The sequence below is a fragment of the Homo sapiens genome, chromosome 8 (genome assembly GCF_000001405.40).
Source record: "Homo sapiens chromosome 8, GRCh38.p14 Primary Assembly".
Classification (NCBI taxonomy): Eukaryota; Metazoa; Chordata; class Mammalia; order Primates; family Hominidae; genus Homo; species Homo sapiens.
This window is the reverse complement of record NC_000008.11, coordinates 88,019,294-89,172,726: the sequence shown is the minus strand read 5'-3', so window position 1 is coordinate 89,172,726 and position 1,153,433 is coordinate 88,019,294. Positions and strand designations below refer to the sequence as shown.

At 35.3% G+C, this 1,153,433-nt stretch overlaps 1 protein-coding gene, 3 long non-coding RNA genes and 2 pseudogenes across 10 annotated transcripts, besides 11 other annotated features; 4 read left to right on the top strand and 2 right to left on the bottom strand.

Annotated features, from left to right (window-relative positions):
* Window positions 1-285,127: 285,127 nt before the first annotated feature.
* LOC105375630 (uncharacterized) lies at window positions 285,128-844,883 on the bottom strand. Of its 4 annotated transcripts, XR_001745653.3 has the most exons (8): window positions 844,829-844,883; window positions 843,630-843,798; window positions 629,917-630,047; window positions 346,987-347,063; window positions 321,227-321,426; window positions 298,910-299,034; window positions 296,494-296,553; window positions 285,128-287,330 (listed from the first exon to the last, which is right to left on the bottom strand). It is a non-coding gene; the product is annotated as an uncharacterized LOC105375630 (long non-coding RNA). The 4 variants fall into 4 exon arrangements; XR_007060998.1 differs by lacking the exons at window positions 285,128-287,330; window positions 296,494-296,553; window positions 298,910-299,034; window positions 321,227-321,426; window positions 346,987-347,063 and adding an exon at window positions 457,941-463,397 and having other exon boundaries at window positions 629,897-630,047; window positions 843,675-843,798; XR_007060996.1 differs by lacking the exons at window positions 285,128-287,330; window positions 296,494-296,553; window positions 298,910-299,034; window positions 321,227-321,426; window positions 346,987-347,063 and having other exon boundaries at window positions 620,092-630,047; window positions 843,675-843,798.
* Window positions 311,683-312,242: an enhancer, noted in NCBI's record as "NANOG-H3K27ac-H3K4me1 hESC enhancer chr8:89872714-89873273 (GRCh37/hg19 assembly coordinates)". NCBI's record gives its function as "activates a minimal SCP1, AML or CMV promoter by ChIP-STARR-seq in naive H9 embryonic stem cells {active_cell/tissue: H9 hESC(naive)}" and the evidence as "EXISTENCE:reporter gene assay evidence [ECO:0000049][PMID:30033119]".
* Window positions 312,243-312,803: an enhancer, noted in NCBI's record as "NANOG-H3K27ac-H3K4me1 hESC enhancer chr8:89872153-89872713 (GRCh37/hg19 assembly coordinates)". NCBI's record gives its function as "activates a minimal SCP1, AML or CMV promoter by ChIP-STARR-seq in naive H9 embryonic stem cells {active_cell/tissue: H9 hESC(naive)}" and the evidence as "EXISTENCE:reporter gene assay evidence [ECO:0000049][PMID:30033119]".
* Window positions 420,314-420,813: an enhancer, noted in NCBI's record as "H3K27ac hESC enhancer chr8:89764143-89764642 (GRCh37/hg19 assembly coordinates)". NCBI's record gives its function as "activates a minimal SCP1, AML or CMV promoter by ChIP-STARR-seq in naive H9 embryonic stem cells {active_cell/tissue: H9 hESC(naive)}" and the evidence as "EXISTENCE:reporter gene assay evidence [ECO:0000049][PMID:30033119]".
* Window positions 420,814-421,315: an enhancer, noted in NCBI's record as "H3K27ac hESC enhancer chr8:89763641-89764142 (GRCh37/hg19 assembly coordinates)". NCBI's record gives its function as "activates a minimal SCP1, AML or CMV promoter by ChIP-STARR-seq in naive H9 embryonic stem cells {active_cell/tissue: H9 hESC(naive)}" and the evidence as "EXISTENCE:reporter gene assay evidence [ECO:0000049][PMID:30033119]".
* Window positions 506,781-512,864, top strand: LOC124901973 (uncharacterized). The gene is made up of 2 exons (XR_007061000.1): window positions 506,781-506,869; window positions 512,704-512,864. It is a non-coding gene; the product is annotated as an uncharacterized LOC124901973 (long non-coding RNA).
* LOC105375629 (uncharacterized) lies at window positions 573,832-687,027 on the top strand. 3 transcript variants are annotated; one of them, XR_001745651.3, is made up of 7 exons: window positions 584,253-584,336; window positions 606,615-606,822; window positions 616,613-616,810; window positions 619,917-619,982; window positions 622,643-622,670; window positions 626,119-626,210; window positions 686,894-687,027. It is a non-coding gene; the product is annotated as an uncharacterized LOC105375629 (long non-coding RNA). The 3 variants fall into 3 exon arrangements; XR_928383.4 differs by lacking the exon at window positions 616,613-616,810; XR_007060999.1 differs by lacking the exons at window positions 616,613-616,810; window positions 622,643-622,670; window positions 626,119-626,210; window positions 686,894-687,027 and adding an exon at window positions 573,832-573,962 and having other exon boundaries at window positions 584,116-584,336; window positions 619,917-619,997.
* Window positions 580,122-580,727: an enhancer, noted in NCBI's record as "OCT4-NANOG-H3K27ac hESC enhancer chr8:89604229-89604834 (GRCh37/hg19 assembly coordinates)". NCBI's record gives its function as "activates a minimal SCP1, AML or CMV promoter by ChIP-STARR-seq in primed H9 embryonic stem cells {active_cell/tissue: H9 hESC(primed)}" and the evidence as "EXISTENCE:reporter gene assay evidence [ECO:0000049][PMID:30033119]".
* Window positions 606,459-607,077: an enhancer, noted in NCBI's record as "OCT4-NANOG hESC enhancer chr8:89577879-89578497 (GRCh37/hg19 assembly coordinates)". NCBI's record gives its function as "activates a minimal SCP1, AML or CMV promoter by ChIP-STARR-seq in primed H9 embryonic stem cells {active_cell/tissue: H9 hESC(primed)}" and the evidence as "EXISTENCE:reporter gene assay evidence [ECO:0000049][PMID:30033119]".
* On the bottom strand, window positions 686,571-687,751 carry RLIG1P3 (RLIG1 pseudogene 3; annotated as a pseudogene).
* Window positions 712,414-713,255: an enhancer, noted in NCBI's record as "OCT4-NANOG hESC enhancer chr8:89471701-89472542 (GRCh37/hg19 assembly coordinates)". NCBI's record gives its function as "activates a minimal SCP1, AML or CMV promoter by ChIP-STARR-seq in naive and primed H9 embryonic stem cells {active_cell/tissue: H9 hESC(naive and primed)}" and the evidence as "EXISTENCE:reporter gene assay evidence [ECO:0000049][PMID:30033119]".
* Window positions 776,180-776,290, top strand: RNA5SP272 (RNA, 5S ribosomal pseudogene 272; annotated as a pseudogene).
* Window positions 844,884-845,243: 360 nt separating the features above from the next.
* MMP16 (matrix metallopeptidase 16) lies at window positions 845,244-1,140,716 on the top strand. Of its 2 annotated transcripts, NM_005941.5 has the most exons (10): window positions 845,244-845,652; window positions 975,421-975,569; window positions 986,129-986,251; window positions 1,004,754-1,005,058; window positions 1,053,866-1,054,027; window positions 1,056,009-1,056,220; window positions 1,097,984-1,098,122; window positions 1,116,449-1,116,599; window positions 1,125,943-1,126,058; window positions 1,130,932-1,140,716. In NM_005941.5, the coding sequence occupies exons 1-10, from the start codon at window positions 845,521-845,523 to the stop codon at window positions 1,131,264-1,131,266; spliced, it is 1,824 nt and encodes a 607-aa protein (NP_005932.2). In that variant the 5' UTR covers window positions 845,244-845,520; the 3' UTR covers window positions 1,131,267-1,140,716. The 2 variants fall into 2 exon arrangements, with proteins under 2 accessions (NP_005932.2, XP_024302922.1); XM_024447154.2 differs by lacking the exons at window positions 845,244-845,652; window positions 975,421-975,569; window positions 986,129-986,251; window positions 1,004,754-1,005,058 and adding an exon at window positions 1,036,132-1,044,626.
* Window positions 869,422-870,036: an enhancer, noted in NCBI's record as "H3K27ac-H3K4me1 hESC enhancer chr8:89314920-89315534 (GRCh37/hg19 assembly coordinates)". NCBI's record gives its function as "activates a minimal SCP1, AML or CMV promoter by ChIP-STARR-seq in naive H9 embryonic stem cells {active_cell/tissue: H9 hESC(naive)}" and the evidence as "EXISTENCE:reporter gene assay evidence [ECO:0000049][PMID:30033119]".
* Window positions 873,623-874,822: an enhancer, noted in NCBI's record as "P300/CBP strongly-dependent group 1 enhancer chr8:89310134-89311333 (GRCh37/hg19 assembly coordinates)". NCBI's record gives its function as "activates an origin of replication core promoter dependent on BRD2, BRD4, P300/CBP, MED14 and CDK7 cofactors, with strong dependence on P300/CBP, by STARR-seq in HCT116 cells {active_cell/tissue: HCT116}" and the evidence as "EXISTENCE:reporter gene assay evidence [ECO:0000049][PMID:35650434]".
* Window positions 1,022,831-1,023,515: an enhancer, noted in NCBI's record as "H3K27ac-H3K4me1 hESC enhancer chr8:89161441-89162125 (GRCh37/hg19 assembly coordinates)". NCBI's record gives its function as "activates a minimal SCP1, AML or CMV promoter by ChIP-STARR-seq in naive H9 embryonic stem cells {active_cell/tissue: H9 hESC(naive)}" and the evidence as "EXISTENCE:reporter gene assay evidence [ECO:0000049][PMID:30033119]".
* Window positions 1,083,821-1,084,529: an enhancer, noted in NCBI's record as "OCT4-NANOG hESC enhancer chr8:89100426-89101134 (GRCh37/hg19 assembly coordinates)". NCBI's record gives its function as "activates a minimal SCP1, AML or CMV promoter by ChIP-STARR-seq in naive H9 embryonic stem cells {active_cell/tissue: H9 hESC(naive)}" and the evidence as "EXISTENCE:reporter gene assay evidence [ECO:0000049][PMID:30033119]".
* Window positions 1,140,717-1,153,433: the final 12,717 nt, after the last annotated feature.

The window sequence follows — 1,153,433 nt, the reverse complement described above, 5'->3', positions numbered from 1 at the left end:
TCATTTTGCCATAAAGTTTTTGACACTAATCAGTTCAAAAATAAAGTGCATGTTAAATGAAAAATAACTACTGAATTTTGCTTTCTCAAGAGATTTCCTGTTGAATGTGCCACTTGCACGTAATCTTTGACATTTACCATCTGCATCATCAGAGAAGCATTGAAGACCGCATAAAAATGAGAGATACAAATCTGCTGATGAATCATCAATATCTATGTCAAAAGTTGTTACCTAATTTAACAAGACTGTGCCTAAAGATGATGAATACATTGAACTGCTGAAGGTTCATTTACATATCATTGTGTGAAGCATAACTTTTCATTTAGATCAATGATTAGGTTGGTCTAAATTAAGTTCACTCACTTTGGATGATCTTGCCACACAAAATTAGTCTCTTTCAGTGATCTCTATCTTATTGACTAGCAACACCATCCATCATATTTTATCAGTTTTCCTGGCATGTCCTTACTAATATTAAATAGCATGAGTTCCAATATCCTCTATTTGTAAACTGAAAAACAATTTCGACTTCATAAGGTTTTTGAAAAGATTACATAATATTGAGTTTATAAAACCCTATGTTTGACCCACAGTAGAGACTCAATAAATAGATATTCTTTCAATCATAGATTTTAACTCAGAGTGTTGGTATTGTTTTGTGTTTTGTCTTTGATGTCCTAATCTTAGAATTTGCTAAAAGGTATAATTTTAGTATAAAGCTGAGGATAATGAATTGTTGTTCTGTGCCAATTAATTCACTCTGGAATATAAGAATCAGATTTGTTCTTTCTTTTCTATTATATCAAGCATGTAAGTAACTATATTTGCATTTGCATTTTTACCATGATTATTTGTACTTTGATTAATGATGTCATTTTCTCTTCTTCAGCTTGAATTCTGATATATCCTCACTCATTTGCTATTTTCATTCCTGTCTTCAAGAGGTGAAACTTGTTGATCAGACAGATTTCTTTGGAGAGATTATTCTTCTTATGCCTCAGCTTTAGATTATTTATTGATATTTTTATTCCAAAGTTTCTGGCTTGGTTTTCTCAGGCTTCCTTTTCTTTCTGTATTTATTTTACCTTCATATTCATGTCACATGAATGGGGTTTGGAGGGACATTAGAAAGAGACTGATATGATTAGGTAGAAGATAAAGAAAAAAACTAAATTTTATTTATGGCTAAGAAATTGTCCAATAATATAATTACATTAATATGAAACCAGTCATATTTTGTTGATGCAATAGTAACTTGTAATGTAGTGACAAAAAGAACTGAATAGACTTACCCTTTAGTTATATAAGCTAGCATTCTACAATAGGTTTACTAGTAAAAAAAAAAGTTTATTTAATTTAATTCACCCAAACAGTTGTTTTATGAAATATTATCTGTAAAAATTCTTACCTATTTCTGAATTGTATTTGCAACTTCTTTCAATTTCAAAATATATCTATTCTTTAAATTCTGTTCAGAAAGGTTTAGTGATAACAAAACCTTATTTTTGACAGACTACTTCACACTGTACTAATAACTGTTAACAAAGAGCTTAGTAGTTTTAAGTTTTCTGTGTTAATACTGCTTTCTCTGTTGCTTATGTCAAATTTCTTTATCAGATAATGGTCTTTTATTAACTACTTGTATTTCTAAGCTAAAGTCTGACAAATGTTGAAATTTGTTTGTTTTAATCTGTGGCAGCTTGAGCATGATTAGAGATTCTGTTTCAAGTTAGGCCTTCACTCTGATATGTCAGGTTTTGAATATTAGTGCTACAAGGCCTGGGCTGAGTATTTAGAGCACACACAGAGCAAGATTAGAGAAACTGAGTACCTTGAATGAAACCAATAGTAATCCTGAGCTTTAGTTCATACATATTCTCAGAAAGTACATTTGGAGAGAATGGTAAATGCTATCATTAAATAAATAACCAATTTAAATTTAAAAATAATAACAGCAGAAGTGGTAAACTTAAGTAAATTTAGAAATCTAATCAATGTAAACAAGAAAATTATGATTCTGAATTTTAGCCAAAACAGCTTTCCAAGGATGTAACCAGATATGAGATATATTAACCAACTCCAGCCTTTTGTTAGCTGATATATTTCAAGTAGAAATGGCACTTACACATCTATGTATGTAAAGATTCTTTGAAACTTTGAATATTAAAAGAAGAATCATTTCCAAAATTATTTAGTTCATGCTTTATGATTATCCTTAGGAAGTCATATTAGCACCTGACATTTCACTAAAGGCCATTCCTTAAATGCACTATCCTTTGCTATGTTTTGGATTTGAATCAATGAGAAAGCTTTCTAATTAATTGCTGTGATTCTTCAATTCCGATTTTCTGTAATTACTATATATCTAACCTCTGATATCCCAGCAACAAAAGCACCAATATCAGGTATACACTTGTTCATTCACTCACAAATAGAGATTAGCTGAGCAGCAAGCACGTCACCCCAGGTACCCTACTGGACCTCACGCGATGCAATGATGAGCTAGCTGTTCGGGGTTTCAGTCCTTACCTCTCAGAGCTATGTTTTAGATGAGCTCATGAGTTAAATATTCAAATTATTAACAATGCAGCAGTCGTCCCTCAAAGAGTCATTCTATGTATAGGTCAGTTGTTCAACTCTCATTTGGTGGACACTCTTAATTATTCACAATTTAACCACTAACTGATTTGAAAATTCGTTTCCCCTACTTGCTAAGTGAGTAAAGGACCTACCTGTTTAGGTTTTCTGTGATGTTTGAGTTAACCCACATAAAGTATTTGGAGTTGTGCATTGTGCCAGTTAAGTGCTTAATAAATGCTAATTAATACAATCAATACTATTCTTTCATTTTCAAAAGCTTAATAATGCTTATTTTATCTTTATAACTAGAAATTGAACATTTCTCTTACAAAGATATATAAAACCGATGTATAAAACCTTCCTCTGTCTAATTGGTCCCTATTAATTACCCATTATTCCAAATGTTTGTTTTCCTCAGCCAGGGGCATAATTTGACTTAATAAGTCAAATTCCTTATTCCTTATTATGAAATAAGCCCTTCTCTAGTTCTTTCCTGAACACTTTCTCAGGTGTGTTTGAATATCATGAACTAGCTCCTCTTGAAAAGTGATATTTTCAGCTGTACTAAATAGTATCCTGGGGTGCATTAAGAGTAGGTGGCCTCCTTAGATATCAGTTAACGAAGAGGCCCAATGAAGTAACACCATGGTAGAACTGAATTCAATACTCAGTATCTGAAAGTCAAAATGTAAGAAGGCAGGGTAAGTCAAACAGCAATCACTTTGACTCAAAGTAGTCTGAAATTACTACTTACTTATTTTTCATACTGTAGAAGTTTAGTATACATGCTTTCTTTCATTCAACAATTGTTATTGGAGAACCTACTATGGGTCAAGCTCTCCTAGGTAAATGGGATAGAGAAATGGATAAAATAGAATTTCTCTGCTAGAAAGGCTTATAGTGTAGAGGGAGAATTGGTCTATATAAATAAACAAATGTAACAGACTGTTCCAAAGACCATGTGAGATTTTTATACAAAATAGTTGATGCAAAGGAGATATTCATTATCAACCAATGCAGGATTTCCCTTTAGGATCGGAACAAGTCTGATAAAGTCTATCTTTAGGACTGGCAGTGGGAAAAGCAGGTGAAAATCAGATATTAGAGCTGGGGTTTGAGGTGAGATACTGGCCCAACTATAACCATATAAGGAGAACAGATTCTGATTGAGCCAGGAATGGAAGTTGAGCCCACTTATCTGAAGTTGTAATTATGTCCAGTATTTACTGTCTCAGGTTAATATTGGTTTGCAGGCCAGAAAACAAAATAAGCCAGAGGATGGGATTAAATAATTTCTACTCTAGAGTAAGGGCTGCAGAGATAGGGAATCTGGAAGAATTCAGTATTAATATCTTGAATTGTGTTTGTTTTCAACCTGAAAATATTCATGAAAATAAAGAGGCAGTGAAGTTTTAGCCTCACTATTGTAATGTCATTTTTCACAAAATACTATTAAAAAGTTTGTTACAGGCTAAGCACAGTGGCTCATGCCTGTAATCCCTGCACTTTGGGAGGCTGAGGTGGGCAGATCACTTGGGGTCAGCAGTTCAAAACCAGTCTGGATAACATGGTGAAACCCTTTCTATACTAAAAATACAAAAATTAGTTGGGTGTGGTGGCACACACCTGTAATCTCAGTTACTCGGAAGGCTGAGGCAGGAGAATCACTTGAGCCTGGGAAGTGGAGGCTATAGTGAGCTGATATTGTCACTGCACTCCAGGCTGGGTGACTGTGAGAACCTGCCTTTAAAAAAAAAGTTTATTACATTCTCTGTCAGATTGAGAAATTATTATCTGGCTATTTACTTGCTGTATAGTTTTACTGTTATTATGGATAACGAAGGAAATTGAAATGCTACTGGAGGAAGGGAAAGGGATTAATAGCCACTCACACCTAGTAATTACTGCTAATTTTTTTAAGTTTTTTTTTTTTTAATACTTTAAGTTTTAGGGTACATGTGCACAACGTGCAGGTTTGTTACATATATATACATGTGCCATGTTGGTATGCTGCACCCATTAACTTGTCATTTAACATTAGGTATATCTCCCATGCTATCCCTCCCCCATCCCTCTACCCCACAACAGGCCCAGCTGTGTGATGTTCCCCTTCCTGTGTCCATGTGCTCTCATTGTTCAATTCCCACCTATGAGTGAGAACATGCAGTGTTTGGTTTTTTTGTCCTTGCGATAGTTTGCTGAGAATGATGGTTTCCAGCTTCATCCATGTCCCTACAAAGGACATGAACTCATCATTTTTTATGGCTGCATAGTATTCCATGGTGTATATGTGCCACATTTGCTTTATCCAGTCTATCATTGTTGGACATTTGGGTTGGTTCCAAGTCTTTGCTATTCTGAACAGTGCCGCAATAAACATACATGTGCATGTGTCTTTATAGCAGCATGATTTATAGTCCTTTGGGTATATACCCAGTAATGGGATGACTGGGTCAAATGGTATTTCTAGTTCTAGATCCCTGAGGAATCGCCACACTGACTTCCACAAGGGTTGAACTAGTTTCCAGTCCCACCAACAGTGTAAAAGTGTTCCTATTTCTCCACATCCTCTCCAGCACCTGTTGTTTCCTGACTTTTTAATGATTGCCATTCTAACTGGTGTGAGATGGTATCTCATTGTGGTTTTGATTTGCATTTCTCTGATGGCCAGTGATGATGAGCATTTTTTCATGTGTCTTTTGGCTGCATAAATGTCTTCTTTTCAGAAGTGTCTGTTCATATCCTTCACCCGCTTTTTGATGGGGTTGTTTTTTTCTTGTAAATTTGTTTGAGTTCATTGTAGATTCTGGATATTAGCCCTTTGTCAGATGAGTAGATTGCAAAAATTTTCTCCCATTCTGTAGGTTGCCTGTTCACTCTGATGGTAATTTCTTTTGCTGTGCAAAAGCTCTTTAGTTTAATTAGATCCCATTTGCCAATTTTGGCTTTTGTTGCCATGGCTTTTGGTGTCTTAGACATGAAGTCCTTGCCCATGCCTATGTCCTGAATGGTATTGCCAAGGTTTTCTTCTAGGGTTTTTATGGTTTTAGGTCTAACATTTAAGTCTTTAATCCATCTTGGATTAATTTTTGTATAAGGAGTAAGGAAGGGATCCAGTTTCAGCTTTCTACATATGGCCAGCCAGTTTTCCCAGCACCATTTATTAAATAGGGAATCCTTCCCCCATTTCTTATTTTTGTCAGGTTTGTCAAAGGTCAGATGGTTGTAGATATGTGGCATTATTTCTGAGGGCTCTGTTCTGTTCCATTGGTCTATATCTCTGTTTTGGTACAAGTACCATGCTGTTTTGGTTACTGTAGCCTTGCAGTATAGTTCGAAGTCAGGTAGCATGATGCCTCCAGCTTTGTTCTTTTGGCTTAGGATTGACTTGTCAATGTGGGCTCTTTTTTGGTTCCATATGAACTTTAAAGTAGTTTTTTCCAATTCCGTGAAGAAAGTCATTGGTAGCTTGATGGGGATGGCATTGAATCTATAAATTACCTTGGGCAGTATGGCCATTTTCATGATATTGATTCTTCCTACCTATGAGCATGGAATGTTCGTCAGTGATATTGGTCTAAAATTCTCTTTTTTTGTTGTGTCTCTGCCAGTCTTTGCTATCAGGATGATGCTGGCCTCATAAAATGAGTTAGGGAGGATTCCCCCTTTCTCTGTTGATTGGAATAGTTTCAGAAGGAATGGTACCAGTTCCTCTTTGTACCTCTGGTAGAATTCGGCTGTGAATCTGTCTCATCCTGGACTTTTTTTGGTTGGTAAACTATTAATTATTGCCTCAATTTCAGAGCCTGTTATTGGTCTATTCAGAGATTCAACTTCTTCCTGGTTTAGTCTTGGGAGAGTGTATGTGTCGAGGAATTTATTCATTTCTTCCAGATTTACTAGCTTACTTGCATAGAGGTGTTTATAGTATTCTCTGATGGTAATTTGTATTCCTGTGGGATCGGTGGTGATATCCCCGTTATCATTTTTTATTGTGTCTATTTGATTCTTCTCTCTTTTCTTCTTTATTAGTCTTGCTAGTGGCCTATCAATTTTGTTGATCTTTTCAAAAAACCAGCTGCTGGATTCATTGATTTTTTGAAGGGTATTTTATGTCTCTATTTCCTTCAGTTCTGCTCTGATCTTAGTTATTTCTTGCCTTCTGCTAGCTTTTGAATGTGTTTGCTCATGCTCTTCTAGTTCTTTTAATTGTGATGTTAGGGTGTCAGTTTTGGATCTTTCCTGCTTTCTTTTGTGGGCATTTAGTGCTATAAATTTCCCTCTACACACTGCTTTGAACGTGTCCCAGAGATTCTGGTATGTTGTGTCTTTGTTCTTGTTGGTTTCAAAGAACATCTTTATTTCTGCCTTCATTTCATTATGTATGCAGTAGTCATTCAGGAGCAGGTTGTTCAGTTTCCATATAGTTGAGTGGTTTTGAGTGAGTTTCTTAATCCTGAGTTCTTGTTTGATTTCACTGTGGTCTGAGAGACAGTTTGTTATAATTTCTGTTCTTTTACATTTGCTGAGGAGTGCTTTACTTCCAACCATGTGGTCAATTTTGGAATAGGTGTGGTGTAGTGCTCAGAAGAATGTATATTCTGTTGATTTGGGGTGGAGATTTCTGTAGATGTCTGTTAGTTCTGCTTGGTGCAGAGCTGAGTTCAATTCCTGGACATCCTTGTTAACTTTCTGTCTGGTTGATTTGTCTAATGTTGACAGTGGGGTGTTAAAGTCTCCCATTATTGTTGTGTGGGAGTCTAAGTCTCTTTGTATGTCACTCAGGACTTGCTTTATGAATCTGGGTGCTCCTGTATTGGGTGCATATATATTTAGGATAGTTAGCTCTTCTTGTTGAATTGATCCCTTTACCATTATGTAATGGCCTTCTTTGTCTCTTTTGATCTTTGTTGGTTTAAAGTCTGTTTTATCAGAGACTAGGATTGCAACCCCTGCCTTTTTTTGCTTTCCATTTGCTTGGTAGATCTTCCTCCATCCCTGTATTTTGAGCCTATGTGTGTCTCTGCACGTGAGATGGGTTTCCTGAATACAGCACACTGATGGGTCTTGACTCTATCCAATTTGCCAGTGTGTGTTTTTTAATTGGGGCATTTAGCCCATTTACATTTATGGTTAATATTATTATGTTTGAATTTGATCCTGTCATTATGATGTTAGCTGGTTATTTTGCTCGTTAGTTGATGCAGTTTCTTCCTAACCTCGATGGTCTTTACAATTTGGCATGGTTTTGCAGTGGCTGGTACTAGTTGTTCCTTTCCATGTTTAGTGCTTCCTTCAGGAGCTCTTTTAGGGCAGGCCTGGTGGTGACAAAATCTCTCAGCATTTGCTTGTCTGTAAAGTATTTTATTTCTCCTTCACTTATGAAGCTTAGTTTGGCTGGATATGAAAATCTGGGTTGAAAATTCTTTTCTTTAAGAATGTTGAATATTGGCCCCCACTTTCTTCTGGCTTGTAGAGTTTCTGCCGAGAGATCAGCTGTTAGTCTGATGGGCTTCCCTTTGTGGGTAACTTGACCTTTCTCTCTGGCTGCCCTTAACATTTTTTCCTTCATTTCAACTTTGGTGAATCTGACAAATTATATGTCTTGTAGTTGCTCTTCTCGAGGAGTATCTTTGTGGCAATCTTTGTATTTCCTGAATTTTAATGTTGGCATGCCTTGCTAGATTGGGGAAGTTCTCCTGGATAAAATCCTGCAGAGTGTTTTCCAACTTGGTTCCATTCTCCCCGTCACTTTCAGGTACACCAATTAGACGTAGATTTGGTCTTTTCACATAGTCCCATATTTCTTGGAGGCTTTTTTCATTTCTTTTTATTCTTTTTTCTCTAAACTTCTCTTCTCACTTCATTTCATTCATTTGATCTTCTATCACTGATATCCTTTCTTCCAGTTGATCGAATCAGATACTGAGGCTTGTGCATTTGTCACGTAGTTCTCATGCCATGCTTTTCATCTCCATCAGGTCCTTTAAGGATTTCTTTGCATTTGTTATTCTAGTTAGCCATTCGTCTAATTTTTTTTCAAGGTTTTTAACTTCTTTGCCATGGGTTCGAACTTCCTCCTTTAGCTCGGAGTAGTTTGATTGTCTGAAGCTTTCTTCTCTCAACTCATCAAAGTCATTCTCTGTCCAGCTTTGTTCTGTTGCTAGTGAGGAGCTGCATTCCTTTGGAGGAGGAGAGGCACTCTGATTTTTAGAGTTTCCAGTTTTTCTGCTGTGTTTTTTCCCCATCTTTGTGGTTTTATCTACCTTTAGTCTTTGATGATGGTGACGTACAGATGGGGTTTTGGTGTGAATGTCCTTTCTGTTTGTTAGTTTTCCTTCTAACAGTCAGGACCCTCAGGTGCAGGTCTGTTGGAGTTTGCTGGAGGTCCACTCCAGACCCTGTTTGCCTGGGTATCAGCAGCGGAGGCTGCAGAACAGCGGACATTGGTGAACAGTAAATATTGCTGCCTGATCATTCCTGTGAAAGTTTTGTCTCAGAGGAGTACCCGGCCATGTGAGGTGTCAGTCTGCCCCTACTGGGGGGTGCCTCCCAGTTAGGCTACTCGGGGGTCAAGGACCCACTTGAGGAGGCAGTCTGTCCATTCTCAGATCTCAAACTGCATGCCGGGAGAACCACTACTCTCTTCAAAGCTGTCAGACAGGGACAGTTAAGTCTGCAGAGGTTTCTGCTGCATTTTGTTTGGCTATGTCCTGCCCCTAGGGGTGGAGTCTAAAGAGGCAGGCAGGCCTCCTTGAGCTGCAGCGGGCTCCACCCAGTTAGAGCTTCCCAGCCACTTTGTTTACCTACTCAAGCCTCGGCAATTGCAGGCTCCCCTACCCCAGCCTCGCTGTTGCCTGACAGTTTGATCTCAGACTGGTGTGCTAGCAATGAGTGAGGCTCCTTGGGCATAGGACCCTCCGAGCTAGGCGTGGGATATAGTCTCCTGGTGTGCCGTTTGTAAGACCATCAGAAAAGCACAGTATTAGGGTGGGAGTGACCCAATTTTCTAGGTGCCGTCTGTCACCCCTTTCCTTGGCGAGGAAAGGGAATTCCCTGACCCCTTGCACTTCCGGCATGAGGTGATGCCTCGCCCTGCTTCGGGTCAGGGTCAGTGCACTGCACCCACTGTCCTGCACCCACTGCCTGACAATCCCTAGTGAGATGCACCCAGTACCTCCGTTGGGAATGCAGAAATCATTCGTCTTCTCCGTCGCTCACACTGGGAGGGGTAGACTGGAGCTGTTCCGATTCGGCCATCTTGGGTCCACCAAATTTCAATTACTGCTAATTTTTAATTCCCCAAAGCTTGTCTTAGTTTAAAGGAATATATTTTTAATATATAATTTTGTATTTATATATAATATATGCTTATACATAATTTATATATTATATATCATACATTATTTTGTATGCATACACTTGTACACATTATATATATATAATCCTGAAATATACTCTCTCCATTTCCCACAAAAAACTACAAAATATTTTTTTTCTGTGTATAACAATCATGTGTTTATTTGGAGCTAATTGTGACTTGACAATTTAAAAATTCAGCTCCAGCACAATAACTTCAGTACTTCACATTTCTATTTGTAATAATTAAACATAACACTTTTCATAGTAGTTTGAAGTTTTAACTTTGAAAAGGAAAGGTTTTTATAATTTCAAGTTATAATTAACCTATGTGTTCTTTATTTCTAAAAATCAGTGAAGTGTACAATCACTCAATTTTTTGGACTTCACCTTTCAGCTCTGGTAGGCTTCTACTTTAGAAAATATGAATATGATTTTGTGTAACTTATATTTCAGATAATAAAAACGGTGGTCTTTCTTTGGTCATGTTTGTTCTAAAGGCAAATATATATTATGAGATAGTATTAAATGATTTCCGTTTTTTAATTTTTATTTTCTAGTTTTAATTTTTATTTCCAAAAGTTTTCTCAAAATATAGTATTTATATATTGAAAAGCTCATTAACAGTTTAGAGTCAGACTGTGTGTGCACGTCTGTACACAAGTGTGTGTGTGCAAATGTTTGTGCTTGTACACATTTGTGACAGCAAAATATACACTAATTAGCAAAAACAAATTGCTTCCACCATTTTATTATATTATATTCTGGCTCCTGTTTTATTTTTGAGAAGTCTGTTCTCAGCTGACTTGTGGTTCCTCTGTTTAAGATGTTATTGTCTTTGCCATTCTGCTGTTATTTCCTTACAGGATGTCCAGTTGTTTATTTTTTAAATCTAACTTGGGATTTATGTTGAATCTGAAGATTTATGTCTTTAATCAATTCTGAATAATTCTCAACTATTATAATAATGTCTCTTTCCCATTCTCTACCATATCCTTGGAGAATGTCTAAATATATGTATATATATATATATATATATATTGGTCTGCCACTCTGACTAGGAAGCCCCTGATTCTCTTTCCCATCTCTTTCTCTCCATGTGTTACAATTTTGAAAATTTCCTCATATCTGTTTCTGATCTACCATTTCTCTTTATTTGTGTCCAGTCCTTCTTTAACTCACTGAGTTTTACCTAGGTGTAATTCTTATAGTTTTCATTTCTAGACATACTATTGTCTTTTTCTCTTTTCATCTAATAAATGCTTTTTTATGACAATTGTTAGAAATACCTCTAATTCATAGGTCTACTTTAATAAATTTGAGGATGTGTCTGCTGACTTTCACTCATAGTGAGTTGTTTGCTCATGTATTTGTAACTTGTACTTGAACACATCTTCAATATTTTGCTTTTAAGACATTTTTGTGCAAACTGGTTTGAGGAGAGACTGTCCAGAAGGGTTTGGATATTAGAAAATGTTGGTGTTCCACCTAGATGTCTCCAGGTCCCTTGTAGAGATTGTGTGTATTCATCTCCCATCTTCTGTGTGCTATTCATCTCCCATCTTCTGTGTGCTTTGCTTCTGTGGTACATACCTGTGTTCTCCTTGAGATGATGCTCTTTGGACCATTTTTAAAATTCTGTTTTGCAGGCTCAGAGAGTCAAACTGTCTAAAAGTTTATTTCCCCACCTGAGTGGATTGTAGCCTATGACTCACATTAGAAAAGCTCAATTCACTTGCCTTAAGGTAGGATGAACTCAGAAGTATAATTTTCACTCTGGAGGATGCAAACACAGGAGCAGCTGAAGCTGGGTCTTTGCCTGACATTGAAGGCTTAGTGAGCTTTTACTCTTTCTTGTCCTACTTCCCCTAGTTGTTTAACTGATTTCTGTGGGGAGCATTTCCTTAATAAATCATTTGCAGATAAATCCTCATCTTCACATCTTCTACTGAGGAGCATGATAATAAGCCAGATTTTGTGTGGGTTCTCCTAAGTGCCACAGTGGTATGAGTTATGTAGTGTAATATAAATTTAAATTCCAAACTTATACGTGGTTGGAGCAAGCTTGGGGCTATCCAGGAGTTCTGTTTTTTACTTCAACCTAAACTAAGGCTGAGGGAGGCATGCTTTTTATTATTTTCTTTGTCAGTTGACAGATTATTACTAGCCCACACTTTCATGAAGGATGTAGGTCTTCAACGTATGTGTGTTGTATGTAGTGACTGGATCTTTGGATTGTCTTGACTGACATATTGAGAGAAGTAGAAATGACTCATAACAATTTCATGGTTGTAATTACTGGATAGTACATTGATTAGGAATATGGCACAAGCATATTCTGGGAGAGGCTGAAAAACGTACTACAACAAAAGTGTACCATGATCACATGAGTTTGGCAAACTCGGCTTTTTTATTATAAGATTTTATGTCCTGTCATTCTTACATTTACATCTTTAATGTGAGTCCTATTTCCACTTTCCTGACAAAGACAACCTTTCTACTAGTGTGCTGAAACTTATTTTAGTTTCCTATTTTAGGAATTCTCCCTTTTCTTTCCTGAATTATCAGTTATCCTCTTTCTATTGGATTATTCACATCAACATAACATATTTTTATTTCTCCCTCCTTAAGAGATAAAAAAAGCCCCTCTGTCTTCCCAACCTAATTATATGGCTACTGATCCTTTTCTCTCTCTTTGTTTTATATGAAAAATTCATCTATGCTTTATTCAAGTCTCTGCTCTCATTCTCTCTTGAATCAAGTCTAGACAGACGTTTTTCTCTACTTCAACAGAGGCTGTTTTTGCCACTCTTAACAAAGTTTTCACATTGCCAAATCCAATAGTCAGTTTTCATTCCTCATTGTACTTTTTAGAACCCTCAAGGATAAGGCAGCAGTTTCTCTCAGGAATTTAGATTTTTAACACATCCTTCTTTGCGTGACTGGAAGCCGTCTGTGAAGCTTTTAGCCATTACATTTCCCTGATGTGATTGCGATAGCAATTTCCCTGTAATTTTTAGCTGTACACTGACACACAGAGTTTGTAGGAAATAAGAAATCTATAGGTTCTAAAAAGCTTTGGCCTCCTAGTTAAAACCTGAACACTATTAAAAGTGAGAGTGGCCATTTATACCAATTACGTATTTTTTTATTTTAGCTTTCCTTTTGTGACTGTAACTAATTTTAAGAGTAAGACATATGGTAACCATCTCTTGACTTTCATGCCATTGCTTTCTTCTACTTCTGGAGAGAACACAACATAGAACAGGGTCATGCTACCAATTCCATCCTTTTATGTTTCACTTCCTTGCATAGTTCATGGGTGGTGGCAGCTGGAGAAGATGTTCCAGATCATCAGTGGCCCCTTTTAGGAATAGGTAGCACTGGTATTAGGAGGTTCCAGATTCTGAAACTCAGTGATGCTTATTATTATATCCATCTAAGTACACCATGGGTAAACACAAGGCTGGAGCTGAAAATTTAGGAAAAGAGGCAGTCCAAAAATAGTTTCTGTACTCTAGAGAGATAATCATAGGTCCTGAGATTGACTCTATTTGCACAATAAGATATGATAAAGTACATTTTAACGTGGGAAGCACAATATGGATATAAGGACATGTCCTGATCATGAAGTGGAAGTGTGATGCCAGAGCACAATGTGAGCACTGAGAAAACCAGACAAAGTTTTATTGGACAAGCTCTTTTTATCGTTACTGTTTCTCTTCAGTGCCTGCTGACCATGTTATAGTGAACCTTAATGACATTATACTCATGTTTTGTTATTCCAGTTCTTATTCTTCCTTCCTTCAACATCTCAGACTTAAAATTATATAACAGCCTCTTAACAGCACTGGAACATTTTCACATGACTTCATTAAATTTAAAACAAAATGTATTGAGATGCTACTATGTGAATTACATCAGTTTGAAACTAGACATAAGTCACTTCCTTTTAGAAGTTTAAACTGTAGTGGTAGTATTATATCAAAAAAACTTTAACTTTTTTTCTCTTTTTTCCTTTTTGTTATTATTATTATTATTATTATTATACTTTAAGTTTTAGGGTACATGTGCACAATGTGCAGGTTAGTTACATATGTATACACATGCCATGCTGGTGCGCTGCACCCACTAACTCGTCACCTACCATTAGGTATATCTCCCAATGCTATCCCTCCCCCCTCCCCCCACCCCACAACAGTCCCCAGAGTGTGATATTCCCCTTCCTGTGTCCATGTGATCTCAATGTTCAATTCCAACCTATGACTGAGAATATGCGGTGTTTGGTTTTTTGTTCTTGCGATAGTTTACTGAGAATGATGATTTCCAATTTCATCCATGTCCCTACAAAGGACATGAACTCATCATTTTTTATGACTGCATAGTATTCCATGGTGTATATGTGCCACATTTTCTTAATCCAGTCTATCATTGTTGGACATTTGGGTTGGTTCCAAGTCTTTGCTATTGTGAATAATGCTGTAATAAACATACGTGTGCATGTGTCTTTATAGCAGCATGATTTATAGTCCTTTGGGTATATACCCAGTAATGGGATGGCTGGGTCAAATGGTATTTCTAGTTCTAGATCCCTGAGGAATCGCCACACTGACTTCCACAAGGGTTGAACTAGTTTACAGTCCCACCAACAGTGTAAAAATGTTCCTATTTCTCCACATGCTCTCCAGCACCTGTTGTTTCCTGACTTTTTAATGATTGCCATTCTAACTGGTGTGAGATGGTATCTCACTGTGGTTTTGATTTGCATTTCTCTGATGGCCAGTGATGGTGAGCATTTTTTCATGTGTTTTTTGGCTGCATAAATGTCTTCTTTTGAGAAGTGTCTGTTCATGTCCTTCACCCACTTTTTGATGGGGTTGTTTGTTTTTTTCTTGTAAATTTGTTTGAGTTCATTGTAGATTCTGGATATTAGCCCTTTGTCAGATGAGTAAGTTGCGAAAATTTTCTCCCATTTTGTAGGTTGCCTGTTCACTCTGATGGTAATTTCTTTTGCTGTGCAGAAGCTCTTTAGTTTAATTAGATCCCATTTGTCAATTGGCTTCTGTTGCCATTGCTTTTGGTGTTTTAGACATGAAGTCCTTGCCCATGCCTATGTCCTGAATGGTAATGCCTAGGTTTTCTTCTAGGGTTTTTATGGTTTTAGGTCTAACATTTAAGTCTTTAATCCATCTTGAATTGATTTTTGTATGAGGTGTAAGGAAGGGATCCAGTTTCAGCTTTCTACATATGGCTAGCCAGTTTTCCCAGCACCATTTATTAAATAGGGAATCCTTTCCCCATTGCTTCTTTTTCTCAGGTTTGTCAAAGATCAGATAGTTGTAGATATGTTGTGTTATTTCTGAGGGCTGTGTTCTGTTCCATTGGTCTATATCTCTGTTTTGGTACCAGTACCATGCTGTTTTGGTTCCTGTAGCCTTGTAGTATAGTTTGAATTCAGGTAGTGTGATGCCTCCAGCTTTGTTCTTTTGGCTTAGGATTGTCTTGGCAATGTAGGCTCTTTTTTGGTTCCATATGAACTTTAAAGTAGTTTTTTCCAATTCTGTGAAGAAAGTCATTGGTAGCTTGATGGGGATGGCATTAAATCTATAAATTACCTTGGGCAATATGGCCATTTTCATGATATTGATTCTTCCTACCCATGAGCATGGAATGTTCTTCCATTTGTTTGTATCCTCTTTTATTTCATTGAGCAGTGGTTTGTAGTTCTCCTTGAAAAGGTCCTTCACATCCCTTGTAAGTTGGATTCCTAGGTATTTTATTCCCTTTGAAGCAATTGTGAATAGGAGTTCACTCATGATTTGGCTCTCTGTTTGTCTGTTGTTGGCGTATAAGAATGCTTGTGATTTTTGTACATTGATTTTGTATCCTGAGACTTTGCTGAAGTTGCTTATCAGCTTAAGGAGATTTTGGGCTGAGACAATGGGGTTTTCTAGATATACAATCATGTCGTCTGCAAACAGGGACAATTTGACTTCCTCTTTTCCTAATTGAATACCCTTTATTTCCTTCTCCTGCCTGATTGCCCTGGCCAGAACTTCCAACACTATGTTGAATGGGAGTGGTGAGAGAGGGCATCCCTGTCTTGTGCCAGTTTTCAAAGGGAATGCCTCCAGTTTTTGTCCATTCGGCATGATATTGGCTGTGGGTTCGTCATAAATAGCTCTTATTATTTTGAAATACGTCCCATCAATACCTAATTTATTGAGAGTTTTTAGCATGAAGCGTTGTTGCATTTTGTCAAAGACCTTTTCTGCATCTATTGAGATAATCATGTGGTTTTTGTCTTTGGTTCTGTTTATATGCTGGATTACATTTATTGATTTGCGTATATTGAGCCAGCCTTGCATCCCAGGGATGAAGCCCACTTGATCATGGTGGATAAGTTTTTGATATGCTGCTGGATTCAGTTTGCCAGTATTTTATTGAGGATTTTTGCAACAATGTTCATCAAGGATATTGGTCTAAAATTCTCTTTTTTGGTTGTGTCTCTGCCCGGCTTTGGTATCAGGATGATACTGGCCTCATAAAATGAGTTAGGGAGGATTCCCTCTTTTTCTATTGATTGGAATAGTTTCAGAAGGAATGGTACCAGTTCCTCCTTATACCTCTGGTAGAATTCGGCTGTGAATCCATCTGGTCCTGGACTCTTTTTGGTTGGTAAGCTATTGATTATTGCCACACTTTCAGAGCCTGTTATTGGTCTATTCAGAGATTCAACTTCTTCCTGGTTTAGTCTTGGGAAAGTGTATGTGTCGAGGAATTTATCCATTTCTTCTAGATTTTCTAGTTTATTTGAGTAGAGATGTTTGTAGTATTCTCTGATGGTAGTTTGTATTTCTGTGGGATCAGTGGTGATATCCCCTTTATCATTTTTTATTGCGTCTATTTGATTCTTCTCTCTTTTATTCTTTATTAGTCTTGCTAGCGGTCTATCAATTTTGTTGATCCTTTCAAAAAACCAGCTCCTGGATTCATTGATTTTTTGAACGGTTTTTTGTGTCTCTGTTTCCTTCAGTTCTGCTCTGATTTTAGTTATTTCTTGCCTTCTGCTAGCTTTTGAATGTGTTTGCTCTTGCTTTTCTAGTTCTTTTAGTTGCAATGTTAGGGTGTCAATTTTGGATCTTTCCTGCTTTCTCTTGTGGGCATTTAGTGCTATAAATTTCCCTCTACACACTGCTTTGAATGCGTCCCAGAGATTCTGGTATGTTGTGTCTTTGTTCTCGTTGGTTTCAAAGAACATCTTTATTTCTGCCTTCATTTCGTTATGTACCCAGTAGTCATTCAGGAGCAGGTTGTTCAGTTTCCATGTAGTTGAGCGGTTTTGAGTGAGATTCTTAATCTTGAGTTCTAGTTTGATTGCACTGTGGTCTGAGAGATAGTTTGTTATAATTTCTGTTCTTTTACATTTGCTGAGGAGAGCTTTACTTCCCAGTATGTGGTCAATTTTGGAATAGGTGTGGTGTGGTGCTGAAAAAAATGTATATTCTGTTGAGAACTCTTATTTAAGATGGATTGTGATAATTAAAAAAAAAAAAAAGAAAAACAGCTATAGTACCATGAGAATACTAACAACTTTCAAACCTCTATGGTGACTTTTAATACTGACACCATGTACCTTGTGAAATGGGTATAGGAATAAGACCCCAAACAAAGGGAGAGTTATAAGGATTCAATGAGATAATCTATGTCAAGTGCTTAGCAATGTTCCTAGATCAGAGTGAACAGTCACTTGAAATTGGCTTTAATTATGATTTTGGTTTAATTTTTATTTTGCAAGCCTTTTTGGAGGAATCTCTTCTTTTGTTTTCTGAAAGATGAGCAGAATTGGAGATTTACTCCTCTGTGTTTCTGTAAGCCCTTGCATATGGTTTTATTATAGCACTTCCCACACTATTATAATTGTTTGTTCAATTATCTGTCTCCAACAGACAACAAAATGTGAGCTCCTGAAGAGACGGATAGTGTTCTATTTGTTTTCAATTCCCGAAGTTTAGCACAGAGCTTGATGCACAATAAGAGGTTAATAAATGTTAAATAAATGTTATTTAGTTTTTGTAATTGTGTTGTGTTTTCATATAGAGTGGGCAACAGTGGCATAGATTGCAATATGTCCTCAAATCTTATTGGCATAGTTATTTTGCTGTCATCTGTGGCAGTGTTTCAAAGATTCAGATGTATTTTCACACTTCTTTTCACCCTGTGAGCAATCTATCCTTTATTAGCTCACCATAAAGAAATAAGTTTGGAATGCAGCTGTTCTCCATTAGCCCCTCATAACGTACTCACTGAAACTGAATCTCTGTGAATGTTGTCCTTCCTTCAAAGGTATAAAAATATCTGGATTTTGGTTAGTTGCAGGGATAGAGGGTGGGCAGTTGTGCCATTGATTGGGACATATGAAGCAGGAGAATCTAGTTCTCATTCTGGGGAAATGCTCTGAAGCCTCATAATTCTTAGCTTCACCCAGAAAGGTAGGCAATTTCATTATGTTCATGCCACACTTTTTACTGCTTCTTTACTGAATTAGTGTACTTCACTTGGAACTCACTGGTAAAACTGGAGAAACGGGTGAATGTTCATTTTTCTAGATTATTTTAATAAAATAATACATGTAAAGATGTCCTTTGAAATATGAAGCAGTAGATCACACAACGTAGTGACAGTGATAGTGTAACCAATCTAATTGTATTTTGAATACAGTCTGCTTCTGAAGGAAGTGTTGCCCTTGCAAAATTTTAAAACTTATCTCTCAGTATTTTTGAGTTCTTCAGGGGTTGTATTGCCTATCCACAGATCCAACATTTGTGAGTTTCTGTGGGGTGGAGTGACTGGTCTGCTTCCTTTGTCATGGAGGTGTTTCCTCTCTCCATGCTGCTCCAAGAGCTGTGAACTCAACTGCTGCTCAGAAGACTAGTTGGTGACTAGTGACTGAGCTCTCTGAATGCCATACTGCATGGTGGTGTGAGTATGGAGGTAATGGAGAGATGGCTCCTCCCTTCCAATTCCACTCTTGGAGGAATTGAGGTGCCTTAATGCGTTGCACAAATTCCTGAAACAGAGTGGAGGGAAAAGTTCTGGGGACCTATTCAGGTGAAAAGTATTGTATTAGTCCATTCTCACACTGCTATAAAGAACTATCTAAGACTGGGTAATTTATGAAGAAAATAGGTTTAATTGACTCACGGTTCCACAGGCTGTACAAAAGAATGGCTTAGAGGCTTCAGGAAACTTATAATCATGGTGGTAGTCAAAGGGGAAGAAAGCACATCTTACCATGGCAGAGCAGGAAAGAGAGAGAGAGAGCAAGGGAAAGTGCCACACACGTTTAAACAACCAGATCTTGTGAGAACTCATTCGCTATCACAAGGACAGCAAGAGTGAAGTCCATCACTATGTTTCAATCACCTCCCACATGGCCTCTCCTTCAACACATGGGAATTACAATTCAACATGAAATTTGGCTGCAGACACAGAGTGAAACCATATTAGGGATCTTTGTGACACCAAATGCTACCTCTTCTCTTTTGTTTCTGAGACAAGATATTTGTGTCTGGATATTTTGCCACTTAAGATGAACAGTTGTGTACTAAGAAGGCCTTCCATCTCTGGTCTCGACTTCTCCATCCCCTAACAAAGTGGAAAAATATATATATTTTAGTTGGGCTGTGCTGACAGTCATACCCAGTTTGTATCTGATTACAAGTAATATTCTCAGCTTGGATCATTTTTTTTTTCAAAGAAGTAGAGAAAATATTTTTTATTTATTTTTATTATTATAATTTAAGTTCTGGGATACATGTGCAGAACGTGCAGGTTTGTTACATAGGTATACACATGCCATGGTGGTATGCTGCACCCATCAACCCATCATCTATATTAGGTATTTCTTCTAACACTTTCCCTCCCCTAGGCACCACCAAAAGGGCCCCGTGTGTGATGTTCCCATCCCTGCGTCCATGTGTTCTCATTGTTCAACTCCCACTTATGAGTGAGAACATGCGGGGTTTGGTTTGGTGTTTGGTTTTCTGTTCTTGTGTTAGTTTGCTTTGGTTTATGTTCTTGTTCTTTCTGTTTTTGTGTTAGTTTGCTGAGAATGATGGTTTCCAGAATCATCCATGTCCCTGCAAAGGACATGAACTCATCCTTTTTGTGGCTGCATAGTATTCCAAGATGTATATGTGCCACATTTTCTTTATCCAGTCTATCATTGATGGGCATTTGGGTTGGTTCCAAGTCTTTGCTATTGTGAACAGTGCTGCAATAAACATACATGTGCATATGTCTTTATAGTAGAATGATTTATAATCCTTTGGGTATATACCAGTAAAGGGATTGCTGGGTCAAATGGTATTTCTAGTTCTAGATCCTTGAGGAATCGCCACACTGTCTTCCACAATGATTGAACTAATTTACACTCCCACCAACAGTATAAAAGCATTCCCGTTTCTCCACATCATTTCCAGCGTCTGTTGTTTCCTGACCTTAATGGTCACCATTCTAACTGGCATGAGATGGTATCTCCTTGTGGTTTTGATTTGCATTTCTCTAATGACCAGTGATGATGAACTTCTTTTCATATGTTTGTTGGCTGCATAAATATCTTCTTTTGAGAAGCATCTGTTCATATTCTTCACTCACTTTTTGATGGGATTGTTTGTTGTTTTTTTTCTTGTAAATTTGTTTAAGTTCTTTGTAGATTCTGGATATTAGCCCTTTTTCAGATGGATTGATTGCAAAGATTTTCTCCCATTCTGTAGGTTGCCTGTTCACTCTGAGGATAGTTTATTTTGCTGTGCAGAAGCTCTTTAGTTTAATTAGATCCCATTTGTCAATTTTGGCTTTTTTAGCATTGCTTATGGTGTTTTAGTCATAAAGTCTTTGCCCATGCCTATGTCCTGAATGGTATTGCCTAGTTTGTCTTGTAGGGTTTTTTGTGGTTTTAGGTCTTATGTTTGAGTCTTTAATCTATCTCGAGTTAATTTTTGTATAAGGTGTAAGTAAGAGATCAGCTTGGATCATTGTTATGGAATCTTCTCAGCAACTGGCTGGGAATTTGTAAGACCTGCCCTACCAGTTTGCCAAACATTCCTGCAATGTTAACACTGGTTGACATCAGAAAGGTGACTGACCAGGGGTCCTGACAATTATTTCCCCACAGAAAAGGACCAAAACAATAAATAACAGCTATATTTTGATAAGAGTGTTTGAGGGAGAAAGTTGGAGTTCATCAAGGGACTTAGGGAGATGCTATGGGTTATGAAGACTAAGAATGGCCACATAAAAAAATGCCTGAGCTGAGCAACCAGCTAACTAGCCCTGTGCTGTCAAAATGGGATCTTGCCTAACACCCAGCCCCCAGGGTAGCAGTGCTGAAACACAACCACCAGAGGAGGTACCTGCCTGATGCCTTGCTTCAGAAGAGCAGAGCCCAAGTATGTAGACCAGCCACACAGACTTCTTCAGGATAAGCCATTGAGGCAATCACTGGCAATACTGGCACTGCATATAGCTGAAGATACTGTATTAAAAACTATACTCCTGCACCCAAAAAGAAAAAACTAAGGCACCCTACCCAACGAATACCCTAGAAATATCTGCAAGTAAAAGTCTTTCTCGATGAAAGCCACTCTATAAAACTGGAAAATATTACTATTTTACCAGATGTACAGATGTCAGTGCAGGCATGTAAGAAACAAAAAGTAAGAAAACATGACACTATAAAAGAAACACAATAATTATCCAGGTACTAACTCCTAGAAAATAGAAATGTACAAATTGCCTGCGAATGAAATCAAAATAATAATCTTAAAGAAACACAGTAAAACACAAGATAATATAGACTAAACCATATCAGGAGCACAGATACAAATTAATTCAACCAAGAGATAGAAATCATAACAAAGAACCAAGCAGAAGTCTTGGAACTGAAGAATTAAATGAATGAAGTAAAAAATGCAGTCAAGAAGTTCAACATCAGACTAGATCAAGTACAGGAAAGAATCTCTGAACCTGAAAACAGGTCTGAAATAAACCAGTCACACACACACACACACACACACACACACACACACACACGAATAAGAATAAAGAAGGCCTCCAGGACATATAGGACATCATTAATCAACTAAACATTTGTATTATGGGAATTTAAGAAGGAGAAGAGATAGGAAAAAAGGCATAGAAAAACTATTTAATAAAATAACAGCTGCTAACATACCAAGTCCTGGGACAGATATAGACAGCAAGACCAAAGAAACTCAAAAGTCACTACATATTTACAATTCAAAAAAGTCCTCTTTAAGACATATTATAGTCAAATTGTCAAAAGTCAAAGACGAAGTTAATTATAAAAACAGGTGAAGAAAAGAGTCAACTCACATGCAAGAAAATCAGACAAGACAAGGATGCTTACTCCTCTTGAATCTAATACTGGAAGTCCTAGCCACAGTGATCAGGCAAGAGAAAGAAATAAAAGGCATCCAAACAGGAAGAAAGGAAGTCAAGCTATCTCTCTTCACTGATGATATATTTCTACACCTAGAAAAATCTATAGTATCTTCCCAAAGCCTCCTAGAACTGGTAAACCACTTTAGTAAATTTTCAGACTACAAAATCAGTGTACGAAAACCAGTAGCAGTTTTATACACTAGTAATGTTCAAGCTGAGAGCGAAATCAAGAATGCGATCTCATTCTCAAGATCCACAAAAAGAATAAAATACATAGTAATAGAGCTAACAAGGGAGATGAACTATTTCTACAATAAGAATTATGAAACACTCCTGAAAGAAATCAGAGATGACACAAGCAAATTGAAAAACATTCTATAAGAAGAATCAATATTGTTAAAATGCATACTGCCAAAAGCAATTTACAAATTCAATCCTGTTCTCATCAAACTACCAATGCCAGTTTTTAGAGAATTAGAAAAACCTATTTTAAAACACACGTGCAACCAAGAAAGAGTCTGAATAGCCAAAGCAATCCTAAGCAAAAAGAAAAAAATCTGGAGGCATCACACTAACAACTGCACAATTTCAAACTATACTGCAGGGCTACAGTAACCAAAACAGCATGGTACTGAATGGAAAAAAAGGACTGAAATATATGCTGTCTGAAAGAAAACCACTTTACCTGTAAAGACACACACAGACTGAAAATGAAATGGAAAAATGGATTCTATGCAAATGGAAATTGTAAGTGAACAAGAGTAGCTCTACTTAGATAAAATAAACTTTAATTCAAAAACCTAAAGACAGACAAAAAAGGTCACTATGTAATGACAAAGGGATCAATTCATCATGAGGAATAACAATTGTAAATATATATATATATGCACCCAACACTGGAGCATCTAGTGTATTTTGAACGTTACTCACAGAAAGAAATGACAAAGGTTTGAGGTGATTGATATGCTAATTACTTTTAATTGATCATGGCACAGTATATATATGCATCAAAATGTATCACACTGTACCCCACAAATATGTAGAATTATTACATATCAATTAATAAAAAATATATAATTAAAGTAACTTTTAAAAAGAATCACAATTACATAATATATACACATACATAACAATGTCTTCAAATTTTTTCAGTTAGGTATGGCTATGTTGCCCAGACTGGTGTTGAAATTTTGGGCTTCAGCAATCCTTCCACATCAGCCTCCTGAATAGCTAGAACTACAGATGTGTGAAATGATAGCCAATTTAAATTTTTTTTCGTGTGTGTTTATAGTGTTCCAAATTAGCCTACCCTGCTGATTGACTGTTACCAAATTTCTGTAAATTATTGTATGTGTTTTCCTTGTAGGATAAAATAAAATCAAGGGGTATATATTAAAAATAAAAATTTATTAGACTAGAAAAAAGAATGGGGTGTTGCTTGATTCTAGAATCACAATTAAAACCAATTAGGTCTTTAGAAAACCTTCAGCATGGGGCTTAGAAAGTTATGGCTGATGGCTATACCATGGCACCTCTAAAATATTTGTAAAAATTTATGATATTTTAAAAAGTGATGGTATACCTAATGATATTCAGTTACATCAAGGAACAGGAGGAAATATCCTTAGAGGACTGTTTGTATACTGAAGGTGTTGATCAGCACTGCAATTTAGAGAATTTCCCATGCTGCTTGCCTGACTCTGCACCGGTATATAAAGAAGATCAAGCAGTGGTTGGGTACAGGCAATCATCTTTTTTAAAGTCAGCTAGTCCTAAGGCAAATCATAGGACTTGGTAAAGTTAATGATGAAGCTAATCTCTCTTCTGTGAGCTCCTGATGCACTAAGAACTTAATGATATCATTTTACTTAGTAACATTACATATCTAATTTTTGACACATATGTATCGATATTGTATCCTTGCCTTTACTATAAAGTAAAAAGAATAATTCTATTTCCTACTTCAGAGTTTCCCAAATACATAGCGCATTATTCATAGTCTTTTGCTTACTAGAGCCTAACAAGGTTAATAAAGTGTCTTAAGAAACTCTAAAAAGCACCTATTGGCATTTTGCTATTAACAATATCCCAAATAAACTCAATATTTTAAAAAACACCTAAGCCTTTAGATCACATTATTGTTGGGAAAAAGTATTTTTTGGGATTATGTCATCTCACTCAGAATGTTTAGAAGACATTAGGATTTCAAGTCATGTGTTGCTATGTAGCACAGCTGCACCTAGCAAATTTGCTGTTTTGGTGACATTGTCCATTTTGATGAGCCTTCAAACAAAATTATGCCAAATAGAATGCAAACTCTTATGCACAATGCACTTCATGATTATCAGTTTGACTTTGCATCAGTTTGCTTAGAGAGGAAAAACAATGAAAATCCAAAATGAATGATAAGGTGGATACACTAAAAAAAATGCATTTAGATTATGTGGGTTAGTCCACTGTAAAAGTTGCATAATACAGAAGTAAATGGATAATTCCGGGTAAGTTTATTTAAGTCCAAAGGAAAACACATCTTTGTTTATTACTATCCGATGTAGAATCTATTGGGAACTGATTACCTCTTTGAAACAGTCTTTTATATTTGGTAGATTGTCTCTTCCCTCTGAGCTGCTAATTAGTTGCTCCTGAGGGATGGTGAGGGTGACGTGCACAGTAAAGTTGTCTCAGCAGTAAAAGATTATGTCGCTGTAAGATAAGTGTAGTTTGCTATAAATATTAAAGTCACTCAAGATGAATAGAACTTGCAAATTCCAGTCACAATCTTTTTCAAAACCGTAAAGCTAGATCCTGAACTGAAGTTATGGTGACTTATAAAGAGAATTTTAGAGAAAAAAAATATTCTTTTTAAAAAGCAGGCTTTGATATGAGAGAAAGACTTTATGGGACAGAGAATACCTTTCCACATGTAAAAGTACACTTAAACATCATTAAATTATATAGATAGCTGGCCACTTAAAATTTTTCTACTTTAATTTACAAGTGTTGACATAGTAAAAGCAAATTGTTTAAGGATGCTTCAATATTTGTATATTCAACTTCAGAAGCTTTCAACGAGTATAATACACCTTCATGCATTTAAATTATGCATTATTTCCTATAAACTGGGACTATTTTTAAAAGATAGTGAAATTCCAGCTTCAGCTCTTGGATAGTGAGGTCATTGAATACAGAAGAGAAATTGAGAAAATTATTCTGAGAGTTGAAGTAATGTGAATTTTTTTTGAGTGCTATTTATTTAAGTCTCAACATTTTTCAGGCTTAACAGAAAGTACGTATCAGGAGACTTTTAAGAAACCATCTACTAATTGTAATGATATGATGTATAAATCTAAAATTAGGAATCAAAGACTATGTCTTATATACAGTGGACTTAGTTAATATGTTTAGCCAACCAATACTTAGCATTTTTCTCTAAACCTCATAGGTGATTTTGACCATACTAGTTTGTAAATGTTGCTAGTGGCATTGTAGATGGACTGTAGTACAGCAGAATTGAACAATACAATGCAATAAATAATTTGGAGAGCATATTACAAAAGATCAAGAATTGTGCTTGGCAGGTAGGTAGGATGTGCGAGGATACTGATGTGGACCAAACATTATTTCAGTCCTCAAGAAATCTGTGATGTGAAATGAGAAATTTATAGTACACTGAAAAAAAGCAAAATGTGCTATGAAATACATGTGTAGCCCATAGGAAAGAAGATATGATCTGAATTACTTAGAATATTTAATGTACCATCTTACCTAGGGTTTTGCAAGGTCTTTTTTGGGGAACGACTTTTCTGTCTTTTGATGTAATGCTGAGAACCTTGTGGCAGGAAAGAAAATGCCCCAGTTTCTTTCCCTTGTTATATCCATTGTGAATTTTTCTGAAGATTTTAACCAAATTACCACATACATTCTCCATTTTATTCGCCAGCATAATCAGGTAAATTATGTATTTTCTGGAAGCACAGCTTCTTAAGTTATCCCAAATAATCATGAGCTACACATGTGGTTTCATACCATTCTTCTTCTTCTTCTTTTTTTTTTTTTGAGATGGAGTCTCACTCTGTCACCCAGGCTGGAGTGCAGTGGCGCCATCTCAGCTCACTGCAACCTCTGTCTCCCGGGTTCAAATGATTCTCCTGCCTCAGCCTCTCTAGTAGCTGGGATTACAGGCACCTGCCACCACTCCTGGCTAATTTTTTGTATTTTTAGTAGAGACAGGGTTTTATCATGTTGGCCAGGCTGGTCTTGAACTCCTGACCTCAGGTGATTCACCCGCCTTGGCCTACCAAAGTGCTGGGATTCATACCATTCTTAAATAGAAAGTTATCAAAATTAGTTATATATATATATATATATATATTCCTGAACTCTCATTTTTCCCTAATCTTCAAATTTTCTTTATATTCTTTCCATCTATATTGTCCTGAAGGGCAATAAAACAAGTCTGAAAATCCTTTTTTACCCTTTTTCTGTATTTTCGTGGCTGACAGCCAGACTCTGCAGCTCTGTCACAGCTGGGCTAGATTCCTGGCAGGTGGTGATCATAAGCTGACTTGGAATTTTCCCTGAAGTGCTTGGGTTGTTAGAATGTAGGCCAAATGGACTTCACAAACCACTGTGTGGTATGCATCCAAACTCTCCATTTGATCTCACTTTGATATGAAGAATAGCTACAGAAAAACATGTACAAAAATGCTCTCCTAAGAGGCGTGTACACACAGCCAGGTCAAGCTGATACAATGCTGACAACTGTGGTTTAATATCAAAATTGCAGTATCATCCCTAGTTTAATTGTCTTGAGAGACTGAGATGTTTTTCCATGTTGTGTAATAGGGCTGATCCTAATTAAGTCACTAAACATTACTAGTCATGTCACAAGAAAATATTTATGTGGTCAAAGATTCATATTTTGTCATCATTTTCTATACTGTTATAAACTAGACTTCTTTTTAGCATATCATTTGTTGCAGTTTTTATAATACTGTTTAAAATTTATTTATAATATTGAGGGCTGGACTTGACTCAGGTCTGAATTAGAAAAACTTACCAGTTTTATAGATTTTTTTAAAGTAGTATATTTTAAAATATGTCTCTTTTAAAATTTAAATCTGTTATGTGCTCAACACTGTTCAACTGAAGAGATAAAGGCAAAAAATATCTGCCAGGGAGAACATAAGAAAAGACATAACCATTTTAGACAGAAAGAATGACATTAGATGGAAATATAAATATATACAAAGAAATGAAGAAGGCAGAAATAGTAAAAACTAGGTAAATGGGAAAGTAAACTTTTTTCTATTTTTAATAGCTTTAAAAAATATGTCACTTTCTAAAACAAAAAAGCAATGATGTATTTTGATGTTTTAACATATTGTATATTTTTATGTATAATAGTAATAGCACAAAAATGAGCAGGAGAAAATTGAAAGTATAATATTGTAAAGTTTTATACTATAAGTCTGTTGGAAAGTAGGCTATGATAAATTCAACATATATATTGTAAGCCTTAAATTGACCACTAAAACAATTTAAAAATATATATCTAAATAAGCCCATGATGGATATTAAATAAACCCATTAACAAACACCCAGTGCAAAACAAGAAAAGAAAAACAAAAAGAAAGAAAAGGTAACACAGGCCGGGCGTGGTGGCTCGCGCCTGTAATCCCAGCATCTGGGAGGCTGAGGCTGGTGGATAACCTGAAGTCGGGAGTTCGAGACCAGCCTGGCCAAACTCGTCTCTAATAAAAATACAAAAAAATTAGTCAGGCATGGTGGCAGGAGCCTGTAATCCCAGCTACTAGGGAGCCTGAGGCAGGAGAATCACTTGAACCCAGGAGACAGAGGTTGCAGTGAGCCGAGATCATGCCACTGCCCTCCAGCCTGGGTGACACAGCGAGACTCTGCCTCAAAAAGAAAAATAAATAAATAAAGAAGAAAGAAAGAAAGAGAGAAAGCGAGAGAGAGAGAAAGCAAGAGGGAAAGGAAAGAGAGAAAGTAAGAGAGAAAGAAAGAAACACAGAACAAATGAGCTAATTAGAAAAACTACAGCAAGATAGAAGGTTTATATCCAACTGTATCAGTAATTATATAGCATTAAATGTACATGATTCAAAACATCCAGTTAAAAGTCAATGTCAGATTCAGACTGCATTCGAAAGTAACACTGAACTATGTGCTGTCTACTAAAAACCCATATTATATTAAGATATAGAGAAGTTAAAGACAACAGGATTTAAAAAGGTATACCAGGCAACACTAGTCAAAGAAGGTTGGAGTAGTTATATTATCAAAGTAAAATTTATAGTAAGGAATATTACCAGAGATAAAGACAGATGATTCATAATGATAACAAAGATAGTGATTCAAGAAAAATAACAATCCTAAATGTGTATGCAGCTAACAACACTTCAAAATACATTGCAAAAAATTGATGGAACTGAAAGAAAACTAGGCAAATGGACAAATCTACTTTTATAGTTACAGACTTCAACACTGATTGCTCTATAATTAATGAAGAAAATAAGAATACAGAGGACCTATCAACCATACTCAGAACATTCGAGCAACTGTAAATTGCACATTCTTTTCAAGGGTAAATGGAGTGCTTGTCAAGATAGACCATATTCTGAGCTATGCGTCTCAACATACTTAAAGATTTTATATATATAATATATACAAAATATCTACTGTAAAGAGTATATATATAATATATAGTATAATGTAATGATACAGTAAATATATGGTATGAATTACTTATAAGACTTCTGCATGTGTATATATAGTACATACTATATATATATATATATATATATATATATATACACACACACAAGAACTATTTTCACTGAAAAAAACAGAAGCTAAAAATTAATTTTAAAAAGTTACTAGTAAATCTCCAAATATTTGCAAATTAAACAATAGCACACACTAGTGGATATAAAAATAAACCACAAAGGAAATTAGAAACTAATTTAAATAAAAAAAATTAAAATATACCATATTAAAACTTCTGAGATGCAGCTAAAGTAGTGCTTAGAAGGAAATTTATTGCAGTAATGCTTATATTAGGGGAAAAACATAATTTCAAAACAATTATCTAAGTTTCCTCAAGAAACTAGAAAGGGAAGAACAAATTACACCCAAAGTAAACAGAAAGAATAAAAGCAAATATAAGAGCAGATATCAAAGAAATTGAGACTGGAAAAAGAAATAGAGAAAAGAACTGACACCAAAAGCAAGTTGTCTGAAAAGATAGAAAATAAAATTATACTTGCAACACTCTTCCCAATAGTCAAGATTTGGAAGCAATCTAAGTGTCCATCAGCAGATGAATAGATAAAGAAAATATGTTACATATGCACAATGGAGTACTATTTAGCCATACAAAAAAAAAATGAGATTCTGTCATTTGCAACAACATGGATGAAACTGGAGGTCATCATTTTAAGTAAAATAAGCTAGGCACAAACAAACAGTTATTTGTGGGAACTAAACATCAAAACAATTGACTTCATGGAGCTTGAGTACAGAAGGATGGTTACCAAAGGGTGCTAAGTGTAGTGGGAGCAGAGGGCATGGGGAGAGGTAGGGATGGTTAATGGACACCAAAGAAAAAAAGAAAAAAATAGAAAGAATGAATAAGACCTAGTATTTGATAGCACAACAGGGGGACTATAGTCGATAATAATATAATTGTACATTTTCAAATAATTAAAAAAGTATAATTGGATTGTTTTAACACAAATGATAAATGCTTGAGGGGAAGCATACCCAATTTTCCATGATATGATTATTATGCATTACATGCCTTTACCAAAATATTTCATGTACCCCATAAATATATACACCTACTATGTACCCACAAAATTTAAAAATGTAATAAAAAATAAAATTATAAACCTCTAGTTTGATCAAGGAAAAGAAGAGAAGACACAAATTATTAATATCAGCAATGATACAGGGGAAGCCGTAATATATCCTACATACATTATAAGATGTTAAGGTCAGATTATAAAATATGCCAATAAATTCGAGAATTTGGATGAATTGGACAAATTCCTTGAAACACACATCTACCAAACTTAAGAGGTGTAGATAATTTAATAAGTCCTGTCTACTAAATGGATTGCATTTAAAGATGCCTTCTCACTAAAGAAAGAAACAAAAAACCACTTCCAGCCTACATGGACTCATTGTTGAATTTTATGACACTTTTAAGGAAATAGTAATTTCCATTCTATACAAACTTTACAGTGAATGAAAGTACATGTTTCAATAAAGCCAGTGAGGTGATTTACATGGTAACGATATTAACAGTTTGGCCAATCTGCTTATCCAACTTTATATTTTATGATAAACCAGTGCTAAACCCACCAGTTATAGGTTTTTTTTTTGCAGATTCTGTAAACCAAAACTAGACCAAAACATTGCAAGAAAACTGCAAGCCAATATCCCTCATAAAGTAGACACAAACAGCCTTAACACAGCATAATGAAATTGATCTTGATAGTATGTAAAAATGGCAATATATCATGACCCTGTTGATTGCATGACTGGAATATAAAGTGGTTCAACATTTACAAATCAATCTACTTCCACAAATCAACAAACAAACAAAAAAAGTCAAACACATGATCATCTCAATATACAGGAGAAGCATTTGAAAAAAGTTAACATCGGTTAAGAATACAAACTCTCCAGAAACTAGAAATAGGAGATATAATCAACCTGAAGAAAGGGCGTTATGAAAACTGTATTTAACATCAGACTTAATGGTTGAAAGTCTAAATACGTTCTTCCTAACATAGACAACAAGTAAAGGTATCCATTATCACCACTTTAATTCAATATCATACTGGAAATTTAGCTAGTATAAGAAGGCAAAAAGAAGAAAATGGCGTACAGATTGAAAAGAAAGAAATAAAACTATTTGCAGCAACATCATTACTCATGTAGAAAATCCTACTATAACTCGTGCGTTTAGCACTAGTTTATGACAAATTATAAGGTCAAGTAAGTAGGTTGGTCAAACTGTTATCGTACTAACCATGTTTATGAAAAAGAAGCACTTTTAAATAGGTAAATTTGATGTTGACAGTAAACATATTTCCATTTCATTGTGAATGTAAGGAATGCCCGATGTTTAAAATTAATTTTAATGTGTTTATTGTTGACATAAAGTGCCAAACAGTAGGTTAGAAATTACTTTTTTGTCATTACTTTTAATGGCAAAAACAGCAGTTACTTTGCACCAACCTAATAACTGTGCATTTGTACACACATATATAGTGATATACATCCTAGAATGTAGCATGCATTTGTATCTCAGGAAGCATCAATAAATGATGACTGGATGGATAAAGGAATGCATGATTGTAATTGCTCAATGTTAACCAATACACCATTGAAATAGCAATGTATCATAATTAGAGTGTGAGAGCATTATGGTTAAACTGGAATACAAGAGTATAATATAATGATTATAATTTACAATATGAGTTTTAAAACTAATTACTGTTTTTTCCTTAAGAAAATTCACTTCCAATTCTCTGACAAAACGTGTGCCTGCTCTTTTCCCTGCCCACAATCTAACGTTTTAAGTTCCTTTAAAGTTGTTGAGGTCTGTGAGATGCTTTTCCAGCAAGTCAATGTTAGAATAAATCGAAGTTAGGTTTTGAGAGTTCTCTTAGTATCAGGTACCATCAAAGCTGTTTGACAGCTGGGGAGTAATCTTCCTTTGAGAAGTGCATTGGATTATTTTAAATTTAACTTCAGCCACAGTTTCATTAAGTTCCTCTTCAGCAGTTTCTGGTAAATTGTCTTGAAAATTAGCAAACATTTCAATAATGCAGTCTGGGAAATTCAATGCGTAATTCTTAGCATATTTTATTGCAATAATAAGGTATTGACAATTTTGCTTTTGCTTAGCCATTATGCTCTTTGTTGGTTTTGATTGAGCATTGACAGTCTTGATTGCAGGTCAGTGCAGTAAGTCCCAGCAGCATCGGACTGAATGACTTGAAAAATTGTCCCACTGGAAATCAGAAGAGAAGCCTTTGTAGAAACTGATTAAAGTCGTATAAAAGGAAACTCTAAGTGTATTAAGCAAATTTTATTGAAAGCATAAATACAAAAGTGTGTACACAAATCATGCATGCATAATTTTATGATGTTTTACCAAGTAAATAAACCTATGTAATCAAGTGGTTCAAGAAATAGAAAACTGCTACTGTCGAGAAACCTCCTTCATGACCTTTTCAAGTCATTACCCCCATTTAAATGGAGCTGCTGTTCTGATTTATATCAAAATACATTTGCTTTGCCTACTTTGGAGATTTCTGTAAAAGGAAACAAAAAATAAGTGCCCTTTTGCTGGTTTCTTTCAGTCAACATTGTGCTATTGTGCTTAGTAGCAGTTTATTTATTTTTCATTGCCGTGTAGTATTTAGATGCATATATCATGGCTTATTTAACCATTCCACAGTTAATGGGCATATAGGTTGTTTCCAGTTTGGGAAAATTATAAATATTGGTACCAATTTTTTCATACTGATTTTTTTTCGCAGCTCATATTAGTCATTTCTTTGGGAGTAGAAATATTTCAGAATAGGTAATTTGTACATTCAGCTTTATAAGATTCTCCAATACAATATTCCAATATGAAAGTTCCAGTCATCTCACAGCTTTACTGAGTTGTTATTTTCATATTTTTTATTATTGCCATTTGTGTGAATGTGCCATTATACTATATTGTGGTTTAACTTTCATGTTTTTAATTTTTATATCCCTTTTTCAGAGTGTTTGTACATTTTTTAAGATTAGATTGAGTGATATGTAGTAGTTATTTTTATGTTCTGAATCCGTGCTGTTCAGTATGGTAGAAACTAATGATATGTGACTGTTAAGCAATTTAAATGTGGCAGGTCAATATGGAGATGTGACTCATATTTCTATAGGTCAGTGCTGTTATTGACAAAAATTCTATGTCAGGTACATATTCCATAGACATTTTCTCCAACGGCGTTGGCTTCATTTTTATTATCTCATTTTTTTAATCAATAATGATCTTTGTTTTTAATGAAGTCCAATGTTTCATTCTTTTCCTTTGTGATTATTGCTTTTTTGTGCTGTGTAAAACAACTATTGTCTTCCCTAAGAACATAAAAAAATTTTAGTATCCTGAGACTTCACTGAAGTTGCTTATCCACTTAAGGAGATTTTGGGCTGAGTTGATGGGGTTTTCTAAATATACAATCATGTAATCTGCAAACAGATTACAAGCATTCCTATATACCAGTAACAGACAAACAGCCAAACGATGAGTGAATTCCCATTCACAATTGCTACTAAAACTATAAAATACCTAGGAATACAACTTACAAGAGATGTGAAGGACCTCTTCAAGGAGAACTATAAACCACTCCTCAAGGAAATAAGAGAGGACACAAACAAATGGAAAAACTTTCCATGCTCGTGGATAGGAAGAATCAATATCATGAAAATGGCCATACTGCCCAAAGTAATTTATAGACTCAGTGCTATCCCTATCAAGCTACCACAGACTTTTTTCAAAGAATTGGAAAAAAAACTACTTTAAACTTCATATGGAACCAAAAAAGAGTCCGCATAGCCAAGACAATCCTAAGCAAAAAGAACAAAGCTGGAGGCATCACACTACCTGGCTTCAAACTACACTACAAGGCTACAGTAACCAAAGAAGCATGGTACTGGTACCAAAACAGATATACAGGCCAATGGAACAGAACAGAGCCCTCAGAAGTAACACCACACATCTACAACATTTGATCTTTGACAAACCTGACAAAAACAAGCAATGGGGAAAAGATTCCCTATTTAATAAATGGTGTTGGGAAAACTGGCTAGCCCATGTGCAGAAAACTGAAACCAGACATCTTCCTTACACCTTATACAAAAATCAACTCAAGATGGATTAAAGACTTAAACATAAGACCTAAAACCATAAAAATCCTAGAAGAAAACCTGGGCAATACCATTCAGGACATTGGCATGGGCAAAGACTTCATGTCTAAAACACCAAAAGCAATACAACAAAAGCCAAAATTGACAAATGGGATCTAATTAAACTAAAGAGCTTCTGCACAGCAAAAGAAACTATCATCAGAGTGAACAGGCAACCTACAGAATGGGAGAAAGTTTTTGTAATCTATCCATCGGACAAATGGCTAATATCCAGAATCTACAAAGAACTTAAACAAATTTACAAGAAAAAACAAACAAACCTATCAAAAAATGGGCAAAGGATATGAACAGACACTTCTTGAAAGAAGATATGTAAGCAGCCAACAAACATATGAAAAAATACTCATCGTCACTGGCCATTAGGGAAATGCAAATCAAAACCACAAGGAGATATCATCTCATGCAATATTTGGCTGATCTTGTTTCTCAGCATTGTAACCAGCATTTAGCATCATTATTTTTAAATTTCAGCCATTTTGATGTGTGTATAGTGATATTTCTTTGTGTTTTAATTTGCATTTCCTTAATCAAGAATAATGTCAAACGTCTTTTCATGTGCTTCCTTGCTGTATGAATATCTTTTGTGATGTGCCCATTTATGTTTTTTATTTTGATTTTCTCATGTTGAGTTTTGAGAGATATTTATGTTATCTATCTACTCTATCTACTCTGTCTGTCTATCTATCTATCTATCTATCTATCTATCTACCTACCTACCTACCTACATATCTATCTATCTTTATACAGAGGTTTATTATAAGGAAGGGGGTCACATAATTATGGAAGTTTACATGTACTAAGATCTGCAAAGTAAATTGGTAAGCGGAGATCCAGGAGAGCCAATGATACAATTCCAGTCTGAAGGCTGTTGGGTGCAGGACCAAGAAAGAGCTGATGTTTTAGTTCAAGTCTGAATGTGGGAAGAAGAAAACAAACAGAAAAAATGGATGTCCCTATAGGAAAGCCGTCAGACAAAAGGAATTATCTCTTACTCAGGGGAAGAAAAAGCTTTTTATTCTATTTAGGCTTTCAACTCATTGAATTAGGTCATCAGGGAGGAAAATCTGCTTTACTCAGTCTACCAATTTTAATGTTAACCTCATTACTAAACACTCTCACAAACATACTCAGAAAAATATTTAATCAAATATCTGGGCACCCTGTGGCCCAGTTAAGTTGACACAAAATTAGCCATTACATTTTTTCTTTTCTGAAGGACAGTTAAATCCCAGTCTACAATTTACTTATCCCAGTCTGCAATTTACTCTTTTATTCTCTGAATAATTTTGAACAGATCAAATTTTTTAAAAAATATGATAGAATACAGTTTATCAATGATTTCCTATTATGGATCATGTTTTTGGTGTCAGGCTGAGAACTTTTTGCTTAGCCCTATATTCTGAAGATTTATTCCTAGTTTTTCTAAAAGTTTTAGTTTTGCATTTACATTCAAATCTGTGATTTATTTAATTTTTAGTTAATTTTTGTATAAGGTTTGAGATCTAGGTTGAGGTTTTTTTTTCCTTCCTTATTTCCTTCCTTCCTTCTTTCCTTCCTTCCTTCCTTCTTTCCTCCCTTCCTTTTATTTTTTTCTTTTCTATTTTTTTCTTTTCTTTTTTTTTTTTTTTTTTTTTTTGAGACAGAGTCTCACTCTGTTGCCCAGGCTGGAGTGCAGTGGCGCAATCTCGGCTCACTGCAAGCTTCACCTCCCAGGTTCACTCCATTCTCCTGCCTCAGCCTCCTGAGTAGCTGGGACTACAAGCACCTGCCACCATGCCCGGCTAATTTTTTGTATTTTTAGTAGAGACAGGGTTTCACCGTGTTAGCCAGGATGGTCTCAATCTCCTGACCTCATGATCCACCCACCTTGGCCTCCCAAAGTGCTGGGATTACAGGCGTGAGCCACTGCTCCCACCCTCTTTTCTTTTCTTTTTTCTTTTCTTTTCTCTTTTCTTTTTTTCTCTCTCTCTTTCTTTATTTGTTTCTTTTTATCTATCTATGTCCAATTGCTATAATACCTTCTTTTTGTATTGGAATACTTTTGAATTTTGTCAAAAATCAGTTGAGAATATTTATATGGTCTATTTTCATATTTTTATTCTGTTCCATTGATCTGTGTGTTTAATCCGATACTAATACCATACAATCTTAATTAGTATAGATAGAATAACTTTAGCTGATGCCTCCCAGCTTATTCTTCTATGTCAAAATCATTATAGCTATTACAGTTTCTCAGACATCCTTAAGAAATTTTAGAGTAATCTTGACTGTATCTATAAAAATTATCCTTCTGAGATTTTGATAGAAATTGTGTTAAGCTTGTGTATCAATTTAGGGAGAATTGACATTTTACTGTGCAGAATCTTCTAATCCATGAACATAGTCTGTCTTTATTTATTTAAATATTTGATTTGCATACATTTTAAGTGAGTCATTTTCAGCATACAAGTCCTACACATTTTGTTAGATTTGCACCTAAAGTCATTTTTGGGCAACTGTAATTGCTATTATTTTTTAATTTCAGTTTTTACATGCTACTATACAAAAATACAATTGATTTTTGCATGATTTTGTATTCTGCAACTTTGTTAAACTCACTTATTGTTCTGAGATTTGTATAGGTAAACAGGTTCACGGGAGTTTGTTGTACAGATAACTTTGTCACCCAGATACTAAGCACATGTACTGTACTTAAGTATCCATGTTGAAACCTGGATATTTTGGATCTTACATTATGAGACTCTGAAAGTAATTTAAAACTTCTGTTTCACTGGCACCACCCAAGCAGGGGAAGGGTATTGCAATTTATTTCCTGGGGTTTGATGTCCAGATTCTCAATTTGACCTGTTAACACCCAAGGGTGTGTGCTCCTTATTATTGTTGGGTAGGTATAGAAATCGGGGTTCTCAACTAGATCGCCAGTCATACCTCTCTGCCTGAATTGGTTTTAGTGCCTCATTATTGCTCCCCACTGGTTTTCCAGTGGCACACAGGGGTCTGGTTTCTTTATTGCTGAGCTTAAAGTCCTGACTCTCTCCTAGGCCTCTGTTGACACTATTTCAGCAGGAAGGTAAAGAAGCTCCTCATTACTACTGGGGATGCAAGTCCACGTTCTCACTAAGCTAAATTCACTTATTAGTTATAATATTTTGTTATTTTTATTGTTTCTATATAAATATGATGTCATCTACAGATAAAAACATTTTCCATTTTCCTACAGTCTTTATGCTTTTATTAGCTTTTCATTCTTTATTAAAATGATATAATGTTGAGCAGTAGCATAAGGTAGTGTAAGGAGTAGACACTGTCTTTTATTCATAGTGTTAAATCAGTAAATATACTATTAGCTGTATTTTTTTCATATCAGAATGAAGTGGCTCCATTTTATACATGGTTTTCTGAGTGGTTTTATCATAAATAGGTGTTGCCAAATGCTATTACTCCATCTATTAATTGAATCATTTGCTAATTTCCCTTTATTTTGTTAATATGACAAAATTAGATTCATTCATATTTTCCACTGTTAACTCAAACATATCCTTTTTAATATTTTGCTGAATCTAGTTTACTAATGTTTTTATATAAGATTTTTACAGCATATATACATGAGCTCTAACATTTATTTTTTAAAATGTCTTTTTCATATTTTGATATTATAGTAATGTTGGTCTCAAATAAACAGGCAGTTTTCTTTATCTGTTTTCCAAAAGACAGGCATATTTTGAGTGATTGGTATAATTTCTTTATAAGACTTCTGAATTTACTAGTGAAAGTATCTGTTTTTAGAAATGTATCTGCAGAAGGATTTATAATATTAAAATTTTATCAATCGATATACATTGACTTTTCATATTCTGTATTTAATCTTGCACCAGGTTTTGGTTTTTTTTTTTGTCAATAATTTTTTCAACTTCATCTAAGTTGTTGAATTTACTGTTGTAATTTTTTCTTAATATGCCTAAACAAAATGGTTACTATCTGTAGGGTTTGTACTGCTTTGATTATTGATATTAGTATTTTCTATTTTTCTTGATCAATATAAGTGTATATTTATTAATTTTATTATTGTTTTTCTATTAAAATATATGGGCTAATGTTCTGATTAAACTCTTAGCAAGTAAATTCAGTGGTCTTATTAGAATAAAACTAAGTATTCTAAGAAATGACTGGGCTGACAGTAGTGTAAATGCATTTTTTGTGTCATATCAGTATATATTACTCATAGATACAATAGCCAGTTAGAATTCAAGAAAATTGTTCAGTTGAGGACATTGTATTTTTCAATAATGTTTCTATTCAGTTCCTTGCTGAGGCATGAAATATCTTTAAGAACCTTTCACTAAGGTTCTTCTCCTTCACCTGGCTTCCCTCTGGGAATCTTTTTCGTAGCATGTTTCCTGACCCAGTCATTCTCTTCCTTTACTCCATTATCATATCTACTCTTTTTTTTCTGTCTGTATCTGTACATATGGACACCAACACATTAAAAATAGAGTTGTACAAAGATCTATGCCTCTCATGGTGCAAGTGTTGCCAAAAGACAATATTCAAAGAGCAAATGAAAGTATGGTATCTAGTTGTAGAAGAAAATTAAAAGATTAAAAAAATGAATGCCATTTTAGTATTCTGTTACCACATCTTTACATATCAATATAAATTCTAGGGTCATAGATAGGAAAGTAATTGTGATTCCAAAGATTGTCATTAGTAAAACTATAAATAGCATTGCTAATAATTAATAGTGATCATTTGATGAATCCATGGTTTGAAATGGGCTTTGACACTTTACTGGATAACGTATACACTGTAAGGAGCTTAAAAATAAGACAATTTCCTACTACATAGTAAAAGTAAATGAATAAGAAAAGAATTGGCATCTGTAACCTTATTTATCCTTACCATTTTTAGTTCAATGTCAGGATAATTTATTTTGTGTATGTGACACAATAGTAGGTGCAAATGACTGCATATGTAAATGATTTGAAGGTAAATATTTCAAATATGGATATACCAGAAGAAAAATGAAAATCCAGTACAATTTCAGTCATTGTTAAATAGGGTCATGATTTCCAGACTTCTCTTCTGTGGACTATTCTTTTACCTGGCTCCTCTGTCCTTCTTTCATTTATGTAGCCCCTTCTCATCCTTTGTAATCTGCAGTGAGTCTCACCTTTTCCTGGATTGCCTAGTGAATATTGACCTTGTCTCACACTAGTGACTGCTGCTTTGTTTCATTTTTCTGCCACAATATTATGAATCCATCATAATTAACAAGATTTTAAGCTTCTCAAAGGAACAGTGAAATGGGACTAACATTTTTAATGAATATCTCTGTGTTAGGACACTTCTGTAAATTACTTTATTCAGTCGTATCATTACAACTATGGGAGGTGGTTTAAAAATGAATGGAAACTTATGAGTGTCTCCAGGATAAAAAACTATAAGTGCATTGCAAGATGCAGTAAGTCTATTACTCTCTAGAGAAGCAATATGACATAGGGGTTCAAAGTAAGAACTTTGGAACTAGAAGGAACTGAGTCTTGCTTTTATTGGTTATAAGTTATGTTACTATGGGAAGCATTTAAATTCTATGAAACTCTTTTTTATCTATCTTTCAAAAGAGAATAATATTAATATTTACCTGGTAGGGTCCCTTCAGGGATTAAAAGACATATGAATGCAGAATTCCCATTTAGGTATTCAGTAAATGCTAATTACTCTTTCTATTATTAATATCTTTTTTCTCAGCCTCCAAACTATTTTTTGAAGCAGGCATCATGCCAAATAATGTTATATTTCTTATCATCTAGAGACATGCTGAGCTCAGAGTAGATGCTCAATACCTCTCTCATTCACTGATAGTAGTAATATTACATCTCCTTTGACTTAAATAAGTTCTGCTCTGAAATTTCTATTTTAGTCTATTATCTGTGAAATGGATCAGAATAATCAGTGTCCCAAACTTATCTGAGTAGAATCATTAGCACTTGTAGTGGTTTATTATTCTTGTTACCCTTATCAATTTAAGCAGTTAAGGATCCAGATGTCATCAATAGAAAAGCCACTGAAGCTCACCCTGACCCTGCTGTTCATGTGCATTCTTTATGTTTTTACTAATACCCATCTCAACTGCCTTGGAACTCTAGGAATCATTTTGGTCATGTTGAATGTTAATAATTTTAAGAGATTGCTTTGGAAAAAAATGCACCAAATTACTTTGACCCATAGTGTTTCTAATATGTCCACAGAACAACCATGAATATATATGTAATATATACCATGAATAATACTATAAATGTAGTACTATTTTGGTGCCTGGGAGTACACAGTGAGCATTACACATGATTTCTTACTTCAGTACCCTTGACTTCAAATTGACGGATGAAGCAGTCAAACATGCAATCACCATATGGGTGCTAAATATAAGAATGTCAGAAAAGAAAAGTCAATTCAAAACTCTGCTGGTACAGTGAAGAAGGAGGTATTTTTTAAATAAATGTTTTACAAACTGAGATTTTTTTTAAAAAAAATTCAATGATCACTTTTTAACCTTTGGTATTATCTGTGAACATTTAACACTGAAATCACTCATACCTGTCAGAAGATTTGGAAGTTTATTACATTTTGTCTTATAACCCTATTTTATATTACATAGAAAAAATAAGTATTACACTGACTGCCACTTTTAATCACAAAAATTATAATTTTCCCTGTTTTCTTGTAATCCATATCCATATTCACATATCATGTTTAAAAATTGGTAAGCATAAGATAGTATTGGCTACTCTGCTTTTAGGAATCTCGGAGTTCTTGTCTTCTTTACACATTCCAACAGACATAATCAATCAAAGTCTCTATTGACCAAAGTGCAAGGAGGCCAATTCTTCAGTGTATTATTCAATGACAAAAAGATACATTGTTTATAAATGGGAAGTGTCATTCTTTGTCAGCCATCTAGATACTTATAATTTTATTCTTTTGGTTTTTTTTTTCATTTTCATCTTTTTTCCCTATTTTACTTTCTCTGTTTATTCACTCATTTACTTATTCATAATGTTTTTTAAGTACATGTTTCACACCAAATGAAGATACAGAATAAGACAATATAAGTAGTATTTTTAGCCATGAACCATACTGTCTTAAGTTTGTTTAATATATCTGCTGACTCAGCATTCATCCTAAGGCTTGGCATAAGTTATTTTAAACCCAGTTGTACCCCATCACCTTTGGCTTAGTTAAAATTTCCCCTCCCTATATGATACAGCTCACTTGTTTCTCATCCCACTGACCCAAATCCAAACACACAGATGTTGACCACAATAAAATCTAACGGTCAACATGAGAGTCATGTAAGTAACTTTTCCCTTCTCAAGTGTTTATTTTATTTTATTTATGTATGTATAGTAATTAAATCAGTGTAATTTCCATATTCTTTATCTCAAGATTTTTATATTCATAATTATCATATTCATAATTTATGATTTATTTGTGTTTGAAACATTCAATATCCTCCTTTGAGCTATTTGAAGCTATATATTATTGTTTACTATAGGCATCCTATATTTCTATACAACACTAGAACTTATTCTTCCTATTTAGCTATAATTTTGTATTCTTTAACAAATCTCTCCCTCTCCCCTCTTTCCCCTACCCATCGCGGCCTCTAGTATAGTATCCTTTCGTCTGCTTTTTCTTCTATGAGATGAACTGTTTTTTTTAGCTTCTAGGTATGAGTGACAAAATGCAGTGTTTAACTTGCTGTTCCTGGCTTATTTCACTTAAATTAATGTCATTCAGTTTCATCCATGCTGCCATGAATGACAGAATTTTATTCTTTTATATGGCTGAATAGTATTCCATTGTATTTATGTACCACATTTTTTTTCAAATCCCTTCATCTGTTATTGAGCACTTGAGTTGATGCCGTATCTTGCCTACTGTGAATGGTGCTGCAATAAACATGGTGATGCAGATGTTTCTTCAATATACTGATTCCTTTCCCTTGGATAAATACCCAGTGATGAGATTGCTGGATCATAGTATACTTCTATTTGTAGTTTTTTTGATGAACTTCCATAGCTTAAAGTGGCTTTACTAGTTTACATTCCCACTACCAGTATATAAGAGCTCTTTTTTCTCCACATCCATGATAGCACTTGTTATTTCTTTTTTGTTCTTTTCATAATAACCATCTTTACTGGAATGAGCTGATACCTCTTTGTGGTTTTAATTTATATTTCCCTGATACAAAAATCAACTAAAAGTATATTAAAGACCTAAATATAGGACATGAAACTTTTAAACTACTAGGAGAAAACAGGAGAAATACTTTGAGATATTTGTCTTGAAAAAGATTTATGAATAAGACCTGAAAACACAGGCAACAAAAGCAAAAATGAACCAATGGGATTATGTCAAGATAAACAGCTTCAGCACAGCACAGGAAATAGTCAACAGAGTGGAGAAACAACCTACGGAATTGGAGAAAACATTTGCAAACTATTGATCTGACAAGGGATTAATATCCAAAATATACAATGAATGCAACTATCGCAACAGAAAAAAATAATAATTAAACAATCTGAAAAAATGGGCAAATGATCTTAACAAACATTTCTCAAAGTAAGACGTACAATAAATACATGAAAACATGTTTAACATCACTAATCATCAGGGAAATGCAAATTAAGTGCTTTCTTTAAACTAGCCCATCTTAAGCTTCAGGATTAATGCCCATGGCCCAGGATAAAGGCATAGTACCCTCTTTCTTTCTTGTCACCCTCTGGGTGAGCATTATTCCACCTTTGGACTTTCTGTCATCCTTGTGTAAGTATCCCTAACCTCTCTGGATCTGTGAGTAATACGTTTCTTCTGTTTCATGATTTCAGGTTTCACTTCATTGTGTTCCAACTGACAAACACACTTGATCATTACTTTCTCCCAGACAGGGGTCCCCTAGAGAGTGGCTATACTGGCTTATGGCTACTCACAACAGAAAGTTCTCAAGACCAAATTAGGAGAAATCATAACAAATTAAATTCAAACACATACATTTCACAGGGGGATAAAATACACAAGTGGATACTAAACAAAAAAAAATGTCAGATGTCAACCATAAATAAAGATAAATGAAGGTCAATAGATAGAAAGTACAGGAAATATTTTAGGTAGGGTAGTAGGTAAAATATTAGCTACAGGAAGACCTTTCTAAGATGAGAATAATCCTGTGATTATCAAGCTGAGGAAAGAGTAGAACAAAAACTCTGGGGCAGAAGCATGCAGGGAGGCCAGTGTGACTGGAAAGAGCAGGCGTGGAGGTCAGAGACATAGCTGGAGTCAGATCAGGCAGGATCTTTTATTTAATGGGAAGAGTTGGGTTCTATTTGAAGTGCACTGGGAGACACCAGAGAGTTTTGAATGGAAAAGTGACATAATCTGACCCAAATTTTAAAGAGTATCAGTCCTGCTGTTGTATAAAGATTGTAGATGGTTTGAAGGCACAAATGGAATCACAGAGGAAAGACTGAGACCCTGATAGGATGCAAGAAGATTTCCTAGTGGTTTAGATAGAGTAGGAGTTTTGGACATGTGATCCAACTCTAGATGTACTTTGACAGTAGGGCTCATCATTTTCAAGGCCATAGAAAAGCATGGTTGTAAAGATCTTATTTCATCTAGGCAAAAACAACTCTCCTAACATTGCATTTGAATTAGTTGTGTTACCTAGAGTGAGAGACCATTCAGAGGTGTGTAGCCAAAGGCTTGTAGTTGCTTTCCCATGCAGCATTCCTTGGAACAATAGAGAAAATACTTCATGAATAAAGGTCATGTTCAAAAAAATGTTTAAAATGCAGAAAATCCCCTTTGTGATTGTTAAATCTCTGAGATACTGTAACACAAAATAAGCTCTTTTTTATTTAGTATCTTCTAACATGATTTAACTTGGGAAATATATTGTGGCTTAGCACGTTGGTAAATGGTTCCCTAAAGTTTTAAATAGTATGCCTTTACTTGGTAAAGTCTGCAAAATCTGACTTCTTCAGAACCTACAAGAATAGCGATCAGTTCATCAAAAATAGAAATATTTAAGCCTGTTAGTTCTAGAAACATTCTCTTCAAACAAATACAGTTTTACATTCTTGAACACTTTTAATGACTTTAGAACAATTTTTCTTGATGCTAGGTAACCATAATTGTTATATTAATTTGAAACATATGATATTGCTATTTTAATAGGTTGAAAATACTCTAATATTTGCAATTTTATATGTTTCAAGTTAGCAATTTTTAAGACTCACAGCAACTTCAAGGTTCAACATTTTGGAAGTACTTTCTATTTTCTAGTCACTGTGCTTAGTGATTTATATACATATAACCTAGTTAATACTCAAAATGACTTTGTCAGGAAAGAATTGTGAGAAATTTTGATACGAGCAAAAGAAGATGGTTGACTGACTAAGCAAGGTCATTCATTAGGTTTGTCTCTACCTTTCATTTTTTGACAATTTTATAAGTTTTAAAAAATAAATAATAATGAAAATCACTCTTGCCCATAGATATGCAAAGTAGCCATATCTAGTAGAATGTAATTAGCAATTGCATAGACACATTTTCATCTATTTACAAATGTGTCTGATGTGTCTGTATATCTGGTTTTTGAATTTTTCTTTGACATAGTTATAACATCTAAACTGTTCTTTCATTAACAAGGAGTTAAATAAAATATTTAACATATTTTTACTTTATATATCTATATGAGTAATGATTATAACTATTTTAAAATACTTTCCTTTTACTATCCTTTGAAATAGATATTATTACCCCATTTTATCAATGAGGACACTGAGACTCAGAAATATTTTTTAATTTGCTAAAAACATGTTAGTAAGCGGTAGATCCAGGATTTCAGCTTTTTCCTGAAAAATGTCACAAATTGCACCATTAACTACCATGATAAAAAGCCAATATTCCATTTCATTACTTTAATAATGAATAAAACCAACTATGTATATTGATATTGAAGGGAAGTCTCTAATCATTAAACAACCATATTTCTTCATATTTTATTTTTTGAGAAAGAATAGAGTGGAAGAAGAGTGGCAAGGAGCAATATGTTCTCATCTTATCAGTGAGACTGCAGTAGTTGTGGTCGGTCCCCCACTGTCTCACCCCTAAATAAATTTTCCCACTAGTTTTTCTCATTTCTATTCATTAATGCTCACATAGAGAGTTTCAATTCCCTGTCTTTGGTTCAGCAGGCTTGCAAATACTCAGGACTGTTCCAGAGCAGGTGGTCTACAGGTGAATTCATCATGGAGTCCACACCATCCTCAGAGTCCCTACCACTCTGGTTTCTGTTTCTTTGAATTAAGAGGTTTTTCTTCCCACTTGGATTTTTCCTTGTGCTTCCACATTCTGCAATGGCCTGTTGAAATTTCCTCCCTGCATTTCAGTACAAACTTAAGAGGGCAGTGATTTTTATTTGCTTTCTTTATGGCTTTATCCTTTAGGTTTTAAAAAAGTTCCAGGTATATAGTAGATGCAAAAAACTATAGTTGAATTAATAAATGAGTTATCTTTTCTTCCATTCTTCTGGGCCCTGCCTTATCTAGGGTCTTGTAGGTGGAATACAAGATTGTCGGGTAATAGGCACTGGAAGTATGTCTCCCATAAAAGAAGCTTCCTCTAGTGAACAAACTGACTTTTTCCTTAACCTTTTATTTTTTGCTTTCATGTGGACTTAGGGTAGAGGGTCAATGCCCCTCATGGTAAAATTATAATAGAAAAAGAATTTGGGAAATAGAAAGAGACTGTCATTGCTACTTGTAGATAAAACCTTGACACATATTTATTCCTCTATTCGTATCATATATATTAAGAACTAAAACTGCAGGGCAGGGAGTTGTACGAAGAAACTAGACCAAGAAGGAACTCCCGTCCTCCAGGTATAAGTGAAATTATAAATTTAATAATACCTAATACTAATCTCATAATTACCTATTCCTGAAGGTTTGCTGTATGCATTGAAGCTACATTAAGTATAATAAATATATAATTTCTCATATTTTAACTGCCTTTAAGCATAATTGATATTATTTCTATACTATGGATGAAGAAACCGAGGAACAGAAAGAGATATGTCAGAAATTACAAAAGTAAGTTACAGAGCTGAAATTTGAACTCAAGTTTTCCTGGTTTCAGTTTTTGTATTTTTCATTTATAAGATTCTCAAATTTTGCATAGTTTGGTACCTAATGAATATTTGTAATACATTCCTAGGAAAATTATATAGCTATATTACAGTTTTAAAATTAGAAATGAAATACATTATTAATAAAATTATTGTTATTACCATTAGTTTTGTAAGTGACTGGTGAGAGATTATTTGTAGTGTATCTCCAAAGAATGTTTCAGTCTCAGTAATGGTTAACTTGAACTGTAGGTCAGTTTTACAACTAATTGACTTCTATTACTACATTTTGTTTCTACTAAATTAGAAAACCCCCACTCACATTATTCATTATCATGTAGCAATTATCTGAAAACTCTTTAAATAGCTCTAGTATTCAAATAAGAGAATTAGCCAGAAATTATGGAGAGTTGTCTCATGGGACTTCTTTCATCAATTCATCAAATGAAAGTCAAACAAGTATATCACGCTCCAAAGCTAAAGAGTTGAATTTACAACTGAGGAGCTAGGTGTGAATTGCTCCTAATCCAATCTTTGATGGCAGTAAGGTCGTAAGTATTTCTACATGTTTTGTAATAGCAGTGGGATGTGTTTTATAAATATGCCCTAGAGTTGTACTTCATTGATTTTTTTTTCTTAACAAGTAGAGGAAATTATTTATGGGAATTTTGTCTCATGGTTTGGTGGTGTTTCAAAAATCCTGGTACTTCATTCAAAGCATTAAACCTTGTGGTATTTTAGTGCTGAGGAAGCATATTTAGAGCACTTAAGATTCTGAGTATATCACTTAGATATTCCACTTGAACAAGCACTTGAAATTATAGATGTGTGTTTAAAACAATGTTTTTTAAATCTCATTTCACATTTCATAAAGTCATATGAGCACCTTTCCCGTTGGCAGCCGGCATGTCGTGTTACAAAAAAAAGGTCATGTACTCAGTGAGCATGGTCAGGTCATTTTTATTATTTCCTTCAATACTGAATCGGCTTATGTGGGACATTGTTGACAATGAACAAATCAAATGGGTGTTGGGCTACACAAGTAGCTTCCCTTATTTGTGTATGAACATGATTCCTTGCTCCTATATAATGGATACTCCCTCAGAACCAAACTAATTCCATTTTTTTCAGCCTCAGTTGTATCTCATAAAATTAAGTCAACAAGGATACATGAAGGATACATGAAGGATACACATGCCCACATCTATTCACGTGATGCACATTAGTCATTCCTTACTTTTGAAGAGACACTGCTTTCTCATGTTATATGACATTGATATTGTATGACTATCCAACTCTGTTATATGATGAAGGAAAGTTGCCAGTGGCTCATCCTGCCTTCTTTCCATGGATAATATTTGATAAATACTTTCAGATTTATTTTACATGTTTCTTCACAATAGTGTGAATCATCCTTGTCTTTGCCACAAGGAGTATGACTTTGAATGATGTCTGGGTATTTTCCTTCTCTTCTCTACTTTTAATGCCATAGAGTACTGTTATCCAGGCATGCTGTTGAATGCTGAGGATATGTTAGTAAACGAGGTAAAAATGTTCCCTGTGCAGCCAATTCATCAGCCAATTTGTCAGCATTTCAGGTTGGTACTCTCTCTGAAATAAACAGATTTGTTGATTTTTCTCCATTTGTATCATTACCACCATAGGTCATTTGGACTGTGGTAAAACCTCCAAATTACTCTCCTTGCTTTTACTTTTACTCTAATATTCTACTCTAACAGAACAGACTAAATAATCTTTTAGAAGTATAAATTAGACTGTTTCCTCCCTATTTGTAACTCTGTAATAGCTTCCCATTTTGATTCAACTTAAATTTAAAAACTTTTCAGTGGAATTCGAGGCAATATGTATCGATAAGTCCTCACTTAATGCCATTGATAGGTTCTTTGAAACTGCTGCTTTACATGAAATGACATACAGCAAGTCCTCAAATAACATTTTGTTAAATGTCCTTTTGCTGTGAGGGAAAAAAATCATTTTGTTATACATTGTTTCACTTAAAGTTACAGTTTCCAAGAACCCATCAATGATGTTAAGAAAGGACTTACTGTACTCAGTTTCCTATCTATCTGACCTCATTTCCTATACATCTTTATTTACAGTGAAATAGATACACCCACTTTCTCATTCCATGTCAAGGCCTTTGCTCTTGCCTTTTCTTCTGTCTGGAATGTTCTTCTCTGCCTATTTCCACATTGCTCTCTTTTTTGTCGTTCTCCAGATGTCAATTCAACTGCAATTTCTGCATTGAGTGCCTCCCTGACAATTCTTGTTTATTTTCTTTTTTTAAAAACAGATACAGGGGTCTCACTTTGCTGCTTAGGCTGGTCTTGAACACATGGGCTCAAGTGATTCTCCTGCCTTGGCCTCCCAAAGTGCTGGGATTACAGGCGTGACCCTGTCCAGCCCCTGGCAATTCTTTTAGATGGGAGCATGGTCTATTTAATAGTGCTTGACACATATTAGATGCTCAATAAGTAAATATAAATAATAAATGAAGTAACAAAAATAATGTTGAATTATGGTAAGAAAGAAACAAACAGAAAACCTGGAAGAAGGAAATCACTTTAGTTAAGGTAGTTAGCCCAAGCTTTTAGGAGATTACAGCCCTGACAATTCTTTTAGATGGGAACATGGTCTATTTGACAGTGCTTGGCACATACTAGATACTCAATAATGAAATATAAATAATAAATGAAGTAACAAAAATAATGTTGAATTATGATAAGAAAGAAACAAATAGAAAAACTGGAAGAAGGAAATTACTTTAATTAAGGTAGTTAGTCTAAGCTTTTAGGAGATTTGGTAGTTGAGTTCAAATTTCAGCTAAGACTCGAAAGATGAGAAAGAACCAGGGAAGAATATTCCAGGCAAGGCACACAGCAAATGCCAAGGCCCTGATTTTGAAAATTATTTGTTTGACACTGAGAATACTCAGTGGTCCAAGGTGGCCGAATAGCAGAGAGTGGGGAAGGCAGCAGTGAGGAATGAAATTGGAGAAGTGTGTAGAGTCTGCTAGATACGTACAGACCATGGTAAGATGTTAAATTTTATTCCAGCTGCAATGAGAAAGTAAATTAAAGGTTTATGGGCATAGGAGTAACACGATCTGATTAACAAAAAGAAAAGATTACTCTGTTTGCTCGGTAAAAAATTGATTATACAGAGCAAGAGAAAAAGAAAAGATTCCAGTTAGGATATTATAAAGTAAATCAATTAGGAATATTAGTAGCTTGTTTTTTCTATTCACACTTTTTTCACTGCTTTAAAAATGCAAACGTTAAGAATACACTTTTCAAAAACACTTAGAGATTCTAATTTTACTTTTGTACTGGTGTCCATCTTGTTATCTAATATTGTGCTGTTTTGAGTCATAATATTGACAGATTTTTTAAATTTGTTTTTTTTTTGTCAGAACATTTTACTAAATTGGAGCTATTGATTTAGTTTACAAGTTGGAACTGCATTTAGGGTGACTAATGGTTCAATCTTCCAGGAAAGTTCTGGTTTATACCTGTTGTCCCATCTAATTACTAATATTAAATTATTTTATTTTCAAGATGTTCCTCTTTGTGTGACATACTATCTGATTATTTCGATACAATATTAACAAAAATGCTGAATTAAAAGAGATAAGTAAATGCATGATATAAATCTGTGTATATACAAATAAAAATAGCTCATTATTTTGTGATACTAAATATTGATATAGGATGCCATGAGGACCTAGAGATGAGATGAGGAATGATCAACATAGCCCTTTCATGCTCAAAGAGCTATGACAGACCTGTTCCTAGCTATGAGGTATTCATAAGAAGCTTTGTCTCTAAGGTGGCTTTCAAGCTTTGAATGACAAGGAAAACCAGACCTAGTAGTGCGGTTTCACCCAACTCTACATATCACCCCATCACAACCCATATAACTGTGCATCTTCAGTGTGTTAACTTTATGAGCCCACACATGCCAGGCACTGAATATTACTCGCCTGCTGCCACTTACATTTCTTGGTCATGGGGACATCAATAATTATTCATCACTGCCCTCCAAACCTGGCAAAATTTTCGAAATCCCTCTATACATGGCATTCCAGGCACTCACTATCCACCCACTAGTGGGCTGCAAGAAGAAACTGTTAGCCATTTATGCATTAGCCCATTGTCCTCTCTACTCTCCCTGTGGGGCATCACTCATGAGAAGTGAAGAGAAGAGATGTGCATATTTTACCCTAATATTTAATCTTTATTATAAAGATATTAATCTTAGCATGAGCTACTTTAGGTCAAAAATATTTATAATGTTGTCTTTATAGATAACAGAAGTTAAATTTTGACTTCTAATGAGGCACATTCTGAGAGAAATTTTAACAATTTCTATGAAACTAGAAAACAGTCCAGTGACACTGATTATTTAAGAGGATTTCAAGGGTTCTTAAATCTTCTAACCTCTTTAATGCCTGGGCCGTTTCTCCAGAGTCTGTGCTGTCATGGTTTCCTGTTCCATTAAAAATACAAGGAAAATATCATGAATGACTTACTGCAGTTTCCAGGTGTTTTCTTCTTGATCTATGTGACCTGTTTTAATAATGCTCTAGAGAGATTTTTCAAAAAATAATGTCAAAGTAATCTTGCAGAAAACTGATTGTTCCCCATGGAAAAACTGGAAGGCAAAGAGAAAAATAGTGTTGCTCCTGTGTATAATATGACAAAGCCTGGGCATTGAAAATCTCCTTTTTCTCTTTTGTCAGTTACTTGTGGTTGCCTGAATGGGGCAAAATGGAACTTATGAAAGCCATCTTATGTATATTCTTCCTTTTTTCCTCATAGCAATTTTTATTTTCCCCCCTTGGTATGACTCAGACTCCATACCCCACAACCCTCTACATGCACTAATATAGGAGAAAAGAATCTTACATACAATCCGTGAAGGAACAGATGATTCTACAGCTGCTATTATTTTGTGCTCTGTGTAACCAATATGCAGACCAGGACAATTAAACTAAAAAAATGTTCTCTCTAAAATTCTTGCCAAAGAGGAATCATATTTGTTACTTCTTAGGGAAGAAAAAAATATTTTTTTCTCACCTGAAATTCCTTGCAAAAATAAATACTCATTTTCAACTGCTACAAAAGGGCATCTTCTATTGATGTAGCTTTGGAAAAAAATGCTAAGCTAGTTCACATTTTTTTTTAAATTTCAGCTTTCATATTCTAATTTGGGATCAGCCACAAGACACACAGCAGCACTCTTAGCTTCAATAATCAGAATAGAAGAGTTATTCATGATGTGTAATATTCTGCCTAATGAAACGCATGCTTTCCTCGTGAAAATAGAGTGTAAGTTGGCAGCGAGTGTTCATCCTTGCTATCCCAGCCACCACATTTTAGAGGTTACCCAGGGACACTTGCTCTGAAATCGGGGATATATAAGGGATACGTACAAGAGTAAAATATCCTAAAGGAAAGACTGACGCCAGTGTGAGGGGAGGCCTGAAGGAGGAATTAGCATGCAAACAGGCAGAAGCTCTTCACTCCACTAGATCAACTCTCTCTGTGTTTTTGGTGTGATGTAGAGCACTAAAAATAACTCTTGCTATTTGTTTTCACTACACATACTTTGAGGCAAATGGAAATAAGGTAAATGCTGCTTATGTAGAATATTCATAGCTTGATGTTAGTATTTAATATTAGATGTAGCTAGCAGATCTAGATCATTTATAACTGAAGCTGATTACTTTGACATTTGCATTAGGGTAGGCTAACTGCAGCATATTCCAGGTCCCCATGACTCAGAACAATCAAGGTCTATTCTCACATAGGTACTGTTATCACAGTTCAGCAGGAAAGCTGTGCTTCAGGCATCCAGGTTTCTTCATGCTGTGGCTATACAATTTATTTGGCTTTAAGGAGAGCGGAAGACAGGAAGACCACGAAGGATCTCACAAGAAGGTTTAGAGGCCAGATCTGGCAACTAGCACTTCTGCCCAAATTGTATTTGCCAGAACTCAATCACATAGCTCCACCTAACTCCAGATAGACTGAGAAATGTCATAAAAAGTGTATGCTCAGAAAAAAGAAGAATCAATACTTACCTGCCATTTTCTGCCATAGCTATTTAGGCAGTGTTAGGCTATAAAATATAAGCTGTTTGATGATCATGTACTGGGTTTGGGTTATCACAGAAGTCTCAGCATTTAGCTATCTGTGATATTTTATACATTTCATATATATATACAAATTTCATATATATATTAATATCTATCATATATATCATATATATCTCATATATATAATATATACATATGAGAGAGAGAGTCTCTTTTTAACTAGTGTGATGGATTTCCCTTTGTAGAATTGTGCACTCATGTTTACCAGAAGTACCAAGACTTTTTTGATAGTGTGACAGAATTCTGTATCATCATACTATACTCTGAACATGGTTTTCACATAATTACTGCACTGAAAACAGAAGTTGTTGAGGACTGTGACTTCATTACAGATAGTCCACTTTTCACTGTTTAAGTAATAATCTTATTTTCCAGACTGTCTTAGTTCATTCTTTGTTGCTATAAAGGAATGCTTGAGGCTGGGTAATTCAGAAAGACAAGATATTTATTTGGCTAGTGGTTCTGCAGGCTGTATAGGAAGATGGCACCAGCATCTACTTCTGGTAAGGACTGCAGGAAGCTTCCACTCATGGAAGAGGGTGAATGGGACCAGCTATTACATGGCTAAACAGGAGGAAACAGAGTGGGGAGGGAGGTACCAGACTCTTTAACAACCAGATCTCGTGAGAATTAAGAGTGAGAACTCACTCTTTACTGGCACCAAGCCATTCATGAGAGATCTGCCCTCAGAGCCCAAACACCTCCCACCAGGGCCCATTAAAACATTGGGGATCAAATTTCAACATGAAATATGGAGGGGACAAATATCCAATCTATATCAAAGACCTTACCTCAAAAATACTTGAAGGCAGTAGCATCTCCAAGGATCAATTTCTTTTTTAAATAGGTATATGTGCCTAGGTGTGATAATTATTTTCAATGTGCTAAAGCTATTTCAGCCCAATGACTTTTCTGTCCTTAATATTAAACCTGGCTAACATTCAATTAAAATTTTAATTAAATTAAATTGTAATTAATTATATTAAAGATTTTTTAAAAATTAAATTTTAATTAAATTAAAGATTTAAATAAAATTAAATTAGATTTAAATTAAATTAAATTAAAATTAATTTTCCCCATATCCTCTCCAACACTTGTTACCTTTTGAATTTTTGATAATAATGTGACTTAATATTAACCCTGAGTTTCACATAAATATAGCTTGAGCAAAATTGAATATAGATTTAAATGCCTCATAGTAATTCATAAGATATTGGCGGTAAAATATGTATACTTAGAGTCCACGATGACTCAGCTTTTCTAATTTGAATTATTTTGGGATGCCCATTTATATACTCCATCAAATAGCATATAAATTTCAAAAGAGAAATAGCCATTTAATATACTTGTTCCATAATACCTGATTGTCTTATACTGAATGTTCTTAAAATGTAGGACTGCTTTATTGATATGTTGTCAAATGGTGTACGAAGACAAATTTACAAGCAACAATTTCTGACAAGAAAAATTTACTTAACTTCACATATATCATACAATTTAAAATTTGTGTTCAGAGTATAATTGTAGAATATAGAAGACTATGGGACAGTGAATGTAATATGGACTTTGGAGTCATTTTACCTAAATTCAAATGCCAATTTCTCTACTTCTCAAAGAAGAACCCAGAAGAAGCTGAGTTGATTTTTTAAACATCTGAGTTTTCTCATCTGCAAAATTGGAATAATATCTCTATTACAGTGTTCTTGTCATGATTCAATGAGGTAAAACACTGGCTTCCAAATGTTTAAAACTGAAACCCACATTAAAAAAATAAAGCTTTCATGTCATCACTTGGAATGTACACAAATATATCTTATGTGTATGTATACAAATACATAAATATAACAACCATAAAATAATACTTATCTTTATTGTGAGATGAATTCATATATTATGTTTTATGTCTTTTTATTAAAAATGTTGAGATAACTTCATAATCAATAATGGGTGAATACTTTAAGTTTTTAAGCTTTACTGAGGTATAAATGACAAACAAAAATTTTATATATGTGGTATATATTGCAATGTTTTGCTATATCTATATTAATGTATATAGTGAAATGATAAGCACAACCAGGCTGATGTACATAAACATCAGCTAACATAGTTATCTTTTTGTGTGTGTTGTGAAAATGCTGAAGATACAGGTTCAGCAAATTTCAAATATGCAATACATTGTTATTAACTGTAATTACCATGTTTTACATTAAATATAAGGAACTTATTTCATAATGACTGAAAATTTTAACCATTTACCGACATCTCCCCATTTTCCCCTGTCCCTGACCCAAGGTAGCTACCTTTCTACTTTCTGTTTCTACTTTTTTAGATTCCACATATGAGTGAGTTCATGCAGTATTTGTCTTTCTGTATCTGGCTTATTTCATTTAGTGTAATGTTCTCCAGGTTTATCCATGTTGTTATAAATGGCAGGATTTGCTTCTTTTCTAAGGATGAATAACATTCAATTATATTATGCTGTATTTATTATATTATATTCCATATACAAATATATAAACCACATTTCCTTTATTCATTTATCCAGTGACAGACACTTAAGTTGTTTCTATATCTTGGCTACTGTGAATAAGGCTGTAATGAACATGGGAATGTAGATATGTCTTTGTGATAATGATTTTATTTCCTTTGGATATATACTAAGAAGTGAGATTGCTCAATAGTAAGGTGGTTCTCTATTCAATGTTTTGAGGAAACTCCATGCTATTTTTCATAATGCTATACCAATTTACATTACCATCAACAGTATACAAGTGTTGTCTTTTCTCCACGTTGTCTACAACACCTTTTAAATGTTTGACAGAAACCATCCTAAAAATTGTGATTTTAGGATGATTCTATGGTGATTCTAAGGATCATTGTGGCTGAGGTGTATCTAAGACTCATTGTGGCTTTAATTTGCATTTCCCCAAATTAGTGTTGTTGAGCACCTTTTCAATAACCTGTTTGCCATTTGTATATCATCTTTGGAGAAATGTCTGTTCAGGTCCTTGGTCCATTTTTAAATTGGGTTATTTGGGATTTTTGTGAGTGTTGTTTTTGTTTTTGTTCTTTTACAATTGAGTTTTATGAGTTCTTTAGATGTTTTTGAAACTAATCCTGTATCAAATATATGTTTTGCAAATATTTCTCCTTTTCGGTAGATTACATTTTAATTTTGTTGATTGTTTCCTTTTTTCGCCAGAAAATTTTTGGTTTGATGTAGTACTACTTGTTTATTTTTTTCCTCTATTGCTTGTGCATCTGGTGAAATATATTTTTAAAAAATCATAACAACTGAGACCAATGTCATGGAACGTTTCCCATGTTTTATTCTAAGAGTTTTACAGTTTTGGATCTTAAGTTTTTATTGCACTTTGAGTTGGTTATTTGTATACAGTGTAAGATAGGGATCAAATTTCATTTTTTTAACATGTAGATATCTAGTTTTCTCAACACCATTTATTTATGAGACAATCCTTTCTCCATTGTACATTTTTGATGCCTATGTTGAAAAGAAATTGACAATAAATGCATAGATTTATTTCTACGTCTCCTATTCTGTTCCATTGGTCTGTGTACCATGCTGTTTTAATAAATATACTTTTTTATACAATTTGAAATCAGGAAATATTATGCCCTCAGTTTTGTTGTTACTCAAGATTGCTTTGGGGACTTTTGTGGTTTCATACATATTTTAGGATTTCTTTTTCTATTTACGTGAAAAATGCCATGGGACTCTTTGTAGGGGTTGCATGGAATCTATAGATCACACTGGGTAGTTTGGATATTTTGGCAATATTCATTCTTCTAATCCATGAACTTGGGATATCTTTTCATTTATTTGTATTTTCTTCAGTTTCTCTCATCAATGTTTCATAGTTTTCAGCATACAGATCTTTTACTTCCTTTGTTAAATTTATTCTTAAGTAATTTATTATTTTTGATGCGATTGTAAATGGGATTGTTTTCTAATTCCTTTTTCAGATAGGTTTTTGTTAGTGTATCAAAATGCAACTGATTTTTGTATGTTGATTTGATTCCCTCAACTTTACTGAATTCATTGGTTTACTGAAGTCATTCATTGGTTCTAATAGTTTTTGGTGGAATGTTTAGGCATCTCTCTATTTAAGATCATGTCATCTGCAAACACAGGCAATTTTGCTTCTTCCTTTTGGATGTCTTTTATTTATACTTCTTGCCTAATTGCTCTGTCTGGAACTTCCAGTATTATGTTGAATGAAAGGGGGAAGAGTGGGCATCTTTGTCTTCTCCCTATCTCAGATGAAAAGCTTTCAGCATTTCACCATTGACTATATTAGCTGTGGGGTTACCATATCTGGCCTTTGTTAAGTTTGAGTATGTTCCTTCTATGAAAGGATATTGAATTTGTCAATTTTTTTCTGCTTTTATTAAGATGATTATGTGACTTTTATCCTTCATTTCATTAATGTGGTGTATCCCTTTTATTGTTTTGTGGTGTTTATTCCCTGCATTCCAGGAATAAATCCCACTATATAAAGGTATATGAATATTTTAATGTGATGTTGAATTAAATTTGAAAATGTTTTATTGAACATTTTTTCAACTGTGTTCATTAAGAACAATGCCTTGTAATTTCCTTTTTGCGTAAGTCCTCATTTGGCTTTGGTATCAGGATAATACTGTCTTCATAAATGAGTTTGGAAGTATTCCCTCTCCTTCAATTTTTTGAGAGAGCTTGAGAAAGTTTGATAAAAATTATTTTTTATACATTTGGTAGAATGCATCAGAAAGCCATCTGGTTCTGGACTTTTCTTTGCTAATTTTTTTTTCAACTTTCATTTTAGATACAGGAAGGTACATGCACAGGTTGTTACATGGGTATGTTGCACCCAAGTAGTGAGCCTAGTACCCAATAAGTAGTTTTTGAACCCACACCAACCTCCCTGCCCACCCCTAGTAGTCTGTCGCATCTATTATTCTTATGTTTATGTCCTTGGGTGCTCAATATTTAGCTCCCACTTATAGGTGAGAAAATGCAGTATTTGGTCTTCTGTTCCTGTGTTAATTCATTTAGGATTATGGCCCCCAGCTCCATCCATGTTGCTTCAAGGGATGCGATGTTACTATTTTTTGTATGGTTGTGTAGTATTCCATGATGGATATGTACCCAAGTAGATTCCATGTATTTGCTATTGTGAATAGTGCAGCAATGAACATATTAGTGCAGGTATCTTTTTGGTATAATGATCTATTTTTCTTTGACAATATACCTAGTAATGGGATTGCTGGGTCAAATGAAACCTCTGTTTTAAGTTCTTTGAGAAATCTCCAAATTGTTTTCCACAGTGACTGAACTAATTTAAATTTCTGCCAAGAGTGGATAAGCATTACCCCTTACTCCACAGTCTCGCTAGCATCTGTATTTTTTTTTTCCTTTTAATAGTAGCCATTCTGACTGGTGTGAAATGGTATCACATTGTGGTTTAGATTTGCCTTTCTCTAATAATTAATAATGGTAAGCATTTTCTCATATGTTTGTTGGCCACTTGTATGTCTTCCTTTGAAAAGTATCTGTTCATATCCTTTGCCCATATTTTAATGTTCTTTGCTTATTGATTTAAGTTTCTCATATATTCTGGATATTAGATCTTTTTCAGGTGCATAGTTTGATTTCTGCCATCCTGTAGATTGTCTATTTACTCTATTGATAATTTTTTTTTGCGTGCAGCAGCAGGTCCCACTTGTCAATTTTCTGTTGTTGCAATTGCTTTGGGGAACTTAGCCAAAAATTTGTTGCCAAGCCGTAAGTTTTCTTCTAGAATTTCTACAGTTTGATGTATTACACTTAAATCATTAAACCATATTGAAAAAATTTCTGTATATGGTGAACTGTAAGGTCCAGTTTCCTTCTTCTGCTATGGGTAGCTAGTTGTCCCAGCACCATTTATTGAATAAGGAATCCTTTCTCTATTGCTTGTTTTTGTTAGCCTTGTTGAAGATCAGATAGTTGTAAGTATGCAGATTTATTTCTAAGTTTTCTATTCGATTCCATGAGTCTATGTGTCTGTTTTTGTGCCAGTACCATGTTGTTTTGGTTACCATATATACCATATATATACCCTTATAGTATAGTTTGAGGTTGGGTAGTGTGATGCCTCCAGCTTTGTTCTTTTTGGTTAGGATTGCTTTGGCTATTTAGGCTCTTTTTTGGTCCCATACGAATTTTATAATTGTTTTGATTATTGTTTCAATCACCTTACTTGTTATTGGCCTGTTCATATTTACTCTTTCTTCCTGATTTTGTCTTTGTAAGTTGTGTCTAGAAATTTATCCTTTTATCTAGGTTATTCAAATTGTTAGCATATATTTGTTCATAGCAGTTTCTTTTTATGCTTTGTATTGTTTTGGATGCAATGTTTCTTTTTTTCATTTCTGATTCTATTTATTTGAGGCTTCCTTCTCTCTTTTTGATTTAGTGTAGCCGAAGATTTGTTAATTTTATCTTTTAAAAAACCCAACCCATGGTTTTGTTGTCTATTCTATTGTCTTAGTAGTTTTTGTTACACTTAGGTCTGCCTTAATTTTTTATACTTCCTTCCATCTATATTCATGGGCTTAGTGGGCTTAGTTTGTTCTCTTCTTTTCTTCCTTCTTTCTTTCTTCTTTTTTTTTTTTTTTGAGACAGTGCCTTTCTCTGTTGCTCAGACTAGTCTCAAAATCCTGGCCTCAAGCAATTGTCTGCCTCAGCCTGAAAAATTGCTGGAATTATAGAAATAAACCCACTGCCCAGCCACTTCATTCTTATTTTTAGTTCATTGAGTATAAATTATTTGAGATCTTTCTTTTTCTGTCCTGTTGACATTTATTGCTTTGAACTTCTCTCTAGAACTACTTTAGCTGAATCCCAGAAATTTGTTAGAAAAGATACTTAGTATGATTTCAATAATTTCATTGAAACTTGTTTTGTGGCATAATGTGTTATCTACTCCAGAGAGTGCTCCCTGGGTATTTGAGAAGAATGTGTATTCTGTTGCTGTTGGATGAAATGTTCTGTATACATCTGTTAGGTCCATTTTGTCTAAAGTGTAGTTCAAGTGCAATATTTCTGTATTGATTTTCTGTCTGGATAATCTATCCATTGTTAAAAGTTGGATATTGACGTTTCCTACTTTTATTGTATTGATTTCTATTTCTCCTTTCATTTCTGTTAATATTTGTTGAATATGTTTAGGTGTTCTTATCCTTTGCTGCATATTTACTTAAAATTGTTATAGCCTCTTGATAAATTGACCCCTGTATTACTGAATAATGATATCCTTTGTCTTTCTGGAAAGTTTTTAACTTGAAGTCTATTGTTTCTGAAGTAATAGATACCCCATTTTCTTTTGGCTTTCATTTGCATGAAATATCTTTTTCCATCCCTCCACTTTCATTGTATGTGTATCATTAAAGCTGAAGTTAGTCTCTCATAGGCAGTATATAGTTGTATAGTTGGGTCTTAATTTTTCATCCTTTTAGCCACGCTATGTCTTTGATTGAAGAATACAGTCTTTGCATTTGGAGTTGTTATTGATAGGTAAGAACTTACTATTGCCATGTTGTTAAATTGTTTTCTGTCTTGCAGTTCCTTTGTTTCATTCTTCCTCTCTTGCTGTTTTCTTTTGTGGTTTGCTACTTTTGTGTAGTATTATGCTTTGATTTCTTTCCCTTTATATTTTGTGTATCTACTTAGAGGTTTTTTTTTCTTTGTGGCTACCATGAGGTTTACATAATTTTTTATAGTTTAAAACCATCTGTTTTAAGTTTATAGTAACCTAACTTTGCATACAAAACTATACTGTATTAGTCCATTCTCACACTGATATAAAGAAATACCCAAGACTGGGTTATTTATAAAGAAAAAAGGTGTAATTGGCTCACAATTCTGCAGGCTGTACAGAAAGCATGATGTTGGCTCAGCTTCTAAGGAGGACTCAAGAAACTTAAAATAATGGTGGAAGGCAAAGGGGAAGCACACACATTGCATGGCTGGAGTAAGCACAGGAGAGAGATAAGCAAGGGGAGATACCGCACACTTTTAAATGACCAGATCTCATGAGAACTCACTCAGTATCATGAGAACACCACCAAAGGAATGGTGTACAACATTCATGAGAAAACACCCCCATGAACCAATCACCACCCACCAGGCCCCACTTCCAACACTAAGGATTGCAATTAAGCATGAGATTTGTGTGGGGACACAGACCAAAATTATACTGTGTACTTTTACTTCCCTCTTTCATTTTGTGTTTTTGATGTTCTGATTTATTTATTTTTATATTGTGTATTCATTAAGAGATTATTGTGGATACAGTTATTTTTAATTTTATTAACCTTTATGCTAGAGCTATAGGTGACCTATACACCACTATTACAGTATTAAAGTATGTTGAATTTTACAATACACTTGCCTTTAGCAACGAGTTTTATACTTCCATATGTTTTCATATTACTAATTAGCTTCCTTTTATTTCAACTTGGAGAACTCCCTTTACCATTTCTTGTAAAAGAAGTTGAGGGATGATGAACTCTTTTATCTTTTGTTTGTCTGGGAAAGTCTTTATTTCTGTTTCATTTCTGAAAGATAGATTTTCTGGATACAGTAATTTTGGTTGACAAGTTTTTTCTTTTCATCACTTTGATATATCATCCCAATCTGTTCTGGCCTGCAGAGTTTTGCCAGGAAATCCACTGATTGCCTTATGGATATTCCCTTGTGTGTGATGAGCTTCTATCCTTTTGCTAATAAAGACCTTCAAAATTCTTTATTTGTCTTTGATTTTTGACAGTTGACTATAATGTATCCTGTTAAAGTCTTCTCTGGATTTAAACTGTTTAGAGGATTTTGAATTTTATGTACTTGACTGTCTTTGTATGCAAATTTGTGAAGTTTTTAGTGATTGTTTCTTTAAATATGTTTTCTGCCCTATTTTTCCATATGTTTTCCTTCTTAGAGTCACTTAATGTGAATGTTAGCTCCCTTGATGGTATCCAATAAACCCTGTAGGCTTCCTTCATTCCTTCTCACTTCTTTTTTTTTTTAATCTTCTGACTGACTATTTTACAATGACTCATATTTGAGTACACAGAGTTTCTTCTGAATGATCGAGTCTGCTGTTGATCCTCTCTATTGTATTTTTTATTTCATTTGTTGTATTCTTTAGCTCTAGAATTTGTTTGGTTCTGTTTTATAATTTCTGTCTTTTTATTGAACTTCTCCTTTGCTTCGTGCATTTTTTTTCAGATCTCACTGAGTTGTTTTTCTGTGTTCTCTTGTAGCTTGCCAAGATTCCCTAATACAATTATTTTGAATTGTTTGTCAGACAATCTATCAATTTTCATTTATTTAGAGTCAGTTACTGAAATATTATTGTTTTCTTTGTGATTTTATATTTCCTTTATTTTTTCATGTTCCTTGAAATTTTACATTGCTATCTTCACGTTGAAGAGCAGTCACCTCCTCTTGTGTCTAATGAATGGCTTCAGAAGAGAAACACCTTCACCAAACAGCCCATCTAGGGATTCTGGGGCTCTCTTAGACTTTATCTGTGGATGTTCTCACTCTATACATCTTGTTTTATCTTGAAATGAGGGATTAAATTTTGTGCTTCTCTCAATCTTGCAAAGCTTGATTAGATGCAGGGAGCTCCTGTTTGTTTGTTTTTTTATGGAGTGGTGCCCTAAATTGGTCAGCTGTTTGCCTTTTTGAAATCTCATATAGTCAAGCTGGCTGTCTGTGTGAGATACTTGCACTTGCTGTCTGCAGTGGCTCACTTGAGAGGCTGTCTTCTATGTGGGAATTTAATTCCCATGAGGTTATTTGGGGTGCCCATTGTCATTTTGGGTGGGGTCCATAGGCAAGACATCCCTGACTTATATCAGCATTCTTGATGGAGTTTGTGAAGCAGTTATTAGAGTATGCAGCCATCCCTCCCTGCTCCCAGCCCCTGCAACTCACCTTAACTTTCTGAATGGCATGAGAAAGAAGTGTGTCTCTTGGGCAGTGTGTTGCATGGCTGTGGAAGCCTGGCACTCATTTCTTGTGCTATTGCTTTCCTCTGTGGGAGTAATCATCCTCTGTTGTTGGGGGTTACTTTTGGCACTAAGTTATGCTGCCTTTGGGAAGGGATGATATGAGTAAAACAAAATTATTTTTTTCTACCCTTTTCAATGCATTTATTCTCAGATTTTTCCCATTGGTGTGTTAAAACTTATCTTCTAGTCTCCTAGACTCCCACAAAAGTACACTTGCCCATGGGTAGTTGTCATAATTGATGCTTCTGTGGAAAAATAATGGTAGAAATGTCCTACACTGCTATCTTGATGAATGGCTTAAGATTTTAAATTTGAATGAAAGCACAATACTCTGGCTCTTTGTATGAGGATTGCCTTTGCTGACGAGGCTTATACTTTTGACTGGTTATCAAACAGTATGGAGCTTCACAAGGAGATGATCACTGTCTATTTCTCTTTATAAATTATAGCCAGTTCAGGAGAAATAAAAATTATTTTGGCCCATATTTCTTCTATAACTGCCTAAAATTTCTTCTTCAATTTTATGCCATGGATTGATCCAAGATTACAAACATTGACATTATATGAACATTTATATATTTCTTCCCCACTTAATTGATTAAGAGTAACCTGTTTAAAGTCTCGGACGCTACTGAGGAATTATCAAGAGAGCACAAATTTTGGAATGATTAACATGATTTTTGATGACATTTGTAAAATTTTTAATCTTGTAATAGATAATAACATAACGTTTTCCAGGAAGATTAAAAGCCACTCTCCTGATAAGAGTTTAAGGGGCATTTTGGGGAGTATTGCTGAAATAAAGTTAAGTAAAATGGGAAGGAATAGATTAAAAAGGAACAAACCTAGTAGAAAAAAACTGAACTTGTTTTACAAAGCACATACAAGTTTTGAATAGGGAAACTGCAGTGGAGGAGATTATTAGGGAGATTTCTGTCAATTGAATGTTCATTTTTGGGCTTCTGACAAAATATCATAAACTGAGTAGTTTATAAACAACATAAATTTATTTCTTACAGTTTGGGATGCTAAAAAGTGTAACTAACATAAAGGTGTTGGTGGATTTGATGTCTGGCGAAGTCCTGTTTTCTGGTTGGTTCATAGATAGCACCTTCTCACTGTGTCCTCACATGACAGGAGAAGTGAGGGGCCTCTCTAAGAAATATTTAATAAGGGCAATTATCCCATTTTATAAGAGCTCTTCCTGTATGACCTAATAACTTTCTGAAGGCCCCATTTCTTAATACAATTACCTTGGGGTTTCAACATATAAATTTTTGGGGTACACAAATATTTATACCATATCAAGTACATAGCTCAACACATGACATATGGAAAGTACTCAAAAATTGTTTTAATGAATAAATTATGTTCCAAAAAGTACTTCTCCAGACTTCAAAGAGCTAGGACAACATAGGGAATAATATAGGACTGTGCTTTGGCTTTGTGATGTCACTGTGTGGTTTGGGGTTATATAGGCAGCAAAGCTTAAAGCAGGGGGATCTGAAAACTATGGCTGTTTATTCAAAACACTTAGAGAGGTTTGAAAAATGACCATTGTGCCCTCGAAAAATTGAAACAGAATTTCTGGCAATGGGGCTCAGGCATTGGTATTTTTATAAAGTGTCCATACTGATTCTAACAACATTGAATATACTGTCAGGGTTGAGAACCGATGTGTTAAAGCAAGCCTGTGAGATAGAGCTAGTTGTTTATGCTAAACTTAAATAAGCAATATATCAAGAATCGAGGAGGAAATGGATTTGCCTTGGGAAATAGAGTGCTTTCTCACTAGAAGGGATTAAATGTGCTGGGTGAGTGGTTTATAGAGTAAAGGATTTTTTTCTTTACAGAGAAATCTACACATCATATAGGAGATCAAATAAGCTGACCAGGTTTTTTTTCCTCTGGCTATTTACAGACTTAGTTTGTGACTACTCATACTCATGAAAAGCTAGCCAGAAGAGACAAGGTAAAGATGAGCTCCTTCCCTACTTCATATTTTTTTTCCATCTATTCTGGGTTTGCATGATGAAATACTTAACCCCTTCCTCTATCTGTGAGCCTATGTGAACACTGGACTGTTTCCTACTATTCTAATCTCAAGTATTTAACTGACCTACTTGTTTAGGTTCCAGGACCCTGTCAATTCTTCAGTTTAGTCACTTGAGTGAAGCCCGAATGCTATAAGCACAATGCTACGCTGATTAGAAGGGGAAAAGAAGTGTTGGGGAGCACTTGCCTAGCATCTTCTAGCCCTTTACCTCAGGTTGAGACCTTCTTCTAGGGTGTCATATTCTTCCTTTAGATTAGACTTCTTGGATATTGTGACAAACTCAGCGTAAGTCTGACTTTGCCATAGCCCCTTAAATTCAGCACCCTGGACAGCCTACCTTTTTCTGGGTTGGGGAAATAAAATGGGGGGAAGTGGCTATCTATGTTGCCATGCTGTGCATTTTCACAGTCTTTTCTGGTACCTGTTCAAATTTATCCCCTCATTCTAATGGAGGTTTCTTAAAATGTGTTTTTTTAAAAGCTGAAACTAAATCAAAAGTGTGATTTAAAAGGAGTATCCAGATGCATGAATATGAGAGCACCCAGGTGAAGTCAGCAGTAATACAACAGATTTAATGCAGGCTGCTTTAATCAGATATTTTAGTCATAAGTGGATTCTGCCAATAAGGAATGGAAATAAAAATAAAAACTCAAGACTGGAGGCCTAAATTTGGTAGGTATCCACCTAAATAGAAAGCCTGAAGCAACAACATTGAATATTCATATAAGGGTGAGATGCTTGGGCAGACTCACAGTAGGAGCAGAATTAGGCAGAACAAATACAAAGGAACAATGGGACCAAATCATCTAAAAATGTGAAAAAAAAGAAAAAAAATCCCTGGTATTTAAAAATATATATATTAAAGAACTATGAGTGGTTGAATGTTGCAAGGGGAGGAGCAATGAAAGAAGAGAAATAGAAAAGCCAGAGAAGAGTGGTGGAAATGAGGATCTGGAGAATGTGGGCAAGAACAAGATTCAGATCAGCAGGACAGGAATTATATGTAGAAGGTAAGAGAAGAGCCAAAGGATTATGAGAAGATTAACATAGAAGCAGTGATCTACTGCCACACAGAGAACAAAAAGGACACCATTTGGATGCTTTATGGCTTTTTAAATTAAAAGGCAGACCCATATGTGGGAAGGTTTTGGACTCAGGACTTAAATAATGATGCTGAAGTATGTAGGCCAATGTTATATCTCCATAGAGACTTGTAAAATGGAGAACTCACAAATATCTCTTTCTGGTAAAGTATGCATCAAAAAATTGTAAATGGTCTTTTGTACCTTTAACTTCATATTTCAATTCTAAAATTGGTTACCTGAGATTTTCATTGTACATTGAGGATTTCACTCAATTTACAGAGGTATTATTTCTGTTATATTTTTAACACTAAGATATATGCATAGTTCTTCATTAAGTGTATAATCCAAACGTGTGAGAAAGTAACATTTTTGTTGTCTTCCCTACTAATAAGTAATGAGGTAGTTTGTCATAAATCTACTGTTACTGGCGCTAGTCATCTCAGCACTATTATAATTAAATATGTCTTCTGCCACAATTGAATTGGAATAGAATTGCAAAAGTCACTATCATATTAGAAGCAACACTGGTTCTTGTCTTTTCATTATGTAAATCTAGCTGTTGAGAAGATGTCAGATCAGCAGGAACTGTCAGGCCACCTGCAATTACCTGCCATAATGTCTACCTCCCCCACTAGCATAAGCTTCTTTCTCTGCAGGTGCTATAATTTCCTCAGGAGGAAACTCATTATCAAGTAAAATAATCTATCTATATTTTCTCACCCAGATTTTTCCAGAAGAATTTAAAACTACACTTTTGATTTTTGTCTTTTTAAAAACTTTTTCCTTTTACTGATAGATTCCAGAAACATTAACTGAGCACTTACTATATGAAATGTATGATATAAAATGGCATAATATAATTATTTAGTTCTTTAAAATCATATGAGAATTCCCACAGGTAGCATCTCCTTTAGGCTTCAAAACAATTTTATAAAAAAATAGCTACTTATGCTTCATAGTTGAGGAAATTAAAATTTATACATGGTAATCAATCTATATTTCATTTTTCTCACTTCATATAACTTTGGTACAATACCAGCATCACTCAATATACCTATGTATTATGAATTCTAAAGAATTTTAACTACATATGTGGAATCTTTATAAGATTTCACTTGGAATATGGTAGGTACCACAATTGTTGAAATAAATTAATAGCACTACAATAAAGCAATTATCCTGGACAGAATTGTTTTGTAGGTAATGTCCTTCTGTGACATGGTATCCATTATAATAGGGCATATATTTTATTTTCTTTTTTAATTTTAGTTTTTTTATTCTTTGTTGAAGTATAACTGACATACAAAAACTTATACACATTTAATGTAAACATACCAGTGAGTTTGTATATATAAACATATATAAACACACCCATGATAACATCTCACAATCAAGGTACTAAACATCTCCATCACCTACAAAACTTTTCTGTATTCTTGCACATCTGTGCAAAAGTAATTGCCATTTTGGAACATGAATTTTAAATCACTATAACTAGGCTCAATCCCATCTTTAATAATCAAAATAGGAAGCATTTCAATCAATACACTTTTGCCAATGAGAAATAAGTTTGTTTATTCCTGTAGCATAAAAATCCATGCTTTGGGTTTCCACGAACCTTGGAAAGCATTTTCTGCATCCTGCTCGTTGTGGAAGCGTTTTCCCTGCAAAAAGTTGTGGAGATGCTTGAAGAAGTGGTAGTCGGTTGGCGAGAAGTCAGGTGAATATGGCAGATGAGGCAAAACTTTGTAGCCCAAAAATCTGTTCAATTTTTGAAGCATTAGTTGTGCAACCTGTGCTCAGGCATTGTTGTGGAGAAGATTTGGGCTCTTTCTGTTGACCACTGCCAGCTACAGGGGTTGCAATTTTCAGTGCATCTCTTCAACTTGCTGAGCATATTTCTCAGATGTAATGGTTTCTCTGGGATTCAGAAAGCAGTAGTGGATCAGACTGGCAGCAGACCACTAAATAGTCACCATGACCTATTTTTTAGGTGCAAGTTTGGCTTTAGGAAGTGCTTTGGAGCTTCTTCTTGGTCCAACCACTGAGCTGGACATCACCCGTTGTATAAAATCCACTTTTCATCACATATTGCAATCCAATTGAGAAATAGTTCCTTCTTGTTGCGTAGAATAAAAGAAGAAAACGCTTCAAAAACGACGATTTTTAAAATTTTTGTTCAGCTCATGAGACACCCACTTATTGAGCTTTCTCACCTTTCCAATTTGCTCCAAATGCCGAACAACCGCAGAATGGTTGACACTGAGTTCTTTGGCAACTTCTCATGTAGTTGTAAGAGGATCAGTTTCGATGATTGTTCTCAATTTGTTGTTGTCAACTTCCGATGACCAGCCACTACGCTCCTCATCTTCAAGGCTCTTCTGTCCTTTGCAAAAGTTCTTAAATCGCCACTGCACTGTACGTTCATTAGCAGTTCCTGTGTCAAATGCGTTATTGATGCTCCGAGTTGTCTTGGCTGCTTTACGACCCATTTTGAACTTGAATAAGAAAATTGCTTGAATTTGCTTTTTGTCTAACATCATTTTCATACTCTAAAATAAACATAAAATAAACAGCAAGTAATAAGTCATCAGCAAAGATAAAAATAAAGTGAGAAATACCCACGAAAATGATGCATAAAATAACCACATTTATTTAAAATATATATAATATAAAACAGAAAATTCCAGCAATGCAGAAACTGCAATTTCTTTTGCATTCACATCACAGTAGGAATACTTAATGTGGAATCTATCTTCTTAACATATTTTAAAGTACACAATATCATATTGTTAACTATAGGTACTATGTTGTAGAGCAGATTGCTAGAACATATCCATCTTTCATAACTGAAACTTTACACCTATTGAGCAATAATTTATATTTTTCTTTTTCTCCCTGTGCCTGGTAGCTACCATTTCACTCTCTGCTCCTGAGTTTGACTGTTTTAGATATGTCATGGTAAGTGGAATCATGCAGTATTTATCCTTCTGTGACTGGATTATTTCACTTAGCATAATGTCCTATAGGTTCATCCATATTATCACATATTGTAGAATTTCATTCTTTATTTAAGGCTGAAAAATACTCTATTGTATGTATGCACTACATTTTCTTCATTCATTTTTGGGTGGATATTTGGATTGTTTACATATCCTGTGAATAATGCTGCAATGAATATTTGGATGCAGATATCTTTGAGATCCTGATTACAGTTTGTTTGGATATGTATACAAAGGTGGGATTTCTGGATCATATAATTGCTCTATTTTTAAATTTTTGTGGTACCTTCTACTGTTTTCTATAGTGGTTGCAACATTCTATGTTTCTTTCAATAGTGTACAACGGCTCCAATTTTCCCATATCCTTGTTAACATTTGTTATCTCTCTCTCTTTTTTTAATAATAGACATTCTAAATGGTGTGAGTTGTTATCTTATTGTGATGTTCCCTGATGATTAGTGATGTTGAGCACTCTTTCATATACCTGGACCCATTTGTATGTCTTCTTTCCAAAAATGTTTAAGTTCTTTTTGTATTTAAGTCAAATAATCCTTTAAAAATATTGTGGTTTTTATAGTATGTTAGGAAATACTTGTATATTTAGGACATTGACTCTTTATCAAACAGATGGTTTCAAATTTTTTCATTTTGTAGTTTGCCATTTACTCTGTTGATTATTTCTTTTGTTATATAAAGCTTTTTATGTTGATGCAGTACTACTCATGTCTTTTTTTTTTTTTTTTTGGTCTATGTTTTTGATGTCAAATCTAGGAAATTTTTGCCAAGAGCAATGTCAAGAAGATTTTTCTTATGTTTTTCTTTTTGGCGAATTTTACAACTTCAGGTCTTACATTTAAATCTCTGATCCATCTTGAGTTGAATTATATGTTATGGTGTAAGGTAGTGATTAAGTTTCATTTTTTTTCCATGTGGATGTTCAGTTTTCCCAACACCATTTGTTGAAGAGACTATCATTTTCCCATCAGATGTCCTTGACACTGTTATTGAAGATGACTTGAATGTATATCTCTGAAGGAAATTAGAAAAACAATCTCATTTATAGCAGCATCAAAAAGAATAAAATGCATAGAAATAAACCTAACAAAGGAGGTAAAAGACTTATGTAGAAAAATTATAAAATACTGATTAACAAAATCAAATAAGACACAAAGAAATGGAAAGACATACTATGTTCATAAATTGGAAAAATTAATATTAATTAATTATTAATTAAATTAATATTATTGAAATATCCACATTACACAGTGATCTACTGATTATAGCATTTTTTAAAGAAGTAGGAAAAAACAATCCTAAAATTCATATGAAACCACAAGGACCCTGAATAGCCAAAGTGACGCTGATGTTGAGAAAGAAAAGCAAAGCCAGAGACATCCTAATTTTTACATATATTACAAGACTACAATAATTTAAAAAATACAGTACTGTCATAAAGACAGACACTAGACCAACGGAACAAAATACAGAATTCAAAAATAAACCACTAGCACATTTCTTGACAAATTATAAAGTGAGTAAAGACAGCCTAAAAATTATAGTTCTGGATAATGTCTGCAATGTGAGAAGAAGAATTACTCATATTACTTTGGTTTACTCTTCTATCATCAAGACCAATTAATTATTCAAAATGGATCTCTCCAGTTTTAATGATGTCATAATCATATAAAACTCTGCTGGAATAAGAAGTCGGTGCAAATCCCACATTTTCTGACTGACACTGTCAGTATTAATGGGGCCAGAATGCATGCTAGATTTCTGATTTAGGCAAACCGAGAAGAGCTGCAGTGACAGAAAAGGCCCACAGTAGCAGGGTTAATATTTAAATTGGAGGCCACAGATTCAAGAAATTATTTAAAGGCATATAGAAAATCCAGATATAATCTGCAATTGATATCAGAGTGTCATCTCTGGCTTAAGTGGCATTTCCAGATAGGATTTTCCATGCTTCCTATGTGAGAAGTAGGCTCGATTATAGAACTAGTTTGTAAAAGCTTATTATGTCTGTCTCTTCTCAACTCCGTGTTCAATGAGGTCAAGTTTGTGAAGTTTGTGGCTTGAAATCAGCTATGGTGCAAATATCTACAGTATGAATATCAGCAGCAGTTACAAATCAGTCTCTAGCTCCACACCTGCCACTTTCCTCACCAAAAAGCTTTTTTTTTTTTTTTTTTTTTTGACGGAGTCTCATTCTATCGCCCAGGCTGGAGTGCAGTGGTGCGATCTCGGTTCATTGCAACCTCCACCTCCTAAGTTCAAGTGATTCTCCTGCCTCAGCGTCCCATGTAGCTGGGACTACAGGCCTGTGCCACAATGCCTGGCTAATTTTTTTGTATTTTTTAGTAGAGACAGGGTTTCACCATATTGGACAGGCTGGTCTCGAACTCCTGACCTCATGATCAGCCCACCTCAGCCTCTCAAAGTGCTGGGATTACAGGCGTGAGCCACAGCGCCCAGCCGGTTCTTAAACATTTGCCAGTACATCGTTCTCATATCTCTCAGTTCAAGGTCTTTACTCTGTGTGAAGCTGGTCACAGCCAATATAGCAGCAACTGAGGTCAAGGTGCATGTTCTTAGCTAAGGAGTGGGGTAAAGTTGTAAGAGATAGGGGATGGCAATGGCTATCTTGCAAAAGCCTTAGCCAAACAAGGGATTTATAAAGCAAGGATTATGGACTTGATAATTACCTTAAGAGTTATGGATGAGGCTGAAGTTTACTAAGCTTGTAGGTGTTTAGTAGGCATTGCTTAAATTACCCAAGTCTTTGGAATGTAAACTCAGTCCAGAATCAATTCTCTAGTTACAAAAGAATTTTTATTATGCTTCCAGTTTTTGCCAAGATTGGCTTGGGAATGGATGAGTCAGAAGTTGCAGAGGATAATCCTTAAACTCATAGTTGATTAAGATTTTAAAAAAAAAACAATATGGATTTTTCTGGGCACTATTTATATGCTTTTTAAATAATTACGATAATTTTTCAAAGTCAGTGGAATCATTCAGACTTTGTTGAGTATAAAACAGAGGCTCACAGTGGCAGAGTCCTTTTTCCAAAGTCACCCAGTTGGTAAACGGCAAGCTTGATTAACATAATGGTTTCTTTGGTATTTTCTCTGTGGTGCCAGGTTGCCGTAACGAAATTATGGATCAGGTACCATAAATATCAAAAAGATAAATCTCTTATGTCTAGTTGGGTGTGGAGGTTATTTTATAGATGATAAAAGTTTATTTGTGGAGGATGTCTTAGAGTTGGATAGGACTATAGGCCAGAGATTGTTAAAGAGAATAATTATGCAGTTCAGACAAGAACTGATGAGAACCGGAATATGATATTGGGGAAAGAATGAAGAGAACGGGTCAGATTCAAGAGATGAGATTATAAAATTAGATTGATATGATGGTAGTAAAAAGGGAAAGTACTCTTGGAATGACTTCTGTTATACACAAAAATTGTCCTGTTCAAATATACTGTCAGCATTTATCATTGTATTTATGCATATTTACATTTCTACAAGGAACTTAAAATTATCCTATGTCTAACCTTTTTATATCCCTTCTGAAAAGACTAATAAGACATCCAGTCTTTATTTCCACCCTGCAAATTCCTTAAAATAAGTGAAAGTCATTCTACATGCTCTTGGTCACCTCACTGCTTCCCTCTTCTTAATTTCCCTGATCTTCTTAGACATCCAATCTGTTCTTATGATAATTTTGTGCCAATCTTACTCTGTATTTTCCACTCTTACAAAATCAAACCCAAAAAGAATAGGCCTGTCCCTATAGCTGTTATTTATGAATGTTTTCTCTGTATTGAAAAATAAATATACATGCCTTATCTTATTTAATATTTAGAATAACAGAAAATATTTGTTGAGCTCCTCCTATATGAATGAGCAGATATTATCATTACCCGCTTTCCAGGATTTAAATTAAGACATAGAATGTCAGGGATAGCAATGTTCCTGGGGTTGCACAGGTAGTTAGTAATAAAATGAAAGTTGAACCTGGGTGTATTGACTCCGGGCCTATAGTTTTAACCATTGTGCATGTTGCTGGAGTAGGCATTCTGCAAGCATGCTACATAGTATTGACACTCTAAATGCTTGTTGTATAAATCAATGAGGCATATATAAGAGTCCAGTTTCTGTTTCTCTTATATACCTAAGCAGAGTGAAATACATTGCTTTAAGTAATTGTAAAAGACTTTTGTTGTTATTATTATTATGATTTTTGTAGGATTTTCAATTTTACTACTTTTCAGAATTATCAGAGTTGTTTTAAAATCTCTTTTAATTATTAATACTAATTAGTGAGGATTATTTTAAGAACAGATCCATGAAGAGAACAATTCAGGAGTCACCAATCTGTTTTTGCATTATGATTTTCACATATGCCTCAGAGACCATTTGCTCAATGTGCATTGCTACTTCTCATTAAGTTCACTTTTTAATTTATGGTCTTTACATATGTGTAATTTTGTGCAAAGCCCTGTGAAAGGCAAGGCATTTCTTAAGATGTAGCAGAAAAATTAAAGGCTATAAATTTTACATAACAAAATCATAAGAAAAGTTATAGTTGTTTAGAATGTCTGTAGTGAGTGATACTCTATATTTTACTTCTTATTGTTAAACAAGTCTCTAATATAGTAGCATTTATATTCTTAGTAACTACTGGGCTATGAAAAAATAAAACATCATTTAGATATGGGGATTAGTGTTGCTAGAGAGATAAGTAAAAGTGGGAGTTACAGGGCACTTTGAATGTTATCTGTGGTGAAGCTAGATAGGTCTTATCTTAAGATGTGTAAGATTCTTTGGTGATGATATTGTTTATTTTCCTCCATTGGAATACTACAGATATTAAACTTAGGTTTAATAAACATTCTAATAAAATTATTGATTGCTTTCCCTTATAAAAACATCCTTATATATATATGTATGAATAAACACATATTTATGTTTGTGTATATGTGTGTGGTGTGTGCATACACACATACACAATATTACAATATGCAGTTACCATCTAGCCAAACAACAATAGCAGAAAGCTACTCCAGACAAATGCTAAAGTGAGCGGTGAGTTTTAGGCTTATTCTCTTGGGAGGAACAGGCATAATGAGAAAGACTTCTGCATAGATTATTGTTTAAAATTCATCAAAACTCTCGATCTAGAAGTAGCTTCCTATTTCATTTGTTTGTCATCACTGATCATTGAAGCCAATAATTAAAGGAAAAAAGAGGTTGTCCTTTAGTCGACACTTCAGTCTTTTTACATATTTTTCTCCAAAATTTCAACATCTGAGACCACAAAAATTCAAAACCAAAAAAACTATGAGTTACATAAGACTCTTCAGAACGACTCAGCCTACTACCTTTTGCCTTTTGTACTTTTTTTTTCTTTGAGACAGTCTTACTCTGTCATCCAAGCTGGAGTGCAGTGGCATGATCTCAGATCACTGCAACTTCTACCCCTGGGGTTCAAGCAATCCTCCTGCCATAGCCTCCCCAGTAGCTGGGACTACAGGTGCCCACCACCACGCCCGACAATTTTTTTTTTTTTTTTTTTTTTTTTGTAGAGATGGGGTTTCTCCATATTGGGCAGGCTGGTCTTGAACTCCTGGCCTCAAGTGATCCACCCACCTTGGACTCCCAAAGTGCTGAGATTACAGGTGTGAAGAACTGCACCTGGCCCCTGTACTTTTTGAAGATAATTTTTATGCTCAGAGATACTGCTTACTAAGAACTAATGAAAAGTCTCATGTTTCACAGAAAATGTATATACAGTATTGCATATATTTTTAGCCACATTGCAATAATTTTTAATTCAAGAGATTTTAAATTGCCTGTCATCTTTCAATAAGTACTCTTTTGGTACATTTCCCATTCTGATCCTGTCTCAACAGCTTGCTAGTTATCAGAATTTTTGTCAAGCATCAGCATGCTTTCAGTTTTCTCTTTGTGTAGCTAGCCATCTTTCCTCTAATCAATATATTACTAAGGCACTTTATATGCAAACTTAAATTAATCCAGTACAGGACTATGTTAGGATCCCATCATATAGTTGGCCAAAGCAGCAGAGCTGGATATGATTTGCTTCTTGCTAAATAATTAGACAATGTCAATGATTAAAGAGCTAGCCATTGAGGGGAGGCTGTGTTAATGAATGAGTCTATTATTTTAAGAAGGATTAGCAATTATGTATTCTCTAATATTGATTTTCACTAAATTCTATATTGAAATTAAAGAGATTGATAATAATATCTTTTATTCAGTTTCACTATAATAGATTTAACAAATAAAGTAATTGTGTGCATATCCCCACAACCAGCTTCATTTAGCAACAAATGGCATAATGTAATAGATGATGTTATAATTTAACAAAAGTAAAAACATAAGTATAATTAAACTCACAAATATTTTAATCAAATAAAAAAGTAGAAGGATGGCATGCCACACATTCTCCTTTTTATATTATTTACATTTCTCTTTAGAATTTATTTTCATATTTTATATAGTTGAAGTACATTTACATATAACTGTGGGCTGCCTTCCATGAGTAGATTCTTTTTTCCATTACAATACATTATTAATAATTAACTCATACAGGTATCCTAGACAACCAATACATGGCAAGTACTGTATATTTCTCCTGTGTCATTACAATACATAATTATACAGGGAGCCTATGCACTGATTAAAAGAGGTGGAATGATTAAAAACATGTGGCCTATTACCACGTAAAATAGGTTTGGGATTAATTCTACAACTGATATTTAAAATGAGTGTATAATTCACTATATTAAAGAGTTTTATGTATATACAATAGGAAATGATTTAAGATTTCTTAACATTAAAACATAATGCAAGAAGGAGGTAGAAATAAATTATATTAATTCTCCCAGAGAAAGACATTATAATAAGCTGAATCATACAATTTTTAATTTTAAATGTATGGGTTAAAAGGAATGAAAGCCCTCGGGACAAAATAGAATGAAATAAGATTTTGATTCCAACAGAGAACTTTTTGGAACTCTCTTCTACAGATATCGTATCAAGACCTTATGGAAGAAATGGCCTTTCAATCATATCTCCTGAAGTCGTAGAGATTTTATCATGTCTCATGTATAATGAAATGTTAATCTGATTTTTCTTGATTGATATCATTCTGAGTAATTCATATTGAACACCAGTTCTCACTCATTATAAGACTGATTTAATGTGGTACTTTTAATTAAAGCCTGTTTTTAAAAATGGCAACTGAATCCACAGGAAGTATGAACATTTCTCGTTTGGAGGAGTTTTCTTTAGAGAATAGTATTCACTGGACTCTGCATTCATTGAACTAAACTTTAGACAGAGATAGAAAAGGGTTAAGCAGACAGTCTTCAACTCATCAGAACCGCTACTCACAGTTTTCCTATTTCTGATTCCACTTCAGGTTTCTAAATGATATTAAAATATTTTAAGTCTACATAGTCTTATATGAAAATTATAACCGTTAATATATTTGTAGTAGTGAAAGCAGATAGACAGATAAATAGATTGATTGATTCATTGATTTATTGATACACCTCAGTAAACTGCCTGAAGTAGTGGCAGAGATGTGTTAGCTAGAAATATTCATCATAAGTTGGGTTTTGAGACCGTGCCCAGAGAAAAGTTATCTGACACTTAAAAACAACTGTCTAGAAAGAGGCCCCAGAGTGCTGTGTAGACAGATGAAATAGTCTCTGCACACACGAATGAAAGGCTGACACATATCATCTACTTTCTGCAAGGTAGACCCAACAACCAGAGCTGATAGTTCAGGCTTGTGGCTATGACCTCATAAATCATACACACAACTGAGGGAATAAAAACATTTGAGGAGCCATAGCTTCATAGCTCACATCCCATGGGATTCTATGAAGGACAACCAACTATTGGCAAGTCTTCCTACAAGTCTAGAAAAGCTGCTTAAACTCATCAATGGTTCTGGCCATATTGTAATAAGGCTGAGTAAAGCCAATAGCTAGAATAGAGGCTGTAAGACTTCCCCTCCCCTCATCAGTAGATTCTTGAGGAAAAATGCCATAAAAAGTGAATAAGATAAAAATGTGAACATTAATATTTTAATATGCAGATATGACACATTAGATGAGAAATTGCCACTTTGAGCTACTTGAGAAAATAGATTCACAGGGCCAATTTCATGAAGAGGTGAAATCTGAAGATGAGTTACTTCTCTAACCTGTTTTCATCTGTTAAAACTAATTGAGTTCTAGTCCCTCATAAACATTGTTAAGATGTTTCAATTTATGATATATATCTCATTAGTTCTTCAGATTAAGAAACTTTATCTTATAGTTAACCTTCTGTCTTTGGGAAAATTAACTCACTCATAGATCAATATGATCAGATAGGTCTGATAGTCTTTACAATGTTCATTTATTTTTGTTCCTTGCATGTAGCAATTTCTTAATGAGTATTCATTCAGTGCATAAATAAAATTTATAAATAAGTGAAATATTTTTGACTCTCAAAAAGCTTTGTATTTCTTGAAGAAAACAAGACAAGAAAATAACTACAGAAAAATTAAGAGCAAAACCAGTGTTGGAAGATATGTAAACAAAATAATATGAGTGAAGGAATTCAAGAGAGGAAGTAAATATACCAACTTCGTTGAAAGATTAAGTTAGACTTGAATGTCTTATTCTTTCAATTATTTTACACATATACTATGCAATTTTCATGTAGTTCAATGTTATTCTGTCAGAATACCTATTTGTTCTCAAACAGAAATTATACAGTGTTTGGTTAAATGTGACAGAATTCTCTTCAATCTGATATAGAAAAAATTCAGTTGTAGGTACCTTCAATTTAGTAGGGAACTCTAGCCTTTCTACCAAAAGTATCTGAACTGCCTTACCTTTATCTAGGTTCTAGAACATTTCCTATAGGCCTGAGGTTGAAAAGGCATGACACTTTTATTCTGGATTCTAGACTTCCTCCCTTTCCCCAGCAGAGGCCATAGTACAAGGGATCAATCATATCAGCCGTACTTTGGGTTCATACAGTTTTCCACAGTCAGCCTCCTTGGTTTAAGAAACTTGTTTTATAATTCCTGCTATTTATGGCTTGGGACACATCAGAACTTTTAAATAATATGTTCTCTTTTTGTATTCTCTCTATTATATAACAAGTTCAGGAGAAAAACTCAACACAGATGAAACAGAGCAATTTGGTTGACACACTTAATCAAATGAGGGGTTCAGTAATGGCGTTTGAAGTGAGATAATCTGGGCTTAGATTTCAGCTTAGCTACTTAATATGTATGAATGTCACACTAATCTCTTACCTTTATGCCATACGCCATGGTCTGAATGCTTATATACTCCCCAGATTCACAAGTTGAAACCTAATCACCAGTGTGATGCTATTAAGAGGTGAGCCTGGTGGGAGGTAACTAGGTCATGAGAACAGAGCCCTCACGAGTAGGAATAGTGCCCTTATAAACGAGGCCACAAAGAGTTGCCTTGCCCCTTCCACTAAGTGAGGACGTAGTGAGAAGGTGGCATCAGTGATCTAGAAAGCTGGTTTTCACTAGACACCAAACATGCTGATGCCTTAATCTTGGAGCCTCAAGAACAGCGGTAACAATAGGAAATACATTAATGTAGTTTATAAGCTATCCAAGTTTTGGTATTTTTATAAGTAGCCTGAATGGACTATGACAATATATAATAAGATATATTTCTTGCAACAGTACTAAGAGATATACATTTTATACTCATTTTATCAATGTATTTGAAGCGCAGAGGAGTAAAGTAATATGTCCAATCTTGCATAGCTACTGAATACACAATAAATGGAAGCTTTAAAAATGTATTGTAAAGGCCAGGCGCAGTGGCTCACGCCTGTAATCCCAGCACTTTGGGAGGCCGAGGCGGGCAGATCACAAGGTCAGGAGATCGAGACCATTCTGGCTAACACGGTGAAACCCTGTCTCTACTAAAAAATAAAAAAAAAATTGGCCGGGCCTGGTGGCGGGCGTCTGTAGTCCCAGCTACTCGGGAGGCTGAGGCAGGAGAATGGCGTGAACTCGGGAGGCGGAGGTTGCAGTGACCCGAGATCACGCCACTGCACTCCGGCCTGGGCAACAGAGTGAGACTCTGTCTCAAAAAAAAAAGTATTGTAAAGTCATATTGGCTATGTCATTAAGATGTAGATTATCAGCTTTCTTTTGTACAATGCAATATAGCCATGGTGTTGTTCAGGATATTGGTGTGGTATCTAAGACTTCCAATCTCTACCACTTGTAAAAAAAAAAAAAAAAAAGCGCCAACATTTAGTTGATAATTAATATGATGGCTACTAATTTAAAATACTTATATGAGCATTAAATATGTTTATTTCTTTATAACATGTGAACTAAACAAAAGATTTTACTATATAACATGTCAGTAATTAGTGCATAGTTTACTCTGGGTTATAACATTTTGTCAAAACAACGTTCTCATTTTTAAAATTAAGTTCTTAGTAATATTTTTATCAGTATTCTAAATGTTTCTATTATGTTTTAATTTACGTGCTCTTCTGTGATATTTTATAATATGAAGATAACTTTTTAACTTTTGAGGTATTCTAAGATTAACGATAGTGATAGTAATCATAGTTAAGTTGTTCCATTAGCAGAAATCAAGTACATATAGGGTATATGTTCGCATGTACAGTTATATGTAACTCTTGTATTTTGTTTTGTTTTGTTTTCATAGAGATGCTACAAGAACAATTTTATATACAGGAAGATCAGAAATTTTATTCTGGTATTAGTTTCAGAGGGTAGTAAGAACTGCAATTTGGTCTTTTCAAATTATAAAGAGAAAGATCCTTCTATAGGCATTTGAAGATAATATTTAATTGATAAATCCAAATCCATATTAATGTATGTGGGTGGTAAAGAGACTTGTGATTGTTAAACATTCCATTTATCTGAAAATCTCATGTGACAAATGCCCATATAGAACACTATCATAAATGATTTCAAAAATGGTTACATCAAAAATTAGCTTCTTCAAGTGAAGAAATCCCTTGGAGTAAAAAGAAAACACACACACACACACATACACACACACACACACACACACCCCTTTAGAACTGAGAAGCCTCATTTTGGAATTACTAGTAGTGTGACTTTGGACAAGTGACTTAACCTTTCTGAAATTTCTACTTTTCTAAAGTAGTTTTACACTGAGTTTTGCAATGAGAATTAAACTATGTAAAGCCCCTAGTTTTGGAGACTGATATGCAAAAGACAATTAGGAAATAGCAGATACTTGTAAAATCCAGACACTGTATGCTTGAACAGTAGGAGAAAATGATGCCATTATTTTTTATGTAATGCTGTTTAACTTAGCTCCTGCTGTAGAATATAGTGAAGCCTTTATTAAGGTAGCCTACTCAATAAAAATACAGCAAATATGTATTTACCAGTAGCATTGCAAGGATACTTTGGGTCATTTTTGGCTAATGTCATGGAAAGCAAAGATTTCATTATTTCTTTACACTTTTGACTTGGCAGATTGCTGACTCCACAAGGGCAGATTTGACCACCAAATTTAGAACCTATGAGAGGAAAGTGGCATTGGAGGTCTGGTACAATCCTTGATTCCTTTGTATCCACTAGATTTATTATTATTTTGAGATTACTTACTAGATTTATTGCTTTTCTGTTTTGATCTCATTTATACTTTTATATTAATTAATTTCTTCTTCCTGCTTTCCTTTTTTACATTAAAAAACTTTTTATTATGGAAAATATCAAACATAGGTAAAAATAGAAAAATATAACAAATACCATATATCACCCAGCAGTTCCATTGATTATCATCATTAGGTCCTGTTTCCTTTTCATATCCTTCCACTTCCTATGCTTTAATTGTTTGAAGCAAATTCTAGGAAGTATATCATTTCCTCTCTAAACATTTCTGCTTGTATAAACAAGAACCCCTTTAAAAACATAACCACAATGGCACTGTCACATCTAGAAAAAAATGTTTCCTTAAGATAATAAAATGCACCAGTGATTATGTTTCCCACTAGAGGATTCTGCTACCTTTTTTAAAAATCACTTTATTGAGGTATTAGTGACATACAAAAAGCTGTACATAGTTAATACATACAGCTCAGTGAGTTCAGTGATGAGCACACACCTGTGAAACTGTTACCACCATCAAAGTCATGAATGTATTCTTTGCTACTGCAAGTTGATTCCTGCCTCCTTTACTGTCATTGTTATCATTTTGGTCAGAATATTTAAGGTAAGATCTACCCTCTTAGTAAATGTTAAATATAGAATATAATACCATTAGTTATAGGAGCAATGCTGCATAGGAGATCTCCAGGACTTATTTATCTTGCATAATCAAAAGTTTGTACCCATCACCTCCCCACTGCCCTCTCCCCTGAGCCCCTGGCAATCATGATTCTACTCTGCTTCTATTAATTTGAATATTTTAGATTACATATATAAATGAGATCATATTGTATTTGTCTTTTGGGTCTAGCTTGTTTCACTTAACATAACTAGGTTTATTTTGAATTGTATGCTAGTTACAATTTTTTAATTCTTTGTTATTTACCAATGTAAATATATTCTTATTTACCAATGTAAATATTTAAAGCTATGAACTTTCCTCTGATCCTTGTTTTTATTATATCCAATTGGTCCATTTAGGTAATTGTTTCATAATGATTTTTTTCCAGTAAGTTTGATATTTGAATTGTGTTTCTCCTATTGACACAAAAGATGTTGAAAGACTATGCCAAAACAAATACATCCTTCTCTGCCAGATGTAAGGGCCTCTGGAACTGTTCAGTTTTCTAATTTGTTATTAATTTCTGCTTTTCTTGTATTTGAAAATATTTCTAAAAATTGATTTTACATTTTAAAATATATTAAGGTTTTTTTTATTGCTTAATTCATAATTTTCCTTGGGAACTTATAAGTATACATACACAACTACATATACGCTTACTAAAATAAAGGTTTATATATACATTTTATGTACTTTATATTTATAAAATGTATGTATATATCTATGTATTTCTGTATGTATATCCATATCTATATTTTCATCCTGAAACTTCTAATTACGTTACTCAAGGGTTCTGTATTCCTCGCATGCTTTTTCTTTACTAGCTCTATTATGGACTGACTGAAAAGATTAAGTAATATCCTTCACTCTTCGTGATTTCCATCTCAATTTTATTGCATTTCCTGTAGGTTTTTTTTTTCTTTAAGGAACTTGCTGCTTTATAATTTGTTATATAGATTTTCAGTTTTTCTGTTATTTAGGTAGTCTTACATCATTTTCTTTATGATTTTGAATAATCCATTTAGTCTTTAATTTCTTGGATATTGTCTATTTTCTATTCCAAGGAATTCTGTAACGTACATATTTCTCTTATTCCCTCTCCTCTGCTTCCTTTTTCATTAGTCCATTTTAGTCAATAATGTTAACTTACTCTGTTTATTTTTGTATTGAAGCTTCTGAAAATTATGTTCTAAAGAATCCTGGATAGCTTCTGATGATATTTAAACCACTCATTTAATGTTATGTTAACATAGTAAATTTGAAATTATAATCCCGTGATAAAGGCAAAAAAAGGATACTCTCTCAGAAAGTCTATCTGATCATTTCTTTGAGCAAAGTCTAAGTGACAGAAACAGATTCAGAACTCAGAATTGGGCTTCCCACTTACACAGCTCCATTCTTCCTATTATACCCTGCACTGCCTTTCATAAAAAGTTTGTTTTGTTAATTATTTTTTTATTTTATTTTTTATTTTTTATTTTTTTATTATTATTATACTTTAAGTTTTAGGGTACATGTGCACATTGTGCAGGTTAGTTACGTATGTATACATGTGCCATGCTGGTGTGCTGCACCCATTAACTCCTCATTTAGCATTAGGTATATCTCTCCATGCTATCCCTCCCCCTTCCCCCCACCCCACAACACTCCCCAGAGTGTGATGTTCCCCTTCCTGTGTCCATGTGATCTCATTGTTCAATTCCCACCTATGAGTGAGAATATGCGGGGTTTGGTTTTTTGTTCTTGCGATAGTTTACTGAGAATGATGATTTCCAATTTCATCCATGTCCCTACAAAGGACATGAACTCATCATTTTTTATGGCTGCATACTATTCCATGGTGTATATGTGCCACATTTTCTTAATCCAGTCTATCATTGTTGGACATTTGGGTTGGTTCCAAGTCTTTGCTATTGTGAATAATGCCGCAATAAACATATGTGTGCATGTGTCTTTATAGCAGCATGATTTATAGTCCTTTGGGTATATACCCAGTAATGGGATGGCTGGGTCGAATGGTATTTCTAGTTCTAGATCCCTGAGGAATTGCCACACTGACTTCAACAATGGTTGAACTAGTTTACAGTCCCACCAACAGTGTAAAGGTGTTCCTATTTCTCCACATCCTCTCCAGCACCTGTTGTTTCCTGACTTTTTAATGATTGCCATTCTAACTGGTGTGAGATGGTATCTCATTGTGGTTTTGATTTGCATTTCTCTGATGGCCAGTGATGATGAACATTTTTTCATGTGTTTTTTGGCTGCATAAATGTCTTCTTTTGAGAAGTGTCTGTTCATGTCCTTCGCCCACTTTTTGATGGGGTTGTTTGTTTTTTTCTTGTAAATTTGTTGGAGTTCATTGTAGATTCTGGATATTAGCCCTTTGTCAGATGAGTAGATTGTGAAAATTTTCTCCTATTTTGTAGGTTGCCTGTTCACTCTGATGGTAGTTTCTTTTGCTGTGCAGAAGCTCTTTAGTTTAATTAGATCCCATTTGTCAATTTTGGCTTTGGTTGCCATTGCTTTCGGTGTTTTAGACATGAAGTCCTTGCCCATGCCTATGTCCTGAATGGTAATGCCTAGGTTTTCTTCTAGGGTTTTTATGGTTTTAGGTCTAACGTTTAAGTCTTTAATCCATCTTGAATTGATTTTTGTATAAGGTGTAAGGAAGGGATAGGCATTAATGAAAGAATCCCTTTGCTTGTCTGCTAAATAATCAGATAATTAGTAAGGTTTCATTTTCTCAAGTTATTCACCTTTCAGATTTATGCATTTTAAATGAAATTGTGTTCATTTTTTAAACTCAGTATTAAATACATATAATGGGAACTGACATTCTTTTCGACTTGGGTTTAACCATTCTTCAAATGATAATCTGTAACCATCTTTCAACACCTGATTAAATTTAATGGACTTGTTTTGGTGCATTTATTTAGTTTATTTAGAAATGGTACCTCTAAGACAGAAAAAAATATATATACCTAACTGACTGAAGAGAAGGAGCAAATAATTGGCTCAGGTAACCAAAAGTGTGGATGTAGAAGTGGTTTATTTTATGCATTGATGCCAGGACCTAGATTCTGCCTAGCAGACTCATTCTACATTTCCATTCCTAAGTCCCACTTCCCCTTGACCAAAGTTTCCATAACAATTAGTTATGGTTTATGTGTAGTTTCTGTTCATCAGTGTAGACTTCCCAAGACATTGCCTTTCTGAATTGTTATTCGTCCACAGGGAGAAGTTGTTAAATTCATTACTACTTAAAGCACAGGCAGCATTAAACTCTGAAATGGAATGTGGCCAGAAATATGGCACTGGAGAGAATGAGAGAAAATAACTTCCAGTTTTTTGAATCCTGGAGTCATTTCTCTAGGTTTTTATTCATATTTTTACATCACTGGTTAGATTTTCTGCAGTGCTTGCAGGCAGATTTTAATTCTATTATCATAGTTTCCTCACAAACTTTCCTTAGTCAGCTTGGTCTCTTTCCATTTTAAGTTATACTGCCATTTAAGATTCCCATCACACGTCTCAGTTCTTATTTCTGTGGTTTCTGTTTTAATTGTACTGAAACCACAAAAAAAGATGATTTCTGAGAATTTTATCTGCTTTCTGTACTAAATTATTGTCACTATTATGCCATTCCTATGCATCTTCAGAACATTATTCCGTTTTTCTTGTGCTACAGAATCTTTTAATGAGCCCCACGGTGTTGTCTTTTCCCTCAGTCTATCAATCTTTAAATGGTGTATACAATTCTATGGCCCTTCTTTTTGTGTAGCATAGTGTTTGTAGAGAATCTTTGTCTGGATATTATCTGGATGATAAAAAATTATCCAATACACTATTTAATAAGCAACTAAGAAACAAAAAATGCTGTCAGTTAACCAGTATATTATTTTCCTGTTACTTAACACTGTTATTCCTTTTACTGAAAATACAATAGCCAGTTTAAAAATCATCTTAAAAATTATATAGCATTGTTTGGAAACCCTGAAGGACGATGTAAGAGACCTAATTTGGATAAAGAATTCCTAAAACTTGTTCATAGTCATTGTCCTTTTTAATCAGAGTCATTCCTGTCTATTTTCCTGTACGTTTTCACACTCTGTGCTCTAAATTAATGTGTTATGTTCACTATTGTCCCAGGAATGTTAATTATTGTCCCAGGGAATATTTTTCCAAACAGCTGACACCTATTTTATAAGTTTTGATGTTAGTGCTTACCAGAAGGTGTTAATAGTAAGTTTCCAGGCAATTGCCTGGATATATATACATGCACATTCCCGCACCAAATGCCTTCAAATGTTTGAAAGGCTGAAATGTTGAGGAGCTTTAAGAATGGCTCCAAGAAAAAACACAAGATTCATACATGGACAAGCAATTTACAATTGCACCAGCAGTGCTACCATGCAGACAGAGTTGTAAGATACCATAGATTGTGGAATGAACTCTTGATTTCAGAGGTGGTTTCTAAAAACCTGTGCATCTTGAAATCAATGAAATGCAATAATTATGTATGGCTATAAAGATACATAACCCAATTTACTGAACTAGTTATACACGGGAAAAAGATACTGGACATGTGTGCTACCTTCCTTTAAACTCAACTCCAGACCTCTTCCTTTTCACGAACTTGACATAGTCTTCAGTTGTGCGATGGGGAGAGGCAGTCACTTGGTAGTATTACTTCTGTAATCTAGCAATGCAAGAAAGGACCCTCTTCCATGAAGCCAGAGAGTATAGTTATTTGTACACTTAGATAGTTGGGACAAACTTTGCTTTGCCTCTTCAGTGTTAGGTGTGACTTTCTTCAGGTCTGGCCTCTTTCTTTTGATATTCATAATTTAATTTTGTACATTCCTGTGCTTATTTCAGAACTTAAGCTAAGGTCTATTGTAAAATGTTATATAATATTAAAATAGAAATAAAAAATTTAAATATTGAAATGTAAAAGAGAAAGAAAAGAAAGAATAAAAGTCACTGTACTTATCCAGTTTATTGTTCTAAAGAAATTTCCAGTTCAGAATAAATTTAAAATGTTGACAAAATGTACATTAAGGACTAGTTTTATAGCACTTTATGATGTGCATGCCCACGATTTTCCTTTTCCCTAATGAAAGTGCTTTTGAGCAAATTATGTATTATTAGTGTTACAAATCAAAACATTTAAATAAGCCTGATGCCCTGCTATTCATACATGAATCTGCTTGTAAAGTCAACAATCACCTTACATATTTTGAGGGGGAGTATGGGGTGCATTTGAAAGAATTTTAGATCAGGTTTGCTTAAAATAGGCTTACATCCATTTTTGCTTTTTCCATTTTCTATTGTTTATCATCATTCACAAAACTTGTAATAAGCAGTTATCCAAATGCAAAGATATATTATACCTAATTAGAAGGCATAATTTTCATTTTCTCATCTTTGGACTTGATATTACTTTATTTACACTGAGAATCAGATAAAGTAGGCCGATATTTAATCTAGGGTAAGGGTGATGCTTTATCCACTGATTACTGTATCAGATTCACAAAGTCATCACCTGTAGACTATTTCCTTTATATATTAAGTCAGATCCTAGTGAACTTGGTGCTTGAAATCTTTGTTATCAAAGAGCCATGTTTGTTTTTGTTCAGATATCACCAAAAGTAATACCTAATTTTGTTCACAGCAATGCATAAATGCTTTAGGTAATTCTTCTAGGGCAAGTTCAAGAAATATGTTTCTACTGTTCAAGGAAGCAGGTTATCTTCTAGGAGTTTTACAGTTTCGTGTTTCATATTTATATCTTTAAACATTTTTTGAGTTGAATTTTGTATATAGTATGTGATAAGAATCCGGTATCATTAATTTGCATATGATATCCAAGCTTCAAGATATTGGTTTGGCAAGTATTTCAGCAATATGTCAACCAAAGCACAGGCAACAAAAGCAAAAATAAACAAGTGAGACTACATCAAACTAAAAGGCTTCTGTACAACAAATAGACAAGTCAGTAGAGTAAAAAGACAATCTATGGAATGGGAGAAAATATTTGCAAACCATGCATGTGATAAAAGTTTAATTTGTAAAATATATAATGGATTACTACAACTCAACAGCAAAAAACCTAATAACCTGATTTTTAAAAAATGAGCTAAACACTGCCAGGCGCGGTGGCTCACGCCTGTAATCCCAGCACTTTGGGAGGCCGAGGCAGGCAGATCATGAGGTCAGAAGTTTGAGACCAGCCTGACCAACATGGTGAAACCCCGTCTCTACTAAAAATACAAAAATTAGCCAGATATGGTTGCACATGCCTGTAATCCCAGCTATTCAGGAGGCTGAGGCAGGAGAATCACTTGAACCCGGGAGGCGTAGGTTGTAGTGAGCCGTGAGCCGAGAGCTGAGAGCCAAGATTGCGCCACTGCACTCCAGCCTGGAAGCCTGGGTGACAGAGGGAGACTCTGTCAAAAAATAAAAATAAAAATAAAAATAAAAAATGGCTAAAGACATAGGTATACTTTTCTCCAAAGAAGAAATACAAATAACCACCAGTTACGTGAAAGGGTGCTCAACATCACTAATTATCAGAGAAATGCAAATCAAATCACAATGAGATATGATCTTATACCTGTTTAGATGGCATTATAAAAGAAAAACAGAAGACAGGAAGTGTTCGTGAGGAGGAGGAGAAATTGGAACTTGGTATACTATTGGTGGAAACGCAAAATTGTACAGCCACAGTCAAAAAGAGTAAGAGGTTTCTCAAAAAATTAAAAATATAACTAATGTATCATCCAGCAATTCCACTTTTATATGTATTTCCAAAATAATTGAAATCAGGACCTTGAGATATTAGCACTCCTACATTCACTGCAGCATTATTCACAATAGCCAAAATGTGGAAACAACCTAAATATCCATGGTGAAATAAAATATGTGTTATACAAAAATATCATCTTTATATAAATATAAATATATCATCTTTATATAAATATAAATATATCTTTATATAAATATAAATATGTCATCTTTATATAAATATGAATATGTCATCTTTATATAAATATAAATATGTCATCTTTATATAAATATAAATATGTCATCTTTATATAAATATAAATATATCTTTATATAAATATAAATATATCATCTTTATATAAATATATCATCTTTATTAAATATAAATATATCATATTTATGATTTATATATTATATAAATATATCATATTTATGATTTATATATTATATAAATATATCATATTTATGATTTATATATTATATAAATATATATTTATATAAAATTTATATAATTTTTATAAATTTATATAAAAATTATATAAAATTTACATATTTATATATAATTTACATACAAATTATATATATCATATATAAATTATATATGTATAAATTATATATATATAAATATCACATATTTTATTTCACCATGGATATTTAGGTTGTTTCCACATTTTGGCTATTGTGAATAATGCTGCAGTGAATGTAGGAGTGCTAATATCTCAAGGTCCTGATTTCAATTACCACTTAGTGTTGAGTGGTTGGGGGCAGTTGTTCATTTGATTAACTCAATATAGGATAGGTGCTGGGAAAAATGCAGAGATGGTTAAGATATCACCTAACGGTGTAATATTTTACAATCTAATCAAGAAGACAGATGTAGAAACAGAGAAATTGCCATTTAATAAGAAAATGTTATAACAGAAGTTTGTATGAAGTCTTGTGGAAGACCAAAAAGCAACTAATGTGGCCAAAGGTTGTTGAGGAATGTTTCCAAGAGGATGGGGCTGAGATGCATCTTGAAGGCTGAGTAGGAACAGACAGACCATTAGATGGTGCTCAGTCTTATCTTCATGGAGGATAGATACATTAGAAATTTACTGCCTCTAACGTGTCTAGTTGTTTCAGACAGATCCAAGTACCTATAGTAGTTATCTCAATAAGGGGCGAAACATGATAGAAAAAGGTCATTTTCTATCATAGGATTTTTCATGTTGGCTAAGATCAGCAACACTATTACATTCTTAATACATTTCCATTTACATGTATAATGGAGAGAATCAGATTCAGGGTTTTAAATTATAAAGACAGGAATAAGAAGAAGGAACCAGGGCAAATGATAGCTATGTTGTGTTAGTGAACTAAATTAAAAATGTGGATAGCTCAATGGAATAATTAAACGTATATTTCTCATACATGTGAATTACTGCAATTCTCTTCAGCAGTTTCTTAGCCCCAGCCCCATTTTTGGATTCTTTTTCATTGAAGATATTTTAACGAGTGACCTACTTTGGGATACTTTTCATTAGAAAAAAAAATGTATTTGCTGATGCCTTTTCCATACAACCCAGATGGTTAATATCAGACTGCAGTGGAAACCTGAAGGAACACATGTGACCTTGAAAACATCTAAATCAAGTCTGTTCAGAAATGATGGGCTGCAACGCCAGGTCTTTTTGCCCCAATGGACTTTGCAAATAAAATGAATAAATGAGAGTAAGAATAAATGCCTAAGATTCCAGGGAGGAAGGGGAGGACCCTTGCAGACTTACTGAAGTTGTCATCAGAAAATCTAGTATCAGGATTTTCCTTCCATTCTGAGTGAGCTTGTGTGTGTGTGTGTCTGTGTGTAGATGAGTGGGTGTAATTGGAACAGTTGACCTGACTCAGATATTTTTCTTTTACATTTTTAACTTACCTAAAATGTACCATAAATATTGAGGTAACACTGATCTTCTCAACTATTTTTAGCTATTTGAAGTCTCATAGGTGTTTATTTTATAATTAAATGACAATAAGTAATTTGGAGCAACACAAAGATCCAGAATAGGAACTTTTGTTGCTTTTTCTCTTAGCCATGCAGTTTCTGCCTGCCTTACAATGCGCCTGAGAAAGAGAAAGAGAAACCCCATTAAAATAGGAAAAATATCCAACATGCAAATGACTTCACTTTGAAAGGAATAGAAGTATAAAGCCCATGTCTCCCCTCTCTTTCTTTTACACTTTTTTTGGCATAAGCAGGTGGGCATATGCTTGCATCATTGTTAAACCTGGCCAAGGGGATAGCTTGGGCTGCCTGTCTATGGTAAAGTTGATAACAATAATACCACTATTGAAGGATTAACCTGGTAAAAAAGAAAAAAGAAACATCCAGAGGTAAAAGGCTGTTTAAGGAGTGAGTTTGGAAGACAGTTTTCTAAAAGCATTTCAATATTTAGTGGCCTGGGAATGTGATTCAGGGAAATTATTCTGTCGATGATGTAAAGAAGAATAGTGAGCTCCAGTTTCTATTTTTCTGTCCTCCTTTCATGTTTAAAAATTAAATTTGTTTCAAAAGAGATTTAGTAAGGGGTCACAGTGAGTGTAAACACTTGTGCGTATACAACATTGGTAGGTCTCAGTTTAAGAAGATGTGGAAGATGCTGAGAAGCATGCCAATTTCTCTGCAAGGTCTCTTGGGTAAAGGTTGGGAATCTGAATGAGGTGAAACAAACCCCAGAGGAAATAACCCAGCGGGGGAAACTGAGGCATTAGTTCAAGTCCTCCATAAAGTAAACACCAAGATGGGATTATAGAAATGCAAGTTTATTAGTGGCAAAACCTATCAAAGGAAATGGGGAGGAAGTCAGGAGAAACTAGGAAAGCCTTTCAGATTATTGTATAGTTTTTACCCTGAGAGAAGTAAGGAAAGAAAGAGGAAGGGAAAAAAGAGGGGCAATAAGAAAGGTAGGTTAAGTGAAGCATGCACAGTATAGTTCTAAGGGAAATTTGGCAAGGTCTTTAGTAGTAGAAGTAGGAGTATAGTTGTTGAGTCAAAGTTGGCCATCACAAGAGTCCTGCGCCTCCAAGATATGGGCCTGTGTTAGTCCCTGCCATGCTCAGCTATTGTCAGGGAGAAGCTATGGGAAATCTGGCCTCATAGTAGACTTGTATTTTAAAGACCACTAGCTGGAGCCATTGGCCAGTTACTCTCCTTGCAGTTGGCAAACTAAAAGACATGTTTTCATAGCCAAAATACTGTCCCCTGCATCTGAAAATTTACCTCACAAGTTAAGGGATAAAAGTAATCTATTTCCAAGGGGAGTGAAGACATAGGCTTGGTTGAGACTCACTTTCTCTCTTTCTTCCTTCTTTCCATTCTTGACAGCTTTGACTGGGAACCACCTCTCTGACAGATTCTATGCTACATGCTTTGATAAAGTAGGGATTCAAGCTAAGGATAACATAGGGAAGGTTGTCTAAGCAATGATGGTACAGACAGTTAATAAACTAAGAGTTCCTGACTTTGTCTACTATTTGAAAGAATTCAATTGCTGCCTTTAGGTGTATGAAAAACTTATACTGCAGTTGCTGCCTTTAAGTATATGAGAAACTTACAGTTGTTTACAAGTATAAGTCCTTGTAATGAAGAATGGCCACAAATGGCTAGATAGGAGATTGATTATAGGCCTGGCCAAGTGAATTGTAGTTGAAAATACTCTAAGTAGGAGCTCAAAAAGGAATCAAGACCACAGCCTAATTCAGCAATTCCCAAATTTTTTTGTGCTTAGGGCAACTTTGCACTGCATATTTGGTTATATCTATTGATATTTGCCATGCTGATATTTGCCATGCAGACAAATTTTCACAACAAAAGAATGCACAAGCACACATTCCACTGTCCATCAGAATGAAAATGTCAAGATGATAATGACCTAATACTTTCTGTAACCTCTTGAAAGCTCCACTATACAATTGTGAGATGGAGTGAAGAACAATGTATTAATGTTTTCATGAATCTGAAAGGATCTCAGGACTCCTTGAGGTCCCTGGGCTATACTTTGAGAACTATTTGTTTAATATACATGGACTACAAAATCCTGCTGGGGTTTAGACAGCTTCAGGTCATTGGGCATGTGTGTGCCAAGTGGTTCATGCCCATGGACAGCTGCTGTTAGCCTTAGGGCAGGCCCTGCCTTGGTGAAAATGGGGTTTCTGCTATACTTTCCATCTAGCTCATGTTTTATCAAGAAACTGTTTGAGGATAAGTCTATAGATTGACAGTTGCCAAAATCTACACTTGAGAGATGATGATATCAGATAATTAGAACTGTTAATGATAGAGTCTCCAAATGTATCTTTCTACTTGAAGCAAATAACAATCCAGGAGAATTTGTTGCAGCCCAGACACCTATCTACTGGAAGAGGGTAGGGCAAAGTCACTGAGTGTCAGATATTTCTTGGGAATAGAAACTGATTTTGATAAAATAAAACTCATTGTACATTTATTCGAGTGATTACTATTTGATTCATTCATATATCAGTGATTAAACTATAAGCTCCTTGTGGGTAAGAATCATGTTTATTTTGCTCAGTCCATTTTACTGAGAATCCAACACAATGCACATAGTAAATGGTTACATTTACTGAATGCATGGATGAAAGAATAAATGAAAAAATGTACTTGGAGTTGAAAAAAGTGCTAGGTAAAAAGTGGTGAAAAAAATTGGCATGGACTTTGTTGTAAAAATCACAGTCAAATGTGAAAACAAAATAAATAAGTTAAAACTGGCCTTCCTTCAAACAGGAAAGTTCTAGCTCATTTTCTGTCTTTGAACACAATTTTTTCTCTGCCTGGACAGTTCTTTCTCAACATGTACTTCTTGTGAAAGGCATAACTCACTACTTATAAAATTACATGTTAAAATTGTCCTGTGTGCAAGTCTACCAGTCTCCTTACAAACTGTAAACTCTTAGAGATTAAGCAGTGAACCTGTTTTGTCTTGGAACTCCCAGTGCTATGCACAACATTTGGCAAACAATAAGCAATAAATATGGTTTTGTTGAACAGGTAAATAGATAAATGTGCTTTACAAAAGGATTATCAGCAGATCATTTTAAAAAATATTTATGAAGATAATATGTAAAACTAACAAATCAATGTTTACATTACTTCTCCTGGTATTCCTCTCATCAATCCACCACCAACTTTCTCATCACTTTGTAAAACTTTATCTTTTATTTTTAGTTTACACATAATTGTCATATTTATGAGATACAAGTGATATTTAACACGTATCTAATATGTAATAATCAAATCAGGGTAATTAACATATCCATCACCTCAAGCATTTATCATTTCTTTGCACTGTGAATATTCAAAACCCTCTCTTCTAGCTTTTTGAAAATATACACTAAATTATTGTTAACCACTTTCATTCTAAAGTGCTATGGAACAATAGAAATGTATGACTGCTATCAGCAGTTACTTTGTGTACACCACCTTCTCCCTGTCTCCCCCCCACTCAGCCATTCCCAGTCTCTAATGACTACAATTCTACTCTCCACTTCTAGGAGCTCAATATTTTTTAATTCTCATATATGAATATTAACATGACGTATTTGTCTTTCTGTGCCTGACTTCTTTCACTTAACATAATATTCTCCATATTCTCCATCCTTTCTAAAGCTCGTTTTTGTTGCCTTGAATCACAGGATTCCGTTCTTTTTTACATGCAGGATGTAGCTGGTATCTCAAATTAGGCAGTTAATGAATAACAGAGAAGCAGACCAAGCCAAGTATAATGCATAGGATTTTATAGACAAAAGAAGATAAAAGAAAGTCTTTCACTTTTAGACTTTTATTTCAAAAACCTAGAATCCAGACACATATTTTATGATTCTATCTATATAAAACTTCCTGAATAGGTAAATCTGTAGAGACAGAAAGCAGATTAGTGGATTCCAGGGGCTGGCAGTAGGGGAAGAGACGGGGACTGACTGAATAATGGATAAAGTTTTTCCTTTTGGAGTGATATAAATTTCTCAAAACTAGATAGTGTGTGACAGTTGCACATTGAGAATGTACTAAGTGCCACTGAATTTTACATTTTAAAATGGTTAGTGACTAATATTATGTAAATTTTTTCCTCAATTAAAAAAATAAGAATTGTAGAGCCCAAAGTTGAGAGTGCTTTACAAGGTGAGAGCAGGAAGGGATGCTAGCCTTTGGTAAATGAGGAAAAACTTTGTATTACATTTTACCTCATTTATTCCTTCATTCAACAAATATAAACAGGTACCCTGACCTGAGTACTATGCTATGTTTTCAGAAGAATGGCATGAACAAAACTGATATGATCCTTATCTTCATGCAAATTATAGCCTTGTCAGAGTTCTGTATACTCACTTACTTGAATACATTCTCAATATTTTCTTTACATGATTGAGTTAAATACTACATTAAAAATTAGGAAAGATATTGCTATTAGAGAAGGTACTCTGATAATAAATTCTCAATAGAAAGTAATTCTTAGTATCAATTCCATAAAAAATATAGTTAAGTGTATTTTTGCTTAATAAGTACAGAATTCTCTTAATCTTTGCTTAAACTTGGAATCCTAAAGTCAAATATACTCTACTTCAATTTTTCTCTATGATGACTTTATTTTTGTGCCTGTCTTTAAAAAAAAATTAACTATACTGTCAAAATTTTCACACTTTCCAAGTGTATAGAATCAATAGGTTATCTAACTTTTGCAATCTGGAGTCTGTAGTTATAAATATAATTCTAGCAGTTCTTTTTTATATTTGAACTGCTCAGTAACAGTGCTGAAAATTCTAAGATAATGAAATTCAGTATGGATTTACTAAGTAATAATATTAAGTAATACATACAGCTGTAAGTCCTATGGTAGAGATTCAGGGAAGAATAAGATTTAAGTCTTGTTCTAGGTAACTTTACAATCTTATCATCAAGTAGAACAAATCTGATAACCACATAAATATAATAGGAAGTGCAGGAGACAAAACAACATCTTAAGAAATATGTAGCCCTAAAATATAGACTGAAAAGAGAGAGATACTCATTCAGCACATAATAACAAATTTCATTAAGGGGTGACGTCTGGTGGCTAGTAATATAATTTTGAGGGGAGATTTAGCACAGGAGAGAGGCTATTACAGTGACAGAAAACACAGTGAGAAAATACAGTGATGAGAAACAAAAGATGTATAGAAGGCATAGAAAGTAATTCCGAAGACTGTTGCAATATTTTTCAAATGTCAGTCATACTTGTTCTACCTTAATAATTTTGTCGTATTTTCCATATTTGCACATACATATTTATAATATTTGCATGTTTTTTAAAAACTATTTTAAATATTTCCTATCACATCATACAGTTTTATTCCTTAAATATATTTACTTTTAGACAATTTTGGCTCAAGCAACATACACTTGCCTCTCACAGTTCTGGAGGCTGAAAAGTTAAAGATGAAGGTACTGGGAGGTTCACTTCTTAGTGAAGGCCTTCTTCCTGGCTTGAAGACAGCTACTTTCTGCATCCTCACGTGGCAAAGAGAGGAAGAGCCGGTGTTTTTTCCTTTTGTTATAAGGACACTAATCCCATCATTGAGGCTCTGCTCTTATGACCTCATCTAAGCCTAATTACCTCCAAAAGGCTCTGCCTCCGAATACCATTATATTGCATACTAAGATTTCAGCATATGAATTTTATGTGGACACAAACATTCAGTCCATAATACAGACACTGATTAAATATTTGTTGAATGAATAATTGACTGCATGAATGAATATTTTGTATTTAAGTTATAATCTTCAAGTCAGGACATGCTTGTATTCATACATAAAAGTGTATCAGATCTATAAAGTTTGTAAGACACAAGTTCTTACAACAAATAAGTTAGTCTATGTACATTTTGAAAGTGCATGCATGTTTTCCTGAACAATTGATATTTTTGTTTATTTTGCTGTGTCTTGTTTTCCTTTTAGACATGTTAGTCCTTTTTTTAAATTTATTTTTGTAAATTGACAGAACTGACAGATATATAGATATGGATTTTTTATTTTTTGTAGAGAAAGGGTCTCACTATGTTGACCAGGCCACTCTGAAACTCCTGGGCTTAAACAATCTTCCTGCCTTGGCCTCCCAAAGTACTGAGATTATAGGTGTGAGCCACTGTGATAGATAAAATTGTATTTACTATGTATAATGTGATGTTTGTTTTAAAGTATATGTACATTGTGGAATGACTAAATATCACTAATTAAAAAATGCATTATGTCACATAGTTATAATTCTTGTGGTTAGAATACTTTTTTAGAACTTTTTGAGAATATATTATTCACTGTAATTATATAGTCACCATGTTGTACAATTGATCTCTTAAACTTATATCTTCTAACTAAGATTTTGTGTTCTTTGACCAATATCTCCCTAACCACCATTGCTTCCTACTGCCCCAGCCTCTGGTACCCACCATTCTACTGTCTACTTGTATGAGGTCAACTGTTTTAGAAATAAGTCATGCACAAAAAAGACAAATATGATACAGTATTTGTCTTTTTGTGACTGGCTTATTTCACTTAATATAATGTCCTCCAGATTCATCTATATTGTCACAAATGACATGATTTTCTTCCTCTTCATGGTTCTGTAGCAGTGGTCCACAACCTTTTTGGGACCAGAAACTGGTTTCATGGAAGACAATTTTTCCATGGACTGGGGTTGGGGGATGGTTTTGAGACGATTCAAGCACATTACATTTATTGTGCACCTTATTTCTATTATTATTACATTGCAATATATAATAAAATAATTATGCAACTCATCATAATGTAGAATTGGTCCCTAAGCTTGTTTTCCTGCAACTAGATGGTCCCATCTGGAGATGATGAGAGACAGTGACAGATCATCAGGCATTAGATTCTTATAAGGAGCACGCAACCTGGATCCTTCACATGGTCAGTTTACAATAGGGTTTGCCCTCCTATGAGAATCTAATGCCGCTGTTGATCTGATAGGTGGAGCCTAAGCGGCAATGCAAGCAATAGGGAGCAGCTATAAATACAGTTGAAGCTTTGCTTGCTCACCTACCACTCACCTTCTACTGTGTGGCCTGGTTCCTAACAGGCCACAGGCTGATACTGGTCCATGGTCCAGGGGTTGGGGACACCTGCTGTATAGTATTCTACTTTGTATATATATCACATTTCCTATATCCATCCATCCACTGATTGACACTTAGATTAATTTCATAGCTTGGCTATGGTGAGTAATGCTGCAGTAAATATGGGAGTGCAGGTATCTCTTCAATATTCTGATTTCATTTCATTTGGATATATACCCAGTAGTGGGAATGCTGGATCATATGGTAGTTCTATTTTAATTTTTTTGAAGAACCTCTATACTCTTTTCCATACTAGCTGTACTAACTTGAAATCTCACCAACAGTGTACAAGGGTTCTCTTTTCCCTACTTTCTTGTCAACACTTATCTTTTGTCTTTTAGATGATAGCCATTCTAACAGATGTGAGGTGACATCTGATTGTGGTTTTAATTTGCATTTCCCTGATGATTAGTGATGTTGAACTTTTTTATATATCTGTTGTATATCTTCTTTTGAGAAATGTCTATTCAGGTCCTTTGCTAATTTTTTAATCTGGTTATTTGTTTTCTTGCCATTGAGTTGTTTGAGCTTCTTATATATATTGGAAAGTATCCCCTTACAACATGTATAGTTTGTGAGTATTTTATCCCATTCTATAGATTGTCACTTTACCCTGCTGACTACTTCCTCTGCTGTTTAGAAGCTTTGTAATTTGATGTAATTCCATTAGTCTACTTTTGCTTTTGTTGCCTATGGTTTGGGGGTAATATCAAAAAGTCATTGCCCAAACTATGTCATAGAGCATTTTACCTATGTTTTCTTCTAGTAATTTCATAATTTCAGGTCTTACATTTAAGTATTTAATATATTTTGTATTGATTTTTATATGGTATTTGATGAGGGTTTAAATTTATTCTTCTGCATGTGGAGATCTAGTTTTCCCGAAATAGTTCATTGAAGAGACTGTGCTTTTCCCTTGCACATTCTTGCAAGGATGCCTTGATCAAAAATCAGTTGCCTGAAAATATGTGGATTTATTTGTGGGTTATCTATTTTGTTCCATTGGCCTTTATGTCTGTTTTTATGACAGTATACATAATATCTCTTTTAAATAATCACACGACACTTTGATGTGATTATTAGGGAACTTAAAGTCTTCATACCCTACTTTTGTACTGCATAAGACACTGAAAAATTTTCATCAGTAAACTTTATTTTTTAAAGGGAATTTTAGATTCACAGCAAAATTGAACAGAAACTACAGAGAATTTCTATATACCCCCATTTTCACCTACATACAACCTCTCCTACTGTTGACATTCTTTACCAAAGTCATACATTTATTACAGTCAATTAGCCTACATTGACATATCATTATCACCCAAGGTCCATAAATTATATTAAAGCCCACTCTCGATATTATAAATTCTGTGGATTTGCACAAATAAGAACATGTATCCACCATAGTAGTACCACACAAAGTAGCCTCAATGTCCTAAAAATTTTCTGTGATCAGTCTATTTCTCCCTCCCTCCACCAACAACTGGCAACCACAAATATTTTTACTGTCTCCCTAGTTTCACCTTTCCAAGGATGTCATATAGTTTGAATCATACAGCAAATAGTCTTTTCAGCTTGGCTTCTTTCACTTAGTAATATGCATTTATTTTCTTTTTGTTTTTTCATTGCTGGATAGATCATTTCTTTTTAACAATGAATAAAATTCTACTGTCTATATGTACCATAGCTTATTAACTTACTGAAGGATATTTTAGTTAATTTCAAGTTTTAGCAATTATCAATAAAGCTGCTATAAATATCAGTATGTAGGTTTTGTGTGTATGTAAATTTTCAACTTATTTGGGTAAATATTGAGGGGTGCAATTGCTGCATTATATGGTATGTTTAGTTGTGTATGAAACCATGGAACTGTCTTCCAAAGTGGCTGTACTAGTTTGCATTCTCACTGGCAGTGAATGAGAGTTCCTGTTGCTCCACATCCTTGCTAGTATTTCATGTTGTCAGTGTTTTCAATTTTGATTATTCTAAAAGTTGTGTAGTGTTATCTCATTACAGTTTTAGTTTGCAATTCTCACTTTTTTCTCTGATGACATATTATGTTAAACATTTTTGCATATGCTTGCCATCTATGTATCTTCTTTGATGAAGTGTGTATGCAGTTTTTTTGCTCATTTTTAATTAGATTGTTCTTATTTATTGAAGAGTTTTTAAAGTTTTTTTATATATTTTAGATAACTGTCTTATATAAGGTGTGCCTTTTGCAGATATTTTTTTCAGTCTATGTTCTTGTTTTCTTATTTCCTTGACATTTTCTTTCACAGAGCAAAATTTTTGAATTTTAGTAAAGTTCAACTTATGATACATTTTTCATGGATTGTATCTTTATTGTTATGTCTAAAAAAGTCATTGTCATGCCCAAGGTCATGTAGGTTTTCTTTAATGCTACAATCTAGAAGGTTTTACAGTTTTGCATCTGAAATTTCAATGCAAATATTTCAAATGGAATCTGAGATCTTAAATGAAATTGCATTGAATCTGTAGAAAAAGTTGGGAAAAAAACTGACGTCTTAACACTATTGAGGTTTCTTAAATCCACGAACATGGAAGAGCTTTCCATTTATTTAGTTCTGTGATATATTTCAATTTTGTAATTTTCCTCATTGAGATATTATACATATTTTGTTACATTTATACGTAATTATTTTCTAAATGTAAATGCTAATTTTTTAATTTCATATTCTACATGTTCATTGCTACTATATAGGAAAGTGGGTAACTGTATATTAATTCTGTATCCCAAAAGCTTACAATAGTCACTTATTAGTTCCAGGAGTTTTTTTATTGATACTTTTGAATTTTCTACACAGACAATCTTGTCATCTGTGAACTAAGACCATTGTATTTCCTCCTTTCCAATTTGCACACCTTTTATTTCTTTTTCTTGTCTGGTTGAATTATCTAAGACTTTCAGTAAGATGTTGAAAAGCAGTGGTGGAGGAGATGGAATTCCTGCCTTTTTTCTGATCTTAGCAGGAAAGCTACAAGTGCATCCCCTCTATTCTTTCTTTGCTGAAATAATATTTACTTTTAAAGAGTAGGTTAGGGTTTTTTTGTTTGTTTGTTTGTTTGTTTTTTGTTTTTTTTTTAGCAAGCTGAGCTGCCTACCCCTTCCAGTGCAGAGATCATGGTGCAGCAGGGCCTTCTCCACTCAATGCCCATGCAGATCTCCAGGCACCAGGGGTACCCACCCTCCTGTATTACGAGTTTAGGCCACCCCACCTCCAACCATATAGAGAACTTGGGGCCAGGGAGGTTTCTCAGCTCCACATCTAGGCATACCTCTGAGCACTTGGTGATCACCCACTGAAATCTCCCTCATTAATGGTTCTTGTGACTGCCATTGAGGGACCTGTAGGTAGGCCTTCCCAGTCTAGCCACACTCATCTTACCCCCAACCCTTAAAGGCTGAGCAGGGAGCTCAGAAAACTGTGCACTCCATAGGTTAGCCCATTGTCTTAAGCAACAGAGAGCTTTTCCCATTAAACAAGTATCAACTATATACCCAGCCACCTTGGCCGCAGCCAGCTGTTACCCATAAGTGCCATCTACTGGCTTATAGGTAAAATGCACAACCCAACATAAAAATATGCTGACAGAATTACATAAGGCTTTAGAAGCAAACCTCAAAGCCCCTGCACAGCATTCTCTACAGCCACACCTCATAGGGAGGAGAAGAAGGAAAAGGGAAGGAAGAACAAAAACAATACTATAGAGAAAGAAAGAAAAAGAATAAATCTGACCTACACAAAAATAATTACAAATATTAGAAGTGCCAGAATTTTCAGAGGAGAAGGAAACAGCAAAATAATTCTGGTGCTGTGAAAAATCTGAAAATAGTGATATGACCAAGGATCATAGATATCACCAAAGGATCATAATATCTCCACAGCAAAAGCCCCTAATCAAAATGAAAACTCAGAAATATATGATAAAGAATTTGAAACATGAATTTCAAGGAAGCTCAACAAGATCCAAGACAGGGTTGAAAATCAACATAAAGGAACATTTAAATCAATCCAGAAAATAAAGGAAGGGATAAACATATTCAAAAGAAAACAATCAGAACTTTTGGAAATGAAAAACTCACTTAAGAAATATCAAAATACAATTGAAAGCTTTTTTAATAGACTGGACAAAGCACAATAAAGAATCTCAGAACTTGCAGATCAGTCTTTTGAACTAAACCTGTCAAAAAAATAAAGAAAAAATAATATAAAAACACTAACAAGTCTTCATGAAATAAGGGATTATATAAAGTGACCAAACCTATGAACTACTGGCATTCCTAATAGAGAAAAGGAAAAACCTGCAAAATATGTTTGAGAAAATTATTTAAAAAAATTTCCCTAATCTTGCTAGACTCAAGAAATCCATGGAACACCTGCAAGATATTATACAAAATGAACTTCGCCAAAGCATATAGTCATGAGACTGTCCAAGGTCAATGCTAAAGAAAAAAATTTTAAAGGCAGCTAGAGATGAAGGTTAGATCACATAAAAAGGGAATGCCATTGGGTTAACGTGGAGTTCTCAACTGAAGCCTCACAAGCCAGGACAGATTGAAGGCTATTTGGGAAAGAAATCCCAAACACAAAATTGATATCCCACCAAACTAAGCTTCATAAGCAAAGGAGAAATAAAATCTTTTGCAGACAAGCAAGCATTAAGGGAAAGAATTACCACCAGGCCAGACTTACAAGAGATCTTTAAGATAGTTCTAAGTAAGGAGAGGAAAAAATGATACCTTCTATCACAAAAAGAGACTTAATTACATAGCCCACAGACCATGTAAGGCAACCATACAATAGAAACTGCAATGCAACCAGCTAACAAATTCATGATAGATTCAGAACCACACATATCAACATTATCCTTTAATGTAAGTGGTCTAAATGTCCCCACTTAAAAGGCACAGAGTTGCGAATTGGATTAAGAAACAAGACCCAACCATCAGCTGTCTTCAATAGACCCTTATCACACAGGTATTCACCATAAGCTCAAAGTAAAGGGCTTGAGAAAGATCTGTCATGCAAGTGGGGAGACAAAAATGAGCAGGGATCACTATTTTTGTATTAGATGAAACAGACTTTAAAACAACAATGGTAAAAAAGGACAAAGAAGGGCATTACATAATGATAAAAGTTTCAATTCAACAAGAAGATTTAACTATTTTAAACATTTATGCATCTAATATTGGAGCAGTTAGATTCATAAAAGAAGTGCTTCTATGTCTATGAAAAGACTTAGCCACACAATAATAGGGGAAGACTTGAACACCCCACTGACAGTGTTATACAGATTATTGAGGCAGAAAACTAACAAAGAAATTCTGAACTTAAATTTGACACTTGACCAATGGGATCTAATAGACATCTACAGAACACTTCACAACCACTTTGGAATATACATTCTTCTCATCTGAACATGGAACACACTCAAAGATCAACCACATGCTCAGCCAGAATGCAAATCTCAATAAACTGAAAAAAAAAAAAACCTGCAATCATCCCAACCATATTCTCAGACCAGAGTGGAATAAAAACAGAAATCAATACTAAGAAGATCTTCCAAATCCACACAATTATATGGAAACTAAACAACTTGCTCCTGAATAACTTTTGGGTAAAAAACAAAATTAAGGCATAAATCAAAACATTTTTTGAAATAATGGAAAAAAGAGATACAACATACCCAAATCTCTGGGATACATCAAAAGGAGTAATAAGAGGAAAATTTATACTGCTAAATGCCTACCTCAGAAAGTTAGAAAATTCAAATTAATTATGTAACATCATACCTCAAGTATTGAGAAAAGAACAAACTAACCATGAAGCCAGCAGAAAAGAAATAACTAAAATCAGTGCATAACTGAACAAAATTGAGGCCCAAAATTCATAAAAAGTGTCAACAAAACCAAAAGTTAGTTATTTAAAAGTATAAACAAGATCCATAGACTGCTCACTAGATTAATAAAGAAAAAAATAGAGAAGATCAAAATAAGTGCAATCAGAAATGACAAAGATGACATTACAACTGATTCCACAGAAATACAACAGATTCTCAGAGACTATCATAAACACTTCTATGAACATGAACTAGAAACTCTAGAGGAAATAAATAAATTCCTGAAAATACACAACCTCCCAAGATTGAATCTGGAAGAAATTGAAATTTCTGACAGACCAACATTGACTTCCAAAATTGATTAAGTAATAAAAAACCGAACCAAAAAAGTCCCTGGAACAGATAAATCCACAGCCACATTTTACCAGACAAAGGAAATCCAGTACCAATTCAATTAAAACTATTCCAAAAAATTGAGGTGAAGAGACTCTTTCCTAACATATTCTATGAAGCCAGCATCATCTTGATACCAAAACCAGGCAATGACATGTGGAGAAAGAAAACTACAGGCCAATATCCCTGATGAATAAAAACACAAAATTCTTCAACAAAATACTAGCCAGTTGAATAGAGCAACACATCAAAAATTTAATTCATCATGATCAAGTAGGCTTCATTCCTGGGATGCAAATTTGGTTCAACATATGCAAATCAATAAATGTGATTCATCACATAAATAATTAAAAACTAAAACCATATGATCATCTCAATAGACATGGAAAAAAAGTCTTCAGTAAAATCCAACATCCCTTCATGATAAAAACCCTCAACAAACTTGGCATCAAAGGAACATACTTCAAAATAATAAGAGACTTTTGACAAATCCATAGCCAATATCATACTGAATTGGCAAAAGCTGGAAGCATCCCCCTTGAGAAATGAAGCAAGACAAGGATGCCTACTCTCACCACTCCTATTCAACGTACTACTGGAAGTCATTGCCAGAACAATCAGGCAAGATAAAGAAATAAAAGACATCCAAATAAGTAAACAAGAAGTCAAACTATCTCTCTTCATTGACACTATAATTTTATACCTAGAAAACATTAAAAACTCTGCCAAAAGGCTCCTAGAACTGATAAATGACTTCAGTGAAGTTTCAGATGGAAAATCAACATACAAAAATTAGTAGCATTTCTAAACATCAATAACGTTCAAGTTGAGAGCGAAATTAAGAATATACAATAGCTATAAAATACCTAAGAATACATCTAACCAAGGAGGTGAAAGGTCTCTGCAAGGAGAACTATGAACACTGCTGAAAGAAATCATAGATGACACAAACAAATGTAAAAACATGGATTGGAACATGCTCTAGGATTGGAAGAAAATGTACACCACAGAATACTACACAGCCATAAAAAATAATAAAATCATGTTCTTGGCAGCAACATAGATACAGCTGGAAGCCATAATTCTAAGGAAATTAAAATAGAAACAAAAAACTAAATAGCACATGTTCTCACTTATAAGTGGGAGCAAAACACTGGGTATGCATGGACATAAAAAAGGCAACAATAGACACTAGGGACTACTAGAAGTAGAAGGAGACAGAGTGGAAAAGGCTGAAGAGCTATTGAGTACTATCCTCACTATCTGGGTGATGGTGATGGGACCATCTGCATCCCCAAACTCAGCATCACACAATATACCCATGTATCAGAATTGCACATGCACCTCCCAAATCTGAAATATAAGTTGAACTTATATAAAAGAGGATATATCATAACTTTAAAGTCCCAGGAATGAAATATAATAAAAATTAACATAATTAAAATAAACAATGTTATTCAATGTAAAGCAATAAATGTAAGAATAATAATAAACAGCAACCTGCAAATAATTATAAAACACAACTGATTTATAAAATGCCTGTGTGAACTCAAATTCTTCATAAGAAGATTGGAATATTTTATAATTAGTTGGAAATAATGAAATATTTTGTAATTATTTGTTTAAGATATCTGTAGTAGTTCTATATCGGGAAAATGACTCAGCAGCTAGTTGATATGGCATCATTTTAATTTCCTATCCTAGGCTATTATCCTTAGCAAACTAATGCAGGAAGAGAAAACCAAATACCACATTCTCATTTATAAGTGGGAGCTAAGTGATGAGAACTCATGAACACAAAGAAGGGAACAACAAACACTGGAGTCTACTTGAGGGTGGCAGGTGGAAGGAAGGAAAGGAGCAGGAGATAACTATTGGGTAGTGGGCTTAATACCTGGTGATGAAGTGATCTGTACAACAAACCCCCATGACATGAGCTTACCTGTGTAACAAACCTTCGTGTGTACCCCCAAACCTAAAAGAAAAATTAGAAAAAAAAAGAACAAGAGACCAGACATAGAGGATTAAGTCCTCAGAGAGAGAAATAAAATGATTATGAGATACTAAAATAATAATAAATAACAATAATAACTTCCAATCCAAAGAGACTGGGATCTTGCAAATTGATTTTCATCAAAAGTATTTATTGAACATTTTTTCCAAAAATGGCATCTTTTCAACAATTTTTATGTGTGAATATGTTGACATGATTGATGTTAACACTGATAGAATGGTGTTACAGTAAGCTGTGTAAAGCATGACTAAGAGAAATATAGAGCAGGTTATTACCTTTTTCTTAGACTACTTATAACCAAAGGATCAGACTTCATCTTGGCCTGGCTTCACAAAGCTCTCATTCTGAGGTGAGAATCCAGCTAAATCTCTTATAAAAGTGTGGGAAAGGGTCAGAGCAGGAGGTAGAATAAAAGCTAATTCTCTGGTTTGGAATCTGCATGAGAATGTCATTAATGGAAGTACAGTTGACCCTTGAACAACACAGGCTTGTACTTTATGGTCCATTTATACATGGATTTTCGATAAATATATTGGAAAAAATTTTTTAGAGTTCCAACAATTTTTGAAAACTTGCAAGGTGAACCACATAGCCTAGTAATAGAAAAAAAATAAAATTAGATATGTCATGAATGCATAGAATATATGTGGAGACTAGTCTATTTATCATTTACTACAATAAAATAGATACAAATCTATTAGAAAGTTAAAATTTCTCAAAACTTATGGACACAAAAACTATACATAGTACCAGGCACATTATCATTTGCAGTTGAGAGAAATGTAAGCAAATGTAAAAGCACAGTAGTAAATCACAACTACATAAGACTAACTGTAGTAACACTGTACTACTGTAATAATTTTGTAGCCAGCCCCTGTTGTTATTATGGTGAGCTCATGTTGTGAGTATCTGTTTAAAATGCCATGTCATGCTAATCATTTCTATAGGAATAGTTCATCTCTGTAGTAAATTTTGTATCTCAGTGAAAAGGGATCTTTTGCAGTTCTCACATATTTCTCATCGTTTTTTATATAGTACAATCCTGTAAACCTTGAGCAGCACAGTGGGATGCACATGAAATGCTACTAATAATGCTGAAAGTGCTCCTGAGAAACAGAGACAAGTCACAATATTACAAGAAAATGTTTAATCACTTGAGGTGCGTCATAGACTATGGTCTGTATTTGGTGTTGCCCATTTCAAGATAAAGTAATCCAGCATAAGATCCATTGAAAACGAGAAAGGGAAATTTGTGAACCACCACTGCAGCCATGCCAGCAGGTGCAAAAACCTTTCATGGTTTATAAAATATGTTTTTATGTTGTACTGAAAATGCAGCTTTAATGTGGGTGCAGGATTGCTGTAAGAGTCATACTTACAGTCCCTAATATGATTTGAGAGAAGCAGTCATTATATAAAAGCATAATGCAAAAGGAAGTGGAAAGAGCTAAAGCTGGATAATGTAAAACCAGCAAAGGATGGTTTAATAATTTTAGAAAGAGTATTCGCTTAAAAATATCAACATAACAGAAGAAGCTTCTACTGACCAAAAGGCAGCAGATAACTTCCCAAATGTCATTATGAAAACCACTGGAGAATATGGATACCTGCCTGAACAGGTTTTTAATGCAGAAAAAAAATGCCCTATTATGAGAAATCAACTTATCCTTCTTTTTTGCAGATGATATGATCTTATATTTGGAAAAACCTAAAGACCTCACCAAAAAAACTATTAGAACTTATAAACAAATTTAGTAGAGCTGCAGGATACAAAACCAACATACAAAAATCAGAAGCATTTCTATGTACCAACACTGAACAATCTGGGAAAAAATTAAGAAGTAATTCCATTTATAGTAGCCACAAATAAAATTAAATACATAGGAATTAACCAAAGAACTGAAAGACTCTGAAGTGAAAACTATAAATCACAGATCAAAGAAATTTAAAATGACACAAAAAAAGGAAAGATATGCCAAGATAATGGATTAGAAGAATCAACATTTTTAAATGTCATTCTACCCAAAGCAATCTGCACATTCAATGAAATCTCTATCGAAATGCAAATGACATTCTTCACAGGAATAGAAAAAAATCCAAAAATTTATATGGAACCACAAAATACCCAGAATAGCCAAAAACATCCTGAGAAAAAAAACCAAAACTGGAGGAATCATATTACCTGATTTCAAATCATACTATAGAACGATGGTAACAAAAACAGCATGATACTGACATAAAAACAGAGAAATAGATCAATGGAACAGAATGCAGAACCCAGAAACAAATCCATACATCTACAGTGAACTCATTTTTGACAAAGTTGCCAAAGACATACATTGGGTAAAAGACAGTCTTTTCAATAAATGGTTCTGGGAAAACTGGATATCTATTTGCAGAATAATGAAACTAGAATCCTATCTCTTGCCATATACAAAAATCAAATCAAAATGATTAAAGACTTAAATCTAAAACCTGAAACTATGAAACTACTAGAAGAAAACATTCAGAAAAATCTCCAGGACATAGTTCTGGCAAAGATTTCTTGAGTAATACCCCACAAGCACAGGAAACCAAAGCAAAAATGGACAAATGGGATCACATCAAGTTAGAAAATTCTGCACAGCAAAGGAAACAATCAACAAAGTAAAGAGACAGTCCACAGAATGGGAGAAAATATTTGCAAACTACCCATCTGACAAGGGATTAATAACCAGAATATATAAGGAGCTCAAACAACTCTATAGGAAAAAATCTAATAATCCAATTTTAAAATGGGCAAACTATATTAATAGTTATTCCTCAAAAGAATACATATGAGTGGCAAACAGGCATATAAAAAGGTGCTCAACATTGTTGATAATAAGAGAAATGCAAATCAAAACTACAATGAGATATTGTCTCACCCTAGCTAAAATGGCTTATATCCAAAATACAGGCAATAACAAATGCTGGTGAGGATGTGGAGAAAAGGAAATCCCCATACACTGTTCATGGGAATGCGGATTAATATAACTGCTATAGAGAACAGTGTGGAGATTCCTCAAAAAACTAAAATGAGAGCTAATACACCCAAAGGAAAGAAAATCAGTATATCAAAGAGATACCTGCATTCCCATGTTTATTGCAGGACTATTCACATTAGCTAAGAATTGGAAGCAACCTAAGTATCCATCAACAGATGAATGGATAAAGAAAATGTGATACATAAATACAATGGAGTACTATTCAGCCATAAACAAGAATGAATGAGTTTCAGCAATTTGCCACAATATGGATGGAACTGGAGGTCATTTTGTGAAGTGAAATAAGCCAGACACAGAAAGACAAACTTCACATGTTCTCACTTATTTGTGGGAACTAAAATTATTAAAACAATTGGACTCATGGAAAGAGAGTGTAGAAAGATGGTTGCCAGAGCCTGGAAAGTGTTGTCAGGTGGTGTGGGAAATTGAGATGGTTAATGGGCTCAAAAACATGGTTAGACAGGATGAATAGGATCCACTATTTGATAGCACAATAGGGTAACTATAGTCAATAATAATTTAATTGTACATTTTAAAATAACACAGTATAATTGGTTGTTTGTAACACAAAGAATAAATGTGTGAGGGGATGGATTCTCCATTTACTATGATGTGATTATTATGCCTTGCATGTCTGTATTAAAAAGTCTCATGTAACCCATAAGTATATATACCTACTATGTACCCACAAAATTAAAAATTAAAAAATAAATTTCCCTATTGTGGAAACAAATTGCAACATATAACATTTATTAGTAAGGACAAAAATTGTATTTTTGGACAGGAAAAAGGAACGGATAGGCTAACTCTACTGTTTTGTGCAAATGCAGTTGAGTTTATAATCAGAACTTCTCAAATCTGTAAAGCTGCTACCCACCCCCAACCCCCCATCCTTGAAGGGAAACAATATAGCACCAGCTGTCAGTCTTTTGGTCATACAAAAAGAAGGCCTGGAAGATGAGAACCCATTTTCTGGATTGATGCTTTGTCCCTGAAGTCAGGAAATACCTTGACAGCAAGGGACATCCTTTTAAATTTCTTTTGATACTGACAATGCCTCTGACCACCCAGAGATCCAGGAGATCAACACCAAAGACATGGAAGTTGTCTACTTGCCCGTAAACACAACCTCTCTAATTTAGCCTCTAAATCAGGGGTCATAAGGACTTTTAAGGCTCATTACACACAATACTCTATAAAAAAAGATTTTCAATGCTATGGAAAAGAACTTAGAACATCATGAAAGTCTGGAAGATACACTATTTAAGAAAAAACATAAAAGTCATCAAGCCAATAATAAATTCCTGCTGGAGAAAACTGTGTCCAGATGTGTGTGCTTTCACAGGATTTACAACAGAATCAATCAAGGAATTCAGACGATATTGTGGGTTTGCCAAAAAAGGTGGAATGGAATGAAGAGTTTCAAGATACAGATCTTGAAGAAATTCAAGACCTAATAGAAACTACACCAGAGGAATTTGCAGAAGACAACTTGATGGAGATGAGTGCTTTTGAACCAATGCCAGATGATGAGGAAGAAGACATAAAAGAAGTAGTACAAGAAAACAAACTGACATTAGACATCTAGCAGAAGGATTTCAATTATTTAAGACTGTATTTGATTTCTTTTACAACAGGGACTCTTCTATGATATGTGCACCGAAACTAAAGCAAACAGTGGAAGAATTGGTAATATATAGAAACATTTTTAGAGAAATGAAAAAAAAGTCAGACAGAAATTACAATGTATTTCTATAAAGACACACAGAGTATGCCTGTTTCTCCTGCCTCCCCTTTCATGTCCTTCAACTCTTCTGCCTGCGTCACTCCTGAGGCAGAAAGACCAACTCCTCCTTTTCTCTTCCTCCTTACCCTATCTCAATGTGAAGACAATGAAGATGAAGAAATTTAGGATGATCCACTTCTACTTAATAAATAGTAAATACTGTATATTTCTTTTTCCTTATGATTTTCTTAGACATTTTCTATTTTGCTTACTTTATTTCATGAATATTGTATATAGTACATATAATATACAAAATCTGTGTTAATCAACTATTTATGTTATTGGTAAGGCTTCCAGTAAACAGTAAGCTATTAGTAATTAAATTTTTGGAGAGTCAAAAATTATACATAGATTTTGACTGCACAGGGGAGTCAGTGTCCCTAACTCCTGCATTGTTAAAGGGTGAACTGTATTTGAACTAGGGTTCTGGATCCATCTGGTGGACAGCATCACAGAGTATAAACCCAAGTTCTAAATATAAAAGCAGTGTAAGTGCCTAAGCAAGACTGGAATATGATACTTGGAGTTAAAACACTATATATGCAATGGTATTTGCCACATTTGTTTGTGTATTCTCATATTTCACATACTCACAGATTTTTTCCTTTTTTTTTTTTTTGCTTTGAAATAATACCTCTTACTTCCAGATACATTCTTAATTGCATTAAATAATTTTATAATTGACATATTAAAAGTGGACCTCAATAATCTTTATCTATTAAGAAAGGGTAAATTAAAGCACACTATTAAAGCTAATAGCACACGATTACCTATTGTTTACTCGGGATGGGACTGGGAGGAAGGAAGACTGAGTCAGCATTGGTTCTTCCTTAGCCAGTTTCTCTTCCTCTTTCTGATCATTTTCTTACGTCAGTCTCCCTCCCAAACTGATAATATGACAAAAGAAATGTGTGGCTATTCGAAAGCTTACTAATTTATATAAAAGATCAGAGAGCCTGAAAATAGCCTAAGATATTTACCTAGTCAAGAACCAAAGGAAGATGTAAGTGAGGGAGAAAAGAGTATTGAGATGTAGCTTCTTATGAATAAGGGAGAAGTAGACCACATCAAGAAAGTATTTTTATGCATGTTTATCTTTCATCAAAACTCTGGACTGAAGAATGGAGATGAGAGCAATTGTGCTATCTTTCCCTGCCCTGTGGAATTGCTTGGTATCAAGTTTTGAACCTGAAACTTTTAAGTAATTAACCATGTATTACAGTTATTTTTTAGGTTTGTTTTGCTTCATTATTACAATTATATTCTCTTCGGAGGCAGGAACTTAGTCTTAAACTTCTGAATCTGCTAACTAGTGGATGGATATATCATGGTATTGAATGAATATTAATTAATTGATTAAGGTCAAGATGCAGAGTTGAAATTATTCAATTAGCAGATAACCCAGATTGCCATGTTCAGAAAGAGAGCTGAAACTATATTAGTTTTTTTTCTATTACAATTATGTGCATCAATGTATTTTCTAAAAAGTAGTATTATTGTAAAAATAAAACTGGTATTGCTTCTAGTAGCAACCTGAAAGTGAATTTTATATCATAAGAGCAACATATACTAAAACAAAAGCATGGTAAGCTTTTATGTGGTTCTATCTTGATTATTGTCAAGACTGCATACAGGGAAAGGAAAAGTTGTCAAATGTATAGCGTTAGAAAAAATAGAGATAACTCATGGCCCAGAGTTACTGTTCTTTAAATCAAATGTCATGTTAATTGTCCTGTTTTTGCCTGAATTTGCAGAACTGCTAGGCTAACAATATTTTGACTTACTCTGCATATTTAACTTTATAGTTTAGTTTATTGGGGAAGAGGGAGACTGAAAAATATGCTATGTCTCAGTGCTGACGTTTCCTTCATAACAACCTTTGGGCATAAAACGCAGGGTCATCTATGGCAGCAGCAAGAGGGGGCTGACAAAATCTCAGAAGTTTTTGGGAAAGTGTTTTAGCATCTCTGATTTTCTCCTTCTCTCTTTCTTTCTTTCTTTTCTTTTCTTTTTTTTTTTTTTTTTTTTTTTTTTTTTTGAGACTGTCTTGCTCTGTGAGCCATGCTGCAGTGCAGTGGCGCTATCTCGGCTCATTGCGACCTCTGCTTCCCGGGTTCAAATAATTCTGTCTCAGCCTCCCGCATAGCTGGGAATACAGGCACATACCACCACACCTGGCTAATTTTTGTATTTTTAGTAGAGAGGGGGTTTCACCATCTTGGTCAATCTGGTCTCAAACTCCTGACCTCAGGCGATCCACCCACCTCAACCTCCCAAAGTGTTGGAATTACAGGAGTGATTTTCTTAATAATATGATGTTGGCATATAATCTACCCTAACAACAGAAAAGGGGCAAGGGTATGCAAAACTGGATGAAAAGAAAGTTTTGGAAATATCTCTTTTTCTCTTACTTAAGTAATTATCTCTACAAAATACATAATGGCAGTGGTCCTTTGACTCTAAAGCTAATTCCAATTAACAATGTTTTTGATGGGCCACAGCAATAATATTTTGTTGTAGGGTCATTTATTTCTCCTTCAATGAAAAAGCTCTCTAAAAGACAGCTACAACCAGGCTACAGGACACAGACAGAGAAATCAATGTTAAGAATAATGGCTCGAGTCCAGAGAATAGGATGCTGTGGTGTATGAGTTTCCTTCTTTATTTAATGTTTTTATTAATAGAAGAAAAATTAAATTAATAACTGCTCCTTCTCTTCTCTTCTTCCCACCCCTCTCCTCCTTTTCTCCACTATCCTCTCTAACTAGAAAAAGAGAGATTAGGAAACTTGATTAACACGTCCTAATTCACTGGCTCACGCTCGTCTTTTTGAAACATACGTTTTCTTTCCCTAAGTGTGCTCTGTCACGCGTATGTTCATGTGTATTACAGGACAATGCTACTGAGCTGACGTGTACACATGATCGGGCCAGCTGAAGGGACTTAGCCCTTACTTGACAAGTGCTGCAAAAGACAGCCTTGCATCAGCAGCTTAGTAAAGGTGAAAGGCAAAGAAGTTAAAGGTCTTCTATTGTTCTCTAACCAGAGCATCTTTAACCACTGGGGACTCAGAGCTCAATGATGTTTCCACCCTAGAAAACTCTATGCACTTAACCGACTCACTGCTTTTCTTCCCTCCTCCACCCCCATCTTATGAAGGGTATATTTCATTATATAGTTTTGTGTCTAAGAATTGTTTCATTACATTTTGTTATACTTATCCTTTTTCTTTTCTTTTTAAAAGATAATTCACCATCTTGAATTACCTCTATTTCTGAAAATTTGATCACATATTAGAGTAAAAACAAATAGACTACTTTGACTATATAATACACCATAAAAGTAACAATACATTATAAACCACAAAATTAACTAACTATTTCTATGCTTTTGGTGACATCCTTTTTTCATTTTGCTTTGTTTTTCAAGAAAGCATGAGAAGCACAGAGTAGGTACTTGTACTGGCTGTTGAATGAACTGTTGTTATATTTATGTTAAGTCTATAAAAAAAGAAAGCTATTAATTTATTATTTTTGTCTCTAAAGCCACTGACCATATCAAGCCTTATATTTTTTCAATATTTACTTTCAAATTTTATGTTTATATTTTAATTTTGATTGAAAAAGTTTAATTGTATATGCTTTTGGGATAAAATATGATACAATGATGTATGTATACAATGTGTACTGATTAAATCAAACTTATTAACATACCCATCAGCTTCCTTACCCGTAATTTTTTTATGGTGAGATAAATATGCTACTTTAACTGGTTTTCTTCTGCTTCTTTTACTATATTTTACAATATATCTTTATAATCTTCTGGTTATCCACATATTTCCATATTAATATTTTGTTTATTTTATACTTTTCAAAATGTATTGCTTTATAATTAATGATTTTGACTTAGTTTCTATGTATTAAATTTTACTATGCATGTTTTTTCCATTTTTAACAAATTTTATTCCTTTGAAAATATAAAAACATTTTATTGATTATATTTCATTTCTTATTTATTTATTTTCATTTTTAACCTCTACTACCAGTGTTATTTATTTTATCTTATTGATAGTGTAATGGTTTCCATTTGTTTATTTATACTTCTTTAATTTTATTTTAAAAAAGCTTTTGGTTTATTCCATTTTAAATTTTAATCATTATATTAATTAACTTTAATATTTCTATTAAAATTTTTTTATGCTTTCTTATCTTAATGACCAGCAAGAGGCTAGTGCAAGTAGGTGGTATTGTTGAGTATTTGATAGAAATTTACATTAAAAATAAGACTTGATTGTAAGACCTCCTTTCAGCTGCTGCAACCATTGTTCTGACTCCTCCAGGGAAATGTCATTTTTTTCTAAACATAGGACTACTAAAGCGCAAAGCCCATTGTAATTCACAGACACCTAATTAATAATCCTCAGTACAAAATGACTCTCTCCATATAGACAATATATTGAATTACTTTGAAGGTGCTGTTTCTAAATTTATGAGGAAAACAGTGTCCTAAATTTTAAGCTATACGATAGGCCATGCAAATAAAATGTCACAGTACAGAGGGAGAAAGTACATGAAAGTTGTATCGGGACAGGATTATTCTCATATGTATTCCTGCCCTGACCCTGTGTAGGAAACAGGTAATGCCAGCCTTCAAACATGCGTTAGCCCTGGGAAAAGGGCACTGCAGAGGGCCATGTGCTGCTATCTCTGTTCCTTCTCACCAATATATTGGTGTTGGATATTTGTTCTCTACCACTGCCTCTCTGGATGCCAAGATTCCAACATCTGTTTTAGATGTTTTTGAAAGGGGATAGGGTGTCCACATAGGGCGGTTCTGGTAAGACTCATCAAAGTTTTAGAGGAAGTGTGAAGATCTCTTCTACTTCACTGAATAATCAATAGGTAGCAATCACAGGAGTCAGACAACAGGAAAAGCCAGAGCTGCAGTGGCTCTCCAGCAAGTAAATTACTGTACATAGTATTCTGGCTTCGGTTTGTTCACCACATGTTTCTCAGTGCTAGACTGATTTGTTACAACAATGTGGGCCTCTGAAATTGAGCTGATTTCTGTGGGACTCTGCTTCTCCTCATGTGTTATTCCTATAGCCATTCTCTTCTTCTGACTCCCAATCTTTTCTATAGTTACTTTATTCTAATCTTCCCACACAGCCCAGGTGACATGATTCTATTCTGTGTATCCAGCAAGGGGACAGTAGCTACACCATTTTATTTACTGACTTTCGTAACTTCCTGCAATTTTCTTCCACTGCCCCTCAGAACATGAAAATTATTACATATGATTGATCCACTTCCCAAGTAGTCTTATGAAGTGGCAAATTCTGTATTATCTTCTTGAATGAGTACTCATACCTGTATAAATTTTTCATTTCTTTTAAAATACTCCTCTTTTGTTAAAATAATCAGTGAATTCTATCCTGTGAAAGAGAAAATTGTTCAGACATCCTGGAGAATCCTCCAATAACCAGGTAAGTATGTCTATGATGACTTGGTCTAGAGAAGTTGGTCTGCTAAATTCCAGCTCAGGTACTAGGAGAATAGACAGATCGTCAGTTGATGGAAATTATGCTACATACTGAAATATTTATCTAAATCCAGATTTTACGTGGCATGTCTTGTTGTAAAAATGATACCTTTTTAAAAATTCAGCTCTTACAATAAAGATCCTGGTTGCTGTTTAAAAATAATTAACCTCCAGTTAATCTTCTGGAGGTAGCAGGTAGAATGATAGATACCAAAGGCTGGGAAGGATGTGTCAAGGGGGCTAGGGTGGGACAGAGAATGAAGAAAGGTTGACTAATTGGTAAGAACATACAGTTAGGTAGAGGGGATACTTTCTAATGCTCCATAGCACAGCAAGGTAACTATAATTAGCAACAATATATTGTATATTTCAAAATAGCTAGAAAAGAGAATTTTAAATGTTCCCAACACATAAAATTATACATGCTTGAGGTAATGAATATACTAAATACCCTGCCTAGATTATTACACATTTTATTCATGTAACAAAATGTTACATATTCTATAAATATGTACAAACATTATTGTTAAAATACAAAGTTACATGTTTGAGGGTAAAAATAACATTTGTTAGATAAGAAAAGAAAATAATTTGTACATATGTGTATACATATCAGAGGTAAGGGCAGGTTTCCAACCTGGTCTCTCCAAACTCCAGTGAATAATCCTTGAGAGCCCTATGTATAGGACAGTACTCTTGTCTTCGGTAACTTGCACAGTTTCCTAGTAAGGTGGGCATGAATCGGTGAAGTATTTGCTCCCTTCCATCTCTTTTAGTTGATTGGTATAAGCATGGGCATTGTAGTGATGCAGATTGTTTCAATTGTGGTTCCACCACCTTCTAGGTTTGTCATCTCAGTGTTTTCATCCATTAAATGGAGGGAATAATAGAGTTATTTTAAATGTTAAATGGAATTGTGCATGTAAACAGCTTAGTTCAGTGTTTGGTATATAGTAGATGCCTAATAAAATGTTAGTTATCATTATTTATTTTATATGTTTCTCAGCAGAAGTAAAAATTTCCGGAGTATTGAACATCAAGAGGGTCATTCAGTGAATCTGAAGGGACTCTTCTTGGAATTATTAAAGATTAGAGAATTGCCCTCTCAAAGATATCTGTACTGGGGGAACAGATAGGGAAGTGAGAGGACATAATTTCCCACTTACAAGCCGCGCTAAGAATTGCTGACATTTTGGCACACAGGATGTGAAATCTGGAAATTTTTTATATCTCTATGATGGTGACTAGTGTCATAGACACCATTGTATTTACGCCCTACATATTCATCCTTAGAATGGATATTTTGGATTTGGGGAATGAAAATACTTTTGTCTCTCTAACCTTGCCAGAGCTCTTTCAGCATCTGTTTTTTTTTTTTTTTCTATTATTGGACTGTGATTTTCAAGGACTGAGAAACATGAAATGGAGTAAATGGCAGTATGTTTGACTGATTAACATTTAATGACTGAGTATTTATTAAAATTTTCACGGGTATTTTTAGAGAAAAGCATTCACTCCATTTCTTACTAACAAATAATGGCATTCTGTTTTATTTGCTTCATATTTGAGAAAACATAGGCACAACCTTCTAGACACTACTTTAGTAAGGATGGTTACGTGTAAAATAATAGGAAAATAAAATAGAGATACATAATTGAACATTCAGACTACCTGGGATCTTACTAAGTTTAAGTTGTTCTGTAAGTATATTGTTGCTTTTAAGAATCTCAAGAATGATAAACCCTTATGCCTGGTGTTGGGAAATAGAATCAAAAATATAAGTGAATCCACAGTTACACCTGTAATAAACATACATATCAGTTATTATATTCTGGATAGAGTTCCAAGCTATTTATAAGTATTTGCTCACTCATTTTTCATAAACTATAAGGGAGGAATAATTTTTATCACAGTTTTTCAGATAGGAGACTGAGGAATATTTAAGCTATTTGGTGGTCAGACCTTTAGTAATCAAATCTGTGCTCTTAATTCATATTGCAGGTTTCTTTCAGCCATTTACTTCAAAGACTAAATTCTTAGTGTTTGTTAGACAGAGACTGCTCCCTGGACATATTTCATTTAACTATTCATTCATTCTTTCTTTTATTCATTCTCTTTTAAAGCCCATATTAATTGATTACCTGTTATATATCAGGTATTGTATTAGTCATAGGGAATCACAAAACAAATAAGACAAGGTCTTTCCCCCAGACAAACAACTTTACTTGTTTGCTTTCTATCTTTATATTTCTTTCTTGTATTTGTTGCAAAAATCATCAAAATATGACTATATATAGCAGATATGTACAGTTTAAATAATAAAAGTAAAGTAAACACCTATGTACTTAACACCAAATTTAATAAACAGAAAATTATCACAAACCTTAAGCTTCTTCTTTCTCCAAAAAACAAATACCTTTCTGTATTAATCAAATCATACTTTTCTCATAGGTGTACTGCATTTTTAAGTTAACTAAATATTGTATTTTTAAGTTTGCTTATTTTTAAATGTTTCATAAATGTATTGGTTTGGACTTATCGTTTGCTATCTCCTGTACTTTTTGTACGTTCAACACCACATTTTTGTTGCTGAATGTAACATTAGTCCATCCCACTCTAAGAATAAGTAATTTATCCATTCCATTTTGGTTGACATTTGGATTTTCCATTTTTTTCTGCTATAAAAGTTGCTACATAGAGTATTTTTATAGTTTTTTTCTAGAGATAAATCTAGAAGTCAAATGACTGAGTTGTAAAGTATGCTCATTTTCCACTTTATGTCCCAAAGGAATTTTAGCAATTTAAATTCACATTAGTATATAATAGTTCCTATCATAATATTTATATTTCAGGGTCCTATCAAGAAATAAATTGAGCACTCAACTCGGTAATTTGAGAAGAGTTTAACTGAGGGATTATTTATACTGGATATGGTCAAAAAGAAGCCAGTGAGGCATAGTGAAATACTCTAAGGTTAGCAACATCAAGGAATTGTTTCCATCCCTATCCCTAAAGGTCAAAGAAGGAGAGATTTCTGGAACTTGAAGTGAGTTGCTATATGGAAAGGGTCCCCTAATGTGAGTCGTACCTAAGCTTTGAGATACAGTAGAGGGACACCAAGACCTGCAATGACCTGGTAAGGAAGCAGCTCGGGGAAGAAGTACTCTGAGCTCACTCTTCTTGCTCTCCAACCTTACATTTGAAATTCTCTTTTTTTGTCATTTGCCTTCTAATTTTATTTATTTATTCATTTTTATACTTTTTTTATTTCCATGGGTTTTGGGGGAAGAGGTGGTGTTTGGTTAAATGGATAAGTTCTTTAGTGAGTGATTCCTGAGATTTTTGGTGCACCCATCATCTGGGCAGGGTACACTGTACCCTATTTGTCGTTTTTTTATCCCTCACCTGTCTCTCAAACTTTCCTTTGAGTCCCCAAAGTGCATTGTATCCTTCCTATGCCTTTGCATCCTCATAGCTTAGCTCCCACTTATGAGTGAGCACATATGGTGTTTGGTTTTATATTCTTGAGTTATTTCACTTAGAATAATGGTCTCCAAATCCACCCAGGTTGCTGCGAATGCCATTATTTCATTCCTTTTTATGGCTGAGTAGTATTTCATGAAATACTATCCATGGAATACCATGGAATACTATACCATGAAATACTACATGTGCCATTGTGATGGCACAATAAATTGATTGTGCCATCAATCAGTCTCATTGATTGATGAGCATTTAGGCTGGCTTTATAGTTCTGCAATTGCAAATTGTGCTGCTATAAACATGTGTGTGCAAGTATCTTTTTGTATAATGATTTCTTTTCCTCTGGATAGATACCCAGCAGTGGGATTGCTGGATCAAATGGTAAATGGTAGTTCTACTTTTAGTTCTTTAAGGACACTCCACACTGTTTTCCACAGTGATTGTACTAGTTTACATTCCCACCAACAGTGTAAAAATGTTCCCTTTCACCACATCCCCACAAATATCTATTATTTTTTATTATTTTTTGATTATGGCCATTCTTGCAGGAGTAAAGTGGTATCACATTGTAGTCTTAATTTACATTTCCCTGATCATTAGTGATGTTGAGCCTTTTTTCATATGTTTATTGGCCATTTGTATATTTTCTTTTGAGAATTTTCTATTCATGTCCTTAGCCCACTTGTTTGCTTTTTTTCTTGCTAATTTGTTTGAGTTCCTTGTAGATTCTGGATATTAGTCCTTTGTCAGATATGTAGATGGTGAAGATTTTCTCCCAGTCTGTGGGTTGTCTGTTTACTCTGTTGATTTGCTTATTTTGCTCTGCAGAAGCTTTTAATGGCTGATACCAATAAGGCATTGAAAGACATGGTAGTACATCAATCTGTCCACATACGTTAGCCTTCCAGACACAGAGCCCAGTAGCATTGAGAAGCAAGTACATTTGATATTCGTAGCTACACTTGATAGCTTCAGACATTTTCATTTGTGTCAAGCTGGTGGGTGTGAAACAGTCCCTGATAATTAATGACATAGAATATCTTTTCATATCTTTATCAAGCATTCATTTTTCTTCTATAAAATTACTATTTGTAGTTTTGATCATTTTTATAGGTTGTTTGTATTTTCTCTTATTAATTTAGAAGAGTTATTGATATAGTCTGTATAATAATTTGTGTTGATATTAGAATAGAAATGCCTTATCTCAGTGTTTGGCTTGGGTTTTCATTTTTATTTGGAGTTTTTTGAAGAAAAAAATAAGTTTTAGTATTTAAAGAAGTAAAATTTACCATTTATTCTTATAGTTGTTGCATTTGAGGACTTTCTAAATCCTCTACTACTTCAAGATTTTTTTTCTTGTATTTGATGTTAAAAGAGTTAGATAGTGACTTCCATACTCACCACTTTAACTTATTCAGAATCATTCTTTCCACTTAAATTCCACTATTCCACATAAATAACAAGTTGTTTCATTACTGTTCGTGAAATAGTCCTACTTGGGTTTACATTTGTGCATCAGTGTGGTTTGAGTTTTCAACTATCTGCCACTGATTTCTTTGATCCTCCCTGAATCAATAGTATGTTATCTTAATCACTGAAATTTTACCATAACGCAATATTTGGAAGAGAAATCCTCCCATCTTGTTCTCATTCCTTAGGAGTGTCTTAGTTCTTCTGGGCCATTTGTTTTATTACTTTAGAATTAACTTGTCAAATTTCCGGAAAATCCCTACTGTTATTTATAAATAAATCTGATTTATAAATCCATTTGGAGAGATTTGATCATTATAACACTGCTATTTTCAATTTATATTTTTAATTACTTTTCAATAATGTTTTATATATTTCTGCATAAGTATTTTACATATTCTGGTAGGTTTATTCTTAGGCATCTTATTTTGTTGCTATTATGAATGTTCTCTATTTAGTTGCATACTTTTTCTGTTTGTTGCTTGGGTGCAGAATTTATTCATTTAAATTGATCTTACATAGAGCAACCTTGAAAAAATCTCTTAATTCTAAAAAATTAATTGTTGATTCTCTTGGAGGGAACTTCAGTGCATGCAACTATTTGTAAGTAACAATAGCTTAATTCATTCTTTTCTCATTGTGATATTTTCCTTACATTTTTCTTAAATTATTGTACAGACTAGGCAAATGATCAAAAACAGTAATCATAATGAGTATCATATTGTGGTCATAATTTGAAAATGAATCTAGGTAATATTATACTAGTAAGAGCAATATTTGGTATAAATATTATTGTACAAGTTAAGGAAGTTGGCTTTTTATTATTAATTTGCTAAGATTTACTTGCACATGGTTGTTCTCTTCTGGCTGGGTTTCTACAAATATCCAGTTCCAGATTCCAGGAAAAATAATTAAGATTAATAATTAACAGTTAAGATTGTTTTGCCACTAGATTTACTGAAAAATTGCAAAGTAAAAATTTAGTTAAGAATTAAACTCGATTCTCCAGCCAAGATGGCTGACTAGAAAGCAACTAGAGTGTGCCACTCTCAGGGAGAGAAGAAAGAATGGTGAGTAAACACAAAGTCTTCAACGGGATCATCCAGGGGTGCACACTAGGCTTCACCAAGAAATTAAGGTGACCTACTGAGAACAGAGAGGAGTGAGATAGGACAATGGCCTGAGAGTGGCATGGAGCCAGGGGAGGCCCCCCACCACAGAGAAAAGGTGAGGAAGTGAGAGTCCCCAAGGACCCACACTTCTGCCTTGAACCTTTGCAACCTTGAGCTAAAGAGATCCCTCATGAGCTCCTCAGTGGGGCCTTCAGACTGACATGGAGAGCTGTGTGGTCTCGGCAGAGCTGCCATTCAGGCACACAAGGAGTTCCAGGAGCCATGGATCCCTGAGCACCATGGCACCAGTGGCTACAGCTCTAGCAAGGGGTGAGGCCAGGCTCCTTCACATGCCCCCAGAATAGGGGCCATATCCACAGGGCTAGACAATAGATGGACTGTGGGCCTAGTCTTCACTGAACCTCATCAAATGGTGCCCACTGCACTGGCACCCTAGCACAACCACCCCAGGTCCACCTGAGCTCTCTGGCCAGGAGCAGCTTTGCACTTCCCTGGTATGGAGCTCCCAGGGAAGTGGGAGTAGGCAGGTCACCATTTCTCCTGCTTTGCAGCCCTAGCTCCTATTGTCCTCAGGCTCAGGGGGGAGCATAGTGATCACAGACTAACAGGGACACCCAGCACCTTGCAGCTGCCTTACGGAAAAGCAGTCAGATTGTTTTCCATGTAGGGCCTCCTCTACTATGCCTCACTGGACAGGGCCCCCTGACTTGGTACCCCAAGGACCCTTCCACCAGGGCTTTGGGTCGGTAGCAGCTCTGTGCTTCCCTGGGAGGGAGCTCCCAGAGGGAGCCAGCAGGCTGCTATTTTTGCTGCTCAGCAAATCCTATGAATATACACACCATGGAATGCTACACAGGCACGAGAAAAGAATAAGATCTTGTCATGTCAAGGGAGGTGATTGGAATATGGGGGCAGTTTCTACCATGCTTTTTCATGACAATGAGTAAGTTCTCATGAGAGCTGATGGTTTAAAAGTGTATGGTGGTCCCCTGCCACCTCCTGCCACCATGGAAAATATACCTTGCTTACCCTTCAACATCTTCCATAATTGTAAATTTCCTGAGGCCTCCTCAGCCATGCAGAACTGTGGGTCAACTAAACCTTGTTTATTTATAAATTACCCAGTCTCAGGTAGTTCTTTATATCTGTGTATAAGCAGAGTGATACAACTACCAAACAGAACAAGCCCAGCACCAGTCAGAATGACTGCCAAATTTTACCAGATATATAAAAAAAAGCTGAAACTATTCTTTCAGAATCAGTTCCAAAAAATTGAGGAGGAAAAATTGCTCCCTAGCTTATTCTCAGGCTAGCATCATCTTGATACCAAAACCTGGCAGAGACACAAGAAGAAAAAAATAACACTTCAGGCCAATATCCTTGATGAACTTCAACGAAAAAAAATCTTCACAAAATACTAGCAAACTGAATCCAGCAGCACACGAAAAAACACCAATCTACCATAATCAGGTAAGCTCTATCCCTGAGATGCAAGGCTGGCTTAACATATGCAAATCAATAAATGTGATTTATCACATGATCAGAACTAGAAACAAAAATTACATGATCACCTCAATAGATGCAGAAAAAGCTTTTGATAAAATTCAACATCTCTTAATGTTAAAAACTCTCAGCAAACGAGGCATTGAGGACCACACTTTAAAATAATAAGAGCCATCTATGGAAACTCAATAGCCAGCATCATTCTAAACAGGCAAAAGCTGGAAACATTACCCTCAAAAACCAGAACAAGACAAGGATGCACTCTCTCTCTCATAATTCCTATTCAACATAATAATGGACATCCTAGCCAGGGCAATCAGGCAATAGAAAGAAATAAAAGGAGGCCAAGCACGGTGGCTCACGCCTGTAATCCCAGCACTTTGAGAGGCTGAGGTGGGTGGATCACGAGGTCAGGAGATCGAGACCATCCTGGCTAACATGGTGAAACCCTGTCTCTACTAAAAATACAAAAAATTAGCCAGGCGTGGTAGTACACACCTGTCATCCCAGCTGCTTGGGAGGCTGAGGCAGGAGAATCGCTTGAACCTGTGAGGCAGAGCTTGCAGTAAGCTGAGATCATGCCACTGCATTCTAGCTTGGGCAACAGAGTGAGACTCCATCTCAAAAAAAGAAAGAAAGAAAAGAAAAAAGAAATAAAAGACATACAAACAGGAAGAGAGCAAGTCAAACTATTGCTGTCTGCAGACAATATGCTTTTGTAACTAGAAAACCTCATAGTCTCTGCCCAAAATCTTCTTGATCTGATAAGCAACTTCAGGAAAGTTTCACAATACAAACATCAATGTACAAAACTCAGTAGAATTCCTGTACACCAACACTGTCAAACTGAGAGCCAAATCAAGAATGCAATTTCATTTAAAATACTCACAAAAAGAATACAATACTTAGGAATACAGCTAACCAGACAGGTTAAAGATACCTACAATGACAATTGCAAAATACTGCTCAAAGAAATCAGAGAAGAAAGAAGTAAATGGAAAAACACGCCATGCTCATGAATAGAAAGAATCACTATCATTAAAATGGATATACTGCCCAAAGCAATTTACAGATTTAATACTAATCCTATGAAACTACCAACATTTTTAACAGGCAGAACTAGAAAATACTATTTTAAATTCATATGGAACCAAGAAAGAACCCAGATAGCCAAGGCAATCCTAAGAAAAAAGAACAAATCTGGAGGCATCTCGTTATCTGACTTCAAACTATACTGCAAGACTATAGTAACTAAAACAGCATGGTACTGGTACAAAAATAGACACATAGATGAATGGAATAGAACAGACAGCCAAGAAATAATGCTGCACACCTATCTAATCTTTGATAAAGTTGACAGAAACAAGCAAAGGGGAAATGGCTCCCTATTCAATTAATGATGCTGGGACAACAGGCTAAACATATGCAGCAGATTGAACCCCTTCTTACACCGTACACAAAAATGAATTCAGGATGGATAAGGACTCAAATGTAAAACCTAAAGCTGTAAAAATCCTGGAAGTTAACCTAGCAAATAACATTCTGGCCATAGACCCTGGCAAAAATTTCATGACAGACATTGAAAGCAATTGCAAGAAAACCAAAAATTAACAAATTGGATATAATTAAAACAATGAGCTTCTACAGAGCAAAATAAACTATCAAGAGAGTAAAAAGACAATGTACAGAAAGAGAGAAAATAATTGCAAACTATGCATCTGATAAAGGTCTAATATCCAGAATCTATAAGGAACATAAACAAATTAACAAGCAAAAAACAAACAACTCCATTAAAAAGTGGGCAAATGACATGAAAAGATACTTTTCAAAAGAAGACATACGTATGGCCAACAAGCGTACAAAAAAATGCTCAACATCACTAATTATTAGAGAAATGCAAATCAAAACCAAAATGAGATACTATCTCACACCAGTCAGAAAGGGTATTATCTAAAAGTCAAAAGGTTGTGGAGAAAAGGGAACACTTATACACTGCTGATGGGAATATAAATTAGTTCAGCCATTGTGGAAAGTAGTATGACAGTTTCTGAAAGAACTTAAATTACCATTCGACCAAGCAATCTAATTATTGGGTATATAACCAAAGGAATATAAATCATTCTACCATAAGGACACATGCACTCATATGTTCATCACAGTACTATTCACAATGGTAAAGACATGAAATCAACCTAAATGTCCTGTCAACAGTAGATTAGATAAGGAAAACGTGGTACATATACACCATGGAATACTGCACAGGCATAAAAGAGAATGAGATCTTGTCCTTTGCAGCAACATGGATGCAACCAGAGGCCTAAGCAAACTAATGCTGGACCAGAATACCAAATATAGCACGTTCTCACTTTTAAGTGGGAGCTAAATATTGAGACCATGTAAACACCAAGAAGGAAAAAACAGACACTGGGGCCTACTTGAGGGTGGAGGGCAGGAGGAGGAAGAGGATCAAAAAGCTACCTTTTGGGTACTATGCTTATTACCTGGGTAATGAAATAATCTGTAAACCAAACTCCCATGACATGCAATTTACCTCTCTAACTGTCCTGCACGTATACCCCTGAACCTACTAGATAAGTTAAAGAAACAAACAGATAAAAGAAGAAATTTAAATGTGCCATAGAAAATAATGAGAAAGCTTAAACTCCTTAAGAGTCAAAGGAATACTAATAAAGCAAAAAAGGATTGTTATTTTTTACTTCCAAAAAAATTAAGTTCCACTTTGAAGGTGTTGATAGTTTTGAATTTTTTATCGAAAATTTTGACAGTTTTTTATGTTTTAGGAAGTGAGTTAAATCATTTTATTTTTAAAAAGCCAGTTTCTTGATTCACCCAAAATATCAGATTATTACCTAGGATTGTTTAACACTGGTCTGATTTCTTTGTTCTGTAAACAGAATGCAGTTGCTATTACTACAATTTCAAAAGTGTTATATTCTCCCTTCAGGAAAGATGTGTATAGAATAGTATGTGACTGTTTGTATTGTACTTGATTTCCTCTTGGATCTTGACACCATTTGAAAGAGCTAGTTATAGTCTCAGCATAATCCTGTGGTTAATGACTTTTTCTTTTTTGGTAATTAAATTACATTTTTAAATGACTGCAAGGACCAAAGGGCATCAAATACCCAAGAATATATCTAATGAAATCACAGTAAGACTACTACACTGACAATCACAAAATATTATTGAAATAAGTTAAAAGCATAAATAAATGAGATATATATCATATTCGTAGGTTGAAAGAGTCAATATTTTACAACGTTACTCTTACCCAAATTTATCAATTAAGTCAATACAATGCCAGTCAAAATGCCAGAATTTAATTTTTTTTTTGCAGAAGTTGACACCCAAAGTGTAAAAATTATATGGAAATACAAAAGCCTGGAATTGCCAAAACAATTTAGAAGAAAGTAAACAAAGCTAATGAAAGTCTACATTACTAGATATTAGGACCTATTATAAACCTGTAATAATTAAGAAAACATGGAATTTGTGCAAGGATAAATAAACTAACCAATGGAACATAATAGAAAGTCCAGAAAGAGAGCCACATATTTATTCTTACCTGATTTGTGAAAAACATGACTCACATGTTATGGGAAAAGTATATACTTTTCAATAAATGGCCTTGAGGCAACTGAATACCTTATATCAATATTATGTGAAAAAATAACTTTAAATGGATTTTATAATGAAAGATAATACAATTTTTGTGAAAAGCATAGGAAAAACTTTGCAACTCTAGAGTAGGCAAAAATTAGTAAAACAAGAGAAAAAACACAAGTCCATAAAAATGAAAAAATGAAAATTAGATAAAACTAAGAACTTGTGTTCATTGAAACATACAATTAAAAAAGTAAAAAGGCAAACCAAAGTTAGAGAAGATATTCACAATACATCTATCTAACAAAGAACTTGTATCTAAATAGGCATGCACATATATTTATGTGTGTCTCTACATACAGTTCCTATGAATCAATAAGCAAAAGAGAGACAACCTCCCTCACTCAAAAATGGGCAAAAATGTTGAACAGGTACTGCATAAAGGGCAACATCAAAATGGTTAATAACTATAATAAGTCTTACAAGTGTTGGCAAGGGCATAGAGTAATTAGAATTTCATACACTGCTGATGGAAATGTACATTGGTTAAACCACCTTGGAAAATTTTTAACTATTCCTACTAGAATTAAACATATGTAAAACATTAACATTACAGAAAAATCTCACACAGCTTGTGTGGACAACAAAAGCGAAAAAAAAATGCCAAATACAAACCAATGCATTCTATATTTTTTCAGGTACAAAGAGTAGGAAAAAAAAAGGTACCACTAGTCTGTGCTTGTTAGAGGTAAGGGTGGTGGTTAAGCAATGGAAATGGAGATGACTAGAAAGGTACATAAAGGCAATTTCTGAATAAGTGCTAATGTTCTGTTTCTCAACATACTTGCTGGTTTCACTTTTGTGTTAAATTAATCCAAATTCTCCAAATTGGACATTTACAACATATGTGCTCTCCTGTATGTATGTTATCCTTCAATAAAAAGGTTTTAAGATCTATAAGGGCCAGCATTAATAAAACTGTTCTCTTTATATATCAGATGGTTTTCATCACTTTGAAATATCTTATTTTTTTAACTCAAACATTAATTATCACCTAATGAACACACTTCTGATCGAGATAAATACCTGCCGACTGCCACTGAGAGTAGAAAAGCTTGCACTATGCTGATTATAACATTTCACTGTCACCAACTGGATTTGACCCTAACAGATCATTGCCTCATTCTTTATTGTCAGAAAGAAGCATTCAAAGACAATTATTTTTCAACCCAAATCATCATTTTTGAAAAATGTTCTTCACAGTTAGGTTGACTTATAGCCAAAACCTTTGTTTAGCAAATCAGGTAATGCAGTTTGTTATCATATATTTTGCAAATAACCGAGCTTGGAGGGGGTTTCACAAAGTCCCACAAATATTTCTGAAATTTAAGATTGCAAGGATACTTTTTGGAATTTATTTATCATTATGCTGAACATTTGATTTAATATGCTTTGAATGTCCTATGCTAAAATTATTTTGACCATGGTTTATTATCAGGGGAATCAGCCCTCAGTATGTCAACGTAGGTTCTTTTCTATTTTCCCTAAGTGTCGGCCGGTCTGAGAAATAAAGGGAAAGAGTACAAAAGAGAGAAATTTTAAAGCTGGGTGTCCGGGGGAGACATCACATGTTGGCAGGTTCCCTGATGCCCCCTGAGCCACAAAACCAGCAAGTTTTTATTAGCGATTTTCAAAGGGGAGGGAGTGTACAAATAGGGTGTGGGTCACAGAGATCACATGCTTCAAGGGTAATAAAAGATCACAAGGCAGAAGGTCAAGGCAAGATCACAAGGTCAGGGTGAAACTAGAATTGCTAATGAAGGTCCATGTCCCACTAGGCACACATTGCCATTGATAAACATCTTAGCAGGAAACAGGGTTCAAGAGCAGAGAACTGGTCTGACAAGAATTCACCAGGCTGGAGTTTCCTAATTCTAGCAAGCCTGGGGGTGCTGTAGGAGACTAGGGCATGTTTCATCCCTTATCTTCAACTGCATAAGGCAACACTCCCAGAGCGGCCATTTTACAGGCCCCCCTCCGGGAATGCATTATTTTCCCAGGGCTGTTAATTATTAATATTCCTTACTGGGGAAAGAATTCAGCGATATTTCTCTTACCCGTTTTTGGTAACAAGAGAAATACGGCTCTGTCCTGCCTGGCACTCAGGCAGTCAGACCTAATGGTTATCTCCCTTGTTCCCTGAACATCGCTGTTATCCTGTTCTTTTTTCAAGGTGCCCAGATTTCATATTGTTCAAACCCACATGCCCTACAAACAATTTGTGCAGATAACACAATCATCACAGGATCCTGAGGCGACATAAATCCTCAGCTTTCGAAGATGACGGGATTAAGAGATTAAAGTAAAGACAGGCATAGGAAATTATGAGTATTGATTGGGGAAGTGATAAATGTCCATGAAATCTTCACAATTTATGTTCAGAGATTGCAGGAAAGACAGGTGTAAGAAATTATAAAAGTATTAATTTGGGGAACTAATAATTGTCTATGAAATCTTCACAATTTATGTTCTTCTGCCATGGCTTCCATCGGTCCCTCCGTTTGGGGTCCCTGACTTCCCGCAACAGTTTATGGTGCAGAATTTTGGACCCTGATTACTCAATTTTCTTATTTTGAAGAACATTCACAAATGTCTTCTGAGGAAATTAACCACATCTGAAGTAAGACTTTTGAGGAAATGAGCTATATCTTACTGTCTGACTCATCACTCATCACTGTTTCTCAGAGTCCACATGCAATGAATATTGAATAAAATAAATAACATAGTTAAGGCATGTATTTAGACCTTTACCTCAGTAGATTTTTTAATTTTTAAAGCAAATCTTTATTCTCCTTTTGACTAGTTAATATGTAAAATTTTGTCCTCCACAGACTTTACAGCCTCACTATATTAATGTAAAATTAGCTTCTCTAACAAATAATCCCAGATATCTACAATGCCTTCTAAGGGTGTCCAGAGGTGGGAATACAGTCATTGGTTCTTAGTTTCTGTTTCTGTTTGGGCCAGTAAAGCCTCTTCCTCATGCCTCTTTTCTGCTTACCACTAGAGACAGAAACTAAAAACCAAGGCTTCAGGCTGCTAAAAGCCTAAAACAAAACAAAATAGAACAACAAAAAAATAAGGTTGGTTGGACAAGCTTGCAAAAAAAGTTTATTTCTTGCTTACATCACAGTTACAATAGGTGGCTTATAAAATCACTCCACTCATTTACATTCCAGCCAATCAGAAGTTGACTAAAGCAAAAAGAAATATGCTTAGGAGATTCTTATGAAGCGAGCTTGTAAGCGAAATGCTTTACTTTCATCCCAGCGTATTATCTATTGCTCAATTAAATGGCTACTGCAAGGGAGACCGAGTGTGCAGTCAAGCTGTGTGTCCACAAAGTTAAAGAGAATATAGATTTCAGTGAATAATAGTTCCTGCAACACAACTAATCCTCAAAATATCTTAAATTTTTCTATTTGTTAAATCAGTGGTTAAAACAGTGGTTGGTTAAATCAGTATTTTCTTTTAAATGTAACGTTTTTTGGCACCAGGGACCAGTTTCATGGAAGACAATTTTTCTACAGACCAGGGTGTTGGTGAGTGGATAGTTTCAGGATGATTTAAGGGTATTACATTTGCTGTGCACTTTATTTCTATTATTATTCCATTTACATTGTGATATATAATTAAATAATTATACAATTCACCATAATGTAGAATCAGTGGGAGCCCTGAGCTTGTTTTCCTGCAACTAGATGGTCCCATCTGGGGATGATCAGAGACAGTGACACCCGAAGTGTGTTGCTTATGTTCACTCTACTTTGTAATTTCATTTTGGTTACTGTCACTACAGAAAACCCCTCTTTCAAAAATGGGATGTTCGAAATGGAAACAAGCTCTTTAGTGTTTTTGTAGCAATCTCAGGATATTCTGCCTTGACTTTAATCTGAACATATGGAGATTTGAAGTTGTCTCAAACATACTTTTAAGGCCACCATCATTTATGATCTCAAACAGTTAATCCTCTTACCACGGACAAAGGTGATTTACTGGGCTTATTCACAAATGGGTTGTAAATCCATTCCTTCCCAGTTTGGGGAAGTTTCTGGTTTGGAAGTAATGCTCACACTCTTTTGAAAGCTGAGACAGGTGATCATTCACCAGATGGGAGCAAGAAGGCCCTGGTTCAATCTCTTTCAGAATTTCTGCTAGTGTTTGAAACAGGTCAAAAATGTTTACTCGTCACCCCCATAACTCCAGTTTGGCTTTGAATGCAACCATTTTATCTGCCAACTTAAACACAGTAGTTGTTCTCCCCTAAAGTGATAGATTGAGTTTGTTGAGCAGGTTGAATATGGCACACAAGCAAGCAAGTTTTGTGACTCATTCTGTGTCACTGGAATGTACTGCCAGTGGTGACTGTCTGTCTAAAAGAAATCTCTGGAGCACCTCTAATAACTCAAAAACTCTGGTCAGTGATCTACCTTTAGAAACTTCTCTCACTTCTGTGTATAAGAGAGGACTTATGTGCTCTGCATCTGTCTCCTCACAGAGCTGCATCAACAGTCATGAATTAAGGGAATGTACTTTAATGTGGTTGATAGTTTTAATCACATACTCCATGAAAACCATCTGATATATAAAGAGAACATTCCGAAGAATTTTGGCTCTTATAGATTTTAAAAACTTTTTATTGAAGCATAACATACATACAGGAGAGCACATATGTTATGAATGTCCAATCTGGAGAATTTGGATTAATTTAACACAAAAGTGAAACCAGCAAGTATGTTGAGAAGCCAAACATTAGCAGTAATTAAGAAATTGCCTTTATGTACCTATCTCGTCGTCTCCATTGTGTAACCACCACCCTTACCTCTAACAAGCACAGACTCTGCAGAAACAGAGATAAATACCTCACTGACTTTGACACATCTTTTTAATTTTTGCATTTTTGTCATTGGAATGCATCTTAATCAATGACATCTTTGAATCACAATTGCTCAAGTGGCAATTTTGATGTGGTTGTCATTCTTAGTGTTTCCTTAGTTGTTATTCCTGTTGTCATGACTGGACATCTGCAATTTTTTAATGTTTCAGATAAAAACCATGTAAGAGATATTTGTGAAGGCTCTTACGTGAATCCTGATTGTTGTCTTAGGAACTGTTTAATGACATCTTGTAAGTTCAAGAAGGTATATGCATCAAATTTTGCAGAATTGTATCCAGAGTTTGGAATAATATTTCTGAGATACCACTAAAGCACTTAAAAATGCTGTATTACTAATACTTATGATGGTATGGAAGATAATGTTATAAGGGAAAACTCAGACATTAGTAAGTCTGAGTAAAAAAATTATTCAGAAGTGTCTGAATGTAAAATTATTTTAGAAATTCTTAACCCACTAATTTCACTAGAAAATTTTTATATATGCTCGACATTGATATATAGTAAGACATTTGTATAAATATGCCTAAAATATATTTTAATAAGCATAATAAATATTAAGAAAAACTTACTGGAGTAATTCGACAGCATTTTTTAAATAGACAAAATAACGATGTGTCTTAAACTAGATAGGATTTTGGCTTCAAAGAAATATAATGTATGAGTACAAAGCTCACAAGAGCTCAGTTACGCCTGGAGTTAGATAGATAATAATATTTAGTAGGTGACATATCTTAGAGGAAACAGAAGACCTTGAGTTGAGCCTTGAGAAACAGAATCGTTTAAGGAAAAGCTAAGAAAAACAAGATAAATAAAGAGCTGATCAGAGAAGCCTAAATAAATTAGGTCAGTCATGGAGGCCATGGAATGAGAAGGAGTTGTCAACAATGTCAAACATTTCTGAAAGTTAAGGATAAGGATGAAAGAAATTTGGTTGAAGTAATATAGATACAAAAATCTTGAAGAAACAAAAAAAAAGAATATGTACTAGATTGATCATTAACTTAACTTGGCCATTAAAGTCATCCAGGGTGATGAAGTTTGGGGTGGAGAGGATGACTGTGAGTTATATGTAGGGACCTTGAGAATTGGCAAGGATGGGTTATGGCTCAATGGAATTGTTTACAAGAGAACTAAGCCCTCCTTTGAAAATGGTAGTAAGGAAGTCACTGATCCCAACTGTAGACTCTGAGTATGTATATTATTCTTTAACAATTAATTTTTCAACTTTATTAATGATACAATTCATTGTATATATGTTGTATGGATATATAAAATAGTGTTGGTATATTCTGTGTGTCCCAGGTTTTGTGATAGTCAGTGCTTTTTATTTTATTTTATTTTTAAAGAGTGTCTGCTTGCAATTTTGTCTCTTTTCTGGAGATATAATGACAAGAAATGAAGTGACCACAATTAGGAACATTTTACCCATGAGTTTGAAATGTAGACAACTAGAATACTGTCATGTGTCACTTAATTATGGAGATACATTCTGAGAAATGCATCATTAGACGGTGTCATTGTGCAAGCATCATAGAGTGTACTTAGAAAAACCTAGATGGTATGGCCTACTACACACTTAGTATACATGGTCTAGCCTATTGCTCTTAGGCTACAAGCTTGAACAACATGTTACTGTACCGAATAATGGTGTAGGTAATTGTAACATAATGGTAAGTACTTGTGTATCTAAACAGAGCTAAACAGGAAAGTTACAGTAAAAATATAGTATTATAATCATAGAGGACCACCATTGTATATATGGTCCATTGTTGACTAAAAAATTATGTGGTGAATGGCTATGTACCCATATCCTTCTTTCAAATATTCACTAAAAGCTACTTTTCAAAAATTTCATTACTTTACATCGTTTAAACATGAATTCCTTCTTTTTATAGGAATATATTTCATGTAAGTGGTAATAAAAGCTTATTTATTCCATTTTTATGTATTATTTACAGCAGATTTACTTTCCGAACTGATTTCCACTGGCATCCCAATATCCTGTCACAGAACATATGGGTATGTGTGTACACACACTAGTACATGCATATGTAATTCCACATGTCAATATTGACTCTCTCTTGGAAAAACATCCAACATTCAAATGGTGTGCGCTTATCTGTGGTTTTGACTTCCCATGCATCATTTTCCTCTACTGGTCTGTATTATGATGAATTGAAATTTCCTAGAGTTTTTATTCCTTTAAGATTTCAGTATTCAAATAGTTGCCTGTTGCCTAAGCAATTGGTTTATTCTAGTTTCATGCAGTGTAGCATGAGCACCAGGGTATCTTTCTGACCATTTTCTATATGTTTGTGTTGTTATTTCAATAGCTTTATGAAAGATTTGCCATACTGAGGTTTAAATATTGGGAGTGGTAGAATGATGGTAGTAGTAGTTTGACTTTGGCCAAGTTTGTTGATCTTTCTATCCACACTTTATAATTACCTACAGAAAAGAAGCAATCATCTTGCCTGAAAAATACTTGATAAGGCTTATTGTGTGACAATGGAGTACATGCTACTCTGTCCAAGCTGCCAACACATTTTTTACTATGACATTTGTGAATGTTTTAGGCAAGAAGCTGTCTCAGTGAATTTAATGGAAAAGAGATCACCTGGAAAATGACTCGTTTGCCCATAATTCATTGCCCCTCCCTTCTGGTCCTGTAGTAAGATAGTCTGACATACATTTTGTACTCTCTGAAAAAGGATGTCTTGCATTTAGGATTTTGTCGTAGCTACAACAAAGCTACGACAAAGGAGAAAATAAGAAATTCTTTAGTCTCCCTGTCTAACTTACTACTATAGAAAGCTGTCCAGAATTAAACTCTGGTTTTCTCTTGTCAGGTTGCGTTATAGAGCCTGGTCTTCCGACAGGAGAGATGAGTGTGACAACATGGACTGGAGGTGGAGGAAGATAAATCAAATTCAATTGATCACTTTCATTCCAGAGGACAAGCTAATTCCCTATAGAGAGAATTAGCTGATAACTGACTCAAATTGTGATAGGGTTTACAGAAACGCCTAGTGGCTTATGAAGCATATGTGTGTCTGAGTGTCTCTGTGTATGTTGCGTGTGTGTATTTATGTAGGTGTGTGGTGTTACCTTAGAGTTGCTTATTGTCTATATCAATCTCCTTATTTGGCATGGTTTAGATCTTTATTTGGGAATCCTTTTTGTACAACCTTTGTGATTTGGGTGCTTCTAGAGTAATGTGAATATTGAATACTCTCTTTAGAAATCTTTATCTTGATTCCGTGTATTCAAACTTTGAATATTTTTAATTTCCAACTTTTATTTCAAAATGATCAACACCTTCTATTTTTGTTTCCCTGACAACATGAAGGAGGCACATGGTCCACAACAGCAACTACTTGATTGTGTTTTTTTTTTTTAATATTACTCTTTCACTTCTCTGACTACAGGCAACCAATGCAAATAGTGCAGTACATTTGTTTCCACTCTGTTTTTTTCCATGCTCAGATAAGCACATAAAAATATACAGTTTCTTGTTTGCATGGCTTTATGTAAATTCATCCATATTACATACATTTCTCTGCATCTTGCTTTAGTCACTTAAAATATATTGAGGAAATAGCTCCAGCTAACTAGTATAATTATAAACCATCTATGGTATGAAAATATCCTAATTTATTAATTTATTAAACTATTACCCTTTGGTAGCTTTCAATTTATTTCTAGATTTTTGTTTTGTTTTGCTGAATATCTTGTTGTGATAAACTTCCTTGTTCCTAGATGTTGTAGCCTTTCCATTTCATGTGGTAGCTTAAGAAGAATGCCATTGTGGGGTTGAACATTATGTGTATTTTTAATTTAGTACACATAGCTATATTTCTTCTTCTGAAGGCTTCTACTAATCTTATTTTCCTCAGCCATATAGAAGAGCACATTTTTCCCCATATACTGTCAGCAATGAGTGTTACTATTTTTAATCAATTTCAGTGGTAAAGTGACACCTTATAATTGCTTTAATATACATTTTACTAATTATTGAGGCTGAGCCCCGTCCTAATCTGTAAATTACCTTTCTGCATTGTTGCCTATGTTTGACTATCTTTTATCCCTACCCATTTAAAGATTTATTTCTATATTATAGAGACAAATTCATGTTTTATAGAACTAAATGTTTTCACTTCTAATGTGACCTCTCTTCTAATGTTTTTTGTCATACGACATTTTTTACACTTCCATGCAATCAAATGTATCTTTTCCTTATTTTCCTTATTTTTACAGCTTCTAAGTTTTCTGTTTTGCTTCAGAAGGTTTCCTTGATCTTTAACTCGTTTGTGTTTTAAATATTTTTAAGGTAGTTTATCAAGAGGTAAGGTCTCTTTGAGAAGCTCCACAATAAATCTACATGTCTGTAGTACTCTGATTTCTGCCCTTATTTGAATATTTATATGTGTGTTCAATATGCTAAGAACTATGGCAGATAAAAAGGCAAATCAGAGTAAAGCCAAAGCTTCTGAGAAGTTATAATAAAGGAGGTAGAAAGGAATATTTAAATTAGGACTGGAAATGACAAGTACCCTAGAGAAAAATTGATAAATTACTGCTCTCAGAAGAAATCTCTCTCTCCTGTTTCAGTGAACTGATTGGTTTCGGCAGGAACAGTCAGTTGTAACTTGTGAAATATTTGATTCTGAGAAAGTCACATTATACCATAAAGCTGATATTATAAATCCATTGCATTATATTTTTTATTTTATCACTTATAATGATATATCTTTCATTCTGTATATATTTATTATTATCTCTCTGGGTCTCCCACTGTAGATAGATAGATAGATGACTATTTTACACTGGATATGTGTATATAGATAAATTCACACAAATATTATGACCAAGAAATTATAGTAAATAACACAGACATACATTTATAATTATTAAAATCTATTCTTTGTTTTGCAATTACCACATACCAAATTATTTGTATACATTATTCTAGTCATTCCTTGGAGAAGTCCTGTGTTGGGTTTTATCACTCTCATTCAATATTATAAACTGAGATTTATAGGGTAATTTAGAGGGTAACTTGTCCGCTAGCACATACATGGGCAGCTAGACCTGGCATTCTGACCCATGACATTTGACTTTGTGTCCTGTGTTTAACCACATCAATATATATCTGTCATGAGTTGTCCAAACCATGGGGTATGCCGTAGATCACTCCAGATTGGTTATTTGTTTCTATATTTTATCCTCTATTTTCCCTTCAGGAAACACTATATGCTTTTTGTCAGTCATGGTGTTAATGGCACAATAGAAATATTCCAAAAAATCAACCCAGGAAGCAAAAATGAACAAATGTTTATAGAATAGCAGATAAGCTCTAACAATTTTTAATGCATATTATTTAATGTACTGAGCAGCTAGAATTCATACAGTCAGTTCCCAACTAAAATGGTAAACAATTAAGATCAAGTGCATGCTGCCTTCTGCATTTTTGAAAAAATCATAATGGGAGGCAGATTAGACCAAGAAAAGGCAAACATTTTAAGAAAATTGCTGCTTAAGAACTTCCATCCACCAGTAAAGGAGCTGCTGCTGTAGTCAAAAGCCACATAAAAATATTAGTTTCCAAACCTATGTAATAGACAGAAACTTAAATTTTAATTGTAGCTGAAAGCTGTGCTTATTCATAAACTGCAAGAATCTCTATTGCCATGGAGTTGAGGATTAAAGAAAACAGTTCATAAATGACATATTGCTGAACTTTTACTAACAGGATTTTACTCCCCAGTGAGTTTTACTGCCAGGTGTTACGCACATTTATTTTGAACAGATGTTCTGTGGCCTGCTCTTCTCAAATGTCACAGTAACTCTGGGCATCCTTCCCTAAAATCACTTTTTTCCCCTAGCCAGGGCCTCTCAGGTGGGAAATGGGAGAGACAGGGTTCAAACTCATGTTTGGGAAGTCTCTGAAGTCTTTCCATTTGAGGCTAGTGATTTTTCCAGACAATATCAAGTGCCTTTTTCCTTGCTCTTGGTAAAGCTGATTCTAGGTTGTTTCTGTCCTCTGTAGTGTGAGATAATATATTATTTCCAGAATCATTACAGGGATCAAGTGAGTAGGAATATATATTCTTAGATATACACATATGCACTAATTTAGGCCTCGTATGTAATAACACACAATATATATTGAATTTTCTATCTCCCAGGAAAAATTTGGGTTATCTGGCAGTGTTTTAGAATTGATGATCCCCTGTATTATTTCTTTCTTTCTTTTTTAAATAATATCAACTTTTATTTTAGATTCAGGGGGTACATGTGCTGGTTTGTTACATGGCTATATTGCATGTTGCAGAGGTTTGAGGTATGGATCCCATCACCCAGCAAAGTACCCAATAGGTAGTTTTTAAATCCATGCCCTCCTCCTCCTTCCTCCCCTCCAGTAATCCCCAGTGTGTATTGGCCCTGTCTTTATGCACATGTGTACTCAATGATTAGCTCCCATTAATAAGTGAGAACACATGCTATTTGGTTTTCCATTACTGTGTTAATTTGCTTAGGATTACGGCCTCCAGCTGCATCCCAGTTGCTGCAAAGGATATGATTTCTTTTTATGGCTGCATAGTATTCCATGGTGTGTGTGTACCATGCTTTCTTTATCCAATCCACCATTGATGGGCACCTAGGTTTATTCTATGTCTTTGTTATTGTCAATAGTACAGTAATCAGCATGAGTCCTTATGTCTTTTTCATTAGAATAATTTATTTTTTCTTTGGTTATATAGCCAGTCATGAGATTGCTGGGTTGAACAGCAACTCTGGTAAGAACTTTGAGAAATCTTTAAACTCCTTTACACAGTGGCTGGACTAATTCACATTCCCACTAATAGTGTATAAGTGTTCCCTTTTCTCTGAAGGCTTGCCAGCATCTGTAATTTGACTTTTTAATAATGATTTAACATTTTGACTGATGTGAGATAGTATGTCACTGTGGTTTTGATTTGCATTTCTCTGATGATTAATGATATTGAATACTTTTCTATGTTTGTTGGCTGCTTATGTGTCTTCTTCTGAGCACTCTGTTTATGTCCTTTGCTCATTTTTAAATGGAGTTACTTGTTTTTTGCTTGTTATTGAATCTGAAGTTTCTTACAGATTCTGGACATTAGATATTTGTTGCATGCATAGTTTGTAGTTTCTTTGTGGGTTCTCTATTTACTCTGTTGATAGTTTCTTTTGCTGTAGAGAAGCGCTTTAATTAATTAGGTCCCACTTCTTAATTTTTGTTGTTGTTGCAATTGCTTTGGGGAACTTAGCCAAAAATTCTTTGCCAAGGCTGTGTCAAGTAGGGTATTTCCTAGATTTTCTTCTAAAATTTTTATCATTTGAGGTCCTACATTTAAATCATTAATCCAACTTGAGTTAACTTTTGTATATTGTGGAAGGTAGGTGTGTTCGTCCATATGTATTCCTATGAAGGAAAACTTGAGGCTGGGTAATATTTAATGAAAAGAGCTGCCACACTCTTTTAAACGACTGGATCTCACATGAACTACCATAGTGAGAATTCACTCATTACCACAAGGATGGCACCAAGTCATTTATAAGGAATCTGCTCCAATGTCCCAAATACCTCCCACTTGGCCTCTCCTCCAAATTGAAAATCACATTTCAACATGAGATTTGGAAGGAACAAACTTAAAACTATATTGGTACAGATCCAGTTTTATTCTTCTGCATATGGCTAGTCAGTCATCTCTGCACCATTTATTAAATAGAGAATCACTCTCCATTGCCTGTTTGTTATTGGCTCTGTGTAAGATCAGATAGGGTAAGTGTGAAGCTTTATTACTGGGCTATCTATTCTGTTCCATTGGCCTATGTGTCTGTTTTTGTATCAGTACCATGCAGTTTTGGTTACTTTATTCTTGTAGTATAGTCTGAAGTAAGGGAGTATTATGTTTCTGGCTTCTTCCTTTTATTTATGATTGCTGTGTCTGTTTGGGCTGTTTTTTGTTTCCATATTAATTTTAGACTAGTTTATCCTAATTCTGTGAAAAAATGACATTGGTAGTTTGACAGGAATAGCATGAATCTGTAAATTGCTTTCAGAAGTTTGGTGATTTTAATGAAATTGAATCTTCCAATCCATGAGCATGGAATATTTTTCCATTTATTTTTGTCATCTCATATTTCTTTCAGCAGTATTTTGTAGTTCTCCTGCAGAGATCATTCACCTTCTTGGTTAGCTGTATTCCTGGATATTTCCTCCTTTTTTGGCCATTGTAAATCTGATTGCATTATTGATTTGACGCACAGCTTGAATGTTATTGGTGTATAGAAATAGTACTGATTTCTGTACATTGATTTTGTACCTTGCAACTTTACTGAAGACATTTATCAGTTCCAGGAGCCCTTTGGTGTAGTCTTTAAAGAGTTTTCTAGGTATAAAGTTTTAGTGTCAGCAAAGAGAGATAGTTTGACTTCTTGTTTTCCCATATGGATGCCTTTTATTTCTTTCTCTTGCCTGATTGCTCTGGCTAAGGGCTTGTAATACTATGTTGAATAGGAGTGGTGAGAGTGGGTATCATTGTTTCAGTTCTTAAAGGGAATTGTTCAAGCTTTTGCCTTTTCAGTAGGATGTTAGCTTTGGCTTTCTCATACATGGTTCTTACTATTTTGAGGTATATTCTTTAAATGTCCAGTTTATTGAATGAAAGAATGTTGGATTTTATCAAAAGCTTCTTTTGCATCTATAGAGATGTTCATATGATTTTTGCTTTTAATTACGTTTATGTGGTAAATCATATTTATTGATTTGTGTATGCTGAAGAAGCCTTGCTTCCAAGGAATAAAGCCTCCTTGATCATGATGAACTAACTTTTTGATGTGTTGCTGTATTTGGTTTGATAGTATTTTGTTAAGGATTTTTGAATATATGTCTATCAGGGATATTGGTCTGATGTTTTCTTGTTTCCTTGGGTATGTGTCAGATTCTTGTTTCCTTGGGTACCTGTCAGGTTGATACTGGGTTCATAGACTGGAGGAGCTCCTCCTGCTCAATTTTTGGAATAATTTAATAGAACTGGTACCAGTTGTTCCTGGACATATGGTAGAATTTGTTTATGTATCCATCCAGGGATTTTGCTGGTTGGTAGGTTTCTATTACTGACTCAACTTCAGAATTCAATATTGGTCTGTTCAGGTTTTTATTTCTTCCTGTTTCAATCTTGGGAGGTTGTGTTTTTCCAGAAATGTATCCATTTCTTCTAGATTTTCTAATTTATGTCCATAGAATTTTTTATAACGCTCTCTGATGATCGTTTGTATATCTGTAGAATCAGTTTTAATGACATCTTTGTCATTTCTGATAGTACTTATTTGGATCTTCTCTTTTTATTTTTTTATTATTGTTTTGTAAATTATTATACTTTAAGTTTTAGGGTACATGTGCACAATGTGCACGTTAGTTACATATGTATACATATATCATGCTGGTGTGCTGCACCCATTAACTCGTCATTTAGCATTAGGTATATCTCCTCAAGCTATCCCTCCCCCATCCCCCCACCCCACAACAGTCCCCAGAGTGTGATGTTCCCCTTCCTGTGTCCATGTGTTCTCATTGTTCAGTTCGCACCTATGAGTGAGAATATGCGGTGTTTGGTTTTTTGTTCTTGCAATAGTTTACTGAGAATGATGATTTCCAGTTTCATCCATGTCCCTACAAAGGACATGAACTCATCATTTTTTATGGCTGCATACTATTCCATGGTGTATATGTGCCACATTTTCTTAATCCAGTCTATCATTGTTGGACATTTGGGTTGGTTCCAAGTCTTTGCTATTGTGAATAGTGCCACAATAAACATACATGTGCATGTGTCTTTAAAGCAGCATGATTTATAGTCCTTTGGGTATAATCCCAGTAATGGGATGACTGGGTCAAATGGTATTTCTAGTTCTAGATCCCTGAGGAATCGCCACACTGACTTCCACAATGGTTGAACTAGTTTACAGTCCCACCAACAGTGTAAAAGTGTTCCTATTTCTCCACATCCTCTCCAGCACCTGTTGTTTCCTGACTTTTTAATGATTGCCATTCTAACTGGTGTGAGTTGGTATCTCATTGTGGTTTTGATTTGCATTTCTCTGATGGCCAGTGATGGTGAGCATTTTTTCATGAGTTTTTTGGCTGCATAAATGTCTTCTTTTGAGAAGTGTCTGTTCATGTCCTTTGCCCACTTTTTGATGGGGTTGTTTGTTTTTTTCTTGTAAATTTGTTTGAGTTCATTGTAGATTCTGGATATTAGCCCTTTGTCAGATGAGTAGGTTGCGAAAATTTTCTCCCATTTTGTAAGTTGCCTGTTCACTCTGATGGTAGTTTCTTTCGCTGTGCAGAAGCTCTTTAGTTTAATTAGATCCCATTTGTCAATTTTGACTTTTGTTGCCATTCTCTGTCAATCTAGCTAACAGTCTTTCCATCTTGTTTGTTATTTCAAAGTACTAACTCTTGGTTTCATTGCTCCTCTCTAGGTTTGTTTTTCTCAATTTAATTCAGCTCATCTCTAATCTTAGTTATTTCTTTTATTCTGCTAGCTTTTGGATTGGATTGTTCTTGTTTTTTAGTTTCTATAGGTACAGTGTTAGATCATTAATTTGAGTTTTTTCTAACTTCTTGATGAAGGTATTTAGTGCTATAGGCATTCCTCTTAACACTGCGTTAGCTTTATCTCAAAGATTTTGGTAAATTGTGTTCCTATTTTCATTAATTATTTCTTATTTCTGCCATAATTTTGCTCTTTGGGTAGGAATTATTCACGAGCAAGTTGTTTAATTTTCATATATTTGTATAGTTTTGAGGGATCTTGATATTGATTTCTATTTTTATTTCACTGTGGTCTGAGAGTGCACCTAGTATGATTTCAATTTTTTTAAAAATTTGAGACTTGCTTTATTAATGAGCATGTGGTTGATCTTAGAGTATGTTCCATGTGAAAATAAGAGAAATGTATGTTCTACGGCTGCTGGATGGAGTATTCTGTAGATGTCTATTAGGTCCACTTGGTCAAGTGTCAAGTTTAAGTCCAGAATTTCTTTGTTAGATTTCTGCTTCAATAATCTGCTTAACACTGCCAGTAAGGTGTTGAAGTCTCCTACTATTGTTCTATGACTGTCTAAGTCTTTTCATAGGTCCAAAAGGACTTGTTTTATAATTGTGAGTGCTCCAATGTTGGGTGCATATATATTTAGGATAAATACATTTTCTTGTTGAATTGAATCCTTTACTATTATATAATGTCCTTCAAATTGTTGTTGGTTTAATGTCTGATTTTATATGTATGTATGTATATATATATATATATATATATATATATATATATATATATATATATATCTGTAGCAACTCTTTCTCTTTTTTGTTTTCTGTTTGCATGGTAGCTCTTTCTCTCTTACTTTACTTAGAATGTCTGGGTGTTGTTACATGTGAGATGGGTCTCTTAAGAACAGCAGATGATTGGCTCTTGTGTTTTCATCCAGCTTGCCACTACATGCCTTTTAAGTGGGGCATTTGGGTCATTTACATTCTGGGTTAGTATTGATAGGTGAAATTATGATTCTGTCATTATGTGGTTTTGCTTGTTTTGTAGAGTTGATTGTGTAGTTGTTTTATAGTGTCTGTAGTCTATTTGTTGAAGTGTGTTTTTTTGGTAACATGTATTGTTCTTTTGTTTCCATGTTTAGGTTCCTTAAGGACCTCTTGTAAAGCTGGTTTAGTTGCAACAAATTCTCTCAGCATTCACTTCTCTGAGAGGGATTTTATTTCTCTTTTGTAGATAAAGCTTAGTTTTGTGTATATGAAATTCTTTGCCAGGGTTTCTTTACTTTAAGAACACAGAAAATAAGCCCCAATCCCTTTTGGCTTGCAAGATATCTGTTGAGAGTTCCACTGTTAGCCTGACGTGGTTCACTATGTATGTGATCTTACCCTTCTCTCTAGCTGGCTTGAAACTTTTTCTTTTATGTTGACCTTGGTGAATCTGATGACTATATATGTTGAGATGATCATCTTGTATAGTATCTTTCCAGGATTCTCTGTATTTCTTGAACTTGCATGTCAACCTCTTTAGCTATATTGAAAAATTCTTTTGTGAACTATATCCTCAAATAGGCTTCCCAAGTTGCTTACTCTTTCCTCTCTCAGGAATGTCAGTGAGTCATATGTTTGGTCTTTTTACATAATCCCATATTTGTTAGAGGTTTTGTTCACGTTTTAAGTTTTTTTTCTTTATTTTTGTCTAACTGAGTTGATTCAATAAACTGGTCTTTGGGCTCTGGGATTCTATGCTCAGCTTGGTCTTTTCTGCTGTTAATACTTCTGTTTGTATTATGAAATTCTTATAGTTAATTTTTCATTTCCAGAATTAAAATGGATATTTTTTTCATTCTTAGAATGGATATTTCTTAAAATTGATATTTTATTTTTCAGCTCCTGGATAATTTTATTGGACTTTTTGGATTCCTTGGGTTGGGTTTCAACTTTCTCCTGAATCTTGATGAGCTCCCTTGCCATCCAGATTCTGAATTGTATGTCTGTCATTTCAGCCTTTTCAATTTAGATAAGAACCATTGCTGGGAAGCTAATGGGCTTAAGTGGATGTTTAGGTTTTTGAATATCAAGAGTTCTTGCACTTATTCTTTCTCATCTGAGAAGGCCGGGGTTCCTTTAACTGTGGTGTATGGTGATTATACTTAATTGGCTTAATTTCTAGGTGCTTTCAGAGGGCCATGACTCTGTAAAGGACCTTTAATTTTGGCTGAATTTCTGTCCTGGGTTTCACAGAAATGTATATTGGCAGAATGTTTTTTGGTGTTATAATTCTGGCTGTGATCCAGTAGATGGCCCTTAAGAGTAGTGGCCACCAGATAGGCTTTTACTCAGCCACATGAATCTTTTGTTTTTCTTCACATTCTCAGTCATACTTTGTGGTGAGGGAGGGGAGAGACATGACCCCTTCTCCAGGTTTGCTCCCGATCTTTGGGCAAGTCCCCTCTGATCACTGGTGCTGAGCCTACATTTCCTTTTTAAGATGTTCTGGGATATGGGACTCCCTTGGACAGAGGCCAGGCCTGGAAAATAGGCCACACTTCTTCTGGACTAGCCCTACAAAGGGATGGCTTCCCTGCTCCCTTGTTGGCCCATAAGCCCATGTTTCTCAACCCTGTCAGTATTCTGAGAGTGAGGGCTCCTTTCCTGCTCAAGTGTCAGGCACAGATCTTAGCTCAGTACTCTGGAGCTGTGCACTGCAACCCTGAGGCACAGGAACCAGCTCATAGTTATTTTTTTCTGGCCCCTTGGGATAAGGTACTGGTTACATTTGGAGGTCCAAAATGATCCAGGCCCCCAGCAAAGTACTTAAGTGCATCTGTTAGTAAAGCACCCAGGCTGGACAGTGGAGGCTGCTGCTATGCACACCCTCCTTCCTGTTTGCAGGCAGGGGCCCTGGGAAGAGCTGTCTGGCAGGAGGGCCTAAGGAACAGATGTACCCTAGTCATCTGGAAGAAAGGATATCACTGACTGAAGATCAAATTAATGAAATGAAGTGAGAAGACAAGATTAGAGAAAAAAGAGTAAAAAGAAATTAACAAAGCCTCCAAAACATATGGGACTATGTGAAAAGACCAAATCTGCGTTTAATTTGTGTAACAGGAAGTGATAGGGAGAATGGAACCAAGTTGGAAAACACTCTGTAGGATATTGTCTAGGAGAACTTCCCCAAACTAGCAAGGCAGACCAACATTTAAATTCAGAAAATATAGAGAACACCACAAAGATACTCCTCGAGAAGAGCAACCCCAAGACACATAATTGTTAGATTCACGAAAGTGAAAATGAAGGAAAAAATGTTAAGGGCAGCCAGAGAGAAAGGTCGGGTTACCCACAAAGGGAAGCCCATCAGACTGACAGCTGATCTCTCGGCAGAAACCCTACAAGCCAGATGAGAGTGGGGCCCAAAATTCAACATTCATACAGAAAAGAATTTTCAAACCATAATTTCATATCCAGCCAAACTAAGCTTCATAAGTTAAGAAGAAATAAAATCCTTTACAGTCAAGCAAATGCTGAGAGATTTTGTCACCACCAGGCCTGCCTTACAAGAGCTCCTGAAGGAAGCACTAAACATGGAAAGGAACAACCAGTAACAGCCACTGCAAAAACATGCCAAATTATATATTGATGCTATGAAAAACTGCATCAATTAATGGGCAAAATAACCAGCTAACATCTTAATTACAGGATGAAATTCACACATAACTATATTAACCTTAAATGTAAATGGGCTACATGCCCCAACTAAAAGACACAGACTGGCAAATTGGATAAAGAGTCAGGACTCATCGGTGTGCTGTATTCAGGAGACCGGTATCATGTGCAGAGACACACATAGGCTCAAAATACAGGGATGGAGGAAGATCTACCAAGCAAATGGAAAGCAAAAAAAAGCAGGGGTTCTAATCCTAGTCTCTGATAAAACAGACTTTATACAAACAAAGATCAAAAGAGACAAAGAAGGCCATTATATAATGGTAAAGGAATCAATTCAACAAGAAGAGCTAACTACTCTAAATATATAAGCACCCAATACAGGAGCACCGAGATTCATAAAGCAAGTCCTTAGAGACTTACAAAGAGAATTAGATTCCCACACAATAGTAATGGGAGACTCGAACACCCCACTGTCAATATTAGACACATCAGCGAGACAGAAAGTTAACAAGGATATCCAGGACTTGAACTCAGCTCTGCACCAAGCAGACCTAATAGACATCTACAGAACTCTCCACCCAAAATCAAAAGAATATACATTCTTGTCAGAACCACATCACACTTATTCTAAATTTGACCACATAATTGGAAGTAAAGTGCTCCTCAGCAAATGTAAAAGAACAGAAATCACAACAAACTGTCTCTCAGTCCACAGTGCAATCAAATTAGACTCAGGATTAAGAAACTCACTCAAAATCACACAAATACATGGAAACTGAACAACCTGCTCCTGAATGACTACTGGGTACGTAATGAAATGAAAGCAGAAATAAAGATATTCTTTAAAGACAATGAGAACAAAGATACAATGTACCAGAATCTCTGGGATGCATTTAAAGCAGTATGTAGAGAGAAATTTATAGCACTAAATGCCCACAAGAGAAAGCAGGAAAGATCTAAAATTGACACCCTAACATCACAACTAAAAGAAACTAGAGAAGCAAGAGCAAACAAATTCAAAAGCTATCAGAAGACAAGAAATAACTAAGATCGGAGCAGAACTGAAGGAGATAGGGACACAAAAGAGCCATCAAAAAATCAATCAATTCAGGAGATGATTTTGTTAAAAGATCAACAAAATTGATAGACTGCTAGCGATACAAATAAAGAAGAAAAGAGAAGAATCAAATAGACACAATAAAAAATGATAAAGGGGATATCACCACCAATCCCACATAAATCCAAACTACCATCAGAGAATACTATAAACAACTTTACGCAAAAAGAAAAAAACTAGAAAACTTAGAAGAAATGGATACATTCCTGGATACATACACTCTCCCAAGACTAAACCAGGAAGAATTTGAATCTCTGAATAGACCAATAACAGGCTCTGAAATTGAGACAATAATTAGTAGCCTACCAACCAAAAAAAGTCCAGAACTAGATGGATTCACAGGTGAATTCTACCAAAGATACAAAGAGGAGTTGGTACCATTCCTTCTGAAACTATTGCAATCAATAGAAAAAGAGGGAATCCTCCCTAACTCATTTTATGAGGCCATTATCATCCTGATACCAAAGCCTGGCAGAGACACAACAAAAAAAGAGAATTTTAGACCCATATACCTGATGAACATCAATGTGAAAATATTCAATGAAATACTGACAAACTGAATCCAGTAGCACATCAAAAAGCTTATCCAACACTATCAAGTCGGCTTCATCCCTGGGATGCAAGTCTGGTTCAACATATGCAAATCAATAAATGTAATCCATCACATAAACAGAAGCAATGATGAAAACCACATGATTATCTCAATAGATGCAGAAAAGGCCTTTGACAAAATTTAACAGCACTTCATGCTAAAAACTCTCAATAAACTAGATATTGATGGAATGTATCTCAAAATAATAAGAGCTATTTATGACAAACCCACAGCCAATATCATACTGAATGGGCAAAAACTGGAAGCATTCCCTTTGAAAACCGGCACAAGACAAGGATGCCCTCTCTCACCACTCCTATTCAACATAGTGTTGGAAATTCTGGCCAGGGCAATCAGGCAGGAGAAAGAAATAAATGGTATTCAATTAGGAAAAGAGGAAGTCAAATTGTCCCTGTTTGCAGATGACATGGTTGTATATCTAGAAAACCCCATTGTCTCAGCCTAAAATCTCCTTAAGCTGATAAGCAACTTCAGCAAAGTCTCAGGATACAAAATCAATGTGCAAAAATCACAAGCATTCCTACACACCAATAACAGACAAACAGAGAGCCAAATCATGAGTGAACTCCCATTCACAATTGCCTCATAGGGAATAAAATACCTAGGAATCCAACTTACAAGCAATGTGAAGGACCTCTTCAAGGAGAACTACAAACCACTGCCCAATGAAATAAAAGAGGACGTAAACAAATGGAAGAACATTCCATGCTCATGGATAGGAAGAATCAATATCGTGATAATGGCCATACTGCCCAAGGTAATTTATAGATTCAATGCTATCCCCAACAAGCTACCACTGACTTTCTTCACAGAATTGGAAAAAACTACTTTAAAGTTCATATGGAACCACAAAAGAGCCCACAGTGCCAAGACAATTCTAAGCAAAAAGAACAAAGCTGGAGGTATCACGCTACCTGACTTCAAATGATACTACAAGGCTACAGTAACCAAAACAACATGGTATTAGTACCAAAACAGATACATAGACCAATGGAACCAAACAGAGGCCTCAGAAATAACACCACACATCTACAACCATCTGATCCTTGACAAACCAGATGAAAACAAAAAATGGGGAAAGGATTACCAATTTAATAAATTGTGCTGGGAAAACTGGCTATCCATATGCAGAAAGATGAAACTGGGTCCCTTCCTTACACCTTATACAAAAATTAATTCAAGATTTATGAAAGACTTAAATGTAAGACCTAAAGCCATAAAAATCCTAGACGAAAACCTAGGCAGTACCATTCAGGTCATAGGCATGGGCAAATACTTCATGACTGAAACACCAAAAACAATGGTAACAAAAGCCAAAATTGACAAATGGGATCTAACTAAACTAAAGAGCTTCTGCACAGCAAAAGAAACTACCATCAGAATGAACAGGCAACCTACAGAATGGGAGAAAATTTTCGCAATCTACTCATCTGACAAAGGGCTAATATCCAGAATCTACAAGGAACTTAAAAAAATTTACAAGAAAAAAACAAACAACCCCATCAAAAAGTGGGCAAAGGACATGAACAGACACTTCTCAAAAGAAGACATTTATGCAGCCAACAGACACATGAAAACATTCTCATCATCACTGGTCATTAGAGAAATGCAAATCAAAACCACAATGAGATACCATCTCACTCCAGTCAGAATGGCAACCATTAAAAAGGCAGGAAACAACAGATGCTGGAGAGGATGCGGAGAAAGAGGAACGCTTTTACAGTGTTGGTGGGAGTGTAAATTAGTTCAACCATTGTGGAAGACAGTGTGGCAATTCCTCAAAGATCTAGAACTAGAAATGCCATTTGACCCAGCAATCCCATTACTGGGTATACACCCAAAGGATTATAAATCATGCTGCTGTAAAGACACATGGATGCGTATGTTTACTGTTGCACTGTTCACAATAGCAAAGACTTAGAACCAACCCAAATGTCCATCAATGATAGACTAGATTAAGAAAATGTAGCACATGTATACCATGGAATACTATGCAGCCATAAAAAGGATGAGTTCATGTACTTTACAGGGGCATGGACGAAGCTGAAAACCATCATTCTCAGCAAACTATCACAGGGACAGAAAACCAAACACCGCATGTTCTCACTCATAGATAGGAATTGAACAATGAGAACACTTGGACACAGGGCAGGGAACATCACACCTAGGTCCTGTCGGGCATGAGGCTCTGGGGGAGAGAGAGCATTAGGAGAAATACCTAATGTAAAGAATGAGTTGATGGGTGCAGCAAACCAATATGGCACATGTATATCCATTTAACAAACCTGCCCGTTGTGCACATGTACCCTAGAACTTAAAGTATGGAAAAAAAAAAAAGCGTTAAAAGTAGAACTGCCATTTGATCCAGTAGTCTCACTACTGGGTATCTACGCAGAGGAAAAGAAGTTGTTGTTCAAAAAATGTACTTGCACATGCATGTTTATAGCAGCACAATTCACAATTGCAAAATCGTTGAACCAACCAAAATGCCCATCAATCAACGAGTGGATAAAGAAACTGTTTATATATATATATGATGGAATACTACTCAGCCATAAAAAGGAATGAATTAACAGCATTAGTAGTGACCTGGATGAGATTGGAGACTATTATTCTAAGTGAAATAACTCAGGAATGGAAAATCAAACATTGTATGTTCTCACTGACATGTGGGAGCTAAGCTATGAGGACACAAAGGCATAAGAATGATACAATGGACTTTGGGGACTTGCGAGGAAGAGTGAGGTGGGACGAGGGATAAAAGACTACAAATAGGGTGCTGTATATACTGCTTCGGTGATGGGTGCACCAAAATCTCACAAATCACCACTAACAAACTTATTCATGTAACCAAATACCACCTGTACCCCAATAACTTATGGAAAAATGAAACAACGACAACAATGAAAATATAATAAAATAAAAAATAAAAACCTAATGCCCAGGAAGCTTGCTACCATAGCAAATCCAAACTATTCTTATAACTTACTAAGACAGAGTCAACATCAGCAGATTAGATGATAATTTTGAAGACTCTCTTGCCCACCATAGTCTTGAGTAGTATTGAACTCTCTAGTTGTTACCTTGATTTTAAGATCTTTGAGCACAATTATTTGTGTTTGCCTCTTTAATTACCTTGAACTGTATGGAGATCAGAACTGAGTCTGCCTTTCCTAATATTCACCCACCATTGGCTGCCAAATGTTTTCTTTTCTGAAACTTCATTGAATGATAGAAGTTAAGTTGAAACACTATTGGGAGCAGAGCAAATGAAACTGAAGAGAAACGGAGAGAACACTTAATTTATCTTATCACAGCAGACAAATTCTGCGAGAGGTCAGGTAGTTAAACTAAAATTTTCTTCTCTCTTCTTTGCTTGTGCAATAAAATAGGATTACATATTATAACTTCGTGTAGGTTTTAACACTTAATAAATTATAAAGACCCAGTAGTCTGTCTCCTTGGGCAAGCAAAATGGATCTACCCCATGTTTAGATAACTACACACTGCAGAGCACAGGCCATTGGTTCTAGGAATCAAATAGCTCACAGATACAGCTGGTGTGTAAAAGGCACCATCTCATGAAGTGAGACTGCTTCATCACTTTTTAAGTTCCTCTCTGAGAAAGAAAACAAAAAGTTCTCATTCTTGAAGAGAGAGATAAAGCAACTGGATTTTATTGGCAAGCTGAATAATAGAGATGTTAGAAATAAGTGTTGAATAGGATTTTGTGGACTTTCAAAATTCCTATTTTCATCTAAATCATCTAGTAGTTTGTGACTAAAGATTTAAAATGAAAACCGTTATTACAAATGGCAGTGTAAATTAAAATCAAATGATATTTTGTATCAAAACAGACCATTTTCTTTGATCTGTTTAGAGGCTCAAACCCATACACTCCATAGTAAGATGTCTTCTTGGCACTTATGAAAGACAACGGCAGTAGAAGACATTTTTGTCCTTTATGCAGGAGGAAAATGGCTGCCCTCACATCTCCTTGTTGCCACCCTTGCAGTATTAGAACATTATCTGGATAGTTTAATAGTTAAATAGAATGATTATTCTTAATTATTCTATAATTTATTTGAATAGGCATGTGCTTTCCTCTTCTTGAATTGTTTGGTTCCTTTCCTGAGAGTGTGCACTGGTTCACCTTTGGAAATGGCCATGTTACATACCGAAGTGAAGGATGGGGAATCACTTTGAGCACTACCAAAATGTCAAAGGTTTGCCTTGTTCATTTGTATCACTAAAATAGCAACTACCCAACAGTTTTCAATTTGTGATCAGAATTTTCCCACTTCTGCAGGTAGAGAAAAGGGATTTCCCTGAAAGTGTTCAATACCCTAGGTGGAAACATGTATCACAGATATGTAGGGTCAGGGAGGAATCTCAATCACTATTTTTTTTCCAGAGACAAAGAATGACTGAGCAAGGGATTCACTAGTGAATCTAGGTGTGCATGTTATTTTTCATCATTTTTTAGTTTCATAAAAATCTCCCATTTTCAATATTTTATTTGCTTAATTAAAAAAGTATTTTGCTGCTTTGGCATGATTTTTGTCTTCAAACAACTATCAAAAAGCAATCTAAGATAAAGTTATATCTGGAACTCCAGCTTTGCCTTCAATAATAATAGACAGAAAATGTGAGGACAATACAAGTAGAGTATGAAAATCATCATATTTGTATAGATTTAAAAATTTCTGTGATTATAAAAATAACTTATTCATTTTCATTAAATTCATTTTAAATTGTATTTTTTTGAAGATGAGGGATATACAGGATTCTCTAAGATTAAAGTGTATGAACCTTACCATTTTTATAAATAAGCCCTTTTTTAAAAATTATATTTTGTTCTCGACTTTTCACATGATTTAAGAAATCTACCCCATTTGCAATACTAAAGTTTGTGAGAATTTCTTAAATTCTTTAAAGAAACCAGAACTTTCTGTAGTAATTCAGGTTTTTTTCTGTAATTGTAATTTGTTTGTATTTATTTGCATTTAATGTCTTGAAATTGTTCCTTTTCTTTTTCTTTTTTTTTTTTTGAGACAGTGTCTCTCTTTTTTGCCCTGATTGGAGTGCAGTGGCAACAATCATAGCTCACTGTAGCCTGGAACTCCCTGGGCTCAAGTTATTTTCCTGCCTCAGCCCTGTGAGTAGCTATGACTATAGGCATACACCAAGTTGCCCTGATAATTTTCTTTTTTGTAGAGATGGGGTCTCACTATGTTTCCCAGGCTGATCTTGAGTGCCTTGCCTCATGCAATCCTCCTGCTTTGAACTCCTAAAGCACTGGGATTAAGGCATGACCCACCTTGCCTTGCTTCACATGGGCTAATTATTTTCTAACATAAACTACTGATATCAATAAAACATATTTAAGAATAAGAAATAATTTCAATTTTGTTAGTAGTGTTGGTGGTGGCAGGACATGAGGTTGAAAAAGTAATAAGACCAAACTAAAAGGTGTTTGATACCTGAGAAAACAGTTTAGACATTTTTTAAATTATAAAAAGGAGGAGCCAAGAAAGTTTTCTAAGGAGGACAGTAACAATTTAACTTTAACTTTAGATCCCTTCTGATAAACAAAATGGAGTAGGGGAACAGGGAAAAGCAGTTGCAAAAGTCTAAGACATAGACACTAAAAATATTTGATCTATACTATTATAATTTATTTTTCTTAAAGAACTCTATTCATAGGAAACTTGGCATCTCTTTTTCTCTTTTTGACATCTTATAAACTTTGGAAGTAAGGTGGATAAGTGCATGTCCCAAATATTTGTGTGATGAATGATCAAAGTCAATGTAATAATTTTCCATGAAGAAAAGAAGAAAGAAAATCAGAGAGGAAAAAAGAAAATGAAAATGAGAGACAAAAAGAGAACTGGAGAGAGAGAGAAAGAGAGTCAGAAGAAAAAGATTGAAGTTGAAAAGACCCAAAGAAAGAAAATAAGGATGGATGGAAAGAAAGAAGGGAAGAAGGAAGGGGAAGGAAAGTAAAATAAATAAGACCATACTGGAAGGATGAAACCAAAATTTTATTCCCAGCTTAATAATGTCAGTATTTCACCATGAAAGACTATTTTTTCGATGAATATTGTTTCTGTTCTTAAAATACGGCAATTTTATCTAAGATGGTTCATACAGTTTGGCCGTGTCCCCACCCAAGTCTCATCTTGAATTGTAACTCCCACAATTCCCACATGTCATGGGAGGAACCTGGTGGGAGGTGATTGAATTATGGGGGCGGGTATTTCCTGCACTGTTCTCATGATACTCAATGAGTCTCATGAGATCTGATGGTTTTAAAAAAGGGAGTTTCCGGGCATAAGGTATTCTTTTTTCTTTTCTTTTTTTTTTTTTTTTTTGCCTGCTGCCATCCATCTAAGATGTGATTTGCTCCTCCTTGCCTTCCTCCATGATTGTGAGGCCTCCTCAGCCACATGGAACTGTGAGTCCAGTTAAACCTCTTTCTTTTGTAAATTGCCCAGTTTTGGGTATGTCTTCATCAGCAGCTTGCAAATGAACTAATATGATGGTGTTCTCTGCACTTATCTTTGGGTACAGTGGTTTTATACTTCTTTTAACAGCTGTTGCAGCAAGAGTTGAACCACCTCATTTCATTTTTTTTTAAAGACATTTGTTTTATTTTGGATTCAAGGAGTACATGGATATATTGCATACTGGTAGGGACTGGGCTTCTAATGTACTCATTACCCAAATAGTATACATTATACCTGATAGGTAATTTTTTAGCTCTTATCCCCATCATCTCCCCCATTTCAAGTCCCCAGTGTCTATTATTTTTATCTTTATGTCCATGTGTACCCATTGTTAGCTCCCACACATAAGTGAGGACATGCAGTATTTATCTGCTTCTGACTTAGTTCACTTAGGGTAATGACCTCCAGCTCCATCTATTTTGCTGTAAAGAACATGATTATATAAAATATATATATGCCCCACATTTTCTTTATCCAGTCAACCATTGATGGACACTTAGCTTGGTTCCATGACTTTGCTATTGTGGATAGTGCTACACTGAACATACAAGAGCAGATTTAAAAAATATGTAATTACTTCTTGTCCTTTGGTCAGATACCCAGTATTGAAATTGCTGCACCAAACGGTAGTTCCATTTTTAGTTCTCATAAATCTCCATACTGTTTTCCACAGAGGTTGAAGTAATAATTTATGTTCCCACCTACAGTGTATAAGTGTTCCCTTTTCTCCACATCCATACCAATATCTGTTGTTTTTTGACTTTATCATAATAACCATTCTGACTGGTGTAACATCATGATATCCCATGGCAGTTTTAATTTGCATTTCTCTCATGACTAGTGATGTTGAACATTTTTCCCTGTGTTTTTGGTCACTTGGATTAGGCTGGTCTTGTGTTGCTATAAAGAAATACCTGAGACTGGTTAATTTATAAAGAAAAAAGATTTAATTGCCTCATAGTTTTGCAGGCTATACAGGAAACATGGCACCGGAATCTGCTTGGCTTATGGGGAGGCCTCAGAGTGCTTTTACTCATGGCAGAAAGTAAACAGGGAGCAGTCGTCTCACATGGCAGGGCAGGAGCAAGAGACAGAGAGTGGTGGGAGAGGGGAGTGCCACACACTTTTAAATGACTAGCTCTCATGATAAGTCACTATTACGAAGACAGCACCAAACCATGAGGGATCTACCCCCATGATTCATACACCTCTCGCCAGGCCCCGCTTCCAGCATTGTAGATTACAATTCAACATGTGATTTGGGTGAAGACCGGTATCTAAACTATACAACTGTTTTTATTTCTTATTTTGAGAAATGACTGTTCATGTCCTTTGCCCAATTTTTAATGCAGTTGGGTTTTTCTCCTTGTTGTGTGAGTTCCTTGTAGATTCTGTATGTTAGTCTTTCGTCAGAGGCACAATTTTCAAGTATTTTCTCTCATTCTGTAAGTTGACTGTTTATTCTGTTGACTATTTCTTTTTCTGTGCAAGAAGCTTTTTAGTTTGTCACATTTTTCAATTTACTCCCCACTTCCTTTTTTTCCCCAAATAAGATTTTAAGTGAAGTCTTTCGATATAAACTAGATGAAAGTTGAACATCTCTGTTTGAAGCCAGGGTTGAAACTCTGGCCTCCTTCTGGTTTTCACCCTCATTTTATGCAGTAGCCTTCAGGTAATTGTGCAGAAAGCCGAGCTCTAAGAAGTATCACTTACAAACCTCTTCCTTAGGTTTTATGATTCCATTAGCTAGTTTCATGAGAGCAACTTTAGGTACAAATGAGGCAGAGTGTGAAGGCCCTGGCAGAGTGAGAGATGTGCATTGGCAGAGTGAAATGGTGAAGTGGCTCAAAAAGGTGGCTAAAAGAAAATAAGGGCTTTCTTTACTAGAGATGCTTGGTTTATTACTTTTCAGTTTTGCAAAGTTTAACTCTGGGTTTGGTCTCAGGCAAGAAGTAAACAGCTATTGAATGTCTCCTGCAGACAGAACAATGATCTAGCCTCAGCTTTTATTTTCATCAGCTTAAAACAAAGCATCTTGTTGTCCCCTTTTCTTTCAAGAAATTCCCCCCTTAAAATATCTGATGATAAACAAATAACAATAGAGGAGACCTGAGCAAGCAAAATGATTATATTTAAGCTGATAAACATGCTTTTATGCCTCTGTTCAATTAACAGGTGATATAAATCTAGATGCATATTTTTATAATTTACAGTCATTTTAAAAAAATATTATGCAGTGGATTTTCTCTTAGAGCAAAATACCTTTGATGGGGAACCAGAACAACAAACTACTGAGACAGCATGGCAGAGTTTTGAACTTTTTTTTCTTTTGTCATTTTTGATCTTTTATTTAACAAACTCATGTGCTGACATTCAATATCAAATTGATTTTAACTTGTTTGTTCTAGGTTTTTTTCTCTGTCTCTCTCTGTCTCTTTCTCTTTCTTTCTAATTTTGTTTCCTGAAATGTAAAATGTTATGATTTATTTGAATTTCCATATCTCGTGGAATATTTTTGGGAGACTTAAGTTCTCATTATGAATTGTTGAATAATACATGGCTTTGATGTGCTGATGAAAGTGTGTTTTTTTCTGGTGTCTGAAACAATATTGAGGGCTAAAATATCCCTGAAGCATAAGTCACTACATGTTATTAAGTTAAGCAACTAGAAAGGAGTCCTTTTATCTGAACCATTTCAGTTTCAGGTGACAGAAATTTAAACTGAAGATGGTGAGAGACAGAGAAGTGAGAGAAAAATAATATATTGACTGGCTTGTGTAACAAAAAAGCCTACAAGTAGACCTTGATTTGCATCTACAATAAGCTCACACAGTGTTGTCAGAACACAATTTCTCTACATTTTTTAGCTCTGCTTTGCTCTGTGTTAGGTGTAGTCTCAGTCAGGCTCTCTCTTTATAGTGAAAGGATATTTAGCAGCAGTTTCACATATACTTCCTACAAGTTCAGCATATTTAACTGAAAGGCAGTGCATCCTTCTTAAAAGATCCATAGTCTTGGAATTTATCCTGCTTAGCCCATACAGAGCCACTTGATTTCTGAACTAACCACAGAGGCCAGTGCCTGGGTCATGTGGGAATCAGTCAGATTAGGCTAGTGTGAAATGCATGGAGCATGAAACTAGCAGGAATAGGGTAGGAGTTGGATAAGTTTCCAGGAAATACAGTTTGTTTGCATAAGGAAGAGCAATGTTGGACAAGCAAAAATAACGCATACATTTTGTAGCTGCCTAAAAGTGCGATGCTTCCCTACTTTCATTATTTTCTTTTCTCTAGACATTGATTGCTTATGCTCTGTCCTTCTCTTACCATTATGAAAAGAAATGGAATGGACGGATATTAAGGATGTGTTCACGTGAACGATGAATAATTTCTTTTTACAATTAACACGTACAGAAAACTGGTCAAGACATACCGGTTGGATAGCAAGAAGTGTGTTCCTTTAAGTGTCAACCTTCATCAAGCCATGGGTATCACCAAAGGAGAATCACTGACTATCCAAAAGTGATATGTAGACACAGACACAGTATTAAGGATCAATTATCTTAGTGTTTTAGGGGATCTGGTTTCCAGGTTACCTTGAGACATCATTTTCATTCTGGTGTCTGAAAAAAAATTTTTTTTTTTTTTTTTTTTTTGAGACAGAGTCTCGCTCTGTTACCCAGGCTGGAGTGCAGTGCCGTGATCTCAGCTCACTGCAAGCTCCACCCCCCAGGTTCACGCCATTCTCCTGCCTCAGTCTCCCGAGCAGCTGGGACTGCAGGTGCCCACCACCACGCCTGGCTAATGTTTTGGTTTTTTAGTAGAGACAGAGTTTCACCGTGTTAGCTAGGATGGTCTCAATCTCCTAACCTCGTGATCTGCCTGCCTCGGCCTCCCAAAGTGCTGAGATTACAGGCGTGAGCCACCAGGCCAAATTGCCACAATTTTTGAAATCTCACGCATGGTATTTGAAAGCCTACGGGTGATACCTCAGAAATTCTTGGGTTCTTTCTGTGTTCTGACACTTAAATGCTGTGTTACTAAGTACAGGCCACCGTATACATCTGCTTTAGTCTATTCTAAGACTGCAATTCTGATAGCTTTACTCTGTCATAGTCTATTCTAAGACTGTAATTCTGATAGTTTTACTTGCTGTGTATGACTTGAAGAATGGGGAGAAAATAACTCCATTTAATCACACATACAACTTTAACGATTTGATTTATACCTGTGTGAAACATACATGCTTCAATGGAAGCATATAACATAAGAAATCATGCAGTAAAATGGATCTTTATGAAAGAGAACAAAAGGAGGAAAATAAAACAGAAATATAAAAAATATTATTTAGATAAGAACTTTTAATCATGTTTCTACCTCCTTTCTCCTCTTTCCAATATATTTACCTGTAATGTTTGGTGTCCTTGGATCTGTATATATTAGTGACATTCGATATATAAAATAAAAAATTGTTATTTTAAAATACTATTATCTGAAAAATTTTGCAGAGACTCTAAATGCAAACCAAGACTATTGATTTAAGACATCACAATCTTTAGAGACATAAATTATGACCATTTAGTAACTGATTTACAAATCTTCAGAATCTTATCCTTGTAATATATGAAACAGTAAATTACTACATATTAATAACAGAAAATGCATTTATAATTACCTCAAATAATAGAAATTGTACACTTTGTATTTCATCCAAATTTTGACTGATATGGAAAAATACATCAACATTAAAGACTATATTAGTAAATTGCTGGATAACTTATTATTTTTTCATTTCTTTATTTGGCAAAAGAAGGAGTTACAACTAAGTTTTTTGGGTGATTTCATCCAAAAGCAAGGTTTTGTTAAAACAAATAAATAAGCAAAACAAACTCTGTGGAGCTTGGCAGTTCAGATATTCAGAACCTAAGAATCTCTTAAAAGAATACTTCAGATTTCATGGAAAAACTCTTTCAAAAGGCACTCAGATTGAGTGAAAATAGAGATCTCAAAGGCACTCATATTGAGTGAAAATAGAGATCTCAAATAGATATCTCAAAAGACCTACTATATTTACATATAATTGCTGTTTCAGCTCAATCTTTTTGATCTCTATGAGGCAGCTATTTGTCAAAATACTTATATTTAAATATCTAGTTTCCCTGATGGAATCATAATAAAAAAGCATATCTTCCATTTATTTTTAGTCTTTTTCTGTATGTTTAGTATGTAAAGTATTGTGAGTCCAAAGAGGCACTTAGCACATTAATTTGTTTAAATGAAGATAAATTAAAGATTATCCTAGCAATCTTTGTATGCACTTATTTGTTCTGGGTCATTTATTGGGACACCAAGTACTTAAAGTATTCTTTAGAATGACTCTTCTCTCATTATAGTATATCCATGAACATGCTCACCTGAGCTCTTTCCTGAAGTTTGATATAGGTATTAATTGCTTGTCTAGCTCATAAACTATTTTTATCCACTAGCATCAAAGCCAGCAAGTTTCTTATTATACCCTAATCTCTGCCATTTGTTCAGTCAACACATGATTATTTAACCTCTCTATATATGCCAGAAAACATGGTGGCCATGATACTGAATCTAGTGAAGGACCGTGAAACCATACTCTGAGAAATGATTTCATGAAATAAACGCAAGAATAAGTGATGAGTCGCAGAAAGAGCTAGAGAAGACCACCGAGTTGTGTCTGTTTCATAGGCAGCCATCTTGAATTGCCATGTGGTTTCTCATCTACTTTGTTCTGATCTCTTTGGCTCCAATTTGCATATAGGTGCTATCCTTTACAAGTTCCTTGTCCGTGGCTTATTCTTTGGCTTTTAACTCTTTGCCATTTTCTCAGCAGATTCCTCATTTCAGGGGACAGGTTCACATGGTTTGCACTTAAGAGCTTCTTCTGAGAATTTCCCACAAACAGATACACCATTTCTTAGGGGTTAGGGCTCCCCACAAACTTAATACATAAGAAATATTTTAAAAGGTTCATTCAAACAGTTTTTCATACAACGTGCTAATGTTCTAAAACAAGAAGTACGGACAGTCAATCAGTAGAATGTATTACTGAATGTATTCTATAGGAGTAATGTTCATTCTGGGAGCTGCATCTATCGTCATGTGTTGTGATAAGCTACCTGCTCCAGAACCTGATGATTTGTATTTACATTAAGATAAGTGCTAATTTTACTTTGGTTTGGTAAATTTGCTTGTGCTCAGATATTTGCACCATCTTGAAACTATGGTAAAGTAATTCATTCAGTCATTGTTAGTCATTAAGGTAACAAGGGCTGCTTAGAATTTTTACTACAGAAATTTTATTTTGCTTAGAAATTTTACTTATCCACTTTCTAAAGGCCCTTAGGCTTGTAGGTTCTCCTTGCAGCATCACACTCTCACAATAATTAATTGAGCTCATTTTCCATAATTAGCACCGTTATTCCACCACCAATTAAAAACTGAAGTGCTGAGATTGTTGACATTTTTATACCTACAGGTTATACTTCAGCAATTTTGTCTTGTAAATGGTGTGTTTCTTAAATATACAAGTGTTTTACATATCAAATTGTGAAGTAATCTATGAAGAACAGAGAGGTATTTGCAATGGAGATGTTGTTTTGCATACAATATGGTATGTATAGTCTCTAATCTTAATGCTGTCTATTGGTGCTTTCATGCTGGGTGACGACCAATTATAATCTGTCCACATGGGAATAAATGTTTTAATAAATATATCTTACTGTAATTTAAAATCTTTATATGATGAGTGGGTGCCAGAATGCTACAACCTGCAGGATTCTGAGCCTTTTCCAGGCCTTTTACTTTACTTTTTTGAGAGCAGGTAATGGCAATATTTAATAGCTGAGCATAGTATGTGCCAAATCAAGTTTAACCATTAATACAGGAAAATTTTATTTGCAAAAGCAACACATTCACATACATCAACGACAGACTTATGTAAATATTTAATGGGTCTACTGACTCCTATTTTGTAGAAATAAATGCTTGCTGACTATATTTTTGACGGCGAGGGACAATAGATTCTATAAAGCATGAAACTTCTGTTTAGGAATTCTGTATGTCACTAAGTGTTTTGCACATATCCAAGAGAGATTATTAAAAGAGATAATTCAGTCTAATTGTTAGTGGACAAGTCTATCTATACATTTATACTGGATGAGTTTGCCTTTATATTCCTAAAACTTATTTACATAAGTTTTACATATAACATGAAATTCCAGCTTAATTCAATTTGTATTAAACAATGTGGCACATTGTCTGATTCCTAAAGACGTGAGAATAATATATTTAAGTATAATCCAGGAAATAATTTAAATTATGCCTCTCTGTAATGTTATATGAGCTGAAGGTAATATTTTTATGTTTGTACCTTAGATTACATTTAACTTCTTATCACCTTTATTGAAAGTATAATTTGTGATCAATAAACTTCATCCAGTTTAAAAGCTTTTATTTATGCTTATTTGATTTATTCAAAGAATAGTTAGTGAGAACCTATAATATGTAAATACTAAGTCAGACACAGAGAAATCAAAGATGAAATAAGTTTCCTGCTCCCAAAATGTAGGAGATGGAAATATGTACAATCATCAATATATGTAATAATTATAAAAAATGTATTGTAAAATATAGGAAAGATCTTTTAATCTGGAAAGGAAAAAAAGTTTCATTGAGTCCCTACTTACATGCTAGTCACTCTGCTAGTCATTTCTTACACATACATTCATTTAATTCTCTCCCATACCCTCTCTGTTTAGCAGGTATTACTTTCATTTTGGTCTTATATAATTTACAAATCAGGAAAATTCTCAATTTTTTTCTTAAAGTTCTAAGATTCGAGTAGATAAAATATTTTCAAGTGACTCATCCTGTTGCTAGCTTGAATGGCCTGTCTGGCAAAAATAATAATTGAGAACTGGAGAGGAACATGTTTCTGTGTGGGGAGAACTGTGTGGTTTCTTATACATGCTACAAAATAAGTGCAGCAATCTTGTATACACCTTTAGTAATGCTGCAGAATACGGAAGACACAGCTTTAGCAGGAGCCTGGCCCTTTTACTCAACATAAAATCAAAATGCGAAGAAGTTTTTAGGTGACTGGTTTGTTCAATTCATCTTCTATTTATCTAAATTTTCAAATAAATTCACATTGGAAAATAGGATTGAACTAATTTGTTTAATTTAATTAAACCAAGTCATCAATCTGTGCTGTGAAAGGAAACCTAAACAAAATCATCCAAACAATGACAACAAAAGAATGCAAGAGTGAGTGAGAATAAAATAAAACACTTTTTCTTCTTTCCTGATAAATGTCTCCTCTTTAATGAATTCACAAGATTGCTGATAGAGACAAGAGAACATTGTGGGAGGACAAGTGTCCTCGTATGTAATGGTAGAACCATTTCTGGGGACTTTGCACTGGTGGCATTTTCTACCCTGTGGTTTTTTTCAATAATAAATAAAGTGTTGGAAAAATTAAGTGTTACTCAAATGTGGATAAATACTTGCATACCTCAGTGAACTAAAGTCAAAACTACAGTTTGAGGAACTGGTGTTTGTTAAATTCCTATTAACTTCCTTAAAATATTGGGTATTTCAGTTCATTTAACTGATTTGATTATCAATGCAGATAATAAGATGATGTCCTTTGTAGTGATATTGAAGTTTTTCTAAAAGGTACTGATAATTATGTTGATGTTTTGTTAGATCCTCCACAAATTATACCTGAATAACAAATTTGGTGACTGTAGAGAATTACTGTTTTTTTAATGTTCACTTTTTATTTTTTTCCATAGCTTATTAGGGTACAGGTGGTATTTGGTTACATGAGTAATTTCTTTCGTGGTGATTTGTGAAACTTTGGTGCACCCATCACCCAAGCAGTGTACAGTCCACCCTATCTGTAGTCTTTTATCCCTCACCCCGCTCCCAGTCTTCCCCGCAAGGCCCCAAAGTCCATTGTATCATTCTTATGCCTTTGCATCCTTATAGCTTAGCTCCCACGTATCAGTGAAAACATGCGATGTTTGGTTTTCCATTTCTGAGTTACTTCACTTAGAATAATAGTCTCCAATCTCATCCAGGTCGCTATAAATGCAGTTAATTCGTTCCTTTTTATGGCTGAGTGTGTATATATATATATATACACACATTGGAATACTAATGCAACTCTAAAGATTGAAATTCCGAAGTGTGTGTGTGTGTGTGTATGTGTGTGTATACGTATATATGACATATATATGTGTGGATATATATACACACACACACACACACATATATGTATTCCTAGGTATTTGAAAATATGTGTACATACACGCACACATACACACATACACTATGATGTATATGGTCTGTTTCAGATTCTGAATAGGAAAGAATTGTTAAAATGTCAGAGTAATTGCAGCTTTTAAGGTTTGTTAATATACTTTTATGTCACATATTAATTTCAGACTTTTAACAGTAATACTCTTAATGAAAAGCATAGGGGCGGTTCTAACTTTTATAGTTACATAATGAAAACCTGAAACATGCGTTTGTTTAGTTTCCACAGATACTGCTATTTTATCTTATTTTCTTTGCCTTTAGAGTTGCATGTGTTGACCACATAAAAACTATATGTTTTATGAGACTGCTAATAAAAGGCTGTCACTTATGTTCAATGTTTGATATAGTTATATTATGGAACAAATTAAGTACTAGGAAAAATGTGCTTAACAATAAGGCACACTTCTGTAAATAGACAACGAAAAGTGTGAAAAGCATTTCTTTCCCTTTTTGCCTTGGCTGCTAGAATGCCCTGAATTAAATGTACTTGTATGATTTCACACATTTAGCCTTGAGTTACTGGTATAATTTCTACTCTCTGAACCTTTTATTCTCTTCATAAATCTTCCCCGCCCCAGACATTTCTCATGCACTCCTATTCTTTTTACCTTATTTAATGTTTTATTGAATATGGGCTTTTACTATAAGCTGTCTCAAAGTCATTTTAGAAGTAAGATGTGTGTGAATAATTAATAAATGGAGGTCTGCATAAAGCCTTTGTTAAAAAAAAATGCCTTATGCTTTTTTATCAGTTGCTAGTTTCCAGCACAGCAAGGCAGTGCTACATTGCTTAAAGTCACATATCTTTGCGTCTCTATAATATTTATTACATTCACAGGCTCAATTTAATAATTTTACTTAAATGCATTTCTACATGTGATTTTGTGGATGTGGTCATGATTCAAATATGACAATATTCACTTCATCAGGAAAATATTTTTGAGGGAAGACTTTAATTTTTTAATTAAAAATGTTTTTATTATTTAGCATTTAATTGGCAAATAAAAATTGAATATATTCAAGGCATATAACATGATTTAATACATGTATGCACTGTGTACTGGTTACTACAGTCAAATTAATTAACACATCTATTACTACCTATAGTTAACATTTTTGGGGATGTATGTGGTGATAACATTTAAAAGATGTTTTCTTATCAAATTTCAAGTAAGCAACACAGTATTATTAACTACAGTCACTATGTGGTACATTAGTTCTCAGAACTTATTCATCTTATAATAGAAATTCTGTACCCTTTGACGAACATTTTCCTATTTTCCTTACCCAAAGTGCACATGATAAAGAAACTTAAACATCGCATCGCCTGTTGTGTTAGTCAGGGTTCTCTAGAGGGACAGAACTAATAAAATAGATGTATATCTGAAGGGGAATTTATTGGAGAATTGACTCACGCTATCACAAGGGGAAGTCCCACAATAGGCTGTCTACAAGCTGAGGAGCCAGGAAAGCAGTCCGAGTCCCAAAACCTCAAAAGTAGCAAAGCCGATAGTGCAGCCTTCAGTCTGTGGCCAAAGGCCTGAGAGCCCCTGGCAAATAACTGCTTTAAGTTCAAGTCCAAAATCTGAAGACCTTGGAATCTGATGTTTGAGGGCAGGAAGCATCCAGCATGGGAGAAAGATGGAGGCCAGAAGACTCAGCAAATCTGCTCTTTCCAATCCTACTTTTATGCTGGCAACTGATTAGATGGTGCCCACCCAGATGGAGGGTGGGTCTGCCTCTCCCAGTCCACTGACTCAAATGTGGCAACACTCTCACAGACACACCCAAGAAAAATACTTTGCATTCTTCAATCCAATCTAGTTGACACTCAGTATTAACCATCACACCTGCCTTGTCTGTCTTTAAAACTCTAAGCAACATTTTTAATTTATCTTATCCACATTTCCAAGATAGGGCTATACCTTGGCCTTGTGAGAACAAGCAGAATTTAAAGGGTAAAATAAAGAGCAATTATGGAAGACTAAAAATAAAAATAGAAAACAAATTTTGAGCTACCTTACTTCAGTGAGAGTTATTGAGCTACTGGCTAAACTGAGCTGTCCTGACTAAAAATGGAGTAAATATGGGCAAGCAATTTCAGCTCTGAGTGCAATGGCGCCTTATAAATCAACTGGGAAAAAAGGACAGGCTTATGCTTTGTGTCCTCGAGTAAACTGACTTTCAGCTAGTAAAGATCTGATAATAGGTCTAAAGAAATCAGGTAATAGGCCCTAAAATAAATGAAAGTATTACTGCTCTATTATTTTACTCTCTCCTTGTCTAAAACTTTAATTGGAATTTTTGTAAGGGAACTAAAATCTGTGTTTACCTGAAGTAACAATGAATATTTTTGATAAGGATAAAGTACCAAAAACATTTATGAGAACCGGTGACTTGTCATCTAAAAGGCAAGAAGCATTTAGTGGAGTCCCATCATGTTTTTCACACCCATATATAAATGGCTCTATTTATCGGTTTTGCTCTTGGTGTTCAACCCAGTTGTTTTGGGACCCATTTTGAGCTTGCCATAAGAGCCATCAGGTCCAAGGTGTCATCAAGGTGTAATTGTGATGCAATGTGAAACTGGAGAGATTCACCGCCTCATTGTAGATGCAGTGACAAGAAGATTTGAATATATTTATATGATGGGGATGACATTATGAAAAAAAAGATAGATTAAATGAAAAATAAAGATATAAAGCATACTTTATTAGTTATTACTACTGTTATTACAATTATAATCACTAACTGTTCCATCTCGATTTTACACACCGTGATTTCCCATATTGCATATTCAACTTTAGTCTTTATCAGTATCTTACATGCTCCATCATAGCTCTAAACCACCTTTCCTGTGCAGAATTCAGTGTTTCATACAACATCTGCTAATTGATGATTTCAAGCTATTGTAGGCTAATGTTGCCCGCTAGCAGTGTTATGAAGGCAAAGATATTCTCATCCACCTGCTAAATTGCCATGGTATGAATGTTACAAAATCTGTTGAAGCCACAATTAGGGTTTTTAGTATTTGTTCAGCTCTCTGACAGGTTTGTTATCTAAACTTTAGGTCCGTGGTTCTAGTTTTGTAGATTTGAGTTGCCTTACATATATTTTGAAATAAATTATACAGTAAATAGAAATACATTGATAATTACATGTTTTTAACACTTACTTGGGACTAATTACAGAAGAATAAAATGAGAAGTAAAAGGTTAATCTGTAAGAAGTGATAGGAAACTTCTTTGCTGCAGTATGAAGAATGCAGTAAGAAATAGTTGAACATTAAAAGAATAGGTGACCAGCACTTTGGGAGGCCAAGGCAGCTGGATCATGAGGTCAGGAGATCAAGACCATCCTGGCTAACACGGTGAAACCCGTCTCTACTAAAAATATGAAAAATTAGCCGGGCGTGTTGGCCGGCGCCTGTAGTCCCAGCTGCTCGGGAGGCTGAGGCAGGAGAATGACGTGAACCTGGGAGGCGGAGCTTGCAGTGAGCTGAGATGGTGCCACTGCACTCCAGCCTGGGCGACAGAGCGAGACTCCATCTCAAAAAAAAAAAAAAAAAAAAAAAAGAATAGGTGAATATGAAGCAGCATCATTAATGCTGAGTAACAGACAGAATCTGTTGAAGAATCTGGAGTTAGCAACGTGGGCAAGGTATAAAGCCCACGGGATTTGAGGCTCCCAGCTACATCATCACTAGTTTTGAGGCTCGCAGCTACATAATCACTAGGTTTACTGAGATTTTCTTTTTCTTTCTTTTTTCTCAAATTTTGACAAAATGGTTCATGTAAGAAATATCAGATAATTTCTGGGGAAATTTAGAAAGAATTTTAAAGAAGCCATAGTTTTTCCCAATAGTAAAGTATATTGTGATATCATGATCTTGAAAATAGTTAGAAATTGATATTATTATAAATTGATGAATCAACTATAAATAAATTGATTTATTATTTACTATCGAGATAATAGTATATAATAATAAAAGAGTACAACTACTGCTAGATAATAAAATAGTACAAATAGCCTCTCTCCTCTTAAAAATATGAGCATATAAACATATAATTTAGTCTGCAACTTGGCCACATCAAAAACAATAGAGAATGGAAAGATTATTTAGTAATGATGTGGGTACAAATGGGTTTTGTTATTTAAATTGTCTACTCATGTTATACATGTGTACATTTTTTAAGTCATACAGTTCTATGAGGCTTTTTACATTGAACAATTGCCCTCTGCTTGCCCCTTCCCACCATATCCCCCATTCAAAATGATAATCATCTTCAAATCTCTTAGCTCTTTCTGTGGTTTCCTTGATTTTTCTTAGGTTTTCATGGGATCTATCAGCTGCCTTCTACAGGCTGTGTGAGGCTGTGAGAAACATTTTGTTTTTTTAGAGCTTCCCCTCCCCACTGTCCTAACCTTTCCCTATTCTCCAGTATCATTGTATCATAATTGTTTAAATGAGTTCTTACATGATCATAGTTATGTAAATGTTAGTCACAACAGACTCATGATTTCATTTACCTTGCTTTACAACTGATAGTTTTACCTGAAGTTAAGAACTGACATTATTTTTATTATTTGCTTAGTTTTTTTAAACAAGTTTTTAAATCACTAATTCATTCCCAAACTCTGCCTTTACTGCAAGGTGTTTTCAGTACATTTAAGCCTCTCAAGTACCCTGTTAATGTCCTCTATTCATTCCTCGGACCTGGACTGGTTTTCTTCTAGGCATGGTGTGCATTTCTCATCCTGGGATCCCCTTCACCATCATCCACATGACATCCTTCACTTTTCTGCGTGTTTTATGCCTTACTTCCTGCATCCCACAGCTTCCTCATTCTTGGTTTTCTTCTCTTTCTGATGGAGAATCTCCAGGAAGTTGTCAAAAAAAGTGCATGGACAATGCATAATTTGAGGTCTTGCGCATCTATCAATGTATTTATGTTGTCCTTATACATGACTGATAACTCATATTGATATAGAATTCTAGTTTAGATATCACCATCTTTCCGATTTTAAAGCGTTTTTCACTTGTCTTTCTACTCTTAGTATTGCCTTTCAGAAGTCAGGTGAAATTCTGATTTCTAATCCATCTTTTGCATGTGCTCATTCTTTCTGGATTTTTTTTTTTTGCCAGTGCTATGAAATTTCATAAAGTGCCTTATCATGGGCTTTTCTTGTTGTCGTTGTTGTTCATTCATGATATTGGCACATGATGGATTTTTCAATTTAGTCATTATTATTTTTGAGATATAAAATTTCCTGAACTATTTTTATTAGTTTCTAGGGCTTCCAAAACAAAGCTCCACAGACTGGGTGGCTTAAACAAGAGATATTTATGTTCTCATAATTCTGGAAGGCAGTAGTTCAAGATCAAAGTGTCTACAGGATTGGTTCCTTCTAAGACCTCTCCTTGGCTGGAAAATTGCCCTCTTCTCTCTGTGTCTTTACATCATCTTTTCTCTGTGAGTGTCTGTCCCAATCTTCTCTTATAAAGGCAACAGGCATATTGAATCAGGGCCCACTCATATGACTTCATTTTACCTTAATTATGTCTTTAAAGGCCCTATCTCCAAATACACCCAAATTCTGAGGTGCTGGGGGTTAGGGCTTAATAAATATACATTTTGGAATGGCACAATTCAGCCTATAACCCTATGGTTTTTGATGTTTTATTTACCTCTGTTTTTCTGTCTGCTCTTTTTGGAACTCCTTTTACTTAAGTGATGTAACTTCTGGACTGATACTCTAATAGTCCTCCCTCTTCCATTTTCTACCAATTTATCCTTCTGTTATATGTGTGAAAGGACTTTCTCAAGTTTATATTTTCTCCATTCTATTTAATTTTTTAACTGTTCTAGTATCATGTTTTCAATTTCCACAGTTCACTTACTCTCTCATTTTCTCTGGATTAAAAAAGTACTACTTTATCTTTTGATAGATATTAATAATGGATGTTTTAAAAATAAAATTTTTTTCTTGCATTGTCTGTGTTTCTTAAACATTTTTTGTTGATTCTGTCTCCCTTCTAAATATAGAGGCTTTTCATCTAGTGCCTCCTGATCCCTGATCATAGATGCATGTTTCAGAGTGACTCACTGAAGAGCTCTGTGGGTGGGAAGAACTTTTGGACACTGACATTCTCTGTAGGATCATCTGGCATGACAGTTCAATTGAGGGAATCCTACTTTCAGTACTTCTAGGTCTTCACTTCTTAAGCTATGCAGATTCACCAGAGGAAAATTTCTCTGTTTTCTGCCTGGAGGGTTTAACAGAGGTGACAAAATTCTGTGAACTGAATAGGAGAAGTGGGCTGGGGTCTGACTATTTGATATGTAGAAAACTCCTTAACTTTTGTGATAATTTTATGTGTAAACTTGACTGGGCCACACAGTAGACATATATTTAGTTATATATCATTTTGGGTGTGTCTGTGAGAATGTATCTGGATGTGGGTACCATTTGAATCAGGAGACTCAGTAAGGCAGATTGCACTCCCAGTGTGGGTAAGCCTCACCTAATTTGTTGAAGGCCTGAATAGAAGAAAAATCCTGAGTGAGGAAAATTTGTTCTCTCTCTGTCTTTGAGTTGGGACATTGGTCTTCTCCTGTATTCAGACTCACAATGGAACCATACCATCAGCTCTCTTGGGTCCACAGCTTGTGCACTCACTCTGCAGATCTTGGGACTCCTCCATCTTCATAACTGTGTAAGCCAATATCTTATAATGAATCAATGTCTCACTCTCTCTCTCCTTCCCTCTCTTATTTTCTCTCCTCAACCCATCGTCCACCATCAACACACACACACACACACACACACACACACACACACACACACACACAAACAAACAATACTATTGGTTCTGTTTCTCTGGAGAACTCTGACTAATGTAACCCTAATTACTTTCATTTGCTCTCAGCTCTCCTTATGGCCCCCAGCACAGATATTTTCTGATTTACTCTTACCAAAGAGAAAATGTTGTGGTAGGGAGATGAACACCCATCCATCCAACCATCCAAGACATCTGGAATTCTAATTATTTCCTAAATAGAAGTTTTAACCTTGTATCTTGGTTTGTATTTCTGCCTTGATTACTGCTTAGTAGTAGGTCCTGCCGCCATCTCTAAGCTTTTCTTGAGCTTTAAAGAGTAAAGTGGTTTACATGTGAAGTTCACTAATTTCATGTCTGAGTTTCAGCTTTCCCAAATCTGCCAGTTTAATTACCTAATTTTACCTGTTTTCTAAACTCCAAAATGTTGTTTTCTTTCTCCCTTTCTCTTTTCCTTTGTGGGTTTGTATTATTTTATCCCCTTGTCATTTTGGTAGGGTGTTAGAAAGAATATGAAGATATGCATTCAATCTGTCTTCTTTAGCTGAACTACAATTAGAAATCTCAAACTATATAACAAAATGATATTCAGACAAGTTTCAGAGTTAAAATTGACAAGTAAAACCATCTTGACTAATATAGGAAAGTTTAATGTATCTTTGGATATGAAAGGACTTTTAATGTCTAAAAATTATTATAGAATTAAGAAAGATGTTACACAAATATAAATCTCATGTGTGAAATACTTTTATGTCAAAATACACTAAAAATCAAAAATATCTTAAATCAACAATATATTGATTTTTAACATGGATTTATATAAAGTATAATATAAATATAGGACCTAAATAGATAAAAGGAGTAAAACCTAAGATCAGGCTATTGACAGAAGTAGAATTATAACCAAATTTGTCTTTATAAATATTTACAATTAGGATATAATTTTAAACCCAGTATTAATCAAGCCTTACAAATTGAAAGCAAAAATATATTTTTAAACCTATCATATTAGAAAAGGCTTTTAAAAATTTCAATATTGAACAATTTGGAAGATAGGGTGAGGTAGACCCTCATAGATTATTGGTAGAAAGCCAAATTTCTATTCTCTTTTTAGAAAGCAATCTGGAAATATGTATCAAAAGCTTTAAGAACATGATTTTTTTATACATCTTATTCTTGGAAATTTCTTTCTAAAGAAAATTTTAAAACACTAAAATAGATTGTATTCAAGATATTTTTTGATAATAAAATACATAAATGACCCAAATAGCCATATAACTAGAAATGGTTAATTAAACTTCAGAAAATTATTAAGCAACCTTTAAAAGTCATCTCTGTTAGACATGACTCTTGTTTTTATCATGATTAAGCCTGTTATGAGAGAGGAAAGTTCATAAACTAACTCTAAAATTAAATGCAAACAAATACCAAGATACATGCAGGAAAGGAGAAACACAGAACATTATGAGGGATGGGTGGAGAGTGGTCCTAATCAGGAATTATCATATTGATAAAGGAATTGGGGATCATGGGATTCATAATATGTGGAGATGTGTTGATAAGCAGAACATCAATGACTTTGAGGAATAGGGAGGTACCAGGGGACTTGAGGCCACGATGAGGAAAAGGAACAAGTGGCATGAAGAAATTGGAAGAAAGAACATTCGAGGGAGCAAGTTTCAGAATTCAAATTAAGGCACTGGAACAATTATGAATGCTAAAATGTAAAAGAGTATGGTGCTGATTAAATAACTAGAAAGCCTCTGAGAGCTAACAGGGTCACACTCCATAGAGAGTGAAAAGCATTAAACACAAGAGTGTGAGGGTGAGGCTTGAAAACCAGTCCTCTCACCAAGCATGAGGGTGAGGAGAATCAGATAGAATCTAATTATCATCTTAAATACGTTTTTTTGGAGGCTTCTATAGGCACTGAGCAGCAGTGATTACTGCGTTTGAGATGGAAGGGCAATTTCATTATCCAGATGGCTGTATCCTGGATTTAACGACGTTTATGTCATGTTGAAGTATCAAACATACATGGCAATTTAGCCATTTGTTTAAGTAGTTTTAGAAATCCAGGCATAGCAGTTTACTCTGGTTTTCTTTTGTATGGAAAATTTTGACTTCCCTTTGTGGAACATTTATCTTGGTATGTCTAGAAGAGACAAAATGCAAGTATTATATTCTGTGATACTGGAATAGAGAATATTGGAATTTTCTTTTTAGTTTAATGATCACAACTTGGCTTGACAGTGGAAAAAATAGTCAAATTCTAGGTACTTAACCTCATGTCTTCAAGCTTCTAAGACCTTCATATATTCTGAGCTGCATATATTATAATTTTCTTTCACAATAAGATTTAATAAGCTCTGTCAATTAAACTTGTGAGCTGCACGCACCATTATTTTCTTTCACAATAAAATTTAATTAGCTCTATCAATTTAACTATGACATATTGTCAATTTTTTCTGTTCATGCCTAGTTCAAAAATGTTAAAACACTGAAAAGTGCACCATTGAATTGATTAAAAAGTGATAATGAAATATTATTTTTGAATAGATTAATAAAGAAGGTACAGTTTTGAAGTGAACATGAACGCATTGATGATCCTTAAAGCAGATCAGAATGAAGACCATGTTATATTCTCTTTCTGAGTCTTGAATCCTTTAAAAAGTAGTACGAGTTTTCCTGAGTTGAAGTAATATTTTAAATTAATGTCATATGTTTTGAAGTCAATTATAAGTTTAGCGTTATCTCCATTATTAACTTTGATGTACAGATTTCAGAATGTGAATAAAAGTTCACAGCTGTATCTTCAATTTCCTCTTTGGTATCGTGACTATTTGAAGGAGGATTATTTTGCAGTTTCATAAAAGCTTATTTTAAAACTAATATGCAAGCTTTTATTTGGATATAGTTTTTGGACTGCCCTTAAACTAAAACTTTCCTTGTTCATTTAATATCAAGTCAGATAACAATCATAATTTCCTTTAAAGTGAAAAGGTTAGAGAACTTGCAAGTGTATAAGAATTACACAAATACAAGCTTTCATCTATTCAAAAGTATCTTGCAATTTTACCATGACTAGTTTCCATTCCTCAAGAAAATTCAAGCTCATTTACTATCATAGCTTTTATTCTACTTTGAAGGACTACATCTTGATTGATTCTGTTTCTTTCACATAAAATTTCTGGACATAACGTTAGTATTCTGTGATTTTGTAAAGTGTCTACCTCATTATTAAGGGCACAAGTATATTATAATCACATTTATTACCTTTCTCTCTATAAAGCCAAAACACGCTCTTATTTTGTTGTTCCTTTGTTATAATCATTGTTGGATTTACCTGCATCTCTAAAGTAAAATTCACTCTGTATTTATTCATCTGTTCATTCACCTCCTAATTCTGCAAATATTGATTGGGTACCAATGATAGCGTGGTATCGGAAAGACAAATAAGAACACAAATGCAAAAAAAAGAAAACATACACTAAAGTACTCAGAATTTAGGGGAGGAAATAAAGTTGAAGACTACCATTTTTAATAAAATGTACTATCTATAACAATAGAGGTGTGCTTAAGACATAGCACAAAAGAGGAAGTGATCACTTTAGCCTGCAGCAATCAAGGAATTCTTAGTGGAGAGGGTTATGATTAATCTGAGGCGTCGGAAATGAGGAGAAATTCTCCAGAAAGGTAACTGGTTTCTCTTAAGAAGAAAGGGCACGGCATTCCAAGTGGAGTCAAAACATGTGCAGATATATGAAAGCACAGGATTTGAAATGGTGGAGTACGCCAAGTGTTTGAAAATTCTGACATATGATATTAGAGATAGAAAATGATGAGTTATGATGCTCACTAGAAAGAAGTCATAACGCAAATGACCACACATGCCATTTTCATGATTTTTGAGTTATTCTTTAGATAAACTATTTTTGAAGGGTTTTAGGTATATTTACAAATTAGTTTGTAGGAAGAATTAAAGGGCAGAATCTTAGGTAGTAGTAGTCAGGAGGTTAGCTCAGTGAGACCAGGTAAGAGCTAATGAGATTCTGAACTCAAAAAGACATTCGGACATAAGAAATATATAGATTTGAGGGTGTGGGGTGGCAAAATTGACAAAATTGTTGGTATTTAATTATGTGGGGAGAAAAAGAAATCTGGATTGACTCCAAAATTATCCTTTTAAAAAATGTTATTAATTTTTAATTGAAAAATAGTAGTTGTATATATTTATGGCATACAATTTGATGTTTTGATCTACATATACATTGTAGAAAGATTCAATCAAGATAATTTTGAGTATCTGGGTGGATGGTAGATTAAAGGAAGAGAAACACTAAAATCATTGAGTTAAAGAAGGAATTGCCAAACAATATTGGATTAGACATACACATAACATGTAAATACTCTTGAGGCCCTCATAATTGACTTAAAAGTATTTACACAAATTTTAAACTTATTAATATGAAATAATAAAAGAAGCTAAGTGTTCGCTCTGACCTGTCTTTTCTAAAGGAAGACATTATCATCATTATTATTTTTAGCCAATATTCTGGAAACCCTCAAACAATATTTGAAAACCACATTACCTAGAAACTGTGCCCTGTCAACTTTTAATAATCATATAGCAGAGAAAAATGGGCTATTATGAGAATTTTTTAATATTTCCTTCATGTTCAGATGGAAAATTGAGCTACAAGATTTGCTACATGATGAATTCAGACATATTTTGTGTAGTGGTCAAGCCATAATTCTCTCCTTCCTTTATAAGCCCTTTGCTTGGAATTATAGCTTCAGTGACAAAGAGACTGTGTTCTAATTTAAAATGAAGTGCTTCTTTTTTTTACAATTAATATTTCTTCAGTAATAATATCATTGTATCATCATTAACACTGGAGCAGCAGACTGTGAATCAAATCGGAAAGTTGTCCATGACTCAAGTGTAGTGACAAGATGACTTTCAGGTGATGGTAAAAAGAAAGTGCTGGTGGTAGACACATACATTCCATTGTAGGCTCAGAAGCACAAGCTTTTATCAAGAGTTTTCAGCAAATAATAAGCTGCTTATGTCCTCCTCATCTCTGGAAAGGTTTATGCAGATGCTAGAAGAAAATCTTTTAAATGATATAATAATTTACTCAAACATTAAATTAGCCAGCTTTTAGATTTCCTCCCGATAATAAGATGCAGTATTTCTTTGAATATACAGGGCAGCAGCTATTCACTGTGGTAATGGTTACAAAATTACTATGTTTGTAATGTAAATTCTGTGGATTGAATCTGAATTTTATAGTCACACACACACACACTGCTCACTTTGCACAAGGCATTGTGTATAACTAGTTCAAAACTACATTTGCAAGACCTCTTCTTTTGTCGTATTTAATCTTTAATAATTAATCTGAGATTATTTTATGTCAAGGACTATTGCATGAGAAAGCTTTGTTATTTGGTTTTGATAACATGCATTTTCACTGCTGATAAACTGTAACTAAGAAAATATGGAAATGAATTCTGAAAGCAAAGATAAAATGGCCTGGCGTGATTTGTGTTTGGGATGATCCCTTCCAAAGCTCTACTCCATTGGTTTGGATAATCAAAAATTGATTATATTTGGGAATAGAAATTTATATAGAAAACAAATAATCTGTGGGAATTATTGATATGATTACTGAAGAAATATTAATTGTACAAAAAGAAGCACTTTATTTTAAATTAGAACACAGTCTCTTTGTTACTGAAGCTATAATTCTAAGCAAAGTGCTTATAAAGGAAAGAGAGAATCATGGCTTGACCAGTACACAAAATATGTCTGAATTCATCACGTAGTAAATCTTGTAGCTCAATTTTCCACCTGAACGTGAAGGAAATGTTGAAAAATTCTCATAATAGCCCATTTTTTTCTCTGCTATAATTATAATTATTAAAAGTTGACAGGGGCCAGGCACAGTGGCTCATGTCTGTAATCCCAGCACTTTGGGAGGCCAAGGCAGGTGGATCACGAGGTCAAGAGATTGAGAGCATCTGGGCTAACATGGTGAAACCTCATCTCTGTTAAAAATACAAAAAAATTATCCAGGTGTGGTAGCGGGCACTTGTAGTCCCAGCTAATTGGGAGGCTGAGGCAGGAGAATGGCATGAACCCAGGAGGCAGAGCTTGCAGTGAGCCGAGATGGCACCACTGTACTCCAGCCTGGGCAACAGAATGAGACTCTGTCTCAGAAAAAAAAAAAATGTTGACAGGGCACAGTTTCTAGGTAATGTGGTTTTCAAATATTGTTTAAGGGTTTCCAGAATATTGGCTAAAAATAATAATGATGATCATGCCTTTCATTAGTAAAGACAGATCAGAGCTAAACTTACTTCTTTTATTATTTCATATTAATAAGTTTAAAATTTGTGTAAAAACTTTTAACTCAACTATGAGGGCCTCAAGAGTATTTATTCTCAGCATTAGAATGCTTTATCAATACTATTTACCCTCAAGTATCTGTATTGTCACTGATAAGAATACCAGAATAAAGCATATAGGGATAAGAAAGTCTTGATGTTTTTTCAAAATTAATATATTTATAAATATTATTAAGATTATTTTTGCCAGATTAAGTACTTAATGGTGGCTCAATTCTTCCTGAAACTTCAGCAAAACCCCTTAGAGTCTTCCTTGCTTTCTCTCTTTATCATACTTCACTCATTCTGTTGAGACTATCTTGAAAATATATTTAGAATTCCATCGTTTTTCAACTACCTTCTCCACCCATACCAAGTCCAATCACGATGTTGTGTCATAAATTACCAAGAAGTTTCATTAATTTGTCCCATTGCTTCTGCCTTACATATATATTCAACACAGCAGGAGTGGTTTGTAGTGTCAACCAGATCATGGTACTCATCTATCTGCTTAAGCTCTCTCCTAGCTTCCTTTATCACCTATGAGTCTAGTGGTTCTCAAGCTACAGTGAGTTTCAGAATCCTCTAAAGGGCTGGTTTTAATGCAGATTGCTAGACACTGTCCCTAGAAGCTCTGATTCTATAAGTCTGGAGTAGGGCTTGCAAATTTGTATTTCAAGTTCCTAAGTAAGGGGTGATCATTCCGGGTGTGGCTTCTGATGCTGATCCAGGAACCATGAAAGTCCTTACCATGACCTGTAAAATCTTACACGATCTGTACCATTACCTCTTTAATCTCATTGCTTGTTTGATTGCCCATTGCACATTCTGCAATAACTACCCCCAACCCCTGTCACATTCCTGCCCCAAGGCTTTTTTCTTTGCTCTTCCTACACCTGGGATGCTCTTCCTCCAGGTATCTACATAGCTAGTTTCCTCACATCCTCTAGGTTTTTATTCACATATCTTCTCAGGGAGGCCTTTCCTGAATATAATGTGTTAAATGCAGTTATATCTATTTTCACCCCACAGTGCCCTTGACATTTCCTACTCCCACTTATGCTTTATCTTTTATCTTTTGACATATATATTATCTGTATATACTATATAATTTATTTACTTATCTTTTATATTTTCTACCCTCTATAAGAAAGTAAAATCCATGAGGACAGGAGTATTTTTCATTGTTGTATTTACAATGCCTAAAATAGTGATTGGCCCACAGTAAGATCTCAATATATATTTGTTGATTGAATAACAAAAGAATGAGAAAGTCAAGAGAACACATGGAACAAGGAGAATGGACATGTTTGGTTGATATTGCCGTTGTGGCAAGAAGGAAAATAATATTAATGTCTGACTTACTATTAGAATTTCGCATTGTTTGTTGAATTTTTATAGCAGTGTTACACTGCAAGGTCCACATAAACTTAACTTGTCGAACTTGTACGTGCAGCCACTTGGTCAGATGATCAGCTCAGAGAAAAAAGTAGAATAATTACATATATATTTGCTGCCTACTTAATATATCTTAGATACTATGCCAAGTGCTTTATCTATGTGATCTTAGTCATTCCTCAAAATTGGCCCATGAAATACGTCTTACTTAGTCATATTTCATAGATGAGGAAACAAATCTTACATAAATTAAGCAACATCCCCAAGACTGCACAATTCATAAGTGACCATCAAGTCCTCAGGCCTAGGTCAGTCTCTCTGCAAAGCCCAGATGTCACTGGCATCATTAACCTTATGAGCAAGAAAAGAAAAGGGCAATGCAACAGTGAGGGATTCAGAAATCATGTTTTATAAACATAATTATGTCTAGGATGCTCTTACTCCAGGTATTCATATGGCTAGTTTCCTCACATCCTCTAGGTTTTTATTCAAACATGAACTTGATTAAGGGACTGCCATGTATATCCTAGGAAAGTGGAAACTCAATAACAATACATCTTTAAATATTTGAAGGTCTTCCATGTGAAAAATAGAAAATAAATGCAGTTACCCCTAAGAAAAAAAACCTAATAATAACAAAAGATAAAAATTGCAGACAAGACAATGACCTTTGCAAAGAGTATTTTGATGATTTTTTCTATTCAGCAACAAAACAAGTGGCTGCGTTATATGCAGAGATTGAGCCGCCCTTCCCTGGAAATGTTGAAACAGAAACATATGAGCACAATTCAAGAATATTTTAGATTCAATTTCTTTATTGAGAGGAAGATTGGCATAGATAGTTATAAGATCTTCTCCAACTCATTGGATCCATGAGTTCAGAGAAACTGTTGGTTTCTATGAGTAATTAAAGTGACTCATTAGTTCAGTCAACCAACCCTTAATTCAGTGAAAATTAAATTCATTTTAATTTTGATTGAATTTCACAGTACTGCTCAATGAACCCTCTAATTCACTGAGCAAGCAAAACAAAACAACAAAGCCTTCAGACAAAATCGCGAATTTCCTTTTGCTCTTTGCTTACTATTTTACTTACATCTATATTCTCCCATGTTCTTCTTTACTTCTTTCTTTTCTCTGTAAGTGTAAGTGTTGTTCCTTCTTGAACAAAATATGCAAAACAGCTATTTTTCTTCTGGCTCTGATCTTTTCTATCTTCACTACTGATCCTTTTGTTTAGTCAGCATCTTCATGTTCTTCTTCTTCGTTGGTTCTTCCCTTCAGCATGTTCACATATTCAAGTCTTTCTCAACACTGAAATTCTTCTAAACCATATACCTTCTCTTGTATTTCCCTAAGTAGTTCCTTTTTATTTAAAGGCCAAGTTCTTGAAAAAGAAATCTGTACTCCATCCATCGCTTCTTCACCCTCATACATTCCTAAACCCACTGAAATATGGTTTCTACCTCTACCACTCTTCCAAGAAATGTACCTGTGTGGGTCCAGAGGCAATCTTGCATATTCCTGTCTCAAAGCTCCCCAAGACCATCCATACATTCTGCAATTCACTAGAAAGACTTACTGCATTAAGCATGTAGCTGTATGCCACATGGCTAACATTTATTATAGAGTAAGGGTTTACCAACAGATCAGTGAAGGAAAATTACACAAATGGATCCTGGTGGAATCTGTGCTCAGGGTTTCTATGTTCTCTCCTTTCCAGGAGAAGTCACATAGAGCACACTCCCCCTCCAGCAGTGACAGTGCAGCCACACGTGTGCAGCATTCATGTCCAGGGAAGCCCAATTGAGACTCAGAGTTTAGGATTTTTATTCAGGTCTGCTTAAGTAAGCATTCTCTGCCTAGAAACTACCAGAATTCCACATTCCAGAAGAAAAGCAGGTATTCACCATTGACACATTTTTTTGCACAAACAGTGTAGCCAGAGCAAAACAAACTTATCTGGGAATGCTTCAGAGACCAGCTTCCCAAATGCTAGCAAAGGGCCAAGCTTACAAGCAGGCCTTTCTAAAGATAGCCATCTCAGGCTCCCTGTATTCTCTCTCCTGCACACTTCCCATAACTCCAAAAATTCTCCTGATGAATCCTGTAGCACTCTCTGTATCTTAAATAGTGCTCCTCAGCAAAACTTACATATCCAAATGCCTACTAAGAATTACCATTAAAATGTCCCACAAAACCTCTGATTCACCCCATGCATATCTAACGTTTAAAACCTTTGCATCTAGCTCTTTCGAATGCTTGCCTGGAATTCACTGCCTCAGCAAATGGCAACACCATTCACCGAATTTATAGAGCAAGAAAGTTGATAAACACCCTATGCTGTTCCGTCTCCCACACCCAACACAACTAAGTGAATCTCTGAATCACATAGATTCTACCTCCTTAATTTCCATATAATCTGACCTCTTTGTTTTATCTTCACTGCCACTGCCTTCATTCATGTTCTATGTTGTCTTATCTCAATATTTCTTACCTAATTATCTTAGCAGTCCTCTAAATGTTTATCTGACTCTGGACAGGACCACTTCAAATTCATTCTTCATACCACTCAGACCCTGGACAAGTTACTCAGTCCTTGTGAATGCCCTATTTCATGTATGTAAAGTAACAGTGCTAATAGTCCTGGCCTGTGACACAATCACTATGAAGAGTAATTGAGATAGTAAATGAAAATAAGCATGCATATTAGTTATTAACGTTGTCAGAGTTTTAAATACTTTAAAAACTAAAGCATTTTTCAAAACACAAATCTGATCATGTTACATCACTTAAAATTACCAGTGGCACTACAAGGCCCTCAGGATAGTTCAAGCTCTTTACCTGGTGCTGCCTCTCTCATAATTTCACACTGACACTCTTAGCTTCAGTCACAGTGACCACTTGAGAGTTTCAATGTAGGTCAGACTTTCCCTTTTCTCTCTAAAGCCTTTCTACAGTCCTTTCATCTGGAGTTCTCCTACCCTATTCATCTCCTCCTCCTGACCCCTTTTATCTCATAACTGCTTCTCATCTAAAAAGAATAAACCTAAAACATTATCTCTCCATGAAGATTTTCTCATCTCCCAGCTGGGTTATGTGCCTTTGATATGCACTTTCATAGCAACTGATCATTACCTCTGCATACACATATCACACACTATTGCAATTAACTGCTCGGGTGTTTATCTTTACAATTAAGCCTGTAACATTTGAGGACAAAAACTATATCTGACTCAACATTGTATCTTTGCTTCAGTCTAGAGACTGGCACAGGTAAATGTTTGATAAATATTTTCTTAACAATAAAATCAACTGAGTGGGTTGTAACTGTAGAAACAGCTTCAAAGTTTAATAGATGAATCAGTGACTCAGAAGAATCTAAAGTACAAATTAAATGTGTTTTAAAGGCAATATAGCTTTATCTTTCTAAATAGCTGAAGCTTGGATGTAGCTCTTTAGAAAATTCAAATAGGTTAGGTTAATTTGAAGGGGAAAACTCTTTTCTTGAGCAAATTTTTCCTGAATGGTCGAGAATGATCTGCTTTTTCTATTATCTTCACAAAGTCCTAAACTCTGTTTTAATGCTCCTCAGCATGGCCCAAACATCTTACCTGCTGTGCCAGAAGCTGTGAAGATAAAAATTGCAGCAGTGCCTCGTCCATAACTGGCCTGGGTCTCAAAGGGCCTTTTAGTGAGAAGAGTAGCCTTAAGCATGATTATCCATTGGACAAAGACAGATAATCTAGGGAAAAAGAGTGAGCAAGCTAACCCTAGACCTATTTCCATTACGGAGTGGAAGGGAAGACGAGGATCATACCCTTGTGTAATATATGTGGACACTTCTAAAAATTCCAATAAGAGTCATAGAACTTCAAAAATACCAGCTGCATCTGGCTTTCCATTCTGAGCTATCTTTAAGAAGACATAAGCAGGAATGGAATAGAGAGTATCTTTGTGTAAGCTGACTTTTACTCATCAAACTTACTTTGTAGACTGTAAAATTGATTAGGTCAGTTTAAAGTCAACTCAAAATGTCATAAGTAAGAGTCATGGTTCCCACCCAGTTCAGTAATCTCAGTGCCTGTGTTCCATGTGTTCTACCACATTCTAGCACTCCTTGCCACCAGGTGTTGTGGATATTGTGGTGTACTTCTCAGCAGTCCCTTTTCAGGATCCAGGCCCTTATTCCCATCCTGCAAGGGATGTGGGCTGCTGATAGCTCACAGCTGTTTCTCTCAGTAAATTGACCTCAGAAGAGGGTGCTGCTACGCCCTCAAAACCCGTGGCTTGGGACAGCCTGCATCCATTGGCTGGTCAAGGAGTTATATACAAAGGGACAACTCTGAATGAACATCTCAATTTAGAGCTCCTAGTGTGATTGGCTGAAGCTTTTGTTGCAAATGGAGCATAGTGGGATTTCTTCTGCATACACATATTATTTCTCACTTACTTACATCTGCTGTTCCCTGGAGTGTACTTTCACCAAACTGACCAAAGCTAGGTTACTTTTGCTAAGTAATATAACATCCCAGACATCTAAATTCCATGGAGAACAGTTAAGAAAATGATGGAATCGAAGTTGCTGCAGTCTTTATTGATAGCTATTCCATCTTTATCTAGCAGATCAGGAAATAGAGATGAATAAGTAATTGAACCAAAGTGACTTGCATTTTGGAATATAGAATGATGAAAAAAACTTTATCTTTTTTTGAATAAAATATATTATATGCAACAATTCAAAGAAAAGAAATATAGCAAAGTTGGTTTGTTTAAGTTGCTAACATGTAAGAGGCAGACTGTATTTTCAATTACATTTTTGCCTTATAGTTAAATATATCTTTTGATGACAGTTATTCAAAATCACAGTCACTACTGAATTCTTATTATTTATTTTCCATTGTGGGCACACCATTAGTCATCTTGGGTTTTCCTTGGTTTATCCTCTTGTTCTTCCTATATGTTAATGAGATTTTATCTTTCTGAAACATGGAATCATGTGGTCAGAGCAACTGTGGTGGGAAGCATAGATACAACACTTTTCTACCACCACAGAAAGGTCTGCTGGTCAGTGTTGATTTTGATAGATTCATTCACACAATTAACAAATATATATTAAATACTAAGGGCTATGTTCTAGGCACTGGGGATGGGGATAAAGCAATGAACAAATTAGAATTGCTCATGGAATTTATATTTTAGAACTGGAAGTGTTCTTTTAATTCATTTTCTCCAGATACATAACTTTGTAAATGAGAAATGAGAGTCCTGGAGAGTTTAGGAAGCTTGACATGATCTGGCTCCTGCCTACCTTCTTCCCCCTTTCGCATTGTAATCCAACTATACTGTCTGTTGGAAGCTCCCAGGCACATTCTTTTTTTCTGTTTAAAAACTGGTATATTTTATTTGTCGATTATCAGCAAAATGAAAACATAACATTAAAACATGAGTCTCAGGGACTCATGGCTCCTGGGGACAGTATTGGCTCCTGAATATACATTCTTATGTTACACTTTGAGAAAAACTTTCATAAATAAACTATAATGATACAAGAGAAATTTGTCCCATTTGAGAATTCAGAAAGAAGATGATGTTTTATATGAGTCCCTTAAGGATAAGGGGAGATGATGAAGGGAGAAATATGGTGGGAAGAGGAAACAGCAGTTGGTCATGACAGCAACCATTTTTTTTTTTTTGAGAGCACATAAAATGTCACTGTAAGAACTTATCTGCATGCACATATTTGAGGGCATGACATGTTCTAGGAAGTGTGGGAAGTCCAGTATAGCTGGGCTGTAATGTGTATTATTGGGAAGCCACTGGAGAGGACAATGATATAAGTGGTTACTTTTGAAGGAGCTTGAATGTATATTAAGGAGTTAGGATTGGATTAAGTCAGCCAGGCACATTCTTGACCCTCTCTCTCCCTGGAATGCTGAACTCACAGGAGCTGTCAGTGGCCACTCAACTAAAAAACCCCTTAGTAATTTGCTATTTCATTTAATTCTGAGATTTCTCTTGTTTATGTATTCATGTGTTCATTTGTTTCCTTACTGTCTGGCCTGTCTGTACCCATTCCCTTTTAACATAAACACCATGAGAATCCCCATAATCTAGCTGTGTGCCTGTCATAGAGAAGGAGCTCAAAAAATATGTAGAGTAAATGAATGAATGTAGTTGAATGATGGGCCCAAAGTCACATACCTGATTACAGTCAGAACTGGACCTGAAAAACCAAAGCTCTTAACTACAGTTTAGTGTTTTGACCCCTATCACATGTTACATAGAAAGAATTCCCTCATATTTATGAAAACTTGCTATGCAAAAGACACATTTTGTTAGTCATTGGGGATAATTCAGATATTAAGATGCTGTCTATGTCATGTCTATAGACTTTGTTCATTGAGATTATTTTTGCTTTTTAGCTTATCTGAATCTGTCCTGTATATTTCACTATTTCCTGATATTTGCCACTGTTTCTTTTTGGTTTCACTTCACTTTATTAATGGAAATGGCTACTCCACATTTACACAACATATATACTTAATTGCCTTTTAAGAAGTAGCTTAGAGGCTTAAACCCCAGCTGTTTCATCCTGAATAATTAACTAAGTGTAGAACATTGAGTTTATTTACAGAATGCCATATCTTTACTGCTTTTATTTTTCTTACCCTTGTTTTAGCTAACAACTTATATGGAAAAGTCTATATTTAAACTGATAATCTACAAAGGAAATAGGTGAATATAAGACAGTTTGTATGTGTTACAAAATCCAAAAGCTACAAGGCAAAAATTTAATCAATTCTCAGCCCAGGTTCATAAATGACAAACATAAATGTTAAAGTGGCAAAAGTACAGAGCTCTATATCTCCCTAGCCCATTGTTCTCACTCCACAAATTAAACCTACCAGTGTGAAAATGCCAAATGCCCATTGAACCATTTCCAAGTTAATAACATTTCTGTATGAATCCATTTGGATTTTTTCCTCAATCTGGCACATTTAATATCATTTCAAACCCAGTCAGTTTGATTATAAATGAAATGCAGTGGCATTTCCAGGGTGCAAATTCCACAAACTGGATCCAATCACCAAATTTGCAAAAGTTTTTTCAGCATGAAATAATTTGCCTTTGCCTACCATAATATTGCAAATGAATTTAAAATGAGGGAGATAATTTTTGTGTGCCTGCGCTTATTTATCTTTTCTTTAATTTTCAAGATATTTGCCTTAGGTTTTTGCATCCAGGAATGTGCCCAAAGACAATGGATGCAAAGTACAAAAACTAGTTTATCTGTATGTTACACATACAGAATTTTCAAACTATACATAGCTTATCTTGATCGACATTTGAAAATTATGTTTTATGTAACACTACTTCCGTGAGGTATTTGTAGATATTCCATGGAAAACAAAATAAAACAACACAAGCAAACAAAATGGTTCTTTGAAAAATAACTAGGGACATGCTGCACACAATATTTCTCTATTTGAAATCTACACTGTACTTTAGCATATTAAAGACCTTGAGGATTTCTGCAGACAAGGAATTCCTGCTGGGACATCTTTTTCTGAGATATTTTTTGACCATTATTTTTTAAAAATTAGAACTTTTAAATATCTTTTTGACTTTTACGAGTCAAGATCCAATCAAGAAATTAGAATCCACTATACAATAGACTTGCCTGGAGAGCTGGGAGCATGGTGGGAACGTTGTCTCATAAACAAACAACCCTATTAAAAAGTGGGCAAAGGACATGAATAGACACTTTTCAGCAGAAAAAAGCTCAACATCACTGATCATTAGAGAAATGCAAATCTAAACCACCGTGAGATATCATCTCACACCAGTCAGAATGGCCATTACTAAAAAGCCAAATAATAACAGGCACAAATGAGGTTGTGGAGAAAAAGGAGCACTTATATGCTGTCGGTGGGAGCGTAAATTAGTTTAGTCATTGTGGAAAACAGTGTGGTGATTCCTCAAAGTCCTAAAAACAGAACTACCATTCCACTCAGTCTTCCCATTACTGGGTATATACACAAAGGAAAATAAATTGTTCTACCATAAAGACACATGCATACATGCATATGTTCAATACAGCACTATTCACAATGGCAAAATCGTGGAATCAACCTACATGCTCATCAATGGTACACTGGATAAAGAAAATGTGGTGAATGTACACCATAAAATACTATATGGTCATTAAAAACAATGCAATCATGTCCTTTGCAGGAATATGGGTGAAGCTATAGGCCATTATCCTTAGCAAACTAATGCAGGAACAGAAAACCAAATATTGCATTTTCCCACTTATAAGTGGTTGCTCAATGATGAGAACAGATGGGTACACAGAGGGGAACAACACACAACGGGGCCTACTTGGAGGTGGAAGGCTGGAGGAGGGAGAGGATTAAGAAAAATAACTAATGGGCACTAGGCTTAATACCTGAGGGACAAAATATTTGTATAATAAATCCCCATAACAGGAGCTTACCTATATAACAAACCTTCACATGTACCTCTGAACTTAAAAGTTAAAAAATAATAACAATAAATAAAATAAAATTAAGAAATCAGCCAGGCATGGTGGCTTATGCCTGTAATCCCAGCACTTTGGGAGGCCGAGGCAGGTGGGTCACGACACGAGGTCACGAGTTCGAGACCAGCCTGACCAACATGGTGAAATGCCGTCTCTACTAAAAATACAAAAATTAGCTGGGCGTGATGGTGGGCACCTGTAATCCCAGCTACTTGGGAGGCTGAGGGAAGAGAATCGCTTGAACCCAGGAGGGCGAGGTTGCAGTGAGCCGAGATCACGCCACTGCACTCCATCCTAAGCAACAGAGCGAGACTCCGTCTCAAAAAAAAAAAAAAAAAGAAAAGAAAAGAAATCAAGGGAAGAAAAATTCCAGTTGGTATTAGGGATACCACTCTAGGCAGAGTAAGGGCTGGAAATACTTTGCCCCCCCGGATTGGACACTTCCAACTCTCACCATATCTCCCATTTGCAGATTGTAGCCAGAAGCCTGTTGGCACAAACGTCTGGGAAATGCAGTTCCCTGTGTTACAGAATATATTATAAGAACAAGGGAGGATTTGAAAAGACATGCTAAAGACCAGCATGGTTAACATCTTATCATGGTTAGTATTTTATGGAACCCAGCTGGGAAATATTAATTTTGGTCATTTTAACCACCAATGCAGTCAATTTTCAAAAAATGTATTTAATGATTATGATGCCACTGAGTATCTTTCATGAGCAAAGCATACCTACTTTTCAATTTTTTGCACATATATGTATGGCTTTAGTTAAGAAATATAAAAAAGCTAATGAATACACTTATAGTTAGAGCAAGCCTTTCCAGAATCAATCAAAAAATAACCATGTTTATTTACATGCCATTTTGGAGAACATTCTAGCTAACCAAAATATAATTGTATATGTTTGTATTCCATTTCACGAAGTTCAGTTACCTGACAGAGAACACTGCTTGTTTGGGGAGTGCTTTTCCTCATGTGTGCCTCTCTAACTGGCCTACCATGTAGTTCCTGTCTTGGCTCCAAATCATAGCCAGATGGACAGTTATGTCTACCTGGTTCAAGTATGCCTGATTTACAACACCTGAAGTTGTATGATAATTTAGACTAATGACAGTAACAAAAAGAATTAGATGAGGGAACATGAACAATATTATTGATAAATTACATATGGGTTTACCTAACAAACAACTTAGACACCTGGATCCATTAGCAATATGTAGGCCATCAGTGTGATCTTGTTTATATTCCAGTCTCTCTTCACCAGGGATCTGTAAACTCTCCTCCTTCCTTACCCTGAGATATTATTTTCTTTATTTCCACTTTACTGCTGATATTTATTGAAACATTACTATATGCTAAACTTGAGATATTCTAGAACTTTTATACATTTAAAATCCTTATTAATACCCTTGAGGTAAGAATTATCATCCATTTTTTACAGATGAAGACAATAAGGTTCAAAGCAGTTGTGCCATAGTACAATGAATATTAGACCTCATATTTACAACCATGCCCCCTTTTATACAATAGCAAATGTTAAATCACACTATACAAAGCCTCTCAAAGTTCCCCTTCATACTACTGATGTGCTATTACTCCGTGTTCATTTACACATTGGAGAAGGAATGATTGTCAACTCTGTCAGTCGTGCTGACCTTACAGTGACTTTAACTTTATAGTTACTAAGGTTTTTGTTTTCTTTTATTAATACTCTTTGCTTTGGACTTTTGAATGTACATGTTACAATACCTAGTGCTAGATTTGTTTTCTCCTGTAATTAATTTTCTTTGTTGCAGTTTGCATGTTATCCTTAAATATGTACTTCTTTTCTTTCTTTTTTTTCTTTTTTAGAGATGGGATCTCACTATATTGCCCAGGCTGGTCTTGAACTTCTGGTTTTAAGGGAGTCTCCCATTTTAGCCTCGTAAAGTGTTGGGATTACAGGTGTGGGCCACTGTGCCTGATCTAAGTATGTACTCCTTAGGACACTCTAAACTCAGGCAACCAATTAAACAGTTAATCACCCAATTAACAGATCTTAGACTTCCCAATCCCCTGTGAAAACTTATTCTGCTTCAAGGCAGCAAGATAGGTACTCTCATTGTTATGTTTTCCTCTTTTTGGTTATTTTGCCTAACATGGCTAGATTGGCCACATAATAAAAGTGGCAGTCAGTGACCACTCGAATCTCATAACCAGTGGGTAATTAAGCTGATGATCTCTTCTTTCAAATTTCACTAATTTCCACTCTGTACACAGATTGAGTCACTCCATGATGTCTGTCACTAATCAAATATTTACGAGCCAAGCTCTGCCCTAGGCATTTTCCATATATTATCTGATATAATACAACAATACACCAATGTGAATATTATTATTTCCATCTTACCCTGTAGAAAGAGAGGTAATCTTGTTATAGCGTGTAATAAAGTTCTTTCAAAAACCCGGGGGTCCAACTCAGGTCCTTTCTTCCTCTCATACTCACATCTAATCCAATAGTAGATTCCACTGGAGCTACCTTCAAAACATATCTAAAATCCAAATACTTCTCACTACCTTCACTGCCACCTCTGTGTTCCAAAGCACTGTTATCTCCTAGATTATTAATGTACTCTCCTAACCAGTAGTTTTGCTTCTGACCACTGCCCCCACCTCTTCTCAATCCATACCACCAACTCCAGCTCTTCATCCTAAGTAGCAAGGGGGGGCAGTGGGAACAGGCAGAGAGATTTGAATCATAATTTGCATAATTACACACTTAAAAGAGAAATGTTTATTGATGATTCAAATTATTTTGTTTTTATACAGTATAGTAAAAATATAATAATTTTACATATGACCCCAGTAGTTCACAAATATTTGAACATTTATACAGAAGCAAATGAGACCCCCAGAAAAAATCTTTTATTCATAAAATATATGAACATCACAAAGGTGGTATGTGTCTTATTAAATTGCTTGATAAACTGTTCAGGTGATTTATAACTGAAATGCATATGACAGTGTTTGTTAACTTTCACTGCAGACTAGAATCATCTGGGGAGAGTTTAAAAATCCAAGTACCAGGAACATGCCCCAGACAAATTAAATACACATCTCTGGGAGCTGGAGGTGAGGCTGAAGTACCAATTTTTTTTAGGCTAAGTCCTATATTCAGTTAAGTTTGTGAAGCACTGATACAAGAGGAAGAAGCCAGAGACCTGGGAAGTGTGGATGGAGAAGGTGGGGCTTAACTAGGGATTCATGATTAGCACTTAGAGTTGAAAAGAAAAAGGAGAAGACCACCAGGTAAAGAAATTCTGAGGCAACAAACAAAAGGTTTGTTCCAGTCCTCGTGGGATAACCATTTGCCTATACTGCAGAACTTGTGTAAGAAAGAGACCTTGAGGTCTGTCAACTGTGAAACACATTGAGTGCCAAAATAAGGTCTGGAATTCAACCTATACATAACTAGGGAGTAGCTTGTTTACACTGACTTCCAGGGGCTAGTGCAGAATGATGTAAGAGTGGAGGAAATCCATTCAAGAGATAAGGTAGGAATTTATTGCAGTTGTCCTGACATGAGGTGGTAAAGGTTTGAGTAAGAAAGGGAGCTGAGAAAATAAAAATCAATGAATATACACTTACTAAACTAAGGAAAAATTACCAAATCTTCACTTACTCCCAGCTAGGTAGACACCATTTAATAATAACTTGCAGATAAACATCTCATTTGCAAGGCAAGCTTTTTACATCTCAGTCATTAAGGCTGTCTGGGCCCACTTTAAGTCCACATCACAGTGCATCCATCACCTAGGGAAATGAAGAGTTTGCAATTAAACAGTGGGCAGTCCAACCAGTTAATTCAGGACGAGAACTCCGCAGGGAAAGTATCCTGAATACTGTGCTTCCTAAGTACTTGTAACATCTTGGAAAACTTTATCAACCCAGTCCTCAATTTCTGAACTAAGCATTTTCTCCCTTTGAAGTTGGAGTGGCTATATTTCTACTATCAGTTATGTATTGATTTTAGAAGGAGGAGATAACATAAAGTATGGGAAATTCTGATAAAGTATGGGGAATTCTGATAAAGTATGAGAAATTCTGAAGTTACACACAAAAAATTTTTCATAGGATTAAAAATCAGAAAAAATATTTACCAGCTGTTAAAGTTGGTATTTCTGAAATTGACTTATTTAAATTCCAGGAAATATTGGGGGTTTTGCTGTTGTTGAAGAGTTGAGAGTCTCTTAGGTAATAGAGTGAATACAAACAGTTTCTATAAAATATTACAGAGGATGAAATGAGAAAGTAAACAACATTGACTACCTTTGAGTTGCTTACATTTTTTCGCAGTGTCCCTAAACCAAAACTATAAAGGAGCTATGATTATTCCTACTTTACAGATGAAGAAATGGAGTTTAGGTAAGGTGATATAACTTGCTTGAGTATATAAAAAGTGCCCACATTGGATTTAAACTTAAGGATATCAAACACTATATCTTTATTGGATAGACTCTTTACTCTTAATATTCAGATATTAGAAACAGACATTATTATTTCATCTCAAAGAACAAATGAAATAAATTACAGTTAGCTTATATAGCAATTATACAGTCATGCATTGCTTATTGACATGTTGGTTAACAACAGACCATATATATGATGATGGTTCCATAAGATTATAGTCTCACATTTTTACTGTATCTTATCTATGTTTTGATATATTTAGATACATAACTACTTATCATTGTGTTACAATTGCCTACAGTATTCACTATAGTAACATTCTGCACAGGTTTGTAGCCTAGGAGCGATCGGCTATACCATATAGCCTAGTTGGGTAGTAGGTTGTGTAAGGATACTCTATGATGTTCCCACAATGACAAAATCGCCTAACTATGCATTTCTCAGAATATATCCCTGGTGTTAAGCAATGCTTACAATTAACACATTATTGGAAAATTTGGTCATTGTGAGAACATCGTACAGTGTCCTTACATGAACCTAGATGGTAGAGCCTACTACACACCTAGGCTATATGGTACAGCCTATTGCTCCTAAACCACAAATCTGCGCAACATGTTACTATACTGAATACTGTAGGCAAATGTAACACAATGGAATTTGTGTATCTAAATATGTCTATAATTAGAAAAGGTACAGTAAAAATATGATATTATAATCTTGTGAGACCATCATATGTATGGCCTTTTGTCGACTGGAACATGGTTATATGGCACGTGACTGTACATTAATGTGACCTAAATGTAACTTTTTGTTCTTATATCAAGTAAATCTCTTAGCTTTTAAAAACTGCATAATATAGAAAAAGAAATGAGGGCTAACAGATATTTGAAGATGATAGTTCATTCCCATCCTTCCCATGCATACGCTTTATGTTTCAGTGTATCACACTTCACTAAATTGAAATAATTGAATTTGAAATAAAAAATAATTAATTACTACTGTAAGGAAAGCAAAAATAAACCCCTCAAAGTCATAATAAATCTATTATTAAAAATAGCTGTAAAAAGTGCACTAGACTCAGGAGAAATATCTGTCTGTATTTATCTATTTATCAGTTTATCTACACACACAGAGTAGTGCTTGAAAAAATTATTGAATGAAAAAGTCATTCCTTTTCACTGAAGCACATGGGCGTGGAAGGATGAAAAGCAGGGCTCCAGGTGCTGCTCTGAGATAAACTTGAAATCTGACCTTAGGTACTATTTCACCTTTTCATGCTTCAGTTTAGTGATCTAAAAGACAAGAGATTGGGACTTTATGATTGTTAATTTCTACATAGGTCTATAAATCTATGTAATTTTTCCTGGTGGTATGAATATTGTCCCTCTTTCCGAGTTCTTAACAGCATTATATAAGCTGGCATAAGCTGGTGTTCCAGCTGGCTGCCACAGTGGCTTGGGCAGTTAATGGAAAGAATCATAAAAGAAGATTAATTTTCAAGTCTGGATTTTCATCATGGCATTCACTCTTGACATGTTTATATGAATAGAGTGAAGCTACAGAGTTCAAATATGACTTAAGAAGTTTGGATCACAGCCACTGACTCTGCTTGAAAGTGTTGGGATATTTAAAATTTCTTTACTAAAAGAAAAAAAAAGCTAAACCAAAAATAGAGTTTAAAGTTAAATTTAAATAGGCTTAGTAGTAACACATTTAGTAAAACTGCTAAATGATGATATAAAGAGAAATGAACTCACCTTTTTACATATATTTTCCTTCATATGCAACCATAGAGACTTTTCAACCAAATGCCATCAACAATGACTTATATGGGCAATCCCCCCAATTTTTTCTACTTCATGTTTTGTTACTCATAGTTCTGTGATTAACAAAGACCTTAATTACTACATTCACCCATTGATTTAGTGGTATCAACTGATATCTGAACAGCTAAATTAAGAAGATGACATTGTTAAGATTTTCTGATTAAGGTGGTGCCATGAAAATATGCTCCCCAAAAATGCATTGCTGCTGACATTGTGATCCATCTAGTAATTATTTCATGTAGTAAATGTATTGTAAGCATATGCTGACCACATATAAAAAAGAAAGCAAGACTACATAGACATGCCTTGGTATTAAGTTTGAGTCAAAAGAAAACTCAAAAGTAGGAGATTTTTTTAAAGCAATGTTTAATGAGAAACGCCTCATCAGACAATATCAGATTGGCAGAATTTCAAAAGCTTTCAAATACAATCTGTCGGTAAAGTTGTAGAGAACCCATCATTCTCATTAATTACTGGTGTGAGTTCCAAACAGTACACTGAAAACAGAGGAGAAAGTAGAAATATCTAATACAGTCACTTATGCATCTACTTTTTGACTCAGAAATCTACTTCTAGGAGTCTATCATGATGATACTCCTCCATAAAAACAAAAGTCTATGAATACAACATTTTTTCATTGTGGCATTTGTTATAGGAAGACATTGGAAAAATCTAAATATCTATCAACAGGAAGCTGCTTGAGTAATCTACGTGATATTTTCCAAAAATGGTTGCTATGCAACTGTTTTATTTTTTTTTAAAAAAAGAGGAAGAACTGTTAGCAAGTGATTTGTGGTTAGTAGGTGAAAACAATACAGGACTCTATGTATATTAGGTACCTTTAATGTAAACATGAACATCTCTTTCTCTCCATCTATCAGTGTGTCTGTCTCTCATCTCTCTCTCTTCTTTTTGCTTATTTTTGCAAAGTGAAATACAGAATGGGTTAACCAGAAAGAAAAGGTCAACCAGAACCCAACAAAAATAATTACTCTAGTGGGATGGTAGAAGGAAAGGAAAGAAATAGGGATGGAAGTAACAATTTGTTACACAATTCATTATGTAAAATAAAGGTAAAAATACTATGTTAAAAAAATCTAAGGCTGAAATTCAAGGGAGATAGACTTTATAGCAAATTGATAATGTATACACAGAGAAAAATACTAAAATAACTATTGAGTAATATTTTGTATATATATATATACATGGTGATATATGTTTTAAGGTTAAAAAGAAGTGCAAGGAAATCTTGAACCTCTAATCAGTATGTTTGTTTCATGGATAACCTGGTATTGTAATTTTAAAACAATTTTGTGTTTGTTGTAAGATAAAGAAAATAACTAGATAACTAAATATCACTGTGAGAAATGAGGTTTTCCAGTTTAAGAAGAAAACATAAAAACATATTGGAGTACATAGGAGTGAAGTATCTTAATATATAAACTTTCTTTCAAATTGTTCTGAATTAAAGAGTGTACCTGGCAAAATTGTAATGATAATTAATTCAAGAGAAAGGTATCTAGGTTTTTATTGTACTATTCTTTTAAATTTTCTATGAATTTAACTTTTTTTATAATTGAATGTTGGGAGAATTAAAAAGTAAAAAATATCTGAAGATAACTGTATTGATTTGAACAAATCCTCACTTGACCACAAACTGGCATAAAACTGAAGTCTTAGGTAAATAGGTTTTTAAAATACTGAACTGTTCCCCTAAGAATCATATATCTTTCATGAAAGGAATGTGGTATATACATGTTTTAAGAACTTCTCACAGCGAGGTGTTCAGAAATTGTACGCAGTTATACCAAGAGAGAATGTTAAAATAAGCCAAGAATTTCTAGATATATCCAGGTAAATCCATATATTTGAATGATATATTTTTCTTGCTCTCTCAAGTGACTTAGACTGTATAGATTTTTCTGTAAATATATATAAATGTCATATTTCATTTCATATTTTATTTTAATTTGCAGGAATCATATGCATCTCATGCTAAGGCCATATTTACATAGGTGTCTAGTTGAAAATAATTTGCTGTGTTTTTATTTTGGTAAACTAACATTTGTTGAATTCTTTTATAGTAAATACAGTAACTAAATAAAACTTTTAATTTTGGAATGCTCTAAATAAGTAGTATCTACCAGAGATCAGCAAACTAGAATATTATTTTCTTTATTTTTATTATTATACTTTAAGTTCTGGGGTACATGTGCAGAACGTGCAGGTTTGTTACATAGGTATACACGTGCCATGGTGGTTTGCTGCACCCCTCAACCCATCATCTACATTAGGTATTTCTCCTAATGCTATCACTCCCCCTACCCTGATGACAGGCCCTGGTGTGTGATGTGCCCCTCCCTGTGTCCATGTGTTCTCATTGTTCAACTCCCACTTATGAGAACATGTGGTGTTTGGTTTTCTGTTCTTGTGTTAGTCTGCTGAGAATGATGGCTTCCACCATCATCCATGTTCATGCAAAGGACATGAACTCATCCTTTTTTATGGCTGAATTGTATTCCATGGTGTATATGTGCCACATTTCCTTTATCCAGTCAATCACTGATGGGCATTTGGGTTGGTTCCAAGTCTTTGCTATTGTGAATAATGCCACAATAAACATATGTGTGCATGTGTCTTTATAATAGAATGATTTATAATCCTTTGGGTTTATACCCAGTAATGGGATCACTGGGTCAAATGGTATTTCTAGCTCTAGATCCTTGAGGAATTGCCACGCTGTCTTCCACAATGATTGAACTAATTTACGCTCCCAACAGTGTAAAAGCGTTCCAATTTCTCCACATCCTCTCCATCATCTGTTGTTTCCTGAACTTTTTAATGATTGCCATTCAAACTAGCATGGGATGGTATCTCATTGTGGTTTTGATTTGCATTTCTCTAATGACAAGTGATGATGAGCATTTTTTCATGTGTCTGTTGGCTGCATAAATGTCTTCTTTTGAGAAGTGTCTGTCCCTATCCTTTGTCCAATTTTTGTTGGGGTTGTTTTTTTTTTTTTCTTGTAAATCTCTTTATGTTCTTTGTAGATTCTGGATATTAGCCCTTTGTCCGATGGAAAAATTGCAGAAATTTTCTCCCATTCTGTAGGTTGCCTGTCCACTCTGATGATAGTTTCTTTTGCTGTGCAGAATCTCTTTAGTTTAATCAGATCCCATTTGTCAATTTTGGCTTTTGTTGCCATTGCTTTTGGTGTTTTAGTCATGAAGCCTTTGCCAATCTCTCTGTACTGAATGGTATTGCCTAGGTTTTCTTCCAGGGTTTTTATGGTTTTAGGTCTTACATTTAAGTCTTTAATCTATCTTGAGTTAATTTTTGTATAAAGGGTAAGGAGGGGATCCAGTTTCATCTTTCAGCATATGGCTAGCCATTTATTAAATAGGGAATCCTTTCCCCATTGCTTGTTTCGGTCAGGTTTGTCAAAGATCAGATGGTTGTAGATGTGTGACATTATTTCTGAGGCCTCTGTTCTGTTCCTTTGGTCTATATATCTGTTTTGGTACCAGTACCATGCTGTTTTGGTTACTGTAGCCTTGTAGAATAGTTTGAAGTCAGGTAGCCTGATGCCTCCAGCTTTGTTCCTTTTGCTTAGGGTTATATTGGTTATGCAGGCTCTTCTTTGGTTCCATGAAATTTAAAGTAGTTTTTTTTTTCCAGTTCTTTGAAGGAAGTCAGTGGTAGCTTGATAGGGATAGCATTGAATCTATAAATTACTTTGGGCAGTATGGCTATTTTCACAATATTGATTCTTCCAATCCATGAGCATGGAATGTTTTTTCATTTGTTTGTGTCCTCTCTTATTGCCCTGAGCAGTAATTTTTAGTGCTCCTTGAAGAGGTCCTTCACATCCCTTGTAAGTTGGATACCTAGGTATTTTACTCTCTTTGTAGCAATTGTGAATGGGAGTTCACTCATGATTTGGCTCTGTGTTTGTCTGTTATTGTTGCATAGGAATGCTTGTGATTTTTGCACATAGATTTTGTATCCTGAGACTTTGCTGAAGTTGCTTATCAGCTTAAAGAGACTTTGGGCTGAGATGACGGGGTTTTCTAAAAATACGATCATGTCATCTGCAGAGATAATTTGACTTCCTCTTTTCCTGATTGAATACCCTTTATTTCTTTCCCTTGCCTGATTGCCCTGGCCAGAACTTCCAATACTATGTTGAATAGGAATGGTAAGAGAGGGCATCCTTGTCTTGTGCCGGTTTTCAAAAGGAGTGCTTTCAGTTTTTGCGCATTCAGTATGATATTGGCTGTGGGTTTGTCATAAATAGCTCTTAATATTTTGAGATAAATACCTGGTTTATTGAGAGTTTCTAGCATGAAGGGCTGTTGGATTTTGTCAAAGGCCTTTTCTGCATCTATTGAGATAATCATGTGTTTTTTGTCTTTGGTTCCATTTATGTGATGGATTACCTTTATTGATTTGCGTATGTTGAACCAGCCTTGCATCCCAGGGATGAAGCTGACTTGATCGTGGTGGATAAGCTTTTTGATGTGCTGCTGGATTTGCTTTGCCAGTATTTTATTGAGGATTTTTGCATCCATGTTCATCTGGGCTATTGGCCTGAGATTTTCCTTTTTTGTTGTGTCTCTGTCAGGTTTTGGTATCAGGATGATGCTGGCCTCATAAAATGAGTTAGAGAGGATTCCTTCTATTTCTATTGTTTGAAATAGTTTCAGAAAGAATGATACCAGCTCCTCTTTGTACATCTTGTAGAATTCGGCTGTGAATCTATCTGATCCTAAGCTTTTTTTTGTTGGTAGGCTATTAATTGCTGCCTCAATTTCAGAACTTGTTATTGGTATATTCAGCAATTCGGCTTCTTCCTAGTTTAGTCTTGGAAGGATGTATATGTCCAGGAATTTATCCATTTCTTCTAGATTTTCTAGTTTATTTGCATAGAGATGTTTATAGTATTCTCTGATGGTAGATTGTATTTCTGTGTGATTGATGGTGATATCCCTTTTATCATTTTTTATTGCATCTATTTGATTTTTCTCTCTTTTCTTCTTTATTAGTCTGGCTAGTGGTCTATCTATTTCATTGATATTTTCAAAAAACCATTTTTAATATTAGTCTAAATCAAACTCTATTTTACTAGTAATTTCTGTCATCCTGAGGATTCAGTGTTACATTACTAGGAGCTATTTGTGAGTCTGTGAATGTTATACTGTACTTTTCCTTTAGTCATGCTTGTTGGGACATAATTTACCATGGGTCTCTCATGTTTCTGCAGTCTTGCAAATAAGTAATTCACTGCCCTTATTATACACTATCTTTTCAATAATTTTGATATAGCAAGCAACCTTGATTGATAGAGATAGTATCTCCCTCTAGGTCAAAAAAGGGAATTTTCACTGTGCAGTAGGATAATGTCTTTCTTCAGAACAAAGGGCATCAGGCTTACTGCCCGTTAAAAATAATGTGTGCTCCCTAAGCTTAGAGTTTCTCTCCTGCACTGAAGCTACTGCATGTGCAAGCACTTATTTGAGCTTCTTCACTTCACCCCTATGCTACTTGTGGGTAAAGAGGTATTACACAAATACCCTGCTCATGCCGCTTTTCAATGAGTAATGATGCCCTTTATCTCTGACCCACGTGGTTTGTGTCTGTTTTCAATACTCATGAAACTGTCAGCTTCCATGAGTACTACTCGTTATTAGGTTGGGCAAAAGTAATTGTGATTTTTGCCATTACTTTTATGAAAAACTGCGATTACTTTTGCACCAACCTAATACCTTACAAGTAGTGCAAAATCTCAGAGCTTTCCTAGTTCCTGACAATGTCCTGAAAGACAATTTATAGAATTTGGGAAAACTTTCTTTCATAGTTATATCTAATGAAGATTATTAAAACACACACATACACACATTCAGGTGAGAAGAAAAACATCAACATAGCACAATACATATAGATATACATATAGACATTGATAATTTACTGTATATACATATGTATCTTTTAAAATACCTTATTTTTAGAAAACATCTCCAAACCAAAATTTTTGAATATTTTGGTTCATTTAAACTGTTGAGGTTTTTTCACTTACCATACTTTAGAAATAATTGAATATAATAGTTCAAAATATTATAATGGCCTAGATACTTAAAGTAGAAATCTCTAGAAAGAATGTTTGATATAAATAAATAAATGCTTGATATAAATAATAACATTTTAAATATTATTTTACTGAAAAGTAAGGTACGATTACTAAGTTAGTAGTGTTGATAGAAACCTTTACATTTATACTTTGCCATCTACTTTACAATATATCATTTTATTTATCTATGTTGTTATTTTAAGGACATTTCAGGACAGTCTCGTGTCCGTTAATGATAGGAATATGTTCTGAGAAATGTGACATTAGGCGATTTTGCTCTTGTGTAAACATCATAGAGTGTACTTACAGAAACCTAGATAGTATATCCTGCTACATGCCTAGGATATACGGTATCGCCTATCACCCCGGGCTACAAACCTGTGCAGTATATTATTGTACTAAATAGTGTAGGCAACTGTAACACAATGAGAATTATGTGTGTATCTAAACATATCTAAATGTAGAAAAGGTACAGTAAAAATATGTCATAACTTTACAGGATCCCCATCATATCTGCTGTTCACTGATGAACGAAACAACATTATGCAGTGCATGACTCTGCTTTAAATCTCTTCCTGGAAGATCAAACAATTTCTGGTACTACAGAGGGTCATGTTATTAAAATAGCTTAACAAAGAAGAACTTGTTTAAATAAAAAAGATACATTGGAAACGCTCAACTTTTAATACCACATAACTGATGGCCATTATCCTTAGCAAACTGAGGCAAGAACAGAAAACCAAATACCACATGTTCTCAGTTATAAGTAACAGCTAAATAATGAGAATACATGGACAAAAAGAGGGGAACGACAGATACTGGGGCCTACCTGAGGGAGAGGAGTGGGAGGATAGAGAGATTCAGAAGAAAAAAAAAGACTTTCTGGGTGATGAAATAATCTGTACGCCAAACCCCAAATCACGAATTTAACTATATAATAATGCACATGTATTCTGAACCTAAAATAAAAGGTAAAATATTAAAAAAATAGTAAGTTTAATACTTTTACCATTTGGGCTGATATAAATTGTGCTACTAATGTAGACTCCCCCACTAATATTGCAACAGGTGTCAGCATTATCTGTTATTTTAAAAAAATTAGGCTAGAACATTTATTTCCATATTATTCAGGACTAGATAATGGAGATGAAACTGTATTTTGTCATTCATAAACTTTTCTTGCACAGCAAAAAGTTTAAGTAGAAATTACCATCATTGAGGGATGTTTTCTTAGATATTTAATACAAAATTAAAAAATACTTTATTAAAGATTTATAGAAAAATTCTCCACATTCAAATATATCTATATGGACAATCTTATTCTGGTTTATCAGTCCTCCTATTTAGCAGTAGATGACTCTTTAAAACCAAGCCCTGTTCTCTGCTGCTGCCTTAGCTTATGCCTTTCTCCTGCTTTGTCTTTATGCCACCAATATCTATCCACTGTTAAGCCTCTTCTATGCCTTTCTCACAATTATCATTGAACAAATTGTATTACTAATGGCAGTGTCCTCTTTTAGATGAAAGATACATTCTAAATATTTTAGCTTGACTTAGGTCCACTCTTTCTTTCCAAATTCTCTGTATCCACCCAACATTTCCTTAATATCTCATCTTAAATGCCATATATTCTGTGAAGAATGTCACATTCCTATATGCAGAAGGACTTCATCCATCAGCTATGTTCCCAGTGAACTCTGTACCTAGTCCATTCTATTATGAATACCGTGAATTTCAATCAGCATTTTGGCTTTGAATTCTGGACTGAGACTGCTGTCTGGCTGCTAGCATTTTGGTAATGGTGATTTCATCTGGAAATAAAATTGAGCTGTTGGTGGACTCAGAGGGAGGTCATTTAGTTCATCTTTTCAAAACAGAAAACATAGCATATTCTGGCAGTATCAGTGAAAATATAAAATAATTATTTTAATATCTAAAGTAATGCAAATAAATTTTCTAAATAGGGCTTAATTTGAGCCACCAAGGTCCCCTGCTAACCAAGATGGTAGAAAATTTTGAACATGGACACTAAGAAGAGACATGCACCAAGGGCAAATCTGATGAAACTACTCAAAGACCACATCCTTGAAACTGCCTGCTCAAGCATCCCCAAAAGCTGTCCAAATTATTCTTTAGGAAAACTCTGATCTAGATAAAATTGCCATATACAAATATAATTAACAATTTAGAAAAGAATCAACACTATGTAGTCCATACTATATTCCAAGAACTATTATAATCCTTAAATTATATTAACTCATGAATTTTCCAAAAATGCCTGTAAGGCAATTACTACCTAACTTATAGGGTAAGTTGCAGTCACAGAGTAACCTATCCAAGGTCACAGAAAAAGTGGCAGAGAAGAGATTGAACCTAGCAACTGGCCCCAGAGTCAACACCTTAATGTCCAAACTATTCTGCTTAAATATAGAATACACATTTCTGAAAATTCTGTCAATATCAGGGTGGAGAGTCTTGAGAAAATTGAGCCAAATGAAATGGAAAATAATGCAAGAGTAACAGCATTATTTATTTGGCAACTTTACATATCGGCACATTTAGATATACCCTATTTTTGATAAAAGCCACAAGGTATTCCACTTCATGTGTGAACCATAATTAATATAATCTGTCCTTAATTATTGGGCATATATTTTGTGCAGATACTCTTAGAGATAAATTGCTGGGTAAATGAGGATGAACATTTAAAACTTTAGTACACAGTGATGAATTATCTTCCCTTTAAAAATGAACCAAGTTACACACTGTAAGCAGTAGCATGCGTCTTTTTCCCACACATTATCAACATAGGGCATCATTAGACTTCAATCCTTGTCAATATGATATGTGAATAATTATTTCTAATAGCTTTAATTAATATTTTAAGAATTATGAAGTTTGTTAATTATCTATTGCTATGTAACAAATTCTCCTAAACCTCAGTAGCTTAAAACAACAAACATTTATCATCTCCCAGTTTATGTGGAAACAGGTGGAACAAAACAGGTGCGGGTTTGCTGGGGGCCTTTTCCATAGGCTACAGTCAAGGACCTGCAGTCATCTAAGGCTCAAATAGAGGAGGGACTGCTTCCAACCTCACTTGCTTGCTGGTAGGCCTTGGCTCTTTGCCACATGAACCACTCTACAGGATGCTCAAAGGTCCTCATGACATGGATGCTGGCCTCAGGATGGTCAAGGGTCCTCGTGACATGGATGCTGGTGATCTGAGGGGTACAGAGAGACAGAGACAGAGATAATAGAGAAAGCAAGAGCAAAAGAGAGAGCCAGAGAGAGAGAGAAAGACAAGAAAAGAGAATGAGCCATAGTCTTTTTGTAAGCAAATAATGGAAGTAAGATCCATCATTTTTGAGATTTTCTATTTGCTAGAAACTAGTAACTAGGTCCAGCCCACACTTAACGAAAAGAGAATATACAAGGATGAAGACCATTGGGAGTCACCTCAGAAGCTGTATAACATATGAGGGATGTAGGGCATTTTTTCTATGTATTTGCATGTTTATTTGTGTCCATAAGGACTCTTTTAAATGCTTATATTTTCAGAATGATCTTTTATGTAGTCTGAGTTTATTGCAGGCCTTCCTCACTTTTGGATTATTTTCAAAAACTTAGAAACTAATAAGCTTTCTTACATTATTGTAAAGACTATCTTTATATTTAAATATTTTACCCACCTGAACAATTTGGATGGCCTCTAGAATGAGGTAAAGATACTACTGTATTTATTCTATCCAAATGGTAAGCCAGTTCTCCCAAAACTATGTATTCATAATTCAGCTTTCTTTACCCCAATTTGAAATGTACAATGACAGTATTTTACCCCTTTACATTAAAAATAAATAAGTTCTCCTCAAGTTCCTGTAATTGCTTGATACTACAAAATAGTTTTAATAGATAAGAACAAGTCTTGTTTTTCCAGAATGTTTGGAAAAGATCATCTAACTCTACATGTCAAAGAATCATTCTGAATCTTGAAAAGAACATATACATTGTCCATGCTATCATGCCTCATGTAGCCTGAACTCTTAGAGAATTAGTTACTTAACTTACATAGGTACAAAATTTATATCTACTAAATGAAACAGTGTTTTATAAACCATCAGCAGTCCCTCAGTTTTTGTAACTGTGAAAAAATATTTCATAGTCAAAATGAGAAATTAATGTGTTTTTTTTAGACAAATTGTTTACACATCAAGATCCTTACTCCTACTCACCAAGACCTAGGAGTGTTGTGGAGGTGACCTATTAGGCCTACTTGACAGCTATCATTTGTCAATTACATACTTATTAATTGAAAAAGTAATCAACTTCCTTCAGTTTCTCAATACTCTCACCATACCACCTGTCTTCTTGCTGAAAACTCCATTCAATAAAGTGGGTATTATTTTGTCTATAGAAACATGATGGGCTAATAATGGCATAGTAGGTTTTACAATTCTGTGGCATGGTTTCACAAAGTGGTCTACTGCTCCACTCTGAATGGCAGGGTTCTTATTACCTGTTGTGTCTTAGTACGTTTTGTGCTGCTATGACAGAATACCTGAGACTGGGTAATTTATAACAAAAAGAATTTTTTTTAATAGTTCTGGAAACTAGAATGTCCAAGATCAAGGTGCTGGCATCTGGCAAGGGATTTCTTCCTGTGTCATCCCATGATGGAAGGTGGACATCAACATCGAACTCACTTATTAATAATAGCATCAATCCCACCCATGAGGATAGAGCCTTCATGGCCTAATTATCCCATCATCTCTTAAATATTCCACCTCTTTACAGTGAGCCTGGGTGACAGAGTGAGACTCCATCTTAAAAAAAAAAAAGATTTTACCTCTTATTACTGTTAAAATGGCAATTACATTTTAACATTAGTTTTGGAGGAAAGAAACATTCTATCGCATTCTTCCCCTGTACCCAAAATTCATGTCCAACTCACATACAAAATACATTAATTCCATCCAAATAGCCTCAAAATTCTTAACTCATGCCAACAACTTTCCCTCCAGATGTAAGTAAGCCTATGAAATTTAGTAAGTCCTTCCAAAATACAATGGCAGTTCAGGCATAGACATAGATAGACATTCCTATCCCCAAAAATGAGAAACAGGAAGGAAAAGAAAGGGAGTAATCTTTCTCAAGTAAGTCTCAAATCCAACAGATTGGACAATATCAGATGTTAAGGCTTCACAATAATATTCTCTGACTGGATGTCCCACCTTCTTGGCACACTGGAGTGGGGATTAGGCCCTGAAGGCCTCCAGCATCCCTGCCCACATGGCTTTGCTGGGCTCGGCCTACACAGTAGCTGTCATAGATTGGAGTCTTGAGCCTGCAGCTCTCCTAGGCTGGCATTGCATATTGGTAACTCTAGAGTTCTGAGGTCTTGGGGGTGGTCCCACCTTTATAGTTCCACTCTATCTAGTGGGGACTCTCTGCAGTGGCTTTAACCTGCAACACGTCTCTGCCTAGGTTCCCAGGCTGTTTATAATATCCTTTGAAATCCAGGTAGGGGAAGCCACACCTTCACAGCTCTTGCATTCTGTGTGCTGCCGAATCAACATGTGGATGTTGTCAAGGTTTATGGCTTGTACCTTCCAGAATGGCAGGATGAGCCACACCTATGCCCAGTTGAGCCAAGGCTGGGGAAAGCAAGGAGTACTGTGCCAGAATGTGGGGAACAGAGACTTGAAGCAGCCCTGGGTCATAAGCCCCAATGTCCCAAGGGTGCTCTAAACCTGTCTGTTAACATATTTTTTCCCCCAAGGCTGTCACTGTAGGCCTGTGATGGGAGCAGCAGTACTGATAATCCCTAAAGTGCTTTTGGGTTTTTTTTTTCTGATAGTCCTGGTGAATAGCCTCTGGCTTTGTTCTATCCATACTAATCTCCTTATCAAATGGTCCTTCAGCTGCACCCTTTATTTTCTCTCCAGAAAATATTCTTTCACTCTTTACCACATGGCCAGTGTGAGAATCCTTCAAATTCCTAAACTTTGGTTGCCTTTTAATTATAAACTTCATCTTTATATCACTTCCCTCTTCATTTGTCTTACTAAATGCAGTTAAAAGAAGACAAACAGCACCTGATGTCTTGCTTCTCAGATACTTCTTCCACCAGATACCCTAGTTCATTGCTCTTAAATTCTCTCTTCCATAAAGCCCTTAGCTTGGACACAATTCAGCCAAGTGATTTGCTACTTTCTACAAAGGATGGGCTTGATTCCAGTTTCCAATATCTTGTTTCCTCTTTCCATCTGAGACCTCATCAGAATGGCCTTTGCTGCCAATATTTCTACCAACATTCTGACCATAACCATTTAAGTAATCTTTGAGAAGTTTCAGACTTTCCCTACAGCTCTTCTTTTATTTCAAGTCTTTACCAGTGTCACCCTTAATGCTCCATTCATGGAAATGAAGGCTTTTTCCAGCATTCACTTCAAAATTGTTGCAGCCTCTATCCATTACCCAGTTCCAAAGCTGCTTCCACATTTTCAATTATTTGTTATAACCATACCTCACTCCTGGTATTAGTTTTCTGTCTTGTTTCATTTTGTGCGGCTATTAACAGAATACCTCAGTCTGGCTAATTTATAATAAACAGATAATTTTTTCTCACATTTCTGGAAACTGGGAAATCCCAAATCAAGGCGCTGGTATCTTGCAAGGGCCTTTTTGCTGTGTCCTCCAGTGATAGAACATGAAAGAGTGAGAGAGGCCCAGGCGCAGTGGCTCACGCCTGTAATCCCAACACTTTGGGAGAAGACCGAGGCCAGGCAGATCACCTGAGGTCAGGAGTTTGAGACCAGCCTGGCCAACATGGAGAAACCCTGTCTCTACTAAAAGCTGTAATCCCAACTATTCGGGAGGCTGAGGCAGGAGAATCGCTTGAAACCAGGAGGTGGAGATTGCAGTGAGCCAAGCTAGTGTCATTGCACTCCAGCCTGGGCGACAATAGCGAAACTGTCTCAATAAATAAATAAATAAATAAATAAATAAAAAGGCACACAAGAGAGGAAGGACAAACTTGACCTTCTATAATGGCACCAATTTCACCCATGAGGATGCAGTCCTCATGCCCTAATCACCCCTTAATGTTTTCACTTCCTAATATTGTTAAAATGGCAATTAAATTTCAACATGAGTTTTAGAGGTGATACACAGTAAAACCATAGCATATTGTATTGTTCTCAGCTTCTAAAAATCTGAGACTGAAAGGGTTCCGTTCATTATCCAACTAGACTAGTTTATTTGTATTTTTCTTATTGTTACTATACTTACCTTATTATTATATTTATCTTGCTTTATGACCATCAATGATTATGTCATTTCATCTAATGACTGTTACTTTCTTGAGATCAGGGTGCATTTTATAATTTTTATGTGCTCTGCAGAACTTAACACAGTGTCTTGCACATAGTAGACAATGGAAAACATTTATCAAATAAACTAAATCATAACACACAAATTGGTGCATACTGTCTATGGATGAAAAACTATCTTTTTGTATACTGAGGATACATGATGTTTGATGCCCCACATTATTTTTTGCTTAATTCATGGTCTATTTTAGCTGACAATACTCTCTGTTAGAATACAAAAGAGTTTAAACTTTTATTTGGAAAGAGACACTGATTTTTTTAGGTGAAAACTTGAAGAGTTTTCTGATTGTAGATACTCTTTGCCCAGTATAATTTGCCCAGTATAATTATGTCAGGTAGCTAGAAGCTACAGTAAGTCACATACACAAACTCCCTGACTCTAATACTGTCATCTTTCTTCACACGTTTCCTGTCTAACAAAGTAAGGTTATCATATTTATCAAGTTAATGTTTGAGGAATGACTACATTGTAGGGCTTTATTGGTGGTGATTTTTGCCAATCGCTTGAAATTTATCAAGGCTTCAAATAAATTCGAGCTCATTAGATTCCAGTTTAATCTAACATTGACTTCCAAAGTTGTGCCTTCCTCTTAAATTTCATGATCCTGTCCATAGCACAGCATTATAACACTATAATATTCTATCATGAGAGCAATTTCAGAAATCGTGCATACAATATGCACTCACTATAAACATTTTAAAAATATAGCTAAATGGGAAGAGAAAATCAAAATGAACATAGTATTTTGGTGTTTTCTTCTAGATGTATTTATTTGATATAATACAAATATATAATGTACATATACACTTATTCATTTAATGTGTCATGAGCATTATTTTATGCCAAATAAAATAATGTGTGTCATCAACTTTACATAATCAAATATACTTCTTAAAAATCAAACTCAGTAGCTTCATAAAACTAAATTGTAGCATATTTGTTTGCTTAATTCTTGATTTTTGACAATTTAAACTCTTTCCAGATATTTGTCATTATGCAAAATCTTGCAATTAACTCACGTGCCTAGGTCTATTCATACATACACACACTCCCCATTGTAATATTCCTGATGCACAATATTGCTATAATTCTTTTACTTAACTATGTTTGTTTATATTAAAATCTATTCCCTTTCCCTTACTCCATGATTACAATCTCTCTTCACATTACTATCAGTGTGACCTTTTTACAATGTCATTTGTGTAATGCCATTCTAAAGTTGAATAATCTCAAAGGCTCTCCATTGTAAAATTGCATGCTCGAAAGATGAAACCATCATCCTAGCCTTTATATTCTGCCTCCTCCCAATTAGGATCTCTTGATTTTTACCTGCAGGCTTATCTTTTTTCCAAAATATCCAAGAAAATCCTGAAGATTTTATATTTGGAAGCATGCATTTCCCCACAAATGCTATTAAAATTCAGTACCTTCTTACAATGACAAAAAAAAAGATGTAGGTAATTTATGATAAAGCAGAATTTGAGTCTCAGTCATAAATTCAAATTGCTTTGTTTGAAATAGACATGATTTGGATGATGTGAGCATTTCACAAAATAAGTAGTAGGAGATAGTTTTGATAAAAAAAAAAGGTAGTACCCAGAGGAAGCATTTAATTCTACCTTTTAGATGTAAAAGCAAAAACTAACATGCAGAAGAATAAACTCACTTTTTGTACTGCTTAGCTATGCAGTCTCTTTCTATGGAAAGCAGTAAATATTGATTATAGGTTAAAGGCAATTAAAATAATGGACCTGTAGCTGGCAGCCATGCCAGATAGTTCTTGGCACTGACAACATTTACCACATAAGCAATGACTGTCAAATTTAATGAGCAAACACATTTTCCAGGAAAAAGCATTTAATATTCATTTGCCAAGCACAGGCTGTATTCAATTTGTTGGTTAACACTTCACAAAATAAAGACAAGATGCAGGAAATGTTGATTTTAAAGGAAGAAAAAGAGGACCTTTTAAAATCCATTTAAAGTTAAAACTTTTTCACAGACTCTATAAAGGTATAAAATAAGCTTTTGTCTCAGTAGAAGAAACAGGCTCATTTATGCTGTCTAAGACTATTATGCAGACCCTTCTTTCAGGTCATGGCACTTTTACCAATTTGGCACAGACTTAAGAAGAAAGGAACCCTTGTTTTCATGACTTAGGATAAAAGATTGCTGTTATTTCTTTCCAAAACTTCTATTTAAAATTTTTTATTGTTGTATTTATGTACCCCACCATGCAAGGGTTTCAAAAACACCCCTTGCCCCCCATGCATCAGGTGAATAACTATTGGCATAAAACAGAGGATCCATAATTTTTTAAGAGGGACCTGGCTTCAAATTGGATTCAATTAGAAGAAAGTTCCTTTTATCACCACCTGGGAAATAAGCTAAAAGTAATTAGAGACAGAAAGGCAGGAACAAGCTAGGACTATGAGCTAGAAGGAAAAGCCATTGACAGATTAGTAAAACCTGGATAAAGACGATTAACATAGATTATTATGTGAATTTAGCTCACTATAAATTCAGCAAAAATTTGTCTTAAAAATATACTAAGAGCAATTTCAGACTAGAGGAAGACACTTTTATATAATCACAGGAAATTCTATCCCTATAATGAAGGGCAAAATATAATGGTATAAATGGAATTAAAATAATGACTACTATTTTGAACATTTGCATAAGAGAAACATTACATATATTTTATAATTCATGGAGAGTACATTTTATTTTCAATCACTCCTTACATGCTTTGAAGCACAAAATTCTATTAATTTTACTTCCATCATATCACTAGTATCTTCCCCCTTCACTCCACTTCCTCTCAATGTTTCTAGATCAGACCTCCATCATCTCTCACTCAGAATATATTAAAATGTCTTCTTAACTGAATACCATTTCCCCAGCCTTGAGCACTCCTAATTCATTCTCTACAACACAACTAGAAAAATCTTAGTAAAACTTTGTACCTTTTTAGGTAACACTCCAGTTTAACAGTTATTAGTGGTATATTTTACTTTCAGTGAGGACAAAATCAATGGTGTGACATCTGAGACCTTTCATGATGCAAACTTTGCTTACTTTTTCAGACTCATGCCCCCCAACTCTATCTCAAATTTACTACCCATATGTCACCTCTGCCAAGTCACCTGCAATTTCCTCAAAGTCCCAGTTTCTTTCTCCTCTGAACACTTGCCTGTTCCATGCCTTCTGACACCATTTGTTTACCTCTACATTTTTCCCAAATTCCTCTTGATTACCATCATACTTTGCTTTATTACACTTCACAGATATTGCATTTTCTACAAATTGAAAGTTTGTGGCAACCCTGCATTAAGCAAGACTATTGGTGCCATTTTTCCAACACCATGTGCTCACTTCATATCTCTGTGTCACATTTTGGTAACTGTTGCCATATTTCAAAGTTTTTCATTATACCCTATTATAGTGACTTATGACCAGTAATCTTTGAAGGTATTGTAATTGTTTTTGGGCACAACAAACTGTGTCCATATAAGGTGGAAAACTTAATAAATACATGTGTGTGTTCTGACTGCTCCACTAACCAGCTGTTCCCCATCTCTCTTCCTCCTCTTGGAGTTTCTGATTCCCTGACACACACACACACACACACACACACACAAAATTGAAATTAGGTCAATTAACAACACTACAATGGCCTCTAAGCTTCCAAGTAAAACAAAGAGTTGCAAGTCTCTCGCTTTAAATCAAAAGCTGGAAATAATTAAGCTTAGCGAGGAAGACATGCCAAAAGCAGAGATAGGCAAAAGCTAGGCCTCTTATGCCAAACAATTATTCTAATTGTGAATGCTAAAAAATGAGTTATTGAAGGAAATTAAAAGCGCTACTCCAGTGAACACACAAAAAACAACAAAGCAAAATAGGCTTTTGCTGATATTGAGAAAGTTTTAGTGGTCTGGATAGAAGACCAAACAAACAACAGCATTCCCTTAAGCCAAAACCTAATCCAGAGCAAGGCCCTCATCCTTTTCAGCTCTGTGTAGGTGAAAGAGGTGAGGAAGCTGCAGAAAAGTTGGAAGCTAGAAGAGGTTTGTTCATGAGGTTTAAAGAAATAAACTATCTCTCAAACATAAAAGTGCAAGGTGAAGCAGTAAGTGCTAACCTAGAAACTGTAGCAAGTTATTTGAAAGATCTAGTAAGATCATTGATAAAGGTGGCTATGTTAAACAATAAATTTTAAATATAGCTGAAACAGTAAAAGAAAGAAGATGCCATCTAAGGCTTTCATAGCTAGGAGGACAAATGAATGCCTGGCTTCGAAATTTCAATGCACAGGATGGCTTTCAGTAAAGGACAATTGATGACTTTAAGTTGAAGCCAATGCTCATTTACTATTTTAAAAATCTCAGGGCCCTTAGGAATTATGCTAAATCTACTCTGCCTGTGCTCTGTAAATAGAACACAGCCTGAAGGAAAGCACATCTGTTTACAGCATGGTTTATGAATATTTTAAGCCCACTGTTGAGACCTACTGCTCAGAATAAAAAATAAGATTACTTTCAAACTATTATTGCTAATTGACAATGCATCTGGTAAACCAAGAGCTCTGATGGAAATGTACCATAGATTAATGTTCCTTCCATGCATGCTAACACAACATCCATTCTGTAGTCCAAGAGCCATGGAGTAATTTTGAATTTCAAGTCTTACTATTTAAGAAATACACATTATAAGACTATGGATAATAATTCCTCTAATGACTCTGGGCAAAACAAATTGAAAACCTTTTTTAAATGAATCACCATTTTAGAAGCCATTCAGATAATTTGTGATTTATATGAGGAGACCAAAATATCTACACTGACAGTAATTTGGAAGAAGCTGATTTCAACTTTCATGAATGATTTGAGGCTTCAGTAAAGAAAGTAGTGAACTTTTTAGCAAGAGAACTAGAATTAGAAGTGGAGCCTGAAAATGTGACTGGATTGTTGCAATCTCATGATAAAACTTTAACACATGAGGACTTGATTCTCACAAATGAGCAAAAAAGTGGATTTATGAGATGGAATTTGCTCCACATGAAGATGCTGTGAACTTTGTTGAATAACCAAAAATTATTCTGAATATTCCAAAATATTAGTTGATAAAGCAGTGGCAGGTTTTGACAAAACTGAATCAAATTTTGAAAGAAATTTTACTGTGGGTGAAATGCTAAAAAGCAGCATTGCATGGTACAGAGAAATTTTTTGTGAAAGAGTCATTGATTCAGCAAATTTTATTGTTATTTTATTTTAAGAAATTTCCAAAGCCACTTCAACCTCTAGCAATCACCATCAACAATGAGGTAAGACCCTCCACCAGCAACAAGTTTAGGACTCCTGAAGGTTCAAATGGTTGTTAGCATGTTTTAGCGACAGAGTATTTTTTAATGAAAAAATGTGCATTTTTTAAGATATAATGCAATTGCCCACTTAATAGACTACAATATAGTGCAAACATAACTTTATGTGCACTAGGAAACAAAAATATGTGTTTGACTGACATTATTGCAATTATTATAGTGACCTGGGACTAAACCCACAATATCTCTGACGTATATCTGTGTAATTTTGGATTAGTCTCAGGTTTCTTCTACTATATCATAGCTTTTCATAATTACTTGTAGTTTGGGCTTGTTGTTTCCTTTAGAGATTCCCATAATACTATCCTGACCAAATTCTCATAATACTTATTCCAACTATTTAATGGTCTCATTTGAGGTCATGGACATAACTGAATAATCAGAAATGAGGAAGGCACTGAATGTCCAAAGGCATTTGAAGAAAATTACACACAAAAGGAATTTGAAATATAAAAGCAATCTCTGTCAACATTATAACTTGTCTTAAGCATTGCCTTGGTGACTAACATAACAGTGCATGTGGGAGATATTGAGGCTTTAGGCTATGAGTCAAAAGAGCAACAAATATTGATTGATGTAAAACAAAGAGAGTAATAAAAATGATTCATTAATTTGTGAACTAAAGAGTAAAATACTGAAGAGAAGAAAGCTCTAAAGTATCCAGGTTTGGTTAAAAAAAAAGTTTTTTTTTTTGTTTCTATTTTACAAGCTTACATAACTTAACACAATTTCCTTTCATGAACCACTCATGGGAAAACAGGCTGTATTAATCCATTCTCATGCTGCTATAAAGAACTGCCCAAGACTGGGTAATTTACAAAGGAAAGAGCTTTAATTGACCCACAGTTCTGCATGGCTTAGGAGGCCTCAGGAAACTTACAATCACGGTGGAAGGCACCTCTTCACAGGGCAGCAGGAGAGAGAATGAGTGCAAGCAGGGGAAATGCCAGATGCTTATAAAACCATCAGATCTCTTCAGACTCACCCATTATCACGAGAACACCATGGGGGAAGCCACTCCCATGATTCAATTACCTCCACCTGGTCTCACCCTTAACACGTGGGGATTATGGGATTACAATTCATGGTGAGAGTTGGGTGAGGACACAGAGCCAAACCATATCACAGGCTACATTTTTCACTAAACGTCTTAATAAAGTGGGTTACCTGTTATTCATACCACTACTATGCTGCTTTTACAAATGTGACAGTCTTCATTAAATACATTTATCTTTAAATATCTAATAAATTAAGATGTGGGAAATGAGAAATCTTTAAGAAGTACTGCTAAACAATAAACGCCACCAAACTGTTAATGGATAGGTTTAGAGTAAAATTTTTAAAAATGATTTTAGTATGTGGTTTAGAATGATCAGTGGCATTTTGTTAGTCAAACCTCATGCATGCCTAGAGCTCTCCATAATTTGGTACAAACTATCACCCTAATTGTGTTTATAACACTTCCCCTACATATTTTTTTTCAGCTTACATTTATTCACTCTCTCATGAGCAGAGCTTGTGCTGACTTCCATTGATACCTTTGTTGACACATTTGTCCCTGCATAGAGTGATACCTACCTCTCTCTACATAGTTCCAAACACTACTGGTATTCATGTCCCAGTTTAAATTTTACCTCTTTCATAGGTCAAATTTTGGCCAATGCCTATTGAAATGCTTTCTTTTTGCTCTGAACTACATACAGTTTGAGTTATCTTTTCCTTTAGTGTGCTACGTTAACTATAACCAGACAAAAATGAGAAGTCTTTTGTATTATTGGCAAATTGGGTCTAAAGAAAACTCGAAACAGAGATTTCAAGAATATTTTAGCTAATCATAGTATTTTATTGCTTCCTGGGGTGATTTTGTGAAGGAAATTACTTATGAATGCACACATTCTGCTAACAATTTTATAATGAGAAAAATACTTTTAAGATATTACCTTATCATTTTAAGATATTTCTTAAAGCACTGAGTAGGCTGCTGTGCATAGATGAGGTACTCCTGTCATTCTTTGCCCAATCCCTAACTAAATGATTTTGTCCTACTCTAAATTGCTGTAGGATGATAGATCTTTGTATGTAATGACCTCTATTAGCTACAACTATGCAAACATGAGATTGAGTATTGCATGTCTTGTATATTGGGTTATAATTTCAAGTGAATAGTTTGACTATATTTTTAGCTATTCTAGTATCATCAGAATAAGTTTCACTTCTTTAATGATTCTATGAAGGAAATCACTTACAGATGTACTCATTCTGTGAACATTCATGTAACTGGCTGATAATTTTAAAGGGATTCCCCTAAAGCACTGAGCAGATTGTTATGCATTGAACAGATGACTATCCCCTAAATATTAGTCAACTGGTATACTGAATTAGGTAAGTGCTGAATTGAAATATAAAAAGGCCTTTTCTGACTCACCATGATGAAAGAGATCTGGGTATGAATAGTACTGTAACAATAATGTCCATAGGACCTTTAACTCTTCAGTGAATCTCATAGCAAAGCTCCGTAGTTATTTTCCATTAAGTGTCAAATATCTCAGCTGGCTATGTCCCTAAAGAAAAAGCTGAGAAATTAGAGTCCTGTGTCTTATCTTAGTAATTTCAGGAAGTGGTGGAGGTTGACATCTGGAGACCTTCCAATTTTTTTTTCTCACAGTCAGAAATCAAAGATGTCTGAACTAAGCAAAGGTGCAATGAAAGCGTAGGAAGAAGCAGAATGCCAGATGACTCCATCATGACACTCAGATAGTTTGATGTGTGTTTAACATTTAGGCTAGATAAGGGATATTTCTTATGTCTGAGGCAAATGGCATAATACTTTCACTCAGGAAAAGTGACAGAGAATGAAAAGAATGGGCTCTGTTGGGAGAAAAATGAATCGTTCATTATCTGCCAAGAAATAGAGAGGAGAGATCACTCTTGTTAGTTGAACATGCTTTCTCTTTGTTTGCTTTGTCTTGTCTTCTTGTCTTATTTTTAACTGCTCTCTCTCTCTCTCTCTCTCTCTCTCTCTCTCTCTCTCTCTCTTTCTCTCCCTCCCTCCCTCCCTCTCCCCCTTTGTGGTTAATGCTAAAAGGGTAACACTGGGGGGTTGGTACTCTCTTAGGTGTCTCACATCTGAGGTCTTTAATTATGAAATCTATCGTTAAGTGTAGCCAAGTCTACTAATAGCTTTTATGATGACAAACAGGTTTCCTGACACAGACACAAATATGCATATCTATGGTAATTCCTTAATAACTCAATGCATGGTCATATCTTCATTTTGATTTATCTCAGATGACATTACAGTGTTCAATAATACTCAGCTGAAAATAATGAGAAATTGAAAGTTGACTGTAACTCCATGATTCTACCTACCCCGCTGCCACGTTTCTCTATACCCATGTGTTTTCAGTGTCGTTTTTCACAATGGTAAAGTTTATACAGAAAGAAACAATACCATCTAAACACTATTAAATTGGAGCATTTCAATCAAGAGTTTCTCAAAATGTGTCTTGCAGAACAACAGTCTTGGGCTGCTATTTGAGGAAATGGTTCCATGGTCTACTAACTTTGAAAAATTATAAATTTTACATCTCCATTCTGAGAATTCATAATGTACATTAGCATATTACAGTATCTGAGAAGTCTTTCAGTAAAGACACCTTTATTTAATTCAGTATTTTCCAAATTTACTTGATGATACAACTATTTTATTGCACATAAAAATTATTATTGTCTTACTGAGCTAGTGTTACTTGGGACATAGTTAGAGAAAAACAGCTTGAATTTTTCCTTCATTGTGCAGCTAGCTGTTTTCCTAAAATGCAGATTAGTTACATTGTTCCTCTGCTTGAAATATGTCACTAACTCCCCATTATCTGCAGGGAGATAAAAATCTAATTTGCTTAACAGACAAAGACTTTACATATGGTTGCTACCTATATATCATCTCCACATCTAATATTCAGCCATCACACATGTGAAATTATAGATATGCTGAAATGACTGTGTGTTTTCTGATCATTCTGTTTACTTCTTCCATCTTTGTGCCAATACACATTTTGCTTCCTCGAATTTTATTTTCCTCCTTGTAGATAAGAAAAACTTGTTTATCCTTCAAAATCTAGCTGAATCACTATATTCCAGAAATCCTTCCTGATTATTCTAGGCAGATTTACACCAAATCTGTGATTTTTATCGTGTAGCTGACTGAGCTAGAAATAACACAATTCCTCAGAACTTTTTTTATCTTAAGACTTTTTAATATTTCTACCCTACATTCCTCCACTTGATATGATTTACCTTATCTGCTGTCTATTAGACTAGGACACCTGCATTATGATTGATTTCTACTTCGTTTTTCAACAGATACCTTAAGCTTAACATTTTTAATGAAGATCTTTTTTTATTCCTGTTATCCCTCTGATCATCTAGTGTTTTCTATCTCAGTTAATATGGTACCACATTTCAATTATTGCTATAACAGAATACCTGATACTGGGTAATTTATAAAGGAAAGAAATTTATTTCTTATAGTTATGGATGCCTAGAAGTCCAAGGTTGAGGGGCCACATCTGGTGAGAGCCTTCTTGCTGGGGTAGGGAGGACTCTGCAGAGTCCCAAGGTGGCTCAGGGCATCAGGTGACAAGGGGGCTGAGTGTGCCAGCTCAGCTCTCTTTTCCTCTTCTACTAAAGCCACCAGTCCTACTACCATAATAATACATTAATCTATTAACCTATTAATCCATGAATAAATTAATTCATTCATAAGGACAGAGGCCTCATGTCCCACTCACCTCTTAAAGACCCCACTTCTTAACACTGCCACGTTGAAAATTGAATTTCAACATGAGTTTTGGAGGAGACAAATGCTAAAACTATAACACAAGACACACAAGCCAAATACCTGGAAATTCTGCCCCACTCTTTCCTTTCCCTTGCCCCCTCCATGAGTCAGATATTACCTTTCTCTAATCCACTTTTCAAATAGCAACCAGATTAATCATTTTTAAACACTCCCAATTTACAACTGCTGCTATGGTTTCTACTTACTCAAAGCATAAAATTCAGATTCTTAACATAGCCTAAAAGCTGCACATTTTTGCTCCTGTCCACCTCTCCGGCATCATCTCATACCACTATTCAAATTTCCTCTTTTCTCCATATGGTATAATTCATTTATGTGCTTAGAAGAGCTATTTGTTGTACATATACAAATTGCTAAAAAACTTTAAACCACTGCTAGTTTCCATTTGCTTTCTTTCCAAGTCGCCACAGCTATCTCATTTGTGGACTATTCTAAACAGCAGAAATATTAAAATGACTTTCAAAACAAGCTGCAAAGAGCTTTTTAATAATTTTGCTTAATAGTTGTAACAATACAATAGGAAATAAGGGTTACAGTATATCGACTGAGATGAATATAGAATTTTGTTGCTTACAAATTCAGATATCTTAGTATTTTTTAGCCACTGGTAATCATTTTATATGTCATAAATAAAAAGGTTGTCAAAAGGAGGATTTTGAAGGTAAAAATACAATAATACAAAATTTTAAAAATTACCAATGACAAAAAGAAATACAAATTTTCCTCTGGGCAAAACTATAGAATTTATAGAGACTAAAATGTATTCCTAATAAAAGTCTCATTATTATAAATACTTATTTTAAGTCTTACATAACTGTACATCTTCCTGAGTTTGAGATTTTTTTTAAATTTCTATGCTTATTTTAGATACAAGGGGTACATGTGCAGATTTGTTACATGGGTATATCGCACCAAGATGGTGAGCATAGTACCCAGCAGGTAGTTTTTCAACCCACGCCCCCGTTACTCTCTCCCCTACTGGTAGTCTGCAGCGTGTATTGGTTCCACTTTTTGTGTCCATGTATGTTCAATATTTAAGTGAGAACATAAAGTATTCAGTTTCCTGTTCCTGCATTAATTTACTTAAGATTATGGCCTCCACCTCCATCCATGTTGCTGCAAAGGATATGATTTTATTCTTTTTTATGGCTATATAGTATTTCATGGAGTATATGTGCCACATTTTCTTTATTCAGTCCACTACTGATGGACACATAGGTTGATTCCATGTCTTTGCCATTGTGAATCACGCAGTGTTGGACATATGAGTGTATGTGTCCTTTTGGTATAATGATCTATTTTCCTTTGGATATATACCCAGTAATGGGATTGCTGGGTCAAATGGCAGCTCTGTTTTAAGTTCTTTGAGAAATATCCAAACTGCTTTCCACAGTGGCTGAATTAATTTACATTCCTACCAACAATGTACAAGTGTCCCCTTTTCTCTGCAACCTCATCAGCATCTGTTGTTTTTGACAATTTCTATCTTGACTACATTTCTACTGGAATTTTTCTAATACTTTGAGCCATGGTCTCTTCTAGCATGGGAGCACTGAAAATTCTATTACTTCTGCTTGGAATACTCTTTTAATTGATCACACAAATAATCCAATTAACTTCTATACTCCTTCATTAGCTTAGATGTGTCTATATTATGCTTCCTTACATAACATTCTCCAACATCTCTCTGTCCTGGCTGTAGAATACTAAAAAGTGGGAATTATGTCTAATGCTTTTCTTTAGCTTAGTTTAGTTACCAACCAAAAAAACCATGAAGTGCTCAATAATTATTTGTTAATTAATATATTGTTCTAATTTTCAGTCACTATGCTGAAAGTTCTGTTCATTTTTTAAAAACCACTTGTTTTTGCAAAAGGGCATATATTCTTTTCGCTTACTAGTTTTTCTACTGGTATTATCAACCCCAGGCTACTTTCTATCTTAATTTCTTCATGTAGCCATTTCCAAGACTCAGGTATTATAAACAGAAATTTAAATGTAAGTAGCAAGAGAATGGTTTGGGGAGTATAAACGTTCATGAGAGACATTTTTTAATGGAGTGCAGGCCAAGATAGTGGATCATCTCTGTTGTGAAAGCATGAGTAGCTAGTTTCTGAAGGGAATTTAGTTATTGTTTCCCTTATTGGGGCAGATGCCTCATTTTCCATTCTGTAATGTTCGTTAAAATTCAAGGTTATTGTTATTCATTTGATCTAGCTAAACTTCTCAGGACAGTTCCAATGTCAGATTGTGCCCATTATTGCGGTCTTATGGTAATGCATTTGAAAATTTAGATAAAATGAAATTTCCAGAAAATAGAATATGTCAAATTTATAGAGAAAGAAAAATGTTTTAATGTCCATTAAATGAATTTAAGATATTACTAATAATATGATCAGAATGTTATTATTACCAACTCTAGAAAGAAAACCTCAGGTAAAAAGGCAAATCACTTCTCTCTGTCACAAATTCTCATCCAAGAAGATTTACTTATTGTATTAGTCTGTTTCCACACTGCTGATAAAGACATACCAGAGAGCAAGCAATTTACAAAAGAAAGAGCTTTAATGGACTTAAAGTTCCACGTAGCTGGGGAGGCCTCACAATCATGGCAGAAGGCAAGAAACAGCAAGTCACATCTTACATGGATGGCTGCAGACAAAGAGAGAGAGCCTGTGCATGGAAACTCCCCTTTATAGAACCATCAGTTCTCATGAGACTTATTCACTATCACAAGAACAGCACAGGAAAGACCCGCCCCCATGATTTAGTTATCTCCCACCAGGTCCCTCCCACAACATGTGGAAATTATGAGAGTTACAAGATAAGATTTGTGTAGGGACACAGAGCCAAACCATATCACTAATGTAACAAAATATGGCTTTTTCTTACTCAAATGTTATTTGTGAAATATCAGAATTCTATCTGACTTATTTCAGAAATTTTTATTATAACCTAAATGCTACTAGCTTTACTCCTTTAGAAAAAATTATTTTTGTATTTATATGAATTAAAGTGGAGTGGGGGAAATAAATAAGAAGTAATGTTATCAATCTTAAATCCCATATCCCAGTTAATTCTAAACCTATTGCTTTTGAAGGCCAGTAAATTGTTTTACTATCCTGAAAGCTAAAAATAAACATTCCTTCCTGGATTCAAATTTTAAAATCAGTTTTTTGTTTTTATGAACTGTTAATTCTCATTTTAAAGAAGCTGAGTTTTGCATATTTTCTTCAATTTTTATTTATAAAAATTAAAAGTAAATTCTGGAAATATACCATAATGAATTGACGATTAAAATATTTTCTAAAATAGACACAATCTATTTTTTCAGGTAACAAAGACATCTGTTATAGAGGTAATTGGAAAGAAATATGCACAGTGGTCCTGAGAATATCTAAATCTTATATGTTCTTTCTCTTTGTACTGTGTTATTACTAATGTGGCAATCAACATGGGTCTCTGCTTTAATCACTCACCTGACATCAGCCTGTTGGGTATTTGCCCCATCTATATATCAGCATTTTCCAGGCACCTGAAGAATGGGATTTAACATTCAGCAGAATAACATTGAGTATTTTGCTCAATTTAAAAATTCTAACAATTGGATTTCCACCTCTACTTAAATTAGATGAAATAAAGCACCAGAAACTATACTGTAGAGAATAATTCTCCAGTGGCACAAGGAATTTCTTAATGATTGAACATTTTGGAGTAGAAATATGTAAATTTATTATTTCTGTGTATCAACTTTTTTTTCTCATCTTGAGATGTATTTTCTTTAGGAGCACAAATCATCTAAATAATATCATAGAATAATTAGCATAGAACTGTTAATTTTAATAAGATACTACTCAGAAATTCTAAGTAATATGTTCCCAATAGTCATATTGAAACTTCTTGTCTAGGCCTCTGTATTTCATAACACAGTCTGATTTTTGGCTTATTCTAACTACCAAGTACTGATTTTTAAACTACTTTTATTCTGTCACCAAAACCTTTTATTTCACTCAGATTAAATTACTGCTTCATCAAACCCAATTTGCATGTGATAGTCACGCTACTGATAATAACAACTAACATTTGAGTAGCTTTTATGGAAGTTTAGCATTTTTAAATATGCCACCTCCTTTGAGCCCACCATCAATGGCATGAGACATAAAAGGCAGATGTGTTAAATATTCTCAACTGAAGGATAAAGACATTAAAGTTCAGAATGTGAAAATGACTTGTTTAAGGCATAAAACTAATAGGTAGTGGAACCTAGTCCCATGTACTTTTCACTTACACAACATTGCCTGTATTCTCTTTGGCTCACATTTTCTTCTGTACTGTTATTATTAATGATTGTATAAAATAACTTTTGAAGCACAATAGTTTCAGAGACATCAATTAATGACCCTTATAGTCCTATTCTTTTTCACATTTTAGACTAGGGTTTTTAAACTTTAAGAAGTAATACTTAAGTTTTCTTGAATATAAAATGTCACTTATTGAAGGTGGGAAGATAGTAAAAGTGAATTTATTGACTGCTATTTCTTTATTCCATCTTTCGTGTTTTCTCCATCCCCATCTCCACCCCATACATGGTGTTTGGGAAATTAAAGAGAAAATCAGACCACTTGCAATAAGCAGTGCTTATTTAGAATATTCTAAATATTTACCTAAAATTGTTGATTTATATGAAATCTATTCTAATTGCATTATTGTTTTAGGTAAGCTTAATCATTTAACACATTATAATACTCAAAAAATGTACAGAAATGTTGTGTTAATAAGTAGTGTGTGATGTTTTTTATTTTTAATCTGCATTTCAACAGAATTCACCCTTTGTCAGTAACTTCTCTAAAATTTACGATCATTAACCCACAAAAGGCTGACTCTGTGAAATATGTGACCTAGCTTTTAGCCCACAGAAATTCAATTGAAGGACAGCTGTCAGATAACAAATTTTAAACAGAGGTACAGGTCTCCATGGTATAGACTGTCACTTAGACCTGAAATCCTGAATCTGTATCCCCAGGTAAGTGTGAGCTTCTTGTCGTGGACTGATCCAGAACCCAGATTAAATGTTGACTGTGGGTGGAACAATGTCACACAATCGTGGCCTCTAAAGTGTTTACTATCTAGGTAGAAATAAGGAAAGACAATATAAATGTTCTATTTTACTGAAGTTATTAAAATGAAAAGCTTAGGAAAAATTTATCATGGAAGGATTTTCAGGGGATAATTGATTTTGAAGAACAGGCTAGACTACATAGAAACATAATAAAAGAGTTCATTTTTCTCCTTTCTTCAGAAACTCTTACTAGCCTCCATCCTGCTTTTATTTTGGGGGCATATTTTACATTTCTAACTTGGTCAATAAGTTTAAAGTAGGAATTTATCACTGTCGGTGCACTAGTGCCATCCTAACATTCTGAGTCAATACACATTTGAAAATTTTTGTCATTTGAATACCTAAAATAATCACAACGTACAAAATCCAAAATGTGAAATATAAAAATTTAGTTTTTCTCACTTTCTTAACCCAAAGCTATCAAGGTCCCTGTTATGGAAATAATTATAATAAACTGTGTTTTGAAGATTTTTCTTAAGTATTATTTGCATTCTCTAGCATGTGCATTCAAAATGCAATATAAAGTTTTGAAAATTCTTCACTAGTTAAAACTTCCTTTATAGAAAATTTTAATATACTCATATTTACTATCACACATTTTTGAAGTGCAATACCTTTCAACTTTAAGTAACTCTTATTAGCAATTATTAGAAACAGAAGGCCTGGAAATAGCATTAGAAAAAAATCAGAAAATAAATAATGGAGAAGTAGAGTTTTTTTTGAAATGAAGATTTAGAAAAAATAAAATAAAATGAGGAAAAAATAAACCCAGGCCCTAAAACTGCACTACTGCATTTGGCAAACAAAAGGGAAGGAACTGAGATACAAAGGCTTTGATAATGGATTTCTTGCCAAAAACAAAGGAACCACTGACAGTGCGCAGAGGATTAGAAACATATATTGAGACTGGGTATGGTGGCTCAAGCCTGTAATCCCAGCACTTTGGGAGACCGAGGCGGGTGGATCACTTGAGGTCAGGAGATCGAGACCAACTTGGCCAACATGGTGAAACCCAGTCTCTATTTAAAAAATACAAAAATTAGCCAGGTGTGGTGGCAGGCACCTGTAATCCCAGCTACTTGGGAGGCTGAAGCGGGAGAATTGCTTGAACCTGGGAGGTGGAGGTTGCAGTGAGCCAAGATCACACGACTGCACTCCAGCCTGGGCAACAGAGTGAGACTCCATCTAAATATACATATATATATATATATATATATATATACACATACACACACACACACACACACACACAGAGAGAGAGAGATGTTAATCTATGACTTTTTCTATCACAGGACTCCATTGTATTCTGGAATTGGCCATCTAAAACTCTGTATATATACTCAGATAGGTATTTAACATAAACATGTTGTAGTGAATGTTTGTGTATTCTTCCTCCCTCAAATTCATATATTGAAATACTCACCCCCATGGTTTTTGTATTTAGAGTTGGGGCTTTGGGAAGATGACTAGGCCATGAGGCTGGAACCCTTATAAATTGGATGAGTGCCATTAGAAAAGGGACCCCAGATAACTCTTTTTCCCCTTCTACCATGTGGGAACATAGCATAAGGGCTACCTTCTACCTGTGAGCCAAGAAGTGAGCCCTCACCCAACATCAAAGTGCCAGTGCATTGGTTTTGGACTTCCCAACCTCCAGAACTGTGAGAAATGAATTTCTGTTGTTTACAAGCCACCCAGAATATGGTATTTTTTTTTAATAGCATCCTGAATGGATTAAGACATGGGCCCATAAGCAAACACTGACTAACTTAAATAATGCAACACAAAGACGTGCTCTTTGTTGAACCCATGAGAGGTAAGAGCTTGTAAAGTTTCTAACAAGGAAAAGGAGGCTTTTCCTGAAAGATTCCCTTTTATTGGTTTCAGGACCCCCCCAAATATACTGAGAAGACACTCTTTCTTTGTCAACCATTCCATGAATTTGTTGAAGCCTGTAGGCAATATAACGAAAGTGGCTGATGTAGCTTCTTGGATGACAACTTTTTAGAATTGGGCACCACAGTTATGTTTGATAGGGAAGGGTGAGGTTAGCTCTTGATTGACTGCATGATTATTCTGCCTGCGAAGGTTTGTATGTGAGCAATCTCTGATGTGATTAAGTCTTCCCCAAATCATACTCTCTTCTTCCACAATTCATTTGAGTTGGTTTTGACTTCTGCTTCCCTGGCCACTCCCATGAGGAATCATACCCAGCTTGTTCTAGGGAGAAGTGCCAGGTACTGTAGGGTGCTGCTTCTCCCAGTGACAACCAGAGTTATCAGGAAGTGCTCTCTTTCCCCACATTGCTGCAATGAACCTGAAGGAAATTCTGGCCATCTCCTGGCCCTCTATGACCTAGTCAGTGTTCGGATGACTTATTGTCCTCAGAACAACTATATCTTTTCCCTTCTTCACCTGCATTCATTTATCTACAATGAGGGGCTAGAGCCTGTTGGTCTTTTGGCTTGAACTCCCCTTCATTTATTCTCCTCCATGATTTGGTAGAAAAGGAGAAAGTATAAAGCCTGCCTTTGTTTTTGTCATACTTGGTGAGTCCAAGGGTTTCTAGAAAGGTGCATGGAACTAAAGAAAATAAAATCTTTTTAAACTCTAACTTTCGAACCAGAAAATTGGCATTTAATAAAATCAACACAAATGCCAAACACAGATTACTATTATTACACATTTAAAAAATTGTAATTGTACAATGCTTAAGAACATATTAAATACTTTTCCTATGGTATCCTATGTTTACTGAGGACATATTTCTCTAATCCTAGTTTCGAATAAGGATTCCTTATTGCTTTTTCTTACAGTAGAAGAAGTAGAAGCGTTTTCAGGAACCTAACTCTTCTGGTTGTGGTGGGACTTTTAATCTCATCTCCTACTGGTAGTGTCAGGCCTAATGTACACACATTATAGATAGTGCTTACTCTGGCAGTCAATACTATTTTGTGTTAAAAGAAATTCAGTAAAAGTTTAATGCACTTACATTAGATCTTTAAGCCTTGTAGTATTACTTGGGAGTAAAATAATGACTATGACATAAAACTACATTAAAAAGATTTAGAGTCATGGGGGATGTAAATGTTAAAAAATATAAATACTGCTCACATTATGGACACAGAGCAGGGATATTTGATAGGGGTTGGAGGAGACAGAATATCAGAGATCCCCTCAGAAAAGGAATTATTTGTGGTCATTCTTCACATGCAAGCAACAATAGTTACCTAAAAGAAGGAGACACACATGAAGGGTATCATTTACTTAGGCAATAGTAGGAGTGAAGAGTTTGTATATATTCGGCATTTCTCAAGAAGTTTGATGCTGCTTGATCAAAACTAATGAGGTGGAATTTGTTGTCAGACAGACATGAGAGATAAACAAGGGTCAGTTCAGGGTGGATTTTTCATGTCATAGAGAGATACTTAGTTTATTACTTATGTAGCCTACAAAAAGAAATGAAAGAGTTGTATTCAGGCTGAATTCAGACACAGATTTTTTTTGTGGGCTGGTTGGAGGATGGGGTAAGGCTGAGTAAGAAAGTTTCAAGTGCTGATACAAACCTGTGAGTTTAATTTTGCCAATGTCCATTTAGAGGTACAGAGAGATCTTTAGCTAGATGTGAACATTACTAAAGTAATATTTCCAGGTTTAAAATATTTAATTTTCTAGCAAATATGGCAAGAGTGCATTACTAAAACGTCGACAAGAAGATTAATCAAAGTAATGTCTTTGAAAACTCTAAACAGTCCTCAAGGTACCATTTTAAAATGTAAAATATTAGCTTGAATGCTCAAAATGTAATTTCTATAAAATACTTTTTAAATGAAAGAAAAATAAGCCATTGTTGGTTAAATGAAATACCAATCACTGCTCTAAGCTCAACTTATAGGAAAGTTTACTAAATAAAACTATGAAATAGATTACGTAGGGAGGGCATATTCTTTCTAACACTAGATACATCTGAATATAAGACAGCCAGTCATTTCTTTAAACTGATTTATGTATATCTCTGACTAATATGGTAAAATGGAGAAAAAAATAGCCATTTCTGCTCTTTCTTTTCTATTATTCTATTTCTGTGACAGCAAGCTCATTTTCTATACTGATAATCTTTGAATATAAATTTCAAAGAAAATACCTCATGTGTTTGGGAGGCAGCCTTATAACCGACACTGAGACTTTTCTATCTTTTAGTGCTACTGTATGTAGAATAAATATTTTAATAATGTGTTTCTGTGGGATGAAAATATTTATATCAAAATGCAAACACAAGAGTACAGTTTTTCTGCACTGTTTTATTCAACCGTTCAGTAAGCAGTAATTTAATATGAAAATAAAGTACATATTATTTAATTCTAAAATGCTTCTTGGCTGTTCTGATGATAAGTTGCTGGCTTTGAATAGAAGCTGAGTTTAAAAAACAGAATTACTAATTCCAATTTAAATACTACCAGGCATTTTGAAATTACCAACAATAGCAGGGTAAGATTAGCATTGTTGATCCCAGTGCAGTGGAAGAAGAGCTGTATAGAGCCAGAAGCCTGGGAGAGGACTGTGTCAGTTCTATACAATATGCCTTTGGCAGAAAAGGGGCAGGCAGGAAAGGGCTGGGTTGTAAGAATAGGTGTATACATGGGCCCAGAATCCATCAAAGGCACTCCAAAACTACAGTCAGTCAGAAAATCAAAATCCCATCATGGAGAAGAAAAGCAGATACTGTTGACATGAGGATGTACCTATTTATAATTAGAACAATTCTGCCCAAGCCATATTTATCTCATTGTTACATATATTGGGCTGTTGCCATTCCATGGGCACATATTTGGTCTCTGAAAATTATTTATTAAAGTGTAAATATTCCACTTCCACATTTAAAAGTCCAGGTTTTGGCATGATTCAAATGCCTTTTTTTTTTTTTTTTTGCAATAAAAAGTTACTGTTATAGTATCTAGAACCATCTAGAACCTTACTATCTGCCAGGAACTAAACCAAGAGGTTTCTGGGCAGTATCTAATTTATTCTTCACAATAACCATTGAAGGAAGATATTGTTGGAGAAAAAGAAGTTATTTCCCCAAAGTCACAAACCTCACGGTTGATAGAATCAAGATTCAAACTAGGTCTATCAGAACTTTGAACATAAGAATTTAACTACCAAGATTTAACTACACTGCTAAATCTCATTCCTTAGGAATTAATATCCTGAAGCAATTTCAAGTGGTTCCTTTATTTGTGATGATTGAGAATACTATATGGGGGATAGAAAAAACAGAAGCGTCAAGGAAACGAGCAATCCAATTTCAAGAAAATATACCTCATTTTCATTACTAATAGCATTGCCTACAATAAGGTAAACATAAATGAATATTCCATATATGATAGTTTACCTGTAAGACAATGGTTAGGACTTCTGGATCAAGCTGGTAATCCCACGATTCAAATTCGCTGCCCTTCATACTTCAAATCACATTGAGGTACAATAAAAATAGTAACAAAATTATAGCTGTGCTAGAAAACAGAGAAGACGGATATCCATCAAAAATAACATTTTAAGATTTGTGTGGTTTATGGCAGACATTATACAAGTGACACTGAAAACAGGCAGCAAACCAGCATTGTAACTCTTGTGGAGGAAGAGAAGTATCAGAGTTAACCCAAATGAAAACTGGAAAATAAAAAATCCAACCTCAGAGTCAGCAAGAGCTGGGAGTAGGAGTAGGCCTCAGGGCAAGTAACTGGATAATTAATTGTAAAACAGCTAGATCTGAGCCAGCACAGGCTCAGGGTACAACGGCAAAACTGCTGAGGTATTTGCAGCAGGAAAAGCTTAGTAAACACTGCTCTGTAATTAATTGTTCAATGTAGTCTACTTTCAGGGGATCTTAGGATGTGCATTAGACGGGAAAGGGAAGAGGAATAGAGTGCTAGACACTTAAGACACACACCAGGACAAAGAAGGAGAGAAGCAGTGAGGAAAAGAGAGTTCCACCCCACAGCAAACAACACCAAAATTCTGTCTCAAGCTAAGAATCTTGCATAATATGGCAGTTGTGAAAATATTCAATTTTACCTGGATTATCCCAATCCATTTTTCCTGAGAGAAAACCAACTCTTGGTACAGCCTGTCCTACATCTGCAGAGGCATATAGTGGGAGCCTGTATCAGAAGAGGCCTGAAGGAAGAATAGATCCCCATATGTAGTGAGTCATTTCATCTTAGTTACCCATGCCAGTAAGGTTTACCAATCTATCGGTATCTGTTTGTCTCAATCTATCCACCAAATCTCCCTAGATACTGACAGTAATTGATGAAGCATCATCTATATTGTGTTCATGTAAATATGAACATATATTAAAAAGCACATACAAGAAAACAGAATCACCAGACACTTATGAGAATACAATATAATAAAAAGAAGGCACTTCAGAAAAAAAAAAAAAACAACTAAATAACTGAGTGGGAAAATTTAGCTAATGTTAAAAAAAAGTTTTAAAAAATCCAAGCTAGTATAGTCAAGAGATTCAAAAAAATACTATTTTCATAAATGTATAAAAACCCACTTCTCTAGAATAGAAGCAATCACAAAAATTAAAGAAAATTCTCAGTATTAAATATGTTTACTGAAATAAAATAATAATAATTCAATGATGAAATAGTAAGAGACAATATAACTGAAAACACAGTAATCTGTAACATAAACTCTTCTTAGACCTCTACCAAAGAATTCAAGTAATGGAACTTATAATAGAAAATAAAAAGAAAAATATTATTTATAATATCTAGTATTTGTTCAAATATATATAATTATATATCTAGTATTTGTTAGAATATATATATATTTGAGACAGAGTCTTGCTCTGTCTCCCAGGCTGGAATGCAATTGCCCAATCTCAGCTCACTGCAACCTCTGCTTTCCAGGTTCAAATGATTCTCCAGGCTCACCCACTCGGGTAGCTGGAATAACAGGTGCACATCACCATGCCCGGCTAATTTTTGTATTTTTACTAAAAAGGAGGTTTCACCATGTTAGCAAGGCTTGTCTCAAACTCCTGACCTCATTATCCACCCACCTCGGCCTCCCAAAGTGCTGGGATTACAGGTGTGGGCCACCATACCCCACCAAAAACTATTTTTTCATTCAAAGAGCTCAGAAAATCAAGAAAGAGTACATTTTGGAAATAAATGAATGTATAAATAGACACACTTTTGTGAAAATTTTAAATACTAATAAAAAATACAAATCCAGCCAGGCATGGTGGCTCATGCCTGTAATCCCACTACTTTGGGAGGCGGAGGCGGATGGATCACTTGAAGTCAGGAGTTTGAGACCAGCCTGGCCAACATGGCGAGACCCTGTCTCCCTAAAAATACAAAAAATAATCAGGTGTGGTGACGTGCACCTCTTGTCCCAGCTACTTAGGGAGGCTGTGGCATGAGAATGGCTTGAACCTGGGAGGTGGAGGTTGCAGTGAGCCAAGATTCCACCACTGTACTTCAGCCTGGATGACAGAGTGAGACTGTCAAAAAAAAATTCCAATAATCCAATAAGTTTCCAGAGAGTATGCAAAAGACATCTATTAAAAATTAAAAATTGTAGTGAAAATTGGCTTTTTAAAATAATAGTAGAGTACAATGAAGGACTATCTATATAGTTTTGAAGGACAATAAACTGAACCCAGAAATTTATAAAACATTCAAGCAACTAACCAAATGCTATCCGAATAGGAAACGCTTGTGAGCAAGAAACCAAGAAAATATATACTAGTATCCAAATAATTATTGATGATGCGGGCATACTACAAATATGAGTATTAAGAAAGTATCCTTCAAATGAAAGGGCACATGTAAATAATAACAGTAGTCTTATAGATAGCTTTTATGATTCGTATTTGCAGACTTTCTTGTGAGTATAGCAGACCTCAGTGAAAATTTTGCAGTCTTATAAGCCTTTATTTGGAAAAAGACAAGTTGGTTGTGGCAGGGGCAGTGATGTGATTCTTTAGTCTTGAATCATCACACAAGAACAGACAGAATAATTGGTGTAATAAATCAAAACCCTAAAGATAACAACTCCAACAAAACCATATGCTAGTATCTCATGAATGTCTGTATCAAATGGGGAGGAGCCAAGTTAGCAGTAAAGTCATGTTCAAATTGAGAGGATGCAGAAGACAGGATTATGATGGCCCTGTGAGCCATATATCATTGATAAGCACCCACTTCCCCAATGATGGAATTTCATTTGTGAATTGAAATTCAGCAGCCCAAACCTTTTCAGTCCACTTAGCAAGGGACTTCACAGGCTCACAATCATAGACGAGGGCAATGAGACCACAAGAAGACTGAAAACACTGAGGGAGTCTTGATCTGAAATCTCTAAAATGTAACCAGTCCAAGTTTACTTCCTACAAGGCTCACAGTGAAATGACATGAGTAGAATGCAAATTAAGCATGGCTTAGAATTTAAGACAAAGGAAAAAAAGAATTGTAATTCAATGGATAAATGCTTGAGGGAATAGATACCCCATTCTTCATGATGTGCTTATTTCATTTTGTATGGCTGTATCAAAACATCTCATGTATCCAATAGGTATATACACCTACTATGTACCCACATTTTTTTAAGTTTATTTAAAGTGAAGGAGAGAAGGGAAGCAGATCTCACTTTTGAGTAGGCACTTAATTTACTTCTTGGTAACAACAAAACAGAGAGACTTCAAACTGTGAAGCTAGAAATGCTCTATTTGTTCACCCCGACCACTTATTCTGGTACCTCTTCCTAAAAGTAGAATAAAACACCACTTTAATTAACGCAAACACCAGAAAACAGCTGCAGTCAATTATCATGTAAAATTCTTATTTAAAGAGAGAAAACAATAAAATAACTTGATACGAAGACATGCTAAAGTATATGCCAACAAAGCAGATGGTTATAATTCAAAAAGTGGATTGGAACACATAAAAACAGTTAGATACATTGGTTCATATACACTAGTTGCAACTCATACATCACTTTGGAGGATACCATGAAACCAACACTCTATTCTGAACAGTAGTAAATAAAGGGAAATAATCATATATTTATCCTTACTATACACACGTAACATTATATAGTGAAATAAACAGTTCATAAAACAGCATTTATGCGTACCATATGTCATACATTTTATTTTCCTATCTTTTAAATTTTATTTCTTCATAAAAATGATTTCATGATGCTCTAAATTGTTTTCCCACTGCCCTAATAAGTAACCTGAGATTAAAAAATGATATATTTATCCCAACTCTTAAAATTTATAAATATTCAAATGTGATTTAATAATTTATGTATATTTAGTCAAAATAATTTGAAAATATTTAGAGGTAGTAGAATATGGATTTGTCTAAATAATTAAATAAAAATGAATAAAATAAATTAGGTCTACTTCTGGAGATTTTAATCCATCAAAGAAATATAGAAGGGAATTACAATAAAGGCAAAAGTTCCTGGATTGCAAAATAAGAAAAGAAAATAAAAAAAAAAAAAAAGAACCTTAAATTAATTAATTCACCAGTGACACAATAAACCTGTGAAGATTCCACCAAATATGACATTTAGAAATATAAAGTAAAAACAGTAATCAACATTTCTATTTAGCAATTATTTTGAAAAACAGTGCATCTTTATAATAAGCAAAATGAAGAATACTCAGAAAAATAAACTATCAAAGTGAAACAAGACAATAAGAAGCAGGACAAACTAATCCAGGCAAAAACAAATGGAAAATGATCAACTACTAAAAAATGCCAATACAAGCATTTATAACCATATGAGAAATGTTTTAAACTTCCAAAGTAGTTTTTATTATACAAATCTGATCCTAAATAAAAAGAAGGATGAAATGTCTTTCAAATACAGCACTAATCCTAGAGCCTGATGATGACGGCAGTAAAAGAAAATTTATAGTTTAATGGTCTTTAGAAATGAAAAATATAACACAACAGACTTAAATAAGATCAGAGTAAACAGCAGTCAGAACTACTTTAATGAAGACTTTACCACAGGAAATTGCAACTGGCATAAGTGAAATCTTAAACATAATACTATATGTCAATATGACTAGTAATAGGTAAGCTTATAATTTTACCAATGTCATGTAACAAGCACTCAATCTAATTAATGAAATTTAATCTTATCATTTATGCTGAATTCATTCATTATAAGTGAGTCACAAAGTTCAACCCACACTCAAAGGAATGGAATTACACAAGAGTGTGAATACCAGGAGGCAAGAATCATAGAGGGTTAATTTAGAGGCTGCTTACTTCTCTCTCTCTTTCTATCCCCACAGTGGGTGGTGACTGCCCAGGCAATGCCATCCCTGGATTCCTATACTATTGCTCATGCTTCAGATATATTTTATGTTTTTTAAATTCAACCCATTTGAGTTATCAAAACAGGAGGGTGTGATCTATGTCCTGGTTTACCCTGAATGACAGAAAAAAACATTGTATTTATGCATAGGGGTTTCATGAAAGCTCTTATGTACTATTAAATATAAATACACAATTTTGTGAAAATGAGCCTATAAAATCAAGATGTTCACAGGCTGTTTTTAAGTTTATAAGTTCATTTCACTTAACTAGCACATTTACCATTTTGTCATTATGATTAGCAGGTGTTTCATCAATTGTAGGAGCTATTAATTTTATTAAAACAATTATTAACATAAAACCAGGCATGTATTTATTTATGTTCACCAGCTGCTGGTTCATATGTTGTGAACTTTTTACATATCAAGTAATATTTAATCTTATTCAAAAGCAGGGTACTATTTCATTTAATAGATGTGGTAAATTTCATTCCTGTGATAACTGTGGAAGTCAAATTGCTAGGTCAGAGAATACTATGGTATTTAGAGCCAATTTTCTCTGAAGAAAAGTTTTTCTAATATATACTTCCACAAGATGAGTGTAAGAAAGATTGTTTTCAGATATCCCTGATGGTATTATTAACTATCTTTCTTTAAGATTTATCAATTTGATATTTAAATTTCTTCCTGTTATTTTAGCAGGACATGTAAACTTCTTCCTCCTATTTTAGCAGGACATATAAACACATAAATAGCCTCTCTGAAAATTGCCAAAAATGTTTGATTGTTATGAAATTGAACAAGTTTTCAGAGAGGCTATTTATATGTTTTAGATGTTAGTAAATTCTCTATAGTACTTATGGATTTGTAAAAGTGTTTATTAATTTTCTTATTGATTTGTAAAAGTCCTTTATTTATTACCCATCACCTATTTTGGTAATGCTTTCCCCTGAGTTTTATGTTATCTTTCCTCTCGATCTTCTGCGTGTCTCTATCAAAATATATTTGAAATTTTTCAAGTTCAAATATGTTAATTGGTCAGGTATAACATATCTTTATATCTTTATTTGAAGCTTAACAACCCTATACCTTCCTAAAATTCACTTATATATTTTTTCTAGGCTGTTATAATTTAGTACAAGGAATTTAAGCCTTTGAGTTTGCTTTATATTTAATTAAAATCAAAACCAAATATATTGTTGCTGTTGTCAGAGATTTTTGAGTTTTTATAAACACTTCATTTTCCCTTGTCGCCCTTTCCCACATCTGTTAAAGCTCAGATGTGCCCAAATCTTCAGTCTTCTCTTCCTTTACACCACCGAATAGAGATGATGTCAATATAAGAATATGATGTGAAATAACATTTTGAAAGGTGTGAATTTTTAGCATGGATGATAAAGAAACCTTTTTTGTGCTAAGCTACTGAAATATCTTTGTTGATTATTACCAGTACAAAACCTATTCTGTTTTCTGACTAATGTAGGTAGCAAACCAATCATAAGGCAATTTAAAGCGAGTCTCTCTAAATGTTAACATAAGGAAATGGGGATCGGTTTTCACAATTTTTTTAGGAAGGCAAGGCATATGGCTGACTAATCAAAACTCTGCATGCTACTAATAAATGTAAATGAATGTCACGCTTTCCTCTAAAGCAAATTGCCGAGTGACAACCTTAAGGAACATTAAGATTAATTTTAAAAGTTTGTCAATCAACTCTATAAATATTCATTTAGCAAAACAACCTGATCACCTGTTATTGGCACTCTACTGGGTCTTAAATTCATAACTTGCAGTTGAAGTCAGTTCATATATTAACTTTGCTTAAGGTATAGTCTGTCTCTTGATAGTTTGTGTTCTTTTCCTGTTACAGGTAGTGAGGCATACACAACTCATCTGAGAGCCTTGGTTCCAGCTAAGTCTAAGGAGAGCCTTGGTTCTAGGGTTCAAGCTAAGTCTGTCTATCACCAACAGAGAAAATCCTTTTCAGCTCTTTCAGAGAAACATGAAAATGAAGTTCAAGTTTGCCACTGGAAACATGAAAAGATTTAGAAGACTGAGTAGAGTTCACTCAGGAAGAGCTCTGAGGTTAATTGTGAAGTATAGCTATTAGGTGGGTTGATTCTTCTGTGTGGCTAGCTGTTGCTCATGTCAATGGACACAATCAGTGGTGATGGTGGAGTGTGAGGTGATGTGAAAATAAAAATACAGATTTGGTAATATCTAAAAATATTTGGGCTTAACTTGGGAATCAACATAATGGTTAACGTTGGGGAAAACAGAGTTTAATTTTTATATCTACTTGTAAACATACAGTTAGGGGAAATTTTTTATGTTATTTAGCCTTTCATAAATAAGTACTCTGTTAGTTTTTAATTATAATTTTATTAATATTCAAATTGAATATCCTGGAAACTAGGGAGAATTGACATCTAATTAGAATCTCATATTTATTAGTAACAAACCAGGAAATTACTCATTAATTTCTTTTCTTTCATTTAATAAGTGATGATTTAAAGAAAGCTCAGGAATGCCAAAATATGCACTTTTATTAGCCTGTACAGTCTCAAATGACTCTCAAACTGGCTTAGATATCATTAGTTTTTGAGAACTGTTATGTGAGAATATTTTACTTCGATCATTGTTCTAGCTACTTACAGGCACTCCCTGCTATAATAGCAGTGTCCTACAGAAATACAATGCAAGTCACAATGTGATTTTAAATGCTTCAGTAGTCACACTAAAAAAAGTAAAAAGAAGGTGAAATTAACTCTAATAATATATTTTATTTGACTCAATATAACTAAAATCTTATTGTTTTAATGCATAATCAACATAAAAGTATTAACGATATATTTTATTTTTAAATTTGTTTGGAGGTGAGTGGAAATCCAGTGTGTGTTTTACACTTGCAGTACGTCTTAATTTAAATGAAGTATTACAAGTTCTCAATACCCACGTGTAGCTACTAGCTACCGTATTGGACAGTACAAACCTACTTTATCCTATTTTTTGTGTCTTTTTTAATCCATGTTTGCAGCCTAAACTGACATTCATTTTCTGTTCTCTCTTTTCTGTATGCCATCAGTAACTTTCTTGTTCATACAGTTCCCTTGGTCCACAGTCCTTAATGCTGTATTTATTAATTATTATTTTAAAATGTATTTATGGCATTATGAAGGAATAATTAACATGCAATAATCTGCAGCAATTTAAATTGTATCATTTGATACATTTTGACATATAGATATACTGGAGAAATCATCACAATAATCAATATAGTGAACACATCTATCATCCTCTCCATTTTTCCTATCCCCCTGTAATTTTACTTTACCTGACCTTTCTGTTTTCCTCTCTCTAGGCTCTGCCTACTGTTAGTACAGTTTAGCTTGCATTTTCCAAAGTGTTATATAAATAGAACCGTGATCCATGTACCTTATTTTCTTCTGCCTTGTTTTAGATTAAGTAATTATCTTTATGCTTCCGTTTTATCTTCTTTTTTGGCTTACTAGTTTAAAGATTGTTTTGACATTTTTGTGGTTGATTTTGGTTTACAGTATACATCTTTAACTTAATCTCAGTGATACTGTATCACTTCACATAAAGTACAAGAACCTTACAAAAGTATACTTCCATTTCTTTCTTCTCAATCTTTATGTATTGTTATGGTATATGTCAAACCTATGTGAGCGATCGCTCAGTGCAGTCAGCCCAAGATGGAGGGTTTGTGCTGTGGGCCCAAGCCAGGGGTTCCCTGTCTGGTGATGTGCCATGCTGGGTGTGTAGGACCCATGGGAGACAGAAGGGCCTCCTCTCCTTGGGTCAACTGTAGCCTGTTGGAGCTGTGGATAAAGCAGTTAGGGTCTTTGCTGCTTCGTTAGTTTCAGGGTGGCAAGGGCAGTTCTACTGCAGATGCAGTGGCAGAGAGGCTTTCAGTCGCTCCTGGAGGCTCTGTCCTGGTTGTTGCTGAGTTAGCACTGGCTTGATAGCTCTGGCAGGGGGTGGCTGGAGGCCCAGGCCTGGAGGACCTGCCCAGTGAGGAGATATGGGAATAGCCACCCATGTAAGTCTGGCCACTTTTCAGTAGGGCCACTGCAGTATGCTTGGGGCCCACTCCAGTCCCTAGTCACCTCAGATTTCTAAAACCTGGAGATGTCACCAGTGAAGGCTTCAAAACAGCAAAGGTAGAAGACTGTCCCTCTCTCTGGGAACTCTGTCCCAGTGGGTATGGACCTGTTACTGGTCCAGAGGCACCTGTAGGAAGTGACTGGGGACCCTGGCTGGGAGCAATTGCTGACCTGCATCTCTATGGGATGGAGTCCCCAGGAGCCAAGCAAACAACCCTTGGCCATGACCACTACTAAGATCTCTTCCTCTGCTGCCTCTAAGCTGAGAAAGGAACAGAAACACTGAGATTACCCCAAAGCTGCAGTGGGCAACCCAAGAGTGCCAAGTCATGAAGTACAGCCAGCACTCAAGGGGCAGAGGAACCCACACTTTCAGAGCACTAATGGGGAGCAAGGCTGCAAATGTAAGGAAACATAGGGGAGCCCCACAACCAAGCAAGAGTCTACCAACCGACGAATAAGACTATGTCACCTGCTATATCACACCCCCAAACTTCAACACCAAAACACTTCACTAGCATACCTCCCTCTGAAACCAGAGATAAGAAATCAGCTTCAAATAAAGACCCTACACAAAGCCTCAGCCTGGTGAAAACATTTAGAAAAGAATCTATCGGCCGTACTCAATCTACACTGCAGTTAAAGGAACACCCACACTCAGGGATAAGAAAGAGAGTGTCATATGTCCCCTGAATGATCTCACCAGTTCTCCAACAAGAGTTCTTAACCAGGTCAAACTGGCTGAAATGACAGAAATAGAATTCAGAAAATGGATCAGAACAATGAACATTGAGATTCAGGAGGGTGGCAAAATCTAATCCAAGGAAAATCATGATCACAATAAAATGATACAAGAGCTGAAGGATAAAATAGTCGGTACAAAAAAGAACCTAATGGGTCTGACAGAGCTGAATAACACAATACAAGGATTTCAGAATGCAATCACTGGTATTAAGAGCAGAATAAACCAAGCTGAGGAAACAATCTCAAAACTTGAAGACTCGTTCTCTGAAATAAGACAGTCAGACAAAAATTTAAAAAAGACTAAAAAGGAATGAACAAAACCTCCAAGAAGTATGAGATTATGTAAAGAGGCCAAATGCATGAATAATTGGCTTCCCTGAAAAGGAGGGGGAGGAAGTAAACAACTTGGAAGATATATTTCAGGATGTCGTCCATGAAAACTTTCCCAACCTTGCTAGAGAGGTTAACAGTCAAATTCAGGAAATAAAGAGAACTCCTGCAAGTTTCTACACAAGAAGATCATCCCCAAGAAACTCAATCATCAGATTTTACAAGGTCAAAATGAAAGAATGTTTAAACCTGCTAGAGAGAAAGGGCATATCACCTACAAAGGGAACTCCATCAGGCTAACAATGGACCTCTCAGCTGAAACCCTACAAGCCAGAAGAGACTGGGGGCCTATATTCAGCATCTTAAAGAAAAAACTTTTCAACTAATAATTTTATATCTAGCCAAACTAAGCTTCCTAAGTGAAAGAGAAATAAGATCCTTTTCAGATAAGCAAATGTTGAGGGACTTTGTTACCACAAGACCTGCCTTACAAGAGGTCTTGAAAGCAGCACTAAATATAGAAAGGAAAGACTACTACTAGCTAATACAAAAACACACTTAAACACAGAGATGAGTATCACTGTAAAGCAACCACAAAAACAAGCCAACATAATAAGCAGCTAACAGCAAAATGACAGGTTCAAATCCACACATATCAATAGTAACCTTGAATGTAAATGGGCTAAATGTCCCACTTAAAAGGCACAGAATGGCAAATTGGATAAAAAAAGCAAGACCCAATGGTATTATGTGTTGTCTTCAAGAAACACATCTCACACGTAATGACACTCATAGGCTAAAATAAGGAGATGGTGAAAAATCTACCAAGCAAATAGAAAGCAGAAAAAAGTAGGGATTGCAATTTCAATTTCAGACAAAACAGATTTCAAAACAACAAGATTAAAAAAAAAGACAATGAAGGGCATTACATAATGGTAAAGGGTTCCATTCAATAAGAAGACCTAACTCTCCTAAATATACATGTACCCAATACAGGAGCACCCAGATTCATAAAGCAAATTCTTAGATAAATACAGACACAGACTCTCACACATAATAGTCGGTTACTTCATCACTTCACTGATAGTATTAGACAGATCCCTGAGGCAGAAAATTAACAAAGATATTCAGGACCTAAACTCAACATTGTACCAAATAAATATGATATAGTTTTAAAGACATCTCCACCTCAAAACAACAGATACATATTCTTGCCATTGCCAGATGTCACATACTCTAAAATTGACCACATAATTGAACATAAACAATCCTCAACAAATGTAAAATAACTGAAATCATAACAAACACATTCTCAGTCCACAACACAATAAAAACAGAAGTCAACAGAATGAAAATGTCTCAAAACAATACAATTACATGGAAATTAAACAACATGCTCCTGAATGACTATTGGGTAAATAATGAACTTAAGGCAGAAATTAATAAGCTCTTTGAAAATAATGAGAACAAAGAAACAACATATCAAAATCTCTGAGACATGGCTAAGTCAATGTAAAGAGGAAAATTCATAGCAATAAATGCCCACATCAAAAGCTAGAAATATGTCAAATTAACAAACTAACTTCACAACTGAAAGAATTAGGGAAGCAATAACAAATAAACCCCAAAGCTAGCCGAACACAGGAAATAACAAAAATCAGGGATGAACCAAAGGAAATCGAGACACAAAAAAATTCATTCAAAAGATCAACAAATCCAGGAGTTGTTTTTTTGAAAAAATTAATAAAATAGGCCACTAGCTAGACTAATTAAGAAGAAAACAGAGAAGATCCATTAAAAAATACAATTAGAAATAATGACAGGAATGTTACTACTGACCCCACAGAAATAAAAACCATCAGAAACTACTATGAACACATCTATACACACAAACTAGAAAACCCAGAAGAGATGGGTAAATTTCTGGACATCCTCCCAAGGTTGAGCCAGGAAGAAATTGATCCCTGAGCAGACCAGTAATGAGCTCCAAAATTGAATCAGTAATGAATAGCCTACCAAGCAATAAAAGCCCAGGACCTGATGAATTCACAGATTTACAAAGAAGAGCTGGTACAAGTTCTACAGAAACTATTCCTGCAAATTGAGGAGAAATGATTTCTCCCCAACTCATTCTATGAGGCCAACATCATATTGATACCAAACCTGACAGAGAAAAAACAAAAATTGAAAACTTCACGCCAATAGCCTTGATGAATATCAATAAAAAATCCTCAACAAAATACTCGCAAATTGAATTCAGCAGCACATCAAAAAGCTAATCCACGTTGATCAAGTAGCCTTCATCCCTGGGATGCAAGGTTGGTTCAACATACTAAAATCAATGTGATGTATTACATAAACAAAACTAAAGGCAAAAACCACATGACTATCTCAATAGATGCAGAAAAGGCTTTTGATAAAATTCAACATCCTTCATATTAAAAACTCTCAATAAACTAGGTGTTGAATGAATATACCTCAAAATAATAAGAGCCATCTATGACAAACCCATAGCCAACATTATACTGAATGGGCAAAAGCTAGAAGCATTCCCCTTGAAAGCCAGCACAAGACAAGGATGCCCTCTCTCACCACTCCTATTCAACATATAATTGGAAGTCCTAGCCAGAGAAGTCAAGCAAGAGAAAGAAATAAAAGGCATCCAAATAGGAAGAAAGGAAGTCAAACTATCTCGGCTTGTGGATGACATTATTCTATATCTCAAAAACACCATAGTCTCAGCCTAAAAGCTCCTTCAGCTGATAAACAACTTCAGCAAAGTTGCAGGACACAAAATCAATGTACAAAAATCACTAGGATTCCTATACACCAACAGCAACCCAACTGAGAACCAAAGCAGAAAGGCAATAACATTCACAATTGCCACAATAAAATAACTTAGAAATATAGCTAACCAGAGAGGTGAAACATCTCTACAATGAGAACTACGAAACACTGCTCAAAGAAAGCAGAGAAGAAACAAATAAAAAAAATTGCCATGCTTGTGGATAGGAAGATTCAATATCATCAACATGTTTATACTGCCCAAAGCAATTTACAGATTCAATGCTATTCCTGTCAAACTACCAATGACATTCTTCACGGAGCTAGGAAAAATATTTTAAAATATTTATGAAAGAGAACATTTGGTGTTTGGTTTTCTCTTCTTGTGTTACTTTGCTGAGAATGATGGTTTCCAATTTAATCCGTGTGCCTGAAAAGGATGTGAACTCATCCTTTTTTATGGCTGGATAGTATTCCATGGTGTATATGTGCCACATTTTCTTTATCCAGTCTTTCACTGATGGGCATTTGGGTTGGTTCCAAGACTTTGCTGTTGTGAACAGTGCTGCAATAAACATACGTGTGCATGTGTCTTTATAGCAGCATGATTTATAATCCTTTGGGTATATACCCAGTAATGGGATTGCTGGGTCATATGGTATTTCTACTTCTAGATCCTTGAGGAATCGCTACACTGTCTTCCACAACGGTTGAACTAATTTACACTCCTACCAACAGTGTAAAAGCATTCCTATTTCTCCACATCCTCTCCAGCATCTGTTGTTTCCTGACATTTTAATGATCACTGTTCTAACTGGCATGAGATGGTATCTCATTGTGGTTTTGATTTGCATTTCTCTATTGACCAGTGATGATGAACATTTTCTCATAAGTTTGTTGGCTGCATAAATGTCTTCTTTTGATAAGTGTCTGTCCATATGCTTCACCCATTTTTTGATACGGTTGCTTTTTCATGTAAATTTGTTTAAGGTCTTTGTAGATTCTGGATATTAACCCTTTTTCAGATGGATTGATTGCAAAAATTTTCTCCCATTCTGTAGGTTGCCTGTGTACTCTGATAATAGTTTCTTTTGCTGTGCAGAAGATCTTTAGTTTAATTAGATCCCATTTATCAATGTTTGCTTTTGTTGCCATTGCTTTTGGTATTTTAGTCATGAAGACTTTGCCCATCCCTATGTCCTGAATATTATTGCCTAGGTTTTCTTCTAGGGTTTTGATGATTTTAGGTCTTACATTTAAATCTTTAATCCATCTTGAGTTAACTTTTGTATAATATGTGAAGAAGGGATCCAGTTTCAGCTTTCTGCATGTGGCTAGCCAGTTTTTCCAGCACCATTTATTAAATAGGGAATCCTTTCCTCATTGCTTGTTTTGGTCGGGTTTGTCAAAGATCCGATGGTTGTAGATGTGTGGTGTTATTTCTGAGGCCTCTGTTCTGTTCCATTAGTTTATATATCTGTTTTGGTACCAGTACCATGCTGTTTTGGTTACTGTAGCCTTGTAGTATAGTTTGCAGTCAGGTAGCATAATGCTCCAGCTTTGCTCTTTTTGCTTAGGATTGTCTTGGCTATGTGGGTTCTTTTTTGGTTCCATATGAAGTGTAAAGTAGTTTTTTCCAATTCTATGAAGAAAGTCAATGGTAGCTTGATGGGGATAGCATTGAATCTATAAATTACTTTGAGCAGTATGGCCATTTTCACAATATTGATTCTTCCTATCCATGAGCATGGAATATTCTTCCATTTGTTTGTGACCTTTTTTATTTCCTTGAGCAGTGGTTTGTAGTGCTCTTTGAAGAGGTCATTCACATCCCTTGTAAGATGGATTCCTAGGTATTTTATTCTCTTTGCAGCAATCGTGAATGGGAGTTCACTCGTGATTTGGCTCTGTGTTTGTCTGTTATTGTTGTATAGGAATGCTTGTGATTTTTGCACATTGATTTTTGTATCCTGAGACTTTGCTGAAGTTGCTTATCAGCTTAAGAAGATTTTTGGCATGTATATGTTTATACTAACTATACACACACACACACACGCACACACACACACATAATAAACCCAACAACATTTTGATATTATTTTTGTTTAAAGAGTCAATTATCTTTTGGAGAGATTTAAAATATAAGAAAAGAATTCTGTATGTTAACACATATCTTTATCATATTTTGTGTTTTTCATTTCTTTGTGTAGATCTATCATTCTGTTTACTATTTTTCAGCTTCTGCTTGAAGGAATTTCATTAACACTTCCTAAAGTGTTGGTCTGCAGATAGTGAATTCCTTCGGCTTTTGTATTTCTGAACATGGCTTTATTTTGCCTTTGATATTGAAAAATATAGGTGTAGCATTCTAGTCTGACTTTATTTTTATTTCAGTGCTTCCATAATGTTGCCCTGGTTTCTTCTTGCTTGCATTGTCTCTGATCAAATCTGCCAACATCCTTGTCGTTATTATAATGTATGAAACATGTCTTTTCTCTGGCTGCTGTTAAAATTCTTCTTTTTACCCTTGGTTTTGAACAGTTTAATTGGATATTCTTTGATGTAATTTTCTTTAATATGTCCCGTGCTTGGAATTTTTTAAGTTTCTTAAATCTATGGATTTATAATTTTCATCAAATTTTGAAATGTTTGGCTATTATCTCTTCATTTTTCTTCCCTTACTAATGTTCTAACTGTCCTTTCACATCCTCAAGAAAGAGATAATGACTGGATTTATCTCTTCCCGGATGTTCATTTATAGGGCTGAATGGTGTAGGAGAATGGGGAAATTGTGTGGAGTCTAGTGTCCTCTCTCTCGCTCTCTCTCTCCGTTTCTTTGTTTTTCTCTCTTTTGTGTAGTATGGTGCTCTCATGCATTGGTGGTCATTTAATGGTAAGCCTGAAATTTGGATTAGAAAAATATTTGCTTGGGTCTTGAGCATAAATTACATACCCCAACCAAGTGTCATCACTGTTTTGTTTTAGGAGTTACTGCCACCTATTTTAAACAGTATAGTGGTTTGATTTCCTGTTTAACATTGTCCTTCATGTGTGTAACTCTACTGGAAACCTTATGTGTAATATATAAGCTGCGTTTGAGAATTCTTTGGTATTCCAGAGGAATACTAGTGAAATTCAATCAACATCCCAGGGGGAAGGTAAAGCGTTAAGAAGAAAATAAGGGAGCATGAAAGAGAACATTAAACTTGAAACACGGAATTTACATTTTATGCACAAGAAAAGGAATATGTTGGGGACTGTTTGAAATGAAATTAAAGAGTTATTGAGGAAGTATGTATTTTATCCATAATATAATGCAGAAATATTTAAAATAGTATCATAACAATGTTATAGTATTCAGATGAGAAATAATAAGAATAATAAAGGCAGTAGCAGTGAGAATACAAAGAAGAGGCAGTATTTGAGAATAGAAATATTAATGACGTAACATTTATGAGATTGGTTGGAGTAGACAGTAAGAGAAAAACGGTATGGAGTAATGCTCAACTTACTGGCTTGAACATCTGGGTATGTTGATGCTGTCGATGATCAGGTTTGGGAAAAAAATGTTAAGCAACATTTGTGAGAGCTTCAGAATCATGTGAGTTTATATAGATAGAGTCATGCACAATTTATGATATGCTAGTTATAACATCCATCTTCTCCCACTTAAGAAAACATAACATAAGTGAATAAGATGATTTTTATTGCAAGAATGGACTTGAATCTTCTCTAAATAATTTTTTAATTTTAGTACTTTATTAGCAATTATTTGTGACATTTCTTGCAGCTTCTGGAAACAGACCAACATATTACTTTACCACCAAATTAGAAGTTATAATCTCCTCACTTGTCTGCTTACCTCCAGCCTAACCTGATTTAGGACTATCTTCTATTATGGCCATGCTTATCCTAAAAGTTCCCATGACATTGCATCTTTCAGTTAGATTTCTCAGACTATTGATTAAAATAAAAACTTCGTATCTTAGCCTACATATTTCTTTAATGTGATTCTTAATCTATTATTACAGCCTCATTTTAAGTGTCTCTCTCTTCTTGCGTGACACTTCCAAGATGTTGCAGATCATTTGCAACTCCATACCTTTGCAGATGCTGTCCCTTTTGACTGGAATAACTCATTCTACTCTTTAAGCTGCTCGTGGCCTTAAAAATATCTACTCATCTCTCAACTTTCAGCTCAAATACCACCCCTCCAATAAAATCTTCAACTTCCTTAACAAGAGTGAACTGCTCTGCAACAAACTTTGGCCACATCTCTGTAATAGCACCTCTTAAAATGTATTTAATTTATTAAAATAGGCAATGGCACAGTTTATTTTATCTGTTTTTATCTGTCTTGTGGTTAAAAATTTGAACTTCTCAAAAACACAGTGTGTGATTAATCATTGTAATGATTAACACATTGTCATGTTCAATATAGACCCAATGAATTATTGAGTGGATGAAATTTAAAAAATTTAAATTAAAAAAATTAGTGATTGTGTTTTTTCCCAATCTTCTATATATATGTGGTGCTTTTGATTACACTACGTATGAATTACTGAATGAGGCATTTTAAAGTTCCTAGTAATAATTGTTGATTCATTCTGTTTATTTTTAGTTCTGTCAATTTTTAGATTTTGACATTGATTTTAAGTGTATACATATTTGGATTGCTCTATTTTCTGGAGGAATTTCCTTTTTTATAGTTTTGAAATATGCTTCCTTATCTTAAATTGTACCTTATATGACAGGAACATAAATTTTATGACATGAGTTACCATTGGATACATTTTCTATGTATTTACTTTCCATAAATTTTCCCCATAAATGTACTTTATATTTAAAATGATTCTCTTATAAACTTCTTATAGTTAGGACTTAATTTTTGTCCAGTTTGACATTTTTGCTTTTTAATTTGAGTGTTTATTCTTTATACATGTAATGCAATTAACAATAAGGTTAATTTTGTTTACCATCTTGCTATTTGGTTTCTTTTGCCCTGATAGTCTTTATTTCTTTGTCCCACACTGCTAATTTCTTGATTAATCTATGTATTTTAGTATAAAATTTTATCTCTTTTATTGGCCTTTTAGATATATCTCTCTGATATGTGAAATAAATTTATGTAAAGATGTGTCATCCTTTATAAAAGTGAATATAAACATCTTTGCTGTGCTTGATATCATAACAATTTCTTGCCCACAGTGTTCTTTTGCTTGTAAACATGTTTTCCCAAATTTCTCATTAATGTCTTTCTCCAAAGAATTGAAAATCATGTTTTCCTTAAAAAGCCTGCAAAATTGCAAACCCACACGCCCATCTACTGATAATTATAATTTATTCATGAGAACTTGTTTACTAGCACTGTTATAAACAAGTGGCTACCTTGGCCAAAAGAGATAAGTTCTCCAAAAGTTATAAACAATATACATAACCCATGATTTAATGTATGAGATGACTGTGGGTGTAACTAATTAGAGCTGGATGATACAACTGTGAGTCAATAGACTAGGAGAGATTTTGGCTGCCCAAGCACCCCAGTCAGCATATAAGCCCACAGTCCAGAACATGCTGAACATCAATTGGGCATGAATTCCCTGGGCATCTCTCAAGTGCCCTACATTGTTTGACGACCTAATACACACCAACCATAAGGAAACTGCAACTCCCAGTGCAGATGATGGTAACCCATCTGCAAGAAGATGTCATTAGACAGACCAGCTGTGAGCAAGTAACAGACAGTAAAGGTAGTGAGAGAGCCTGCCAGAAAAGGCAGCATGTGCATTCTTGCCCTTCCCCTTTTTTTTTTCTTGTAATTGACAGCTTTTTGAAGAATTTATTTAAACGTAGCGGTTTTCAGTTCAATCTCTCTGAGTATGCTTTCTTAGAGATATTTTGAAGCCAAGGTTCAGTTTTGATCTTCAAGTGATATTACCTAGCATAAAACAACCTTGTTTCTACTGAGTAATATCAGTATATTTTACAGATGCATATTATATTGAGTAATATCTTCTTTTCTTTAAAATTTTGTAAACAGTTGCTCTAGCAATTGTAATATGTGTCCTGAACTTGTGCTTATACTAGAATTAGTATTTCACCACTGCACATATAAGACACTTCTATTTATTCTTTCCAATCTTTGTGTTGCTATGGTAAATACACTTCTATCTATTTTATGAACACCATAATACATTATTATTATTGTTGGTTCAATTGTTCTTCTTGAAAATCCAAGTTTATAGAGGTCTAATTTACATACATTAAGAGTCACCATCAGTTTTTATTAAAGATGTTAAGAATAGAAAATACTTAGTCATTTATATTTACTCACATATGTACCATTGCTGGTATTTTTCCTTTATTCCCTTAGACCTACATTTCCATCTGGTATCATTCTCTTCAACCTGAGGAATTCCCCTAGTATTTTTTTTTTTTTTAGTCCAGGTCGGCCAGTGACAAAATCAGCTTTCACAGTTAAAACTTTATTTATATTACACATGTTTTGAAGGATAGTTTCACTGAATATGGAATTCTAGTTTTCAGCTTCCTTAAGAAAAAATAACTTTAAAAATGTAACTCCACTCTCTTCTGGCTTGCCTTGCTTTTGATGACAAGGTAGCTCTCATTTTTTGCATTGTTCATCATATTATAATATTTCTTTGTCTTTTAGCTTCTTTTAAACCTTTCTTGTTCTTTGCTTTTTGGAAATTTGACTATAATGTGCCTAGTTATGGTTTTCTTTCCATTTTTTTATTCTTGCACTTCATTGAACTTTTTGAATCTGTGATTACTACTTTTTATCAAAATTGTAGCATTTCTGTCTATTAATTTTTCAAATATACATCTTTTCCCTACACCCAATCAAATGACACATATGCTATATATCTTGATAGTATCCTATAGGTCATGGTACTCTGTCCTCAGGCAATCTCCTCAGCACCCATAAACTTAACTAGTGTTTATATTTTCTTGTGGCAAATACATTGCATTTTAATGTAGATATTACAAAATTTTCTTATTTTCACTACTCTGTAAGCTCATTGATGGTAAATGATTGTATTTTTTTCTTTTACTGAAAGTTATTTTTAAACTGCTAGTACTTTAGAAGGTTTTTTGAATAAATATAAGCATTTTGAGGCTGAAAAACCACAAAAAAATTATACCATAGTATTTATTTTCAGAATAAAATTAAGCAGCTAAAATCAAATCGAATTATTTCATAACAAATTTAGAAAATGTATGTCAAACTTATCTTCTTCTGAGTTACACACAAAAGAAAATGGCAACTACTAATACACTATTTTCTAAACCATATATAATAGAGGCTCATGGAAGAGATTTCCCCTCAAAGGAGACTGTAAATAATGGGGATTTTTCTCAGACTAATCACATTTGCCACAGTGATCTATGGTTTATACTCTCATGTCAGATCAACTCTCCATAGGATTAAAAGGTTTATTGAAAATACAGTCATTTATTGCCCACCAGTCATGGGCCTCAGAATTCACCACCTGGAATTTGTTCCAAGTTATACAACTTGACATGAACCTTAAGATGTATTAAAGTGTCTGTCAGAGGTTTGCCACTGTGAGTAAGTGCACTATTAGGGTGTAAAGATAACGACAGTGATTTATTGGTAGGAAATCAACCTGGGAAATATTCCCTTTTTCACTTCTTGTCTTTGATTTTTGAGTTTTCTTGGTGGCATCAACAACAGATTTAACATGTAATTACCACATGTAATATTTAAAAAATAATGTACCTTACCACCAGATCTAAATTACTTTTGTCTTTTCTACATTTATCCATAATGCAGTAAATTCAACATTTATAATAAGTGGTAGTTTGCATTTATTCTGTAAATTGTAGTATTACATTCGAATCTTACAAATATTCAGGATTTTTTTTTCTTTTACGAATTATACTTCTCTTTAGAGGAATCACAAATATTGTAATACAGGCTTTTTATCTGGCACATTTGAGAATATACTAGGAAAATTAAAGCTACATTTATAAATAGCTTGCAAATAGAGGCATAGAAATCTTGTTTATCTGTTTTGTTTGTTGTGTAAAGCTGCTAGAGAGTTCTAAATTATAAATGCTCTAAGAAAGCTTCTTTTTGTCTCTCTGCTGAAGGAAATAAGTATTCAGCTTCTTATGATAAATTGAGAATTATTCTACCAGGTATTTTGAGATGTCTTGCACCATTATATATTTTAATTTTGATTCTTCTATCTAGTTTTGATTTCTTCTATCAGTACAAGAGAATCTGTATGAGAAATACTAAAAAGTTCTGGTGTATTTCCTTTATAATACTATTTTTTCTTGAATTATTTTGTTTATTTGTTTATGTTATCTTCTTACTCCCAACAAGAATATAAAAATTATGATGCAAACACATTTTAATATTTGTTCATTAGGTCAGGCACAGTGGCTTATATCTGTATTCCCAACACTTTGGGAGGCTAAAGCAGGAGAGTAGCTTAAGTCCAATAGTTCAGACCAGCAGGGACAACATGTGAGACCCCTGTCTCTATAAAAACATTTTTTTTAAGTCATTGATTATTATATTCTCTGCACTAACAGTGGTTTTCATATGAACTAAAAATTATTTCTTAGGCTGGGCGCAGTGGCTCACACATGTAATCCCAGCACTTTAGGAGGCTGAGGCGGGCAGATCACCTGAGGTCAGGAGTTTGAGACCAGCCTGGCCAACATGGTGAAACCCTGTCTTTACTAAAACTACAAAATTTAGCTGGGCATGGTGGCAGGCACCTGTAATCCCAGCTACTGGGGAGGCTGAAGCACGAGAATCACTTGAACCCAAAAGGTGGAGGTTGCAGTGAGCCAAGATCGTGCCGTCGTGCTCCAGCCTGGGTGACAAGAGCGAGACTCTGTCTCAAAACAAAACAAAAGAACAAAATTATTTCTTAAATAAATGAATGAATGAATACAATGGTTGATACTAAGTGACTTACTTTCAAAACAAAGTGACTTTCTATATCCTCATTAGAGTATCACCCATGAAATATTGGTTCTGATGAAATAAAATTTTATGTCAGTGAGAATACTATAATTAGGTTCTGTGATGATGTCATACTGGAATTATTTTTTGGCGGGGGGGGGCATGGAGAGGATGTAGGGACAGTACAAGGAAGCAATATTTTCTGCAAAAAGTAAAACTTGGCTTACTTTTCCTCATGAAACTCAGTTTTTATGGTTCTTGTGTACATTCCTTTTACTCTTTTCTAAGTATATATTAATCCATAAGTCACTTATGGATTAATACCATTTACTAAATTGGTATTACACTGTATTTTCATACTGAATAGAATTGTGGCCGCCTAAAAGTGCAAATTGCCATGAAACTAACATATGTGTGTGTGTTTGTAATATGTATTTAAAGTTACATATTTAAAATTATATATGTGTACACTTAAAATGTTAAAGTGTTAATGAGTGTCTTAACAGTACTTATATAGAGTTTATAATTTGGCACTATTGTGAAGAAAAAGTCTGAATTGAATATACTTTTTAAAAATATTTCATAGAAGAAAATGATACTAAAGTTCTTTTTTCCCTCTATTTTTTGTTCCTTTTGGAGGGTGGAAGAGAGTAAATATGACACATGCAAACCATAGCCCTGAATCTTGAGAATTTTTTACATTTACTTAATAGTCAAAAGAATATTTAAAGGGAATGAGTTAAACTTATGTATAGTCAAGGTAAAATGGCTTTGAGTTTCAACCCCAGCTTTACTATCTAGCAACTGTTTGGCTTTGGGAAAGCTTCATGGCCTCTTTTAATTTCAACTTATTCACTCTGTAAAACGGTGATTATAATCTCTAGCTCAAAGAGTTATGGTAAGCTTAAATGATCTTATTCATAAAACAACTAATATAGACACAATAAATATTACCTAATATATAAATATGATGATAGTAATTGACAAATGGTTAAGCCAGTGACTAAATGACCAACAGCCAATAGACAACAGTGGTTAATAGACCAATGGCAGTTTGAGAGATTAGTCTACTCTGTTTGGCTTTGGGGCTTTATAGCACTACAGAGGAATAGAATCTGTAGAGTAAGTTAATTACCATGTCCTTGCAAAGCATGACAGGAAGGATGCTGATTACTTGTGAACATATCGCTTACTGAACAGATCAAATTTAGTGGCAGTTGACTCAATGCAATTCTCTAAATTCATGTTACATAGCATATTTCATAATCAACAGGTAATACAGATCTTCAGGCATAATTATCATATGCTGGGCGAAGAAACTTTGAGAAGAAAGTTTTCATATCTCATTACTAATCCCTGGAGCCATTTCATCATCACCCAAATCATAAATAATATATATTTCCCTTGGAGAAACTAAAGACAAAAATACTGCAGTAAAATTTAGCTGGTATCATAAATCTGTTACATAATCATACCATAGTCATCACTATGAAACTTGAATACCTTGGCCCTACTCACATCATAATTTCTGTCATTTAGTTCAATAAACATTACAAATAAAATACATGTGAATATTTGTTAGCATAATTTAAGTTGCTCATATTGTACTATGGTTACTCAAATTTCTCCTTTTCTAAACGCTAGCAAATAATTGAAATAAAATTCAATTTACACTCTCAATCCTAAAAAAAACTAAAATAAAATAAGTAAATTTTTTCAATTGTGATAAAATACTTTCCCATTGATGTATAGGTGACTATGTACTCAAATACTATATGACTATATTATAACTATATTGGTATAGTTACATTTTAATAATGTAAATACATTTTACGGATATACAATAACGTGTGTAAACATTAATGACACTTCAATGCAATTAACATTTAGACTTAAAATTATTCTATCACAAATTAAAACAATTAAATTTTTAGGCTTGACTGAAGGTAATTTAAATTGCATACGTGTGTATTCATCCCTCCCAAGTATTTCTTGTTTCAATTATGTGTATAAATATAAGGAAAACAAGCATTTTGTAAATGATAGATGCAGACATGTGTCTCATATTATTGATCTCACTTATGTCTAGACTACAAATTAGAAAGGAAAACTTACTACATGAAAGTTCTCATATCGACCCTAGAAGAGTTTGTAGTACAGCATCTAAGAGAACCTGAACATATATAGACCAGATAAAAGGGAGCACTTAACTTCTATATTAGTCCGTTTTTATACTGCTATAAAGAGCTACCTGAGACTGGGTAATTTATGAAGAAAAAAGGTTTAATTGACTCACAGTTCCATAAGCTGTATAGGAAGCATGGCTGGGAGGACTCAGGAAACTTACAATTGTGGCAGAAGGTGAAGGGGAAGCAAGCATGTCTTACTATGGCGTAGCAGCAGAGAGAGAGAGAGAGCTAAAGGGGAAGTGCTACACACTTTTAAACAACCAGATCTTGTGAGAACTCATTCGCTATCACAAGAAGAACAAGGGGGAAGTCCGCCTCCATGACTCAATCACCTTCTACCAGGCCCCTTCTCCAACATATGGGGATTGCAATTCAATATGAGATTTGGGTGGGGACACAGAGCCAAACCATATCAACTTCCTATAGGAAAATTAATTTTAGTTTTGACATATCTTATTAAATCTTTTGGAGATGTGAATCACCTCCTTATAGCCACTGTTACTTCAACCTTATTTTGCTGCCTTAGCAGCCCTCCTAAACACAGGACTCTGCCTGAATAGTTCAAGCAAAAATGTTACCTTTATTACCAAGTTTAGCACCCGACATGGAAAAGATTATGTTGCCGTTTTGTTTATTTAATGGATTATCTTTAGGAAAAAGAAATTGTCTCCAATAAGGATATTTGTAACAATTTATAACAATGTCTTAAACAAATTCTTATACAAAAGAGTACTCACCTAAGATTCCAAAATCAAGTGAATCAGTATTCCCCAAATTCTCTATAACCATATAGACCTATGCAAGCAGGGCTCCAATATAATAATTTCTACTTCCTAATTTATTTCATATTTCAATATTTCTGGCTGATCACCTAGGTACTAAAGTTGACAAATATCATAAAATACATTGAATAGATTTATTATCAGAAGTCGTATACTAAATTTGGCAGAACTCAAGCCAATTTAGAATTTAACTGAAATATCCCAGCCATTTTGTAAAGCCATTAAAAGAAAACTGCTAGTGCCAAGGAAGTTTCACCAGGGGGTACAATGTCAGTACTCTGGGCAGAATAAGACTGAGTTGGTTCTGAATGAGAAAAGGAGTTTCTATATCCTTACAGCTTGAAAATTCTGAGCAGAAATGTCTCTGAGAATGGTAGTCGTGCAGATTTTGTATACCCTCTGACAACTGCCTGAGCAGATATTTTGCTTATGAGGAGAAACCAAGAAAGGACAAGAGATGCACCCTCACTGCTTCCCTTCGGAATCATTACATTTCTGTTGACATTCATAATGGCACATTTGGAAAGGAGGGTGTTACTCTTATTATTCTTGTCAAGGGAGGGTTATACATATATATTTAGCAATTTAGAAGTCATTTAGCTTAATTGTACAATTTATGTATTCATTCACATTTTAACATATAGTAATTTAAATTAAAGTATTAGTTCCAATAGCATTTCTAGGTAGATTTGTTAACAATTAACAATTTAATTATATGTTTTCTACTCTCTACCAAGTCCTCCGCAATGAACACATGATATCAGTGTAGGAAAGAAACACGTAAGAATGCTAGGAACAATGAAAGAGTACCATCTGCCTCACAGAAACTTCGAGGGATGTCTCTTATTTGGGACAGATGATAACAGATTTAAAAAAGCTCCCCCTACAGGGCCAACTCACAACCTTGTCTCCTGATATTTCCATTATTAGGGGAATTAAATAGAAACATCAGCTCAGATTAAACTTTAATTCAGAGGCATGAAGCCTGGAAAAAATATATCTGCTTTAAAAAGTATGAGGAAATGGACATTTTAAAATAACATATAATTTTAGAAAAATAATTTAAGATGATAAAATAATGCTGAACAAGGCAATTGCATGAGATGGATTTAAAACGTTCTCAAAAAAATATGTCTAAGGAAGGTGCTGAGACAAGACTATGTTATTGGCAAGTATTCTATTTGATGAGTTACATTCCTTCATATCTAAATTATTATACAACATAACAAATATAGTTTCTAAGCTCCTTTTATGAATCAAGTATAGTTGTAATGCTAAAACTTGAAGATGGCACTAAGAAAGATCTATAAATCAATCTTATGAAAAAATACATGTGTGCATTTTTGCAATGAAGTGTTTAATACAAGATCAGGCAATAAAATTGATCCCAGTAATTCAAAGATGATTTATCCTAAAGTAATCTATCCATATATTCTGTCACATTAAGATGTACAATGAAGAAAACCACATATTTTCTTGATATTCTTCAACAAAAATTTAACTGAGTCCAGCATTACTTTTTCATGTCCCTCATCTAAAATATTTAATCATGCAAAATGAAAATAGTTTCATTAATGGCAAGATGAAGACAATAATATTCCTTATCATCAGTATCACACAATTATTTTTGGGAAGTTCTAGTCAGTCAGATAAAATAAAATAAATGAGATACATGAAACTATTATGAAAAAATTAGAATAATCATTTGATAATGTGATTATCTACTGAGATCCCAAAAAAGTTTTAAAAACTATAAAAATAAATATAACAGTGGCCTGGCCTATTACAAAATCCCTATAAAATTCAGCAGCATTTCTTTATGCTATCATTAACCATTTGGAAAACATGATTTAAAAAGACTTGATTACAATAGCAATGTAAATGACAAAACACTGACAAATGAAACTAAAAATAAATGTGCTAGGTGTATTTATAATTAAAACCACAAAACTTTAATAAAGTATATGAGAATATAAAATATGTAGACTTTCCACATATCAGTTTAACAGTGTTTAAACAAAATCTACAAAAGATTGTCTTTAAACTTAACAAAATGGATTTTTAAAAATATGTAATGAAGAAGGCATCTATACTAAATTGTTGCTTTAATCAAATAAAAACGTGTTCATCAAAAATATTACAAACAAAATCAAATTTCAAATAATGAAAACACATAATGGAGAATTTTAAACACATATAATGGAGAATATATTAAACACATAATTTTAAACATACAAAGGAGAATATATTAATGTCTTTCATATATAAAGAATGATTAAAATTCAACAGAAAATGAGCAAAGAGTAATCTGTTTGAAAATACACACATTCAGTAAAAACATTGAATATATTTAGAGTTGGTAGTAACCTAAGACATGCATATTAAAGAGTGCAGAGGTTCCAGTTTTGCTCACTCGTTTTCAACTTATTTTATTAATAGGTAGTAGCAGTGAAGAAATGATAAATTTTTGAGGTAGTCTTTAGAAATAGAGATTTTCAAGGCTTTGATTAAGCAAGGGTGTCTTTTATCTCTCAAGATTTTGTTTCTTAATGCTTACTCTGATAGTTATTACTGGTTCAGAGCAAAAACAAATAGTATTCTTTGGCCTTAGCTTCCTCCACCATACAATTTAGATAATACATAAATCATAGAACTTAAAGTACTAAAAAAGTCAAATATAATTGCCTAGCAATCTGACTGTCACTTACAAAATAAGTGCTTAATTCATTGCTGGTATCATTGTGATTTTTATTATCACTTTAGTTTGTTTTTATAATTTATTAAAAGACCTTTGAGTTAAGCTTTGGTTAGTCTGAACAGCTCCCCTAAATTTTGATCAAATTTCTTTTTAGTTGTTTTTATTTTAGTTTACATCTGAAATCACGTCTTGGGCCAAACAAGAGTCTGCTTAGAGGGTACCTGCTCTGAGTGTGACCCAAGATCTTCATTTGCAAATATTTTGTTGAAGATGTGTTCAATAAATACAAATCTATTTAGTTTTGCTAGTCTGATATATGAAAGTTTTTCATATCCATAGATAAGATTATTAATGTATATATCTAGTTAGATTATTAATAAAACTAAATCATATTTAACTTTTTAATGAACTGGCATGCACTCTAAAAAGTCACATGAATGCATCTTCTTAATTTTAATTTTAAATCATGCACGCTTTGCTGAGAACAATACACAAATCTCTCATAGGTACATGTAGGCTGTTTGCTGACTTTAGCTTTGACTACATTTGTTTTCTCTTACCTTCCACTCTGCAATATTTATAAATGGAGCCAACTCTTACCAGAGTTTTGAAATAGAGATAACTTTTCATCTTTACTCATGTTCCTCTTCCTTCAATTACATCTCCCGTCACTTCTTGCTGACCTCTGATTATCCTCTTTCTGGTTTCTCTCCTCATAGCCTCATGCCATTCCACTGTGTCTTAACTAGGCCTGCAATCACTGGAGAAGCCCTATGTTCTGTAATTTAAAAAAAAAAAAAAACCCTCCTTGCTAGTACTTATGTGTACAGCATTCCCTTTCTTTAGGTTCCTGCTAAATTCCTGAAGTTAATCTGAGCAACTAAATCATTAGTTGACCTTCACAAACATTAATGGACTTGTCTGTTACTCCATCCTGACAACATCCTGTTTCCAATATAGTTTTTAATAAATAATGTGGCATTTCAGCCACAGGTTGAGCATCAGTGAGGATCAGTTGGATCAAAGGGTTTTCCTCCACATTTTAAGTGACAAGGCATAGGTGAATGTTTGCTCTATGTTTTAGTTTTCTTTTCTTTTTTTTTTTCTTTTTATTTGAGATGGAGTCTTGCTCTGTTGTCTTGGCTGGAGTGCAGTGGTGCAATCTCGGCTCACTGCAACCTCAGCCTCCTGAGTTCAAGCGATTCTTTTCCCTCAGCCTGCCAAGTAGCTGGGACTACAGGCATGCACCACCATGCCTGGCTAATTTTTGTATTTTTAGTAAAGACAGGGTTTCACCATATTGGCCAAGGTTGTCTGGAACTCCTGAGCTCAAGTGATCTGCCTGCCTCGGCCTCCCAAAATACTGAGATTACAAGTATGAGCCACTACCCCAGCCACAACATTTTAGTTTTTTATTGCTCCCATAACAATTCATCACAAACGTAGCAGCTTAAAACAACATAAATGTATTGTTTCATTGTTCTATAGGTCAGGGGTCTTAGTAGGTTCAGTTGGTTTCTTTTCCCTGATTCTCACAAAGCTAAAGTCAAAATGTCAGATAGCTGGCTCTTATGTGAAGGTTCTGGGGGAGAATTCATTTCCAGGGCTGTTATGGCTGTTGGCAGAATTTAGCATGTTGATGTAGGACTAAGGTCCCATTTCCTTGCTGGTTGTCACTTAGGGATCTGTCACTCAGCTTCTAGACACCACCCGCATTCTCTTGCCTATGGCCTCCTTCATCTCCAAAGCTAGCAATGATGCATCAAGTCCTCCTCATGTGCTGAATCTCTCTGACCTCTCTTTCTAGCCTATCTCTCCACAATTTCTCTTTGCCATTCCCTCTCTTTCTCTTTTTTTATTTCTCTCTCTCTCCAGCTGAAGAAAGTGCATTTAAAGGTTCTTGTGATTAGAATGCGCTCAACAGAATAAGCACGGATAATCTCTCTGTCTTAAGATAAGTCACCTTAATTATCTCTGCAAAGTGCCTTTTGCTTTGTACGGTAACATATTCACAGGCTCCAGAGAATAAGACATGGCTATTTTTGGGGGCCTATTATTTGGCCTGCCTATACTCCACATACTTAGTGATCTGGTTATCTAGATTATAGAGCTGGGGCCCTAGAATTTGAAAAATTTGGCTTTTAGGCAATTTCAAACATGAGACGGCTAAATTATTTTGTATAACCTCATGTAACAACAACAGGAGGGCACCAGCATTTTCCTTGAGGCACAGAAAGTAAAATTTGTGTAAGGCAAGGGATAAATTTTTGGTGGAGGGTGAGGTGAGGGAAAGTCTTGTTTTTATATTTTTATTTACTTTCTTAATTAGGGAAGGGCTACTACAACAAATTATCACACACTGGGTAACTTATGTAACAAACATTTATTTCTTGCAGTTCTGATGACTGAAGTCCAAGATCAAGATGCTAACAGGTCCAGTGTCTGGTGAGGGCCCTCTTCCTGGCTTGCTTCCTTCCTACTGTGTCCTCACATGGTGAAGAGCACAGACAGAGGAAGCAAGCTGGCTTGTCTCTTTTTATAAGGACACTGATCCCACCCTCATGACCTAAATACTTCTCAAAGGCCCTACCTTCTAATATAACCACATTGGGTATTAAGATGTCAACATATGAATTTTGGGGGCATACAATAATTCAGTCCATTCTTTCACACTGACAAAAGAATGGCAGATCAATGCCTCAGGTTATGTGGACTTTGGCCTTCATGACCTTCAGACTTGCCCATGATAGCTGTAGAATTGAACTCATTTCACATTCAGAGGTTTTCAGGGTAGCAATAAAGGAGAACTTATATAAAGGATTTTTATTTCTACTGGGACCTCTTTCCTCAGCATGTTCTTCGGAGTCCCAACAGTCCATGGACCCTCAAGTCGTCGCATCCACAATGATAAGGTTATGCAAGGGGTGTTCTTGAAGGTGAGCAAAACCATCAAACATCCATAGGGAACTGATGTCTTTTGCCACTCATCCAGTTCTTCCCTCTGCTTCCCCGTTTATTCATTTCTTTATTCTTTCATTCCACCATAATCTGAGAAGCCTCCACTATGTGTCAGTGACTACACTGATGTACAGGCTACATTTCTAAAAGGAGTCAGACAATTTTTCATCTTTGAGAAGCCTTTTTTTAATTTTGGAGACAGTTAAGAGACAAAGAAAAGTAGATACATAAAAAAGTATTTCTGATTTTGAGTGTTTTATATATTATTAATACATTGACAGAGTAATGTCATAGAGAAAGCAACAGATATAGAGGGTGGTTGTAACTTTAAATGAATGTTGGAGAAGATTTCTCTGAAGGATAAAAAATTCTAAAAGCATATAGCAAAAATAACTCCTGCTTCTAGATGTCTTAAAAATTTAACTTTTCATAGAACTAAAATTATTTAAATATCAAACTATGTGATGCAGTAAGTGTCTTCTTAGACATGGTGGAGTTGCTGTAATTCAAACTGGTGAGAAAGTAAATATTTTTATTGCTTGTTTTCACTTAAGTGTCTGGAGAGAAGAAAAGACTGACATTTTTAACTTCTTCCAGCTCCTTAGAGTAAAAGGTTGAAACATAAAGTATTCGGTGATTCTGTTTTAGAAAAGCATTAAGGAGCCTTTGGATATTCAAAGATACAGAGGAGAGATAAATTCCGTAGCATATTGAAGGAGTATGGAAGAGTCCAGGAGTCTAAGATGGAGAGGAGAGGAGGTGGGTTTATAACTTTATATAGAAAAGAAACTGAGCCACATACGAATATACAACCCCTGCATTTCACAGCTATTAATTCAAAATAGATATTGGAAAAAATGAAGGAAAATAAATAGGGGTCCCTCCACAGGTTGCTACAGTGTGGAAACACAATGGAACAGTGATAGATGATGAGATTATAAAGAAACTGATAGGACAGAGGCTTGTGAAGGCACAGGAGGAAAGTTGTAAGCTACCCTTTTCCCTCTGAATTGCCATAGACTACAGAATTCCAGGCTCCAAGTGTCCATGGGATGGTGTTTAAACAAATTTATTTTAAATTTCAGAGGACAGATTACATTAGTTGACATCAGCATTACACTCACCTGGTCATTCTGTCTCTTTAAAACAGTACTGTGAAGTTGATTGGAAATTTCATCTTCTCCCTATTTGAGGTAAGAGGAAAGTTAAAGATAACATAGAGTTTACTTTTTCATAAGGACAAACTGTATGTGCTAGATTTTCATTGTTTTGTTTTGAGCTTCTTGCTTTTCTTCTCCCCTCCTTTCTTCTCTTCCAGTTCGCTTCCTCTTCCTCCTGCTTGTCTGTTTCCATTTCATTTTAGGGTGTTGGCATTCTCGGTGATACTTGCTCATGCTCTTGCACAATATTTGGAAGACAGAAAGGGGGCAGCAGGTGTTATTTTTTCTTCAGCAGTGGCATCAGACATTTGAACTTTAATAAGTATGATTTTCTTCCTGCCAATCATCTGCCTTTTTACTGCAGGGCAGCTGTGGCAATTGGCCATGGTTCCATTTCCTGATTTATAAGTAACCGTAGCAATTTCTTGATTCTCTAGATCACACCTAAGTTGGTGGTTTTGAAAACCATAGGTAATCTCTCTTGACTTTCACTTCTCCAGTCATTTAGAGATTTTACAAACAATGAATTTCTAATATTAAATTCCTTTCAACTTTCTATACTAGTTTCTTTTTTCCTGACTGAAAATGACTAATAGTTATTTTTCAAACGTTCTTTTAGTACTCTTCTAAAACTCATATTATTAAAGGGTTGATTGCCTTGGCATGGAGGCTTAGAGAATATCATCCTCCTTTATAGCTTCCAAAAGTCTATAAGAAACTTGAGTGCCAATTAAATCAGTTTCCATAAAGCTATTGGAGTATGGTCTGATTCATACACCAAACCTGGAGTACCTCAAGACACGCATTCTCAACAGGACATTGCCCTCCCCACCCCCAACTAAGGGGTGAAAACTGTCCTTGAACATGTAAAAAAAATTAACTACGTATTATGTATAAAACACAGATATATCTGCAATACTAAACAGATATATCTGCAATACTAAACAGATATACAGTAACCTATGATACTAAAATTTCATGGGCTGGTGGTAATTAGAAAGATAATGTTTCAAAAGGCTCTTTAGCTGGGTAATAACAGAAGAAAAAAGAAAACTGGTTCAAGAGAATTAGAGACTAGTTTCATTCTAAGAAGACACTGGGATTTTACTTCCATTCTACCTCAGAATTTCCGATGCATCATTGTATACACTATGGGTGCTCCAGCATCATCCAAAAAGATTCTGCAGGCTATTCTAGACCATTGATTTTCAAACCTGGCAATGTAAATCCTGAGAGTTTAGAAATTTTTTGCCTTACAATGGTGCATAGGTGGTTCAATAATCAGCCAGCTCTGATGAAATTACTGCTCTGCTCTAACTGTAATAAGCCGTAGCTTTTAGAAGGCCAGTTCTCCATAGCTCTATGGATCTAGAAAAAATGAAGACAGTGAGCCCGACTATTCTTTTTGGTGAGTGCATGTATCTAATACATCCTTTTTCATGCTCCAGAAATAATGGCTTTTTTTCCCCTTGTAATTTCTTCAGTTAATCCCACATTTACTTAATATTATTTGGTCCTTTGCTCTGAATACCTTTTTCATTATGAATAACTAATCAAAGCTGTATATAATTTCCAGAATATCCCATTTTTATTGACTCATCATTCCTTACCCTTCTCTTTCCTCACAGACCTACATCATATTTAAGAAGACAACGTATGCTTGTTAGAAAATTAGATGTAGACAATTAAATCCCACCAAGAGTCCTTAAACAAGGATATGTCAGTCCCTAAGAGAACTGTGGCACTCCTAGAGTAAAGCTTTTGTTAATGACTGTAAATACCATACATTTAAAAATGAGTAATGTTTCTCATTGAGAAATTTTACTAAACAGGAGTTGCTTTATTGATTTTTCACTCTTCTATGGCAGTACACCCTGAATATGGAAATATTTTTACTCTGAGAAGATGAATCATTTTTGGTTTATAAGAGTGCTGTCAGAAAGAGTAAAAAGAAATCAATAGACTTGAAGTTACAACCAAAGTTGTTTAAGCAACTTGAGCTACAAATAGGAATTAAATGAATAATATGACTTATGCAGTATGCATTTTTCAAGTAAATTAATGAGGAGTAGTTGATCCTATTTTAAAGAATACACAAAAAACTAAAACCAAAATGAAATCTTTACTATGAGAAGGAACAAAGTTCTTATTGACTTATCCAGGCAGATTTTTGCTAAATATTTGTGTGTCTAAATATCAAGTGTGCATATATTGTACTATTTTTTAAATTCCTATTTCACATTGTAATTAGAATTATTAACCATCAAATCTAGAAGGAATCCTATGGAACATTTTATCCAATGGTATCTTGCTGATGGAAAACTATTTTCCAAAAGATTAAAAGGAAAAGTAGAATCTAGGCATTCCTAATCATCTTTCCCTGCTCTTTCTGTTTCAGAATCTTGAGCTATTTGATGTCAAACATGTCTTTATACTACATTCAATGCTTTTTACCTTATATTTTTCTACATCCTCCAGCACAGTGCTTCACAGTACAGACATGGCCAGTACTTGACTTGTAATGGCTGCCCAGAGTGTTGTGCTGAGGAAGGTGTCAGTTGGATAGATCTTCAAGTGACTGGCACTCTCTGATTGGTCGTTTCCCTTCACTCGTGGCCAGTACAGACAGCACAGTCCAATCATGTATCTAAAATATCCTCCCTAGTCCATTCCCTCAATCACAGTCTATTCCCTTTCCTTGCTTAATTGTCTTCCCAGCATTTCACATTATGTGAAATTATCTTTCTTGTATATTGCCTTCTCCTACAAGAATGTAAACTCCAAGAAGGCAGGGATTTTGTTTATCTTGCTCACTGTTGTGCTGTAGACTTATTAGAGTGTTGGCATATGGGAAACAATAAGCATTTGTGTAATAATTTTTAAAATACTGTACTGTATTGCACATGCTGTATATATGTTCCTAAATTCTTATTCCCAACTCAGCTTTTGTTAATTTAATATCATTTAAACTTTCACTGGAAGTTCAATATTTTAGAATTATTGTTGCAAAAATGTTCTTTATCACAGGATATATTTTGGCAGTCATATTTATATACATATATAAAACATCTAGGGTAGGTTAGGTTTTCCAAAAGCAGGATCTATCTGTATACATGTATACACACATGTGTACTTGGATAGGACTTATCTAAAATGGTACAGGAACCATTATTCTTGGTTCATGTATCATTGTGAAGGGGGTAAAAATTGGCCAAGAGGATTTATTGGATAGACTTTAGCCCTTTTTTTTCCAAAGTCCTTGTAAGCAGAGTCTGAGCTCCTATTCTGATAAAAAAAAAAAAAAAAGAAAGAAAATTCCATCATAAGCACCATCACTTTCTACTGAATTACATAACGAAGTAATAAAAGCCAGTTACCATAAGCCAAATGTGACCATAGTATATTCAGTTTGAAACTATTTTAGATAAAAATTTTAGATAAAAATCTATAGCAAAATTTAGTCTTTTTATAGCTGAGTTCCACTCCTTTCTACTACAAAACACATTATTTTAGAGGCTGTAATTAATCATCACTTTATTCTATATTCATTATCTAAACATTTAATATACTAACAATTCCAGACACTATGCTAGACTCCCAGGATAAAAGGATAATGTCCTTCCTTCAAGAAGTTAACACCCTAATCATTAAAAATAGGACTCTATATCAGATCATGGAAGACTAGAATTCTTCTTCTGGCTTTCCAATTATAACTTTGTACAATTAAGGAAAAATTATTGATATTAATCCATTTAAAAAAATTAATTGGCCGGGTGCAGTGGCTCATGCCTGTAATCCTAGCACTTTGAGAGGCCAAGGTGGGTGAATCACAAGGTCAGGAGTTCTAGACCAGCCTGGCCAACAAGGTGAAACCCCGTCTCTACTAAAAATACAAAAATTAGCTGGGTGTAGTAGCAGGTGCCTGTAATCCCAGCTACTCGGGAGGCTGAGGCAGGAGAATTGCTTGAACTATGGAGGCGGAGGTTGCAGTGAGCCGAGATGGTGCCACTGTGCTCCAGCCTGGGTGACAGGGTGAGACTCCATCCCAAAATAAAAAAATTAATTGATGCATGATAATTGTATATATTTATGGATTACAATGTGACATTTTAATATATTTATACATTGTGAAATTATAAACTCAGAGTAATTAACACATTCGTCACCTCAAATGTTTATTATTTCTTTTCAGTGAGAATATTTAACACCCTCTCCTTTAGCTACTGTAAAATATGTAATACATTATTATGAACTCTAGTCACCTTGCTGTGTAATACAACGTAAGAACATCCCCCTATCTAACTGTAACTTTGTATCCTACTCATTGACCAAGGTCTTCCCCTTTCCACCTCTTCACCTTCCTATTTCCAGTCTCTGGCAACCACCATTCTACTCTCTACTTCTATGAGTTTGACCTTTTTAGATCTCACAAGTAAGTGAGATCATATTGTATTTTTCTCTCTGTGCCTGGCTTAATATACTTAACATAATGTCATCTAGGTTCATTCATGTAGTTCCAAATGACAAATTTCCTTTATATTAGAGGTGAATAACATTCCATTGTGTATATATACCACATTTTAAAAAAGCCATTTATCTGTTGATGAACACTTTCCATATCTTGGCTACTGTAAATAATGCTACAGTGAACATGGCAATGCAGACATCTTTCTGGCATACTGATTTCAATTACTTTGGGCATATACCCAGTAGTGGGATTATTTGGTCATATGGTAATTCTGTTTTTGGATTTTTAAGGCATTTCCATACAGTTTTCCAAAATAGCAATGTGAATTTACTATACCAGATACAATGTATAAGATTTTTGTTTTCTCCACATTTTCACCAATACTTTTCATTTTTTGAGAATAGCCAATCTAACAGGTGTGAAATGATATTTCATTGTGATTTAAATATGCATTTCTCTGATGATTAGAGATGTTGAGCATTTTGTTCATATATCGCTTGGTCATTTATATGTCTTCTTTTGAGAAATGTATATTCAAGCCCAAGGCCCTTATCTTAAAGGGATTGTTTTCTCATTATTGATAGTTTGAATTTCTTACATATTTTGGATATTAGCCTTTTATATGATGCATGATTTGCAACTATATTCTCCCAATCCATGAGTTGTCTCTTCATCCTATTAGTTGTTTCTTTTTGTTGTTCAGAATCTTTTAATTTTTATGAAATCCATGTGTCTATTTTTGTTTTGTTGCTTATGCTTTTGGGTTATATTTAAAATTTTTTTGCCCAGACCAATGTCATAGGGCATTCTTCTATGTTTTCTTTTAGTAGTTTTATAGTTTGAGGTTTTATGTTTAAGTCTTTACTCCATTTTGAGTTAATTCTTATACAAGGAGTGAGATAAGAATCCATTTTCATTTTTCTGTGTTTGAATACTAGTTTTTCCAACACTATTATTGAAGAGACTGTCCTTTACTCATTATGTGTTCTTAGCACCTTTGTCAAAAATCAATTGACCACGTATGTGTGGGTTTATTTCTGGACTGTCTTAGTCCGTTGGTCGATATGTCTGTTTTTGTCAGTACCATGCTGTTTTGACTACTATAGCTTTGCAATATATTTTAAAATCTGGTAATGTAATGTATCTAGCTTTGTTCTTTTTGATCAAGTTGCTTTCACTATTTTGTGCATATGAATTTTAGGATTGCTAACTCTATTTTTGTAAGAAATGCTACTGAAAATTCAATAGGGATGCCATTAAATTTGTATATTACTTTGGGTAGTATGTACATTTTTTAAATTTTTCGCTCCATGAACTCAGGATATCTTTCCATTTATTTGTATCATCCTCAGTCTCTTTCATCAATGTTTTACAGTTTTCAGTATACAGGTTGTTTACATCTTTGGTTAAATTTATTCCTAAGTATTTTTTTTTGATGCTTTGTAAGTAAGATGGTTTTTTAAATCCCTTTTCCAGACAGTTTGTTGTTATTTTATAGAAATGCTACTGATTTTTGTAAGTTGATTTTGTATCCTGCAACTGTATTGAACTAATGTATCAGTTCTAGCAGTGTTTTGATGAAGACTTTAGAATTTTCCGTATAATCTCTAACTGAGACAATTTCAGTTAACAGAAATAATTTTCCTTTGTTATTTCTGATTTGGATGGCTTTTAGTTCTATCTCTTGACTCTGCTCTGGCTAGGGCTTCCTGTCCTATGTTGAACAGAAGTGGTGTGAGTGGACATCTTTATCCTGCTGGTATTTTAGAAGAAACACTTTCTGCTTTTCACCATTAGATGTGATGTTACCTGTAGGCTTCTCATATATGACCCTTGTTGTGTTGAGAAACATCTCTTCTATACCTAATTTGTGGAAAGTTTTTAAATCATGAAACCATGTTGAATTTTTTTCAAATGCTTTTTCTACATCTATTGCGATGATCACATGGTTTTTGTACTTCATTCTGTTAATATGTTGAATCACATTTATTGATTTGTGTATGTTGAGCCAACCTTGCTTGGCAGGGATAAATCCCACTTGATCATGGTGAATGATTTTTTAATGTACTATTAAAAGTGTTTTGATAGCATTTGTGGAGAATTTCTACATCTATGTTAATTAGTTATATTGACCTGTAGTTTTCTTGTAGTGTCTTTGATTGGCTTTGGTATCAGGGTGATATTGGCCTTGTAAAATTAGGAAGTATTCCCTCCTCTTGAACATTTCAGAAGACATTTTAACATTGAGTTAGATCAGTATTAGTTATTTTTAAATGTTTGGTAGATGTCAACCATAAAGCCATCTGATCCTTGACTTTTGATAGCAGATATTTAATTATTGATTCAGTCTCCTTATTTGTTATTGTTCTGTTCAGATTTCCAATTTCTTTTTGTTTTAGTCTTAGTAGGCTATATGTTTCTAGAAATGTATTCATTTGTTCTAAGTTGTCAAATTTGTTGGTATATAATTCTTGATTTAAATTTTTAAATAAATTTGGTGGGTACATATTAAGTGTATATAATTGTGGGGTACCTGAGATGTCTTGATATAAGCATGCAACTGAAATAAGCACATCATAGAGAATGGGGTATTCATTCCCTCAAGTGTTTATCCTTTGTTCTACAAACAATTCAAATGCACTCTTTTAGTTATTTTTAAAGGTGCAATTAAAAGTTATTATTGACTATAGTAACCATGTTGTATGATCACACAGTATGTCTTATTCATTATTTCCAATTTTTTTCACCAATTAATAATCCCCACCTCCCCCCCAGTCTACCACTATCCTTCCCAGTATCTGGTTGTCATCCTTGTACTCTCTGTATCCCAAATTCAATTGTTTTGATTTTGAGATCCCACAAATACGTGAGAACATGTGATCTTTGTCTTTCTGTGCTTGGTTTATTTCACTTCACGTAATAATCTCCAGTTTTATCCATGTTGTTGCAGATGAGAGGATCTCATTTTTTATGATTAAATAGTACTCCATTGTGTATATGCACCATATTTTTGTTATCTGTTCATCTATTGATTCACACCTAGGTTGCTTCCAAATCGTGGCTTTTGTTAATATTGCTGCAACAAACATGAGAATACAGGCATCTCCTGGATATACTTATTTCCCTTCTTTTGGGTGAATACCCAGCAGTGAGATTACTGGATCATATAGTAGCTCAATTTTTAGTTTTCTGATAAATGTCTAAACTTTTCTCCACAGTGGTTGTACTAATTTACATTCCCACTAACAGTATATGGGGGTTCTCTTCCTCCACACCCTCGACAGTATTTGTTACTGCCTGTCTTTTGGATTAAAGCCATTTTAACTGGGGTAAGATGATAATTCATTGTAGTTTTGATTTGAATTTCTCTGATAATCAATGATGTTGAACACCTTTTCATATGCCTGTCTCAAAGACATGTCTTTGATAAATATCTATTCAGATCTTTATTCCATTTTTTGATTGGATTATTAAATTTTTTTCCTTCAGAGTTTTTTGAGCCCTTTATATGCTCTGGTTATTAATCTCTTGTCAGATGGGTGTTTTGCAAATATTTTACCCCATTCTGTGGGTTGTCTCTTCACTTTGTTGATTGTTTCCTTTGCTGTGCAGAGGCTTTATAATTTAATGTAATCCCATTTGTCCATTTTGGCTTTGGTTGCCTGTGCTTGTGGAGTAATGAAAAAGAAATTTTTGTCCAGACCAATGTCCTGGAGATTTTCCCTAATGTTTTATTATCACAGTTTTACAGTTTGAGGTCTTAGATTTAGGCCTTTATTTTGATTTGATTTTTGTATATGGTGAAAGATAGGGCTCTAGTATCATAATTCTCCATATGGATATCCAGTTTACCCAGCACCATTTATTGAAGAGACTGTCTTTTCCCTAGTGTATGTTGTTGGAAACGTTGTCAAAATTGAGTTCACTGTAAATGTGTGGATTTGTTTTTGGGTTTTCTATTTTGTTCCATTGGCCTATGTGTCTGTTTTTATGCCAGTACCATGCTATTTTGGTTACTATAGCTCTTTAGTATAATTTGAAGTCAGACAATGTGATTCCTCCAGTTTTTTTCTTTCTACTTAGTGTAGCTTTGGCTATTCTGGACCTTTTATAGTACCATATTAATTTTACATTTTTTTTCTATTCTTGTGAAGAATATCATAGGCATTTAAGTATGGATTGCATTTAATTTGTAGTGTGCTTTTGTTATTATGGGCATTTTAACAATATTGATTCTTCCAATCAATGAACAAAATATTTTCCATTTGTTGGTGTCATCTTCAATTTCTTTCATCAGTTTTTTATAGTTTTCATTATGGTAATCTTTTACTTATTTGGTTAAGTTAATTACTAGATATTTAATTTTATCTGTGATTGTTATAAATGGGATTTTTTTAAATTTCTGTTTCAGATTGCTCACTGTGGCCATATAGAAATACTACTTATTTTTGTATATTGATATTGTATTCTGCAGACTTACTAAATTTTTTATCAGTTCTAATAGTTTTTTGGCAGAATCTTTAGGTTTTTCCAAATGTAAGATCATGTGATCTGAAAACAAGGATAATTTGATTTTTTTCCATTTCAGTTTGGATGCCCTCTATATCTTTCTCTAGTAGGACCTCCAATACTATTTTGAATAACAGTGGTAAAAGTGGGCATCCTTGGCATGTTCCAGAGTGGCTTTCAATTATTCCTCATTCAGTATGATACTAGCTGTGGATCTATCATATATGGTTTTTATTATATTGAGGTATATTCTTTCTATACTCAGTTTTTGAAGGTTTTTATAAGGAAGAGATGCTGAATTTTATTAAATGCATCTTGAAATCATCATATAGTTTTTATCCTTCATTCTGTTGATATGATATATCACATTGATTGATTTGCATATGTTGAACCATCCATGCATCCCAGGAATAAATCCCACTTGACTATGATGAATGATCTTTCTAATGTTTTGTTGAATTTGGATTGCTAGTACTGTGTTGAGGATTTTTTAAATCAATATTCATCAGAGACATTGGCCTGCAGTTTCCTTTTTTTTAAATTTTTGATGTGTTTTTGTCTGATTTTTGTATCACAGTACTACTGGTCTTGTAGAATGAATCTGGAAGCATTCTCTCCTCCTCTGTTTTTCAGAATATTTTAAGTGTGATTGGTATGAGTTCTTTAAATGTTTGGTAGAATTCAGCCATAAAGCCATCAGGTTGTGGGCTTTTCTTTACTGGGACACTTTTTATTATGACTTTAATCTCATTACTTGTTATTGGTCTGTTTAGGTTTTGAATTCGTTCCTTATTCAATTGTGGTAGATTGTTTGTGTCTATGAATTTATCCATTTCATCAAGATTTTCCAATTTATTGGCACATAGTTTTCTCATAGCAGCCCTTAATGATCCTTGAAATTTCTGCAGTATCAGTTGTAATGTCTCCCTTTTCATTTCTGATTTTATATATTTGTAACTTCTCTCTTTTTTTCTTAGTCTGACTAAAGGATTTTCAATTTTGTTTAACTTTTTAAAAACCAAATTTTGTTTTACTGATCTTTTGTATTGTTTTCTTCATTTCAAATTTATTTATTTCTCCTCTAATCTCATTTCTTTTCTTCTACTAATTTCAGTTTGGTCTGCTCCTGCTTTTCTAGTTCTTTAAGCAATGTTAGATTGCTTATTTGAAGTTTTTCTCTTTTTTTGATGTAGGCACTGATAGCTATAAACTTTCCTCTAAGTACTGCTTTTCCTGTATCCCACGGGTGTTGGTATGTTTTGTTTCCATTATTAATTGTTTTAAAATTTTTTCAATTTCTTTCTTCTTTTTTTATTATTATTATACTTTAAGTTTGAGGGTACGTGTGCACAACGTGCAGGTTTGTTACATAGGTATACATTTGCCATGTTGGTTTGCTGCACCCATTAACTTGTCATTTACATTAGGTATTTCTCCTAATGCTATCCGTCCTCCAGCCCCCTGCCCAACAACAGGCCCCAGTGTGTAATGTTCCCCTCCCTGTGTCCATGTGTTCTCATTGTTCAACTCCTACTTATGAGTGAGAACATGCAGTGTTTGGTTTTCTGTCCTTGTGACATTTTGCTGAGAATGATGGTTTCCAGCTTCATCCATGTCCCTGCAAAGGACATGAACTCATCCTTTTATATGGCTGCATAGTATTCCGTGGTGTATATGTGCCACATTTTCTTTATCCAGTCTATTATTGATTGACATTTGGGTTGGTTCCAAGTCTTTGCTATTGAGAATAGTGCCACAATAAATATGCATGTGCATGTGTCTTTATAACAGCATGATTTATAATCCTTTGGGTATATACCTAGTAATGAGATTGCTGGGTCAAATTTCTAGTTCTAGATCCTTGAGGAATTGCCACACTGTCTTCCACAATGGTTGAACTAATTTACACTCCCACAAAGAGTGTAAAAGTGTTCCTATTTCTCCACATTCTTTCCAGAATCTGTTGTTTCCTGACGTTTTAATGACCACCATTCTAATAGGCGTGAGATGGTATCTCATTGTGGTTTTGATTTGTATTTCTATGATGACCAGTGATGATGAAAATTTTTTCATATGTCTATTGGCTGCATAAATGTCTTTTTTGAGAAGTGCCTGTTCATATCCTTTGTCCACTTTTTGATGGGGTTGTTTGATTTTTCTTGTAAATTTGTTGAAGTTCTTTGTAGATTCTGGATATTAGTCCTTTGTCAGAGGATAGGTTGCAAAAATGTTCTCCCATTCTGTAGGTTGCCTGTTTACTCTGATGATGGTTTCTTTTGCTTTGTAGAAGCTCTTTAGTTTAATTACATCCCATTTTTCAATTTTGGCTTTTGTTGCCATTGTTTTTGGTGTTTTAGTCATTAAGTCTTTGCCCATGCCTATGTCCTGAATGGTATTGCGTAGGTTTTCTTCTAGGGTTTTTATGGTTTTAGGTCTTACAGTTAACTCTTTAATCCATCTTGAGTTAATTTTTGTATAAGTTGTAAGGAAGGGATCCAGTTTCAGCTTTCTACTTATGGCTAGCCTGTTTTCCAAGCACCATTTATTAAATAGGGAATCCTTTCCCATTGCTTATTTTTGTCAGGTTTGTCAAATATCAGATGCTTGTAGATGTGTAGTATTATTTCTGAGGCCTCTGTTCTGTTCCATTAGTCTATATATAGTATATATACTATATACCCAGTACCATACTGTTTGGGTTACTGTAAACTTGTAGTATAATTTGAAGTCAGGTAGTGTGATGCCTCCAGCTTTGTTCTTGTTGCTTAGGATTGTGCAGGCTCTTTTTTGGTTCCATATGAAAATTAAAGTGGTTTTTTCCAATTCTGAGGAGAAAGTCAGTCGTAGCTTGATGGGGATAGCATTGAATCTATAAATTACTTTGGGCAGTATGGCCATTTTCACGATATTGATTCTTCCTATCCATGAGTATGGAATGTTCTTCCATTTGTTTGTGTCCTCTTTTATTTCATTGAGCAATGGTTTATAGTTCTCCTTGAAGAGGTCTTTCACATCCCTTGTAAGTTGGATTCCTAGGTATTTTATTCTCTGTAGTAATTGTGAATGGGAGTTCACTCATGATTTGGCTCTCTGTTTGTTTGCTGTTGGTATATTGGAATCCTTGTCATTTTTGCACATTGATTTTTTATCCTGAGACTTTGCTGAAGTTGCTTATCAGCTTAACAAGATTTTGGGCTGAGATGATGGGGTTTTCTAAATATAAAATCATGTCATCTGAAAACAGAGACAAATTGACTCCCTGTTTTCCTAATTGAATACCCTTTATTACTTTCTCTTGACTGATTGCCCTGGCCAGAACTTCCAATACTATTGAATAGGAGTTGTGAGAGGGGGTATCCTTGTCTTGTGCCGGTTTTGAAAGGGAATCTTTCCAGTTTTTGTTCATTCAGATATTGGCTATGGGTTTGTCATAAATAGCTCTTATTTTGAGATACATTCCATCAATACCTAATTTATTGAGAGTTTTTAGCATGAAGGGCTGTTGAATTTTGTCAAAGGCCTTTTCTGCATCTATTGAGATGATCATGTGGTTTTTGTTGTTGGTTCTGTTTATGTGATGGATTACATTTATGGATTTGCGTATGTTGAACCAGCCTTGCATCCCAGGGATGAAGCCGACTTGATCATGGTGGATTAGCTTTTTGATGTGCTGCTGGATTCAGTTTGCCAGTATTTTATTGAGGATTTTTGCATCAATGTTCATCAGGGATATTGGCCTAAAATTCTCTTTTTCTTGTTGTGTCTCTGCCAGTCTTTGGTATCAGGATGATGCTGGCCTCATAAAATGAGTTAGGGAGGATTCCCTCTTTTTCTATTGATTGGAATAGTTTCAGAAGGAATGGTATCAGCTCCTCCTTGTACCTCTGGTAGAATTCATCTCTGAATCCATCTGTTCCTGGACTTTTTTTGGTTGGTAGGCTGAGAATTATTGCCTCAATTTCAGAAACTGTTACCGGTCTATTCAGAGATTCAACTACCTCCTGGTTTAGACTTGGGAGGGTGTATGTGTCCAGGAATTTATCCATTTCTTCTAGATTTTCTAGTTTCTTTGCATAGAGGTGTTTATAATATTCTCTGATCGTAGTTTTTATTTCTGTGGGATAGGTGGTGATATCCTCTTTATCATTTTTTATTGCATCTATTTGATTCTTCTCTCTTTTGTTGTTTATTAGTCTGGCTAACGGTCTATTTTGTTGGTCTTTTCAAAAAAACAGCTTTTGGATTCATTGATTTTTTGAAGGGTTTTTTGTGTCTCTGTCTCCATCAGTTCTTCTCTGATCTTAGTTATTTCTTGTCTTCTGCTAGCTTTTTAATTTGTTTGCTCTTGCTTCTCTAGTTATTTCAATTGTGATGTTAGGGTGTCGATTTTAGATCTTTCCTGCTTTCTCTTGTGGGCATTTAGTGCTATAAATTTCCCTCTACACACTGCTTTAAATGTGTCCTAGAGATTCTGGTACGTTGTGTCTTTGTTCTCATTGGTTTCAAAGAACATCTTTATTTCTGCCTTAATTGTGTTATTTCCTCAGTAGTCATTCAGGAGCAGGTTGTTCAGTTTCCATGTAGTTGCACAGTGTTGAGCGAGTTTCTTAATCCTGAGGTCTAATTGGATTGCACTGTGGTCTGAGAGATAGGTAGTTGTGATTTCTGTTCTTTTACATTTGCTGAGGTGTAGGGTCCAGCCCTACAGGACCAGTGGGTTTTTCTTTTCGTATGTGGAGATGAGTGATCATAGAAATAAAGACACAAGACAAAGAGATAGAAGAAAAGACAGCTGGGCCCGGGGGAACACTACCACCAAGACACAGAGAGCGGTAGTGGCCTCAAATGCCTGGCCATGCTACTATTTATTGTGTACAAGATGAAGAGGCAGAGTAAGGAATGTGAGTCATCTCCAATGATAGGTAAGGTTATGCGAGTCACATGTCCACTGGACAGGCAGCCCTTCCCTATTTGGTAGCTGAGGCAGAGAGAGAGAGGGGACAGCTTACATCATTATTTCTATGCACTTCTTGGAAAGATCAAAGACCTTAATACTTTCACTAATTCTGCTACTGCTATCTAGAAGGTGCAGCTAGGTGTACAGGGCGGAACATGAAAGTGGACTAGGAGCATGACCACTGAAGCACAGCTCACAGGGAGACATTTAGGCCTTAGGATGGCTGCGGGTGGGCCTGATTGATGTCAGGCCTTCCACAAGAGGTGATGGAGCAGAGTGTTCTCTAACTCCCCTGGGGAAAGGGAGACTCCCTTTCCTGGTCTGCTAAGTAACAGGTGCCTTCCCAGGCACTGGCGCTACTGCTAGACCAAAGTCAGCTAAGTAACAGGTGCCTTCCCAGGCACTGGCATTACTGCTAGACCAAGGAGCCCCCTAGTGATCCTGTCCGGGCATGACAGAGGGCTCACACTCACCTTCTGGTCACTTCTCACCATGTCCCTTCAGTTCCTAACTCTGTATAGCCTGGTTTTTCCTAGGTAATAATTATAGAACAGGTAATAATTATAGAACAGAGATTAATATAATAAAGAGTAATGCTACAAACTAATGATTAACAATATTCATATATAATCATGTCTATATTCTATTTCTGGTATAACTATTCTTATTCTAAATTTATTCTTTATCATACTGGAACAGCTTGTGCCTTCAGTCTCTTGCCTCGGCACCTGGGTGGCTTGCCACCCACACTGAGGAATGTTTTACTTCCAATTTTGGGATCACTTTTAGAATAAGTGCGATGTGGTGCTGGGAAGGATGTATATTCTGTTGATTTGGGGTGGAGGGTTCTGTAGATGTCTATTAGGTCTGCTTGGTCCAGAGCTGAGTTCAAGTCCTAGATATCCTTGTTAATTTTCTGTCTCATTGATTTGTCTAATATTGTCAGTGGGGTGTTAAAGTCTCCCACTAATATTGTGTGGGAGTCTAAGTCTCTTTGTAGGTCTCTAAGAACTAACTTTATGAATCTGGGTGCTCCTGTATTGGGTGCATATATATTTAGGTCACTGTTAGCTCTTCCTGTAATTGATCTCTTTACCATTATGTTGGTTTAAAGTCTGTTTTATCAGAGACTAGGATTGCAACCTCTGCTTTAGCATTTCTTGTAATATAGGTGACAGAGTCTCCTCACTTTTGTTTGTCTGAGAAAGTCCTTATCACTCTTTTGCTTATAAAGAAAGGATTTTGGGGTACTGTATTCTTGGTTGGCAGACTTTTTATTTGTTTTAAAATGTTGAATATTTCATTCAACTCATTCTGGCCTGTAAAGTTTTTACAGAGCAAGCCACTGATAGTCTTATGGAAGTTCCCTTGTATGTGAGGATTGTTTTTTCTTGCTGCTTTTAACACTTTCTCTTTTTCTTTAACTTTTGATAATTTAATTATAATGTCTTGGTGTAGGTCTCTTTAGATTCATCTTGTTTGACATCTTTTGGGCCTTCGATATCTGGCTTTCCTTTTACTTTCTCAGGTTTTGGATTTTTTTCTGCCATTATTTCTTTGAATATATTTTCTGTCCCTTCATCTGTCTCTTTTCCTTCTGAAAAATTTATGATGCCCTGTAAGTTTTTTAAGCTATCTTTACTAATATTCCTTCTTTTCTTCTTTGTGCTCCTTAGACTGGATGGTTTCTAGTTACCTGTGTTTGAGTTCACTAATCTTTTCTCTTGAGTGATCTAGTGTGCTTTTGAACCCTTCTATTAATTTTTTCAGTTCAGTTACAGTACTCTTCAAATCTATGATTTCTATTTATTACTTGTAAATACTTTCTATCTCTTTAAGTTTTCAGTTTGCTCTTGCATTGACCACTCTCTTGACTTTGGTGAGCATCTTTATAATGATTATTTTCAATTCCCTGCCAGGTAAATTACATATTTCCATTTCATTATGATTGGTTACTGGAGATTTATATTGTTATTTCGTTTGGATTATATTTCCCTGTTTCTCCTTGACTCTGTTTTAGTTTCTGCACATTAGATAACACAGCTACTTCTCTCAGTCTTGTCAGACTGGCTTTATGTAGGAAACAGATCTTGCCAATTCATCTAGTTCAAGACTTTAAGGTGCCTCTCAAACATATGTGTTTGTACAGATTGCTATCTCTGTTTTTGGTGGCCCTCTGGAGCTTAGAGTATGCCTGATCCTATCAGTACTCTGAGACTAAAACTAATAGGAGCCAGACTCTCTAGATGTAGTTGGAAAGTTTGGGATGTTGGCTGTGTGTTTCAGGTCTTTCTATAATCATGGTGAGGCTAAGCATGAGTCTTTTTGCTCACACTTCCTGCACGAAGCTGAGTAGAGAATTTGTGGAAAATGTCTGTTTTCACATTCAGGCTGTGCCCTCTGATCCTGGGGAGACAGCTGCTAGAAACGTCCCCATTGTACATCTATGTCTTTGTTTTCTATGGTATAGTGCCATTCAGAAATGCATAGCCCCATCTACTCATAGAGCTAGTCCATTAAAGAGAAAATTTTTTCAGTAAAAGAAGTTGTTGCACTTGCTGCATGATCAAACTTTCTAGAAAAAAGCAGGTAGGCCTAGATTTATCACTGGGGTGAGAGAGAGGGAATGCTTATGAAGTGTTGAGCTTTGACTCTAGCTACTGGTGGGCTGTGGTTTGTTTTCTCCACTAGCTTCCTGATGCAAGTTTATTAGAAGCCAGATTATCAAGTAGACACCGAACGTGAGTGTTGTAAATCCCTTCAGAGAGAAAAGGGGAGTTACACATTCCCAACCCCTTTCTGCACTGCCCCCAGAGAATATAGCCCCCGCAAGTGTTTGCACATCCATTTAAAATTACCTCTCTATTCTGTGATCTAGAGAGACTCGTGGATGCCTACTCATTTTGTTCCAGAGCTAAGAAGTTTAGGACTGAGTCCTTTGGGAGGTAGCTGTGCAATTTGGAGCAGTTGCTGCATAACATCTAACAGAAGGAACCAGGGAGCTGCATTTTCAAAGCCCCTTTTCTGTACTACTTCTGGGAAATGAAGCCCATACAAGTGCTTACACATCCATATAAACCTGACACATTTTTGTGGTCTACATATACTCACATATACTTCGTCTTTTTTTGCTTTTGAGCTAGGAGGTTTAGGATGTATTCCCTTAGGTGGGAGCTTTAAAAGTTGGGGCACTCAATGAGGAAATAAACTCCTTCCAGGAGGGATTAAGTTATATGGAATTTTTGCTAGGGTGAGCCATGAGAGCAGACTGAAAAGAACTAGTCTGCTTCTTAGGTTGTTGGTCAGGCTAATGCTTGTCTGTCTCTTTAACATCCCAATGCAAGTTAGTTAGGAGCCAGCCCAACAAGTAGCCATTGGATGAATGGGTTATTAACCACTTCCAAGTAGAAACATGGGGCTTCGTTTCTTAAACTCCTTCTCTGCTCTGCTCCTAGGGGACAAAGTCCCTAGAAGTGCTCATGCTTTCATATCAAGCTGCTACTTTTTTCCTGTGGTCTACAGAGACTCATATGTGTCTAATCTCCTCTGCTCCCAGGGTTCATTATTTAAGGGCCAAATTGTGGAGAGCCTTAGCCAAATGCTACACGTGAGGTACAAACTTTCCACAGAGAAAAGCAGAGTTTGAGGATTTCTTTCTCAGTTGTATGGTACAGTGTCCAGGGTGGGATCTATACCCTAGTGTTCCTCACCTTTTTCTACTTGTTTGGGGTGGATGCTTTCTCAGTTGCCCAATGGGTAGAAGTCTCTCAACTTGTCTATGATGTCCTCTCAGAGGGAATTGATCTAAAAGTAGATGTTTATTTAGCATATCCATGGGTGGAAGAAGAGCAAGAAAATCCACATTTGTCCATGTTGCTGATGTCACTACAATTTTTAGCTTTAATTTTGCTATTTATAAAATTGGTGATAATAATAACTGCCATATAAATTCATAGAATTGCTGTGTCCCAAAAGGTAATGATATAAAAATAATTTCTGAATAATAAAATCACTTTCTTTACAAAGAAATTTATAATTTATAAAGACATTTTCTTTTGCATAATTCCATTAATGTGTAGATTCTGATGATTAATATTATTTCTCCTTCTATCATGAGCCCTTTTGGTAACCTAGTATTGATAATAACAGAATCTCTGAAATCTGAGAATTAGAATAAATCTTGAGTTAGCCTTTTCATTTTCTCTAAGACCCACATAAAGCTTGTCTCTAAAATGTAACTTCAATCTCCATGAGATCAATCAATATTAACTTGAACACTTGTAGACTGCTGAAACTAATGACCTGTCTATATTTAAGGTTTTCTTTACGACAACTGACATCTTTCTTCCTCTAATTCACAGCCATTAATACTATTTTTGCCTTCTGCTGCCATTCAGAAATTCTTTTTCATGACAGAGTAAAGCATTTTCCTTTTATCTGCTGCTTTCTCCTATTCAAACTCTAAAACCCATGTATCTTCACTCTGACTTGTTCCTTCACTATATTGCCCATTTGGGGGAACAGGTCTGTCTCTTGCTCATTAGTAGTCTTCAGGTAAATAGGGCCAATTGTGTGGGTCTTCTTTGGAGCAATCCCCAGTTCTTGATTTAGAAGGGATTTAAACTGAGCCTTGTTTCTTCCCTTTAGAACCCCACAGAACTCTACTTCCCAGGTTATGCCATGAGGGAAAAATTACCGTCATGAAGGAACAAACTCACGTTAAAATAAAAAGAAACTCTCACATTCTTTGATCATAAATACTTCAGTTTTTAGCATTTGTGGCCCTCTTGTGTCCTCCCTCCTCCCACTCTATACATTAGGTCTTCCTGCTCCTACCTCATGCTCACTATTGCCCTTGACCTGTATGCCTCATCCCCTCACCTTCATCCTTATGACTGCACACCTGCTGATAGCCCTTATCTACTGCATGCATTTTGACAATTCTACATAATTGTTTCCATCAGTTCATAAGTGCACAAACATGCCCTTGCCTCACTGATTTTACAGAAAACAAATCAAATCAATCCCTCATAATGCACAGTTATGACTAAGTTCTTTGCTTGTCTTTAAACTTGTTGAAAAAAATATCTGTAATTCTTTCCTCACATTCTTTCCTCAAAATCCACTTAAATCATACTTTATTTAATTCCTATCACTCCACAAATTGTCAGAGTCCAGATAACCAATGAATATATGGTTCTAAATGCATGGTAAATTATCTCCTTTAAATTTCTTACTTGATTTCTCAGCAGCATGTGACAGAATTAATGATTCTTTTCTTTTGGAAACACCCTCTCTTGGTTTCTGGGAACCCTCACTCATCTGGTTTTTCTTTTTATTCTCAGACTCATTTGATATTATTTGCTGCTTCACCACTCAGTGTTAGTGTCCCTGAGGCCTGCCTTGCACTACTTTCTCTATCTAAAATGTAAGTACCATGTGCAAGTCAATGGTTTCCAAATATGTTTCTTCATTCCAAGAATAACTCTGAATTCCAAACTCATACTTAACAGTTGCTAACTTTATATTTCCTCTAGTATGTCTAATCTGTATCTTAAACCTTGACCTTGTTTATCCTTCATTCTTCCCCAATTTTAATCCTTGTTGCTACAAGGCATTGCAATCTACATATTTGCTCCAGCCAAAATTCTAGAAATTGCTTTTATTTATTCTCTAGCCCATCCCTTCATATCCACCATCACTAGATTTTTACTCTACCAATAAAATGTATCCCAAATCCATTCACTTCTCATCCACCTCTCTCCACTCACAGTTTTATCTCCTCACTGTTATTTTTGTCCTAAGTTTATCTTTGTCTTGAGTGACTGCAATAATCTCGCTGAGTTTCCCTGCTCCCACGTTGGCCTCTCTACAATGCATTTTTAATGAGGCATTGAATATAACACTTTAAAATATAAATAAAAACAAAATTGTAAGTATTTTATTTCATTCCACTAGAATATACATTCCAGGAGAGCCAGGGCTTTCTCTCCCATATTCACTGCTATATTCCTGCTCCTAGAATAATAGATGAGAAGTGGTTGATTCTCAGAAAATATCAGTGAATAACTGACTAATGAACATATTTTCAAGAAGAATGTTGTTAGGCAGGCACTGAAAGTATTGTCACTGGAAATATGGGTGAGAGACCAGAATTTTCTACCTTGTCAGCAGGTCTCTAATTCTCTCTCCTGGTTTCTTTATTCCTCTTGTCTCAATCTTTCTGCATCACTATCTCCTTCTGCCTTCTCTGTTTTCCTTCTCTTAGCTCTGTCACTGCTTTAATTAAGTTTTCACTCCATATGCTGCTTGTCTCAGAGGAAAAAACTTGTCTGTAATGTTCATCAGTGGGATGGGCCCCAGGGAGAGTAGCAATGTGTCCCATTAACTGATTTTTAAAATAAAGAATACTTGCCAGAGAACTCAGCATATACGGAATTCTACCAGCAATTGCTTGCTTTTTACAGGGCATGGCTGTGAATTCCCACACTGGCCCAGTCACACCTCTGGCCAGTGTGTCAAAATCTCTCAAAAGCAGAATGCCCAGACCTGAACTCCAGTTCTCCAAGGATTAGTATGCTCTTTTTAATCAAGCAAATACTCTACTCTTAGAGCTTCATTCTCCATAAGATATTCTGGCAAGCTCATCACATTTTTTGACTCATGTGAGCTAAAGTCTCTTTTCCACACATGTTGCCATTATGTGATACCTCACACACATAAATGGTTTAGCAGAGTATATGGTATATAGTGAACACTTAAAATGTGGTATTTTAATAATTATTAATTTTAATTTATTATTACTGAAACAAATAATAACCAATATCCTTTGGACTCTTACCTCCTACTTCCTATTGATTCAATTAACTCTGTTATTATTCCATCTATATTTCTCCATTTTATTCACAAGGATAAATGTTTGTTAAATGGCTTTCTAAATCCAGACATAATATTTTATACCGTCTTCCTAACAATAAGATAATAAAAAAAAAATCCTCCAGGTTTTTTAAATATATTATCTCACTGGAATTAACCCTGGTGCTAGTATAGGAAATGATTTCAACTATGGAACACACCAATTTGGGCGCATTTAAATTTGTAGATCATTGCAAGTGACTAGAAGATTGGGTTCTCAAAAAGAAAATGATCTTCTTTCTTGTCAAATAAATTAAATCTCCACAAATGATATAGAATTATATAATAATAGATGCTTGGAAATAATACAAGACTTGTCTCTCTTTGTAAAATACCCTAACATAAAAATTTTCCCTTTTGGAAATTCCATTCATAATTCAATTTGCAAACTTGCCTTGGCCACCATGAACAGTTAGTATATGTTTTCATTGGATGTCCCCACAAAATTAATGATAGCAATGTTGGTCATTTTTTAAAAATTATCATTCTGCTCTAAAATATTTTATAAAAATGAATTCATCTTGTTGACCTTTACTATTTCTACTTACATAATTTATTCCTGATCTTCTCTATTCCTCCCAACTCTCCTATCCACCCCCATTCTCCTATTAAACACAACCTTGCTGCACTGTTAGTACATTCTCCCTAAAGGGTAAACTACCTAAAACACTCAGAAAATAACTAGAATGAATTCTTTTGAGAAAATGCAAATAAAATATCTGAGTAAGTATTGGTAAAAATAAATAAGACTATAAACAATTGAAAAGGTAGGTTAGAAGAGAGATCTGAGAACAAGGCATTTTAGTATTAAAATAAAATTATGCATAAAGTTTAAATATTTATAATATTTTATTTATTTTTATAGAATGTTTCTTCATTGATTGTTGGTTTTTCCTCAAGCTCTGCTCAAAAGCCTTTATTTCCTTACTCTCCTCAGTTCTCCTAGATAGTTTCTAAGCTTCAATTGCCATTGATACCTAAATAGCTATGCCCCACCCAACAGACATTAATAAGAGGCTTCATGATTCTTCATACAATTATCGAGTCTCCATCTCCCTATATATTCCTCGAGGTGCCACAAATATGCACATGTTCAAACTGGATTCACACTTTCCTCTGTGAACTTGCTCCAGGGTGTCCCAAGTATGTCCTGCTTTCTTCCTGTTGTACATATCTTTGCATTTCCAATCTTTCATCTGGAGATATTCATCTTTGTGTGTGTGTGATTTCTGCTTATTCTTAGGTCCAGAAATAGACAAACGTTCTTCCAGAAAGGCTTTTCCTGACTTAGTTTGTGATATAGTCTTCCTTCAGTGCTTCCAATCAAAAGGCACTGTATCTCAGTTCAGACAAAACTTCTATTTCAATTGCCTATGTACATGTCTATACCACTGAATGGTCTAGCACCTTGTCTGTTTTGTGTCATTTGTGTTTATTTATAAATTAGCATGGTATCTATAAAATAGTAGGCATTCAATAAATAAATCCACTTATTGAACCCTTCTTAAACATTTGCTATGGAACAGACACTCTCTTAGATATCAAAATCATATAAATACTAGTAAGCCTTTTTCTTATTTTCAAGGGCAACTAGGAGAGCATGCTGGTAGTCAAACAATTATACTAAAAGATGAAGTGTTGTAAAAACCATAGGACAGGTACAAACTTAGTGGTGGCAAAGTCGTGATGGGAGAGAAAGCAAGGTTATACCAAGGGTCGGGATTCATAAGAAAAAAGATAGCAGATGGCTGAATGAGGAAGAAGAGATTTTTTTTTAATTCTGTAAAAGAAGTGTTTATGGAACCATTTTATTGAACATCTACTATTTACCAGTTGTTTTGCAGCAGGATATTTTATACACGTGATCTAATTTAACAAATTTGATTAATTTGACTAATCATAACAAATCTATGATGTTATGATAATTCAGTAATTACAGAATTCTTATTCCAAGCTCATTGTTACCATTTATCAAAGAAAAGATAAAATAATTTGCTGGTAAGGTGCTGAGTTTAGAAACCTAGATCTGCTAGCTCCAAATGAAATGCTATATAGTGAGTCCTTAAATGATGAAGGGTTAGAATTGATTATGTATTCAGGTACTGATGTGAGGGCAGATAGAGTTGCCAGTGGGCAAAACAAACAAACAAACAAAAAACTAATTAAGTAAAAGAGTTGAGTTCTTTAGGTTGGAGTATTGTTAAAGAATCTTTTAATGATCCATGTGTCTCTGAATGTAAATTCATCTGCTGTTCAAGATGTGGCATGGTAGATGCTCCAATAATGATGCATATATATCTTGTTAACTAAATAAAACAGGGCCTAGATTATTTTCAAAGACACTACAAAGAGAGCTTTATATGGCATGCTAATATGAAGAAATCATTAAGAAATTTAAGCCTGGAATTGGGCTAAGAAGACCTCATGTGTTTTTGGAAAAATAAATAATAATTTAATATTTAGAAAATAAAATAAATTCTCTAGTGCTAAGCAGTAGCAACATTCTATCAAGATGTAGGATAAATCATGAGTGAGAACAGGGAACCACCACTGTCTCACATAAATCTTTTTAAATAGTACTTACTAGCATTTATTGTGATTTTCTCTTTGCCTATCTATCTACCTAAACCAAACCATAATTTCTTAAGAGAAGCATCTAGATGTAGCACATTCTCCATTTTAACCCAACATCAGAGCAGTTGTGCCACATAGTAATTTTTTGTTAAATATCTATTAAGTAAACATTCAACGTAGTTATGTGAGCAATATTCTAATTCTAGAGGCATCCTTGTGGACATGTGATAGGGAGATTTCCTTCGTCTGCAATTCATATTTCTATGAATTATATGAGTTTCATGCTGAACTGCTATACTAGTTTGAAGGTAGAGTAAGGTTATAACTATTGAATTTGGTTTCAAACAAAAATATTTGTGAGAATCTGCTATTTTCCAGGAATTATTCTATTTGGTTGAGGTATATCAATGAACAAAGTAGACCTAAACCCCTGCCCTGGTACTACCTACAGTTTAAGATAAATCTTTTATTTATCATTTCCTTCCTTCGATGTCTATAAATCCCAGAAGAAAGCAAGCCTCCAATAGTTAGAATTCATCAAACGAATCTCATAAAATATGTATTATTTATTTTATTTTTGCCATACCTTTAACCAAAATAATTTGATTTCTGCCAAATAAAAATAACATTAATAGTAGTTTAAATGGCATTAAAGGACCTACTAACCATAACCTGTCTTCCAAATTAACACATTTATATTTAATAAATTAACTACTTAGCCATATATAATGTAGAATTGTATCTGAAACCATCGTTTTGAGACTTCCTTCAAAATATTCTCATGCTATGGCACTTTTTAAAATCTAGTCTAAGAAACTTGGAAGAAACAGAAGTTTCATTTAAATACAAATGACTGGTGAATTATATGTCATCCAATATCTCTATATCTCACACTTTCTGTTCTTTTGATGGTTTGGAACACAAATACATTTGGAAGAGAGATAGTTTTCTAGTTATGCTGACCAATTTCATGCACTGAAAGGGCATTTTGTATTATCATACGTCTTAAAAATGTTATTGTTTTAGTCACTTTTATCTTGTCATTCAAGTAAAAAAAAAAAAAGAAAGAAACCTGGCTAAGCTTCTATGGAGGACAAAAGTAAGAACAATTGCTGAAACTTATTAGTGAAGTAAGCACAGTGTCTATGAGAAGAATGAACCTCCAAATAGTTCTCGTGTCTAATAAGGAAGTAGTCTCCCTTGGAAAATTATCTATTGCAATTTCAAACACAGGAAAGGCAAACTTCTGTTAAGGATACCATAGGAGGAGTTTGTATTTTGGGAAAGAGAGTGAACTACAGTGTGCTTCTCTAACTCAGCAAGGTGTGGAAGTCAATATAATAGCTTGTCAATAAAACAGATTTTAGGGTTGCAAATTCATCTATCTTTATTTAATATGTCTGGGATATTGAAGTTTTCAAAGTATATTTTGGAGGGTCATGGCCTTGTTGTTTTCTAGAAGAGACTTCAATGGTCACCACCTAGCAAGGAATATAATTACATGGGGTGGAAGTACGACGGGGGCAGCAGTGGGACAGCGGGATTGCGAGGGGGACAGGGCAGGCCGGGGGTGGGGGATAGGGAGAATGGATTCTGAACGAAAAGGACTTTGGAGTGCCAATCTATACTACAATCCAAAAATTGATTTTTTTAAAAAAATTTAGGAACGTTGTTATTAGAGAAAGACTTTCTTCTCTCACAAACGGTAAACGCCTGTCATCATGTATCACCTTGAAATTTCTTTGTAATGTGAACATCCTATAAGATATTATAAACTAGGCGGGGTGTGGTGGCTCACGCCTGTAATCCCAGCACTTTGGGAGGCCGAGGTGGGCAGATCACGAGGTCAGGAGATCGAGACCAGCCTGGCCAATATGGTGAAACCCCGTCTCTACTAAAAATACAAAAATTAGCCGGGTGTGGTGGCATGGGCCTGTAGTCTCAGCTACTTGGGAGCCTGAGGCAGGAGAATCACTTGAGCCTGGGAGGTGGAGGTTGCAGTGAGCCGAGACTGCCCCACTGTACTCCAGCCTGGGCAATGGAGTGAGACTCTGCCTCAAAAAAAAAAAGATATTATAAACTATATCACCGCCATTTGTAGTAAATTAACTTCACCACTTGTAAACGTTAGCTGTTTCGATTGGACATTTAACACAGCAGCTTTGGGACAATCTGGGAAATCAAATAATGATGTTCAGCCTCCTGCTGCTACTCACTTGGCAGATAGAAATCACTTATCTTAGTCTAGACAGAAAAGCTATCTGCCCTGCTATTGCATCCAGAGGATGTGGAGGTAAACAGATTTCTCTACCAGAAGTTCCTTTTTCTGCCACAGTTTATTTAAATATAGGAATTTAAAGACAAATCAAACAGCAATGCTACTGTGTCATGTTAAAGAAAGAGTTTTCGATTATGCATCCACAAATACAGAGATTTCAGTAGGAAATCATGTCAAATAATCTTTCTCCTAGCATCTTATACCTTTAAAATTAATCAGTACAAATATTCTGGAAGGTCTCTAATGTTCCATTCAATCCTTTGCAAAAATTGTGATGAGTTGTGGTTGGGGAAAGAATTTAGAAAATCTGAAAGAGAGCCTGTTATTCTATGGAGAACCCCTCCAAAATCCAACAACATCATTAAATAAATCTTAATTTAAGAATAGTACAACATAGTAAATTTTAAATCCTAAAGAAACAGAATAGAATATAAATGCAATATACTGTGTTTATATTCATTCACATGTACATGCATGCAAAAAAATAAATTTGCATCCTTAGATATTTAATTTTCCATAGACATCTACCCATGTGAACTTTATTTTATTTTTCTTGTTTTCATTTTTCTTTCTCTACTTTAACTGGCATAAATACAAAAAGAAAAGAGCAGCCTGAAGATACGGAACAACAGTTTCTGCTTTGGAGGCAAAGTGTAGATAACCCAGGTCAAATAATTTATTTCCTCAATTGACTCACTCAATTCACAAAAAGGAAATTTATACTGGAAGATAAAATAGAAAAAAAAATTAATAGCCTGTTATACATTATTAGCTGTTCAAGAGCAAAATGAAATATAACGTTTCCCAGGTTCTCAATTAAAGCTTTTTGAAAATTGATAACATTAAAAATATTAGGAGTAATATTTATTATTTTCATAATTTAATTTATAATTTGTATTTGAAATTCTGAAAATATAAAAGAAGTCTATTCTTTTTTGACTCTTTAAAGTGAAATGAATCAAATAAAAATATCAGGATTTAATACACAATATAGCAGCAGTCCCCAGCCTTTTTGGCACCACGGGCCAGTTTTGTGGAGGCAATTTTTTCAGGATGGGCGGCAGCGGGGGTAACATTTCGGGATGAAACTGTTCCATCTCAGATCATCAGGCATTAGATTCTCATAAGGACCACACCACCTAGATTCCTTACATGCACAATTCACAATAGGGTTCCTGTTCCTACAAGATCTAATGCCATCACTCATCTGACAGCAGATGGAGCTCAGGCAATAATGTAATGCTCGCTGGCAGGCCCCTGACCTCCTGCTGTGTGGCTCTGTTCCTAACAGACCATGGACTGGTACCAGTCCCCGTCCTGGGGGTTTGGGACTCCGCAATACAATAATATATCTTTCCACTTAGAGCTCTCCTAGCTTCAAGCAAAAATCATAAATAAGGCAACATCAAAAAATAAAGAAAAGGTGCTGATTATTTGAAGATATTAAATAATTAAATATTTAGGAACCATACAAAATGTGAATATTCACACTGATTTTTAAATATTTTTTATATTTTATTGCAGTTAGGATTTTCAGAAATAGCAATAATAAATTTCCCTCATTATCATACAGAACCACAGAGCTATAGGGAAAGGGTTGTAGACAGACTGGAATTTTTCCTGCATTATGAAACATTTCAGGAATTGTTCATTAAAAGGGAGAGTTTGCTTTGACTCATTAGTAATTCTTCTCTACATAAAGATTTCTTTTATAATAATAATCCCCATACTGGTAATATGATTTATGTTTTCACAGGTCAGTTGACAGTGAATGTCTTTGTACATACAAATATGATTCATAAACTTGATTTTTGTAGTTAAAATTTCACAGTCAAAGGCCAATCAACTCAGGAAAGCTATCCTGAATATATGCAGGCATTTTGGATTAATCCCTGCCATATATCAGTGTGAAATTACTGTAAGAGGGCCAATTTTTATTTTGAAAGGAGTCAGAAATTTTGCTAGAAATGGGTGTCTTCTTGAACAGTTTATACCTATCATTGCGGACAGTCTGCATATTGGTACTGAACATTTTAATGACACAGTGGTGAAGTGAACCTTGGTGGAAGACATGGAGTTCAGAGTAGAGAGCAAAGAATGGACGGAGAGGAGCAGGTAGCACTCCCTTGTAGCTTTCCAAGCTTGTCATTTGGCCACCCATCTATCCTGCATAGTTCCTTGAAGTCTGTCTGTCAGTTTGAAGTTGTTGTTTGAGAATTGTTCTCTGAAGTATCCCAAGATTCTGAAGATAAAAATAGCAGCTTTTATCCATATGGATAAGAAAACTGGACTAACTGAAGGACATAAGATATGAAAATCCAAACTGAAAAATACTATATTTTTATCTTTCTTGATGTTTTCTTAGTTGTGTGTCTGATCTAAAATATTATTAAAGAAAAAGAACATAGGATCCTAAATATTTTGTTAGAGAGGAGGCAAAAAGCTAGAATAAAATGCAAGTAGGTTAAATTTCTAAAAATGCACATTGGTTAGGTAAAACCTTAAATGTTACACAAATTAAGAATAGACTCTTACACTTCCAAGCATTAGTTTTATATTTGATTCACATTGAGTTGTGTTTTTATGACATCAATATTTTTATGATCATTAAAAAAGACTTTTTAGTTATATAACATATTTAATTAATATTTTTAAATAATTTATTATGTACTTTCTACTCTGGCTGATAGACATGAGTTTCTAAAAACATAATAAAATAGTTTGTACTACCCAAAAACTGTTCAGGCAGTTTAAAATAATTGATGTTGAGGTAAGTAAACATGGCAGTATTTTAAATAATAAGCATTACGTATTTATTTAATTATAGAATAGGACAACATAAATAAAACATGGCATAATAATTAAGTATAATAAGGTTGACTCATATAGCATGTTGTAATAAGGAAATATTTGGTAAACATGGGGCCAGTCTATATCTATGCAAATAAACACAACTTTATATTAACATAAGCACTATTATGTTTAAGTATAATTGGCATAATTTGCCTCAAATCTTGCACCAATAAGTAATTTTGAATGAAGATAAATTACTATGAAATAACTGGTCCATACCTACTAGACATACCTAGGCCTGAGTTCCAGTGATAGAGAAAATGGAGGTTATAGCTATACTGCATCTGAATAGAAACATACATTTATACAATGAAAGTATACTCAGAAATATCACACTGAGAGTTCCAGCCAAGATGGTGGGTTGAACACATACTTCTAATTCTTCTCCTTCAAATTTATCTTGACACTTCAGAAAATAATTATTTGTTAACTGAATAACACTATGCAGCCATAGAGACAGAAAAAAAAAAAAACTCATTAGTGTACCAGCGTGCTTTTTAGAAATGTGAACTCTAAGGCCAATGACAACTACCAAAAGAGTTGAAATTGGTTACCTCTGGGAGAAAAAAAAGATAAAATTGAGAAGATTTCTGCCATTTTTTCCCTTGTAATATGTCTTTTGTTTTAACAAAATTATTTAGTTTTTAATTGTGTGACTATATGTTCAATAAACATAAAATATTAAAATATTATTTTTTTAAAAAAAACTTCTAACTAAGCCACTCCCCCTGCAAATGGGCAAAAGACCTGAATTAGGCAATTGAGAATAGAAGATACCTGAATGACTAATGAATATATGGATAGGAGCTCAAAACCATTAATCATCAAGAAAATGTCATTTCAATTAATAATACATTACTATGACACCCTCAGTAGGAATAACAACAGTAACAATGACAAGACAGAGCCAACTATTGGTAAAAATGTTGAACAAACTGAATTTTCATACACAGTCATGAAGAATGCAAATTGGTACCACCGCTTTAAAAAGCTATTGGCAGTGTCTCCCGAAGCTGAGAATCTGAACATTTGCATAACTTAAGACCTAGTAATTCCTTTCTTATGTAATTCCCAGGAAAAGTAAAGCTCATTTATATTCATATGCCCATAAAAAGACATACTCTGGAATCTTCATGGCAACACTATTAACAATTACCTACAATTTTAAACTATATGAATGCAAATTAAAAGTAGAATGGAAAATGCATGTTGATATATTCATACAGTTAAATGCTATGCAATAATGAGAATGAAAGAGCTAAAATTACATGAAATAATAAAATGGTTAGATCTCACAAAGAATGTTGAGGGGAACAAGACAATCGTAGAAAATGCACACTATAAGATTCCATTTATATAAACTTAAAACAAAACCCAACACAACTGATATATGGTGTCATCATTCCGAATAGTGTTTGGTTTCTATTTAGTGGACTGTGACAGAATTGGAGATCTGGGTAAGGTTAATAAGGGTGCCAGTAGTGTTCAGTTTCTTCAATTTGGATACTGATTATGTGAGTGTGTGTGCCAGGTTTGTGAAAATCCATAAAATTATGATAACATGCTTTTGTATCTGTTAATTTTCAAGATAGAGTTAAACATAATTAATAAAAAAGAATATTTCCTAGAACTAAAGATATGTATGCATCCTCAAAAAAAAAAAATCCAACTTATTGACAAGAAGGCTGAATGCTTATTTGAGTAAAGATCTGAAAGACAAAAAAGAGTCAGTTTCAAGAGCTTTCCGTTCAGAAATGTCAAATATGAAGGTGCTATGGTAGAATTATGACTAGCACGTTTTGAGGAACAAAAAGAGGTTAGCTTTAGATGACAGAATGAGAGTGCTCAGAGAGAGATCAGATTGTAAAAGACCTTTGTCTTTTTTGTTTTGTTATGGAGTTTAAATTGTATTTATCATGAGGGTTTAACACAAGGTAGTAATATAACTGATTCACTTTTTTAAAAGATCACCTTGAGTGTTCAGAAGAGAACACATGAGAGGATAAAAGATGGAGATTATTTAGAAAACTATTATATTAGTCTCTGTGAAAAAAGATGATTATGACTTGAAAATGGGTTTTAGCAATTGAAATGAATAAAAGTGAATAGAATCTGGATATATATTAGAGGTAAAAATGCTAATATCTGCTTACATAGTTGACTGCTTGAATAAGATAAAGACAATTTAAGAATTTCTCACAATAGTTAATTTGAGCAGTTACATTGATGGTGCCTTTAATGAATTGTGTTGTATTGGGGTATCAACAATTCAGAGTAGCAAGGAGCAAGATGTTTTGTTTATGTTGAGTTTGAGACCTTCAGATAGATTCTTACAGCTTCCTGCTTAAATACTTAAAATAATAACCAGCTATTTTATAGCAGTGATAAAATCATCCCATGGTTAGATGAAAACTGCATCCTCAGATCATTCACTACACCTTTAGAGGAGGTCCAGTGCCTTTTCTAAAACTTGCTTGATTTAGAGATTGTGGATTCTGTAAATGATGCATCCATGCAGTCAATATTTCTTTCAGTCATCTGTGTTTTTAACATTCATTAATTCAACATGATGCTGGTATCCATGTTGGCTTTAGTCTATCATCAACTGTTTGTAAATATACCTTGTGCCAAATTCCTCTTCCCTTAGGAGAGGTTGCTTATGGAAGCTTGCTTGGGCCCTCCTGTAGGTATTTCTGTTAACAGTTTGCCCTGCTTGTCTTCCAGATTCACATGCCTGTAACTGAATTCAAGGAAAACAAAGCCTGGGGCTAGGTGAGCATACCTGATAACTCTTACCCAATAAACCATTGCTGTGACTGCAAAAATCTTTATAATAATCTATAAATCTCTTTCAATTGCTAGAAAAATGAATAATTCCTTACTATAATAATTTAGGGTCTCTAATGATCTTACTTTTCATTGAAAGGTGATAACATTTTCATCAATGAAGTAGGTTTATATACACTTCTGTCTAGTACACCAGGGACTGGGTAAGATAAGCCAAATTTCATTCCTCTTCAATGAAAATAATTTATTTATCAACAAGGTTAGAATTTCATTCGCTAACATTAGGTCTTCAAACGTCTTTGCATATTCAGGTGTTAGTGAATTCTATTAGTAGAAGAATGGGTTCAACAATCACTTCACATGGGACTTTTTATAGGATCTAGGATCGGGGAGCCAGTCTATTTTCATTAACTAAATTTATGAATATGGATTGTCTGACTTCCCAGTCCACTGACATTAACTGCAAATGTGCTGTAACATTAAATGACTTTGTTTCCTTTCTATAGGGACCCCAAATCGCGTCCATGGACGTTCTCTCTCTCTCTCTCTCTCTCTCTCTCTCTCTCTCTCTCTCTCTCTCTCTCTCTCTCTATAGCATAGTACCAAGAGTGAGGAACTTTCTTTTTCTTTTTTTTTCTTTTTTTTTTTTTTGAGACGGAGTTTCACTCTTGTTACCCAGGCTGGAGTGCAATAGCACAATCTCGGCTCACTGCAACCTCTGCCTCCCAGGTTCAAGCGATTCTCCTGCCTCAGCCTCCCGAGCAGCTGGAATTACAGACATGTGTCACCACGCCTGGCTAATTTTGTATTTTCAGTAGAGACGGGATTTCTCCATGTTGGTCTGGCTGGTCTCGAACTCCTGACCTCAGGTGATCCGCCCACCTCGGCCTCCCAAAGTGCTGGGATTACAGGCGTGAGCCACCGCGCCCGGCCGGAACTTTATTTTTCATAACTGATAGTACATTTTCTATGGAAAATAGTTACTCCGCTTTGAAATTTTCTTTATTTCTGCAAGTTGAGATCTGTCATTTCAACTTCTATAAAATTACAAGAAGAATTCTTTTTTTAAATTAGCCTAGCTGTGTGTTTTTATCTTATCCTTTGTGTCTATTCCTAAATCTTCAATCATAATTTGATGTAATCTTAAAATGCTGACCTGATATGAGTACATACAGAGAAGTGGCATAGGAAAACTTTAATATGGTAAATCACTGTGAAACACTATGGATTTGGGTTTGCAACACTGAATAAATAGATTATTCAAATACTAGTTCATTCCTTACAGTAGAAATTATTTTAGTTAATCCATTCATGCTTTAAATAATCATTTTACACTGGCTTTTCTTTAAATGTTGAATGAATTAGACACTATTATGTTTTAGTATGTTGTTAGAGTTTAATTTATAATTTTATCCTCAAACAAACATGTTTTGTGGCAAAAGTAGGTAAGTAAGATAAAAGTAAAAAGATGGTTTGACTCCTGTCTTTATTTAAGTCAGACCAAAGAATTCCATAAGGCATGGTGCAAGGAAGTGGCTAAATACTCAATAGCTAAATTATAGAGTTTTATGTGTTATACTAGAGGACTTACACACACACACATATACACATGTTCACGCATCTATTTCCTTGAGTGAAAATTTCCGTTTTCTAAACAGTTCTGCTAGCCTTCTGTTTCTACATTCTAACTAAACCAGCAGAACTAATTAGAAAATGGTAAAGAATGCCAACATGGATTTTCAAATTTCTGAGTAATGTTTTGAAAAGTAAAAAGCACTTCTGTTAGAAGCAGTTGCTGTTGTGTGTAGAGATATATTGTATGACAACATGACCTGAAATTGAACTTGCAATGCCTTTTTTAAGCATAAAACATATCAGGGAGAATCACTTTGGTAAGTTCCCCAAGCAATCAAATAAAATATTTCTAATTAGTAATTGTTTTGAATATGAAAATTTTCTCCTCTATTTCTCTCTCTCCCATCCCCTCCCTGGAAACCAAATCTTCAGGAAACTTGAATAGCTGGACCATGAAGCCCTAATAAAATAGCTTCTATCCATCTGTTGACCAGTAAAGTACATAGGAGGAAATGAATTACCTGCTTTAAGCCACTGTTTGAAAACCCAAACATAATTTGATGGAAAATGCCACACTCAACTTCAGGTTATCAGGGTTCATCAGCTTGCAGACATGACTTTATTAAAAATTAGGAGTCTGAATGATGTATTTTGTTATCATATCTAAACATCCTGGCTACTACTCTGTATCAGATTCCCATAAAAGTACAGAAAACTAAATGATAGATTACTATGTGGCTTATTTTATTTCTAACAGAAAAATTCAATTTCTGAGTAATGCATTTGTGGAAGTTGGCCTTGACAAATGTACAAATTAAAGATAGAAAATGAGCAATATATGTGGTAATTTAATTTATTACTTTTGTAAGCTACATCTGATACATGTCAAGGAAAGGAAATTATTTTAATGTGTACAATGTGGTGTCAGCTAGTTCATATCTGATTTTGGTAAAGTGGAAAGAAACCAAGAGGGAAAAACACAGGCTAGAATTATATGGATTAGGAACAGAATTGCCTAAAGTATTAGAGGGTAGTTTGGATATTTGATTAGCTTTACTTTTCTTAATTATTTATGAGTATTAATGCAAATAAGTCATGTGATCTTCTAGGACTAAAATCCCATTAGTCCAGGACTATATATTTTCTATGTAGTGAACAGCTAGCAAAGACCTCACATTACTGTCTTAATCTCTATTAACCTGTGGCTGGTTGTGACCATTTTTGGCTATGCTTCCCAATTCAAGTTACTTAAATTTTATTGTTTCTGAGAAGTCAGAAGCTCTTGATTTTTGTTTCTCTCAAAGTAACTATTTTCCCTTTTAAGTTAAGTAGCTTTAATAAACTATGTTTAAGTTTAAAAAATTTATTTTAAGTCACCCAAGGTATATATTGATATTGGCTTTTTACCGCTGTTGGGCACAGAAGTTTTTTTTATTATTATTAGTTTAGGAGACTACTCTGATCTCTGGACATGAAGGCGTGATCTCATGAGATTTAAGGCCTGCAAAATTTTGTGTCCCAATGAAATAATCATGTCTCCTCATAGCAAACAGATATTATCCCTGTCTGATTTGTCTCAGGGTGTTGTGGGTGGATTCATTTGGCTAATGGACCAAATCTGAGGCTGAGTCTACATACCTCAGATGTTAGGAAAAACTAGGGTCCCAAGCTCAAATATAAAAGTGTGTCCCAAGGAGTATGTTCTTTTCAGAATGAGAGTTTCTTGAGGGAAAAAAACTTGTCTGTTTCAGCTTTGCATTTTCAGTTCTCAGAACAATGTATGGCACATGTTTCAGGGTGAATGACCACATGATTAATTGAATGAATGGATTGATTTATAAACCCATCAATGGCAAAGATCATGAAGAACCCAAATGTTTTCTTGGTGCCTGCTTTTCTACTGGCATTTTGTTTGCTTACCTTTGTGTTTCCCTTGATCCTTCCACAACTTTATGAATTTATTTAGTCATCCCTATTCACATTTTATAAAGGATAAAACTGAGTCTAAGGGATAAGAAGTGAGGTACCCACTAAAAGAAAAGCAGTAAACATTGGAACTCCAATTAAAGTACAACATTCCACCTTCAGAATATAAATTTCATAGTAGTAACATAGTATATTAGTACAGTATATAATAACTATATGTATGAATAGGCTCTCACAGGTGAGAGCCAAATGTGTCAATAAATACAAACATACTTTGAGTATTAAAATCCCTATAAAAATGTTATAATGCCTTCCCACCTCTGTATTCTGATATGTGAGGGCACTCATCAGGATTTGTTTTCTTTATCTTACTCTATTATAGTATTTGGCATCCATTAAGAAAATACAAAATACCAAATGGTCTCCAGCTTTTATATAATTAAACTTTCCTGAACACACAGAGCCAGCTCGAGTCATCTCCTCATCTGATCTTCCATAATTACATACACTACTTATATTTATTTATCATATACTGCTTTAAAAAAAATTATTCATGGGTTCTTGGAAAGCAGGGAGAATACTTCTCATAGACCTGTGCCTCTCATCAAACTTTGCCTGGATTTCCAGAAAATAAGTGCTCTTAAATTGTTGTCACTCAAGATACTTTTTAAAGACTCAATAATACAGCTTTTTCATATTTTTATTAAAAATAAAAAGTGTCTATTCAGATGTATATATTTTGTCCTTTCTTTTTTTTATTTTGAAGCAAAGAACAAAACAGCTGAAATAGCTGTGGAACTCAGTGTTTAATAAAACTGATTATAAATGTGAGCTAGTACTAAGCATTTTTATGCCAAGTAAAAATATTCTTTAGAAAGTTCTCAAGTAAGCATATTAGGCACATCACAGAAATATATTGCTGCTTTGGACTGTTTCACATCATTTTCAAACTTTTCCTGAGCACCTAATTGTATATGATGCTGTATTACATTATGTTACAGACAACTGCACATATCCAATCCCAGCACAGCTAGAGTTGGGACAACTTTGAAACTAGTATTCACCAAAGAATATTGATTCTGATAATTTGTAACATCTTACAAATCTTATTAGTACAAGTGCTAGAAGAGTATGTCCCTTTAATAAGCTCGAGGCAGAAGTGCAAAAAAATATTTTCTTTCTTTTACATTATAAGACATCCAACTTTTTATTATATATAAAAACTTGGTAAATACCAAGACACATCCTCTTTTCCACTATTAACCTAGTCAGAATGAAAATAATGGAAGATACTTTTGCACAACTAAAGACAATATAGTATTGCTTCCTGGGAAGAAGTGGCAAGGGTACTATGTTTTGTTTAATACTGTTACAGCCTATAAAAATCTACTAGGCCAAAGGGATGAATTCTTGCCTAAGGAGAGGCAATGTCCCACAGACATTCTATAGCCCGGTTTGGTTGCTAAGGAAAATGCCCCCATAAAACTAACTCTGCAGGCATTTCAAATTAGAAATGTCATCAGCCACTACCTTAATGCCAGCACACTTTAACTTAATGAAATGCATTTCATGCTGTTATCACAAAACGCACTTGCTAGAAGCAATATGGTACTAATACAAATAGTGTTAACAAACAGAAATGTCTTGTTCATTGATTTAAAAAATAACCATATTCTCTATGTGCATAAACACATATCAGTACCAAATTCAATTTAGCTTCTCACTAGAATTCATGCTTGTACACTCTTTTCTTGTACTTTCATTTATTGTTTCATGCAGTGGTTTTGCAGGTAACCTGTATCCTGGATAAAACATGAATTCCATCTGTGAGGTTTTGAGATAAACATGTGTCAATGGATCCCTGAGAAGAACCAGGTGATGACACAATAGGATCAGAATTATAACTTAAAACTGGCAAGTAATTTGTGCCCCATAAACTACTTTCATGTTTACAGGCATTTGAATTTGATAAGGATTTGCTATTAATCATCACCACTTACTTATTTATAATACAAGGTCCTTGATGTCAAGGAATCTTGTTATTTGTATAGCACCAGCACAAAGTGCCACTACAGCACGATAGGTATCGTCATATGAATGAGAAAGAGGCACTGTATGCATGCTGAATTCTCTGCATCACTAAAGCCTCCATGTGAGAGTCTGAACAGATGATGGTGAATGGAATCTGAAAAACTCCAGTGCTTCTAAGCTGACAATTAGGATGGATAGCATTGCTATAATTTAAAGAAATACTTAGGTCTCACCTTGAATTATCAAAAGAAGTGACTCTCCAGCTTCCACATGATGGACAGGTGAGTATAAACCTAGAAAGATGCCAGACTATGTCACTTGCTTTAATAACATCTCACAAGACCTTGATTCCTCAGAGTATTTCTTGAAAACGTGCTTGAAAAGCTTGAATGAATCTTACATGTCCTATTGAGTGACCCATAAATCCCTTAGGTAATGGTTAGAGAATGCAGCATTTGATTTTATTGTAGGTGGAATAGTTCAGGAATTCAGAGTTGCTACAAAGGTGGTGTTCCTGATGGAGGCATGTGTTTGAGGTTGCAAAGGAAAACTTGACTTTGGAGAAACTTGACTTCATTATATGACTCTGAAAGAGTGACTAGTCTTTTAGTGATTCACTCTATCAACCTTTCAGTCTGTAAAGAGTGGGTTGCCAGTTAATCCAGTTATGAAGGTCTCCAAAGAGATCTATACAAGGGAAACATAAAGTGCACATTAGGCTCAACCACACTAAGAGATGCCCAAATTAAGTTGGCAGTGTAGCAGAACTGGCTATGCAGACAGATCTTTTTGAGAAAAATGTAGTGGTGGTTGACCCTCAATAAAATGGTAATATCTCGTGATTTCTTAATTATTTTGTCTACGTATTGGGGTCAGATATTTTGAATGTTCTTTAAATATATTTTAGGTGATCCTAGTGTTACACATTTGAAAATGATAATGTGGCACAATTTTTCATCAAAATATAACCACAATCTTGATGCTTCAAATACACACCTTTCTAAGATTTGATGAAAGATATGGTGGATTCATTGGCACCTTCCTAATACCTATTTGATAAGTGCATCCTTTGTCAGGATGCTGCCAAGATAGTGCTATTTAGTGACAGGCTTCAAATGTATACAGCCAATATAGAGCTTCTGAGGTTATTAAAGTTCTTCTGTAACAGAGTAATGGATGGCTTTAATCCTTTTTAGGCTGGCTATAAACTTGTAATACTTTGCTGACTGTGCAAAATAGCCTATAATATAGACTTATACCTTTTCTTATGTGTGTGTTTCCAAGATCTATTCATCAGCTTAATGACTGATTTTTCCTGAGGTCGGTTTTAGGGCTTGGAGCCAATCACACTGAAACTATTTGGGAGAAAAGGAAAACATTTCACTGTCAAATACCTTGTGTATGTTAATAAATTTTATACATATCTTAATGTTGTTTTGTACATGTCTTACAAGTACCATCTTATCTTTACTTAGTAAGCATTTCAGTTCTCTCATGGTGGGGCTAATCCAAAGCAAATCTTCAAATTAACTGGTATTTGTTACTGGCATCTCCTCTTCCATTGAATCCAGAAACAAAACAGTGCTTTGGCAAATTATAAAGTTCCTGATTGATAGCACCTCAGCTATGGCTCTCTTCTTCCCAGCAAGCCTTACCTGAACACATGTTTCCATTCTCTCCTAACCCTGTTCTTTGCTTTGTACAGAACAGCATTTTGACAGGTCAAAGAAGGCTAAGATGATAAATAGCTTCAGACATTAGCCTTCCAATGGTGATTTCATGTTAATAGGAAGCTCCTGGAATAAATGTCTCAAATTCAAGCGATAAATTATTGAAGATGCTACTTCATAAAATGCATCTGAACACTTGGGGAGCATTTTTGAAAACAGAGTCCCTCTCTATTTCTTGCAAATATTTATGGATACATGGCTATCTACTCCTACTGCTTATAAGAGTATGTACATATATTTAAGAGTAACACTGAGGCTGCTTCTTTTTCTGATATTCATGTTTGTATTTACCAACAAATGCAAATTAATATTGGCTCATGTTATATTGAGAAGATTATTTTACTTAGAGTTTAAACTCATTGAAAACTAGCTCCCAAATTAAAATTATTTGGGCAGACTTGACTAAAACTACTATACAATCAAGTATGTATTTAGGAAAACACTTATAAAGGATATGCCCAATTTTGACTGTATGTGTATGTATGTGTGTGTCACAAATTGATATATATATATCTCTACAAAAAATAATACACACACATTCAGAGAGAGAGAGAGAGAATTAAAATGGTGTCATCCAGAAGGTTTGAATTGTGCAAAGCTAAGAATTTTTTAAAGGAATGTACATATGTTTCCCAAATAATTATGCAGATATTGTTGTCAAAAAAGAATGATGAAGCCAGGTGTGGTGGTTCATGCCTGTTCAGCATTTTGGGAGGCCAAGGCAGGAGGATCACTTGAGGCCAGGAGCTCAAGACCAGCCTGGACAAGATAGTAAGAAACCATCTCTACAAATATATATATTACATATGTTAAAAGTTAGCCAGGCATGGTGGTGCTATTTATAATATTTATATATATTATATATTTAGTATTTAAATATTACATATATTAAAAGTTAGCCAGGCATGGTGGTGCTCACCTTTAGTCTCAGGTACTCAGCAACTTGGGATACCGAGGCAAGATTATCACTTGAGCCCAGGAGCCGAAGGCTGCAGTGAGCTATAATCCCTGTATTCCAGCTTCAGCGATAAAGGGAAACCATGTCTAAAATTCAAAAAGAATGACAAGGTATAAAGTCATACAATTATTTTACTTATTGTGTCTCTTTCTCACACATACATGCAACTGATTATTATAACAATTGTTGTCAATAAAGAGAAATGCTAGTTTGGCGTTAAAATCTCAAAATTGATAGCATATGAGGAGATAAATCTAAAATCCATCAAAATACTTATACATTCCAGCAACTTGTTTTTCATGTGGACAGATGTGTGGTTGTTTCTTTGGAATTTCACATAGCCAGCTATTTGCCCTCTTCAAAATGATTGTCATTTTAAAGAATAATACGCTGTTATAACGTTTCTTGAAACATCAAACTATCTTACAGAATAATATTAGACTTTGTCAAAAACCACAAAAAATAGAATATTTCAAAAACTAGGACCCTGAAAACTTTGTATATATTTTATGACCTTTTAATATGTCTTGCTTATATGGACCCTTTAAATAGAAGCTAAATACCTCTGTGACTAGCATTTTTCTCTCATACTCGTTTGTTCCTGGCAGCTCTGGGTGCTCCACAGGGTACACAGAGGTATGTACCTTTCCTGCCTGGGGCCTGGCAGCATTCTGAGCACACTGATTTCTGTCAGAGACCTTCAGGCAGTAGCCTCTGGCTGACATGGGAAATGCACATTGTAACACTGAGTTTGTCAGTCCTCAACAATCTCCGAAAAGTGGAAAATCTTGGAGAAATGGAGGAAAAATGAAAGAGCAACTCTGCATTGAAAAATTAAACAAAAAATAGCTCCTCTACCTCCTCATTCCCTTTCCAGTCAAGGTAATATGTACAAGGTATGAAATCCAAATCAGTGTGGCAGAAGTTGGGACTGCCATCTCACTTGCTTAATTAATCTTTTGATGACATTATGTCACTCAGCTATGAGCACTACAAATAAACCTTAGGAGACATGACTGCAGCGTTCTAAAAGGAGGTCCATCAGATGAAAGACAATTTATTGCATCCATGGAGCCACAGTTGCATCATTGAAATCGGGAAGCCCACTGCTGAATAGATTTAATAACTTCAGTAGTGACGTTTTCATTTCTATAAAACAGCTAAATTCTTTCCAACTAATATGCAGTAAATACTTACTATGTGGAAGGTATTCCACAAAACAAAGAATTTAATTAAAGTTTTTAAATTAAAATAAAATCATTGAAATTTTAGTTTTAGGCAACATAAAGTAAGCACTCCTTATCCTGACTCTTTCACTGAATACTGTTATAAAATCTGGATAGATGCATGGAGCAAGTACTAGAAGACTCCAAAACCTAAATATTAGCAGATGGATTAGAAAAGAAAGTCAAAATACAAAGTAACACTGAAATGACTGTGAACTTATCATTTATATCTACCTGTGTGGTATCTGCCAACCTGATCTCAGAGCTGCTTAAAACCTGGAAGTGAGTACCAATGAAGAAAGAGAGAGCTGCAGGAGATGTCTTCTGGTTCCAGTTTGAGGAGTGGGAAAGAGGACTTTGGATGGTAATGATGGCTGTAGCATGGGCCTGCAGTTACCTAAAACTCTTAAGGAGGGGAAAGTTCTTAGATCAGAGAAGTTGTGGTATTAAGATGAGGTAAACGTTCATTGCTTTTACTATTTTTGTCCTTCTGCCATTTGGCCTCAACAATGGTTGCAATGGAATTAAGAATTTAACAAATAGGGTTAAATACAGTCCAGCTCCCTGACTGGGGGATATAAAAGCAAGCCCCAAGAAAATCAGAAAGAACCAAAAAGATTACAGAAAGAGAAAAGCTTAGGAAAGTGATCTATAAACTTGCTTGTTAATCTTGTGGGTTCAACCCTGATTTGAGTATGCATGGATCTGATCTTAAACTGCACACTTTGAAAACTGGACACAGATATAAACTATCACTTATGTCCCAGACTTGCCACTGGATGACCCGCATACAGGAAAGATTTAAATAGCACAGAAAATCTTGAAAAAGTAAACTGAAATTGGAGCCACAGCATACAGGTTGGAACTTGTGACCAAAATCAATATCAGTTAATTGCCTACTACAACAAACAAGTACATATAATTTAAACAAGACCAAATGGCTCATAACATGACATTCAAAATATGCAGGATACAATTAAAAATTTTTAGACATAGGGAAGATCAGGAAAATCTCAACACACGTGGGAATGAAAAACCTATTTACTAATGGAGTTTGCAATGTATGTAGATGTAATATATGATATCTACAATATACAAAAAGGCAAGTAAAATACCTATATCATGGTAAGTTTCCAATCTTCCACTTGAAGTGGTAAAATGCTGATTTAAAATGAATCATAAAGAGCTAAATATGTACACTGTAAAAACTAGAGAAATCACAAAAGCAAAACAAAATAAAAACAAAACAAAAAAATCCAAAACTATACAAAGGGATATGGTCAAACACCCAATAATAAATTAAAATGAAAAAATAAAATGTGTAAATCAACAAAAAGAAAATAAGAAAGGTGAAAGACAAGTAAAAAGAGGTAAATAAAAAAATGTAGAGCTACATCAAACATAGCAATAATCATATTAAGTGTAAATTGTCTGGACACACAAATTAACTCACACATATTATCAGAATGAATTTTTAAAAATCATGATCCAACTAGATTCTATATATAAAAAACTGACTTCTAATGTAATGATACTGGTAGTTTAAAATGAAAATAGAGGGAAATATATGTGTGTGTGTGTGTGTGTGTGTCACAAATGTCACACTATGCCAACAATAATCCAAACAAGACCAAAAATCTGATGGTTTATAAAAATGTCAGTCAAAGTAGAATTGAGAGCAAAGAAAGTTACAAAAAACATATAGGGAAATTACACAATTTTAAATGAAAAAAAATCAAGAAGACATAAAGGAAGGAAAAACTGACATAGCAAAAGGAACTAGACAAAATCTACAATTGTAGTTGGAGACTTCAACTCTCACCAACTGGATTTAATTTCATTTATAGAATGCCACCCAACAATAGTAGCAGGCACGTTTTTGTCATGTGTTCTTGAACACTTAGCTTACTAAACCTTTAATTTGCCTTGTCTTATTCTATTTTGTGCTGCTATAACAAAATACTTGACACTAAGTAATTTTTAAAAAGCAGGTATTTATTTACTACAGTACTGGAGGCTGAGAAGTTCAATGTTGAGAAGGCTACATCTGGTGAGGGCCTTCATGCTGCCTCATCCCATGATGTAAGGAAAAAAGAAAAGAGAGCATGTGTGAGAGAGTGAGAGAACATTTACAGCCTCAAACCCTTTTATAAGTGGTATTAATTCATTAATGACGGTAGAGCCCTGGTGACCTAAACACATCCCATTAGGCCCCACCTCTCAACACTGTTGCATTGAGGATTAAGTTTCCAACACTTCCCTTTTTGAGGACACATTCAAACCACAGCACCAAAGTAGACCATATTCTGGATAATAGAACAAATCTTACGTCATTTAGATAATAGAACTCATACAGAGTATGTTCTCTGAACATTATAGAATTAAACTAGAAATTGGTAAAAGAAAGATAGCAGGAAAAATCACTAAACACTTGGAAATTTAATACTTTCTTAAGAATCTATAGTACAAAGTGAAAATGTCAAGGAAAATTAGAAAATATTTTTAACTGAATTAAAATGAAAATATTACAAATAAGTGTATGTGATATGCAGCTAATTAAATACATAGAAATTAATATTAAATGCTCATATTACAAAAGAAAAATGATTTCAAGTAAATAGCCAGAACATTCATCCTAAGGAACTATAACTAAGCAAATGGAGGGTAAAATGAAGACAGAAACAAAAATCAATAAAATTATAAATTTAAAATCCTAGAGAAAATTTTAGAAATCAAAACATAGTTAGTTGAAAAGACTTTAAAAATTGATCAATCTCCACTGATATTCACAAGAAAAAGAAGAAAGTAGACACAAATTACCAATGTCGACAATAAAAGCAGATATTACTACACAAACCACAAAAATGAAAAGCATAACTTAAAAAAAGTATTACCAACAAATCACATATGTTCAACAACATAAATAAAATATGCCAATTCCTAGAGAACCTCGAACTATCAGAAGTCACCAAAGATGAAGTAGGATAATACTATAATTATTACATAAACTGAATTTATTCCTTTTTTTTTTTTTTTTGAGACAGAGTCTCGCTCTGTTGCCTAGGCTGGAGTGCAATGGTATGATCTTGGCTCACTGCAACCTCCACCTCCTGGGTTCAAGCAATTCTCCTGCCTCATCCTCCTGAGTAGCTGGGATTACAGGCATGTGCCATCATGCCTGGCTAATTTTTTGTAATTTTAGTAGAGACAGGGTTTCACCATGCTGGCCAGGCTGGTCTCAAACTCCTGACCTCATGATCTACCCGCCTTGGCCTCCCAAACCTCTGGGATTACAGGCGTGAGAACATTAATTTTGAAAAAGAAATCTTCAGTTCCGGATGATTTCACTGAGAAGTTCTACCAGTCATTTAAAGAAGAAATAAAACCAATTTCTTTCAGAAAATAGAAGAGAGGAGAGCACATCACAACTAATTTTATAAAACCATTACTACATGAACAGTATCGAAATGAGTCAAAGACACTCTAAGAAAGATTAACTACAGAGAAATATCACTTATGAATTTAGATGCAAAAATCCTCAACAACACATTACCAAATTAAATCCAACAATATATAAAACAATACTATATTATAACAAAACAATATTTACCCTACATATGGGAAAGTTTTTCAATACTCAAAAATTAGTGATTGTAATCTATCATATTAACAGTCTAAAGAAGAGACGGCACATGATCATATCAACTAATGAAGAAGAGTATTTGACAAAATTAATGATCGATTCATAATAAAAACTAGCAGAAAATAAGAAATTGAAAAAAAAATATCAACCTGATAAAAGGCTTCTGGAAAAAAAAAAACAATACCACTAACATAATTCTTAATTTTGAAAGACTGAATGCCTTCCCCCTAAAATTGATGGCAAGGCCAAAATTTTTATTTCATTACTCATATTTAACACCATACAAGAGGCCTAACCAATGTATTAAAGCAAGAAAAGAAATGAGATATACAGATTAGAAAGGACTAAATTAAACTGTACCTATCTATATACACAAATTTCCATGCAAAAAAAGCCATGGAATCTATTAAAAATAACTCCTAGAAAATAATTAGCTGGCATAGTCACAAAATACAAAGTTAACATTGTAAAATCTCTCATTTCAGTACAGTAAGAACAATAAGCAAAATTTATCTTAACTCATATGATTTACATTTGCTCCCCCCCAAAATGAATCAAAAATAAGTATGGATTTAGTTAAAATGTGCAAGATCTATATGCTAAACATTACAAAAGCTGATGAAATAAATCAAATAACTCATGCTATGGTCAAGAGTGGAAAGACTCTAAATGGATAAAATTCTCTGTTCAAAAGATACAGAGTGACTGAATAAATTAAAGCAAAACAAAACAGGACCCAGCTATATGCTGCTTATAAGAGAAACACTTCAACTTTAAGGGCACATAATGTGAAAGTGAAGGAATGGAAAAAGATACTCCAGGCAAAGAGAAGCTAAAAGAAAGCAATGGTAACTATATATATATATATATATATATATATATATATATATATATATAGCTATATAGTTATATATATATATAGTTTTATATATATAAATATATATAAATATATATGGTTATATATAAATATAAATATATATAAATATATATGGTTATATATAAATATAAATATATATAACTATATATAAATATATATAGTTATATATAAATATATATAACTATATATATAGTTATATATATAAATATAAATATATATAAATATATATAAATATATATAAAACTTTAAAATTAACCTTATATATATAACTTTATATATAGTTATAAAGTTAATTTTGTATGTATATATGTATATATATTGTGTGTGTATATATATACAAAATTAACTTTTAAGTATCAAAAAAAGAAGGAGGCATAAAGGTGATAAAGGTGTAAATTTAACAAGAAGATATAACAATTATAAATACATATGCACCTAAATATACCACTTAAATATACCAAACAAATATTAATAGATCCTAAGGGAAAGAGAGACTGCAATACAATAATAGTAGTGAACTTCAGTATCACTTTCAACAATGAACAGATATCGAGATAGAAAATCAGTAAGAAAACACTGTACTAAAATGGCACTTTAGACCAAATGAACCTGACAGACACATACAAAACATTTCACCCAACAGTAACATAATATACAGTCTTCTCAAATGCACATAGGACATTTTCCACAACAGATCATATGTTAGGCAGCCAAGCAGGTTGGACAGATTAAGACTGAAACATAGCAAGAATCCTTTCCAACAACAATGGTATAAAACTAGAAATCAATAACAGGAAGAATTTTGGAAAATTCATAAATAAATGGAAATGAAACAATGTACTACAGAAGAACCAATGAATCAAATAAGAAATTGAAAGGAAATTTTAAAAAAATCTTGAGATAAAGAAAAATGTAAACACAGCATACCAAAATTATGAAATGCAGCAAAAGCAGTTATAAGAGGAAATTTTATAGCAATAAATGCTTATATCAGAAAAAGAAGAAGAAAGAAAAATTCCAGATAAACAACCTAATGTTACAACTCAAGAAACTAGAAAAAGAAGAACCAACTAGGCCTAACTTTAGTAGAATAAATAAAAAAAAAGATCAGAAGAAAAACAGATGATGTAGAGACCAGAAAAACAAGAGAAAAAAGCAATGAAACCAACAGTTGGTTTTTAGAAAAAAGGAACAAAATCGATAAACTTTTAGCTAAACTAAGAATACAGAGAAGACAAATAAAACCAGAAATGAAAGAGGAGACATTACAACTGATAACACAGAAATACAAAGAATCACAAGAAACTACTAAGAGAAACTATATGGCAACACATTTAATAACCTAAATACCTAGATAATAAAACCTTCCAAGACTTAAAATAAATTGAAAATCCCAAGAAACCAACATAAAGTATGGAGATTGGGTAAGTAATAAAAGGTATCATCAAAGAAAAGCTCAGGACATAATTGTTGAACTCTACCAAACATTTAAAGAACTTAAAACAATCCTTTCTTCTCAAATTCTTCAAAAAAATAAAAGAGGAGATAATACTTCCAAGCTCATTTTTAGAGGCCAATATTACCCTGATGTCAAAGCCCAACTAGGGTATGACAAAAAAATAAAATTACAGGGCAATATCCCTGATGAACATAGATTCAAAACTCCTCAACAAAATACTAGCAAACTTTATATGGTTTGGCTGTGTCTGCACTCAAATCTCATCTTGAATTGTAATCCCCACGTGTCAAGGGAAGGACTTGGTTGGAGGTGATTGGATCAGGGGGCAGTCTCCCCCATGCTGTTCTCCTGGTAGTGATTGAGTTTTCAGGAGACCTGATGGTTTTAAAATGTGGTACTTCCTTGCGCTCTCTCTTTCCTGCCGCCTTGTGAAGCAGGTGCTTGCTTCTCCTTTGCCTTGTGCTATAATTGTCCACCACATGTAGAAAAATGAAATTAGACTATCATCTCACATCAGATACAATAATCAACTAAAAATGGTTTAATAACTTAAATATAAGACCAGAAAATGTGAAGCTATTAAAAGGAAATAGAAAACTCCACTACATTTGCCTAGGCAATGATTATTTGAATATGGCCCCAAAAGCACAGACAGCAAAAGCAAAAATAGATGAATGGGATAACAACAAAATAAAAAGTTTCTGCACAGCAAAGAAAACAATCAACAGAATGTAGAGACAATCTACAGAATGGGAGAGAATACTTGCAAACCATACATCCGAAAAAGACACAATGTTCAACGTATATGAGGAACCCAAACAACTGAATAGTAAGAAAAACACGCTTTAAAAGAGGGGCAAGGGACCTGAAGAGAATTTCTCAAACACATGCATACAAATGACCAGCCAGGCATGAAAAAATGAGCATGAAAAAATGTTCAACATCACTAATCAACAGAAAAATGAAAATCCAAACCACAGTGAGATGTAACCTCATACCTGTTAGGTTGGCTCTGATAAAATAGTCAAAAGACAACAAACGTGGGCAAGGACATAGAGAAAAGAGAATCCTTATACATTGTTGGTGGAAATGTAAATTGGTACAGCCATTATGGAAAAGAGCATGATGATTCCTCAATAATTAAAAATGAAATTACCATATCATCTAGCAATCCCAGTTCTGGGTGTATATTCAAAGGATATGAAATCAGTATGCCAAAGAAACTGCACTTTTATATTTATTGAAGCAATATTCACAATGTCCATGATATGGTATCAAATTAAGTGTCCATCAGGAAATAAATAGATAATAAAACTGTGATATGTATATGTGTGTAGAGAGATATATATATATATGAGCCAAGATCATGCCACTGTATTCCAGCCTGAGTGACAGAGTGAGACTCTGTCTCAAAAAAAATTTATATGTTATAAATTATATTTTATATATATAATATTGTCATATATATTGTTATATATTATTTTATATAATAAATAATACATATGCGTTATATATAATATAAAATTTCATTTGATACATAAATATGTATTTTTATATATTCATTGTACTGTATTATAATATATTCATCATATATGTGTGTGTATATATATACATGGCTTATGTATAAGATATCCTAGGTGATATCCAAGGTCTTTCAATATGCTAATTGAAACAAAGCACAATATATCATATATAAATATGTCATATATTTTTATTTTTATCATATATAAATTTGTAAATTATTGCAGAAGCTATGTTAATAAGGAAAATGAATGTATTAGAATGGAGGGTAACAATAACTTTATACAGGTAAAATCTGAAATCCAAAATGATATCAAATTCTAAACTAACTTTAAGCGCCAACATGATGCTCAAAGGAAATGCTCACTGAAGGTTTTTGGATTTGGAAAACTTAACCTGTAGTTGCTACAAAAGCCTGTTGGCATGACTCCCAGATACTTCTAGAAAATTAAACCTTGTCTTATCTCTGCAGGTTTAAATTTAGGGAATACTTCATTCAGCCTCCTTAGCTTGGGCTGCTGAAACATGCTCAGCATTAACAATGCTCAGTCCTGAGAGTATCGTACTTTATTATGCTCTTTAGTCATAATGTACATGGCATAAGACTAAAAACAGTGACACATCCAGCTTAGATATCGCTGTCCGTAGCCTACAAGCAGAACTGCTTCAGCTAGGAAAGGGGCAGGTGAGTTTCCTGAGGTCTGATTTAACCTTCTTTCACTTTAAAAACAATCCACACGTTGGGGAGCTAGAAGCTTACATCTCCAGGTCCTGGGAAACTGTTGCTGATCTTTCAGTTCTATACCTTGTCTGGATTTATTTTGCCACGTTTTGAATAGGTAAACTTTCTGTGTGTCTTTTCTTTCCATCATTCCGAATCTGTTCTTCATGTGGGTCATAAAGTCCCTTATCTTACTTTATCATCCCAGCTTCCTCAGAAAAGAAGACTTCAAGTTACCGTAGAGAAAACTATGCTAGGGAGAATTACTCTGCTGTGCAAACGCAATAAGGTAAAATGAGAAAAAAAAAAAAATGGAGAGAAAGAAAAACATATGGGTAAATCTCTAAGACAAAATGGCTGATATCACTTTCTCTTTGCTTGTCCCAGGGAATCTCAAGATAAGTGGTGAAAACAGTAGAAGAATAAAGTCAATATAACCTGAGAGCTAGAAATGTGGTCATATTTTCCTTTCATACCTTTCTTCCTCCATAATTTTGAGCTGTATTTGCTTTTTCCTAACAAAGCAACTTGTCCCTACAGAAGGAAGTGTAGGAATCCAAGGAGAAATATCCGTGGTAGATTTCAATTAAGAAGCTCTGGCATTAAGCAAAATAGGTGAAGAAGCTTTACACGTCGTTTCCCTTTTGAGTCGCTCAGCCAAATTCATCAGTGTAAAGGAAGAGGCAAGTATTTAATTCAAAGGTATGTACAGGAATGGCTTTTCTTCTAGAGTGTGCCTTGTACTGCATTTCTTGAAGATCGGCAATACTTGGAATTAAAGAGTTGTAATATACCAATTAAATTGGACATAGACAGGGCCGGGCGTGGTGGCTCACGCCTGCATTCCCAGCACTTTGGGAGGCCAAGGCAAGCAGATCAAGAGGTCAGGAGATCGAGACCATCCTGGCTAACACGGTGAAACCCCGTCTCTACTAAAAATACAAAAAAAACTAGCCGGGCATGGTGGCGGGCACCTGTAGTCCCAGCTACTTGGTAGGCTGAGGCAGGAGAATGGCGTGAACCCAGGAGGTGGAGCTTGCAGCGAGCTGAGATTGCACCACTGCACTCCAGCCTGGGCGACAGAGCAAGACTCCCACTCAAAAAAAAAAAAAAAAAAAAAAATTGGACTTAGGTTCTTATACAGTCAGATAAAATATACATCTCATGGATATTGTTGCTTTCTTCGTCTGAGGTCACTGGTTTTTATTAAAAGCAAGCATTACGGAGGTAAAATTTGGTCTGATCCACATTCATCCTTGGCATCAAAACCCTCGGCCTTCCCCTTGATAACTCAACAAGATAACTTAGGTCATTTGAGATGTGTTTCTAATAAAGGATGCTTCATCTGTAATTATGCAGGAACTTTATACATATTCACCAGTAACAGTGTATCCTTCATTTTTGAATAAATTAATTGTCATTTGGATCTCTTGGGTGTCTCAGGGTAAAGCTATTTAAGCTGTTAGCAAAAAGAATATGATAAAATTTCTGCAGCCAATATATAAGCAAACTTTCCACATAAAAATAACAGTAACTTTCATTTTTCTTAAGCTAAAATATTCCCATACTTTTACATTGTTTCATCTATGTCTTTCTCTCAAGTGAGAGACAAGTTTGATAACAAATGTTTAATACTCTAAAATGATTTGGACACAAACAACTTATTTGAACATACCAAGATCAGTTTTGAATTTATAGAGTCTTTAGTAGAAGGTGATATCATAGATTATGAGTTTGGTAAACTGAAGATCAGACTCATATTTTAGTGATACATTAAAACATGATGATATGGTTTGGATCTGTGTCCCTGCCCAAATCTCCTGTCAAATTGTAACCCCCAGTAGGAGGTAGGGCCTGATGGGAGGTGATTGGATCGTGGGGGTGAATTTCTCCCTTGGTGTTCTCGTGATAGTGAGTGAGTTCTCCTGAGATCTGGTCATTTAAAAGTATGTAGCACCTCCCATCTCTCTCTCACTGCTGCTCCCACCATGTAGGTTGCCTCACTCCCACTTTGCCTTCTGCCAAGATTGTAAGTTCCTTGAGGCCTTTTAAGAAGCTGATGTCATTATGCGTCTTAGATAGGCTGCAGAACCATGAGCCAATTAAACCTCTTTTCCTTATAAATTACCCAGTCTCAGGTATTTCTTTATAGCAGTGTGAGAATGGACTAATATACATGATAATAGCTTAAAGGTGATGAGAATGAAGGGTATTTTTTTTTTCAGATGCTGACTGTGCTGCTGCAACCACCTGGATCTCAGTATCCACATTAACATCCCATAGAATGATTAACTAGATTTTCACTTATCCCTTTCCCTGAATACATTTGTCTTAATTTTCTTATTGTAAAGATCACTATCTTTAGAAATGCAATCAAGGCTTAATAATCCAGTACACAGTAACATCATTAAAATCTATAGCCTAAGATGAAACCATGCTACAATAATAACTTTCCAGAATTCCTAATAAGACTGAAGATAAGAGTCAAGTGAGCACCTATAAAACTGAATTTAGTAGTCACATTTTAAGATACATCTGGAAAACATATTTTGGCCTTTGAAAACCTGATTCAATAGTTTTGAAACCTCAGCCTAGAAATATACCACTCTCAAAAGCAAACAGATTTGTGAGCAGTCAAAACTTGCTTTGCACTTCATTTGTAAAATTCAAATTGCTTATTCAGCTCTCTCTAAAAAATGATGCTTTATGCTTCTTGAAAATTTATAAAATTATGTCCACTTAAATCTTCTTACTAGGTAAGATTAGATAATATTACTGCAATTAGGTAAAGTGAGTCTATTGTGCTGTGGTGCAATACAACAGGCAGCAGGAAAGAAACAGAGAGAGGATAAAGGGACGGGACTGCCCAGTGACTAGGTGAACCCCCATTTCAGGAATTTGAGCGGAAAATCTTTTATAAGCTGGTACAAGTTATAACAGCTGAAATGCATATAAGACATCTAAAATGTGAGTCATCACATTTTGAACTCATATAAAAGAGGATATCTGTCCAGTTGGACATCGTTTCATTTATTCAAGCTGACTAGATTAGATGACCTTCTTAATGACAAGAGTGTCCACACCTCTTCAATTGCCATCAAAACCTCTCACAAATCAAAATATGCCCCCCCAAATATATTTCCTGCTTCTTTGCATAAACCTCACACTTTACCATTATTATCATATTTCTAATAAATTGAATAAAGTCTAAAAATGTAATATTCCTTTGGTGTACTGCAGGTCTGAGATAAAGTCAAATACAGAATTCAAGTAGTTTAATTATTATTTTATGAACTGCTTTTCCATCAGTTAGGAGATTGAAAATTACAATAATTAAATTAATTGCAGCAATGTGAATTAATTTTTAAAATATTGCTATGTGTTTCAATAATAAACTTTGTATTTATATGTAAGTAGTCATATATAAAGAAATTTAGAGAGTAAAACTATCTTACATATTGTCATTCATTTTTCTTTATTCAGTTAAAGAAGTACTCAAACCCAAGAGCCCTTTAAAGAAACAACATAGGAGTCAGTGAGTGAGTGGGGGAAGCAGCCAAGATGGACAAACAAGAACAGCTCTGGTCTACAGCTCCCAGCATGAGCGACGCAGAAGACAGGTGATTCCTGCATTTCCATCTGAGGTACCAGGTTCATCTCACTAGGGGGTGCCACACAGTGGGTGCAGGACAGTGGGTGCAGCGCGCAGTGCGCGAGCCGAAGCAGGGCGAGGCATTGCCTCACTCGGGAAGTGCAAGGGGTCAGGGAGTTCCCTTTCCTAGTCAAAGAAAGGGGTGACGGACGGCACCTGGCAAATCGGGTCACTCCCACCCGAATACTGCACTTTTCCGATGGTCTTAAAAAATGGCGCACCAGGAGATTATATCCCGCACATGGCTCGGAGGGTCCTACGCCCATGGAGTCTTGCTGATTGCTAGCACAGCAGTCTGAGATCAAACTGCAAGGCGGCAGCGAGGCTGGGGGAGGGGCACCTGCCATTGCCCAGGCTTGCTTAGGTAAACAAAGCAGCCGGGAAGCTTGAACTGGGTGGAGCCCACCACAGCTCAAGGAGGCCTGCCTGCCTCTGCAGGCTTCACCTCTGGGGGCAGGGCACAGACTAACAAAAAGACAGCAGTAACCTCTGAGGACTTAAATGTCCCTGTCTGACAGCTTTGAAAAGAGCAGTGGTTCTCCCAGCACGCAGCTGGAGATCTGAGAACGGGCAGACTGCCTCCTCAAGTGGGTCCCTGATCCCTGACCCCCGAGCAGCCTAACAGGGAAGCACCCCCCAGTAGGGGCAGACTGACACCTCACATGGCTGGGTACTCCTCTGAGACAAAACTTCCAGTGGAAGGATCAGACAGAAGCATTCGCGGTTCACGAAAATCCGCTGTTCTGCAGCCACTGCTGCTGGTACCCAGGCAAACAGTGTCTGGAGTGGACCTCTAGCAAACTCCAACAGACCTGCAGCTGAGGGTCCTGTCTGTTAGAAGGAAAACTAACAAACAGAAAGGAAATCCACACCAAAAACCCATCTATACATCACCATCATCAAAGACCAAAAGTAGATAAAACCACAAAGATGGGGAAAAAACAGAGCAGAAAAACTGGAAACTCTAAAAAGCAGAGCGCCTCTCCTCCTCCAAAGGAATGCACTTCCTCACCAGCAACGGAACAAAGCTGGACAGAGAATGACGTTCACGACTTGAGAGAAGAAGGCTTCAGACGATCAAATTACTCCGAGCTACAGGAGGAAATTCAAACCAAAGGCAAAGAAGTTGAAAACTTTGAAAAAAAATTAGACAAATGTATAACTAGAATAACCAATACAGAGAAGTGCTTAAAGGAGCCGATGGAGCTGAAAGCCAAGGCTCGAGAACTACGTGAAGAATGCAGAAGCCTCAGGAGCCCATGCGATCAACTAGAAGAAAGGGTATCAGTGATGGAAGATGAAATGAATGAAATGAAGCGAGAAGGGAAGTTTAGAGAAAAAAGAATAAAAAGAAACGAACAAAGCCTCCAAGAAATATGAGACTATGTGAAAAGACCAAATCTATGTCTGATTGGTGTACCTGAAATTGACAGGGAGAATGGAACCAAGTTGGAAAACACTCTGCAGGATATTATCCAGGAGAACTTCCCCAATCTAGCAAGGCAGGCCAACATTCAGATTCAGGAAATACAGAGAATACCACAAAGATACTCCTCGAGAAGAGCAACTCCAAGACACATAATTGTCAGATTCACCAAAGTTGAAATGAAGGAAAAAGTGTTAAGGGCAGCCAGAGAGAAAGGTCGGGTTACCCACAAAGGGAAGCCCATCAGACTAACAGCGGATCTCTCGGCAGAAACTCTACAAGTCAGAAGAGAGTGGGGGCCAATATTCAACATTCTTAAAGAAAAGAATTTTCAACCCAGAATTTCATATCCAGCCAAACTATGCTTCATAAGTGAAGGAGAAATAAAATCCTTTACAGACAAGCAAATGCTGAGAGATTTTGTCACCACCAGGCCTGCCCTACAAGAGGTCCTGAAGGAAGCACTAAACATGGAAAGGAAAAATTGGTACCAGCCACTGCAAAATCATGCCAAATTGTAAAGACCATCGAGACTAGGAAGAAACTGCATCAACTAACGAGCAAAATAACCAGCTAACGTCAAAATGACAGGATCAAATTCACACATAACAATATTAACTTTAAATGTAAATGGACTAAATGCTCCAATTAAAAGACACAGACTGGCAAATTGGATAAAGAGTCAAGACCCATCAGTGTGCTGTATTCAGGAAACCCGTCTCACGTGCAGAGACACACATAGGCTCAAAATAAAAGGATGGAGGAAGATCTACCAAGCAAATGGAAAACAAAAAAAGGCAGGGGTTGTAATCCTAGTCTCTGATAAAACAGACTTTAAACCAACAAATATCAAAAGAGACAAAGAAGACCATTACATAATGGTAAAGGGATCAATTCAACAAGAAGAGCTAACTATCCTAAATATATATGCATCCAATACAGGAGCACTCAGTTTCATAAAGCAAGTCCTGAGTGACCTACAAAGAGACTTAGACTCCCACACAATAATAATGGGAGATTTTAACACCCCACTGTCAACATTAGACAGATCAACGAGACAGAAAGTTAACAAGGATACCCAGGAATTGAACTCAGCTCTGCACCAAGCAGACCTAATAGATCTACAAAACTCTCCACCCCAAATCAACAGAATATACATTTTTTTCAGCACCGCACCACACCTATTCCAAAATTGACCACATACTTGGAAGTAAATCTCTCCTCAGCAAATGTAAAAGAATAGAAATTGTAACAAACTGTCTCTCAGACCACAGTGCAATCAAACTAGAATTCAGGATTAAGAAACTCACTCAAAACTGCTCAACTACATGGAAACTGAACAACCTGCTCCTGAATGACTACTGGGTACACAACGAAATGAAGGCAGAAATAAAGATGTTCTTTGAAACCAATGAGAACAAAGACACAACATACCAGAATCTCTGGGACACATGCAAAGCAGTGTGTAGAGGGAAACTTATAGCACTAAATGCCCACAAGAGAAAGCAGGAAAGATCCAAAATTGACACCCTAACATCACAATTAAAAGAACTAGAAAAGCAAGAGCAAACACATTCAAAAGCTAGCAGAAGGCAAGAAGTAACTAAAATCAGAGCAGAACTGAAGGAAATAGAGACACAAAAAACCCTTCAAAAAATTAATGAATCCAGGAGCTGGTTTTTTGAAAGGATCAACAAAACTGATAGACCACTAGCAAGACTAATAAAGAAGAAAAGAGAGAAGAATCAAATAGACGCAATAAAAAATGATAAAGGGGATATCACCACTGATCCCACAGAAATACAAACTACCATCAGAGAATACTACAAACACCTCTACGCAAATAAACTAGAAAATCTAGAAGAAATGGATAAATTCCTCGACACATACACCCTCCCAAGTCTAAACCAGGAAGAAGTTGAATCTCTGAATAGATCAATAACAGGCTCTGAAATTGTGGCAATAATCAATAGCTTACCAACCAAAAAGAGTCCAGGACCAGATGGATTCACAGCCGAATTCTATCAGAGGTACAAGGAGGAACTGGTACCATTCCTTCTGAAACTATTCCAATCAATAGAAAAAGAGGGAATCCTCCCTAACTCATTTTATGAGGCCAGCATCATCCTGATACCAAAGCCGGGCAGAGACACAGCCAAAAATAGAATTTTAGACCAATATCCTTGATGAACATTGATGCAAAAATCCTCAATAAAATACTGGCAAACCGAATCCAGCAGCACATCAAAAAGCTTATCCACCATGATCAAGTGGGCTTCATCCCTGGGATGCAAGGCTGGTTCAATATATGCAAATCAATAAATGTAATCCAGCATATAAACAGAACCAAAGACAAAAACCACGATTATCTCAATAGATGCAGAAAAGGCCTTTGACAAAATTCAACAACGCTTCATGCTAAAAACTCTCAATAAATTAGGTATTGATGGGATGTATCTCAAAATAATAAGAGCTATCTATGACAAACCCACAGCCAATATCATACTGAATGGGCAAAAACTGGAAGCATTCCCTTTGAAAACTGGCACAAGACAGGGATGCCCTCTCTCACCACTCCTATTCAACATAGTGTTGGAAGTTCTGGCCAGGGCAATCAGGCAGGAGAAGGAAATAAATGGTATTCAATTAGGAAAAGAGGAAGTCAAATTGTCCCTGTTTGCAAAAGACATGATTGTATATCTAGAAAACCCCATTATCTCAGCCCAAAATCTCCTTAAGCTGATAAGCAACTTCAGCAAAGTCTCAGGATACAAAATCAATGTACAAAAATCACAAGCATTCTTATACACCAATAACAGACAAACAGAGAGCCAAATCATGAGTGAACTCCCATTCACAATTACTTCAAAGAGAATAAAATACCTAGGAATCCAACTTACAAGGGATGTGAAGGACCTCTTCAAGGAGAACTACAAACCACTGCTCAATGAAATAAAAGAGGATCCAAACAAATGGAAGAACATTCCATGCTCATGGGTAGGAAGAATCAATATCGTGAAAATGGCCATACTGCCCAAGGTAATTGATAGATTCAATGCCATCCCCATCAAGCTACCAATGACTTTCTTCACAGAATTGGAAAAAACTACTTTAAAGTTCATATGGAACCAAAAAAGAGCCCGCATCGCCAAGTCAATCCTAAGCCAAAAGAGCAAAGGTGGAGGCATCACACTACCTGACTTCAAACTATACTACAAGTCTACAGCAACCAAAACAGCATGGTACTGGTACCAAAACAGACATATAGATCAATGGAACAGAACAGAGCCCTCAGAAATAACGCCGCATATCTACAACTATCTGATCTTTGACAAACCTGACAAAAAGAAGAAATGGGGAAAGGATTCCCTATTTAATAAATGGTGCTGGGAAAACTGGCTAGCCATATGTAGAAAGCTGAAACTGGATCCCTTCCTTACACCTTATACAAAAATTAATTCAAGATGGATTAAAGACTTACATGTTAGACCTAAAACCATAAAAACCCTAGAAGAAAACCTAGGCAATACCATTCAGGACATAGGCATGGGCATGGACTTCATGTCTAAAACACCAAAAGCAATGGCAACAAAAGCCAAAATTGACAAATGGGATCTAATTAAACTAAAGAGCTTCTGCACAGCAAAAGAAACTACCATCAGAGTGAACAGGCAACCTACAAAATGGGAGAAAATTTTCACAACCCACTCATCTGACAAAGGGCTAATATCCAGAATTACAGTGAACTCAAACAAATTTACAAGAAAAAAATAAACAACCCCATCAAAAAGTGGGCGAAGGACATGAACAGACACTTCTCAAAAGAAGACATTTATGCAGCCAAAAAATACATGAAAACATGCTCACCATCACTGGCCATCAGAGAAATGCAAATCAAAACCACAATGAGATACCATCTCACACCAGTTAGAATGGCAATCATTAAAAAGTCAGGAAACAACAGGTGCTGGAGAGGATGTGGAGAAATAGGAACACTTTTACACTGTTGATGGGACTGTAAACTAGTTCAACCATTGTGGAAGTCAGTGTGGCTATTCCTCAGGGATCTAGAACTAGAAATAGCATTTGACCCAGCCATCCCATTACTGGGTATATACCCAAAGGACTATAAATCATGCTCATAAAGACACATGCACACATATGTTTATTGTGGCACTATTCAGAATAGCAAAGAGTTGGAACCAACCCAAATGTCCAACAATGATAGACTGGATTAAGAAAATGTGGCACATATACACCATGGAATACTATGCAGCCATAAAAAATGATGAGTTCATGTCCTTTGTAGGGACATGGATGAAATTGGAAATCATCATTTTCAGTAAACTATCGCAAGAACAAAAAAACCAAATACTGCATGTTCTCACTCATATTTGGGAACTGAACAATGAGAACACATGGACACAGGAAGGGGAACATCAGACTCTGGGGACTGTTGTGGGGTGGGTGGAGGGATAGCATTAGGAGATATACCTAATGCTAAATGACGAGTTAATGGGTGCAGCACACCAGCATGGCACATGTATACATATGTAACTAACCTGCATGTTGTGCACATGTACCCTAAAACTTAAAGTATAATAATAATAAAATTTTAAAAAAGAAAAGAAACAAAAACAAACAAAAAAAGAAACAACATAAACACTGATTTGGAAATGATAGTTGAAGTTATTTGTGATTTTTATATTTAAATTTGATTGTTTTATTATGCAGTAATTGCTAATGGGCTTAATATCCTGTGTTATTTTAAAAAATTTTAAAGGTCTATGATTAAGAGCAAAATATCTTCAATAACCTTCTTATACATTATTTTTTTCATTTCTTAATAATCACTTGGTAAAAATCTGATAGACTCAAACTTCTAAAACCAGTTATTTTCAGTGAGTTTTGTGTTTGAGTAGTTCAGAAAAGCATGTTGTCGAGTCCACCATTTACCTTACAAAAAAAAGGCTGAACTCTCTGCCTGCCCTTCAGTCATGTCTTCATACCTTCTTCAGGATGGAAATAAAACTCAGTAAAACATGCTGAAATATATTTACACACAACACTCTTCATCTGGCTCTTTAAAATGTTTTTTAAAATATTGAAATGTCTTCTCTTTGTTGTGGTTTTGGTTTACTTAGATAATAAGCATAACCAGAAAACATTGAACACGTGTTTATAGAGCAACTTGCTATTTGTTATTTGTGTAAAACTGTCCGTCACACTATGGAAGATACAGAGATAAATAAAACATAGTCCCTATTCCCCAGGTATGTGAGAAAGTATAAACAGGCCCCCACTGATTCCAATGAAAAGCCAATTTCATAAAACATAGAATTTAAAATCTGTGAAATTTTTGTATGGGATTCCTGAAAAGTAAGACAATGCTTAGAGCTAAAGGAGCAGAAAACATTTTGCCATTTATATTGAAAGGTAAAAATAGAAACAGTCAGAATTCAAACAACAGTTACAATATATGTTGCATTTTAATATGTATAAAGCACTCTCATATCCAATAGCTCATCTGTTTCTTTAATCTTGTGAAGTAGTCAGAATAGATACATCATCACCATTTTGAGGATAGAGAAAATTTGTTTACAAAGGTTAATGGTTGGTTAAAAATTAGTCCAACAAATCTAGAATCCAACCTAGAACTCCTAAATAAGCTAAGTTTTTGTTTTGTTCTGCTTTTAGCTTTACCTTCAGGAAAAAAAAAAAATAAAGCTTATTTTAAAGAAAAGGAAAACCTTTCTACCTCCCTAAGAAACTCACCAGAAAGGCAAATTTATGATTATATTCCTGAGTACCTCTTTCAAATATGTTAAAAAATACTTTTTTTCTCACAGCAAACTAAGTGATCCTGAATCATTTATGACCATAAATAGTCAGGATCTTTGTTTTATAGCTTTCTGGACAGATAGCACTTTCAGCATAGTGAAACACCATTTGTAGGGAGCTTCAGATGACTGTCAAAAGGAAACAGGTATCCTACTAAAATATTAACCAACACCACGTTCTTTGTAATATTTAAGGAAGTAATTCTAAATATTAATTTCAACTACTGGTATCAATATAAAGTTTATTCAGCAAGCTTTTATAAACATTCACTATGTTGGGAAGATGTAAAGAACTCTTGAATTTCAATCTTATTATTTTTCACACACTGAAGAAAAGGACTGCATAAAGTTACAGTCCTGGTTAACAGTTTCCTGAATATTTTTTCATCGTTCTTTTCATAAACAAAGATAAAGTGCTTGGATTTTTAAAAATATATTTCTTTCATTTTGATGGCATCTCTAATATTTTCAAAGCAACCTCTTAATAGATTCATGCTCTTGTGTAATATGTAAATATGAATGCATCATCTTAGCTTTTATGTTACCCTTGCCTTCAAAAATAAATATTTATTTACCACATAATATATTTTAAAAACTCTTTAGGTAGTTTGTATTTTGTAACAAATCAGAGAAAATACAAGCTACTCAAACAATTATTTGTTCTGTTTGGTTTTGCCTTGTTAAATACTATTGCTCTTATATTGTTCCAGGATAGGATTATGATTGTTGCATCTGAGAATAAGCATTCCATGAAATAAACTTTTTGAAAAATAATGACAATAATACTCATTAAGCACTGAATATAGTACCAGCAAGGGCATGACATAGGTTTCACTGACCCCATTTGGGACAATACACAGTGTGAGGCTTAGACATGTAAACAACCCACTGAAGATCACAAAGACAATCAAGTGGTGTAGCCGAACTAAAGCTCAGGTTCCTGTGACTGAAGAGCCCCACCTTTAACCACCATGTCCATCAGTTCCTGTATCACAACAGTTTAGGTCTCTCTGTTCTAAAAGTTTATAAAAATGAAACCATACCAATGATATAGAAATAAAGTAGGGTGGAAGTGGCTTTCCCCATTGAAGGGGGTGAGTAATTTGTTGCTGCAGTGTTTGGAATTCTATAGGTAATAAACACACTCATTGTCTGCACCTGAGCACACTGCTTCCATTGCCTTTACTTTGGGATGCCTCAATACCCCACAGCATGTACTGCCCTGTGACCTCTTTTATGTGGCATAATGTCTGTTTTACTGATATCATTACAAGTATTATCCAGTGGTTCCCTTTCACTGCTGAGTAGTATTCACTGTATACATGTACTGCAATTGTTTACTCTCTATTTATGGCCATTCGGATGGTTCTTAAGTTTGGATATGATAAATAATTATACAAAAATATTATTGTACAAATCGTTATGAACATGTTTTCTTATTTGTTGAGCATAATCCTAAAAGTGGAGTTATTAAATCATAAGGTATGTGTATGATTAAATTTATGTGGAAAGATAAATAGTATTCCAAAGTATAACCATTTTACATGCCCACCTGTATAGTACAATGCTTTCAGTTTCTCTGCATAACGTCCCCACACTTGGTTTTATTAGTCTTATTAAATTTTAGCAATTACTGTGTTTGTGCAGTAAACAGTAAGTCATCTCTTAATACCCTCAATAGATCCTTGAAAACTGTAACTTTAAGTGAAATGACCTATAGGAAATCAATTTTACCATAAGCTAATTAATATAAACCAGAGTTAAGTTTCTATAGTATATTTCTGGTCATGAAAACACCACCACCAAACTTCTAAATGAAGACAAAAACTCTTCTAATATTAAACTTTGAAATAAATGTGAGTGATGCATACATGTAAGACAGATTAATAAAAACAAGTAAGGTAATTATTTACCTGCTGAGACGAGTTTGGGGTCACAGGTGGGTAGAGCCACTCCTGGCAGTTCAGAGCAATAGAAGAACGACCCTGGACAGGATGATATGCCATCAGAGGGTGCACTCAAACACACCCACACTCACACAGATGAGGTCCATGTGGGTACGCTAGTTCACCTCGTGTGCACAGCTTTGGGGTGTGGGAGGAAGCCAGGATACCTAGAGAAAACCCACATGTGAAAAACATGCAAACTTTATACAGATGGTGGCCCCTTCTTATGAGCAATTTTTTATTCATTATCAATATTATAATAAAAGGACATTCAATGAAACACTATTTGAGAGTCTGTATTTCACTTTTGTTTTCTCTGAAACCACTGATGTTAATCAACATTTAATGAGATCAATAGCCATTTGCATATCTCCTTTGGGAAACATCTAGTCAATCTTTTTTTTCTATTTATATAACATAGGGTTTCTTTTTGCATTATATTTTATAAGTGATTCCTATATATTCTGGATATAAGTCATTCACTAAGTATTTTGAAAATGATCTTTTGAAGAAGTTTTTTTTTTGTTTGCTTTGATGAGGTCCATAGCACCATTCTTTTTTCATTTGTGGTTTGTTCTTTTCATAAAAAAAATTATTGTATAAAACCTTTTTCACTAAACAAAGTTACCAATAATTTATGTTTTATTTTTCTATGAATAGATATTTTATATTTTATGCTCATATATTGTTCTATAAACCACTTCTATTTAATTTCTATTTAACTTTTGTATATTTTATGACAAAAAGATTCAGGATCAGCATATTCAATTGTTCCATAAACATTTTGAAAATATATTATCTCTATTAAATTAGTTTTGTTATTTTGTTGAAAATCAATTGACTATATATGCATGTGTCCATTTCTCAAGATTTCTGTTTCATTGATCTGCATTTCCATTCTTACATGAATACCATAATATGTTGATTACTATGGCATTATAATACATTTTAAATTACATGGTGTAAATCCCCCAAAATTTCTTTTCTTAAAGATTTTGGCAATTCTCGGTCTTTTTCATTTCCAGAATAAAAGAACTAAAATTTAGAGATATTAAATAGCTTCCCCAAATTGAGATTAACAGGTCCAGGAATTAAATGCTAGTTGTTGTAGTTCCTGAAATCATTAGTAACTACCTAAGTAACTAATAACCATCCAAGTCTATTAATGAATTGCTTAACTATTTAGTCACTGAAGACATAAACCTAAACTCATTTCCTTTTTAAATAAATCTATTTCATTTTTCAGCCAGAAATAAACTATGCTTGTTGATAAATTTATTTTAACATTATTTAATAAAATAACTTTTTAAAAATACTTTAAGCTCTGGGGTACATATGCAGAATGTGCAGGTTTTTTACATAGGTATACAAATGCCATGGTGGTTTGCTGCACCCATCAACCCGTCATCTACATTAGGTATTTTTCCTAATGCTATCCCTCCCCTAGCTCCCCACCCTGACAGGCCCCAGTGTGTGATGTTCCCCTCCCCGTGTCCATGTGTTCTCATTATTCAACTCCCACTCATGAGTGAGAATACGCAGTGTTTGGTTTTCCGTTCTTGTGTTAGTTTACTGAGAATGATGGTTTCCAGCGTCATCCATGTCCCTGCAAAGGACATGAACTCATGCTTCTTTTATGGCCGCACAGTATTCCATGGTGTATATGTGCCACATTTTCTTTATCTAGTCAATCTTTGATGGACATTTGGGTTGGTTCCAAATATTTGCTGTTGTGAAGAGTGCCACAATAAACATACCTGTGCATGTGTCTTTATAGTAGAATGACTTATAATCCTTTGGGTATATACCCAGTAATGGGATTGCTGGGTCAAATGGTATTTCTAATTCTAGATCCTTGAGGAATCCCCATACTGTCCTCCACACTGGTTGAACTAATTTAAACTTCCACCAATAGTGTAAAAGTGTTTCTATTTCTCCACATCCTCTCTAGCATCTGTTGTTTCCTGACTTTAAAATGATCGCCATTCTAACTGATGTGAGATGGTATCTCATTGTGGTTTTGATTTGCATTCCTCTAATGACCAGTGATGATGAGCTTTTTTTCATATGTTTGTTGGCTGCATGAATGTCTTCTTTTGAGAAGTGCCTGTTCATATCCTTTGCCCACTTTTTGATGGGGTTGTTTTTTTCTTGTAAATTTGTTTAAGTTCTTTGTAGATTCTTGTTATTGGCCCTTTGTCAGATGGATAGATTGCAAAAATTTTCTCCCATTCTGTAGGTTGCCTGTGTACTCTGATGATAGTTTCTTCTGCTGTGCAGAAGTTCTTCAGTTTAATCAGATCCCATTTGTCAATTTTGGCTTTTGTTACCATTGTTTTTGGTGTTTTTGTCATGAAGTCTTTGTCCATGCCTATGTCCTGAATGCTATTACCTAGGTTTTCTTCTAGGGTTTTTATGCTTTTAGATCTTACGTTTAAGTCTTTAATCCATTTTGAGTTAATTTTTGTATAAGGTGTAAGGAAGGGGTCCAGTTTCAGTTTTCTGCATATGGCTAGCCAGTTTTCCCAACACTATTTATTAAAGAGGGAATCATTTCCCCATTGCTTGTTTTGGTCAGGTTTGCAAAGATCAAATGATTGTGGATGTGTGGCATTATCTCTGAGGCCTATGTTCTGTTCCATTGGTCCATATATCTGTTTTGGTACTGGTACCATGCTGTTTTGGTTACTGTAGTTTTGTATATAGTTTGAAGTCAGTTAGCGTGTTGCCTCCAGCTTTGTTCTTTTTGCTTAGGATTGTCTTGGCTATACAGGCTCTTTTTTGGTTCCATATCAAATTTAAAGTAGTTTTTTCTCTGAAAGAAAGTCAATGGTAGCTTGATGGGGATACCATTGAATCTATAAATTAATTTGGGCAGTATGGTCACAATGTTGATTCTTCCTATCCATGAACATGGAATGTTTTCCCATTTATTTTCCTCTCTTATTTTCTTGAGCAGTGGTTTGTGGTTCTCTTTGAAGAGGCCCTTCTCGTCCCTTGTAAGTTGTATTCCTAGGTATTTTTTTCACTTTGTAGCAATTGCGAATGGGAGTTCACTCATGATTTGGCTCTGTGTTTGTTATTGGTGTATAGAAATGCTTGTGATTTTTGCACATTGATTTTGTATCCTGAGACTTTGCTGAAGTTGCTTATCAGCTTAGGAAGTTTTTGGGCTGAGATGATGGGGTTTTCCAAATATACAATCATGTCATCTGCAACAGAGACAATTTGACTTCCTCTTTTCCTATTTGAATACCCTTTATTTCTTTCTCTTGCGTGATTACCCTGGCCAGAACTTCCAATACTATGTTGAATAGGAGTGGTGAGAGAGGGCATCCTTGTCTTGTGGTGGTTTGCAAAGGGAATGCTTCCAGTTTTTGCCCATTCAGTATTGTATTGGCTGTGGCTTTGTCATAAATAGCTCTTATTATTTTGCAATGCTTTCCACTAATATCTAGTTTATTGAGAGTTTTTAGTAAGAAAGCATGTTGCATTTTGTCAAAGGCCTTTTCTGCATCTACTGAGACCAGATGGATTCACAGCCTAATTCTACCCAAGGTACAAAGAGGAGCTGGTACCATTCCTTCTGAAACTATTCCAAACAATAGAAAAAAAAGGGCTTCCTCCCTAACTCATTTTATGAGGCCAGCATTATCCTGATACCAAAACCTGGCAAAGACAGAGCAAAAAAAGAAAATTTCAGGCCAATATCCCTGCTTAACATCAATGCAAAAATCCTCAATTAAATACTGGCAAACCGAATCCAGCAGCACATCAAAGAGCTTATCCACCACGATCAAGTTGGCTTCATCCCTGGGATGCAAGGCTGGTTCAACATACGCAAAACAATAAACCTAATCCATCACATAAACAGAATCAATGACAAAATAACTTTTTTATTTCTCTAATTTTCTCTGAAAAAATGCTGCCTGTATTTGAAAAAAAAAATGTAAAGCCAGTTTATTTCATTTAAGCGAATGTAAAGAACAGCTCTGCTATGAATAGCCTATGATAGAATTAACTACTGTTTAAAAATTACCAAAAGAATCTTGATAAATTTCTTTATGATTCCTAGGAATGGTTAATAGAAGAAATGTATTTTAAAATTATCTTAGTTCACTTAATCAATTTTTCTCAATATATGTCTAAAAACTTTCATTACTTTTCTGCTCTAGGAAGGACCTCAGGAAACCTGCCCAGCAATCATAAATGCTGCTTTCATCCTGCAAGTGATCTTACTTTGCATGCCACTGAGCCACAGGTTCATGAGCAAGAGAGTAGAAGGTATGAAGCATAAACTTCTCAGCTGTAAAGGCAGGGTGGATAGAAAGCCAATATAGAAAACGCACACTTCCATACTTAATCCAATATTCCTTTTGAATACAAATGAGAGTGATACATATTATGCTAGTAATTAGATTAGAAAAACAATATTTCAGAGGGAAGTCTAAAGGAAACAACAACATGATATGCAAAAGAATTCTAATATATCCTTTCTGTGTTTTTTTTTCTTTCAGTCAGATTTATTTATAAGGCCTCTGCCAAACTAATTTAGCTCCTGCTATAGGTACCACTCAGAATTCATTTTCACAGATGCTCTTTTTAATCTTCACAATGCGGAGCTGAGTGGATGCTCTCAAAGGCCCCCTAGTTTCTTGTATGTCTTGTTTTGGAGATGCAGAGTCTTCCCAAAGTGAATATCTGTATTTAACTCAGGTCTACACAGTTTTACATCTCACAGGATTGTTTGGCTAATTTATATCTAACATTATTTCAGGACTGAATATACTGTATAATTGTATTAAGCACAATAGACAACTTCAAGTGAATACCAAGTGTACATCCAGGAAGCTTTTTAGTTTGCTCCATATTAAGTTTTCTTTTCATATTAATCTTGTTTTTCTATTTTTACTCTAATTTTAGATAAATATTATTCCTTTGAAAGTTTTGATGTTCTTCTTCCAAAATCTGGGTTAGTCTGAGAATAAGAACATTTAGGTGATGGAGTCATTAAACATCCTAACGTGTCAAAATTCATCAACCATATGTCTGTAAAGTCAGTCTACACTACGTAACTGTCCCTCTCAAGTAGTTAACATCCCGTATTAAAAAAAAATTAGCAACTATCTCTTAATTTTAAATCCATCTAATCTTTTCATGTGTCAGACACATAGCAATAACGATTACAGGAAAATATTGTGAGAATATTTCTCTAGATTATTTCTTGAGAAATGATCTCAATTTGACTTGTATAATGGCTTCACAGAAAAAGAATAGCCTTTGACAATGAAACATGGTCATTACATTAGTTGGTAATGTAAAGATAAACCAGATTCAAGTGAAGTTTTCTTAAAACCGGTATTACTTGGACAGTAAAACTCAGGGTATTGTCTCTTCATCTTGCAATTCACTTTTCATTTATGCACAAAGGCCAGATAAGCATTATTAAAAATGTGAGTGCAGCCAAAACTGCCATAGTTGGCCTTAGCTTATTTTTGGCAAAAAATTAAGAAAATTTTATATTAATACACAGTGCCAAAAAAGCTTTAGATTAAATAGATGTTAGATGATTTGTTTGAAGCTCTACAACTTTAGAAATATTTGCTATATGGGTGTGAATCATATAGCATAGAAAAAGGACTATATTGTATACATTTTTTCAATGCTTTGCTTTTAAATGAATAACAAATGCAAGAAATATGTTTACTGTTTTATTTAAGTTATTAAAAATAATTGGTAATTTTTTTAAACTGAAACAAATTATATGCTATTATTTTTTAATTTTTAAAATTTTTTAATTCTTTTGATTTTGCAGAGTCTCACTCTGTCACCAGGCTGGAGTGCAGTGTCATGATCTCCGCTCACTGCAACCTCCACCTCCCAGGTTCAAGTGATTCTCCTGCCTCAGCATCCCAAGTAGCTGGGACTACAGGCATGCGCCACCACAACCAGCTAATTTTTTTTGTATTTTTAGTAGAAACAGGTTTTCACCATGTTGGCCAGGATGGTCTCAGTCTCCTGACCTCATGATCTGCCTGCCTCGGCCTCCCAAAGTGCTGGGATTACATGTGTAAGCCACCGCACCCAGCCTTAATGTTTAAAGTCAAATTTGTTGAGTTGTAATTTAGTAACAAAATGCCTTTATTTTAATATAGAGTTTTATGAGTTTGGACAAATGTATTTGCCTATGTAGCCATCACATTCAAGATATAAATTGTTTTCATCATCCAGGTATATTACTAACACCCCTTTGCAGTCAACCCCAAATTCCCACCTTCTCCTGGGTAACTGCAGATCAGCTTTCTAGCAACATAGATTGGATTTGTCTGTTCTGGATCCTTTATGTGTCATTCATTGGGTATATTTTTGAAATTAATCCATGTTGTTTCATGTATATCACTAAATTTTAGATTTTTTACCAATACATTTTTTCAATTTAAGCTTTTTGGTTTCTTCACGATAAAACACTAAGTTTAGAAAAAAAAAAAACATAGATTTTCTTTTCTTAGTAATGCATTGCAGTTGGAGACACCTGGGTTCCAAAGTTGGCTCTGACATTTGTAAACCAAATGGACATTTGCAAGTCACTCAACCATTCCAACCCTCTACTTCCGGAAAAACTGAGAAACTACCTCTTTACTTGAAATGTTGCAATAAAAATTAATTGAGAATTTGTATAAGGCATCTAGCACAAGTACACAGCAGTAGGCACTCAATAAATACAACGTATTCTTAACAATTATTTCAATAAAACCCATAAAATTTCCCACAATTCTGTATTATTTTTGCCTCACTGCAACCAAAAATATGTGTAACTCCTTACCCAGAAGTTTTATAAACTATACTTTTGATTAACTGTTGCCTCTCACTATAAAATTACAAACCTTTTATGTGTATTCTTCTAAAATTGGGATCAAACCTGTCTGTAGCTACTGCTCTTGCAGTCTTGCCTTTAACAGTAGTCATATCCATTTATTATTCTTTCATGCACAGTATTTATCAAGAACTTAACATGTGTGGCTGCTCTTCTGAATACTCATTTCATTCAAATCTCTGCCATGTTTCTTTTTATTAGAAAGGATTTTATGGGCAACAAGTCTGATACAGTATTCTCCACCATCCTCTTTCGCATTTGCCTATTTTAGTCCCTTTGTTACTCTTATTCTTGTACACACACACGCGCATTGTTGGTGTCTCCAAATGAAGCATATGCTTCATGAGGATAAGAATTTTGTTTTGTTACCATGATATTCTCAGCATCTACAAAAATGCCAAGTGAAGGTAGAAGCTCAGTAAGTGCTTACTGATCAAACTAACAGCTCTGATGAAAGCAAACAACTCTCATCATGACTCAGAGCTTTGGTATAAGTGGTCTTACCCCTGGATCTCAGGACAGACTAGCAAACTTCTTTGTGACACAACTGCTCTCTCTTTTTGGGTTAGTCACAAAATTTGAATCACTGCTGCTTTTTTTTTTTTTTTTTTTTTTACGTCTGCTTTCTGAAACCCTTCAAACTAACCTTAAGTTGCTACTGGGTTTTTTCCTCTTTTATTACAGAGTAGGTCCAAGTGAGGTAGGAGACCAGCAGCACTTGTTTTCTGGTCACAACTCTGCTGACCAAAGCAGGATCTGGTCCAGACAGGATAAAGTGACAAAACTGACAGGAACCAGCAGATGGCTACAAAAGCAATTCCTGGCTGCCCTCATTGCTCATTAGCATCAGACACTCCCACCAGCACCAGGACAGTTTATAAACGTCATGACAATGACCCGGAAGTTGCCACAGCTTTTCTAGAAAGTTATAAATAACCCACCCCTCAATTTGCATTGGAAGTTATAAATAACCCACCACTTAATTTGCATGTAATTAAAGTGGGTTTACATGAGAATAAATACTGTTGCCAGGAGCCCATAAGTTGCTGACTTTGGATGCACTGCCTACTGAGTTAGATCTGCTCCACAAGGAGTAGTACCATTCAACAAAGGATTGATGTCTAACATCACCAGCTTTTCCTTGAATTATTTCCTGGGTGAAGCCAAGAACTCTAAGAGCTAAGCCCCAATTTCAGGGCTTGCCTGTCCTGCATCACAAGGGCTAGTGTCCAGATGGCCCCACTACTAGTGAGGCCACTAATTGTAGCTTTTTAAAAATTTGCATGCTATTTATGTTACATAATTTTCTACTTTCCAAATAATTATCTTAAAGCAAGCTTAGTTTAAAAAAAAAAGACCCAATTAAATGTAACCAGTATTTCTAATTTTTGATAAAAATCACTAGGACTTAACTTGTTGAACCTGAAATAGAAAGACATGGACAAAATCACTTTTAAGTTCTTCCTCCTCTTCAAAACAGCCTAAATCTTCTAAAAATATTAACAGCTACATTTATTTAAAAATTCCATTTTATAATAGTTTTTATAATTTTTTTATTCTTTAAAGTATTTCAAAGGAAATTTATTTTTTTTCAGGTAGAAGCAAAGTGATACTAATAAATTTGAGTATACTAAAATATCATGGTCAACAACTTTCTACAGGTAGTATTATTCCACAAAATTTCAACATATATATGTCAAAGTTATTACTCTAATATTTTTCTATTATTGTTTTGCCCAATTATAGTGAATTTTATTCTGATCTTGTCTAGACTGAAGCTGGCACCATATTCAATTAAGGTAAATTCTATTTCATTTCCAAAAAATTACCATATTTATTGTACAAAAAAAAAATTAACAGGCTTTGAAAACAAGTTTCTGTTCTTCTTTTCAGAGAAGGAAATGGCACTCATGTTTTCTGAATTCCAAGTTTGTATGATGTTCTTTTTCATTTCTCTTGTACTTGAAATTTAGTGACTTCTGGTCCAGGAGATAAAGGATTTTTATCTCTGTATTCTCAGAGTTTGAAAGGAAAAAGAAAAAAGAAAAACTAAAATGCTTCTTTTCTTGTACTGAACTTAAAAAACAGTTTTACTCTAGATTTTAGCATTTGTCAGCAGGCTTAGATGAAAGAGAACAAATAATTCTGCTTTTCCTTTATGAATTTGTTAAAATTTTTAGAGGATCCAAATACGTGAAATATATCTTCATGACAAATGTTACTGATGACAAACAGTAATTCAGATTTGTCTTCTCTAAGCCCAGATATTTTTAAGCTATGCATCCTTTTATTTTCAAATTGATTATAAAATCCTTAGTCTCATCTCTTACAATCCCTGGTCTAAATTTTAAATGTGGGGGATCATTTTGTCTGTGATAAGTACCATCATTAAGGTTAATAGAGGTGCTGGAGGAACATCTGAGTCATAAAGGTAAGGACATTTTGGGGATACTTCACAGAGAGATGATTGTGCAAGTGGTATATGAATGCTCAACTGGAATGTTTTCCAGTCTAAATAGATAAATAGAAGTAGAGGAAGATTCTCTAGGTAGAGGGAACATCTTGTACTAACACAAGGGCATAAGCTTTTCTGGGAATGATAAGAATCCCTGCACAGCTCTCAGACAGAATTTATGAAGGACGTTTAAGGATGCAACTAGAAAGATAGATTAAGGTCACACTGGGAAATTCCAATAAATAATATTAAATCAGCTGCAGAATTTGAACATTTTCTTCTATAGTAAGTAGCCTTAGGTAGCTTTGAAATCCAATTTGTATTTTAGAAAAATCACTCAACGGAAGTGTGAAGACCTGAATTAAGCAGTATGTAATTACCTATTAACACATAACAATTATCCCAAACAGTCCACAACACAATTTGGCCTTTAGCCTCCAATAATACACATCCTTTCCATATGCAAAATATACTCAGTGTCTCTTAAAGCCTCCAAAAGTCTCATCCCATTGCAGCATCAGCCCAAAGCCCAAAATCTCATTATTTAAATCAAGCCCAAGTGCAGGGAAGACAACTGATGTGTAGTTCCTTAAGTACAGCTCTTTGAGTACAGTTCCTTGTGGCCTGTGAAATAAAGAGATAATTTATCTGTCTTCTGATTACCCAACACTTTATGATAAGACAAGCATAACATATTCACTATAGATATTCTTGTTCAAAAAGGAGAAAGTGAATTTCACTAAGGTGTCATTGATCCATAACAATTCTAAAATCCAGCTTGTATGATTTTTTTCTATTTTTTTTTTTTTTTTTTTACAAAAGACAGCCTGTCTTTGCAGCTGAATAGTTTTATCAGCCACCATCCTGTCAGTAGAGTTTTGGGGACCAAAGGCTCTTGGATATTTTTTTCTTTCTTGCCTTTTTCTGTCCAAGCCGGTGATGATCTGCATATATAACTGCATTAGTCCATTTTCTGTTGCTTATAACAGAATACCTAACACTGGATAATTTATTTTTTAAATTATTTTTTCCAGTTATGGAGGCTGAAAAGTCCCAGATCAAGAGGCTCCATCTGCTGTGAGCCTTCTTGCTGGCAGGACTCTCTGCAGAGCCCCAAGGTGGTTCAGAGTATCACAGGACAAAGGTGCTGACTGTGCCAACTCAGGTCTCTCTTCCTCTTCTTAGAAAGCTACCAGTCCCACTCCTGTGATATTCCATTAATCCAATAACCTATTAATCTACTAATGGATTGATCAATTTATGAACATAGAGCCTTCATGACCCAATCACCTCTGAAAGACCCCACCTCTCAATATTGCCACTTTGGGGATTAATTTCAGCATGAGTGTTAGAAGGGATAAATATTAAAACCATAGCAATCACTCTTTTAAAAACTTCGTGGGTGTCCTATGAATGTTATTTGGATTTAATCAACTATATAAAAGCCACAGCCACAAAAGTTTTCAAGATAAGCCTGCTTGTTTGTTGGGATCCTGCTAAAATGTCTAAAGAACAATGCTGTTAAGGTTCCTAGAAGCTTTATAGTTTGATTGAGAGACACTTGGAGGCATATTTTATCTGCCCAAGTAGCATTCCACTGTTTATTTGAGACTAAATTTTGTCTTTTCAAAACATCAGGCCAGGCGCGGTGGCTTGGCCAGGCGTGGTGGCTCACGCCTATAATCCCAGCACTTTGGGAGGCCAAGGTGGGTGGATCACCTGAGGTCAGGAGTTCAAGACCAGCTTGACCAATATGGTGAAAACCTATCTGTACTAAAAATACAAAAGTTAGCCTGGCGTGGTGGTGTGCACCTGTAGTCCCAGCTACTTGGGAAGCTGAGACAGGAGAATTGCTTGAACCTGGGAGGTGGAGGTTGCAGTGAACCAAGATCTCGCCACTGAACTCCAGCCTGGGCAAGAGAGAGCAAGACTCCATCTCAAAAAAAAAAAAAAGATTTCACAGTCACACCTTTAACTTCGTCTTTGGTCCATATTTTCCTGGCAGTCTGCTAGATTGGATATTTGCTCAGAAGTAATTTCTTAATTTTTACATCATTTGCCACCTGCAGATTTTTTTTCAAATCATCAAGTCCTGGCTTACTTCTTTTTTATATACTTTCATTAGTTTATCTCTCACTTCTCACATTTTACTATTAGCACCACAAAGCTGATGGCACTTTTAAAACTCTGGTTGAAAATCCCCTTAGCTGTATCACATGGTTAATTAGACATATTTTCTGCTTTTCACAGAACTGCACTAAGAGGATTGCTAAACTTTCTGCTACTACACAATACAGTTCCTCCTTCTTTCAGTTTGAGTAACTTTTACCTCACTTTCCTGTAAGCCCTTACTAAAGACCTTATTAAAGCTCATGCACAGCTTTATAAAAGCCTTGGGGGCTACTGATATGGTTTGGCTGTGTCCTCACCCAAATCTCATACTGAATTGTGTAACTCTCACAATTCCCTCATCTTATGGGAGGGACTTTGTGGGAGGTAACTGAATCATGAGGGCAGGTCTTTCCCATGCTATTCTCCTGATAGGAAATAAGTCTCACAAGATTGGATGGTTTTATAAAGGGGAGTTTCCCTGCACAAATTCTCTTCTCTTGTCTGCCACCATGTGAGAGGTGTTTTCACCTTCTGCCATGATTGTGAGGCCTCCCTAGCCACATGGAACTGTGAGTCCACTAAACCTCTTTCTTTGGTAGATTGCCCAGTCTCAGGTATGTCTTTATCAGCAGTGTGAAAACAGATTAATACAGCTACCTTAAGGCATTTTAGGCTTTCACTAGTACTTTCCTCAGAGCCTGCTTCCTGCTTCCAAAACCATCCCTACATTTTAGATATTTACTGTGACATCACCCCACTTCCAGGTGCTAAAATCTATATGTACGTATCTGATGTTATGGGCTGAATCATGTCCCTGCAAAAGTTATTACATTGAAGTTCTATCCACCAGTTCAGAATGTGACTGTCTTTGGAGACAGGACCTTTAAAGTGATAATTAAGGTAAAATGAGGTCATACTGGTGGGCCTTAACCCAATATGATTCATGACCTGATAAGGAAAGGAAATTAAATAATAGGCACATAAAGACAGAGGACAGACCCTGTAAAGACAGAAGGAAAATACAGCCATCTATAAGCTAAGAAAAGAGGCCTCAAAAGAAATTAACCCTGCTGATACTTTTAGATATGAAAAAAGATGCAATCTCTTCATGCTGCTATAAAGACACATGCACACATATGTTTATTGTGGCACTATTCACAATAGCAAAGACTTGGAACCAGCCCAAATGTCCAACAGTGATAGACTGGATTAAGAAAGTGTGGCACATATACACCATGGAATAGTATGCAGCCATAAAAAATGATGAGTTCATGTCCTTTGTAGGGACATAGATGAAGCTGGAAACCATCATTCTCAGCAAACTATCGCAAGGACAAAAAACCAAACATCGCATGTTCTCACTCATAGGTGGGAATTGAACAATGAGAACACTTGGACACAGGAAGGGGAACATCACACACTGGGGCCTGTTGTGGGGTGGGGGGAGGGGGGAGGGATAGCATTAGGAGATATACCTAATGTAAATGATGAGTTAATGGGTGCAGCACACCAACATGGCACATATATACATATGTAACAAACCTGCACGTTGTGCACATATACCCTAGAACTTAAAGTATAATAAAAAATATATGTATATGTTTAAAAAAAGAAGACTATGGGGAAAATAGAATCTTTATAGGAGAAGTTGACAGCAATTAAAGTCAATATTTCAAAGAAACAGTTACATACTTGAGGAGAATGTTTAAAATGAAACAAAATGTAAGCACGATGCCAAGTATTCTGAGATAAGTCAGGAATGGTAGGACAAAATGAGGCAGACAGTACAAAGAAATATGGAAGTGAAGGTTTTGTGTTTTAGTTGTTGGCTGTAAAAACACAGGAATGTAAAGCCTGGTGCAACCTGTACTGCCACCATCCTAATTGAAACTATCATTGCCAGCTCTCTGATGGCCCACTACTTCTATTCCATTCTACCTTCAACTTATTCTTCATTTTGACTTTTCTATTTCCCCAAAACATAGACATACACAGAAGCACGCGTGCACACACACACACACACATACTCACACACAAACTTTTTGCTTAATCTTCGCTGTTCTTAAGAAAAAAAAAAAGGCCCAAATCTTTTACAGAGTTAATGATTTGGTCCACGCCTTCCTTTGCAGGCCCCCTTTTTATTTTTTTAATATTGCTACAACATCTCTTAGTGATTCTTTAAATCTCTGTTCAATCAACAGTTCCTCAGATAATGTTTGCTGATAAGAGGAGACTATACTATATTCTCATTCTTCTCAGAGAACCATTTTTTGTACTTCAGAGTTATTTATCTCAGTTTGTAACTGCATATTCATTAGTGTAACTTTAATTAATATTTGTCTCTTCTACAAAAAACAAGGTATCTGAAAGGATAAAATTTGTCTTGTTCTACCTACCACTGAACACTCAGCAATTGACACAGTGCCTCACCAAAATAAGAGCAAGAATATTTGTTTAATTAATGATTACATAGATCCAAAGAATTCCAGGTTCTGAATAAAATTGTAGTATAATATTCCTTCCTTATTTTCTTATTAGTTTAGGCAGTGATATGGTTTGGCCATGTCCCCAGCCAAATTTCATCTTGAACTGTAGCTCTCATAATTCCCATGTGTTGTGAGAGGGACTCGGTGGGAGATAATTGAATCATGGGAGCGGATTCCCCCTTGCTGTTCTCATGGTAGTGAATAAGTCTCATGAGATCTGATGGTTTTATAAGGAGAAACCCCTTTCACTTGGTTCTCACTTCTCTCTTGTCTGCCGCCATGTAAGATGGCCTTTTGCCTTCTGCCATGATTGTGAGGTCTCCCCAGCCACGTGGAACTGTGAGTCCATTAAAACTCTTTTTCTTTATAAATTACCCAGTCTCAGGTATGTCTTTATCAGCAGCATGAAAACGGACTAATATAGGCAGAGCAATGGCTCTCTGCAGCTTGGCCAGCACTATTTTTTTCACATGTTAAAAATTTTTGGATGAAGTTGTTTTAGTAACTCTACAAAGGTCACTCCAGGTTGCCCAGTGTCTTCATGAAAGTAATCAGTGTTCCATCTCCGAGGTACTGTTCTCAACAAAGCTTGGCTCCTGGACTGATCTGACATATTTAACTTCCTTCCAGCCAAGGATTGCCACTTTGAATTCCTGAACCCTTGGTAGTATATCAACTCTTGAATACATTCCATATTAATCAATTATAATTAAAATATCATTATACATTTAACCACTATATTAACATTTTTAGTGTCTCATTGTCCTCTGATATTTTCTTTTTTAATCCACCCTAAATGTTATAGAAAGAGTTGTCTAACATGCGAATGTATTTATGTAACTTTTCCCATTAAAAATCTTTGACAGTTAATAATTTTATACAGAAAAGGGCATGAATTAATTATCATGGTATTGAAGATACTTCAAAAGCTAACCTTAATTCACATTTCCAGCTTCTGTTCCACTGCTCTCTACTTTACCATATATCCTAGAGTATCAACAACTCCAAGTTCATGAAAAGATATGTGCAAAGCCTAAGGCATTCCCATACATTTTAACAGCTGGTTTGTTTGAGATATTTCACATGCCATAAAATGTATGTTATTAAAATATGCAATTAGTGGGTTAGTATAGTCACAAACTGGTATAACCCTCACCACTATCTAATTCAGAGAAAATGTATTACCTCATAAAAAAACCCCGTGTCCAGATCACATTCCCCCTTGCCTCTAGGCCCTGGAAACCACTAATATACTTTCTGTCTTTATGGATTTGTCTATCCTGGACATTTCATATAAATTGATTTATACATTATGTGGTCTTTTGTTTCTGTCTTCTTTCACTTAGCATAATGTTTTCAAGGTTTATCTATGTTGTAGCACATACCAGTATACCATTATTTTTTATGGATGAATAATATTTTATTGTATGGATAAGTCATATTTTGTTTAACAATACATCAACTGATGGACATTTGATTTGTTTGCTTTTTTGCTTATTATGAATAATGTTGCTATGAATATTTGTGGACATGTTTGTTGGGATATGTTTTCAATTCTCTTGTGTAGAAAGTAGGAATAAAATTCCTAGGTCATATGGTCAAACTTTTTTTTTATTTCTGAAGATACTGCCAAACTATTTTCTAAAACGTCTGCCTCATTTTACATTTCTACCGCTAATATAAAATGCTTTCCATTTCTCCACATCCTTGTCAACTCTTGTTAGTGTCCATACATTTAATTATGAACATCTTAGTGGATGTGAAATAGTAACTTATTATAATACTGATTTACATTTCCCTGATGCTAATGATATTGGCCATCTTTCTATGTTCTTATTAGCCATTTGTATATCTTTGAAGATATGTTCTTTGCCCATATTTTAATTGGTTAATTGTCTTTTTATTGTTAAGTTAAAAAAGTGTTTTATATAATACGGATTCAAGTCTCTTATCAAATACTTGACAGCAAATATTGTCTCTCATTTTTAGATTATATTTTCACTTCATTTATAGTTTATTTTGATATACAATCATTTTTAATTTTGATGAAGTTTAATGTATTTCAGTTTTTATTCACTGCTTGTGTTTTAATTGCCATATGTAAAAAACTGTTGCCAAATTCAAGGTCACAAAGACTTAAATCTCTATTTTCTTCTAACAATTTTATAGTTTCAGCTGTTACAGTTAGATTTTTGCTCTATTTTGAATTAGTTTTTGTATATAGTATGAGATAGAGGTCCTACTTCATTCTTTTGTATATAGTATGAGATAGAGGTCCTATTTCATTCTTTTGCATGTAGTTATCCAGCTGTCCCAACATCATTTGTGGAAATGTTATTTTTTTCCTTCGTTAGATTGTTGGCATCCTTGTAGAAAAACACTTAATCATTGTCTTAGTCTATTTGTACTACTATAAACAGTATTTATAAAGAACAGAGATTAATTAGTTAATTAATATTCTCACAATCCTGAAGGCTAGGAAGTCCAGTATCAAGGTGCTGGCAGGTTTGTTTTTCTGGTAAAGGCTGCCCTCTGCTTCCAAGATGGCTTCTTGTTGCTGCATCCCCAGACAGAAGTAACACTGTGTCTTAACATGGCAGAAGATGGAAGGACAAGTGAGCTGACTGTTGCGTGAAGCCTCTTTTATAAGGGCCTTAATCCCATTCACAAAGAGCAGATCCCTCAAGACCAAATTACCTCTTACAAACCGCACCTCTTACTATCACCACATTGGCCATTAAGTTTTAACACCTTAATTTTGGAAGGGACACACTCAAACTATAGTAACCATAAATGTGTTTATTTGTAAACTTTTAATTCTAACCCATTAATCTATATGTCTGTTTTTATTCCATTACCACACTGTCTTGATCACTATAGATTTATAGTAAGTTTTGGAATCAGGATATGTGCATCCTCCAACTTTGTTCTTCTTTTCTCAACATTTGGCCATTTTGTGTGCCTTTAATTTTTATATAAGTTTTAGAATCAGCTTATTACTCTTGCAGAAACAAGCAGCTACAATTTTGATAGTGGCTTAGCTAAATCTTAAGCCCAGTTTGAGGAGTATTAGAACTTCAAAATTAAGTTTCATATACCATAAACACAAAATGTCTTTCCATTTGTATGAATCTTCTTTAATTTCTTTCAAGAATGTTTTTTAGTATTCACTGTATAATTCTTGCACTTACATGTTAAATTTATTTCTCTGCATTATATTCTTTATACATTGAATTTATTTACTTCATTTTCTATTTATTCATTGTAAGTGAATAGAAATACAATTAATTTTTGTATATTGATACTGTACCTGCAAACCTACAAAACTCATGTTTTAGTTCTAGTAATTTTTCAGGGAATTCCTTGGGATTTTCTATATTCAAGTTCATGGTAGCTGTAAATAGAGATAGTTTTTATTTTTTTCTTCCCTAATTGTCTCTACTACAATGTGAATAGAAGTGTCAAGAGTAGATTTCCTTGTCTTGTTTCTGATCTTAGAGAGAAAGCATCTAATGTTTCACTATTAAGTATAATGTTAGCTTTGATGGTTTTCATAGATGCCCTACGTCAAATTGAGGAAGTGTGTTTCTGCTCCTTAGTTTTGTGAATGTTTTTGTCATTAAGAGTGTTGGTTTTCTTAAATATTTTCTGTGTGTCTCTAGGGATAATCATGCAGATTTTGTCTTTTTTTCTTAATATGGTATGTTACATTAAACAAGTTTTCTATTCTGAAACAGCTTTGCATATCTGTGATAAGTCCCACTTGGTCATGGTATAAAATCCTTTTTATATGCTGCTGGATCAAGTTTACTAGTATTTTGTTGAATGCTTTTGTGTCTATATTTGGAAAGGATATTGGTCTGTAGCTTTCTGTGATATTTTAGTCTAGCTTGGTATCAGGGTAGTACAGGCTTATGTAAGTTGGGAACTCTTTCCTTTTCTTGGACTTTTTGGAAGAGTTTTGTGAAGGGTTGTTTCATTAAACGTTTGGTCAAAATAACCAATGAAGGCACTTTGGCCTAAGCTTTTATTTGTGGCCTAAGTTTTTGATTACTGGTCCAATCTCTCCATTTGCAACAGGGCTTTCTCATTTTCTGTTTATTCTTGTGACAATTTCTTATGTCTCTCAGGAATTGATTCATTGCATCTAGGCTATTTAAATTGTTGGCATACAATTGCTCATCATATTCTCTTTTTTTGGTCCATCTAGCTAAAAGTTTGTCAGTTTTGTTGATCTTTTCAAAGAACAAGGTTTTGGTTTAATTGATTTTTATATTGTTTTCTATAGTTTGTTTAATTTATGTTTAATCACATCTTGACCACTTTTTCCAGTTCTTCTCATTGTTTTTATTGAGGTACAGATTTTTAGAGGGCCTTACTCTGTCATTTACACTATTCCACAGTTCCATACTTTTGAGATGATAAAATTATATTCACCCTTCCTGGCCACATTTAGTTATCAGCTACCCAGATATGAAGGTAATTTGTCTCTGAAATCTGTCTTCTGTTTATCAGTTTCAGCTGATTATAGTATGTGGGTAGACATCACTAAGATTACTAAGATTTTCTATGTGTATCCCCTCCCAAAAAGGTAAACTTATTAAAAAACTACCTTCCTAGATCAAGGAGAACTCATCTTTAGTCCAAAACAATTATCTGATAAATTAATTCTAAACCTAACTAGAAAATTATTTCCTTTGTCTACAATGATTTAGAGAATCAAAGCAATTTTTGGAGTCAGATAGAACTGCTTTACTATCTGAGACCTTCTATTTATTACATGTGTAAAATTGTTGAATATATATGGGAATTACTACATTGATTATCAAATGAATGAGTGAATATAGACATACAAATATAAACATATTTAGTAAGGCACTATGATTTGTTAAACACGTTAACATGAATTATCTTATTTATTCATCATTTCTATGCAGCCCCATATTTATATGATATTTGAGTAAGAGTAACTAAGATTTTCTGTGCCTTTATCCATAGAGGGAGTTTTCAAATGCATTATCTCATGTTCCCTGTGTAAAATACTGCAAAGTCATTAAAATTATCAACCTGTCTAGAGAAGTTCTAATGTTATAACTTAAATCTATGCCTGGGATCCAGGTTCTGAATACAATTCTAAACATTTATTCACTAATCTGACTTGACTAATTTATTGAACATTTGATACATTTTTTGATTAATGAAAACATCAAGTCATGTCTGAATTTTTTGCCTATTTAACCCACTTAGAGATTTTGAAAATACGTTTAAAGCTTAAATATGTCTGAAACACTTGAGATGAAGATATATTTCTTTTTCAGGTTTCAGGAAAATAAATGTGAATTAATGCTTGGAGAGTGTTTGCTTTGCCCTATTCACGATATATAGATGTGGAGAAAAATTCAGTTGTAACCTCTTTTTGCTTCAGTATGCATCAGTAAATCTCCTGATAGCACAACATTTTCTGTGTACTGGATTATAATGATGTACACATCATTAAAGACTAATACAGGGAATCAATTAACTTAGACCCCAAACCAGCACAAGGAATTGGCAGTCCTAGTGGAAAGAACCACTGAGCTTAGATGTATCTCTAATACCACTTCCTAGCTGAAAAGTTATAGTATTTTCCTCTGCAGTGGTTCTTCTTGATACAAGGGCTAGTGTGTTCTGCATATGATTTGGGTTGCTCTCAAAAACATGTTTGCTGTCTTAATAAGTTCTCAAGAGACAGCAAAGAAAGTAGGGTTTCTCATTTACAGAGCTCACAGTGATTTAAAGCATTCATTATAAGGCTACCTCATATGAATTCATGTTTCATATAAAGCTGCTTTGGTCTGAAATTGCACACAATATTCAAAGCCTATGCCAAAAGTCTTACATCATAAAGAAAGATAAATAAATCGAGAATGTGCATAGCAAGTGAACCATGATGTAGGGCCCCTGGTTTAACAGAGGTCATTTACAATGCATTAATATTTGGAGATAACTTTTTAAAAGGTTGTGACATAGACTTTCTTATTTGCATAAAATTGGATGCAACATTCAATTGGTTAGTTGGAGTAAATGTTCAAAGTGGCAATCCTCAAAAAACATGGCTCAAACTATAATTGTAAATAGACTACATGGAATGATGTTGAAATAAATGTGAAATGCATTATATTATTTTACCTACAAGCTGATTATGATACAAAGAGAATAAACAAGTAATATTAGGTGATCCTTAATGGAAAAAAATCAAAATGATCTATAGTTGTTTTGTTGAGGGCATAAGGACTCTTATATCTCCACCAAATAAATTTTGTCCCTATAGCTCAATCTCTGATATCTCCTATATGTGTGTACTAGTAGACTTCTAGTTTACACATTATGTAGACAGAAAAGAGGATTTATCTGAAGAGTCTTAATTAAGGAATGTTTTAACTGGTCCCACTGGATGTTACCTAAGATCTTACTTTTGCAAAAACATAGATATGCCTATATATACATATATATGCATGTGTGGGTACCCTCAATTTACATATATATGTATACACACACACACATGTATATACACATAAAATGTATACATACATAAATGTGTGTATGCACGTGTGTGTGTGTATATATATGTAAATGGAGGGTGCCCACACATGCGTGTGTGTGTATGTCATTTTTATTTATTTCATTCAGTTGGATTAAAAATAATTCTATGCTATTTTGGTTGTTTTGCTACTATGATTAATTCAATAAGTTAAAGATATTGTGAGTGATTTAATTTTTCATCCTCTGAAACCTTTAATTCATTTTTACTTCAATTCTCCGCCACCTCATTTATTTTTTATTTAAAAATTGAATCTATTGTTATATAGCATAGCAGACATTTAACATTTTTATCTGTCTACAATCTACTTACTTTTGCTTAATAAGACTGTATTAGAACCTTACTTTCTTGCTTCTAGGCAATGTCGGCTTTCAAGCTATGAGACACTGTATATATATATATATATATATATATATATATATACACACACTGTATATATACACTATATATGCATACATACATATATATGCATACATGCATATATAGTACATATAGATGCATACATGCATATATAGTACATATAGATGCATACATGCATATATAGTACATATATATGTATGTACTATATATGCATACATATGTACATACATATATAGTGTATATACACTATATATACATATATATAACTAATACACTATACAATATATATACATATATATATAACTAATTTACCAGATGAGACCAAAGGCTTCTAGCTTTGACTGGGACCCAGAGTAAGAGGAAACTCTGCAGTAGCCTTGGATTCAATGAAATTATGTTCCTCTACTCATACGATCCAAGATATAAAGTGCTGCCCTAAATGACCCTATCAGATCAAAGGTCTAACCTGAGCTTGTATTAAGCACTAATACAATAATCATAGTAGAAGCCTCAAATTTGCATCATCTTTGCCTACTGAGGCATCTGCTTTATGAGAAGTAGATCTTGGCTTTTTGCCATGCCCTGGCAGATACTGAACATCCAACCATGGCACACTGAATGATCACACAGCCTAAACTGCCAATTGTGAACTGGATATTGTCTAATTCACTACTTCCCAATCCGGATACATCCAGTACCAATATATCATCGAATAGCAGTAAAATATACGGAATTGTGCATGAGCAACATATGTTGAACTGACAAATCTCATGCACAGATCACTTTATCTTCTTGTGAGACTAATTCATGTTACAAAGCTCATCATCCCTCACACCACATCTATAGCCTCATATGGCTTCTCCATGATGAGTTAACTGAAAAAAATAACATCCCAGCCTGGCTTTTGGTTGTAGCTTTATGAAACAAAAGGACCCATCAGAATCAGTCTGCTGCCACATTGCTTTCCATTCTTAGAGAAATCCTCCTATGCTTGCGAAACTTCAAATGCCATCTCTTGATTTCCGTTCTCCTAGAGGAAATATTGAATATAAAAAAATACAAACTATTTTAAAAACCAGAGATTGATTTTTCTGTCCCACTTTTATTATAAAAAGTACAATGACAGGCCCACAATGAAATTATAACTTTTCTTATAGTCGTTTCCTTTTCATGCTTGTTATGCTTCTGCCAGCACTATCATTTTTTAAATAACCAAATACTTCAAACACTGTCGAGATAGCTCACAACATATTGCTTCTGACCAAGAGCTAACTTGACAGTTAAAAGAAAAGGAGAATAAACCAATGCCCAAAGGATTAACTGGCAATGCCGTTGGGCACATTATTGAGAAGTAGCTGGCTTTAATGCATGTTAGTATACCTTATTATAATTCAGTTATAATAATACCATCTTGGAGAGAATGTCTGTGAGGTGGGTTGGAATGCTATCTTGCAGGATCCAATGTGTGTGTATACATTGCTGTGTGTGTTTGCCTGTGTATGTATGTGTGCATGCACCCATGTGAATCCGTTTCTCCCACAGCTACAGTATTTAGTTTTCAGAATCATTTAGAAGGTAGATATGAAAATATCATTTTGTATTGTTTTTCTTAATGACCTAATCACAAAACGTTTGCTTCTCAGCTCTACTGGTTGTAATGTATAAAAATCCTACAAGGAAATGCTTCCACTGGGGAATATGAAAATACTTCGATTTAGTTGAACTCTAGGCGAGACCTCCCACCTGGCCATTTTGAGATTTCATTTCCTAGTAAAAAGAAGTAATCAGAAGGTTAATACACAAAAATCATAGCAAAAAATCAAATGGAGGATAATCCCGTTTAAAATAGCATAAATCCTAAAATTATTTATAAATAATAGGACTTAGAGATAAAAAAACTATAAAATTTTACTAAAAAACAGAAAACCTTAATAAGTGAAAAGAGGCAATATTGTATGTAATGACACCACGTCAAAGCTATAAATATGTTTAATACTCATGTGTTTCTTTGTATTTTCTCCCAGTTATAAATTTTCTTTCAATTTCTACAAAATCCCAAGTTTTGGAATTTTAAATTTTTTATGAAGGAATAGATTTCCAAAAATAAATAGGAATTTATGAATTTGAGGACTAGTGAAACTCAATTTAACTGCTAATACTTTATATTCTAAAGCTACTGTGATCAAAACATGTATTAACTTTGATAAACAAATAGAACAGTTGAGTTCAAAATAGATCTGTGTGTTTACGGAAATCTAGTACATGAATGAATTGTTCAGGAAGAAATCGAAAACTTGAATAGAAAAATTAAGGCAGAGAAGACTGGAAAGGTATGTTGGAATATTGGCTGCCCTTCTTCTTTCTGCTATTTTCTGTTTCCCCTGAAATTCCTATTGTTTACAAATGCCTTCTCAATTTTCAATCTATATGTCTCCAAATCTCTTAAATTTTTTTTCATGATTTTTTTTACCTTACACTTTCTTTTATTGTTTATTCTTTTTAAAATGGAATTCAGTTGCACAGAATTAGAATACTCATAATGCTGAGTTTTTACAGTTCTCACTATGCAATTATAATCTATCCATGATTCTGGATATTAGCCCTTTGTCAGATGAGTAGGTTGAGAAAATTTTCTCCCATTTTGTAGGTTGCCTGTTCACTCTGATGGTAGTTTCTTTTGCTGTGCAGAAGCTCTTTAGTTTAATTAGATCCCATTTGTCAATTTTGGCTTTTGTTGCCATTGCTTTTGGTGTTTTAGACACGAAGTCTTTGCCCGTGCCTATGTCCTGAATGGTAATGCCTAGGTTTTCTTCTAGGGTTTTTATGGTTTTAGGTCCAACGTTTAAGTCTTTAATCCATCTTGAATTAATTTTTGTATAAGGTGTAAGGAAGGGATCCAGTTTCAGCTTTCTACATATGGCTAGCCAGTTTTCCCAGCACCATTTATTAAATAGGGAATCCTTTCCCCATTGCTTGTTTTTCTCAGGTTTTTCAAAGATCAGATAGTTGTAGATATGCAGCGTTATTTCTGAGGGCTCTGTTCTGTTCCATTGATCTATATCTCTGTTTTGGTACCAGTACCATGCTGTTTTGGTTACTGTAGCCTTGTAGTACAGTTTGAAGTCAGGTAGCATGATGCCTCCAGCTTTGTTCTTTTGGCTTAGGATTGACTTGGTGATGCGGGCTCCTTTTTGGTTCCATATGAACTTCAAAGTAGTTTTTTCCAATTCCGTGATGAAAGTCATTGGTAGCTTGATGGGGATGGCATTGAATCTATAAATAACCTTGGACAGTATGGCCATTTTCACGATACTGATTCTTCCTACCCATGAGCATGGAATGTTCTTCCATTTCTTTGTATCTTATTTTATTTCATTGAGCAGTGGTTTGTAGTTCTTCTTGAAGAGGTCCTTCACGTCCCTTGTAAGTTGGATTCCTAGGTATTTTATTCTCTTTGAAGCAATTGTGAATGGGAGTTCACTCATGATTTGGCTCTCTGTTTGTCTGTTATTGGTGTATAAGAATGCTTGTGATTTTTGTACATTGATTTTGTATCCTGAGACTTTGCTGAAGTTGCTTATCAGCTTAAGGAAATTTTGGGCTGAGATAATGGGGTTTTCTAGATATACAATCAAATTTACAAGAAAAAAACCAAACAACTCCATCAAAAAGTGGGCAAAGGACATGAACAGACACTTCTCAAAAGAAGACATTTATGCAGCCAAAAAACACATGAAAACATGCTCACCATCACTGGCCATCAGAGAAATGCAAATCAAAACCACAATGAGATACCATCTCACACCAGTTAGAATGGCAATCATTAAAAAGTCAGGAAACAACAGGTGCTGGAGAGGATGTGGAGAAATAGGAACACTTTTACACTGTTGGTGGGACTGTAAACTAGTTCAACCATTGTGGAAGTCAGTGTGGCGATTCCTCAGGGATCTAGAACTAGAAATAGCATTTGACCCAGCCATCCCATTACTGGGTATATACCCAAAGGACTATAAATCATGCTACTATAAAGACACATGCACACGTATGTTTATTGCGGCACTATTCACAACAGGAAAGACTTGGAACCAACCCAAATGTCCAACAATGATAGACTGGATTAAGAAAATGTGGCACATAGACACCATGGAATACTATGAAGCCATAAAAAATGATGAGTTCATGTCCTTTGTAGGGACATGGATGAAATTGGAAATCATCATTCTCAGTAAACTATCACAAGGACAAAAAACCAAATACCGCATGTTCTCACTCATAGGTGGGGATTGAACAATGAGAACACATGGACACAGGAAGGGGAACATCACACTCTGGGGCCTGTTGTGGGGTGGGGGTAGGGGGAAGGGATAGCATTAGGAGATATACCTAATGCTAAGTGACGAGTTAATGGGTGCAGCACACCAGCATGGCACATGTATACATATGTAACTAACCTGCACATTGTGCATATGTACCCTAAAACTTAAAGTATAATAATAATAAAATAAAATAAAATAATAATCTATCCATGAAAGGATGAATTTATTTATTTATGTATGGATTTATTCTTTGATTTATCAAGAAATAAATTCCTTAATTTATTAAGGAATAAATTGCAAAAATACCACTTTTTTCCATTACATCTTCCTGCATATTTTTATTCATATCATTAGAATATTGCTTTACTATACATAAATACATGTACATATATTATATGTATATATATACCTGCTTAGACACAATACTGTTATTTTACTTGATTTTAAACTCAATAGTATCATATTGCATATTACTAAGATTTATCCATGATGTTGTATTTGGTCCTTTAGATCAATTAAAAATGTTTTAAAAACTTTATTTTACCTTTATTTATTTCATTTCTAGTGTTCTTCATTTCTTTGTTTCAATCCAGGTTTCTTTACGTGTCGTATTACTTCTCTCTGAAAAAAAAAATTGTTTCTTATAGTTTATTTTGCTATTAATTAATTCTTTTGTTTATATTAAAGGTCATTATTTTTCCTTAATTGCTTAAATTAATAAACCCTATTTTTAGAGCAATTTTAAGTTCATAGTGATTGAGCAGGAAGTACAGAGAGTTCCCATTATCAACATTCTGCACCAGAGTAGTATATTTGTTATAATCAATTAAACTACATTATCACTCAAAGACCATTGTGTATATTAGGGTTCATTGTTGGTGGTGCATATTTTATGAGGTTTACAAATGTACAATGGCATATATGTACCATTATGGTATTATACAGAACAGTTTCACCACCCTTAACTCTGCTGTGCTCTGTGTATCCATTCTTCCTTTCTCCTAAACATTGGAAATCACTGATTTTTTTTTTTACTGTCTATAATTTTAACTCTTCCCGAACGTCATATAGTTGGAATTATATAGTATGTAGCTGTTTCAGATTAACTTTCACTTAGCCATATGCACTCAAGTTTCTTCCATGTATTTTAATGTCTTATAATGTCCATATAATGTCATGCTTATATTTTTAGTATGAAATAATATTCCATTGTCTGGATGCACTACAGTTTATTTATTCATTTACCTACTGAAATACATCTTGATTGTTTCCAGGTTTGGCAATTAAAGCTGCTATAAACATCCATGCACAAACTTTTGTTTGGACATAAATTTTCAACTCCTTTGGGTAAAGTATTATTGCTGGATCACACGGTAAAAGCATATTTAATAAGAAATTGTCAAACTACCTTGTAAAGTAGCTGTACCATTTTGCATCCACCTGCATTGAATGAGAGTTCCCGATACTCTACATTCTAATAAGCATTTGGTGTTTGTCAGTGTTTTGAATTTTTGCTATTATTTTTAATGGCAAAACCACAATTACTTTTTCACCAACTAATAGTAGATATGTAATGGTATTTCATTGTTTTAATTTGCAGTGGTATATGATGTTGAACATCACTTCATATGTTAACATGCTATTTTGTGTTGAGTCCCCAGTTATTATGTAAATAGAGTCTATCTCTTTCACTCTAATAATTCTTGCTTTATACCTCTGGGTGCTCTGGTTTTCGGTGTATATATTATTTACAATTGTCATGTCCCCTTGCTCCATCGATTCCTTTTTAACTATGTAATGACCTTTTTGTTTCTTTTCATGGTTTTGTCTTAAAGCCTATTTTGTCTGATGTAAGTATAGCTACTTTTTCACATTTTTGGCTTCTGCTTGCACAGAATATATTCTTCTGTCCCTCACTTTTAGTCTATATATGACTTTACAGGTGAAGTGAGTTTCTTGTAGGCAAATTATAGATAGGTCTTTTTTTTAATTGTTCAGCAGATCAGTTTTTTGAATTTAGACCATTTACATTCAAGCTTGGTATTGGTAAGTGAAGACTTATTCCTATCCCTCTGTTTCTTGTCTTCTGGTTGTTTTGTATATGCTTTGTCTATTTCTTCCTTCCTTATTCCTTATGTGATGGCTTTCCGTAGTGATAATGTTTGATTCCTTTATCTTTCTCCTTTGTGTATCTTCTCTTCCAGTGAGCTCTTTATTTTTGTGGCTCAGACTGTGTGGTTTTTTATGGACACTGTGGTGAGACTTTGTGGGAGATGAGGAGGGGGACACTGAGTAGGCTGGTCCTCAGTCATCTAAGTGGCATGTGCAGACACTGGCAGTGGCAGTGGTGTGTGCCTCAGGTGGGCCACTCTTTGGGCCCTATGCAGGGTGTGTGGGCACTGGTGATGGCAACAGTAGGCTGGGTGGGCCAGATTCTGAATCTCTGGGTGGCATGCACAGGCACCAGTAGGCTGGAAAGTCTGCTTCCAGGGTTTCTACATGAGGTGAATGGACACCAGCAGTAACCATGTCGGGGTAAGCAGGCCAGTCCCTGGGCCCTGAGTGGGTTGCAAGGGCTAGCTAACCTCTGGCCCCTGGCCTTGCTGCTGGAAGGGAGTGGGGTCACTGTCTGTGGAAGTGGCCCTGGGAAGACTGCTTTCTGGCTCTAAGGAGTGCATACTTCAGTTCTCTATGTCCTGAGGGCAGACTTCCTGATGCGCTGGACTGCCTGTTCCCCAGGGTTGTAGGGTGTTGTGCAAGCAGTTTGGGTTCCAGTGATGTGACTGCCCCTGGCTCCAGTCAGCACAATAATGCTGCAGCCCTCTGGGTGGATGTGAGGGGATGTTAGCAGGGCCCCAGACATGTGGAGATACAGGAGATATTGGGCCCTAGGTCAAGATGTAGTCCAGTGTTGTCTCTGCTCTCAAAATGGTGTCATGCTTGAGCAGCTTGGGTACAGCATGAATTCCCTCTCTAGAACAATGCAGCCTGAGTCCCTCACCATATTCACCTGCCCAATCTTCAACCTTTCTGCCACCAGAATCGTGAGCCAAATAAACCTCTTTTCTTTATAAACTTTCTAATCTCAGGTCAGGTATTCTGTTATGAGCAACACTAAACAAACTAAAACATTGTGGTAAGCTAGGATGCTGTCTCAAAATTTTAGATAGAGGAATCCACAATTTGTTCTCTTCAATATTAACTTTCTCATAAATGAGCATGTCCTATATTTGAATGTGGACAAAAACTGAATATCTTTTCAGTAGAAGAAATATTATGTTTTTTAGTGAAACAGATACTAAAATTTAGTCTTTGGGAGACAGTTTTTTAATTATAAAATTTAAATTGTTTTTAAACATTAAAACTACCTAAAAATCACCAAATAAAGTGAATACAACTTTATTTGCTAAAATGAACTTAAGCCCCATAGGACTTGGCTTACATTTTTAAACTTCTGCATCCAAAAGAAAATGTCAAGCTAAGTTCTGACTCAAAACTTTATGCCCCAAATTAGGCCTCTAATCAAATATCTTGTTTATAATATTCCTGTATCTAATTTATCTCCCCATAAACAATCAAGAATTAGAAACGTCAGCCTTACTAGAAAGCATATTTTCTAAACAAAGTTTTATCAATGTTGCAACTCATAGTGCTGAGCATTTTAAATGAAGTTATCAATGTGATGCTGAATATTATTTTGAGATTCTGAAAGTTCAGAAGTATACTATTAAATAATGTTTTAGATTCAGTTTCATTTATTATCTCTTTGAGATTGTTCAATATATTCTCCAAGTTCATCTTTATTCATTACCTTAGAGATAGTCATATTTACGGACTATATTTTTAACAAATATATTTATGAAAAATTGGAATTCCTCTGTATTTGGAGATTATAATCAATGTATAAGAGGCAGTGAAGGGAGTTATTTAAAGATAAACACATTTCTATTGGATTTATTTCTACATGTGTTTGCTAAGTAACTAGACAGAATTGATATTAAGGAGATTTATTCAAATGTACTTTATGAGATATTGGTTTAAACTTGGGTCTCAGATATAAAAAGTGCTGAAGTTTGAAGAATAAAATTATTGTTTACATTTCAATGCTTAGAAGAATTATCTGGGTAAAGCAAGTTGACTCTTCCCCAGGAAGCCTCACAAGATGGAATTATGCTGGTAAATTTACCATTGTTTGACATTTTTCCATTAGTCTTACTGTCTCATAAACTCTAATGTGTCCCATATTAAGAGTTTTCTAATAAGACATACTAAACTAATTTATGATACAAGAATATACTTTTGTTTTAGTTTACTCTAAGAAAAAGGACTGGTGTTTAGCCATCTAGCTAGCACTTTAAGCAAGATACTCAAAGATCACTCTATCTTCAGGAAAAAAAGCTTTTTAAATATAATGATAAATAAACTTGCTTATTTTATTGGGCAGTACTAGTGCTATGAGCAGTGTTATCTCTCTCCAGAGAAATGGCATATGGGAAAGCTATTATTAGAAAGTTGTTCATTGTTAATGGAATCAGATCAAAGTGGGACCTAATGGCTCTTGTTTTACTTACAAGGTAAAGAAAAGGAATTCCTTCAACTCTACTAAAATATATCTTTCAGATATAATCTTTCTTGATTTTTCTATAAAATTTAAGAGTGTTGACTCTAACTTTCTTCTTGAGAGTTCTTTTTACTTACTTGATTCCATGTTTACTTAGATTTCTCCCTTCTCATTGAATACCTATCCATTTATTTTGTGGATTCTTTCCCTGCTCTTTTTTTGGAGACTTTGAATTCCCTGTGGTTATTTCTCACTCTGTGACTCTATGACAATCAGTGATTACATTCACCATGGCTTTCATTGTTATCTATATAATGGTAACTCCCAGCTTTCTCTCTTGAGTTTGAGGTATCTATATCTATATCCAATGAAATACTAGGCATTCTCTTGGTTGTCTTACAAATATACCAACCTCCTTTGTTTACTGTCTTAGTTGTGACACTAATATTCTCTCTTTTTATTCTTTTTTTTTTTTTGAATGTCTGAGTTTGAACCTTAAGAGTCAATCTTGACGCTGATCTTGGATTACTTTAACCAAGTCTCTCTCTGAGAGGTCTCCCCTGACACTCTCAGATACCTATTTCTGTTACTGGAAATCTGTTGCCTCTAGAATTTCCTTTTATAGCACGTCATGCATCTCCAGAGAGAAGTTAAGTGCTTATAGAGCACGAACCATGTCTCAGTTCGTGGCATATAACAGATATTTAAAGTATTTGTTGAATAAATGTCCATATAAATACATTTTTGTTTTATTTTTTAGTTTTACCAATGCTTAATTCCCCTTGGATTTTTCTGAATATGAGATTTTCTAGTGTTTCTCTCCTATGCTTCCAGGAGGAAACACTCTTACTAGGCTTGACATATTCTTTCTCTAGATGTGTCAGCACATTCGCTTAAATTGTAATGTGATCTAGTCTAGTAGAAACAGACTTAATTTGTACTTTTCAGAGATCTGCACATTCCTCTTCTTAATCCTCCTTTGTTGATTCTCTTTCTCATACAGCAATCTTATCTTATTGAAAAATTTATTGTAGAAGTGGGAACCTACCTACCTAGGATAATATCACAAAAGTGATATATTGCTTTGTGATTTAGCTTTCTATTGTAATTTGCTTTTCTAGTTTTTACAACTCTTCATATAAGAGACTAATGACACTGTAGAAATCTTACAGTGCAACCACCTATTTTCACACTATCTAAGGGGCTGCAGAAGATTGCAAAACTGAATGATAGAGCAAAGATTAAAACCCAGAACTCCTAGAACAAACAGGGTTTCATTTATGAGACACTGCTTCTCCCTCAATAATTTACAATACTAGCACAATAACATTTATTTAACACTTATGAGCTTGCTAAGGATGGCAGTGTACATTATTTTCTTTAATTCTTACAAATTTTCTGTGAAATATGTCTACTATAAGATGAGAAAAGTAACCAAATTGGAAAAGTTATTGTATTCTATGTTGTTTTTATTTCTGTCTCTCATAGTCCATTTCGAGTTATTATTTTATCAAGGCTAAGGCAATTGTGTAAATATTTAGTCCTTTATTCTCATCTGAAAATAATTTTGTTCATAAATTTAAAAAGAACTCTTTCCAGGAAGTGGAAAGTCTTGAAGCAGAAGCAATAACTATCTTTCAAGTGGGCTATGGGAGAATTATGTCCAGAAATGTTTGTAAAAGTATGAGGCAAGAATACACTTTATACATGCTGTAGAAGCAAGATAAGCCACAACATGAAGAAGGTTGAAAATCGCCTTTTGTTACACCCAATCCTGATCTATGTTTGGCTATCTACAGTTGTGAGTCCATAATTTTATGGGGGAATATAGTGTTATGTTAGGCAATCTGTTTAGATGAATAAGTTAAAGACAACTATTAATACTGTATTCACACAATAATTACAGTTCTGGAGAAAAATTGAGGTCCCAAATCTCCCCCAGTCATTTCCTTGGTACAGCCACTGATTAATTTATTCAGTGGCATGACACACAAATGTGACTTTTAACTTCAGGAAAAATCTCAACATAATAACCTAGTCTTGTTCACCTTTCATCCGTTGACCACATACATGGAGGTTATTTCTCTACAAACAAATCTGACCATGTAACTTCCATAATGGAAGCCCAAAATTCACAGTATGGCATTAAAGTGCCCTCACTATATGATTCTAACATATGCTGCCCATGACTTACTTCTACTCTCTACTCATACTTTTGACATTTCAAGTATTCGTTTCTTTCAATAAAATTTTAATCATCCTTGTTTCTATGTATGCTATTCAACTTCTTAGTCTCACTCAATCATTATCTACTGAGAGTATTTCCCATGACTTTTCACTTCAAGAATAATAAAATACCCCACATTAGATATGATCTATGACGGATAATACATCTTCTCTCCCAGCACTTTTTCCCTTACGTATTTGTCTGTTTCTTCTAGATATAGAGCTTTTTAAAGATGTAGAATGGAACTTAATTCATCTTTTTCTTTTCTATTCCCCTTTACTAATCTTCAAGCCTAGAATCTACCATAAGGTAGGGATCAATAAATATTTAGGGTAAATTTAATTCAAATTTAAAAGGATATAGCTGGCAATGGCAAAAACAACCCTGAGGAAAGAGAGAAAGAAAAGAAAGAAAGAAAGAAAGAAAGAAAGAAAGAAAGAAAGAAAGAAAGAAAGAAAGAAAGAAGAGAGAGAAAGAAAAGAAAGAGAAAGAAAGAAAAAAGAGAAAAGAAAGAAACAAACAAAGAAAGAAAGAGAAAGAAAAGAAAGAAAGAAGGAAAGAAAGAAAGAAGGAAAGAAAGAAAGAAAGAAAGAAAGAAAGAAACAAACAAACAAACAAACAAACAAACAAACAAACAAAAAGGACTCTGGGAAGTAGGCATTCCGACATGTCTGTCAGGAGTTTGGCAAAATATGTGCCCAATGTGCAATGATAAAACTGTAAAAAATTGACAATAATAACTGTTTACAGTCTCTGGAAATTGACAAAAGGCATACAACAAATTGAGAAGAATGTATTAAAGAAAATCTACTGGATCTCAGTCAGAAGAACAGGATATTGTGGCGTTTCATCCAGGGTTGCCTTCATCTCCCCACCAATCTACAAGGCATTTAAGTTCTTCCCTGGCTGGAAGGGCAAGCCATGATATTGGGTAGACCTGTTACTTTGCTGAAAGACACTGAATTTATTTGGAGAAGAGTATGCAAAAAGATCATTGTACACAACAGCCAAAATTGGAAATGACCCAAATGTCTATCAACCTGTGAGCAAACAAAATGTAACCTATCCATATAATACTATTGAGAAATTAAAAGAAGTACAGATATGTGCCACGATGTGGCTGGACCTCAATGAAATTCTGCCATAGGAAAGAAGCCAGCCACAAAAGTCCACATAGTGAATAGCTCCATTTATGTGAAATGTCATTTAAGACATATGTTTTCCGGCCGATCACAGTGGCTCACGCCTGTAATCCCAGCACTTACTTTGGGAGGCCGAGGCGGGCGCATCGCAGCAAGGTCAGGAGATCGAGATCATCCTGGCTAACATGGCGAAACCCCGTCTCTGCTAAAAATACAAAAAAATCAGCCGGGCGTGGTGGCGGGCGCTTGTAGTCCCAGCTACTCGGGAAGCTGAGGCAGCAGAATGGTGTGAACCCTGGAGGCAGAGCTTGCAGTGAGCTGAGATTGCGCCACTGCACTCCAGCCTGGGAGACAGAGCAAGACTCTGTCTCGAAAAAAAAAAAAAAAAAAAAAAAAAAAAAAAAAAAAAAAAAAAGGCATATATTTTCCTTGTTCCAATTACATCTTACTCATTGCCTAAATGAAAATGCCAACCAACATGTTTATTGTCCTATCAGAAATATGGCCATAGTGTGTCTTCAGAGACAGGAGTCCAGCAAAAATCAACAAAAGCATTTGTGGGCACCAATTGCCAATATGGAATCTATAATATGGGGTAATATAATCTATTATTATTTGTAAATTGTGTGCCTTCATTATTTACATCAGTAAAACGTATAATAAATGAATGTATTAATATATAGGCAAACCATTTTTTATGTCCAGTAGTTAAACATAAACCTGACCACCACTGGATGAAGACAAGATCAACGCTTGCCTGAGATGAAAGATAGGTGCATAGGTTGAGTGTTTGACTACAAAGTAATAGCATGAGCATAAAACTGTGAAAAAAATAAATTTTATTGTATGTAATTTAAGAATAAAATGTAGAAGTATATCCAAAGGCCAATGCTTTAAGTACGATAGGGCCAGAGGGGCTTATTTTTCTGGCAAATTTGAATGCAACATTCAGGACAAGCCAGCATTTGTCATTTAAGGAACGCCAGACAACTTCAGGACTCTATCTGACAATTGGCCTTCATCTATGCAGGTCTATCAAAAAATAAAGCCATTATGCTTTTTGTTATCACTTTGTTTACACATCTTCAAATACGCTTTCACGATTAGAATCTATTATCCTGGCATTTAATTGGTGGGAGAGCTTTTCAGAAAAGGGGAGGGGAGGGGAGGGGAGGGGAGGGGAGGGGAGGGGAGGGGAGGAGAGGAGAGGAGAGGAGAGGAGAGGAGAGGAGAGGAGAGGAGAGGAGAGGAGAGGAGAGGAGAGGAGAGGAGAGGAGAAATTTATTTTTGGCTCCAGGCATAGTACACTTTCTCCTCTCCTAGATTTCAAATTATTTGATGCTTATTAATGTGCTGATGTGAAGCAACCCTCTAAAAATAGTACTGAATAAAATATTATATTTTTAAATAAGTCATTTACTTTCATAATATCCAAAAGGGAAAAAATGGCTTCGTGTTTTTGAAATATTTAAAGATATAAAATTGCATGTCTAGGACCTGGGTAATAAGTCATTTGATATAAAATCCAATGACCTTTAAGTTTCCTTATGTACACCTTCTACTTAAGAAATTAGTTCTCTCAGGATGTAAATGCAACAGAAAAAATAATGTATGTAAAATTAGCAACTTGATTGGTAACCTTAAAAATATCATCTGAAATTACTAGCTAACTCTGAACTTCAGTCTCCTGTATTTTATTTGCATAACAATACTACAATTTATAAATGAACTTGATTAGTATTGAGATGATTTAAAGGAAGCTTTTTGTTTAACGTGGTTGATTGTGTCAAATTCTTTTTATTTACCCATCTAAAACGTGGATTAAAATAGTAGAAAAGAGATCAGTTTGTATTTTCATATTCCTCTTTACTAATTCAAGTCAGAGAAATAATTTAAGCCTCACTTGACACTTCTATTATTTAAACATGACTAAACACTAGAATGCTGGAATTATAGTTAGTTGGAGACTGTTTTGGACTTAATTCATGATTTTGACATTATCAGACACATGGTTTACATTAGTATGCCACATCAAAATCTGGCCTCAGATTTTGGTTTTGTTGCTTATTGCCTCATCTTAATGGAGACAGGGAAGAGAGAAAAAAAGAAATTTTTGATAGTAGGTCCCAAGGATATGAAATAACCATCTAATTTCACAATAACCTAAAACAATAATAACAGTGAGATGGGAACACTAGACATAAAATGCTACTCTTTATTCCTTCCCTTCCCTTCAGATATTTTAGATTTTAGATTCAGGGGATATATGCGCAGATTTATTACATGGACACATTGTGTAATGGTGATATTTGGCCACCTAGTGAATTCAGTACCCAAATAGTGAACAAGGTGCCCCATAGGTCGTTTTTAAATCCTTTTTCCTCTTTCATCATCCTGTCTTTTGTGGTCTCAGTGTCTACTATTTCCATCTTAATGTCCCTGTGTACCTATTAATTTGCTCCCGCTTATAAGTGAAACGTGATATCAGATTTTCTATTTTTGAGTTATTTCACTTAGGATAAGGGCCTCCCACTCCATCCATGTTGCTGTGAAGGACATGATTTTATTCTTTTTTATGGCTGTATAGTATTCCATGGTGTATATATACCATATTTTCTGTATCCAATCCACCACTGATGGACACTTAGGTTGATTCCATGACTGCACTATTGTGAATAGTGCTGCAATAAACATACAAGTACAGGTGTCTTTCTGATAAAATTGTTTATTTTCCTTTGGGTAGATACCCAGTGGTGGGACTGCTGGGTCAAATGTTAGTTCTATTTTTAGTTCTCGGAGAAATCTTTATATCATTTTCAATAGGGATGAATTAATTTACATTTACTAATAAACTAATTTACATTCCCAACAACAGTGTATAAGAGCTTCCTTTTCTCTGCATCCTTGACAACATCTGTTATTTTTTGACTTTTTAATAATAGCCATTCTGAAGGGTAGCAGATACCATCTGAATCTCATTTTAATTTGTATTTCCCTGATGATTAGTAATGTTGAGGTTTCTTCATAAATTTGCTGGCCACTTGTTGGTCTTCGTTTGTAAAGTGCCTGTTTATGTACATGTTGTGTTCATGTTATGTACATGTTTATGTACATGTTATATTCTGTTTTTAATGGGGTTATTTGGTTTCTTCTTCTTGATTTGTTTAAATTCCTTATAGATTCCAGATATTAGTCCTTTGTCACACTCATATTTTGCAAATATTATCTCTCATTCTCCAAGTTGACTGTTCACTCTCTTGAGAGTTTCTTTTGCTGTGCAGAAGCTACTTCATTTCATAGTTGCATTTGTCTTTTTTTGTTTTTCTTGCATTTGCTTTTGAGGTCTTAGTTATAATTTCTTTGCCTATGCCAATGTCCAGAAGAGTTTTTCATAGGCCTTCTTCTAGAATTTTTATAGTTTCAGGTCTCACATTTATGTATTTAATCCATTTTGAGTTAATTTTTGTACACGTCAAGAGGTAGAGGTTCAGTTTCATTTTTCTGCATATGCCTAGCCAGATTTCCCAGCACTATTTATTGAATAGAGTGTCCCTTCCCCATTGTTCATTTTACAACTAACTTTTTCAAAGATTAGTTAGTTGTAGGTGTATGGCTTTACTTCTTGGTTTTCTATTCTGTTCCATTCATTTGTTTCTCTATTTTTGTACCAGTACCATACTGTTTTGGATACTACAGCCTTGTAGTACAGTTTGGAGTCAGCTATTGTAATGCCTCCAGCTTTGTTCTTTTCTCTTATAATCACTGTAGCTATTCAGGATTTTTTTAGTTCCATATGAATTTTTGAATAGTTTTTTCTAATTCTGTGAAAAATTATGTTGGCAATTTTATAGAATTACATTGAATCTGTAGATTGCTTTGGGCTATATAGACATTTTAATGATATTGATTATTCCTGTCTATAAGCATGGAACGTTTTTCTCTTTGTGTCATCTGTGATTTATTTCATCAGTGTTTTGTAGTTCTCCTTGTAGAGGTCTTTCATCTCCTTCATTAAATTATGTCTTGGTATGTTACTATTTTGTGACTATTGTAAATGGGATTGAGTTCTTGATTTCGTTCTCAGCTTGAGTGTTGATGTACAGAAATGTGACTGATTTTTGTGCATTAATTTTGTATCCTGAAACTTTGCTGAAATCCTTTACCAAATTGAAGACTCTTTTGTAGAAATCTTTAGGATTTTTCTTGCTATAGGATTTTGCCATCAGTGAACAGGATATCTTGAATTCTTCTTTTCTCCTTTTGATTCCTTTTATTTCTTTCTCTTGTCTGATTGCTCTGAGTGGCACTTTCAGTACTGTGTTGAATAGGAGTAGTAAGAGTGCTTGTCTTGTACTAGTTCTTAGGGGAAATACTTTCAACTTTTCCTGATTCAGTATGATGTTGGCTGTTATTTGTCATATATGGCTCTTATTAATTTGAAGTATGTTTCTTTGATGCCTAGTTTGTTGAGGGCTTTTATCATAAAGTGATGTTTGGTTTTATCAAATGTTTTTTCTGCATCTATTTAGATGACCATATGGTTTTGGTTTTATTTTTGTTTATGTTGTGAATCACATTTATCAATTTGCACATGTTGAACCATCTTCACATCCCTAGAATAAAACTCACTTGATCATGATAGATTATCTTTTTGATGTGCTATTAAATTTAGTTTGCAGGTATTTTATTGTCAATTTTTGTGTCTATATTGATCAGGGATATTAGCCTGTAGTTTTCTTTTTTGTTGTGTCCTTGCCAGATTTTGATATAAGAATAAAACTAGTTTTGTGAAATGTGTTAGGAAGGAATCCCTTCTCCTAAATTTTTTGCAATAGTGCGGTAAGATTGATACCAACTCTTTTTTGTGCTTTTGGTAAATTTGGCTTTGATTTCATCTAGTTCAGGGCTTTTTTGGTTGGTAGGTTTTTTATTACTGATTCAATTTCATAAATCATTATTGGTCTGTTTAGGATTTCAGTTTCTTCCTAGTTCACGTTTTGAAGGTGGTGTGTTTTCAGGAACTTATCCACTTCCTCTAGGTTTTCTAGTGTATGTGCATAGAGATATTTATAGTCTCTGAGAATCTTTTGTATTTCTGTTTTATCAGTTATAATGTCATCTTTATTATTTCTGACTATACTTATTTGAACCTTCTCTCTTTCTCTCTTTTTTTTTTTTTTTTTTTTTTTTTTTTTTGGGTAATCTAGCTAGTGGGCTTCTAATCTGGTCAGGTGGTGATAAATTCCCTTAGCATTTGCTTGACTGAGAAAGACCTTATTTCTTCTTTATTTAGGAAGCTTAGTTTGGCCAGATATAAAATTCTTGGCTGATATTTTTTTTTCTTTAAGAAGGATAAAAATAGGCTCCCAATTTTGTCTGGCTTTTAAGGTTTCTGTTGCAAAGTTTACTACTAATCTGATAGGATTTCCTTTATAAATAATTTGTTCTTTTTCTGTAGATGCCCTTAAGATTTTTTTTTATCATTGACTTTGGATAGTCTGATGACCATATGCCTTTGTGATGCTTATCTCATTTAGTATCTCACAAGTGTTCTCTGAATTTCTTGAATCTGGATATCCACCTCTCTAGCAAGATTAGGGAATTTTTTCTGGATTATTCTCCTAAATATATTTTTCACATTGCTTATTTTTTCTTATTCTCTTTCAATAATGCCTATAAGTCATAGGTACAGTCACTTTACATAATCCCATATTTCTTGAAGTCTATATTCATTTTTTAAAATTCTTTTTTATTTATTTTGGTCTGACTGGCTTTATTCAAAAGACCACTCTTCAATCTCTAAAATTCTTTCTTCTGCTTGGTCTAGTCTATTGTTAAAGCTTCCAACTATATTTTGAAATTCACTTAGTTAATTTGTCAATTCCAGAAGTTCTATTATTTTAATATAGCTATTCCATCTTTCATATCCTAAATTGTTTTTCTGTTTTTGTATGTGCTGGTTTTCAACTTTCTCTTTTATCTTATTGAGTTTCCTGGCAGTCCATATTTTGATTTATTTATCTGTCATTTCAGACTTTTTATTTTGATTAAGAGTCATTACTAGAGAGCTAGTATAATCCTTTGGAGGTATCACTATACTCTGTTTTTTGCACTGCTGGAATTCTTGCACTAATTCCATCTCATCTGAAGGAGCTGTTCCTTCTTATTTTTGAATCTGCTATTGTTTGAATGGGACTTTTATATTTTTAAATTCTTTTTTTCCCATGAGGGTATGACTGTAGTTTATGTTTTGTATGATTGTTTAACTTTATTTCTAGGTTGTTTTAGAAGGCCAAGTATTTGTATGGGTTCCTTGGTTGGGGTTTTTGTTTGTTTGTTTGGTGGTTTTCGTTGATACTACTTGTTTCGCAGTAGATTGGATGCATGAACCAACAATTCTCTCCTGCAGGGCTGAGAATGTGCAGGTATCAGGATGCTTATCTACTGCACTAGCACTATGCACTTCTGGAAGCAAGTTTTTTATTTGGTTGTGCAGTTCAAGCTTCAGTTCAGTAGGTGGCAGTTAATTGTAAGAGCTTGATTGCCCTCAGGTAGGTGATGATGAGTAGAAGCACCTGCTCTCATGTGGCCAGTGGTGGTGGGAGATTGTGTTGGAGTGTGCTAAGGTATTCTGGGCTGGACTTGGGGAATGCAACACCTCCTCATTGTGGGAAGACAATAATTCAATCCACTTCCCTATCACACCCCTGTCACAGGGCTCAGGACTTTCAGTTTATACAGACTTCGTCCTGTGTGGCTGTGGACTACAAATATGCCCCTCTAGCAGCTTTCACCTAACTGGGCTCAGGGCAGAGCCTTTTCTCATAGTCCAGAACTGACTACTCTGGCTTGTCTGCCTCTGTTGCTGGGATGCTGTTACTCTGTGTAGGAAGCAGGAATTGAGCACTATCCTTCATGCAAGAACTAGCTGCACAAACTCACTTTCAACTGGGATAGAACTGCCACAGGAAGGGCTGGAATGGCTTTCTCCAAGTGCATACATCCACCCCCAGTGAGAAGAGTCTCTGCTGTGTTTGCAACAGTGAACAAGGAAAGCATGGAGATGACCCCGTCTCCTTGCCCTTGTAAGTTGTTTTCTGAAACTCATTTATATTTTATTTTTCATAGTAATGGTTATAATTACTTGCATTCATAGGTATTTAGGTATTTTTCTTACATAATAATCTGTGTTTTACAGCTGTGTCAACAATTCATAAAACATTATGATAATCATATGAGGAGGAGGAAACTAAAAACTAAACAAATGAACCTTTGTTATCATCTGCTTCAAAGATACTACCAAAAAATTACTAAGAAAGATGAATGAATTCAGTAAATAACTTCACAAGTTTGTATTTAGTGGTTTGCAATACTTATCACTGCTTCTCAATCACCTTAAAGATATCTCTGTGACAGTTGAAAAATATACACCTGAACTAGTTAATACTTTTAAATGTTCTGCCTTAATTCATTATCTTCATACCAGATATATGTTATATATAATATATTATTGAATTTAATTTTATTGAGATTATTTTTACTACATTTTGTTATTTGCTGTCTCTTCAGTGGCTTCCTTTACCCTCTATCCAGATTAAAGACAATCATAGTATTTTATCTCTAGGGCAAGAATTTACGTAATTTAAATAAAGTAATTTTTAAATTTTTCTCACACCAATGATTCTGTGTTTAAGTATTGTGTTATGCGCTGTTAATTTTCATCTTTTCTTTATAATGTGTTTTAATCTATTTTCAATGTAAGCTTGAAAGCACCAAAAAATATTGATGTTTCATGTCTTCCAGGACATTCCTACATTGATTGTCAAGGTGTTGAAATTTCCACCATGTAGTTTTTTCTCCACACTCACAGAGAGGCTCACGGTAAACCTCCTAAAGCATCTTATTAAAAGAGGTAATGAGCTTTCTTGTTTCAAGGCCCTCAAACTTAACCTTTTTTTCCAATATTTAGAAAAGGCTTTTTCAGTTAACGCAACTCTTTCTTGCCTCAAATTTTCTTTAAAATTGTGATGCAAATATAATTCTCTGTAGTGAATCTCTCTAACCTTTTCTAAATTGAAAGCATTATGCAAACATTTATAGCAATTTAAACAATCATTTTGGATAGCAATTTTATGAGTCAATATTTCTTTCCAAGAAAATGTTTGGCAAACTATAATTTTGGAGAAAATATTAAGATTAACATTTTAGTTTCCAGAAATGATTGTATTTGTACTATGAAGCAGAAAATTTATGTAAATTATTAAAAATAAAAAACTTTTGGTAATTATTCTTTGTTTAAAAAATTTAATTATAATGCTTAAAAATGTAAATATTTCTATTATACATTATTGATAAATATTAATATTATACTAATATAAATATTATTACTCATTAATACTTATATTAAATAATATTTTGAGTGGTTACTATAATTTTACATCTGTTTTCTCATTTAATCCGCCCAAATATTATAAGAAGTAGTGACTATTGTCATCAATTCACAGATGAAGAAATCAAGACTTAACCTATATGAATCTAAGTTCATATTATTCTTAAGCCCATTCTCTTAAACACTTATAAATACTATATAATATACTCTTTGAATTGGCAACCTAGTATATACCAGAATGTGAAGTTACAGAAAGTTTCAAGTTTTTTGTTAATGTAAGTTTTAATCCACATAAAACAAGTATAATATTTGGTTTAAACTTCCATTAGGCTTACAATCCAATTTGGAGCAATCAATTCCACGGGAAATGTTTAAATACATTTTGCACGTTCTATCCACTTATTTTTAAGAGCATAAATCTTTGCTGAGTTATGCAAGGCAGAAAATTACAGTTCTTCCTATATTTAACCCCTTCCCTCAAGTTCCATCTGCAAATCCTTCTTCCCTTTTATTCTAACTTAGAAACCTGTCAATTCTGCTTCATCCACTCTAATGCTCATGCCACCATCTCATCTCATTATCTCATCAGGTCTTGACTGGATAAATACGTATGTGTTTTACTGGTTTCTTCTGTGCATAATTTATTGTCACTCTATTGTAGCCCCGCGAACCCACCCCCCACTGCCTGAATTTTCTTTTTAAAACTGAATCTTTTGTTTTTATTCCTTTTAGAAACGCTACAGCCATAGTCACAGATGAGCTCTGGTGACTAAAATCCCACCTACCACTACTTGACTGTTGCGGTCCCTGAAGCCTACAAAATCGCAGAATGATTGCTGGTTCTCAAACCTCTAGGTTACTTTATGATTGGGAATTTTACATATATCCATTGCCTGAAATGCCCTTAGCATCTATTACCCTTTGAGACTTAGCTTCAATATCAAGTAATGAAGCCTTTCTTAAGTACCTAGAGAAAATCAGTTTTCCGGTCTTTCATGCTACCTTTGTACACACAGCTTTCTGTTGTTACCTTTTCAAATCAATCATTTCACCATTATTTCTCTATGCATTCATTCATTATTTCAACAAATATTTATCGGGTGTTTAATATGTTTATAGCCATGTGCTAAGCACTGAGGTTATACTTTGTCGTGACTCCATGGTTAAACTCCACAGGGACAAGATCCACACAAATATTCTGTGTGAAGGACACATAAATAGTTTGGGGGTACATCATGCCTATGACTGATATGAAGAAGGTGTAAACAAATGTATATTGAATTAAAGAATACCTTAAATATTTGTTTGTAAGAGATATAGTTTTAGGATTTGTTACAATAGTTAGAAAAGGGTTTCATGAATATGGAATGAAAGCTTAGACTGCAACTGTTTTACAAAGCGCTTTTAAAAGTAACTACTAAAATAATCTAGTAACACTTTTAGAGTCATTTAGAAAAGAATAAAATAATCTTAGCCTAGCTAACAGGATGTTCCAATAAAACTATTGTGAAGTGGTAGGACTCTTGATTATGGTGAGAATGGGTCAGAATGGATGAATCAACACATTTGTGTAAAGAATAATATCTAGAAATGATGACAATGTATATTTGAAAGAAAAGAGTATTAAAAATGTCTTTAAATTTTCCAATTTGTTGTACTCATAGGAAAATAGGAGGTGAAAATGAAATACTTAGAGATGGTGTCTTAATTTATTTCAAGAATTTGAGGTAAAAAGGAACTGCTCTGCCCTGTTAATATGTGAGATGAGCAATTTAGGAGGGAGGTCAGACTGGAAAAGTGAATTTACTGAACACCATGATAGTCATGTTGTTTAATGACTTAAGAATAGACAGTAAAAGAGGTTCTCCTATCATAGCCCTACATCCTCTGGAAATACATGCTACATTAAAATTTATATTTCTATTTCCATATGCTTGGTATGACTAATGGCAGAAACTGTGAAGAATCCTAGGAGAAAAATGGTCTGCATTTGCTTCAGACTTATTGCAAAGTGTATGTATGAAGGAAAACATTACTTCTAATTCTACCAGACCATCACCTGCATGAGTCCCTGTGATGCTTCCCAAATCCATCCAAATGCTTAACTGAAGCTTGAATTTATTATTTTCAAGTTCGATGTAAAAGTTCTTCTTTTTAAACTTGACACTGTATACTGTGGCTTAAATATTTAAGCAAGGCTCTTTCGAAGATTGAGGAAGAAACACTCACACATCAAAAGTATCTAATGTTTAATTCAGCGAGGTAAGCTTTCTCAAACTCTGAAGCTTATGTGAAGCTGTTTGGAATTTTTTCAAAGGTCTTTTATCTCTAAATCAAAACAGAATTTTTTTTAAAAAAATTATAATAATTCTTCAAAACAGAAATAACTTCTGTCAGAGTTCTTTGGTTTCTACCTAAAAGAAACAGTTACGTGGCAATTGTTTATTTATTTCTACATGAACCCAACATGTTCAAATTCTAAAAGATTTAGACAAGCTTGCTTCAGTCATACATAAAGATTTTGAAAACTTATTATTCAAGCCAACTAAGATTCTTGCTAGAAAACTCAAACAAAGAACAATAATTGGTTTGAAAACTGCAGAATATACTTTGTAGATTATGACTCTTCATTGATAAACAGATAAGTAAACACCCACAAATCAATATGTAAACAATAGAACTGGCTATTAAGTTTTTGCTAAAAGATCTTCCTTGAGAGAGTTTATAGAATTTGCTAATTTTTTCTTTTTTGTCTTATTTAATGTTAGTTATCAAAGCCAAGTCTTCCCAGACCCTTACTAATTAATCTCAACAATTTGTTTTTGAAATTTTGAAAACATAGAAATATTAGGAGAATCTCCACTGGAGTGATTCAAGAGAGTTCTAAAACATGGAGACTGACAAAAACATTCAGATAGAAATCTGCAGTTAATAGTAATAAAATGACGGCAGTCACTGTGATGATATGATAATTGTGATGATTAGGCTGCTGGTTTGGAATCCTGGATAAATCTCTTAAACTAGCTTTATGGCTTTTAGCAAGTTATGTAACCTTTGAAATATTCACCTGGTTTTTAAAACCACATTCTGTGGATGTAAGATCTAAATAAGATAACCCATATAAATAATGTAGTATGTCTCGCACATACTAAGCGCATGCTAAGACTTTCCCCATGCTTTCTTTTTTTTGGCTTCTTTTATTATTATTATTATTATTATACTTTAAATTCTAGGGTACACTTGCACAACATCCATGTTTTAAGTCTCCACCCACTTGTCCTTGAAAATTCTAATCTCTTTTGTTTACCAAGGCCAGTGATAATGAAGTCTTATGATAAAACCTGTTCCTATAACATTCCTTCTAGTCATTACACATTTTAATCTCTCGTTTATTAAGTTAGGTGCCTGTAATAATAACATTTTCTAGAATATTTTTTACTGCTTTTAGCATGGCTAACTTTTTTCACCTTTCCTTCAGTAAATGCTGCCTCATTTTAAGGTTTATTCTGAACACCCAATATAAAGTAATCCCCTCACAATCTAGACTGCTCATTATTATTTTAATATTCTATATATTTTTATTACTTATCACAATTTATTTTTGAGTATTTTAGGAAAAGCTATTTAAACTGTGCCTAGAACATAGTTAATATTTTAAATTATTTGTAATTTTTAAAAGTTTCCTATTTACTTTTCCCACAGATTTTTAAGTTCTTGAGGGTTAGACACTTGTTTATTTTTTTTCACCATTATATCCTGAAAGCCTAGACAAAGCCTATACCTTATAAGAACTCAATGAATATTTATTAAATAAACAAATTATTAAATGAATGCATATTTATAAAATTATGTGATTTCACCACATCAATGTAAGCAAAACATATCATATAAATTAGAAGTTAAAGTTATATAAATTATAGTATCTAATTACATTTGAGGGCTATGCTGCAGTATAAGAGACTTGTGTGAATTAGATATCGTGATTAGTACCCCTTTTATATGGTGTTACTTTCTACTGTCAGCAATAACACATTAATTTTTAGAACTAGTTTTTTGAGTCTACACATTGGTATGGAAATATTTAGATACCCTAATATATATATATATTTATATATTATAAATATATAATTTATATGTAATTATATATAATATATAAATATAAAATAAAATAATATATAAATATATATAATATAATATATAAATATAATATATAAGTATAAAATCCTGTAAAAATATATCAATATATATTTATAAATATATAAATATTAAATATATATTTAAATATATATTTAATATAAATATTAAATATATGTTTATTATCTATACATTTATAAATATATATTTAAATATATATAAATATATGTTTATATATTAATATATATTTAAATATATATAAATATATGTTTATATATTAATATATATTTATATATGAATACTACAAGTAATTTAAAGCATTAACTGTGTTCTAGGCACAGTTTAAATAACTTTTTCTGAAATGTTCAACAAAAAATTATGATAAGTACTAAAAATACATAGATATTAAAATAATAAGCAGTCTAGATGGTGAGGGGATTGCCTTAGATTGGGTGTTCAGAATGGACCCTAAAATGAGGCAGCATTTATTTATATCATTTATTTATATATATCAATGTAGTATTAAGGATGAAATTATTACATAACTATTAATGTTTTCCAAAATATTAATTATTCAAGGACATATTTTGGCATTTTTCTTGGCAGCAAATTTCTGGATAAAATAGTTTTATTTCTGAATGATATGGGAAAAATAAAAATGTCAGTGTATTTTTAATAAGTGAATAGCCTGTAATCACTTCAGTATGAATGTTTTGGACATAAGACAAAACCTAGCAGTGTAATACATATCTTAGTATTATTATTTCACAAATTGCATTCACCAAGGAACTTCTGTGTTATAACCTACTATTTAAATACACTGTATGGAACTGAGCACACAGAAGTTTTTTGTTTTTTTGTTTTGTTTTTGAGACAGGGTCTCACTGTTGCCCAGGCTGAAGTACAGTGGCACGATCTCTGCTCACTACAACCTCCATCCCCTAGGTTCAAGCGATTCTCCTGCCTCAGCCTCCCAAGTAACTGGGACTACAGGCACGTGCGACCACATCCGGCTAATTTTTGTATTTTTATTTTTTTTAGTAGAGACAGGGCTTCTCCATGTTGCCCAGGTTGGTCTCCAGCTCCTGGGATCAAGTGATCTGCCCGCCTCGGCTTCCCAAAGTGCTGGGATTACAAGCATGTTTGGCTTTATGTTTTTCTTAGCTAGGACTTAGAAAATAAACACTTATTACAATATGGCATTATATTCTGAGTACTAATTCTCTGCTGTTCACTTGCTAGGAAAATGGGAACAATATATAATTTAAAGCAAAGTTTGATAACGACTTAGATGTTCCACTAAAATTTTGGTAATAGCATTACTATTTGTAAAAATTTAGAGATGTAAATTTCCTTTTATTTTCCCTTCTTCTGAACATGAGGAGGACTCGTTAATATTCTAATTTTTAATGAATCTTTTTTGGAATAATTTTAGATTTTGAGGAAAGTTGCGAAGATTGTGTAAAGTCCTTACCCCCAGTTTCCCCTAACGTTAACATCTTATATAAGTCAAGTTAGTATATTATCTTTGGTAAAGTACTGTTAACTAAACTTCAAAGTTTATTTGGATTTCGCCAGTTTTTTCATTATTGTCTTTTTTCTGTTCTAAGAGCCAATTCAGAAGACCACATTGTGTTCAGACATTACATCTCCTAGTCTCCTCTGGTCTGTGACAGTTTTTTGGTCTTTAACTTTTCATTACTCTGACAATTTTGAAGATCATTGGTGATCATTGAAGATCTTTTCTAACGTAATCCTCAACTTGACCTTTATGATTTTCTAAAGATTAGACTGGGTCTAGGGATTTTGGGGAAAAAATGTCCAAGAGATGAAATGTCCTTATTACATCATGTCAGCAAGTAGATGATATCCTCATGACTTATTACTGGTAATATTAACCTTAATAATGTGGTTAATGATATGTCTTCCAGTTCCCTCCATTGTAAGTTACTCTTTTCCATTTTCATATTCTGCACTTGGTAAGCGAGAGTAATATTTTATAAGAGAAAATAAGTATATGCAGCATTATATAGAGCACTTTAAAAGTAAGCTATTATTATAACATATTCCTTTGGAATAAAGATTTATTAATCCATAAGAAGTAAAAGACAATGTCACCATTTCACAATAACTCTGTGTTCCACAGGTAATAGCATTTTTATCCAAAAACCAAGGACAATTATTAATAATTGCTATTTCGTACCACTTTCCAAACTGTGATAATAAAACTAGTTGTTTACCAAAATCATCAAGAGTACATTTTATTTCAGCAACCTAGGCAAAAATATGCAGATGCAAATTTTAGAAGTGTGGATATATCTATCTTTATGTCTGTTTGTGATACAGATTATATGATATACACCTACATTTGACACTATTATTTTACTAATATGCCATTTTATCTCATCTGTTTATTCTTTAAAACATTGTGTCTCATACTGAGACATGATCAGTGTAAAATATATTCACAAATTATGTAAAGTAACATTAAAAAGAAAGCTTCAACTTAAATTTGAATGAATATTTATGTCAAGTTTACCATTGGTCAAAAAGGAAATCAAAAGAGAATTTTAAAAATACCTCAACAGAAGAGACACAACATACCAAAACTTTTGGGATGCAGAGAAGGAAGTACTAAGGAAAAAGTTTATAGCATTAAATGACTACACTAAATATGAAGAAAGATGTAAAATAAACAACCTAACTTTATACCTTAAGGAACTACAGAAAGAACAAATTAAGCCCAAAGCTAGCAGAAGGAAAGGATTAGTAAAATTTTGAGCAAATATAAATCAAACAGAGAGTTTTAAAAATTAGGAAAATAATCAATAAAACTAAGACTTGGATTTTTGAAAGGATAAAAAATATGACAAAAATTTAGCTAGACTAAAATAAACCAGGCACAGAAAGATAAATATCACATATTCTCACTCATATGTGGGAGCTAAAAAAATTAATCTCATGGAGGTAAAGAGTAAACTGATAGTTAGCATTGGCTGGGAGGGTTGTGTAGGGGGCCAGGGGATCAAAAGAGGTTTGTTTATCAATAGGGACAAACATACAGTTAGACAAAAGGAAAAAGTTTGAATGTTCAATAGAAGAGTAGTATGACTAGAGTTAACAGCAGTGTATTGTATATTTCATAATAGCTAGAAGAGAGGTCTTGAAATATTCCTAACACATAGGAATGACTATGGATATCCTAAATACTCTGACTTGATCATTGCACGTAGTATACAGGAGCCAAAATATAACAGGTATCCCATATATATGTACAATTGTTATGTATCAATAAAAAAGCTCTCAGCCAAATAGGTACCTCAATGCAATAAAGATTATATATGAGAAGCCCAGATTAATGTCATAATCAATGGGGGTAAATTAAAAGCTTTTTCTGTAAGATATGGCAAAATGCAAGGATGCCCATGCTCACTGCTTCTATTCAACATAGTACTGAAAGTCCTCACTAAAGCAATTAGAAAATAAATAAGAGGCATCCACATTCAAAAGAAAAGAGTAAAATAAGATGTTTGCAGATGGCATTTTCAAAAGAAAACCCTAAAGACAACAAAAAATCCTATTAGAACTAATGAGCAATTTCAATAAAGTTGCAGTGTACAATATCAACATAGCAAAAATATCTGTTATTTCTATGCATCAACAATTAACTATTCAGAAATGAAATTAAGAAAACAATACCTTTTAAAATAACAACAAAAGAATAAAATACTTAGAAATAAAGGTAACCAAAAAGGGTAAAGACTGATATGCAAAATGGTATAAAACCTTGATAAAGAAAATTTTTTACAGACACAGATAAATAGAAAGACTTCCCTTGTTCATGTTGGAAGAGGTAAAATTGTTAAGATGTTCGTGCTACTTGTATTAGTCTGTTTCACACTGCTATAAAGAACTGCCCGAGTATGGGTAATTTATTTAAAAAGGAGGTTTAATTGACTCACAGTTCTGCATGGCTGGGAAGGCCTCAGGAAATTTGCCATCATGGAGGAAGGTGAAGGGGAAGCAAGGCATATCTTACATGGCAGCAGGAGAGTGAGTGAGCACAGGGGAAACTGACACTTTTAAACCATCAGCTCTCATGAGAACTCACTCACTATCACAAGAACAGCATGGGGGAACCTATCCCCATGATCCAATCACCTCCCACCAGGTCCCTCCCTCAATACATGGGGATTACAATTCAAGATGATATTTGGGAGTGGAGACAAAGCCAAACCATATAATTCCATCCTCCCAAATCTCATGTCCTTCTCATTGTATTTTGATTTCAAAATAAAATCACACCTTCCCAAGAGTCCCCCAGAGTCTTAACTCATCCCAGCATTAACTCAAAAGTCACAGTCCAAAGTCTCATCTGAGACAAGGCAAGTCCCTTCCACCTATGAACTTATAAAATCAAAAACAAGTTAGTTACTTCCAAGATACAATAGGGGTATAGGCATTGGGTAAATGTTCCTGTTCCAAATGGGAGAAATTGGTCAAACCAAAAGGCTATAGGACCCACGCAAGTCTGAAATCCAGCAGGGCAGTCATTATATGTTAAAGCTCCAGAATGATCTCTCTTGACTCCATGTCTCACATCCAGGCCACACTGATGCAAGGGGTGGGCTCCCAAGGCCTTGGGCAGCTCTGCCCCTGTGGCTGTACAGAATACAGACCCTGTGGCTACTTTCACAAACTGGCATTGAGTGCCTGAGACACTGGGTGCACAGTGAAAGCTGTCAGTAGATCTACCATCTTGGGATCTGGAAGACCTCTTCTCACCCCAAAGGCAGTGCCCTAGTGGGGACTCTGTGTGGGGGCTTCAGCCCTTCCCCCTCTGCATTGCCCTGGTAGATGTTCTCCATAGGTGCTCTGTCCCACAGCAGACTTCTGCCTTCACATCTAGGCATTTTCATACATTCTCTGAAATCTAGGTGGAAGTTGCCAAAGCTCAACTCTATCTAGTCTTCTGCACACCTGCAGTCCCAACACCATGTGGAAACCACCAAGGTTTGGGCTTTGTACCCTCTGAAGCAACAGTACCTTGGCCCATTTTAGCTACAGCTGGAGCTGGAGTGGCTGGGATGCAGAATGCCATGTCCTGAGGCTGCACAGGACAGCAGGGTCCTGGCCCTACCCCATGAATCCATTTTTCCCCTCTTAGGCCTCCAGGCCTGTGATGAGAGGGGCTGCCATAAAGATCCTTGAAATGCCCTGGAGACATTTCTCCATTGTCTTGGCTATTAACCTTTGGCTCCTCATTACTTATGCAAATTTCTGCTTCAGGCTTGAATTTCTCCCCAGAAAATGGATTTTTCTTTTCTACCTTATGGTCAGGCTGGAAATTTCCCAAACTTTTATGCTCTGCTTCCCTTTTAAATAAAATTTCCAGTTTCAGTTAATCTCTTTGTGAACACATATGACTGAACACTTTCAGAATCAGCCATGTCACATCTTGAATGCTTTTCTGCTTAGAAATTTCTTCTGCCAGATATCCTAAATTATATATCTAAAGTTCAAAGTTCACAGATCTGTAGGGCAGGGGCAAAATGCCACCAGTCTCTTTGCTAAAGCATAGCAAGAGTGACCTTTGCTCCAGGTCCCAATAAGCTCCTCATCTCCATCTGAGACCACCTCAGCCTGGACTTCATTATACATATCACTATCAGCATTTTTGGTCAAAACCATTCAAAAAGTGTCTAGGAAGTTTCAAACTTTCCCTAATCTTGCTGTCTTCTTTTGAGCCCTCAGGACTGTTCCAATCTCTGCCCATTACACAGTACCAAAGTTGCTTCCACATTTTCAGGTTACCTTTATAACAGGGCCCCACTCCCAGTACCAGTTTTCTGTATTAGTCCATTTTCACACTGCTGTAAAGACTGCCTGAGACTGGATTATTTTATTTTATATTATATTTTTTTTTTTAAAAAAGAGATTTAATTGACTCACAGCTCTGCATGGCTGGGAAGGCCTCAGGAAACTTCCAATTATGGCAGAAGGTAACAGGAAGCAAGGCATGGCAGCAGGAGAGAGAGCAAGAGCAGGGGAAACTGCCACTTCAAAATCATCAGATCTCATGAGAACTCACTCACTAGCATAAGAACAGCACGGGGGAACCACCCCCATGATCCAATCATTTCCCACCAGGTCTCTTCCTCAACGTGTGGTGATTACACTTTGAGATGAGACTTCGGTGTGAACACAAAGCCAAATCATATTACTACGCAAAGCAATCTAGCAATTCAATGCAAGCTCTATCAAAATCCCAGTGACACTGTTTACAGAAATTGATTAAACAATTTTAAATTAACATGAAACCACAGATGATGCCAAAGCAATTGTGAGCAAAAATAGCAAAGCTTGTGGCATGACACTTACTGATTTGGAAATGTATTACACAGCCACAGTAATCAAACAGTATAGTGCTGGCACACACACACACACACACACACACACACACACCAGATGTATAGACAAATGGAAAAGAATACATAACCCAAAAATAAGTCCAAGCATTTACAGTCAACTGATCTTTAACACAGTGCCAAGAATATACAATGGTGAAAGGATAGAATTTTCAATGAATTATGTAGGGAAAACTGGATATCCACATGCAGAAAAATGAAATTAGACCCGTAGCTAATACTATATACAAAAATCAACTCCAAATGTGTTAAATACTTAAATGTAAAACCTGATAGTGTAAACTAGAAGAAAACAAGGGAAAAGTTTCTTCACATCGGTCTTGGAAACTTGTTTTTGGACATGACCAAAATATAGGCAATAAAAGCAAAAATAGAGAATGAGATAGCATCAAACTAAAAAGCTTCTGCACAGCAAAGGAAACAATCATGAGAGTGAAAAGATAATCTACCAACCAAAGCAACATCAACAGAAAAATAATAAATATGTAAATAACAATAATATGTAAAGGACCCAAATTTACATCGCTCATAAGAAGACATACAAATGGCCAAGAGGCACATGAAAACGTGTTCAGTATCACTAATCATCAGTGATATGCAAATCAAAACCACAGTGAAATATCACCTCACACTTATTGGACAGGATATTACCAAAAAAGATATAAGATAATAAGCGTTGGTGAGGATGCTGGTAAAAAGGAACCTTTTTTATGGGAATGTAAATTGGTACCACCGTTATGGAAAACAGTATGAAGGTTTCTCAAAATTGTAAAATATATCATCTATTTTACGATCCAGCAAATCCACTTGTGGGTATAGATACAGAGGAAATGAAGTTAGCATGCTGTAGAAATACCTGCACTCCCATGTTCCTTGCATTGTTAGTCACAATAGTCAATATATGGAATCAACCCAAGTGTCCAGCAATGGATGAATGGAGAAAGAAAATTTGCAAAATATACACAATGGAATACTATTCTGTGTTAAAAAGAAGGAAGTCCTGCAATATGTGACAACATGTATGAACCTGGAAGACCTTGTGTTATGTGAAATAAGCCAGTATGAACCTGGAAGACCTTGTGTTATGTAAAATAAACCAGACACAGAAAGACAACTACATGATCTCACTCACATATGGAATCAAAAACAGTCAAGCTCATAGAAGCAGAGAGTAGAATGGGATTGCCTGAGTGGGAGGCTGAGATGTTTGTCTAAAGTTACAAAGTTTCATTTATGAAAGATGAATAAATTCTGGAGATAATAATATACAGCATAGTGACTATAGTTATCAGTACTGTGTTGCACACTTGAAATTTGCTAAGAGGGAAGACCTTAAGTGTTCTCTTTAAGAAGAAAGAAAAAGAGGAAGGAAGAAAGGAGGGAGGGAGATAAATGGTAGTATGTGAGGTATCAGATATGTTAATTAGCTTGATTGTGGTGATCATTTTACAATATATACATATATCAAAATATCAAGCTATATGCCTTAAATATATGCACTTCTCATTTGTCAAATATATATAATGCTGAAAACTGAATTTATATTAATTTTTAATTTGGCCCAAATGATAGTAGAGCAAAAATGAGGAAAAACATGATTTCCCCTAAGTCTTGTTTTTTTGTTTGTTTGTTTTGGTTTGGTTTTTGTTTCTGTTTTTTTGTTTTTTATGAGACAGAGTCTCGCTCTGTTGCCCAGGCTGGAGTGCAGTGGCGCAGTCTTGGCTCACTGCAACCTATGCCTCCTGTGTTCAAAAATTCTCCTGCCTCAGTCTCCTGAGTAGCTTGGACTTCAGGCATGCCACCACACCTGGCTAATTTTTGTATTTTTAGTAAAGACAGGGTTTCACCAAGGTGGCCAGGCTGGTCTTGAACTCCTGACCTTGTGATCCACCCACCTCGGCCTCCCAAAGTGTTGGGATTACAGGCGTGAGCCATCGCGCCTGGCCTCCTCTAAGTTTTAAAAATAAGGACTTTCATATTTTCCTGATCATGAAATGAAATACATGAGAAAGTACAAATAAATAAAACATTGTTTTATTACTACCTACAGATGAACAATGCCAAAATATTAATGTATTTCTTGGAGGCCTATTCTCCCTTTCTCTCTCTGACTCTGTCTCTGTCTCTCTCTCTCACTCTCCCTCTCTCTCTCTCTCTCACACACACACACCTCCCTTTCATTTTTCCTTCTGTCTCCCTTTCCTTTCCCTCTTCACCTCCTCCAAGTCTTCCTGTCAAAATTCTGGTCATGTAGTTTTATATCCTGTTGTTCTTACTTAACACATAACCAAGTTACAAAACTCAACAGCAAAGTAACATGGTTAATCTCGACTCATCTAGCTCTGGGAGTTGATAGTTGGCAGAAGTGGGAATGTCATATGGCTATACAGTTTTGTTGTTTGGGCCAAAGAAAACAAAGACAAGAGCAAGTCCCCCTATCTTGGCCATAGATTAACTTAAAAATTTTTTTTCTAACCATGCTAAAACAAGAAAGTGTGGCAAAGTGATACAGCATTTCCAGTTTCTGATCATATATTCAAAATAATTTATGAATAGTTTCCCCACCAGTGGAAGACTAAAAAACCAGTATTGGTAATTCAAATTATTATGTAATACTATTTTTAGTAGAAAATAAAAAGTGATTTCTTGAATAAACCCCTCTCACCAATGTACCTTCATCTGTCCTGAATTTTTTTCCTTTCAGCCTTGCAAAAAGAAGTCACTATTAATGTAGACGTGAAAAAAAGGGAAGTTTTCTGTATTTTAGCAAAGTGTTCCTCATTTATGTATATAAAGTAACTATAATTGAGTATAACAATACTATAATTGAGTATAACAACTTAACTATAATTTCATACTCAAACTACAGCTTGGCTCCTCATGCTTCTCCCTTGGCCTCCATGTCTCTGCAGTCACCACTCTATTCTGCTAGATGCAGCAGCTATTTAAAACCCGCTTGACTCCTCTTAAGCCCAGAATATCATCTCCTTCTTTGCTAGGAAGAGCTGACTGCTTTCTTATTTTTCTGGAGCTATTAAGCTTTCTGAATATTTTCCCTCTATCTATACCTTTCTTTCTCTTGTTTTCTACAGTGACAAGTGAAAATATTTCTTTTCACTAATGAAGGATGATGCTTTCATTAGAAACTCTACAAGGGCACTTACTCAAAAGACTACTACTACCTTTGCCTCATGCCCCTTCTTTATTGGTTTCTTCTTTTAAGCAGTTTATCTCCTTTTTTTTGGTTTCATTTTTAAGAATCAAAACAGGCCAGGTGTGGTGGCTCACACCTGTAATCCCAGCACTTTGGAAGGCCGAAGCGGGTGGATCACGAGGTCAGGAGTTTGAGAGCAGCCTGGCCAAGGTGGTGAAACCCCATCTCTACTAAAATTACAAAAAATTAGCTGGGCATGGTGGTGTGTGCCTGTAATTCCAGCTACTTGGGAGCTGAGGGAGGAGAATCACTTGAGGTTGCAGTGAGCTGAGATCGCATCATTGCACTCCAGCCTGGACAATAGAGTGAGACTCTGTCAAAAAAAAAATACACACATACACACACACACACACACACACACACACACACACACATATGTTCCTGATACATAATATAATAAACTGTATAATGATGATAAAATATTTATAAATCTTTCTGTTATTAATCAAAGAAGCTCCTTCTCCTTACGAAATTTGTAAAAATTAGCTTACCACTGATTCCCTTACCTCTAATCAATCAACACTCTTGTTAATATGATATACAAATTTTGTTTTTAGAATCAGATGTTTTATTTGCTCATTCTAGTCCTTTCTAAAAGACATTTTATTTTGAAATAATTATAGATTCACAGGAAAAATAGGACAGAGAGATGCCTTCTGCTGTTCACCCAGTTTCCTCCAATAATTATATTATACATAATAATCAAACAATATCAGAACCAGGATATTGACATAGGTGCAATATTTGTGAAAAGTTATGTGCCATTTTGTCACATGTGTATAGCTGTGTAACCAGCACCACAGCTCAGATGTAGAACTATCCCATTGCCATGAAGACTTCACTCATGCTACACCTTATATTCCCCCCTTCCATCCTCACCATCCCTAATCCCTGAAAACCACTAATCTGTTTTTCACATCTATTATTTTGTCATTTCAAGAATGTTATATAAACAGAAACATGTAGCATGTGACCTTTGAGGCTGGCTTTTTTCATTCTGCATAACTCCCTGAAATCCCTTCAAGTTTTTGTATACATAAATAATTTTTTCATTTTTATTGCTGAATAGCTTTCCATGGTATGGATGTATCACAATTTGCTTAGCCATGTAAATGTCTATGAACTTACAGGTTATTTTCAATTATTTTCCTATTATGAATAAATTTATTGGGAAAAATTTTATACAAATTTTTGTATTAACGTAATTTTTTATTTCTCTGAAATAAGCTCCCAACGGTGCAATTGTTGGGTATCATGGTAGGCGCATTGATTATTTTGTAAGAAATTGCTATACTCTTCCAGAGTAGTTATATCATTTTACATTCCTACTCACAATGTATAAGTTACCCAGTTTGTCTGCATTCTCTTCAGCATTTGGTATTGTCACAAGTTTTTTATTTTATCTATTCAGAGAAATGTGTAGTGATATCTCATTGTAGTTTTAATTTATGTTTTCTTAACAGGTTACAATGTTGATCACCTTTCCATGTGCTTATTATCATCTGTAAATTATCTTAAATATAACAACTTGTCATATATTTAAATAATTTTAGATTGCTTATTATTTTACTGATGAATTTTGTGACTATTTTGTGTATTTATTCTAGATAAAAGTCCTTTGTCAGTTATGTGGTCTCAAATATTTTCTTCCCTTCCTTAGCTTGTCTTTTTGTCATCTGTCTTAGTCTGTTCAAACTACTATTACAAAATACCTTAGTTTGAATAATCTATAAACAACAGAAATGTATTTTGTATAGCTCTTTAGGCTGGGAAGTCTAAGATCAGGGTGCCAGGAGATTTGGTGTCTGGTGAGGTCTTACTCTCTGCTTCATCAGTGGGGTCTTCTTGCTGGGTTCTCACATGGTGGAAGAGGCAAGCGAGCTCTCTCAGCCGTCTTTTATAAAGATACTAATCCCATTAATGACAGCAAAGCCCTCATGACATAATCAGCTCTTAAAGGCCTCACCTCTTAATACTGTCACACTAGAAATTAAATTTCAACATATGAATTTGGGCAGAACATCAACATTCAGATCACAGTATCATTTTAAAAGGGTCTTTTGCATAGCGATCCCTTTAATTTTGAGGGTGTTCAATCTACTTTTGAAAATGTTTATGAATTATGCTTTTAGTTCAAATCTAAGACCTCTTTGCCTAGCCCCAGGTCCCAATGATTTTTTTTTCTGTTTCTGTCTAATAGTTGTATAAGTTTACATTATAAACTTAAGTGTGACCCATTCTAGTTAATTTTTTATAAAGTGTGGAGTTAAAGTAAAGTTTTATTTTTTTGCCTATGGTGGTCCAGTTATTCTAGGACAATTTGTAGAAAGGCCATTTTTCCTCCATTGAATTGTATTTGCACTTTGATCAAAACAGTTGAGTATATTGAATGGGTTTATTTCTGGATTTTCTATTCTGTCTACTGATCTATATGTCTGTCTGTCCACTAATACAGCATTGTCTGTATTACTGTAGTTATATATTAAGTCATATACAGTCACATTTCCTGTTTTATTCCTGATATTGTTTATTTATGTTTCCTCTCTACATTTTCATCAGTCTTGCTATAAGCTCATCAATTTTATAACTTTTTTTCTGAAAACCAGGCCTTGTTTCATTGATTGTTCTCTGTTGCTTTTCTGTTTTTAATTGTAATAATTATAAATGAAATGTCCTTAATTGTTGTAGGGCTAGTCACATTCTCTTTGCATATTTGATGAGTTATAGTAGTTTTTGTATTTTTAAGGAATTAGCCCATGTTTTCTAACTTATGAAATTAGGTGTGTAGAGTTGTTTGTAGTATTTCTTTACTTTACTTATGATATTTGTAGGGTCTGTAGTGATAGCCCCTTTTTCATCCCTAATATTAGTAATTTGTGTGTTCTCTCTCTATCTTTGCCAGTCTTGACACAGGTTTGTTAATTTTAAAGATTTTTTATTCAAATAATCATCTCTTTCTTTCAGTTATTTTCCCTATTGTTTTTCTGTTTTGAATGTCATTAATTTTTGCTCTTCTCTTCATCATCACCTTTATACTTGCTTTATTTTATTTTGCTTCTCTTTTTCTACTTTCTGGAGATAATAACATACTATTGATTTTCAATATTTTTCTCTTCTCTAATGTAAGTATTTAGTGCTATATGTTTTCCTGTCATCACTATCTTAGCTGTATCTCACATATTAAGTTGTATTTTCATTTTATTCAATTATATGTATTTTCTTATGTCCCTTGAGACTTCCTTTGGATCATTTAGAAGTGTATTGTTTATTTCAAGCCATTTGAAAAATGTATTTTATCTTTTGTTAATTGATTTCTAATTTTATTCCATTGTCAGAGAACATACATATAAGATTTAAATTATTTTAAAATTTTTGAGGCTTATACTATGGCATCTGATATGTTCTATCTTGATATACCTTTCATGGTTACTTGAAAAGCATATCTGTTCTACTGTTGTTGAGCAGAGTATTCTGTAAGTGTCAGTTAAATACTGTTGTTTGGTAGTATTAATATGTTCTGTATCCTTGCTGGTTTTCTCTTTGTATGTCTTATCATTTGCTGAGAGAGGGATGCTCCTGTTTCTAACTATCACTGTTGATTTGTATGCTTCTATTTCAGTTTTATGAGTTTTTGCTTTATATATTTTAATATTCTATTTAGTGGATACACACTTAGAATTACTACATCATCTTGGTGCATTGACCCTTTTATCATTGTATAATATTGCTCTATATTTTAGGGACCTATTTTGTCTGATATAAACATAGTCATTTATATTATTTTAATTCATGTTTTCATGATACATATTTTTATATAATTTTACTTTCAACCTACCTGTGTCATTTAATTTGAAGTGAGTTTCTTGTAAATAGCATATAGTTACTTCAAGTTTTGCATCCTCTCTGTCAATCTCTGTCTTTTAATTGGTATATTGAGACCACTTACTAGTGTGTTTATTGATATGTCAGGGCTTAAATCTTTCATTTCATTTTTTGTTTACTGCTTATTATTTCTATTTTTCATTATTCAAGTATCTTTTTCTTATCCTCTGTGGGTTACTTGAGTATTTTTTAGGATTCCATTTGTATTTATTGTTGTGAATATTTCTCTTTGTATAGGGTATCATAGTGGTTGTCTAAGTATTATTATACATTAAATAAATGTAACTTGCCACAATATATTAGTATCAATAATTTTACCACTTCACGTGAAGTTCAGAAAGCTTACTTCCCTTTATGTCATTTTACCCTTTCCCATTTATAAGAAAGAGAGAGAGAGGAAAAGAAAGAAAAGAAAGGAAAAGAAAAGAAAGACAAGAAAAGGGGAACAAATCAGGGAATTCAAAACTGTTTTGTTTCTTGGGTCCTGAAATCCCTATGTCATCTGTTGTTTTTGCTATACACTTCAAAGTCTTCCCATTTTTTTTATTAAGTGTTGTCACTGCCATTTAACGAAACAAATAAGGAAAAGTATGTTTATCTTATATTTCTAGAAGTAGATATCTGATGTAACACTTTTTGGTCAGCATTATTTAGGTATGCTTTTAATGCAATAAAATATATTGAAATTTACAATTTGGTGAAATTGTATATTTGAAAAATATATGCACACACACATTTAGATATTGGTTTCAGCAGCACTGAACTTCTTAATACCAAAAATCTGTATTGGTTTACTAGGGATGTCATCACAAATTACGATAAAGCAGGTAGCTTAAAAAAAATAAATGTATCTTCTTACATTTCTGGAGGCCAGATGTCCAAAACAAGGTGTGAGCAGGGCCATAATCTCTCTTATTACAAAAGCACATGTCATTGGATTTCAGGCCCACCCTAAATTCAGTATTATTTCATATCAAGATCTTTAAATGATAGAAAAACATAAGTAATTTTTTTAAATGTTCCAAAATTTTAAAACAAACTTCTAAATAACTTCTGATTCAAAGAAGAAATCATAAAGAAAATTAGAAATATTTTGAGCTGAAAGAAAACACACAAAAAAGCCTGATATATCACACTTTTGAAATAGAGCTAAACCAGTGCTTAGATGAAAGTTTGTAACATTGAACACAAATATTAGGAACAGATAAAAGAAATTAATGGCCCAAGTTTCCACCTTAAACTAGAAAAAGAATAATAGATTATATAAAAAGTAAACAGAATGAGAGAAATAATATAGATAAGAATATAAATCAATGAAATAGAAAATGAGAAGGTAATTTTTAAAATATTTTAAAATATTGTTCTTGGAGAAGATTAATTTAAAAACAGATTTATCTGGGTTTTAGAAAACAATAGGGAAGACATGAATTATAAATATAAAAAAGGAGAGATAGTGCATCACTAGACTCCTAGAGGTAGTAAATAGACATATGATAAACAACTGTATGCCAATATATGTGATAACAGAGATAAATTGGACAAAGTCCTTGAAAGACATAAAGTTCCAAATTCACACCAATGGAAATAGATAAACAAAATAGCTTTACATGTGTGAAGGAAACTTGGTTTGTAAGTAAAAATCTTTCCACGTAAATAAGTAGTTCTAGGTAAATTCATTGATAAATTCTATTCAGTATTTCAGAAAGATATGCTCCCAATTCTACCCAGACATTTTATAAATTATTCTATGAGACAAGCATTACCCTGATATGAAATCAGGAAATAACATTACAAGAATACAAAACTCCAAATCAATATCATTTCTGAACATAGATGTAAAAATCCTTAACAAATTGAACTTAATGACATGACAATATTACACCATGATCAAGTATGGTTTACTTCAGGAGTATGAGATTGGTTTAATATTTTAAAATCAATCTATGTCTTTCACTCTATTAACAAAAGTTTTAAAAAGAAATAAAAAAGTCAAAATGATGAACTCAATAAATGTAGAAAAAACATTTAACCAAATTTAACACCCATTTATTTTTAAAACTCTTAGCAAATTAAAAATGTGTGGGTTTTTTTCCAGAACATCTACAAAAAAAAAAAAAACTTATCAAAAACAAAACACCAGAAACTACAGTTAGCATCATACTTAATGATGAAAAATGAAATGTTTCTCTTTAGGATTGGAGATCAAAAAAAAGTGCATTTGCTTTGACATATTTTACTCAGTATCTTATTGAAAGTTTTAGACAAATGCAGTAAAAAAAAAAAGTTAAAAAAATACTTATTGGAAAGCAAAAAACAAAACTTTCTTCATTAACATTTATTCACTCTGTAGAAAGTCCTGAGACATATAAAAAAAATCTTCAAGGAGTATTAAATAAATTTAGCAAGGCTGCAGGATAAAAGGTGAACATAGAATGACCAACTGCACTTCTCTTTTTAATAATGAAAACATAGACATTAAAACATTTTAATATTATTTATAATGGCTTACAAAATATGACTTGTAAATGAATTCAAGAAGAGATAATTCTGTTTTTTTAATATATTGCTGCAGTGATTATATTTGTGTAATAATTTCTGTTCACCCTTGTGTTTGTAAAAAAAAATACATTTCTAGAAGTGGAAGCACAAGTTGAGCACATTTTAAGTTTTTGATACATTCAGCCAAAAATTCTTCCATAAATATAATTTGTTAATGTAAAATTCTGTCAGTATCTATAAGAGTGACTCTTTCTTCATACTACTGTCAACATTAGATATTAGCAGTGGCATATTTTTAATGATATTTGCAAATATGATAAGTGTTATAGGTTGTATTATGCCCCCTCAAAATTCATATGTTGGAGTCCTAAACTCCAGTACCTCAAAATGTGACCTTGCTTGAAGATAGGTTTGTTGCAGATGTAACTAGTTACGTTAAGATGATGTCATACTGTTCATACCATTTTCTTTGATACATATAATTTTAATAAACTTTATTATTGGTCTTAATAATCAATAGAGTCTCTTGGTTTAGATACAAAGTTGTTGAACTTTCTGTGATAAAAGATCATTGTATTTACATTTTTTACTTCCTTTTAGATATCAATACGTGGCACTTTCATTCAGATAACATTTGCCACAACTGTAGGTATTGATGCCTGCATTCTCCTCTGCGCATGAGCTCCATGGTGGTAGCAACTGGGTCTATCTTGTTCAGCTCTATATTTGCAGTGTATAACATATTGCCTGACATACAACAAATGCTCAAGGATATTTCTTGAATGTAATAATTTATTAAGAAAGAAACCACTAATCTACTACTAGGTGCACCAACAAACCACAGAGCAAGGAGTTATATGACTGAAGTTCAGGTTTTATTCCACTTATTTTATGGATAGTAGAATGAAAAGAAAGTCTATTGTATATCAAATGCCTAACTAAGAATATAAATGTCAATCATGATTGATAATCTTCTTAGTTTTTGAGCAAACAGGAAGGAAATGAATCTTTCCCTTTATTTTGTATAATATTAACTTCTATAGTAAAATATAAAATGTTATGAAATAAAAAACATTAAGTACAAATATATCAACTTATTTTTCTTTTTTAATTAAATGTTATCAGTTTATCATCTACATTTGCTGCTATTACCATGTACTAAGTTAATATAAGAAAGTATGTTTCAAATCAGTGACATTGGAATATATCTCCTTTGGCACAAATAACAGGACTTTCAGGATTAGTGTTAGCTCATTCCAGCGTTGAGCTCAGTGCCATGCCTACCACAGTATTCAATATCACAAGCTAATGGCAAGAGACTACTGGGAAGTAATATGAAGATCAGATGAAATCACCTAACAGCGTGACAAAGTATACCATATGTTACAATTTCCGTTAGCTCATGAAAATACCAGGAATCTGAAGTCAGAATGAGATTAACAGACCTTTAGTTGTGTCAATTCTTGGAATATAAATTAAGAGCAGAGTGCACATGAAGCAGAGTACTTGTCTATCAAAATAATTATTTCAGAATGACTACAAAAGTGTCATTAGGAAAATAGCAAGGCTAATGACTCTACCATCTAAGGCTTTCTTTTCAAACCAAGGAAATACTGCTTTCAATATTTACAACAGCCTATTATCCTCTCTTGATTTCAAAATCATCTAGCAAAAGAATCTCTTCTTAGGTATAGAAAATTTTTCAGAAGGACTGTCCAAGAGGAGTAATACTTTTCCAGAAGGAATGACACCTGTTCATTTAATTTTTGTTTTTCACATTTATATTTTGTTATAAAAATAACACTTTTGGAATGATTGGTGACAAGTAGCAGGCATATTATTGGAGAAAAGATACCCAAGTCCAAGTTTAATGGATAATTGAAGAGCTAATTATTCTAGAGAATAGGTAATGTTTATTACCTACAGATGGCTGGTTACGGCTCATTTTACAATGTGTTCATCCTTAAATGTGGCAGGATTTGTCCTGCTGTGTATCTGTCAAGTGATTTAAAATAATGCCAGAAAGCTTTTTCTTTTGTTTCAGTCAAGAGATCAAAAATTACTCTAAAATGCTTTCAGAGCAATGTGATTTGACTCCAACCCAATATATCCCAATTATGGTAGAATGAAAAAGAAATATAGAAAATAATTATGTTCACCTACTTAAAGTAAGCTATTATCTATATAATGGCACAATATATTTAAAGAAGAAACAGATGTAAGCAATATATCTTAATGGTAACAACATTCTAGTTGGCTAGATATAAAAGCAAATTACACTATTGGAATCTGATTCTTTTTAATATTGCAGGGAATGATTGTTGCAATTATGACTATTCAAAGTAATCACAATTACCTTGATTCATTGTTTTGCCTCTTACTTTGCGTGCGCCTTGAAATAGGCAAGTGGAACATTTAACAGTAACCTGGCTTTGGGCCATATGTAAAAATGCTTAAAAGTATAGGCTATAGACATGTCAGAACTTACAGTACAAGTTTTAGGAAATGGAATACAAAAGAGATGAAACTGTTAATTTCCCTGACAATCCTGGGCTTGCTATCATTAATAGCTTCCCAGAAATATACTGGAATAATGCATGCAGTAAATATCCTATTAAAAGTAGTAATTCAGGAGGAGGTGATAAGGAAGGGAAGGATAAAACAGAAGTAGAACATCAGTTTACTTTACCTTTCCCCTATGTGATGTTGAAATTCCAAATGAACTTAAGTAAATATGTTTTGTAAAATCATCAAATAGGATGGAAGAAAAAAGACCAAACTTTCTCTACTGACATGATGCACAATGACTCTCTACAAAGCTGATGTTTGTGAGTAATTGTGGCATTTTATTGAAAGATTTGCTTTTAAAAGTCTGTAGAAAAATAACTAACAGTTTTGATGTCATTCATATTCTCCAAATTCAGCACCATACTTTGTTTCATGTGTTTTCTATATTTCTTTCCCCTGACTCACAAATCAAAAAAGTTAAAGCATGTCTTTGTCCAGTACTGTCAAGTACACAATGTGACAGTATTTTATTTTATGAAAAGGGAAATTCTTGAGTGAAAGTTAAATTCATTTTTTAAAATGTCAAAGCAATTTGGTATAAATCATCTTTGAATGCTTTGTGGTACAATCACCCATATTCTTTTTTGGACCTTTGCTTACTTCCCTCAGTGGGTAATATTATCATTTTGGCATATCCATGCATTTAGTGAGGTATTTAAAAAAGCTTTGACTAAGGATGTTAGTGTTTTATGAGGTCTTACTGAGATTTGGGGAGAAATTCCTCAGAGAATACTCACTGAGAGTGAATAGCTTCTTCAGTAAATATAAACATGGTGTGTATGTTCTGATGAAAGATCAAAGCTAGTGGGAATACACTTGTTAAGGTTACTGAGACTCTTCTGAAGGTATAGGTCAAAATAACTGTGCTGGGCATCAATCACTGCCATAGTTCTAAGCAGGTAATGGGCAGCGCCTACTGATATACCTTTATAGCTTTATCTTTCTTATGGTTTTCAGATTGCTGTCAAGATTGAAGGTGTTCTTATTATATATCAAATGCTCTGGAGGAGGAAATGTTTGCCTGAGAGTATATGGAAATATGGCACCAATGAATATTTTTCCTTGCAAAGCACAGTCTTCATTATTTTCAATATTGGATAGAAAGGATTTTCATGATAAATGAGCATATGCTAGTGTTTTTGTAAAAATGCAGATTAATTCTAAGTTCTCTAAGTTATTACTTCAGTGTGATGAATATTGCTGTTATTTTTATTTATGGTTTGTTTTGTCTGAGAACATTATCAGGTTGAAAGTACAGAACAATCGCAAGTTCTATTTTGAGGTTAATCTCTTTTTCTTCAATGACCACTCCCTTATCTTTTACATCTTACTAGTACATTGTGAGGAGCCTATTTTTTTATTTGTAGTTACTAGAATCTTAGTAAAACCTAGGCAACATTTTCAAGTTCTACTTACTCTGTCTATAACAATAACATTCCAAAAATATATGAAACTTCTTTAATGCAAACTGAAAAACTCTGTGTGGAATATGGCCTTTCAAAACTATCATTTTAATCAATTAGCAGGACTTTGTAGAAGTCTTTTACCCAGCGCGATTTTTGTGTGTGATGCTAAGAAGACAATTACTGCTTTAAATAAAATTAAGAGTTATATAAAATCATGGCAACAAACTTCTAAAAATCCTTTATAATAAATTCTGTGGCTGGTTAAGAAAATTAGAAATTGATTCTAAAGTTCTTTCTTCAAAACATTGCATGTGCTGTTAATATGGGGTTTAAGATTTATGAAGGATGGACACCTACTTTTTGACATTTAGAAACATTAAAATTTAGACAACTTAGTAATTAACCTGGTAAGCAATAAAGAGAAAGAGAAACAAACAACAAGAAAAAGACATTCCCTTATTAAACAAACAAGTTTTTTAGCTTTATTTCTGAATGCAGCTTCTGGTTATATTCTCAAAGAACATACTCTGGAGTACCTGGAATTATGTTTGTGCCTCTTTAATAGTTATATGGATATATCATTTACTCCTTTATTTAATAATAGCTGGTATTTATGGAGAACTTAGCACACATCATATTCTTATGAACTACATGTGATTATATTCACCTTATGGTAAAAATAAAAACAAACACAAAATGGAGTCTTAGAGAAATAAGAAATCTTGTGTTCTTAATTTGTCCCCCCAAAAATAAGTCTATTGGATTTTATTTTAATTTTTTATGATGTTAAGCATTTTAATCTTCTCTGTAATTATAAGATAAAATATATATCAATTTTTCAACATTAAAGGGATAGCATTAGGAGATATACCTAATGTTAAATGACGAGTTAATGGGTGCAGCATACCAACATGGCACATGTATATATGTGTAACAAACCTGCATGCTGTGCACAAGTACCCTAAAACTTAAAGTATAATAAAAAAAAAGAAAAGTAAGATATCTAATATCTATAGTGGAAGGGATTTTCTTAGAATTTGACAAATACCAATGTTTCAAGACTTTTACTTCTCAAAGTTATTATTACACTAATCATCATTCTTCCATAATCACTAAATTGCAAGGATTTCATGCCTTTTCCTTTTAGGATTATCTTTCATTTGTCTGTCTTCATAGAGTGGGGACAAATGAAATGTTGCTGCATTGTGGTGAAGTGAGGGCCTTCAGTGCATCCATCACTGCAGCAGTGCACATTGCATCCATCGAGCAGCCTCCCATCATCCACCCTCTCCCACTCTACAGCCCCTCTGATTTCCCATTGTCCATAATTCCACACTCTGCTTCCATGTTTATACATCACTTAGCCCCCACTGACGAGTGAGAACGTGTGGTATTCGTCTTTATATGACTGAGTTGTTTCACTTAAGATAACGGCCTCCAGCTCCATTCCTGTTGCTTCCAAAGACATAATTTTGTTCTTTTTTGTGGCTGAATAGTATTCCACTGTGTATATATACCACATGTATTTATTTATTTTTTTATTTCAATAGAACTAGAGCATCAGATAGGTACAAATCCATCTTTGGATTTTTGCATAATTGTTAGTGATAATCATAATAACACATATTTACTAAGCACTTAACTGTTCCACATACTGCTCTATTTGAAGATATTAACTCATATCATCATGCAGGTATAGTTACAAATAATAATCCCCTTTTACAGATAAATAAAATAACACACAAAGAGTTAGGTGATGGCTGTGTTTAAACAGCTACTGGTATGTGCTGGAGACTTGAGGGCAATTGTACTAATAGAAATGCAGCTCTATCAACTCTAGCCCTAAGCCCTATTCCTAACTAACTGTTTACTCTGCTGTCAAGAAAATGTTATTCGAAGGAAATACGCACTGGTCCTCCAAATTAGGAAGGATTACTTATTCCATAAGAGAAATCTAGGAGATCATAGTTAAATACTATTGTGAAACTATTAGACACACCAGAATAAAAGAAACAGAGGGGAACTGCAATGTACAGTGCACCTGAGAAGAGTGTATTCAAGTATTCCAAAGGCATATGACATTGCGAAAAAGCCACAGAACACCTGCGGATGCAAACTGCTATAGTAAGAAGTAGAAAACACTATAAGATTTCTTATCATTGATGTATGTAGTTCTGCTTCCAATCTGCTAAACCCACTTGATTGCAGAAATAAATCATTGCCATGTTTTTCCTTTATTCTTTTAATTTGAATTTGAGGATACATTTAAAAACTAGTAGGGTTATAAAAGATAAATCCATATTAGACAATAAATAGCGATATAACTGTAACCTTGATTCATATAGGACCACCATATGTAAATTTAAAGTATTGAATACTTAAGGAGAAACTGGTAGAAATACAAGGTAAAGAGTTTTAACAAACGCTAATAGGTCAAATACAAATCAACTATATTCATAATAACAGTGATGATAACCAAAAACTGTAACAAATGCGACTTGAAGTTGAATGAAGACTATCATAAAAGTAGAAAAGAGGCATCCATTTTGCACCCTAAGAACAAGTATAAATTTGTGTAATAAATTTTGCCTATAATAAAATTCCAAATAATTACATAAAACAGAAACTGGACTGCTACTTTTACATAGTAATCCAAGAGAAAGATTATATCCAAAGCCTACACAACAACAAACAGAACATGAGCTATTTTGAGATGAAAATTAAAGGCAACATATGAAATCTGATATGGATAGAGAAAAATGAAAATTGTTAAATATAAGACTAAGATAGTAAAAAAGACAGGATTTATTCTTCCATTTCAAACAACCAAGAAACAAGAAAAAATATAGCAAGCAATGGCTTTCAAGACACTGGATATTAGACAACAAAGGTGAGTGATATCTGAAAACATGGAAACAAATGCCCCATATTACTTCATTGAATGAATTTCTAGGCCAGAGATAAGGGAGGTGGAACTCAAGTGAAGCCCAGGGATTTGCCAAATTGAGGAGAATAAGTTGACACTTCAAGAAGCCAAAGTGGCTAGAGTCCTTACAAGACAGAATACCAGAGAGCAAAATGCTACCTATGGAAAAAAACTTAGAAAATGTGCAGGGTCTCCTTCAGTATACAGTGAAATATTAAAAAGCCCACAAATAAGAGGAAGGTATCTGAAGCCGAGGAAGAATCTCCCTGAAAGAATTAGAGGAAGAAGTATCTGACACTCATGCAGTGCAAAGAATACTGTTTGCCTCAAAATTCATAGAGAAGCATTGGGTAGAAAACAAAAAAGGATATTTCCCAATAATGAAGAAAAATTAACCAGAGACTAAATTCTATTCAGGTGTCTCCTAAAAAATTCTTAAAAGCAAGGTCCTAGAGAATCAAAGTTTACCAAGTAACTTAACTGAATTCCATCACAATGTTCAGGAATAGGAACGCCAAAATATCAATCATCCAAAAAGATAAAATTCCCAATGTCAGCCATCTAATCAGAGAATAACTGGCAATTGAAGTAACATGAAAATAAAGACTCGCAATCCAGCAAACCATCAAAACTCACAAAGAGGAGGCATAAATGCCAGAATTATCTGACAAAACACTTATAACTGTAGACTAGTTTTCCCTTAACCACAAGAGATACATTCCAAAATGTGGATGCAGTAACCTTATACATATATACCTCTGATCAAATTTAATTTAATTTAATGTAAGTTAATCTAATGAAAAATGTTACTGACAATCAGAACATGTTTTCTCTTAATATCTTTCACTTACAAATTCTGTCTTAACTGAGAACTTATGATATCCTGTGCTATAATTTTTGCAGTTTGAAGTATGACAGCAAGACCAGCATAGTTTTTTTTTCTTTTTCCCAATTTCACAAATTGAATATTTAGTCTTACCATAGATCTTAGTAACCTCAGCATATGCATTTTTTTCTTTCCTTATTAAGAACTTCTGCCTTTTCACTTCAAGGAAGCACTTTAAATGTTTCCTTTGGCATATCCAAATTGCCTGTCTCGTCCTCTCATACTTTGGGGACATTATTAAGTACAATAAGTGTTACTTGAACAGAAGCACTGTGATACCATGACAGTCAACCTGATAACCAAGATGGCTACTAAGCAGCTAATAGGTAGGTAGCATAGACAGCATGGATACACTGGAAAAAGGGATGAATCACGTCCCTGGCAGGTCAGACCAGGACAGCATGAGATTTCATCACACTACTCAGAATGGAGTGCAATTTAAAATTTATGCATTCTGGAATTTTCCATTTAATATTTTAGACAGCAGTTGACCTGGGTAACTGAAACTACTATTAATATATTTCATATGCTGAAAATTTTAGATAGAGACATGGAAGAAATAAAGTGACCCAAATCAAACTTCAGAATATGAAAATGAATATGTCTCAGGAAAAATATGCTGGATGAGGATAACATGAGATTAAAAACTGAAGATGAAAATATTAGTGATGTAGAAGACTAACAATGGAATATAGTCAAAATGAAATGCAGGAGGAAAAAAAAAAAAAAGCATGAGTGGACCTAGCAAAATGTTAAGTAGATAAATACAGGAGTGATGGGAGTTCTCAAACAAGAGAGATAGGGGCAGAACAAGGGTACATGCTAAAGTATTGGCCAAATGCTTTCAAATTTGGTAAAACTATGAATTGACCCAAGAAGTTTAATTAATCCCAAAAAAGAAAATGAAGAAAATTACACTGGAGCACACTGTAATTACATTGCAGAATCATTCAACTAAATGCAGTTAAAATGAGAAAATCTAAAACAGCGTTCAGAAATAAAAAGATGCATTACATACAGAGAAAAAAAATATAAGAAGCACAATAGATACACTGTGGAAACAATCCAAACAAATAGATAGCAAAGAAACATTTTTAAAGTAAAGGGGAGACAACTGCCAATCTAGAATTCTTAAGAAACAAAATCTCTTTAAAATTTTTAAGTTGATTACATTCTTGAACATAAAAAAAAAGTATTATCAACAGTCTTACACTCCAAGAAATGTTAGACAATGCCTGCTCTTCAGGGTGAAGAAAATGAAATCAGTTGAAAGGCTTTAAATTTTTGTCAAATGCAGTTTCTGAGGCTATTGAGATGATCATGTGATGGTTTTCCTATGTTTAGCCGATCTTGCATTCCTTGGATAAAACTCACTTGATCATGCTATATAATCCATTTTACATGTTTTATAAAATGATTTGATTTTATATAATTTGATTTGCTAGTATTTCATAGACAATAGATGTGGCTAGCTATATTTGTTAATGTTAATGGTTTGCAGTTTTATTATTTTGTGATGATTTTGCTTAGTTTTGGTATGAGGGGAATATTGACTTCATAAAACGAAAGGTGAAGTGTTTCCTTCTCTTCTATTATTTGAGAAAGTGTGTAAAGGGTTGCTGTTAATTCTGCTTTAAACATTTTGTAGGATTCACTAGTCAAGCTATATAAGCTTAGATATTTTGTGGGGAATTACTGTATTACTAATTCATGCTCTTTGCTAGTTATGGATTTATTCTGATGCTTATATCTTCTTGAGTCAGTTTTGGTAGTTTGTATCTTTCTAAAAATTTTGTCTATTTCATCCAGGTTATTGGCATTGAAATTTTTCATAGTATTTTATTATAATAATTTTTATGCCTGTAAGTTCAATAATAATGTTCCCCAACAAGATGATCATCTTGTTGCTTGTTTTCTGTTGGTACCATCTATTCTTCTCCTTTTCTTTCTTTTTTTATGTAAATAATAGTAAAAAAAAAGAAAGTTGGAGTGCTTATATTGATACCAGGTAAAATAAAAGTCAAGGCCAAGAATGAAACCAAGAGTTCACGAAGGTCATTTACTAATAAGCAGTGAGTCATTTCATCAAAAGGACATAAAAGTCCTAAAAAATTAATCACTAATAACAGAATTTTAAATATGTTAGGCAAAAACAAATGGAACTAGAAAGAGAAATAAGCAAATCTACAAAGAACCCTGAAATAACATTGTCAACAACTTAACCTAACAGATAATGATAGGACACTCTATTCAACAATAGCATGTCTTTTTCAAATGTGTATCCTTTTCAAATGCACACAGAACATTTTCCAAATTAGACTATATTTTGTGCTATAGAACAAGTCTCAACAAACGGAAAAGGTTTCAAATCCTACGAAGTGTATTATCTGACAAAAAGAGAAAATAAATTAGAAATTAATAGCAATGATTTTCAAGTATATGTAAATGAAGTGACACATTTATCAACAACCCATATATCAAAAAAGAAAAGAATAATAAATTAAAAGCTATTTTGAACTGAAGGAAAATCAAAGCAACAAATTAAAAATTTGGGGTGCAAATAATGCAATACTTAGGGGAAAATTTATAGCACTGTATTTTTATATTAAAAGAAGGAAAGTCTTACATTAATGAACTCTGCAACTAGTAAAAGAAAAATATAATCCAAAGTTAGAAGAAGGATGGCAATGATAAATAAGATCAGAAGTCAATGAAATAAATACTCAGAAAAGCAATAAAGTTAGAAATGCTTATTCTTTGAAAAGATCAACAAAATAGAGAAATTTCTAGCCAAGTTTATCATAAAAAAGCAGAAAACATAAAACATAAACTAGCAGTATCAGGAATCAGAGAGCTGACATCACTACAAATTCTTTAGGCATTTAAAGATTAAGTAGGAAACAGAAAAAAATGGCTAAACTTTAATCATTGCTGAAGAGTATGATTATAAAAAGAAAGTCAGATATGCTATAGACTAAATGTCAATATTAATATTACTGTTGACCTAAGATTCTTCATAAAAAAGAAAACTAACATACAAATATCAATAGTGTTTTCTCAGAATAACTAATTTAAAAGACAGAAAAAATTATTTAAAATGTTATTAATAATACTGACAACAGTTATAACAAAAGTTATGACATTTACTTATTCCAAAATAAATCTAACAATGTTGTATAAAATCTGTACAGAGAAATATGAACCTTTATTGAAGAGACAGAAAGCATACCTGAGCCAATATACTATTCAATCTGGCATATAGAAAGGCTCTACATGATCAAACTTATAATTCATTTCAAACTAATTTCAGAATTCAATAAAATTCCCAATGAAAGGTTTAACATAGATGTACAAATTCATCTTTAAAATTATATGGAATTAACTGTATCAAATAATAGTATCTATAAGAAATAATATTAACCCTCAGAAAGACATGATCAACATGTTAAGCTAATAATGAAGCTATTGTACATAATGTTTATTTTATTAACCCAAGTATAGATAGATAGCTAATGGATCTGAACTGTGTGCCCATATGGAAATATGGGGAGTTAGTATACAATAAAATTGGCACGATACATCAATAGGGAAACAACAAAATATCAGTGTAACACTCAGGACACTTCATAGTCCACATGTAAAAAATAAAATACAGTCCTGACTCACGGTACACACAAAAAAAGTATTTATAGTAAGACATAATTATAAAATGCAAAATTTTAAAACAGAGTGGAATGCAGAACAACATCTACAAGATTTTGGAGTAGGAAAGACTATTATAAAAAATGAAAACTCAAAGAGGACAAGACTGATTAATTTTACAGTATTCAAAATTAAAAAGTGATTTGCATATAAAAAAACATTTTATTTTTGCAAAAGTTAAATAATATGCCCCATATTTACAAAAGATACCTGTTATGCATGTTAAGTGATAAATCAAAACCAGATTACAAAATGAATGTCATTAAAGTAATTTAAAAATTCAAAATAAAATATGGAAAAATACATAAAGACGTTTTTCTAGAAAAAGAAAACTGAATGCCCAATCAACATTTGAAAAAGTGTGTACCTTCACTATTTATCTGGGAAATGCAAATTAGCACAAGCACTTATTAATATATACATTGTCATTGTCATTGACCAATAGTTAAAACTAAGAACCTTGAGAGTTGGTGAAGTTTTAGGGCAAGTAAAACTCTCAAGTACATTTGCAGACAGTAAGCAGATATACATACTTTGTAAACCAAAATATAAATCATTACTAAATTTACTTAATGTTGCACATATCTATGACCAATAAGTCACATCTAGTTTGAGTTAGTGTAGGCTAACCTGCTCTAATAAATGGATCTCCAAATACAGAATAGCTTACATACAGTAAAATTTATTTTTCTCATTCATGGAATTTTTGAAAGCAGGAATTTCTCATTGACAGGTGACTCTCATCTACATAATGATTGAGCAACCTAGGCTTTGTCCATATTGTGCTTTATTTGCAACTTATCATTGTCTGCTTTAAACTAGAGGCAGAGGAAAAAGACAGCAAATGCCTCTTAAAACCCTTGAGCTGTATTGTTTTTAAGAAGTACAAAAATACAGTTAGGTAGAAGACATAAGTTCTTGTATTAGATAGTACAGTAGGGAAATTACAGTTAATGATAATTTGTTGTTTATTTCAAATAGCTAGAAGAGTAGAAATGTAATGTTCCCAACACAAACAAAAGATAAATGTTTGAGGTGATGAATATCCCAATTACCCTGATTTGATCATTACAAATTGTATACAGGTATCAAAATGTCACATTTACTCCCAAAATATGTACAACTATAACATATTTCTTAACCACCTGAGCTGGATAGAGTACTCTGTGTTTTTGGACGGAATCTCGCTCTGATGCCCAGGCTGGAGTGCAGTGGCACGATCTCAGCTCACTGCAAGCTCCGCCTCCTGGGTTCATGCCATTCTCCTGCCTCAGCCTCCCGAGTAGCTGGGACTACAGGCGGCCATCACCACGCCTGGCTAATTTTTTTCTATTTTTAATAGAGACGGGTTTCACCATGTTAGCCAGGATGGTTTTGATCTCCTGACCTCATGATTGGCCCGCCTCAGCCTCCCAAAGTGCTGGGATTAGAGGCATGAACCACCACGCCCAGCCTGGATAGAGTACTCTTAACATCACTAAGAATCAATTGGACAGAAATCAGTGATACGACCACACATACATACAAGAGGCCTGAGAATGTTTCCTGTTTCCCAATTTTTAAGGAACACTCAGAAGCTCTGTCCCACAGGTGTATACCCTAGAATCATGTGGCCTATGTGCACAAGCATGCTCATATTATTATAACTTAAAATTCCTAAAAGTAGGAGGCAACTTGAATGCCCGTCAATACAAGAAAGAATATATAAAATGTAGTGTATTTATCCTATAAAGCACATGGTAAAAGGAATTAACTATATTTGTCATGTTTTACATTATTTAAAAAACCTTAATGTCAATTGCACCAAAAAAGACATAATTCTATATATGATCAAGTACCTTGAATGTAATTTTTAATAATATACACCAACATTTACATACTAAATGCTTTTTTAAAAATCAAAAGGCCTTTCATAGAATGCCTTCAGGAGAGTTATTCATTTTGGGCATGGAAGATGAGTAATGAGATTAAAGAATAGTGTAAAGATGGCTTTAAGTGTGCCTGAAATATATCATTTAATTATTAAAATAATATATATAAGTGAAATGTTAATAATATTTTGAAATTACAGTATTTCTTCATGCTTTGGATGCAGTTTATTAACTGCTCACCAATAGCCAGGCACACCCTTCCTAAGAATAGAGCTGGCACTGAGAAGCAGCTCTCTATCAGCAAAGGTGAGGTATCAGTCCTCCATTGAGTATAGATGTTCTCATAGGGTTGAATGAGTTCTATACAATGGAATGTAAACAAAAGTGGCTGGCCACACCTTCAACAACTGGCTCCATCCTGCTTTACCCTCTGCCTAGTTAGAATGAAGATTATCTCCAGTGGGACCTGAGAAGCTACATATTAAATGCTGCAGAATCTCCAACTCATGTCCCTCAAAGTATATATATAAGTATTAAAATGTTATTAATAATACTGACAACAGTTATAACAAAATTTATATATATATGGAGTTTATTAAGTATTAACTCACACGATCACAAGGTCCCACAATAGGTCATCTTGAAGCTGAGGGGAAAGGAGAGCCAGTCCGAATCCCAAAACTGAAGAACTTGGAGTCTGATGTTTCAGGGCAGAAAGCATCCAGCATAAGAGAAAGATGTAGAGATGCAGGCTAGGAGGCTAGGCCAGTCTAATCTTTTCACGTTTTTCTCCTTGCTTCATATTCCAGCCATGCTGGCAACTGACAGGATTGTAGTGTACAATCTAGTAGCTAATCTGTAGATACAGATTAAGGGTGGGTCTGCCTTTCCCAGCCCACTGACTCAAATGTTACTCTCCTTTGGCAACACCCTCACAGATGCATCCAGGATCAATACTTTGCATCCTTCAATTCAGTCAAGTTGACACTCAGTATTCACCATCACAAGTCCACCCCTTGTCAACTTGAACGCATACACATATCCTGAGATAATGCATAATCTTCAAATAAAGACAATAATAAGATCATAATTATGTCTAACATAATACGATTATTTTGTGTACAACTGGAAATGCACCAATCCCCAACCCAAATACTATTACATAAAGTTAACAATATTTAAATACTGATATGAAGTCAATAAATCTTATGTCACATGTTAAAGGAAAAAGAAAATAAAATGAAGATATTTTCTTTGTACAAGTGTATACATGCACAAACATGTTACTAACAAAAGGAGGAGGAAATACTCATGACAATTACAGTCCTTGTTTCTGAGCTGGTCATCTGGTCATAGTTGGTATTGAGGACTACCTTCTTCTATTACCCATCCTGTATTCCCTTTGCCTTCAGCAAGTATCTCAGCAGGTCATGGGTTTGTTTGTTTTTTTTTTCCTGGTGGGGTGACCCAAACCTTTATTCCTGAAGGGTATGGGTCATTTGTAGCCCTCCCTGGATTGGGCTGTTGTAGCTTCCCATTGACCTTAATCACAGGGCATGGTAATACTAAGTGATGTCCTAATGGATCTCCTGTATTCCATGCATACTCTTCCTTACCTCCCTTTTGGAGTAGTAGACTGATTTCATCTTGATAGACCAGGTCAATCAACCCAGCCAACATTGTAACTCTCTTCTTAGCCTGTTGACTTAAAGGTAGGAGGAGCCCAAAATGTCCAGGTGGCAATTTAAACTTCAGTTTATGGAATTGTTGCTGTGTCCCCTGGTGGCAGCGTTCCTCCCTCTGGAGCTAAGACCTCTAGGCCAGCAGAACTTAATGTCATGGGAACAGGAAGCAAAAATTTTGCTAGTGGATCATTAGGAGTGACAGAGTGAGTGGTGCCACTTTCATTTCCACCACTTGAGTTGGGGACCCATGAATCCTGTCTATGGAAGTAACAGTACAATATAGTGGATGCCGATTCAGAGCATACATGGTCTTCTGGAGAACTTTGCCTCGGTCTTGCGAAGTATTGTCACTTATCTGGCATTGTAACTGTGACTTCAAAAGGCCATTCCATTGTTCTATCAATCCAGCTGCTTCAGGATGGTGGGGAACATGGTGAGACCAGTGAATTCCATGAGCACGAGCCCACTGCTGCACTTCTTTAGCCATAAAGTGCGTGCCTTGATCAGAGGAAATGCTGTGTGGAATACCATGACAGTGGATAAGGCATTCTGTGAGTCCGTGGATGGTAGTCTTGGAAAAAGCATTGTGTGCAGAATAGGCAAACCCATAACTGGAGTCAGTGTCTGTTCCAGTGAGGACAAACCTCTGCCCTTTCTATGATGGAAGAATTCCAATATAATCAACCTGCCACCGGGTAGCTGGCTGATCATTCCGAGGAATGGTGCCATATCAAGGGCTCAGTGTTGGTCTTTGTTGCTGGCAAATTGGCACTGAGCAGTGGCTGTAGCCAGCTCAGCTTTGGTGAGTGTAAGCCCATGTGGGTGAGCCCATGTGTAACCTCCATCCCTGCCACCATGGCCACTTTGTTCATGGGCCCTTTGGTGATGACAGAGGTGGCTGGGGAAAGAGGCTGAGTGGTATCCACAGAATGGGTGATTCTATCCACTTGATTATTAAAATCCTCCTCTGCTGAGTTCACCTGTTGATAAGCACTCACATGGGATACAAATATATTCAGTTTTTTACCACCCAGAGAGGTCCATCCACATACCTCTTTCCTATATTTCTTTGTCACCAATTTTCCAATCATGCTTCTTCCAAGTCGCTGACCATCCAGCCAAACCACCAGCTACAGCCCATGAATCAGTATATAATAGCTCATCTGGACATTTCTTCTTCCATGCAAAGTGCACAACCAGTGCACTGCTTGAAGCTCTGCCCACTGGGAAGATGTCCCTTCCCCACTCTCCTTCAAGGATGTCCTAGAAAGGGGCTGTAGTGCTGCAGCTGTCCATTTTTGGATGGTGCCTGCATATCGTGCAGAACCATCTTTGAACCAGGTCCTAGTCTTCTCTTCCTCTGTCAACTGATCATAGGGAACTCGCCATGAGGCCATTGGTGCAGGCTGGGGGAGAAAAGGCAGGGTGGCAAGAGTGGACACCATGGGCATTTAAGCCACTTCCTCATGTAACTTACTTGTGCCTTCAGGACCTGCTCAAGCCTGATCACATATATAACACTTCCATTTGATGGTGGAATGCTGCTGTGCATGACACACTTTATGGCTAGATGGGTAAGAGCACCCAGTTCATGATAGGCAGTTCAGGTTGCACGGTAACTTGATGACCCATAGTCAGATGTTCAGTTTCCACCAAAGTCCACTAACAGGCAAAGAGCTGTCTCTCAAAAAAAGAGTAGTTATCTGCAGAAGATGGCAGGTCCTTGCTCCAAAATTCTAGAGGCCTCTGCTGTGACTCACCTATGGGAGCCTGCCAAAGGCTTCAAACAGCGTTCCTATCTGCCACTGACACCTGCAGCACCATTGGATCTGCAGAGTCATATGGCTGAAGTGGCAGAGCAGCTTGCACAGCAGTCTGGACCTGTTGCAGAGCCTTCTCCTGTTCTGGACCCCACTCAAAATTGGCAGGCTTCCAGGTCACTCAATAAATGGGCTGAAGTAACATACCCAACTGAGGAATGTGTTGCCTCCAAAATCCAAATAGGCCCACTAGTCCTTGTGTCTCTTTCTTGATTGTAGGAGAGGCCAAATGCAACAACTTATCCTTCACCTTAGAAGGAATATCTTAACAGGCACCACACCACTGGACCACTAGAAATTTTACTGAAGTAGCAGTTCCCTGAATTTTAGTCAGATTTATTTCCCATCCTCTGGCATGCAAATGTCTCACCAATAAGTCCAGGGTGTTATCTACTTCTTGCTTACTGGATCCAATCAGTATAATGTCATCAATTAAGTGGACCAGTGTGATATCTTGCAGAAGTGAAAAGTGATCAAGTTCTCTCCAAATAAGATTATGACACAAAGCTGGAGAGTTGATATACCTTCGAGGTAGGACAATAAAGGTATATTGCTAGCCTTCCCAGCTGAGGCAAATTGTTTCTGGTGGGCCTTATGGGCGGGAATGGAGAAAAAGGCATTTGCCAAGTCAATGGCTACATACCAGGTACCAGGAGATGTATTAATTTGCTCAAGCAATGAAACCACATCTGGTACAGCAGCTGCAATTGGAGTCACCCCTTGGTTAAAGTTACAATAATCCACTGTCATTCTCCAAGATCCATATGTCTTCTACATGGGCCAAATAGGAGAGTTGAATGGAGATGTGGTGGGAATCACCACCCTTGCGTCTTTCAAGTCCTTGATGGTGGCACTTATCTCCACAATCCCTCCAGGGATGTGATATTGTTTTTGATTTACTACTTTTCTAAGTAGAGGCAGTTCTACTGACTTCCTTTTGGCCTTCCCCACCATAATAGTCCTCACCCTTCACTCAGGGAGCCGATGTGGGGATTCTGCCATCTGCTAAGTATCTCTGCCAATTATGCATTCTGACACTGGGGAAATGACCACAGGATGAATCCGGGGACCCTTGGACCCACTGTAAGTCGGACCTGAGCTAAAACTCTATTAATTACCTGACCTCCATAAGCCCCTACTTTAACTGGAGGACAACAGTGACATTTCTGGTTCCCTGGAATCACCGTCAGCTCAGAGCCAGGTCAGTGGTCCCCGAAATGTCTGATTATTTCCCTTTCCCCAATGCAAAGTTACCCTGGTAAAAGGCCGGGGGTCTCCTTGGGTCCTTGGGGAAGAATGTGAGAAAGATTAACAGCATAAATTGTTGGTAGTGTAGTGGGGTCCTTACTCAAGGGGACACAGACTCCCCTTCATTCAAGGGGTTCTGGGTATGTGAACTGGCTCAAGTCTGGAAATTGATTGAGGGGCTGTGATTCACTGTTTTTATAATTCAAATTAGCCCTTTGTCAATTCGACGTAGAAGTTTTTTGCTTATATAAATTAAGTAGGAATGCAGTAAACTTCCTATCAATTTCACTTATAGAAACACCATGATTAATTAGCTACTGCCAGAGCTCTACCCAAGTCAGACTATTCTGATTGCTGCTTTGCCTCTGCTATCCATTACGGTAGCTACACCCAACTTGCCTTTGATAGTTGAGTGCCACCACTTGGCCCCTCCCACCTCAAGATCCAATTATTCCTATTGTATTTCAATTTTGTAGTTGAGTGACTGCAGTTTCCACTGTTAGATTTGATATACAGAGAAGAGCAATTACAGAGCTCTTCAAAGATTCAGGTGCTGTCCTCACAGATCTATTTTGCAAGGCATTGGTCAAGGGTATATCTTCTGAAGCCTCCCAGATGGGATAAGTAGGTCTAAAATGACAAATCAACTCCACCATCCCAATCTCCCTAAGCCTTTGGATCCCTTCGTCTACAGCTTGCTTACCGTGGGCCTTCTCTAAATCCATATTTCAGCTAACCAAGCAAATAAACTATGAGAACCTTTTTTAACTCCCCAGCTGCAACATTAAATGCAGAGTCCCTACTTAGAGGGACTCTGTTCCTTCCACCATTATCCCACACTCTTAATATCCATTCCCATGCCTGTTCTCCATATTTCTGCTTATATAAATTAGAAAACTCAAGCAGTTCTTTTTTAGTGTAGCACACTACCTCATGGGTCACACTCTCAACCTTACCTCTCAGGGCCCACTGGGATTTTAGTATAGTTGTAGGTCTAGAAGCAAACAAGGGTGTTGGGGTGGCTCGTGTGGAGAATCAACATTATCTTGCCAGGCAACTTCCTCAGAGGAGAACATCGCCATTGCCTCAGGCAGCACAGGGTTTATCTCCTCAAAGGTGGAAAAGTTGATGATAGCATGGGTCGGGGAGGGGATGTTGCCACTACTAGGGATGGGAAGCTGTTTCTTCTGGCAAAAAAAGTTCATCAGAGTTTATAAGCTCAGTGTCCCCAGCTTCATCAGGGTCCTCCCACATGTCCTCATTCCAAGTTCCAGGGTCCCATTATTTTCCAATCAATGCCCTCATTTTAACTGGCAAAGTTGTGCATGCACCTTTCGTTGCAGGTCTGCCACTTGTGTGATAAGAGCTTGTGTCTGTTTTTCCACATTTCAGCTCTTTCTCTACAGGAGATAAGACTCTGACTCAGGGCAATCTTAGCAGATTTGAGGCTCAGTATCTGCTTCCTAAGCCAGGAGTTAGAATCCCTGAGTTCACCATTTTCCTTCTTCACTTTGTCCACTGAACTTAGGAACAACCAACCAGCTTCATTATGTTCCTTGGTTCTGTACATATGGTCAAAGGTATTATGTATAGAGTCACTAAACTCCTTGCCTCTCATGAGTAGTGAATCAGGAGTGTCAAATGCATTCATTTTGCATAACTCTCTAAACAGTTCACTCCAATGACTATTGGTATTCTACATACTATTAGAAGTAGAGTCCTTAGCATTTTTGGGTTGAATCATATTAAGCAGCCAACTCCAAAAACCCCAAAACCAATGAAAGAGCTCCATCCTTTATATTCTGTTCCTCTAGAACCACTCCTGGTAGCAAAATCTGTATTAGTCAGTGTTCTCTAGAGGGACAGAACTAATAGTTTATTAAGTACTAACTCACATGGTCACAAGGTCCCACAATAGGCTATCTGCAAGCTGAAGAGCAAGGAGAGCCAGTCCAAATCCCAAAACTGAAGAACTTGAATTCCAGTGTTCAAGGGCAGAAAGCATCTAACATGGGAAAAAGATGTAGGCTGGGAGGCTAGGCCAGTCTGGTCTTTTTGCATTCTTCTACCTGCTTTATATTCTAGCTGTGCTGGCAGCTGATTAGATTGTGCCCAACCAGATTAAGAGTGGATCTGCCTTTCCCAGCCCACTGACTCAAATGTTAATCTCCTTTGACAACACCTTCACAGCCATGCCCAGGATCAGTACTTTGCATCCTTCAATCCAATCCAGTAGACAGTATTAACCACCACAAGGGCAAAAGGGAGGGATATCTTCACTGTCACAATCCTGTTAGAGAAGCAAGAAACTCTGTATACTTCTAATGTGATCTAGACATTGTGCATTTCAGGCCTTTTTTCACGAATATTCTAATGAATGCAATGTGATAACTTTTCCCATTATTGAAATTTTTTTTTTAAATTTGAAAAACACTACTCTTATTTCACATAATTTATAATGCTTTAAACTTAATAATTAATGAATGAACAAATTAAGGCAACAGTGTTTAAAAGTTAAAAATTTGAGGAACATAGTCTAAAAAACAATGCCATACTACTTCATGTGAAAGACAAGCTGGAAAATATCTGGAATATTTACATAGTTATTTGAAAAGGGGAAACAAAATTGAAATCTGTGATGTGCAAAGGAAGGGAGGCTCTTTACCTTTAAGTAGTTTACACTCTAGCACAAAATCTTATACTCAAGTTGATACTTCCATCTATTACTGCCACTTCTCTCATTTATTTTCTATTTTTGTGTATTTAAAATATTACAAATCATTATTAAATGCTAAATTTAGCTATAATAAAATTTTCCATTTATGATAATATGTTCATCCCCATTTAAGTAAATACATAGTATAAACTCCTGAGCCACCTTGTTTTCAAGATCATTAGTTCTCAAACTTTTCACACATTTTGGCCTTTTAACTGCCATATACCCTGTTGGGTCTACTCTATCTATATTAATAAATAGCCAACTTTTAATGTGTCATTTATAAGGGCATGCATGTGTATATATATCCACAAGAAGAAGCATTAAATCACCATCAGCTAGCTAATATAAACGTACTAAATTTTTTTCTAATTCCAACAAAAGTCAAGAAACTTTCTGTTTAAAATAGCCTACTTGTCCTTATCAAGCCTTTTGTAAATACTAACATGGATTTTAAATTTACATTGTCTTTTTACTAATAGCTAGAAGTACAAAAGTTTTTGGTTGGCAAACAATCCTAGATATTTGACATCTTGGTAGAGAGCAATATCCACAAGAACTGGTATCTCCATGGTAACCAATTATTTTCCCATTTTGTCAGAAACATATTTTTTTCTATTCAAACTTGGATAATCGAATTAATGGCAGAGCCATCTGAGTTATATAAGTAAAAAGTTTATTATTCACTGTGTAGCTACTCTTCCTATTCATGAAGAAAAAATGAATCCGTTGCTACAAAATTAGTTTTCCAAATTATATTCTCTGAAATATCCTATGTAAAAATTTTAACTCAACATAATCTCATTAAAGCAATTACTTGTGTTACATGAAAGGATTTTTTTCTTATGCTGTGATTTTTCTCTATACATGTTTTTTTGGGGGGTTTAAAAAGTAATGTTTTGTTTCCCAGCCTCATCTTTTTCATTCTATGTTTATACCCCATACGTGTTCTCAGTGAAACAGTTAACTCAATCCTCACTTAATTCCTTCTAGTAGGTGATGCTTGATGCAATCACACAAACAACAAGGTTTTCCATCCTTGTAAATTATTCTTTGTTCAAAAAACTTAATAAAAAAGAGGTCAGAATACCAAAATATTTATAATTTTTCAATGAAATTAGATAATTATAAGAACTACATTTAAATGTAAATTAAGAAATTGGTCACATCAAAAAATTATGTTTCCATTTGATCATTTTAGCTTTAATCCAAAATAATGTAGCACTGTTTCTCTATAATACACATATGTCATAAATATTTTGTAGTTGCTTCCTTAGCATTTATGTTTAGGCCTGATATAGTTATCTAAAATTCATCACCTTTTGCTTGCTTAAAACTCCCTGCCCCTGTGTGGTTGTTTTTGATATAGCCTACTTGTTCCTCATCTCCCTAACCCAAAACCCAACTCACCCCACAGCTACTTATTGTGATAAAATTAATGTCCCAATACCAGAGTCATATAAATAAATTTTTCCCTTTACGCATGTTTTTAAAAAACTAGCCAGTCCATAACCCCTGTGGAAAAATCTAGGGGATAATCCCATGGACCTTAATAAGGGAATAGTCTTAAACGTCCTCTCAGTCTCCCTTTTCGCTTGCTGGTTGAGCTCCCTGTCACCTCAGAACTTTCCATAGGCTCTCATTGAAACACTCAACCTCTCTGAGACCTGTGAGTAATAAATTTCTTCTGTTTATACAGTTTGGTTTCACCTCCCCATTGTGTCTCACCTGACACACATATCTGAACCTAACTTGCCCTCGGACACAGCTTTCCTAGAAAGTGGCTAACTTCTTATGGTCACTTTTCAAGGGAGAGAACTCAAGACCAAATTAAAACAAACTATATCAATAGAAATCACAAAAACATGTGTAAATACTATAGATTTGAACTATAGTAAACTCATATCCGGCAATTCTTCATGGGAGATTATTAGCTTAATGGGGTACTACTGTTTAGAAATTATATGTATTCAATTTGTTTTATAACAGTCCATATTTCAATTTTTCCCTTTTGTTTTTAAATAATTACTAAAACATTTCAGGTATTTCTCAGCTTGTCTTTCACATAAGAAAGTAGCATGACTTTATTTTTCAGATTATAGTTCTCGAAAGATTATTTTGAAAATATTGCCATCACAGTTGCCTCATTTGTTCCATCCATATGACCATTCACCCATCCATTCATTCATGCATTCATTCATCCATACATTCCTCAGAAAAGTTTAAAGCATTTTTATTCTGTGTCAGGAATACAGCTGTTGTCTGAATATACACTTATAAATATGGCAGGCAGAGTCCTTCTGTTTTTCAAGTTTTAGAGGATGGGATGATAGAAAGAAAACTAGTATTTTTAAAATTACAGATTGGATACATGTTTTCAAAACATTTTATATTAGATATATGATATTCTCTTTGTGGTGATGACATTTAAGCTGAGCCCTAAAATATTAGATGTGGCTGGGTACCATGCAGGAATTGATGCTACTCAGATGAATATGTTTTTAAAAGTCATTTAATGCAAAAAGCATCATGGACTTTAGTGAATATTTTTTGAAGATTAATAAAAACTTAGAGAATGTACAATAATTACTTCCCTTTATACAGAGATGCTTAATTTCCTTTATTCTCTTTTTTCTTTAGGTGAGGCAATACTGAGTAGAAGCAAAAAACGAAAACAAAACTAAAAAAAAACCCTACTATGTAGATTAGTATCAAAGCTCTGTCAATTACCAGCTGAGGGAACATGGGCTACTGAAAATAGGTCACTGTATCTCTTGTGTTTGAAGCTGAAACTCAGTATCTCTCGCTTATTTGCTATTTCTTATAAGGTTTAAATTAGCACATATATATTACTTACAATTATAAATTACTCAGAAATGACAGATTGTATGAGCTGCATATATCTTAGCTATTATCAACATTTAAAAATTTACTCTCACTTCTGTTTTTTCTGTGATTCCCGAATTTGAAAGAGTTACTTTTTTTTGTTTGTTTGATTTTACATTTGTTCTAAGACTTTAACTCACATTAATTTTTTTGTGTCCTCCCCCATCACCACATGAGATGGTTCTCACTAATAGCTATAACATATTTCCCAACCTTTCCCTAAGTAACATTTGACACAGTTAAACCTCTCATATTCCTTAAAGGTCTATTGGCTTCCATGATGATATCTTACATTCTTCCCCTTCTAAATTTCTACTCATTCCTTTATGACCTCCTTAATGAATACTTTGCCATATACTCTACCACTGATACTTGAGCATCCTTTAGAATTCCTCAGGTAGTCTTCTATTCTCTTCATATTCTAATTGTGGCCATATTTACATTCACACCTTCAGGTGATGATTCCCAAGATTCCCAAGATTTGCATCTTTAGTGTTGACTTCTTTCTTTCATGCTGCAAATAGTGTTTCAGATTTCTTGTAACATAATCACCATCTGCAAACTCCCCAATGTTTGAAACATATATTTACTCAGCGTAAAATCCTTCTTCTTAATGTTTTCTTCTATTGACTCCTACTGATACTCAGTTACCCAAGGGAAAACTTTATTGAAATACCCCAGTTCCTCTAATCTGCAATTAAGTCCTAACTTTTCTATTTCTTTGATATCCCTCCAGTCTGACTCCCTCTATCTCTAGTGAAACAATGTTACTCAAATGTTACTAACAATTTTCTCTAGATATTTTTTTCAATTGTTTCCTAATTGGATTTCCTCTCTCTACTCTTGTGTCATTCTGATCCATCTGCTGCTCTCCAGACCATCTTTTTATCATCCATGTTAATCCAGGTAGCAAGATATAAATTAAGTCTTGGATGCAGTAAACAATATTTCCAGAGACTTTTTTCTCCTCTTGCTATCAAAGGATATCGAATTTCTAACCCATACTTTTCTTCCTCAATTACATACCATTTCTTTTTTTTTTTAAATTTCTTTATTTGTATACCTTTGCTGAGGCAATTTCAGCTATCCAGGAAGCCATATGACGGCTTTCCTGACTTACTCTGTGTGTCCCTATGTCTGGTTGAGACCCAAAGCTGAATTATGTATGTCTTAGAAAATCTTGTCTGTCTACACACTCTTAACCTGTGGCCTGCTTCTTCAAACTGTGTAAGACTCCAACCTAGTTAAATTGGCCAGGAATAGAAGCAGACATTTCCTTTCGTAGGCATCTGTACAAAAACCACTTCTTCAAAGACTCTTAACATTCATTGTAGATAATACATGAACTTGGGGATGAGTTGATTCCAACAGTCCATAGAACACACCTAATCTATGAATTTCACTTTAGATTTAGCTGTATACCCAGCTTTAAAAATGTGCCACTTAAAATAGTGCTCCTCATTTTGGAAGTAAAAATACTTAAACATAGATATTTATATAATATATAGAAAGATAAAATAGAGATAACATAATTTTTTATCTCTTAAGTATTCTTTGGTTTTTCTCTTGATCATACACAAGAAGGGATTTGGGTTCACAATAAGATGGATTAAGTTCAATACTGGTAAATAGGAAAATGACTAAAAATGGTTTCTGATATTCAATAAATATTTGGTGAATCATTAAATGGATGGTTAAATGGCAGAGGGAGTACTGTGTTGATTGAACAGACAAATCCAAATGAAATAGCATTTAAAAAGCAAAGGTAATTGCTATTGTCTCGGCAGCACTTTTATTTTTTTTAGTTATTTCTCAAGGCAAAGGGAAATAAGATAAATTCTCTCATTTAATCATATGTTTATTAAATTGCTGTTCGCTCACATTTTCCATATGCACCTTTATGCCTAGCCTACATATAGGCACTTCATAAATACTTAAATCAACTTCATATGACTTGTCAATTTCTTTCAGGTCAATTTAATCCAAGCATTCTTGAGTTATGTATTAAAAATAATCTCTATTTTACTTTTCATGAATAAAATGTAATATTCTTTGGTTTCTTTAACCTTTAATGTTACTCTAAGCTACTCAATTTCAGATCATTTTAATGATCTTTCACGCATATTCGAGTTAATCCAAAATTTATATCATTATTCCTTTATAGACCTTATGTCCATTCATGTTCCATTCACTCCTAAGTGTATTTGCTCACTATAATTTATATAAAATGTCTAAAACAATACTTGATTTATTCAATCAAAAGGCAATTTTTATTCAGAAAAAGGTAGTTGTTCTCTTCTAAGGTTCTTCCCTGATCTCATTAACTCTATTTCTTCCCTTGTATTTTGAAACATTTTTACTATTTTTATTCTAAAGCCTCTTTTAGATTGTTTTATTATTTGTAATTCCAGAGGTATTACGCCCTAGTTTTTTTAACTATAATTTAACCAATTTTCCCATTTTTGGGGGGTGGAGAGGAGGTGATGACAAAGTCTTTATGTTTTCCTATTTGGTAGACTTTTTAGGTGGTCCCTCTCTTGCTAGCTGTGATGAAGCAAGCTGCTATGTTGGAAAGCCTGTGTATTGAGGAACTGAGGACAACCTCTGGTCATCACCCAGTGACCCTCAGTTACAATAGGCCCTGAAAACTGAATACTGCCAAAAACAGCTGAGTGAATTTCAAGGCAGAACTCTCCCTACTGGAGCTTAAAATAAGACAGCAGCATATAAGAGACCCTGAATGAGAATCCAGCTAAACTGACTAAATTTCTGATCCATAATAATTGTAAGAAAAAAAATCTGTGTTACTCTAAGCTGCCAAGTTTTGTGGTAATTTCTTTATTTCTTTTTTCTTCTTTTACCTTTTTTTTTTTTTTTTTTTTTTTTTGAGATGGAGTCTCGCCTGTCACCCAGGCTGGAGTGCAATGGCGTGATCTCAGCTCACTGCAACCTCTACCTCTTGGGTTCAAACGATTCTCCTGCCTCAGCCTCCTGAGTAGCTGGAACTACAGTCACCCGCCACCACGCCCAGCTAATTTTTTGTATTTTTAGTAGAGACGGGGTTTCATCATGTTGGTCACGCTGGTCTCGAACTCCTGACATCAGGTGATCTGCCCGCCTTGGCCTCCCAAAGTGCTGGGATTACAGGTGTGAGCCACCGCGACTGGCCAAGTTTTGTGGTAGTTTCTTACGGAACAATACATAATTAATACACACTTACGTTTGAATAATTTTTGGTGTGGGAGCTAATTACCCCTATTCTCATCCCAAAACTTTAAAGATGTTGTTACATTCCTTTGTATTCTATAGTTTCTGTTGTTTCTTGGATATTTGTATTTTTTAACTGGCTGTTTTTAACATGTTTTTCTTCATCTTTATTTGGAACGGAATGATTATGAAGTGCCTAGGCATAATTGTCCTTGTATTTATCCAGTTTAAAGTTAGTGATCTTAGTGAATTCATAGATTGATGTCTTCCTTCACATTTTTTAAAATTAAGCTTTTATTATTCCAATATTTCTCTGTTCCATTATCTCTTTCTCTGGAAAGCTAGTAATATTAATTTTACATTTATCGTTTTTGAAACGGAGCCTTGCTCTGTTGCCCAGGCTGGAGTACAGTGGAACAATCTCGGCTCACTGCAACCTCTGCCTCCTAGGTTCAAGAGATCCTCCTGCCTCAGCCCCCCAGTAGCTGGGATTACAGGCACATGCCACCATGCCCCACTAATTTTTGTATTTTTGGTAGAGACGGGGTTTTGCCATGTTGGCCAGGCTGGTCTAATTTTACACTTATAAATGTGTTCCACTTGTCTTTATACTTCACTCTGTGATGTTTCTTTATTCTTTGATTTCTGTGTTTCACTTTAGATATTTTCTATTGAACTCCTGAATTTAAACCTATGCAGTAACTCCTTAATTTTGTATTATTATGTTTTCCAATTTATAACCTTCCATTGGTTTCTCTGAAGTCTATATTTATCTGTTGAAATGCTCTACTTTTTATATATTTGAGCTATTGTCTACTTTATTTTATTTTATATATTAATCTTAGCATTTTGAATTCTTTGTTGTCTAATATCTAACTCATCTCTGGATTTACTTTTATTGCTTTCTTTTCTTTCTTAATTATCAGTCACTTTTTCATGCTTTTTTATATCTAATATGTATTTTTAATTTTATGCTGAAATTGTTAATAAAACATTTAAATATTCTACATTAGGTAACTTTTCCCTAAAAGATGTTTCATTTGATCTGGTAGTCAATTAAATCGCCCTCAGATGATTTTTTCATTTTGGAGTTTAAGTTTTGTTAGGACGGTTTCTTTCAATTCTTATCTTAGTCCTAACCAAGTGTGTGCTCCTTACTGCTGGGTGTGCCTACTTTGATGCTAACTGAATGCACGAGTAATCGTCAAGATTTTCCATTTAGGATGGGCCAGGATTCCAGGTCTTTCCAATTCTCTGCTCCTTCATTAATCTCTGTTTCTTTTATGTTTCCCAGAGTCCTGCACTACACATGTGCAACTTTAAGCTGAGTCTGTAAGAAGCTAAGTCTGTAAGAGCATCTTAAACAGATTTTTTAAATTTCTTCTATGTGATCTACCTCTATTAAATCATGTCCTTAATTCTGACTTGTCTTAGAAACTCCAGCACTCTAATACCTGTTTCATTTTTCCTGTCCTATGACTGTTCCTTTCTGCTTGGAGGTCATTTTTCTGCACCATAGTTTCAAAAGCTCTCAGAGTGAAGATTCCTTAGTATTTGCCTCATGGTGTATGCTTCTCTCCTCTCAAAAAGAGTAATTTTTATTCTTTTTCCAGATGTCATAATCCCATGCAGGACTACAGCTCTGAGGATTCAGGGATTCAGTATGCTAGGCAGGAATCGGGTTTCTTTTGAAGGATGCCACAGCAGAAGCAGAGTCATGAAATTACATTCAGGTGGCTGTATAGGCCAGAGAAAGCACCAAGGAGACTGGATTGACTTGAGTAGACTTTTGAGACAGCTTTAAGAATTCCTAGAAATGCATTCTGAGGACTTTGAGAGAGAACTGAGATGCTATGGTACAAAGATGAAGGGAGTGATCCAATGCAATCTGAGATATTGTAATTAAAGCAAATTTCTTCATACCCAAGTCCTGGAATTGCTTAGCAAAATTCAGATTACTTATAATATTTGTGCTATTATAAATATTTAAGTATAATAATAATTAAAATATTTAAAGTATATCTATCCACGGTGTGTATTTGGGTATGTGTCTCATTTCATAGGCAATGGACGGCCTTTAGATGCAGCATAGGAAAAGCAAGTCCTTAGGAACCACAGCTAGCTGCCTGCTCTCTCTCCAGTAAAGGCAGCATTGTGCCTGCCAAACCCTGGAGCTTAGCATATAGGATGACATGATTTAGATTTCAAAAAATCGTAACCAAACTTAGATTGATATCAAACCTAAAATTTGGAATCAGAAAATGTTTAATTTCCTAGGAAAAGCTAAAAACACAAACAAAAACAAAACAAACAAAACATGACTACCACAATAATAGAAACAAGAGAGGCAACAGTATCAATTAGCAGGAAGTAGAAATGGTGATTTTTCTTTGGCTTACTCCTAGCAAGGAAGCTGACAATCCTTTGCATGTGGTGGAGATAACCAAAGGATTACAAGTTAGGGGCTTCCATTGGAAGGTAGATCAGTACCTGAATTCTTCAAAAGTCACATGTATCTTCAATAAAGTGATTATGGTGTCACTGGAAACATTTATCTCACAGAAACCAAGAACATATACGGAATTTGGCAGACTACCATTTACTATAAAACACTTTGGGAATCATCCACTTAGAAGCTAAAGGAAGCTCATTATCTATCAACTCAACTGATGCAAGACTGACCATGGGGAAAGTAAGCGAATAAGAAAGAAGAGAAATACCAAGAAAATAACAGCAAATACTAAGTAGCCATTTGTGGTATAATAAGAAATACACTTGGTATTTTTTCTCAGTTCCTAGCACAGCTCCTAAAACCCTTGAAATTTCCTGAGTGACAGAAGTGTCTTTTTTAAATTCATAATGAGCTCCTTTGGATCACTCCTGAGTTTATGTTAATAAGGTAGTTTTGTGTAGGGCCCCAGATATTTTCAGGATGGGGCTACTCACCAACAAGACCAAGTGATTAGAGGATGGATCCAGTCTCACCCGCCACCAACCAGAGAAGAGAGTGGGAAGGAGTAGAGACTGGAGATTAAGCTGTATAAAAGCTCTCAAACCATGAGATTTGATGAGCTTCCCAGTTGGTGAATGGTTCCACATGCTGGGAGGTTCATGCACACCAACTCCAAGGGGAGAGCAACTCTTGTTCTTGGGGGCCTTCATGTGATTGTTTCTAGGTACCTTTTCATCTGGCTGTTCATCTGTATCTTTTATAATAAACCAGAACACATACTTATGTTTCCCTAAATTCTGTGAGCCATTCTAGCAAAGTGTCAAACCTGAGGAGAAGGTCACAGGGACCCTCCCTACAGATGATTGGCCAGAAGAATGGGAGGCCCAGACTTGTGATTGTGCTTGAAATGAGAGCACTGTCTTGTGAGACCAAGCCCTTAACTGTGGAATCTGATGCAAAATCCAACTAGATGGTGTCAAAGTTGAATCGAATTGTAGAATACTAGCTGGTGTTAGAGAATTAATTGGTATGAGAAAAAATTCACACATCTGGTGTCAGATGTATTTTGTGTGGGTGTAGAGAAACAATTTTCCCCAGAGCATTATTTTTTATTCTAAATATATCAACAAGTTAATGACGCCTCTGTAAAATATCCGTTATATAATATTGCTAAAGGGACTACTGAAAGTGATATATTTCATATTCTAATCAAATTTTCCAGTATTTGTCAAATATTACCACATAAGCAATCCAAGGTTTTCCCAGTAAGACCTAAGAGGCTAGTTATAGATTATAAACAGACTCCATTAAATTAGTTAGACAAATATAGAGAGATCAATAAGAACTACAGTTAGTACACACCTTTTCTTTTCAGGAACAAATAATTCTAAAGCATTAATCTATTTACTTTGCTTCATATGGCACATGAGACACTGAAAAACAGGAGCATTGAGGGCATAGTTTACAAGGTTCTAATGCCTTTTGTTTTTGAAACAGAAACACTGAAACCAGTGCACTGTCAGTAAAATGACTGTCAATTCATCTTTAAATAAATGAAACATTTATAGAATATTTAAACTTTCACAAACACCAGCCTCGTAGACACTAAAGCTGCTAGTACTCTGTATCTATCTTTGAAAAGATAAAGAACTGAGTCAATTATGTGGGGTTTAAAATTATGCCAGGGAGTCTGAGTATTTTGAACACAGAGCAGAAGACAGAGTACCCAAAGATTCATTTATAATATAAAGCTCTCTGCTACACTATGGTGTTTTCTTGTAATGACTCTCACTTTGAATCTTGATAACTGATTTAAAATGTATTCATTACAGAAGAAAAATAGGATTCCAGATTCCCACAATAAAGGGAATACAAAAATACGGTACATGAAATTATAAATCTTTTATTGAATTATTCAGTTATCTAAGATTATAGTAATTAAATGTGTTTTTTCTCTGCATCAGTATTTTTGCCATCACATATTTAATTCCTTCCAGAAAGGAAAGAGTTATAAAAGTCTTCAATTTCGAATATCACCCACAAAATATCTTTCAGTAAGCAGATTAGATTAGATATGCCATTACAGAGTTATGTAGCAGTTTGAAGTCTATTTTTTCATATATTAAGCTCACATGGTATGTAACTGTCATAATCAAAAAGCAGTGCTACTTGGGATTTTTAAATATGCCACAAAGAAAATAATGAACTTGTCTCTGTTACAGATCCTGGATGTAAAATATTAAATGCCAAAGATTCTTCAACAGGATTGTAAAAGGTATAGCTTAAGATAGCTAATTAAAAGAGTTTAGGAAACTTTTCAATCCTATTCTTATTTGCCTTCTCAGAAGCATTTGACACAGTAAATCAATCCCATATTGCTTTTGTGAAAGTTACTTCTCGTGGGTTTTGGAAGACCACAGTGTCCTTTGATGGATTCCCCTCCCTGACCTGACTCCTAAATGTTGAGCCTCTCAAGGCTTTGTCCCAAGCCTTTCTTTGTTCATTTTCTAAATTCTCACCTTAGGCTCTTTAGCGGGCTTTATATGCCAGCTATATGCTAACATTAAAAATGGAAGAAAGTGTTAAAGCTCTAGAGACAGAGGAAAGGCTTAGAAAGTTCTTGGTTTTAAATACTAGCTGCTAAAAAGTTGATCTCATAGAAGTAAAAAACAGGACAGAAACTACTAGAGGCTGGGAAGGGTAGGAGGAAGGGAGGAATAGAAAGAGATTTGTCAAGGATACAAAATTACAGCTACATAGGAGAAAAAAGTTCTAGTGCTCTTTACCACTGTGGGGTGATGATAGTTAAAAATAACATATAGTTTCAAATAACCTGAAAGGAGATATTGAACATTCCCAATACAAAGAAATGGCAAATGCTTGAGATTATGGCTATGCCAATTTCTCTGATCTGATCACTATACATTATATGTATTGAAACATCACTATGTACCCCATGAATATGTACAATTATTATTTGTCAATTAAAATAGATTTTTTAAAAATCAGCCATATTCTATATTTCTTAAATGTAAACTAAAGCTCAGACCTCTGCTCTTAGCTCCAGTCATTTATTTAACTTGCAAGTTAGTTATTCCTCTTAGATCCTCATAAGTATCTAAGATTTATCATGTCCCACCAAAATTAAATGTACTGTATGTAGGTTTTCTTTATTTCAGTAAGTGACTCTTCATCCACACTCGGTACCTGGAAGTCATCATTAAACTATTTAGAACTCAGAAGTCATTGTTAACAATTCTTTATTCTTTACATTCCAATACTGTATTAGGAAGTACTGATATGGGTATTTATAAAATATACCTGAAATCACTCATAAAATCCTTGTCACCTGAATAAAAATGTCTTCTAGTGGTGCCCATTTCTATTTTGATTTTATCCAAAGGATTTTACACCTTCATCAAACTAACATAATAATACAGAAAACATAGTCATTTAAATAGATGGTAGAAAAGCATTTAACAAAATTTTATATATATTCATGTTAAAACAACCAGAAAAACAGTAACATAAGGAAGTTACTTCAATCTGCTAAAGAGTATCTATGAAAACCTTACAGTTAAAATCATAAGAAGAAACACTGAATGTTTTCATCCTAAAATTAGTAAAAAGGCAAAGAAGTTTGCATTTACAACTGCTAGTCAATAATTGATTGGATTTTATGTTAGTGCAATAAAGCAAAAAGGAACGAAAAGTCATAGATATTAGAAAGGAAAAATAAAACAAATTTACTTACAGAGGACATAATCTTTTATGGAGAGAATTCCAAGGAATCATTAAATAGACACAAAATTATGAATTTAGTAAAGTTGCAAAGGGCCATGTGAATGCAATTATATTTCTATATACTGGCAAATAATACCTGCAAACAAAATTTTAAAATGCCATTTACAATAGCACTAAAAACATGACATACTTAGGAATGAATTTAGCAAAATATATACAAGACCTGTACAATGAAACATATGATATTCTGTTGTAAGAAATTGCAAAAGAGGAGAACAAATGGTGAGATATACCAACTTCATAAATTGGAAAACACAATATTTTTATATTATCCTAAAATTGATCTAAGGAGTCAACACAATACCAGCCAAAATCTTTATATGTTTTGTTTGTTTTGCTTTGCTTTGTTTTGGTTTCAGTAAAAATTTTCATATTGATTTTAAAGTGACAAATATCTCATTATCTCACTTCACATATTTATATGTAGACTATAAATTTGTTCTCTTAGAAATAGACAGTAGAATAGTGGTTACTAGAGGATGGAGAAGGTAAAGAGGAGGTGGGAATGGGGAGAGATTGGTCAATCAATACAAAGTTACAGTTAGGAAGAATAAGTTCAGTTTTCCTATTGTACAGTAGGATGACTAGACTTAACAATAGTGTATTGTACATTTCAAAATAACTAGGACAAGTTCTTTAATGTTCTTATTACAAGGAAATGATGTTTAAGGTGATGCATATGTTAATTACCCAGATTGGATCGTTGTGTAATGTGTACATGTAAAAAAACACATTATAACTCAAAAATATGTACAATTAGTATGTCTATCATAAATTTTAAAAATGAAATAAAAAGAATCTTTAATAGCCAAAACAGTTTCGAAAATAAAGGACACATTTTAAAGACTTTATTTCAAAACGTTTTTTGTTTTCTTTTTGAGACAGGGTCTTGCTGTGTCACCCAGGCTGATGTGGAGTGATCTCCACTCACTGCAGCCTCAACCTCCTGGGCTCAAGTGATCTTCCCACCTCAGGCTCCCAAGTGCTGAGACTGCAGGCGTGAGCCCAGAGAGTTATTTCTATTTTTTGTAAAGATGGAGTCTCACCATATTGCCTGGGCTGGAAGACTTTGATAAGGCTATTCTAATAAATACACTGTTACGTTGATATAAGAACAGACATAGAAATTGATCAATCAAGCGTAGATGTTAAAAGTATTTTACTTCTTAAAAGAGCATAAAGGGAAAAAATCTACAATCTCTGTGATTTTGTTTTGGTAATTTTTAGATAAGAATGCCCCAAATCATGAACTGTAAAATATAAATAAATAACTTAGGGATTACCAAAACATAAATGATATGGTTTGGCTGTGTTCCCACCCAAATTTCATCTTGAATTCCCACATGTTGTGGGAGGAACCTGGTGGGAGGTAATTGAATCATGGGGGCAAGTCTTTCCTGTGCTGTTCTCATGATGGTGAGTAAGTCATACAGATCTGATGATTATATAAGGGGGAGTTTCCCTGCACAAGCTCTCTTCTCTTGTCTGCCGCCAGATGAGACATGCCTTTCACCTTCCACCATGACTGTGAGGCATCCCCAGCCATGTGGAACTGTAAGTTCATTAAACCTTTTTTTCTTCCCACTCTCAGGTATGTTTTTATCACCAGCATGAAAAAAAACTAATACAATACATTTCTTCTTTCCAAAAGAGATCCCCAGAAAATAAAAATGCCTAGTACGGATTGGGAGGAAATATACATATATCTCAAAAAAACTGGTATCCAGAATAAATAATGAATTCTTATAATTCAACAATGAAAGGACAATTCAGTGAGTGTGGGTAACAGATTTGAACAACCATTTGACACAGAAAGTATAATAATCATCAGTAAGCACACGAAAATATGCTCAACGAAGAAAGCTTCAATATAATTTTAATGAATTGTAATGAGATGCTATTGTATAACCACTAGAATGCCAAAAAATAAGAAGACCAGCAATATTAAGTGTTGGTAAATATGTAGATCAATTGGAATTCTCGTCCATTGTGGGTAGGGATGAAAAATTGTGCAGTCACTTGGAAAATTCCTATAAAGCTAAACAATTACCATATGATACAGAAAATCTACTTTTAGATAGTTACAAAAGAGAGATTAAAATATATTTACACAGAAATGATTTGTGTGAAAATGTTCATAACAACTTTATTTACCATAACCAAAAATGAAAAGCAACCCATATGTCCATCAGTGGATTAATGGATAAGGAACTATGATATATTAAAATAATGGAATATTGTTGAGCAATAAAAAGGAACAAATTTTGGATATGCAAATTATTGTCAAATTTTAAAACATGCTGAATGAAAGAAGGCAATAAAAATGTACACATTGTAGAATTCCATTTGTATGAAATTCTAGAAAAAGCAAAACTAAACTATATTTCTAAAAGCAGATCAGTGGTTGCCTGAGGCTGAAAGGAGCACAAACAATTTTTTGGAGTGATGGAAATTTTCATACTTTCATTGTGGCAGTGGTTACACAGAGGTATATATTTGTCAAAATTTATTCCACTGTGCACTTAAACTGGGACCTTTTATTGTATGTAAGCAAGCAATGTTACTTTAAAATATATAACCTAGAAAAGAGAAGATAACTAAACCTCCTGACTTATAATAAAAATACTACCATTTATTATGTACTGAACATGAGCTAGGCCTTTGTCTAAGTACTTTAAATGCACTATCCCACTTAATCCTCATAACATCCTTAATTAGCAGAAACTATTGCTATCTGTCTTATAGATGATGGAAGTAAGTTTTAGAGAGCAAGACAACCAGATTTTTTCTTGCATTAAGCACTCAAAGATTATTTAGTGTTGTCTTAAAGTTTCTAGAAAGCTAAAAAAAATTCCTATTTCTACTTTTTAAATTGCTTTTTCTTGGCAATGAGATTAAGTCTACTTCCTGTGGAGTGAAACCTTGAAAATCAATACATCTGTTTAACAGTTTGAGTTATCTGGAATTCTCATTGGGGCCTTCTTCCTATATAAAAAACAGGCCAAAATGATGACTTCAACATTATCAAATGTAAAATGAAACCAACGAATAGAAAAAGCATTCTACATTTTAATGTAAATTATATATAAATAGCTATGCTACATGCATGCAGTTTCTTCCAAAATATGATGATCTTCCCACATTTAAATTTTTATAGGGATAAACTAAAAATATAAAAAAACTTTTAAAATATATACATAACATTGTACAATAATATATGAAATATACTTTCTGAGGATAGAAAAGTTAACAAGATTGGAATTAAAGATAATATTTTGCTAAAAAGATATGCTGATAGCAGCATATTAAATTTTGCACAGAAAATATAGTATCAGAAGGAAATTTTCTGAAGAGAATATTTAATCTTCCTCAAATTTCTATTTCCTCTGTGTATAGTCGAGAGTCAGAATGTCATTTCCAATAGTGTTCTCAGTGTCTTCAGAAGGTTTCTTCCTCCTGCATGTCTTGGCTACCCTTCTACAATTAGTTATTACTGGTAGCAGACAGCAAGCATGTAAATAAAAAAAAAATTATGTATTTCAACAATTTAAGATATACATAATATTTCTAACAAAAAGCTTCATAGCATTTCCCTTTTGTAAAGTTTATCTTATAACCTATGTGTAGAATTCAGAAGATCTTACTATAGGTGATGCCTTTCATAGAACAATGTATGTTCATCATTGGCCTTTGCCTTTATGACCCAAATTTTCTCTGCAAATTTAGGTAAACTGTTCTTATAGACACTTTATTCAAAGAATACCTTATTCAGAGAATAAGATTATATATGTATACATGCCCACATATGCACATACATTCATGTATACACATGCACACACATATACATGTCTATATTATATATTTATAATTTATGTCTCTGGAAATAGTGAGCAATATGATCAATGACCTAGATTGTCACTTGAAATTCACTATAATCATATCTAACAAGTAATATTGGTAGCAGGAGGAAGCAGACAAATTCCTAGGCAGAAGGGGCGGGTCCCCATAAACCTGACTTTCAAGCCAAAATCAGCCTGAAGCCTGAAAATAGGGTTGCCAGTTTGGGATGGAGTCTGCAACAGGAGTGAGAACTTCTATTCCTGTTCACCCACTCTTTCCCAATTGGTTCTTTCTAAATAGTGCTTTTTAACCAATCAAATGTTGCCTTTTCCAAGGCTACCTAAAGCCCTCACCTCCCCCATTATAAGCCTATAAAAATCCCAGACTCAGCCATACAGGGAGACTACCTGCCTTCAGGTAGGAGCTACCCACTTCAGGTTCCCTCTCTGCTGAAGGCTGTTCTGTCATTCAGTAAAACTCTTCTCCACCTTGCTCACTATTCAGTTGTCCTCATAACCTCATTCTTTTTGGATGCACGACAAGAACCTGGGATCCGCCAAACAGTGGGTGTGAAAGGAGTTGTAAAGCTGTAGCCCTCCTGCCCTCTGCAGGTGTCTAGTGGTCACCTTACATAACAGGAAGCAGTGTCAGGACCGGGCCAGCCCAGGAGTTGCAGGTCGGAGCGGTGCAACAGGACCGAACAAGCTGGGACATGCCGCTGTTCTCCAAAACGTGTGGATGGCAGGAACCAATGAACTGTAACACAAATGAGCTGCGACCCTTCTGGGGCCCAGACCTCAAGACTCCCCAAGCCAGAGTGGTAACATACTGTAACACCCTCTTTGAGGCTCCATGGTTCCTGGCCTTTCTGAGTTTTTCAGGTGCTACCACATTCCCCTCATCCAAACACCAGCACCCAAGGCAGAAGCTGCTTGCAATACACCTGGTCCAGCTGCAGTCTCGCACAGAGCCAGCACCTGGAGCTGCTTTCCCCACAACAGCAACCAACATGCCTGGCTCACCGTTGGCAGGCGTGAGATCTAGGCCGCTAGCATGCTGAGCCAAGTACAGTTTGCCAGCCCAAGTGGGTGGAACAAACCCAGCAGGTGCAAGCAAAATTCAAGCAGGGGTGCTGCTGGCCACGGAGGTCTCTGGCTGGTGAAGCAGCAGTGAAAATATCCTGTGTCAATATCTTATCTCAGTGAATGCTATCAGTAAGAAGTAAGAAAGCATTTTATGCAGAAGGTTTTATGAAAACCCATCAAAAAGGAATATTCTTGGTTTATGTACAATGAGCTTTCTACAAAGAATGATTTTGTACATTTCTCCCTGTCATGCTTGACCATAAAACCTGCCTAGTGATTAAACAGTAACCATGAGTCTGTGTCCAGACATGCAAGTGAACATACAGAACAAAAGTAAACAAATAAAAGCCACTTAAAATGATATTTTCAGTCCTGGAAGAGCAGAAAGGAGGATATTGCTGAACTTTTGTAAACAAGCATCAAAGAGTAATTTCTCTTTGGTTTTATTTTCTCTTAAAAACAACTCTGACAACCCAAATTCAATATTTATCTTGATTCCCAAATCCTTCAGTAATCACAGGAAAACTGGATACTACAAGTTTTGAGATTTGGAGGGAAAGCAAAACATGGCATGGTCAAAACTACCTCTTCACGTGGGCAGGTATGTGTGAAATAAACTCCACAGAATTTATCGAATATGTGCTACAAGTTATTGAGGAAGAGCCCGAGGGGAAAAAGCCAGACTCTGTTCTCACCTACATAAAACTTACACTCTACTATCCAGAATGATGGGTTATTTTTATTTATTCATCAATACACTTAGTGAGCAGCATCTGTGACCCAGGCTAACTGCTAGGAGTAGGGTGCTAGATACTAGGTCAGACCTTCAAGTTTTGAATAGACAAGCAAATAATTAATAGCATTTAACACTATGGTGTGAGTGATGTGTGATCATGGAAGATAAAATAGTATGCCATGAGATACTGTAAAAAAGTACACCAATATATAGTTTCCTTAAGAGGCCAGAATCAGCACACGCTCCTCCAGATTTGTAAACAGGATTGACACTGTAGCAAAATAAGCATGATAAGATATAAATTTCATAATAATGTGCCTTACTAATAGATCCAACTCTCCTAACATGGTTATTATGAAGAGTAAGAAGTTCTTTGCAAAGTCTTATTAGCCCCTTTAACAAGTTTTAATACAAACTGATGCTTCAATTACTAAGTTAAACAGTTTAATTAACGAGCACAGAATTGGAAATCATGTTGTTGTTTTTCAATACAAACTTGTCAATTGAGGGGCTGTGGTTCTGACAAGTCACTTAAAGAATGTGCTTACGTTACCTTAGATACTGAAGAGAGTAATATTTATTTTCTCATCTACTTTACAATGCTTGTATAGTAATGGAGCAACTACTTTAGCTCCAGAAAAGAAAAATGGTGTGTAAGAACAAAATACTCTAATGCTATCATTTAATATTACAGAGAAAGAGTTGTAATAAATTTCAGCATTTTTACTTTCAAAAGACCTTTCTCTTCATTAAGGTGTCAGTGGCAACGGAGGAAGCAGTTCAAGGGCTGCAAGAGGACAAGCATCAGTAGATTCCCGCCAGGTCCAGATTGGATTTCAACTTTCATTTGAAAAATTAAAAAACTCTGGACTCTAAATTTTAGAATTGGTCAGAAAAATGTGTGACTGACATTCTTTCTTCTGAAAAGTAGTTACTAAACATTTTAACTGCAGGGAACCTCATTAGTCCAAATAATTACAGCTTAACTCTGCATCAAACTGGCAACAAATGTATCACTGAAGATGTACAGATGCTTGTAAAAAATACTTTATGATGGCACATTCTTTCCATGTTTTGCTATTATAGAGTTATTAAAGAATGTGTATGAAACAGGAATGTGTGCAACACACACACATATGATTCATACTTAGATGGTCAAATATTAAATGGTAAGTTAAAAGGAAATGGTTTGAGATCACACAAGAAGCCCCTGAAAGAAAGGAAGAGAGAGAGAGAACATCAAACTACTTGCAAAACGATACATAGACAAATGTACTATTCAGCCCCGATCCAGTTCCGTGTGTGCCACAGAAGCAGCCTTGGTCATTCACAAAAATAATTCAATGAAATTCCAAATTTAATATGACTGCCAAGCTAATAAGCAAATTTGTTTCCATTAGTAGGTGGCTTGCTATTCAGCTTGAGAAAATCAAAACCAGCAGTGAATTCAACAATTAAGAGGCACTTTTACCCAAGCCATCTAAGTGAGCTATAGGTATTTTATTTACTTATTTTCTTTTTTATTGACAGATAAGATTGTTTGTATTTACCATATACAACATATTGTTTTGAAGTAAATATGCAGATGGATGAATACATCTACCTAATTAACATATGCATTACCTCATAAAGTTGTCATTTTTATGGTGAGACTCCTTTATATTCACTCTTTTAGCAATTTCAAGAATCCTGTATCTTGCTACCTATAGTCACCATGTCTAGTATAGATGATTCTGATGTTCCCTTTGTGAATTTCACAAAAGAAATGAGAACGAAAGCCAGAGAGAGCCAGTGGGTAAAGCAGGGGGATTAAGAAATTAATATAGATAAAATTAAATGACTTAAATATTCTCTCCTCACTCTTTTGACTCAATCCACAACTCTGGAACACATATTGAATTTTTAGACTTAATCATTTCAATTTCTCTAAATCACTTTACCAAATGTCCTCCTGAAGGCAGTGAAATGATATATTAAAAAATTTGTATGGATATAAAGTCACATGTTCCCAAGGGATAAGTGCATCATCACAGAAAACTTTGGACCCTGCTGGATACATTCTTGACACCAGTTGAGGGAAACTAAAGCAAAAGAAATCAGAGAAACTAGCAAATGCCATGTAATTGAATGTATTTAAAATAGCTCCTGCCTTCTATGTGTGTCTGGTATCTGGACTGCAGGTCACGTTATGTTCCACATATATCTATAAATCTCCTTTAACAATATTGTATATAATAACATCTCTAATGATTTGTAAAGAGTAAGGAAGCGTAAGACATAAACTTTTTCATTTAAATGGACTGGGACACACAGATACACATAAAATATTTTAAAATGCTAAAAAATGCATAACAATGATCTACTGATTTATTGTTAGATTTCTTTTTAGCTCACACATGAGACTTTTCCTGTGATCAAATATCTATTTTCTAATGTGTATGCTTGTAGAAACCTTATGAGCTCTTTTCCTACTTAACGTATCATAAAGTAAAAACTTATTGGTGATTATGATAATAAGAAAAATTAATGGTTTTATCAGACGATGTCTGATAGTTTCTTACAGCATCAAAAAATCATAATGTGGAATAATCAAGGCACAAAAACCTTTGTCTTCTAGTGAAAAATGACAGATTAATCACTATATTATGAAATCACAAGCAAAAAAAAATGCAGTCACTTTCTATTTTATAGCATTGCAGAAAGACTGGTAGGGAAACAAATATACCAAATTAGGAGCCTAAAGAACTGGGTTCTAAGTCAACCTTTGTGACTTACTAAATATAAGCTCTTTGAGTTTTAGCTTCCTCCTCTGTAAAATTGGTAAGCATTATTACAGTTAAGCAATTACATCTATCTCTGTGAAACTGCTTCGCTTGTTTTGGATGTATTATAATTACATGCTTAGTTCCTAGAATGTAACATAAAAAGTGCCTTTGAAAAGAACTTTGTTTTAGATATGAGATAATTTTAATGCTAATTTTGCCATGTGACAGATGAAATCAAAGCCCTTGGATATTTAAATTTGAATGGAACAGTAGAGAATATATACAAGTTAAACATCCCTAATCTAAAAATTCAAAATGTGAAATGCTCCAAAATCTAAAACTTTTTGAGGACTAACATGATGCCACAAGCGGAAGATCCCACACTTGACCTCATGTGATATGTTGCAATCATAACTTTTGTTTTATGCAAAAAATTACTTAAAATATTGTATAAAATTACCTTCAGGCTGTATGTTTAAAGTATATAAAAAACATAAATTTTGTTTTTAGACAGAGGTCCCATCTCCAGGATATCTTATTCTGTAAATGCAAATATTCCAAAACCCCCCCAAAAATTCAAAGTGTGAGACACTTCTGGTCCCAAAGCATTTTAGATAAGAGATATTCTCTCTGTACAGCTTTAAATTTTTTTAGTGGGCATTAAAAATGATCTCCAGGCTGACTCTCTTTTCGGACTCAGCCCGCCTGCACCCAGGTGAAATAAACAGCCATGTTGCTCACACAAAGCCTGTTTGGTGGTCTCTTCACACGGACACACATGAAATTTGGTGCTGTGACTTGGATCGGGGGACCTCCCTTGGGAGATCAATGCCCCATCCTCCTGCTCTTTGCTCCATGAGAAACATCCACTTACAACCTCAGGTCCTCAGACCGACCAGCCCAAGAAACATCTCACCAATTTCAAATCCGGTAAGCGGCCTCTTTTTACTCTCTTCTCCAACCTCCCTCACTATCCCTCAACCTCTTTGTCCTTTCAATCTTGGCACCACACTTCAATCTCTCCCTTCTCTTAATTTCAATTCCTTTCATTTTCTGGTAGAGACAAAGGAGACACGTTTTATCCGTGGACCCAAAACTCCAACGCCGGTCATGGACTGGGAAGGCAGCCTTCCCTTGGTGTTTAATCATTTCAGGGACACCTCTCCGATTATTCACCCACGTTTCAAAGCTGTCAGACCACACAGGGACGCCTGCCTTGGTCCTTCACCCTTAGTGGCAAGCCCCACTTTTCTGGCAGAGGGACAAGTACCCCAACCCCTTCTCTCCATGTCTGTACCCCTTCTCTGCTTTTCTGGGGGAGGGGCAAGTACCCTTCAACCCCTTCTCCTTCACCCTTAACAGCAAGTCCCGCTTTTCTAGGGGACAAGAACCCCCAATCCCTTATTTCCGCACCCTGACCTCTTATTTCCATGCCCCAACCCCTTCTCTGCTTTTCTGGAGGGCAAGAACCCCCCACCCCTTCTCCGTGTCTCTACTCTTTTCTCTGGACTTGCCTCCTTCACTATGGGCAAGCTTCCACCTTCCGTTCCTCCTTCTTCTCACTTAGCCTGTGTTCTTAAGAACTTAAAACCTCTTCAACTCTCACCTGACCTAAAATCTAAGCATCTTATTTTCTTCTGCAATGCGCCTGACCCCAAAACAAACTCAACAGTAGTTCCAAATAGCCAGAAAACGGCACATTCAATTTTTCCATCCTACAAGATCTAAATAATAATTGTCATAAAATAGGCAAATCGTCTGAGGTGCCTGATGTCCAGGCATTCTTTTACACATCGGTCCCTTCCTAGTCTCTGTGCCCAATGCAACTCATCCCAAATCTTCCTTCTTTCCCTCCCACCTGTCCCCTCAGTCCCAACCCCAAGTGTCGCTGAGTCTTTCTAATCTTCCTTTTCTACAGACCCATCTGACCCCTCCCCTCCTCGCCAGGCCGAGCTAGGTCCCAATTCTTCCTCAGCCTCTGCTCCTCCACCCTATAATCCTTTTATCACCTCCCCTTCTCACACCTGGTCTGGCTTACAGTTTCGTTCCATGACTAGCCCTCCTCCACCTGCCCAGCAATTTATTCTTAAAAAGGTGGCTGGAGCTAAAGGCATAGTCAAGGTTAATGCTCCTTTTTCTTTACCCCAAATCAAATAGCGTTTAGGCTCTTTTTCATCAAATATAAAAATCCAGCCCAGTTCATGGCTCGTTTGGCAGCAACCCTGAGACGCTTTACAGCCCTAGACCCTAAAAGGTCAAAAGGCTGTCTTATTCCCAATATACATTTTATTACCCAATCTGCTCCCGACATTAAATAAAACTCCAAAAATTAGAATCTTGCCCTCAAACCCCACAACAAGACTTAATTAACCTCACCTTCAAGGTGTACAATAATAGAAAAAAGCTGCAATTCCTTGCCTCCTCTGTGAGACAAACCCCAGCCACATCTCCAGCACACAAGAACTTCCAAACGCCTGAACCACAGCAGCCAGACGTTCCTCCAGAAACTCCTCCCCCAAGAGCTTGCTACACGTGCCAGAAATCTGCCCACTGGGCCAAGGAATGCCCACAGCCCGGGATTCCTCCTAAGCTGCGTCCCATCTGTGTGGGACCCCACTGAAAATCGGACTGTTCAACTCACCTGGTAGCCACTCCCAGAGCCCCTGGAACTCTGGCCCAAGGCTCTCTGACTGACTCCTTCCCAGATCTTCTCGGCTTAGCAGCTGAAGACTGACACTGCCCGATTGCCTCAGAAGCCTCCTAAACCATCACGGACGCTGAGCTTCAGGTAATTCTCACAGTGGAAGGTAAGCCCGCCCCCTTCTTAATCAATACAGAGGCTACCCACTCCACATTACCTTCTTTTCAAGGGCCTGTTTCCCTTGCCTCCATAACGTGGTGTGGGTATTGACGGCCAGGCTTCTAAACCTCTTAAAACTCCCCAACTCTGGTGCCAACTTAGACAATACTCTTTTAAGCACTCCTTTTAGTTATCCCCACCTGCCCAGTTCCCTTATTAGGCTGAGACACTTTAACTAAATTTTCTGCTTCCCTGACTATTCCTGGATTACAGCTACATCTCATTGCTGCCCTTCTTCCCAATCCAAAGCCTCCTTTGCGTCCTCCTCTTGTATTCCCCCCACCTTAACCCACAAGTATAAGATACCTCTACTTCCTCCTTGGCGACCGATCATGCACCCTTTACCATCTCATTAAAACCTAATCACTCTTACCCCGATCAATGCCAAAATCCCATCCCACAGCATGCTTTGAAAGGATTAAAGCTTGTTATCACTCGCCTGCTACAGCATGGCATTTTAAAGCCTATAAACTCTCCTTACAATTCCCCCATTTTACCTGTCCTAAAACCAGACAAGCCTTACAAGTTAGTTCAGGATCTATGCCTTATCAACCAAATTGTTTTGCCTATCCACCCATGGTGCCAAACCCATATACTCTCCTATCCTCAATACCTCCCTCCACAATCCATTATTCTGTTCTGGATCTTAAACAAGCTTTCTTTACTATTCCTTTGCACCCATCATCCCAGCCTCTCTTCGCTTTCACTTGGACTGACCCTGACACCCATTAGGCTCAGCAAATTGCCTGGGCTGTACTGCCGCAAGGCTTCACAGACAGCCCCCATTACTTCAGTCAAGCCCAAATTTCATCCTCATCTGTTACGTATCTTGGCATAATTCTTATAAAAACACACGTGCTTTCCCTGCTGATCATGTCCAATTAATCTCCCAAACCTCAATCCCTTACAAAACAACAACTCCTTTCCTTCCTAGGCATGGTTAGTGTGGTCACAATTCTTACACAAGAGCCAGGACCGCACCCTGTAGCCTTTCTGTGCAAACAACTTGACCTTACTGTTCTAGCCTAGCCATCATGTCTCCGTGCAGCGTGCTGCCGCCCTAATACTTTTAGAGGCCCTCAAAATCACAAACTATGCCCAACTGACTCTCTACATTTCTCATAACTTCCAAAATCTATTCTCTTCCTCATACCTGATGCATATACTTTCTGCTCCCCGGCTCCTTCAGCTGTACTCACTCTTTGTTAAGTCCCACAATTACCATTGTTCCTGGCCCGGACTTCAATCCGGCCTCCCACATTATTCCTGATACCACACCTGACCCCCATGACTGTATCTCTCTGATCCACCTGACATTCAACCCATTTCCACATATTTCCTTCTTTCCTGTTCCTCACCCTGATCACGCTTGATTTATTGATGGCAGTTCCATCAGGCCTAATCACCACACACCAGCAAAGGCAGGATATGCTATAGTACAAGCCACTAGCCCGCCTCTTAGAAACTCTCATTTCCTTTCCATCGTGGAAATCTATCCTCAAGGAAATAACTTCTCAGTGTTCCATCTGCTATTCTACTACTCATCATAGATTATTCAGGCCCCCTCCCTTCCCTACACATCAAGCTTGAGGATTTGCCCCCACCTAGGACTGGCAAATTAGCTTTACTCAACATGCCCCGAGTCAGATAACTAAAATACCTCTTAGTCTAGGTAGACACTTTCACTGGATAGGTACAGGCCTTTCCTACAGGGTCTGAGAAGGCCACTGCAGTCATTTCTTCCCTTCTGTCAGACATAATTCCTCAGTTTAGCCTTCCCACCTCTATACAGTCTGATAACAGACCAGCCTTTATTAGTCAAGTCAGCCAAGCAGTTTTTCAGGCTCTCAGTGTTCAGTGAAACCTTTATATCCCTTATGGTCATCCATCTTCAAGAAAAGTAGAACGTACTGAAGGTCTTTTAAAAACACACCTCACCAAACTCAGCCACCAACTTAAAAAGGACTGGACAATACTTTTGCCACTTTCCCTTCTCAGAAGTCAGACCTGTCCTCAGAATGCTACAAGGTACAGCCCATTTAAGCTCCTGTATAGACGTTCCTTTTTATTAGGCCCCAGTCTCATTCCAGACACCAGACCAACTTAGACTGTGCCCCCAAAAACCTGGTCATCCCTACTATCTTTTGTCTAGTCGTACTCCTATTCACCATTCTCAACTACTCATACATGCCCTGCTCTTGTTTACACTGCCAGTTTACACTGTTTCTCCAAGCCATCACAGCTGATATCTCCTCCTGCTATCCCCAAACTGCCATTCTTAACTCTTGAAGTAAATAAATAATCTTTGCTGGCAGGACTATGCTGAATCTCCTTAGGCACTCTCTAATCAGATGTCTTAGGTCCTCCCAATTCTTAGACATTTTATACCTGTTTTTCTCCTTCTCTTATTCCACTTAGTTTTTCAATTCATACAAAACCGTATCCAGGCCATCACCAATCATTCTATACGACAAATGTTTCTTCTAACATCCCCACAATATCACCCCTTACCACAAGACCTCCCTTCAGCTTAATCTCTCCCACTGTAGGTTCCCACGCCACCCCTAATCCCGCTTGAAGCAGCCCTGAGAAACATCGCCCATTCTCTCTCCATACCACCGCCCAAAAATTTTCGCCACCCCAACACTTCAACACTATTTTGTTTTATTTTTCTTATTAATATAAGAAGGCAGGAATGTCAGGCCTCTGAGCCCAAGCCATCGCATCCCCTGTGACTTGCACTTATACATCCAGATGGCCTGAAGTAACTGAAGATCCACAAAAAAAGTAAAAATAGCCTTAACTGATGACATTCCACCATTGTGATTTGTTTCTGCCCCACCCTAACTTATCAATGTACTTTGAAATCTCCCCCACCCTTAAGAAGATACTTTGTAATCTACCCCACCCTTAAGAAGGTTCTTTGTAATTCTCCCCACCCTTGACAATTTACTTTGTGAGATCCACCCCTGCCCACAAAACATTGCTCTTAACTTCACCGCCTATCCCAAAACCTATAAGAACTAATGGTTCTTTGGTTTTGAACCAAAGAATCACGCTTTGCTGACTCTTTTCGGACTCACAGCACCTGCACCCAGGTGAAATAAACAGCCATGTTGCTCATAAAAAAAAAAAAAATGATCTTCAAAGTCAGTTCTTGACAGATCTTGCACCTTGATTTCACCTAAAACTCTCATTGTGTCATTTAGATTAGAAGAGATGAAGCATCAATGTGTCCTACGAACTCTCTGCACATTTTCTATGGCCCAGAATTGTGCAAACTTTGTAGCTATTTCTGTGAGTGGTGTTGGTAGAATGTGGATGTATGCGTGTATGTAGGAAGGAAAAGTTTAGGAATGATGGAGCCCCTGAACTTTGTCTTCTCCTTCCTTTCCTGAACATCATGATGTCAAAAACGTGTATGGGTGGGTCAAGGCTGGAAAGTCCACTTGACTAAAAGCTATGCATTCCATATCCTCAGCATTCCCAACAATGCATTACAGTATCTGACTTCCCTTCAGAATTCTTCAAAAATATTTTTTGATATGTGCAGCACATAGATAGTAATGATTTATTACTCCCTTCTTAGCCCTTACCTGTTTATTTTCTCTTATATTCAAAGTATGCAGAAGAGTGAACACAATTTGAATTTCTATCTTGTGTTGCAAAAATCTAGCATCTATCAAAACACAGTAGAAGTCTAATTAGACCCCAGATGCTTCTAACATCTGATTAACCCTCATATTATCAGTGTCACATACAATTGAGTATTAAACATTTTGTCAGAATATTTGAAGTCTCCAAAACTTTTATACTCTTTTTTTTAGTAAAACTTGATGACAGATTTGCTTCTAAGACGTCTGTAGACTCCAAGAAAGTACTTTAGGGGAGAAGGAGAAAACGGCAGCAGCAATTCCTTCCTCAGTTGACATCCTAAAATTGGCCATGACCACCGACTATTCCCTGCAAAATTTCACAGGCGTAAGGCATGGAAATTTCCAAAGCCTCTAGTTAATCCTGCATGAGGATAAGATGGAGTTTTGAAAATCAACTTAAAGGGAAAACCAAGAACAGGGCTCACATGGGTCAGCACTTAGGTGACACTAGCAGAGTTGGTGGATCATGGGCATTGGAAAAAAGCTTAATATTTTTCAAGGAAAGCATTCCAAGACATAGGGCCAGCATAAGAGTTCTACTTGCTAGTAGAAAAGGGTCGTACTGCTTAGTGAAAATATTAGTTAGCCTTATCAAAATTCCCATGGGTCTGTTAGAAATGGATGAAGCAAACTACAAGCTCCACTGTGTAGAAGAAGACTCTTTGCCTAAGAGTTTAGATAGACACCTAGAGCACAACATTCATATCAATACTGAGTTTTTGTAATTGCAAAAGATGATCCCTGGCTATATTTCCAGACACAGGGCATGGAAAAACCCTAAATAGCTTTGCATACAAAAGGAAGGGTTTTTTTTTTCTCTCCTGCCCTGAAAATGGCCACTTGAAATAGAGAGTAAGAGAAGGTCAAGCAAGAAAATGAAATAACTAAAGTGTGTTTAAAACAAGGATTTAAATGTATTCTGCAGTGATATGAAGAGTCAGGAAAGTAAAACCCCTTCTGTTTCCCTAAACATTTATATTAGTCAGGGTTTTCTAAAGGGACAGGATTAATAGGATAAATGTATATATAAAGAGGGGAGCTTATTAAGAAGTATTGACTCACAGGATCACAAGGTGAAGTCCCACAATAGGCTGTCTGCAAGCTGTGGAGCAAGAAACCCAGTCTGAGTGCCAAAACCGCAGAAGTAGGAAAGCCAACAGTGCAACCTTCAGTCTGCGGCTGGAGGTTCTAAAACCCCTGGCAAACGACTCGTGTAACTCCAAGAGTCCAAAAGCTGAGAACTTGGAGTCCGATGTTCAAGGGCAGGAAGCAGCCAGCACAGAAGAAAGATAAAGGCCAGAAGATTCAGACAGTCTAGTCCTTTCATGTTCCTCTCCCTGCTTATATCCTAGCCATGGTGGCAGCTGATTAGATGGTGTCCACTCAGATTGAGAGTGGGTCTGCCTCTCCCAGTTCACTGACTCAAATGTTAATCTCCTTCAGCAACACCCTCACAGACACATCCAGGAACAATACTTTGCATCCTTCAATCCAATCAAGTTGACACTCAATATTAACCATCACAACATTCAAGAAAGTATACAATACAGGCAAAAATGTGTGGGTATTTATGATATATTTACATATGAGTATATGAAAAATCTCACAAAGAAGTTTAGCTTTATTTGGAAAAAAATAAAAGAATAGCCATCAAATGTAATGCAGAGAACAAGAGTTCAACAGAGGTAGGAAGTCCAAGATGAAAGAGTCCACGAAACTTCTGGAGGTTTTTTGGGATTCTCAGAAACAGTTGGGGTTTTTAGTTTGTTTGTTTGTCTTTTTTTAAATTAATATAACAGTGAAAGGGAGGTTATAGTCATACTTATTTAGTTAGCTCTTAATGGGGCGCTAACAACCAGACTTCAAGTGTATCTTGAAGGCCCTCCTTAGGTCCTAGTTATCATTTAAATCTGATCTGGCACGCAAATTAGGATTGCCAGATAAAATCCTGAAAGCTCAGTTAAATTCAAATTTCAAATTTAAAAATAAATTCTTTGTGTGTCACAAATGATATATAGGCCATAGCAATACTAAAAATTTATTCATTGCTCTGTACTCCCAGCACTTTGGGAAGCAGAGGCGAGTGGATCACTTGAGATCAGGAGCTTGAGACCAGCCTGGCCAACATGGTGAAACCCCATCTCTACTAAAAATACAAAAATTAGCTGGGCATGGTGGCACAAGCCTGTAATCCCAGCTACTTGGGAGGCTGAGGCAAGAGAATTACTTGAACCTGGGAGACAGAGGTTGCAGTGAGCCAAGATCACACCACTGTACTCCAGGCTGGGTGAAAGAGCAAGACTCTGTCAAAAAAATATATATATACATATATATATTATTAATTGCTTATCTGAAATTCAAATTTAATTGGGTATTCTGTATTTTATTTTATTTGTTCAATCTGACAGCTATAACATAGATACAATTTTTCTTTTTGTTTACTTAAGCTTAATTTCTGCTTGCTCAATCTGTCTCGCATTAGTCTTCATTATCACTGTACTTATTCAAATGGAGTCACTTTGTCTTATCCATCAACTTGATATCATCTATCTGTGAGTGATTTCTATTATTGGATGTCTTTTAATGTGCTAGCTAACTTAGAGTTGCCTTCTGCCTCTGATGAACTCAATATATACAGGTTCCTCTTCATTAGGGAATAACATTTTGACATAAACAGACATAAATACTATTCCAATCTCCACAGATGAAACTAGACATTCTAATTATGGTAGTTGCTGTGGATACCTTTTAAGGCATATTTCCATTTAACAAATGCATCATAGATTAGTCAGTATTCTAGGTAATGGTAATAGAAAATTTAAAAATAAGACAGGATTCTTGTCCTTAAAGTTCTCACACTGCATTTGGGAAAAATGTGAATAAATGAGTAATTTCAATATTAATTGCAAGAGATAGGAGGTATGCACAAGAAGTGGCGGATAGAGGCCAAGGAGGTGGATCACTTAAGGTTAGGAGTTCAAGACCAGCCTGGCCAACATGGTGAAACCCTGTCTCTTCTAAAAATACAAGAATTAGACAGGCATGGTGGTGCATGCCTGTAATCCCAGCTACTTGGGAGGCTGAGGCAGGAGAATTGTTTGAACCCAGGTGGCAGAGGTTGCAGTGAGCCAAGACTGTACTACTGGACTTTTTCCTGGGTGACAGAGCAAAAATCTGTCTCAAAAAAAAAATGGGGGGGGGAGAAATTACAATATTTGATATTAATACTTAAAAGAATATCATACAAATTTTAGCCTTTGTGCTTGAATAAACAATTAGATCAATGGAGCATATACAAAAATTTTATTCCTACTAGTAGACTTTAGAGATCAGAAGGAAAAAATGACTGATTCAGTAAGTAGTACTGATACATCTGATTATCCATATGGAAATCAAAGTTGATTCCTGTATCACATCATTTTTAAAAAATCAAATTCAGGTAGAATGAAGACTTACATATTAAAAACAATGGTATAACCCTTTTAGAAACCAATCAACGAAATTATTTCTGATTTTGAACTAGGCAATATTTCTTCAAAAAGACACAAAGTAATGTGTTCATTTGAAGACACTAAACTGGGCGTAAAAAGTCAAGCCACAAACTGACAAACCACAACCCAAGCAATTGACAATGGATCAATATTGAGATACGTGAATAAGTAAGTGCTACAGATCAATAATACAATATTATCAATACTATAGAAAAAATGAACAAAATGGGCCAGTGCAGTGGCTCACTCCTGTAATCCCAGCACTGTGGGAGGCCAAGGCAGGTGAATCACTAGGTCAGGAGTTCAAGACCAGCCTGGCCAAGATGGTGAAACTCCATCTCTACTGAAAATACAAAAATCAGCCAGGCATGGTAGTGGGTGCCTGTAATCCCAGCTACTTGGGAGGCTGAGGCAAAAGAATCACTTGAACCCAGGAGGTGGAGGTTGCAGTGAGCCAAGATCACGCCACTGTACTCCAGCCTAGGCAACAAAGAAAGACGCCATCTCAAGAAAAAAAAAAAGAAGAAAAATGAACAAAATATATAAGAAGTCAATTCAGAGAAGAATAACAAATAATGGCCAAAAAAAACCCTATTAAAAGGATAGCAAATATCATTATTAAAAAATCAAAGAAATATACAATTTTAAAAAGGAATATTTTCTAGAACAGTAAAAATTAAAAGGTTTGAGAACACCAAATGTTGTATGTACATGCAGTAAGTCTCTTCACATGGGGCTTCTTAAACTGCAAGTTGGCACTATTATTTTTGAAAGTCTTTTGGCAATATGTAATAAAGTTTCACATGCAAAAACAAAACAATCCAATAATTCCACTTCAAGGTACACACTCTGAAGAAACTCTTAACACATGTGAACCAGGAAACAGGTCCAAAAATTTTAAAGTTGCAATGTTCATTGCTGCTTTGTCATTTTAAAAATCTAGAAAAAAATATCAATTGACAGTAAAACAGATGGGTACGCTGTACATGGATTGAATTGAATGCAAAGCAGTGAAAATGAATGAAATACAGTTGCACAATCCACCAGGGATTAATCTCAATATATTATTTTAAAAAGTATTTTTATTATGAAGTTAATAAAATACATATTATATAATTTTATTAACATGCAGTCCAAAACAAATATATGATAGTAGTTATCTTAAGAAAGAAAGAGAGGTATACAATTAGAAAGTAAAATCCAGAAAGCATTCAATGAACAGGCAATATTTTATTTTAAATCTGAGTAGCCCATTCATAAATGTTTGTTTCACTTTTGAACTGTTAATATATTATATGTATTATTCTTATAATGCTTTTTTTGTGTAAAACCTGTAATTCATGCCTCAGTTGCTATGTTGGTAATGTCTTAGATGGAAATCTTGGCACTCACTATAATATTCTAGACATTCCGCTTGATAATTATTATCACACATTTGAGATCTATTTGTTCCTGGCTTCCATCATGACTAACCAAACAACTTCCTTGGTGCCCGGATTTAGAAATACTGTGAATTGTTCACTAGTTGTATTGGTTTCTGATCACAGAAGTTTCTTCCAGTATCTGGTGTTATCACTGCTGCTTAGCCAGCTCCTTAGTAGCCCAACTTCAGGCTAATTATTGCCCAGGCAATAGGTTTGTGGCTTGCATTTTTTAGATCATAACATTATATTTTTCCTATAAACTGTCATATCTGCCTGGATGACATATCTGTTTACCTGTAACCAATTATACTTTGTCCAGAAGTTACTTTTCCTTCATCAAAAGGTTTTGTTTGTTTCCTGCATGCCTGACACTGTTGTCAATTGTAGAAATCACAGTATTCCTTTCATTTCATCCAGCCTTGTTAAAGTTTTGGGAGGAGTTTGAATTTACACTGTGTTTCCAGTCCCTAAAAGATCTTTCACATATATCATGCAGTTTCCTACCATAAGCGCTAATAACTTTAATTAATCTGCCAGTGTTCTTTCTCCAACTAAGGCCAGTTTAGTGACAATGTAATGCATTTCCTCATTGAACCTGACTATAGTTCAATACATACTTTTTTTAAAAATTGATGAATGTTGTTTGCTTGTTTGTTTGTTTGTTTCCTCAGTGCAAAACCTCCTTATCTCTTTCAGCTAAAGGTGGGGAGATTTCTATCTAATAGTAATATTTGAAGGCAATCAGGATTTTGCATCAGAAGAGAAAGCCATTAAGAATGGATTTTTGGGCCGGGCGCTGTGGCTCACGCCTGTAATCCCAGCACTTTGGGAGGCGGAGGCGGGCAGATCAAGAGGTCAGGAGATAGAGATGGTGAAACCCTGTCTCTACTAAAAATACATAAAATTAGCCGGGCGTGGTGGCGGGCGCCTGTAGTCCCAGCTACTCAGAAGGCTGAGGCAGGAGAATGGCGTGAACCCGGGAGGCAGAGCTTGCAGTGAGCCGAGATCTCGCCGCTGCACTCCATCCTGGGCAACAGAGTGAGACTCCGTCTCGAAAAAAAAAAAACAATGGATTTTTGTAAGTTAGGTTCAACATTTTTTTGGTCTTATAAAAAGACTTGTTAAGTCAGAACGAGAGGAGTAAGGGCCTCTCCCATTCAAATTTCACCTCTTGGCGAAAGATGCTCTGTTTTTTGGCCCTTCTCAAGAGAAGTCCTTGTAGAGGTAGTGACTTTGACAACTAGTTTCTACTAAGCTATAGAAACCCACAGGCTTAATCCATAATACATTCCCCACCCTTCATCCTGCTCTTCTGCAAATCATTCGTCAACATGTATTGTTGCTTATTATTCACTAAGATCTTATTTGTGATGTAGTGAAAATATAGATACAACAAAATGACAGGTAAATTAAATTGGAGAGCAGAAACATACACACATATACAGAATCGCAAATACACAGCCACACTGCAACTATCACCATGAATCATGAACACTGCTACCATCACCAACAACCAGTAATCCTAAATTGGAGTAATGAAAGGGAATAAATCTAGAAAGATATCTCATTTCCAAAACTGTGTGAAAGTGATTAGATGTTTTAAAATAATAGGTTTGTTTTAATTAATATAGCTACTACACTGACTCTCATAATTAGTTGATATTTTCAAGAACAAGACAATATAAAATATGATTTTTGTGTTGCTATGCAGGAGAATATAATCAATTTGCAAGTAGAGAATGTAACAGAATTACATGCACAAAGGGCTGCTTTTTTTTTTTTCCTGTTGCGTACTCAGAATAAATGCTATTTGTTAAGGTTAACAAAGCTCACACAAAAGCTGTTTCAATCCAGGGTTTAACAGTGTAAATTTGGAGGCATTACCTTGCGGATTTACCTTACATCCCTGGGTTGAATGTCTTTGTGACTGGCTTTGATCAAAACTATACTAGAGGCAAATCCTCCCCTGCCTAATGAGTATCAGGTCAATGTGAAGCAGGGTATTGCTAAATCTACAAAGATACTGACTAAATCTAGGCTCAACAAGATAAAATGTTTATATTATTATCATTTTTAATTTTGATGCATGAGCAGCTCAAAACTAGTTGTATACTCATATTATTAAACATTACTGTAACATAAGGGTCAACCGATTTTCTCAAAGCTAAATTATTCAGAAAACAAAAAACGTACTAGAAAGAGCATGGGCTTGAAATTTAAACAGACTGATTGTGTTCAAACTCTTTTTACAACCTACCATTTGTGTGATTTGAAGTGATGTACTTAGATTTTCTATGTGTGTTTCCTAAGCTTTAAAATGAGAACAACATTATTTACATCAGAAATTTGTAAACTTTTTCATGTATGGCACATGAGATTAAACATGGGGCAATTTGTGGGTATTTATGTGGAGCTCGGCAAAATGTAATCTTTATATTATATATTTATTAGAAAAATACAATTCAAGTCTTGGGTAAAATACTGTATTAGTTTGTATAATACTTCCAAATAGTTTCATGAGCAGCTTGAGCTTGATCCATGAACATAACATTTTGGAGGTTTTTAAAACATCAGGTCTTAAGTTTGCTTACATGTTTATAATAATCCTTTCAAAATATTGTTAGTTGTCAGCAATATGTAACTCTGCATAAGTGCATAAGAAATATAAAGCATTGGCCGGGCGTGGAGGCTCATGCCTGTAATCCCAGCACTTTGGGAGGCCAAAGCGGGCAGATCACAAGGTCAAGAGATTGAGACCATCCTGGAGAACATGGTAAAACCCCATCTCTACTAAAAATACACAAATTAGCTGGGAGTGGTGGCATGTGCCTGTAGACTCAGCTACTCGGGAGGCTGAGGCAGGAGAATCACTTGAACCTGGGAAGCGGAGGTTGCAGTGAGCCAAGATCACACCACTGCACTCCAGCCTGGTGACAGAGCAAGACTTTGTCAAAAAAAGAAAAGAAGAAGGAAAGACATACAAAGCATTTTAGAACCATGCAAAATTGTTCAATTGAATTATATTTACAGTTGAATAACTTATTTTATTAATAAATATTAAATGTACTGTTATAATGTGAATGTATTTTAAATGTAACTGAATTTTTCATATAAATGATTTCACAGTAAAATGAAGCCTTTATTTGCAAAGTTTTGTATACTTTCTGAGAAATTAACTCTGGGGTGAGTTCAAATAGCACTATTAGTTCCAGTTTTCTATTGCTACATAAAAAGCCACCCTTAATTTTACAACTTAAAGCAATAATATTAATTTAGTTTTCTCGCAAACTTGCAATTTGGGTAGGGTTCAGCAAGGATGGCTTATTCCCCTCCCCTCAGCCCCACCCCAGTGGTATCAGCTACAATAGCTTAAGTGCAACTAAAGGATCCATTTTCAAGAAGACCATTTACATGGCTGACACCTTAATACTGGCTGCTGGCTGGAAGCTCATCCAGGTGCTGTCAGCCAGGGGCCTTAGTTTACATCTATGTAGTCATCTTCATAGAGATCCTCAGGCTTCTCTCACAATGATGACTGGGTTCCAAGAGCTACAATTCCAAAAGACAGGAAAGTGGAGACTGCTAGTTTTTTATTACCTGGGCTCAGACACTAGGCATCACTTCTGTTTCATTCTGTTGATGAAACAGTCACAAATTCACCCAGATTCAAGAGGAGAGAGCACAGACTGCCACCATTTTCTATCCACTACAATATTCAACGATAGAGTTTGGAGGTGCCACCCATAGTCATGTGTATCATGAGACAGTTTGCCTGTTTGTTATGCTCTACAGATCCCTGAAACCCAACCCCCTTCAGCAGCATCACCAGTTCCTTGTGGGTAATGGGCAGTAGTGAATTCTGAATCTATTACAATTGTTGAGTAGCTATCCAGGTAATAGAGCATTTTCTTGGCCAAGCCCAGGATATTAATGAGTATCAGCAAGTACCTGTTCTGCTCACTGTCTGTGAAGATCATGGAGTGTTCATCTGCCTGTGCGGTGCTCTGCTATCTATGGGGTACTTCTCATTGACAGACACATTTCCAGGAATTCTGACAAACTGAAAACCCTTCAAGTTTTCCTGAAAGTTGAGAAGTTCAACATCTTGTTGTACACCTGTCTTAGTCAGTTTGGGCTTATATAACAGAGTACCATAGACTGAGTGGCTTATAAACAACAGAAATATATTAGGTTTCTGCAAACATAATTGCAGTTTTTTATTAGGTTGATGCAAAAACCACAATTACGTTTGCACCAACTTAGTATTTCTCACAGTTCTGGAGACTCAAAGTCCAAGATCAGTAAACAGCAAGGCCAAGTTCTGGTGAGGGCCTCCTTCCAGATTGCACACTGACAACTTCTTGCTATAAGATCTCATATGGTAAAAAGAGGAAAAGAGGGGTTGAAAACTCTCTACAGTTGTTGTTGTTGCTGTTTTGGGTTTTTTTTTGTTTTTTTTTCAAGACAGAGTCTCACTTTGCCACCCCAAGCTGGAGAGCAGTGGCATGATCATAGCTCACTGCAGCCTAGAATTCCTGGGCTTAAGGAATCCTCCCACCTTAAGCTCCCAAGTAGCTGAGATTATAGGCACAAGCTACGTTGCCTGGCTCTTGGGATACCTTTTATAATCCCATTCATAAGGATTCCATCCTCATAAGCTAATTATTGGTAAAAAGCTTCACCTCCTAATTTTATCACAATGGGGGCTGGAATTTCAATGTATGCATTTCAGGGTGACAAAAAGTTTCAGTCCATAGCAACGCCTATAATCTATTGCAGCAAATCAGGTGTGAAACTTGTTTCCCTTCATAGAAGGATTAACCATGATGCATATAATATGAGCTAATAATAGGTATGTAAATAGTGGTTAAAAATGTGGACTCTGGGTTCAGACCATTAAAATTAAATTTCTGGTTTCATCTTTATCTAGTTGTTTGATGTTGTTGGTAAAATAGAGATTTAAAAAGATTTTACCTAGGGTTGTTATAAGGAACACATAGGATAAGGCATATAGTAGATAAAGTCCAGCACATAGTTGATATTATAATAAATTGCTCTAATTATAATAAATCTCATAATTCACATATCTGCAAGCCATGGGTAAACCCAAGGTTTTCAGTGGTGCTTACTTTTATAATCTTTTCAAAACAATCATTAATGGTGATTTACTCAATTTGATAGTTTTTTATTTTTAGACTTTTTGCCTTATACTTAATGTTCTGTAATTATTTTCCTCTCATTTACACTGCTTGAAACACCTCCTATTTCAATATTGCCTATGGTATGTGATAATTCACTTCAATTTCATACAGTAAAATATTAATGAAGAGGCCAAGGAAAAACAGACCACAGATTTGCTAGATCTGCAAATTAAGACTCCAAATTTATTACTATGTTTTCTTTATCATCTTGAAGCCAGCTTTCAATCTAATTGACTCAATTTTTATATAGGATCTAATTTTTACAAACAAAATTTTAGGAAACAGTATATAGTAAGAGAAAATTAAATTTCACAACTCAAAAGTTCATTTAATTGATTTTTAATGGTGTAAGTTAAGCTTTCCAAAGTGATAGATTTTTATTCAAAAAGCATAGTTAATCAGTATGTGGTGCCTCCCTGCCTTTCCCTCATATACTTCCATTAAGATTGGCACCCATCAGAGGATTGACATGAGATCAAAATATGTGGGGACGTCAGCCTTTTAGTGTGCTGAGTGTCAATGAGGGACAAGGCTGAGTGGAGAAAGGAGTGCAAGGAAAAGAGCAGAGACCAAGAAAATTGAAACAGTAATATTTTCTCAAGAAGGAACTAAGTGTGAGTTCTTAGAGTACTATAGGTATTTCCAACCCACTTGAGTTCAAATAATATTTAAGAAACAAAGGGAATCTGTTCTTGGGTGAGCAGAATAGATTATATATATGTAGAAGTAAAATCATCATGAGGCCATCATAGAAATCCAGTCGTTTGGGGAAATTTGCTAAGCATAACAATGGAGACAGAAGAAAAATTCAGATGCCCTGAAAATAGGGATTGACAAAAAGGGAGAGAGAATCAATAGACTTGGGTCAGATGGCTGAAGTTCTTCACAATATCTCATTCTCAAAATATCAGTAGTTTGCAAGGAGTAATCAGAGACAATTGTACCAAAGGCCTCTGTCAGAAGTGAATCTAATAGAGAAGACTGACCTATTTTCCCTGATTTCCTTTAGTTTCAGGGACCTATTTATTAATATCACTCAAGTTTATTATGGCTTTGTCAATTTTTCTTGGTTTATCTCCAACTTATGTTGTATTTATTGTGCACTAGTTTCAAAACTTTCTGTAGAACTTGAAAGGCCTTCTTTCATTATCTTCTTGCACCTAGTCTTGCAGCTCATAATTCATCTTTCCTCAGAACCCCGTAGGTAAACTTTTCTTCAGCGTCAGGTAGTAAATACACTAGGTTTGAATTTTTAGGGGTGGTTAAATGGTCTCTGTTACAAGTTCTCAATTCTGCCTTTGTAGTGCAAAAACAGCCACAGACAATAAGTAAATTCATGGGTGTGTCTGTGTCCTAGTGAAATTTTATTAACAGAAATATGTAGCCCATTATCTGTAGTTGTAGTTTACTGACCATTGCCTTTAGAAGGTAAACACACCCCTTCCCTGAAAAAGCTTTTATGATTTTTGTTTTGTTCAAATTCTTAGTTTTGCTGTTACTAGGATATGACTTCTTGCAGAATTTTTTTTCTTGTGTTAATCCTGAATGTCAAACTTTTTTTTCTTGTGTTAATCCTGAATGTCAAACAATAACTTTTTTCCAAAGACTGGAGCTTTTATTTTGGAAAATGTCCTTCTATTAGACTGATGATTTTCTCTGCCCATTCTCTCAATTCTGTTATTTTGTTATTATACTAACGAATAGTTGGAATTCTTGAACTAGCCATTATATCACATACCTTTTCTGTATACTTTTTCTCTGGTGATTATAAAAAAATTAAGTCCTTTCTTTTATCTCACTTATTTTAACTTTAATTGAGTCAAATCTGCTATTCACTTCTTTTTTCTAAATTAATATTTGGTGGGGTTCGTTTTCTCAGTAGTCAATTAAAATAATTCTGTTTTCTCTTTTTATTTCTTTGGGTGGGCTAATTTTCTGTTTGCTATTTCAGTTTCTTTGTGCTAGGCAGAATAAAATGCTTATTTTTAATTATTTATTATATATGTAATTTGTCATATAAGCAGAGTAGTATTTATCTCTGGCATGTATGGATGAGAATTTGAATGAGGAAGAATTTTTATTCACCATTTAGTGAAGTTCAGGTATTTGCTACAGAAAGCTTGCTCCTAATAATGAGGGTGCACATTGTGCAACTGGGGCGAGGTGTGTGGGGGGTGTATTTTTTTTTTTTTTTTTTTTTTTTTGAGACGAAGTCTCGCTCTATTGCCTAGGCTGGAGTGCAGTGGCACAATCTTGGCTCACTGCAAGCTCCGCCTCCCGGGTTCAGGCCATTCTCCTGCCTCAGCCTCCCAAGTAGCTGGGACTACAGGCGCTGGCCACCGCAGCCGGCTAATTTTTTGTATTTTTAGTAGAGATGGGGTTTCACCATGTTAGCTAGGATGGTCTCGATCTCCTGACCTCGTGATCCGCCCACCTCAGCCTCCTAAAGTGCTGGAATTACAGGCATGAGCCACCGGGCCCGGCCGGGTGATAGAAAATCCTTTCCCTCTTGGCAGTCCTAAATTACTTGGTATTCTATTGTGTTTTTCTTTCCCAAGTGACCAATCTAGGTATAGCCTATGTTAAAATTCTCACTGCAGAGAGCCATACTTGTAGTTTAAACTCAAATCCCATTAAAAAAATAACAAGAGCAAACACTAATACTGCACTTAATATATTTCAGGTGCCATTCTAAGTACTTTCCATTTATTAACATTTTTAATACTCACAACTCCATATGAACAATTATCTCTTATATACCAATGGATAAATTGAAATTTGCTAGATTATAAAATTTGCCCAAGTTTACATAGATAACAAGTGGAAGATGTGGTACTTAATCCCGTAGTTTGACTCCCAAGTCAGTGTTTTTAACCACCACCATACTATTTTAGCTACTAGGTGAGCAATGCCCAAGTTATTCTCTCAGATTGTCAAGCAATGGTTGGTCTAATCTCGTCCTTGACAAATGGCCCAGTCCTTCTCTGATACTTGCTTGACTTGATCTTGTGATTCCAAAATTCTTTTGGGAAATTTTTGTTGTTTTAGATGTCTGCCTTTTTGCCTGTGTAGAATTAATTCCTCAGTTCTAATGAGTTTTGCTATTAATTTATGCAAATCATATTTATCTGAAATTCTTCAGTATTCCATTCTCCTTCTAGCTTATTCTTATCCTTCCAATGTTTCTATGTTTTATGCTTATTTTTAAAAATACTTATTCTACTATTTTAATGAGATCTAGGATGAAAGGAGATGTAAAAAAACAGTGATCTTGAGTCAGAAAATTCCCCGTGAGCTTTACAAAAATGTGATCAATTCCTGAAAAAATTGCATTGGAATTTTGATAGAAGCCTCTACTAATTACATATTTACTTAAGGATATATGTCACTATCTAAAAATTTTTCTTTATTTCTTTAAAATAGTGTGTGTGTTTGTGTGCATGAATTTGTCTGGATGTCCGGTGTTCTACATTTCTTAGTGAAGTTATTTCAGTATTGTCATGAAATATATCTCTGACTTATTTTTTTAAACAGAAAGCATGAAATTATACTCTGAATATATATTCTTAAGTCTTCCATTTAGCTAATATTATTGAGCATCTACTTGTTCCTGCTAAAGGTGCTGGATATATAACAGTGAAAATGAAAAAGATATTTACTGTTATAATGTAGCTTACTTCTAGTGGGAAAAATCTATAGCCCATGTTTATTAAAAATAAAGAAATTATCAACTATGCACATACAAATACGTAGATTAAACAAATTTAAAACATCCAATACTTTAGAAAGCCTAGAGAAATAAAACATTTCCTCATTAACTGAAAATCAATTCCAGATTAGCACTTTCAAAATTAATGTAACCTTGATATTTTCTTACATGCCTGGGGAATGGAGCTTTCCTGTAGGTATTCTGGTGATTAGAGTTAGAAGGTGAATTCAAATCAACAGCTACTTATTGATTAACTATGTGTAGTCAGCACCATGTACACAAAACCATTCTAGTGAATACATTAAAAATCAGACAAGGAATATACACACCTAAAACACTTATCAATACCAGACTATAAATTACTAAGATGCAAATGAGAGGTATTGATGAGTTCTCACAGGAGTTCAGAAGACATATAATGTTTGTACAATAATATAATTATCGATAACATTACACTGAAGCAAATCTAATTTTTATGTAGCAATTCAGTAGGCATTCAGCATATTTTCTCTTCCTCAAGATCATATTATGAACATTAAAATAAGGCATAGCATATGGAAGCTAAAAAATACTAATTCATTGTGTATAATAAACCAAACTTAAACAGAACACTCTTTGCCAATGGCACATATATCTTCTCTTGTTTACTCACTCAAAAATGCAGTGTATTTCTCTATTTTTTATGTATGCATTATAAGATATTTTATCATGAAAATGCTGTGTTTTGCCAAAAAATGAAATGTACTTTTGTGTTATTTTGAAGCTTGTAATACCTACAAGATATCTTCTTAAATGGTCTATAATGATCTCTAGAACATAATATGTCATTATAAATGAAAAGATTTTATAAACATGTAAACATATAGTGATGGCACAGTATATAAACACAGCTTATATATTCACAAGCTATCTTATTAGAATAGTTTTTATGTTAGTGTTCACAAAACATAAAGATAGTTTTATGTTTAACTTTCAAAGCCTGTAATACTATCCCTTAGAGAAAGAGAAAATGAATGTGACTGTCAAGTGAAAGTATTACTATGAAATTATAGATTTTGTTACTATGAGACAATTTTCTGAATAATGACAGTGATATTTTATAGTTGACAGGAAAATTACTAATTAAAATATGACTATAGCCCTTTTTGAACTATTTATCTGACAGTATAAGACATTTTAACTTTGGGTACAATATGTAGTTAAATATTTTTTCAGTGCTATCAGTTTTCATTAGATGTGATAAGATAAGATAAGATCCTCTATAGTATATTCCTAAGATCAGTCATTATATCCTATTTAAGATTTGAAGGGGGAAAGGTAGTCAAAATAGGGATTAACTTAAGAGTCTAATACACAAATACTACAAGCCCTCATTTCCTTGTTTCAACTGTCTGCTAGATAAAGCAGGGAAGATATAGCATGAAAAGACAGAAATATTGATATGATAGTAGAATTATCTGGAATTAACAAGGTTCAGGAAAAAAGCCATTTTTTAAACATATGACTATCTTCCTCACTTGACTGAAGATCCCTGAAGGTAAGAACAAAATAGAAATAAACCTTGACACCATCTACAATTATTCATTGAGGTATGAGTATCCCCTATTATTTTTTCCAAATATTTATGAAACTGATAAATCGCATTGTTATTGTGGAAAAATATATATAAAACATGATGTAATTTTAGCCATTTGTAAATATACAATTTAGTTGCATTAAATTTATTCACAATGCTGTCAACCCACACTATTATCTATACCCCCAAATGTTTTATCATCCCCAACTCACCAATAGCTCTCAATTTCATCTTAGTAATTTATAGTCTGGTATTGATAAGTGTTTTAGGTGTGTATATTCCTTTTCTGATTTTTAATGTATTCACTAGAATGGTTTGGTGTATAAACCCTGTACCCATTAAACAATAACTCTGTACCCGTTAAACAATAACTCTCCCTTCTCCCCTCAACAACCCCTTCAACCCTTAGTAATTTATAGTCTCCCTTCTGTTTCTATGAATTTGTTTATTCTAAGTATCTGACAAACATGGAACCATACAATATTTATCTTCTGTATCTGGCTTATTTTACTAAGCAAAATTCTTTCAAGGTTTATCCATGTTGAAGCTTATATCAAAATTGTATTCTTTCCATGACATTAGCAATGTGGTGAAGTAGGCTACCCCAACCTTTGTCTCCCCGTAGAAACAACAATTAGACAGCTATCTTTGGATGAAAATAGATCTGGATGAGTTCAGTTCAGATAAAAAGCTGCAGCAACACATTGAAGGAAAAAAAATAACTACACAGAAAAAATAGGGGAAAGAGTTTTTTTGCCTGCATCGTCCTATCCTCCAGCCTGGGACAGTTCAGCCTCGAAAAGAAACTCTCAGCCCATGATTTTCCCTCATGGTGAAAAAGAAAGTAGGGCAAATGACTAGCTGCCCTGGCCTTTTGGGTCACTGCTTGAAGGGTCCATTTTGGTTGTATACCAACCAGACTACCAGAAAGATCAATATAGATGAGATGTCTGGAGAAGCTGAAAACAAAGAAAAAGGGCAGGGCCAAACAGTTTCAGCCATGCAGCAAGTGATACTATGGTCCCCAGTGGCCTGCAGGAAGACTCTAGCAGTTGTTGCTGCTGAGGAGCTCAGTAGCCATCAAAGTTGCTGTGGAAACACTTCACCACCCTGGGCCAGAACCAGCACCCACTCGTCTATCCCCCTGCAAAAACATGCACATTCAAACTCCAGCATTGCTGTTACTCTACTCCCTTCTGTGTTTAGGATCCTGTCTCTGCACCCACTCTATGTATGCCCACATCTGACAGGAGCACCACAGGTGGCAAGCCCACACCATAGTCTCTGGCCATGGTCACTCTGTTAATGCTCATGCTTCCGACCCTAATTCTGCAACCATTCTGGGCAATTTTGTGCCTCACACACTGGCATCACTGCCACCAAAAGCACACTCAAATGCTGGAACCAGCACCATAATGAATTCCCTCAGCCATAAATTCACCCTGTGGAGGTAAAATAAAACAAGAGAACTGCAACAGCCTTCACCATTAAGGACCTCAAAATTCCTAGCTATGTCAGGAGAGTAAAAGAATGCCCACAGCCTTGGCTAATGAGATCTCCCTGAGTCTATGCTGACACTGACCTCAGCTGATGGAGCTGCATGGAAACTAGGCTACCACACACTTTTTAGCCAGTGCCCTTGTACCCACCAATAGGTGAATAGCTTCCAACACACACACACACACACACACACACACACACACAGAGAGAAGTATGTAAAGTGAGGAAGAGGTGACTATTCCCTAAAATAGGAAGACATCAATGCAAGGTTATAATAAACAAAAAAAGTAAAAAAACACGACACCACCAAAGAAACACAATAATTTTTTAGTAACTGACCACCCCAAAAATGGAGCTTTATCAATTCCCTGACCAAGAATTCAAAAAAATATTAGGAAAGCTCAGTGAGCTACAAGAGAATAAAGAAAATCAACTAAACAAAATCAGGGAAACAATGCATGAACAAAATTAGAAGTTATATAATAAGAAACAATTTTAAAAGACACAGAAATTCTGGAGCAGAAAATTTCAATAGAGAGCCCCAACAGAAAACTCAGTCATGCAGATGAAAGAATCAGTTAACTTGAAGAGAGATCTCTTAAAATTATCCAGTTAGAGGAATGAAAAGAAGAAAAAAATGAAAATAAGTGAAGAAAGCCTATATAACTTATGGGATACCATTAAGTGAAACAATTTACATATAAATGAAATTCCCAGAAAGAGTGGAGAAAAAGAAAGGAGCCAAAACTAATTTTTTTTAAATGATGGAAAATTCCTCAAAGTGTGCAGAGAAACAGGCATCCAAATCCATTATGCCCATAAACCCCAAATAAGCTGAACATCAAGTGATCTTCAGAGATACATTATGGCCAACTTGTCTAAAGTCAAGGACAAAAAGGAAATGTTGAAAGGGACTAAAAAAGCATAACATCACATATAAGAGAATCTCTATAAGACTGTTGGTAGATTTCTCAACAGAAACCTCACAAACCAGCAGAAAATAAGATGACATATTCAGAGTACTGAAATAAAAAATTGCCATTCGAGAATATCAGGAAATATGTCCTTCAGAAAGAAAGGAGAGATAAAAACTTTCCCAAGCTAAAACTGAGGGAGTTCAACACTGCTAAACATGCTTTACAAGACATGCTTAAATAAATTCTTCAAATTGAAATAAACCCATACTAAACAACAATACAAAAGCATATGAAAGCATAAATTTTACTGGGGAAGGTAACTATATAACCATATACAGCTCATTCTTACGCATTAATGGTGATGCATAATTTATTTTAATTCTAATATAGAAGTTAAAAGATGAGAATTTTTTAATGCATACACAATATTAATAAAAGCAAATCATGACTACAATAACACAAAGCTGAAGGAGAAAGTAAAACTGTAGTTTTAACTTCATTCTTAACTGAGGTTAAGTTGTTACCAACTTAAAATAGAAGGCTTAACTATAAGATACAACTTATAGTATCTCAGAATAAGATACAGTATACAAACATTAAGCCAACCACAAAGAAAAATCTGTAATAGATATACAAAAGATAAAGAGAAAATAATCAAAGTAAAATGTTAAATAATTATTAAATAACAAAATAAGACAGCAAGAGAAGAAAAAGAATAGAGAAACAAATGAAAAATAGATCGAAAAGAATGAACAAAATGGCAATAGTAAGGCCAAACTTACCAATAATCACCTTACATGAAAATGAACTAAACTCTCCAATCAAAAGGCCTAGAGGGGTTATACAGAAAAAAAATTCACAGATATGTGTACAATAGGCTCACTTTAGACTTAAAGACACACATAGGCTGCAAGTGAAGGAATAGAAAAATATATTCCATGCAATAGATAATGAAAAGAAAGCAGGTGTGACTACACTTATATCAGATAAAATATAGTTTAATTCTAAACCTGTCTCTAAAGACAAAGAAAAACATTATATAGTGATAAAAGATTAATTCAACAGGGAGATACAACAATCATAAATATATATGCCCCCAATATCAAAGCATGCAAATATGTGAAGAAAATATTAACAGATCTGATGACAGAAATTGACAGCAATATAATAACAGCAGGGGACTTTTGATATTCCACTTACAATAATGAATAGAACATTTAGACAAAAAACCAAGAAAGATACAACAGACTTCTACAATGTGTAGACCAATGGAACTAACACACTCAAACAGAACTTTCCAACAAACAGCATAAGAATACACATTCTTCTCAAGAACACATGGAATATTCCCCAGTATAGATCACTTATAAGGTCACAAAATAAACCTTAACAAATTTAAGGATATTGAAATCATTCCAAGTATTTTTTCTTGACCACAATAGAATGAAACTTAAAACGAATAACAGGAAGAAAACTGGAAAATTCACAAATACTTGTAAACTAAACACATAGTTTGAACAATCATTGGGTCAAAGAGGAAATCAAAATAGAATTAAAAATGACAATACAACATACCAAAACCTATGAGATAAAGCAAAAGCAGTAATAAAAGTACAAGAGTAATATGAGAAAAGTTTACAGTGATAAACACTTACTTTATAAAAGAAAAAAGACCTCAAATAAACACTTTAACTTAACATCACAAATAACTAGAAAAATAACAACAAACTAACCTAATGTCATGGGGGGGTGGGGGAAAGGAAACAATCAAGAGTAGATCACAAATAAGTACAATAGAGATTTTATGAAAATAGAAAAGAAGAAACAATTCCAGAGCTGGTGTTTAGAAAAAATAAGCCCTTTGTTAGACTAAGAGAAAATGAGAGAGGACTCAGATAATAAAATCCAGACATGAAAGAGAAGACACTACAATCTATGTCTCAGGAATAAAAATGATCATAAAGGAATATTATGAATAATCATATCCCAACAAGTTGCATAACTTAGAATAAATGAATAAATTCCTAGGGCTATATAACCTAACAAAATAAAATCAAGATGAAATAAAAAGCAGGAACAGATAAAAAAATTAAGAAGATTAAAGCAATAGTCAAGTATCTCCTAACAAATAAAAACCCAAGACTAGATGGCTTTATAGATGAATTCTAACAAACATCAAAGAGGAATTAACACCAAACCTTCTTAAATTTTTCCCAAAAATAGGAAATGATCAAAAACTTCCAAACTTATGAGTTCAGAATCACCCTCATACCAAAATAAGACAAACATTACAAGAAAAGAAAACCACAATATATTTCTAATAAACATAAAATAAAAGTACTAAATAATATACAAGCAAACCAAATTCTGCTAAATTCAGAGCATCACACACCATGACCAAGTGGGACTTATCCCTGGAATTCAAGGATTGTTCAACATACAAAAATCGATCAGTGTGATATAAAACATTAATAAAATTTTTAAAAAATGGCTATCTCAATAGATGCAGGAAACACATTTGATGAAATTCAACATCCATTCATGATTAAAACAATTAGCAAAATACAACTGTCCCTTAGTATCTGAGGGGAATTGGTTTTAGGACCTTCTGTGGATATAAAAATCCATGGTTTCTCAAGTCTCACGGTCGGCACTTGCAGAACTGCGGATACAAACATCGCCCTTTCAAATCTGCAAATTTTGCATCCCACAAATTATATGTTTTCTCTCCATGGTTGAATCCAGAGATGTGCAACCCAGGGATATGGAGGACTGTCTATAGTTTTAGAAGGCACAATAAAAGCCATATATGAAAAGCCCACAGCTAGCATCATAATTAATGGGGAACACACAAAAGTTGTTCCTCTAAGATATGGCCCAAGGTAAAGATTTCCACTCTATTCACTTCTTTTGAAAATAGCACTGAAAGACCTAGCCAAAGCGTTTAGACAAGAAAAAGAAATAAATGGCATCCAAATAAAAAATCATTTCTATTTGTTGATGACATAATCATATATGTAGAAAACTGTAAATATTTTTTAAAAACTGTTAGAACTGATACACCTTTAGTAAAATTGCAAGTTATAAAATCAAAATACAAAAATAATTACATTTCTGTAAATACTCATATACAGACACATTGAAATATTATTCAGTTTTAGAAAAGAAAGAAATCATGCCTTTTATGACAACATGCATACAACTGGAGGGTATTATGCTAAGTGAAACAAGCCTGACACAGAAAGACAAATGCAGCATAAGCTCACATGTGGAATCTGAAAAAGTCAAACCCATAAAACAAAAATTAGAATGGTAGTTACCAGGGGCTGGAGGAAAGGGATATGGGGAGATATTGATCAAGGGGTACAAAGTTTTAGTTATGTGAGATAAGTAAGTTCTGAAGATCTAATGTACAACAATGTGACTATAGTTAATAGTATTCTATTGTGTACTTGAAATTTACTAAGAAGATAAATCTTGTTTTCATAACAAAAAAGTAAATATGTGAGGTTATATATGTTAATTTAGTTCATTGTGATAACATTTCGGAATGTATTCATATATTACATTCATACACTAAATCATCTAGTTGTACTCTCTATATATATGTGTGTGTGTATATATAACATTTTTAACTGCCAACTATATTTCAATAAAGTAGGAAAAGAATTCTTTATATGGCTGAATAGTATTCCATTGTGTCTTTATGCCACATTTTGCTTATTTATTATCTGTTAATGGACACTTGAGTTGTTTCCACCTTTTGGCTATTATGAATAATGCTGCTAAGGACATTGCTGTATGGGTTTCTCTTCCCTGCTTCAATTACTTTGGATACATACCTAATAGTGGAATTGCTTTGGATACATACCTAGTAGTGAAATTTCTGGGTCATATGATTATTATATTTTTAACATTTTTTAGAACGTGCTGAACTGTTTCCCACAGTGGCTGCACCATTTAACATTCCAACCAGCAATGCAAGAGGGTGTCAATTTTTTCACATCCTCACCAACACTTGTTATTTTTCAGGGGTTTTTGTAGTTGCCCTCTTAGTAGGTATGAAGTGGTATCTTATTTGGTTTTGATTTGCATTTCCCTAATAACTAACGAGGTTGAGCATCTTTTCAAGTGCTTATTGTCCATTTGTGTATCTTTAAAGAAGTGTTTGCTCAAGTGCTTTGGCCTTTTTGAACTTTTTTTCTTGTTATTGTCATTATTGTTGAGTTTTAAGTGCGTTTTATATGTCCTAGATATTAATCTTGTATCACTTACTTAATTTCTAAATACTTTATCTCATTCTACAGGTTTTCTTTTAACTTTTTTAACTTTTTAAGGGGGGGCATATCCTTGTTTTTTTATTTTTATTTTTCTCTCTTGTTCTCTATAAACAAACCAGAAAACAAACATTTTCCCAGTAGCAGAAGCCAGAATCAATCTTGTCATCTCTTAACCTCCCAAAACCACATCAATATATGATCCTTTTGGTTTTGGCTTCCATGTCTCAATTTCATCACCTTTTATCCACTTCCATTCCTGTGACCACCTTATAAGTTACCATCATTCATAGCAATCATGGTATCTAAAAAAATCACAGTAAACTAGTAGGAAATAAATTGTATAAACTTTCTGCAAAACATTTAAATAATTTATACTGCGCATCATTTTTTCTTGTCCAACTTCTATTTTAGAAACAGGGTGTATAAGTGCAGGTTTGTTATAAAGGTATATTGTGTGATGCTGAGGCTTGGGCTATGATTGAACCCCTTGCCCAGGTAGTGAGCATAGTACCCCATAGGTAGTTTTTCATCTTTGTTCCTCTCCCTCTCTTCCCCCTCTATTATTCCCCAGTGTCCCCATCTTTATGTTTATGTGTACTCTATGTTTAGCTCTCACTTATATATGAGAATATGCATTATAATCCATCCCACAGAAACACAAAAGATCTTCAGAGACATTTATGAACACCTTTATGCACACAAAGTCAAATATCTAGAGGAAATGGATACATTCTTGGAAACATTGAACCGAGATGAATGTAGAAACCTAAACAGACCAATAACAAGTTCTTAAACTGAATCAGTAATTTAAAAAATCCTACAAACCAAAACAGCCCTTGACCAGATGGACTTACAGCCAAATTCTACCAGATGTGCAAAGAAAAACTAGTGCCAATCCTACTGAAATTATTCAAAAAAAATTGAGGAGGAGGACTCCTCCATAGCTCATTCTGCAAAGCCAGCATCATCTTGATACCAAAATCTGACAGAGACACAATGAAAAAAAGAAAACTTCAGGCCAATAATCCTGATGAACATAGATGCAAAATTCCTCAACAAAATATTAGCAACCAGAATCTTTTAACTTTTTTGATAGTGTCCTCTGATAAACAAAAATTATTAATTTTGATGAAGTTCAACTTTACTGTATTTTTTTCTTACCTGTGTGTTTGGTATCATATCAATGAAATCATTACCAAATCCAGTGTCATGAAGATTTTCCCCAATGATTTCCTCTAAGACTTTTGTAGTTGCAGCTATTACAGTTTTTGATAATTTTGAGTTAATTTTTGTATATGTTGTAAGGTAAGGATCCAAATTCATTCTTTTGTATGTGGACATATAGTTTTTCCAGCACCTTTTATTGAAAAGATTGTCCTTTCATTCTTTGAGTGGTTTTGGCATACTTGTAGATAATTTGACTAAGTATGCAGGGGTTATTTTTGTGCTTTCTATTACATTTTATTAGTCTACATGTTTGTCTTTATGCCAACACCATACTGTTGTAAGTACTATGGCTTTACGGTACATTGCAAAGTCAGGAAATGTGAGTCCTCCAGCTTTATTTTTCTTCTTTATATAATTGACTATTTGGGGCCCCTTAAAAATCCATATGAATTTGAGGGCATTTTTCCCATTTCTATGAAAAAGCCTGTTATAATTTGTATAGGGATTGCATTGAATCTGTAGATCACTTTATGTGGCATTAACACATTAATAATGTTAAGTCTTCCTGTCCATAAACACAAATCTTTATTACTCATGTCTTATTTAATTTCTTTCAGCAATATTCATAACTTTCAAAATACAAGTATTTCACCTACCTGGTTAGATCTATTCCTCAGTATTTAACTACTTTAGACTTTATTGCAAAGAGAATTGCTTTCTTAATTTTCTGTTTGGTTGGTCATGTTGTCATATAAACACTCAACTGATTTTTCTTTATTGAATTTTATACTGCAATGTTGCTGAATTCATTTATTAGCTATTGGGGATTTCTACTAGGTTCTTTGGGATTTTCTAGGTATAAGACCATGACATCTATAAATAGAGATGGTTTTAACCTGATTTTTTTTTCAACATAAATGCTTTTTCTCTCTCTCTTTTTTTTTTTCTTTTGTAGTAGCTCTGGTAGGGCCTTCCAGTACCATGCTTAATAGCGTGGTGAAAGCGGGCATTCTTGTCTTCTTCCTACTCTTAGGGGTAAAGCCTTCCATTTCACCACTGAATATTATATTTGCTATGTGTTTTTCATAAGAGCCCTTTATCATATGGCTGAATTATTCTATTCTAAGTTTTCTGAGAGTTTTTATCATGAAATTCTCCTCAATTTTGTTAAATACTGCTTCTGCATCTATTGAAATGTTCATGTGTTTCTTTTTTACCTATATTCTATTTATGTGATGTATTACATGGATTGATTTTCCTATATTGACGCACCCTTGGTTTTCTCTGTTAATCCCACTTGATTGAGCTGAATAATACTTTGAATATATTGTTGGATTAGATTTGCTAATACTTTATTGAGGATAGATATTTGCATTTATATTTGTAAGAGATATTAGTCTGTAATTTTATTTTCTTGTTATTTTATTATCTCGCTTTGGTATCCAAGTAATGGTGGCCTCATAAAATGAATTAGAAAATGTTTCCTCCTCTTCCATTTATTGGAAAAGTTTAAGAAAGATGCATATTAATTCTTCTTTAACTCTTTGTTAGAATTCACGTGTGAACACATCTGGTCCAGGGCTTTTCTTTGATGGAAGGTTTCTAATTATTGATTCAATCTCTTTAGTTAGTATAGGTCTGTTGAGATGTTCTATCTCTTTTTGAGCCAGTTTCACTAATTTATGTGTTTTCAGGAATTTTTCAGTTTTTCTTTATAATCCAGTTTTGTGGAATACAGTTGCTGATAATATGCTCTTATAATTATTTATTATAAATATTGTCATAATTATTACCCATTTAGTCAAAGTTTCAAAGGATGTACAATTTGGGTTGGGAATGCTATATCAATATTTATTAAAGTGACAGAACGGTAAAGAGTGAAACTTAAAGCATAGACATGCAGATCACAAAAGTTTGAGTTTATATGGCCTGAATTGTCATTGAGTAATGGTTTGAGAAAGAGTACTGGTGAAGAAATAAAATTTGGTGATGAAGGAGGTAGAATGCCAAGTTAGGGACTAAATACCTAATGTAAATCCATTTATCACATAGGTGTTGGTTATAGGACTTTCACCCATATTCTAGGATGTCCTCTCATCCTCTCAAGGTAAAAGTGAATACATTTCTATTAAAAGCCATAATTAATTGCATAAACTATTCAACTGGGTTGAAAGTATTCAGGCTCTGGTGAGGCTCTGATGTACTTTTCTCTGCCATGCTGAAAAAAAGAATTTGAAATGCTGTCTGAAATTGGTCATTTGACCCCAGGCAGAAAATAAATTCTAAAATGTTATTAATGCTCAGTTGTCCTCCTCTGGGACTAAAGTGACTTAACTCATCTATATTTTCTCTTTTTCTTTGTCAGTGAGTACACCTTTTCCAAATCATCTGATGAGTCAGAGTCATAAGAGGTTTATGGTGCAGTGAAAAAGTCAGCTGCTCTTAGTTATAATCAATGTTCAAAGAGCTTTAACCTATGTTTTCAAGATTGATGGCCTGATGCCCAGTTAAGATTACTTAAGATAGACAGACTGTGTCATCACCCAGAATTCTGATTTCTTGTAGGCATGCTAAGTCAGAAAAGCCATCAACATTATCTTATTACTTTCCTCATCCATGACCACACAGTGACCTTCTTCACTGAAGAGTCAATGTTTAAAATCACTATTACCCTTTCCTGTTGCCAAGGACCTCGCTCCAAAAGAAATGCATTATGTAAGTTAGTCATCTGTTTGTGATTTTTCTTATTTGATATGGCAAAGGGCCATGCTGACTCAGAGCCAATTCAGTAGCCAAAGCTTTAGAAAATCACTTGACATGTAAACATATTCAAATCCTCTGATCTTTCAAAAGTCTACATTTTAAGGAGCTATATATATATATATATATACACATACATGTATCCCTGCCATTTTATAACCTTCAAGCAACTACATTGGTGCTTTTGTCTTCAGTTTACTCATTTATAAAATAAGGGCTTTGGACTCTATAACCTGCTGGATCCTTTGGGGGACTATATATTGGGGGTTCTTATATTTTCCAGTTTTGCTGAAGTTTTATTGTTTACTGTGTCGACTGAAGAAAAGCTAGTGTGAATCTCAGCAGCTATCAAAATTGAAATAAACTACTATTTCAGAATTTTACCCAGGCATTTAAAAAAACCTCACAATTTATTTTTGGATATTAAGTAAAAGATGATCCAGAAATCCAAAGATATTAGTAATTTAATTTTAAGAGTTATTACAGATGGGAAGTACTGTCCCAGCAAACCATTAGCAACTATTTGAGGAGGAATTTACCATGTTCAATGTAGGTCCAATTAGTATGGTTTGGAACTTTCCCTTTCCAATATTGGTTGAAAAACAATGTATACTTAAAAGTATGTTCCTGGGGTATTAAAATTACTGACCATGGTGCTCTCTTGATGTCAACGTAGGTATTACCTGGTTATTTAAAAAGAAAATTCTATGGAATATTATTTAGAAACTAACTTTGGAAGAATAAATTGCCGCTTTTAATAGGAAGACTAGCAATCCAGTGAAGCCATTGACAGAGAACGAAAGTGTTGGAGAGGAAAACTTTTCCTCTACCCTCTCAAATTCAGGATCTGGGTGGAGGATATGCTGTGAAAATACACATTAACAAGAGAATAAAACAGTTTATTTGCATACAAGAGCTTACAAAAGAAGTAGTTTCCTAAAAGTTAAATTAGAAGTTTATATATCTAACTTAATAGGAGAAGCAAGCCGGGAGAAAAGACTTCTATAAGGAAAACAAATGGATTTCTTTAGGAAAGACAAATAGTTTTTTGGGAGAACAAACAAGAGATAAGAAAGTTTGTGATAACATTTGTTTATGCAGGTGTGAGAACTCTTTTCATCTTCTTTATGGCCATCAAACTCCCCTGGAGAGGGGATTTATGGTAGATTTACCCTTGGTCTTGTTTCTGGGAGTAAAGCCACTCTCAAGAGAGGATTTATGCCAGCCTTATTTCCCAGAAGTGGCTGCTTTTAATCAGAAGAAGGAAGCTCTGAGAAGATTCTTTTCTGCATCTGTGGAATCTCAAATGTCCTCAACTAAAAATAACCATACCAACTCAAGGATTCTTTGTGGGTTTTGGTATTTCTTCCATTTTGAAACATCTTGAGAAGTTTTACAAACGAGAAGCTGTGTTGGTTGCTGTAGAAATAAGATTTGGGTTAGAAGCTGTGAGGCAAGAGATCTGCAAAGGGAGAGAAGAACATAGATTAGAACAAGGATGAATAAGCAGAAAATAATAAATCTAAGCACAATGCCCCATACCCCACTGAACCTGTCTCCCCATCTTGGGAATAGGTCAGCCTAGTTAAAGACTATGCCTCATTTATTTGATGAAGAATATTAACCTTTTTTTCCCAAAGGTGTGAATTTGACACAATTTTTCCTGTGTGATTTACATAAAAGCAGCATTGTTTTCCCATAATTGCTCAAGTTCCACCTTTTGTTGTGCTCCAAAATTGTCTCATTCCGAATACTTCAGTGTATCCAGAATGGGACAATTTTGGAGCGCATCAGAAGCTAAACTTTAACTCCCAATTGGAGTGCTCCTAGAGACTTTACGTGTTATTGCATATTGGTTGTATTACTTTGGAAATATCTACCATCATTCTTTCTAAATCATATGTTTCAAAACTTGGAAAAAAGGTCTTCATCACTAAATAGAGGTTGGAGCTGTAAGACACAAGTGGGTTTTCTATGATGTCTCATTGAGTACATCCATGTGGTGTTATCTTATGAACATAGGAGCTCAGATTTGCAATTTAGCTTGCATTTAACGTACAATTCCCCGTGAAGGAGGGTGCCAGGTATACAAATTCACATTGCCCTCAGCATTTAAGTAGAAACACTTTATTAATATATACTTTTTTGCCCCTTGAAATGCAGAAACTAGTGTTGTTCATGAACAAGGTCAGAGGGGAAACTGTGACTCACGAAGTTGGGATCTGATGTCTTTCACAACCTCTGTCACCAGTTATGTTGGATCTGTGCTTCTCTATTTACATGTGTCTCTATCAGGATGTAAGAGCAAAAGAAGTTGTAAAATATTTCCTAGAGAAGACCTACAGCCTGATCTTGGCAGTTATGAAAATCACTTTTACCACCTAACCAAGTTAATAAAAAATTTTGGTTTACCCACATACGATTTTTTAGAATAAGCAGCCTGATCAGAGAAACAGCTAAGCTATTCCAGATCCTGCTAGCATGGCCCATAAACCAAGAGTGACACCCAGTGACCATACAAATGCTTGTATCTTAAAAGTTAGTAATAGAACCATCTATGACATTTCTGCAGGGTTTGAAATTACCCCATGGTTTGATTTCAGTGTTGTCATGGTATCTTACCTAGAAAGGGTCCAGTACCATTTCTGTTTCCAATGAAAAGGGAAATTTGTCCATTCAATAACATCACCTGAACAAAGAATAGAACTTGAGCTTCCATGGAATTTTCCAAGCGCCAAATCAGTTTACCAGAAAGAGAGGTGGCATGATTTTTGTCTTCCTGTTTGTAGATACCATACCCTTTTGTACATCCATAGTCCAGTCTGTGTCCACCAGGTGTTTGCATTGGCAGAAACAAAAACTAGTTAGCTTCTTCTGTATACCGATATGTTGACATAACCAAAATTCGGATTGATGAAAGTTGCCAGTGTTTAGAAGACTGGCGCGAGTAGGTGCTGGATTTATGCTAGAATTGTCAAAAAAAGCCATAAGGGTTAGTTGAAGCAAGACACAGTTTAGAAAATATCTCATTGTGAAGAAACAGAAGAAGAAAAAAGTAGCAATCTCTAGACAGTCCATCAATAAATAAAGGGGAAGGTTTCTGTTTAAAGCTCAAAGAGGTTTTTAAGGTTTTTATTTACTTTTTTTTCCTTTGGTCAGAGAAGAGAAAGATATCAAGGGAAAATAGGTGGAAAGGTAGTTCTTGATCCAAGATATTGGAAAAAATAGTCCACTTTATGTTGTCATCTGCTTTGGGACCCTGTGAATTGGCCCTGAAAATCCTTGGTTTGAAGTCAGCTGTAAGAATAGCTTTTCAATTTTTCTGGAAATTATGATCTGGGTCTAGCTTGGCATGACTTGCATGAATCCAGGAAATATTTCTTTTTATTTTGATGGCCATGTAGGTGTTCAGCAATGCTTCACAAGGTACTTCCCAGAAAGATGACAGTGTATGCTTTCTTGTCAAAATTTTGATGTATACTTGATAGCTTGGTCAAAAGGGATAGAAAGCTTGTTGGTAGACAATGGCCATGACTTTTTTGCCTGTTAATGGTAAGCTCCAAGTACAAGAGATAGTTCTTTTAGATATCTAGTCATAATACTGAACCTTTCACTCAGGTCCCCATAATGCTCACTCACTTCAGGAACAAAAAGTTTGGAGATGCTAATAGGCATAAAGCTATCAAAAATTATTCAAAAAGCAGTTAATCCATCTCTCTTGTTTGGGGTTTTCCAGATTTTATTGGGGTCAGGGGTGATGCTTCTGGCCACTTAGGTCTATTGTACTGACATATTTTATAGTTCTTTTGCTGTCTAAATTATCACATTCCACCTCTCTGAGGACTGAGGATGGTAAAGAGTATAGAATTTTAATGACTATCCTAGAGTTTTTGTGAACATGTGATTTACTTCTGTTGTTAAGTGAGTTCCTTGGTCTGATTTAATACATTAAGTAATGCCAAAATGAAGAATAATCTCAATTTTTTTTTTCATTACTACCATGTGGCATCAGCATGTCTAGTTGGATAGTACTCAGTCCATCTACTAACTGTGCAGGTAATCACCAATTATGAGTTGAGTATTCCTTATCTGAAATGCTTGGGTGGGACCAGAAGTGTTTCAGATTTGGGATAGTTTTGGACACTGGAATAGCTGTATCATATTTACTGGATGAGCATCCTTAATCCAAAGACCTTAAATAAAAAATGCTTTCATGAGCATTTCCATTGAGCATTATGACAACACTCATAACGTTTTGGATTTGTATCATTTCAGATTTTGGATTTTCAGATTAGGTATAGTCAACCTATAATGAGAATAACCTGAATCCTGAGGGAAATCTATAAAGTCCACCAGGAGTGTTGCAAAGGGAATGTGGGTCTCAGAGGATTTCATGGGGTATGCTACTTACATCCAGAAATATCATAAGATTTACAAGTAATACATTGGTAAATAATTTGATCAGAAATTCTGTGGATTCCAGGGCAAAATCACTGTCATTTACCTCTTTGATTTGCCCTTCTTTACACATATATTCCATTTGATGGGCAATAAATAGAAGCACAAAACAATAAAAGATAAAGGACTATAGGAAGTCCATTTGGTCCAACGTATAATCCTTCTAACAATTGTCTGGAATCTTCTTGCAGCCTTTTTTTTCATTGTAGGGTATCTGCCAAATATTATTGACGTCAGTAAGTGTTAAAGGCAGGGTTGTAAGCTGGGTTAAAAAATGGGTTATTGCCAGAGTTGGGGGTTCATGTTTGGCAGCTTTGTCAGACGTATTGTCTACCAGAGATACAGTGTCAGTCTCCTTGGCATGTGCCAACAATAAACAAAAGCAACCTCAATTAGAAGATGAATAGGCGTAATAGGTTAACAATTACATGGCCATTGGCAATAGGGGTACCAGCAGAGGTCAGAAACGGGACTTTTCAATACAGCCAACAGTATGGCAGAGTCCAAAGCACATCTCAAGTGTAAATAGTGTCAGTTTTCTCTTTGCCAAGGCTCGTGTAAGATCTAGACTCAGTGGTTCAGGCTGATTATATAGAAGGCAGAATTTGTCTCAAGTGTTTCATTTAAGGAAACCATGGCACAGTCAGTTACTATGTATCGGTGAGAATTCTGCTTGACAGCCATGACAAAACAGAAGTCTGGACTGTCTAAGAAGATGTCTAAAAAATCATAGTTTTGAGACCATTTATATAGCTACAAAGGAATCACGTAGAATAGAATGGGCTGTCCATCATCAAGGAGGAGTAATAGAATAGCACGGTTCAGGGTGTTACAATGATACAATAGAGAGAGAATTGTTAATAGGTCCTGTTCATCAGTGGTCTGCCATTGTATAAAGAGGGTGCTGTGTTTTATGAGCTTGTAAGAGCGCTGACACATCAAGGGTAACATAGAGGTGAGTAGGGAGGCCTAATGTAAGAATAAAGGCTTTTTCCATTAGGGTGGCAGCTGTGGCTTTCGCACACAGGCATGGAGGCATGCCTGATGTCACAGGGTTGATCGAAATAAGAAATATGCCATAAAAAGTAATTGAGAGACAAACGGCTGTTCTAGAATACTAGCAACAATCTCATTAATTTCATGGCAATATTGTTGAAAAGGTTTGTCAAAATTGGATAAACTGAGAGCTGGGGGTGTAGATAATGCTTATTTTAATGCTTCAAAGGAGGCCAGTGTCTCAGAGGGCCATAAAAGGGGTTCTGAGGTTATACCTGAGAGGAAAACATATAAAGGCTTGGCTAGGATGGCAAAATTAAGAATCCATTGATGGCAATAACCAGCTGCCTCTAAAAATTTCTGGTTTTTTTTCTTTCTTCTTAAGAAAAGATTGTCAAAATTCCTTCAAGATATTTTACTGTGAGTTTTTTAGTGCTCCGAGATGCTTTATGGCCTAAATAAGTCAGTTGTCTGTACCCATGGACATTTAGATTTGGAGGCTTTGTAGCCTTGCTCAGTCAGTACCTTCAGAAGGATTAGGGAGTCTATACAAGCATTCTATTCAGTTTGGTTGCAAAGTAGGAGGTCATCAACAAATTTGACAAGCGTGGAGTCCTGGGTAATGATTATAGTGTCTCAATTCCTTTGAAGACTTGGGAAATATTGAGGGTGACTTCACAACTCTTACTGGTTCGAGATTCTTGGCTCTCCATATAATAGCAATTAACACGAGGCCAAACAAACTTTTCCCAGGTAAGGTTTATTAAAACTTATGCCCAGAAATGTTGGGCATAACGGAGACAGTGCAGGAAGAAGGGTTCTCTGGCTGGCTCCCGGAGGGTAGGTCCTTGTGGTGTTTTCAGGAGCCTAACATGAATAACCTATGAGGTAAGCAAGCATCGTTACAGGTGCAGAGTGGAGTGCCAGGTGCACAGGCACAGTAAGAAATCATACTAACACATACACTGCATGATCAGAAAATGACAAATAAGATCCACCCTGAGCAAGGATCAGGACCTTGCCCCTAGGGGAAGGTTATGATCAGTCACATTCCTCATCTTGTGTGCATGTGGGTGGTAGGGTCGACTGTCCTGGGTAAGCTTTGTGATGGAATGTTGTTTATCCTATCTTTCTAATAACTTGCAGTATCTCAGAGAGTATGGGGATGATGGTGCAAGGTCTGATGGTTAGTGGGTATGCATGAAAAAATACATTAGTGGGAGTGGGGCCAAGTCCCACATCTACTCTGTCTCAAGTTCAAATCTAGAGACATATATTTTTAGATTTTTTTATTATATCATCATTTAATTTCTAGTATAAATTTCTATGTTATTTAACTTAGCACGCCAAGCAGTCAAAATATCAGAGACTTAACCTAAAAAAAATTCTGTTTGCTCAGATTAATTCAAATGGGCTCAGCTAGGCTTCATTTGTCTTCTCGCTCTAGAACCCCAGCTTAATGAGTAGTCACTATCCAGAACATGTGTTCTCAAGGTAGAAAGCAGAAGAAGGGGAGATGAAGAAAAATAAAACAAATGTATTTTTTAATGCCTCTGCTGGGACTTGGCATAATGTCACATCTTCTCATATTCAATTAGCCACAGCAGTCACATGGCCAAGCCCGAATCAGTGAGGAAGATAGGTATATTCTACCCACAGTAAAGCATAGCAAGGGGGAGGAGTAATTAAGAGTTCTAAGAAATCAAAATATCTACAACAATGTGCAGGGTAAAACATTTAATTGAATGGCAGAAAGTAAGTGTCTAATAAAAATATATATAATTATATTATAATCATTACATTGTTTTATTAGTGCAAACACGGTATGCAGACTAAATTCTCATCAATTACACAGTCATTAACTTAGTAAACATGAGATGTCATAACATTTATTAATGTTTTTGTCCAGTCTATTACATAGAAATCGTTAGTAAAATAAGTTGCAATAAATAAAACATGATTTGGTATGGCTTTATTATCAGTCATAAGTACCGTGATTTTTGATAAATGAATTAATCTTTAAAGGTGTGGAGCATAAGAAGTAATACCTGTACTTTTTAATTTAAAAAAATAGCACTCTGGTGAATGTTGGTAATACTTATTTAGAGGAAATACAATAGAAAGAAGTCAGTAATAACTTTAGGGTTTTACATAAGGAATTGGTACCTCCATCCTTAAATGCATCAGTGGTCCCCAAGTTATATTTGTGTTGGAGAGATAAGCCAAATGCCATTACTCTGACCTACAGTGGTTTGTATTTTTAGAAAAGATGAAATAACCAACACTTGCATTTTTACATCTGTGATATGAACCAATCACCCCATGAAATTGGATGAGCACTAAACTTTTGTAAAAAAATGATTAGTCCTATTTTCTAAGATAAAAATAATAAAATATGAAAATATTTGAAGGGGAGATTTTCTTCTTCTAAGCCATGAATTAGATTTCTTTGAGAAAAATGTTGAAAGCCACACATTTCCCTGAGAAGATGAAAAACTAAGACGTATTATTTATTATTTTAAACTTAGCAAAGAGAGTGCTAAAAGAAATTACATGTTCTCCTAACAACAATTTGCTTCCTAGCATTTTTTTCCAACCCCTTTCATTTCTATATGCAATGAGAACAGAAGCACAGAGGAAGAGTGTGCCAGTAGTGATGTCAACTACAGAGGAATAAAGTTCATGGGCTGATTTTGAAGCATAAACAGCATACAAATCAATGCATTCTAAGGACTGCTGAAACCCAAATAAAATCTAGTTTTTCTGAAGCAATATGTTTCTTTGCTTGAGGCATCAAACACATTACAGCATTACATTATTTTGCAAAAAAATATTTTGGGAGAAATATTCTTGAATTTCAATAATGAATATATGCTCAGAAAGCTCATCTGCCACTACATCTAGATATGCTTTATAATTTAGATTTTGTTATCATCAAAAATACTAATCTAAGACGTTATTTTATGTTTACTAGGTTAATAAAATGTTGATGAGACATAAGCTCATTAAAAGTTAAAGCAATCTATATGCAATGTTACCTCTTCTGTTCTACTATAGTAACAGATAATTACAATCAAAATGAAAAAAATGCCACAGTCTTTATGATTTTAGAAATTCTCATTTCTAGAATTTATTTTGAAAAATATTTTGGCCTATTGGCTTATGCAGAAAAATAACTGGAAAAAAATGTGAAGGAACAATGCTGCAAATTAAGATTATGCAAAATTACCCAGACTCATAACACATTTTAAGAACTATTTAATGAAATTGCAAATAATAAGGCATATGTTTTATATATGTGCTGTTTCTTAGAGCCACAGTAAACTTCAGGCAAATTTATGGCTTAATAAACATTTACAATTTCCAATTAAATAGATTAAATACATTTAGTTTATTTATAATGATATAACTATATGCTTAAATGACAAGGATGCTTCTTGAGGAAACAGCAATAGAATTTAAGTCTATCAACTCCAAACTGTGGCCTAATGAGGGCTCAGGGCAGCATTTCCTTTATTCTTCATTAGCTCAAAGGTATTAATCAGGCTGAAGCAAGTATCTGATTACAGGGCTGGGAGGAGTCACTGGTATGAGAGGCAAAGAGGTTGAAAGCTGTTATATTCAAGGGGCTGGTACTTTTCCATGGCTTACCTCTGTAGATTGCTTCTTTGTATTAAAAATTCTATGTGATTAGTGGGCACAATGAGTTTGTGATGAATAGCCTTTTACTTAGTTGGGCACTTTGTCCTGGGAAGACCAGAGATTCTAGGATAGGGCCCAGAGAAAAAGAGAATTTAACTGGTGTATTTAGCTTGTTGCTCTAGGCTTTGAAAAGAAAATGTCTTTTTACTTGTATTTCATCTTTCTTGCCACAGAAATTATAGAATGCTAAAGGTCTTTGGAAAGGAGTCAAAGAAGCCAGAAGAAATTCCCCAACTTTACATGGTTCAAACTGACTCACCAGAATAGGAGCCTGCATAAGGCTTTGTGGGTGGATGGTGAAGAGCGTCTTGCAGCAACTCGAGAAGCTAACAGTCTCCTAAATGCTATTATTCTAGTAACTTCACATTTCTTTCACCCTAATTATGAAGAGTAAGCATATACATTAAGCTCAAAAATGCCATGAGGCCACAGAGCTAGAGGTGGAGCTTTAGGTATTTAGTTTTAAAAACCTGAAAACTGATTAAAAAAGAGAGCTCTCTTTTTTGTCGTCTTTGCATTATCTTCACTCTGTATATAACCCCGTGTGGAAAGGCTGCATGAGATCTTTGGAAGAAATATGATCTTCCAGCCCATACTGGTGCTTTTCTTCTTACCTGGATCTGAGGGGTGGAGGAAGGTGGAATAGATTCATTACCTGCATTTAATTGCTCATTATTTTAATTTTCTACAATTTTGTTTTCTTGGTAGCATTAATTGTTTTATATATATCTACCATTTGTTTTTATGTTTTCTTCTATTCCTTTTTTTTCTTCTGTGTTTATTCAAGACTTTATATTTTAGAGCAGTTTCAAGTTCACAACAAAGTTGAGTGGAAAGTACAGAGAGTTCCCGAATAACTCCTGACTCCACACACATACAGCATCCCAAACCAAATATAACTAAATATCGCAGATAAGAGTGGTATATTTGTTACAATCAACGAACCTGCATTGACATGTCACTATCATCCAAAGTCTATAGTTTATATTAGGATTCACTGTTGGTGTTGTATAGGATATGGATTCTGACAATGTCAAATGCTACTTTTTATAGTAACCTATCAACACTAACACATGTATGTAGTATACTTTGAATAGTAATGTTCAAAGTATGACTTTAAACACTGTGATGACAAAAATCATGGAATATAATAGTAATCGGAACTGCTATTTATTGAGAACTTTTCCTCTTGTCCTTTATTGGAGGCAGTTCTCAGGATTAGGGGAGGAGACAGAACTGGAGTGAATCTATTAAAGGTAATATCATATAAACTCTCTGTGAAAGTCTTGCTGTGTGACTTGGACCTAAGCAGTGCAATTGTCTGGTCCCCACAGTCTAGTCACTAGTAATTTATAAAAAGTCTAAGATGCTGTGAATAAAAAGCCCTTTTTTCCTTTTCACACTTACCCAAGACCTGTAGGAGAAATAGTTACTGGGGAATAAATTCGAGTATTGGTGACACCCTTGGTCTTATATTTTCTCCTTACCCTGTGCCCTATTTTTCTAAAATATGCCTAGTCATTATTTAAAAATCAGTTCATACCTCACCGTGTTGAGGAAGGCTTTTCTTATTACTGTATTGTGACAAAATTAATCACTCCTCATTTTCTGCTTAATACATAATTCTATCAAGGCACTGCATATTAATTTCTGTGTTTACATGAACATCTCCTACAATAGATTTCCTTAGTTGAAAGCTAGAGGTCTCATTAATCTCTGTTGTACAGCAAAAAGCACAATGTCCTGCCTGATGTATGTGCTCAATAAATAATTTTTATTTGAATTAACTAATGGTTACACTACAGCTTGTTTTTTATTCCCTTTAGTTGAGACTTATCTTTGTTTCTCCATATGGTTTTTCTGTTATATCCCAAAGCATTAGCTGTTCAAATAAACAAAGATTTAATTTTTCTATAACTAATCTAATATTTATCATAAGCACCACCATCCCCAGCTGGATAACTCAAGAAAATTAAATTTGGTCCACTTCAGTTAACTCATTCCATTCCAGTAATTTAAGCAGTCTCTTCTGATGACCCAGACCTACTTTCATTGTTCTACCAATGTTAAGTCTGAGATTTTCACTATGCTTATTTTCAAGATAGCATATGTATATATGGTAGAGAGGAGTCTTTAAATACTTCATTATTTATATGACCACATTAGTCTCTGCTGTAAAGGTAATAATGTCATCTTCTCCTCGGACTAGTGACAGATATAAACTGGTCTTATTAGGTTGTTTGTTTGTTTGTTTTTGTGGGGAGGTCAATAAGCTTTTACCAAGAACTGTAATCCTATTTCTAATCATTGGTCTATTAACTCTTCACTCATTTCACCTTCATCATTGTGATCCCAGCCATCAAAGTGTAATTTTCAATTAGTTCAAAATATAATTCTTATACACACAACCCAAATATATGGTAAACATGTGTTAAAAATGTCTTAACTCACAAATAAGAGAAACAGCAACATAGTAAAGCTTGTTGAAAGAAAAATTCAATAAATGGAGTTTTATATATAAACATTCAACAAAAGAAATGCTGAAATACGTTTTCTAAGAGAAAACTTATTCATCATCTTTCTGGGCAATGAAAACCTTTTTAGTTATCTTTTTTACTGAAGAGAAGTCAACCACTGAACATATAACTTTACAAAGTCTGAATCCCAATAAAGGGTAAATAATGTAATAACAATGGTGTACTTTTAGAGTATTCAATAATCTTTGGGTAGACATGTTATGCATGCCACCACGCCCAGCTATATTTTTTGTATTTTTAGTAGAGAAAGGGTTTCACCGTGTTAGCCAGGATGGTCTTGATCTCCTGACCTCGTGATCCGCCCGCCTCGGCCTCCCAAAGTGCTGGGATTACAGGCATAAGCCACCGTGCCCGGCCCTATTCCTCCCAGTTTTTAGCTATAACACCTTCTTCTCTAGGAAAGCAGATATTTCCTATGATTTTATTAATTCCCCTATCTATACAGATTTGGGGGAGGTGGTTTGCCCTGAAAACCCAGTTTTCTGATACATCCAAGAAAAGTCATTGATTTTTTAGTTTGTCCAGCTTTATTTTTCTGTAAGGATGTAAGTGACAACTTCTAAAGTTGTCTACATATCATGGTTAAAACTGAAAGTCACCATAAAATATCATTATGAAAATTAGGACACACAGTAAGATGGCTATTATCAAAAGATCAAAAAATAACAAATATTGGCCAGGATGTGAAGAAAAGGGAACTCTTGTATATTGTTGGTGAAAATGTAGATTTGTACAGCTATTATGTAAAACGCTATGGAAATTTCTAAATAAATCTAAAATAGAACTACTACATGGCCCCAGCAATCTCTTTTCTGGGCATATACTCAAAGGAAATTAAATTGCCATCTCATAAAGTTATCTGCACTCCTGTGTTCATAACAGCATTATTCACAATAGCCAAAATATGGAAACAACTTAAATATCCATCAATGGACAAATAAGAAACAGTGGTGTGTATATAGAATGGAATACGATTCAGCCTTAAAAAAGACTGAGCTCTTGCCATTTTCCACAACATGGATGGGGCTGGAGAACATTATGCTAAGTGAAATAACCCAGAGACAGAAGGAGAGATATTGCATTGTTTCACTGATATATGCAATCTTTTAAAAAATTAAAAATAGATACACAGAGAGCAAAACAGTGGTTATCAGGAGTGGAGAGGGTGGAATGGATTTGGGTCTGAGGTACAAAGTAGCAGATATGTAAGACAAACAATTCCAGAGATTTAATGTACTACTTGAGGACTATAGGTAATGAAATTGTAGCATATATGGGATTCATGCTAAATAAGCAGATCTTAGCTGCTCTTGCCACAGAAACAAAAAGGAACAAGTAACTATGTGAGATGATAGATATGTTAATTTGCTTCACCATAGTAATCTTTTTACTGTATATACATACGTACTCCAAACATCATGTTATAAACCTTAAATATACATAATGAAACTTATTTTTAAACAAGAACATTTAAAAAGTACACCCAACCTTTTCTCTGAAGTACACATATTTCTAAAATAATAGTTGGAAGAACAATTGGAAGAATATTCATTGAATATAATGGAGTGCCTACTACTGAGGCAAGGAAAACAGAAGTGAATGACATAGTAGAAAGGGGAAATAATAAAATACAGTTTTAAAAATTGTGCTAAACTTTTTGTTCAACTGTGGCCTTCATACCGAAAAAAAAAAGCAACAAAATACACAATAAGCAATTATTAGTTTACAAAGATATATTGAGGTTTGTTAATACATGAATTCAATGAAGATATCAAAGTCAAGACATGGGATCTTTAGATATCTCCCCTCTCCTGTCCACATTTCCAGCTCTATGCTGAGGGTTGTTTTATTTATTGCTCTATAATGTTGCCATTATCAGTCAGCACTTCACTCATTCCCGGAAACATACAGAAAACCTCTCCTTGGTTTCATTGCCCACATTTGCATTTCGTATAAATACATGGAATTGAACCATGCAGAAAGAGAGAAAGGCATTTTACTTGAGTCATCCCATCAGAACTAACCTTAAGCATTTCCTAAGTATGTGTCAAACAAAATGGGCATATACAGATAGACCCAGAAAATTATATATAACATACTGACCTACAAATTCAAACTCAGCCTGTCAAATCCTAACTCTTCATTTGATGCTTTACTATGTCACCTATGATCTGGTATTTATTTCTGATATTAATACTACCCTATTATACTGCTGTATTGTTCTGTATCCTTCCCACTTTTCTTCGTCTCTTGTATCCTACACGCAAACACACACACACACACACACACACACACACAGAGAGAGAGAGAGAGAGAGAGAGAGAGAGAGAGATTTCTCTCAGATTTTCCCTTGATTTTCCTTTCCCATTGTCTTCACACAAAATCAGGCTGCCTCATTTTAATCATAGAAAACCATCAGTCTTCCAGCAGGTCCCTCTTCAAATCCATTTTACCTCATAATTTCCTCTTTAATTTATCATTCCCTACTCAAGAGCCTACAACAACCTCGGATTCCCCTAGTAGCTGGCACAAAGCTCTTTCCTAGCTTTCAAACTAATTGTCTATTCTTCCTCAATATGCAGTTTCATTTCATTTATGTGACTCTTTTCACAGTCCCTGAAGACAACCTGCTTATTCTGATTTTTATTCTAAAAATACCTGCTTCTTATTCTACATTTTGTTTTTAGGTCTTTATTAATGTCTTGCACCCAGAATTGGAGTTGTCAGTCTCTCCTTTATCAATCAAAAGCCTACTTGTATTTTAAGAAGAATCCAAATTGTTCTGTTTTTATGAAGGTGTTTTTGGTAATTCATTATTCCTTGTCTGTACCTCCCAGCTCTTCTTTGTTTGAATATAATTGTACTTACGGTCAGAAAGAAGGACTGAAGAAGGGAGGGAGCAGTATTTATGGATTATAATGCTATAATTTACATGTTATTTATTTCTTTAAAAATAGCCTTATATTATGCTTATTTTATGTATAAACAAACAGAAATATAATATAGCAAATAAATATCACAGCCAGGATTCAAATTGAAATCTGTCAGATTCTAAAACTTTTCTCTTTCAATCAAAGGGGATTAAAAAAGTTACCTCTCAGTGTATCTTTCTCTCAATAAATCCTGGTTACACTCTTGAGAGGTCTTAGACAATTTCTTTATATTAGTTTTACATCCCCAACTGCATTAAGTGGAAGGACCGTCTACTAGTTCATTCTCATGCTGTTAATAAAGACATACCGAAGACTGGGTAATTTATAAAAGAAAAATGATATTTTTTTTTGAGACAGTCTTGCTCTGTTGCCCAGGCTGTAGTACAGTGGCACAATCTCGGCTCACAGCAACCTCTGCCTCCTGGGTTTGAGCAATTTTCATGGCTCAGCCTCCTGAGTAGCTGGGGCTACAGGTGCATGCCATCACACCTGGCTAACTTTTTGTATTTTTAGTAGATGGGGTTTCATCATGTTGCCCAGGCTGGTCTCGAACTCCTGAGCTCAGGCAATCTGCCCACCTAGGACTCTCAAAGGACTAGGATTACAGGCATGAGCCACCGTGCCCAGCCAGGAAAGAGGTTTAATTTACTCACAGTTCCTCAGGGGTAGGGAGGCCTTAGGAAACTTACAATGATGGCAGAAGGGGAAGCAAACATGTCCTTCTTCACATGGCAGCAGCAAGGGGAACTGCAGAGCAAAGGAAGGGAAAAGTCTCTTATAAAACCATCAGATCTTGTGAGAACTCACTCACTATCATGAGAACAGCAACATGGGAGTAACCACCCCCATAATTGAATTACCTCCCACCAGGTCCCTCCCACAACACAGGAGGATTATGGGAACTTCAGTTCGAGATGAGAATTGAGTGGGGATACAGTCAAACCATATCAGACAAGAAGAGTCACATACATATGTGATCGATATTCATCACTATCTTACAACTAGTTACTAACATATCTGTCTCCTCTTCTTGATTGTGATTTATTTAAGAAAATGAACTTTCTCTTCATGATTACAATTTCTAGAAAATGAACAATAAGTGAGTAATTTTTCTATCTCTATTAGTTGGATAAATGAATTCATGTATTAAGCAATCAATTAAGAAATAATATATTATTGGCAAAGTAGATGGCTTTAGAATAATGCTTTGACCTAGTATTAGGCAATAAATGCCAGTTGATTATAAATTGGTAAACAAAAAGGTAGAAATTTTGATTAAACTAGATGTGTTATTGTGACATTTGAAAGAGTGATAGTAATATTTTTAAAACAAAATTCCCATTTTTTGTTGTGTCCATGCATTTACTCCATTTACACTTCTAACTCATTTTGGTGTCAATGAGAGAATAACTGCTATAGAAAATACATTTAATATTTAATTTATTTTTATGAATAATGTATTATATAAATCTATATTTTATGTATTATAAATTTAAGGATAAACATAATACAAGTATAAATAAATTTATAATATAAGTATATACATACATTAAATTAAATCTGGAAAATAAATTATTTATTAAATCCCATATAATAAAGCTACACTGAATTTACCAACAGCTCACTTAAGAATCGGAGCTTTTTAAATTTATAAAATTATTATGCCTATACATATGAGAAACCTGTATGAATACTCAGTCTTTTTAAACCAGATTCCAGAAATGTCTTACCTAGTTCATTGACAAAGGTGTAGCATAATATTAAACCTCAAATATTTAAAATTAGGCCCTTATATTTGCTGGTTTTCACTGAAAAAGGCAGACTAAAATTATGGCAAACTCCTCTCAGTCTTGGAGTTTGGTTTTAAATCTTCATATTCAATGAATGACTGAAGTGAGTTTTAAAGGATGTTTATCTGTATGATTTAAATCTATCACTAAAATATGTAGTTGCAAATTTTGACTATACAGAAAAGATTAATTCTCTAAAATGAATGTACTTTCATACCAGCAATAATGTAATAAAACAGGGTTTATTGCAATAGCATGGTTAATATGATTGCATACCAAGGAAAATTAATAACTAATTTATGAAATGTGTTTTGTTTTTATTAGCATAAAGAAGATTTAAAATTGTTCTTAGCTTTAAGTACAACTTGTGCAGGTGAGTGATAAAATATTAGTGAAATACGTCACACATACAATCATATTAACTCTCCTTAAGGCTCAAGGTGACCCCCAAGCAGCTGTTGTTTTGGAAGAGAAAAAGAAACATTGTACAGTAAAAATAAAAACACAAACTTTGCTTTATGTAGGAGAGTAAAACTGAATTGAGCTGCCTTTTGTGGAGACTAAGTTAAAGAAACAGGTAATTGTGCACATAGTTAAAGGCCAAAATAAATTTTATCATATATCCCAAAGATACTGTGCTTTCTGTCTTATATTTTAAAGTCAAGCTTCTTTCAGACTTGGGTTTATTTATCAAGAAAATATCCATGAATCCTTAATGTTTCTTGTTGACATTTAAAAAATTGATATGACTGAAGATGATAAGGTGTGTATGTTAAAAGGCGAATATGAAAATTAACTTCTGTGGGAATTTTTGGCTTCCACTTGCAGTATATAAATCTGGAAAGAGCATCATTCTCACTCCAGTATAGAAAAGTCAGATAATCTGCAAAAGCACAAGTTTTCCTGAAGCCTTACAGGGCAAATTATTATGGAATTTTGACTAAAAAATGTTACATGAAATATGAAAAAAAAAATGGATAAAATAAAATGCCCAGCATCCACTGGGTCAGGGAAATTACACTAGACCCAGAAACAGGTGGTCTGTTTTGATCTAGGCTGTATTCTAGGTGTGACCTTGGGCATCCTACAGCATTTGTACCACCTTCAGTTGGTCCCATTTCAGAGCATTTCTCTTTATTTTCAGGAAAGTTTTCCACTCTTCTCAGTTTTTCCATTGTTTCAAGATGCCTATATTAGCAATTAATGTGACTCTAGATTGTAATTTTTACCTTCTTTGTGTACATGTTAATGATAACACAAGCTGCAGTATCCTAACTGATGCTTGCATTTGACTGCAATATATTCTAATTTGAATATTTCCCAAGTTAGTGGTTTGGGGTTTTTAACATTCTGTTGTATTTGTAGATTATTCAGAAAAATAGACACCTATATATCTTTGCCCAAATTGCGTTGACTATAAACCATAGGGAAAGAATATACAATTAGTATTTAACGTGATAGTATTAGCCTACATATGAATATGCATTTTAGTTTATTCTTGTGATAATTTCATACTGATTTTAGCAGAACACTACACAAATAAAATGTCCCATTACATGAGACTTTAAAAAGTATACAAAGGAAGAAAGAATATGAGTAAAAGTACTGAGCATTTCCTTAAAAAAGAGTGAGGAATTAGCAACCTCATTAAGATCTATGATGTAGTATGCAGCTTCTGGATATTCTAGCTGCCTTAAAACACTTTGAAAGATTTTATGAACTTTCGTATAATTAAGATATGAGTCCTAGCAACTTAAATATGTCTTGAAGACTGCAAGCAGTTTGCCTCAATAGGCAAAGTTTGCAATAATTTGTTTATTTTCTTAAATTCTTATTGTACTTTATACAAATAGCATTTCTTAAAACCTTGTTTCCCTCTAATAGCTACAAAATATTTTTAGAGTTTTGAAGTTAATTCTCCATTTGTTCAATAACAGTAACAAAAACAGTGAAATAAGTGCAGTTTCTAAATGACATTTTTATGTCTGCAGCCAGCAATTGAAACACTCCCAAACACTGCAATTCCAACAGCATTCTTTCAAAATAATTCTGCAAACCATTGAGCCAATGGCTGCCCTTATAAAAGATAAATAGGTAGTAACTGTAATTTATTTTTGAATTTTCATATTAGAAAGGACAGAAACTGAAATTGTTCTAAAAGGTAAATTATATACAGGAAAGGTTGATGTAAGTGCATGGTTTTGGTGCCCTTTAGCTAGCCATCTGTATCCTGAAGAGAAAATAGTCTACACTTTTTTTTTTTCAAATGTTGAGTCATATCCCAATTATGCAAGAAGTGATTATCTAACTGCTGAACTATCTAAAAGTTCTAAAATCTCTCCCCACACCCCCAATAGTTTGATTTTTTAGTCATTACTTTCTTTACATCGTTTATATGGCACGGTAGGTGGGTTTATTTCTATGTGTAAAACATATTAGAGTAGGGCAGGGAACTTCTGGTTTCAAAATGGAAGTGCAGAAGCAAGCTGGCTTTACTTCTACCAAAAGAAAAGCAAATATACAGCACCCAGGTTATGACCAGCAATATCCCAGAACTCAAATATGAGGATGAGACAGCTCCCAGGACAATAGAGAAATGAAAAATCTCTGATAAAAGAATCAATCTTCCATTTCTGTGATGTGCCTTCTTCTAATCTACTGGTACCAAGCGTGTAGAAAATTCCCTCATGTCATGATTTCTATACTGGAAATAATGAGATCAAGGTGAACAACCATCTTCCCTACGATTTTGAGTTCCCTGGCAGGAGATATGTTCCTGCCTTAACCCAAGGGAAGTATTGTGAGTGCTTGAAGGGAGAAATAGTCCTAAGGGCAGTCAGAAACAAAGGAGGGAGGTAGGACTACTAACTCCAGCCCTAGAAGCTGTTCTTTAACTTGGCTAAAGGAGATGCCAAATCACAGTAGTTGTTCGGCAACACTACACTGCAGGAATTACATTCCACAAGATCCCTAGGCACAAATCCCTAGACAACCTTTCCATACTGCTGTATATTCCCTTTGAAGCCTCTCCTATTCTACACAGGCAGCCCTATTTTGTCTGCTAGAGCTAAGTCACGCCTGGGACTAAGGCATTATCCAGTGCCAAAAAGGAGCAGTAACCTAGTGGGGGAAAAAAATCAACAGGTGAATTACAAAAAAATTCTAGTCAAACATATCCAATAAAAACCAAAACAAGCCACACAGAGAGGACTGGAATAAATAAATAATCATTCAATGCAAATACACAGATGCACATCCACATAGCAAATAAGAAATAATGAGTGCCCCAAACAGACGAAGCAAGGAACCAGTAACTGACCCCTAATGAGATGGCGGTATGTGAGCTCTCTAAGAATTCACAATAGCATTTCTAAGAAACTCAGTGATCTCCTAGATAATACAGAAAAGCAATTTGGATCAGAGAAATGCAACAAAGAGATTGAAATAACAAAAATAAACAAACAGAAATCTTGGAACTGAAAAACACCTTTGCTGAACTGAAACATTTTTTTAAAGGCACTCAACAGCAGATCATATCAAGGTGAGGAAAGAATTCATAAGCCAAAATACAGGCTTTTTGAAAATATACAGTCAGAGGAGAAGAAAAAAAAAAGAATGAGAAGAAACAAGCACTACCTACAAGATATATAAAATTATGTCAACAGATCAAATCTAAACATTATTGCTGTTCAAGAGGTGGCTGAGCAAAAGCAATGTATAGAAAGTTTATTAAAACAAATAATGACAAAAATCTTTATAAAACTTAAGAAAACTGTAAATAACCAGGTACAAGAAGGTCAAAGAACATTGAATAAGTTGGACCCGTATAAGACTACCCCAAGGCATCTAATAGTCAAACTCTCAAAGGTTAAGCACAAAGAGAGGATCCTAAAAGTGGCAAGAGGAAAGAAGCAAATATCATATAAAGGAGCTCCAATTTATCCAGAAACAGAGTTCTCATTGCAAACCATACAGGCCAAGAGGCAGTGGGATAACGTTTTCACAGCATGGAAAGAAAAATATCTGCCATCTAAGAATATCATATCCAGCAATATAATCCTTCAAATATAAAAGATACATGAAGACTTTCCCAAACAAACAAAAGCTGAGAGAATTCACCACCACCAAAACCATCTTATAAAGCAATGCTAAATGCAGTTCTTCGATCTGAAAATAAAAACACAAACATGCAAAAAGAACAACTGAGGTTGTAAGATTAAATGATATAATTAAGTATGCAGACAAATCCAAAATACTCTAATACTGTAATTGTGTGTGGCTTCCACTCATATCTCTAGCCCAAAAGACAAATATTTCAAGAACAACAATAACTAAAGCAACTTGTTAAGACATAAGCAATATAAAAATATTAAAGATAAGAACAGAAATGAATGAGACTAATATAACAGCACAGAAGATCAACAAAATGAAAAGTTGGCTTTTAGAAAAGATAAGCATAATTGATAGCCTTTAGCTAGACTATGGGGAAAAAAAGACAGAAGGCTCAAATAGAGAAAATCAGAAACAAAAAATGAAGACATAACAATTCAAACAAAAAGAAAACCGAAATCATTAGAATCTGTTAGAAAAACTATATACTAACCAATTGGAAAGCCTAAAAGAAATGGATACATTCCTAGACACATAGAGCCGACCAAGGCTGAACCATGAAGAAATAGAAAACTTCGACTAACTAATAACAAGTATCAAGATCAAAGCCATAAAAAAAGTATCCCATCAAAAACATCTTAGGACCCGATAGCTTCACTGCTGAATTCTACCAAACATTTAAAGAAGACCTAATATCAATTCTACTAAAACTCTTCAAAAAAATTAAAAAGGAAAGTATAAATCCAAACTCATTAGTTAAGGCCAGCATAACACAGATACTAAACCAGACAAGGATACATACAAAAAAAAGAAAACTATGGACCAATATCACTGATGAAGGTACATGCAAAAATCCTCAACAAAATACCAACAAACCAAATCCAGGAGCTCATCAAAAAGATTATATAGGGCATGATGGCTCACGCCTGTAATCTCAGCACTTTGGGAAGCCAAGGAGGGTGGATCACAAGGTCAGGAGATTGAGACCATCCTGGCTAACACAGTGAAACCCCGTCTCTACTAAAAATACAAAAAATTAGCCTGGCGTGGTGGTGGGCGCCTGTAGTCCCAGCTACTCGGGAGGCTGAGGCAGGAGAATGGCATGAGCCCAGGAGGCGGAGCTTGCAGTGAGCAGAGATCAGGCCACTGCACTCTAGCCTGGGCGACAGAGCAAGACTCCATCTCAAAAAAAAAAAAGATTATATACTATGATCAAGGGAGATTTACCCCCAGGATGCAAGGCTGGTTCAACATATGCAAATCAATGATACATTAACAAAACCAGGAACAAAAATCATGTGATTATTTTAATAGACGATGAAAAGACAGTTGATAAAAAACTGGGTATAGAGGAACAGACCTCAAATTAAGAAAGACTATATATGACAAAGCCATAGCAAACATCATACTGAGTGGGAGAAAATGGAAAGCCTTTTCTCAGAGATCTGGAATAAGATAAAGTTATGCACTCACCAGTTTTATTCAACATAGTAATGGAAGTCCTCGCTAGAGCTATCAGACAAGAGAAAGAAATAAAGGGCATCCAAATTAGAAAGGAAGAAGTCAAATTATCTTTTTTCGCAGATGGCATGATCTTATATTTGGAAAACTCTAAAGACTCAACCCAAAATCTGTTAGAACTGGTAAGCAAAATCAACATATAAAAATCAACATATAAAAATCAGTAGTGTTTCAATATATCAGTGATGAAATAGCTGAGAAAGAAATCAAAAAGGCAATGCCATTTACAATCGCTACAAAAAATATAAAATATCTAGGAATGAACCAAGGAGGTGAAATATTTCTACAAGAAAAACTACAAGGCTACGGTAACCAAAACAGCATGGTACTGGTACCAAAACAGAGATATAGATCAATGGAACAGAACAGAGCCCTCAGAAATAATGCCACATATCTACAACCATCTGATCTTTGACAAACCTGACAAAAACAAGAAATGGGGAAATGATTCCCTATTTAATAAATGGTGCTGGGAAAACTGGTTAGCCACATGTAGAAAGCTGAAACTGGATCCCTTCCTTTCACCTTATACAAAAATTAATTCAAGATGGATTAAAGACTTAAATGTTAGACCTAAAACCATAAAAACCCTAGAAGAAAACCTAGGCAATACCATTCAGGAAATAGGCATGGGCAAGGACTTCATGTCTAAAACACCAAAAGCAATGGCAACAAAAGCCAAAATTGACAAATGGGATCTAATTAAACTAAAGAGCTTCTGCACAGCAAAAGAAACTACCATCAGAGCGAACAGGCAACCTACAGAATGGGAGAAAATTTTTGCAATCTACTCACTGACAAAGGGCTAATATCCAGAATCTACAATGAACCAAAACAAATTTACAAGAAAAAAAAAAAAAAAAAACAAGCCCATCAACAAATGGGCAAAGGATATGAACAGACACTTCTCAAAAGAAGACATTTATGCAGCCAAAAGACACATGAAAAAATGCTCATCATCAGTGGCCATCAGAGAAAAGCAAATCAATACCACAATGAGATACCATCTCACACCAGTTAGAATGGTGATCATTAAAAAGTCAGGAAACAACAGGTGCTGGAGAGGATGTGGAGAAATAGGAACACTTTTACACTGTTGGTGGGACTGTAAACTAGTTCAACCCTTGTGGAAGTCAGTGTGGCGATTCCTCAGGGATCTAGAACTAGAAATACCATTTGACCCAGCAATCCCATTACTGGGTATATACACAAAGGATTATAAATCATGCTGCTATAAAGACACATGCACACGTATGTTTATTGTGGCACTATTCATAATAGCAAAGACTTGGAACCAAGCCAAATATCCAACAATGATAGACTGGATTAAGAAAATGTGGCACATACACACCATGGAATACTATGCAGCCATAAAAAATGATGAGTTCATGTCCTTTGTAGGGACATGGATGAAGCTGGAAACCATCATTCTCAGCAAACTATCGCAAGGACAAAAAACCAAACACCACATGTTCTCACTCATAGGTGGGAGTTGAATAATGAGAACACATGGACACAGGAAGGGGAACATCACACACTGGGGACTGTTGTGGGGTGGGAGGAGGGAGGGATAGCATTAGGAGATATACCTAATGTTAAATGACGAGTTAATGGGTGTAGCACACCAACATGGCACATGTATACATATGTAACTAACCTACATGTTGTGCACATGTACCCTAAAACTTAAAGTATAATTAAAAAATAACTAAATAAAGAAATAAAGAAAAACTACAAAATACTGATGAAAGAAATTGAAGTGGACACACACAAATGAAAAGACATCCCATGCTCATAGATCAGAAGAATAATTGTTGAAATGTACATTCCCTAATGCTGTGCACTTGTGTCAACAGATTTTCTTTTTTTTTTTTTTTATTTTTTTTTATTTTTATTATACTCTAAGTTTTAGGGTACATGTGCACATTGTGCAGGTTAGTTACATATGTATACATGTGCCATGCTGGTGCGCTGCACCCACTAACGTGTCATCTAGCATTAGGTATATCTCCCAATGCTATCCCTCCCCCCTCCCCCGACCCCACCACAGTCCCCAGAGTGTGATATTCCCCTTCCTGTGTCCATGTGATCTCATTGTTCAATTCCCACCTATGAGTGAGAATATGCGGTGTTTGGTTTTTTGTCCTTGCGATAGTTTACTGAGAATGATGGTTTCCAATTTCATCCATGTCCCTACAAAGGACATGAACTCATCATTTTTTATGGCTGCATAGTATTCCATGGTGTATATGTGCCACATTTTCTTAATCCAGTCTATCATTGTTGGACATTTGGGTTGGTTCCAAGTCTTTGCTATTGTGAATAGTGCCGCAATAAACATACGTGTGCATGTGTCTTTATAGCAGCATGATTTATAGTCCTTTGGGTATATACTCAGTAATGGGATGGCTGGGTCAAATGGTATTTCTAGTTCTAGATCCCTGAGGAATCGCCACACTGACTTCCACAATGGTTGAACTAGTTTACAGTCCCACCAACAGTGTAAAAGTGTTCCTATTTCTCCACATCCTCTCCAGCATCTGTTGTTTCCTGACTTTTTAATGATTGCCATTCTAACTGGTGTGAGATGATATCTCATAGTGGTTTTGATTTGCATTTCTCTGATGGCCAGTGATGATGAGCATTTCTTCATGTGTTTTTTGGCTGCATAAATGTCTTCTTTTGAGAAGTGTCTGTTCATGTCCTTCGCCCACTTTTTGATGGGGTTGTTTGTTTTTTTCTTGTAAATTTGTTTGAGTTCATTGTAGATTCTGGATATTAGCCCTTTGTCAGATGAGTAGGTTGCGAAAATTTTCTCCCATGTTGTAGGTTGCCTGTTCACTCTGATGGTAGTTTCTTTTGCTGTGCAGAAGCTCTTTAGTTTAATTAGATCCCATTTGTCAATTTTGGCTTTTGTTGCCATTGCTTTTGGTGTTTTGCACATGAAGTCCTTGCCCACGCCTATGTCCTGAATGGTAATGCCTAGGTTTTCTTCTAGGGTTTTTATGGTTTTAGGTCTAACGTTTAAATCTTTAATCCATCTTGAATTGATTTTTGTATAAGGTGTAAGGAAGGGATCCAGTTTCAGCTTTCTACATATGGCTAGCCAGTTTTCCCAGCACCATTTATTAAATAGGGAATCCTTTCCCCATTGCTTGTTTTTCTCAGGTTTGTCAAAGATCAGATAGTTGTAGATATGCGGTATTATTTCTGAGGGCTCTGTTCTGTTCCATTGATCTATATCTCTGTTTTGGTACCAGTACCATGCTGTTTTGGTTACTGTAGCCTTGTAGTATAGTTTGAAGTCAGGTAGTGTGATGCCTCCAGCTTTGTTCTTTTGGCTTAGGATTGTCTTGGCGATGCGGGCTCTTTTTCGGTTCCATATGAAATTTAAAGTAGTTTTTTCCAATTCTGTGAAGAAAGTCATTGGTAGCTTGATGGGGATGGCATTGAATCTGTAAATTACCTTGGGCAGTATGGCCATTTTCACGATATTGATTCTTCCTACCCATGAGCATGGAATGTTCTTCCATTTGTTTGTGTCCTCTTTTATTTCCTTCAGCAGTGGTTTGTAGTTCTCCTTGAAGAGGTCCTTAACATCCCTTGTAAGTTGGATTCCTAGGTATTTTATTCTCTTTGAAGCAATTGTGAATGGGAGTTCACTCATGATTTGGCTCTCTGTTTGTCTGTTGTTGGTGTATAAGAATGCTTGTGATTTTTGTACATTGATTTTGTATCCTGAGACTTTGCTGAAGTTGCTTATCAGCTTAAGGAGATTTTGGGCTGAGACGATGGGGTTTTCTAGATAAACAATCATGTCGTCTGCAAACAGGGACAATTTGACTTCCTCTTTTCCTAATTGAATACCCTTTATTTCCTTCTCCTGCCTGATTGCCCTGGCCAGAACTTCCAACACTATGTTGAATAGGAGTGGTGAGAGAGGGCATCCCTGTCTTGTGCCAGTTTTCAAAGGGAATGCTTCCAGTTTTTGCCCATTCAGTATGATATTGGCTGTGGGTTTGTCATAGATAGCTCTTATTATTTTGAAATACGTCCCATCAATACCTAATTTATTGAGAGTTTTTAGCATGAAGGGTTGTTGAATTTTGTCAAAGGCTTTTTCTGCATCTGTTGAGATAATCATGTGGTTTTTGTCTTTGGCTCTGTTTATATGCTGGATTACATTTATTGATTTGCGTATATTGAACCAGCCTTGCATCCCAGGGATGAAGCCCACTTGATCATGGTGGATAAGCTTTTTGATGTGCTGCTGGATTCGGTTTGCCAGTATTTTATTGAGGATTTTTGCATCAATGTTCATCAAGGATATTGGTCTAAAATTCTCTTTTTTGGTTGTATCTCTGCCCGGCTTTGGTATCAGAATGATGCTGGCCTCATAAAATGAGTTAGGGAGGATTCCCTCTTTTTCTATTGATTGGAATAGTTTCAGAAGGAATGGTACCAGTTCCTCCTTGTACCTCTGGTAGAATTCGGCTGTGAATCCATCTGGTCCTGGACTCTTTTTGGTTGGTAAACTATTGATTATTGCCCCAATTTCAGCTCCTGTTATTGGTCTATTCAGAGATTCAACTTCTTCCTGGTTTAGTCTTGGGAGAGTGTATGTGTCGAGGAATGTATCCATTTCTTCTAGATTTTCTAGTTTATTTGCGTAGAGGTGTTTGTAGTATTCTCTGATGGTAGTTTGTATTTCTGTGGGATCGGTGGTGATATCCCCTTTATCATTTTTTATTGTGTCTATTTGATTCTTCTCTCTTTTTTTCTTTATTAGTCTTGCTAGCGGTCTATCAATTTTGTTGATCCTTTCAAAAAACCAGCTCCTGGATTCATTGATTTTTTGAAGGGTTTTTTGTGTCTCTATTTCCTTCAGTTCTGCTCTGATTTTAGTTATTTCTTGCCTTCTGCTAGCTTTTGAATGTGTTTGCTCTTGCTTTTCTAGTTCTTTTAATTGTGATGTTAGGGTGTCAATTTTGGATCTTTCCTGCTTTCTCTTGTAGGCATTTAGTGCTATAAATTTCCCTCTACACACTGCTTTGAATGCGTCCCAGAGATTCTGGTATGTGGTGTCTTTGTTCTCGTTGGTTTCAAAGAACATCTTTATTTCTGCCTTCATTTCGTTATGTACCCAGTAGTCATTCAGGAGCAGGTTGTTCAGTTTCCATGTAGTTGAGCGGCTTTGAGTGAGATTCTTAATCCTGAGTTCTAGTTTGATTGCACTGTGGTCTGAGAGATAGTTTGTTATAATTTCTGTTCTTTTACATTTGCTGAGGAGAGCTTTACTTCCAACTATGTGGTCAATATTGGAATAGGTGTGGTGTGGTGCTGAAAAAAATGTATATTCTGTTGATTTGGGGTGGAGAGTTCTGTAGATGTCTATTAGGTCTGCTTGGTGCAGAGCTGAGTTCAATTCCTGGGTATCCTTGTTGACTTTCTGTCTCGTTGATCTGTCTAATGTTGACAGTGGGGTGTTAAAGTCTCCCATTATTAATGTGTGGGAGTCTAAGTCTCTTTGTAGGTCACTCAGGACTTGCTTTATGAATCTGGGTGCTCCTGTATTGGGTGCATAAATATTTAGGATAGTTAGCTCCTCTTGTTGAATTGATCCCTTTACCATTATGTAATGGCCTTCTTTGTCTCTTTTGATCTTTGTTGGTTTAAAGTCTGTTTTATCAGAGACTAGGATTGCAACCCCTGCCTTTTTTTGTTTTCCATTGGCTTGGTAGATCTTCCTCCATCCTTTTATTTTGAGCCTATGTGTGTCTCTGCACGTGAGATGGGTTTCCTGAATACAGCACACTGATGGGTCTTGACTCTTTATCCAACTTGCCAGTCTGTGTCTTTTAATTGCAGAATTTAGTCCATTTATATTTAAAGTTAATATTGTTATGTGTGAATTTGATCCTGTCATTATGATGTTAGCTGGTGATTTTGCTCATTAGTTGATGCAGTTTCTTCCTAGTCTCGATGGTCTTTACATTTTGGCATGATTTTGCAGCGGCTGGTACCGGTTGTTCCTTTCCATGTTTAGTGCTTCCTTCAGGAGCTCTTTTAGGGCAGGCCTGGTGGTGACAAAATCTCTCAGCATTTGCTTGTCTATAAAGTATTTTATTTCTCCTTCACTTATGAAGCTTAGTTTGGCTGGATATGAAATTCTGGGTTGAAAATTCTTTTCTTTAAGAATGTTGAATATTGGCCCCCACTCTCTTCTGGCTTGTAGAGTTTCTGCCGAGAGATCCGCTGTTAGTCTGATGGGCTTTCCTTTGAGGGTAACCCGACCTTTCTCTCTGGCTGCCCTTAACATTTTTTCCTTCATTTCAACTTCGGTGAATCTGACAATTATGTGTCTTGGAGTTGCTCTTCTCGAGGAGTATCTTTGTGGCATTCTCTGTATTTCCTGAATCTGAACGTTGGCCTGCCTTGCTAGATTGGGGAAGTTCTCCTGGATAATATCCTGCAGAGTGTTTTCCAACTTGGTTCCATTCTCCACATCACTTTCAGGTACACCAATCAGACGTAGATTTGGTCTTTTCACATAGTCCCATATTTCTTGGAGGCTTTGCTCATTTCTTTTTATTCTTTTTTCTCTAAACTTCCCTTCTCGCTTCATTTCATTCATTTCATCTTCCATTGCTGATACCCTTTCTTCCAGCTGATCGCATTGGCTCCTGAGGCTTCTGCATTCTTCACGTAGTTCTCGAGCCTTGGTTTTCAGCTCCATCAGCTCCTTTAAGCACTTCTCTGTATTGGTTATTCTAGTTATACATTCTTCTAAATTTTTTTCAAAGTTTTCAACTTCTTTGCCTTTGGTTTGAATGTCCTCCCGTAGCTCAGAGTAATTTCATCGTCTGAAGCCTTCTTCTCTCAGCTTGTCAAAATTATTCTCCATCCAGCTTTGTTCTGTTGCTGGTGAGGAACTGCGTTCCTTTGGAGGAGGAGAGGCGCTCTGCGTTTTAGAGTTTCCAGTTTTTCTGTTCTGTTTTTTCCCCATCTTTGTGGTTTTATCTACTTTTGGTCTTTGATGATGGTGATGTACAGATGGGTTTTCGGTGTAGATGTCCTTTCTGGTTGTTAGTTTTCCTTCTAACAGACAGGACCCTCAGCTGCAGGTCTGTTGGAATACCCTGCCGTGTGAGGTGTCAGTGTGCCCCTGCTGGGGGGTGCCTCCCAGTTAGGCTGCTCGGGGGTCAGGGGTCAGGGACCCACTTGAGGAGGCAGTCTGCCCGTTCTCAGATCTCCAGCTGCGTGCTGGGAGAACCACTGTTCTCTTCAAAGCTGTCAGACAGGGACACTTAAGTCTGCAGAGGTTACTGCTGTCTTTTTGTTTGTCTGTGCCCTGCCCCCAGAGGTGGAGCCTACAGAGGCAGGCAGGCCTCCTTCAGCTGTGGTGGGCTCCACCCAGTTGGAGCTTCCCGGCTGCTTTGTTTACCTAAGCAAGCCTGGGCAATGGCGGGCGCCCCTCCCCCAGCCTCGTTGCCGCCCTGCAGTTTGATCTCAGACTGCTGTGCTAGCAATCAGCGAGATTCTGTGGGCGTAGGTCCCTCCGAGCCAGGTGTGGGATATAGTCTCGTGGTGCGCCGTTTCTTAAGCCGGTCTGAAAAGCGCAATATTCGGGTGGGAGTGACCCGATTTTCCAGGTGCGTCCGTCACCCCTTTCTTTGACTCGGAAAGGGAACTCCCTGACCCCTTGCGCTTCCCAGGTGAGGCAATGCCTCGCCCTGCTTCGGCTCGCGCACAGTGCGCACACACACTGGCCTGCGCCCACTGTCTGGCACTCCCTAGCAAGATGAACCCGGTACCTCAGATGGAAATGCAGAAATCACCCGTCTTCTGCGTCGTTCACGCTGGGAGCTGTAGACCGGAGCTGTTCCTATTCAGCCATCTTGGGTCCTCCTCCGTGTCAACAGATTTTCTATTGGGTTGTGCAGTTCAACCTCCAGGCCTATAGGAGGCACTTAGGGATAAAAGCCAGCTGAAGCCAATGCAGATGGACATAACGCTGGAGCTGGATCTTTATTTATGGTTGGAAGTCCTCTGCTGCCTCAGGCGATGGGCTGTCCTGTGGAATGCACCAAGGTCTGAGCTCGCAGCTCAGCCTCTAGAGGGTGACCAAGCTAGGCGGGGCCCATACTTCACCACTAAGCAATATATCCATGTAACACAACTGCAGTTATACCCCTAAATCCATAAAAATAAAAAAATTAAAAATAATATTTCCTTTAGGAGACAAGAGTGAAAAAAGTTTGAGGAACATAACTCTATAATAACATTTATTTATATAACATATTGTTATTGTCTGTATTTTTCCAGCCTCCATCCAACTGTAAATTATGACTTTTTTAAGGATGAACACTACATTTTGCTCATTTTAAAATCTTTATTCTCTATTATAGTATATTTGTATATTATGTGTAAAAGAAATGTTTGTCAAATAAATATATTTTATATATGTAAACTATATATAAATATATATGAACTATGTATATATATGTGTGTCTATACACATATATAGACATATGTATGTGTGTGTGTGTATAGTTAAAAGACCATACTGCCCAAAGCAATCTACAGTTTCAATAGAATCACTGTCAAATACCAAGTCATTTTCAAGGAAATATGAAAAAAAAAAACCTAAAATGTGTATGGAGCCAAAAAAGAACTAGAATAGCCAAAGCATCCTGAGCAAAAAGAACAAAGCTGGAGGCATCACACTACCTAATTTCCAAATATATTACAAGTCTATAGTAACGAAAACAACATGGTATAAAAATAGACCCATACACCAATAGCACAGAATAGAGAGCCCAGAAATAAATCCATGTATTTACAGCTAACTGATCTTCAACAAAGCTGACAGAAACATGCATTAGGGAAATAACCCCCTCTTCAATAAGGGGTGCTGAGAAAACTGGATAACCTTATGCAGAAGAATGAAACTAGACCCATATATCTCTTCATATATAAAAATCAAATCAAAACAGATTAAAGGCTTGAATCTAAAGCCTGAAACTCTGAAACTCCTAGAAGAAAACAATGGGGAAATGCTCCAGGACACTGGTCTGGACAGATTTTTGTGTAAGACCTGAAAACCCCCATGTAACTTAAGCAAAAATAGACAAATGGAATTACATCAAGCTAAAAAGCTTCTGCAAAGCAGTGGAAACAACAAGGGGAAGAGACAAACCAAAGAATGGGAGAAAATATTTGCAAACTATCCATCTGACAAGGGATTAATAACCAGAATTTATATGGAGCTCACTCAACTCAGTAGCAATAAAATAATAATCCAATTACAAAATGGGTAGAAGATCTGTATAGAAATTTCTCAAAAGAAGTCATAGAAATGGCCAACAGCTCTATTAAAAAATGCTCTACATCTCTAATCATCAGATAAATGCAAATCAAAACCATAATGATATATGATCTTAACCCATTTAAAATGGCTTACATCAAAGACACAAGGAATAATGAATGTTGAGGAATATGTGGGGAAAAGGGAACCCTCCTGCATGATTAGTAGGAATGTAAACTATTACAATCACTATGGAAAACAATATGGAGGTTCGTCAAGAAACTGAAAATAGAACTGCCATATGATTCAGCAGTTCTGCTACAGAGTATATATCCAAAAGAAAGGGAATCAATATATCGAAGAGATACCTGCACTCCCATGTTTATTGCAGCACTATTCACAATAGCCAAAATATGGAATCAAACTACATGCCCATCATTTGATGAATGAATTAAAAAAATATGATATATATACATATTGGACTGTTACTTAGCCATAAAAAGATGGCATCCTCTCATTTGCAGCATCATGGATGGAACTGGAGGATTATGTTAAGTGAAATAAGCCATGCAAGAAAGACAAATATAGTGTGTTCTCCCTTATAAGTAGGAGCTAAAAACATAGATCTTAAGAAGATAGTAGATTGGTGGTTACCAGAGGCCAGGAACAGGAGGGAGGAAGGAGGCATAAAGAGAGGTTCATTAATGAGTACAAATATACAGTCAGATAGGAGAAATAATACCTAGTGTTTGGTATATCAGCAGGGTGACTATATAGTTAACAATCATCTATTCAAAATCTATTTCAAAATATCTGGAAAAGAATAATTCAGAAGCTTCTAGCATAAGAAAAAATAAAAAATAAATATTTAAGGTGATGGAAATCTCAGTTACCCTGATTTGATCTTTATACATTATAATATATCTAAATATCAGATGTATCCTGAAAATGTGTACATCTATTATGTATCAATACAGAAATAGAATAGGGAAGGGAAAATTTTCTGAAACAAAACACAGAAAGCACAAATTATAAAGAAATTATTGAAGAGTTTAACTGTACCAAAAACCACAAGTTTGGGTATAATAAAAAAAAAAACACTGAGTAGGAGAACATATTTGCAACACACATATGTGGCAGATTATTTTTACGTTTTGGAATCTCAGTGCAAAGCCTTGCTCCTCTATCTCTATCATTTTTGAAGGAGGCTTTGTCTGGCATCCCACCCTACTTCAGTGTCTCCAGGCTATGGGTTGGCATTAAATCGGCAGTTCACAGTGCCTTTCCTGTGCTCTCATTAAAGATATCAGAGATCCCAGGTGTGGAAAAAAAGATATGTTGTTCCCTCCAACCTTCCTGTTGTATACAGCTTTCATACCCCATGGTCCTAGGTAATGGGCAGCCTGGTTCCAGTCCACCAATGCGTTAAAGTGTCTGTGTGTGTGTGTGTGTGTGTGTGTGTGTTTACAGCAGATCACTTTTAGCCGTCATTACCTTTAAAGTTGAGTTCCAGGATTAGATTAGATTGCACAGTGTTCGACATTTGATGGAGATACTTACTGGGTTGTTGGGTATGATTATATCAGTTACTTTCTCTTTTAAATATTTTATCTATCATTGCTATGCGTTTGACTTAGAATGTTCTCAAAGTATGTGTTCACCATGTACATCATTTTGGCTAAAACTTGATTTCTCAGCTCTTTTACCCAAACCATTTCATGTTTCATAAAAAAAACTATGTCCGTATGTCAGTATTGTTTAGAACAGCAAGGATTTCAGTATACATACTAATATTTAATTATAATATTCATTTAAACTAATACTGAAATAGAAATTTTCAAGTCTTTACTTCTTCATTGTATTCATTAATTGAATAAGCAATTATAGTTCTCAGCATGAGTTGGCATTTAAAGTGAAAAATTCTACTGAATATTATGATTCTACTGCTATTTAATGTAAATGAGTCTTTGCAATTTTAGTGACAGTTGTATCAATGGAATGCCTGCAGGCCAGAATTCTGTTTGATATTTCTAGCAGGAGACTCTATAGGAAACTTGACATAAAATAATTGAATAGTTTCAAAGCAAAATAATTGAATAGTTTCAAAGCTTTAAACAACAAAAAGATTTGAGTTTATTGATTCAGCCCTTTCTTCCATCATATTGTACCAATAATTTTCATAATTCTATATTTGACTTTGTAACATTTACAGTAAAAATATTTTAAAATATGTTCATATGTTTTACTATTTAGAATCGATGGTATCTTTTGATATTCCTACTACTAATTTCTGCTAATATATTGGAGAATTTGGTTTTATCAGGAAACATTATATTAAGCTCTCCATGTATAGGGATATAGGCAATATAACATACTGGTGAAAACTCAGGGTTCAAACCCTGCCTCTACCAATGATTAGCTGTGTGGCTTGAGCCAATAATATTACCCTTCCAAGCACTACATCAGAGAATTATTTGTAAGGAATAATTTTAAAGCACTAGAAAAATATCTTACACAGAGCAAGACCATGATAGTTAATAGCTATTATTTTTATGAAGATTCTCTTCATTATTTATCTTTGAATCCCCAATTGAGCTATCACACTCCCTTGCATATTGTAATTGCTGATGAGATTTTATCTGATTATGTATCCCCTTTTAACTAATTTTTCAACCTTAGAATTTTTCACTTTCTGGTACCTAAAAATATTTCAAATAAAAATAATGTAAGTCGTGTTCATCATTAAAATGTTATAAAAATACAAATTCTGTTGGCATGCCTTACTTTTAAGATGACGGTACTGACCATGTCTATAAGTGTACCAGTGGTAAAGGGTAAACTATATGAGTGTGAGCAGCAAAAATCTCTCTTTTGCATAGTAAGCATGTGAAACTTTTGGTGTTGGTTTTGAAATAACGTGAGGGGTTTTTGTTGGTCTGCCTGCTTGCATGATTGTTTCTAAGACTCAGTATTAGCCTGGATGAAGTTTTTTTCTTCCAGAGAGTGAAAGTGGGTGAATGTATCACTTCATTCCTTAGGGAAATCATTCTACTGAAGAACAGGAAACAGAGGGACACAAAGGTTAAGTAACTTGACAGCTAGCCCAGTGAATTGCCTTCTGAACATTACCATCTATATTTCCTGGTATCCATGCAAACATGTACAGTGCCTCTTGAAGATGAAATGACTTCCACTTTAGTAGATAAACATATACAGGAACATTGGCATCAATGTCTATACTTTGCTCGTGCTTTGTTTACTTCACCTGAAATTTCAACATTTTAAAGGCAGGTTGATTGAGACATTTTATTTTCCTGTGTCCTTTTTCATACTTTCCATAGATACTCTCAGTGTCAATTCATTACTTCTTAAAATCAGCTTGATTCCCTAGGAATTAGGTTACTCCCATTTCTGAGAGACTGGATTTCCAGAGAGTATTCAGGCAGGGTTGTTCTTTAAAAAAATAATCTTCCAAACTTCCACTGTCTGTTAAGTATTTTTAAGTATTCTATAAATATTCTGTATGTATTCTTTCTTAAAATCATTCCCTCCTAAAAATACACGCTGCTGTCTGTTCTTTATTTGGCACAACTCTGTTCATCATTACCTTTACCTCACTTCACAAAAAAAAAAAAAAAAAAAGAAGAATGCGCACTTCCCATTCTCCTTAAACCAAAGGATGGTGCACTGCTCTATGGAGTGTATAAAGCTCTGTGGCACCAACCAAAGACACAGATGGAGAATATATAGCTCTTGAGAGAGTGTAACAGGAACCAAAAAAATGAGGAAGGCTTTGTTATGAGATAATAACAGGGGCAACACTTATTCATCTTAGGCATGTGATATACTCATGCTCGTCTTTCCATTCCATCTGTCTGTCTGTCTGAGTGTCTACATATCTATCCACTCTTCAATGAATCTATGTTAGAATTAGATTTCAGAAGTCAGATATTAATTACAGTGATTCATAAGATGCATGTCATTATGAATTTTAAAAAACAGTAAGCCTGGACAGGCGCAGTGGCTCACACCTGTAATCCTAGCACTTTGGGAGGCCGAGGTGGGTGGATTGCCTGAGCTCAGGAGCTCGAAACGACCCTGGGCAACATGGTGAAACCCCGTCACTACTAAAATACAAAAAAATTTAGCCAGGCGTGGTGGTGTGCACCTGTAATCCCAGCTACTCGGGAGGCTGAGACAGGAGAATCGCTTGAACCCAGGAAGCAGAGGTTGCAGTGAGCCAAGATCGTGCCATTGCACTCCAGCCTGGGCAACAGAGCAAGACTCCGTCTAAAGAAAAAAAGAAAAACCAGTAAGCCTGATTTTCCTGATTATTTGCACAATGAGAAATGGATTTGCCTATTGATTAGGTGGCAGCACTTAAATTGACTGAGTTAAATCTGCAGTTCTAAGGAATATATACTTACTGTATACAATATGTAAATCTTTATATATTAATGTATGTTTCAATTATTTTAAGGTGTCATAAAATATAAAAATACAATATTTATTTATTCCTTCACTTACATATAGTCATTTATGCTGTTTTTTTTTTTTTTTGCTACTATAAAAAAAGCACCATAAACATTCTCTACCTTCCTATATACAAACTGAATGTAGGAATTCACAGAGAACTATGTTGTATTATAGTATTTGTACTTTTCCAACTTTATAATAGATATTTCAAAATTGTTTTTGAACATGATTATATCACATTATATTGTAACTCCAGCAGAGTTCAGGAATTTCTGTTTATCCTCATGCTCTCCAATAATTGATGTTATTATGGTTTAACTTTTTCTTTTATTTTTTTCCTCCATTTGATGTTTATTATGCTGGTGATTAAGTTATGGCCTTTTAGCTCCAAATCCACTTTGAAATGCTTTAGCTGGGACTGGATCCACATTTGTGCTTTGGGAGATGTTAATAGGAGGCGCTGGAAGAAACTCAAAGCTGGAGGAAGAAAAAGGGTCTTGCTCCTTCCCGTGTGCTTGCTGTTTCTGTCAGCAGCAGCAAACAGTCAACCCTGGCAGTAGCAATTGGTTCCCATTTAACAGTTATTTCATAGTCACCAAATTAGCCGTATCACACTCCCTCAGTAATATCAGTACATCAAGAGATCTGAATTCCAGCTCCACAGAGCAAAAGAAGTGCTACAAAATTATTTACTTCAGGAAGAAAATACAGTCACTTCTCATTCTTTGCAGTATAGTCTATAAAGTTGCTATGAACACTGAATAAGTGAATATTGAACTATTCCTCCAAGAGGAAATACAGAGTTAAGTTCCTGTGAGCTTCTGGTGACACTTTCATCAACCAAAACACCATTGTATTTTATAGGTTTGTTTATCCACGTCCTTGTAAAACAAGCCAGCCTCATCAGTGTCAAAAACCTGCTTTTCCACATGACCTGTTCCTGTATAATACTTAGCAGGTATTTTCAGATTTCTTCCACAGCCTCCTGATCTGTAGATACTGCCTCTCTTGTAAGTTTAACATATTCCACACCTTATCATCTTTTGAAACTTGAGAAATGGAAGCTAGCCAGCATAAGCGAGAAGGGCTTAACATTTCTTGACTCTGGCTTTCAGCCCCACAACAATGCTCCCCACTATACTTTTTCTTTTTTTAATGGAGCATCATCTCATGAATCCATACATTTAGTTGCTTTTCCATCTTTTCAATAGTTACATCACAGGCTATAGATGTTACTTTAGCACTTTCCAGAGTGCTCTCACATACAGATCAGTGAATTTTCTCTTCCTTTCTCTGGATGTACGGTATTATTGATTCATTAACATTGAACTCACAGCCAACAGCATTGGAACTCATGACTGCACGAAGCTTATCTAACACATGTATTTTCTCCATATGGCACATCACAGCCTTCGTGTGCTTGGGAACACTAGGCAGTATTTCAGCACTATGCATAACAGACCCTTTTAAACCAGAATCACCAAAAAAAGACACAGAAAATAAGAAAAGCTTGTCACTCAGTTGACCACAAAAAGGAAACTTGTTTACTGTCTGAGAGCAAAACCAGGGAGGAAGGGCATTGTCTTCAGCCTCAGCTAAGAAGGTGTGTGCTGAGTGACTCAATTTTTCACCACTCTGAGTATGTCCGCAATTTACTGGGAAAATGCTATCAATACTAACTTCGAAGTTACAAATAATTTTAACAAATAGGCAAATGATGATGATTGACATCACAAGGAGGAAAGGAGATACAAAAACATGTTAACCAAAAAATTCAGTGGGCAAATTTAAAAAAATTGTCAGTGCTCTGTTAAATCATAAAAATTATGAATAATTTTACATAAAAACAATTGTACTTAAAACATTAAACAAAAATAACATATAATGGGGGAAATCAAAATTAATACTTGATATGTTTGCCTGTAAAATAGTGTCATTTAAGTCAAATGAGAATATTGAAAAATTAATTGAAATTAAAGAATGGAAGTAGAATATTTTGCATTCAAGCAATATAGAAAATAAATGGGAAAAAAATAAAACAACCCATGATACGGAAAAAAATAGAAAAAAAGAGGCAAGGAAAAAACATGTTAAAGAGAAAGCATAAATTAAAAAGTTAAAAGCAAATATATAAATCCTGGCAAAAAATGAAAAAAAAAAAAAACTAAGACAATAATAAAAGACAGAGGTTGGAAAAAATCTATATGCTGTTTAAAAATATAATGGCACAGAAGCTGAGAAATAAGATGAAAAGTTTTACCCAGTAAATGCTAATTAACAGCAATATTGACAACAAGCAAAATAGAATGCATGGCAAAATGCAATAATAGTAATAAATAATAAAAATAATAATCCACCAAGAATATTAGTCATGAACTTGTATTCACTTTAACAATCTCAGAATTTAATAACAAAATCAACATAATTTCAAGGAAAATAGTAATCTTTATCACATCTTTATCAGAAACAGACCTAATAAGCAGACTGAAGAGTTGTAAGAATATAGGAAATATGAATTACATGAGTAAAAGCCATGTAAAAATATTGTACAAAGACCTCTACATACTAGGTCAGTATCCATTCTGCTCAAATACATGTGAAACTTTTATAACTGATCAAATTTCAGTTAATTTAAAATTGATGGCAAAAGGTTAACGGTTCAATATTTTATCTCTTAAAAACTTTATTTTAAAACAATCTTAAACTTACAGAAAAAAAATGCAAGTACAATACAAAGAACCTCTTTCCTGACTTTTTATGTGCCATATGAGAGTAAGTTGCCAATCTGATACCTCATCACCCCTGAATATGTATTTCCTATAAACAAGGACATTCCCCTACGTTACCATGAAATAATCATGAAATTTACATTTATAAATTATAAATCTAAATTGCGTTTTGCCAGTTGTCACAATAATGTTCTTTATAGTAAAGGCATCAAGTTTGGAATTGTGTTTTACACTTAGTTGTCATGTCATTATAGTATCCTTCAATAATAGCTAACATTTATTTCAACGCTTGTGCATTTGGGGGGATTTTAGGCTATTTTGTACCAGACTTTCCTGTAAAGCTACTCTTTTCCCTTCTTTTTTTTTTTTTTTTTTTTTTTTGAGACAGAGTCTTGCTCTGCCGCCCAGGCTGGAGTGCAGTGGCGTGATCTCGGCTCACTGCAAGCTCTGCCTCCAGGGTTCACACCATTCTCTTGCCTCAGCCTGTTGCGGGAACCTTAGATGTAGACCTGTTAAGACAGGGAAGGGTCCGAGTAACCATGGAAAATATGGTCACTTTATTCAGGGCGGTGGAAAAATACTGTCCTTGGTTTCCTGAAAAAGGAACCGTGTATGTAAAAGTATGGGATCGTGTTGGTGCAACATTCCGGGAACTGGTCCTGGCAGGGAATTATGTTCCGGTCACTGGGCCTTGGTACGTGCTGTCCTAATACCCCCTCAACCCTTCTCTCCTGCAACGCCTTCGTTAGCTGATCAGCTTCTCCATTTGGCTACTCCTCCCCCACCTAACGATTCTGAGAATTCAATGTCTAACTCTGGTGACTTTGGATAACGGTCGCCCCCTGATGATCTTATTTCTTTTCATTTCACGAAGAGCCCGTACTTGTAGCTCCCGCGGCCCCGACTCAAGACAGCCTGGGACCATACATATGCTAATTCTTCTCTCTTCAAACCTCCAGAGTTGGCTAATGCCGCCAGGACCAAACTACAATTTACCTATAATTCTGCAGGCCCTCCCCCAACCACTTCAGGCCCTCGCCCTCCTGTCGTTTCCGTTCCCCAACTGGTCACTTTGCCATCCACTCAGCCTGCTTCTCTGTACCCTTCCTCACACATGGATGCCAGTAATCACCAGTATACTTCTGCTTCTCCTGCTCCCCCAATGTCCCTTTCTCACACCCTCATTCCAGTCCGACCCTCTCACCCTCAGTTTCCCTTATCTACACGTGCTTTTCCTTTCACTTCTATGCCAACTCCGTCTCAGATACCTACTCTTGAAACTTCAATGCAACGCTTATTATGCCAAAATTGAAACTTCAATGCAACGCTTATTACACCAAAACAAAGAAACAAGTGGATTAGACACGTGGGCTTATCTGGTGGCACTAGAACTTCCTAAATTCCAAGGGATACAAATGCGTCATTATGGACCTCTCGATCTTACCTTTTTAAAATAATGTGAAGTTGCTTGTACTGAGTATGGCCCTACTTCTCCTCATGTTAAAATGGTATTACAAACTTTTTTGTACGGAGGTCACTTTGCTTCCTTTAGACTGGGACCTTTTGGCAAAAGCTGTTCTAACCCCATCTCAGCATTTACAATTTCGTACCTGGTGGTCAGAGGAGGCCCGTTTGCAGGCTCAGCTAAATCGGACTAATGGCATTCTAGTTACTCAGGCCCAGCTCACAGGCTCCGATAGTTTCTCTCATATTTATGCCCAATTAGGCTTTGATGCTCTTACCACAGTGTAGCAGGACGAGCTGCAGACAAAACCTCTTAGACACCGAGTTGTAGAAGGAAGGGCTTTATTCAGCTGGGAGCATCAGCAAGTTACTGCCTTAAAATCCGAGCTCTCCGAGTGAGCAATTCCTGTCCCTTTTAAGGGCTCACAGCTCTAAGGATTTCACATGAAAGGATCGTGATTGATTTGCGGAAGCAAGGGGTACGTGACAGGGGCTGCAACCACCGGTGGTCAGAGAGAAACAGAACAGGGCAGGGAGTTTCACAATGTTCTTCTGTACAATGTCTGGAATCTATGAATAACATCGGTTTCTAAGTTATGAGTTGATTTTTAACTACTGGGTTTAGGCCAGGCAGGCCCAGGACTGGTTTCGGGCCTGGTGCCGGGCTACCTGTCTTTGGTTTTACTTCCTTGTTGTTGTTGTTGTTTTTAAACAGGTACTGAGTATAAAACAATACAAAACAATATGAGAGGGTCTCTCTCTTCCCTCAAAAGAACAAGTAATAAAGGTGTGTGTGAGAGCTTGGGATAAATTACGCGCCCCAGGCCAAGCTCCTGTTTCTTTTACTACCGTTAAACAAGGTCATGCTAAATTGTACCCTAATTTTTTAGCCCTGATCACGAGGTGTTTACTAAACCCCTCCCAATTACTATAAAGAAGACAGGGCTGGTTTAGGTTATCTTTTTTAATGGCAGCCGCTGCTATGCCTCCTGATCCTATCCCTTTACAGTGGAAATCTGACACACCTGTGTGGATTCAGCAGCGGCAGCTTTCTAAACAAAAACTGGAGGTTTTAACTCAATTAGTTTCTGAACAGTTACAACTTGGGAATGTGGAACCTTCTCTTTCCCACTGGAATTCTCCTGTGTTTCTAGTAAAAAAGAAATCAGGCAAGTGGCTGATGATAACTGATTTAAGGGCCATTAACGCTGTAATTAAACCTATGGGGGCCATCCAACCCGGCATGCCTGCCCCTGCTTTAATACCTAAGAATTGGCCTCTCATAGTTATTGATCTTAAGGATTGTTTTTTTTTTTCATATTGCTTTACATAAATCGGATTGTGAAAAATTTGCTTTTACTGTACCATCTATCAATAATCAGGAGCCTGCAGCTCATTATCAATGGAAAGTACTTCCTCAGGGAATGCTAAATAGCCCTACAGTCTGCCAGCTTTATGTTGGACAAGTGCTTTCACCAGTTTGAGCCCAATTTCCCCAGGCCTATATTCTTCATTATATTAATGATATTTTAATTGCTGCCCCCACTGATAAAGAATTAATTGACTGTTATCAAATTTTGAGCCACTGTGTTACAGAGGCTGGATTACACATCGCTCAGGATAAAATTCAACAGACCACTCCTGTTCAATATTTAGGAATGGTGGTCGATAAACAATGTATTCAACCTCAAAAAGTTCAAATTAGGAGAGATTCTTTGAAAACTTTAAATGACTTCCAAAAACTCTTGGGTAACATTAATTATTTAAGACCTACTTTAGGCATTCCGACCTATGCACTGTCTAACTTGTTTTCTATGCTGCAGGGAGATTCCAATCTCCACAGTCCCAGGACTTTGACCCTTGAGGCTTCACTAGAACTGAATTTGTAGAGGAAAGAATCCAGACCACCCGTTATCTAGAGTACAGCCATCTCAGCCTTTTCAGCTTCTAGTTTTCGCTTTATTGCATTCCCCTACTGGGCTAAAAGTTCAACATAATGATTTAGTGAAGTGGTGATTTCTCCTCATTCTGTGTCAAAAACTTTGTCTGTTTATCTGGACCAAATAGCCATCTTAATTGGACAGGCTTGGTATAGAATACTTCAAATTTCTGGATTTGATCCGAATTTAATTGTAGTTCCTTTAAATCGGCTCGAAGTTCAAGCCGCCTTTCAACATTCCGTACTGTGGCAAATTCACTTGGCTGATTTTATTGGCATTATTGACAATCATTATCCAAAAAACAAATTGTTTGATTTTATAAAAATGACTTCTTGGGTGGTCCTTCGATTGACCAAAGATCAGCCCATTCCTGAGGCTATTACAGTGTTCACTGATGGCTCCAGTAATGGAAATGCTGGTTATGTAGGTCCTATAAACAAGCTTATTTCTACCCATTATACCTCTGCTCAAAAGGCAGAGTTAATTGCTGTAGTTACTGCCTTAGAGGATTTCCCCCAAACCTTTAAATATTGTCTCTGATTCTACTTAACATGGGAAAGAGGATATGCTTGTGTTTCACCAGGAGATCATAAAACGAAAACCACAGGGAAAAGACGTCCACGTCAGAGACTGCCCTCAGACGTGGTGAGATCTGTGCCAACTCCTCCGAAGCTGGCACATCAAACCAAAATGTGTCTGGTTCAAGTCTGGGCTGCTTATCTTCCAGAGAGATCCGCTACAGAGAAACTGGGACATTTGGTCTCCGGCCTCTCCCTTTCTCCTTTAAGACAAATGAAAGAGGGAGTAATGGGAGATACCCCATACTTTCAATATAAACCTGCAGGAAAACCATGCCCTAAGAATTTTGAGGGCCCATCTAAAACCTTAATTTGGGAGTATTGTGTTAACTCACATGCAGTAATATTAAAAAATGACTCATGGTTTAGTAATAGACTGGGCACCAAAGGGCTATTTAAAAAACAATTGCTCCTCTGGTGGAAGGGAATGCCTGGAGGCTACTTATTTTACTTCTTATCAGGAGAACGAGAATCATCATTCTACTTTGCATAGGAGGTTCAGCTCATTCTTTCCCTTAAAATGGGAAGATAAAGGCATTACCCTGCCCGCCCCCCTCCCCGCCCGTGGCCTCCTATGATATTCCCCATTCTGAGCCCAGAACACCCAGAACTTTGGAAATTGGAAACTGACTATTGCCATGTCTGGACTGCGAGTATGGGAAGGGGAAACTATTCTGTCTGTTGTCCCTGCTACCGTCCCCCTCTCTCAGTATCAACGTAGATTCAGACATTCTGCTTTACTTACCTCCAACCTGACTGTTCCCATACAGAGTTGTGTTAAGCCTCCTAACATGCTGTTAGTGGGGAATATCAAAATTTGGATGAACAATCAAACTGTCCAATGCATTAATTGTCATTTATACACTTGTATTAACTCCCATTTTGACTCCAGGAAAAGTGTAATGTTGGTTTGAGCTCGAGAACAAATCTAGATTCTGGTAACTTTGCCCAGACCTTGGGAATCCTCCCCCTCAATACATTTAATTAATGAAGTGTTACAGAGAATTCTAAAAAGATCTAAGAGATTTGTTTTCACTTTAATCACTGTGATCATGGGCCTAATTACAGTCACTGCAATGGCCACCACTGACGGAATGGCGTTACCTCAATCTATTCAAAAAGCTCATTTTGTTAATGATTGGCAAGCCAACTCCACCCAAATGTGGAATTCTCAACAAGGCATTGATCAAAAATTGGCTAATCATATTAATGATTTAAGACAGTCTGTTATTTGGCTTGGAGATCGGGTAGTGAGTCTCAAGCATCGCATGCAAATGCAGTGCGATTGGAATACTTCGGATTTCTGTATCACCCCATATTCCTACAATGAGACTGATCATTCATGGGAAATGGTCAAAGGACACCTTCTGGGTAGGGAAGATAATTTATCACTGGACATAACTAAATTAAAGAAACAAATTTTTGAAGCCTCTCAAGCTCATTTATCCATTGTGCCTGGAGCTTAGGCGTTAGATCAGGTGGCAGAAAATCTTTCTGGACTAAACCCCACGACTTGGATTAAGTCTATTGGGGGCTCCACTGTAGTAAATTTTGGAATTATGTTTCTCTGTTTAATCAGCTTGTCTTTAGTGTGCTGGACCAGTCAAAGAATCCTGTGTCAAAATCAAGAGAATGAACAAGCCTTCATCGCCATGGCACATTTATATAAAAAGAAAGGGAGAGGTGTTGCAGGAAGTCAGGGACCCCAAACGGAGGGACCGGCTGAAGCCATGACAGAAGAACATAAATTGTGAAGATTTCATGGACATTTATCACTTCCCTGATCAGTACTCTTGTGATTTCCTATGCCTGTCTTTACTTTAATCTCTTAATCCCATCATCTTTGTAAGCTGAGGATGTATGTCACCTCAGGACCCTGTGATGATTGCATTAACTGCACAAATTGTTCGTAAAGCATGTGTGTTTGAACAATATGAAATCTGAGCACCTTGAAAAAGGAACAGGATAACAGTGATGTTCAGGAACAAGGGAGATAACCATTAGGTCTGACTGCCTGAGAGCCGGGCAGGACAGAGTCATATTTCTCTTATTACTGAAAACAGGTAAGAGAAATATTGAATTATTTCCCCAGTAAGGAATATTAATAATTAACAGCCCTGGGAAAATAATGCATTACCAGAGGGGGCCTCTAAAATGGCCACTCTGGGAGTGTCTGCCTCATGCAGTTGTTGATAGGGATGAAACACACCCTGGTCTCCTGCAGCGCCCCCAGGCTTGCTAGGATTAGGAAATTCCAGCCTGGGAAATTCTAGTCAGACCAGTTCTCTACTCTTGAACCCTGTGTCCTGTTAAGACATTTATCAATGACAATGCGTGCACAGTGGGACATGGAACTTCATCAGTAATTCTAGTTTTGCCCTGGCCTTGTGACCTTGCCCTGCCCATTTGCCTTCTTTTATTGCTTTTGAAGCATGTGACCCACACCCTATTCATATACTCCCTCCCCTTTGAAAATCGGTAATAAAAACTTGCTGGTTGTGCAGCTCAGGGGGCATCACAGAACCTGCTGACATGTGATGTCTCCCCCAGACACCCAGCTTTAAAATTTCTCTCTTTTGTACTCTTTCCCTTTATTTCTCAGACTGGCCGACACTTAGGGAAAATAGAAAAGAACCTATGTTGAAATATTGGGGGCTGGTTCCCCTGATATCAGCCTCCCAACTAGCTGGGACTATAGGCACCCGCCACCATGCCCAGCTAATTTTTTTGTATTTTTAGTAGAGATGGGGTTTCACTGTGTTAGCCAGGATGGTCTCGATCTCCTGACCTCATGATCCACCTCGGCCTCCCAAAGTGCTGGGATTACAGGCATGAGCCACCGCACCTGGCCTATTCTTTTCCCTTTTCATAATTAATAAACATTTTGTAGAGAAGTAATTTGAAACTATGTAAATGTCCCCTTTCTATTCAAACTTTCATTTATTAGTGTATTAATGTATATTAATATAGACTCATTTTCTTCTTACTATCATTGTTCATTTAAATGGCTCAAATTCCTTTAGATTTGGCCAGTAGGATCCTTTTGACATGCCCCCATTACTCTTTGAACACTTCCTTACTTTCTGGTATAGGAAGATAGAAAGTACTATACTTTCTGGTATAGTACTTTCAGGCTCGTCTTGTCTTTTCCTGAACTTGGTGAATTCAGTCATTTCTGCAAGAAACCTAGTTACCTATACATCATGCTCTTTAGTCTAAACTGCTTATTGGTATGAGGAATTTACTGCTATAAGGCACTCTCCATGGACAGAACTAGGGAATGTGTGTATATATATGAGTGTAAGCATATCTGTGTGTGTGTATATATACACATCTATATATATTCAAATCTTTCTATCTATAATCTATCATTTATCAATCATAATTTATAACTTTGCATCAGTATTTCCAATTCCATCACAATAGGAGAATTTTGTTGTTGTTGTCTACATGCTTGTAAATACCTTTTTAGACAGAAACCTAATTACAATTTTTTAAATATAACTACTGATATAATCAATCTCCATTATACAATCAACTTCTGATTGCAGCAGCCTCCCTCTCCCCTCACATGAAACCTTCTCACCTGGCTTGGGTTCTGTCTCCTCATGCCATGTTGCTGCTCTATGTAGGCACTCTGCTCAGGCTCTGACACCCTGCCCCAGACTGCCATCAAGAATATACATGTTCTCACTTCTTTTGAGCACTCACTTCAGGCACCCTTATGCATAAACACCCTACTAAGTCTCTTGGACTCTGACAACTATATGGTAACCAGTCTCTGAGGTGACCTCAGGTGATCTGTCTTCCAGTGTTCATAATCTTATGTAGATCCTACCCATAATGTACCAGTGTTAGTATCTGTGACTAATAGCCTAATGCAGAAATTATGGGATGCCATTCTAATAGTAGGTTGTAAAAGCTGTGGCCTCTCCCTTGGTGACATCTTCTCTTGGTAGTGCTCTTTTTGATCTCTCACCATTAGATCAGTCACTCTGAAAGAAGAAAGCTTCCATGTTATGATAAGCTCTGCAGATGCCAACATGGGGAGGAAATAAAGCCTCTGGCCAACAGCCACATGGATGAAGTGGGAAGTCAACTCTCCAGCTCTAGTGGAAGCTTTAGAAAACTCAATGGTAACTTCATATGAGACCTTAAGTGAAAACCACAGACAGAAAGAAGCTGCTGCAGATTCCTAACTCCCAGAGACTGCATGAGATAATAAGCGTATGGAGTTGTAAAACATAAGTTTTGCATTACTTTGTTAGATAGCAATAGATAACAAATAAACATCCCCTGTTTGGTGCTACCCTCTGGCCTCCACATGAACACCACCTTCACCCTGCCTGAGTTCTGACATATCACATCAATCATCCCCACTTATGGATACCCTCATCTCCTGCCTGGGTTCTGACACCTCATACTGGGCTTCCTCTTTGCAAAGACAATGTCCTGGTAGTGCTCCACCTAACTGGAAAGTTCAAAAATGGAATTAAAAGGAAGAGGAAAGGGAAAAAAGGAGGAAAGCCAGAACCTTAATGTATTTGGAAATTTAAAATATAAACTAGAAAACACCACAAAGAAATAACAAAATTTATTGTGGTAAACAGACAAAGCATTAAAGGAATTTTCAAACATTAAAGGTATGTGTCTATGTAGATGAAATTAGATAGAGATTTGGATAGATATACTTATCCAAAAAATATGGTGTAAGGGAAAAGGATAAACCCAAAAAACTGTTTTTAAAGCCATACATTAATGAAAAGTAGGACAAATCTAACATCTAACTGGGTAATAAATAAGTAAAAAAATAAAATTACATTAAAGATAGAAAAAAATGAGCAAAACTAACATAATTTACTATTATATCTAAAGAATAAATTACTATTATACCTAAAGAATAGTCAAAATATCTGCAGAAAAACTATAAAATCAATAGAAAATTTCAGGTGGTTATAAGATAAACATTTAAATATGTTTATATTTAGCAAGATGCTAACAAGATTAGCTATCATTTGTTGCTACTTATACTACTTATTACTACGTGTTAATAAGTAGCTATCGTTTGTTGCTACTTATACTACTTATTACTATGTGTTAATAAATACAAGAAGAGATACCATTTACAATAACAAGAAAAAACACAAAAATAACAAAGACCCAAAAGAAGAGAAACAGCATAACCATGATTGGCAATTTTCTATGTAAAAAGATGAAAAATCATTTTTAATTTAATCAATAAATTTAATTCGATTCTTATCAAATCCCAACAGGAATGTTCACTGGACTTGATTAAATAAAATGGAATGTAATCATGAAATATAAATGGCAGAGAAATGCCCCGAGAATTCTGAAGCTGAAATAAGGGAAGAAATTGGAGGGTTAATAAGGTGGTGATGACGATAGTTTTTCCACCCTAGATATTAAAATTTAACATATCGTTACAATAATTTGAACAGACTTCTGGAACAATAAAGGAAGCTCTGAAATGTGAACTTTCAATTTATAATAAAGAATATATTATACGGAATATATTCTACACAGTCTTTAATAAATCTTACAAAAATTGCATATTATTATTAGATACATTTAAATATATTATCAGTGGATTAGAGATTTAGGGGTTAAAAATGTCATAAAACTTTAGGTAAAAGTATAAGCGATAAAGTTGATTACCTCAGAGATAGAAAACCTTTTCTTAGACTGACACCGAAAGCACACATTGAGAAAATAGGGATGCGTTATTAATACATTACAATTGAAACTTCTGAATGGCGAAATACACCAAGAACAAACTAAAAAGTAACAGATGTGTTGAATTATTTGAATGAATTTAAAAGATAAAAACTGCCAAAATAATAAGAAAAGACAAACAACCTTTCAGAAAACTGGGTGTGGGATAAAAATTGCCTAGTAACAGAGGAAACAATGGATCACAAAGGCACTAAATTGTGCTCGATTGTTTGGTAATTAAGATAATACAGACTAAAATTATAAATTATTTTTATACTGATCATGTTGGCAAAAATCACAAATCTAATAAAATCCAATGTTGGCAATGATATGGTAAATATTTTTTAAACCTGATAAGCCCATAAATGGGTATAATTGATTTTTGAGAGCAATTTGTTAATAGATGCTAAATGTCTCAGACAAAAAAAACCACTTGTTCATGATGAAGGATCACTTTTATGTATTACTGTATCCAATTTGCTAATTTTGATTCAGAGTTTAATGTTAATGTTCATGAGGGATATTGTTCTGTGATTCTCTTTCTTGTGATATTTTCAGTTTTGTTTTTAGCCTAATATTGCTGTAATAAAATGGTTTGAGAAGACTTTCCTCCTTTATTTTCTGAACAAATTTTGCGGAGGTATTGGTATTATGTTCATTTATGTGGTTGTGTGTGGTAGGGTAGATAATTTAAAAATTCAACATCTTTAATTGACATAGGGTTATTAGTGTTTTATGTTTATATCTGTAATCTTTTAAAATTTCTAAGGGTTTGTGCATTTCCACAAGTTGTCATATTTATTAGCATAAAATTGTTTATGATATCCTCTTTTTTCCTTTTAAGGTCAGTAGGAGATGTAATGATGTTTCCTGTTTCATTCTTGATATTGACAATTTGTGGTTTCTGTGTTCTTTTCCAGAACTGACTGTCCAGATACTTATTTATGTTCTTGATCTTTAAAAACAAAAAAAAAAAAGAAAAACGATTTTGGTTTAATTACTTTTCTCTATTTTGTTCTTTGGGTTTAAATTTTTCCTCTTTTTCCAGTTTCTTAAGGTGTGAACTCTGACTTTGTATATTTATCTTTTTTTAATATAAACACCGATTTAGCAGCATTTCACAAATTTTCACAGGTTAGATGTTCATCTTCACTCAGATCAAAGTATTTTTTCAGTTTCTCTTGTAATTTATTCCATGACCTATGGTGATTATTTATAAGTATATTTTTAAATTGCAACCATTCAGTGTTTTTCTGGTGACATCAGCATTTTCATGGCTTAGTGTTGGTACATTGTATTCATTTCCTAGAATTGCCATAGAAAAATACCATGGACTGGTTCCTTCAACAATAGAAATTCATGTTCTCACAGTTTTGGATGCTAATCCAAGATCGAGATGCTGGCAGGGTTGGTTTCCTCTGCGGCCTCACTCTGGCTTACAGATGGCTGCATTCTAGCAGCCTCTTCACAAGATATTTTCTCCGTGTGCAACATCCCTGGTGCCTCTCCTGTTCATCCCAATCTTTTCTTCTTGTAAGTACACAGATTAGATTAGGTTCCTCTCAAATTGTATTATTTAACTTAACCATCTGTTTGAATACCTTCTCTACAAATATTATTACACTGAGCTATGGGGAATGGGACTTCAACATATGAATTCGGGAGAACACAATTTGGCCAATAATATATGATAAACTTTCTCTATGAATTTACTTTCAGCCTATCTGTATCTTTAAACTTTAAGCACCTCTCTTGAAAAGTGCATATAGTTTTGTTTGTTGTTTTTAATCCACTAAGACTATTTTTAAATTTTAATTGAAATGTTTGCTCTATTGTCTTTCTTTTTTTTAAGTAACACTATTTTTAAGGTATATATTTAAGATATAAAACATGAGGTTTATATACTACAGATAAGCAAATTAACATATTCATTAACTTTCATAGTTACCTCTTTTTCTTCTAGTGGTAAAAGCACCTAAAAGCTACTCTCTTAGCAAATTTTTAATATACAATACAATATTATTATCTGTAATCCTCCTGCAGTACATTAGATTTCTAGACTTATTCCTCCTACAAAATTGCTAATTTGTACCATCTGACCTACATCTCCGCATTTGCCCTCTACCCTGTTTTAACCACTATTCTTCTATTTTTATGTATTCAGCTTTTTTTTTTTGATTTCACATAAAAATGGGATCATGCAGCATTTGTATCTTTGTTCCTATACTATTTCACTTAGCATATTTTCTCCATTTGATCCTTGTCATTGCAAATGACAGGATCTCCTTCATTCTTAAGGCTAAATCATATTCCATTGTGCATTTATATATGTACCACAATGTATACATTTCTTTCTTCATGTATCTGTTGATGGGCATTTAGGTTTTTTTCTGTACCTTGGCTATTACCAATAATGCTGCAATTAACATGGGAGCTCAGATATCTCTCCAGGTGCTAATGTAATCCCTTTTAGGTATATAGACCTCAGAAAAACTACTGGGTCATATGGTAATTCTAATTAATTTTTGAGGGACAATCATACTGTTATTACATAATGGCTATACTAATTTACATTACCAACAACAGTGTACAAGAGTTCCCTTTTCTCCACACCCTTGCCTGCAGTTCTCTCTTGTATTTCTGGTAATAGCCATTCTAACAGTTGTGAATTGATGTCTCATAGTTTTGATTAGTGATGTTGAGCACCTTTTTATATAACTGTTGGCCATTTTTATGTCTTCTTCGGGAAAATGTCTACTCAGGTCCTTTGCCCATTTTTAATTTTTTTTTTTTTTTTTTTTTGCTATTGAGTTCTACAAGTTCCTTATGTATCTTGATATTAACCACTCATTAGATACATATTTTCCCAATATTTTCACCCAATCTGTAGGTTGCCTTTTATTTTTGATAATTGTTTCCTTGGCTGTGTAGAAGATTTTTAGTTTGATGTAGTTCTTTTTTTTTTTTTTTTTTTTTTTTTTTTTTTTTTTTTGGTTTTTGTTGCTTGAGTTTTTGGCACCATATTAAAAAAAAATTATTGCAAAGCCAATATCAAATAAATTTTCCCTTGTGTTTTCTTCTAGGAGTGCAATGGTTTCAGGTCTTTTAGTTAGATCTTCAATTCAATTTGAGTTTATTGTGTTTGGTGTGAGATGAGTGCACAAATTTATTCTTCTGCATGCGGATATTTAGTTTTTCCAATACCATTTACTGAAATGTCTATCCTTTCCCCATTGTGTGTTCTGGGTATACATGTGAAATATCAGTTGACCATATATAAGCAGATTTATTTCTGGGCTTTCTATTCTCTTCCATTGGTATCTATGTCAGCTTTGTGCCTGTAGCTTGCTGTTTTGCTTGTAGGGGTTGGATTGTATCTGTATGTTGCTTTGGGTAATATGGGTATTTTAACAATATTAGGTAATGCAAGGCTGGCTTATAACATATGCAGATCAAATAATGTGATACATCACATTATCAGAATGAAAAACGAAACCATATAGTCATCTCAATAGATGCAAAAAAAAAGCATTTGAAAAAGTTTAACATCTCTGCATGCTAAAAACTCTCAGTGAAAAGGTATAAAAGGAAATGTTCTCAACATAGTAAAGACCGTTTATGAAAAGCCCACAAATAATATCATAATGAATAGGGAAAATATGAAAGCTTTTGCTTTAAGATTGGTATAAGGCAAGGATGCCCACTCTCACCTCATCTATTAACATGGTACTGGAAGTACTAGCATAAACAATCAGACAAGAAAAACAAATAAAAGTCGTCCAAATCACAAAAGAAGTAAAACTATCCAAGTTTATGGATGACATGATTCTATATGTAGAAAACTCAAAGGATCCTACCAAAATGTATTTGCACTAATAATTGAATTCAGTAAAGCAGCAGGGTACAAACTCAATAGCAACATACATAAATTAGTCATGTTTATGACTATTATGATCAATGAGAAAAATAAAAAAATCTTTTACAATAGCATCAAAAAGAATAAAGTACTTAAGAATAAATTTAACCAAAAATCCAAAAGATTTGTACACTGAGAACTATAAAACACTGATGAAAGGAATTAAGTAAGCTACCAATAGATGGAAATGTAGCCCATGCTCCATTTTCAATTAATGTAATCATTGAAATGATTAGATTTAAGTCTATAATTTATTATAATTTTTCATTTGTCTCTTCTATTTTTGATTTGCTGTTCTGCCATTTTTGTCCTTTTATGAATTATCTCTAGAATTCTAGTTTTAATTTTCCTATTTTGCTAGATATACCTTATTGTTTTTTGTTTGTAAGTTTAGTGATTGTCTGAGATAATACTATATACATCCTTAACTTTTCACAATTTATTTATAATTCTTATTGCAGTGCTTTGCATGAAGTGCTGTAATTTTGCAAAAATATAGAGGATAAGTTCGTATCCTCCCATCTTTTATGTTGCAGTTTATATAGACACTACACAATTTGGCTTCCAAGAATTATATGATTTATAAAGTAGTTAGGAGGAAAAAGGCAAAAAATGCTTTTTGCATTAAATATTTCAGATGATATTTATTTATTTACTATATTGGAAAATTTGAGTTTCCAGTTGTGTCATTTTCCATACACCTGAATAATTTTCCTTCTCATTACTTGTGCAGGTCTGATCACAATGAATTATCTTAGTTTTCTTTCACCTAAAAATATCTTTACTACACATTTATTTTTAAAGGATATTTTTGCTAAATATCAAATTCTGATTTAACTTTGTTTTCTTTCAGCACTTTAAAGACATTCCTTTTGGGGGGCCTTAATGATTTCTTGTTAAAAGCCCAGACATTCATTAGTTTATTGTTTTCTTACCTGTAACATGCCATTTTTCTCTTGAAGCTTTCAAGATTAGCTCTCAACATTTACCTTTCAGCAATTTCATTTCACACAATTCTTTTTTGGTTTTATTCTACATGTGCTTATAAATCATCTTGTATTAGTACATTTCTATTCTTCATTAAATTTAGGAGATTTTTATATAATATTACTTCAAATATTATTTTCTGACTCATTCTTTCTCTTTTCCCATCCAGGATCCAATTATATGTATGTTAGACCATGTGAAACTATTAAAAAGGTCTCTGAGTCTCTCTTCTCTTCTCATAATATTTACAATTTTTTCTCTCTTTTCTTCACTTTCTATTTTTTTAGTAATCAATGTTCAAGATCATTGACTCTTCCTTCTATTTTGCAGTTAAGTCCATACAATTATTATTTTTTTCATTTTAGTTAACACATAGTCTAGTCCCAAGATTTAATTTGGATATTTTAAATTGTTTATATTTATCTGCTGAAATATCCTATATTTGTATTCATTGTGATCATATTTTATCTGATTTTATTTGCATAGTCACAAAAGCAACTTGAAAACTTCTCTTTCGGAAGTCTTTCATCTGACTGATATAAATATTTGGTTCAATTTTTTTTCTTGATTTTTGAGACTGTGTCCCATTTTCTGTATTCACTTGTTGTATAAATTTGAATGATGTACTAGACATTATGGACATTATGTTGTAGATAGTTGAATTCTGTTTTTATTTTGTTTTTGTTTTTTAATGAGTGTTTATTCCTTAGGTTTAGTTTGACTGGCTTTAATTGCAAAACTGCTTCTTAGTCACAATTCCATTCTCAAATGAGATCTTTGTCTTTTGTTGAGTAGCTCTGGGTCTGTTTAGCTCAAGCATGGCTCAGAGATGAATCAGAGCTCTACATAGACATAATTTGGGGATGTCTATTCTGGATATATTCTTCTTGAAATTTTACTGCTCTCTTCAGCAATCATCTTTTCCCTGATTTCAGTTTTCTGTTGGCCCAGGGCTTAAAGATTACAGTTTATCCAACTCCATCACTGGCATGTCTTTCATCAATAACTCTGCTGCCATTGTCATGCCATGCCACCTTTAATTAGCCCAGGCTAAAAACTACCAAGATGCAACTCACTTGTTCAGTTTTCTCCAATTCTATTCACTTTCTGGTACCTTCATATAATTGCTTTTGTATTATACTTTCATATTGTAGACTTTTCCTTGCAGGCTGAATGGTTGCTTTTAGAATTTGAGGACCTTATACTCCAGAGCAGATATCTTTATCATCTTCTTTTGATTTTACTTTTCTTCTTACCATACATTTTTTGAGTCTTTGATTATTTCTACTTTCCTACTTTCTCTTATCCACATTCTTTTCTTTTAAACACAAGCTACACATTATATTTTCAAATTTTTCCAGTGGTAATCTACACACACATACATGCCCATGCACACATACTTTCTAATATATAGTTATTTAATAACTGTATTTTGCTGCTAAACATAACAAGAATCTTTTCATACTTTACATATCACAGAATTATTCAACCACATATTCTTGATTATTTATACCTAGAATTTTTGTTTCATGTATGATATATAGACTTTGTTATTATTTGACAGTACATAGTTATTGAAACTTACCATGAAAATTCACTCACTTTTTTGGGGTGGTTATATTCTCCTGATTTTACCTGTGTTCATTTCCTCCTGTTAGAAGTTTAACCTTTTGGAAATATTTCATTGAAGTGGTAAATCCCCATAGCTTTTGCTTGTTTGTTTATTTTGTTACCATATACTCATTGTTGATGATAGTTTAGCTAACTATAAAATTCTGGAATGAGAAGTATTTCCCATTAACTCTTCAATGACATGAGTGTTTTCTGGACTTTCTTAGTTAGCAAAAGGTGACTACTTGGTTCTGAATTTACACCATGGTATCAGCCCCTGCTTAGTTCATTACCATTTTTAGAGATTCTGCTTTTTATTTGTAAAATTTCTTCACATGTTCCTTGACCTAGCTATACTCTTATTCCCAGGATGACCTGTGGAATAGGTTGGGGGATAAGACTGAGAATACGAAGGAGCTACACATACATTGACCCTTTCCTAAGCCTCAGTATGGTTAATTGGTAGGGCTTTTACCTATAGCTCCCAAACAAAAAAATTCAGTCATGCATTCAGACCCAGAAGCCCCTTTCAGGAACTCAATTTTCATTAGTTGTACTGTGTAAAATGTCCTCAGATGGAGTTTGAGGTAAGATAGATATAATGGCCAAATACATTTTATAAAACAATATTTATGTATTTTGAAGGATAAACAATTAAAGTTAAGGTATTATCACAGTTGTAAATGTTATGTTTCATATAATTGAAAAGTTCTTTATCACCCAGCCCTTACAGAAAAATATTATTACCAGGAGCAAATTTGATTTTATAACTCTATTTAGCAAAGACATTTCAATGTAGGTTAAGATAAATATGTGTCTTATTTGTAATTATATTGTGTATATTTTTTTACAGAACCATTTTTTCCTACTGTATTATAGAAATAACTAAAGAAGAAGGAAGAGTTATGTGCCTTATACTATGATGAAGAAGGACACCCACACCTTACCTAACATGTACATTAACACCTGCATTGGCAAAAACCTAAAAAATAAAATATTTACTTAGCAAAGAAACATATTTGCATGAGTCTTGCTTTCCTAAATATTACTTTATTTGAAGACACTTGTTTTGGTGTCAAACATTACCTAAATTAAAATGTTTATTTCAATAATTATGGCAAAACAAATGTTTGTTTTGGGCCCAGTGTAAATTCACAAATGTTCTTGCAAATGTTCCATAGGCCAGCTGCTACTAACACTCCTTTTTAAACTTTCTTTGCCAAGAATTTTATCTACACTGGCTGCCTATTTGAAGACATTCATGAAAATGTTTACCAGGTAGAATGTTATTCATGTTTGCAAATGTTGTCTATTCATTATACTTTTTGGTTTCCAAGCATAAAATATTTTCATGTGCATACTTCTTGTTGATTAGTGGATGAAATTATTTAAAATAAAATGGAAGAAAGATATCACGTTAATTGCTTAAAAGGGAATAAAAATGAAAATCAAATAAAATTATTCACTTGATAATATGCACTAAGAAGACTGGCATTTAAAAAATCTAAGAGGAAAAAGATTAATAAAGAAAATTGGTTATTTACAAATAGTTTGAAATGGCTAGGGATGAAGGCTCCAAACTGAGTTTCCAGGTTGATTCCTAGAATGATACAGAACTGGCCTTCTAAAGAAAGTTCTCTCTGCTTCAGTTCAAATGCTAGGAAATAGAAAAGCTGCTGCCCCAACTAATGACTCAACCTCTACTAAGATCCAGGGATCAGGAAATCTAAGTATAATCTCCAGGATAACAAATTCTCAGTGTTGACATTTCCAGCAAAACTGATGTCCAATGCCCACTAAGCTAGGGATTGAACACTAAACTATCCGTTCTAATGCTACTGAAATAACCACATGCATCCATGAAAATACCTGCAAGCAAAAACAATGGAAGCCACAGAATCTTCATATCATTTCAACTTTTTATGTTTCCACAAGGAAACATCAGCTTGGGAGGAGCTGGAATACATGTAGGACATAAACTGTAAGGAGGTCCAGGAATTTTAGACTTCGTAGCCTCTAGAGTATAGTCAGTCCTGAAATAAAGGGGGCTGGAGTTGCATTTATTGATTTAAGCTGAAATAATTGCCTGGATTCATATTAAAGAGATGGCTTTATCAACTCTACAGTCTCATTTCTGTAACAGCATTTGACATAAAGTGCAAATCTATTAGCTAATTATGCAAATCGAAATTGTGTATTGCCAAGTAAGACTACCCAATAATTCTATCAAAATATACTCATGAGCCATTGCACCATGCTGATTTAAATGGCTTCTCCTTTCAGGAGAGAAACTTAAATTGCTGTTTTTGCATTAATTCGTCATTATTTAAAAAAAATTTGATGTGGTGTGGATTATGAAGTATTTCAAACACATAAACTCAATCAGGAAGCATTTACAATTGCAGCTACTATTCATATGTAGACTATTTACTGGTCTTCATCTGTGCTACTTTTGGTACCTGATGTATGTATGACTAAGAAACTGGCAGCTACACTGTGTGTTTGGGGCTTGCCTTTTATTTTTATTTTTATTTTTTTGAGACAAAGTCTTGCTCTGTCACCCAGGTTGTACAGTGGCACAATCTCAGCTTACTGCAGCCCCCACCTCCCTGGTTAAAGCGATTCTCGTGCCTCAGCTTCCTCAGTAGCTGGGATCACAGGTGAATGCCAACACACCTGGCTAATTTTTGTATTTTTAGTAGAGATGGGGTTTTGCCATGTTGGCCAGGCTGGTCTTGAACTCCTGACCTCAAGTGATCTGCCTGCCACAGCCTCCCAAAGTCCTGGGATTACAGGCCTGATCCACCATTCCTGGGACAGGGGTTTTCCCTTTATAATAATTGACTGCATATATTTTTTCACCTGACCACCTTGAATTGGTTTCATAGGAACTCTCCAACTCTGTCAAGATATTCACACTACCATTCCACGTGGCATTCCACTGATTCATTTCAGTGATGACAACATGTAGAAAGGCCTTATACATCAGGATATGGTAGCCACCCTAGTTAGTACAAAACATGCATGCCTGAGAGTGGGACATAAACCTCACAAAACCAGCGATGAATGAAGTGTTAGGGGATTCCCTCAATGAAGTGTTAGGGGATTCCAGTTGTCTGAAGCATGTTATGATACTCTCTTAGAAGTGAAAGACAAGTTGTTTCTCATATCTCCTTTAACTAAAAATCAGCTAATGTTTGTCAGGTTTTATTGTATATATGGTATGTTATTGTATTGTATTTATCAAGAAACCAATAAAGCTATCATCCTTGAGTTGGGCCAGATCCTGAGAGGATTCTCTGACTGGTTCAGCCTCTTATATCAAGAATTCTGTCACCCTGCTTTTATGATCCAGGTGATCCAATGATGCTCACTGGGTTGTGGCAGATCAGGATGTTCTATGGAGCTTGCTTAAAAGCCCATAGAAAAATCACAGTCCTACAATTTTGAAATGAATTGTACTTTCTAATACACTTCCTTTCTCATTCAAAGAAATAATTACTGGTTTGCTATTGGGTAATGATATAACCTGGAAAACCACCGAGTACTTCATGTAAACAGAAGACCAAAGCTCTAATTCAAATTATGTGTGTGTGTGTGTGTGTGTGTGTGTGTGTGTGTGTGTGTGCTCAGCAGCATGTCAGCATCTAGTAAAAGAATATACATGAGTTGGATTACAGTAAGCCCTGAATGGTCCTTTAAGTTGCTGAAGCAGCTGACCCATACTCCTGAAATACATAATGCTCCTGCAGGCCAACTCTTCTTCACCCACTCTTCACAGGAAATCTATATGAACTATTTAAGCCATTTGTATACATTACTATACAATGTGCAGACACCTGTCCTAAGTTGCATCATTTCAGTTTCACTCATATGAGGCCCTGAAGACACTGAGGAATGAGAAACCTCCAAACTTCAAATTTTATATCTGGTTATCTACATTGCTCAGAACAAAAGACACTAAGATATGAATCAGTCATGATCCATGATCAGTGGTTACTGGTTTGCTCAATAGTCAGTTGTTTTGAAGGAACATATTAGAAAACTAGTGCCAAGTAGGTTTTAGGGAGAGTTATATGAATGAATCTCTTAGACCCAGGGTGTGAAAATACTTGTATGCCATTTGAGTAACTACCAACGAGTCCATACCTGTTTCCTCTAAAGCCAAGTGAACAAGATGCCCCATCCTTTAGATATCACTAAATTTCTTTCTTCAGCCACATCAGTGTTTGCTCAATGAGCTAATGAACAAAGTGGCCATGTGTTCAGGGATGGAAATAATACCTGGATTCAGCAACTATAGACATCACCTCATGACACTGGTCTAGTAACTGATATAGTAGCTAAGTGTCCAGTCTACCAACCGCATACTCGAACACAGCCTGCCCAAATGATACTGTAACTGGAATGTGATATAGCCAGAAAATAGAATCTAATCAATAGAACTTTCCATTGGCCAGTGGATAGCAACTTCAGATAAGTTATCCTATATTACATTATACTTCAAATTGACCATTATTTATCCTAATATACTGATAAGCTATACATAATTTCACAATTCCAAGGAGAATGTGTTGCACAAAAGAAATATTTACTAATATTAAACATTAGTAAATCTTTCTTAGTAAATTCACTCTCTTGGAAAAATCAAAATTATTATGAAGACTGGCCATTACTTAGAAAAATTTAAACTATGAAAATATGGATGCAAAACTGAATTATAAGTTTGTCTACTGCTTTTTGAAGGAATAAAATGGACGTTCCTCATCATTATGAATGAGATGTACTGAATCCTTATTGAATGAATGCAGTTTATGATGGCTAGAGTTCAAGTTCTGCTTAGAGTTTACATTTGTTACGGTTTAAACCTTAACAAGGAAACTTTAATTTCTTCATCTATACAATGGAAATAATAATAATTGCCTCATGGGTTACTTTTTATAAAGACTTAAACCTAGATAGCAAAAGTAAAGTATCTAAAGCTTGCTTTCACACAGTAGGCTCTTCATGAGTGTTATTTTTCTTCTCTCTGTAAATGTATGAATGATTTCTTTGCACTTATACCACAAGTTGATTTATTTTTATTTTGAAATTACAAGTTATACTTGAATACATGTATTTATATGAAAAGTAATATTGGGAGGGTTAGTAGACTCCTACACCAGTGTTCTGAAAGCACCTCAAAATAACTTTTCTTTTTCTTTTTCTTTCTTTTTTTTTTTTTTTTTTGAGATGGAGTTTCTCTCTTGTTGCCCACGCTTGAATGAAGTGGCACCATCTCGGCTCACTACAACATCCGTCTCCTGCGTTCAAGCAATTCTCCTGCCTCAGCCTCCCAAGTAGCTGGGATTGCAGGCATGCACCACCACGCCCGGCTAATTCTACATTTTTAGTAGAGACGGGATTTCACCATGTTGGTCAGGCTGGTCTTGAACTCCTGATCTCAGGTGTTCCACCTGCCTCGGCCTCCCAAATTGCTGGGATTACAGGCATGAGCCACCATGCCCAGCCGCAATAACTTTTCAATAACCACCACCACAACATGAAAACACACAACCAGTGTCACTTCTCTGTGCTTTGGTGTGACTTCTCCATATAGCAAACTGCTAGTTACCTTTCAGTGCAGTATACTGGTTGGCAGCTGTGGTTAGTAATTATCCAGTTTAAATTTCATCTGAAATCCCCAACCATCATGAACCATTATGAAAAAAACACTTAGCCAATAGTGGCGGCACGTGACTATAGTCCTAGCTACTCAGGACAATGGAAGGGGAGGATTGCTTAAGCCCAGGAGTTGGAGGCTGTAATAAACTATGGTTGCACCACTGTACTCCAGAGTGAGACACTGTCTCAAAAAGAAAAAGAAAAAAATTACTCATAGGATGGGCCCAGTTCCTAACCTTCAATAAAGCATTGCTACCAACATTTGAAATGCATTCGACATTCTTATAACTGCCGTTTTTCAAGCCATTTTACATTTTCCTTCTTGCAGGGGAATGATTTCAGTTAAACTTGCAAGCAACTCTAGCTGAGACTTCCCTGTAACTGTCATAAGTGAGAATTTTTCAAAAAATGAATACTTTGTGAGGATTAAGTCTTCTAATAGGAGCTGTTTATTTGTGGAGTCTAAATTAACTGCCTCAATTCTTCTGGGATAACTCGACACCCCTGAGGTATTTTTTCACTTACTAAATAAAGTTAAGTTACTCCTTAGGTTATATCATAATCACACATGGCATTGGCAATTGTCAATTTGTTGCAAATAACCATTATGACTCAAAAGTGTCTTGAAAGTGCCAATATTGTTGACATGAGCTTAAAAGTAGCCTTTATCAGGTTTGCGCTTTGGGCTTTTTTTAATGTCCTTGGAAGTCGGTGCAATTTTATTTTCACACTTTAACTGTGAAGTAGGCCACTTCAATATTATTTTCTTGTCTTTATTATGTCTTTTTTTTCCTATTCTGTAAAGTATCTGCCCCACAATCCACAGATGACAAAATTCTAAGGGAGTTTTTATAGTTAGGTACTTACATATGAAGTATTAAAAATAACATTTGACAACACCACCATGGTGAGGTTATGAAATTTATCCTACAGAAATACTTGCATGCAAGATTACTTATAAACAAGAGAATGCACAAAGACATAGTGATATTATAAGGATATTGAAGACAAGCTAATTTTATACCAATAGAGCATGGATCAAATAAATTACTATGTATCTATTTATTAGAATATTAAAGGAGTAAATATATATACTTCTTTTACCTATTAATTATACATAATATATTAATTATTATATTATTAATATATCTAATATGTAAATATGTGCACTTAATGTGCTAATTCATTAATATTTTATAACAGTGTATGCTTGTAAATGCAACGACTCTCTGGAAATAGACTTAAGGGCCTTATAAATAGTTTGTCTCATTGAAGAAGTACTAAGTAACTTTGAAACAGAGGCAGTCCAGTTGGAACAGGTAGACTAAGGAACTTACATAGTGAACTGTTTTTATTTAACAGATTGCAAATTCAGAGTGTTCACTGAGATATATTACAAGATGTTTTTGTCTTTTCTCAAGTTTTCCCTTGATGTTACAAATGTGGCAGTGGCATTGCTGTTTTACTCCCCTCCCTCAAAACTCACTGATAATAACCAAATGAAACAAAACAGAGAAGAAAATTACCACAACTGCAAATCACAATCAGTTGTGATCAACAACCAATCAGATAAACAATGTCTGCCAAATAAAATGAAATATGTCTCAAAATTTTAAGCTTACATAGAACAGATACATGCCCTCTTGGCCTCAGGCAGCATGCAGATTTTTCTAGACATAGTCTTGAAAGGTTCATCTAATAATATACCTTTAATCCTACTGCAATAGTGCTCTATAGAAGAAACTAGAAATATTTTTGCATGGCTTCAATTTAATGGTGCAAAAAGTGAGGGGAAGCTGAAAGAAGAAAAGGCAGTGCGTGATCTTCCTTAGTGATCTTCTTTATCAGTGCTGACCAAAGACAGCTGAGCAAGTGTAGACAACACACTACATACATGCAGGTTACGGAAGGCCATAACCAAAAGCCACACCAATCTCTTATTGCCCCAGTGAAGGTGATAATAAAATATAAAAGAGCAATATGCCCCAGGAATGAGTATACCATAAATCTGTGAGAGTGTCGTCAGAGAACAAAGCTGCTAGCTAAAGCTTCCAACGCATGCCTCTTCCTTCAATGCTTTCGCAGTTATTCTCAAGTGCTGGCTTGCATGGATCTACCCCACTTAAAAAGAAATAACACGAAAGGAACCAACAGTAGACCAATCCAAAAATATGTTTTTAACTAAATGATACACATTAGAGGAGGAATTAACTCCCCCAAATCTTCAGACATGTAGTTCTCTATATTACCAAAGAAATGAATGGTCACGGGTCAGTTTTCCGGGAGAAAAAAATTCTGAGAGAAGGATATTAATGAAGAAATAATTAGAAAATTAAAGAGATTAGATGTGATCTGATGGATCTAGAGAAAACAACTAGAAAAACAAAATTATCGTTAAAGTCCAAATGAAATTAAATGAAAGCAATATCACAAAGGACATGCAGAGTCTATACAAATGTTAACAAAACAAAATGATATTAAAGCAAGAGATAAAAGAGATCAGAAAAAAGATGGTAGATATGAAAGAAAGGAAATCCAAATAAGCACAATTTACATTCCTGGGGAATGAAAATAAACAAGTAGAGGATACATAGAAAAAATGAAATATAAATACATTTATACACACACACACACACACACACACACACATATATAAATAAAGAAATAAGTGATGCTACAAATTAAATGACAAAAACCGTGTCCCAGGAAGAACTGATAAAAAATGATTCATTGCTAATTGTATCTTGATAAATTTGCTAAATCTTAAATATAATAAAAGTACTCTAGATATACAGACAGGAAAAATTAGTCACCTACTTCAAGGAAAAATCAATCTAAACTCAAGTTTTTCAGTACCCAAAATTTAATGGCAAAAATGTAGTCGAACTTTATATAAAAATTCTGAATGTTATGGTATGTGCTCAAGAAAACTGGCAATCAATCACATGTAAAAACAATGGACAGATAATCTCAAATGTGCAAAAACTCTGATCAAATATGCAGTGATCCTGTGTCACAGTTTGTCAGAACTCATTTATGACTGTTGTTCTTAACTGGCATTAAAACTGCCCTTTTTCATTTTTAAACTTGTCATGGTTTGGATAATACATTATATTGTTATACTAATAATAAACTGTACTCAAAATTAAAAACTTGACAAAATTCAACCATCTAAAATATGTGCACAAATGAAAAATCAGAAATGGTAACATAGAACTTCCAGTTTCAGCTCTAACATGGCAACAATTTATAAGTCATCACTTGGATTCTAAGAAGACAAAAAACTGAACAGAGTAAAAGTCAATAACTTTTCTTGGCTCATGAGACAGCTGAGGTTTCAGGACAAATCATCTCCCCGTACTCAGTAGAGACAGGTGAATATAGTGAGTCACAGCCAGCAGCTTGCCTGAGCAGAAGCCACTGGAGCCATAAACTAACAAACACACTTAATAGGAACTTTGATGAGTGGCTGGAGGCTGAGTGTGAACTAACCTGAGAGTGAGAAACTCCCTGGGCTGCAGTTTTAGTGGGGTCTACATGCTTTCACGGGTTTTACCTCCAGGAATCCCTACCAGGTCTCAAGGTAGAAAGCCAAGAAATAAAACAAAACAAAAACCCCTCCTGTTTTGGCTGAGAGAGGAAAAGTAAACATTTAAAAATACTCCCAGAATGTTCTTTAAAATAAAGAACTACTCAGACTTTAGCATAGCCTGCTCCAACCTATGGGAGGAAAATTAACCAGCTCCAGCTGCCTCTGGCCTAAAAGCTAAGAAACACTTATGAAGGTCACAGTCCAGAGACATGGGCTCAGTAAAGATGGAAATTTAATCATAAGATTATAAACCTTTTTCACCTACAACATCATAAATAGGGCTTCAGTATAATAATGATGTATTACCATTAGAGCTATAAGGTGAAGATTCTTTTTAAGAAGGAGATTTTTAAAGAAACCCAAAGACAACATGGGGAAAAAATAAGGACACTAGAGGAAATTGACACCAACCATTACAGCAAACATGAAACACAACCCAGCTCCTACTCAGATTAACAAAATCTGAGACTAAAGGCCTGCCTAATATGACATGTGTGTCTTTCAACAAAAAATACAAGGTATCCTAAAAGTCAAGAAAAAACACAGTTTTAAGAGACAAAGCAAACATTAGAGCTAGATGCATATATGAGACAGCCTTTACAATAACAGACAGAAAATTTAAACTATCACCAAGTTATTAAGGGCTCTAATGGAAAAAGTGAGCAACATGGAAGAACAAATAGGTAATGTAAGCAGAGAGATTGAAACTCAATGAAATAATCAAAAAGAAATGCTTGAATCAAAAACACTAACAGAAATTAAGAAAGATGTTGATGATTTATCAGTAGACAGAACATGCCTGAGGAAAGAATCAGTGAGCTTGAAGATAAGTCCATAGAAACTCCCAAAATTGAAATGCAAAGAGAAAAAAAGAAAAAAGCAGAAAAAAATCAAGTAACTATGAGACAATTTCAAAAGTTGTGACATGCATAGTTGAAATATCAAGATGAGAAGAGAGAAGGGAGTAAAATAAATATTTGAACTAATAATGGCTGAGAACTTTCCAAAATTTACTGCAAAACTATATCACAGATTCATAAAACTCAGAGAACATAAAGCAGCCTACTCACCAAAAAAATCTATATCCAGGAATGGCATACTCAAATTGCAGAAAGCCAAAGACAAGGAGAAAATGTTACAAATAGCCAGAGAAAAATAACCTTATTAATAGAGGAAAAATAAGAATTATAGTGGATTTCGTGTCAGAAATCTTGCAAACAAGAAAAGAGTGAAGTAAAATATTCACAATGTTGATAGAAGGAAAACCTACCCACCTAGAATTATATGGTGAAATTATCCTTTGAAATGAAAGAGAAGTAAAGACTTTCTCAAACAAACAAACCAAACACTCAGATAATGTGGTGCCAATAGACCTGCCTTGAAAAAAATTATAAAAGAAGTTTTTTAGGGAGAAGGAAAATGATACATGTCTATACAGTAAAAGGGACAATGACAAAGAAGAAATAAATGGAGGTAAAATAAAACATTTTTTCTTAATCGATCTAATGGTAACTATTTTAATAATAATATTATTATATTGGAGGATTATAGTATATGGGTAAGTGAATGGAATGAAAGCAATGTTATAAGGAACAGAGGGAGAAGCTGGACTACTCTGTATTATGCTATCTATACCACCTGTGAAGCAGTATAGTGTTATTTCAAAGTGGATTTAGATTTGTTGTAAATATATATTTCAGAAGCTAAGAAAACCACTAAAATGTTTTATAGAGCTATATTTGATATGCTAAGATAGGTGATAAAATTGAATCATATAACATTCTACACTAAAACCAAAGAAGGCAGAACAAGAGCAGAAGAAAAAGAAAAACAAAGAAAAGTAGAAAAGAAAGACACCAAAATTTCTTGACACAAAATTGCCAGAGAGGCCCTAGATTTTGCTTCCACATAATCAAAAATCTACTTTTCATACTTAACTAGAAATTATTTGAAAAAGGAAAAACAGTCCAGCAATAAGGGGTAAATAATGATTTCCATAACTGAAAATTCTGTGACAGTGATCGTGTTGTAATTTTAGTATTTGTTGCCCACTTTTTTTATGTGAAAAAAGTCACCTTTTAAGGAATTAAGAATAGGCATAGAAACTCAAGTTCCAGGTAATAAACTCATATTCGAGGAAACAAATGGTAACGAACGACTGTATTCATATTGTCATGCAAAATTAAGCCCATTTTTTCTATTTTGAGTAATTTACATCTTTTTAAAACAGACGCAAACATTTTTCCCATTGCATAAAAATATTTTTTTAATTCATACATGGTCATTTCAAAAACTTTAAATTCTGATACCCTAAGAGTCATTCATTTTTGATGAACATATTCCATAAGTTTTTGAGGCATTTAAATGCATTGAACCTGCCAGTTGTATGTATCTATCATTAGAGGTTTAATTGGAAAAATAAGTTGTTTGTTTGGACATGTTTTTGAGTAGCTCTTTTTCACACTTCAGTTTAACTGGTGAATTTTAAATATTGTATCAGTCAAGGTTCTCCAAAGAAACAGAAACAGAATGAATAGGGGAGTGTGTGTGTGTGTGTGTGTGTGTGTGTTTCACTATAAGGAACTGGCTCAGTGGTTATGAAGACTGGCAAGTCTAAAATCTCCTAAAGTCATGTGCCATTTCCATTCCAAAAGCTGAAATCTGTGGCAAATATTCCAATTTCAGTCCAAAGGGCAACAGCTACTGTACAGCCAGCAAGAGCGGATGCCTTAGTTCAAAGGCCAGTAGGCAAGAGAATTCTTTCTTATTCAGGGTAAGATAAAGCCTTTTGTTCTTCAACTGATCAGATGAGGCCCACCCACATTATGGAGTGCAATCTCCCTTACTCAGTCTAGCAATATAAATGTAATTCTCATCCTAAAACACCCTCACAGAAATACCTAGAATAGCATTTGACAATATATTTGGATACAACATGGCCCAGTCAAGTTGAAACATAAAATTAATCCTCATAGAAATGTAACATTCTTCCAAATAATTTCATTGATCATATTCAGTCATTAGCTAAATTATTTGTACATCTCATCAAAATATTCCATACTATTTTCAGGGTTATTACTGAATATCACTTAGGATTCACCCCTATGTGTCACTCTTCTGAACAAGGGTCCTAAGCTACTTACATTTCGAAATAAAGTTATCTATACAGAATTAGATGTAATGTCTAAATGTCTCAATTATGACAAGAGAATTTATTGTGTATGTGTCTTATATTCTTTTGATCTATATCAGAAGCCATTATGTGGTATCTATCACACAAACAAAGAAAAGAGTATGGCTTTCCCTAGAGGAATTTGAAAGTCTTTAGCAAAATTTAGAATAATAAATATATAATTTTTTTATAATTTAGTCCTTCTGTTAACCATGATAACGCTGTCACATTTTATACACTCCAAGTTAATTATAACAAAAATAATAGAGAGAACGTGAAACAAGCATTACGGAAATATGCCAAAAGAATTCTTTTTTTTTTTTTTTTTTTTTACACTTTAAGTTTTAGGGTACATGTGCACAATGTGCAGGTTTGTTACATATATATACATGTGCCATGCTGGTGTGCTGCACCCATTAACTCGTCATTTAACATTAGGTATATCTCCTAATGCTATCCCTCCCCCCTCCCCCCACCCCACAACAGTCCCCGGAGTGTGATGTTCCCCTACCTATGTCCATGTGTTCTCATTGTTCAATTCCCAACTATGAGTGAGAACATGCGGTGTTTGTTTTTTTCTCCTTGTGATGGTTTGCTGAGAATGATGGTTTCCAGTTTCACCCATATCCCTACAAAGGACATGAACTCATCATTCTTTATGGCTGCATAGTATTCCATGATATATATGTGCCACATTTTCTTAATCCAGTCTATCATTGTTGGACATTTGGGTTGGTTCCAAATCTTTGCTATTGTGAATACTACTGCAATAAACATACGTGTGCATGTGTCTTTATAGCAGCATGATTTATAATCCTTTGGGTATATACCCAGTAATAGGATGGCTGGGTCAAATGGTATTTCTACTTCTAGATCCCTCAGGAATAGCCACACTGACTTCCACAATGGTTGAACTAGTTTACAGTCCCACCAACAGTGTAAAAGTGTTCCTATTTCTCCACATCCTCTCCAGCACCTGTTGTTTCCTGACTTTTTAATGATTGCCATTCTAACTGGTGTGAGATGGTATCTCATTGTGGTTTTGATTTGCATTTCTCTGATGGCCAGTGATGATGAGCATTTTTCATGTGTTTTTTGGCTGCATAAATGTCTTCTTTTGAGAAGTGTCTGTTCATATCCTTCACCCACTTTTTGATGGGGTTGTTTGATATCTATGACAAACCCACAGCCAATATCATACTGAATGGGCAAAAACTGGAAGCATTCCCTTTGAAAACTGGCACAAGACAGGGATGCCCTCTCTCACCACTCCTATTCAACATAGTGTTGGAAGTTCTGGCCAGGGCAATCACGCAGGAGAAGTAAATAAATGGTATTCAATTAGGAAAAGAGGAAGTCAAATTGTCCCTGTTTGCAAATGACATGATTGTATATCTAGAAAACCCCATTGTCTCAGCCCAAAATCTCCTTCAGCTGATAAGCAACTTCAGCAAAGTCTCAGGATACAAAATCAATGTACAAAAATCACAAGCATTCTTATACAACAATAACAGACAAACAGAGAGCCAAATCATGAGTGATCTCCCATTCACAATTGCTTCAAAGAGAATAAAACACCTAGGAATTCAACTTACAAGGGATGTGAAGGACCTCTTCAAGGAGAACTACAAACCACTGCTCAATGAAATTAAAGAGGACACAAACAAATGGAAGAACAGTCCATGCTCATGGGTAGGAAGAATCAACATCGTGAAAATGGCCATACTGCCCAAGGTCATTTATAGATTCAATGCCATCCCCATCACGCTACCAGTGACTTTCTTCACAGAATTGGAAAAAACTACTTTAAAGTTCATATGGAACCAAAAAAGAGCCCACATCGCCAAGTCAATCCTAAGCCAAAAGAACAAAGCTGGAGGCATCAGGCTACCTGACTTCAAACTATACTACAAGGCTACAGTAACCAAAACAGCATGGTACTGGTACCAAAACAGAGATATAGATCAATGGAACAGAACAGAGCCCTCAGAAATAATGCCACATATCTACAACTATCTGATCTTTGACAAACCTGAGAAAAACAAGCAATGGGGAAAGGATTCCCTATTTAATAAATGGTGCTGGGAAAACTGGCTAGCCATATGTAGAAAGCTGAAACTGGATCCCTTCCTTTCACCTTATACAAAAATTAATTCAAGGTGGATTAAAGACTTAAATTTTACACCTAAAACCATAAAAACCCTAGAAGAAAACCTAGGCAATACCATTCAGGACACAGGCATGGGCAAGGACTTCATGTCTAAAACACCAAAAGCAATGGCAACAAAAGCCAAAAGTGACAAATGGGATCTAATTAAACTAAAGAGCTTCTGCACAGGAAAAGAAACTACCATCAGAGTGAACAGGCAACCTACAAAATGGGAGAAAATTTTCTCAACCTACTCATCTGACAAAGGGCTAATATCCAGAATCTACAATGAACTCAAACAAATTTACAAGAATTCTTATGCTTTCTTGTAGCCCTATTTATCACAGAACACAACACAATAATTAATCAGAGAAATACGTACTTAAGTGAATCTTTGTTCTTCGTTTCTCATGTTATAACAACACAAATAGCTAACACTTGAATATGGAAATGTTATGTTCTTTTGGTGCTTATGGATATAATCCTGCTTAATCTTCACAACTTTTTGAGATAGTTATTCCTAGCTTTATTTTACTGATGAGGAAACTAAAGCTCAGAAAAGTAGTGTTCCGTAGCCATCAGCAAGCAGTATAAGTCAGAATTTAATTCAGATTTTGTCTTTGAAATATCTTATTCCTAGTTTCCATTAGTACTTTCCCCATAAGAAATGTTCTCCTTAGTTAAAATAAAAATGTAAAGGTTAGATTATATATTTCATCTAGAATTGGCATGAAATAACACTTTATAAAATATATTAAAATTTCATGACATCAAACTTTCTGAAGTTCAGTGTTTTTATAAATTCATCCAAATTTACATTGAAATTACTCAGTTTCTATTATATATCAAATCCATCAGATTTTTTAGAAGGGCACAAATGTGTTTATTTCTATATTTTGAAAACTTTGTTATTCTTTAACACTAATAGCATAGATGTATTGATATAATATATGCTGATGTTTCCTTGAAAGTAAACTAAAACTCCAAATCAGGCCTGGTTCAACTTACCAAAGAATTTTGTTTGTGCTACTATGTATTTTATCTCAATAGGAACTTGCATCAGAGGCTACACTCAAAAGAGTCATCTCATAACCATTCCTGCTAAGGATTAGCAATGAGAATCTGGGAACAGAGGTCTGTTAGGTGTCCCTGCATGCCTGAGTGTAGCTATGATCTCATTTTAGGCACTATTCTAATATCTTTGTTTTTTTGTTGTTCAGCAGTGAAGCCTGTGGAGACCTGGAAAGAAATATTATTTCCTGTAGTTCACCATCTGTGGACCAAAGTTTGTTTTTTGCTTTTTTTTTTTTTCTTATGGTACAATGCAATGCATACACCACACAATTTTGGCCTAAACCAAATAGTTTGTTTCATCTTTAATTTGTAATTGGTTTAGTATACAAGTGCAGATAAATGCAAATTTAATTTGCAGAATGTGCAGAAGGAAGAAAGTTATAAGAATATAAAATATATGCTACAAATATTCAGCTAGTGAAGTAAAATGATCATATAGCTTTTATTTGTGGGTCAAAGTGCCTAAAAATACAGGTGATATGGTTGGGATCTGAGTCCCCACCAAATCTCCTGTTGAACTGTAATCCCCAGTGCTGGAGGTGGGGCTTGGTGGGAGGTGGTGGGATCATGGGGGCACTTTCTAATGGTTTAGCACCACCCACCTGGTGCTGCCCTCCTGATAAATTTTTCATGAGATCTGGTTGTTTAAAAGTGTGTAGCACCTTCCCCCTCTCTGTCTCTTCCTCCTACTCTGGCCATGTGAAGTGCTGGCTTCCCCTTTGCCTTGTGCCATAATTGTCAGTTTCCTGAGGCCTCCCCAGAAGCCGAGCAGAAGCCATCATGCTTCCCATGCAGCCTGCAGAATCATGAGCCAATTAAACCTCTTTTCTTTATAAATTACCCAGTCTCAGGTATTTCTTTATAGCAGTGTGGGAACAGACTAGAAAAAAGACAAATTCATGGTAGATATTGACATGAACATATAGCAACATGTAAGAAGTAGTATTTGAGTTGTTATTCAAGATTCAAGTTGAGAAAATACAGGTCAAGATGCTTAAAATGGTCATAAAGCAACTTAAAAAAATAATAACAAACACAAAACAGAAAAGGCCAAAGCAAGAGTTAGTTTCGTCATGTGAAGCTAACTAGGGAACTGGGGTGTAACCAGTCATGTGGCTGCACACACCATGCCAAAGATGACTGAATGTCAAAAGTTGTGTAACAAAAGTGGGAGTGTGTGGCAAGCACTGGGGATCATTGTTGCTTTTGTGGTATGCCAACTTGTGTATTTTACCTTATAACACTTATCTATGGAATGCCATTTTCAAAAATTTCCCATGCTGTGAAAGTTCTTGTCTGATTCTATTACTATAAAGAAATGCACATTTAAAAATTTTGCTGCCTATATAAAGAAATAGACTACCTGACCAAATTATCATCTGCTGAATCATTTTATTGTATCACATCTCCATCTGATGCTAAGCTTTATTAATACCTATATTTACTCTAAGCTCTCAAACACATCTTATAACCTATTTACACAAATCCATATGTGAGGTAATTATAAAGTCATGGCAATACGTTATTGTACTAATTTTTAATGTTGATGAATGCTTACTTAAATTAGAGCAAATAGTTGTCATAAAAAACCCACAATCATTAAAATACATTTTGAAACTCAGCAATATTTTACTTAATAAAACTTTATGTTTTATAAATCCATTGATATTTTATTTAAATTAAGTAGCTCAGGGTTTATTAATAATAAAAAAGTCTTGAATTGCCTAATTTAGCTTCTTAGGGGCTCCCTGTGCAATTAGACTGTGTGAAACAGAGAATATTCTTAATAATTAATTAGAAAATTAATGATTAAATATATAAATGAATGAGTGAATAAACCAATGAATATAAAAAAAGAAAAAATGGTCAAAACTGCCAAAATTAGGACTACATTGAAAATTATTGAGAAAAAGTAGAAAGTTTCCACAATACTTGTAACATGTTGATGTGGATATTTAGGTTCTTATTATTCGAAGTATACACACACGCATAAATGCACACTGTTCACACAAAAATCATTGAGATAATGAGATAAATATAACTAAGTTGAATATAGGTAAGAGTCAAAACTAATTTTCATATTGGATTTCATCAGGAAATTGTATGTCCATTCCAAAGTAGGTATCTTTTAAAAACTGCCAATATAATATACCTGTAAATACTATTATAGAGCAAACATCATTTTATAGAAATGATGTAGATCTTTTCATTGCAGATTTTTGCAGATCTTAATAGCCAAGGAGCATGTGCATTAATAGATATTCAGGGAGACAAGTCTTTGGATCTCACTTGAATTTGTCCTAACAATATGGTAGGAGAAAATCCCAAGTTGGGAAATAGATCTGGCTTGATACCTGTCCAAAGACCCTGACAGAGTAGAAATAAGTCAACTGAGAAGAGGTTCAGCCTCAAGGAAGACATCTCAATATAACTGTGGAAAAATCTCTGTCAACCATGAGTTCACAGTTCAAAATCATGAAATATACAGGAAATAAGTTACTATAACAAAAAATAAGAAAAACAAGCAGTAAAGTTGAACTTACCATTAGCTTTAGACATACAAGACTCCTCAACCATGGGACATAAAATAACTATGTTTACAACATTTAAAGCATAAAAGAGACTGTTTAGAACTGGTAGAGGGAAAATTATACTAGAAAAACAAGAGAACAGGCAAATTTGAAAGAAAACAAAGGAGACATTCTCTAAGTATTAACATCAAAATTTAGATCTCAATGTCAAATAATGCGTAAGTAAAAATTAGGAAATTGAATAGTAATCTCAAGAAATTACTCAGGATGCAGCAGAGAGAGACAGATGTAGAGACAGAAAATATGTCAGAGAAGTTAAGCATAAAAAGACTTTATATTTTATTATACTTTCAGAAGCCAAAAGTACAGAAAATAAAGGTGATATGATATTTATAAAACCGATGGCTAAGAAATTTCTAGACTTTAGGAAATACAGTGAACCTTTTGCTGTGATTAAGGAAACACAGCAAATCCCAAGAATATATTTTTTAAAAGAAGGGATCAAATGTAAGCATATTATGGGTATAAAATCCCAAAAATTGGTGGCTTAACAAAGCCCAAATTCCTATTCTACAAAGTTATCCTTCTATCTAATTGTGACATCCCCCAAAGGGATGTCCTCATTCATATGATTTAAGGCAGGTCAGTTGTCTACATTTCAAACAGTCATAAAGAAGGAAAGAAGAGAAGAGGAGCATAGTTTCCTTTAAGGGCATGATCTGGAAGTTGTTTATATTGTGCTTTTTGTTTATTTTATCCCTTTGCTATAACTAAGTCAAGCATGAGGAAATCTGGAAATCATAATCTTTCAGTTGGAAGTTACACGCACAGTAAAAAAAAATTACAAATCTATTACTATAAAACTGTGCTGCCTGAGAAAGTAGCCACTAGTCACGTGTGGCTGTTTTAATTTAAATCAATTAAAATTAAATACAATTAAAAATTTGGTTTCTCATTTCCACTAATCATAAGTGTTCAATAGCCACATAAGGTTAGTGTTGGAAACAGTAGCTTAAGACATTTTCATAATTCAATACACAACATTCTATGGTCTAGTGCTGCTCTAGAAGGATAGACTATAGATTAAAGGAATTTGTCTTTCTGAGTCATTAGCTATTCCTTTTGCCACCCTCATATTTATGTGACCCTTTATTTCTACACTTGAAACACACTCTCATTCAAGAAAGACAGTCACAACATCTTATCCAGTTATATTAATCGTGCTCAAGTTCAAAATCTTTGTGTTCCGCCCCTTCCAACAGACTCAGATGTGACTATTCTAGTGATCTACATAATGAAAGTTGATTGATCTATCTGTGGCCACCCTATAAACAGTGGTGGAGCAGGAAAAGGAAAAGTACATTAAAAATACCATTTAACCAAAGGAAGAAATGGAACCACCCAGCAGTCACTGCCCCCACAAAATTATGAAATTCCTCCCACCCCCACAAGAATTGTTCAATAGCCAGGCTGGGTTCAGTTTTTCTCAGACCATCTAGCAATCCTGGTTTTTCTTTCTGGGAATTATTCTCTGGCCCACTGTTGCCTTTGGCTCTAGCTGTGAATTTCTGGAAATGTCTTCCTTGGGGCCGTAGCTGAAGTGAGCATTGGCGAATATTCTTTCGGAATATCTTGGTGCAGATTTGTGGGTTACTTTAGAGGTTGAACAATCACAAGCTTTTGCACTCCTCGAGGTCATCTGAAATCAAGGTTTTGCATAGGAGCACAAGATTCTTAATTCATTGCCACTGGGCAGATTCTTAGTTTTCTAGCTTAAAAGTCTTAATGGGAAATACTTGAGAGTGATTGGTACTAAAGTTGAACCTCCTGCTAATGCTGCCTCTTTAAAGATACTTGTTAAAATTGCTTCTGGTTGGGGCACAGCAATAAATGGATTTCTAAAGGTTCTCTATCAACTTACATTGCAGGCCACAGGCATAGAGTGCCAGGGCTTTCTAATTATCATTTGACAATGGCAATATTCAAAATATTTTGCATTGTCTTCCTCTAACCTAGCAGGTCAGTGTGTATTAAGAAAATGGGAGGCATTGGCAAAACAAAATTATTGAGAAATGAATGAAAAGAAGTCCAGGATAGTTTCTGTACTATGATGTATAAGTGAAATTTGATCCTATCTACAAAATTAAAAGAGACAAACTACTTTAGCATCCTCTGGCATTTCTGTCAGATTTGATGGAACTTGCTCAAACAATTTTAACATTGCCAAGTGAAGGGCACACTTACAGGTAGACTGAATGATTTATAGCAGAAAGACTTTTCACTATCTAGTCTATTAATCGTTCACTTGTGTGTGATAAAGTTCCAGTTGCTTCCTAAGCTAAATGACTGACAGCAGCTTGCAGGTATAAAACAGCCTGAGTTCTGGTCCTAGCTTTACTACTGTCTTAGCTATGTCAATGCAAGCCTTTTTATTTCTTGCTTGTAAGATGGCAGGTATACTTTAGTCCTGCTATATGGAATTAAGCTGACAACACCGCTTATGTGACATGCTTTGAACTAAGAAATATTGAAGTAATAGCTGAATTTTCTTTCTTAAAGCCTAGAGAATGATTTCCTTTCAGCCAATGGGAGAAATCCTAACCAAGTGTAGCCAGGTGAGAACAAGTAAACAGAACAAGTCTCAATAATAAGTATAGCTATAATCCATTGTCTCATTTCACCAGTTGTAAAGATAGCTGCCATAGCTTTTTGGTATTCTACCCAGCAGTGTGGGATTTATAACACAGGGCATTTTATATTAAATAATCTGAAGGATATTCAGCAGAAGCATCTATCTCAAAACACTTTTCTAAGTGCATGTCCAAAGGATAGAAATAACAAGAATGAAGAATGCTTCCCCTGCATTTTCAAGTTTCCAACAAGCTCTTTAAAAATGAAATTTGTAATGCCACAGAATTAACTGTATACTTAAAAATGGTTAAATTGGTAAATTTCATGTTATTTATTTTTATCACAATTTTTAAAGGAATATTTACCAGGTTTTAGTTCTCAGAGAAAGCTCTTGGAGAATAAATATGAAAAAAAACCTTATTATGTTTATTTTTTTATTTCTGAAATTTTATTTTTATAAAAATTATATTTGTTTTTTGATGGGTGCAGCAAACCACCACAGCACATGTATACCTATGTAACAAATCTGCACGTTCTGCACATGTATCCCAGAACTTAAAGTATAATAAATAATTAAATAAATAAATAAATAATAACCTTATTTTTTGAGTGCTAACTTTAAGTTAGGTGCTTTCTATCTGTGACTATATTTATTCTTCACAAGAACTCTTACAGATATTATTCACATTTGCAGATGAGAAGCTAAGGTTCATAAAGAATACACAGTTTACCTGAGGATGTAGAACTAATAAGTAGAAGAGCCAGGATTCAAACCCATACTATTGGCCTGCAAAGTCACTATAAGGAGGCCAAGGCGGGTGGATCAGGAGATCAGGAGATGGAGACCATCCTGGCTAACACAGTGAAACCCCGTCTCTACTAAAAATACAAAAAAAAAAAAAAAAAAAAAAAAAAAAAATTAGCCGGGCGTGGTGGCTGGCGCCTGTAGTCCCAGCTACTCGGGAGGCTGAGGCAGGAGAATGGCGTGAACCCGGGAGGCAGAGCTTGCAGTGAGCGGAGATCGCGCCACTGCACTCCAGCTTGGGCGACAGAGCAAGATTCCGTCTCAAAAAAAAAAAAAAAAAAGGCAGAAGCAAAGGGCAAAGGGAGGAAAGTGGAAAAGAGCTCATGGATTCCATAGGCTGTGGAAAAATGGAATAGAACGTCTCTATCATATTACAACTACTCTAAGAGTTTTACTATATAGTCCATTCTGGAGCAGTTTCCTGAGTGATCATAAAGATAGCACAACGTGAATCCAGCAATCAATGCAAGTAAAAGCGAGAAATATAAATATCCTGTTGATTGGTCAGTTGGTTGGCTGATTTTAGCCAGTAAAAGCCTTATGCTGTCTAAGGAAAATAAGACTTTTGTTTAGTATTGAATACAACATCCTATCCAAAGTATGTTTGAAAATGAATCTGTTTGAAGTTTTCTCTCAGAAACAGCTAACTTTTAAAAATGAAATTTCAAAATTTTATTTTATCAGAAATGTAGCCTTTATTCAATCATGAAAAACAAATAAAACATCTGCCTCTCATAAAGGGTAAAGACCAAAGATGAGTTATAAATAGTTTCAAATATACACATATACAAAAGTTACTATAAAAATAGAATGCAGGTAGTGAATGCTTTCCTTATTCTTTGCAATTCTTCTCTGTTCACTTTTTTCAACTTTACAGCCAATAGTTCACAGAAAATATTAACTTTGAGAATCTTAAAGTCAGATTTACTAAAACTCCTAAAAAATGATTCAACAGCAAAAATATGCCTATGGCACTTACTGCTTTTTATAGAAACAGTAAAAACCATTCCTCATCATATGCAACCAAGAAAGTCTTTAACACTTAGGTTTAGAGGGTGACAAAACATTTTAAGAGCTGAAGTCTCATATACAATTTTTTTCATCAACAAAACCTCATGACTAACCACTATTCTTTTCCTAACATTAGTGTGATCCAGGAGAAGAGTAAAAGATGTAGCCTGTAATTGCCTTTGGGCTGCTGTAATATGTGCTGAAATAATTAAGAACTATGTCTCCAGTATTAGAAGTGGGGAATCTGCATGGGTCTGCAGCAACTCAGCTCTTCCCTCCTCACAGGAAAGAACTCAGCTGAGAGGCATAAAGCAGAGTGAGAGATTGAGGCAAGTTTTAGAGCAAGAGTGAAAGTTTATTGAAAAGTTTTAGAGCAGGAACAAGAGGAAGTAAAGTACATTTGGAAGAGGGCCAAGCAGGCAACTTGAGAGGTTCATGTGCACTGTTTGGCTCTTGACTTGGAGTTTCACACATTGGCATGGTTCTGGGGCTTCTGTTTCTCCTCCCTTGATTTTTTTCCTTGGGGTGGGTTAACTGCATGCATGGTGGCCGGCCAGCACTTGGGAGGGGCCACACACACAGTGTGTTTACTGAAGTTTGTGTGCATGCTCGCTTAAGGTGATTTTCCCTTACCAGTGGAGTGTTCCCCCAGAGGAAGGTCACATACCAGTTAAACTCTGTCATTTTGCCTCTTAGTGCAGATGCTTGAGCTCAGTCGCCCAGCCCCTGAGATCTTATCGGGAAGCTGCTAATCACCAGCTTTAGGTGTTTTCTATCTATTTGGAGACTGTCTTTCCCTAGTGCCAGCTGAGACCAATTATTAACTTAGCAAGACAGTTTAACACCACCTGACTGTCACCTAATGGTTGCCTGACATTAGTGTGGGGTCCCTCTTCTGCCCTGCTCAGGTCTGCTTAGCTACCTACTCTAACTCTAGGAATCACATCAGAAACTTATCAGAGGAGGATTTTGTCTGTTTTTTGAAATAATTTAAATCACCTTACAAAATTCATAAATAGGCTACTAGATAAATAAAGATATCCAGATTGCTAAATGCTTAATGATTCAATTTTGTGATGGCCCATTGCAGGAGTTAGCCCACTACAAGGTAGAGGGACATTCACCACAACAGACCACCTCCACATTTGACTCCAACTGCAAGCTCAGGAGATTTCCAAAACCACCTTCATGTTTGATAATTTTCTAGAAGATCCCAGAACATACTGAAAGCTACTATACTCATGTTCGTGGTTTATTTCAGAGAATAAATACAGAATAAAATCATCCAAGAGAAGAAACACAGGGGGCAGAGTTTAGGGAATTGCCAAACATGGAACTTCTGCCATACTGTCCACATGCAGTCTGGATGCATTTCTTTCTTAGCACTGATATGTGATGATATACATGGAGTATTGCCAAAGGGTAAGCTTGGTTCAGAGATTTTATCAGAACACCATCACATAAATATGATTGATTGGTTGATTGTCCATGTGTTTGCTCTCATTCTACAAGCTCACTGATAGCCCATGACTCAAAATCCCCACCATATATCATATTGTTTCACATTCTGGTGTAGCCAGATCCTATCCTAAATCACATTGATGATATCTGGCTAGCCCAAAGCTCACAGAAAAACAAAGATTATCTTCCAGAAGCTAAGGGCATAGAGCTGACCTCTTTTGGGGCAAAGTTATATACCCACATGTATTAGTTTGCTAGAGTTGCCATAACAAAATACCACACATTTGGTGGCTTAAACAACAGAAATTTATTTTCTCACCATTTTGAAGGCTAAAAGTCCAATATCAAGGTGCCACCAAGATTGATTTTCTCTGAGGCCTCTCTCTTTCTGGCTTGCAGATGGCCACCTTCTCCCTTCCTCCTCATGTGGCCTTTCTTCTGTGCATACACCCCCCTGGTGTCTCTCCTGTGTGTCCTAATCTCTTCTTGTGGAGACACCAGTCAGATTGGATCTGGACCCTCCCTAAGAGCCTTGTTTTAGATTAATCACCTCTATAAAGACCTTATCTCCAAACACGTCAGTCTGAAGTACTTGGAATTAGAGCTTCAGCACATGAATTGAGGGGAAAAAATTTAGCCCATAACACTGCCTAAATTCTAAGGTAAGGCCAGTGGCTTTTATCTTGCCTTCTTTAAAAAACTTAGTACAATTCAAGGTGTATATTACAAATCAAGTCAGAAAATAAGTATTAATTCACTGATTTAAAAAATCACTCTATCTTCCTGGAATTGATATTTCACAGGAAAGGATACAAAAAAGGAATTTGGGTGTTTGCTTATTTGTTCCAGTCAGCATCTCAGTTTCAGTGTTTTTGTTCCCATTACAAAGAGACAGAACTAGATATTACAACAATATCTGCGAGGGAACAATCATCTTGAGCTTTTTTTTTTTTTTTCCTGTATCTATGAATTTAGTTCCTGAGACATTGATGTGGGGTGAAATAAAATTTTGTTGTGATTATAGAAGAAACTGTCAAGGTAAGGTTAAATATGCCATATATTCAGTATGTGAAAATAGAAAGTCTGATAAAACCAATTTTTAGGTTGTTGATTTGTTTATCTGCAATTTTTTGTAGTTCTGTGAATACTCTGTAGCCATTAGGAAAGCCCTCTTTGTGTCTGTATGTGTTTGACTATCTCTAGTATTCAGTGCTGTAATTGAAGAAATCTCCTATGTTTTAAAGTATGACTTTGAGGCTCTGATGTAGCTTTTTGTTTATTTGTTTGTTTGTTTGTTTTACTTTGCTTTGTTTTGTTTCATTTAGAAATAAAACAGTATCACTCTGCTGTCCCGGCTGCAGTGCAGTGATGCAGTCATAGCTCCACTATAGCCTCAACCTCCCAGGATCAAGTGATCCTCTTGCCTCAGCCTCCTGAGTAATAGGACTACAGGTGCGTGCCACCACACCTGACTAATTTTTTTAAATTTTTTTGTTGAGGTAAGGTCTATCTGTGTTGCCCAGGCTGATCTTAAATTCCTGGCCTCACACAATCCTCCTGCCTTGGCACTGATATGTTATCTCTTTCCTGGCACCAAGCGATGATATACATGGAGTAATTCTTTTTTTTTTTTTTTTTTTGAAATGGAGTTTTACTCTTGTTGCCCAGGCTAGAGTGCAATGGCTCCATCTCGGCTCACCACAACCTCCACCACCTGGGTTCAAACGATTCTCCTGCCTCACCCTCCCGAGCGGCTGGGATTACAGGCTCCTGCTGCCATGCCTGGCTAATTTTGTATTTTTAGTAAAGATGGGGTTTCTCCATGTTGGTCAGGCTGGTGTCGAACTCCTGACCTCAGGTGATCCGCCCACCTCGGCCTCCCAAAGTGCTGGGATTACAGGTGTGAGCCACCATGCCTGGCTACATAGACTATTTCTAACTAGAAGAGTTTACCCAAGCCCTGGTTCAGGGCTTTGTGCTGGGATTACAGGCATGAGCCACCATGCCTGGCGTGATGTGGCTCTTTTAAAGGGAAGTTTGGCATTATTATCAGAGATCACATTTTTTAAAAAATAGATTTTAATTTTTAGTACTGTTTTAGATTAACTGAAAAATTTTAAAAAGAGAGTTCCCATATACCTTACACCCAGTTTCTCCTATCGTTAACATCTTACACTATTATGGTGTATTTGTTTTCATTAATGATTAATATTGATATTATTATTAATTAAAGCCCATAGTTTATTCAGTTTTTTTCTGTGTGTTTTTGTTTTAGCTAAAGTCATTTTTCTATTCCAAATCCTATCCAGGATATGACATTGCATTTAGTTGTCATGCTTCCATAGGCATCTCCTGACTGTGACTGTTTCTCGGACTTCCCTTGCTTTTGATGATCTTAATAGATATGAGAAATACTGGTTGGGTATTTTGCAAAATATTCCTCTATCCTGTATTAGAATATGTCTCATATTTTAGTGTGCTTCTTTTGTTGTTGTTCTTTATGATAAGACTCGTATTATGGATTTAGGGAAGGAAGATCACAAGTAAAGTGCCATTTGTGTCATATCTTATCAAGTATGCATAATATCAACATCATTCATAACTGTTGATGTTAGCCTTAATCACCTTACTGAGGTAGTGTCTGTCAGCCTTCCCCCCTGGGAAATAGCTCTCTGTGTCCCCCTTTCTACACTGTAGTCTGCAGAAAGAAGTCACTGTCCACAGCCAACACTTGAGAAGCAGAATGTTATAATTCCCCAGCTAGAGAATATCCACATAAATTATTTCAATTTCGTTTGCATGGAACATTCTTTTCTTCTCCCCTATTTATTCATTTATGCAGTCTTTTATTTATATCAGAATGGACTCATGAATGGTTATTCTATTTTTGGTGTTCTAAGTCAACAATATTTTGTTGTTCGTATTATTTCAACTTAGGCATTGGGAGACTTTTCAGTTGACTTTTATGCTTCTTTTATGCTTCTTTGAGTGACCTAATTTTCAGAAAACATGAAATGGTATAATAAAAAGTTTCCTATTAAATAAATAATAAATCCACAGATATACTAGAGATCTTGTTCAAAAAGCCATACATGCCCCCCTCTATGTTCTCTTTCTCTGGCTGTGTGTTTTCTACTCTTTAAAAAATTATTTTATAACCATTACTTCTCCCATTGTCAGGTTCATGACTAAACTATACCCCAAATTATTGCACATTATCTGCTGTTCAGCAAGAACTTATAAACTTCAATATAATATAAAAGAGTGATTCTTTCACATATCCTAGCAATCTTCTCCAACCCTGACTGTAGTTCAGCTTAGTAGATTATTGTAGTATAAATAAGTTGTATAACTCAATATTAGGGCAAACTGAAAAACACTAAAAGAAAACATGTTTTGGGGGTGGGTATAGTGGCTCACACCTGTAATCCCAGCACTTTGGGAGGTTGAAGCGGGTGGATCATCTGAGGTCAGGAGTTCAAGACCAGCCTGGTCAACATGGTGAAACCCCATCTCTACTAAATATAAAAAAATTAGCCGAGCGTGGTGGAGGGCACCTGTAATCCCAGCTACTCGGGAGGCTGAGGCAGGAGAATTGCTTGAACCTGGGAGGCAGAGGTTGCAGTGAGCTGAAATCACTCCATTGCACTCCAGCCTGGGCAACAAGAGCAAAACTTCATCTCAAAAAAAGAAAGAAAAAGAAAGAAAACATGTTTTCTATATGCTTTTCTTCAAGGATAAATAGTCATGCCAATTTTTATTTAGCTCTGTACAATGATCTGAGTAAAACCTTATTTTTGCTGGAACTTGTAAATGCTTTGGCAAATGAATTCTATAGTCTTGGGTCAGCTACAATGATTTTAGCATGTGTTCAGTGAAGTTAGGAGATAGTCCAGTAGGCAAAAAAATTCCAAAAGCAAATTTGATATAGTAATCTCAGACTCCTGTTTCTCTTGAGTCCTGAAAGTGAACATGCTTTCTGTAGACAAAATGTTTTAGTTATATACATTGTTTTACATGGAGCTTAGAATAAACACACAGATGTGATCTGCGTTGTTGAAGAACTGTCTTTATAAGCATCAACATCGTTTTAAGTATTAGGCAATGCATATTATACTCTATGTAACCCTTTGAAAACCAACAAACAAACAGAAAGTCTGATATTCTGGTTGTTAAAATAAAAGGGATGAATCAAAAATAAGATTCTTTTCCTGTAACATGAGAGATACATCAGTCAGTTTTCTGTATTCTATATAAGGCTCTTAATCTAAAAGATTTTCTATTTTTTCCTAATTTCCTTAATTTATTTAGTCAGAGTTCAATGATTTGTATATTAATCAGTTTCACACTCAAGTACTTTATGCTAGTTATCAATAGCAAGATTAATGATAGATATCCTATGATCTTAAAGATCTTTTCGATTGAACAATAACATAAAATGTACCATTTTACCAGGCCCTAATATATCTTATGAATATTTTAATTCATTTTATTTAGCTAGTTAAATTTATATAAATTAAGATTTCAATTACATTTGCTCAACATTTTTAATTCACACTTAGTATGTCTTCTTATAGTGCTTGTATAATTTTAGGTTGTTCCACATTAACTTTAGCTTGTTGCTAATTCACAACCAGTACATCCTTCTGTTTGACTCATCCTATGTTATTTCCACTTGTCATTACCAGCTTTTTGTTTCCTCTGATATTCGTCAGCACTGCAGAGGAGTTTCTTTCTTTCTTTTGTATTTAATTATTCCACTGTTTCATTAGCACTGTACTACAGTTTCTTAAACTTCTTATAGTTAAGTCATATTTACATTTTTGAAAAATTTTAAACATGATCTAACAAATATTTTCATTAAGTGAGCTGTTAGAAACATAGAATTTTTATAACAACTCTTGAGCACTCTGTTAATACCTATTATAATACCTATTAGTTCTGAAATGTAAGCAACTAGTATGACCAATATCCACTTGTATAATTTTGTGATCAATATAAGAAGACACTTATAAAAGTGATGGATGAGTTTACGTCATACATTGTGCTGATGGTTTCACAGGTGTATCCTTATCTCCAAACTCATCATGTTGTTTGCCTTAAGTATATATGGCTTTTTGAAGGTCAATCATACCTCAATAAAAGTGCTTTTAAGAATATTATATCTAGAAGTCACTAAAATATATCTATGATTTAAAAGGTGGAGTCTTGATACTACAAAATATAAAAAATAAATTATTAATGCAAATATTACAATAAAATGGGTGTACTTGAAAAAAATAAAATTTAAACATATTGATTTCTTCCAATAACTGAAATGTTTTAGGATTTCTGGTATGATTATGTGATGATCATGTCTTTCTGAGCCATGAGGAAGAAAACAATTTTTGTTAAACAGAGTTAATCAACAGTATTATCAAAATAGGCTTTGACAAGAGACAATTATCTTAAGAGGAAAGAAAATGAAAAAACATTGTAACTATGGCATTTCAGTCTCAAAATTAAATATTAAAGGTTGCTGCACTAAAGTTTATTTATAAACAATAGATTTGAAAAAAATAGAAAAGTCAAATTAATCAAGTCTCTGCTCTTAGAAAGTAGGAGAGGGGAATATGAATCATGGTGAAATATTCCCGGAGCCTTCTCTATCACAAAGTCCTGACTGGGGCAGATTTACAGGAGGCTTATCCCACCAGCTGAGGGAAGAACATTCATCTGACTCCAGCCCCTTCTCGCCTTCCTGTCTCACTTAAGGAGAAAAGAAAAGTACAAAGTCAACAGGGCTCTGGACTTCAGGGAAATCAATGGGAAACACTGCAGTCAGTTACGCTGTAGAAGGCAAGGGATAAAATAGCTGTACCCCTGGGAGAAGCATTTGTGAAGGTCACTGTCCCAAGACAGAGGCCCACAAAAACACTGAAATTTAATGGTAAGATTATCAAATGTACCCCTTACCGAAGCCTTACCCCTACACCAACATGGCTCCAGTGTAACAGTCTGTTACACCTAGAAAATCTGCAAGACTCTCATTGGGAAGGGATAGTTTAGGGAAGCCCAAAGTTAAGAGTGGGAACAAAAAGTTATTAGAGGAATTTGAAGCTTCTGGGACCTACGACTACAGCAAACATTAAACACTGCCCAATCTCTAGTTCGTTTAGCATAAATTTTTATACAAAATGTTTAATTATCTCAATTTATATTATCTAATATATGTCTCCCTTTCAAGCAAGATTAAAAAGCATGTGAAGAAATGCCAAAAGTCTTAAGGGAAAAAATCAAGCATAGAACCAGACTTAGCTATGACACAAACTGGAAGTTTAAATAACTAAGATTAATACGTTAAGGGCGCTAATGAGGAAATAAATGATATGCAAAATACGGTAGATCATTGCAGCAGAGAAATGGAAAATATAGGACTGAATCAAACGAAAATGTTGGAAACCAAAGACAGTGTAGTAGAAATGATGACCTTCAAAGTGCTCATTAGTAGACTCAACAAAGCTACAAAAAATAATCAGTGAACTTGAAGACTGGTCAGTAGAAATTATGCAAACTGAAGCACAAGTATAAAACAAGAAATTAGAAAACAGCATCCAAGAACTAAGGGACAATGTAAAACCACATAATATACTCATAATTGGGATCTCTGATACTGGAAAATGAGAGAATTGGGCAGAGAAAAAAATTGAAGAAATAATGGCTAAGAATTTTCTAACAGTAGTGGTAGCTATCAAATTGCAAGATGTAATAAACTCACAGACCAAGAAGGAGAAAAAACTGCTCAAAATCAAGGACACAGAGAAAAGTATCAAAAGTAGCATGGGTGAAGAAAGGAATATCTTTTCTACAGAGGAATAAGGATAATAATTACACTACACTTGTTTCAAGCTATAAGCAAGCCAGAAGAAAAGGAATTGACATTTTTGACATTTTGAAAGGAAATGAACCAATGCAGAATTCTATACCCAGCAAAATTAACTTTCAAAGGCAGAGGAGATATAAAGACTATCTCAGACAAACAAAAACAGAAATATATTTTAATTGCTAGCAGACCTACTTTATAAGAAATGTTTAGGCTGGGCACAGTGGCTCACACCTGCAATCTTAGCACTTTGGGAGGCCAAGCTGGGCAGATCACGAGGTCAGGAGATCGAGACCATCCTAGCCAACATGGTGAAACCCCATCTCTACTAAAATTCAAAAATTAGCTGGGTGTGGTGGTGTGCACCTGTAGTTCCAGCTACCTGGGAGGCTGAGGCAGGAGAATCACTTGAACCCAGGAGGCAGAGGTTGCAGTGAGCCGAGATCAAGCCACTGCACTCCAGCCTGGCAATAGAGCGAGACTCCATCTCAAAAAAAAAAGAAAAAGAAAAAGAAAAAGAAATGTTTGAAGAAATTCTTTATGCCAAAAGAATGTTTTCTAGGTCAGAAACTTGGATCTACACAAAGAAATAAATAGTGGTGTAAATGGATAAGTGGATGTGAAATATAATCCTTTTAATGCCATTTTTAATTACTAAAAATATAAACCATGAAATAATAGCAACAATGTATTATGTGTTAAGGTGATGTGTAAAAATAAAATGTATAACAACAATAGCACAAGAGTGGTGAGTGTGAATTAGGAATACTGTTGTAAAATCTTTACATTGCACGTGAAGCTTTATACTGTTATTTGAAGGTGTATGCAAATTATTAAAAATTCAAATTTTAAACCCTGGGAGACTGATAAAAATTATTTAAATAGGCAAATAATAAAAGACATTAGAACAGAAGGAACTGAATCATAAAATATCTCCAGTTGAATCTAGAGAAGGCAGTAAAAGAGGAAAAATAAAAAACAAAGGCAATAAAAATAGAGCATCTAGCTCTTCTCAAACTATTCCAAAAAAAATAACAGGAATAATTATCCCTAAGTCATTCTATGAGACCAGCATTATCCTGATAGCAAAGTCAGACAAAGATGCAATAAAGAAAACTACAAGCCAATATCCCTGATAAATATAGATGCAAAAATTTTCAGCAAAGTACTAGCAAACTGTTTCCAACAGCACATCAAAAAGATAACACACCACGATCAAGTTGGATTTATCCCAGGGATGCAAGGATGATTCAACATATGCAAATCAATAAACATGATATATCACATCAACAGAATGAAAAACAAAAATCATATGATCATCTTGATAGACACAGAAAAAGCATTTCATAAAATTTAACATTAATTCATGATAAAAAGTCTCAACAAACTAGGCATAGAAGGAGCATATCTCAACATAATAAAAGCCATATATAACAAAGCCACAGATAACATCAGACGGAATGGGGAAAACCGAATGTAGAAAAATTGAAAGTCATTCCTTTATGAACTGAAAGAGGACAAGACCTCCTCTTCAAAGCAGTAATAGAAATCATAGCCAGAGCAATCAAGCAACAGGAAGAAATAAAAGGCATCCAAATGTGAAAACAGGAATTGAAATTATCCTTTTTTTGCTGATGACATGATTTTATATCTAGAGAAACCTAGACTTCCCCAAAAAACCTCCAAGATGCAATCAATACATTCAGTAAAATTACAGAATACAAAATCAATGCACAAAAATCAGTACAATTTCTATACACTATGAACAAACTAGCTGAGAAATAAATCAAGAAGGCAATCCCATTTACAATAGCAACAACAATGACGACAACAACAAGTACCTAGAAATAAATGTAACCAAGCAGGTGAAAGATCTCTGAAAGTAAAAGTACAAAACACTGATGACAGAAACTGAAGAGGACACACAAAAGAAAAATGGAAGACATCCCATGCTCATGGACTGGAAGAATTCATGTTGTTAAAGTGACCATTCTGCCCAAAGCAATCTACAAATTCAATGCAATTCCTAGCAAAATATCAATGCCATTTTTCACAGATTTTTTTTTTAATCCTGACATTCATATGGAGCCAAAAAAGGGCCCAAATAGCCAAAGCAATCCTGAGGGGGAAAAAACAAACAAACAAAAAAAACCTAGAGGCATCACACTGCCTGACTTCAAAATATTTTACAAGTTTATGGTAACTCACACAGCATGGTATTGGTACAAAAACAAATGCATAGACCAATGGAACAGAATAGAAAATATAAAAATAAATCCACATATTTACAGCCAATTGGTCTTTGACAAAACCAGTAAGAATGTGCCCGGGGAAAAGATACCCTCTTCAATAAATGGTGCTGGGAAAATTGGATATCTATACATAGAAGAATGAAACTGGACCCTGGTCTCTCAACATATACAAAAATCAGCTCAAAATGAATTCAGGACTTAAATGTAAAACCCCAAAATACAAAGCTACTAGAAGAAACATAAGGTAAAGATTTTATGACTAAGATTTCAAAGCACAGACAAAAGAAACAAAAATAGACAAAATGGGATTATATCAATCTAAGAAGCTTATGCATAGATAGCAAAAGAAAGAATCAACAGAGTGAAGGAACAACCTGTTAAACACACACACAAACACACACACACACACACGTTTCCATTATAAAGTGGGAAAAAGACATGAATGGACATTTCTCAAAAGAAAACATATAAATGGACAATAAGCATATGAGAAAAGCTCAACATAATTAATCATCAAAGAAATGCAAGTCAAAACTTGACATATTATCTTACCCTAGTTAAAATGACTACTATTAAAATGAAAAAAAATAACAGATTCTGGTGAGGTTGCACAGAAAAGGGAACTCTTACACACTCTTGGTGGGAATTTTATATAGCCATTACAGAAAATAGTATGAAAATTTCTCACAAAGCTAACATGGAACTACTATATAATTCAGCAATCCCACTACTGGTTATCTATCCAAAGGAAAATATATTAGTATATCAAAGTGGTACCTATACTTGCATGTTTATTGCAGCACTATTGACAATAGCATAGATATGGAATCAACCTAAGTGCCTATCAGCAAATGAATGGATAAAGAAAATGTATATATACAAACAATGAAATGCTATTCAGCCATAAAAAAGAATAAAATCACATTACTTACAGTAACAGATATGAAACTGGAGGTCATTATGTTAAGTGAAATAAACCAGACACAGAAAGACAAATTTCAAATGTTCTCACTCATATTTGACAGATAAAAATGTTGATCTATGGTGGTAGAAAGTAGAATGATGAAAACCAGAGGCTGGAAAGGATGTGTGTGGGGTGGGGGAGGGATTAAGTGATGTTGGTCAATGAGTGCCAACTTACAGTTAGATAGAAAGTTTCAGTTCTAATATTCAATAGAGTAGGGTGAGCATAGTTAGCAACAATGTATTTTATATTTCAAACTGACTAGAAGGGAGAATTTGAAATGTTTCCACTACGTAGAAATGATGAATACTCAAGGTGATGGATGCCCCAAATATTTTGACTTTATCATTACACATTATATGCATGCAACAAAATATCACATATACCCCACAAATATGTAATATATTATGTATCAATAAAAAATAAAGCAGCTCAGAAGACAACAGGTTTTTATCCAACCATTTTAATGATTACTTTAAATGTGAACTTCTAAAAATACACTGAATGACAAAAATTGTCAGATTGGAAAAGAAAGCAAAGCCTGTCTATATGCTTCTTAAAAGAAACCCCACTGTTGGTATAAGATTTAAATAGAGCAATTTTTTAATGAGGAAATATATTTCACAAATATAGTTAACTGATTTTTACCAAAAGCAAAAGAAATTCACTGCAGAAAACATAGTCTTTTCATCAGAAATTCCTCAAACAATTGAACTTTGGCAGGAGAAATATAAACTTTGAGACATATCTTACACCGCTTTAAAAATTAACTGAAAATGAATTAGAGACCTAAATATAAAATTACAGGATTTCTAGAAATAGTCATAGGAGAAAATCTATGTAATCTTGAATTATGTGATGAGTTTTAAAAAGGCAACACAAATTGCACAATTCATAAAGAAAAAATATTGATAAATTGGTCTTTATTGAAATTCTGATATTTTCTCTGTAACATACATGACTAAGACAATGAAAAGACAAGCCTCAGACTGAGATTAAATATTTTTAAATTACATATATGATGCAGAATCTTACAACTCCAATAATAAGTAATGCTGATATATTGATATTGATATGTGCCTTGAGATATGATTTGATGAGAGAAATAATTTACATAGTAATTATCTGTTGGAATCTTCTAGGAAAAAAACTCTTAATCCCAGTCTAATCTTGGAGATAACATCAAACCAACCCAAATGGAAAGAATTCTTCAATTGTCTTCAAATTTTCAATAACAAGATTGATAAGGAAAGACTAAGAAACTCCAACACACCAGAACATATAAGGGAATTAAGATAAAGAAAAAGCCAAGTAAATAAACAGACAAGGAATGCCATTTAGTTATCAGTCTAACCTAATGAAAAGAAAACGCTACTTAAAATGACAAACTGCAGTGTGGTGTCATGCATTGGATTCTGGAACAATGCTGAAATTATAATAAAGTCTCTATTTGGTTAATAGTATTTTACCAATTTCAATTTCTTAGCTTTGACAAATGTGCCATTTAAGCAAGGGGAAACTAAATCAAGAGTATACAGTAACTCTGCACCTTGCTTGTAACTTTTCTGAAAAACTATAATTATTTCAAAATTTAAAAGATTATTCAAAAACTTAATTTGGTTTATGTTCCTTATAGCCAAGAGCTACTAAATGCATATACTACTATAATAGTTTGTGGGAAATCAAAGGAAAATAAATAAAAGAAAATAACTAAATCTATAAAAGGAATGAGGGCCTTGAAAATAGTTACAAGGCAAATGAATTATTCAAATTGTGATATTGAGAAAGAATGTATAGTAAAACAAAATAGAAATAACTAAAGTACTAGTTGTTGCCATTGGAAGAGATAGAGCCATCCCTAACAGAAATGCTGAAAAAATTCAGGAAGAGAAAGACATTTTAGAAAAGAACTGATGTCTTCAGTTTTGCAAATGGTAAGTATGCCTTGATGTGCTGGAAGTGTATGCAAGTGTACAGGTCAATGAAGCAGTTATTAGAATGTAACAGTCAGAAGACAGATTGGAACTGGAAATAATGATCTGGTGCTAGCACACAGAAAGACAATGGCTGAAATCCTAAGAGTAAATGGCTAAGGTAGAAATTTTTGGAAAAAAATCAAGTTAATGAAAGAGAATGAGAGAGCATAGAAAGGAAGGGGGTTCTAAAGACAGCACTTTAAAAAAATACACTAGGAATTCATGAAGAAGAAGAATAAAAGGAAATGGTAAAGGAGTAGGGAGGTAACAGGCAAACAATGAGAGTAATATATTACCACCTAAAGAGAAGAGAGGATGGCAAGAATTAGAAGTATTCATTAGTGTCAAGTACTACAGGGACAAGGATCTATGTTAACTGAACGAACACCGTAAAGTATGGATACTGAGAAGTCATTGATTACCAAAGGGATCAATAGATAGGCAAGGAACAAAAGTAGAGAAAGTACTTCCAGAGGATAAGAGATGTCACTTCTCTCTTATTTCCTGGGAGACAGTAAAATCTCATTCTCCCTCCTTACATACAGTGATTACTCCAGCAAAATGCCCCACTCTTGAAAAGCTCAGCAAAAAATGTTTGTCCAGTGTACATACTTTTTATTTTGTGGAAAATCCATTTTCATGAAATGAGAAGGGATGCAATTAATAGCCCCAAACTGAAGCTCTAAAAATAAACTATGGAGCTAAGGCTACAATTATATTTAAACATTGTGTTTATGGAAGGGGCAATTAATAAGCAAATAGTGTAGGTAATGTGCACTAAGCACCTGAAGAGATGCAATAGTAAATCAGCTGCAGTAGACTTCCTCAAAGATAGAAACATCTAATTAGTGTGATATGTGAATAGACACACACACACATATACATAACATTTTAACATTATTTTTACACAACATCTTTGAAATGGAAACCAGTAGTCAGTAGTCACAATCCAGCTGCCAGCAGGCAGAAGACAGCCAAAGCATTCTATTATGCTTGTGTTTGGCCGTCATGTTGGTTTCTTGTTTGTTTGTTGTTTTGTTTTTTGTTAGTTATTTGAGCACTTTGGGTTGAGGCATATGCTTTGTATATTACTGTATTTAGCAACATTCTTTATCATCTTACTTCTAGCTAACAAGTGTATGGCTCTTCTGTGGCCCTTGAAGGTGGTTCAGTTTTGACTGTCTGTACATTATATGCAACTAGTCTTGTACAACAAGCAATAGAGCAAGTTTCTTTTTTCTTATTTTTGGAAAATCAAACATTATGAGCATTTTTAAGTGGAAATGTTTAACACTGTTTTACTTTGGATTCTGCCATTTTCCTTTTTCTATGTTGATGTGCAAAGTTTCACTTTAGAAATTCCAGTCATGCTTTCTGCCTTCTCTGGATTTGGAAAGAAGCAGACAGAAATGCAATAGAAATTCATCATACTGGAATCTATGTGCATGAACAATAGTTCTACCTGCTTGAATAAAAATGCCATGATATTTATATCTAGATTTGTAAATATGGAGATTCTGAAGCAAGACCATAGATCCACAATTGTCAAAATAGCTCTAGGCCAATTACCTATCTGCATTTATATAGCCCACAAATAAAAGCAAACCAGGAAATCCAGAAATAAATCAATCACTATTTATTGAGTGTTTCATTGGAGCTTTGTTCTACGCATGTAGCTTAAAGCTGTAGCTTTATTGACTGATGTGGATCACTGCACAATCAATATGGCTAGGGCAACATTTATCAGTCATAAAATCTGGCTGGGACACACAAATAGATGTGTTTATCCTGTAGTTCACATTATAATTACGTGAGAACATGACTTCCATCTGAATTGTTTAAATAATTAAGAACAGATAAGAATTGTCTTAATAACTCATATTATTTAGATAAAGCCTCCAAAATTATTTCTGCAGTATATATTGTATATAATATGCAACTTTTTCTTTATCAGAGTGTTTCTAAATACTTCTACTTTAATCAATTTTATGTTAAAAGACTATATTTCTCCCTTTTATTATTTTTTTGTGGTCTAAAATCTTATAATAAAAACCAGGATAGAACATCTATAAGTTACTGAAAATAGATGTCAGTAGAATACAGGATAACAGATCTGGAAAATATTTTGGAGGAATGAAATAAAGTGATTCTTCTGTTTAATCCTTAATTAATGGCCCCAAAAAGAGGATTGCTAACTGTCTTTCCAAAGAATGTAACAGAACTCTGAGCCTCCACCAACCACAGCTTGACCTCAACCTAAAATCCTTTGGTTTAGTAGTGGAATAGAGGAGAGATAAAGAGAGACCAGAGAGTTCAGAGAAGTCACTGCTGCCTTAACAGCACAAAACCAGTGTTCACAAAACCCTCTCTCGGAAGCGTTCACCAGAGATCACACTGCAAATATTTGATCATTTCTTTTTCTTTTTTTGGACACAATAAGCAAGGTAGAGAAAAAATCCACACAAAAGCATAGCTGGCTTTTCAAACTGTTCTCTCATTCATTCATTCTATTCTTTATGGAATAGCTGATGAACTAAGCAAAAACCTTTATTTTCAAATAAATTATATAGAATGCATTTGCCTTCTTGTCACATGTTTGGAAGAAAACGCGTAACATCCATTTCGATTTGTCTAAATGTTTTAAATATGCTGATAACAGAAAAAAATGACCATCCTAATATTTCAGAGACGTTTTGTTTGTTTTCTTTAAAAAATACATTTATTTAAAAATAGACTTCAATCTATTTCCAGAGTTTTAGTATAGAAAATGTTTGGAATACTTAGCAAATGTTTAGATTATTACTTCAGACCTATGATTACCTGTTCACATGTAATGTGATAAATATTCTACATCAATGGATATAATTTTATTTCAGCAATCCCTGTTTTAAACGGTCTAGAATACATCTTCAGTGGAGGTTTCAACTGGGTACAAACTGACACTCAGAGTCTAGTTATATCCAAAAAACTGTATAGACAGCCCGGAGAGGTTCAGAAGCCAAGATGCAGGCAAAGGGAGTTTCAGGGGATGGAGAAAGTCTGTTCAAAGAACATTTGTGAAAGGCTGTAAGGGAATTAAGATAAAGAAAAAGCCAAGTAACTGAATAGACAAGGAATACCATTTAGTTATCAGTCTAACCTAATGAAAAGAAAATGCTACTTTTAACATTCCTAGATATTTTAAAACATTTCCTATTGGCCCTATACACAAATGTAATTTTTTTCTTCGTATCTCCCCCTTTTTTTTTTTTTTTTTTTTTGAGACAGGGTCTCACTCTGTTGCCTCGGCACAGGATGTGATCTTGGTTCACTGCTATCTCTATCTTTTGGGCTGAAGTGATCCTTTCACCTCAGCCTCCAGAGTAGCTGGGGCTACAGGTGCATGCTCCCATGCCTGGCTTATTTTGTTTACTTTTTGTAGAGATATGGTTTCACCACATGGCCCAGGCCAGTCTCAAACTCCCAGCCTCAAGCAATCCTCCTGCCTCAGCCTCCCAAAGTGCTGGGATTACAAGTGTGAACCACCGTGCCTGGCCTGTAAATTTTCTCTTACTAGGTTCTCTGTACCCCACAGGAACCATAATGAAGTATCAACTGAGATCCTGTTTCTCAACAGAAATATAGGACCCAGCAGGAAATCAGTGCAATAAGAATTGTGTAGAATATTAGTTTTGGAGACTCTTAGACATACCTTTAGAAATTCTGCAGAAAACTAAAATACTACCTAAGGAAGAAGTTTCTTGTAAACGAAATTTAAAAGTTAAAGTTAAATGACTTTCATTCTACTGACTGAAAGAAATCCTGGGAAAATTTGGGATTCCTCGATTTAAAAGTGTAATATATTGGAGCAGTTTGGCTTTCAACCACAAACAATTCCTGAATTAGACACTGTAAATGAAAGAATCCTCTGTTAGACCTTTGACAAGTCTCTTGCAAAATGCATATACAAACCCTCTTTTTTTCTTCATTTCTTCCTCATTTTGGAACACTTAACATTTTAATTTCCCTAAATTATACCTTTATGTGGGAAAATTATTCTTTTTTTCTTATATTTTTGAAGCATGTATAACTTTATCGAAATATCATCTTGCCCACACTGGATCTTATCTGTGCAACAATATCTACTAATGTTTCTGGCATTTATTTGCTTGTTTTTCATTTTTGTTTTTGTTTTGTGACAGGGTCTCACTCTGTCGCCCAGTGCAGTGTGCCACTGGAGTGCAGTGGCACAATCATGGCTACTTCAGCCTTGACCTCCCAGAATCAGGTGATCCTTCTGCCTCAGCCTCCCAAGTAGCTGGGACCACAGGTGACCACCACCATGCCCAGCTTTTTTTAAGTTGTTTTTAATTATTTGTAGAGATGGAGTCTCCCTACTTTGCCCAAGCTAGTCTCAAACTCCTGGCCTCAAGGAATCCTCTCACCTAAGCCTCCTAAAGTCCTGGGATTACAGGCATAAGCCACTGTGTCCAAACTATTAATGTTTTTTTAATTTTGGTAAAATATACATAACATAAAATTTACCATGTTAGCATATTTTTGGGATCCAGTTCAGTGGCATTAAGTATATTCACACTATTGTTATAACCATCACCACTGTCAGTCACTAGACTTTTTCATTTTCTCAAATTGAAACTTTCTACCCATTAAACAATAATTTCCCATCTACCCTTAACCTCAGTCCTTGAAAACCACCATTCTACTTTGTATGTCCATAAATTTGACTACTCTAGGTACTGTGTATAAGTGGAATTATAACAGTATTTGTCCTTTTGTTTCTGGTTTATTTCACTTTGCATAATGTCTTCACAGTTCATTCATGTTACAGTATGTGTCAGAATTTTACTTCTTTTTAAAACTTAATAATATTCAAATGTACAGATATACTACATTTTATTTATTTATTCCTCCATTAATGGACATTTTGGTTGTCTCCACCTTTTGTGGACCATTGTGAATAATGCTGCTATGAGCATTTATGTATAAATATCTGTTGAAATCTCTGCTTTCAGTTTTTTGGGGCATACTCCCAGAAGTGGAATTGCTAGATTAAATGGTAACTCTATGTCTAATTTTTTGAGGAATGTCCATGCTGTCTTTCTCACTGGCTACACCATTTTACATTCCATTAAGCAGTGTACAAGGGTTGCATTTTCTCCACATTCACTTCAACTCTCGCTATTTTATGGTGGTATTTTTTTAATTTTAAAATACAATAGCCACCCTAAGTGTGAAATGGTGTTTCATTGTGGTTTTGATTTGGATTTCCCTAATGATTAGTTACACTGAACATTTTTGCATGTGCTTATTGACTATCTGTATATTGTCTTTGGATAAATTCCTATTAAGTTCTTTTGTCGATATTTAATTGGGTTGTTTTTTCTTGTTGTTGAGTTATAGGAGTTACTGAGTTGTTTTTGTTGAATTGTAAGGATTTACTGTGAGGTTACGTCCCATTAAACCCATTGAAAGTTGAAAATATTTTAAGTCAAAATGTGTTTAATACACGTACCCTACTGAACATCATAACTTAGCGTAGCCTACCTTAAATATTTTCAGAACTTTTACATTATTTATCAGTTGGGTGAAATCACCTGGAAATGCCATACACTATAGAGTATTGGTTGTTTACCCTTGTGATTGCATGGCTAATGGAGATGTACCTTGCTGCCCCAAATTACACAACAAGAGAGTCTTATACCACTTTCTACTGAATGTATATAGCTTTTGCACCACTGTAAAGCAGAAAAATTTTGAGTTTAGGCTGGGTGCAGTGGCTCACGCCTGTAATCCCAGCACTTTGGGAGGCCAAGGTGGATGTATCACCTGATGTCAGGAGTTTGAGACCAACCTGGCCAACATGGCAAAAACCCATCTCTACTAAAAATAGAAAAATTAGCCGGGCATGGTGTCGCATGCCTGTAGTCCCAGCTACTCGGAGGTTTGAGGCAGGAGAATCACATGAACCCGGGAGGTGGAGGTTGCAGTGAGTGGAGATCATGCCACTGCATTCCAGCCTGGGCAACAGAGGAGATTCTGTCCCTCTCCAAAATAAAAAGAAAATAGAAATTTTAAATTGAACCATTGTAAAACAGGGACTATCTCTATGTCCTAAATATTAACGCTTTGTGAGGTATATATGATTACAAATATTTTCTCCCATTCTGTGAGTTGTCTTTTCACTCTATTGATAGTATCACTTAATGCACAAATGTTTTAAATTTTGATTAAATCCAATTTATTTTTCATTTTGTTGCTTGTGCTTTTGGTACCATTTGAGACCATATTGGTATTATGGTACATCCAAGAAATCATTGCCAAATCCAATGTCATAAAGATTTTTCCCAATTTTCTTCTTAAAGTTTTACAATTCTAGCTCTTACATGTAGGTTTTTTTATCTATTTTGAATTAATTTTTTAATACAATTTAAGGTACAAGTACAACTTAATTCCTTCTCATGTGGATATTCAGTTTTCTAAACATCATTTGTTGAGAAAGGCTGCTTAAATGTTTTTCCTCTTTCTTTACCATTTTCGAAGTAGGTACAAAGATATACTTAATCCTCAGTGTGCATTTATTGTCAATTATTTATAAATCAAGCAAGTTATTAAGGAAAAAAAATTCTGACACGCGGTTATAATTTATTTGCACCAAAGTCGGCACCTATTAAAGAGTATTCTTTGTAGTTGAATTTTTTGTGCATTCAAGATGTAAGGTCTGTTTCCATACAGTAACATAATTGAAGGATGCATATATCTGACTCTGAGACACTGAAGTGAGGTGTTAATCTTTAAAAAGATTTATTGGAGAGGTGGAGAACATTATACATATGAAAACCTCTTCACTATTTTTAGGTTTCTCTTCCCCATCAAATTCCACTCATCAAAATATCTAATCTACTAACCTGCTTTACCTCATCCTATGCTGACTTTCTGACTGTCAGGCCCCTCTTCTCCCATCTACTTCAGAGTAGCTCCATACCTTCTGCTGTGTAATCTAGCCTCTCTTCTCAGGTTTTCCCATTTGCTCCAATTTTCTACCTTTTTCTCAGCAAAACAAAAGAATCTTACTATTAATCTACTTTACAAGAAAATAGTAGAAGAGCAGGAGAATATTAACATAATTACCAATATAATTTTTTTTTTTTTTTTTGAGACAGAGTTTCACTCTTGTCACCTAGGCTGGAGTGCAATGGCGCGATCTCAGCTCACTGCAACCTCCACCTCCCAGGTTCAAGTGATTCTCCTGCCTCAGCCTCCCAAATAACTGGGACTACAGGTGCCCACCACCACGCCTGGCTAATTTTTGTATTTTTAGTAGAGACAAGGTTTCACCATGTTGGCCAGGCTGGCCTCGAACTCGTGACCTCAGGTGATCCACTCGCCTTGGCCTCCCAAAGTGCTGGGATTACAGGCATGAGCCACCGTGCTCAGCCAATTCATTTTTTTCATTATGACATATAGCATACACAAAAAATTATATGTGACATAATTAAATAATGACAAAGCCTTATTTCCTCTAAAGTTCCATGGATACCACTTCTAATTATAGCCCCCACCATTTCCCAAAATTTATCCATAATCATGAGTTTGTGTTCAACATTCTTTTGCTTTCCTTTATAGTTTTTACTACAATGTGTTTTCTAAACACAGTAAGATACAATGTTACCTAGCAGACAGAAAAATGTTAAAGTTTGAAAATACCAAAAATGAACCAAGATTTGAGACATGGGATTTCTCATACACCACTGGAGCATACATTGTTGTACAGGCTATTTGTAAAACAATTTGGTATTATTTTATAAATGAGGCTCTACAGTCCAGCAGTTTTCTTTCACAAAACTCTTACACAGGTACTCCAAGAGAGATGTATTTGAACGTTCAGAGCAGCATTTTAGCAGTATAAATGTTAAATAACTCAAACATTCATCAGCATACCAGTGCACAAAGATGAAGAGATTCCAGTTTTAGGTATCAAAATAAATGATTCTCAAATATTTAATGTTGTATGAAAAAGCAAGTCAGTGTATAAAATATATGATTTAATATTTTATTATATAAAATACTGCATGTAAAAACTCCTTTACCAAGATCATATGGTAGACCTTACTAGTGTTCATTGACCTCTAGTCAATCTCTTTAGGTTATATGATATAGCTTATAAAAGACTATACTTTCTTGCTTTCTTACAGTCAGTTGATGTCATCTGATTAGTAAGGGCCGTGATGAGAAGATCCTGATTTAAATAATCAAAGTGCAGATGTGTGACATCCTTGACTTCTGTTCCACATCCACTGCAATTGAAGGGGCCATGGATTTTAGAGGGTACATCTTCAAGTTGGTGAAACCCCTTTCTGCCTAGCAACCAGAGTTACTTATGGAGTAGAGTCCCTGCTGACCTATAAAAGACATATAGCTTGAACGAGAAATAAGCTTTGATCTGTTAAAATGGTCAGATTTAGGCATTGTGTTTATTATTGCATCAGGTTAGCTTATTCAACTATTGCAGTTGCCATTATTTCCTGTATGTATTATTCTAAAAAATCCAAGTTTTAAGAAGCCACACACAAGAAAGTATATGCTGTGTGATATCAGTCTTATGAAGTTTTAAAGTAGGCAAAACTAATATATTGTGTTAGAAGCCAAGAAAATACCTGCCTTTAGGTTTTATTGATTGGAAAGGCATATGAGGGGGGTTTCTGACGGAGGGGCTGGTACTGTTCTATTCTTGATCTGATTGCAGATTCATTCTTGTTACCTCTGCTAATAATTCATAAGGATTGTAGTGATGTCCTTCTATTTTTTGATATTTATAACTTGTACCTTTTCTCTTTTTTGCTTGTGCAATTTTTTTAGGGTGTATTAAATTTTATTAGTCTTTTTCAAATAAATGAGTTTTGGTTTAGTTAATTTTTTCTATTATATTTTTTGTGTCATATAAATTTCTGTTCTTAATTTTATTATTTCGTTCTATTTTCTTTAGATTCAATTTTTTTTAACTTTGTGGGAGTATAAATGATAAGTTCATTGATCATAAGCCATAAGAATTGAAGAATGCACGTAGGATTATAAATTAACCTGTACTCATGGCTTTATCTGCATTGCACAAGTAGTGTTTTGTTATGTTTTAATTTTCATTTAGTAAAACATTTTCTAATTCCAATTGGTGATTTCTTCTTTCATTCATGATGTTTTACAAGTGCTTGTATAATTTCAAAATATTTAGAAATTGTCTAGTTATCTTTTTATAATAATAAATTATTAAATTTCTAGGTTAAATCTGTAATCAGGTAACAAAATATGTAAATTCAAAAAAATTAGGGTTTTGCATCTCACATTAAGTCATTGATGCATTTGGAATTGAGTTTAGTAATAAGATATAAGGTAATGATCCATTATCATTTTTCCCGGATATTTAGTTATCTTGGCACCATTTATTAAGTAGCAAATTATTTTTCCATTAACTTGCCATGCCAAAGCAATTTGTAATGCCAAACTGTCATACATCAGATTTCCTAAAATCTAATATATGATTTCTGTTTTATTGCTCTTTTTGTCTACCTCTTAGTCAATATCAGCTATTTTAGTTATTAGAACATTAAAATATGTCTTAGGAACTGAAAGAACAAATCTGCCCCCTCCCACCACCTGATTCTTCTCATTTAGGAGGTTTTGTCACCTCTCCAGATGCTGCTTCTAATCAATTTTGAAATCAACCTGTCAAGTTTCTCATATATAAAAATTATATATATATATCAGTTTACACAGAATTAATACCTGTATGATGCCATGCTAATCTTTTAATTCACTCAGATTTTCTTTAATGACCTTTAATGTTTGTAATTTATTACAACATCAACTTGCATATGTTTTATGAAACTTGTTACTAGGTAAAATATATATTTCACTGCTATTGTAAATGGTATCCTGCATGTGTGTGTGTGTTTTCAAATAGTGTATTGCTTTTGTATATAAATATACTGAAGTTTTGAATTTAAATTTTGAACTTATTATCTGGGAAACTTGCTAAATTATCTCATCCAATCAAAGGATTCTCTCTTGATACTTTTAAGCTGTTCTTCCTTTCCTATGTCATATCTTTTTTCTTTTTTTAATGTCCCTTATTGCACTGACTGGAATGTTCTGATTGTAAATGGAATGCTTTTACCACTTAAGACAGTTTTTCTAAATGCTTCTCAGGTCAAATAAGTTCTTATCTATTTCTAATTTGCTAACAATTTCATCATAAATTCTGGTTGATTTTTTAAAGATTATTTTCTTCACTAATTGCGATAATCACTTAGATTATTTTCCCCTTTTATTTGTTATATTTACATATCCTCTCACTTTGAAGCAATCTTGCATTCATAAAGTGAATCCAATATGTTGTGGCATTTTACCTTTTTATAAAGCATTACTGTATTTAGTTTGTAATAATTTGTTTATATCTGTATTTATGTTCAATAAATTTTTATTTTATTTTCTTTCAATTACTGACCTTGTCTGGCCTTGGTTTAAACATAAAAGCAAATTAAGATTGAAACACACCTTCTTTTTCCTAGTCTTTGAAGACACTGCAGAAAGCTTAATATTACCTATTCCTTGGATACTTTCTAGAACAACGATCCGAAATTATTTGGATCTGTTATCTTATATGAATATGGGGAAGGTGTAAAGGAAGATTTTAGTCTATTGAATTAATTTCTTTCTTTGAAATAGGCCCATTTGAGTTTTCAAAATTTTTTTGAATTATTTTTGACAATATTTTTCAAGGAATTTGTTTTTTCATTTCAGATTTTTCATGTCCATTTCTACACATTTTTCTTTCTCCTCATTCTTGAACCAGGAAGTTTAAATATTTATTTTTAGTAATTTTTATGTTTAGGTGTGATTATGTTAGTGTTCATAAACTTGGTGAAAATTTTTTGAAGTTTGTCCAAAAGAACATTTTTTAGACATTATTTGCATTCCAAATCACATCTCAAACAATGTGACCTTGAGTTAACAAACCTCAGAGGAAAATGTTTGGTAGGAAATCCTAGTTAGAAACCTACTCAGACACCTACAGACCTACTCAGACACCTATATCCTCTCAGGCTGTATGTCCCCAGCACCAACATCACATCTTAATCCATGGGGTTTTGTGCTTTTTGGTCTTTTATGGCTTCTGAAAAATTTATATATTTTTCCATAAGTCCAGCCACACAGTAAAATATATTTGAAAAATTACCCATTACTGTGCACTTGTCTGAACATCTATCTAGTTTCCCACACGGAAGGTAACAGATTAATAAACATATTTTCTTTAATTCTGATCATTTCATTTACATTTCACCCTTTCTCATTTAATCTAGAATTTTTCATCTATAACTTGGAGAATGGAAGACATAATAGATAATATAGAACAAAAGAAGATGATTATCTGTTTTTGAACCTTCAAGGCTAAGGACCTCGGACAAACAATAGATTAGAAAATTACTTGGGGATCCAGTTTCTTCTACCCAACTCACCTACTCACCTAAAAAGAAATTAGATTCTCAGCTAAGAATAATTTTGAAAGTAATAAATAAAAACTCATATGAGGCTCTGAGAAGAGAGGACTTGTATCTTGCCCATTTACTTTGCTCAACAGTTGATTAGAAGGGGGATGAAACCTTAGACTAGACATTTTCTGGATTCCCCTGGACAGAAACAGGATATCAGTATATCCCATGCAATATGATGTGAGAAAAATGAAATACAAGTGGATATTTGACATATGGATGCATATGAAAATTTTTTCTCTAGACTATGAGACAGTTTTTCTTCTTCTATCCTTTTGAGAGGAAGGTACAAGCACCTGAGATAAAAAGCCAGATTGAAATCCATCTTGTGTTGAAAGAGGAGCATGCAGAGCACACGCTATTATCAAGCAATGTCAGGGATCATGGTGGTACAGAGATTATTCCTCAGAGTCTAACTACTCAGAGCATGAACCCCACCCACATAAGCACCAGCAGCAGCAGCTTTTCCTAGGAGCTTGTTATAAACACAGAATTTCAGGCCCTACCCCAGGTCTATTTAACCTGAACCTGTATTTTAATAAGATCCTACAGAGGATGACAGCAAGAAGCAATGAAAAGAAAAACAAATAGGTGAGACAAAATGCATCCAAAAAGTGACATCAGATGATGTCACGGTACTCAAGACCTCTCTCTGCGTGATTACTGATTGGCATTATATAAGCTCTCCAAGTAACTAAGGGAAGTAGAGAGAAGATTAAATTGTCAGAGACCCTGATATTATGAGTTTATTCTAAGATTAAATGTCTACCTTCAGAAAGATGTGGTTATGAAAGAGACAAAATATCAGAGAAAATTAACAGAAAAAAAAGTCTGTTTTCTAGCATGGGCTGAAATTTGTTCCTGACATTTAAACTTTATTCCTGCAATGAATGTGTCACTTAAATCTTTGAGGGCAGGGATTATTTTATATAATTTCCAAACCCCTCCCAGCACTTTGCCCAGCACATTTCAAAAAGGATGTTCTCAACATATGTTTATAAATAAATAGAAATAAATTGTGCTGTAAATATTTTATTGATAATTCTAGTATATTGTTTGTATTTTATATATAATTTATATATGATAATATATATTTATGTATATATTATCATTTATAAATAAACAAATATAATATACATACCTAATAGTAAATGAAGAGTATAATTTACAAACTTATTCACAATTGTTCCTTACCTTAAATATCTCAGTGTGGTAGTTCAGTCAGGGAGCCAGGCCCAGCGCTGGAGCTGGCCTGCTGGGGAGGGGCGGGAGGTATGCACAGGAAGGCCCACCGAGCCAGCAGCAGCCAGCGGTGGCAGGAGTAAGGAGGAGTACAGGCAAAAAGTGGCGCAGGCAAAAAGCGGCACCTAGGCGAGCACAACGCAGCTGCCGCCCTGGGACCCAGACTGCTGCCTTGCGACGGAGCACAGCAACATTTCATGTGTTCCTTGTATACAAGTGACATCCCAGATTATAATTCTCTGCTAAGATTTCAGTAAAATTTAAGAATTTGAAAGACTCTTTCTGATAATGGCCACTGTTATTATCTCTTACCCCTAATGTGACTCTCTCCAAATCCAATTTAAGTAAAACAGTAACCCCTGAAAGGAGAGAAATTACAGACAACCCATGAATTAATTGAGGAGTAATTAAAAGCTGGCCATATAGAACCATCAAACAGCCCTTGGAATTCACCCATTTTTGTCATTCCCAAAAAGTCTGATAAATAGAGACTTTTGCATGACTTATGTGCTATTGATGCTAATTTGCAACCTATGGGGCCCCTTCAATAGGGGATGCCTCCCCCGCAGCGATTCCTCAAGATTGGCCTATAATTGTTATTGACTTAAAAGACTGTTTTTATACCACTCCCCTAACAGGTCAGGACAGAGACAAATTTGCATTTACAATACTAGATACCAATAATGAAAGGCCAGCTTGCCGATTTCACAGGAAAATGCTTCCTCAAGGGATGCTAAACAGTCCTACCATGTGTCGATATCATGTAAATCAAGCTTTGCTCCCCAGTAAAAAAGAATTTCCTGATTGCAAAAATGTTCACTTTATGGATGATATTCTACTAGCAGCCCCAATGGAGCCAATACTTTTAAGTTTATATACCTCTGTTGTAAAGAATACAGTTAAGAGTTTTAACCATAGCACCTGAAAAAGTACAGATGTCCTCTCCTTGGAAATATCTTAGGTACATACTAACTTCCTGGTCAGTAAGACCTCAAAAGGTTAAATTGAATACTAGCAACCTACAAACCTTAAATGATTATCAGAAATTACTAGGTGATATTAACTGGCTTGGTCCCACCTTGGGCATTCCTACTTATAAGCTGCAAAACGTGTTTTCTATCTTAAAGGGCAATACAACTCTGGATTCTCCCAGGTATTTAACCCCCACAGTACAAAAGGAGATTGAGGAGATAGAACAAGCAATTTCTCAAAGGCAACTAGATCGCATAGATCCGAAATATTCGGTCCAGTTGTTTATTTTTCCCACTAAACACTTCCCTGCAGGGTTATTAGAACAGATGACCCCAGGGCTGTACTTTCTAGAATGGGTTTTTTGCTCTTATACCAGGACTAAAATACTCTCTTCCTATATCAGTTCCTATATCCAGTTAATCAGTAAAGTCATCTATTCAGGCCACAGATGATGCAGTCAGTTCCTAGGTTATGATCCTGATATCATCAAGATTCCTTTAAGTAAAAAGCAATTTGAAGTAGTTTTGCCCTATGGGTAGATTGGCAAATAGCACTCTCCAATTACACAGGTCAAATGGAGGATGTCTTTCCTGCTGATAAAATCCTTCGGTTCTTATCTCATACTCCTATGATTTTACCTACAAAAATAGTTCACTCCCCCATACCTAAAGCTTTAACACTGTTTACTGATGGTTCAGGTAAACATGGAAAAGCGGCTATTTAATAAAGACCACATAATTCCCTCACTTGATCTGGGTTTACTAGCACTCAAAGAGCTGAGGTTGGGGCCTTAATGTAGGCTCTGGAGACCTTTCCCTCTCAGTCCATCAATACTGTTAGTGACTCTGCCTACTCTGTTTATTTGTTGTAGAACCTTGAGACAGCCCTAATTAAGTCGACTCTGGAGCTCACCCTGTGTGATCTTTTTCTCCGACTTCAGCAATTGCTAGATCAATGTACACATCCTATTTTATTACACACATTCGAGCTCACAGCTAACTGTCTGGCCCTTTGGGTTATGGAAATGATCAAGCAGACTTTCAGGTTATGACATCACTGCTTGACCAAGCCAGTCAATTGCATCAATTCTTCCACCAAAGCTGGAGAAACTTACCTAAACAATTTCAACTTACCCAAAGACTGGCTAAACAAATTATCCTGCAATGCCCAGATTGCCAGCTCACAGGCATGTCCCCTCCTCCAACAGGTGTTAACCCTAGAGGACTAGAACCTAATCAGTTATGGCAAACAGATGTTACACACATCCCTGAATTAGGAGAACTTAGATATGTGCATGTATCCGTTGATACCAACACTTATCTACTTAGTGCACATGCTCTTCCTGGAGAGTCCACTCGATATGTCATTAAACATCTTCTTTTAACTTTTGCATTTAAGGGGCAGCCCACAAAGATTAAAACTGAAAATGGTCCAGCTTATGCCAGCTGACAATTTCAACAATTTTGTCACATGTGGAACATCCAACATTCTACAGGCATCCCACACAACCCCCAAGGACAGGCCATAGTAGAACGTGCCCACTCCACTCTTAAAAATATGCTCAAAAAACAAAAAAGAGGGAATATGACTATGGACCCTGCAACACTATTGGCAAAAGCCTTATTTACCCTTAATTTTTTGAATTTAGATAATAAATTTCAATCAGCTGTAGAAAAGCACTTTGCTAAAACCTCTCAAGACATAAAACCTGCAGTTTTATGGAAAGATGTAAACAGTAATGTATGGTGTGGTCCAAATGAATTGTTAAAGTGGGGAAGAGGATATGCTTGTATTCACATACCCTCAGGTCCTCTTTGGGTTCCAGCACGACACATTAAACCATGCCATGGCATGGCTAGGACCCAACCTGGTACCAGAAATGAAGGAAATGACCCTACAGGACCCACAGCCCTGGACGATGCGACTTCCTTGGATGACACAAGCCCTGGACATCACCTAGGGGATGCTGAAGAAGACAACTCAGGAGGCTGAACGAATCCTGCTCCAGACACAGACACCATTCACTCCAGATAATTTGTTCCTTGCTATGCTCTCTATTGAACACTGCAACTTGCATAGGGTATTGATCCTTTTCATGCTCTCGCTTTGTCTGCAACCTGTACTTGCTACACTGTATTGGGCTCATATCTTAGATCTGCCTTTCTTTTGCCCTGTCACTTGGGCAGACACCCCCTTCCTAGCCTTTAATAACATAACTGCTTGGCTAGGAGGGATAGATTTACCACCAGTGGGGTCCCTTATTCATGGCACACATGGGACTAAGGTGTCAGGTAACACTGCATATCACTCTACTATCCTCCCACTGTGTGTAAGTTATAAAAGTTCTAACCCTTACAGTGTACCTGCCCAAACACAATTATGGCTGCATTATGGCAAAGGAAATGCCTTAACAGTTTTAGCTGCTGGTAGCCTCAAACCGGCAGTGCAATCAATGCCACTTTCCCAAACATTCCTTCCTGTGTTAAAGAACAAAGCAGAGAAAGTAATGGATTCCACTTTAGCTGGGAGGTCTGTCGTGGGGGACAAGCCCGTAGCCTTCAGTTAGGCAGTTATAACATCTTAGACTGGAGCCCCCACAGCCATCTGCAGGGCAGCCTTACTGATGTCCTCATCCATCATGGCATCAATCACAGTTTCGTAGCCACATCCCACTTCCCTATGATTTTGGCTGATGGGGGGATGGAATATCCCAGTGCCTGGGACATCTTAGCATCTCCTTTGACACTTAGCATGGGACATACCATAATTCCAGTCACAACTACACTATAACCTTTATTCATAATCACACTGATCAGTGCCTAATTTGCACTACGCATCCATATGTTTTCCTTATGGGAACCGGTATTTCTATTACACCCCAAAACTCTGCATTTGTGACCCGGGTGCAGGGACAGGTTTGGTTCAACTCATGTATCACTAATTACAAATTATCTAATTTAAATATTACTAGTGTCATCATATTAAGGAGACAATCTGAGGCATTCCTACCAGTCATGGTCTGCAGGACGGATCCCACATCTCAGGAGTCTAGTTGAATAGTTTCCTTCAGTCTAGTTGAAAATGCAAGTCCCAGGATAAAGGAGACACTTTACTACCAAAAAAGTAAACTTTTATTTGTATTTGCTAATTATTGAACATCTGTCCTGGTTTACAAGGGAGACATATTAGTATTAATGCCTGGATGATGCTGTCTTTTTCAGGACAAGTATTTTCTTTCTCAAATTTCTTATCGTCTTTTCTTATCCTCATGTGACTTTAAAGAGGAAGATCAGCTTCTATGATTTTGAGATGGCTATTTGTCACACATGTTTTTCTCCTTCACCATATCTCCAGTAACTTTTAATGTTAAAAACTATAGCTGAGATGAGCATTAACCCCTGAGTGTCAAATGCTACTCGTCATCAAGTGAGAAGGGCACATTAGTGATTTCTGATAAAATGCTTGTAATACTAGCTTTAAAGAGAGCCAAGGAAGTTTGTTAAAGTCAGTATCTCCAAGTTTTGGTGTAAGCCCTGTCACAGCTTCCCTGCTTTTTCAGAGGACAGAAAAGTAATTTCTGAATTACTAGCCACTACTCCACCCTCCCTGTGTCATAAATATCTTAAATTTTACTCACCAACATAACTACAAGGTGCAAACACAGACATCTACGTGTTGATTTGTTACACCTTGTAGACAAATCTGTACTCTATTTTATAAAATTTTATATTTTTTAATGTAACCTTTTTACAAAGCAGGGTGAAATATGGCTCTTTAAATCATGACTAGTAAAAGGACATTAAATTATCTGTGCAAATGTATTAGAGCAAGATGATTTATGAACAATTTTGACTCTTCATATATTTATTTCTGTTTATTATTGCTAATAATAACAATTACTATTTGGAGGTGTACTACAAAAACAAACTTATTCATTACATAATCAAAGTTTGAGCCATGGAGAACATTTTTGTGCTTAAGAAGGTTTGTGTTTAAGAGGATTTATTTTGGGGGGAAATGCTTCCATAGTAAAATATTACATCTTTGCCACAAATGTATTGTATTTGCCATATATGTATTGTATTTGCCACAGATGTATTGTAGCAATAATTTAAACTATAAGTTTGCAAAGATCACATACCATTCTCTAAAAATATGACTAAATATCTTTACAAGTATATGCCTTCCAAACATGAAAACTCAATGCAGCAGAAAATGTCCCCCCAAAAATTTAGAATTGCATATGATGTGTCTAAGGGTGAATCTATTAATGCTCATCATATTCCACTCTGCCATCATTTTATAACATAGTGGAACATTATGCATTGTATTATGCCAAATTTGAATTTATTGGATTTTTTTCCAAACATAAGACTAAGACTGTGAATAATGTTTTTCTTGAAAAACTATTCCATTTTTAAAATATTTTAAAATGTGTGTTATCTAAAATACAGAAGGGCTGCTAAATTTTCAATGTATTTTAAACAAGAGGTATTTTCAAAGCCAAGTAAAAGCTTGTTGAACCCATGATAGCTTTCTTCTCTTGCTGAAAAGACCATAAGTGACTATGATTAAGTTCCCTGAATGTAAGGAAAAAGTTAATTTTACAATCCTACACTGAAAAAAAGTGTCCACTTATATCATTAAGCTTTACTCTTTATGCCTATGTAATTAAAAATAATACAAAAATAAGAGCTTATCATATTGACCTATGTGAAAGTTTTAATAATTCTTAAATTAGCTATTTCAACATTTATAGCAAAATGGAACAATGCATTTAAATTAATGTGTATCAATTTTAATCAAGAATTTAAGAATATGATATAGTACACAAAAATCTTTACTAAGAAGTTTATAATACTAAAGATTCTTAAGACAATAGAATAAAAAATGCTTTAGAGAAAAATCAAGTAATCTTCCAGTATCTCCATGGATTAGATGTAAAGCATTCCAGGAAATTCTGTTTAGCTCTCTTACTTTTAAATATCTCTTGGCAAGGAGATTTCATAAATGTCTTTAATATTATATAGTCTTTACTTAGCTTTTGGGTTTGATACCTAGGATATCTAACTCTAATATGATTCCTAACTATCCTACAGGTATTCTTCTACAGCTTTTGATGTGTTACTCCACATAATTGAATAAAAATCTCTATGTGTGAAGTGACTAAATAACAGATGATATCATAGGATTTCGCAACAGAAGATTCTTTGGCTGGTAATAATTGTAGATCTGGTATATTTTTAAAGAATATTACCTTCTTGTGGAAATAAATCATCTTTTGACCATGTCACTGAGTAACTGGTGATTAAGTACTTTCTACTCATTGTTCTCCATAGTTCAAACTTTCATTATGTAATGAATAAGTATTAAGACTTTACATTGAAATGTGCCTAGATTTGAACCTAATTTCTATTTAACAGTTTAACTGAGCTTGGTTTCAATACATATAAAATGGGGACAATTATTCTTATCTCCCATGACTCCTATAAGTGTTAAATATGTTAATCTTAGTAAAAGTGCCCTGCATATTATTGATATACAAAAAATACTCTGAACATTTTTCTTCCTTCTTGATCTGTTAGGAGTGGAGTTGAGGCCATCTTATCAAAATCAAACTCTCTCCTAAGCTAGAATTATTTACATTTCAAAGAAAAATGACATCAATTCAATTGCCTACCTCTTCCTTGCAGGCCCCTCAGAGTTTGATTGTTAGTCTGCACACTATCTGCCTTAAGCCCACATACACATATTTTAAGTAGTCTCAGTGCTTTGTAGAATACACCTCAGGAATCACATCCTGCTGTCATTGTCAATTGTGAAATGTCTCTGTGAGTGCCCTGATAGGACAGGGAAAGTGTATCCACACATTCACTCCCTTGAGGGAAATTCTCAGTTGTAAATTTCCTTGTGCTCAGATTTGTCTCATCAATATATATAGATCTTTTGCCCTCAGACATCTGGACACTGCAGGATGGCTATGAAGAACAGTTTAATGTGAAATATAGCAAAAGTATTTTGACATAGCTTTTTCCTTTCCAAGTGAACCTCCTGATGAAGAAGAAAAGAGACTTAAGAGTGAGGAATTCTTCTAGCAACCAACTCTATTAGTTCAGCTGGCCTAGAATATGTCTGAGAATAAACAAGACATTTTAAAAGCATATGGGCCAGGCTTGGTGGCTTATGCCTGTAATCCCAGCACTTTGGGAGGCAGAGGTAGGCAGATCACGAGGTCATGAGTTCGAGACCAGTATGGCCAATATGGTGAAACCCTGTCTCTATTAAAAATACAAAAATTAGCCAGGCGTGGTGGCATGCACCTGTAGTGCCAGCTACTTGGGAAGCTGAGGCAAGAGAATCACTTGAACCCAGGAGGCAGAGGTTGCAGTGAGCCGAGATTGCGCCACTGACTCCAGCCTGGGTGAGGCAGTGAAACTCCATCTCAAAAAGAAAAAAAAAAAAAGGATATTGAATATTTATTGCTTTTTATTTGGATTTTGAAAAATAAAGCTGTCTTTGATTATATTTTACTTTACTGTGGTGTGAACTGTTTTTGAAGGCAGCTTTCAGTCTTATTCACCTTTGTGTCACTGGAGGCTAGGACAGTGCATGGCACATAAAAGCATTCAAAAGGTCTCTGTTGGATAAGTAAACAAATAATTGAAGTGCAGAACTGAGGTAGGAGGCAGGGCTCAACTCTGAATGCAGGGCTCAGACACCAGGCCAAGTAAGTGAGGACTAGCTAAAACAGGGTTGTGGGTGGTGGAAACAGCTTTCCATAAGGCACACTCACCAGTTTGCCATGTCAGTTTACCATTGCCATGGCAACACCTTGAAGTTACCTCCCCTTTCGATGGTAACAACCTAGTATTTACTACCCTTTTCCTAGAAATTTCTGCAGAACCTGCCCCTTAATTTGCATGTAATTAAAACTGAGTATAAATATGACAGCAGAACTGCTTTTCAGCTTTGGACACCCTACCTAAGGGGTAACTCTACTCTGTAAGGAGCAGTACCTCTGCTGCTGCTGCACACTGCTGCTTCAATAAAAGTTGCTGTTTAACATCACCGGCTAACTATTGAATCCTTTGCTCAGTGAAGTCAAGAACCCTCCAGGGCTAAGCCCCAGTTTTGAGATTTGTCTTCCCTGCATCGGAACTTATAAGAATATCAAACAAATTCATTTATTGATGTCTTTATTTCTCATCCAACTGTATAATTAAAAGTAATCTACCACCTTGAATCACCTTTTTAATTTTCTTTCAGTTTGTCCAAGTTGAAATTAATATCTCCCCATTGTTCCCACAGCCTGCCTTTTCCTACTAACCAAAATTAGAAAATAATGGCACCTGTTATTGATCTGCATATTTTATCTCTATATACAGCCATTTCCATTTAATTGTACATTTATTTTTACTCTTTGGCTAATACTGTTTTACATATTAATTGAGGAATGTAGGCTTCTTTATGAAGACAGTAACTCTATTTTCTATAACATAATATGTAAGACTTTTCTTTTGACAGAGACAAATTAGTTCCATTCATGGTGACAATGAGTATCAACTATTTCAAAGCACTCTTCTGAATATTTCAGTAGATTAAAATGTAAAGAATGTATAAAAGCTGCTCTTAAGTAACAACAGTTTCATAGAAGTTATAAGAAGCATACATTAGTATATAAATATTCTTGGTGTTGAGATTTGAAGTGACAGAAATCTGAAAATCAGAGGAGATAGTCTAAGCAGAGAAAAGAGGCATTTACAAAGATTCATATTTACGATGCCACATAATAAGTTCAGCAAACTATGATTAACATAGTTTGCCCAAAGAATAAAATGTACACGTTTCAGTAGCTTGAGAATTTGACACACCAAGAGACTGCAAATATTAGCATTAGGTAAGTTATACTTTAACCTTTTGTGTTCATGTCCCAGTCAATAAGTGAAAATCAAACTTCAGTCATTAAAGCTAAGATCAAGATACATAAGAAGAAATCCTGCTAAAATTACTTTCCACCTCCTACTCCTCATTTGTAGGTACTGCGATTTCTCAGTTTAATGTTTTGTTAGCAAATGAATAAAGTTGTCAAAGGGGGATTATGCAATTAATGACACATAAAAAATAAAGCCACACATTTGCATTTTTTACAAATTATCATCTCAAGCATTGGCTGCAGTTGGTAAACACCTCAACATTTTATTTTTTATCTAAGGAATGATATTGACAATGAAATGTAAGTGATGCTGGGGGAGCTCAGCATGACTGGCTCCAATTTTGGATAGAGGTAGGCCAAAGGGACAGATTAATATCAGTTTATATATGAGAAAGGAGGTAATTTTTGAAGAGTTGGAAAATGTTACTCAACTTCAGTGTAATTGGCAGAAAATTGCTACAGGCTTATAGTATTTGCATGAGATTTAGCTTTTTAGAACAAGAAGCATATTGGAAGAGGTGAGCAAATTAGAGGACAAATGAGGTCATTCTACTGTGACTGAGACAATAAAATGAATAGAAGGCAAATGCACCGTGTGATACATTTTCTCTCACACAGACAGCTCCCCAAAGAGCTCATTGATTTAAAAGAGGTGAAACCAAGTAAAAATGTAGAGCTACAATGGCCATGATAGCTGTGGCAGAATATCCTTTATTATCGTGTTTCTTGTAGTTAATCCTCCAATGCATAGCATGAGCTATGTTGCTTATTTAGCCTACTAATTTTCAGTTACTGTATGCAGCTGTATTACAGGAAGAATCCAGATTAAGCAGTAAGGTCATTTCCTAGCTTCAGCTTAGTGAAAGTGTACATGATCAATTACCTTCTGTAATTTAGAGCAGCCAATGTCCCAGGCTGTTTTATTTTATTCTAGAAAGAAAAAGAAGTGATGTGTCACTGGAATAGGCTGCACAAAACAGGTGGAACAAAATAATGTTAGCAATGAATGGGAAATAAAAAGCATAAATTGGTATTTTACATTTTATGATCATACTCTTTCACATAAAAATAGGCCCCGGTATTATTATGATCATTTATTATCAAGACCTTTAGAGAACATCTTCTATGTGCTATACAATTTGTTAGACTTTAGGATGCAAAAATAAACAAGATATAATTTATGCCTGAGGGAAGTCTACTGAATAATGAGAGAGAGAGAACATGATGCTATATGTGCTATGCAATATTAAATGTAAATAAAACAAGCTTTAAAGACAAGTCTTGGTTAAATTTTGACTCTGTCATTTTCTATCTTAAAGAACTTGAGCAAGTTGCTTAGGCTTTCTGGGACATTTTCATCTATACAGTGTGAATAAATAGTATAACTGGTGAAGAGGCCTATTTTGAGAAGACAATGAGATTGAAGATCTGGATGGGTCTCTAGGGAGGACCTGAAGGTAAATACACTGACTTAGAAGATACAGGTACATAAACAGTAAAAAAAAAAAAAAAAAAAGTACGTAGGAGAACACTATAATTAGAAGAGACGAAAATGAAGAATACAGCCAGCTCTGGATAACACCAACATGTGTGGAGTGGGTGAAACAGAAGAAGCCAGTACAGAATAGCTAAGAGAGGGTTAGGTGTAGTGGCTCACACCTGTAAAATCCCAGCACTTTGGGAGGCCAAGACTGGCCAATCACTTAAGCTCAGGAGTTCAAGACAAGCCTGGGCAACATGGTGAAATCCTTTCTCTAAAAAAAATACAAAAATTATCTTGGTGTGGTGGTGTGTGCCTGTGGTCACAGGTATTCAGGTGGCTGAAGCCAGGAGGATCGCTTGAGCCTGGGAGGTCAAGACTGCAGTGAGCTGAGACAGTGCCACTGCACTCCAGCCTGGGTGACAGAGTGAAACCCCATCTCAAAAAGTAATAATAATAAATAAAATGAAACAAAATGGTGAAATCCTTTCTCTAAAAAAAAAATACAAAAATTAGCTGGTTGTGGTGATGCAAGAGAAATCAAGGGAGAATCATTATGTATTACAGGAACAGAAGCTAAAGGAGAATCGATGGCTTTGACTTAAAGGCCAGATCAGTGAGAAGAAACGCTTGATGCCCAATTTCACTGCTATTTATTATTAAAGATGACTATTCAGATGTAACATGGGATAACAGAATGAGCACTGGATTAGGAATCAAGAGTTACTACTCCCTGTTTCACTTGAAACTTATCTCATTCTTAATTTCTCTCATTCTTAATTTTTTAACTTCTCTCATTCTTAATTTCTTTACGTATAACCATGGGATGACAACCATTTCTATAATCAGGCTTAACAGGAAAAATGTCAGATAAAATATGTAAATATGTTCCATAAGTGGTAAAAGACTATAGATTCAAAATATTAATGATATTAAAAATACAGTATAAACAGTAAAATAAAATGTGGCATGTTCCAAAATATTTTTTAAAGAAGTTCATTTTTAGTTCATAACTGAGGACCAACACTATCTGTTGTTTTAGTTTAGGTTATTTTTTCAATTTCCTCTTCTCCACTTGACCCTAAGATAAGACTTCCACTCATGCATGCTCTTTGAACACTGCTGATGCCACTATATTATGAGCAATCAATAAGCCAGTTGCCTTGAAGAGGCAATCTAAAACTAATTTCAGAATTCTTAAAAGATAATTCAATATGTTTGAATCTAAAACAGAGCTATTTGAACCAAATAAAAAAATATGTTATTGTTACACAGAATAAAAGGGAATTTTTAAGTTCCAAAACATCCATTAGGAATTTCAGAGGAATTAAATCAAACAAAAATTACTTATGGGAAATTGACATGTAAATAACATTCAAGTCATTCCATTCAAAAATGTCATCATCTGCCTCATGCGTTATTTCAATTTCCTCTTTATTTCTTAATAAAGTTTAGAAGTTTCTTCACTGGAGTTTTGTTCTGTTCACGAAAGGAGTCTTATTTCCATAAGAGTTCCAAATGGATTACTATTGGTATATATAAGCTATTAATTGTTCTGTATTCATCTGGGAAACAAACATCTTAGTGAACTCTTTTGTTACTTTAAATAGATTTTCATTTTATTCCCTTAAGTTTTCTGTTTAGGCCATCAGAAAGTCTTCAAATAAAGATAACTGGTTTTTGGTTATGAAAGGTTTTAATTCTTAATATTTATTGTCTATGCATTAAAGAAAATTTTATGACAATATGAAATAATTGTAATAAGGTAGTTATCTTCTAATTTTCTTAACTTGTATTTATAAAAGAATCAAGATGTACCACTTTCTGAAGTTGAATGTATTAAGGATCTGCCTTAAATGAATAAAGCCATATATAAGATTAATTAAACCTAAATAATAATTTGAAAGTGGAATTAAACAAGTGCTATGATTTGAATGTTTGTTTCCTCCAAAACTCATGTTGAAATTTTATTGCCATTGTGATGGTATTGGGAGGTGGGGCCTTTAAGAGGTATTTGAGTCATGATGGCTCCATCTTCAGGAATGAACCAATGCCTTTATCCTGGAAGGGGGTTCTCCCTTTCTTGCTCTCTATCTCACTCTCTTTGTTCCCATCCACCATAGAATGATGCAGCAAGAAGGCCCTTGCAAGATACTGGCCTGTTAATCTTAGACTCCCCAGTCTCTGGAACCATGAGCCAAACAATTTGTTTATTATAAATTATTCAATCTGTGGTATCCTCTTATAGTAACACAAAACAAAGACAATGTGCAAGTTTTGATGAAGAATATTTAATAGTGTTTTCCAAATTGTAGGATTAATATAAAAATCATTTTATAGCTAGGTTGTAAGGATAACAGTTGACTGAAGTGATATATAAATGTATAGCTTTCTGATGTTACAGTCTGAGCTTAAGCACAGCGTTATGTCATGCCTTAAGTCTCACCGATACCTGGTTTAGATGAGACTTTGGACTTTTGAGTTGATGCTGGAATGAATTCTTAAGCGGCTATTGGGATGGAATAAATAATATTATTTGTGAGAAGGAGAGGAGGTTTTGGAGCAGTGAGTAGAATGTTGTTGTTGAATGTCTGTCCCTTCTAAAACTCATGTTGAAATGTAATTGCCATTGTGATGTCACTGGGCTGACACAGCAGCTTCTTTTGCTGTGTTGTGCTATTGCCCTCATCTATAAGGTTCCAGATGACTTGCTGTTGTGTCCAGTTTCCAAGCCACAAAATGAAAAACTGAAGGGACAGGAGGAGCACAACCCTTTCCTTAAGGGCTTGCCCTGGCATGTAAATTTACCATTTTATTCATCTCTGATTGACAGAACTTAGTTCCATGGCTGCACTGGCTGCAAAAGGGCTGTGGAATGTATTACTTAGCTAGTCAGACAAGTTCCCAGCTTAATATTCCATTACAATATATAAGAAGGGCAAAACAGGTACTGGGACTCAAGGAAGATAGCTACCAGTATTTGCTAAAATCTTACAGTATTTTGACATATTCACGAGTGCTGATTTTTTTCCTACATTTTCTTGAAACATCTGCTCTCTTCTATGGTCTGAATGTTTTTGTGCCTCTCAAATTCATAGTGAAACCTGACCCTCATTGTGACAGTATTAGAAGGTGGGGCCTTGAGGAAGTCATTAGGTCATTAGGGCTCTGCCCTCATGAATGGAATTAGTGCCATTACACAAGACACTCCTGAGATCTAACTAGTCCCTTTCGCCATGTAAAGACATAGTGAGAAGGTGCCATCTATGAAACAGATAACCCTCATCGACACTGAATCTCCTGGAGTCTTGACTTGGATTTTCTAGTCTCTATAACTCTTAGAAATAATTTTCTCTTGTTTATAAGTACCCAGTTCATGATATTTTTGTTATAGCAGCTTGAATATACTAAGATATTCTCCATGAGCTTCATCTTCAATTTAGTCTGTGGTGGCCATTGTCTCAGAGAAAAGATAACAGTGCCCGAAGTAGGAGGAAATGCATGAGTATGGTTTTTTGAGTTTCAAACACTGAAAGATTCATTGCATTAAGCTTTTTCCTTAAACAATATGTGTAGTGCATATAAATATTTATCAGATTGTGGAGGAGGTAGGAGTTAAAGTGATGTGAAAGAGAAAATAATACACACCCTATTTGTGGAAGGGAGATAGAGAAGAGGAAGCAGACTGACAGCATTTCACATGTCAGCATGTTACTCCTTGGTCCTAAAGAAGCTATCAGATTCTATAGCTGTTTCAAATAATCTCTGGCATAGCACAGAACTATTACAGGTTCTGAAAAATATAATTACATCCACTATCAAATCTTCAACTTTACATTGTCAAAAAAGCCAACTTCCCTCACCCCAGCTTCCATTTAATTTAGTTCTGGACTCTGCAATTTGGTAAACCAAGTGTGTTTTGTTTCTTTTTTTCCACCTTTCTCTTTAGTAACTTGAAGATATGAAAATTCTCATTTACCAGAAAGAGAAAACACAACCACAACCAAAACTTGACAAGTTGCCTGCAAAATGTGTGATAATAGCAGAGAGTAACACTATTGAGGTTTAAAAGAAAACCAAGAATTGGAACAGTTGCCCAGTGCATGTTAATATGCTGTTCTTTTTGCCATAGCTAATTTCTTATTTATGACAAAATCTGTATTGCTTTAGGCAGTTACTTAAAATCGCATTATAGTGATTACTAGGAAGTTTTAGAAACTAAATATAAAGAGTATTAACAATAAATATTGATTGCAGCTGTAAATGAATGTGTGTGAATTTCATTGCCATTTAAGAAAAGAGAGAGATTATATGCTCCAAGAGGTTGGGTGGAAATTATACAGGTGTTAAGTTTTTCATCTGATTTTTGACTGGACTCATGTTGCATCATTTGTTTATCATTGGTCATCTAGTTCTAACTCAAAGTTTAATAAGCATCTAAGGATTAGTCGATTTTTACTCATCTTTTGTTAAATGAGATGAATTTTGCTACTATATTTGTTCCTTCACACTGTGATTTAAAACACTTTTGCTGTATGAATTATTGAATGTTAAAAGATCGGTCACACAAACACAGCATGTTCAAATGACTGCATTAGAAAATATAATATTCTATCTTTTTGATAAGTCTTTTAAATACTATAATGCATTTTTAATTGTGTAATTTATATTTTTATGATTTATTGATTTATTCAAGTTTGGTCAGGTATTAAGAAAAATACTTTGTAAAGAAAAGTATTTAATCCTAAGGAATACCAGTGAGTTCATCATATCTTTCTATTAGTAGTATATTGTATTTCACATCTCCAGTAATGGCACCTCTTCTGTTCACTTTTGTTTCATGCATTTTAAGCTCAGTTATGTCTCTTTCTTCCCTTAACATCCTACTCCCCCATAAGTACCTATACCAGTGTATTTAATATATATCCTTATCTATGAATTTGTCCTATAGTATATGCAGTTTTTGTGGGAAGAGGAAGTATGGTTTCAAATTTACATAAATGTTAATGTTTTCCAAATCTGTTTCTGTTACCTACCTTTATCATTCATCAACATTTTTGAGATTTCTATTGTTCTACAAATAATTAAATTTTTGTTTCCTACTGCAGCTAAGTGTTCAATACTACAGATTTTCAGCACTTTACTGATCCATTACTATAATGATTGATACCCAGGGTCACCCTCAATTCCCAGCCAATATAAATAAGGCTTTAGTGAACATCCTTTCACATGCCACCTTACAGACCTATGTGAAAACATTTCTAAGCTAAATACCCAGGAATGAAATACAGGGCCTTAGAGGATGCAAATACATGGTTTTATTAAATTCAGTCAGGTTGGTCCAGTACAGCCTCACTAATGTACATTTCCCAGTTCAGAGCTCCCATCTATCAACACCTCCAAGAGTAATTATCATTATCCATCTTTCCAATACTTGTCACATTATGAAGTAACTTCTCCTATTGTTTAACTTATTTAATTTGTACTTCTCTAATGAGTTAAAGCAATTCTTTATATACTTGTCAGCCATTCAGGCTTCCTTTTTCGTTTTTCTCTTGGATCTTCATTCTTTTTGGTGATGTGTAAGGTATTTTTTTGTAGTCTACATATTAGTAACTTGTTAGTTTTAAACATTGCAAAAGTCCTTTCTTCATGTCATAACCTGCCAAATTTATCTGTGGAATTTTTGTTCAATATATATTGTTATTTTTGATGTAGCCAAACCCATCATTTTTAAGCCTTAGAAAGTTTACAGCTTTAAAATCTTAAAAAATTTCCCCCAACCTTCAGTCTGCAGGATTATGTTCCTACATTTAAGAGAAGAAACTTCACAAAGAGTCTAAGGTAATCACGTAGGAGTTTACATCTGTTTTCAGATTCCATTTATTTACCCAGTATAAAAAAGTTCACAATAATATTTGTGAATATAATTATATTAAATATATTTTTAAAAATCATGCACTTAACCAGGTAATACAAAATAATTCAATGAGAATAACCATTAAAATATATGAATAAAATTTTCTTTTTTTTTTTTTTTTTTTTTGAGGCGGAGTCTCACTCTGTTGCCAGGCTGGAGTGAAGTGGTTCAATCTCGGCTCAGGGCAACCTCCACTTCCAGGGTTCAAGAAATTCTCCTGCCTCAGCCTCCCAAGTAGCTGGGACTACAGATGAGCACCACCATGCCCAGCTAATTTTTTTGCATTTTTAGTACAGACAGGGTTTCACCATGTTGGCCAGGATGGTCTCAATCTCCTGACTTCGTGATCCACCCACCTAGCCCTCCCAAAGTGCTGGGTTTACAGGCGTGAGCCACCATGCCCAACCAAGACAAAGATTTTCTTTAGGTATCAATGGTAGTTATGAAAAGAAAGTGACTAGAAGAGACCAACAAATGCAAAGCAGTATCTTTAGATGCTTGAATGTGTTCAAATTATGTCCTCTCACTTCAAAATTAACCTGAAACCTAAAAGGATGATTGGAATACAAGCAAACAGTGTGAGGGATATTGCAGAGCCTTTGTAAAAGCAAGTTGAAGAAACAGTAGATGTTCATTTGCACAGAGATAATCATATTCTCACTCCTTACCAATTGTCACAATTTCTTCTCTCCATTAGAATATTGGGTACGTACTTACTCAATAAGTATGCAAAACTACTAACAACATTTAGTGGTGGTCATTTTCCTAGCTATCCATCATTGACTTTCTATCTATTGGTCCAAATTGAGTTCATATTATTTAGAGTAGGGGTCCCCAACCCCTGGGCCATGGACCAGTACCAGTCTGTGGCCTGTTAGGAACCTGGCCGCACAGCAGGAGGTGAGCAGCAGGCTAGGAAGCATTACTGCCTAAGCTCCACCTCCTGTCAGATCAGCAGCAGCATTAGATTCTCTTAGAAGTGCGAACCCTACTGTGAACTGTGCATGGAAGGGATCTAAGTTTCATGCTTCTTATGAGAATCTAATGCCTGATGATGTGTGGTGGGACAGGTTCATCCCAAAACTAAAACTGTCTTCCCCCTGCCATCCATGGAAAAATTGTTTTCCACAAAACCGCTCCCTGGTGCCAAAAAGGTGGGGGACCGCTGATTTAGAGCTTCTAAAATTATTCCTATTTTTTTTTCTTATTCTCATTTCCAACACTCTGCTTGGATGAGCTCCACACCCGTAACTGTCAACAACCACCCATGCATAATCTCCCATTGCCTAAAATCTCTCAGAACAATATATCCAGCATAGGTGCTATTTCCCTTGAAGAACCTCTTTGAATCTCTCTCTTTTGCTCTCCCTCTGGCTCTTTCTCTCTAACACTATATCTCTCTCTCTTCCTTTCCTTTTTTGACCCCCAAAACAATCTCATCCCTATCTGATTGCAGATCCCCTTATAACCCATAACTTACTTCCATAAAAATATTTATAAAAATGAATTGTAAAGATTTTTCTCTCAGAACCTAGATATGAAAAATATTACACAAGTACTACACTTAGTTTGATGGTTGATATGTTTTTTTGTCAGTTGGGGGATGCAGATGGGAAGCAATATGAAGAGATAGAGAGAAATACAAGAAAATTCCATATTTTCACATCTTTGTGTGACTGTGTTTAGCCTGAAGAATAATTTAACTCCAAATTTATTATAAAATGTTATAAAATAACATTTTATTAAAAAGTGCTATTTTGAGACTATATCATTTCAAAAACAAATTTTTACCATAAGCCTTTAGTAACTCAAGATTCTTTTAATTTAATTATCTTAATGTATGTTGTTCAAATTTTGAAAGAAAATTAAAACAGAAAAAAAAGAAAGTGGGCCCCAAACGACAATGCTGCATTTCTTGATACTTTTCTCAATTTTTCTTGCATGATAGTGATTAATGATCCCTGACTTTGGCTGTCTCTTATCAAGTTCCTTCAGGTTCTGATTTAGAAAGTGAAGCTTAACCTTTCTACTCTTGATCAAGGATATGGAGAGCCTTCTGGATAATGACAGACTACAAATGAGAGCTCCTTAAACTGGAAAGAAAAAAGCTGAGAAATAAGATAACGACTTTTAAAATAATGAAGTTTATGGATGGGGTAGACATAAACTTATTCCCAAATTTTAGTCTACTAACATCAGGAGAATTCACTGAGATTTACTTAAAAATAACAATAAAACTGTTAAATTGCAAGTCTTCTATTTATACAGAGCAGTAACAAGTAGTTCATGCACGTAAATAAATTTAAGGAATTTTAGATATATTCATAGAGGATAAATTTAGACTTATTCATAGATGATAAATCTGGATTTAATTAACAAAGTAAGGTAAGAATATTTAGAAATCTATGTCTAAATATAGAGATAAGTAAATTGGGAAAATTTCCACTTCATCTATTCACAAAATATCTGGCTATATAGAACATTTTATTAATCACAGCAAGCATGTTACCCTTTATAAAAATTGTATCTTTGTGCTCTGGATGTTAGATGTGAGGTCTAGAGGTCTGGATATGATAGATTTTTTTCCACCTTGCCCTCACATATCCTTGGCAGAACTCTACACGCTCCTGGAAAGTGTTCCTCCCTGTCCCCAGTAATCCCCTCCCCAACCCCACTCACAACACTCACTGAGTCACCACCATCATTTGTACTACAACCACCAGCGTTAGTCTTCTTAGGCTCTTATCAAAAATAAAAACAAAAAACCCAAGATCCTCAGATCCTATTTAAAAAGTAAAAGACAAGCTGAGCATGGTGGCTCATGCCTGTAATCCCAGTACTTTGAGAGGCCAAGGCGGGCGGATCACTTGAGGTCAGGAGTTCGAGACCAGCCTGGCCAACACAGTGAAAGACCATCTCTACTAAAAATACAAAAAATTGCATGGGCGTGCTGGCCCGCAACTGCAATCCCAATTACTCAGGAGGCTAAGACAGGAAAATCGTTTAAACCCGGGAGGCAGAGGCTGCAGTGAGCCGAGGTCACGCTATGCACTCCAGCCTGGGCAACACAGCAAGACTCCATCTTAAATAAATAAATAAATAAACAATAAAAAGACAATAATACAAGAGTTATTAAGAAATAATTTTTAGGCAGCTAGAAAGGGTGAAAGTTCTCGGTGGAATTTTCCTTTCATAAAAAGCAGCTCAAAACCATTTCCTGTCTAAACAGAAAGCAGCCTGAGAAGTCAGGCATAGACATGCAAAGTAGGAGCTTTTATATGTAAATACTGGCAGCTGTACCTAGAAGCCAGGTACATTCAATATGCCATCTCCTGCCCTCTTTTCCTTACAGGTATCATGGCAGCCTCCAGGTAAAACAACCTGTGCAGGCATTATGGCTGCTGCCAGGTGGAGGCCGTATTTGCATAATAAAAGACTAGGGTGGGAGGGCCAGTCTTTTCCAGGGCTAGGTAAATAGCACACCTGGTCAACCCCTGAGCCCTATGTAAATCAGTCACCACCTCTTCAAGCCTCTGTACAAAACCAATCGTGTTCCCTGGCAAATTGGAGACCCTGTTTTGGGCCACCTGCTTTCGCAGCATCAGGAAGCTTTTTCTCTATCTTTTCTTTTTCTATTAAACTTTCCACTCCTAAACTCACTCCTCATGTGTGTCCCTGTCCTGAATTCTTTCTCGACTGAGACCAAGAGCCAGTGTTTATACTCCAGAAAATTGAGCCCTTTCAGCAATGCTGAGTTTACTTACTTGTCAATCAAGTGAACACACATTAGAAGAAGAAAGGCATTGAGTAGGATAATGAGGGGGAAAGGGTGAGCTTTTTAAGTGCTAGAAAGGTGAGGAGTCTGTGGTGGCTGTGCTTGTTAAGGAATAAAAACTAACCTCTATCAGACAAACCAGCCTACACATCTACACACAGCTGGGCTCAACAACATCTATTTGTTATTTGTCATGAAAAAGCCTCCAGTTAGGGCCACTAAATTTCTGACAAACTTGAAATAACTCAATTCTCTGGTCCTTTAATAACTTTATTTGTTTAGAACCAAGTAACCAAGTATGGAAAAACACAACATTCCATTTGATACCTCCTAAGCAAGGAATACACTGGTCTCCGGAATGAACCTGAAAATCCAGGTTACCCTGATTACCTGGCCTCTAATCTCCTAATCTGATCTCATCTAGCATATCCCCTCAACTCCCAAGACCCTCAGGAAATTATTGTCAATTCTTATCCAAATCTCCTATTCCCTGCAGGTTTTTGTTCATCTGTTTGGAAAGTCCCTCTCTCTTTCTTGTTCAAACTAAAACCTAACTCTGCCCTGATGACTCTGCATCACTCCAGACCCATGAGGAGGTAGCTATCTTTTTCTTAAACAACCTCAGAACATTGGGCTTCAAAGTGTCCTCTATGCTCACATTGCCTCTTCTAGTCCATTCTCCTCGTCCTCCAAAAAACAGCAACAACAACAACAACAACAACAACAGAACCCGCTTTGAATCACATGTCAATAGGCCATGTGATAGATTGAGTGGTCTACCCCCATACTGGCACTGGGTTTGTCCCAGTCATTTGCTTTGCTAATGAAGTAATTACAAACATTATGCAAGTAGGCATTTGCAAATTGCTGACACTTGGGGCTTGCTCTATCTTTGTTTATGGGAATTTTACAACCACTAGAATGTGTAAGAGCCCAGGCAATTATGTTGTTTAACCACAGGCCCTTGGTAAAGTTATCTCATTGCCCACACAGGCCCCCATCAAACTTCTAGATATTTCAGTGAGTTCATCTTCCCCACCTCTAGCCAAATTAATCCAGAGCAAAAAAAAGAATTTCCTAGCTAATCCATAGAATAATGAGACCTAGTAACTGTTTATTGTCTTAAATCTCTAATCATAGAGTGGATTCTTTCATATTGCAAAAGCTAACTAATAAAGATTACATCACCCAATTCTCCTGCTAGACTGTAAACCCTATGAGGACAAAGATAAAATTTTTCTCTCCACTGCTGTAGCTCCATGTCTAGAAAATTTTAGATATTCAACAATGTATTCTTCAATAAATAAAAAGGTTAAATATATTCTTAGATCAATATTGCCCCAAATTAAGTATTCAAATAAAATTAAATATTTACTTTATGGTTCACAGTTCCTAAAAATTAGAATACGTAAATTTCCTAGACAATAATTTTGCTAAAGCTACAGTAAACTTAAATTTTTTCCAACCCTCTCTATTGCAAAATTAAAGTGGTAATGTGATAATGATAACATGGTAATGGTAAATTATAATGATTATAATATTAACATCACATAATTGCTATTATTTATTGAAAATCCCTTGAATCCTCATATTATGTCATCCAATCTTCAAGTGAAACTTCTAAGATAGACAATATTATTATCTCTGTTTTATTGAGGAAAAAACCTGAGCCTTCACAATATTAGCCATTAATCCAAAGTCCCACAGTTAGCAAGTGATCAATTATATATTCAAAACCAGAAATTTCTTATTCCAAGGCATTAGTTATATTCTCTCTCTGAGTGAATCTTATTTATATCCCTGTTCTTAAAATAGTTTTTGAGATAGAAGCAAACTTAGAATAGATCTGATTCCATTTCTCTATTTAGTAGGTGAGGAAACAGAGAGCAATGAGGTCAACTAATGTGTCCAAAAGGACATACAGGATCATTTATTCAATAAATGTGCCATGAATTTAGAGACTAGTAGCAAGTAGGTAACAAATGGAAAGAGAAAAGATGTTTTCATTTATTAAGATTCTACCATGTGCTGAGCACTGGATAGGTGTAGTCATGTGTATAACTTGGTTCATTCCTCACAGGATGTCAGTTAGGTAAGTTCATCATTTCTACTGATGAGGAATCTGGAATTCAGAAGTGACCAGAAGCAAAATAATATGTATGAAATTCAAACGTACTTCTGTCTGAATTCAAATAGCATGCTTTGTCAGTAAATATGCATCAGTTTGGAATTATATTATTTTTTCTGTATTTTTTAGTAGTGTCTTAGGAAGAAAGGCAATTTATCTGAAAAACAATATTCTATTAAAAAGAAATCTCTGTGTAAGAAAATTAGGATCTTCTAATATTTTGCTAGTTAAACTAGTGAACAAGAGGAATAGGGGTTAAGGCAAAAGCCAGGTCAGAGAAGGAAACATGTTGTTTTAAAAAAATTATTCAAAAATATGTTTCTGAAATAGAGCATATGTCAGCTGTGTGCCACACACATACTCTATTTCAGAAACATACACATAAATACACAAACATATACATAAATATATAGAATATATAATAGTGTGTGAGTATATACATATATACTATTAAAACAGAATTCATTAGGATTTCACAATAGGTTTTCCACAAATGTCATTTTTTGTTGTTGTTGTTTTTGTTGTTTGTTTGTTTGTTTGTTTTTGTTTTTGAGATGGAGTCTCATTCTGTAGCCCAGGCTGGAGTGCTGTGGCGCAATCTAGGCTCACTGCAAGCTCCGCCTCCCGGGTTCACGCCATTCTCCTGCCTCAGCCTCCCGAGTAGCTGGGACTAGAGGCGCGCGCCACCATGCCCAGATAATTTTTCATATTTTTCAGTAGAGACGGGGTTTCACTGTGTTAGCCAGGATGGTCTCGATCTCCTGACCTCGTGATCCACCTGCCTCGGCCCCCCAAAATGCTGGGATTATAGGCGTGAGCCACCATGCCCGGCCCACAAATGTCATTTTTCTGTTCCAGGATCCATTGTAGGATCCCACATTAATGGTCATGTCCGATAGTCTCATACATGCGCTTTTATTCCCCCAGTGCCTTTAAATGTATTGTTCCTTCCCTCCCTTGACTTTTCCTCCCTTGCCTGCTTGGTGACCCTGTCATTTTTTTTCCGCATAATTTCAACTTTTATTTTAGATTCAGGAAGTACATATGAAAGTTTTTTATATGCTGATGAATATATTAAAACTATAATACAATTCAATCTTTTTTCTTCTGTAATAAAAATTGCTACAGGTTAACAATCTGGAAATTAAATCAAGGTTCTGCTTATACAGTACCCATAAGAGGCACAAGAATATCTTTTAAAATATCAGGAGGCACTTATCTTCAAGACTGTACATGAAGGAGTAATCCACCTAGAAAAACCAGGCTTCAGTGGCCAGGTTCAGCATTCCATGTCAGTGGTGATCATTTTACTGAGAAGGAAGCCATGGGATGGGCAGGTTCTTCTAAAGGTAACTGCAGCATTTTAATTACCTAACTGTCTATCTTCTGAACCAGACTGTGAGTTATTTAAGTGATTGAAATTAATAATTGATGAATGAATTAATTAATGGATGAGGCAAGGGTTGGAATAAGGTTACCAAGTGAAAAATTTAGTGTACTTGTAATATATGATCATCTTAGTCAGAGACAGGTCAGGATGACACAATATAGATGAAAACTTACAAAAATGCATCAATGTGTAACATTTTAAAACATATTTTACACTCAATGAATCTTTGCTCCAGATACTACAAATGACAAAGAAGATCACAAGTTATTTTTAAATTTTTATGTATTAAAATATTGTTAAGAATATTATCAAAGCTTGAAATGCCTCCTATTTCCATGGGTTTAGAGTAGTGAAATATTAAAATGCATTTTAATATACTGATTAAAACAGCCCCAAACTAGATGAGAGTTACCATTTTACATTAACATAATGCCAATTTCAATTTAAATACATCTCCATATCTTTTGATCAGAATCATGTTAATATCCAAGTTTATTACCTCTTAACAGAGACTTATTCCATTTAGAGGTTATATGAATATGTTAGTTGTTAAGCATACTTACAACAGTTGAAATTTCTTAATTAAAAATTTTAATTGAAATACAAAATGTGCAGCATAGCAGTAGGCAAAGCAAGCCAGATACAATTCTTTTTGTGTGTCTTTGGCTGTTGTCTCCTTTCCATTACACTTGAGAACCCAGGAAGATAAGTTAATAACCTTTTCAGCTTAACTTCATTTATTCTAATAATTGTAAATGATATTCAGAAATGCTATTTTTTCTGGGTTTAATTCTAAAAATCTTTCCTCCATACCCTAAAAACCTATCTTCTGTGCTTTCTGAGAAATAGCAAGTGCTTTAATGGGGCAACCACCTTGACTACTTATTGGAAGTGATTTCCTACACAGCCTGGTTGCTATGAATCAGTATTCATGTCATAAAAAATATTAGATTATTTGAGGGAAAAATATCACTATAGAAATCTTTAACTAGGTTACTAATCGTATGCTATTAAAGACATGTACCACACATTCAGGATTTAAAACATTATCTTTTGGGACATACTGACAGGCAGTCAGGAAATAAATTTTTCAGTTAGAATGTGACCACCAAATACTGTCTTATTGACTGACAGTTCCATTATGAATTTAAGCTGGGGATATAAAGTAGTCAATTGAACTACACATTTATCACTACCTGCAGTTGTGGACAAGAGGAAAAGAACTTGTTAACATGGGTAGGTGGAGGTTACAGTTTCCAGGAGCTATTGATTTAGTTCTGTCTGCAACTCAATTACAATTGAAGTGTATGGGGAAGAGGGAGATTGGGAAACTAAGGCTAAAACAAAATGTAAGTAATTATTTAAAATACAGAAAATCATGGGCGAAATGTACAGCATGTGGGAACCTGGATTTAGTCCAAAGTGAACCTTGAAGACCTAGAGCTAGAGTTGCCATTAACAGACATGAAATCAGTGGCAAACTACTTAAATTTTTTAAGCATTAATGTGTTCATCTGAAAAAAAAAAGTGAAGGGGTTTTAGTAGTTTCAGTAATGGCATGAATCAACACTCAAAGTGCTTAATTTTGTAAGGACCATGTTGGAATTCTCGTTTTATTATGGGCTCTTAAAATCTCATGACAAAAAGCATCCATCATTGGTAAAGCCTTAAGTTGGAACTGGAAACAAAGGACATCTTGAAATAAAGTAACATCAATAAATAAGAAAAATTATACAATTACTACATATAATATAGAGAATAAAACCTCAGCATTGAAGGTCATGGCTCAATATATAATCATAAATTAGAATGCTGAATGGAAAACTCACTGGGTGGACTAATCTATTGAAAAGACAATCCAATTGTTTTTAAGTCAAGTTTTCAGATCTTCCAATGATATAAAGGGAAGAGAATACATACTTAGAAAGGTTGTCTTTTCTGCCCTTTAGGCTTAGTGACTACAGTACAATACCATTTCATTTGGTATGCCTCTTAAATTCCAAATGCAAACAGAAACTGCCAAAATGTATTCATCAGAATTGCATCATGAAACATATATGATACCCTATATATTTTTCAGAATTTACTATTAAAAAATAAGTTGGAAATCAAGCATTGAAATTTTGTCACTGTCCTTGCTATTTGATATTATTTATCCTAGGATTATATGGCCTGAAGACCACTGATTATAACCATAAAATATAAAAGAATAACAGAAGGTATTCTCTCTTTCTTTTTCTCTTTCTTAATTAATCACATTGTCCATGATATAAGTCAAAACCCAGAAAACATAAAAATAATCAAGATTAAAGTAAATAAAAACTGAAATAAAAGAGTAGAGGTAGAAAATCATTCTTAACAAGTCCTGGACAATTGATAATGATGAAGTAAAACTATTCCAAGATGTGTATTGTGATTATTTTGTTTGATTTTTTTCACCATCAAAAGAGTCAATAACATAACTTTTATCAGGAGAGGAAAAAATCAACTTTAGAAAGTCAAAAGTAGAGAAAAACTATATTTGAACTATACAATCTTATTGTTGAGATTTTAAGGACTTGTTTGTTCACTAAAATGTAAAACAATTCTATTCATTAAAAATAATTATTTTGATAGAAGGAATATACCTGAACATAATAAAAGCCATATACAACAGACCAACAGCTAGTATTATACTGAATGTGGAAAAATTGAAAGCCTTTCCTCTAAGATCTGGAGCACGACAAGGATGCCCACTGTTACCACTGTTATTCAACATAGTACTGGAAGTCCTTGCTAGAGCAATCAGACAAGAGAAAAAAATAAAGGGCATCCAAATTGGAAAGGAAGAAGTTAAATTATGCTTGGTGACTGCTGATATGATGTTATATTTGGAAAATCCTAAAGACTCCACACACACACACAAAAAAAAACTATTAAAACTGATAAACAAATTCAGGAAAGTTGCAAGTTACAAAACCAACATACAAAAATTAGTAGCATTTATATATGTCAATAGTAAACAACGTGAAAAAGAAAAAAATGTAATCCCATTTATAATAGCCACACATACAATTAAATACCTAAGAATTAACTTAACCAAATACATCAAAGATCTCTGTTATCAAAAGTATAAAACACTGAGGACAAGATGGCTGACTGGAAGCAGCAGCAATCAGAGACTCCCATTGATAAGATCCAAAACTCATGCTAATCCTACACCAGCAACTGAGATATTCAGGTTCTGTCATTAGAACTGACTAGGCCGCTTGTGTGGCCCATAGAAAGAAAGGAACAGCAGTGTGGTGCGGCAGCCCACCTGAAAGCCACATGGGGGAGGGGAGGCCCCACCTCCAGCCAAGGGAGACCATAAGTAAGCATGCTACCCAGCCTGGGAAACCATGCTTTTTCTATGAAACTGTGCAACCCACAGATCGGAATATCCCACTTGTGAGCTCACACCACCAGGGGCACTGGGCTAGAATCTGCCTAAGCCTGCCGAGTTCCCGGAGGGGAGGGTAGCCATCATCACTGTCTGCTGTCTAGGCTGGCTAAACTCCTTGCAGGAGGGGCAGCAGCAAACACTGTGGTTGCAGGGCCTCCTTGCAGGAACCCCAACAACTCCAGCCAGGGGCTCAGGAACAGAACTCTGATCTCCCTGGGCCTGAGCCCCTAGGGAGAGGGGCGGCCATAGTCTCCATGGTCCAGCAGACTTAGTCTTTCTTCCTACTAGCTCTGAGGAATCTGAGCAGCCTAGATAAGAGAGTTTCCCTCCAGCACAGCACACCCTCTCCACCAAGGGACAACCAAAATGTTTCATTAAATGGGGCTTGCTTCCCATGCCACCCAACTGGATGAGACACCCCAACAGGTGTTGTCAGACACTCCATACAGGAGTGTTCCTACTGTTACCAGGTTGATGCCCCATGAGGTTATAGATCCCAGAGGAAGAAGCAGTCACCCATCTTTGCTGTTCTCCAGCCTCCTCAAGTGACATCTCAAGGTGTGGGAGCAAATCTGATGAATAGAGCCTGAAGTGAACCCCCAGAAAACTGCAGCAGCCCTACAGAAGAGGGACCTGACTACTGAAAGAAAAACAAACAGAAAGCAACAACAGTATCAACAAAAAAAGTCCCCACAAAAATGCCATTCAAGGGTCATCAGCCTCAAAGATCAAAACTAGACAAACTCATGAACATAAGGAATCAGTGAAAAAACCACTGAAAACCCATAAGGCCAGAGTGTCTCTTCTCCAAATGATCACACCACCTCTCCAGCAAGGGTGCAGAACTCGATGGAGGATGAGATAGACGAATTGACAGAAGTAGGATTCAGAAGATGGGTAATAAACTTTGCTGAGGTAAAGGAGCATCTTCTAACCCAATGCAAACAAACTGAGAACCTTGATAAAAGGTTAACAGAGCTGCTAACTAAAATAATCAGTGTAGAGAAAAACATAAATGACTTGATGGAGCTGAAAAACACAGCACAAGAACTTCATGAGGCATACACAATTATTAGTAGCCAAATCGATCAACTGGAAAAAGAATATCAGAGATGGAAGACTATCTTGCTGAAAGAAGGTAGACAGACAAGAATAGAGAAAAAAAGAATGAAAGCAAATGAACAAAACTTACAAGAAATATGGGACTATGTGAAAAGTCTGTACCTACGACTGATTGGAATACCTGAAAGAGACGGGGAGAATGGAACCAAGTTGGAAAACACACTTCAGGATATTATCCAGGAGAACTTCCCCAACCTAGCAAGACAGACCAACATTCAAATTTAGGAAATACAGAGAACCCTACTAAGATACTCCACAAGAAGATCAACCCTAAGACAGATAATCATCAGATTCTCCAAGATCGAAATGAAAGAAGAAATGTTAAGGACAGTCAGAGAGAAAGGCAAGGTCACCTACAAGAGAAGCCCATCAGACTAACAGTGGATCTCTCAGCAGAAACTCTACAAGCCAGATGAAAGTGGGGGCCAATATTCAATATTCTTAAAGAAAAGAATTTGCAACCCAGAATTTCATATCCAGCCAAACTAAGCTTCATAAGCAAAGAAAAAATAAAATCCTTTTCACACAAGCAAATGCTGAGGGAATTTGTCACCACCAGGCCTGCCTTGCAAGAGCTCCTGAAGGAAACACTGAATATGAAAAGGAAAAACCTGTTCTTGCCACTGCAAAACACATGAAAGTATAAAGACCAATGACTCTATGAAGCAATGGCATCAACTACTGTGAAAATAACCAGCTAGCATCATGAGGACAGGATCAAATTCACACATAACAATATGAACCTTAAATGTAAATGTGCTAAATGTCCCCAATTAAAAGACACCAACTGGCAAATTGGATAGAGTCAAGATCCATCAGTATGCTCTATTCAAGAGACCCATCTCATGTGCAAAGACACACATAGACTCAAAATAAAGGGATGGAGGAAAATTTACCAAGCAAATGGAAAGCAGAAAAAAGCAGGGGTTGCAATCCTAGTCTCTAACAGAACAGACCTTAAACCAACAAAGATCAAAAAAGACAAAGAAGCACATTACAAAATGGTAAAGGGATCAATTCAACAAGAAGAGCTAACAATCCTAAATATATATGCACCCAATACAGGAGCACACAGATTTATAAAATAAGTTCTTAGAAACTAACAGAGAGACTTCCACTCCCACACAATAATATTGGGAAACTTTAGCACCCCAATGCCAATATTAGATCAATGAGACAGAAAATTAACAAGGATATTCAGGACTGGAACTCAGCTCTGGATCAAGTGGACCTTAATAGACATCTACAGAACTCTCCATTCCAAATCAACAGAACATACATTCTTCTCAGTGCTACATGACACTTATTCTAAAATCAACCACACAGTTAAAAGTAAAACACTGCTAAGCGAATGCAAAAAAAATGAAATCATAACAAGCAATCTCTCAGACCACAGTGCAATGAAATTAGAACTCAGGATTAAGAAACTCACTCAAAACCATACAACTACATGGAAATTGAACAACTTGCTCCTGAATTACTCCTGGGTAAATAATGAAATTAAGGCGATATCAAGAAGTTCTTTGAAACCAATGAGAACAAAGAGAAAACATACCAGAATCTCTGAGATGCAGCTAAAGCCATGTTAAGAGAAAAATTTATAGCACTAAATGCCCACATCAGAAAGTTAGAAACATCTCAAATCACCACCCTACATCAAAATTAAAATCACTAGAGAAGCAAGAGGAAATAAATCCAAAAGCTACCAGAAGACAGAGTGGAACTAAAGTAGATAGAGACACAAAAAAACCCTTCAATAAATCAAGAAGCTGATTTTTGAAAAAAATTGATAAAATAAATATACCACTACCTAGACTAATAAAGAAGAAAAGAGAACAGAATCAAATAGACACAATAAAAATGATAAAAGGGATATCACCACTGACCCCACAGAAATACAAACTACCATCAGAGAATAGTATAAACACCTCTATGCAAATAAAGTAGAAATGCTAGAAGAAATGGGTAACTTCCTGGACACATACACCCTCCCAAGACTAAACCAGGAAGAAGTCCAATCCCTGAATAGACCAATAACAAGTTCTGAAATTGAGGCAGTAATAAATCACCTACCAACAAAAAAAAGCCCAGGACCAAATGGATTCACAGCCAAATTTTACTAGAGGTACAAAGAGGAGCTGGTACCATTCATTCAGAAACTATTTCACACAATTGAAAAGGAGTGATTCCTCTGTAACTCATTTTATGATGCCAGCATCATCCTGATAGCAAAACCTGGCAGAGACACAACAAAAAAAGAAAACTTCAGACCAATATCCCTGATGAACATCGAGGCAAAAATCTTCAATAAACTAGTGGCAAACTGAATCCAGCAGCACCTCAAAAAGCTTATCCACCACGATCAAGTTGGCTTCAACTTTGGGATGCAAGGCTGGTTCAACATGAAAATCAATAAATGTTATCCATCACATAAACAGAACCAATGACAAAAACCACATGATTATTTCAATAGATGAAGGAAAGGCCTTTGATAAAATTCAACATCCATTCATGTTAAAAATTCTTAATAAACTAGGTATTGATGGAACATACCTCAAGATAATAAGAGCTATTTATGACAAACCCACAGCCCATATCATACTGAAAGGGCAAAGCTGGAAGCATTGCCTTTGAAAAACCTTATATATAATAAATGTATAACTGTACATTTGTATTTTGGAAATATTTCGTTACACTATAAGGAAGCCTCATTTTTAATTAAAACGATGAGCCATGGGTGATACTGCAAAACAAAATATCTACATTCATATTCTTATTATTTAAAATGTGATTTAAATGTCTTTTACATATATATATATATATATATATATATATATATATATATATATATATATATATATAAAATTTATGTCAGTGTGGTGGCAAGCAAGATTTCCTACCACAATGGATTCCTTCTACTTGGGCATGTCTCTTAAAATGACTATTACTTTCTTATTATGTTAATATTTTTCTGCATATATAATATTCTCCCTTGGTAGATTTTATATAACGTTTTCAACTCATGCTTTCAGTAAAGGTGACCTTTAAAATATATGTTTCCAAAATAGGAAATGCAAATCTTAATAGAGAATTACATCTCTACAAACTAAGAGTTCCTGAGGACATACAGGTCACTGTACTTTATTTGTACAGGAAATTTTGAAATACAATAAAATAGAAGTAAATTAATTAAATACCATTTTATACTATGCTTACATAAATAATAAAACTAACAAATCCAATTGTTCTCAAACTCTAGCAACCTGATCATCCCTCTAACTGTTGCACTTTGAACAATGCTATAAATTTTCATCATACATTACTTATAATTTTCTAGTATAACCTTGTTTAAATGTTGACTATTAAAATAAGCAATGACGTTATTGATGAAACATAATGAAAAAAACAACAAAAATGCATACGATACATTGTCCTTTCCAAAAAATATAAAGTTTTAATTATTAATTTGTTATTGTGGGGTTGAATACTTAAAAACCTTTTAAATATCAACTACCATATTTTTCATAAAAATGTTTACAGCCACAATCAATATATATGATGGCCTCTATTTCTTTTTTGTTTTTTTTTTATACTTTAAGTTTTAGGGTACATGTGCAAAACATGCAGGTTAGTTACATATGTATACATGTGCCATGTTGGTGTGCTGCACCCATTAACTTGTCATTTAACATTAGGTATATCTCCTAATGCTATCCCTCCCCACTCCCCCCACCCCACAACAGGCCCTGGTGTGTGATGTTCCCCTTCCCATGTCCATGTGTTCTCATTGTTCAATTCCCACCTATGAGTGAGAACATGCGGTGTTTGGTTTTTTGTCCTTGCGATAGTTTGCTGAGAATGATGATTTCCAGCTTCATCCATGTCCCTGCAAAGGACATGAACTCATCATTTTTTATGGCTGCATAGTATTCCATGGTGTATATGTGCCCCATTTTCTTAATCCAGTATATCATTGTAGGACATTTGGCTTGGTTCCAAGTCTTTGCTATTGTGAATAGTGCCACAATAAACATACGTGTGCATGTGTCTTTATAGCAGCATGATTTATAATCCTTTGGGTACATACCCAGTAATGGGATGGCTGGGTCAAACGGTATTTCTAGTTCTAGATCCCTCAGGAATCGCCACACTGAATTCCACAATGGTTGAACTAGTTTCCAGTCCCACCAACAGTGTAAAAGTGTTCCTATTTCTCCACATCCTCTCCAGCATCAATTATTTCTTGACTTTTTAATGATCGCCATTCTAACTGGTGTGAGATGGTATCTCATTGTGGTATTGATTTGCATTTCTCTGATGGCCACTGATGATGAGCATTTTTTCATGTGTCTTTTGGCTGCATAAATGTCTTCTTTTGAGAAGTGTCTGTTCATATCCTTTGCCCATTTGTTGATGGGCTTGTTTTTTTTTTTTTTTTTTCTTGTAAATTTGTTTTGGTTCATTGTAGATTCTGGATATTAGCCCTTTGTCAGTGAGTAGATTGCAAAAATTTTCTCCCATTCTGTAGGTTGCCTGTTCGCTCTGATGGTAGTTTCTTTTGCTGTGCAGAAGCTCTTTAGTTTAATTAGATCCCATTTGTCAATTTTGGCTTTTGTTGCCATTGCTTTTGGTGTTTTAGACATGAAGTCCTTGCCCATGCCTATGTCCTGAATGGTATTGCCTAGGTTTTCTTCTAGGGATTTTATGGTTTCAGGTCTAATATTTAAGTCTTTAATCCATCTTGAATTAATTTTTGTGTAAGGTGTAAGGAAGGGATCCAGTTTCAGCTTTCTACATATGGCTAGCCAGTTTTCCCAGCACCATTTATTAAATAGGGAATCCTTTCCCCATTTCTTGTTTTTGTCAGGTTTGTCAAAGATCAGATGGTTGTAGATATGTGGCATTATTTCTGAGGGCTCTGTTCTGTTCCATTGATCTATATCTCTGTTTTGGTACCAGTACCATGCTGTTTTGGTTACTGTAGCCTTGTAGTATAGTTTGAAGTCAGGTAGCGTGATGCCTCCAGCTTTGTTCTTTTGCCTTAGGATTGACTTGGCAATGCCGGCTCTTTTTGGTTCCATATGAACTTTAAAGTAGTTTTTTCCAATTCTGTGAAGAAAGTCATTGGTAGCTTGATGGGGATGGCATTGAATCTATAAATGACCTTGGGCAGTATGGCCATTTTCATGACGTTGATTCCTCCTACCCATGAGCATGGAATGTTTTTCCGTTTCTTTGTATCCTCTTTTATTTCATTGAGCAGTAGTTTGTAGTTCTCCTTGAAAAGTTCCTTCACATCCCTTGTAAGTTGGATTCCTAGGTATTTTATTCTCTTTGAAGCAATTGTGAACGGGAGTTCACTCATGATTTGGCTCTCTGTTTGTCTGTTATTGGTGTATAAGAATGCTTGTGATTTTTGTACATTGATTTTGTATCCTGAGACTTTGCTGAAGTTGCCTATCAGCTTAAGGAGATTTTGGGCTGAGACGACGGGGTTTTCTAGACATACAATCATGTCATCTGCAAACAGGGACAATTTGACTTCCTCTTTTCCTAATTGAATACCCTTTATTTCCTTCTCCTGCGTGATTGCCCTGGCCAGAACTTCCAACACTATGTTGAATAGGAGTGGTGAGAGAGGGCATCCCTGTCTTGTGCCAGTTTTCAAAGGGAATGCTTCCAGTTTTTGCCCATTCAGTATGATATTGGCTGGGGTTTTGTCATAGATATCTCTTATTATTTTGAGATACGTCCCATCAATACCTAATTTATTGAGAGTTTTTAGCATGAAGCATTGTTGAATTTTGTCAAAGACCTTTTCTGTATCTATTGAGACAATCATATGGTTTTTGTCGTCGGTTCTGTTTATATGCTGGATTACGTTTATTGATTTGCACATGTTGAACCAGCCTTGCCTCCCAGGGATGAAGCCCACTTGATCATGGTGGATAAGCTTTTCGATGTGCTGCTGGATTTGGTTTGCCAGTAGTTTATTGAGGATTTTTGCATCGATGTTCATCAGGGATATTGGTCTAAAATTCTCTTTTTTTGTTGTGTCTCTGCCAGGCTTTGGTATCAGGATGATGCTGGCCTCATAAAATGAGTTAGGGAGGATTCCCTCTTTTTCTATTGATTGGAATAGTTTCAAAAGGAATGGTACCAACTCCTTCTTGTACCTCTGGTAGAATTCAGCTGTGAATCCATCTGGTCCTGGACTTTTTTTGGTTGGTAAGCTATTAATTATTGCCTCAATTTCAGAGCCTGTTATTGGTCTATTCAGAGATTCGACTTCTTCCTGGTTTAGTCTTGGGAGGGTGTATGTGTCGAGGAATTTACCCATTTCTTCTAGATTTTCTAGTTTATTTGCATAGAGGTGTTTATAGTATTCTCTGATGGTAGTTTGTATTTCTGTTGGATCGGTGGTGATATCCCCTTTATCATTTTTTATTGCATCTATTTGATTCTTGTCTCTTTTCTTCTTTATTAGTCTTGCTAGTGGTCTATCAATTTTGTTCATCTTTTCAAAAAACCAGCTCCTGGATTCACTGATTTTTTGAAGGGTTTTTGTGTCTCTATTTCCTTCAGTTCTGCTCTGATCTTAGTTGTTTCTTTCCTTCTGCCAGCTTTTGAATGTGTTTGCTCTTGCTTCTCTAGTTCTTTTAATTGTGATATTAGGGTGTCAATTTTAGATCTTTCCTGCTTTCTCTCGTGGGCATTTAGTGCTATAAATTTCCCTCTACACACTGCTTTGAATGCATCCCAGAGATTATGGTATGTTGTGTCTTTGTTCTCGTTGGTTTCAAAGAACATCTTTATTTCTGCCTTCATTTCGTTATGTACCCAGTAGTCATTCAGGAGCAGGTTGTTCAGTTTCCATGTAGTTGAGTGGTTTTGAGTGAGTTTCTTAATCCTGAGTTCTAGTTTGATTGCATTGTGGTCTGAGAGACAGTTTGTTGTAATTTCTGTTCTTTTACATTTGCTGAGGAGTGCTTTACTTCCAACTATGTGGTCAATTTTGGAATAAGTGCGATGTGGTGATGAGAGGAATGTATATTCTGTTGATTTGGGGTGAAGAGTTCTGTAGATGTCTATTAGGTCCGCTTGGTGTAGAGCTGAATTCAATTCCTGGATATCCTTGTTAACTTTCTGTCTCGTCGATCTGTCTAATGTTCACAGTGGAGTGTTAAAATTTCCCATTATTATTGTGTGGTAGTCTAAGTCTCTTTGTAGGTCTCTAAGGACTTGCTTTATGAATCTGGATGCTCCTGTATTGGGTGCATATATATTTAGGATAGTTAGCTCTTCTTGAATTGACCTCTTTACCATTATGTAATGGCCTTCTTTGTCTCTTTTGATCTTTGTTGGTTTAAAGTCTGTTTTATCTGAGACTAGGATTGCAACCCCTGCCTTTTTTTTGTTTTCCATTTGCTTGGTAGATCTTCCTCCATCCCTTTATTTTGAGCCTATGTGTGTCTCTGCACGTGAGATGGGTTTCCTGAATACAGCACACTGATGGGTCTTGACTCTATCCAATTTGCCAATCTGTGTCTTTTAATTGGAGCACTTAGCCCATTTACATTTAAGGTTAATATTGTTAGGTGTGAATTTGATCCTGTCATTATGATGTTAGCTGGTTATTTTGCTCATTAGTTGATGCAGTTTCTTCTTAACCTCGATGGTCTTTACAATTTGGCATGTTTTGCAGTGGCTGGTACCGGTTGTTCCTTTCCATGTTTAGTGCTTCCATGTTTTAGGGCAGGCCTGGTGGTGACAAAATCTCTCAGCATTTGCTTGTCTGTAAAGGATTTTATTTCTCCTTCACTTATGAAGCTTAGTTTGGCTGGATATGAAATTCTGGGTTGAAAATTCTTTTCTTTAAGAATGTTGAATATTGGCCCCCACTCTCTTCTGGCTTATAGAGTTTCTGCCAAGAGATCGGCTGTTAATCTGATGGGCTTCTGTTTGTGGGTAACCTGACCTTTCTCTCTGGCTGCACTTAACATTTTCTCCTTCATTTCAACTTTAAGGAATCTGAAAATTATATGTCTTGGAGTTGCTCTTCTCGAGGAGTATCTTTGTGGCATTCTCCGTATTTCCTGAATTTGAATGTTGGCTTGCCTTGCTAGATTGGGGAAGTTCTCCTGGATAATATCCTGCAGAGTGTTTTCCAACTTGGTTCCATTCTCCCTGTCACTTTCAGGTACACCAATCAGACGTAGAGTTGGTCTTTTCACATAGTCCCATATTTCTTGGAGGCCTGTTCATTTCTTTTTATTCTTTTTTCTCTAAACTTCTCTTCTTGCTTCATTTCATTCATTTGATCTTCCATCACTGATACCCTTTCTTCCAGTTGATCGAATCGGCTACTGAGGCTTGTGCATTCATCACGTAGTTCTTGTGCCTTGGTTTTCAGCTCCATCAGGTCCTTTAAGGACTACTCTGCATTGGTTATTCTAGTTAGCCATTCATCTAATATTTTTTCAAGGTTTTTAACTTCTTTGCCATGGGTTCAAACTTCCTCCTTTAGCTCAGAGTAGTTTGATCATCTGAAGCCTTCTTCTCCCAACTTGTCAAAGTCATTCTCTATCCAGTTTTGTTCCATTGCTGGTGAGGAGCTGCGTTCCTTTGGAGGAGGAGAAGCACTCTGATTTTTAGAGTTTGCAGTTTTTCTGCTCTGTTTTTTCCCCATGTTTGTGGTTTTATCTACCTTTGGTCTTTGATGATGGTGACGTACAGATGGGGTTTTGGTGTGGATGTCCTTTCTGTTTGTTAGTTTTCCTTCTAACAGTCAGGACCCTCAGCTACAGGTCTGTTGGAGTTTGCTGGAGGTCCACTCCAGACCCTGTTTGCCTGGGTATCGGCAGCGGAGGCTGCAGAACAGCGGATATTGGTGAGCAGTAAATGTTGCTGCCTGATCGTTCCTCTGGAAGTTTTGTCTCAGAGGAGTACCTGGCCGTGTAAGGTGTCAGTCTGCCCCTACTTGGGGGTGCCTCCCAGTTAGGCTACTTGGGGGTCAGGGATTTACTTGAGGAAGCAGTCTGTCCATTCTCAGATCTCCAGCTGTGTGCTGGGAGAACCACTACTCTCTTCAAAGCTGTCAGACAGGGACATTTAAGTCTGCAGAGGATTCTGCTGCCTTTTGTTTGGCTATTCCCTGCCCCCAGAGGTGGAGGCTACAGAGGTGGGCAGGCCTCCTTGAGCTGTGGTGGGTTCTACCCAGTTCGAGCTTCTCAGCTGCTTTGTTTACCTGCTCAAGCCTTGGCAATGGCGGGCACCCCTCCCCTAGCCTCGCTGCTGCATTGCAGTTTGATCTCAGACTGCTGTGCTAGCAATGAGTGAGGCTCCATTGGCATAGGACCCTCCGAGCCATGCTCGGGATATAATCTCCTGATGTGCCATTTGCTAAGACCGTTGGAAAAGCACAGTATTAGGATGGGAGTGACCCGATTTTCCAGATGCCATCTATCACCCCTTTCTTTGACAAGGAAGGGAATTCCCTGACCCCTTGCACTTCCCAGGTGAGGCAATGCCTCACCCTGCTTCGGCTCATGCTGGATGCACTGCACACACTGTCCTGCACCCACTTTCCAACACTCCCCAGTGAGATGAGCCCAGTACCTCAGTTGGAAATGCAGAAATCACCCATCTTCTGCATCGCTCATGCTGGGAGCTCTAGACTGGAGCTATTCCTATTCAGCCATCTTGGCTCCATCTGATGGCCTCTATTTCAAAGTAAAGTTTGATATCACGTTTATAGCTCATTATTGTTTACATTACCTCTGAAGGCAGTGGCTCCAAAATTTTATTAAGTTTATTAATGTATTCATTTATTTTTTCAAATTATAAGTGTGCCTAATCATAGTTGATGCTTGAGTATTTCTTACAGAAAGTTCTAAGCCAGTTGGTGGAAACTTCCCTATTAAGTTACCGAAGGATTTTAGCTCCCTCCATTCTGTGATACAACCATTTGAACATGTCTTCTAAGGTTGTTGAGGCAACAAGGGAATTGCAGGAGGCACAACAGCTTTTAACTGACTTGACTCAAAGGAAGCCACATCACATTTAATCATAGTTCATTGGATAAAAACTAGGTATTGTCCTATCCTAACTGCAAGAGAGTTTGAGAAATGTCAGAACATGATAAGACCTAATTGTCTGTCTCTTCCACTATTATCAAGACCTTACTAGACATTACTAAGGTGCATAGTAGATGTTTAAAAAGCAATTTAAAAATTCTGTGTCTTCTGAGATTACATGTTAGCAAAGTAGGTAAAAATTTTTACCAGTGTTCGTGTTCTATGTGAAGCAAGCATGAGTGAAAGGACTAATTCTACATAAGGATTGTGGAAAATGTAAGTAGAAGAGGTAACATTTAATGTGGTATTTAAAGCACAAGGATTTTGTCAAGTGAAGAAGAGGAAAGAGAATGTTTTAAGTAGGAGCAATAATGCGCACTTTTACTACCCTGACGTGGTTCAAACTAAGTTCTGGTAATGGGACTCATCCCTGTTGGCTGAAGTTTGGCAACCTGCTGAAGATACTGAATGTGATGGATGTGTGGACAGATGGAAAACATATTAAAGCCCCTTCAATATACCTTTATTGGCATCAATCAATATGTTCCACAAAATGGGAACATAGTAAGTCGTATCTGGGTGGCATAGACACAGGTATAAATCAATAATTATAACTTGTATCAATAGGTGATAATATAATTATATTTTACAATATAATGCATACAAAACTTCAAGACTGATAAAAGGGAAATAATTTGTTTTGAATACAGGAAATAGAATTTAAAAAATTATAGTAAACTTGACCTCAGACAGACAAGTGGGGCAAGGCAGTCCAGGCAGAGGAAGCAGCAAGTCAAAGTATGTGGACAAGAAGTTTCAGGATTCATTCAGACCATAACAAATAGGTTGGTATTGCTGGAGATTAAAATGAAAAGAAGATCTCATGGAAGGTAAAATTCTAAGAGCAACCTTTTTGGCAGTAGACTTAGAGTAGGCAGAAAATGAAAGTGATCTGGATGAGAAATTTTGAGATCCAGTGAGACTACCATGGTGACAGTGGAGAACAGTACAAGCTGGTTTTTAGGAGGTGGCTATGTTTTACTAGACAATTTTAAAGAGAAATTTTACTGCACTGTGTAAATGTTAAATGCACAGGAGCTGTATGAGTAAGTAGCAATATTTGCTCTCTAAAGAAAAGAATAAAATAGGCTGGGCATCATGGCTCATGCTTGTGATCCCAGAACTTTGGGAGGCCAAGGTGGGCGGATTACTTGTGGACAGGAGTTTGAGACTATCCTGGTCAACATGATGAAACACTGTCTCTACTAAAAATACAACAATTAGCCAGGTGTGGTGGCGTCGCCTGTAGTCCCAGATACTCAAGAGGCTGAAGCATGAGAATCACTTGAGCTCGGGATATGGAGGAGCCGAGATCACGCCACTGCACTCCAGCCTGAGTGACAGAGTAAGACTCAAGAAAGGAAGAAAGAGAATAATAGAACAGCTGGATATCCTATTTTAACTTATTTATAACATGCTTAGTCTCTAATCACACTTAAATACTTTAAAATGTCTTTTTGGGTGCATTTTAAGAAAAATCTGACTTTTCAAATAGAATAAAGAAAATGGATTTATCCACGCAATAGTAGTGAATAGTGTTGTATACTTAAAAATAAAGTTCATGTAGTTTTCCATAAGCCTATTAACACTATGCAAAGAACAAAAGGATGCATTTTATTATCAGATTCCAGACTAGGATCAAACCTATCTCTCTCTCCAGAAAATCAGACTCCCCAGAGGAACCCTCTGGATGACTTACAAAAAATTTTCTTTTTCAGATTTCTTATATATATATATATACATATATATATATATACACACACACACACACACACATATATATACACACATATATATGTATGTATTTTATTATACTTTAAGTTCTAGGGTACACGTGCACAACGTGCAGGTCTGTTACATATGTATACATCTGCCATGTTGATGTGCTGCACCCATTAACTCATCATTTACATTAGGTATATCTCCTAATACTATCCCTCCCCACTCCCCCCACCCCACAACAGGCCCCGGAGTGTGATGTTCCCCTTCCTGTGTCCAAGGGTTCTCATTGTTCAATTCTCACCTATGAGTGAGAAAATGCAGTGTTTGGTTTTTTGTCCTTGCGATAGTTTGCTGAGAATGATGGTTTCCAGCTTCATCCATGTCCCTACAAAGGACATGAACTCAACCTTTTTTGTGGCTGCATAGTATCACATGGTGTATATGTGCCACATTTTCTTAATCCAGTCTATCATTATAGGACATTTGGCTTGGTTCCAAGTCTTTGCTATTGTGAATAGTGCCACAATAAACATATGTGTGCATGTGTCTTTATAGCAGCATGACTTATAATCCTTTGGGTATATACCCAGTAATGGGATGGCTGGGTCAAACGGTATTTCTAGTTCTAGATCCCTCAGGAATTTCCACACTGTCTTCCACAATGGTTGAACTAGTTTACAGTCCCACCAACAGTGTAAAAGTGTTCCTATTTCTCCACATCCTCTCCAGCATCAATTATTTCTTGACTTTTTAATGATCGCCATTCTAACTGGTGTGAGATGGTATCTCATTGTGGTTTTGATTTGCATTTCTCTGATGGTCACTGATGATAAGCATTTTTTCATGTGTCTTTTGGCTGCATAAATGTCTTCTTTTGAGAAGTGTCTGTTCATATCCTTCGCCCACTTTTTGATGGGCTTGTTTTTTTCTTGCAAATTTGTTTCGGTTCACTGTAGATTCTGGATATTAGCCCTTTGTCAGTGAGTAGATTGCAAAAATTTTCTCCCATTCTGTAGGTTGCCTGTTCACTCTGATGGTAGTTTCTTTTGCTGTGCAGAAGCTCTTTAATTAGATCCCATTTGTCAATTTTGGCTTTTGTTGCCATTGCTTTTGGTGTTTTAGACATGAAGTCCTTGCCCATGCCTATGTCCTGAATGGTATTGCCTAGGTTTTCTTCTAGGGTTTTTAGACTTTCAGAAATTTTGAAGTCACAGCACCCTCATAAAATCCTCAGCATGGCAGATGTGGTCTTCCCTTCCAAAGAAGTGATGCAAATCACTTATGAAGGAAAACTCTTCTGCTGCTTATACACTTTTGCCTAGATAAAAGGCAGGATATCACTTTCATGTATCCAAAATATTTAGAAGGAAGTGTTGTATCTACCTAATAAGTTCAGGGCTTTAAGAATGACAGTTTTCAGATGAACAATAACTCCCGCAAAGCAATTTATAGCCCCAAATCCTACAAGACTTACTCTGGGTGACACTACTTCTGCAACAGTAGAACAAATTCTTCTATTTCATTGCATGTCCTGGCTTAGCTCTTATTATCTTCTCAGACAAGCCTCTACCCAAAACACAAGCGCTTCAGTGCTTTGACCTCAGGATCATCCAGTTAGGTCAACTCAACTCAGATACTTTTTCAATGCTACTTTATAGGCTTTGTATATACAGAGATGAACAAAAACTTGTTACTTCCTTTGAGGCTTTTGGTGAAGCTGAAGGAACAGATATGTTTTTTAAATGACTCTAATATGATGGAAAACACACAGGGTGCTAGGTCTTAAAAGATCAGTGCAGGAAAACTCAGGAAGTTGCAGCGCAGTTCAAAGCAGGGCAGGGCTGGTCGTACCAACCTTTGATGACATTTTATTTTAAAATATACACAGCCTAATTGCTAAAATGCTTGTCTCCTGTCCAACACTAGAAGAACAGTACCCTGGATAAGTTAGAATAATTTCTTTCCCACAGACAGATCTTTTAAAATGATAAGTCAAAGGAGCTTGGTAAAACAATATTTTATGGTTCTAACAAGTTAAAATTCCTTACTGAGCCTGAGCCTTCATATAAATACTTAATGGGAATGAAAAAAAATTGAAGGACCATAGGCCAGATATGAGAAGCCACATAAGACATAGAATACTTCATATCGATTTGCTTTGATTTTCTGCTGCAGGTCACAAGTATATCATCATATAATCATCTAGTTTCCTGGAATAAAGAATAATCTTTCTACTTAATCATTTTATTCAATAGTTAGAGCTTTTTAGCTCCTAGATCTAGAATTTTTGTGACCCATTATTTTTCACAAGACTCCACTCACATTCTATTTTAAATGCCATTAATTTTCTACACATAACATGGGAAATATTAGATAATACTCTTTTTTATTCATCCACTGTATTTAAACAAACCATTTTCCACTTTTACCATCTAATACTAGATTTCATCAGGCTTTAAGCAGTTATTGAACAATTAATCTAAGTGTATATAACACTACTCTATCTTCACTTATCTTTTTTATTGTTATTATTATGATCTCCTATTTTAACATCACGATTTCATTTGAGTCTTTCTTCAATATTTCACTACATGTAATTTCTATAATATTCTTTTTGATATTTACGAACTAATACGTGGTTTTGCCTAACAGCAAGAACAACTTTTTCTTCTATACACTGTATGTTTTCCTTTGTTATTTTATGTATAACTAGCAATTTATTTCCCCTAGAATTAACTAATTATACTTTTCTAATAAAATCTATGCCCTCAAATACATATTTTTTTCAGTTGCTGAAAGCTTTTTATCACACCACATTGCACAGTCCAGATTAAATGATGCACACCGAAGTTGTGCAAAGTTGCTGTTGACAGTAAATTTTTCCACTGACTTTTTTTTCTTTTTTTTTTTATCTCTACTTAGGAGACACACTATAAATCTCATTTTTTTGAATTTTTTAGTAAATATTCAAGTTTTATCATAGTTCATTTTTCCCACAAAGATTCTTGCTAATTTTTCCCCATCTCTGCATATTCTTAGATGCTTATATAAGGGTGTGCACTCTATCTTATGTACAAGATGCCCCCCTTAGCCTCCCTTACACTTTTCTTTTAGTTTCCTGGATAGACTCTGTATTAGTCACCCTTCTTATTGCTGATTTGAGTTTTACCCCAAACATTTTTTCTGCTTTCCATACAAAACTTCCAATTTGTGCTTTTTCCTGGAATATGTTTTTAAATTCGGAAAGTTAGTTTGATTACACTCATTGGGTAGCTTCTGTTTAAAAATAGAAACTGCATCAACATGGGAGAAAGACATTTAGGAGTTGTTTTATTTTGGTGAATATTGCAATATTTTATATTTCCTAGTAATTAACTCACATATTTTAGCTTTCAATATCCTTTTAATTGTACTTTGCCTAGAATCAGATTACTCTGGTTTGAGTTTACATTTATGAACTGTATAACTTTAATCAAGGAGCCTAACATGCTGAGCTACAGTTCCAATAACATGAAATGGGGATTTTAAGAACACCTATGACATAAAATTGGTATGAACACTTACTAACATTATATTTAAAAAGCACTTGACGTAATCCTTGGCACACAGCAAATTTGAGCTGTTTATATTCCAGTATTATTACATTTTCTATGGCAAATATGTGAAAATAAATACATCATTACTCACCATATTGATGTAGATACTGGAAAAACAACACATTCTGTTAATACATAATTTGAAACTGAAATTTTTCCGTCTAAAGGAAAATTAAGTCTTCTTACAAGTTTAAGAAACTTTAGGTAAAAGATAAAGTTCTTGGCTACAAGCCTTCTCAGAACTCTACACGCTTTTGGGGAAAACAGGAAACATTGACCAAACACATTTGCTTACGGCAAAGGGCACTGCAGGTTTGGTTATACATGCTGGAAAATGTTCATTTGATGAATCTGAAGAAGGAAAGATATTTGGTGCAAGGCATTATTTTATTACATATTTTAAAAATCAGACTTGTGTGTTGAGGAAATTGACCTGTCAAAGAAATGTAGAAACCTTTGATTCCTGTAGTTTTCTTTATTATTTTAAGAGGAGAGCAACGAGGTGATACTAGAAGAATGTTTTTCTGACCATAAGTGTCACTTTTTGCATTACGTCATTCTTTCATGAAGTAGTATTTTTCCAGTAAGGACAATATAATACATATCATATCATATTACCAGAAATGATTTCAGAATATTGTGAAGTTGCCTACAGGTGATCATTATATTACCCTTTGGCTTCCTCTGATGACGTCTCAGCCAGATGAGGGGATCCCTAAAATTAGTAGCTTACTTTTTGGTATCATATTAATACATACTTGCTCTGAAGAATAGTAATAAACACATTAGGGAAAAAATCATGACTCAGTGCAAATGCATCTCTGAAAACAAAATAACAAAATCTCTAAATAAATACCTTAGAAAATGCTGGAGCTTATATGGAGACAGACATGTAACCTAGGTAATTAAAAATAAAACCTGAAGTTGTCCGTAATAGTATATCATTTACAGATTAAGCCAACAGCAGAACTTAGTATCTATTGATGCATTCCATTTAAATTTATTTAAAAATATGCTTCAAATTATATTTTGCAAACCATTTTTATTATCTGTGTGTAATACCAATATGTTCACTGGGTCCTAAAACAGTATCTGGCCCTTTGTGGCCTTCAATATATGTTTGTTAAATGAAGCACAAATCAAACTACAGACCATTAGCTTTGGTATGACATTTTTCAGGACATACAAGTGAGTTTTACATAATTTATCTTCAATGGCCTGAGGGTTTTTAGATATTAACTATGAGTTAATAGTAAAATACTTCAGTAGTACACAAGTTACCAATACTGATAGGTGAGGCAAAACCAAAGGGCAACAAAATCAATGACAATCATTCTATTTTAGAAAACAAAACAATGTTTTAATACTTCCCACGTGTAAAAACTGGAATTTCCAAGGATTAAAATATAAGTGTTATTGAAAAGTGATATAGAAAGGGTGGCATATTTTCTAAGAGAAGTTATGATACAGCCAAAATTGTTTCTTTTAATGAATATAATTTTTGCTCATTCTATAATAGAAATATTGCTGAAAAAGCAATCTGATGAAATAGTAAGTACAGTATAAGTTTCTCACTAAACTATATAAGAAATACCCAAGTCAATCTTATTAAATTAGCAGCTAATTAAGAGTATAAATTGACTTCATTGAAATGAATTTTAAAAACCTTTGTTCTTTAGAAACACCATGAAAAGAGAAGGTAAATTACAGATTGGGAGATAATAAATATTTGTAAATCATACATCTAACACATATTTAGAATATAAAAAGAAGGCTTTAAACCATGTAAACAACAACACACATTAAATTAGAAAATGAGAAAAATACATGACAGATGTTTCACTTAAAAAGATATACAGATGGCAAATAAGCACATAAAAGGATTTTCTATATCATTAGCCATCAGGGAAACGCAAATTAAAACTAAAATGAGATAGTACTACACACCTATATTAATGACGAAAATAAATGCTTGTGAAAACTCCCAATGCTGGCAAAGCAGAGACATTAAATCACTCATATATAGAATGTAAAATGATACAGCCACTCTGGAAAACAGTTTGTCAGTTTCTTTTAAAACAAAAAATGACCTAAAATAAGACCCAAAAATTGCACTCTTAGGAATTTATCCCAGAGAAATGACATTTATGTTCACACAGAAACTTGTACATGAATCCTCATAGCAGTTTTATATTTAATATCCAAGACCTGGAAATAATCCAGATTTCATTTCACAGGTGAATGGCTATACAAGCTGTGATACAACCAAACCACAGAATGCCACTTAGAAATATAAAGGAACAGACTACTGATACATAAAACAACTTGGATGAACCTCAGAGCAATTATCCTCAGTGGAAAAAGCCAACCTACAATGATTACCTAGTGAATGATTTCATTTACGTAACATTCTCGAAATGCCAAGACCATAGAAATGGAAAACAGGTTAGTGGTTATCAGGGGTTAAGATGGGTGTGTGTAAGGATGGCTAAAGTTGGGTAGAACGAAGGAGCCATTTGATGATAGGACAGTCTCTATCTTAAATACGGTAAGTTACATGAAGCTACACGTGATAAAATTTCAAAGAAATATATACATTTATAATAATCACTGTATCTATACCTGTGAATTATGAATAAGTTCTGTAGTTTTACCAATGTCAGTTTTCTTGTTTTGGTATTGTGCTATACATAGGCAAGATGCTAATTTAACAATAGGGGAGGCTGCTAAGTCTTCCTTACTAGGGGGTCTGCATGCATGGGACCTCCCTGTAGCCTTCTTTGCAACTTTCTGTGAATCGATAATTACTTCAAAATAAAAAGTTAGAAAAAAAAGTCACTCAAAAGAAAATAAACGATGCATGGTATATAGGCTAACAATATTGTCTGTTTTTTTAATTGCTTTAACAGCATCCAGCATACTGGAGATACTCAAGAAATAGTTAATTACAAAAAAGTTTACTAAATAATAAAAGCAGCATCTTTAAATTCAATCTCACAATTAACATACATATAACATGTTCAGAATGGTTTTAATATTTATTGTCCAGTTCTAACTTTTGTAATGGATATGCAATCAATGCATTTTAGATCTTAGCAAATTAGTTTCAAGACATTGATAAGACTGGGACAATAAATTGTTTTTTATTGATATATCATAGTTGTACATATTTTGGAGGTACATGTGATATTTTCATACATGTGTATAATGTTTAATGATCAAATCAGGATAATTAGGATACCCATTACCTCATTTTTTGTGTGTGTGTTGAGAACATTACAATTCTTCTCTTCTAGCTGTTTTGAATATATAACAAATTATTTTTACCTGTAATATCCTTATTGTACTATTAAATATCTATATGAAGAAGAATTAAACTAAATCTCCATCTCTAAGGGTAGAACTCACATCTTCTAATTTTGCATTTTTACCATTAACTTCTCTTTATTCCTTCCCTACTCACCTTCCCTTCCTAGCCTCTGGTAACCATCATCCTACTCACTACCTTCAAGAGATCCACTTTTTTAGCTCCCATATATAATGAGAACATGCACTAATGAGAACATGCAATATTTGTCTTTCTTTCCCTGGCTTATCTCACTTAACATAATGACCTCTAATGACCTCCCTCCATGTTGCTACAAATGACAGGATTCCATTTTTCTTATGGCCAAATAATATTTCATCATATGTGTGTATATGTATATGATATATATATTGAGTTAATTTTTATATATATTGATTTTATATATATCATATATACTACATTGATTTTATATATTATATATTGATTTTATATATATTCATATATATTGAGTTTTCTACAGTTGAGTTGTGTATATATATAATACACATGTGTATATATAAAATACACATATGTATATATATAATACACATGTGTATTTTTTATATATATATATGTACACATACACACACACAAACACACACACCATGTTTTCTTTATCCATTTATCTGTTGATGGACCCTCAGGTTGATTTCATATTTTGGCTATTGTGAATAGTGCTCAGTAAACATGGGAGTGCAAATATCTCTTTGATATACTAATTTTCTTTCCTTTGGATATATACCTAGAAGCAGAACTGCTGGATCATATTTTTAGTTTCTTTGAGGAACCTCCACAGTTCTTTTCATACTGGCTGCACTACTTTACATTTTCACCAGTGGTGCATCAACATTCCCTTTCTCTGCATCCTCACTGGCATTTGTTATTTTTTGTGTTTTTGGTAATAGGTCTTCTAACTGGGATGAGATGATAACTAATTGTGTTTTTGATTTGCATTTCCTTGATGATTAGTGACTTGAGCATTTTTAAATATATCTGTTGGCCATTTGTGTATCTTCTTGTGAGAAATGTCTATTCAGGTCTTTTGTCCATTTTTTAATTGGATTATTTGTTATTGAGTTGTTTCAGTCCCTTATTATTCTGGTTATTAATCCCTTGCTGAATGGATGGTTTGCAAATATTTTCTCCCATTCTGTAGGTTATCTCTTCACTTTTTAAATGGTGTCTCCTTTGCTGTGAAGAAGGCTTTTACCTTGATGTAATTCCATTTGCCTGTTTTTGCTTTTGTTGTCTGTGCTTTTTGAGGTCTTCCCAAAAATATCTGTGTCCAGACCAATGTCCTTAGTACTTCCCCAAAGTTTTCTTTAGTAGTGTCATAGTATAAGGTCTTACATTTAAATATTTAATCCATTTTGAGCTGATTTGTGTATATGTTCAAAGACGAGATCTAGTTTTATTCTTTTGCATATGGATATCCTGTTTTCCCAGAACCATTTATTCAAAGGCTGTCTTTTCCCCAATGTATGTTCTTGGCACCTTTGTGGAAAATCAATTCTTAATTCTCAGAGTTCTTAAGATAATCAAAGTATAACATACATAAAGCTTACAAAAGTGGATGTCATTTATATAAAATAAGTACAGTAACCAAAGAAAATCTTGATTACATGAACACTGAGGAAAAGACAAATCCCTCACGTTGCCCAATTTTCAAACTTAGATGCAATATTGATTTTTGCATCTTGTTAATCTAAAACTTACTGCCAGGGACCATTTTTTTTTTATTTTCAGGAGACCTTTTAAGATAAGAAAATTGGACTTCATTTTATCTTAATTCACCTGATGAAAGTTTCTCATTGTCTCTCTCATTCTACCCCTTTACGACCTCCCCCATTTTACTCCTTAATAGACAAAGCTTCACTTTGTCTATTAAGAATCAATACAAAACTAAATACAGTGTGCTGCTACCCAACAAGGACTAAATGAAGAATTATATGAAAAGTCTTGAACTTTGAGTAAAATCAGTAAAAACTGCCCTTTTGCTACTTAACCTTTAACTAGTCAAAAGCTTTTTTTACTAGAAATAAGACAAGAGTATTGGATGCATTTTCTCAGATGCTGATTCAGTGATAAAAGTAATATAGACCCCCTCAAAACAGTGACTTAAGCATGACTAGAATTTTTTTCTGAAGTGAAATAAATACTTAAGTAGGGTGCTTAGATTGGTTTCATAGCTCCATGAAGACATCAGCATCAGGGACCAAGTTATCTTCCAGTCCATCTCTCTGCAAACTCTAGGTTATAGCCTTGATTACCCTGCCATAAGATGGCTGCTAGAGTGCCAGCTATCTCAAGGTTCTCAGAAGTTCTACATAGTACCTTCATTCACATATCAATCACAGTAACTTGGTCAACTAGTATTACAAAGGAAGCTGAAAGTTTCTTTTATAAATGTAGGCAATATGCTCCCTAAAATTTATCTTTTTTAAAATCTTAGGGAAGAAAACATACAATGGTTCTTAGGAGGTAAATAAAACCCCGAAAATAGATGCTATATTAAGGTTTTCCAGAGAAATAGAACCAATATTATACATATAATCTATCTATTTATCTATCATCTATCTTTTCTATCAAAAAGCTAGAGATGTAGATAGATGATAGCTAGATAGATAAATAGATAGATAGATGATAGATACATACATACATACATACATACATACATACATACATAGATGATAGATAGGTAGATAGATAGATAGATAGATAGATAGATAGATAGATAGATAGAGATTTATTATAAGGAATTGGCTCATACAGTTATGGAGGCTGAGCAGTCCCAAAATGTATAGTCAGCAATCTGGAGATTCAGGAGAGCTAGTGATGTAGTAGTTCCAGTCCAAATCCAAAGATCTGAAAACCAGGAGAGCTAATAGTGCAAGTTCTAGTCTGAGTTTGAAGATGTGAGAAGCAGGAGAGCTGATGGTTTAAGTTCTAGTCCAACAGCAAGAGAAGACTGGTGTCTCAGCTCAAGAAGTCACACAGGGGAAATTTCTTTTTACTTTGCCTTTTTGTTCTACTGATATCTTCAAGTAATTGAAGGAGGCTTACCCACATTAGGGACAGCAATCTGCTTTACTCAGTCTACTGATTTAAATATTAATTATATCCAGAAACACCCTCACAGACACACCCAGAATAATATTTGACGAACTGTCTGTGCACCCAATGGCCCAATCAAGTTGACATTTTAAAATTAGCCCTCACAAACATATTGATAACAAAACAAATAGGAAATACTCAAGAATATTAATCTTTATATCTGTTACCCATCATGTGGTCATAATGGGTATTTATAACTATCTTCGTCCATCACAATTCTGTATTCTCTCTGCATTCATCAAGGTCCTCAGTTGGCTATGGTTCTTTATCTGGCAGGATAACCCAAGTCTGTATTCCTGAAGGATCTGGGCCATTTGTCAACCTGCCTGGATTGGGTTGTTGTAGTTTTCCATTGAGTTTAATCACAGGGTATGATAATACTTACAGACACCCCAGGAAATCTCTTGTATTTCAACTACATTCTCCCTTAACTCCATTGTGAAATAGCAGGCCAACTTCCACTCAGTAGTTAGGCTCAATCACTCGAACCAGCTCAGTAACTCCATTCATTATCTAGTGACTCAGAGACATAAGGAGTCCAAAGTGGCTGAACAGCAGTCTAAACTTCCAGGTCAATGCAATCATTGTTTTGTCTTCTAGCAGAAGCAGTCTCCTTTAGAACAAGACCTCTAAGCCAGCATAAGTTCATGGGAATAGGAAACAAAATTTTTGCTAACGTGTCATAGAGAACATAGGGAGTGGTTCCACCCTTATCTCCACTCCCCAACTCACAGATCCATGAATCTTAGCTATAGGAGAAAGAGCACCACATATTGAATGCTGATTTGGAGCATATGCAGCCTTCTGAAGAACCTTTCCTCTTCCTGGGAAGGTATTGCCATGTAGCTGGTGCTGTAACTCAGTCTTCAAAAGGCCATTCCACCATTCTATCAAGTCAGCTGCTTCAGAATGATGTAGAACGTAATAAGACTGGTGTCTTCCATAAGCATGATCCCATTGCTGCATTTTTTTGGCTGTGAAATGAGTTCACTGATCAGAAGCAATGCTGTGTGGAATTACGATTTTGGATAGGGCATTCCATAAGTCCATGGATGATAGTTTTGGCAAAAGCATTGCATGCATGGGAAGCAAATTCACATCCAGAGTACATATCTATTCCAATAAGAACAAAATGCTGCATATCCCATATAGGAGTGGTCAAATCTAATCAACCTGCTACTACGTAGCAGGCTTATCACCCCAGAAAGGACTCAATCTTCATCTCTACTATTGGTAGACTGGGCATCTAGAGTAGCAGTAGCCAGGTCAGCCTTGAGAGTGGAAGTCCATGTTGCTGAGCCCAGACATAATCTCCATCCTTGCCACCATGACCATTTCATTCATTGTAACCACCCAGTGGTTACCTTGCCTGCTGCCTAGACAGAGCCGATTTCTCAAGACAGGAGAATTGCAATAGAGAAAGAGTAATTCATGCAGAGCCGGCTGTGTGGGAGACTGGAATTTTATTATTACACAAATCAGTCTCCCCCAGCATACGGGGAGCAGAGTTTTTAAAGACAACTTGGTGGGTGGGGGATGCCAGTAGGCCAGGAGTGCTGATTGGTCAGGGATGAAATAATGAGTCAAATCTGTCTTCTTGTGCTGAGTCAGTTCCTGGGTGGGGGTCACAAGATTCAATGAGCCAGTTTTTCGATCTGGGTGGTGCCAGCTGACCCATCAAGTACAGGGTCTGCAAAATATCTCAAGCACTGGTCTTAGGAGCAGTTTAGGGAGGGTCAGAATCTTGTAGTCTCCAGCTGCATGACTCCTAAACCATAATTTCTAATCTTGTTGCTAATGTTAGTCCTACAAAAGCAATCTAGTCTCCAGGCAAGAAGGAGGTCTGCCTTAGGAATGGGCTATTATCTTCTTTGTTTTAAACTATAAACTATAATAGTTTCTTCCAAAGTTAGTTCATCCTATACCCAGGAATGAACAAGGACAGCTTGGAGGTTAGAAGCAAGATGGAGTCGGTTAAATTAGATCTCTTTCTCTGTCTCTGTCATAATTTTGCAAAGGCAGTTTCATCGTGAGCCCATTTGGGTGATGACAGAGGTGGCTGAGAAAAGAGGCTAACTGGTATTTAAAACTGGGCCATTCTATCCACTTGATTAATGAAATTCTGTTCTGTGGACGCCACCCTTTGTTACTTATTCACATGGAAAACAAATATCTTTGTTTTTTTACCCATTTAGATAAGCCTATCAATATACCTCTTCCCCAGACTTACTTGTCACCAATTATGTTTTCTCCAAGTCCTTGATCATCCAAAGAAACCATTGAACATGCCCATGAGTTGGTGTATAATCAAATATCTTCTCATTTCTCTTTCCATGCAAAATGGACAACTAAGTGTAGTGCTTGAAGTTCACTTAGTGCCCTGCCCACTGGAGGGGATTTTTCTTCATTACTATTCATCAGTGATAGCCCAGAAATAGGCTTTAGTGCTGCCCCTGTCCACTTTTAGATGGTGCCTGCATAGTGTTTGGAATCACCTATAAACCCAAGACTTCTATTCCTCTATAAACTGATTATTTATCATGATGAAACTCCTGTGAAATCATAGATGCAGGCTGGGAGAGAGAGCATAGTATAACAGGAGTGGGGGCCATTTCATGTAACTTACTTGGGTCCCTATTTCATGTAACTTACTTGTCCCTTCAGGGCCTGCTCAGACCTGTTCTTGTATATACCACTTTCATTTAATAATAAAGTGCTGCAGTGCATGCCAAATTTTATGATTTGCTGGGTGAGATGACATGCAGTTCATGACAGGCTCAGGCCTCATGGTAACTTGGTGGCCATGGTTAAGTTTTCAGTTCTACTTAATAACAGTCCAAGAGCTGTTTCTCAAAAGGGAAGTAGTTAACTTTAAAGGATGGCAAAGTGTTGCTCCAAAATCCTAAGGGCCTAGAGTTCAATTAACCTATAGAGGCTTGCTAAAGTCTCCAAACAGCATTCCTATCTACCACTGACAATCTACCATTGGATAGGCTGGATCATGTGGCCTAAGTGATAGAACCATTGGATAGGCTGGATCATATGGCCTAAGTGATAGAAGAGATTTCACAGCAGCTTGGATCTGTTATGGAGCCTTTTCTTGTTCCAGGTCTTACTCAAAATCAGCAGCTTTTCAAGTCATTCCATATATGGTTTGGAGTAACACACCCAAATAAGGCATGCATTGCCTCCCAAATCCAAAGAAGCCCACTAGGTGTTGTTCCTCTTTTTTTGGTTATGGGAGGTGGGGGCAGATGCAACAACTTATCCTTCACATTAGAAAGGTTATCACAACATGTCCCACACCATTAGACCCCCAGATATTTCACTGAGGTAGAAAGACTCTGAATATTTTTTTGATAAAAGTTGTCCTATCCTCTGACACACAAATATTTTACCAATAAATGTAGAGTAGTTGCTACTTCTCACTCACGAGGCCCAATTAGCATAATGTCATCAATGCATTGGACCACTGTGATACCTTGTGGAAGGGAAAGGTGATCAAGATCCCTGTAGAGACTAAATTATGTCATAGGGCTGGAGAGTTGTTATACAACTAGGATAGGACTGTGAAGGTGCATTGCTGGCCTTGCCAGCTGAAAGAAAACTGCTTCTGGAGGTACTTATTGACAGATGAGGGTGGGAGGTGGAGCATTAGCCAGATCAATCGCTGGATACCAAATAGTAGGGAATGCATTAATTTGCTCAAGCAATGAAACCACATTTATTACAGTAGCTGTAATTGAAGTTATGACTGGTAAGCTTATGATAATTCACTGTCATTCTCCAAGATCCATCTGTCTTCTGCACAGGCAAGATAGGAGTGTTGAATGGAGATGTAGTGGGAATCACCACTCTTGCATCTTTCAGATCCTTGAAGATGTCACTAGTCTCTGTAATCTCCCCAGGGATAGAGTTTTTCTTTTGATTTACTGTTTTCCTCGATAGAAGCAGCTCTAGTAGCTTCCATTGGGCCTTTTCTACCATAATAACCCTCAATTCATAGATTATAGAACCAATGTGAGGATTCTGTCAGTTACTAAGTGTGTTTATTTCAGTTAAGAACTCTGGAATTAAGGAAATAACCATAAGATGCGTTCAGGGATGCACTGGCCCCACTATGAAACAGACCTGAGCTAAACACTCTATTGATCACCTGATCCCCATAATTCCTTACTGTAACTGGAGGGCCACAACTCCCTGCAGTCTCTGAAACATGTGATTATTTCCTTTTCCCCAGTGTACAGTTAGTAACCCTAATAAAAGGCCATGGGTCCCTTTGGGGAAGGCTGAAAGAAACATTTAACAGTATAAATTTTACTTAGTATACTTCGGTTTTTCATTGAGGAGATCTAGCCTCTCCATTCAAGGAGTTCTCAGTCTACAAAGGCTTAATTATGCAAATTGCTTGAGGGAACATGACTCTCTGTTTTTATAATTTGGGTTGAACTTTTTTTTTCTTTTTCTTTTCCTTTTTTTTTTTTTTTTTTTTTTTTTTTTGAGACAGAGTCTGACTCTCTGTCGCCCAGGCTGGAGTACAGTTGCATGATCTCAGCTCACTGCAACCTCTGTCTTTCAGGTTCATGTGATTCTCATGTCTCAGCCTCCTGACTAGCTGGAATTACAGGCATGTGCCACCATGCCCAGCTAATTTTTTTTTATTTCTACTACAGATAGGGTTTCCCCATGTTAGCCAGGCTGATCTCGAACTCCTGGCCTCAAGTGATCCACCTGCCTCCACCTCCCAAAGTGCTGGATTATAGGCATGAGCCCCTGCACCTGGCCTTGGGTTGAACTTTTATTCATTGACCTAGAACTTTTCTGCTTATATAGGTCAAGTAAGATTTTAGTCAGCTTCCTGTCTTTCACTTCTAGAAACACCCTATGATCAACTAGCAAACACCATAGTTCTAAAAACTCAAATTATTCTTACTGTTGTCTTGACTTTCTGTCCATTACGGTAACCACAGCCACCTTGCCTTTGATGGTTGAGTGTTATTACTCAGCCCTGCCATCCCAGGATCCAATTATTCCATTGCTATTAGGTTTCCCAGTTTAGTGACTGCAGTTCCCACTGTAAGATGTGGCCTGCAGAGAAGATCACAGAGCTTTCTAGGATGCCAAGCCTCCACTCACGAGTTTATTTCTCACAGTGGTGGTAATAGGTATGTCTTCTGGACCCTCCCAGCACAGGTGAGTAGGTCTTAAATGACAAATCCATGCTAACATCCCAATCTCTCTAATCCTCTAAATCCTTTCCTCTATGATAAATCAAGCCAGGTTCAGCATTTTAACATATTTATTGTGGGCCACCTGTTGGTCCATGTTTCAGTAAAGCAATCAAACTGTCTAAGCCTTTTCTAACTCCTCCAACTGTAATATTAAATGCAGAATCTCTGCTTAGTGAATCCATATCAATGAATTCAGCCTGATCCAATTTTGATGTCTCTAACACCATTATTGCATACTCTTAGTATCCAGTCCCACATATGTTCCCTGAATTTGTCTGTATATATTAGGTAAGTAGATAGATTAGATGGATAGATACATGCATGCATACATACATACATACATACATACATACATACATACATACATAGATTTACTATAAGGAATTGAGCCACTGATTATGAAGGCTGAGAAGTCCTAAGATCTGCACTTAGCAAGCTAGAAACCTAGGAGAGCTGATGGTGTAAATTCTGGTCTGATGGATACTTAGCTCTAGAAGTCATACGTGTGTAGTTCCGTCTTACTCTGCCTTTTTGTTCTACACAGGTCTTCAAGTAATTGGATGAGGTCCATCCACATTAGGAAGGGAAATCCACTTTACTCAGTCTGCTGACTCAAATACATCCAGAATCACCCTTACAGACATGCAGAAGAAATTGTTTGATTAAATGTGCAGGCACTCCATGGCCCGGTCACATTGACAACTAAAATTAACCATCACAGGAGTCACGGAGTTTACACCAGGTTGTGAATTCATTACTGAAAAGGGAATGTATTGAACATCAATTCAACAAAAAATATTGGGGATCTGCAATGTGCATATTGCCAGATGCTTAGGGTAATCCACAAATGTAGAGAAAATACTTGCTAATCAAATATCGGATGAGACTTGTATCCAGAATAAAGAACTTCTACAACTGAACATTAAAAGACAAATAGCCCAATTTAAAAATGGACAAAGGATCTTGAATAGTCATTTCTCCAAAGAGGATATATAAATGGTCAATAAGCACATGAAAAGTTGCTCACCAGTATTAGCTATAAAGGAAATGGAAATCAAAACCAAAACAAGGTCCCACTTCGCAAAAACTAAGATGGCTACAATAAAAAAGATAGACAATAATTAGTGTTGGTGAAGATGTAGAGAAATTGGAATTCTCATATATTGATTGATTGTGGAACTCTCCTAAGTTGATGCAGCTTCTTTGAAAACAAGTCTGGCAGTTCCTCAAAATGGTAGACATAGAATACTATATGATACAACAATTCCAATCCTAGGTATATACCCACAAGAAATGAAAACTTAGGTTAACACAAAAACTTACATATGAATGTTTATATAAGCATTATTTATAATTGATAAAAAGTAGAAACAACCCAAATGTCCATCCACTGATGAATGGATAAATCAAATATGGTATATCCATACAATGCAACATTATTTGGCCATAAAAAGAAATGAGGTATTAATATATGCTACAACATGCATGAACCCTGAAAACATGCTAAGTTAAAGAAGTCATAAAAAACACACATTGTATTATTCCAATTATATGATGTAAGCAGTATAGGCAAATCTATAGATACAGAAAGTAGATTAGTAGTTGCCAGGAGCTGTGGGGAGAAAGGTGTAAAAAGTGACTGCTAAAGAACATGGGGTTTCTTTTGGGGATGATGAAAATATTCCACAATTAGATAGTAGGATTAGTTACATAACATTGTGAATTGTCAGTAAAACGACACCAATAAAATAACTCTCCAGAGAAGAAATCTTACTGCATGGGGGATAGCAAAGATCATAACAATGCCAGCCGACAGGAGCGGCAGTCCCAGGATGTCAACCCATTGCGTAGTTTGCAGGTAGGTGTTGAGGCTGCCAAAAAAGACATGGCTCACAGAGGCACTGGAAGGAATAGCACTTTACCCACATAAAGATGAGACAGAGAAAAATCAGCTTCAACAGTGAGCATTGGTCTCCAGTGGCCACTGGGTGTCACCTGATGGCCATCATGGAAAATTGTTTGCACATAATCCTTCTTATACGTCAGGTGAAGGACCCCATTTTCTGCCTATTAGTAACAGATATAGCAGTGGGGTTGGTCAGGTGTCATATGACACACACACTTGAGTAGAACAAAGAAGTACACATCAAACCTGGAAGAGGAAATGATATTGCTAAACAAGGTAATATACCCACTTGTTGGGTATATTTCAGCTTCTTATCTCCACTAAAGAAATATTCCAGGTGTGATGCATGTTCCCGTGCAAGTATGCAAGTGTCTTTAGGCCACATGATCACCTTTCCCAGAATGAATATACAGTACTAAAAAGCACTCAATTGCGCAGTTAGATATCATGCCATGTAAATTATATCTCCCTAAAACTGGTATGACAAATCATGAAAGTGTTTATGAAAAACAAAGGTGGTAAGATATAGTATTGTTCCCTCTCTTCAAAGATATTGCAATGCAATGATCATTAGGTAGGCAAGTAATAGCTATATGTTTCATGTTCTAAAACTATCATGTGCAAGAAGGTGACAATAATAACACATGCAAATATTTTGTAGAAAAATATGAAAACAATGTCAGTCACACATTCAATTGTTAATAGCTCATATGAATTAGAGCATACTAAGAGGAAAATCTTCCAGTAAGTATACAGTTAAATACAATGCATGAGTTTAGGTCGTTTTTTGTCACCCTAACCTCAAATAGAGTACTGCAGGGTTCATTTTAATACATAGCATAGCATTTTGATACATAGCATATCGAGCATTTCCTTTCACTCCCCAATAAATTGTTCACCTAGTGCTTTAATAGAATTAGTATCAATAATATAATATAATAATATCAATATTTGTAATGCATTCTGAGATTATGGAGAGTATTTCTTCAGTACAAAAAACTGTATATGTGAAGAAACGATAATATAGTCTACATTATATTTCTATTTTTATATAGAAAGTAGACCTTTCTTTGGTTCCTAGATTAGACCCAAGGAAATGAAAAGAGGTTAAAAAAAAGATTGAAGATTTTATATCTTATGTTAAAAAGATAATTAAATTTTATAAGTTAAAAAAAAACCTTAAGAAGTGTGAGGTACAAAGTCAATGTCTGTCAAAACATTTACATTCATTAAAACAAAAGAGCCTAAAATATATTATTGTTAATTTAATTATTATTGATGCTTACTAAGACCAAACGCTTTGCTAAATTCTTTGGGCGAATAATGTCATTGTACTACGTAAATACTAATATCAATTTTCCCATTTTAAGTTGAGGGATATAAGACTAAAAAACATCTGTTAACTTATCCAAAGTTACAGCCAGAATTCAGGTACAAGTGAGTCAGGACCCCAGTCTCATATTCAATTTTTACTAAATCATATATATTATATCTTACTTTACTATACTATTCAAAAAAGACCAAAAGAGTAAGAAAAATAGCAATAATAATTACAGCTAATATTTATTTTAAATATACATAGTACTAAACACAATGCTGAGTCTATGGTATCATCTAATTAAATTGAATATGGAGGATATCATATTGAATAGGACATATTAATATTAATGAGTATTATAAAATTAAATTCTATCACTAATGATGTTATGATGATGGTGATAACAAAGTTGAAAGAAAAGATATGTGGAGCATTACAAGAGGAGAATTTCAGGTCTGATTCTTAAACAGTTCAATTGTTAAGGATTTAGCAGGAAGCTTACGGTCTATCAAGTATGTTTTAATGGATATAGAGCATGAGTTTTTTTCTCTAACTGAAAAAGATGAAGTACAGGCTGAGTAGTCTTTTTTACAAGGTTTCTTTTTGCCATTTTATTTCTTGTAGAAAAATCAAGCTTTGTCTGAAGACCAAGTTTATTCCAAGGAGGGATCAATTTCCATCTTTTTAAGGGTATGAAAGGGGTTTAAAATTACATTAAATATTGCTCAAGTAGTTGAAAGTCAGTTTCATTGTGGACCCTATATTTTTCTGTTTCTCCTTGTCATTACTCAAAGCAATGAGCTAATATTTAAGATCCAATTTAGACATCTCATTAGGGTGAAATTAATTACTTTATGTCAATTATATTGAACTCTACCCTCAAATATTTTACAAATATTACAGCTTTGTTTGTTTATTCCTTTGTTTAATTTATTTGCCTGTAGTAAGAACATTACCTGTGATTTGATTCTGTAAGTTAGTTCCATATTGTATATCATGTATTGACTATTTCTTTTTTCAGTTCAATCATGAGCAAAGGTAAGATTTTCTATTATTTATTTAATGTAACCTTAGGAATGACTTGATAAATTTTATAGTATAATTTGACACACATCTGTTGTAATTGTTTTTGAAAGCTTTGATTGTATTTTGATCCATGTTGGTAAGTAAACAAAGTAAATAGACTTGGTGTGGGAGGAGGAGGTACAAACAGACATTAGAATAAGCACAGATTAATTGCACCGAGTGATTAGTTTTAGAATCAGTAACATTTGGTTGAGATATTATCCTTTTACTTGTAAATTTCATTCAATTTCATAAAGGAAAATTATAAAAAGCAAGTGACCATTATCTCTTTTATATGATCAGAACAGAAAAGAGTGTTATGAGGGAAAGAGGTGAGTGGGGATGGGCCCGTGCCACTTTAAGAGTATAAGGATTTAAAACATCATAGTAATTTAGGGATTTCTCCAAGAAGCCATTTGTTTCAGTTCAGTCACTTCCTTTTATAAAAGACAGCAACTCAGCTCAAAACGGCTCAATCAAAGTAGTATTTGGCTTACATTTTCTTACTTCAGGCATGAATGGATCTTGCTGTTCATACCATGTCAGTCCATAAACGGAATGTTATTGGTTCTGAATCACATAACATTATCTTCTATCCATCTTTGATCCAATCACTATGGCTGAAAGAATGATTTGTTCTAATAAACCATCCCTAGACTCTGTGATCATCCCTGGAATCAATGCCATCTGGACCTCATAGGCTAATAGTTGATGAGGTCTGGTTTCTCAAGGAAAATTGGGGTACACCTACCATGAGGAAGATGAATGAATGCCAGGCAGACAAATTAACAGGTGTCTACTAAACCATCTGACAAATAAAAACACTAGACATTAGATATTTATTATCATTGCTAGAGGCCAGGCACAGTTGCTCACACCTGTAATCCCAGCACTTTGGGAGGCCGAGGTGGGCAGATCACTTCAGGTCAGGAGTTTGAGACCAGCCTGGCCAATATGGTGAAACCCCATCTCTACTAAAAATACAAAAGTTAGCCAGGTGTGGTAGCGCATGCCTGTAGTCCCAGCTACTTGGGAGGCTGAGGCAGGAAAATTGCTTGAGCCTGGGAAGCAGAGGTTGCAGTGAGCTGAGACGTGCCATTGCACTCCAGCCTGGGCATCACAGCGAGGCTCCATCTCAAACAAAACAAAACAAAACAAAACAAAACAAAACAAAACAAAACAAAAAAACAATCATTACTAGAGAATGTAAGACAAGACATCCTATTGCAAATCTGGCTAGTGTCATTTTAGCTAAAAATGTATTCTGTTAAATAAACCTCTCTTTATCAGCTTCTAAGATACTGTATAACAGCAACATGGCTTAATTACTCTTCTTTCTTATCACATATCATATTGCACAGCATTCTGTACTTCCTTACTGGATTAAACTATTTTTGGATTGCACTGTTGCAAATTAATTTTGTTAGCTATTGTATATTAAATAACCTGGTTAATTTATTGCTTTTCTGTTAGTTTTATTTCTTAACAGGAAGAATATACTTTGAAAGCAAAAAAGGAACAAAACAGTTGTACTTAAACATGTGGTTTTAATACAGTGGTTTCTAATTCTTTTATGTAGTCAATTATTTTCATTTCAAATGGAATATAACTTAAAAGCAGCTTTGAGAAGCCTAATTAAAAGGAATTACTAAATAATAGTGCAGGCCTTGCTAACAGAGCACTAACAAAAGGAGAAATCATTAATAATTTAAAAAGCTATTCATGATGCTTTGTTCCAAACCACACAACCTTATATGTTTACCTGCTCTGATACCATTTAACAGTTGAAAAATCACTTCCTAATCCCATTCTATTCAAAGGCTCATCAGTGCCCTGCTGGCAGGAACACCGTGCTAACATTCAGTGTGTAATCATCTCTCAGCCTATCATTTTCTTAATTTGTTCCATTTGCAAAGCAAATCTACAAACTGACCTTTTGAATGAATAACTACTCTGAAATGGCCTCAAATAATATAACTGATGAATTACCTCCTTTTCTTCTGTCTCTTTAAACTGATCATTTTTGTTCTGACATCTCCCAATGTTTCCTGCTACTAAAATGTTCATGCTATTCATCCAGTCTTCTGTGGATTTGTATAAATTTACTCCTATGGGTAGCTGGAAGTTCAAAAGGATAATATTTATCTTTGTGAAAGACATGTATGGTGAAAACATCAAGTTAAAATTTGCTCTGTTTGCTTCCAACCTATCCTTCCACCCACATCTCCTGTCGGATTTGAATTATATTCAAGTCATGTTTAACCATCTACCACATTCTTCCAAAGCATTCTGCATAATCCAGCATTTCCTCAGGTAAGTGTTCCTTGATTTCTGGTGGGACTCCATTTCTATGGTTTCTAGCTTTAGAAAATTGCACACTTTTTACTCCTAAAGATATCAATATTTTCCATAATGTATGCCAGGCCATGTTAAGAGACAGAATTAAGCAGATGAATAAAGAGACTTAGGAGTTGAAAGGTTTGGGATAAGTATTTTGGAAAGAAAAAGCTGGCTAAGATCTCAGAAAATGTTTGATTGCCTTGGGGGTACTGATGGATAAGGTAGCTTAGAGACCATGATTTGAGCTGTCACTAGTTTATAAGCCATTATTATTTCCTGGAGCAGTATTCAGCTGCAATATGATGTGAAAAGTCAGCTGGAAAAAATACATCTATTTTCAACTTTAGAGATTATGAGAGAAAAAAATGGAAGAGTCATAGCACATCTAAGTTCCAGAATATGTCCATGTAGTAAGCTGTGGATTGGAGTCTTCAGGCTAGTGCTGAAATTGGATAGCTCTTTAGAACTATATTGTTGGGCATGTTTACCACATGAATGTTAGACTATTTCCCTGATGACAGTTAGAACTAACATCATAAAGATTATAAGCTGGGACTCATTTCTCTCTCTAATACTTGGGGAAAATATAATAATTGGGAGATTAAATATTAGGAGCAGCAGGAGGCAGGCAAATGCCTAGACAGATAGGGGTTGGTCCCCAGTGAAACCCCACCTCCAAGCCAAAGACAGTTTAAAACCTGAAAGCCAACCTACAAGTTAAATCCATAGAACAGATGAAGAACTTTTATTCCTGTTTGGTGTACTTTCCTCTGATTGATCCCCACCCTTTCCTAATTGCTTTTCTACGCTGTTGTGCTCACCTTTGAGTGGTTTGTTAACTTTAACCTTTTTGCATACTCACAAACCAATCAGCACATACTTCCCATTCTGAGTCCATAAAAGGGCTCGGACCCAGCCACATGGGGGACATTCCCACCCTCAGGTAGGGAAAACAGCCTCTGTGTCACCTCTTTGCTGAGAGCTTGCCTTTCACTTAATAAATTCTACTCCACTCACTCTCCCATGTCCACTCACCTAATTCTTCCTGGTTGTGAGACAAGAACTCAGACATAGCTAAGCTAAGGAGCAGAAAGACCTAATAATATGATAGTAAAGGAAGTTTTCAAATTGATTAGTGCTAAATTTCATGAATCTGAATAAATGGGTTCTCTTTCAATTAAAAAAACAATGGTGTTGATTTAATGCCATTGGTACCGGTATTTCTCCCTGGCCTGTAATACATTAGAGTGGGAGGCTGAGCCATTTCCACTCCAGAAGGTAACAGGCTGATTGCGCTCTGAGGGAAAACTGAGTCTTAGTGAAGGCAAAGGAAGAAGGAAATAGTTAATTTAGATCATGAAGCTATATACAAGTTTTAGAGCAGAGTGGTGGGGAAATAAAATCAGACAGAAGAAGTACTGGGCACCAAATGATGAGTGTGCACAAGAGGGTCATTTAAAGCTTGCATTTTCACCACAGTAGAAGACAGAAGTGAAAAATATTGACCGCTTGATAAAAATAGTGATTTTTGCTAAGAATTTTTCTTGTATCTCTTAAGACATCTCTTCCAAAAAGCTAGTTGGGAAGATTACTTAGATTACAATATATCCACCTTCTATTGGAAAAAGTTAGTTAAAATTCGTAGGAGAACCCAGGCTTTAGAAAGTGACAAAAGTGAAGATGGCTGTAGTGAATTTAAAGAAAAATCCTTCGCTCAAAGATTCCCAGGTGATTTATATTCTCATACACTCACTTCCCAATGGAAATGCATTATCTCTCTGTGGCTATAAAGAAAAAGCTTTATTGGAAAAGCTGTATAGCCACTGGGGAAATGGCCCTTGGTTAGAATTTCTTTTACACCACATGGAAGAGATCAATGACTATCCAATGGGTCTTCTGCCAAGAGAATCACAGCAGGTGGCATTTGATCTTTGAGGATATTTATTGTGTTTTCTCACCATGTTATATATCACTAATTCAATAAGCTCATATTATTTAATTTGTTCTTTTTGGATTTTATTTTTCAAAGTTTCTTATAGAACATCATCTTAAATAAACATTGTCCACATTCAAGACTTTGCATTTATCTATCTTGCTAGAAATAAAATGACTAAGAATATAAATTCAAGTAAGAATATGATGGTTTAAAGAACACCTAACATTTCCGCAGTACTAACTAGGTGTGAAAAACTAAAATTTTTTAAGTGCATAATATCATAACAGTCTTTTTATTGTCATGATTGTGTGTGTCCTGTCTTCTATTTAAAGTAAATTCAATTAGTTTACTAGGAACAGTATGTGATGTTTTCCATTTGAGATAGCAATGAGTTTACTGTCCTCCAGACAAAGTATTTGATCTTATGAATGCAGATAAATAAAAATAATTGCTACAGGAAAAGAGATGGGATGATGAGACAACACATGTTATAGTCTCACTGGGCTGCTGACTACAATACTGGTCAACATTAGGCTAGTATGAGACTCCTGTGAATTATAAACTGAAAGATTAGACTGGTGGAGGGCCCGTAAGAGGTCATCCATAAATCAATGAAGGAGTGCTTTCTACAATATTCCTGCCAAATAACCATCTGTTTAAACATTCTAGTGATGAGATAACTATACTTTTTGATTTTTTCTTTATAAATTACTTAAGCCATAGATTTATCTCAAGAAAGCTTTAGTCATCCCCATCATGACAATCTATTAGGATTATTCTTCAATATAATGTAATTATTGAAAATAACTACTATATCTTCTAACTTTGGATTAGGCACACCTTTGATAAGCATATCTTCTATGCTCCCAGGTGGTCTTGAAACTTCCTCCCATTTATTTATGCAACAATATACTTCTGATGTGGTCACAGAATCAGCTCTCAACTTTATTTTTGTTAGGTTTAAATTTGCCCAGAAAATGTAGCTTTTACAATTTGGCAATTAAAGTATACAAAAAGAGTATACAACAGAATTTTAAAATATTGTGTAGTATCAGATAACTATGATAGAAAATAATCTAATAGTTCCAGTAGACAGACCACTAAAATCAAAGAAGTTCAATAGTCAATAACAGAATTAACATGCTAGCAGATTAGTAGATTAAAATAGCAATGGAATAACATTTAGCAATCTTACTAAAATTTATATCTAAATTATAGAAGAAAGTTTTGGTAACCAGATCTCAGGGGAAGGACTCATAGAATTCTAAGAGGAAAGTCTTGGAATTTAGGAATGAGTATTAGAACACAACAGAAAATTTGTCATTTCCTTTAATGATTTAATTGAAATGAGCTGTTAGTAAACATCAGAACATAGTAATTTAAGTGCAGTATAAGTTCAGAGCCACATAGGAAAAAAAATAATTCAGCTAAATCATTGCATTATTGAATCTGCTGTTTTGTTTTGTTTTTTATTCCCTTGATTAGGAAATCAGATTGAATCCCAAGCCTGGGCCAGAACTGTCTGGACCTGCAGGTGGAGCTTCATTTGATGGATTTAGGAACAAGGAACCAGACAGGTCATTACATCAGAATTTAATTTACTGAATTTGGAGCACTAGTACATAAAATGCTTTCCTGAATTACTGAAGAGTTTATTTACAGTAAAATTTTACTTTAGATTACTTCCCTATATCATCTAGTCCACAAAATGGCAGGTCAGAATAGGCCTATTATGTAATACTGAATGGCATTGTAATTCTGGTTCTCTAACACCAACATTTTAATGAAATGCTACCTTTTTTTCTCAGTCTAGAACAGCAACCGCTCAATAATTCCAAAGATGCTAATTATATTATATATTTACATGTAATATATTCATCCGTTTGAGTCTTGTGATGAAGCGTAGTATACTTTGAGCTCTAAACAGTGGTTTTGAAAGAGGAGTTTGCCAAAAGGTAACTGTAAATATTATTCAAGTCACAGTTTCTTTGAGTCTCAGTTCTCTATTAAAAGGAAGTAAAAATAACTGGTCTACCCTCTTCACATAACCTTGTAACAATCACAATAATTGATGAATGTGAAAAGAAACTCTGGAAGGCATGAAGAAACTTTGTTCACTTTCTAGTCTCTAGTCTATGTCAAATGTTAGTAATTGATCAACCCATACCAGGCGCACAAGGATTGTGACTTTATTGTTGCTGGGGTCCACCCAGTTCAGAAATTAATCCTTAACAATACCCAGTAACTTAGTTTTCATATCCCTTCATTTCACAAGAACAGTATAAGCTATTAGTTGAGAAAAATATAACTTCTACTAGGAATTAACTGTACACAGATTACTAAATATTTAACAAGTATATAAGTAGTTATAAAAATAAGGATGATAATGATATTAAGTAACATCAAGTAATAATATCTATCATTCGTTAGGCACCATGATAGAACATTACTATGGATTATTAATTTATTCTCTACAACCTATGCTTGCCATATTCTTATCACCATTTTGCTGATTAAAATGAAACAAAACAAAAGAAAAGTACCATATTTCAGGATGCTAAGTAGTACACTCAAAATGAAAGAATCCCAAATTGGATTCAGGTTGACCTGTCTTTAAACCACTAATAGCCACTATGATTTAGACTGAGTATATAGCAGCAGGTATATTTCTCTGTAAACTATCACGTATCCCTTAGTGCTTTAAAAATAATGATAAGGAATATGAGTTCCTCATACTTGGTGCGGTGCTTGCTATATTGTTGAATCTTGTTTTAATATCAAAAATTATTCTCTTTTCAATGAGATATTTAGGTAAACCCAGACAGGAATGGTTAAGGGAATGCCTTTGTGCTAACATTATATGTAACTTATAATTTCATAATACAGATTCAATGCTTATCTTTTTCCTAGATACTGTCCAATAAAAGGAAGGTATAACTAAAAATAATACATTTTATACTTCAGACAAACCAAACTTTTAGTGTAATATTCTTATAGGTCTGTCTTTCATTATGCTTTTTCCTTTACCTGTATTTATTCCAAAACTTCCATCTCTATGGTGTGAGTCTAAGTTTTCTGCTGATCATATTTATTCAAGTAAAACTCTTCACTATTACAACTCAAAGTTTCTAAAAAATTATACTTGCATTGGATGTAGGTCTCATACACCTTTCCAAACTCCCTCAACTGCCTTCACCTTAATTCTTCCTGGTTGAAGCTCCACTTCTTCTGGATGACCTCTTCATTTCTAGACTTGGAAGAAAGTCAGATGCAGCTTGAAGCTGCAGTGACTAAACTCCCTGTGGGATGAAACTTAATCTGTAAAATATGTGTAGGGAGAGAGGCGGTCAGTAAATTCTCCTGCCATTTGCTCTTCCAGAAATCTGGAGTTCCACTAAACAAGTGATCACCCTGCTGAGTGACCTGCTTTGCCTTTTTGTAGCTCCTTGTGAAGTTAGGAGTCATGCTTCTCATTGTTTTGCATCTTTCTTAGCATCTCTAGTCTTTTGATTTTTTTTTTCCCTAAACATTCTCGCAAGAAAATCTTTAGTATCTTATTCTTGGCTTTCCAGAAAGCTGTAATAACACTTAAAATTCCTTAAGAATTTGTTAATTTTATTTTTAGTGTCCTTAGGTCAGTGATTTTCAAAATTGTATTTTTTTGGTGAAGGAACCATTTCTTCAAATACATTCTAAGAAGGAAAGCAACGTGCTTAAGTATAGGAAGAGCTGCTAAATTGAAGTAACAATGTGTGTGTGTGTGTGTGTGTGTGTGTGTGTGTGTGTGTCTCATCTGGAATCCTACCTTTTCATCTTGTTTTCCCTTGGGGAAATGCTGAAGTACATCTTAGGAAACCATAGAGCTTACTGCTCAGAAGATGATTTGGAAATAAGGGCTCTATTTCTGATGCTCCTTGTTACTTCACATCCTTGTAAACATGCAGGACCTTCTGAGATGTGAGCCTCCTCTAATATAAACTCAGCAGAAAGGCTTGCTAAGGTTTGTGGGAATGAGAATACTGTCTCCTCTTTGTTATTGTAAAGTGAATTATCTTTCTCTCTCTCTCTCTCTCACCCTCTCTCTCTCTCTGTCAGGAAGAGAACAACTTATATTCCAAGTACTCCATAAAAAATAATGTTTTCCCATTTCTTAGAAGATTTTTACTTTTGTTTTTTTTTTCCAAGTTACATTGCACCACCCACTTTTCACCCACTCTAGCTGTAGCAGCTTGAATTTTTTTACTGGACTCTTACATGTGCACATACATATTTATTATATAAGTATTTTCAAACCATAAAGGGATAAGGAAATATAAAGTATTATAAGAATTATAAGAGCTCTACTAGTTTTTAAAATCAAACTATCTGGGTATAATTATACAAAGGCTCTACTGGAATTTGCATTTTATTAATACCCAAAATTCAACTGAATAAGCATTTATTGAGAGCATACTTTCTTTAAGATCCTTTACTAAGAAACAGAGTCACCCAAATATAAATGTCACAATCCGCTAGAAAATATAAACAAGTACACAACAATGACTCAATTCAGATTGTGCTGCCTAATATCAACAGATGGAAACAAAGGCATTTGTTATGGGAATACAAAGGCATTAAGTAATCAGTATTGAATGAGAGGATCAAGGAGGGCTTCATGGAGTAGACGACGGTTGAGCTGAAACCTGAACTATTTCAATAGCCTAAGAAGATAAAAGGTACAGAGAGAGCATCACAAGCAAAATGTGGAGGTGTGATATGCTCAGATTACAAGTATTCTGAGAACGGAGGAGGCTAATTTTCACTTGTAAAGCAATTACCACCAGTAGTCAAAACATTTTGGAAGGCAGAATGCACTATTACAAATCATGCTGGAGCACTGCTCCACAATGGCAAATTTTAAAAATGCTTGACACATGTTCCGTACATTTTGCACTTGTAAACGTTGTGCAATGTCCAATATAGCTTGTAGGGTGTCTTGATTAAGATCTAGAGGAGAAGTGTGAATGAAGTCCCATGTCTAATTTGTGCCTTAGACATTTAAAATTTCCAACCAAAAGCTATCATTCCATTTGTGTAAATAAGTCAGGGGTCCAAAAATATCATAGAAAAGCAGCTAGGATAACACAGAAATTTTAGAAGAGTGTCTATGATAGTTTATGGAAACAAAGGAGGCCCTAATTACTTTGTACCATTTAGAGTCCACGTTAAACCAAGACTCTTCCCAAGGTTTTCACCTCCCATCAATGCTGCCCAGAGAACTTACAAAGGACGTCAGCTGCTCACCCTTTCCAGAGACATCCCTGCTTCTTGACAGCCCTTGTCTCCTTAACATACCTCCAGCCTTCTTCAAGCAGCATCGGGTCGGCTCTGAATCTAGGTCTGTTTAGACTTAAAGTCTCTGCTTCTGTGCTATCCTGAAAGTCAAAGGAGAGATTTCCCAATTAAACCAGAACATGTGCAGCTATGCTTGCAAATGTGTCACATTAGCTTGGATTCAAGTATAAGTCAAAAAACCTGTAGTCAACCTCCTACTTACATCTGTGAATAAGCACATAAGCAACTGCAGGGTTGTTCAGGCTAAACAGATGGAGGGTCCTGTCAGGAACAGATTGTGGTAGAGCTAGGATGTAGGATGAAATGCCACCCCCTCTGAACTGAGAAACATATTCAGCAGCAGGAAAGACGTCCTTTTTCATGTAGACATTCTTTTTTAATTCTTCACATTTAACTGATTCTAAGGAAAGGTTAAATCCTTTTGTCCTCCATACATTTTTTTTCTTTGTTAGTTTCATTTTATTTCATTTCATTCTACTGGATTCAGATTATATTACATCCACTTTAATAACCACCACCATATATATTTTAATGCTGCTGTGTGTATAATCATCAAACATCATTAACTAAGTTTATTAATGTAAATATCATAATATATAAGTAACATATAATACATTTAACATTGAACAAACTAAACATGTGAAGCTATTTTCAGATACATTCGTTAAAAAATCGAAAATTATTTTTATTAAAAATTACTTGAATTTTATATATCTGAGCAATCCTTAAAATGATCATGTACATAATCATGGAATGTACATGAAATTAATGTTAATGTGCTTGAAAATATTGTCTTATTAAATTTAGAGCCTCTATGATAGTTCATTTTAACAATTTTCTCAAGTTACAATTCTATTTTAAGGTAAAGAAAAAGTTTATTTTAAATTAGGTCCATATTCTGTAACTCAATCACTAACAGTTTTATTTACCACATAAGTTCGAATGAAGGGAAAATTTTAAATATGAACAAAATGTGATGGCATCATATGCTCTTGGTTAGGTATGTGTTAAACTATCTTATGCATCACACAAGCTATCCATTTTCTTGAGTAACATGGCTCAACTGTCCAGATATTCAGCATTTCAGTAGCATAAAGAACTTTGGAAGAGTTTCATGTTTATATGATTTTGTTCCTTGGTACTCAAGTAAACAAATATCAATGTTGGTCTGTTTTTGAATGATTATGTTTTACATATAACAGTCCCATATATATTAGTAAATATATTTAGTACCAGCTTTTGAGAGGTTATATTATCGGAAATGGCTCAATTGCCCTTAAGAAGATGACCTCATTCTATATTTAATATAAAATTCATCATTTAAAGAAAGAGAGGGTCTCAGGGAATTATTATAAAGTTTTATTTCACAGTGAATAAAAATAATTCTACTGAGAAAGGGCACTCATTTGCATACTTTTCTTATTCTTTTCTAAATATTAAAAGCCTTTTGGAAATGATGTTAAGAGAAAAGAGAAGAATTCTACTTGGGAATTCATGACTTACTGTAACGGAGACCACTAATATGATTATATTGATCTGAAAGGGTTTTTTTATGAGTATGTAGCATTTTGAAGGAAAACAACTTCAATTTTCATACACTTTTCCATTAACTGAGTAAAGCAATTATAGACTGGACTGTAACTTCAAATTTGAGACATTCATAATTACCTCTCAAATTAGATCATCTTGAAATAGTTTTGTAATATTATAGCCAAGAAGGGAATAGAAGTGGAGAAGAGGTTATTGGATAAATTACTTGTATTTGTTCAATTAACAGGTGTTTATTAAGCAATCATAAGCAGTGATATGTGCTTGGGATGCAAAGATTTCTAGGAGCATTAACTGCTCACAGAGAGATCATTCTTCAGTGGGAGAGGTAAATGTGCAAATAAAAATATGAATGAAATATAACAAGTGCAAAAGTTAAGGAAAATGCCAAGCACAATATTAAAGACGTGAGCTGGTTTCTTCCCACTGCTTAAAATAAATATGATACAAGAAAGATAAATTGAGGGAATAACTTTTAAATATAAACTTTTATCACCCTATTGGCTGTAATATTAGGCAAATATTTCAACTGAAGATAGTTTTAAGATAATCTAAATTTGAGAAGTAATTGTAAATATCCCAAATTTGAAGTCATAGTCCAGAATATGATTGTTTAACTCAACTAATGTAAAGATGAGCTTAATGATTTAGGAAATTTTCTATCCAGAAGGAAAAAAATTCAGTTTAAGAGGTTTGATATCCAGAAAGTATGCCTTAGAGAAATGATTGAGAGTATGGCTATATAATCTTGTGCTGGTTCCCCATAAAGATTAGAAGCTCATAGTATTCAGGAACACAAACCATTTTTTAGCAGATTGAGGGCATGATTCATAGATCTCTTCAATCAAATAACAGGATATCTAGGAAGATTAAGGACATCATCTGAATAATCTCAGCAAAAGCCAAAAATAAAGAGGGGATTATCTAGGGAAAATCTGTGAAATAGCGTCTTGACCATTTGACATAATACATGTGATATACAGAGGAAACTCATGAAGTTCTTGAAAATGTTACATGAGCAGAAAGAGACAGAGAGAGAGAATTTGAAACGAATAGCTATTCAAGACCCCAAAAATTCTACAAGCAGGAAATAGAAAGATAAATATTTAGCTGAAAACACATACTATGTTTTATAATAATAAAAAAAAAAAGAATGGCTCAGAGGATGGAGTTGCCCCAGAAGGCAGAGTCACAAGCCATAGTAAATTATTTTCTGGCCTTGAAACCCAATGGAGTTTATACAACTGGTTTTTGGAATTGGTTGGGACTGTAGCCCTTTTTTATCTTCCATTTTCTTTAATTTAGAACTGAGATGTCTATACATATTATCCTGTGCTTGTCCCATCATTTGGGAACAGACAGTTTGTTTCCTTAGTTTCACAGATCCACAGATAGAGAATTGTGCCCAGAGTGGATATACCCAGAGCCTCACCCATACCTAATTTACATGACATGCATAATAAAGTCTGGGACTTCTGGGCTGATGAAATTTAGACGGGATTTTGAATTTTTGGTTGATAATATAATAGGTTGAGACTTTGAGTGACTTTGAGATGAGGAAAATCTATTTGGGATGGATGCTAAAACTTGGGGGCCAGAGAACAGATTGTAGTGAGCAGAGTGATATCTCCCTAATAATAACCCTCCACTAATCCCTAGAATCTTTGAATATTTTGTTTCACAAGGCAAAAGACATCTTGAAAATTTTATTGAAGATAAGACCTTGAGATCTGGAGATATTTCTGATTGTGAGGGCAGGCCTCATCTAATCATATAAGTCCTTAAAAGCAAATATTTCCTGAATGAGAGAAATGACATTATGAGAAGCATTTGATGCTCCATTGCTGTTTCTGAGATGTAGTGACTATGTTCTAGGACCTGAGAGAGGTCTCTGTGAGCTAAAAGCAGCCCTAAGACAACAGCCAACAAGGAAATAGAGAGTTCAGTTCCACAATTGCATGGAATTGAATTCTACCAACAACCTGAGTGAGTAAGAAAACAGGTCATCCTTAGGGTCTTCAGAAAGAAATGCAGCCACCAACACTTTGATTTTAGCCCAGTGAGGCGAGTTAGATTTCCAACCACAGAACTGCTAGATGATAAATTTGTGTTCTTTAGCTATTAAGTCTGTAGTGATTTGTTATGGCAGCAGTAGATAACTAAGACAGGTGTTATGAAACAGGTAAAAGTAACACAGAGTCTTCAAAGGAATAAGTAAAAATCTACCAGAAAAGAGCAAGGTAGAGAAGCATGGTTTGTCATGGTGTTCCATATGGAGCTGTTGGTATTATAATACTAAGGCAGAAAAATGGGGAACTGATGCTGCTAAAGGTAGAGTAAGTAAAATAGCTTTCAGGGAATACATTCCTATAGTGCATCGAGCACAGTAGTAGATAAGTTTTTTCTTATTAATGTGGAAGATGGAATTGTATAATATTTACAAAAGTTATATATAAAGGTATTGTAAATATTTTAGGTGTTTTGGCATATCCAGGTTCAGATACCAAAAGTAGGTTAGATAGATGAATTTCTCTCTCAGAAAAAAATTGAGAATCATCAGCATATGAATATAGATGATATCATGGATATAGATAAACATACCCAAAGGGGTTGCTTTGAGTGAGAAGAGATGATGGTCAAGGATGAAACCAAGTAAATATTTTGTGTTAAAAGAAGACCCAGGAGAAGAAGCTGGTGATATAATCTTAATGATATAAGCTAGTGATATAATAAAAATAAGTATAATATTCAAAAATATGAGTATTATATGTATGTTGACAAAGAATACAAAAGAAAATAATTTTAACAACAGATTTCTCAATAGCCAAGTCCACCAGAGATGTCAGGTAGACAAAAACTGAAAAACAACCAGTTAGTTGAGCAATTTCACGAGAACATCAATCTTAATAAAAGCATTTCCCATAAAATGGTAAAGTCAGAAGCAAACTTCTCAATATGGTAAAAGATTTCTGGGAGGCAAAGAAGTGGAAAGGGTAGTTTGCAATTTCAAGATGCTTGTTGATGTGTGACAGAGTGGGAAAGTTTTTTTCCTATGTAATTTGATATGCCTATTGGCAGAAAAGAAAATGATGGCAAGGAGGGAGATTTTGAATAGGATTCAAAAGAGAGGCAAATTAACAAATCTGAGATTTTTGAGGAAGGGAATGAGTCCAGGGAAACAGTATGAAAGCTTAGTGTTGGTTGAGAAAGGAAGTTGCCACTTCCTATGAGACCAGAGATAAAAATGAGTGGTGATAAAGTTAATTAAATAGCAGAAGGAAGGAGAGGTCAAAGCCACTTATGCCCAATAACATTTGTTGTATCCTTAAAGTGACATGTGTTTATCTATGGAGAGGAGCATGAGTCTAGGGTACGACTACTGAGGAGACTGAAGATAGCTTGTAATACCCTCTGTTATAATCAGCTGGAGCTGCCATAACAGATGAGTAAACTGAAACACTGATAAATTACGGTACTTGCCACATTTACTTATTAAATAGATAGTATTACATAATGAGCAACATATCTATTTAATGATCACATAATTATAATTTTATTTCAGGAAATATAGCTTTAAAATCTGTGTTTACCTTACACAATACTGGTAATTCAGAGTAATAGAATAATTGAGACTCCAAATTTAGAAGATAATATTAATAAGAGTCAAGTTGAAGTTAAAACCTTAAGATCTGGAGTATATAGTACATATAGGGAAGCCATCAGGAAGATAATGCATGCTGAAAAAAGTGAGGGATTAAAGACAATGCATTTGGAAAATTGTCATTGTTATTATAAAACATGTACAATTCCTAAGAGTGCATGGACTGTCATAGAAAATACATCAATGACCACATTAATTTTACTCCTAATTCTCAATTATGAAATCTCAATTATTCTTGTGCTCTGAATTAGGAGTACCATATAGGGTAGAGCATAGGTTTTAAAGTGTTATTTCTTGGAATCAAATTATAATTGTGTGATATGTATTTAATGAGCAAGCGTGGCAAGTAACATAACTGATCTGTGTTTTAGTTTCTTCATATGTAAAATATCAATAAAATGGATATATAATAATTCCTACTTCACCAATAGTATATTTGTGAGGGATAACTCATAAAAAAACATGTAACATGATTTAGAGCAGTGTCCAACACATACTAAGTGCTCAATAAATTTTATCTCTAGTTGGTGCTGTTAATAGCATCAGTAGTATTGTGTAAATATCTTATCAAACATTGTAAAAAGTGTCTTTTTCCAAGTGAGGGATGATAGCAGGAGCAGTGCTCCCTTTCAAAATTGAAAGTGAGATGTGGGAAGGGAAGCAAAGATGCTCTAAGTCTCAGAATTAGGGGATTGTGAATGCTTCAATTCATTACTTAATTGAACAATGGATAATATTTTCTGTTTTCATAATGGAGGCAATGAAACTTTACAATTAGCTCAAGTCAGCAGCTCTTCCTTGAAATAATTTTTTGAGTAAGCTTCCTTTCTACCTCCTCTACTGTAATTCCTGAAATTGCTTTCTTGAGTTTAATCCTACTGACAGATATGATTGAAAGTGTAACACTTGGGAATCCTTTAAAAATAAATGAGATGAGAAAGATGTAACTAAAAATAGATGGTATTAACTGAGAGAAGTGTCAATCCAATATGTAATTCTGAACACAGACAAACATTAACAACTATAGCTGCCTAATGGCTCGTCCAGCAACCTATCTGTTTAATGAGCAATTAATCAGTGACTACTATATGTCAGTCACTTTGTTGTGCACTTGATAGAAAGGCCCAACACTGGCTCTCCAAAATTAAAAGATCACTTGGATCTCATCATCATCAGAAAAGTCCTCTGGAAATTGGAGGAAGTCATCCTGTGGGCAATAAATTGAGCAGAACAATATTTAACTCTATTCAACTCTAGAAATCTGTTAGCTAAATTGGAGACCATGAAAGGAGAAACATGGGCTGCAATATCCTCAAGGACATTAAAGTTTAATACAAATGAGAGTTATTACGGAGCTGTGAACTTCTTGGGGAAAGAGCATGTTTAGACCCTGAGACCTAAGAGAGTGCCAACAAAGTTTGTTTAGTAAAACTCTGGTGTTCTAAGAGAAAAAACAAAAAAAAACAAACAAAAGGAATCTGTTCCATCTTTTCTCCTGGAATGACCCACATTATATCTACTTTGGTTTTCTCTTCCACCTCCCCAAGGTTTTTGGTTATTATCCACTTTACAATAAAAATCCTCTTACTACCTTTCATTCCACAGTTAGTATTAAAACAAAATAATAATTATTACAATGTAATAGGCCTTCTTTTATAACTCTACAGGCATTTTAATTACACATTATACTTACAATATGTACACAGTTTTTATACAAAAAGATAAATATTTTCATTCCATTATCTTCTCAATTTTGTGGTTACATGCTAATGCTTACTCATTCTTTGTTTTGATTATTTCTCTTTTCATAAAAAAATTTAATAAAGAAAACAGGTCACCTCAGGAACGTTTAATGTGCAATACATTGGCTTCTCCCTGATAAAATTTTGGGCCAATATATTACTCTTACGTTGCAGAAAAACAATGCCAAAATTGAAGGATCAGGATATACTGAAATATTAAAAGACAAGGATATATATTGGCTTTGATCTGTCCATAAATTCATTTAGTACTCTTTTCTAGAATTATGTTCTCTATACTTGCCTCTTACAACAAATCCAGGGGGTGCAGGCAATGACCTAGTAAATAAACTCACAAGAGGGCAGGAAAATATGAGGTCAGTAGATGATGCAACCTCTAAAATGAATCCAATACGTTTTGCTACTGTATCATTCTGATAGCTGACTAGAACATTTAAACACGTGAAGCTTAATAACATCTACTGTTTTCCGGATATCAGCACCAACTAAACTTTTACAATAACCTTTTCTTATGTTCTAATCCTGTTTATTTAAAAATATGAGTGTATGGAAAAAAACCTACAGATTTACAAGCTGTTTATCTGCCACTTTAACAAAATTATCAATTTTTCCTGACTGTCCTATATCTTTAGATGAGAGTTGTACAGAAAAAAATAGCTTTCACAAACTAGAAATATCAGCTTTCACCTCTGGCTATTCTCACAGCATTCTAGAAAAAACAGGCTATGGGTTATTTTCGTAATCATATTTTTCAAATAATTTATGTGCAGAAAAACAACGCTATCTTTCTTCAAAAAATTCAAACAAATACTATATATATATTTTTTTCTTTTTTTTTTTTTTTTTTTTTTTTTTTTCTGAGATGGAGTCTCCCTCTGTCGCCCAGACTGGAGTGCAGTGGCGCGATCTCGCCTCACTGCAAGCTCCGCCTCGCGGGTTCACGCCATTCTCCTGCCTCAGCCTCCCGAGTAGCTGGGACTACAGGCGTCTGCCACCGCACCTGGCTAATTTTTTGTATTTTTAGTAGAGACAGGGTTTCACCATGTTAGCCAGGATGGTCTCGATCTCCTGACCTGGTGATCCGCCCACCTCGGCCTCCCTAAGTGCTGGGATTACAGGCGTGAGCCACCACGCCCAGCCATACATAATATATTTATATAGAACTACTTACAAGAAATTTTTGTGTTGTGGTTTTTCTCTTCCTAACATCTTTCCCTTAATCTTTGACATTTTTCAAGACTCATATTTGAAGACAAATAAATCAAGATGAAATTAGGAACTTCATTAAATGACACCTATTTCAGGACTTCAAAGAAAAATCAAGCACTGAAGAGACAATGTTTGAGGCCAACCAACTCCCAGCTGGCTGCAGCTCAGGCTCTGAATAAGTCAGGGGAAGGAAATATTAGCAAGTGAGAAGAAAGAGTGGATGAACCAATTATGATTTTGAATGGGAAAGAATGTCACCCCTATTTTCTGGTTTTGAAGATAATTCTTAAAACTTTGAAAAAGCAAAACAAACAACCCTTCATGCTAAAAACTCTCAATAAATTAGGTATTGATGGGACATATCTCAAAATAATAAGAGCTATCTATGACAAACCCACAACCAATATCATACCGAATGGGCAAAAACTGGAAGCACTCCCTTTGAAAACTGGCACAAGACAGGGATGCCCTCTCTCACCACTCCTATTCAACATAGTGTTGGAAGTTCTGGCCAGGGCAATTAGGCAGGAGAAGGAAATAAAGGGTATTCAATTAGGAAAAGAGGAAGTCAAATTGTCCCTGTTTGCAGATGACATGATTGTTTATCTAGAAAACCCCATTGTCTCAGCCCAAAATCTCCTTAAGCTGATTCAGCAAAGTCTCAGGATACAAAATCAATGTACAAAAATCACAAGCATTCTTATACACCAATAACAGACAAACAGCCAAATCATGAGTGAACTCCCATTCACAATTGCTTCAAAGAGGATAAAATACCTAGGAATCCACCTTACAAGGGATGTGAAGGACCTCTTCAAGGAGAACTACAAACCACTGCTCAATGAAATTAAAGAGGATACAAACAAATGGAAGAACATTCCATGCTCATGGGTAGGAAGAATCAATATCGTGAAAATGGCCATACTGCCCAGGGTCATTTATAGATTCAATGCCATCCCCATCAAGCTACCAGTGACTTTCTTCACGGAACTGGAAAAAACTACTTTAAAGTTCATATGGAACCAAAAAAGAGCCCACATCGCCAAGTCAATCCTAAGCCAAAAGAACAAAGCTGGAGGCATCACGCTACCTGACTTCAAACTATACTACAAGGCTACAGTAACCAAAACAGCATGGTACTGGTACCAAAACAGAGATATAGATCAATGGAACAGAACAGAGCCCTCAGAAATAATGCCGCATATCTACAACTATCTGATCTTTGACAAACCTGAGAAAAACAAGCAATGGGGAAAGGATTCCCTATTTAATAAATGGTGCTGGGAAAACTGGCTAGCCATATGTAGAAAGCTGAAACTGGATCTCTTCCTTACACCTTATACAAAAATTAACTGAAGATGGATTAAAGACTTAAACGTTAGACCTAAAACCATAAAAACCCTAGAAGAAAACCTAGGCATTACCATTCAGGACATAGGCATGGGCAAGGACTTCATGTCTAAAACACCAAAAGCAATGGCAACAAAAGCCAAAATTGACAAATGGGATCTAATTAAACTAAAGAGCTTCTGCACAGCAAAAGAAACTACCATCAGAGTGAACAGGCAATCCACAAAATGGGAGAAAATTTTCGCAACCTACTCATCTGACAAAGGGCTAATATCCAGAATCTACAATGAACTCAAACAAATTTACATGAAAAAAACTAACAAGCCCATCAAAAAGTGGGCAAAGGACATGAACAGACACTTCTCAAAAGAAGACATTTATGCAGCCAAAAAACACATGAAAAAATGCTCACCATCACTGGCCATCAGAGAAATGCAAATCAAAACCACAATGAGATACCATCTCACACCAGTTAGAATGGCAATCATTAAAAAGTCAGGAAACAACAGATGCTGGAGAGGATGTGGAGAAATAGGAACACTTTTACACTGTTGGTGGGACTGTAAACTAGTTCAATGATTGTGGAAGTCAGTGTGGCGATTCCTCAGGAATCTAGAACTAGAAATACCATTTGACCCAGCCATCCCATTACTGGATATATACCCAAAGGACTATAAATAATGCTACTATAAAGACACATGCACACATATGTTTATTGCGGCACTATTCACAATAGCAAAGACTTGGAACCAACCCAAATGTCCAACAATGATAGACTGGATTAAGAAAATGTGGCACATATACACCATGGAATACTATGCAGCCATAAAAAATGATGAGTTCATGTCCTTTGTAGGGACATGGATGAAATTGGAAATCATCATTCTCAGTAAACTATCGCAAGAACAAAAAACCAAACACTGCATATTCTCACTGATAGGTGGGAATTGAACAATGAGAACACATGGACACAGGAAGGGGAACATCACACTCTGGGGACTGTTGTGGGGTAGGGGGAAGAGGGAGGGATAGCATTGGGAGATATACCTAATGCTAGATGACGAGTTAGTGGGTGCAGCGCACCAGCATGTCACATGTATATACATGTGTAACTAACCTGCACATTGTGCACATTTACCCTAAAACTTAAAGTATAATAATAATAAAAAAAAAAAGAAAAAGAAAAACAGCTAAAGAAAAATTACCCTATGCTTACCTTGTACTTATGATCTTCCTGTTAGATAATATGACTGTGATATTAATTTTGCAGACAATGGTTTCCTCATTGCCTTTATCTTTTCACAGGACCCCTGGAGATGTCAGTGAGGTCTAGATGTGGGATAACTGATTCTAATTGTTAGAATGACACTCTTCTTCTTATATTATTTGCATTTTTGCAAAGCCATAATATTTTTCTATAATTCTAATGAGTTATAGTAAGTTGACAAACTAATCATAGTAAAATGTCAGCTTTTGGATGAAATCTTATATATATCCCAATGATATGCATGTTGCATGAAAACTCAGTGTCTTGCACTAGTAGTGTGCCAGATGGCACCATCTTGCTGTGGGGAAACCATGGTTGTAGTATTATATTTCAAATTAGAATAGGTTGTTCTTATTTTAGACTGTGAAATAGCACTGAAGCTCAGAGATTCTACTGCAATTCAGTTCACCTATGATATTAAAATGGAAATTTATAAGAGATGCTTCAGAAAACTTCTGAGGTTGAAGTGGAACACTTCACTATCTCTATGGAGTTAGAGGGTGGTTCACACTTTAGCCAGGACAAGGAAGTAAGTGTGAGGACAGACTTTTAAAGCCACAGATATGGCAACTTAAGAACAAAAGATTCAGAGGTAAACTAAGAAAAATGGAGCAGGAACAAGTGGATGACAAGTCCTTACCAGATTTTTGTAGACTTGCAGGGCCTGGAAACAGGCCAATGAATAAGGAGCAAAGACGGATGGCAGGTTTGATTCTAAAAACGAAGTAGGTCATGTTCCTTGAATCCTCATGGTATAGGAGTATTCCAAAATGCAAACAAACTGACTTCCCAACTCACTTGCCATAAAAGCCAAAGTCTATGTGACAGCTTCTTGGCCTCCACCTATCTGCCTGGCTCCTTGCTACCTTTCTGACCTCATCTCCTACTACCTCCTCCTACATCTCACCCCGGCAGGCACACAGCTCTGTGTATATTCAAACATCCCATATGTATTCATTTCCTAGGGCTACTATGACAAATTACCACAAACTTGGTGGCTTAAAACAGAGAAATTTATTCTGTCACAGTTCTCAAGGCCAGAAGTCCAAAATCACAGTGACAGCAGGGTGGCACTCCTCCAAGGGTTTAAAGGGAGAATTCTTGCTTGCCTCTTCCAGCACCTGGTGGCTCCAGCTGTTCCTCGGCTCGTGGCTGCATCACTCCAATCTCTGTGTTTGTCTTCACATGGCCTTCTATTCCCCTATGTGTCTGTGTCAAATCTCCCTCTTACTCTCTCTTATAAAGACATTTGTCATTGGATTTAGGGCCCACCGGATAGTCCAGAATTATCTCATCTCAAGATCCTTTACTTAGTTATAGGTACAAAGAACCTTTTTCGAAATAAGGTTGGAATCATAGATTCTGGGGCTTAGGGTGTGGACATATATATTTGAGTGCCACCAGTCAACCCGTTACATCATACATAATTCTTCATCAGGGAAAGCTTGTTCTTTCTGATCCCTCTTCTTGGAACTCCCTGTTTCCATGAATGTGGATAGCTCACTCCCTTACCACGCTCAAACCTTTACTCTCATTTCACCTTCTCTGGGAAGACTTTCCAGAACACCTTATTTAGAATTGCAACGTCTTCTCCTCAATCTACTGACTCTTGGCAAATTTTTCTACATAGCACTTATTTCTACTTATTACCACGTAATGTAATATGTATTCATTAATTTTTCTATGCCTATTCATAAATATCTAGGCTCCATAAGAACATGAATTTTTAACTCATATTCATTATTTTATTTCCATCACCTACAAGAGTGATCAAACTGGAACATAGATGATAATACCTAATTTTTGAATAAATTTAAAAACATGAGCATCAAAAATATAAAACGATGGTTGAGAAATATGATGGCAGTTTAGGAGCTATGGACTTGTAAAAGCTATTTGCAAATTATTTTTCTAACAAATGACCCATATTCAGAATATAGGAGTGCATACAAATTAATATTCTAAAGACAACCCAATAGACAAAAAATGAGCTTAAAAAGGCCCATCACAAATAAGTATATTCTAACGCCATTAGAGATATGAAAAAAAGTCATTTTTCTGTTAGAATGATACAAATAAAGCCATCATGTAATACTAGTACATAACTCAAGAAAAGGACAAGTAATAATAAGTTTTGTCAAGAATATGGAACAATTAGACTCAATACAGTACTGGCCAGAATGTAAGTTGAAACAAAGATTTTGGAAAATGGTTTGGTAGTTTGTACTAGAGCTGAAAATAGGCATGCTAAGTAATTCCAATCTTATATTTCATTCCCAATAAAAGTGAGTGTGTGTGTGTGTGTATGTGTGTGTGTGTGATATTTTCGGATTATGGTTTTTACTTGCAGTCTTGTTTCTGATCTAGACACCCTTATAATTCAGGTATCTTAATGATAACCAAAGAATCCTCAGCAATTCCTATTATTATGAAAGACATGTACAACAGCAATGTTCATAGCAGAACTATTTGTAATGGCAGTTACAAACTGGGAACAACTCAAAGTCAATTAATAGAATAGTGCACAATAATGGCAGTAAACAAACTACTAATGTGTTCCACAATAGTGATGAATCTCACAAATATATGAAGTTAAAGAAACCAGGCAAAAATAGTACATCACATATGAATTTATTTACATAAATTGCAAAAATGGTAGGCTAGCATATATTATCAGGATAATGGCTAACTTTGGGGCTGCAGTGACTACAGGGACTCATGAGGGTACTTCTGGATAATGTTCAATTTCTTTACTTGGGTTCAAGTTACACAGGTGTATTAACTTTATGAGCATACATCAAGCTTTACCCTAATGCTTTTAAACTTTTATGGACAAATATTTTATATTTCCTTTTTTTATACTTTAAGTTCTGGGGTACATGTACAGAATGTGCAGTTTTATTACATAGGTATACACGTGCCATGGTGGTTTGCTGTACCCATCAGCCTCTCATCTACATTAGGTATTTCTAATGCTATCCCTTCCCTAGCCTTCCACCCCCCAACAGGCCCCAGTGTGTAATGTTCCCCTCCCAGCGTCCATGTGTTCTCACTGTTCAACTCCCACTTAGGAGTGAGAACATACAGTGTTTGGTTTTCTGTTCCTGTGTTAGTTTGTTGAGAATGAAGGTTTCCAGCTTCATCCATGTCCCTGCAAAGGACATTTTCTTTATCCAGTCTATCATTGATGGGCATTTGAGTTGGTTCCAAGTCTTTGCTATTGTGAGTAGTGCTGCAATAAACATACCTGTGCATGTGTCTTTATAGTAGAATGATTTATAGTCCTTTGGGTATATACCCGGTAATGGGATTGCTGGGTCAAATGGTATTTTGGGTTCTAGATCCTTGAGGAATCGCCACAATGTCTTCCACAATGATTAACTAATTTATACTCCCACCAACAGTGTAAGAGCATTCCTATTTCTCCACATCCTCTCCAGCATCTGTTGTTTCCTGACTTTTTAATGATCACCATTCTAGCTGGCATGAGATGGTACCTCACTGTTGTTTAGATTTGCATTTCTTTAATGACCAGTGATGATGAACTTTTTTCATATGTTTGTTGGTCACATAAATGTCTTATTTTGAGAACTGTATGTTCATATCCTTTGCCCACTTTTTGATGTGGTTGTTTGTTATTTTCTTGTAAATTTGTTTAAGTTCCTTGCAGATTCTGGATATTAGCCCTTTGTCAGATGGCTAGATTGCAAAAATTTTCTCCCATTCTGTAGGTTGCCTGTTCATTCTGATGATAGTTTCTTTTGCTGTGCAGAAGCTCTTTAGTTCAATTAGATCCCAATTGTCAATTTGGCTTTTGTTGCCATTGCTTTTGGTGTTTTAGTTATGAAGTCTTTGCCCATGCCTATGTCTTGAATGGTATTGCCTAGGGTTTCTTCTAGGGATTTTATGGTTTTGGGTACTATGTTTAAGTCTTTAATCCATCTTGAGTTAATATTTGTATAAGGTGTAAGGGAGGGGTCCAGTTTCAGTTTTCTGCATATGGCTAGACAGTTTTCCCAAAACCATTCATTAAATAGGGAATCCTTTCCCCATTGCTTGTTTTTGTCATGTTTGTCAAAGATCAAATGGTTGTAGATGTGTGGCATTATTTCTGAGGGCTCTGTTCTGTTCCATTGGTCTATATATCTGTTTTGGTACCAGTACCATGCTGTTTTGGTTACTGTAGCCTTGTAGTATAGTTTGAAGTTAAGTAGCATGATGCCTCCAGCTTTTTTCTTTTTGCTTAGGATTTTCTTGGCTATACAGGCTCTTTTTGGTTCCATATGAAATTTAAAGTAGTTTTTTCTAATGATGTGAAGAAAGTCAGTAGTAGCTTGATGAGTATATCATTGAATCTATAAATTACTTTGGGCAGTACTGCCATTTTCACGATATTGATTCTTCCTATCCAGGAACATGTAACGTTTTTCCATTTGTTTATGTCCTCTATTATTTCTTTGAGCAGCGGTTTGTAGTTCTCCTTGAAGAGGTCCTTCACATTTCTTGTAAATTGTATTCCTAGGTATTTTATTCTCTTTGTAGCAATTGTGAATGGGAGTTCACTCCTGATTTGGCTCTCTGTATCTTTTACTTGAGGCATTTAACCCACTTAGATTTAAGGTTAATATTGCTATGCTTGAATTTGATCCTATCATTATGATGCTAGTTGGTTATTTTGACCATTATTTGATGTAGTTTATTCATAGTGTCGACAGTCTTTACAATTTGGTATGTTTTTGCAGTGGCTGGAACCAGTTTTTCCTTTACATATTTAGTGCTTCCTTCTGGAGGTCTTGCAAGGCAGGCCTAGTTGTGACAAAAATCTCTCAGCATTTGCTTGTCTGTAAAGGATTTTATTTATCCTTTGCTTATGAAGCTTAGTTTGGCTGGTTATGAAATTCTGGGTTGAAAATTCTTTTCTTCAAGAGTGTTGAATATTAGCCCCCACTCTCTTCTGGCTTGTAGGGTTTCTGCCAAGAGACCTGCTGTTAGTCTGATGGGCTTCCCTTTGTGGGTAACCTGACCTTTCTCTCTGGCCACCCTTAACATTTTTTCCTCATTTCAACCTTGGTGAATCTGATACTTATGTGTCCTAGGGTTGCTCTCCTCAAGGAGTATCTTTGTGGTGTTCTCTGTGTTTCCTGAATTTGAATGTTGGCCTGTCTTGCTAGGTTGGGGAAGTTCTCCTGGATAATATCCTGAAGAGCGTTTTCCAACTTGGTTCCATTCTCCCCGTCACTTTCAGGTACACCAGTCAAACGTAGGTTTTCACATAGTCCCATATTTCTTGGAGGCTTTGTTCATCCCTTTTTATTCTTTATTCTCTAAACTTCTCTTCATGCTTTATTTCATTAAGTTGATCTTTAATCTCTGATATCCTCTCTTCTGCTTGATTGATTTGGCTATTTATACTTGCATATGCTTCACGAAGTTCTTGTGCTGTGTTTTTCAGGTCCATCAGGTCATTTATGTTCTTCTCTAAACTGGTTATTCCAGTTAGCAATTTCTTTAACCTTTTTCAAGGTTCTTAGCTTCCTTGCATTGGGTTAGAACATGCTCCTTTAGGTCAGAGGGGTTTGTTATTACCCACCTTCTGAAGCCTACTTCTGTCAATTCATTAAACTCATTCTCCATCCAGTTTTGTTCCCTTGCTGGTGAGGAGTTGAGATGCTTCGGAGGAGAGGAGGCGTCCTGGTTTTTGGAGTTTTCAGCCTTTTTGTGCTGGTTTTTCCTCATCTTTGTGGATTGATCTACATTTGGTCTCTGATGTTGGTGAGTTTCAGATGGGATTTCTGTGTGGAAGTCCTTTTCTTTTATGTTGATGCTATTCCTTTCTGTTTGTTAGTTCTCCTTCTAACAGTCAGGCCCCTCTGATGCAGGTCTGCTGGAGTTTGCTGGAGGTCAACTCCAGAACCTGTTTACCTGGGTATCACCAGCAGAGGCTGCAAAACAGCAAAGATTGCTGCCTGTTCCTTCCTCTGGAAGCTTCATCCCAGAGGGGCACCCCCCAGATGCCTGCCAGAGCTCTCCTGTATGAGGTGTCTGTCAAAATCCCTGTTGGGAGGTGTCTGCCAGTCAGGAGGCACGGGGGGCAGGGACCCACTTGAGGAGGCAGTCTGTCCCTTAGCAGAGCTCGAGCGCTGTGCTGGGAGATCTGCTGCTCTCTTCAGAGCTGGCAGACAGGAATGTTTAAGTCTGCTGAAGTTGCACCCACAGCTGCCCCTTCCCCTAGGTGCTCTGTCCCAGGGAGATGGGAGTTTTATTTATAAACTTCTGACTGGGTCTGCTGCCTTTCTTTCAGAGATGCCCTGCCCAGACAGGAGAAATCTAGAGATTCAGTCTTGCTACAGTGGCTTTTCGGAGCTTCAGTGGGCTCGACCCAGTTCCAACTTCCTGTAGGCTTTGCTTACACTGTGAGGGGAAAACTGCTTGCTTACTCAAGCTTCAGTAATGGTGGACGCCCCTCCCCCCACCAAGCTGGAGAGTCCCAGGTCGACTTCAGACTGCTGTGCTGGCAGGGAGGATTTCAAGCCAGTGGATCTTAGCTTGCTGGGCTCCGTGGGGGTGGGATCTGCTGAGCTAGACCACCTGGCTCCCTGGTTTCAGCTCCCTTTCCAGGAGAGTGAACAGTTCGGTTTCGGTGGTGTTCCAGGTACCACCGGTGTATTAAAAAAACTATAGCTAGCTCAGTGTCTACCCAAATGGCCAGCCAGTTTTGTGCTTGAAACCCAGGGCCATGGTGGTGTAGGCACCCAAGGGAATCTCCTGGTCTGTGGGTTGTGAAGACCATGGGAAAAGCATAATATCTGGGCCTGAATGCACCATTCCTCATGGCACAGTCCCTCATGGCTTCCCTTGGCTAGGGGAGGGAGTTCCCTGACTGCTTGCGCTTCCAGGGTGAAGCGATGCCCCACCTTGCTTTGGCTCATCCTCCATGGGCTGCACCCACTGTCTAACCAGTCCCAATGAGATGAGCCGGATACCTCAGTTGGAAATGCAGAAATCACCTGCCTTCTGCATTGATCTCGCTGGGAGCTGCAGACCAGAGTTGTTCCTATTCAGCCATCTTGCCACCCACCTATGTTATACTTTCAAAAGTTTTTTTATATTCATCAATCTTGGCACTACTATTCCAGAAGTCTTTTATCTGTCACCCCACCATATGTATAGAGTCCCTCTTTCAGTTAGTGCCATATGTCCTCTAAAGTGTTAGCAGAGAAAATTCACAAATTATCTCCGAAACCACAAATCAGTCTAGGTTTCACCAAGTTTTTAATGTATGTCTAGCAGTGTTCCAACTGTCCACAAGCATTTCTCTGCACTCTGACACATGGAGAAAAAAAGAGATTTAACATTCTGTTTAAAAAAAAATGAAGGAATTGGGTAGCACCTCTCTGGGGAACTGGAATTGTATTGAGAGGCCAAATTTGGGTAATTGATACTTTGTTATTTGTTTCCCTCCCACAGGGCCCTTCTATGCAAAAAGTATCACAAATCTGGACTACTCCACATTCAAGTTCTGTTGTTTTTACTATAATTTGTTTTCTCTTCTCATATTGTCAGTGGATTGCAAATGTTCTTTCTCCTTTTCAAGGACTACTTCTTCTGTCATCTTATTTTTTCCATGCTTATGACTATTATACACAATAATTTTTCTCCTTATTATCTTATTATTTCTCTGAGCAGGAGATACTTCTGGATGATGCTAGAGAAAGCCCGTGTTGAGGCTTCTTTGCCATAATCATGTCCCCATTTAATGTACCAATTAGGACAGTTGAATGAGCCTTTTTCTACTGTTAATGGCTCTGAAGAGGAATTGAAATCCACCTTCTTTCTCCCTTATCTATTTTATCAGATAAGGAATGCGGATTTTAATGAAGTTGAACATTAACTTCATTGGCAGTAAGTGGTAAGATTGTTGAGGATTTTTTTATTATAGTTAATCTGCTCAAATTATAAGAGTTTCTAGACCAGAAGCCAGGATGTAGGTAAAAGCCATAATTTCAGGAAAATGTCTTAAATGTTCTGATAATATTTTATCTTATTCAAAAATTATTCCTATTTCCAGAGCATACTATGAGCTCTCAGCAAGTATAAATAATCAATAATTATAGTGATGGTAATAATAATAGTTAAGTCCTTTATACTGTTGGGACTTTGATGCATTACAAAATGCAAAAATCACATAAGCCCTATGAAATAGGTATGATAATTATCCCTATTCTCTTGCTACGAAAACTGAGGAACAGAGATTTAAAGTAACTTGCCTCAAGGTGACAAAGCTACTGAATGTTGGTCACACAGCTAGTAAATGTTGGAAACAGTACTTAACTAATTGCTAGAGCAAATCCTAATATCCAAATGTTTAAAGAAAGCAAGCAGCTTTCTCTCCAGGAAAACAAATTATAATTGAAATCCATAGTATACAATTGGGATTTAAAACTTTACAATAAGATGTAATTTTATCTTCAAAATGGTGGATGGTTTTTGTTTTGTTTTGTTTTGTTGTTTTTTTGAGAAAGAGTCTCACTCTATCACTCAGGCTGGAGTGAATTGGCTTGATCTCAGCTCACTGCAACCTCATCTTCCCGGGTTTAAGCGATTCTCCTGCCTCAACCTCCGAGTAGCTGGCATTACAGGAGCCCACCACAGCACCCAGCTAATTTTTGTATTTTTAGTAGAGTCGGGGTTTCGCCATGTTGGTCAGGCTGGTCTCGAACACTTGACCTCAAGTAATCCACCAACCTCGGCCTCCGAAAGTGCTGAGATTACAGGCATAAGTCACCACACCTGGCCTATTTTCAAGGAAATATATGATATAACATTATAAGACTTTTGTAGAATTCTGGGAAATAACACTAAACAGTTGAATATTAAAGGATGTATTTGTAGCCTTTGATTGGTTAGATAGGAGGAAAGAGCTTTAGTCATCCATTGCACAGAATAGTGACAATAATAAATAATAATGCATTGTATATTTCAAAATCACTGAATGAATTTTAAATGTTTTCACCACAAAAATATGGTATGAATATGAGGTGATAGATTTATTAGCTTTATTTAATCATTTCACATTTTAAACACATATCAAAAGCTATTTTACCTCATAAATATATAATATATGCAATTATTTGTCAATTAAAAATAAAAATTTTAAATGATTTATTTTTATCTTCTGTTGATCTAAAAGATAGCATGATGACTATTTTAATTAGTAACTGTTAAATATCTACATTAATCAGATAGAGTAATTTGAGATATTAAGAGAGGAATGAAAATATGAACATGAAAATCAAATGATTGATTTTTTGTGTTCTGTGGTGGAGAACACCTAATGCCTACTGACATAAACCTAAATAGATTTTAGAAGAAATTTAAAGAATAGTGTAAGTAATCTTATGACAAGAACTTTTCATTAAATATGACTAAGTTAATGACTCAAGGAATACTGATAAGAATATTGGAAAATGAAGATACAGCAGTGGCTGGCACTGACCAATACAGATTTGAGGCTGGAACTACATTTTTCAGCAGTTTGCATAATGGGTTAGTCACAACAATGTGTCAGAGAAGGGCAGGAGATATTGGAGTTCAGCATCACAGTAAGAAAAATTACTTTGTCAACATGCAAAGGAAAATATTTTGTAGGTTCAGATACAAACAAAATATTTGAACAAATTAGAAAATGTATGTATATATTCTGCAATGTAATCAAAGGAAAATTTTTAACAATACTTCACATTAGTTTCAGTCTGTGACTGTTCCTGTTGAATTTCTGTTACTAATACTAACAAAGAAAACCCTAATACCAATAAACCCTATTTATAATTTATAGTTAGTCCACATGCATCTGTAAAATTCTTTCAAAGTTTGCTCCTCTTTCTCCTCTTCTTCTTCCTCCTCCTTCTGCTGCTCTTTTTCCTCCTCCTCCTTTTTCTTCTCCTCCTCCTCCTCCTCTTTCTCCTCCTTCTCCTTCTTCTTCTTGTCAGGACATTGAAACTTCAAAGCTCAGGTCACATAAGGACAGAAGTTAAACAAGTTGCTCCATTATAGTTGCATCCTAGCAGTTAGCAGGTACACCTACATTTGTTTAATTACCAATAATTTTACTTGATTATGAAACATTTATCTCCTGGAACAATGATTGTTCTGAGTAACCCATAAAGGTCTGTGTATTAGCAGCTGAAAACCTACAAACTCCTCTCTTGATGTTGCAAACTTTCAAGATACCCCAGCAATGTATGTTGTACTTAAAGAATAGAATTAGAAAGTTCATCCTTGTGAGTTTTTTCCGTTGTTAAGCCTAATGCATCTCATTTGGCCTGAGAATTGTTGTTTATTTATTCTCAGTAGGTACAAGTTACCTAATGACAGCCTAAAATTACGGTGCCTGCTACAATGTTCATGCATATAAAATATTTTTGAATACACACACCCACAACCACACGCACACCCTTTGAATATAGTCAGTACTGCAACTGTCACGGTGAAGTCTTTCTAGGATGCTAAACTATTGAACAGAGATGACTAATTTCATTCAACAAAATTTTAGTCAGCACCTACTGTGCATTAGGCACTATTCCAAACCCAGTCACCAAGCAGCTTACAGAATAGAAAGTGAGCCAGCAAACAAAATTTAACATAAATAATTATGCAGTAGTGTTATGGGAATACAGAGTTAGAAAGAAATAACTCTTCTTACTATAATCTGTGTACCGAAAAGATATCACAGCAAAGACAACATTTGGGCTGGATGTTGAACATAACTAGGACTTCACCAGAGGAAGGAGTAGGAGTCAATTCTAGCTAGACGGAACAACTTATGTAAAGACATATAGGCATAAAATATGATAAACATGGCCAAGGGATGGCAAGTGGTGTGATGTGATGAAAGTATAGGATCCATAGGATTGCCTATTGAAACTGTAAATTAGATGGAAATCAGATACTGCAAGGCCCATTCCCATAGACAATGGGAAATGAATATAGTTATTATACAGGTGAATAGGAACATTAGATTACTATGTTACGACAAAAATACAAAGGTAATGAAGGTCAGAAATAAAGAAGTGCCAGTGGAGAAGAAGTAAAGGTAACCCAACTGAGGGAAGGTGCAATTGACAAGGTGCCATAATTATTGACTATCATGATCAAAGCAGATGGAGAAAATTTCATTGATCCTGATATTCTGGGTTTGATAATGGCTGGACCAGGCACAATTAAGCAAGGTAAAGAGAAAGGCAAATGCACAGGGAGGAAGATGCTCTTGAATATTGTAAATTTTGACTTTGAGGAGTTTATAAACAACCAAGTGACTTTATCCTATAAGAAGTTCAAAATACTTGACTGTTTTCTTCTTATCCCTGCCTGGCTTATAATGTCAAAAAAAGATAAGAACTAGACAATCTGAAATTAGCCAATGTAGAAAAAAATGAGACAGTGCAAAGAAAACCTAAAGTCATTGTTTACCTTCCCGCTCATAAATCTTTTCTGCCTTTTTCCTCTCCTTTTAATATGTCTTTCCTACTTGTGTCTCTCTGACTACATTAAGAACCCAAGTATTCCCTTCTCCAGCATTTTTCATGCAACCAATCATCTCTCATTACTTCCTCTTTAACATGAATCAAACTCATTCCATACATGATGTTTCTTAGCTAGAAGAGACAAACAGATTAAATTAATTTATGTGCCAGTAATTGATTGTCATTGCCAATTCCTCTCAGGGATATTTGCTAAGATAATATGATTTGAAATTAATAAAATTTAAAGTATTAAAAAGGTGTATTTTGGGTACAAAGGACTATTAATTTACACACAAAAATATTAATATTGTCAAGTACAAACGGGTCAGGCAGAATGAGAAATGAGAATAGCTTTTTAGATTAAAACAATTAGTAATTCAGTTTTAACAAATCAATTTAGGAGAAAATGAGATAAAAGGTAATCAAATAAAAAAGAAAAGAACCAAATAGTAATTGAATTATGATTCAATTACCAGTTCTTCTGTGAACAAGATGAAGGTAAAATGTACACTCACTATGATGATATGATCAAGAATTACTTTTATAATATTCTTGGTGAGGAACCAAGATAAGAATGACACAATTACTAATGTAAAATATTATTTCTATAGGAGATGAAAGAATTTTTATTTCTAATTTATAAACTAGCTTTTTCTTAACTAGTTAAAAAAGATCAATTTAGTTTTGGTAGAACTTTAAAAAACATAATGGTAACAAGATCTTGTCAATAGAGTTTTTGACAAACACTGATTGGCTGTTGATTGCATGTGTTACAAGCCTGTGGGTTTTGTTCAGAAGTTTAGAGTTGCTAAAGAGGGATGTCTTGGAAAGGTATGAAATGCAAACAATTATAATCAGGATGATTAACCCAAAAAATCATATAAAATTTTTTTAACAAATAGTACCATGATGTCTGCATTAATATAATAAGGTTTTACAACTGAAAGTATATGTTACCTAAGTGAAATAGTTATAATAAATTCTATCTAAGGAAATTTTAAGTGATTAAAGTAATAGCAGTAATGATAACTCTGTTCATATATTATTTCATTTCTTTGTAAGTGTTTTCATATGCATGTCCTCTTTGTCTTGCCCTGGGTTCTTCTAATAGGGAAGACAACTGGTATGGTTGCAATTTTAGAAATGAGAATACAGTTATTATAGCTCTTTCAGGTTACTCAGGCAGTTAGTCACCCAGGTTAGACAGATTATGTTTTGATAGGAAGGATATTAATTTGTTCAACCATTTAAAAATATGTATTTAATTCCTGGTCATGTGCTCAGAGCAGTAGATACAATGATAAAAAAAATGTCCTTGACCTTGTAGATCTAAAACAAAACTAATAATTACTTGTTTAGCATTTCTCCTTTTAGGCTATATGCTATCTGCAAAAGAACCATGCCAGTCATATTTACTTGTGTAGACTTAGAATCTAAAATAGTGCCTGAACATAGGTGAAACTCAAAAACAGTTGTATTCATTTGTTGAAAAATACAGACTGCGTCCTTATCATGTGTGAGACATTGTTCTAGGCAATACACATATCAATTTCCATCTTAAGTGTGTGTTATGGAAGAGATAAGCAATAGTGTGATAAATAAGTAAATACTTAGAGTATATTAAATTGCTACAAGTGGTAAGTAGAAAAAATAGGCTTATAAGAGTTCAGAAATATATATATTTATATATAATTAATATATTTATATATAATTAATATATTTATATATTATATATAAATGTATAAATATATTATATATATTTCTGAACTCTTATAAGCCTATAAATGTATAAATATATATATAATTTTATATATATATAATTTTTTTTTGAGACAGAGTTTTGCTCTTGTTGCCTAGGCTGGAGTGCAATGGTGCAATCTCGGCTCACTGCAACCTCTGCCTTCTGGGTTCAAGTGATTCTCCTGCCTCATCCTTCTAAGTAGCTGGGATTACAGGCATGCACCACCACCCCGGCTAATTTTGTATTTTTAGTAGAGATGGGGTTTCTTCATGTTGGTCAGGCTGGTCTTGAACACTTGACCTCAGGTGATCCGCCCGCCTCAGCCTACCAAAGTGCTGGGATTACAGGTGTGAACCACCATGTCTGGCCAAGACATATTTATATTTTTTAAGAGAGTGTCCACCAAAAGGCTCTCTGAGAATGTTACTTTGAGAAACAGTCTATTGTTGGGAAAGAATGAGGCAGAAGGAAAATAATTACCAAGGCACCGAGGTGCTGAAGCTTCCCTTGCTGGAGAAACAACAAGGAGGCTAGCGTGGTTAGAACAGAGTGAGCAAGGAGGCGAGTTTGAAATGTGACAACTGCATTGCCATGGGCGTAGTGTAGGGTCTTCAGAACAGACAGCAGGGTTGACCCACTCAAGCACAATTAGGGCAGGACTCTGTGCTCAATCTTTTCATTTCAAGTCACAGAAAACACAACTCCAATGTATTTGAAAAAATAAATTTGTTCACATACATAAAACATGCATAGAAGATGCAGGATTCAATTATGGGTGATTCTAAACTAATTTGCACATGGTGGCCCAGTGTCTTCAGGTTTGCATCATCACATCAGGCCAAACCCAACTCTCTGAGTCTTTGCAGACAGCTCAAGCAAAGCACTGAGATATCCTCTGAATGGATTGGCTTGGGTCATGTGTCCATCATACATAAATAATCACATGGCTCAGAGAAGTGGGTTATTCTGGGTGACCTAGGGCCGAATCACATGCTCCTTCCTAATAGCACAAGTACCGAGTGAGCGAAACATTCTGGTCTCATCAAGGAAGGATAAAATGGATGCTAGAAGCTAATAACAGATACACTCAACAGGCTCACAGGGGAAATTATATCTAAGCTGAGAACCATAGAGAGATGGCTCTGGACATGTAGACAGAACAGGGAATAAAGGAAGGGCCTTATATAAGGAGTTTTGACTTTCTTAAAAAGACAATAGGGAAGCATTGAGGGTTTTTAACCAGACAACAATGTAGACATATTTCTGTTTTTGAAACAGGTCATTGAGATAGCAATATTGAGAATGGGTTAGAATGGAGCCATGGTAGATTTGCAAAGACCAGGTTTTAGGCTACTGATATAACAGAAAACAATTGAAATCTGGAGCAAGTAGTAGCAGTGGGAAGGAAAAGCAATGGATACAGCTGAGATGTATTTTGAAGCCAAAATCAACAGGCTTGAAGCTCAGAAGAAAATAGGGGAGAGGGAAGGAAGGATTGTGTTCAGCCAATCTGATAGCTACTGCGTTATGGAAATAGGAAAGGAAGGATTGTGGATGGTCACACAAGGGGCTTCACAAATTTTGGAAATATTTCATTTCTTACAGTGGCTCATGAGTACATGAGTAATCATGTTTTATTTCTTATGACATAAATATATAATGTTTTATTATTTTATATTATATATCATGTTATGCATAGCATTGAGGTTTATCTTCCACTGTGGGTTCAGAGACACCATTACAGGAACAGACTTTTATCCCAAAGAATCTAAATAATTGAAATATGAATGTGACTTTGGGCTAATACTATTTTCTCTTTCTAGCAATTTGTATCATCTCAAATAAATTTTGATTTTTGTTTGATTTTCCTTGGTACAGACTGGATGGTAATACTTACTTTCTTAAATGTTCAGAAGCTTTTAAAAGTATGTTGATTATGATTTAACCCACATATTCTGGATGATTCAGAATTTCTAGCCCAACATTCTGCTAGAAATACATTACTATATGCAGTTTTCAAAGATATCAGTAACAACAGTTTTAATAACATAGTTAAATATCCTGCATCCACTGAGCCAGCAGAAATAACATTTGAGTCTTATAGGGTGGTTCTTCAGCATGACTTTGAGCATTTTCTATGGCCAAGAATTCAGGTCCTTCTGGAAATTGTGTGAGCCACTCAGTCAATACCTTTTATTATACTAATATACTGTTTAAATGAGTCAGAGTTTGTTTCTGATATTTGCAACTGAAAACCCAGTTGATATAAACACCAATATACACATTTTGTAATTTTCTTCATTTCTGCTCAACAATTCAAGCCTAGGTATAGAGAAGGCTACATTGACCTTGGATTGATATAGGGTTAGGTACACTAGAAGAACAGTGAGTACAGAATCAAAGCCAGACATGGAAATAAATTGAGATAGAAAGGGATGAATATAGACAAAGAAAAGGCATCTAGACCAATGAAATAAGGCAATTAAAAGGGGGAGAAGACAAGATAAAACGTTTTATCCAGATTTTAAAAACTCATCTGATTTCAGAGATGAAGTGAATGATGATGATATCATGACTCAGAGTGTTGTCAGGAAAAGGCACTTCAGTAAAGTAAAAGGGAGGTTATTGAAAATGTGGACACAGAGAACCTGAGAGGCTAGTAAGTTCAATAAATGGTCCATATATTGAGTTACAAGGATGACGAGGCAAAGAGTCTAGTGCCAAAGTATTCAGTGTAAAAGTAAGAAATTAGAATTCCTATGGTGTTGAGAATGGAGAGGGGCCCATAGCTGACGGGTATGAACATCAAAGTAAAATATGTGTATAATGTAAGAGTAGAGGAGCACTGCTCTGAGAGTAGCAGCAGAGCAGATGCTGCTGCTACATTCAACTCTACAGACAGGCCAGGATTTACTCTCTCCTAGACACTCCTGTCTTTTCTGCATAATGCAGTTCAAATCACTGTTTGCAAATGTAAAGTGGGCAGGTAATATTACTAAGTGTAAGAAGAAAGAGCTAAAATAAGCAAGGCACTGAAATCTCCACATATGTTGTAGCAAAAGGCTTCCATTTTAACTAGAATTCAGAAATGCTAAGGTCCTTTTATTTTAATAAAAATAGGATTCTGCGTGATTTTTATTTTGGCAAAAAAAGGAAAGATAATAATTCATTTAAAAATAGCTTTTGATTCCTGCGGTAAAATATAAGCCATATTTCTACAGAAAACTTGGGTTTTTTTTTTTTTTTTCAGTGAGAACATTATCTGGCTTTTGTCCAGAATTATATAATAATTAAAAGAGACATAATTCAGAGACGGGTGAAATTATTGGCATCCTTGAACACAAGCTTTAGGCTTTTTAGTACTTTCTTTTTGTAATTTAATTTAGAGGGGAAAGAGCTATAAATGCAGGAAAATCATCATGAGTTCTCAAATTTGGATTTCCATATGAAAGAAAACAGAATAATCAAGTAAGACAGGACATAGACTTGCTGTATTAAATGAATTTCTTGATTTCTGGGGATAAATATCATATTTCAAAATAATGAAAAATTGTATTTTTCCATTAACAAATTATCCATTTGTGTTCTTTGACCCTTTTCCATCTTTGGTGTTAAGGACAGCTAACCTATTATCTTACATACATATTCCAATTATTTTCATCAATATTTATTTTTCCAATAACTTCCTTTTATGCTGTTTGATAAAAGAGATTTTTATTTTATATAGCATCTAATTTTCCCCATAATGTCTGTTGCTTATATTTTTTATTGTCCTGTTTAAGAGCCTTATTCATCCTGAGACCAGATAATCACCTATGTGTTTCTGGTGTTTTTATGAAAGAAGCCACTGTAACCAGTTGTAAATCTTTTAGAAATTGTGTTGGTATGTGGTGAGAGATTCTGTTCTAAACTCCATTTATTTATTTATTTATTTACTTAATTTATATTTCTAAATACTTGTCATAACACTACTTACAAATGCACAAAATCCTGCACTGATCTGAAATGATAATTCAAGACAAACTGAAATGTTTATATGTCTTACAATTGCTATGTGGACTTCTTACTCTGTTCCAATTATCTATCTACTTCTGTGCCAAGGCCACAATGTTTCATTGTTCTAGTTTTATATTAATTTTGACATTTGGAAGAGCATGTTTATATTTTTGTTATTCTCACATATATTTTATGCTAGAAGAACATTTTAAAATCACTTTGCTAATTAAAATGTGATTTTCCTTTCATTGTAATTAAATTAAAAATTAAAAATAGGTAAAAGTTGACTTTTTAAAATTATTGAATCTTCACTTTGAGAAATATAGAGTCCTCATTTATGCCAGTCACTGCAATTTTTAGAGCATTCCTAATAGACCCTAACAACTACTTAATAAAATACTATATATGCAATCTTTTTTTGCTCATTATATTTTCTAAATTTGGGTGGGGCAGTGCTAGAAGAAGCTGTTGAATATTTTAGTAATTATTTATTTTACCCAATATTTTTAGAAGTCCTAATATTTTTCAATGATTCTCTATTTTTAAGCATGTTAAATGTAAATAATTTCAATTTTTTCTTATACTGTGTTTCCCACCTTGTGTGTAAGCTGCATCAGGGAATGATTTTCAAATAAAGTTAATCACTGCAGGACATAATCATCCTTGTCTTAGTCCCAAGTTTAATAGTAACATTCTTAGTGTTTCACTAGTAATTAAGATACTAACTATTGTTTTGAAATAAATATCTTTCATTATATTAAAGGAGAGACTTGTTTCTATTTTACTTTTTTTCAGTTTAGGAGGGAATTTGTATTTATCAAATGCCCTTGAGGCATCTACTCAGGTCATCTTGATTTCAGTTTTTGAACTTGTCGATGTGACAAAATATGTTAATACATTTCTTAATACTAAGACATCATTGAATGCAGAAAGCTAATCGTTCTATATGTATGCCTTCTCTGATCATATCATATAAGTTCTCCTATTTCACATTCCCAAGAAGAGTCTGTGAGACATAGCCATTACCTTTTTCTCAGGTTTCTATAAAACACCAAACCAATACTGAAGATTAAGTTTGACTATTTGTACTTTGTTCATCATTTTCCAGCTTTATTGAGGTAAAATTAACAAATTAAAATTGTACATATTTGAGGTTTACAGTGTGATACTTATGTATATATACACATTGTGAAATGATTACGACAATCCAGCTAATTATCATATCCAAAACCTCATATAGTCACCTTATTTTTTTTGTGGTGAGAACATTTAACATCTACTCTTTAGCAAATTTCAAGTATACAATACGGTATTATTAACTATAGTCACTGTATTAGTTTGTTCTCACGCTGCTAATAAAGACATACCTGAGACTGAGTAATTTATAAAGGAAAGAGGTTTAATTGACTCACAGTTCTACATGGCTGGGGAGGCCTCACAATTACGGTCAAAGGCAAATGAACAGCAAAGTTCCATCTTACACGGCAGCAGGAAAGAGAACTTGTGCAGGGGAACTCCCATTTATAAAACTATCCTATCTCGTGAGACTTATTCAGTACCATGAGAACAGTACGGGGCAGACTGCCCCCATGATTCAATTATCTCCACCAGGCCCTGCCCTTGACACGTGAGGATTATTACAATTCAAGGAGAGATTTGGGTGGGGACACACCAAAACCATATCAGTCAGCATGCTGTAGTGTATCTCCCGAATATATTCATCCTGCATAACTGAAACTGTATCCTTTGACCAAGATCTCCTCATTTCCCCAGTCCCCAAATTCACTGGCAACCACCATTCTACTCTCTGCTTCTATTAGTCTGATATTTCTACATTCCACATATAAGTGACATCGTGTGGTATTTGTCTTTTTGTGCTTGATTAATGTCATTAGCGTAATGTGCTCCAGGTTTATCCATGTTGTCACAAATGACAGAATTTCATTTTTTAAGGCTAAATAATGTTCCATTGTGTATGTATACCACATTTTCTTTATTCATACACTGATGGACACTCGAGTTACTTACATATCTTAGCTATTGTGAATAATGCTGCAATGAACATGGGAATGCAGATATCTCTTCATCATACTGAATTAATTTCTTTCAGATATATACCCAGGAGGCAGATAGCTAGGTCATATGTCATTTTTGTTTGTTTGTTTACATTTTTGAGAAACCTCCATACAGTTTTCTATAATAGCTGTACTAATTTACATTCCCCTTAATAGTCTACAAGGGTTCCCTTTACTGCATGTCTTTGCCAACAATTGTTTTGTCAGTTTAATAATAGCCATTCTAGCAGACGTGAGATGACAACTCATTGCAGTTTTAATTTGCATTTCCCTAATGTTTAGTGACAGTTGAGCACCTTTTAATATAGCTGTTAATAACGGGTATGTCTTCTTTTGAAAAATGTCTTTTAAATTAGTTACTGTTTTTTTCTGTTGAATTATTTGAGTTTTTATTCATTTTGAGTTAAGCCCTATGTATGGTTTATGAATATTTTCTCCCATGCTATGGATTGTCTATTCACTTTTTTGTTTCCTTTGCTCTGCAGAAGCTTTATAATTTGATAAAATTTTGTTTGTCCATTTTTGATATTGTTACTTGTGCTTTTAAGTTCATTTTCAAAAATCATAACCCACACCAACATTAAGGAGCATTTCTCCTATGTTTTCTTAGTAGTTTTATGGTTTCAGGTCCTACATTTAAGTCATGATTTACTTTACATTGATATGCTGTGAAAAAAGGGGGTCAATTTTATTAAGTTTTATATGGCCTTAGATTTTCTGCTGCTATAATATAGTACCACAGCCTGAGTAATTTGTAAAGAAAAAAAAATTATTTAACTCATGCTTCTGGAAGCTAGGAAGTCCTAAGATGTGGTGCTGGCATCTGCTTAGCTATCTGGTGAGGGCTTTCTTGTTGCATCATCCCATGGCTCAAAGAGAAAAAGGCAGGAATTGTGCAGGACAGAGAGAAAATGGGGGGAGCCTACTCTGCCCATAATGGCATTAATCCATTCATGAAAGCGTAAGTCTCTTCACCTAATTACCTCTTAAAATGTTCCACCTTTTGATACTATCACAATGGCAATTAAAATTCAACATGAGTTTTGAAAAAAGGACAAACAATAGCACATGTGAATATCCAGTTTACCTAAAATCATTTATTGAAGAGACTATCCTTTTCCCATTGTATGTTATTGGTATCATTGGTGAAGATAAATTAAACATAAATGTATGGATTTATTTTGGGGCACTCTATTCTCTTCTGTTGGTGTATGTCTGTTTTCATGACAGTACCAAACTGTTTCGATTAATGTAATGTTGTAGTAGAGTTTTAATTCAAGAAGTATGATGAGAAGTATGATGCTTCAGCCTTCTTTTTTGTTTCTAAATTGATTTGGCTCTTTAGGATCTTTTTTGTTTCCAGAAAAAGTTTTCTACTTCTGTAAAAAATGCCACTGAAATGTTGATAAGGATTGCATTAAATCTATAAATCACTTCAGGTAGTACTGACATTTTAATAATATTAACTCTTCCAACTCATGAACGCAGGATATATTTCCATTTATTTGTGCATTACACAATTTATAAGCATTCTATAGTTTTCAGTGTACAGATCTTTCATCTCCGTAGTTAAATTTATTTCTAAGTATTTTATTTTTAAACTATTATAAATGACATAGTTTTCTTGATTTACTTTCAGATGGTTGGTTGTTAGTGTATAAAAAATACAACAGAATATCTGTGTTATTTTATATCCTCCAACTTTACTGAATTCATATTTTATTCTAACAGTTTTTAAGGTAGTCTTTAGAATGTTCTATATTGAGATGTTATCATCTGCAAACAGAGCTAATTTTACTTATTTTCTTATCTGATTGTGATATATATGTTGTAATATATTTTTAATTCAAGAAGTAAAATTTGCCTTTTATTTGTGTGTGTATATATAAAATATGGCATATATAAATATATGTTATATATTTCATATATATCCAAATATATAAGTTAATATATATTTATATATAAATATATAAATCGAGTGGTTTATATAAGTATATGAATCAATGCAAAGTGAATCAAAGTGAATCAAAGACTTACATGTAAGACCTGAAACCATATTTATATATTTATACATACAAATATATACTTATATATAAATATAACATTTATATATAAATGTCTTTTATTTCATTAACCATGAAACATTTTATTGAACATAAATATATGTTTTATATATATAGACAGAGAGAGAGAGAGAGAGACTAATTTCTCCAGCTAGAACTTTCACTACTGTGTTGAACAGTAGTGGTAAAAGTGGGCACCCTTTTCACGTTCCTGATCTTAGAGGAAAAGCTTTCGGCTTTTAACCATTGAGAGTGATGTTAGCTGTGGGCTTGTCATATAATCCAGAAAGCTGTAGGCTTTATTGTGTTGAGGTACTTCCCTTTTCTTCCTAATTTGGGAGTTTTTATTATGAAAGGAGCTGAATTTTGTTAAATGTTTTCCTTCACTTTTATTGCAATTACTATATGATTTTTACCCTTCATTCTTTTAACGTCTTGTATCACATCTATTGGTTTGCATATATTAAGCCATATGTTAGTCCATTCATATTGCTATAAAGGAATACCTAGGGCTGGGTAAGTTAGAGGATTATTTGGCTTACCGTTCTGCAGGCTGTACAAGCACGGTACCAGCATCTGCTTCTGATGAGAGCCTCGGACTACTTCCACTCATGGTGGAAGGTGAAGGGAAGCAGGCATATATAGAGATCACATGGTGAGAGAGGAAGAAAGAGAGGAAGAATAGGGAGATGCCAGGTTCTTTTTAACAACTGTCTCTCATGGGAACTAATAAGAGTGAGAACTCACTCATCCCTCCCCATCCCCCATCAAGGAGGGCATTAAAACTGTTCATGAGGGATCCTCCCCTCGTGACCCACACACTTCTCACTAGGCCCTAACTTCAGCATTGGGACTCAAATTTCAACATGAGGTTTGGAGGATCAAATATCCAAACTATAGCAAGCTATCATTGCATCCTGGGGGTAAATCACATTTGATCATGGTGTATCATCCTTTAAATGTGCTGCTGAATTTTCTTTGCTAGTATTATGTTGAGGATTTTTCCATCAACAGCAATATTAGCCTGTAATTTCCTTTATTTTAGTGTCCTTGTCTGACTTTGAAATCATAATAATGCTTGCCTCATGTGATGGCTAATACTGTGTCAACTTGATTGGATGGAGGGATACAAAGTATTAATCGTGGGTGTGTCTGTGTGGGTGTTGCCAAAAGATATTAACATTGGAGTCAGTGGGCTGGGGAGGCAGATCTACCCTTAATCTGCTGGGCAAATCTAATCAGCTTCCAGCGAATATAAAGCAGGCAGAAAAAGGAGAGATGGGCCTAGACTCCCAGCCTATATCTTTCTCCCATGCTGGATGATCCCTGCCCTCGAACATCTATAATATAAAGGAGAGTTTATTAAGTATTATATATATTACATATTTCATATATATATAGGTGTGTGTGTACATATATATGTATATATATATATATACACCCTATTAGCTCTGTCCCCCTAAGATAACCCTGAGTAATACACCTCATAAAAGGAATTTGGAAGCATTCTCTTCAGTATTGGGGAAGTGTTTGAGGATTGGTGTTAATTCTTTAAATGTTTGGTAGAATTCATCAATAAATTCATCAGGTTCTAGACTTTTCTTTGATGGCAGCTTTTTAATTTCAGATGCAATCTTCTTACCCATTACTGGCTCTTCAAATTTTTCATTTCTTCATGATTTTCTCTTCTTAGGTTTTACGTTTCTAGTAATTTATTTATTTCCTGTAAATTATCCAACTTGTTGTCACATTAATGGTTCATAGTAATCTCTTATGACCCTTTATATTGCTGTGGTATCACTAGTAATGTCTTCTCTTTCATTAACCATGAAATGTTTTATTGAACATAAACATATATTTTGAGACAGAGTCTCCCTCTGCCACCCAGGCTGTAGTGCATTGGTGCACTCTCGGCTCACTGCAACATCTGCCTCCTGAGTTCAAGCAATTCTTGTGCCTCAGCCTCCCAAGTGGTTGGGATTACAGGCATGCACCACCATGTCTGATAAATTTTTGTATTCTTAATAGAGACAGGGTTTCATCATGTTGGCCAGGCTGGCCTCAAAGTCCTGACCTCAAGTGATGTGCTCACCTCGACCTCCGAAAGGGCTGAGATTACAGGCATGAGCCACTGAACCTGGCCAATAATTTTATTTATTTGAATTTTCTTTCATTTTCCAGGTAAATAAAGGTTTTTCTATTTTGTTTATCTTTTCAAAAAACCAATTGTTAGTTTTTTAAACTGTTTTTATTTTTTAAGTCTCCTTATCTTTATTATTTCTTTCCATCTACTAACTTTGGCCTTTGTTTGCTCTTCTTTTTCTAGTTCCTTGAGATATACAGTTAGGTCATTTATTTGAGAGTTTTTTCTTGATGCAGGCATTTATTGTTACAAACGTCCCTCATGGAACTATTTTTGCTACATCCTATCAGTTTCAGTATATGCTGTGTTTCCATTTCTATTTGTGTTAATAAACTTTTTGTTTTCTTTTTTGATTTATTCTTTGTCCCATTAGTTGTTCAGTAGTGTATTGTTTGATTTTCATATATTTGTGAATTTTCTGATTTCATGCCATTGTTGCCAGAAAAGACATTTGATATAACTTCCATTTTTTTTTAATTTATTAAGACTTGTTTTGTGGCATAACATATTATCTATCCTTGAAAATATTTTTATGTGCTCATGAAAAGAATATGTATTATGCTACTATTGATGAAAAGTTATGTATATCTATTATGTTCATTAGGCCAACTATTGTTCAAGTCCACAGTTTCTCTGTGATTTTTTTCTGGATGATCTACTCATTGTGAAGGTGGGCTATAAAATTTTTACTATTATTGCATTGCTCTCTGTTTCCCTTTTTTAGGTCTGTTAGCATTTGTATTATATACATAGGTTCTCCAATATTGGGTGCAAATATATTTATAATTGTTATAGCTTCACAATAAATTGATCCCTTATTATTATATTATGACCTTGTTTGTCTCTTTTGACAGTTTTTGACACAGCATCTATTTTGTCTTAGAAAAGTGTAGCCACCTCATTCTCTCTTCTGGTTACCATTTGCATGAAATATCTTGTTTCTACTCTTTACTTAAAACCTATATATGTCCTTAAAGCTAAAATGAATCTCTTGTAGGCAGCATATAATTTGATCTTGTATTTTTATCCATTCAACATTCTATGTCTTTTAATTGGAGAATATTATCCATTCACATTACATGAATTGTTAGGAATAACTTACTATTGCCATTTTTGTTAATTGGTTTTTGTTTTATAGTTCCTTTGTTCCATCCTTTGTCTCTTATTGTCTTCCTTTGTTATTTGATAATTTTTGTAGTAGTATGCTTTGTTCTTCTGTTTTTTTGTGTATCCATTACAGGAATTTTTTCTTTGTCATTATTATGACTCTTACATAAAACTTATTATAGTCATAATAATCTCTTTTAAGCTGATAAGTTTGATTACATACAGAAACTCCACATTTTAACTCCTCTTCCCGCCACACTTTGTGTTATTGATGCCATTATTTAAGTCTTTTTATATCATGTATCCATTAACAAATTATTGTATCTTTAGTGATTTTTAATATGTTTAAGGCTTTTATAATAGAATTAAATGTGATTTACAAACCACCATTACAGTATTACAGTATTCTGAATTTGGCTGTATTCATACTTTTGCAGTGAGTTTTATACTTTCATAAGATATCAAGTTGTTAATTAGTTTCTTTTCATTTCAACTTGAAGAACTCCTTTTAGCATTTCTTGTAAGGCAGGTCTAGTGATGTTGAATTCTTTTAGTTTTTGTCTAGGAGAGTCTTTATGTCCTCTTCATTTCTCAATGGCAGTTTTCCTGGTACAATAACCTTGGTTGACAGTTTCTTTTCTTGTTTTCTTTTTCTTTTCTTTCTTTCTTTTTTTTTTTTTTTTTTTTTTTTTTACGAGACAGAGTCCTGCTCTGTTGTCCAGAGCTGGAGTGCAATGGCATGATCTCAGCTCACTGCAAACTCTGCCTCCCAGGTTCAAGTAATTTTCCTGCCTCAGCCTCCTGAGTAGGTGGGATTACAGGTGCATGCCGCTACACCCAGCTGATTTTTGTATTTTTATTAGAGACAGGGTTTCACCATGTTGGCCAGGCTGGTCTTGAACTTCTGACCTCCTGATCTGCCAGCCTCAGCCTTCCAAAGTGCTCTGATTACAGGCGTAAGCCACTGCACCCAGCTGACAGTTTCTTTCTTTCAATATTTTAATTGCATAATCCTACTCTCTCCTGGCCTACCAGGTTTCTGCTGAGGAACTTACTGACAGTCTTATGGGATTTCCCTTGCAGGTGATGAGTCATTTTTTCTTTCTGCTTTTAAATCATCTATGTCTTTGGCAGGGAAAGCCATTCACCAAGCAGCCTGCCCAGAGATTACTTGGGCTGTCTGACTGGCAGGATCTGCAAGTGGGCTTACTGCTGAAGTTTTCTGTTGGGTGGGCCTGATGCCTGGGCCATTGAGCAGGCAGGCCTGGTGCTGGGGTGGTCCTGGAACTGTGTCTGCAGGGATTGGCCTGTTACCTGGTGCCTAGGCTTGCCTCATGCAGCTACAAACCTAGAACTTGGGTCTTTAAGGGATGGCCTGAAGCCTGGGGTTAAAAGGGTTGGGTTTTTACTGGGTGGCCAGGACCCTGAATCATGGAGCTTGCCTGGTGCTGAAGTGGACATGGAGCCTGAGGATATGGGGTAGGCCTAGAGCCTGAGTACACAGGGGTAAGGCTTACAGCCTGGGTCTGCAAATACCAGCCTGGCACGAGGGTACACTGGGGTAGGCCTGGTCCTAGAGTCTGTGGCAAAGTTGGGTGCTCATTTTATTTTCTTTTTCTCACACATAGGCTATCTGTCTTCTCACTGTGTTTCATGGGCTTGGGGAAAAGATGACATGGGTAATGTGAATCTGCCCTTCCTACCATCTTCAGTGAGTCTTTTCTTATTCTGTGATCGCCATATGTGTTGCCATCTGTCATCTGGATTCCCTGGCACTTATGAAGTTATTCTCATGCATCAATGTTTATTCAACTTGATGTTTCTGTGAGGGGTTGAGTTCTGGGAAAACTTTATTTTGTCATTTTGTTGGTGTCACTCTGTGTGTTTCTCTTGTTTTCATGTTTGTATTTTTTAAGAAATTGGGTCTTACTCTGTTACCCAGGCTGCAGTGCAATGTCACAATCATAGCTTGCAGCAGCCTCAAACTCCTAGGTACAAGTGATCCTCCCAACTCAGCCTCCTGAGTAGCTTGGACTACAAACATGTGCCAACACACCTGGATAATATTTTTTAAAGTTTTTATAGAGATAGGGTCTCACTATGTTGCCCAAGCTGATCTCAAACTCCTGGCTTCAAGCAATCATCCTGCCTTGGCCTCCCAAAGTGCTGGGATTATAGACCTGAGTCACTGCCCCTGGCCTGTTTTGTTTTGTTTTGTTTTGTTTTGTTTTGTTTAATGGACACCTACACCATTTGCCTTTGGATACAGAAAATTGTTTCTGAATTTTAAAATAAAACTAAATTTTAAGAACAATTTCAAAGATATGGCACTTTTTTGCCCTGTTGTTTATTCACTTTATGTTACTTAAAGACTCAAATGTGTCTTCTATTTTTTTCTACAATTAACAAGAGAATAGTGTGGAGTGTCATTGTAAGAATGGCCATATAACTAAAAGGATGCACCTTTTTAAAATGATGTTATCGAATATCTCAGTGAAATGAGACCCATAAGCAATGATAAATATGTCTATTCTCACAAAATTCCTGCTTCAAGAAATTAACTTGTTTAACCCTGAAACACATGCAGATATTGACTTTATGTGGCAAGGACGCAGATAAAAAGAGACTTGCCAGATTTGCTGACAGATCCTAAATGTCAGATCTCTCATTATTTCCCAAGTGATGCTATTACATGGTATTATATGATAACTTTTATTTAGCAACTGTTGTTAACCCAGCACCTACTAATTAAAATTTTCATGTATAGTTTTCTATAAAATTAGTGTAATCAACTTTACTAATACAAGAGATGGCTTCTCCATCTCTTTCAATAATTTAAGAAACCCAGTCCGAGGAACTCAGTTCTCCTGTGAGTGTACCACAAACTCTTCAGTTAAATATAGACACTGATTCTCACTGCCACGTGAAATTCCTTCTGAAGACTCATCCTCAGAAGTAACTCAGATGTCTTACACTTGTCTTGTGGTTTATCACTCTTTCAGCCCTTCCTCAATAAATTTAATTATTTTTTTCCAAAGAGTGCACTCTATACTAAAATGGCTAAACCCAGATGGCATTTTCATTATCTGTCACTTGCCATGAATCAAAAAGCCTACCATGATCATCATACCATCCCTCCCCATACACACACATTCCTGGGCTTTTATGCCCTTTTCTGGATCTCTGGGACTTATTTTATTTCAAGGGACTCATTGTTATTCTTTTCTGCTCTGATCCATCCCAATAGATCTCCCATAAAAATGAGGTGATAGGACTGGTTTCCACCCTCACAAATGTGTATATTCCTCCTTGTAACTATATCAAGGAGTGACAAAGCTTGTACTAAGCAACTGAAACACACACACAGACTGACACACATGCACGTTTGCCCTCATACACACAAACCTAGGTTACTGTGCTCTTATTCTGGGAAACTTCGTGCTTTTCAACTTACTTTTATGTAATTATGAGAGACCATTCACAAGTATTTAGAAGCATGTATATCAGGATTCTGGAATGGACCAACACTAAACAAGCAGGCCCATTCCAGAATCCTGATATACATGCTTCTACATACCATGACAAATATATATAGATGTGTGTGTGTGTGTCTGTGTGTGTGTGTGTGTGTCCTCATCACTATTTGTAATGAGGTACACAGCGTGGTTAATTATATTTTCTCACAATTGAAGACCCTCCTCTTGCTTTTCAAAATTTGTGAAATACAACATATTACAGTGATGAAAACATAATTCATTATTTCTAATTTCTATCCTAGTCTCTTTCCTAAATCAGTTGGGCAATTTTATTTTAGATCATACGCTTGATGATAGAACAAAGGAATGGCCTTGCAAAAATGTAAAGACAATTTTCTTTATCATTAAAATATTTTTGCTTCAGACTTATTAAAACTATTATATAAGAACTTTTTACATGTAACTAATACAAATTGTTCTTATCTGATGAATAGTTAATATATCATATTTGTTATATAAAATGTCCTTTATATATTCACCATGACCTAAAGATAATAAACAACTAGGCAAAAGTGAAACCAGCTACAACAGTGTACCTGATTTAATGCTGTTTGCTTATAAAAGTGAAGGCACACTTAAGAGGAAATGACAAATCTTCATTGATGAAAATTCTAGCATACTGACACCTATGTAGAAAACCTATTTAGAATTACAATTCTAAGGATACCTGCTCTAGGATATTTTCCACATATTTAGGTCAAGACCTATAAAAATACCTTTGCTCCCTTCAGAGAATTACCTTAATAGCTTGTCTAATTAGCAACAAGAGAGCTCAAAGATTCTTACTACAATAACGTAGTTTACCAACTTGAATTTTAAAAGGCATAACTCCACATTTACAAGTGTTTTCATGCTAGAATTATTAAAAGGGAGAGGTAATTAAGTGGTAGAAAGAAATTATTTTTCTAAATGACTTTTTTTCTACCAATATCTACTACAATGCTTTTCCATTTATATTTTTTGATTAGCAATGAGGTTGAAATCCAATTAATACTAATGCCGTTCTGTATTGCAGGTAACAAAGCACAGCAAAAAAAAAGAAAGTGATATTACTTAAATACTATAAAATATATTGAAATTTTGTATTAAAAAGTCACTCTATATCTATTAGGGTAGTTTTTACCGGAATTATCTTTCTCTCAAATATTATAATTTAATCTTTAAAATGATTATTTTTCTAATGGGTGCTATTTAAGGGCAATAGCTCCTTAAACCAATGAATTTTTTTTTACCAAATTCTGGACAGTTTGTCAACAAAACACAAAAATGTTTTAAACAATAATTTTGTTATTATTATCCCTTTTCAATTGGAATCCAAGCCTACCTTCAATATTATTAATCATTGGTGAGAGTGCAAATTGGGATAACCTATCTGGGATGCAATTAACAAGGTATTCTGAAAAAATAAAATATATGCATATGTTTTAATCATATAATTGTACTCTCACAACTGTGTTTAATATAATATTTTTAAACATACATAAAATGTATGTGTATCAAATTAGTCTTTATAATAGTGAAGCAAGCAATGGGGACAATCTGAATTTCAAATAAGATGTAAACACCTAAATAAATTGAGGTACATCAATATGATGGACAATAATGCAGCCTGTGAAAATAATATGCTAAATCAAACTTGATTGATATAGAAAGATATTTTTGCTAAATGAAAAAGTATGTCTTAAAAGAGACATGATGACATTTTTGGTGATAATGGTATATCTATTTAAAGTATATATAAATAAAGTACCTTTTATACAATATGGGTTTTGAAAATGTATTCTTCATTTTTAATGAAATATATTGGGAAATACGTGAAATATATTTTATAAAGTGAATGTACACACAGTAAAAAACTGTATATTCATACAAATAGCGAAAGGTATAGAACCCTTACTTCTGTGTGGTAAAATTAGCTTATAATTTTTCTAAAATTTTTAACAAAATACTATCTTGCAGCAGTAAAAAAATACTGTAATTTTAAAAAACAAAAATATATAGAAAATCTACAGAGACAGAATCTGCATCTGCAATTTTAATAATATATGGGAAAGCATCTCTGAAGATCCTGACACACTACTAATCATCAGACACATATCTAGGCAGTTGTGATTGCCATGGTGATTTCAAAGCACTTGTCTGATGCAGAAATGTGAAAACTACCGACTGAACTAAACATGGCTTGAAATATCAAATGTAATGGTGTGCTTCTGCCCAGGTAGATTTTAGTAGTGCCAACCAATTCAAAGCAATGAACACATTTTTGTCTTCTGAAAGAATAACATTCATAGATTTAAAAGTAAAATGGTGGCTTTCTAGTGCTTTTCAAACTTTTTCCCTCTAACAGCAGAACACTGTATCCCAAAGAATTCTTATATGGAATATAAAACATAAAAGAAGTATCTAAATGTATAAAATGAATCAGAACAGAATTGCTTTAAGGGCCAAAGGATGTGGGATACTAGCTGTGAGCCTTCCCCTCTGTCCTCTTTCCTCTCTTCCTGGTAGTTGTCCATCGGGCATCTCCCTAGAACCTACACACTCTGAAGAATTATATTTGACATTGTTGATTTACAACATGGTTATGCAAAAAATATGGAACTACGTTTACATTTCTGCAGCAATACATAAGCAAATGTTATACAGAATCATTCCTTAATGGTAGCAAATTCACTATATAAATATAAACGATATATTATTATATATGATAGTAAGGAAAATATTGATTACATTGACGCTCAAATATTAGTGTGCAAAAGAATTATTTGTATTTCTTATTGAAAATGAAGATTGCTGGAACCAACCCTCAAAGATTGCAATTTCAATGGATTCTAATAAAATTGGACCATAATTTGAGGAATACTCAGAGAAAGTTTTGCAAAAAACATCTACCTCTGCCTCACGTTCAGACCCTTTTAAGTGTCTAAATCACTAGACTAAAATGGTAAATTTCTCACTTGTTCCAAGGGAAGTTTTTTATAACATGGCTCTCTTCAACTGGTTACTGAAGAAGTATGGATGAAACTAGGGGCAACCCAAGGAAAGGAGAAGAGAATACATGCTTCAAATGCTAATCAGTGAAATAAAAAATATATATATTTTTATATACAATGTTAGGAATCAAGTAGATGAATATTCAGTAAAAAAATAGTACTTTTGAGATAGGGCATAGAAGAACTCAATGGTAGTGTGGAATATATTGTCATTAAAATAAGTCAGAATACAAAGCACAAACCCATCTAACTTAAAATCCAACCTGAACTAGCATGGATAAATTTCTATTAAATATCAGTGGACAGAGAATGTTGCCCTGTTGTGGTACTTAAGCTTAAGAGTAAATAATTTCAGACTTTGATATAACAGATTTACCTCTACCATGTTTAAGAGATTTTTGTAATAATAAAAATATTGATTAAACTGGGTAGTCAAAATTAATATATAAAATTGAAGAAACACTTATAGAAGCAATGTATTTATGACAAACCCATAGACAATATCATACTGAATGAGCAAAAGCTGGAAGCATTCCCTTTGTAAACTGGCACAAGGCAAGAATGCCCTCCCTCACCACTCCTATTCAACACAGTATTGGAAGTTCTGGCCAGGGCAATCAGGCAAGAGAAAGAAATAAACTGTGTTCAAATAAAAAGAAAGGAAGTCAAATTTTCTCTGCAGATGAAATTATTGTATATTTAGAAATCCCCATTGTCTTAGCCCAAAAACTCCTTAAGCTGATAAGCAACTTCAGTAAAGTTTCAGGATACAAAATCAATGTGCAAAAATCACAAGCTTTCCTATACATCAACAATAGACAAACAGAGAGCCAAATCATGAATGAACTCTCATTCACAATTGCTACAAAAAGAATAAAATACCTAAGAATACAACTTACAAGGGACACGAAGGACCTCTTCAAGGAGAACTACAAAACACTGCTCAAGAAAATAAGAGAGGACATAAACAAATGGAAAAAAATTCCACGCTCATGGATACGAAGAATCAGTAGCGTGAAAATGGCAATGCTGCCCAAAATTATCTATAGATTCAATGCTATTCCCATCAAACTACCATTGACTTTCTTTGCAGAATTAGAAAAAAACTACTTTCAATTTCATATGGAACCAAAAAAGAGCCCAAATAGCCAAGACAATCCTAAGCAAAAAGAACAAAGCTGGAGGCATCATGCTACCTGACTTTGAACTATACTACAAGGCTACAGTAACTAAAACAGCAAAGTCCTGGTACAAAAACAGATATATAGACCAATGGAACAGAACAGAGGGCTCAGAAATAATACCACACATCTACAACCATCTGATCTCCAACAAACCTGGCAGAAAAAAAGCTCATCATCACTGGTCATTAGAGAAATGCAAATCAAAACCACAATGAGATACCATCTCACGCCAGTTAGAATGGCGATTATTAAAAAGTCAGATGCTGGCAAGGCTGTGGAGAAATAGGAATGCTTTTACACTGTTAGTGGGAGTGTAAATTAGTTTAACCATTGTGGAAGACAGTGTGGAAATTCCTCAAGGATCTAGAACCAGAAATACCATTTCGCCAAGCAATCCCATTATGATTATAAATCATTCTACTATAAAGACACATGCACACGTATGTTTACTGCAGCACTATTTACAATAGCAGAGAGTTGGAACCAACCCAAATGCCCGTCAATGATAGACTGGATAAAGAAAATGTGGCACATATACACTATGGAATACTATGCAGCCATAAAAAAGAATGAGTTCATGTACTTTACAGGGACATGGATGAAGCTGGGAGCCATCATTCTCAGCAAACTAACACAGGAGCAGAAAACCAAACATTGCATGTTCTCACTTATAAGTGGAAGTTGAACAATGAGAACACATGGACACAGGGAGGGGAACATCACACACTGGGGCCTGTTGGGGGCTAGGGGGCAAGAGAAGGGAGAGCAATAGGACAAATACCTAATGCATGTGGGGCTTAAAACCTAGATGATGCGTTGATAGGTGCAGTAAACCACCATGGCACATATATACCTATGTAACAAACCTGCACATTCTGCACGTGTATCCCAGAACTTAAAGTAAAATTTAAAAAAAAAAGAAGTAATGTAGATGAACACATACATAAGAAGTGGAATTGAGCCACATGACAAAGCTTTTCAACTTTCAAATTAGAATGTATATTTTATATATACACACATAAGAATATATACACACACATAAATATATGTATATAATACACACACAGAGACACAGATGCAAACACAAGCATTTTGCCATGGGTATGGGAAAATAGTACTTTTTAAACTTTTCAATTGGGTATGAACATTGACCCTATTTTTACAAATAAGAATGGCACAATATGTTTTAATACCTTACATGTGTGCATAAAATTAGGTTAAGGAAATTATCAAATTAGCTCGAGGATATATTTTTAGTACATGCCATTTTTCCGGTTTATCTTCAGTGCTATCCTGCATTTTAATTTTTGTGATCACAACAGATTAAAACCCACATGACTGTAGGGAGAAACTGAGGTCAGTTAAATAAAGGGTTTCACTTACACTTCACATCCTGATAGTAATCATGCAAGGTATTAATCTTTCTATTCCTACAACTTCCTCATAGTCGGAGACTTCAAGGACATGAATATTAACAGGACCCACAGTTCAAGTAGAACAGTGGTCAGCACACTTTTTAGTAAACGGTCTAACTTTTTAGTAAATAGTAAACCTCTTCAGCTTTGCAGGCCAGTAGGTCCCTGTGGCAGCTACTCAATGGTGAAAAAGCAGCCATAGGCATATGAAAATAAATAAGTGTGGCTGTGTTCCAATAACACTTTATTTATGGACTCTGAAATTTGAATATCATATGATTTTCTTTTTTATTATTTTATTGGCTTTTATTAATTTATTTATTTTTAAATTTATCTTTTATTTCATTAGGTTTCTGTGAAATAGGTGGTGTTTGGTTACATGAATAAAGTTCTTTAATGGTGATTTCTGAGATTTTGGTGCACCCATCACCCAAGCAGCGTACACTGTGCCCAATGTGTAGTCTTTTATTCCTCACCTCCCTCCCACCCTTTCACCCAAGAACCCAAAGTCCATTATATCATTCTTATGCCTTTGCGTCCTCATAGCTTAGCTCCCAATTATGAATGAGAACATATGATGTTTGGTTTTCCATTTCTGAGTTACTTCACTTAGAAGAATAGTCTCATTTTCTTATTTCATGAAATATTATTGTTCTTTGGATTTCTTTCAATCCTGAAAAATTTAAGAATTATTCTTAACTCAGGAGTCCTACAAAAACAAAAAGTAGGTTGGGATTGGCCCACAGCTATAGCTGTGAACCCCTGCTGAAGATTAAGCTACCTCTTGATCATAATGGTGGCAATCAGTAAGGATGGCTGTCAAGGCCTGATGCTTAGTCCCTGTATGAATAGCCATGTGTCAATTCCCAGAGGTATGAAGGTGGGAATCTATATTTTTTCTTTATTTTTTTACTTTGTGAATAAGTAAAATTTATGACTTCTGACCACAACTTGAAAATTTGAAAAAAATAACTTATTTAAGACAGTAAGAAACAAAAATTTTCCTATTTTGTATAAGCAAAATAGATGAGTACACATACATCAGTAAGTCAAGCAAAGATGATTCATAATTGCGATGAGTTCTACTCTCTCATTGCAATTATGTAAACTATTATTTGAAAAATGATACACAGATCCTGGCATACTTCCTCTAAGAACAATGGTAACACCTGCGAATTGCATCTATTTCCATGAGAAGAAAACCATACTTTCAGGTTGGTTACTAGGTAGTCTCAGTTTCCATACAGGAAATATTCTCAGTAGTTTGCATATTTGAAGATGTTCATTATGGCCTTTTTCATAATAGCTAAAGATTGAAAATATTCTAAATTTTCAAAACTAAACAATTGAAATAACGAAGTATTAAAAATAGAATTGAGCATGGTACTTAAGTGATTATAAAATTATGCTTATCATACTTGAAAACACTCACTGTCTTCTGGTTACAGTAATATGGCAGATTAATATTAGGTTGCTGCAAAAGTAATTGTGGTTCTTGCCATTACTTGCAGAAAATAATTACAGCAAAAGCCACAATTACTTTTGCACCAATCAAATAAAACCTGAAAACTATCCCCTAGGTACAACTAATAATCCCAGAAGAAGTACATCTTTTTCAATTGTTTAGGGGTACAATCAAGTATACAAGAAAAAACAATTTGTGCTCCAATAGTAAAGAAAGTATTGAAAAGCAGAGTAATTAATATGAAAACCTAGAAGGGGATTTATTTTTATTTTATTTTATTTTATTTTTGAAATGGAGTTTCACTCTGTTGCCCAGGCTGGAGTGCAGTGGGAGATCTTGGCTCACTGCAACCTCCATCTCCCGGGTTCAATCGATTCTCCTGCCTCAGCCTGCCGAGTAGCTGGGATTACAGGCACCTGCCACCACATCCATCTAATTTTTTTGAATTTTTGGTAGAGATGGGATTTCATCATGTTGGCCAGGCTGGTCTTGAACTCCTGACCTCAGGTGATCAGCCTGCCTTGGCATCCCAAAGTGCTGGGATTACAGGTGTGATCCACCGTGCCCGGCCTGGAAAGGGATTTATTGATCTTGGCACCTAAGGACTTGGGTGTTAACCTTAAGTAGAGGAATAAGAAAAGAAAGAAAGAAAATAACCGCAGATTTTAAAATCACTTAGGTTGTTTTTGAGTTTTTTGGCTTTCTTTAACAGTGATGAAAGTTAAAATTTTCCACACTAAGAGGCATTCTACCATACTGTATGCATTCCAACTCTCCATTAACAGTACTCTAGTAATTCTAAAGTCTTTTCAATCCCTCTTCTGCACTTCGCATTGTATTCATTGCCTTGGCATTGTGTTTATAACCAAAATATTCTCCCTCTTCAACTCTGTAAAGTCTGTTTATATAGCACCAGCCCAATGGTGTCTATTATTGCTGCTTAAAAAAAAAATGTTTCCAATGTGAAGTTCACAGTTTTTTAAAGATTTTAATCTTTGACTCACAATCTTTCAAGCTAATTTAGAAATATTCCACAAACTTTTCAGAAATGTCCTAAACAACATTAGGGAGAAATTTATTAAACTTTCACAGCACTCAGTACTGATTTATTCTTTAGTATTGAATATCCCTGAAACATCTACTCTAAGGAGTTCTACAAAAGGCTTGTCATTTGCCTTGGCAGGTTTTTTTTATTTTATTTATTTATTTATTTATTTATTTATTTATTTATTTATTTATTTTTTTTTGAGGCAGAGTCTTGCTCTGCTGCCCAGACTGGAGTGCAGTGGCGCGATCTCAACTCACTACAACCTCCATCTCCTGGGTTCAAGCAATTCTCCTGCCTCAACCTCCCGAGTAGCTGGGATTACAGGCATGTGCCACCACATGCGGCTAATTTTTGTATTTTCAGTAGTGACGGGGTTTCATCATTTTGGCCAGGCTGGTCTCAAACTCCTGGCCTCAGGTGATCTACCCGCCTCGGCCTCCCAAAGTGCTGTGATTACAGGCGTGAGCTGCTGTGCCGGTCTGCATGTTTTTTTTTTTAAACAAAATATATACTAGGATTGACCTGACTTGCAAAAATGGACTAATTAATGATTAATTTGGAAATGTTCACAAAATATTAAATACCTGATAATTATCAAGATGAAAAGGACCTGATAGCCTCAAATTATCAGCCGTGATTTGTCCTCATAAAACTCCAATAATCATAGGCTTTCACAAAGCTTTTCTTCATTATTGCCAAAAACTAGAGCACAAAATTATAGAGCAATTCTAACCAGATAAAGAATGTTTTCCTCCATTCAAAGTAGATTCTATTAAAGATAAAGAAATAAATGTGTGTTTTGCTAATTATTTTTTCAAAATGAAATATCATGTATCATTAGACAATCAGCCCAATGATAACTGACTAAAATTTCCTAATCAGAAAATATTCAGAATGTTGTATTAGTTGAAATTTAAATACGTAGTATATGGAAAATACAAATTATTTATGTAACAATTGTTTCTATTTATGTCTTTGGTCTTTTGTTAGTTTGAATAGGATGATGATTATGTATGCTGAATTGCCTGGCATTCATAATAGTCTGGTTAAAAATATTGATTGATTTACCAATGGCAGTGTCATCTATCACAAATAACTTCCAGCCGTTTCTAGGTCCTCCTCTCTATTTCAAGTCAGGTCCGTTGGCCTTCTTAATTTTCTCGTCTCATATTCAGTTATAGTTTTTAACTTCACGCCCATCCCTGAGTCTCTCCAACTCTAGCAAAAATTTCCTTGACAAGATTAATGATAAATGCCTACTTTCTGAGTGCAATCAATATTACTTTATGGTCTCTATATTAATTGATTTCTCTGTAGCATTTGATACTTTTGAGTCTTTGTCATTCATTACAGATAGTCGCTGACATAGGATGGTACAACTTAAGATTTTTTGACTTTATTATGGTAAGAAAGTGATACGTATTCAGTAGAAACTGTACTTTGGTGAGTGCCATACCACCATTCTGTTTTTCACTTTCAGTACAGTATTCAGTAAATTACATGAAATAGTCAACACTTAAGTATAAAATTGGCATTGTATTAGATGATTTTGCCCAAATGTAGGTTGATGTAAATCTGAGCACGTTTAACATAGGCTAGGCTAAGTGATGATGTTCAGCAGTTTAGGTGTATTAAATGCATCTTCAACTTATAATATTTTCAAGTTATGTTGAGTTAATCATGATGTAGCCCCATCATAAGTCGAGGAGCATCTGTACTTACTTCTCCCTTATTTAGAAACCACGTCTACATTTTTCTCCTGTTTCCAGGCCCTTTGTCTTGGTGGTCATGGAAGATGTCTCCCCTTTCACTAGCTTATTAGGTGTTGTTATCTCCTCAGCATCTCTTTTTGGCCTTCTTCTTTTATCTCTCTACATATTATCCCTGGGAAACATCCATCTATTGTTATGATTTCAAATGTCAACTACATGTCAGTAACTTGCAGATCTCTATCTGTCCTCAGCTTACTTCCAGGTACCAGAATCCTAATGCTTTACAATACTCAGGGTAGAGATAAAAGAAAACTTTTCATTATCAACAAGGATAATTCAAAAATATATATTTATAATGATGAGAAATTAGTAGTTATCAACTTCCAAAAATATTCAAGTATATATGAGGAGCTAGAAAGAAAAATTGCTGCAATTTACAAGGGATACTTATGAGGTTACAAATTTTTAATTTTCTTAAGATTTTCAGCAATTTTCTAAATTTCCTACAAGGAACATTGATCTTACAAAGGCTTGCTTAATATCAGTTTTGTTTACTGAATAAAATATAGCATTAATTTAACAGCATAAAACTCACAAAGCATTAAAGAAATATAATTAGGATTGAGAACTCTGTATGATCGCCATTCTTAAAAAATATTTTAGCAGCCAAAAAAGGGGTTACAATTTTTAAGTCTGTTGTTTTCTATCCAAGTGTTTATTTTCTCTGCCTGTATTTTCTATCAGCAGATATCATCATTTTAAACCATATGTTTTTGTCACAATGTTTACATAACCTATCTGCTCTACTGGTGACTAGCTATGTAGCCTTAACATATTTCTTAGCAATTTCTGACTCAGTTTCCTCATTTGCAAAGTGGGGCTGGTAATATCACATACCTCACAGGGTTGCAGTGAACATTAAATGAAATATTTGCTGCACATGTAATTCATAGCATTATTATTACTATTATTACACCTTAAGCAGATATACTAATTAAATTTTGATCTACTATCATATATGTATATATATCTTTATTCAATCCAGTTTATATTTTTATTTTTTATCTAAAAATTGAGCATCATAGTTCTATAATCATCATCAATACAACTAATATTGATATTTTACCATTTTTTCATTCAACAAACACATTGAATACATAGCTAATCACTATCAAGGGCACTTTGTTGAGTAAATATTCCAACTCATTTCATTTTTCACATAAAATGATGATTTTATTTATGTCAGCTTCCCCCATAACACTTAATAAGCATGTGCTACATTTACATTGAAGAAAAAAACTACAACTCCATTTTTAAATATAAAAAGTCAACATTGTTTTTAAATTTAGAAAAATCATCAGGGTGATGCTATGGTTGAAATAGAAGGTGAGAGATTCAACATGTTTTCATGTAAAAAATAAAACAAATTTAAACAGTGCATTGTATGCCTCAATTACTTTATTGATTACCTTGCTGAAAAGAATTTCTTTTTTTTTTGTACTTTAAGTTTTAGGGTACATGTGCACAATGTGCAGGTTTGTTACATAGGTATACATGTGTCATGTCGGTTTGCTGCATCCATTAACTCATCATTTACATTAGGTATTTCTCCTAATGCTACCCCTCCCCCTGCCTCCCACCCCACGACAAGCCCCCATGTGTGATGCTCACCGCCCTGTGTCCAAGTGTTCTCATTGTTCAATTCCCACCTATGAGTGAGAACATGCAGTGTTTGGTTTTCTGTCCTTGCGATAGTTTGCTGAAAATAATGGTTTCCAGCTTCATCCATGTCCCTACAAAGGACATAAACTCATTCTTTTTTATGTCTGCATAATATTCCATGGTGTATATGTGCCACATTTTCTTAATCCAGTCTATCATTGATGGAAATTTGGGTTGGTTCCAAGTTTTTGCTATTGTAAATAGTGCTGCAATAGACATACGTGTGCATGTGTCTTTATAGTAGCATGATTTATAATCCTTTGGGTATATACCCAGTAATGGGATTGCTGGGTCAAATGGTATTTCAAGTTCTAGATCCTTGAGGAATTGCCACACTATCTTCTACAATGGTTGAACTAGTTTACACTCCCACCAACAGTGTAAAAGTGTTATTTCTCCACATCCTCTCCAGCACCTGATGTTTCCTGACTTTTTAATGATCGCCATTCTAACTGGTGTGAGATGGTATCTCATTGTGGTTTTGATCCGCATTTCTCTGATGACCAGTGATGATGGGCATTTTTTCATGTGTCTGTTGGCTACATAAATGTCTTCTTTGAGTAGTGTCTGTTCATATTCTTTGCCCACTTTTTGATGGGGTTGTTTGTTTTTTTCTTGTAAATTTGTTTAAGTTCTTTGTAGATTCTGGATATTAGCCCTTTGTCGGATGGGTAGATTGCAAAAATTTTCTCCCATTCTGTAGGTTGTCTGTTCACTCTGATGGTAGTTTCTTTTGCTGTGCAGAAGCTCTTTAGTTTCATTAGATCCCATTTGTCTATTTTGGCTTTTGGCTTTTGTTGGCATTGCTTTTGGTGTTTTAGTCATGAAGTCCTTGACCATGCCTATGTCCTGAATGGTAATGCCTAGGTTTTCTTCTAGGGTTTTTATGGTTTTAGGTCTAACATTTAAGTCTTTAATCCATCTTGAATTAATTTTTGTATAAGATGTAAGGAAGGGAGCATTCCTATACACCAATACCAGACAAACAGACAGCCAAATCATGAGTGAACTCGCATTCACAATTGCTACAAAGAGAATAAAATACCTAGGAATCCAACTTACAAGGGATGTGAAGGACCTCTTCAAGGAGAACTATAAACCACTGCTCAACGAAATAAAAGAGGACACAAACAAGTGGAAGAACATTCTATGTTCATGGATAGGAAGAATCAATATTGTGAAAACAGTTGTACTGCCCAACGTAATTTATAGATTCAATGCTATCTCCCTCAAGCTACCAATGACTTTCTTTACAGAATTGGAAAAAACTACTTTAAAGTTCATATGGAACCAAAAAGAGCCCGCATTGCCAAGACAATCCTCAGCAAAAAGAACAAAGCTGGAGGCATCATGCTACCCAACTGCAAACTATACTACAAGGCTGCAGTAACCAAAACAGCATGGTACTGGTACCAAAACAGAAAGATAGACCAATGGAACAGAACAGAGGCCTCAGAAATAACACCACACATCTACAACAACAATCTTATCTTTGACAAACCTGACAAAAACAAGAAATGGGAAAAAGATTCCCTATTTAAAAAACGGTGTTGGGAAAACTGGCTAGCCATATGTAGAAAGCTGAAAATAACTTCAATAGAATTAGGAAAGTGAAAATGTGACCAGGTGACCAAAGTTATTTAATGAGGAAGTATAAACAATTATAATTAGAAATAAATTTTCCAAAGTTTGTTTACTGAAAATAAGGAGGGACTTAGAAGAGGATACATTGTGAACAGTTTTATGAGAATGCAGAATATGTGTGCATGTCTGTGTGTATGTGTGTGTGTAAGAGAGAAAGCAGGAGAATGTATGTTAGTGAAAGTAACAGACAACAGTTTTATGAGGATGCAGAATACACATGTGTGTGTTATGTGTGTGTATGTAAGAGAGACAGCAGGTGAATCTACGTGTGTGAAAGTAACAGATGTATTGTGTGTAAAAGTTTTTATGGAAGAGACTTGCGTCTCTTCCCCTTACGAGGGGAAGCATCTTCTGAGGAGGACATGTTTACTGATATTGCAGTTATAGGGTATAAATTGAAGTTTCAAAGTCCCAGAGGGTCAGAACAGTATACAACCAAGAGACAGTGTATACTTTGATATTTTAAAGAAGGAAGGGGTAAGAAAAATTGAAAATGTAGATACGCTGATATGAATAGCTGGGTGCTGGATGAACAATAAATTAATAAAATTCCTGACTAATGGCTCTCTGAAGAAGAAAGTAAAGCCACTATTGATCCTCAAGTAGATGTTCATTGCAACGGTCAGCAAAACTTTTATAAATGATTTTTTAGTAAATTAGAAAAAAACTTTGAACATAACATGTAGACAAATTTCTGAATAGCACTGAATGTCTACCTGGAGCTGGAGACCATACCTTTGAAATTGTATAAACCGGCATATTGATGCAATTTCCTTAATACAGCTATCTGGCATAATGCAGAAGTTGGGAAAGAGGAAAAGATAGTTATAAAGGTGGGTGCAGTGGAAGGAGCAACTCAGTGCCCTGTAAAACTGAACTGAGGTAGTAACAACAGAGAAGACAAGAGTTGGGATAAATTCAAAACAAATATATTTTGAACTATAGCGGACTGTGGAAAGGGGAGTTTTCTGGCTATGACTGAATGGATGTTAGAACCACTTACTGAATTGAGGAAGACAGGAGCTATAATGTGCCCATGGGCAAAATATCAAGAGTTCTATTTCAGACCTAATATAAGGAAACTTATGACTATGATTCAGAAAATGCATGGGAGGAAGACAAAATTGAAATCTTTGCAGAGGTTGTAAAATAGTACTGAAAAGTATGAATTGTGTGTTAAGGCAGGGCAGAGGCAATGAAAAGGAAAGATGAATGAGAATATTTAAGAAGTAAATATGACAGAATTTGGTTATTTATTGGGTAAGGTATTTTTAAAAGTGAAAGAATTCAGAATTTCAAGCTTGAGAACATGTGTGTTATATACTGAGTTTAAAACCAGAAAAATTACACATAAGTTGCAGATAATAGTTGGCTAGTCTCACCAATGTTGGTATGTCTAGGGTTCTTTCTTCAGCTCACTGCTCTTGCAACTCTGTATTCTCTATCTGGAGTCAATTATCTAGTCATAAGTTTTTTTTCCAGATAATAATTTTTTAAAATTATGTTACTACATGTTTAAGAACTAAAATAATACATACTCTTTGAACATATCTCCTGTGCCTGATTTTAATAACTTGGTATGTATCCTTCAATAATTTTCTATATGTTTACATATAAACTGACATAATCATAAATGTGTGATTACACTAACACTATATTGTAAAAATTACTTGGCAGATAATGTTTCCTAATAATCATATGTGGCTACTGCTCTTATTCCAATAAACTAAAGGTTTATTTTTTAATCAACCAATATTTATAGAGCACTTAATGTGTGCCAAACACAGTCCTATGCATGAGAAGTAGCACTTAGAATATACCACTGGATTTAGTTTGCTAATATTTCAACCTTTTATCTAACAAATTAATATGTACTTTTCTTATTATACTAAATAAGATTTTATATCAATTAACATAACATAACCAATCATTTTTGTCTTTTCTACAGTCTACATTGTTTTAAAATGCTGAAATACATAGTTTAAGGCCTTATTATATCTCAGTAAAAGATCATATGGCTTCGGTGTATTTAAAATAATATACCTTTTAACCACTTTCTGATTTCTTCTGTGGTTCTTATTCAAGTTTTTATTCATTTGTGGGATCAATTTAATTGTTTATATTTTGCTGGGGAAAATCTGTATTCTCATACTTATTGGCACATTATGTTACAAAACAGTTTTATTCTAAAACATCATTTTGACAGCTATAATTATTTATATCTCTTTTAATATTTAAAAAGTGGTGATCTTCAGGTTTTTAGTATATTTATCTCTTTGCCTTTATATGTATTTCATACTTTATTCCTTCCAGTTGCCTTTTCTTATTTACTATTCATTTTCTAGCTTCATAATTTGAATACTTAATTTAGGATTTTTTTTTTAACTTTTATTTTAAGTTCAGGAGTACGTGCGCAGGTTTGTTACATAGGTAAATTTGTGGCACAGGGTTTTTTTGTACAGATCATTTCATCACTCAGGTATTAAGCCTAGTACCCATAAGTTATTTTTCCTGATCCTCTCCTTCTTCCCACCTTCCACCCTCTGATAGGCCCCAGTGTGTGTTGTTCCCCGCTGTGTGTCAATGTGTTCTCATAATTTAGCTCCCACTTATAAGTGAGAACACCGGTATTTGGTTTTCTGTTCCTGCATTATTTTGCCTAGGATAATGGCCTCCAGCTCCATTCATGTCCTTGCAAAGGACATGATCTCATTTTTTTTTAGGATTAAACAGTAAATTTATTTTTTAATTATAACAAATATATGCCATTAGTATGTTCTTAAGTTTTGGGTCACATTGGCAACAGTGTCTTTAATTTGCTTTGAAATTCTTTTCAGTAATCTTAAGGTTATAGTTCACTTAAAAAATATATTTGCTATGTTTTACCTCCTTGAATACTGCAAACAGGACAAAAAAGCATGGATATAAGCGTTAGCTAGTGATCACTGACTACTCTAAACAGTCACTAAGGCTTGAATTCTCTCTTTACCAGATGCCTAATTGGCAGAAGTCCCAAAGGTTTCCCTGATCATATTAATAACTTTATAAAAAGTTGATCATTATTCATTAAAAATTAGACATTTGTAATGAAAACATAAATTAAGTCTAACCCAAAACTCTTAACCAGACTAACTTCAGTGTTATGAATCACAAAATCTTCTTGATTGATTGCTCTATTGAGAGGATCTTATGTGCTTTTAGAGAAAGATTAAATCCTGTTATAAGAGTTGATAAATTTTAGTCAAAGACTAGAACACAACTTACAAAATAGATAATTGGACTTGACAGTTAACAACTTAGTTATTTACACTGTACAATGGAGCAAACAAAAATCTTAATACTTCTGCCTTTATAGCTGTATCTGACCATTCAGGAATACGTTGGCTTTCATATTTACAGTTAAATCTCTTAGTTCAAGCCTAAAATATGTATATTTCCTATATGCAACTTTTAAAGATAATGTTTCTATTAGGAGGAAATAAAAAAGCTGAAAAAAGAACTCCAAAATTTTGATCCTTCATTTTTCAAAGAAATTGAAGATCTGAAGTATAATTACAAGGAAGAAGTGAAGAACAATATTCTCTTAGAAGAGAAGGTTAAAAAAAAAAAAAAACTTCCAGAACAATTGGGAGTTGAATTAACTAGCCCTGTTGCTGCTTCTGAAGAGTTTGAAGATGAAGAAGAAAGTCTTGTTCATTTCCCCATTTACTAAAGGTCACCTATAAACTTTGTTTCGTTTAAATATTTATTAACTTTATATGTTAAAATCGATCTGGAAATAAGAAATTCTCTGAGCTGTAGTGTTTCCTTCTCACTACCTTGTACCTTTATACTTAGATTGGAATTCTTAATAAATAAAATTATATGAAATTTTCAACCTATTATAAACGTATATATTTGAAGACTTAGAGTAAGTTATGGCCATCAAATAGGCAATGAGCTCTGGTGAATTTCTCTACATTCATAAAGTTTTAAGTTTTTTAAAGAGCATGAGGGTAAATTCAGCAATTTTAATATTTAAAATTGGAGTTTATATATACTTATTTATACATATGGTAAGATTCTCAAATCCTAACTATGATGTACATAAATACAGATGTAGACATACACACATATAGGTTATGAAGTTGAGCCATATGTTTTGTTAAATACCTAGCAAAATCAAATTGAGCTTAAACTATGTAATTTTGAAAATTAGTGACATTAAATTCTTGGTTTAATTGTTGTCTTTAAATTACCACTCAATTATAGTGGAGAGAATCCAGCCTTTGTACAAGCTTAGGAGCTTACTGTTACTTATGTTTTTATGGCTAGAGATTAAAATTAATTTGCTGGTTTTTAATAAAATTTTAAATAGATATTTGAAACTGGAAAATTCATTTCTTCACAAATGGTAGAAGACAAATTGATGTTTCATAATGAACAGGAACCTTGAGATATTCTTAAACATGGTAGAATATTCAAGATTAAAATATAATGATAATAAAATAATTTTATTTGCATTTTATATATCAAATATTATATCTTTGAGTCTAGCAAATTTCTGATTATGTACTTTTGAAAAATGATTAAACAAACACTTAACATCAAGGCAGAGTCACATTTTTTCAGGTACACGTTGATAATAACTGCTCTTGAATTCATGTAAGTATCTTGAATTGACCAGCATAAGCCAAGATGATGACGATGGACCCTGTTTTTTTTTTCATAGCTGTTCTTCTCCTGACATATTACACATTTGTTTATTGTCTACCTTCCCCATCAGAATGTGAGCTTCATGAAGGCAGACACCTTGTTTGGTTGACTGTGTATGTCCAGCACCTTTATTAACAGCCATCACTGCGATGCCATACTATTCCTTCAATTTTACCCACTGCAACCTTCAAACCAGGACATGATATCATTGTGCTTCAACGAAGGTAGATTTCTTATTTGAAACGCTCCATGTGGTATAAGAAGATGTAATGGATGTTTCTTGCTCCCTAACGCATATGGGTTTCCATTGATATTTTTTCCTGTGATCTCCAGTGTTTGTTCTAAGAGATCTGATAGTGGCACTGCAGTAATTTCCAAAAGTCCAGAATCATCAGCATGATGTTTTAGTACCAGGGCAATTTCAAATTCATAATTAACTACAGAGGAATGCTAGCAATACTGTTTGTTGTTTTTCTATACTGGTACCCAATCAGGAATGTATCTATTTTCATTAGGCACTGGGTTCCTATTTATTTGTTCTATTTCCTTTGCCTGGTATCCAGCACTCTAGAGCCGGTTTGAAGTCCTCCTCAACATTCCAAAAAAAATTATTTTGGGTTTTCATTTGAATGTAGAAGATTTTAAAATCTTTTTTCAACTTGTTTGTTGAGCTTTCTATCTAGCTGGGCCCAAAGCTATGGCTGATCTGATGTTCCCTTTTGGCAGAAGGCTCCTCTTTCACCGCCGTCACAAACACACGGCATTTTCCACTGCACAGAGCTCAAGCGCTTCATGAGTGGAGGGCGCGCTTTCGAACAGCGCCTGGTGCAGGCGGGGAGAAGCCCTGGAGCAGTCACCCGTGGGGCTCAGGCCACTCACACTCCATGCCCAGCCACCGCAGCTGCTGATCTCATTCTTTTTTTATGGCTGCATAGTATTCCATGGTGTATATGTACCGCATTTTCTTATCTGCTCTATCACTGATAGGCATTTAGGTTGATTCCAAGTATTTGCTATTGTGAATAGTGCCGCAATGAACATACACGTGCATGTGTCTTTACAATAGAGTGATTTATATTCCTTTGGGTATATACCCAGCAATGGTATGGGTATATACCCAAAGGAATTGCTGGATATATACCCAAAGGAATATAAATCACTCTATTTTATTATAATTGTTATTTCTGTCTTTAGGACTTTGAAAAATCGCCACACTGTCTTCCACAATGGTTGAAATAATTTACAATCCCACTAACAGAGCAAAAGTGCTCCTTTTTCTCCACAGCCTCACAAGCATGTGTTATTTTTTGACTTATTAGTAATAACCATTCTGACTGGTGTGAGATGGTATCTCATTGTGGTTTTGATTTGTATTTCTCTAATGATCAGTGATGTTGAGCTTTTCTTCATATCATTGTTGGTCACATGTATGTCTTCTTTTGAGAAGTGTCTGTTCATAACCTTTGCCTACTTTTTAATAGGGTTATTTGTTTTTTTCTTCTTGTAAATTTGTTTAAGTTCTTTACAGATGCTGGATATTAGGTCTTGTCAGATGCACAGATTGCAAATATTTTCTCCCATTCTGTAGGTTGTCTGTTTACTCTTGATAGTTTCCTTTGCTATGCAGAAGCCCTCTAGTTTAAATAGATACTATTTGTCAATTTTTGCTTTTGTTGCATATGCTTTTGGAGTCTTCATCATGAAATCCTTTCCCATGTGTATGTCTTGGATGGTATTGCCTAGATTGTCTACCAGGGTTTTCATAGTTTTGGGATTTACATTTAAGTCTTTATTCCATCTTGAGTTAATTTTTTGTATGTAGTATAAAGAAGTGGTCCAGCTTCAGTCTTCTGCATACGGCTAGCCAGTTATCCCAGGACCATTTATTGAATAGGGAGTACTTTTCCCATTGCTTGTTTTTGTCAGGTTTGTTGAAGATCAGATACTTGTAGCTGTGCAGTCTTATTTCTGGGTTCTCTACTCTGTTCCATCGGTCTATGTGACTGTTTTGTATCAGTACAATGCTGTTTTGATTACTGTATCCCTGTAGTATTGTTTGAGGTCATGTAGCATGATCCCTCCAACTTTGTTCTTTTTGCTTAGGATTGCCTTGGCTATTTGGACTCTTTTTTGGTTCCATATGAATTTTAAAATAGTTTTTTTTTAAGTTTTGTGAAGAATCTCATTGATAGCTTAATAGGAATAACATTGAATCAATAAATTGCTTTCAGCAGTATGGCCATTTTCACAATATTGATCCTTCCTATCCATGAGCATGGAATGTTTTTTCATTTTTTTATGTTATCTCTAATTTCTTTGAGCAGCTTTTGTATTTCTCCTTGTAGAGATCTTTCACTTCCCTGTATTCCTAGGTATTTTATTCTTTTTGTGGCAATTGTGAATGAGAGTGCATTCTTGATTTGGCTCTCAGCTTGACTGCTGTTGGTGTATAAGTATGCTAGCAATTTTTGTACATTGATTTTGAATCCTGAGACTTTACTGAAGTTGTTTATCAGCTTAAGAAGCTTTCAGGCTGAGACTATGGGGTTTTCTAGAAATAGAATCTTGTCATCTGCAAAAAGAGATAGTTTGACTTCCTCTCTTCCTATTTAGATCTCCTTTTTTTTTTTTTATCTTGCCTAATGGCCCTGGCAAGGACTTCCAGGAGTGGTAAGAGAGGGCATCCTTGTTTTGTGCCGGTTTTCAAGGGGAAGCTTCCGGATTTTGCCCATTTAGTATGATGTTGGCTGTGGGTTTGTCATAGATAGCTCTTATTATTTTGAGGTATGTTCCTTCAATACTTAGTTTATTCAGAGTTTTTAACATGAATGGATGTTGAATTTATCGAAAGGCTTTTCTCCATCTATTGAAATAACCATGTGGTTTTTGTCCTTAGTTCTGTTTATGTGATGAATCACATTTATTGATTAGCCTTTGTTAAACCAATCTTGTATGCCAGGGATAAAATCTACTTGTTCATGCTGGATAAGCTTTTTTATGTACTACAGGATTCAGTTTGCCCATATTTTGTTGAGGATTTTTGCATTGAATCCAGGCTACTGGCCTGAAGTTTTCTTTTTTGTTGTATCTCTGTCAGGCTTTGGTATTAGGATGATGCTGACCTCACAGAATGACTTAGAGAGGAATCCCTTCTCCTGAATTGTTCAGAATAGTTTTAGTAGAAATGATACCAGCTCTTCGTCATACATCTGGTAGAATTCAGCTGTGCATCCATCTGGTATGGGCTTTTTTTAGTTGGTAGGCTATTTATTACTGCCTCAATTTTGGAGCTTGTTATTGATCTTTTCAGGATTTAATTTCTTCCTGGTTTATTCTTGGGAGGGTGTATATGTTCAGGAATTTATCCATGTATTCTAGATTTTATAGTTTATGTGCATAGAGGTATTCATATTTTCTGATGGTTGTATTTCTTGTGTGGTCAGTGGTAATACTTGAATCTTCTCTCTTCTCTTCTTAGTGGTCGTAGCTACTGGCCTATTTTATTTATTTTAAATAACAGCCCCAGGATGTATTGATCTTTTGTATGGTTGTTCATATCTCAATCATCTTCAGTTCAGCTCTCATTTTGGTTATTTCTTGTCTTCTTCTAGCTTTGGAATTCATTTGCTCTTGGTTCTCCAGCTCCTTTAGTTGTGATGTTAGGTTGCTAACTTGAGATATTTCTAATTTTTGATGAGGGCATTTAGTGTTATAAATTTCCCTCTTAACACTCCCTTACCTCTGTCCCAGAGATTCTAGTACATTGTATCTGTGTTCTCATTAGTTTCAAAGAACTTATTGATTTCTGCCTTAATTTCATTATTTACCCAAAAGTCATTCAGGACCAGGTTATTCAATTTCCATGTAATTGTATGGTTTTGAGTGAACTTCTTAGTCTTGAATCTAATTTTGTTGTGCTGTGGTCTGAGAGACTGTTATAAGTTATTTTGCATTTGCTGAGGAGTGTTTTTACTTTCAATTATGGGGTCAGTTTTAGAGAATGTGCCATGTAGCAATGGCAAGAATGTATATTCTTTTGTTTTGGGGTGGAGAGTTCTGTAGATAGCTATCAAATCCATTTGTTCCCATTCTGAGTTCAGGTCCTGAATATCTTTGTTAATTTTCTGTCTCAATGATCTGTCTAATATTGTCAGTGGGGTGTTAAAATCTCCCACTATTATTCTGTGGGAGTCTAATTCTCTTTGAAGGTCTCTAAGAACCTGTTTTATGAATCTGGGTGTTCCTCTCTTGGGTGCATATCTATTTAGGATAGTTAGATCCTCTTGTTTAATTGAACTCTTTAACATTATGAAATGTCCTTCTTTTTCTTTTTTGATCTATGTTCAACGTCTGTTTTGTCAACAACTAGGATTGCAGCCCCTGTTTTTTCTGTTTTCCATTTGCTTGATAGATTTTTCTCCATCCCTTTATTTTGAGACTATTTGTGTCATTGCACGTGAGATGTGTCTCTTGAAGACAGCATACTAATGGGTCTTAGTTCTTTACTGAGGTTGCCCCTCTGTGTCTTTTAAGTGGGGCATGTAGCCCGTTTACATTTAAGGTTAGTATTGATATGTGTGGATTTTATCCTGTCACCATGATGTTAGCTGGTTATTTTGCAGACTTGTTCATGTGATTGCTTTATAGTTACTGGTTTGTGTACTTCAGTGTGTTTTGGTTAGGGCTGGTTACAGTCTTTCCTTTCTATATTTAGTACTTCTTTCTGGAACTCTTGTGAGGCAGGTCAGAGACCAGTGATATTGTAAAGGAACCACATAAACAAGTCTGCAAAATAACCAGCTAACATCATGATGACAGGATCAAATCCACACAAATCAATACTTACCTTCAATGTAAATGGGCTACATGCCCCACTTAAAAGACACAGAGTGGCAAGCTTAATTAAGAACCAAGACCCATTAGTATGCTGTCTTCAAGAGACACATCTTATGTACAGTTACACAAATAATCTCAAAACAAAGTGATGGACTACATGAAAATATGTAAAGAGATTACTCATGCTAACTCTTCAACCATCAAGGATTTCCTTTCTGCCTTTTTCTAAATCAAAATATAGTTATATAGTTATGTGTCACTTCATGACAGGGATACATTCTGATAAATGCATTGTTAGGCTTTTTATTTTTGTTTGAGCATCATAGAGTGCACTTACACAAACCTAGATGGTATAGCCTATTGTACATCTGGGCTATATGGTATAGCCTATTGCACCTAGGCTACAAACCTGTGCAGCATTTTACTATACTGAATACCACAGGCAATTGTAACATAATGGTAAGTTTTTGTGTTTATAAACATATCTAAAGATAGAAAAGGTACTGTATAGATGCAGAATAAAAGGCAAAAATGGTACACCTTTATAGGGAACTTACCATGAATGGAGCTTGCAGAACTGGAAGTTGCTCTGGATGTGTCAGTGAGTGGTGAATGAATGTGAAGGCCTGGTACATTGCTGTACACTACTGTAAACACTGTGCAATAAGGCTACACTAACTTTAATATTGGAATTTTTTTCTTCAAGTTTTATTTTAAGTTCAGGGGTGTATGTGCAGGATGTGCAGGTTTGTTACATAAATAAATGTGTTCCATAATGTTGTGCTGCACAGATCATCCCATCACCTAGGTATTATGCCCAGCATTGATTAGTATTTTTCCTGATGCTCTCCCTCCCCCTACTACTCCCCTCAACAGGCCGCAGTGTGTGTTGTTCCATGAACCATGTGTCCCTGTGTTCTTATTGTTCAGCTCCCACTTGTAAGTGAAAACATTCAGTGTTTGGTTTTCTGTTCCAGAGGATACTGAGGCTAATGGCTTCCAGCTCCATCCATGTCCCTGCATGATCTTGTTCCTGTTATGTCTGCTTTTATTCCTTTTATGTTCCTTTTATTCCATGGTGTATATGTACCACATTTTCTTCATTCAGTCTATCATTGATGGGCATTTGAGTTGATTCCATGTCTTTGCTATTGTGAATATTGCCGCAATGAAGATACCCATACATGTATCTTTATAATAAAATGATTTATCTTTCTCTAGGTATATACCTAGTAATAAGATTGATGGGTTAATTGGTGCTTTTGCCTCTAGATCTTTGAGGAATCACCACACTGTCTTCCACAATGGTTGAACTAATTTACACTCCCACCAAAAATGTAAAAGCATTCATTTTTCTCCACACCTTGCCAGCAACTGTTATATTTTTTACTTTTTAATAATACCCATTCTTACTGGCATAAGATGGTATCTCGTTGTTTTGATTTGCATTTCCCTAATGATCAGTGATATTGAGCTTTTTTCATATTTTTTGGCTGTATATATGCCTTCTTTTGAGAAGCGTATGTTCATGCCCTTTGCCAACTTTTGAATAGGGTTGTTTTTTCTTGTGAATTTAAGTTTCTTGTAGACTGGATATTAAACCTTTGTCAGTTGGATAGATTGCAAAAGTATTCTCCCATTCTGTAGGTTATCTCTTTGCACTGATGATAGTATCTTTTTCTGCACAAAAGCTCTTTAGTTTAATTAAATTCAATTTGTCAATTTTGGTTTTTGTTGCAACTGCTTTTGGCATTTTTGTGATGAAATCTTTTCCTGTACCTATGTCCTGAATGATATTGTCTAGATTTTCTTCTAGGGTTTTTATAGTTTTGGATTTTACATTTAAGTTTTTAATCCATCTTGAGTTAATTTTTGTATAAGGTATAAGGAAGGGGTCCAGTTTCAATTTTCTGAACATGGCTAGCGAATTCTCCCAAAACCATGTACTACATAGGGAATCCTTTCCCCATTCCTTTTGTCAGGTTTGTCAAAGATCAGATGGCTGTAGCTGTGTGGTCTTATTTATGAGTTCCCTATTCTGTTCCATTGGTTTATGCATCTGTTCTTATATGAGTACCATACTGTTTTGGTTACTGTTGCCTTGTATTGCAGTTTGAAGGTAACATGATGCCTCAGCTTTGTTCTTATTGCTTAGTATTGTTTTGGCTATTTGGGCTCTTTCTTGGATCCATAAGAATTTTAAAATAGTTTTTCTAATTCTGTGAAAAATGTCACTGGTAGTTTAATGGGAATAGCATTGAATCTATAAATTACTTTGGGCAGTATGGCCATTTCCATGATATTGATCCTTCCTATTTATAAGTATGGAATGCTTTTCCATTTGTTTGTGTTGTGTTCTTTCTGATTTCTTTGAGCAGTGGTTTGTAGTTCTCCTTGAAGAGGTCCTTCACTTCCCTTGTTAGCTACATTCCTAGGAATTTTAGTCTTTTTGTAGCAATTGTGAATGGGAGTTCATTCATAATTTGGCTCTTGGCTTGTCTGCTCTTGCTGAATAGAAATGTTAGCAATTTTTGCACACTAATTTTGTATCCTGAGACTTTGCTGAGGTTGCTTATCAGCTTAGAAAGCTTTTGAGCTGAAACAATGGGGTTTCCCAGACATAAGATCATGTCATCTGTAAACAAAGATAATTTGACTTCCTCTCTTCCTATTTGAATATCCTTTATTTCTTTTTCTGGCCTGATTGCCCTGGCAAGAATTTCCAATATTGTGCAGAATAGGAGTGATGAGAGAGGGCATTCTTGTCTTGTGCCTTGTCTTGTGCCAGTTTTCAAGGGGAATGCTTCTAGCTTTTGCTCATTCAGTATGATATTGGCTATGGGTTTGTCATATATGGCTCTTATTATTTTGAGGTATGTTCCTTCAATACCTAGTTTATTGAGAGTTTTTAACATGAACTAATGTTGAACTTTATTGAAGGCCTTTTCTGCATATATTGAGATAATCATGTGGTTTTTGTCTTAAGTTCTATTTATATGATGAATCACATTTATTGATTTGTGTATTTTGAACCAACCTTGCATTATGGGGATGAAGCCAACTTGATTGTGGTGCATAAGCTTTTTTATGTGCTGCTGGATCTGGTTTGCCTGTATTTTGTTGAGGATTTTTGCATTGATGTTCATCAGGGATACTGGCCTGAAGTTTTCTTTTTTTGTTGTATCTCTGCCAGGTTTAGGTATCAGGATGATGCTGACATCATAAAATGAGTTAGGGAAAATTCCCTTGTTTTCAATTTTTTGGAATAGTTTTAGTAGAAAGGGTACCAGCTCTTCTTTTTACCACTGGTGGAATTCAACTCTAAATCCATCTTGTCCTGGGGTTTTTTGGGGTTGGTAGGTTATTTATTACTGCCTCAATTTCAGTACTCATTATTGTTCTATTCGGGATTCAATTTCTTCCTGGTTCAGTCTTGGGAGAGTGTCCAGGAATTTAACTATTTCTTCTAGATCTTCTAGTTTATATACATAGAGGTGTTGATAGTCATCTCTGATGGTTCTTTGTATTTCTGTGGGGTCAGTGGTAATATCCCCCTTGTCATTTCTGATTGTTTATTTGATTTGTCTCTTTTTTCTCCTTTGTTATTCAAGCTAGCCATCTATTTTATTAATTTTTTCAAAAAACTGGCTCCTGAATTCATTTTTTTGAAGTGGTTTTCATGGTTCTATCTTCTTTAGGTCCAACTCTGATCTTGGTTATTTCTTGTCTTCTGCTAGCATTGGGGTTTCTTTGCTCTTGGTTCTATAGTTCTTTTAATTGTGATGTTAGGTTGTTAACTTGAGATCTTTCTAGCATTTTGATGTGGGCATTTAGTGCTATAAATTTCCCTTGTAACATCACGTTAGCTGTATTCCACGTATTCTGGTATGTTGTCTCTTTGTTCTCATTAGTTTCAAAGAACTTCTTTATTTCTGCCTGAATTTCATTATTTACTCAGGAGTCATTCAGGAGCATATTGTTCAATTTCCATGTAGTTGTGTGGTTTTGAGTGAATATCTTAATTTTGACTTCTAATTTTGTGCTATGGTCTGAGAGACTGTTTGTTATAATTTCATTTCTTTTGCATTTGCTGAGGTATGTTTTACTTTTAATTATGTTATCAATTTTTGAGTAAGTGCTGTGGCAATGAAAAGAATACATATTCTGTTGTTTTTGTGTAGAGGGCTCTGTAGATATCTATGAGGTCCACTTGATCCAGAGCTTAGTTCAGGTCCTGAATATCTTTGTTAATTTTCTGTCTTAATGATCTGTCTGATATTGTCAGTGGGGTATTAAAATCTCCCACTATTATTGTGTGGGGGTCTAAGTCTCTTTGTAGTTCTCTAAGAACTTGCTTTATGAATCTGAGTGCTCCTATATTGGGTGCATATATATTTAGAATAGTGAACTCTTCTCGTTGAATTGAACCCTTTACCACTATTTAATGCCTTTCTTTTCCCTTTTGATCTTCGTTGGTTTAAATCTGTTGTGTCTGAAACTAGGATTGTGATCCCAGCTTTTTCTGTTTTCCATTTGCTTGATAAATTTTTCTCCATCCCTTTATTTTGAGCTTATGTGTGTCTCTGCACATGACATGGGTCTCTTGAATACAGCAGACCAAGAAGTCTTGGTACTTTATCCAGCTTGCCATTCTGTGCTTTTTAATTTAGGCATTTAGCCCATTTACATTTAAGGTTAGTATTGTTATATGTGAATTTGATCCTATCATCATGATGCTAGCTGGTTATTTTGTAGACTTTTTTATGTAGTTGCTTCATAGTGTTACTGGTTTGTGTACTTCAGTGTGTTTTGGAAGTGGCTGATAATGGTCTTTTCTTTCCATATTTAGTGCTTCCTTCAGGAGCTCCTGTAAAGCAGGTCTGGTGGTAAAAAAATTCCCTCAGCATTTGCTTGTCTGAAAAGGTCATAATTTCTCCTTCGTTTATGAAGCTTAGTTTGGCTGAATATGAAATTCTTGGTTGGAATTTATTTTCTTTACGAATGTTGAATATTGAATGTTGAATGTTGGCCCCTAGTATCTTCTGGCTTTAGGGTTTTAGCTGAAATGTCTGCTGTTAGCCTGATGAGCTTCCCTTTGTAGGTGACCTGATCTTCCTTTCTCCCTAGCTTCCTTTAACACTTTTTCTTTCATTTTGACCTTGAAAAATCTGATGATAATATGTCTTGGGGATGATCTTCTTGTGAAGTATCTTACTTGGGGTCTCTGCATTTTCTAAATTTAAATGTTGGCCTCTCTAGCTAGGTTGGGGAAGTTCTCATGGATGATATCCTAAAATATGTTGTCCAAATTGATTCCATTCTCCACATCTCTTTTGGGTACACTAATCAGTCTTAGATTGGATCTCTTTACATAATCCCAGATTTCTTGAAGGTTTTGTTCATTCCTTTTCACTCTTTTTTTCCCTCTTTTTGTCTGCCTGTGTTATTTCAGAAAGCCAGTCTTCAAGTTCTGAGATTATTTTTTTCTGTTTGGTCTAGTCTCCTATTAATGTTTGTCATTGCATTGTGAAGTTCTTGTAGTGTGTTTTTTTGGCTCTATCAGGTCAGTTACACTCTTTTCAATGCCAGCTAGTTTGTCTGTATTTTTTTTATCATAATTGATAGTTTTCTTGTATTGAGTTACAATGTATTACTGTAGCTCAATGTAGTTCATTTCTATTCACATTCTAAATTATATTTCTGTTATTTCAGCCATCTCAGCATCAGCCCAGTTCTGAACACTTGCTAGAGAGATGATGTGGTCATTTGAGTAAAAAAGGGCACTTAGGCTTATTGATTTTTTGGTGTTCTTGAGCTTATTCTTTCTCATCTTTGGGGGCTTATCTGCCTTCAATCTTTGAGATTGTCATTGCTGACATTTAGATTTTTTTCCCTTTAATCCTATTTGATGACCTGAAGGATTTGATTGTAGATTTAGGTGGAATCAGACAACTGGCTTCATTTCTGGGAAATTTTAGGGGGCCAATGCTAAGCTCCAAACTCCTGGGCTTTTCCCAGTTGGGCAATTTTCCAACTGTGGGAAAATTGTATTGGGCCCTGATGTTCTCTGGCTCCTTGAGGTTTGGCATCCATTGCACTTGGGGAAGGTTGAGATGCAGCAGCGGCAGCAGAGTGCTAGTGGATACAGGGGGGCCTGCCTTCCTGCAGGAATTCACCACAGCAGCTGAGACAAGGCACCTGGAGGGAAAGCAGGGGACCCCTGCTAGAGACTGTGCATGTCGTTGCACTGGGGATTGTGTTGGCTTGGGACAGGGTACTGGCCTATGCAGGTCTGGGTGACTTCACTGTGCCTCACAAGCAGGAGTGATTGCTTGGCATGTTGAGGATACTGTTCTCTCTGCACAGCATTAGCCCAAGGGTAGGGAACTGTCAGGGGCAGGTCTTGCTCACTCTGTGACCCCCAAGGCTGCATCTGCAATGACAGTCTGCAGGGGTTGAGTGGCATATTTCACTTCTACATGCTGGCAGGGCAAGTAAAGCAAACCTGCTAATGCAGACATGCACCGGCAAAGTGATGTGGGGAGTTGCCATGGGCTCAGGAGAAGCTACAGTATGGGGAGGAAATATGTGGGCTGGTGTGCAGCCATAGGGGCCACCTTGCTTCTGCTGGTACAGAAGCTGCCCTGTAAGTAGGCATGACCAGGCTGGGGTCCTGGGGGAGACCAGCAGAACAACAAGTGCTCAGGTCAGACCAGCCCCATCTGATACATGACCATCCTGCAGAGATCAGGCCCAACAGTTCCCTAGGGCTAAAATCTCCCACAGGAGTAAGTCAAGTCTAGAAGGATGGCCGTCCGTGGCCATGCTCTGCTCCGGATGCTCCTGCACCAAACCCTCTGGGCTCCACGTCAGATGGCTTGCTGTCCCACCACTTCTCTAAGCATCTCTCTCTGCCACCTCAAATGTCCATAGTGGTCAAGGGGTTCCCTCCTGCTGGAGGTCCAGAGTCCTGTGGTGAGAGTGGGTTGCTCCTTGTCAGTTCAACTCACCCATACTCCCTGAGCTGTTGTGGTTCAAAAATGAGTCCCAATGCACAATAGCCTGTTGTGTGAGTTTCCCAGCTTTCTCACCCTTCAGCCCAGCTTCTGTGTCTCCCCTCCGTCTACTTGAAGTGCCTTCCCTCTGAAGATCTTTTAAAAGCACACCAGTTGACTCAGTCCCTTCGTGGGAGCTGTTCCACTTGTCTGTGTCTAGTCAGCAATCTTGCCCCCCCAAAAACATATGATTGTTCCTATATTAATAACAAAGCAATGTAAGGAATTTTAGATTTGAGAAATATAATGACTTATAATTAAAAAGCAATACCTCTATAATGCAGCAAAATGCTCTCATATTAAATATTCAAATATCTCTAGGGAAAAGTTGTATTGGTTTACCAGTGTTGACCATTTGAATATAATTGCTATAGCTGGGAATTTTCAGGAATACATTTCTTAGTGGTGTTGTAGATGTTGTCCATGGTTTTTTATTTTGCTATCTTGATGCTCTTTTTCTATGTGGGTAATTAGAGATATTGAAAAACAATGCTGATGCTGTCCTCTTCCCAAAGTCCTCTATAACTTTTATAGTGACTTATCACTTTTATAAGTCACTTGTGGTCATTTTCACTGGGTACAGAATTCTAATTTGTTAGGAATATCTTCCCTACTACATTAAATATATTGTTTTACTGCCTTCTAGCTTTAAACATTTCTATTAAAAGCCAGCTGCCAATATTACTCTTGGAAGCAATGAAAGTAGCAACTGAGTCAAAAATAAGAGAACCTCAAAATGCTAACAGGCACTCATAACAAATTATGGATAGGCAATATGAGAACAGTGATTGAACAGGGAGGAATTTTGCCCTCTCTACCAGAAGGTGAGTACAAGAAACATGACATAGGAAGGTTTAACAGGTTGGAGCATTTTGGCCCATTAACTCTCAAAATTTATCAACCAAATCTCTCTTCCATGACAGAACCATCACACAGAAGAAAATAATGCAAATAGAGTCAAAACTGAGTAAGAGAAGAACAGGATAGATGAAGAAAAGAGAACGTTCAGACCATAATGCAAAAAGATAAAAGTATCAACAAACCTCTGAAAGCAAACTGCCATGTAATATAATATTACCAAAACCACAAAGAGAGAGCTCTATTAAAGTAAATGAAATTTCCTGAACCCAATCCTGATCTGAAATTTAGAATAATATATGTAAAAATAAGCAATATGAGATTATCAAAATATAATCTGTACAAAATTATCATTTTAAAAATATACTAAGAAGCAAAATAAAATTTGCTATGGTCTGGTTCTGTGTCCCCATCCAAATCTCATCTTGAATTGTAATCCCCATGTGTTGGGGAAGGGACCTGGTGGGAGGTAATTGAATCATCAGACTCATTCCCTCATGCTATTCTTATAATAGTGAGTGAGTTTTCATGAGATCTGATTGTTCTATAAGAGGCTTTTCCTCTTTTGCTTGGCACTTCTATCTCCTGCTGCCATGTGAAGAGTGATGTGTTTGCTTCCTCATCTGCCATGATTGTAAGTTTCCTGAGGCCTCCACAGCCATGTGGAACTGTGAGTCAACTAAACCTCTTTCTTTTATAAATTACCCAGTCTCAGGCAGTTCTTTATAGCAGTGTGAGAATGGACTAATACAGTAAATTGGTATGGCAGAGAGTAGGGTCTGCTATAAGGATATCCAAAAATGTGGAAGTGACCTTGGAAATGGCTAACAGGTGGTGGTTGGCATAGTTTAAAGGATGAAGAAGAAGACAGAAAAATGTGGAAAATTTTGCAACTTCCAAGAGACTGGTTAAATGGCTTTGACCAAAATGCTGAGAGTGATATGGGCAATAATGTCCAGACTGAGATGGTCTCAGACGGAGATGAGGAACTTGTAGGGAACTGGAACAAAGGTGACTCTTGCTATGCTTTAGCAAAGGGATTGGTAGCATTTTGCCCCTTCCCTAGAGATCTGTGGAACCTTGAACTTGAGAGAGATGATGTAGGGCATCTGGGAGAAGAAATTTCTAAGCAGCAAAACATTCAAGAGGAAGCATAGCATAAAAGTGAAAAATTGGCAGCCTGATGATACAATAGAAAAAAGAACACCATTAACTTGGGAGAAATTGAAGTTTGCTGCAGAAATTTGTATAAGAAATGAGGACCCAAATGTTAATCACCAAGACAATGGGGGAAAATGTCCCCAGAGCCTGTCAGAGAACTTCCTGGCATCCTTTCCCATCACAGGCTTGGAGCCTAAGAGGGAAAAATGGTTTCGTGGGCTGGGCCCAGGGTCACCCTGCTGTGTGCAGTCTCGGTACATGGTACCCTGCATCCCAGCTGCTTCAGCTCCAACCATGGCTAAAAGGAGCCAAGGTACAACTCAGGCCATTGCTTCATAGGGCTTTGCAGGGTACAGCTGCCCTCCTGGGTGCTTTCCTGAGCTGGCATTTTCCATGTGCACAATGCAGCTATACCCTGCAAAGCCACAGGAGTGGACCTCCCCAAGGCTGTGGGAGCCCACCTGTTACATCAGTGTGCCCCAGATATAAGACCTGGAGTCAAAGGAGATCATTTTGGAACTTTAAGGTTTAATGACTGCCCTATGGGATTTGGACTTGCGTGGAGCCCATAGCGACTTTGTTTTGGCCAATTTCTTTCATTTGAAATAGGAGTTATTTACCAATGCCTGTACCCCCATTGTTTCTTGGAAGTAATTTGGTTTTGATTTTACAGGTTCATAGGCAGAAGGAACTTGCCTTGCCTCGGATGAGACTATGGACTTGGACTTTTGGGTTACTGCTAAAATGAGTTAAGACTAGGGAACTGTTGGGAAGGAGTAATTGTGTTGTGAAATGTGAGAAAGACTAAATTTGGGAGGGATCAGGGGCAGAATGGCATGGTCTGGCTCTGTGTCCCCACGCAAATCTCATCAATTGTAATGTGAATTGTAAACTCCATATGTTGAGGGAGGGACCTCGTGGGATATGATTAGATCATTGGTGTGTTTCCCCCATGCTGTTATGGTGATAGTGATTTAGTTCTCACAAGCTCTGTTGGTTTTTTAAGGGTCTATTCCCACCTTCACTCTGCACTTCTCTCTCCTGCCCCCATGTGAAGAAGGACGTGTTTGCTTCCCCTTCTGCCATGATTGTAAGTTTCCTGAGGCTTCCCCAGCCATGCCTCAGTGTGATCCAATTAAATCTCTTTCCTTTTTAAATTACCCAGTCTCAGGTGTTCTTTTAGCAGCGTGAGAGTAGATTAATGTAACATTCTTACAGACTATGAAAACATGCTAGAAATAGGTGCCCACAGAACAAAACAAAACTATAACTTATTTCAAAACAAAATAAAGAATATTAAGAAAATTATAGAAGATAAGAAAGAATATAAAAAATGGAAAGCACAGAAGTCAATTAAAAAGAGAAAAATTTATTTTAAAAAGGAAGGCTTAAATAGAAGAAGCACACAGCAAATGAACACAAAAAAATGTGTCAAGCAGAATAAAAAATCAAAAGGAAAAGAACTTTAAAAATATAAAATAAGTTTTTAAAAGATGTGAAAACTTCTAGGAAATTGAGGAATGCTAATATTGCCTAAGAATTTTGAACATCTGAATATGTGTAATATCTGGGGAGGAAAATCAAATTGAAGAAATAAGACAATACCAAAAATATAATTCAAAAAAATTTTCTCAAATGGAATTTAAAACTATATTTTGAAAGGGGCCCACAAAACTGAGAATATTAACCTAAATTTTCAACACCAAAGTATATTCTGGTAAAATTATTGCATGCATTTTTTTCTAAAAATCTTTGGTGCTCTAAAAGAAGGAACATGACTTATAAGGGGAAAGAAAATTAGATTATCATCAGATGTTTTAAGAACAAGTTTTTACGCCAGTGAAAATTGGAATATTTAAATAGTAAAAAAATGCAGGTATAAGTAAAGAATTTTATCTTAAAAAATAGAAACTTAATCTAAAGTATAAATATAACAAACTTTTCAACATGCAAAAAATCAGGGAATTGTGTTTGCTTGAAAATTTCATAAAGTATCTTGCCAGGGAATAAGCTTTAGAAAATCAAAATGACTGGAAGGACATCACCATGAAGTGTGATAAGAAAGGTTGGTGAGCATTTATTAATTATTACATATAGAACCACTTAAGATTAAATGAGTTTTGAGAGGAGCAGTATATTTTGTGTAATAAATAGATGTTAGTTATATCAATGTAGATATAGAATAAGTTTTTTAAAATGAGAAGAATGACAGAAGCATATGAAAATTTTTATGTTTTCTATAATTCTATTGGTGATATCATTAGTATTGTTAAGTGTATAAAATATGAAATAAATCTTAGATTGAATTATGGCATATTTTATTTCTATCAATGTCTATGTTCCTTGGAACCAATATACTCAATATGTAATCTTACATTTAATTATGGCTGTATTCTATTTCTATCAATATCTATGTTCCTTAGAACCAATGTACTCAACATGTAAATACAATGTAATAGAGAGTAGAATAATAAAATCTCTGTGGTTTAATTTTGAATTAGAATTTTAATATGAACTCATGAATATATATGTTTGTACCCTAGCTCTGTACACTGAAATTGCCAAGAAAAATGACTAAATCAATGGGAAGTACCATCCTTACCTTACAGATTTTTGTCTTGAAATAATATTTCTTTAAAAGAATGTAGGACTTTTTGTAAAGATGCTAGGAGATGATTAATACAGTTGATAGAATCATTATTTTCTCTAGGAAGAGGAAGGATGTTGGATTGGGTTGAGGCGCATGAACGAGATGTGTAAGATGTTTGGCAAACGTCTATTTCTTCACTTGGGTAAGGTAACACAGGTGTTCATGTTAGCATACTGTATTAAGCCATTTCAGTAGCTGGGACTACAGGCGCCCGCCACCACATCCGGCTAATTTTTTGTATTTTTGAGTAGAGACGGGGTTTCACCGTGTTAGCCAGGATGGTCTCAATCTCTTGACCTCGTGATCCCCCCGCCTCGGCCTCCCCAAGTGGTTTTCTTTGTTTGTTTGTTTTGGGTTTTTTTTTGAGACGGAGTCTCACTCTATTGCCAGGCTGGAGTGCAGTGGCACGATCTTGGCTCGCTGCTATAGTGTACATTTTTAGATGGTGAAGGTGAAATAAAGAATTTTGTATTCAAACCAAAACAAAATTTCTCATCAATGCACCTGCAGTAAACAAGTTATTCACGGAATTCTTCACACAGACAAAAAAATGATCTCAAGCAAAAACCAAGTAATAAAGAAAGAAAAGCCACTGAACAAGCAATCAAATCAAAACCTACTAAGTACTACAATTACAATAATAATGATGATGATGTCTGGTGGGTTTTAATATAGGTAGAGTCAAAATACATGACATGAATTATAAAAACTAGTGGGAGTAAGTTTTCTATGTTTTTGGCAATTTTTATGACTACTTTCTAAAATTATTGATATATGCTAAAATCCAAGGATACATATTTTAGTCTCTAGGAAAATATATTTTAAAAACAACTAAAAAATGTAAAATTAACAAGGTAATCACAGGGAAAATGAATGATAAAATACCCTTAATCCAAAACAAATCAAAAAAGGAGGAAAGGAGAACATAGTACTGTGAAAAAAATAAAAATACAGAAAAATTTAGGATACATCAATAACAATAACTGCATTAAATATACATATAAATTAAAGATTCCATTTGATGACTAAGACTGTCAGACTGCATAGAAAACAAACGCAAACACAACTGCCTTCTCTTTCAAGAGGCAAATCCTTAAGAATATAAAGACATTGAAATTAAAAGAGATATATGGTGCAATACTATAAGAAAAGTTCTAAAGAGTGCAATAAGGCAAATACAATACAATAAAATGTATAGGGATTTGAACTATCATTATTTACAGATGAAATGGTCATATATATAGAGACTTCAAAGAATGCAACTACAAACTGTTAGGATTATTGAGGGAATTTGGCAAGGTTTAAAATTACAAAGTTAACATATAAAAATTATTTGTGTTCTCTATATTATCAACAACTTAAAAATAAAATTTAACAATATTTTAAATGTGGTATTGTACCCTAAAATGAATATATATGTGGTCTCTGTCCCAGTTTCCTGTAATAGAGTTTATAAAAACCTTTGTAGCTTCCTGAGTGATAGGGGGTTGCAGGGACATCTTCTGTTAATAATATTTGGTCTTTGTCCCCAGTTTCTACACAAGAGCGTAAGACTCTTGGAACCTCCAGAATAATAACAGTGATTTTTTATGCTAATGAGACTGGTGGTAGGGGGCAAGGGGGCATCCCTAGATAGCTTCAGGTTGAGTGCTGGCCACCAGAAAGATCCAGGTACCATTAGAGGATTGCAACTACAAAGAAGAAGACACTGATTTCCAAATGAAAAAGGATCTTCTTAATACATGGTGCTGGATACATATACACTGGATCTCTTTATGTGGGTGGAGTGGGGACTGGGGAAAGGAAGAATCTTAATCTCTACCTAACACAAATCTTAAAAATAAATCTCAGATGAATTGTCAATACGAATTTAAAAGCTAAGCAAAGAAAGCTTTTAGAGGAAAACATAGAAGAGGATCTGCAAACCTAAAGGTAGGTAACTATTTTTTAAATAGGACGTTTAAAGCAAGACCCATAAAGAAAGAGTTGATATATTTTGCTACATTAAAATAGGAACTCTCTGTCAAAGACCACATTGAGAAAGTGCAAAGACAAACCAAAGCATGAGCAAAAATATTTTCAGTATATTTATCCAACAAACGACTCTTTCAGAATACATAAAGAAATTCGACAATCAATAAAACAAAAATAAAATGTGATAGAAAAATGGCCAATAACTTGTCCAGGATTTCATAAAAGAAGATATTTATATGACCAATAAATAATGGAAAGGTATTTAATCTGTTTAGCCATTAGAAAAATGCAAAATAAAACCACAAGTTACATTGCACACTCATCAAAACAGTTATAATTAAAAAGTCAGGTAAGTGAGAGTGTGTGAAATCAGGATAGTGGATACTTTCTTTAGAGTTGGGTGTTGAAAAATAGTAATTACTGGAAATAGGCATAAGTGGTTTATGGAGTGAAAGTAATGTGTTTTTCAACCTGTATGCTGTTATAATAATGTGTTCACCTAGTAAAAATTTATAAAGTTATACACTTATTTGTTAAATGAGTAAATTTTTTATTTCCTTGAAAAGAATTCCAGGGAAAATCTACTGTTAAGAGGATGTGCTACAGTATAATCTAAGGCTAATTATATACATTTTAAAATCACTCCCATAAAATTGTGCCAATTTAACTGCACCAAAAACAGAAGCATTTTAAATTTTTGCTAAGTTGATAGAAAATTATACCTTGCTATAATTGTCACTTTCACGTTTATTTCTTTCTAATTTTATTTACACATATTTCCTCCTATAATTTATTTAATGAATTAATTTCTAAAACTATTAATTTTTAAGTTTTGTTGTTCATCTTTTTGCTGTTCATTTGACTATACTGTCTTTGTTACACACATTGCACCTATATATGCAATTTAATTTTTGCAAATATATGCACATTGCTGTGTGATATTATGTGTATTTTCCTTTATTATAGGCAGTTCTTAATTTATATGTATTAAAATTTACAATAGTTCTATTTTGTCTTTCACCATTCTGTGCTTAGTAAAATCTCCCATGTATGAAAACAGATAGATTTTCACCAATGTTACAGTTTTCTAGGTTTTTTTTTTCCTTGGCATTGTGTGACTTATGCATGGCTGGACATCAGTTTACCACAAGCTTTATGGCTTAAAATGACATACATTTATTATTTCAGTTTCTATGGGTCAGAAGCCTAGGCACAGCTTAACTGAGTCCCCTGATTTGAGTAGCTCAGCGTTGTAATAAAGCTGTGGTCTGGTCTGTGTTTGCATATAGCAGCTTGGCCAGGAAGAATCTGCTTACAAGCCCACCCAAGTTGACAGTATCAATTTCCATTTGGTTGTAAGACTGAGCATGCTAACATCCTGCTACTTGTCAGCTTGCAGTCATCCTCAGCTCCTATAAGCTTCTCGCTTTTCCTTGTCACATACACTTTCCCAATATCCCCACTTATTCTATTAAACCAACAAAGAGAGCATCTAGAATGAGTCGGCTAGCAAGATGGAGTCTTTTATATAAAATAACATAATCATGAGCATTTCATCCCATTATCTGTGACATATCCTAATAGTCACAAAGAAGTTATGAGCAAGGATTATATGAACGCATGAATACCAGAAGCCTGGGACCATGAAGTAAAGAACACCTTAGAGTCTGGTCAACAGGTTTATTTACCTCATGCCTGAGATATTGAAGAACTGGAAACTTTCCTCTGTGGCCCACTCATGTAATCGTAGCCGACAGCCGTTCCTCCTCCTCCCTCTTACGTGTGACCTAATCCCCTAAATGCTGCTCTCCACCCCCTTGATACAATCTAAATTGCAAAAACAATGGCGAGTAATTCAAAAGAGCAATTTATTTCTTGAGAGAATTTTCCAGAAACTATGCTATAAATCAGGTGACCATCTTATTTAAAACAACAACAACAACAAAAAAAAACCAGCCCTTTTCCTCAAGTTGGAATACTCCTTTGAAACTTCTGAAGCCCACTAATTTCAAATAAAGAATTATTCTAATAATGAGTTGCTTGATTTCTGTTCCACAGCCCATAGGTGAATTAAGATAACTTCATTTTTATTTTATTTATTTATTTATATTTCTTAGGCAGATTTTGCTGATTTCTTTTAACTTCCTATGATGACTCAGAACTTTCCTTTTATTTATTTTTTATTTTATTTATTTATTGTTTTTTGGAGACGGAGTCTCGCTCTGTAGCCCAGGCTGGAGTGCAGTGGCATGATCTCGGCTCACTGCAAGCTCTGCCTCCTGCGTTCACGCCATTCTCCTGCCTCAGCCTCCCGAGTAGCTGGGACTACAGGCGCCCGCCACCACACCCGGCTAATTTTTTTTTTGTATTTTTAGTAGAGATGGGGTTTCACCATGTTAGCCAGGATGGTCTCCATCTCCTAACCTCGTGATCCGCCCGCCTTGGCCTCCCAGTCACTATTTCCAAATGAAATAATTTAAGACTGGATTTCTCCAGTACGTTTGTCTCTCACTACTTCATATAAGATTTGATGCAATATTCATTATTCTATAAATAATTTAGAAATATATATTTTATGCCCTTTATCCAATATACAGGCACTATTTAATTTCTCATTGGTATTTTTTCCAGAAATTTGTTACTGATTTCTCCTTTTAATTCATAATGGTCAAAAATAAATCTTAAGAAGTTATATGCCTTATTATGTCTTACTGGCACATACTTACATACATACTGGCACATACATACATCAAAGTGGGGGCAGTAAGAGACATTCGCTGTAAAGGAATAAATATAAGAATTATACTTCCTGCCAGAAAACATGCAAGAAAGAAGAGTATGAACAGAAATATTTAATCTTCAACAAAAAAATAATCTATTTAAAATTTTCTAGAACTCCTAGAACTAATAAGCAATTATAGCAAAGTTGCAGGATATAAGGTTGACATATAAAAGTCAATTGCTTTCTCTATTTACAATAGCAAAGACTTGGAACCAACCCAAATGCTCATCAATGATAGACTGGATAAAGAAAATGTGGCACATATACACCATGGAATACTACGCAGTCATAAAAAAAAGAATGAGTTCATGTCCTTTGCAGGGACATGGATGAAGCTGGAAGCTATCATTCTCAGCAAACACAGGAACAGAAAACCAAACACTGCATGTTCTCACTCATAAGTGGGAGTTGAACAATGAGAACACATGGACACAGGGAGGGAAACGTTACATACCAGGGCCTGTTGGGGAGTGGGGAATACAGGGAGGGAGAGCATTAGGACAAACACCTAATGCATGTGGGACTTAAAACCTAGATGATGAGTTGTTAGGTGCAGCAAACCACCATGGCACATATATACCTATGTAACACACCTGCACATTCTGCACATGTATCCCAGAGCTTACAGTAAAAAAAAAAAAAAAAAAAAAAAAAAAAAAATTCAATTGCTTTCTTATATACAAGCAAGGAATATTTATAATTTGAAATTTGAAAACAGGTCATTTATAATATCACTAAAAAGGAAATACTCAGGTATAAATCTAACAAAATATATTTAAAAACCAATATATGAGTAAACTATAAAATACTAATGAAAAAAGTTGAAGAAGCTCTAAATATGGAAAAATAGCTCATGAATTAAAAGACTCAATATTGTTGGCCGGGCACGGTGGCTCATGCCTATAATCCCAGCACTTCGGGAGGCTGAGGTGGGTGGATCACAAGGTCAAGAGATTGAGACCATCCTGGCCAACATGGTGAAACCTCATCTCTACTAAAACTACAAAAATTAGCTGCGTGTGGTGGTGCATGCCTATAGTCTCAGCTACTCAGGAGGCTGAGGCAGGAGAATCACTTGAACCTGGGAGGCGGAGGTTGTAGTGAGCCAAAATCACACCACTGCACTGCACTCTAGCCTGGTGACAGAGCAAGACTCCATCTCAAAAAAAAAAAAAAAAAGAAAAAAAAAAAGAAAAGAAAGGATAAAAAAACTCAATATTGTTAAAAAGTTCATTTTTCTTAACTTGATCTACTGATTCAATGCCACATTAAACAAAATTTATTCTAAAGTTTATACAAAAAGGGAAAAGACCTTGAATAGCCAACAAAAACTTAAGAAGAACCAAGTTTGAGTATATGTGATGTACACAATCTATTTCTAGGCTTACTATATGTCTACTGTTATCGAGACAGCATGGTATTGGTCAAAGAATATAGAAATACATAAATAGAACAAAATATAAATGCCACAAATAGACCCAAACATATATAGTCAACTGATCTTTGACAAAGGCAATTTAAATGTAAAGGATTAGTTTTTCCAACAAATGATGTTGGAATAAGTGGACATTGATATACAAAAATGTACCTCATTGAACTTGCACCTTACACAAATAATTAAGTTAGAATTCATCCTAGACTTATAAAATTTCCAGAAGAAAATATGGGGGATCTTGCTTTTGGCTTGACTTTGTAGATAAAATATCAGAAGTACAAACCATGAAGAAAAACATGATATGAAACTTTTTTAATTAAAAACTTTTACTATGAAAAAGGCACTGCAAAGAGAATAAAAGAAACAAGCCATAGACTCAGAAAAAAAATTTGCAAAACAAATATCTGATATATATGCGACATATACAAGAACACTTGAAACTCAAGAATAAGAAAATAAACAACCCAATTTTAAAAATGAGCAACATTCACTATAGCCACACACAAAAATAAAATACCTAGGAATACAGCTAATGAGGGAGGTGAAAGATCTCTACAATAAGAATTATGAAACACTGATGAAAAACATCAGAGACTACACAAACAAATAGAAAAACATTCTGTGCTTATAGATAGGAAGAATTAATATTATTAAAATGGCCATAATGTCCAAAGCAACGTACAAATTCAGTGTTATTCCTATCAAACTGCCAATGACATTCTTCACAGAATTAGAAAAAAGTATTCTAAAATTAACAAGGAACCAAAAATGAGCACAATAGCCAAAGCATCATAAGCAAAAAGAACAAAGCTGGAGGCATCACATTACCTGTCTTCAAACTATACTACAAGGTTACAGTAACCAAAGCAGCATGATATTAGTACAAAGAGACACATAGAACAATGGAACAGAATAGAGAGCCCAGAAATAAAGTCACATACCTGCAATGATCTGATCTTGACAAAAACAAGCAGTGGATGGTGCTGGGATAACTGGTTAGCCATATGCAGAAGACTGAATCTGGACCCTTTCCTATAAAAATCCTTGAATAAAACCTAATGAACACCATTCTGGACATCAGCCTTAGGGAAGAATTTATGACTAAGTCCTCAAACCCAATTGTAACAAAAATAAATATTGACAAATGAGACCTAATACAACTAAGGAGTTTCTACACAGCAATGGAAACTATCAACAGAGTAAATAAATATCCCACAAAATGGGATAAAATATTTGCAAACTATGCATCTGATAAAGGTCTAATATCCAGAATCAATAAAGAACTTGAACAAATTAACAATCAAAAAGCAAACCACCTAATTAAAAAGTAACGACATTAACAGATACTTTTAAAAAGAAGACATATATGTAGCCAACAAACATATGAAAAGAGGCTCGACATCATTAATCATCAGATAAATGCAAATCCAAATCACAATGAGATAGATACCATCTCACACCAGTCAGAAGGGCTATTATTAAAAAGTCAAAAACCAGTAGATGCTGGCAAAGTTGCAGAGAAAGGAGAACGCTTATACATTGCTGGTGGGAATCTAAACTAGTTCAGCCACTGTGGAAAGAACTTTTGAGATTTATCAAAGAAGGTAGAACTACCATTTAACCCAGCAATACCATTTTGGGTATATACCCAAAGTCATATAAATTATTCTACCATAAAGACACATAAACACATATGTTCATTCCAGCCATTTACAATAGTAAAGACAGGGAATCAACCTAAATGCCCATCAATGGTAGATTGGATAAAGAAAATGTGGTACATATATGCCATGGAATACTATGCAGTCATAAAAAAGAATGAGGTCATGTCATTTGCAGTAACATGGATGGAGCTGGAGGCCATTATCCTAATTGAACTAATTTAGGACAGAAAACCAGACACCACATGTTCTCCCTTACAAGTGAGAGCTCGAAACTGAGCACACAAGGACACAAAGAAGGAAATAATAGACACCAGGGCCTACTTGAGGTTGGTGGGTGAGAGGAAGGTGAGGACTGAAAAACTATCTATTTGGCATTATGCTTATTAACTGGATGACGAAGTAATATGTACAACAAACCACCACAATATACAATTTAATTATGAAACCAATCTGCACATGTACCACTGAAATGAAAATAAATGTTAAAATAAATAAATAAATAAATAAATAGGCAAAAGATCTTGACAGACACCTCAGCAAAGAAGGTATACAGATGATAAATAACTACATGAAAAAAATGCTCAACATAATATGTAATTAAGAAATTGCAAATTTAAGCAAAAATAAGATACCATTATATACCTGTTACAATGGCTTTAATCAAACAAAATTGACAATACAAAATGCTAGCAAGAATGTAGAGCAATAAGAAATCTCTTTCATTGCTGGCAGGAATGCAAAATAATACAGACACTTTGGAAAAGAGCTTGGCAGTTTCTTACAGAGAAGAACAAAATTTTACTACATTTTTCAGAAATTGCACTCCTATCCATTTACCTAACTGATTTGAAAACCCATGTCCACACAAAATTGTGCACGTGTAAGTTTTTAAAAACTTTATTCATAATTACCCAAAATTTGAAGCAACAAGATATAATCCAATATGTGAGTATATAAATTATAACATACCCATATGACAGAATATTCTTTAACAATAAAAAAGAAATGAGCTATTAAGCCATAAAATTACATGGATGAAACTTAAATACATATTACTAAGTTAAAAAAGTTTATAGTCATCTTAGGGTTTATGATTTTCTGGCTAAGAGTTAGACTGTGTTTACCATTCGTTACAACTGTAGTTATCAGGGGCTAAATTTTCCTCTTCTGACCTCATTTTTGTCTCTCACATTACTTTTCAGTTTTCCTAGAGATTCCTTCTTGAAGAAGGTTGAATCTTACATTTGTTTCAGTTTTAATTTTCAGTTATCATACAGGAGGTCTGTAGATACAGGGGCAAGGGTTGAGGGGTCAGAAACATTTTGTATTCCCACATCATATCTCAGTCTTTAAGTGGCCCAGTATCTCTAAGCTGTGACCTTCACAAGAACTCAGCTTCCCTTCAATCCCCTTAGGTGAGACAGGAATCCTGAGGGTTGCTGGAGATGGGTATTTATCTTCCCTTTCTCTGTAGGTAGGTTAGGCTCTGGCAAAACAGTTTCCCTTGAGAACAGGTCTTTGTTATTGAGAACAGAACACAATGAGTGTATTTGAAATGGTTAAATTCTTCTACCGCTTAAGGAAGCAGGGGGAGTTTTTTTTTTCTCATCTTCACCCTAAGTATCTGTGAATATGTGTGCTCCCGTGTTAGGTGCATACATATTTAGGATAGTTAGGTCTTCTTATTGAATTGAACCCTTTTAGCATTATGTAATGCCCTCCCTTGTCTTTTTTGATCATTGTTGGTTTGAAATCTGTTTTGTCTAAAATTAAAATTGAAACCCTGCTTTTTTGCTTTTTTTCATTTGCTTGGAGGCTTTTTTCCATCCCTTTATTTTGAGCCTATGAGTGTCATTACATGGGAGATGGGTCTCTTGAAGACAGCCTACCATTGATTGGGTCTTGCTTTTTTATCCATCTTGCCACTCTGTCTTTTAAGCGGGACATTTAGCCTGTTTACACTCAAGGTTAGTATTGATATGTGTGGATTTGATCCTGTCATTGTGCTTTTAGCTGGCTTGTTGTGCTTATTAGGTTGGCTTGTTTATGTGTGACATTGTTCTGTGTGTTTAAGTGTGTTTTTTTATTAGCTGGTAGCAGTACTTTCTTTCTATATTTAGTACTCCTTGTAAGATCTCTCATAAAGCAGGTCTGATGGTAATAAAGTCCCTCAACATTTGCTTATCTGAAGAGGGTCTTATTTCTCCTTCACTTAGGAAGCTTAGTTTGACTGGATATGAGATTCCTGGTTGAAGATTTCTTTCTTTAAGAATGTTAAATATAAGCACCCAATCTCTTCTGGCTTATAAGGTTTCACTTGAGAGGTCTGTTTTTAGCCTGATGGGGATCACTTCGTAGGTGACCTGCCCTTTCTTTCTAGCTGCCTTTAACATTCTTTCTTTCCTTTCATTGTTGAAAAATCTGACAATTTTGTGTCTCAGAGATACTCTTCTTGTGTAGAATTTTCCAGGAGTTCTCTGTATTTCCTGAATTTGACTGTTGGCCTCTCTAGAAAGGTTGGAGAAGTTTTCATGGATGATATCCTGAAACATATTTTCCAAGTTGTTTGCTGCCTCCCCCTCCCTTCCAGGGATACCAATGATTTGTAGACTTGGCCTCTTTACATAATTCCATACTTCTCGGAGGTTTCCTTCATTCTTTTTTATTCTTTTTCCTTTATTTTTGTGTGACTGTCTTATTTCAGAGAACCATTCTTCAAGTTCTGAGATTATTTCCTCAGTTTGATTTATTCTGCTGTTAATACTTGCAATTGCATTGTGAAATTCCTGTATTTTGTTTTCAGCTCTGTCAGACTCCTTAGGTTCTCTTTTACTCCAGCTATTTCATCCTTCAGCTCCTGTATCACTTTATTGTGTTTCTTATTTTCCTTGGATTGGGTTTCCCCATCCTTCTGAATCTCAATGATCTTTGTTCCTATTCATATTCTGAATTCTATTTCTGTCAATCCAGCCAGTTCGACCTGGCTAAGAACTCTTGTTGGAGAACTGGTGTGGTCATTTGGAGGACATATGACACCCTGGACATTTGAGTTACCAGAGTTCTTGCATTGTTTTTTTCTCACATCAGCATGTGGGTGATCCTTTAACTGCCGTGGGGATTGAGTACAGTCAGTAGGCTTCTTTTCTGAATGTTTTCATTTGGCTGAGGCTATGTGTACAGTCTTAATTTGAAGCTGACCTCTTGTTTCTGGTTTCAGAGCGGGGTATGTTAGTGAGGTATTTTTGATGTTGAAGCTTTGAGGTGTTATCCAGCAGGTGACACTTAGGCTTATAGGTCAGCTGGTAGACTCTTGTTTGGTTGTGTGGCTCCCCTTTGTTTCCTCTCAGTTGCAGCCTTGTTCCCTCTTGGTGCTCTGAAAGTGTGGGTTTCTCTCCCCCTTGATTGCTGGCTATAGTTCGCAACTTGGCACTCCTGGGCTGCCCATTGCAGCGCTGGGGTGATTACAGTATTTATGTTCCCTTTCCAGCTTAGAGGTAGCAGAGGAAGAAATTTTAGCAGTAGTTGTGGCCAAAGGTAGTTTGCTTGACTCCGGGGGTTCCACCTCAGAGATATGCAGGTCAGCAGTCACTCAGTGCAGTCAGCCCAAGATGGAGGGTTTGTGCTGTGGGCCCAAGCAAGGAGAAACCTGTCTGGTGGTGAGCCATGGGGTGTGTGTGGGACCCATGGGAAATAACTGGCCTTCTCTCCTTGGGTCAACTGCAGCTTGTTGGAGGTGTGGAGAAGGGCCTTTGCTCCTTCATTAGTCTGAGGGTGGCAAGAGCAGTTCCACTGCAGAGGCAGTGGCTGAGAAGCTTTCAGTTGACATTGGAGGCTCTTTCCAGGGAGTTGCTGAGTTGGTACTGGCTCAATAGCTCTGGTGGGGATGGGGGGTGGCTGGAGGCCCAGGCGTAGAGGACCTGCCCAGTGAGGAGATATGGGGGTGGCTGGAGGCCCAAGACTAGAGGACTGCCCAGTGAGTCTGGCCACTTTTCCGTATGGCTACTGTGGTTTGCTTAGGGCCCACTACAGTCCCTAGTCACCTCAGATTTTCCAGAACCTTGAGGTGCCACCAGTGAAGATTGCAAAACAGGAAAGATGGCCGCCTGTCCCTCCCTCTGGAAGCTTTGTCCCAGGGAGGTACAGACCTGTTGCCAGCCCAAAGGCACTTGTAAGAAGTGGCTGGAGGCCTCAGCTGGGAAGTTCCACCCTGTGAGGAGGAACAGGATGGGGATCCACTTAAAAAAGCATTTGGACACATTTTGTTAGAGCAGCTGTACTGTGCTGGGGGTCCACTTCAGCCCTCGATCACCTCAGACACTCTGAAGCCCAAAGACTGGAACAGCTAAGTTGCCCAACAGCAAAGATGGTGGCTTGCTCCTCCCTCTGGGAGCGCCATTCCAGGGGGAATTCAGATCTCTGTTGGCTAGAGAGCTTGGGTGGGGGTGGCTGGATGCCGCAGTTGGGAGGTCCCACCGGGTGAGAAGGAATGGAATTAGGCACCGGCTTAAAGCAGCAGTCTGGCCACAAGTTTTGGTAGAGCAGCTGTGCTGTGCTTGGGGATCCCTTCCACCCCAGGTTGGCTCAGACTCTCCAAAGCCTGAAGGCTGGAATTGCTAAGGTGCCCAAACAGCAAAGATGGTGGCCCATCCCTTGCCTCAGGAGCTCCTTTTTAGGAAGTGTAATGCCACTACTGGTAGCTGGCTGGAATTGCAATCCAGTGTGGCTTCTATTGTGAGGTGCCATGGGAGTGGGGCCTGGGGGCCATTGCTGCTCAGCCCCCTGGATTCAGCCTCTTTCCTAGGGGAACATACAAAAGCCTAAGCTTCCACTTTGCTGAAGCTGCCGCTACTTTTGCCAGAAAGCCCAATTATCTAAGGCTCCAGTGTCTCCATGCATGCCTGAGCGGCTGCTGTGCCAAGACTCCATGTAGCTCTGTCAGACTGAAGGCTGAAGGCCCCAGTGGAGTGGGTTCACAAGGAGATCTCCTGACCTGAGGGTTGTAAAGATCTGTGGGAGAAGCATGGTTTCCTGGGGTCACTCATTTACTCACCACTTCCCTGGGTTGGGGAGGGTCCCCTGGCTCCGTGTTGCTCCTAGTTGGGCTGTTGTCCTGTCTTGCTTTTCTTCATTCTGTGTGGGTCAATTTGTTTCCTTGATTAATCCCAATGAGAGCACTTGGATGTTTCAGTTGAAGATGTTGTTTTTATTCACCCCTTCTGTTCCTTTCTGTGACAGCCACACACTCTGGCTGCTTCTAGTTGGCCAGCTTGGCCACTCCCCTTCTATCCTTTTCTTAAATAAGAGAAAATAAACTTAGCAATTGACCTGCTGATGTTATACAGCTGGGTGTCATCTATGGCAAAGATCAAACTCAGGACTCTTCTGATCCCAAAGTAGGGGCTTGTCCCTATTAAGAATATCCAATTTAAAAAAACACACATATGCTTGAAATTCTGTTTTTTACAGTCTCAAAAAAAAAAAAAGAATTTAAAAAGCCTAAAATTACTACAGATGCTTTGCCTTCATTTTGAGTAAATCATTTCTTTTTTGAAACTAAATCCATGTATGTACAAACTCTTCCAGGTTAAAGACTACCTTGCCATTCTCTGTAATTTTCTATTTAACTAATTATCTTAATTAATTAACATATTAACTTATTTTAAAAATCTAATTTTAAGACTTTGGAGATGCTAAATAACTATAGGTTGAGTAGCTCTTATCCAAAATGCCTTAGACCAGAAGTGTTTTGGATCTTGGATTTTGGAAAATTTGCATATACATTATGAAATGTCTTGGGAATGGAACTCAAATTTAAACATGAAATTCATCTATGTTTTATATACACCTTATACACATAGCCTAAAGGTAATCTTATACAATATTTTAAATAATTTTATGCATAAGACAAAATTTGTGTACATTGAACCATCAGAAAGCAAAGGTGACACTATCTCAGCCACCTTTGTGAAGAGTGTGGTTGTTTGGCATTGCCATCATTCTTGACTGAATTTATATGCTACCAATTTTATTACTTACAAATAAGAACTTAATAGTAAAAATATGGCATACCATTAATACAGTGAGAAAAACAGTATGTTCAGTGTAACTAAGGACAATAGCATCACCAGAATACCTGGATCTGCTGTTAAACAACTGGAACAACAAACAATAAAAGGCCTTCCGTCTCTATCTATGATGCTGTATTTTGACTAAAAGGTTACTGTGCACATTATTTTATTTTTTGGGTGAGAAGAAACAGCAGAAGCTGTTTAGGGACCAGGAAGTGGATCCTCCATGGATGAGGAGGCATTCTTCATGATGGCTTTTTAAAATGTTTCTACCAGAGTTAACTTTCTCATTAATAACAACTTTTGTCTTAGAATTCTCTCTTCGATTTTATAAACTGACATGATCTCTTGTTCTTTTATGAATGCATGCTACTGTAGTCCTTTAATAAGCCCATCACACATTTTCACCATGTTGTCTATAGGCACTTTTTCTACAGTGTTAACATCACCTTTATAGTCACTAGATCACAATAACCTGGATTTAGAACCATTTCAGCTATTTCACCACCAGCCAGTGAAGAAAGTATTGTAGCCTCATTATCAGTGTTAAAACTTCTTCTATATCTACTTCTTCCAGCTTACTTAAGAGCTGTGAAGGTACATTTTTTTTGCATGTGTGATTAGGTCAATCATCTTTTTCCTCACTTGGTGGACAGAATCCTCCAAAATCACCACCTTGTTCATCATTATCATTGTACATAGTGACAAGCCAGAGGTTGTGCCAGACATGCATGCACAACTGTTTCTTTAGTCACTGTGTTCTAAGCATTGACAACAGCACATACACCATTCTTTATGCTAAACTCCTTCTGAAAACTTTCATACCCATGCCTCTGTTCACTATTACTAGTATGCTATTCAAGAAGGTGTTTTTATATTTACTCTTCATTAATCTAATGATATTCCAGTCATATGGCTAAATTAATGGAGTCACATTTGATAAAAAGTACATGGCATAAACTTTATTTTTATGAGAATTTCAGCTGAAAGATGAGCAGAACAGTTGTTGAGGAATAATAAAATCTTGCAGTTGTCATCCAGTCCGGCTTCTCTGCAGTGAGCACAAGCCACTGGTAACAACGTTTGTGAAACTAACCAAAAAGATGTCCCTGGTGACCCATATCTATTTATTTATTTAGAGACAGAGTCTCGCTCTGTCCCCCAGGCTGGAGTGCAGTGGTGCAATCTCAGCTCACTGCAAGCTCCGCCTGCCAGGTTCACACCATTCTCCTGCCTCAGCCTCCCACATAGCTGGGTCTGCAGGTGCCCGCCACCACGCCTGGCTAATTTTTTTGTATTTTTATTACAGACAGGGTTTCACCATGTTAGCCATGATGGTCTAGATCTCCTGACCTCGTGATCCACCTGCTTTGGCCTCCCAAAGTGCTGGGATTACAGGTGTGAGCCATTGTGCCCGGCCCACCCATGTCTTTTTGTTAGCATAATAAAACACTGATAAGAATTCATTTTTTTGTTTTTGAAAACTGTGAGGACAGAAACTTGCTTATCACAGCAAATTTCCATTTAGGTGTGCCTGCTGCATTAGCACATACCAGCGCAGTTATTCTGTCCTTGACATCTTTAATTCCTGTAGGGGCTGTCTCATCAGCTGTAGTCAGTGTCTTTCTGGAACAATAATATCAAAACAGTGATATTTAATCAGCAGTATAGACTGTTCTGGCATCAAATTTTTATCAGTGATGACCCTGGCCAACTCATCAATGAATTTCTCCACTGCTTCATGATCCGCAGATACTTTTTCAACACAAATCTTTAAAAATTTAATGCTGTGTCTTTTCTTAAAGTTTTAAAACCAGCCTGTCCAATATTCAAAGTTTCTTGTAATTTTCAGTTTATCGTAATTTGTCTCTGCTTGTCTCATGATCAGCATACCATCAAGTGGCATGTTCTCACTGACAAGCTGATAGACCCACTGATATGATTTGGCTGTGTCCCCACCAAAATCTCATCTTGAATTGTAGCTCCTATAATTCCCACATGTCATGGGAGGGATCCAGGGGCAGGTAATTGAATCATGGAGGTGGGTCTTTACCATGCTGTTCTAGTGATAGTGAGTAAGTCTCATGAGATCTGATAGTTTTATATAGGGGAGTTCTCCTACACAAGCCCTCTTGCCTGCCTCCATGTAAGATGTCCCTTTGCACTTCCCTTGTCTTCCATGATTTTGAGGCCTCCCCAGCCATGTGGACCTGTGAGTCCATTAAGCTTCATTCTTTTATAAGTTACTCAGTATTGGGTATATCTTTATTTGCAGTGTGATAACAGACTAATACAGTAAACTGGTTCCAGAGTGGGGCACTGCTATAAAGATACCAGAAAATGTGGAACAACTTTGAAACTGTGTAACAAGCAGAGGTTGGAACAGCTTGGAGGGTTTAAAAGAAGACAAGAAGTTGTGGGAAAGTTTGGAAATTCCTAGAGACATGTTGAATGACTTTGACCAAAATGCTGATAGTGATATGGACAATAAAGTTCAGGCTGAGGTGGTCTCAGATGGAAATGACAAACATGTTGGGAACTGGAGCAAAGGTGACTCTTGTTATTCTTTAGCAAAGAGACTGGTGGCATTTGCCCCTGCCCTAGAGATCTGTGGAACATTGACTTGAGAGAGATGATTTAGGGGATCTGGTGGAGGAAATTTCTAACCAGCAAAACATTTAAGAGGTGATTGGAATGCTGTTAAAAACATTCAGTTTTACATATTCACAATTGTAACTTATTTTGGAATTGGAACTTATTTTTTAAAAGGAAGTGGAGCATAAAAGTTCAGAAAATTTGTAGCCTTGTGATGTGATAGAAAAGAAAAACCCATTTTCTGAGGAGAAAGTCAAGCCACCTGCACAAATCTGCGTAAGTAATGAGGAGCCAAATGTTAACCACCAAGACAATGGGAAAATGTCTCCAGGGCACATCAGAGGTCTTCACAGCAGCCCCTCCCATCAGAGGCCCAGAGGCCTAGGAGGAAAAAATAGTTTTGTGGTCCAGATTGAGGGCCTTGCTGCTTTGTGTGGTCTCAGGACTTGGTGCCTGGATCCCAGCCATGGCTAAAAAGGACCAACATAGAGCTCAGGCCATGGCTTCAGATGGTGCAATCCCCATACCTTGGTGGCTTACATGTGGTTTTAGGCCTGTAGGTGCACAGAAGTCAAGAATTTAGGTTTGGGAACCTTTGCCTAGATTTCAGAGAATGTACAGAAATGCCTGGATGGCCAGGAAGATGTGTGTTGCAGGGGTGGAACCCTCATGGAGAATTTCTGCTAGGGCAGTGTGGAAGGAAAATGTGGGATGTGATCCCTCACACAGAGTCTCCATGGTAGCACTGCCTAGCGGAGCTGTGAGAAGAGAGCCACCATCCTCCAGACCCCAGAATGTTAGATCCACGGACAGCTTATATCATGTGCCTGGAAAAGCCACACACACTCAACACCAGTCATGAAGGCATACGGGAGCAGGGCTGTACCCTGTAAAGCCACAGGGGCAGAGTTGCCCCAGGTCATGGGAGCCCACCTCTTGCATCAGCATGACCTGGATATGAGACATGGAGTCAAAGAAGATCATTTTGAAACTTTAACATTTGACTGCTCCACAATATTCTAGACTTGCATGGGGCCTATAGCCCCACAGTATTTCCAACTTGCATGGGACCCATAGCCCCTTTGTTTTGGCCAATTTCTCCCATTTGGAATGGCTATATTTATCCAATGCCTGTATCCTCATTGTATTTAGGAAGTAACAAATTTGCTTTTGATTTTAGATGCTTATAGGCAGAAAGCACTCATCTTGTCTCAGATGAGACTTTGGAATGTGGACTTTTGAGGTAATGCTGTAATGAGTTAAGACTTTTGGGGACTATTGGGAAGGCATAATTGGTTTCGAAATGTGAGGATGAGATTTGGAAGGGGCCAGGGGTAGGATGATACGGTTTGGCTGTGTCCCTATTCAAATCTCATTTTGAATTGTAGCTCCCATAATTCCCATGTGTCATGGGAGAGACCTGGTGGGAGGTAATCAATCATAGAGTGGGTCTTTCCCTTGCTGTTTTCATTATTGTGAATAAGTCTCACAAGATCTGATGGTTTCATAAAGGGGAGTTCCCCTACACAAGGCCCCTTGCCTGCCACCATGTAAGATGTGCCTTTGCTCTTTCTTTATCTTCTGCCCACCTAGATGATTGTGAGGCCTCCCCAGCCATGTGGATCTGTGAGATCATTAAATCTCTTTCCTTTATAAATTACTCAGTCTTGGGTAAGTCTTCATTAGCAGTGTGATAACAGATTAATACACCCACTCTTTAAATATACTCTCAAGTTATTCACTTTTAGCTTTATGTAGTGCTTTTCTAGTCTTACTTAATATGTGTTCATCAGTATCAGCATAGAACTTCAACAGTTTGTTCTTTTGTTTCTTCAGGTCATACATGGTGGTTATTCCAACACCATACTGATTTTCTTCAATAGCTTGACTTTCTGTGCTATAGATAAACATAAATGCTTCCTCTTTTTTTTATCATTGTTACCCATAGGAGTATCTTTATGCCTTTTTGACATTATCCACATTTTTACACCACAGAAAGAGAATCATCAATAATACACAGTGAGTAATACAAGTAGGTCATGGCCTCATGTGGAGCATCATAGGGAACCTACCTTTGACACATCCAAACTTACATATGTGCCATTGTAATTCCCTTTGTGGGCATGGTTGTAGGGAGGAATCTGGGCATGCTCAGAAAAGATATATTGCAGATGAAGGGGGCTAGGAGGGTCTTTTCTTCCTTGCAGGTACTGAATAAACTGTGTGTTCTGCACTGAATTTTGACTGAATCCTGGCAGATGAGGTCACATGTGGAATTTTCCACTTGCGGTGTCATATCAGTGCCCACAAAGTTTCAGATTTTGGAGCATTTTGGGTTTCAGATTTTTGGATTAGAGATGTTAAGCCTTTATTAGCTTTCTTTTTTCAAATTAGTAGACTTTATTTTTTGAGCAGTTTTAAGTTTACGAAAAAATTGAGTAGAAGGAACAGAGTTTCCATGTGATCCTTTTTCCCCAACATATCCTCTACTATTAATATATTGGATCAGTGTGGCACATTTGTTATAATTGATGAGCCAATAGATACATTATTATTAAAGTTTATAGTTTACATCAGGGTTCACATTTTGTATTGTATGGTTCTGTAGGATTTGGCAAATATATAATTACATGTATACACCATATCATACAAAACATTTTCACTGATATACCTGTGTTCCACCTATTTATATCTCCCCTGTTTCCCCCTGCACTCTTGGAAACCACAGATCATGTTATAGTTTCCATATGTTTGCCATTTTTGGAACGTCATAAAGTTGGAGCCACACAGTATGAAGGCTTTTCCAATGGGCTTCTTTCACTTAGCAATATTTATTTAAAATTCTTCATGTGTTTTCATGGTTTGATAATGGATTACTTTTTATAGATGAATACTATTCCATTGTATGGATATACCATAATTTGTTTATCTATACATCTATTAAAGAACATCTTGGTTAAGCTCATGTTTTGGCAGTTATGAATAATGCTGTTATAAACATTTATGTGCAGGTTTTTGTGTAGATATAAGTCTTCCTCTTATTTGGGAAGACACTGAGATAAGATTGCTGGATCTTATGGTATAAGTATGTTTATTCTTAGAAGAAACTACAAAGCTATCTTCCAAAATGGCTGTATCATTTTGCATTCCTACTAACAAAGAATAATTTTTCTTTTGCTTCACCTCTTAGCCAGCATTTGCATTGTTCATGTTTTGGTTTTCAGCCATTCTAAGAGTGGTATAGTGGTATCCCATTGTTGTTTTAATTTGCAGTTCCCAAATGTCATATGATGCTATCTTTTCATATGTCTATTTGTTATTTGTGTATCTTCTAGGATGGAGTATCTATTTAGATCTATTTCTCATTTTTTTTAATTGGTTATTTGCTTTTCTTGTGCATTATTTTATATCTTTATACATCATTTTATATTGTACATTGCATATTGTTTTAATGAACAATTCTTATTGTACATTCTTATTGTACATTATTTTAAAGACTCAAAGATATTTAAACTATCAGTTAAGTCAAATATTTTCGTACAGATTTAAAAAATAAATAAAATATTGTATTTTAGCATACTATAAAGTTCAACTTGGCAGAAATATTAGCCATCACAATCAACATAATCCTGAGACTCATTTGATATTTAATAAATTGTGATGATTATGATCAAAAATAAAATATGTATAAAATAGGAAAAACATGACATTTTACTACTCATGAACCTCTATTTGCCTTTTGTTTTTTGAGATGGAGCTTCACGCTTGTTGCCCAGGCTGGAGTGCAAGGGCGCGATCTTGGCTCACTGCAACCTCTGCCTCCCGGGTTCCAGTGATTCTCCTGCCTCAGCCTCCCGAGTAGCTGGGATTACAGGCGCATGCCACCACACCCGGCTAATTTTGTATTTTTAGTACAGATGGGGTTTCTCCATGTTGGTCAGGCTGGTCTCGAATTCCTGACCTCAGCTGATCCACCCGCCTCGGCTTCCCAAAGTGATGGTATTACAGGCGTGAGCCACTGCGCCCAGCCAAACCTCTGTTATAAAATATTCTAATTTTAGAAATTGAAAATATTGAATAAACAATAGCATTTTTAATTTTTATTCTAATTGGTTAACATTTTAATGTAGACTTTTTTCAGAAATGAAGACACAAGTTCTATTTGTCTGAAATAATGAGAGGGCCCACTTTAACCAGTAATAGGCTTGCATTTGGGTTAAATCAACTTATAGCACAATTTGGCAATCATTTGACAACTAATTGTGAAAATTCTATTCTTTAACTTGCACAGTACAGTATAAGTTACAGTGAGACATTCAAAATTACCTTTTTATTTTCATTTGGGTAGTCAAACAAACTTTTATATTCCAAGGTGACATTTTGAGTAAATTGTGCAGCTAGATTCAGATACAAGGCTATTTTTTACATAACAGGAAAATCAATTTTGTAGTCTAAAATAACTTTTCTTGAACTTGGAACATAGCTATGTAAATTTTTAAAATAAGTATCAGTCTACTTCTTTACAGAGAAGTTATTTGTGGAATATTAAGTCTATTTTTATCTATTTTCAGTAAGGTCATTTCTCCCTTCACTGTACATTGATAACAGAAAAAAATTATATGTCCTGTTTCTAGTATTTTAGCGGATGGCATTGGTGGGACATGTGTTTGTATGAGGAACTGACATCTCATATGTAATAATAGTTACTCTGTATTTATTGTTTTCTAGGAGTAATGCACTATGCTAAAGAGTTTACACAAATTATTTCATTTAACATCATGATAAAACAATACCATAGATTTTTGTATCAGTATCAAAATTTCGAAGTACTTATATAATCTCTAATCAGTGATTGAATCAGAATCTTTCATCTACATTATCTTTACTCATGCCTTTATTTTCTACATACATACACACACACACACACACACACATCTTCATCTGTAAGATTTAACTACCATAAGGTACAACAGAAGTAAACAATAAAACACTGTAAAAGCCTGAGCCACCATAAGAAATAATTGTGAGTTTCTTTTAAATCTGGAGGCCAAAAAAGCTTTCTTAGAGAAAAGTAGAAGCTTGGACCCAACCATGCCAGTCCTGTTTACAGTGGTATATATTATTTTATCACTGCTTTTTATTTTAAAAATATATAACTTTACAGAATTGAACATTATCCATTAGATAATTATAAAAATTTTTCATGTAATTTTATCTATTTATTATCTCAATTTAATCTTTTCATATTAAAATACATAGTTCAAATTACTATTTAAATATTATTTTTTAATTAAAAATGCTCCACATCACTAATCCTCAAAGAAATGCATATAAAAACCACAATAAAATACCATCTCACACCAGTCAGAATGGCTATTATTAAAAAGTCAAAAAATAACAGATACTGGCAAGGCTGTGAAAAAAAGACAATGCTTATACACGGTTGGTAAGAATGTAAACTAGTTCGGCCATTGTGGAAAGTAGTTTGGAGACTTCTCAAAGAACTTAAAAGCAGAACCACCACTCAACCCAGCAATCTCATTACTGAATTAATATCCAAAAGAAAACAACCCATTCTACCAAAAAGACACATGCACTTACATGTTTACATGGAAACAACCTAGGTGCCCATTAATGGTGAATTAGATAAATAAAATGTGGTATATATACAGAATGGAATACTATGCAGTCATAAAAAAGAATAAAATTATGTCCCTTCAAGCAACGTGGATTCAGCTGGAGGCCATTATCTCAAGAGAATTAATGCAGTAACAGAAAACCAAATACCATATATTCTCACTTATAAGTGAGAACTAAACAATGGGATCTCAGGGACATAAAGGAACTAAACAAGAGGTACTCAGGGACATAAAGATGGCAACAGTCAAAACTGGGGACTTCTAGAGGAGAGAGTGAGAGGGGGCAAGGGTTGGAAAACTAACTATTGGGTACTATGCTCAATACCCAGGTGATAGGATCATTTGTACCTCAAACATCAGCATCATGCAATATATGCAGGCAACAATCCTGCACATGTATACCTTGAATCTAAAAACTTCAAAAAGAAAAACATAAAATTCTTTCTTAAGATAATTTGTCTTAATCTAATTATTTCTAGTAGAATTAAAAAGATGAGAGTAGAATGAGTCCTAAAAATGTTTATTCACATAAAATTCAAAACCACTTCAAAGGTTAAATTATAGAACACTGTCTTTATTTTCTACATATACACTCACACATACATACACACCTTCATCTATAAGATTTAACTACCATAAGGTACAAAAGAAGTAAACAATAAAACACTGTAAAAGCCTGAGCCACCATAAGAAATAATTGTGAGTTTCTTTTAAATACAAGAAAATGCATTTCCATTCTACAGCTATAAATAATTATTTTTCAATCTGAGTTTGTTTTTCTTTATTCGATTTGAAATGTTAAAAATCGGTGCCTTTGTAATTTTTTTGCTGTATTTCTGAAATGCCATTAAATGAAGAGCATTTTAGTCTTCGTGGCCTGAATATGTAAAATTCAATACTTTGTTCAATTGTTGCAGTAGTATAAGCAATTTGAATGAAAGGAAGTACATTCATATTCTAATAACATGAATTTTTTTTTAAATGTTGATATGTCAAAAAGCTAAATGTTAGTCCATGTTCCAAAATTATCTTCAGAATATCCGAATTACTTCAGGATTCTGATTTTCTAAATGTTGTATTTAACTTATTCTAAAAGCATTGAAGATTATATGAATTGATATGTTTCAAACAGTAGATCCTAGAGCTACTTGTATTTCTTTTTCCCAGCTAATGTGGTAAAACACAGCAATTTGCCTTCCTTGTGTCTTTAATTATCAGAAGTGTAAAATAATCATTGCTAATTTATATGTGCCACCTGGAAATATCTCAATTCTTTCCTAAGAATTATATGAAGCCATTCATATATATTCATGGTAATTGAAATACTTGTATTAATTCTGATTAATGACTTAGAGTATCTTATATAAAATTGAGGACACCATTAATTTGGTGTTTAGAAAGTTTTGGTACACAGTCCAGCTACACTGACTATTCAGTTTCTTCACTGCTGAGAAGAGGCAAAAAAAAAATAGGTTAGTGTTCCTCAACATTTGTATAATTTAAGTATGGTTCAAGGCAATCTCTCTTAGAGGTTTAAGCAAATTTAGCTGAAGACTTAACTGCTTCTACTTAACTTTATGTGCCAAAGTAGTAAATTGTCTTTTAAAATTATTATCAAGTTTTGCTGTAGGACAAACAGGTGAAATCACTCACAAATTAACCATTTTTAATTTCTGATATGGCCCAAGAATAGGTCAGATTTTTACCAGCTCCTTCTGTCTCTTTGCATCGTATTGTCACTATTTTTGCTAATTAGGTGACAAATCTTTAAAACAGTGATTTAAAATTTTCCACCTTTAAATTTCATTACTTTGGGGAAAACTTACAGTCTTTTTGCCCTCTATTGTCTGTCCCTTTGATTCAAAAATATACATACTCAAGTTGTCTGCCTTCAGTCATGAAGACTATATGTTTTTTAGTATTCTGAGTAAAGACCGATATGTCATTTCTACTATATATTTTCCATCTGATACAGATTAAAAATGAATTGTAACATATGGCTAACCAATCTTAAATTTGATTTCCTATGTGAAGTAAGAACTCCCTAAAGAGAAAAGAAAAAAAGTGTAGTCATGTTATAAACAGTTTAACATAAAAACAGAACTGTATTTTCTGGGAAAGTAGGTGTTAGCCTCTCATAGATATTCAGACTTTCAATTACTTGAATTAAACTTACATAGGAGCCTACAAACAATTTTCAAATTTGTCACAAAAATAAATTTAAAATTTAATAATTTACCAGACAATTTTAAAAATATTGTAGTAATTAATATTTTCTAGTCTCAGAATTTATTGTTTATATTTCCCGAAGGAAAAGAATAATTGCATTACTCCACTTTACCTTGATTAATACTTCTTCTATCAAACAATCTTCATCAAAACAGACATTTTCTGCATTAATGAGAAGTAAAATTTATGTAAAATTTAAATCTTACAATAATTAAGCCAATTGTTTTACTTTCCAATACTTTTGAGTAAGTATTGAGTACATGAAAACTCTCTATATAATTTAACTTTAAAGAGGAGCATATTTTATGCCTCTTCAGTACAGAAAATTCCTGTTTTGTTAATTGGCTTTAATTTGCTGCTAATTAGATGTTTGTGGAATAGCCCTCATTTCTGGCAACTTCTAAAATCTAAAACTTTTACAACTTGTATTTAACAAGAAATGCTTTTTGAAAGATATTTTTATTATCCCTAATCATACTATAATATAAAATTTGTTTTTATACAGAAATTTCATATGTTCTAACAATGAAAAAGGGAGAACACTGTTGTATAATTTTAGTACAGTGCCTCAGTCTGTTTGGATGGCTATAACAATATACCATAAACAGGGCAGCTCATAAACAATATAAATTTATTCCCCAAAGTTCTGAAAGGTGAGAAGTTCAAAATTAAGGTGCCAGCAGATTAGGTGTCTGGTAAGAACTTGCTTTCTTACAGAAGACACTGACAGTCTCCACCATGTGAGGACACAGAAAAAAGCTCCCCTGGGACTATTTTATAAGGGCACTAAATGCAATGGTGAGGGCTTCATCTTAATGACATAATTGCCTCCCCAAATGCCCCACCTCTTAATACCATCAGCTTGGGGGTTAGGATTTCAATAAATGAATTTTGGGGGAACACAAACATTCATACCATAACATGCAGCAATAAAATAATTTCTGCTCCTAAGATGTAATCATAATAATGCAGCTGAAATAACATAAAAATAATATACTTAAAGTACTTGATTTCACTGATTGAATCCTTACATAGCAAATTATTTCTTGATAAATAATAAAACATTACCTTAGTATAACTTCTGCATACCAACCAATATATAAATACTAAATAGTATATGAATTAAGTTTTGCTCTACAATGAAACCAGCATTCCGCTAAGTTGTAAATGGACTTAGCCATCCAGAAAATTTATAAAAAATTAAATAAAGTTAGCTTTGGAATTCTCATAAGAGTATTTCATCAGAACTGATTCGTGATAGTTCTCTTTCTATAACAGCTCTTTCATGTTTAGTTACATTTCTAACGTATGAGTAAATTTTTAGTTTTAAAATTTTTTGATCATACCTGTGTATTCTTTCATGGCTATTTTAAAGATAATATTATTGTTCTGATTATTTTCTTATGAAGTGTGATATAAAAGCGAAAAGTTAATCTCATATTATACAATCTCATATAATGTCAAAAGTCAAGAAACTGTCATTTTGATTTTTGTAGCAGTTCTAATGGAATTGTCAAAAAAAAGTAGTAATAATCTAGCAGCATAGTTATCTCAGTCTGTGAGCCTGCTTTTTCATTTTCTTCATCCAATCCTACATTTCATTTTCTCTTCATCCTAAATAAAATAATTCAGTTTACTAATTAATGAGCTAGCTGCCTACAACCAATTTTGTTCAATTCCTCCATCATGAGTACATTTAAGTCTTGAATTTAAATTTATATGTCACTTTTTTTCAGAAATCTTTCTTTTATCTCATTCCTGTTTTGGTCCATGGCAGAGCTAATTATCCTTTGGCAATAGCTTTAAAAATCTTAACAAGTTTAAGATTTTTATATCAAAGATGGAAACCAAGTTCTCTTAGTTTTCTATTAGGTATTTTTTCCATTAAATAAAAGAATGTATAGTATGTTTCAACAGCAGTGATTAAAACTTATTAAAATTTTTAAGTGATATGGTAAATTTTAAATCATTGACACTTTTAACTGAAATATAAACACATTTTAATAACGGGAAATCTATAAAAATAGGAAAAACAGTCTACTGGCAAGATTTATACATCTCAGCATCTTTAAGTCGTATCTATTTTATGCAAGCATATCCAAAAACAAGTTTGGACTCCAGCGGTTTTATTATTTGTCTTCATGATGCATAGTTAAATGTTACAAAAAACGATTTCTTTAAAAAATTATTTGACAAAGATAATAATTCTTTGTGAGAGCTAACTGGTTAGGTCACCATATAATTAAACCACCATGAGTTAGTCACAAACTATAATAATATGTTTATTATTGTTGGGGGATGGGGAATAGCAGATATACCAAAGAGTACTCACACCACCAACTTTATAATGTAATTAAATAAATTTTCACAGGCTGATGGGTACAAGAGAAGACAGTGTAGGCAATTCATGGTAATGCATGTAATGGGAAGTAATAATCTAGCTAGAAACCTCTTCACAATATATCTATTAGTTTAGCATTAACACATCAAAAATATTTAATCAGACAAAACTAGTTTGGGAGACAAAATTTCTGCTTACATTCATTGGGTGTAATTAGGACAGCATTAATCTTAAATTAGAATTATGAACATGTGTGCGATTTTTCATCTCCAAATTAGAGCTACATTTTTTGTTTTTCTTTAAGTATAATCACTAATCTATGTATGTGAAACTAAATAAAAATTACAGAATTAGACCTGAAATCTGTATTATCATATTTTCATACTAACTAAATGTATCCCATTCATTTACTTTCATGTCTGCTCCCTTCATATTGTCTTGAAATATAATGATTATAAAGATGTATAACTGGCTTTTCACCTGCCCTTTCAAAAACTTTTTTTTAACATTACAATCAAAATAGAGAAAATATTTAATGACTAATATCATCCTTTGAAGCTGACACTTCCGGCATTTTTATAGTGAAATTGCTATACCTTCCAAGAAAGTGTACTACATTTGTTTACTCTTACTATGAAAAGCCTTGAGGTAGGAAAAGGATGAAGACATGGCAATTCAAAAGCTCTTTCTTTTTGTAAACAGTACTGACCAGGAAATTACCAGCCACATAACATTCTGAGGAAGGTTGTTCCAGAAAAAAAACTATTTGAAAATGACAAAGTATGTTGAATGGATATGCAATTTTATGTACCAATTCGTTCTGAAATTATAGTAACACATCAAAACCTGTATCTGAATTGAGTCCTTACTGATATGTTCTATGATTCGAAGTATGAACATTTGCCAAAATATGCAAGAATGACTCCTTCTGGATGTCACTTTATACTGATGTAAACTTTATATTTCTCCTTTCTATCAAACGTCTGTTAGACACAATGTCATTTAAAGTAGTAAGGAAAAGTGTTTCTCTACTCACAACACTTCTAACACTAAATGTGGTTTTTTCATATCAAGCAATTCTCCAGTTGTCTACAGTCACCAATTGAGTATCCAACTATTTAATTTAATTCTAGCATTAACAAATCAGCCTTAGTGCAAACCCCACAGGTTAAGGGCTCATTCTCACAAGTCTGTCCCCACTTCAGACACCAGCCATAAGTATTTGGTGCCAAGGATACCTACACTTGTCCAACTAGCCTATAATTAGGGGGTTCCCACAACTCTCTTCTCAAGTTCCATTATTTGCTTAATGGTCACAGAACTCAGGGGAACACTACCTACACTTACAAGTTGATTATAAAGCATATTATAAAAGATACAAATGAACAGTCAGATGAAGAGGTACATAGAGCAAGGCCTAGCAGGGTTCAGAGGAGAGGAGCTTCTGTCCCTGTGGAGTTAGAATGTGCTACCCTTTCAGCGCATGTTTGTGTTCACCAACTGAGAAGCTCCCCAAACCCTGTAGTTTAGGGAGTTTTATGAAAGCATTATCATGTATGAATGGTGGATTATTCATTTACTTCCCGCCCACTCTTCCCTCCCCAGAGGATGAGGGTATGGGGCTGAAAATTCTACCCGTCTAATCATGGCTTCATATCTCTGGTGACCAGTGCTTCTCAAGAAGCTATCCAGGAGCCCACCAAGAGCCTTATTAGACTAAAAGACCCTCCCATCACCCAGAAAATTTCAAGAGATTTAGGAACTCTATGTAGGATGCTGCTATCAGCCCCATTACTCAGGAAATAAGAATTTTTAAATCTCTGGGTCAGAAACCAGAGGCAGAGACCAAATACATATTTATTTTTATATCATAGTTACTATATAAAACAATGTAGCAATATCTTTCTTTTAAGAATTGTTAGCTAAATACAAGCTGCATGAGGGCAAGAAATTTGTCTGGTTTGTTTATCGTTGTATCTCAGTGATTAGCACTGTGCTTAGCACAAGGTAGATACTCCATGTTTTAATTAAATACTTGCTGAAGAGATCAGGATTGAGAATTGTGCTAAAAATGATGAAAGTCAATTCAAATAGGATTTCTTTGTGGTAATCATCTTTGCCAGTATGTTCTATTATTTTATTATTCTCTTTCACTTTCTTCTTATAGTTTTCTCTGAGATTTTTCTTCCAAATTCTGAACTTGTAACTGTTCGGTTGTATAATGTACAGATTGAAGAGGTTTGTCATATATAGCCTTTATTATGTTGAGATATGTTCCTTCTATATCAAATATTTGAAGGTTTTTATCATAAAGGGATGTTGAATTTTATCAACTTTTTTAGCATCAATTGAAATAATTATATGGTTTTTGTCCTTTATTCTATTGATACAATGTATGACATTGATTGGTCTGTGTATATTGAACCATCCTTTCATTCCTGGGATAGATCCCACTTTGTCATGGTGAATGCTACTTTTAATATGTTGTTGAATTCGGCTTGCTAGTATTTTGTTGAGGATTTTTATATCAATGTTCTTCAGGGATATTAACCTGTAGTTTTCTTTATGTGTCTTTGTCTGTTTTGGTATCAGGGTTATTCTGGCCTCATTGAAGGAGTTTGGGAAGTATGCATTCCACCTCTATATTTCAGATAGATTGAGTAAGATTAGTTATTAGTTCTTTAAATGTTTGCTAAAATTCAGCATTGAAGCCATTAGGTCCCAGGCTTTTCTTTGCTGGGAGACATTTTGTTACAGCTTTAACTCTATAATTTGTTATTGGTCTATTCAGGTTTTGGATTCCTTTGTGGTTCTACATTGGTAGGTTGTATGTTCTAGAAATTTATCAATTTCTTCTAGATTTTCCAATATATTCACATATAATTGCTCATTGTAGTCTCTAATGATGCTTTGAATTTCTGTGGTATCAGTTATAATGTCTCCCTTTCACCTCTGATTTTATTTTTCAGAGGGGATTGTCTCTCTTTTTTCTTAGTCTAGCTAAAGATTTATGAATTTTATTTACCTTTTTAAACAACCAACTTTTTATTTTGTTGATATTTTGTGTTTTTTTTAAATTTAGATTTCATTTATTTCTGCTTTTATCTTTACTATTTTCTGTCTTCTACTAATTTTGGGTTTGGTTTGCTCTTGCTCTTCTTATTCTTTATGACCCAATGTTAGGTTGTTTATCCGATCAGATAAATTGACTGTAATGCATACTTCAGTATGTCAATTGCATTTTTAGCTCCAAAATTTTTGCTTGATTTTAAAAAATATTTTTCTCTCTTTGTTAAATTTATCTGATCAGATTCTGAGTTCCTTCTCTGTGTTATCTTAAATTTCATTGAGCTTTCCCAATTCAAGCTATTTTTGAATTCTCTGTCTGAAAGATCACATATTCTGTCACTCTAGGATTAGTCACTGGTGCCTTAGGTTGTTCGTTTGGTGAGGTCTGTTTTCCTGGATGGTCTTGATATTTGTGGATGTTTGTTGATACCTGGACATTGAAGAGTTAGGTGTTTATTTTCATCTTTGCAGTCTGGACTTATTTGTACCCATCCTTCTTGGAAAGGCTGTCCAAGAGTTCAAAGGGAATTGTGTTTTGATCAAAATGTTTGGTCACTGCAGCTGAATCTACGTTGAGGGCACCCCAAGCCGAGTAAGTATGTGGCCCTTGCAAATTCATAGAGGTACTGCCTTGGTGATCTCCGGTAAGATCAGAGGGGATTCACTGGATTAACATGGAGAGACTCGTTTTTTCCCTTACTTTCTCCCAAACAAAGTCTCTTTCTCCATACTGAGCTGCTGGGAGCTGGGGGAGGGGTGACACAACACTCCTGTGGCCACCATCACTGGGACCGTACTGGGTCAGACCTGAAGCCAGGACAGCACTCGGTCTGATCCAAGGCCCATGGCAAACACTGCCTCATTACTGCCAATGTTCACTCAAGGCCCAATGGCTCTTCTATCAGCATATGGTGAATCTAGCCAGACTTGTGTCCTTCCTTGAGGGTAAGAAGCTCCCCCTGGCCCAGTGTCTGTCCAGAGATGCTGTCTGGGAGCCTGGGCCTAAAGTCAGGAACCTTGAGATTCTACTGGTGCTCTATTCTACTGTGACTGAGCTGGCACCCATGCTACAAGACAAAGTCCTTCCCACTCTTCTCTTTCCTTTCCTCAGGCAGAAGAAATCTCTCCCCATGGCCACTGCTACCACAGGCTTACAGTGAGTACTGCCTGGCTACCATCAATGTTCACTCAAGTCCCAAGTACTCTTCAATAACCTTGTGGCAAATACTTCCATGCTTGGGTCTCTCTCTTCAGTAAGCTTGTGGCAAATACTTCCATGCCTGTTCTCTCCTCTATTCCAGGGTGGGCCCAGAAAAGCCCATAGATGAGACAAGGCCTGGAATTGGTGACCGCAGGAGCCCACTTTGTGCTCTACCCCACTGTGGCTGATCTGGTACCCAACCTGTGAGACAAAGTCCTCTTTACTCTTCCTTTCCTTTTCCTCAAGCAGAAGGAGTCTCCCCACATTGTCACTACAGTTGGGAATGTGCTAGGTCACACCTTAAGCCAGAAAAGCACTGTATCTCATCCATGGCAAGTACTGCACGGCTACTGCTTATGTTCATTCAAGGCACAAAGTCTCTTTAGTCAGCAGGTGATGGATCATACCAGAACTAGTCCTTACTTTCAAGGCAGTGGATTCCTTTCTGGCCTAGGGTGTGTCTAGAATTGCCATGTGAGAGATAAGACTTGAAAGGAGGACCTCAGGAGTCTGCCTGTTGCCCTATTCTACTATGGCTGAGCTGGTATCCAAGTTGTAAGACAAAGTTCTATTTACCCTTCCCTTTCCTCTTGTTAAGCAGAAGGAAAGAGTCTCCCAAGGGTTGCAAACTGCACAGCCTGGGGTTGGGGGACGGATGACACAAGCACTCCCTTGGCTGCCCCAGCTGGAGGCTCACTATGTCATATGTACGCCAAATCCACTGACTCTTAGCAAGTCGCCACCAGGACTTGCCCGGGAATCACAGTCTTTGTGATCTAGATTGCCTTTCAAGTTTATCTAGGACTCCAGGGCATTTTAACCTGTGGTGATGGTGCTAGCTGGAACTAAGGTTCTGATCACTGGGATGAACAATTCCCCTCTGGCTAAGGATGGTCTGCATGCTCTTTCTGTGAGTGCCAGCTGAATTCTGTCCAGTGCTGCTTTTGACTATAACAGGAAGCACTGAGTTCCAATGGAAAGTCCCAGAATCGCTGGGCTCTCCCTCCCCTAAGTGCACAGATTCTCTCTTAATGCCATGCAGCCACTGCCAGAAAATGGGGGACGGGTGGTGTTGCCAATTCAAGACTGCCTTTCCTATACTCTTCGGTGCCTCTTTCCTTGCTGTGATGTTAAAACCAATTATTGTGATCATTAACTTGATTTTTTGTTCTTATGAAGGTGATTTTTGCATATATCGTTGTTCCACTGGGTATTCCAGTGCAGGGGTTGGGGAGATAAGGTATTGCAGGAGAGTTTTTTCAGCTATCTTGCTCTGCCTCCCCCTCCCTTTACCCATTTTTTCTTTCATTCTTTTTTTTTTTTTTTAATAAAAATGGGGTTTTGCTATGTTAGCCAGGCTGGTCTCAAACTCTTGGCCTCAAGCAATCCATCCACTTCAGCCTCCCAAAGTGCTGGGATTACGTGTGTGGGCTACTGCACCTGGCCTGCCCATTTTTTTTTTTTTTTTTGAGATGGAGTCTCGCTCTGTTGCCCAGGCTGGAGTGCAGTGGCGCAATCAAGCTCTGCCCCCCAGGTTCACGCCATTCTCCTGCCTCAGCCTCCAGAGTAGCTGGGACTACAGGCGCCCGCCACCATGCCCGGATAATTTTTCGTATTTTTTCAATAGAGACGGGGTTTCACCATGTTAGCAAGGATGGTCTTGATCTCCTGACTTCGTGATCCACCCGCCTCTGCCTCTCAAAGTGCGGGGATTACAGGCGTGAGCCACCACACCCGGCCCTGCCCACTTTTTAATAGGATTGTGTAGTTTTTGCTGTTGAGTTGTTTGAGTTCTTTGTATATTTTCAATATTAGTCCTTTATTGGACGGATAGTTTGCAAATATTTTCTCTTATTCACCAGGTTGTCTCTTCATGCTGTTGACTGTTTTCTTTGCTAGACAGAAGCCTTCTAGTTCAATATGCTATCATTTTTCTTCTGGTCTTCTTGTTGTCTGTGACTTTGAGGTCTTGGCCATAAAATCTTTGATACACTAATGATCTGAAGCATTTTCCCTGTGAGTTCTTCTAGTAGTTTTATAGTTTTGAGTATTACTTTTAAGTTTTTCTTAATCCATTTTTAGATAATTTCTTGAAAAATAGTGGTAGAGTTTTACATTTCCATATATGGGTATCTAGTTTGCCCAGCATGATTTATTGATTAGACTATCCATTCCCTAATATATGTTATTGGCATCTTTGTCAAAAATCAGTTGGTTCAAAATACACGGATTTATTTCTAGGTTCTCCATTCTCTTTTATTGGTCTATGTATCTGGTTTTGTACCAATATGATGCTGTTTTCATTATTATAGCTATGTAGTATATTTTGAACTCAGGTAATGTGATGACTCCAGCTTTGTTCTTTGTGCTCAGGATTGCTTATTGCTTTAGCTATTTGGGTCTTTTCTGGTTTCATACAAATTTGATAATACTTTTCTCCTATTTCTATGAAGAATGCCATTGGTATTTTGATAAATATTGCATTGAATCTATAGATTGCTTTGGACTGTATGATTACTGCAGCAATATTATTATTAACAATGAGCATTGAGATGTCTCTTTGTGTGATCTTCAATTTCTCTTATCAGTGTTTTGTAATATTCTTTGTAGATATCTTCCACTTCCTTGTTCAAATTTATTCCTAGACATTTTAGATTTTTTGTAGCTATTACAAACAGAATTGCATTAAATTTATTTTTCAGCTAGTTCATTATTGGTGTATAGAAAGCTATTAATTTTGTATATTTATTTGATGTTCTGCAAATTTACTGACTTTGTTAATCAGTTCTATGAGTTTTTTGATAGAATCTTTAAGATTTTGTATGCATAAGGTCATATCATCTGCAAAGAGAGACAATTTGACTTTCTTTTTAAATAACTTGTACACATTTTATTTATTTCTTTTGCCTGTTTGTGATGGCTAGAACTTCTGCTATTATGTTAAATAGGAGTGGTCAAAGTGGTCATCCTTGTCTTGATCCAATTCTTAGGTTTCAGATTTTCCCCATTCAGTATAATGGTCTCTGTGGCTTTGGCATATATTGCCTTTATTATGTTAAGGTGTGGTCCTTCTATGCCTAATTTGTTCAGAATTTTTATCATGAAGCAATGTTGAATTTTATCCAATGTTTTTTCTACATCTGTTGAGATGCTGACCTGATTTTGTCCCTCATGCTGTTTATGTAATGTATCACATAAATTAACCTGCATATATATTAGTTTATTTTGCATTGCTATAAAGGAATATCTGATGCTGGGTAATTTATAAAGAAGAGGGTTATTTGGTTAATAGTTCTGCAGGCTGTTCAAAAAGCATAACACAAAAATCTGCTTGGATTAGATGCCAATATAGCAAGAACCAGTAGAGCAAGTATTCACTTATTACCTCAAGGCATTCATGAGGGATACACCCCCATGACAGCTCCCACTGGACCCGAACTCTGACACTGATAATCAAATTTCAATATGAGATTTAGAGGTGATAAACATTCAAACTAGATCAACATATGCTGAACTATTTTTGCATCCCTAGAATAAATCTTACCTGATCATGCTGTATTATATTTTGATGTGTTATTGGATTTAACTTGCTAGTAATTTTTTGAGGATTTGTCTGTCAGTGTTCATCAGGTATATTGGCCAGTAATTTTCTTGTTTTCTTATGTGGTTTTGATATCAGGGTAGTATTGTCCTTGTAGAGTGAGTTAGGAAGAATATCCTGTGCTTCAATTCTTCAGAATAGTTTGAGAAGGATTGGTGTCAGTTCTTTAAAGTTTGGTAGAATTCAGAATTTAGCAGTAAAGCCATAGAGTTCTAAGCATTTTCTCCACCTTAGGAGAGTTTTTATTACCGTTTCAAACTTGTTACTTGTAATTGGTCTGTTTGTTCAGGTTGTCTATTTGTTTTTGTTTCAATTATGTTAGGTTGCCTGTGTCTAGGAATTTATCCATTTCCTCTAGTTTTTCCAGATAGTTAGCATATAGTTGTTCAGAGCAGTCTCTTGTGGTCTTTATGTTTCTGTGCAATCACTTGTAACGTCTCCTTCTTCATTTATGATTTTGTTTAAATTATTCTTTTTTTATTGGTTTGTTTAGCTAGTGGTTTATCAGTTTTGTATGTCTTTTTGAAAAATCCAACTTGTTTTGTTGATCCTTTGTATTTTTTTTTAGTCACAATTTCCTTTAGTTCTATTCTGATCATTATGATTTTTATTCTACCAATTTTGAGTTTGGTTTGCTCTCGGTTGTCTAGTTTTTATGGTGCATCATTAGGTTTATTTGAAACCATTCTACTTTTGTGATGTAGGCATTTATTGGTATAAAATTCCCTTGGTACTCCTTTTGTTGTATTTTATACATTTTGGTATGTTTTGTTTCCATTTTCATTTACAGCAAAAAATTATTTCATTTTATTTTTAACTTACTTAGTGACCCATTGTTATTTTAGGAGCGTATTGTTTAATTTCCATGTATTTGTACAGTTTCCAAAGTTTTCTTTATATTGACTTGATTTCTACTTTTATTCCATTGTAGGCTAAGAATATACTTGACAAGATTTTGAATTTTAAAAATTGCTGAGCACACATATGGTCTATCTTGAAGAATGTTCCATGTGCTGATGAGAAGGATGTGTATTCTGCAGTTGCTGAACACGATGATCTGTAAATGCCTGTTGAGTCCATTTGGACTAAAGTACACTTTATATCCAATTTTTTTTAACTTTCTGTTTAGATCATCTGTCTAACGCTGAGAGTGTGGTGTTAAAATCCCACATCTTTTTTACTGGACTCTATTTCCCTTTAAATCTAATAGTATTTGTGGCCAGGCACAGTGGCTCATGCCTGTAATCCCAGCACTTTGGGAGACTGAGGCAGCTGGACAATGAAGTCAGGAGATCGAGACCATCCTGGCCAATATGGTGAAATCCCATATCTACTAAAAATACAAAAATTAGCTGGGTGTGGTGGCGTGCACTTGTAATCCCAGCTACTTGGGAGGTTGAGGCAGGAAAATCACTTGAACCTGGGAGGCGGAGGTTGCAGTGAGCCGAGATTGTGCCACTGCACTCCAGCCTGGTGACAGAGTGAGACTCCATCTCAAAAAAAAAAAATAATAATATTTGTTTAATATATCTGGGTGTTTCACAGTGTTGGGTGTATATATATTTGGAATTGTTATATCCTCTTGCTGAATTGATCCCTTTATCATTCTATAATGACCTTTGCCTCATTTTACTGTTGCTGACTTCAAGCTTGTATATCTGATATAACTATAGGTATTCGTGCTCATTTTTGGTTTCCATTTGTGTGTAATATTTGTTTCCATCCCTTTACTTTTTGTCTATATGTAAACACATATACACTTTACAGGTAAAGTGCGTTTCTTGTAAGCAACATATATTTGGGCAAATTTTTAAGCCTACTCATCCAGTATATATATTTTAAACAACTAAATTAATCCATTTAAATTCAATATTATTATTGTTAGGTGAGGATTATTTCTGTCATTTTGTTCATTGTTCTCTGGTTGTTTTGTATATCCTTTACTGCTTTCTTCCTGTCCCATTGTTTACTATTGTAGTTTGGTGGTTTTCTATAGTGGTAACATTTCAGTCCTTTGTTTTTCTCATTTGTGTATCTATTCTATCCTGTTTAACATTAAGTTTCATACATTAGTGTGTTTTCATTATGGTATATATTTTCCTTTCATTTCCTGTTGTAGAAATCCCTTAAGGCTTTCTTGTAGGTGGAGTCTACTGACGATGAATTCCCTCCGTTTTTGCTTCTCTGGGAAAGATTTTATTTCTCCTTCATTTTTGAAGAGTAGCTTTGTTGAACATAGCATTCTTGGCTGACATTTCTTTTCTTTCTGCATTTTGAACATATTATCCCATTTTATCCTAGCCTTAAGGTTTCTCCTGAGAAACTTGTTAGTCTGATGGGGTTTTCTTTATGTGTCTTGATGCTTTTCTCTTGCTTTTTTAACAATTTTATCTCTGTATTTGACTTTTGAATATTTGACTGTAATATTTCTCAGAACTTTTAAGGTTGAATCTATTTGGGAATATTAATATTTCCTGTACCTTGATTTCTATATATCTTGCAAGACATGAAAAATTTTTAGCTATTATTTTGTTAAATAGGTTTTTTGTGACTTTTTCCATCTCTTCTTCTTTCAGAACACTCAAAATCTGAATATGTGTTCACATTATGGTGCTGCATATGTCCCATAGGCTTTCTTTATTCTTTTTTTATTCTTTTCTTTTTATCCTTTTCTTTTCTTTGGGACAGGGGGTTGACTCGGTTATTTCAAAAGAATGATTCTCGAGATTACAAATTCTTTCTTCTGCTTCATCTAGATGATTGTTAAGTATCTCAGTTGTATTTTTTATTTCATTCATTAAATTCTTCACTTCCAGAATTTCTGTTTAGTTCTTCTTTATGGTATCTATCTCTTTGTTGAATTTCTCATTTCTATCCTGAATCGTTTTTCTGATGTCTTTGTATTGTGTGTATGTGTATGTTCTCTTGTATCTCACTCAATTTCTTTGGTCACATTATTTTTAATTATTTTTCAGGCATTTCATAGATATGTTTTTTTGGAATCTATTGGTGGATAATTATTGTGTCCTTTGGAGGTGTCACGTTTCTTTGCTTTTTCATATTTCTTGTGTCCTTACATTGATATCTGGTGTAATAATAACTTTCAATTTTTTGGGATTGGTTTTCATATGAAAATACTTTTTCCTTTAAATGTATCTATAGAGTTCGTTGGATAGGATACTTTAATAGTTTTCATTCTGAGTGCATACTCAGTCTAGCCTTCACATGATTTCTTCAGCTTTAATCAGTTTCAATGGTGTCTGAGTGCACTCTGATGGAGCCTGGATTCTCAAAATGACACCATGCTGCAGCTGCTTGGGTCTTAGAGGTGTTTGAGTATGAGTTTTCTCTCTGCAACAATTTCATTATGCAGACTCCAGGCAGCAAGCACCCTGCACCAGTATCAGGGCCTATAATGGCTGGCCAAGGGGTTCTCTGGTGGCTAGGACTGCAAAAGTCTACAGTGAAAATGTGGACCACTCAGGATTTCTCTCTTGCCTTTCCCCCACACTAGACAGCCTCTTCTAGCTCCCAGCTGATCCTAGCCAGGCTGGCTGCCTCACTTAGTTCTCTAGACTAACTTCATTGTTTCTCTGTCCTTCCATGCCTTAGATGTTTCTTGTCATTTCCCTGCTGAATGGTCCTTATTAGATGCTCCATTTCATCTGTGATTATCTACTTGTTGTTTTGTTTCCTTTTTGTTGACTCAACTACCTCTGGTCAGCCATCTAGAAGGGCTCCTCCCATCAGAATTTATGTTTCTGTAAGCAGTTTTAATGATTCTTTGCATGGAAATTCATGAAAAAGAATGTATATTATTCATGTTGGAAACACAATAAACTGTTATTTATGCAAAGACGGTATCAAGAATTAGGAAAGACATTCCACATTGTTACTTTAGAAAGAACAAAGGAGGAAAAATGCTTTATTTGACACTTAAGCATTTACATGTTATTTGACACTTAAGCACTAAAATTGGATCATCAACCATAGTTACATAACTCTGCACTTCTTATAACAAGGCACTGTACATGAATTAATCATGTAATCTTTAAGTCTTGCAAAGTGTTAATATTGGTCAAATACTGAATGGGTGAGTATGAAAAGTAATAGTATTTACTAGAAGCAGAGACTTAGTTGTAGTTATGAAATAAATCTCTCTATTAAAAGAATAAATTTGAAATATCAGACTATAATTATTATATTTACTAAAATATTTAAGTAGCCAAGTTTTAAACCTATGAAATTATACTGTGAGAAGAATAGTGTCTCTTCACACTAGCTGCTAGATTGCTCCTGCATTTATAATAGCACACAATAAATGCTTATTTTCAGCTGTGATTGGTAGAGGAATGATTTATTTCCTAGGTACTTAATTTTTCTTTAACCATATTTCCCATTCTCCATAAATCTTTACATTTTCATTAAAATGTAATGAATCAAAGATGGATTCATCCACTGGATCAAAGATGATTTATCATGGATATGATTTAACATCATTTGGAAGTTTTCTATTTTCAGGAAATTGATGTAGCACTTTTAATTTAGTTATACTGGATGGGAAGAATTTGAAAATACAATTTTACTTTTCAAAAATTCTAACGGCCTCAATGGAATTAAACAACTAGAAAAAGATAGAATTCTTAACGTTTATTTAATACTGTGATTCCTTTTTGTAATTATACTTAAGTTCTAGGGTACATGTGCACAACGTGCAGGTTTGTTACATATGTATACATGTGCCATGTTGGTGTGCTGCACTCATTAACTCATCATTTACATTAGGTATATCTCCTAATGCTACCCCTGCCTCCTACCTCCACCCCACAACAGGCCCCGGTGTGTGATGTTTCCCACCCTGTGTGCAAGTGTTCTCATTGTTCAATTCCCACCTATGAGTGAGAACACTGATTCCTCTATGCTTAACTACATGCAGAAGAATAAAACTTATCTCTCAGTATACAAAAAAATGAAATAAACACTTAAATCTGAGATCTGAAACTGCTAGAAAAAAATGGAAAAATGCTGCAAGAATTTGGTCTCAGCAAAGACTTTTTGTGTAAAACCTCAAAAGCACAGGCAACTGAAGCAAAAATAGACAACTGAGATTGTCTCAAGCTAAAAAGCCTCTGCACAGCCAAGGAGTTAATCAACAAAATAAAGAGACAAGCCACAGAACGGGAGAAAATATGTGCAAACTATCCATCTGACAAGGCATTAGTAACTAGAATATATAAGAAGCTCAAACTACTGAATAGCAAAAAATATATAATCTAATGAAAAATGGGCAAAAGCTCTGAACAGACATTTCTCAAATGAGGATATACAAATGCTCAATGATACATGAAAAAATGCTCAGTATCACTAATCATCAGGGAAATGCAAATCAAAACTGCAATGAAGTATAATCTAACCCCAGTTAAAATGGCTTTTATGAGAAAGACAGGCAGTAATTGATACTGGTAAGGATGCAGAGAAAAAATAACCCTTGTATACTGCTGGTGGGAATGTAAATTAGTACAACCACTATTACAACCTCCAGTATGGAGGTTCCTCATAAAACTAAAAATTGAACTCCAATATGATCCAGGAATTCCATTACTGGGCATATATCCAAAAGAAAGGAAATGAATATTTTGAAGAGTTTTCTGCACTCCCATGTTTATTGCAGCACTATTCGCAATATCCAAAATATGAAATCAACTTAAGGGCCTATTAATGAATGAATGGACAAAGAAAATGTGGTATATATACACCATGAAATATTATTCAGCCATGTAAAACAATGAAATCCTTTCATTTGCAGCAACATGGATAGAGTTGGAGGTTATTAAGTGAAGTAAGCCAAGTACATAATGGCAAATATCTCATCTTCTCATTCATGTGTGGGAGCTAAAAAAATGGAATCTCAAAAAAAAAATTAGAGTAGATTGGTGGTTACCAAAGGCTGAGAAGGGGAGGTGGGAGAGGAGATAAAGAGAAGGTGATTAATGGATATAAATACAGTTTGATAGAAGAAATAATAAGATCTAGTGTTAGATAGTAGGGTGACTACAGTTTACAATAATCTATTGTATATTTCAAAATAACTAGAAAAGAAGAATTTGAATGGTTTTAGAATAAAGAAAAGACTAATATTTAAGATGATAAATATTCCAAGTCCACTGATTCGATCTGTAATAATTATATAAATGTATAACACATGTATCCTGAAACTATATATGTCTATTATGATTTAATAAAAGGACTCCTAGTGCTCTATATAGTTCTACACTTATTAAGATTATATCTGACATTATTGTTCTGTCTTATTAACATGTTTCTAAGAATGTGTATGTTTATATACAAATGACTAAGGATTGCAGTATTTTTCTAAAATTATGTAACATATATGTTCTTAATATTGTCAGTCTATTTTTGTTTGCTTATTTTAAAATTCTTCATAATTTGTAAGAACAATTAATTATTGAAATAATTTTTGCAATAACTGATAACATTAATAAATTTCAACATACAAAGCACGTAATGAAATTTTGTTTTTGTTTTTTTTCCATGTGGATTTATCTAGAATGCTTATCCTTCCAAGATAGTAAATATGCAGATATTAACAATAAATACAAATGACGCATCTTATATATACCAGTAATATTATAATGGTAATTAATATGACAGTCACACACTTATTGATTATGGTTACCTGAAGTTCAGGAATGGCAGGAATGTGTTTAACTGGATATCCAATAATTCATCCTTCCAAAGGTCAGATTTATATCTCACACCAAAGAGAATTTTTTTGCAAAATTCAAGAGTCAAATATAGACTTTGTAATATCTCTAGTAGGTATTATTATTTCTTTTTTACAGATAAGGAAATCAAAGTTTAGTAAATGGCAAATTAAGAGTAAAATTAAGAAAATAAAAATTTTCTTCCTTTTGTATAAATTTAGTGAGTATGGGTAGCCTGATAAAAATTCCTTTTTCTTTACCCAGCAGGCAATGAAGTATAAACCTATTTATACTTCTTTCAGGCCAAAATATCCAAGGTCATTCATTCACTTAATAAAATTGTTTGCATACTTTTTAAGGTTAAGGCAGTATTCATGTTACTAGGAATATTGCATTGAACAAAAACAGTGTTCCTATTTTCATGAAACAAATATTTTGTTAAGGAGTGACAGGCAATAAATTGTAAGCCAATAAATGTGTAATTAATTAAGAAGAAAATAAAGCAATGGTTCATGGGCAAGAAAGGCTGCTTTTTTATATTATTGGTTATGAAATATTTGATAAAGTGACCTTTTAATAGAGACCTGAATAATACAAGGTTCAACTTTTCAATCTTTAATATAGAAGTTGTCTCTAAAGGTGAAAATGGAATATGTTCTACTCATTTATTTATGAACTGCTTTAGGAAAGACACAGTGAGAAGGATGCCATTGAGGCAAGATTGTTGTGGTTTACTTTAATTTAGTTTAGTTTTGTTCAGAGCACTAGATCCCTTGGGCTGAAATTTACATAAGCACAATAAATATGTAATATTTTTGGTTCTTTGAAATTTCTAGGTATTTTTACAGTGAGGCATAAATAGTAACCATTCTATTTCTTCTCCAAGGCAAAACACAATCCAAATTTATCAACTAATTAATGACATCTAGATTTGAACTCTCAGTTTCAGAGTTTAAAATTTGAATCAAACACATGGATGTCAGGGTACATAGGAATTCCACTAACACAAACAGAAAAATATTGAATCAGAAGCTCTTGAACTAATAAATGTCTGACATAAGCCTAAGGCAAAATGTAAACATCACAGAATCCCAGCTCTTTCTGGAGACATACGCAGACATATAAAATCCAGACTACATCACAAAAATATTGTTAAAATATTTATAATCTTCTCCTTCTTTTATGTCTTTCTCTTTCTATGGTCTCCAAAAATAATAAAATTAAATTCTGGCCAATATTGTTCCTATGAATTAGCTCATCTATCACTCTGTGTTTATTGAGCAATTATAAATGTTGACTATATAGTCAGCTCTAAGCAACTTTAAGAGCCAATATTTCAGGCACTGTACTTATTTTTTAAATGTACAGGAAATTTAATAGAATTTCTATTTTCAAGAGGGCTTATAGTCTCTCCTGGGTAAGATAATATTTAAATTAAGTAAAATAGAAATGTAATAATGTTATGACTCTTAAAAAGTAAGAGTTTCTATACAGTGCTACGGTCGCACACAAAGGGGAATTTCTAACCCTCCATGGAGATGTTACGGATGAATTTCCAGAGAAGTTCATACATGAAGAATTAGGTATTCTTTATATAAATAAAAATGAGAATAAAGATATCAGCGGAGGGAAGATTGCCAAGGCATAGAGATAAGGGTCTTCACCTGAAAGTCAAGGTGTGTGCATAATATCATGTGGCCAGTATCAAATTAAGACAAACAGTTATAACATGCTAATACATGCAAATTTTATTCTAAAAGGGTTAGGGAAACATTTAAGTTTTTTAAGCAATTAAGTTTCATGTGACACATACTTGCCAACACTTGATATTGCCAATCTTTTTTTTTTTAACTTTAGCCTTTCCAAAGGGTATATAGTGATATCTAATTCTGACTTTTCTTTTTTATTTTCTTAGCAACTGTTAAGCATTTTTTTTTCATGTTCTTATTGGGCATGTATATCACTTTCCTTTGTGAAATGTGCATTTTTACAATTGGAGGGTTTTTTAAATTCCTTTTGAGGCAGAGTCACTCTGTCACCCAGGCAGGAGTGCAGTGGCACAATCACACCTCATTGTACCTTGACCTCCTGGGCTCACGTGATCTTCCCACCTCATTTTTAAATTTTTTTGTAGAGACAAGGTCTCCCTGTGTTGCCCAGGCTGGTCTTGTACTTCTGGGCTCAAGCAATCCTCTCACCTCAGACTCCCAAAGTGCTGGGATTACAGGCATGAGCCATCGTACTTTGTTTGTCCTCTTCTTATTAAGATGTAGGAATTCTTTACATATTCTTGACACAAGTCAAACTGTTACTGGTGGAAGTCATCTAAGTTACCGGCAGTGAATCCGTACGAGTTTACAGCAACCTCAATTCTTACCTCCTCAGAAGAAAGAATTTAACTGAGGGGCATAAGGCAGAAAAGGAGACTGAGGCAAGTTTCAGAGCAGGAATGGAAGTTTGTTAAAAAGCTTTAGAGCAGAAACAAAGAAAGGAAAGTACACTTGGAAGGGACTCAAGAAGTCATCTTGAAGGTCAAGTGCCCCACGGGACCTTGAACCTAGGATTCCATATGATAACTGACTTCCAGTGTTTTGTGTCCCCTTTCCCTTGATTCTTTTCTTAGACTCAGCTGCCTGCATGCATGGGGACCTAATAGCTTCTAGGAGGCGAGCATGCACAGTGTGTTTACTGGAATCGTATACATGCTCACCTGAGGCTTTCTTCCCTTTTTCAGTGGAATGTCCCCCAAAGATCATATTCCAGCATTTTGCCTTTTAAAGTGTATGCTCAAGCCCACGCGCCCAATTCCTGAAAGCTGCTGATTACCAATTTCAGGTGCTTTTATCTCTTGGGAAACTGGCTCTCCCTGGGTGCTGGCTGTGACCAATTACTGTTTTAGAGAGGCAGTGTAGCAACTGCCTGACCATCACCTGATGGCAGCCTGACATTCCTGATGGGTTGGAGGAGCCCTCTCCTCCCCCGCTCAGCCTGACTCACTACCTACTGTAAAAGAAATGACTCAATTATGCTCTCTCTGTATATGGTTTTATTTAAATGTATGCTGTTTTGGGTTTTCTAAACCTCTTAAATTTGTGTATTTATGTCTTCCAAAAAATATGAGAAGTTTTTAATGATTATTTCTACAGTCATTTCTCATGCCTTATCCTCTCCATCATATCTATTGTAAAATTAATATTTTCCCCTTGGTAATTTTGTGCGAATATACTTTGAGACCATATAAATATCTTGTGTTTCACCCACTAATTTTAGCATCTATTAACGATTCTTGCTTGCAACAAGTATTACTGAGGTGTTAGCCAAGTAGTGTTAACCAAATGGTAATTCTAGTTTTCCAATATTTTTATACATTTACAAATTGTAAATGTAATTGAAATGCAAACAAATTTACTGTGACAGAAAGTATTATCAGTTGTTTCAGGGAAATAAGGCAGAGGGGGCAGGATTATCAAGGGCAGAGGAAACTTATAAAGGAGATAGATGTGTTCATTATCTTGATTTTGGTGATGGTTTCCTGGGTGAATATATATTTCACAAGTTATCAAAGTACATTGTACACTGTAAATATGTGTAAATATTCACAACTATACTGTAAATATTTGAAGCTTACTGTATGCTAATTATACCTACATAAATTTGATTTTTTTAAGTGAGGTTGAATTTTTTATGTATTTTAATTCTCCTTCACCCAGTCCTGGTTCACAAAAATAGTTCTTTATAAAAAAAATCTTCATTTTATCAAAGTTATATTAAATCATTAGTATTTTATATTTATTTTTATTAGACAAAAGTATAACAATTGCTAGCATTTGGGGAGGATTAAATGAGGGTATAAAAGGGGGGAAGAAAAGGAAAAGGAATTATTAAAATTGAGATTTGAGGGGAGCAAGAACTAAGAATACACTTTGTTGTTTGAAAAACTGAGTCTTGGCTGGGTGCAGTCACTCATGCCTGTAATCACAGTGCTTTGGGAGAGTGAGGTAGGTGAATCACTTGAGGTCAGGAGTTTGAGACCAGCCTGGCCAACATGGCAAAACCCCATCTCTACTAAAAATACAAAAAATTAGCTGGGCATGGTGGTGCATGCCTGTAATCCCACCTACTCAGGAGGCTGAGGAACGAGAATCGGTTGGGCCTGGGAGGCAGAGGTTGCAGTGAACCGAGGTTGTGCCACTGCACTCCAGCCTGGGTGACAGAGCAAGACAGTGTCTCAAAAAAAAAGGAAGAAAAGGAAAGAAAAATTGAGTCTTTTCATTTAATATTTGAATATGCATAATTCTAAGAGAAAAAGATGGAATGGGGCCTGGGAACTGAGGAAACTGGATTCCCAACCTGAAGGTGACAAAAATTAAGTCTTCATACTCAAGCCTACTAATTTTATCCTCTCTATAAAATGAGATTAAATCTGATGATCTCAAATGATTTTTTTTTTCTTTACTCTAAGGCTATATGATGCATGACTCTTTAAAAGAATTTGTAATGGCCAGGAGCTGAAAAATAATTTCATGAATCTCTAACGTAAACACTTTATTTATGTCCAGCCAACTAAATTGCATAATCCTTTATGAATATCATGCTGAAGAAAACCACTTACTGGCTCATTATAATAAATAATAGTTTTTCTTTAAAATGTCCTACTAAAACTATGATGTACATTGTAAAAGAATGATAAATTTTAGTTGCTCCAAGTTGTGAATAGAAAATGTTTGTTAAGCATAATACTCTTAATTTATCAACTCAACTTGGTTGTATTAAATATGCATTCACATATATGAAAGGAAAATAATCAATTTAAATTCATATTAAATATCAGAAAATATAAATGTACATTATATTTCAAAGCAGATAACTATATTCATAAATTATAGAATATTGCTATAAAATAAAACACGAGGGTTTTGTTCATTAAAAAGAACACATAGATAGACAATGTAAGTGTCTTTGTTTCTTTCACTAGGAATGATATTGTGTGTTAAAGAAAAATTATTTAGTGATACTTGTTAAAGCAAAACAAGGAAGACTATTCAGGACCATCACAATAAGTATAGGGATAACTGAAATGGTATTTTGCAATGGGGAAGAGAGATTGGGCTCAACTCGGAATAAAGCCCCCTGGGTAAGGATTTATAGGGAAGAAGCAGGGTGAGAACCAGTGGATGGAAAATTACTAAAAGGAAACATCAAGGGGAAGGGAGATTCTGGCTAGCTCCATCTAACAGGATTTTTGCTAAAGATAGGCATCACCTGGCGGATGGAGGATGAGAAACCTGAGCAAATGTCTAGGGTGATCACATATCCAGGGTGGAGGTTCTTGCTAAACTAACTTTGCAGGGTTCTTTGCTAAAACTGGGTTTACAAGAAAGTGCATATATGGGATGAGGAGAAGATTCAGGAGCCTAACTAAATTTTGGTCAAGCAAAGAATCTTTGTCCTAAGCAAAAATTAGTGTTGTGAAAGCATATGCAGAAGGAAATGAAATCAAGGTTTTGTTTTTGTGTGTGTGTGTGTGTGTGTGCCTAAAACTTACCTCTTAGCTATGGAAATACTAACAGAATGATTACCTTTAACAATTTTTTGGTGAAATCATTTTGAAATAACTAAGTTTAATTTAGGAAATGAGTCATTACTATTATTCAAAAAGAGAAAATAATTCTTCATAATGAGACTGCATTAAGAAGCTAAAAAGTAATTATTGCATGCAAACGGTGCACAGCTTGCACTTTGGCAAATTTGTAAGAGTTAAATGCTAGACTGTTCAACTACTTCCAAAAATCAATGAGAAAGGGGGGTCAAAGAAGAAGAGCACAGAAATTCTTTTGCATTCATAAACAATTATATGCTAAGGGAAATGTTTAAATGTTCCACTCTCCTTGGGGGAAATTTCTGCCTCAGAATTCTCACTACCTTTAAAAGAAAATTATTTCCTTTGAAAGACAACACTTTCAAAGACTTTCGTGACTGTGAACTGGCATTAGAAGAAACCGGCTTCATTCTATGGATATTTACATAACACTACATAATAGGAAAATAAACAGGGTAAAAACAAGGAGGGAAAGGAAGTGAAAAATAAAGAGATAATAATAAAAGGAAAAACAAAGTGGATACCAAAAAAAGTATCTGGGCTTGTAAATAACTATTATCTATTGCTTCAGACAAAAGTTTTTGAAATGTAAATGATTCCATAGTGAGTATTTTCTTTTACAATAACTGACTCTCAGTTATCTTACAGATAATTATGTTTTTCTTAGATAAATCAGTCCTTAAAGTTTTTACATCAACTGTTTAAAAAAGATGAGAAAAGTAAATTAATTAAATATGTTATATACATTCTGAAAAATCTACTTAGACCCATCTTTCCCAAGAATTGGCTCAATTAATTGATTCCACAAATGCCTAGACATAAATTGCTATCATTCTACTGTCAATAATTTTGGTCATTTTGGAGCTGCTTAACATTCAGAATGTTGAACAGAAGTTGGGGTGAGACCAGAATAGAAATGAAATCCAAACTAGTCAATTTTATTTTATTTGACATCTCTGGTAAAAACGGTTTAGTAGATGGAGATTCTGAGTTAAAACAGCACTTTATGTTTTCCTGGAGTCTTAGTATTTATACTATAATTTTCTTCAGTAAGCAGGGAAAATTTGTAATTGCAGTGGTCTTGATAGCAAGCAGTACAGTTGCTCCCCCTTATCTGCAGTTTTGTTTTTGCCTTTCAGTTTCTCCTATCAATCGAAGTCTGAAAATAGGCAAGTACAGTAACAATAAGTCATTTTGACAGAGAGAGGCCAAATTCACATAAAACTGCTATCTTTTATTAGTAGCAGTTAGCATTGTTAATCTCTTAGTGTACCTAATTTATAAGTTAAACTTTATCATAGATGTGTATATATAGGAAAAAAAATAGTATATATAGGGTATACATACTCACTAGTACATATATTCACTAGATGTCTTGGAATGTATCCCCTGCAGATAAAAGGGAAGCACTATACTCAAAATATATGTGTCATTTATGCTATAATTGTATCCACAATAAACATGGAACAGATTTACATTTATAATATGTGAAACCATTTATTGAGTTTTCAGAATTGTATTTTATAATATTTATTGTCTAGATATATACCAACATTAGAACACACACACACACACACACACACACACACACACATACATTGGTCTACTATTTCATGACCATTAAGAAGTCCTGGTGCTTTCCACAATTATTCCACTGATCTCGGCAAACACCCTCATTCATGCATTTTTAGGTAACCTAATTTCCCTAATTCCAAAGCCTCTTCTAGTCTTCTTCACAACTCCCAATGAAGTGTTTCAGCACAGTTTCTGCTCTTAACAAATTCCAAAGCATGTCTGTCATAGCTACTAGTCAGCAAAATGTTCATTAAGCACTCAACCACTGTGTAGAATGGATTGCCCCACTACATAAGGAAAGACCTAGAATTAAGTCATGAAAACCAGCACAATGTTAACAAAAAAAGAACCTTTTCAGTGGGTGCTTGTATTTCCTCTCTTCTTTTTAAAGAGCAGTATAGACATGTACTTACAAGAAGGGCAATTTCCCTTCCTTGAAACTGACATACGTATGAACCACCTATTTACAATTTACTTCATATCCTGGTGTTCTATTTCTCCTTTAAAATATTTTCCAGAACATTTGAAGTAGACAGTCATGGCCGGTCCAACTACAAGAAGATGTTTTTACTCTACTTCTCAATTTACTGCTTTATCTTATGAGCATTAAAAATGTGAAATGATGGCTGGGCATGGTGGCTCATGCCTGTAATTACAGCACTTTGATAGGCCGAGGCGGGTGGATCACCTGAGGTCAGGAGTTCGAGACCAGCCTGACCAACATGGAGAAACCCCGTCTCTACTAAAAACACAAAATTAGCCGGACGTGGTGGCAGATCCCTGTAATCCCAGCTACTCAGGAGGCTGAGGCAGGAGAATTGCTTGAACTCGGGAGGCAGAGGTTGTGGTGAGCCAAGATCGTGCCATTGCACTCCAGCCTGGGCAACAAGAGTGAAACTCCATCTCAAAAAAAAAAAAAAAAAAAAAAAAAAGTGAAATGACAAGACTCCAGGTGTACATAACTGTAGCTCAAATTTTAAGTAACTCAAAATGAATGATACTGTGAACTGAGGTAGTTAGAGATTCAAACTGAAACATAGTTCTCAAATGTGCAAAAGCCACTTCAAATAGGCATGTTACATTCAACAGTAACTCTTATGTCATGTAGACATTATTAAACTTTTAAAATTAATACTTCTCAAGGTTTTCTTATAGCTATACAGAAAATAGTGTTATCATATACATATCTTCATCTCCCAAGATGAGTATGTATCTTCATATTTTATGTAAGAAACAAAAGGAAAACAATGAAGTTACATGAACTTGAGGTAGATACATCTCTTTGTTACCATTGTCTCAGATTGTCAGAATGGATTTGATGGGCTTTTAAAAATAAAACAGGCCGGGCGCAGTGGCTCACGCCAGCACTTTGGGAGACTGAGATGGGTGGATTACCTGAGGTTAGGAGTTCGAGACTAGCCTGGCCAACATGGTGAAACCCCATCTCTTCTAAAAATACAAAAACTAGTTGGGCATGGTGGCACACACCTGTAATCCCAGCTACTCGGGAGGCTGAGGCAGGAGAATTGCTTGAGCCTGGGAGATGGAGGTTGCAGTGAGCCAAGATCATGCCACTGCACTCCAGCCTGGCTGACAGAGGGAGACTCTCAAAAAAAAAAAAATAAAATAAAAAATAAAACAATGTGAAAGTTGTCGCTTTTATTTTTTTAGTTCTTATGTTATGTTTTCTACCCAACAAAAGCAATCTAACAAAAACTAAAAGAAACCCAATACACAGAAAAATACTGTAGAAGTGCCTAAGGAAGAGCTTCAGCTCTCAAACAATCATGGGAGTAACTAAAGTGCATCTCCTGTTGAGAAGGACCATCTGGGGCTTTGGCCAAGAGGTTGATTAAGGAGACTTGCGCTACCGACCTACAGCTCAGAGAGTACTGGATGTATTTAATAACAAGTCAGCTGTGAGTCTTTCAGAATCCAGATGGCAGTGATTGTTTGCCTATATATTATAACATGTAAAGCACATTAAGAAACGTATAGCCAATTGCATAGTTACACAAGACAGGCGCATTTGTTTGCGAGGGCAGCTGTAACAAAGTACCACACACAGAGTGGCTTAAAACATAACTTACTGTCTCACAGTTCTGGAGCTTAAAGTTTGAAATCAACGCATTGATAGGGCCATCCTCCCTCTGAAGTCACTAGAAAAGGGTCTGTTCCATAAGTCTCTCCTAACTTTTAGTAATTCCTTGGTTTATGGCAATATAACTACAATCTTCAAATGGCATTCTTCCTCTGTTTGTGTTTGTCCATGGCCCAAATTTCTTGCTCTCATAAGGATACTAGACATGTTGGAATCCACTTAAGTATGACCTCATCTTAACTAATCAGATCTGCAAAGAACTCAATACCAAACAAGGTCAGGCTCTGAGGTAGCAGGGGTTAGGACTTCAACATAAAAATCTTTGGAGGACATAATTCAGCCTGCAACAAAATACAAATAAATGTCTTCCTACAAGCAAAAATTACAGATAGATAAAAATTAATATAGGACCAGGTGCAGTGCTCACGCCTGTAATCCCAGCACTTTGGGAGGCCGAGGCAGGCGGGTCACATGAGGTCAGGAGTTCCAGACCAGCCTGGCCAACACGGTGAAACCTCATCTCTACTAAAAATACAAAAATTTGTTGAGCTTGGTGGCACATGTCTGTAATCCCAGTTACTTGGGAGTCTGCGGCAGGAGAATCGCTTGAACCGGAGAGGTGGAGGTTGCAGTGAACCAAGATCACACCACACATTCCAGTGAGCTGAGACTGCACTACTACACTCTAGCCTGAGCAACAGAGCAAGACTCCATCTCAAAAAAAAAAAAAAAAAAAAAAGCAAATTAACACATTATCACACCCAGACATTGGAATAGTATCTGTAAGTCTTATATCATTCAGGCATGAACTAAGTTGTACTAAATTCTATGTATGGTAAGCAAAATGAAGGCCAATTATTTGGCTCTAATAAAGTTCCATTTTTTTTTTAAATATCTGTTTACTGGGACAGTTACTCAATATTTTGAGGCCAGAAAGACAACTAATCTAAAATTGGCTAAAAGCTAATGCTTTTAGAACAAAAATGGTATAATTAACTCATTTTCACTTATCTGATGATTTCCTAACTGACAAATCTCTGTAAAAGCACTTTTATCAGGACAGAAAAAACCCAAAACCAAAAATATCTTCCTTTTATAAAAAATTTTAGCAAATAATTGTAGATAGTCTTTAAAGTTTACACCTGTGATGTATATTTTACACCTAGTCAAACATTAAAGGGAAAATAAAATGCTACTGACTTTCAGTTTTATTGTTCCTGTATATTATTTCCTATGTCATTAGTTTTAAAAAGCTTAGAGAACAAAGTTACTAGTTGTACAGATTAAGAGGGATGTTTAAAAATATGTATGATCAGATTTTCAATAAATTTAAATTGTCAGAGACTCTCAATTCATTTTAATACAACAAACATTTGTGAATTGCCAACAACTTGAAATACATTATAGCAAGCACTGTGGAAATTAGACAGAAAAATAAGATACAGTTCTTTCTCCCTGAAGGGGAAGTTACAGTTCAGTTACAGAAACTGAAAATAAGTAACTGAAATAGAAAATTAAAGTTAAGCAGTACCACTATAGAATTAATTTTAAAGTATAATAATAATAGCAATAGCAACAATAATATAACATTTAACAATGATATGGTACTTCTATGCCAGGTACTAGTCTAAATTATATATATATATTATATATATATATGTGTGTGTGTGTGTGTGTGTGTGTGTGTGTCTATGTCTGCATGTATATTTAATTTCTACAACAATATTATAATACAGATACTCTCATTATACTTTTACATGTATAAGAAACTGAGGCAAAGAGAGACAATATAAGTTGGTTTCTGAGACTGCAGAGTTAAAGGTTGCTGTTATGACCGAAACCCAGGCAGTCTGTCTCTGCAGAATCTTTTTTCTTGACCATTACCCTGTACTATGTCCCTACTCTTAGAATCTCTGGCAGATGATATTTTTGGTCTACATACTAATCTGGAACCCATCAAATACAACAAAAATTGTCAAAAGTATTGGAATGAGGAAAGATTCATGTCACCAACTTAAAAAGAAAATGTTTTTCAAATTTGGTGGGCTTTCGACCAGATGATGAGGAGTTGGTAAAACTATCAGAAGTTATAGATATGGAGTAGAAGAGACATTGCTAGTCTTCCTTCCACCAAATACATGCTCAGATCTCACTTAAGGGACAGATTTCATCAAACGTCTGTAAAGCTACTCAAGGAATGCTTCTTACGTGGAATAATGATTCTGACACAATTGGTGGATCATGGGAGAAGCAGAGGACATGCTTGAAAAGACCAAGTTCCAGCTTCAGAATAGCAGAAGAGCAGGGCTAAAGCAGAAATGCTATACAAGCTATCTTTGCTTTCCACATTCCCTCCTCTGACTCTGGAGAAACACCTGGAGGAGATTGGGTAAAAGGCTAAGGGAAGAAGTAATCACTCAGGCAGTTGTGATTCAGAGTCAGAGGGGCAGAAATAAGTATAACAAGGAGAATCTGCTATGTGGGGGTTCACCCACTGATTTTTTTTTCCTGAAGGAGGAAACACCAATAATTATGGAAGATTTGTTTAAAAATTCATTTACTCCAGATTTATAAATTTAAATTGCTAAGTGCCATGGCTTACATCCCTGTCTCATTTCAAAAATGAGGAATAAGCAGCATGGGGCCTATGCCAAAATACATATTTTTTTAAATTAAGAGAAAACAACAGGCAAAAAATGACCCCTACTGCCATGATCAGCTCCACCCAATTCTTGTAAGAAACAAAGAAAACACCCCTTTATATGTGCTTTAAAAATAGCATTAGTACTCCTACACCTTTAAGACTAAAGGAAGGAGTAGTACCTTCCAGAGAGCCCATCGCAAAGTGACCCTTGCAGCCAAGTTAATTAATAAGAATATGGCCTGAATAACCCACACCTTTGTTGGCCTGACTAATCAGGATGAATGCTGGCTTTGCTGTTCATCTCTGTCAAAGTCAGAAACCTTGGGTTCCCTGGACATTCATTTTCACTAGGACTTTAATTTAATTCTCAGTTTGTTGTCTCCATCCTTTTATCTGACTTATTCCCTTAACCTTTTTCTTCTTTTACTGTGCCCTCAGGTACTGCAGGTCTGAGCCAGCAAACTCCTCTATCTGTACAATCTTTTATTTGACTTTCTCCAAGCTTTCTTATTTAAGCTGAAATGGCATTCCCCTAAAGGCACCATGTCCCCTTTTCCAAGGGAGACTATTTATCTCTCATTTCCCAGGTACATTAAGCTCTCTCTATCTCTTCTCCCTCCGCTCCTTAGTCTTCAGCTAGAGCAGCCAGAAGATGAGACAGGAAAAAATAAATGTCTTAAAATGCATTGATGAATGCAAAGTAAACAAAAGCCAGCAAACTAAACTTAAATAATTATAAACTCATTTTAACAACAACATCAGGAAATACATGTTTTGATTTTTGCTTCTTTAAAAAAACACTGACCCCTATATAGATGAAAATGTGGCGAACAAGTTCCTCTTTACAGTGGCCTATTATCGATTAATATTTAACATGTACTATCACCTTTAAATCTAGAGCCATGGTATACTAAAAGCTTAGAAAATTGAAGTAATCTGATGAATTTAAATAACTAAAAGGAATGACTTAATTTTCTACATTTGCTGTTTGAGACAGTGACGGGAATTTGCCTATTTCCCAGTTTGGCTTAATTCAAGAGTCGATCCTGAGCCTTCTCTTCCTTGTTCCCTTCTCTTCCCAGTTCCCTTCTCTTCCCAGATGAGCTCATCTATTCCCATAAATACCATTTCTGTGCTGACAACTCAAATATTCATATCTCAAGCTAAGTCATTTCCCATAAGCTAAACTCATATAACCAACCACCTACTTAAAATTTCCACCTCATGGCCTTTGTACATTACCTCCAAATTAAAACTTTTGTTTTTCCCTACCCACTACTCAAACCAAACCAAGGTTCATCTGTGATTCCTCCCATTCTTTCATCCACCTACGTTTAATCCATCTTAAGTTCTATGGTTTCTATTTCTAACACATCTCAAATCTCTGTCAATGTCCACTCAGCCCCTCTCCCACAGCCCTCTTATACATCACAATCATCTCTCATTTACAAGTACTGCTTTACTGCATTTGCACCCTATTTATTCTCCCAGCATCTACTTTCTCCAGCTCCTTCAACTGCAATCCACTTTGTACATCAGCAAATCAGATCACTATTTTCCTACTTTAAATCCTCTAAAAACTTTCCATTTAATTTAAAATTAAGTCCATTCTCCCTAGTGACCTGAGAATGCCCTAAATCAGGAGTCAGCAGACTTTTTATTTCTGGAAAATGCCAAACAGTAAATAGAGGCTTTGCAGGCCCTGTGGTTGTATCATGGTAGCACAAAAGCAGGCATAGATGATGTGCAAACAAATGGGCATGGCTGTCTTCCAATACAGTTTTATTGATGAACAATGAAATTTGAATTTTATAAAATTTTTACATTTCACAAAATATTCTTCTTTTTATTTTCTCCATCATTAAAAAATATAAAAACTATTCTTACTTGACAGACAGCCATATAACATCAGGTAGTGGGCCAGACTTGGTCTATAGGCTATAGTTTGCTAAACTTTCCTGAATAATTACCTCAGACCACCTTTCTGACATCTCCTTGTACCTGTTATTCTCCAAATCAGTATGTCCTAGCCATACCAGCCTTCTTTCTGTTCTTAAAATACTCCAGTCTCCCAACTCAGATCCGGTGCCACACTTACCTCAACTTAGAACATGGCTTTGCTTCTGGTATGAAATGGCTTGCTCCTTATCCTTTATCCGTCCACAAAAATACAGTCTCTTCATAATCTAGTCTATTATTTGCCCATTCTAAAGTAAAATTTTAACCCCGCTCTATTAGCCTATTTTCATAGCACTTACAACTCTAGGAAATAACCTGCATAGTGCCAAGCATATATGTAGTAGTCACTCAATGAAAGGCTGACTGAAGTAAAATCATAATTGTATATATTTGCATATAGAACAATAAGAATTTTTGAAAGAAAGAGTCATACATTGATACGTATAAATACTATAGAAGAATTATCCTTAACATACTCATTGGCAAAGTTAATATATTTCAAGGAAAAGAAAAGAAATTTATAAGCATCAATGCAAAGAACAAAGTCACATACAAAAGAGAAAGTAATAAAATTCCAGGTTGGCTTCACAATACATTGCAACTTCCAAGATTACAAAAAAAAAAAAAAAGCACAGCAATGTTAAATTATAGGAGAAAGAGAATCTACCTCAAGTAATCATTCAAGAATATAGGAGACTACAGGACAGGAATGGCAGTGTGAGGAGCTCGACAGGTCTAATCCCCAGCAAATCAACCATAATTGATAAAAATTATTTGAAAATAATTTAAAAAACAGGCCAGTCATGCTGGCTCACACCTGTAATCTCAGTGCTTTGCAAAGTCGAGGCAAAAAGATTGCTTGAGACAAGGAGTTCTAGATAAGCCTAGGCAACATAGTGAGACCCTGTCTCTAAAAAAAATAAAATTATATATATATATATAAATTTTTAAAAAAGGCTCTCAAATATTTCCTATGGACAAACATTTAATGAAGAAACACTAATTTGAGGCAATCTCCCCAATCTCAGTAAAAAAGTCTATGGCATTTGAAAAGTGAGCCACCCACCTCTTCGCACCCTCTTACCTACTCAACATGACAGAAATCACTCCTGGTGGATGTGGATGAGAAGATGAGGCTCCCTCTTGGCCCAGCCTCCAGGCAAGGCCTATAGTGTCTCTCCAGGAGGGACAAGCTGCTAGCATTTCTCATCGCCCATGTTCCATGTTGCAAAGGTTAAATTCCAGGTGAAAGCAACTGAGTGGTTGGGGGATTCCTTCAACCACCCAGTCCCACTTACAGGGTGGAGGCTATATTCTAGGTACACCTGGCCAAGAATACCAAAGCTCTAATCACCATCACTTCAGCTTGCTCATAGAGCAGAAGTTCAACTCTAGACAGGAAAAGTCAGAAAGATCAGAGGCTAGCACCCCAACCCAATGTCCAACTCATAAAGCAGAAGGGTCACTCTAAGACAACTGGGACACTGATTATGCCCCCTACCCCCCACTTCTTAGAAGGGTAAAACTACCTATTTATTATAATAGTAGACTCTAAATATTACTCATTTATTTTATTTTATTTTTGAGACGGATTCTCACTCTGTCGCCGAGGCTGTAGTGCAGTGGCATCATGTTGGCTCACTGCTACCTCCGTCTCCTGGGTTCAAGCAACTCTCCTGACTCAGCCTCCCCAGTAGCTGATATTACAGGGGCTCACCACCATGCCCAGCTAGTTTTTATATTTTTAGTAGAGACAGGGTTTCACCATGTTGGCCAGGCTGGTCTCCCAACCTCCTGACCTCAGGTGGAACTCCTGACCTCAGGTGATCCACCCACCTCGGCCTCCCAAAGTGCTGAGATTACAGGCGTGAGCTACCACACCTGGCCAGTACTATGCATTTTTTTAAAGTTACAGTGCTGTAAGTTTAAAAATCAAAGATATGGCTATCAATTTGTAAATCCTTAATGATATTTCTAAGGATATATAACTGAGAAAAATTACTTGATTTTACTCTAAGTCTTATATGTAGAGAGAGAGAGATCTTTTCAACCAAAAATTATGTATTCTTAATTATCTCATTGTGTATTGCAGATGTATTTGAAATTCAAATGTGCTTTTCTTTTAATCCATTCCTATGGATAAAATAATGTCAGATGTTAGATCAAGAGGATATCAAGACTAGATATCCCTGAGTTCAATGGATATAGTTGATTTACAAATATGGCAGAAGCCTTCAGCTACAGGGTTAATTATGGGGGGGGTGGGGGAATTGCCTGTAGCCAGGTGATTATTTCCAAAGGTTAAGTGTTCATCTCTATTTCCTCCTCTGGGCAAAACAATTACCTCTCTAAAACAGCTACCAGGTGCATCACTTTGAAGAGCACTTTGAGGAAAACATTTTTCCTCACTTCCACCTGAAACAAAAGCATGCCTCACTAATGTTTCAGGTGAGCTAAACTCCAATGTATTCAACGGGCTGTCATAGCTGTCCGGCCTTCAGCATCAGCTACACAGCACTGAAAACAAACATGGTCACACTGCTCAGCAGGAAAATTCAAGGCGTTCTCTTAGTTCTCCCAATACTCGTCTCGATGAATTGTGTTATAGTTTTACTGACTTTGGCTATGCCAATGCCTAGATATTTGGTCTGCCAGTTGCAAAATTAGACTGGCAGATTAAAGAAATCCCTCTTGGGGTCCATGAAATGTAGAAACAAACTACAGCTGCTGTTCAAACCGTCTGGGTCACTCATGGAAATGCCCATGGTAATGAGCTGTTCTCTGATAAGACTGACTGGAATGAAGCTACTGAATGAGCCTCCAATACCCAGATTGCCACCATTCCTGCCTGAATCCATCATCATACTAAGTATGACAACACATCCACCATCACAGCCTGTGTATGAAATGAAGGACTATATGTTTCTGAAGCAAAAGCTGTCACTGAATGCTAGATGCCTCATTCCTCCCAATAATTAACCTAATTGTTTCATAATGAGAAAGGCTATATGGCACAGGGTATGGAGTATTGATTGACCTCATTCACTCCTGGAAGACTGACCACATCAGACCTTTGAATCCTTTAATGGGCTATTGATAGTATCTCATTAATGTTGACACTTTTTCAGTATATGGTGCTTCTGTTTCTGTCCAATAAGATGATTCCACCCACATCATTGTGAGCCTTGAAACCAATCTGCACCTTGATTTTGGGCCATTTGTAATAAGTGTGTTTTATTTACAAAAGCCACTCAACAATGAGCTGATTGTCAAGGTATTCCATCCACCTTCTGTGTTTCCTCTATCCACATATCAATTATTGTCAAGTGTTGAAAAGATGTCCTCAAAAATCAACTGAAAAATATTTCCAACACTACATTTCTCACCTCACCTTGTCTTGGTCTACACAACTCATAAAGGGACTATGTTAGGCCATTTTTGCTTTGCTGTAAAGAAATACCTGAGGCTAGGTATTTAAAAATGTGTAAAGAAAAGAGGTTTAACCAGATTAGTTTTGCAAGTTTTACAGGAAGTATGTCACCAACATCTGCTAAGCTTCTGGTGAAGAACTCATGGAGCTTCCCGTCATGGCAGAAGGTGAAGTGGGAGCAGGTACGTCACATGGTGAGAGGAGGAGCAAGAGAGAGAGAGAGGAAGTCCCAGACTTTTAAACAACCAGATCTCACATGAACTAATGGAGTGAGAATTCACTTGTCAACAAGGGAGTGGTGCTAAACCATTCGTGAGGGGCCGACCGCCGTGTTCTAATCACCTCCCACGATACTCCGCCTCAAACAATGGGAATCACATTTCCACATGAGATTTGGAAGGGACAAACATCCAAACCGTATCAGAGACTTCGGTTAATAAATGCAGCTCTCTCCAGAAACAGTTAATCCCCTCTTCGAAATGTCCAAGATGATCATGAGAATGAAAATGTTGGGTGAGTATATGAACTTATTTTGGCCATAACCAGTTTCAGGAAAACGCATTTGGGTTTGCTTGTTGTTACATCCTCCAGGTGACAACCTAGACAAAAAAAAATGGTCTAAGGACCTCAGACTTAATTCTCATTCCATAGCTTAGAATCTCTTGTATTAAAATGATCCTAGAACATAAAGATAATAACCGCTTAGTTAAATCTCCTGCTCAACAATGCTCCCTAGAGTGGCCCACATGAGCCAGACTGGGGAATATAATGGGTCTTTGAAAGTTTTGTAAAATTCTTTAGCACGTGATCCAGGAGTATCATGTCTTCTACAAGCATACTTGAAATTTTGGCAGGCTAATTCTGTTAGTTTGCAAGTAGAGTAAACCTCAGAATCTACAGAGTGCTTGACATTTGCCTTCTTTGAACCATATGTTTTATCAAGCCTTCTTTACTTTGTTACATTTGCATAATTTCTCATTGAAATTGTTAACTGAAGTCAATATATTGTTAACCAATATGGAATGATATCATTCCAATCTGAAGTTTTATACTAGTAATCATATTTTCAAATGTTAAACCAATCTTTTATTCCCAGGATAAACTCCAGCTGATCATGGTATAATACTCTTCTTATGTATTGTTGCATTTAATTTACTAATATAGTTTAAATATTTTTGTGTCTTTATATTAACCTACCATTTTTTTTCCTGTAATGTCTTTATCAGATTGTGTATCAAGGTTATGTTGACTTAATAAAATTCATTAGCAATTTTTTCTTACTCCTATATATTCTAAAAGAGTTTGTGTAAGTTTGGTATTATTTCTTCCTTAAATATTTGATGGAATTCTCCTGTGAAAAAGTCAGGACCTGCAATTGTCTTTGTTTAGAAATTATTTAACAAATTCAAGTACTTTAATAGATATGGGGTTATTCTGATTTATTTATGTGTATTATTTGGGGTAAGTTATGTATCTTAAGGAATTAATCTATTTCATCTAAGTTATTGGATTTGCTGCCATCATGTCTCCATATTATTTTTTCGATGTCTGTAGGATTTGTAGTGACATATGCTCCCTTATTTCAGTTGTGTCTCAGATCTCTTTGCACTACCACTCATCTTCCATTCTTACATCTAGACTTTAATTTCTGTAGTGATTCATTTAGTCAGCAGTTTTCTTTTCTTTTTTAAAAACAGATACTCCAAAATTTAACCATTTATGAACAAATTTGTATCTTTGGTCATATTTTCTGGGGATGCTCAACAATCATTGTGGAGGTATATATTAGCTTTTTCTGTATAGAACCATGAATGCTATTCCAAAATTCTTTTCTGAAAAGAAGTGAAACATAAAACTATGCATTGCAATATTGTTCCCTTTTCTTGTTGCCTATGTTATCTTAACACCATTGGCAGCCCTTATAACTTTATGAGCATTTGCTGCTAAGGCTGGTCTTGAACTCCTGGACTTAAGTAATCCCCCACCTTGGCCTCCCAAAGTGTTGGGATTATATCCTTGAGCCACCATGCCTGACTGAAGCAGTTTTCTTAAAAATATTGAGGATTCCAGAAGGCTTTTACGTGAGTTACATTTATTGATATTGTAGTGTAAATAACTAAAACTGAGGCACTATTAAGCATAAAAATATGCTTTTCTCAGTTTTCTGTCAGTGAATTGAAGAGTTTAACACAAAAATAAAGTTTGTATGCACACATTGCATACCACAAGTGGCTATGTTATCATAAGAAAATGCTGCCTCCAAATACCATTAGCCATCTGAGTGGCTTGAATGAATACTCAATAAAAGTATCATTAGTAGTTATATTTTAGTGAATGGGACATTTTAAAACAAAAATTCTTCATAAGCACCAAGGAGAATTAGTTATTCAAAGAAGATTCTTTCACCAAATGTGCTTATAGGCCCACATACAAATGCAGCCCGAATACTAAATGAAAGATTGTTTTCAGAATGGCTCATTATTACCACATTTCTTTAAGTAAATGAAAAAGTTTAACTTAAAAATAGCTTATAAACACACAGCGAATAAAAGATATTGGAAGAAATTTCTTTTGCCACACCTGCATATAGACCCATAGAAACATCTTGCCCTGAAAATTTAAGTGGAAGCTTGCTTTCAGCATGGCTCACCATTCTCAGTTTTCTGTCAGTGAATGGAAGAGTTTAACACAAAAATTAAGTGTGTCTGCACACATTGCATACAATGAGTGGCTAAGTTATCATGATAATGTAGCCTCCAGATAACTCCATGGTAGATTATGAGAGAATTAAAATAAAAAAAAGAAATCATACCTTAGTGTCATTATGAAAATAGTTTTAATATTATGCATCTCCTTAAAAGGTCTCAGGAACAAACAAGAGTTTCCAGACAATACTTTAAGAACCACAGACCTAGGCCATAAAGGCCCTTCTAAAGTTGCTGCATGTCAGAAACATACTTTTTAAAGTTGTATTGAAGTGGATATCATCATCTTTGGTTTGCACATTTTTTATTTAAATTTTTAACTATAAAATAACTTGAAGTACTTGAAATCTGATACACCTTATAGGGATATACTACTCATTTGTCAATATTTCCTCCAATGTGTACATCTTGTCTCTTCAAATATACTTTACTGACTACAGAAGAGCATCTCATATCTTCTTAATAAAAAGCTTTCTGTAGATAACATACTCCAAAATGTAACAATTTATGAACTAATTTGAATTCTGGGTCATAATTTTTGGAAACACCCAACAATGGTTGTGGAAGTGCTTATCAGCTTTTTCCATGGAGATCCATGAATACTATCAGAAAGTTATTTTCTGAAAAGAAGTGAAATATAAAACTATACTTTACATTATTGTTCCCTTTTCTTCTTGCCTATGTTACCTTAACACCTTTGACAGCCCTTATAACTTTATGAAACAAAAACTTCATGCCATATGCGGTTTGCAGATTTTTGGGAAAAAAATGGTGGTATGATTTTTTACTTAAGAATATTAATGGCTTTAATTAGACTTTAAAAATAAATGTGTCCCTTGATTGCAATGAGCAAACCTAGTGTCTATATTTTGGTTTGTAACATTATTTCTTCCAAAAACAAAAGAGTTTCTTAAAGAAATTGCTGATTCTGAGGCTGGAAGTAGAGATGTCCAAGAAGAAGCTGGGAAACCTTATAGTACCAGAAAGTTAGGAAGTGCTCCAATGTGCACACATGCACACATATACAAATGGGAGTATGTAAAAGGGACATACTTAAAAGAGCTCTTTTTAACACTACTGAGACTATTTGAGTGACAAATAAATAATGAAACATTAAATTATAGCCTAAGATATAAAATTAATATCAATGATTCTATATGCCACAAAAAAGTGGAACATAATTTTCCCCCATTAAGTGTGGTCTTTACACAGTGATTTCCTTTCCAAAAGTGCAGTACAGAAAGGTGGCGGTAAGAATAACTTTACAGTGGAGGAATTCAAAAACCACTACCCCCACCAGGCTATCAAGGTTAACATCAACAGTCATGCTGATACCACCTACACTTGATATGATATGAGAAGAATGGTACTCTTCCCTTGTGATCCTCCTCCCAAGCATCCATAAACCACGTAATTCCATGAGAAAACCATCACATGAAGCCCAACCAAAAGGCAGTCTATAAAATGCCTGATCAATACTCTTCAAAACTGCCAGGTCATCAACAGCAAGGATAGTCTAAGAAACTGTCACTGTCTACAGAGGCCTAAGGAGACATGAGGACCAAGTGTAATATGGCATCTTGCATGGGATCCTGGATAGAAAAAGAACAAACATTAGGAAACACTAAGAAAATCTGAATAAAGTATTGTCTTTAGTTAATAGCAGTATATCAGTATTGGTTTATTAGTTGTGACAAACGTACCATACTGATTTACTATGTTAACATTAAGAAACTCTGAGGGTGGAGTATACGGGAACTTTATACCATTTTCACAACTTTTCTGCAAATCTTAAAAGCATCCTAAAATATTCTGCCCAATTTCAATATTTTTATTTCTTTTACTCTTGACTGATTAGATGTGTTTTTTCTCATGGTTATTAATATAATTAAATGCCTATCTACAATACCCAATCTCCTCAAAGGACACTGAATATGTAATTCAAAGAAAATATACCCAGAATTTTAACATTATTTCCTCTGGAGAAGAATTATACATAGGGCTCTTCTTAAAAGTCACTGAGTATAGTTGAGAGTTTATAACTTTATTTTTTTCTATGTAATCTAATTTTTAATTCTTATGCTTTTATAACTTCTGTGTGTCACAATTTTACTTTTGTATGTATAAAGACACAAATTTACTTTTATATGCACAGAGTAACATGTGCAGGTAACTGTGCAATGGGTGGAAGTAAGTTTCTTTCTATTCATCCTTTTCAAAAGCAAAGAGCATACAAGGTATTTGGCTGAGCCCCAGGTCTTATTTTTCCATTTCCACTTCACCTTCCTTTTATTTATGAGTTCCAGTCTTTAAATATTTTTCATTTCAAAGTGAATTCTGTTTTTTTATTTATTCTTAGGATTCATAGAATACAAACACCAACAATTTCTGTACATTGCAAATGGGGCTTTATGATGAGCAACAAATCTCTTCAGCTAGGAACATTTTAAATTTGAGTTAATTCTGACTAACAGCAAAAGTGTGTTACAAAAGTTTTCACTGGAGGAACTCACACATTGACATTAGAGTAATGGATGAAAATCCAATCATCACAATCATATCCTCCTTTTAAAATTGTTATGAGGGTTAATTTTCACAATGCACTTAGAATTATGATGGAACACGAATAGATGTTAGCTAATATCATGATTAGGATGCCTTAGTAAATATTATTTCTTTCTAGGCATATATCCATTATATATACCAACCAGTACAAGTCCTGTTCTCTTCAGAAAATATGAAGAAGGTGAAGACATCATGAGACATCTGCTTAATATTCCCTGTCTATCTTCTAGATTCAGCAGTTCAGAAAATAGTCCTTTAATAGATTTTTAGTTATCACAATTAATGTTGAACAAGTGTTTCTTAAAGCTAAAGAGTGAAAAAAGCACTTCTTCAATGTTGGAAAATGTATCAATTATTTATTAGCATTTACTCATTCTTTTAATTAGGTCAATTATTATTTGCCAACCATATGTCTGACATTATTTCCAAATTGTGTTTGGTGAGGATAATTCCATTAGAAAGATGTGTTCCTTTTCTTTGGTTTATTATCTAGCCAGTAACAAAGGCCATGAACACTTAATTTTAAATGACTGTGTAAGCAGGTTGATATTTGAATCTGGAGTTAAAAAAAGAATGTAATGTAAATGTAAACTGAGTTGGCATATAATTTGGCAGATGGATTGGTAATAGCCCCTATGGAAATAGATAAAATTACTAGCAAAATAATACTTGAGAAAGAAAAATGTATGGAATGAAGTCCTCAGGAACTTTAATACTTAATGCTTTTGCAGAGGAAGGGAAAGGAATAGCCAGAAAGATTATGGTTAAATCAAGTGTATGTGGGTAATAGGACTCAAGGAAAGAGCTTATTTCAAAAAGAAAGTATTAAACTCCGTTGAGTGTAGCTGCAAAGTAAAATAAATGAAAGCAAAAGTCCACTGGAGGACTTTACTGACCCTATTAAGAATAATATTGATGAAATAACAGGGTAGAGTATAGATTAAGGTTAATGAGGGAGGGTGGTAAAAATGGAGCTCATGAATGTAGTTTTGCTTTGTTTTTAAATAAAATTTGGTTGAGAAAGGTAAGAAATGATTAAGACAGAGTTTTTGTTTTAAGGTGGTGAAGACTTGAATATGTTCAATGGCTTATAAAATGTAGGAGAGAGGCAATTAATCAATAGTACAAATTTTCTGTGAATTTAGGAGACAGCATATAGAGTTTAATTGATTAAAGATAAGAGAAGCAGGCTGGGAGCGGTGGCTCACACATGTAATCCCAGCACTTTGAGAGGCCAACGTGGGTGGATCACTCGAGGTCAGGAATTCAAGACCAGCCTGGCCAACATGGTGAAACCCCATCTCTACTAAAAATACAAAAATTAGCCAGGCGTGGTGGTGGGCACCTGTAGTCCCAGCTACTTGGTAGGCTGAGGTGGGGGAATCTCTTGAACCCAAAAGGCAGAGGTTGCAGTGAGCCCAGATCACACCACTGGAGTCTCGCCTGACAACAGAGCAAGACTCCATCTTTAAAAATAAAAATAAAAAAAGAAAAAGAGAAGTAGTTCTAGATTTTAGTAAGAGGTAAGATAAGGAGTACTCTAGATATAGATAGGTTTGGAAATTTGGTGATGAAAAATTGATGGAATACTTGCCTAATGGTTTCCATTTGTGTCCTAATTAGAAGCATAATCGTATGCTTAACATGCTAGCCTGGGGTTTTAAGACAGTCAGAAGTTAGAAGAATGACTGGACCTACACATAGATTGAAGAGAATAGAAGAATAGTCTCCCTGGAGAAATATAACCAAAATAAAAATTGTGATGATGGCTCAGTTGAAGTCAGACAGATGAAGGTTAACATGTGAGGGGGAAATAACAAAAATGAACCTTTCAGATATGAGAAGAGATCGACTCATTTACATCTTGTAAATCTTTGGAAAAAGCTGGGCATAGTGGTAAATATTGCCCCAGCTTCTTGGGAGGCTGAAGTGGGAGGATTGCTTGAGCCCAGGAGTCCAGCCTGGGCAACACAGGAGAAGAGAGGATGGGTTTGAAAGATACCTAGAAATTAGAATCAATGGTAGGAGTTTGTGGAGGTTAAAATAGGTGCATTTTACTCAATAAAACAGTAAGTATTGAGGAGAAACTCTACAGACAAATTTTTAGCAGTAATATGATAGTTTGCAATGGTTACTGGATACAAAATTAATAACAAAAAGTCAGTTATATCTAAACATTAAGAAATAACTAAATAATGTAAAAGAAAAATGCAACTTACAGTAGCATCATAGAATAAAGAAAAATCTGAAAAAAGATGCATGGTTTTCCAGATTGCATTTCTTGGTGGATGTAGCTCCATCCACAGGTGCAGAATAATGAGGAAGAGGGGCATGCATGTGTACATAACATAATGGGATAAATGTTGACTGTAGAACTTGATATATTTATTCATTTAGCCAACATTTCTTCAATTCCTGCTCTCTGCTGGGCACTGTGGAAGAGTGTGGGGATACATTAAGAAAAAAATATTGATGAGACATCCATGCTTTCTGAGAAACTGCATGAGCTATCTCTAAGTGGATGTCTAGAATATGGCTGCATAAAGAAGGCTGGGCACTGGAAGATGGAAAACAGATTTTGGCTAGAAATAGAAAACTGGTAGATATTTTTGTACATATGAGAATAACCAAAGATAATACATTGTTCCAAAGGTCAAAACTTGGGGCATGCCAGTATGTTGAAAAACTGTTAAAAAAAACTTAAAAACACAAAAATGAGATTAAATTATTCAAAATAGTAAGTTGTTTCTTATTCTAAAAACAAGTCTTTAAAGTAATAATTCAAAATAAACAGGTTTTATATGTTTAGTTCACTGGCTTATATATTTAGTTGTCATCTGAGAAAATATCCTGAGGGAGATAAATTTAAAAAGAAGGAAAGAGAAAGTACAAGAAGCCAAACTGAAGCTATATTACATTAATCACCTAACCTCAAAAGTCATGCACCATCGTTTCTGCTGAATTCCTTTTGTCAATACCGGATTTTTGAGAGGAAAGGAAATAAACTTCATAACATGATGAAAGAATACACAGTTCTGAAAATCATGCCGGATGAGAAATATTATAATGATCATATTTTAAAAGTACAATCTTTCACATCAAATTTTACACACATTTTCTGAATTGTATTTTAAATTTCTATGTATCTAAGTCACAACCTGAGGGAAACTGGCATCACTAAAATATTAAGTATTTCTAGCCGTAAATAAACTTTACTTTATTTAGGTTTTGTTAAATAGCTCTTTTCACCACATTAGATTTTTTCCCTATTCTGTGATGCTACTGTAAATGTTGGTTTTCCTTTATATTAGTTAGTCATTTCTTAATGTTTAGATATAACTGACTTTTGGATATTAATCTTATATCCAGTAACCATTGCAAACTATCATATTAGTGCCAACAATATGTCTATAGATTTTCTTCCCAATATGTTTTGTTTCATTGAGTAAAATGAGCATATTTTAAGAGTTCAGTTTGGTGAGTTTTGGCAAATATGTATTTCCATGTAAACCACTATCGCAGTAAATAATATTTTAATCACTTTTTATAAGATAGTTTTGTGTGCCTCTTTCTGGCAAATCCAGTGCACTCAGGTACAATTAGCATTCTGATTACAACAGAAATAAGTAAGTTTTGCACATTTCGAACATCATATAAATGGAATCACACAGCATGACCTCTTTCTTGTCTGGCTTATTTTTCTCAACCATAATGTTTTTTTTCTTTTATTTTCAGTGTTTTATGTATCAGTACTCTGTTCCTTTTATTGTTTAGTATTAACCTATTGTATGAATATGCTACAATTTGTTTAGCCACTCTCCTATTGATGGACTGAAGAAATCTGGGTCTAGTAAGGAGGGTGAAACCACATAGCAATTTTAGCAGACAAAGTTAATATTAAGAATAATTAACTCTAAAAGTAAATTAGACTAGCAAAGTACTGGCTAGTAAGAAGTGGAGAGAATAAAGAATAAACAATACTTATAAGGAGCAACCACTACCCTTAGGGCTGAACTAGAGTGCCCAAGGAAGACGTTCCTCCTGGGCCAAGATACAGACCTTGTTGGAGAAGGCATGGATGTGGCTTACCAAATGGCAGAGCTTTCTGGAACTACGCTTGCCAAAACTTGTTGGTAATCTGACCTGTAAGATGCTAGGGAGCACTATTCACAAGGAGGTACTATATATAGCAGAAGCACCCTGTTACAAAACCATCCAACATGGATACTGGGAGAAGCTGAGTGCTACTGGCCACTGAGGTCTACAGAAACTGCACTGAAGAAGCCTGGGTCCTTGCAGGACCCAGCTGAGCAAGCTGACAGGAACCAATAAGCAAAACTTTCTTTTTTCTCCTGTAATGTCTCCCTGCACTCTAATTCTGTGCCAGCTGGAATAAGGGCTGGCAAAAATGTTTAAAGGGCCCAGATTCAACTTCAGAAATTAGTCTAAAAGGGTGAGCCAAGAGGCAATAAAGCTATAACCAACATTTAGACCTTTGGATAGTTTTGGATAAAGCTGTAATGAATATATTTTAAAATTATTTGTGGAGTTTTTTTTTTTTTCTCTCTCTCTCTCTCTCTGGTAAATGCCTAGGATTCATAGAGTAGACTGGATCATAGAGTAGACCCTTATTAACTGTATAAGAAACTATCAAAGAGTGGCAGCATTCTGAGATCAGCTTGTCAATATCTACAAATAAGCCAACGAAGATTTTGATTGGGATTATATTAAAACTATCAATTTCAAGAGAATTAATATCAAAATAATATTGAGTCGTCTAATTTATAAATATGATATATATATTTTATTAAAGTTTTCTTTAGTATCTCCAATACTGTTTTACTTTACCCTCCAATCTCAGGGTAAGGTCTTACATAGCTTTTGCTAATTTATTCCCAAATATTTTGTAAATGTTATTTTAAATAGTATTTTAAAAAATTTATTTTCTAATTGCTCGTTACTAATATAAAGAAATATATTCAGTTTTTATATTGATCTTGTATCTTAAAACAATGATACTTTCTTTTATTAGTTCTAGTAATGTTTTTGGTAGATAACATGGGATTTTCTGCTTACACAATCATAAAATTTGTAAATAAACAGCTTTACTTTTTCTTACAAACTTTGTCTATTATGTCCCTCTTGTCTTTTTCCTCTACCAAGGACTAGTACAATAGAGAAGTAGTGTAGTGTATGCAAACATTTTTTTTTGCCTTCTTTCCAATCTTACAGGAAAATATTCAATATTTCATTATTAAGCATAATATCAAAGTCAGATTTTGCTACCAAAACTATACTGGCCTCATAAAATAAATTGGAAAGTCTTCCTTGTTTCTGAAAGTTTAAGATTAGTATAATTTCATAAATGTTTGGATGCAGTTAACATTAAAGTCATCAGGGCCTGGACGTTCCTTTGTAGAAAAATTTTAATTATAAATTAAATTTTAAATAGATATAAGTCTCCTCATATACTCATATTTTCTATTTCTTCTTGTTATAAATTATGTACTTCATGTCAATGACTATTCAATGACTATCCTGGCTTTGTGGGTTTTTTGTTTTGTTTTTGTTTTTTTTTTTTTTTGAGACAAGGTCTTATTCTGTCACCCAGGCTACAGTACAGTGGCACAGTCACAGCTCACTGCAGTGTTGCAGTGTTGACCTCCTGGGCTCAAGCAATCCTCCCACCTCAACCTCCCAAGTGGCTAGGACTAGAGATATGTGCCATTATACCCAGATAGTTTTTGTCTTTTTGTTTTAGTTTTTGTAGATACTAGGTTTCATTATGTTGCTAAGGCTGATCTCAAACTCTGAAGCCAATTGCCCTGCCTCGGCCTCCCAAAGTGCTGAGATTACAGGCGTGGGGCACTGAGCCTGGCCCAATAACTATCCTTTTAATTTCTAATAATACTGCTTTATTAATGGTTTCTCAGTCACGTTTTATATTGGTAATATCTTCCTTTATCTCTTTGAAGTATGTTTTAAATTGTAATTTTAAATGTTTAAGTTGTTCTGCTTTAATATTTATGCTTTGTAATAGACTGTATAAATCTTTGTTGTGTTGTCTTGATAAAAATTGTGCTTTTCAAATAATTTGTTTTATTGGACTACAAGGTCATTTTTTTTCCCCAGAAGTACCAGCTACTCTGACAGGCACTGTCAGGTTGGTCCAAGTTAGCCCCAGAGAGCTTAGGGGATGGGCAACGGATGAGTCCTTTGTTTAAGGGTCCCTGGCTCTAGACAACCACAGTCAAGACAGTTTTTAACCTAACAAACAAGTCTGCCAGCCAAAGCTTCATGCCTTGTAACTCTCCCTTGTCCTGGCATTAGGAAAAAACAAAAAAACACTACTAGATGTTAATTTGCCAGCCCTGAGGGTTTGGAGGGCTAGAAGGGGTTAAAAACAACTGTCCAAGTTTAAGTAGTCATTATCCGTTTTCCTCAGTTCTTCTCAAGCACAGGGTTTCTATAGTGAGGACATCTGAGTGAGAGCTTTGAGTATCTGTTATTGTCTCAGGACAATGGGTGTGGAAAAGCATGAATAGAACTTGACATTTTTTCCCCTACTTTATCCTTTTTTTTTTTTTTTTTTTTTTTTTTGAGACGGAATTTCTCTCTGTCGCCTAGGCTGGAGTACAGTGGTGCCATCTCAGCTCACTGCAAGCTCTGCCTCCCAGGTTCACACCATTCTCCTGCTTCAGACTCCCGAGTAGCTGGGACTACAGGTGCCTGCCACCACACCTGGCTAATTTTTTGTATTTTTAGTTGAGACGGGGTTTCACCATGTTAGCCAGGATGGTCTCGATCTCCTGACCTTGTGATCCGCCTGCCGTGGCCTCCCGAAGTGCTGGGATTACAGGTGTGAGCCACCGCACCTGGTCTCTCTCCCCTACTTTAATAGAACCATGCTGGATTTTCTCCTAAGGCCAAGGCCACAAGTTCAAAAGCTCTGCCATTGAAGAGTTGTAAATTTTCTATATGTTTTTTAACCATAGTAAGATGTAACTTTGGCTAGGGACCCAGCTAAGATATAAATTTTTTAAGTTTGAAGCTTTTAATTTGAATTTAGATATTAAAAATATTAAGGAAATTCTTATCTTGGGTTCATATATATTTATTTTACATACTGAAAGCATTCAAACATCACTGATATCTGAACAACACAAATAAATGGCCAAAAAGATTAAATTTTTCAGCTAACATTAAATGCATGTTATAAAAATTTTAAATTACTCTGTGCACTTTTATAATATATTGGCTTTAAATTCATTTTTTTAATGAAAACATTTTCAGAGGTTTGTTGTTCTAATTATAAATAAGTGAGCTACGTTTCAAAAGCATTTTGCATGAACATGTTTTATGGTATTTAATAAGGCAACACAAAAAGAGAAAGTTCAGAGGCCATGTTAGTTAGCCAACCACTATATAAGACAGAGAATGAAGAACTTTAGCAGCTACACTGCTACATTATGATAGATAATAATTATGAAGACTCTCACACCAATTGACAATCCTTGCCTGAGTTCATGAGTACCTAAAATGGGACTTACTGAATCATAGAGTAGGAGAATCCACAGATTTAATACCTTGTTTTTTGTTTGCTTTGTTTGGTTTGGTAACTTTAGCTATGCATTTAACCATTACTCATCTTGGTGTTCTCTCAATTTACTGATTGCCCTTGAAGTATGTTATAATTCATCTTTAGCCATCCATAATTTGGTATTTCTATTGCATCTTCAAGTCAAATCTTCTTGACAGAGCCAAATCATAACACTGTGAATGACATAACAGATTTTAATCATTTTGGTCTCCAGCAAATGAACTAGTAACCTGCTGTTGATGTGTGAGGTGGAAGGATGTGCTCCATAATTATTGATACTGTTAAGTAGCTCTTTCCAATTACATGGATTAGAAGAAGTTCCCTTCAAGAGCAGTACCTACATGTCTGGACCAGACACTTACGTTAGACCTATGGTGGCAACACAAGTAGACATGTGCATTGTTTTCCTCAACACATTCCTTGCTCATGCCTAGAAACACAGGGAGCAGTATTTTTCCCCAGAAATTCTGAAGCTCTCAGATGAATATGGGTTTCAAATGCAAACTTCAGCAGGCACTCTTTGGTGGAGGGAAAGTTGGAAGAGAGGTTCAGTAATTTACGATTACATTATTACCCACACAAAATACCTCTCCTAAGCCATAAATTTCCTTTCCAAAGAGCTAATTCTGAATAATTATATTTTCTACTGTCACATCTATTTAATATAAGAGCTACCTTCAAACATCAGAAATCTAGCTGACAGCAGGAAAATAAAAGGTTAACTTAACCTTCCTTGTAAAATCAGAATAAACAAAAAATCAAACTGAAAATATTTTGGGTAAAGATCCATAAGAAATGGATTGTATGTAATGATGTCCCTATTTCTGATTATACTCATGTTTTTATTACTGAAAGCTTAAGGATAGGCATAACTGCAGTGCTAAAATAGAGGTGTTATCTTTTCCCTGCAGTATATTTCTCAGACTGAGTAAAGTTTTGATTAAAGAATTACTCCAGTGAAGCTTTTTACACATTCATATGTCAATAAACTTTACCTCATTATGTCTCTTACAATAACTATTACTGGGCTTATAGGACAGGACTGAAATGTTCTTGGACAGCATTAATGAATTCACCAAAGTCTCAACATAGTTGGACCTGATATCAAATTATGAATTCTTGACAAGCAAGGCAAAAATGGTACAGAACAAAGAGAAGAACTTGACACTTAAGACTAGATTTCTATCCTTAAGTCTATAATTAAAATTATCAGTGCATTTTTCCAAAATACCATCTCTCTTGGCCCTAGATCCACCATGGGTAAAAGGATGGTGTAGAATTAGATTAATCATCAGGTCTATGGTCATACCTGAATGTTCCTGATCTCATCTGATCTCCCAAGCTAAGCAGAGTCAGGCTTGGTTAGTAATTGGATGGGAGATTAATCATCACATCAGTTTCAGTTTTAATATTTCACTATCTAGTCCAAGATATATGATATTCTATGACTATTGCAGGTACTTTATATCAAATCTCTAGGTATATAATCCCAGGTAATAGATGCTTTGCGGGATAAGAAACTTTCCTGCCACTCTTGAAATCACACCATATATTTAGTCTCCCAGTCCTCTAAAAGGTAATTCATAAACAAGATTCTTTGGAACTAAACAGTATTCTTAATGATGTAAAACATTATAAAAAGGAAAGAAATATGCTATGGGCTCTAAATATGTGCAAATTATGTGCATGTGAATCTTTTTAAATAGCTGTTTCAACTCTGACAAATCACTTAATCTATCTAAGCCTCAATTTTCTCATCTGTAAAGTGGAGATTACACCACATATATCTTGACATTAAACTGAGAATTAAAAGGATGAATACACTTTACATTTCGTAAATGTGCAGATGCCATCTTTATGCATTTTTACCTACTCCGTTCATCGAAATAAAATTTTCTAATTTTCAGTTTTTTCAGGTTGGTTTTCAAGAGTATTTTAGTGCTTTAGGATGCTCATTTTTCAGTTGAAAGTGCAGCATATAATTTAATATAATATATCATTTCATCTCAAATAGCCTGTTTGCAGTTGCTGTGTACTTTTGGCACAACTGAAAGGAGCTCTCCACTATAAATGTCACCTATGATAGATACTATTGGCTATCAGGCCACTGGCATCTCTGGCCCATGGAGTAGGTCAGCAGGCAATTTTGCAGAGTGTCTGAGAGATCTACAGGAAGAACTTACTCAGCAGCAATACCAATTGCTTTTACGTAAAATTTAATTTGTATGATGAGTGCTTAAAGCAAGTTTTGTTCTCTTACCACCACATCAGTAGCTTCCAAGAAGAAACTTCAGAGGAATAAACAAAAAGGAAATGAAGGGGCAGAAACTTAATAGGAAACAGACAGTTTGGATGTGAAAAGCCAATTCCTTATTTAACTTCTGTGACTGTCTGAGGCAGCCCACGTACAAGATTGACTATGGCAGTGAATATGTCATAGGTTCTTTTTTCTTTATCTTTTACCTTAAAAACTACACCCTTCCTTAAAGTTGACAAGAAATACTCTCTCTGATGCTGAAAGCGTAAGGAAACAGAACAAACAGCCGAGTTTAGCGACTAATTCAACGATTCAGTCTATAAATCAGAAGACTGGGTAATCTTCACAAGGAATGGCATATACTATTTACTCAGAGCTTTAAAAGATGTAATTGAGCAGTATAGAATTAGTGGGGGGACAACTTTGGAGCATTGAAAAGGATAAAGGAGGAAGAATTGATTGAAAAATGGACAAGTTATTGAAAGAGAAGCAGTCAATAAAAGTGTCTATTTTGTGATCTTAGCCATGGCTTTTAAAAGTGTGGTTCACAAGCACCATGTTGGCTTTTGTTTGACCAAATTTCAAGTTTGACCAAATGTATTCTTTGAAAAGTTCATTTTGCTACTTGAGAATTTAACCTGAATTTTAAAGGGCTACAAATAACATCTTTATTTTGTTACAATAATATTTCCTTCATTATTTTCATAACCCTTCAAAGCAAACAGAGATCTCTGTTTATAAGTCAAGCATTAAAATTCCGATCAGGCAGACTGACATGAAATAAAATATAGAATTTTAATTAATTTCCCAAGTCATTTTCTAACATCCAAGATTTTATATTGCTTCTTTGCATCCAGTACTTACATTCTAAACCAGGGAATTGGTTTCATTAACCCTCTACACATAATACATCTATCCCAATGTCTGTAACAGACAGTGATGTTGTTTTGATGTGCTTGTGGAATTCATTAGTGATTTTATATTTCTGTTGAAAAAGTTGGAAAATCTTTTGCCTTTAATTTAGCAGATATACATTTTTTTCTTTTAAATATTTTATGTGTTAATTATGTTTAATGTTCAGAAAAAAATGAATGCTTTATTTTTAAATTAAATTTTCTAATTTTTATTTAAGCCTTATATAAAATACAATAAGTGCTATGTGGCTTATTTTTCCTTTTTATTTCTTTAAAATCTAGATTCCCAAAACATCATACTTTGAATATTGATTGTAGCACTAAGATAAAAAGTACCTCTTTAGAATACATGACTTTTAGCTATTAGGTTTTTAAAATTTATTAATTAATATCTGTTATCTATCCTCAATATAAGCTTTCCTAGCTCACATGTAAATTAATGCTGATTCTACTTATACCACATACATTTTCCAACTTCTTTTTAAAATTAGTTTAATAAAACTGATTAAGTTATTACATTGAAATCTACTGGAACCAATTCATGACTTGAAACATAGTCTCTACATTAATTTCACATTACTACATTAAAACTTTGATTAGCTGAATATCTGAGGGGACAGAGAAAATAGTAGATAAACCAGAAAAAACACTTTGATCTTAATATTTGATATTAAAAAGTATTCTTAAATATAGTCCAGTTACAGCTTTAGGCAATACTTGTACTAAAAATCATCTCTTTCTTAGTTTTTTTAGAGCCTTGGGTGTTTTTCCCCCAGATACTATTGATTTTGTTATGGAATAATACCATAATTGTAGAATTTAAATAATTAAATGAGTATTGACACTAAGAATCTTTTTAAAAACTATTTTATTACTGATAGGAACAAATTGTCCTATATGAAGCTGAGTCCTTGAGGTGGTTGAGTGGTAGGTTGGAATCTGGGAATTATCATGGTAAAATTTAGACTTACATATTCAGAAAAGTAATAGAACATGAGTCATTTGGTCATCCAAAGGTGATACAACAGGTAATAAGGAGGCCAAAGGAAACTTGAAGCTGTTAAGCAAAGGCCTGGAACTAAACTGAGGCTTGCGAGAGTAGTAGATAAGATGGTTAAGCTCTGTTCCATTTGCTCTTGAGGAGCTTTACAATTCTAAAGGGATCAGAATGCTTCCTCATCAGTGGAGATTCTGTCACAGTTGGGGAAGAAGATGCTTATTCAATGATTTGGAGAGAAAACTGCTGATTTTGGCAAAGAATCACCACACACATTTTTTGAGATACAGTGGCTTGTAGTAATCTGCTGAGTAACTTATTGATGGCTTGTGGTTTCCAAGCCTCTTTTACCTTTGAGGCATTTTCCTATTTGCAGGTACTTCATTAATGATCTGTACTCATTTGTTAAGATCTGTCGTCTCCATACTTAGCTTCATGGTGTCAAGTGCTTTTGTTCATTTTGTCTTTCCCTCTTTCTCTGTTTCTAGAATAATGCCCAGCCTTTAGAAGGTGTTTAACAAAGGCTATTGACTGCATGAAAGAAAGACTGATTGACCCGAAGGCTTCCTTGTGTTAGATTTGGTGTTGGACATAATAGAATATATTTCTAAATTCCTATGGAATCATGTCCAGAGCACGGATTCCCTTAATTTCAGGTTCTGCTAATAGAAAATGTAAAATATTTTTCTATTATTATGTTATTTCAGCAAGTGTGAATTGTAGGTTAAAAAGAAAATTCTACTCAGTTGGAGGCTGATTAATTGAAGTTTTCTCTAACTGCTACAGTCATATCTTTAAAAGTGAGGGTATTATCCTAAAATTTAATGACAGTGATAATCATTCACGTTTATTAAGCAATATCAATGTTTGGGTACTCTCAGAAAACTTTTCAAGCATTATCTCCTTTAAGAGGACCACATAAATGCATTTAAAACTTGACATATGAAAGAAGTGAATGGGAAATAATGGCAATATATTATGTATATCTCACTCTTCAGTGGGTTCACAATGCCTGGAAAACTGTGCAAATATGCTGGTCATTGTTAAAAATAAAATGGATATTATTTAACCACTGATTATGAGCACATACTGCATCCAAAATGTGGTGTAAAATATTTCCTTGCTGTTGTTATCAAATCACTTTTCTGTCCATAGAATCCTGTTTGAAAGGGTACCCGAGAATCTGTTTTATTGTCTCAATCTCTATTCATTACTGCAGGTTCACCTAAATCTTTTCCTGCTCTCTGTATTTTTTTACCCTTGCTCAACCCTAGATATATTCCTGCATCCTTTCTGGAAGGAAACAAATAGAGTTGGATAAGCAAAGGGGAAAGAAGCTTGGAATGCCAAAGTCCTCTCCCCAGAGCAAGACAAGTTCCTCATGTTTATGTAGTTAATAGTAACTATTTTTTGATGCATTACTATGCTGAAAGCTTCTCCCTAATGTCCTACCAAAAACTCCTTTTCCATGAGGGTGAAAAAAAGAGAGAAAAGAATGACAGGAAATGAAAAAAATTTCTCATCCTATACACCCATTATGTAATTCTTAAAAGAATCATAAGAAGTAGAATAGAATGGCAATCATTAAAAAGTCTGGGAAAAAAACAGATGCTGGCAAGGATGCGAAGCAATAGAAACGCTTTTACACTGTTGGTGGGAGTGTAAATTAGTTCAACCATTTGGAAGACAGTGTGGTAATTCCTCAAGGATATAGAACCAGAAATACCATTTGACCCAGCGATCCGATTATGGGTATGTACCCAAAGGATTATACATCATTCTACTATAAAGACACATGCACATGTATGTTTATTGCAGCACTGTTCACAATAGCAAAGACTTGGAACCAACCCAAATGGCCATCAATGATAGACTAGATAAAGAAAATGTGGCACATATACACCATGGAATACTATGCAACCATAAAAAAGAATGAGTTCATGTCCTTTTCAGGAACATGAATGAAGCTGGAAACTATCATCCTCAGCAAACTAACACAGGAAGAGAAAAGCAAACACTGCATGTTCTCACTCATAAGTGGTTGCTGAACAATGAGAACAAATGGACTCCTAGGGGAGGGAGAGCATTAGGACAAATACCTAAAGCATGCAGAGTTTAAAACCTAGATGACAGGTTGATAGGTGCAGCAAACCACCATGGCACATGTATATCTATGTAAAAACCTGCACGTTCTGCACATGTATCCCAGAACTTAAAGTAAAATTTTAAAAAAGAAGTAGAATAAACTTGAGATTTAAAAAATACTTTAGTGAGCTCCACGGTTGTTCTTCAGAACATTGTTGCTTCTGGAAAAGCAGGCTCAACCTAAATGCACATTTTCGCGAAGTAAATAAGCTTTCACACAATCAGTATATGAGGGATGATGTCAATACAATGCAAAGATGCACAGGAGCATTTGTGACTTTCCCACCCTACATCTAGTGATTTGTTCATCAAATAGCAACACTTGAATGCAATGCACACTAATACAAGCTATGCAGAAACACATTGTCGTACAATGTGCCTATTTAACAAGTTTTTCCTCTTAAAATAACAAACTTTAAGCAATGCTTTAATAAATAAAAATTGTATTTGTTTATTGGGTACAGTGTAATGTTTTTAAATATGTATATATTATGGAACAGCCGAATCAAGCTAATTAACTTATGCATTACCTCACATACTTACATTTTTTGTGTGGTGAGAACACTTAAAATCTATTCTCTTAGTGATTTTCAAGAAGACAATATATAATTATTAACTATAGTCAGTACGTCGTACAATAGAACTCTTGAACTTATTCCTTCTATCTAACTGAAATATTGTATTCTTTGACCAACACATTTATCCTACCCCCAGCGCCTGGTAACCACCATTGTACTCTAAGTTCATCTTGTTGAGATACCACAAAGAAGTGAAATCATGTGGTGTCTGTGGTTCTGTGCCCAACTTATTTCACATGGGTAATGTCCTCCAGGTTCATCCATGTTGTCAAAAACAATAGGATTTCCTTTTTTTTGAGAAGCAGTCTCACTTTGTCACGCAGACTGGAGTGCAGTGGTGTGATCTCGGCTCACTGCAACCCCCACCTCCCAGGTTCAAGCGATTCTCCTGCCTCATCCTCCTGAGTAGCTGTGAATACAGGCACACACCACCACACCCGGCTAATTTTTGTATTTTTAGTAGAGACAGGGTTTCACCATGTTGGCCAGGATGGTCTCGATCTCTTGACCTTGTGATCCACCCGCCTCGGCCTCCCAAATATTTCCTTCTTTTTATAGGTTGGATAGTACTCCATTGTATATATTTACCCCATTTTCTTTATCCATTCATCCTTTGATGGACACTTAGGTTAATTCCATATCAGGAACTCAAGCAATTTGATAGCAAGAAAACAAATAATACAGTTAAAACATAGGCAAAATAACAAAAATAGATGTTTTTCAAAGGATACATACAAATGAACAAGTGTTTGAAAAAATGTTCAAGATATGTAATAATCAGGTGAGTGAAAATTAAAACCACAAGGAGATGTTACCTCATACCTGTTAGAATGGCTATTATCAAAAAGACAAAAGATAACAAGTGTTGATGAAGATGTGGAGAAAGGGAACCCTAGTATACTGTTGGTGGAAATATAAATTAGTGCAGCCATTATGGAAAACAGTACGGAGTGTCCTCAACCGAAAGCAGGATTACCAAATGATCTAGCAATCCTCCTTCTGAGTGTGCATGTAAAGGAAATAAAATCAGTATGTCAAAGAGATAAATGGTCTGCAGTCAAATCATCAGCTGTAACTGCAATCATCTGGAATCACCTGAGGGGGGACATTTATTTCCAAACTCACTTCATTGGCTGTTGGAAGGTTTCAGTAATAACCAGAATCATACATCCAGAGAAACTGGAATAGACCAAAGAGAGGTGGCCAAAATTTATAAATGATCTTCAGCAAAGAAAAGGATGTTCTGTCTCTTTGATTATTCTTCCTGGATTAGAAAATTTAGAATTATAGTGAAATTTATTTTAACTTTTTCATGTTATAGGGATACAAAAGAAAAGTTTTCTATCTACTCTATTTTTCCAGATTTAAATGTCCAAAGAAAACAAAGTAAGATAACTAAACAAGGGATTAGTGGCTTTTTCTAATTTAATCTTAGTAAAGACCTGCAGGATGTCTGTCAGGGAAAGGCCTCAGAGATGTTTGGTTACTTTCTTAAGGGCAACAATTATCATTTATGAGTATTCTCTATTTCTATGAAATTTTTATAATAAAATTTAAATGGCCAGTGTCTGGAGTTCTGGGCCACCTTAGGGTACTTTTCCAGATATCTTCAATAACATAATCATGTTTGTCTTTTCTTTCCATTCTTCTATTGTAATCTATAATTTTACTGTCTCTGAATTTACTTGCAGCTCCCCACTTCCACAGTTTTACTACACGAATGTTTTCAAATTGTACTTTTATAAGGTACTTCTAGCCTTGAAATCCTTCAGTACCTCTGATTTTCCTATATTCTTAGATCAGCAATCAGAACTCTCTAGGCTGTGGGCCTTTTTTGAGATTTTATCTCTTTTTTCCTATGCTCTCAACTTTCACCAACGCAGCCAATTTTCCTTCCTAGCATATTCATTGCATATTCTTCTATAATTTTATCCATGTTTTTGCTTCACTTAGAATTTTCTGCCTCTATCTTTCAAATTATCAAAGCCTATATTTCAAGGTTCATCTGAAATGCACCTTCTCTATGAGGACATTTCTAATCTAGTTGATATATATCTATCCCTTCTTCCTATCATGCTGTTGTCTTTATTCATTTGACTATTAATTTATTAGGATGCAAAATGTATGAAAGTTAAGTGCTTCAACTAATCTTTAAGCTACTGGACAACAGGAAATATGTTTTAGACATTCTGGTGTTTTCAAAAATGACAAAAACAGCATGCTTGATTCTTGGCTAATATTTGCTTATTAGTTGATCAGTATTTTGAAAAATTACAGATGGCTTCTCCTCAGGAATAGAAAATTAAAGGACATTTTATTCCTGCTGTGTTTATTGTATGTTTATCTTTATAATAAACACAAAAAGAACTAGGAAAAAGTACATTTTTAAATATCCCGTAATTAGGTATCTTTTCAATTAACAATTTATGAGTAAATTTGCATTCTCTGCTTGTGACAATGCAAAGACATTTGCTTAAATTTTATCTCTATATGCTTGATAATTTAAAGGTATTTATAAACAGTATGATTGCATCCTTGTCTTCTTATACATATCATGTTTGTCTCTTTGTTTTTGGAAATGTGTTTCATAACTTTGCTCTCCCAGTTAGCAAGCATGTGAGTTTTTTCTTCCTGCTTCAGCTATCAATTGAGTGGGTGAGTCGGCCTCTACCTTACATAGACCCTAAAAACAAAATATTGCAATTATTTTTTCTTATCTACCAAAATAAACATGAAAGATTTTAAACTTTGATCATACTCTCTTTCTGGTTTATGTGATATAAATTTAAAAGTGATATTAGCTTTTTTTGTCCTTTATAGATAAATACCTAAAATAAAATAAAAATCTCAATCTAAACCATATTCATATGTGCTATATCCTCATTTGTTACTTAGAGTATGTATGTCCAAGGCTGAAAACATTTTACCTATGAACAAAGAGGTCTTTTACTAGGTTAAATAAAGGTAATCACAGGAAATATTTTGGATAATTCAAGCAAATGCAAAGACTTAGGTTTGGCTGTTTAGAAGATTGGGATCAGCTTCATTATTTAATTTAAAGGGCACCAAAACAGTAATGTGAGCTCACTTTTAAGATTATGTGGGAAGACCCCAGCAATATGCCATTATTGAAACTAACAAATTTCTAAGGTTATGTTGTCTATAAGATTTTATTTTAATTGTTTAAAAAAGAAGTATGTGGGCTGGGCACGGTGGCTCACACGTGTAATCCCAGCACTTTGGGAGGCCGAGGTGGGCAGATCACAGGGTCAGGAGATCAAGACCATCCTGGTCAAGATGGTGAAACCCTGTCTCTACTAAAACACAAAAAATTAGCTGGGCATGGTGGCACGCACCTGTAGACCCAGCTACTCGGGAGGCTGAGGCAGGGGAATCGCTTGAACCCAGGAGGTGGAGGTTGCAATGAGCTGAGATGGGGTCACTGCACTCCAGCCTGGCAACAGAGCAAGACTCCGTCTCAAAAAAAAAAAAAACAACAACAAAAAACAAAAAAACAAAAAAGGCCTGGCGCAGTGGCTCATGCCTGTAAATCCCAGCACTTTGGGAGGCCAAGGTGGGCAGATCACTTGAGGTCAGGAGTTTGAGACCAGCCTGACCAACATGGTTAAACCCCGTCTTTATTAAAAACACAAAAATTAGCTAGGCATGATGGCGCACGCCTGTAATCCCAGCTACTCGGGACACTGAGGCAGGAGAACCGCTTGAACCCAGGAGGTGGAGGTGAAAGTGAGCCGAGATTGCACCACTACACTCCAGCCTAGGCGACAGAGTGAGACCTTGTCAGAAAAAAAAGAAAAGAAAGAAAGGAAAAAGATTCATGAAACTCATCCAAGAACTTTTGAACATAATATCTTGAGATGAAAATTGGCAATATGGCATCTGGCTTTTTAAGAAATAATCTAGGCCGGGCGTGGTGGCTCACTCCTGTAATCCCAGCACTTTGGGATGCCCAGGCGGGCGGATCACAAAATCAGGAGATCAAGACCATCCGGGCTAACACAGTGAAACCCCGTCTCTACTAAAAATACAAAAAATTAGCCGGGCGTGGTGGCGGGCGCCCCTGTAGTCCCAGCTACTCAGGAGGCTGAGGCAGGAGAATGGCATGAACCCGGGAGGCGGAGCTTGCAGTGAGCTGAGACTGTGCCACTGCACTCCAGCCTGGAGGACAGAGGGAGACTCTGTCTCAAAAAAAAAAAAAAAAGAAAAGAAAAAAAGAAATAATCCAGATGATTCCTTTGCACACTGCAGTTTGAGAGTTATTCGGTTAGTGATTAAAACACTGGGTCATTTGAATCACACCAACTTGATGGGACTCCCAGCCATTTTACTTATAAACTGGTCATTTTTTATTCTTTTGAAAAAACAATTAGTGTCTCTATGCTTCAGTTTCCTTGGTACCCATAATCTCAGTGAAAAAGAAAACAATATAATCCAGGTTACGTTGTTTTTATGAGGATTAAGGAGGCAGCACAATGTAGTGCTAAATATAGTTTCTCGAATACTTTGATACTTATTAGGTCTTAAGATCCATACTAACTAGCAAGAATATAATGATCAATTAAATATACTAATATCTTTTTATCTGGATTTTAAAATCTAGTGGAATTTTAAAGTCTAGAAGTAATTAAACAAATATTACCTGTTCTGGTTTTGATGGTGATGATGAAAACTGAGACCTAAAAGGCTAGAAAAAAATATAAAAACAAAAGTAGGACAAAATGCTGTCAGAAAACTACTTTCTAAAGGAGAAGAATGACATAGGCAGACAGAAGAAAATGTCTATGCTCCGTTTCCTCTGTGCTTTATACTTTGTGGGCTTCTGGCAATCCCCTTTTCCCTGTAACTTGTTGTTTTTGTTAAAAGGCTGCTGCATCTCATTATAGTGGTCTAGAAATGATATACTTTAAGCATGCATTCATCCTTTAGGAAGAAAGTATGTATACATCCAAAGAGTTTTAAGTCTAATAATTACATGGCTGTTATTTTTCTCAAAAGAAATGATGCTTTATCTTTTTTTAGTTTTCATCATTTCCTCTTTATTACCTTTCTACTCCAATGTTTGGGAAGAACCAGGAGCTGTCCACTGAATACAGTCATCAGTAATGGAAACAAAATCACAATATCTTGAGATTTATATTCCAGTGTCAGAGAATCGGATGACACAGATGGTAAGTAAATACACACACAAATAAACGAATATGTAAGCAAAGAGAACAATTTCAGATAGTGATAAATACAAGAACAAAATGAAACAAGGTGAGGCCATTGAAAGTGATGGCATGGTCAACGTTAGAATAGACCATCAGGAAAAGACTCTGAGTAGGTGACATGCTCAAAGGAATAAATTCCTTGACAGTGTTATTAGTCATTCAAAGAAATGGGAAAGTATATTTCAGGGATGAAATAAAATATTTCTGCGGAAACAAATTTGTCTTGTGTGGAAAAAAGCAAGGGTAACAACAGCAGAACGAACAAGTGGTTCCAAAACTGGTCTAAGGGGTAACTCAGTACCATGTTATGTGTGGTCTTGAAGGTTATGATGAGGAGTTTTCTATTATTCTAAGGATAAGGGGATTTCCACAGTGAAGTGACGTAATCTGATCTTTGCTTTTTAAAGTAGAGTCTGGCTGCTATGTACATGGTAGAACATAGTGAAGTGAGAATGGAGGTGAATGTACCCTTAAGATACTATTTCAATAGACTAGGTGAAAGATGTTAGGTGTTAGGAATTTAACAGTGATGGTTGAATTGCAAAAATATTTTTGAGGTGAATCCAAGGAGATTAACTAATGAATTGTGTGTGTCATGTGAGGGGATGTGAGGAATCAAAGACAATGTTTTGTGTGGAGAATAAACAAACAATTCAATAGAATGGTGCATTTGTTGATATGATGAATATTTGGGAGAGTAGCTTTGACAAATTAAACCAAAAAAGTCTAAAACTCAGTAATGAGGGAAAAGATAAAATTTGAATGTCATCCATGCATAGGTTGTAATTAAAGTTCTGAGAGTTGATGAGATTCTCTAGCTGAAGAGTATACTAGAGGAGCACTAGGATGTTTACATGTCTGGTAGAGGAGGAGCCACCAAAGGAGACTTTGAAAGGAAGATAATGAAGGAAGAAGAAAATCAAGCATCTTGGGTATACTTGAAGGTAAGAAAAAAAAGTCTGTTTCAAGAAAAAAAACAGTGTTCTATTAAATGCTGCTAAAAAGTGAAGTAAAATAGGGCAGTGAATTGACCACTTGCTTTGATCATTTGTAACCCTGCAAATAGCTTTTTCATTGGAGTTGCATGGAGAAAAGCCCCCTTGGAGTAGGCTGAAGAGAGGATGGGAAGACAGAGCAATAAAAAAAGACAACTCTTCTATTGGAGTTTTGCTTGATTGAGGAATAGAAAAACAAGGCAGTGATTATGCCCCGTAATAGATTATGGAGCTTAATGTGGAGTTATGTGATGATTTTTTTTAAAAAAAGATCTTATTAAGGCATGTTGTGTGCCAACTGGAATGATCCAGTAGAAAGAGAAAGAGAAATTGCTGATGCAACAGAGAGAAAACTATATTGCAGAACCAATTTCCCTGAAAAAATGAATGGAAATGGAATCCAGTGCACAGATGGAAGGACTGACTAATTGAGACCACAGACTTGTCTCCTACCAGAACAAGAATTATATGGGATAGAAGCAGGTAGGTTGGTGGAACTGGTGCAGGTTTTATCCAGATGTTCACTGTAAAGATACATTAGCACATGTAGTGTGAGGGAACACAGACAAGAAATCATCCCTGGCTTAGAGCTTACAATCAAGCAAATATACATCATCATTCTTTATATTTTTTATTGTACACTATCCTTGTCAATACTCTTTTAAGTACAAATTTTGACAATGGTACCTACTTTCATTATGTAGTGAGATGTTATTTTTTGGTCTCTGCACTTTTATGGTGCAGAGGCATAGATGTAAGTTTGCCTCGTTGCACTCACCCATTCTTGTAGTCATACGTTTGCAAGCTGTTGGAATAGACTGATACTGCCTGTCATTTTTTCTGACACCATTTAAATCATAGCAATGGTTTAATAGTTTCCTTAAAGTGATGCTATCATTAATTCACTTTCTCAGTGAGCAAGTTTTACTCTAGAGAATATATTGTGTTCAAAAGATATGGAATATTTGTGTATGAATAAATGAGAGTTGTGTCTCCTTATATGACACTCAGTACTCTATTTTAACTCAAATAAAAACATACGTAAAAAAATACCCTGGATTGTGGTGAATAGCATAGTCTTGACAATAGGCAGATCTGACTTTATATCCTGGCTTTCCCAAGCCAGCTGAACCTGGAAAAGTTTCTTAACCACTGTTTCTTTACTTGCTCATCTGAAAATATGGATACTATCTCCCTCTCTCATTAAGGCAGTATTTGATGATTAAATAATATTTGTAAAGCATCAAATTTGGCCAGTGCATGGTATATTATATGGCAACCATTTCATTTTTATTTCTGTGATTATTAGCATCATTACTGCTACTAGCAAATATCAGGGCTTATTGCTTATTATATTGTTTAAATTTTTTTTTTGAGACAGAGTTTCACTCTTGTCACCAAGGCTGGAGTGCAATGGTGTGATCTTGGCTCACTGCAACCTCTGCCTCCTGGGTTCAAGCTATTCTCCCATCTCAGCCTCCTGAGTAGCTGGTATTACAGGTGCCTGCTACCTGGCTAATTTTTGTATTTTTAGTAGAGACAGGGTTTCACCATGTTGGCCAGGCTGGTCTCTAACTCCTGACCTCAGGTGATCCGTCTGCCTCGGCCACCCAAAGTGCTGGGATTACAGGCATGAGCCACTGCGCCTGGCCTAATTGTTTAATTAAATCTCATGACCACATATAGATAGGATTTTGAAAAAGAAAGAAAGAAAAGAAAGAAGGAAAGAAGGAAGGAAGGAAGGAAACAAGTGTAGGGTTAGCCGAGAGAAAGGATGAGATAGACCCAAGGTCAGGCAAGTATGTTTATTAACCTGCCGGGCTGCTCCACCAGTCAGAGGAGGAAGCCGTGAGCTTAAAAAATGAGGGGTTCATATGGGGGAGAGAGACTCTGGAGTTGTTTGTCAGTTAACTTTACTACATATCATCTCGTGACCGGAGGAATTTACAAGAGGGTATAACTTAGGTTTATCCACATTTCTCGTGACCTCCTCCATGCTGTAATCAGGGTTTGCTCAGCGTAGCAAGTCTGGTGACCTTGCTGTGGTGCCTAGATAAGGGTTCAGGAATGCAGCTGTAGAGCATCTGGGGAAGGGTCAGCTGTAGAGCATTTGAGGGAAGGGTCAGATGCACTGAGAAGCTTCCTGGGGCAGCTTGTTCCTAACAAGGAAGGAAAGAAGGGAAGGGGAGGGGAGGGGAGAGGAGGGAAATGGAGGGAAGAGGGAGGAAGGGAGGGAAGAGGGAGGGAGGAAGGAAGGAAGGAAGGAAGGAAGGAAGGAAGGAAGGAAGGAAGGAAGGAAGAAGGAAGGAAAGAAGGAAGGAAGGAAGGATGGATGGATGGATGGAAGGAAGGAAGGAAGGAAGGGAGAGAGAGGGAGGGAGGGAGGAAAGAAGGAAGGAAGCAAAGTTTTCCTAAAGATCACCCAGATAGTAAGTGGCGGAACACATGCAGAATTCAAACCCTGGAAGTCTGGCTCCAAAGCACAATCTCTACCTCTATACTCTACTGGATCTCACCACTACTACTCATGAATAAAGATATTCCTTGTTCTTTCTTCTGTTAAAATGAGATATTTTCAGTCACTGTTGTTCCCTATACAACTCTCACTAAAGATGACTGTAGCAATGAGGATGTTAGCTACTGCTGTATTCTGACTGTATCTTTCCCATTTCTGGTGGAAGGAGGGATGTTTCTGTATCCCAGGTACCATCCACATTCCATAGGAAATGATGATAGAAGTCATGATTCCAATTCTACCAGAAATTATTCAAAAGGTTATTAAATTATATAGTATAAAGAATAAAATATAAAGAATAGATCTTATCTTTCTGAGAGAATATTTCATCTTCCCATGTGAAGGAATGTAGTCTCAGTTACCTAAAAGAGTCTCATTTCATTGGTATTTCATTCATTCTTGTGGCTAACAAAAAGACAACACCTTATGCTTTCTGCATGACATTAGTTACATAGATTATGTGTTTCTTTCTATTCTTATTTCATTACGGTAATTCCAAGAGCCCAGATTTATCAATAAGAGAGCAGTCTTGATTCTCCTCTGAGCATTTCCCTATGCCTAAGGCACTCCAACTGTCTCAATGATACAGTTTACATAAATACTTCAACTCAAAGGGCTCTGAATCAATGTGCCACCTTAGCAACATGTGATTAAAAGTGTTGTGTGGTACAAATGCACAGAATTTTATTTTAATATCAATTAGAATTAGAGAAATGCTCTTTTCTCTTCCAGACAGAAATGACTATGCCCCTGAAATGATATTTCATATTATCCACAGTCCAAAAGTACTCACATAGGCATTCCCTTTAAATTTCCTGAAAAGATACTAATATACTGATTATTGAATAGTGTTGAGGCAAAATAGCTTTGCAGAATTTGGGGTCAGATTTTGGCTTGAATCCTTGCTCTACCACTCATCACCTATGTGATTCTGGGCTGTATCTTTAAAATTGAACCTATAACCATACTTCATATTGATGACTATCAGGTGAAATATCACATATAACATATTTGGCATCCTCTTTAGAATACTGTGCCCAATCAATAGTAATAATAGTCATATGTATCAGTTAGAAAACTTTCATCTACAAATAACATAAAACCTAAACTGGACCAAGATCAAAGGAAATGTATTTCCCAAGAAATACATTTCCTTAGAAACGGATATAACCAGAGGACCTAGAGGAGGGTTTTCACTGGGACTAACTCTAATGCCTCTCATGCTGTGCTATGTCTAGGCGATATTTTCCAACTGTGTCCTTCTCTCTTATTTGGCTTTATCAGGAGGTGGATTATTGGAGAAAAAAAAAAACCTGTTGTAATTCACACTTCACATTTTCACACTACAATGTCCAGAGAAAGAAAGAATGTGTTTTGTCTCTTTTTAGAAGTCCCAGTAAACCTATCGTGCAACTTTTTTTGCCTGAATTAAGTAACTAATCTGCTCATTTATGAATCATTCCTGGTAACAAGATAAATGTCATGTACTGATTGGGTCAGGTCTACAATGCTGTGCCAATCATTGTAGGAAGAGGAATGAGAGATACCTTTAGACCAAAAAGTCAGTCAGTGATGGAAATCTGAAACCAAAAGAAGGTGATTTGGGAGAGGGAGGCAGACAGGAATGGGTACCGGTAAGGTGAGAAATAATGTCACCTTTCATAGTGAGCGGTTTTTTTCTCCAAAGTAATTAATGAGAATCTTAATTTTTTGAATGAATTCTTTACTTATGTAAAATTATATCGAAATGCTATGCTATTTATCAGCCTAGTGATGGATAACATGGCAAAAAGGATTTAAGGGCTCAGGATCATGAAAATTTAAATATAGTTGTTTGAATATATGCCTGTCTTAAGGTCAATAACAGGAGGATACTTGCTGATTTTTTTCACACAAGTTCTGCTTTATATTATTAAAAAAAATTGGCCGGGCGCGGTGGCTCACGCCTGTAATCCCAGCACTTTGGGAGGCCGAGGCGGGCGGATCACGAGGTCAGGAGATCGAGACCATCCTGGCTAAAACGGTGAAACCCCGTCTCTACTAAAAATACAAAAAATTAGCCGGGCGTAGTGGCGGGCGCCTGTAGTCCCAGCTACTTGGGAGGCTGAGGCAGGAGAATGGCGTGAACCCGGGAGGCGGAGCTTGCAGTGAGCCGAGATCCCGCCACTGCACTCCAGCCTGGGCGACAGAGCGAGACTCCGTCTCAAAAAAAAAAAAAAAAAAAAAAAATTGACAGTGACATTTGACAATTCCATAAAACATGCAACAATTTAGTGGCATGTGAAGTGCTCTAAAATAAGAATAGACGCATAGCAAAAACGTTATATTGCATGAAAAATTATATATATGTAAACTAAATATAAATTATATTACATTGTTTCTTGGAGTTACTTGAATAATTTTCCCATTATTTCTTGAGAGGAATACTGATACATTAATTAATTAATGAATATGAAATATAATCCAGTCTTAATAAATCTAGTTACAGTACAAATGCATAATAATTCTAATAATCACCTCTTGGTATTAATATGACTCCTGTGCTTACAGGTCTTCTTTGGATTGCACTTTTGAAACCTGATGAAGCCCCACTTTCCTATGGGGTAATGAAGTCTAACATGATATTAGAAAGGATACTTTCATCTGTTGGGATTGCTACCCAACCTTCCATATTGGTTTTCATAATACGGGATGATATCTAGACACCCAAATAAAAGAAATATTATGTTTCTTAGTTTGTTTCAGTTTTTTGCTATGTTATTTGAATTCCATCCATCAGTATAATTCATAAAAGTGTCGAAATTAAATTAGAACAAAAGGTTAAATTAAGGTAGCATTTGGGAATTGTTAAATTTATTTCTGGAACTTTTATAAAAAGAACAGATTCTTGATAAGTAGGAAGAATCTCTAATAGAGAATGTTTTCAGTTAATGTAATATTTGAATATCATATGTTAGAGTATTTGTAGTAATTTGACAGAGGAAGAATGTGTATACTTTTTTATTTGGATAGAATCAAGCTTAATTTTCCCTATTTGCAAAAAGAGTTAATAATACTTTTAATTGTCTCAGAGTTGTACAAAATCGAAGGTAATTTTTAACCTGGCCTCTGTCATTTACTAATGGGTACAAAAAGCATATTCAATTTAGTCAGATCACTCCTTTCCACTCTACTTTTCCTGATATTCACCCCAAGGTGTTAAGAGTAGCTAGAAAATCTGCATTTACCCTGCAGCTACCAGAGGATAAAACCTCTTCCAAAACTGCAGTTCAATTTCACAAACAGGTATTAGAGCTGTGAAGATGAAAGACAGCATTCTCCACTAAAATCTGAACCAGGTAAACAAATAGCATTTTCTACTCCAGATTGTCCAACAAAGCTGGAGGTCGGTTTCCCAGAAGCAGATAATGATGATATGCATTTGGTTAGTGTAACAAGCCATGCCCCTTTTCTGTTGGTCCAAGGAAGCAAAAGACTGCTTGAAATAATGTTATAGTCACTTGAGGAAGATTAAAACATTTCACATCATCTGCTTGCTTCTTTTATACAGAAAGATCCAACACATTGAAATCCCTTCGCTCAGACAGAATAGTCATCCATGAAATAGCTGAAGAGTAGTGAGCAATATTTACTCTCTTGAAAACTGCAAGGTAAAGATGCTACATTGTGTTCTATTAAAATTAAATAGATGAGTGCCCCCACACAACCAGGGTGCACATGTTGGGCACTGACAATCAGGCTTGAAGCCGGGGCTGCCAGTGGCGATTCCAGAAACACAGCAAGAGATTGATTAAAGTGAGCTTTATACCATCTGTGGTCACATTATGCTTGGGATAGTTCATATATCTGCAAGGGCAGCAGTAAATATGCCAGCAGAGTCAACAGGTTTCCTTGGGGCAAAAAAGAAAGTGGAGTCAATCAAGTTAAAGCTATATCTTAAACCTGATAGTACAGGATTCATGGAAAAGAGCTGACTTTGGCATTATGTGTGAAAAGACCATCCACCATTAAAAGATTATGCTAGAAAGGTGATTCCTACTTGGAGGATTTATTATTAAATTTTTAATTTGTTCTAAGATTTGTCCAATTAAATCAGTTACAGGCATTTTGGCTGAAAATCAACCTTTACGTTAGGGAGCAATATTTTTTAAATGGGTTTGGCTGGATATGGTTATGTATTATTTGGATGAGAGGAAGAAATAGAGGAGGAAAAGATGGAGGAGAAGATAAATAATTGGACAAAAGGAGGCTCTTCCCCCAAAATCCAATGTTGCAATTCACTGAATAGTCTCTTGATCATATAAAAGCCTTTTGTAAGAGTCAGAATTGCTCATTCATTAACACATTCATTCATTCAACAAATATGTGTTGTGTGCTTACTTTGCACCTAGTGTCAGCAATGAAGCCCTAAGGGATACAAACATTCCTGGCTTCCAGGGGTTTATATTCTAGATATGTTAGAATTTAAGCAATGTACACAAATAATTATATAACTACATTTAACAATGTTTCATCTTTTCTTTTTTCTTTTTTTCTTTTTTTTTTTTTTTTGAGATGGAGTCTCATTCTCATCACCCAGGCTGGAGTGCAATGGCGTGATCTCGGCTCACTGCAACCTCTGCCTCCTGGGTTCGAGCGATTCTCCTGCCTCAGCTTCCTGAGTAGCTGAGATTACAGGTATCTGCCACCATGCCCAGCTAATTTTTGTATTTTTAGTAGAGATGGGGTTTCACCATGTTGGTCAGGCTGGTCACGAACTCCTGACTTCAGAGGTGATCCGCCCACCTTAGCCTCCCAAAGTGCTGGGATTACAGGCATAAGCCACCATGCTGGGCCGAATGTTACATCTCTGATCAGAATAGCTGAGCAAGATGCAGCACCTCAAATGGACATAAAACCATTCTCTCAAGTAACATTGTTCTTTCTCTTTGAAATAACTATTCCACATCTCCTCCATGCTCTGCAAATGCCCTACCTTTTTCCTCCTCACTTGCACATGCAATCTTGCCTTACATTTTACATGGAGAATGGAAATCATTCAAAGAAATGCCCATTATGTTCTCAGGACCAAATCTATACACCTACCTGCATCTGCCAGGAACAACTTCTCTCCTTTTTCCTGAAAATATTGGGGTGGCATTGGTGGTGTTTCTATCTCTCGGCAAAGGTGAATCATTCTACATGTGCTGCCTTCTCCATGACTTTACTTTCATCATTTATCTTCTTCCTGTGTCATTAAGCTCTGTCTACCTCTCTCTGTTGGATGCTTTCTATACTCCAGAAGTCATGGTTCACATGTTTTACAACATAACACATATAAAGTTCTAATCATTTGAAATCATACTAGGGAAAGCTGATGAGACTGCTGAAGGACTAAGGCAAGTGGCTCACTTGTCTCAGGCCATCGAGAACATTACAGGCACAACAGTGGACCCAAGCGCTTATGTCAGAAGCTTTATGTATTAAGAAGTAATGTCTTCCATTTTATAATCAAACAAATAAGCACACTTAAATATCCTCCTTTATCCTATATCCATTCAGTTCCTTTCTCATCTCTCTCGTATATAAAATTTCTATAATAATTTTAAATACATATTTTTCCCAACTACTTCCTTATCTCATATTTACACTTAGAAATACTCCAATCTAACTTGCCTTTCTGCTTTTCTGAAATAGCCATTTTCAGAGTAAACAATGATCTTTGCATTACCGAATCAAATGCATACCTCTCTGCCTCTCATTTGAAAGCTGCCTTCCTTGAACTCTCCTTTCTCGTGACTTCCCAGATATAGAAATTTCTGGCTTATTTCTGGCTTTCTGCCTATCTCCCCTTCCCATATCTTTTTTTGTGTGTTTTGTTTTTAAGAGAGAGACAGGGTCTCATTCTGTCATCTAGGCAACCAGGCAGGCTGGAGTCCACTGGCATGATCACAGCTTACTGCAGCCTTGACCTCCAGGGCTCAAGCAATCCACCTGCCTAAGCCTCCCCAAGTAGCTGGGACTACAGGAGCACATCACTATGTTCAGCTAATTTTGTGTTTTTTTGTAGAGACGGGTTTTCCCATATTGACCATGTTGGTCTCAAACTAGGCTCAAGCAATCTGCCAGCCTTGGCCTCCCAAAGTTCTGGGATTAGAGGTATAAGCCCCCGTGCCCCACCACCCATGTCTTCCTGATTATATTCTTCTTCAGTCTTTTTTGCTGGCTCTTCTGTCTGTATCTAACCTGAGAACTTGGTTATAACCCCTCTTTTTATCCCTTTTTCTTTATCTTTAGGTCATTTTACTGAGTCACATAGTTTTCATTCCTACATCTATGCCAATAAAACAAAATTTAAATCTTCAGTCTCACCTTCTCATCTTGGCATTTGTATTTGAATGTTTTAAACTTAATGAGTCCAAAATTAAATTTTTCATTCCTTTCTTGGTCATTCTTCTCCATCTCAATAAACATTTCACAAGACAATCAGGTTTGCAGTAAAAAATTCAAGTCATCTGAATGTTTTCCTCACCTCCAAAAACCATTCCATCACTAAGTATCAGCAATTCAATCTTTCTCACCCATACGGAATCTATTCTCATTCTTTTCTCTTCTGCTAGCATCATCTCAAGCCACCACCATCTCTCTCTTAATACTTGGGATAAGTTCCTGATTTTTAGACACACCTCCCACCTTTCCTCTCCAACTTGTTCCTACTCAGAAGAGCAAAATGATCTTTCTAAAACATAAATTATTTCATAAAACATCTCAAAGTACATAAAATAACATCTATACTCTTGTGTCTTACAGTGTCCTAAATAGTTTGGGCTCTGCCTCTGTCTCTAAACTCTTTTTGATCTACTTCCTCAGTAGCAGACTCTGGCTTTCTTTCAGCCACTCACTTTTGCTTCCTAAAATGTCTTTTCAAACAGAGATCCTTTTGTCTGTAAGATTCTACCCACCCTCTCTTTGCATGTTTGGCTCTCCTTTATCTTTTAGAGCTGGACTTGTTTTCTAATCAGTGTTTTGTTGTTGTTGTTTTCCTTGGCAATAAATCTACGGTTTGTTTCTTCTATCATTACCTCTCACAGAGTACTGTCTTTTCTCTAAATATTATACTCATCTTATCTTTTAATTATATTGTAAATGTTTGTTTACTTAGTCATTGTCACTAGAAGGTAACATTTACAAGGCTAGAGACCATTTCTTTTCTGTTCATAAAAATATGGCAGAATGATGCCACACAGTAGGTGCTCAATAAATAGTTGTTGAATGTGTGTTTCCACTTCAATGTGGCAAACTAAGGCACTTCAATATGGCAGACCAAGGCACCAGCAGTAAATACATGTTACTGGCAGTGAATCCATATGGGTCCTGCAGCAACCTCAATTCATGCCTCCTCAGAAGAAAGAACTTGACTGAGGGTCATAGGCAGAAGGAGAGATCAAGGCAAGTTTTAGAACAGGAGTAAAAGTTTATTAAAAGCTTTAGAGCAGGAATGAAAGGAAATAAAGTACAGTTGGAAGATGGCCAAGCAGGTGACTTGAGAGATCAAGTGCATGGTTTGACCTTTGACTTTAGGTTTCATACGTTGGTATGCTTCCAGGGTCTTGCATTCTTGCTCCCCTGATTCTTCCCTTGGGGTGGGCTGTCTACATGTGCAGTGGCCTGCTAGCACTTGGGAGGTGAGCATCTGCAGTGTGTTTACTGGAGTTGTACACATGCTCATTTGAGGTGTTCTTCCTTTAGCAGTCAAATGTCTCTAGGAGGTCATATACCAGTTAACTCCAGCCATTTTGCCTCATAATGCGTATGCTTGAGCCCACTTGCTCAGCTCCTGGGATCTTATCAGGAAGCTGCTAATCACAAGTTTCAGGTGTGTCTGTTTATCAGGACACAGCCTTTCCCTGGCGCTGGCTGGGACCAATCATTATTTTAGAGAGACAGTTTAACAACTGCATGACCATCACCTGCTGGTCACCTGGCATTCCTGGTTGGGGGGCCTCTCCTGCCCTGCTCATGTCTGACTAGCTGCCTACTGTAACAGCATGTCCCATCTTTGTTTCTTTTCTTTCTAAACACTCTATTTAAAAATATGTAAAGGTTTTTTCTTAATGAGGATATTCTGTTCCTGAACACATTTCTCAACAAATATTTGAGAAAACCAAAGAGAAATAACTATTATATAGATTGATTAGGGAGAGCAGAGGAAGCCACAGTCTGGAACATAAACTAATGCTGTATGGCTGCATTCAGGGAGAACACCAACTTAATTAAGCAGCAAGTTCAGCCAACAGAGAAGCAGAGGTGCATGGCTGAAGCAGAGACACTAATAGAAAGTTTATATATGAAACAGTTCATTTACCCATTCCTTGTCTCTATACCTTGTGTGGATACAGAAAGGCTTTCAGCGAGGCGATTAAGCCTAGATAAAAATATCAGAGATTTATTTTCTACTGAAATGATAAAAACTATCTCTAAAGTTAAAGCTCATACTGGGAGTTTTATCACATCAAATTAAAACTTCATTGTTTTGGCACTTAGGAGTTTTCGTGGTAATGAGTAGGACTTCAGCCTCGTCTTGTCACCTTAAAGCAAAGCCAGTTGACTGTATTTACCTAAGTATACAGAGGTCGTCTTTACTGACTTAAGATATAAATAAATAATCAAATATTACCTAACAATTAACATATAAGAGAAAAGCCAAGGCATGTAGAAAAGAATGTCCCAGAGGAATCAAAAACTTTTTCAGAAATATTAACAATTAAGTGACATTTATACTAGTATTCTTAGAAAAATTTAATCAAAATTATTAGAGACAAGAAAGAGTTTAAAAAATTAAAAATATAATTACAAATGTAAAAGTAGGAACTACAAAAAATGGAAGATAATTTTGAGGCACTCTCTAAAATGTTGTAGGAAAAAAAGATAAATAGCTAGGGAATAATGATATAAAAGGAAATAAAAGCCATTCAGAATTAATATGTGATGTCATATTTAATTACTTAATATTCTAGAATGTAGAAAATGAGAACTGATATTATCAGAAAACACAATAATAGATATTATCAGAAAATATCATAAGAAAAAGACAGTCTCTTCAATAAATGGTGCTAGGAAACCTGGATATCCACATGCAGAAGAATGAAACAAGACATCGATCTCTTACCATATACAAAAATCGATGTAAGATGATTTAAGATCTGAAAATGTAAAACTAGTAGGATAAATCATAGAAAAAATAAATAAAATGACATTGGTTTGGGCCAGGGTTCTTTAGTTTTGACCCAAAGCAACAAAAGCAAAAATAGACAAATGTAATTACATAAAAATAGAAAGCTTTGGCACAACAAAGAAAATAACAGGGTGATGAGACAACCTAAGGATTGAGATAAAATATTTTCAAGCCATACAACTGATAAGGGGTTAACATCCAAAATAGATATGCAACTCAATCCTATAGAAGGAAAACAAATAACCCAATTTAAAATGGGCAAGGGACCTGAATAGACATGTCTGAAAAGGATACATACAAATAACCAACAGATATATATGAAAATAGTTGTTCAACTTCACTACATCAGACAACCATGAATTAAAACCACAATAAGATATCACTCCACACCTGTTAGAATGGCTATTATCAAAAAGACAAGACAACAGGTGCTGGTGAGGATGTGGAGAAAAGGGAAGCTAGGCACACTGCTGGTAGAAATGTAAATTAGTACAGCTGCTATAGCAAACCAGGGAGGTTCCTGAGAAAACTAAAAATAGAATTAGCATATGATCCAGCAATCCCACTTCTGGGTATTTAGCCAAAAGACTTGAAATTAGTGTGCCAAAGAGATGTCTGCATGCCATGTTCCTCATAGCACTATTCACAGCAGTCAAGTTATGAAATCAAACAAAGTGTCCATCAAAAGAGAAGCAGATAAATAAAATGTAGTATATGTGCACAACAGAACACCATTCAGCCTTTAAAAAGAAAAAAATTCTGTCATTTGCAACAACATGAATGGAATTGGAGAACATTATGATAAGTGAAATAAGCCAGGCACAGAAAGACAAATGTTGCATGTTTTCACTTACAGGTAGAATCTAAAACTATTGAACTTACAGAAGCAGAGACAAGAATGATGGTTACCAGGAACTGGTGTAGTACAGGGGAATGGGACAATGATGGTCGAAGGGTAAAAAACCTCAATTAGGGAAAATGAGTTTTTTTTTCTTCAGTATATTAATATATTTCACAGAGTGGTGAATGTGGTAAATAATAATATATTGCACACTCCAAAATTGCTGACAGCAAATTTCAAATGTTTTCACCACAAAAATGGTAAGTATTTTGAGATGATGAATATGGTAATCAATTTGCTTTAATTTTTTGACATTGTATTCATAAATCATGACATCACTTTGTACCCCATAAACATATACAACTATAATTTGTCAATTTACAATTTAAAAATTAGAATTTAAAAAAGAAAAGTTAGCAGAGACAAGCAAACCAAAATTTTCTTATTAAAAGGGTTTACAGAGTTCTGAATAGAATAAAAATGAGATATCCAGACCTAGATGTATAATGGTAATATGTCAGCATTACAACTATTTGAAATATATGGAATATAATAGATTGAAAATATCATAATAAAATGTCCATTAATAAGTGATAATTTAAACGACAACAAATTATAAGGTCTACTAAAAGCTAAAAGATTATGGGGAAAAACCTTCAAAGTAATGAAAAAAAAATTTCAATCTAGATTTTTATACTCAGTCAAAAATATTATCAAATGTCAGGACAAAACAAAGATATTTTCAGAACCCACAAATGTTACCTCCCAAGGACCCTATCTTAGGAATTTAGTGAATTAATAGTCTAGAAAAACAAGGTTAATAAACATAGGACATGGCGGACAGGCAGACAAACGGGTTCAATTTCTCTTAGAGTTCACTATGACAACTGTGTTGCAAGGCTAGGGGCAAAAATTCAAATTGATAAAAGAGGATGCAATGATTGGCAGCCAGATGAAGGGCTTTAAGAAAAATTGGAGGACATGATGAAACAAATATCACAATGAAAACTTGGAAGATCCAGAGAGAAGGATAAAGATGCAGAATTAAAAAAAAAAAAGTAGAGAAAACAAAGAAAGTCCAGTAAAAATTAGAAAGTCACAATTCAAATTAGAAAGAAAAAAACCCTTTGATCTTAACATTTTTTTGAGCTGTGTGAGGTATGCAAAATTTATCATGCCCAGAGAGACACGAGTGTGGGACTTCAGTCATGCACCCCGCACACACACCCACCCATGGCCAGGGGCAATGGTTTAAAGATATTCTGCTTAGTGGGGGTTGATTTGTGATAAGTGTTTATTGCTGATATGTCATAAGATTTTACATATTTTACCTTAGAAAATGTCTTTTCACACAAGTAAATACTGTTAAATATTGATATCAATCCAAGAGCTTATAATTTTAATTGAATATAGTCACCTCTTGGAAGTCATATATTGAATTCTATTGGGCTCTTCTCTTGATATTCACCTTGTATTGTGTCATTATGTTGTGGTTTAATCATTTATATTTGAAGATTTGGTGGAAACTCCTTAATTGTACAGTAAAGTGGATTTTAAAATACAAAAATTTTCTTCCGACTTGCATCAAGGTGCAAAAACCACTGCTGGACCTGTAGTTTGAGTTTAGGAAATATTTCCACTGCAAATCAGCATGGGAATAAGATCTTATTTCTTGCTGCAACTTTAGACAGCATGTAAAGTGTTTAAAGCAACTTGACATTACCAGTGATTCAAATGTTGATTGTTGAAATTACTGCAGCAAACGCTCCACGTTAGCACTGTTTTTCATTTTCATTTTAGATTGAAATAATTAAGAAATATTATTTCTGCCTCCTGCTAACATCAAAAGCCATTCAGTTTTCAGTTAATAGTGGCTGAGGTAATTTTTCTCATTCATTCAGTAAAACTTCATTTTTGGTTATGTGCTCAAAAAATCCCATTGAAAATTTACCACTGCTAATTCATCAAATAAGTAGGGCAAGTCAGATTATTCAGCTTGTATTTCTAACAAATATTGACAGAACTGGCAATAGTTCTATATTTACAACTATAACAAGTGATAGAAGTCAAATATTTTCCACGAATTCCATGAATAATAAATAAATAGCCATAGGCTTTAAGCACATTACATTTCCTTAAGCTTTGTATATTTGTTCAATTTTTTTCTTTTTCTACTACACACACATTTTTAGCACCAACCTCTGTAATACATCTTAACAGATTCCACATCACATTGTACTGAATTCATATTTTCTCTACTTCTTTGTAAGTATTTTTGCCTGTTCACATAGAATATTAATGTAAATTGATTCTTTAGTCACTTTAAACTTGGCATTGACTCTTCTAAGAGACAACATCTGAGCAGTCTTCTACTTAGACAGCCATTCAATAATAGTGGGATCCTTCAACACCCCATTGTCACATTAGACAGATCATCAAGGCCAAAAAGTAACAAATTCTGAACTTAAACTTGACACGTGACCAATGGCACTTAATAGATATATATAGAATACTGCACCCATCAATCACAAAATATACATTCTTCTCACTTACACACAGAATATACGCCAAGATCAACCACATGCTTGGCCTCAATAAATTTTAAAAAATCAAAATAATATCAACCATAATTTCAGACCACAGTGAAATAAAAATAGAAATCATAACCAAGAAGATCTCTGAAAACCAATCAATTACATGGAAAGTAAGCAACTTGCCCTTGAATGACTTCTGTGTAAACGATGTAATTAAGGAAGAAATCAAAAAAGTATTTGAAATAAGTGAAAAGAGAGACACAATATACCAATATCTCTGGAATGCAGCAAAAGCAGTGTTAAGAGGAAAGTTCATAGCACTAAACACCTACTTCAAAAACTTAGAAAGATCTCAAATTAACAGTCTAACATTACACCTAAAGAAACTAGAAAAACAAGAACAAAATAACCCCAAAGCTAACAGAAGAAATGAAACAACTAAAACAGAGCAGAACTAAATGAAATTGAGACCCAAAAATCCATACAAAGAACCAATGAAACCAAAGAATCTTTGAAAGGATAAACAAGATCGATAGACCACTATCCATATTAACAAAGAAAACAAGAGACAAGATCCAAATTAGCACAATCAGAAACAACAAAGCTGACATTGCAACCAATCCCACAGAAATATAAAATATCCTCAGAGACTGTTAGGAACACCTCTATGCACATAAACTAGAAAATCTAGAGAAAATGGATAAATTCTGGGAAACATACAATCTCCCAAGATCGATTCAGAAAGAAAAATACTCATTCAACAAACATCTATTACACATCTACTATGTGTCTGGCTCCATATTGGGTGTTGAGAGTATAAGACATTGCTCCCTTAAAGAGACTGCAGTTTTATAAAAATACAATTAAGCAGAATATAGAACATGGTGTGTCATGGGAGCTTATGGCTTAAAAGATCAGGGAAAATTTCTTGAAAGAAGCAATTTCTAAAAGGATGAAAAAAGGATGATTAACGCTAGCCCCAGTAAGGGGGCATGCCTTAGAAAAAAGAGCATCAGAATAGTTCGGAAAGAAATGAAGTCTCCAAAAGAAAACACTAAAAGATGAGAAATGAGTCAAGTTTAGAAGGATCCTTTATCAAATAAAACATAAATCCAGACTTTATTTTAATTTATCTGATTTTACTTACAGGAGAGATTTTATTCTAAAGGATTATTGCAAGAGGGTGGGGAATGGGACCAATGAAAAAGGGAGAGAACAATTATTGCAATAAGGAAAACACTGCTACCATGAGATTCTCGCAGGTCTTCAGAGCTATGCAAAAGGATTTTTCTTTTACAGTGAGGAGTAAACAAGGCTAGAGAAAACCCAGTGTGGGGACGTGGGGTGAAAGAGTGGCATGATTGGATGAATCAGTGAATGTTTTGCCCAGATGTCAGTCTATGCTCAGGATGGGCCATTGGAGCTGGAAGCTGATTCAGGCTGAGGGTGAGCCTAAGTTCAGATGCCTGGGAGGAGAGAAGCTTAACCCAAGTTTGGTTCACAAGAAGTTTGTTCCCACTGATCAGTGGGGCAAACATTTCAGCTAACCATTGATGAGCAAAGAATGGAAATTTGGAGGGTCTATGTCTGGCCTTGTCATTAGCTAAACAGGGTTGTCATCCGTGAGTCTTATCTAACTCATATGGGGAAGAGTGTGTTCCTTGCCATAAGCATTTTCTGAAACATGGAGGGGGTTGGGGGGTTGTCTTTAGCCAACCCTGTATTTTAGGATCAAAGGGCTCACTTCAGGATAACAATACTTTCAACATTGTCACTTTAATGCACTGGGTTGTAGAGGAGTGGCAGTTTTATCATTAACTTCATGTGTACAGAATGTCACAGATCAGTCATTGTAAATAAGAGATGATTCTGCATGAGATCAGCAGAACCAAACTCAAATATATGACAGGAGCTAGAAAATGAACAATTTGTTAAAAGCATCCATCTCGAGCTATATCGTTGTCATCTATTGATTTAAGTGCTTATGCACCACTACAGAGTTACCTTTACTCAGCAGGCCTTTTGACAACATGTGTTACCTGTGGGGCCACACTCTCTAGAATACAAAGTGTTATACTAGCAATTACCCCTATTTCCTGCCTGTGACTTTTTGAGATCTGGAGGCTCCAAATGTCTGTGTGTGAGGTGAGAGAGTAGGATGGGAAAACAATGTTCTCAATATTAAGAACACTGGGAAGTATCAAACAGGGATACTTCCCCATAAGGGAAAGCTATTGAATTTTGTTATGGACCTTGGGTTTTGGGGCCATGTGACAGTTACTGAAGTAGGAACCCATGACATTTAATCCTCTATCAGCTGCTATGTTTCAATAAGGGGACACAAGGTGAGAACACTAATTGTTTTCACCAATTCCTGCCAGATTCTATCAATGGATCGGTTCTGTTTCCCTCTCTTTAGCGGGAGTTGTCGGGGATTTTCACCTTTTCAGTGTCTTCTCAGGAATTTTATGTGAAATCAGGAGAGGTTGTATTAGTGGGGGCTCCTTGCCAAATGTTATTCTTAACCAAAAATAATAAACTAAAATATTCCTTAAAGAGGGAATTTAGGCTTAAATCAACAAATGAGCAGGCACTATAAGTAAACAACAGAATTGTGACATAGTTCAAAACAATCTATAATTTAATAGGGACAGTTAGGTCAGCATTAGAATTAAACAATCAGCATACACCCATAATATTTAGATGAAATAGTTTTGACTAATGTGACTCAATGTCTAATACAATGGATTCATGTGTATAAAAGTTCTTCCCAGCCTGGGCAACACGGCAAGACCCCATCTCTATAAAAATTTTCAAAAATTAGCTGGGTGTGCTGGTGCACACATGTAGTCTCAGCTACTAGGAATGCTGAGACAGGAGGATCACTTGAGCCCAGGAACTCCAGGCTACAATGAGCTGTGTTTGTGCCATTGCACTCCAGCCTGGGTGACACAGTGAGATCTTGTCTCAAAAAACAAATCAATAAATAAAAATAAAAATTATTCATCATCTGAAAGACTGAAAAAAGGCAATTGATTAAGATGGCCTTAATGGCCCCTTCAGCATAACTAAACTTTAGACAGGTTTCTTCCTGCCAGTAGGCCCTTGACCTCTCTTTTCTTAAAGCATTTCCTTTAGAACACTTGGGATTGCTCATTCTTTCTGTGCCCCTTTAAGATATAAATCCTCTCCCAGCCTCTTTACAGTGCTACAACTCAGGAATGTCTCTCACAAGGACCTAGGAGCCATCTCTTTGAAATGTAATCATGAATAAAAATAGTGCCCCTATCTTCCAGCCTCTGTGGGCAGGTATGAGCCTAACTTCTTCAAGTGCAAATTAGCAAACACAGATGGCCAAATCACATTGACAATCTCCTCTACCCCCAACTTCCTCCTGTAATTTTCCACTAGCTCACTCCCTCACTTAAAAATTCCCCACCTTGAACATCACACACCGGGGCCTGTCGGGGGGTGGGTGACTGGGGGAGGGATAGCATTAGGAGAAATACCTAATGTAAATGACGACTTGATGGGTGCAGAAAACCAACATGGCACACGTATACCTATGTAACAAACCTGTACGTTGTGCACATGTACCCTAGAACTTAAAGCATTAAAAAAAAATTCCCCACATTTTATTTCAACAGATTGAGTTTAATCTCTCTCCTCTATTGCAATAGTCTTGACCTCTATTGCAATACTCTTGAATAAAATCTTCCTGTCTGTTTAACTGTGAGTGGTGCCCATTTTACTTGACACAAATGATGGTACATTTGATTTTTAATAGAAATTATGGAGACTGTGTTTTTAGATAAACATGGGCTTATTTGTTTCTGTTTGTATTTGCCAAATTGAGTCATTCCATTGATGTTCAAAAACACTGTGGAGTTTGAGAAATTTTTCTTTCAAGATGAAAACAATAAAATTTTGTGAAAGGAGAGTCCATGTAATATAAAGAGAAATTATCTAATTAAGTAACGTTTGAAAGGAAAATATTTGATTTTCTGAATCTGAAGTTTACCCACTTTCTTCTTTCCTTCCTTGCTTCCTTCCTGCCTGCCTCCCTCCCTCTCTTCCTCCCTCCCTTCCTTCCTTCCTTCCCTCCTTCCCTCCTTCCTTTCTTCCTTTTTCCTTCCTGCTTTTCTTCCATTCTTCCTCTTTTCTTTTAATAGGTCTCTCTTCTCAGGTAATCTTAAAGCTTAAATCAGGTAGCTTAAAGAACACGATTTGCTTTCCAATCTGTTTCAATCATCATTTATAAGTAGAAAAAAATTCAGTGAACTTTGAGAAATTTCACACTATTCATAGCATTTACACTAAACACAATTTCCATTAAATTTATAAAATGTCTTGATAATATTTTTTAAAAATGTGTGTCTTCAGCTGATTTTCTTTCTTCATACCTTATTCTGAGTCAAAGATGAGGGGGTGATAGTGAACATTTGGGAACCCAGAGGTCTCCCAGACTCTTAATTCTGCTATATTGTAGAGTTATTCATTTTGGGCTAATTCAAATTCAACCTTTTTGTTTTCTTTATTGCTATTACAGTTTTTGCCCAGGTCAAGGCTAACTTATGATGTGGAAGATGTTGCCGTTATTGCAAATGGCCCTGCTGCTTCATCCAAAGACCAATAGACTCAAGTATTTGTAAGAATCACAGCAGGTACTTGTTAGAAGTGAAAATATCTGGACCCACTCCCAGCAATTCTCATTCAGATACTCTCTGGAGGTGGGTGGGTGTGAGCTCAGAATTTATATTTTGGAAAAACATCTTAGGTCATTTGATTTAGGTAGGTAGAAGGATCAAATTTTCAGAAATATCAGTGTGGAATAAAATATATGAAACTGAAAAAATTGGAGAAGTGACAACGTTAATTGTGGGAGAGTAATAGAGTTGGAGAAACAATATGTCTGTGTGTGTTTATTAAAGGAGAAGAATAGATGAAAAGGAGGTAAATGCCTGGCCCTGGCCTTGGCCCTGGTGCTGTAGCCTCCCATATGACTTCATTTTCAAACCCTGCTGCCTGTGTCGGCCTTGCATCAGAGGGGAACACTGCTTCAACCATTCTATTCTTTTAAGATAAAATTGATTAAAATTGGGATAACTTAATAAGTTAATTATCTATAAATGAAATGAACCCCCTATCTTTCTTTGCCAGACGTACATTTGCACTCTCACTTGGTCATATGCTGCTGATATCCCAGGATTTTCATTCTGTTTGCCCAAAAACAAACAAACAAAACAAAACAAAAAAAAACAAAACTATTAAACATGTTTTTAGCAAATTCTTCTTCAAGCCCCTTTCTAGAATGTTGGTAGACTTTTAATAATATTTCAAATGAAGGAATATATTCTACATATTTCCTTTATTTCTCTTAGGAGAGGGAGAGTCAATTGGGAGAGCTAAGTGATAAATGAGTTGCTAATGTAGTGTCAGGAAACATATATAATTGACTTTCTGGTCACTCTTCAAAAGAACAAAACAAAATAGTCATGAGCAGAAATAGGAAAAACTTTCTAAACAGCTCTTTAAGGCAAGGCAATTCCAAAGTCTAACATTCCCTTGGAGATTGTTCATGACCTCTACTTGAAAGAATCAGATCTACAGCTACTCCTTCCCACATGAATATGAAACAGCATTTGAAATGGCATTCTTCAAAAAAAAACTATGAAATTTGTTTCCCAAAAACAATTATGTGAAAAAAAGTATTTAACCTTAAATTGTACACAAAGTTTTGGAGTAGGTTACCATCTCATCTTCAGCAGTTATTCGATGCCATAGTGGGCGTGTCTTTGTAACTGATATTGGCATTATGCCCATTAAGAGTTATTAATAACCCGATTAAGAGTAAATAGATGAAACTGGGGACTGACTTTAAAAATAGGACATTGATATTTTAAAATAACATAAAAATTATTTTCGTTGTGTGTCAGATTTTACTGATTTTCTTCATTTTTCACTTCTAGGCTATTATAAAAATTAAGCATAAGTGTGTACCTACTTTCATAACTGGTTTTCATGAAAAGCAAACTAAAAGCAAGTACATAGAAAAGGCATATCATGTTTTTAGAACTTTAGCTAAACTTTTGTTGGCTACATTCCTCTTACACGTCATGTGGGTAAGGTCAACCTAAGTGAATACTGGATTAGGTCCCTAACTATTGTCACTACTTCTACCCCATATAATGAATTTCCCCACTCCCAGGCCACCCATCTCAAAGTCAGAACCAAATCCTATCTATCTTTCATTGGGAGTTTGAGTAGGATTTACTGACCTTCTCAGGAACACTTTTTCAGTATCTAGAAATCAAAGATAGCAACATAGTACTATAAAGTATATAATAAAATATGTTTACTTCTCGGTGGTTCTCTGTCTCTGTACACCTAGATAGATATTTTTAATTAGTACACTTTGGCATTTAGTGAGTGAGGTAAAGTGGAGCCATATGAGTGGGGAATCAAACTTAGCAAGATTTGTGACAATTGGCCAATGCTCATGCATCCTTATTATTTTGCAATTACAGCTTTCCAACACAATTTTCAAGGTTTGCTTATCTTAAATTCTTAATGTAGGCTGTCTTCCAACATTTCTTCTTCATTATGTGCAGTATGATATGTTTACTAGTAAGGGTTTATCATTCTTAGACCTAACGCTTTGTGCTTTGAATACTTTCTAGATATTAAAAGTGCCACATACAGGAAAGTACAGTTTTATACATGCTGAGTTTCATTCAATTTATTTTGTAAAGCTTTCCTACTGCCTACCCTACAATTCTTACTGGCAATGCAGAATAATTATCATAAAGTTATTCAATTAACTTTTATTTTTCATACTACTCAGCAAAGTTCTATGTAATTTTCATGCTAAAATCACTATTTAAACACCAAAATTACTAATACATGCATATTCTTATCTCAGACTCCTCTTTTTCCTTAATTAACTGGAGGCATGCATTGTGTTGATTTTTTTTTTTTTTTTGGAGGCTGCATTAACTAGCTAGTTAGTTAGCCCTGGTTCTCCCTTTTTAAAAAATTTATTACATTTTATTTTATCTTAGAATAGGGTCTCACTCTGTCACCAAGATTGGAGTGTGGTGTTGTGATCATAGCTCATTTCAGCCTCAAATTCCTAGGCTAAAGCAATCCTCCTGTAGCTCGTCTAGTTCTCTTCATGCACTTATATTTTAACACAGATAATAAAAGTCTTTCATTCAAGGAACATGAACCAAGAACCTACTATGGACTAAACACCAAATGTGCTGAAGCTGAATTGTACTGCAGCTGAATTATACTGCCTCATGAAAGCTAATTGTGTGCATCTCTTTACAACTCTATATTCACTGACATTAATTGGCAGTTTGCAAGTGGCCATGATGAAATATTTACACCATAGTAATGGGCAAATGTTAGATATCAGGAATTGTTTCCCATGAAAGCTGATTTACCAGCACAATACTTACTAACTGCCAGATGTCATCCTTGTGCTTAAGAAATGTACTGACAAGTAATTGGAACAGACAAATAAACCTTTAGATTTTCTTTTCTTTCTTTCTTTTTTTTTTTTTTTTTTTTTTTGACACAGTCTTGCTCTGTCGCCCAGGATGGAGTGCAGTGGTGCGATCTTGGCTCACTGCAACCTCCGCCTCCCAGGTTCAAGCTATTCTCTGCCTCAGCCTCCCGAGTAGCTGGGATTACATGCACCTACCACCACGCCTAGCTAATTTTTTTTTTTTTTTGTATTTTTAGTAGAGACGGGGTTTCACCATCTTGGCCAGGCTGGTCTTGAACTCCTGACCTCGTGATCCACCTGCCTCAGCCTCCCAAAGTGCTGGGATTACAGGCGTGAGCCACCACGCCCAGCAAACCTTTAGATTTTCATCTTAAAAAGATAATTCTGCTACCGTGGGGAAGTGACTAATATAAGAATGAGACGAATTATCATCAGAACAATCTCCTAGAAGTGCCTGTGGAATTTAAATGAATAGTGATGGAGACCTAAGTTAGGAAAATAACAGTGGAAAGGTAAAGGTGGACATAGATTTTTTGCAGGAGCGATTGAGGAGAGAAAAAAAACCCTCAGACCTGAGAAAAGAACTACTAGAAAGCTGTAGATACACAATTCTCAGTGCTCATACAAGGATAAAACAGTTCATGTTCTACTAGTCAGAGTAGAGAGACTTAGACCAGGCATTAATGTCTTCAGAAGCCTTAAACTTTAGTATTGGGCTTAAATTAGTGCCAGAATAAAGGCTGCTCTTGACACATCATAACAAAGTTAAGGAATGCTTAGAAAGGATCAAGTTGAAAGCCAGAGAAAAAAGCCTACATTTTATTTTTTTTTAATTAAACAAAATTCAACATCCATCAATGGCAGTATCCAACTAAAACTAACCACATATGCAAACAATCAGGAAAACATAACCAAAAACCGGGAGAAAAGTTAACCAAAAGAAAAATCAGTCAATAGAAATGGAAAAAGAAATTGATCATAAAGGATGTTAAAACAACTGTTCTCTCTCTATATATAAATATGTTAATGGAAAAGATGAACATAATAATGGGAAAATAGAAGAAATAGAAAAAAAATAAAGCTCTAAATGGAATTTTTATTGATGAAAAACATGTGAAATAAAAAATACATAGCAAGGGATTAACTATAGATTAAATACTACAGAAGAAAAGATCAGTTAACCCGATGACATAACCATATAAACAATTCCAAATATAGCACAGAAAAAAATACTGAAAAAGAATGATAAACAGAACCTCAACAAAGAGAGAAAAGATAGCTAATGGTCTAACCTAGGTATAATTAGAGACCCAGGAAGAGAAGGTGGGGAAGAGGGTAAAAATACTTGAATAAATAATGTCCAAAACTTTTTCAAATGTGATGAAAACTCAAATTCACAGCTATAAGATCCTTGGACCCCAAGCAAAAACAAAACTGAACAACAACAACAACAAAAAAAGAAAATCACCCTAAGCCAGAAATTAGATGAAACTATTGTAAGCTGCCAGTTTATAGGACAAAGACAAGAGAATTCTTCTCAGAACAATGCAGCAAGAAAACAATGAAATATATCCTTAAATTTCTGAAAAATACAGAATATTATAACATTGATATAGAAAATTATGCAAAGGCTTTTTAGACCAAAAAAATCTAACAGAACTTAGATCTGGAAAAGTGGTACTACAAGGAAGAACTTCAGAAAAATTGTAAATGATACCAGACTGGAATTAGGATCTACATGAAGAAATAAAACCCACAAGGTAGGTTAAATATATGAGTAAACATAATCTTTTTTTTTACAAAAATGTTAGTACCTTTAATAAACAACTGACTGTTTAAAAAATGCACTGTATAATTTGTGACTTGTATATAAAATTGTATGACAAACTAACAAAGACAATGGAAAGATAAATGAAAGTACACTGTTGTGATGTTTTTATACACACATGATTGGTGTAATATTATTTCAGAGTAGGCTAAGCTAAGTTAAATATTGGCATGGCTAATGACCTGCTACGGTTTAAATATTTTTCCCTCCAAAACTCAGGTTGAAATTTTATCTCCAATGTGGCAGTATTGAGAGGTAAGGCCTTTAGGAGATGACTAGGTCATAAGGGCTCTGCCCTCATGAATGGATGAATCAATTCATGAATTAATAGATTAATGGATTATTATGGGAGCAGGACTGGTGGCTTTATAACAAGAGGAAGAAAGATCTGATCTAGCATGTTCAGCATGCCCACCATGTGATAACCTGCACAACCATGAAACTTTGCAGAGTCCACACTAGCAAGAATGCCGTCACCAGATGCAGTTCCTCAACCATGGACTTTGCAGCCCTCGTAACTGGAAGAAATAAATTCCTTTTCTTTATAAATTACTAGTTTCAGGTATTCATTATAAGCAACAAAAACCTAACTAAGACATGAACCAATAGTGGAGACAAATGATTCAATAAAACATATTCAATTCATTAATAAGTCAATGAGAAAAGAGGCAAAATGGAATGAATAACAGATTACTCAATATAAAAAGGAAAATACACAATTTTAAAAATGGGCAAAGATCTGAATAGACATTTTCCAAAGAAGATATACAAATGACCCTAAATCACACTGACTGTTGCTCAAAGTCAACAGCTATCAGGAAATGTAAATGAAAACCAAAATGAGACACCACTTCACACCAAGTAGGGTGGCTACACATATAAGAAAACGAAAAATAACAACTGTTGACAAAGATGTGCAAAAGTTGGAATCCTCATCCTCCTATACTGCTGGTGGGAATGTCAAATGGTGGAGCTGCTTTGCAAAATAGTGTGGCAGTTTATCAAAGGGTTAAACATGGAAATAGCATATGATCCAGCAATTCCACTCCTAGATATATACCCAAAAGAAATGAAAACACATGTGCCCACAAAACTTGTACACAAATATTCACAGCAGCAATATTCATACTAACCAAAAGTGGAAGCAGCCCAAATGTCTGTGAACTGATGAATTAATAAATAAAATGGATAAACAATAAAATATTACATAGCAACAAAAAGAAGTAAAGTACTGAAGCATTTTACCATATGGGTGAACCTTGAAAATATTATGTTGAGTGAAAGAAACCAGTCATAAAAGGACCACCTATTGTATGATTTCATTTATATGTGATGTCCAGAATAGGCAAATCTATGGAGAAGGAAAATAGACTGGTGTTTGCCTAGAGCTGGTGTGGATGGGAACAGATGTGGGATTGAGAAGGAAGCAATGTTTCTTTGGGAGCAATGAAAATATTTTAAAATTGATTGTGGTAATGGATGTGCAACTCTATGAATACACTAAAAGCCATTCATTGAATTATGCCATTTAAATGAATGAATTGTGTGGTATGTGAATTATATTCAACAAGGCTGTTTTACAAACATAAACAGATACAATAAATAGGAACAAATTTAAATGATAGATTAATTAAGCATAGGAGGATTTTGTCTTTCCTCTCCCTAAATCCCTGTAGACTGCTGTGCCATTCTTGTGCCATGCCCAGTGCTCTCCTTTGTTTGACTTGTGTAGTTTTTTGGAATTAAATTTTACACATTTTATATAAACTTGTGATTCTTTACAAAAGAGTGCTTTGCCTTGCATATTGTAGCACAATGCTATTTATTGAATAGATTTATATTTTGCGTAGTGGAAAATGAGTGGCATTTCAAATTATGGATTTTTGAGGCTGCATTGAAATTTTAAAGGTTAAATGTTTTAAATCATGGTCCACGATGATCATTTTTTAATGTAATTGATTAAAGTTGCAGATATACACAATAGGTTAAACATGATTTGTGAAATAACCTGATACAAAGTGCATAAAACCAACATTAAATTCTATAAAGATAAACAGAAGGTAATTAGGTTAAGAAGGTTATTTACATAAATGCAAATAACCCATGCTTAGCTTTGTACATAGACCAAAGACAAAGTTGAAGGTACCATGGATTACAGATTAAATATGTCATTGCTATAATTTCAAAAGAAAAAAGATACCAGGCTAAATAAATTGCAATGAGCTATGCAGATACTGCTTACCTGATCTTCTCAGTGTGGAAATTGGGATAATGACTAGTAACTAGTAATTATTAAATTTCAAAAGTTTAGGTAGTTTTCTTAACCAATATGTAAAGGGTTCTTTTGACAAGCCGTGTATTTGAAAATTAGTTGAAAGTGTTTATATCCATATTAATTGGCAAACCACATCTATTTTTATTGAATGTTAAGGGCTAGTATAAAAATAAATAATCCAAACTGGCCGGGTGCGGTGGCTCATGCCGTAATCCCGGCACTTTGGGAGGCCGAAGTGGGCAGATCATGAGGTCAGAAGATCGAGACCATCCTGGCCAACACGGTGAAACCTCGGCTCTACTAAAAATACAAAAATTAGCTGGGCATGGTGGCACGTGCCTGTAATCCTAGCTACTCGGGAGGCTGAGGCAGGAGAATCGCTTGAACCCGGGAGTCGGAGGTTGCAGTGAGCCAAGATCACCACTGCACTACAGCTTGGCGACAGAACGAGACTCCGTCTCAAAAAATAAAAAAAAAAAGATAAAAAATACATAATCCAAACTACAAATAGTGTATTATCTAAATAACTATAGTGTCGTTTTGGTATGCAGTATAGTTCTTTGTCCTGGTTTCCATTTTGTTGCTTCTTAACCTTCCTTCCTTCTAGGCTGTTGTGCACCTCACCCAGGTTCCCCAAAGTATACTGGTTACTGTATTGTATTACAACTAAAATGCTAAACACTTTAAAATCATGGTCTGTTTTCTGAATTCTTTTAGGTTTAATGTATAGATGGTGAGCTATATTTATATTGCTTGGTTTCTACTTTACAGCATAAATGTACATAAGTACCAGCACTACAAATAATATTTGTAGAGTGTTTTGCAATTGGAAAACATTCTCACAGGGGTTGTTTCTTTGATTTTAAAACTATCACATTTCCCACTTTTAAAAAATAACACTAAATCTCTAAGAGTTTTTTGTTTGTTTAAGGTAATATAGTAACTAGCAGAGCCAGGAGTCAAACTGCACCTTATACCATCTGCAAGATCTCTGCAAAATGACTTTCACAGGTGCAATACCAGGAGTTCATACAATTTCTTGCTTTTGGCAGAAAAAAAAAAGTGTCTCTCTAAATTTTAAATAGAAAATTATTCCCTATTGCTCAGAACCCACAATGGTGGTTTCTTTTCCTCACTGATTAAAATGGCCAGCTTTAGAAACACAGAGCCCTCCAAGTTGTACTCACTCTACAGTGGAGGATGTGTTGCTATATCTAGTACAAAGATGAAATTAGGCGGCAATCTGGGTGGCGCAGGTTCATTCAATAGCTGGATTTTAGTTGGGCTCATCAGAGAATAGTCCCTTACTTTGAACATATACAAGTAGGATCTAGATGACTTGGTCAGCAACCATAATTTGTGTGGCAGACCAAACATCTAGGCCCCTAGCAAAAGCCAGAAAGCCAGCAAAATTATAGCAAGGTTCGTCAAGCAGAGTATTGTCCAGAGCTATGAGTTATGTCCACTGAGACACTGTCACCCATCCATTCTCAACTAAGAACAGCTGGTGCTGAGGCTGAATCATACAGTGGACACCATCAAGTTTTAGCTTAGCGACCAAAAAATCAGTGTCTCAGGCCCAAGAATGTAGAGAAATCTCTCTAAATTGAGGAACCTATCAAACCAGTTTTGCTTCTGGAGGCAGAGGGGGGAATACAATTTCCCCAAAGTATAGCTACCTCTTTTTCATGTAAAGCTGAGAAGCTGCTGTGGCCTGGCTTGCTGTACTCTTGGATACATAACTTCCATTTGACAAGTGAAGCTTATTGGACATTCTTACTTTGTTTCTTGTTCTCCAGTTAGTCACAACTGCCAGCATTGTGAACTACCTGGAGCCATAAGAACTTTAATTCTAGTCAATGACTCCCTTATGGTTTCCCACAAGTTTTTTCTTCAGGGAATTCTGCCCCAAAGGATCAAATGTCCCTTATGGCATACAAGGCTTATGTGTATATATGTATGTATGTGTGTATGTGTATATATATGTATATACATATATGTTTTATACATACATGTTTTTAATATATACACTTATAAAACAACTTATACATATATATTTATATATACGTGTAAGACAGAACACCAAAAAACCTCATATGTTTTACCATCATCTTTGAATAGATCTAAAATTGGCATGATAGACTGCAAAGGGTGTTGAGCTGAAAGCAAGTATTTCCATTCTTCCAGAATAAGCATTACATGCTATTCTCCTCTTCTCTGAAATGAACTAGCCAAAATTTTAAAGATGCACCTAGTTTCTGTCATGCCTTTTGTGAATTTTCCTCCTTTCTTGCTAGTGTAGATGCTCAGCCCTGTAACTGTCATCTGAAAGAAAGTAGAAATCCTTCTGTCCTTTCAGGATCAATCTTAGTATTTGTTACAATAGGGTGGACTTGAGGTTCCTCCCCATGTTGGTAAGGAAATCTCCCTTCCTCCTTTCTCTTCCTTGCTCCTGACCCAGCCCTTGCTAGAGCAAAATTAACAACTACAGCCCAGGTTTAGATAGGCGTCCTTGAACCTACATACATGCACCTACCTCCCCAATTTCTTATTAACAAGCAACAAAGTTGAGGACCATTTACTTCCTGGTTGACCATATGGTTTACTTCCAGCCTCACTATACAATTTGGTAAAGATGTTTATTACCAATTCCCATGGACTTTCCTTAAACTCTGTTATCAGTTTATGTGACTCTCATACTTTCCCTTCTAGAAGGCCTTGTCTCTGTCAATAACCGATGTTCACTGCCAAAACATGTGAGATGGTTGGATATGTGTCCCCGCCCAAATATCATGCTAAATTGTAATCACCAGTGTTGGAAATGGATCCTGGTGGGAGGTGATTGGATCATGAGGGTGGATTTCTCATGAATGGTTTATCACCATCCTTTTGGTACTGTTGTCATGGAAGTGAGTGAGTTCTCGTGAGATCTATTTGTTTCAAAGTGTGTAGCACCTCTCACTTTCTCACTCTCTTGCTCCTGTTCTGGCCATGTGATGTGCCTCCTCCCCTTTTGTCTTCTGCATGATTATAAGTTTTCTGAAGCCTCCCCAGAAGCCAAGCAAATGCCAGTATCATGTTTCCTGTCCAGCCTGCAGAATCATGAGCCAATTAAACCTCTTTCTTAAAATAAACTACTCAGTCTCAGGTATTTCTTTATAGCAACGCAAGAATGGAGTGATACAATGTCTCACAAGAACTGTGAAGGGGCTAAGATCTTTACCTAACTGGCACAATAACAAGTTAGCCTGCTACAGTTTTATGGATGCTGGAAAAGACACAAGACTCCTGGGTCAGACAAAAGACTTTCTCATGGCAGTAACATTAGACAGACTATCTGAATTTTTCCACAGGTTGGAGGAACTCAAACTCTTACTGCGAGACATGAAGAGGCCTATGTAATCCCCGCAGATATAATGTGCTTCAAGAGAGGAACTCTAAACTTAGGGAATTTGGATCTTTTATAAAAGGAAGTAAGCATATGTGTCCTTTGCTCCTGTGGGAGTCATTATCTTGCTATGCTGGGCAGCAAGCAAGGCTACTTCTTGTTTCAGAGCGAGATACTATGTCTTTCAAGTGTGGTCATTAGGCAAACATCTTTGAAAAGACAGTTAAGGGTCCAGTATGGTGGCTCACACCTGTAATCCCAGCACTCTGGGAGGCTTGAGCCCCAGAGTTCAAGACCAGCCTGGGCACCACGGTGAAATTCTGTCTCTACAAAAAAATAAAAAATAAAAGCAAAAATTAGCCAGGAATGATGGCAACCACTTGTAATCTCAGCTACTTGGGAGGCTGAGACGGGAGGGCTGCTTAAGCCCAGAAGGCAGAGGTCGAAATGAGCTGAGATCACACCACTGCACTCCAGCCTGAGTGAGAGAACTAGACACTGTCTCAAAATAAATAAATAAATAAATAAATAAAATAAAATAAAGGAGACTTCAGAACATAAAGTCAGTAAGTGCTTCACTCACGGGACATGCTGACATATGAGTAACCCATTGAAAATTGTCTCTTAACAATAACAGTACATGAAATCGTCACTAAACAAAATTCATAATTTTGATAAAAATTGTCACAGACTCTTTTGGGGAATTGGAATTAACAATCTCTTTCTTAATGAAGAAATGTTTCCTATATAAATTTGGTGCTGTTATCTATGCAATCAAAGTGAATGGGTCACTGTCTCTTGTAATTCATGCATTAATATCATACAATTAACCCCTGATGTGTACACTATTTTACTGTAATTCAAATACTTGTTTTCATTCCCCTGATGAGCTAGTAACATGACAGTTTCACAGTAACTCAGCAACTATGTGTTCTCAGAAATAGCATAAAATGTTGTTTGAACATGGAAGGATAGAAACAAATCATGGGGTACTGTATGTGAACTGGACGGTGTCAAGGGAAGCTTGAAAAATCCAACTTGATATATGTTGGTGACATTGAAAGAAGGCAGTTCCTGGTGCTCAGAAGGCCTTACATTCTAGTCTGACATACATTAATGCATGTTTACTATGTAATAACATGCCTTAGATAAGAGAGCTAATAAGTTTTGTATTTGGTAACATCTGCTTATATTTAGTTGTAGTAGTGGCTTAACAGGGTTCACATGAAGTGAGGAGAGTTGTTTCACAAAAGTCACACATTAAAACAGTTTTTGAGAGGTGGAGTAGTGCTTCCTTCCTTCAAAGGTGGCACTTTATAATAATTTACTTATTGTTAACCATAAACTACATTTTTTTTCACAATGTGGATACTAAATTCTGGATGATTGTAGTGATTTATTTGCCAATGCAAACATTTTGTCGGTTTCTAATGATTTTTACAATTGTATTCTTAGCACATAGCCAAGAAAATATTTTAAAAATATATCTGGCTGGGCTCGGTGGCTCACGCCTGTAATCCCAGTGTTTTGGGAGGCCAAGGTGGGCGGATCACCTGAGGTTGGGAGTTTGAAACCAGCCTGACCAACATGGAGAAACCCCGTCTCTACTAAAAATACAAAAAAATTAGGTGGGCGTGGCGGCATGCGCCTGTAATCCCAGCTACTCAGGAGGCTGAGGCAGGAGAATGGCTTGAACCCGGGAGGCGGAGGTTGCAGTGAGCCAAGATCGCGCCATTGCACTCCAGCCTGGGCAACAAGAGTGAAACTCCTCTCAAAAAAAAAAAAATATATATATATATATATATTTATTTATTTATTTATTCCAAACACTCTGAGCCAGTAATAATAATAAAAAAAAAGATTTACCATCCCGGCTAAAACGGTGAAACCCCGTCTCTACTAAAAATACAAAAAAATTAGCCAGGCGTAGTGGCGGGCGCCTGTAGTCCCAGCTACTTGGGAGGCTGAGGCAGGAGAATGGCGTGAACCCGGGAGGCGGAGCTTGCAGTGAGCCGAGATCCCGCCACTGCACTCCAGCCTGGGCGACAGAGCGAGACTCCGTCTCAAAAAAAAAAAAAAAAAAAAGATTTAGGATTTTTAAAGCTATAGTCAGAGCCAGAGAAACATAGGATGGACATAAATAGAAACATTGTTCAAGTGTGATCTTCACTTAAGCCGTCTGCAAACAAAGCCAAAGTTTGTGACTCAAATCTTACTTTGCTTCTGTCTTCTCCAACTTGAAGAACTAGTCATGTGTGGCATAATGATGTTTCAATGAATGATAGATTGCATTTACAATGGTGGTCTCATAAGATTATGATGGAGGTGAAAAATTCCTATCACCTAGTGATGTCGCAGCCATCCTGACATCAAAGCACAATGCACTACACAAACACAAACATGTTTGTGTTGAGTAGTGTAAACAAACTTATCCTACTACCAGCTGTTTGAATGTACAGCACATACAATTATATACAGTACATAATACTTGATAATAATAAATGACTACTGTATTAGTCCATTCTCACACTGCTATAAAGAAATACTTGAGACTGGTAACTTATAAAGAAAGAGGTTTAATTAGCTCATGGTTCCACAGGCTGTAAAGGAAGCATGATGCTGGCATCTGCTCAGCCACTGGGGAGGCCTCAGAAAACCTACGATTATGGTGGAAGGTGAAGGTGGAGCAGGCATGTCTTACATGGCTGGAGTAGGAGCAAGATAGAAAGAAGGAGGAGGTGAAATACACCTTTAAACAACCAGATCTCGTAAGAACTAACTACAGAATACCAAGGGGAAATGGTGCTAAACCATTCCTGAGAACTCCACCTCCATGATCCATTCACCTCCCACCAGGCCCCACCTCCAATACTGGGGATTACAATTCAACATGAGCTTTTGGCAGGTACACACATCCAAACCATATCAACCAGGTTACTGGTTTATGTATTTAGTATACTCTATTTTAATAGTTATTTTAGAATGTACTCCTTCTACCAATTAAAAAAAACGTAACTGTAAAACAGTCTCATGCCGTTCCTTCAGGAGGTACTTCAAAAGAAGGCATTATTATCATGGGAGATGATAGCTCCATGTCTGTTATTACCCCTGAAGCCCTGAAGACCTTCCAGTGGGACAAGATGTGTAGATGGAAGGTAGTGATACAGATGACCCTGACCCCGTGTAGGCTTAGGATAATGTGGATATTTGTGCCTTATTTTTTAACAGAAAAAAATTTTCAAGTAAAAAGTAAAAAATAAAAAGCTTAAAGAATAAAGATATAAAGAAAATATTTTTGTACAGATATACAATGTATTTTAAAAGTTTTTTTGTTTGTGGCTTTGTTTGTTTGTTTGTTTGTTTTTGACGGAGTTTCACTCCTGTTGCCCCGGCTGGAGTGCAGTGGCATGATCTCGGCTCACTGTAACCTCTGCCTCCCTGGTTCAAGCGATTCTCCTGCCTCAGCCTCCGGAGTAGCTGATATTACAGGCGCCCACCACCACAACCAGCTAATTTTTTGTATTTTTAGTAGAGACGGGGTTTCATCATGTTAGCCAGGCTGGTCTCAAACTCCTGATCTCAGGAGATCCACCTGCCTTGGCCTCCCAAAGTGCTGGCATTACAGGTATGAGCCACCACGCCCCGCCTTAAAAAATTTTTTTAAGTTATAGAGTTTATAAAATAAGAAAGTTACAGTAAGCTAAAGTTAATATACTATTGAAGAAAGAATAATATTTTTAGGGGTGACAGCCCACCTGGGAGCAGCATGGAGCAAAAGGAACCCTCACCCCTAGCCAAGGGAAGCAGTGAGAGATTGTGCAACCCTGCCCAGGAAACCACGCTTCTCCCACGATCTTTGCAACCCATGGATCAGGAGATGCCCTCGTGAACCCATGCCGCCAGGGCCTTGGGTCTGACATACAGAGCTGTGTGGAGTCTCCGCAGAGCAACTGCTCAGGCGCACACAGAGCCCCAGAAGTTTTACATACTCTAGCCCCAGATTCCTGGCAATGCGTCAGATCCACTCATACATTCCCCTAGGAAAGGGGCTGAATCCAGGGAGCCAAGCTGTGTCATTCTGTGGGCCCCACTTCCAAAAGTAAAGACTCACTGGCTTGGAATCCCAGCCAATGAAAATAGGCTGAGTTTGCCTGAAACTAAAGAGTTTGGCCGGGGGTGGGAGGGTTAGGCGGGGCTGGGGGGAGAAGCAGCTGCCATTTCTGCAGTTTGGTTGACTCAACATTCCAGCCTCCTGGCTCTGGAGAGTCCAAGAGATCCTGACTTGGAGGGGTCTTCTTCAATGCAGCACACCTGCTTTGCAAAATTGCACACAAAATGCTTCTTTAAGCAGGACTCCAATCCATTCCTCCCCACTGGGCCAGGCCTCCCTGCAGGGGTCCTTTAGTCACTCCAGCCAGGCTTATATGAACAGAACTCTGATCTCTCCGTAAGAAAGATCCCAGGGGAGGGGTGACCACTGACTCCGCTGTTTGGAGAGTCCAGGTAGTCCAGATAAGGAAGGGCCACCCCTGCCCAATTCAGCACATCTGCTCTATCAAAAGCAGCCAGGCTGATTCTGTAAGCAGGTCCCTGATCTCGTTCCTCCTGATTGCCTGTGACCTCTCAACAGAGGTCTCCGGACAGCAACTACAGGAGCATTCAGGCTGGCAACAGGTGAGTACCCACCTAGGATGGAGCTTCTAGAGGAAGGAGCAGGCTATCACCTTTGCTGTTTTGCAGCAATCACTGGTGATACCTCCAGGTATGGGAAAAACTAAGGCAACTAGGGTCTGGAGTGGACCCCCAGCAAACCACAGCAGCCCTATGGTTGCTAACAGACAGAGGCCTATTAAAATAAAAACAGACATAAAACAACAACAACATCAACTAAAAATACCCCACAGAAGCCCAATTCAAGATCAGCAACCTCAAAGATCAAAGGTAGATAAGCCCACAAAAATGAGAGAAAATCAATGAAAAATGCTGGAAAATCAAAAAGCCAGAGTGCCTCTTCTACAAATGACTGCAGCATCTCTCCAGCAAGGACACAGAACTGGGCTGAAGCTGAGATGGCTGAATTCACAGAAGTAGGCTTCAGAAGGTGGGTAATAAACTTCGCTGAGCTAAAGGGGCATGTGTAACCCAATGCAAAGAAGCTAAGAAATATCATCAAGCAATACAGTAGCTGATAACCAGAATAGCCAGTTTAGAGATGAACACAGTTGACCTGATGGAGCTGAAAAACACAATATGAGAATTTCGCAATGCAATCACAAGTACCAATAGCAGAATAGATCAATCATGTGGAGAAAAGAAGCTCAGAGCTTTCAGACTATTCAGACAGGCAGACAAGAATATAGATTAAAAACCAAACACCGCATGTTCTCACTCATAGGTGGGAATTGAACAATGAGAACACATGGACACAAGAAGGGGAACATCACACTCCGGGGACTGTTGTGGGGTGGGGGGAGGGATAGCATTTGGAGATATACCTAATGCTAAATGACAAGTTAATGGGTGCAGCACACCAACATGGCACATGTATACATATGTAACAAACGTGCACATTGTGCACATGTACCCTAAAACTTAAAGTATAATAATAATAATAATAATAGATTAAAAAATAAAAAGAAATGAACAAAATCTCCAAAATTTTGGAATTATGTAAGAAAAGAGAATAAAAAGGGACAAACAGAACTTCTGAGAAATGTGGGATTATGTAAAAGGACCAAACTTATGACTGGGGTACCTGAAATAGATGGGGAGGATGAAACCAAGTTGGAAAACATACTACAGAATATCACCCAGGAGAACTTCCTCAACCTAGCAAGACAGGCCAACATTCAAACTCAGGAAATCCAGAGAAACCCAGTAAGATATTCCATAACAAGATCAACCCCAAGAACATAATCATCAGATGCTCCAAGGTTGAAATGAAACAAAAAATTGTTAAGAACAGCCAGGGAGAAAGGCTCAGACACCTACAAAGGGAAGCACATCAGTCTAACAGCAGACTTCTTGGTGGAAACCCTACAAGACAGAAGAGATTGGGGGCCAATATTCAACATTCTCAAATAAAAGAACTTCCAACCCAGAATTTCATATCCAGCTAAACTAAGCTTCATAAGCAAAGGAGAAATAAGATCCTTTTCAGACATGCAAATGGTGAGAGAATTCATCACCACCAGGCCAGCCTTGCAAGAGCTCCTGAAGAAAACACTAAATATGGAAAGGAAAAACCATTACCAGCCACTTCAAAAACACACTGAGGAATACAGACCAGTGACAGTATGAAGCAACCACATTAACAAGTCTGCAAAATAACCTGCTAGCATCATAATGACAGGATCAAATTCACACGAAACAATACTAACATTAAACATAAATGGGTTAAATGCCTCAATTAGAAGGCACAGAATGGCAAGCTGGATAAAGAGCCAATATCCATTGGTATATTGTCTTTAACAGACACATGTCATGTGCAAAGATATGCAGAGGCTCAAAATAAAGGGAGAGAGAAAAATTTACCAAGCAAATGGAAAACAAAAAAAGCAGGGGTTGCAATCCTCGTTTCTGACAAAACAGACTTTAAACCAGCAAAGATCAAAAAAGAAAAAGAAGGGCATTACATAATGGTAAAGCATTCAGTTAAACAAGAAGACCTAACTATCCTAAATATATATGCACCCAGTACAGGAGCACCCGGATTTATAAAGCAAGTGCTTAGAGACCTACAAAGAGACTTAGACTCCCACACAATTATAGTGGGAGACATTACTAGTCCACTGACAACATTAGGCAGATCAGCAAGACAGAAAATTAACAAAGATATTAACAAAGATATTCAGGACCTGAACTTAGCTCTGAATCAAGTGGACCTCAGAGATATCTACAGAATTCTCCAACCAAAAACAACGGAATATACATTCTTCTCATAGCCATGCAGTACTTACTCAAAAATTGATCACATCATCGGAAGTAAAACACTCTTCAGCAAATGCAAAAGAAATGAAATCACAACAAACAGTATCTCAGCCCACAGTACAATCAAATTAGAACTCAAGATTAAGAAATTCACTCAAAACCACACAACTACATGGAAATTGAACAACCTGCTACTGAATGACTCCTGGGTAAATAACAAAATTAAGGCAGAAATCAGGAAGTTCTTTGAAAGTAATGAGAAAAAGGAGACAACATATCAGAATCCCTGGGACACAGCTAAAGTAGTATTAAGAGAGAAATTTTTATCACTAAATGACCACATAAAAATGCCGGAAATATCTCAAGTTAAAATTCTAACATCAGAACGAAAAGGACTAGAGAACCAAGAGCAAACAAACTCCAAAGCTAGCAGAAGACAAGAAATAACCAAGATCAGAGCAAAACTGAAGGAGATAGAGATATAAAAAAATTCAAAAGATCACTGAGTCCAGGAGCTGATTTTTTTGAAAAAAAATTAGTAAAATAGCTAGCTAGACTTATAAGGAAGAAAAGAGAGAAAAATCAAATAAACACAATCAGAAATGCTAAGGGGAATATCACCACTGACCCCACAGAAATACAAACAACCATCAGAGAATACCATAAACACCATACAGTGCATATAAACTAGAAAATCTAGAAGAAATTGATAAATAACTGGACACATACACCTTCCAAGACTGAACCAGGAAGAAATGAAATCCCTGAACCAACCAATAACAAGCTCCAAAATTGAGGCAGTAAGAAATAGCCTACCAACCAAAACAGCTGTGAGAGACAGACTCACAGCTGAATTCTACCAGATGTATGAAGAAGAGCTAATATAATTCCTACTAAAATGACTCCGAACAATTGAGGAGAAGGGACTCTTTTCTAACTCATTCTATGAGGCCAGAATCATCCTGATACCAAAAACTGGCAGAGATACAACAAAAAGAAGAAAACTTCAGGCCAATATCCCTAACAAAGAGCGATGCAAAAATCTTCAATAAAATACTGGCAAAATGAATCCAGCAGCACATAAAAAAGCTTATGCTCCATGATAAAGCTGGTTTAATCCCTAGGATGCAAGTTTGGTTCAACATATGCAAATCAATAAATGTGATTCAAATGGTATTTCTAGTTCTAGATCCCTGAGGAATCGCCACACTGACTTCCACAATGGTTGAACTAGTTTACAGTCCCACCAACAGTGTAAAAGTGTTCCTATTTCTCCACATCCTCTCCAGCACCTGTTGTTTCCTGACTTTTTAATGATTGCCATTCTAACTGGTGTGAGATGATATCTCATAGTGGTTTTGATTTGCATTTCTCTGATGGCCAGTGATGATGAGCATTTCTTCATGTGTTTTTTGGCTGCATAAATGTCTTCTTTTGAGAAGTGTCTGTTCATGTCCTTCGCCCACTTTTTGATGGGGTTGTTTGTACTGGGTATATACCCAAAGGACTATAAATCATGCTGCTATAAAGACACATGCACACGTATGTTTATTGTGGCACTATTCACAATAGCAAAGACTTGGAACCAACCCAAATGTCCAACAATGATAGACTGGATTAAGAAAATGTGGCACATATACACCATGGAATACTATGCAGCCATAAAAAATGATGAGTTCATGTCCTTTGTAGGGACATGGATGAAATTGGAAACCATCATTCTCAGTAAACTATCGCAAGAACAAAAAACCAAACACCGCATATTCTCACTCATAGGTGGGAATTGAACAATGAGATCACATGGACACAGGAAGGGGAATATCACACTCTGGGGACTGTGGTGGGGTCGGGGGAGGGGGGAGGGATAGCATTGGGAGATATACCTAATGCTAGATGACACGTTAGTGGGTGCAGCACACCAGCATGGCACATGTATACATATGTAACTAACCTGCACAATGTGCACATGTACCCTAAAACTTAGAGTATAATAAAAAAAAAAAAAATTTAAAAAAAAAATTAAAAAAAAAAAAGAAAAAAATAAAAAATAAAAAATAAATGTGATTCATCACCTAAACAGAACCAAAGACAAAAATCACATGATTATCTCAATAGGTGCAGAAAAAGCCTTCGATAAAATTCAACATCCTCTCATGTTAAAAACTCTCAGTAAACTAGGTATTGAAGGAACATACCTTGAAATAACAAGAGCTATTTGATAAACCCACAGCCAATATCATACTGAATGGGCAAAAGCTGGAAGTATTCCCCTTGAGAATCGGCACAAGACAAGGATGCCCTCTCACAACACTATTATTCAACATAGTATTGGAAGTTTTGGCCAGGGACATCAAGAAGAGAAAGAAATAAAAAGCATCCAAATAGGAAGAGAGGAAGTCAAATTATCTTTGTTTGCAGATTACATGATCCTATATCTAGAAAACCCCATTGTCTCAGCCCAAAAGCTTCCTAAGCTGATATGAAACATCTGCAAAGTCTCAGGATACAATGTGCAAAAAATTGCTAGCATTCCTATACACCAAGAACAGACAAGCTGAGAGCCAAATTATGAATGAACTCCCATTCACAACTGCCACAAAAAGAATAAAATATCTAGTAATATAGCTAACAAGGGAAGGGAAGTGAAGGACCTCTTCAAGGAGAACTATAAACCACTGCTCTAAGAAATCAGAGAGGACAAAAACAAATGGGAAAAAAAATTCCATGTTCATGAATAGAAAGGATCAATATCACGAAAATAACCATGCGACCCAAAGTAATTTTCAGTTTCAATGCTATTCCCATTAAACTATCATTGATATGCTTCACAAAATTAGAAAAAAAAATTTTAAATTAATATTAAACAAAAAAAAGCCAGAATAGCCAAGACAATCCTAAGAACAAAGCTGAGACATCACACTCCCTGACTTCAAACTATATGACAAAGGTACAATAATCAAAACAGCATGGTATTGGTACAAAAACAAACACATAGACCAATGGAACAGAATAGAGAACTTGGGGCTGGGTGCAGTGGCTCATGCCTATAATCCCGGCACTTTGGGAGGCCGAGGTGGGAGTATCAGTTGAGTTCAGGAGTTTGAGACCAGCCTGGCCAACACGGTGAAACCCCATCTCTACTAAAAATACAAAAAATAGCCAGACCTGGTGGTGCATGCCTATAGTCCCAGCTACTTGGGAGGCTGAGGTAGCAGAGTCACTCGAACCCTGGAGGCAGAGATTGCAGTGAGCTGAGATCACAACACTGCACTCCAGCCTGGGCAACAGAGTGACTCTGTCCCCACTCCCAAAAGAAGAAAGAATAGAGAATTCAGAAATAAGACCGCATACCTACATCCACCTGATCTTTGACAAACCTGACAAAAACAAACAATGGGGAAAGGATTTCCTGTTTAATAAATGGTGCTGGGAGAACTGGTTAGCTATATGCAGAACACTGGAACTGGACCCCTTCCTTACACCTTACACAAAAATTAACTCAAGATGGACTAAAGACTTAAATGTAAAACCCAAAACTATAAAAACCCTAGAAGAAAATCTAGGCAATACTATTCAGGACATGGGCACAGGCAAAGATTTCATGATAAAAATGCCAAAAGCAGTCACAACAAAAGCAAAAATTGATAAATGGGACCTAATTACACCAAAGAGCTTCTACACAGCAAAAGAAACTATCATTAAAGTGAATAGACAACCTACAGAATGGGAGAAAAGTTTTTCAATTAATCCTTCTGACAAAGATGTAATATCCAGATTCTATAAGGAACTTAAACAAATTTACAAGAAAAAAACAAACAACACCATTAAAAAGTAGGCAAAGGGCATGAACAGATAATTCTCAAAAGACAACATACATGCGGCCAACAAACATATGAAAAAAAGCTCAATATCACTGATCATTAGAGAAATGCAAATCAAAACTACAATGTGATACCATCTCATGCCAGTCAGAATGATTATTATTAAAAAAATTAAAAAAAAACAGATGCTGGCAAGGTTACAGAGAAAAAGGGATGCTTTTACACTGTTGGTGGGAGTATAAATTAATTCAACCATTGTGGAAGACAGTGTGGCAATTCTTCAAAGATCTAAAGGCAGAAATACCATCTGATCCATAAATCCCATTCCTGGGTATAAACCCAAAGTAATTTAAGTCTTTCTATTATAAAGATACATGCATGCGTATGTTCACTGCAGCACTATTTACAATAGCAAAGACATGGAATCAACCCCAATGCTCATTAGTCATAGACTGGATAAAGAAAATGTGGTACATATACACTGTGGAATACTATGCAGCTATAATAAATTGAGATCATGTCGTTTGCAGGGACATGGATGGAGTGGGAAGCCATTACCCTCAGCAAACTAATGCTGAAACAGAAAACCAAACACCGCATGTTCTTACATATAAGTGGGAGCTGAACAATAAGAACATATGGACACATGTGGAGGGGAACAACACACACTGGGGCCTGTCAAGGGGGGTGGTGGGGGGAGTGAGAGCATAAGGAAGAACAGCTAATGGATCCTGGACTTAATACCTAGGTGATGGGATGATCTGTGCAGCAAACCACCATGGAACACATTTACTTATGTAACAAACCTGCACATCCTGCACATGTACCCCTGAACTTAAAATAAAAGTTGAAGTAAAAAAATAGAAAAATATTTTTAATATTAAATTTAGTGTAGCCTCAGTGTACAGTGTTTACAGTAGTGTAGAGCAATGTCCAGGCCTTCACGTTCATTCACTACTAACTGACACATCCAGAGCAACTTTGTCCTGCAAGCTCCATTCAGGGTAAGTGTCCTATACAGGTCTACCATTTTTTTTTGTCTTTTATATTGCATTTTTACAGTACCTTTTCTATGTTTAGATATGATTAGAAACATAAATACTTACCATTATGTTATAATTGCCTATGGTATTCAGTACAGTAACATGCTGTACAGGTTTGTATCCTAGGAACAATAGGCTATACCATACAGCCCAGATGTACAGTAGGCTATACCATCTAGGTTTGTGTAAGTGCACTCTATGATATTCAAACAATAATGAAAATGAAATGCATTTATCAGAATGCATCCGTCATTAAGTGACACATGACTATATTTTGATTTAGAAAATGACATAAAAGAATTCCATGATGGTTGAAGAGTTGGCATAAGTAATCTCTTTACACATTTTCATGTAGTCCACATTCCCAAATCTTTTGATCTATAGTGTCCAAATGTAACATACAAATTATTTAATGGAAAAAAGTAATTAAGCGAGAGTCAAGAGAGGGGCTGGGCTAACTTTGAGCAATTCTCTTAAACTCTTTTGGATTAACTTCCTGGGTTATAAAATAAGGTGACTGGAAATATACTTCTCTTTGTAAGCTGTATTTTGGATTAAGGAGGGTGTGAGCAAGTTTGATTGTCTGCAGAACTGGGCCATTAAGAGCTAGTTCATAGGGGACTGGTATTAGTACAGTACTTGTTAGGAACTAAACAGTTGATTAATGTCTGTTTCCATGATCCTTACATAGAAAATTACAAGAGAGACAATTTTTCAATTGGGCCATTAATTGTCACCATGCCATGCTGTGTATGTCTCAATAACAAGTCACTTAGAGAGTGGTGTGCTGTTTTCCAGTGTCTTTCGAGCCAAAGTTCCAAGATGTCTTGGGTAAGAAAATTAGCCATCATGATTTCTAGACTTATTGATCATACCTCCTAATAATTAACAATACAGGAAGGAAGTACAGTTGGTTGGTAGAAAGCAAATAAAATGTAAAAGTATTGAAATAAATGATAGAAGAAAGTTTATTGAAATAATAACAGCCCCTGAAGTTTAGCAGATTAAGCCAGTACAATACATACTACGGAAATGAACAAAAAACCCTCCAAATTAAACAGAATTAAATAATTTAAACTAAATAATTACTGATTATTTAAACAAAATTAAATAATCACATGACCAGCGCCAGAAATCTCCAAGGACTTTCATTATTTGACAGAAATGGTGACCTATGAATTTTATACTAACTCAACTTGTTACCTGAGAGTTCAAAAGCAGGGAATAGGTTTTAAAATGCAAGAGAACCAAGGAATATGAGACCCATACTCCATAATAAAATCCAGAACATAAAACAAACAAAAATTGTATGTCTTACAGGCACTGGATTTGTTTTCATAAATATCAGTCTTTCATTCTGTCATTCTTTAAACAAAGATTTAGCTTTCTTTTCTGAATCAGGCATTATGCTGGGTGTTGGTGATAAAATAGCAAACAGTTCAGAGGAAGTACCTGTTGTCATGAAGCTTATATTTTCTCCACTGCAAAGGTAGTGGTGGAAATAAAGCGATAATTTACCATAATGGTAAACAACTAAAAAGAAAATAAAACATGGCAACTGGAATCATAGTGACTGACAATAAATATAGGGTTGGGAGGTCTTTTATATAAATAGTTAGAAAAGCATTTTGTAAGTAGGTGACCAGTGTGCCAAGGATACTTACTAATTACAGCATTAGTACATGTTCAAGTGGTCAAGAATTCATCAATATTTTATACATTCTGCTTTCAATTCCTGCTGAACTCTTCTGGGAATAAACTACTCAGAATTCTACAGTTCCATGGGTTTTTATTTCTCAGCACTTAGAGTTAACCTTCCTTTCATTTTTATTTGTCACATGACTCTTTCCTAAGTATTTTCATATACTGCGTTTTTGTCTTTTCAATTAGAATGAGAACACAATAAGGATATTTTCTCACCTTTTCACCTGTTGGATTTTGACATACTTAATATGGTTTTGTTCCCCATGAATAATCTACCATGCAAGTCACATATCTCCACTGCATTATGGTTTAACTCTTCTCTACCATAGTGACTCTTCCTCCTGAGCAAATAAACTGTTGGTAGACATAAAAATATTAGGTAAAATAAACATGTAACTTTGGTGTAAGTTTGGTGTCACTTTGGTGTAATGGGGTGAGTCCTGATTTTACTCCTTTACTAGCTGTGGTGACTTTAGGCAAATTACTTATCTTCCCTCATATCACTGAAATTTGCATATTTTCAGCAAGACTGATTTTCATTATTGTGATTACCTGAACCAAAAATGGTTTTGCCAGGACTTTCTTAATTTCTATTCTTTGCATGCCACAGAGTTGAGTTGGCCAAATGATAATGTGGCTTTCAGTGGAGTGGCACCCTTATACTATTGTCAGTTCTTGAGAATGAAAGACAAACCCACTCCATTATATTTCTACAATGGCAGAATTTATTTAAGTCACTGGATCTCCTGCTCTATTAAGACCTCCACTCCTATTGTCATTACCTTGGCTCTTTGTAACTAACTCTCTTTTGTCTCTTTCCCATCATTTCTCTTTTGTTCTTTTTGCTTTCTCATTCTCTCTTAAACGGTTCTCAGGTTTTGTGCAATTGATTGCTGATATGAGTGTTGCTTTTCACTTGGTGTGAGTACAGCAATTTCGGAGCATCAGGCTCAATCCTTCTTACTCTGAGTTTGGCTATTTTCACAGTTGCTATTAATAGATGTTCGCAAGTCATGTTTATGGAGCCAGAGTAGTTTGTTATTTTCTTCTCTTTTTCTTCCTTCCCTGTTTACATTCTTTACCTCCCTGTCTGCCTGTAATTCGGACGGTATCTCATTCTTTAGCCTTAACAAGTATAAAGTTTGACTTCCAGATAACTGAGGTGATGCTATATTTATCTATCCATCTATCTATAGCTCAGAAAAAAGCTTTAACCTCTTGTATATTTACATGCTAAAGAGATTTGCCATATAAAATACAGGATGCCTAGATAAATTTAAATTTGAGATAAATAATGGATAAATCTTTAGTGTATATTCCAAATATTGCAAAAGATATACTACAAATTATTTGTTGTTTATCTGAAACTCAAATTTAACTGTGAATCCTGTATTTTCATTTGCAAAATCTGGCAACCCTTAAGCACTTTTTGTAGGCCATACAAACATGTTTTTCAATTAAGCAATATTAACAATGATTGTATAATTTTAAATATTAAACCTATGTCAATGGTCCAATAAGATGATGTGAACAACACTTACTATGATTAGAAACTGCCAAATTTAATGTGACAAAATGTTTCACTAATATATATTATACTTAAATAACTATTTTCATTTTTATAATAATAGAGTATTATATAGTATTATTTCTTTTAATATAACCAATCTCTAATTCATTTTACTGAAATAAAAACAGACATTTGTTTATAAATATATAAAAAGCCAACATATATCAGCCAATAAACAAACTTATTCTAAAATTCTTGAAAATTGTATTGATTCACTTGAGCAACTGATAACACTGAAGCAAAACTAAATACAACAAGTTTGTAATGAGAACCAGATGCTGAATTTGAAGCAATTGAATGGGTAATGAACAACAAATCATGATATTGTACTCTTTCCAGAAAAGTAGTACTTATCATAGAACATTTTCACATATATTAACAGAAAAAGCTATTTTTACATAGAAGTTCATCTTTAAGCTATATCATTCATACATAAGAACTGTTTATTATGTGTTGTTGCACCTACCCAAAATACACACACACACACACACACACACACACATACAGCACTGACTGGCTGAAAGGCATTCTTTTCCTCAGTCATACACATTATAATGACCCCTAATGCAGAAGCCAGGCAAATATTACACATACACAGACACACCTAGATGCACACACATAGAGGAGCTTTTAATCAAGAAGTTTCATGCGCGAATAAAAACTTACCTTACTATTATATCAATCCATGTGTTTCTCTGAATTTAAATCAGGGTAACCTAAAAATTTGCTGTCATTTACTTAGTACGGTAAAGATATTGAAACTTACCAAGCTAATGGAAAAAGTTTTAGGTTAAATTATATTTATACCTAGCTTGATATTTTAAATTCTGACTTTCTAGGGAGACAGATATTGATGATAACTTTTGAGTTAGCATCGATTTAGATATTCACAGAGTTTGAGAACTTTCAAATACTTTAGAATTTATCTGATTCAAAGTTTTCATTTCATAAATACAATATATAGAGCATAGAACAATTGACAGGCTTGCTTAAAGTCAATCAGCTACTTACTGATGGAGCCAAAGGTAAGAAACAGTCTCCAGACTACTGTCTTAGTGCAATTTCCAATATTCATTAATATCTCTTTACTGAAAGGTCATGCCATTTACTACAAAGGGAAAAGGAGGAGGAATGTATGGTTGTGTATAGAGACCTACTACTCATTAAGGAAAGTCTATAATATCTTTCTTGAGGAAAAGTATTAATCTTATTCTCTATAGAATCCATTCACGACCTAAGAAGCATGAAATAATGTCTTAAATTCTGATTAATGTTAAGGCACAGCTAAGTACATATATCAATGACAAATAAAACTTGGGAAACTTTTAAGATAGAATTGAATAATCTTATGCCATTATGTTATAGTAACAGAGGATCAAGTAATATCACTTTGTAATACTCTGAAAATATAGATTTCATTTGCATACTATATTCAATTCCAGTATAGAATTTAAGTAAGAGCTCATAAATATTTAAATAATTGTCATGTAATAATGGAGTTTTTTAAAATTAAAAACTTGGGAACATTATAGAGAGGATTCAAATCTGGATAGAAACATGGGCTATCTAATCTTTGCAAAGTCCTCGGAAACCTTGAGATGCAATATTTGATGGGAACTGTATGTATGCATTCCTTTGTTTAAACCAATTGTAGGTTCATAAACCAATTACAGAAACATTTTTCTGCTCCTTGTGAGTATCCCAAATCATGAGTCTTCATGTTTTTAATTTCATTGTAAAATGGAGAGAGTTGAATGGCTCTGCTGATAGTGTATTAGAGGTGGTAGTATTCTTCAGAATATGTGCTGAGAATGAAGGTTTTACACAGTGTGTGGATTGAAGCTCTAAAAATAACTGAATATATATGTATGTATGTGTGTATAAAACCTTATTAAAAATGATTTTAGCTATGAAAAACTATACAATTTCAATATGGAAAAATTGATTTAAAAAATCTGAAAGATCACATGCACTTGCAAGCTCCCCTGAATATTTTGCCTTATAAAGTAGTCGGATTCCCATTTCTGGTGGTCTTCAAGAAGTAGCTGAATGACTTTGCTTTAAGAATAATTAACAATATAAATTGAATGTTTGTGTGACCCCAAAATTCATATGTTGAAGCCTGAATCCCCAGTATGATGGTATTTGGAGGTGGGGCTGCTGTGAAGTAAGTAGGTAATGAAGGTAGAGCCTTCATAATGGGATTAGTGCCCTTATAAGAAGAGACTCTGGAGAGATGATCTATCTCTCTGCTCTGCCTGTGAAGCTCAAGAAGAAGGCCACTGTCTACATGCCAGGAAGAAGGCGCTGACCAGACACTGGATCTGCCAGTCCTTATGTTGGGCTTCCCAGCCTCCAAACTGTGAAATAAATGTTGATTGTTTAAGCTACACACAGTCTATGGTGTTTTTGTTATAGCATCCCAATCTGACTAAGCATGATTTGTTTTTCATTGGCTGAGAGCATGCAATGGGGCATCTGGTCCCTCCTTGTCCCACAGTTATTTTTTTCTATAATGTTTGAATTAACAGTTGAGCTCTCACAGTCATATTAAGTTTGATGTCAATCCAATTTAAATGAAAACGGAAAATGGGGCAAAATTTCATGTAAACAATATCTAGCTAACTTCATTATCTTATTTTGTTTTTAAATAAAGCAAGCATTTAAGCAAAACTCTTTAAAAGCAGAAAGCCAAAGAAGTCTTTAAAATAATTATACTAAGAATTTTTAAAGTAAAAATAATGGAAATGCTAAATGCAGGTGTAGCTTTGATATGAATAAATTAAAATGCCAAAAGCATTTGTATGTGTATATATTCCAATTACAGAATTACTGTATAGTAATACTTAAGTTGCATCTGTGGACAATTTATAGTATATTTGGTTATCCTATGGAAACTATAAGACTCTAAGTCAAGCCCTAAGATATTTGTCTTATTCCTAAGGTGGGCTAAGGTGACAGTGATCATTTTACTTTGAAATATAAGAAGATATCTGATGTTAACAAAAATCTTGGGTATAAATACTTCACACAAAATTTTTCTAATTCATTTTAAGACTTATTTTTTCACTTTTACCTAGATAAATGAATTTCAGTCTTATAAAGAAGAGTCACATATTTTACCAAAACAATTAAATAGGTATTGGCTGTAGTGTCAAATTATGATTTACTGACACTGAGTTATGTTTTTATATTAAAATCACACTGCTTCACGTTTGATTAAAACATGAAATACTTTGAAATAAAGTATTTATTTATATGTGAAATAAAGTAAAATACTTTGTCTTAGGTAATTTCAAATGACGGTAGCTTTTTTTTCAAATAAATTATTTTCACATTAACCCTAGGTTTTGAGACATGACTACTTTAAAATTTATAATGAACAAGTCACTTATTTTTTTGACCCATTGAATGACATAAAAGCACAACTACTCCAATATAACCAGAAACAGATATCTTAATGATATTAATAAAACCATGGTAACATTTGACATATATGATAGGGAAATTGACTCTCCTGGGGTGCTTTTTCTTCCTTTTTTTTTGAGGTGGAGTCTTGCTCTGTCACCCAGGCTGGAGTACAGTGATGCGATCTCAACTCATTGCAAGCTCCGCCTCCCGGGTTGATGCCATTCTTCTGCCTCAGCCTCCCGAGTAGCTGGGACTACAGGCACCCACCACCACGCCTGGCTAATTTTTTGTATTTTTAGTAGAGACTGGGTTTCACCATGTTAGCCAGGATGGTCTTAATCTCCTGACCTCGTGATCTGCCCACCTTGGCCTCCCAAAGTGCTGGGATTAGAGGAGTGAGCCACTGCACCCAGCCCCTAGGGTGCTTTTATAAATGTACATAGACAGTTTTTCCTTATTAGACTATCAGACCATTAGAACACCTCACCTCACCTGATACAGTGAGTCAGGTAGTGAAAGATGTAGAAGACTACTAACTTTATTACCATAATAAGTTTCTTAGTAACAACAAACAAAATAAGAATGATTCTGTCTATTTCAGCTTTGACAGAATTAAAGATGTGTGGTTAAAAGTTTTCAAGATGAGAAAACACACAACAAAAGCACGAAATATACTAAAATTATGGTTAGATGACTAAATACATTTTGGTGGAGATACCTATGTAACTGTGAGTGCATTTAGATTAAGAAAATAAAGATTGCTGGCCGGGCGCAGTGGCTCACGCCTGTAATCCCAGCACTTTGGGAGGCCGAGGCAGGTGGATCACAGGGTCAGGAGATTGAGACCATCCTGGCTAACACGGTGAAACCCCGTCTCTACTAAAAAAATACAAAAAATTAGCCGGGTGTGGTGGCAGGCACCTGTAGTCCCAGCTATTGGGAGGCTGAGGCAGGAGAATGGTGTGAACTCGGGAGGCGGAGCTTGCAGTGAGCCGAGATCGTGCCACTGCACTCCAGCCTGGGCGACAGAGCGAGACTCTGTCTCAAAAAAAAAAAAAGAAAAGAAAGATTGCTAAACAAATGCCCCCCCCAAAAAAGGTCTGGCATATTTTCTCATCTTTCTATTACTATCCTTCCTCTAATGATAACTATACTGATATGGGTTAATTCATTTTTATTTTTGTTCTAAAATGTGGAAAAAGAACATTGTACTTGGATGTTTATTTTCTCATTACTATTGAAAATTAGCTTACAAAAGGTTCTCTGAACTGTATAAGTTTAGATTCCAATTCAATGCCTCTAATTTAATATAAAATATTCAATTTTATATCATATATTTTCATAGCAATATTATTTTAATGGATGCCAATCTAATTTCCATTTCATTTTCCATTTCCTTTTCTTTGCTCCTGAACTAATGAAAAGTGTATTTAATACACTATGTAATAATACAAAAGGGACTAATTATATTTTGATAACAGACTGTCATTTTATAGCTCCTTTTCTTTATCATTTCTGCTCATACCAGTTAAAAACACAGCACTTGTTAATCCCCAGTAGAAATTACTAGAAATGGTCTCAGAGAGTCTTCACTTTAAAGGTTAACCAGAATCTCATTCAGTCTTTGCTGCCTGCCTGCTGAAAGTAAAGTATGCAATAGCCACATGCTATAATCTTTTATGCTTTTTAGTACTTAGAATTTTACAGAAAGCTTCCATGTGTAATATCTCATTTAATCCTCACAACTACCCAAATAATATGAAATACCACTGTATAGATGAAAAAAATGAAACATAAAAACTTAGATAATGATTTTTCTAAAGGTACACAAGTACCTAAAGGGATTCTCAATCATCTTCTCCATTTGCCTAGCCACTTACATAATGAAATGTGCTTCCCCATCATATTTCATCATTCTCATCATATGTGCTGTATATCTCAATATACCAAACCATGGCATGTCTGATAATCCACAGCATATTATCTAATGTTAGTCTACCACAATTATTTACATGGCATTGGTAAAAAAAAAAGGTGATGAAAATATTTCTTACACTGGGTTGTTTGTTTATGGTATTTTCTTGCATGCCTAAAGTAGTTTACGACGAATCTTTTTCTTTTACAAAGGCAATAAGTTGTAAATCAGAATACATGTGCATTTTTTAACCTTTGCCAACTAGTCACATCTTATTTAACATTGCTAAGCCTCAATTCCCTCTTCTGAATAATGAAGAGGAAGAAATTTTAAAATGTCCTTCTAATTTATAAATGCCATGTCTATGCTGAAAATTATACATAAGAATAGTTAAGTTTGGGGGGGATTCAATGAACTGATTTGAAGAATAATTGGAGACAAAAAAGAACATATGCATATACAACATATTGGAGGCTACTCCAGTGATTAGCCATGAAATGACAAGAGTATACATTTATAAGGGACAGTTATTAACTGCAAGTGCAGGTGAAGGAATGAATAAGAGTGATTTTGGACAAGGGTCATGATAGCTACTGGTGATTGATTCTGATTCAACACAGAACATAAATTAATATTAGAGTCAAAGGTGTGTTCCATGTTAAGTGGAATAGTGGGTCTAGATTGAAATGAGGAAAGTAAAGAATATACCATCTAAAGAAAAAGGTGGTGAACATGGTTGGGGATATGCTAAGTTTTAGGTGAAAGTAGTAATATGAATTCTAGACCATGGGACTAAATTTAAGGCTAGGGATACAGACCTAAAAATTATCAGAGTAGAAGTAACAGGTATAGACTTAAGAGGGAAGAATCTCTCTAGAGTGAGAGAAGAGCAAAGTTAGACTTCAAGCTTCTGCAACTCCAAGTTATTTGTTATAACAGACCATGGTCACTGGGAAGCAGATAACTGCATTGCTGGAGCAATGGTCTTGTATGGTTATGGGCACAACTATGGGTACTGAAAAGACCCACCTCTAGCCTAATAGTATACCTGATCTGGTGGGTTTCTCATAATTCCCAGTCATCTTGGAGCTCCAAACTTCAGGTACTCTATGACAAAAAAAAAGAAGGCACTGGGAGCCATTTCTTCACTCACTTTTACCAAAAGCATGTCTCTGTATTCTGTATTGATAGCTTCTTGTTTATTTCAAAAGGAATTCCAAATGAAAACAACTTTAAAGTTCAAAACTTCATCAATCTTAGAACCTAACCAAACTGAATTGGTTTATCGTAACTCACTTCATGTTTATCTTTTTAAATCTTCACTTGCTTTGTATTTTATAGTGGTTAATCAATGTCCTTGGAGGAATGAAGGAACTAAAAAGAAGACCACATATTTGAGAAACACTCATAGTTATGGAGGGGTAAAGAGCATAAATCAATGAAAGAAATGGAGAAAAAATCATACTATCTTCATAGGCAGTGATAATAGCTAGCAATTTTTCTTAGCTATCAAGTAGGAGAGTTGTTTTGCACAGAATGCATGTTCAAAAAAAAAAACACCATACTGCTGAAAGTTAGAAGCTATATCAATAAATTCAGGTCATGCAGTTATATTTTTGAGGGAAAAGCCAACATTTCAGTACCACAAGCATAACTCTGATTGGAACTGGTTAGCTCTCTTTACTTAGAGCATGACACTAATAACATTAAGGAGGTGGATACAGTGCAACTAAGCTGTCCTGTGTGCAAACTCTAGAACAGTGCTTCTCAATTTTACCATGCCTATGGAGCACTGGGGTATCTTGACACAGCCAGAGATTCCGCATTTCTGATAAGCTCCTAGGTCTTAAAGTTTCCAGAGAGAACACAGCTTAAATAATAAGCCTCTAGCTGATTGTTCCACATATGCATGACCCTGGTAATAACAGATGTGTGAGAGAATGCCAGTAGCTGGCACTAATTCAATATTCTCTGAATTTAAAAATAAAAAAACACTGCAGGTTCAACTGATGCAAGTAGGAAAGAAAGCATATTAGTTGATATGATGGAAGAATGAGCAAGTTTATGTAACTTCTCAAGCTACAGAATTCATTTCAAAGGCTCTATTTTACTAAGAAATCTGGTTCAATAAAGGCTATAGTACATAATTTATCTCCAGTGTTATTTTAGGTAGTTATTTACACATCCCAGAATGTGACTCAACTGCCCATTTTTAAGTATATGTCATTTGCCTCTTGTTAGGTTTACATATAATTTACTTCCTCAGACCTCTTGTCTCCCATGTAATATTTCATTGAATTGCTATTAACCTTTATCAGTGGCAATTACTACTTCTCTTTGGCTTTCTTATTTATTTTCATCTTTTTTTTGGTTCTCTTTTCTCTAGTCACATGTAATTCTGAGATTGTTCATTAGTTATGTGAAATTGTGAGAAGAGGGAAAGTAGTTGACAGAAAGCATACACAGCAAGTGCCAAGAGTTGTGAGGAAAGATTTCATTCATATCCTAAAGGGAAGGATGATATTCCATGTTTTATCTTACTATGCATAGGAAAACAACGCCCTCTCTAGGAAGACCACCAAGAAGCTCACACTACTAATACATGAGAATGGAAATTTCTTCGTAATTCTAGGCCCTTAAAAGATAAGTATATATAACAGATTAGAGATAGAATAACAAACCTACCTGACCAAGAAAGCGATTACATTTCTGCAGGTACCCATCGGAGTCAATATGTGAAACTTTGCATCAGGCTTATTAGACAAGCACAGATAGAAGGTCTATAAAGGCAGTAGATATTACATGCTTAATGGAACATATGAGGTAAAATATATGAGAACTAGAAGGTGACTGTCTGCATGGAATTAGCAAACAAACAGTAAAGGTAGTGAAAATCCAACTATTCCTCCTAAGAATTCCTTTGGGAGAATGTCTACAGCCTCAAATATGGTACCTAAGACTCTTGCTGATCTGATCCCTGCACACTTACTCATGCGACCTCTGACTCTGACCTTGCTTTACACACCCTAGCCTCTAGTCCTGACCAACTATTTGTAGTTCCACAAATGCCGCTTTGTGTATTTATTCCTCCACTGCACACAGGTCAGAAATATTCTTCCTTTTCCTATCTGCCCAGTACATTTCTTATTATTAGAGATTCCACTTGAGAAGCATGTATTTTGTGATCCTGTCTCCAAAAAAAAAAAAAAAAAATTCACGGAAAGTCAACTACTTCTTCCACCCTGTTCCATAGCATCTTGCTTTTGTAATTACCTGGGTCTTATGACAATGCAATAATTATTATATGTCTGTCCTTCTCACTGTACTATGAATCCTTCTGAGTCCCATCTCAGAAATGAAACAGTATTATCTGTTAGTATTCCTAGAACCTTGAATATTCACAGTATTTCCATAACCTTGAACACTCATTCATTCACTTATTGCTCATCAAACACTCACAAATAAGTTTAATAACTGTTTACAAATAATTAAAATCCTTATGGTAACCAATCACTAATTTGATATTATCTTTCGAATTTAGGATTTTCTACTTTCAATAGTTTTCTTCTCTTAGGATTGCTCTTTGAAAGCATAGCTTTCCTAGGACATCTCACTAGTCCAGGCCTTATAGTTTCATAGCTGGATTAAAACCTTATTTATTTATTTATTTTGAGATGAAGTTTCATTCTTGTCACCCAGGCTAGAGTGCAATGGCGCAATCTGGACTCACTGCAACCTGTGCCTCCTGAGTTCAAGTGATTCTCCTGCCTCAGCCTCCTGAGTAGCTGGGATTACAGGCACCCGCCACCACGTCCAGCTAATGTTTGTATTTTTAGTAGAGATGCGATTTCATCATCTTGGTCAGGCTAGTCTCAAACTCCTGACCTCAGGTGATCTGCCCACCTCAGCCTCCCAAAGTGATGGAATTATAGGCGCAAGCCACCATGGCTGGCCTAAAACCTTATTTTAATTGTTACCTCTTTGCATAGAGTCCCTTCCCATGGTCAATCCCATGCATAATTTTGAAGGTAATATTCCCTGGATACCTATTCATATTTAGAATGGTTTAGCAACCCTTGTTTACCAATTTGAGCAAATGTTAACTCAATATTTCATTACAAGTCCCTCTCCATACCTGTCCTCCACAAATACACTATTTTTCTTGTCTGAGCACATGCTTTAAAAAAAGAAAGAAAGAAAACCAAGTTGCTTATGGTGAAAAATCCCTCCTTACTGATAGTTTTGCAGTGCTCAACTTGCACTCCATGTCCTTGATACAGTCTTCTAATATTTGGCTCAGTTAGCAAGGACATCACCATTTAGCACTGTTTTCTCATGAACGTCTTTGGTAAATAATTTTTACCTCCTCCTCTTCAATAGTATCTCAAAGACTAGGAACTGAGTTTAAACATTTTTTTTGTATCATTTTCCCTCTCTAATTTTGCACTTTACTAGATATAATGCACACATAAAAATCATTCTTGATTTATTGACAAATACTTCACTACATTTCGTTACCTTATATTGGCACAGAACACCATATAAATTCTATATAATGACATTACTTTCATGTTGCCTTCTAGCTGTTTCTTTTATAAAAAATCATCTCAACCTATGGATTATAAAATTGCTAAGAGCAGGAATGAATTTCCATTTGGAAAGTCACTGGAGTATAGCAGGAAAATCACTGAACTGGGAGTCAGGAAACAAAAGTCTGAACTCTGCCACTTGTATGGTTTGCTGGAACGTTATATTTTATTGCTATCATTTACTTCATCTGTAAAATAAAAACAAAATCCTCAGAGATGGTGTGAGAATTAAATGAGATACTATGTCTGGAAACATTCTGAATATTCTAATGTACTATACAATATAAGACATTGCTTTTTATTACATCTTCAAAATTATTTTGTGGGCAGCACATGCTGGGCACAAGGCAGACTGTCAGGAAGGTCTCCCTGAGAACTTCTTGGGTCTTGGGTCAAGTTGGGTGGGCATTTCTTACATTTTTACAGCAACAGCTGCAAAGTCCCATTCCTCAGCCTTTTTTTCTTTTATTGGATAAAAGTTATTGCAGTCTAATACAATTTTTGGCAAACCATTCTCAGAATTTTCCATCTGCTTACCACATAGGACCTCTTGTAGTCCTGCTTCTTGCCTTTCCAACTCACCCATGAAATTTGCCTTGTCAATTCTCTCTTCCACCTCACCGAGGTAGCTGTCATACCTGGAACACTCTTTATTCTTAACCTCGCCTGCTTTTCTTTCCCGTGGGCTCCTCTTCCCCTCTGCTGGCTGCCAAGGAGAAGCACATTTACTGGCATTAGCCCCCAAACAGATGCTTGCCTCGCTCCCTTCCCCCTTCCTCTTTCAGCCAAACCATCACTTGCCAAGGGCTGGTGGTTGCTGCCCCCCCTGTCCACTGCCTCGCACTGCTACAGCTCCAGTCCTTTCTGGCAGCCTCCTCTGAAGTTCCCTGCCCGCGTTCGCCCGTGCTTCTTGCCAGCCGCCTCCCCCTCTTGCCTGCAGCTCTCCTAGCTCCCGCCAGCCTCTCCCCCGCTCGGTCTGCGAGCAGCCTCTTCCTCCCGCCCTTGCCAGCTGCTTTACTCGCCTTTCCTCAGGCTGCTTCTTCTCCTTCTTTCCCCAACCCTTCCCCTGGCTCCCGCAGCCGGTTTCTTTCCAGCGCCCCCATCCCTCTCATCGGATGTTTTGTTAACACCCAGGACCATCTCTCCCGGGTCCCACTGTGCGCGTGTGTCCACCGTTCACTTGGAAAGTGAGCGTTTTCATCCCGCTTCTGTATTTGTCTAGTCCGCCACCAAAACCCTGTGCCTACTCCTCAAGCCTGGAAGGCGGAATGTAGCTATGGTAGAGGGGATTCAGGAAGACACCAGGCCACAGGCTCGGGACCCCAACAAAGTTTTGGACGTTCGGGATTTGCTATCTCAGTCTTCCCAAACTTGGTCAGCCCCGGCCACCGACCCGAGCCACCCAGGGGCGCTCAGTGACCAGGCGCTCCTCTGATTCCCAGCGCCCCTATTCTTCCAGGGCCGCTTCCTCAGGAATGCCGACCGCTCTCCAGGACCAGGGTTGGGCCGCTCCCCAGGCCCCACTAGGGTCCGCAGCCTGAGCCCCACCCAGCTCATGGCTGGAGAGGGGCGCACTCGTTTTTAGATGCGAGGCGGCAGGGTGGGCGGGAAGAAAGAATGGAGCCGCCCAAGTTCCTGGGTGCCTGCCTCGGGGATGCGGGATGGGAGATACTGTCGAAGAGCTGTGCTCAAACCAGGGCCCTTGTCGCGGGCTGGATACCTCCGGTGCGCCCTACCGTAGTGGGGAATCCTTTATGAGCCGTCTCCTTTAAGAAGCGCGCGTGCGTGTGTGTCGGGCTGTGTGTATGCGCGCGTGTGTGTGTGTGTGTCGCGGTGTGTCTCTGTGTGTGTGTGTGTGTGTGTGTGTGTGCGCGCGCGCGCGCGCGCCAAGGGCCCCGAGAGCCAGGCAGACCCCGGGAAGGAGGAGTTATGTAGATTACGGATGAACATTCTGGAGGGGAGCGAGGAGAGGAGGGAAGGAGAAGCAGAGGCGAGAGAGTGAGGAGCGGCGGAGGCCCTTCCCGCAGGAGCTGGGGGCGGCGGCGGCGGCGGAGGAGGAGGAGGAGTAGGCAGTGCAGGAGGAGGACGCACGGGCTGGAGGCGGCGGCGGCGGCGGCGGCTGCTGCTGCTGCGGCTGCGACTAGGCTCTTTGAGCCGGAACCGCCGGTGAACTTAGGCGCCACGTTCCCGGTGACTGACCCCGGAGGATGGTGAACAGGAACTACTGCTGACCCTGTCTTCGCCGCTGCCTCTCGGGGGCTGCCGAGCGCGGGGCCCCTGTCTCCTCCCCTTGCCCGGCTGTGGGTGAACCTGCAGGCTCCTTACCCACCCGGAGGACTTTTTTTTGAAAGGAAACGAGGGAGGGAGGGAGAGGGAGAGAGGGAGAAAACGAAGGGGAGCTCGTCCATCCATTGAAGCACAGTTCACTATGATCTTACTCACATTCAGCACTGGAAGACGGTTGGATTTCGTGCATCATTCGGGGGTGTTTTTCTTGCAAACCTTGCTTTGGATTTTATGTGCTACAGTCTGCGGAACGGAGCAGTATTTCAATGTGGAGGTAAGAGTGCGAGGGCTTTCTTCCTCCCCCCGCTGCCTGGGCTGCTCCCTGAAACATTTCCTTCACTCCTGGGATCCTTGTAGCTCAGAGCAGCCTGGGTCCCAGCACGTTGTTTCCCTTCCAGCTGTGGAGACCCTGGTTCAGTTTAAGGGTGTTTTAGGTGACGGATGCGTGTGAGACCCAGAATCCGTTATCCCCGGCAGCACAAAGCACGATGCTGCGCGCTCAAAGACACAATTGTAGCCGGTCCATGCTTTTCACCCAGGGAAGAGAAGTCCTACATATAGCAACCGTGTAGCTAAATAAGGCAGCTTGAGTTTATGATGGATAAACAGCTCGGGGAAGACAGAATTAATTCCCTGGCATCATGTGCTGCCTAGGTATTGTTCCTGAAATCTTTCTCCCAGTGTTTGGTGCCTAACAAAGGAGGTTAAAAATCAAAGAATCTAGAGGAGAGCGTGGGAACACTAGATGTGTTTAATAACATTACTTTGTGATAAAACACTTGAGAATCTTTTTTTTTTTCATTTAGACATAACTTAATACACTGTAACTAGATCTGGCTACACAGAGGACATGAAATCCATCTCTTTTTAAGTGTCTTCTTTCCCCCTCCCCCGCCAATTGAAAATAAACGTGGCCCAATGTAATAGTTTTGAGGTGTGTTTTTAATTTGATTTCACACTCTCGTGGCAAAACGGGGAGGTTTTAGACTGTCATTTGCTTTACTTTGATAGCTTTGGGAACAGACGGCACAAAGCAAAAGGGAACTTAAGGATAGGGACTTGTCAGACCTCTGCCAAAGTACTCTTCCTGTCATCAAGTCAGCACTGAAGCCAGTAATGTGCAATAAATCAATGAAAGCGTGTATACACCTGGGCTGTAACACAACTTTATCACATATACGGTGGGATACAAAGCCAGTAAGAGGGTCTTAGTAACATTTACTTCTTTTGATTAGATCTGATGTCCTCTGAACTCTCAAACGAATTATGAATAATTTTTTAAGGAATAATGTGATTTTTTTTCTTATATTGTTGATATTATGAAGCTTATTGTCATTTTGCTGGGAGTGTGTGTTTACACAATAGCAAGACCTGTTGCACAGTATTTGAACATGCTTCATGTAACCAATTGATACACAGAGTGTGCATAATAAATGCCATGTGTAAAGGCATATTCTGAATATAACTGTGTTTATAGAAACTGTTCTTAGGACTTCATGTAATAAGTCATGGTTAGTACAAAAAAAGTATTTGAAAAAGTAAGAGCTATTATCAAGAGTTAAAGACCTTCACAGATATTAAGTATGAATAAATTACACAAAAAAAACCCAATTTGAAAACTAAAAAGGTTTAACCCTTTGAAAAATACAACTTTATTTTTCTAGATAAAAAGAGAAAGGGGCTTGAAAGTCCAGACTTTTTTTATTGCAAATTTGAACTTTTGGAATTACGTGCCACAGATGGATTTTTGTACCTAACATTTAAATCAAGAGATAATTTAATGTTGAAATGAAGGATTAGTTCATAGGCTGGAGGAATTAAAGTGGCAAGCTGTTATTTATAATGTTATAAACAGAAGGGCCTATTGCTTCAGGTTGGTGGTGATGGTGGTGAGGTGGAGTGTGTGGGAGGTGGTAAAAGTAAGTGCAAGGTTGTGTCTTTCTGAATAAGGGAAGGGAAGGACAGCCTGGATTGATGGTTACCTGCTTTAGGAAAGTATTAGATTTGCTTTCAGAGGTTAGGATAACATGAGTTTTGATGATTATTAGATTTTTTGTGAGACTAAACATAAAAGATTGTATTTCTTTATATTGGAATCCCTCAGTAAGTTCAGATATTATTATGCAAAAAAGTTATGATTGTACTAACAAATTTTATTTAATTTTGGATTCCAATGACCCCTTCTCTTTCTTCATTAAGATGTGTGGGGAAAAATGGTTTATGGAGAAAATAGTTATTTTCCCATTTTTAGAGGATTTAAATTATTCTAGTCATATTTATTACACAGATTTAAGCCTGACAGATAAGTCATGTGCCATCTCAGACCTTTAAAATCTTGCTTAATAAAATGGGAAGTTTTTCATGGTTTAGAGCAGATTATATGCCTTAGTTTATGTTATCCTCAAATAGTATTTTTAAGCTCTTGAGCTCATTTTGGTTGGATTTATAAGCTTCTTTATGTGTAATGATACCCCCCCTTTTTTTTAGATTGTAGGAGTAGCTGCTAGTGAAATGGAAATATTGTCAAGAACACAGAATGACGGGATGTTTTCTGACATAAATTTCTGCCTGATTCACTTCTATTTGACTTTTTTTTGATAGGAAACACTAATGGGAAGAATGGTCCATCACTTCCTCTCCAGAAGAGGCACTTACATTGTGTTCCTCATTCTGGTTGCAAAACATACACACTGGGAATGTTTTATTTGATTGATTCTCAAGGATAGTCTTAAAATAAACAGTAATGATATCAGTCATGCATGAAGCTCATATGATCATAAAATTTTTTTTCAGTAAGCACAGAAAGTTTTTATAGTTGGAACAAAGCTTCAGGGGGATGCTTTTTATGCTGACAACTAAGATTACATTGCTTTATTCATCACTAAACTTAACAATTTGTGGTCCCCCCATTCTTTTTTATCTCTGTGATTTAAGGTTTAAGACTGTATATTTTTCCCAGGGAAGTGGGGGATTTGAAGAGGGTGGTTGGCTAGAGGTATTCATGTTAACTCTTTCCTGTCTGATTTTTAAGGGTATAAATATTTGGAGTTGTCAATTATCGAAGTGAGAGATATTTTTAATATGGTGATGAAATCCTGTTACAGAAAGAGAGTGCATTTGGTTTTGCTTGGTTAGCTTGTTTTTTAAGAAGCAAAAAGGAACATCTCTTACAGCTAAGAAAGGGTCAGACACTACCAGGAGTAGTACTATGGAAGAGATTCAATACACTGCTCTACTTTCATTTCAAGTGGAACACTTTTATTGTTAAGTTTTCAGTATATACTCACTTAGGTAAAGATATCCATATATCATTGGATCCCTTTTTTAAGAGTTGGTCTTTCAGTATGTGATAATTAGCACGATGCAAGGGAACATTGCTAATATTAACTAAAAGTCAAAAACTGTTGTCATTGGACAGCAGTCTGAATCAGAGGTGTTCATTGGTCAGAAGCAGCTAAATTATTAACAAATAATTATTAATGTCTACTGTCTTAAAAATCATTTTGTTCCTAAAATAGCTATCTCATATAGGGATTTTCATGATCCTGTGGCTTTTTTTTTTGGTATGCTGTGAGCATTTTTGTTATGAAATTTGAGACAGAACATAGTTCATGATAGTAATACCTCTCATATCGTCAACTCTGAATAGTTTGTCAGATATTACTTATGTGAACAGCATATTCCTTATCAATTTCTAAACAATAGCATACATTTCCAGGGAGGAAAAAATTTTCAAGCTGATTTAGTGGTAAAATAAAAACATATAAAATTCTAAATGATGCATATATCAAAGCATAAAATGATTACTCTTTTGTGACAAAAAAAGTCTTGATAAGGCAAAAATTGATTTTGTTGTTCCTGATTAAAGAAAGCAGAGATATTTTAGATTTCAAAGGGGTCTTTTATGACAAATATGAATTGAGTATAACTATTTCCTAAATTTTTCTTGCAATATATTTACTTAACTGATTTAAGATTTATTCAAACCTTTGTCAGGTTTGCCTGCATGTACCTAAAAAGTCAGAGTTTGCATTGGGTACTTTTGTATTGCATATAAATTTGGTAATAATTAATCATGAGACATTTCAGAGATAAAAATTATATTTTATAGAATTTTACATTCTTATGTTGGGACACTGTTGCTTTTCTCTTGTTCTTTGCTTGCTTAAAAAATCAAGATGCATTATTTCATTTGGACATGGAAGAATGGTGGTACCATGCCTTCTTGAGTAAAGGTTGTCTCCTGAATATAGCCTATAATTCTCCACTGTAGCAGTTTCTAACTGGTCAACAACAGGGGCTGTATGACTGATTCATCAAGATTTTTATGTACCGCAAGATTGCAGGTTTAACAAAACGTCTCAAATATGCTGGCTGTTTAGGGTGCTCATAAGGGCCCAAAGCTATGATAAGGAGAACAAGAGTCTCAATTGTTTTAAGGTTCTCTAGCTTCTCCTACATGTTCTACCTTGACTATGCCTCTCTGTTCAGAGTTGCCTGGGCCGGATCACTCAGGTCTATGGTTATTCATGAAACCATTACATGACGTGATCATAGCTCACTACAGCCTCAACCTCCTGGGCTCAAGCAATCCTCCCACCTTAGCCTCCTGAGTAGCTGGCACTACAGGCACATACCACCATACCCAGCTTTTTCTTTTTTCTTTTTTTTTTTTTAATTTTCATTGAGACAAGATCTCACTATGTTGTCCAGGCTGGTCTCAAACTCCTGAGCTCAAGTGATTCTCCCTCCTTGACCTCCCAAAGTGCTGGGATTACAGACATGAGCCACCACATCTAGCCACATGTCATTATTATTAATAGAAAATAAAGGTCGATAAGGAAGTAATTGGCACCATAGCATCTAATGACATAAACATCTATCAGGTTAGGACATATCAATTGGTATAGGAAGATTTTATTTAAACACCTTTCCATTTATTAAAAATATAATGTACTGAAAATCAACCAAGCTAACATCAGTACATTTTCTTCCCGTAGGTTTTTCTTAGACAGTTTAGTTCAAGAATGTGATTTTCACATTTTGTCATGTCATCTGTTACTATCATAGAATATCAAGTTCAGCTCACACCTTCTTTTACAACATCACGTTCGCTGAAATCTGTTCATCTTTTCTAATGCCATAGAAAATAAATAGGCCTTTATAATTCAGTAGGCCTTTTTATTTTAATTGGATCAAACCCCAAGTGCTTCCTTTTCATAATATGGGTAGGATTCAATAAGAAACTTAAGCCAGCTCTGTTATACCTCAGATTCTGAACAACAACAAAAAAGTTTTTCAAAAATTATGTATAGGGAGGGATAAGAATTGACTGAAAAAGAAATTAAAGTGTTTTCTACAATAGTAAAAAATAGTGAAAAACATATCGTGTCCATATAACATTGGGAATGGCAAGATAGCTAGCAATGTGGTGTAATTGAGCACTGGGGGAGAAGTTGAAGGAAGTGGGCTTTAACTCAGGTTCTTTTGCTAACCTGGCTTTGAACTTGGACATGTAACTTATTTGATATCTCATCTGCAACAATGAGATGTGAACTAAACTGTCACTAAGGCCATTTCCAAATTTGAAATTTTATAGTCGTAAGCCTAGAAGCTTTAGTTTATGTAGCCAAAGGGGATGGGAAATGCAATATTGACCCTGTAAATTTGGTAACTACTGAATCACAAAGGTAGATAGTTCAGATTTTTTTTCTGAAATAAATGTCATGAGGAAATACAGAATGTGTAACTTAAATCTAACATGTGTTATCATCTGTAGTTCCAAAGGATGTTCCATTTTGGAAATCATCGTAGCCTTCTGCTGAGTAGTAAATACATTGGCAGCAAATGATACGTAATTTTAAAATCTAGTTTTGGCCAAGGTAGCAAACCTTAAAAATTAATTTAAAAAATATAATTTAGTGCCATTTTGAGAAACAAATATCATCTACAAGTGGTAATTCAATCATAAAAAGGCAAGTTGGAATAAGTTCAAAATCTTAAGTTTTAACAGTTTTTGGGAGGGAGTGTCTCAAAATTTAAATCTGTCTCTCTGTATATGTATACAAATATACACATATTTTGTAGTGAAATTAAGTGCTTATACTGTATTCTCCATTTGCCCATTGTGGGAAATAATTTGGGCATGTGTTCTTTGAGGATTTTTTTGTTCTTCACCACATATTTGATTTTGAATATGAAAAATCAGATTGCATTTATTTTATAAAATATGTAGTTTATGTGAACAATAAAAAATTCCATACTAAAAGGACAGAATGCTAAGTAATGATATATGGGACATTCACATTTTCTTTTGCCTTATTTTTCTTTTACTTGGGGAAGTTATTTATAGATTTTGAGGTTCTTCATGAAACCATATTTGATTGTTGTTTCCTGTCATTTAGCACTCTGAATTGATATTTTTTGCTTGGTGTTTCACCACAACTGTTTGGCATTGTGCATCCTTAGTTTTGGATAGTGGCATAGCTTGATGAGCCACATGACAGAAGCTGAGCCGAGAGAGTAAGTGTAGCCCCTAACCTTTGATTAAATGTGACCTCTTGGTGTAGTATATAAAAAGAGGCTAGAGGGAGCTATTGAGCTGCTTAAAGACTCCAATGGCTTGGAAGAACTTGGTTTAAAATCAAGGACAGATACTAGGTGCAATCAGATGTTGCAAAATGAATCATAGCCAATTGTAGATTTTGAAGAAATCAATGAACACAGTTCACGATTTAAGATGTAACCTGGTTTACTGAGGGCCTCTTGGCACCAGTGATTACATATTTGATGAACTAAGAAGGAAATTAGCACTTTAGGGAAAAATGTTCTGGGCATGGCAGTATAACAAAGAATATTATAATGCAGGAATGCTTTACATTTCTCTTATTTTTAGGTGTGTAATAGGTCAAAAACTATACATTGTAGTGACTAGGTGTTTTTGGTGTTCCTGTTTTAACTAAAATAACTAATGAAATAATTGTGGTTTTATAGATTAGAGGTGGAATAAATTTAATTTGATAATGCCTTTTAGATTATGTGTAGCAAAAATCCAATTTTAAAAGCTCACGAGACTAAAGTGATTTTAATTTCTAATGTTTACCATGAGTCCTTATTGAATAAATACTTTTCAATGAAAGCAGAGTTTAAAATCCAGTTTCTACCTATTCTTCCTTTTAAAAATATGTAAAAAACGATCCACAAAAGTGTGAAACAGTGTGGTTTCTTTAAATAGGAGCCTAAGAAATGTTTTTAGTTGAGCAGATTATTATTTGACCTCTGGTAGAGGTTGGGGGATAACAAAGGCACTTGCTAATGCATTAGGGCATGCCAGCATTTAATTAAAATATTATAAGCTTCTCATAAGCATCACTAAGTTTTTTGTAAGTTTTTTAATCTAGTCACTTAAGTGAGATATGGATTATTGAAGTAAGTCATGGACCCTGAGAACAGATAAATGTTCTCAAGAGAGATAGTCCTTAGAGTGATGTATTCAAATGACCAAAGAAACCCAAATAAACTATTCACTGAAACGGAATCTTATAGTATTTGTTTTAGCCCCGTTTAAGTTAAGGAGGAATAAACTGCCATTTTTTAGGGTAAGCTGGATACTTTTATAAACTTCATTTCATGTCCCTAAATTGCTTGCACCTGATGTGATGTCAATGGAATGTAGACATGTGCCTCTGCATGCGGCTGATGGAGTCAGACCCCGAATGATGTCAGTGGGGGCATTTTTCCGTGGGAACTTTTCACAGTTGAATTCCTACCATGTGTTGGTAATTTCTCATTGTTTATAATAATTAGAAATTTGTTTTTATTTTAGGTTCTAATGTCTGTGCATTCATTCCTTCTTTACTCTCAACAGTTGCAGTTCCTTTTCTCACGCTCTACTTGCTTCATCTAGTTGGCATCTTAGGGACTTCATATTTTAGTTACTTTGCAGGACCCCAGGCTTAGAAGTTGGGAAAAATTATGAAAAGTCACATTTTTACCCCTCCCCTCTGTCATCGTTAATAAAGTAAAATAGTTTCAAATAGCTTAGAGAAACAAATGTATACTTGATGGTTTATATAAAATTGAGAACAAACATAGAAAAGTCAAGAGCACTACTAAGATATGACTAAAATCCTTTTTGGAGGTTTGGGTATTCCTTGTATTACAGTAGTGCTACTCATATAACTCATTGTTTTGCCTATGTATGATGGACTGAGTGAAGTTGTTTGCTCCATGGGTGACTCAAGCAAATTGCTTAAGTAGTCTTTGCCTTGTTTGGGCCATTTATGTAATGGATATGTGATCTTTATTGCCTGTCTGTAGCGTGGATTTTATAATGACAGCATCCAGACACTGCCAAGCAGTCTCCTTTATAAGTAGGAATAACATGGTGTCTCAGTCCCTGAATTCCCGCTGATGACTGGGAGCATAGAAACACCTACATTCTGCCATTACATTCTGATTAAACAAAGGTCCAAATAACCAGCAACATGGAAATACCATTTGAACACTGAATCTTAATTATAATAAAAAACAATGTTAATTAACATTGGTTAAACACATGCTATGTGCCTAATAAGTGTTCTAAATGTTTCATATATAAACGCATTTAATTCTTATCATAATCTTGTGAGTTGGTATGACTATTTCTGTTACACAGTGTTGGATCTGCAACACAGGGTTTGAAGAACTTGCCAAGGTTATATTGCTATGAAGTGCTGAAGTGGGATAGCCTAAAATCAAAGCAGACAGGCTGACTGTCGTACCCAGGCTTCCAAACGAATAAATACAGGTGAGAATTAACTTCCAGGTTCCCAGTATGGATAATTTGATCCAGTTCCATTACGAACATCGTTTGTATTCCAAACTAAAATGATGTAACTAATATGTATAGTGGAAAAATATTAACCCATCCTGAGCAGACAGTCTTATCTGGACTAAAAACTGAATAAGGGATTGTTGATTTGATTGGTTGATTTAAGATTGATTATGTGATACTCAGTATAGTTTTACAGTTATCTAAATCATTAGATAATTGGTAATCCATGTATGGCATAATCTTAAACACATACAATATTAAATTGTAGTATTTTATTTGTCAATTATTTGTTATATTGCAGTTTACCATTAAATCTGATTTTCAAAGTATTCAGGAAGATTTGGTTACATTCTAAGATTAAAAGAATTGAACAATACAGAAAATGTAGTGAAAAACCTTTGTCAGAGACAGGTGTTCCAATGCCCTGCAGGGCAGGAATGTGTGTGTCTATAGCTACTGACTGGCATGTTTTATGAATTCTGGCATTTGTTATTTTTATGTGTTGCATCTATTGAGTAGAAGCTAAAAGGAAATATATTTATTTTATTGTTTTTAAAATATTTATTTAGTTTAATATAAAGCGACATTTTTCAGAGATAGATCAGTCCAGCGATGGATCAGGTGTCTCAAATGTTATTGAGTTCCTCCTCACTGTTTGAGAATAGGCCTGTTGGCTGGTTGTTGCCTTTATTGTGGAGAGAATAGAAACTCCAATATGGTGGTTGACCAATAGATGTAAAAAAAAATCTTCAGGCCCTAAGATTGTTCTTGTATGTAGCTTTCAGCACTCACATAATTTGTTTATTAACCTATCAAAGAAGGACTATTTCTAAACCAACTAACAAAGGTAAAAATCTAGCTGATTTTTACAAAATTTAAATATTCCTTTGGCTACTTTCTCACTTCCTCTGAAGGAAGTAAAAACATACCTCAGAGATATTGCTGGTTTGGTTTTCTCACTGCAATAAAGAGAAATTCACAAAGAAGTGAGTGACATGAACTTCTTGGTTTCCCAGTGCATATAAAAGTTATATTTACACTGTACTGTGTTCTATTAAGTGTGAAATAGCATTATACCTAAAAAAGCATGTACATACCTTAATTAAAAATACTTAATTGTTAAAGGACCATTCAGCCTTTGGCAAGTCCTCTTTTTGTGGCTGGAGGGTGTTGCCTTGATGCTGCTGACTGCTGACTGATCATGGTAATGGCCCTGGAGATGAGGGTGGCTGTGGCAGCTTCTTGAAACAACAGTGAAGTTTGCCACATTGATTGACTATTCCTTTCATGAAAGATTTCTCTTAGCATGCAATACTGTTTGATAGTATTTTTACCCACAGTAGAACTTTTTTCAAAATTAGAGTCAATCCTGACAAACCCTGCCACTGCTTTATCAACTACGTTTATGTAATATTCTAAATCCTTTGTTTTCATTTCAACAGTGTTCATAGCTTCTTCACGAGGAGTAGATGTCATCTCTAGAAACCACTCTTTGCTTATCTGTAAGAAGCCTCCTCATTCATTAAAGTTTTATAATGAGATTGCAGCAATTCAGTCAGATCTTTAGGTTCCACTTCTAATTCCCTCAGAGTCATCGACAGGGATTGGAATAAACTTTTTCCAAACTCCTGTTACTGTTGTTATTTTTACCTCCCCCCATGAATCATGAGGATGCTTAGTGGCATCTAGAATGGTGAATCTTTTACAGAAGGTTTTAAAGTTACTTTGCTGAGATCTATCAGAGGAATCACTATCTATGGCAGCTATAGCCTTACAAAATGTATGTCTTATATAATGAGACTTGAGACTTGAAATTACTCTTTGATCCATGGGCTGCAAAATGGATGTGCTAGCAGGCATAAAGAAAACAGTAATCTCCTTATACATCTCCATCAGAGCTCTGGGTGACCAGATATGTTGTCAGTGAGCATTAATATTTTGAAAGGAATCTCTTTTTCCTGAGCAGTAAGTCTCAGTGGGCTTCAAATACTCAGTAAACCATGCTGTAAAAAGATATGCTGTCATCCAAGCTTTGTTGTTCTATTGATAGAGCAGGGTAGATTTAGCATAATTCTTAAGGGCCATAGAGTTTTTGGAGTGGTAAATGAGCTCTAGCTTCAACTTAAAGTTGCCAGCTGCATTACCTCCTATCAAGAAAGTCAGTCTGTCCTTTGAAGCTCTGATGCCAGGCACTGACTTTTCCTCTCTAGCTATGAAAGTCCTAGATGGCCTCTTCTTCCAATATAAGGCTGTTTTGTCTATATTGAAATCTTTTGTTTACGGTACCCACCTACATCGATTATTTTAGCTAGATCTTCTGGATAACTTGCTGCAGTTTCTTCATCAGCACTGCTACTTCATCTTGCACTTTTAGGTTACATACATGGCTTCTTTCCTAAACCTCATGAACCAACCACTTCTAGCTTTCAACTTTTCTTCTGCAGCTTCCTCACCTCTCTCAGCCTCCAGAGAATTGAAGAGAGTGAGGGCCTTGCTCTGGATTAGGCTTTGGCTTAAGGGAACGTTGTGGCTGGTTTGGTCTATTCAAACCACTTAAACTTGTTCTGTAACAGTAATAAGGCTATTTCACTTATCATTTGTGTGTTCACTGGAGTATCACTTTTAATTTCTTTCAGAAACTTTTCCCTTGCATTTACAACTTGGCTAACTGTTCAGTGAAGGAGGCCTAGCTCTTGGCCTATCTTGGCTTTCAACATGCTTTCCTCACTAAGCTTAATCATTTTTAGCTTTTAATATAAAGTGAGAAATGTATGACTCTTCCTTTCACTTAAACATTTATAGGCCGTTGTAGAATTGTTAACTGGCCTAATTTCAATATTGTTGTGTTTCAAGGAATAGGGAAGCCCAAAGAGAGGGAAAGAGATGGGGGAATGGCCAGTGAGTGGAGCAGTCAGAACACACACACATTTAGTTACTAAGTTTGGCATCTTAAATGGGCAGAGTTTGTGGTACTCTGAAACAATTACAATACTAACATCAGAGATTAGTGATCACATAGAGTGAGGTTTGGGAATCTGTATTTTTAAATCCTGGAACCTTAGGTGAGTTTTTGGGTCTCTGTTTTAGTGCATATCTCACAATATGTTCTTCAGAAACTAATGCTACAAGATATTTCTCAGAAACATTCCATAGTCAAATAAATTTGGTAGGTGTTAAAAAAAGAAAAAGAACACTAACCACAGATCACCATAACAGATATCATCTAATGAAAAAGCTTGAAATATTGTGAGAATTACCAAAATGTGACACAGAGATGTGAAGTGAGCACATGCTCTGGGAAAAAATGGTACTGATAGACTTGTTTGATGGAGGGTTGTCACAAACCTTCATTTTGTAAAAAATACATTATCTGTGAAGTGCAATAAGGTAAAATGCAATAAACGGAGGTATGCCTATCCCATCCCAAAAAATGGACAAAATGTTTGAACAGTGATATTCAAGTCACTGGACTTTGGGTAATAAAGGAGTTATCCCTGAGAGATGGGAAACAAATGCAGTGAACCTTAGGATTATCTCAACTTGCTGCCTTGAGAGAGTTTCCAGCCATAGCACCAGGAAGGTGGAACTCAGGTTGAGCTGGACAGACTCTGAGTTAAGGAATGGAGCTGGGTGTATAAGGAGACCAAGGTGATTCACATTCAGAATAATGGAGAGAAGAGAACTGCAAAGAGCAAAAACACCAGAGATCTGCCCAGGGTTCCCCTTGAGTATGCAGTTGAGAACTGATCTGTGTCTTCCTGTGAAGTAACTACTGGTTGCCAAGGAAAGAATCAACCAAAACAGCTAGAGGGAATCATGCCCAGTGTTCATGAAGGCCTGGCAATAGTGCCAGCTCCCTTCAGCCAGACTGGATAACCCCATACTTCTTAGGGCAAAGGGGAGAGTGCTCAGAAGTGTCTTGCCTCAGTTATGAAAAATAATTAGCTCTGGACTAAACACTGCTTTCATTCAGCTTAACAACACTTAAAAGGAAGACTGGAAAGAATCACACTGTTCTGTGACTTAACTGATTTCACAACAAAGCTCAGTGATATTTGTTGGAATACAGAAATACCCAGCACCCAACAGGGTAAAATTCATAATGTCTAGCATATAATAAAAAATTGTCAGGCATACGACAAAGCAGAAAAACACTAATTAGGAGAAAATTCTGTATATTTAAATTGATTCAAAAATAGCACAGATGTTATAATTAGCAGATAAAAATATTAAAACATTTGTTATGACTATATTCTTTATGTCCAAAAGTTGACATATGGAAGATATATTGAAATTGAACTTTAGAGATAAAAATTACAATACATGAGATTAAAAATAAACTTGAAATTAACAGCAGATTACACATTAGTGAAGAACAAAATAAACTTTAGGTTGCAGAAATACAAGTAATTCACAGAAACACTAAAGGAAAATTTAACAATGAACAGAATATCAGTGAGATATGGGACAGCTGCACGTTACCTAATATACATGTGATATGGTTTGGCTGTGTCCCCACCCAAATCTGATCTTGAATTTTCACGTGGTATGGGAGGAACACAGTAGGAGGTAATTAAATCATGGGGACGGGTCTTTCCTATGCTGGTCTTGTGATAGTGAATAAGTCTCATGAGATCTGATGGTTCTATGGTTCTGTAAGGGGGAGTTTCTCTGCACAAGCTCTCTCTTTGCCTGCTGCCATCCATGTAAGATGTGACTTGCTCCTCCTTGCCTTCCACCGTGAATGTGAGGCCTCGCCAGCCATGTGGAACTGTGAGTCCATTAAACCTCTTTATTTTGTAAATTGCCCAGTCTTGGGTATGTCTTTATCAGCAGTGTGAGAACAGGTTAATACAACATGTATACATGTAATTTAAGTCTCTTAAGTAGGGAGAGGTAGAAAGAATAACGCTTTTCTTAATTTGATGGAAAATACATAAACTCACAGATCCAAGAAGGTTGATGAATCCCAAGCACAAAGAAAAAAGAAGAAAACTACAGTAAGGCACAGCATAATCAAATTGCTCAAATGAGTGATAAAGAGAAAAATCATAAAAGCAGACAGAGAAAAATAGACACCTTTCATATAGAGGAGCAAATAATTGCAGATTGCCTGTCAGAAATAATACAAGGAAAAGATAGTGGAGAAGCATCCTGAAAATACAGAAAGGAAAAAAATCTCTCAACCTAAGATTCTGTACATATTGAAAATATATTTCAGATACTTAGGCAAAATAAAGAATATTTCAGAGACACAAAAGCTGAAAGATTTATCTCCAGCACAGCAACACTGCATGAAATGTTAAAAGCTGCCCCCAAAAACTGGAGACAGCACAGATGTCCAACAACATCAGTACACAAAACTCTGATACATCCATATAATGGAATACTACTTAGCAATAAAAAGGAATGCACTATTGATACATTGTAAAATAGTAAAGAATGCCAAAACAATTAGGCTGAGTGAACAAAGCCCATTAAAAAGAGCACATACTGTGTGATTTATTTTAAATAAAATTATAAAAAATGGACACTCACCTTTTTTTGTTTTTGTTTTTGAGACAGAGATTTGCTCTTTATTGCCCAGGCTGGAGTGCAATGGCTCAATCTTGGCTCAGGCTCACTGCAACCTCTGCCTTCTGGGTTCAAGCAATTCTCCTGCCTCAGCCTCCCAAGTGGCTGGGATTACAGGCATGCACCACCACACCCAGCTAATTTTGTATTCTTAGTAGAGATGGGGTTTCACCGTGTTGGTCAGGCTGGTCTCTAACTCCTGACCTCAGGTGATCTGCCCGCCTCAGCCTCCCAAAGTGTTGGGATTACAAACATGAGCCGCTGTGCCTGGCTCAAATGGACACTAATCTTTAGCAACAGAAAGCAGATCAGTGATTGCCTAGGGACTGAGGGAGGAGGGCAGGAGGGCTGGGAGGGAAGGATTATAGAGTCCAGAGAAGACTTTTGCTGATAATGGATATGTTAATTTTCCTGGCTGTGGTGGTCTGTGTATGTCAAAACTTATCAAATTGTACACTTAAAATATGTGCTGCTTATTGTATACCAATCATACCTCAATAGAGCTGTTAAAAATTGCATATTGAATATATAATCCGGTTCTTAGTAACCAACCTAATAATGATAACTGCTGGTAGTTACATGTATGCTGTAGCCTAAATTAAGATGGAAAAGAATAGGTTTCAGTCTTCTATATGACACTATTCTATAGAAATAAAATGTCTAACTATAAAAGATTGGGTGATCAAGGCTTAGCTTTGGGCCATGTCTGACTCTGGAATCTGTCTTTGGATTCCTATGGCTTAAAATACCCGTATGAAGAGAACTGCCAGTTTTTATCTCCAGTTGGCATCTCTCTTCTCAGCTCTAGCCTGTATTCCCATCGTCTGCTTATCCATCTTACTGTGTACAATGACAGATGTTCTGATCTGCCCTGTCTCAGTGTTTCCTCTGACACTACTTCCCACCACTGTGCTGGTATCACCTACCACATGGGTGTTCAAGTTAAGAGTGGGCACCAAATCCCCAGTTTTCTGCCCCTTACTCTCTACTTCTAATCAATTGCCTCATTTCCTCTAATGTATATCTTAAGTCTTTTTATTTCTGATGTCTATTTTGGGTTGCAACCCTATTTTAAATCTTCGTTATCTCTGGTCTTGACATGTTATATTATTTATAACATGGCATGCAAGACCTCTCATTATCAGCCTCACCCCTTTCTCTAGCCCTGTAGCTCAGAGTTCATCTTCTGCTCACTGTGATCTAGTACAGTGGTTCTCACATTAAAGATGGCTGTCCACTCCTAAACATTAATGAAAACCCAGAATCTTCTATTATGGTTTATATCCATCTATATTTATGGTATTAGATAAATCTAAGAGAATTTTTAAATACTTATTTAGAAATTCATTAAAAATGACATGTCATAAATAACATTTTTATGAAAAAATAATTTTACAAAACAAAATAGTAAGAAAGGTGGCATTGTTTTAGATCTTTCCAGATACTTTAAATATCTGGCTTAACAAAAAATAGCTAGATTCTCATATCTCCTATCTCCTTATGCATTCACACTTCTGATGTTATAAATCACAAAGGCTCTGGTAAACTCAACTGTCAAATGCAAGTGAATGAGAGTAAAAAGGCAAATAACATCTTATTAAAATTGTTTGATTCCTGAAAGTTTTAGGACACTCAGAGGTTCCTGGATCAAACTTTGATGATCTCGGCTCTAGCAGGTATGCTGTTCCCCTTTTACCTCCTGGATATATCAAAATCCACCGTAGAGTCTTTATCAAAATGCTTAATTCCTTCATTTCTTCCCCATCCTAATATACATTTTTTTTGGTGTCGAGAATAAATATTAGTGAGCCGTCTCTAAATCTCCATCTTCACCCCCACCAGGTAATCCCCACATTATGCATTTATAATAACTTATTCTTATTTTTAAAGTATCCAATATAATTATAATCACAGTATTTTATTAATATCTTACTTCAAAGGCAGATAGCGGCATCTGTATGCAAGACTAAGGGACCTTAAAATTACTGTTGAAAATTATTAAATACCTTATTAATTGATAAAACTTAACTCATGGACACACAAAAAAACACACATCCACCTCCTTCTTTTCCTTGTGCCTTTGAGTTTTGGTCTTCCTGTGTCTAGAAATATGTAGGCCAAATTTATACTTGCTAGTAGAAAAATTTAAGGGGACAGAAATAACTTTTTTTCTCTCTTCTTGCCTGGGGGCATATGGGCGAATTCAGTACATTAGAACAAATTGAATGCCTGTACGAATAATCCATTGTACAAGGTGTTTGAATGATAGATTCACAGCTGTCTCTCACAGTAAATTATAACTTTGTGTTGAGCCAGAGTATATCTGTCTTCATCTTTAGTGTGTTCCATGAGCCAGACACCACCATGCAAGTAGAGTGCTCCTTAGATATGCACTGAAAAATGAGTGGATTACATCATCCCTATTCATGGGTTTTAGTTTCTAATGTAACTGGTATTTTCTGATCCATTTCAATAGTTGTCCTTTTTCTTAACTCATTTAGCCCATACTGGATGACAGTATGGTGCCTTTACCTTACATTTACTTCAATTACTTTATTAGAAATATTTAACTTCAAATAATCAAGGGTCATATTTATCTTAGTTATTAATGGTCAACTGGTGAGCACCTTGGACTTTGAGATTTTAAAAAATCATCTCCATCATATGACAGTATTTTTGGTATAAATAGCGCTTTCTATCTTCATTCACCAATAGAACGTTTATATAAATGCCTTTTGCCTTGGCATTAAAAATATTCTAAACTTCGTCGTTTTTTTCTGGTGGTGTGTATCAGAATACCTTAGGGAAAATATCAAAGGAAAATAACTTTGTTCTAGTTCAGTGACTTCAGTTGTAGTTATTACTATTATTGAACAGCAACTTCACCAAATGATTTTTAGAAAAGAGCAAAAACAGTTTTACTTGTATTTCACTGGAGGTCTTAACTGATTTCCATCCCTCTTTGAGCTACGTGGATGAGGAAAAAGGTGCATACACTGTCAGTGGCTGTGTCCATTAGCATGTAAAACTTGAAGACTGAATAATCACATAATAATTTGAATTTCTTTTAAGTAACTTACATTAAAATTAGATCATAGTGTTTTAACAGTCACAATAATGAAGGCCCATGAAGAGTTGACTCAATAAATGTTAAATATATGATGGATTTGCTTTTGCTATATTGGTGATAGGCAGGATAAAAACAGAGAATACAAGACCTTCTTTAGTCTTTCATTGATACATGTGCTGTCTATCTGAATTACATCTTAGGAAAAGTAGAGGAAGTGTAGTCTTAGAATATTAAACAGTCCGTTTTTCACTTTTGTGTTTAACAGGAAAAATGAGGCTTTTATTATAGGATCATATTAGGAGTAACGAAACACATGGAGCCTTTTCTTTGAGGACGTCCATCTGCCCAAGAGTTGCAGGTTTCAGTCATTTTTTTTAAAGAAAGATTTTCTTTTTGTTACTTAATTTCCAGAAATTTTCTAGACACACACAGTTCCCCCCCTCCCTCCTACCACCCTCCCTCTTTATAGACTTTCTTCCTTCCCCTGCCTTCCTTCCCATAAAAATGCATTATATATAATGTTCTGTATATTTTTAACATAACAATATACTTTGGAGATTTTTTTCTACCAGTGCATGTAGAACAACTTCATACTTGTATGATATTAATAACTTGTAACTTGTAATTTATTTAACCATTGCCAATTGCTGGACAAAGAGGTTATTTTAAAAGTTGTTTCTATAATTAAAAAATAATGCAGTGTACTTATCTAAGTACATGTGAGTTAATTGGTTTATGTAACGAAATTTCTGGAAGTGGAATTACTGCGTTAAGGGCTATATTTATTTATAATTGTAGTAGATTCTGCCAAATTGTCACTCAACAATGCTTGAGCATGCTTGGTTCCACACACACTTGCCAGTGCTTTTAAGTTTTTCCTAATCTGCTGGGTAAAATATTATTTTTTTTTGCAAGTGTAAATTCATAGCAGTATTGGGAATTTTTTTATGTTTTAAACTATTTGCATTTTTTAAATTATGAAGACTTTCTTTTTCTGCCAACTTGTGTTTTGTCTTCTCTTTTTATTGATTATATGAGCTCTGTATATATTAAAATTGGCCCCGTTCTGTCATAAAATGAATTTGTTGATGTTTTGATTTTGTTAATGTTTTTTAAGATTAGTCTTTATGTTATAACTTTCAGTTTTGTATTATGTTTCAAATCTGCAGCATTTCAAAACTTTCAAAGAAACCACCTTTTTTCTTTTTATGTGCATGAATCTTTGATATACAGAAAATACTTTTAGTGTAGATAAGGAAACTGGAATCTAACCCATTTTTCCTAAAATTACTGAACAGGTGCTTCAACACTATGTATTGAGTAATACATCTTTCCCTCACTCTTGCTCAGGTTTCGTTGAGAACTAACTACTATAGAATGTAATGGCTTAAGACAAATGCCATTGATCTATGGAACTATGGGTGGCTTTGGGCACCTCTTGCTTTATGTAGCTTGTCTGGGGCAATTCTACTGCATGTATCTGACATGATCCTGAAACCACTGACAAGATAGAACATGTTCCCTTGATAATGGCAAAAGCATTATAGAGCAAACATTCACATGTGATGCCTCCTACGTCTTAGCCTCATAATTAACAAAAGGTCCCTTTGAACACATTGATTTGCCTAATGCAAGTTTGCTGCATGGCAAGGTCTAAAGTCAAGGAGCTTGGATATACACTGTGTCTCTGATGTGGCCATGGTAAGGATATAGATACAGGGTGAAGTGAAGAATTGTGGCCAGTAATGCATTTATGATGTTTTCAATGCTTTAAATGCTGCCTTTATTATATACTAATTTTGACACATATTTCAGTCTATTTCTGAATACAGTTCTGTCCACAGATTTATTTAAACATTTCTGGGAAAACTATTTTGAAGTTTCTGCTTCTTCCCTTCAGTAGTGTTTTGCAGCTTTCTGAGATATGGAGTTATTGCATTTTTCTTATGTTGCAGTTTAGAATAGGATCTTCTGATATAATTACCAAGCGACTTTCATCTATTTATAAATTTTTGTATATTTTCATATAATCATATGAAACATAATCATAAGGTTTTATGTATTCTTTCCATAGATTATCTTGAGTGGTCTGATACATGGCTATATCATTCACACTTAATTTTGCCTCCTTTTCTGTTTTTTGTTCTCTTATTAATTCTAGACAATTGTAGTGTCTAGTTGTTCCAGAGCAGTATTAAGTAATTTTTGTGATACTAGGCATAATGTCTTTTATTCTGACTAAGGGAAATGGAGACTCATTTGTTTTCAGTTGTCAATTATTAACCTAAAAAAGAATTAAGATACTAGTTACTTTCTTTAGGATAATTCATTCTAGAATCTTTATATATTGCTATTAAATTAAGATTGATGGTGAGGACATAGCATGACCAGCCTGACAAGAATTGAAATTTGTTATTGTCTGTTTTTCTATTTAACATTCTCTATTTCCGTCTTAATTTTTAATGGATTGGTTGCTTCCTCCTATCACAATGATAGGAGGACAAAATTTGTTTTCAAATAAAACCAGAAAAGGATAGTTGAATATTTGATGGAATATGAGCATTTTATTCAAGACTTTCATTCAAGACTCTTCATTTCATGATACAAAAAGCCAATTTGAACTACCTTAAGCAACATAAAAAGTTTATTGGAAATTGCTAATGTAGTTCAGAGATTGTTGGATGGAGTGCACCAGGAAAGTATGGGGCAGTTGCAGATATCTTAAACGTGAGACCTTGATTTGGTTCTCTGCTTGCCTGTTGGCATATGGGAATGCTAGCAATTTTTGCACATTGATTTTGTATTCTGAGACTTTGCTGAAGTTGCTTATCAGCTTAAGATGCTTTTGGGTTGAGACAATGGGGTTTTCTAGATACAGGATCCTGCCATCTGCAAACAAAGATAGTTTGACTTTCTCTCTTCCTATTTGAATACCTTTATTCCTTTCTCTTGCCTGATTGCCCTGGCCAGAACTTCTAATACTGTGTTGAATAGGAATGGTAAGAGGGTATCCATGTCTTGTGCCAATTTTCAAGGGGAATGCTTCCAGCTCTTGCCCATTTAGTATGATACTGGCTGTGGGTTTGAAATATATGGCTCTTATTATTTTACAGTGTATTTCTTCAATACCTAGTTCATTGAGAGTTTTTAACATGAAGGGATTTTGACTTTTATTGAAGGTCTTTTCTGCATGTATTGAGATAACCATGTGGATTTTGTCTTTGGTTGTGTGTAGGTGATGAATCACATTTACTGATTTGCATATATTGAACCAACCTTGCATCCCAGGGATGAAGCCAACTTGATTGTAGTGCATATGCTTTTTTATATGCTGCTGGATTCAGTTTGCCAATATTTTACTGAGGATTTTTACATCCATGTTCATCAAGGATATTGGCCTGAAGTTTTCTTTGTGGTATCGCTGCCTAGTTTTGGTATCAGGATGATGTTGGTGTCATAAAATGAGCTAGGAAAGTGTCCCTCCTTTTCAATTTTTTGGAATAGTTCAGCAGAAATGGTACCAGTTATTCTTTGTATCTCTGGTAGAATCCAGCTGTGAATCTATCTGGTGCTGGGCTTTTTGTTGTTGGTAGGCTATTTATTATGGCCTCAGTTTCAGAACTCACTGTTGGTCTTTCAGGAATGCAATTTCTTCATGGTTCAGTCTTGGGAGTGTGTATGCATCCAGGAATTTATCCACTTCTTCTAGATTTTAGTTTATGTGCATAAAGGTGTTTATAGTATTCTCTCATGGTTGTTTGTATTTCTGTGGGGTCAATGGTGACATCCCCCTTATCATTTCTAATTCTGTTTATTTGATTCTTCTCTCTTTTCTTTTTCCTTAGTCTACCTAGTAGTCTATTTTATTAATTTTTTCAAAAAAAAAAACACCTCCTGGGTTCATTGATTTTTCAAGGGGCTTTTCGTGTCTCTGTCGCCTTTAGTTCAGCTCTAGTCTTGATTATATTTTGTCTTCTGTTAGCTTTGGGTTTTGTTTGCTCTGGTTCTCTAGTTCTTTTAGTTGAGATGTTAGGTGGTCAACTTGAGATCTTTCTAGCTTTTTGATGTGGGCATTTAGTGCTATAAATTTCCCCCTTAACACTGCTTTAGCTGTGTCCCAGAGATTCTGGTACATTGTCTCCTTGTTCTGTTTAGTTTCAAAGAACTTCTTGATTTCTCCCTTAATTTCGTTATTTACCCCAAAGTCATTCAGGAGCAGGTTATTCAATTTCCATGTAATTGTATGGTTTTGAGTGAACTTCTTAATCTTGAGTTCTAATTTGATTGCACTGTGGTCTGACAGACTGTTGTGACTTCATTTCTTTTGCATTTGCTGAAGAGTGTTTTACTTCTGATTGTAGGATCAATTTTAAAGTAAGTGCCATGTGGCAATGAGAAGAATATATATTCTGTTGTTTTGGGGTGGAGAGTTCTGTAGATATCTATGAGGTCCACTTGATCCAGAGGTGAGTTCAAGTCCCGAATATCTTTGTTAATTTTCTGTCTTGATGATCTGATATTGTCAGTGGGGTATTAATGTCTCCCACTATTGCTGTGTGGGCATCTAAGTCTCTTTGTAGGTCCCTAAACACTTGGCTTATGAATCTGAGTGCTCCTGTATTGGGTGCATATATATTTGGGATAGTTAACTCTTCTTTTTGAATTGAACCATTTACCATCATGTAATGCTCTTCTTTGTATTTTTTGATCTTTGTTGGTTTAAAGTCTGTTTTGTCAGAATCCAAGATTGCAATCCCTGCTTTTTTTGTTTTCCATTTGTTTGGTAAATTTTCCTTCATCCATTTATTTCAAGCCTATGTGTCTTTCACTTTACATGGGTCTGTTGAATACAGCATGCCAGTGGATCTTGGCTCTTTATCCAGCCTTTCATTCTGTGTTTTTTAATTGGGGGCATGTAGTCCATTTACATTTAAGGTTAGTATTGTTATGTGTGAATTTGATCCTGTCATTATGATGGTAGCTGGTTATTTTGCAGACTTGTTTATGTGGTTGCTTTATAGTGTCACTGGTCTATATACTTTAGGGTGTTTTTTAAGTGGCTGGTGATGGCTTTTCCTTTTCATATTTAGTGCTTCCTTCAGGAGCTCTTGTGAGGCAGGCCTCATGATGATGAATTCCCTCAGCATTTGCTTGTCTGAAAAGAATCTTATTGATCCTTTGCTTATGAAGCTTAGTTTGGCTTGATATGAAATTCTGGGTTGGAAATTCTTTTCTTTAAGAATGTTGAATATTGGCCCCCAATCTCTTCTGCCTTGTAGGGTTTCCACTAAGAGGCCTGCTGTTAGTCTGATGGGCTTCCCTTTGTAGGTGGCTAGGCCTTTCTCTCTGGCAGCCCTTAACATTTTTTCTGTCATTTCAACCATGGAGAATCTGATGATTATGTGTCTTGGGGTTGATCTTGTTTTAGAGTATCTTACTGGGGTTCTCTGCAGTTCCTGAATTTGAATGTTGGCCTGTCTTGCTAGGTTGAGGAAGTTCTCCTGGATGATATCCTGAAGTACGTTTTTCAACTTAGTTCAGTTCTCCACCTCTCTTTTATATATACCAGTCAGTCGAAGGTTCAGTCTCTTTACATAATCCTATATTTCTCAGAGGTTTTGTTTACTCCTTTTCATTCTTTTTTCTCTCTTCTTGTCTGCCTATCTTACTTTGAGAGATAGCCATCAAGCTCTGAGATCCTTTCCCCACTTAGTCTATTCTGCTGTTGATACTTGTGATTGCATTGTGAAGTTCTCATGTTGTGTTTTTCAGCTCCATCAGGTCAATTATGTTCCTCTCAAAACTGGCTATTCTGGCTATCAGCTTCTGTATTGTTTTTATCATGATTCTTAGTTTCTTTTCATTGGGTTACAACTTGCCTCTTTAGCTCAATGAAGTTCTTAATACCTACCTTCTGAAGCCTACTTCCATCAGTTTAGCTATCTCAGCCTCAGCCCAGTTCTGCGCCTTTGCTGGAGTCATTTGGAGGAGAAGCACTCTGGGCTTTTTGAGTTTTCAGTATTTTCGTGTTGATTCTTTCTCATCTTTGTGGGCTTATCTACCTTGGATCTTTGAGGTTCCTGATCTTTGAATGGGGTTTTCTGTGAGGGTTTTTTGTTGATGTTGTTGTTTTCTGTTTGTTTTTAATGGTTAGGCTACTTTTCTGTAGCGCTGCTGCAGTTTGCTGGGGGTCTGCTCCAGACCCTAGTTGCCTCAGTTTTTCCTGTACCTGGAGGTAATCACCAGTGAAGGCTGTGAAACAGCAAAGATGGGAGCCTACTCCTTCTTCTGAAGGCTCTGTCCCAGGGGGGTACTGTCCTATTGCCAGCCTAAACTGCACCTATAGGAGGTGTCTGGAGACCCCTGTTGGGAGGGCACGCCCAGTCAGGAGGAACAGGATCAGGGACCCACTTAAAGAAGCAGTCTGGCTGCTTTGGTGGCACAGCTGTGCTGCATTGTGGGGGACCCCTCTTCTTCTGGACAGGCTAGACTCTCCAGAGCTGGCAGGCTGGAACAGCTGTGTAGACCAAACCACAGAGATGGTGGCCATCCCTCTCCCTGGGAACTTTGTCCTTCTCAGGCAGACCCCAACCTGTCATCGCTGGCTTGAGAGAATTCCAAGCCAGTGGGTCTTAACTTGTGAGGTGCTATGGAAGTGGGGCCCTTAAAACGACGCTGCCTGGCTCCCTGGATTCAGCCCCGCCCCCGGGTGTATGTAGCTTTGTATCTCCCTCCTTGCCAGGAATCCCAGGACCACAGTATGCAAAACTCCTGGGTCTCTGTGTGTGCCTGAGCAGCTGCTCTGCTGTGACTCTGCATAGCTCTGTGTATCAGACCCAAGGCCCTGGTGGCGTGGGCTCACGAAGGGATCTCCTGATCCACTGGTTGCAAAGATCTGTGGGAGAAGTGTGGTTTCCCGAGTGGGATCATACAATCACTCACCGCTTCTCTTGGCTGGGGGTGGGAGTTCCTTTGGATCCATGCCACTCCTGGCTAGGCTGTTGCCCCTCCCTGCTTTTCTTCATTCTCTATGGGTCGAGCTATTTGCCTAGTCAGTGCCAGTGCGAGAACCTGGTTATTTCAGTTGAAGGTGCTGAATTCGTCCCTTGCTTTCATTCTTCTCTGTGAGTGTTACAGACTGCCGCTGCTTTTAATCGGCCATCTTGGACCCTCTATTATTATCCTATTCTCTTTCTCCTTTTACTCACTTTAACTGTTTCCCCTTCCACTTCTGCATTTCCAATTTTCCCCTACACACATATGCATACCTATTTTCCTACTTTTTTTCATCCCCTTCTTTTCTCTGTTATTTTCTCTTCGTGTCTCCGGAAAATTAGGATTAAAGTGTGATTTAGGGTTGTTACTTATTTGGACACACTTGTCCTGAGTGCAAGAGTGAAATGTCAGTGGAGAAGGAGTACAACAGGGACTTTATTTTGTGCGCAGATAATATAACAAGGGACGCAAATTAGACTAAATGAGGCAGAGTTCTGCACTAGTGTGACTGAGAAAAACAAAGAGCTGAGAGGCATAAGGTTGGCCTTAAGCAATAATTTTGGGGTTTCTATGCCACGTTTTTCCTCAAGAGGTGAGAAATATTTTCTCCTCCCTCTGGCAACTTCTTCCACTGATTTTATTTGATGATGTGACAGCAAAGTGCTGAAAATGTTGCTCTTTGCCCTCCTAATTATTTTCCATGCTAGGATCTTAACTATAATGTAGATCTGTTTTTTAAATAGGGCATCTGGGAACCTGGTTGTGGGTATGATTTTGTTACAAGCTTCATAGAAGGTTAATGGCAGAAAGCAGAATAGAAAATGGGACTTTCCAGTGTTCTTGTGAAGGTTTCTGAGCAAGTGAGCTGGAGTGAACAAAAAGCAGGCATTCTGGCATCATAATAATGGTCAGATTTCAGAAAGTATCACTGATATATGTGACTGATAAATGTTATTTTATTATGTGGATTATCTCTCACTGTTGATAAAAATAACCTTGTGAAACAGTAAAAAGTTTTAGCCATTTGAATGTTGAGGTATGATATTCATTAACGTATTTCCTGAAGACCAGTTTTAATGGGGCAAAAGTGAATATTAGGATATTACCAAATATCTGCTAAATTCAAACTTCAACAAATTCAGTTTTAAAAAAATACATTTTCTTCCTCAATAGCAAAGGTGTTTATGTAGTAGCTATGATTCAGTCATCTCAGTTCTAGGCACTATTAAATAAGAGCATGTTTGTTTAAATTTATCTGTAAAGTTACAATTAAACACATTTCTAACTATATACACATAATGTCATATTCCTGCATATATCTGTATTTTCTTAAAGGGAAAATATAGAGTATAGCATACATATTCATGCATACATTGAAAGAGAGCTTTCAGTGATAAATCAGCTTCTTACATGTCTTGAGATGTTCATCTTATTTTTAAGCTTTGTGGCAAATAAGTCACAGAGATATTAAAAGAAAATAGCTATTTTCCTGCTTCCAGGAAGGAGTGAAGAAGAGGGTCAGACAGTTAAACTTCAGGGGTTCTTCTGTTTTAGGTTCTGTATGTAAGATTTATGCAGTTATAAAATGGAGAGAGGCAGAAAAAGAGGAAATGAGGAGGAGGTATATTGAGGGAACGAGAGAAGGCTGAGAAAGGACTTTCTTTCCCCCCGGCATGTTATCACTGGAAGACTTAGCATTGCTATGAAGAATATTTGTACTGTGTTCTACAATTATTAGAGCCTTATGAGAGATAATTCTCATTTTTCATTGAGCTAGGTTTAAAGGATGATACTGTTTTTTGTACAAGATAAATGATTGATAAATTTTAAGGTATTAATAAGGCAAAAATAAAGATTTAAGTGATCCCTGCTCTTACATTAATCTTTCACCTTCCTGTGTCTCCCTGCCTCTAAACACATGCATAGAAAATTATAAACTTTGTCTTCCTATTCTTGTTTTTTCCATTTTCCATCTACCATTGCTTTGAGGTTATTTTTGTCCTTCTGACTGATGCCATTTCATTAGCTGGTGGAAGAGTTACTCTTACTTCAGGCTCTTAAAAAAAAAGGGCCTTTCCTCAATCTTGGAGGCTTCTGTACTTTCCGATTCTCTCTCTTTCAGACAGTGAGAACTTGGGGACTTCCATTCAGCAGTATCCCCTTGTCTTCATGGGATAAGTTCCCTAGTAGATGCCTGAAACCAGCAATAGTACCAAACCCTACATATATATTTTTTTCTGTACGTACATACCTGTGGTAAAGTTTAACTTATAAAATATGCACAATGAAAGATTAACAACAATAACTGATAATAAAATAGAACAACTAAGTAAAATAAGGGTTTCTTGAATGCAAGCACTGTTATCTCACAACGGGTGATCTGATAACAGAGAGAGGTACTAAGTGACTCAAGAGCAGGTTGTGCCATCAGTATGAATACGTTGGATTCACGTCCAGGGCTGATGGAGTGGGATGGCGTGAGATTTCATCATGCTGTTCAGAAAGGTGCACGATTTAAAATGTATGAATTGGTTATTCTAGAATTTTTCATTTAATGCTTTTAGATTGTGGGTAACTGAAACCACAGAAAGTGAAACTGCATAAGGAGGGCTTCTGTGTACTACTTAGGCTTAATAATTATTTAACATAGAAAGTATGAATTTTGCAGTTTAAGAGATAGAAGAGTAGACAATAGGATTCCTATCACAGTTTCCCCTGATAGAATGCATTTATAATTTTCTATATACAAGTATGGTAGTTGATACTATTGGGATATTGGCCACTCTTTTCCAGAGATACCACTTACATGTGGTCTGCATTTCTTTCACCTTTTTAATGTGTATGTTTCTTGGCATTTCCCCACATGAAAGACATTTATATTTACTTTTATAGAAAAGAAATATAAGCATAAGTAATATGAATATGCATTCTAGTTTCTATTTAGTACCTAGCACACACAAAAAGTAAATGTTAAACCTTTTGCTGTTTATATAATCTGGAAAGACATGGGATGTAGGCATGAAATTAGTATAGGAAATAAGACAATATGCTTCATGTTTTGATATTTTTAACATAAGCTAACATTTATAAACAATTTTATAGACTCACAGGAGGTTAAAGAAGAATGATTTTGCAGATAAGAAAAGTTATTATCTATTGTCTGAGATACAATTGACTAAATGTTTTTTCCCCAAGTCTTATCATTGCAGTATACATTATAGACAGCCTAATAACATCATACTAAATCACCTCAAATTGACTTATTAGATGAAGTAGTGACAATTCAAGGTTCTGAGGTGGTAATAGGCTTTGGGTAATATCTGGATAGTTTCAAATTTGGCAGGTGGAATTATCCACTTTTATGTTTTGTATTTTAGGAATGTCGCGGTGGTGCTTTTGTTGGAAGTATTCTTTAAAAATTAGGAAGAAGTGGGTGATGGAAAATGGGTTTTTATCTCCTATGGTCCTTTCCTTTTCATCTTGCTACTTCCAGATGGGATCCAGATTGAGGATAAAGAGATACGATGCTAGCATTAATTAAAGAATTTGGAGTATGAAGTGTACTTTCTTTTTTTTGCCTTTTTATTTAAAGTTCATATTGATTTCCATGAATAAACAAAAGCACGAAGCCAGGGTTTATGCATTCACTTTCTGAGCAGAAGGGTTCAGCCATGAAAAACCGAACTTATCTGTTTGCAATATATTTTCTTCAAATTGGGAACAGATGCATGTGTCGTTCCAGAGTGTAGGTAAAAAGGACTGAGCTCTTTACTGAATAACCTCAACTTTCTTCCTTTGACCATTGTGACTTTTCTTCCATGGAAGGTTATCTGTCATCTATTTTTTTTCCCACTGTGTGATCTTAAAAGATGAATTCCAAAAAGAAAAAAAAATGGATTTTTACAAAACAAATTGTAAACTATAAATATAATGTTAGAAATGAACTAGACAATTTTACCCACTTTTTTTAATGATTAAAAACTCAGTAGCTATTTTAAATTAATTATAACCAGGTATTGAAATTCAACTTGATTCCTCAAACTGGGTACTCTGACCATGTAATGTGTGTGTTTGAAGTAAGAGATGACTTAAAAAGCAATATAGATAATTCACATTATGTAGCTAATCACAGAATAGCGCCAAATTGAAAAGATATATTCATGCTTAATTTATTATTCATCACCTCCTGCGGTCACTTTTTTCCTGTGCCATGGAGCAGAGGTCTCACGCTTCCATGTGCAGATGAATCACCAGGAGGAAGTTGCCTAAAGTGATGATTGTTTGGCTTCTTCTCCAGAAAATCTCTTTCAGGAGGTCGGAGTAGAACTCCAGAATCTACATTTTGAAAAACATCTCCCCTCCTCTCGTGTGATTTTTCATGCTGCCGAGCCATTGGTCTTGCTTTTGGAAGTACAGTTGTAGAATTTCCTGAAGGATTGCTATCTCAGCAATCCCACATGTTTTCCATTTCTTTTTCTAAATTGAATTCAGGTTTATTGGCCTATAATTCTCTGGTTCATCTCTTGTTCCACACGTAAATTTGGCAATTACAAGCAGTACATGTTCTACCTCCCAGTCTACACTTTGATAGTCACATGGATGTGCCTTCTTACACTATCCTAACATGGGGTGTTTGGGGAAGGGAAGTGGGAAAATGTTTTATGGTTGTTATTAGTTTTAACTGAACGTACTCAAAGTGTTCCTGCCCCATTTTTCCTTGTATTTTCTTAATGGTGATCTTTTATTACCTTTCTTACCTTCTCTTTTACCTTCTAATCACTTTGAACAGGCACAGGTATAATTATAACTACCTTTTTAATTTATTTAGCCATCATTTTTTCCCTGCCTTTTTTACAGGCCTAGATTTTTGCTTTGTGCACAACTGAGCTTACTGAGTTTATTTGTATGTGGTAGAATTGTAATGCTTGGTTGCATTGAATTTCCTTTCTCTAATTGTTTTCTTCCTAGACTTGCCTCCCTTGCCTTCAAAAATAGCCACATTTTCGGCACTTTGCAAATGTGCCAGACATTGTGCTAAATGTTACACATATTACCTCGTTCCATTTTTAACTCTCTGAGGTGTATTTGTTATTATTGCCATACTCATTTTACAGATGAGGAAACTGAAGTCACAGAGAAGTTGAGAAACTTGGCTAACTAAAGTCTTGCAACTAATGAATGTGAAAGCGAGAACTGGATTCCTGACAGTCTGCCTCTAGAGCACACTTGTGATACTACTGCACAGTACTTAGAGTTTATTAGCTGGGTAGAGTCTGGCTGAGAATCAGCCCCCATCCTGACTGTATCAAGACCCTCTCTGGCAGACCACTGCTGAGTCCTTTGGGAGGAAGTGCTGCCATTTCTTTTCTCTAATGATCAAGTCCTTAGTCCTGTGGTGACTCATTATTATTTTTGGAGCGGGCCATACGCAGAGAGGCCATCTCTATGGTTAATCATAATGACTGAGGCTGATTTCTTCTCTCAGGTACCTACAAAGGGCAGTTCTCAGGTCCCAGAGACCTCCTTGGTTATTATCCAGAAGTCGTTTGAGTTTGGGGAGAACACTTCTACAGGGCTTCTATTCTAGCTGTTGGCACTGCTTCCTTAGAGCACTCTGCTCTTTCTTCCATTAATAGCAGCCTTTGGTGGTAGGACTGTATTGCCTTTAACAAACTTCCTTGCCCAATTATTCTTGGGGGTTACTCTTTCAGACCTGAGTATGCATGTGGAGTGTCAGACACATGTATTTAGCTTTGTGGGAGCTGATCCTTTGGCTAAAATCATATCTTAGCCAATCTGATATAAAATATAGCTGTGAAACAGTAAAATATGGAAGTTCATGTTTGAATAACATTTTTATAATAAATATACTGGAAATTTATTTTTAATTTAAAATCATAACTTTCCCAGGGCACTAAGTTATTTTGAATTTTGAATTTGCTTTTTTTTATTATTTAATTATTTATTTATTTTCAGATAGAGTTCCACTTAACTGATAAATGAATAAATGGCTCTATCTACTTTATTGCAAGCTGTTTTTTTTTTTTTTTAGGCAGTGTCTGACTTTGCCACCCAGGCTGGAGTGCAGTGGTGCGATCTCAGCTCACTGCAACCTCCACCTCCTGAGTTCAAGTGATTCTAGTGCCTCAGCCCCCTGAGTAGCCGGGATGACAGGTATGTCATCCCTGTCATACCTGTCATCCTGGCTAATTTTGTATTTTTAGTAGAGAAAGGGTTTTGCCATGTTTCCCAGCCTGGTTTCGAACTCTTGGCCTCAAGGAATCTGCCCATCTCGCCTCCGAAAGTGCTGGGATTACAGGTATGAGCCACCTCACCAGGCCTGAATTTGCTTTATTTCAAAAGGAAAATGGTACCACCTATACTGTTAGAAGTAAATGTTGGTGACCATAGTTAATAATAGTGTATAAAATATTTCAAAATGGCTAAAATAACAAATGTTTAATGTCCTCATTATGAAAAAAATAAGTTGATGAGGCGATGGATGTGTTCATTAGCTTGATTGATTCTTCTTATGATATATACAGACAGAAAATCACATTGTACTCTGTAAATATACACAATTATTATTTGTCAATTAAAAATAAACCAATAAGATGCACTTTAAACCATTATTCATTTTATTACAGATATTATTCAGAATTGTTAAAGATAGAGTTATATTATTATCCATCTTTACATCCCAGCATAGTGTCTGTTAATTAGTAGAAGCTGGCGAATAATCGTTGAATAAATGAATGAATAAATGGATGAATGATGGAGCCTGAAAATTTGAGGTGGCAAAAAATATTGGATTATAAACACCATCTTATGTATTCTATTTGGACTAGTCTCAGTTAGTAAGTAGGATTAATATACAGTTAATATATGAAATTTTTATTAATGTATTCAAGCAAAGTATTATATCTAAGCTTTTATTTGATTTTTCTTATTTTTCCCACATGTACTGATTATGGCACTGTTTCACTTATTGTTAGAGAAAAATGGCACAGTACAGGGTTCTTGGTAATATCATCCTGCACATAAAAATATGTCTTGTAAAGCAACGTATTACCTACCATCTGTGCTTCACTTATAATCTTCTAAGAAATTACTACACAATTTTCAGAATTACCTTACTTCTTTAAACAACATGTGTTTTAGAAAAACAGATTAAGCGTTGGAGAACATTTCTGAATTCTTTCCAGAAACCACCATGTTTATTAGATTTGAGCAGCCATTAAAAAAAGACACTTGAAAATCTTTCTTTAATGAAATCAGCCCCTCTGGAAACTTGAGATCATCACTCACAAAATACTTAACTTAAATTGCTTTTTTGAGTATAAGATACAGCCTCTGTAGTATAAAGTTCCCTCTGAGAGAGTCTGTGAATACTGATTTTATTGGGCTGTGTCCAACCTGTAAATACAGATTACCTTTTTATTTTGTTCTATATTATCTTCAACTTTTTAGATTGTGTATTGCTGCTGCTAATAGCAGTTTCCACTTGAAATTGTTGAGTTTTTCTCTGCTCTTTTTCTTCCCAAGTGTTTAGGGCACCTACATTCTGGATTCTCAGAGTAAACAATCAAGTATTTGTTATTGATGGAAAATTAGAACTTGGTTTAGAACATTTCTTCTAAATAAGAGGAGAATTATTTTAAATTCAGGAGGAAACATCGAAGTAATATGTGTCTTTGTTAACTACTAGTCATATTTGTGCATTAAGACAAGGTTTGATTACTGTTTCCTTTATGCCATATCCCAAGTGTGCACAATATTTTGTAGGATAAAGGGGATACTTACAACACTATTCCCTTGAAAATAGGAGTTAAGCCTAAAGTGGATATGGATTTCATTGCTAATATTGAAATGTCAGGTCCATGCCAGGCCCGGTGGCTCATGCCTGTAATGCCAGCACTTTGGGAGGCCAAGATGGTTGGATCACCCAAGGTCAGGAGTGCGAGGCCAGCCTGGCCAACATGGTGAAACCCCATCTCTACTAAAAATACAAAAATTAGCCAGGCATGGTGGCAGGCACCTGTAATCCCAGCTTCTCAGGAGGCTGAAGCAGGAGACTAACATGAACCCAGAGGCAGAGGTGCAGTTAGTCAAGATTGCACCACTGCGCTCCAGCCTGGGCGACAGAGCGAGACTCCACCTCAAAAAATGAAAAACTAAAAATAAATAAATCAATTCTAATATTCCATTAACTAAGAAAACATTATAGTTATATATGTGTTTATATATGTCTATATGTACTATAATGTTATATATGTCTATATACATGCACATCTATGTATGTGTGTATAGAGACATATATACATATGTGTGTATAGAGACATATATACATATATGTGTATAGAGACATATACATGTGTGTGTAGAGACATATACATATGTGTGTATAGAGACATACATATGTGTGTACAGAGACATGCATATGTGTGTATATAGACATATACATATGTGTATATATGTGTATATATGTATATACATATGTATATATGTGTGTATAGATGTGTGTATATCTACATATATACATATACATATACACATATATAGACATACACATATAGACATATACATATATACATATATACATATATGTGTGTGTGTATATATAGATATACACACATGTCTATATATGTGTATATATATGTGTGTGTATATATATATCCAACACATATATAGTCTATATATGTGTATATATAGACATATATAATTATATATACACATGTATAGACATATATAACTATAATGTTTTCTTAGTTAATGGAATATTGGAATTTATAAGGCATCTTTATAGATAGTCAGTTAGACATGCAAATGTCTCCACATATCAAGTTTCAGTAACTCTGTATTTATTCTGATTGAGTGACTGTAAATTATAATTGGACTGATGGTTGGTCTAGCTTTGAAGTGTTTTAGTGTGGTCTACAGACTGCTACTTTTCTTTTCCTTTCATTCTTATCAAATTAGAAAGCATCCAGAAAAGTGTCTGGCACAGTAGTTGGTCATGAAACATTGGCTCATAGGATTTGGAATAACTAAGATAGCTTTATGTAAAGAAGAGAGATTGAGATGGGACACTGACTGTCGTGGATTTAAATCAAATCCTAATTTCACTCATACAATGCCGTCTTGGAAAAATTGTTTAAACAGTCTGAAGCTCCTTTTGGTTTTCTAAAAAAAAGTTACCTATTTTATAGATAATAGATTAATAGTGCCTATCTCATAATGTTTTCAGGATTAAATTAGCTTTAAATATATATAGTATATGTTTAAAAAGGATTTCCATAATACCCTTTTTATTTGTTCAAGTTCAAAGAAATGAGTGATGCTGTCTTTTAAAAGCAATGGATTAAATTTTTGAGAATATGTTTATTCTCACTGTCATTTAGATTATACCTTTATTTGAAGAACATACTAACTAAATTGGATTTTGTTACTCTAACAGATATTTGGAATTGGTAATGAATTTAATTAGATAGAGGCCCACTTACCAGTTCAAAGCTACTTTTTATCCATTAATCATCAACTTTTAGCATTGTCTCTTAAAAAAAAGCATTAAGTAGTTTCGGGGTAAGGGTAATCACTTAGATCACTCTCAGCTAAATAGGTAATAAGAGGAAACAGTGGAAGGAGGGAAGGTAGTAAGACATAAAAACTAGTTTCTATAACTTAGAAAATTATATTTAGTGTTAGGAGTTTCAACTCATTCTCTTTTATCTATTTAAAATAATCAAGATGTACTCAGTATGGATAATGATATAACCAAAAATATATTAATAATTGTGGTGTGTCATTTACTCTTAAAGTTTTATGCAGTTTTCACATCTGTGTTCATTGCCTGTTGAACTCTAGAGCGTTAAGTGGATAGACATGAAGGCACTGTGAACTCCTTGAGGTCATGTGTAGCATTTTTATATGTGCATTTTTCAGAAGTTCTTTCTTCAGGTTCTCAAAGGGGTTCAAAACCCATTGTCAATTAGGCATTGAAACTATTGTCACTGTATGTTAAATATTAAAAAATAGAGTAATACTTAAAAGAGGCTTATAGGTTTTTGTTATTTTTTAATTTACAAGTATAATTTCTTGTTAAATGTTCATCCTTTCAGCCATGTGTTTCTGTTGCATATTTGGTGGTGTGAATGGATTAAATAATACTTATAGATTTCCATATTTAGCTTTTTATGAATACTAGTGAGTGAAAAAACTGTTTAATTATCCGGATGCTAGATACAACTTATTTCATTAGCACTTCAGAAAGTGATCGTTATCTCATAGAGTTTGCTTCTCCCAATCATATGATTTCTGTTATGTATTTACCTTTCAAATAGGTATTGATTTATTAACATTTTTCTCATCCTGCAATTTGGGTACATAACAGCCAGTATTATTTCAAGACTGTTTGATCTGTCTAGCTAGGAGAGTAGCTGCACCTAGTGGCGAGGGCCCCTCACCTGGTGTTCACACGGGTTAAGTATATGGACATCAGGCTACTGTGAACTCTCTGAAGTTGAATGCGGTATTTGTATATGGGTATGTTCTTAGGGTCCTTTCCTCAGATTCTCAAGGGGATCCATAATCCCACAATTGATTAAGAGTTAAAGCTACTGACACTGTGAACTAATATAAAAAGTGAATAAAAATTAACACAGAGAGGTTTGAACGATTTTGCTAACTTCTAATTTTAAAATATAATTTTGTATTAAATGTTAATCTCTAGCAAAGCAGGTAATTCTTCTAGAATAGTTCTTTTTTAATAACTATTGATTGTCTTTCAAGGTATTATTTTCAGGAAGCAGCATCTATTGTGCAATGGAATAAGAATGGACTTTGTATCCAAGCTGATCTAACTTAAAATAATATCTCCTCAAAATACTAGTTACGTAGAACCTTAGGGAAATTATTTAGCATGTCTGTGTCTCAGTGTTCTCATGTGTAAATCTAACATCATAATTCTTACCCAGTACTACTAACACGAGGATTACAGATAATGCTTACAAAGCATCTAGTGAATATCAAGTCATTAAAAAAGTTAACATATTTATGTTTAAAAAACCTATCTATTGAAAATGTTTTCATTTTTCTTTCATCTTCCCATGTTTTAAATCGATTTACCCTAAATATTAACTTGCAGTAAAATATATTACTAATCGTTATTCTACAAAATTCTTAGGTTTTTGCCTTGCTTGGGACTTGGTATTTTCACTTGCAGCTTTTATTAATTTGTTCACCTCAATTATATTTTTCTACTCAAGAAGAGAGGGTTTCAGTTTGCCTCTACTGAAAATGTGTGTCTCTTTCTTTTCCCGCTTGAAGACACTGAGTTTACTTTTTAACTTCTAGTGAAAGCAGAGAGTGAACAATGATCATTAGACTGAAGTTTTGAAATATCTGTCCAAGGAATAGGAAGGATCTTTCTAGTTTTCTTCTCTCATTATAGCTCCCTGCAGTTTCTGGTAGTAGCTACTGGTTTTGTCACACAAGGGTATTCTATGTTAATTTGGGCTTCTAAAAATTTTAGCCACATTTGTAATAGAACATATTCTTAAACCTCTGTTTCTCTTAAAAGTTGACCTTATTATTTTCTCTTTACTTATTTTTTTAGAGACTGGGTGTGACTCTGTTGCTTAGGCTGGAGTGTAGTGATGCAATCATGGCTCACTGCAACCTTGACCTACTGGGTTGGGTTGATCCTCCTGCCTCAGCCTCCTGAGTAGCTGGGACTACAAGCATCCACCATCATATCTGGCTAACTTTAAAAAAATTTATAGAGATGTGGTATCACCGTGTTGCCCAGGCTGATCGCAAACTCTTGTTCTCAAGAGATCCTCCTACCCCAGCCTTCCAAAGTAGTGAGATTACAGGCATGAGTCACCACGCCTGGCCCTTATTTTTTATTTGACATCAAATGTCAAATTAAGCAAGGTTTTACTCATTAGAATCGGAGAATCTCTTCATTTTTTGAATATTTAAGGATTTCTTCTATTATATTTACATAAATAAAATATGAGTAAATCATATATCCAGCTTAGATTATGGTTGCTTCCCTGTTTCCTTTTATCTTAGAAAAGGTTGCAAATCAAGTAAGGTGTCATGATTTGGTGAACAGCATTCTTGACTTACCAGTTTGGGATTTTGTCTCTGCCAGATATGGTGGTGCGTTCCTGTAGTCCCACCTACTCAGGAGGCTGAGGCAGGAGGATCACCTGAACCTAGGAGGTCAAGGTTGCAGTAAGCCATGATCGCATCACTGCACTCCAGCTTAGGCAACAGAGTCACACCCAGTCTCTAAATAAATAAATATAAAATAATTAGGTCAATTTTTTTTTTTTGAGACGGAGTCTCACTCTGTCGCCCAGGCTGGAGTTCAGTGGCACAATATCTGCTCATTGCAAGCTCTGCCTCCCAGGTTCACTCCATTCTCCTGCCTCAGCCTCCTGAATAGCTGTAAGTACAGGTGCCCGCCACCATGCCCTGCTAATTTTTTGTATTTTTTAGTAGAGACGGGGTTTCACCTTGTTAGCCAGGATGGCCTCGACCTCCTGATCTCGTGATCCACCCGCCTCGGCCTCCCAAGTTGCTGGGATTACAGACGTGAGCCACCGTGCCTGGCCCAATAAGGTCAATTTTTAAGAGAAACAGAGATTTAGCAACTTTTATCTCTGCGTATAGATCATAGGGGGACATGAACTTATCCATAATATGGGTGTTCCATATGCATTCAGTGCTCATTATTTGTGGATTCCATATTTATGAATTTTCCCATTTGTGGTAATTTATTTGTTACCTCAAAATCAATACTTATGGCATTTTCCTGGTCATTTATGGATATGCACAGATGGACAAAAAATTTGTGTCACCCAGTAGGCATGTTCCCAGTTAAGGCCAGATAAAGCGAGAGTTCTGCCTTCAGATATCAGCTTTCAGAGGATGGAGGCAGTAGGGGGCAGTGCAGGGTAGTGCAGGGTAGTGAGGGAAGCACCCTAGAGCCAGCTGGAGGAAGTTTCAATCCCTACTCTGGCACTTGCTAGTGGGGTAGGCACAGGAAAGTTACCTAACACTTGTGAATTTTTTTTTCCTTTTTTTTTAAAAAAGAGGAAAATGGAATCTACCAGTCTGTGTTGTTTTGGGTATTTAAGATTATATGAGTGGGGTGTGTGTGTGTGTGTGTGTGTGTGTGTGTGTGTGTGTGTGTTTCCTCTAGGAGTAGCAGTTCAGTATTCACTAATTCAGAGTACACGGCAACTGTACAGAATGTAACCATCACATATAATGAGAAATGACTGTATTTTTAAGTAATGTCTAAAGTAAATTTTTGTATGAAATGACTATATTGCAAAAATGCTTTGTGTGCGTGTATGTGTAGATGTACAAATATTTTACTTGCTAGAGCTTTTGACATCTATTGCTCTTTTCTTCCTCACAATGGTCCTCTGATGTGAAAATTGTTTGATGACATACTTTATGGGTCATCTACATGTGCTATTATAATCATTTGATATTTTACTGGCTTTTTAAATGGCCTTTAAAATGTTCCTTTTTCTCCAATATACAATGTAGAAAATTTTGGCAGCATAGTAACATACAAAGATGATAACAAAAATGTCTGTGTTTCTGCAACCTATGATATTTTCCTTTTAATCTTTTTACTCTGCAGTTTTTTGCTGCTCTGATTCATCCCTCCAGTGTGCTGCAGTCTCGCGCTCACACTCTCTTTCTCTCTCTCTTCTTCTGTCTCTCTCTCTCTCTCTGTCTCTGTCTCTGTCTCTGTCTCTTTCTGGGCTGTACCATCTGATTCAAATGTTCTCCCCATTATCTAACTAACCCATACTTGGGGTCAAGTATTGGCGTGAACCTCTGTGATCCCCTTTATCTGCAAGAAGGCCCTTGCCTCTTTTGTACCAACAAATTGAAATTATCTTGTTTCTTGTGTGGCTTCCTACAGGGGCAGAATTTGTCTTGCTGCTTTTTTGTTCCCTCAGAAAATGTCCAAAGACTCTTTGTTTAATGAAGAGATAAAATGAGTGTGATAAATGACTTAGAGAAGAGTGAATGAGTAAATATATCTTCATCTACATCACTGATTATTTCCTTGAGCTAAAGTCCTAGAAAATAGAAACACTAAATCAAATCTTGATACACAATAAACATTGGTTTCCTGAAAGGATGTGGAAACTATTACTCCCAATAGGAATATATGAGAATTTCTCTCCTACTGCATTCTCACCAACATCAATTTCTTTGTTTTAAAAAAATATTTGCAAATTTGGGAAATACAAAAAATGGACTCTTTACTGTTTTATATTGCAACATTATTGCCCTCTAAAGATACCAGAACACTGGTCAGTTGATGTTTAGCAATTAGGGAATGATAGATCATATACCTCAGTGGCATACTTAATCAACCTCTTGTATGAGGTTAAATAGGGCTCAGGGTGTTCCCAGCATCTTTTGAAATACTTGATGCCAACAACCCACTGTCATCTGATATAGCACCTGGTGCCTATGGTTTTTCTGGAAAAAAAAAGAAAAAAGAAAAAAAATGGTGTCCTGAAATGTTTATGTTAATTGCTGCAACTGCTTAACTGCATTTGGAAGAATGAGGTTTCATAGAAATTCAGAGATGTGCTCATTGTACATTGCTCAAGCATAAAGGGAATTGTCTTTACTAATGGAATAGTTATATTGGTTTTGGTAACTGTTGGAGTGTATTATGTTTATTGATTTTTAAGTACAAGAGGACCCTTTATCATACTGGATAGATTTGTGAGTCTAAAGTAAATGAGGCTTTGAGTTAGTATTGTCAAAGTGGTGTGCCTAACTTTAGGGCTATGATATGTTCATGAAATTGATAGTGCATGCATTTGTGTTACGTTTGAAATATATGAGTATCTTTATTCACTCAAGGGGCTTAATCAGACTCTGAAGTTTGACTGACCTTGGTATTACTCTTACTCTTTCATTTACAGTTGCCTTTAGCAAATCATGTAACTTCTTTGAGCCCCAGTTTCTTTGTCTGTAAATGAAGGCTAATGCTGGTATCTGTCTTACAACCTTTTTGTTACAATAACACAAAGAAGTGCCTGATTACTCAAAGCTCTGGGCACCATGTCTGACACATAGGAAGTGATCAATAAATGTTAGTTTTGCTCATGACACTGCCTGTCACATAATGGGCTAATTATTTGTTGAAAGAATAAGTTTTTTCAACAAATATTTAGGCCCCTACAACTCATCCATTTATGTATTCATTATTTTGTTTGATACATATTTATTGGGTACCTGCTATATTCCAGATATATTAGGTGGAGGGGATGTAACAATGAACAAAAAGAGGCATGATTTCTGCATCAACCCGAGGGCCTGAATTTGGGGTATTATGTATGAAGTAAATAGAAAATTAGCAAAGTGGTAGCTGCTATGAAGAAGATGCACTTGATGAGATGAAAACTCATAACTTTGATCTAGCAGTGGCAAGTTTCTCCTAACAAGTGACATTTGATTTGCCTTCCAAAGAACGGGCAGGAATTATCTATTTAAAATATGAAGAGGGTTGGGAGCTTTCCAGGCAGACAGAATAACATACAGAAGGAATGGGGAGAGATGTTACTGAGAACAAAGGGCTGGAAAAAGGTCAGGGTGGCTGGCGCTCAGAGAGAGACTCTTAACTGGTTGTAAGTTGGGGCTGGAATATAGGCAGGGCATCAGAGCACGCAGAACTTGTTAAGTGGCTTTGTCTTTTATCTCCGAGCAACTTAAGCTTTCATAGTCCTCAGTGGGCATTCTTGGAGCAGTGGAAAGTGCTTACAGGTCTCAAGTGGTTATATGTTGCAGTGTGGAGAAAGTATTGAATTGAAACCAGAGTGGTTGTAGATAAACCAGATGTAGATGGCTATTGCAGCATTCTAGAAGGGGAGATGATGCTATATTTAGGGTAGTGACACCAAAGAAGGGATGAATTAAGAGGGAAATTTATAAAGTAAAATCTTTAGCGCTGTTGATCAAAGAGTTCCAGGCCGGGCGTGGTGGCTCATGCCTGTAATCCCAGCACTTTGGGAGGCTGAGGTGGGCAGATCACGAGGTCAGGAGATCAAGACCATCCTAACACGGTGAAACCCCATCTCTACTAAAAATACAAAAAATTAGCCGGGCATGGTGGCGGGCGCCTGTAGTAGCAGCTACTTGGGAGGCTGAGGCAGGAGAATGGCATGAACGCTGGAGGTGGAGCTTGCAGTGAGCAAAGATCGCGCCACTGCACTCCAGCCTGGGCGACAGAGCCAGACTCCATCTTAAAAAAAAAAAAATTGAGTTCCAGGTCTCTGACTCATGTAACAGGTTGAATGACAGTGACATTCACTGAGGTAGAGAACCTGGACAATAAAATGCTTTTATTAGGAGTTTGATTTGGAACATATGGAGTTTGAGGCATTTGTAAAGAATGATCAGAAAAACAATTTTTAATACTTATTTGAGCTCAATGGAAAGGTTTTGGTTGGACTGTCACATCTAAACATGTGAGTCCAAAATAATCAGGAGGTAACCAAAGCCAAGGATAAGGAGAATATTATTTAGGAAAGGAAAAAGTATACTATGAAGACAGGAGAGAACCTAGGGGAGAGTCTTCTGAGATTCTTACACTGAATGGCTTTGTGTAGGCAAAAGAACATGGACAGGATATAGGAAAGAAGTACCTGGAGGGAAAATAGACGATGTAGTGCACTGGGCCAGGAAGGTGAAAGAAAAAGTGTATTGAGTGGGAAGGAGTGGTGAACAGTTGATCATGCTGTTGAGAACTAAAAAGAGCTCCTTGAATGCATCCCTATGGAGACCTGTTACTGACTTTTTGAAATCATTTGGAAGAATGATACACTCAACCCAAATGGAGTGGGTTAGGAGTAAGAGGTTAGTGAGAAAGTACCATGGGATATGAAGCTGGCTTTGAAGAGAAGGAGTGTTGCAGGAGGAGGATGAGATGACATAACAGGTGACAAATAAGATGGCAAAACGTTTTATTTGAGGAATGCCTGAATTTGTTTAAAAGCCGTTAGTAAAACTTCTGGAGATGGATAATGTGTTGGTTGTGCAATAGTGTAAATATACTTGATGCCACTGAATTGTACAATTTAAAATGGTAAATGATGTATATATTTTACTGCAACATTAATTTTTAAAAAGGAAAAAAAGTCATTGGAAGGATTCAGTTGAGGGGGAGGGGTGAAATATATAAATAGAGACAAGATCATCAAAAGTTTTATCTCTTCAGTAAGGCAAGAAGGGGCATGGTATCTAACATGATTCAAGGGATTTTCCCCAGGAAGAAGAAATAGCTCATCTTTTATAGTGAGTGTGATACTTTGAAAGTGAAGAACTTTTCATGGAGGAGCTTCTTTGAGTTTTGTTGTCTAAAGATAAAATGGTGGGAAAGATAAAAAAACAGTTTCTGTCAGCTGGGCACGGTGGCTCACAACTATAATCCCAGCACTTCGGGAGGCTGAGGTGGGTGGATCGCCTGAGGTCAGGAGTTCGAGACCAGCCTGGCCAACCTGGTGAAACCCCATCGCTACTAAAAATATAAAAATTAGCTGGGCGTGGTGGCAGGCGCCTGTAATCCCAGCTACTCGGGAGGCTGAGGCAGGAGAATCACTTGAACCCAGAGGGCGGAGGTTGCAGTGAGCCAAGATCATGCTATTGTAGTCCAGCTTGGGTGACAGAGTGAAACTCCATCTCAAAAACAACAACAACAACAACAACAAAAACAAATAAACAAAAAACTGTTCTTGTCCCTGCTGGGATTTATAGTATGTCAGGAAGATGGACAAATAAATGAGGTACAACAAGAACATATGCTAAATGCTGTTATGGGGGAAATAAACCAGTTATGAGAGAATATTAACAGAGGCCCATAATAAGGACTAGCAAAAATCAGGGAAGTTTACCTTGAGGAATTTACATTTATGTTGCTGCCTCAAGGATAAGTAGGAATTAGCTGAGGCTAGACGACACTAGGGGGAAGAATTTCTGGCAGAGGAAATTAAAAAAAAAAAAAAAGGCATAGAGAAGAAGGAAGCACCCTTGGGGGAAGAGAGTTTGAAGCATTTGAGGAAGGAATTAAAGCAGTTCCGAGTTGGCTGAAGTGGAATTGTTTTAGGAAGCAGTGATGCAAAAACTGGAGCGCAGAAAGAGGCCGAATGTGTACATGGTGAGTAAATAGCACTTAGCAGCGTTCTTCTAGCCATCTCCATTGTCTGTCATCTACTTCTGAGAGGTGCTTCCCAGCACTTCCAGACTACAATGCTGGTATTCACACTGGTTTTAAGGAGACAACAGGCTGTGTTGAAAAGAGCACTGAATTAGAATGAGCAGGTCTACAATCTAGTATTGCCTCTACCACTCTTTGTTTGCATAGCTTTAGACAAGTTATCTAACTTCTCTCTTAAAGTCAGTATCGTCATTGTATATGGAAGAAATTAAGTGAGATGATCCTTGAGATCCTTTCTAACTAAACAATTTTTAAAATTATATGATAGGTATGGACATATTTGATATGCACCACATTAATAACAAAAGCCAAATGTTGACAGAAGTTGTTCAAGAGCAATTTATCCACTATTGTATGACTGTTACATAAACAGCATCATTTGTAAAATCTGTTAGATTGGCATGATAAGACATTGCTTTTTGTATTTGGAGGATTAATAGTACTGTGCTGCTGTGGATAATACAGAGCAATGTCTGTTGCCATTTCAAATGACTTTCACTAGAACAAGTAAAGACAATACTGTCCTAATAGTGTCATCAAGCAATTTTTGTGACAAAATACTGTTTGTGTACAAAAGGTGATGATGTTTGGGGGCAAACAATTCATGAAAGGTCAAGGACTCATTGTTAACAATTATCACCAGTTGTTTCAACATTTATTCAATGCTCAAATATAGAACTTTTAGCACCATTTGATGCTTTGCAAAATATTATGGTTCACCTTGTTGGCATTGGTCAGGCCATGTGGGTAATGATGTTGTGTAGTCAGTGAGCAGCTTATGTGGGTGTTACCTCTCTTAGCAGAAGAAAATATATCCAAACAGTACATTTATGGGAATATGAGTAAATTTTTATATGTTCTCGGTATCACAGGTCAGTGTATAACCTCATGATTATTAATAAAAAATTTTAAAGCATTTTTGGTTGTTTGGTTTTAGTATATTTGCAAAGAGCAGAATGTGTACTAGTCAGTGGAGGTGAGGATTTTAGACAAGACAATGTGACATTTCTAAAGGATATTATAGATCATGGACATACATCCATAAATAGAGAGAGTGGGGAGGTGCCTGGGGGTGAGATAGGAAGGGAGGCATAGCCCTGTCAAGTTTCTGTAAAGTGCTAACCACATTATGCCTATCGTGTCATTTAATCTTCACAATAGCTTTGTTTTTGAGTTCTGTTTTTATTTTTATACTCTATATAAGGAAACTGAAACAGAGAGATCAAATAACTTGTCTAGTGTTACACATCTGTCAGCTTCAGCACCTATACCCAGAAGCATGGTCTGCCTGACTCAAATGCTCATGCAATTAACACTCTGTTTTAGTTGTGTTAATATAAAAGGAAAACAAGAAAGAAAAGAAAGCCAAATAATGAAGAATATGAGTAGAATGGCTTTGTATAAATTATCTCTTATCGTGCAAGTCCCACAGTTAAATGGAATCAATGTAACTATGTTAAAGAACAGGAGAATTTATACTGTTTATTAAATGCTCATTTAATAAATGCCTCATTGTACCCAGAATGTGTTGTCCACTAATCCAGACCAGAGTATTATGCATGAGATGTTTAGTAATGAAAGATAATGAAAAAAATGCCCTTATATCAAAAGTCCATATCAATACCACATCACGTTGAACATGCCATATATAAAAAAGAAAGCCATAGAGTATTACCAACAAAAATTTCCATGTAAAAAACTTGAATAAGCTTGACTTAAACAATATATGAAAAGAATAATATGTGGAACCAAGTGAAACACATGTTGTTTTAAAATAAGAAATTTAGTAATATAATACCCTATGTTAATAGATTATAAAGACCATGTGATTCTATTGAAGAATGCCAAAAAGCATTTGACAAACTAATTCCCATAACTATTTTTTAAAAAACAAAACAAAACACATTCATTGAAAATAATAATATAGCTACCTCCTTAATCACCTCTTTACTTACCTGCATTGAGAAAAATAGTGATTCAATAAAAACATTTCTAATTCAGGGGGAAGTAACTTCAAAGACATTGTGTTCATTTATTAATATTCTAGAAGCCCTAGTCAATGTAATTAGGAAAGAGAAAGAAAGTAGCATATCTATCTACATTGCAAAAGAGGTGGCATACTCAACATTATTTGTTTTTAATATGTTTTAGTATTCCTACAGAACCCTCATAGATTCTATTGAATTAATTTTTACAGTTTTCAATTCACTATACTTTGTAATTCCTTGTATGCATATAGAAAAACTGGAATTTGGCTGAGCGCCATGGCTCACGCCTGTAATCCCAGCACTTTGGGAGGCTGAGGTGGGTGGATCACAAGGTCAGGAGTTCGAGGCCAGCTTGACCAACATGGTGAAACCCCATCTCTACAAAAAATACAAAAATTAGCTGGGTGTGGTGGTGCACGCCTGTAATCTCAGCTACTCAGGAAACTGAGGCAGGAGAATCGCTTGAGTCCGGGAGGCGGAGGTAGCAGTGAGCCGAGATCATGCCATTGTACTCCAGCCTAGATGACAGCAAGACCCCGTCGCCCCCCCCCCCCCAAAAAAGAAAAAAAAATCTGGAATTTTTAGTATTGATTTTAACTTCATACTGAAGTCTGTTAATATTTCTTTTAAAAAATGTGTAGAATTTTAGTTACCAAGAACAGGAAGGAAGTATTTGAACAAAAATTTAAAATTTTTGGACACAGATGAGCTTGTGGATGGGGCTTGTGGACATAGAAGAGCTTGTGGTGGTTAGGACAAGGGCATGGTCAGGAGATCCTGTCAGAAAGAAATTTCCAGTAGAATGAATAGACATTGTCGAGGCAAAGAGAATTTCCTAGGTTAACATGTAGCATGGCAACACTTGAGAAAACATGGTGGGCTGGGGAAAGCACTGGTTGTCCACCCCCTGACAGGGGGCAGCCTTGTGCAATGCTTCTACCAGGTGTGGGACAGCTACCTGTGGCTAGGTGGAATCAGATTTCTGAGCTTTGGGGGCCTGGTAAATTTATTGATTAACAAGTGACTACTGTGGACTCCCTGCTTAAGAGCTTGCTGACTGGAAAGACCACTGGCCAGAGGGTCATTAGGCCTGGATTTTAATTTGGTTCTGATATTAACATCCACAACAATCTCAGTTTCCTTCTCATGGCAGCTGAAGCTGTAGTCATTCCTGTATTACATCTTTCCTTCAGGATGATTTTGAAAATGGGTTTCACCTTCCTCTGACCCTTCCACTGATGTTTTGATGAAGAAGCATGTTGGAATGCTTTCTTCCCCTTGGGAGCTCTCTCTTAACCCTTGAGCTCATCATCCATGATCTCCTATGAGCCAATGCTTTTTGTAAATCGTAATTTTGACTCTACATGAATTTAAGATGAGCCCTAAATGAATTCTTATTAATAGTTTAAACAACCTTATCTATATAATTTGTTTTTCTTTTGCCTTCAAATATTCTTACAAGATATGGTTTTTAATTCTATCTGTATTGATAACCAGAAGAAGTGAGGGAAAATTTGGAATTGCAAAGACTTGTCCTTGATACAAGTCTTGTACTCTGCTTTGCTGTGTTTATGACTTTCTGCTCCTGCTTTGGAGTGAAATTTCATCGTTATTAATTTGTGCTCTCCTGATCTCATGTGTACTATGTGAGGTTGGTTAAAGCTAATAGCAATGTACTGATATATTAAAATATTGGGCAAGATATCATGGGACTGTTGGGATTCAGAAGAGCAGAAAGTGAAAAAAACAGAGTGAGATGGGGTCTCACTCTGTTTCCCAGGATGGAGTGCAGTGGTGTAATCATAGCTCCCTGCACTCTGAAACTCCCAAGCTCAAGCAGTCCTCCTGTCTCAGCCTCCTGAGTAGCTAGGACGACAGGCACCAGCACCACGCCTGGCTAATTTTTTTTGTTAATTTTTTTGTGGAGGCATGTTGCCCATGCTGGTCTTGAACTCTTGGGCTCAAGTGATCCTCTCACCTTGGCCTCCCAAAGTGCTGGGAATATAGGCATCCATGCCTGGGCAGATATTTTTTAAAAAACAAAAGAAAAACAAAATAAAAATAATTTCTATTTACCTGTCATCTGTCTGTGTATATAATTAAATGAAATATTGTAATGTTCACTAAACTCACATCTTAAGACACAGACCAGAATCATTCCTTTCAAAAACATGGAGATGGTATATTGGTATTTTGAATCTTCTGTTATTTTTTTTCTCGATCATAGTAGCATGGGTTGAGTTCTCTTTATTCTACAGAAAAAATCTTTCCTTTTTTGATGTCCTTACATGGAAAATAAGTTTTGCTGATGGAGTTTAAATTTTAGGATACTTTTTGAAACATGTCTGTTCCCTATGTGGACAAAAAGCTTGCAAGAAGTAAGTGGACACAGCTGCATTGTAGTATTAACTTCAGGATATCTTTGTTAAATTATGTAACACATAAAAAGAAAATACAAAGCAGACCATAAGTGCACAAATTTTGCCACTTAAAACAGATGCAGTTCAGTGTTTGTCAGCTCAGAAAGTTGTAAAACTACAATCAGATTCTTCAAGATTATCTACAGAGGGAGACTCCGCTTGGTCATGAGAGATGTGGGAGGGAGGGAAATGTTGGGGAGATCTCTGAATTCTGAACCACTGGGGTTCATCTGCCCCTCGGGAACCTCCTGTTTTGAGGTCATGAACATTCTGGCTCCTGGACATGTCTTTCTTTCTCTTTTTTAAAACGTGTCAGTCCAGGCAGTGTCATGGTTCTTACATAGTTTCTTACCATAACTCCCTGAAGCTTCATAGTATTTCACTGAAGGCTGCTGCATATTAGAGTTCCTTTTAGATGGATGATACCTTGAGAAGAAATATGGAGAGTCGTTGAATGTCCTCTAATACTAAGCATTTGTGGCAGACACTCCTCCCTCCATATTTTGTTTTTCCATTTTGATTACCAAATGCAGTGGCCCCGTTTACAGTGAAATAGATGTTGCCCCTCTTGAGACAGTAGTTAGTTAGGTCCCAGAAAAGTTCTGCCTGCAACTTCATGAGATTGTGTCTCCAAATTTTGCTGATGCTTCCTTACTCCTACATGAGAACAATGCAGTGACAATTTAGCCCCTCAAAACTTTTATGAAGTTTCCTTTGATGTTGTTCTAAAAGCCTCTAAAATATATCTAGAAGGATGTTACCTCACCCCTTCAATACATTAGACTAGTTCTGACCAAAAGAAATAGAATGCAAGCTATGTAGGTAATTTCAAACATTCTATTAACCATGTTAAGAAAGGAAAAAGGAACATATTATTATCAATAATGTTTTATTTAATGCAATATGGCGGATATATTATCATTTTAACATATGACCAATAAAAATATTAATGGGATAGTTTACATTTTTTATGCATTGCTTCTTTTTTTTTTTTTTTGAGACAGAGTCTTGCTGTGTCACCAGGCTGGAGTGCAGTGGTGCAATCTTGGCTCACTGCAACCTCCACTTCCCAGGTTCAAGTGATTCTCCTGCCTCAGCCTCCTTAGTGGCTGGGACTACAGGCACATGCCATCACGCTTAGCTCATTTTTGTATTTTTAGTAGAGATGGGGTTTCATCATGTTGGCCAGGATGGTCTCGATCTCTTGACCTCATGATCCGCCTGCCTCAAACTAGCCCTATTTCAAGTGTTCAATAGCCACATGAGTCTAGTACTACCATTTTAGACAGTATAGCAGTGGACCAAAAATGTGCCCTGGAGCTACTCTACTTCTTTAATTTTATGTAGCTATGTTATTTATGCAAATCTACAAGTTAGGATTGTACAATGCCCCTAGATAATAAAGTCATCCTATTCCCAGCAGAACATTATAAAATCTTTTCAGTTTGCCTCCTAGAATGTGAAAGCTTTCCTATTCCAATGCAATCCTTTGTTTCCATCAAATTACAAAAATGACTCTGTCATCATTATTCCATTTGAAAGTAGTGAAATTCAAAATTATGTACAAAATCCTCTTCATGCTTCTTGTGTGTTTGTTGTTTTTGTTGCTGTTTTAATTCTAAGCCAACTAAAGAGTTTCACTTCCATGTCTTTCAGAGCCTACATCATGTGTACAGCTGCTATAAGCTTGATGTGTCTTCCATGGTAATTAATGTAGCTTCTGCAGCACTTTAAAGATTTGGTTTTACCCCAGCCTTATACTTCTTATGCTTCCCATCACTTTGTAGTCCTAGGAAATTAGGAACCTGCATGAAAATATTGCAGCACCGGTATTACAACACACCCAGGTCTTAGAACCAAATGTGGCCAGTATAGCAGTTTATTACTCATGCTCTGTACAGCAGCATTTCTCAAGCAGTGGACATGTTCTCACTATCCATTACGAATCTTATATTTTATACCTATGTTGTACAGCTTAGTGTTAGCTGGGAAATCAAGTTAAACAAAGATATTAGAACAGCCAAAAATACAGGTTTCAGGATTTCAGCTTCAGTAGTGATGGTTTATAAAGTAAGAGACCAGGAGGAGGAGCAGACTTAAATGATCCAAGATGACAGTTTGTCTTTGGCCTTCCTGGTCTTTTCGTTCAAATATTTTTAGCCATTTTGCCTGCCATGTATAGAGTTTCAGACACATGTAACTAGCATTAGAGCCTTACTCATCGAAGATGCCAAATAAATTTTTGGTAATTCAGTGCAATCAGTAGTGCTGGAGAAGATCTTATAAATACCCTTCAAATATCAGCATATCAAATGTTACTGCATGAGGAACACCTACTGTTGAGGTAGGGCAGACCTGTCTTATTTAGTTTCTCAAAAGTTCTTCTGAAAATGCATAGACCCAATGATATAGAGCTAATCTTATAGATGAAAAGTAAGTGTGCTAAAATTATTCTTTGCATCACTGGTCTTACACACAGTGCAGGCTTAGTAGAGATCAAAAATTCATTCCTTGTCAAATACAGCATCCCAAAAGTAACCAACTTGATAACCTAATTTTTAGTAATAGTTAAGTAACCATAATTACCCTTATGGTTTACAAAGGCACTTGTATGTTATATTTCAAGTCTGGGTAAACATTAGTTTTCAAAATAACCATTACAGCTGCCGGCAGCACAGTTTCAGCTATAGTCGATCCAGAAAGAGAAAAGGATGATACACGTTTTGTTTCCAGTCTGCTCTCTGGAAGACATCTGTGTTTTTCTTAATTAGAATCTCCCATCTCCCAGAAGCTTAGATGAGCTTCATCTTGATAGCACACCTGGGTGGAGATGTAGATCTGGAGGCTGTGAGACTTTATCTGAATAACCTGAATAGAATACTTGTAATTAAAGGGATTTGAAGAAGATACACATAATCATAGTGACAAATTAAATATATAAGCGAGATGCATCTAAAGTAATTAGAATTGGGCTACCGAGTTTTTCCCTGCTTTTGCCCATATTCGGAATTCCAAATGTTTTGAAATGGAAATAACAATTAATATGTAAAAGTTGAACACCTTTAGTTTTACTGTGGTGACTTCAGAATAGTTAATATGTATTGCATATGTTATTTTCACTAAAAGATTTATTTCACTTCTCTTTTAAACTGTATAGTGTTATTAAGATTTTCTAATTTTAATAATATCCAATATACCAAAGAGGAAAACATTTTACAGTGAAAATCTTTAATGTGAAAAAACATGTAGCCAAAAATAAAGATAATTTAATTGTAGTTTAGTGTATTATTATTGAATATTTGTGATTTATACATTCAACTGAATCACTATATAATTTCCTTTTTTAAAAATGACATGGACATGGAAAGAATGAAACTTGACCTAATCACCATTTTATTAATTTAACCAATGCAGAGTGGTTAATAAATCTTACTCGGGTTCTCTTATTCATAATTGAGAGATGAGAGAGTTAACTTCTCTTCAACGACAGATAATTATCAACCCCCAAGCACTATTGGGTAAGAACATCTGAATAGGAATGACTGTTTTATATACTTGCTTTTATGACATAGGCTATGGACTGATGAAGCAGGAGATTTTAGTATTGTAAAGCCTACCTATTTAAAGGAAATTTTAAAAATATTTTCTTTGAAATCATGGGTAACTAATTTTGTCTTCACAGTTATTTAAGGTAGTTCTTCTCTGGAATTTTCCAAGAGACTGGGCTGAACATTTGCATAAATACAAAGCAATGCATTTGAGTGCAGGAAGCAGAGAATTACTTTCATATCTTATTTAAGCTTCTGTAGAGACTGTGGAATTATCCTCAAGGGAAATGAGTAATACTTGAGACCAAAGATGCAAAAGACCACAGAATATTGGCAGAATATTAAAACACGTGCACATGCACACACCCACTTACTGACACATACATTTACAATTTAGGTATATAAGATGCTACATATTTTTTGCAATGTAAGGTATACTTTTGTGTGTCTGAGCTTGGGTACCCCACTGTTTTCATAGTTTCTTAAGAAACTCATCATGGCTTCATTTTCTCTGTCCAATTCTGCAAATTTTATGATTTATTTGCTTACAGTTTTAATTTTATAAACTGCTTAACTTTAAATGTTAAGAGACTTGAGTTATACTAGTCTTAAAATACATGTACAGTACACTGGATTTCAAAAATAGGATTTTAATGTTACAACTAGAAGACAGGAATATCTTTGACACCTTTAAAATCCTACTATTTGCAAGGGACTAGGAGTGCTCTTAGTTGATTTTATGAAGGTCAGGCATGAGTATGTCAGATTCATAGCTTACAAGGCTAAAAAAATTGGATTCCCATCTTAAGAAGAAGCTAAACACTGCTATGTGTTTTTTTAGTGTTCACAATGGTATTATTTATAATGTAGGTAAGCAGTGTTCTCTGGGATTGTTACTATGAGTATTAATAATAGGCTAGCCCATGATGTAGTTTATTAGACCCAGTTCTGATATTTTGATATTAAGTAATATATGGCAAGGGCTGAAAAAGATGAAAGGGATCCTTAAAAGAAGATAAACACTGCTATGTGTTTTTTAAATATTCACAATGGTATTATTTATAATGTAGGTATGCAGAGTTCTCTGGGATTGTTACTGTAACTATGAATATTAATAACAGGCCACCCCATGATGTAGTTTATTAGATCCAATTCTGATATTTTAATATTAAGTAATATATGGCAAGGCCTGAAAAAGATGAAAGGGATCCTGAAAAAAATGGCTAAGCTATATTGGAACTAAAGTCATTATTCAAACCCTTTTCAAGAACAGAGGTAATTTATCTTAATCTTAAAAGATGTTAAGGAAAGGCATTATATAACTGTTTATGCTTATTCCACAATTCTTGATCAATTAATAAGTAATATTTTATTCCATATATTCTTAGTTTCATTTTGTATATCTGTCATGTTCTTTTTAAATTTGTAAATTATTAGCTATTAGTCTTTTTAATCTTTACTTAGATTCACACAAAATAATGGGAAGATAAAGCTGCAATTTGATCCTCATAGCTTTTTCAGAGATGGTAGTAGAAGGCTAAATGAATCATACTTCTATCCCTCTCAAGTGTAATGTCTGGTTAACCATTGATTTAACTATGGTGACTTTTTATTATTATTTACTCCTTAATGTGATTCTCTTTTAGAAGACAATAATCTTTTGTAAGGATAGGTGAGAGAATTGGGTAATGATGCATGAATGTGAGTTTGTATACATATGCATGAATGTGAGTTTGTATACATATCCAGGATACTTTTTGGGAAAACTTTGGTGATACATCGGTTGAACTTTTCTTTTTCAGGTTTGTTTAGGAATGTTCTTGGTAGTGATGTCAGTTGCTCTGATTATTTATTTTCTATCATGTAATTATCTCTTTTTTGATATTATTTTATAAAATCACCTTGAGTTATAACAAATATTAATTGTTTTCCTTTCTTAAAGAACACAGATGAACAAGCCTAATCAGACTCATTTACCTTCCACAGACACAGAAGTTAATAATTACAGATTGTAACTTTTACATTGGGCAGTGCATTTGTTGGAATCTCTTTTTAGTTGAACTTTTATGTTCATTATTTTATTCAAGCAGGTGTTCCTTCATGCATTTATTCAATGCATTTCTTTTTAGTATCTACTTTGTTCAATACATTTAATTGTAGTACCTGAGTAAATATGATAGAACCTCTGATGTATTTAGGAACATGCAAGGAGCTGAATATGTCTGTGGACTTACGTATTAAAGGTAAGTGAGAGAGAAAAATACAATATTGGAAAAGTAATCAGAGACTAATCACAAAGCTTGTTATAAAACACACCTGCAGGATTGGGTAATAATTGAAAGACATTATAATCCCTCCCTTAGAAGCATATTTAAATTCTTCTTCTGTTTCTTCTTTCATTGTACTCATCAGGCAAGTCTCTAGTTCTTTGTAAATTCAGCTATACATATATCCTGTGCTTGTACTTAAGTAATTGAACATACCTGAAAAAAAAATTTAGTGATTGGTCTCACTTTAAATTCATCGTCATAAATCTCAGACACTCAACTCTGCTGAATAGTCTACTCCTTCTATGGTACGTTTGCTTTCTTAGTATCCAAAATGATTATTTTATACCTTCTTCTCTTCCCATAAAACTAGTATTTCTCTCAAAGTCAATAAACGTTAGCAATGTTGATGATGATGATGATGATGATGGTGATGAAGAAAATGATAAAAATAACAGCTATGACAACCAAGGTTGATGATGTTGCTGTTTTGTGGTGTCCCCTCCTGTTATGTTATCAGGACTTTGATCTATACTTACTTTTTTCTATTCTTGTAACATCAGTTTTTCTTGTCTATACTCAGGTTGTTTCCATTGACATATAACCATATATTCTTTGCCGTTAAATTATTAAGGGGAAATTGTATTTGAAGATGCCTATTAATATTTTCTATTATTTATAAGCACTCAGCAACAATTCTATGTGGATTTTTAAATATTTGAATCAGAAAATATATTTCACAGGTTAAAAAACCCTTTAAATTTGTAAAACATTGTAACAAATGGACAGTTGATTTCAAACATTCTAATTAGGAAATCATGTTGATAAATGACCATTTTTAAAAATTTACTCAATTTAATTTGTAGCTAGAATATACAGTAGTGCTATTCTGTGTCAGAATTGATATATGATATATCACTCTGTGCAAGATTAACCAGAGTGAAATGGCATGTTCCTGGGTCAAGTCGGAGGATTGAGGACCAGTCTCTCATCAAAGGCAGGTTATTTTCTAGGCCAGGTGCGGTGGCTCACGCCTGTAATCCCAACACTTTGGGAGGCTGAAGCAGGTGGATCACATGAGGCTGGGAGTTCAAGACAAGCCTGGCAACATGGTCAAACCCCATCTCTACTAAAAATACAAAAAAAAAAAAAAAGCCAGGCATGGTGGCACGTGCCTGTAGCCCCAGCTCCTCAGGAGGCTGAGGCAAGAGAAATTGCCCAAACCTGAGAGGGAGAAGTTGCAGTGAGGTTAGATCGTGCCACTGCACTCCAGCCTGGGCGACAGAGCAAGACTCTGTCTCAAAAAAAAAAGGGCAGGTTATTTTCTATTTAGCTATTCAAAGCAAGAAGGATACCTTTTTTTTTTTCTTTTTTTTTGTTTTTCTTTTTCTGACATGATTTGTTTGAAGCCAGCTTAGTGGCAGGAACTGAGGTCTGGTGTTCTATTCCAGTTCTCTTTCCTTTGATTTGGCTAAAATGACAGAATCATAGAATTTTAATTCTTAACAGTCTCTGGGGAAGAAATGTTGAGGTCAGATATTCCAAGCTTCTATTCAGTATTCCTGACATACTCGCTTTTGGTGGTCACTACTCCCTTCTCTGTGTGCTTACAAAACATCTCTGCTAGAATTTCACTAGCGATCAATGTTCACTGTTCTGCAATTTTGAAAATTCCTCTCCTGCCAACCTTTTCAACATAGGTTTCACAATTGTTCTGCATCTTGTTTTGGCCACTTTCCCGTTCCTTGTGACAACACAAATATTATCTACCCTAGTTATGTGATCACATTTACTTACCAATTGTCCCATTGCCCCCAGAATATAAATTGTCTGTATTTAAAGATAACTATAGTGCGTTCTTAGTTTCACTTTTTTGTTTTTTAATCTCAGGTTTTAGCCCTCTCCTAATCACATGTGTACTACCTTTCACTGTTTATGATCATTTTCCTTGATAGAGAAGCAGAAACAAAATAGGATTCAAGATGTTCTGCTGTTTACTGGATTCTGTTATAGCACATATGTTCAAGCACTAAGCTTTATATATTCTTTGCTATTTTTCTTACTCTGACATGAATTAACATAACTTTATTCTTGTTCAAAGTATAGATTATTGGGAATAATGATGATCTTGATGATATTGCTGATGGGATGCTAATAATAATGATAATGTGACTCCCAATATGATACCATTATAGCCACGAGGATGATAAAAATGATTGATAAATAATACTGCTAATAATACAACATCAACACCACTGCACCTGTACACACTCGCATGCACATATTCATGGACATGCACATTTAACTGTTTGCTATGTGCCATTAACTATGTTATTAATGTAGTTTATATATTGTCCCATTTAATCTTCATGAAGTTTTATCAGGTGCGTGTTGTCTCCATTTTATAGATGGACAAACTGCTAACTTAAATATCTCTTAGCTGGTAAATTGCTGAGCCAATGTTCAAATTCTGCCTTCTCTAGCTCCAACGCCCATTTATATCACTATAATGCATAAGATAAGTACAAATTTTACATGCGTAAACTAACTTTCCTGTTATCTACCAAGTTCTCATGTGTTTGTTTTGTGGCTGCCCATTTTGGCACTTCACATTTAAGCCAATGTTTTCTAACTGGGACTCAATTATGAGGTCTTTTCCATTTTAGCATTTGTGTCCGTGGGATCATACTAAAATACTTTATCTGAAACTTTGAGAATCAACCTTTTCTAAAATCCAAATCTGCAGCTGAACGTGTTGGCACATACATGTAATTCCAGCTACTCAGGAGGCTGCGGCAGGAGAATCGCTTGAACCCGGGAGGCGGAGGTTGCAGTGAGCCAAGATCGCACCACTGTACTCCAGCCTGGGCGACAGAGTGAGACTCCATCTCAGAAATAAATAAATAAATAAATAAAATAAAATCCAAATCTGTGAGTGGCAATGACTGATATGAGTCACACATTGTGCTCTTATATAAAAATAATTCTATATAGATTCCTCTTGTATACTCTGCAACAAACCATTTTTTAAAATCTTAGAGTCAAATTTAGAGAAGTTCCTACATTTGCTTTCATAATCCAAGTTATGGAAGAATGGTGCAAAGCACATCAAGAATCCATCAGTGTTATTCCTTAGTAAATTAGAATTCTACCAGGTCATAAGTAATTGAAGTTTCTTCCAAGTACTGTCTATTTCCCATCAGTTTTTTAATCTATAAACAATCACTTCTTTTTCTATCTGGTTAGATACCTGTTTGTATACTCTGCTACAGAATATCATGTTTTACTTCATTCATTTTATCTTAATCTCTCTTTGGATTTAAACCATACTCTAAAACCCAAATTAAGTGTACCGACTTTACTTTAGTCTTATTCATTTATTATTCATTCATCTAGCAAACGCCAGGCACTATGCCAGGTCTGGGTAGATACAAAGGTAAATAAGGTATACTCATGATATACTCAAGATATACTCATGATATTTTCAAATAGTTGCTGGAATGTCTGGAACTTGTTTGGGTTGCGATTAAAGTAAGGCAGTTCTTTCTAGATCTGTTGGGAAGACAGTTTTATAAAACTATTTAAGTTGGATAAATGCTAAAAGAGAAATCAGGACTAGAAAGGCACAAAATAAAGAGATTTAGCCTATTCTAGTGTTTCAAGAAGACATCTTGAAGAAAATGACAATTGACCTGACAATTAAATGAAAAGGAGTTGCCTTTGGATGTTTATTTTGTGCCAAAGACTTTATATAGGCTCAGGCCAGGCATTTATTAATTCAATAACCATTTAATTCTTATCTCTTTTGCTTACTACTGGGAAATTCTCTGATTCTCTGCTTCCTTATCTACAAAATGTACATTAAAAGTTATTGTAAATATTCAGTGGGATATCTGTGAATATTTTTGTAAACTATACATTGACTTTTAGATTATTTCTCTTATTTTGCTTCTAATTATATGTCAGATACTATATGAGTTGCAGTGGGAATACGCTATTGCAGACCTTATTCACTGATTCCTGTACCAGTTACTTATTCTCCTTTCTGTTTCTCCCTGGTATTCACAGAAGCAATCTGATAAATTTTGGAGGAAATTTAGAAATGGGATTGTAGTATCAAGATTTCTAAAATTTATTAAAATTGTTTCATTGATTGCCTGACTTGAGTCTGGCTTTTAATTTTCTACTTGAGAGTTACTGCATTTTAATAATCCTGTAATGCATTTAGTCAACTTTGTTGAGATCCTCTATGAGTCACCATGTTGAGCTCTGGAAATATGATAACTGTTCTTTGTCTTAAAGAACTGGGTCAGAAGGCAGTAACATTCCAAAAGTGTTGAAGTGCTTGAATATGAACATGAGCCCATCAGTTTAATCACATACTGTCAGTGTTAAAAGGTGCTGTATACTTGATTCTAACTAAATAAAAGAAACAAAAGGTAAATACTTTTTATGCCTGATTATAATATGAGATATTTTAGTATTATTGAATCTGTGAAACAGTTATGCATTTAAAAGAATGGCTTATGAAGTAAACTCTTTGTTTTGTCTGGTTTTTCTTTGAAATTCTACCACAAAAACTGCTATATTTGAAATGAGTCTCCAGCAACAGTAATACGAAAATATTTTAATAGGTCGTAGAGCAAAGCAGTGGCCTGTAGGGTGGATGACATTCCAAGAGCTGGATCAGGATCTAGGAGGTGTCTGATTAACACTTCAGTTATTGGGTCATTGATTATTTCTAGGGAGTGATTAGGACAGTGACTATTTTCCAGGCTGAATGGAAGAAGTCTTCTGTTGTATAGTAACAATTGGTCAGGTTGTAATGACGCATTCCAGCTAGCCATCAGTTCTAGTCTCAGTATCAGTTTACTTGTTCATATTGAACATATTTTTATGCTTCTAGGTAAATGTATTATTCCCCTCAACTCCCTTCTTTTGTCTCCTTAATTCATCCCTGAGATGGGTGCAGGGACCTTGCCCACTTTTGTTATGGCTCTGTGAAGATATTATCTTGGTTGCCCTGTGAAGGTGTTACCCCATAGAGAGAGATCTTGATATTTTGCTCTTTTTATGTTTTAGGTCATTCACAGTGAAAGACAGGCCATGGTGTCCTTAACAGGGTAAATGGTGCTCCGGTTTACATGCCTTAGATAAAGCCATTTTGAGGTACTACATAGTACTATTTTCCATGAGTAAAATTAAAAGTTAAAAAATTCTTAAGATGGTAAAATGCTAATGTAGAAACACCTTGGCACATCCCCAATATGCAGTGCTTTCCTGTGGTCTGTTCTGCAAAGTCTATAAGAGGCTCTCTGTGATTAGGAAGTGCAGTGGCTTCTTACTGTCTGTTATATATAAAACTGAGTGCTTCAGTCTGGATTGCTGCTTTTTACCTTAGGGAATCCTGCCTAGATCCTCCATCCCAAGGTGCTGTGAGAAACTCATCCTGTATTTGTATAGGGGATGTATCAAAGAACCATGGCTGATGTTCAGTACTTTCAGAGTGGAAGGCAACAAACACACTGGGAATGGAGAGAATGGAAGAAGAGTGAATAGAAAGTTAAAAAAAAAAGAACAATAACAAAGTGTGGGATTTGTGAAGAAATGGAGAAAGAATACTTATTGGTATAAGGGGGAACACACACAGTGCATCCGTATAGATGTCTGTCATATGGTTGGGAGGAAAATCAAAACCTTTGCTTAAAATTGAAATGTTTGGAAGACTAGACCAGTGATGGACAAATTGACTTCTGGGGTGATATTGGCTACTAAGGAAAAAAGAAAGTTGACCTATTATGGTCCTCTCCTACCCTTTTAACCAGAAAACCTCTGTTTTATCTCTTTTGTATATTAGAGTTCTTACTAAGATTTCATTTGAGGATGGAAAAAGAACTGTCTGGGAAAAAAGTATGGAAATCATAGAACTAGAATACATATTCCTTGAAGCTTCTTCTTGTCTTCTTTGTGCCTGGCATCAAGTAGATATTTTGTTGAATAGACGAATGAATGAATTTTTTTGTTGTTTTTGGTTTTGGTTTTAGTTTTGGTTTTCTTTTTGAGACAGAGTTCCATTCTTGTTGCCCAGGTTAGGGTGCAGTGGTACAGTCTCGGCTCACTGCAACCTCCACCTCCCAGGTTCAAGCGATTCTCCTGCCTCAGCCTCCCAAGTAGCTGAGATTAGAGGCATGCGCCACCACGCCCAGCTACTTTTGTATTTTTAGTAGAGACAGGGTTTCTCCATGTTGGTCAGGCTGGTCTCGAACTCCTGACCTCAGGCAATCCACCCACCTTGGCCTCCCAAAATGCTGGGATTACAGGCACGAGCCACCGCTCCCGGCCTAGGAATTTTTTATGGTAAATCTGTTGTTCTCTGGAGATCCCAGTACAGTTGGTAGGATCTTCTATTTTATACAGATAAAACCTTGCATAAATGTAGCCTTTTTAATTTAAACTATATTAAAAACTGTGGTTTCTTTGTTTTGACCACTTCATTCACACTCCTGTGTAATGACAGGATCATTGAATAGGAATATGATGTCAATTTTGGGACCAGTTACAGGACTTTATCAAAGTATATTGCCCTAATTTCTATATTCTCAACTTCTTACTTATTTGTTAATAAACAATTATGAGAATACTCAAATTTGACTATGCTGACTATAATATTACCTGAATTTTCTCATGATCTTTCCTTTCAATATTTAGTAATAACATCATTTCACCATGTGCTACCTTTGATAATTCTACTAACTCTTAATATTTTTACAAAGAATAAATATGCAACTAACCCTGAGGTGGCATTCTTTATGTATTCAGTGAGCATTTAGTAGGTGCCCACTATGTGCCAGGTGTTACGCTAAGTGTTGGCTATATAAAAGTAAGGCAGATGTGGTTCTTAGCATACAGAAATTCACAGTCTGCTGTGAGGAGGCAGGCACATTAATAGGTGCAAGTGTTATATTAGCAGGCCCCTTTGGGGTTTTGTGGGGATACCCAGAAGTCACAGCAAATGGGAGAGAGTCTTGGGTAAGGAAAGTGTGTGAGATCTATAGTAAAAAGATTTATATTTAAGACTTAACCACCACTAGCTGTGATGTGTCTTGGGAAAGTTACTTATCTTTTTCTCCTCTCAGTTTTCTCAACTGTAAAATGGCAATGGATGACCACAGAATTTTATAAGAATCAAATGGTCATATTTTCTAAACTGTTTTGTGATTCATATATACTATATGAATATTAGCTTTCCTTCTGTGTGTCCTTCTAAGGAAAAGCAGATGAACGTTCCTAATATTTATTGGCAGATGTCAGGTAGCAAAATGTGAGAATGACTAAGAATGACATCTTAGTTGTCCACAAGTGCCATAGAAATTAGCATTCATCACACCAACATCTTCCTTCTATATGCATATTAATTTTCTGTGATCTTTCTGCATTTGGGACTATTTTAGAATAGTTAATAGATTCTCAACTCATGTGACCAGTTTTTGTGAGGAAATGTATAAAGCAAAGGTTGTCAGGAGTCATGAAATAGCAATTTGAGGATAATTGCTACTGATTCAGCATGATTGAAATCCAAAGATAAAATTTGGTAGAGGAAGATTGCAATATGTTCACTTTTTCATGCTCTAGGGCCTCCCATTAAACAACGGAACAGTTGCTCACCTTGGGTAGGCACATTTTTTTTTTCTGTGTTTTTACAAGCTACTAAGAAGATGGTCTCTTTGAGAACAGTAAGTAGAACTGCACTATTACGAGAAAATTTCCTCAAAATTATGAAATGCCCATTTTACCAAAGTAGGAGGGAACTCAGGAAAATGGGGACGCCAAATGGGTGGAAGTACAATGCCATAAAGATTCCTGGATGAGGTGCCAGAGACCTGGCTCTTAATTAATTATGCTACAATTTCACTAAGTTATCTGATCTATAAAATGATAAATTTATACTCCAGATGAATTTATATAATCTCCAAAACCACCAATGACACTGTTATTTCATAAAATGTTATTGAACCTGAACTTGAAGGTGACTTATTTCAACTGAGAAAAGTATGTTAAAAAATAGCATACTCACTAATAAGGAGATCACTAATAAGGAGATGGTCTTAGTCTGATGGATATAAACATAGTTACAGATGACAGAATAATAGACCTGAAGGGAAATTAGTCTATTTACTCTCTTGGTTTCCATCGTGGGTTGTACTCCACAGTGGGCTGGTGAGAGAATTAGGAAGTGTTAGGCATGTATTTTTGTTACAATAATGGGAGCACCTCTAGCATTTTGAGGGGCAGGGATGCTAAAGGCCATATGATGTTTGGAATTCTCCTACACAGAGAATCATGTCCCTTGCAGAATGCCAGTGGTGTCCCATTGAGAAATATGGATAGAGCAAGCTCTCATTTTATAATCGACAAGGCAGTTCTAAGAAGTAAAGAATAATAGTCCTGATTGCTGAGCAGTCAGATCCAGATTGCCCTGATTACTAGGCCATTCAACTCCATTTCTTTGTTTCCCTAATGCCTCAGTTGTCAGTGTAGATTTGCTTTCACCTACTTGGGAAAACTCTACCACCAAACTGTTTGCAAGGTTACACAAAAGTTACCCAAAATGTAAAGTCATTTGTCAGTTTTTTGTTCTAGTTACATTATTTTCCAAAGCATAAATTTTCCTATAGTCATGGACTAGCTAAATATGATATTCTTAAAAAACAAGATATGATTTTGCGTGGGACTTTGCTTGTTTATTTATCTGAAGGTACTTTCAGACTATGCTGGAAACATAATCACAGATTATTTCCTATGTAAGGCATCACTTCTACTGCAGACCGTTCTCTAACTTGTCCAAGTCTACATATAAACTTTACCCATATTTTACTAGGTTGTCTCTGTCATAGTACTTACAGCTTCATTTTGATTACCCAGTTAATGATCATTCTCTCCCATTAAACTATGAACTCCCTGTGATTAAGGACTGTGTTTTTTTCACCACTGAATTCTCAGTGCTTCATGCAGCTTTTAGCTTTCATAGTATATTGAATGCTTGAGACACTTAAAGAAAATCCAGAATGGATTCAGAGTCAGAGACCATGATGGAAACCACATTTCTGCCAAATTAGTGGTCTTGTGAACTTGACCTCCCTAGGACTCTGTCTGTATCTGAAAAAAAAAAAAAAAAAAAAGGAAATGGTCATTTCTACCCTTAGTTTGTCTACTTGAGGGCTGAGTTTGAGGGCTGGTGAGAATCAATACTCAGGTGCATTAATTATATCCAAATTAAACTTTTCTGCAGTAACGTAAAAGGATTCTGCTTACAGCAAAGGGTTTTTAGGTAGCATCAAATAGGAAATATTTGATCAGCTCATTTTCTCAGGTCTCAAGTTCATCATGGTAGACATACCACAGGGAGAGGATCGGTAGGGGCAGGGAATTGGTAGGCCAATGCAAGGCAGTCTTGCCAAGTCATTGGAAACACTAGTCGTCTTGTCCTAGTGTCTGAAACGTTAGCATAGTTTTCTATATATGTTTGTATAAACTAACATCTGAGGTTAGGGCACGATTTTTGAGATATGCCATATTGTTGTATTAGCTCTGTGTTATAATAGTACTTAGCTATCACACATGGACAGCACATTGCCACTGTGTAATGATGACTGGTCAGTGCCATGGCAATCATGTATGTGCTGTGCCCAAGGCCCAGGGGATTCTGAGCATAGCAGTCCTGGCCATGGCCTGAATCATATTTCAAATGATCATTTCTGAGGATTCAGATAATCACCTGCATGTGCCCGACACTTAGGAGGTACTTGCTTCATAATGATACTCTATAGGGTTTACCCAGTCTGTATTTCTAATACTTTAAAAACATGTGAGATATTTCTAAATGATCAAAAATATGGACTTGTAGCTGGGCATGGCTGGTCGTATCTGTAACCCTAGCTCCTCAGGAGGCTGAGGTGGGAGGAGAACTTCAGGCCAGGAGTTAGAGATAAGCTTGAGCAACACAGCAAGATCCTATCTCTAAAAAAATTTTTAAAAATCAGCCGGGTGTGGTGATGCATGCCTGCAGTCCCAGGTACTTGGGAGGCTGAGGCAGAAGGATCACTTGAGTCCAGGGGTTGAAGGCTAAAAAGAGTTATGACTGTGCCACTGTACTTCAGTCTGGGAGAACACAGTGAGATTCCATCTCTAGAAATGTATGTGTGTGTGTGTGTATGTGTGCACGTGCACGCACACTCTTTGATTTCTGATAAATACATATTGACTTCTTTCCTATGTCTAGCACTGACCTAAAGTAATATATGTATACACACACACACACACACACACACACACACTCTCTCTCTCCCTATATATATATATATATATATATGTGCCATTTTTGTAGGGAAGTTGCACACACACACACACACACACACTCTCTCTCTCTCTTTCTCTCTCTCTCTATATATGCCATTTTTGTAGGGAGGTTGCGGCCAAAAAGTGCATCAGTCAGGCGTACTACACATTTTGTGGAGGATTTTTAAGCACCAGTCCCTGAATGGAGGATGTTATGGATTGAATTGTGACCCTACAAAATTCGTATGTCAAGGTCCCAACCCCCAGTACCCCAGAATGTGACCTTATTTGAAGATAGGATCTTTATAGATGTAAATAAGTGAAAATTAAGTGATTAGGGTGAGCCTAATCCAATATGACTGGTGTCCTTATATAAAGGAGAAATTTGGACATAGAATCATGCACAGAGGGAAGATGATTTGAAAAGACATAAGGAGTAGATAGCTCTCTATAAGCCAAGGAGAGAAGCCTGGAATAGATGCTTTCCTTGCGGCTGTCAAAAGGAAACACCCCTGCTGTTACCTTGATGTTAAACTTCCAGCTTCTAGCACTATGAGACAATAACTGTCTGTTGTTTAAGCCACCCAGTCTGTGATATTTGTTATGTCAGCCCTAGAAAACTCATGTGTCGGATGGGTGGGGAATTTTTCCATATAGATTTCCTCTCTGCCTTGGCTTTCCTGTAATTTAAGCCCTGCTCTAAGTAATCAGCCAGAACAGTTTATATATACTGTGATACATTTGAGAGGATAAGTGGCTTTGGAAAAGTGGATCAGTATAGCTGCATGTCTAAAAAGGGAAGAAAAAATTGAATTTTTTTTTTAGGAAATTGCATCTTTATGTTATGTTTGTTTTTGAGCACACATTGAGACAATAGAAAATGACATTATTATAATGCACAGAGCAAAGGGTGTTGATTGTCATGATTGATTTTCTGTCATAAATTTATATAGAAATGTGGTGGCAATGATAGTGGTGTATCGACACTCCTTTTGAATTAAAAAAAACTTTTTTTATTTTATTTATTTATTTATTTATTTATTTGAGACGGAGTCTTGCTCTGTCGCCAGGCTGGAGTGCAGTGGCGCGATCTCGGCTCACTGCAAGCTCCACCTCCTGGGTTCACGCCATTCTCCTGCCTCAGCCTCCCGAGTAGCTGGGACTACAGGCACCCGCTACCACGCTCGGCTAATTTTTTTTTTTTTTTTTTTTTTTTTTTTTGTATTTTTAGTAGAGACGGGGTTTCACCATGTTAGCCAGGATGGCTACGATCTCCTGACCTTGTGATTCACCCGCCTCGGCCTCCCAAAGTGCTGGGATTACAGGCTTGAGCCACCGCACCCAGCCTGAATTCAAAAACTTTAACTTACTCCAAAATTGCCAATTACTTGAAAAGAAGGTTTTAAAAGTAAAGAAAGTTTATGATGCTTGCAAAGCCCAAAGAAACAGAAATCTAGAAAAGAGACAGCCAACAGCCTATATAACTACCACTATATTGACAAAAGCCAGCAAAGCTGAACATGCAGATTCTCAGTAGTAAGCAATACTGCTAGCGAGGAGCCTCAAGTGTGTACTTGCTGCCTAATGGGTGCATAAACAGTAAAACAAAAGTGAGTAGTTTAACCTCCGTTTCTGATGAAGTTCCGGAAAAATACTTTAGAGTTTTATAAAATGTATTCTTGGTAGACAAGTCCATCAACATGCCAAGCTCTTGGAAAATCTTGAGAATCAAATCAAATACAAACACAGCCTGCAAAAAGGAAATATTTAAAAAATTCATATCTTTTCTTGCTTTAGTAAAATGTGCACTATGCCACGTTTGATAAAATTTCCTGTGCCCACACTTTTCCTGTAATAATAATACATCTCACTGCTGCACATAGTCTGGAGTATGTTTTATAATTTTGTTTGTTTTTGTTTTTGGTGAGAATGGAGCTGTGGCTTGGATTATTGACTAAGGTTCAAATATCACTTTATTACCAGACATTGAAACACCCATGTTTTGGCCCTGTGCTAGGCACTGGAATGTAGAACTAGAGAGATCATAGTCCTTTGCCTTAATGAGCTCATAGTCTTTAGACCTTACTTAACATTCTACCTAAGTAACCTTGGCCAGAGTACTTTCTGAGTCTTTAGTTATTTATAACCTCATGGGGTTGCTCTGAAGATTAAATATTAATAATATAATATGTGAATCATGCTAAGTGCAGTGCCCAGTGCATAGGATACACTCAGTAAATGTTATCCTCTTCCATCAGTAAATGGTTATATGGTTGTGTGTGTGTGTGTGTGTGTACATGTACATATATGTATGCATATGTATATGTGTATAGATATGTATGTGCATATGTGTACATATGTATATGTATATAACATACCTAATGGGAAGTGCTTTGAGTTGCTTCTCTGGTCTTAAGTATGATGATGATACGCAGTCTCCATTTCCTGGTATCTTTTTTTGCCCAGTGGTTTATAGAGTCTGAAGGGGAGGAGTTTTAATTGAGTGACTGGGTGGAAAATATATGCTAAATAGTGAGGTAGAAAGAGAAACATCGATTATACTATTAAGTATGGTAGTAAAAATATGAACGCTAGGGTGGGATTTTAGGGGATTGCAGTTTAGAATTATAATGCTATTATAAATTGTTGGATTATTTTTTTCCCCCTCATAAAACTGATGCACTGATTATACAGTAACATATTTTTCTGGGCTTGATAATACAACTATCCATGTGATATTTTTGAATCCAAGATAGGCATGTTTGTCTCCTAAATGTTTTATAATCTCAATAAATGAAATAACCAGAATCAGTACAGATCTAACCCACTGTGCGTAACTACCTACTCTTGGATCCTTGTAAAATGATTGTTTATAGTGGTGTTCTTGAGACCAGAGGGAATGATTAAATTAGAATCAGTATGTCTGCATGATAAAGCTAGGAAATTTATAATATATTTGAGGCATATCTTCAAGACAAAGTGTTAAATAACTTCAGTATTTCAAAATGCAATGTATTCCCTTGCTTTTGGCAGGCTGCCTGAAATGAGCTGCCATGGTGTTTGAGTACAAGATACTTGTTAAAGTGCATTTGTTATCTGAGGTCACTAATGTAAAAATTTGCAAATTAATATATTAGAAGCCATGTATAACTTAAAACAGTAATGCTTATCCAATGGAAACAATTTACTTCTCTAAAGTATTTATAGATTGAAGTCTGGTGGTCAATGGTTAAAGGATTTGTTAACTGGGAAACATAACACAATTCATTAATCAAACATGAGGATATTTTAGTCATTTAGCTATGTTTATACTTCATATATTTTTTCTAATTTTTAATCTATATTGTAATTGTTCAGGTTCATCTGAATGTTATCAGTTGAAATGTTGAGTTTTTTTCCCTAATAATTTTGGTTAGTTGGCTTTTTTCTTGGTAGAAGTAGAAGAGATCATTTCTTTGAATTTTATTTGTAAACTGATAAAGTCATTTAGGATTTTAGACTATGGAGAGATAATATCCTGTTTTTATTGGTAACATGAATGCTCAGTTAGGGCTCTACAAAGTGGAAATAAAATATCAGTAGATACTTATTTTGGCAGCCTATTCAGAGAGTTTCAATAATTGACTCCAGAAATCCGAAAAAAAATAAACTTTTAAGTGAAAAAAGTAGCATAATTTGAAGTCTTAAGTAGCAAGGAAAATAAGTGTTTTTTGCCTTATGTTTTAATTTCTTTCTTTGATTTTGTAAAAAACAAAACAAAAATAAAAACAAAAAAAACATGTATTCCTTAAATATGAGTGTTTTGTGAAGGAACTGTTTCATAGGAATGACAATACAGTTAAAAATATACTCAAATTTTTTTGTGCGAAGCAGTTGAACCATATTATAGAAATATTTTTAAAATGCTGGAAGAAGAAGTATAGTTTTTATCACTTCATGTCTTCTTACTGGTATATTTCTTTCCAATAATATCACCATGGGCTTGTTTTTTCTAATTCCTCATATTGTGCATTTTTTGAATATGTAGCTTTTCACCTCATTTGGTCAACTAAGTTAAACCAGTGCTTTCTACCTTTACCTAGTACAAATAAGTAAAATTTGGGGGGTTTAGGAAGCAACAATTAAGCTACCTATTGGATTCTGACTTATTCACACCAGTTTACCAGACTGAACGCTTAGGGAATCCATCTTCAAGTCAGATTCTTTCCATTCTCATTGACATTGATGCGTGAGGCAGGGTGCTCAGTAGTAGCTGGAGCTGAGTGATGGGACCAACATGTATCATAAGCATTTGTACCTTTTCCTAAAATAATCTTCAAAATAACCAGTATTTTTTATGTCCGCATAGTATTTAATGGAATCAGTGTTCCGTTGTTAACATAGTTATAGTCCTAATGGTTGGGAATCCCTTCCCCTTCCCTTTCCTCTTCCCTTTCTCTTTCTCTTTCCTTTCTTTTTTTTATTTTTATTTTTATTTTTTTGCTTGGCTATTAAACATAAGGATAAGGTGGATCCTTCTGTACATATCACATTTCCCACACGTTTAAATTATTTGTCTAGGATTGATTCTCCAAAGTACTGTTGCTATTTTAGGTTGTGATAGATGTCACCCAATTGCTTCATAGTAGGGTTGTGTAGTTACATAAATGCCTTAAATAACACACACAGTGCACCCTCACCAGTGTATGAACATTGTCATTTTGTTCTAATACTCTAGTGAGCTTTGCTTTAATCATCATAATATACTCTCTTTGAGACATTTCCGTTGAAAATGCATCCAATTTCCTGACTTTAGCCTATCTTTTTCTAAAGTTGTGACTTTGGCATGATAGAAAGTATCTAGATAGTTACATGTATACTATATATAGGTAGCATCCATATATAGGTAGCTATTGCTCTCCAAAAATCTTACCTCTGGAGTTACACAGACGTGGGTTCAAATGACAGTTCAGTTACAGGACAAGGCCCTTAATCCACTTGTGCCAGCATCTTCATTTTCTTCATCTGTAATGTGGAGGTGATGTATGGTGAAAGGAGGAAAGGAAAGGAAGGCAGGCAGGAGGCATGCTTCCTTGTGAAGCTACCACATTAGGTTCTTGGGATTTTTATGGTGATTTCAAAATTATTATGTTGTTGTAAATGGAAGATGAAACCTCTGAATCATGGCTATGCAACTTAAGATATGTTAAATAGAACTCAACCAAATATTTTGACTTAATTTCAGTGATAGTTCTCTTTTTCTTTCTGCAGTATTCCAACTTTATACTGTGTCTTCTCTGTAAAAGAAATGACAACATTTCTAAGTTATTGAGATAGGCGAACAATAGCAACATGATTCATTTTGCCTAGGTCAGAAATGAAAATGTAGTTTTCTGAGTCGTAAGCTCTCCGTCTTCCCTCTTATTGTAAACCATTATTTAACATTTAACATTTACAGTGCATCAGGCAGTGTGGCTATCACATAAAACATTTTTGCTTAAAAGGCCTACTTTGTTCATATGAGGTTTTATTTGGTCTTGCTTTTTTTAGTGATTTTGTTTTAGACAAAAGGCAACTAACATAGTAGGGGATATTTAGGGGAGAATGAGGGCTTAGGCAGGGAGTGATTTCTTAGGTCAGGGAGAGACCTGATATGGCATTAGACAGGCATTAGTATGCCTTACAGCCGACTCACTGGAAACTCACTCTGGTAACTTATTCATAGTTTTGGAAATTGAAAGCCTATTTTAGCCACTGATCTTAAGTATAGGCTCCTGAGTGCAGAACTAGGTGCATTTTAATCATCTTTCTTCTTGAAGGCTGGCAAGAAAAGGAAATTTTATTAACACAGCAGAGGTGTTAGCACAGGCACCCTGGACAAAGCAATCAGGAGGGAAAAGAAGATGTGAAGCAAGTCCTGTTCAAAAGAAGAGTCATTTGACGTGAACCCGGGAGGCAGAGCTTGCAGTGAGCAGAGATCGTGCCACTGCACTCCAGCCTGGGTGACAGAGCGAGACTCTGTCTCAAAGAAAAAAAAAAAAAAAGAAAAAGAGTCATTGCATTTTGACTTTTCTAGCTTCAGCCAGTGAAGCTAGATGCCCTTCCTGTGTTATGACTATTCCTTACCATTAGCCTACCCTTCTGTTCCTAGAAAGCATTTTTTATTTCAGAGTTGAAAAGTAACTTAACTGACCAACTGACCTTACTATTGCCTTCCCTTTAACTGTAAAGTAAATGTTGCAAATACTTACAGTATTGTTTCTTTTTGTATCACCTTTAATAGGATAGTGAGGTCTAGTATAACCCATAAGGTAAGTGCTCTGTTCATGTTTATAAAATGAAATACTAGGATATTTGTTCATTTAGTCAGATTAACAAATATTTGTTCAATGCATAGTGTTTATACTCCATGCTTATAATGCATTGGTGAACAAAAGGAGCTTTTATTCTACCAGAATTCATGGCAATAAATTATAAATAATATTAAACTGAGCTTTCTTTTCAATGATATTAAGCCCCATAAATGGTAGGTCCCTTAGAGGGCATTAATCTATCTAGAAAAGTTGAATATTTGCTAGGAGAATGGCATATGCCAGCAAAAGGCAAAAGTAATTGTAAACTAGATTTGACTTTTCATTTGTTTGTAGCTTTGTTTCCACAGAAGCTACATTTTTTGCACATACTTCAAACATCAGCATAGGTATGACCTCTAGTAAATGATCCCAACTGCTGGAAGGTTACTCCTTTCTCTACTCTACTCTACCTTGTACAGGTTCTAAAGTGCATTGTCCATATGTATTTACTATTATGTATACACAGGTAACATGCTAAGACATTCTGAGCCCTGTAAGAGCAAGGACTGTCTCAACATGTTTGTTGAATGGATGTAGGTCCTTAAGGTTAAATATAAACCCGACTTGCTATGAGTAGACTCAGTATAGATCAAGTGAAATAACAATATGTTCAGCCTTATGAAGTGTTCAAAGAACAACTGTTAAAAGGATGCAAAGTGACAACTAGTTATAAAATTTAAGAGAATGAAATTACTGAATTTAAAACACTAGAGGCTGAGAAAAGACATTATTGTATGGAGAGCAGGGGTCATGCTTACTGAGGATAAAACAAATGAAATTTGACAGAATTATAATGAATCTACAGTTATGCATTTTGAAAACTTGAACATTATATTCAGAATTGCTTAAATAGGCTCTGAAATAAAAGAAATAAAATAACATTTGGCTATGATGACCTCACAAAAGCTTCTAGCAAGGAAAACCTGATCATAAAATGTGGACATTTGTATTGCTGCTAGGAGGGTTATAAACCAGGGACCCTCTGAGTTATAAGTGTGTACTGTAGTTCCCCTGATGGATGGTGTGTGTGGGGTGTGTGTGTGTGTGTGTGAGAGAGAGAGAGAGAGAGAGATGGGGTGATTATGGAAGGATATAGTGAGAAGGGAGAAGGGAAGATAGCAAGATGGTGACAAAATAAATATGCATCCTTCAGTAGTTTGTCTTTCTTCTCAGAAAAAGTCGGTTTGATTCAAAAATAAGTTTATTGAATTCTGAATGTCTTGGGCTTTTCTTCTGAGATGGGAAAGAGATCAGTATTTTACACTAGACAACACTTTATTTAAAAGAGAAAACCAAGCAGTAGGTGACATAACCACATATTTGGATCATTTAAGATTGGAGGTTGTTGTGTGAAGTCGATTTGACCATTCAGTTTTTGATTTCAGAAAGAGAGAACATTAGCCCATTTGCCTGTTTAACTGAAAAGATTGATTCTTATTAGACACATGCTAATCGTAAATTAATAAAATTATTTTTACAAATACAAACCTAATCTATTACTCCTGTCTTTGATAAAGAAAACAATGGAATTAAAAAAAATAAGTATTTAGAACATTACAGGTTATAAACTTGGCTTAGAATGTATTTAACTATTGAAGATAGAATTAGTGAAAGAAGAATAAATGGGTTAAAAATACTGCCTAGAAAAAAAGCTGAAAATAGGAGATGAGCTGTTTTAATAAGATCAGGGACACCAGGTGCAGACATATTACAAAAATAAGCTGGGACAACCTTGAGATTCAACCAAGAGAAGAGATAAGAATGACCTCTGGATAAATGAAAAGATAACAGTAGGAGAAAATGAATCCAGCATCTATAGAAAAGTTCCCTAAAGCCATGACTGCAGAAATTGGGATCTAAATGATTGAATTCCACCACTTTCAAAAAAGGCCTGCCCAAGCCATGTGCCTTAGTGGGGGAAAAATCAGACCCTTGCTCAGCAGTTCGTCAGTGTGGAAGTCTGATATGTTTCATGCACCTATATAAAATCCCTAACAATCAGCCCTTAACTTCCTGCCCATCCTTCGGCAGAGTAAAACATACTGTTTTTAACTAAGATGGAAATTTAAAGTCCTTATTTACAATGAATGTGCAATAAAGAGGCAACGGTTTTACTGGAGGAAAGCTTTGCTTTTAGATTTGAAAATCCTATTATGATCCAAATTCATCCTTTGTGATCTAGACAGATCACTGGATCTATAAGAAGCTCTGTTTTCTCAACTGTAAATTAAGGTAATACCAATTTGTGTGTGTGTCTTCGAGTTTGTATGTGTGTTAGTCTGTTACACTGCTATAAAGAAATACCACCTGAGGCTGGATAACTTAAAAAGAAAGGTTTATTTTGGCTCATGGTTCTGCAGGTTGTACAGGAAGTGTGGTGCTGGCATCTGCTTCTGGCGAGGGCCTCAGGAAGCTTACAATCATGGCGAAAGGTGAAGGGGGATCTGGTGTATTACATGGTGAAAGAGGAAGCAAGACAGAGATAGAACAGGTGCCAGGCTCTTTTAAATGACCAGCTCTTGCCTGAACTTACAGAGCAAGAACTCACTCATTACCATGGGGAGGGCAACAAGACATTCATGAGGGGTCCATCCCCATGACCCAAACATCTTCTGCCAGGCCCCATGTCCAATATTAGGAATCACATTTCAACATGAGATTTGGAGGGGACAGATATCCAAGCCAAATCACCGTGTGTATGAATTTTTTCCCATGTTTTTTAAATAATAATTTGATTCACAATAGATTTAGATTAACAGGAAAGTTGTGATAATACATACAGATAGTTCTTATATTCTCCAAAAGGAGTTTCTCCTTTTATTAATATCTTATAGTGATGTAGCACATTTGTCACAATTAATGGCCTAAGATTGATGCACTATTGTTAAGTAACATACACAGTTTATTAAAATTTCCTTAGTTTTTATCTCATGTCCTTTTTCTGTTCCAGGATCCCATCCAGGATACAATGTTGTATTTTGTTGTCATGTCTCCTTTGTTTACTCTTTGCTATAATGACAGTTTCTCAGGTTTATCTTATTTTTTATCATCTTCACAGTGTTGTTATGTACAGGTTTCAGACATTTATTTATTCAGCTATCAGTTGATCTATTTTATATTTGTTATCTTTACATTTTTATTCAAATAAAATACAAACTAGTGGATGCATTAAGAAACTAAGCATTTTGCCATGCATGTGGCTCACGCCTGTAATCTCAACATGTTGGGAGTTTGAGGCAGGAGGATTGCTTCTTTTTTTTTTTTCCTTTTTAACTTTTATTTTAAGTTCAGGGGTATATATGCAGGTTTTTTATATAGGTAAACTTGTGTCATGGAAGTTTGTTGTATGGATTATTTCACCACCCAGGTATTGAGCCTAGTACCCATTAGTTATTTTTCCTGATCCTCTCCCTCTCACCCTCCACTCTCTGATAGGCCTGTGTGAGTTGTTTCCCTGGACGTGTCCATGTGTTCTCATCATTTAGCTCCCATTTATAAGCAGGAACATGCAGTATTTAGTTGTTTGTTCCTGCATTCATTTTCTAAGATAGTGGCCTCCAGCTCTATCCATGTCCCTGCAAAGGACATGATCTCATTCTTTGTTATGGCTGCATAGTATTCCATGATGTATATGTACCACATTTTCTTTATCCAGTCTATCATTGTTGGGCATTTAGGTGGATTCCATGTCTTTGCTATTGTGAATAGGGCTACAATGAACATACATATACGTGTGTCTTTATAGTAGAACAATTTATGTTACTTTGGGTATATACCCAGTAATGGGATTGCTGGGTCAAATGGTATCTCAAGGCAGGAGGCTTGCTTGAAGCCAGGAATTTCAGACCAACCTGGGCAACAGTGAGACCATGTCTCTACCAAAAAAAAAATTAGAAGAAAAATTTTAAAACATTAGTTTGCATTAAAATGATTGCTGTTTAGCTAGTTTGTAGGTGAGAAAAATTGAGTAGATTTTATACCCTGAATTGAATCCTGAAGAACTGATTGCTATATCAGGTTTTTCTTTTTATATATTATTTATTTTTATTTTTAAATAATATATTGACATTATAGTTGTGTGTTTTTACGAGGTACAAAGCAACATAATGTAAAATGATTAACTCAAGCTAAGTTTTGAAACACATCAGTCAGATATTTTTGTAGCCTGCCCCTCAATAGGGATTTGTCTGATGTTTTTCTCATGATTAGACTGGGGTTGTAGGTTTTGGGAAGGAAGACCACAGAGGACTGTTGCCATTTTCATCACAGCATATCGAGGTACATACTGTTAACATGACTTATCACTGTTAATATTTATCTGGATCATTTGGCTGAAGGACTGTTTTTCAAATTTCCCTACTGTAAGATTACTCTTTTTCCTATCTGTGTGTATTATACTCTTTGGAAGGAAGTCACTGTGTGCAGTACACACTTAAGGAATAGGGAGTTATGTTCTACCCCTAGGATAATACTTATGTATGAGGGCAATTCTGAGGACTAAATGAGAAAATATGTATGGAAGACCTGGAATAATATTAAGTGTTGTCTAAATAAATATTAGTAATGATAATCATAATAATAGCTGTGTCAAATGCATTCTAGTTGTGTTTCTAAACCAGTACCTCTGTAAATAACTGACAAGTATTTCATAAAGTTAAGGAGATGGAGAAAAAGAAAATAGAATTTTAATTAAGAGAGCAACAGTTTTTCTAAAGAATTGTCCTATCAGGCTTTTTATTTCCACTGTTTACCAAGTATCTGAACTAGTTCCCAGAGAATTGCACATTTATTGATCAAATCTACTATTCATTTAGCAATTTTTGTCCAATCTATTTGGCTTGAGTCAGATAAATCTAGTTATCTAATTTGCATTATTCTTTTACGTATTAAATGTTTCTACATTAGTGCTTTGATCTGGCTAATGTATTAAGGCTGGATAGTCTCAAGATAATTCTAAGTTGATTTAGTTTTTATCATACAACTAAAAATATTTTTGGAGTATAATTAAAAATTCTGAGAATGATAAATGTAATTTAAATTACTGCAAGTCTGTTAATTTGGTTAAATTTCTTTCCTTTTTTTTTTTTTTGCTAAGAGGTGGAAAACCCCTGTTTCTGAAATTTTCATATTAAAAATACTATTCAACTTCATTTATATCTGGATCTTGATTTTTTTTATTTTTGAACCTTATATACTCCTTTTTTATGTTTGACATGTAAGAGATTATTGGTTTGTTTTTACTAAGCTGGGAAAAATAGTTCAAAAGGGAAGTAAATAAAATGTGTCTGCTATTTGATAGCTGAAGGTATAGGCAATAATGAAAATATTTCTGTTACTTGTAGTGACTGAGAAATCAGTTGGAGGGCTACAGTTGTCCATTAAGATAATGAGCATGATGAGCTAGAACCAGCATATGTGGAAGAGGCCGTAGTACAATCTACCCTAGGGAAGACTGCAGCCATCAGAGGGTCATAAAGACTAGAGGACATTTGGGTTGGTTCCAAGTCTTTGCTATTGTGAATAATGCCGCAATAAACATACGTGTGCATGTGTCTTTATAGCAGCATGATTTATAGTCCTTTGGGTATATACCCAGTAATGGGATGGCTGGGTCAAATGGTATTTCTAGTTCTAGATCCCTGAGGAATCGCCACACTGACTTCCACAATGGTTGAACTAGTTTACAGTCCCACCAACAGTGTAAAAGTGTTCCTATTTCTCCACATCCTCTCCAGCACCTGTTGTTTCCTGACTTTTTAATGATCGCCATTCTAACTGGTGTGAGATGGTATCTCATTGTGGTTTTGATTTGCATTTCTCTGATGGCCAGTGATGATGAGCATTTTTTCATGTGTTTTTTGGCTGCATAAATGTCTTCTTTTGAGAAGTGTCTGTTCATATCCTTTGCCCACTTTTTGATGGGGTTGTTTGTTTTTTTCTTGTAAATTTGTTTGAGTTCATTGTAGATTCTGGATATTAGCCCTTTGTCAGATGAGTAGGTTGCGAAAATTTTCTCCCATTTTGTAGGTTGCTTGTTCACTCTGATGGTAGTTTCTTTTGCTGTGCAGAAGCTCTTTAGTTTAATTAGATCCCATTTGTCAATTTTGGCTTTTGTTGCCATTGCTTTTGGTGTTTTAGACATGAAGTCCTTGCCCATGCCTATGTCCTGAATGGTAATGCCTAGGTTTTCTTCTAGGGTTTTTATGGTTTTAGGTCTAACGTTTAAGTCTTTAATCCATCTTGAATTGATTTTTGTATAAGGTGTAAGGAAGGGATCCAGTTTTAGCTTTCTACATATGGCTAGCCAGTTTTCGCAGCACCATTTATTAAATAGGGAATCCTTTCCCCATTGCTTGTTTTTCTCAGGTTTGTCAAAGATCAGATAGTTGTAGATATGCGGCATTATTTCTGAGGACTCTGTTCTGTTCCATTGATCTATATCTCTGTTTTGGTACCAGTACCATGCTGTTTTGGTTCCTGTAGCCTTGTAGTATAGTTTGAATTCAGGTAGTGTGATGCCTCCAGCTTTGTTCTTTTGGCTTAGGATTGACTTGGCGATGCGGGCTCTGGATTAAGAAAATGTGGCACATATACACCATGGAATACTATGCAGCCATAAAAAATGATGAGTTCATGTCCTTTGTAGGGACATGGATGAAATTGGAAATCATCATTCTCAGTAAACTATTGCAAGAACAAAAAACCAAACACCGCATATTCTCACTCATAGGTGGGAATTGAACAATGAGATCACATGGACACAGGAAGGGGAGCATCACACTCTGGGGACTGTTGTGGGGTAGGGGGAGGGGGGAGGGATAGCATTGGGAGATATAACTAATGCTAGATGATGAGTTAGTGGGTGCAGCACACCAGCATGGCACATGTATGCGTATGTAACTAACCTGCACAATGTGCACATGTACCCTAAAACTTAAAGTATAATAAAAAAAAATTAAAAAAAAAAAGAAAAAGACTAGAGGATTAGGAAGACTACACCAAAGAATTACAGGCACTGAGGGCTACTTTGGTAAATTTCTCGGGTTTCTTAATGAAACTTATATATATTTAATATGAATTTTAAGAGATGAAATGTTTTCAGCCCCTACTAATTGGTCTTTTGAGTAGTTTGTATAGGATAGATATTGTTCATGATTTTTGGTCATCATGCTACAAAACAATCTGATTTAATAGTTGTGATCCCTTTATGCTTTCTCAAAGAATAGTAAGTTGAGCTCAAGGGAAAATAAAATAGCTTTTATTTGATTAAGTGGTTTAAAAATTGAATTAATGGTAGTCTCACATTTAAAATTTTCAGGCCTTTATTTAATTTGGAAATTTTTATTTTCTTATAATAACACTTCAGTAGAAGACATTTTCAGAGTGTCAAGTACGTAGACTTGAAAACTAAGAAAGACATGATTCCTGTGCCCACCCGTTCTTAAGTAGATCTTTATATGGAGTTTTTAGGGTTTCTGTTTAGGGAGCTATTAAGTGTTTATGATTTCTGGTGGCTGGATCATGCAAATGGACTAGAAATTTGTCGGGCAGGAATGGAACATTTTGGGTACTGAGAATCAATGTTTAGGCAAGATATTAAGATAGTATAATTTACAAATGGGATAAGAGTTCTCTACAGCTAGAACATATTTCTGGTGGTCAGGAAAGATTAGAAGCAGCTGCATTAAAGGAAGATATGACAGCTACAGAGATGAGTTTTTGCTTATGTAACCTGATTCTTAATGTTTGCAAATAGTGCTAAAATAAAACAAGTAAAATATTTTAGGAACATTACATAAAATTCTTGTTGAAAATCAGACAAAATATTGAATAGGCAAAATTTTAAACTTGGCCCTTTCCCAGTTGGGCCCTCTTGCTTTGGGATATTAGAAACACCTAGTTGGACACAGTTCCTTCTGTGTGCCAACCCTGTTGCTCCTATTTCTCATGGATTTCCTCTACCCTTGCAGTCTTGATTTTGTGGTGTGGAGCTCTACAGCCAGTGGTAGTCTTGCCTGCCTTCTCCCTAAAGCCACTGTCTGGAGGAGGTGTTTGCTCAGGAAAGGAAAATGATATTCCCAAGAGCTACTTGTCTAGCCAGGTGAAGGGCATTCTCAGGCTTGTCAACAAAATGTGGTTTCTAACACTGGATCACTCCAAGTAAAAGGCTCCCTCTAACATAAGGTGGGAAAGTTACTCCAAGAATCAGAAAGCTAGACATTGTCTGTAAAGAATAGGAGATGCATCTATTCCCTTAGGCTGGGGAAATGCTATGAGCATAATTGTAATATCAGAAAGATCTCACTGCTCTTTGCTTGAACCATTACCCTGCTTCCTTTCACCATTTATGAGGCCTCTGCTGAAACTAAAAGCCAGTTACAAAGCTGGCAGTTACTCAGCATCCCATTGGAGTACTTTATTTGATCAGGACTTATTACATTCTTTTTTTACCTCTCTGGCTTCCAAATTTTGTGTTTTCTCTTAAACTTCCCTCTGTTTCCATCAGATATAATTCTTTTCTGCCGCATCCATTTCCTCACTACCCCCACCAGGCATGCTGCATGACATTTTGAACGTTAGCTCTCTTATGTATCTTGGTGGTTTGTCTGCCTTTCCAGCTCAGTGTCCCCTATGCCTCTCTGGTGAAGGTTGTTGGTTCCAGGCGTCTCTGAGGAACTCTGAATCCTGATTCATCCCCAGCCAACTAATTTAAAGAGTTGCGTTGGTGATTGGCCTTTTTTGTTTGTTTGTTTCTTTGCAGTTTAATTTTACAAGAAATTAAGTAAGAGATTTTCTCTAAAACAAAAACAATTACAGATTACATTTGATGAACATATTTCTTTAAATATTAGATATTGGTCATAGCAATATCTGCAGTAAAATTGGGAAACACAGTAAATATCTGCAGTATAATTGGGAAACAGTAATTTTTTTTTTTTTTTTTTACTATGTCCAATACAACCTGCCAGTGAGATTCTTCTCACCAGCCTCTCCCTAGAGGACAACTCCTTTTTCCAGTTGCCACACTAAGCAAGTCCCTCTGGGAATATTCTGATGATCAGATGTGTGAGAAATTACTGACCTCAGAGACCCAGAATGGAAGTAGTACTGGAGGCACTAGAAGCCATGAGCACTTAATCCAGGAGGATCGGGCAATGGACGTTTTCCAGTAAAGAAGAAGGAGGGGAGCTCATGGAAATCTCTGCCATTGATGAGGATCTTAGTTTTTGCCATTTCTGCCTGTGTCCTCTACATCTCTTAAACTTTTTTTTACATTTTCCATCCTTTTATTCCTTACTGATGGCTCCTGAGAACATTTCACAATCTACATTGTTGGCTCACAAATTCACTCTTTACCCTAAATCATTTGCTCTTTAGTCAATCTGGTGAATTTTTAATTTTCACTTTTATGTTTATTATCTACAGTTGTACAGTCTTCTTGTGCATGCTTATATACCCAAAATTCTTATCTATTTGATGATATTCAATATGCTTACTTCAACTATTTGTTCTGCTTGCATCCATTAATTTTGCATCCCATGCTGTAGATGGTTTAATGCATTATCTTTCTTTTATAGAGATTGTGCATAAGTGGGTAGATGATGACAGACTGTCAGCTAATGCAGCCCCAGCCTCAGCTTTGTGTCTCAGTTTTGGGGAGGTGTATGTATATAGGGGATATTTCAACATGGTGAATGATCTAATCTGGGGAAATTTCAAAAATATCCACACCTTGGTGCCCACTCCCCAATTCAAATTCACTTGGTCTGGGATTGGGCCCAAGCTTTCATAATTACTTTGATGACGTCAATGTGCAACAACGTTTGACAACCTCAGAGGCCTCATCACTGTGATGAGAGAGAGTAGGGGGAGGAAATGTACAAGATCAGCCAGATTCCCCTACACTGTTATGTGCCCCCATGACATTGTTACTGCAGCTGGGAATGAAGATGAAATGATTAAAGATGTGTACAAAGCAGTGTGGAGCGAAGGTACAGCTGAAGTCTATGTTAATACATTGCCTATTCTATATTCATGACTTTTCTCTGGACTGCTCCACCTAAAATTGTTCCAGGGTTTTCCTACCTTTTATTGTCAATCTCTCTCTCTTTTGTGCATATTTTCCTGGATTGGCAGGAAAATGTTCTTGTTAAGAACCACAACAGTGAACCCTCGAGCCTCATTCCCTGTGAATCCTCTAGTCTGTCAGCCTTTCCCTGGGAACAGAGATAGAGAATGCACAGGAACAACTAGTGCTGCACAAGAGCTGACTTGAACGTGCCACGTGTTTCCTCCATAGCTGTCACAACTTTATACCCTCTGGGCGCCTCGTCACATGTTTCTGAAAACTAATATAATGATGGCAATTTGTATTATTTAAAGAGTTACAAAATTCTCAAAAGGACAAGATAGAAAGTGCTAGACAGTAGAAATGATTCCTGTGGAATATTTATACTTGAGTTATCACAATAGACTTTTGTTGGCAATCTTTTACAAAGTTACTACAAAATTTTCCTACTGTATTATATAAACACTGTCTTCTGGATCTATTTTAAACATTGTATGAAGATTTAAGATACAATGAATGTTGACCGTGCCCCTACCCTGAATGACCTCATTATGGCTCTGCGGTTCTTGGAGCTATTGGTTATCTTTATTCTTCATTAGTTAGTTATTCTTATTTCCTAAGGTCTTTGGAAGAACTGCTTCCTCTGATTCACTGTCTTATTTTGTAACAATTTCAAATGAAGAGTTGTCCATTCCATTTACCGTCACATGATAAAAAGTAAATACACTCAGAATAAGATTTAATTCGATGAATGAAATTCAATGTAAAATTGTTTAAAATTTATTTTTGACTTCTGAGAAACAATATATGGCATATTCTTATTTTAGAACTATCTCTGGATATTTTAATTACTTGATTTTAATCACCACTGGATAAGAGAAAGTTTATTCTAATTAAATAGTATCACATATGTCTTGATAGGTTATTTTCCTTAAACAACAATAGGCTTAAATTTATTCCCTCATTCAGTACCATTTATAAGCATACTTAAAAAAATGTCTGGAGTACATGACTAATTCTTTAACTGATACTATTCTGGATCCTTCACACATTTCCGTAAGCATTCAGTTATCTACTGAAGGTAAAGTTGGGCTGGGTAGTATTTATCATTTGGTATATTTTTGTATATGTCTTTATGCACAGATGATATCCCACTAAACTGATAACATCTTTTCAACCATCTTAATAGTTGATATGAGATCGCTACACAGTCTTCAAGGTGACCAGATTGGCCACATGGCTTATCATTTTGCTTGTCACACAGATGGATTCATATGCAATAACTTTAGTTGTGCTATGTAAGATGTGTCTGGTTGCCTGTAACTGAATTGGAAATGACCAAATTATTTCGTGTATTTAATTTTCTATATATAATGAACAGTTACAAAAATACTTGGTCTATAACTTGACAAGTCATCTAAATGAATAATAAATCACACAGATTTTCTACCATTAATGTTACTGTTCTGTTTACTTTAGTGTGACTGCCAGTGAAGCTATGTCATCTTTCTGGCCTTTCATTACTTTTGTTTTAGCTGTCACATACGGAGATTGGATTTGGGGATTTTAACCTAGCCTGTGTTTTCTTCTTTTACCCCATAACATCCTTAGCTGTTTTTTAGCCCTTGCCTTATAAAGAAAGGGGTACATTAACAGAGAATTTCTTGCTTGCTTTTTCTCTCATATTTCTTTTAGAAGAGAAAAGTGAACTTGAAAATGCACTTAACATTAATCATACATTTTTATTTATAGAATTGATTTAATAAAGCCCTAGAAGGCTTAATAAAGATAGCTTTATAATGATTATTTGAAAAAGGGTGCTTTATTTATTATTGCTCTGCACCTTGGGAATGTGCATCACTTTTCTCCAAAGGCACACCTTGATATTGTCACATTTCTTTTGCCATCTGTTCCCTTCATCATTGCCTGATGCTGTTGAATGCCGCTTCTGCTGAACACCTGAAATTTGCAGCCACTTGGGCCTGTAGTGATGCCAAAAACAACAGTCCTGTTGGGTCCTTGACCTTATCATTTTAGGGGACTCTGCTGATAATCTTTTAGGTCTTTCTCCGTCTCATACAGATTGGTCTCCATATTCCTCTTGTGTTCACCTTGTCCAGGAAAACCTGACAGTATTCCAGCTTTTCTTTCTTGCTTTGAGGCAGTTCTAGTGGTAATGCATTTCTCTTCACCCTTACACAGGGGACTGCCTCAGAGCGCCTAGCTCAGCTGTCAAAATACTGTAATGCTGTTGATTTCCATGCCTGTCAGAGAGTGCATCCATATGACTTCCATACTCAGAATGTCTGATGTTTTAGGAATGGCTAAGGTCATATACTTATACCTTTCAGAATCTTTAAAATATTTATAGTGAGGAACAGCCTGTATATTTATTGGTCCCCAGGTGGGAAGAACCTTGTTTGGTAAAAACTAACTACGATATGGAAACATAGATCTATACATGTATTTAAGCAGAAGAATTTCAATTCCAATATTCGCGTATTGAGAGTCACACCTTTTAGCCATAGTTAGAAAACAATTCAGGGTTGAGAGAAGAAAGGTCACAGAAAACATGGCAAAGAAGGAATAGAGATTTTGAATTAAAACCTCAGGGAAGAAAAACAACGTGAATTTACATCAGTCTGGGCCTTAACCACCTGCCCCTACCCGACCTCAATTTCTATGTATTGGTGCAGAAGGAAGTTGCTGAGAGATGTTTCACTGGAATTGAAGACATAGGTTTGACCCAAAATTTATTGACAGCCTGAGGCACATTATCTCTCGGTATTAAGAAGATATCTGAGTAATATCAACTGAGACTAGGAGAAATAATAATAGCACAAATATGTTCAAAATCTTTCTCTAACATAATTTTGTACATGTCTATGAAAGTCACGAAGGTAAAGAAAGATGTTATAGCCAGGTAGTTGAAAATCAAGTCTCTGAGCCACACTGCTTGTGTTCAAGCACCAGCCCTACCTTTTACCAACTGTGTGAATTTAGGCAAGCTATGTAGCCTCTCCATGTCTTTGTTTTTTCATAATGTATAGGATAGGACTATGATCAGGATCAATTCAGTTAATATATGTAAAATACAAGAGTGCTTGATTCATAAAGAATGCTCAGTACATGTTAGTTTAAAAATCATTATTAGAGAAACTGTTACATGTATTATGAAGGAAAGGAATGATGTACCACAAAGTGAATTGGATGTGTTTTTACTATTTTGCCTTAAATTACTCCTCTTCAAATAGTTTTCAGTATTTCATTGCCAGAGTTCGATATGGCTTTTACATTCAAGTCCACTGATGCTTTTCAGTCACGTTTAAGATTCTGCAGGTAATGCAACCTGTTTTTGTAAATTCACAAAATAATACTAATATCTTACATTTTTATATTTCCCAATTATAAAAGTTGTTTGAAGTAGGTAAGGTGGTTATATAACACAGAAAAGTAAGTCGGCCGAGGAGTTTGCATTTATGCTTGTAATTTGATACACTGCAGTGTTTGCTTCAGGCCAAAGAACCGTTTGTGATTAAAATGGTAAACAACTGTTGCCCTGAACAAAGGAAACACGTCAGCTTAATTCTAAAGGTTCTTTACTAGAACTTTTCACTGGATGAATTAAAAAAAAAAACTTCATTATTGTTACCTTTAATAAAAAACAATTCCAGTAACTGATTTACCTGTATTAAAATATAAAATTACAGCTGTCTTTTTCTTTTATACTTCCCTCTCCATTGATACTTTGACTCAAATGAATGGCTGTAAGACTAAAATTCTGGCAACCAGAACTTTGTAATATCTTCGACTGGCAACCCGAGGACTATTACCTAGAAAGCAGTTTATTACTCATCTCTTTTGAGCAGTTGCCCAAATAAAACAATGGTGTCATACATTATGTTAACACGCAGCACAAACGATCCCTGCTTACTAAACAATTCTGAGCTCCACTGAAGGATTTGGGCCTTCTTCCAACGATTAACGTAAAAAAATTACCTACATCAGCAGAAAGCAAGTATTTAATGCAATGCCATCATAAATTTGAGGATTCTTGCCCAAAAACAGACTTTTAAGCGTCTACTATCTCATTCTGCCTTCCTCCAGAGTCTACTGCAACATTTTCTGGGTGAAATCATGCTGACTGGAAACAAATTAGAATATATACGACAGGAATTAAGTATCTTTGGTCTCAAGAATGACCGGGACTACTGTCCCTATCATTGCAAATGGAGCCTTAAGGCAGTGATGTGGGGACCAGGAGCTGGCGTTGCCTGGTGCATCAACATTCTGAGGAGGCTTCCGTCTCCCTTCCCTGTGGCTCACTCCTGTGGGCAAAGATGTGAGCAAAATACATCAAATGCTTCCCTAAATCATGCCAGGCAGGATGATTCCTAATGGACTTGAATCCAAATACTATGCTTCAGCAAACATATATGACCTTGGTAATATATTGTATTTATCTTTCTATCCTAAACCTTGACAACAGTAACTTTCATTTTTGGACATTATCTTCAAGCCTGGAACTGAGATTGGGAGGCAGATGATAGCTTCACATGATGACTGAGAACTCCCATTCTTGAGAACATGGGATCCTGAAAAACATTCTTGCAAGTATATTTTAACTTTGGTTTCTGAGATTATAGGGCATTTCTTTTTAGACAGGTTAAAGACATACAGGTTTACCATCACTTTCCAAATAAATGCCTATCTAGTCAGCCTAAGGACATTAAAAGAAAAATAGTGTCTTGGTAATATATGCTAACAAATAACACTCTTCCCTAACTCATTTGCTTCACTGATGTCAGGATGTGAGGATTAACACCTGTCTATCTACTAACCAGCCTGAAGGATAAGGATCAAAATTTTCCAGTCACAGTATTTTAAAGTGTGACTATTCTAGGCCTTTATTTTTATGATTTATATTGTCCATAATAGAGTTCTGCTACACTTAATATTTCAGAGTTCTGTTTTTACTTTAAAATGTACTCAAACCATCAGTTTCAGCATTCATGTGGCATTCAGATGGGGTGTTTACTGTGACTCAGTGTAAGTTACTTGGATGACTCAATGACAGTGCATTTCTGTGGCACTGTCCCTCTCTACAGTTTATGAGATCTTGGTTTCAAGTCTTTGGACCAGTTTTCTGAGCCACACTTCTTTATATTGCTGTGTTCACACAGGGCAGCATACTTAACTTTATTGCAAAGTATCATTTGGCTTAAAATATCTTCCCTTCCACTATAATCCTTGTATGGAAGTGTCTTGAAAGGATGTCGTTGATAAGCCCTAAGTCTATGACAACTGATATAGAAATTTTTCCTAGAATTTCTACTACAAAATGAAAGACATAAATGTTAGGAAACAAAGGTAAAAAAGAAAGAAAGTGATGAATCTTGATTTTTAAAATGCTTAAATTCTATTACCTACAACTGTGTGCTCTTGTCCCGTCTCCATTAAGGGAGGAAAATAAAATGGGAAAAAAGATAGCTGTTACATTATCTCATTTCAACATCTTCAGATGAGCTGGTTGTATATCTTTCTTTTTTATTTTCTATCCAAGCACTAAAATATTATGTATGTTGCCCTGTGGCTTAAAATAAATATCACCTGTTTCCTAATACCTCATTTAAACTGAAAAATTGATATACATCTAGTTGTTCCAAGAAAATTTAGATATTCAAAAATATGGTATTTAAGATACCTATAATTATGTAAATCATATTGCCCTTGATATCTTTTCATATCCGTCTTAGCTAAAAATAGTACTTAATAATTTATGGTATATTTTCAAAGAGCTAGACGAGAGGATTTTGAATATACTCAACACAATGTAATGATAAATGTTTGAAGTAATGAATACACTAATTACTCTGATTTGATCATTACACATGTATCAGAATATCACACTGTACTTCATAAATATATACAATTATTATTTGTCAATTAAAAGGAAAAAGTTCTCACCAAAAAGTGATAAGTACATGAGATAATGTGTATGTTAAATAGCTTGTTTTAGACATTCCACAATGTATACTTATATCAAAACATCATGTTATATACCATAAATATATCATTTATACCATAAATATGTCCAATTTCTATTCATCAAATAAATAATTTTTAAAAAAGAAAGAGAAAAACAGCTTTTCTTCCCTTTTTTACCATATGAAACTCTCTACCTAAATAATCTCATCTGCTCTCAAATGTTCATATTTATCAAGAATACTTGGGGCATTTTTAAAAACTGATTTGCTGGACTATAGTTAGCTTCACCATGTAAAAAACTTCCATGCATATTTCTGATAATGCAATAAGCTAGAAGTAAAAAGAAATATGGTAAGAAAAGCGACATAGAGGTATTTAAAAATTTCAAAGCATGCTTCTAGAGACTTCCGAAATTAAAGAAATCATAATGAAATTTCTGAAATATTTACACAGAATGGAGGTGCAATCACTACATATGAATGCATGTTGGAGGCAACAGAAGTGGTACTTTTTTGTTGTTTCTGGTCTTTTTATTTTTTAAGAACTATCCCAGTTCTATTTTGGTCTGTTGAAGTACTATTTAAGAAAAAAAAAAAACAAAACAAAACTTAGTCCAGATGCTACATTAGAAAGAATAAAAGTTCAAGATTCACGAGTTCAACACCCAAGTTAGAAAATGATAGCTTAATATATACAAGAATGTAGAAAGGAGGAAACAATGAAGATTATATCATAAATTAATGAAGTAGAAAAATCAGACTGTGACATAATAAACATACAATGCTGTGGATCCACAAAGCCAAGTTGATTCTTTGAAAGGCTAATAAAGACAAGCCTCTGGCAAGATTAATAATTATAAAATAGAAAGCATGCATGAATAGGGAATAGGTAATTTTAGATACTAGATGTGGAACTAATGATAAGAGGATATTTTGATCACCTTTATGCCAATAAGCTCAGAAAACAGATGAACTGGAACAATTTCCAGATCACTGTTGTTGCCTAATGAGTGGTTCTCTAGACTTGGTCGTTTTCTCCTCTCAGTCCATTATCCACATAGAAAATTCATCAGTTTACAAAGAAAATCTAATTTTGCTCCTCTTCTGCTTAAACATAAGCCTTGTATACTTCTCAATAGTTTAAGAAGAAAATATAAAATCCTCCTTCTTTGCAAGACCCAGCATCTTGCCTCACCTGCTTTTCTACCTTCATCCCTCTCCACTCTGTCCTTGCTGCTCTCCTGACACACTGTTTTCCTTTCCCTGTGTTCCCCAAATGTGTTGAATTTCCTTCTGCCTCAAGGCCACCACTCATGCTATCCTCTCTGCTGATGGCATTTTTCACTACATTCTCTAGGGTAATTCTTATCTTTCAGATTGCAACTAAAATATTACATTCTCAATTTGATCCTCCAAATATCTGGGTACCATGGCCGAGCCCATTGACACACATAAAATTAACAATTGCTGATGGTTAGTGACCAGTTGACCTTAGGTGAGTATGACACAGAAAGGGTTCATGTCCGTGCATTTCCTGTGCTCCTCATTCAACATTGTACAATGGGCATTGCGTAAGTTGACTCCTTTCAACAGCTCTTCCCAACACTAAGTGAGTAAGTGAACACCCTGAGTATGTAAGGCAGCATGGGTCTTATGTTGGCCTCTGAAGGCAGACCTCAAGGCCGGCAGCATTAAAGGCTAAAGGGTATGTATGTAGGTCATCTAAGTTAACTTTGTAAGATAAGTGATTTCTTAATAAATCCCCAAATATTTTTAACTCATGTTTTAAGAAATGCATAAAAGTAGAGCATATTAGTTCTTATATTTGATTTGGGAGGGGAGGAATTATATCTCTTCTAACCAGTGTTAATTTTTGACTTTTATTTCAACTGAAGGCAAAAACAACACGTGGCAGAATGCTACAAGTTATTACAGTTAAAATAGCTCCAAAAGCATTCATGTTATGTCATTATCTGATTTATCCTCCTCATCACAAGGACTATATTTAAAAAACATAAGACGCTTAGATGAAACTCTTAGCATTTTAGTAGTCATGTAAAGGTTTTGTTTACATCTGTGGAAACCATGAGATTTTTCAGCTTAATTCTCTACCCATTTTCTCTTTTCCATTCTTTAAAAAAAAAAAAAAATTTTATAACACTCAGCTATTTCCAGAGAACTTACGGTAGATGCCAAGATAATGGTTTGCATTTTTAGCAATGTACCTCAAATAGATTTTACAATGAGGTAAGGTAAACATGATTCATATTTATTTCACTCGATGACAAGTTAAAACTTGAAGATATTTTATACTAACCTGTTTTTTAAAAGTGAAAACACTGTTTTAATTGATTTTGAAATTTTCTTTTTTTTTTTTTTTTTTTTGAGACTGCGTCTGTCTCTGTCTCCCAGGCTAGAGTGCAATGGCACAATCTCAGTTCACTGCAACCTCCGTTTCCTGGGTTCCAGCGATCCTCCTGCCTCACCCTCCCAAGTAGCTGGGATTATAAGCAAGCGCCACCACGCCTGCTTGTAATCACATTTGGGGAACACAGGGAAAGGAAAACAGTGTGGCAGGAGAGCAGCAAGGAAAGAGTAGAAATGGATGAAGGTGGACAAGGAGGTGAGGCAAGATGCTGGGTCTTGCAAGGAAGGAGGATTTTATATTTTCTCCCTAGACTAATGGGAAATATACAAGGCTTATATTTTTGTATTTTTAGTAGAGGCGGGTTTTGCCATATTGGCCAGACTGGTCTTGAACCCTTGACCTCAAGTGATCCACCCACCTTGGCCTCCCAAAGTGGTGGGATTACAGGTGCAAGCCACTGCACCCAGCCAAAATTTTTATTTTTTTCTATCATAGTATTTTCTCATTGGCTATTATGAACTTAAATATCATAAACTTTTACATATGCCTCAAAGTTATTACAGAAATAATACACATATGCAGTATAAAAAAGGCAGAAGGATAGGAAACAAAGAGCCCACGTCTTTTTTTTTTTTTTTTTTTTTTTTTAACAGAGTCTTGCACAGTTGCCCAGGCTGGAGTGCAGTGGCACAGTCTCGGCTCACTGCAACCTCCGCCTCCTGTGTTCAAGCGATTCTCCTGCCTCAGACTCCTGAGTAGCTGGGATTATAGACAAGCCACCGGGCCCAGCTGCATCCAGCTAATTTTTGTATTTTTAGTAGAGAGAGAGTTTCACCATGTTGGCCGGGTTGGTCTCAAACTCCTGACCTCAAATGATCCACCCACCTCGGCCTCCCAAAATGCTGGGATTACAGATGCAAGCCACTGGGCCCGGCTGCACCCGGCTAATTTTTGTATTTTTAGTAGAAATGGGGTTTCACCATGTTGGCCAGGCTGGTCTCAAACTCCTGACTTCAAATGATCCATCTGCCTCGGCTTCCCAACATGCTGGGATTACAGGCGTGAGACACTATGCCTGCCCAAGCCCAAGTCTTGTTCAGGATCTTTGATGTGTGTATTTTCCCCTTATACATGACATTGACGATCTAGATCATTGCTTGCCTAGTACAGGTATGGTAAGGAGACAGGCAAGATGACCTTCCTGTGACAGGTTCACCATATTTCACCTAACTTTCATAAACACAATAGGTATATTTCCTGAAATAATTCATCACTTTATAAGTAATTTTTCTTTGCAAGGCTGGAGGAAGTACATGTTACTTTGAAGTTCATCCTGCCAACTTTAGATTGACTGATGACCCAGTTTTTTATGAAAGAGTGATAGGGATAGTCTTTCATGTGCTATAGTACTTATAGTGACTCATATTGCCATAAGCACACAAATCATTTCCAAGACGTAAGATTGTTCATAATAGAGTCATCCATGTAGGTTACCATGCTGCCATGGTATGCATTTTCAGTCTTTGAGAACAAAAGCATACACAAACGTAAATCACCAATAATAGCCTCAACCTCTTTCACAAATACTTTGCTTCGTGTACGTGCCATACCCAAGATGCAGTTGTTTTTTGTTGTTGTTGTTGTTGTTGTTGTTCTGTTTTTTGAATCGGAGTCTCACTCTGTCGCCCAGGCTGGAGTGCTGTGGCGCGATCTCGGTTCACCGCCAGCTCCGCCTCCCGGGTTCCCGCCATTCTCCTGCTTCAGCCTCCCGAGTAGCTGGGACTAACAGGCACCCGCCACTACGCCCGGCTAATTTTTTGTATATTTAGTAGAGACGGGTTTCACTGTGTTAGCCAAGATGGTCTCAGTCTCCTGACCTTGTGATCCACCCGCCTCGGCCTCCCAAAGTGCTGGGATTACAGGCGTGAGCCACCGCGCCCGGCCAAGATGCAGTTTTGAAAAGCTAAATTCAGGCATGTAAATTTGAATCAGCCTTGTTACTTAAGCCTAGCTGTGTGACTTTGAGCAAAACGCATAATGCCCATCCCTTCGTTTCTGCATCTATAAAATAAGGTAGTTGAACAAAAAGAATTTCAGATCCCTTTTACCTTTAATACTGTTGTCAGACTTTTTGTAAGAAATGTTGTAGAGGATGGTCTTATCAGTGCAGGGGTGATAACTGAAGTTTAAGAGGATTATTAATTACCAAGCAGACAGGTGCTTATATGGTCATTTACAATTACTTTATGAAAGATTTTGAGCAGTTGCGGAGATTTAACTTTTTTACCTGTAGAAATAGCGATATTTATAACCTCGCCTGACTTGTCTGTGTTGCAGGAACTGTGAAGTACTATATGGACATATGATTTTATTTTTATTACTACTAATACTAATTTTGCCTTAAGTGCTATGTAGCATGAGAAATCTTGAAAGGTGTAGCTGATGAGTAAATGTTGGAACAGGTGAGATGAGCAGTGGCCCAGCTCTGAAAAGTGAGTCATCGCAAGGTGAGAGAAGGTGAAAAGCTTTGATCATAGGGCTGGTCTTCTGTTTGTTGTTGTTATTTTTCAGAGTCTCGCTTTTTACCCAGGCTGGAGTGCAGTGGTGCGATCTCGGCTCACTGCAGCCTCAACCTCCCAGGCTCTAACGACCCTCCCACCTCAGCTTCCAGAGTAGCTTGGACTATAGGTGCACGCCCACCACACCCCACTAATTTTTTGTAGAGACGAGGTTTTGTCATGTTGCCCAGGCTGATCTCACACTCCTGGACTCAAGTAATCTGCCCCCTTCAGCCTCCAAAGTGCTGGGATTACAGGAATGAGCCACTGTGCCTGGCCCTAGGGCTGGTTTTAACTACTTAATGTTCATTTTAGGCAGGAACTTCTTCCATCCTGATTATTGCCACCAGCAGCTAATGTCATCAGCAGCTGCTAGTTTATGAGTGCCTACCGTGTGTCAGGCACTGTGCTAAGCACATTGCATTTGAACCTCACAGAAACCTAAGGGAGTATAGATTTTGAGGCCATACCTTTAACTAGTAAGTGGTAGATTTAGATTCCGCTGCAGACTTTTGGACTCTAGAATATGTGATCTCAACCATTCTAGCACCCTGCCCTGTAACTGTGCTGTTCTGTCTCCTCTCCTTTGTGCACTTTTTGTATACTTTGCACCTCTAATTTTCATCTCCCTGCACAAATTTCCACTTTATGAAACTCCTGTTTCCAATAAATCATCACTTTTAAGACTTAAAAAGTTGGTGGTTTACTTTATTGCTATAGCATTCCTGCTAAGACATCTAGTTATGTGAGTAAAGACACCTATGCTTGTGTGCTGGGAGTTATGTTCTTGATCCTTGACTTGAACTTTATGAGGTTTGAAAATAATATATATGAAACTTTTTTTTTTTTAGGAAAAGAGACGAAAATATAATTTCACTTTATTAATAAAGAAAATACAAATGTGTATAGAAAACCACCTTGTAACTTGATTTGAACATTAAGTCCATTGTTACATAACAATGTATTGGAAGTATGTAGGGAGCATGGCCTGTTGACAGGGTTCAGGAATGTCACTACAGAGTGTACCATTTGAGAAAGATTTGGGAACATTCTGGGCACCCCCTCTCCGAAAGAGCTATGCAAGCTAGACAAAGCTTTCTAACGCTAGTAGCATGCCAAGTTTTCTAAGAGATGTATTTCCACTTTTTTGTTTTCCTAGTAGGATTATTACTAGTAGGATCTACTAGGATTACTACTACGTCATAGAAAAACAAAAACAAAATCAAACCCTGTACTATTTTTCTCAAAATCAAATAGTTTCTAAGTTTAACTAGCAGGTTAGAACTTTGGCATTTACCTGGCATATCACTTACTACTTATAATACCATGTTTTCTCCTAGTTTGATTTTTTTTTTTTTTTTTTGAGATGGAGTCTTGCTCTGTTGCCCGGGTAGAGTGCAGTGGTGTGATCTCAGCTCACTGCAACCTCCGCCTCCCAGGTTCAAGCGATTCTCCTGCCTCTGCCTCCCAAGTAGCTGAGATTACAGGCATGCACCACCATGCCTGGCTAATTTTTGAACTTTTAGTAGAGACAGAGTTTTACCACGTTGGCCAGGCTGGTCTCGAACTCCTGACCTCAGTCTCCCAAAGTGCTGGGATTCGGTGCCCAGCTTCTAGTGAAACTTTTTTAAAAAGTCAGTTGGGCATAAATTAATCTTTTAACACTTATTATTCTGTGTCAGTGATCCTGAAAATTTTGGGGTGATACAGAATCCTTCAAGAAGATGGAGAAGCTAAATGCAAAAAGAAAGAAACACATAAAGAGAATTTTCCTAGAATTCAAGGGAGTTGGACCTTTTGAAGCCCTCGCTGGGGTTAATAACACCTGATCCATGGTTTGAGTAAAATACATTTACCCACAGGCTGTAACTTGGGTAATGTTGTAAACTTATTATTATGTTACTTTCTGAAAGACATTTAAACAATGAATAAGTGGAATAAAGGGCAGTATATGCTTTGGGATTTTGAAAGGCCACTTGACATCTTTCTTCCATCAGTCTGTAACCTTTTTTGACTGCCCTGCTTTACAGCAGGTTGGCTTTATGGAGTCACTGTAGTTAAAAGAGCCCCAGCTCTAATTGCATGTGTAAGTAAAGGTCAGAGTCTAACTCTGAGTTTGCTCTATTTGTCCTAATATCTCTTGAAAGAAACAAAAGATCTGCTGCAGTTAAAGAAGGGTCAAGGCAGAAAAGTGAGTTAAATGATTAAATCAGAAGCAGTCATTAATTATAAAATAATTTCTGGGGGGACCCATGGCACCCAGAGCCATTAAAACAGAAAGAGTTTGGATACATCCATTCTAAGGCCAAATCTTTTTATGGAATGAGAGGGGAAGAAAAGTAATTGTGTTCACTTGATTTGGATTGTATCATACTCTTGCCAAAATACTTCAACTTTTATTAAATTCTTAGGAAAGCAGTAATACCACATTTTAGTTCTGTGGCATACCCAAGTTCTAGCTTATATTTTAGGTGAAATTACAGTTTCAAAATGACAAATTCACATGCATAAACAGATTTAGTTAAATAAATGAAATTCTAAGTTACTTATCTGCTATTCGGTAATATGAATGCAACTCCACTTTATGTTTTTCTCTTAAGTGATGTATGGTTTTTTCATCTATAAAAATGAGCATAAATCTTGTTTCTGAAAGTTGAACACATACACTTAATGAAACACTGATTTAATGATTCATTGCTAGGTTCTTTTTTTGAAAAAATCTTTAATTGCATAATATTATTCTTAATAGGCTGGATTTAGCTCCTTGAAGTTGTACCTAATATATGTTAGTTTTCATGTTTGACTATAAAATAGAATTATCATTGTGAAATAACTGGATCTGGCGCTCACTTTGGGAGCCTTTAAAATAATGAACAAAACTGGAAAGCCAGTGCTTTTGTATCCCATGCATTAAATATCTGTTCAAATGTGAACAAACTTTGCTGAATGAGAAGGTCCCACATTAGGGACAAGTTGTGTCTTAAAATTTCTTTTGTCTGTTTCATTCCTCACTGTTTAGCATTGGTTTCAGTCTTGCTTTGTGCAGACACTGTGCAGGCAGCTCTGGTCTTTGAAAGAGGAAAAAAGCCCAGTACCAGACAGTTAAGAGCTCAGCTTCCGTAGTGGAAGGTGCTCCTTTGTTCAGAAAGAATGTGCTCTTGGAATTAAAACAAAATGACTTTGTATCTGGTTAGTGGAATCAGACTTGCATCATGAAAGAGGCAGCACTTAGATCTGACCATCAAGGAACTGAACTGATGAGAAGAGCATTTGGGATTGATCAAAGGAGATAAACCAAGGTATCTCCTATGGGTAGGACATTATGGTGGGAAGGATAGGACATTATGGTGAGTATTCTGAGAAGGGCAAGGTATCTGGTTTGACCTCAGCTTGGATTGCCAATAAGGAGAGTGGTGTCATAGAAATGTAGAAAAGCAGACTGGGCTATAAAGTGAAAGGACTCAAATTTCTGCCTTAGATGCAAATAATTTATCTGATCGGCAACTTTAAAGGCCTTTTTTAAAAAAAATAAGGAGTGGAGTGTCGTTGGAATAATAATATCTGGCATTTGTTGAACACTTGCCCTGTGCTAGATACTCTGCTAAGAATTTTCATGTATTACCTGATTTAATTCTAATGGCAAATTTTAAAATAGGTAGATTATTATCCCTATGTAACAGATGAAAAATCTGTGGCTTAGAGACACTAAGTAAGTTGCTCAAAGTCACACAGGTGTTATAATAAGTGGGAGAGCCAGAGTTCAAAGCTTGATCCCCTGACTTCAGAATCTAACTCTTCTCATCCACTACACTGTGATTTGATGTAGACCTTAGGAAGTACATATGTGAATATTCTATTTTTCAAGATGGGGTTTTAAACTCACCAAAAGCAGGATTTGCCTCTCTTCTTATTGAGCCTATTCCACACTGCTTTAACTGGTTGCTAAATATAGCTGTTACTCAAAAAAATTGTCACCTTACATTGAAAGTCCATTTGCTGTTTATATTGACAATATTTGATTCATTTCACTGTGCAGGATAGGTGTTGCTGACTTGCATTGTCTCTGTTCCCAGGTGAAGTATTGTTTGAAAAGTAATCATATATTTAACACCAGATATTTAAAGGACTTGAGTGCTTCTCTTAAGATTAAAACTATTTAGAAACTCTAGGACATAATGTGATTCTGTTTGTCTATGAAGAGTCTCACCATACGGAACATATGTGGATCATTTAATCTAATCCTGTTCTTTATGTGGCTATGTGACATCAGGCAGAAATGATCTTATATATAGTAATGAGAGCTCTCCAAATATGTAGTTAATCTATTTAGTATGTAGTAAGTGTAGTTCTGCCAAACTTGCAAACTATTTGCCGGTTTTACAGAATCTAAATAGTGCTTTTTTTTCTAGGTCCCTGACCCGTTGGGAGATTGCTTCAGTTTTCCCACCTGTAAAATGGCATTTTCTATGTAGTGTATTGTTAAGTCAATGCAATTAAAGATGTAAAACCGAATTTCTTACAAAATCACTTTGAAATCAGAGATGAAAGGTACTTCAGAAGTTTAAATTGACATTAAATATCTATCAAGGTTTAAATTGATGAGGATGACCACTTCTTTACTTGCCCATATGTGAACTTGCATCCTCATAGATGAAAGAATCTGGAAGTAAATGTATGATAACCTCTCGATTGCCTCCCTACTCCATTCCTTCTCTTTATGGTTCAATGTCCATGCAGGAAAACGAACTCAGAATTTTAAAATATTTTGATGGAGGAAGTATCATTAGCACTCGATCATGTTAGAATCTCAAATGTTTTGATGGATTTTAGATAGGATAATGAATGGGAATATGACATTTTCAAGATTATAACATAAAAATACATATATTTGTTTATCATATTTATAATTATTTTAGAGAAAAACTTTTTTAAAAAATGGTCACATCATATTACAGAACTTGTTTTCAACTTAAACATATTTTAAAATAAAGAAGTTACAATCATTTGGGTGAAGTTGATATCTTTAGGTATAGGGGAGTGGGAACCTACCAGGAATGTTTTCACAGGTGTTACTTAGGTTGTAGAAGACTTGTAAACTGTTAATATTTACAAGCTGGTCACCTAGGTGGCCTCCCAGTGACCTTTCATGGCAGTCATGAACTTTGGTTAGAGAAAGAGTTTCATGGCTTAGATGTGACATGTGTTTTGGTTGCTCTGCTTTCTGCCACTGCTGGACTTTCATTTCTAGACTGGGTGGATAGGTCCTCGTCAGCACCTTAGTTCAGTTCTGACACTGAACTTTCTGTGTAAGGATTTAGGGGAAAGAGAAACCAAATAATTTTGGATTCAACTTCCAGTTGGTTATATGGAAGATATGTAAGATAAAACTGATCAAATGAATTGCAGCACACACTAGAAATCTATTGAATAAAGAATTACTAATTTTATGTTTATACTGGGTTATATCTAGAACCGCTCAGTTTTGAGTTGGATAAACCCCTTTTATTTCAGTGAATCGTTAGAGAATCTCTTCACTCTTTCTGGTCTTTATTGATTCCATTTTATTTTCTCAAAACCATCATAGATACAAAGAAGAATCCAAAAGGAAATTTCAAGTTGGTATTACAGCTATTTCAAGCAAAACATCTAAATAATGATTATTGAAGTTCATCTTTATATTGGACACTGACATATATATTGCCCATTCCATTTCAGCAATATTTTGAGGTGGAAGTTTTTAATGTCTATTTTACCAATAAGAATACTAAGATCCAGAAGGGGCACATGACTTCCTATATCTGCACAGATAGTAAATGTCAGAGGTCTTTCACTAAGTGTCTTAGAGTGACTTCATTGCTGAGTTCTAAGATTTTGCAATATATGCAACTTCATATGACTCACAGAGAGATCATGAATAATGGGTATGCAGGTTGCAAATTCATGAATAAGAAAAACCATGTAGCTTGTTTATCCAGCATTTATAAGAATGCATCCAAATATTAAGAAATATGATCACATTTCTTAGAAGGTAGTAATGTTGCTTTTAATCATTGCTACTATTTTTTAATGCAAACTTTAAATAGCTTATGTATGGTTGACTTTCTACCACCCACTGTATAAAATGGCATGTTATGTATCAAGAATCAATATATAGTATGGGGAGACTTATTTTTTGTTTCTGTTGCTTTTTTGATCCTTACTAAAAAAAAAAAAAAAAAGAAAATTGATCCAGTGACTAGCAGTAAGTATTTAGGCTTAGCTTAAAACCTCAGTCTATGTTATCTGTACTTTAGTTGGTGATGCCTAAACAATGAAATGCTCACATGGTCAAATTTTCATTTTACCTTCCCACTAAAGATCTTTTATGTAGCCTGCTTCAGAGTTATCTTTTAAAATGTTAGGTTTTCGCTATATTTTGTTTACCCTCAGTTACTTAAATTCGTTTATTTTTACTATTCACAGGGTAATATGGCTCTAGGGCAGTGGTTCCCACATATGGTCCCCATCCCTAGACCAGCAGCATCTGCATCTCGTGAATGAGAAACCGAGGGGTGTAGCCTGGCAATAAGTGTTTAAAAATGTCCTGTCTCTGTTGATTCTAAGGCACAATAAAGTTCGAGAATCCTTGTCCTAGAGATATGTCAAAATGATGATGGACACCACAAGTAGGCATTTCCATGGTATGTGACACTTAGCTTTTATGTAATATTGGCTTGTTGATACATTTTATTTCTGAATGCTTTACTTCTAATGAGAAGGGGATTTGTATTTTGCTAGGGTACTATTATACATGGAGGAAAGACGCAGTGATTCAGAGGTGAAGAAATAAGATAAAATATGTTGGATCTCTTAACTACATTCTAAATTTTCCATTTTCTCCATCCCGTGTCTCAATATTCTTTAAATACAGCATTACTTATTCTCTCGGTCATTTAGACTTGGATGTAGACATCCATAGAATTTTCATCTCTCTTGTTATTCACATCAACTAATCTTGAAATTTACCAATTCTACTTCAGAATTGTTCTCAATAGCATTCTTGTCTTTTTTTTTTCTAACAATCACTAGGTGATTAAGTCATAGCTGTGGCCCCTTCACTGACTGGGTGCCTCTGGATTTTTAAATCTAATGCATTTTGTACAGATAAATGCCACTAAAATATTGCTTTGTCCCTGTTGTTCTTCTGCAAATAAAAACCAAATTAAACAAAACGAACTATTTCTTACCTCATAATAGTCTTACCCTGGCTAAGATTTCACTGTAACCTAATTATAACCTGTCTTTTCTACCTTCTCTCTCATTTTCTAAAACCATGCTCTGTAGCCATGTTGAGATTGGAGAGCATACCCCGTTTTGATTTGTTACTTTTTTCTTCTGTTTTGTTTAGTTTATGCTTTAGTTTACCCTAGCATATGTGTTGTCATTGAATGCGGTCATCTCACAGAACTGCATTCTTATTTTTAATAGGAAAATAGTTACATTAATATGAAAAGAGTTATATATACACGTATATTCTGGAAAACTCAGCATATTCACAAAATATCAAATAAAGTAACAACAGTTTTATCATATCACTTCTATATTAGTGACCCTATTATTTATCTTCTTCCTTTGCATTTTTCCATCATTGTAACCATATAGTTTGTTTCACTGCAGCCTTGACCTCCTGAGCTCAAGCAATCTTCCCACCTCTGTCTCATGAGTAGCTGGTACTACAGGTGTGTACTACCACACCCAACATTTTTTTTTTTATTTTCATAGAGACGAGGTCATAGATGTTGCCCAGGTTGGTCTTCAACTCCTGGGCTCAAGTGATCATCTCATCTTGGCTTCCCAAAGTGCTGAGGTTACAGGCATGAACCATCATGCCCGGCCTGTAGTGCTTTTAATAAAGATTTTTGTACTATTAAAGTGTTGCTTTTAAGTATAATTATATTGACTCCACAATAGCCTAGTAAGAATGTTCCAAAGTTTACTTAATAGTTGCCTTCTGATACATGCAGACTATTTCAGGCTGTATTTGTGAGCAAAGGGGTGCATTATAAATATTGGTCTAAAGAACATCTTTGTATATCAGTAATTTGCACATATTTTTGGTTTTAAGACAGACTCTCAGATGTGTGAAGTTATTCTGTTTAATTGTATATACATGTAAGTAAAAATTGCATTTAATATGTCACTTAGAAGGAGCTACACATTTTATTATAATAAATGTACTTCAAGTCCTATCTTTGACAGTCATTTTTATTGTCATTGGTAACATATATATTTTTCCTGATATTTTTCCATTAACATTTCACATAAGCATTTTACCTTGTCATTAGAGTTTATAAAAATCACTTTGATGGCTATGTAATATTCTATTCAAAAAGTATCAGTGATCATTTTAATCGTTCTGCAGTTATTTTGATATCTGTTAAAAATAATTCTTCATGAAAATATTTGTAGAAATGTATGTTTCAATTCTCATATTATTTTCTTATAATAATCTCCTAGAAGTGCATCTAAGGGTATGAACAAATTAAAGCTCTTGAAACATCATGCCAAAATTTTTTCCAGAATGGTTTGCCAATTTATACCATTAGCAGCATATGAGAATGCTTGATTCAGTGCTCCCTTTTTAGCATTGACGATTGTAATGTTTTAATCACTGCTAAGTTTACAGGGGAAAACAGTATTTTGTTTTAATTTGCATTTCTTTGATTAGTCGTGTTTGAATATTTTCATGTTCATTAGTCATTTGTATTTCTTCTAGGAATTTTCTGTACATAGTCATTGCCAATTCCTAAATTGTGGTTCTGCAGCTTTCCATTTGCTGTTAATGATATTAACCCTTTGTCTATTAAATATATTTTTTTAAATATGACTATTGTTTTTTAAGTTCCTGGGTATTTTAGGGAATGGGCTCTTCAGAGTTAAATGAAACAGAGTAATTGTTGTACTTCTGATTTGAAGGGTCAGCTTATGAAGTAAATTGTAGGCCAGGGAGCAGAAATTAAATTTTACTTTATAGATATCGCAGTGTCTCAGAAGTCCTTTGAGCAAGAGTGGAAAACACAGCAGTCTTTATACATTAGAAAGAACAAACAGAGAGCCCTGGAAAAGGATACTAGAGTGGGCCCTTGCCTGAAAAAGGAGCTGGCCATTCAGATGCTGATTCATAATGTGGGTAGGATTACCATCGCCTGAGCCTTGACAAGAGGAAAGTCAGAAGAATCAAGCAAGACACATACCCAACCAAGACAGATAGATCTTTGTTAGGTGTTGATGACAGGGTTATTTTGGCTTCCTGAAATTTCTTATATTTGTAATAGTCTATACTTTTTAGATGTGGGAGTTTTAAATATGATGTTGTGAAATCTGAACTATTTCTGTGGTAATTTTTCGTCCCTTTTAATCACAGACGTTCCTTCTTTTGTGAAATATGTAATGAGCATTCACCATTATTATATAAAAACATAACTTGATGTTTTATATTTGATCCTTTAAATCTCCTAAAATTAATTTTGCTATATGTATATTGTAAGAATTTAAGTTATTTTCCTTTCCCCCCAAGATTTAACCTACTGTCTGAAAGCAGACTTAGCTGCCTTTGTGAGACACAGTGTGATCTCACAGACTACACATCATTATTATGTATTTTAATCTCTTTGTGAAGCTGTTACATAGGAAGTTATGTTACTTATAAAACACAGTTGCCTGATTTGCTCACTCTCTAGATCACTTTTGTTTATTTGTAAGTGAGAAGAAGAAGAAACAATATCCAGAGTGAACTAGATATGAAATCCCTAGTTATTGTTTTCGTGTTCTTAAATGTTTTAATCAAAATGATTTCCGAGAGAATAAATAAATAAATAAATAAATAAATAAATAAATACGTGTAGGCTGAGTACTCTTTCATTAACATTTAATAGGAAACAAAGTCCTCCTGAATGTTTTACCAGGGACTGAGTTGAAGGCAGTGCTGACCAGAATGGTCAACTGAAATAGGCAGAAGAGACCCTGGTCAGCACTCTCGGACATGCCTTACCAAGACAGGAGGACACAAGAGCTGGCTTTTGGGCAGTAAGAAGGAACCTGTAGGAGCCCCATAATCTATGAGAAAAATACATTCCTAGTAGAAAGAGTTAAGAATTTTCAAGCATGATCTATGTGCAAACAACTAGAAAATTTTACTGAATACATGATTTTAAAAAACTAAAACATGCTTCTTGACTGAACAACCCATGTTAAATACCACAGAACTTGAAAATGAGTCTTCTACAGTTAAAAGGTATGAGTTGAAATCCTGTGTCCAAGATTTATTTGTTGGGAATTAGTAAATTTCCAGAAATATCTTAATTGGTATTATTAAGTCAGTAGTCATACCTGCCCCATAGGGTTATAAAGCATTTAGAATGTAGCCTGGAATATAGTCAGTTTTAATAAGTGATAGCTGTTTTATGATAATCCACCAAAATTAATAAGTCTATTCAATATACTTACAGTCAGAATCTAGGAGGAAGAATAGAAAGGAGAACACAGATTTAAGAAAGTAATTCTCACTTTCACCTGAAAAAAGATGAATGTTTGAACCTTTTGAAAAAAATGGGAAAAGGAAGTTAATACACCTAATATATATATTTGTGTGTGTGTGCGTGTGTGTGTATACACACGACAGTCTATTTGTTAGTTGCCATGAGCATGACTGAAAGGAAACTAAGTAGGAAAATATTCTTAGTGTATATGAAATTTTTCTCAAAAGTGATTATAAAATAGTTGTATAAAAATGGGGGACATACCAGTAGAAAAATGGATAAGGGAATGAATGCGCTATTTCTACATTCACACACAGACACACACACACAGGTTAATTTTCCTAATAATCTAAGAAATAGAAATGGAAAGAATAAGGTACAGTGTCCCATACAAAATAGACAAAACACTTGTGATTCAGAGTGTTGTCAAAAGTGTGGGGGAAATGAGCAACCTCATGGCTTATGGGAGAAGTGAAAATAGTACACCTTTTCTAGAAGGCAATTTGGCAGCATCAAAACTTTTAAATATTTATATATATTGATACTACTTGAGCACTTGTGTGTGTGTGTGTGCCTGTTATTGTAGGTGTGTGCATGGGTCAATGAATATTCAAAGATGAAAACATTCAAAGTGAATACATGGAAATGATCATGATGTATGGCTGAATAGGTGGGATTAATTTTCTTGTATTTTTTATTCAATGAATAATATGTATTTCTGTATACTCTTGTATTTCATTGTTTTTGGATATTGTTACAATTATTTAAAGCAAAAGTATTTTTAGTAATTATAAAGAAGTATCTTTAAAGATAATAAATAACCCTCAAGTCCAATTAAATGTGGTAATAAATTCAAGTTAATTCGGATAAACTGATAAATGGTGTGAATGGTAAGAGAAGAACATGGACAAACACAGTCTGTATGCATTTTTAATGTGTCATAGAAACATTTCATGTGAAGTGTTAAGTTTTAATTTGAAATAAATAATATTAGTGTGAGCTATTCTGTTTTCTCTTAGTGCATTTTTATCCATTTGAAACAACATAAAATATCTCACAGCTATTTCACATTAAAGCTAGTGAAATTGTAAACTATATAGTTTCAGAATTTATTTTTTATTTGAAAGGGATCTTTTATGCCTCAATGTAAAATGAAAGTATTTCAAATATTTAAACAGGTGGTGCTTGTTCATAAATGATTTGAAGTGTTAGTCAGGATTTATTTCACACCTCACTCAGGGAACAGCAAAAAAGATCAGAGGTTAATCTAATCCTCTAGGCCAAAAACTCTCTCAAATTGTGTTCAGAGATGTTAATGGGTATTCCGGAAAAAATACATAATTTAAAGGTTGTGTGGTCAAATAAGGCTGGGAAATACTGTCTACTTTAATCCTATTGTTGATTTTTCATCTCACATTAACTCTCTGAGGTTCTCAGAAAGAAACCTGCTTAGCTTTGTTTAACTCAGCATTTACCACCTATATTTGACTATGAAATCCTTTTTTTTTCCACAGATCTCCCATTAAACTTGTCATAAAAGTAGAGTTTACAATTTGAGAAATGATGTGCTAAATTATTCAGTTCAAGCATAGGTTACTTGCTTGAATTTGTATATTCTTGTTTCCAATAGTCTGCATGGTCATTTTATTCTGATTAGTCTAAAAATAAGAGTAAAATTATGTAGTAACTAGTAGTTTGAGATAAAGTCATCAAAATTCATTTCTAAGCATTTTGTGTACAAGTGGCATAGATGATCATTTTATATAAACTGTCTAAAGAAACACCCTTTGGAAGCAATAAATACAAGCATACTGGGAAAAGGTAACTATTAATGGACAAAAGTTACCAAAACTATCTGTTTATAGTATATGTACCTATTAATGTCCTGCTTATCTGATGATGTATATCTTAATCAGTTATGTGATTCATATCATATGGCATCCAGAAGTTTGTATTAAATTCTTAAAGAGGTATTAAGATTAAACTGGAACTTTGTTTATAGCCTAACGTTGATGCCCAGGATAGCAACAGACCAATTTTCTTATTAGTCAAGGCTACCATTTGTTACATAGAACCAACAGTGGCGTTTTAAATTTTGAAACTGTTTTATATGTTCAGATCATAATACAGAAGTACCTTCCTCACAGTCCGCCAGAGGCCCCTACAATGCAACCTAATGCAGTTTTTTAATGTTCTTGTCCATTATCACTCAATAAACTTTTCTCATGACTTTTCCTTCCATAATCTGTGCATCTTTGGCTCTCCTATCCTTCATCACATTCCTAGAGGTCATTCTCACTATTTTTAGCTATTCTCACTATTTTAGCTATGAAACTCTCCCACTTTTCAGGTCCATATCAATATTTCCTGGTAAAATATTTTCTTTTTTTATTATTATTATACTTTAAGTTCTAGGGTACATGTGCACAACTTGCAGGTTTGTTACATATGTATACATGTGCCATGTTGGTGTGCTGCACCCATTAACTCGTCATTTACATTAGGTATATCTCCTAATGCTATCCCTCCCCCCTCCCCCCACCCCATGACAGGCCCAGTGTGTGATGTTCTGCACCCTGTGTCCAAGTGCTTTCATTGTTCAGTTCCCACCTATGAGTGACAACATGCAGTGTTTGGTTTTCTGTCCTTGCCATAGTTTGCTCAGAATGATGGTTTCCAGCTTCATCCATGTCCCTGCAAAGGACATGAACTCATCCTTTTTACGGCTGCATAGTATTCCATGGTATATATGTGCCACATTTTCTTAATCCAGTCTATCATTGATGGACATTTTGGTTGGTTCCAAGTCTTTGCTATTGTGAATAGTGACACAATAAACATACGTGTGCATGTGTCTTTATAGTAGCATGATTTAAAATCCTTTGGGTATATACCCAGTAATGGGTAAGCTGGGTCAAATGGTATTTCTAGTTCTAGATCCTTGAGGAATCACCACACTGTCTTCCGCAATGGTTGAACTAGTTTACACTCCCACCAACAGCATAAAAGCATTCCTATTTCTCCACATCCTCTCCTGCACCTGTTGTTTCCTGACTTTTTAGTGATCACCATTCTAACTGGTGTGAGATGTTATCTCATTGTGGTTTTGATTTGCATTTCTCTGATGACCAGTGATGATGAGCATTTTTTCACGTGTCTGTTGGCTGTGTAAATGTCTTTTGAGAAGTGTCTGTTCATATCCTTTGCCCATTTTTTGATGGAGTTGTTTGTTGTCTTCTTGTAAATTTGTTTAAGTTCTTTGTAGATTCTGCATATTAGCCCTTTGTCAGATGGGTGGATTGCAAAAATTTTCTCCCATTCTGTAGGTTGCCTGTTCACCCTGATGGTAGTTTCTTTTGCTGTGCAGAAGCTCTTTAGTTTAATTAGATCCCATTTGTCTGTTTTGGCTTTTGTTGCCATTGCTTTTGGTGTTTTAGACATGAAGCCCTTGCCCATGCCTATGTCCTGAATGGTATTGCCTAGGTTTTCTTCTAGGGTTTTTATGGTTTTAGCTGTAACATTTAAGTCTTTAATCCATCTTGAATTAATTTTTGTATAAGGTGTAAGGAAGGGATCCAGTTTTAGCTTTCTACTTATGGCTAGCCAGTTTCCCAGCACCATTTATTAAATAGGGAATCCTTTCCCCATTTCTTGTTTTTGTCAGGTTTGTCAAAGATCAGATGGTTGTAGTTGTGTGGTGTTATTTCTGAGGGCTCTGTTCTGTTCCATTGGTCTATATCTCTGTTTTGGTACCAGTACCATGCTGCTTTGGTTACTGTAGCCTTGTGGTATAGTTTGAAGTCAGGTAGCGTGATGCCTCCAGCTTTGTTCTTTTTGCTTAGGATTATCTTGGCAATGCAGGCTCTTTTTTGGTTCCATATGAACTTTAAACTAGTTTTTTCCAATTCTGTAAAGAAAGTCATTGGTAGCTTGACGAGGATTCTGCCTGGTAAAATATTTTCTAAATAACTCAGAATGATATAATTAATCTCTTTTTCTCATGAAGGTTGCTATTTATAGTATTTTTTTAAGTCTTGATTGTGCACTCCTAAAAACAAGATTCCATGTCATCTACACACTTGTTTTTCTACAATACTGTTAAGATGGGAGTGAGACACCTGCCTGGATTTTATAATTACTCTATCCCAATAATAAAATGCTATTTTTATATTAATATATTTATCAAACATTTTTACAAAGGTATAAAAAAAAGCAGGAGGATGATTTTCTTCTAAAATAAAAAAATGAACAAGTATATAAAAAGACAGATGTTTTGTAATATATCATGCCAAAAACCTCCCACAGCCTTGATGGAAGACAATTCATGAACTGATTTGTATTTATCTGAAATCAGTATATGATTATAGGCTTTCAACTTCATATAGGTCTCAGTGAACCATAGGGTGAGAATGTCAAAAGTAAATATAATTGCTTTTTTCTTCACTTTCTTTCTGGAGTCTGTTAATCAAATGTTAGAAGTTTTTAACTGATTCCATGATTTTTTAAAAAATCTTCTCTTATTTTGCATGCATTTTCATTGTACTGTGTTTTTTGGAAGTTGTGTTAATTCATCCTGTCTACTGGTCATATTTTATTTTAGTTTGAGAATTATATTTTTTAATCTTCCAGGATATTTAATTGTGTTTAAAAACTATTTTTTTTGGTAGAATTCTCTTCTCTCTGGGGTTATTATTTGTAACGATTTTGTTTTGTTTCTTGACATTTTTGTGCAGTTACTGCATGGCTCTTTTTAAATGTTATGTTATTTGCTTGTTTCGGATTCTCATTTTGGAGGTTTTCTTCAATTATCTGGTGATCCTTGGTGCATACGGAAGACGGAGACGCTGAAAAGATTATTGAATGTCATGGCCAGCCTTGCTAATTGGAGGGCTTCACTGTGCATACACTGTGTAGTAATCTGTACTTTCAGATTTCACCATTTATAAGGAGTTTTCTTTTGGCATTTGACATTTGATGTCTCTTGAGGAAGTATTAGGGCCTGAAGAAAACAAACCTGCCTGGCTGTCTAGGACGCAGGTGAGAAAAAGGACAGGGCATCTTGCCATTTATTGGGCAGACTGTCACTCACTCCCCACCCCTCCCAGCTATTTTGGTACCTCATCTCTGTGCCTTAGCCCCCAGCTCTACCATGGCTGGTATTCCTAAGTCCTGAAGCTTTCTGGTTAAGTTTTCTCTGAAATGAAGCCTCATCTGGTTAAAGGATAGTCACCTGGGTACATAGCTCACCCAGCCTGCATTCTTGCGAATTTAACTGGTCCTTCCATGAGTTTTAGACAATTCTTTGTGGATTTATTTATTTTCTAATTTAGTAGGGTTTCAGGAGGGAGCAACAGAAATACATATACTCAATCTTCTAAGTTTATCCAGAAATCTTAATCATGCCTTTAGGACTTATATAAAAAATTGATATCGTAAGACGCTGGACAATAGTTTGGGTGGAACAGAGCACTACAAGCCAACTCAGCTGCAGCATCCACCTCACGTTGACTTCACTGAAGTGAATCTTCTTCCTTTTGTTGATAACACTTTTCTTTCATCCTCACAGATAATTATGTCTCTAAGAAATAAGGACTTTGCAACTCCTAATGAATAAATGTGCCTAGGCAATGATTATCAATGGCTTGATGAGATACATGCTGATGGTGTACGACACTACCTATGTTCAGACTAAAAAAAAAAAAGTCATGCACACATACAATCTGAATGTGAACAGTTCTCCAGATCTGCCAATTTACAGGACACAAAGGGAACTGGGGAACATGGTCAGTGATACTGTGGAGATGTAATCAGCAGAATCTAGACATACAGACAAAGGGATTTCTATAGAACAGTCTGGTTCCTTCAACAACAAAAAATGGAAGAAATAAAAGGAAAGATAAACTTTCTTTTAAACTAAAATACAAAACTTAAAAGTCATAACAAAACACACACAATGTTTGGATTCTAGTGAAAGCAAGCTATAAAAATAAACTATAAAATAATTGAGGAAATATGGAAACTGCCTAGATATTGAAGATATTAAGAAATTATGGTGAATTCTTTAGGTGTGATAATGATATTGTGGTTATTTTTAAGAATTTCTATATATTAAAAGCTGATTCTGAAGTAAATCATCAGTTAACTGATATAATGCTTGTGATGTCTTAGATTTGCTTCACAATAAACTGGATAGAGGAGTGAGTAAGGGGTATAGATGAAACAAGATTGTGAATGTATTGATAATTATTAAAGGCGGTATAAATATATTACATTCATTTACCATTCTTTCTACTTTTGTCTTTGAAATTTTTCATAAGAAGAAATTTAAAAAAATGAAAAGACTGTTTTGACTCCTTTCAAAAGATGAATATATCTGCTTCTGAAAAATTCAACTCAAAAATTCAAAGCTCTTCGGATTCAATACACGAAAATGGCATTAAGGATGCTAGTGTACAGTTTGGAATGCAAAGCTCTGCATTTGAAGCTACAATGTCCACACTGAAATATGCATACTGATCAGAACTAGATATTGAAAATTTTATAAATAACTCTTGCATAGTTTGAAGTTTTATTTTAATGCAGTGCATATTGTTATTGTACAAAATACTTTTAAATGGCTGTTGGTCTCATAGCTGAGGGTGTCTCTGTTTTAAATGAATGAGACACTGATCCCAACAGGCTACCTTTCAAATAAAATTCTTATAGAAGAATAAAGCATGCATTCTCCAGTGGACATGGTCTCATGCAAGAACAACAACAAAAAGTCTTTAAAGCAACCTGCATAGTGTAACATTTCTTGGCTCTCTGAAACTTTTTTGACTTCATCTCCTCTTGCTTTCTCCTCTCTTTCTCCATTCCACAGGCATACTCTTGTCTTGCCTTTATGATTGCTATTGCCTCTGCCTAGGAGGTTCATAATTAACATCAGTAATTATGATGTTAATTCAGTATCACATCATGAGATTTGCCTGATGTGCGATGCTCCTTCTTCCAGTGTTTATTGAAAATGTCACCTTCTTTGTGAGGTCATGCTTGGCTATTCTGTCGCTAATTTGTCTTTCTTGATCCTTCCTTCTTTCCTGCTTTATTTTATTTCCCACTGTGGCTCTTATCTTCTATCATAGTCTATATACCTTTTTCAGTCATCATATGTATTTATTATTTATTATCTTTCTTACCTCACCAGCATGAAAGTTGTGTGAGGCCCGAGATATTTATGTCTTTTCTTGTATGGTCTGCTCTAATCCCTGAGATCCTTGTGTATGGTTGACGCTCCATTAATACTTAGGGATTTGATTTAATAAATGATCTGACAACGATGGGCTACCTATTTTTAAACTTAGCCAATTCTTAAGAGTCTCTAAAATGTTGTAATAATGAACTACCATTGGGTCTTTTTCTGTAGTTTACTTTAGATTTTAATTTGATACCATATTATGAAGTTTGACTAATGTGCAGCGCTTCTCTTGAGCATGTGTATAAGCACAAGGGCATTTTGTCAATATTCTGGAAGGATTCTTGACATTAAGGCATCATTAATATTGCCTGTATTTAGTGAATATTTTCAAATTGATGCCAATGTTTATTTCATTTTTTCCAGTTTTATCAAGGTATAATTGATAAATCAATTAAATGCATTTAAGGTATGCAACATGATGTTTTGATAAACATACATTGTGAAACAATTACCACTATCAAGTTATTTAACATATCTATCACCTGGCATAGTTAGCAATTTTTCTTGTGTGGTAAGAAATTTTCAGATTTACTCTTCTAGCAAATTTCAAGTATACAATGCATTATTAACTAAAGTCACCATGCTGTATATTAGATCTCAAGAACTTATTCATCATACAATTGAAAGTTTGTCCCCTTTAATTGAAATCCTTCAATTTCCCCTACATTCTGACTATAGATTTAAATTGCTCCTAATTTAGGTCATTGAGATTTGCTTAGCTTCCTGTGCATCATTAGAATGATGCATATTTTAATCAAAAGTTCATATTTTCCCACTACTGTACTTTAAGAAATGAACATATTGTGTTTCAGATATTGATAATTCATGTCTTAGTTGTGAAAGGATGGATATACATAATACCCCTCTCCAAGTTTTTTCCTTAGAGGTTGTTTTGCTTACTGAAAATAAGCAGATAAAGAGTAGAAGTCAGAAGATCTTTTGCCTAATATAGTGGACCAGAGAAAGCAAATGAAACAAAACAATAAAAGTAAATGGTATAGCCCATCTTTAATCTTCTCTCAGTGCTTTGTCATGCATACTAAAGAACCAAGGTGCAGTGTTCTGTGTGATGGAAATTGAGAAACAAGTTCACACAGACATATGCATTACTTGTGATTTAAAGATGTGTCTCCAAGCATCTAACTTACTGGCTCAGCCATGTGATTTATTTTAATTTTCTCCAAAATTATGTAATGTTCAAATATGTTAATTTCTATTTTTCTCACTCATATTTTCATATTTTTATTTTTAAATTTGTATTAAGTGGAAATAGTGATAGTAAGGATCAAATTTTTTCTAATTTTAAAGAAAATGTCTCCAGATGAGAACATCTTCAACTGTCTGTGGCATGCAGAGGCAGGGGAATTGGTGCTGACACAGATAAGAGATTGGTAATATAAAGGATTGATCATATAACTGAGTAGGTTTAAGATGATGAAGCCAGTTCCACATTGGCAGAGAAGGGTGTAAGAAGTGCAGAAAGGAAGAAAACTGTATTGAACCCTGTGGTGGATTAATATTACAGATATTCTTATTAAGTCATGGTTTTAAATGTATAGATATAGATATGGGAATGAATATAGATTTAAATATATGTATTTGTTACCATAGTAGTAAATATAAATGGGCACATGTATATGTGAGTATGTCTGTATACAGGCAGATAGAAACATGTATATGCATACATGCGTGTATTCCCACAGTTTATACATTGAGAGAACTGGGATTAGTGACAACCACATAATAATAAATACACTTTTTGCCTGGATCTTGGTTTCTAAATACCATTATCTATTTAAAGCAGCTGGCTTCTTAGAGAAATGACTGATTTCAGGGCAAAGTAGAGGATGATCCTGGAACACCTTGTTTTGTCAAAATGCCAGTAAATGCTTGAAGAATTACAGAAAAACATTGGAAGAACAATGATACTAGTTTGAAGGGTCTTCAGTTGTTTGAGTCAGAGACAGATAAGCATCAAAATAAGTAATGATAGTTACATATTATAATCCACTTAATAAAATAGCAAGCCATGAGTCCACATATATATAAATATAAAAGTAAATAATTTGAAGTTACTGGAGGAACCAGATATTTATGTAATTCAAAATATATATCCAATAAAATTGTTATTATTGACAAAGGGGAAAAGTGTAACTTCACTGTGGAGAAACTTTGCAGATACCACCTTAAGCAAGTGATCAAAGTAAACATTATAATTAATGGGACAAACTGAAATCAAATGCCATCTGATAGATGCATCCAGCATCAATTGAGATATTTCTGAAAATGATATTTAACAAAATATAATTATGAGACAATATCTGCAAAACAAACTTGATAGACATTCTCCAAAATAACTGGCTTGTAGTATTCTGAAGTGTCAAGATTATGAAAGTCAAGGAAAGACAGAGGCACTATTCCAGACAGAGGAAACTAGCATGGCATCGACAGGCAACTAATGATTTTGAAATGGACTCTTTTGCTATGAAAAATATTTTTGAGAAAACTGTATGACTTTAAGTGGGATCTGATGATTAAATGATAATGTATTGATGTGAACTTCCTGACATTGATAGTTATATTTAGCTTTGTAGGAAAATGTTTATGTTTATACGAAATACAATATTCAGGGTATTGAAGCATTCTTTCATTGGCAGTTTACTCTCAATGGTTCAGAAAAATTAAAACTTTGTTATTTAACCAATTTTTACAAGTTTATGACTATTTTAATTTTTTTAAAAAACTGTCATGAAGAACTTTTAGTTTTAGTTTATAATGGATCAATGCTTTTGTAAAACACAGTAAAAATAGTACTTAATGCCAGATTACTAGAACAGTTTCTAAAAGCTTACTCTTATTTTTTGTTTATCTCAGACCTCAGAGACATACCAGTCTGTGCACCACAGTTTGAAGAACACTGCTCTAGACTAAAATTGTCTTTTGTGATAAAATACGTAATTCTTCTTCTATGAAAATGACTTTCAGCTGCCACAAATATATGTAAAATCATACCAAATATTTTGAGCATGCATGGTCATTATCTGATGGTTTTTCTAAAGGCTATCAAGATGATATGTAAAGATGATCCTATACTGCTGCTTTTTTGGTTCATGGAATACACTCAAATTGGCATGTCTATTAGCCATACATGTCAGTCAGAATCCTAGCACGAAAAAGGCTGCACACTCTGAAGTGTCTAGTCAAAAAAAATTTCAGTATGAAACTATTTCCTGAGATTTAGGGGCAGTTAAGAAAAACTACAGGAGATGGTGAACTCTACTGAGATTAAGAACAGCAGTAAGTCATCACTATTCTTAGGAGTAGGAGGGGAAGGGAAGGTCACTTAGTTTCAGAGCCTGGTGAGATCTGGTGTCATGGAAAGGTAATTAACTGCCCAAGAAATGTGGCACCGTAGAGAACGGCATTGAGGTTAGGGAGGGGGCATGAATATCTCAACCTGTTCTTTCTTTTGTCTTCTTTTCTCTGTGGATAGAGCTTCCTGTTGTCTCAATCCAACTGAAAGTCAAATGGCAAGGGATCCTGGGTAGTACAGTCCATAGAGGTTAACCTCTCTAGCCTCTGCAGAGCTGAGGAGGACAAACAAATCTTAGAAGGACAAATGGAAAATAAATAGCATTAAAAAATGCTCTTAGATTCAGTTGCTACTTTTTTTTTTTTTAGACAGAGTCTCACTCTGTCACCCAGGCTGGAGTGCGATCTCAGCTCACTGCAACCTCCGCCTCCTGGGTTCAAGCAATTCTGCTGCCTCAGCCTCCTGAGTAGCTGGGATTACAGGTGCCCACCACCACGCCCAGCTAATTTTTTTGTGTGTGTTTTTAGTAAAGATGGGGTTTCACCATGTTGGTCAGGCTGCTCTTGAACCCCTGACCTCGTGATCCACCTTGGCCTCCCAAAGTGCTGGGATTACAGGCGTGAGCCACAGCGCCCAGCCTCAGTTGCCACTTCTTAATTTAAATTTCTATCTATTCAATAATGAAATTTGTCACTAATTTATTATCTGAGGGTACCTTTTCAGATTTAAGGTTTAGAATGATAGTTCCTTCACTGAAGGAGGCTCACTTATTCTGTGTTCTCTCCTTCAAGTGTTTGGAAGGCTCTATAAAGATTATCACACTGGCAGTAAACAGGGAGCTGAATCAGGACTAGAGATGGGGGACATGTTAGGAGGTCACTACTGTTTCTCAGTTTAAAAAGGTTAAGATCCTTGTCAGAGGACACAACGTTTCAGTTAGACAAGAGGAATAAGTTCAAGAGATCAGTTATACAACATGATAACTATAGTTAATAAGCAGACGATTTATACTTGGAAATTGCTCAGAGAGTAAATTTTAAATGTTCTCATCACAAATAAATGATAAATATGTGAGATAATGTACATATTAATTACATTGATTTAGTCATTCCATATATATACTTACTTCAAAACATCATGTTAAACACTATGAATAGACCTAAGTTTTGTTCATTAAAATATAATGAAAAAAAACTAAAAGGTTGAGGTATTCAGCTGAGCCTGAAGATAGTGAGATAGAGATGAGTCTTGGTTGTATTCACTGTACACAAGCAGTTGGGTGTGTAGACTGATTGATAAGTTGAGAAAGTTAAGAAAAAGAAATGTATTTTAGATAATTTTCAGATTTGGAATTTGATGGATTGGAATGGTTTCATTTACCTATATAAATAACAGAAGACTGGGCTATGTTTTGCCTGCATTTGGAGCCAGATGAAAAGTGATAAAAGGTTCAGGTTTTTGCCTGATGAATGTGAGAGGCCCATGGAGACGTGGATGTAAATGTTTGCTGGAAAACGTGATAGATGTTTCTGGAGTTCTGGAGAGAGTTCATCTTGAGCTATACATGGAGGAGTCATCACGTTTATGTATTGGAGACATTATTGTTGTTGTTGCTTTTGTTGTTATTGCCATTGTTGTTATTACCAGCTTTCATATATGGAAAAACTACAGTCTGTTAGGCGCTTGTTAGAATCAGAGAGGTTGAATTACTAGTAGTACCCTCAGGAGAAGATGAGTTCTCTAAGTGAAGAGAGATTAGAATAGGTAGATCATTTCCAAACATTTGGAATATGGTTTTTGAGGGATGGGAAGGAAGAAGCATCAGGAAACAGAAAGAGAAGGAGAAGGAACAGTCATTTATTTTCCAATTTGATATTTATGGTTAATTTTTACTATTCTAAGTGATTACTCCTTTTTCTAGACTGCTGCTTCTTTGGTATGTAATTATGACATTAAAGTTAATACCTAGCCTCAGGGCCATAGGCTCAGAAAGCTCATGGGGAAAATAGCATCTAGGACTGGGACTAGAAAAAATATTTGTACTTTTTGTAAATCAGTCTTATGACTGTTATAATTGATCTTATAACTGATCATTCTTCTATCTTTGCTCTAAGTTTTAGGAAATTCGGAGAAGTCAGTTATATGGCAACTATACCAGATAGTAGAGTATACATAATCTACATTAATTCTGCCATTGGCGTTACCTTATTTTCTATTCTTTTTCCCTTAAGTGTTAATGTTATAATATATGAATATATTAGTAACATTAAATATTGAATACGGTAGAATATTTTTAAAGTGAATAAAAATGTAACCATGTAAATTAATTTTATAAAGCATTTTTTCTCATTCTCAAACGTCTCGTGATGACAAGGTTGACCCATTTCAAATTTTAATTTGCGGTATTTATCAAGTCAGAATGGCATGTTAAGTTAAACACAGATGAGTAACATGTAAGAGTCAGTGTGGAGGATCTTAACAGTGTTTATTGAATAAGTAGTCCAGTGATACTGCTAAAGAATTACAGAACTCATGTTTGTTTAATCAGCACAAGTACAGCCCCCAAATCCATTTAGCATGCATTGTTTTAGGCCATCTTTTAAAATTTTGTCAGATAACATGTTATACATACAAAAAAATGCTTTCAACCAAACTTTGCCTCTCAATTTTCATATTTACTAAATCCTTTAAAATTATAATCATAGAAAAGTTTATTCAGAAGTAGAGTTTTCTGCTTCAGCCCTTTGCCTACCAAGTTCATTCCCCAGGAGGTAACTATTTTTAATAATTTCTTATCTAAACATACAGAAAATATCTATACATGTTGCACACATAATACGTAGATATGTGTATGCACGTGTGTTTTCATTTACCAGTATTTTATGTGCACCTCTTCCTATCTTTTCGTATGGATTCATCTGATTCTTCTTTAGGATTATATAATATTCTACTACAATAATCAGAGAGTAGAAAACAGGATTTATGGTGGAGAATGGATACAGTTCAAAGGACCTTTTCCTAAAGTGATGAAATCTCAGAGAGGCTCATGAGATGGTAATCAGTAATAATGTTGTAGCAGAGGGACATTTTTTGTTTGTTTTGCTTTCTTTGTGGGTATAGCTATCATAGATATTTTTGTTAATAAATTTAACAAATCTGTTACCTAAATTTGTCATATGTTCTTTAGATATTTTGGAAATATTATTATGTTAGATATATAACTGAAGCATGGACAGATATATAATTTTTATCTACTGTTTTGAGCTGTTTTGTGCTATTCCCTGTGCTAGGAATTCTTGTAGGGCCAATTTTATTGAATTCTCACCACAACCCTGTAAGGAAGCATAATCATTATCTTCATTTTGTACATGTATAATTTGAAACTTAGCAAATACCATTTACTTTGTTCAAGATCATAATTCGTAGGCATCTTATTCAGGCCCTGAATCTGTGTCCTCCATACTTAAAGCCTGTGTCCATACCCACCACACACCATTACCTCTCACATGATGACTTGTTAATTATTCAGCAAGCCATCTACACACTGAGTGCTCTCAGAGGCAAGAGAAACACAGATAAGGAAAGAGAGAGACTTCAAGGAAGACTAGGACTTGATTGGTCAAGGCCCTTTGGTATATACAGGACACTGGAGATGTGGGGCCAGTGTGAACATAGGTGAAGCCCAGGAGGCACATTCTGTGACCCAGTTTGGATAATGCCCAGGTGGTATATAAGCCTTTAGGAGAATTGAGCTTGTAAAGGTAGATATGTATGAATTTTTGAAGTTTACTCAATGCAAGGATAAATAATTTTCAACCATTTCGGTAAGTAAATCATAGTAATCATAGCAATCATAGTGTTTTGAGCAGGGAAGTTAAATAAAGGAAATGATATTTTGGGATACTTAATCTTTCCATACTTAGTAGGGTAGGTCAAAATTGAAAGAATATAGAGCCACGGAAATGAATTAGGCAATTAGGAAAGTGTTGCAATATTCAAGTATAAGTAAAAGAGAGCCTGGTCTAGGAAGGTTACCTTGAAGATGAAAAGGAGGCAGAGGAACTTTTTTATAAACTCAGGGATTTAACATTTTGTGAAAGGCTTTTCAAGTTGTGTTTAAGATTCCATTTCCATTCTCCTAGTGCTCTGCCCCATGAAGTTTGGAGCTTTATCATTGTACACTTGTATACTCATACAAACCCCTATCACAACACCTGCTTGTGTCTCTGATGGTTAAACTATGAACTCCTTGATAACAAATACCTTACTTTTTACTTTTGTATCCTAGGATCTAGCATTCTGCCCCCAAATCTGTATGCACCAAAAATTAAATGGGATTACAATGGCAATAATAATAACTACAACATATTTTATAACTTACAACCTTGTGGCTGTCTACCTCTAAAGTATCACTTGTTTGTTGTTTGAATTTTATTTTGTTCTTCCAGCAAAATGGCCCACCTGTACACTGGTGAGATTCAGCTGTATGAAACCAGACAGTGGATTTCTGAGCTAGAGTGGCCTGTGTAGATCATCCTTAATCTTATGTAGTAAAGGCTAGGTTTGTCACCCACTCTTCTGGGCTTCCTGGAAGTTGTTAAGAGCAAGAGCTGTTTCAAAGTTACAATGACACTTGTATCCATAGATATTGCCTACTCATTCTGTAGCCCTGGGCAAGTTGATTAACCCTTCTCAACTTGTTTCCTCATTTGTAAAATGAAGATAATAATACCAATCTCATAGGCTTGTTGTGATAATTATATGAGCTAATGTGTTAAGGAGATTAGTGCTGTGCCTGGCTTAATAAATGTTAAGCTCTTGGTGTGTTGTTTACATTGAGTATCAGTACTCTCCAGAATGCAGTTTTCAAGCAGTAAAACAATTCCACATTGATTTTTATCTCTGGGTATGGGGATGGAAGGTAGAATCTAAGAAGACAAAGATAAAAACCTCTAAGTGCTTGCCCAACAGTGGCCTAAATTATCACTATTACCACCTATTGTACCTTGCTGTATATTTCCTAGAGCTTTCCCAGATGTGCCTGGGAAGCTGCTAATCTTTGCTATATGTGTGATAAAATGAGATTTGTTATCCACCTTTGGAGCACTGGACTTCCTACTGGGTTTCTAGCTGTGTGTGTATATGGGGGAGAGTACGGTGGTAAATAACCGGGTAGTAAACCCAGTAGGCAGAAAATGGCAAAATATGATTTGTACAGTTGATTGTGTTATCAACTGGGCATTAATACATGGGTGCCCCACTTAGCGAGCCCTTGTAATTCTATCACTCAGGCTCAGAAAATGTGCCAGGAGCTGTTTGTGTTGACCCTACTGTGTTGAATAAAACAGATGGAAATACAGAATAAAACCATAAATAAACAAAGCAACCATGTAGTGATCTCAATAAGTGCAGCAATAGACATAAACTGAGTGCTGTATGTTTGAGTGGTGAAGTAGTCAGGGAAGCCCTCTGTTTCTTTGTCTTACTCAATTCAGGCTGCTATAAAAAAGTGTCGTAGACTGGGTGGCATTTAAAGAGCAGAAATTTCACAGTTTTGGAGGCTAGAAGTCTGAGGTCAGGGTGCCAGCCTGGTGGAGGTCTAGGAAAGATTCTCTTCCAGGCTGTAGACTGCCAACTTCTTGTAGTATACTCACTGCTGGAAAGAGGGATAGAGAGCTCTCTGAGGTCTGTTTTATAAGGGCATCCCATTCATGAGGGCTAATTACCCTCCCAAAGGCCCTACCTCCTAATTTTATCACCTTGGGGTTAGGATTTCAACATATGAATGTTGACAGACACAAACATTCAGTCCATAACATTCTTTGAGAGATGAATGGATAAACAAAGTGTGGTATATACATGTAATGGGATATTATCTGGTCTTAAAAATGCTACATTCTACACACTGCAACATGGGTGACCATTGAAAATATTAGTATTCTAAATATAAGCCAGACACAAAAGGACAAATATTATAATGAATCTACTTATACGAGTTACATACATAGAGAGAGTAGAATACATAGAGAGAGTAGAATACATAGAGAGAGTAGAATACATACAGTCAAATACATAGAGAGAGTAGAATAATAAATTTTACCTTTGAACAATTCAGGGATTAGGGACACAGATCCCCATGTAGTCAAAAATTGGCATATAACATTTGACTTCCCCAAAACTAACTACCAATAGCCTCCTGTTGACCAGAAGTCTTACCAATAATATAAAGTTGATTAACCCATATTTGCATGTTATAGGTATTATATACTGTATTCTAACAATAAGTAAGCAAAAGGAAAATGTTATTAAGAAAATCATATGGAAGAAAAATATATTTATTTTTTATTAAGTGGAAGTAAATCATCATAAAGGTCTTCGTCCTCTTCATCTTCACTTTGAGTATGTGGAGGAGGAGGAAGAGAAGGGGTTGGTCATGCTGTTTTCAAGGGTGGCAGAGGCAGAAGAGGTGCAGGAGGTGGAAGGGGAGGCAGGAGATGCAGGCACACTCATACAGAAATACATTTTTTAATTATTTTGCCTTTTCTCTAAAAATGTGTTTATATGGTATCAATCCTTCCTCCACTGATTGCTTTAGTTTCAGTGCTTGCTTCATAGAAAAGCCCATAGTTTTGAATAAACGGAAGCCTTCTACTAGATTGTCTAATATCAGTTTGTTTTCCAGCACGGCTTCTTTTACGTCTTCTTCCTCATCTGGCACGGTTCAGATGCACTCATCGCTATTAAGTCATTTTCTGTTAATTCTGGTGTGGTATCCATCAGCTCTTGAATTTCTCCAAGATCCATATCTTGAGTACATTCCCTCTCCTCTTTTTATTTTTTTTTCTTTTCTTCCTTTTTTTTTTTTTTTGCCATATCTACAACCTCTTTCATGATTTCCTTGATTGGCTGCATCATAAATCCTGTGAAGTCATGCACAACATGTGTGTACACAGTTTTCTCCAGCAAGAATTTATTGTTTCAAGATTGATGGCTTTTTATATAACAATGATGGCATCTTTCATGGTGTGATTCTTCTAGACTCTCATGATTTTCTCTCTATTGGGGATCTGTTCAATAGCACTGGCAATCCTTTCCATAGAGTACCATGTGTAATGAGCCTTAAAGGTCTTTATGACCCCCTGATAAGATGTTGTGTTTGGGGCCAGGTAGACCACTTTGACACCTTCAGTGTTGGATTTATGGGGTTCTTGGTGACCAAGGAAATTTTCTAATATAAGAAGAACTTTAAAGAACAATAAAAGAAGAACTTGCCTTACTGGCAAGGTACTTCCTGACTTCAGGGACAAAGCATAAATGGAACCAATCAATATTCTCATTGTCCAGACAACTAAAATACTGGCAGCTTGTGTTTATCTTTTCCCTTTAAGGCTTATGGGGTAGCAGCTTTTAGAACATGGGCAGTCCTGACCATAAACCCAACTACATTTGCACAAAACAGTAGAGTTAGCCCATTTCTTCCTGCCTGAAAGCTTGGTGCTGGTTCTCTTCCTTACTCATGAATGTTCTTTGTGATATTTTTTCCAGAATAGGGCACTTTTTCATCTACATTAAAACTATATACAGGCAACTATGTTTTCTTCTCAATGATTTTCTTCAAGACATCTAATAACTAGTCTCCTGCTTCGTTATCAGCCGAAGCTACTTATCCTGTTATTTTGACATTTTGTAAGCCAAACCTTTTTCTAAAATTATCAAACCATCCTTTCCTGGCATTTAATTCTCCAGCTTTAGAACCTTCACCTTCCTTTTGCTTTAATTTTGGCATGTAATGACTTCAGTTTTTCTCAAATCATGTTATAATCTATAGACAAGGCTTTCTTAGAGTAATCCTGCACCCACATACAAGCTCCTTTTTCAACTGGAGATTAAAAGGTATTTTGCAAAAAGTGCAAGGCTTTTATGCCTACTGGCATAGCTGCAGCAACACCTCATGGATTTCCTTATCTTTCTTTCTTTCTTTTTTTTTTTTTAACAATGGTCCTTACTCTGAATTCATTTACCTTGAAATGACAGGTAGCCTCAGCTGCAGACATCAATCTGTGCTACAAGTGAAGCAATTCACAAGCAATTCAACTGTTGCTTGTAATGCCATGACTTTCATCTACTTCTGAGGAGTGCTTCCAGCATCACTAGCAGCACTTTGTATGGGTTCCATGGTATTATTCAAGGTTTATGGTATTGCAGTAAACACAATAAAAATACGTGAGAACTGCAAGAGATCACTTTTTACTGAGATATGCAATTAAGTGGAGAGACAACTTCTCACAGAGAGATGATTTGCATCACATAGCGTTTTCAGCAGATACAACATTTGGGCTCACTGCAATAGCAACAGGAGGTGGCTATGATATTATCACAGTAGTACAATACGTACTACAGTTAATTTTATGCAGTTATTATTTAACACTGCATCTTTGTGTTTATTTACATTTCTCTCAACTAGGAATAACACCGTATATAGTCTGTGTTTGTGTGCCTAAGTTTTAATACGTTTTAACTTTTTATAATAGATTTGTGTATATTTTTTGGTAGTAAATGATAAAATAGATGAGTTACCACATATGTTTTATACATTCATGACATATCTAAATTTTAGAGTTTTTTGATATTTCCAGGATATATGGTTCATCTATGAGGTTTTTCAAATTGTTGAAGCTTTCCCCAAAATTTTCCACTGTATTTAATGAAAAAATATACATATAAATGGATTGAAACCCATGTTGTTCAGCAGTCAACTGTAGTTACCAGAGGCTGGGAGAAGCAATAATGTGGAGTCACTATTTAATGATCACAGTAAGTCTTTATTTAATGTCATCATAGATACACTCTTGAAAACTTCATCTTTAAGTGAAATGATGTGTAACATAACCAATTTTATCATAGGCTAATTGATACAAGTAAGAGTTAAGTTCCTACAGCATATTTCTGGTCACAAAAACCATCACCAGACTTCTAAATAAAGACCAAAACACTTCTGATATTAAACACTGAAATAAATGTAAGCTATACATAACATTTAAGATTAATAAAAAGTAAGATAATTATGTATCCAATTATTCCAGCTTAGAATCACAGATGGCCAGAGCCTATCCAGCAGCTTAGGGCACAAGGCGTGAACAGACCCTGGACAGGATGCCATCCCCTTGCAGGGCGCACTCACACCCTCCCTCACTCTGACTGGGATCCTTTAGACATGCGGTTTCCTAACAGGCACATCTCTGGGATGTAGGAGGACACCTAAATACCCAGAGAAAACTCACACAAACATGGGGAGAACATGCAATCTCCACACAAACAGTGGCCCCAGCTGGGAATTTATTTTTTTTTATCATCATCATCATAACGAAACCACATTGAGAAAAACATTATTTGAGGACTTTTCTATATATAGTTTCAGTTTGGGGTGATGAAAAATTTCAAGAATGGATGGTAGTGCTGATTGTATAACAGTGTCAGTGTACTTAACACCATCAAAGTGCATCCTTGAAAATTGTTAAAATGATAAATTTAGATTATATATTTTTTTTACCACAATTTAAAAAAAGGCAACTTACCCTAGTTGGGCAATGAGAGAGATGGTAGCAATATGAAAACACAGAGGCCAGCTGGAGAATCTTGTAGTTTCTTGTGGAAAATGATTGTTTCCTTGACAAAGGAGTGGCAGCAGAAATAAGTATTTCCATTCGAGATAAAATTGTAGCTAAAACCTGATGATGGATTGGATATCGATGATGAGGTAAAAGAAAAAAGAATGACTGATATCGATTATGAGTAAAAAGAAGAAGTGAAGAATGCTGTATTTTTTATTTAAACAGCAGTGTGATCTCAGAGTCTGGACATTTGGCTGAGGTCAGAATTACAGTTAAATGGTGTGTCATAGGTGCATAGATTGTATTTAAGTGATTAATTTTAGAGAAGATAACCAAGGTTGCTGGTCATCTGTAGATACTAGCAACCTTGAGACTATAGTAAGAAAGTGCTGTTAAAGAATAAAGTGAGAAGAAAGGGTGTCTCTGGCAAAGAAGGTTTCAGTGGTTTTTTAAACTGTAAAACTGAAATGGCCGTAAGTGAAATACTCTAGCATAGAAATAAGAATATTAATTAGGCTGGGCAAATTGGACCATGCAAGGCTGTTTTGCACTGGCAATTAGAGAAGCTCTTAGAAGTAGGAGTTAGTGTTATACCCAGAACATATGCAGCCACAGCTCAGTGCCCTTTCATGGTGCAAAACAGGGTGTTTTGTTTGCATAAAAACTGAACATTCTTGGTTATTGTAGGTATCTTTTCAGACAGTCTGCCTTCTCATTTTTTTAACATGAATAGGGTCTCCTAGGCTTTCCAGCATACAGACAGACAGCTGGGTCTCCTCTCTCTAAAAGGCAGTCTAAATTAACAGAGCCAAGCTTGGTGTCAGTCAGGTCTCTATTTGAATACTGATTCCTCCTTTTTACTATTGATGTGTCCTTGAGCAAGTTACCTATTTTTTCTGGGGTTTTATTTCATCATTACAGAGGTTATAGTGCTGAATATGAGAACTTACTATAAGGATTAAAGATAATGCATGTAAATTGCCTGGTACATAATGGGCAGTAAAGGCATGCTAGCAGTTGTTTTTATGGAGACCTGCTGGGAGTGGAACTGGAAGTTCAATGTGACCAAAGAACAGATTCTGTGGAGGAAAGCAGCAAGGGAATAGTTTGAGAGACAAAATCATACATGGCTTGGAAGGCATTCTAAGAAATTGTTTCTGTAGGATACGGGCAGCTTCAGTAGTGCATGATGGAAAAGGAAAAGCTTGAGAATTGTCATAGTCAGAATAGAATCTAATATCTAGATATTGATAAACTGCTTTCTCACCTTTTCAGGAGAGTAAGTGTGGCACATTGGAGAGAATTTAAGGAAATAGCTTCTTTTTTAGAAATAAAGTAGTTTCTATCAGCTTTATGATCTCTACACTTTTTATTGTACATCTTAATTTTTAAAATGTACCCTGTTTTACTTATAATTATATTCATTAACTAAATCACTAAAATTATGTATATTGTAGAACATTATAATAGAAATATTAAGGTGAACTAAAGATGTGTTTTAAAATAATTTTTATTTTTTATTTATGAATTATATTTACATTGTTTTGCTCTTATTAGAAATGTTATTAATCATTTTTTTGAGAGTTCTTTGACTGACTCTTCCTTATTCTTCTTTAAAATGCTGATTTAACACTTTGAAATACAGCAATTTCAAGATCAGTTTATTTATAATCTTTATCTTAAAAATAGTCATAGCCAAAAATGACACCACACAGGATCCTGGAGAAGTTGCATCATTAGCTGGTTATAAATCATGAGCCTTATTTTGTAATGCTATCCCTCAATTCTGTAAAGGCTTTTGGTAAAATTCAGCAGGTAAATTACCATTTTCTCTGATGTCTATCAGTTCATTCTAAAAACCAATCAAAAGGTGTTGCATTTTTATATTTTTAACAAATGGGCTTAAAACCCTCTGCAACTGTTCTTTCGGCAGATTATTTTACAGATGGAAAATTCTGTTGCTGGGATTTTAAAGTAGGGAATTATGACAGTTGGAATAGGTCATGAATTTCTGTCTTTCTGAGTGTAATGTCATGTGATGATAGAAACATTTCCAAACATCTGTCTTTAAAAATAGTTGGCATGGCATATCTTTCCTTGAAAAACAATTTCTTTTCTCTTGCATTGGAAAAACATCACTTTTATCTTGATGGTACAGATTAAAAGATTTTTGTTTCTCATATCCCAAAATAGCTATTGAATAGCACACTATTTGCAGCTACTTGTCTTCACAGAAAAGGACAGCACTTTTGTCTTTTCGTAAAAGAAAATACATAACTCATTTAAGTTTGACAACTTATAAGTACCTTGCTATGAAACAACCAGCAAACATCTATATAGCACAAAATATTTTCGTAGTCACTCCCCATCATATTTGAAAGTATTATAAAATTTCTTTTCTGTAAGATGATATAATTCATAAATCCATGTAACCTGGCACAGAAAAATAGCTATATGTTGTATTGTGCCTGTTGAGGTGACAATGTGAAACTCTTTGCACTGTGGAACTCCAGCTCCTCCTTTAGGACATCTAGTGGTGATGAATGTATGAAGTTTGGTTAGTCTGTATATTAAGTAAAAGTCAAGTTTATTTCTTCTTATATTAGGTTTAATCTACAGTTATGCTCATGCATGCATGTGTGGATGTGCACATTTTATAAAATGTTCTGGTATTGGCCGGGCGCAGTAGCTCATGCCTGTAATCCCAGCACTTTGGGAGGACGAGGTGGGTGGATCACGAGGTCAAGAGATCGAGACCATCCTGGCCAACATGTTGAAACTCGTCTCTACTAAAAATACAAAAAAATTGCTGGCCGTGGTGGCAGGCACCTATAGTCCCACCTACTCGGGAGGCTGAGGCAGGAGGATGCCTTGAACCCGGGTGACGGAGGTTGAAGTGAGCCAAGATTACACCACTGCACTCCAGCCTAGTGACAGAGCGAGACTCTGTCTCAAAAAAAAAAAAAAAAAAGAAGTTCTGGTATTTTGTACCTTCATCTCAGTGGGACATTTTGCACCCCCCACTTTGCAAGTTTAATTGAGATTAATTTCTTTTTTGTATTTTTGGTGTCAATGAAACTGAATCTGCTCCCAGTAAATAAAGGCGAGTTGAGTCTGTGACTCACATGACAGACTCAAGTAAGTGCTTTTAGAACGTTTACCTGGTGCATTGTTCAGCATTTCTCTTCACTTGGCTAGTGTGAAAAGACACAAATTTGAGGGGGATTTTACTGTTTTGAGTTTTTAGGTAATTGTGATATAAAGTAGCATCATGTCAATGATTATTACAGGTAGTTAGTTTTTTGGTAATTATTTCTGTCTACTTCAGAAATATAGGGGTTGTGGTATCATATACATGCTTTGTTATTGTTTATCATTGGTTGTGTTTTGCTTTTATTTTGGTCTTGTTTTGTCACCATTTATGTGTGTGTGTGTGTATGTGCATGTACACTATAAATCTTTCTTTAAAAAATCTAAACAACTTAGAAGAAAAAAAAACAGTAAAATCTGAGCAGATGGCATATCATAGTCTTCTGCAACTTTCCAGCCTGATGACTAGCACATAATGGAATTTCAGGTAAGGGCACTGCTCTCTTTTTAACACTGGGGCTCAGCCATTACCGTTTGAGGGGTTTTGCTCCCACAGCTACTACGAAGTGTAACTCACTTTATGCAGATTGGAAAACCTCTCCACAGCATTGACACCATAAGTAATTGGCTTCTATCATAAATGAGTTTCCTGTTAAGGTATAAAATATGATCATCACGGTCATCACAACTTTTAGTATAACTCAGCTGTTTTCTTCTCTTCCTGTCCAAATGACAGTTGCCTCTTAATTGATAAGATGTTTAGTGGAGTAACTTTTGGTTGTTTCACTATTTCCTTTCCATTTCAAGAAGCCATTAAAGAGATGGTAAAATTCTAAGTGAATTGAATTCTATTTGTGCAATTTCGTACACTAATCCATTCATGCTGGGGATGGGATGGTGATTTAGAGCCCATTTAGGTTTTTGAATGAAGAAAAAGGCTAATTTCTGCCTTGTGAACTTATCCTATGAATCTTCAATTTGACCAATTCTGAATGATTACTCCAACGTGAGTTTAATTTTTTGGCTAATAGGTAGTTATAATTCACATTTATAGCCATTTTTAGACGAGAAAATGTAGGCCACAAATCCTGCCACTTTTTAAAACCAGTAAGTATATGGTATTTCTGGAAAAAAAGTCCTTAAGCTGTTACTGCCTTTGCTGATGATACCACAAAATAGAGGGGCCATCACCTTTTAGTTGTTAGTTAATTTTACTTTGTAACAAAATTTAGCCAGTGCGTTTATAAGTCTCATACTGAAAAATGGAAATTAATGTTTTATAACATTGAGAAGTTATCTGTTAAAATGCATTCTTTCAGTTGAATTTCATCTGAGAAAGTCAGTTAATTATATCAGAATATATTTTAAACATCATAGATTTAAACATTTTGTTAGTATGTTAAAATTTGAGGTGAAGTCAGTAATTTAAAAAAATTGTTTCCCAAAATAATAAAAATGTTTACATAATCAAGTAAATGGAAGAGATTCTTACTAAATAAATGCTATAAAATAAATTTATCACCTTTGCACTTTTCTATTCATATGAGTACTGTACTTTGGATCATATAATCACAGGGTACAAGGAACTTGCATTTGCCATACCACATTAGGTGGAAATTAACTATACTTGAAATAACCTGAAATAACTAATTCAGTCACAAATAGGCATTGTGGACTGGCAAAGTGATTTTTCAGATTAAATAAAATCCTAACACAGCCTTCCTTATATTCCCCTTCAATTATTTCTATAATTTCTAAAATGTATCTCTTCTAGCCCTAATATATTCAGTAGTTTAATCACCTATTCACTTATTCCATTTTTTTTTTTTTTTTTTTTTTTTGGGGGGGGAAAGGATGTCTGCAATTAATCAGAGTCAGTATTTCAAGATGTTTTCTCTATATGTTATGTCCTATCAGTGGGGAAGTTTAAAAATTGTTCTTGCATTTGTGTTTCATCTAAGCAAATGAATAACAGTATCTAGCTTTATATTAAGACATTGATAAACTTACTAGCTTCAAGGCTAGAGGGAATTTTATTTCTCTAGGTTGTAGTATTGGCCTGAAGGAATAAATAAGGATACATATTTTAAAAAATTACTGCTTAGATTTGCTCTTAGTGGTGAGAAATTCTACTGTCTCCATTTTTTATATAATCATTTTTCAGGATACTGCTTAATATATGTGGGTGAATGAGTCAATTAACATAGGTTTTCACAGTATGGGCACATGAAATATTAGTGACAAAGTCATTTTTGTCACTAATATTTATGAATTAATGAATTCATTAATGAATTTTGCTGAAATTTTGTTTGCCTGTCCTTATTTGTACTATAATCTAGTAAAGGCAATATCTGTTGGCACAACATTTAATATTTAAGTGTTTACCTTTTACTGCTGGATATATCATCTTACTCTGCAGAGAACAACAGTCTTCTGGTTGTTCCTCCAACTGAATAATCACTAAGTGCTGGAAATTGGTTTTGTCTACCAGGTAGCAAGATGTTTGAATGAGTTAGTAAAACAGGAATGTAATTCAAGGTGAGATTTTATTGCTTCATTTGAGGTTGGTTGTTCTAGAGATAATGAGATGGGGTAAGTCCCAGATAGTAAAGAGTCAAAGTTTGCCTTAAAGGAACTTGTTTGTCCCTTGATATTTTTTCAGTGTTCTCAAAAGCACTTCTCAATCTAGTGAGCACAAAATGAAGAAAACATAACAAAAATCAGTTTGTCAAATGTATCACACCTTCCTTATTTGCTTTTGGATTTGGGGAGTTTTCAAGCACTCTGATTCCTTACCCCATGTTGTTTGTCTTTCCTGACAGCTATGACTAGTTCAACCTCACCTATTTTTAATATTGCCCTATCCCAAAGACAAATCTTAAGTTTAACAGGAATGATTTTAAGAACTCAGGGTAGTTGGTAAGCATAAAATAATAGTATGACTTACTGAGCAAGAATTATGCTAAGGGCTTTGTGTATTCTCAGTTAATCCTAACATCACCCCTACAAATTGTATATCATTCATCCAAGTGCACACAAGAATGGATAATTCTTTAACTATTCATAATGTGCATTTGAGAACATTGAAAAGACATTAAGGCACAACCAGTCTCAAGAGACAAATTTAGTATTTGCAATAATCCAGGAGATGAAGTATTTTAAGACAATGATGAAAACAGGGATATACTTCAAATAAAAACATACGAGGATGGAAGGGTATGGTATAATCTGTGATATATATGTATATATCTTTACAGATACACATACATACTCACATATATATTTATATCTCAAAATTTATTTTTAAGAACAGTGAAAAAGATGCAAAGACTACATGCCAAGTCATTAACCTTGGATAGCAGAATACTAGGGTAAGGGGAAAGATACATTTCCAAATATTACTTAATAGATGTAATTTTTTATCAAAAAAGATATTATAAGTTTGTACTTTGGAAGGAAGGTTTGCTTCCTAGGTGACAAATCAATCTTGATTAGCCAGAAAACAAACCTTGACCATAAAATGGTAGAACTCATAGCTTTCCCAGTATTTTACACTTAAAAATAATGATCCACTCTTCAGTCATTCAGAAAGAACTCCCTTTCATAAGTGACAGTGTAAAAGAAAACTTGAAGAAAAATCTCAATTCATTTTTTACATTATTTTAAAACATTTGTTTGAAAGGCTAATGCATAAATCAAATATGTATTTTTTATTCTGTTCATTATGCACTTAACATTTACATATTTTATAGTTCCTCTATCTGTACATAAGTCATAGGGTTTATTGTTAATGGTTTTCTCTTTGCTTTCCTCATAAACATAATTGCCTGTAGCTTAGCACCCATGAGTAACCTAGCAACAAGTCAGCTCTCTAGCAAGTAAGAAATGAATGCAAACAAAGTGTTATGGAAAAAGCATTCAGTTTAAGAATATTGGTGCATGTATATTATTAAAAATCAAGATACAACGTTCTAATTTTGAGACATTACGTTAACAATAGGTATTGACTTTCATATTAAATAATATTGCCTGCCTCCTTCATTCAGAAAAAAAGTGGAGTCTACTTCAGACTGCACCACTGTTAACTAGGAAACTGAATATTCATATTTTCCCTGGCAGTCTGTTCATTACAGATTAGATGAGAAGAGTGTCTTGGCATGCTTTTACTATATGGTACATGAGTTTACTAGATTAGGTTTCACTAATACACCTTCCTGACAGTGATGCATTGCTCATTTCTTAAATGGTTTTAGAATAAATTTTGGGTTTTTTTTTTATTTTCAAGGGGATGTGCTTATGGTACTGTTCTTTTGAGGTGGTCAGTTTTTGGAAATACCATGAAAAATTCCACTTTGTGTTTCACATTTTAAGACTTTGATACATTTAATACCAGTTTCTTTTGGTGAAATTTAACTTCTATATTTGCTGGTTATTTTCACTGGGAAAATATGTCTCCTGTTTTAGACGTTGAAGTTCATAAAGGAAGAATATCAGTTATTTGGGAAAAACTACAATTTCATAGGATGGTCATTTATGTGATAAATAGACTGAGGTAGGAAGGGTAACACATGCTGGCAAATAGCTTTCACTAAATAGCAAGGCTTCTATTTTTATGCCAGGGACAGAATTACTTGGCCCTTATCAATTTGAGAGGTAGTTCACTAAACTCCAAGAAATCTTAGAGCCCTATAGAAGATTGAGGTAAAGGACAGCAGGATGGGATGTGGCCTGAACATATGATTGTGCATTTAAAATGAATCCATAGAGTTGTAAAACTGGAAAGCATCTGCTCCCTGGTGGAGATATATGTTTTTTTCCAAATGCCCTGCATTTGTATTAACTTTTAAAATTTAACCTTAAATGACTCCGAATTTTTGCTCCAATCACAATTAGAATGTGAATTCAACTATGATTTCTTTCTCTGTCCTCCCAGAGCCCCCTTCACCAGGGAAGGTGGGGGATAAAAATCATGAGACCCTTAAAGAGAAGTCTAAACACTCTTAAGATGATAGCTGGATTTCTTCTACAGGTGAAAAACTTGGTTACTTGTGTGATTTAGATTAAAGTGAGTCACCATAAATAAATGAAGAAAGAATATTCTTTACCTGGTAAAGTCATCAAAAGATACCTAGCTACGATTGGATAGAATGGTTTTATGGAATTTACACCCAAAATGTCATAGAGTAACATGGTTTATCTGTAAAGATGCTACACGTCATAGCTGGAGTCACTGGTCAATTTCAGGAAGACGGCTTTTTTAATGTGGTATATGCACATTGACTGCCCTTTGCAACATAAACATCTCAATAGAGTCATACTGTTGAAAAAGCATCCTTCATTTTGGGAGGTTGAGGTCCTAGAGGACAGGGATAATCTTACTTAAGTTTTTATCCAGTATTTGCTATAGTACGTTATACATTATAAGCTTGCAACAAATAATTACTCTTTTTTTAATTAACATTAGAAGGTATGTCAAAAAGATCCATAACAGTCGCTGCAATTATATTAAAATAACCTAACCTACATAATATATATATTACAAAAAGATCAAACACTTAAAATACTGTATGCCCTTGTGGAGAAAATGTTCAAAACTCTATTATAGATATACATTAATTACCAGAAAATTATTGTTAAATTGTAAAATTGATCTAAAAGAAACTGTACTTGTTATTGCAGGTTTGGTTACAAAAGTACGGCTACCTTCCACCGACTGACCCCAGAATGTCAGTGCTGCGCTCTGCAGAGACCATGCAGTCTGCCCTAGCTGCCATGCAGCAGTTCTATGGCATTAACATGACAGGAAAAGTGGACAGAAACACAATTGAGTAAGTAATGGCTCCCATCCTCCTTTCTTTTTGGTCCTTGAGCCAAACTAAGTAGTCTGGAAAACTTTATATGAACTCCACCAACCAGAAATGGAGTAATTTGTCTCATGAACTTTCTTTGGAATTATATAACCTAATTTAACCCCACTCCTCCAATATTTCATAAGATATTTAAGGCCCAATGTCAGGTTTGCTTACCTGATTTTAGCAACATAGTTTCAAAGTAGTAAAGAAATATGAATGAAATGTTGAGGTAGGTGTACAGTTGAAGCTACTACAAAAAGAGTGACCATGAGCAACAGAGGTGGGTTGTGTGATTGATGAGAATATATTGTACACATGGCTTCCCAAATCTCTGTTCATTGGTATCATATTAGGAGCTTGAAATTGGCCAAATGGAAATATCTACACCCTGGAAACTAGGAAACAACACAAATTAGGGCTCTTATTTTGGGTAGGAGGGGCAGCGTCAGAGAGCCAGTTAACAGTTTACTAACTCCCCACTGCTGACGGTTCTAAATCAAAGATAGGTTTCACTGGAAAGTTACTTCTTTCAATTTCTTGTTATCACAGGGCTTGTTCTTATTTTTTAATAATTTTGCTTTTTAATGATTGGTTCATCAATCATTCACTTATTTATTCAGCTCTTTATTGGGTGCTTTATCTGTGAAAGATAAAGCATGTACAGATTCAGAAGGCATAATCTCTTCATCAAAGGAGCTTAATTCTTATCTTCTGCATAGATAGACATAATCGCAAATGGTGTTACCACAGGTACACAGTAAGTTTCGTAAGATTATGAAACAGCATTACTTTTCTGGACAGCAAAGGAAGAAGTGATTAATTTTTTTCAGTAGAGGGAAAAATTATTTGTGTTTTTAGAATCCTTGATACTCACAAAGTTTACATATTTTTTGTTACTTAGTTTGATCATGGTACATCAACCTTCAACAATAGGAAAGACAAGCATGCATTTTTCTCTGCTTTCTCAAATAGAGGAACTAAATGTCAAAGGCTAAGTGAACTTCAGAGTAGTTGCAGAATCCGTCTTTTGACATTTGATCTGGGGAACTTGCCCTGCTATATACCTTGAGAAAAGACATACTGTTTTTCTTTTTAAACCTTAAATACCTGGATTATCTAGACTTAGACATCCTTAATTAATTCTGACATATCAAACTAATTTAATACATAATTTCAAAATTTTGCCATCTAAGTTTGCAACATGATGTTAGTCATAATTTTTCTATTTTATCAACACAGGAAAACCTTTATAAATAATAAAAGCTTTGAGATAAACTTCAAAGCAGTTTGGAAACATAAATACATTACCTCCCCTAGTACTTTTGAGAGATGCATAAATATTAACTTTGATCTACATCTTGGAAAACAGAATCAAGAATAAAAAGAATATGTTCTGCCACAATTAGAAACTTGTTCTAAATATTGGGAATAGAGTTTTGATATTTTGGACCTGCTGCCCTCTAATCACTGCAATTCTCTCTGAATGCTATAATATCATTTTAAGGCATAATATGCCCCTTGCCTTAAATAAATATAGTTTTAAGTTAACAAGCAAAAGCCTCCAGCAAATCCTGTGTTTTGCTGCCACGTATAGTACCAAATTCCATTTAAATTGTACTCCTCATCACAGCATTTTACAAAGTGCTGTGGACAGCGTTCTTGTTCTTAATGGAGAGCTGTTAGCTTCTGATTCACTTTCTTGGAAAATATGACGCAATTCATAAAAATACAAATAAACTGAGGACTTGGGAAACAAATTAGTTCACATTGTTTGAAGGTCTAACTTGACTAGTGCCAGAATAATAAGGAAGTATGTAATACTTATTACTAGTTATTAAATTTAAGAAAGTGGAGTCCTAGAAAAGGTACATTTCCGCAAGTTTTGTGAGCTCCTGTTGGTCATTGGAAGGACTTGGGATGGAAATGTTTGTTTTCTGAAAGTGGCTGGAGGAAGGTTTTTGTGAGGAGGTAATGGAAGAGTAATGTGCACAGGTTTTATTTGGGCCCTTCATATGGAAAGGGGTCTGAACAGTTTGCTGTTCTCTGGCAGGAGGATGTAAAAAATGTGGAGGAATAGAGAAGGACACAGGCCTTTTTGGGGGCACAGAGTGGCTCAGATTCCAGACCAGTAAAAATGATGGTGTCAGTGCGTGGGAGTTAAAGTAGCATTTCTGTGATAGGGCATTATAGAGAAAAGATCAACTATATAGGCAGCCCATAATTTAAAATCAAAGGGACTTTTTTCCTTGTTTGTTTTGGTTTGGAGCTGTATTGTTTTTATTTTTATTTGAACAAAGCCATGTTCTAATTCAGGTTTGGATTTTTCTTGGTGTCTTTTTAGGAATTGGTAGTGCATCTTTCTCTTCAGAGTATTACACCTGGCAGTTATTTCTAGATGAAACAACTAAAGCCTTGTTAACTCCTCCTCATCTTCCCTTCCTAGCCTGCCATGCCTCCTCTGCTCCCTGTGTCTGCTTGGAGACTTCATTCTCATTGTCACTTGAACTAGAAACCCGGTGGCTTCATTTGCTTCCTGCCTATTTTTTTCTGCTGTCGCATCTCTACTCTTAAGGTGTTATTGATCAAGGTACTCAGCTGAAATAGTGTACTATTTTTGGAAGTATAATCCCCATCATCATGATATTAAAGCTATCATCTGTGCTTTTGTAATCTTGAATGTGTGGTAACAATCCATGCTGAAATCACACTCTGTTATATTACGGTCAAATTATAAGGTATGAATTTTTATCTGACACTTATTACATAAAATATGGACTATAGTTATAGATCCAAATTATTCCTCAGTATTAATATAATGTCTTAACCATTTTCGATGCTATGAACTCTTGTCTAATTTTAGACTCTTGTCAAGATCAATTGTTTTTATATTAAATAATTATATCCTTTTTTGGCAGATAGACATGGGATGCATTGAATCTGTAATTACTGGGTAATTAAAAGTAATGATGACAATTGCAGTAATCCCTATATTATGTTGAATAAATTAACCATTTTCAAACAATAAATTAAGGTATTACCTTAAATGTCATATAATATTGCCTTAATATTAATTAACAATGGTATTAGAGATCATAATAAATACTTATTCCCTCCCACAGAATGAGTTCATCAGTGATTCTTTTAAATTATAGATGCATAGCTAATTTTTGGAAGCAAGCTCCCCTAAATTCTTTAATGAATGGAGCAATCTGTATTATACATAAAATATATATATTTTACAAGGAAACAAAAAAATAGCAAGGCAATAAAGAAAATGAGTCTGATATGTTTTATAATTTTAATAGTAATTTTTTCATATTAGTTTATCTTTTATATGTGTACAGTGGCATGCACTCAAGTGTGCTTGGTGAAATATTTCTTTTTTAAATTATTTTTAATTATTATGGATATATAATAGTCCTATATATTTATAGGGTACTTGTTATGTTTTGATACAGGCATACAGTACATAGTGATCAAATCAGGGTAGTTGGGGTATCTATCACCTCAAGCATTTGCCATTTATTTGTGTTAAGATCATTCCAATCTTACTCTTTTAGTTAAATATGCAATAAATTGTTTTTACCTGTAGTCACCCTAGTGTGCTATTTACTACTATCTCTTATTCATTGTATCTAACTACATTTTGTACCCATTAGCCACCCCTTCTCTTTATCCCCACCTCCCTCCTATCCTTCCCAGCCTCTAGTAACCATAATTCTAGATAATTCTAGTCTCTGTCTCCATGAAGTTCTTTTTGTGTGTTTTGTTTTGTTTTGTTTTTTAGCTCCCACATATGTGAAAACATGCAATGCAATATTTGTCTTTTTGTGCCTGACCTATTTCACTTAACATAATGTCTTCCAATTCTATCCCACGTTGCTGCAAATTACAGGATTTTATTTTTTATGGCTGAATAATATTCCATTGTGTATAAATACCATATTTTCTTTATCCATTCACACATTGACAGACATTTCAGATGATTCCATATCTTAGCTGTTGTGAATAGTCCTGCAATAAACAAGGGAGTGTAGATATCTTTTCAATATACTGATACCCTTTCCTTTGGATATATGCCCAGCAGTGGGATTGTTAGATCATATGGTAGTTCTATTTTTAGTTTTTTGAGGAACCTCCATACTCTTCTCCATAGTGATTATCCTAATTTATATTTCCATCAGTAGTGTATAAGGATTTCTCTTTCTTCAGATGCCCCCCAGCTTTCATTATGGCCTGTCTTTTCGATAAAAGTTTGTTTAACTGGGGTAGGATGATATCTCATTGTACAGAAATTTAACTTAATTAAAATTTATTTAAGGTTGAATAAGTAGATTTTTCAAGTCATTTCAATGAAACTATAGTGATATTTGGATTCCTAATTTGATAATTGAAATACTTATTTAGATGTACCAAGAACCCCAACATTTTTGGCTTGTCAATATGTTTTATGATTTTTATTCTTTTGTCTAAATTGCCAAGGGAATATTCTCTATCTTCTTTTTCAGTTTGGATATAAAAGATATGTTCTTAATCAATTGATGTTCTTCTTTTTATTTCTGAATATACCCATGGCATTAAAACGCTATCACATTATAGGATGGGTCAGCCCACATTTTGGTGGCAGCAGAAGGAAGGTTGATAGCTAGTGAGCAGGGACCTTAGATTCCTATTCTGAAAGGTAAAAAGTTGAAAGAATTGGTTAGAGCTAACACTGAAATTGTGTTCACACTGAAGATCATAGTGGCTTAATACAGTTTTGTTCTTGCTCAGGTATTTAGGTACTTTAACTTTGCCATTTCAATCTTGTGAATAACCTGTGTGTCTATACAGGCAGTTAATGAGTCTGTAGATAAAAGAAACTCTGGACTGGAATGAGCTGTCAGCCGCAACATTTTTAGCCCTAAGTTAATTTACTTTTAAAAATCTTCCCATGGCAACTGGACTTGACTCTATGAATACAAATAAAACCTAAGGATTTTTTAAAGTAATTAAAATAAGTATATTTTTAAATTTCTGGAAGGATCTTTTGGGGACTACTATAAATAGTAAATATTATTCATACTTTTAACTAAAACTTGTGAAAGTATGGAGAATGGAAACTTGTTTAACATATTATCCTGGTGAATATTGTCTTAGAGCATGAGTTGATAAAGTACAACATATGTATTTGGCAGTCATTTTCTTTTCTCATGGTAAAGGTAGGTGTATTTACACAGAGCCACTGTGTGGCAGAGCTCTAGCTGCAAGGGATGACGTTTCCCTGGTATTTTGTTGAAGCACGGCCTTCCTGCAGCACCAGCACAGGATACCCAGTACCAGGACTGTAACCTAAGGGCACCTCTTAAGAGTCATGCAGTGAGTGGCCTTATGTGTTTGGCATGAATGCCCAACTTATTAAATACTTTTTAAAAATATATTTTACTGAAGCTAATGGACACTTTCAGATATATGTGTGTGTGTCTGTGTGTGTGTGGTACACCAAACTGTTTAGAAGCTTCTGGCTACTTTATTTACATAAAACAGGGGACAGTGAAGTTGTTTATTTATATTTCTATTATCAAAGTACCAAAAAAAATCCCTGTTTTAAATAACATATATACAGGTCAAAGGGAGGTGAAGCACATCAATATTTGTACGCTGCTGCTGCTTCTACCATGACTACCACCAGTATAACTACTTCCTGATATTTGTAAAATAATAATAGTTATTAGAATTAGAATTGTAAGTTAATAATAGTAGTTACTGTCTGCTAGACACTATTTTAAGTGTTTAAATGATTTAACTAATTCATTCTTCACAATAACCCAATAATAGAGGTAATATTATCATCTCCTTTAAAGATGCGGAAACCGAAGTATAAAAAGAAACGGTAACCTATTGTCATAGGACTATTGAGTCAGCGAGGTAACTCTACAGTATGGCACCAGGATCCCTGCTTTCAATTTTTATACTCCTCTCAAAAGCACTGATTTAGATTTTTTTTCTTTTTAAGTTGAGTTAACTTAAATAAGGACATTAATGATCTGCCCACCTAATTTTAAAATTATCTAAAATTCCCAAAAATTAAATCAGTATTAAAAATCAGTATTACGTTTATGAAAATTGAAGCCATGCCATTATTTACACCTTGATAATTACAAAGTTGCAGTGCCCCTTCCCCATGTCTTTGTTTGCTTTGGGATGTCAACTTAAAATTTCTCACAAATGAGTCAGTCAAGAAAAATAAAAAGCACAGTTATATGAGTTGTGTGTTGACACACTGAAAAAGTAACTATGTTTAAGCAATGACACTGTCGCAAAAAAAGTACTGCCTGAAAATAACATTATTGAAAGCTTTAAAAAAAAGGTGGTGACTAGATTTTACCAAGTTGCCAGTTGGTAATAAGCTATATATATATATGTATAAAATACACTTATATGTTAACTTTGTATGTGGATATAGATATAGTTATATATTCCTGTTTTTTGTGTGAACAGGTATATATGGGATTTATCAAATTGATATTTGAATGCTACTAACATTTTGGTGCCTAACAAATTTATATTATCTATTTGGGCAACTGGAAATGAACCTGACTGCCAGACTCTAACTGAATAAAAACATTAGCATGCCAGTTTTGTATTTAATGTTAGACAACATTTCATGCATTGATGAGTCCTGTTAAACACTGAGCATTCTTTATATCCATTGGGAACTTTAAAATTTCCATAAGAAAGAACCTGCCTGCTTATGAAATCAAATGTTTAAAGTCACATACAAAAGCCTGAAGACCAATTTAGCTCGGATTCTGTGTCATGTTCAGTAGTGTGATGTGCTTTGATCATATTTATGGTATTTTACCTACTTTGAGAAGATAATACCCACTAATATCTCTGTGCCAGAATGTTTAGATACAAATATTGGTGAAGTTAACATAGAGTATTCTCAACTTTACCAATCTTCATTCAGAGTTCTTTTCATTAAATCATTAGTTGATATTATATTATATATGTTATGCTTATTTCTTATGTGTAAATTATCTACTTCATGATTTTGTTTTATATAAGTATCCACGTAATGTCTCTGCAATAATCATTTGTTCAAAGCACAGAGCTGGAAAAAGTTATGAAGTCCTCAAGAAATATATAGGATTGTCGAAATGATCAGTATATGCAAAATGACATATAGACTTAGTTCATTTGCTTCATGTTCCTTATTGGCGACTTCACTAGGCACTGACCTCATGCTTGGCTCTCTACCCTCACTCACAGGTCAGTGGTAGATAGAGACAGACACATACAAATCAGGATACACATTATAAGACATGCTGCATTGGGGTGGTAAACTGTATCTATGTGAGTTGAATATTAAAGAATAATTAGGATTCTCAGGGTGAACAAGGAGTGAAAAGTATTCCAGACAGAGGTCATTGCATATAAGGGCAGGAAGAGGTTTGGTTCTGTAGGAACTCAATTGGATTTTGAGAAGGAGGACAGGGGACACCCTCACTAGGTAGACATAAATCAGATTCTTTCTACAAAGGCATTTCATGCTCAGAACATGCAGAGAACACACTTTTGCTTTGGGAAAATGTATTGTTAGTATTGTTAGTAGTGAAAATGAAGGAAGTGTTGAGAGTGAGAGATACAAGAGACATTTTGAGGGTAGAAGAGACTAGACTGTGATTGACTGGATGTGAGGAAAGAGTAGTGGAGGGTTATACCTGGATATCTAGTGTGGGCATTAGAAGATGCTAAGGCTTTCAGCTGAGATGAGGCATCAGATAAATTGGTGCAAGTTTGGGGTAGGAATATCATGATTTTCTTTGTATTACATATAACATTAGAGCTGATGACAGGATATCTAGATGGAGGTGTGACAGCACTTACCCCATTATATTGTACTTTTTAAATGATACATGTCTTACCTGTGTGCTATGAGCTCAGTAAGGAAGGGGCTCTTTTTTTCTTCATCTTCTAATCCATACTTTCTTTTATATATCTTAGCATGTTGTAAAAGCTCAAAAATACTATATGATGAATAAATCAGGATGAGATGGGTAAATGAACAAATAGTTAGAACACAAGCAAACAACTATATGAAGTGGGCAAAAGCCCAAGACTTATATAAGGGATTCAGCAGAAATGTCTTTTAGCACAGGAATCTAATATTCCTCCCTAAAATATCTGTTCTTTGGGCCGGGCACGGTGGCTCATGCCTGTAATCCCAGCACTTTGGGAGGCCGAGGCAAGCAGATCACCTGAGCTCGGGAGTTTGAGACCAGCCTGACCAACACGAAGAAACCCTGTCTCTACTAAAAATACAAAATTAGCCAGGTGTGGTGGCGCATGCCTGTAATCCCAGCTACTCAGGAGGCTGAGGCAGGAGAATTGCTTGAACCCGGGAGGTGGAGGTTGTGGTTAAGCCGAGATCGTGCCATTGCACTCCAGCCTGGGCGACAAGATCAAAACTCGGACTCAAAAAAAAAAAAAAAAATCTGTTCTTTGGAAGATGTACACACTTGACAAAGAAATCTTTTACTGGCTCCAACAAAAGCATGACATTACTGCCTTCATTTTTCAATTTTATACATACTAAAGTAATTTTAGAGACTATACCCTCATTGAAAATACATTTTATTCTGATAATAGTTAATTCTGTTGTTTCAAATTTTACCCAACTATCCATTTCAGGTTTTTTTCACAGATTGCTTACTTAAATGTTTTCCTTAGCTAAATGTGAATGTAACCATATCCCACGTTAAGTAAATATATTCAGATTTCATAATTACGTATTGTTTGTTCTCCCAGTACTTTCAATGAGATAAGTAAAGATAAGTACCTACCTTAGGAATATTATAATTTTTTGAGACTATAATTAATACCCATATATAAAAGCAACTTAAATCATCGTAGGCACACCATTAATACAATTGTTAATTAAATCAATATCTAGATCTTAAACTATGCAATAAAAATAACCATATCCATCTAGTCCAGTAATATTTATTTGTTAATTCTCCTATTCCAGTTGTGCAAGATACAGAGAATACCAAAACCCCTTCTCTTGAGTGTTTTACAGTATAGTGAAATATCTCTCAAATTCAGTGTGTTTAGGACTCCCCTGGGAGTGTTAGTTAAAAATGAGAGGCCTCTGATCTCACCTCCTGAGAGCTCAATTCCATAAAGCTGGATACCCTCTTAGAATTTAGCGTTTACAAGATGTATTTTTTAATTCGTGGACTTTAATAAAGGGGAAGAATTATTTTCTGAAGTAACTCTACAATGCATTTAAACTAGGATGGAATTTGTTAAATCTGGTAACTGCATGGTCTACATTACTGGGGTCAGAATAAGAAAGCAGAATCTTTTAATGTTTTCTGGAAAAGTGTCATCTTTCTTAAGAAGTAAAAGTTATTATTTCACTGATGCAGGAAGTTATTATGTTTGTAAAAGCACATTATTGGATTTTGTTGCATAACATGTAAATTACTTCACATGCAAATTACTTAATGTGTAAATGACTTAGAGAGTCATCTCTATGATCACTCCTTTTCCATTTAAAAAGTGTAGAAATTGTAAAGCAAATACTCCAAAAATTGATTGTTTTTCATTTCTACTTTCTGAACCATGTAGTACTATGAATTTTCTGCCTTACCTTTGTAATTATTAAAATAAAGGGGCTAATAAACAGCAAAGTCACTTTATAACGCACTAAAGAAAAACTACCCCCAAATCATGAAAATCTTTCTACTTAGATAAGATGCAAGAATAGATAGAAAATGTGACAGTGGTCCAATGAGACTCTCTAGAAGAGAAATTAGACTATTTTATCTGTATATGTGTTAAGATTAATAAATTAAAAGCAGCATTTCCTTTTCAAATTTAAGTACATCAAACCTTAGTCTTGTGAGTGCAAAACCTCATATTCAGAAAAATATTTTTTAAGCATTGAATTTGGTTATTTATCAAATATTCAAAGCAAGTGGCTGCTACTTGGAAATGAAATAATGATCAAATGTAAAGAAGAAAAGGTAGAGAAATGAATATTTTATTTGAACAAACAGTTGACTGCTATGTAAATTAGAACAGAGTAGCATATACCCTCTTGAATCCTGGCATTTAAACTCAGGTAATAGATTAGAATAATCTTTGAATGTTAAAGGTGGAATAACTCCTTAGTGGCATTTTATGAGTAGCACTAGGAATTAAAGACTTGCCCAAGATTATATACCTTGTTAACAGCAAATTCTTAGAAGCTTTAGACTACCTCTGTCTATAGTTAGCCCAAAATAAATTAGAGAGAAGAAAATTATCTAAAGGATCTGAATAGTAAACTAGTGATTCTTGATAATTCAGGAAAAACTATGCTATCTACTTAGATTCAAAGTGCAAGAAAATTCACAGTGTTCCCTTTACTTTATATTTTGCCATTTTCATCATCACTGTCTCAGATTAACCTCTTAATTGATTTTCTTTTGAATTTAATGATTAGGGTTGTTAGTAAATAACTGGAAAATACTGCTTTTTTTTTTTTTTTTTTTTTTTTGCAGCTGGATGAAGAAGCCCCGATGCGGTGTACCTGACCAGACAAGAGGTAGCTCCAAATTTCATATTCGTCGAAAGCGATATGCATTGACAGGACAGAAATGGCAGCACAAGCACATCACTTACAGGTATAAGAACTCACGATTAATCTCCCCTTTTCCCCATATTTCATTACTATTTGTTTTGACACATAGTTTAGTATCTTCTGCACGTTGACTACATGTTAATATATAGGGATATAATGTTAACATAAGAGATTTAAAATTGCTATTGAGAGGAGAGTAAATTGTTCATTAGACACCCTATGTAGACACTCTGAGACACTTGGGCTCTTTTGTAAACTATTCCAGCTTCTTGAATAAATGTCAATATTATGAGGGACTTTAAGATGAATGTTCTAACATATTACATGCTTTGACAAATATTTATAATCTCTAAAATAATCAAATAATAAAATATATAAATAACTGCTATTTAAACAGAATGTTGTTGAATTCATTAATCAGTGTTTAATATCAGTCTAACCATTTTGATTTTTATCTTTTTCTTAATTATGCAAGTGGTTTTGTCTTCAGTAACAGAAAGTATTTTCCAACCTAGAGTGACAATTGTTATTAATGGATTTTCACATTTATTTATTTTGTAATTGAACAACTGCTTACTGAGTCCCAGTATGAACAAAGAACAATGCCAAGGCCTGGAGATGTAGCAACAAATAAAACATGAGGACCCTGTTTGTCCTCATGGAATTTACAGTCACAAAAAGTTGAACAGTCATATAAATACAATGCTTGTTATAAAAAGAAAGGACAGGATGCAAGAGAAATGTAAACCAGGGTCATCCAACCCATTCTAGAAAACCAGATGAGATCGCCCTAAAATAGCTTTTCAACTAAGACCCATAGGAAGGAAAGAACTTGTTAAACCAATGGGCAGGAGAAGAGGAAAGATACTTTGGTGAGAGGGTAGAATGTCAGGAATCATCTGTCAGATTATGTGAATAGAAATGATAATTTTATAATTCTTATTCTTCATGTAAATAACCCTTTGTGTATGATTAAAGATAAAATGAAAGCCTCAATATATTGGTTTTCTACTTATATAACTGGAACATGTCACTTGAACTTATTTTGGTTATTTTGGCGACGTTTTTTTTTCTTTCCATCACCCAGGTTGGAGTGCAGTGGCACGATCTCAGCTCACTGCAACTTCCACTTCCCAGAATCAAGCAATTCTCCTGCCTTAGCCTCCCAAGTAGCTGAGATTACAGGCATGCACCACCATGCCCAGCTAACTTTTGTATTTTTTGTAGACACAGGATTTCCCCGTGTTAGCCAGGCTGGTCTTGAAGTCCTGACCTCAAGTGATCTGCCCTCTTCAGCCTCCCAAAGTGCTAGGATTACAGGCATGACCTACCATGCCTGGCCTGGGAACACTTTTCTGTCTTCTTGTATATTTTTATGCTGTCTTCTCACACAGCATGATCCTAGATTATTGTCTTATGCTACTTACTTTAATTATTTCTGCAGATAAGAAAAATCAAAGATGAAGCAGCTTTAGGCCAAGCCCATGAAGTTGGTATTCACCATCATTTAAATTTGCTCACAAGATATTTTTACTTCACATATTTTTTTATCATCTCTACAATCTATATTTCCAAAACAGAGTTAAGAAAGTATTATACCAATAAGTTCATATGGAACATACAGTTATTTTCCCAATAACTGTAATATTTATGTCTCTTGTCTGGTGACCCTTTTTCTATAAGTGAAATTAGTGGTGACAGTGTTTTCTGAGAGGAAAACATGGATTCTTTTTTCTTTTCTTTTTTTTTTTTTTTTTTTTTTTTTTTTTTTTGAGACAGGGCCTCACTCTGTCGCTCAGGCCTGAGTGCAGTGGTGCGATCTTGGCTCACTACAAACTCTGCCTCCCAGGCTCAAGGGATCCTCCTGCCTTAGCCCGTTGAGTAGCTGGGATTATAGGTGTGCACGACCATGCCCAGCTAATTTTTGCTTTTTTTTTTTTTTTTTTTTTTTTTTTCAGAGAGAGAGTTTTACCATTTGCCCAGGCTGGTCTTGAACTCCTGGGCTCAAGTGATCCTCCTGCCTTGGCTTTCCAAAGCACAGAGATTACAGGAGTGAGCCACCACACCCAGCTCATGGATACACCTTGAAAAGCATTTGTAGATTTTGATGAAGAATGATAGATTATTTTTCTGGTCACATGGCAGAATAGAAAGCCTAAAATATACTGCCGATTAGGGCAAACCTTGGATGAGATATGTTAGATTTTTAAAACTAAAATATATCTTAAAAGCATTGTTGAGCTGAAACAAAAGAAAGAAACCTAAAAACCAAAAGTAGAGGAAAATTAGGAAATTTAGTAGGCATGTGAGCATGTAGGTCAAGTAGAGAGATGTTGAACTTCTGTCTTAGCAGTAATATAGAGTATTAAATAATAAACTGCATACTATTACCTTAATAGATACAGAAAAGTAGCCAAGGAAATTTACCATCCATTTTTGGTAAGTAGGAATCAAAGCAAAGAACTACATTTTGGGCCGGGCGCGGTGGCTTGCGCCTGTAATCCCAGCTCTCTGGGAGGCTGAGGTGGGCGGATCACTTGAGCTCCGGAGTTTGAGACCAGCCTGGCCAACATGGAGAAACCCTGTCTATACTAAAATAAAAAAAAATAAATAAATACTAAATAAATAAATAAAAATTAGCTCGGAGTTGTGGCGCATGACTGTAATCCCAGCTACTCGAGAGGCTGAGGCAGGAGAATAACTTGAACCCGGGAGGTGGAGGTTGCAGTGAGCCGAGATCGCGCCATTGCACTCCAGCCTGGATGACAAGAGTGAAACTCCATCTCAAAAAAAAAAAAAAAAAAAAGAAGGACATTTTGTTAAACAGAAAAATGGCATCTATGAAAATAAATACTACACTTTCGTTATATAGTTCACATATAAAAGGTTGGTAAAATCTTTAAGAGGCAACAGCAGTATCTGCTACCTCTCCTCTATTCAGCAACATTGCACAGCTACTAATAGAGGTAAAGAAAGAAAAGGAAGTAAAAGATGTAAGATTTGAAAAGAAACAAACTATCATTAGTCTCAGATTATATAAATTTCTATAGGGTAAACCCAGAAGAAATTCTGATGATTGTTTAGAAATAATTAACAAATATAGTCAGCCTAAAAACAGATTTTATTTTCAGAACAATTTTTTATTTACAGAAAAATTAAGCGGATAGTACAGAGAGTTCACAGAGTTACTGCATACCCTCTCCTCTATCCCTTATATACTCCACCAATACAAATGGTTTCTCCTATTATTAACATCTTGCATTAGCATAGTAGATTAGTTAAAATTGATGAGCCAGTACTAGTACATTATTACCACTTAAGTTGATAGTTTACACTGTGTTGTACGGTTCTATAGATTTTGATAAGTGTATAATGTCATTTATCTACCAATACAATATCATACAGAATAGTTTTCCTTCCCTAAAAATTCAGTGTTTCACCTATTTATCCCTTCTCTCCTCTTCCAAAAGCCCTGGCCAGCACTGGATTTTTTTTTTAATGTCTCCATCGTTTTGCCTTTTCTAGAATGTCATATAGTTGGAACTATAGAGAATGTAGCTTTTTTTCAGACTGGCTTCTTTCACTTGGCAATAGGCTCGTAAGGTTCCTTAACATTTTTCATAACTTGATAGCTCATTTTTTATTGCTGAACAATAATCCATTGTATAAATGTGCCATTGTATATTTATTCATTCACTTATTGAAGCCATCTTGGTTGATTCCAGTTTGGGGAAATTATGAAGAAGGCCAGTATACACATTTGTGTTCATGTTTTTGTGTAGGCATAAATTTTTAACTCATTTGGATAAATATCAAGGAGTGTCATTGCTGATCATATGATAAGACTACGGTTAGCTTTGTAAGAAACTGTCAAACTGTCTTCTGACATGGTTATGCCATTTTGCATTATTACCAGCAGTAAATGAGAGATACTGTAGACCTACAAGCCCCACCCCCAGCATATGGTGTTGTCAGTGTATTCAGTTGTAGTTATTCTAATAAGAGTTAGTGATATTTTTTGAGATAAAATAATTGAGATAAAACAATTATTGTAAATCAATTATGTTTATTAAGATAAGCAATTTTATTGATATAGATTGTTTTAATTTGCAATTCCCTGATGACATAAGATGCAACTTTTCATATGCTTATTTACCTACCATCTCTGTATCTTCTTTGGCGAGGTGTCTGTTGAGATCTATCAATTTTTAACTGACTTGCTTGTTTTAAGATTTTCTGTATATTGTGTATATTAGTCTTTCATCAGTTCTGTTTCCAAATACTTTCTTCATATCTGTGGCTTGTCTTTTTATTCTCTTTAAAATGTCTTTTTCAGAGCAGAAGTGTAATTTTAATAATGTCCAACTTAGCATTTTCTTTCCTTCTCGTATTGTGCTTTTGGCGTTGTATGTTAAAAATCATCATTAAACCCAAAGTCCCTAGATTTTCTCTTATGTTGTATTCTAGATGTTTAGTAGTTTTATGTTTTGCATTTGGGTCTCTGATTTCTTTTGAATAAATGTTTGAGAGTGTATAAAGTCTGTGTCTAGATTCACTTCTTTTACTTGTGAATGTCCAGTTGTTCTAACACCATTTGTTGAAAAGATCATTCTTTCTCCATTGTATTGCCTTTGCTCAGTTGACTCTATTTGTGGTGATCAATTTTTGGGCACTTTCCTTTGTTCCTTTGATATATGTATTTGTTATTAATCCAATATCACCCTATGTTGATTACTCTGATTTTATAGTAAGTCTTACTATCAGGTAGTTTCTGTTGTCTGATTGTGTTTATTTTCTTAAGTATTCTGCTGGGTATTTGGAGTCTCTTGCCTTTCAATATAAACATAATAGTTTGTTGATTCACACAAAATAACTTGCCATGAGTTTTGCTTGCATTGTATCTATAGTTCATCTTGGAAATAACATAAATATTATATATTAAATATATAAAATATAGTTCATCTAGGAAATGGATATCTTCCTATTTATTGAGATCTTTGAATTCTTTCATCAAAATTTTATACTTTTCCTCATATGCATATTTTGATAGATTTATTTCTAAGTATTTTACTTTTCTGGTGCTAATTTAAATGGTATTATGTTTTTCATATCAAATTTGAGTTGTTTATTGTTAGCAGATAGAAAAGCAATTGACTTTTATATATTAACCTTGTATCCTGCAACTTTACTATAATTGCTTATTAGTCTAGGAGATTTTTTGTTGTTATTGGTACTTTTCAAATAGAGGATATATCATCTGTAAACAAAGACAGTTGTATGTATTTTTTTCTTCCTAATCTGTCTCTTTTCTTTTCTTTTTATTGTTGCATTACATTAGCTAATGTTTCCAGGATGGTGTTGAGTAGGAGTGGTAAGAACGGAACTCATTGGCTTTTCTGATCTTAGGAAAAATACGAATAGTTCTTCAACATCAAGTGTGTTTTAAACTGTAGATTCTTTACTAGATGTTGTTCATCAAATAGAAGTCTCTCTCTATTCTTAGTTTGCTAAAAGTATATATTGTGAATGGGCGTTGGATTTTGACAAATGCTTTTTCTGCCTCTGCTGATATGATAATATGAATTTTCTTCTTTTGCCTTTTGATGTGAAATATTACATTAATAGATTTTCAAATCTTGAATCAGCCTTGCATATCTGGGATAATTCACAATTTGACATAATGTACAGTTCTTTGTATAGATTATTCTATTTGATTTGCTGACTTTTTTGAGGATTTTTACATCTGTGTTCATGAATGTTACTGATCCATAGTTTTTCTTTTTTTTGTATCTTTATCTGGTATTGATATCAAATAGAGGGATATTGGAAGTCTCCAATTATAATAGTGCCTCATGCATTTTTTTTTGCAGTTCTATCAATTTTAGTAACATGTTTTCTTGCTATATTGTTAGGCACTTGCACATTAAGTATTGTAATATCTTCTTGGAAAATTGAGACCTTTATCATTATGTAATGGCTCTTTATCCCCAATAATTTTCTTTTCTATGAAATCTGCTATATCTTAAATTAATATGGCTTAGTTTTTTTAATGTGCATAAAGATAATATATCTTTCTCCATACCTTCACTTTTAATTTATCTGTATCCTCATATTTGAGGCAGGTTTCTTGCAGGAAACATATAGCAGGACTTGCTTTCTGTTTTTGTTAAATTTTGTTGTTTTTTTTTACTCTGTGCTGTTTTTATTGGCATATTTAGTATTGACTTTTTTTTTTTTGAGACGGAGTTTCACTCTTGTTGCCCAGGCTGGAGTGAAATGGCGCAATCTCAGCTCGCTGCAACCTCTGCCTCCCAGGTTCAAGCGATTCTCCTGCCTCAGCCTCCCGAGTAGCTGGGATTACAGGCGTGTGCCACCATGCCAGGCTAATTTTGTATTTTTAGTAGAGATGGGATTTCTCCATGTTGGTCAGGCTGGTCTCGAACTCCCAACCTCAGGTGATCCGCCTGCCTCGGCCTCCCAAAGTGCTGGGATTGCACGTGTGAGCCACCGCGCCCACCTAGTATTCACATTTAAAGTGACTATTGATGCAGTTGTATTAATACCTACAACATATATAACTATTTGCTGTTGTTATTGGTTTTTTGTACTTGTTTTTGTCTTCCCCTCTTCCAGTGCCTTCTCTGGTTTTAGTTGACCATTTTATATGTTTTCATTTTCTCTTAGCCTGTCAATTGTCCTCCTTTTTACTGTTATTTTTAAGTGGTGACCTTGGGGCTTGCAATATACATGTGCAAGTAATCTAAGTCTACTTTCACATAACATTATACTACTTCACAGGTATTACAGATATAACAGAGTTTCTAATTTAATTCTTCTGTCCCTTAGAATATTCTCATTATTCATTTTATTTATCCATGTGCTATAATAACCCAATACATTATTTTTGTTATTATTTTGAAAAGTTATTGTTAGATCAATTAAAACTAGAATAGTAAAATACTTTATTTTACTTTCATTTATTCCTTCCCTAATGATCTTTCTTTTTTAAAGAGATATGCATTTCTGATCAGCATCATTTTTCTTCTTTCTGAAGAACTTCTCTTACTTTTTTTTTTTGCAAGGCAATTCTGTAGACAATAAGTGTTTTTAGTTTTTATTTGTCTAAGAAAGTCACTTTTCCACCTCACTTTTAAATGATGGTTTCACTGGATACAGATTTCTAGGTTGGTGGTTTTATTATTTAAACCTTGAATATTTCAAGCCCCTTTGTTTTTGCTTGCATGGTTCTTGAAGAGAGGTTTAATAGAATTGGTATCTTTGTTCATCTACAGATAAGGTATTTTACCCCCTTCTGGCTTTTTTCCAGAGTTTTCTTTTTGTCTTTTGTTTTCTGCTTTGAATATGATATGCTTAGGTATAGTTTTTTTTATATTTATACTGTTTCATGTTCTCAGAGTTTCCCAGATCTATGATTTGGTTTCTGCTATTAATTTTGGTACATCCTCAACCATTATTACTTATATTTCTTTCTCTCTTCTCCTAGTATTTTCATTGTGTGTATTTTCTCTCCAGTTCTTGGATATTCCGTTCTCTTTTTCATTCTCTTTTTTTCTGCTTCAATGCATTTACTAAAAACCCACAGCTAATATTACACTCTGTGAGATAGAGATTAGATACAATATATTGTCCTATCCCAGCTCTCTCTTTAATTCAAAGTGAAATATCCAATAACACCCAGAAATACAGAAAAAAGGAAAAGGCAACATATAAAAATAATAATTTACATGCGGTTATACTGCATAATAAACTTTACATGCTTACAAATTGGCACGAACTCTTTATTAGGTAAAAATAGAAAATAAACTTATTACATTAAAAAAAGAGAAATTTTTCCCACAAGAATAAAAGCTGTAATACATGAAATAGGTGAGGATATGCAGAACTTGCCACATAAGGTGAGTAAGAAAAATCTTAACAATAAACAGACACAATTTTCAGTGACCTATTAATCACATAAGAATTAAACAACTATATAAAAATTAAATCTATCTGACATTCATTTCAATTCTTTTTTCAATTTGGGATGTTTCTATTGACATATCTTACAGCATATTTCCTTTGCCATGTTTAATCTAATATCAGCTCATTAAAGGCATTCTTAATTTCTGTTTGGATTCTTCTCTAGAGCTGCCATCTTTCTGGTTATATTATCCATGTGTTTTCTTTATGTTGTCTACTTTTTTCATTAGACCCCTTAGCCTATTGATCAGTTATTATGAATTCTCATTCTGAAACTTCCAAAATGTTGGCCATATCTGAGTCTGGTTCTGTTGCTTGCTTTATCTCTTCAGCCTCTGTTTTCTCTTCCCTTTTGCAAAGCAAGCAACAGAATTGTTTGTAATTTTTTGTTGAAAGTGGGAAGATATTGAGTAATAGGAAATGAGGTAATAAGCCTTTGATGTGAGCTTTTATGTTTATCTAGTTAGGGGTTAGGTTGTATTTAATGTTGGCTGTAACTGAATTTCTTCTAGAGTTCTTTTTTTTTTCTTTGTCTCCTCCTGTCTTTAAATATCTCTAGAAATTCCTCTTTAAATACATACCATGTCTTTAAACTATCTCATATATATATATCTCATCTTTAAACTATCTCATATATATAATATAGTGGAGCCCTGTTGGTTTGCTGTAACATATTGTACAGAGGAAGCATCTGCAATCCTGTGATTAAGTCCTTTTGAGTGGGTCTGAGTATCTGAGCTGTGACCTTCTGACAAGTCTATTAGGCTTTTTGTTTTTCTTCGTTTATGTAATATACGAAGGCAAAAGGAGGTTGAGCTGTCTAATTATCTTTAAGCTAGATCAGATAATGCTTTGATAAAATAGTTTTCTTTTAACACTGGCGTTTATTATGGAGAATAGAATACTCATGGCATTATTTCAAAATTGTTGCTTTTTTTCCTCCCCATGCTGGAAGCAGGAGAGGATCTTTCTCAGATCTTCACTGTAAGAATTTGATGAGGGTCCTGGGGGTAAAACACGTAAAGTGTAGAGCTCTCTCCCCGCCCTCCACCCCTAAGGCTGGGACTTTGAGGGTTTTTCCTTCTCTTGGCTTCAGAGGCTTTTGCTCTTGATAAACCGTGAGTCTCTGTATTTGCCCCTCTCTCCACTTTTGGGGCAGAATTTTGCCCTATGACCTTACTTTTTTGATGGAATGAAGAAGAGTTATTTCAATTTATTCCGTTTTATTTCTTGTGAGGTTTGAAGTGATAACTTCCAAACATTTTATATATCGAAGCAGAGACTGCAAGACCATATCAGTCTTTTTAATAAAAAACCAACATACGAAATATATACACACATGTGCCCACATAAAAAGCAGTTCAAGTGTATAACCTTTACAAAGGCACCATTTAAAATAGACACAAAAATATAAGAGCTAAGAATAAATCCACAAAAGATGTATAAACCTTTTATGGAGAAAATTATGAATTTTTATTGAAGGACATAACAGAAGATGAACAAAAAATGAAGAGATATATTTTGCTTTCAGTAGAAAGACTTAATATAATGAAAGTTTGACTTTTCCACAAAATCGATGCAATTCCAACAAAAATCCCAGTAAGACTTTTTTTGTATAATTTAACACACTGAATCAAACATCTCTGAGGAACAGTGAAGGCCAAGGAGAACATCAAAATGTTCCCACCCACAAGATATGAAGACTTACTTTAAAACAATACTAATTAAGGCAGTTTTGGGTATTAGCACAAAGATAGATTAATAGGCCAGTAATACAGACAATAGATCATGGAAACAGATCCTTGTATATATAAAAAATTGATTTATGCCAAAGTAGACTTTATAGATCAATTGGAAAAGGATTCACTATCTCATCTACAAAATTATTCTGTGATAATTGATTATGTGTATGAGAAACAATGAGAGTGAGTTCATACCTACCCCTTACCATACAAAAACAATCAATAAGTAGTAATGGAACTAAAATGTATAATCAGCTACAGAGCTGTAAACGTTAGACAGCTCCATATATTGATACACTGTTTTCATTTTAGATACTGTCCTTTTTTGACCTGATTTCCAAACTGTTGGCAGTGTACCCTAATTAGTATCTCTGAATCCTTATTTACTCACTACACTTTTTCTTTAAATGAAAGAAAGGAAGGAAGAAAGGAAGGGAGGGAGGATTAAGAACTATTATATTCAGAACTGATTATAATTTCACTCATTCTGTGTTACTGTCCTGACAATGGCCTCAGCCAGTTTTAAGCATACAAGTAATTATGTTTGTGTCTATAAACTTTCAGGTCATTGATAAACACAGCATCAGTTAAGAGTCTGTTTTATAGCAGGAAAAACCTGGGTTTGAATGCTCTCTGTGTCACTTGTAACCTGTAAAACCTGCAAGTTACTTAGATCCACTAAATCTTAGTGTCCCGGTGTGCAAAGTGAATATTGTAACAATACTACCTGTGTTAGTCCATTTTCATACTGCTATAAAGAAATACTCATGACTGGGTAATTTATAAAGAAAAAACAGTTTAATGGACTCACAGTTCCACATGGCTAGGGAGGCCTCACAATCATGGCAGAAGGCAAAGGAGGAACAAAGGCACAACTTACATGGCAGCAGGCAAGAGAGCTTGTGCTCTTTATAAAATAACAATCCTTTATAAAACCATCTGATCTCGTGAGACATATTCACTATCACAAGAACAGCACAGGAAAACCTGACCCCATGATTCAATTACCTCCCACGGAGTCCCTCCCAGGACACATGGGGATTACGGGAACTACAATTCAAAATGAGATTTGGGTAGGGACATAGCCAAACCCTATCACTACCTCACAAAGCTTAGGGAAAATTAAGTAAGATAATGGAAAAAATAATGAAAGTAGCATAATGCTTGAAGTATGGTTAGTATTTAATATATGCCAATTATTATCTTTACTTCTTTTAATTTACCAGACAAATTGCAGAAATTGGTTGAGAGTGCGCTGACAAGACTATGGAGAGTTAGAAATGAGAGCTAAGTATATTGCACTTTAAAGTTAATGTATGTAAGGTGTTAAGAAATTGCCTAGTGTATCGAAAGCATTATACAATCATTTTCTATTCTTGTTTTTCTAACTGTATTTAGAGAAAATAAATTAATAAGTAAAATCTGACATTTAAGCTCAAAAAATAATTATTCCTGAAAAGGATAGCTGAACTGTACCCTGACAATATGCAGACAGGAATTGGGGTGAGAGTGGTGGAATCTAGGTTTTATTTGATAGCAAACTCATTATAAACCAACAGTATAATGTGACCCAGAAAAAGCTAAAATGACCGGATTACTTTGGTATACAAAGCAGTGGTGATGCTAATTTTTCTCTTTGGTTTTTTCGGCCAAGCCTTACCCAATATACACTTTTCTCTTCTGGCCATCACCTTTTTGGCTGCTTCCTGGACAATTAATGTCCTCCTCTCAAAAAGCAGTCAAGGCCAGGCACAGTGGCTCACACCTGTAATCCTAGCACTTTGGGAGACCAAGGTGGACATATCACTTGAGGTCAGGAGTTCGAGACCAGCCTGACCAACATGGTGAAACCCCATCTCTACTAAAAATACAAAAATTAGCTGGGCGTGGTGGCGCGTGCGTTTTATCCCTGCAACTCAGTAGGCTAGGCAGGAGAATTGCTTGAACCCGGAAGGCAGAGGTTGCAGTGAGCCGAGATTGTGCCACTGCACGCCAGCCTGGACAAGAGACTGAGACTCCATCTCAAAAAAAAAAAAAAAGCAGTCAAAATGTAAGGGAGCTGGAAAGCAGTCTGCATGTGGAACAACTCAAGATTAAAGCTAAGCATTCTCAGCATCATGGCAAGTGTATTTAAGGGGGAAATTTCCAGTTATTCTCAAATTGTTAAAGGCTTTCAGAAAAATCTAATGTTTTAAATGATTGGAAAATTAAATTATACATCATATGAGTTATCTTCATTTTTGGAAGTATTTAAACCAAAAATGTATTCACTTAGGTTAAATTAGAGACTATGTACGCATTTATGTAATGGTTGGAAAGTTGGTTGTTGAATAAATTCATTAATTCCAAACAGGCTTTGGTTAAACTTTTTTTCATGACAGTGATAGAAGCTTATTGAGTAATATAACTTTTATCAAATAGATCTGTATTTCCCAATTGTTGAATATTAATAAAATGGACTTACAGTAAGTTCTTTTTCTCTTCGAAATCTAAGTTCCAAAATGTTATTTTGTGTGACAAATGGCCAATGGGACAGATACCTAAATTGCCAGATGAATATGAGTATTTATGATATATTAGTTAATATAATAGTGCTATATTGATTAGTTTCTATTTTTCCAGTATATTAATCCTTTAGCTCCGCTTGTTTTTAAATGAATGACTCCGTTACAACTGAGGACACACTGGAAGTTATTTTACTTTAATAGTGTATACAGAGAAAAGAGGTTACTAAGTAATTTTTTTTAAATGCCTACACAGAAACATTTTTCATTATTCTCTCTAAACCCAAAGACTTCATTGAACTTGATGATCCTGTTGAGTTCAAAGAGAACTCAACTTGTGTTTCCAGAGAATACATAACAGACTGAAAAAGCAGAACCCACTTAAACAACACCCAATGTAATATGTACTTAATTAAGTCTGCCCTGCCTAGAAAGCCAGCATCTTGGGAAATAGCCAAATATTTAATGTAAGGAAGGTTTCCTGGAGGGACTCCATATTCACTTTCTATTTTGTCACCATTTCTCATACTTAAGAAAAAAGTTGTGAAGCTCCATTAATTAGACAAGCATAATATGAATAAAAGTAAATTGGTCTATTTTATTTTCTTTGGATAGAATATTACAGCACATTCAGGAATGTTAATAATTTAACTATATTATGTTTATCTTCTTTTATTCTTAGCAATTGTCTGCTTTCCCTTTTGTAGTAAATTCTATTTAACCGATAATCATTTTACATAAAACATTAGTATGCCTTTCTAAATAACTAATTTTTATCTATTTAATTGAGTAAAGGAGATTTAGCCCTGTTTATATAAAAATATTTTGACATAATATTATGAGATATTTGTAACCTGATTAGATGCCACAGTATTTAGAGTTTTTTTTCTAATATTAGGGTTCAAACAATACTTTAAAAAGGTATCAAATACTTTAAAGAGAGCCGGGACCGGTGGCTCACAACTGTAATCCCAGCACTTTGGGAGGCCAAGGTGAGTGAATCGCTTGAGCCTAGGAATTCAAGACCATCCTGGGCAACATGGCAAAACCCTGTCTCTACAAAAGGTATAAAAATTAGCCAGGCGTGGTGGTGCACAACTGTAGTCCCAGCTACTCGGGAGGCTGAGGCAGGAAGATTACCTTAAGCCCAGGGAGATAGGGGATGCAGTGAGCTGTGATCTTGCCACTGCACTCCAGCCTGGGTGATAGAATGAGACCCTGTCTTAACCACAACAACAACAAAAACCTTTAAAGAGTTATAACCATTACTAATATGTAAAATTGTTATTAGATGAAATTGTTTTGATCTAATGATAAGACATCAATTTTATTTCCAAATCTAAATCCTGTTTCACATTTATTTTTATTATATTATTTTGCTTCTCTTTTCTCAACTCTTTTGTACTTATAAAGACATTGGTTTTGTTATGTAAGATTGTGTAAGGCATGGTCATTAAAGATAAAATTTAACAATTTTTAGATTAAAATTCCAAAATTTACCAAAATGGAAGTTTGAAAGAATCAGTGAAATAATATGATGAAATGCCAGATATACTTCAAAAAATGAAATCTATCATCTGTTAAAATAAGAAGTATACTCACTTTACTCTTTTCACAAAAAGAAAGGGCCAGTAAAAATATTTTAAAATTAAATTAGCTTCATTAAGTTTTTCAGACTTTTACTCATTTTAAGTCAGTGTCTTTTATTCTGCAAATATATTTAATCATTTCTGCATTTTTATTAGAATTGTTAGTAGCAATCTTATTACCTCATGATCACTCTGTGACCTTTGTTAGTTCAGTTATGAATAAATACAAAATACATCTCTCTTCAGTTCAGTTATAAATACAAAATACATGGCATAAAAGTTTCTAAACTCTTGTTTTTGTTTGCACCTAGTTCAGAACTCTAGCTCTAACTTTGAAGCATACTTGTATATCTTGTATTTATTTATTTTTTTACTACATAAAATGTGTTGTCAGAGATCATTAAATTACCACTACATTGTATGTGTTATAAAAAGTTAGTAATTTTAATCATCTAAATTGGAAATTTTAACTACAATTTTTTCTGAACTTTCATAAAAAAAATGAGGGGTTACTACTTTTACATTATTTATACTGCTAATTCAACATTACCAAATCATTGAGAACACAATTAAAAATGCATCATATGGCCGGGCACGGTGGCACACGCCTGTAATCCCAGCACTTTGGAGGCCAAGGCGACCTGAGGTCAGGAGTTCGAGACCAGCCTGGCCAACATGGTGAAACCTCATCTCTACCAAAAATACAAAAATTCACTGGCTGTACTGGTGGGTGCCTGTAATCTCAGCTACTCGGGAGGCTGAGGCAGGATAATTGCTGGAACCCAGGAGGTGGAGGTTTCAGTGAGATGTGATGGTGCCACTGCACTCCAGCCTAGGTGACAGAATGAGACTCCGTCTCAAAAAAAAAAAAAATGCATCATATCATTGAAATTCATCATATATATTTAAATAAGAGCAATAAGTATTTTTTCTTCCTAAAGTAATGTTGTTGAATTTTCCATCTTTGTTTAATTCGAGTAAGACCACTGAGTGCTTATTTCCATTTTGAACAGTCCTTTTAACTTTACATAGCAAAACCTATTAAAAATGAAATAATATCTATAATTATGTTTTTTCCTATTTTTTAATTTAGAATTTTATATTTTGTTTAACCAGCTATCTTTATTCTATCCAAAATCCACAATTAAGTGGGCCTCCAGAAGATAAATAAAGCAGTGTCAGTTTCTATTTATTCTGATTTATTATTGAAAATACACCTTCCTTTCAGCTCACGTTTTTCAACCTTAATGATCCTTTTTATCTCCACCCTTCATATGTGAAACTGGGCACTGACTTCCCAGATTCAACCTAGGCCCAGTGTCATCAGCATCCATAACCTTTTACTCTCTTTTTTGTAATCTTTCATTTTATGTTCAGGGGTGCATGTGCAGGTTTGTTATGGAGGTAAACTCGTGTGATGAGGGTTTGGTGTACAGGTATCTTGTATTTACTAATGGTAATCATATATAATGTAGTTAAGCATATCTGGAAGCTAATCAGTACATAGCTTTGAAAAACACAGCGATGTGTTGTCAAATCCAAATAGTACTCCACATTCATTATTTTTATTATATTATTTTGCTTCATTTTTCTCAAAACTATTATGTACTTAGAAACAAATCATACTACCATGATTTCATTTCTCTATTATAAGATTATTCTTTATTTGAAATCAAAATCAATTTCTCCATTACATATCAAATCCATCACCAATCCCCATGAACAATTCTCTCAGAACACATACTGAAACTAATTCTTCATATCTCCATGGCTATCACACAAGTCCTAGTCTCTATCTTCTCTTATGTGAACTTCTGAAATGTTTTATTACTCCCATTTTTGTCCCATCATCCATTTTTCCATCAGACACAGTGATTGTGATTGCTCCAACTCACTGAGCAGTCTGGTTCTTTGAACTGGCCATGTTTGTTTGGCGTTCTCACCATTCCCTCTGGCTGGAAACTCAGTGCTAGGCATCTTTGGCTCCTTCTGCCATTGAACTCCTGTTTATCATCTCCTCACCCCCTCACCATCTGAAATTATCTTTTTTTTCTGTTTATTATTTATCTCATAACTAGAATATATAAGCACTGTGGGAGCAGAGTCTTGCCCACAGCTGTATCTCTGGCACCTGGAACAGTGCCAATTATGTAGTAAGTTCTTTCAATGATGTGTCATAGGAATATCAGCCCGCTAATGAGGGAGTTCTGAAATCCCATAGGGTGCATAGAAAATAAAAGACTATTAGGAAAATTAATTTAGACGAAATTCAGTGTTACATTACCTCTCATGCTTCTTTAGCCATTAGACAAGAAATTTAGAGACTAGCAAGGTAGACAAATGTCTGTGCTATCTCAGTGTAGATGTTTATTCTTCCTCAAAATATAGTTTATAGCACCATGCTGAGTATCACATAAAGTTAAAACAAACTAACAAAACAATAGCAACAAAATATTGCATAGCCTTCTCCCTGAGCAGGCATGAATTCTTTTGCTCTGTCCATCCTTTGGCTCAGGTCAAAAAAATAAATGCTGTCTTCCTCAGCTCTTACTTTTTTCCTCATAGCCTATGTCTAATCCATTGGTATATCTTGGGAGACATATTCTCAAAATATATCCAAAATACAACCACTTCTCAAAATCTCTACTGGTACCAACCTGGTCCAAAGCACCATCATCTCTCACCTGGATTTTTGCAATAGTTTCTGATGTGTCTTCCTGCCTCAAATCTTGCCCTACGTCAATATATTTTCAACATAATGTCTCAAGACATTTATTAAATCATAAGTCAAATGTCATGTCTCTGTTCATGACGCTCCAGTTTTTCATTTCTCAGAGCAAAAGCCAAACTCTATTTAGAGTGGCCTTCGGGGACCTACCTTATTTGGTCTCCTTCTAACTTTCTGATCTCATATCCTGACACTTGCTCTCTCTCTGTGACCAAACTACACCAGCTGCCTTGCTGTTCTTTGAACCTGCCAAGAATATCTTCACTTCAATGCCTTTCACTTGCCATTTCTTCTTCCTTGCCTGCACTCTGTTTCCACTTGGTTTGCTATCTTATTTCTTTTATGTAATGAATAATATTTACCACCAAATAATCAATGTAAATATAATCTAGATATTTATTAGAAAATAGTGAAAAATTTATCTTAGATATGTGGTCTAACACAGAATTTAAGGCAAAAGAGTTTTAGCCCAAATGTTTGGATTGAAAACCCAGCTCTGCCACTTAGAGGTTTTTCTCTAAAATTCTTATAAATCTCCACTGTGCTTTTGGTAAAATAGGTATAAATACCCATCTCATTGAGTTACTCAGAAGGTTAAATAAGATAATGTGAAGTGCTCATCTAGCTCATAGTAAATGCTCAATTAATACTATTATTAGTTTATATAATTCCTGCCCAATGTTTATAATTGTATTGACAGAGAATCAGGTTAAAAATATAATATGCATATTATTTTTTTCCACTGGAAAGTTAATCCTACAAGTTTTTCCATGCTGATAAAAAGTCTTAAAAGGGCAAAATAATTTTGAATCCTATTTATACAATGACATGCATTAGAGATGCCATAATTTAACCATCACTTCATCATTTTAAATTGTTTCAGTTTCAGTTCTCTTTTATGATTGCATTTCAATATATATTCACCTGAATATGGTATCCTCTTTTTTGTAATTAAATATTTTATTTATCAGCTGGGCATGGTTATTACTTCCTAAATCCCATCTCCTTGAAAGGCAAAGGTGGGAGGATTGCTTGAGTGCCAGAGTTCAAGGCCAGTCAGGGCAACACAATCAGATCCATCTCTAAAAAAGAAAAAAAAAATCAAAAATATTTCATTAGTGTAAGTTCATAGATATGACATTATTGGTTGAAGGGATCTGAAACTTATTTATGACTCCTATGAAATTTACCCATTTTTTTCACATGCATGCTTTGAATTTATAGTGCTATAATATAAAAAAATACAAATACTAGTTCCATTTTTGTTGTTTAGAAAAAAGCTGAGAAAAAAATAAACATCTGATTTAGTGCCAAATGAATCAAGTACAATATTTATAGTGATTTAATGTGTTTGTTATTAGCATCAGGACAAACTAAAGTACATAATGTCCAAGTTACTAAATTGACGTAATTGTGAAAACTTTGTATTAAATAGCTGTTTACTCACAATACATTTTTAACTAGAATGAATTAATAAGAAACAATAGAACATCAGAAATTGTAGTTCTTTGATCATTTCGTTACAAATTAAGAAATAACTATATATCTGCTGAATTCATATTTACAGATCAAGAAGAGCATAAAGACATTGTTTGAAATGGATGTGTGCAAATACAATGGTGTGCCTCTAAAAATTATAACTAGAAAAAATTGAAATTTTTATTTCAGCTCCAAACTGTTTTGCCTCTTTGGTCATGTGGCAAATCTGCCTTTCTCTTTCTTATTCAGAAGGTAAAGTAACTGATTGATCCAATTGCCCTACTGTTAACCATTCTACAGAGATCTTCTCATTTAAAACTTTGGTACATGAATACTATCCTGAAGAAAATTAAATGATTGCAGTGTAGTGAAATCTAACAGTAGAGACAAGAGGAATGAATACGTGTTATTCCTATTTAATATGACTATTTTCTCTAATATTTTACTTAACTGAATCGATCAAAACCTGTACTAAGTTAGCTTATACATAACAATACTGATGATTATATTTTCTAACTTTCAGTATAAAGAACGTAACTCCAAAAGTAGGAGACCCTGAGACTCGTAAAGCTATTCGCCGTGCCTTTGATGTGTGGCAGAATGTAACTCCTCTGACATTTGAAGAAGTTCCCTACAGTGAATTAGAAAATGGCAAACGTGATGTGGATATAACCATTATTTTTGCATCTGGTTTCCATGGGGACAGCTCTCCCTTTGATGGAGAGGGAGGATTTTTGGCACATGCCTACTTCCCTGGACCAGGAATTGGAGGAGATACCCATTTTGACTCAGATGAGCCATGGACACTAGGAAATCCTAATCATGATGGTAAGTACATGTTTGTTTTACAGTGTAAATATTTCTATTATTATTTCAGAATAACCAAGAGATTTAACAATTTACAAACTTAAGGTATAGATCCTAAATTTACTTTTAAAATTCCAAAGCAATATGTAAGCATATTTTATAGCATTTTAGGATAAGAATTTGTGTGGGTCATTAGATAATATAGTTATATATGTGTTCCTTTGATTAAAGATTAGAACCTTATACTGTATCTATAAATACTCTAAAGTAAGTTTTGTCTTCTTCACAATGTGATTCCTTAAAAGATTTTATAATCAGTATTTAAGTCATGAAATACATATTAAGAAAATTCTGCTGTTTTTTTTGCATCTTATCCCAATGTTTCTACTTGTAATTTAATCCGGATTAGCATCTGCAGTCTGGCTTCTACTATATCTTTTCTACATTATTTTCTATTCTTTTTTGTTTGTTTGTTTTGAGATGAAGTTTTGCTCTTGTCGCCCAGGCTGGAGTGCAATGGCACAATTTCAGCTCACTGCAACCTCCACTTCCTCGGTTCAAGTGATTCTCCTACCTCAGCCTCCTGAGTAGCTGGGATTACAAGTGCCTGCCACCATGCCCAGCTAATTTTTGTATTTTTAGTAGAGATGGGGTTTCACCATGTTGGTCAGGCTGGTCTCTAACTCTCAGGAGGTGATCCACTCTCACGAGGTGATCCACCCACCTTGGAGTCACAAAGTGCTGGGGTTACAGGCATGAGCCACCACATTCAGCCTAGTTTCTATTCTATTATTAACTTTCCAGTCTATAATTTTTGCAGGCTGGGCGCAGTGGCTCACACCTGTAATCCCAACACTGTGAGAGGCCAAGACGGGATCCCTTGAGCTCAGGAGTTCAATACCAGCCTGGGTCTGTTTTTTAAACAAACTCCCTCTGTTTAAAAAAAATTAAAATTAAGAATATATATATATATATATATATATATATATATATATATATATGTAATTTTTTGCTCCTTCTCTTTTGTCTCTCATCCATTTCATTGGTCTCCCAATCTGATGGGACTATATAATTTATTATATTTTCATTACATCTTAATTTTTACCAAAGATCATTTTTTGCAACTCTATCCTAACTATCCATCAGTTTTCTAATCCTTACAATTATTCTGATATGCAAAAATTATGTAAAAATCAAAAATCTCAATAACTTTTAGTTACTTAATATGAGAGTGGTTACTTAATATAAGAGGCATGTGTTTCTTCCTAGTCAACAATGCATAATTCAATTCTGTGTTTTAAAAAATTTGCAGTTATAGGATCATAGAATTATAAGATTTCTATATAGCCATATCCCCAGTTTTTATTGTGAAGACTTATTTTTCTTCTGATTGTAGAATGTTATTCAACTATAAGTGTACATTTCTTTAATGACAACTAATCATGTAATAAAACTCTTAATTTCACCTTGATAAGTTAACCCTAGTCATGACATTAAGCTTTGTTTGTTCATAAGAGGGTTCAGTTAGCTGGATTAGTGTAATTAATAGCCTTGCAGTTTTAGGATACCCAGGGTTCTCTCGTGTTTTGGATAGGATAAATTAGGTTGAGTTAAATTTAAAATAACATCAATTTCAAAGAAAAAATATAATAAATAACTGTTCATGTTTTCCAAAATAAAATAAAGTATATAGCAGTAAGGTGATTTTTTCAAATGGTTATTAATAGTTGCATGTGCTGTATTATTAAATTGTTATTACATTTTTAAGAACAGGTTTGAAGACTAGTGGAAGATTTTAGTATAATAGAATGAAAAGCCAAAAACTTTGGAGGCAAACAGACTTATGTTTACATGCTGGCTAATTATTAGTTCAAAAATGTGTAGACTTGTTTTTACCATATAGTTTATATTGCAGGTCTGTAAGCATTGTAGGTAGAAGTGCTTTTTATGCATGCATGTTTAACGTACTCTATACCTGAGCATCTAATAATAAAACATCTGGAACATGGTAGTTGGGGCATACCAGTTTGACACATAAATCATTTAAAATAAAATATGTTTGTTTTGTTTTTTCAAAATCACACAGGGATTCTAGTGAAATAATTCAGACTTCTTCAAGTCAATTTTAAAATTATTTTAAATAATATAAGAAATGCTTGATTAAGAATAGCACTTATAATGGTAGAATTTTACTGACACAGGCTGCATTTACTTCCAGGGGAAAGATTTTCTTTTGATATTCTGAAAAGATAAAAATTTATTTTATTGCAATAATGGATCTAATCATTAAAACAATTGTAAATCTGTAGTTTTGAAGATGTGTTAATTTGGCTTTGTGACCTCTTAAATTTAAAATTATTAAAATCCTATATGAAAGAAATGTCTATCAAATTCCCTATATTTTGTCTTAAAATATTGAAGTCCTCCATGAAGAAGGTTGCATGGATTCTTTAGCTATACACTTTATTAGCTGGGTTTTTTCTTTCTTTCTTTTTTTTTTTTTTTTTTTTTAGAGATGGGGTTCTCGCTATTTTGCCCAGGCTGGACTTGAACTCTTGGGCTGAAGCAATCCTCCTACCTTAACTTCCTGAGTTGCTGGAATTACAGTATTACCTAGCTTTTAGGCATCAACCAACACTCTGAAAATAAAGAAAATGTTTTGGGGAAAAAATCTACAGGGAGATTTTATGACAAGAGGTGATAATGTTTACACTGATTTGAGTGTGATCAGTGCTTAGAATGCTTATGTGTTTTGTATGATTTAAGAATTTTTCCAAGGAATGTATATGTGGGAAGAAATTCTGAAATATAACGTGGCCTAAGGGGGACAATCACGTCAATGCACTTTTGGCTGAGAGTATTCATCAGTCTACTTCCGGATTATGTTAAATATGTGTCCTAACAACTCTGGAAGTGTAACATTCTTTACGCATAGACGAATGACCAAAAAATCTAAACAAAACAATTGTTTAATATTTGAGTTTTTATTTGGAGGAAACTATGTCTTTACCTGTCTAACAAGAACACTTTGCTGGTGAATGAGCCTGAAGGAAAGGACCCTGCAAAATAATAGTGTTTCAGAATTTCAAGAGATTAGGGAGACATTAATTGACTGTTAGAGATGTAATGCCAAAAAGATTTACTGCTTAATTGAAATTCAAACTTTTAACCAGCAACAGCAGGGCAGCTAGAGTAGTGTCAGGCTGAAGTATTGATCATTTATCAAAAGAACAGCCTCTATCTTTGCTTGTGGTACTGGTGGCTATGGGGAGAATTAATTCATTTGTACATCCTCGATTCTAACTATGTGTGAAACTATTTTTGTATCACAAATATGCATGGCACAAATCTGACATCTTCATGGATAAACTTTTTTTTTTTCTTTAATCTAGTCCTGGAATGCCCCCTGGCTTACTTACCTGAATTACTTTCTTTCTCTTCTATTCAGAGCTCTTGAGAGCTGGGAAACAGAACAGCTTGTTTATTTAGCAAAAATGCAAATGAAAGAGCCTCTTGATAAGTACCCAGCACATTTTCCACAGCACATTGCTCAGCTAATGAAGGCAATTTGCATTCTATCTACCTTAAAAGAGATAAACAGTGTCTTAGGCTGCCAGTAACCCTTACTTCATTGTTATCTACTTTCCTATCAATTTGCTAATAGTCATACCTTTTGAAAATTCTAGCTAAAGACCATTAAGTGAATTACAAAATAGTTTTATTAAAATAAACATATTCACACACACCTATATACACAACCCTAATACAAATAATGCCTTTTTTAAGAGTTTTTATTTTTGTGGAATGAATCAGCAAAACAGTTAACATCATTAACTATTTTAAAACATGCAAATTAATTCAAAATAGAAAATATGTATCATGATAGTGGTTTTGAAAGATATACATTGCCTGAATGAGACTTGGAAAATTTAAGTCCAGCAAAATGTTAAGATTTATTTTGAGCAACAATAGGACATTATTTCCTTGTCTATGGTTAAAGTTAAAATGGTGCTATCAATGTAAACACAAACATATCACAAAGATTCTTCCTAATTAGACAAGCATCTACAGAAGTAATATAATTTTAAACGGATACTCCAAGCAAAGCAGGTTATCTATTAAAATAATATATAAAACTTATGACAGAATAATATCTAGAGGTATATCCTATTTTACCACGTAGTTGCAATTCTTTAAAAAGAATACATTGCAGTTACGCTGCTTACTGTCAGGAAGTTCACTGCCTAACATAAGGAGATAACCAGGAAGGTTATCAACGCTGTGGTAGCAGGCTGTCAAAAAAACAAAAAGAGACAAATTATGATAAAGATGTCATCTGAGACATCAAAACCGTTAAATTAAATTCATCATTCACTGTGAAGTGATTGACATCTGCATCCAAACCCACTCATTCCTGAATACACCTAATTTAAGTTAAATGTGTTCATGGTGTGATACTTGAGTCAACGGACAGGACTTAAGCTGACCTTGGAGAGTTAGCTTTCTGTAACTGACATGTCCATTTGGTGCCATACTACAGAAAACACCTGTGTAGAAGTAAACCTAAGCCTTCAGCAGGTTTACGTCTGCACAGGTGTGCCTAAGGTTTGCCTTCCCAACCTTTCCTGCTCATTTTACAGCTGCACTGCTATATAATGTTTCTTAGAGGCCTACAAAATTTGAACTTTGATATTTGAGGAAAGAAAGAGGTAATACTGCATTAGTCTGTTCTCACACTGATATAAAGAACTACCTGAGACAAGAGAATGTATAAACAAAAGATATTTAATTGACTCACAGTTCTACATGCTGTATGGGAGACATGACTGGGGAGGCCTCAGTGAACTTAAAATCATGGTGGAAGGGCTAAGGGAAAGCAAGCACATCTACACATGGTGGGAGGACAGAGAGACAGAGAGTGAAGGGAAAGTGCTACACACTTTTCAACAACCAGATCTCGTTAGAACTCACTCACTATCACAAGAACAGCAAAGTGCAAATCTGCCCCAATGATCCAGTCACCTTCCACCAGGCCCCTCCTACAGTACTGAAGATCAGATACCAACTGGATATTTACGAAGATGCCTATCAGTCAGTACCACCAACTGTGGGAATACTGTCTAAATTCATCTATCCTCGAGTTTTTGAAAAGGGAAGGACTTGATATGGACAGTCAAGGACTTTAACTCATCCTTAAAGTAAGATAACTTATTAAGATTTTAAATTCTAAAAATATTAACTCTACTACATTTTTCTTATCAGGTTTTAAAACTGGAGAACGAACTCTCTCAATAATTCGGCTTTCACACCCATTACAGAGGATTTATATATGTTTGTTCTTAAAAACATGACTTTTTTCCTTTTTTCCTGGAATGAGCTTCATTTTACTGAGTCTATTTCATTTTACAACACTGGTAATCAAAAGTTTGATAGTACTGACTTTTTTAAAACCTTTCAGTTACATAGCCTTACATGATTACTGCGCAGTCTCTACTTGGTTATTAATTTTTAGATCCTTATGTGCAGTTGGAAAGTAGCAGAAAATTTGGTATAGTCACATTCACAAAAATATGTCACTATGTTAGTATTACAAAAACATATAAATGGATCATGAACATTAAAATGCATATAATATAGAGTTGTTAATAAAGGAAGGAGATGTATATTCATTCTTCTCAGCACCACATCACACTTATTCCAAAATTGACTATATAGTTGGAAGTAAAGCACTCATCAGCAAATGTAAAAGAACAGAAATTATAACAAACTGTCTCTCAGACCACAGCGCAATCAAACTAGAACTCAGGATTAAGAAACTCACTCAGAACCACTCAACTGCCTGGAAACTGAACAACCTGCTCCTGAATAGTGACTATTGGGTGCATAACGAAATGAAGGCAGAAATAAAGATGTTCTTTGAAACCAACGAGAACAAAGACACAACATACCAGAATCTCTGGGACACGTTTAAAGCAGTGTGTAGACGGAAATTTATAGCACTACATGCCCACGAGAGAAAGCAGGAAAGATCTAAAATTAACACCCTAACATCACAATTAAAAGAACTAGAGAAGCAAGAGCAAACACATTCAAAAGCTATCAGAAGGCAAGAAATAACTAAGATCAGAGAAGAACTGAAGGAAATAGAGACACAAAAAAACCCCTCAAAAAATTAATGAATCCAGGAGCTGGTTTTTTGAAAAGATCAACAAAATTGATAGACTGCTAGCAAGAGACTAATAAAGAAGAAAAGAGAGAAGAATCAAATAGACGCAATAAAAAAATGATAAAGGGGATGTCACCACTGATCCCACAGAAATACAAACTACCATCAGAGAATACTATAAACACCTCTACGCAAATAAACCAGAAAATCTAGAAGAAATGGATAAATTCCTGGACACATACACCGTCCCAAGACTAAACCAGGAAGAAGTTGAATCTCTGAATAGACCAGTAACAGGCTCTGAAATTCAGACAATAATTAATAGCCTACCAACCAAAAAAACTCCAGGACCAGACGGATTCACAGCCGAATTCTACCAGAGGTACAAGGAGGAGCTGGTACCATTCCTTCTGAAACTATTCTAATCAATAGAAAAAGAGGGAATCCTCCCTAACTCATTTTATGAGGCCAGCATCATCCTGATACCAAAGCCTGGCAGAGACACAACAAAAAAAGAGAATTTTAGACCAATATCCCTGATGAACATCGATGCAAAAATCCTCAATAAAATACTGGCAAACCTAATCCAGCAGCTCATCAAAAAGCTTATCCACCATGATCAAGTGGGCTTCATCCCAGGGATGCGAGGCTGGTTCAACATACACAAATCAATAAACGTAATAAACATACGTGTGCATGTGTCTTTATAGCAGCATGATTTATAGTCCTTTGGGTATATACCCAGTAATGGGATGGCTGGGTCAAATGGTATTTCTAGTTCTAGATCCCTGAGGAATCACCACACTGACTTCCACAATGGTTGAACTAGTTTATAGTCCCACCAACAGTGTAAAAGTGTTCCTATTTCTCCACATCCTCTCCAGCACCTGTTGTTTCCTGACTTTTTAATGATTGCCATTCTAACTGGTGCGAGGTGGTATCTCATCATGGTTTTGATTTGCATTTCTCTGATGGCCAGTGATGGTGAGCATTTTTTCATGTGTTTTTTGGCTACATAAATGTCTTCTTTTGAGAGGTGTCTGTTCATGTCCTTTGCCCACTTTTTGATGGGGTTGTTTGTTTTTTTCTTGTAAATTTATTGCGTCACTATTCACAATAGCAAAGACTTGGAACCAACCCAAATGTCCAACAATGATAGACTGGATTAAGAAAATGTGGCACATATACACCATGGAATACTATGCAGCCATAAAAAATGATGAGTTCATGTCCTTTGTAGGGACATGGATGAAATTGGAAATCATCATTCTCAGTAAACTATCGCAAGGACAAAAAACCAAACACCGCATGTTCTCACTCACAGGTGGGACTTGAGCAATGAGAACACATGTACACAGGAAGGGGAACATGACACTCTGGGAACTGTTGTGGGATTGGGGGAAGGGGGAGGGATAGCATTAGGAGATATACCTAATGCTAAATGACGAGTTAATGAGTGCAGCACATCAGCATGGCACATGTATACATATGTAACTAACCTGCACATTGTGCACATGTACCCTAAAATTTAAAGTGTAATAATAATAAAATAAAATAAAATAATTTGAAAAAAAAACAACAAATCAATAAACGTAATCCAGCATATAAACAGAACCAACGACGAAAACCGCATGATTATCTCAATAGATGCAGAAAAGGCCTTTGACAAAATTCAACAGCCCTTCATGCTAAAAACTCTCAAAAAATTAGGTATTGATGGGACGTATCTCAAAATAATAAGAGCTTTTTATGAGAAACCCACAGCCAACCTCATACTGAATGGGCAAAAACTAGAAGAATTCCCTTTGAAAACTGGCACAAGACAGGGATGCCCTCTCTCACCACTCCTATTCAACATAGTGTTGGAAGTTCTGGCCAGGGCAATCAGGCAGGAGAAAGAAATAAAGGGTATTCAATTAGGAAAAGAGGAAGTCAAATTGTCCCTGTTTGCAAATGACATGATTGTATATTTAGAAACCCCATAAGCAACTTCAGCAAAGCCTCAGGATACAAAATCAATGTGAAAAATCACAAGCATTCTTATATACCAATAACAGACAAACAGAGAGCCAAATCATGAGTGAACTCCCATTCACAATTGCTTCAAAGAGAATAAAATACCTAGGAATTCAACTTACAAGGGATGTGAAGGACCTCTTCAAGAACTACAAACCACTGCTCAAGGAAATAGAAGAGGACACAAACAAATGGAAGAACTTTCCATGCCCATGGATAGGAAGAATCAATATTGTGAAAATGGCCATACTGCCCAAGGTAATTTATAGATTCAATGCCATCCCCCTCAAGCTACCAATGACTTTCTTCACAGAATTGGAAAAAACTAGTTTAAAGTTCATATGGACCCAAAAGAGAGCCCACATTGCCAAGACAATCCTAAGCCAAAAGAACAAAGCTGGAGGCATCATGCTGCCTGACTTCAAACTATTCTACAAGGCTACAGTAACCAAAACAGCATGTTACTGGTACCAAAACAGAGATATAGACAAATGGAACAGAACAGAGCCCTCAGAAATAACACCACACATCTACAACCATCTAATCTTTGACAAACCTGACAAGAACAAGAAATGGGGAAAGGATTCCCTATTTAATAAATGGTGCTGGGAAAACTGGCTAGCCGTATATAGAAAGCTGAAACTGGATCCCTTCCTTACACCTTATACAAAAATTAAGTGAAGATGGATTAAAGACTTAAATGTTAGACCTAAAACCATACAAACCCTAGAAGAAAACCTAGGCAATACCATTCAGGACATAGGCATGGGCAAGGACTTCATGACTAAAACACCAAAAGCAATGGCAACAAAAGCCAAAATTGACAAATGGAATCTAATTAAACTAAAGAGCTTCTGCACAGCAAAAGAAACTACCATCAGAGTGAACAGGCAACCTACAGAATGGGAGAAAATTTTTGCAATCTACCCATCTGACAAAGGGCTAATATGCAGAATCTACAATGAACTCAAACAAATTTACAAGAAAAAAACAACCCCATCAAAAAGTGGGCAAAGGATATGAATCGACACTTCTCAAAAGAAGACATTTATGCAGCCAACAGACACATGAAAAAGTGCTCATCATCACTGGTCATCAGAGAAATGCAAATCAAAACCACGAGATACCATCTCACACCACTTAAAATGGCGATCATTAGAAAGTCAGGAAACAACAGGTGCTGGAGAGGATGTGGAGAAATAGGAACACTTTTACACTGTTGGTGGGAGTGTAAACTAGTTCAACCATTGTGGAAGACAGTGTGGCGATTCCTCAAGGATCTAGAACTAGAAATACCATTTGACCCAGCCATCCCATTACTGGGTATATACCCAAAGGACTATAAATCATGCTGCTATAAAGACACATGCACACGTATGTTTATTGTGGCACTATTCACAATAGCAAAGACTTGGAACCAACCCAAATGTCCAACAATGATAGACTGGATTAAGAAAATGGGGCACCTATACACCATGGAATACTATGCAGCCATAAAAAATGATGAGTTCATGTCCTTTGTAGGGACATGGATGAAGCAGGAAACCATCCTTCTCAGCAAACTATTGCAAGGACAAAAAACCAAACACTGCATGTTCTCACTTATAGGTGGGAATTGAACAATGAGAACACTTGGACACAGGAAGGGGAAAAATACACATCAGGGCCTGTCATGGGGTGGGGGGATGGGGGAGGCATAGCACTATGAGATATGCCTAATGTAAATGACGAGTTAATGGGTGCAGCACACCAACATGGCACACGTATACCTATGTAACAAACCTGCACATTGTGCACATGTACCCTAGAACTTAAAGTATAATAAAAAGATAAAATAAAATGAAGCAGATGAAACCAGAAATTCCTATGGCTTAACACAACTGATTTTATTTCTTGCCGCTGTGGTGGGATAGAGGAGCTCTGTCTAAACACTCTATCAGAGACACCAAGAATAATGAAGGCTTAGCATCAACACATGACTTCGGAAGTTGCCTCAGGTGTCAACATCCAGGCAGCAGTTGATAAATTTGCTCATGTAAGGGATTTATATGCCATCCCCTGGTATCTTTGGGGAACGGGAGGACTCCCTGCAGACACCGAGATGCACAGATGCTCAAGTCCCTTATATAAGATGGTTTAATATTTGCATATAACCTGTGCACATTCTCCTTTATGTTTTAAGTCATCTTTAGCCTACTTATACTACCTATAACAAGGTAAATGCTATGTAAATAGTGGTTATACTGTAATTTTTTAGAGAATAAGGGCAAGAGTTAAAGAGTCTGTACATATCTGGTACAGATGCAACCGTGTATTTTTTTTGTTCAAATATTTCAATCCATGGTTGATTGACTGCATAGATGCAAAAGCCATGGATAGGGAGGGCCAACTATTCTACTAAACTGTTCCATTTCTGCCCTGTTTGCACTAGAGTGCAATACTATGATCACATCTAATCACAAGGAAGGCAGGAGAAAGGTGACAGGTTTAATGAACAGCTAGTCCATGTCTGCTGCAACAATATGTTGAGAAGTAAATCAGTACTACTTGGATTTTATATATACATTGAATCTCTTGGTAAGTTGCTTAATCATAATTCATACATATTTTGCCCTATTATCCATTATTTAGCTACTGTTATTTCTCTTCTCTTACATAGTCTCTGTAGAAATTTTCCTTCTAATTCATCTTTAAATTGTTTTTGTCTTTAAATCTAGACATCAACAAGACAAAATGAAATCAAAGTTTCAAATTTCATCCCTTTATTTCAATATAGACAATGTCTTTAAGTTTCTGAAAAAAAAATCCAATTGGTCTGAATTAATGATTTAATAGCCTTATTGCTTAAATTATCTAAGATTAATAACAGCTTTTTACTTTAGTTTTGTAACTTTTTTTTGCAGAATTACAACCATACCACTATCAAACCTAACATACTACAATTTTAGTAAATTTCTTACAATGTAAACAACACTAGCTATTAACAACAACATTTAATTTATAACTCTCTTCTTTAGTTGAAATCAAGAATTGCCAGAACCCCCGCCCTCCTCCCTAAGTCTGTTGACTGCATATCATGGAAGCAGCAGAAATAGACCTTATTATAATCCACAGTGGAGATTGTAGCTTTGCCATTGATTTAATGCATCAGAAAAGAAGACTGTGGGCATAAGGAAGATTCCACCTCTGTTCAGTAAAGCTGTACGTACCAGATGCATGTGTCCTGAGCAATGGGAATTGACCTAAGACCATGGAATATCAGCTTGCTTTCCAGATTTTAATTGAAAAGATTATTTGACCAGCAAGTTAAAAAAAAGTAGAGAAAGTAGGAGATATTATAAAAAGCCTCTCTATGGGTTATCATCAGCCTTAATCAAAGATGCATAAAGAAGAAAACAATTAATAAAATCAAGTGCTAATTTAAGTGCACATTTAATATGTTCCAAACACAATTCTAAATTAATTTTGTGTATTTAACTCATTTATTCCTCATAACAAATTTGTAAAATAGTGTAATTACTTCCATTTTGCAAGGGAATTGAGGCAGAAAATTTGTTGACTTGCCTAAGGCTAGGTAGTCGTAATAACAGAATGATACCATTAAAAGGATACTGAAGAATCAAGGAAAAGGAACATCTACTTGAAGACTCAGGAATAAAAGGCTGTCACTGAAAGTATTTTATCAAGAAAACCAGAAAAACAATATTGGAAACAACTCAGAACATCCATTAAAAGCTTGCTATGGAACAGGAAACAAAAGCCTGTTATTACTGTACAAACTGAATCTGTCATGTGGAAGAAAATCTTGGTAAGCCATTTCTAGGAAAGTATGAAGAGATAAAATGATATGAAAGCCAAGGATAAAGAATAGATATTGAAGATCTGGTAAATAAATCCAGCTTAAGAATGCAAGATTCTCTCAAAGGATGGTGGAAGAGTAGGAAAATTAAAGCAAAATACATAAGCAAACAGATAATAGCAAAAATATCCAATTCTAAAATGAGACAGTAGTGTGCAATTCAGAACTCATTTTATTCACTGCAAAATTAATAAAATCAGATCCATAAATACATATATCCTGTAAGTAAAGAAAAAGATTCTTTATATCACTATGCAGGAAAAAAAATTATTCCCAAAGGACTAAAAAATAAAACTGTTGTTTTTACCCCTACTATGCAAATTTCTAGACAATAGAAGAAAATAGAAGACATAATATTTTGTATATATTCTAATTACATGCATGTCCTTTGCATTATTAAATTGTATCTGTAGTTTTAAAGTATTCCTTATAAATATTTGTTTTAGAAATCATGTGTCCTGAATTACACTTACTGTGATTTAGTAGTAACATAATATAAAGATAGAAACAAAATTTGGACCAAACATTCAGTATTTGTATAAAATGTGATGTTAACACAGAAGTCTGATATTATGTATTTTCACATACTCATCCTTCAACAAACATTTTGTTGATCATGCTATTATCAGATATTTGATAGAAACCTAGGGAAAGACTTAGCATTATGTAAAATTTAAATGAAAATATTAATGATCTATACTGCCATAAGAAAAGCAGAATTTTACAACCTAGAATAGATATATAATACACGTATTTCTTTTTTTTTTCTTTTTTTTTTTGTATTATACTTTAAGTTTTAGGGTACATGTGCACATTGTGCAGGTTAGTTACATATGTATACATGTGCCATGCTGGTGCGCTGCACCCACTAACTCGTCATCTAGCCTTAGGTATATCTCCCAATGCTATCCCTCCCCGCTCCCCCCACCCCACCACAGTCCCCAGAGTGTGATATTCCCCTTCATGTGTCCATGTGATCTCATTGTTCAATTCCCACCTATGAGTGAGAATATGCGGTGTTTGGTTTTTTGTTCTTGCGATAGTTAACTGAGAATGATGATTTCCAATTTCATCCATGTCCCTACAAAGGACATGAACTCATCATTTTTTATGGCTGCATAGTATTCCATGGTGTATATGTGCCCCATTTTCTTAATCCAGTCTATCATTGTTGGACATTTGGGTTGGTTCCAAGTCTTTGCTATTGTGAATAATGCCGCAATAAACATACGTGTGCATGTGTCTTTATAGCAGCATGATTTATAGTCCTTTGGGTATATACCCAGTAATGGGATGGCTGGGTCAAATGGTATTTCTAGTTCTAGATCCCTGAGGAAACGCCACACTGACTTCCACAATGGTTGAACTAGTTTACAGTCCCACCAACAGTGTAAAAGTGTTCCTATTTCTCCACATCCTCTCCAGCACCTGTTGTTTCCTGACTTTTTAATGATTGCCATTCTAACTGGTGTGAGATGATATCTCATAGTGGTTTTGATTTGCATTTCTCTGATGGCCAGTGATGATGAGCATTTTTTCATGTGTTTTTTGGCTGCATAAATGTCTTCTTTTGAGAAGTGTCTGTTCATGTCCTTTGCCCACTTTTTGATGGGGTTGTTTGTTTTTTTCTTGTAAATTTGTTTGAGTTCATTATAGATTCTGGATATTAGCCCTTTGTCAGATGAGTAGGTTGTGAAAATTTTCTACCATTTTGTAGGTTGCCTGTTCACTCTGATGGTAGTTTCTTTTGCTGTGCAGAGGCTCTTTAGTTTAATTAGATCCCATTTGTCACTTTTGGCTTTTGTTGCCATTGCTTTTGGTGTTTTGGACATGAAGTCCTTGCCCATGCCTATGTCCTGAATGGTAATGCCTAGGTTTTCTTCTAGGGTTTTTATGGTTTTAGGTCTAACGTTTAAATCTTTAATCCATCTTGAATTGATTTTTGTATAAGGTGTAAGGAAGGGATCCAGTTTCAGCTTTCTACATATGGCTAGCCAGTTTTCCCAGCACCATTTATTAAATAGGGAATCCTTTCCCCATTGCTTGTTTTTCTCAGGTTTGTCAAAGATCAGATAGTTGTAGGTGTGCGGTGTTATTTCTGAGGGCTCTGTTCTGTTCCATTGATCTATATCTCTGTTTTGGTACCAGTACCATGCTGTTTTGGTTCCTGTAGCCTTGTAGTATAGTTTGAAGTCATGTAGTGTGATGCCTCCAGCTTTGTTCTTTTGGCTTAGGGTTGACTTGGTGATGCGGGCTCTTTTTTGGTTCCATATGAACTTTAAAGTAGTTTTTTCCAATTCTGTGAAGAAAGTCATTGGTAGCTTGATGGGGACGGCATTGAATCTGTAAATTACCTTGGGCAGTATGGCCATTTTCACTATATTGATTCTTCCTACCCATGAGCATGGAATGTTCTTCCATTTGTTTGTATCCTCTTTTATTTCCTTGAGCAGTGATTTGTAGTTCTCCTTGAAGAGGTCCTTCACATCCCTTGTAAGTTGGATTCCTAGGTATTTTATTCTCTTTGAAGCAATTGTGAATGGGAGTTCACTCATGATTTGGCTCTCTGTTTGTCTGTTGCTGGTGTATAAGAATGCTTGTGATTTTTGTACATTGATTTTGTATCCTGAGACTTTGCTGAAGTTGCTTATCAGCTTAAGGAGATTTTGGGCTGAGACGATGGGGTTTTCTAGATAAACAATCATGTCGTCTGCAAACAGGGACAATTTGACTTCCTCTTTTCCTAATTGAATACCCTTTATTTCCTTCTCCTGCCTGATTGCCCTGGCCAGAACTTCCAACACTATGTTGAATAGGAGCAGTGAGAGAGGGCATCCCTGTCTTGTGCCAGTTTTCAAAGGGAATGCTTCCAGTTTTTGCCCATTCAGTATGATATTGGCTGTGGGTTTGTCATAGATAGCTCTTATTATTTTGAAATACGTCCCATGAATACCTAATTTATTGAGAGTTTTTAGCATGAAGGGTTGTTGAATTTTGTCAAAGGCTTTTTCTGCATCTATTGAGATAATCATGTGGTTTTTGTCTTTGGCTCTGTTTATATGCTGGATTACATTTATTGATTTGCGTATATTGAACCAGCCTTGCATCCCAGGGATGAAGCCCACTTGATCATGGTGGATAAGCTTTTTGATGTGCTGCTGGATTCGGTTTGCCAGTATTTTATTGAGGATTTTTGCATCAATGTTCATCAAGGATATTGGTCTAAAATTCTCTTTTTTGGTTGTGTCTCTGCCCAGCTTTGGTATCAGAATGATGCTGGCCTCATAAAATGAGTTAGGGAGGAGTCCCTCTTTTTCTATTGATTGGAATAGTTTCAGAAGGAATGGTACCAGTTCCTCCTTGTACCTCTGGTAGAATTCGGCTGTGAATCCATCTGGTCCTGGACTCTTTTTGGTTGGTAAACTATTGATTATTGCCCCAATTTCAGCTCCTGTTATTGGTCTATTCAGAGATTCAACTTCTTCCTGGTTTAGTCTTGGGAGAGTGTATGTGTCGAGGAATGTATCCATTTCTTCTAGATTTTCTAGTTTATTTGCGTAGAGGTGTTTGTAGTATTCTCTGATGGTAGTTTGTATTTCTGTGGGATCAGTGGTGATATCCCCTTTATCATTTTTTATTGTGTCTATTTGATTCTTCTCTCTTTTTTTCTTTATTAGTCTTCCTAGCGGTCTATCAATTTTGTTGATCCTTTCAAAAAACCAGCTCCTGGATTCATTGATTTTTTGAAGGGTTTTTTGTGTCTCTATTTCCTTCAGTTCTGCTCTGATTTTAGTTATTTCTTGCCTTCTGCTAGCTTTTGAATGTGTTTGCTCTTGCTTTTCTAGTTCTTTTAATTGTGATGTTAGGGTGTCAATTTTGGATCTTTCCTGCTTTCTCTCGTGGGCATTCAGTGCTATAAATTTCCCTCTACACACTGCTTTGAATGCATCCCAGAGATTCTGGTATGTTGTGTCTTTGTTCTCGTTGGTTTCAAAGAACATCTTTATTTCTGCCTTCATTTCGTTATGTACCCAGTAGTCATTCAGGAGCAGGTTGTTCAGTTTCCATGTAGTTGAGCGGCTTTGAGTGAGATTCTTAATCCTGAGTTCTAGTTTGATTGCACTGTGGTCTGAGAGATAGTTTGTTATAATTTCTGTTCTTTTACATTTGCTGAGGAGTGCTTTACTTCCAACTATGTGGTCAATTTTGGAATAGGTGTGGTGTGGTGCTGAAAAGAATGTATATTCTGTTGATTTGGGGTGGAGAGTTCTGTAGATGTCTATTAGGTCCGCTTGGTACAGAGCTGAGTTCAATTCCTGGGTATCCTTGTTGACTTTCTGTCTGGTTGATCTGTCTAATGTTGACAGTGGGGTGTTAAAGTCTCCCATTATTAATGTGTGGGAGTCTAAGTCTCTTTGTAGGTCACTCAGGACTTGCTTTATGAATCTGGGTGCTCCTGTATTGGGTGCATATATATTTAGGATAGTTAGCTCCTCTTGTTGAATTGATCCCTTTACCATTATGTAATGGCCTTCTTTGTCTCTTTTGATCTTTGTTGGTTTAAAGTCTGTTTTATCAGAGACTAGGATTGCAACCCCTGCCTTTTTTTGTTTTCCATTTGCTTGGTAGATCTTCCTCCATCCTTTTATTTTGAACCTATGTGTGTCTCTGCACGTGAGATGGGTTTCCTGAATACAGCACACTGATGGGTCTTGACTCTTTATCCAACTTGCCAGTCTGTGTCTTTTAATTGGAGCATTTAGTCCATTTACATTTAAAGTTAATATTGTTATGTGTGAATTTGATCCTGTCATTATGATGTTAGCTGGTGATTTTGCTCGTTAGTTGATGCAGTTTCTTCCTAGCATCGATGGTCTTTACATTTTGGCATGATTTTGCAGCGGCTGGTACCGGTTGTTCCTTTCCATGTTTAGCGCTTCCTTCAGGAGCTCTTTTAGGGCAGGCCTGGTGGTGACAAAATCTCTCAGCATTTGCTTGTCTGTAAAGTATTTTATTTCTCCTTCACTTATGAAGCTTAGTTTGGCTGGATATGAAATTCTGGGTTGAAAATTCTTTTCTTTAAGAATGTTGAATATTGGCCCCCACTCTCTTCTGGCTTGTAGGGTTTCTGCCGAGAGATCCGCTGTTAGTCTGATGGGCTTCCCTTTGAGGGTAACCCGACCTTTCTCTCTGGCTGCCCTTAACATTTTTTCCTTCATTTCAACTTTGGTGAATCTGACAATGATGTGTCTTGGAGTTGCTCTTCTCGAGGAGTATCTTTGTGGCGTTCTCTGTATTTCCTGAATCTGAACGTTGGCCTGCCTTGCTAGATTGGGGAAGTTCTCCTGGATAATATCCTGTAGAGTGTTTTCCAACTTGGTTCCATTCTCCGCATCACTTTCAGGTACACCAATCAGACGTAGATTTGGTCTTTTCACATAGTCCCATATTTCTTGGAGGCTTTGCTCATTTCTTTTTATTCTTTTTTCTCTAACCTTCCCTTCTCGCTTCATTTCATTCATTTCATCTTCCATTGCTGATACCCTTTCTTCCAGTTGATCGCATCGGCTCCTGAGGCTTCTGCATTCTTCACGTAGTTCTCGAGCCTTGGTTTTCAGCTCCATCAGCTCCTTTAAGCACTTCTCTGTATTGGTTATTCTAGTTATACATTCTTCTAAATTTTTTTCAAAGTTTTCAACTTCTTTGCCTTTGGTTTGAATGTCCTCCCGTAGCTCAGAGTAATTTGATCGTCTGAAGCCTTCTTCTCTCAGCTCATCAAAGTCATTCTCCATCCAGCTTTGTTCCGTTGCTGGTGAGGAACTGCGTTCCTTTGGAGGAGGAGAGGCGCTCTGCTTTTTAGAGTTTCCAGTTTTTCTGTTCTGTTTTTTCCCCCATCTTTGTGGTTTTATCTACTTTTGGTCTTTGATGATGGTGATGTACAGATGGGTTTTTGGTGTGGATGTCCTTTCTGTTTGTTAGTTTTCCTTCTAACAGACAGCACCCTCAGCTGCAGGTCTGTTGGAATACCCTGCCGTGTGAGGTGTCAGTGTGCCCCTGCTGGGGGGTGCCTCCCAGTTAGGCTGCTCGGGGGTCAGGGGTCAGGGACCCACTTGAGGAGGCAGTCCCCCCGTTCTCAGATCTCCAGCCGCGTGCTGGGAGAACCACTGCTCTCTTCAAAGCTGTCAGACAGGGACATTTAAGTCTGCAGAGGTTACTGCTGTCTTTTTGTTTGTCTGTGCCCTGCCCCCAGAGGTGGAGCCTACAGAGGCAGGCAGGCCTCCTTGAGCTGTGGTGGGCTCCACCCAGTTCGAGGTTCCCGGCTGCTTTGTTTACCTAAGCAAGCCTGGGCAATGGCGGGCGCCCCTCACCCAGCCTCGCTGCCGCCTTGCAGTTTGATCTCAGACTGCTGTGCTAGCAATCAGCGAGATTCCGTGGGTGTAGGACCCTCCGAGCCAGGTGTGGGATATGGTTTCGTGGTGCGCCGTTTTTTAAGCCCGTCTGAAAAGCGCAATATTCGGGTGGGAGTGACCCGATTTTCCAGGTGCGTCCGTCACCCCTTTCTTTGACTCAGAAAGGGAACTCCCTGACCCCTTGCGCTTCCCAGGTGAGGCAATGCCTCGCCCTGCTTTGGCTCGCGCCCGGTGCGCGCACCCACTGGCCTGCGCCCACTGTCTGGCACTCCCTAATGAGATGAACCCGGTACCTCAGATGGAAATGCAGAAATCACCCGTCTTCTGCGTCGCTCACGCTGGGAGCTGTAGACCGGAGCTGTTCCTATTCGGCCATCTTGGCTCCTCCCCATAATACACGTATTTCTGATACTGATTTTAACAAGTAACATGTAGAGATTTTAAAAGAAAACTCTTGGAATGGTTACTTTTGGAAGACAAAATATTCCAGAGATTCTTCTTACTACTAAAGAAATAGATAAGCAATAATGTACAATTTTTATTGAATATTTTGACATCACATTCAGTAAGGATATCTCCAAATGATCAGTAAAACAGTGAGCTAAAACTAGAGTTTTGAGTGGTGAGCGTGTGTGAAATGCAGAGACCAAACCTTAGTTCAAGGGCAAGGTGAGCAAATTGAATCTGAAGCTCCCGCGTTAAAATACTGCACTTGGATGTGGACAAAATGATACACATACATACACAGCTCCCTGCATAAGCAAATATGTATCCTCTAGAGGAAACATACTGCATTTAGGCACCCAGCTATTTTCACCGGTGGCTATCATGCAAATAGAAGTTTAGGAGCAAAGATCACTAACACTGAAGGAAACATTATCATGAATGAGAATCAGCTCTAAACAATAGATTAATCTCCAGGATTTCAGATACTGAATTTATGAAATTAAGATACATAATATTAAAATAGGATATCTTTTAAAACTTCAATGCAGGATGTCTTTAAAAAGGAAAAAATGGAATCACAGAATTGAGCAGACATCAAGTGACTATGAAAAGGAACCAAGAAGAGCTGAGAAACAGAACCTTAGAAATGCAATAGTAAGAATAAAATGTAATCATAACAATTAAATTGAATAGCAGGCTAGGATTGGTTGAAAAAATATTTTGTGAACAAAAGGATAGATTTGCAGATAGTAAATCTGCAATTTGCAGTATAGAGAGTAAAAAAGATAGGAAATGTGAAAGGTTAGGAGATACGGAAAATAGTACAAAATGATGTAATATAATACAATTGGAGTCCCAGAAGGAGAAAACGGGGGAAAGAGTATGCAAAGTGCAAAGTATACTTGTTGATAATTATCTAGAAGTAAAAATATGAATCCACATATAGAGGAAGCTCAATATATTCAAAGCAGCATAAACTAGGGGCGTGCATGCACACACACACACACACACACAAACACATATTTTATAGTAACTACTGTGGACCAAAGAGAGGATTTTTCCAAACCAACAGATAGAAAAGACTCATTAGGTACAATTTCACAGGAAACTCCCATAGTCACTGGAGAGTCAAGAAGACAGTGGCATATATTCAAATGCCAAAAGAAAATAACTCAACCTAGAATTACCCAGCAAAACTCTTTCCAAGGTTAGGATGAAATGAAAAAAAAGTATAAAAAGTGAGGCAGTTGACCATTCACTTAACAGTTCTTCACAAATTTCTGAGACATGAAGTATAAGGAGAAAGAAAAGATTCCTAGAAAAAAACTTAGATGAAATAATATTGATGAAAGAAAGTAATAAACATTGCATGCACACATTAATAACAATGTGTAATCTGTGTAACTAAAAAGAAAAGTTTATTGGATAATAATAGCATGTAAACCATAAAACATGAGAATTAAAATATTCTCAGATCCTTATATTATTTTAGCGTTAAGGAATTAATTTTTTACTATGTTAAGTGGGCATAGTAAATCTTCAAGGATAACCGATAGTAGAGGAGGTAACAATAGAAGAAAACCAAAATAAATTTAAAATTGCATCAGAAAAAACTATAGTTTTTAGAAAGATGGAAATTATAGCATAAGAAAGCAAGTAAAGTGATCAGGTGATAATATAATTTTAAAATTTCAAACATATCAGTAACCACAATGAATATAATTGAACTAAACTTGCCACTTACAAAGTAAAGTTGTTGTAATAAATTAAAATTCTACTATCTGTAGTTTATAATAATTTATATACAAAATGTTATAGCAAGTGACAGTGAAGATGTGAATCAGCAAGAACATTTATACCTGCTATATAGGAGTATAAATTGTTCAAACAGTTGGGGAAAAATTTGGAGTATAAATTGTTCAAACAGTTGGGGAAAAGTTTGGCAAAAACCTAATAAAATTGAACATTTACATAAATATTTACCAAATAGTTTTTTTTTTTATTTTGGTTTATTGACATTCTAAAGAAAGCCTTGCCCCTGTACGTTAGTACATATATACCAGAATGTTTTCATGCCATAATTGCTTTTAATAGCCAAAAAAAGAAGTATCATTTAAATGTTCCTAGAATGAATATATAAAATTCTTATTTATTTACAAATACTAAGTGTACACAGAAATATAGTACTATGGTTGCAAGCAACAATCTAGATGAATTTTACAAACAACAATGAGTGAATAGGGCAAATTGCAAAAGACTAGATACAATATGATGACATTTTTTCTAAGGTTCAAAAACAAAATATATGTTCCATGTGGATATAGGCATATAAATGTGCTTTTCGAAACAGCAAAGGATACCACAAATTTTGGGATAGTGATTAGTTTTGAGGGAGGTAGAAGAGTAGAATAAGGACAAAAATACATGAGTAGATGTAAAGGAGTCGGCAATATTCTGTTTTCAAGTTGGGATGGCAGATTTTCAGATGCATGTTATTATTATGTTTTATAATTTACATATAAGGTATATTTTGCTGTATGTATCTAATTATAATTACTAATATCATAGAGTCTTGCTGAGCATATTGAACCCAAAAATATTTTATCTTAACTGAATTTTACCCATCACATTGAATTGAAGTTTTCATGCAAAAAGGAGCATTTGAATTGAGAATTGAAAGAAAAGTGTAATTTTGACAAAGAGAAATGGGAAGAAAGAAATGTTAAGGCAAAAGAACTATATGGGAAAGATGATATTAAAAATGATTAGGAATGTTTGTCTAGAACCGCATTTCTCAACCTCAGCACTATTGGTGTTTTGGAACAGATAATTCATTGTTGGGGTAGGAAGAGAGATGTTCCTATACATTACAGGCTTGATGTTTAGCAATATTCCTGGCCTCTATCCATAGATACTGGTAGCATTTCTGAATTACAACAACCAAATATCTTCAGTCTTTTCTAACTGTCCCCTAGGAGGTAAAATCATCCTCAGTTGAGAATCACTGGTCTAGAAGACAAGGTAATTAAGAGTGAATAGTAGTAATAACATGAAGACTAAGAAGATTGCTTTTATCCCATTTGTTGAAGTTAGTTAGTGACGTGCTAATGAGGTTGTATTTCTCTTAGGGCCCATTGGAATCTACTAAATGCTTTTCAACAAGGGAATAAAATGAGTATGCCTATAATTTAAAATATTTTACCCATGTTGCAGGATATGAGATCTATTAAGGTGTAAAATATGAGGGTTCAGTATGAACCTGTTCTGAGCTTATTTCTCTATTGAAATTGTTTTATGGCCTTTTTTCGATATTATCTCCCATACTATTACTATTATTTATTTCAAAATGTATATAGTCATGTGACACATAATTGTATTTTGGACAATGATGGCCCTTACATATGATAATGTTCCCATAAGATTATAATACCATTTTTTCCTGTACCTTTTCTTTCTTTAGATATGTTAATGTAGATACACAAATATTTATAATTGTGTTACAGTTACCTACAGTTTTCAGCACAGGAACATGGCTGTTCAGGTTTGTAGCCTAGGAGCAACAGGCTATACCATATAGCCTAGGTGTGTAGTAAGCTCTACCATCTAGGTTTGTGTAAGTCCACTTTAATGTTGGGACAATGACAAAATCACCTAATACATTTCTTGGAGCCTATCCCCATCATTAACTGACATGTGACTGTTCTAGAGACTTATGGGGTATTAAAAATAGAATAGTGTTTGAAGACACTCTACAGGCAATTGCGGGTTTTATTTAAATTAGATTATTCTACAAAATAAAACATATATAAGCATACGTAAGAAGCAATTTTTTAACTGCAGGAATTGACTTATTCAGTGAGAAAATTCTGTTAACTCCATCTGACCCAAGAGCAAGAACTCTTCCTGACTTCTCTGTAGCAATTGTATTTCATGTTTGTTAAACTCACCACTTACAGGTTTTTAAAAATTGTGATGTCTTAAATTGTATCTTGGATATATTGAATTTTAAATTTGCTCATTCATAACAGAAAAAAACTTGTTTTTTATTTAACACTGAGTTATTCAATTTCAGAGTTGAAAAAGTTGTTTCATATAGTATAGTATTGAAGAAGAAATCTCAAAATAATAACTTAATTCCAATTACTCTTACCTTATTTTTACATATATAAAATGGAACTTTATTATTTTCCCATATTATATTAGTCTCTCTCTATATAAATTATCCAATCTAAATTTGCTAAAATTAGATAAAAGTCTCTAATTTTTTCATTTTAATTTTTTAAACCAGACTTTATTATTTTTTCCCTTCATAATATACATTATCCAGATACATACACACACATATACATATATACCTATACAGGATACTTCATATCATGTATAAATTAAACAAAAATTTTAAATATTGTAATTTAGGTTATTTTTTAGAGTAAAATTGGCACTTTGTTAGAACTTTCTTTTTGTATGCCAACTGCCTGATTTTTTATAGCCACCTAAAAAATTTAATTTTGTTATTAAATGTCTGTTGGATAGAATATTAGATCAAGAAAACGGCATCATTTAGCTCTGGTATGTTTACTCATTCGGGACAGTGACGAAGGAAATACTAACAAGAAAATGCATTTGTATGCATATTAAGTACTTTTTAATGATTATACATTAAACCAGAGTCAATAGCCCCTGTTTAAAGTGAAAGTTTTTTACCTATAAAAGCTTTTTATTTAGAGCTTGTTTTGAGGTAGTGATTTTACTGGCACAGTTTATTGACAAAATTTTAGCCAGATGACAGGGATTAATGGTTTTTATCTAATGGAAACGTTGGAGAAATGTACATTTCTCTTATGTATGTTATTTCTTAGGAAGATGATTCAGAGAAATTAAATTGGGTATAATTTAAACTTTTTAGACTTAAGTTTCCAATCTGATTCCTGGCCTCAGTAAATAACAATGCATCTTAATTTACTAATATTGAAATCAGTTTATTTAGTTATATTTGTAGGTCTTTTCTACCTCTTAATTTCAGTTATTGTTTCTGTATGAATTTCTGCCTTAAAAACAATGACTGCATTTTATGCCCACTTCCTTCCATCATAAACTCCTGTTCAGTCCCTCAAGACCCTTATCTAATCAACCTAAAATCTTTTCCTAATCACTTTCTCCTTATAACTTTACACCTTCCTTTGCAAGTTTGTGGCATGCAAGATATATAGCACGTTTCCTTGACTATCTTAAGAACATAATGAATTCTTATGCAATAAATAAAATCAAACTAGAGGTGATGTACTTTACAGAATAAACTTTTAGACAGAATAGATTATAAGTTTTGCATTTGCTCAATATATCTAAAACAATGATTTTACTCAAGTAGTAGAAGGACTTCAAGTAGAACTCTTCACACTTTATGCTGAAGATACGGAAGAAAATAAAAGAGTCTTTGAGAAAGCATTGGGAAACACTTCTCTTTATCTAGGTTTATTATCAACTTATATAATTTAATCTTAACTAACCTAAATTGCCATGATTTATTTATAGCATACCAAAATGTATTTACTTCATTTTCCTAAATAGCCTCAACCTCTTATTTCTGTGGTACCACTCTGAGTACCACCACCCTTCCTATTCAGATTGACCCAGATATGTGATGTTAATTTACCGAGATATTTTAAATTCAAGACAATGCAGTCTGATGCAGTCTGATGCCTGCCTTGTTCTTTTTAGATTTGACATAATGGGCTCTGTCAAAATCTTTCTTCTTCAAAAATACCGATCTAGGCAGATACCCACTCTGATATATCTATATCCATACATCTCCATTTCATACAGATGAGGGACAAAATGATTATTAGTCTTCAGATAAAGACTTGCTATTTTTCTCAATGCTGATATCACATCTATTGACAATAGAACAATCGAGAATTAATTCTTCTGTATTTAACATCCCTTAAACTGACCAAGCCTTTGTTTTTCTTTTTTAACGTGTAGGGTGGGGAAGATAGTGGTAGTTGAAAAGGATACAATCACCATTTAAACAAGTTAAATATGACAATCCACCTACTTCAATACCTGGTAAATAATAAATATTAAAATAAATATTAAAACAGTTTATTTCCTGGTAACTACAGTGCCAACTGCACATTTTGATTTATCATTAAACCCATAATTTCTAGTAAATCTTTCACTGTAATATGGTTTATAATATTTTTAATCATATAAACAATATCTTTGTGTAAATTTTTTTAAAACTGGAAGTTAGAAAATTATTAAAATCTTTAAGACTTTCACTCAAAGATAACCACTGCAGGTCTGATAAATTTAATCACTTTCCTCAGTAGATATATATTAATTACTAGATAAAGCAGAGATGTAAATCTGGGCAGCTATATGTACAATTGTTGTGTATTGTTCATAATTTTAAAATATGTCTAATGACTAATATATAGCTTTAAAATATGTCTGATGACTAATATCTAATGAGTCATAATATTCTGGCATGTGATTGAATATAATAGGATTATTTTAATGGTGAAAATTCAGGTTATCTCTAATTTTAGCTCTTAGATATACTGTAATGAACGTATTTATGGCCGGGCATGGTGGCTCACGCCTGTAATCCTAGCACTTTGGGAGACTGAGGCGAGCGGATTGCCTGAGCTCAGGAGTTCAAGACCAGCCTGGGCAACATGGTAAAACCCCATCTCTACTAAAATACAAAAAAAAAAATTAGCTGTGCGCCTAAGTCCCAGCTACTTGGGAGGCTGAGACAGGAGAATTGCTTGAACCCAGGAGGTGGAGGTTGCAGCAGTGAGCTGAGATGGTGCCACTGCACTCTAACCTTGGCGACAGAGCGAGACTCTGTCTCAAAAAAAAAAAAACATATTTATGTGCATAAAATTTAGTTTACCACTCTAGCTATTTCTTTAGAATAGAGTCACATAATTATTTGACCAAGGAGCATGAACATTTTTAAAGAACTTAATATGTTGTTATGTTGTTTTTCAGAAATGCAGAGCAAGTTTATACTCCTACCAGTAATATGTAAGAGGGACAGTCCATTTGACCCTGAACATGACAATAACTATGAAAGTAATGGTGAAAATAATAAATTGCAAATAATAATAGTATTACTGAATATCAAATTCTGTTAAGTGCCATAGGTGAATTTTTATTTAATCATCACTGTACCTCTATTAAGTAGATTCTGTTATTATCTTAACTTTACAGATGAGGAAAGTGAAACACAAAGAATTAGATAATGTGTCTGAGGTAATAGTTGTAGGTGGGGATTCAGGTTGTATACCCAGATAGGATGGCTGCACAGCAGGCACACAGATTCAACCACTCGAAGCTATCCACATGAGTATTAACTCCAGCTAAATACCTGATTTTTTTCACCTTGACCAATCTAATAGATAAAAATTTAATTTCACTGATTTATATACTTTCTTAATACTGAAAGGCACATATTTTGTGTGTATTACTCCATTGTATGTGTTTTGTGAATTTTCACTAGCTATTTTCTGCCTTTGTGCCTATTAGACTACTCTACTGAGTTATTTTCATTAATTTGTAAGACATCTTTAAATAGAAAGGATATTAATTGATTATTTCATTTCCTTCCACTTGGTCATTTGCAGGAAGTGGGAGAGAGCCAAACTTTTTTCACAAGAAATTATAAGGAGGCTGTCTCCCTTCGACTTGCGTATGGAGAGTACCTTTCACTTAATTTGGGTACCAGGCTAGCAGTTACAGTTATTTTCTCTGTGTTGCATTACATTTATTCTGTTCCACAAAAATATTTTATTGATAAACTGGGAAGGACTAGTATTCAAATTTGATCCTAATGATATTTTAATTTTGATGACTTTTCACATAGAACCTCCTTTTGTTTTTGGAGTTTTAAATTTTCCCTATTGTAATATGTAGAATACATTTCTTAATTTCTTTAAGCGCAGAGTCTGATTTTGCAGACAGTATTTTATCTATTTTCTTTTTACAAATTTTGATATGAAATAATTGGTTTTCTGAATTCTTGTAGGCAGCAGTTCTTTCTAATCAAAATGTTATGAAATATGCTTAATAAGGTTATTAAGACTTTTGAAAAATATAGGAAAATATTAAAAAGAACTTAGTTATATATTCAATATCTCACCAAAAAAATCATTCAGTAGGATGTTATTCATAGCAACAGCAGGAACCAGATTAATTTCATCTTCCCAGTTTCCATAATTGAATAAATTATAATTTGAGTTTAAGGCACATGTGGCTGTTGTGGTGCTTCTAAAATATATCTACAAATTCTTTGACACTTGTCCCATTGAAACATAGATTCTAATTCATCTCCCAATGAATATGAGTCATACTTAGTGACTCCCTTCTAATGAATAGAATGTGGTAGAAGTGATGCTACGTGACTTCTGAGACTAGGTCATAAAAAGGATATAGTTTCTAACTAGAGCTAACCCTTTCTGTCTCTCCCTCTCTTACTCTCTTACTCTTTTATTTCTCTTCAAGATATTTGACTTTAGAGTACAGTCACTGTGTTTCACAGAACCCTAGGCCATATGAGACCCGAGACCCAAGTGGAGATAGACTTCCACCAGTGGCCAACACCAATTTGCAAGTTCTGTGAGTGAGCCACTTACCTTGAAGTAGACTCCAGCCTCAGTCAAGTCTAGAGAAGAATGCAGACCCAGACCGTATCAAATTGCAATTTCTCTAGAGACCCCCAAGGTAGAACTCCCTAGCCAAGGCTTTTCCAAATTCCTGGCCCAGAACATTAAGGAAATATAGCAAACGATTATTGTTGTTAAAATGCAGTAAATTTTTAGAGATCAGTGATACAGCATTAGATAAATAACATAGCTTTCTAAAAAAAGAAAAGAAGGTTATTTTCTAGGAAATTACCTAAGAAAATAGGAACTTAAATTACCTAGGAAAATAGGAATTTAAATTTCCTGTTTTCTATGAAATTAACTAAAACATTCAAGACAAAGAAGTATAGCAATATTTTGAAAGTAAAAGCATAGAGAAGAGGTAGGGAAAATGTATACAAATTACTAATTGAAACATGGCCAATTTTTTAATTAACATTAACATTATATTTATTCAGTAATTAATGGCTATATAAAAATTGAATGCTATTAACTTTGATTCTTCTGCTCATATCAGAAAATAAAGAAGAGGGTAAAAAAACTGGCAATTATCCCTGCTTTTCCCATGTTTTGTGGAAAGAAAGTCAATAAATACGTAGACTGTGTAGACAGAGAATACAAAAGCTCCCTACATATGTATAAATGGCATGTCTCTTTTTTCTTTCCAAATGTTTTTACTAGAGTCTTAAATGATGGTTTGAGTAATGCCCAAGTGTGAATTACTGTGAGTTTAAGTGGAATAACCTAAAGGAGAGATGGGGTAGTATACTCACCTGACTAGGGGTATTTAATAATGGGATACGCCGATGACCTATCATAAATTGTTTGAGAAGAGAATATATTGAGAAGCACCTGAAATTTTAAGGACCCTAAATTCACTGAAGAAGAAAAATGCTGAGGTAAATTTGCAAAGCTATAAGGGGAACTAACAGATGATTGAGCATAAATTGGAAGATGTGCTTATTATGAGAATGTGTAGTAATTTTTCTACAGAAAAAGATAATGCAAATGAGACATAGACAATGTCAGCATCTGAACAATCAGCTGTAAGTGAAGAATTTATTATTTGGTGACAAAATAACCTAGAGATAATTTAGCAGAAAAACATTTTTATGTCCCAAAATATGTTTAGAATTTAAGTTACCAGAAACATTTTCAAATGCCTTTATTGCTCACTGGCAAAGTCAAAAAAGTGATTGAGTGAACCTGAAAAACATAAATGCCTTGGCTATGTTGACAGAGCTTATAGCAAACCAACATTCCCATTGAGATCAAGAAAAGACAGATAAAATAACATGCATATGTATGTATATGTATATGTGTATGTGTGTGTATTCAGAGATATAAGAGAACCACCAGGATATCCAAGACATGAGATGTGAAGATCCTGGTGAAAAAGGAACCAAAGAAAGGTGAGCTTACATACTTAGGTGATCTTAGGACATTTGCCAATTCTGGTTGAGACTTCAGGTTGAGGGTTGATACTATCTTACAGAGAAGCCAAGATAACTTTTAGGAATCTTCTGGAGATAAGGAGACAACAAATTGGAGTGTGAGGCCATGAAGGAAGCCACGATTAAGGGGCCAAGATCCGTGAGAGTAGGGAAGCACCAAGATGTAAATTCCAATACTATTTATTGTTCCTTTCAAGGTTTTACCAAACTCATAGCCTGCACTGGATGAAAATCTAAGAGCCAGTCAAAAAGCCACTGAAACACAAAATAGTCTTCAGTTGGCTCATGGTTGTGAGGCTACGAAAATTAGAGTATAGGGCCTGTTAGGCCCTATACTCTAGGGAAGCACTACATTAGCACAGTTGGGACATCTAGAGAGTCAGCCTTAGAACAGGGTCTTAAAGAGAATGTAACCAGACTCCTCAGTCTCCAATAGGACACAGGTGATTTGCCCAATTTTAAGTCTTTTTCAGAGGATAGGATGAATATAGATGAAAATATTATCCAGCTTCTCCCCAATATGTATGCACACTGCCTGGTATTCAGTAAGATTGCCAGACATCCAAAAGAAACTAGACCTAGGAAAAAAAACACATACACACATGATTCAGGTGTTGGAATTATCATTCAGTCTTTAAAATAATTGTGACATATATAACTAAAAAGTAGATTTGAGGTTGCAATTTCAACTGTTAAATGAAATATATTGCAAAGGATCAAATAGAAACCCTAGAACTAAAAATATACAATAACTGAAATTAACAACTCAATAGATGTATTTCATAGAAGAATGGGCACAATAGAAGACAAGATATGTGAATTGAAAGAGACTAGTGTCTATCTTCCAATATCAAGAAAATAGAAAATATCCAGGCTTAAGCACAAAGAAATCAAGAAGACAGAAGAGAGGGAGCGCAAAATGAGTAGAGACATGCATATAGGACACAATGAAAAAACATCTAACACCTATGAAATTAAGATACTTCAAATGTGAGAAAGTGGAGAAAAAAGAATGAAAGCAATGTATAAAGAGAAAATTGCAGGAAAGTTTCTAAAACAGATGAAAAACATCACACCACTGAACAAGTGTTTGAACCCCAATCACATTGAATACAAAGATTATTACTCAGACATGTCATAGTAAAACTAGTTAAATCCAAAGAGAACATCTTAAATGCAGTCAGAAGAGGCAAAAAAATGAAGGCACATTTGTTTAAGAGAATAAAAATAAAATTGGCACCTGACTTCTCAATGTCAGCATTGAAAGTTAAAAGACAGTGATATTGACAGCTTTAACGTATTTAAAGAAGTACAGGTTCGGTATTCCTTATCCAAAATTCCAAATTATTGGGACCAGAAGTGTTTGGGTTTTGGGGGGGAGGAGTTGCCTCTAAAATAGGGCAAGTCTCAGACCCTTTACAGTCCTAAATGTAAACAGACAACTCCAAAATGGCAAAAAGAAATAGGTAACCCAATATGAAAATAGATAAAAGACTTCAACGAGCATTTCACAAAAAAAGAGTATACAAATAAGCGTATGAAAATTTGTCAACATCATTACTCATCTGGAAAATCTAAGTCACAATGTGATATCACTCATCCACCAGAATAGCTAATAAAAATATTGATGATAACAATTATTCAATTGTTCATGAGAATGTGGAACAGATGGAGTTCCATACAGTCCTGGAAAAGGAGAAAAAAAATATGTATATAACACATACACAAACATATGTATTAGAACTGTTTGTCACTATGTAAGCTGAATATATGCATGTCTGTTGAACAAGTATTTTAGTAGGGGGTGGGGAGTGAATGTAATGGTATAATGTGGTGTGGTGTATGAAAACATATGTAGTGGAATATTCATAGCATTGCTATTTTTAATAGTGCCAAACCAGAACAACTCCAATATTTATCAACACCAAAAATATAAACCATTTATTTATTCAGTGGAATGAGTTAAATGAATTTAATTCATATTAAATATGAATTCATTTTATTTAATGTATTTAATATGAATTTAATTCATTTAATATATAATTAATATGTATTTTGTTTAATATGAATTTATTTAATATGAAGTTCAAAAATGAGCACCCTAATCTGTGGTTATCAGGCTCTGATAACCGTTCCTTTGGGGATGTAGCAACCAAGAAGGAGACTCAAGCAGATGGATTACCAGTAACATTCAATTTCTTGATCTGGGAATTGATTACATAGGGTTTTCAATTTATGATGATCAACTGACCTGTACACTTAAGATTTGTGCAGTTTTATAGTATGTACATTTTACATTAATGAAAATTAAAGTTTTTAATTTGATTAAATTGAGAAAGACATGGGAACCCACACAATATGGCAGACCTCTGCAGTTTGTAGTCAAGCTCTTACAGTGCTTAGTGTCTATTTCACTCCTCCTACACTCTCAACTGGAGTTTTCCAGGCTCCTGTCAGAGGTCATCCTTGTATCTTAGTTGTCAAATCCATGAACCTTTTTTAGTCATCTCTTTCTTGACATCTAATTTTATTTAACCTCTACTTTATTAAAAAGTTTAGCTCTTTTTAACTTCCCAGTAGGCTACTCACTCTGTCTTCTACTGTTTGAACTATTCCGAGTTACTCTTCTTCAAGATTTCCTTTTTCCATGTGCCTCTACATTTTGACCCATGGATTTTATTATCCTTTCTTTTGTAATCTTTCTGTATCTTTTTTCTGCCTGTTTATTTATTGCTATGGTTTAACCCACTTATATAATAAAAACCTGTAAGAGCATTAATACTGAGTCGGTTTTTCTTCGAGAGTTCCAAACCCAAATTTCACTGTTCCATAGGAATCTCATCTGAATAAATTCAAAAGTTAACTTTTCATGTCCCCAGACCTGCTATAGTTTTTTATATTGTCTGCCTTTGTTAATATATCATCATGTAATTGTCCAAACCAGAAACCTGGTATTATCCTGGATTTTTTTGTTTGTGTTTGGTTTGTTAATTTGTCCGTTATCTCATTTTCTCTCCACAATAACATGGTTACGTCGATTCTCCTCTTTATATGTCTGTTATGTCATCCATGACACTTGCCATCCATGACATTTTTACCTTAGTTCATTATTTCTTACACAGGCATTTTGATTAGAGCACAACTGGTCACCCTGACTCCAGTTTTAAACCCCAAGACTCAGTCCCACAACAAAATCATAATAGAACTGTTCATTTCATCTGAGTCTTTACTAGCCTGTACATACTTCTGTCTTAGAACCTGCAACACTTGTAAAATATCCTTGAGTTTGCTTACCTATCTATCTATTATAGACTTAAACTGGGACCTTATTTTATTGACCTCAGAAGCCACTGTGCTTGCAGCATTTTAGATGCTAAGCATATGGCTATTGAAAGGATATCTCTGTGATTTTTAGCTATTTGTATTTTTGAGTTTATCAGTCTCCCTTATCAGACTAAGCTCATTAACAGTCAGGTCAATGTACTTAATCTAATACTCAATAAATGTTTGCTTAATGAATAAATGCATGTAGTAGAATTAAGTTTGGCTGAAATAAACTTTGATTAGGAACTTGTAAAGGACTAAAAGATTAATAAAAAGAGCTTTAAAGTAGCTCAAAGGAAGAGAATCATATAAAAATTCAATGGAATAGTTGTGAGATAGTGAATTCATTATAGGAAAAGGAAAGATTTATTTCTTATCCTTTTTTTAATGATGAAAAAGCTTATTTGGGAAAATTCTGTTAATATTCTTTTCCAAACATGAACAGACTGAAGAATTACCAATCAGATAGCTATCAATCTTATGATATTTTAGAACAATACATAAAAATAAACCTACATATATCAGTGGCATCAGATCTAGGTGTTTCATAAGGTGGCGAAGAAAAATAAAGATTAGTGGATCACACACATGTCTAGCCAAGCAAGGTAGTAGAAAAAAAATAAGGGATGGGTACAAAGAACATTTGTATTAAATAAGCTGCTAGGGGAAACAGCAACATTGTCTCTAGAAAGGATAATACTTGATGAATTAATTGGAATGTGTTGAGAGGAAAGTTAGAAAAATATATAGAGAGGAGATAGATACATGGTTTAAAATTATTTAGACATTCATAAATCTTTGACAGTGTATAATACCAAAGACCCCAAAACCTAACCCCTTTTTTATGAAAAAAAAATTGGCTTACAAAATAGAAAATAAAGTGTGTAGAAAATACAGGTACTTCTCTGAGTAAAAATAGTTTCTTGGGAAGATCTGTTCTAGGTACATATTTTATAAAAATTTGAATATCTTCAAGTTTGAAGTTGAATTAAACCTTACTGGATATTGAATATATAAGGAAAGAGGAATAAAAACAAAATTTCTTTATCTATGTAAGTGTGAAGAAAGATGCTTTTAATAATCTAAGAGCTACGTGTCTTTAATATTTTAGTGGACCAAGGGAGACTCTGGGATTTTGAAAGCAATTGCTTATGGTTATTATTTTTGTTAGAATTGGTGACATATTGCTGGAGTTAGAGTTTCTCATTAGCTGCTAAGAAGCATATGTTATAAAATAATTTAAAATTGCATATTCATATGCACATTTTTCCACAAGTGTTTTACATCTCTCTACAGGAGTGTCTTCCTTTTTAAATAGATGTCTGCTTTTGGAGGCTCTAATTAGTTATCTTTTCTTTGTTTTTACATTCCATTTTATTTACAACAGAAAACTGTGCTTAATGCTGTGTATACTGATACTGAATTGCAATCTACCTTCTTTCCTTTTATTTTTTATATGTTTCAACTTGAAGATTATATTGCAAGATGAAGGTCAGCAGGATACAAAATGACAAAAAGTGATTATAATTAATATGTTAGATGATGATATGATAGTTATAATGCGAACCATGATAATTAGAGAAAACCAGTGAATTTTTATATTAAAATTTTAATAATGTCTGTCACATTGTTAATTCAGGTTCTAAGTGTTGTATTTAATTCTGCATCATTATTTTAAGCTCTAATTTTTTTTGTCAAAAAATGGCTACTAAGACTTAAGAGTCATTAATATGAAAATATGTCTGCATAATCTCTTTGTCAAAGGTAGAGAAGGATGACTGAATTACTCATTATAGCATGTAAGGAATGTGACTACTGTAGCAAAATGAATAGAGAACATATTCTTCAGATATAAACAAATCCTATAACTCAAACATTAAAAGTTCAGTTTACCCATCACTAGCTCCTGATTCTCCAGCCTTTGTAGAACAGTAACTGAGGAGGGTTATTGAAAACTCCTAGTGGACAAGACAATGATAAAGAGGGCCCTGTATTTCTGCCTGATTATTGGGAGAACAGTTCTGAGCATAAACACTTCATTTCAAAATTTAGCAAGTCAGAGCTGTATAATTTTTCTTTATCTAAGTGTCATGTTGAAAAGTAGCAGATTTTGAAGCTTGTATTTTTTTTCTTAAGAATCAAATTTAATAAAGGTAATGGCAAGATAATTCAATACGATTCTTTTTTCCTCTCTGCTTAAGTAACATGAATTCCCAAAACAGTATGTGGAATAAAAATCATTACAGTTTAGATCATTTTCTATTATCATAGAAGAAAAAAAAGGTACAGTGTTAAAGGGGAGAAAAATTGCTGACTTTGAATACAGTAGACCTAGGTTTGAATCCTGGCTTTACCAGTGATTAGCAGTACTCCTTGTTATTTATTTAACATTCCTGAGTATCAGTTTCTTCATAGGAAAAACTTAGATGGAAGACTTTCCCTTGCATACATATTACAATGAGTGCAAACACCTAGTACAATATCTAAAACCCAGAAATTGCTTCAAGTGGTAGCATTCACTATTGTTACTGGTGTTGGAGTAACCAGCCCCCAAATGGCCACCAGTGAGCCACCTCTGGATAATTATGCCTTGGTATAATCCTCTCCTCCTGAGTGTAAGCTAGGCAAAGTGGCTCACATCTAATGAATAGACTATGGAAGAAGTAATGGTGAATCACTTCCAAGATTAGGTTATAAATGACTGCAGGTTCCAGTGCAGGCAGTCTTTCTGTCTGTCTCATCAGTCACTATGGAGGAAGCCAGATGACATGTCATAGCCAACATGTGAAAAGAGCCCACATGGTGAGGACCACATCTCTGTCCAACAGATAGCAGGATCCAAAGCTTGCCAACACGTCCTAATTGGGCTTTGAAGCAGAGCCTCCCCTAGTCAAACCTTTTGACAGCTCCAGCCAACAGTTTGAAACCTCACAAAAATCTGATCTTGAACAACCCAGTTAAACTTCTCTCATATTTCTACCCTTAGAAATTGTAAGACTATCACTGACTTTTGTTTTAAGCTGTGGATTTGTTATGTAGCAATGGCTAACTTAAACAATATTATCATTCTTGAAGTTGTTTATGAAGTACAATTGAAAAATCGTATTTTAAAGAGTCTTTCCAAGGGTTTTCAAGTATTGAAATTTATTCTTACGTATATACACAATCTTTATTTTTTTTACTTTTCACAAAGGGATGTACGAGTAATTTAATGGCATATTTTAAAAAATCTCTATTTCTCCACAGCTAAAATAGATTTTGGTAAAAATCACTTCACTGTAAGGATAACTAACAAAATAGAGCAGGACAAGGCCAGAGGGAGTATGTGAAAATAGTCAAAGCAATTTCAGAGGGAAATTCTACCTCTGCAGAAGACATATCCCTTGCAGCAATAAACGACATAATGTAATGAATGGAATCATTCATAAACAGTTCAATTCTCATGTGTTAACCTTGACCATCCAAGGTTGTTTGATCAAAATAAAACATACTAAAACTTTCAACAATGAGAGAAGAGGGGCAAATGTTTCATCACTTTTATATGTGTTGTGGTATTCCAATGAAGAAAGTGAGAGGGGTAAAAATTATTATGGTTTGTTAGGGGAACTATTAAGAATTAAGCTACGTGTGGGTGAATAGTGACAGATGGGTTGGATAGGAAAGTCTAAACCAGATTATGAAAGGTAGTTTTTAATGAGTAATTTCAACTGTAATAAGAAACTATTTTAGGATTTCGACCAATAAAGTACTGTGATAATAATGATGTTTTGTTAACACTCCATTAATATGGTATAGGATGGTAGATGTTGTCTAGCAGAGCACAGTAAATTCCTTGGAGACTCTTGTATCTCCTATGAATAGTGTGTGTTTCTGGTTGGGCATACAGTGGACAATATATTCTTGCTGTATGTTATTAAAATTCATGGAATCTAGCAGTCCATGAGCAAACATCAAAGGAAATGATAGTCCTTTTTGGTATCAACATTGATTCTTTTCTTGTTCATTTGTGTCATAAGATTACATTTATATCTTTTACGTTAGTTTAGGTGATGAAATTTATGGAAGATTGTGTGTGTGTGTGTGTGTGTGTGTGTATAATACTATAGATAGTCATACTCAGCATAGGGAAGAAAGACTTTGTATTCAAACAGACCTGGATACAAACTTGCCTGTACCACTTACCAGCTTTTAAGTTATTTACACCAAGCCTTTATTTCTAAAAGCGCTATCTGGGGTGATTACGTCTACCTTAAAAGATTTTTGTATGAAGAGTCTGGGCCATAATGGGTACCCCATGAATGTTGCTATTATCCTTTAGTAAATGAAGCAACTGCTTCCCATTAATTAGGTTCTTTGCAATCAAGACATAATTAAAAGGAAAAGAAATCTCACAATTAGGGATTTACATCCCTTGCCTTTTTTTGAGTCAATATTTCTAATACATTTTTAAGTGTTCCTGTTTGCTGGAAGAAATTTCCAAGACTACAGTGAAGTTATTATACAAATTTATTTCCTTAGAATCTGTAAAAATTATGAAACATAAGTGCTTTATTCATTGCTCTACTTACAAACCACACACACACACACACACACACACACACACGTATTTCACAAGACATTTAGGTTATGGTTCCCATCCAAGTCATGTATCCTAGAAAGAAAACATTCCTCAGAACATTTGAAATTCTTAACCACGTTGCCAGCAGAATAGTCTGCCAACTCCTAAGCGAAAACCCAGGCCTTTCAAATATTTGTTTACTAAATAAAAATAAGACAAGATATTTTGCTGCACCTACACTGAAATAATTTAAATATGAATTTTAGTTACAGAATATGTGGAATAAACCACAGACGAATGTAAAGTATATCTATCATTAAAAAAAGAAACGTCCTTTAATTTTCATTTCCATTTTTATCTTGCTATTTCAGTTCTGCCTCTCTAAATCCAAACTAAAGAAAGCAGATAAGGAAGACACTTAGGTTACATCATATCCTTTTGCAAGATGCTGAAATATGTTTTAAAATTTGCTGTGTGAATACTAGGCCATGCATGAATCATCTGATTTTATTGGTATGTGCCATGTACACGTCTATTTTAAAGTCCACTACTTTACTAAAATATTTTGATAAACTGGCTCAGTTAATCCTCGCTAATTTTGACTGCACAAATAATTACTGAATTTGTGATTTTGCATATTATTTTTTAAATTCATACATTAAGGATAATTTATCAAGCCAAACTTTACATGTATTACATTGATTCTTAGAAAACAAATATGAGCTCAAGTTACTGCTGAAATGAGAATTGCAGAAAGGCAAACACATTTGTCTTTTCTTATTAGCATCAATAGCTTTAATCAAGCTGGGAAATCTTATTTAAAATAAATAACTCTTTGTCAGAAATTCCTGAGTTGTTGATTTCAAGCTCTGGGTAATCACTCGATAGGCCAACAGTAAATTAATGCCAAGTGTTCCACTGTCAAGTATAAGGTTCACAGTATGCTAAAAAAGAAATATATATATACAATTTTTGTTTGTCTATGAATTTTTATACATATATGTGAAACCTACTCTAAAAAATACATCATTATATTAAGGTACTAAGGTTATAATTTTTTTATATTTTGTATACTCATTTTGGTCTAGTTTTGCTATTGTATATCTTTATGAAAAAATACATGCTTGGGAGAGTATGGAAAGAGGGTTGCTTTAGAGAAAAACTAAAAATAAAAACTCTAAAATATTAATAGAAAAAACAACCTTTTCTTTTCTTTTTTTTAATATTTTTTGGCAAAACAGGCTCTTCCAGAAAAGAGCTTCACTTAGGGAACACAGGGAAATGATCAGGAAATCTGAATGTGTCAAGATAAAGTTATCACACTTCTTTACTATACTTGCTGTTGTTTATGTATTAATGTTTTATAAAAACAAATTTGTTTATAAGTTTTTAATCTCTGTACAAACACTTGAATATAGAGGGTTGTTTTCATTAGCTTTTGCTTTGTTTTCTAAAAACAGGAAATTGTTTATACCTAGGCCATCAGGTCTCTAATATAAAAAAATGAATTAGGTGGCAATGAACTGAAAATAGCAAAATTTGGAAAACAACTAAAATTCTATCTTCCCTCAACTTTTAAATTCTATTACTAATTTAATCTCCTACTTGCAGAAAATAAGCAGTTTACTTGAATATAGGTTAGTTGCTTCTATGTATGTAAATATATCCAGGTGCAGAGAATCATGTTACATGGGTTTACTCTGAGGGCCATACACACCTACTCTAGTAACTCAATACACAACTATAACATCTGTAACATCTTTTCACTTGATTTCTGGTTAATTCTCTCTTGCTACTTCCTTGATATTGGAATTTGTACATCCCTTCTGTGAGGGTCTCTATTCTAGTCCTCAAGAGCTGGGAATTTAAACCCAATCATTCTCCAACATTTATTCTTCTTTAGGAGGTGGAAATGAACCAGAAAACCTATCTAAGTCTGTTTATGTGCCCAAATGAGTCTGACCACCATCCAGATCTTTAGGATCCCTCCTTCCACAGCCTATAAATACTTTCCCAGTATTTTCTTGGGGATCCATAGTCATGATTGGTTTTACTAAGTATAGAGAGGAGGTCTATCAATGTGATTAGAAGATCTTTTTTTGCTAATCATTGCTAATCAAAATAAGGCTCCTCCCTTCCCATAGAGACAGGAAGATGAGGACTCTATCTTGCTTGATGATTACATTCCAAAGAATGGCTCCCAAATCCCAGAGAAAGACATTCCTAGGTTGTAAAACTGTCAAGAGTCTGCGATAATATGTACATCTGAAAGTAACAAAGAAAGGATTTATATTTGAAAGTTTCCTATAGTAAATGTTTTAAGAAAAGGGAAGTCTGGAGCTTATGGTCAGGAAAAAAACCTGTCTAAAGTTTAGTCAAGCTGTAGGGAAAATTAGGGCCATCTAAGATATAAGCTACCAAATGCATCTTAAATTCAATTGCTGTGTAAGTTACCCTTTATTTATGCTTTAATCAGAATTGTTTCTTTAGTGTAGGATCAGAAGTTTTTTCAATGTAAAATAAAAAAAGTTTCTGGTGTCCAAATGTGTATGCTTAGAAAGCAGGAATTTTGTGAACAAAATACACTAATTGTTTTGCTAATTATTCCTCTCATATGCAATTGTGCAAGCATGTACTGGCTTCCAACTTTATGAAGGATTCAAAAGGCTGATAGGAAACAGAGGCCGTTCTCCGCAGCATGCAGGTAAAGACTGACCTTGAGCTTGCAGCTGGAATGCTATTTAGAAAGGCCATACCTTTTCCAGTTCTGTGTCTTTGCATGACAGTAAGCTCAATGCCCTTCCTCAAAAAGAGCCAACCCATCTCCTTGTTATGAGCCAGCCCTTATGTATAACAGCTTCGTATCAGTGGTGTTACAGTATGTCTTCAAGCAGTTTTCTTGTAGGGTAAGCTCACATCAGCAAAGTGCTTGAAAGATATAGCAGAATGCATATGGGAACTACAATCTAGATGTGTTGGTACAAGCAAATGTATGAAACATTTTATAAACTTTTGTACCATTTCCTGCTAATTATTCATTATTCATTTAAGCGCAAGATTTGCAGAGAAAAGCCAATGTAAGGTACTATGTGAAAATAATGTGAAATATTTCTATATGAAATTTATATGGACAGCCTTTAAAAATTATAACCTTGAAAGTTCTAATCAAAATCCATGTTAAGTTTTCTGTTTTTGGAAATAATGAGAGTAAAATATGAAATGATCTTTACATGGAATTTGGTGATTTAGGGGTTATGGCCAACAGTAATGTAATAATGTAATAATGGTTGTTGGTCATAACCCCTAAATTCAAAAAATGATTTCAAATCATTATATCACTCTCACATACTTCCATTGCTCATTTCAACTCCTGTTTTCTGTTCCCTTCATCACTACCTTAGCCCTCATCACCTAATTCTTTGTCTACTGAAGCAGTCTTCTAACTGCTTTCTTTGCCATCAATCATTTCATATTGCATCATACTCCAATCATATTTGCATACTGAGGCCAAATTACTGTACAGCAATATCATTTCAATGTCAGACTTTCATAGTACTGTGTTATCTCCTACATAATAATCACACTCAAACCTAGCATTCAAAACTCTCCAAAACTTGAGCCCAGTATATTTCTCAACTCTGTCACTCACATATGTTTGCATAGTAACCATGTTTAACCAGTTGGTGCACTAGTTTTGGTAAAGTCAGAACTGATATTTAGATTCCTGTTCTGGCACATAACAGCCTTTTTACTTACTGCGATCCAGTGTACTGGAGTTTCAATTTCTTTTCATGTCATTTAGTATCTACCTCAAAAGTTTGTTGTAAGGTTTGTTGATTACAGGAATACTCGCAGTGGTAGAAGTAGTTATTGTTATTGTTACTGAAATTACCACTCTTTGCAGTAAACTATATTCTAGAAACTATGCAAAATATTTTATATACTTGATGGTGTTTAACCTACTAACAACCCTATAATAGGTGATGTCACACCCACTTTACCAATGAAGAAACTGAATTGCAGAGAGGTTAGTAGTTTACTAAATTGTATACAGTCAGTAGTTGAGTCAGGACTTTAAATACGGTATGTCTTTTATTTTTGATATATATGTAAGGTATGCAAAGTAATGATTCCGTATATAAACACTCACACAAACACACTGGGAAGTGATTACCACAATCATGTTAGTTAACGCATTGTTCATCTCACATAGTCACCATTTTTCTTTTTCTGGTGACAAGAACACTTGAGATCTACTCTGTTAGAAAATTTCAAGTATAAAATACAATATTGTCAACTATAACCATCATGTTATACGCTAGACCCTCATAATTTATTTATCTTATAACTGACAGTTTGTACCCCAGTATGTCTTACAGGACTTAAGTAGGGCAAAAATAATTCCATAATCACTTTCAATACTTTGCTAATGCATTCATGTTTTGGGGAAGAAGTTGTGTAGTTTCTCAGATACTTTAAGAGGATTATGAACTCAAAGGAGCTCAGAGATACCGAACTACTCTCAGTTCCTAAATGAAGAACAAAGGCTTGGGTGATTTATCTTTAGAGCTCCAGGCACTCATATTTTCTGACCCAAGTAGAAAAATAATTATATGCTATGATAAATTGTTTATCAATAGCTCAATAATTCTGCATATATTTCCTTGCACATAGTAGATAATTGAAAATTTTTAAAAGAGTTTTTGTCATATATTTGTTGCTGGTCTGGAAGTAGTGGCACATATTACCAGGATTGCCATATAAATAATAATTTGTATTATTATTTTGGAAATAAAAATAATATGGCAATTCAGATCAGTTCCTAAAAAGTGGCTTTGCAATTTATTATGTGATTACTTTTTTTTAAAGCAGTCAGTGAAGTTGATCTCTTTTGCACTAGCTGCAGAGAGAGGCAAGTAGGCCTCCAGAATCATCCTGACCAATCAAACTGAGCTATCCAGGGAAAAAGTGTTGCACAGATAAATCACACAAAAATAAATAACATGAAACATAACTGAGAATGTTCTTAGAATCTTAACTGAGCTCAATCGGAAACAAAAAGGGCTTTGTTTTTAGCATGGTGCAATTAACTATATCCAATCTTGCTTTTCTTCAGCAAGACTTTTATGAATTAAGTAAAGACAGGTCTAATTCATTAAATGCAGATATCATATTCAAACTCTAGCCCAAAGGAATAAAAAGTATAGTTTGGCCTTGATTATTCAAATATTTTCCTAGGTTTTCTACTTTACCTGACTAACGTATACGTAGGTTGTTTTAATTATATTGATTTAATCTAAAATATTTGTTTAATTAAATACTATAAATGTTTGGCACTTACATATTTCTGAAAATACTTTTTCTGATTTTGGAAGACCTGTTAAATGGCAATTTGTTTTCCTCATATTTTAAGTGCACAGTGTTTAACTGTGCCTTATTAGACATGCTTTAAACCACATCCAAACAGATAATTCTAACATTCCCAGCAAACCTCTTTAATTGCTGAATAAATATTTTGAAATATAATTTAAAAAGTGAAGTTCTGTGTACTATACTTATTTCTTCTAATTGTAGCAATACTGTTTTTTTTTCTAATTTTGTAAAAAAAAAAAAAATCTCCAGGACTTTCAGACTTAATTAAAAGTAAGAAGCAATGAAAATGATAAAAGCTCTTTGAGCAGCCAAATTGGACTGAGGAATTTTTATGGACTGAATTGTGTTCATAAAAATTTTGTGGTTAAAGCCACAAAATTCACAGGTTGAAGCTTTAACCCTCCAATCTGATAGTATTTGGAGATCAGGCCTTTGAGAGATAATTAGGGTTGGATGAGGTCACCAGAATAAGGTCCAGTTAATGAGATTAGTTTACTTATAAGAAGAAACACCAGCAAGCTTCCTTTTTCTCTCTGTTTACGAAGTGAGTATGCACAGAGAAGCTGGGCATTGAAGAAGTCAGGAAGAGAGCCCTCGCCAGAACCTGACCATGCTGGTGCCCTGAGCTCAGATTTCTGGCCTCCAGAACTATGAGAAAGTACATTTTGGTTGTTTAAGCCACGCAGTATGTGGTATTTTGTTATGGCATCCAGGACAGACTAAAACACTTCCTAAGTTTTAAAATATTAAGTTTATTATTAGTTCAGTGGAAAAAAGAAATACTGTTATTACAGATGCCTACAAAGAGCTCCTGTGCAGCAGCTGTGTTCTTTGAAGGTGGCTTGACAGGGTGGCCATCGTCTCCTAGGATGCTCAGTAGAGCCTTGAAAAGATGTTTAGGGCTACGGAAAAAGTGGAGAAGTGCGTTTTCTTAGCACACTAAGTTCTTGGTTGTGGACCTGGACTATATGGGGGCTTACATAAGTTTCTGCTATTTACTCTGTAACTTTGGTCAAGTTCCATTGTCAATGAAAGTCATAGTTTCTCAGTCTGTAGAATGGTAATAATAATAAAACCTAATTAATATGGCAGAGAGTAGATGAACTAACACATTAAGTACCTAGTACTCTACTTGGCACGTATGACTATTAACTGATATTTCATTCTATCACTTGCATAACAGATTATAAAAACTATTTTTTTAATTCTGCAAGTGTTGGGGCATAATAATAGTCCTGTGTACAACAAAAGACTTCAAAGGTCTGAGCATATATAAAAATAAATTGGTTTGTCATCAAATAAATCTCAATAAAATGTATCTGACACACGTAAATGCTACTCGCAAGTGCATTGCAAGAAATTTACTCATCAATGCTAAGTAAAAATGATTGCAATAAACATTTTTCATAGTCAAACTATGTCTGACTCAATTGGGGAAAAGCATTTAGAGAAAGGACTGAGGGATGGTTCTAGAGTTTGAGGCACTAGGGGAGCAGCCCAGCCTAGGTGGAATGTTGAGGGCAGGGATGGTGGGCAGGGAGAAGGCAAGAGAGAGCACTTTGAGATACTGGAGGCTCCATGGAAGAGCAGTAGTGTCAGAAAGAGATGCGTGAAAATCCACCCAAGATCAGCTTCTCTCAGCTTCTGTATTGCAAAGCTATGACCTAACTCTTTTTAGGTGACCTGTGCCCCCAGGATGTAAATACCAACTCTGCCTCTTATGGGCTGGCTGACTGAGCAAGTTCCATAGCCTCTGAGAGCTTTACTGGTAAAGCAGGAGTAATGATGTTTAGGTCATGATGTTTCAGTAACAAGTTCAGTGACATTTATAGTTCATAATAGATGCTGAATAAATAGTATTTTATGTTATTTTTTCAGACCCGTCTGTCAGACTTCTCTGGTTCTCTGGCAGGAACCACGTTTTCCTGACCACCAAGAGAGTGGCCCTCTTTTCAGCGAAGTGCAAAGAGAGTAATAGCATAGGTACAACAAAAGTATCAAGTTTTTCAGATTTGAAAAAACACAGGAGACAAGAAAATAGATGATACATCTACCTCTGGAAATTTTCAATCACAGACGTTCCTTCAGACCAAGAGTTATACCAAGCTTTTTGGGTTTTGTAGAGGGGGTTGGAATGGACAATATTTTAATCCCTTGTTTATTTCAGAAGTGCTGTATAAACACTCACATGCTTCAAAGTAGCTTCCTTTCTACTGTTCAGTTTTTTCTTAGAATCACCTCTTAATCCTAACCAAATGGAGAGGAGATAGAGTGCTAAAATACCCCACAGCATTTATCTATTGCTAAATAAAAAATTACCCCAAAATCCAGCAACTTAAAACAACAATTTATTATCTCACATGGTTCTGAAGGTTAGAAATCCAGGAGCAGCTTAGCCAGGTGGTTCTGGCTAGAGTTATTTCATGGATATCCATGTTGGCCGGGGCTGCACTCATATGAAGGGGTTGGAAAATTCACTTCCAAGCTAACTCATATGGCTGTAGAGGAGGCAGGGGTGGGGGGAGGAGGGGAGAGAGAGAGAGAGATAAGATGGAAGTCATGGATGTATCGTATGACCTCGCCTTAGAAGTCAAATACCATCACTTCTGCCATATTTTGCTGTGGCAAACTGATAAAACCCTGATACAATGTGAGTGTGAGATCAGGAGGTGAGGATCACTGTTGTCATCTCGGAGGCTGGCTCCCACATATCTCTTTAGCTTCTCAACTAGAGAAACCAACTGTACACATAGTCTGATAGGGCTGCAGGTTGAGAAGACCTATTCCATCCTATCTATCCACTAAGCACTGGAGAAATTTCTACTAATCACATGTTTGGTGATGATTTCTGATTTTTATTTCTAGATATGGACTGTACTATTTTAAGTATTTATATATTTAAAATTAGAAATCTGTTCAAATTTATTCTGTCAGTCTTTTAACCTACAAGTGAATATTAAGAGCATCAGAAGTTTTCAGGGCAATTATGGTATGTGTTACAATCAAGTTATATATGAAAGGCCAAGTATACACAGATGTAGAGGGACAGAATTGACCTGGGAATTTGGAGAAGGCTTCATGGAGGAGATGACTTTGATTTTTCTTTTAAAATATTAACAAGATCTTGCACAATTGACAGAGGCAAGATAGAAGATATATATTAGGAAAAAAAATGCTGAGTTTCAACAAGTTTTAGAAGACAGCATGCAAAGATAAACTTTGCAAAGCTACAACACTAGGGGAAACTGTAATTCATTGAAACATACATATTTGATAAAAGTGTAAGCAAGGCAAAATATACCAAAATACATTTAACAAAAATGTAAGCAGTGCAATGAGAAATTCAGAACTCCGGGTAGTGATGACCTCTTGAAGGAATGGAAGAGCCAAAGTTTTGGGATCACAGAAACATCAGAGAGAGATTCAGTGATGCTGGTGATATCCAAATATTTTAGTAGGATTATAAATGTTCCATAACAATTTGTATGTATAAAATATTACATGATCATTTTTTAACATTCAGGATATGTCAGCGGAGAAGACAGTATCTGAAAATGCATGGAAGGGTGAAGGAACTTGGAATAAAATATAGACATAATTATGACAAAGAAATGACAAATAATTCATTATCCTTCATAATATAGTTTAATATTCTAACATTGTATTGGAGTATACAAAGGAAAGGAGATTATGGATACAATTGAAAGCAACGAACTCAAAACTCAAAATCTTGCAAAAGAAGCAAGTACTATTTCTGTATTAAGAACCAAGAGACTGATTTCTCCTTTGTTGCCTGCTTGGTGATAAAATCAAGGCATATTACAATTAAGGATTTTGAATAATGTGAATTAATGATAAGTTACAGCAGCAGTTATTATTTTCATCATTTGGAAAGAGGTCCAGTGCATTTTAATTGTCTGAAGCTTGTCATGTGCCAACAACTTTTGTTCCTAGTGGAATTCAAATCACAGGGCAGTACTTTATTGAACAACTTACCCTTTTAAACTATTGTGAAGCTGCAAGTAAGGTTTAATTACATTATTGCCAATCATCTGAAGAATGGTAATTACTTGGAGCCCTTGGCCAATGTTTCTGATTAAAAGTGCTGTAGAGTACTCGACAGGTCGTAAGTTCATATCCTGGTTCTATTAATTTTCTTCTAAAGCCTTACTTTATTCCTGAGACAAGGAATGACTCCACCCTTGGAAACGATGCTTAGGAAAATATGAATGATCTGAAGCGAACAGATACATGAAACAGAATGGCTTTGGCTGTTATGACCTGTTTGCTATTATGTCTGTGTTGTTTTTGTCTTTTTGTATTCCTCTTTCTAGCCAAAAACGGAAAAAAAAAAAAAAAACTGAGAGCAAGAGACTATTTTCTTGTGAGAGGTTTGAAGTACCTTTAATAATTCAGCTAGGCTCCTAGCCAAAATTTTAGTTTTGACTGAAAGCAATATTTATCTGCATAAGAGTAAGACTGACTTCCTATGTGTTTAGGAACACAGCAGGGTCTGTTTTTTCTAGTGAAGGGGACCTGATATGCAAGGAGGAGGGGATGAAGTTTGGAATTTTTTTTTTCCCTGTAAAGATTAAAACAAGATATAATCCCTGTAAGTCTACATTGGGACTGTCTGACCAAGAAGTTGCATCAGTTTTGCTAAAAGAAGGCCAGGAGTTTCTGAAGCTATTTTCTGAGTCAGCACTGTCTTCTGACTGAGTTCATGTGTGACTAGGCTGTTCATGGTGAACTTGAATACCAATTCCTGAGTTTTCTGCTGTTCGTTAGACTGCCTGGGCTTCTTTTGCTCCTTTGTCTGCTTGATAAATCTTTGTTTTGCCATTCAGTCTGCTCTTGGTGAAAATATCCTTTCACTTAGCCCATTGATAGCATACTCCAGCCAAAATTGACCCATGTTTTCTGGGTGTGGGCATGCTCCGAAGCTATCCTTCTTCCACTTAACATGTTATTTAGGGTAGCAGTAAGCCACATGGTTATCAGATTTGTATTTTAACTAAGGTGTCTCTGATTTGAAATTACAAAGATGTTCATTTTAGCATTGGGATTAGATGTTCCATATCTAAAAATGAATATAGCTTCTTTTCTTTCCAATGATCCTCTCACCTGTGAGTGCCCCCTAAGGCACAATCCTTAGTAGTCTTCTCCCTAAATTACATACTTCCAAACACTGTCATAGTTATGTAACTCTTCATGAATAACTTCCTCCTTCCTTCTGTTTTCTTTTTTTTCTTCCTCCTATGACTATGATGTTCCCTAGACAACCCCCAGTAACCATGCTCTATTAGTATTTTTAATCAGGTAGACCACAGGAAGTACTGTCAGTGGCTCATTTTTGCTATGCTAATGTCATATGAAGAGTCAGTCTCATGATCTCATCTATTCCTCTGTGACAGACTACTCCAGAGTAGAAAAAATGTTGGTTTTTCGCCTGGCTTTTGGGTTCAAAAAATAGTCTTCTGAAGGCAATTCTTATAGTACATTATAAAAGTGGTTGGAAAGGAGTTTTCATAGAAATGATGCTTGAAATTATTAAATATTTGCATTTGTGGCAAGTATTCATGTGAAATATTAGCCTTCATGTTCAATCACATTAAACTTTTCACTTAGAAACATAACCCTTAGAAATGTAACAGCCCCAGCTATTTGATACACCACGTTGTCCAAGTAAATTTTTAGCATTAAAAATATAGATGTAAGACCACCTTTTTCTCCCATAATGCATATGGTTATGATGATCCAGGACTGAACAAAATGTAGAAGTCATCAACGGGGTTGATTGCATAAAATCACACCAAATATCTCTGCAGAGTTTTTACTCAATAGATTTCACTGTACAAGTTTACCACAGGTGGAAATTTTCAGTGATAAACAGCAGCTCTTAAGATAAATGTATTTTGTTCAGATTACATATGAAAAGATTAGAATTGGTATTTATAGAGCTAGGACTATAATTCTAGTTAGTATGACTAATAGCCTATAGATTTTATTTTACATTATTGTGTTTCTTTATTCTATGCTAGCAAAAAAATAAAGCTTTAGTCTAGGAGTCAAAATATCTTGAGTCCCAATCTCAGCTCTTTGCTGTTCCTGACAAGACTTGTCATCTTCATGCCTTAATTTACTCATCTTTGTAAAAGTAAGGACAGTATCTGCCCTATATTTTTTACTAAGTTGTTAGAATCATATTAAATGTGAGACATATAAAAGTAAGATGTTTCACGTTATGTGTTTCATAATTAGAAGAGTATTTTGACAGGAGTACTATCAGTTTCCAATGCTGCTGCTCTTCAACTTTTATTCTTTGTTCTTCCCTTTTGGATTCTAAATCTCTGTGACTTTATCACCGCCACCTCTTCCCTTGACCCTTTTTTGAAAAAAGGTTATTGGATTTTTGCCAGTAGGAAAGCCAGTGATGAAACCATACAAATAGTTGAAGGAAAGAGTACCTCCTATTTTTCTTGGGTAAAATGTTGATAATACCAAATTGTCCTTTTCAATTCTGTATTTGGATATTAGTTACAAAAACTTATTTTCTTCTTGTTCACACAGGAAATGACTTATTTCTTGTAGCAGTCCATGAACTGGGACATGCTCTGGGATTGGAGCATTCCAATGACCCCACTGCCATCATGGCTCCATTTTACCAGTACATGGAAACAGACAACTTCAAACTACCTAATGATGATTTACAGGGCATCCAGAAGATATATGGTAGGTTACTACTGTTTCAATTTGCTTAATCCGATAGTGAAGTCCAGAATTTCTGCTGTGTTTTCTTCTTTGAGATAGATGCTCTAAGTATAACACAGATGACTACAGAAAAAGTATGTAGCTGGCCTACTGGCAAAATTATTCTATCAACTGAATTTTGTTGGCAAAGGTCCCAGGTATCTTAATGTATAGATTATGGGAACATGTTAAGCACTGATGAAATTTTCTTACTTACTGAGTTTGGTTGAAAAACCTGCAGTTACGGCAAAGTTCTAATAAACTTTAGTTTTTAAAATTCAGGTAAAAATATGTAATAAATGAATGTAACAAAAAAAAACAAGGAAAAATATAAGACTTTCATAAATAAAATGCTGAGACTTTTCTACAAACTGACAGATTGACTCATAGTTTGTGAGATTTGATGTTAGGTATTTCCTAGACAAAACACTTTTGAAGGCCCACAAAATACCCTTATGTGATAGATGCAAGAAATTGACCCCAAAGTCATATAATGATTTATTGACCTAGAGTAAGAGTTAACAAACAAGGGAGTGAAATTAACAAGTGGTGAAGTTTATTAATACAGAGTACAAAACAAATTTTTAGTATAGTAATGTCATTTTTATTCACTCAATGAATGCAAATTAAGAGAAAAGGGGAAAGACTATTATGCATATTTACTATAATCGTAACTTCCTCATACAACCATTGACCTTTATAAAGACATTTATTTCACACATAGTTGCAAAGAACTTGACATTTATAATTTACATATAGCAAATATGCTTTATACTAAATTAATGAAGTGAAGCTTTTGTTTTTATGATACAAAGACAAATGTGTGCTATCTGTATGTTAATATCCAGTATCCAGAAGATAGATGTCTTTTGCATTTTTAAGCAGCATAGTTTAAGTTCACTAATTCGTTTTTGCATTCATTAGTTTTTTTTTAATTTTAATAACTCAGTGGTAAGTATTCTCTCAGGGGTAAAATAGATTTGTAAAAAAAGGTCAGTTTTTGTGCTGCTCTTTAGTTTGCTGGGATACCAAGAAGAGAGAAATGTCTGACTCAGTGCTAAATATCTCTTATGTTGAATTGAGCTATCCTATTTCTAAGTGTGTGTCATCAGAAATTCTTCTTAAGTGGTTCACTGAAAGAAGTCTCTTTCTCATGACCTCATGAATTAGTAGTCTAGACTGAAGGTCTGCAAAAGAATATTCTTCCCATACCTAAATATTAAGTGCAAACAGCTTTACATTTCTTTTTAAAAACATGAATCTCTTGAGAATGATGCTTTACATCTGTACCAAATTACATGTGTAAACTTTGGCTTGATTTAGAAGCCTCTTTTGAGAAATACTTCTTCACATTAATATTTTACTGGTGATATTTTAATCAATAGGTATTTTAGATTCACGACTTAGAGGAAACACTCTTCCAGCAATTTGTCAAAATATTTCATTAGAAGAAAACAGTGAAAATCAATAAAAGAATATCAAATAGTTTTGACACATTGGATAGAATAAACTTTGCTTAGTTAACGTTTATCTTTTGGAAATATTTGAATAGAATCATTATCTATCGAAATCTAGGATTAACTTTGTTGGAGCTTACTTACATGGCTCCAGTATTCCTTTTCATTTATTTATTATTTATATACCACCTACTTCCAAAAAAGATCTGAAGGCAGCTTTCCCAAAAATAACTGTGGTGAAGCTATGAAAAATATTATTAAAAATTAACAAAGAAAACCTAGCTACCTGGATCCAGAAGCTAGCATGATAAGGACGGTTTCAGATAGGCTTGGCAATGCTTTTTTGGGTAAGATATTTTGTTTTTTTCAGAAAATATACGATCTTAAAGACCTCTTAGTTCAGTTAGTCTGTGCCTTCTGCTGATAAGTGATTGTTCTCTGTAGCATATTTTCCAGCTCTATTCCAGTTTTAAGTGAGCCAAGCACTGTCCTCATATTTTCAAAAGGTCCACCTGACAAGATTCCTCCACCTACAAGACCTCTACCGACAGTGCCCCCACACCGCTCTATTCCTCCGGCTGACCCAAGGAAAAATGACAGGCCAAAACCTCCTCGGCCTCCAACCGGCAGACCCTCCTATCCCGGAGCCAAACCCAACATCTGTGATGGGAACTTTAACACTCTAGCTATTCTTCGTCGTGAGATGTTTGTTTTCAAGGTAGGAGACTGTGATTTTTTTTTTTTTAACAGTAGATCAAGTGTCTAGTGTTGCTTTAGAAAACAAGTTCTCATTCATTCTAACACTACCTTCCCAGCCCTCTCACAGTTAGAAAGTTCAAAAAAAGCATTTTAAAAAATAAATGCACAAATGGGCTTAAATGTCTAGCAGAAGATTGCTGTAACGTTCTATTTTGGGAATGCATTCGTGTCAGCAGAAGCTAAAATGCCTAAAATGTGAGGGTAAAAAAAATGCTGCATGTTATGAAGAGATAAAATAGCATAATTTGAATCATGAATAGGAACTAATAGGGATGATTTGCTTGGGAGCTTAGGCACTTCCAGGCATACTGCAGCTATTGTATCTTTGGTTTACATATCTTTATGAGATCCCTGTAATTTCATTTGACTACTAAAGCATTGTTTTACAGGAAGAGCATTGATCATTTTGTTTGGGGTCCACGGGTAGCCATTTGAGTTAAATCTCCTCTATGAAGCTATCATTTTGACTTTACATATGAATGTTATTGTTTTGATATTGTTAGGCAGTTATATCTAACTAATTTATATTATTTTTTTAAAAGGCTACAAGCTGAAACTAATTTTACATTTGCAAAAATACTTTTAATGTTGGGGTCTCAGAAAATAACACTAATAAACAGTATATCAAAAGTAAATTATGTGATATTGGAAGGTGAATATAATACTGAAAAATAGTTTTCCCCTCAGTATTTGTAAGCCAGTCTTAAAGATTAAGAAAGTAAGTTTGTATGTTGGCAGTAGAGTATTAAAAGAGCCACATTTTGCCAATATTATTTATTTTAAAATAAAACAATGTGCTGTCAGTTTTGGTGGACATAAATCAATAAATAATCCAATGCTGTTCTACTTACATACTGTCTATGTAATTTTCTGTCCACCAGAAGCTATCATTTAAAAATACAGATTTCGTATAATTTTAACTAGATAAAATACTCTATTTTCTTTTTTGAAAAATAAGATCTGGATTCGATATAATATGCATAAAAGCATCATGCTTTCCAGGAAAAAAATCAATGTGTTTCTTCAAGCACATGAATAGATTTTTGAATTCTATAACTGCCCTGCAATACGTAATTTGATATCGCCATTCTATTTCAAGTAGTTTAATAAACTTAGATTCAAAGAGTAAAGAAAATCTTACTTTTGATACTCATTGTGTTACTCTGTGTTACTCATATTGTTACTCATTGTGGCTAAGCCCACAGCAACTAGTTGAAATGAACTCAAAGTGCAATCTTTTGTTTATTCTAAAAGACACCTGATGAAAACTGAAGGGTTGGCAGAATTTCAACATTGCAGGCTTTATACCTTGATACCATAATAATAACACCAAAACATCAACCTTATCTGAGAATATGATGTGAAATTGACTCTGGGTACATTATTTTTTCATTATTCCTGTCTATCTAAGTAGGTTGCTGATTTCAGAGGAGCCTGGTGTCTTCATATCTAGTGATCGCTTTCAACAGCCTCTTTGCTCTGCACATTGTAAAAGTTTAGTAAGTGCTGTTGACTAACAAAATAAGGTCCTGTGATCACTGGTTCCTGAAATCAGGAACTGATAAAAAGTACATGGATCAGACTCTCAAGTAGAATGCAATAGCTGCTATTTCCAATATCAAAACAGGTATATAAAAAATATAACTAAGGCCTGCTTCCTTAAACTCTGAGGTTATCTTGAATTCCTTTATCAAAATTCCTGACAGGACAGAGTTTCTAAAATCTGCCCAATTTTCATTTTGTCAATAATTCCAAGAATTATTGCTTTCTTTCTAAGAATAATTTCTCTGGAAGATAACATCTTCTAATAGGCATTTTGTTCTTTGTAATATCCATTTGCCTAGAGAACGTTTTGTCACATAATTTCATACTTTTTGTTTTTATCTCATCTTTGATAAAATGTGTCTGTGTGTCCAGTGTACTTTCCTAGGCATCAAGAATGTGTGAATGGAAACTAGCATCCTGTCTGCACAGCTCATATTTCAGGAATGAAGACAAACTTGAACATTAATACTTTTAATACGTAAGAGTAAAAGTAATGACACTGAAACAAAGATAAAGTACTGAAGTCTAATCAAACAGGAAATTTTACTGAGATTGGAGTTGTAATGAATTTTGAGACAAAATTTCTAGGCATGTTAAAGAAGTGGGTGGTACAGCAATAAGTTTGCGTATGGAGGGAGAAAAAACAGACATGTTACTATCTAGTATAAAGTGATAATCTTATAATTCAGACATATGCAACATTGGATAGATGTAAAGAAAGCATGATTGAATGATATCTGGCTCTTAGCTAATAGTTGTCACAGATTGGATAACCATTATGTGTCTCTGACCTCATAAAAACACTGAAAGATGGGTAACATTCTGTTTTACAAATTTAAAAAATGAAAGTCAGAAAAGTTTTTTTGAAACACTTCTGAGAGGTAGTCAGTAGCTGAACACAGATCTACTTGATTCCAAAACCTATGTTTTCCCCACTAAACTTTTTACTTTGTTACCTGAAATAATTGAGAAAAGTTTCAAAAGAAAAGTAGACTTTCAACTATATTTTGAAATGGTAAGTATTCAAGAAATATTTATTGCACTCATACTGTAGGCTAGATATTATTTTAGGCACTGGCTATGTAGCAGTGAACAAAATAGGCTACACTTGGGTTTCTTGCAAATTACATTCTAGTCTTCAAGGTGGACACGTGGGTGAAAGGCTTCATACAGATGTTCCACTTGTGAATGTCACAGAAGGATATGAGAACACTTACATAGGACAGAGCCTGGAATTCTGTTTTTCAGTGCCAATGACTGCTTATTGGTCTCCTAATTTCTCCTCTATACTTACTTAGTCTAGACTGCCTTTACTTCTAAATTAATGTCATTACCCCATATCTGATCTTTCTGCCGTTTCAACATTTCTTCAATATACACATCATTATTTTTCATATTTTGCTCCTTATTGACTGTCTCTTCAAATATTTTTAGTATTGCTCATTGTTTGATCTCACTCTTATTAATAAAAGTTGATTTTCTACTTTCGTTTATTACAAACTCTACACAATTTAGAAGCGTCTTCATCTCCTCAACCCTTGCCCATCAACACTTATTTTCTCCTAAATTTTAATGTCTGGGGGTAGCTTCTTGAGTCCTGCCTATCCAAATATTCCCTCCTTAGCATCTTCCTGATGTCCCATCTTCTCTGGTTGATTCTCTCTAGTGATTTTTATATTTATTCTCTATATTCAGTTAGTGTGTTATTAATTTCTGTCTTCTGTAATTATTTCTTATTGAAATGTGTTCCTCAACAAGATTTTTACTTCTCCAGAGCAGAAGGTGGTTCACGTGACCTTCATAGTGCTCAGTGCTAATGAATAGGGATGTCATTGTAAGAAATGCATAATCAAACTGTGACCAATATTATTTTTATACGATGATAGTCAGCCTAAATGAAATCCCTGAAGCATTTTATTTTGGTAAGTTGTTATTCCTTGCCCAAAGATTTCAATGAGTATTATTTACGTAAATTCTGTATGTGTGATTTTTAAGCCAAAAATAAAAAAATCTAGATGTAAGCAAAAGGTAATATCATAAGGTAATTTTGTTTTCTTGTAAGAAGCCTTTCTTTATAATAGGACTTTCAGCGTAATGCTTTTTGGTTGTGAGCTTCTTCTCAGAGGATTTGATTTACATTGTACTTTCCAGGCATCCATTTATTTAAAGTGAGTTCACCTAGATATGTGTTTCTGTAGGAGGTGGGATATGTATCTACATACATACATACACACAGACACACACACACACACACCCTTCTGTCCTTATGCATGAAAAATTTAAGCCATTCAGCTTTATAATCCTTAGAGAATGTAAACCACCTAATCCAAGGAAATGAGATTCAAAACAAAATGCCAAAGAAGAGAGAAACAAAATAGCAATAACAAAAGAAGCTTTGTCCTTATCCTAGAAAAGGTGATTTTAATACTACTCCTTGAAGAGTGTAAGCTGTTGTAACTAAGCTGACAACAGCAAGATCTGATTGTTCAAATGAATACTCTCAAAGCACCTTTGGACTACAAGATAAGAACATTGAATATTTTAGTTATTTTGTTGTGTAAAAAAAGCAGAAGGCAAGAATTAGCCAAAGTTGTACAGAACATATTTCAGTACACAGTATTTCACTATGTATGAATGAATGCATATAGTGGTAACTATGTTCTTTTGAAGCTGGAAATAGGAAAAATTGTATACAGCACCAGGAGTTCCTTTAGTGTCAAAAAAAAAAAAAAAGGATAGTTGCCTTTCATTACTGACCAGTTCTTTAAGAGGAGTAAGCAAAGGCTAGTACTTTACACTAGAACTAGAAAGGTTAATTTGAAGAGGCAAAGCTGTCGTGGAACAGTATTCAAAGAAGTATAGTAAATGTCTTTCCAGTTAATCTAGAAGAGCAAGTCTCATGACTCTGAGTCAGGAAAGAATTTCATCATTTACCCAAAAAAAGTCAAGCCAAAGCAGATATCATTTGTTTTTTTCCTTTGTCTAATTCTTATCTGTTCATTTATCACACACTGTTTATTCTTAGATGTGACCATCTTCATTTACGACCACTTTCTTAATTCTACTGAAGAATCATAGTTCAAGTAAATATGGAGTATGGCTCAATTTCATTTGCCAAGGTGGTTTTGTTTCATAAACATCACATAACATCTTAATTATTGTAGTATCCCCCAGATTGGTTTTTTTGCTTCCTCCTTTGCTGCCTCCTTTCAGTCTGTTGTCAATACTGCATACTGAATGACATTGTAAAACAATGCATCAAATCATACCACCGCACTGCTAAAAACTCTTCAATAACTGACTTGAATAAAAGCCAAAGTTATTTCAGTTGCTCACAAGGCTACATGATCGGCCCATTTCCCCATACCTCTCTGATCTTACCTCCTCTATCTTATTTTGCTCATTTTTACTCACAGAACTCCAGCCACACTTCTCCTCCCAGTTGTTTCTGGAACATTTCAAACACTCGTGGCTCTACAGGCCTTTCCCTGTCAGTACCAAATATTCGCTTATTTTCCAGATTTCTACTGCAGTATGTAGAGCAGCAGAAGGCTTTCATCAGTCTTTATTTCTGTCCAGACTGTCGTTTCACAGGTCTGCATTGGTCTAGATATATGAAAAGGAACTGCAATATGTGTAGAATTTCAAAAACGTTAACTATGGATTATATATATTTTGGCATCTTGTAACCCCATATAGTGGGATGGATTTTTCTCTTACCCTTAGAAAAATTCTCTCTCAACTCTCAATTTAGTGGTACAACTTATTCCTGTTGCATAGTTGTATGTCTTTCTTTACATTTGGATAAGATCATCCTTAAACTCTTTGACATTAAAGATAGACTTCGAGTCAGATCCCATTTGCTGTATGCTCCACACAGAGACTGTAGCTATCTGATTCTATGCTGAATTGCACAGTGTCCTGAACATAGTAGACAAATATTTGCTAAGTATATCTGATCTTACTTTCCTCATTTGTATAATGGCTAATAAACTCCATCACAGATGTATTGTAAGCTCAGGAAATGGTAGCTTTTATGTAGCAAAGCAGACTTAGCATTTTTAACTTTTCATCATATTAATTAACTCAAATTCTGATACTATTTGAAATTATTTTTAAAATAACATTTAGCTGAATAAAAATTATAGTATATGGCCATAATTCTCATGATATAAAGGAGGTGAGTGAAACAGTTTGTTGTTATTATTCATATCATATCACTTTAGTCAATGGAATGATTAAAAACTATTTTGTTGGCAGAGAGTCCGAAAAGTGTTTTACAAACAAAACAATACTTACAGAAATCACACAGCACAGTGTAATCGAAAATTACTTTCAGTCACAGCTTAATTCCATACTGCCAGGAAGTGTCCTGATAATATTAATAGCATGTTGTAATTGGGTCTAGATTCACATAAGACCAAAGGGAGCAATCGTCAAGACATTGAAAGCAGAGAATTAAATAAAGTTTTCCTGTAGTACAAAATCATAGCCTTTTAAATATTTTAGTACACATTTTAGGGAGCAACTGGAATTATATGTAATACTGCATTTTAATGTCCACATTAATTTATTTTTAAAATATTTGTAATTGCAATTATGCTTTAAAATTTCTCCTTGAAATCTTTAAATGTTTTAATTGACATTTCCTGGCTTCTTAGTTATTAAAGGCAAGTATTAGTCAGTAAGAATGGACTCAGTTACCTGAGTTTCCAATTTTCTTCTCAGTCACTTTGTTTTTGGGTGAGTTTAAATATTTTGAGCATATATTTGGATACTTGTTTTGGATTCAATAAAATTATTTTCAGTGGTATAAAGCAATGTTTAATATATGCTTTATTTGGAATTTTGGATATATTTTATTATGTACATTTTATTTTGGTAAAATTCCAAATAAGGCATATACAAAATATACATATTTTGGAATTTAGGATATATTTTATTATGTACATTTTATTTTGGTATAAATTTAGAATATAGGCAAGACAATTCCCTATAATCATGCAAAAATGTTTTCTGAAATTATATTAATTGTGGTTCAATTTAAAAACCCTTTTACTCCATAGCAATATTATCCAAGTCTTTTCCATGTTAAAAATGTCTGTTTTTCTGTGTTTTATATATGTTATAATTTATCTTTTTTATATTGACATTTTTGCATAGAAAGTGCTTATATTCACAATTCATACTTCAAAATGCTTTTACATTAATTCAAGATAAATAAGCAAAGTTTCGTTTCAAGATGTATAGTGCACATGGAAAGTATTTTATTTTAGGAACTTTGAAAAAGTAACACTTTTCTGATTTTTTCTTTCAAATTTGGCATTTGTGAATGTGCCACTGTTGACCTCCTATATTTCTCTAAAGCAAAAATTAGACTTTATTCTTGGTATTATTCCCTTTTTAAACTTTTAGTTAACTATGTTGTAATTATCATTGTGCTTTGTGGATTATGTGAAGTTATTTAAACATTCACCCAGGTCTTCACAATCTCTTAAAAGCATTTATTTATTTTATCTTTCACAAGACGGTCTTACAAGTATAAATCTTTAAAATAAAATAAGTGTGAAAGCTGTAATTATTTGCAAATTATGTGATAGTCTACCTGAAAAAGTCCATGAAAGTCAACAGAAAAAATTAAAACTATTAACACTGTTAAGAAAGACTCCCTAAACCACAGAAAAAAATAAAATGTAACTTATCTAATAACTATAAAGACTATATAAATGAAAATATTTTTGACACAAATGAATAACTCATTGGATTACACTTAACTAGAAGAACCTGGCACATTCATAACATTCAATAAATATATATTTAATAAACAATCTTTTTACTTCTAACTCTGTCTTCTCTGCATTTTAACCTTCATGAGAGAAGTTCTTGATTGTCTTGTTCTTCTATTCCCAATGCTTAGAAGAGTATTTACAATTAGCACTTCATAATCATTTCTCAATTAAGTGGATCTAATATACAGTATCTATAAACAAAAGCAACAACAGACTTTACAACACACAACTTTACTTTACAATAGACAACTTTAATGATGGAAATCTAAAAGAATTGATAAATGGAGAGATTTACCAAGCTTGAATGGAAAAAACTTAATATTGGAAAAGCATTACTCTCCCACATTATTCTACAAAGCAAAAATTATTCCAATCATAACTTCAATGGAATTAGGGAATGGAAACCTTACACTTTAAGATTCTAACTTACATGTAAAAGGACAGTAATTGACAGTTTTATGAATAGTGTTATGGACAGGATAGTAATTGTAAGTCTTATGCCAAACTTTCAATCCCAGCGCTATCAATCACCACTCCCTGCATACCACAATTGATTTTTCAGTCCTCAGTTTTTCAGGATGGATGCTGCACCTCCAGATATTCCATATTACATAAAGAAGAAAAAAGGTTAAAATTGAAACATATAGTAACCATTGTCAGGGAAAATAGACAAATGCTTAGTGTCCTTACTATGGCTGGGCTATGTTACCCTCCTAGATGAAAAGATGCCTGGGTGAGCAGGAATGTTAAATTGTGCAAATTGCTCTCTCAGACAACATCAAGAATTTATTAGCAGGAAAAAAAGAGGGAGTAGATATTGGTTAGATAGCTAGCCGTTTCTCCAACACTTTCTAAAGCTTATTTCTTTATGAAGAGAGTTGCTGATTTTTATGTGTTAATTGTGTGACCAGTGAACTATAGAATTCTTCATTATTTTTAATATTTTTTCACCTGGCATTCAGGAATGTTTTTCAGTTTAAATCTTTATACTTCATCTAGAATTTACTTTGGTATAAGGTATAAACAGGGATTTTAATTTTTGTCCAAAATATTAGCCTAGCTTTATCCTATTTTTTATTATTGATAAAAGTTTCATATTCCACCCACATATATTGGAATAATAATATAGATAACACCTATTAAGTACCTAAGATGATTTTTCTATATGCTTTACATGGATTATTATATTTATATTTGACATCATATGAGAAAGAGAGACATTAAAGTTAATTAGTTTTCATATATCAAGCTATGGACAGCTTATCTCTGCATTTCTTGTTTTTATTCTTAATAGTTTTTAGTTTTACTCAACAAGTGTATTTATGTTTTTTGTTAAATGCAGATGAATTTCTCCTAATTAATACCAAAATATATAAAAAGAAACAATCTCAACACAATAGCAATATAAAATAAAACATCTAGGGCTACACTTGTAAAGAAATGTGCAGAACTTCCATGAATAAAAGTTAGAACTTTATTGTAGCACCAAAATACGATTTTGATAAATAGAAAGATGTATCCTATTCTTGATTAAAAGATTCACTCTAATAAAAATTTTGACTCTTTGTATCCATCCTTAAATTCAGTCTGATTCCACTACTCAGGAGAAAATATAACATGAAATATTCAAAACCTTAAAGAATAACAAAATACATAATTTTAAGCATAAAAATAGAGAAGTAATGAAAAGAATTTCCATGTATTTGAATGAAATATACAGTATTGTAAAAAATTACTTTCCCCTGATTATTCTAAAAATTAAAAGTAATTCCACTGAAAGTCCCCAGACTTGAGTAAATGAAAATTATGATATTCATTTATAAGAAGACTTGATAAAATTAAAATGGCTAATAAAAATAGCACCTTAGTTTTTAACCAGGTAATATTAAAGATTATATAGAAAAATGTAAATGTATAAAAATACAAAAGACTGTACTACTGGATTTTAAAACTTACTGTTATGCAAATTTATTTAAAATTGGATGACATTTAGAGACTGCTAGATGGGACAAATGAACAGAATAGAGTCAGGGAAAAAAATCTAAGTAAATTCCCAGGTGGATCAACTATTTAAATGGAAATATTAAACCATAAAAGTACTAGAAGAAAACTTGCAAAATCTTTTGTATTTTGATTATGTGTATATATACTTTGAAATTGAGTTGTTTCTAAATAAGGTACAGGATTAAAAAGCTATTCATAATACCTTGATAGATTTAATAACATTTAATATAGACATTTCTACATGGCTGAAAATATTTATGAATCAACTTGAAAAGCAATACACATGTAGGAAGTGTTACTTTTAAAAATTATAATGGGCTTATAAATGAAAAAAAGAAAATACACCCAGTTGAAAAATTACATGAAGATAAAGAGATTCATATGCATTTTAAGGAATAATAAGTAACTCATACATACTTATAGAAGTATATGCAAATTAAAAATACAGTGAGTTTTTTTTAAATTCATTATTCTGACAAAAGTCAAAGGTTAATAGTATCTTACATTTGTGAAAATGTGGGGAACTAGCACTGTCATTCTGTTAATGTGAGTATACATTTTTACTACCTTTCAGAAAAATGTTTGATCATCAGGAATCTTTGCCTGGGAAAGGTTTTTTGAAGATTTACTCTCAAAAGCACTCAAAGGCTGTGTACATAAACAGTCATTTCAGCATTTGTTGACAGAAAACTGGAAACAATGTAAATGTCCAGCAAGAGGAACTTAGCCTTAGACATAGCCTAGCCAATGTAATACAATGTTGCTATTTTTAAAGAATGAGGTTGAATCTCCAAGATACATATTTTTAAAGCGAGGTGCAGAGCAATTTTTAAACCATGCCATTTAAGAGGGAGAAGTTGGGGAACACATACTTATACCCAGATTCCTATGTATACCCAGATACACACTCATACCCAGATACAAATTATCCCTAAAAGGGATACAAGAAACTGAAAACACTGAGTGTCTCTGGGGTGGTGATGTATGTAGCCAGAGGTAGGAGAGAAAGTGAAATCTACAATTTAGGTGATTTTAATCTGTAACTATAAATACATATATATATATATATATATATACATAACGTGTAAATATATATACACGTATATATATGCATGTGTGTGTATATGTATTTGCATATATACAAATAGATTTATAAATAAAAAATTCTCAAAGGACTAATACTGTAATGTTAAGAACAGTTACCTCTGGATGATAAAATTAAAGATTATTTTTAATATTTTATTCTTTTTTGTCATGCAGTTTTATTTTTCACTGAACATTTAATCAAGGAAAATTTGTTGTTTTTAATTTTGTCTTTAATAGCAGAGATTTAATGATGCATCTGTGTCTTTAATCTTTCTTTTGTCTAGAATACTATTGTTGGCATTAATAGAAACACTTTTACATATTCTAGAATTAGGCTCTTCCCCTTGAAAACAAGAATGATTTTGAGAATCTGAAAAGTGTTTTCTTAAGTATTCACTTTTCCCCTCTACCATGAATGAGAGAAGTGACAGGGAGATGGTGGGGCAACCAATTTTCCATAGAACTTATTTGCTTGACATTTGGTTCCAAATTTTTCTGTTTCCATCACTATGCTTCTTACACTACTTTGCAGTTTCAGAACATTATATTGTGTTTGTTTACATGTCTATTTTAAAGAAACTGTAGATAGTATGAATAGCAAATGAGTCCAATTTTAAAGGTGATTTTGAATTTAAACTACAGCAATACTATGCGTTACAACAAACAGGAGAATGTGCATAGTTTTCCAATTACTAACCCCATATATGATAATTCATCCACAAAATTAATAAAGTAAAAATTAAAATGAACAAAGATATCTACTGCACCTTTTTGGCCAGTAGGAAAAAATTTTTCAAGCAAACCCAGATTATCCAGTAATATGGTAGTGGTATAGCAAATAACAATAGTCATGAGTTGCCTAATGATAGCTAAGGTAAAAAAAAAAAAAAGATGAGATAAAAGATAAAAAATGGTACACCTATGTAGTGCACTTGCCATGAGTGGAGCCTGCAGACTGGAAATTCCTTTGGATGCATCAGTGAGTAAATGATGACTGAATGTGAAGGCCTAGGATATTCCTGTACACTACTGTCGACTTCATAAATATTTTATACTTAGGCTACACTAAATTTATAATTTTTAAAATAATGAATTAACCTTAGCTTACTGTAACTTCTTTACTTCTATAAGCTTTTTTATTGAAAATGTTTTGTGTTTTTTGGATTTTTTTTTTCTTTTTAAACTGTTTTGTTAAAAAACTAAGACACAAACACTCACATTAGCTTAGGCCTACATAGTGTCAGGATTATCCTCATCACTGTCTTCTACCTCCACATCTTGTCCCCTTCAGTGGAATACCTCCCGAAGGACCTTTCTGAGGCTGTTTTATAGTTAACTTTTTCTTTTATAAGTAGTTCACTCTGAAATAATGATAAAACGTGTAATATGGTAGGTATATAAAAATTATTAACATATTTATTATTATCAAGTGTTACGTACTGCATTTCATTGTATGTGCTATAATTTTACATGACTGGCAGCGCAATAGGTTTGTTGACACCAGCATCACCATAAACACATGAGTAATGCATTGCACTATGACGTTATGATGGCTACATCATCACTAGGCAATTGGAATTTTTTAGCCTCATTATAACCACCTGTCTTGTAGGTGGTACATCATTAACTGAAGCATTATTATGCACTGGCTGTACACCAACTCAATGGAATAGAATGAAAATCATTTGAAACATTAATTATGAAGAATATATGAAACAATGAGACATGATTATCATGTATAAACAAAATATTAAAATATTAGATTTTATGTCATGAATTTTATTATTAAAATACATGCATTGACAAGGCATAGAAAAGATAGACAAATCTTGGAGTGAAGGAACTGTGAGTAGATTTTTAAAATATGTACTATTGTAATAATGTTATATATATGTTTAGTAGCTCAAAATACAGTGATATAAAAGAAGCTTTATAAATGTGAAGACTGTAATATATTAAGTGATGGTGAAGCCATACTAATTTTTAAAATAAAATAGGCAAAACCTTTTAAAATATTCATTGGAATTTTTCTTTAGACTGACTAAATGTCCTTGGACAATATTATGATGACAAGTTTCAATAATATAATTTAACCTGGCTAGCAAAGGTGTCCAATTAGGTAAGAATCTGTGCCCACTGTGCATTAATCTCAAGTGGAAATAGCCTTATGTAAATCAAGCTAACCACTTATTTTGTTTATGTAACAGTTTTGCTGTTTTGTAGGTACTATGGTGAGAATTGATTCTGTTCATTATAGAAATACTTTAAAATCATGCAGAGTGACAAGGTATTTGGCAATTAATTCAGAGAGTTTTGTTAAATTATATCATGTGAGAGCTGTCATATAGCAAAGTTTGTCAGCTCAACAAACACTAATAAATTATTAGCCATAAAAGGCAGTTAGCACAGAGCCTGGGACAAAACAGATCTCAAGGAAATTCAGCAACTGAAGTTATGGTTGTAGAAGTTGATGATGGTTGTGTTATTATTACTACTACTATTAGTATTGTGCAAAGCACTATATTGACCTGAAAGTGATTGCAAAGGAGTCTATGACAACGTTCCTTACTCTCAGGAAGCTTATAACTACTGTAATCTTTTATTCATTCGCTTTTATTCTTTAAATTAAGGAAGTTTTATCCAGCTACCAAGTAGTAGCTAGACATTAGGAATAAAATGATGACCAAGCCACTCTTATTCTTTCCCTCAGGAAGAAAATAGTTTAGCAAAGTACCAGTAACTAGATCATCACAATGCATTGTTATGTTCTGTAATACACGAATGTACAAAGTACAGTGGGAGCACTTAGGAGGACCACATATATCGGGAAAGAGTTTTTGTGAAGGGATATAATCTGCATGTGCGGGTGTAAAGTTAGCCAGGACTGGAGGTACGAAGGGATATGGTGCACTGGGAAAGGAATGTAGCTTACTATAGAAATCAAGGCAAGGAGATTGAGAAATGAAGATGGAAAGTCTCAAACAGAGCTGCTTCATAAAGAATATTATATGCCATGTTGGGAACTTGAAGCTTTATTCCACTGGCCAGGTTAACTGGCCAACAGAATAGACTAAGAATGACTTGGTGGGAACAGAATGTAGGGGACCGAGCTAATGAGAAGTGTTGAGCAAAAGACAGTTACTGGGGGTGGAACTGGTAAGAAGAGTCCCATTCCCAAAAGGCAAGAGTGAAGACAACTAGCAAAAAAGAGATTTGGGCAAGTGGACTATGGTATTATAAAATATATATTTGGTCTTGGACCCTGACATACAATTTTTAAACGCCTTGGAGTCTTCAAAGTGATATCTTTTTTTATGCGAATGAGTTGACTGACAGCTGGCAGCCCCTACCTAGGTAGTTTCAGGATGGGGGCTGGCCACTGGAAAGAGGGAGACAAGAGTAGAGGGTTAAGACTTTCAACCCCACTCCTTAACCTCAGGGGAGGGGAGAGGGACTGAAGGTTAATTTCATGGCCAGTGGTTGAATCAATCATGCTTACATAATGAAGCCACCATAAAAACCAAAATGGACAGGGTTTGGAGAGCTTCTAAATAGCAGAACACATGGAGGTTCCTGAAGGGTGGCATGCCCAGGGAGGAAATAGAAGCTCTGCCCCACTCCCCCCATACCTCAGTCTGTGCACTCCTCATCTTTGTCATATCCTTTGTAATAAACTGGTAAATGTATGTGTTTCTCTGAGTTCTGTGTGACACATCTGTAAATTAATCAAACCCAAAGGGGATCGGATAGTTGAGACCTAACTTGAGGCCAGTTGGTCAGAAGTTCTGTGGGTCCAGAGTTGCCACTGCTTGTCTGAAGAGGGAGGGAGGCAGTTTTGGGGACTTAGTCCCCAACCTTGGATTGAAGGACACTCAGCTGATATCCACTGCAGAATTGATCACACACTTGCTGGTAGGGACAAAGCTCCACATATTTTGGGGTCACAGAAAACACAGTCCATGTTGACTGTTGTGTTGATATGAGAGCAGAAGAAAAACAGTTTCAGTCTTTTCTCATAAGGACAAAAGAGCAGCTCTAAGAATTGTAACACTATGAATGAGTGACTAGACACTGAATCACAGGAAGCCAAGACTGGATGTTTTTAATGAGGCTCATCTTCAAATGTCAGAGGGAGTTCAAATTATGAAGAGAATCAGAGACAGCCAGATAGCAGGGATATGTCCTATCTGGAACTGGATGAGAAATACTAGAATATAGGGACTTCTGTAAAAAGAAGCTATAATGTTTTCCTTTTCTTTGTACAAATATTATTTACTGAAACTTGACTCAAAAGAATGGTACATCATATTCTTAATCTGTCCAATCAAAGGGCAGCAAGCATTTTTATGGAGAATTAAATGGAGCTATTGTTAAACCAAGGCTCTTTGCCCCTCACCTAGAGTGGTTGCTGAGTCTCTGCATTCTTTGGGCTGCGGTGCTTACCAGTGAAGTGTAGTTATTTGTAGCAGTTAACTGGTCAGGTCATTAGGCAAAGACTTGATATCCTTGAGCTGAAGCCCAAAGGAGCTGATATAAGAGCTGGCCATTCATGTGCCATTGACACATAAACCTCCTTATTCATAATCCTGAAATCTCTTGAATAGAGATAGCCTTTTCCAAGCAGCTGCATTTGCAGTTACTATTAGAAATGCTGAAGTTTATTGATTCCTGAAACTTTTTCATGTAACATTATAATTAGTATGTGGAGGAATGTAGTTTCTGATGTATAGTCATATTCAATGTATCTATTTATTTTATGAATCTGTATTGAGGACCTGTGGTGTTTAAGAAAATATACTACCTTATGGTAAAAGCAGAAAAGCCTAGGTTTAGGACACCTGTATGACTCCACTGTTGAGCCTGAGTTTTTTCATCTGTATAATGAGAATCTTTTTTTAATTTTTATTTTATTTTTTAAATTATACTTTAAGTTCTAGGGTACATGTGCACAACGTGCAGGTTTGTTACATTTGTATACATGTGCCATGTTGGTGTGTTGCACCCATTAACTTGTCATCGTTAGGTATATCCCCTAATGCTATCCCTCCCCCCTCCCCTCACCCCACAACAGGCCCCGGTGTGTGATGTTCCCCTTCCTGTGTCCAAGTGTTCTCATGGTTCAATTCCCACCTATGAGTGAGAACATGCGGTGTTTGGTTTTTTGTTCTTGCAATAGTTTGCTGAGAATGATACTTTCCAGCTTCATCCATGTCCCTACAAAGGACATGAACTCATCCTTCTTTATGGCTGCATAGTATTCCATGGTGTATATGTGCCACATTTTCTTAATCCAGTCTATCATTGATGGACATTCGGGTTGGTTCCAAGTCTTTGCTATTGTGAATAGTGCCACAATAAACATACATGTGCAGGTGTCTTTATAGCAGCATGATTTATAATCCTTTGGGTATATACCCAGTAATGGGATGGCTGGGTAAAATGGTGTTTCTGTTTCTAGATCCTTGAGGAATCACCACACTGTCTTCCACAATGGTTGAACTAGTTTACAGTCCCATCAACAGTGTAAAAGTGTTTCTATTTCTCTATATCCTCTCCAGCACCTGTTGTTTCCTGACTTTTTAATGATCGCCATTCTAACTGGTGTGAGATGGTATCTCATTGTGGTTTTGATTTGCATTTCTCTGATGACCAGTGATGATGAGCATTTTTTCATGTGTCTGTTGGCTGCATAGGTGTGTTCTTTTGAGAGTCATCTGTTCATATCCTTTGCCCACTTTTTGATGGGGTTGTTTGTTTTTTTCTTGTAAATTTGTGTGAGTTCTTTGTAGATTCTGGATATTAAAGACTTAAATGTTAGACCTAAAGCTATATAAACCCTAGAAGAAAACCTAGGCAATACCATTCAGGACATAGGCATGGCTAAGGACTTCATGTCTAAAACACCAAAAGCAATGGCAACAAAAGCCAAAATTGACAAATGGGATCTAATTAAACTAAAGAGCTTCTGCACAGCAGAAGAAACTACCATCAGAGTGAACAGGCAACCTACAGAATGGGAGAAAATTTTTGCAATCTACTCATCTGACAAAGGGCTGATATTCTGTATGAGGAGAATCTTTGTAGCTGCCTCAGTACCACTCAGTACCACTGCCCTAAAGAGCTTACAGTCCAGTGTGGCAAATAGACATTAATCAACTAATCAGAAGACAAATAAAATTCTACCTATATAAAATGCAAAGTAAAGAAGGCAGGAGGTATAACAAGAGCATATAAATTGTTTCATTTTCATTTTTAAAACATGGTCATTAAAATCGGGAAATGCTTTTCTGAGGAAGAGATACTTTAACTAATGAGGTATCCCTGTTTTTTGTTTTTTGTTTTTTTAAATAAGAGAAACAACATATTACAGGGGAAAAAATCTGGACTAAAAGTCAGGATACGTGGCTTTTAGATCCAGACTGTTTTACCTTGATGAGAATTTCAGTTATTGGACTATAAATTTCTAGTCAAATAAGGAAAATAATAATAGTTGTGCTACCCATCTCATCATGAGGCAAGATATTTAAAGCATTTTAAATGTTTCAAAATAGCTGAACTGATGTTAGACATTGTCATCATTGGTATACATTTTAGGACGAATTTTTTGAAATGTATGATACTTTTATGTCACTTTTATAGTTTTAAATTGTATTAAGTCACTATATATTATATTAGAGACTTCAGCTGTCTTAAAAACCAAAAGGTTCTAGACTGTAAAGTTTAAAAATAATTATCAGAAGTGATATGGGACCTGAAAAATATGACAAATTTTAATCAAGGCTGGGAAATAAAATTTTAGTAAAAATTTTAAAATGTTTCCCATTTTCCCCAATCTCTTTGGCTTTTATTTAAATAATTCTGTTTTTCATAATATAAAAAAATTCTTATATTCTTTTTAGAACGTACATAGAATTTGAATATATGAAATTTAGAACATGTACATAAAATTTGAATCTATATGTTAGATTTTCTAAAAATAATTCCTTATACATATATCACTTATTTCAACTTATCACTTATTTCTAAGGAAAAAAATGGTTTTATCATAATATAGGAAAATTTATTTTGCTATAATTATGGCAGTTTAGGCAAATAACTCAGTGTAAAAAAATCTACATATGTATCATTCATAGAATGGGAACAAAATAGTGATCATATAGTTTTATCAACATATAAAAATTTTTGCAAGTTTAGCCATAATTTTGTTTACATACAGGCTTTTATACTTCTTTTGGCTTTTCTTACATACTTACAAAATTAATTTTCATAATATTATACTTGTATTTTCTTTGATAGGTGTCAGATGAGAGCCGGGTGTTCACAATAGACAATGAAGTTGTTTTCTACTTTGCTTTTTCTCTTCTTAAAAGTCAATGAATGTTATGAATTTCCAACTGTGTAATTAGTTTCATTTATTCCTTTAATCTGTAGTAGTAATATTTACTCTTGAAATAAGTATTTGTTATGTTATAAAGAATTGGCCATGCCCTAAAGGAAGCCTAGCTTTTGCCCTCTGATATGTGGAGTTAACCTATGTCATACTTGATACAGTCTGTTTGTTTAGGGAAGGGGCTGATGACACTGGATCATAGGGTAGGGACTGGCCACACCAGAAATACCAACCATGTGATTTAAAGTGATTCACATGGTATAAGTAGACCTAGACGCTGAGCCCACCCATGTGGGCAACCAGTCAATCAATCCTGCCTACATAATGAATACTCAATAAAAACTCTGGACACTGAAACTCAGATGAGCACCCATAGTTGGCAGTAGCCCATGGATGTCATCAAACATTGATACTAGTGTAGTAATACATCCTGAGGACAATGGAAGCTTCTCACACTTAGTCCAATGTGTCTGTCCCTTTTGCTGATATTTTATCTGTACCCTTTCCCTGTAATAAAACATATCGATGAGCATAATAGTTTTCAGTGAGTTCTTTGGGTCATTCCAGGAAATTATCAAGTCTGAATTTCAGGAATCTCTCAAACTTGCAGTTGGTGTCAGAGTGAGGGTGTCCTTGTGTGGACTCTTCCCTCTGACTCTAGTTGGACCCTGACTCCTCGCCGTTGGTGTCAAAAGTCTTGGGCAGGACCTGGCAATCTGGAGTAGTGTGCCCTTAAGCTCACAGTTTGTCTAACTCCAGGTAATTCCATTATCCAAATTCCTCAAATTTCTTCAACTCAGTGACACATTTTTTAGTAAAATTTATTCTTTGAAAAATTAAGTATAACTATTAAGGCCTCCTTCAATCTTTAACAAACTGAATTGTAATTCTTTAACAAACTGAATTATGAACTTTGTCATAATTGATTTTCATTTGCAGGTTGGAAGGCTGGGTTGATGGGGAGGTCCTGCATCCCAAGTCCCATTCTTTTGATGTTTTCATTCTTTTTTTTTTTTTTTTTTTTTTGAGACAGGGTTTTGCTCTGGCTCTCAGGTTGGAGTGCAGTGGTGTGATCATGGCTCACTGCAATCTCCACGTCCCAGGCTCAAGTGACCCTCCCACCTGAGTCTACCAAGTAACCAAGACTACAGGCATATACCCTGACACTCGGCTAATTTTTGTATTTTTTGTAGAGACAGTGTTTTGCCATGTTGTCTAAGCTGCTCCCGAACTCCTGGGCACAAGTCATCTGATCACCTCAGCCTCCCAAAGTTAGTATTTGGGGATTAGAGGCATGAGCCACTGCACCTAGCCTCCATTCTTAATAGAATGTTTAAGCAGCATGAATCTGTACATAGAAAAGATCCTTGGCAAATTATATACTGAGGATCAATATAGTTAATATCCTGGTTCAACCAAAAAAAATAGTTTTTCTTACAGATAACTTAAATTTAAACTGAAATCATAAAACATTTTCCCTAATTGAGTTTATGAAAACTCTTACCAAAGTTATAAGGACTTTCCAATAGAGATCAATAAAAGGGATATTACAGGTGACATCGAATATTTTAAAATCTGCCACGTGAAGGAGCCCATTCTGTGCATGTGCAGAGGTAGAACTAAAACCTACAGTGGAAAAGCAGATTTTGCCCTAGGAATGTCTTTTCTTTCAATGAAATTGTCACTACAGAGCCATATCCTCAAATGTTAGAGATTGAGAGAAATCTGTCTACAGGATATATAATAAATATGATCACTTACAGTGTTTTAAATGCTAGAATGTATAACGTTAGGGTGTTTTCTCGCGTTTCCAATCATGGATGAGTCTGGCTGGAACCTTTAAAAAATTAAAATACACCCTCCTATAGCTATATATTTAGATAATATTTGCCAGAAGAGGGTGTGACTTTCCTATGAGGGTTGCATATTTAACAAATTCCTTCAGTCCCCATATTGCCTGTTGGGAAGACTTCTAATCAATCTTCCTGACAGGGACTGGCTTTAGACATAACACTCAGTCCAACAGTAAATTACATACCTAAGGCCTCAGATGAAAGACTAGGAACCTAAATTTCTTGTTTTCAAAGTAGTTGTATTTCTCTTGTTTATTTTTAAAACACGAAAGACAAAAAAAAATGGCAGTGATCCTTTGAAGAATTTTAGAAGCAGGAAATACAGTCCTCAACTTTGTTCAAAATAATGCCATTGCCATCAGCATTCAAATTTGAAATAGGGACACTGAAGTTATGATTAGCCAATGTATCCAAGTAAGACTTTTTAAGTTTTAAAAAATTAGTTATTAAAATATCATCACAGGTCTGAAGATATATTATCTAAAACTCTGAAGGCCAGCCAGTTTTAAAATATATCTTCCATAATAATCTCATAGGATCTAGGGAAATAACTCATAATCAAACCCATTAATATTCTTTCAATGAAACTTATAAATATTATTAACAACTGGTATAGTCTCTAAAATATTCTCACATCGTTGATATCATATTGTCTGCCAAATAAGTTTGTACCAAAATCAATAAACAACGTTCTTCTTTCAAGCTCTCTGGGTTTTAGAACTGTGGATTAGGGATTGTAGATCTGTACAATGAATATTGCACAACAGTGTAAACAGACAACATTGTCACTACTTTTTTCCTTTACCAATATTTCAGGAATCTTGTGAGGTATAAATAGTAAAATATAGTTTTGAGCTTAAAGTTTGAACAAGTTACAGTTGGCTTTCTTATACACTCTCTTATTCACTACTCCATTTCCAATGCCTAGCATAGCGCCTAGCTTTTGGAGGTGGAAAATAGTTATTTATTAAATGAATTCATTCTACGTAATCAGTGATTTGGGAAGTCTTTTGAATGCTCAGCAAATAACTTGATGAGGTTATTCAGGAAGGTACTGTCAGGGACACTCTTACATTGTCAAAGGCTCATTAGATAATCAGGCATGGATTCAGGTGGAAGAGCTGTACTTGGTTTTGAAGCGTATTATTTATGAGAGCAAAAACTCACTTTACAAAACAATATTCCCTAATGAATCAGGTGGTATTGTTCATCTTTCAAATATCTATAAATAAAATAGGTGCTCCTTGTGAATTTTCTAATAGGTATAAGCAGAGTTGGAAACTTGTCAGTTCCCCCATTTTTACTACAACTTTGTGCCTGAACTGAAAGAGGCATTCAGATATCCTTTCCCCATGGTACGGATGGGGAAGTAAGACATGAGAGTTATGCATCTTACCCTAATGCATAGAAGACCAAAGTCAGAGATCGGAGTCAAAACCAGAATCCAGGACTCTTAGTACTTTCTAACATGCCATTTCTATTTAGGTTGCTGGTGGAAAAAAAAAATTAAAGAACAACAACAAAAACACACACACATTTCAGTCTACCTGTAGTTATAATAAACTTGCAAAAATTTAAGTCAAATTTCAAGGCAACATTGATAGATGGTTTAAAAAAAAAAGTCTTTTAGCAAATTATTGACTTCTTTTCCTCCATATCACTAAGCATTGCCAGTAGTAAAATATTAATGTACTGTAAAATCTGTAGAGCGGTGCCTTGTATTTTTATACCTAATCAACTCTGTCTATAATTTTGTAACCATGTGGCCCACCCTGAATTACAGTTGCAAGCTATATGCATTAATAATATGGAAACTACTGTGAATGAAATAAGCCTTTGAAAGTGGTTAGGAAGGCCAAAGAAAGAAAACTGAAATCCTTTTGACAAGCAGTTTCTGAAGCTCTGACGTCCCTTTAAAGGCCTTTTTCATGTTGGCATATAGACAGGCTTTACATAACACACAGAGTAAAACCTATTAACTGTAGTACAAGGGGCTAACAGTTTTTCATGAGACCTGGAAAGAAAATGGACAAATTTTCCTACTACTGACATTTCAGTTTGAAATTATATTTTTGAATTTTTGGCTGGAGAAAACAGACATAACTTCTTTTGAGATGTATTACTGGTGTGTATCTGCCTCTTGAATTTCCTTGATAGCTACGTATTGCAAATCATAAATATTTTATAAAATATTTTATAAACTATAAATATAAAGAGTTTTTTTAGCCCTAGATCTTTGCAACAAAAACTAAAGACTAGACAGAACATAGCACAAGGGAGAAAGATACTGTTTCTTTTGTGTACTTCATGTTTATAATTATGGTCAGTAAACAGTTTTAAAAATAAAGCAATAGCCCATCTTATTTAGTGTTAAAAAGGTTGTTAATTTGAAAATCAGTGAACAATATCACTAGTTAATCTTTTTATCACTCTTCTAATTACTATCAATAATTTCAAATATTTATAATTTCTTTATAAGTTAGTCTATATATAATTTTGGTAGTTATATTTATCAGTGGAATCTATGGTTATCTAACATTTATCTCTTACTTGTTAAGGATTCTGTTGGGTTATATGGAAGAAACCATCATAGAATATTTCAGGGCTAAAGCATGTTTGGAAAAAAAGAAATGAATATAATTATCCCACATTAAAAATACACTATCGTACTTTCCCAAGAACTCACAATATGTAGTTATGTTATATGTAAAATAAAGAGTTCTTTCTGTTATTTCCAGTAATACACTCTGCCTTGGTCTAAGCCCAAGACAGACCCGCCTTATACTAAATAAATATTATGGCATTTCATATTAATGTGAGAATTCAATGTGGGTGTTGGGCCAATTCTGATATAGCATGTAGAGATTGTTTCCTTGAAATTCTCTAGTTATACTCTTCAAACATGAAACATTTATAGTGTCATTGAAATTGCTAGTATATACATAGAAATAAAGGGAGGAAAATATCATTTAAGATTGTGTTTGATGTTCAACCATAACCCAGACACTCCTGAAACAGGGTATAACATGTCAGCATTTGTAATTCACCTACCTAAGTAAAGCCTAAAATGACCTCCTGTGCTATTAAAAATGCTGCTTGAGGGTTATTTTAAAATATCATCCATCATTTATGTAATTATTATCTTAATTTTAAAATTTTATTTATAAAGAAGTACAAAGAACAGCTAAAATCTGGATACCAAACAACATTAAGGTAGTGTAAATCAGAATTGCTTTCTATTTTAAGATGTTAAACATAGCCAGGAAGGTGGCTGGCCAGTTCATTCAGTACTCAGGGTCACTGTGTATCAAGATCTAGTCTTTAGGTTTATGGACCAGGCTGTCTCAGTGATTCGCGCTTAAAAGGAATCACTGAACAAACAAAAATCACAAAAGACTGGTTATGGTTGATCGATGGGCCAAAGTGGCAACTTATCAATTTATAGTGAGAATTTTAATTCTCACAGAAAATATGAATTAATTATACTCAAGAAGATTCTGCATTATAAGCCACATTATAATCAAAAGTCGGCTTCTGAAGCACTTAGACAATGTTAATTGCATCCCTAGAGCAATCATTTTTTGATAGCCTGATACTCCCAGTGTTTTGCTAGCATGTAGTTGATATTGTACATTGTTACATGTGTTAAGTTTTCAGGACATACAGTCCCCTGGGTAGTATTAAAGTCCCCCTGACCAAAATCTGCTTTTTTATATCCTTTTTTTCTTAAACAATAAACAGTCTGCATTGCCCATTGCAAAACCTCCGTTTATACTGGATTTCCTTAGAATATTTGGAAATATTTAAGAAGAATTAAATACCTTTGTTATTCTTCCACAGATTTGCATGCATCCCAGTTTCACCAAGAGATACTCACTACCAATTGAGTGGGTTACAGATACAGATGGTCAGTCTCATCCATTAAAGGCTAACTTTTTACTTAACTTTCATGATGGTATACTTACACATACAATATGAAACTTTGTAGTTACTATATCTCGATATAAAACTTGGTAAATATTAATGGCAAAGATCAAATTGGGAAAGAAAAGTCAATGTATTTTTTAATTTAAAAATGCCTTTATATTTCAAAAAAGCACATTTCTGCTTTGAATAACTTTAATCTTCATTTCTTATTTAATGCATTTTTTGATTTATTTATGCAATAAATATTTATAAGGTGCCTGCCTTTGCCTGGCAGACTTTTAGTATCAGGGAATACCACAATGAGCACCACAAAATCCCTCTCCTAAGGTGAGCTTTATTTGGGAGAAAGAAAGGACAGTCAAAAATCACATAAATATACATAAGTACTTGAGACATTAACAAATTCAAAGGTGAAAATTAAACAGGGTAATGTGATAGATGCTAAGAGTTGAGATATGTGGAAAGGAAGATACTGTAGTTTCCGAAGGATCTTTTCTGAAGTGGTGACATTTTAGCTGAGGTTTAAACAGATAAAGGAACGAGCAATGCAAAGATAAAAGGAAAGAACATTCCAATTAGACCTGTAGCTAAATAACGTTTTTCATCAGATTCTAAAAAGAAAAAACAAAATTCTGGAAGTTATAGCCATAGAGCCTATACCTGTGATACTGTGATACCACAATTAGCATTTCAGCTGACTACACCAGTAGAGTTGTAGAAACACTGCAAATTTTTTATCAGTAGTTACAGTGTTTCGGCTGAAGACTGACTCTAGAAACACTAATGCCTTAGAATTATGTCACTCAACATTTTCTCATAGTCTTGGATCACTGCTGCATTTTTGAATTTATTTTCTTAGCCATACAGGAGTCTTAAGTATGAGAAAAAAATCATAACATTGATCAAATGCTAAAATGTTATTTTCTAGAGCAAGGCTATTCAATAGAGCTTGCTGCAATGATGAAGGTACTCTGCGTGCTACCCAGTATGATAGCCACAAGTCAAAAGGCTGCTATTAAGCACTTGAAGTGTGGCTAGTGCAACTAAGGAAGTAATTTTTAAATTAGATTTAGTTAACTTAAATTTAAGTAGCTACACATGGCTAGTGGCTATCATATTGACAGCACAAATCTAGAGAATTAATTTTTAGTAATTATCAGTGTTTGGGGACGTATTAATTGATTACTTCTTTTAAAAATTTAAGTTATACCTTTGGACTACTAATAAGAGGTAAACTAGAATCTATCTCTTAATTGGAAATACATTGATTAAGAGAATATCTTAAACCTGTGTGTGTGTGAGTGTGTGTGTTTGTGTGTGTAAATGAATTAGTCACCTTTTCATTTGTTTTTCCTGTGGCATACGCTAAAATACTGTTCCTTCCTCTGTGGCTTAGGAGATAATGGTGCAACACTCTATACCCAGAAGAAATGAACCAGAACAATATACAGAATGCTGTTGAATGGAAGAGCATTAACCTCCATTCCCTTAATGTGTTTGTCCTCACGGTCACAATTTCTACTGTATCTGACTAGTAAGAAATAGTTATAACAGAATCTGACTAAGGAAGAAAAAATCTGCAGGGATCTTTTGGGGGAAAATAGGTATTATTGGTCTTATATGAAAAAAATATTCAACAAGAATGAATGATAGTGTTAAAATATTGCAAAACAGGAGATGATCTGTATTCTTTATTGGTCTTTGGGAGTAGGAGAAAATCTGATTTTTTAATCATATGAGTGACTTCTGTTTAATGATTGATGATTTAATTATGGTGATTGAATCTTAAAAACACTCTTCAGAAAACAGCTATGAAGATAACGTTCACTAAGCCCCCAAATTAAGTTACTGTAGGTCAAAAAAGCATTTTGAAGGATCAATAGGAAAGAGAAAGAAAAGACTTTCCCCCTTCCAGGATTTTCCAGACACAATATTGACTACTTTTATTAGTGTAGCTTGGCAAATTGAACTCAAATATATATGCTTATATTCATGAGGATAATAGTAACAGTGTTATTTTTCTATACATTGGATCACATGAGACATATCCAGACCACAAAAGCTATTTCAGTATTACCTAGGCCCACCTTTACTTGTTTTCGTTGTTCAGCTTCAGCTTTGGAATTAAATGGAACAATGTCTATTTTGTAAAGCTCTTTAAGATATATATTGTGTAGACACATCTTTAGTTGTAATCAGTAATATTAAAGTAATTTTTTTAATTAAAATTTTAAAAATTGTCAAAGAATTGACAATTTTTAGTCATGCATTTGAGCACCAATCAGAGGAAAGATGAACTTGATGGACCAGGTATTACCAACTCACTCATTTTGTGCGTAACTCACTGACTCAGTTTTCCTTTCAGAAAGTAACTGTCTGATTGTAGCTCAACACAAAAATACTTGAGCCATAAATATCTAACATTAAAAATGTTTCAGTACAAAATAGTTTTCTTTAATTTTCCACAGGAAGAATAATTATAAAATTAAAGCAAAATGATTCATTCCTTTAATATCATTCCTTTAAATATTATTCCCTTTCAGTTCAATTGAAATAGTATTTGCTTTACACAATAATCAATAACCAAGTTTTCAGGACTAGATGTGTGGCATAAAGTAAGATTCATCTATATTCATGATGTTTATAAAACTAATTACCATTGTAACTTCTTTCTCAACCCCACAATAAAAATCAAGAAACACTGAAAAATTCTAAAACCTTGCAAAAAATTGGAATATATTTCTCCCTTCATATATAAGCAGAAGACAGGGAGAAAAAATTAATTTGCTCAACTAAATAAGCTTGTTTCCTCTCCTCGCTTCCACATTATTTTGACTACTCATGAAGGAATACAGGGAAAATTACATATTCTCAATTACATTTGAACTTTTCACTGTTATCTCCCAACATAATATACATGTGATTGAGCAAAAAGGAATTTTTCCACATATATAAATGTGTTTCATGATCTAACCTTTTCTTTCTTAATGCTTGGAACCTAATCTGATTTTTTTTTAATTATCTGCAGTATGGTTTTGTTCACTTAGCAATCTCAGTCTGGGAGGTGTGTTTTATTATTTAACATTTACTTCTCTACCTAACTCAAGTGCTTTATTTTCTCTACTTGTTGCAGTAGTGGACTTCCCTCCTGAAATCCCTAGTGCTTTCTTTTCTAACCCCAAGTGAACGTCTTCCCCTTAGACATAGCACAATGCTGCACAGCCTGTCAGACCCTTCTGAATCCCCATGTATTATTACTTCATTTCCTCTTCTTTTTAGTCCCTCATTTCCTGTTTTCTTATATACATTCTACTTCAATGATCATGTCATTGGATGCCCCATCAAGCTGTTGCCTTTCCATTTCATATCACATTGTGTAGTTGCTTTTAGAATTGCCATTCCTTCCCTTCAGTTACCACTCTATCCTCTTGGAGCATGCATCCCCACAACATCCTACCTGAATGCCTCCTGGTCATCAAATCTTATTTCCCCTTTTACCAAGAAGATATGTCCTCCTGTTCACCATAATCTTCAGCCTTATGAAGCATAGATTATTTTGTGCTTTCCTTTTGTGTGATACGTATTAACTTCCTTTAAGGGTTTTAAGAAAAACCCGTAAAGTTTTTCTATGAAAGCCCAGTCAACTTCATCCTTCCTTGCCTTAAAAGGCTTCTCAAGTTATTCTTAATGTATGGATCTTCCAGCCTAGTGAAAGAGACATATCATCTCTTTTATGCCAAAATGACACCTGGTACTATGTTCAGCTTGTATACATTCACAAAGTTTCAAATTTTATACACCAATTTTGTTTTATTTATCTTTTGTCTTTAGATTCCCAGTTGCTCAGAATGATTTTCAAAAATTATTTGATCACATCGACATAATTGTTCAAGGCTTCATTATTTTGCTGAATGATTAGGAAACTTACTGACTTATTTTTATTTTTTAGAACTTTCTCCAATTGCTTTTGTATTCAACAGTAATTCATGGGTAAAACCCATAAAAATGACCCAGTAGCACAGTGTTTTCCATTCGTTAATGATTGTGATCATCTGACTTCCCTCAAGACTGCCTTAGAACTTGATCACTATTTTACTCCACAGCAAGTTGTGTGTTGAGGACTTACCTTGAGTGTAAAGAAGGGCAGTTACCTTTTGAACTCTTTATTTAAGTAAATAAACCACAGCCACACAGGGACAGCGAAAGGAATGCTTTCAAGAGCATATTAGCATAAAGCAATTAGGTAATGGTAATGAGGATTAGTCTCCCCTGTTATGGCAACAGCTGTTCCTGAACTCCAAAACAAAGTCACTTAGGAATCTTTCAGGGGTGTTTTGCTTTGTAATTTCTTGGGAATTCTCTGCCCTGTCTACCCTTATCTCTTAGGAGCAAATCTCTCATTCAGCCTGGTCTCATTCAGATTAAGTCAAACACTTAATTTGTTGACAAGTAACTTTGTGTTCCTTTGAAAGAAAAAAAGTCTTTCCCTATGGCACATTCCCTCCTGGGCAAACCCCCCTGCCTGCTTCCCTCCCACTTAGGCCTCTACACTTGCTCAGGGCTTTTAAGTAGAGTCTATTGACTATTTCTTTTCTCTCTCTCTGTCTCTCTATATATAGATATCTATAGATATCTATATATATCTATAGGGGCTTAACACAACCATTTGCTCACCATTTTGTGGGTCAGGAATACAGGGAAGGCTCAGCTGAACACTCACTGGGGTCTAGTACATGATCGCAGTCAGACGTCTTCTGTACTTACAGTCAGCAGATATCTATTATATATAGATATATAGATATCTATTATATATAGATATAATAGATATCTATATATCTATATATATAATATAGATACACATTCTTTTATATAGAGATAGATATAGATATATATGTATGTACATTTTTTTGTTTGTTTGGTTTTTTTGGAGACAGGACCTCACTCTGTTACCCTAGGCTGTAGCGCAGTACCACAATCACGGCTCACTGCAGCCTCAACCTGCCAGGTTTAAGCAATTCTCCCATCACAGCCTTCCAAGTAGCTGGGACCTCAGGCATGCAACCACCATGCCCAGCTATTTTTTTGTTTTTTGTAGAGACAGGATCTCACTATGTTGTCCCAGCTGGTCTTGAACTCCTGGGCTCAAGTGATTCTCCTGCCTTGGCCTCCCAAAGTGCTGGAATTACAGGAGTGAGCCACTGCACTGGGCCTCAATATCATATTCCTAATGCTGACGGCCTGCTCCACTTTCTGTGTTCTTTCAGGCTAGTGAAATTCCTCTCGTGTGGTATGGTGAATTCTGGTGAGAAAGAACATGTCTGATTGAAGACCAAGCTGAAAATATACTCCCTAGCTCTAGCTCAACCCTTTCCCTCTTCCTATGTCATATCATGAAACATCTCCTTTTCCCACCCTACTCAGCATGCCTATGCCATGGCACACTGGCCACTATTACGAGAACTAAGGTATGCTGTGAGAATAAGCAGGACAGTCGGCTAAAAAGCAAGAAGTCTTTGGGGGAATAGGAGGCATAGTTTAAAGTAAGTATCCCCAGAGGAGGTGAAGCCTAGATTGTACCTTAAAGAAAGAGAGAGAAAGCAAAGTATGATGATGATGCTTATGGGAAAGAGTATACATATGACTGGCACATTGGCCAGCCTACTTAGACCATTGGATGTAAATTATAATTTAAGTGATTTATAATCTAAGTAGGCTTGCTAATTTAGGACTATAGGCCAGTTTAGGACTATAGGAGCAGGAAAGAGAGCCTAAGAAAGAGTTTCTGGGAGTTCTGGGAGGACACCTAAGAATTTCTGTGAAGACACCTAAACAGAATATTGACCAAGTTTTCCTAAATTCCTGGCCAAGCAAAAGATTTGCTGATCTCTCTCTGTCTCTGTTTTTCTCTCCCTATCTTTGAACATTCATTCAACAAATTGTGCTGGGAACTGTTCCAGGGTTAAGGGGTACAGTCTTTTAATAAGACAGATGAGGCACATACTCTGATGGAAAGCAAGTGAACAAATAAACAAGGTAATTTCAGAGAACAATGGATATTGTGAAGAAAATATAACATGATGCTTTGATAGAAAGAGATTGAAGAGACAACTTTAGCTTGGGTGGTGAAAAAACTAAATTGAATACATTGTCTATGTACCTTGGGTAGAAATGGCCCTATACTCAACAAGAACCTGGATTTTATTGTATGTAAGACATCTTTCTTTAGTTTGAAAATAAAAGGATGGTAATTCTTGATAGGTGTGCTAATAATACACTGTTTTCCCAGCTCATAATATTCACTAAAGGGTAGTTCCCATTTTATAGAGACAGCAAGAATAGCATTTTACACAGCATTTTGAAATTAGCTGTCTGCCTCTCCTCCTCCGTAGATTGAATATACATTCTCAAAGAGTTCATATTTTTGAATCCAGAACTGTTAGTACAATGGAAGGAAGAAAACCTTTTACATGTTTCAACACTTAATAGAGCACCTTGCTAATACGATCTTCAGATCTCAAAGGAGGAGAACAAAAATCAGAATATCATACAGCAGTAATGTGTGGTGCATTCTTATCTGGAATTTGTGACTACTTTCCCTAACTGCAGTACATCGATGGTAAACTTTTTAGTGATTGTTCTTTTCTTCATCATACCCATCCCCCAGTGATTTCTGAACAAGAGTAGATTAAAGAAGAAACAGGAAAAAGATATAAATACCTAAAAAGAAAAGAGTGTCAGCACACACCCATCTTTCACTTACTCCCCAGCTCGCTCTTTCTATGCTAGAGCTGAACTACATTTTTGGTGTAGCAACACTTTTTTATGATTTATTGTTTATGTATAGAAATTGGATAAAAATTAATATATTATTGTCTTCATGAATGAGTATGCATTTTTAAGTTTTAAAGTTAGTATTCTCTAAGTTAGAATTTAAAATGAATACTAATTAATAAAAAGGGGGTCCATATCTGCTACATCACTAAACTCTTCAGTGTTGAGATTTTTCCCTATAAATTAATATAAAAGTGAATATTTAACATTTTTAGACTATAAATGTTAACACATAAACTTAGCACAAGTAGTAAACAAAGTAATCTGAATATATCAACTCCCTTTTCTTTTGAAACACAAATAAACATTTTATTAAAATAGTTTACATTTTTTAATCCAAATGGTAACTATGACATTCTTCCTTGAAAATAAAGACATTAAGGGAAATTTCAGAATTGTGAATTTAGAAATTATTTAGAAGAATCACTTGTTAATATTTCACTTCCTTCCTCTACTATAATAAAGTCTACATTTTGAGCATTTTTCAAAAATACTGGCAGTACCCAAAGTGATTTGACCTATTGAGATGTACTGCTGCATCATTTCTCACAGAATTACATCTGGTCAATCTTAAGTGATGAGCCCTGAAAACCGTGCCTGCAAAATCATTGCAGACATTCACGACTGTCTTAGTGAAAAAGTGTATTCTAATGGTTGCTTTGAACAGGTTTTCCCCTAACATTTATATACCAAAAACCAGCTTGTGTCAGCTCTTGTTATAAAATATTGAAAACTTCCCAGAATGGCATTATCTTTGCCAGACACATCTATTAAGCCTCCCTTAATAGTTTTTCTTCTTCAAGTTATGACTTTACTTTTTCTTTTCCAATGTTGAAAAAGTAATACAGTTAATTAAGTGTAAATGTCCTTGCTCTCTTTTTAAACACTACAGTACCTTTTACAATTATCTGTAAACAGTAAACCTGAGAACAAAATTTAGTGTGAAATTAAATTAATGAATTTATAATGTTTGCATGGTATCACAATATGTGATCTTACATTTCCAGTCCACATATGTTACAGTCAAATGAAGCATATATTACCCTTAGTTACATGCCACAAAACATATTTTTGTTTCTTTTTTAATGAACAAAGATGTTGGTTGCAGCCTTTTTTATAGTAGCAAATCTAAATGGCTAGTCAATGGAGGTTTAATAAACTTACATTCACTAGTTAGAATAGTATTTACCCATCACAAATATTTACAAAGATTCCATAATAATATTTTTTCATAATGTAGTTACCTATGTATTTTCCAGATTTTTAATGAGTATTTTTTTAACTTTTTACTAAGAAATTTTTCACAAATACAGAAAAGTTGCAAGAATAAACATGGTCACACCTAATATTTAGATTTCACAACTATTAGTGTTTTGCTTATATTTTCTTCATGTGTATGTATGTATGCAAATGCAGTACACATGTGCAAGTGTTTGGCGAAACAAAGTTGTAGGTATCATGAAATTTCATCTTTAAATACGGGATCCAATGACTATCTATGTGTTGCTTTTGACTATGTCTTTTTAGATCTTTTATTGGGCTCTTTTTTTTCCAGCCTCTTTTCTTTTTTTTTCCTCCTTTTTCTTCTTGCTGAGACCAAGCCAAGTTTATAGTCTTATAAACTATCTCACATTTTAGGATGTGTTTGATTGCTTGTCTTAAGTTATTCCTCTCTTAAATGTGAAGAAGTTAAGTCTGAAGGCCCAATTAGATTTGGCCTAACAAAAACTTGGCCTAACAAGTTTTGCTTCTACGTGATTGTACATCATAGACTTTGTGATTTTCAAATGCCTAGCTATTTGTGTTGCATCACATTATGAGCATATATCAAGATGTCCACTATCACTGATGCAATCCTTGATGCTTAGGGTGGCAACTGACATAACTTTGCCTTGGAAAGGTATACTTTTGCTATTAAAATTAGCATATATACACACAAGTGCATGAAAAATTGGTGAGATTTTAATAACATTGGTAAATGGGATCATTCTCACTTTTCTGGTTTTGAAATTGTACTGTAGTTAGGCAAGCGTTACCATTGGGGGAAAAGTAGGGAAGGGAAAATGAATCTGTTTGTGTTATTTCTTATAATTGCATGTGAATCTGCAGTTACCACAACATGAAAATTTTTGTTTTGTTCTTTGCTTACTTTGCAGGCTGTTTTTTAGTAATAGGTAAATATCTTCTTTCTCAATAATAGATGGAATGTAGTCAAATTCAGTGATGGTTCTTGCTTGAACCAGTTATTTAATTGGGAGTTGCAAAATGATTTTTCTCTTTCTGTTTTCCCTTCTGCATTAGGCATTCTTCTCTAAAAAGCTAACTCTCATGAACTAGAGATGAACTACATTTTTTCTTCTAAAAAGGCAGCACAGATGTTTAACTCTTTCTTATAGTTAATTCTTTCCCTTTGATTACCAATTTTCAGTGAAAAGAGTTTTTACACTAGCCAGTTGCAATAGTAATGATTACTACTCTCGAACTCTTAAATTTATTCATTCTGTATATTATACCCAATTGCAGCCATTTTTCCTTTTGATTCCCACTTTAATCCCAAATTTACCCTTTGCTTAAGCTGCTCCCATGCTTTGGCTTGCTTCCATTAGTCTTGAGTAATTTCTTGCTTTGTCGCAATTGTTCCAGGCTTACCTTGTAATTAGCCTATCTTGAGCCCAGACTCAACTATTCTCCAAGAAGCCCTGATTCCTTCTAATAGGTGCTCTATGTAATACCCATCACTGGAATATTATGGCTTTTATGTCTTTTGAGCCAACAAAATTAAGAAATTGTGAAAATTTCCTAAAAATTTAGAAAAAATTAGAAAATTCTGTTTGTGTATGTGTTTAAATCATGAATTATTTTCATTCTAATTTCTAATCCAAATGTAACATTAATTAACATACTTATATCTCTTTTTTTACTCTGAAACTCTTTGTTCTAATAACATTAACATATTAACTTTTGTCTTATAATAGTTTTAAATTTATAATACCAGAAATCCTTTTAACCATAAAATTATTGAATGAAGATTAATATTTATTTGAAGTTTCTTTTGTGGTCTATTTCCCACTAATGTACAATCAGAGTACTGGGTTCCAAAGTCATATGATATATTTATTTTCTCCATGTGGGTATGTTTCCAATTTCTTATACAGATGAATTTAGGGATTTATTTTTAGCACATGCTTTTTTTGCCTTTGATTTTAATTTTTTTTATTTTTAACAATTCAACCTGACACAAAATTTAATAAAAATAAAAAAAAATAAAACATGCACATAGTCTGAGAAATCTGTCCTGCATTTCCACACTTTTAGTATGCTTCACCCATTTTTATTACTCAGTAACTACTTTTATATTAGTTTCTGTGCTATCTGTTTAGTAAGGACAACATAAGCAATATCTATATTTTATCTATATTTATAGCTATGCCTATAAAACAATGTTAATATAGATAAATTTTCCCATCCTCTTTTACACAGAAGATAGAATACATTTGCTATCAAAAATGACATCACAATGAGAAACCTTGCAAAAATTTACTTCTATTATAGTATATCATATGATTTTGTAATGTATTGCATCTTTTTATTTGGGAGGTTGTATCTTAATTTGAAGTGGATTGACAGAGAAGAGATTACTGGGTCAAAAGACAAATATGTATGTCATGCTATTAGATGTTGCCATATTGATTTCCACAGGCATCATGCCATTTTGCACTCCTACCAGAAATAAATACGGATGCCCATTCCTACAAGCCGTGAGATCAAAGCAATCTGATAATGTATGGTATATCAAAATAGTTTCAGTTTGCATTTTACTTATGAGTGAAGTTGAGTATCTTTCCCTACATTTATAAACTGTGTGTGTGTGTGTCTGTGTGTGCGTGTGCGTTTGTATAAACTGTTCACGTCTTTTACTGGTTTTTCTATAAGGTTTGGGGGTTTGTTTCCTTGATTTTTAAGAGTTCTTTATACATTAGATTAATTGACCATTTGTGAGCTGGGATACACATATTTTCTCCATGTTTTCATAGCTTTTTACTTTGTTAGCAGCCTTGTTGGTTCTCGAAAACATTTATTTTTCAAATTTATTGGTCACAACCAATGTTTTTATATAATATGGTTGTTTTTTAAGAAAAACAGCTACTGTATACATGCTTATAAATCCAACAGCTTAAACTTCCTGAGTTCCTTTCACTTCATCATTCTGAGCAACAAATGCTTTTGTCACCTTTTCAACAGAATCTAGTAATACATTTTAAAATTTGAGCTGTTTATAAAAAAAACTGTTTTTACTACAATATATGTAAGTATTATCTTTCTATTAAATATATTTTATTGTTGGAAATATTAGGTGACATTCAAATATTTACATAAAATACCCTAAAAATGCATAAATTTAACCTAATCATTGGTATTAGCCATCATCATCAATCTTTTCTTTTAATTCTTTTTAGAGATGGGGGTCTCACTGTATTGCCCAGGCTGGTATGGAACTTCTAGGCTCAGGTGATCCTCCTCCATCAGCCTCCCAAGTAGCTGGGATTACAGGCACAAGCCAGACCATCATCAATTTTTATTTCAATAAGTGCAGTAATTATGGCTGTGATTGGGAGATATAGAGTCTAACATAGGGTGTTATTAAAAAACTTTAAGTAAGAAATTTTCTGAGAAATTCTGATAGTTTGCTTTTTCTCCATGCTTTTGAAGTATGACTAAAAGAATGAGTCAGTTCAGTGGTGAAAGTAACAGCTATTTAATAGCAGTTTTCTCCAAAGTACACTTTTCCTCCCCTGAACTCCAACTGAAGCTCCCCATTTATTCTTCTTGTCCCTTCAGAAGGGCAGTGTTCTGAAATTGGTAAACCTTTTGACGTCTGTCTTAGGCTTAGTGTTCGTTGCTGGCTCTTCCATTCTGCCCAGATGTACATAGCTACCTGTTCACTGCTGCCTTCCAAACTCCACTCACCTATGAGACTGCCTGATGAGCCTCGCTACCAAGGTTTACCCCACAGTGGAGAGCATCCAGCAGAGTGCCTCTGAAATCTCATACTGCTTGCAAAGAGGTAGAACCAAAGCAGGCCTACCACGGAATGGAAAACCAAGACCACCATTTCTTTCTCTGCCTTTTAAGCATTCATATAAATCACGTTCCTCCTTATTATGTATATAGCTGCCACATTTTTGTCTTTCTTTCGGTATTGTTGCATACCCAATTTTTTTCTTAGGAAACAGCTTAATTTTCAACACCAGTTTCCCCAGACACTCTCCACGCCCACATCAGAAGCCTTCAAAACACAACACATGGCCAGGCGCGGTGGCTCACGCCTATAATCCCAGCACTTTGGGAGGCCAAGGTGGGTGGATCACTTGAGGTCAGGAGTTCAAGACCAGCCTGGCCAACGTGGTGAAACCTCATCTCTACTAAAAATACAAAAATTAGCTGGGCGTGGTGGCAGATGCCTGTAGTTCCAGCTACTCAGGAGGCTGACTCAGGAAAATTGCTTGAACCCGGGAGGTGGAGGTTGCAGTGAGCCGAGATCATGCCACTGCACTCCACCCTGGGCAACAGAGCAAGACTCTGTCTCAAAATAAATAAATAAATATATACATAAATAAATAAAACAACACATGATTGCTTGTGAGCAAACGTGTATTTATACACATAAATGTTTTTCTAATTTTTTCCACAGCTAATGATTTCCCTTGGTTAGAATGTCATCTTAATAAATAGGGTTAATACTCAAACTAAACAGCTACCTTGTTTTGAACAATCTCAGATATATATACTCATCCTATGACAGTTTGGTGAAAAAAATTGGGAGATCTGTCTAGTAAATGTGTTGTACTCCTGCAGTACACCAGACACAGTTCACCATGCTGGTAATCCAGCGATAAGGAAAATACGCACTGCCCCATTCTTGTGGAGCATATCATACAGTGGAGTAGGTGGAAGAAATGACGTCACAAATACCATGATGCAGTAACATATGTGTAAGTGCTGTGAAGTCAAAGTGCAGAGTACCATGAGATAGTACAAGAATGTCTTAGTTCATCAGGATGTGCTATACCAGAACACCGTAAACTAGGCACTTTGCAAATGGCAGAAAATTACTCTTCACATTTCTGGAGACTGGGAAGTCTAAGGTCAAGGCACCAGCTGATTCTATGTAAGGTGAGGACCCACTTTTCATAAATGGCACCTGTTAGCTGTGTTCTCACACAGTGGAGGGGGCAGTGCAGCTCTCTAGGGCCTCTTTTATAAGGGCAATAATCTCATTTATTTGGGTTCTGCCTTCCAGACATAATCATTCCCAAAGGCTCCACCTCCTAATACTTTGGGGCTTAGGATTTCAACATAAGAATTTGAAGGGACACAAACATTCAGATCATAGCATAGTGTTATGTAATTTCAGTCAGAGGGCAGCCAAGCCCTCTTTACGGAATAACATTTCAGCTGAGAATTAATGGATGATTTGTGATTCAAATTGATGGAAAAGGAAGAACATTTAAAGTACAGTTGTCCCCTCTTACCCATGGAGGATATGTTCCAGGACCCCCAGTGGATGCCTCAAACTGCAGATAGTACCAGACCATACACTATGTTCTTACCTATACATACACAAACCTATGATAAAGTTTAACTTATAAAGTAGGCACAGTACGAGATTAACAATAATGAAATAGAACAATTACAACAATATACTGTGATAAAAGTTTTGCGTATATGGTCTCTCTCTCAAAATACCTTATTATGCTGGACTTATCTATTTTTGGACTAGGGTTGACCACAGGTAACTGAAACTGTGGAAAGCGAAACCACAGAAACAGAGGGCCTACTGTAGGGCAAACTGCCTGCAAGGTGTCTTAAGGAAGAAAAGAGCTTTCCTCTGTCAAGCAGCTGAAAGGAAGCTGATATAACTGGAGCAATATGAACACAAGAGAGACTGCTGGGAGCTGCGTAGGAGCTGGAGGCAGGAGTCCAGGTTTGAGTTTCATTCTAGATGCAGTAGGAGGCAAAGCAGAGGCTTTGCATTGGCATTGCAGTCATCTCAGTGAAATACAGTGGCAGCTTGGACTCGGATGGTGACAGTGGTGATGGTGAGAAATAAAGAGATTTGAGATGCTGTTTCAGAAAGGAGGAAGACTAGATAGAGCAGGACCAAGGTGGCTTGGCAGAGGAGGGCCCAAAGAACAACTGGTGACTGCTAGAAATGTTCAGTGTGAACATGTGACACATTTGTAGATTTATGGAAAGTTGTTGGTATGAATAAATGAATCTGTGTATCAGAAGAGAAGTAAAAGTAGATCAGTTCTACTGATTAGGTTTTTTTGTTTTTTGTTTTGTTTTGTTTTTTTCTGAGACGGAGTCTCTCTCTATCACCCAGGCTGGCGGAGTGCAGTGGCACAATCTCGGCCCACTGCAGCCTCCGCCTCCTGGGTTCAAGCAATTCTCCTGACTCAGCTGATTCATTTTTTAAAAGGATCCTGAAAACAGCAATTTCTACTGATAGTAGATCATTAACATCATAATTTCATATTCAGACAGTAGGCCTTTTCCATATAGTTCTCAGCAAACAAATATGCCTATCACGAGCCAGAATTTTAAAGGATATAAAAGAATAATAAACAGAATTTCCCCGTATGTTACTGCTCCATGGTGTACACTATGTGAATTTATCTCTGTGAACTAAATGATCTGTCTGGGTTCTATGCTACATGGAAAATAAATCTACATGTAAGACCATAAGTGCTTGTATCTTAAGTGAAATATTGGTGTTTAAGTAGGAATTCCAGTTTGGTAATGTATAAGTACTGTTTTTTTCACAACTTGACTTTGCAGATAGGCTAGTTATGGTTATTATTTCCCCTTCCACCTCCTTCTATAAGGGCCAAACCAAAGAAAGAGAGGGAGAAGGAGAGGGAGAGGAGAAAGAGACAGGAAGAGGGAGAGAGAAGAAAACAAAGAGGGAGGGAGAGAGGGAAGGAGGAAGGAAGGAAGGAGGTAAGAAGCTTGAGGCAACATACAAATAGCAGATTTAGAGATCCATAAGGGTTATTCATCTTTCTTTCCCTCCCCATCTAAAACAAAAACCAAACTTATGTTGTTTAGAAGGGTGAAACCAAATGTATTTTTTTCTTTATGGTTCAAAGACCTTTAAGTATCATACTTTTCTAGAAAGCAGAATATGTGCTAAACATATACCTTTTCAAATAGAATTTTTATGTTTGTGTGACCCCTTCATAACTTTTATAATTTTTCAGTAAGAAAACATCTTAACTACAACAGGGAAAAAAACTGAGATGTAATTTTAAAACAGTGTCTTCTAAAGGATCATTACTTTTACTTTGCTCTTTTCTCTTCACATTTTGTTTTCTTTAAAGAAATTTATTGTGCACCTATTATGTGTAAGGTCCTTTTCTGGAAATAGGGGACTGTATCTAAACAAAAGACCGACATTCTTGCCATCAGAGAGCTTATATATTTAGTGGAGAGAGAATGAACAATAAATTAGTAAAACAAGTATTGTATAAAATGACTATAAATGCAGTGAAGGAAAATACAACAGGAAAGGGAGGTGAGGAGATCCAGCAGACCTGTGTGAGTGCAGTGAGGAACTTCAGTTCTAGATAGCATGGTCAGGGAATGTCTCACTTATAAGGAAAATTTGCACAGAGACCTAGATAGCATTTTAAGTATCTTTTCTCTATGAATTGTTCACAAACCCTATTTCTGAAATGGCAGTCTATAGTAACCATGACATGAGTTTACATCCACTGTGACAGATGCTTTCTAAATTATTTGTACCACTGCTGTCTGCTAAACTGAGGATAAGTTGAATAGAGGCACAACCTGAATATCTGTAATTTATATGACTCTCTGCCAAGGCTGCTGTCAACAAAAACCAGTGGAATTCATCTGCAGTTTCACATGACCTTCTGAATTTTTGCAAATTGACTATGCTTATCTCGAGACAGAACTTTTACTTCTCCCCTTATTAGTGGCAAGTTGGGGTTGTATTCCTATCTGCAGACTGCAACATGTGTCTGTCCAGTAAAGCCACTGGCCCGGCTCCATATGTGGTGAGATTATAGCAATGGGAAGGGCTTTTGTGGGAAAAACTGGAATGTAGTCCAGGTTTTTTCACCAGATTTCCTCCCATTCTTCAGCTTGGAGAGCTTTCTGTTTCATATATAGTCATGGTCAGTTATTTCTTTATCAGAATCCATTTGTTTATTCATTTCTACTAATTATTTTGGCATATACATTACAATAACTTAAGAATACTTTATTTGGAGATTGGCAAGGTTTTAACACCCAGTTAGAAGCCCTTGTTATATCTAGACAAAAATTCTGTTTTTTCTTTTAAGTGATTAGAATATCACCGACATATTTTATTTGCAGTGAACTCTTGATTTTCATGCCCCTGTATATTTATCTGAATCAATCTTTATATGAAATTGTATTTGAAAATCTACTGCATATGGATCAAAACATTATTAATCCAGGCCACCTAGCACCATGAAAATTATCAAGAAAAGGAGAAAAACATTTTTTACAAATTGGTTGGAATGAGATACGTGGCTGGGACTGTAGTATAGCTGACATCCAAAGAGGAAACAATGAACAAGAGACAAAACTGTAAACAGGAATATGAAGAGGGAAAGTAGATAACTCGTTTCAATATAATTTTAACAATAATAACAACCAAAAATGTTGGTACTAGTCTGTGCCAGGTTCTCAGAAAGTTCTTTGTATCTTATACAGTAATCATGCTATAAATTAGGTATTCGTTTGTACTAACTCAGTGACTAGTATATTGACCAAGGTGACACAGTTGTTAGGCGACAGAACAAGAATTGCATATGAGCTTAGAGTCGTTAATTAAGCTATTTCCTCCTTTTAAAAAAAATAACAGAAGTTGGTAGAGAAGACAGTGCATGATAACTACAACAAAGTTCAACTATTAAAGGCTCTTAAGACAGTTCATATTCGGACTCATTTGGGTGAAAGAAAGTTCATTGTTATCATATTAACTGAAGTCCAAGAATCCTCAGTAGATTTTGTGTGTGTGTGTGTGTGTGTGTGTGTGTGTGTGTGTATGAATATATGAGTAATTGATAAATCCTAGAAAGTTTGGTCAGGCTAACATATTGTTGGCCAAAAGCATGAGAAGGTCCTAAAATAAATCACTTATATAATATGTAAGTTGTGTGAAAAGAGCAAGAAAGAAAGCAGAGAATTAAAATGGAAGTATTTTTGTGATATATACTTGTCTAAATAGTGGATATACTTAACTTCCAAGTGAAATATTGCTTATACATACAGAAATTTAAAATAAAGTGAAATTTTAATTGTATTAAAATCAATTTTTAAAATACACCTAGTTTTTAAATGTTAAAACACTGAGTAGCCTTTCATTTATTTCAAATTTTCAATGGAAAACTACTTAGTGTCATCAGATGTATCCTTTTTTGGGTTTGAAGGGTTTGTTTTTGTTTTTGGGTTTTTTTGCCCTTAGTAAGTATTATGGTGAAACATATTGTGTGTAGGCCAATTATTAATTAAACAACTTTATAGAAACCTGCTATGGGTCAAGCCATGTGTTCTTCACTAGAGGTAAGAATGAATAGACACTTTTCATATAAAATGACTTGTGCTATGATTGGATGAAGTACATGGTATTACTAGAGCAGATAGGAAAGGCAATTAATCCAGACTAGAATCCTCTGCGATGATTTATTTTTTTCAAAATAATTTTGCCTATTTTTCTTGCATAAAGTTATCAGCCAAAAATACATTTAATGATGAAAGAGGGCTCTACTTTATAACTATATGAGACAATAGGCATAACAGGGGCGTACAGACAGGTGTGGACTCTCTATTTCATCCTCAACATGGTAGGTGTGGAGATTTTGCATATATTTAAAAACGTTAGGAAGCATGCATGGCCCTAACGCTGCTCTCACATTCAAGAAGCTGACATATCCACAAATCTGGCAGGGACTTCTCTGTGCTACCTCCATCTAGAAAGCCCTAGAGAAAATGTAAAATGACAAGATTCAGTATGTTGACATTATGTTTTAAATCACACTGTATGGCTTAGACATTAAGGAGTTTACTACAAAAATTTTTGTGATCATTGCGGTCAAGTTGTTTAGCTCTTTCTCTGACTGATTTAATGTAAGACAATAAATAAGGAAACCAGCTTGATTTCAAAAGCGTCCAGCCATTGCGCCGTGAAATGCCAGGGAGGCCTACGTGTTTGTTGAGAGATGCCTTTGCTTGGTTTGCAGGACCAGTGGTTTTGGCGAGTGAGAAACAACAGGGTGATGGATGGATACCCAATGCAAATTACTTACTTCTGGCGGGGCTTGCCTCCTAGTATCGATGCAGTTTATGAAAATAGCGACGGGAATTTTGTGTTCTTTAAAGGTAAGGATGTTTTCCATATCTGGCTATGTTGTATTTTAATCATTTTGTATAGGACCCTGTGGTGCACACAAAAGTGATGAAATGAGATTACATAGCCTATGGATTTAATGAAATAAACTATGTTAACTAGAAATATAAATGAAGATAATTTTCATTTTTTATTTTATTTGTTCTCATACGGTATTCTCATGTCAGATTTAAGAGATATTCTTTCTCTTAGAACTTTTAGATTTGACTTAAAAGTACTAAAAAAAAGATTAATAGATATATAGCCATTTCTGCACTGACTAAAGGTTTGTTTGTTTGTTTGGAGTATTTGGAGTTGCTTGCTGGTTTTAGGTAATAAAATCTATTACACTCCTATTTTCATACATAATCTCTGAAATTTTACTTGATGTAATCAGTTTATGTAAATAGATTCTAGTAAACTAAGAACTGAAGTCAAGGAATTCTTAGAATTATCCAATTATCAGTATCATGAAATGTATTGTCTGTTATTTATCTGAGTGCCAAATTTTAATCTCACAAGTACTACCAACTGCCTGGCAAGCAAAAGTGAAATTACCTGATGAAGTGAACTTAGGCAACTGCCTATTATTTTATTCTCAAAACTAGTTAATATTCAAAACCACAAATCTTATATCTGTGAAAGAAAACACAGGGACAAGAGGCAGATTGAGTTGGAGGACTGAGGGAATTGTGAAGAGAATGTATTTGAGCTGAAGCTGAGGAGAACTAGAGTGTAAAACTTTATGGTTGAACATATTACCCAAGAGCCTAAAGGCCTGAAAATAAGCTTATACAGGAATAGAGATTGAAGAAAGGAAAAGGGGGATCTTAATCCCTCAAAAAGCAATTATTCCCAGAATCAAACTAAAATAATGCTATGGTGCTTACAATAGCAATTGGTGAGGGTAATGAAAACATGGAATTTGGGAAACACTTGTAATATTTAAAGTGAGGCTCAAACTACCTATATCAAATGAAAGTATATACCTGGGCTTTATCTTTACAGATTGTTCCTCAAGAAAAGAGACAGTTTAGTCCATTAGCTGTAAGAACATGATAATTTTATGGCCATGTTGCCAACCTTGAACACTTACTAGCTGTATCAGCTGAACAAGCTACTCAATTCTCTTTCCCTCAGTTTCCTAATCTGAAAAATGGAGTTTGTATTATTCCCCATCTCAAAATGATTTTAAGGACTAAATTAATTACTACATGTAAAGTGCCTGGCATGTATAAGCCCTCAATAAATGCCAGCTATTCCTGCTGCTGCTAGTAAGATTGCTATTAATTTTCTTGCCCTCCTGCTGTCTATAATAAGCATATAAAAAAGTGGCGGTGCACCGCACCACAGTGGACAAAGCAAGGATACCACCTAAAGGCTGTGAATTTTAGTGACATGATATTGGAGGGAAATTCCCCTCTCCTACACCCTTCCTGCGTCCCATGAGTAGTAGCAACAAAAAGAAGGGCAGGTTAAGTTCCGACTAGCCTTCCACTTGGGGACCGTCCCAGGAGGCCCTGTCTCCTCACAGGACCAGTAGTGCTCTCTGACAAAACTGCCTGAGGCGAAACTGCCACAGTCATAAATTCGTGTTCTGACAGCTCTTTATGGCCTCGGGGCCTTCTCACTTTTATTCGCTTTGCCGCTCCTCACTCTCTTGTGGCATGGCTAGCTCCTTTTCATCTTTCAACAGCCAGCATAAAAGGCATGTCCTCCAGTGGCCTCCCTGCCCACCCTATGTAAGTAGTACCTTCTAACTTGCACAAAGCATTTGTAAAAGAATTGAAATTACCCACAGCATTCAAATAGAAATTTCATGAGAGATGGAACTTGTTTATATTTTCCTGCGTATCATTTTATTTTCAGTTCCTAAAAGTGTTGGGTGCATAGTAGGTGCTCAATAAACATTTCAATTAAAGCAACATCACTGAATCCTGATTTGACTCAGTATGGTGTTTCTTATGGTGTGGTGCTTACAACAGCAATAATTTCGTTTTTGTCCCAGACTTCTCTAACCACCAGAATGTTGTGCTTGTCAGTGGTCTCTTCTGGTACATTGTCAACCTCAGGAAATGCCTACTCTAATAAATTTTGTCACTTTGAGGACCCTGCTGTGGCAACTCTTTCCTCCAGTTTACTCTTACCCTCAAATAAACCCTCTCAAAGCCCAGCTATGACCTGTAGCTCTCCCGCTCAATAAAGCATTGATTATGGAGAAAGAGTCAGAAGTTCTGGGTGTTCCCAGTGAGATCACACTCTTCCCTAGACTCTACCTCATGACTGGCAGGAGAGGAGTGAGAGTCCTAGCACCCTGGGCTTCTGAAGTGAAATGACCCCCTCCACCACCCTCACCACAACAATCACAATCAAAATATTTCTCCTTGACTCTCTCTCTTTATAGCCCTTATCACCCTCAAAAGACCAGATAACCACATCATTCCTCATCCCACGTGGTCACCCCATTTTGCTCTATGGGCCATGAGGTAATCTCTGCCCCTTTGCTGACAGCTGATCCCCTTCCCTGCATAACTTGTGCACGTACCATCTGACAAACCATATATTTTAATTGTTATCTGTATCCTTCCCACTAGAATATCAATCCCATAAAGGCAAGGTATTTTTTTTTTATTTTACACTGTTTTATCCCCAATATCTTAAACTGGGCTTTGACAGACTTTTTCTGTAATGACAAAATAGTGAATATTTTAGGCTTTGCAGCCCATATGGTCTCTATTATATACCTTTCTTTGTTTTTTGTGTGTGTTGTGTTCTAACTTTAAAAATGTAAAAACTATTCTTAGATCATGGGCCATACAGAAGCAGGCTATGGTCATAGTTTGTTGTCTTAAACAATACCTGGAATATAGTAAACACTCAATAAAGATTGATCGAATGAACCAAGAATAAGATTCAAGCCCCAACCTGTACTTATAGCCATGTACAAGTTGGTGTCAACCTATACCAGCCATATTAGACTGTGATTTACATTACTAGTGATTTAGATGTTATTCTTCTTTAATTTGCTCTTTTATTTAGCCTCTTTGCCTTACATTATTTATCTTTGTTTTCTTCTTCTCTCTCTACAGAAATCATCTTTTATGTTTTTTTTTCTTCTTCCAATCTGTGCTAGACAATTATTATATATTTGAGAAGCTTTGTCTTTTATTCCCCTATTTAACTAAAGTCCATGTTTGGATATAAATGTATTTAACTCTGTATTTCCTAAAGGTACTTAGGTATTAATTATACCTAAAGGTATTAACCTTGTTTTCATTTTACATAAGAATTTGAAGATGTGGATTCAACTATATGTATAAATGAATGTTTAGTTATAAAGTATAACTATTGTGTTAGTGATATAAACATAAACATAACATGTCCTATTTATTCAAACTTTTATAAATCTTAAGAAGAATGAGAAGCCATTAGATACAATTAAAAATTTATATTTTGGTGTAATTTAGATATTTTTTGAACTAGGGCAAAATTATATGTGCACATGTATATCATATGAAGTGGGAGTTGTCAGTATATAAATTATGAAAACATAAAACTTGTCCTTTATATGTGTGTCCAATTCTACATTCTGAACATAATCTTACTGCTTTTTAGTATGTTAAAGTATGGTAGATCAGAATATAATGTAATATATTACATAATAGTGCACTATAATGGTAGATTCTGCTTCCAGCCAAGAAGTAATAATGGGGATCAGATTTATCTTTCCTTCTGAAAACAAGGAAAAAATTGACAAATTATATTAAAAAATGATTTTCAAAGACACTGGGTATCAAGAAACAGAGGACATTGAATCCTGAGAGTCAGGAAATAAAGGGAGGTGAGCCCTGAAGTTACCATAGCTTCCCATCTGAATAATTTACAGGCTGCGGCACAACGTAGGGGAACCAAGGCAGAGCTCAGAAGACTTTCTCAGTTGAAGATACAGAGCTGAGAGTTCAGGGAGAACAAGGTAGCTTCAGTGCACAGGAGAAAGTAACATAGAGGAGAGAGCTACACAAGATGGCCCAGAGATGAGCAGATGGACCCCCATACGTATTGGAAAGAGTATTGGTCAGCTCATGTCTATAAGGAAACTACTCAAATCTAGAAAAGGAACCAATCAGTGGGAACAAAAGGAGCAGTGCCTGACACTCACGGAGGGCCATAGTACCGGCTGCCCCCAACCACCTGTTCATAGGCTTTGGATAGAGTATTGAAAAGGGCCTTACCTCAGTAGTGGGGAATAATTATCCTAGAAATATCCCTGCTTGAATTCCACTTAACAAATCTTCAAAGTAAGACCTGAAGCAATCAAATGGTTTCCAAATAAGAGTCCTAGAACAAAGCTCAAGAATATTTATAGGGATACAGAGATACTGACCCAACAAGGTAAAATTCACAGTATCTTGCATACCCCAAAAGATCAGGAACAAGACAAAGATGTTTATATCAGGTCTGTTCAACACTGTAACAAGTTTTATCTAGTGAAATAAATAAAAATATTTTAGATTGGAAAGAAATAATGCTGTATTTATAGACAATCTGATTGATATAAAACAGAAGTAAAACTGTATCCATGGAGATAATTGTCTATGTAGAAAGAGATAGGATTGCAGTCAATCAAAAAGCTTCCAGAATTGGTAAGTGTGTCTCTCAAAGTTACAAAATCTAAGAACATTAGTAAACATTTAATTGTATTTCTGTATATTTTCAAGAACTGTAAAGGGTCTGAGATTTTATCTTATTTGTAAGCTAATAAAAGCCTATTAGCCTGCCTTATGCTTATGGATGTTGACAGAAGACATGAGATTCCTGAGTTAGAGAAAAGGATGGAAATCAAAAGCAGTAGCCATAGTATAGTCATCTGAACTTGTTCCCTAAACCCCACACTTTAAAAGTGTGATACTAAAAGGAGTTGACACCTTACATGAAATTAGTCTCATTGCAAGAAAGGAACAATGAATTAAAGTACCTAAATTTTCTATAATTAGCAATAAGCCTGCCTAAATTTTTCACTGAAAGGAGATACTTTCTTCATCATACTGGACAGTAAACAAACCTTTCCTTTGCAGTGAAGGGAGACACTCTATCTATAATCCAAGATGGTTGGCTCTACAAATACCATTGGAAATGGATTCTAGAACAAAGGCAGTCAGTGCCTGTGCTCTCAAGACAAACTGAAAAGCACAAGACCTATGAAGAATTATCTTCCATCACATACTAACAAAGAACAATCAGGAATTGAAAATTTAAAATAAAAGGCCATTTACAATTGCATTCGTAAACACCAAATACCGAGGGATCAATCTGCAAAAAAATGTGCATGACCTCTACATTGAAAACAACAAAACACTACTAAATGAAAGTAAAGAGGCCTAAATAGCTGGACAGATATGCCTCATTCATGGGTCAGAGGGTTCAGTATTATTACAATGACATTTATCACCAGATTTATGTTGACATTCAGTGCAATCCCGATCGAAATACTTGCAGGCACTTTTGTAGTAATGGTCAAGCTGATTCTAAAATTCATATATACAGATACAAAGAGCCTAGTATAGACAAAACCACTTTGGAAATGCTACTTGATTTTGGCCGGGTAAGGTGGCTCACGCCTGTGATCCCAGTACTTTGGGAGGGGGAGGCAAGTGGATCACTCGAGGTCAGGAGTTCAAGACCAGCCTGGCCAACATGGTGAAATCCCAGCTCTACTAAAAATATAAAAATTAGCCAGGCTTGGTGGCAGGCTTCTGCAATCCCAGCCACTCGGGAGGCTGAGACAAGAGAATCTCTTGATCCCGGGAGGCAGAGGTTGCAGTAAGCCAAGATCATGTCCCTGCACTCCAGCCTGGGTGATAGAGCAAGACTCTGTCTCAAAAAAACAAAGAAAGAAAAAAGAAAATACTACTTGATTTCAAGTCTTATTTTAAAGCTATAATAATCAAGACTCAAAACATATATGGACAAGTAATTTTTGACAAAGATACATGTAAAAAAACAAAACAAAACAAACCTCCAATTCACATCCTGTACTATACGAAAATATGGTCCTAACCTAAATGTAAAGGCTGAATCTATAAAACTCCTAGATAAAACATAGGATACAAAAGTTTGTGACCTTAATCTGTGCAAAAATTTCTTAGATATCATGCAAAATCATAATCTATAAAAGAAAAATTGATATATCAGACAATTTAAAAATTCTACCCTTCAAAGACACTTTTAAGTGAATAAAAAGCCTCAGTTAGAGTACATTATTTGCAAGCCAAGTATATGATGAAGGATTTTTATTCACAATATATAAAGAACACTCAAAACTCAATAAAAAGAAAACAAACAACTCAATAAAAATGAACAGAGTATTGAACAAAAGCTTTACCAAGAATCATAGATGGATGTCAAATGAGCTCATGAAAAGATGCTTTACATTATTAGTCATTAGGGAAATGTAAATTAAAACCACAATGAAATACCACTACACACCTGATAGAATGGCTAACACATAAATGACTGACCATACCAAGTATTGGCAGGATTATGAAGGAACTGTAACTGTCATATATTGCTAATAGAAAGTAAAATTGTATACTCTGGAAAACATTTTGGCAGTTTTCTTTAAAAGTAAAATACACAGCTACTGTATAATCCAGCCATTTTACCCTTGGTATTTTCCCAAGAAAAATGAAAACTTATGTGTAATCAAAGACCTCTACATGAATATTCAAAGCAGCTATATTTGTGATAACACAAAACTGGAAATAATTCAGATACTCTCAACAGGTAAATGAGTAAACTGCGATATATCCATAAAATGGAAGACTATTCAGCAATAAAAAGGAATGAAGTACTGATTCACATTACAATATGGATGAAGCTCAAAATAATTTTGCTGTGAAATAATTCAGACAAAACAAGAGTACATACTGTATTATAACATTTGTATTAAATTTTAGAAAATACAAACTGATCTATAGTGATAAAAAGTGCCTCATTGGTTCCCTGGGGACAGGCAAGAGTTGGGTGTGAAGAAAACTTCTCAGAATGATGAAATGTTCATTTTCTTGATTATGTCAATACTTTGATAGCTATGTACATATGTCAAAACTTAATAAATTATACACATTAAATTTATTGAATGTCAGTTATACCACAATAAGACTGTTTTTTTAACAAGAAGCTTTACTAAGTGCATAAGTTTATGTTGGAATCAATTACGAAATATTTCATACATTTAAATATACTGATGACATAGGTAGTACAATTTGATTCCTTCGTTGTTCCAGAGCATGTTGATTATGAATATCCAAATTAATACTATTTCAGTTTTAGTTTCTTAGTTGAGCCCGTTGATAATCAAGTGCAATGTACCCTCATAGCTGAGATGCATTCATTCCCCAGCAACTTTCCCCTCTACGTTAAAGTTTTAGTATTTTGACAATAGTAGAAAGAACATTTAATTAGACAATAGTAGAAAGAACATTTAATTAAGTTTTAGTAAATAACTCATCCACTTACTGAAGAAATATTATAAATATTCTATGATCTCAATTTAATTTTAGATGCTATAACTTATAATGATTATAAAGTATTCTCTACTAAGTGGTCATCTTGGAAATAACTACCAAAAAAATTTTGATGCCCACATTTTGAATAATTTTGTCACTGTTATTTTATATTCTTTATCTGTATTTTATTTTTGCTCTGTAATTTCTCATCTTATTTTTGTTTGTTTTTAATTTATGTTTTCTCTTTGTATCACATTTTGCATCAGATCCCTCAAATTTTTGTGAAATGATTATCGGTACAAGTAAGTGGACAAGTATTTTAGATACTTTTTCTTTCAACCTCGCATGTGTAGACATGTGTGGGGTGGGTTTTTTTTGCTGCTGTTTTTGTTTTTTTAAAGAAGCCAGTGTATAATGTCTCCCTTCACTGATTAAGTTGCTTGCTGTTGAGTGAGAGTGTAGATGTACAAACCCACAGGGCTTTCTTACTGAAAGTCAGCCATTTGGTGTATGTGACTATCAGTTAGCACCATTTACAGTTGTGATGCCTGAATAGACCTATTTATTCCTCTATTTGATATTTAGTAAGTAACACTGAGTCGTTCTCCTTTATGCTCATAAGGTGTTTGTTTTTTATTTAGAGAGACCCAGAAATAGAAAATGTATCACACCTCGAGGAAGTAATATGTTTTTTTTTCCCAGCAACTGAATGTACTCCACACTTTGTGCTAGTTAGCTATCTTTCCATCACTCAGGTATATCCCATATAAAGAGTAACATTTTGTAAGCATAATCAAGCCAGGTGTACATTCTCAATTACTAGGCATGTTAAGACTGAATGGTTATGAGATAATAGTATCAAAAAAGCTGTCTTAAAAATTGAGCTGGTGCAATCTCTTTCAAGAATTGGAAACAAATTTTAAAACAAAGATGCTAGTGTTGTCAGAATCAGTAACAGTCAAAATAAAATCAAGTAGCTGAAAGGTTGTCTCAAAATTCAAACTGTTGCTATGACTTAATAACTTTAAGCAGTACTTATTACCCTGGTTGGCAGTTTCATTTCAAGAGACACAAATCACTTGTGGAATAGAAACTAAAATATATGAGGCAGAAAAGAGGACGGCAGTAAAATTTGGGAATAAAAATGGCATACACAAGATGTGTATCAAAAGAGAGGAGTTGTCTAAAATACTCGGTGCTGGAAAATGGCAAAGAAAAGAACTGTTTGTTAAGAAATGGTTTATATGACTTTAATTGTTATTTTATTTCAAATGAGTCCTCATAAACAGGCAATTTCTTTATGCTGCTCACAAATTCTTTTTCTTGAAAGGTTTAGGGAGTATTCATGAAGTTCATTTGAGGTCGAAATACATTGTTTCTTACATAGTACAATAAATAGGTAACGTAAAAGAAACATTTTCTATAAATAGGTGAGTACAATGATTATTTATTTCTTTATAGGATGTAACAGAAGATTGATGTATAAAAAGTTATACTAGATTAAGGAATTTATATTTAGTAGTCTTGGTATATGTGAAAATAGATTTAGACCAAGCAAATAGTGCTATTTTTTGAATTATAAATATTTATGGAATTTTAGTATTAATATTTTATGTTGAAATGATCATCTAAAACATAGGTCCAAATGTTTAATATTTGAAACTCTAATTGCTAATATACCTCTACTTATTAAAATGATTCAAAAACTCCATAGTATAGTTTTATTATGTCTATTTTCATTTATATTTAAAGCTGCAATATTTTCCTGTCAATATTACTTGTGTATCTAAAAGTTTTCCTTATTTTCAAAAACTGTTATAACATCACTTTGTTTGTTGTGCCCTGTAGAGTTCCCCAGAAAGCAGACACTGAGACCAAGTTAGGAGGTTGAGAGGTTTGTCAGGGAAGAAGGTAAATATGTGAAAGATTAAAGGGGACAAGGCAGGATTAGCAGCAGGTGACAAAGTCTTGGTGAACCCGATGCCAAGCTTCACATCAAAGAATGCCTCTTAGAGGACTCACATGCAGAGCAAAAATGGCCAGGCTTTAGTACTCTGCTGTGATCAGTCTTTGGTGGGAGGCTGCTGAAGAAGAGTGTAGCCTTGGCCCAACTGATGCATCAGACCCAAAGGCACTCAGCTGATGATAGTTTCTTTCTCTAAGGAAGTCCTGAGCTGCACACCTCAGCGGCAACCACACTTGCACAAGCATTCAAAATTCTCTGCTTGCTAGATAATATTGTGGAATCTGGAAAACAAAATGCTACTAACAAAAAGTCATATGACCTCAAGAGTTGGGCATTTATTCAAGTTTCCTGAGCAACCTATCTATAAACAATATAGAAATTAAAACATACTCCAAATATTGAGCCCAAATAGAGATTAGTGTTACTTGTTTATTATTGGTATCATTTATTTATTTGAGTAGGTGATAAGCAAATTTGATCAGTGAAATACTGTGTTATAACCATTTATTGGGACAGCCTGAGGCACCTACAGTGTGAGTGTATTTGATCTCTCATTATTTCCCGAATTCCAAGCGAGCATTAAGTTAGCATCCTATGTACAAATTATGAAAGGAAAGCTCAGATTCATGACTTGCCCAGGATCTTACAGCTGGTTATTGGTAGAGCTGTCACCCCCTAGTTCTGACTTCAAAGCTATTGAATGCCCCATTAAATAACATAATCTAACAAATAAAATATTGATTATTTATAAAAATGTTTTAAATTCCCTGATGTTTTCTCAAAGAATATATAAATGGTGAACAGTAATCAGCCCAATAAACAATATTTACTGACTATTCTATGCACAGACTTCTGTGTTATGAAGAAAATCAAACCGTTAAGGAATTTGTTTTCTAATCTTTCCTGTAAAAAACTACATAGTAAATACTTTCTGCTTTGTGCACCATGTGGACTCTGTCATTAACTACTGAACTCTTTCATTGCAAGGTAAAAGCAGCCATACACAATATGTAAATAAATAGGTGTGGCTGTTTGCTGGTAAAGTGTGATTTACAAGAACAGGTGGCAGCTAGTGGTCCTCCTTCACTGACCACTGCTGTAATAGAAGACACAAAATATAAATGTATGAATAGTTTTGAGGAGACAAAAATACAGTTGATTTTTTTTAATTTCCTTAGTAATAAGGCACAAAGGATATCTGACTACTCAGGATACAGTGAACAAGCATGAGCCGAATACAGTGGGTTAATTGATAAACACTCCCATTAAAAATGTTAGGTGATGAGTTGATAAAGGAGGGAAGAAGCAGGGAATCATTAGCAATTCTGAAAGCCAGAGTGTGAACTTGTTCTGTTCTGAGAGTCAATTTTGCATAGTAAGATAAGCACTGAATCAAGAGGCCTGGACCGCAGTAAAAACCCATTAGCACCTGGCGGTGTGGCTTTAGACACACCACTTCTTTGACCTGTAAAATAAATGAATGCGTTAGGCTGGATTATCAGCCACTTTTCTGATCCGGTACATCTGAACAATATAATGCACTCCTATCATTAACAGTGGCTCAGTTCAAGGGAGTCAAAAAGCAGGTAGAAATCTTAACCTCCAGAGTAAGCATTGTCCTTCTGAAAAAAAAAAAAAAAAGGTTATTAGGTACTGCATGTTTCCTGATAGGAACAGCATTTAATTTAAAAATTCTTTTTGGGATTATTTGTTGACTGTCTATTTTCTCTGCTAGTCTGTTCCACAAAGACAGGAACTTTTTGTGTTGCCTTCATCAGTGTTTCTGCAGCTCCTGGTTGACTGACAGACTATAATAGGCTCATAATAAACAGACATTGAATAGGAGAATAGACGGATGAATAGATGGAATAGATGGATGATTGAATGTCATCCATCCATTGAATAGATGGATGGATAGATGAATATCATTGAAAAATCACTGCAATAGATGATCTATAAAGTCCTCTCCAACTCTAAACATTTTTAAAGCTATTCTATTTATAAAACCTTTTGGCCTTTAGTTCTAACTTGTTGATATTTTCCTCTGCATTCTGCCAAGTACAATGTCAGTAAGAACTAGTTTTTTCCACTTGCTCCAGAATATGTCAACCTCATATGAAATCCAGGGAATACTTACATTCTGCCAAAAAGGCAATATTTTCCTTGAGACCCAGACTGTCTGATGGTAGGGTAGTTAAAAAACCACCTGTCATATGTACAGTAAAAAAAGTCAAATATGAATCTTACATACTTAACTGAAAAACTGAAAAGTAGAAACAAAGTCATTTACGTTTTTTCTTCTTTTTTAATTTTTTTTATTATACTTTAAGTTGTAGGGTACATGTGCACAACATGCAGGTTTGTTACATATGTATACTTGTGCCATGTTGGTGTGCTGCACCCATTAACTCGTCATTTACATTAGGTATATCTCCTAATGCTATCCCTCCCCACTCCCCCCACCCCACAACAGGCCCCGGTGTGTGATGTTCCCCTTCCTGTGTCCAAGTGTTCTCATTGTTCAATTCCCACCTATGAGTGAGAACAAGCAGTGTTTGGTTTTTTGTCCTTGCGATAGTTTGCTGAGAATGATGGTTTCCAGCTTCATCCACGTCCCTACAAAGGACATGAACTCATCCTTTTTTATGGCTGCATAGTATTCCATGGTGTATATGTGCCACATTTTCTTAATCCAGTCTGTCATTGTTGGACATTTGGGTTGGTTCCAAGTCTTTGCTATTGTGAATAGTGCCACAATAAACATACGTGTGCATATGTCTTTATAGCAGCATGATTTATAATCCTTTGAGTATATGCCCAATAATGGGATGGCTGGGTCAAATGGTATTTCTAGTTCTAGATCCTTGAGGAATCGCCACACTGTCTTCCACAATGGTTGAACTAGTTTACAGTAACTAGTTCAACCATTTCAGTTTTTTCATATGAAAATCTTAACTCATCAAGATACAAAAGGAATTGTATAATTGTATTTTCTCAATAAACACTCAGAAAATTAAATGTTATCACTCATAATTATTATTGAGTTATTTCCATGAATTCTATGCCACAGATACTCAGCAGGCAAGGTGGTATTTCTTAATTTTGTGAGAATAACTGCTGGAATTCTGTCATGCAACTTTATAGCAAATGTTTACTGATAAGCTCTCTATTTTGCTTTGTTTTCATAAAGGGAATATAAGTACATTTTTCCTAGCAGGTTAAGAAAAAAAAAAAAGCTGATTGAGCTGTTTTATACAAAGGACTTGATCATTAAAAAGTGAAAGACTGATTATTTCTCCCTTTTGTGTATGGAAAATACTAGACCAACAGTACAGGAAAGTATTTTCAATGCATAGTTTTTATAAACAGCAACAATAACAGTTTTTTAAGTAGAATAATAACAATTTCCTATAAGAACTGTAATTCCTTTTCTTTTTTCACACATTATCCTCTACTGAGACACCGGGACTACATATAAACTAAGCTTCTGTGAACCATTTCTCCTGCTCCATGCACCAGGGCATCCTGGTTATTGATGAGCCTAGTGTCATCACTAAAAAAAGCCTGGAAGAAATTATCATGCAAATGATAAGCAAATTTAGGAGCTGCAAAAGGAAGTGATCAAAAGCATACTAGAATGCTTCTGCTTGAAAGGGACAACCAACTGAGTTGAGCTGACACAAGATGTACCCTAAATAGCTAGCATGAGAGGCATTGAAACTGCATACTCCTTCCTAATTAAAAAGGAGATGAAAGGAAAGGGTGCAATAAGTCACTGAGGTATAGGCCAACAGAAGAGGCCTTTCTTTCTCTTTCTTCTATTGTTTTAAGACTTTCTATTTTAATGCCACAGGGATTTGACTAAAATATAGAGCATGCTGTGAAACAGCTTTCTGGATTTTCCAACTCACTGACTCTGGCAAGGAAGTGATCTGGGCCTTTAGGATGAGGGGTGTGTGTGTGTGTGTGTGTGTGTGTGTGTGTGTGTGTGTGTGTATAATATTCAGATTATACAAGGGCTCGGGGTAAGTTTGCATTTTTATGACCATATTTCCCAACACTTGGTTAAATATAATCACTTAAATAAATGATTTTTCAGCACAATACCAAGGCATGCCTTATATTTTCCCACTCTTGCTAGTGGTTGTAAAATTTTTCTTTCTTGCTGTACTAACAAGATTCCAAACTAATGCCCTCAATGTTATTTATGTAGCCTTTATTGTGCCTTTTGTTAGATTTTTGATCCTATATTTGAGTAGCCATGTAATATTAAACATGGTTCTTTGCATCAGTAACTATTTATTTATTAAGCACCTACTTTCCAAACACTATACATGAGGTGCTACACGAAAATAATGTGTTCGATGTAGTGTTTTTCCTCAAGTTATTCACACCCTAGAGTGGGTGGCAGGCTTGTGATTCATCAAGGTACAATGTACTAAGTAATAAGATGAAGGTAAATGCCGGTAATTTGGCAATGTAAGGTGCCCATCATACTCAGATAGGAAATGCTTTTCAGAGAAATCGTGCTAAGCTAAGTTTTGAAAGTGTCATCCTAGTTTTCCATAAATGGAGATAAGTGGAATGTAGATGAGATAAGACACCCGTACTGAAAGGAACCTTGAAATGACATATAATGAATTTGGGTTTTATCCTGAATGCAATAAGAAACCACTGAAATTTTTAAACAAAAGAGAGGCAAAAATCAAGTATGCATTTTCAAGAAATCCCTTTCTTGACTTTGTGGAGGATAGATAAAAAGGAGACTGGCTGGAGACAGGAAAACGAGAAAGGAAACTGTTGAAATAACATAAGCTAGGAAATACACAGGTTTCTCTTAAGTCTCATGGCTGGAAGACAGCATGGTACCATTGGCTAAAGCTAGGATTCTGGCCAACAGGCTTGGGCTCAGATGTACCTAACCACTTACATGATATTTGATTGTTCACAATTTTACGTTGAACAGTCTCATTCAGTTAAAAGAAAAATAAACCCAGTAAGGTTAATTGAGCTTATGGGGAACTTATGGTAAGGAGTGGGTGTGTAACAGAAACTCAGACAGCCAGGAACTTGCTACACTTGCCTGCTGGCCCCTCTCCCATTCATAGCTTTGCTCCTTGTATCACTTTTTTTTTTTTTATCTCTTCTCATTCTCTTTTCTCTTTCAGTCCATCTCTTTTATTCAATTTCTGCCTCCTCTTAATATCTGCTTCCTCTGGCCATCTTGGCTTCTCAGGCTTCGTATTATATAAAAATAGTCAATTTCCCCTGCTTAGAGGGAAAATCTCTCGGTGTTCTCTGGGTCATCTTCCCAAGAGAGAGACATGGATGGTTCTGCTTATCTCTGCTTATCAGATGAAGCCATGTCTCCATAGCTTACTCTGCAGCACAGCATTTTGACTGGCTCTAGTCTTACAGTGATAGTATTACCTTTAGAAGGGACGATGGAAGGGATGATATAAAGGACCATTGGTAAAAAGAACAGCCTTCAAAGGACAGTTATAAGTGAGAGTTAGGAATTGAAATCAGCTGAATGTAATGATCCATTAAATATGGAAAATGAGGAACAAGGATGTTTCTGATGTCAGCCACGAATAACTAGTATTCCATCTACCCAAAGAGGGAAAATAAGAAAGGTATTCAGATGAGTTCAAATTTGGACTTTGTAGAAAATCCCATCAGATAACTATAGATACTAGTTGGCTTTCAAGAGATATTTGGATCAGAGATAGTCATTTATGACTACACTTTTTTCTTTTTGCCTTCTGATGTTTTCTTTTACTTTTGTCTTTAACACTGCCTCTTCTTTCTCCTGATGTGCCTCCTCTTCCCTCTTCCTTTATGTGATCTTTTCTAATGATCATGGATTTCTAGAAGTCCAGTTCTGGTTACTCTTTATCTTCTGTGTATACTCATCCCAGGATAATCTCAACACATCCTAAATTTATAAATGCCACATATATGCTTGTGTCTTACAAACTTATTTTCAAACTGACATACCTGGTTGCCTACATGACTTCTTTATGTAGATATCTCATTGACATCTCAGACTCTTGATTTAAACTTCCAACAGCCCATTCACCTTTAGTCTTGTCTTACTAAATAACACTGTTATTCACTTATCTACACAAGCCAGAACTTGAAGATCATTCTTAATATTATCTTTATTTTATTTCCCTTGGCAATGCCTATCAATTCCATCTCCAAAATATGTCCTGACTTTATTTTATCCTTTCCATCTCTATTTCTGCTGTGTTGGTCCAAACCACTGTCAAAGAACTTTTTGATTTAACTGTTCAATGACTTCCTATTTCATTTAGAATAAAGTTCAACTCCTACAGGGGTTACATGATCCTCACCTCTATCATTATACACTCCTATCACACTCTATTCTAGCTGCACAATAAGCTTCTTCCCATTATGGCATTTATTCTTTATGTTTCTTTTACCTCAAACAATCTTCAGTGGTCTGGCTCCTTTGAATTATATGTCACAGTTGAATAAAGAGATCTCTCCTGCATCTAATACAAAGTAGCCCCAAATCCCATCACTGTCACCTTAATATCCTTTTTTCTTTCTCCATTTGTATAGCACTTTGCTTTCTGAAGTTTTAATTTATTCATCTGTTTGATTCATACTCACTCACTGATATCTAAGCTTCATGAGATAGAGATGTTGACCTTCTGGTTCACTTCTCTATCAGTAGTGCCTACAACAGTGCCTGGTACATGTACTAAGTAATTATTGAGTGAATGATTCAATTAATTCTTGCCAAAGACTCTTGATGGGTCATCTTATTTTCATTCTTCCCTTTATAATCCATTTGTCTCCAAAAATCATTTTAAAATATAAAACCAATCACAACCCAACACAAACTTAATCTCCTTGATGGCCTCCAGTACACTCTAAGTAAGATTCCAACTCATTATGTTGATTTGCAAAGATTTTATACTTGCTTATTACAAATTACTGATCTTCTTTCAATTTGTTGATCATCCCAGACTGTCCTCTGCTCTGAATGCACTTCCCAATATTCTTTGCATATTTATTACCTTCTCTTTCTTTAGATTTTGGTGTATTTCTTCAGAGAGGTCTTCCCTGACCTTTTTACTTAAAGTAAGTTCCCTTTATTTTTTTCCTCAACCTCTGTTTTTTGTTTTCAAGCCTTCAGTAGTTTTTCAATTACTGAAGTTATATATGTGTATATTTGGTTTTCATCTGCTTCTTCTGCTGTCATGTAGGATGATCAGGGTAGCGATCAGGTTTCTTATCCTCTGTGGTATCCTTAGTACCTGGCATGATACTTGGGATGCTTGAAGATACTCAATAAATGTTGTTTTAACTTAAATGGTATCAAATGGTAGTAGAAGCTCTTGGAGTAAATGAGATTACCCATGGTTACAAACTAGAAACTCCTAACTAAATTTAGCCTAAAGATGTGTGGTTTTTGTTTGCTTATTTTGTGTTGAGAGCACGTTTTTAAAATTTTTTGAAGACCCTTAGGTATTACATGAAAGCTACGGTTTATCATAGTCCTTATCTGTGGGTGGTTTTGAAATATTGTAGAAAGGACGTTGGGACACCTTACTTTGCCAGATATTAACCCCAGGAGGTGCTAGAGATCCAAGACAATGCTGGATTGTAGAATGTTTCAGAAGCCCCAGGAGAAGAGGACTTGGGGAAGGAGGGAAATACAATTTTAGGGTAATGGGTGTTTACTGACTTTTATGGAAATATCTTAATATTAGTGGAGATACTGCACTACTACTATCATCCCTAACCTGGCCCCTGTAGTTATTTGAGTTTGTGGCCCTTCCTTATTTAGGATAAGAAGAGGAGAGCAGAGAACAGAGTCCTAGGAAACAATAACATTCAAGGGCTGAGTAAAATACAATAAGCCCAGAAAGGAGCAGCTAGAGAACAAACAAAACAAAAGAAAATGGTTTTCTCACAGCTCAGAGAGGAAAGTACTTAAGGTGGTCAATAGTGTCAATAGATAAGGGTGGAAAATTTTTTAGTTGGAGGGCATTGGTGACTCCAGAACAAAAAGCTTCAGTGGACTGAAACTTGATAGGCATACCAGAAAGGGAAGTGGTGGGCACAGTCAGCCAGGGGCACAGGGAGGGCATGAGGATATGTGCTGTCTGTAGAGAATTGTCAAACAGCAATAAAACTGACTAAAGCCTGTCTGCTTTTGTCTGCTTTTTAGTATCATCATGCCATGCTCCAGCAATTCCAAACATGGTTAAGGTTAAAATTTTCCTCCCCTCAGTTACCACTCTTAAAGACATGAATAGAGTTAACAGTTATAAGAGGGCATGAGGTCAAGGGAGGATGAATGTATAAGACTAGGGAGACTTGTGAACATTTACATAATCAGAGAAAAGGACCAGCCCAGAGGAGGTGTTTCAGTCAAGTAGAAGTTATAATCACTAAGCCAATCTGAGGGCATACCCGTTGCTCAAAATACAGGAATGATTTAGCCTTGAAAAAGACGTAGGACCTCTAATTCTTAGGGGAAGAATCCTTCATCCTTGACTCAGAATTGTTTCTTTATGGCAAAGTTATAGATCTATTTTATTTTTTAAATTCACTCACAAATTTTGGTTATATTATTATATTAATAAAGTATTCATTATATCCACTTCTGAATGATATTTCAAAGATAACATTAATATTCCAGATGGGACAACTAATAACTTATTTCAAGTATTTAATATAATATATATTTAGTATAATTTTAAATGTATAATATGTATTTAATATAATTTTAAATGTGTTAATAGATATATTCTAATTATGACATTAAATTAATATATTCTACATTTACACTTATTCCATACAGGTAACAAATATTGGGTGTTCAAGGATACAACTCTTCAACCTGGTTACCCTCATGACTTGATAACCCTTGGAAGTGGAATTCCCCCTCATGGTATTGATTCAGCCATTTGGTGGGAGGACGTCGGGAAAACCTATTTCTTCAAGGGAGACAGGTCAGTATACACTTCTCATGAGAAAAACAGTTAATTAACCAATGTTTAGAAAATCAGCATTTCTAGTCTATCAGAGGCATCAGCTGTTGAAGAATCCTGGTGGATTTAACACAGGAGTTAATGCAATTAAAAATTGTTTTACATTTCAAATAATATTTAAGATAAATCTTTCTCTAATATATTCAGCTAATGTGACTTTCTTATGAATGTGTATACCTAGCATATGTTTTTTTTCATTTCCCCATAATTGTAACATGCCCATAATGCTATGTAAGCAGTGTATATATGTATCCTTGCAATGCATCTTTTGGGGAATTTTACTTACTTTGTTTAGAAAAAAAATACTTTCAAGCACAGGATTTTTGTGTTTTCACACTCAAAGTTAAATTTTTATACTTTGTGTACAATAAATTGTGAAGACTTCCAAATAATTTCAGTTTAGTCACAGATTCTATTTCTTAAGAAGCTACCATAGTCAAACTATCACTGGGCTAATTACTTTTAGCTTGAAGTATAATATTTTTTCCCAACTATTTTACTCTCTTATTTTTTTCCTTTTGTGATATTGCTAACAGTGTTCACAAAATGAGAGAGAATTGTTACTTTAAAACTTACAGTAAGGCTGGGCGTGTTGGCTCATGCCTGTAATCCCAGCATTTTGCGAGGCCAAGGTGGGTGGATCACTTGAGCTCAGGAGTTCGAGACCAGCCTGGCCAACATGGCGAAACCCCGTCTCTACTAAAAATATAAAAATTAGCCAGGCGTTTTGGCACATGCTTGTAATTCCAGCTACTTGGGAGGCTGAGGCATGAGAATCACTTGAACCAGGGAGGCAAAGGCTGCAGTGAGCTGAGATTGTGTCACTGTACTCCAGTCTGGACAACAGAGTGCGACCCTGTCTCAAAAACAAAAAAATAAAATAAAAAAACCCTTACAGTAGCTTTTAGGCAGATATAGCCCTAGCCCTGCCCATTTGTTAACAGATATTACAAATGGAATATATGTAAGTTGAAGCCTATATTTGTATTAATTTAAATAAATATTTAAAAATATAAAAAATCAAATTTTAATTAAATTATTACTAGCTAGCTCACAATGAGAAATTCATAAGTAGTCTTCATTGTTTGTAGGATGACTTAAGTCTGCCATTATACTTCCATTTATGAGTAAATTTTTAAGAAAATACACACATACAAAATACAGGCTTTAATGTCCAACATGCCAGTATTGAGTTTGCCATATTATCTTAGCATAGAATAACCCTATGCAATGTCTCCAACTTTAGGAGAAAAGTAAGTAAGGCTACAAACTTTGTTTATTCGGAAATTTACAATTTTTAATTCCAAATGGTTTCAAACATTAAGCTTTATGTGAGAACAAAAAGTTGCTATAATTGGCTTCCATGAATAAGAATGTACACTTTTAAATTTATCCTTTTACTAACTGTATATGCAATATTCCTATATTTTTCCATAGCAAAATGCTCATAGATTTTAATTCGTTATAATAAAGCTAGGCTGTGCTATAATGTTTCTTACTAAATCACAAATTTAAAAGATCTATCAAACAAAAATTTGATCAAAGGAGAAGATGCTACTTAAAGCCCCAAAAAGTGTAATGACTCTCAACAGGATGTCCATGTAATAGACTATGAAAGAGGAAGAACTGTATTGCCACTGCATAGTGGCCACTAATGAAAGTAAATCTGCAGACTTATAACATATTCTTTAAAATGGTATAACTCTTAAGGTTGTTAAATTCACCAGCTGATTTTAATTGCTTGAATGTACCCATGCAGAACTCGGTACTATACGGAGTTGCACTTTTTTCTTTTTCTCAAAAAAGGGCAAAAATGAAAGGCTGAGGAGACACTTTGGAGAAGTTAGCTACTAGGGGACAGAAAATGGAAGCTTAACTTTCATGTAACAGCTTAATTAGAGTTTCATAGATAATAATAAAAATGCCCATTTCATTATCAGATAGCTCTTTTTCCCACAAATGTAGGGATTACATTTAAAATGTTTTCATTCTAAAAATTTATTACTTATTGGAACATTTAAGTTTCAGGATTAAACGTGAACTACCTTAAATTTGTGAAATCAGTGGAGGTTAGATGCCAAAAGTATAGAAGAATAAAGACTATAGAAAATGGGAAAAGGGTTTTTTAGATCATTTACTCCCCGCTTGAAAAGCTACATGCCAAATATAGAAAATATATAGAAATGCCTTTATTACTTTTAAGCTCTATTTAAATGACTATGGTTTTATAGGTTTAAAAAAACTGAAAGCAGGGTTTCAATTAATTTCCATGTGTGTGATCTTATGTAAGATGTCATGAGTTATAGATGTTTTATAAACAGATTACTCCATAGTCATATAATTATATATTTCCAGAGTGAACAGCAGTTATCAATATATTTATTCTAGATTTAAAACTTAGACGGAAAAGACATTAAACTCTCTATCTGAAACAAAAACACAACAATTTAGTTGTCACTTTTATATGAGAATTTATGTTTTATTATTTCTCCCCTCTTCTCCCACTGCCATTTTTCTGCTTATAAAAAAGAAAAAAAGTTATGTCAGCAGTTTTCTATTTCTCTAAGGCTAAGAGCAAAAAGGATTTTAGTGAGTCTCTAGAGCCGCTGTAAAAAATTCAAGTCCTTAAAGAGATCAGGTGAATAACGGCTGTAATACTAGGTAAAGCAGTATATCCAAGTTGCGCAATAGCGAATGATGAGTACTGCGGTAAGGTGGAAAGTGCAAAAACTCCAGAAAAGCATTCAAAATCAAGATCACTTAAAATAATCTACTAGGCAAACACAGCACATCTTTAAATTAGATGCTGCCATATGTCAGCCCTACATGTTGTTCACTTCCTACCAAAATCTAGATACCCTCAATTACAGCCCAAGAGTACCCTTCCCTCTCCACCAAACTGCCTGTGACAGTATGAACATGAGGCAGCACATTCTATTCTCAGTAGCTCTAGTGCCTGCTTCCTTAAGATTTCTGCACCTGTCCTACCCTAGCACTCATTTCATTCATTCAAAAATGCATTTTGAAGCACAAAGTATGTGACATGTGCTAGGTAATGAAGATGGAGTAGTAGAAAGACCACAGAGCTCCTAGTTTCATGGCACTTAGACTGTGTTGGGGGAGACAAATAATAAACAGTAAACAAATAAATGACCCTGATAATTTTCACAGTGAGAAATGAGACTCCTGGTGGTAAGGACAGGTTGGGACTTAGGGTTGACTTGGGAGAAGGCCTCACTTGTTAAGGGGACACTTGAGTGGGGACTTGAGTAGGAAGAAGTTTCAGCCATAGAAAGCTGTTCAGGACAATGTGTTGCAGGTGGATGCTATAGTCATGCAAAGGCAATAATGTAGGAAAGAAGTTGGATTGTTCAAAAACAGTGTTGCTAGAGCATAATGGTTAAGTGGTGGAAGAAGTCAAACTGGTTGATAGGGACCAGATTTCACAGGGCCCTGTAGCCCATGGCAAACAGTTTGAATTTTATTCTAAGTACAAGGAAGAGGCATTGGAGGGTTTTCAACAGGAAAGTGACATGATCTTCTGTGTATTCACACAGATTGTGCTGGCTTCTATGTGAAGAATGGGCTCCAAGAGTGGAGGCGTGGAGGGTAACTGGGAGACCATTGAAGGAGTGCAGGAAGACATGATGGTAGCAGTGGAGATGGAGCAAAGTGGGTGGGTGCAGGATACATTTTGAGTATGATAACAAGTTGTCCTCAGGGCTTGGATTTTAGGGGAGGAACAAAATAAATCAGGGCAACTTCTAGGCTTTTCACTCAAGTAATTAAGCAGATAGCACCTTATCTGGAGATAAGGCAGACACAGAAAGGAATATTGGGGGAAGGGGATTAAGAGATTGAAATGTCCATGCTTGACTGAGGTGCCTATTTATACACCAAGTGAAGAAGTCAAGTAGGTGGTTGGATAATTGAGTTTGCATCTTAATGGAAAGTTTAGTTGGAGGCACAGATCTCAGAGTTATTGACATATAAATGGTATTGAAAGCAGGAGTCCATGTGAAATCTTCTAAGTATAGAGATAGCTAAAGAGAGTAGATGAAATGACGGTTCTTTAAATAAATCTGTAAATTCAGATTAAAATATCTAGTGTTGTACTATTTCATATACAGCATGGAACTCAGTCCCTCAGATTCCTACTTGCCCTTTTGTTAATACACTACAATTTGGTACTTGGATATGTTTTGATCTTCATAACATTTAGCTTAAAATGCTATGTTTCTAAGTCATCTCTCAACATCTCACAAACATATCTAAGACTCTATTGCCATATTTCATAAGAAGCTTAGCTGTTGAGAATTTTAAGGTATTTTCAAATAAAAATAACAAAATGTAGACCTACTTTATTTTCTTAATTATTATCGTCACTAACAGTCAAATAGAAAAATACGTTTATTTCTTCCAGCTTAAGTGTTATGTTTACAAAGTAATTTTTTGATGTATATGTTTTTGAGTCGTTCAAAAATACAGCAAAAACTGATATATTGATATTTTCTATTCTGTTGCATTTTTAAGACTGATTCTGAGGAATGGGACTTTGGGGCATTGATTAAGACTGCTAATCTCCAAAAAATTATCTGATTAAAGTCAAAATTTTACAGTAGAGATAACTGATGAATCAGAAGAAAGAGCTATGAGGTTCATTTATAATAGCTTTCATCACTTATTGACCCTCCCACACAAAATTTCAATGTTTTCCATGAAAATATCTACATTTTAAACCCCCCAAATGGTTGATGTACACAGTGTTCCGATCTGAATATGCTAATTTACTTCTCAATGCATCTATAAGCTTATTTTTCAGGGGGAAGAACTCAGTGGGATGAGATTTTTTTGTTCATGTTGACATAAGCTCAAATATGTTGGAAATTAAAATATAAAGCAATATTTATGAGTAAGCCTCAGCACCTTTTATAAGACAGCACTAAATATAGATAATTCTAATTGCATTCTAGTTTACTGGAAATATTTCAAAGCTGACACAAAGCAGACAACCTTTGGGTTTGAGCCTATGTTGAGTTTTTCTAAAATTGTAAAATGATCCTAAATTATTGTTTTGCATTATCTGCTAGGAGAGGGAAAAATGCATTTATGTTGACAAATTCATACCCGAATTATGTTCCTACAAAAGAGTGTAATAAAATTTACATTCCATTAACATTTTCCTGAAATGAGATCTCTCTGAATCCTATGAGTCTGGCATATAATATAGGTGCACAGAAAAGCATCAGTGGGTGAATGAATCTATGAATGAACAGACTAAGCAAGAAAGGAAAGCTATACCCAAACAATGAACACCAGTTGTTTGAACGACAGCATTGAGAGAATAAGAACCACAGGCAGATACTAGCAGTAACATTTGAATTTCAATTCTACCACATTCAAACACAGTAAATGTGACTAAGTCAATTGTCTTTGAATAATATGATACCCAATGCTCTGTCATTGCTTAAATTGAGTGACAATTCATACTAAATCTATGGTTAGGACATTATTATAGAGAACATTGTAATATGTGATATAAAAGACTTGAGGGATTTAAGCACAACAATATATGTATATAAATTTACTTTATAGCTACAAAATGCTACATGACGTGTAGTTATTTCTACATGAAAAGCAACTACTTCTCAGAAAACTAATCTGGTTGCTAGGTATGTATTAATGTTACTTAAATCACATGCAGGATGTGATCCCATTGTCCTCAGGATTTTAAGTTATTCCAAATTTTATTTATTATTATTATTTGAGATGAAGTCTCTCTCTGTTGCCCAAGCCGGAGTGCAGTGGCACTATCTCGGCTCGCTGCAACCTTCGCCTCCTGGGTTCAAGCGATTCTCCTGCCTCAGCCTCCCGACTAGCTGGGATTACAGGCGACTGCCACCACGCCCAGATAATTTTTGTATTTTTTAGTAGAGACGGAGTTTCGCCATGTTGGCCAGGCTGGTCTTGAACTCCTCACCTCAGGTAATCCACCCGCATTGGCCTCCCAAAGTGGTGGAATTACAGGTGTGAGCCACCATGCCTGGCCTATTATTATTATTTTGTGACAAGGTCTCATTCTGTTGCCCTTGCTGGAGTGCAGTGGCACAATCACAGCTCACTGCAGCCTCAACCTCCTGGGCTCAACAGATCCTCCCACCTCAGCCTCCTGAGTAGCTGGAACTAAAGGTGTGCACCACCATGCCCAGCTAGTTTTTTGAGTTTTTGGTAAAGACAGGGTTTCACCATGTTGCCTAGGCTGTTCTCAAACTCGTGGGCTCAAGCAATCCATCCATCTTGGCCTCCCAAAGTGCTGGGATTACAGGTGTGAGTCACCACACCTGGCCCTAGTCCAAATTTTAAGTTAGAATTTAAAAGCTCACTTTAAGTTATAGTTTATGTCATCTAAAAGTGCCATGTATTGTTAAAATATGTCATTATTTATTCTATTATGAGAGGAAACCCTGTCAAGTAAACCGACGCTGCATCTATTGTAAGGGCATTCTGATGTTGAGAGATGTAAAATGTGAAAAAGTGTTTCTTAGGATCCATGAAATAGGTATTTGACTGTTTCTCTGCAAGACACTTTGTTTGCTCAAGTGTGGAAAGCAGTTAACATATATATTAAATAACTATTGTAAACCCCACTGAGATATTTACCTGAGAGAAGAGATCTTTAGATTATGAGCAAATCTCAGCTGCATTAACCATTCATCACAGAATGTTCTGTGGGAGAAGAATATTCAGAAATGATGTTTAATTTAAATATTTAAATTTAAAAGTAAATGTTTCCATGAACAAAATGTGAAAGAAAATTTATTTTAGAATTGGTGGCATGATACACTAATGATTCCACTTCATTGTCCTCTTCAGAAAGATGCAGTCCAGGCACGATTCTTTCAGCTCAGTGCTTCTCCATGAAGCTATTTCTGATCTGTTCGTCAGATCTGTTCTCATCTTCGATGTGATGAGAACCTGCAACAAATACCTGTGACAGTTTCCCTTTTGGTGTAAACTCCTCTTTGGGCATTACTTCTTAGTACACTTCCTGAAACAATCTTTTTCCCATTTCTATGTGCACGTTGAAGATGGAGGAAGATGGAGGAATTCCAGATGTTACTCAAGTGAGGTTTCTAGGAATTTATAGGAAAGCCTTTTGCACAGGACCCCAGAGCTCTGTTAGGTAAAGAATCCTCCATAGGCCTGGCAGAGGCATATCCAAACTAGAAAATACTTATTTTTTTCTAATTTCAGATAAAATGGCTAAGTCAAAGATAATTTTTTTAAATGTATCATTTCCCAAATATGTGTTGGCAAAACACTAGCTTTAGTAGATCACCATAGATGTTTAGTGGGGGGAAAAGCATTGTCAAATAAAATTGGGAAACGTATTTGGTGGCATCAAAATAAACTTGGAAACTGCCTTTATGGTGAAATAGCAGATACTTTTGAAATCAGACAAACATGGTTATATTTCTACCTATCATTCATTGTCCTCCAAGAATTCTCCTCTCTCAAATGGGGACAGTGATGACTATCTCATAGGTTTGTTGTGATTAAATAAAATAATGCATAGAGCAATAGGGCTGCCCGAAATAGGTGATATCACTGTGAACTCCCAGTGATTTTACCCTATTTTGTCAATCTTTGTGACCATTCAAAATATAAACTTATTTTACTCCTAAAATACATGGACAATAATGAGTGATCCAAAGTAGGGATGTTCACAATTTGTTCCTTGGAAGTCTAGGGGTTCTGTGAAAGTGGCTCACGGACTAGCCTGTGAAGGGATGAGAGTCTGAGAGTTCTAACTCTTGGTGAGCTTTGCTTTTACTTGTATTAATGTCTATACACTGAGTACTCCAATCAAGACCAGCCCTAATGTCTATACTCACATTCCCAGTTTCCTCATCAACAGGTCCACTTTGAAGTCTGAATTTAAAGTAGTTAACACCAAAGTCATGGTTCCTCAATCCTTCTCAGCTTACCTTCCCTTACTTCCTTACCTTACTGAATGACAACATACTTCTTCCAGATAATCGGGCTTAAAATTCTTGAGTCATGCTCAGCTTCCTTCTCTTTCACATCCCACATCTAATCCATGAATAAGTCCTTTGGCTCTTCCTTTAAAATATATCCCAAATGCCTTGATTTATCATCAGTCCTATAGCTATTGACTCCCTAGTCCAAGGATTATTGCAGTGACATCCCGACTGGCATTCCTACTTCTGCCTTATCTCCTTCAAACTCTTTTACTCATAGCAGCCAGTGTATTCTTTTCAACACTTAGCCATAAGTTTAAGCTTCTCTGTTCAAAATATATATGATTTCTCATCTCTCTTAGAGTAAAGCCAAAGGCTCGCTGTAGTGTAAATGCTTGTCTAATCTTAGGTTCTGGTTCTTACTCTCACCATGTCTCCACATTACTAACTCAATTCCAGTCACCCCAGCCTCCTTGTAGACACAGGTACTCCAGCATGTGCCTGCCACAGGAATTTTCAATTCCTAGTTTCTCTGCCTGGAATGTTCTTCTCCCAAAGACTGCATGTATTGCTCCTCACTTTTCTCTGCTCAGATGTCAACTTATCAGACAGGACCTCTCAGTCCACCAATTTAACATGACTTCAGATACTCCTAGATAACTCTTATCTGCTTTGCTTTTTTCATAGTTGTTATCACCTCCTATCATAGTATGTATTTATTGATAAATTGGTTTATTGCCCATCCTCACATATCCTATAATGTGAGATCAATGAGAGCCACAGCATATCTGTGTTGTCCAACGTTGTATCTCTAGCCCTATAATAACGCCAGGAACATAATATATATTCACTAAATATGTACCGAATGAATAAATAAATCAAGATTCTGCTTAAGATTATTTCAAAAAAATGTTCTGCTTCCTAAGAAAGGTTTTTTAAAAACTCATGAAAACCTCTGATATATATATGCAGGTTGGTGATGTCCTTATGAACTATAAATATACTTAGCTAGCACTTTTTATTCACTTTAGCATACTGAATAAGAACTTATTTTTAACACAGGCAGGATATGGACAATAAGATGCCCATTTTTAATATATGCAGGAGAAGAAACAGAATAAATGCCTTATGCCCATTGTATTTTCAGTTATTTAAATAAGAGCTTGCCAGTTGGAGTTCTGTAAATCATTAACAGGTGCACAGGTAACAAAGTCAAGCACACAGCAAAGGTCTAATAAATGTCAGCTATTATTGTTTGTATGCATAATCTTTCCCTATATGTGTGTTATTGTGTTTGTTGTTGTTGTTTTTATCCTTTGTAGATATTGGAGATATAGTGAAGAAATGAAAACAATGGACCCTGGCTATCCCAAGCCAATCACAGTCTGGAAAGGGATCCCTGAATCTCCTCAGGGAGCATTTGTACACAAAGAAAATGGTATGCAACATGTGCTTTCTACATTTCATAAGTTTGCTATCTTAGTAACACATTAGGCTTTTTCACTCTGCTAAATTAAGCCATTGGAAAGTGCTATACTAGAGCTATGTAATACTGTATTTCTATTTATATGAACTTTTTTTCCTAGATTTACATATCATATTATGCTGTAGACATTTTTTAACCTCAACTTAGTTTATAAAAAAGTCATTAGAAAAAAGACAAGTAATAGTTTAATATGGAAGTTGTGTATACCTTTGAGGTAATTTTACCTATATTTCTATTAAAATTCCTGTAAAGATAATAATAACAAAAATACATGGGACAGAACCGGTCACAAGGAAGATAGAGGTGCCACTCGAGGTATTATATCTGGTAATAATGCATGTTGAGAATTATAATTTTGTATCTATTCTTTAGCTTAGAGGAAGAGTCCAGCAAGCAAGGAAGATTCCAGCTCAATATGGTGAGAATAGAGTGGATGTATGATGGTATAATAACAGGAAAAAAATCCAAGAGCTGTCCCCTTTACTTGCTATCCCAGGATTTCACATTCAGCTAGATCCTGAGTGGAAAATTAGCCAAGCTGGGGATAATCCATACTCCCCTATCTGTTGGCATATATGAAATGTAAACATATCTCTTCCCATCCAGGGATTAGTAAATAGGAATAAATCATAATAATAATTTGAAATTGAATTTATATGCAATATTTCAGAACAAAGGAAAAGAAAATGACATTCTGAAATACAGAGAAAAATATTTACCTCATCAAATTATTTTCAATAGGAAGCATAAGAAAATAGTATATTATGTAGTCCTCAATAACATGAAAAGTCTGTGACATATGCTCAACATAAGCAAAAATAGGCATCTCTTGCAAGACAAACAAGTGCATCTAGGGGCAGGGAAGAGAAAGCAAGGTTAATGAAAGAGTCAGGGGAAAATGAAAAATCATACTACCACTGAAAACTGTGATTGACCTTAAGTGTATTGCAAGATTAAGAAAACTCTACACTGGCAGGGCGTGGGGGCTCACACCTGGGAGGCTGAGGTGGGTAGATTACCTGAGTTTGGGACCAGCCTGGCCACAATGATGACACCCCCATCTCTACTAAAAATATAAAAAAATAAGCAAGGCATGGTGGCATGTACCTGTAGTCCCAGCTATTCAGGAGCCTGAGGCAGGAGGATTGCTTGAACCCAGAAGAAGGAGGTTGCAGTGAGCTGAGATCATGCCCCTGCACTCCAGGCTGGGTGACAGAGCCAGTCTCTGTCTAAAAAACAAACAAACAAACAAACAAAAAGATAAGAAAAAGAAAGAAAGAAAAAGAAAACTCTATACTAGTATAAACTTGAAGGAACTTAGAATCAGGATAAATTAATACCAATCAGAAAAATCAAAGTACATGTACTGTTTTTTGAGCATTGCTATATGTATAATGATATGCTACTACATTCTGTGTGATAGTGTCCCACAAGTGGAACACTGTAGGCAGAGGCAAAGTCAAAAAGAACCTTGAAGTCCTGATCATAGTACTTGCTGAGAAAAATAATTTTTGTGTATTCAATTGGCTCAGAAAATTAAAAGACCAAGTTAAGATATTACTTGTATGTGACAGAAGCAGAAATCCATAGGACAGTGAGACTAAGATTAAAACATAACTCTCTGAGATAAAAGGGAAAGGAATAAGAGAGTAAAGGAAGTCATGATAAAGTCACATTGGAGGCAGTAAAATCAGATTAATAATGTGCCTCAAAACTTAAGAAGCTATACAGCTAAGAAGGACAAAGAAATGAAAAAATGTGAAAGATGATCACATCAGTTTATTTATCCACATGTGTTAAATAGCAACTTCTTACTAATAAACGTGTAAGAGTAAAAAATAGAACACAGAGGCACTGCTCTCAGGGAACATCTACTAAGCTATATAATAGTACCAGCTGTGGAAAATTATGTCTCATTACACTTTTAGGATGAAACAATAGACAAGTCCAATGATGTTCAGTCAAACATAAAAGGATCATCAAAACACAGCCTCGTTAATTTATTTTCTAGAATTTCTCAAAACAATGAAAATTTAGTTAAGAATTCACCAGAAGTTATTCTTCATAAGCATGTATACAAAAATACATGTCAAAGCTGCTTTTAAAAGGAAAAAAATACAAATACCTAAATATTTATTCAACCAACTGACCTTTCATAAATGAAAAAACCTAGGTTGTTGAGCAAGATGAATTTTGCAGGATCAAGGTTTGACATACTTCCATTACCAAGTATTACTTCTATTTTAGGCTACTTCCTTTCAAATGCTTACACTGTCTATCTCCTAGTAACTAGACATTTGTTTTCTGAGACAGGGTCTCATCTCACTATGGTGCCCAGGCTGGTCTATAACTCCTGTATGATGCCCAGCCTGGTGTTGAACTCCTGGGCTCAAGCAATCCTCTTGCCTCGGCCTCCCAAAGTGCTGGGATTACAGGCATGAGCCTCCACAACAAGCCTAGACTTCTTATTTGTAACAAGTGTATTCAGTAACTGCAATTCTACTCCTATATGTGGAGTGTGTTACTATAAAATGTGCCCTACAGAACTGTGTTGTATGTAAATAGAAACTTCTTAACTTTTGTGTAATGCTTAGTAGCTCTATAGTAATGAGCTTTAGCCAAAAATTAAAGATGAGGACACATCCAGCTGTTGGTTTCCAGTTTATAGATATAAGAAGTACATTCACCTATTTTGAAGGTCTGTTTAATTCTAGATCAATGCCGTTATTCATCTATGATCATCTAATGTACTGTTATTTGGCAGGCCCTCAACATTTCTTCATCCAAGCTTGTTGAGTAATTATATTGAATTTCATTAACGTGATCAAATACCAACTCTCGGCTGAAAAACTTGTATCTACATACACCTGTTTTCACTTGGCAAGTTGCTCTCATTGCAAAACTGTCCTTCAAAACTAAAAGCAGCAGTAGGTGTTCATGGCATTGAACAGAACGATTTCCAGAATGAAGTGACCTGAAGTAATCATCTGCCCTATCTGAAATTTCTTGAGAGATGTCAGAGTTCTTCATTCAAAAATGATACCTATCTATCACACCCTTGGATGTTTAACCTAGGAGTATTTGATAAAAGATAGGCGATCTCCGAGGTCGGGAGTTTGAGACTAGCCTGACCAACATGGAGAAACCCTGTCTCTACTAAAAATACAAAATTAGCTAGGCATGGTGGCATATGCCTGTAATCCCAGCTACTCAGGAGGCTGAAGCAGGAGAATCGCTTGAACCCAGGAGGCGGAGGTTGCTGTGAGCCAAGATCGGGCCATTGCACTCCACCCTGGGCAGCAAGAGCGAAACTCCATCTAAAAAACAAAGACAGGAGATGTGTAAAGGACCCAGTCTTAAAAAATTATTAAGTGTACAGTCTCTAGATCTAGATCAAGGTTTAAATCTTGTGTTCACCAGAACATGAGCATGTTATTTTGTCTCTGATCCTCAATATCGTGGGCTTAAAAGAAAGGATAATTAATTCTACCTGATAGAGTATTTGTGAGGATTTAAAGACAGGTCATCTACTAAACTTTAACCCAATGCTTCTTCCATAATAAGTCCTCAATAAAACAGGAAAAAATATTACCTTCATTAACGATTATAAACTATGAATTTTGCCTTGTATCAAAAATAGGTAACTCCCAAAATATAGTTTTAAGTAATTATAGCATTAAAACATTTCTTGATTTTTTGAATTTTATCTCAAAGGACAAATTAAGTCAAAGTATTATAGTCACACAGAAACTTGACATGAATGAGCTGTGGACAGAAAGAAAAAACTGGATATGTGCCCAACAAAAACATAAAATTTGGAGAATAGACCTAAGAAAAATGTCCATATTTGTAGTTTAATCATCAGGAGCTTAAAAGTCTATTGTATGCATTCATAATGTTTTAGAAAATAAATTGCATGTATTGCTGAGTTACTTGAGCCTCCCACATCCCACCTCCTCCCCATGAAATATAAGGTACTAGGAAGTATTAAAAATAGAATTGTAGATTTATGTTGTATTTTATTCTTAAAATAATGAATAATGGCTTTAGTAGTTCTCTAAAATATAGCTAGGTGACACAAATTAAACATATTTTTAATAAAGTAAAATAAAGAGGACAAAAGGAGAAGGAACAAAATGTTTATGACCTAGAGCCAGAAATGAGGTTAGAGTACCGAATACTATGAATACGTCTTTACTTGTTAAGATTCCTTGCAGGCAAATGAAAGCCCCTCCAGTTTTATGATTTCATTGTATTATGATTTCTCATGCAAATTACAAAAGGAAGCCTGTTGTTTAGAAGGAGCACAGATTCCTGATACTAAGATGATTAGAAATTTCCCTTGAGGTGTTTCATAGAGAAGCGACTTTATCATATATTGAACAATGTTCCCAGTAACAGCCTGAGGGTAAACAGTGTTTCAGTTTATAAGGCTGTTTCAGCATCTTTCAATATAGGTTGGTACTATCACACTAATATGTAATTTTGTAACAGCAATCCTGTAAGCGAGCAAAAAGATAAGGTTCTCTTTTCTAGCTTGGACTAGGAGTAGACTGCATAGCATGGTCTTTGAACAGTCCTCTGTAAATGATATTTCTCTCTCTGGACTGAGCTTTCCATAGGCATTAGATGGCATCATTCCTGGAGCACAGCAGCCACAGCCATCTTAACAGACAGCTGAGCTGAAAATAGTGTTTTCTTCCTATGAAAATTAAAGGGCCTTAAAATACATCTCTTAAGACATAGCCTATTTTAGTAACATTTCTCTACATATACACTGTCACAAATAAGTGGTACCTGTGTGTGTGTATGTTTTTCCCCCTAGGCTTTACGTATTTCTACAAAGGAAAGGAGTATTGGAAATTCAACAACCAGATACTCAAGGTAGAACCTGGATATCCAAGATCCATCCTCAAGGATTTTATGGGCTGTGATGGACCAACAGACAGAGTTAAAGAAGGACACAGCCCACCAGATGATGTAGACATTGTCATCAAACTGGACAACACAGCCAGCACTGTGAAAGCCATAGCTATTGTCATTCCCTGCATCTTGGCCTTATGCCTCCTTGTATTGGTTTACACTGTGTTCCAGTTCAAGAGGAAAGGAACACCCCGCCACATACTGTACTGTAAACGCTCTATGCAAGAGTGGGTGTGATGTAGGGTTTTTTCTTCTTTCTTTCTTTTGCAGGAGTTTGTGGTAACTTGAGATTCAAGACAAGAGCTGTTATGCTGTTTCCTAGCTAGGAGCAGGCTTGTGGCAGCCTGATTCGGGGCTGACCTTTCAAACCCAGAGGGTTGCTGGTCCTGCACATGAGTGGAAATACACTCATGGGGAAGCTTCCATGATGCACAGTATCTGCTGTTCTTCAGTCCTTTGTCTTTCTTTGTCATTCAGTTCTAGGCCTTTCCTCTGCACGCTCAATGCCCAGTAAAATTTCAGGATTAACTAAAGAAGAGGAGAAAAAGAAGAAAAGATTCTTCTTAAAAGTTTCTAATGTTATTTTCCTTCTGAAGTCTGAGCCCATTTCTGGGGGGAGAAAAAAAAAGCAAATCAGAAAACCCACGGTTTTTCTTTTTTTCTTTTTTTCTTTTTTTCTTTTTTTGCTTTAAAACAAAGGGAAAAAAGAGTTTAAACAAAAAACCCACAATTGAACTTCCAGGAAAGTGTGAAGACCCAAAACAGCTTTGTCTCCAAAGAAGATAGCTCTCTGACTGCTTTGGATAGTCTCCTACGCACCATTTTGTCAGGTGGGAGATTTGGAATACACATGCAGGACGTTAGACTGTTGGGACAGCCATTTTCCAACAACCAAGGGGCCAAAATATCTGCAATATAGTAACAGCCTTAATAATACATCCATTTTTCGTTTTATACAGCTGTTCTCAGCTATGTCCTCAGTGTTTCATCGCATTTATATTCATAGCTATTTTCAAACACGACCTTTTAATTGTTTTTGAAGTATTTCTAAACCCCTTCTTTCCACCTTACTCCTCCATCATTGTGATAATCTTCCCAAGTTGTATTAGGCCATTGCCCCAGGCCTTCCATGGGTCTGTCAGGAATATTCGTTACAAAGCAGAGCAAGAAGCAGTATGTCTCTGAAGTGGATTACAGTGGCAGTTATTTTACAAGGATTTGTGACACTAGTAACATACCCGTGTAACCCTTTGAGAACTATCAGACCAGCTTTCAGAGTCTTAGGATTGTCGGTCTTGCGATCTGATAAATTATAGAACTGGGCAATGGTAAAAACAGTCACAAGTTCAAGAAGTTCAGGTTTTTAAAACAGATATCCTATAATGTCATATAATTTTTAAATGATTTACAAGACTACATAAATGTGTTTATAACAAACAGAAATGATGTTACTTGCCAAAATTTTTCTGGCAAATAAAAAAGGTATTTTATTAAGATTCTCATAAATCTGAAATTTTATTTGAAAAACTGATAATAGCCTAAGTCTTCTTTTCTTTTTTTTAGGCATACTGAATTTCTGTTTTAAAATCCATTGCATGAAAATTCAATTTGCCTTGGTATATGCAGTTAGCATTGCCATTTTAAAAATGAATTAAAACGGTGACTCTGAAGTTGCATGAATATCCTCCAGTGCATTACCTATTGCATGTCCACCATAGTTCTCAAAGGGTTAGTGTGGCTTCTGGCATTTAGCCGTCCATTTGATCACTGACAGAGCCAAGAGACCACCAAAGCATTTCATTGTTGAGTGTAATTTGTCCTAACAGCAGTATTGTCATTTTCATGTGACCTGCAGAGCAGGTTTGTATCAATATTTTTTTCCTAGAGAAAAGTCAGCAACTGACAGACCTCTTTATTGATTTTTAGGAGCTGCTTCTTGCAGTGAAAGGCTTTACAGCCACTGGGCTGTGAACTTATTAGAGATGGTCAGAATGAATGCACCCCATGAGTCAGACATTGGCTTTGTGTGAAAGCCAGCTTTGAGGGGATTAGCTTTTGAAACAATGAACAGCTTGCCTTGAACTTGATTATTGATCTATTGACTGTCATTAACAACAACTTAAACATTGTCTTCTGTGAAAATTTTCCTTGAAGAGTCCTGTTCTATGTCTTTGCCCTTTGACCTTTAACTTGCAAACTGGCACAAACTGAAGGAAATCTGGTGTTGCTTCTCCATTGGATTAGTTGTTCTCTAAAACCTAGTAAGCATGAGCTGTTTCCTTAGAGTGGAGAGAGTGGTGATGGCAGATCTGCAGATGGACACTTTGCTCTTTACATGCACACTCTGAAAATGCCCTATAGGTAGAAGTGAATTTTAATTTCATTTTAATATAATTTCAAGTCTAAATTCATCATTTTAGTACAAATTACAAAAACTATAGGAAAAAAAAAACCTCAAATACTTGAATGGCCAGTGTGGCTTTTATATAAAGCAGGAATTTTATACTAGTAAAAATTTCTTACTCATTTGCTAATACACATTTCCAGATGATTTTTAATGAGTGTAGGTATACATTCTTATTTGGAAATGGATAGTTTGGCTGCCTTGAATTTATATTTATACTCAACGTAGCATGAAAATTAGAATGCCTTTTGGTTAAACTACATGTTTATGATTTGGTTGGGGAAAATATTTTATAATTGTGGGTGGCATGCTGCAAAGCCTTGCAGATTGTTATTTCTTACAACCTGAGCGTATATAGTATGAGCCTAAGAAAAAAGAAGAGTAAGAAAAGAAGAATGGCTTTACAGTAAAATATCATACAATGCAGACAATATTTTAAGAGGATATTGGAGATTATGTACGCAAGGGCCAAGAAAGCAAGAAATGAGAACCAGAGTCAGCCCTGTAGCTTTACTTCAGTGCTTCCATTCTAGATGATGCTGATATTATAAAGAGTTAGTCACTGCTGCTAAGCATGGAGGACTATATACATAAGCTCGTTTATACAGTGTTTGCTTGTGGGAGGGTTTAATCCTTTTAGGGCCTTGATGTCAAGAAAAAAATAACTGGAAACTATATTTTGCTAAAGATAGAAATGAGGAACTGTGTCATTTTGGGACATGTGCAAATCATTGAGGAACTCCATCACCCTGCATTGAAAATTGATTTTTTTTTCCTCTAAAATGAGAAAGAAACTGAATAAGCAATCTGTTGCCTCTTTACTCATTCATCACAATATCCTGATTCGTCATAAGGCTATCAGTATATAAGGGCTAGAAAATAATCATAGCATTAAGAAGGAAGGAGTCTATCATTATGCTTGAATTCTGGCAAATGTCATGAATAAGGGTTGGGTCATATTTACTTTAATATGAGACAAGATTTATGTGATAAGCAAAGGCATATAAGGCTGCTCTTTTGAACAGAACATTTCAGTTATCAGGCTGTACTATTACAAGAGATAAGAAGACAATAAGGACAATGTAATCACAAACAGTGGGATTCCATTTGTTTATTGTACACCAGCTACTTTGTGGGTATGGTTCCTGACTCCTCTTCTACATGAGGTTTGGGAAAAAAGTCTCAAACCAAATGGAACAGTGAAAGGGAAAGTAATTCATCTAGCACATAAGAATAGTGATTCAAAACCAATGCAGAATAAATTTCCATGGGTCAATAACATAAGGTGTCAGTTCAGTGTTACTAGAGATATGCAAGGCATAAAATATTTTCATCACCCCATCACTAATAACATGAAAAGCTCAGACATAGGATTTCCCAAATTGAAATGAAAACACATTCATGCCTGCAAAAATAATTCTCCTTCTGCTTCATTTCTCATTACTTTATCTAATATAAACACAAATGTAAACAAGGTAATGGTCTTCATGTAAAATGACCATATAGTTAAGAATTTTAGTAAAATATTGTTGTTCTGTGTATTATTAAACAAATGCAATGAAGTATTAAAATAGCTGATCAGTTTGAATTTCCTGTAAAGCAGTAATTCCGCATCAGAATTGTAGATAAGGTTGTGAATTTATTGACTCATTTCAGAACAGTGTCTGTTGACATGGCAGTCAGAGCAGGTGAATACAGATGCTCTTTCTGATTGCAAAGGTTATAGAGCTAAATTAGACAGCATTATGTGATACTAGCAAAGACAACTTCTGTTATAAATCAGAGGGCAAGGCTTTTCTGAATCGATGTGATAAATTACTAAGTAATGATTACCAAAAATAATTACTAAGTAATAAAAGATACAGACTGGTTTACTGAAATAAGCAAGTGTTACATTTAATAATTACCTATAATCTTTTTTTGTTAACACATAAGCAAGTGTTACCTTTAATAATTACCTATAATCTTTTTTTGTTAACACATAATTTGGCCATTTCATATACTGTGTACCTATTTTCATTCCCTCTCTGTGGGTCATTAAAAAACACAATGTGGTGGATAAGAACATTGTCCAAACTTCACTGCTAGTTCCAATACATAGATGATGGTGTGTAAACTGGATTGTAGGGGTAGTCATATTTGCAAGTTCTACATGTTATGCTAATATATCTAGTATGGTACACATACACGCCCACACTTTGTGGATCTTACAGTGGAATAAATAGTGTGTCCATATTAACTAAACTCAAAGTGCTATCTGAAGAGGAATGGATGTTATAAGCAGACAGACAGACTGAGTTAAACTGAGTCATGAAAAAATATATATTTTAAAGTTTTTGGAATCATTTCCAGAAACTAATAAAGGGAATTATTTACTGGTAGTATTGAGTCTGTGAGATTGTAGTATATACTGAAACAATCTTCTGGATGGTGGTAAGGTCTTTTTTAGCAAACACAGTAAAGAGCTTATTTCATTTCTGATGCTTTCAAGGGCATATTCCAAAGTATCACAGATGTCAAATAGAATATGCTATATAAACCAAAAATGTGCATTTCAGATGACCTATTACAGCAATCTCAGCCAATATGTAATATCACAAAATGTGTCAAGTCAATCATATAAGAGGATCTAATCATTCGGCTGTATTTCATGTACCTTCATGTTGTTGATATATTGTGACCACAGGAAATAGGTGCCAGAGCATATGCAGTTAAGTTACAGGCTCCACGTTGCCTAGGAGGGAATCATAACTACATCAGAAAATTTTTAACAGTTATATCTTAAAAATTAGAATTTTATGTAATAAATAAAGCGGCAACCAGGAATAGCAACGCAACAAATATGAAAGCTAATTATTATATTTAGCTTTCATATTTATATAATATGATGGAAATGGAGGAGGAAAAATGAGTCTTTTGTTAAATATAAAGACAAACTATAACACTCCTTGATAATACAACTGGAAATTTTACTTTAGCAAGCATAAAATAGTGGAGGAAAAAAATCCAACTTCAAGCTCTTTGCACTAGTGATGATTATGTGATATATCAATGTAATATTTAGCCAGTGGTCATTAGATGTTACTGTGCTTAAACACATCTGATACTCATGCATTGCCTTACAGGCTAAAAATGTAAGAGGTAGGTGTTCAGTAACCTCAAGTTGGAAAGATATATAATGTTAGAATCCCCTGAGACAAGCCATTTCCCTGAAATAGAAATTTACCTCAATACTCATGTAATCTAAGACACTTGGCGTAGTAGCAAAGAAGTTGCCTTCATGTTCTAGTCTCATCTAATTGTGACCTTTGTCTTTCATGTACTTCTGAAATCATTTTCCACTTTTTCCACTGGTGTGATTTTGAAACAATTCTGAAATATTTCAGGTAAGATTAATAACATCCAATTACAAATATATGTTTCAATATTTTATACGTATGTCTACTTTGAAAGTTAAACCAATAGTATAGAAAGCCTAAGAATGAACACTGATTGGACATACTCACAGAAATTAAGGGAAAAACACATATTGTAAAATTCCTGTCAATGTTTGAGTAGAATACAGAAGTACATAGCAGTCTTCAATTTTTAAACACAATTATGGGCTTATAACTGGACGTGACATGCATCATTTATTAGAACAATATTATTTATTTATACTAAGTAAGGATATAAGATCACAGAAGCTTAGTGTTATAACGGAGACTTCACAGACATTCATAACTAATGTTTTCTAAGGCAAATAAGGGCATAAACCAGAACTCATGGTCAGTGCAGAGTAAGTATAAAAAGTTATGTATGAAAGACATTTATTTATAGAGATTTCTGAGGATTCTATGCCTTTTCAACTTAAAGATGAGTGTGTCTTAGAATTTGTTTTATGCATCATTGGACTGGGGATGATATTCAAATGTGCACTCAGCGTGTCCTCACATTAAAGGGCACATTGAACAGTATAGGAAAATACATCATAAACTAGAATGTTGTACAGATTCATATAACTTTCCCATGTGCTCTGCTGTAGAGCTGAATTTATATGCCCTTAAAAAGGGATAAGAATCAATTAAATATAAATACGGAAATATACTTATGTTAGGTCACTTAGCTTCAGAGCAAGATGTCATTAACCTTTATTTCACAGAGAAAAACTGGAAGAAAAGAATGGTGAACAAGAATAAAATGATAAACTTTTTGGCTTATAGAGATGTTTCTTGGGAATTTTTTCCACTTGTTTTTATACATGAAAAAAATATCAGTCACAATACAGACATTTCTGTAGTATTTGGTCTGTGGGTAAACTGGATCCCAGGCAGAATACTTTTTGACACAGGCCTTTTTATACATGCTTTATATATGATGAAGCTTTGGTGAGATGTGACTGCATGGTAGGATGCATTTTCCTAGGATAGGATATGGTGCTGCTTGTACTTGCCACCTTTTATATGAATGTATGTCGCTACATTGGCCTGTCTTGCCAAGACATGGTTGAATGAAGCCTGGTGTGAGCTGTCTATTTGAAAAGTCACTAGGATGCATGTTTCATTTGCCGTTACATAATGCCAATTTGAACCTGTTTCCTCTATATATTAACAATCCAATTGTTAAGATAAAATATACTTTGCTTGAATGAATGATTTTGGTAGTAATATGAGCGTTATCCTTAAATCAATGTTACAATTTTTGCTATTACTGAAATACCGTCACAGAGGCCACATTATTGGCTGTCTATACCATTGCCTGAGTAAAATTAGGTTTTTAGGTCTTTTTGGCATTTACTTCTTTTACAGCTGATGTGGAATCAATTATTCCTTTATATGTTCATAAGTACAAAATTTCACTATCTTAATTACTTCCAAACAAACAATTTCCAAGCAAGGGTATGTGTGCCTGGTTTTTCTGCTCCTCCAATTCTAAGATCGTTATTTGTTTGCCTTCTGTTTCTCACCCAAAAATACAGATGGTTGGGAAAGATACATCTTATTGAGTTGTCCTATGCAGTCTCTGTCTATATTTGCATTTCTTTCTATTCCTATCTTGCCTTTTTTTTTTTTTTTTACACAGATTTGGTTTTCCCTTCCCTTTGTGAAAACCAGAATTGAGCAGCATTGTACATCAGAGATGGTACCCAGGAAATGTCTTTGTTCCTCAGTATTTTTCGTCAAAACTTCCATGCAAAGACAGTCCCAGCAAAGTTGACATACATCCCAACCTCTCTCATTGGCTTTTCTAACTTTTTATAGAGCTATTCCCCTGAGAAAAGTGAAATGCTGAGTATGATGGGTATTGCCTGTTGATAGGATAGCTAAGGAAATTTGCTTTTGGAGAATGTATCTTAAATAATTATACAGGAAAGTAGTCACAGTATAGTGTTCTGTTTAAGGTACATCATGGGTACATAAATGCCTAAAACCTTCATCCTTTGGTCTATTTCTCTGTAAGTGTAAATTACATATATATTAGAAAGAGAGATAGAATCAAAGAATTAGGGGTGTTACAGAGGCAGCTTTTTGCTGCCTTGGTTTTGACTGTATCAGCATTTCTATTGCAGACCTCTATTTTCAGGGGTTTTAGAGACTCGACCATAAAAATTTGTTTCAGGCTTAAAAGTTTTGAAAGATTTTTTTAGGTATCTGATTTTAAACAAATAGATCTTGTTTTTATATTATAGGAGGGAAATAAATGGAGTTTACTAGTTCAATTTTGCGCTAATATAACTTTTAATAAACTTAACTTTTTAAACAAAAACATAAAATCTAATTAGTTCATAGTTGGTTGATGCTTTTTTAAAAGAATCAATTATTGACCTTGAGAAACTTGCCTGCTTCATCAGTATAGTAACCTATCTTTAAGATATTTTAAAACGTGTATACCTTTATTAACATTATCTTGATTCCAGCGGTGGATCAGTATGATAATGCAGATTTATGACATCCATATAAGCTATCTGGTAATATAGATTTAGGAATATATAGTATATATGATACATATATATATATATATTTACTAGATAGATTAAGGAGAAAAAGCTCCCATAAACTTAGTTTGTCAAATAAATACCATATATTTAAAAAATGCACAGACATTTATCATTCAGAGTCAGAATGAGATTCAAGTAATTGCAAAGGGAAGTTGTCTCTTGGGTAAACAATACACATTTTATAGCTTCTTGTGAAACTAATTTTTTCCTTTCTATATTGTGGTTATGGGAAAGTAAAAGAATTAAAATTAATACAGACTTTATTTAAATAACATTAAACTGTGAAGCAGAGAGAAACGCCAGGAAATTAAATATTTAGGCCATTATCTTGTGGTTGTCTGACAATACTTCACCTTTCTTTTAATTCCCCATGATGTTTTCAATTATGGAGAGAGTATTAAAATCTAGATTTAAGTTTCTGCATTGTTCTCATTACACTCAACACTATTTCATTAAGTTCTTGATAATATGTAGTCTTCTGTGTGCAAGGAAAGAAATAAATAACACATTTATTTGCTGAATGAGTTTTAAGGTGTGCAAGTTGTAGTGATGTTTTTCCCACACAGGATTCTATACACTTATACCATCTTAAATCTGGCATTTTTTTTTTCAGATAGCTTCTACTGACAAACACAAAGCTTGTTTGTGTGCAAATATAAGGCTAAATAAATGGTGCTAAAGTGTATTATGACTGTCAGATAAAATCAGGCAAAATTTTGTGGTGCTTAAATTAATTTTTTCATTGATTTTATTGATCAGTGCATTGAACAGTGTTTATTATTCACAAGTTGTCTTTTATTAGTAAATCAAGGCCTCATAGCACATTGTTAAATAAAGTGGTTGACTAGTCTATGTAACAGCTCACCAAGCTACTATCTCTTTTAACTCCTTATAATGTTGCGTCATTAAAGGTCAAGGGGTCATGCTATTAATCTCATTGCTATAGACCATTAACATGACTGAACTTTTCCACAAAGTACTTATGTTTACAATGCTATAACCCTTTGACTGCTGCGGCAACCTTTAACCACACAAATGTCACAAGCTAGAATCATCAGCATGGTTCTTGCCATGGCAATCAAAGAGTTAAGGGCTGTGCAGTGATTTGTTTTGTATTTATTAATTTATATTTATTTTGTTTCCATTCAAGGAGGGGATTAGGGGTGGGGCAGTTTTTGTCTGCTGTAAGTGTCTTAACCTAGGGAAGGGTTAAATGGCTTTTTATACTATTGCATCTTCTGTATTTACCATCAATTCATTGTGTTGTAATTAAAAGAAACTGTCAATAAATAAGAGAACAGAAAAATGGTTCATAGACATTGTGGTTTTACTCAATGAATGATTTACACACATTTATGACCAATATGTAAGATATGATTTATAAGCAGTAGCCTTTACTATCTGTGTCTTTCTAATCCATATGAAACAGAAAATGAAAACTAATTTAGGGAAAAATCCTCAGTGCATTTACCTGAACTAGCAAGTATATTAAACTGGCCACATCAACTGGAGAAACTGTTTAGTTACTATATGCTTATAACTGTGATCAAATAATGGAGAAGAAAACTTCATTGCATCAAATATATTTCAGGCAAATGCCTGTGAACATAGGATATTTAAGGTTTCTACAAAGACTTGACAAAAATAAAAGACGACATTTTGAAGAGATGAATATAATTTATTTTTAAAGTTACACATCATAGTTATCTAGGCAAATTTAATCACAGGAATTAATTTTTATGTTAAGTCTTTGGCAAAATCCCGTATAAGAAATCCCCCCCCCTTTTTTTCTCTCTTTTAATAATAGGATTGGCTGAGCATGGTGGCTCATGCCTGTAATATCAGCACTGTGGGAATCCAAGGCAGGCAGATCACCTGAGGTCATGAATTCAAGACCAGCCTGGCCAACATGGTGAAAGCCCAACTCTACAAAAAAATACAAAAATTAGCCGGGCATGATGGCAGGTGCCTGTAATCTCAGCTACTCAGTAGGCTGAGGTGGGAGAATCGCTTGAACCAGGAGGTGGAGGTTGCAGTGAGCTGAGATCATGCCATTGCACTCCAGCCTGGGCAACAGAGCAAGACTCAATCTCCATTTTAAAAATTAAAAAAAAAAATAGAAAAAAATAGGATTATAGTAAAGGATGGCCATGAACTGAAGAACCCACTCACAGAAAGAAAGAGGAAGGACTAATATTTTCATAACTAACATATAAATAAATTACCTTGTACATAGGTTAAACTGTGAAACCACTTTCTGAGAATATCAAATAGTTGCATGTAATCGAGTGCTAAACCAAGAACTTTCTGAAGATCAGATCTAACGTGTATCAAAGGTCATCTGAATTTTAGGAAGTCATATTGGGAATAAAGCAAATGGGTTGTTCTCTTATGCAAAAATCAAGGTACACCTGTCCACCAAGGAATTAATCTTACAAATTTTAGTCCACACATGAAAGGGGAGCTGTGAAGCAGAGCAACTAAGAGGATTACAGAGATTTATTTGCCTGAAGTTATAAAAAGTAGACTAGAGGGTTAGAGAACCTTTGTGTTAAGTTGAGCTCTGAATCTAGAATGAATCCTGGGGAATTTGGAGATCTATCAGGAGTTTAAAGGAAGACTGCAGATAAGAGTTGTTGGCTTTTAGAACATGTCAGAGAACCTACAAGGGTGAGCCAACCAACAATATAGTTTACTTTTATTTGTAGAAGGCTTTAAAAAAAAACTTGATTTTCATAAAACTATTGAGACTATTAAACCATAAATATCTGAATCCAAGAATCAATCTCCTTTGTTTTTATTGTCAGAGAGAGAAGCTGGAAACATCCAATTGACTCAGTAGATAATTTATTTTTCTTTTGTATATGGATTTATTTAATATTAAAATACAATGTTATATGCAATATATTACATGATTTTGCCACTATCAAGGACTAAATTAGAATAACAACTTGTGGAGAAAAAGAAGAATACAAATAAGGATATAGATAATCTAGTAATACACCTAGCTCACTATAGGAATAGGTATTACTTATTGAGGTGGATTATAATGTTTGCATATTTTAATTTTTTAAAAAAAGTATTTGAATGGGCATAGCTTCAACCCAATTTCATGCATTCAGCCACCCTCTCAAATTAGTTACCCCAGTGTGCCACTGGCTCTCCCCTCCTACTGCTCCTCTTCCTTCCCCTCCTCCCTCTCTTCCCTTCTTTTCCCCTTTTCTTTCCTTCTCTCTTTCTCAATTGCACTATTTCTTGAAAGAAAAATTTACAATCCTTTTGTCTTTTCCACATCCTCATTCTTTCCTTTTTATAATTTTGTTGCACTCCTCACCACTTCACTAGACCTATTTCATGAAAGGTAAATTATATAGTCATCACTAAATTGAGTCTTTATTTCCTATCTTACTGGACTTCCTCATAGTATTTAATACTAATAATTACTCTGCCATTAATATTTGTTCTAGGCAACTCCTTGGTGGTAGGACTATTCATTTTTTCCTATGCTGGTAGAGTACCTAGCTCATAGTCTTCAATAAAATGTTGACTTCTAGACATTAGAGTTTAGGATTTTCCCCTCACCGTGTTAACTTTTTAAACTAATTCTTGTGAGTTTACATGACCCCACCACCACCACCACGTTCTTAACTTCCTTTATTATTTCTACACTCTTTCCTGGACCCTCGTTCACAGCCATGGCTTTAGCTTTATGACTATGATGTGCTGTGAAACTCAGATTCACAATTTCCACCCACTTGCTAGACAAATTGATTTGAATTTTTTTTAGCTTCCCAGATTCAATCTACTAAATTTCAAACTCACCACTATCCCTTCCCTCCCCTCGAAATTCCTCCTGAATTATCTAATCTATTTAATGGCACTAGATTCTCTTGTTTACCTATCGATTAAAACTTCACAAGTTCTTGGCCTTCTCCTTCCTTTGACGCATATGCCCCATTCGACATTTGCCTTATCTATGAATTCTGCTTCTAGTTCTACATGGTATTATTTGCGTCTGATTTTTCCTTGGCATTCTTACCCTATTTAGGGTTCATTATTTCTTGCTTTCTCAGTGGTCTTGTCTTATTCAATCTCTATTTTTCATCCTGTCTACACATTTCTGGCCAATCTTCTCAAATTAGAGTTCAAATCTTATCATTCCTCTTAAAATCTTAAACACAAAGATTTTATATGCAGAACCTTCAAAATCTATTCTCTACTTGTCTTTCAAGATTTTTCTCCCAGGGTATATAATTATATATTTTTATGCCTAAAGCCATCCAAATATCTGCCATCTCTTACCCATGTTCTTGCACATGCTGTCCTCTCTACTTTGAATTCCACCTTCCCCATCTTCCCTGACCTCACTAAACAGATAAAAACACCCCCACCTTTGAAACCTCATGTCATCTGTTTGCATTGTGTTTTGCTAGGATTCTCCTAGTATAGTTAATATTGTCTCCCTTTTCCTTCAGAAGTGTTCCAGTTTTATAAGTTATATGACCACACTCTTAGCCAACATTTTAGACAAAGATTATAATTTTATGTGAAATTTTAAAAATAATTTCTTGTTAATGTGTAAGCTTCTGTTGATTATATTCTTCTTACTGTTTTTCTTTTTCTCCTGCTGCAGCATGTAATGTGGTGCCTTACACAAAGAAGGAGCTAAAGACATGTTTATTGTACTAAACTAAATTGTGTTCTTTACTATAACTGGCATTACAGAAACTTTATTTTGCTTTGTTATATTCTCTAACCCATTTTCAAAGATATATGAATTAAGATATTTAAAAGCATTTGTGTTACAAGATCAAATATTTTAAGCACTTGACCTTGATTTTTTTCTAAGGCCTTATTTTTTCCAAAGCTCTTTAAATATTGCTTATTGCTCATTAAATCATAAAGAAAGCCTCAAGTTTAGACTAACCTTTTTTATATTAATCTTTTACTTCTTCTTTATTTTCTTTTTTTTTTTTGAGATAAGAGTCTTGCTCTGTTGCCCAGGCTGGAGTGCAATGGCACAATCTGGGCTCACTGCAACCTCCACCTCCCAGGTTCAAGGAATTCTCCTGCCTCAGCCTCCCGAGTAGCTGGGATTACAGACGCCCACCACTACGCCTGGCTAATTTTTGTATTTTTAGTAGAGATGGTGTTTCGCCATGTTGGCCAAGCTGGTCTTGAACTCCTGACCTCAGGTGATCCACCTGCCTCCCAAAGTGCACCCCGCCTTAATCTTTTACTTCTAATAATCATCTTTTAAACCAAGAGGAAATTTTTTAACAATAGCCAAGTAAAGTGGGAAACCTGTATGTTGGCAGATAGATCAATTATGAGAATTTAAAATAATCATACTTTCTCAAATCATACTTTCTCAAATCTGTGCATAGACATCAAAGAAATATTTATTAGTTTACTTACCATTAGGCAGTAAACAAATTCCCTTATAAAAGAGACATTATGAAAAGACTTTGAAATAGGAGTCATTTTGCTTATTCAGAGGAGAATGCAGCCCAAATTCTTGCAGGTCCAGTGTTGGTTCTACAGGACAGCATTTCAAACATGGTGTTTAATCTGGAGGAAACTAAAGATTGGTGAGGTATTCAAAAGGGAAAGAGCCAAGTCAAGAATAAAAGAGAGGATAAAGATAAACAGTTCAAGATCAGGAAAAGAGGCCATTTGTTAAAGTTACTTGTCACCTTGAACAGCTGTTATTGGACCACTATACTTACAATAATTTTCACCTAAGAACTCATTCTAGAGTTTACCTGGTGTGTGACATGCATCTAAGAGCTATCATCACATTTTCAGGTCAAATGATAGATCAGCCACAGGTATATAATTTCCTTCTCCCCAAAGCTCTACTAAAACTATAGAAAATCTATTTTATTTCTTTATTTTCAAAGACCTAGGAAAAGGAGATACAAGTGAGGAGACCATGGCAACATTTGGAAAGCTGAAAACAAGTGGACACCTGGTAACTGGCTTAGCAGAACCAAGGAAACCAAATCATAGAAACTGGGAGGGGCAAGCAGAGAGCAAACCCAACTCCATCACATATGTGTTGAATGCTGGGGGAATGGACACACCAAGCAGCTGCGGACATGAGGTGAATGGAGTTGACTAAAATAAGAAGAATTTAGAACTATAAGGAACAGTTAAATACTCCAGATCCTGTCCATGCCTCCCTGCCATTGATAACTCACTCTCCTTTTTCCAGCCCAAAACTCAAAAGTTTGGTCCATAGAAAGGGTAAAAAAAATCTCTGAATTGGGACTTTCTATACCAAAACAGAGGATTGGATGAATCCCCTGTTCTATAGTTCAATGCTGAATTCCAAGACCAATGCAGAATTCTTCCGCTGTCTCACCACAGGAACATCAGCACTGAGATTTTGGTTTTGTTTGTTTGTCTGCTTTTCTCTGTGTCAGAAAGTGGAACACTCTTCTCTGGTGAATCTGACAACTCAAGAGGAAACCTAATAAAATTTGGTACCCAGGGTTTTCTCCATAATGGCCAGCAGAATTATCCCTTATTAAATTTCATACTGACAGATCCCATCAATACAGTCAATGTTTCCAATCAGCTTTTTGTTTACTCCTGTTGAACAGCGTCAGATAATCAAGGGTTTCTAGGTATTTGAGGAAAGGCTTAAGCAGAGAGATAGAGACCAAAACAAATGCACAAAAACCATGAAGGAAACAGGTTATGCCTGAGGAAAAAACATGTAAAACTATCTTTAATATTCCATAAAGGAAAAAAAAATTTGCTTGAAAATTAAAAACATAGTAAGAACAACGAAGGACTTAATATAAAGTTTGGAGAGGTGACGTTAAATCTCTTGGAGAATACAGCAAAAAAAGAAAGATATGAAAAAACTACTAGAGCAAAATATTTGAAAATTAGAGGACAGATTTAAAAGTCTAGGAGGTACAACATTCAAATAATTGAGTTCCAGAAAAAGAGAACAGTGAAAATGAAGGAGAGAAATAATTATCATACAATTTGGTAAAATTTTCTGGAATTTAGACACTTGAGTTTCCAGGTTGAAAGAACCTAGAGATGTCAAGTATAATGGATGAAAATGGACACACAATAAGTCACAGTGAAAATTCAGATCATGAACAAGAAACAAAACACTGTATTAAGCTTTCAGAGAGAGGGTAGAAAATTCACTTACAAAGCATAACAAATTGAAATAGGCTTAGATTTTTCCAAAATAACACTGACAATTTGAGTATTATACAGTGTTGTCTTCAAATTTTTGAATGAAAATTATTTTTAATCTATAAGTCTATACACAAGCAAATATTCACTAAATGTAGAGTAGAATAAAGCCAGGCAAGTTCTCAAAAGTTTTTTACTCTCATGTTGCAGTTCTCAACTAAAAGATGTGTTTCACTAAACAATGAGAAATTCAAAAAAGGGAAATAGAATTTAGCAAAACAAAATAAACCGAATTTAAAAAAAAAAAGAAGGAGAAGAAAAAAAAAGCAGTAAAGGAATTATCTGACCAGAGTCCAAGAGTATGGTGAAGGGTACCTCCAAGATTACAACTGTGCACCAGGCATAAAAGATAACCAATTGAGATTGGAGCAGTATGATGAATAGATAAGCATGTTGAGGACTTTTAGCCTCATGACTTTGTCATCATGGCATGATTTTTAACCTACGATGATACTTCAGGATGTGCTTCATCAAAACAAGAAAATAAAATAAGAACACATAAGATCTAAGGAATAGCCAGGCGTGGTGGCTCACACCTGTAATCCCAGCACTTTGGGAAGCCGAGGCTTGTGGATCACCTGAGGTCAGGATGTTCAAGACCATCCTGACCAACGTGGAGAAACCCCGTCTCTACTAAAAATACAAAATTAGCCAGGGTGGTGGTGCATGCCTGTAATCCCAGCTACTCAGGAGGCTGAGGCAGGAGAATCGCTTGAACCCAGGAGGCGGAGGTTGCAGTGAGCCGAGATCATGCCATTGCACTCCAGCCTGGGCTACAAGAGCAAAACTCCATCTCAAAAAAAAAAAAAAAAAAAAAAAGGAATAGATAATTCATTTCTTGAGAAAAAAAATCCTAAAATAAAAGCAAAGGTAAGTCCTACATAGCAGACCTAGAGAATAACTAGTCCAAATAGGAGAATCAATGACTCCAGTATGGAAATTATACATATATGTATGTGTGTGTGAGTATAATTCATATGCACACAGAGTGAAACAATACACAAAGTAAAACCAATAAATTACGTGATGTGATTGGCCTTGTGGGAAACTGTACCTGGAGGTATTTGGAGTTTATAGAGACTTAACCAATTAGGTACCAATAAATGAAGCAAATGTAAAAACAAGGCATTTGTTAATTTAATAAATATTTTTAAATTCTAATAAAGATTCAATTTAATGCTCAGTTCCAGTTATAGTCAGGATAATGTATAAGCTGTATTTTTATTTAACAAACAATTATAATAAAGCAATCAAGAAAATAAGGGAGGGGAAGCAGAGGAGATGACATAGAAGACAGCTTAATCTTCATCTAACATTACAGGAAATCCAGAGATGATGTCTAATGTTGATTTAATGATAAATACTTGTGTATTACTTAGGAATTCTGACATGCTAAATGCCAAGAAAAAAAATCAGCCGAAAACATCAGAAGAGATTTTTGCGGAGGAAGACTATGTGAGTAGGGGCTGCAATTGGGAATGATTATATTTTATGGCATTGTTTTAGCATTATGCAATGTTTTAAATGGTGTAACTGTATTAATCCAATAGTAGAGAGTTTAAATCACAAAAGCAACCTGTGGTGAACACATCCAAAATTTTTACGGACATAGGAATGCTCTGACCATGACTCCACTGCTTTGCATCTGCCACTGGGCATTAATCAGACTCATTTGATCATGGTTTTTCTTTTCACCCACTTCCCAGCGTAGTCTTTGTCTTTTCCTCCCCATTGTCTGTTCATGTTTTATATAGCCTTTGTGGACTCCCACTTGGCAGAGAAAAAGAAGATTCATGAAAATCTTTGCAACTGCTTGTCAGGACACTTAGCCTCAGTGTTAGGGAGATATTTGGTCAGATGTTTTTGGATGATAAGAGCTTAGGGATGATAAATTTTTCCATTTTATTGAGTGTGAGAAATACTCTTCAAAGGAAAGGTTCAGTGCGGTAAGCAATGGTGAGTAAAATTAACTTAGAACAAGATACCAACAAGCTCTAGGTCATCTCCCCAACAAGAAAGTGAGGATCCTGAAGAAACAGGTGAGATTTAAGATCAGATAGAGAAAATTTTATATGCTTTAAAGAAATACTTGTAACAGTAACATGTTACCTGTTACTGTGAATTCATAAATTATCTTTTCCAAAAAATGATTATTGGTTCGTTTGTCTTCTCATTCAATATTAATTGAATATTTGCTACATTTCAAATATTTGCTAGAACAGGAGATAAGCTATGCAAAGTCAAGTAGGGGAATCAAATTTGTTTAAATTATCATACCTCATTGTAATTAGTATATTTATATAGCATATGATGCATAGCACAATGTACTATAATGTACAATATGATAACATGTATTGTAATGGGTATAAGATCATGAGAGATTCTCAATGGCAGTTCTAGTTAGGATTATCATAGAATACTTGATAAAGAAGGTAATGCATGAAAAAAAGTAGTAGATTAAGAGCTTAAAAGTAGGAAAGTATCATTTCAAGCAAAAAGTATAGCTTATGGGAAAGCATACAGGTGTGACAGCATAGCACATTTGGGAATTGAATTATTCCAGAACTAGAGTGCAATGTACATAAAGGAGAATTGTGAACATTAAATTCAAATATATAGGCAAGAGTTAGATCGTAAAGGGATTTGATGCCTCTTTATTCAGCCAACCCACCTGGTGATTCTGTAAGCTACCATCAGCCCTTTTAATGAATTTGTTTTTAGTTAAAGTCAGTCAGAGTTGGTTTCATGGCATGTGACTAACTCCGAACTGAAGTGGTTGTTGTCAGTAGCAACTTGGGGGAATAGAGGACTAAAAATTGTGTATCTCTCCTCGTTAGACATTGAATAGTGAAAATTCACCTCCTTTAAAGGGGTATATCTTGGACAGCTAATGGCACTTGGGAGCAAAACAGATAGCTAAATTATTATGTTTCATTACCTGGGATCAGGTACAATAGAAGGCAAGGCTTTAGAACACCCAGGCTCTGCTGCTATATAAGTGTATGAAAGACTTGAAGGTCTCAAAGACTATGAGCTGAAGGCATTATTTCTTTTTCTTTTTTTCTTTCTTTTTTTTTTTTGTTTTTGAGATAGGGTCTCACTCTGTTGCCCAGGCTGCAATGCAGTGGCATGATTGCTGTTCACTGAAGCCTCAACCTCTTGGAATCAAGTGATCCTCCCACCTCAGCCTCCTGAATAGCTGGGACTACAGGTGTGCACCACCACACCTGGTTAATTTTTGTATTTTTTGTAGAGGTGGGGTTTTGCCATGTTGCTCAGGCTGGTCTCAAGCTCCTGAGCTCAAGCAAACCACCTGCCTTAGCCTCCCAAAGTGCTGGGATTACAGGAATAAGCCAGTGCACCTAGCCCTGAAGACTTTCCTTGTAAGAACACATGAAAGATTTAAAAAGGAAAATTATAAGCTAAATTTGTAGTTTATTGGTTCAGGCATTGTATTAGTCTGTTCTCACACTGCTAATAAGGACATACCCCAAACTGGGTAATTTATATAGGAAAGACATTTAATTGACTCACAGTTCAGCGTGGCTGAGGAGGCCTCAGGAAACCTACAATCATGGCAGAAGGGGAAGCAAACATGTCCTTCACATGGCAGCAGCAAGGAGAAGTCCCCAGCAAAAGGGGGAAAAGCCCCTTATAAAATCCTCAGGTCTTGTGAGAACTCACTCACTATCACAAAAACAACATGAGGGTAACCACCCCCATGATCCAATTTCCTCCCACCAGGTCCCTCCCACCACATGTGGGGATTAGGGGAACTACAATTCAAGATGAGATTTGGGCGGGGACACAGCCAAACCGTATCAGCCATTTACTGAAAACTAGGGACTTTCTATGAATTTCTTAACTTTTGCAGCCACTGTTCTGAGAAAGCTAGAAACAAAACCCTCATTTGATGCAGTATGCTGCCACATTCCGATGTCTATTAATTCATAGTCTCATTAGATCTCTTACATAAACCCTAAAGGTTAGTATTGGGAAAGAATAGAACCTACTAATTAAAATGAAGGGATATTGGAGAACTTTTAGGATTCACATGACTTCTCAATTCACAGCCCACTGTGAGTTTAAATATCTCATTTTCCTAACCTGATGAGGTGGTTCCTGCCTTGTTGAAAGACTCTATAGCAACTTCTACAATAGAGTTACCCTGCAAAGACAAGTTAATAAAATCTTTGCCTTGTTCTTAACACATTTTAATGTCTCCAGATATAAAGCTAGAGTCATATTCCAATAGACCCTGAGAAGAAAGTAATTATGATGTCAAGCATTGAGGAAACAGCTTATATACCAAAAAACTACAAAATTTATGCCACCCAGGTTCTGCTACATATGGGAAAGTATTCTGAAGGTGCTAGACCAAGAAGGCAGAAACGCGTACTTTTAATTGGCAAAATTTACCAGTGTGAGTTTAACTACTACATATTCTGCAACAAATGAGCTAGATCAAACAGCACAGAATACGGTAAACCTGGAATCATTATTCGTTCAAATAATTGAAGATGAGATGCCAAAAATTTCTTGATAAAGAAGAAATCCAAAGACTAAATGAGATGGCAATGTTAGAATTCTGTATCCACATGTAGCTCACTCACATACACCTAGTCATATTCCATCATTCCCTATGATGAGGAGAAGAGCAACATCCACTTTGAAAAAGTATTTTAAAAGTTGCTGTCTACTAAATAGGGGTGCTAATGAGAGAAACTACTTTAAAAACAGCTTACTATCTCAATGAGGACAATAGATCCCAAGAATGGAAAGGCCCAAGTAGCAGTAGCTGTCATTGGCCACCAGGAGCAAGAGCAGTTTGGTTATGTTAGTGGATTTTGGAGGTAGCTATTTCATCATTAAAGCCCCTGAGACAAAAATAGAAGATAGCCCATAAATTCCTATCTGAATTGTACAACTGATTTAAAAAAATTAGGCCTTATAATCTAATTGAACAGAGGCCTGACTCAAATCACCTGTTTGGAGAGCTAGAGCTCCTTCCCAGTTCTCAGACCGGAATCGGTCCATAGACTCAGCATCTGTTGAAATTTGAAGAAAAACAATGCACCTAGTTACCCTGGAGGAAGAAATTTTTAATGTTATCACAATTATCTGTGACCGTTTCACGATGTAATTATGTTCTAAAATACGGTAAATATGCAGACTTTCCAGGAATATTTTGACAATGACTTTGCTCTCTCATTCTTAGAATCCTAAATAGCAACTTTGGTCTTATGGAGAGAGGTTTTGATTCAAGATAGTCCCACTTGGATCCCAACATACACTATGATTATTTCCCTAGTGAATTTTGAATATTACATTTAGCATCTGTTAGAACCTCTATCTCGGAGACCTAAGTGAAGAGTGATTACAATAAGCAGGACCAAACAGAAGCTCCAAGTGCTCCCTCTCAATAACAAAATTAAAACTACACCTCTGGAGTAAACGCACAGAAATTGCCTAGCACCATCATCGAAGATTTGAAAACTTCAATAATTGTGATTGGTATCACACCAATATTTAACTTTCCTCTTTAGCCAGTGGAAAATGTGAATGGGATTTGGAAAATGATGGTAGATTATCGTAATGATAACAGATGGTAATTTAAACTGCCACAGCTATTCCAGATGTGGATCTCTTTACTGAAATAATTTGTACAGTCTCTATTACCCAATGTGTAGCTACTGATCTGGCAGATGACTTCTTAATGTATTCCAATAGGTACAGACTATCAAATTCAGTTATCTCACTTAGCAAGGATAGCAGTACACCTTTACCACATTGGCACCATGTTATGTCAAATATGTGTGACAATTTAGTTTGAAGGTAAATTAATCTTTCTTTTTTTTTTTTTGAGACAGAGTTTTGCTCTTGTCTCCCAGTCTGGAGTGCAGTGGCGTGATCTTGGCTCACTGCAACCTCTGCCTCTCAGGTTCAAGTGATTCTCCTGCCTCAGCCTCCCGAGTAGCTGGGATTACAGGCACCCACCACCACAACCACCTATTTTTTTATTATTATTTTTAGTAGAAACGGGGTTTCACCATGTTGGCCAGGCTGGTTTCAAACTCCTGACCTCAGGCGATCCACCTGACTCGGCCTCCCAAAGTGCTGGGATTACAGGTGTGAGCCACTCCGCCTGGCCAAATTAACCATTCTTACTCTTACATAGAATTCATACTTAAAAACTGCACTGACGACAGCATGCCGATAGAAGCTAGATACGGTGAGCTAAGAGATACTGATGCATGCGTACCAAAAAATGGGAAATTAATGTTGTGAGAAAGTATGCTATATTCGAGGAAATGTCTATGTGTCTAATTGTTTAGAGTGTGTTAGAATATTTCCTCTAAATTTACAAATAAGTTGCTGCACTTCGCAGACACCACCATCAAAAGAGATGCACATGTAATACTTTGTGATGTGGTTCTTCAATCCGTTTACTCAATAATCCAAAAGACTGCTAGATTTCCTGAAGACTCAAAGAAAGAGAGAGATGTTTGTCCACAGTATCAACAATTTTCTATCTTGCTGTCATAACTCAGTGTATCTACTTAAACTGCATTTGGCAGATTCAACCAGCAGAAATCTGTAATACACAAAGTCTTCACAGTTCTGAAAAAAAATGTACAAAAATGTACTTTTCAGCAAGTAACTATTCTCAATTGAAAAATGATGGTTAACTTGCTACTGTGTCCTATGAGGTACTGAACCACAAACCATAAAGATACTCACACTTTTGATTAATTGAATATCTGATCTACCATGCCATAAAGTCAAGCATGCCAGTAGG

Coding starts and splice junctions, on each gene's coding strand:
- MMP16 (NM_005941.5), top strand. CDS start 845,521: ATGATCTTACTCACATTCAGCACTGGAAGACGGTTGGATTTCGTGCAT. Junction 1,056,221..1,097,983: donor GTGAGATGTTTGTTTTCAAG/GTAGGAGACTGT, acceptor CTTGGTTTGCAG/GACCAGTGGTTTTGGCGAGT. Junction 1,116,600..1,125,942: donor TATTTCTTCAAGGGAGACAG/GTCAGTATACAC, acceptor TATCCTTTGTAG/ATATTGGAGATATAGTGAAG.